This window comes from Notamacropus eugenii, chromosome 2, assembly GCF_028372415.1.
Source record: "Notamacropus eugenii isolate mMacEug1 chromosome 2, mMacEug1.pri_v2, whole genome shotgun sequence".
Classification (NCBI taxonomy): Eukaryota; Metazoa; Chordata; class Mammalia; order Diprotodontia; family Macropodidae; genus Notamacropus; species Notamacropus eugenii.
In genome coordinates, this window is record NC_092873.1 from 110,214,570 (window position 1) to 111,278,557 (window position 1,063,988).

General features: G+C 38.0%; 9 protein-coding genes and 3 pseudogenes across 35 annotated transcripts; 6 read left to right on the forward strand and 6 right to left on the reverse strand.

Annotated features, from left to right (window-relative positions):
• Positions 1–1,874: 1,874 nt before the first annotated feature.
• LOC140522792 (solute carrier family 49 member 4 pseudogene) lies at positions 1,875–8,041 on the forward strand (annotated as a pseudogene).
• A 43,201-nt stretch (positions 8,042–51,242) lies between these two features.
• ENPP4 (ectonucleotide pyrophosphatase/phosphodiesterase 4) lies at positions 51,243–67,282 on the forward strand. 3 transcript variants are annotated; one of them, XM_072642339.1, is made up of 5 exons: positions 51,243–51,914; positions 54,614–54,682; positions 58,944–59,805; positions 61,510–61,677; positions 64,000–67,282. In XM_072642339.1, the coding sequence occupies exons 3-5, from the start codon at positions 58,971–58,973 to the stop codon at positions 64,362–64,364; spliced, it is 1,368 nt and encodes a 455-aa protein (XP_072498440.1). In that variant the 5' UTR covers positions 51,243–51,914; positions 54,614–54,682; positions 58,944–58,970; the 3' UTR covers positions 64,365–67,282. The 3 variants fall into 3 exon arrangements, with proteins under 3 accessions (XP_072498440.1, XP_072498442.1, XP_072498441.1); XM_072642340.1 differs by lacking the exon at positions 51,243–51,914 and adding an exon at positions 51,940–52,008; XM_072642341.1 differs by lacking the exon at positions 54,614–54,682 and having other exon boundaries at positions 51,696–51,914.
• Positions 67,283–77,676: 10,394 nt separating this feature from the next.
• ENPP5 (ectonucleotide pyrophosphatase/phosphodiesterase family member 5) lies at positions 77,677–90,248 on the reverse strand. The gene is made up of 4 exons (XM_072642342.1): positions 90,133–90,248; positions 81,887–82,729; positions 79,853–80,029; positions 77,677–78,370 (listed from the first exon to the last, which is right to left on the reverse strand). Exons 2-4 carry the CDS (start codon positions 82,713–82,715, stop codon positions 77,952–77,954), a joined length of 1,425 nt encoding a protein of 474 aa, XP_072498443.1. The 5' UTR covers positions 82,716–82,729; positions 90,133–90,248; the 3' UTR covers positions 77,677–77,951.
• On the reverse strand, positions 90,022–218,920 carry LOC140522793 (maestro heat-like repeat-containing protein family member 1). The gene is given in 36 exon segments (XM_072638051.1): positions 90,022–90,228; positions 90,569–90,659; positions 96,077–96,140; positions 97,151–97,220; positions 100,360–100,491; positions 102,817–102,966; positions 106,226–106,405; positions 108,719–108,871; positions 109,252–109,366; positions 110,923–111,060; positions 113,541–113,707; positions 113,819–113,966; positions 119,886–120,043; positions 121,245–121,394; positions 125,734–125,819; positions 128,043–128,184; positions 132,562–132,657; positions 135,432–135,527; positions 136,317–136,446; positions 142,197–142,387; positions 144,601–144,720; positions 146,971–147,114; positions 157,928–158,050; positions 159,591–159,707; positions 164,123–164,230; positions 167,519–167,662; positions 171,077–171,144; positions 189,639–189,706; positions 189,708–189,769; positions 190,114–190,212; positions 193,930–194,052; positions 203,685–203,761; positions 207,983–208,102; positions 208,507–208,576; positions 210,595–210,690; positions 218,795–218,920. Coding segments are annotated over 35 exon segments (4,167 nt in total). The 5' UTR covers positions 210,655–210,690; positions 218,795–218,920.
• An 11,672-nt stretch (positions 218,921–230,592) lies between these two features.
• On the reverse strand, positions 230,593–592,019 carry RCAN2 (regulator of calcineurin 2). 5 transcript variants are annotated; one of them, XM_072642344.1, is made up of 6 exons: positions 580,279–580,588; positions 562,754–562,819; positions 529,285–529,511; positions 267,485–267,658; positions 265,563–265,734; positions 230,593–233,354 (listed from the first exon to the last, which is right to left on the reverse strand). In XM_072642344.1, the coding sequence occupies exons 3-6, from the start codon at positions 529,507–529,509 to the stop codon at positions 233,191–233,193; spliced, it is 735 nt and encodes a 244-aa protein (XP_072498445.1). In that variant the 5' UTR covers positions 529,510–529,511; positions 562,754–562,819; positions 580,279–580,588; the 3' UTR covers positions 230,593–233,190. The 5 variants fall into 5 exon arrangements, with proteins under 5 accessions (XP_072498445.1, XP_072498446.1, XP_072498444.1 ...); XM_072642345.1 differs by lacking the exons at positions 562,754–562,819; positions 580,279–580,588 and adding an exon at positions 591,825–592,019; XM_072642343.1 differs by lacking the exon at positions 562,754–562,819 and having other exon boundaries at positions 580,279–580,613.
• Positions 267,876–278,622, reverse strand: LOC140526267 (importin subunit alpha-1 pseudogene; annotated as a pseudogene).
• A 46,383-nt stretch (positions 592,020–638,402) lies between the features above and the next one.
• Positions 638,403–639,008, forward strand: LOC140522794 (thioredoxin pseudogene; annotated as a pseudogene).
• Positions 639,009–645,241: 6,233 nt separating this feature from the next.
• On the reverse strand, positions 645,242–780,548 carry CYP39A1 (cytochrome P450 family 39 subfamily A member 1). Of its 9 annotated transcripts, none has more exons than XM_072642353.1 (12): positions 780,216–780,546; positions 771,222–771,357; positions 765,209–765,383; positions 760,191–760,340; positions 755,922–756,006; positions 734,772–734,879; positions 729,465–729,555; positions 707,296–707,429; positions 693,584–693,679; positions 692,558–692,646; positions 670,040–670,127; positions 645,242–661,929 (listed from the first exon to the last, which is right to left on the reverse strand). In XM_072642353.1, exons 1-12 carry the CDS (start codon positions 780,390–780,392, stop codon positions 661,873–661,875), a joined length of 1,386 nt encoding a protein of 461 aa, XP_072498454.1. In that variant the 5' UTR covers positions 780,393–780,546; the 3' UTR covers positions 645,242–661,872. The 9 variants fall into 9 exon arrangements, with proteins under 9 accessions (XP_072498454.1, XP_072498449.1, XP_072498453.1 ...); XM_072642348.1 differs by lacking the exon at positions 645,242–661,929 and adding an exon at positions 663,604–664,266 and having other exon boundaries at positions 780,216–780,547; XM_072642352.1 differs by lacking the exon at positions 645,242–661,929 and adding an exon at positions 663,604–665,166 and having other exon boundaries at positions 780,216–780,545.
• Positions 780,549–820,557: 40,009 nt separating this feature from the next.
• On the forward strand, positions 820,558–831,141 carry TDRD6 (tudor domain containing 6). 2 transcript variants are annotated; one of them, XM_072642358.1, is made up of 5 exons: positions 820,559–826,985; positions 828,077–828,201; positions 828,826–828,915; positions 829,979–830,042; positions 830,560–831,141. In XM_072642358.1, exons 1-5 carry the CDS (start codon positions 820,943–820,945, stop codon positions 830,622–830,624), a joined length of 6,387 nt encoding a protein of 2,128 aa, XP_072498459.1. In that variant the 5' UTR covers positions 820,559–820,942; the 3' UTR covers positions 830,625–831,141. The 2 variants fall into 2 exon arrangements, with proteins under 2 accessions (XP_072498460.1, XP_072498459.1); XM_072642359.1 differs by lacking the exon at positions 829,979–830,042 and having other exon boundaries at positions 820,558–826,985.
• Positions 831,142–839,403: 8,262 nt separating this feature from the next.
• On the reverse strand, positions 839,404–906,879 carry PLA2G7 (phospholipase A2 group VII). Of its 12 annotated transcripts, XM_072642362.1 has the most exons (14): positions 906,631–906,747; positions 901,259–901,540; positions 900,969–901,028; positions 875,926–876,065; positions 867,201–867,322; positions 866,068–866,212; positions 860,368–860,461; positions 856,717–856,785; positions 854,460–854,586; positions 853,515–853,628; positions 850,437–850,528; positions 847,507–847,677; positions 840,447–840,595; positions 839,404–839,692 (listed from the first exon to the last, which is right to left on the reverse strand). In XM_072642362.1, the coding sequence occupies exons 4-14, from the start codon at positions 876,032–876,034 to the stop codon at positions 839,613–839,615; spliced, it is 1,272 nt and encodes a 423-aa protein (XP_072498463.1). In that variant the 5' UTR covers positions 876,035–876,065; positions 900,969–901,028; positions 901,259–901,540; positions 906,631–906,747; the 3' UTR covers positions 839,404–839,612. The 12 variants fall into 12 exon arrangements, with proteins under 12 accessions (XP_072498463.1, XP_072498464.1, XP_072498461.1 ...); XM_072642363.1 differs by lacking the exon at positions 901,259–901,540; XM_072642360.1 differs by lacking the exons at positions 900,969–901,028; positions 901,259–901,540 and having other exon boundaries at positions 906,631–906,879.
• Positions 906,880–926,419: 19,540 nt separating this feature from the next.
• On the forward strand, positions 926,420–952,049 carry ANKRD66 (ankyrin repeat domain 66). The gene is given in 4 exon segments (XM_072642372.1): positions 926,420–926,578; positions 940,986–941,214; positions 951,340–951,544; positions 951,547–952,049. Coding segments are annotated over 4 exon segments (666 nt in total). The 5' UTR covers positions 926,420–926,430; the 3' UTR covers positions 951,631–952,049.
• Positions 952,050–970,535: 18,486 nt separating this feature from the next.
• Positions 970,536–1,014,423, forward strand: MEP1A (meprin A subunit alpha). Its single transcript, XM_072638052.1, has 14 exons — positions 970,536–970,604; positions 970,690–970,714; positions 970,805–970,846; positions 980,137–980,177; positions 981,230–981,308; positions 983,743–983,860; positions 984,617–984,792; positions 992,427–992,648; positions 993,305–993,454; positions 1,000,608–1,000,823; positions 1,002,906–1,003,379; positions 1,005,133–1,005,306; positions 1,010,078–1,010,375; positions 1,013,642–1,014,423. The coding sequence occupies exons 1-14, from the start codon at positions 970,536–970,538 to the stop codon at positions 1,013,796–1,013,798; spliced, it is 2,241 nt and encodes a 746-aa protein (XP_072494153.1). The 3' UTR covers positions 1,013,799–1,014,423.
• The last annotated feature ends 49,565 nt before the right edge of the window (positions 1,014,424–1,063,988 follow it).

Here is a 1,063,988-nt window from a genome sequence, read left to right on the forward strand (position 1 = left end):
AACTGATTAGATATGGAGGGTGAGTGAGAAATTGAGGATAACACTAAAGTTGTGAGCCCTGGTGACAGGCAGGATAATGGTATCCTTGACAGTTATGCGGTATTCAGGAAAAGGGGAGGGCTTGGGCAAAAACCATCTCTCTTTTGTGTTAAATACCCCTAGGTCCTTCACTGGCTTCTCATATGACATTAATCTGAGGCCCTTCCCCATCCTGGTTGTCTTCCTCTGGGCAATTTTCTTCCAAAAATGTGAGGTCTGGCTAGAGCAAAGTATAATAAATCTCTCCTGGAAGGCATGCAATCTAAGATGAGAATGTTGTTTTCGCCACTTCTGGGACATGGTTTGTACTACTTGACCCATATGCAAAAATTCCTAGTTATGGCTCCAGTCTTTGAACAAGTGGTGTTAAGGGGGTCATACACTCACTCCAGGAATGAGAATTGATTGTATAAATGCATGGAGGTAGGAGATGGCAGGACAAATTCAGAAAAGAGGTAGCAATCCAATCAGGCTGAAAGGAAGAGTCAATGAAGGGAGCAGTGTGGAAAAAATGCCCAAAAGTTGGTTTGGACCAAGATTTGCAGAACGTCTTATATGCCAACCTAAGCAGTTTGCATTTTATCCTAGTGACTAATAGGGGTGAAGTTATAATGCCTAGAAGCATTGTTTTAAATTTTTTTAAATTTTTTGTCATAAGGTAAAGGGTGAGAATGATATGAATGGGGTGACATTTATTTCCTGAAAATCTAGCCCGGCCAGGAGAGAGAAAATGACGTTTGGCTATAGTGTGAAAATGCAATCCCTGAAGGGCACATTTTACCTTGTTTGCTATGAAACCATTGTTAAGAGGAGGTTTTGCCTCACTCCTACTATGCCTTTTTCCATGCTTCTCACAACCAGCTCTGGTTTTGTTTTGAAGGTTTTCCAATGGCACAGCTCACTGCCTCTTCTGCCATTCAGTTGCTTCAGTTGTGCGCAACTCTTTGTGACCCATTTGGGGTTTTCTTGGCAAACATACTAAAGCGGTTTGCCATTTCTTTCTCCAGCTCATTTTCCAGAGGAGGAAATGGAGGCAAAGCAGGCTTAAGTAACTTGCCCAGGGTCACACAGCTATAAAGTGTCTGAGGTCAGATTTGAACTCAGGAAGAGGAGTCTTCCTGATTTCAGGCCTGGCACTCTATCCACTGCACCACCCAGCTGTACTCGCAGCCTGTCAGGTTCTTGGTCCCTAACCCTCCTAACCTCCTGAGCACGACCCCACTCTACTTTTTTTTATCGCTTTTGTGCCTATAAAACTGCTAATCTCAGATCACTTATTGGCTTCCACTCCTTGAAGTGATACAATAACTTCAGCCTTGGACTTGTAATGACCAAACCAGGGTTCGAGTTCTACTTCTGCCACTTATTGTCTATGAGACCACGGCCACGGTAATGCATTTCTGTGAGTCTCAATCTCCTTATCTAAAAATAGATACAATAACGCTTATGATGACCACCTAATAGGAAAACTTCGGCAAAGGAAAGTCTTTGGTTAGCTCTAAAGCATTGTATAAATCCGAACTACTCTTTTCTGCTCCCAAGGTGGGGAAGAAGGGCTGTAAATTAAGTAATCTGTTCCCCACCTGGCTGAGGTACCTGGACTGTCAATATCCAGCCCACTGTTCCCACTTCAGCTGTTCTCTCCTGGGCTATTGTGATAATCTCCTAATTGGTCTCCCTTCTTTTAGTCTATTCTCTCTCCAATCTATCTCTAGAACCATGGCCAGATTAGTCATACTAATCATACTAATTGGGAGAACTGATTATTTCATATCCCTGAGGCAAAATGAGGGAAATGTGGGGAGGGAATTGGGGATCTGCCCTACGACAACAACATGGTGTGGTACATTAAGTCCCCACAGGAACTGTTGTCCCCACGTCTCCCTGGTAATCATCCAGGGATGTGCTGCACATGTGCCCATGCACCATCCCTGGTTCTTATAACTGGCTCTAACCACGTAGGGGCACGAGTCAGACCCTCTGGTGTATGTGGGTCACCTCCTTTTATCACTGCTGTACCTACAGTGATACTGCTCTGCTCTCCCCTCTCCCCACAAAATCCGCCTCAGGCACGAACAGCCATGTCTCTGTTTAAATAACCATACACCCTCTGCCCCAGACTTTCAGTATTTCTCTACAGTATATGAAATAAAACATAAACTCTGTATTTTTAGCCATATGCATGTATATTTATATACACATATATATTTACGACAGACTATGTATTTAGTATCTCCCCATGCCAACCCATCCTTCATTCAGCCACCAAAATGATTTTCTTAAAATTCTGGTGTAAGTGTATCACACCCCTGTGGAAAACTCCAGTGGTTCCCTATCATCACCAGGACCAAGTACGAAATCCTCAGGCTGGGGTTCAAAGCTTTTCACAATCTAGTCCCCCTTTCTCTACATTTTTTACACTTTACATTGCCACCCCCATCCCCCTCCACCTTTACTCTTTGATCCAGTGACACTGGCCTCCTTGTTCCATTTTGGCTCCAGGCATTTCCTCTGGCTTTCATATCTGGAATATTTTCCCTTCTCATCTCAACCTATTGACTTCCCTGGCTTTCTTTACATTCCAACTAAAAGCCTGTCTTCTACAGGAAGCTTTTCCCAACTCCTTTTAATTCTAGTGCCTTCCCTTTGTTAATTGTGGTTGATGAGTCATTTTAGTCATGTCTGACTCTTTGTGACCCCTTTTGGGGTTTTCTTGGCAAAGATGGTGGAGTGGTTTACCATTTCCTTTTCTAACTCATTTTATATATGAGGAAACTGAGGCAAACAGGGTTAAGTGACTGACTCAGGGCCACACAGCTAGTGAGTGTCTGAGGCTGGATTTCAACTTAAGAAGATGAGTCTTCCTGACTCTTGGCCAGGCCCTCTGTCACCTAGCTGCTGTGCCACCTAGCTGCCCCATTCTTCATTAATTACTTCCTAGTTATCCTGTACATATGTCTTGTTTGGTTGTGGTCTCCTTAGATTGTGAGCTCCCTGAAGGCAGAGACTGTCTTTTGCCTGTTTTGTATTCCCAGCATTTAGTACGGTGCCTGATGTTACCAGGAGTAGTAGGTGCTTAATGGTGTCGTTCACCTAAGGATGAGTGATTTCATGGGGTAATGTCTTGACTTGCAAATGAATTGGATTTAACTGAGGCACAGTTGCATAGTTATCAGTCTAGCTCTCTCCTCCAGAGTCTTAGAAGTTCAGAGGCAAGACAACAGTCAAGACAATTGGTGATGACCCCAGATACAGTGGATCAAACTCTAAGTACTCCATGGCTCCTGCCTGAGCTGCCTTCATGATTATTGAAGCAAACTATTCTGATCTTCCCACTCTACCTGGCAAAGTTTTCATGGGCTTCACATTTATCATGTGTTCAGGGAGGTACTAGTATGTCTGGTGTCAGCCCTTGCACAGCTCTTTCAGGGCTGTTTATCCACCTTTGATGTCTACACCCCAGTAAAATTGTCTTGGCAGAGGGGCTAAACCAGGTTGAAAGTAACTAGGCTGAAGCTAACTGACAGGCCTCAAACCCATTGGTGAACTAGGAGGTGCTTATGCTTAATGACTGTCTTGCTGAATTTCCAAATATCATTATCCTTTGTGTACTTTTTGTCAAACAAGACTCCTCACATTTTCCCAGTTTTGGACTTCTCATAGCTGACCTGCAAACCTAATATGGACCCTATTTCCTAGCCTTTCCTTCCTGGCCTAGCTTTGCTGATACCACCTTCATGATTCCTTCCATGATTCCCTGTCCTCTGACCCATCCCCCAGTTATCCTCCCTGCTCTCTCATACTACTGTGCTTAGACCTCTCTAACGAACATAATGATGATGGTGATGATGATAACTAGCATTTATATATTGCCTACTATGTGCCTAAGCTTGTTAGGTACTGTTAATATCATCTCCATTGTACAACTGAGGAAAATGAGACAAGTGACTTGCCCAGGGTCATAGCTAGTAAATGTTCTAAGGCTGGATGTGAACTAAAATCTTCTTGACTCCAGGCCCAGTACCCTATCTACAATGTCATCTAGCACACATTTAGCATATTATAACATGAATCACAACTATCTGTGTGTTTGTCTTATAACTTCCATGATGGCAGGTCTTGTTTTATTCTTGCATCCCCCAAGGCTTTTCATGGTGCATTGTACATATTAGGTTCCCAGTGTATTTGCTAGTTGAATTGACTTCTCAAGTAAAGTAGGGACAGCTGTTGAGTAGAAGGAGCCTTCAGTAATGGGGGAACTTTGTGGAAATTGATTAGGATGAGGTGGTTGATATAACTTCATAAAGATTATAGAACTGAGAGCTAGAGGGGACCTTAAGGATCATTAGGTATAAGCCCTTCTTCTGAGGGTGAGGAGAATAAGGCGACTTGCTCATGGCCACATAGAGAATGGATCTATAATCAATTACTACTAATTTGAGATGGTAAGTTCCTATAACAGAGTCGTTTAACATAATCCAAGCTGCATCCTCTGCCTTCAAATCCAGTGTCCTTTCCAATAAATTGGGAAGGTTGATTTACATATTCAATTCCTATATATTTACATTCTATGTATATGTATAGATGTGTGTATACACATGTGTGATAAATGCACAGATGTGCATGTGTATATATGGCATTCCAAACGTCTTGGTGCAATTTTAAGCTACTAAAGTTTAAAACTGAACTAAATATTTTTGGGAGATTGTGTGTGTGTGTGTGTGTATATATACATATATATATGTATATATATACACATATATACATTATATATGTGTATATATACACACACATACATATACATCTATATACAAACATGTGTGTATATGTATATATGTGTATATATACATATACACATACACATATATGTGTATGTGTATATGTGTATATATACACACATATTATATATATATAATTTAGGCTGGGTTATCAGACAAAGAAAGGATTGTAATCTCCATATTGAAATGACTTGCTTAGCATCTCTGGCTAATACAATAATTATTAGAGAAAAAACATGGAATAATACGGTTAACATAGAAAAGGGAAGTAGAGGAGTAAGGGTATTAGGAATTCCGAGATGTCCTTTCCATCCAGAATAAGCAGAAGAGCAGGGATGCAAACCCAGGTCTGATAACTGGTCATCCAGTCTTCTTTCCACCATGACAGATAGACTGTAGTAAATTAGTGGATGTGTAGATTATTCTATTTCATTGTAAGGTGATTGAAGAGCATTGTAATACACAGGATTTGGAGTTAGAGGACCTAAGTTTGAACCTCACCTCTGCTATTTACTCCAGAGGCGACCCTGGACGAATCACATAGACTCGATGAGACTTGGTCTACTCATTTATAAAACAACAAAATTATTGATGCTCTCTGCTGTCCCTTCTGGCTATGATTCAGTATGATCACTGATCCCTGCTGTTCTCCATTGGCCCTTTTCTTCCTTCAGTGTGATGACGATGATGACGATGATGATGATGATGATGATGATGATGATGATGATGATGATTATGCTGATGATAAAAATATCTTGAATTTGTATAGGAAAATTAGGTAGTACAGTGAATAGAGAACTGGGCCTCTAGTCAGGAGGACCTGAGTTCAAATTTAGCCTCAGACATTTACTATCTGTGTGACCCTGGACAAGCCACTTAACTCTCTTTGCCTTAGTTTCCTCATCTGTAAAATGCACTGGACAAAGAAATGGCAAACAATCCAGTACCTTTGCCAGAAAAACTCCAAATGGGGACACAACTAAAAATGACTGAACGACATTCATTCAACTCTCACAATTCATAAAGTTGGGTAATGTATTATCACACATCCCCATTTTAATGATAAGGAAGCTGAGGCACAGGTTAAATGGCATAGTCCAAGTCATATAGTGAGTTTCTTCTGATAAAAGTCAGAATCAGTACCAAAATCTAACAATTCCCTGCTCATCACCCTTTCTGTTCCCCCATAGAGCTAACCTGAGGTAATGGCTCATTTTCATTTGCCACAATTATCAGAAGAGGTTTTCATGTAAATTTATACAAGTACAAGGTTTGTTTTCCATACTGCAAAGAATTCAAAGAAAAATTTCTTCTTACTCTAGAAAAGCAGACCTGCAACTAAAACTTATTACAAAATATTTGCTATAGAACTAGAATAATTAAGCTTATTTTTAATCAAAGGCAAACATCTTTTCTTTAGTGTTGAGAGAAAAGATTATTAATAACTAATATCTTGGAGAGATTCAAAAGCTTTCCCCTTCTTTCCAAATCCTGATCTGAATGTGCCTTGAAGTATTACTGAAAATAAGTTCACATTAAGTGTCCTTGATCTCTCCTTGAGTGGGGTCAGACCCCACTTTACAAGAAATTAATCCAGGGTGGGGAAGTCCATTGTGTTGAACTCAAATTTGGGTCTAGATAACCCAAGACTGGGAGTGGTCTGGTGTAGCTGGGAAAGATCTGGTATAGAGATATTTTCTAGGTCCAAGGGTGACATGATGATGGATGTCATCAGCCGCTCATTGGAAGGGTATAAAAACTGTGAGCCAGCCTGGTCTAAGAGAGAGGGTCAAATGACCATCCTTTTATTAACAACCTGCTGGCCTTATTAATAAAATGATTAAATTACCCAGAAACTATGTCTCTCAAACCTTCTTAATCATCACAATGTAAAAATTAGGTTATTGTGACCAAAAAAAATCATCACCTGGTAGCCAGCCTCCTGCAGGACCTGGTATAAAACCAGGGGGGCTCCATCCAGAACTCAAGCAGGGTATATGGCTTCTCCAGCTGGGACATCCATGGGGCTTCTCGTGCTCTGAGGGTCCATTGGCTTCCTGCGCTGCTTTGAACAAGACAAGAGAAATCTCTGAGTTACTGCGCAGCTGACATCCTTTCTTATGGTTTTGGGAACAGGTCTAAGATGCATACCTGTATCATGAGACTTAGAGATTACAATAAGACTGATCTATAGAGGACAGCTGCTCAACGGATTAGCACATGCAGCTGTAATGGATACTGCTGTATTCCCATCTACTACATGGTCTTCTCCAGATGAATGAGCTACTGCTGCAGCAATGGCCTTTGTGCTCAGTTACCTCAGTAGAGCCTGTGCGTTTCTGATTGGACATCTTGTGGTTCCATTTTCTAATGAAACATCACATCGACTTGCCTCAGAAAGCAGCAGCATCTATAGAGATATCTTATAGGGATGGTATTACATGCAGAATTTGGAATTCTGACTTTTTTTTTTTTTGCAGCAGTTGCCTATTTTCCAACACAGTTTCCATTTCCTCCTAGCTGGGCTGCAGCAAGCCAGCCACTAAGCTACATGTAATTCCTGTAAGCTCTTAAGCAATTTGAGGTTTCTGCCCTAGTCTATGCCATACTTTCAGATGTATTTGCTGGTTGGTTTGGAGTTCTGGATTTCATTCTGATATCAGCCAAATAGATGCTGGTCACATTGGATTTTGGGTTATAGTTGGAGGCTGTATTGTTGGTATAGCTTTTGCAAGGTTCGTAGATTTTATCCAAAGCATATCCGAAGCTCATCCTCCTATTACTATTTCTGTATCTACATTCTCATCCACTTGGTTCACCCTGACCTGCTTGAACAGTATTACTAATCTGCCTTTATCTAAAGGGACATCATATACCTTCTGTCACCCACAGGGACTGTTCTCGAATAGCAGCATTCCTGTCTTCTTTGAGCTTCTTGTGGAAACTGTCTACCCAGTTCCTGAAGGAATTACTCATGGAGTTGTTGCCTTTTAAGTAATATGTTCATGGGCATGCTTTTATTTTCTCTCACATTTTACCATATTTATCATACTTCTCTTGATTTAACTGATGCCTTCCTGGGTCATATTCGATCAGTCTGCTCCTCATTTTGTGCTTCAGAGAATCCTATGATACACTCTACACTGACGTTGATGTCTCAGTTTGATAGCACAGACCAGGAGGGATTTAGAGACACTGGCCATCATAAAGGCATACTAGATGTTTGCTTGGAATTGTACAACTAAATGGAGGGGGAAGAGAAGAGATTAAACTTTCAGAGGTTTTATAAGTGTACAGATTTTCATTTTTATGTTTATTCAATTATTACAAGGTGACAATAAGGCAAGACCTGAAGGGTGGTAATAGATGACTGTAAAATATATCCGTTTGGCACATAGATGCCTGATTTTGGGGATGAAAGCTTGCACTCCTTTAGAAAAAACACTCCTTCCAAACAGTTTAGTGTCCATTTTATTTACTAATGCTAAACTACTGGGTGATTAAATGTCATTATGAGAAGGAATCGAACGATGATAGTTCAATTTTTTGTACTATCCTTCTCTGAGCCACTGATCAAAATAGGAAAAATGCCATTTAACTTCTTTACAAGTCAAAAACAGGTACCAGATTTTAATTTAAAGTGGCCAACAAATGTATAAATAACAGCGATGGCCTACTTGTATGCTACTTTTTCCTAACAAAACCTTTTTTTCTCAACTTTGGGCACCTGGAGGTGCCAGAGGTCAGCCCAGCCCTGAAAACTTCCTTTAGCCTTCCTCAGACTGACTGCTCTTACTCCTTGCTTCCATGAGAAGGCAGTGTTGTCCGCTTTTCATCACTGATCCTTGGTCATCTCACTTGCTTTATTTTTTGCTTAAAGAAGGACAGAGCTCACGTGACCAACTGTAGTTATTTTACAAGTTTCAGTTTCTGAGTCTTCCATATAAACTTTTAGAGCCGGAAGTGACCTTGCTTTCCTTTGGTTAGGCATGGCTGTCACCTGTTCTAAACCCATAAAGCGACAACCACTCTCACACATTTTCAATCAGCCATTAGCTTTTACACCTATGCAAATTAAGTGATAAAAATGTCCACACTCCATTACCCCATATACTATATAAATAGTCTATACTCATATACCCCAAGGAAGTCATTGATAAAGAGAAAGTCCCTATATACAGCAAAATATTTGTATTTTGTGATAGCAAAAAAAAAAAAATGGAATGTCCCTCAAAAGGCTAAATGAACTGTGGTGTATGAATGTTATGAAATATTACTGTGCTATAACAAGTAGTAAATTATGATGTATGCAGAGATGTCTGGAAAGACTTACTTGAACAGATGCAAAGTGAAGTAAGCAGGGTCAAGAAAACAATATAAACACGACTATAACAATATAAATGGAAAGAACATCCAGCACAAAATAACTGAAAATGAATGTTCCAAAATTACAAAGAAGAAGCCTGGTCCCAAAGAAGACCTGTGAGAATACAGCTTCCCCCATCCTTTCCCATAGGTTGGGAATTAGGGGGTGGTTCATGGGTGTGGAATATTGCATATATTTTCATATTTTTTCCATTTTTTTGCTGATTTCCCTTCTTTTCTCTTTTTTTAAAATGAGCTTATTAAACTTTTTTTGAAGGGGAAGAGAACAAAGGGGGAATTTAAGCAATGTAAAGATCGTCAATAAAATTTATTTTTCAAAAAGCAAGCACCTATTGAGTGCCTGCTGTGTCCTAAATCCTGGGTATACAGACACAAAGAATGAGACAATAGTCATCCTCAAGGCTTTGGCTGTTGCCATTCTAAGGAACTTACACCTTATGTAGGAAAACAAGAAGCATGTAAGTATATATGGGGCAGCTAAGTAGTGCAGTAGAGTGCCAGAGCTGGAGGCAGGAAGATTCATCTTCCTGAGTTCAAATCTGGCCTCACACACTTACTAGCTGTGTGACCCTAGGCAAGCCATTTAATCCTCTTTGCCTCAGTTTCCTCATCTGTAAAATGAGTTGGAGAAGGTAACAACAAACTACTCCAGTATCTTTGTCAAGAAAACTCCAAATGGGAACACCAAGAGTTGGACACAACTGAGAAACGACTAAACAATAGCATAAATATATATATATATGTATACATATGCGCATACATAAATATATATGCGCATATATATACATATATACATACACACACATATAGATATGGCAGTTAGATGGCATACTGGATAGAGTGCTGAGCCTCAAGTCAAGAAGACTCTTCCTGAGTTGATATCTGGCTTCAGAAACTAGCTGTGTGACCCTGGGCAAAGTTACTTCACCCTGTTTGCCTCTCTTTCTTCATACGTAAAAGGAGCTGGAGAAGGAAAGGCCAAACCACTCCAGTATCTTTGCCAAGAAAACCCCAAATTACGAAGAGTCCGACAGAACTGAACAACAAATAAGTATACAAGAACTACACAAGAAGAGATAAATACAGGGCAGCTAGATGGAAGGGGAAGCATCAGCAAAGTCTTCCTGCAGAAGGGACTCCTTAGAACAAAGAATTTTGTGCCCGAATGAAACTAAATCCCAGTATCCAAAAAGAAAAAGGAAAAGAAGAACCATTTTGAGGCAAATACAGTTCTGCTGCAAATTTAAACATCTACCTCAGAGCTTACATAATGTAACGAAAAGAGCTCTAGCCTCTGAGTTCATAAGCCTAGCTTCAAGCCCTGGCTCTGCCAGTCTCCAACCATGTGACTTCTCTTTTCTGGGGCCTCAGTTTCCACATCTGTAAAGTGAGGAAGCTGGACAAGATGATTTCTGAGGTCCTGATCTTAGATCTTGTTAAGGATAAAAAAGACAAAAGTAAATTAATTAAGCAGAATAACTCAGTTTCCTGGGAGTTGGTTCGCTGTTACCATGAATTATAACTACTTTCTTTGATGTGTTAGACAAACTTGAACGGAGGATGACTTTTTTCCATGTCACTTAAGATGACCAGATTTTCGTCCTAGTTAAATAAAAAATAGCATTACTTCTTGCCTGGTACAGGAGTCTGGGGGAAATGATTTGCTTGGGGCACAGAAAGAGTAAGTAGATTATGGTGGGTCACATTGTCAATATGAATCAGAGGCTCCCACATCATCTTCCTGCCTGAGGCTAACCTTCTGTTCACTACAGGAGGTTTTCTTCCACATATACACATGCACATGCTTATACATGCATATTTCTTATCATCACTGTCCATTCCTCAGATGAGAACCTTATATGACTGAGCTTTTTATTTTGATATCTCTAATTTAGCTGTACAGGAGAAGGGGTAGAAGAAGGGAGCACTGTATTTAGAAAACCTCTTTAAATCACATAATTAAACATGCATTTAAATATAGCTGATGAAGAAATGTGAATGAATTTGAGTTTGCCTTCCCTGTATCTTCAGGAGTCCAAGGTAGTGTGAATAATTACAAGGTACTCTTTCCCTTCTATGTTACTTATGGAAAAATGAGTGTTTTAATAACAAATTATCTAAATTGTCCAGGTGTGCCCTCTCTGACGGTTGGGTCCTATAGTCTTAGAGAGAAGATACACAGATCAGACATAAATACATATGCGTATCTATCTATCTATCTATCTATCTATCTATCTATCTATCTATCTATCTATGCATATATACATTTATACCTCCCAGAAAAGATATTTCTTGCTAGAGCGAGACCAAAAGTGAGTTTATATTTGTTTTTATTTAAAAGAAGCATATCTCCCAGAAGCAAGACAGAGATCTCTACTCACCTGGGATTGTCTCACTTTCTGGTGTCTCTCTCTTCCTGGTAAAATGTCAGTCATTTCCTTTTCCGTTGACTTGTTCTAACCGTGTTTTTGACTCTGCTGTACCAGACAGAACTAGGTTACTGTAGCATATTGATACTGATTAACCCAGTCCTATTTCAACTAGTCATTCATAGTTTTGCCCTGTGAATTCACCAAGGTTTACTCTCACATAATCAGACTCCACCCACAAAGCATAGTTGTCTCATTTTGCCAGTTTTTATTTCCTGGATGAGAATGTTAGCCAATTTATAAATGCTGGGCATACATGACATCTTAAATACTTGTATTTTCCAAAGCACTTTCACATGAATTATTTGAGCCCTCTGAGCTAGGCAGAGGAGGTATTGAGGTATTATAATATCTATTTTACATATGAGGAAACAGATATAAAGGAGGTCCTGAAGCAAGTCAATGGTAGAATCAGCATTAGGACACACTAATCTCCTAATTCCTGGCTCTGAGGGCTTTGACAGTGGCCCCATTCCCAAAGGATGGCACTTACGCCCTACCAGCAAGTAGAGTAGATAGTTTGAGTTTAGCCATTCTTTAGCCTTGCTGGCTGAATGACTGGGGAAATCATTCAATCTCTCAGTGCCCCCAAGCATCTCATTAAAACTAGTTGCAGAGCAATTGCGGATCCCTGATAGTAGAAAGGACTTTCTCCATTGCGAGTTCTCTATTCCAATAAAAAATCATAGTTCCTGACCCCTCAAAAGAACATTGTTTAGCCTCAAACCATCAATGCCATCTAGAAATTCTTTTATTTCTCATTTATTAATTCTATCAGATTCTCCACATCACTATTACAAATCTTTCCCATTTTCCTCACTCTCCCCACCTCATCTCTGCCTTTGTTCTGAGCAGATGACTCTTTCTCCAGTGAGAAAGGCCTTCTCACTCGAGCTTCCTCAACGTGCCTCCTGCTTACCTCAAAGCATCATTTCCATCAGCCTCTCTCTTTCCTGCCCATCTAATAGTAATAACAATAATAGATGACATTTACATAGAGCTTAGTCAGCCACTGTGTCAAATGCTTTAAAATTGTATCAAATTTAATCCTCATAACAATCCTAAGAGGTAAGTGCTATTATTATCCCCATATTACAAGATGAGAAACTGAGGCAAACAGGTTAAGTGCCCAGGATCACACAACTAGGGTATATTTGAACTCAGATTTTCCTGACTCAAGGTTCAGTGCTCTAGCTACTGCTCTACCTAGCTGCCATCTTAGAGTAAGAGGGGATCTTCATTATTTCCAAGATGACTAAGCCCTCCAATGCCCTTGATCCAATCTATTTCTGCCTTCTGCAGGACCTTGTTCCATTATTCCTTCTGTCATAGCTCCAGCATCCACAGCTGGGCACACCTTTTGTAGAGATAAGAAGGCTGATCTCATTCAGTGAGGGTCAAATATGCCAATCTAGGACACAGGTTCATTCATATCTCCTCTCTGAAATACTCCATATTTTGACTCATATAGCATACTATAGGTGTGGGGAACTTGTAGCCTCAAGGCCACATGTGGTCCTCTAAGTCTTAAGTGTGGCCCTTTGACTGAATCCAAACTTCACAGAATAAATCCCCTTAATAAAAAGATTTGTTCTGTAAAAGTTGAACTTGGTCAAAAGTCTGCACCCAAGGACCTAGAGGGCCACATGTGGGCTCAAGGTCACAGGTTGCCCCCCCCCCCCCCCGGCATAATGTGTCATTGTGCTCCCCGCCCACCCCAACCCCTACAGATAGACAGGCAAAACTATATCTAGAAACTGTATTACTTAGGGGGACAAAAAGAGTTGGGAATGAAAACCAGCACACAAAGACAATCCAACCTGAGGCACAGTCACCCTAAAAGTTAGAGCAACTATTTCCCCAGAAAGTTTAACCCATATCTCCAGAGGGGTTAGAGGAAAAGGTATGGTATTTGTCTTCCAGAGTACACCAACTGATCCCTGGGAATAGTTGTAACACATAGTGGTAAAGGCCAAGAGGTGATGTATGAGGAAATAGGTCACTGAGGGAAAGAAGTACACTCCTTTCTACCCAGATGTCAGTGCCCTGGGATGAGAGCCCATTCATTCTAGGCTAGTTATATATAGGATGCAAGTTCTCCATACCCAGAGAGCCTAAATATAGCCTAGAAGCTCCTGCCTCTCCCAGAAGGTAAACAATCAAAGCCTCCTAGAAGAGGTACGGAGGACATTGGAGGGAAATGCAAAGGACTACCCCAGCAGAGATGTTCCACAAATCCCCAAATTCTTATCTTACCACTCTTCCCATACTTTCCCACTGCACCATGGATATCCACAGAGATTAGCTACTTTACTGTCTGTATACCAGGCCTGCCTGATTACTTCACTAGCCTCACTTAAAAATGTTCAGTACTCAAAGAATACATAGAAGCACCAACTACAGCCATGAAACTAAATATGACAAGAAGGGTAACAAAATTCAGATAAAAACATGGGAAAAAGTTCAGCAGTTTTATCACAAAAAACTATTTTGCTGCAACTTCGTTAAAGTTAACACACTAAATATATGTATATATATGAATATTAGAAGTTTATATTGATGCTTTTAATCAATTTTTAAAAATATTTTATAGCTCATTTGTTTTTATATCATCTTAATTTTAAAATTAATTAAAAATTACAATTTTCCCCAGAAAACTACCCCTCATATCAAAGAATTTAAAGAGAAAAAAGAACAGTTCAGCAAAACCAACATATACAATGAGTCTAAAAGTACATGTATTCATACCCATAGATCTCCCACTTTTGCAAAGAAGAGGCAAAGAGATATGTATCTTGTCACATCTTTTCTCTGTGGCCAGGCTTAGTCATTATAATTACATAATATTTTGTTTTCTTTTCAGATCTTTACATTTTCATTGTATGCATTGTACAGTTAGAGTGCTGGACCAGGATTTGGAAAGACCTGAGTTCAAATCCTGTTTCAGATACTTACTAGCTATGCCACTTTGGGCAAGTCCCTTAACTCCTGTCTGCCTCAATGACCTCAGTTCTAAAATGGGGGTCACAACAGCACCTAACTCTCAACGTTGTACTGAGAGTCAAATAAGATAATATTTGTAAAGGGCTTAGCACAATGCCTGGCACATAGTAGGTGTTTAATACATGATTGTTCCCTTCCCTTGATCTCTTGCACTGCTTCCTGGTTCTGCTTACTTCACTCTGCTTCAGTTTCTAGCTTTCTCATGCTCCTCTGAATTCCTCATATTCAGTGTTTTAAGAATCAGTGATATTCCATTATATTCATATATCACAGTTTGTTTCATACAACACAGTTCCCTCAATCAATGGGCACCTACTTTATTTTCAATTCTTTTCTAGTCCAAAAAAGTGATGCTACAAATATTTTGGTCTATATGGCAATTTTTTTCACCCTCTTTGACCTTCTTAAGGGTATTTACCTAACAGTGGAATCCATGGTTCAAAGGATATGAACATTTTAATCAGTTTTTTCAGCATAATTCCAAATTAGACCAATTCCAGTTCTAATAATACTAACAATAGTAGCTAGTATTTATATAGCGTTTTAAGGTTTTCAAAGCACTTTACAAATATTATCTCATTAGGTCCTCACAACAACCCTGGGAGGTAGGTGTTAATTCCCTACACAATTTATATATCAGACCCACATATAGAGATATTTGATGCAAGGATGTTTCCCCCAAAGGACAGTTTTCATTTCCATGCAACACCCTTGTTGCAATGATTTTGTTCATGCTACAATCACTTTGTGTTTTCATTTTTATCATTTTATTTTGCCGTCATTTATGGAGGAGGTGCTTTTGGAAGCTTTACTTTTGTTGATGCACCTATCTCTCAAGTGGAAGCTCCTGGAGGAGATAAGATTAAGTAAGCAAATGAGCTTCTGTCTCTCTTCTGAATACTAGTCATTTAGATCATAATCTCAGCACAAGTAAATAGGTGGCAGACACAGATAAGGCTACTAGCCCCAGGCTTTTTACTAATATACCTAAGCTTCAAGCTACCTGACTGGATCTTGACATATACACTGGGACACATTTCCAGCTCCTCATTGCTTGTACAGGTTCTTCTGCTCAGCTTAATTTAAGGTACAAAATGATCAACATAAAACATTTTATCAGATTCAACAAAATTGACTTGAGACCCTAAGCCCCTCCTCAAGATTCTGATCTTCCCAATTTCATGTACACTTGCACTATAGATTTGGGGGAGGGAATAAGCATTTATAAAGCACCAATTATGTACCAGTCCCTGTGCTCTTCACAAAGATCTCTTTGGATTCTCACCACAATCCTTGGAGGTAGGTAGGTGCTATTATTATGCTCATTTTATAGTTGAGAAACCTGAAAGCAAATAGAAGTTCAGGGTCACACAGTTAGTAAGGGTCTGAGGGCAGATTTGAACTCAAGTTTTCCTGACTCCAGGTCCAGTGCTTTAATCACCATGCCTCCAGCTGCCTAGAGTACTTTTACAGAATAAAATCAGAATCACAGAGACATTATTAAAACTCCTGGCTGTTCTATCAATCCTGAAGAAATTTCCACTTCCCTCTCATCTTTTCAATTAGGTATTATCTAAGTGACTTTTCAGGAGACCATATTCTTATACTCCACTTTCAAAGTTAATTGTTAATGGAGAAAGTTAATGGAGAAAAATATGAAATTGTCTCATCAATATCCCCTTGAGGACCTGATGTCTCAGTCAACAAAGAGTTCATCAGGGAATTCAGGGTCAAAGTCTGTCATTGAGGAGCAGCTAGGTGGCCCTGGAGTCAGGAGGACCCAAGTTCAAATCCAGCCTCAGAAACTTGACACTTACTAGCTGTGTGACTTTGGGTAAGTCACTTAACTCCAATTGCCTTGCCTTCTCCCCTAAAAAAAAAAAAGAGTCTCTTATTGGTCTCCTGCAGTCAATTGTGCATCATTTCCTACCCCCATCTCTATTTAGTACACTCTACTTTCCTCTATGATCAAGCTCTGGAAGATCTCTCTGATGTCCCTACCATCTAGGTATGTGAGGCTTCTGAGATCCTGATACCCAAGATAGAGGGAAGGTATCTCCTACCAAAACAGGCAAATCAACTTCCTCCTGGCACATTGCAGCTACACGTGGAACACTGTCCAAGTGATATCACTCCAGTTCTGTCTTGGTATGTTGTGTTGGGTTTTTTTTATTTTTGAAAAGAAGTCTACTCCCACTCAGTGAAACAATTAAATACCTTTTTAGCAATTATCTTTACATTAATGGTTGGAAGCAAGTTACTGCAAAACCCCTGCATTTCTTGTCCCTATCTGACTCAGTTGCCAAGTGGGAAAATACAGGAAACTTTTAAGGAAGATGTTCTGGGCTGGTGCTTCCTAAACTAGCCCTAATACTGTGTGACTATAAAGCTGACTATGTCAATAGGAGGATAATAGGAAAATCAGATGAGTAGGTTTGTGGCAATTCCAGTTAGTCTAGTTACCTGGGCAGCTTTTTCAGTGTGTCTTTGTTCACGTTCCTCTCTCAGGCATGTTTTCATTGGACTCTACCATAAATTTCTTGAGCTCTCGACCAGAAAGGCCCAAGTAGGAATGATTTTATCATAAGGTCACAGATAGTTGCATCTTTGACAATGCATCAGAACAATTCTCTAGTCGGTGTCAAGGATTTTGAGACACCATCAGTCAGAAGTCAAGGGACACAGGTAAGTAATGTTAGCCTTAGGTACTGATCCCCTTTCCTAACTGATAACGCTAGTGGGTGTGTTTGTGGTTATCCATAGATTGGATGACTAGTGATGGGTGGCCACTGAACTAACTTCTGGCATAGCAAGAATATCCTGCACCACTGACCATGGTGGTTTGAATAAGTCCACATTCTGGTGATGTTACTGTGGTCCATGCTTGCCATTGGTTCACCATTAGAACAGATACTATTAAAGGGGATGGCAGGATGGTATAGTGGATAGAGTGTTGAAATTGGAGTAGGAAGACCTAGGTGTGAATTTCATCTTTGCTTCTTACTGAGTGACTTTCACCAAGTCCCTTAGGCTCAATGGGCCTCAGTTTCCTCAATCCAAAATAAAGAGGGTGAGCTTGCTGGCCTTGAAGGTCCCTTCTAGCTCTAAATCTATAATGCTCTAGGCTACTCAGTGACCTTCCAGGTTTTTATTTGCCTTTCAACAGAAACCTGAAGATGAGTTCAACTAGTGCCCAAGAGTCAAATAGATTATATGAGAGGAGACAATCTGATCTTACAGTTTTCATTGTTGCTTATAAGGCATTAGGAAATAGGATTCAAAATAGGCCAGTTCCACTGCTAGAGGAGGGAAGCCCGTTGGTGGGCACCTCTAAACAATTTACGACAGGTATGGGGTCATTCATAGTATGCCCGTTATAACTCCTCTGACTTAAAATTCAATGATCTTTCCATTACACCATGTTACTTCTCCATACATCCTCTATAAATTAATTCTACCAACCAGGGGCCTTCTTGGAATGGGAGGGAGCAGTGTTGACAGCAACATTTCATAAAATAGATTGGCTATGAGCTTAAAGAACTGTTTATCAAAATCTTCTATGCCTGGCAATTTGGTAACTTTTAACTGTTCTGATCATAGAGTTGCATGACTTCCTAGAAGAAAGGAAGATGGAACAAACTCAGGACTGGGAAGGCTATCCAGTGTCTATGAGGTGGCAAAATAGGTCCAAGTTCATGCAGCTATAGATCAGCTGGAGAATTCATCTTTCTAACAGGTGGCAGTATTAGGATTTCCATGGACTAAACTTCTAGAATGATACCTCTGGAAAGTGAACAGTCAGTTAAGAATATGGCATATGAAAATGAAATTTGAATTTCTGAACTATAAAATAAAATGAAGAATATTGGGATTTTGGACAGGAATGGATCATGTCTATCAAAGGAATCTGTATAGGATCTTAAACTGGGAAGAAAGGGATCAGGTAGGAAATAGCTAACATTTGTATCATATTTTAAGGTTTGCAAAGTACTTGTATCTTCTCCTGGAGTTTTACAATATCCCTATGAAGTAGATACTACAAACATTATGATCCCTATTTCAAAATGAGGAAACTGAGGCACACAGAAGTTTGGTACCTTGTCCATGGTCATATAGCTAGTAACTATCAGAAGATTTAATTCAATAAACAGTAATTAAATATCTTCTATGTACCAGACATTGTGCTAAGCACTGGAGATACAAAAAGAGGCAAAAGACAAATTCCTGCCTTCAAGGAGCTTTTAATCTAATGGGGGAGATAGTGTGCAAACAAATATATACAAAGCAAGTTATATACAGGATACATAGGAAATAATTAAAAGAGGGAAAGCACTAGAATTAAGAGGGCTTAGGAAAAGTTTCCTGTAAAAGATAGGATTTTAGTTGGGAACTATGTGAATTTAGGTCTTTCTAACTCTAAACCTAGCACTCTAGCCATTATATCATGCTGCCCATCTTCTCCCACCTACTAAGCTAGATACCATAGCAAATAGAAGAATACTAGAAGTGACTTCCAGAAATTCACAAGAGACAGAATCTAACATATGAGCCAGCAATAAAACCTATGGCTTCATGCCTGCACATAAAAGAGAGGTGTTGTTGGCTTTTTTTAAAGTGATTTTGGACAAAAGGAGATGATCAAAGGATAGGATTCATGTTCTGAGGGGATACGATAGAACAATAATAATGAATTCATGGGCATAGATGATGAACTTATTTTGTTTTCTCTGTCAACAAAAACTAATATTTATGTAGTGCTTATTATGTGATAGACCCTATGCTAAGCAATTTATAATTATAATCTCATTTGATTTGATAATCCCATTGTCCAGGATAATCATCTTTGGAATGGAACAAACATGGCTAATACTCAATAACCAGTCAATACCCAAGGTATTGGTAAGAGAGCACTTTCTGTCCATGTTATGTTTTCGTCTTAAGTCCCAGAAGAATGCCATCCTATGGCAGCCAGTCAAGGAAAGATGGGAAACTCTCAAGAGCCATGGCAAATGTGAGGGTTAAGCCACTGGCAAAGCTCTTTTAAATATTGTATGTGGAGAATGGGGAAACTGCTGCATGATTTAGAGAAGGGCAAAGGTTGGCTTATCCCTTTCTGTTCTCTAACATAGCTGCCCTCATCTTCTCTCACCTGTACTATTATCACAGACTTCTGGTCAGCCTGCCTGCCCCAAGTCTGTCCCCATTCCAGTCTGTCCTCTACTCAGCTGCTGCAGTGATCTTCCTAAAGCACAGATCTGACTATGAGACCCTCCTATTCTATAAACTCCAATGGTTTCCCATTACCTCTAGGATCATATATAAAATCCTCTATTTGGCTTTTTGATCTCTTAACAATCAGATCCCTTAACTTGTCCTTAACTCCCTTTCCTCCCCCAACACATATACTGTATAATCCAGGGACACCGCACAGCACAATCTTATCTCCTGATTCAGTAGCTTTTAATTGGCTCTCCTTTATGCCAGAAATGTTTGTGTTTTCCCATCTTCACCTCCTGACTCCCAGCTTCCTTCAAGATTTACTTCAAGTCCTATGTTCTGTAAAAAGCCCTTCTCCCCTCTGTGCCACCTGCTGTTCAATCACCACCACACTGATAGTGCCTTCCCTCAAAAACTGCCTCCAATTTGCCCTCTATATATCTTTTATATACATAGTTGTTTCTTTACTATCTCTCCCCAATAAAATATAAACACCTTGAGGAGAGGAACTCATTTTTGCCTTTCTTTGTATCCCTTGCACTTTTCACAGAGCCTGGCACCTAGCAGGTACTTAGTAAATTCTTGATCACTTGATTTGACTTGGTTTTCAGAAAAGGGAAGGCAATGGAGTCAGCTACCTTTAGACAGAATTCAAACTGCTGACAAAAAAAAAAGTATTTTTAGAACAACAACTAAGCATCTAGAATAGGAAGTGATGATCATAATGAACAGCAGGGTTTTTATCAGCAGCAGGCCATGTTAGTCTAATTTCATTTCCTTTCCTGAACAAAGGCAGTAGACAAACAGATTAGGGGACAACTATAAGCATAATTAACCTAGATCTTAGCAAAATCCCTCATTCCATTCTTGTGAAAAAGATGGAGAGATGAAAAATAAATAAGATTACACCTAAACAGATTCACAATTAATTGAATGACTGGACCTCGAGAGTAGTCGCTAGGGGTTTCATGCCAATTTGGAAGGTCTCCAGTAGAGTGTCCCAGGAATGGGCATCTAGCCCTATGCTATTTAAAATTTTTATGACTGGCTTTGATAAAGGAAATGATATGTTTACCAAGTTTACCAAGTGACCCAAAGATCAGAAAGAAAACTTATGCATCAAATGATAGTCAGTATTCAAAAAGGTCTTGATAGGTTAAAATGTTGGAATAAATAGAGTAAGATGAAATTTAACAGGGTTAAACATAAAGTCTTACACTTTTATTCAAAAAAAGTAACTTCCTACATGTAAAATGGGGGAAAACAAGCCTAGGTTTTTTGGAAAAAAAAAAACCCTCAGATTTTAGCAAGCTCAATGATGAATTGATGTAATATCATCTCCAAAAATAATGTAGTCTTTAGCTGCATTAAGGAACAGAGTCTACAGCAATAGCAACATTGTGCAATGATTAATTATGATAGACTTAGGTCTTCCCAGCAAGACAATTCCAAAAGACTCAGAATGGAAAATCCTAACCACATCTAGAGAAAGAACTATTGAGTCTGAACTCAGATCAAAGCATACTATTTTCACTTTCCTTTTTCTGTTTTTTTCTTTCTCGTGATTTTCCCTCTTTGTTTTGATTCTTCTTTCACACTATGACTAACATGGAAATGTGTTTAACATGATGTTACAAGTATAACCTATATCAGATTGCTTGTTACCTGGGGAGGTGGGTGGGGAAGGAGGGAAGGAGGGAGAAAAATTTAGAATGCAAAATTTTACCAAAATGAATACTGCAAACTCTCTTTACATGTAACTGGGGAAAAAAATACTTAATTTAAGAAAAAAAAAACAATGTCTAGGAGTAGGGAGGTGATAATCCCTTTGTTCTCTGCTCTGGTCAGATCACATATAGACTAGTGGTTTTAGTTCTTGTTGCCATATTTTAAGAGGAAGAAGACCCAGAGAAGGGAAACCAGGATAGTAAAAGGCCTTGAGCATGTGTCATATAAGGATCAGTCTACTTGGGGGAGGGGAACACATTACAATTGTATTCAAGTATTTGAAGAGCTGTCATTTGAAACAGGAATCATATTTGTTCCTCTTAGCTTCCTAGGACAGAACTAAGAACAGCATTAGGTAGATGCTGCAAGGAGGCAAATTTAGGCCTCATACAGAGAAAAGTAAAATAAAATAAAATTTCCTTTTAGAGTATCCAGAAATAGAGGAGGCTGCTTCAGGAGGTAGTAGATTTCATTGAAGTCTTTGGACAGAGGCTGAATAGCCTCTTGTCAGGAATTAAATGTGGTAGAAGAGATTCATGTTCAGGTATGTTAGACTGTTTCAAAGGTCTAGAAAGTCCATTCTACTCTTAAGATTCTGTGATCTCAAGCAAGGCCAAGGGTCTTGGGATCAGGACTATGAAAGGAATATTTTAGGAAGTCAAGAGATGTTTAAATCTAGAAAAGGAGAAGCTAGTCAGAATGGAGCAGAGATGGGAGCCTTCCAGAGGACAGTCATACAAAGTTCACGTGTACCAGTACTTGCAGTGGAATGAGTGGAAGGGAAGTGGTCATTTCATCTTTTGGGGCAAGTATCAACCAACCATCCAAGGGAAGGAGATACAGAAGCAACAAGGCAAAAAAATTCTAGAAGAATAGTAAACCTATCTCTATTAGTCACACTGGAGAGGATGCTTGCTCTGACCAGGAACCAGGATCTAAGATGCACTATTTGGAAGCAAGCTCATTTCTGGGCACTTGGGCCATAATATTGCCTGTTTAGTGCATAATTAGGATATGCTGTTCCAAAGAAAGATTGTCCCTAATCAAACTATCGAGGCTGAAGCCAGGGAAAAAAACTGGGATGAAGAGTAGTACTGAAGACATACAAAGGTGAGAAGTTAATGAAGGTATACAAAATTGAGTCACTGAAGCTCAATTATCAAGCTATTATTTGAATAATCTGAAGAAAAGAGGTTACTCTTAGACGAAAATTAAATACATAAAGATGAATCAGTGTTTTTTCATTAATTTGCCTAAAGGCAGCTGCGTTTCCCATCATCTCTCAAAGACGTGATATCTAGTATGTCTGTAGTCAGTCAATAAGCATTTATTAGGCACCTACTATGTGCCATCTATTATGGTGAGCCCTGGGGATGCAAAGAAAGGTAAAAGATAATCTCTACTCTAAAGGAACTCACAGTTTAATGGAGAGAAGACACTGTGCAAGCAACTACAAAAAAAAGTTATATAAGGAATAAATTAGAGATATTCAACAGAGAGAAAGCACAAGAATGAAGGGGGACTAGGATTAATGTGGAATATTAACTGGGATATGAAAGAAGGCAAGAAAACCAGGAAGCAGAGATAAGGAGGGAGATAATCCCAGAGACAGGGAATAACCAGTGAAAATGCCCCCAGTCAAAAGATGGAATGTTTTATACAAGGAAAAGCAAAGAGGCCAATCACTAGAATTTAGAGTACATGTGGATGAATAGGAATGGTGGAAAAGTTGTGGAGAGGTATAGGTTATGAAGGGCTTTAAAAGTCAAACAGTAGATTTTATATTTGATCCTGGAGGTAATAGGTGGTTTACTGAGTAAACAGAGTGACATAGTCAGACCCATACTTTAGGAAGATCACTCTGACAGTTGAATGGAAGTGGGGAGGGACTTGAGGCAAGAAGAACAAGCAACAGGCTATTGCAATAGTCTAGGCATGAGGTGAAGAGAAGTCTGCACCAGGGTAGTAGCAGTGTTGAAGGATAGAAGGGGGCATATGTGAGATATGCTATAAAGGTAAAATTGGCAGGACTTTGCAAAAGACTGAATGGAGTAGGGGAATGGTAGAGAATGCGGATGATTATCTAGGTTGCTAGCCTGAGCAATTTAGAGGATGGTGGTGCCCTTGACAATAATAAGGAAGTTAGTAAGGGAGGAAAATGTGCCTAGAGAGGAGTGTATCAAAGAGAGGATCTGCAGAGAAAGATAAGTTCAGTTTTGGATAGATTGAATTTAAGATGTATATGGGACATCTACTTTGAGATGTCCCATTGGCAGTTTGAGATATAAGTTTAGAGGTTAGAGTTGGACAAATAGGTCTGAGAATCATCAGCATTGAGATGATAATTGAATCTAGGGGAGCAATGAAATCAACAAGTGAAATACTAGAGGGAGAAAAGACACAAGAAAAGACATCCCTGTAGAACAGCCATGATTAGCGAGCAAGTCTTAGACAAAGATCAAGCAAAGGAGATTGAGAAGGAATAGTCAAACAGGTTGGAGGATATCCAAGAGAAAGAGATGTCATGAAAACCTAGAGAGAAAAGTGTATCAAGGAGAAGAGGATGATCAACAGGGGTGGTGGCAACAGCTGTTTCTGGAGGTAAAGACCCACAGACTGTGAGGGGATTGAACAGCTGACAGTACACCCCCATACCCACTGAAAGTAGAGAACTCCTTGACAAAGAGCTCAAAAGTCAAGCAAATGGCTAGGGAAATGAGAAAAAAACTGGAAAAAGAATTAGACTACAGATTCTTACTTTGTTAACAAGGATGACCAAAATATACAAATAGAAGAAGACAACAAAGTCAAAACTCTTATATTCAAAGTCTCCAAGAAAAATATGAATTGGTCACAGGCCATGGAAGAGCTCAAAAAGGATTTTGAAAATCAAGTAAGAAAAGTAGAGGAAAAACTGGGAAGAGAAATGAGTGAGGCAAGAAAATCATGAAAAACTAATCATCTGCTTGTAAAGAGGACCCAAAAAAATACTGAGGAAAATAACACCTTTAAAAATAGACTAACCCTTTTTGGGAGGAGCCAAAATGGTGGAGTAGAAAGATACACATATGCTAGCTCTTACCCCACAGCCCATAAAATACCTGTAAAGAAGAACTCTCAACAAATTCTAGAGCAGCAAAAGCCACAGAACAATGGAGTGGAGGAGATTTCTATCCCAGAGAGACTGGAAAAACTGACAGGAAAGGTCTGTCATGCACTGGACACAGAGCAGAGCCCAGCCCTGCCTTGGCCACACAGAACCCAGAGGAGCAGATCTGAGCAGGCTTCAGGGACAGAATCTCCAGCAGCAGCGCAGATCCCTCAACCCATAGGGGCCGAAGGTCAGTGAGAGGGTCTTTTTGGCTGGCCAAGAGGGGAGCGGGGTGTCCCCATAACACAGGCCCCCTCAAGAGGCAGCAGTAGAGGCAGCAGCAGATGAGGCTCCCAAAGCAGGCAGTAGCCTACATCCATTGTTGAAGGTCTCATCAGAAAGCCCCTGAGGGAACTGAACCTGGTGTGGTGGCCCTGCCCCTACCTGAGTAGCTGATCTTAATCTCACACTGAATGGCTGCCCTGCCCTGCCTAAAGCCCCTGAGGCTTTGGAGCAGCTCATCTGAATCTCAGCCCCCAGTGCTAGCTTGGCAGAACTGGAGGCGAGGTGGGTGTGGAGAGGAAACTCAGAAGTCAAGTAACTGACTGGGAAAATGCCCCCAAAAGGGAAGAAAAATATGACATAGAAAGTTACTTTCTTGGGAAACAGGTGTCTCCTCCCATCCTTTAGGATGAGGAAGAACAAGGCATATTGTCAGAAGAAGTCAAGGCCTCTGCCTCCAAAAGGAACTTAAACTGCACTTAGGCAATAGAAGACCTTAAAAAACAAGTTAGCAGCTTACTAAAGGAGAACCAAAAAAATGCTGAGGAAAATAACAGCTTTAAAAAGAGGCTAACTCAACTGGAAAAAGAGGTCCAAAAGGCCAATGAGGAGAAGGAGGTTTTAAAAAGCAGAATTAGCCAAATGGAGAAGGTTCAAAAGCTCACTGAACAAAATAATTCGTTGAAAGAGAGAATTGAGTCCAAGGAAATGAATGACTATGAGATAAACCAAGAAGTTAGTAAACAAAACCAAAAATTTGAAAAAATAGAAGATAATGTGAAACATCTCATTGGAAAAACAACTGACCTGGAAAATAGATCCAGGAGAAATAATTTAAAAATTATTGGACTACCTGAAAGCCATGACCAAAAAAAGAGCCTAGACATTATCTTCCATGAAATTATCAAGGAAAACTACCCTGATGTTATAGAATCAGAGGGCAAAATAAATATTGAAAGAATTCACCGATTACCTCCTGAAAAAGACCCAAACAGAGAAACTCCTAGGAATACTGTGGCCAAATTTCAGAGTTCCCAGATCAAGGAGAAAATACTGCAAGTAGCTAGAAAGAAACAATTTGAGTACTGTGGAAATACAATCAGGATAACACAGGATCTGGCAGCTTCAACATTAAGGGATCAAAGGGCTTGGAATGAGATATTTCAGAGGTCAAAGGAACTGGGATTGAAACAAGAATCACCTACCCAGCAAAGCTGAATACAAAACAAGGGGAAAAAAATGGTCATTCAGTGATATAGATGACTTTCAATCATTCATGTTGAAGACAAGACCAGATCTGTATACAAAAATTTGACTTCCCAAGACAAGAATCAAGAGAAACATGAAAAGATAAACAGGAAAGAAAAATCATAAAAGACTCTCTAAAGTTGAACTGTTTACATTACTACATGGAAAGAAAATATTTTTAACTCTTTAATCTTTTCTCAGTATTTGGGTAGTTGAAGAGATTGTACATACATACACACACACACACACAGAGAAAGATAGAGTGTACAGGGTGTGTTTTATCAGAAGAGATGATATCCACACACACAAAAAAGATAAAATAAAATAAAAATTAAGGGGTGAAGAAGGAAAATTCTGGGAAGAGAAAGGGAGAAATGGAATGGGGCAGGCTATAATTCATAAAAGAGATAAGAAAAATCTTGTTCAATGGAGGAGATAAGGGAGAAGGGGAGAGGGGAAAAATAAAGCTACTCTCTCCACATGTGGATGAAGGAGGGAATAACATGCTCACTAAATGTGATATGAAAATTTATATCACACCACCAGAAAGTAGGAGAGGAGGTGACAAGTGGGGTGAGGGGAATGTTAGAAGGGAGGGCAAATGGGAGAAGGGAGTCAATAGAAATAAAGACTTTCAAGAAGAGAAAAGGTCAATTGTAGGGGAAAAAAATAAGGGGGGGTAGAGTAGGACAGAGGGCAATATAATTAGTATTACACAACATGATTATTATGGAAGTCTTTTGCAAAACAACACATATTTAGTCTATTGAATTGCTTCCCTTTTCACTGGGGCTGGGGAGGAGGGAGGGAAGGGAGAGAAGTTGGAATTCAAAGTATTAGAAATGAATGTTGAGAATTTTTATTGCATATAATCAGGAAATAAGAACCACAGGGAATGGGGTATAGAAATTTATCTTGACCCACAAGAAAAGAGAGAGGATAGGGATAAGGGAAGCATGGGGTGTGATAGAAGGGAGGATACGTTGAGGGAAGGAATTATCAGAATGCAAGGTATTAGGAAGTGGGGAGAGGGGAGTGATGGGGAGAAAAATTGGACATGTTACAAAGTGAGGTAAAAGCAATTAGTATTAAAACAATTGACTGAATTAATTACTGAGAATACATCAATGACATCTTTAGTTTGGGGAAAAGAATTTCAGTCTAAATTCCCTAGAGGAAGGTAACCTCAGGCAAAATTTGGTATTGATGGAAAAGTTAAGGTTTTAATGGTAAATTTGATTTTATGATTGCTATTTAATCAGGAACTAGAACATGTATAGAAAGGCATGTAAGCCACTTAAGACTTGCCTCAAAAGATGTTCCTTAGCCAAAGTGAAATTATAATCATATTTGAAACCTGGTTATTGGAACTTGCCATTTTTAGATGCTATGAGACTATTAAGTGACTGTTCTTCCGAGTCTAACTCCAGGTATGGGTAGCAAGAAAGGTGGTCTGAGCCTCCAATCTATGATGCCAGTAATCCACTGGTATGAACTGCAAAAGGTGAACTCATGGGAAGGGTGGGAGAGCAGCTGTTCAGCCTGGGATGAGGTAGGATTCTCCTGACTCAATTTCCCCATTGACACCTGGCAGACTTTAAGCCTGACTGAATGCAAGTGGATAATCTAATCCTGCCTGGAATTGACATGAAGTTGGGGAGATGCTGTATCCCTGCAATGTCCCTACTCTTGGTGGCAATTTTCTATAGTCAAAAGGTTTGTAAGCTTAATACCAGATCTATTCAATTATAGATTATTGGTAGGGGAACATCCAAGGTTAAGTCTAAAATTAAGCTATTAAACATAGGACTTTAGACCAACAGCAAGAAGCTAGGGTCCTTTAATTCTTAGTAATACTGTGGAGACAATTAGGTCAAGAGCTTGTGAAGTTAGCAACATAAATATTACTTGTGTCTCAGCTGATTAATGTTTAAAAAAAAAATTTATTTTGTGGTCCATATTTTAAACACTTTAAAAATAAGTATTACCTGACCAAAAGTTTGAATTGCTTTATCTGTTATAAACTGTGTTAAAAATAAAAAAATAAAAATAGATTAACCCAAATAGCAAAAGAGATCCAAAAAGACAATGAGGAGAAGAATGCTTTAAAAAGCAGAACTGGCCAGATGGAAAAGGAGGTCCAAAAGTTCACTGAAGAAAATAATTCCTTAAAGATTAGAATGGAGCACATGGAAGCTAATGACTTTATGAAAAATTAAAAAATTCTAAAACAACACCAAAGGAATGAAAAAAAATAACAGACAATGTGAAATATCTCATTGGAAAAACAACTGACCTAGAAAATAGATCTAGGAGAGATAATTTAAAAATTATTAGACTACCTGTAAGCCACGATCAAAAAAAAGAGCCTAGACATATTCTTTTAAGAAATTATCAAGGAAAACTGCCCTGGTATTATAGAACCAGAGGGTAAAATAGATATTGAAAAAATCAACCAATTGCTTCATAAAAGAGACTCCAAAAGGAAAACTCCTAGGAATATTGTAACCAAATTCCAGAGCTCCCATGTCAAGGAGAAAAATATTGCAAGCAGTCAGAAAGAAACAATTTGAGTATTGGGGAAACACAATCAGGATAACACAAGGTCTAGCACCTTCTACATTAAGGGATCTGAGGGCTTGCAATATGATATCCCAGAGGTCAAAGGAGCTAGGATTAAGACCAAGAATCACCTACTCAGCAAAACTGAGTATAATACTCCAGGGGAAGAAATAGTTATTCAATGAAATAGAGGACTTTCAATCATTCTTGATGAAAACACAAAAGCTGAATAGAAAATCTGACTTTCAAACACAAGAATCAAGAGAAGCATGAAAAGGTAAACAGGAAAGGGAACTCATAAGGGACTTACGAAAGTTGAACTGTTTACATTCCTACATGGAAAGATCATATTTATAACTCTTGAGACTTTTCTCAGTATTTGGGTAGTTGGACGGATTATATACTCATAAACAGAGGGTACAGGGTGAGTTGAATAGAAAGGGATGATATCTAAAAAGTAAAATTAAGAGGTGAGAGAGGAATATATTGGAAGAAGGGGAAAGGGAGAAATAGAAGGGTAAATTATCTCTCACATAAAAAAGGCAAGAGAAAGCTTTTTCCATGGTGGGGAAGAGGTGGGAGGTGAGAGATAAAGAGTGAACCTTATTTTCATTGCAATTGCCTTAAGGAGGGAATAACATGCACACTCAATTTGGTATGAAAATTTATCTTACACAAGAAAGGGGGGGGAAGGGACTAAGCGGAGGGTGTGTGTAGAGGAGATGATAGAAGGGAGGGCAAAAGGAAGGAGAGGTAATTAGAAGTAAACACTTTTGAGGAGGGACAGGGTCAAAAGAGAGAATAGAATAACTAGGGGGCAGGATAGCATGGAGGGAAATACAGTTAGTCTTTCACATCATGACTGTTATGGAAGTCATGACTTTTGTTTTGTTTTGCATGACTACACATGTATAACCTATATCTATATCAAACTGCATGCCTTCTCAGTGGGGAAGAGTAGGGAGGGAGGAAAGGGGAGAAGTTGGAACTCAAAGTTTTAAAAATGAATGTTCAAAATTGTTTTTACATGCAACTCGGAAATAAGACATACAGGCAATAGGGTATAGAAATATATCTTTCCCTACAAGAAAATAGAGGGGAAGGGGATGAAAGTAAAGAGGGGTGTGATAGAAGGGAGGGCAGATTGCGTGAAGGAGTAATCAGAATGCAAGCTGTCTTGGGGTGGGTGGAAGGGAGACATGGGTAGAAAATTTGGAACTCAAAATCTTGAGGAAGTGAATGTTGAAAACTAAAAATAAACAAATAAATTTTTTAAAAATCCACTTTTTTATTGTTCTTAGTTTTTCTCCCCAGCCTCAGCCCTTTCCTAGCTTTCAAATTCTATTTTATAGAACTGTAATACATCCTTACATTCAAAGTCTTTCACCTGGTTTCATTTCTACCTTCTTTTTGTTTCTTTTTACAAATCCTAAATTGGGTTACTTAGTTTCTCAAGCAAATATCCATGTTGGTCTCTTTGGCTAAATTCCATTTTTTTCTCCTTAGGAGAATTATATACCTACCTGACTTCAGAATTTCTTTCTTGAGCATCTCCCATCCTTCCTGAGCTAATACTCCCTATAGAATCTTAATTCATGAGATCCTATCTATGGTTCCTTTGAACACATTGGAATCTGCTTTCCCCAAATGTAAGGTATATGTGTAGCCTATGTATAGATTTCTTCTCCCTCTCTGTCACAAACTGTAGGGGAAAGTGAAACTTCCTCCCAGGATTCCCACCATTCCCACTCCAGTAATCAGTAGCTTTCTGTTCGAATTAGATTCAGAATAGAATTTTCCTTGTTAGATCCTCCACCTTTAGAGTTGGATATTTTCATAAGCATCATGAGTTTCTGTAACCTCAAAAAGCATTAAAATACATTACAACTATAGTGGGCCATGGGATTGATCAGGGTATACCTGATTAATTGAGTCTTCCCAGACCACTTAAGATTGCAGAACAAAAGAGGAAGCTAACAGAGATAATGATGTGTTAAGGATTTTACCCTTTTCAAACTCAGAGTAGTCAGTTTACAACTTATATAGGCCATTCCCCTTTTAGATTTGGATCATTTTTTTGTAAAGGGTAGGAGACCTTTAGTGGCTTGTTGGGGGTGTAAGCTCAGTTTTCATGTGGACAGTCTCAGGCAGGTAAAAGTGAGGACCTCTAAACCTCAGAGTTCTCATGAGGCCCCCCAGGGAACAGCTGGGGATTGAGGCGTGAAACATGGGCTATCTCGTGCATTTCCACCTCTTCTCAGTGGGAAACTTGCTGGGGAGAGCATCCCACCCTTGAGATTGGGCCGTGGTCTGAGCACACCTGTTGTTAATTAGCTAGGGGCTGAGAGCACACACGGTATTCACGTGCAAACTATGCGTGGGAGAGCTTAAGTAGGGACAGGAAAGCCTGAAGGCTCTCTTCTGGATGCAGGGTCCCCTCCGGGGGCTCTTCGTGCTGAAGGGCCCTTGGAGGGAAGAGGGTCCTTCCCCTCTTCTACTCCCATCCTCTTGCTATATGATCCTTGCCCCTTGGGAGGAGGAGGATTCCTCTCTCCTGAGGAAGAATTCACCCTGCATATGGATATGTAACTAAGACCCTGAATAAAGCCTAACCCTTGTTTGACTCTGGAAAGTCTCTTCTCTCAACACATTTTATCAGGCTGATCACCGAAGACCTGTGAAAGGTAAGAAGGCTTGGGTAGCTCATCGGCCTCTAGGCCAAACGGTGGCTCACATTATGAGGAATCTATGTGTAGATTATGAAAAATGTAAAACCAGGAATGGCCCATTCACAGCTTGTCAAGTCTTTAAGTACAGTATAAATTCTTATCTGAATTAGGTAATTTGTGTGGTCTGGTCAAAGAAGTGAGTAAATTAGAGGACTTTTCAAAGTCACTACTACTATCATGACACCTGGATCTTCACTCTATCTAAATTCAGATAATAAATGGACAATGAAATGCTAATTGTGTTCATTAAGGATACTTACTAATATATTTAAAGAGTAAAATTTATAGGAATGTTCAAAGGAATGGAAATTCAAGTCTTTAGTATTTGATTTGCAATCTAATTAAGGGTGATTTGTTAATTTGTGGACAGGAATTAGTTTTCTTTCGGCAAGGTGTGATTTTGTTTTAAAACATTTTTTTCCTGTCCAAGTCCTCATACTTCTGATCTTCTCCATTTAGCAGAATATTGTTTATTATAGATTAGGTGTATGTGTGTTCCTCCTTCGTTGCTGAAGAAGAACATGCCATCAGAGAAATGATGACATGACTTACACTTGATTTTGTTTTGAGTGAGGGAGGGCTGTGCAAGTCATCAGCCTCACTTCTCCTCCAGAGCCATCTGAATTCAGTGACCAGATATTCATCAGGATGACTGGAGATGACCCAGGATGAAGCAATTAGGGATAAATGACTTGCCCAAGGTAACACAGCTAGTGAGTGTCAAGTGTCTGAGGTAAGATTTGAATTCAGGTCCTCCTGACTCCTGCCCTGGTGCTTTATCCACTGCACCACCTGGCTGCCCCTATAGATTAGGTAATGAGAAGAGAAAGAACTGGACTTTTAAAAAAATCTTACTGAATATTTTTTAAAAATTCTTACCACTGCTCCTCCACACAAGTCTTTCTCCAACAGTAGTATATCATGGCATGTAAGTGATTCTAGCTTAAGGAGTATAGGACATGGAGCAAGAGAAAATTGATTGCAAGTCCTGCCTCTGACTGCTAATAGTGGTAGAAATGTGAATGACCATTTAGCTTCTTTGAGCCTCAGTTTCTTTACCTGGTTCAATGTAGATGATAAAATGCCTATATTACCAATTTCACAGAGTTGTTCAGTGAAAAATTGGGATAATGAATGAATAAATTAATGAATCAAGGACAAAGTGTTCACTAAGTGTTGACTAAAGCTGATTTTGAGAATCCCTGCTATGTAGGAGCTCACATTTACATTTGAGAAATGAGGAATATAAAACAAGTAAACTGTAAGGCAGATGGAAAGGCCTGGAAGTCTTAAGGGTTCAGAGCCTGTGCAAATGGCAAGGCCCAAGGGTCCTCAGGATATATCAACAGGTTAAAAGGCAGTACCTGAGACACTGGAGGGCACAGTGGCAGGTTAGAAGGCAAGGCTTACAGATACTCCATCATACCAGAAACATTGAGTTGATGAGTTGTTGCTCATTCAAGTACTGTGAACAGCCATTAATCTCCATTAAGTGGAGATTAATGAGAAAAGTGGGTCTAGAGTCTAAGTAGAATTAGTGTTCTGAGTAATCCCCTCCTGGAGAAAGAATCAGAGAAGGTGGTATTAGTGTTGAGCCAAGAAGGAAAAGGTGAAAGAGGAATTGGCAGGAAGGTTCAAGAATAATGGGACCTAGCATCATTTGCTCCATCAGACCCTCCAGTGCCCAAGGGTAGCCTGGAATAGGGAAGGGAAAGAGGAAATTTTCCCTGGTAGCTTCACAACCATGTGAAGTATGTCAGCTGTTATCATTTTAAACATTTGTAATAATTGCTGACATTTGTGTAGTATTTTAAGGTATGGAAAATATTTTCAGTATATTATTTGATTCTCTGAGGCAGGTGCCATCATTATCCCCATTTCACAGATTAGGAAAATGAAGCTCAGAGACATTAAATGATTTGCTCAGGGTCATACAGCTAATAAACCTCTGAACCCAGATCTTTATGATTCCTCAGTCCAGCAGGATATTCACTAGGTAGCCTGCTTCTCAAATACCAATAGAACACAATCTTGTGGATCTCACTGAACTGGAAAAGCAGGCATATTGGTCACTAAATGATCAGCCGAACTCACCTGAAAGTTGGCAACCAAAGAGAGGATGGTGCTTTTTTTGTGTGTTTTTTTAGCCATACCTAATAATAAAAATTATCTCATAGGAGATGGAAAAGTTGTGATATGAGTCAGTGGTAAGTGGATTTATGGTGTAGAAATCAAGGAGTGCTTGAATTAAATTATCAGCCACTGTCAAGGAGTAATGCTTTTAAAGATCCCTCCCAAACACTGCCTTGAAGTATGAGATTCCCAATGCCATACTGCCTTCCTAAAATGAGGTGGGGGTGGGACTAAGGACAAGAATGAATGAATGATACAAGTATTGAGTCCCTACTATATGCCAGGCACTGTGCTAGGCAGTGGGGATACAAATACAAATGTGAGGCAGTTCTTCCCCTTAAGGAATTTATATTCTAATAGGAAACGGGGTGACAACACTTACAGGGGAGTGGTAGCTAGGGGAGGGAGTATCAGTCTCTTGAGGCATTGGGATGGTGAGTAGAGCCTTGGGTTTGCTCTTTCCAAAAGCAACTGTAGTATTGATAAGAGCAATCCCAGAGCAAGAGATGGAGGGAAGGACTCAATGGAAACTGAAAAGCTGAAGTCAAGATATCTCGAGTACACAGTGGTATGTGTAGCATGATTTAAGGCTAGCCGCAATGGATGAGTCTTCCTAAAGAGTGAATTTGCATTTACTCATCAATCAGGAGACAAATGCTGAAAAAACATAGAGAGGCTGGGAGCATGTGCATAAGGTCTAGATCGTAGGAGAGAAGGGAGGAGGGGAAGATTTCAGCAATAATGGATTATCAGGTCATATGGTATTTGAAACATTCGGAATTTGGCTAAGATAGCGTAAGTGGTATGCAGCCCACTTTTTAGACAATCCTTTACATAGAACAAGAGACTGGAATGGCATGAGTATTCATGGTTGAATATTTATTAATAATGAAAAGTATTCTCTAAATCGAAAGTCAGTGTGGAATAGTGGATAGATAGCTAGCCTCATAGTTATGAAGTCTTGGTTTCAAGTGACATTTCTCACACATACCCACATACCAACTATCTGATCTTGGGCAACTTAACCTTTCAGTGCCCTAGATAATTCTCCAAGGCAGCAGTTCTTGGTTCAGGAACATCTAGGAGTTGATGAGACTCTTTCAGGGAGTCTATAAGGGCAAGAATATTTTCATAATAATACCATGACATTTTAATTTTTAGTATGGTACATATCAATAAATATTACACACATAAACCCACTATTTGAGGGGTTCTCAATAATTTTAAGAGTGTAAAGGGGTCACAAGACCAAAAACTTTGAAAATCACTGCTCTTAGAGCAGTGTACAATTGTACAATAGTCACCAGTCTGCATTGCTAGAGGCAGTTTCCACATTAGGGAGGTACCTGCATAGATGCAATCACATTTCTGAACCAAAGGTAATTCTCTAATATCTTTTTTCTGCTCATATACTAACTCTAGTTGCCTCAGGATGGGAGTGGGGCAGGACAAACAGGCAACAGAATTAGAATCTGGGTGGTTTTAGCTCTCCCATAGAGGGATTAGATTCCATTTCTGCAAATAATTCAATGATTCCATTCATTAGGACAAAGATTATTTATCCAGGACAATAATAAACAGCACATTTATTCAATGTCAGAGAAAGAACAACTTTATAGGCCACAGAAGGGTCCAGTATTCCTCTTCCTACTTTGTGTCTACAACAAAGATTAGTTATTGTAGAAAGGCAGACTCAAACTTCCTATAAAGATAAGCTTCCTAACAATTCGATCAGGGGTTCTCAACTTCTTTGTGTGTTATGGACCCCCCTTTGACAGTCTGGTGAAACCTATGAACCCTTTCTCAGAAAAATACTTTTAAATATTGAAGGAAATAATAAATTTCAGTTAAAGGTTAGTGAAAATAAAAATGTAATACACCTGCAAAGTTCATGGCCCCCTTGAAATCTATCTCATCAAGCACCCAGGACACCATAGCATTTCCCCCAAAGTGTAGTCTCAAGTATTGAGTTTTCTAGTCACTGGAGATAATTAAAGGAAGACTAAATGACTAGCCATTAGACATATTGTAGAGGGTACGAGATTGGTCAGATTCTGGGATTTGGTGAGAGCACTGAACTGAGTCAGAAGACCTGAGACATTTATCAAATATCAATTATAGATTCCTATAGAGGCAGTGGGAAAGTCACTAACCTCTGTTTGCCTGTTTCCTCAACTGTAAAACAAAGATAACAATAGCACCTGTCTCTCTGTTATGAGGATCAGGTGAGACAATATATGTAAAAGGAAGAAAGAAAGGAAGAAAGAAAAAAAGCACTTAGCACAGTGCCTTACACTATATAAATGATCATTCCCTCCTGTCTCCTATTCTAGCTTTTTAGGCACTCTACTAAGGACTGTGGACCAAATGCCTTCCTCACAAAGAGCTTAAATGCCATCTAGGGAAACAAATTGTACATAAATAGATATAAAATATGTACAAAGTAAATAGGAGGTGATGTTGGTAGGGGGAGCAACTATCAGAAGAAAAAAAACTTGAGCAATATAGCTAGGAATGGAAGTTAGCGTTCCATGGTGAAAAAACTTTAAGGACAAACAGGGGACTTTGTAGTTGAGTCATTAGGGAGCCACTGAAGCCTCTTTAGCAGGGGAATGACATGTTCAGATTGTACTTTAGGAATATCAATATGAAAGGTGAGCACAGAATGGATTGGAGAGGGGAGACAAGTCAGGAGACTGCTGCAATAATGCAGGTGGGAATGATGAGGGTCCAAACTATGGTTGCTGTAGGAGTGGAAAGAAGGGTGCAGATGGGAGAGATGCTGTGGAGGTAGAATTAACAAGACTTGGCAACTAACTGGATAGGGTAGAGTGAGAGAAGGTGAAGAAAGGAAAATGACTTAGGCTGTAAATCTGAATGATTAGGATGGTGGCACTTTTGAGAGACATGTGGAAGTCACAATATCTGGGCTTCTCTTCAAAGTGGGCTAATGAAATGAGTTGCATTCGATGACCTCTAGGCTCCCTTATATCCTTAAATTGCTAGAACTAGAATTAGCTATCTACAAAATGTAATAGACTTAAAAATTATTAGCTAGAAGAGGCAGCTAGGTGTTATGATGGACAGAGAGCTGGACCTAGAGTCAGGAAGAACAGACTGTAAATCCAGCCTCAGACACTTACCAGCTGTGTGACCTTGAGGAAATCACTTAATCTCTGTCTGCCTCAGTTTCCTCAGCTGCAAAATGGGGATAATAATAGCACCTACTGGGATTATTTTGAGAATCAAATGAGGTAATAATTGTAAAGTACTTAACAAAGGGTCAGATAGTAAATGCTTAATAAAGCCTTTCTCCCTCTCTCCTTTCCTTCCTTCCTTCCTTCCTTCCTTCCTTCCTTTCTTCCTTCCTTCCATTACAAGGGAGAATTCCTAGGACTTTGGGCAATTCTAGGAACTCACTCATTTCTCTTTGTCCTATCTGATGAAGCACTTAGCTGAAATTTAATATGCTGAAATATCTTAGTGAGCTTTAGGGTACTACTTGGTAGAATTCATTTTAAGGAAAAATAAGAATTAAATTCTATAAAAGTTTCAGGGATAAATAACACTGAAATCACTTTTCTGCCAAAGACTAATAGACCTATTGTTTTAGTGTAATGAAGCAATGCAGCTAGTTTGAAAATAATCTCAGAATAAAGGGAAAAAAATAGGTATGCAGTTTGTCTCTTGTTAACCCTTCCTTGACCATAAAAATGGAATACTTGTTTAAAATGAGGGGCAACTTGAAAATAGCTAAAATTTAATTTAAGAAAAAGAAAAGATGACTTAAACCAGAGTGGTCCATGAGTAGGGACCCCTTTCTCCACCCCTACCTACCCCTTGTAGCCAGACTCTGTTCTGTATAATAGGGATAGATATTTACAATTACAGGAAGAGAAGGAGGTGACTAGGGATTGGGGATGTCCTTTGAAAGGCTGAAATTAATTGTTTAGGTAAATTAGAAGCAAGACCACCAAAAAAATTAAAAAGAAACCATGCATTTGTAAGCTTTTAGAAAACCAAAAAGGTAACAGTATTGCAATTAATTGGGGTTGTTTAAAATTTTGTGCTAAATTGCAAAGGAGAAATTCCATGGAATAAAGATGAGCTTTGGGGGGCGGAGCCAAGATGGCGGAGTAGAAAGACGCACATACACATAGCTCCAAACCCACAACCCATAGAACATCTGTAAAAAGTAACTCACAGCGAATTCTGGAGCAGTAGAGGCCACAGAACAGTGGAGCGAAGGAGATTTCTGTTCCAGAGGGACCTGCAAACTTCTCCCAAAAGGTCCTTCGCGCCGAGGACTGGGCGCCGGGACTGGGAACCGAGCACGGCCCTGCTGCGCCCGAGGCACCAAGAAGAGCAGATCCGAGCAGGCTTCAGGGACAGGATCTCCAGTGGCTGTGCAGGTCCCTCCACCCACCGGTGACGGGGGTCGGTGAGAGGGTCTCTTTGGCAGGTCGAGAGGGGAGTGGGGTGCCCCCATAACTCAGGCCCCCTTGGGAAGCAGCAGCTGAGGCAGCGGCAGACCAGGGCTCCCCAAGGGGGCAGGAACCTGGATCCATTGTTGAAGGTCTCTGCATAAACCCCCTGAGGGAACTGAGCCTGAGAGGCGGCCCTGCCCCCACCTGAGCATCTGAACTTAATCTCACACTGAATAGCAGCCCCGCCCCCGCGGAAGCCCTGAGGCTGGGAAGCAGCATTTGAATCTCAGACCCCAAGCGCTGGCTGGGAGGATCAGGAGGCGAGGTGGGTGTGAGGAGAATATTCAGAGGTCAAGTCACTGGCTGGGAAAATGCCCAGAAAAGGGAAAAGAAATAAGACTATAGAAGGTTACTTTCTTGGTGAACAGGCATTTCCGCCCTTCCTTTCTGATGAGGAAGAACAATGCTTACCATCAGGCAAAGACATGGAAGTCAAGGCTTCTGTATCCCACCCCACCCAATGGGCTCAGGTCATGGAAGAGCTCAAAAAGAATTTTGAAAATCAAGTTAGAGAGGTAGAGGAAAAGCTGGGAAGAGAAATGAGAGACATGCAGTCAAAGCATGAACAGCAGGTCAGCACCCTGCTAAAGGAGACCCAAAAAAATGCTGAAGAAAATAACACCTTGAAATATAGGCTAACTCAACTGGCAAAAGAGGTTCAAAAAGCCAATGAGGAGAAGAATGCTTTCAAAAGCAGAATTAGCCAAATGGAAAAGGAGATTCAAAAGCTCACTGAAGAAAATAGTTCTTTCAAAATTAGAATGGAACAGATGGAGGCTAATGACTTTATGAGAAACCAAGAAATCACAAAACAAAACCAAAAGAATGAAAAAATGGAAGATAATGTGAAATATCTCATTGGAAAAACAATTGACCTGGAAAATAGATCCAGGAGAGACAATTTAAAAATTATGGGACTACCTGAAAGCCATGATCAAAAAAAGAGCCTAGACATCATCTTTCATGAAATTATCAAGGAAAACTGCCCTGAGATTCTAGAACCAGAGGGCAAAATAAATATTCAAGGAATCCAATAAAGATGAGCTTTTCAATGGTTTGGGATATGACTGGGAAGTACAGTATTCTGTCCCTGAAAAACAATTCTAGGGGTATATTCCCATCTTTAGAATCTCTTGCGCTCCAAAGCAAGGACATGGGAATTGGAGGTTGCTGCTTGAAATCTCTCCTTATTTTTCACCTAGGGATGCTGAAAAAGGAAAGAGAGGGTGTGGCTCTTTCACAAAAGGAATTCATGAGGCTTCTTGAGTGATGTTTGAAAGAAATTTTTTTTTTTAAATCATACTAAGGTGAAAGTGCCACTTGGAATCTTTGAAAATGAGCTAATTGTTAACTCTGGGCTGTCAATTTTAAAGCACAGGTGACTGATTGATAGTCCTGGAAAACTGAGATTTTGATTTTGTAGTTATAAATGCATATTTAATTTGATGGAGATTAAGTCTATACCAGGTTTAAATGTGATTACTATAAAATAACAAAGATGATCAAATTAATGATTTTCTATTTATGAAAATTTGGAAATGCATTCAACTAAATTGATATCATTTGTCTTATATTATGATATTGGGCAAAACATTGTGTCCAAAATGCTGTTAAAAACTAACTTCTCTTTTAATCTAATTGTTGCTAGATTATGAATTAAGCAATTAAAAGAATAAAAGTGGATATTTGAAAAGTGTTCAATATTTTAAAAATTAATTTATTAATTTATTTTCAGTTTTCAACATGCACTTCCACAAGATTTTGAATTCCAAATTTTCTCCATTTCTCCCCTCCTCCTACCCCAGGACAGCATACACCTCAACCACCCTTTTTCCCAATCTGCCCTCCCTTCTATCACCCCTCCTTCTCTCATCCCCCTCTCCTCTATTTTCCTGTAGGCCAAAATAGATTTCTATACCCCATTGCCTATACAATTTATTTCCCAGTTGCATGAAAAAACAATTGTTAACATTCATTTTTAAAGCATTGAGTTCCACATTCTCTCCCTTCCTCCCTCCCCACCCACCCTCATTGAGAAAGTAAGCAGTTCAATATAGGTCATACATGTGTGGCCATGCAAAACACTTTCATAACAGTCATGTTGCGAAAGACTAACCACATTTCCCTTTCTCCTGTCCTGCCCTCCATTTATTTCATTCTCCCCCTTTATCTGTTCCCCTACAATAGTGTTTGCTTCTGATTACCCCTTCCCCCAATCTGCTGTCCCTTCTATTATCTTCTGTCTCCTGTCCCCTTCCCTCTTCCTTCCTGCAGGGTAAAATAGATTTCCATACCCAAATGAATTTTTGGAATTCCTTCCTTAAGCCAAATCTGATGAGAATAAGGCTCACTCATTCCCTTTCACCTCCCTCCTCTTCCCCTCCATTTTAAAAACTCTTTCTTGCCTCTTTCATGTGAGATGATTTACTACATTCTACCTCTTCCTTTCTCTTTTACCCAGTACATTCCTCTCAATAGACCCTTACTGCTGGCCTTCCAGATTGTCTTGGGCTGGAAATCTGTTTCATTCTGTCATTTTGTGGCTTCTGCTGTTCTAGAATTTGTTTAGAGTCAGGTATTTTGAGGGGTTTGGGAGCAGAGCTCAGGAAGGTCTCTGCTTCTACTCTACCATCTTGACTCTGCTCACCTGAAGTGAGGAAAAGTGCTCAATATTTAATGGGGTATATTTTTAAAAAATAGATAATAATTTCCTGTTTGTGTAATTTATAAATTTACTATAATAATGAGTGAGTTTTCATTTGAAAATTTTTGACTAGCACTTATAAAAAATATGAAAATGTATAGGGTGGTTTAATGCATTAATATTAGTCAACTATCAGGCATTCACTATATATGTGAAACCCTAGAATGTGGTTAGTTTTAATTTCTAAATGAAGGATAAATGAAATACAACTGTTAGAAATGAGAAAATTAATAATATTCAAAACCTAATCTGTGGTTAGTAAAATTTTACTATTTGATGTAAAAACTCTTGGGACTCATGAGGTACAAGCTCAAGCCAAGACCTTTTTCCCTTGGATCCGGAGGGCTTTTGTCCCATTTGTCTGAAGGCCCCCTAAAGTCTGGCCTTTGGGGGGTGCCTTGGATTCCCCTTCCATTTCTCCCAGGTCGGATACTCCCGATCTTCTATTTAGCATTATTTTGATATTCCTCCCTTTGATCCTATTACCAGCCACTCCCATCAAGATCCTCCCTAGATCTATCTGTATTTACCCCAGGGTACCAGTGATTCCCATACTGCCCCATCAAGACCATTCCTGGGGCCCTAGACTAGTTGATGGCATTTGGATTCTTCCCTCAGTCTTTTTCTGTATTTAAGGTTCATCTTGCCTCCATGAAGGCTCTCAGATTCAATCCAGCTCAGACTCTGTCTAGCTGAGATTCTATCTGGCCCACTTGTGAATACAAGCATTACAAATGCTTAGGGTCCTTAAGGGTCAGCCCAATATGGCGAATCTTTAATAAACTTTGTTTTTCTTTGGCTTTAAGAAGGCTTGCATTGAATTCATTCGAGCAGAACCTGGCGTGTCAGTATTTTGGAGTCCCTAGCATCAACAGGACTATAATTTCCTATTGTTTTGAGTTTTGATTATAGGGATGACTGTCTTAACTGTCATGCAGCTAATAACAGTCCACCAGTCAAGAGAAAATAGCATGTGCTGCAGTCTGAGAACTGCTACTGGTGGAGGTCTGTCCCTGGAAAAATTTGCAGGGATGATGTTGGCATGGCTCAAGATAGGAGTCTCTTGACTTAATTTCCCCATAGTGCTATTTCCTTTCTGAACAGATATTTCCCTAGCTGCTTAATCCTGAGTTTGGCTTTTGATACTCTGTGACTGTATGATTGGCTGTCAGATATGAAATGTCTGGAATCAAACAGAGCTAATGGAGTTTTTTCCTTGTTATGGTATATGTCAAGTCAGACTGTGCCCTTGAGGGAACAGTCTTGACATTGTTAGAACTATGTCTCTCCTTTTCCTCTCATAACAAATTTCGATAATAAGGGCAAGTGAGCAGTAGAAGTAAATGAAATTAGTCTGGGATAGGTTGGGTCTGAGGGGTTTCTAGGAGATCCAGTTTGAAATATCCAATAGGCAATTGGTGATGTGAGAGTTGGCCTCGGAGTGGTTATTATGAAGTAAAGGATAAAAAGTTAAATAAGAATACCAACCTAGAAGAGGCTGAATATGAAAGTTGGGAGAGGATTTCAGTGGAATAATTCTGTCTTTGGTACTTACAGTGTTCTATAGCCTCCTTTTTAGGAGTCAGGTGGAAGATTAAGAATATAGAATGAAGTAGAGGCTTTCAGATGAGGCCACTTCGTGGTTGGTTTTGTTTAACTTTTTTTTTTAATCATTTTAAGAAATGAAGGGTTCAGTGCACAGATAGGGAGAGGTTCTAAGACATGAACAAAACTTTGAAAAAGTTTTATTGTCATTTTAAAGCTGCTGGACTTGCTTTGACTACATGTGAATGCTACTACTATCATAGATTTAGAAATCCAACTCCCTCATTTTACAGATGAGGAAACTAACGCCCAAAGAGGATGTATCCAAGTTGATAACTAGCAAAGTATTCACACCCAAGTCCTTTGGCTCCAAATTCAGTGCTCTTGTAACTGAACTATACTGGAAGAATAAAGGATTGCTTCTTGTTCCAAATTAGCTCTGATATGGGAAAACATAATTTCACACTGAACTGGAACTGATTTGTAAAGGGCAAAAAAAAAAAAAATGCTTTGGACTTAGTTTGATACTTTTACAACCTCTGTAGGTTACCCTTGCCTACCTGGTCTGTAAAAGCAAACTGGGGAATTCAGAGGATTCCTATTACATTGTCTTGCTGATTTATATCTATCTTGAGTTTGCATTATAAAACTAGTCTTCACCTCAATGTAAAAGGGCATCCACAATGTGAATATTACCTTGGTGTTAGTCGCATCTTTTTTGTGATCCATACAGGCTAATAATTCTATTGGTATGGGGGTGGAGGTGAGGGTGGGGTGGTATAGGACCTTTCCCTGTGTAGAAACTCTATTCATGTAGACAGCAAGTCACCTCCATAGAACTTTTAGAAGTCAAATTATGCCCATGGTCACATAGCCAGTTTGAATCAGAGGCAGGACCTGGATACAGAATTTCCTGACTTTCAGGCCACTCCTCTTTCCACTAATTCATATAAGTCCTCAAGACACATTTATTCTTTAAGACCTTCTCAGATTGATATCAATAGAATAGAGACTGTATTTATAAGACTATGGAAAGTAAACTTAGCTTGTTGTCTAAATATTCTGATGTCAACTATAAGGATATCATGTTCTTCTCTAATACATTGTTGAAGGGGCTGTGAAAGCCTTCCTGTTATTCTGGACAGCAGTTTGTTATCATGCCCCCAAAGCAATTAACTATGCATACTCTTTGATCCACAATCCACTACTAAGTCTGCGCTCCAAAGAGATGAAAGAGATAGAGAATCCACATGCCTAAAAATATTTATAGCAGCTTGTTTTGTGGTGGCAAAGAATTGGAAATTGAACAGATGTCTATCAATTGGGGAATGACTAAATATGTTATATGAATGTGATGGAATACTATTGTGCTACAAGAAATGATGAACAGGATGGTTTCACAAAACCTGAGAATACTTGAATGAATTGATGCAAAGTGAAGTTAGCAGAACCAGGAGAACAATTTATAAAATGGTAACAGTGGAGGGGAAGCGAGGTGGCTCAATGGATGGTACACTGGCCCTGGAGTCAGGAGGATCTGAGTTCATAATCCAGCCTCAGACATTTACTGGCTATGTGACCCTGGGCAAGTCACTTTACCCCATTGCCTAAAAAAATGTTAATAACGTAAAGATAGTCAACTTTAAAAAACCTGTTAACTCTTATCAACACAATTCTAAAGGATGCTATCTACCTCCAGATAGAGAGCTGATGGACTCAAAATGCAAACTAAAGCATATTCTCTTTCTTTCTTTTTGGACATGGTTAATGTGGGAAATTGTTTTACATGCATGTTTCGCATACTTGTAATGGATTTTATTTTCCTTGTCTTCTCAATGGGTGAAAGAAGGGAAAGGATAAGAGAGAAAACTCAGAACTAAAAATAAAACTGAATTAACAAAAGATAACATACTATTATTATGCGGTTTTATGATAATTTAGACTACACTTTTAAATGATCTTTAGATTAATAAATCTCTTATCCAAAGCGACTTTTGTCAGTCTCTTTAAGCAAATGTCTGATTAAGCAGAGTTTGTAACTTTCATTACCTGTAGAGGTCATGAAACATGAGCTCTGTTGATCTGGAGTAAAGAGAAGCAAACCAAAGGTATAAAAGCCAGTTCTCCTTAGAAACACCCTTTCTATGATCTATCATTAAAACCTAGGAAATATGAGCCAGAACACTTCAAATCATGTTCATTGCCATGTTCCACATAAAGATTGGTATACCTTTCTAGCGATAAACATACCTTGTTATTGTTTTAAAATTATGTTTCATTGACAGCTAGGTAGTACAGTAAATTGAGTGCTGAATCAGGAAGAACTAGTTTAAATCTAGACTCGCCTACTAGCTGTGTGACCCTAGGCAAATCACTTTACCTGCCTCAATTTCCTCATCTGTATAAAAGGGGATTCTTAAAAAAAACTATTTCCCAAGGTTGTTGTGAGGATCAAATGAGATATTTGTAAAGTGCTTTGCAAACCCTAAAGAGTTATATAAATGCTAGCTATTATGTGTGTTCGTCCTTTATTGCTAAAGAAGACCATGCCATCAGAGAAATAATGGCATGACTTGCACTTGACTTTGTTTTGAATGAGGGAGGGCTGTGCAGGTCACCAGCCTCACTTCTCCTCCAGAGCCATCTGAATCCAGTGACCATATATTCATCAGGATGACTGGAGATGACCCAGGATGAGGCAATTGGGGTTAAGTGACTTGCCCAAGGTCACACAGCTAGTGAGTGTCAAGTGTCTCTTGAATGACTGACAGTTATGGTGTGCACCAAGGATGGAACTGATGCAGCAGGAGAAACAACACTCCACCCTGATAACACTAATGGCTTGGGTGCTCAGGAGTCATTTTTCCTGGAGTCTTAACCTTGACTCAGTTGGATAAATTCCCCCATTCCCAGCTTCCATGGAACTTCCAATAGTTTGGTTGAAATCTGAAATTTCCTTTAACCTAGCTTTTGGGGTAGGGACCAAGTCTTGTTAGGTTGCTCCACATTACATAGGTCCCCTCAAGGTAAGGATTGATCTAGGAAAATTAGCTATGAGTTGATCAGAAACTAAAAGTAGAAATCCAGCTAACAAGACTGCTGCCTCATATGTCAAGTCGTTACCAACTTGATGATCACAAGTATTGACAGTGCTGCTGTCAGTTAACTAAAGATGGCCCCAAATTATATTGGCCATGATGTGACTCTTTTGACCAAAGTTACTTTATCTTAAAACCAAATTAAGTTTAAAGGCCAACAAAACATCTAACCAGAAATAGGAATGTTTTCATCATTTGTTTGTGAGGTGGCAGAACTACTTCAGCATCACCTTCTCCTTCCCTAGCAGGGGCTAATTTCCTCTACCCCACCCTCCCTCTTGCTCAACAGCCCCAGCCTGTCTTTCTCCTCTAACCTTTGCTTCTCCTCTACCCTATTCCTTTCCCCTGGGGCAGCTAGGTGGTGCAGTGGATAGAGCACCAGTGCTGGAATCAGGAGGACCTGAGCTAGCTATTATAAATGCTATCTCAAAGCAGAATTGTGAAGTAGGTAAAGTTTGTTCTCAGTACCCTGTATCTATCTCAGTGAAACTCCATTTTTATTTAAATTCAACCTTCAGGTATCTGCCACCACAACAACATGTAGCCCTAGGACCCCTGGACTGGTTATACTTAATACTCTGCTTTGCCTTGTCTGATTCTCAGATCCACCCAGACTTCACCATAATTCAGCTGCCTTCTCTCCCTGGGGAGTCCTTCAGTGCTTAGGGCCTTTCTACCCTGCAATAGCCTCCACCATACAGGCCTTATTCTCCTGTTAGGGAGTTCTTTCCTCCTCATGGGATCTCCATTCTTAGGACAGGCCCTCTCTTCTGTGCTTTTGACTCTCCTGGACTCAGCCATAATAACTCAGCAATCCTTTCACCCCGGAATGGACAATAGCTCCTTTAGCCTATTGGTGAGGTCCTTCCAGGGACCCCAATTTTGTAGACAGGCCCAGGCTGACCATGTTTGATTCCCCTTTGCACCGTTCTGATTTTGACACCACTACCTGTGCCAGTACCTTTTCTTCACCTCCTTCTAAGTTCCTTTTTATGTGCTGTCTTTTCCCATTAGAATCTAAGCTCCCTGAAGGCAGAGGATGCCTACTTATATCCCTAGTTCTTAGCAAAATAAGTACACCATCATCAGCGTATTTATATACAGTAGTGCTTACTTCATGCCAGGCACTGTGCTGTGTTTTATAATCATCTCATTTGACCCTCACAATAGTCCTGGAGGGGTAGGTACTATTATTGTCTCCATATTACAGATAAGGAAACTGAGGCAAACAGAGGTTAAGTGACTTGCCCAGGATCTCACAGGGAGTAAGCATTCTTCTCCTCATTGGCTTTCTGGATCTCTTTTGCCATTTGGCTTAGTCTATTTTTTAAGGTATTTTCTTAAGCATTTTTGGGGTCCCCTTTAGCAAGCAGTTGATTCATGATATTCTTGTATTACTCTCATTTTTCTTCCCAATTTTTCCTTTACTTCTCTTGATTTTCAAAATCCTTTTTGAGCTCTTCCATGGCCCGAGACCAATTCGTATTTTTCTTGGAGGTTTTGGATGTAGCAGTTTTGACTTTGTTGTCTCCTTCTGGTTTTATGTTTTGAGCTTCCTTGTCACCAAAGTAAGATTCTATAGGCTGATTTTTTTTTCCTGTTTTTGCTCATTTCCCCAGTCAATTACTTGACTTTTGAGCTCTTTGTCAAGGTAGTTCTTTGCTTCCAGTAGAGGTGGGAAAGGTATACTGTCAGCTACTTGATCCCTCCACAATACATGAGCCTAGAGCTCTAGAAGCAGCCACTGCTGCCCCTGTGCTGCAGCTCCCAAGAGTTCCTCCACTGCCCTGAGGCGGGGGCTAGGCTAGACCACTCTAGTCTCTCACACAGGTCTGACAGGCTTTTTCCACTGACTTTCCAATATGTCCTTGGCATTTTGGGGTCACGAAGTCTGGAAACCACCATAGGTGTCAGTGATTCAGCACCTCCCCCCCCCTCCCATGAGGCCTGCTCAGTTCTCATCTGTGTCAGAGTGGCCCACTCTGGACTTCGCTCTGCTCCCAGCTTCCTATTGACCTTCTAGGCTGTCTTAGGCTGGAGATTTGCTTCACTCCATCATTATGTGGGTTCTACAGTTCCAGAACTTGTTTAGAGTCATTTTTTACAGGTATTTGACAAGTCTCTGCTTTTACTCTACCATCTTGGCTCTGTCCCCCCAAAACATAAATTTTATGCCAAAGATAAAGCAAGTTCAATTTTCTCCAGTGGGTTTCAAGCTAAAATAAAATCGGATCCCTGCAGGAGGCATATTGACTTAGAAAACCACAAATTAACATGTTGTATTAATTTTAATTTATTAAGTATTTTTCCCAATTACATTTTAATAGTTTGGGCCTCACTCAGGAGTTTCCTGGCCACAACCACAAGTTTGACACCTCTGGTCTAAGACATGTAGAATCCAGAAGGTTAGAAAAGTCATGAGCTGACACCTACCCTGAGTTCATTCAATATCTCTCTCTCACCTCCCACACTACAGGTAACAAGGTTGTTCTAGTCAACCCAAGAATCTAAGGAATTTACCTGTGGTTTGCAACAAAATATACTCCCCTCCCTCTTCCCAGTGCTGTAGATACTCTAGCTCTAGGCTGTGGGCATTTTCTCTGGCTGTTTCAATAGACATCCAGTACTGTGAAAGTGCTTCCAGAGCAGAAGTTTGCTGGGGACTGTGGAAGAGTCAGTACTTAGGTGGACAGGGATCTGTGCTGAAAAAGATCTCTGCAGGACAGCCAAAAAACAGGGGAAAAGGAGCAGAACATATTTCAAGTAGGCTTGAAATAGAGCTCAACATTGCACCCCACTCATCCCTTTTCCTAGAGCCTAGAAATCTACAGAAATTGACCAAAAGCTCCAGCGTTGCAAAGTTCTGAACTGTCAGTACCAGGCCAGAGAACTGAGAAACAAATTGAGTGGGGCAGGACACTGGGACAGGGCACTATGTGTGGAAGATATATGGGTGTGGGTGTTATACAGCATTCTACTAAGTCTGAGGGAAACAGCTCAGCATCCAACTGAGGCCAGTTCAGTCGACCCAAAAGTCACTTGAGGCAAAGATCTTGAATTGCTGAATTCATGGGGGAAACTGAGATGCTTTGAGATTCAGCCCCAAAGAAACCCCCATCAGAGGGGAGAGAGAGTGCAAACAAGAGGAAAATAAGGGTGGGGGGGCTGAAATTACCAAAAATCTCAGAAAAAAAGAAAACTGAAAGACCTTGAACACAAACAGGTAAATCAATGTGGAAAACACTAAAACAGAAGAAAATATGTCTAGTAAACCAGGTCAGGCATCTGTAAACAACCACTGCAAAACAAAGAAAAACAATAGAACACTTGATGAGACAGAGGACCCTGTGGAATGTGTGGTGAACATGGAACCACAACACACTGCTCCTGAGTGCTTCAAAAGTGAATGAGAATTATGAGAGCAGAATTTAAGACCTGATAATGGGCGGAATGAAACAACTGGCAAGTCTCACCAAAGAAATACAACAAAACAATAGGCTGAGAATTCAAATACACTGAAATGAAGAATAATCTAGAAGAGGAAATAATAACACTAAAAGAAAATATGCTTACTGTCCAAACAAAACATACTGATCTTGAAGACTGGATGTGTGGAAACAACCCAAATATCATAAGTCTCTCGGAACAAGACAGGACAAAAATCCTTAAGACCATAATGCAAAACTTCTAAATGTGCACAAGAACACTGGAGTAACTCCAGGCCCAGCATTCTAACCACTGTACTACTTTGCTGCCTTTTTATATAGGATATCTAACAGTACATCCAGTATTGCAAACCCATAGACTACTTTTCAAAGATGGGAGGTGAATTTTCTCAACTTGTATTTCATTTAGATGTTAAGGAAGAAAATATATGTATGTCTATGCCCTGTGCTATGCCCTGTGATCGGTACTTCTTGCTTTTCTGGCCTCCATGCTATTTCTTGAGCAAGACATTCTATCTCCAGTATCTAAGTATTTTCATTGGCTGTCTCCCATGCCTGGAAATTTCTCCCACCTTCTCTCTCTCCTGGCCTCCTACAAGTCCCAGCTAAAAATCCTACCGCCTACAAGAAGCCTTTCCAAATGTCCCTGCTAATGCTTTCACTGTTATTACCTCCAATTTCTCCTGTTTTTAATGTGTTTGTACACAGCTGTTTGGATGTTGTTTTGCCTGTTAGGCTCCAGAGCAGGAATTTCTTTGTATCCCCAATGCTTAGCACAGCAACTATCAGATAGTAGACACTTAATGACAGAAGAAACATTTACTAATGTTTAAATTTTTGTAATTAATTTTATGCCTGTTTACTTCATAGCACAAAAGGTAATCAATTACTAAAAACCCAAACCATGCTTTTATTTCCATTTCTCCTCTCTTGACTTCCTATACTGAACACTGGATGGTCTTCGAAACATTAAAGGTTTGCATACAGAACTGCGCCTGTGAATGCCAGGGGAAGTTCCTGTTTCCTCTTTGACTTGCCACTACACCTACCCATCACAGCAGAGAATGTTTTCTGCCAACTGTTTAAAACTGAGTAATACATTGCTTAGGACACAGTGTTCCTAAGGTGTTCCTAAAGGAGAAAAAGCAACAGCAGAATTTATATATGACAAGTCAGTCCTACCTCACTATAAGCACTTTCTGCTTATTAAAGTTTTTCTGTCTTGGTTCTGGCCCAACACGTCAGAAAATCTTTGGATTTTTAAAATGGCAGAGAACCCTAGAGGTATTAAAATTCACTGTTTCCAACTACTGGCTCATGGGGGAAAAAAACAACTTTTAACAAGCTCACAAATGTTGATTACCAAAGGCTCTTTTAAAACCTAATCAAAAAACAAACAAACCTGACTATTCCTTTTCCTCCTTTCTCCCTAGGTCACCTTTCTCTGTTCTTAACAAGCTTACAAAATGTTACCAAAGGTTCTTCTTAAAACCTAATTAAAAAAAAAAACTACTCTTTTCCTCCTTTCTTCCTAGGTCTCTTCCCTCTGTTCTTAACAAGTCCACAAAATATTTATTAACAAAGGCTCTTCTCAAAACCTAATGTTTCAAAAGGAAAAAAAAAAAACAACTCACTAGTCCTTTTCCTCTTCTTTCCCCACCTCTCTCTGTCCTTAACAAGTTCACAAAATGTTGATTACCAAAGGCTCTATTTAACCCTCTTAAAAAGAAAAAAAAAATCTGACTACTCCTTCTCAAGTCTCATCTCTCTTATCCTTAAGTTCACAAAATGACTTTTACCAAAGGCTCTTCTTAAAACCTAATTTTTAAAAAGGAAAAACATTCCTTCTTTCTCTCCAGGCCACCTTTCTCTGTCCTTAACAAGCCCACGAAATGCTTGTTCCCAAAGGGTCCTAAAACCTAATTTAAAAAAAAAACCTATTCCTTTCCCTCCTTTCTCCCCAGGTGTCATTTCTGTCCCTAACAAGTCCACAAAACATTTCCAAAATCTCTTCTGAAAGCCTAATTTTTAAGAAGAAAAAGCCAAAACAGACGCCTCCTTTTCCTCCCCCCTCTGTCCCATCTCTCCGTCCTGGGTCTCCTCGAGGCTCCAGGAGCGGTGGAATGATCTCAGGTGAGAGCGCCGGCTACCTGCGGGCTGGAGCCCGCTCCTCTAGCCTCAACCCTCTCGCTTCACACGTGAAGAAACTGAGGCCCGGGGCGGGAAAGTGACTTGTCCAAAAGGGGGCACAGAGATACTTCTTGTATCCAATTACCCGGCCCCGCCCCCGGCTCTGGCACCCCACCCGCCAGGTGTGCTCCTCTCCAGGTGAAGCCCCGCGCTCGCTTCCCTCCGATGCCCGGGAGGCAGGGCTGGGGACGGTGTGAAGGAAGGGCCGCGGGGAAGCTCCGAGGGAGCGGTCTGTGGCAAGGACAAGCCCACGGTGTGGATCGAGGCGGACACAGAGGCTCATTCCCCTGGGACCTCTCTCTCCTCGCCCCTTTTCTTTCCTTTGGCCCCCGGAGCAGGGAGGTCCCGAAACCCTGCAGCCCAAGCTCCGCTCACCGAGGAGAACTCTATCCGTCCTCTAAGCCGGCGTTTCACCTCAATCACCTGTGTTCTGGGAGCATCCTGGGGCCGACCAATCAGAAGGCGGGTCCCATCCCACCCTTGCCCCGACGGCCAATCGTCGGGCGTGTCTCAAACAGCTCCGCCACACCCTTTTCCCCATTATTGCCCAACACGGCCCATCCCCCTTCCCCATCCCCTCCCCCATCCCCACCCCCCCACGGCCGGTCAGAACCGCCCGGCAACCACCCTGCCACCCCCCCCTTTTCCTCGCCGGGCGACGGCTGCTCCGGGCGGTTAGAACCGCGACCCGGACGCCCGCTACAGCTGCGCAGGCGCCGTGGGGGGGACCGCCACCGCCCCAGCCACCACACACCCTGCTTCCCAGGGCACCTCCCGGCCGGGGTCGCGAGGCTCCGCTCTCCGAGGCGCGGGCGGCGGGTGAGTCCTCGCCGTTCTGGGTCGCCTTTACCCCGAGTCACGGTCGGGGGCGTTGGGAAACGGGAGGAGCAGACACTAAGTCGGGAGACCTGAGGCGGGTAGCGGGCAAGGGAGGAGGAAGGGCAGCCGCGGGGCCGGAGGGGCGAGGGGCGAGGGGCGGGGGGCGGGGGGTCTGACCAGGGGACGGGGCTGGAGGAAGAAGGGCTAAAGGGACGGAGGGAGAGGGAGGGAGCTGGGGACGGAGGGGAGGGGGAGGGAGCTGGGGACGGAGGGGAGGGGGAGAAGGAGGGAGCTGGGAAAGGGGGAATGAGAGGATGGAGATGGGGGCTGGAGGTTGGGGAGCCTTAGAGAACGTGGGATGGAAGGGAGCCGGAATTTCAGGGGAGAAAAGGTGCCCGTATTGAGGAAGGGGGCTGGTGGCTCGTCCCCTGCGGGGAGCGATGGGGTTTTGGTGTGTGACCTCCTAAAGAGTTACGGGGAAGGCAAAGACTAAGTTCAGGGAGGATGTGGTACAAAATGGGCAGAGTGGGCAGAAATTAGATAGTCATGTGAGCTTGTTTGCTTTAGCTTGGGACCCTCAAGATGTTAAGTGGAGGTATATGATGCTCCCACACCTGGGTGGGCATCGATTTCACGAAATAACATGAAGTCAGAGCAGCTGTTCTTTCTGGGCCTTAGACACAATAATAGGTTATTAATAAAGGCTTGAGTTGAATTTAACAAAGGGATCAATGGACCTTGGGGAAACCAAGGTACCCTTTGAGCCTAAGTCTATTCCTCATAAAATGAAATGAGATTAGACTATGTCAGGGGTGGGACTGACTTCAGTTAAAAGGCATAACTTAAGGCTTCTAGAAGGCCACATGGGGCCTCAAAGCTGCAGGCTCCCCCCACTCCTGGACTAGATAGTCTCTGAGTTGCTTACCAGCTTTAAATACTGTCATGTGGTCTGGAAAGGCAAAGACTTAAGTGGAAAATGTAGTAGGAGGGGAAAGTGTTGAAGGCATCTTCTGACTTGATATGATCTGGGTTTATGCTTGTTTATATGGTTTATTTTAAGCACACAACTTTTTCTCCTCCCAAATCAGACAACAGTAATTAATAAAGCCTCTAGTATGTTTTAGGTGCTGGGGACCTCACCACAGACACTTGACACTCACTAGCTGTGTGACCTTGGGCAAGTCATTTAACCCCAATTGCCTCATCCTGGGTCATCTCCAGTCATCTTGATGAATATCTGGTCACTGGATTCAGATGGCTCTGGAGGAGAAGTGAGGCTGGTGACCTGCACAGCCCTCCCTCACTCAAAGCAAAGTCAAATGCAAGTCATGTCATTATTTCTCTGATGGCATGGTCTTCTTTGGCAATGAAGGACACCCACACCCACACCCACACCCACACCCACACGCATACACACACACACACACACACACACACACACACACACACACACACACACACACACACACACACACACACACACACACACACACACACACACACCCCAAAGTTCCTTACCTTAGTGTGAATTCCACTAACCATAGTAGAAAAGTCCTAGATATATTGTCAAATGTTTAAGTTCTAATCACTTAGGGTATCTGGAATAATTTAAAATCATAGAATCATATGACTTTTTAAACACTTAGAAGGACCTTAAAGATCATTTACTTTGCCTTCCTTATCTTGAACACAAGATTGCTTTTTCTTAACATGCTGACAAGGTCGCTGTGAGAAACAGCCAAAAAGTTGCATACCCACAGTGAGTAAATATTTTTAAACCAGGAGAGAAAATCATCTATATTTTTAGGCAAATAAGACTCCATTTAAAATTTCTCACTTAAATTAAGGACCCCATTCTAAGCAAGATATTAAAAGGTATTTGTAGAACTAATATGATATTTTAAATTTTATTGCAGGTAATAATATATGAATAGTGATACCTTTCTTTAGATGATGAATATTCAGATGCCAGCTTCAAAAGGGCTAGAATTTCTTTAAGAGTGAAAAATAACTGGAGGAGATAGTGTAATGATATTTTTGACTTCTCCAAGAGGATAACCTTGTGATATCGTCTGGGCTTCTAGATACACTGGGAAATAACAAAGGTCACTCTGCCTGCTTCTCTAAAATTTTCTTTTTGTATAGAGATTGAACATCTTGCATTTGCTTCCCAGTTCTTTAATTTTGTCATTATAAGGAGTAGGAAAGTCCTTCCATCAGTGCAGATTTACACTTGGCATTGCAATTTATGTGTTAGAAAGTTGTTTGGAGCCCTGTGTGGTTCAGTGACTTCACAGGGTCAGGTAACAAGGTACATGTTAGAGGCAGAACTTTTAAAGTTAGGGTCTTCTAGACTAGAGGGCCAGCTCATCATCATCTTTATATCCCAATGCTTGGGGAAACTACTTGGAAACATTTTTATGGGAGTTTGTTTGGGAGTTATAGAATGAGACAGAAAGAAAGTGATCAGGCCACAATGCTAAAAGTGGTACTCATGTACTGAGCCCCCTCTTTTGGAATACACACCCGTTGTTTGCACCAAAACCTCATTGTGACATTATTGTCTGTGATGTATAGGAGAAAAAAAATCACTCCTAATCAGAAATTCTAGATTATAATCTAACTTGACTCATTGTGAAGGGCCTTGAGTTGAGGATGTGCTAGAGATATTGTTGTTACTGTGTTTTGTCCCTAAACAGGTCCTGTGATGTGAGTCCTGAGAATGGCATTGAAGTAAGACTTCCTTGCACTTGGACAAAGTCAGCTGGGTAAATATATATATCTGTAAACCCATCGTGCTTCTATTTAGAATGTTCATAGAATCATAATGGAGAGCTGGTGGGAGACCCAGTAATATTCTGTTCCCTAAATATACATACTCTAACTTACTTCAAATGATCTTCATATAACATGGATTTAAGAAGGCCCTTCACAGCTATTAACATTTATATAGCACTTACTGTATGCCAGATCTTGTCAGTAGTTCTTTTACAAATATTGTATCATTTCATCTTTCCAACATCCTCTGCCCTGGGGTTTATCTGTTATTATCTTCATTTTACAGTTGAGGAACACTGAGGCAAATATTGTGTTAAGTGAATTGCTAGTAAGTGTCTGAGGCCAGATTAGAACTCATGAAGAAGAGTTTCCCTGACTCCAGGCCTGGCACTCTATCCACTGTGCCACTTAGCTGCCTCTTTTCCCATTTACAACAGTCAGAAAAGTATAGCTTTAGTGTAAATGAGTGTGAATACCAGATTAGAGAACTGTTTGTGTAGATAACTTTCAGTGGTGACATCTAGATCACTTTGTACCCTCTCAAGCAGCTTCCAACATATAAACTTTAGAAGTTTCTACTTTTAACTGTGTGCTTTTAGTTTTTTAGCTGTTCAGTAGTCCTGAAATTTTGACCAATCTTTGATACACATTAAAAATTTTGAAACATCTATCAAGATCAGAATAAATAAGCAACTTTTCTTTCTAGAGAGGGGCTCAAAATTTCAGATTTCTTTCAGTAGTATGAATTTTGTTGTTCAGTCTTTTTCAGTTGTCTGACTCTTCATGAACCCATTTGAGCTTTTCCTGGCAAAGATATTGGAGTGGGTTACCATTTGCTTCTCTGGCTCCTTTTACAGATGCAGAACTGAGGCAACCAGGATTAAGTGACTTGCCCAGGGTCACACTGTGCTAGTATATATCTGAGGCTGGATTTGAACTTAAGAAGATGAGTCTTCCTGACTTCAGACCCAGCACTCTATTCACTCTGGGCCACCTAACTGCCCAATAGTATAAATACATTGATCAAATAAAAGTATTCTTTCAAATAATTTTTCATCACTTAAAAATTTATGTGCTTTCAACCAGTAGAGGAGTGGCAGTGCTGATTTTGTTTTGCTGTATGTTTTCTTTGAGATGAGTAAAAATGTTAAAAACTAGTGTAAATACTCTATAATTTGCAGTGCTGCTCTACAGTATTGTTGATTACTTGGTTTTACTTAATTTTTTAGATTTTGGGGCTGATTGTTATTAATTATATATAATTCAGTATAGTGGATTTGCCAGAAGATGGCAGCACTTCAGGAGAAAGTTAAATCCATTAAAATGCCATCAGATTGACATTCATCATCATGAAAATATCACACTGCTTTCTAATGCTTTTCAATCATTTTTAATACTTTTTCCTTTTGTCTGTTTTAAAAAATATTGCCTCTTTGTTTTTCTAATGATAATACATAGTTCCTAAAGAAATAAAGAGGTTTGCATCCATGACACAAGAAACGTCAAGAACCCCAGAACTATGATGTCTTCTTCTAGCTTTAAAAATTAAAATAGTTTTTAAGCATTTTTCTGTCATGCCTGGCAAAATTTATGAATCCTTCAGAATAATAATGTTTCTAGATGCATAAAATGAAAATACATAGGATTACAAAGAAAACTAATTATAATGAAATATAGTTATCAAAATTTTAAGTTCATCAACTCTGGGTTAAAAATTTCTTGTCTGTTTGTTGTTCAGTCATTTCAGTCATATTTGACCCTTTGTCACCCCATTCGAGATTTACTTTGCAAAGATACTGGAGTGGTTTGCCATTTCCTTCTCCAGTGGATCCAATTTGTCAGGGAATCAGGGTTTGTGACTTGACCAGGGTCACACAGCTAAGAAGTATCTGAGGCTAGATTTTGAACTCAGGTCTTCCATACTCCAGGCTTGTTGTTCTGTTCACTAAGCCACTGGCTACCTCTGTATCTTGTCCTACACCATCCTTTTACTTTAAATATTGAGAGCCAGATCTTTGACCAAGTTACATAGCTTTAAATCTATGACATCTGATGCCATGTTCCTTCTTCATTCTCTGTATGTTTAGTAGTTTAAATAACTTATATTGAGGAATCTTTGTGGAATGTATATAGGTTGTATTAATGCCTTGTGTCCTTTCCCTTCCTTAGTTATTAGTAATTGTTAGTGTGTGATAGGGCCTTTTTGAGGTGCTTGACCCTGTTCTTTTTGTTAAGAGAGGTAATCTTAGGTTAATTGGAGTTGAGCTGTGGGAATCTTCCAAGATTGAAGGATCTTCATGGAAAAGATTTTTTTTCAGAATTTCTAGTTAGTACCTGGTGCAAAGCCAGTTGGTGACTCAAATTTAGTAGCTTTTATTAAGCACCTGAATACTTACCACTATACCAGGTGCTCTAAGTGAAGTAAAAAATAGAGCCCTCTGCCCTGAAGTAACTTCATCTCAATTGGATGCAAGAGAAATATAGAATTTAAAAATTACACTTTGATATTACTGAAAATACATACACATGTATACAGGTAGCTTAATAGCTGAGGGAGGAGCATAGGCAGTACTAGAAAGGTGGTGTAATAAAGTGAGTGGGGCTGGGCATCTGCTACCTTAGGGGCAGGGCACTGACTGGAAAGCAGAGACATTTCACCTTTGAGGATTAGCATAGGGAAAAGGCCAGATGTGTTCTTAACAATGAGGAATCCAAACTGGAGAGAGCATATAGAGGGGAGTAGTAACGTTTAGGAACAGTAGTAGGGTGCAACTGATGATGAGAAGGGGCCATGGGATATTTGAGTGAGTATCGAATTGGGAGCCAGGACACCCATGTTTGGATCTTGCCTCAGATACTTGAGTTAGCTGTGTGATCACAGGTAAGTTGCTCAACTTCTCAGGGCCCTCGATTTTTTTCTCTGTTAAAGGAAGAGTAATTGATATACTACATACTTAAAAGTGTTATTCTAAGAAAAGTGCCTTGTAAGCTACAAAATTCTATAAAAATGTGATGATGATGATGACTTATGTACCTTTAATGCTAGGCAGGAGAATATAAGAATTGATACAAAAGGCTATTAGGGGCACCACTGAAGTTTTGTGAATAAGAATTAGGTTCAAAGGTCCCTTCTAACTAGCTATGTGAACCCAGGCAAATCCTTTAACCTCTTTAAGACTGTTTCCTTATTTGTAAAATGAGAGGGTGGAATTAAATGGTCTCTGAGGTTCATTTCAGCTCAAAATCTATTATCTTTCAATGCATGGTGAATATAATGTTTGAGAAATTATCGTAGAAGGATGTTTTTGATGCTCAGGAGTAGAGACAAACTGAAAGCAGAGAAACCAATGAGGATGTTATTCTGGTAATGTTTTATTTGAACTAAAGTGTTCAAAGTGGAAAAAAATGGAAAAGAAGAAGGGTCAAGTCCTAAGAGGAAGGATTGACAAGTTAACAACTACCTAAAATATAGAGATAAAAAGAGAAAGGGAGTAAAGTTAACTCTGAAGTTGTGAGCCTGAAAGAGAGGAATGATAAATGTGTCATTGACAATGATGAGAGAGCTGAGAGAGAGGGTGCTTTCTGGAGTGGAGGAATATGGTTCATGTTAATGTGGAAAATATTAAATCAGAGTTCTTGAGGATGGTGTACCTGCTGCAAACACAGTCTTATATGCCTTCTTAAGTTTACCTGCAGCAGACTGTAGTGAGCAAATTAGGAGTAGATTTAGGAGAAAACATTGAATGAAGAAAATTCTTTTGCACAGTATTTACTCATTTACCTCTACTTCCCCTGGCTCTGAGATATGTCTTTCAGGAAGTGTAAAGAGTCATTTAAGCAAGAAATGTATTTTCCTCCACCATCCCAACACTATAGACTCTCAAAAAATTAAATTAAGAGCAGTAAAGTATAAAAACAATTGTTAAACATTTTTGTTTTCTTGGATACTCAATTTATACTATATCATCTGTTTTTGTCAAACCTTCACAGCAGCTCCTTCTAACAGCAGCAGATAAACTGGGGCAACCAGGTACAAGATAATAATTTGGGGGTGGGGGAGAGGGATTTTTTCCCCCTCTTTAAACGATGAAGGAAGAAAACAGTGGAAATGTTCAAGTAAGCACAGTAATTTTTTTGTTTTCAATTTTATTATTGCTGAATTGAATCCATTTTAAAATATGATCTCCAATAATTTTTTAACTTAAAAAAATCAGTTATTAACTGCTGAACTGAATATTTTTATATTTTTAGGTAGATTGGCTATTGCCTTTTGGAACGATGTCCACAATGAAGTTAGTATTGACACTTCTGTTTTCTGGAATTATAACTAGCTGCAGAGGTAATTCTACATATAATTTGGTGCCTCGATTACTCTTGGTATCCTTTGATGGCTTCAGGGCTGACTATCTAAAGAAGTATGAACTTCCTCATCTTCGTAATTTTGTCGAAGATGGTGTCTTGGTGGAGCATGTTAAGAACGTTTTTATCACAAAAACTTTTCCAAATCACTACAGCATAGTGACAGGCCTGTATGAAGAAAACCATGGCATCGTGGCTAACTCAATGTATGATGCAGAAACACAAAAAAGTTTTTCAGAATCTAAAGACAAAGATCCTTTTTGGTGGAATGAAGCAACCCCTATTTGGGTAACCAACGAACTTGAGGAAAACAGAACGAGTGCTGCTGCTATGTGGCCTGGAACTGATGTGGCTATCCACAATACAACGCCTTCCTATTTTATGAATTATAATCCTTCAGTAACATTTGATGAGAGATTAGATAATCTTACCAAATGGCTGAACAACTCAGATCCTTTGGTTACCTTTGCAACACTTTATTGGGAAGAACCAGATGCAAGTGGACACAAATATGGACCTGATGATAAAAAGCAAATGAGTGCTGTATTGAAACAAGTAGATAAGCACATTGGTCGCCTTGTCCAGAAACTCAAGACCTTGGGATTGTGGGAAAGCCTTAATGTGATTATTACAAGTGATCATGGGATGACCCAGTGTTCTAAGGATAAATTGATAAAATTGGATGCCTGCATTGATCGTTCAAACTACACTATAGTAGACACGACCCCAGTTGCTGCAATATTGCCTAAAGAAAGTATGTATATATTTAGACAGGAATAAAGCTGTTGTTCTGTTGGGGGAGGGAGGAATGTAAAAAGTTGCATTTGGGGTTTTTAGCAAATCTGTCTCTAATTTAGGCAGATCCATACTCTTGCAGTTAAGGAAGTATAAAAATGCTGGCTTGGATGTTTTAAGTGACTGGATATATATCCAGGGTGGCAGTTTAGTTACATAATTATGCCTTATTTTTTTGTCATTGAAGTAGAGACGGTCCACAGATAATTTAAAAGCCATTTGTTTTAGCTTTTAGAATATATGTTTACATTTGCCCTATGTTTACTTCCGAATTAAATTTCCTTTTTAAGTGAGTTTAAAATTAGTTTGCCATCTAAGTTGGCAGAAGCTAATATGTTGCATAGGCATTTTAAAAAATTGTTACAGATAATCCACAAAGTCATTAAAAGAGCAGTGATTTTATAGTTAAAGTATCGGAACATAATCACATAATGATTATTATTACTCTGTCTTTTAAGGAATATAGATGAGTTAGGCAGTGTTCGTGGTTTGGAAACTATTCCACAAGTATTCAGGTGTCAGAGATTGCTAGTGGGAGTGAGTACAAAATAGCTTATGCAAATTCTAGGCAGAATACTTTTTTCTTCTCAAAGTCAACCTTATGAATTATGAACCCTAATGAAAAAAGAGAAAATAAAAAGAATTATCAGAATCTACTATATGCAATCATCTGTTAATGAATTTAAAGTAAAAGTATGTTTATGGGCACAAATTCATAACATCTCAAATAACAAGAAATAGTCATTTTTAACAGTTTTAGAATGTAAAGTTGAACAAAGCATAAATGAAATAAAAGAAGGGGAAAAGAAAAATTCTGACCAAACAGGTGTACAAATGAATTCCATCAAACCTTGAAAGGTCTTTACTACAAAAATTATCAATAATTGAAAGTGTTCTACTAAGCTCCTTTTCTGAAACATATGATTCTAATACCAAAACGAAGAGGAATAAAGCAAAGAGAACTGTAGATCAATATCAGCAATGAATATTGATGCAAAAATTTTAAATAAGATTCTAGCCAATAGACTACTATTACACACACACAAATACACAAACATACATGCATACACAATTATTCATTACAACCAAGTTAGCTTTGTGCCATTTTCAACATGGGAAAGCATTTAGGATAATTAGTCATGTTAAAAACAGCTGCATGAATATATCAACAGATATAAAGAAATCCCACTTTGACTTAATGTAGCACTTAGTACTGCTAAAAAGCATAGGTATGGAAGGACCTTTTTTTTTTTTTTTTAATATGATAGAAAGTACAGCTTTAAAACCAAAAGTTAGGCAATCCTTTCAATGAAGAACTATTCAAAGCTTTCCTATTAAATGGAGAGGTAAGGCAAAAATGCCCCTTTTATTTGACCAAGTTCTAGCAATGCTAGCAGTAGAAGTAGTGAGATAGGAGGAGCAAGACAGCATAGAAAGGAGACAAACTGTCACTATTAAAGAAGACATGATGGTTTACTTAGAAAACCCCAGAAAATCATTAAAGAAACTAATTGGGTGATTAATAGTTTCAGAAAAGTATTAGGATACAAGGGAAATCCACCAAAAGACAAAAATGACAAGGTGATTGCTTTAATCCTTATCGCGTTTTTCTTTTGCAATATTTTCATTGACTAATGTTTCATTTATTTCCTTTTTCTCCCAGATCAAACATATGTTTTTAAAAAACTAGAACACTGCAGTACTCACATGAAAGTCTATCTTAAAGATGATATTCCTGGAAGATTTCATTACCAACACAGTGCACGAATTCAGCCAATCCTTTTGGTTGCAGATGAAGGCTGGACAATTGTGCTTAATGAATCATTTAAATGTAAGTGCTTTTTCTGCTTGCTTGGTAAGGATGCAAATCACATTTTCAGATGTAGAAATGCTTCTGTGTTACTTATTTGAGACATTTCTCACATTCAAAATTGGTAGAATTTTGTCAGGTGTTTCATAATTATGGCATTTCTGAGGTCTCTTCTAGTGCTAAATCTGCCTCAGTAGGTGTCACAACATCTGTTCAGTCTGTTAATGAGATCTTAGATTTTTATACAATCTTAACAAATTCACAACAGATTGTCACAGATTTTAAGCAGCAAATTAGAAGTAGAGCACAACAGCAGCAAGAAGTAACTGGTAGCTTTTTTGTAAGGGAAGAAATAGACTTTTAAAAATAGACATGTGAACTTGAAGAGCATGGAAGTCTGAGGCCATTTAGTGTAGGGTCTAGTAATCCTGTGGATCTGAGTAGGCTTGATGATATTATTATAGCATAGTACAAAAATTGATTTCTAAATGACTTATGATTTTCATTTTGAACCTCATTACATTATGTTTAGTGCAATCCTGTTTAGAAAATGAAAAGTACTTACAAATTTCTTCTTCTGTAGGTCTGCCCTTCTCCCTTTATTTAAATTTTTAATTGCCTTTTTTCATTATGTACCTGTCATTTGTGATATACCCTTGTAACAAAGAAAAAAGCATTAATCATAATCAACTTTGAATTGTCATCTTTGAATAATGTATGTAGTGACCCATATTCTTAGGTTCCCACCTCTCCAGTGAAGAGATGGAGGTACTGCTACCTAACACATTTAAATTTCCATCAGAAATAGTTAGTTACATGGGGGTAACCTGAAAGTATTTGGAAAAAATTATGTATGGGACCTCCCTCCCAAAGTCAGATAAATATCATCACTATGCTAAGAAAATGTTATTACTATGCTAATGTGGAAACAAGGAAATTCTGTTTTCCACAGTCCTAGGTGATAAGGTTTGCCACCTAGCATGGACAGGTTAGAGGTCAGAAACTAATGCATAGGCTCAGTGAGCTGTGTGAAGAAAAGTCTATCAGAGAGGAGAACATAAAGTCACATGGCCAGGGGATGGTATCGCGGGAGATCCAAAGTTCAGAAAACAGTATAAGAAGCTCCATTTTTCTGAATGTGTTGTAGTAGTCCTGTAACCTTACTAGGGAGACTACCTGGCCATTCAGGGGGAATGGACATAAAGATTAATAAAGGCTTTCCTGATTATATTTTTCACTGTTGGGTGCTTGTTAGATGGCTCACTTCTAACACTTAAGAAAATAATTTGGTATATCATAAAATTTCAGGAAAAGCATTCTTCAACCCGTAGTTGGTGGACATGAAACAATGAAAGTTGTGCTAAAACTCGTGTGATTGAAGAAAGTCTGGTCCTGGTCCTATTGAATCAGCAATCAAATATTAAAAATGAATTTGATATAGTTTTAGAAATGTTAGGTGCATTTTATACTAACAAATATAATCATCTCATTATGTAGATGATGCTACCTAAAGGATTTTTTGCAACATATTATGAGTTAAGCACTGTAATGCCTGAAAATACATACTAATTTTCATTTAATTAGGCCAATATTTTTTAAAATCAGACTGTTACTACAGACCTTAGCTTATTATACTTCTAATGGTTATTCATATGCCATAGCTTCATGTCTCTGTTCCCAAAAAGGTTTTTTTAAAAATAAGTTTTAATTGTATATTTCTGAAATTTTTGTAGAAAGTTGCATTAATGGGGGGGGGGGGCCGGGGCAGGAGTAGGCTTTACTAATCAAATGACTCCTGATCATGAAATCATTATTCCTGCAGTATTTATTGATAGTCTGAATTTGACTGGGAGCCACTGTTTGTAATTCTTAGTCCATGTTGTTGCCTCATGGACCTTAGCTAATCATTTCTGCTTTCTCAAAGTCTGCATTCCCTTTATGCTCTTACTCCTTTATTTTGTTTCCCTTGCTGTTCATACTCACAATTTGCCACCCCAAGCACTCTTTGTAGGAGGCCTTGGGAAATTGTGAGGATGAGTGGCAGAACCTTAGAAGGGAGTTTGTCTGGAGACTATGAGGAAAGTGAGAGGGAAATGTAGTTGAAACTTGAAGGTGGTGGGGGTTGAGTTCGATTCAAGGGAATGAATGGGATAGAGGAAGAGAGCTGGCTCAGCCATAATCCTGAAACCTTGATTTTTGAATCTCTGCACAAAATGATTTGTTTAATCAGAGGTCATACATGAGTCTACTGTGCTTATATTGGAAACTTTTTTTTAATATATATTTTGGTACCAAAAAAGAAAATCTACTTACTAACACAGGTTTTTGCTTTCTTTTTTCCAGTAGGTGACCATGGTTATGATAATGAATTGCCAAGCATGCATCCATTCCTGGCTGCCCATGGCCCTGCTTTTCACAAAGGCTATAAGCACAGCACAATTAACATTGTAGATATTTATCCTATGATGTGTCACATCCTGGGATTAAAACCACATCCAAACAATGGAACCTTTAGTAACACTAAATGTTTATTAGCTGATCAATGGTGCATAAATCTCCCAGAAGCTATCGGAATAGTAATGGGTGCCCTTCTGGTGTTAACTGCTGTGACCGGCCTCATCGTTATCATGAAAAACAAACTGTCTGTTCCACGCCCGTTTTCCCGACTTCAGCTACAAGAAGAAGATGATGATCCATTGATTGGATAGCCTGTGCAAAGTTTTGACTTTGTGTCTTGAAGCAGTCATTTGAGTTAGTCATCAAATGTAGGAGAATTATGCTGAATGGTATATCAGCAAAAGGTACACTTTGAAAGAATTACAAAGGAGTTAGACCAAACACGTTCACAGTTGTTTTTATACATCTTTCGGTGTGTTAGCAAATATAAACTACTCTGACTGACCATAGATAAGTTTGTTAGACAAGCCAAAAAGTGATCTCCTTTGCAAACCAGAAAAATCTGTTGTGCAGAATTATTTATGCCACTTTTTGTTTTTGCAAGTATTGCACCTCCAGATACCAAAAATTTAGCAATTATCTAGGTCTCTAGTGAATTTTTTTTATTTGTACATGAAACAAAATTCTTCATGCAGTTCTTGCACATTCATGTATCAGGGAGAAAAGAGATTCTATATTTTTGTATTAACCTTTAATAAGACCCTTGCCCTCAGGTAATATGTACATGTGGTGAAATGCTGCCTTTGACATAGAGTTAGGAGATAGGAAAGCAGAGATCCAATTTAAGAAGCATTGATTCTTAGGAAAGGTAATCGAAGTTAAATTTTTGCAAGCCAAGTGTGTGTGTCACCATTCTTGAGAAATATTTCTAATTTTATGACTTACTCTTTTGGGGTCTTCTTGATGAATTGTATCTGATTAGAAAAGTAGGAGAAAGTTACATATTTTATGAAAACCTTTTCTGCCTGAGTTACAGATTTGGTTGTCTATATGGCACCTGAGCATTTTTTTTTTTTTAAGCGAGAACCCAACAACCTGACTTTAACTTTAAGTCTGTGGACTTTCAAATAATCCTTGGGATTAACCTCTTAGGAAGATTTTATTTTTGCACTTAAATTTAAGTTATTTTACACTTAAACTTTTGCACTTAAACATTCTATATTTGTAACTCATGAATTAAAATTATACTTATTTTTTTAATCACTGGTTTTGGTTACTATTGCTAACTTTCTCATGTTATTTACTTTACCACATGATATCCTGTTACTAGGAAACACATTAAGTATTAGATTTAAGAAGTACTTTCTCTCCCCTTTGAACATTCTTGGTGGCTCAACTTTCTAGGCAGTTACATAGTTCAAAGAACTAAGTACTGAGATTTAGGACCTTTTTGCCTTGTTTGTGTGTCATCTTTGAAGAATAAAAATTACTTACACTGTGATTTTTATTCACATTGTGACAATGCTGAGTGTCCCAAATAACTTTATTGACCTTATTTTCAGTTCTTATTTATATCACAGAAGCATTGTTTCTCATGTTTTGACTGGCTTAAAGCCAAAGATTGATGGTGAAGAAGTGTGCTTCTCTGTCCAAGGGTGGCACTTCCTAATGCTAATTGAGAATTTTAAGATTCTTATAAGGAAGTTAACACATTGCATTCTCAGTAACTATTTAGTGGAAAAATTTTGTCTCTAAAGTTAGAGGAATGCCTGAGATAAGTGGTTAATACAACTTGTGATCTTTAAAAAGTTAGTAGTGTGAAATATTGAATAGCTGAGCTTATAAACATCATTATCTAAGTGAGTTAACTTTTGATTATTTGTGATGATGGAATACAGCATTCTTATTGATTGGCAGACTGAATCAATCTGTGTAGTCAACTCTGGCCTCTATTCTGGTAGCAGAATTCTTTGACTAATCAGGTTGATTGACCTCTACAAAGAGTCCCAGTCCAATTCTGCAGACATAACTTAAGGGTGATTAATGTTCATGCAGGTAAAGGGAATATTGACTATCGAGAGCACATGAACAAACAGATTATTTTAGGATTATTTATTTACCTTTCTGACAAATATTTGTATCTGAGGGGTACTAGTTTATTTTTGTGGATTACTGTAAGCATTACCACAATCCAGACTAGAAACTTACCTGTAGAACAAAATCAATCCAAGAATATAATTGCAAAATATTTTCAGAACTTTAAAATCTGGGCAATTCGACTGTTTTTAGAGCAAGTGACTAAAATGGTAGTTAACTGTTTTATAGTAATTGGCGCAGAAGTTGGCCCTTACAATCAGTAGGCTTATTGATCTTCAAAAAGTTTTCATGACTTCTTTCTGAAAATCTCAGCTTTCTAAAATGTAGCATGTGTTTTGTTAATGAGTTATGTAAAACAAGAATATACATTTATCTGTTAAATTCCAACAAGATTGGATTCTTTTTTGTTTTTGTTAATATTTATTTTTCTGGGGAAAGAACAGTACTTAAAATGAAAAGTTTATTATTAAATTATACTTTGAGTTGATTTACAGTATGAAAATTTTAGTCTGCCACTCTAGAAAATAAGCCAGGAGCTGCTGTAATACACTGGAAAATATCTAGTAAACTTAACCTTATAAAATTGCTGTACATTTTGGTAAGCATTTCAAATATTTGATTGGTAAGGCTGATTATCTTTTTGTATACAACTTAAAAATGAAATCTTTATTACTGGAGATTTAACAGTTTCCAACATTGTCAATTGAAGGTAGTAAGAGTTTTAACTTTTTCAGTTAAGAATGAAACTGATAGAAGGTATCTTCAGTACATGGGGACAGTTCTGCTGTTCCCATGAACAGCTGAAAACAACCCACTCATATGATATTCCTTGTAGTGATCTGCTCATTATAAGAACTTGAATATCAAGTTACTTAGGACACTGGAGAGTTGAAAGTGTTTTTTCATGCTTTTTGTTTGCCAGTATCTGGTAAGATCTAAAACCTGGGGATGGGGGGGGGGGGGGGGCGCAGGGAGGAGGGAAAGGGGTAGTTGTTTAAGGGAAAAGGATGATTAGAAATGTTTATTCATTTTCTCCTCATATAATACTGTGTGTGAATAAAGTGTAAATGTGATAAAGTATGCATTTAAAAATGTAGTGCCTTAAGTTTTAAGTAAAATATTTATATTTTAATTTTGTTTTGATTTCTATGGAGAGATTTCTGCATATACCTTTGAAAAAAAGCCACCTCACCAATGAAAATAATCTTCAGATTCTCTACTCTGTTTATTCGAAGTGTAAGCTTTACTAAGAGGTAGCAGTGTTGTGGTGAAAGAACGTTGGACTTCAGTTAAGTCTGGTCTCAAGCCCTTGTTCTGCCACTAGCAATATGTGGTGTGTCCATTGCCTATCACTTAAACTTACTAAACCTCACTTTGCTAATCTATACAGTGGTCATGCATTGTGAGGGTAAAGTGCTTTGTAAACTTCTACACCCTTGTAATAATGAATGAAAAAGTATTAAGTACTTAACTCTGAGCTACCTGCTTGGGAGATAAATAGAAGAGTAAGACATCCCATAAGTGCTGTCTCCATGAGAGTAGGGGAAGTTTCAACCACAAATCCTATGGTCTTTAGATGCATCAACAAAGCAGATGCTAATGCATATCTTTAATGTAATTTCCATTAACATAATCCCATTTTTCTGCGAACAATTTTGACATTACCAGTATGTTGGTGGGTACAAAGATCTTTTCTGGGTCTTCAATAGCTGTGGTTATTGAAGTAATTGCAAAGTTGCATCTCCACCTAGGTTGTTTTCCAGAATGATAAACAAAAGCAGGACTGGTAGATTTGAGAGATGCTGCCACCCCAGAGGCTCTTAAATTACTTCCTTTGCCATTGATGGCCATTGATGTAGTAGTATTTGTAGGGTATAGTAGTGGCTCAGAAGGTAAGGTGCCTTCTCCAGGGACTGCTTCCCTCCATGATCACTGTGGGGCCTGAGGCAGAAGCAGGATCAAGGCTCTGGGGAGTGGTTGCTTTTTGTAAGGGGCTTAGGTTCAGGGTGGTAGATGTCTCCATTAGGATTGGAGAGATGGTGATCAAGGGTAGGAATGGTGATTTTTGAGCTGGCCTTGCCTCTGTTTCCCTCAAGGGTACCTTGCTGCTTCAGCAAGACTGGCTTAGCTGCCCCAGTGGTGGGGATGGTAGATGGTGGTTGGCTTTTTCTTCACAATGGTTGCTTCCCTGGTTGATGACTTCAAGGTCCTGGATGGAAGAAGAACCAGTGGTCTGGAGGGCACTACTATTCCTAATCCAGAGAATTCGCCACTTAGCCAGGAGGAGTCACCTTAAGGAGAGTGACCCCACCCTCTTGGCTGACTCAGTTCCCATATATCATGTTAGCTCTTACTACAAAATGAATTAGGGCTGAACCTATTTTTTGTTTTGCTCTAATGTTGCTGCTGTATCTCTTTTAAGTGACCTTAAATTTTTTTTTTAACATTTTAATTCTTGGAAAGTTTAACATCTATGTGTGTGTGTGTGTGTGTCTGTATATTGCTGATGTTATTTGCTTCTCTATTTACATATGATTTGGTGTTAATTTCAAGAATTTAACTAGAAGAATTTTGATTTCATATTTCAAACAATATTTTAAGTACTTTACTGGTGAAACTAAATTTTTAAAATAGACTTTATTTTAGGCCTATTGGCTTTTTCAGCTTTACCCTCTACCTCATTGTCCAAGGGATGCTGTGAATTTGGAAAGCCCAATAATACTGGACCCTGCAGCTTTTCCAAATGTGATATCTATTTCTAGCATAAAGTCATGCAAAAGTAAGCAAAATATTTCTACCAGCACTTTCTGTGATGACAAAGAACCAGAAGCAAAGTAGGTGTCGATTGGGAAAAAGCTAAATGAATTATGGTACATGAATGTCGTGGAAAATCACTGGACTGTAAAAAATGATGATGAATACAGTGTGGAAAGATAGGAACTTTAAGGCAAGCAGAACTAAAGAAACACCCATGTGCAGTCACTACAACAACGTAAATGGAACAACCACAAAAGCAACTGAAAGGGAATGCTGCCAAATTTCTAAAATGGAAGCATGACTCCAAAGAAGGGATGTAAGAAGACCTCTCCCCTGCCGCACTTGCAGATGTTGTCAGAGATCCATGTTGTGAAATGTTGCATATGTTTTCAGACTTTCTCAATGTATTGATTGATTTTGCTGATTTTTTCTCTTTTTTTCTTCTTTAAAAAATTCTTTGTTATATACTCTGTAAGGTAGTAGGGGAGGGATTTGTTCTTATTTATTCTTTTTCAGTCGTGTCCAACTCTTTGTTGCCCCACTTAAGGTTTCCTGGCAAAGATAATGGAGTAGTTTGCCATGTCCTTCTCCAGCTCATTTTCCAGATGAGGAAACTGAGGGCTAATAATTAAGTGACTTGCTCAGGGTCACAGAGTAAGTGTCTGAGGTCAGATTTGAACATGAGAAGAAGAGTCTTCCTGACCCCAGAGCTATCACTCTATTCACTGCACCACCTAACTGCTCTGGGATACTGGGAGAATATGAAAAAACAAATTGCAATACTTATTTTATAAAGACATGAAAAGCTTCGTGGAGTTGGAAGAATAATTATATGGAGGCATATAATCAAGACTCAGAGGTTGACTGGGTGTACTCACTGGACATAAGATATGTCAGGCCAGATGCCTCGTGATTGGCCTCTCCCCACCTGAGACACCCCATAGCAAAACAGCCAAAAAAAGTCATTTCTTTTGGTTCCAGCATACCTTTTAAATCATTGATTGTAATTGTCATTTGATGATGCAATATTTGAAACGAAACAAGTTAATTTACAAATATTCCTGGATAAAGTATATTTATCAACAATCTAATAAAATTAAACTCACCTGAAAACTGCAGGTAAAGAAACTTAAATGATTACATTGGTTGAATATTAAGACTTGAGAATGGTAGCCATGTAGTTTTTAAATGACTGCAATTGAATGACTTGCATTCTGCATTATATATATATATATATATATATATATATATATATATATATATATATATATATAATGATTTAGCAAAGAGATTAGCTAACAATTTCTTGCAAGACCTTGCTTTAATAATCAGCAAGGATTTTCATCACTTTCAAATGAATTGCAGTCCAGCTCAACTAACACTCAGAAAGATCAAAAATTAATCAAGCAATAAAAGCTTTGGAAAATTTAAAGATTAGTATTATCCTCGTTCTCAAATTGAAGATCATATTCAGATAAGTTTAAAAATTCCCTTTAATAAGAATAAATTTAGTGCTTTTCCTAAGAAAGTGTTACTTAAAAAATAAAATTCAGCACATAATTATATCAGTAATGAAAACACTTAATTTTTATTAGTACCATTTTGCCTTATGAAGAATTAACTTCACTGTGGATAGCTGGTGGAAAAAGTTTTATCACTTAAGTGAAATTTTAAAACATGAAACCGATTTGAATGCTTTTGGGGATTTTATAGATTATAATGCGGAATCAATATTCTAATCTCTGCAGCTATACTGGAAGATGAACAGATAGCATCATAGTCAGAAATGCTGAAACCTAAAGATGTTTCTGTTTAGTAAACATGATTTATAATGAAAGTGAGAAGTAATTTAACAATAGGTCACATATTAGATAAAATGACAAATTTATTTGAAAAATAGCAGATTAGGATATCAAATTATGGTTGAATTGCTGCCATAGGTTGGCTAAAGATACAAGAGTTTAGCAAAAATCAAAGTATTCCATGATATTCAGTTGGCTATATGTAATTTACAGTAGAGTATAGTATATTTTATTTGTAAATCATGTGTTTCACATTCCTTTATCTGTAAAATTTATAATATATGGGTGTGTGTGTGTGTGTGTGTGTGTGTGTGTGTGTGTGTGTGTGTGTGTACATACATTTCCTGGAGTTAGGAAGACGCTGAATTCAACTCTGGCTTCAGACACTTACTAGCTTGTGTGACCCTGGGCAAATCACAGTTTTTTCCTCATTTCCTTAGTTTCTTCATTTGAAAAATGGGGATAAAAATAGCATCTCCCAAGTGGTTATAAGAAACAAATGCGATAATATTTATAAAACATTTAACACATTGCTTGGCACACAGTAGTGCTATATAAATATTATTTATTACCATTTTTATATACATAATTTTTTTGAGAATCAGTAAACACCAGCACACCATTTGTTAGAATTAAAGATCTGGGAGTCATCTGATGACCAAGCCTGTGGGATCCTATGAGTTCACTAAGAGAAAACAGAAACAATTTGGAGGGCCCAGGACAGAGTTTTAGGGTAAAGCCACAGTTAGGAGGTAGGACATGAATGCTAGTTGAATAAAAGAGACTAAAGAGGGAAGAATCAGACAGAAGAACAAGAAAAAAACAATGTCACAAAAAATAGAGAATATTCAGGAGAAAGTGGTCAAGCATCAAGAAATGATGAGGATTGAGAAAAAGTCATTCGATTCGACAAATATACAGTTTAGTACAAAAGCCCATTGCTAGCGTGTACTACTTCACGGCATTTGTAATCTCAGCAGCTAGTGTGGGACTTGTAGCATAGTAGATATTTAAAAATGCTTGTTGGATGGGGAAGGGGGGAGCAGAGATAAAATGGCAGAGTAGAAAGATGGTCCTTCTGTAACTTTCCCCCCCATAGCCCATAAAATACCTGGAAAAAATGACTCTAAACAAATTCTGGAGCAGCCAAAGCCATGAAGTGACAGTGAGGGAGATTTCCAGCCTAAGACAGCCTGGAAGGCCAACAGGAAAGTTTTATTGTTCTGGGCTCGGAAGGAAGCACAGTCCAGCCTTGGCTACATGGCACAGCATGGATAGGACTGGCACAGGCTCCAGGGCACAGAATCATGGGCAGCAGCTGTAGTTCCCAGATTCTTCAACCCACAAACACCAAAGACAGCTTCAAAGGTCAGTGAGAAAACTCTTTCATCTGGGGGAGAAAGGAGCAGGGTCCAGTCCTAGTGCTGGGCCCAGGGCAGTGGCAGCCACTGAGAGAATCAAGCAGCTGATCTGGATGTTAGCCCTGAGTGGCAGCTCTGGGGTGAGGAAGAGCACTGGCCTGGTGGAGCTGGAGGCAGTTGTTGAGAGGGAACCCTACTCGCAGATCCTGGGCAGAAAAGATTGTGGTTGCTCCCAGATTAGAGTGCAGGCCAGGAGAGGACTAAACTCCTCTCCCTTGACTGTGCCACCTTGAAGGAACTGAGAACTTAAAGGTCCCTAGAGTATACCCTCCACTTGACAAAGGACTCAAAAGTCAAGTAACTGGCTGGGAAAATGCCCATAAAATGGAAAAAAAAAGACTATAGAAGGTTACTTTGTTGGTGAACAGGTATTTTCTTTCATGCTTTCAGACAAAGCATACCATTAGAGGAAGACTTAAAAGGCTTCTACATCCAAAACCTCCAAAATAAATATGCAATGGTCTCAGGCCATGGAAGCACTCAAAAAGGATTTTGAAAATCAAGTAAGAAGAGGTGGAGGGAAAATTGGGAAGAGAAATGAGAGTGATGCAAGAAAATCATGAAAAAAGCGAGTCAATAGATTGCTAAAGGAGACTCAGAAAAGTGCTGAAGAAAATAACACCTTTAAAAATAGACTAACCCAAATGGCAAAAGAGGTCCAAAAAGCCAATGAGGAGAAAAATGCTTTAAAAAGCAGAATTAGTCAAATGGAAAAAGAGAGGTTCAAAAGCTCACTGAAGAAAATAGTTCTTTAAAAGTTAGAATGGAGCAGATAGAAGCTAATGACTATGAGAAACCAAGAAATTACAAAATGAAACCAAAAGGATGAAAAAATAGAAGAAAATGTGAAATATTTCATTGGAAAAACAACTGACCTGGAAAATAGACCCAGGAGAGACAAGTTGAAAATTATGGGGCTACCTGAAAGCCATGATGAAAAAAAGAGCCTAGACATCTTTCATGAAATTATCAGAGAAAACTGCCCTGATATTCTAGAACCAGAGGGAAAAAATAAATGTTGAAAGAATCCACCAATCACCTGATACAGATCTGAAAAGAAAACCTCCTAGGAATATCGTAGCCAAATTTCAGAGTTTCCAGCTTAAGGAGAAAATATTGCAAATAGCCAGAAAGAAACAATTTGAGTATTGTGGAAATACAATCAAAATAACACAGGATCTAGCAGCTTCTACATTAAGGGATCAAAGGGCATGGAATATGATATTCCAGAAGTCAAAGGAACTAGACTTAAAACCAAAAATCACCCACCCAGCAAAACTCAGTACAATACTTTGGGGGGAAAATGGCTATTCAATGAAATAGAGAACTTTCAAGCATTTTTGATGAAAAGACCAGAGCTGAATAGAAAATTTGACTTTCAAACACAAGAATCAAGAGAAGCATGAAAAGGTAAATAGGAAAGAGAAATCACAAGGGACTTACTAAAGTTGAACTGTTTACATTCCTACATGGAAAGATATATATATATAATAACTCGAGACTTTTCTCAGTATTTGAGTAGTTGGAGGGATTATATACATATAGACAGCACAGAGTGAGTTGAATAGGAAGGGATGGCATCTAAAAAATAAAATTAAGGGGTGTGATAGGAATATATTGGGAGGAGAAAGGGAGAAATGGAATGGGGCAAATTATCTCATAAAAAAGTCAAGGAAAAACTTTTTCAATGGAGGGGAAAAAGGGGAAGTGAGAGAGGAAAAGTGAAGCTTACTCTCACCACATTTGCCTCAAGGAGGGAAGAACATGCACACTCAATTTGGTATGAAAATCTATCTTACACTATAGGAAAGTAGGGGAGAAGAGAAGTGGGGTGTGGATGGAATGATAGAAGGGAGGGTAAATGAGAAGAGGGAGTAATTAGAAGTAAACACTTTTGGGGAGGCATAAGGTCAAAAGAGAGACTAGAATAAATGGGGGGCAGGATAGGATGGAGGGAAATATACTATTATGGAAGTCTTTTGCATAACTACACATGTATAACCTATATTGAATTGCTTGCCTTCTTAGTGGGGATGAATGGGGAGGGAGGAAGGGGGAGAGATTGAAACTCAGAGCTTTAGGAATGAATCTTGAGAGTTGTTTTTTGCATGCAACTGGGAAATGAGAAATACAAGTAATGTGTATAGAAATCTATCTTGCCCTAAAACCAGAGGGAGAGACAGGAGGCAACATGTGACAGACAAGTCAAAACACCACCACCACCTTGACCACCATTTCTTGGACGTTGTTCTTGAGAGACGGTTGTTAAATTTTCAATGTCACAGTCAGGACTTGGTTTTGTAGATTGTCTAGACCCTGATGGGAACAACCAAATAGCCCTGGGAGCAGTGACATTAAATAAAGACATGAAAGAAGGCTTTAATATCTGAATTGCCATTGCACCCTAAGGACCATGGGACTTTTCCATCTGGCTTGCACCTGAAACCTTCCATATGTATTGTCCATACCATTAGAATGTGAGCCCCTTGAGAATAGTATTGTTTCATTTTTATCTTTTATCTCCAACACTAAGCACAGTACCTGGTATGTAACATATTTAATAAGTACTTTTTGATTGATTCACATGAGAAAATGTAGTCAGCCAGAGTCCTGAAGAAAGCAACTAAAAAATGGAACCCGTGTTTGAAAGGTTTTTTTTTTCCATTCTTGCTTTGCCTTTTGCCCAGAACTCTCAAGCTCAAGAAATCCTACAGCCTCAATCTCCCTGCTGAATTAGCCCACATTCACCTTGATTCATTTTCGAACATTATCTTTCCTGTAAAAGTAGAAAGTCAGATATTTAGAAATGAACAATTAGAGATGTATATTAGAATCTTAATTTTAATGGAATTATTACAAGGTTGATTTTTCTTCATTATTAAATAATGTTTGCTACACCTTACTGTTTACTGTATTAGCAACTTCTAGAATGGGGGAAAACTGGCTTCATGATGAATATACAAGAGAAAAAAAACAAAGCCTTGGGTATTTTACCTTCAAAGCCATCACATTCCAATTGTATCATCCACATAGTAACATCCCAACATTATAGGAAAATGGAAAGTCAACATGGAGGCATATATTTTCTGAGATGGTAGACCCAGGTTCTACATTTTTTGAGGTTAAATATCAGTATCATTTTTCACAAATTAAAGAGGCTTATAAACAGGTATTCAGTCTAGGTACCATCATTCATTTATTATGTAAAACAACTCTGGTGTTAATAAGCATTAGTAATGCTATTATCTAACAAATGATCTGTTCACATTATTTGAGAAAGCATTAAAGTGCAGTTATCGTCATATGCTATGTAACTTTTTACAAAATGTCTTATTTCTTACAACTTTTGAGTACGTAATCATAGCATATGTTTTTGTTAATCATTAGTACAAAGCTGTATCAAGTTATATGCAAAGATTTTCTATGGGCTACATTTTTGACCTACCTTAGAGAATTTGTCTACTAAGAGAAATGACATAATTTCCCATTATTTAAGAGAAAAAAACAAAACCTTTCTTTCCCAATATTCACTCTTCTCTCTGAGAGGCCTTTTAAGCCCTTAAAGAAATGCCTTAGAGGATATTTTTGTGCTAAGATACAATTGGGAATGAGAGGGGCTAGGATGACATTTGATACATCACAAGTACTACATAGGGATAAAAAGCTATTTATTCCTTAGACTAATTCACCCATAATCCTCTCCATCCCCAGCACCTAGCAAAGCACCTTACATATACTGCAGAAATCCACTTAATGTCTTGATTTAATGAAATAAGTAATCCCAAACCCTCCATGTTTTAGAAGTTGCAGTGTTTTTAAAAAAACTTTAAATTGCTGGTCCATTTATCTCAAGCAAGTACTTACTGAGCATATAACTCTAAGCTTAAATTTAATTCTTGCCAGTTACTGACTTATGTATGCCTAGCACTTTAACATGTATTCTGAGGTGGTCTTTAAGACAATCTTCCTCACTTTATATGGTTGCTTTTTTTGGTTTGTTTTTAGGGTCTGATAAAGAAAATTATTTGATCAATACTGATTGTAATGTTAGGGCATAGGAACCAGACCTGTGATTTCTCTGATAAAAGGAACTATCTAATAAAGAAATGCTCTCAAGCATTGCACAATTAATGATCTTGGAGAGTGAATAATTTTGAAGCTATTGAAGAGCGAAATGACCAAAACCAGGAGAATCATTTTCTACCATGACAATTCTAAAAAAGACAACTTTATAAGCTGTAAGAACTATGATCTGTACAATGACTGTTCATGATTCCAGAGGATCAATAATGAAATTCACCATCCATTAAAGCTGATAGCTTGTGGGGTGTAGAATGATCCATAGATATATTTTTGTATATAGCTATTGACGGGATTTGTTTTGCTTGACTATGAATATTTGGTATAAGAAAACTGCTTTTTTTTTTAGTGGGTTAGAAATGGGAGAGAGAAAAAATAGGTTTCTGCTTTTTTTTAATTAATAGAAGAAGGGTGATAGAGATATAAATTGTTGCACGTATTTTTCAGATAAGGTCATTGTAATATTTTTACTTGAGTTTTTTAAAGTTATTATTTCAGTTGACCAAAAAAAGAAGTGTCTGAGAGGTATAGTGAATTGCCTTGGGTCACCCAGCCAGTACACATTAGAAGCAGATCTTGAATTCAGGTCTTTTGGGCTCCAAGGCCAGCTCCCTATCCACTATACCACCCTGACTCTTAGACATAGCAGTAGTATAGCATAACTTTACTGATTATATTATATCCTTTGTGTAGGTGTTGTATAAACACCTAGATGAAAGGTGCTTATATAGGTCGCATCCTATTTTAGGAAGGGAAAGGTCCTACTTTTGCCCTATTAGGTTTTAACAGCGTTAACAGTAATTTTTTTTAAAGAATCAGATATTAGATACTCCAAGAATGATATGAAAAAGTTGTAATGCCAGAATACTTAACTCCCCTTGGCATATCTACATATTTCAGTTAAGTAATAGAGACTACAATGAACTTGATGTTGGCAATATGAAGGTAATCAGAGTGAGACTATTAAATAGGAAGTGGTAAAAAGTAGTTTATAATGGAAATAGATGCTTTTAAAGTAACCTTGCCGGCTGCTCTTTCATATGGAATATTCTCTAAAAGTGTAATGAGAATCAAGTGCTTTAGAAAGCCTATGATGAGTTGCATCCATAGAGGTAACTGCTTCTGGTTTTTTTTTTTGGTATAAAGGAGGTCTAGTTAGTCAAGAACAGTTTTCACTTAATCTAGGTCCCCTAACTTTTAAGGAGATGTATTTCATAATTATGAAGCAACCTCTGCATCTCTCTTATAGGCAAAGACCTCACACCCCCTTCTTATAACAGGAAAAATGCAGTGTCTACCTGCATTCTCTTTTTCATCAGTTGACTAAATGTTAGGACTCAGTAGTCTATAAAGTGCATTGACATTTTTAAAATTTACATTTTAAAAAATAAAACTCATTTTCTTTTAAGAATAATCAAAAGTGAGGTATCTATAAGGATTAAAAGTCATCACATGTCTAAGACGTCTCCAGTTCATCTAACATTGTTTATTAATCTCCTCCAAGGCTAAAGAGTAAAGTTAAGACATGCTCTTAGTTAGGTTTTTAATTTCATGCAGGTAAGTGGCACTGTGAACTTTTGTCCAAGTTTGTGTATGTGCATGTATGTGTATGTGTAGTATGTGTGTGTGTAAAAGTACTGTATGTCCTTTCTATGCAAATTCTGAAGTTGGTTTCCTGGAATCAGACTTTTTCTTTTTTTAAACAACAAATAACTACAAAAGTGTCCTTTCTTAAGCAATCTTAGGACCACAGCAAGGGCTGAGCTATTTCAGCATTCCGCTGTTGTATGGTGGGCATTTGACTGCGAGTTAAATGTTTTACAAATACTAGAAGAAACACAATCACTATCACGCTACCAAGGAAGATTCCCACAAAGTAGGCATATGACGGCAGCTTATAAATCCTTAGGTTCACAGTGCTCTGTGGAGTCGTCGTATTACGTGGAATCACCTTGGGGACTGTTTCAGAAAGCAGTTCCTCTATGTTTGCCAGTGACCCATTGTGTGGCATTGGAGAAATGTGAAGAATATGGCACAGCAATGGGTACAAGTCTGTTGAGTTCATGGAGTCCTTTGAAACATTCTTCTTGAAAGCAGGACCATGGGCCAAGAACAGTGGATGCATATCAGAAAATTCATTATCATAGCCATGATTACCTACTGCAAAATACAAAGTAGATGAGTTAGCCAACTGCATAACATTTGGTTTTTCATATTTTGTGGTTAAATACAAATGTGGTTGAGTTTTAAAAGTAATTTTTTTTTGCACAGAAGTCATAAAAATGCACTGAAGTTTGCTTTAATAAATGGAAAGTCAAATAGGATCTCTCTAGACCACATACTATGAACTCTATAGGCAATCTTCAATTAAATTCTTTGGAATTTACTATTCAACTCTACTCAGATTATCAACTTACCACAGGATAATAATAGTATTTATATAGCACCTACTCTGTGTTAAGTACTTTACAAATAATTATTCCATTGATTCTTACAACAGCCCTGGGAGGTAGGTGCTATTACTATCCCCATTTTATAGATGAGGAAAGTGAGACAAACTCATTCTCCTGAGTTCAAATCTGACCTCAGTTGCTTATTAGCTGTGTGACCCTGGGCAAGTCATTTGACCCTGTTTGCCTCAGTTTCCTCATCTGTAAAATGGGCTGGATAAGAAAATGGCAACTCCAGTATCTTTGCAAAGAAAACCCCAAATGGGATCACACAGAGTTGGACTTGACTGAAATGAATCAACGGTCTTTAGAAGGAAGGCACTGGGGGTGAGAAAGAGGGAGACCAGGGAAGGGCTCATGCAGAAAGTGACTTTTTTAAGGAAGTCTTTAAAGAAGCCAAGAAACCTAAGAGGTAAAGATGAAGAGGCAGAGCATTCCAGGCATGAGGGGACAAGCTAGCTGGCACCAAGGCATGTAGTTGAGAGGAACAGTAAGAAAGCCAGTAAACTAGACTGTAGAGTTCATGTAGGGGAGTAAAGAATAGTGGGGAAGTAAGAAGGAGACAGGTTATAAAGAACTTTAAATGCCAAAGAGAGAATTTTATATGTGATCCTGGACATAATAGGAAGCCATTGACATTTATTGAATGTCTGTATGTTGGGGTTGACATGATCAGACTCCCCCACTTGAGGAAAATCACTGGCAGCTAAGTGGAGGGTGGATTAGAATGGGGAGAGACTACAGCTGGATCCTGTCAGAAAACAGAGTAAATTGTTTCCTTTAAGAAGGTTGTCAACTTTCAGGATACAAAGGCTTGCTTAACTATTAGTAGAGAATACTGATTAGTTTGTTATTATTCAGTCATCTCAGTCATATCCCACTCTTCATGACCTGATGTGGGGTTTTCTTGGCAGAGATACTGGAGTGCTTTGCCATTTCCTTCTCCAGCTCCTTTTACAGATAAGGAAACTGAGGCAAACAGGTTAAGTGACTTGCCCAGGGTCATATAGCTGGTAAGGGTCTGATGTCAGATTTGAACTCAAGAAGATGAGACTTCCTGACTCCAGACTTGACCCTATCTGTCATACCCCCGGCTAAGTGATTAGTTATCCAACCAACAATTAATCCCCAATGATGGAATAGGTGTTAATAAAAATTATACTGAAGTAATAATATACCACGAAATACTTACACATGAATGTATTGGATCTATTCTGTATAATGGTCCATCCTTTGTCAGCCATTATTAAAATGGGTTGAATTCTGTGATGGTGCTTGTAATGCAATCTTTCTGGAATGTCTTCCTTTTTGTAAACAGTCAGGTTAGGATGAGCATTACTCAATGCTGCATAAATCTTATCAAATTTACCTGGAGGAGAGTAGAGAAATATAAGGAACTGAAACCAGATTGTAAATTTAAGCAACAGCTTTCTCCAAGAGAAATAAAAAAGCTCTTTTGAACATTGAGAATCACAATTTTAAAATAATCATTTTTAATTTTTTAAAAATATTTTTTAAATAAACTGACAGGGCTCTTAGAAGTCATCTAGTCTAACTCTTTCATTTTACAAATGAAGAAACTGAGGCCCAGACAGGGAAAGGAACTTTCCTGGGGTCATACAGGGAGTAAATAAAGTAACTAAGCAACATTTCCAAAACACAGAAGAACTACCATGGCGAAAAGCAACTGACCAAATGCAACAATTTTTATTTCGTCTTCTTATGTGGAGAAATTCTCCCTGGCTCCTCCACAATCCTCCACCTCCCAGTCATGTGTCCCCATGGCAGGGAGACCAAAGAGTTTGTTCTTTGTTTATAAGTAAACTCATTTTAAAGAATTAATAAACTGGGGGTGCTGATTCATATGACAGGACTTGAAACCTCAAGTTAAGGAATTTTCCACTTGGAATGCATTATGCATTATTAATGGCATTTACTAGGGAAATAAAGGATTACAGTGTAATTGTGAGTCTGTAAGACCATTGGTCAGACATGGCTAATACTCAAGCAAAAGCAGGAAAGAAGGTAATTTTTGGTAGAAAAAAATGTGGAATTAGGGGATCTACTGAAAGCTAAAGAAAAGCTAAGTGTCTAGGGGAGGGAGGTGGCAAAGTGCTTCCGAATTCTAACCATGATATTAAACCACACACTTTGACCATAACATTCAAAAAGATACAGATCAAGACACCACTTCCCCCATTTCCTCACCATGTTTTCCTTAGGGATTTTTCTTTCTTTCTTTATCTCCTGAGGAAGCATAGGAATTTTTGGAATGCAAGCCAATGGGAAAATGAAATTTGTTTTCTCAATCATATTTCCCATAAAGTCACTCTTCAGCAAAATAACTGATACCTGGATGCAAGTCCAGTTTCTAAAAATGCAGATAAAAGAATTTATTTTATTGTTTGGTGTTTCAGTCAGTTAACAAGCATTTATCAAGCTCTTACTATGTGTCTACATTCTCCAGTAACAACTGGGCAGCTAAGTGGCGCAGTGGATAGAAGGATGGGCCTGGAATCAGGAAGACCTGAGTTCAGATTAGGCCTCAGACACTTACTTGCTGTGACCCTAGGCAAGTCACTTAACCCTGTTTGCCTCAGTTTCATCATCTGTAAAACAAACTGGAGAAGGAAATGGCAAACCATTCCAGTATCTCTGCCAAGAAAACCCCAAATGAGGTCATGAAGAGTTGGACACACCTTAAAGGCTGTACTACAATAACAAAGTGAGACAGTGTAGAGTTTTGAGAACTATATAAGAAGGACAGCATTTTGGATCGGGGTAAGCCTGGAAAGGTAGGAAGAGAAAGAGTAAGATAGTCTAATCAGACTCAGTAGGGTCCAGTTAAAGTCATTTAACCTCTATTTGGTTCAGTTTCTTCAACTTTCAAATGAGGATAATAATGGCACTTACCTTCCAGGGTTGCTGTGAGGATCAAATGAGATTGTACACACACATATACACACATACACACACATTATACACACACATACATATACGTATATTTATTTGTGCCTGGCATATAGTAGGGGCACCTGGCACACAGTAAGTGCTTAATAAATGCTTGTTTCCTTCCCTCCTTTCTATGACATAGCTTGGTATATTAAAATGAGATCAGAAGTGTTTATCTAAGCTTTCTAGTTTGGTTACAGACATCAAGCTATGTTAAGACAAAAGGAACAAAGACAAAAACGTTCTCTCTTAAAATTACCAAGTGGGTCTTTACCTTTTTTTGGCAAAATGCCTCTAACTGGGGAATGGTCTACCAGGAAGTAATCATTTGGATTGACATATTGGTCGAGTTCTATGATCTTTTCCCCAGAACACTGTGTCATCCCGTGATCACTTGTGATAATGAGGTTCACAGTATCCCACAACTTTTCTTTCTTCAGCTCTTGGATGAGGTATCGTACCTTACTGTCAATGTCAGCAATGACAGAATCCATGAGTGGATTGTCAGGACCTAAACTATGGCCCATCTCATCGGGATCCTCCCAGTAAAGAAGACCAAGATTTATGGGTTTCTTTAACTTAAACCATTCAATAATTCTTGCAACTCTGTCTTCAAATGAAACAGACTCATTGTAAGGCATATAATAAGTAGGAAATTCTTCATGTATTTTCACATCTGTCCCAGGCCACATAGCGGCACCAGTGTCATGACCTACTAGTTGATTTGTAATCCATATTGGAACTGCATCTTCCCAAAATTCTGAATCGTAGATCTTCATGTCCTCTAAGGAGAAGGTTTCATTCTGGGTAGAATCATACATGTCATTGGCAATTAAGCCATGACTTTCTGGGTAGAGACCAGTCACCAAAGTATAGTGATTAGGATAAGTTGTTGTAACAAAAACATTAGTAACTTTCTTGACATGGACACCATGCTCCATGATATAATCAAAATGGGGTGTGGGGACTCTGTAGATATAATCCCAACGAAATCCATCGAAAGAAACAAGCAGAACTTTCTGCTCATCTTCTTGGTGAGAAAATGTGATTGAAAACATTAATGCAGAGAGTGTGAAAAACATATGGCAGAATTTTGAATCCATTTTCAAAAAACAATCTGTGGAGTAAGCACAAGCATGTTAGCATCAGTTGTTCTCAAAACATTATAGTAACTCTCAGTGATTACACATCTCCATCCCCATAAATGGTTAAGAAGGGTTCATTTTTTCAATCATGGACTGTGATGAAGCATAGAAGAGCACACTTCTGTATTTACTATGAATCAAACTATATCTACACTTAGGAGGCCCTTAACTACAGTAAAAATTACTTTTTCTTTTTAGCATTTTTATACAAGAACTCCTTTAAATAGTTAACTCCTTTAGATCGTGAAAGATAAAAGTTTGCTTTACAAATCTTTTCTAGAGCACATCTGCTAGAGCAAGGGATATTCTACATATGCATACATAAACATACATTTTATGAATAAAGTCAGGCATCTTGGTATCAGTGCATTAACTGCACTTTTATGTGCACTTCTATTCCTGAAGCCTACTGTGTTGAGTTTCTAATATTTTTTTAAATTTAAATTAAATTAAAATAATACTAAATAAACATTTAAATTAATAAATTCTAATAATTTATAATAAATAAAATAGTAACATAAATATAATATAATGTATAACTATATATAAAATATATAAATATAATGAATATATGAAATATAAAAAATATAAAAAAATAATAAAATAAAATTAATTAATTTAGAATAAAATAAATTGAATTGATAATAAATAAAATAATATGAATATATAAGTATAATATATAAAATATTTAAATAGAATAAATATAAAACTATAAATAAATACAATAAATAAATTTAGAATAAAATAAATTGAATTAATAAATAAAATTTATAATAAGTAAAATAATATAAATATAATATATAAAATATTTAAATATAGTGAATATAAAAATATAAATAAATAAAAATTTAATTTAAATTTTAAATTTAAATTTTTAAAGTTCTGTCTTCATCAGAGAGTATGTTGTTGTTTGTTGTTTTTCTTCAGTCATGTCTGACTCTTCATGACCCCATTTGAGGTTTTCCTGGCAGAGATATTGGTTTGTCATTTCCTTTTCCAACTTATTGTACAGAGGGGGAACTGAGGCAAGCAGGGTTAACAACTAGTAAGTGTCTGAGACCAGATTTGAACTTAGGAAGATTAGTCTTCCTGAGTCCAGGCCTAGCACTCAATCTACTGACTAGCTAGGCACAGGAAAATGAACAGATGAGCCTCAGAAACTCAAACACATTTATAAAATGGAGTCTGCTTTTCATTTATTTACTAGAGGAAATAGAATTAAGGCACTAATTCTCACTTAAAACACCTTTTGAATAAGAAACAGAAAATGGAAAAACGAACCTGGGATTGTTTTTGCCTGCTGTGGACGTTATCCAGCACTTAGCCTTTAGCAGATATATAAGTAGATATGTCTTTCCTCAGGATAGGCCCCACATTCAGTTTAAAAGAGATTTAATCAATGTAAAGATCTCTTCTCTACAAGTATTTTACTATTTAAGAAAATAAATAGCAACGTCTCAATTATCCAATCTACTAAGCAAAATGGTCAGATATACCCTTCAAGTATATCTCATTTTAATAATAAAAAAAATAAGTAAAAAAGGTTTGCCCACAAAGGAAGGATTATTTGTGATTTTTTTCTTCCTTAACCAATCCTTTGCTGGATATATTTTTAACAGCACAAGAACTGGATCAATCCTAGCTTTCTGCCTACTGATACTGGAATTTGATTTGTAAATTGCTTCTAAAGCAGACAAAGAATATGTTAAAAATGAGAAATTGTTCTCTTCAGACTCTGGAACTTTAAGGACCCTTGTCCCTGCATCAGGGATAAGGAGAGGCACCATGACCTCTTTTTGTAAAGGGAACTCCCTCTGCTAATGAATGTTGGTAACTGCCCAGAAACTTGTAGTCCTGGAGACAGGACTAGAGCACTGCCAGGTCAATCACACAACATACTTACAGTCATTCAGTCTCAGTGTTGGAAGGGGTTTCATAATTTATCAAGGCCAATCTATATTCAAATGAGGATAGAGGGCTGGACCTGGAGTCAGGAAGACGTGTCTTTCTGAGTTCATCACTGGGCAAGTCACTTAACCCTCTTTGCCTCAGTTTCCTCATCTGGAAAATGAGCTGGAGAAGGAAATGGCAAACCCCTCCAATATCTTTGGCAGGAAAATCCCAAATGGGGTCACCAAGAGTTGGACATGAGTGAAAACAACTGAACAATACTCCAGTAGGAATCCCCCTCTAAAATACCTTGAACAACTACTCATCCTGTCTCTCTGAAGGTATTGAGAAATAAGGAACTCATGACCTACTGAGGCAGCGCACCCTTCTTTTGAACAACTCTAATTGCAAGGATGTTTTCTCATTATATCTGCCTAGAATATGCTTCTCCACAATTTCCATCTAGACTTCCATCAGACCCTACTGAGTTTGACTAGCCTTCTTCTTTTAGGGTCCAAGTAAATCCTTCTCCAACCAGACACTTCAGATCCTTGAAGACAAGTAATTGTATCCTTGCTTTTTATTCTCCAAGCTAAAGACCCCCAGTTTCTTGGTTTTCAGTGTTCAATTTTATCCTAGTTACATACCTATAGACATACATCAGCCTTCAACATCCTTCTTAAAATGTGGTATCTCGAAGTGAATACTATAATCAGGATATGTCTAACTAGAGCAGAGGATCATAGGATTCCTCCCTGCCTTGATCTGGACACTCTGTATACATTGTACTGGACTTGAAGTTAGGATGTTAGGGATTCAAATCTCACCCTCAAATCTTATGAGCCATATGACCAAAAGCAAGTCATTTAACCTCTCTGAGGCTCAGTTTCCTCTTTTGTAAAGTGCATATAATACCTGAACCTACCTTATGTTTCAGCTGCCTTTTTACCCTGAAATTTCCCTCAGGGCCTGAGGCCTTCTCACAGTGTAACCACCTTCTCTCTCTCCAGAGTCCTTTCTCCTTTTCCCAAGTTCCTGACCATTTTGGAGCTAGGCCCAGGCCAGTCATGCTTCATTCCCTTCCTGGCTCTGTTTCTGACTCTCTGGATTTCCCCACTTTCACTCTCCACCCTCATCTCCCCCTATTTTTTAGCTTCCTTTAATGTGTTGTTTCCTCACATTAAAATGTGAGCTCTATGTGTATATAATACAGGACATAAGCAGGGTCTCTCTTCTTGCTTGTATTTGTATTTTTAGCACTAATACAATGCTTAGAATATACTAAGTACTTAATAAAGGGTCAGTTAGGTGGCAAAGTGGATAGAGCTCCAGGTCCAGGAGTTAGGAAGACATGAGTTCGAATCCAGCCTGAAATACCTACTAGCTGGGTGACCCTGGGCAAGTTACTTTACCCTGCTTGCCTCAGTTTCCTCATCTGTAAAATGAGCTAGAGAAGGAATGGCAAACCACTTGAGTATCTTTGCCAAGGAAGCCCTAAATGAGGTCACAGAGTCGGACACAACTGATCAGTGACAAGAAATACTTAATAAATAAATATTTGTTGCCTGCCTGACAGACTTGTAGAGTTCAAATAATACAATGAAGGAAAAGCTTCTGTGGCTACTATTAGAATGTAAATTCCTTAACGAGTAAAGACAGTTTTTTTGTTTTTTTTTTGTATCTGTATCTGCAGTAGCAAAGTGCTTAGCACATATTAGGCATTTAATAATGATGGATTTAGTTTGATCTCATGCCACTTATTTGGATCAAGCTCAAAGTCTCCTAAAACTCCCAGATTGTCTTCTTATGAACTATCTAGCCAAGTCTTCCTTATCCTGAGGTTATGTGATTGATTTTTTTGAGTTCAGAGTAGAAGAATTTAGATGTATTCCTATTATTTTCAGCTTATTAGATTTGGTCTAGATCTGGGACTTGAACCCAGTTATTCTGACTCCAAATCTAGTTTTCTTCCCACTGTACCAAATATTCATTATAACATTCAACATGTGTTTCTCAGGGGAAAAAAAAAATTTTGCCCAATATGCCAAGTCCAAACTTTTTGTTAGGCAAGAAGTCTGAAAACAATCATAAACCTTCTGTGTGTACTATGGGACATCAGTAGGATTCTAATTATTGGGCACTATATTCATCTAATCTGGCAATTCACTTTTTTGGGGGGACAGGGGGGTTGTTGCCCTGTGGACCATATGAACTTTCCCATTCCTGGAGTCATCTGACATCAACACTTATAACTTCAAGAATCCTCTTCTTGCTTCCTCCTTTGACCTAGTTGTTTACAACGTCTAATAGAGATCAACCATAAACACCCCACTTCTCTAATAAATGCTATACCTAGTAAACTGTATCATCTGAAAATTTCTCAAGTTTACAAGACAAACTTCCAAGTCTACAACTATTTATGCTATCTATTATTATTACTATTATTATTAGATGAGGAGCAGTAGAAAGAAGGTCATTTTGACTGGATTACAATAATAAAGCTGGAAAGGTTGGGTAGGTGCAGGTTATAAAGGGCTCATCTCACAAACTAACAAGGGGTTACCATTACTCAAATGGATCCTGCTAGTAAGAAACTTTCAATATTATGTAATCAATCCTTGCTAAGTACCTTTTTTAAATTGAAATTTTATCTTTAGTTGTAAATTCTCACCTTCCCCCACCCATTGAAAAGGCAAGAAATACGATCTTGTTAAACATTTAAAGTGGAAATGTAGAGACAACCAATACCTTCCCCCAAATGATTGTATCTCGTTGTGCAACTTAATGATATGATATAGTAGAGTGAAAACTAGATCTGGCAATCAGCAGGACATGAGTTCAAATCCCAGTTCTGCCATTATTGCTTGTTTGGCCTTGAGTTAGGCATATAATCACTTTGAGGTCATATCCTAATGTATCAAATGAGGAGGTTATGATGGGGTACAGGCTCTGGGAATCCCCTTGAATCTTTCCACTTGACCTGATGTTCACCTGAGTCCACAAGTCTTTCATTATGCTTTGTCCAGTTGCCCCTGGCTATTTCCCACCCTTGATCCTATTAAAATATCTATGACCAAATCTGTTACCTTAAAATTAGCCAATACCTCCATGGTCTGTTCCCTTCAAGACCCTCCCTAAACCCCTTCTCTAGTTATCCCAGACTACTAGACCACCCCTAAATCCCTCCTACCATCTTTCTGTATATAACACCCATTCCACTTCTCCGAAGGTGCTCAGATTCAATCTAGTGCAGATTCTATCTGGCCTGCTTGTCAATACAAGCTTCACAAATGCTTAGGCTCCTTAAGAGTCTACCCAATAGGGCGAATCTTTAGTAAACTTTGTTTCTCTTTGACTGAAAGAAGACTTGAGTCAAATTCATTTGGGTAGGATCAGGCATGTTGGTATTTTGAGGTCCCAAGCACCCCCAACCTCAACATTTAGACTTGATGACTTCTAGGGAAGGAGAAGGGAACAATTTATGAAACACCTATGGTGGGCAGCTAGGTGGTGCCAGGGGACAGAGTGCCAGGCCTGGAGTCAGGAAAATTCATCTTCCTGAGTTCAAATCTGGCCTCACATACTTAGTAGCTGTGTGATACTGGCAAATCACTTCACACTGTTTGTCTCAGTTTCCTCATCTATAAAATGAGCTGGAGAAGGAAATGGCAAACCACTCCATTAATTTGCCAAGAAAACCCCAAATGAGGTTGGACAAGCTTGAACAACAATAAACAAGGTGTGCCAGGCTCTGTGCTAAGACCTTTACAAATATTTGATCTTTACAACAACCCTGTGAGGTAGGTACTATTGTTATCCCTATTTTATGATTAAGGAAACTGAGAAAGGCTAAATGACTTGCCTAGACTTACACAACTAGTTAGCATGTGAAGGTGGATTGGGACTCAGGTCTTCCTGACTCCAGGTCCAGCACTCTGTGCACTGAACCATCACCTTGCCTCTCTGCCTACCCCAACTACTCAATCTATTTTCCTTAGGGATCAAGAAACCTCATCTGGTTAATAAGTTCTCAATTCCCTAAGGTTACCTACTTCTAGTGTCCCTCCCAGCTCTACACCTATGAAGAGGACAAGGTTCACCAAGCTTCAGTAAGCATTTATAAGTGAGAAATCAAATTACAAAGTACTCCCAAATCATCTTCTACCTAACCACCTTTATTGAGGAAGTATTCTTCCTTCAGAATCGTTCAGTGAATTGCTTTGTTCCTCTTTCCTTTGGTTGTTACTGAATATACCCATCAAATTATGCACAGAACAAAAATTCTGTTTTCCTAATTTAGTTTTTGAAGTGCATGTCAATGTTAGAATTGAGAGCTTCATAGTCACGCACTGACTCATTCTTATACGCTGCACATTTTTGCATTTTTGGCTAGTTCCTGCTCTCCATCTTCTCTTCTCCCATCCCGGCCTTCCCTAACGTGATAGAGTTGGGGGAGGATCAAATTGAACCTCCATTATGAATCTCATAGCTAAAATTGGTTATGAAACACCTCTGATTTTCCTCTAACTTGTTGCGGAAGTCAGAAATGCTGGGCAAGGAGGAGGAGCTTTTGTTTCCGCTGACCAGCAAAACAAGTTAGAGAAAGGTTACATATTTCTGTTTTTTTAAATAGCTTTCTAGTGTTCTGTAACAGGAACTGCCACATCAGTGACATCAGCCAAGCCTGTTCCACTAAAAAGGGAAGCAGGGGGTGGGAAGGAGACAAAGCAGAGCTTCTTTCTGTTTCACTAGCTATGGTGCCAAAAGAAATTCAATGTTGTCGTGTCCTAGATCCCAGTTTTCTTAACCCTCAAGGGAACACTCCAAGTAAAGAGGTGGACTTAGGGAGGTCGGGGTAACGAAAGGCCCACGGGTGGGCAGGAGGGGGAGGAGAAATTTAGGTTTGGCTTACAGAGGAAATGAAAAGGGACTAAGAACCAGGACCTAGGTGTCTTTGAGGAGTTGAGGGGTGGCGCTAGTAACCCCAGTTACTTAATCTGTCTTCGTTTAGGAGCAAATAGTCCGCACTGGGTGATGAATTCTCGTTTCCCCAACATCACGCACAGGTATTATATAAGGTGTGTGTTAACACGGTGAGTTCTGTTAGGGTGTGCCCGAGAGTGCGTGTATGTTTACACACCCTGTGGGTTGCGTGTGCATTCGCGTTCCTGTGCAGGATGCATTCCATATATGTGTGAATATGCATGAGCATGCATGCACGTAATCGAATCTTAATGTGCGTGAATGTATGAGCATGCAGACACAGTGTAAGTTCCCCAGGGAAAGAAGAGGAATCGTCGCCCCCTCCCGAACCACATTCCCTCTCCCGGGGCTCTAAATCTCAGATCTCAACTTTGAGGGGGAATGAGAGGGGTCAGGGGCTCTTTTCCCGCCCCAGCAGACCAGGGATCCCAGGGAGTGGGGGTGGGGGCGGGGTGGTGAAGAAAGGCATTCGGGGGACGGCAAAGACCCGCAGCCCGCTCACCTGCTGGTTTCCCGACGCTCTGCACAGCCCCTGACCCGTCCAGACCCACCTTCCCCAAGGCTTAAAGGAAGGAGCTGTCCGAAGTGGCCAGACTTTCTGTCAATCAGTCGAAAGAGGGAAGGGTGGGGGTGGGAGCTCTGGAGAAAGAACTTGGGCAGGACTTAGGAGGTGGAACCAGGGTGGGGTCAGGGGTGGGAGCCCCCAAATATTGGCCAATGTGAAGCATGGCTCCTCCTTGTCGCCACTTCCCCCTCCTAGCGTCCGCTGGCCTGGGGAGCTGCTAGTTCTGCAGTTTGTCGCCTTGACAGTGCGTGGTCGAGGTAGACAATAGTAAACAATTCTGCCGACGTTGGCGGGGCTAATTCTCTTGAGGCATGTGATTCGAGGACTGTCTTTTCTCTTGACTTAAGCTTTAACTATATTTATTAAAACATACTTCTGATGAGTTTAAGGGGGTGACAGCAGCGGACAAATTTGATTCTTGTCCTCCCCCCTCCAACCCTGTCCGGAACCCTTGGGCTCCAACTCTACTTTTGAAAAAAGAGTGACTAACAAAGTAGCTTACGTCAGATAGACCCCTGCTTGTATTTGTGGAGGGCAGGAACTATTCAACTGTGTCAATGAATCTCCAGATCCTGAACCATCCATAGTCGATGTTCAATGATGAATTTATTCCTTCCATTTCTGTGTTCTCCAGCCTCTCCCCCCACAACAATTCTTCAATTTCTCCCTTTCTACTGTCTTTAATTTCTTGCTACCTGGAAATATATCTACTGGCTCATTACTCATTATCTGGAAACACTTGTTTTTCTTATCTCTAAAAAAACCTCACTTAACCCTCTCATTACCTCAAGTTAGTATCCTATACCTCTCCTCCTTTTCACAGCCAAACTCCTAGAAAAAGAAAAACTTTCTATTGTCTTTGCTTCCATTTCTTCTCCTCTCACTGCTTCTTAACATCTTGTCATCTAGTTTCTGATTTCTTCACATTTAAAAGTACTCTCTCTGAAGTTACCACTGATCTTAATAGCCAAACCCAATGAATTTTTTCTCAATCCTCATCTTTCTTGATCTCATCATCATGCAAGAAAGCTTTTGGCTAGGGCTGTAACTTGTTTATGCTCCAACTTAGTTTGAGCGAGGACCTCAGTGTCTGGTACCTTATTCTACCAGATGATCCTCAGAATCTTCCTAAGACAGTTCAAATGGAAGCGATTCAGTTTCCTGGAATGGTGCTGGTAGACTGTCCATGTTTCACAAGCATATAACAATGATGTCAGCACAACGGCTCTGCAGACCTTCAGTTTGGTAGTCAGTCTAATACCTCTTCTCTCCCAAATGGTTCTGGAAGAGAAAGTGAGGCTGGTGATCTTGCACAGCCCTCCTTCACTCAAACCAAATTCAACTGCAAGTCATGTCATCAGCATCTTCATGATGTCATGGTTCTCTTTGAAAACAAAGGACAAACATAAGCTTTATAGTATTACCTCTGAATGATTGGACTCCCTCAGATGGAAAAACACTTGGGCACCTAAACTCCCCACTAGACCCACATTGTTCTAATAAATCACTGTGATAGTGGAGTACTTAAGTCCCTATCTCTTGCCACCCTATTTTGACTTTAATCCCTTGCAACTCTTCCAATTTCATGGGTCATAGTGTGACCTTTCCAAATTACTGTCTCTGACCAAGAAATCTCCCTTTTTTGGTTGAAGGCCAAATTTCAGCATAAAGGAAACGTAGGATGTGAAAATTTGGGATATCCACTCCAAATATTCACACAGACTATTTGTGCCCAACCTGTAGTAGAGCATTCCAAGCTTGGATTGGTCTGATCGCCACAGTCAAACACAGTGAAATTTCACTTTATCATGGTGATGTCATTTTGGTCCTCTTCAAATACCCTTTACTGATGTACGCATGCCATGCTGAGTGGTCCTGTGCCAGTGTCTCCCATGTTGCACAGTCAAATCCAAAGTTCTTGAGAGAGACCTTGACAGTGTCCTTGTATTGCTTCTTCTGACCACCATGGGATGGCTTGCCCCATGCGAGTTCCCCATAAAACAGTCTTTTTGGCAAGCCTACATTTTGGATTCAAGCAATGTGGCCAGCCCATCGAAGGTGCACTCTTTGAAGCATAGTTCAGCTTGAGCAAAGATTTCAGGGTTGCTAGTCAAAGGAGAAACAGTTACTATTGACATTCCCTCTGAGGCAGGAAAGCCCAAAGTACGAGCATTAAGTGGAGCTTGGGTAGGGACCTATTGTGGTTGAATCTATGAGCTTGATAATGAAATGGGTGAGGAAAGAAAAAGAAAGAGAGAGAGAGAGAGAGAGAGAGAAGGAGGGAGGGACCGGAGGGAGGGAAGGAGGGAGAGGGAGGGAAGGAGGGAGGGAGGAAGAAACAGGAAGGCAGAAATCTAGCCAGTGAACTCCAAGATAACTTGGGGAACTTCGGGCCTTTTGGGTAACTCAACTCATCCTCTCCCTCTCCTTCTATCATAAGGCTATATAACTGTATGTGTCACTATGATGTAAAAAGGAAGATTCACTGGAATGTTGGAGTGTTGCCATTTGAGCAAACCCAAGTTTCCATACTGAAGGGACTCAATCACAGGGTGGTGCTATGAGTCTGGGAAACTGCATGTATTTTTGTGTAAAGTGGGATTTAAAGTGGGATTTTTGGGTAAAGTGGATTCCCACACCAGTAACCCCAAGTTTGTTTTCCTTCTAAGGAGAGTCTAAACCAAATAATGAGGCTGGAATCTTGTGAAATGTGAGACTCATTGGAGAGAAAGGAGAATTACATTGATTATTTATGGGCTAGTGTGAGTTCTGTGGATTTTTTCCCCACAAGTTGCCCCGTATCTGGTGTCTTTGTTATTAAATGGAATACTTTTTTACTTAATTCTGTGAAAATCTATATAATGTATATTGTGTTTTCCTAGAGAAAACTCTGCGTAGAGGAATAATGAGAGAGAAAAGTCAAAGCTATTTTAAGGCCACCCCCAAGATTAGACCTAATCCCTGTAAACTTGGAATTTGATAGTTCTGAGCCACAGATATTTGTCCATTATTTTTTGGAGTAACCAACACATTTTTAAGTTTTCAGAAGACTGGGAATTGAGGTGACAGGAGTGGAGAGCACTACAGTGACCGATTGATGCTTTAAACTTCACAGTAATATTATACAAAATTAAGGAATCCCAAGCTCTCATCCTTTGAAGTTCTATCCAGTTATCATTAAGAAACATTCTCCAAGCAGTTATATTTGGCCTCACCCAAAGAGACTGGAAAAATTGCACATGTTGGTCCAGCAGAGCACTGAAGATATTTGAACTCATGAAGATGAGCCTTCTTGACTCCAGGCTTAGCACTCTATCCATTGCACCACCTATCTGCTCATTGATTTACTCTAGTTAGGTGAATAAGACTATGGAAAATGAATGGAAACCATAAGGAGAATATATTTATCTATATAAGGAAGAATGCCCCAATAATTTAAACTGTGAAGAAATGGAATGAGTTACTTCATGAAGAAGTAAGTGTTTCATCAGTAGAAGTGTTCAGAAAGAGGTTCCATAAATACCTCTCCAGGATGTTGTAATGATCCTCAAATTATGATCTACAGATCACTGGGACCCTTTTTATGATCAAGTGTGGGTCACTGTGAGACCCTATTCAGGTCAATTCATCTGTCTTTTTTTTTTAACAAGTCGTTGACTTACCCTCAAGTAGGGTAAGTCACCTGCACATACCATGACACAGCTTCTTTTTAAAATTCAAAATTTTATTTAATTTTTAATTTATGGAATAAAAAAGCAATTCCTTAATGTAGTATAATAAAAAGATGATTGCACATGAAACTACAAATCAATTATGTACAACTTACTATTCCTTTTAAATATATAAAAAAGTTATCATGTAAATTTCTTTTTTTCCATCTTTTCTTTCTTCCCCCCAGAGATGGTGAACATTAGACACAAATAAGTATGTGTACATGTATGTATGTATATAGGTGTGTGTATACGTATATATTTATATTTATCAATTCTATCTCTGGATACAGATAGCATCTTTCCTAATATGTCCTTTATAGTTATTTGGGGTGCTTATAATAATCAAAATGACTTATTTGCTCAAAGTCATTCTTAAAACAATATTGCTGTTACATGGCACATAAGTTGGTTAAATACCAGTCATGGACAATCCTATAGTCAAGTTCTACCAGTGAAGTAGTTATGGGGTAGGTTGTCATCCATAATATGGAATATTGAAAATTATGACAGAGAAGCTCAGGGTCACTCGAGGATGGGATGCTGAAGAGAACAGAATCCATATTTCCTTATTCCAAAATATGGGGTTCAGCTGTGTATGCAATCCATGGATGACTTCTGCTGCCCACTGAAAGTCTAGTTCAAATAATATGGCTAGTGAGCAGTAACCACCATGGAGCACAAAAGATAAGATGTACAATCCCTGCTTGCCCATCATTGCTTTTTACCTGCCTTACTTTCTAGGTTTGATCTCTTATCCTACTGCACCGATTACTCTCTATAATGTGGCAGCCAAAGCTATGTGTGAAGGTCTTTAGTATATGGACTGCCCCCACGCCCACAACTGCTATTGCTAGCTACACTTAGTGAGTTAAGTGTCACAGGAACATAAGTGCTCTAGCCAGGGTAATAAATCTAGAAAGCATCAGAGGTAGGATTTGAACCAGATCTGTAAGCTTGAAACTCAACCCATTATGCCAGTTGCTTCAAGCAAAAATCTGAAAAAAATCACAATCAATCATTAATATTTAATGATATGATTTAAATTCATATAAGCATCATCAAAGTAACAAATAGTTATTTTCCCCTGGATAACTGAATTTATAAAATACCCTGTTCTGACCCTGACCCACAACCCCTCTTTTCTTCATTGTTTTTGGGTCAGTCATCATGCCTTCCTAGAATCTCTAAAGCTTGCTAGGAGTCACGAAGGCCATTCTATTTTTCATGAAGGGGCTGAAAAAGCTTCTTCTGAATCTGGAATAGGAGCCTTTTGGTTATGGAGTGGCCAGGGGTATGTCTTCATCACAGAGTTCTTATATCCAGGACTGGGCTATAGCCTGGAATGTAGAACAGTAAAAATTTAGCATGAAATTCTTAACATGCATAAGACCTGTCACTTTTTCCCTGGAATTCCCTCTATCCCCACCCCAAATTATCCCCTCTAAACCAATATATAAAGCCAAGATTCTACAATTGTCCACAAACCCCAGCTTTTTGAGGGTTACATCTCATGCCACCAGCAATCTGGGCAAATAATATACAACTTGGAAGGAAACACAAATGTAACTTTGATTTGGAGAAAGCAAGAGGATTTAGTAGCCTGGACAATGAAATTAAGGTTTATTTCAATGATTGGTGTGGATCATAGGTTTACAAGGGGTTGCCCAGAGAGGTGTCCAAAGTTGCTTAGGTAGTTAGTAGGCATAGCTGGGATTTGAACTCATACCCTTTGACAGAAATTCTCTTTCCACTAAACACATCACCTCCATTATTTTTCTCCTATGGTGTGGCCCAGAGTAGGGATTCAATGAATGCTTGGTGAACACATACTATTGAAACTGCTCGTGAAATGTTTGCTAGTGAAGGCATCTGCAGGCAAGCTGTGGATGGCAGTCAGTCCTTCAGAAATTATTCATTTCTTACTAGCTTGGTCTTCAGGTGGGTTGAATAGACCACCATCCTCTCTACCCCGCTCCAGTCTTATACATTGCTTAATTTGCTAAGTGAATCATTCATTCATTTGTTCATTCATTCAAAGAGAGTACAAGACTTAACTTGAGCCCAAACTGGATCAAAATAACATCAATTACAGATAAGTAAGGTTTGATGAAGATTTTCTGTATGTGCTTGAGCATTAGGAATTTAAGCTCCTGGACACAAGAACTTACAAGTCCAAGAACTCCTTGAAGCTCCCAGATGTGGGGATTTTCATATCCTGTTGCTCCATGAAACCTGAGAACCACACAACAAGAGGCAGAGTTATTTTTTGTTATTGTTGGGGGTTTGTTTGACTCCAGAACTGAGTATGGTGCCTTGCCTGTTATAGGTACTTAAGACATATTCAGATTGGTTTGGATTTAGCAGTTAAGGACCAAATCACTCTAGAGATGTGACTGAGGAATGTGAGTAAAAAGGAACAGGAATCCTTTGGGGCATTTGACTTTTTATTCCCATAAAATGATTTGAAGATCACCTTACACATGATGCTCTACAGAAAACTATATATAAAAAGGCACCACCTCTGTGCCGATGAGAGCATCTCATTATTCCTCTTCACATACCTTATGGACCAGTCAAATTGACCTCCTTGATATTCCTCACACAGGACATTTTTTCTTCTTGTTCACATAATATTCCATCTCCCATACCTATTCATGGGCAATATGTTATTCCTTATGCTAGAATGCAAGTCTTTCTGTCTATAACTCTTAGAATCCATGGTTTATTTTAAAACTGAGGTAGAGTCATAGCAACTTCCTATACAAGGCCTTTCTGATCGTTCTAGTGACAACTGTAAAAAATTATATTTTGATAGGGAGTACAGAGTAGGCAGGAGTGAGGAACCTGTGACTAGAGAGCTGATCTTAATGCCAGGAAAATCTGAATTTTCTTCTATGTATACGTTTACATGAACGTATTGTATCCCTCAATAGAAAGTAAACTCCTGGAAGGCAGGGGATACTTCATTTTTACCTATGTATCCCCAATATCTAGCATAGTCCTAGTAGACCCTTATTAAATACTTTATGATTGAATGAATTGTAAAAACTTGCTCTTAAAGATAAATTTTTATTTCATCTAGGAAATTCCATTCTCAAATGTTAATGTATCTCTTTTAATGGCATTTTTTTTTTAACATTCTATGTGTGGGAATTCAGGGCACCAAAAACACATGTGGTCTGCTTCACAGTTTTTCCTAGAATCAACCCTATTATTTTCAGAAAGAAAGTTTTTTTGCTCACAGCGGATCTCAGCAGCCGACACTACTTTCGACATTAATGTTTCATCTTCGTTTTCTGAATACTCCTCCATCTAGAAGATACATACAAATACTCCATATTCAATTTCCCTAGATATGCCAGTCACTGGTTATTTTATTAGGGCAGTAGACAAAAATAAGTGATCCCTTCTGAAGTGGTGTATAACACTCTGTAACACCTTTGATTCAAGGAGTGATACAGACCATGTTCACAATCAGCTCTGATTGACTGATTCAAGCAAGAAGTGTTCTTACTTAACAAAAGTAATTACTTTTAAGTGGAGTGAAATAATCAATGGAGTCTCTTCCTTATAAACCCATCCTTTAAAAAAAAAAAACAATTCTACATCATCTTATATTCTTTTATCACCTGGCCTAGCTCTTTTACTATCTATCAAAAATAATATGCTAATTCCCATCTCCATGCTTTTGATTGTGTTCCCTCTGTTAGAAATGCTTTTTCCTTTTTCCTTCCATTTACATAAATGCTACCTACTCTCCAGTTTACATCCTTACCTCCTCCAAAAGTCTTTAAGGTCTTGAGGAGTTCATTTCCACCTGAACTTTTACAGCATTTTTTTTTTTAGCATATACCACACAACTGAGCATTTCATCATCATTATTATTAAAATACTTTTTTTTGCAAGAGCAGAAGAATCTGAACCTATATTTTCATGTGTCTAACTCCCAGCATCAAAACTCTCTCCACCAGCGTACTTCAGCAATTCATTTATAACCGAGAGGTGCCTAAGTGAACTGAATGGCTTAATGATTTGCCTGTGGCTATGTAGATAGTATTCATTGTGACTTTCACCATCACAGTTTCAATATATCATGGATTGACATATGAAATTAAATGGAAATTGTTTTTGGATTTTTGTGAAAGTCTCAGACAATGCACAAAGGCCAGGAGATAACACAGAAAATGTTCAGAAACTCAGAAATGTATAAAATATATGTATAGCATTGTATTATCTCAATAATTTCATTTTTAATACCATAATAATTCAGACTTCTCTGGCACAAAGGGAGGTCAAAATATTTTATATGGATTTTCTGGATCGCAGGGGGTGGGGAGTGGATGCTACACCTTTAATCCCTGAAATGTGGAGGGGATAACTGTACTTCAGGGGATGGATCTTCTTGGCTTAGAGATTGGCTTTCTATTATTACTTTACCTCTATATGAATTATACTATCCAGTGATGTACTGGAAAATGTTTAACTATTGGCTCTCCCAGGGAAAAATATTGTGAGGATGATATTTTTAAGTTTCATCTGTATTATTATACTTTTCCTCCATCACTTAAAGTCCTGACAGTCAACCAAAAAATAAATCAAACTCTGATTTGTTGTGTTTGCTGATTTATGAGGTGTAAATAGAAGTTCACACTGAAAATTTAAAGTTACCTGTTGTGAGCTGGTCTAGACTGGCTCCAACTGTTATCTAATTTATTTCATAGAATCCTAGACTATCTATTGGTAGATATTGTAGAAGACACTGTGTCCAAATCCTATCTGAAATATGAACTCCCTCTTCAATAGCAGTTCTCAAACCTCTTGGTCCCAGGATCTCTTTTATACTTTTAAAAATTATTGAGGACTAAACAGCGTTTGCTTATGTGGGTTTTATCTATTGCTTTTTACCATATTAAAAATTAAAAGTGATACATTTTTGAAATAAATTATTTCACCTAAAGTAACAATTACATGCAATTATCACTAGCATTTCTAATAAACAATTACTAGGTTTCCCAAAACAAAAAAATGAAAAAACAACATGATTACACATATATAACCTATTTCAAATTGCTTATCATCCTAGGGAGGGGGGAGATGAGAGAAGGACGGAGAAAATTTGGAACTCAAAATTTTGAAAAAAGAATACTAAAATTGCCTTTACATGTAATTGGGAAAAATAAAATATTATTTAAAATAATGAAAAGAATGTCATTGCTTTACACACTTTTTCATATCTCTTTAATGTCTGGTTTAGTAGAAGACAGTTGAATTCTCGTATCTACTTTGGCATTCCATCTGTTGTAATATATTGTTTCAGCTGAGGCATATGAAGGAATTCCAGACTCAGACAGATATGTGGTTAGAAAAAGGAGTATTAGTAGGCAGATAATGACTTAGCATAGTTATGACAGTAGTTCTGACCTCTTGGCAAGAGTCTGTGGGACCCATCGGAGTCTGTAGATTATAATTTGAGGACCATTACAACATCCCAGAGAGGTATTTATGTAGCCTTTGTCTGAACACCTCTACTCACTATTTCATCAGGTAGCATATTCTATTTCTGTACAGTTTTAATTATTAGGCACTCTTCCACACACACTCACACACATATATACACATATACATGTATATGCATATATACATATACACATATACATACTATAGAGAGAATATATGTGTATGTATGTATGTATATTCTCCCTATAGTTTCCATTCGTGTGCAATAGTCTTATTTACCTTACTAGAGATAATCAATGGGCAGTAGGTGGTGTAGTGGATAGAGTGCCCAGCCTGGTGTCAGAAAGACTCTTTCTGAGTTTAAATCTGGCCTCCGATACTTACTAGCTGTGGAACATCCTGGCAAGTCACTCAACCCCTTTTGCCTCAGTTTCTTCATCTGTAAAATGATTTGGAGAAGGAAATGGCAAACCACTCCAGTATCTTTGCAAAGAGAATCTTAAATAGGGTCACAGAGTCAGACACGACGAACAACAGAGCCCATCAAATGATCAGTCAACAAGCGTTTATTCACCACTAAACTATATACCAGACAATATAAGCTCTTGAGAAGAAGAAACATGTTTTATCTTTCTTTGCTGTTCCCCCTCCCAAAAGTAACATGTTCTGATACAGAGTAATTAAACATTAGAGTTATAAATACTTTTTGATGGTTGACTGATGTCAGCAGTGGGAGTAACCCCAAACAATTCAAGTCTCTGGTAGCTACTTAACTTTCTATGATACTGTTTTCTTTTGCTTTCAGAATGTTAACTAATTAAAAAATGATCGTGAAATGATTTCCTGTGTGAGCTTCTCATTCTCATTTAGTTAGCTTCATGATATCTCTAGCAAAATTACTGCTGAATAAAATAGGATTAATTCTGCCATTCCCCATGTCTCTTCTCCCCAGTATTATCAGTCCTGGCAAGTCAAATCAAGCATACTTACTCACCAGGAGATCGTAGACTTCACCATAAAATTGGGGGAAGTTGATTTCTCCCTCAGGTTGAAAATTCTTTAGGAATTCCCTAAGCGGTTTTGACCGGAGGAATGAAGAGCAATCCCTAAGTACAATTGTGGAACTCTGAAAGAAGTGGAATTACTGCATCAGGGAATTCAACAACCCAGTTACTGCAAGCAACATGAAGTGCGGTATGGCAACTATTGCAATAATCAATCAATCAATCAACAAATATTTATTAAGACCGGACTTTGTGTCAGGCACAATACTAAACTCTGGGGATGCAAAGAAGAGCAAAAAAAAAAAAAAGTATTCCCTGCCCTCAAGGAGCTTACATACTGATGTAATTCATACTATCCTCCACCACACAGCTACCAAAGGAATATTCTTGGTTTTTTCCCCTCAGTTACATGTGGAGACAATTTTTAATGTTCCTTTTTTTTAAATTTTGAGTTCTGAATGTATCCCTCCCTCTCTCTCTTCTTCTCTCCCTGAGATAGGAAGCAATCTGATATAGGCTGCACAATTATGTGAAACATTTCCATACCATTCATTTCATGGAAGAAAATTAGAAAGATACAAAAAAAGGAAGAAAGGAAGGAAGGAAAGAAAGAAAAAAAGAAAGAAGGAAGAAAAGAAGGAAGGAGAATGAAAGAAAGAGACAAAAAGGAAGGAAGAAAAAAGAAGGAAGGAAGGAAGAAATAATAAGCTTTGGTCTGTATTCAGACACCATCAGTTTTTTCTTTGGAGGCAGATAGCATGCTTCATCATGAATCCTTTGTGATCGACTTGGAGCCTTGCATTGCTGAGATTAACTAAGTCATTCACAGTTGTTCATAAGTACAGTATTATTGTTAACTGTATACCAAGGGATATTCTTTTTTTATTTTTTTGAGGCACTGGAGTTAAATGACTTGCCCAGGGTCACACAGCTAGTAAGTGTCTGAAGGCACATTTGAACTCAGATCCTCCTTACTCCAGAGCCAGTGCTCCATCCACCATACCACCTACTTGCCCTAAAGGGATATTCTTAAAGTATAGCTCTTAGCTCATTATCTTTTTGCTGAAAATGTTCCTAGGGAATCCTATTGCTTGGAGGGCAAAATACAAATACCTTTGGTTGGCATTTAAAGCCCTTCACTATTTATCTCCAGAGGATTTTTCTAACTTTATGAATTGTTCTCCTTCACACATTCTGTGTTCTAGCCAAAATGGACTCTTTGCTGTTCCTCATACATGACATTCCATTTCTTGTCTTTCTACTTTTTCAGTGTTTCCTATGCCTAGAGTACGTCATTCTCATGTCTACGTCTTGGAAACTCTAGATCTTTTTATAGGTTTTTAAATGAGACTTTTATTGATCCTAACATGACCTCCCCTCATTCCCATGAATTGCTTCATAGATATTTATGTGTACATACATGTGTTTATTTAATTTCCCTTGAGTAAAACATAAACTTCTTGAGGCAAGGACTATTTAGTTCCTGCTTTTACTGCCAAATACCTCACACATATTTGGTGATGATTATTCATTGACTGAGAAGAGAAAGACTTAAAATCAGGAGAGACCTGGTTCTGACTCCTGGATGAAAAAAATCTTTAATGGCTCACAATTTCCTTCAGGATGAAATATAAAATCCTCTGTCTAGTTCAATTGTTTTCCAGTTGTGTCTGACTCTCTGTGACCACATTTTTGGACATTTCTTGGCAAAGATACTGGAGTAGTTTATTATTTCCTTTTCCAGGTCATTTTACAGGTAAGGAACTAGGCAAGCAAAGTTAAGCACTTGCCCAGGATTACACTGCTAGGAAGTGTCTGAGGCCAGATTTGAACTCAGGAAGAAGACTTCCTGACTTCAGGCCCAACACTTTAACTTCTATGCCACTTAGTTACCCATTTAGAGCCCTCTAAAGTATGATTTCTACCTACTGTTCCTTCTCTTTTCTCTTTATTGGCCAAACTGGCCATACATGGTTATCCTATCTCCTACATCTGAGACTTTGCATAGATACTCTCTCTTGTCTAGAATGTTATCCTTCCTTATTTCCACTTATCACAACCCCTAACTTCCTGCAAAACACAATTTATCTTCAAGGCCTCTTAGAATTCTCCATAACTATTGGGGCTCTCTTCATCTTTTCATAATTTTGTATACTTTTGTATATATCTTGTATTTAATTATCTGCTTAGATTTTCCATTTTGGCATCAGAATGTAAGCTCTTGGAGTTTGGGGACAATTTCATTTTCATCTTTGAATCCCCAGGGCTTAGTATAAAGGCTGGAACACACTAGGTCCTTAATAATTTTTCATTGAATTGTGTTGAATCAGTTGGGATATTGGAGGGCCTCTGCAGGAGAAATTCTTATGGTCCTCCATCAAAAGTAGCCTACTTCTGAGTAACTGAGCCTGGCTATCCCATTTCCAACAATACTCAGTTGTTCTTACTTGAACTACTCGGGGGTCGTTGTCTTTTAGAAGGATCAGAAGTGAACCCAAGCTTTTCTCTACTTGATCCACAAACACAGGTCTTTTATGGACAAAACAGAGCAGGTGACCATAAAGAGTGACAGCAGCAAGGCGTATGGCAGTTATCTCCTACAGAAACAAGATGGAGCAAAGATAACAATTCGTGGTGATAACTTTTCTCCACTAGTATGATAGCCAGGAAGTGTGATCTCTGTGCAATAAAGAGGACTTATCATAGTTGCATCCTGCAGTGGGGAAACTCAAAGTTTCTTGCTACTTGGGGGCAAACTGTTAGTACATTAACACACTTGGATTGTAATCTTGAGACTGGGGTCCTGCATCGTATCTGGTTCTGCATTCTCAGTGTCTAGTACAGTTCTGTGCACTAATAGGTGCTTCATAAATGTTTGTTAAGCTGAACTGAATCGAACTGACCATAGCAAACTGCTCTTTTGAGGGAGGAGAGAAAGCACGGCTTGGCTGATAGAGAGGATAGAGAACTGTTGGACAAAGGAAGACCTGGGTTCAACTCCTGCCATTGACATATGCTGGTTGTCTTTATACTAGTGGAGATCTCTGTGCAATAAAGTGGACTTAGTATAGTTGCATTCTGCAGTGGGGAAACTCAAAGTGTCCTGCTACTTGGGGGCAAAGTTTCAGTACATTTACACTCTTGAATTGTAAGACCTCCCAGTATCATAAAAAAATTCTCCAAGATGAGTTGAAGAGCAAGTGCTGATCTACAAGGGGGATTTACTTGATTGGGAATTTTGCATACCTATGAAATCTCACTTTTGATCAAATTAAATAATAAACTTTTTTTGAGGGACATCTTTTATTTTCAAGTTTATTTATTTTTAGTTTTCAACATTCACTTTCATAAGTTTAAAATTTTCTCCTCCTCCTTCTCCTTTCACCTTTCCAAGATGGCCTGCAATCTGATATAGGCTTTGCATTGTCATGTTGTGCAGAAGAACTAAGACATCTTTGTAAGAACCCACAATAGAAAAAATAACCCTATGAGTTAAAATATCAAATCCAAATTTTTTCTGCTTGAAATTCAAGTACCACACCCACCCCCCATCAATTACTGCTCCCTAGGAAAACTTAACAGAAATCTGCAGTGGAGCAGTCTTCGCTTGGGACATCCCCTCTACTTTCTTTCCAGTAGAAAACTCCGCTCTGCCCTTGGAACCTCCTGGGTTTTTATAGGCCAGATTAAGCCTTTTCTTTCTGGGTTCCAGGTCTCTGCAGCACTTCTCAGACATCTCCAGTCCATGCCATCTTTTGTGTGGCACACAGGCTCTCATCATAAATTTCCACTTCTGCTTTATGTGATATCTTTCTTCACTTGAGAGTAGGTATCATTTAGCATAAATATCATCTGTATACTTAGCAAATGCCAGGCACATTGTCCTTCAGTTGTTTCAGTCATGTCTGACTTTTTATGACTCCTTGTAGGGTTTTCTTGGCAAAGATACTGGAGTGGTTTGCCCTTTCCTTCTCCAGATCATTTTACAGATGAGGAAACTGAGGCAAACAGGGTTAAGTAACTTGCCCAGAATTACACAGCTAGTAAGTGTCTGAGGCCAGATTTGAATTCAAGAAGAAGAGTTTTACTGACTTTAGGCTCAGCACTGCATCCACAGCACCACTTGACACATAGCAAGTGTTTAATAAATTGTATCTATCTAGTCTCTGTAAATCATATCACCTTCCAATAATAATAGGGAATATAGTCAAAAGATTTCCTTGGGGTGTAAATATTTCTGCTCTTATAGGTAGTGGATATGAGATGGTAAGGATCTGGGGGCTAGTCAAGGGTAGTAATTAGCTGGGTATACTTAAGGGAAAGTGGATCAGGTAGGAACAGTCACTTTTCTAAACCTTCAGGTTATATCAGTAGCTGCTGCAAGAGAAAGCCTGAGAAGATATTCCTAAATCTGTGAACTAACCCCACCATGATGACTCAGGATTTTCCAGGACTCTTTTTTAGTCATTTGTGTTGTGTTACCTGGTGATTGTCTTGTGTGTGTTCCCTTGTCCAAGTCTTATTCTGTCCATGTCTAGATGGGCAAACCACTTAGATGTTCAGGAGTGTGTAATTATAAGGGAATGGCTAATATTTAGCTGAATGTTGCCGACCTGGCATTTCCTCCTAAGACCTTTTTCCTTTCCCCAAAGTCAAGCCTGTAGCAAAGACCTTTGACATCACAAACTTTATTCCTTATTATTCTCCTTATTATACACTCCTTATTATACATTCCTTATTATTCTCCTTATTATACACTCCAAGCAAAACTGCTCACCATCATTTCCCTTCACACGCATGACTTTTGAGATTTCTTATTCTTGTGTCAGAAGAAGTGAGGTAGTATGATGGAGTGGATAAATCTTTGGCTCTGACATTAGAGGATCCCCTGTTCAAATCTGGCTTCTGATACTCATTGTGTAAGCTGGGGCAAGTCAATTAACCTATATCGGCCTCAGTTTTTTCATCTGTAAAGTAAAGGGGTTGGGTCCCCTCCTTTTCTAGATCTATGATTTTATAATTTTCTGAGTAATTGACAAAACACATAAATGATTTTAATCAAAACCTGACTAAATTTCTATGCATGTAACTTCCCCTGATTAACCTTCTCTTCTCTTGGAGTAGTAAGAGCCTTTTTATTTTTTGTCACTTTATCCATTATTCTGTATTTATTTTCCACATTGTTTTGTAAACTTTAAGTAGATATACATGCCTGCAACTGGATTATAAGTTAAATTATAAATGTAAATTATAAATTCTATTACAACAAGGACCCCATCTTACTTTTTTTTGGCAACAAAGTGTTCAATTTTTCTGGTGTATAGTGAGCACAAACTATGATTGACTGACCAACACTACATGTGCTGCTGAGGGAAAAAGGAACATTGGAAAACTGAATTGACATTTACTTATAAGTCTTTATCATCAAGATTATTGAAATGGAAAACCACTCTATTATCTTTGCCAAGAAAATCCCAGATGGGGTAATGGAAGGTCAGATGCAAATGAAATGATTCAATTACCTCCGAACTCTTGAACTCAAGCTATCTGCCAGATTCATCCTTCCCTTTCCAACCCTGTTCTAGGAGGGATTTTAGGTATTTAACACCATGGCTAGCCACTTATAATATTGTAAGTAATCACAAATATTTTTACTTAAGGTGATTCTGACAGGTTATTAGTGAAATTAAAATGGGTAAAGCTAGGGACAGGTAGCCAGTAAACTACTTCAGTAAATATGGTTTTGTTTTTTTTAATAAAGTCTCAAAATCATTAAACTGTAACTCACAAAGGATAACCACCAGTAATTGCTTAATAGATAAGGAGGCAGATCTTCTTCCTCCTCTGTACACTTACATCTCGCAATAATGCTCTGATCTGGAAAACTAACTGTAGAACAGTATACTGCTTCAAAGTCTTCAGGAAGGGGATAAATTTCCCAAGCACAATTAAGGTTTCTTCAATGACTTGTGGGTCACAGGTCTCACACAGAGCATCTGTTAATACCTTAAAAATTATCTTCTTATGTTTGGGTGCCTATAAAAGAATGGGATTCAAATTCATTCCAATAGCACAGGATTTTCTATAATCTCTTCTTTGAAATTTTAGAGTCTATAACCCAAATCCCACTACTAAGGTGGAGATGGCTTTTCTCCATTTCTTAGTGCCAAAGGCAAAAGATGATGAGGGTAATACTCTACTAATTATATAAATTTCATTTATATATATGTATAAATATATATTCTGTTTATACATGTATAAACAGAAAGAAATCTTAGGCTTAGAAGTAATTTAGTCCAGTCTTCCATCCAACACTGATATCCTTCCTCATTACAATGTAAGTTCCATGGGGACAGGAACTATTTCATTTTTATATTTCTATGTTCAACCCTTAGCACAGAATATAGTAAGTGATTAATACATTCTTATTGATTAAATTATACAATTTCTCTGATATAATAATCATCATCCAGGTTCTGCTTAAAAACTTGCAGTGATGGAGAGCTCAGTACTTTGAAAGAGAACTCACTCCATTGATAGGTCATTCTAATTTTATCATAGAGACCTGAACATCTACCTTTAAATTCCACTTCTTTAGGGAATATGTTGGGAATGTGAGCCAGAATAATATTCTCAAGCAGCCAAATGACCAAAGGAAGAGTGATAGACTAGGAGTCATCAGGAAGTCCTGAGTTGAAATCCTGCCTGAAATAGTGACCCTGAACAATCACTTAGCATCTGTTTGCTTCAGTTCCATCACCTGTAAAATGTGGATAATAAGAGTATCCACCTCATGAGGCTGTCATGAGGATAAAATGAGATAACACATGGAAATCTCTTTGCAAACTTAAAGTACTATCTGAATGGCAGCTATTTTTACTATTCCTACTCAGAAGGAGGGCTATCTGGATGGTATTTATAGTGTAGATTTTATAACAGACTAGCTTCCTAAGAGGTCCCATGTAATACTGGCTTAAATAGTGATAGTGTTGTCTGCTACTGGGTTTAAAAGTGCTAAGGGACACAGGCATATCACAGACTCAAGACTAGGGGTGGGGAATCTGTAGCCTCAAGGCCACATATGACCCTTCAGGTCCTCAAGTGCAAAAGAGCTTCATGGGAGGATCTAGAGGGCCACATGTGGCCTCAAGGCCTTAGGTCCCCCCCATGCCCCAAAACCCCCTTCTACCCCTGGCCCTTGCTCAAGACTATTTAGGTATGGCTCAGCTAAAAAACATACCAGAGGCTCATTTGGGACATTATGGAAGGTTGGGACTCTGAAAGATAAAGGAAGATAAGGAAGTGAATATCTGGCTTTGGAAATGGTGTAAAAACAAACAAGGCTTTCCTTGCCTTTCTCCTGTACCATCACTTAAATAGAACAAATGGCAAACTTCTTACACATATTGGTTGAAATTTTGCTGACTTAAAATTGAAGGGAAAACAGAAAATTGTTCAAATTAAACTATAAAAATGGACTTTATGAAGGACAGTAGATATGATTTGAAGAAGACCATGCCATCAGAGAAATGATGACATGACTTGCACTTGACTTTGTTTTGAGTGAAGGAGGGCTGTGCAAGGTCACCAGACTCACTTCTCCTCCAGAGCCATCTGAATCCAGTGACTAGATATTCATCAAGATGACTGGAGATGACCCAGGATGCACTGGGAGACCTTGAAACAACAAAAATAGAGGAGTCAAGATTGGTAATAACATTACTCCCTCCACTAGATATGTAGATAAATAGACTATGAGCAATAAACAAAACAATTTGGCATTTTCATACCATCAAAATAATTATGGTCAAGACTTGGTAGAATGAAGTTCATGACCAGAATTTGGAAATGGAAACATTTTTGTTGTCATTGCATCATTTCTGTTGTGTCTGACATTTTGTGAGCCCATTTGAGGTTTTCTTGGCAAAGATACTGGAGTGGTTTGCCATTTCTTTCTCGAGCTCATTTTACAGATGAGGAAACTGAGGCAAACAGGGCTTATTAAGTGACTTGACCAGGGTCACATAGTAGTGTCGAGGGGCGGGGGGGGGGGGGAGAAATGCCAACATAAATAAAACAATAACTTTTAGAACTGGAGGAGACCTTAGATACCCCGTCACTTTACAGATTAAAAACTGAGCCCTGAAACATGAAGTCCCTTTCCGAAGTCACCCAGCTAGCAAATGGCAGTGTCAAAATTTAACCCCAGACCCTTTGTGTCTAAATCAATATCCATTGGGTTAGTGACAGCATGAGAACCAGAATTTAGGTCTTTTGAACCAGATTGTTCTCCTTCCTTCACACCACTAGACCTTTCATTAAAAAACAAGAGAACTTATGTAGACTCACTTCCTTAGGTAACCCAACAAGAGCATTTCCCAATGCTCTTACTGCCAGGAATCTGATAATGGGGTTGATGTCTTTGGTTCTTTGTATTTCTAACTTCAGTGCTATGTTCATTGAGTTTTTCTCCAGCTCTCCCATATCCTGGCAACCTAAAAGCTACAGAAGGCAAAATGTAAACATTGTATAATGCTCCAATTAACCCTATATCACAGATTTTTCCTCCCCTACTCCCCACCCCACCTCTACCTCTTAAAATCTTCCAACAAAGCCCAGCTCAAGTGGCCCCCTTCTAAGTGAAGTCTTTCCTGATCCCAGACCCATCCAGTTTCTAGAGCTTTCCATGCAAAATTACTTTGCATTTATTTTGTATTTTATCTTGTATAAACCTATTTATGCATGCATTATCTCTCCTGATAGAATATAAGCTCCTCAAGGGCAAGTGCTGTTTCATTTTTGTCTTTGTATCCCCAGCATCCTAGGCATTTAATAAATCTTTGCTGATTAACCATTCTTTCCTCTCCCTGTCTTGGCCTTACCTCTGAAAATAGGGCAGCGCAGAACATTCTGTATTCATATTCAACAGACTTAAGGAAAGGCAAGGGACTATGTAGCACATTGTGATTTAAGATCTCACGTAACTGGACCAAAGATCTATAATGAAGAGGAACGACAGTAAATGAAGTATTTGGGGGAAACTTACCTATGAGAAGTTCCAATAACTCCTTCCTTTCTGCCCCAGGACTTTGGCAGAATTTCTTTTTCATCCCTTTCTGTACCCAAACATTCCTTGTTTTTATCATTACCATCACCATCATCATCACCATCAGATAACCTTCAGGGTTCTTTGTCTTATACCATTTTCAGCTCCACTTCCAAGAATCATGACTTTGGCCCTTTGGTACTGATATTAACAGATTAATAAGATTTGCAGTGTCACCAACATTGGAACGGAGAGTCTTTCTGAATTTCAGATTTGCTGGGTAAATGTCAGAGGGTGATTGCATAGGCAACTTTCCCAAGCAAAAGTCTCCTTCCAACACCAGAATAAAACCACCCTGAGAATATTCTTTAACATCTGACAAGCTGTGGACAACTGTGGAGGTATTTCAAGTACTTTTACAAATTAAAATTAAAATGGGAAAAACAGATTCTTATCCTTTCCCTCCTCTCCTTACAAACTGGTGAAAGGATTAATTTCACTGTAAGCCTGAACAAGCACCTTTAGTAGCTGCCTTCAGAGCTGGGAGGTCTGCAGCCTAAAGAGGTGAGATGGTGGAAGTGACCTGATGCCTTCATTAAAAAGAGATACGCCAAATGAACAGACCCATAATGCCTAGCTTCAGTCTTTGCAATGTCTTCATATTTCATGAGCAGGGCTCTTCAGAGTGGGGGCTAGTGATACTTCAGGGGCAATGGCTACTGCATATATCAGGAAAGTCCATTAGGTCCTTTATTAAGTACCAACTATGCCAAGCACTGTGCTAAATGATGGAGATACAACTATAAGCAGAAAGAAATCCCTGCCTCAAAGACTCAGACCAGATGATTTAGATGATTCAGATAGTTTCATGCAATGAAAAGTTACCACAGTGGAGCTCAGGCAGTATTTGGAACTCTGTACATCTCTGGTCTCTGTTAGGATGATTAAGGGTAAATGAGGTCAAAGATCCTGGTACTCCTTAAAAGTCAACTTGAAAAATGAGAAACACAATGCCTACAACCAGAGGTGTGTTGGTAAATATTTAACAACTGACTCTCCAAAAAAAGGTATATATACAGACTTTTAAATTTATTTTGCATTATTAACATTTTTATCCTTATTTTAAAAGTCTAGATAAAAAAAATAAAATTCTGACTTGCAGTGTTTGCTAGCTTCTAAGATGTAAATTCTTATACCAAAAATTTAATTAATTCCCCAATTCTGGTTGGAGATGGCACCAGTACAATGATCTAAATGGAAAGAGTCACCACAACAAAATAATTAAAAATGATTGCTACGCAAAGGTTTGGGTTTTATTTTGTTTCTTTTTGGTAAGTCTGTCATACTGTTAACTCACCTACTCCACACACTTTTCCCCCCATTTTTTCCCAAGATAGGTTTAAAGACTTTTTCATGGAAAGAACTAGGTATTATACTTTTCTTCTTACTGGAACAGTACTAGCTAGCTACATGTTATGTGCTTAAGAAATAGATAATTGATTTTCACCTGCACAAATGAATCACTCCAACATGTACAAACTGGGAATTCCGAAGGAACTTCCAAACTTGTGTATTTTCCATTTGAACCACAATACTGTGGAATCCCTGGAGTTCCAGAAAGTTCTTAAATCCAGCCTCCATGGAGCTAGACAATGAAGGAGAAATAAGGGTTGACTCTAACATGTCTGTATAAAGAAGTCAGAAGGGAGTATATATGGCAATAAATGGGTAGATGAAATTCTAGACTTATAAAGACCTTGACTGCCCAAGAATCCATATATTCAAATTGTCACTTTCACCTTGACTCCTTACCATGGGCAACCCTCTCAGTGATGGGGTTGAGATACCTGACAGTCCAACCAAGCCCCTACACACTACATCAGAATTTTACAGAGATATTAAGGAGTTTCTCTTCATTTGTAGTTGGTAGGAGATACTAGAAATCTGATCTTTTGGCTCTCTAATGCCATTTCTATGATATTATACTATAGCTGTATGTGACTCTGGGAAAGTCACCTTCTCTGTGGAGCTGTACTAAAGAATGTTTGCACCCTGGAAAGCACCAGAATCCATGATAGAAGGTATGGAAAAGATGGGGAGAGGACAGACAGCCTACAATGGGAGACTGAGACCTGGGGCTGCTGCTGGGAAAGATGCCCACTCCTCATCTCCAAAGGAAGAGGTTCATTTGGTGGCTTTCTAGTGGAACTGACTTTAGCACCTAGTTGCTATCGATGTGTTTCTTCTCACTTGTTCTATAAGAAGCCCAATGATTACAGGGGATGTGTGAGGTAGAGAGGAGTGAAGAGTGGAGCAGAAACTGATACTAAACAGGTGTTTTTTGGGAAAGGATTGAAAGAAGGCTGGTAGCCACCTTGTTCTAGCCCCCAAACCTTTAAAGTATCAAATAAGAACTAGACAGAGCCCTAGGCATCATCTGTTTTAACTATACTATCCAATAATTTATTTCTTAGAAAATTGACAATCCAGAAAGTCTCAAGTAACTCTTACTGAAATTGTGGTCAAGTTGAGGTGGAGTCATATGGAGCCTCAAAGCCCATAATTTCAAGCTAGGAGAAACCTCACTTTATAGAAGGGGAAAGAGAGGGTCAGAGTTGGGTATCATAGTGAGAATTAAAGCCCACTCTCAGTGCTTTTTCTCACCCAGGATACTGACATCTGAACTCCCTCAGGAGATTAGGGCAATGGAACTTCCCAAAGAATTGGTCCTCAGTCTCATGAACAAGGAGAGTCAGCAAGAAGGCAAGCACCGCCATCTTTTCAGGTACACTCTGGCTTCTAGCTCACTAAGGTGTACCAGAAGGACAGGGGAGAGGTCAAGGTATCATTAGCACCTTCCCTAGGAAGGCAAAAGATTCTGACAGCTATGGCCAGCTTCTCTTCCATCCTCTGAGGTAGCGGACCTCAAAAATTTTTTGCTTACAGATCAGTATTCTTTGATGCAGAGACTCATGACACACCAAATATTAAAGTCCATGATAATACAGAGTTGAGAAAGCATTAGAGCAGTCATTTAAAAACAGTTCTAGGTGTGATCAAGTTCTCTATCTAATCTATCTATCTATCTATCTGTCTATCATCTATCTATCTATCTTCAATCTATCTTTACAAACATTCATTTTCATTACTTTTCATTATTCATTTCTTTATCTTTCCCTCTCACTGTCACTTTTAAACATGAAACAATTTAAAAATGAAAGTAAAACATAACAAATCTGCAGTCTAACAAAGCAAATTTGGAGTCAAATTCTGAGATCTTTTAAGGTTAATGCATATGTATAAGGGAAAAATTTTGCTTATTTAGTGAGAACTGCAATATCATACTGTATATGTTGGGTAAGTAAAAATTTATGTTAAACAAAATTATATATAGCTTAGTGACAACACAACATCCACAATTTCCCCGCATACTTTTTGAGAACTACTGCCTAAGCTCAAGTCCTTTCAGATAAGAGGTTAGATTAGAGATTCTTAAACCTTTTTTGCATGTGACATGAACACCTTGGCAGTGTGGGGGGATTTATGGATCCTTACAGTCTGTTGTCTACATTCAAGATGGAAGGAAGTGCTAAATTTCATTTAGATGTTGGGTTGTGTGTATGTCCTTCGTTGTCGAAGAAGATCATGCCATCAGAGAAAGGATGACATGACTTGCACTTGACTTTGTTTTGAGTGAAGGATGGCTGATGTTAAGGAAAGTAAGGATGCATTTATTTTTCCCATCCAACTTCATGGATACCCTTGAGGTCTGTGAAACCAAGGCTAAGAAATCTTGTCTTAGATCATAGATTTAGAATTAGAAGGTCATCTATTCCAATTTCCTCATTTTATAGATAAAGAAACTAAAGGACAAAGAATTTAAATAATTTGTCCTGGGTCATAAGGCAAATAGTCTCAGAAGCAGAACCTGAATCTGTATCTTCCTGATTCCACATCCAGCACATTAGCCATTTTATACCATGCTGCTTCTCAAATGATCAAGCAATGTCCCTCAGTGGACTTGCTGCTGCGGCTACCATTACCCCCATAACATCCTCATCTGAGATCTGGATGAGTTTTTTCAATAGCAGCCCCAGCGGTGGTTCCCCCCTTCCCCATTCTTACCTATATAAGGCTAACTCATTGGAGTTCTGGGCCTTGGATGCAGAAGCTAGCACCCTGATCAAGTATGGAAGGGAGAGGAAGTAGGTGGTGAAAAGTTTGTCTTGTAATCCTTCTAGAGTTTCCTTAAACTCTAATGCAGCAGTGACCTCCCATAAGGCCTGGGTTTCCTGAAGGGAAATGAGAGAAAACAATTGAGTTCACTTTCATCAAAGGTCACAAAGAGATGAGGTTACTTGTAATCAGCAGCCCAAAGGATAAAGGTTGACTCTTAGCCTCACCTTGGGAAATGGATAGATGGGGTACTGAGATTTAAGCCGTAGCTTTGTCTCCTTCTTCTGGCTGGTGTTGCAATGGAGGAGAACAGGCAACACCAAGTTGGCAAGGCAAGCATCATTGCCAAGTAACCTCCACAGCTCTCTGATATCCCTATAGGGAGAAAGACAAGGACCAAACACTAAAACCATGTTTCCACTCGGCAGAGAAACAAGGAAAAAGAGGAAAGAAGGATTAATATAAATAACTGAGTTATCTGGGCAAAGCTCCATCAGTTACTCAGAAAAGGTACTTCTATTACAAATCTTCATAATTCAAAATAATTAAAAAATCAGTCAGTAAGGATTTATTAGGTGATGATTATGAGCCAAGCATTGTAGCATTGCAGATACTAGGGATACAAAAACAGAATGAAACAGTCCCTGTTATAAGGAACTTATTATACATATATAAGTGAATGTTGTTGTTGAGTTGTTTCAGTTGTGTCAAACCTTTTGTAAACCCATCTGGGATTTTCTTGGCAAAGATACTGGAGTGGTTTGCCATTTCCTTATCCAGCTCATTTTACAGATGTGGAAACTGAGGCAAATAGGGTAAAGTGACTTACCCAGGATCACATAGCTAGAAAGGCCAGATTTGAACTCAGGAAGAAGACTATTCCTGACTTCAGGTTCAGCACTTTATCCACTCTGCTACCTAGGTGCCCATATAAGTAGATGCAAAATATATGAAATGAATGGAAGGTAATTGGGAGGGAAGAAAGTATGAGCAGCTTGAAAGGATTCATGTGGGAGGTGACCTCTTGAGCTGAAACCAGGAATTCTAAAAGACAGAGATGAAAAGGGAATGCATTCCAGTCAAGGGAAGTCTATGCAAACCATACAGGTGAGAAATAGAATGTCACGAATAAAGAGAGGGCCATCTCCAGTTGTCCTGATCTGTATCTTGATACTGGACCCAGATGGCTCTGGAAGAGAATGTGAGACTGGTGACTTTGCACAGCCTACCCTCACTTAAATCTAATTCATTTGCAAGTCATGGTATCATAGCCCTGATGTCATGGTTCTCTTTGAGAACAAAGGACAAACAGCCACAACAACAACATGTGTGAGGAACAGCATGGAGCCCAGTTTGGCAGGGTTGAAAGGCATGTGAACGGCAATGGAGGAGGGCAACATTAGAGAAAGTAGGTTGGAACTAGGAAGTGAAATGTTATAAATGCCAAAAAGGGGAGTTTGAATTTGACCACAATTGGGAATCAATTACTGGTGCTTTTTTTGAATAGAGGAATAATATAGGCAGACCTACCCTTTAGGAAAATCACCTTGGCAACTGAATGAAGGATAGGTTAGAAAGGGAAAAGTCTTGAAGCAGGGAGACCAATTTTCTAATTGTGGTAGACACCAGCCTATTGCAATAATCCAGGTATGAGGTGATAAGGTCTTGAACTAAGAGGATGGACATGCAAATGTAGAGGAGGAGATGAAAGAGGTTGAATAGTGCAGATATAGGGTATTGGATATGGGAGATTAGCAAGAGTGAGAAGCCAAGGATGAGACTGAAAACCTGAATGACTAGAAGGATTTTGGTATCTTTGACAGAGACAGAGAAGTTAGGGAGAAGGGAAAAGATAGAGTTCTGTCTTGGATGTATTGAGCTTGAGATGTCTCTAAGGCATAGGCAGTTGAAACTGGAACTCAAGAGAGAATCAAGGTCTATATATATAGATCTGAGATTCATTTGTATAGAAAAAAACGAGAACTTATAGGAGTTGTGGTAGAAGCAAGATCTTGAGGCCCCATCCCAGGGAGGTTAGGCTAGTTCTTCCTTAAAAAGTATTGACATTGTCCTTGAGAATTGACCCAAGGGACTAAAAGCTCATGCTACAACATAGTTTCCTGGTGACTTAGGCTAAAAAAAGTCAAGATACAAGTAGTCACGTGGATCTGGCAGATGATAATAAGAAACACAGAGGGAGGGAACCTGCATCCAACTGAATCAACAGTGCATTCTTTTTTTGCATGTAAGAATAATTTTTAATATTCATTTTTAAAGCTTTGAGTTCCACGTTCTCTCCCATCCCCCCTTCCCACTCACCCTAACTGAGAAGGCAAGCAATTCAATATAGATTATATGTGTGTAGTCATGCAAAACACTTCCATAACAGTCATGTTGTGAAAGACAACTATATTTCCCCCTATCTTGTCCCACCTTCCATTTATTCTATTCTCTCCTTTGACCTGTCCCTCTACCAAAGTGTTTACTTCCAATTATCCATACCTCCAATCTGTCATCCCTTCTCTATTGCCCCCCTCTCTTATCCCCTTCCCCCCTGCTTTTCCTGTAGGGTAAGATAAACTTCCATACCCAATTGAGTGTGCATGTTATTCCCTCCTGAAGCCAAATCCAATGTAAGGGAGACTCACTTATTCCCTCCCCTTCTTCCCCTCCATTGTAAAAGCTTTCTTGCCTCTTTTATGTGACATGATTTACTGCATTCTACCTCTTCCTTTCTCTTTCTCCTAGTACATTCGTATCAACACTTAATTTTATTTTTTAGATACCATCCCTTCATATTCAACTCACTCTGTGCCCTCTGTCTCTGTCTCTCTCTCTCTCTGTGTCTCTGTCTCTATCTCTGTCTCTCTCTCGATGTGTGTGTATATATATATATATATATATAATGTACATATATATATATTCACACATATACATACACACATATTCCCTGTAACTATCCTAATACTGAGAAAGGTCTTAAGAGTTACAAATATCATCTTTGCGTGTAGGAATGTAAACATTTAATAAAGGTTTCTCTTTCCTCTTTACCTTTTCATTCTTCTCTTGATTCCTTTGTTTGATATTCAGATTTTCTATTCAGCTCTGGTCATTTGCACAAGAATGCTTGGGAAGTCCTCTATTTCATTGAAGTTCCATTTTTTTCCCCTGAAATATGATACTCAGTTTTGCTTGATAGGTACTTCCTGGTTTCAAACCTGTCTCCTTTGACATGTGGAATATCATATTCCAAGCGCTCTGATCCCTTAGTGTAGAAGTTGCTAAATCTTGTGTTATCCTGTTTGTATTTCCACAGTACTTGAATTGTTTCTTTCTGGTTGCTAGTAGTATTTTCTCCTTGACTTGGGAACTCTAGAATTTGGCTACAATATTCCTAGGAGTTTTCCTTTTGGGATCTCTTTCAGGAAGTGATCAGTGGATTCTTTCCATTTCTATTTTACCTTCTGGTTCTAGAAAATCAGAGCAATTTTCCTTGATGATTTCTTATAAGATATCTGGGTTCTTTTTTTTGATTTTGGCTTTCAAGTAGTCCAATAATTTTTAAATTATCTCTCCTGGATCCCTTTTCTAGGTCAGTTGTTTTTCCAATGAGATATTTCACATGGTGTTCTAGTTTTCATTTTTTTGGTTTTGTTTTATAATTTCTTGATTTCTCATAAAGTCTTTAGCTTCCATTTGCTCCATTCTAATTTTGAAGAAATTATTTTCTTCAGTGAGTTTTTGGACCTCCTTTTCCATTTGGGTTAGTCTAATTTTAAAAGTGGTATTTTCTTCAGTATTTTGGGGGGTTTGCTTTAACAAGTTGTTGATTCATTCTTCATGATTTTCTTGCATCACTCTCATTTCTTTCCCCAATTTTTCCTCTACTTCTCTTATTTGATTTTCAAAATACTTTTTTAGTTCTTCCATGGCCTGAGATCAATTCATAGTCTTCTTGGAGGCTCTGGATGTAGCAGCTTTGGCTTTGTTGTCTTCTTCTCATTGTACGTTTTGATTTTCCTTGTCACCGATGATATAGCAAAATATCTCTTCACTGAGTAAGAATCTATAGTCTGTTTCTTTTCTCCCATCTTCTCATTTTCTCAGCCAGTTACTTGATTTTTGAGCTCTTTTTTAAGTGGAGTACTCCAGAAGCAGCTGTAGCTTCAGCGGTGGCTGCTGCAACCTTGGGGCTGGGGCTACGGCTGGAACACAGTCCCTTCTCATCCAGGTGAGAGACTCTTTCCACTGACCCACAAAACTGTCTTTGGTGTTTGTGAATTGAGAAGTCCAGAAACCACAGTAGCTGCCAGCGATTCAGTCCCCTAAGGCCTGTGTCTCCATCCATGCTGGCATGGCTGAACTATGCTCCTCTCCCAGCCTGGTGCAACAGACCCTTCCTTTTGACCCTCCAGATGATCTTGGGCTGGAAATTTGTTTCAGTCCATCATTTTGTGGCTTCTGTTGCTCTAGAATTTGTTTAGTCATTTTTACAAGTTTTTTGAGAGGTTTGGGGGAGGAGAGCTCTATCAGGTCCCTGTTTCTACTCTGCCATCTTGGCTCTGCTCCCTCCTTTTTTTTTTACATGATAACTATGTTGTATATTTAAAAGGAAAAGCAAGTTGTACATAGTGAATTTGTGGTTTCATATGCAATCATCTTTTTTATTGTACTATGTTACAGAAATGCTTGTTTCATTCCATATATCTAAAAATTAATTAATTAAAAAAAGTAACAGTGTCTTCTTGTTGAATATCCTTACTCTGCTATGACTAAATAAAATGTTCCATGTTCCATAGCTGTCAGATATTCTACATGTCTCCATTCTAGTCTCAATCTTGAGCTACTATACTGGCCTACATCAGCCCCGTCCTATTATAGTAGTAGAAGGAGTTGTTACAACAGGTGAGTATAGATAAAGAAGAGAGGGACATAGGAAAATACACTTTGGATTATACCTACAATGGGCAGGATATGGATGATAACAAAGCAAAGGAGACTGAGAAGGAACAGTCAAGATAGGAAGTAGAAGAATCAAGACAGAGAGACGTATCTTGAAAATCTAGAGAGCAAAGAGTATCCAGAAGTGTCAAATGCTGCAAATTCATTTTCTTTCCCAGATGACACAAGTTTACCCTTCATGGTCCATAGATTAGGGTTCCATTCCCTTTGCTTGGGTAACTATGTCAAGAATAGTTTGGAGGGGAAGGGGAGGTAGAGATAGACTGAAAGCAGAAAGACCCATTAGTAGGGTATTACAAGAATGAAGGTAAAAGGAGATGAAGGCCTGAACTAGGGTCTTTGCAATGACAGTGAAAACGAGGGGACAGATGCTAGAGATATTTTAGAGGTAGAATCAATAGGATTGAAAAAAGAACTGATTGAATATAGAGGGTGAAGGAGAAGAAAGAGTTGAACATAACTGAGGCTTTGATCTTTGGAGAAAGGAAGGATGATAGAACTATTAATAGAAGTATAGAAATTAAGTAAAGGGTCAAGTTTGATGAGGATAACAATAGGGTTAGCTCTAGACATATTGAGTCTGAAATGTTGATCCAAGAAGTGATGTTTTACAGACAATTGGAAATACAGGACTGGAAATGTGGAAGATGTTTGCATAAAAGTGGAAATTAAAGCCATGGGAATGACTGAGATTGCCAAGGAAGAGACTGTCAAGAGAAAAGAAAAGAGGGAGTAAGAACAGAAATTTGGGGGACATGACAGCAAGGGTCAGAGGGAGGATGCCAGAAGAATCAGTGGAGGAGACAAAGGAGCAGTTCTTACTATTATCAGATATTGATTGAGAAAGAAAGAGGAAACTTTTCCAATTTTAGATAAGGGCTCCTTGAAGGGAAACATTAAAAGTTTTTAGCAGGTGATCTCAATCTTGAGGGTGAGCTGTTTATCTGATTTCACAACTAGCCAACCTTAACAAGGAAACCTGGGTAGGACTTTTGCCTTGCCTTTGCCACGCCGCGCCGCTCCTTGCCTTGCCTTGCCTTGCCTTGCCTTGCCTTGCCGCTCCTTGCCTTGCTCCTTGCTTTGCTCCTTGCCTTTCCTCTTGCCTTTTCCTTCCCTTTTTCCTTTCCTTTCTTTTTTCTGTGAGTGAATTCAAACAAGTTTTCTTTGATGACTTTCCTTGAACATTTTTCTGATACCCTTAGAGATAACTGGAGGAAGAGGGAATCACTACTTTAGAGGGACAACTCACTCATCTCATCTTGGCAAAGTAGAAAAGAAAAGAAATATGCATAGTGTAAGAGGGATGGGCACATAAGGGTGAGGTGTACTTACTCGTCATATGGAAGTGGATTTTTCAGGAGGAAGGGCACCACAGTTTTTGGAGCCAGTTTGGTTAGCTGCTGGATTGTAGCCCTAAGTTCCCTTCGTACTAATTCATCCTTGAAGGAATGCAACATTTCCACCAGGATGGTAAGGAGACTTGGGATCATCTATTAACAGAACAAGGGAATACAGAGTGATTTCATTTTCACTTATGATTAATTAATCAATCAATTAACAAGTATTAATTAAGCTCCTACTATATGTTAAGTATTGTGCTAGATGCTGGGGATTCAAAGACGAAAGTGAAAGAATTGCTGTTCCCAAGGAGTATACATTCCATCAGGAGAGAAAACAAGGACAGAGATAACTATATGTGAAATATATACAAAGTAAGTGGGGTAGAGAATTGGAAGGTGGGGGAATCAGGAAAGGCTTCATGCAGGCATTATTTGGCATGATAGGTGATCACATTGACCCACTTCCAGCAGAGCAAGTAAAATTTAACAAGTAAGTGTTGAATGCCTGCTTCCTGTATTTATATCCAACTTCATATCAGTTTCTATTTGTTTTGTAATTGATTGAGATGACTTGGAATTGGAATTCCAGTGATTAAAAAGATCAAAGTAAGAAGCATACAGCAGAGAACAAAAGAAAACTTACAAGGAAGCAAAGACGGAGAGCTCTCAACACAATTCATAGTATTTCTTGCATAGCATAGCCTTTCTTGAAATGGAAATTTATTGCTGTATATTTTGAATCCTCTTTCACATTATGCTATGCACATGATAATGCTATTTTTCTTTTCTTATTTTGTCTTATTTTAGTTTTAGTATTTGTTTCTTTTTCTTTTCTTATTTTATATTGAAGTTTAAAATAAAAAAAATTTACAAATAAAAAAAGATTGACGTTTTTTCTGGGTTCTATCTGAGATACAGCATGGAATTTTTCTGGATAGGGTAAAGCACCTTCATTTTAGAAAAAGGATGAATACTTCCCTCTGGGAAAAGGAGATAGAGACTTCAGGCCACTGTTGATGTAGAGGCCTGGAGTGAGGCTTGGGGATGCTAGAGCAAGGTGGGACAGAGGAGGAACTCATGCTGCCTATCATCTGGTAGCTTCCTTCTTTAATTACTATTAAATTGGGTGCCAACCACTTTTGTTTCTAAATTGCTGCCAAGAGCTGTCGTCACCTACAAAACTGAGTATCTTTTAGATTTGGGGCTCTTGGACAAACCTCTAGTCACCTCAACCTAGTAACAGCTCTGCCCCTCCATGTCATTTGCTGTGGACACTCCCACAATCCCATTCATGGGGGAGGGCTAAAACTGTGGTAAAAGTGATGTGCTGCCTTACAATACATGGCATTACCTTGTCTTTGACTCTGGTCCCATTGAACTCCACCACCATCCTCAACACACACACAGTCGACTGAGGGCAAGTGACTTTGTCCACAGTCCTGACAGAGGTGGTACACAGAAAAGAAAGCAGCTCCTGGAGCGGCATATGGTTAAAAATGAGCTGCAGAAAAAGAAGAAAAGAGTGGGCCAGAATCCTAAGAAAAGCAAACATCCTTTGGAATTGCCATGACGCTAGTTAAAATGGAAGCCACAGCTGTGAGCCTTGTTTTATTTTAGAAGAAACTTGGACTTTTCCTCTAGCAGAACAGTGCAGTGGGACTGGCCAAGTAGAATTTTTCCCCCTTATTCAATCATATATCTAGGAATGGAGAGGACCTCAAAGGTTGTCTAGTCTCATACTTTAAGAAACTGAGGCATATAGAGTTTAGCTGATTTGTGCAGAATCAGTTGGTGTCAGAGGTGAGATTTGAACCCAGATACGAATCTAGAGCTGGTGTTCTTTTAACCGTACCATAACCATTAACAACCCATAGTGGGCTGTATGCATTTACATTTTTTAAAAATACTGATAATAAACATCTCTGATAGGCTAAATAACCGTGTTGAAATCTTTTGGAGGTTCTCTTTTACACTTGTCTACTCAATAATTTCCTGTAGATGAGGAGATGGCAGGACCTTCTAGGATCAGCCTTATTGCAGTATGCTAAGTAACTGCTCTTTGTTTATTCAATTATGTTGAAGTATTAGAAGAGCAGTTAGGTGGTTCAGTGGATAGAGCACAGGGTTTGGAATCAGAAGGACTCATCTTTCTGAGTTCAAATCCAGATTCAGACCCTTGCTACGTCACCCTACGCAAGTCACTTAATCCTGTTTGCCTCAGTTTCCTCTTCTGTAAAATGAGCTGGAGAAAGAAATGGCAAACCACTCCAGTATCTTTGCCAAGAAGCCCAAATGGGGTCACAGACAGTTGGATATGAGTGAAGTAACTCAACAACAACATAAGTAGTGCAGGGTGTATAAGGAGGTATGCTACTGGCTTATGCAGGGATAGCCTATTGATCCTTAATAGACTTTAGTGAGGTAAATAAGAAATCTATTAAATTAAAAAAAAAAAGCCTAGCTGCATTAGCATGGTCAAGACATTTAAAATCCCAGGGATCTAGGCCTCTCTCTAAAACTATACAAACAAGAAAAATGAAGACAAACAGCTTGCTGATTTGCATCAGTGAAGGGAATTTCCATATTGGGAGATCCATGCAACAGTAAAATCATAAGTCTCACTCTTCCCATCCCCCCAAAAAAACAGGAAAAGAGGGAAGGTGAATCACCAAGCCTTCCCTAACCCCTCTTAATCCTAGCACTTTCCTTTTCAAATTATTTCTTATTTAGCCTGTTTGTATATAAGGCAGTTAGGTGGCACAGTGGATAGAGCACTAGCCCTGGAGTCAGGAGGACCTAAGTTCAAATTTGACCTCAGACACTTACTAGCTGTGTGACTGTGGACAAATCACTTAATCCTGTTCGCCTCAGTTTCCACATCTATTTGTTGTTGTGATTGTCCTTTGTTCTCAAAGAGGACCATGACATCAAGATGATGAGATGACTTGCAGTTGATTTTGATGTGAGTGAAGGAGGGCTGTGCAAAGTCACCAGCCTCACTTCTCCTCCAGAGTCATCTGGGTCCAGTGGACTGATATTCATCAGGATGATTGGAGATGGCCCAGGATGCAATGTGGCCCTTTCAGGCACACTCTCACTTTGAGTGAGATATACCCATTCAATGAATAGGCTTCTTTAAGCTACTCAAGTGATGGCTCCTTTAGTCAAAAAATAATAATAATAATAATAATAATAATAATAAAACTGGGAGAGGAAGATCTTCAGGGTTCCTGGGTAAAAGAGAAACAATTACTTTTTAGTTTTTACATTCACTCTGTGTTAGGTGGGTGGGGACTTGTTGTTCAGTCTGTGCTCTCCACAGACTGGACTCCACTCTGTGCTCTCCACAGACTGGACTTTATCTTTGAGAAAGATTTAGGTTTAAGGCTTTATCTTTGAGAAAGAAATGTAGCCAGTAAACCCAAAGGAAAACAAGTAGCTTTTGGCCATTGGAGTTTACCTTCCCCTGGGCAGAACACCAGAGGAGAGGAAAGGTGAGAGAAGAGGAGAAAGGAGAGTGGGGGGGAGAGGACAGGAGAGGACAGGAGAGGAGCTGCTACTCATTCACAGGTTGTGTTTTGAGCTGGAGGAGGAAATGGAAATCTATGCCAATATCTTTGCCAAGAAAACCCCAGATGGGGTCTTGTGAGTCTGCCACAACTACAAATAATCTGTCTATGGCTTGCTTGTACATGTTTGTTTGCTTGTTGTCTCCCTCATTAGATTATAAGCTCCCTGAGGGCAGGGACAGTCTTTGGACTCTTTTTGTATCCCTAGGGCTTAGCACAGCATCTGCCACATAGTAGATGCTTAATAAACATTTATTGACTAACAGGTTAACTTATGGTTCCCAAAAGGGAAAAGGTGTTTCTCTGTCATTGAAGCAGGCTTCCTGATTACATAATCATATCTAGGAAGCCTGTTCTCTACTCATCTGAAGGGATAGCTGGAGGCATTTGGGGGGAAATATGGACCAAAGACAGCTGTGAGGAAAAGTAAAGGGCCATGTTTTTCTGACCATTCTACTCCATGGTGAGGTAAGGGCTTTGATAATAATTTCTGCTGCCAGTGATTATGACTTTAAAGAAAAATTCAACCCCTCCACAAAAAACCTGAGAAGTCACACGGGAGTCTCTAACCAGGACTGGCTGTGATTGTGGACTGCATCCCACTCATGTCTCACTGGTACAGTGCTCCAAATAGCTGTGAATCTGATCTGCTAGTTTTAGCCAGCGCCCTCCCCAGCAAAGCTTTAAATTGATACCACAGTGGGTTGACTAGAGGGTGACTGCTCCAATTAGAGTCAGCTGAATGAGTCTAGAGTCTGGGCTCTAGTTTCATGGCCTAGGTTTTACTCTGAACTCCAGATTTCTAGTCTGAAAATAGGATTTTGGCTCTAGAACAGAAAGAGACCTTGGAGATTCTCTAGTGAATCCAGTTCCTTTGATGGTTAATAGGAATGGGACCGCAATATTTGTTTTAGGTCATATATTAGCAGCACTTGGATTTGAACTTAGGACATCTGATTCCAAATTTAAAGTTCTTTTCATTATACTGTTCAGTTATCAGGGTCACACAGCTAGTAAGTGTCTAAGGCCAGATTTGAGCTCAGGTCTTCCTGAATCCAGGCCCATCTCTCTATCCTCTGTGCCATCTAGCTGTCCCTTTATAGTAGGCTATTACCAGGGGTTCATATGACTATGGGCCTGAAGGAGCTGTTGTGACCAAAATATTTTGTAAACTAAGGATTCTTCTCTCTCTCTCTCTCTCTCTCTCTCTCTCTCTCTCTCTCTCTCTCTCTCTCTCTCTCTCTCTCTCTCTCTCTCTCTCTCAGTGGTACAGTACTCCAACCTCTTTTATTTCTCTCTCTCACTATACATTGAAACATAGATATTTTAAACACACACACACACACACACACACACACACACACACATATATACTGCTGTTGTTGAGTTGTAGCTAACTGATCCCATTTGGGGTTTTCTTAGCAAAAAGATACTGAAATGGTTTGCCATTTCCTTCTCCAGCTCGTTTTACAGATGATGAAACTGAGGCAAGCAGGGTGAAATGACTTATCCAGCATCACACAGCTAGTATACTTGAAATAAGATTTGAGCTCAGAAAGATGAGTCTTCCTGACTGCAAGCCTGGGACTCTGTTCATTATGCCACCTAGCTGCCTCATCTATCTATCTGTCAGTATATTCATTGAGATGCAGCATGGCAGAGTCACAAGAGGACCAGTGTCAGAGTCAGGAAACAGGGCATAAGGGCAAAGAGCCTGTATCTACACTTAGAGAGGCTGGATTGAAATGCCAGCTTTCCCACTTACTACCTGTGTGAAATTGGAAGTCACGGTGCCTCCACGGGTTTCTGTTTTGTCATTTATACAATGAAGGGGGCTTGGGTGGGCAGAGACCAGATGACTTCTAAAGTTTCTTCCAGTCTTGTATCTAAGATCTTGAAACCTGTGTTCAAGTTCCCTCTCTAACATAGACTGACCATGTGACTCTGGGCAAGTCACTAAACCTCACAATCCCCAGGTAGCTCTCTAAGACTAGAAGCTGCAGAACAATTCTTGATCTGCATCATGAAACAGAAGTTCTTTTTCTCTAACTTTTCTAAATGAATGAAATCACAAGTCTGGGCCAGAAAAAAAATCTACTATGCAGATTACTATATAGATGTGAGCAGTTGTTAGAATGACTATGGTTATGTTGCTACTTATTTAGAAACCAACTTATTGATTTATATTTTGAACCTCTTCCCCACAGCCTGCCCCATCTTCAAGCCAGCTCTTGATTGAAAGTTTTTTGTCAAGAACCCTTTGGTCCTTACCTTTGCAATGTCCAGGGGCATGAGATTAGAAGCCTCAGCTTCCTCATCATCAGTCTTCAGGTTGTAGCCTTCGCTTTCTGAGAATACTGAATAAGAAGACAATTAGGTTAGGGAGATGATTGATCCCACCTGTTTTATACTCCATCTGCTCCTTTTATCTGTAGTAGCAAAGTCAGTAAGTGTAGGATTGGATTAATCAATAAGGAGTACAGTCCAGGGGCTAGTATGTTGTTGAGTCATTTCAGTCATATCTGACTCTTCATGGCCCCATTTGGGGTTTTCTTGGCAAAGGTACTGCAGTGGTTTGTCATTTCCTTCCCCAACTCATTTTACAGATGAGGAAACTAAGGTAAACAGAGTTAAGTGGCTTGACCTAGGGTCACATAGTTAGTAAGTGTCTGAGGCTGGATTTGAATTCAGGACAAATGAGTCTTCCTGACTCCAGACCTGGAACCTTATCCACCACAATACCTAGCTATCCTAGGGACTAGTATACACATACACACACACATGGATACACACACAATGTCCCAAAAGTCTTAGTGTACTGTTAAAGTTAGTAATAAGACTTTTGAGATTCTGTGTATATATACATACACAGTACACATACATGTATACATATTAGTGTGTTTCTATGCATACATACACATATATTTTTATACCCATAATTGCCCTGGACCTGTGATTTCGTTACAGCATAGGGAACTCACAGTGAGGAAATTCCCTTGACCAATACATACCTTTAACAAGACAGTATCTATATTTTATTGTATTTTTATTTATTTTGTTAAGTATTTCCCAATTACATTTGAATCTAGTTCTGGTACGTTCAGGAGTGTTGTGAGTCATGTGTCTGACACCTCTGTTGTGGGCTATGAGGAGCCATTACAGGATTTTGAGCAAGGAAGGTGGCATGATCCACCACTTAAATGTAGGACAAGTCAAAACAGAGCTCAAGAAATGCGGCATTCCTCTCTTCTTGATCCTTGTCTTAGCTTAGCCATAGTCCTATAGTGGGAAGGCTTGCTATGTTGTTCCTTCATTTTTGAAGAAGACCATGCCATCAGAGAAATGATGACATGACTTGCACTTGACTTAGTTTTGAGTGAGGGAGGGCTGTGCAGGTCACCAGCCTCACTTTCTCTTCCTGAACCATCTGGGTCCATTGACCATATATTCATCAGGATGACTGGAGATGGCTCAGAACGCAATGGGACACCTTGGTCTTTTTCACCTCAGGCCTATTCAGTGGGAAAGGAAGGGAATAAGCATTTGTAAAGTGCCTACTATTTCCCAGGCTTTGTGCTAAATGCTTTTACAAATAAGTATTATCTGGGGGGTAAGTGCTATTAAACAACAGTGAGTACAACAAACCTGGGAGGTAAAACTTAAACTTCCCATTTTCAAAATGAGGAAATGGAGATAAACAGAGGTTAAGTGACTTGCCAAAGGTCACACAGCTAGGAAGTACCTGAGGTTGGATTTGAATTCACATCTTCTTAATTCCAGGTCTAGTGCTCTATCCCCTGTATCATGGGCTGCCTATGGCTCTGAGAATCTACCAGAGGAAGGTTTTCAGTTCACAAAGAACTGTAACAGTATATTAGAATGGAGAGAACACTAAGACAAGAGTCAGGTGACCTTGACTAATATAATACAGGTTATGCCACTAAAAAGGTGTGTGACCTTGAAAAAAAAATCACTTACATTTAACTTTGTAAGTCCAGTGGCCAAACATGCCTCCAGAAGACTGATGGTAAATAATAATTTTCACCTTTTAAGAGACAGGTGGTAAATAAGAGGTAGACAGGGAAGTCTACATCTTCAAAGAGCTAATATACACATTTGTTTTGCTTCTCTGTTAATTTGTTCAACAAAGAGGACTTTTATTGAAGAGTTAAGTGGGTAGTGAGGTTTTCAAAGAAAAAAAGGGCCAATTAAACATTAAAAAATGACACAGAAGAAAGCACAGAGAAGTTCAGTCCTTGCCCACAATGATCCTTTTGAGGTAGGTTCTACTGTTACCCTGGTTTTACAGATGAGAAAACCAAATTGACAGAAATTAAGTGACTTGCCCAGAGTCACATAGCCAGTAAATGCCTGAGACCAGATTTAAATTTGAGTCTTTCTGATTCAAGGTTGAGCTCTTTATCCCTTCCCCTTCCCTTTCCCCTTTTCTTTTTTCCTTCCCCCTTTCTCCTTCCCCTTTCCCCCTTTTCCCTCACCTTCCCTTTCCCCTTGTTATGCCCCTCCTATCATTAGCTAATAGGGACTGAGTTTGGATATCAGTGTTTCTCATGAGCTCTTACCTGAAAGCATATTATTCGGATTTCCTTGAAGCACAGAGGTAATAGCATTAGAAGCCCACTTGCGGATAGGCGTCAGTTGGTCAAAGCATCGGGGAACCAGGGTACCAGCTAAGAAGCCAAGGCATGGGAGAGTTCGAACTTCCTAAATTGGAAAAGGAGGTTAGAAGACCGTAGTGAGGTGGCAGCAGCACATGAAGGGATGGCCAAATCCAAGCAAGTAGAAATTTTTCTTGCATAACAAGAATTTCCCCAACCTTGGCCTGACCAAACTTCAGAATTGCCTAGATTACTGCTGGTGACAATTATGATAGACTGAGAGAAGCAAATTAAGAAGAGAAAAAAAAATCATTACCTTCTCAAAAGTTATGGGAAACAAATGTCAAATAGGAAGTAAATAACATTGCAAAGAGTTATCATTTGTATTCACCACCTCCCATCTGGACTATTGCAATGACATGCAATCTCCCTGTGGGTCTCCCTGTCTCAAATATCTCCCCTGTGCAATCCATTCTCTGCTCATCTGCCAAGATGATCTCAGAGTTCATGGTCTGACTATGTCTCTCCCCTACTTAATACTTCAGTGGCTCCTTATCACCTCTAGTATTAAATATAAACTCTTTGCTTTGGATATCCAAAGTCCTTCATAATCTGCATTGTCTCACCTTTCCGGTCTTCTCACACCTTACGCCATGTTCACCTTTCCCCCACCTGAGACACACATCCTCTGACCCAGTGACATTGGTCTCCTTGCTGTTCCTAGAACAAGAAGTCCTCCATCTCCTGACTTTGGACATTTTCAATAGCTGTTCCCCATGCCTGGAATATTCTCTCCCCTGGCTTCCCTGACTTCCTGCAAGTCGCAGATAAAATGCCCCTTTCTATAAGAAGATTTTCCCATTCCTTCTTCAATTTAATGCTTTTCTCTGTTATCTCGCCTTTGTCCTGTATGTAGCTTGTTTGCACATAGCTGCGGTCTTCCCCATTAGACTGTGAATTCCTTGAGAGCAGGAACTATCTTTTGCCTTTCTCTATTCCCAGCACTTAGCATGGTGACCAGCATATGGGAGTTATTTAATAAATGTTTATTCACTGGCTGACAATGTCCATGGCCTGTCCAACTAACTTCATGTTATGGGCAACATCTGGGCAACAGACACACTTGGAAAGGGGATTATAATAAAGAATGTCATTGGGGAAATGGCAAAAGAGATGTGTGGCAAAGCATAATGGATGGGCAGCCCAAGTGATCTGCTCTTTTCCTTATGATGTCAGAAAAAATCAAAGACCACTAGGACATTGGCTAGACCCTCATCAACTAATTTCTGGGAGGACACAGATAAAAGCTGAACAGGATAAACAACCCTTAGTGGGTTGAGGTATATATACACTGCTGGAAAGAACCTGTAAGTCATTGAGATCATTGATCCATTTCAATGTCACAAAGAGTCATAGTTTCAATAATTCTTTTTATCTCATTGAATGAATTGGAAAGAAAACACTCAGTATGTCACAGAAATTATTTAATAGTGGTAAACAACATTATAAATGTTAATAATTAAATTAATACATATAAAAGGCTTTGTAAACCCTAACATGCTTTATCAATGCTACTCATTATTAGGTATTAGACACAGCTAGATGGTATAGTGTATAGAATGTCAGGTCTGGAGTTAATACTAACTCTGGCTGACTGATATCAACTGAAAATGATTAAGGGAAGCACATTGGTGGGTGTTCCAAGACACTCCTGGTTAATCCTAGAGCCTTAAGAAGATATAGAAACCATGCTCTGGGAACTATATGTGCCAGTGCAGATGGGGAAAGTAGTTCCAGAGCCTGTGTTACTATAGGATAATAGAGTCCTTTGAGATTTTGTAGTTTAAACCTCTCATCTCACAGTTGAGCAAATTGAGGTCAGGAGGTGATTTCCTCATTACACATTTAAGTAAGTAAGTAACAGAACCAGGATTTGAACCCAGAATCTTTGAATCTAAATCATCATTCTTTCTATTGCATGAGTCACCAACCGACTTGGATGCCTAGAAAGACAGTAGTACCTTTGACAGAAAGGGGAAAGTTGTATATTAGCTTGGGAGAGAAAGAGAATGAATTCTGTTTTGGACATGTTTAATTGGTGATGTCCATGGAATAACTAGTGGGAAGTGTCCAATGGGCAATTGGTAATGTGAAAGAAGGGATCAGGGGAACTATTCTGGGATCTGGAATTATTCTCCTAGAGGTAATACATAAAACCATGGCAGCTAATGAGGTAATCAGAAGAGAGTGGGTAGAAAAAAAAATAAATGCCGAGGCTGTCTCTCTACCTCCATGCAACACTGCCTTCTTTTACCTTTTGAAAAGGGTATCTGTAGTTCCACAGAATTTTAAAATTTATCACATCCTTTAGCAATGGGCAATATTAATATTTCACAATAAGTTTTTTTTCTTGTTTTTTTCTGTGGTTAGTGTCTTTTCTCAAGGGATTTTTTGCTTGTTTTTTTTTTTTTACATCTGCTAGGCTCTCTTGGTGGTATAACCAATAGACAATGTAACTGAGAAACATAGTAAAAACTCATTTCTAGGCTTTTAAGATCTTTGCATTAAAAAGAACAGGTTTTTAAATGACCCTTTTACTAGTTTTAAATTGCATGTTTCTAAGATATGCAAAAAATTGTCTGTCTATCAGAACTGGGCTTTGGCATGGGCAAGGTAGACAATAGCCTAGGAAATAACATGAGGGGAGGGCATGGTGCAGGACATTTTGGGGTATGATCAGCAGTGCTCCAATTTCTGCTGGACTAGGGGATTTCACATAGTGTGGAGTCTGGGCTGTGGCCTTTTCTAGTGGGCACCATGTTTGACATTTGGGAAAGAGGAATTCCCTTAATTACTTCCATTACACATGAATTCTCTGTGCTAGAAATTGCTACTTCCTGTTGGTATGGATTAGCATATTTTGTGATAATACAGCAGAAAGAATCCTGAGTTCCCTGTCAGAGATTTAGTTTGAGTCGTGGTTCTGTTCAGGTTTGGGGCTGTTGGGAGCCCAAAATAGCGACACATGAGTCCTGCCCAAATGAATCTGATCCAAGCCTTCTTTCAGCCAGAGACAAGATTTATTAAAACATTGATAGAGGATGGGCATGTTTCTAAAAATCCTCCATCTTGGGCAGACTCTTAAGGAATCCAAGCACTTTAATGGAGGCAAGATGGATCTTGTATACAGAGACTGTGAGAAGGATCTAGGAGAGACCAAGTAGTCTGGGGTGTCTGGGAGATAACAAAGAAGGGCTAGAACTCCAGGGAACTGGACCGCATGGCCAAGGAAGGATGGGGTCTAGATAGGATCAAGGGTGGGAAATAGGAAGGGAGAGGGGGGATGCAAAGGTAACAGAGAATTGGGAAATTGGGCATAAGCTACAATCAAAGGCCAAATGACTGGGATGAGTCAATGCTTCAGGTGAATGCCAGAGACTTGACCAAGTAGGAAAATTCAAAGAGAATTCAGGGGAAAGTTCAAGGCAGGGTTTCCAGGGCTCATAAACAAATGGGACCCAAATTTTTGAGGGGTAAGAAGTGATGTTCTTGGTTTCTGAAACTGCTTCCTTCTGGCAAAGGGTATAGCATTCTCCCTGCCTGTCTGGGTCCCTTTCAAGGGGTCAGACAGCTATGAGACTGTCTCATACTCAACCTACCACTCTCAGGCTCTCAGCACAGTGGTTCAGTTTGAGGCCATGGACCTGGGCATACCTTCCACAGCAACAAAGACAAGGACAGATGATCATTTTGGGTCTGTACCCCATCGGTTCTGCCCCTTACTACTTACGTAACTTTGGGCAAGTCACTTCAACCCCCAGGATTTACTTTTCTCATCTGTAAAATGAAAAGGTTATATCCCAATGGCCTGTGGATATCCATTCTATCTCTCAATCTATGATCCCTGACTAAAACTGATTACAAGGGTTAGGGTGGAATCATAAAGACCTTTGTGGGAAGTAACAAAGAACAAGAGAACCACAGATCCACAAATGGAAGAAACTTTAGATACCATCTAATTGAACCCTTTCATTTTACAGATGAGGAAATGGAGGCAGAGAGGGGTTGAGACTTATCCAAGGTCACACAGGTATTAAGTAGCAGAACCAGGTATTCAAACTTAGGTCATCTTATTCCCAACCCCTTCCATTCCATAACTCATAATCCATAATTTCATCCATAATTTTCTAACCTTGCCTGGCCCAGAGTACACCAGAATCTTTTTCAGGTCTCTGTTCTCTACTGACATAATGGCTTTTTTTTTTTTTTTTATGGGTTCAAGATATTTTTACAGCATTAACCTGGAAAGCACAGTTCTTACCCTTCCGATGTGGACAAAGAAATACTATCTCTCTGGATGGCAGAACTGGTTTTTCTACCCAGGTGCCCTTGTACAATGAATCTTTCCCAACCTTGACTCTCACAACACAGCTCAGAAATAGTAACACCCCTGACTTTTCCCATAAATAAACCTGTACCTCACCTCGCATGTGTAATAGAAAGAGAAGAGCAGCTGGTTTAACTTCATTGCTGCCATACGCAGCATTGGCTTTTCTGATCCCAACCAGTCTGAAAGGTGCTGTGGGTGAGAGGAGATCAATCAATACATCAACCAAGAGAAGTTTATTAAGTGGTTATTTATGTGTCAGGCATTGGGGATACAAAAACATCTGGGTCTACTGAAAAGATCTACATCAGGAAGACTGGAGACCACCCTAGATGCAGTGGGAGACCTTGGTCTTTTTAAGCTAATATCTTTAACAGGCCTCAGTTTGATTGAGGGCAACACCCATTCAGTGATTAAGGTTAGGCAAGAAATGAATCACAGAATGGCCTCTTTGATCTAGTTTAAAAAAAAAAATCAGTCTGGGAGGGGAAGACCCTCGGGGTTTCTGGCCAAAACAGAAACAATTGCAATTTCCATTCACTCAAGTGAGGCTTGGCCTGAAACCTATTGCTGGCTAATTAATGAGAGCCAGTGTGATTTGAATTTAAGTCGTAGTCATAAAAAAAAAAATCTAGCCAGGAATCTACAAGATATGTTGCGATCAAAAATTATATTCCTTTGGACAGAGCACTAGTAGGTAAGGATATGATGCTATGATACCCTATGTGGACAGATGGAAGGGAAAGAGAGAGAGACAGAGAGAGAGACAGAGAGAGAGAGAGAGAGAGAGAGAGAGAGAGAGAGACAGAGAGAGAGACAGAGAGAGAGACAGAGAGACAGAGACAGAGACAGAGACAGAGAGACAGAGAGATACAGAGACAGAGAGAGACAGAGAGAGACAGAGAGAGAGAGAGAGAGACAGAGAGAGAGAGAGACAGAGGAAGAAAGAGGAAGAGGAGAAGGAGGAAGAAGGAGGAAGAGAAGGAGGAGAAAGAAAGAAAGGAAGGAAGAAAGAAAGGAGGAAAGAAAGAAAAACTGTGTTGCCCAACTGGCCATTTCCAGTTGTCCAGTGGGGCATCTTCTACTATCACTCACAGAGGTTATTGCTTGTCCTTCATTCTCAAAGAGAACCATGACATCAGGGAGGTGATGCCATGACATGCAAGTGAACTGGATTTAAGTGAGGGAGGGCTGTGCAGAGTCACCAACCTTACTTTCTCCTCTGGAACCATTAGGGTTCAGTGTCAAGATAAAGATCAGGATGACTTGAGATGGCCCTGGATGCAGTGTGAGACCTTGCCCTTTTGAGCTAAGGTCTTTTGTATGAGTAAAGATGAGAGATATGAGAAATGTTACTGAGATAGAATGGACAAGGCTCAGAACCTTGTTGGATATGGGGGTGAGGAAGAGTGAGGAGTTAAGGATAATGACCTCCTTGATAGAAGTGACAAAATTATGGGGAGAGGTAGGTTTGGGTTGGGTAAGAAAGATAATGAATTCTGTTTTAGACATGTTGGGCTTAAGGAGTCTATGGGAGGTCCAGTGGGAAATTTCTAGTAGGCAGTTTATTTGAGATTGGACCTTAGGAGAATTATTAGGACTGGGCATATAGATCTGAGAATCATCCTCCTAGAGGTGATAATTGATACCACGGCAGCTGATGAGGAAACCAAGAGAGACTGGTGAAAAAAAAAGGTAGAGATGAAGATCTATGACAGAGATTTGGCATAAGTCCACAGTTTAGGGGATGGAATATGGACAAGAAAACTGAAGAGTGACTGAGAAGGTAGGAGAAGGGGAGAGAGAGCATGAGGGACAAAGGGAGACAGACAGAGAGAGAGAGAGAGAGAGAGAGAGAGAGAGAGAGAGAGAGAGAGAGAGAGAGAGAGAGAGACAGAGAGAGACAGAGAGAGACAGAGAGAGAGAAAGACAGAGAGAGAGAGAGACAGAGAGAGACAGAGAGAGACAGAGAGAGAGACAGAGAGAGAGACAGAGAGAGACAGAGAGACAGAGACAGAGAGAGACAGAGACAGAGAGAGAAAGAAAAAGGGACAAAGACAGAGAGAGAGAAAAAGAGAAACAGAGGAGAGACAGAGAGAGATAGACAGACATGAGAATCAGAGAGAAAGACACAGAGAAGGACAGAAAGACACAAAGAGAGAGAGAGATACACAGAAAGAGGCAAAGAGAGAGAGAAAAGAATTCACAGAGAGACAGAGACAGAGAGAAAAAAGGACAGACAGAGAGATAGAGACAGAAACACACACTGAGATAGACAAATACAGAAAGACTCTGAGAGTTAGAGAAAAAATACAGAGAGAGAGACAGAGATACAGAAACACACAGAGAAAGGGAGAGAAAACAGGACAGAGATAGAGACACGCACAGAGAAGACAAATACAGAGATGCTGAGAATCAGAGGGAGACACAGAAAGACAGAGAGAGACAGTAAATGAGAAAGAGAAGTGAATAGTGAGCAGTGTCATGAAAACCCACAGAGAGTTTCAAATGCTACAGAGAGATCAAGAAGAATGAGAAATTGGAAAAGACTGCCATTAGACTTGGCACTTACAGAGATGTGAATAGATTTGGGAGAAAAGTTTTAATTGTGTGATAAAGCTGGAAGCCTGCTTGCAAGACATTGGGAACTAAGTGAAAGGAGAAAAAGAGGAGGCAGAGAGTGCAAAAAGGCTTTTCCCCCTAGGAGCTGGGCTACAAAAGGGAAGGGAAATATAAGACAATAACTTGAGAGGACGGTAAGGTCAAGGGAAGATTTTCTTTAAATATGATGGAGATCTCAGCAACAGAGGAGGAACCAGTAGATAGCAATAGATTCAACATTGGGGGAGAAAGGGATGATTGAATGAACATTGTTTTTTGTCAACAATGTAAGGAACTAACTCCTCATTCCAGCATCTCCCAAGGACTGCCATTAGGTCACCTTTTCCCCCACAAACTCATCTTACTTTGAATATCCTGAATACAATTTCTGGTGTTGGCTGCCTGTCCAGAATGGTCAGGATGACATTATCCAAGGCGTCAATCTTTTTCTGGCTCAGGGACTGAAACAAAGAGGAGTATTATAATGTAATGGGCACATGGGAATGAACGCAGAGAACATGAAAAAAGTGAAGTATGATACAGAGATAGATTGGCTGAATAGTTAGGGTGCTCGATTAGGGTCATGGAGACCTGGGTTCAAACTCTACCTTTGTCATTCACTAGCTGAGTGACCCTGGGAATGTCTCAGAGCTGTTTTCTTAGCTGTAAAATGGGGATAATACCAACATTAAAGGGCTATAGTGAGACTCAAAGTAGTTGTTCCACAAACTTCAAAATTCTTTACAAGGGTCAGTTATTTATACTACATGAAAAGAGAACATGAGTAAGAAAAGTTGGGCGAGTTGATCTTAGAGGAATAGAGTGCTACTAGAATTTATTGAACAAGTAAGTGTCATGAATCAGCCTGTACTTTGGACACATGTGACTGGCAGCTGTATGGAAGATGAGAGAAAGAGGGAGAGAGTGAGAGACAGACAGACAGAGACAGAGATGGGAGAGAGAGAGACAGGGTAAGGAGAAAGGGAGAGATGGGGGGAGAGAGAGAGACAGACAGAGAGAGACATAGAGAGAGGGACACACAGAGAGAGACAGAGAGAGACAGAGACACAGAGAGAGAGACAGAGAGACAGAGAAACAGGAGAGACAGAGGGAGAGGAGAGAGAAACTTGGGGCAGGGAATAAAAATTCGGAGGTTATTATATTAGTCCCAGTAAGTGTTAATTAGGTCATTGGGTGAGATGATATAAAGAAGGTTGCTCTGATAAGAATGGGACCCACTGAAAACTCACTTTCATGGGAGTCGTTGGTGGTGATATCTCATTCAATGAATCATTTGTAGGTGGTAGCGGGAACACACATTTGAGGCAGCAACTGATGATCAAGTCTATCTCTTCCTTATTTAAGAGGGGGTTGAGTTCCCTAAGAGGAGGGCAATAAGGTAGATTATCAAACTTAAGCTCAAGTGAAGCTCTTCATTGCTGTTTGTGTCATGGTACAAGTGGAGCCAGGAGATTTGAACTTTAGTCCTGCAGCTCCCCTTATTAAATGTGTGAACTTTGAAGGAATCAATGACCCTCTCTAAGTCTCAGATTCCCCATCTGTAAAACTGGGGCAGTAATGTAGTAGTACCTGGACTCCCTCTCTTAGAGAGATGCTATATGGCTTAAGTATCAAACCATCAAACACGCATGGAGGCAGTATGGTCAAAACAGCCTAAGTGATCCAGATTTTAAAGGTAAAGTCAAAATGGTAGGGAGGGACAGGAAGTATTTTTGCCTAACTCAGCCAGTATACCTCCTCCACAATGACCTAGAAACTAGATCAGACCAAATTCTGATCAGTAAAGCCAAGATAAAGTCACAGTGAGTCGTTTTTCCAGCCCAAGACTACTTAGGGAGACGGAGAGAGAGAGGTCTATGGATAATGGGGACAGAGAGTGACCAAGAGCACGGACACTGGCTGCAACAGGCAACATTCCATTGCTCAGGGATGGAAAGGGTGCTAAGACAAATCACCAGGGCAGGACACACCTGAACTGAGATTTCAGGGGATGCTGAACTAGTATCAGGTGCAGGAATGAGTACTGTTTAGCAATTTAGCAGTTCTGTTGCTCATTTTTTAGTTCTGGGTCCAGAAGAAGGGATCTATGCATGAGTTCTAGATGTGTACTGAGTAAGGAACAAATCCTGGAAATGTAGTCATGTGGGTCTGAGCTCAGGAACAGAGCAGATACTCAGTTCTAGCCTTTAGCCCAGCATTTAAGGCTGCAGTCTAGGTCCAAAGGGAAATCAGAAATTCAGTTGCTCTGAATCTGCAGAACCTCTAAGAGGGTAATCACATAAGGCAGCAGACCTAATACTGGGTTAGGAATTTGGAGAGCATAGACAAGGAGGCCAGTGAATAGGACTCTTCCTGGATCACACTTTTTTGGGAGCATTTAAAACTTGCAGGCTTCCAGACTGAGCTGTGAAAGCAGCAGAAAGATATAAAAGGACAGAAGCTCAGGCCAAACATTCTCCAACTCTCAGAAGTACACATACTCCAGCACTAACATAAAATTCAAATTTAAAAATAGACAGAGAAAAGAAGAAGAAGAAGAAGAAGAAGAAGAAATTTATTATAAAATGCTACTATAGTGATAGGAAAACTATAGGATCAAACCCAGAAGAATGATTTGAAATCATCCACAAGCAATGCCTCAAGGGAAAATGAAGATTGGATACAAGCCAACAAGAATTCTTAGAAGCAAATTTTATATGTATATGTGAGTGTGTGTGTGTGTGTGTGTGTGTGTGTGTGTGTGTGTGTGTACCAAATGAGAGCTATAGAAGAAAGATTGACAACTTGGTGAAAGAGCTACAAAATCTTACTGGAGAAAATACCTTTCAAATTAGAAGTGACCAAATGGAAATATTATTATTCAGTACTGTACTAGAAATGATAGCTGTAGCAATAATAAAAAGATATTGAAGAAATAAACATAAATGATGAAGAAGCATAAATAATTATCACTCTTTGGAGATGTTATGACATTTTATTTAAAGAACTCTAGAGAATCAACTAAAAATAATTGAAACAATTACCAACTTCAGTAAAGTTACAGGATATAAAATAAATCCATACAAATCAACAGCATTTCTTTATATTACCAACAAAATCCTTCAGTAAGAGATAAATTCCTTTTAAAATAACTAGTGCGTGTAAAATACTCTTTGGCAAAATATTCTTTGCATAAATAAAATCAGATCTAAATAATTGAAGATATACTAATTGCTCATGCATAGCCTGAGCCAATATAATAAAAATGACAATAATACCCAAACTAATTTACTTCTTCAGGATGTAGGAAAATAGGTGCAGGAGTGCATGATTGGTGGAGTGCAACCATTCTGGAAAGCAATGTGGAACTATGCCCAAAAAACTATTAGACTTTACATATCCTTTTACTTGGAGTTAACAGCATTAGGTATATACTGCAAAGAGAGCAAAGAAAGGAGAACTGTCCATACAGAAATATTTATAGCAGCTGAGGGAACCATGGGAGTTGTGTGAACCAAACTGATTCCTTCTTGTGACTGAATTCTGGATCTAGCTCAGAGTTCACTCTCTATTCACTTATGGGTCTAGTCTAATTTCTGTCTTGTGAGAAAACTTTATTTAATTATGGCAATTGTGAGAAAACTTTATTGCATTGTTTGAACCTAATCCTGTGTGACTGGGAAGCTGGACCACCACCTCTACCTGAGACCCTTAACTGAGGACCCTTTAACTAAGTTATGCTGACCAGAAACCCAAGTCAGATTCAAAGACTGATGTAGGGAGTGTTCTCACAATTATGCGTTTCAAACAATCCTTATGTCTTTTTTAAAATCTGGCTCTATACTGGCCAATCAGTTGCAATTTTTTGTATCTTTGATTAAATACTGACACTTTGGTGGGGAGAGTAGGACAGATATTTTTCAGATTTTAGGGAATTGTATCTGTTTGCTCTCCCCCTCCCAACTTGGAGAGCCCCTAATCTTTCCTCCAATTAGAAATCAGATTATCTAATTTTGTGTTCTTACTTGTATCTTGTCTACTGTTTCTTTTAATGTGTAGAAATCTGTCTCCCCCTATATTTGGAGTCCAGTGCCAAGGTGAGGAGGCCTAGTTGAGATTTGTTATGCAATTGGCATGCATTGCTTAATAAATCAATATGCCTGGAAGTTCAAACCTTTGTTTCCTCAGTCATTTCATCTTTCATCTGTCACACAACTTTCTTTATGGTAGCAAAGAATTGGAAACTAAAGAGATATTTATCGAAATAACTGTAATATGAAATATGTTTTTTGATGTTCTAGTTATAATGAAAGAATTCTAATATGGTGTCATTTAGGCTAAATTGTCCTAATGCCCATAAAACATATAAACAGTGACAGACAGCATTCTTACACTGTCCTGACCCATTCCGATGCTGTGTCAAGCAATGAAATGATTACAACTTTGCATTAGATAGGACTCCAAGGCAACTGCAGAGGCTTACGAGCCGTAGCTACTCTTTATGTCTGATAGCCGCCAACCTCTCACGAACTTTGGTCCCTGGTGAGGAAACTCTCCCAACCCATTCTCCTATTGATAAGGGACCCTGGGAATTTCCTCACCTCATCTGGGCCTGATTAAGGATGGTGCCTCCCACCTCTGGTCTCACCCATTCTGAATAAGCCCATTTTTAAGGTATAAAGCTCCCGGGCTCAGACCCTGCTCTGAGTGTATACTCACATTGAGATCTTTGCCATTGTACACATCTCCCTAGAACTGCATGAGTTTCTTTGCTACTATAGGACTAAACCTTTATTTGTCTATATTGCTACATAGCAGTCTCTTCTCTCTTCCCCTCCCCCTTTTTTCTGCTTGATATGCCCCATAATAAAACTCATGGTTGTACTAACTTTCTGAGTACTGATTTCCTTGAATTCCCAAACTCAAGTCTTTGCTCTAATCATCCATCAATTGGGGAATGGCTTTATTTTACATATTTGTAATGGGTTTTGTTTTTCTTGCTTTCTCAGTGGGTGGAAGAGGGGGAGGAAGAGAATTTGAGACTGAAAATAAAATAAAACTGAGATCTAGATTCTAGTTATGACCCTGGTGTTAAACTCTACGTGACCTCTGGTAAGTCACCATTTCCCTGAGCCTCAGTTTTCACCTCTGCCAAATAAAAGTATTAGACTGTAGCTTTGAAGTCTCTTCTAATTCAGATATTCAGAGTTTAGGGAATCCTGAATTTATTCTTGGATTGGATCCACCTACATCTGTGAAGTGTTTAAAAACAAATTTGATAACTCTATTTCGGTATAATTAGTTTCCTTTGGCAGGTAGATGGTGCAATGGATAGAATGTTGGTCCTGGAATCGGGAAGACCTGAGCTCAAATCTAGCCTCAATCACTTACTGGCTTTGTGACTCTAGACAAGTCATTTAGTCTCTGTCTGTCTTAGTTTCCTCAATTGTAAATGGGGAGCATAATAGTTCCTACCTCCTAGAGTTATTGTGAAAGTCAAATGAAATATTGGTAAAGTGCCCTTCTCTCCTCCTTCCCCTTTGTACTCCTATGTATTTAAGCATTGAAAACCTTGTTCTGTATTTTATTTTATGCATTTGAAACCTTGTTTTATATTTTATTTTGTATATTTAAAAATTTTGTCCTGAAAAGGGATCCATAGTCTTCAGTAGACTTCCAGGGTGGTCCATGACACAAAAAAGGTGAAGTACTCCTTCCTTAGGTGATTTTGAGATCTAACAACTTTGAATATGGTAGGGGTATGGTAGGGCCATCACAAACATCTGAGATTCTTCATACCCCTTGCACATGTTCCTATAATGGCACAAGATTATTTAAATCATCAGTTGAGGAGATTAGGAAATTGCATAGACATATTTGCTTTTGAGATTAATATTAAAAATAGGATCATAGATTTAGTGCTGGATAGTACCTTAGAGATTACTGAATCCCACCCTTTTATTGGAGGAAAAGAAGATCCAGATCAGTTTAGTGATTTACCCATATCCACAAGTTATAAGCATCCAAGTTAGGAGTCAAACCCAAGCTGTCTCATTTCAAAGCCAGTGCTATCTCCACTCTGTACTGCTGCCTCCAACAATAATGAAAGACATTTTTAGAGCACTTTAATATTTGTTGTTCAGTTGTTTCAATCTTGTCTAACTCTTTATGATTCCATTTGGGGTTTTCTTGGCAAAGATACTGGAGTGGTTTGCCATTTCCTTCTCCAAATCATCCCACATATGAGGAGCCTGAGGCAAACTAGGTTAAGTGATTTTTCTAGGTCACACAACTAGTAAGTGGGGTGGATTTGAACTCAGGTCTTCCTGACTCCAGGCCTGGCACTCTATCCACTGTAACATGAACCCTCTCCTTTTGCAAGTTTACATGGAATGTAAAAGGCATAGCCAGAATTTAAACCTAGGTCGTCTGACTTCAAAGTTGACACTTTCTACCACACAATTGCAAGAAGGATGCTTCAATTAAGAGGGCACTTAAAACTCCCCTCGGTCTAGTAGTATGAAAGAAAAACCCAGGTTCCAAAGTCAGAGGACCCAAGTTCAGATCCTACCTCTGATCCTTATTATTCTAGGTGCCCTTGGGCAAATTAGATTTTTTTGGGTCCTCAGTTTCCTCTTCTGTAAAGTTAGGGGTATTGGACTAGATGACCTCTGAGGTTCCTTCTAATTCTAGATCTATGATTCTAGGAAACAACTGAGCAAGCCAAAATAATTCGGTAAACTAATTACCAGACGATGACCACAGTAAAACATTTCTGTTGTGTCCTTGGGGCTCTGTCAACTTTCTCTGTTCCCAAATGAATGTCTTTAAAAATTAATTTGAGGGTACTTTTGACTCATTTTTATGAGTTCTAATCTGGCCTCAGATACTGACTGGCTGTATAACCCTGGGCAAGTCACTTAAACCTGCTTGTCTCAGTTTCTTCATCTGTAAAATGATCTGAAGAAGGAAATGGAAAACCACTCCAGTATCTCTGTGAAGAAAATCCCAAATGGGGTCACAGAGAATTGGACATGACTGAAACCCTGAGGCCAGGAATAGTTTAGGTTGATTCTTGGAAACTCCTGGAAAAATATTATTTAGAGTCTATTTTGTGGCCAGGTACTTACCCCAAGTAGGACAGAGCTATCATGATATCTGAGCAGAATGAAGTGTCTGGGTCCTCTTTGGACTGTGCTGCCAGTATTTGCTGGTATAGAAGAATATGAAGAAAAAAACCCACAGAGCAAGGTTTGAATGGGGATTGCCATTCTTGTCCTCCCCTCTGCAAAGGTCTCCTTAAGTCTTTCATATGGATTTTCTAAAAGATAGAACAGAAGGAATCCAGACTAAGCTACCTTCTAAAAATTTAATCAGTAAGCAGAGAAAGAAGATCATTTGATCCTCAGTGAAGTTTGTTGCAGACAAATATTGGTTGGGGAAAAAAAAGATTCATGAGAACCTTGAATGTCCTATTAGCCATCATGTGATTTTACCCAGAATGCCAGGTTCAGAAGATTCTGTGAAAAGTTATCAAAGCTTTCCGGCAGACCAAGAACCTACTACTTGGTACAACTGTTTGTCACATTGCCCTTCTCCACTTCCCAATACAATCCAGAACAATACAATAAACATTTATTAAGCACCTCCTGTATGCAGGGCAATAAGTAACTTTTAGCTAATGCTTAATTGCTTCATTCTTGGACATTCTTGTTTAGGGGTGTGTGTGTGTGTGTGTGTGTGTGTGTGTGTGTGTGTGTGTGTGTGTGTGTGTGTGTGTGTGTGTGTGTGTGTGTGTGTGTGTGGTGTGTGTGTGTGTGTGTGTGTGTTAAAGCACAAAATTATACAATACAAAATCCTTGGAGCTAGAAAAGCCTGAGTTTTCCTACCTCTGATATTTTAGTGCCTATTTAGCCTTCTGCAAGAGACTTAACTTCTTATATCCCAGATAACTCTCCAAGCCTGGAATTCTTGATTTTTTTGTTTTATGTCGGAGACCCCTATAGTGGTCAATAAGACCCGTAGGCCCCATTTTCATAATGTTTTTTAATTGCTAAAATAAAATGCATAGGATTATAAAGAAAATAAACTGTATTGAAATAGTTATCTAAATATTCAAATAAAAAATAAGTGCACAGACCCTAAGTTAAGAACCCTATTTGAAGACTAGAAGTTTCAGAATAAGTGTCTATTTTTATTGGGGTGGAACAGGGAATGGAAATTCCCCATGCTAATGAACTAAAAGGTTAGCTCAAGTCAACAAGCGTTTATTATCTGCCAATCACTGTAGAAAGCCCTAAGGATATAAATAGAGGCAGAAAGAAAGCAGTCCCTGACCTCAAGGATCTAACCTTCCAATGGGGGAGGACTTGAGGACCACATATAAAAGGATGAGTTGGAAGGGGTGGGAAGGAACTTAACCACAAGACAGCGCTGGAGAGCAAGTCCTAGAGGAGAGTCAGGAGTTCAGCCTGGAGAAGAAATGGGTCTATTGGTTTCATTAGGCTGTGTTATTGACAGAGTGAATTTCCAGTTACTACTACTACTTCTACTATTACTACTACTACTACTGTTGCTGCTGCTACTGCTACTACTACTACTACTGCTACTACTACCACTACCACTACTACTCTTACTACTACTACTGCTGCTGCTGCTGCTGCTGCTGCTACAACACAGATAAGGATACTGTGACTGAAAGATGTTAAATGACCTGCCTACGATCATATAAACAGTAAGTGTCAGAGCTAGATTAAACCCAAATCTGGGAGATAGGAGCTATTATTATCATATCCATTTTACAGAAGAAGCAAGTAAGACTGTTAAGAGGAGGTAAGTGACTTGCCCAAGGTCACAGCTAATAAGTGCCTGAGGGCAGATTTGAATTCAGGTCCTTCTTACTCCAGGGCTAGCTCTTTTTACATTATGCCCCCTAGTTACTTCATTAGATGTAGAAAGACCTGACAATTCTTCTCAACAGAATGAAAGTTGGGGGTGTATGAAAGAGATAGGCAAACCTTGAAATTAGGAAGATTTGGGTTCAAATTCTTCCTGTGACATCTTCTGACTGTGTGACCCTGGGCAAGTCCTTAAACTCTCAGTGTTTCAGGCAGTCCTCTAATTGTGTGGCTGATCTCCATTGTTTTGTCACCTGAGAGTTCTCTGAACTAAGAAATCCTGGGTTCAGACCAAAAAACCAAAGCAAATATACATGCTACACACATCCTGTAAATTGTATCTGCTTGGCAACTGGTCCCATTTACTTTTTAATGATCTATAACTTAATAGATAATAAGTCTTGGAGGATTGCCTAAGGCTCGGAAAAGTTAAAAGACAGCCAGGGTCATAAAGGTAATGAGAATCAGAAAGGGATTTGAAACCCCAGGAATGTCCAATTCCAAATAAACACTCTAATCTCCTTGGACAGACTGACCCACCCAATGTAAATAACTCAGGTGAAAGTGTTATTTCCCATGGTATTTGGTAGAACCTTAAAATAGAAGGACTTTTGCCCAAGAAAAGAATCTTACTTACCAACAAATGATTCATTGCTGCGCTCCTCAAATGAGTTTTGGAAAAAAATCTCTTTCTCTGGGCCATTATTTCCCCAGCTATCAGGAGGGACTGAATAAATTCTTTTCTGATTTCTACATCCTGCAGTTCGGAGGTGTCATTCATGGAGGGAGGGAAAGAAGAAGAATCATGAAGAAAGCAGCATACCCCAGCATAAGGTCAGCCAGTTAGTGTACAAGTATTTATGAAGCACTTATTATAAACCACATACTGCGCTAAGCGGTGACGGTGGTGGTGGTGATGGTCGTCTTTCGTTTTTGAAGATGGCCAATGGTTTCAGGAATGTGATGTCTTGACTTGCAAGTGAGTTGGATTTAAGTGAGGAGAGCTGTACAATCATCAGCCTCACTTTCTCCTCCAGAGTGAGCAGTCATAAGCAAGACACAGGTCGAGACAACTGGCAATGGCCTGAAGTGTAGTGGGAGACCTTGGCCTTTTGCTAAGCAGTGAGGATAAAGGCAAAAACATTATCCCTGCTCTCAAGGAGCTAACATTCTAACGGGAGATACAACATACAAATAACCCTACGTGTATGTGTGTGTGTGTTCACAAGTATGGGTATAAATGTATATTTTGTGTCTAGTAGTTTGCAATCATGTGCAACTCTTCATGAACCTTTTGGGATTTTATTCAGAAAGATACTGAAGTGGTTTGCCGTTGCCTTCTCTGGCTCATTTTGCAGATGAGAAAACTGAGGCAAACAGGATTAAGTGATTTGCCTAGGATCACAAAGCTGTTTTCAATCCTTTCTTCACTTCATGACTCCATTTGTAAGTTTTTTTTGGCAAGGATGGTGGAGTGGCTTGTCATTTCCTTCTCCAGCTCATTTTACAGATGAGGAAACTGAGGTAAACAGAGTTTACATACAGTCACTAAGTCATACAGTCACTGAGGTCAGATTTGAATTTATGAAGATGACACCACCTGGCTGGCCTCTCACAGAGCCTGTACTATAGATAAATATATTGATAACTCAGAATAAAATTTAGTTCTGGTCCTAGCTATGCCACATACTAACCATGATATTGGAAATCTGTAAAGTCCCTTACAGTTCAAAGATTCTTGGATTTTGTGATTTGCCAGTTCTAACACTAATGATGTGCCTCTATCCTCTCTTCATAGAACCATGGAATTTAGTTCTGGAGTGGACCTTGGACACTAGCTAATCCAATCCTATCATTTTATAGAAGAGGAAACTGAAACCCAGGATAGAGTGAAGTGTTTTACTTAAGGTAACAGTTAGTTGCAGAGTTGAGGCTAGATTCCAGATGTCAGAGAATCATAAATTTAAAGTTGGCAGGGACCTCAGAGGTAATTTAGTCCAATGCCTTTATTTCGTAAGACCTCCAATTTACTCTGTATTTATCTTCGATGCACATAGTTGCTTGACTGTTGGCACCCCCATTAGTTTTTAAGCTCCTTGAGGGACTATTTTTTTTTGTTTTCTTTGTAGCTTCATTGCTTAAAGCAATGCCTTGCATATTCGTTGTTTTTGATGTTCAATAGTTTTTCAGTCATGTGACTTTGTGACCCCTTTTGAAGTTTTCTTGGCAGAGATACTGGAGTGGTTTGCCATTTCCTTCTCCATCTCATTTTATAGATGAGGAAATTGAGGCAAAAAGTGACTTGCCTAGGGTCACACAGCTAGTAAATGTCTGAGGCCAGATTTGAACTCAGAAAGATGAGTCTTCCTGACCCTAGGCCTGGTGCTCTAACCGCTGCAGCGCCACCTAACTGTTGACCTACTTAGCACTTAATAAGTATTTGCTGACAGTGAGGATACCAGCCAAGAGAAAATAAGTGACTTACATGTAGTAAATCATAAGAAATAAACGGCAGAGCTAGACTTCAATCCAAATCCTGTGTTTTTTCCCTTTTACTACTCATGAATGACCATAGAATCCTTGACATTTCCTATCCCTTCCAGGAGCCAAGCTGGTGATATTTGGCTCATAGAAAGGCATCAAATACAATTAAGACTATTTCTGATACTTCAGATTTCCTTAGGGCAAACCATAGCCAATGGTTTGAAAACAACAACAATAATAATAATAGCTAGCATTTATAAAGTACTTATAAGATGCTTCAAGTATTGTCTCATTTTATCTTCGCAACAACCCTGGGAAATAGGTGCTATTGTTATCCCCATTTTATAGATAAGGAAACTGACAGCAGAAAGTGACTTGCCCAGGGTCACACAGTTAGTAAGTGTATGAAGGCAGATTTTTAAGTCAGGTCCTCCCAACTCCAGGGCCAGTGCTCTATCCACTGCACTACCTAACTGCCCCTTGGTACGGATTGGAAAGCACTTGGTTGTAACATTCAACTTACAGGACAGCTGGCCTTGAAGCAGTTGACTATCTTTTCAACAATTTCAATCTCCACAGTTGGAAGGAGCTGATCCTTGGGGACTAGTAGAAGCACCTTCTGATAACTGTGAAGGAGGAGGCAAGTCATTTCCTTGCATGTAGGTACCTAGAAGTTCCAGAGGAAAGCATGAGGGGAAGAGATCAGATGCTTCAGAAATGCCCTCTCTTTTCATTCCCAATAAAAATGCTTCAGCAGTTTGGACAGTGCTATCACCATTATCACAACCTATCCCCAGTGATGATCACAAGCCCCCTTTACCAGAGTATCCTTCCCATTCTATGTTCTTCCACCTTTTATGATTATATCCAATGTATTTCTCATTTGTACATAGTCAAAAATAAATATATATTATGTGTGAACATTTATATACTTAAATATTAATTTAATTTAAATATGTTTTATATATGAAATACATAGACATATATACATTTATGTATATGTGTGTGCACACACTCTCCTTTATATTGAGAGCCATTTGAGAGAAGGAACCATTTTTGTCATGCTTTGTTTTTCCAGTACATAGCAGAGAATCTTGCGCATAACAGGCACTTCATAAATTCCTCCTGACGACTTCTGGGGTCCCATTTTTTGTTCTGCTCAATTTCTTACTCTTTCTCCTTTTACTATTTACCAGGCTAGTAGTCAGAAAGACCCAAGTTTGAATTCTGCCTCAGCACTATTTTGCTGTGTGACCCTTGAGGGAGTTGAGTATTACACATAAAGTTTTTTGCAAAATAAAATGCTAGGTAAATGTCAGTTATTATTATGGTTATTAATGTTATCTCCTTGAGTTATCATTAGAAGTCACTTATTTTAGGTTTAATATAAGTAGAGCCAAGAAGTTAGATTAGCGACAGCAACCCAGACAAATTTTTCCAATATTTCCCTCCAAACAACTTTAAAATAATGTTTCAAATCAAATTTTGGAGTGGTTGAGTCAACAAAAGGTCAAGGTGATGCATTTTTCTAGCCTAAGACAACTTAAGGTGTATGCAAGAAGGACCTGTGATGCCTGCATAGGGGTTAACCTGGATTGTACACATTGGCAGCACCCATGGTGGACCTTAGAAGCCACTGAGATAGTGGCTGCATCAGATTTAGGAGGCTTCAGTGCAGAGACAGTAAGGAGGTCAGACAACTGGTCAGAAAGAGATTACAGGGAACACTTTGTTGGCACTGGGTGCAACAGGTACTGATTGGAAGTTCTATTGCTCATATGTAGTTCTGATTTGCAGTTTCAGGACAGAGAAGTGCTTGTGATTGGTCACAAGGAAGCAGTGGTTCTGGTCACAGTTCCAGGGCCAAAATGAGAACTAGCCCTTGTGGCTATAGGGAAGCAGGGACCCCCTCCTAGGTAAAAACCAGAGCACAGACCAGGAGATCAACGACCATACTTCTCTATGGGATACTACACTTTGGAAGTACTGAAAACTTGCAGATCCCCAAAACTAGCTCTGAAAACAGCAGCATTAAAAAGCTGAAGCTTGGGACAGTGCCCCCACACCCACCCTAAGTGAACACAGCCCAATTTTAACATTAAATTCAAATTCAACAAATGGGCTGGAAAAATGAGCAAGCAACAAAAAAAGAACTTAATCATAAAAAAAGTTACTGTGGTGGTAGAGAAGACCAAGACAAACTCAAAAGAAGACAATGATGTGAAAACAGCTACCAAAATCTCAAAGAAAAGTACTAGTTGTACCCAAGCACAACAAGAATTCCTAGAAGAGTTAAAGAAAGAGAAAAGAATGGTAGAGAAAAAAACTGGGGGAAAATGAGAAGAGTGCAATAAAATTATGAAAAGAGAATTAACAGCTTGAAGAAACACAAAAAATGCCAAAGAAAATAATCTTAAAAGTATAATTGGTCTAATGATAAAAAATGTATAAGTATTTACTGAAGAAAAGAACTCCTTAAAAAGAAGAATTGGCCAAATGGAAAAAAATAACTGATGAAAATAATTCCTTAAAACCTAAAATTGGGCAACTGGAAGCTAATGAATACAAGAGACGTCAAGAAACAATAGAACACAGTCAAAAGAATGAAAATATGGAAGAAAATGTAAAATATCTCATTAAAAACTGACCTGGAAATAGATCAAGGAGGAATAATTTAAGAATTGTTGGACTACCTGAAAACTGTGACTTCAAAAAGAGCCTAGAGTTTGTATTTCAATAAATTACAAAGGAAAACTGTTCTTATATTTTAGATTTGGAGGGTAAAATAGAGATTGAAAAAATTCACTGATCACCTCTTGAAAAAAATGACAAAATGAAAACTCCCAGGATTCTAGATCTCTCAGATCAAGAAAAAAACAGCAGAAAGAAACCATTCAAATATTGTGGAGATGCAGTCAGGATCACTCAAGATTTAGTAGCTTCCATGTTAAAAGAATAGAGGACTTGGAACATGATCTTCCAGAAGGCAAAGGAGCTAGGATTACAACCAAGAATAATTTACTCAGCAAAACTGAATGTAGTCCTTCAGAGGAGAAATGGATATTTAATGAAATAGAGAACCTTTAAGCATTCCTGATGAAAAGACCAGAGCTAAATAGAAAATATGACACTTAAACATAAGACTCAAAAGAAGCATAAAAAGGTAAACATGAAAGACAAATGATAAAAGATTCAATAAAATGAAACTATTTACATTCCTATATGGGAAGATAATACAAATAATTTCTAAAAACTTTATAACTTTATTATTTTTAGGGAAGTTAGAAATAGAATATATAAAGGGCTGGGGTAGCAATCGTGATCTTAGACAAAGAAAAAGCAAAAATAGACCTAATGAAAAGAAACAACCAGGGAAACTATATTTTGATAAAAGGTACCGTAGACAAAGAAGTAAGATCAAAATTTTTTATAGTAAGTTTCTCTAATAAAGGCCTCTTTTCTCAAATATATAAGGAACTGAGTCAATTTTATAAAAGTAAGATCCATTCCCCATTTGATAAATTGTCAAGGGATATGAACTGGGGCAGCTAGGTGATGCAGTGGATAGAGCACTGGCCCTGGAGTCAGGAAGACCTGAGTTCAAATATGGCCTCAGACACTTACTAGCTCTGTGACCCTGGAGAAGTCACTTAACCCTGATTGCCTCAAAAAAAGAAAGAAGGAAGGAAGGAAGGAAGGAAGGAAGAAAAAAAGGAATATGAACAGGCAGTCTTCAGAAGACATGCAAGCTATCAATTTTCTTATAAAAATACTCTAAATCACTATTAACTGAAGAAATACAAGTTAAGACAACTTTGAGGAACTGTCTCACACCTATCAGAAATAGAAATCATTCCAGAAAACGAATTGGAAATCTGCCTAAAGGGCTATACAACATTGACCCAGCAATAACACTACTAGGTACCTCAAAGAGATCAAAGAAAAAGGAAAAAGACATATACATACAAAACTATTTAGAGCCACTCTTTTTGTGGTGGCAAAGAATTGGAAATTGAGGGGATTCCCATTGGGGAATGGCTGAATAAATTGGGGTATATGATTGAGATGGAATATTATTGGATATATGAAGCACTGAGGAGAATGGTTTCAGAAAAACATGGGAAGACATACATGAACTGATACAAACTAAAGTGGGCATAACCAGGAGATCATTGCACATGCTAAGGGCAAAATTATAATGAAGATCATCAATGAAAGATTTAGCTTCTCTGATCAAGACAAAGATCCCAGAAAATTCCAAAGGATTAAAAAATGCTATATACCTCCAGAGAAAGAATCAATGAACTGTGAATGCAAATGGAATTATAATTTTCTCATTTTCCTTATTTTTCTTGTATTTTTTGTGTAATATGGCTAATATGGAAATATACTTTACATGATTTCACATGTATAATTAGTGTATTGATTGCCTTCTCAATATGTAGGGAGGAGTGGTTGAGAGGGAAAGAATCTGGAACCCAAAATTAAAAGAAAAAGAATGATAAAAATAAATAATGATTAAAAAAAAGAAGTCCCTTATCATCAATGGATAAAGAAGTGTTTATTAGGTATCCATTATGGTCTAAGATATGCTATAGATAAATACTTATGACAAAATGACCCTTCTTTTAATAGGGATGGCAACTGTTTATATTACAACTATAGGTGACAATATTTTTTTAATGCTAAAAGGATGTTGTAGTGTTGCTTAATGGATAAAGAGTAGAGGTTGGAGCCAGGAAGACTTGGGTTCAAGTACAACCTCAGCACATACTGTCTATGTATCCCAGGGCAATTTACTTATCTCCCCTGGACTATTATTCAGTAGAAACCTGCATAAAACCCTGGAAAACTCACTACACTTCTGCTTCATGCATTGGAAGTGTTTGCAATTTATGATGGCTCACCTTCCTATTAGTTCATTCCCCCTAGAACTTTTAGACCTAGACCACAGATGTCCTCATTTCTATCCAGGCTGCACTGCTATCTCCTTTCCATAGGACTTGCTCTGTCACACTCCCATGCCTGATACTCTCTGTCCCTGTCTGTCCCTCTGTTTCAGTCTCTCTGTTTCTCTACCTCTCTCTCTTTTTTGTCTCTCTATCTCTGTGTCTGTCGCCTCCCCACTTTACAGTTCCCTTATGTGTGTTTCCCCATTGGAATGTAAGCTCCTTGATTTTCTTCCTACTTCTATTTGTATTCTCAGTGCTTGTCCCTGTACCTAGCATACAGTTAAGTGCTTCATAAATGCTTATTGATTGACCAGCTGACTGACTCAGTACTCTAGGAGGTTCTGTAAGACTATAACTTGCAGAGAAGGTAATGACCTGAATTTATAAAGGGAGTTACCTCATTTGGGAGTTCTCTACCACAGTGAAATGGCAGATCCAGTTCCTACCCTTAATATGATGGAATTCTGGGAGACTATGCTTTGAAAGAAGTTATCCAAGGGGATGAGTCATTAAACATAGTATGAGAAAATGGACAGAGTGGGTAATCTGATCTGGAGAAAGGTGTGATCCATAATTAGGCTTATTGTATACTGATCACTTCTGCTACTTATATGAACTGATAATGAACTATATGCCTTGGTTCAGAAACAGACACTTAGTGGGAGCACCATCATGGGTTCTCGGCTTTGGAACCAGCAGCAGAAGGAATTTGTTTCTGGTCCTTAGAGGGAATGGTCATTAGAGAGGAGGTTCCCCAGGAATGGTGGCAGGGGCCATCAAGACACATTGTCTCTAAGGGAACTATGCTTATATGGCCATTTTATATATTAAATGAAAGACCTGAGCTTCAATACAAGACCACCTGTTAGTGGATTTGCTTTAGACCAATCAAACAGAGGAGGGAAAACAGATCAAGTGTGAGATAGAAATTCCAACAATCTAACAGGATTATTGTATTGATAATCAACTGAGTTAGCTAATCTGATCAATCCAATGATCTACATTAACTACAAAAGCTATGTGATGAAAAATGCTATGCACATAAGAGAACTGATGAACTCTGAGTGTAGATAGAAGCATTTTGCATTTTATTTTTCTTACTTTAAAATATACTTTATTTATTTTCAGTTTTCAACACGTACATCCACAAGATTTTGAATTCCCAGTTTTCTCCCCATCTCTCCCCTCCCCCCAGACCAGGATGGCATGCACTCCAACTACTCCTTTCTCCAATCTGCCCTCCCTTCTATCACCCCCCCTACTCCCATCTCCCTCTCCTCTATTTTCCTGTAGGTAAGACAGATTTCTATTGCCTGTATAACTTATTTCCAAGTTGCCTGGGAAAATTAATTAATTAAAATTAAATTAAATTAAAGTTAAATTAAAATTAATTTAACATTAATTTTTAAAGCTTTGAGTTCCACATTCTCTCTCTTCCTCATTCCCCACCCACCCTCATTGAGAAAGCAAACAATTCAATATAGGTCATACATATGTAGCCATGCAAACCACTTCCATTACAGTTGCATTGTGAAAGACTAACCACATTTACCTCCATCCTGTTCTGCCCTCCATTTATTCCATTCTCTCCCTTGACTTGTCCCACAAGAATAGCATTTGATTCTGATTACCCCTTACCCCAATCTTCTATTAGCTTCCCTCTCCTATCCCCTTGCCTTCCTGCAGGGTAAGATAGACTTCCATACCCAGTTGAATGTGTGTTATTCCCTCCTAAAGCCAGATCTGATGAGAATAAGGATCTCTTATGCCCTCTCACCTCCCCCCTCTTCTCCTTCATTGTAAAAGCTCTTTCTTGCCTCTTTTTTGTGAAATGATTTACTACATTCTATCTCTTCCTTTCTTTTTCTCCCAGAATGTTATTCTCAACACATAATTTTATTTTTTAGGTATCCTCCCTTCATATTCAGCTCATTCTGTGCGCTCTGTCTATATGTGTATATATCTGTATCTATCTATAGATTCAGACATATAGGTAGATCGATTGATTGATCTATCTATCTATCTATCTATCTATCTATCTATCTATCTATCTATCTATCTAATCTATCTAATTTCCTCATTTCTCTCCTCAGATTTCTCAACCTCTTGCATTCTGGCTTCAGATTTCATCACTCAATTGAAACTGCTCTCTCCAAAGTTACCAACGATCCCTTAATCAGTCAATAAGTATTTTTTTCCTCATTTTATTTATTCGTTCATTCATTTATTCACTTATTTTTAGTTTTCAACGTTGATTTCCACAAGATTTTGAGTTTCAATTTTCTCCCCATCTCTCCCCTCCCCCATCCCAAGATACCATGCATTCTGATTACCTTTTCCCTCAATCTTCCCTCCCTTCTATAATATCCCTCTCTTCCCTTATCCCCACCTTCTCTCTTTTCTTGTAGGGCAAGACGGATTTCTATAACCCATTAACTGTATTTCTTATTTCCCAGTTGCATGCAAAAACAATCCTCAAGATTCATTCCTACAACTTTGAGTTTCAGCTTCTCTCCCTTCTTCCCTTCCCACCCATTCCCACTGAGAAGGCAAGCAATTCAATATAGGTTATACATATGTAGTTATGCAAAAGACTTCCATAATAGTCATGTTGTGAAAGACTATATTTCCCTCTCTTTTGACCTTATCCCTCCCCAAAGTATTTACTTTTAATTATTCCTTCCTCTCATTTGCCCTCCCTTCTATCATCCCCCACACACCCCACTTCTCCTCTTCTCCCCTACTTTCCTGTAATGTAAGATAGATTTTCATAACAAATTGAGTGTGCATGTTATTCTCTCCTTGAGCCAAATGTGAGAGTAAGCTTCACTTTTTCCTTCTCACCTCTTCTTTCCCCCCCTCCATTGTAAAAGTTTTCTCTTGCCTCTTTTATGAGATAATTTGCCCCATTTCATTTCTCCCTTTCTCCTTCCAATATATTCCTCTCTCACCCCTTAATTTTTTTAGATATTATTCCTTCCTATTCAACTCACCTTGTGTCCTCTATCTATATGTATATAATCCCTCCAACTACCCAAATACTGAGAAAAGCCTCAAAGGTTACAAATATTATCTTTCCATGTAGGAATGTAAACAGCTCAACTTTAGTAAGTCCTTTATGATTTCTCTTTCCTGTTTACCTCTTCATACTTCTCTTGACTCGTGTTTGAAAGTCAAATTTTCTACTCAGCTCTGATCTTTTCATCAAAAATGCTCGGAAGTGCTCTATTTCATCAAGTGACCATTTCCTCCCTGAAATATTATACTCAGTTTTTTGGGTAGGTAATTCTTGGTTTTAATCCTAACTCTTTGACCTCTGGAATATCATATTCCAAGTCTTCCAATCCTTTAGTGTAGAAACTGCTAAATCCTGTGTTATCCTGATTGTGTTACAACAATACTTGAATTGTTTCTTTCTGGCACCTTGCAATATTTTCTCTTTGATCTGGGAACTCTGGAATTTGGCTACAATATACCTAGGACTTTTCTTTTTGAGATCTCTTTTGGGAGGTGATCAGTGAATTCTTTCCATTTCTATTTCCCCCTCTGGTTCTAGAATATCAGGGCAATTTTCCTTGATAATTTCTTGAAAGATGATGTCTAGTCTCTTTTGTTAATTATGGTTTTCAGGTAAACCAATAATTGTATCTCTCCTGGATCTATCTTCTAGGTCAATTGTTTTTCCAGTGAGATGTTTCACATTGTCTTCTATCTTTTCATGTTTTGTTTTATAATTTTTTGATTTCTGAAAAGATCATTAGCTTTTATTTGCTCCATTCTAATTTTGAAGGAATTATTTTCTTCAGTAAGCTTTTGGACCTCCTTTTCCATTTGGCCAGTTCTGCTTTTTAAGGCATTCTTCTCCTCATCGGCTTTTTAGATATCTTTTGCCATTTGGGTTAATCTATTTTTAAAGGGATTATTTTCTTCAGCATTTTTTTTTTTTAGTATCCTTTAAAGAGTTGTTGAGTTTTTTTCATGATTTTCTTGCATCATTCTCATTTCTCTTCCCAATTTTTCCTCTACTTCTCTTACTTGATTTTCAAAATCCTTTTTGAGCTTTTCCATGGCCCAAGATCATTTCATATTTTTATTGGCGGCTGAGCCTTGACCTTGCTGTCTTCCTCTGGTTATGTGCTTTGATCTTCCTCTGGTTGTATGCTTTGATCTTCCTTGTTGTAAGAAAATACCTTTTCACCAAGAAAGCAACCTTCTATCATCTTATTTTTCCCCCTTTTTGATTATTTTCCCAACAATTACTTGACTTTTGAGATCTTTGTTAAGGGGATGGTGTATTGCCCCAAGTTTCAGGGGTTTTGTGCAGCTATTTTCAGAGACATTTTCAGAGAGCTGTAAATTCTCCATTCCTCCAAAGTGGTAGGATCATAGGAGAGGTGTTTACTTCTCTCCTGGCCTGCATTCTGGTCTGTGAGTAACAACAAGCACTCTTTTCTGCCCTGAAACTGCGAGTATGATTGCCTCTTCTTTGCTGCCACCAGCTCTGCCATGCCAACTCTCCTCCTTGCTCAAAGATCATGACCCAGATTATCTGATTGATTCTGCCACCATCTATAGGCCAAGAGCCCCAGAAGCAGTCACTTCTAGAGCAGTGGATGCTGGGGCTGGGGCTGGGGCTGGAGTTAGACCACCTTCCCGTCTCACCTAAGTGAGAGTACTTGCCCACTGACCTTTGAAGCTGTCTTTGGTGTTTGTGGGTTGAGAAGTCTGAAAACCACTACAGTTGCCAGTGATTCAGCACCCTAAGGCCTGTTCTAGTCCTCTCTGTGCCAGGTAGGCTGCACTCCACTCTGAGCCAGGTGCAATAGACCCTTTCTGTCAGCTTTCCAGATTGTCTTGGCCTGGCACTCTGTCATTTTGTGGCTTCTGCTGCTCTAGAATTTTTTTAGAGTAATTTTTTACAGATATTTTGAGGGGTTTGGGGGGGAGACCTCAGACAAATCCCTGCTTCTGCTCTACCATCTTGGCTCTTCCCCCTGCCTTTATTTTTCTTGGTATTTTTTTTGGTTGTTGTTTCAACAAGGTTAACATGGAAATATGTTTTGCATGATTTCACATATATAATAGATATCATATTGCTTGCCTTCTCAGTGTGTGAGGGACTAGAGGGAGGGGGAGAATTTGGAACTCAATTTTTTTTTTAATTAATGCTAAGATATATAAATAAAAAATTTTAAGAGGGAATATCCACTATAACAAATCCAACAAGTCATCACTCAGCCTCTGTCTAAAGACCTTGTTATGTAGCCCATTATTTGTAAGCTCCAGTTATTTGTAAGTTTTTTTCCTGATACCAAGTTCTCTCCTGAATCCACCTCTTTTCAATTTCTACTTATTAGTCCTAGTTTTTCCCCCGAGGCCAAATAGAACAAGACAAATCTTTCTTCCACATGACTGCCCTTCACCCTTCAAATACTTGAAGATATGTATCAACACCTTCCCTGACTAAGACCTCTTCTCTAGGCTAAACTTCCCAATTGCTTCCACTGATCCTTGTATGACATACACTCAAGGCCCTTCACCACCTTAGCTGTCCTTCTCCCAACGTTCTCTACTTTATTAATGCCTCTCCTAAACTGTGGTACCCTGATCTGAACATAATCTGCCAGTTGTAGTCAAATCATGACAGAGTAAATACATCAAGCTTATCAGCCTCTTATTCTAGGAAGTTTTGCCTTTCTTCTCCCCTAGCTATGACCTCCCATTTCCCTTCTGATATGGGACCTTGAATATATTTAGGCTTTCAAGGAATACTCATTGCTCTTGTAGATAATGACAATAAATAGGTTTAACATGAACTGATGCAAAGTGAAGTGAGCAGAACCAGAATATTGGACACAGTAACAGCAATATTTTATGATGAAGAACTGTTAATGATTTAGCTATTCTCAGTAGTACAGTGATTCAAGATAATCCTGAATGACTCATGATGAAGCATGCTATCTGCCTCCAGTGAAAGAACTGATACTCTCTGAATTCAGACTGAAGCATGCTCTTTCTTTCTTTCCTTCTTTCCTTCTTTGTCTTCTTACGTGAAATGACTAATATGGAAATGTTTTGCATGGTTGTACATGTATAAACCATATCGATTGTTTAACATCTCAGAGAGAGAGAGGGAAAGAATTTGGAGCTCAAAACTTAAAAAAAAATGTTAAAATAGGTTTTAACATGTAATTGGGGAAAATATTTCTCATATGTCTAAAGTTGTCTCTGCTTCATAAATTTAGAAAGAACTCCCTGGTCTGGCTTTTCTAAATTACCTCCCTTTTTTCATTATTAAACCTTTCTTTGTATCCTCAGTGTTTAACACAGTGCCTGGAATATAGTAAGACTTAATAAATGCTTGTTGGTGGGTGGATTCATTGGTCCTGACCTTCACAAAACAATGACCACATTTCTGTGATTGGGATTGAGGGTGAGAGAAGTTGACAACAGGACACTCCCATTTCACTCTTACTTGATTAGCTGGTGAAACTCAAGAAACATGAAAAGGAAAAATGAACTAATTACCTCCAGGTAGTACAGCATCTTTCCATAATGCAAGTTATCAATAAGCATTCTCATCCTTTCCAAATTCCTCAATGCCTCCCTGAGGTGGGCAGAGGCCCACATCCCCACTCCATGAGCAAATCCCTGAAAAATAAGCTTGTAGCATTATTAGAAAAAGACAACATAGAGAGGTGGCATTGTGGAATATAAATAGCCCTGGAATGAAAATCGGGCAATCTGGTTCTCTTCCTGACTTCACCAGCAAGTAGCTACATGACCTTAGGGAAATCATTTCATCTCTCTGAGGCCCAATTTTCTTATCTATAAATGGGAATGTAATTTTCAGCTCTAAGACTCCATGATCTTAAGAGCCTTATTAAAACACTGCTGTGACCATGTTACCCTCATGCTCAAAAGCCTTCAGATGTCCTACTTACCTACCAAAAAGCCCTAGATTCCTTTTTTTGGTACTCAAGGTCCTCTAGAATTGAGCTCAAAAGCCTTTACCAACCCACTTTCCATTACCATCATCACAAACATTAATTTCTAGCTAAACTGGGTTACAATGTCCGGGGATTCTTAATTATTTTTTGTTCTTGATGTTACCTCCAAAAATGTCTTTCCCTCTTATCCCTGGTTCTACAATTCCTACCAAATATTCAAGACTCAGATACAATTCTGTCTCTTAAATGAAACATTTCTTGATCTCCCCCCTTTCTATCCCTCCCTCTGGAAGTGATTTCTCTTTCATTTGAACTAACAGCACTTCCTATTTTTCTTTTTGGACTATCACTGTTATTGCTCATCTTTCCTTCTCAAAGAAGACCAAAGACATTATGATGTTGGGGTCAAGGTACAGTGTATTTGACTGTGGCTGATCAGTCCAATATGAGCTCAGAAGGTTCTATCACAGCTTGGACATGAATAGTTCACTTGAACATTTGGCATGGAGATGCCTCTAGATTTGCATATCTCACCTTTCCTTTGTAGTATCACATTCTAATTTGTTAATAATAATCATAAAAATAGTAGCAACAGCTAGCACTTTACAAATATTATTTCTGATTTCTTCAATTAGATTGTAAGCATCATGAAGGCAGGGGCCTAGTCTTGTAGTCTGCATCTTTCACATTGATTTGTATATAGTAATAATAATAAAAATAACTTAAAGAATGTACTTTGTCCACTCTTTGCAAATTGAGGTGACTATGAGAATACAATATAGTATATACTGTGAGGTGGTTGATTAGTTTATCCGAATCTTTCCCCCCTTCTTTCTTATTCTTTGCTATAAGGAGTGGTTCACTAAGGGAGGAAAGATGGTGTCTACTTGGAAATGAAGGTGATGTAAAAAAATAACACACAAATATACATGCATATGGTGCTTTAAAATTTACAAAGAGTCCTACTCACAATAACCCTATGAAGGAAATGCTGTAAGCAATATTATGCCCATTCTACAGATCAGGAGACTGAAAAACAGAGAAGTTTAAATGACTCAAATGTCACATGATTAGCAACTGCCAACACTGGGAATTGAAATCAGATCTTCTGACTTGTAAGGCCAGTGCTCTTTTTGCTCCGTCACCCTTCCCCCTTGGTGTTCAATAAACATGTAGAGAAAAAAATAAATGAATAGACTAATCCATGAAGTAGATTTTAGGAAGAAACTTCTAGTTTTTACCTCACATTCTTCCTTTTCTTTGCAGTTTATGGATTCAAGGCAAGTCCACAGATGATCCTCATTGTCTTTATAGTTTACTAACTTCTGAGCAATTCCCCAGGACCGGTAGAGAAAGCTCTGCAAAGATACAGGACTATATTGACTATTCAGATCATATTTGAACCATGTGAAGAAACCATTAGACTAAGTTAAAGAAAATAACAAAGCAGAAGTAGGGTTGAGTAGAGGTAAAACAAACAGAATAGCAGTGTTCTCTAGTCTCCATTTTTACTCTCCATCCTGTTTAGGATGTCTACTCTCTAGAAATTATATTAAAAAATATATTTTTGTAATCTAAATAAGCCCTGGAACATTATAACATCATCTAAATTGCAATCATAAGCACTCTATAGAGTTTAACCTAACAATACAAACAGAAAAGACCAAGTGGATGAAATAATGCATTTTATGACATTTAATTAGATTAAAAAAAAACTTAGACATCTTCTTGTCCATTAGTATTTACATGTTGGACAAAAGCCAAAAATGGACAATAAATTGATCCCAGACCTGAATAGGAGGAAGAAAGCAGAATGTATTTTAATGACACTAAATTTCTTCCTGAAACAAAAGTTATTCAATTTGAAATTCAAGAAGCATTTTTCAAATGTACTATTGGACACTGAGGATATGGAAAGAAAAGTGAAACAATCCTTGCAGTTGCTTACATTTTCCTGTAGTACTTTCCTACTCTCGGACACATGGATAGTTTCCATGTTTTTTTGGCTATTATGAAAAAGTTATAAATGTTTTTGGTACGGAGAAATCATTTCCCCCCCTCTCTTTCAATAACATTCTTAAGAATGTTACTAGTAGAAGGATAATTAAATCAAAGGTTGTGAACATTTTTGTTTTTGTTTTTTGATGTCATATTGATTTGTGAACAGGTTATACCAGTTCATAGTTCTACCAGTTGCAAAATAGTTTTCTTTTTTCTTTATAACTCAGTAAGTTTAAAATATTGACACAATGGCATGCTCTCTCTGTCAACTTAATAAGGGTAAGGAAGAAGCTTAGACTTGTTTCATATGTACCTCTATGATCATTTAGATATGAAAAAATTTTGGGTGGTTTTGGATAATTTTGTTTTTTTCAGGATGAATTTGCATTTTTGCAAATTCTATCCATTGCCTTTAGTTCTTCCCTCCAGTTCCAAGTGAATAAATGTATTCTCTTCTTGTGAAAATCTTTCAAATACTTGAAGTTGATTATCACATATTCCATAATCCTCTTTCCCAGGCTAAAATTCTTCTTTCTTCAGCAGATCTTTATGTTGTATGATTTTCAGCAATCTGATTGACCTTGTTCAGATGGAAGTGGTGGTAAGATAGCTCTAGAATTTCTGTAACAATGAGCCACTTGGTTTCAAACACATATGACAGCCACATTCTGGAGATAATGAGTTAGGAACTCAGTCCTAGATAGATGATCTCATTTCACCATCTGCCTTTGATCTCTAGGGCAGATACCAAAGAAGCATAAATATTGTCCTTTTAATATAATATCAAAGGCAAAAGTTTTAGCTAAATAAACAAATTTTGAAAAAAAGTAAGGAACAAACTATTAAAGAGAAAATTATATTAGAAAATATAGATAAAAGGTATACGGAATGGAATTGTAAAAGATTTGGTTCATCATCTTTTTTTTAAATTTTAGCATATAGTCTCACATAAATATGAGACTTTAAAAGGAGCAAATGGTTGACATAGCTATAGAACTACAAATTGCATTTAAAGGAAACTTGTCTTTTTAAATTGTTAGGCAATTTACATTATACATTCCACTCACGTAAAGACATATCTTCAATGGAATGCATTTCTGGTACAACATTGTTTTTTTTTTAATTTTCTATATTTTAACATATAATTTTCCTTATGTCATGGAATCATTCCTCTTCCATTGAAATCCATAGACATTTTTAGTTTGGAAACCAAGGGGAAAATATATTCTAATTTATAGAAATTCATTTTACAAGCATCTTTTCAGTAATACATCTACCTATGAAGTGATGATCTGCACCTTCATTAAGAAGGGTAGAGAGAGAGGAATACCAAGTATGGTTTGAAGTTTTGTGCCTTGAAGAGATCCAGCAGAAGGAAAGAAGTAATGCCATCCTTTAGTCAACTAGCCATGGTTCCTGTACAGTTTGAAGCTCTCTTATGGTACTGGAAAGGCCTTGAGATCATTTCATATTAACTAGGATGTTTAGCTTAGAGAAGAGAAAATTCTGGGGGACATAATAGCTATGTTCAAGTATTGATTGGGCTCTTGACTGGAAGAGTGATGAGATTTGTTTTCTTTGGTCCCAGGAACAATTGTTGGAAATGGCAAAGCAATTACAACTATCCATCTATGGAATAGATTTCCTCAGAAGAAATTGGATTTCTCCTCATTAGACATCTTCTAGCAGAGGTTGAATGACCACATATCAGAGGTGCTATAATTGGGAATTTTTGGATAATGGGTTGGACTAGATGATCCCTGAAATCTCTTCCAACTCTAAAATTCAGTGCTTCTGCATATGATGGCAGAAAAATATTAGCTGCAATTGATGAAAGCTACTGAGACACTTACTAGCTGTGTGACCCTGGACAAGTCACTTAACCCTATTTGTCTCTGTAAAATGAGCTAGACTATCTTTGCCAAGAAAATTCCAAATGGAGTCACAAAGAGCCAGACATGACTGAAACAAATGAATGACATCAATGAGACTTTGCATTGTTTCCCACAGTTTCAAATGAGGAATTGAAAAAAGGAAATCTTTTTCCCAGCTTATGATGGAGAAAAAGGAAATGGGAGGATATTTATTTGAGAAGTCGGTACTGAGAAAGTTTCTGTTGTTTATATTCTAGTTTTCTTATATGTAAAATGAAGGAATTGGACTTGGGAGCCCTTGAATTGCCTTCTAGTTATAGAACTGAAATCCTTTAATGATCTTACTAACCTATGTTTCCATTTCTGTTCCAATTAAGGGCTTTTACTAGATCTTTTAAAACAATCTGTTTAATGAATCCCAATATTCATTAGAATACCAAAGGAGAATGCTAGTCAGATGGCCAAGGGAGAGGTAATCTAGGGTTCAGCTTTCACTAGCTATGTCCTGGAAATCATTACTTCAACCCTTTTGTGGAATGAAGACCTTGAATCACAACAATCTCTCTCCCTCCTCACCCCTCACTTTAAGGTCAGAGACTGAAGAAAGTCAGTTGCTTGGAGGTGACACCTGGAAGGGGAAATGTGGAAAATAGATTCAACTCTAGTGACCCCTCAAACTAGTATTCCTTTGGCAATGACCCAAATGGTCACCGTACTTATAACAAGCTTTACAGATGACAAGATTTTTTTTTTGTTCTGATTAGATATTTTTCATCATATATGGCATACATACGTGGACATATTTAAGCAAGTATAAATACATACACATATATGTACTTGATGAAAGAAAACACAAATGTCATAATTACAACATAAATGTGAGTCAATTTATCATCAATGGGAGAATAGATAAATAGATTAAAAACTAACTATTTGTTACATTTAAAAGATATAGACACATATGTAGTGAAAAGGAGGGGAAAGTGCAACATCTCCTTTGCTTCAGGTTACTCTGAACATGTAGGTGTTGTAGTCAGATAAAGCCACAGTAACAAACTGATGATGGAAGACAGCAAACGTAGTGAAACTACTATGCTATAACTATTGAGGACATATATTGAAATATGTGGTGAAATATTCACCAGCCCCTTTCCCTTCCCTCGATCAGCTCTCCCATCTACTGAGCCACCTAGGTGCCTCCTCAGAAGTATACAGTTTAGCAAAAGAGGGTGTAAGTATATATACTATAAGGAGACGTAACACACATCCAATTGGCATATGCAAAATATGTATGCAGTATATAAAAGAATGTGATTTGGGGAGGTTGTTGTGTTTGTCCTTCATTTTCGAAGAAGGTCATGACATCAGAGAAATGATGACATGACTTGCATTTGACTTTGTTTTGAGTGAGGGAGGGCTGTGCAAGGTCATTTTGGGGAAGAAAGCACTTAACAGCCCAACTTTACAGATACAGAAACTGAGTCTCAGAGAGGGTAGCACAGTTTGTAAGTTTCAGTGTAGAGATTTGAGTCTAGGTGTTCTTTCCACAATATCTCACTGCTTTATTATTTAAATAATTATTAATTATTTAGTAATTATTAATAACTTCACCATTATTATATAATATATATTATATAGTTATATATAATTATATGTGATTAATAATAAAAATGCATTCTATTATAATTATTAACTAATCATATTAATAATTATAATTTCATTAATATTACTTATTAAATTAATTATTTAAATAAGTTATCTCTAATGGTAGAATTTCTGGCATCATTGGGGAGATATTTGGTGAGTAGGGGACTCTTATAGCACCTTTCCAATTATACAACCAGGGACTTCATCAACTTGCTATGAGCAAGACTGACTCTGAGTCTGTCAGAACTAACCTTCTCATTGGGAGATCCTTGACCAAGACACAGTTGAGCGATGATATCATCTATGAAGTGGAAGATCCATTTCTTCTTTGTTACACATTGGAGTGTATAATCAAGAAGCTGTGAAGGGAGAAGTCACTCCAAATTCAGAGCAAGCACTTATTTCCACTAGTAATGCACCCTTTCCTAGATCTCTATGAGACAAATAGATGGGAGCTTTCCCCTCCCCCATCACCCTATCTTCACCCAACTTTTCGGCGTGCAGGTAAGGTCTGAAAAAGGGCATAGAATGAATGACAGATCTTGTTAAGCAAGTCTTCTGACAAGTGACGAAAGTTTTTCTAAGAGCTGTACAGTGGGAGCCAAAGTGATGTCTATGAAATATTTGTGACTCATGAGCCTTGTTCTGGGTCCCCAAACTAGCCAGCAATGTTAGTTGACCACTAAGAGTCATTTCTTTTGTCCCATCAGGCTTAGAGGTCAATGATGATGGAACAGGCAGATACCCATGGAATTATAGAGCTTAAAGAGACCTTGAAAAGACAACTAATTCATCCATTTCCCCCTAAACAGAGATACATTATCAACAAGTATTGCCAAACTTCTGTTGTTTGTTTTTCAGTACTAGCTTTCTCTATCTGATGCTGTCTGTGCCCTTGCCATACTCCCTCTTCTTGCCTAACCCGCTTCTACATACTCTCATATCTGTATCTCCTATTCCTGCAAGTTTCTGTCCTAGAAACTTTCATTTTCCAGATTAATTGGCACTTCTCAGACTGTGACCTGAAGTAGGGGGCCATTTGCACTCACTAGATAAGTGAGGGGCTTATGGGGCTCTCCTAGCCCCGTAAAATACCTGAGCTTACTTTTATCTTCATTGAAGTACCTTCATTAAGATTGAACCAGGGTTTCAGGAACAGATAAATATAATAATGCACCATGCCCAGGGAATGGCTTCCCAAAACACCATCTTGGATTTCCTCTTCCTGTCATGTCATAGACACCATTGGTCTTGAGACTTCTCAGTGACATGCTTAATTGTAACCTTTTCCTGTCCTTCTTTGGAGGTATAAGTCCCAGCTCCAGTGGAAAGGCTTGGTGAGCTACCCTAGTACACCCCTGTTGTTGAACCTGCCTCCTTGATTCCATACTACCTAACATATTTTCAGTTAAGCCACATGGTTTTTTCTTTTTAACACACCAAACAAATAAATCTATTACTTCCAGCATTTACTGGCCCATCATATTCCATTGTTCCAGCAATGGCCTCTAACACTAGATCAGAATATAAAATATTTGACTTGATATGAGTACCACTAGTGGCAACAAGTCTAACACCAACTTACCAGCAGTACCTTATTCTCCCAGGATTTCTAACAGCAGCCTGTCCCATCACCTTATTAAAGGAAGGAACATGAATGTCATCTGTTTCCATCATAATTGTCCCCTCACATTTGCTTCTGGGTTTGCTTGGTTCCCTTTCAAGCTCAAGTCCCACTTTCTTCAAGACTCTCCCGTATTCCTAGTTGCCTATCCCTTCTCCTTTGAGGTTACCTCCTGAAAGGCCTTCTCTCTCTCTATGTCTTGTTTGTGCTTAGTTTTTTTTTTTTTTTTATGTCTTCCCCATCAAAATGTATGCTCTTTGAAGGTAGGGCCTGTTTTTGCCTTTCTTTGTATTTCTGTCTAGTGCTTAGCACAGTGCTTAGGACATAGTGAGCACTTCAAAATGCTTGTTGACTGACTGTCCTCCACCGAATGTGGGCAGTTATGTGGTCATTTATAGGAATGACAAACACCATCATCTCTTACAAAATCCTTATGAGTAGGAACATTTCCCAACATTCCCCAAAACTCAAAGGATCCGAAGTGCACTTCCTCAAATTTCCCTACTCATCTTACAGTAAGAAAGTACCTGGGGAAGGGGAGGAAGAAACATGACCTTACTGCAAAAACTTTCAGCCTTCTTCCTCATAAGCATATCCTTCCCTGTGAGAATGTAAGTTCTTTGTGAGTAGGGATTGCGTCATTTATTGTTTGTATTCTAATATTGAGATATTAATAAATATTAGGATCTCATTCGTCTCTTTCTCAGCTGGACTTGTCAGGAAACCTGAGTTTGAATCCTGCTCCAGACATTTACTGTCTGACCCCGGGCCAATCATTTAACCTTTCTGAGCATTAGTTCTTCATCTACAGAAGGAGGACAATCATGAGATAATGGTTTTAAGGCTAAAAAAGACCTTAGAGGCTACTGAGTCCAATATTCTCATTTTACAAATGAGGGACCTGAGGCACGGAAAGCTTAAGTAGTTTTTCCAGGATCACAAGATTAGTGTCTGAGGCAGGATCTGAATGAGTCTTCGTGATTCCAAATCCAGTGTCCTAGCTATTATGCCATCCTGGATCCCAAAACAGACATTCCCTTGGATCCAAAATTGAACCAGTATCCTAAGGTAATAATTACACCTACCCTTCACAGCATTGTTATGAGGATGAATGATACTATCTATCTATCCTCTATCCATTCATCCATCTATTTACTGTCTATCCATCCATCCCTCCATCCATTCATCTATCTATCTACTATCCATCCATACATTTATCTATCTGTCTGACTGCCCACATATATATATATAAAATACTTTGCAAAATTAATGATTTATAAATATAATCTATCATTATTACTTGTGTAATAATTATTACAATGTGTAAAGAAACCTTAAAGTACCACATAAATTGGAATTATTTGGAGGTTCCATGGTAGAGTGAATAGAGAAACAGCTTCTTAGAATCAAAAAGTTTTGGTTTTAAATCCTGATTGACAGCTACTGACTGTGTAGCCCCAGGCAAGTTACCTAAGCTCTAAAACTATCAGTTGCAAAAAATGTGCCAATTTGCTTTGGTAAATGGAGTTTACTGAAGAGAAGCTTCCTACTCTCATGGAATCATTTCTTCCCTCCATCCCTCCCTCCCTCCTTCCCTCCCTCTCTCCTTCCCTTCCTTCCTCCCTTCTTTCCTTCCTTCCTTCCTTTTTCTCTTCCTCTCTTCTCCCCTAAGTCTCTCCCCTCCCTCATCTAAATGGATTTGGATGACAATAGTTTCTCATGTTATATTCCTTAGTATGGAGTTCCTGCCTAGGTTGTGGGATCATAGATTAAGAGCTAAAGAGGTCTTAGGGGCCATTTTGCCCAATCTCTCATTTTATAGATGAGAGAACTGAGCACAAAGAAGTGACTTCCCCAGGGTCACCCAGCCAGCAGGTGTAAGAGATAAGGCTTAAAGTCTCTGACTCCAAGTCTGGTTATTTCTCTAGGTGATGAAGGGTGAGTTGGGATAGAGGCTCAGTCTCTGACTCAAATGAGTAATACCATGACTTCTGACCCATGTAGAACAGGGTCTTCCTTATACCTTACCTTCCAGGTAGTTGAGCAAGGTCTCAATCTTCAGAATCCATCTCTTCCCCAGATGCACATTGATTTTGTGGTGGAGAATTGAAAGGATCCGAAGCGCACTTCCTCGAATTTCCCTACTCATCTTACAGTAAGAAAGTACCTGGGGAAGGGGGAGGAAGAAACATGACCTTACTGCAAAAACTTTCAGCCTTCTTCCTCATAAGCATATCCTTCCCTGTGAGAATGTAAGTTCTTTGTGAGTAGGGATTGCATCATTTATTGTTTGTATTCTTAGCAGTAGATGATTAAGAAACACTTTTTGATTGATTCATTATTGATATTCAATAAAACATTGATTTTTATTTTGTCAAGACCCATGAATTCATCCATATAAGGAACTCCCAGGGAGAAAATTGTTCCTACAAACACAGATCTCTGTCTGCTTTTCAGCTTATAATGTACAGACATAGTAGGAGCAAGAGGAGGACAGTTGCTCCCCTTCCTCTCACTCCACAGACTAGATGATAAAGTCATAAATGATGAGAAATTAATGTGGTAATGGAAGTACTAATTTGCATCTATTACCCTGTCATTTGTTTATAAATCTGAAGAAGTTTCTTAGATTGAATTATAAGGGCAACTTCTCATTGGTTGGCTGGAGGCTGACTATGCCCATGGTGACTTTGAAAAAGCAAAACTTGCTTAGCTTAAACCCCAGAGAGAGTTGAGAGATTTGGGTCAGGAAGCAGCTTTTTGGAATCTGTCCCCTTTACTTCCTCCAGAGGGCAGTTGAGGAAAGGGGGAGGGCAAAGCCATTGGTAGAGTGGGGGGTATCTTACAATTGAACTACCTGCCCAGTATGAGAAACTGAATCCAGCAGAAAGAATCACAGAAAGAGGCAGTGTTGAGAAATGTGACCCTTGGCAACAGAAGAGAGATCCAGCCAAGGATTCAAGGGATAATTAGCCCTGACAGTTCTTAGTCCTGGACTATTACAATTACCTTCTGGTTGGTCTTTCTGTCTTAAGTCTTTCTTCATTCTTGTCCATCATCCACTCAGAGTGATCTTCTTAAAGTACAGGTTTAATGCTAGCATCCACCCCACCCCCAACTCAGTAAACTTTAGTGTAGTCCCATTATCTTCAGGACCAAATCCTCTCTTGTTTGTCCATTTTTTGAAGAGGACCAGTGACAATCATGGGTGATGTTTTGGCTTGCTTGTGTATTGGATTTAAGTGAGGCAGAATTGCAGAAAGTCATCAGTCTCACTCTCTCTTCTAGAGTGATCAAAATCCAGTGGCAGGATAAAAGTCAAGAAGACTGATGATGGCCTGGGATGCAGTGGATGACGTTGGCATCTTTGATGTCTAACAAGTTCTAAGCCCTCCACAGTACCTGCTTCAGTCACATTCATGGCCATTGGAACAAATTGTTCTCATCTACCATTCTGCTGGGAGAAGTCTTTACATACTTGGGGTAGACATCTCTTAACTTACTGACAGGTTTGAAGCCTGTCAGTTACCCTTAATCTGGCTGAGCCCATGTGCCAAGATGGTATGACCCCTGAGTGAGTTACAGTTCTTGGAGCTACTGGTGAGAGCTGAGTGACAGGTGAGCACCAAAGATGACGAACAGTTCTGAAAAGGGCTCAGCAAACCCTCACACCAGAGGTGCTAGTCCTCCATGAATATCCCATATGCCTAATAATCCTCTCTGCTTGACTTTGAAAGCTCTGTGGAATTTGTCCCCCCTCTACATTTCTATTCTCTCACATCTTACTCTCTTCTACATACCATACTGATTTAATGTCCTGCTTGCTATTCCCCTTATACAAGACATTCCATTTCCTAACTGCATTTTCCCTGGTTGATTCCCACTCCTGGATTGTGCTCTCTCTCTCTCTCTCTCTCTCTTTTTCTTTCTCTCTCTTTCTTTCTCTCTCTCTTTCTCTCTGTCTCTGTCTCTGTCTTTCTCTCTGTCTCTGTCTCGCTGTGTCTCTCTCTCACTTTCTGTCTCTCTCTTTCTCTGTCTCTCTCTGTCTCTCTGTCTCTGTCTCTGTCTCTCTCTCTCTCTTTGTCTCTCTCTCTCTCTGTCTCTCTCTGTCTCTGTCTGTCTGTCTGTCTGTCTCTCTCTCTCTCTCTCTCCCCCTCTCCTGATTTCCTTCAAGTCTCAGCTAAAATCTAAATTCTCTTTTCTTTCTCTTTACGTCTCTCTTCCCTGACCCCAGAGTATCCATCCAGTCTTGCACACTACCACTGGACTGATTTTCTTAAATCATAGCTTTTACCACATCACTCTCTTGCTTGGAAAACTTCTATGGTTCCCTATAGGATAAAGTTTAAACTCCTGAGGTAAGCATTCAAGGCCATCCACAATCTAGATGAATTGATTTTCCTTTCCAATATTATCTCCTATTATTTTCCTATAAAATATCTGCCTCAGACAAATTATACTCACTGTTCCCTGGTTAGTTGATTGCTGTCCTTCACTCTCCAAAATGAAATCACTATGCTGGGGTTAAGGTACAATGTATTCGACTATGGATGATCCTCCTTCCCTCCTTCCTCCTCCTCCCTCTTTCTTCTTCCTTCCTTCCTTCCTTCCTTCCTTCCTTCCTTCCTTCCTTCCTTCCTTCCTTCCTTCCTTCCTTCCTTCCTTCTTTCTTTCCTTCCTTCCTCCTTCCCTCCTTCCTTCCTCCCTCCTCCTCCTCCTCCTCCTTCTTCTCTTCACCCCCTCCTTCTCTTCACAAAGTTATATTGTTATAGCTTAGATGAAACTCGGATGTTGGAGGATCATAGGCCAAAGCAGGGATTCTTATCCAGGGCTATGTAGACTTGTTTTCTTTAATATTTTGATAAGCATATTGCAACATACTTGGTTTCCCTTGGAATCCTATGTATTTTCTTTCATAAATTTAAAAGCATTATTCTGAGAAGGTTCTATATGCTTCACTAGACTGCCTAGCATGATAATGACACAAAGTAATGTTAAGAGTTCCTGATCTAGAGCTAGAATGAACCTCAGAGATCCTTTATTTTAACTCTCCTCTTGTATGAATAGAGAAATTAGGGCCTGGGGAGGTTAAGGGACTTTCCCTTTAGTAGCAAGCATCAGAAATGGGGTTTGAACCCAAGGCTACTGGGCCAATATTCTTTTGATTCCACCACACTTTGTCTTACTTAATACAACTGATTTGTTCAAAGTTCTATGACAAGTTGTTCATGGAACCAGTTCTGTCAAAGTGACTCCAGGTACTCTTGATCAGGGAAATTGGTGATCATATGTGACATGGGTCTTGATCAGTCTTTAAATATAATTACTTTGAATTCAGAGAAGGGGCCCAAATTTGACTAGTTGGACTTGTTTTAGTTCTATACATAGAGGGGAAGGAGGGTATCAATTTTTGCTTCAAGTTCACCTTGGGAAGAATCATCTTGAGAAAGTTTTTATTATGATTAACTACCAACTTTTAACCAAAATTGACTTTGGGTCAGGCTGCCCCTGTACTAGATTCCTTTGTACCAATTCTTGACATTTAGATATAAAAAAAATCCAAGGTACTTGTCTTACTCACCATTAGTTGCAAGAAAAGGAACTGAGGGGTTGGGGTTCTTCTGTTTCCTGTAGGCATGATGATTGTTCCTGTGATTAAGGAGAAAAATCCATCACATCTTCAGCTTTGCATTGGAAAAAAAATTTAAGTGGGAACAGTTAAAAAAAAATAAGGCCATAGAGTTTTGTTCATGTTGTGCCTGTACCTGTGAAATCTTTGGTGTAAGGAACTTCTGATGTGGAAATTCCCTCGACTAATTTAGAGGGAGAACTTCTCTGTAATGCATTGACTGAGCCACTGAGTGACTAAGTGACTTTTTCATGATTACATAAGTAGGATCTATCAGAAGGCAGAACCTGAACCCAGGTGCTCCTGGCTCTAGTATTTTCTATCCACTGTGCCACATGCCCCCTCTAACTAAAGTATATTTGGAAACTAAGCCTGTGATTTCATTGATGTAGGGAATTTATAGTGAGGAACTTCCCTCTAATATTGAAAATAATCAACTGCCCTGCAACAGTCTCCTTTAAAATTCAATTTATTTTCAGTATCAAATTCTCTCCCTCTTCCTCCTGACTTCCATTCATTGAAAAAGCAAGAAAAATAAAATCCACTACAAATGTCTATCTATCTGTGCTCATCCTTCATTTTCAAAGAAGACAGTGACATCAGAGAAATGATGACATGACTTGCATTTGACTTTGTTTTGAGGGAGTGAGGGCTGTGCAAGGTCACCAACCTTACTTTCTCCTCCTGAGCCATCTAGGTCCAATGACCAGATATTCATCAGGATCAAATATGTGTAGTCATACAAAACAAATTTCTGTATTAGCCATATTAAAAAAAAGAGCAAGGAAAAGAAATAGAAAGTAATATGCTTCAACCTACACTCTTGAGTCCTTTAGTTCTTTTTCAGAGCATGTTTCATCACGAGACCTTTGAAACTCTTGCTGGGTATTGAGTTGATTGTGTCTTTCAGAACTGATTATCTTTACAATATTGCTGTTTTCATGTAAATTGTTGTCCTCTTTCTGCTCACTTCACTTTGCCTTAGGTTCATACAAGTCTTCTCAGGTTTTTCTAAAACCATTTCCTCACAATTTTTTAGAGAATAATAGTATTCCAAAATATTTGTAAATCAAAACTTTAGATGCCACCCATGTTCAGCCATTCCAAGTTGATGGGGCATCTCCTCAGTTTTCTAACTTTTTGCACTCTCAAGGTCTCTCTCAAGAACTTTAAATTTGATTGTGCAACATAGGAGTCACTGGCACAGGACCACTCAGCATGGCATGCCCGCATCAGAAAGGTTTGCTGTGCTCTTTGAGCAAAGCAGAATTGAGACAGCACAAAGTAAACGCAGGATGCGCAAATTTGGGATATTCACTCCAAATATTCACAAGGACTATCTGTGCCCAACCTGTGGTAGAGCAGCTAGACACAATGAAATTTCACTTTACAATGGTGATTTCATTTTGGTCCTCTTTGAAGACGAAGGACAACAACCAATCAATTCTTTGCTACCACAGAAGGAGTGAAAAATAAATATTTTTGTACATATGGGTCTTCCCCCTCTTTCTTTGGCTTCTATGGGGGTAGAGATGTAGTAATGATATTGTTGGGTAGTATGCGCAGTTTAATAGTTTTTGAAGAATAGTTCCAAATTACTTTTCACAAGAGTTGAGTTCACAGCTCTACCAATAGTATACATGTTTTCCTAAATCCCTCCCAACATTTGTCATTTTCCTTTTTTTGTCTTCTTTGACAATCTGATGAGTATGAGGTACTACCTTAGAGTTGTTTTAATTTGTATTTCTCCGATTATTAAGAACATTTTTATATGCCAGTTGATTGCTTTTATTTCTTCCAATGAAAATTACTTATTTAAATCCTTTGACCATTTATCAGTTAGGGCAATGGTTCTTATTCTTTTTAAATTGACTAAGTTTCCTGCATACTTTAAAAATAAAACCTTTATCAGAGAAACTTGTTGAAGAGATTTTTTCCCCGTAGTTTCCTGTTTTTCTTCTAATTTTAGCTGCTTTGGGCTTTTTGTATACAATCTTTTTAATTTTAGGTAATTAAAATTACCCATTTTACCTCCTTTGAACCTCTCTACCTTTTGTTTGGTCATGAACCTGATGGATAATTTCTCCCATGTTCTTCGAATTTGCTTATGATATCACTCTTTAAGTCTAAATAATGTACTAATGTTAAGCTTATCTTGATAGATGGTGTGATTTTTGGTCAATGCCTAGTTTCTTTCTTTCTCTTTTCCAATTTTCCCAATAGTTTTTCTCAACTAGTGAGTCCTTGACCCAATAGATGGGATCATTGCACTTATTACTTATTTATTATTTAACATAGGTTACTGTGCTTATTTGCTTTTGCATGTTGTGTACCTAATTTGTTCCATTGATTGTTTCACTCTATTTCTTATCTGATACAAAATTATTTTTGATGATTATAGTTTTAGGATGACATAGTTTGAGATCTAATATTGTTAATCCCCTTCTTTCGCATTTTTAAATGAATGCTTTGATATTCTTGACCTTTTGTTTCACCAGATGATTTTTGTTGTGATTTTTTTCAAGCAGCATAATGTTATTTTTTAGTAATTTGATTGCTGTGGTACTGAATACATAAATTACTTTAGGTATTATTTTCATTTTTATTATGTTGTTTTGGTCTGAACCCTGAGGAATTAGTATTTCTCCAATTATTTAGAACTGTCTTTATTTGTGTAAAGAGTGCATTATAATGGTGTTCATATAGTTACTGCATCTATTTTATCAGGTAGACTCCCACATCTTCTATACTATCTATATTTATTTCAAATGGAATATCTCTTATTGCAGGATTTACAGGATTGCAGGATTTTATACAAAAATGCTGATAATTTGCATCAACTCATTTTATATCCTGTAACTTAGACGAAGTTGTTAATTTTTCATTTTTTAAAATAACTCTAGGGTTCTCTAAGCAAAACATCATAAGATCTGGAAAGAGTAAGAGTTTTGTTTCCTCATTGCTTATACTTATTCCTTCAACATTGTTTTCTTATCTTATTGAACTAGCCAGAATAAGAATGTTTTTATTTCATTTCTGTAAATCTCTCCTTTGATTTGAAGAATTTCTATTTTGGTGTTTAATTTGGGGTTTTTAATGTGTTGGTGTTCATTTTTTTTGTTATATTTCCAATTCATCTATTCTTTTTCTTTTTTGTAGATATAAAATTTCCTCTTTGTATTGCTTTGACTGTATTCCACAAATTTTGGTATGCTATATCATTATTGTCATTATCTTCAGCTAAATTATTAAACTTTTTTTCTAATTTGTTCTTTGATACTCTCATTCTTAAAATTAAGTTTAGCTTCATTTAATTTTAAATGGATACTTCAAAGGGTCTTTATTGGATGCAACTTTGGTCAGAAAAGAGGCATTTTAATATTTCTGTGTCTTAGCATTTATTTGTGAGTAATTTTCTTTGCCCTAATACATGATCAGTTTTTGTAAAAGTGTCACGTACAGCTAAGAAAGAAATATTCTCCTTTCTATTCCCATTCAATACTCTTCAGGATCTAACTTTTTAGAATTTTATTCTCTTTAATTTCTTATTTATTTTATGAATAAATTTATCTGAATCTGAGAGGGGTAACTATTATAGTTTTATTTCATCCTGTAACTTATCTAACTTTTCCTTAATAATTTAGATGCTATGCCATTTGGTGCATATATGTTCAGCACTGATATTAATTCACTATCTATAGTACTTTTCAGTAAAATGCAGTTTCCATGTTTTTACTTTTATTAGTTCTATTTTTGTTTTGTTTTGTCTGTGATCACAATTGCCAGCCATCTTTTATTTTAACTTCAGCTGAATAATTATTTTAACTCTAGGTGTATTTTATTGCTTTAAGTGTGTTTCTGTAAACACATAGTTATATATAGTCAGAGCTTGGTTTCTAATCCATTCTGTTACCCTTTTCTATCTTATAGGCAAATTCAATTCATTCACATTTATGATTGCTAACTATGTATTTTTCTCTATCCTATTTTATTATTCTTCTCTTTTCTCCTCTTCCTCCTTTAAGAATCTGTTTTGCTTCTGACCACTTCCTCCTTTAATCTACCCTCACTCTTACTTTCTCTTCCCACCCTTTTTCCTCCCTACTTCCCTATTGCGTAAGAGGAATTGCTATACCCAACAGCATATGTATGTTTATTCTTTCCCCCTTGAACCAGCTCAGATAAGAATGAGGTTCAAATATTACCCACTACTCCTGTTGCCTCCTCCATTGATCTGTTTTACAAGTCAGTTTTTTTCCACCAGATATTTTATATTTTGTGCTATTTTTGGAGTCATTAGCTTCCATTCAACTAATTTTAATTTTTAAGAAATTACTTTCTTTGGTAAGGTTTTGCATCTCTTCTACCAAGTTGTTTATTCTTTTTTGGCTAGCTCTCATTTCGTTTCTTATTTTTTCCCATTGTTTTTATTACTACTCTTATTTAGTTTTTGAAATCTTTTTTGATTTTTTTAAATCTCTTTTTAAAATGTTTCCTTGGAATTCTTCTTGAGCTTGTGTCCAATTTGCATTTTTCCTTTGAAGCTTTGCTTGTGGATATTTTCAACTTATTATCTTTTTCTGTGTTTATGTCTTGAGCTTCCCTACCATCATAGTAGCTCTTTATGGTTGAGTTATTTTTTATTTACACATTCTTCTAGCCAGTCAAGAGACCCTCAATGTTAGAGTTGAAGTCTGCTCACTTCTGGGAGTGAGATGGGGAAGATGCCCTGACCTTCTATTGTTTTCACAGTTCACAGTTTTTAGTGTTTCCAAAGTGACGTGACCTGGGGAAAAGGCCTATTCACAGGCCTCCTGGTCTGAGTTCAGCAAGTTCCTAACCCAGGTTTGAGTCTGTTGGCTTGTGTGTAGTTATTTGGTAGACTGTTGCTGGATTTAGTACCTGTTAGCCTGCTGAGAAATTCTGCACGTTCAGAGTATCATGTTCATCCTTCATTGCCAAAGAAGACCATGCCATCGAGAAATGATGACATGACTTGCACTTGACTTTGTTTTGAGTGAAGAAGGGCTGTGCTAGTTACCAGCCTCACTTCTTCTCCAGAGCCATCTGTCATCCAGTGACCTGATATTCCTCAGAAAGCTGACTGGAGATGGCCCAGGATGCACTGGGAGACCTTGGGCCCCTTATGCCAAGGTCTTTGCAGGTACTCACTTAGGGTGAGGCAACACTCAAACTGGGTTTTCAAGGGGCCCCCTGCCAAGGGCTCCTGGACCCCCTAGCTTTACAGTGATTATCAATAGTAACTGTTGCTGTTTCCCACCCAGCCTGATATCTTTGTTTTTCTTGACCTTGTTAAAGGGGCTATGCCCTGACCACTTAAACAGGCCTATTCAATGAATGGGTGTTACTCACTCTAAGTGAGTACCTGAAAAGACCTTGGCATAAGGAGCCCAAGGTCTCCCAGTGCATCCTGGGCCATCTCCAGTCAGCTTTCTGAGGAATATCAGGTCACTGGATTCAGATGGTTCTGGAGGGGAAGTGAAGCTGCCGCCCTTGCACAGCCTTCCTTCACTCAAACCGATGTTCAGAGTAATTGAACTGTTGAATCCCCTTTGATTCTGATCTCTTTACCTGATTTTTCCACTTATGTCCTAGGTTAAAGGTTATAATTGAATCATTGATCTTTTCTTGGTCCCAGAACCACATGGCTAAAATTCTGGAATTTTTTGTGCTAAGTACTTGGCTAGGGCCCTGCTTTTGCTTATTTATGGCCACTCCTCTCTGTCCTGGATCTGTGACCAGGAACTGGGTAACAGGTGATAGAGTTGTCAGATGGTACCCATTTCTGTTTCCAATACCAGTTCAGAGGTCCCCTGAGATCTCTTTATGCTCTGATGCTTTATCTCAGTTCCTTTCCTATCTCTGGGTGCTGGAATGCTACCAGTCCACTATAGTGTAGGTGCTGGTCTAAAAGTTAGAACTGAGTCACCCTTCTGTTTCTGGGCCCAGAGCCATAGAGCTAAGTTTCTATAATTTGTTTAAAGTCAATGTTTGGTTGCCCTTGCTCTGTCTTGGCTGCTCCTTTCTGCCCTGGATCATCCTGGAAGTTGATCATGGATGACAGAGTTGCCAGATGGCACCTGTTCCTGCTCCCAGTGCTAGTTCAGAGGTCCACTGGGATCTCTTTTTGTCTTGGTGCATTCTACCCTAGTGCTCTCACCAAGTTTTCTTTCTATCCCTGGTCCTTGAATGATCCCAGTCCACAAAAGTTGCCAAATGTTGTGTTCCTGACAAATCTCACCCCCAGTGTCCATAAACCTCTCTGTTTAAGATGCCTTCAGCTGGAAAAATGACTCATTGTGACATTTTCTTGGCATTCTTGATCAGAATTCAGTACCTTATTTTCTAGGTAGCTGTGGAGAAGGTCTTGTGGGAGAGTTAGGCAAAAAATGCTGACTGACTCTGTCATTGTTGCAGTTGATTCTTTGTTCTTGAAGAGAACCAGTGACATATGAAGGGCAATGTCTTGACTTGCAAGTGAATTGAATTAAAGTGAGCCAGAGATGTGCAGTTATAGGCCTCACTCTCTCCTCCAGAGTTATCAGAGTCCAGTAACAAGACATAGCCCTGAGCCTGGAGTCAGGAAGATCTGAGTTCAAAGCTGGCTTGAGATGTTTACCAACTATGTGACCCTGGGCAAGTCATCTCTGTTTGCTTCAGTTTTCCCTACATGAGGATAATAATAGCACCTTACCTCATAGGCTATTGTAAGGATTAAATGAAATAAAATTTATCAGCATTTATATGATATTTATAAACATCTATAGAGTGCTTACTATGTGCTGGACACTGCATTTGGCACAGGGTACATTGTAGTAGGCAATCTGCAAATGCTTATTCTCTCCTCCTTGACCTTTGTTGTTTTCCAGTAGAACTGCTCAGGTAGCATTATTCTATTACTGCCTTGCTATGTGACCTTGACTGAGTTAATGAGCTTGTCTCTATTTCCACTTTTGAAACAATTTATATTGATATTTTTATTATTATATCACATTCATTTCCCAAAATATCTCTTCTCTGTCCTGTTCCCAGGGAGCTATTCCTCATAGAAAATAAAGGAAAATAAAATCATTCTGCAAAATTAGCCAATACATCAACCAAGCCCAATATTATATGCAGTATTCTGTGCCTTGAGTGGGGTAGGAAAGTGGTGCAGTGGATAAAGTGCCAGGCCTGGAGTCAGCAAGACTCATCTTTATGACTTTAAAGAGGACTTTAGACACTTACTAGCTGTGTGATCCTGGCCAACTCATCTAACCTTGCCTGCCTCTGTTTCCTCATCTATAAAATGAGCTAGAGAAAGAAATGGCAAAGCACTCCAGTATTGTTGCCAGGAAAACATCAAATAGGGTCTTGAAGAGATGGACACAACTGAAAATGACTGAACAATGCCAACAGCATCCAAAATGCCTAACTTTTTAAGACATCTGAGGGAGGTGTATTCTCATTTCCTTTTTTTTGGAGCCAAGTTTGTTCTTCAGAATTTCACAGCAGTCATTTTGACATTTTTTTTTGACTGTTACTTTTTCCACTTACATTGTTGCGATTACATCTAAGTTCCAATTAGTGAAACAGTGAGTCCTCTGAAGTGGTCTCCTGTATTGGGATCTGTACAATTTGAAGTTATAATTAGTGAAATATGATCACTTTTTTGCAGTTCAATGGAAATATTCAGTGCAAATGCAAATAATGAGACCCAGGTCAGGGGAATTAATTATTTGCACTAATCAGGATCTGGCTTGTCTTTACGTATATTGTTTTCTTTTGTTCCATTTACTTTACTGTGCATTACTTCATGTAAATCTTCCCATAATTCTCTATATTGTTGATATATATCTATTTCTATATATGTATATCTATATCTATCTACCATTTCTTACAGTACATCAGCTATGAGATAACTAGGTGCCATAGTGGATAGAGTGTTGGACTTGGACTCAGGAAGACCTGAGTTCAAATTCTGCATCAGACACTTACTAATTCTGTGACCTTGGGCAAGTCACTTAATCCTTTTGAGTCTCAGCTTTCTCATCTCTAAAATGGAGACAATTCTAATACCTACCTCGTAGGGTTGTTTTGGGGAACAATAAGAATATGTATATGTAATGTGGGTATATACGCATATATGAGAAATTTCATCTATATATGGAGTTGTACATATATTTATATATATTGCTTTGAATTCTTTTTATAAACTTCAAAATACTATACAATATAGCTATTATTTTTATTATTATCAGTTTTCTTAGTTGTTTTAAAATATATATGTTAGAAATATTAGCAATATCAACTAATGATGAAAAAAACTGGCAGTCCATCATAGCTCCCCTTCCTCATCCAAATAATTTTTCACAGTTGTGTCAAAAAAACCCACAACCCAGCTTCATGTGAATATTTTCACAAATTACGATTAGTCACAGAGGAGCAACTTTACAAATCAGAAATAAGATCTTCAAGTATTGCTGTCAAGTGTTATTCAAATTATTTCAACCTTGCAGTTGAATAACAACAGACATTTTGAATTAATTAATCAGATTAAAGAATCTAGGCTTTTTCTCATTAGTCTCAGGGTTGGGCATGGAAAAAGATAGATGTATTCGTGAGAAACATTTTTAATTGGTAAGAATAATCTGTAATCATGATTTACGTGTGTTTAGTATTGTGTGTGATGTGTCAAATGTTCTAGGCTGATATATATTTCATGACTGTTAAGAAAATCATCAATTTCATAATGCTAAGAGATATGCCACTACTGTTGAAATATGTGAGAAGCATGCATAGGTATGGTGGCCCAGGAATTTTAACTAGCTTATATTTGTAACTGTCAAATAATGCTGTATGCTTTTACTGCCTGCTGTTAATAACTCCTACTATAATTAGAAATAAATTTTTCATTCTGTTGAAGGAGAAAAGCTTCAGAAGTTATTTAGCTAAAAAGCTAACAGACTTAATAACTGTGACTCAGTATGTGTCTTGGAAACTAAGGCTGGTGACATTTGAACAGCCCTTCCTCACTCAAATCAAAGTCAACTGCAAGTCATGTCATCATCTCCCTGATGTCATGGTCCTCTTTGAGAATGTTTGTCCTTTGTTTTCAAAGAAGACATCAGAGAAATGATGACATGACTTGCACTTGACTTTGTTTTGAGTGAGGGAGGGCTGTGCAAGTCAGCAGCCTCACTTTCTCCTCCTGAGCCATCTGGATCCAGTGACCAGATATTCATCAGGATGACTGGAGATGGCCCAGGATGCAATGGGAGACCTTGGCCTATTCAGGTACTCACAGAATGTGGTGATACCCATTCAGTGAATAGGCCTCTTTAAGGAGTAATCAGAAGCAATCAGTAATTTTTGAGAATGAAGGACAAATACAACATGTGTCTTGGACAAAGTTGGTAAACTTCATGTGTGAGTTATAGTGAATTTTATGACTTGTCATAGATGAATAAAAATATCATTAAAATGGTATGAATAAAGCAGGATAAATAGACACACACAGACACACACACAGCATACAGATACACTCACACACATACACATATGTGCATGCACACACATACACACATGTGGAAATATTTGATCCTGAATACCATCTTTTCACTCATATGTTTTATTTCTGCTAAATGGATACTGGAAATAATATTCTTTAACTCAACCAACAATTAGTGTTTTTCACACAGTTGACATTCTTTGCCTGTGATAAATTCTTCATGGAGATGTTCTATTACAGTATATGGGAGACACTGCTTCATTTTTCCCAACCTGATTTAGACTTCCACCCTCCTTGTCTCCCTTCAGAACAACAGAATTCCAGAATGGCAGAGACCTTGGAGTTCATTTTTGCCAAAACTTTGCTTCTTTTTCTTTGGATACCTCCAGCAAAGCTCTTAAATTCCTTGGGCTTCAGTTGCCTTATATGTGCTTACTACTTCTACTTTTCTGCATTTCTTTATGAAGTTTTTAAACCTTACCACACGGCCATTATAAAATACTGTGAACAATTGAGAATATCAATACTTCCTTTTATACTCATTTAATAATCACCAGAGAGCTTTTACTCCCTCACATTTCTAACATTTTATTTAGTTCCTTAAACTGCTATAATTGTCTAAGTCTGAAAAGGTACTATTAGATCCCCAACAACTATTATTTTTTGCTGTCTTTTTCCTCCCATGTTGATTAAGTTTTCCATTAAGTACTTAAAGGCTAGGCCATCCTCTTCATAGATATTAAGTAATGGCATTATTTTTTTTATTGTGGTGACTTTAATAATCATGTAATTTTCCTGTTTATCTCACTTAATAATGTTTATTTGTCTAAGATCATGATTGCTTACCCTTGCTTTTTGAGTTCACCTAAATCATAAAAAATTTCACTTTGCCTCTCCCTTTTTGTTTCTATATGAATCTTGTTTCTGGTTTATTTCTTATAAACAATATATATTTTAGATACTCTTCTCTAATTATTTCTAGGGTTTTCTTCCCTTTTACAGTTGCATTCATCCCATTCATGTTCATAGTTATGTTACTGTTATTGGTTGTGTCATTATTAATTTTCTTGTTTACCTCCATCATATCCTCCTACAATTTTCTTTTCACCCCTACCCCATCCTCTATTAACAAAAAAGGTGATGGTGAAAGAGGAGTGTGATCAACACAAGTGTTCAGTAAGTGAATTCACCTCTCTCTTCTCCTCTGTCCCACCTCTTAGGGTTGTGAGGATCAAATATTTGCACGTGTATGTACGTGTGTGCATGCGCATATGTGTATGTGTGTGCACGTGTATATGTATGCTGTGTGTCTGTGTGTATCTATTTATCCTGCTTTAAAATGTAAAGTTCTGCCAGGACAACATTGTACACAGTAACAACAACATCGTGTAATGATCAACCATGATTGACTTAGCTCTTCTCAGTAAAACAATGGTCCAAGGCAATTCCAAAAGACACATGGCAGAAAATGCTATCCACATCCAGAGAAAGTGCTGATGGAGTCTGAATGCAGATTGAAGCATATTATTTTCAGTTTATTTTTTCCACAGCTTTTTTCCTTTTATTCTGTTTCTTCTTATACAATGTGATTAATATGGAAATATGTTTTACGTGATTGCACATATGTTATATGTATATATATATGTATATATATATATATATCCTATATCAAATTGCTTACTGTCTTAGGGAGGAGGGAGAGAAAAAATTTTGAACTCAAAATTTTATTAAAAAATGTTAAAAATTGTCTTTACATGTAATTGGAAAAAATAAAATACTATTTAAAAGAAAAAGTACTTTAAAATATTATTTAAAGAATTTATTTACAATAAATTTATTTATAATTGGCATATGATATATAATAATTAATGTAATTATATAAAATTATAAAGAAATTTTTATTTAAAAATAAAAATTTCATTAAAATATAATTTAAAAGGAAAAATTTTATCAGTGTGGATATGAGAAGCTTTAAAAATCCACCAATTAAAGTATTTATTAAATACCTACTATGTACTAGGCATTTTGCTAAGCCCTGCAGACAAAATGATTAAAGCAAAATAGCTCCTATTTTTAAGAACCTTATATTCTAGTTGGAGTGAGGTAATGTGTATATACATATATGTATGTGTGTATATATGTATGTATGTATGTATGTGGGTACCTAGGTGGAGCAGTGGATGGAGTACTGGAGGGCCCAAGTTCAAATCTGTTCTCAGACACTTACTAGCTAGGTGACCCTGGCCAAGTCACTTCACCCTGTTTACCTCAGTTCCTCATCTGTAAAATGAACAGGAGATGGAAATGGCAAAGCACTACAGTATCTTTGCCAAGAAACTGCCAGATGAGGTCATGGAGAATCAGACATGTAGCTGAAACAACTCAACAACAAACCATATGTATATATGTGTACAAATAGAGACATAAATATGGAATATATACAAATAGAATATGGAATATATACAAAAGGAATCCAGAATAGTTTTGGAAAGGAGGACATATAGCCACAGGGATCAGGCAAAGCTTCTTATAGAGGATGGTATTTAAGATTTGAAGAAAACCAGGGATTCCAAAAGGCAGTGGTAAATAGGGAGAGCAGTCCAGACATGGGGGAAGTCCAATGAAAAGGCACAGAGAGGGAAAATTGAGTGTCTTGTAAGAAGTATAGGCAGTAGATAAGTATGATTGGACCATTGAATGGAATATCACATAAGAAGACCAGCAAGGTAGAAAGTGGAGCAGGCTGTGAATGAATGGAATAAATGCAATGAAAATGCATTTATTAAACACAAATATCATGCAGAGAAATTTATATTTTATACATGTCTTGGTTGATGGACTTCATGAATTGCTGTGGTAGAAAACAAAAGAAAGAAAATTTACTATCTGGTGGCCAGCACTATGTGATTAATCTCTCTGAATTTAGCTGGGTTGCTCCTCAGACAGCTGATAGAGTTTGTCACTGGATAAATAATGAAGCTTTTTTGGTTTGGTCAGACTTGCCAGAGATTTTCCTTCACTGATCCAGGATCACTTCTATGTCATGAGGTATTTGGCATAGAACTTTAGTGGAAGCTACGTAGAGATGAGTTATTGTTATGGGAGCAATGAAATCCCCAAATGGTCAATAACCGGCATTGGTTGTATTGAGTTGCTTTAAAATAGCTTTCTTATGAATCCAAGGTCTTGCTATTAACAATGATCATTATAATATATGGCATATTTCAATTTCCTTTTGTAGTTCCATCTATGAGCAATGAGTAGGATTGTGACATTTTCTGTTTGTAGTAGATTTTACCCATTGTTGCTTCTATGGTACAATGGGTCAGCCATCTCATTGATAGGGGTACTCCTTCCAGTGGTTCAATCAATCAACAAACATTCATTAAATGTCTACTATGTACCAAGCACTGTACTAGGATCTGGAGACTACAAAGACAAGAGTGAAATAGCTCCTGCCTTCCAGAAGTTTGCCATCTAGATTATATGTTATATAGAAAACATATACAGGTATTTAGAGAATTGTAGGTTATGTAGAAAACTGATATAAGGTGACGGGAGAAAGGGAGGTTACTACAGCTCAGAGGAGGATCAAGAAAGGCTCCATGTAGAAGGTGATACTTGAACTGAGCTTTGAAGGAAACAAGACATTATAAGAGAAGAAGGTATTGATTGCTTTCTTAGGCATGGGAGACACCTAATGTAAAAGTACGAAGGTAGAAAATACAATGTTGTATAAGATATATAATAAGAAGAAGAATAAAAAGTCAGTTTGGCTGAAATGTTATGTATATACAAGAAAAAAAGTCTGGAAAGGTAAGTTGTAACCAGGGTATTAAGGGCTTTAAATGATGAAGAATCTGCTTCATCTTAGAAGCATTATAGAGTATGAATAAGGTAGTGATATGGCCAGACTTGGCTTTAGAAAAATCACTTTAATAGTCATGTATCAGAAGGACTGGAACAGGATAAGATTTAAGGCAAGGAGACCAAGTGGGAAGCAAAGGTCCAAAGAGGCTCTGAACAAAGGTGGTAGCAATGTGAATGGAAAGAAAAGCAGACATGAGAAGTCATGGATAAGTAGAAAATGACAATATTTGGAAATGAGTGGTTAATATGAGGTGAATAAGAGTGAAGAGATAAGGATGACACTAATGTGGTGAAACTAGGTTACTAGAAGGATAGTGGTATCCTAGACAAAAATATGGATGTCTAGAAGAAGAGTATATTTGATTGGGAGATTTGATTTTAATTCTGAACACATTGACTTCGAGATGTCTAAGGATATCTAGCTATAATGTACATTTGGTGACATGGTACTGGAGTTCAGGAAAGACACATAGATCTTGCAATCATCACCTAGATAAGATAATTAAATTAATGAGAGTGGATGAAATCATGGAGAGAAGAGGAAAAAACAGAATAAAGGGAATATATGCACAGTGAGGAATATATAATATAAATGATAACCCAGCTAAGGAGACTGAGAAGAAGCAGTTGGACAGGTTGAAGACCAAGAGAGGGTCAGCTTCACAATAACTCAGAGAGGAGAGATCATTCAGGAAAAGAATATGATTAACAGTATCAAATGTTGCAAAGAATAGCAAATATGCAAAGACTTTTACAGGAAATGATGTATTTATAATGAATAAAAAATCAAATGGCAATATTATGAAAACTAACAATACAATTGACCATATAAATAACAAAACCAGCGCAAATCGTATGATTATCTCAATAGATTTAGAAAAAGCTTTTGACAAAATATAATACTCCTTCCTATGAAAAATACTAGGAGGCATAGAAATAAATGGAGCTTTCCTTAAAATGAAGTATTATCTGACTAAAATAATTATTACGCATTATTTATAATGAGGATAAGCTAGAAACCTTTCCAATAAGATCAGGGGTGAAGCAAGGATGTCCACTATCTCCACTATTATTCAGTGCTGTACTGGTAGTGCTAGCTTTGGCAACAAGAGAAGAAAAAGAAATGGAAGGAACTGGAATAGGCAATGAGGAAATAAAACTGTCACTCTTTGCAGATGATATGATGGTATACTTAGAGAATCAACTAAAAAACTAGTTGCAGAAATTAACAACTTCAGCAAAGTTGCAGGATATAAAATAAACCCATGTACATAATTAGCATTTCTATATATTATCAACAAAGTCCAGCAGGAAGAGATAAAAAAAGAAATTTCATTTAAAATAACTATAGACAACATAAAATACTTGTGAGTCAACCTGCCAAGAGAAACTCAGGAACTATATGAAGACATTTACAAAACATTTTTCACAGCAATAAAGTCAAATCTAAACAACTGGAAAAATATTCATTGCTCATGGCTAAACTGAGCCAATATAATAAAGTGAACATTTCTACCTAAATTTATTTATATATTCAGTTTCTTACCAATCAAACTACCAAAAATTATTTTATACTGCTGGAAAAAATAACAAAATTCATCTAGAAGAATAAAGTCAAATATATTAAAGGAATAAGTGAAAAAAAGGTAAAGGAAAGTAGTCTGGTAGTAGCAGATTTCAAACTGTATTATGAAGTGGTAATCATCAAAATAATCTGATACCAGCTCAGAAATAGAGTGATGAATCAGTGGAATAGATTAGGTAACATCCAGTAGTAAATGACCATAGTAATATAGCGTTTGATAAACCACAAATTGCTTGCTTTCTCAAGGAGGGGCAAAGAGAGAGGGCGGGAGAGAGAAAGTTTGGGACTCAAAATAAAAAAAAATAATTTTTTAGACATGTAATTGAGAAAAAATAAATGAAAATAAATGAGAAAAAATTAAGAAGTCACTGGAACAGAAGAGTCAGAATGCAAAGAATTATGAAGTGAGGAGAGAACAGTGTAAGAATTTTTTCCTAGGAGTTTGACTGGCAAAAGGAAGAGAAATATAGAATTAGAATTTGAGCAAATGGTAGGATTTTGATATTGCAATTTTTTTTAAATCAAGGACACTCTGGAATGTTTGTAGCCAGCAGGAAAGACACCAATAGAAAGGGAGAGATTGAAGATTAGAGAGGTGGCATTTTTGGGAGGGGTGGTAATCTGCAGGGCATGGTGGAGGAAATGGGATATAGGATATATGTAGATGGCTTTGTATTGCAACCTCTTCATCAGAGACTTAAGTAAAGAAGCAGAGAGTGGGGGATGCTATAATGGGAGGGAAAGGGGTTCTGAGATGGACAAGAAGAAGCTGATATGAATGGCCTTTATTGGATTAGTCATTATATGGGATGCTCTGGAAACAATTAGCGAAGAGTGGAGGCATTGCCTTGCAAATCAAGGTCCCAGTTGAGATTAGGTCACATAAATGGAGTAGACTCAGTTGGCCCAGTTGTGTGAATTTCCCAGCCTCCATTAAATAATATGAGTAGGAACAAAGGAAGCAAATGGTGGGAGCACTGCTAGGCTGTGGTTTGGCAAGGGTGGTAAAACAGCAAAGGAACAAGGGGTTCAAGAATAATGGATGATACACAGTGGAACTGGGCAAGTTAGAGATTAGGACTGGGAATGGAAGAAAGTGAAGATAGAGTAGTGGTACTGGTCTGGGAAAGTGCTGAGGGGTAGAGGGATTGGAGGTCATGGTAAGGATTAAGAATAGATTTAGCAGGAGAAAGACATAGGGAAAGGTGGAAAGGAAAATAAGAAATTATGAGTGGATAAAAAGACATTTCAGAGCTCTTGGTCATAGAATTAATACATATGTGGGTGATGAGAGATTATAAATAATGACCATTTCTCCATAGCTGAAGAGGAGTAGGTCATGGAAGTTAATTAAATTGAGAAACATGGAAGTTAGAGTAGTTGAGGGAGGATTTGAGCTCCCTAGTAAAGGGGTGGGGGGAGGGAGGGAGTTGTCAGTCTGGAAAGGAAGACTGTTAACTAGGTACTGAATACCTTTAAAAAGTATGCAGAAATGACCTGTGGATTGATAGGTAATAGTCACAAGGATCTAGATCTATATAAAATAAATTTATATAGAATGAACTTCAAAGGAACAAGGCTGGGATAGCAGAGGGAAGAACCTTGAGTAGTAAAAGTATTCCTACTCTCCCCTCCTGCCCCAAGATCAGTGTGTTGAGAGGCATGAGATAAAATATAATCAGTTTTGGAAAGTATGTCCAAGAACACAATGTCACTTGTCAGAAGATTGATGAACCTCAAGAGGAAGAAATTCTAAATGAGAATCCCAGAGGGCACAGTAGAAGGGTTGGGCAGAGATGAAGTGTATCATTGGGGGAGTAGAGATGGGTCCAGATAGAAATCTAACCACTCCTTGTCATCCTGAGAATCTTTCCCATGTCTTTCCATAAATCAGAGGCATCCCACCAATATTATGTTCAGGGGGATCCTTCCTATAGATTTCTTGATATTGTGTGGATACCAATGGAATATTTAGTCTATCCCTCACAATTTCTTCATGACTAACTCATGTTCTTTTCTGGTTATAGATTTTTCTGATGACACCCTTTTCATCTCTACAACTGGTATAGTTAACTAGGGAAAATTATTCCACCATGGTTTCTGTTTGGTCAATTGCATATGTTCTTTGAAGTGTACATAAAAGCCATGAAGTGTATCTCTCTCATACTTGTTGGTGTAAGACTCACGAGACATCACGAATCCATATTCCATGTTAGCTATTGATTCCCTTCTAAATGTAGTTCCATGAAATCAATTCAATCTACTTTACATTTCAGACCCAGATTCCGCAAGAGAATGCTTGAAGGGCATTACTATGGTCATAAGGTCATGTAGAAAGGTCCAATTTTCAATGTTAAAGTTTCAAAATATCAAGTGGGGTTTGTTTAGTGAAGGGTTCCTAGATATGCCTATCTCAGAGGTCAAACTTATTCTCTCTTTTATGATTATCAGGTCACTGGTCAAGAATTACAAAGAGTCTTAGAGAAAGTTTAACGAAATGGCAATACTTAGAGCATTTTGGAATTTAGTGACATAGAATCATGGATTTAGAGCTAGAAGGAGCCTTTTTTGTGGTCCACTCTTAGCATTTTAAAAAGGAGACAACTGAGACTTAGAAAGGTTAGGTGGCTTGCATGTATGTCTTCTGGTACTTTTTTTTAAAGAACAGGATCAGTTTAGTGTCTTCAGAGGTTTCAGGTTCACTTCTTTAAAACAAAGTTAAAGAAATCCAAAGGTCCCAAAGTGAAAATGCAGAAAATATCAAATATATACATTATATGATCCAAAGATACTTAGCGATCCTTCAACATTTTGTTTATATTTGCAATCTCTGTAACAGACTATGAGAAAACATACTGAAAATGAGGTTTGGTAATAAGTCCCACAAGGTTAGCTTCTCAGCTTTGTGTGAGGAATCCTTCAGCCCTGGAGGCAGCATTGGCTTAATCAGTGACAGAGAAAATGAGCTAGGTCCTCCATAACTTTAATATGTATCTTCCTACGGGCTAAGAAGCATCAAGGACCTTCTTTCGCAGTTTCAGGATTTGGGGATAGTCTCCACTAATGGATCTTTTTCTTCCTTCCTTCCTTCCTTCCTTCCTTCCTTCCTTCCTTCCTTCCTTCCTTCCTTCCTTCCTTCCTTCCTTCCTTTCTTTCTCTCTTTTTTCTTTCTGTCTTTTTATCTTCCTTCCTTCCTTTTTTCTTCCTTTCTTTCTCTCTCTTTTTTTCTTTCCCTCCCTTCCTTTCTGTTTCTCATAGTGTCTATCTCTGTCTCTTTCTCTCTTCACATCAGCCTGAGAAGGGGAAGATTTTTTCTTTTTCTCCCTTCTACTGTGTCATGAAAGGACACAAAAATAAACTTCACTACATTTCAAAGTAGGTTGATGAAGCAGTCAATGGGAATAATAACAGAAACAAATATCTTCTTGACCACCAGCACCTTCTCTAGGGTGTGCTTAACAATGACATCTAGTTGTATGGAAGACATGAAACAGATACTATCATCCCAACTTCCTACAGGATAATGAATGTGACAACATTGCACCTACCAAGTACACATTCAGAATAATTGATGTTCAGCGCATCCTGCGCTTCATGTTGAAGCTTCTCAGCTAAGGATGAGGGAGATGCTGGCATACTGATTTGGAGTTATGTATTCCAGGAGCATTGGCCACATGAGCTGGGAGAAAAGATGATCTTCATTAGAACTGACTTTTCTCCTCATGAAAGCCTATTATCTCTTTCCTTTTGGAGTTTTAACCACAATCTCTAGCTAATGCTTTGGAAGTGATGGTAATAAAAATTGGATAGATTCCTATCCGCTACCTTGCCCCCATGGTTGGCAATATTATGTGAATCTTAATCCTTCCTTCACGAGGAACTTCAATAACTTTCATCAGGAATGACACTAGCTTTCATGCATCTTTATTTGTAGAAAGATGCTGATGTTATATTATAGTTTACTGGAGAGTCAGGAAAATCTGGTGACGGATACTCTGAGAAGTGATGAAAGGATTCCCTTGCCTTGGCCATGCAGGGATTATGGACACAGTCAGTTAAGATTTCCAGACATAATTTTTTCAGTTTCATGCTTTCATCATTAACCTCTGTCTCATCTGAAGTCTTTGGGAGGAAAGTAAAATCATCAGAGGTACTTCATTAGGCACCTGACTTTTTTCACAGTTTCAAAAAAATCAGAAAAGCATGATCGGAAAGAAAGCATGATGAAAAAAAAATGGAAGACAGATGCAGAGTACCAGTATTGGAGAATTGCCTTTCTAATTCAACTGAGATAGTCCCTAGTTAATTTTCTTCACTTTTCATATAGTCTCAAGTTAAGAAGATGCAGTGGATTTTGAAATCAATTCTCTTCAGTTCATCCAGTAAATTTCACTTGAATACCTGAGAAGCTCTCTCATCCTGGGGGTCACAAAGTACTTAAAAATCACCTGAATTCTACTTTGTAGATGCCAAAATGGAAGTTGAACAGTGTCCTAAAGGGAGCTTTAACACTTTACTAGGACCAAAGGCGGCATTAGGATGAGGCCTCCCTTATTTTGGTCACCAGCTCTTTAGACCTGTCATGGACAGGGAAAGGAGGAGATTTTTGGAGAGAGACAAGTCACCGCCACCATCATCGTCATTTTCACTATCTCCTTACTTCATAGAGCCTCTTATCTTTTCATAACAAAAAAGTCCTGAATCTGGTTCTCTGCTGCCCTCTAATGGTGATTTTCTGCCACTACTTTTGTTTGTTTTCCTTTGGTCCCCTAATATCTAGCTCTGGGATACCCAGCTTCCTATTCTGAGGGAAGAATGAATGGTTATACCTCCATCTTCTTTCCTTACTCCCAGTTCCAAGATGATGATTGTATGATCTTAAGACCCTATGTTCCTGTTTTCTTATGATTCCATAATCTAGCTCTGGAAAAAATAGCCCATCACTCTCTTAGGAATTTTCTATTGAGATTTATTACAAAGTCCTGCAAGGGAATAATAAGACACTGCTATCACTCTCATTGCTACCACCAGTACTAGTTGTTGTTGAATCATTTCAGTCATGTCTGACTCTCTTGTGACCCCGCTTGGGGGTTTTCTTGGCAAAGATCCTGGAGTGATTTTGCCATTTCCTTTTCCAGTTCCTTTTACAGATGAGGAACTTGGGCAATTAGGCTTATATGACTTGTCCAAGGTCACACAGCTAGTCATTGTCTGAGGCCATATTTGAACTCAGGTCCTCCTGACTCCAGGTCCTGTGCTCTAGCCTCTATACCACTCAGATTCTGACTATCACTACTACTAGGTCAACAGCTCTTTTAACCGGGGCTACCCCACATTTCTATTAAGTCCTATGCTTTCCTCTCAAAAACTCTGCAAGTTAGATAGCACATGTATGAAAAAAAATTCATAGGGAAGGAAAGATGGGTAATAAATGACTATAGATATAAAGGGTCAAATGTAGTTGGTTTTTATCAAGGTTTTTTTCAAGGATTTTCATCTTGAGCACAAATGGCAGGGCACTAAGTTACTTCACTCTGGTTTAGTTCTCTCTTTCCTTCTGGCTAATCTTCCTATACCAGGCCTTATTCTTGGCTCAGTTCTAGGTCTATAACCTTAGATGTGGCTAGCAAGATCATATAATCTCTTGGTCTCCTAGAATTTGCTTCACCAGCTGCCAGATATGGATGCAGGAACCTAGAACCTAGCAAAGGTAATACTTTTCTACAGTCATTCTTTGAATACTTTATCCTAGACCTCTTCATCATGAATCTGGAGAGGCCCTTTCCTTCTTTCTCTGGCTACAACATGAGAGATTTTCTTTTGTGGCCCTTTGTGATATGACTGCTATTTACCAAGGGTCCCCCCTCATAACTTCCCTGCATATGGGTAGTTACTATGGTTCAATCATTTCAGTCATGTCTGATACTTCTTAATCCCATTTGGAGTTTTCTTGGCAGAGATATTATAGTGATTTGTCATTTCTTTCTCCAGCTCATTTTATAGATGAGGAAATCGAGGCAAACAGGGTTAAGGGACCTGCCCAGGGTCACACAGTTAGTAATCGTCCAAGGCCAAATTTGAAATCAGGAAGATGAACCTTTCTGAGTCCAGACGCTGCACTCCATCTATTGCACCACCTAGCTGCCCTCATGCCCCACATGGGTTAGGCTAGTTTTTTCCCCCAAAAGTGAGAGAGCTGTCTGCAGAATTTGATTGGCCCATGGACTATGGCTCAAGCAGAGTAAATAAACATTTATTAAGTACCTCCTTTGCAATAGTAAGTGTGTTAAGCACTTTACAAACATCAACCCTATAAGGTATTTTTTTTTTACAGATGAGAAAATTGAGACAGAAATTAAATGACTTGTCCAGGGTATCACATTTAGTGGCTGAGGCTGGATTTGAATTTAGTTCTTCCTGATTCTAAGCCCAGAGGGAGTCCACTGTGCCACCTACTGGCCTTGGTGACATGGGTGGGATGCAAGTGGGAAGTGTAAGATATAGTCTTTGATTTCAAGGAATTTATACTCTTATTGGGGGGAGTGGGGAGAAGTGGAGTGGGAAATCAAATGCATAAGAAACAACTGGACAGTTGTAAAAGATCTATGAGGCAGCATGACATGGTACATAGAGAAATTGTATTGGAGTCAGGAAGACATGGGTTCAAGTCCCACCTTTCACACATAAGTTATGTGACCATTGGCAAGTCAAATAATGAGCCAGTACCCTAGACAACTCTATGGCTAAGTTACAGATAGGTTGCATCTGAATTGGATGGAGGAGTTTTCCATACTGGGAGTTCATCACACTGATAAAATTACAAGTCAAATAGAAAAAAAAGCTGAAGGACAGTATATAAGTGAGTGTTAATTGAGTGAGTCAGGATAATTCATTTGTCTGAACAAAAACAAAATATTGATTGATTTCAAATTGTCTTTCTTTCATTTTACCATTTTGCTTTAGAGAGGGAAATGGCAAACCACTCCAGTATCTCTGCCAAGAAAACCCCAATGGGGTCATGAAGTCAAACATGAATGAACTGAACTCTTCTGCGGTTTCTGAACATAATCCATAAGATGACTTAATAGTGGGTTAGCAAGTGCTATGGAAAACACTCTCCAAGCTGAGCAACTGGTCGTTGACTTTACTGTTACAATGGCCATTCAACTCATTACTGTGTTGGTAAATGTTTGGCAACCATTCTACCAGAACAAGAAAATACAGCGTGACACACTTTAAAATTTAACCTATACAATGAACATTTTCTCAATCACTTTAAGTCTAGACAATCAACAAAACAATAAAGTCCTGATTTACATTTGCCTATTTTTGAAGTGTAAATGCTCCTGCTGAAAATTTACCAATCATTTCTGCAAAGTTGGTTTGAACTGATTTCAGCACCTCCCTGATTCTTCTATTTCTCAGCTGCTAACCTTTAATCTTAGTGACTTTTGCCATCTGTCTCCTTTGCTTTTTCTCTTGAGAGTGTAGATGATGTTGGAGGAAATCACTAAACCCTATTACAGTGTTCTTTGAACATTTACTCTCTCCAGCCCCACTACAGTGGGTCCTCACTGCTGTACTACAATCTTTTGCCCACCTTCTACTTCATACTTTATCACATTCTCCACAATGGTTGTTCACTTTTTCCTTTGGCCTCAAGCACCTCATTTCATGTCCTCCCTATGATCCTCAAGCAGAGAACACCATTTCCTCCTTTATTGAGAAGACTGGGTTCATATGATAAGCAATCACCCCACTCCCATTGTCTGCACCTTGACTTTACCTAGGAAAGAGTAAGTCCTGAGAGGGTGAATGTTCCAAGACAAAGGCACTTACTGATTCATCCAGTGGCTTCACACATTCATCTATGAGGAAACGGATTAAGACTATGGTACTGTCTGTACACAGGTGAACCTCTTTCCCCAGAGCAAAGATGAGCTTAGCCATGGCTTCTTTAACCTAGCAAAAAAAAGACGAAAGGGAGGACTTGCCATTAGAAAGTGGGGAAAGCTCTTTATTTGCATATATGTGGATATATAGTGTTATTTTATTTTTAACCTAAATGCAGAAACCATAAAGGAAACCAAATATTTGGATATATGAACAATAAAACAATTATAAACATATATACATGTACATTTAGGCATATATGCAAATTATAATTCTGTGTATATATGTGCATATACTTGTAAGCAGTATATGCATATACATTCATATATGCTTACATGGACAGATGGGATGGGCACAGAATACATGTATGAGCATCTATACATTACAAAATACATATATGAACATCTATACATTGCAAAAACATACATATATGAACACACAAAATATGTATGTACATGCATATGCATGTATATATACATAAATCCATGTGTCTATGCATGGATATATAAATATATAGAAATAAATACACAGAAAAAGAGTGAAAATGAACCCAGAATGGATGCATAATTAAATTGGAAGAAAGTGGGTTTAATAGTCTTTGGGAAATTATAAAGCTCCTTTAAGGATAGTATACTTCTTTTAGAAACAAGGACCATGGATGAGGGAGGAGGAACCAAGACAGTGGAGTAGAAGAACCAATCTGCTCTAGCTCTACCCCTATTACCCATAAAATGCTTGTAAAAAATGACTCTAAACAAATTCTAGAGCAGCAGAAGCCACAAAAGGACAGAGTGAGAGAGATTTCCAGCCTAAGACTGCCTGGAAGGCCGAACAGAAAGGTCTGTCATTCTAGGCTCTGAGTGGAGTGCAGCTCAGCCTTGGCTGGCTCAGACAGGACTGCAACAGGCTGCAGGCCGCACAGCTGTGGTTCCCACATATCTCAACCCACAAATGCCAAAGACAGTTTCAAAAGTCAGTAAGAAAGCTCTTTAACTTAGGTGAGAAGGGAGCTCAGTCTGGCCCCAAATCCTAGCCCCCAGGTGGGAACAGTGTCCACTTTTGGAGCCCTGGGGCTAAAGACCCTAGGGGAATCGAGGAGCCAATCTGGGTCTCAGTTCTGCATAGCAATCCTGGGTTGAGGAGGAACACTGGTATGGTGGAATTGGTGGAGGCTCTGGAGAGGGAATCCTGGTCATAGACCAGAGCACAGGCCAGGAGAGGAGTAGACTCTTCTCCCTTGATTGTGCCACCTTGGAGGAACTGAGAACTTATAGGTCCCTAAAGTATACCCTCCACTTGACAAAGGACTCAAAAGTCAGGTAACTGGTTGAGAAAATGCCCAAAAAAGGGAAAAAAATGAGACTAAAGAAGGTTACTTTCTTGGTGAACAGGTATTTTCTTCCATCCTTTTGGATGAAGAAGAACAAAGCATACCATCAGAGGAAGATATAAAAGTCAAGGCTTCTACATTGCAATCCTGTGAGATAAATATGCATGGTCTCAGGCCATGGAAGAGCTCAAAAAGGATTTTGAAAAATCAAGTAAGAGAGGTACAGGAAAAATTGGGAAGAGAAATGAGAGAGATGGAAGAAAATCATGAAAAATGAGTCAATAGCTTGCTAAAGGAGACCCCAAAAATGCTGAAGAAAATAACACCTTTAAAAATAGACTAACCCAAATGACAAAAGAGGTCTAAAAAGTCAGTGAGGAGAAGAATGTTTTAAAAGGCAGAATGGGCCAAATGGAAAAGGAGGTTCAAAAGCTCACTGAAGAAAAGAGTTCATTAAAAATTAGAATGGAACAGATGGAAGCTAATAACTTTATGAGAAACCAAGAAATCACAAAACAGAAAGAAGGAAACAACATTATTAGATTGGCGATGTCTGGCTGTGAGTCATAGTCTTTGAAAAATGAAAAGCAAGTTTCATTCAAAGGGCAATGGAGACTCACATATAGTTTGGGGTATAAGCACACTGCGATGCATCACAAACAAACCATGACACAGAAATGGGATAAAGAATATCTAAAGCATGAGTGATAAAAGAATATCATCTGGTTACTTAACAAGAGTGAGGAACAACCAAGAGGCAACTTGAGTTCTCTCCACTGGTTTCTTAGTTTAAGAGAGATACCCTCACCATGGTGGGTAAACCATCTATGCTAAACTCAAGGGAAAATGTTTAAAAGTTGAGAAAAAATTCACATAAATGATCCATTTAAGTACATTAACTTTAATAAGATGGTAACAAAAACATCTTCATTGTTTCCACTTTCAGTGACCAAATGACCCATTAACCCAATCTGCTCAAATTAATCAGTGCCTCTATGAATGTTATCTGTGTAGTCAACTGAGAATTTAAGGGGACTGATTTCTCACTTGGTTGCATGTCCCACTTCTCATACTGATGGCTCAGGGTGAACTGTTCAATTTGCATACAAATGCCTGAGTGGTAGCTACTATGATGTCATCTTAATGGCCTTTCCTTGCCTCATGGAAATAAAAAAATGAACTCCCCTTTGAAGGCTGAATCAGGCAATTTGGTTGCCTTTCATATATGTTTACTCTAGTGGGAAAAGGTCATATAAGAGAAGAGATATTGAGTTGAAAGAGATCTTAGAGGCCATCTAGTACATCCCTTTTGTTTTATAGATGAGAAAACTGAGGCCCATGAAGGTCAATTGGCTTGCCCAAGGTCACATGTGTAGTGAATATAGTAAAGACTGTTACATGGACAAAGTGTCACTGATGAAATTCCCCACATAGAAGAGGAAGGGGAGTCTGATTCCCAGAGTGTTATGGTGATATATAATGAAAATGTCTTGGAGAGATCAGAACATGAACAGAATTCAGTCATTGGTTTCAGAACGTTAACCACACAGAGAATGGCACCTTCTTTGATTGTCTACATAGCTGGAACTTAAGAGTGTCTTCAAAATACACCAGCCAGTCAGAGTTCTGGCCATTCTCCATTCATTTTATCTGCTCTCTCAGCGGATCTTTGCTGAGAAGATGGGAACCATCTCCCTGATATCTACTTTGCTAAAGTGTTCAGTGAGAGAAAATGCTGCAGATAGAGAAGACTTGGGCTCTAAAAAGGGCCTTGGTCCTTTGCTTACCTCAGCATTTGTTCTTTGGTTTTAGGTGAAGGATTTGGATACTGTGACCTTGTGAGTTTCAAAAAGGTCAGGTGAGCAAGCTGCCTGGGAGTCCTGGGTTCTGGGAATCTAAGTCTAAGCTGAGTTTTATAGTCAGTCCAATATTGATACCCTAAGGAGCAAAGAGTGATCATTAGGAATGAATTTTGGGACCTATCCCAGTAGTCATTGAAATGGAGAATCATTTTGTAGTGATATCGTATCTGAATATGAACTTGGTGGGACCAATGTTACGTAGGAACTGAGTGAAGTTTAAACCTGATCTCTCCAGAGATTGAAGTGGTATAGGGGAGAGTTTGTCCTGAAGGTGTACATGGCTTTGCTATTGCTCTGTTACTGCTATGTCTTCAAAGTAAATATCCTTTTATAAAAATTAATTGCTTTGAAGTGATTTAATGGCATTAGGACATTAGTCATTGGTAATTAATAGTGAGGGAAACAAAACCAGTGAGAGCTTGAGCCAATTATATTAGAGAAAAGACACTCCAGTCTTAGAACCCTGGGAGAGAGATATAGCCAGCCTTGCTCTGGAAGTATAGAGGCAGAGGATTTCTTGTTATTTGAACACCAGAGGTAGTATTTAAACACAAATCCTTTGTTTCTATAAGTTCAGAGCCAGTGTTCTTTCCACTGTCCACATGCCCTATCTATTTGAGTCAAATGGAAGCAGGGAGGATGAGCCATGATGGCAGGATAGTAGAAAGAAACACAACTGAGTTCCTCCCAATACCTCCTCCACAAAGATCTACAAAAATGCACCATATATCAAGTACTGATTGGGAAATCTAAGAAAAGAAAAATACCAGTGAATCACTTTTTTTCCAGCCCTGGTAGGCATAGGGAGAAAAACAGAGGGTCTGTAGACACTGCAGACAGGATCTAGCCAAAAGTAACTGAGCAAAGCAATTTATCCATGATGACTGAGAATACGGAAAAAAAAAAAAAAAAGTCCCACACACACACAGAAAGGGACAGGACCTTGCATAGGTTGCAGGAATAAATGTCAATTGGCAGGTCTTTTGCTCATTAGGTAGTTCTAGGTCACAGATCATTGGTGGATTGGTGGACCTATACCCTGGAGTAGCATTAGTAATTGTGGGCCCTAGGTCATATACTGAGTAAGGAAAAAGTTCAGAAGAAAGCAGTATCTGACCCCAGGAATGAAGCAGAGGGGAAGTGAGGAAGGTGTCTCAATTCCAGCCTCCAGCCCAGTTTGAATCCTGCAACAGAATAACTAGGGCAGGAAACCCATACCAAAAGCCTGCTGGTCAGTCACTATGAGGTAGCAGAGCTTTCCAGCTGACTGATACTGCCTAAATTCAGTAGTAGTCTACTGGAACTCCAACCAAAGACAGTTCCACAAGTATGATGTTTCAACCCAAATCTAGATCAAGAACTTGCAGGAGGACAGATATCAAACTTTTCCCTGGATCAGAACACCATGGAAGCACTGGAAGTTTTCAGTTCCCTAGCCTGAGCTCTTTCTGGATTCCTAGAATAATTCCACACTTAATAACCCAAGAATGTAGCAGCAGAAGGATACAACCCAACAGGCTCAGCTCAAACATTCCCTCCTGAAGTGTGCAGAGCCCAACTTTAATGTAACATTCAAAGTTAGAAAGTAGACTGGAAGAATGAACATCAAAAGAGGAATACCACCATAAAGAATTATTATGAAAATAGGGATGCTCAAAACGTAAACCCAGAAGAAGAGAAAGGCTCCAAAATCTCTACAAGCAAAGCCTCAAAAATCCAAAACAAAACAAAACAAAAAGCAAAACCAAACCTGCAGCTTGAGCACAAATTAAGCTAGAATGCCTGGAAGAGCTGAAGCAAGAATTTTTAAAAAGAGTCTAAAAATTATTTTATATATGAAATAAGAATGCTAAAAGGAAAAAAAAGAGAGAACTTTGGAAGACATTGAAAAGGGAATTAACAGCTAGGTACAAAAAGTTAAAAAAATTCTAGTAAAGTAACAAATTCCTTGAAAATTAGAATGGAGTAAATAAAAGTTAATAACTCATTGTGAAAACAAGAAATAATAGAACAAAGACAAAAGCCTCAAAAATAGAATAAAATGTAAAATATCTCTTATATTTTAACTGATAAGGAAATAGATCAAGGAGAGATAATTTTAAAATCACCAGATTGCCTAAAAGCCATGAACAAAAAGAAAATAAAAAAGAACCTAGAAGTTTATATTTTCAGAACTCGTGGAAGAAAATTGTCCATGTTCTTTTTAGAATCAGAGACTGAAAAATTTCACTGAAAACCTCCTCAAAGAAACCCACAAGTAAAAGTTTACATGAATATCACTCAAATTGAGAGCTTTTGGTCAAAGAAAAAAATGATGAAAATATCCAAGATCACACAAGATTTAACAGTCACCAATACAATTCAGAGAGCTTGGAATACAATATTTCAGAATGCAAAACATATAGAATAAGAATAATTTACCCGGAAAAATTGAGTACAATCTTACATGGGAAAAAGATTTTTAATGAAATAGAGAACTTCCAAGTGTTCATAATGAAAAGAACAAAGTTTAGCAGAAAGCTCAAAATATAAACACAGGAACCAAGAGAAATATAAAAAGGTAAACATGAGTGAAAAATTGTAAGGGACTAAACAAAGATCAACTGTTTATATTCTAATACTAGACAATGATATGTGTGTCCCCTCTGAACTCTATTATAATCAGGGGTTGTGAAAAGAATCTAATTAGAAAGAGAACCTAGGAATTATGTTCTTATGTTTTGATTATCTGAAAAGGAGAAAGGAAATAGAGGAAAAAATAAATACACTAGGGTAAAAGAGAGAGAAAGGATGGAAAATTATCTCACATAATTGAGGTAGTCAACAAGAAAACTATACAGACAAGAAGAAGGGTTTGGAGAGTGGGTGATACTTGAACCCAGTTCTCATCTGAACTGATCAAAGAGATGAACACACACAGTTGGGCAGAGGAATACATCTCAGTTAGCAGGGCAATAGAAGGGAAAGGGGAGAAGGGAGATGGTGGAAAAAAAGAGGAAAGGGAGATTAAGCAAGAGATTAGTCTTAAGAAAAACAACTCTAAGGAGAATGGATAGCAAGGAAGGGTTTAAAATAAAAGAAATAAAGAAGAAGAATCTATGATTGGACTTCGGGTGGAAAACAAATTAAGAAAAGAGGAATAGAGGAATAGCGAACTCAGGTGTTTAGCACTCTCTCTCACCACCATTGTCTATTTTATAAAGGGGCAGGAAACAAAGAAAAAGAAAAGTATTAAAGAATGTGATGGAGAGAAATACAAAATTTTCATTCATAACTATGAATGTGACTGCAATAAACTCACCAGTAAAACATACAAAGATAGCAGAATGTACTAGAAATCAGAACTCAACAATATGTAATTTACAAGAAACACACTCAAAACATAAAGTTAATATATAAGTTAAAATAAAGGACTAGGGCAAAATCTATTATGCTTCAGCTGAGGTAGAGACTTAAGAGTTCTGATCAATATGATCATAATTCTAGATATCTGACAATGAAGCATGCTGCCTATATTCTGACAGACAGATGATAGACTCAGAATAAGACAGAAATTTTGGATATGGCCACTGTGAGAATTTATTTTGTTTGACTATGCATATATGTTGCAATAGAAAATTAGAAAAATAGAAAATGCTTGTCAGTTGACAAAAAGTAAAATAAAAGTTACATTAAAAAATGGAGGCCTAGACATGCCTCAGGTTCATCCTTATGCTAAGGTAAGGAGTCTTATTGGTAACTCTCATGCCCTTGAGATGTTTGGTGAAATTGAGATTGTGCTTCTAAATGGCCAGCTTCTTCATTTTCAACTAATTCCATTTTCATGTCTTTCTTTTAATCAAAAACACATGAAAGGGTATTAGTTTGACTGACTTCAGGATTCTAATTTGGGATTTTCATCAATGAGATGAGATTAAATTCATCAAGTAAACTGCATTCTCCAAAGATGTAGATTACAACCTCATGCTTACCCTTGCATGGGTCCCATCTTCTCTTATAAATGTACCAGAGGGAGTCCATCGAAGATTTTGAGAGCCCACCTCTTCTTTTGACATTTTGTGGATACCCAGGTTGCACATCAATTATCTGCAACTCTTATTGTGTGATCAGCTCATCTTTTTCCAGTCATATATTTCTCTTATGATATTCTTTATACCACTTGGCTAACAGTGCTTTAACATCCGAAGGCTTCTAAGCTAGAAATATTCCATTTTATTGCACTTAATTATAATTACACTTGGAAATAAGCCATACAGAAACCACCTTGTAAGCTAATGGCTCTTTGCTCAAAAAACATTTCTAGGCAAAAGCTGGCATATATCATTGGAATGCTTTAGTCTTACTTTACTCTTTACTTTAGTCTATTACTTATCAGAATACAATTTTTTGGCCATGTTACTCTTTGGATTTAAACTGTATTGATCTATTGGTCACTTAAGGACCAAAATTCTTTTTTTCTCCAGTCCTTATAATGTTCACCTAGGAGAAGTGCTGACTGAGTCCAGACTATTAATGTAAAATCAGAATGTATTACACAAAGATGAAAGTTGTAATGAGCCTTAAAGAGAAAAAGGATGACATGATGACTGGCTGTGGTTAACTTCAGAACTCAACAACGCTAGTTATTTTTTGTTGTTGTTGCTTTATTTTTAATTTTTTAAAATTAAATTGTTTTTTTGTTTTCAGTGTTCTACAATCACTTCCCTTATATCTTAGACTTTTTCCCCTTTCCTCCTCCTTCCCTCCTCCCTCCTCACCCTGTCCCTGAGATGGCATACAATTTTATATCGGTTTCTACCATACATTCCTATCGAAACACATTTTCACCTTAGTCATGTTTCATAGAAGAATTAAAATGAATGGGAGAAATGATAAAACAAAACAAAACATAATACAAAAGAAAATGGTCTCCTTCATACTGTGATCGAATTTCATGGTTCTTTCTCTGGATATGGAAGGCATTTTGCCTCAAGGGTCCATTGGGAATTTTTTAAGTCCTTGCATTGCAATGAAGTACGAAGTCTCCCAGAAAAAGTCCTCTCATGCTGTGGTTGTTGCTGTGTACAAAGTTCTCCTGGTTGTGCTCCTTTCACTCAGCGTCAGTTCACATAAGTCTTTCCAGGTCTCTCTGAAGTCTTCCTGTTCACCATTTCTTATAGCACAATAGTATTCCATTACATTCATATACCACAATTTATTCAGCCATTCCCCAATTGATGGGCATCACTTTGATTTCCAGTTTTTGGCCACCACAAAGAGAGCTTCTATAAATATTTTTGTGCATGTGGGACTCTTTCCCATTTTTATGATCTCTTCAGGATATAGTCCTAGAAGTAGTATTGCTGGGTCAAAAAGTAAACACATTTTTGTAGTACTTTGGTCATATTTCCAAATTGCTCACCTGAATGGTTGGAGCATCTCACAGCTCCACCAACAATGAATTACCGTTCCATCTCTCCCACATCTTCTCCCACATTTATCATCTTCCTATTTTGTCATGTTAGCCAATCTGATAGGTGTGATGTGGTATCTCAGAGTTGGTTTGATTTGCATTTCTCAAATCAATAGTGATTTAGAGCATTTTTTCTTATGACTATAGATAACTTTAATTTCTTCCTCTGAAAACTGCCTATTCATATCCTTTGACCATTTATCAGTTGGGGAATGACTTGTATTCTTGTACATTTGACTTAGTCCTCTACATAGTTTAGAAATGAGGTCTTTAACATAGACACTAGGTGCAAAAATTCTTTCCCAGTTTTTTGCTTCCCTTCTAATCATGGTTGCATTGGGTTTGTTTGTCCAAAAACTTTTCAGTTTAAGCTAATCAGAATTATCCATTTTGTACTTCATAATGTTTTCTATCTCTCATTTAGTCAAAAATTTCTCCATTCTCCGTAAATCTGATAAATACACTATTCCTTGCTCCTCTAATTTGTTTATAGTATCAATCTTTATGCCTAGATCATGTATCCATTTGGACTTTATTCTTGTGTACCATGTCAGGTATTCATCTATGCCCAGTTTCCACCACACTATTATCCAGTTTTCTCAGCAATTTTTGTCAAACAGTGAGTTCTTATCGCAGAAGCTGGGGTCCTTGGGTTTATCAAACAGTAGATTGGTATAGTCATTGACTGCTGTGTCTTGAGTACCTAACCTATTCCACTGGTCTACTCCTCTGTTTCTTAGCTAGTACCAAGTGGTTTTGATAATTGCTGCTTTATAATACAAATTTGAGATTTGGTAGGGCTAGGTCACCTTCCCTAGAATTTCTTTTTATTAGTTCCCTTGATATTCTGAACCTTTTGTTCTTCCAGATGAATTTTGATAATATTTTTTCTAGCTCTAGGAAATAATTATCTGATAGTTTGATTGGTATGGCACTGAATAAGTAAGTTAATTTAGGTAGAATTATCAACAACACTAGTTTTTACATTTGCTCCTGGCCCATCCCTTCTAAGTCCAACCCAGGAGAAATGGTTTTCATTTTGGTTTAATTCACTTACCTTGCAGCTGGGGTTGGGAAGCCACGGCCATAAAGCATGCTGCAAGTCTATCATCACACTGGGAATCATTGCAGGAACTGGAAAAAGCAACAAAGACAAACACATCATTGGAATAAAAGGTTACTGAGAAAGCAACCCAAATGTGGTCAACTGTGGTTGTGAGAAGCCTTGAGTAGCAGTAAGCACCTCAGCATACACAAGAGGGCCTGCTGCATGGGTTCTTAAATCTGCTTTTCTAAAAGGAAAGCAACTTTTGAAGGGTTAACAATCTACTTTAATCAAGTACATATACCAACAGAGAAAATACAAGCATGACCAACAGATAGGGTTTCCAACTGTCTGACCACAGGCAATACATACAACATTATCAGAAAGAGAAGTACCAACATCTGGATTTTATATATACATATATATATATATATATATATATATATGTATATATATATATACACACACACACACACACACACACACACACACACACAAAAGATGTGGGCCTTCATAGGAAACAAGCCTCCCTTAATAGCCCCATCTGAGATCTATCAATGGTTGGGAAGATTTTTAACTCCCTTAACACCTTGATGAAAGCTCTCATACAATGTCCCTTCCTTTATGGGATAGTAAGAGAAGCAAGGTAACCCATTGCTGTGAATAGGGACTGATGGTACTCTGACAAAATTGTTAAATATGTTAAGATTCTATCTCTGTCTTCCTCTTTGAGTGACACCCTTCTCTATTCCTATAATCCCTACTTGTCTGCATTAGATAACTCATCCCCCTTAGTCCTTCTTTCCCTTCCCTGGAATCTCATTCATTCCTGTTTCATGGAAGCCTTTGCATCTTATAGCTCAGTTACTCACTAAGTAACTGGTACAACCAGTTAATTCTAACTAACAAATATTGACTAATGTGCTAATGAAACATATGACTTCTGTTGTCTGTGCCACCATGACTTTTGTCATCTCTTACCCATTAGTGACATGGTAGGAATCCAACTAAGCAAGAAGGGAGGAAAATGACATGGGTAGTGTAATAGTCTGGAAATGATCAGGTTTTAATTTCTCAGGCAGGTGCCATATCCTAAACATTAAACTGAGAGGACCTCAAAAATCAAAGATCTTGGATTTTCCCAGTGTTTTTACCTTAACACTGGTCTTTGCCATTGCTATCCCTACTCTCCCTTTCCTCTCTTCTTTTTGAAAGGTTCTTCTCCTTACTTCTTCCCTCTCCTGCTTTTCCTCATTTGACTAGTTCTTCCTGGACAAGGTATCACAGTGCTGCATTTTAAGCAGCTCTCTGGAGGACCAGATCCATGTAAATGGAATAAATAAGCAGGAGAGGAAAGGTTAGATCAAAGACTGGGGCACCAAAAATTTCCTGACTTTATATAGATTCACAGGTAAACAGTCAATATCACAGAGGCAGAAAGAAATATTGTAAGAGTTTCTAAGAGAGATGACATGGAAGAAATCACTTGAGTTGAAGTCATGAAGACATGAGCTTGAGTCCTACATCAGATATAAACTGATTACAGACCCTGGGGAAGTCATTCCATCTCTCAGAGCTCTAGGCAACTCTCTGAAACTATGAATTGCAAAGAAGACCTTGCTCATCTATATTGAGAAAAAGTGTTTCCTCAAACAAGAGTTCTCTATATTAATGAAATGGCAAGACTAGTTCTTAATCCTCTCCCTAACTCCAGGGTCTACCTTTACAAAAATGCTTGTTTGACTGATTGCTAAATTCCTATCTATGTATACTTTGGGGCAGCTAGGTAGAGATGTGAAGAAAATGCTGGCCTGGAGTCTGGAAGACCTGAGTTTAAATAGAGGCTCAGATATTTAATTGATTAACAATAGGTTCCAGGCCTTGGTCATTATTTGGGCTATGACTGACTCAGAGTCAAAGTAAATAGCAATTGTTCCTGTTTTGGCCAGAAACCCTGAAGGTCTTTCCCTCCCAGATTCTTTTTCTCTGAGTAGGTCAAAAACACCAATTTCTGCTTCATTTCTTACCTAGCCTTAATCACTGAACGGACGTTGCTTCAGTCAAACTGAGACCTTTTAAAGATTTTAGCTTAAAAGGCCCAAGATCTCCCACTGTAACCCGGTCCATCTCCAGTCATCCTGATCTATATCTTGCCACTGGCCCCAGATGACTCTGGAGAAGAAAGTGAGGCTGGTGACTTTGCACAGCTTTCTCTCACTTAAATCCAATTCACTTGCATGTCATGGCATCACCTCCCTCATGTCATGGTCCTCTTCCATATTGAAGAAAAAATATTAACAACAACAGATGCTTGCTAGCTGTGTGACTCTGGGTAAATCACTTAATCCTGTTTGCCTCAGTTTCCTTATCTGTAAAATGATCTGGAGAAGGAAATGGCAAACCACTCCAGTATATTTACCAAGAAAATACTAAATGGGGTCACCAAGGGTTGGACATGAGTGAAAAACAACTGAACAACAAAAGTCTACTTTAGTTCTCTGATAGATGTGGAATAAAGTGACCCAATTATACTTTTAATTTGGTGACTAAACCTTCAATGATTGCTCTGGAAAGTGAAATTTTCTGGGGGACAAACAGAGGGGATGTTACCTTTTATGTGTTTTATTTTACACTGAACATAACCAGCCTCTTAGGCTCATGTTGATCATAAGTCTCCAATGTACCACACTTCAATTCAATTCAACATATATTTATTAGCATATATACTAATATGCATGTAAATGTATATTATAAGTTTAACATTTATGTATCATATTATAGCTAGATGCTGGTAGATGATAGACAAATCTAATATTCATTAACAGAGACATTTATACATTCCATCAACAAAATCACAGAAATTCAGAGTTGGTAGCCATTTAGTTCAACATATATTTGAAAAAAAATTTTCTCTACTATAAACTTGAGTGGATGGATGGAATAAGCATTTATTAAATACCTACTATATACCAGACACTCTGCTTAGCACTTTACAAATATCTCAATTTATCTTCATAACAACTCTGTGATGTAGGTAGTAATTATCCCCATTTTATAGTTGAAGAAACTAAAGTAAACAGGTATAATAATAATAATAATTTTGTTGCTGTGGTTCAGTCATTTCAGTTGTGTCTGACTTTTTGTGACCCCATTTGGGGTTTCTGAGGAAACTGAGGCAAACAGGGTTCAGTGACTTGCCCAGGGTCACTCAGCTAGTAAGAGACTGTGGCTAGATTTGAACTCAGGAAGATGAGTCTTCCTGACTTCAGGTCCTGCACTCTATCCACCATACCACCTAGTTGCTAATAATAATAGCTAATGTTTATATAGTACCTACTATGTGCCAGGCACTATGCCAAATGCTTTACAATTACCACCTCATTTAATCTTCACCACAACCCTGGGAGGTAGGTATATTATTATCCCCATTTTACAATTGAGGTTAAGTGACTTGCCCAGGATCACACAGCTAGTAATTGTCTGAGGGGGAATTTGAACTCATGTCTCTATCTGCTGTACCATAGCTGCCTCTAAGTGGCCAATCCAACCCTTACTTACAACTATTCATTTAATCCAGTTCATAGGAGATAAGAAAATCATAGTTTTCAGTCTAGGAGGGATCTTATAGGTTATCTAACCCAATCTTCATTCTTCCCCAGGCTATATAGTTGACTCTATAAACTTTCTCTACTACCACACAGAAATTTCTTCACCCTGCAAGTTCACTTGACCCCTGAAAGCCTCTCCTCTGTGGCCTCTTCCTCTGAGTGGTTGGTTCCTCCAAGAACCTCCATATTAATGTGACCCTTCATGTCTTCAATCCTCTCCAGTTTACATACTCCTGCCTCTCTCTGTACTTTCTCTACCCTTCCCCCATAAAGGTGCCTTCCTCCTCCCTCCATGTTCACTTTTCAGCTTTCTTGTATGTGTTGCCTTCCCCTAGTAGAATATGGCTGTGACTGTCTTTGTTTTTGCTTGTATTAGCTTTTCCAGTGCTTAGCACAGTGCTTAGCATATAGCAAGTGCTTAGTAAGTGTTTGTTGACTTGACCTTCCATTTTACTGATGAGGAAACCAAGGTCTAAGAGATGTTCAAGTGACTGATTCAAGTTCACAAAGGTTTTAAGAGGCAAAGTTGGGATTTGAATCCACATTCTCTTCATTCTAATCTAGTGCATTTTCCAGTGTTTCATACTTTAATTCAATTTGATGTACATTTACTAACCATTCATGTGTCTTGGTATAAACACAGTGTTTTGCCAAGTCCAGTGATTAGAAGGTCCACAACTATTTCTCACTGTAATCACTTACGTTCAGACTTCACCAGGTCTTCCAGGACCCCAATAAGCCAACAGAAGACAACTTCATTTTCCTCATTCTCCTCAATTTTCAGAAATAAGAAGGCAAGTAACTTTTCCAGGTGCTCAGAACCTATAGGAAAAAAGGTGTTGAGGTTCAGCATGGTTTCTTCTCGTCAGAGTTTAGCCAGGATAGAAGGGGGATCAGCAAAGGAGGAAGAGGAATGTTTTCAGTGCATGGAACGTTGTTGTTCAGTCATTTCAGCTGTGTTTGACTCTTTGTGATCCCATCTGGGTTTTTTTCTTTTGGCAAAGATACTGCCATTTCCTTCTCCAACTCATTTTACAGGTGAGGAAACTGAGGCAGGGTTAAATGATTTGCCTAAGGTCACACAGCTGGTAAGTATCTGAGGCTAGATTTGATGTCAAATTTTCCTGACTCTAGCCTGGGAGTTCTATCCACTGTACCACTTAGCTACCTCATGCATAGCACATAGTAGATATTTAGTAAATGCTTATCGGTTAATTGTTGCTTACCCAAATTTAAAAATCTGACAAGGACCATCTTCACCTGCTCACTTGGAATTCCAGCAGAAGAAAGACTTAACTGTGGAAACAAAGCACTCCATTGACTACAACAGGCAAGGCCAAAGAAGGGAAAGCATTGATGTCACACAGGAGAAACGGAGGAAACAATGAGTGAGAAGAGGTGACCAAGGTCAATAGGGACCAAACTATATTTTAGACTAGAGATAAAATGACATGTCTAGGAAAATGCATTCTACTGGTTGGGAGAGTGGGATGTGAGTCATATGGGATGACTCCACTTAGGAAATAACTAAGATTTCAGAATAGGGTTGAGAAAGAGAAATGAGTTCCTTGGGGGAATCATCTTATTCAAAAACATGATAGAACTTTTAATGTCAGTGTAAATAAAGAAGTATTTAATAAATGTTTGTTGAATAAATGTTCTACAGAATCAAACTATCTGAACTGAAAGAGACCATAGAGTTCAATACCCTAATTTTATAAAGAGAAGAAAACTGAGATTCAGAGAGCTTATACATCTCTATATCCATCTATCCATCCATCCATCCATCCATCCATCCATCCATCCATCCATCCATTCCTCTATTCAGCCATCTATCTATCTATCTATCTATCTATCTATCTATCTATCTATCTATCTATCATCTATCTATCTATCTATCTATCTATCTATCTATCTATCTATCTATCTATCTATCGACTTATGAGTTCATTGATATTGGAAGCCCCCAGGAAGAAATTTCTTCTGCCAAAGTAAATCAGTACCTAATTTGCAACTTTTAGTCTTAGAGAATGACCTGGGGACACTGTGAGGGTAAGTGACTTGTGTAGGGTCACATAGCCAGTATTTGTCACAGTAGGAATTTGAACTCGTCTTCCTAACATTGAGACCAACTTTCTATCTGTCTCCACCCTCTCTCTCTCTCCTTTCTTTCTCTCTGTCCCTTTCTCTCTTTTTTCTCTCTGTCTCTGTCTCTCCCTCTCTGTATCACTCCATGTCTATCTGTCTCTCTCACTCATCTCTGTGTCTCTCTTTCTCTGTCTCTTTCAAATATGTATGTATACGTATGTATACAATGTATACATTATACCTATCCATGCATATATATGTGAATATGTACCATGTATGTAGGTGTATATAATATACTTATATACACATACACGTTTGTGTATGTATGTATATTTTAATCCTGATCTGTTACTTTTTTTTTGTACAGAACTCCTGGTATGCAAGTGTCCTCCACCAATGTGGGGGCATCAATTTCTCTGTACCTTATAGTCTTAGAGATTTGGGTAGAACAATGTGTCAAACTCAAATAGAAATGGGGCCACTAAACCACACATAAAGATTCCTGTAGGACTCATATTGACTTGGAAACCACATATTAATATTATCTATGTTCTGTTATATTTCTATTTATTAAATACTAAATATACATTAAAATGTGTAGTCTGATTCTGGAATCTCTTGGTAGTAATACAGAGACATCGGCAGCATATTTGATAACTCTGTCTATTTAACCCCCTAGGGGATTCAATAGCCCTTTATTTAACCCTTACAGTGGGTCAGGTAACTTGCTTGGGGTCACACAACTGGCATATATCAGAAGCCAAACTTAATCCCAGGTCTTCCTCACTCTGAGGCCAGATCTATAGACTGTGTCACATTTGGGTATTGTAGGAGAGGTACAGGAGACATAGAATAAGATATAAAATGTTTTCAATTTTAAAATTGTATTCTTAAGGAACATGTGAATTGCACATAAGAAAATGGACTTAAATTGCCATTGAAAGTATTCAGATGATACAGAAGGAGAGACTTTTTAAGGACAAGTTGTTAAACATCAGAACAAAGCTAAGAGGTGTTGAAGAACTGCTTTAACTGAAAATAAGACTAGAATAACTATTTCAAACATGAGAATGGTTTACTTACAATTTTGCCTAGAACTAGAGTACTGGACTGTAAGAAATTCTAGCAACTTCTTGAGCCAAGGCACTCCATTAAAAATTCTGTCATACATTTCTAGGAGAAAAGAGTCCCAGGTAGACTTCACCAAGAAGCTGAGCTCTCCTTACCTGTGAATACAGCTCTTGGAACATGTAGGTTGGGTCTTGAAGGTCTGTTTTTACCTCCATGAAAACAAATACTATTTTTCACAAGTCCAGGCCACTCTATCCAGGGTCAAAAGGAGACAAATATAAAAATTATATGGAGTGGAAACAAGTAGTATGGTACGGATCATAACTCCCATGGTTGAGCACTTTTCTTCCCCAGTTGTTATATTTTGCTCTAATTCTGCTGTTCTGTCTATTGGGGAAGGTCTCATTCATGGGAAACAAAGGGATAAATGCTGATTCCTCAAGCAGCTTGATTTTTCCACCACTCCATGTGTAGCACATATAGTTTCTTCCCCAACATATCTATTTCTTTTAATGGCACTGTTATCCTCCCAGTTATCTAGGCTTGGAAACTCAAAAGTTATCTTTTCATTTTTCCTTCTCCCTCACTTGCACCCTTTAATCATTTGGCCAAGTCTGGTGGTTTCCACTTCTAACATACTTCTCCCACCCTTCCCCTCTTTTTCACTTCCACTCTAAATAACTTCTTTTCCCTATTCTATTATGGTACCCTCCCAACAGGTCTTCTAGTTCCCAGTCTATGTTCTTTCCAAATCAACTTTCATATAACTGCCCAGGTTCTAAATTTTTTATTGTACTGTGGTGGTCATGTCACCCTTCTACTAAAAAAATCTTATGTTACTCCCTAGTGCCCACCAAATGAAGCTTGAACTCTGAGCTTTGGCAGTCAAGGCTCTCAATGAACCAATCTACTTCATCAGACAACAGTATTAGCTTATATTCTATGTTTTCTCTCAACTGGACTATTTTCTATCCTCTGTTTTCATCTTCCCACACTCAATCTCTGTATCTTTTTTGCTCACACCAACTTCAGTGCTTAAACTGGAATCCTCACCCAACTTTGGCTATTTCTTCTTTCAGGATCCAATTCAGATGTCATTATCTTTAGCAAAATCTTCTATGGACCACCCCTCATCTCACTTTTATCTCATGATAGTAATCTATGCCTTCTCAAATTTCTTATGATATTTTCCCTGGGTTTTACCCTTTTAATGATCTCACTGTCTTATTATCATTGCTGTTGTTAGTTCTTCCTTTTAGAAAGGATGAATGACTTCATGGGATGATGTCTTGACTCTTGTGTGAATTGAATTTAAGTGAGAGAGAGTTGTACAAAATCATCAGCCTCACTCTATTTTCCTGAGTTATCCAAGTCCAGTAGCAAGACAAAAGTCAAGATGTCTGGTGATGGCCCAGGATGAAATTAGTGACTTTGGCATCTTTGATACCTGATCAAGCTCTAAGTGCTCTACAACACATGCTTCAGCTGCCTTCATGGCCATTGGAACACATTGTTCTCATCCGTCCATTTTGATGGAGGAAGTCTTCACATAAGATTAGGGTAGATATCTACCCAAAATCACTGACAGGTTTGAGGTCTGTTGGTTTTCCTCAAACTGGTTTAGCCCATATGCTGAGATGGTTTTACCTGGGGTATGGCCACTGAGCATGCTGCAACCACAGGTGAGAGGTGGGAAAAGTGCACATCAAAGGCAGATGAGCAACCCTGAACTCAGTAAATCCTTACACTGGAGGTTCTAGTCCTCCCTGAACATCTCATATAGCCTGTCTTATATTATGGTGTGGAGGCAAAGAGAAACACCCTGCATCTTCCACCTTAACATGAGTGACTTTGTTTTTGTGTCTTTTCCCTTTGTGTTCAGGTTTTCCTTCTAATCTAGCTCTTGTGCAAGGCCCACTTACAGAGATGCTCTGTTTCAAGCTCTTAAGGTTACTGCTGATTAGCAAGTCCCTGTATGCCCTCCTTAAACACAACAGCTTTTCCTTCCCAAGGCCAGCTCAAATCACTTTTTGAAATATTCTAGACATTGTAGATAATCAAGATAGAAGGGAAAAGTTACTTGGATAATGGAGCAATGCTAGTATTCAGCTGACTTTTTCAAGCCGTGACTTGTAATAAAAAGTATGATAGAAGGAATATCTACCAAAGTCTCCACAATATGGGCTGGGTTAATTCTTTTTTTAAATAGGTATTGAAATCATGCTTGGGCCTACTCAGCTCAGGGAACTATCAGGCTATTGTTGTAGTTTCCTGGTCATTAAAACAAAAAAGGCCATGAGGAGCGGTAACTGATCCCTAGACACTTGCTTAGCAGACTACTATGAGCAACACAGAAATATAGGCACTTCAGGTAATTGAGTCAAGCCTATATTTTCATTGAATGTCCTTCTGATGCTATGACTAAGTAAATCTCCTTTTATTAGTAAGATTACAAGGGTTTTATTTTGTTCCATCCTCAAACCTGAGGTACCAAACTAGCCTGAGCCAGGCTCAGACTACCTCATATAATAAAGCTTTTTTATTGACTTGTATCCAAACTCTGAGGAGTCTTGAAAAACAGACAACAAACCCTAAAGCAGTTTCTATTTTCCCCTTCTTATAATCACAGAATTTGGTTGTGATCTGTGTAGGCTGTGATATATGTAGGTTATAGACCCTTGAAATATCAAAGTATTAATATTGAATGAATGAAAAAAAGGTATTTATTAAGCACTAAAAATGTGCTAAGTACTATGATAAGCACATTTCTGGGAGACTAATGAAGCTCTTTAACCTTGTTAAGTACAAACCCAATTCCTTTTTTCCCTCTTTTACACTTCTACCTAGATCACCCATGGGGGGAGGGGAACCTGCCACCTTGAGGCCACATGTGGCCCTCAAGGTCCTCAATTGTGGCTTTTGACAGAATCCAAACTTCACAGAACAAATCCCCTTAATAAAAGGATTTGTTCTGTAAAACTTGGACTCAGTCAAAAGGCCACAACTGAGAACCTAAAGGATCATGTGTGGCCTCAAGGTCACAGGTTCCCCATCCCTGCCTTAGGGTATTTTCCTTATTTATTCCCAGACAAATGAAAGAGGAATTCGAAGTGACATTTTCACTATACACCTTCACCACAAATTCACCACCTTAAGAAATGTTATGAAGAATGATGAAAGCCCTTTAAAAGGTCTCTCTCCAACCTGATCTAATCCTCCCATGTAAAGTCCTTTGCCTCCTTTGATTCTTCCTACCCAGGAATTCTCTGATCCCATCACTATTCCTATCAACAACCTTTCAGCCTCTGCTTCCCAAGGTTATTGTGAAGAGATAATGAAATAATATTTGTAAATCTTAAAGGACCATATAAATGTATGCTATTACTTATTGTTGTTTTTATTCACTGTCTTTCCATTGCCTACATAAAATAAGCCTAAGTCTTTTTCTCTGGCACCAGTCTTTCTACAAGATCCAGACTCAATGTAATTTCCTCCATGAACCTTTTCTTGCTTTCCCCAGCAGGAAGTGATCTCCATTTGAATGCCCATATTTGTTGTGGTTAAGTTGCTTTTCAGTAACTCCTCATGACCCCATTTAGAATCTTCTTGGCAAAGATACTGGAGTGGTTTGCCATTTCCTTCTCCAGCTCATTTTACAGATGAGAAAACTGGGGCAAAATAGGGTTTAGTGACTTGCCCAAGGTTATAGAGCTAGTAAGTGTCTGAGGCTGGATTTTTCAAACTGTAGTCCGTATGAGATATGTGTATAAATCTGTATGTGTTTTCTCAACTTTAAGTTCCTGGGAGGAAAGGAGGAGTGGGGAGGCCCAGGTCTAATAACTTTTGGCTTAGCACAGATACTTACACAATTTGTTTTTTTAAAATCCTGACCTGTGATTTCATTGGGTAGCAGCTATAGCAACACACTGTAGAGAACTCCCAGTGAGGAAATTATTCCCACTTTACGCAGATTGATAAGTCACCTGGGGCAACAAGAGGTTAAATGACTTGCTCATGGTCCCACAGCAAATATGTATCTGAAGCTAAAATTAATCTTCCTGAATCCAAGAACATCCTGTAATCCCTGCTGCTACTTTTCAACCTCATAATCTTCATAAATGCTTATTGGCAGTTGAGTGAATAGGGGTAACCTAAGTCTTCAAAATAATTTCTTTTTAGAGCTAGATAAGATTAGTTAGGTACAGAGACAGCAGAATAAGAAAAACTTGGATCTCAGCAGGGAAAAAAATAGAGTTTTTAAAAAACAGAGTTTTTGGTTTGATGGATTTAGATTTGCAATGGATCCCAAAGGTGATGAGATGTTCTGATTTAGTTGCGATAAGGAGGAGAAGAACTATTGAGGAAGAAAGCTGATGGAATGGCAGAGGGAGATAAGGCAGAGAATTTTAATTTGATGGTTGGTCTAGTAGGGTGAGAAATGGGGGAAAAATGGAAATTTATCAGTGTCAGTCAATCAACCAATCAACAGGAGAATTTTAAGTGCCCACTCTGCATGCCAATGGTTATGCTAGGCATAACCATAATATCCATACCAGATACAAAGATAAACATGAAACAGTCCCCGCTTTCAAGGTGGAGGATTCATCAACATTGATGAATGAAAACCTATGACAGAGGCTGTCAGGGCCAGAAATTTTATTCTGGGTTGTGAGGAAAGGCATATCAGGGTGAGAGGAACAGACAGAACCAGGAACCAGCCAGCAAGCATAGAAAATAAAAACTCAAATTATGTAGAATGTTAAGGTTTAAAAAGTAATTTTCTCATCTTTTTTTCTAAGATAGGTGGTGTTCCTATAGTTGGAAAGAAGCTTGAGAGAATATATGGCCCAGTTGCCTACTTTCTGGCTGGTCATTAGCCCCATTATATAGATGAGGCAAATGGGTCACTTAATCAATTTCACAAAATAGTGGTGTAGTGGAAGGATGGGGATAGCTGGGAAGCAAAGGCAGGAAGGATGGCCATCGTATGCAGAATCATGGAATCTTGGAGGTGGAGGGGACCTCAGAGGTCATTTATTCCAACTTATATCTAAGTAAGAATTCCCACAGTAGCATCTCCATCAAATGTCATCAAACCTCTACTTGAAGACCTTCAGTGATACCTTCACCTTCAGTGAGCTCATTACCTCCTGAAGAAGGCCATTCCACTTGGAAATGACTAATAATTAGCAAGTTTTCATAGGCAACTCAAATTTATCTTCTGCAACTTAAGTCCTTTGCTTCTTTCTTCCCTTTGTGGTCAAGCAGAACAAGATGACCTCTTGTCCATCCTTGTTTTTTCTCCTTCCTTATTTTTTCACATTTCACATTTCCCAGGGTGGGAAATTTAGAGAATGCTGATTGCACATTCTTGTGGAAGCAGTGATGATGCTTGTTAGATTTGCTCCCTGATTCTCTTTCTCTTCCGCTGTAATGATAATTTGAATGGGAAGATCTTTCCCATCCATTAATAAGTCCATATGACCTGCCTTGGCCTCATGGAAGTCTGCATCACATGGAGCCAGTGGTGGGAGAAGTTTGCTGAACAGGTGGAGCCAGAAGGGGTGGAGCAGGAAGTGAGTCAGAGCAGTCAAAACTGGGAAAGAGAGAGCAGGTAGCAAATAGCATGAGTGGGAGACCTTGTTTGTGATTTTTTTTAAGGGAGCCTGTTTGTGATTTGTTTAAGGGAATTGGTTTGTGGGAAAGCTAGCAGAGGGAAGGCCTGGGGATGGTAGAAGTCCCTGCATTGTTATTGTGTATAGATTTCTTTGTTGATATGACTGATTCAGCTTTCTGTATTTGAATAAGTGTTTTGGTTCCATCTTCCTTGTGGAAAGTCTGTCATACTTTGCGGTTCAGAACTGTGCTGTCATATTCATAGCCACTGCAGGTGCTATGAAAATCACATTGGCACTATACCTGCCTAGGTTTGCTCCTGGCAGTAGGAGAATGCTTCTTCTCCTTGGGTGACCACATTTTTAGTCAAGTTTCTTCCTTCCCACGTCAGGTGAGACCTCCTTTTCACCCTCCCAATTTGTCCAGGGTAAAAATATGAGAGTTATGCTGCTATTCAGATAGACACATGAGAAAAGGGTAGCCTCCTGCAACAGACTCCTGTGACTATGGCTTGGCCACAGTCTATTAGATGTAAACTTCTTGAGGGCAAATCTGTCCATCTTTTAAATTTGCATCCCTGGGGCTTAGCATAATAAGTGCTATATGCCATAGCTGTGTTTGTCCTTTCGTTTTTGGAAGACAAATGCTATCTCATTCCTAGGTTAAAGGTTGTTTTAGAAATCCCCAGGCTACATTGGCTTTATTTGTGCAGTTAAAAAAAATTAATGTGGTTGGAATTATTCATTTTACAATGTTCTCTATCTCTTGTTTATTCATAAATTGTTCACCTGTCCATAAGTTTGACAAGTAATACATTCCATGTTCTTCAAATTTTCTTGTAATATTTCCCTTTATATCTAGGTCATAGTTCCATTTTGACCTTATCTTGATAAACGATGTAAGATGGTGGTCTATTTCCAATTTCTGTCAGATTGCTTTACAGCTTTTCTAAGATTTTTTCCCAAATAATGAATTCTTATGCCCAAAATTTAAGTCTTTATACTTGTCAAACATGGTTACTATAGCCATTTGCTGCCTTAAAGTATACGTCTACTCTGTTCCACTTACCTACTTTTGTATTTCTTAGTCAGAAATAGTTTTGATGATTCCTTCATTATAATGTGGTTTAAGTTCTGGTTCTGCTAAACCTCCTTCCTTTCATTCTTTTTCATTAATTCCTTTGATATTCTTGACCTTTTGTTCTTCCAAATGAATTGTTATTATTTTTTCTAATTCATTAAATTTTTTTGCTAATTTAATTGGGATAGCATTGAATATATAAGTTTAGGTAATATTTTCATTTTTATTGCATTGACCCTGCCTACTCACAAACAAGCAATATTTCCCTAATTATTTAAATGTAATTTTATTTGTATAAAAAGTTTTTTATAATGTTCATTTAGTTCTTGGATTTGTTTTGTCAGGTGTACTCCCAGGTACTTTATGTTATCTAGAATTATTTTAAATGTTTTCTGATTTTTCCCACTATTAGTGCCCTTTCCCAGAACTATTTTGCGTATACTTTCAAATGTACAGGTCACTCCTGATAGAATACAGTCTCCTTGAGGGCAGGGACTATTCATTTACCTTCCATTTTCATCTTTGTATGTCTAATAGCCTAGTTCAGTGCCTTGCACATAGCACATGATAACTAGCAAATCCTTATTGATTGATTGATCAGTTCTGCCAGTGTGATCTCGGGCAAGTTAGTTAACCTCTCAGTGTTACAGTCAATTCTTGAAGAACTATAAAATGTATAACAGATGTGGATCTCCATCTATAGAGGGAGTTTTCTCACTAAATGCTCCCTATACTGATAAAAATCACACATCTGGAAAATCTATCTTTTTATCTATGTTTTCATCTATCATCTATCTATATATCCATTTATCTATATCTAATATCTACCTATTATATATTATTTGTCTATAATCTATTTATCTATTATCTATCATCTACATATCTTTCTACTCATTACCTAGTTATCTGTGTATCCATCCATCATCTATCTATCCATCCATCTATATCTATGTATCTATCTATCTAATTTTACCATATGCCCTTATTCCTTGTCTTATGTATTTGTTACCAGCCCATTCCAAGGACCATGGGAGAAGGGGTGTGGCACAAGAAAAGAATGAAAAGAACTTAGTTTAAAAAGGAAGGAAATCTTTGTAGCGGAAATCTGGTGCAAAGCTAAGATTAAGACATTGCTTTGCCATTCTGTCTTTTTAGTCTTCTAAAAGAGCTTGAGGTAGTGAAGAAGTTCAGTAGAAAAAATAGAATTTCTTCAAATGATTTGGAAAAAGAAGTAATAAGTGCTTCACGTTTATTAACTTTTTCTACCTTACAAAAACCATATGAAATATGTCCTACAGCTATTATTGCTATTCTCATTTTATGGACGAGAAAACTGACACATAGAGAAGTTAAGTGATATGTACAGGGATCATATAGCTAGTGTCAGGGACAACATGATAACTAAGGTCTTCCTGACTCCAAATACAATGCTTTATCCACTATGTCACACTCCTCAATTTTACCTACTTGAATTGTAGTACAATGTCCAGGAGGAACTAACCCATGTATAGATGTCATGTCTTGCTAATTCAACACTACTCTAGCGATAAGAGTGATAGGAATCATCATAAAACTTTAGACTAGAACAGGCTACAGAAACCCCATAGTCAGTTGGCTAGGGTGTTGGTGGAATGCTTGGGTCAGTCTCTCAAAGCTCACCTATAATGAGTGAAGTGAAAGCTTCAAGGGGTAGATCAGGAGCAGAAAATCTGCACAGGATTCTGAATGAAATCAGGACATCAAAGATGGTACAAGACAGGTGGAGTAGAGATGAAAAGTGGTTCTATCAGTGTCTATTCAAGGTTCTATTCTGGTCATTATGACCTCTTTGAGGCACCATGTCATAGAATCCATAGAATGCTAAAACTTGAAGCAACTTGAGTTGTTATACAATTCAGGTTCTTCATTTGACAGATGAATTATTTGTATCCATAAACCAACAGTATTTGCAAATCATTGGCTAGACTGGTTATGCCAAAGAGCTTCACCTATGTGACCAACATACGCACAAGAGGATGAAATCAAAACATACTTTGTGGTTGATTGATATGAATGCAAGATAGTATATCACCCAGTCTTGTATGATAGCTATAAGACTTCTCTATGATATTTCAGTTTTCCTATCTTTAGAGATGACAGAACATCTTTGAACAATGCTTATTAATTAATTCATTGATCTCAAAGTAGAGACTGAGGAATGAAAACATGAGGGCTGCAGCTGGAATCCAAAGGGTTCATGAACAGTCAATCAAAGGGCAGAAATATGGTCACTATATACCTCTGTGGTAACCAATCATGAGGATTTTCTTCAACACAATCACACTTACTGTTCACCTGTTATAGAAGAGAGAAAGTTAAGAGCTTGCAAAGCAGCAGGAGAGGATAGAATAGGGTAGTGGCTAAATAGAGCTGTAATGGATGGAAGAAATTATAGGAAGGAAAATTATAGGCAGTTAGAAAATTAATAGTCTAGGATTGATGTACCAGTAAAATATACAGGTGGAGATGGCTAGTAGTAAATTGGAACTACAAGACAAAACACAAATTCTACTTAATTTGAAGTTTGTAGTTTTATGTGTAATCACTTTATTTTAATTTTGTTGTCTATTTCAGTGTTTTTGCTTTGTAAATTTAAATAATGGTTTTTGCTTACTCTGTTTGGAATAATTTTAAAAAGTCATTTTCCAAGGAGTTGAGGTACAGACAAGTAGTGAGAAAGAAGAGGCAACAAGGGTAGAAATTTGGCAGTGAAAGAAATGAGGCAGCAGCTCAGCAAGGAAGGGTGGTAGAATGAATGGGAAAATTTTTTTTTCAAGGAGAAAAGATCTGGTACTTGAGGGAAGAAGGAAAGAAGTCACTGGGAATGGAAGAATGGTCCATCATGAAAAAGGAATGGATATTCAAAGGAAGAAGGCCCTATGGGATGAAGAAGGGGATGGGTCCAAGATCAGAGATGGAAGAGATGACCTTCAAAAGGTTGGACATGAAGGAAGGGAAAAATAGGCACAAAAAGATGAAGAGGAAGAAATATGAAAAAGTCCAAGCCTTATCACTTCTGTTTCAAAATTTAGTGGAAGGTAAAGTTATCTGCTGAGAGGGTGAGAAATTGTAAAACTGAAAAGACTTTGTGGGAAATACAGTTGCTATAGAACAAGCAATATATGGATAAGAAAATGAATGCGTAACAATGAGAGCTATCAGGCAAAATTAGGTCCCTGAATGTGCAGTGAACTAGATCATCAGACGACAGTTTCTCTAGCAGTGACCTGCAGCTTAGGGAAATAAGGAGAGAAAATATATGATTGGGTTGAGAATTCAAAACTAAAGAGCTTCATTGAAGTGGATGAACATGGATTCCAAAGTCTAATAGGGAGATAAATATCACTCTAAAACAGGAGGGTTTCTATTGGGCCAGGTAAATTGAAGGGGATCAAATGATTGAAAATTGTTGATTTTTTTTCTCTTTCAAAGGGAAAAGAACGAGTTGATTAGAAATGATAAAGTAGGAAAGAGGAGAAGAGAAGGAGGTTGTTGTCAAAGAAAGGTAACCTACTGAGACATCATGGTATAGCAGAGTGAGTAGGACATTTAGTCTGGAGACCTGGGTTCTGCAATGCTTGTTAATTAATTCACCAATCTCCAAAGCAGAGACTGAGGAATAATATCATGGAGGCTGTGGCTTGACTCTAAGTGTGTGTGATCAGTCAATCAGAGGGTGAAAATATGGTCAATATACATCTCTGTGGTAACCAGTCTTGAGGATTTTCTTCAACACAATCACATTTACAAGTCACCCATTACAGGAGAAAGTTAAGAGCTTGCAAAGCAGCAGTAGGGAATGGAGTAGAGTGGTGGACAGATAGAGCTGTAATAGATTGAAATGATTATAGACAGAGAAACCAGTTAGGGAACTCAGTCTAGGACTAAGATACTAGCTAAACATATGGTACAGAGGTCCAGCAGATCATTGGAACTATGAGACTTGACCTGGGGCTTAGGAAAAGGAGAGAAAACGTATGAATGGGTTGGAAAATCAAAAATAAAGAGCTTCATTGAAGTGGATGATGAGGGATTTCAGGAATGTAAATATCATCCTAAAAGAGAGGGTCTTTACTGGACTAGGTGAATTGAAAAAAAGATCAAATAATTGAAAATTGTTGATTTTTTCCTTTCATTCAGCCTCTGATATTCACTATATATGTCATCAGGAGTATGAATGATTATGAAAGATTCAGCAACTTGCTTTGTATATTAGTGAAATCCTCATTACTACAGGTCTTTAAGTAGAGACTAATAACTATTATTCTGAATTTTAAAAGCTAAGACCACATTGGCATTCTAGCTGTCAAGTCACACTGCTGGTGAATTTTGAGAATCAGAATCTTTTCCATGACAACTTTATAAAATATCACTATTATCTTGTGAGATTCCGTTTTTAAAGACAATTTATGAGGATAGTATACTCCTGACATATGTTTGTCTACCTTCTTTCCCAGCACTTACACTAATGAGAGTACTCCCTACCTAATGAAGCATTCCATTCTGTGATTTGACAATTCTTGACACAGAGCAATAGTGTGATATAGTCCCTGAGTATCAATATGGCCCATATTAAAATGTAATTGGGAAATATTGAACAAAATAGGTAAAAATACAACAAAATATAGATAATTTTATATTTTAAAACTAAGCCAATTTGGGGTCCACAGGGATCTTTATGTATGGTGTCAGTCTTTTTTCTTCAGTCATGTCCAACTTCTCATGATCCCATTTGGGGTTTTCTTGGCAAAGATGCTGGAGTGGTTTTTCCATTTCCTTCCCCACTTCATTGCACAGATGAAGAAACTGAGGCAAATAGGGTTAAGTGACTTGCTGAAGGTTGGATTTGAACTCAGGTCTTCCTGATGCTAGGCCTGGTAGTCTATTCACTGTACCACCTAGCAGCCTCTGGTGTGATTTAGTGGCCACTATTTCTCTTTGAATTTGAAATCGCTGGTATAGCGTATGGAGTGCCAGAAGAGATCAAAGTTTGAAACTTAGCTCTGACACTTAATAGTGTGATTCTGGTTAAGTCCCAGGACTTTATCTTCAAAATAAGAAGCTTGAAAAGTGGATATGAAAAGTCTTTGTATAAGAACAGTTAAAATTGTGCTGTGTGCATAAAGAATGACAAGGCCACATTTCCACTCTCAGATTTGAGGCATCTGCAGTTTAGATGAAAAGAACCCTAGATTAGTAGGCAAGAAACTTGGGTTTGAATTCTGATTCTGCCACTTACTGACTTCAATTCTCTTATCTGTGGGTTGGGGAATAACGTCACTGCTAGTTAGACTGGGCCCCTTCCTCTTGAGAGAGGAGGCAGGCAGAAACAGACAGGACTGCTTTTGAGTACATTACGTGTATTGTCCTTTACACAGAATGAATGCAAGCAAACCCTGTGTTTTACCTTATTTAGTCTAATCGTGGTTGATGTATTCAAAAGGGACTAGAATCTGCTTGCCTTGGATTGGTGCATTTATCAAAGACTCCAGCTCCCATTACCCTCCTGCACAGGAAACATCGCTCCCTTTAACTGATGTTTGCTATGGTCGAATAAGTCTTCATTTCTGAGCAAGGCTGGTTGCCTGGGACCATGATGGATATTGCTTTACTTCTTAGAAATGGAACCTCTATTGTGACGTTGAGCAGAGGTGAGACAGTTGGGCACATATGTCCTCAAAATATCCTTTGTCCATAAATTGGTTTTTAGCATCATTACCATTTTCTCAGTCTTTTATTGAGTCTAGCCAATCAAAAAAGTAAACAAACAAATAATAAATCAAATCCTGATTTGAACCATTTTCTGATTTCCAAGTTGCAAATGCTTACACTAAAAGTTTAGTAATTGAGAGGCAGCTAGGGAGCACAGTGAATAGAGCCCGGGCCTTGGAGTCAGGAGTATCTGAGTTCAAATCCAGCCTCAGATGTTTAACACTTACTAGCTGTGTTTAACTTAACCCCAATTGCCTTGCCTTCCCAAACAAAAAAAAAATTAATAATTGATTCTTTTTAGCCAATATGAACTGGCTCCAGTATACCCTTATTTTTATACAATCATTAAACTTCATGGTTCTATCTATTGACTTTCTCTTCCTCTACTTCCCTCCCTCCCCCCCTCTGTCTTCGACTCTCTCTGGCTTTCTCTCTTTCTATCTCTGTATCTCTGTATGTCTGTCTCTGTCTCTGTGACTCTATCTCCCTGCCTTGAAATCCTGAACTCTTCTGCAGAGGAGTCCAAATTATATTATGTTCTTCACTGAGCTGCTGTGAGGATGAAGTGGGCTAATATTTCTCAAGTGCTTTGTGAACTTTAGAATGTTAATTATTATGAACCTGATATAATTCGAAGATTGACAGTCTATGCCAACATGCCAAAGCTGGCCTCTAGTCCAATCTGGGAATGGTATTCAGGACTGTTGCCTCTGCCTGAATTCCTCACTCATGAGGGATCACTCATCACTACTTGAGAGAGATGCCAATAGATTACTCCATTGCCCCATATTCCCATCTCAGAATTGGTAAGGTAATAGCCTGGCTATCACCTCAAAGGTCCATGATTTTATAATCTAATCCAATCCCCTCAATTTACAGTAAGGAAATAGAGGTCCAGAGTGAGGAAAGTGACCTGCTGAAGGTCAGAAAACTAGTTCATGGCAGAGTTGTGCTTAGAACCCATCTCTTCTGGGCTCGCTGTAGGATTTTGATTTGTTTGTTTGTTTTGACTACGTTACTGAAAGATCTCTCCTTCTACCACCACTGTATCCCCCAATCCAAGTCCAAAAGCTCCTATCAGTCTAGGTTGCTCTGAAAATGAGCTCATATGAGAATATCAGGAGGACATAGAAAGTAAGATAAAAGACAAAAGCAGATGTTGTGTGTGATGTCCTTGAGGCAGAGAATGCTCACGCATTTCAGAATATTCTCCACCCCCACCCTACCCCCAAAGATGTAAGCAAATAAAACTAATTCTGTATATGGCTTCCTTCTGGAGACATAAAAGGCCCTGAATCAAACCCAGACCTATTTACGCAGACTGTCTATGGGAGGAACAGATGAATGAGTGTGACAGAAAAGTTTTCCGCTTGAAATTTATGCCATTCAAATGGCATCAATACAGGCAGCAGGTCTGCCAAGTGCTCAGTGATGCTAGACATTTCCGCTGCTGGCAGGGACACTCTGAACCAGGAGCAAAATGAATGTATTTTCCTGAAGCAAAGACTTATCATTCCCCATCACCTGTTTTGCTCCCCACCATCCCTGCCTCAAAGCCTTCCAAAATAACTCAGGGGAAAAATAAATCACTTTTCTAAAGCTAGGCCAAGCAATACATTTTTTTATTTTGCTCTTGGGTTAAATCATTTGGATGAAATTGCTGAAATTATCACCAAATTATTAGAAGGTTGTGCCCTTATCAAGCCCTAAAAACCTAAACAACATGACTTCTGAGAGTTAATGAGATCTGATGGATGGAACACTAGGTTTAGCATCATGAAGACTTTGATGTGACTGTGGGCAAGTCATTTAACTTCTCTTATCCTCCATTTCTCCACCTATAAAATGGGGGTGATAGCACCTACTTTGATGGATGCTGTGAGGATCAAATGGGCTCATGTATATAAAATGATTCCTCAAACTTAAGGCACAATATAAATGTTTTTAAATAATAATAATGCATTAATTCATTATTATTCGTTAATTATATTATATATAATTATATTCCTTAATTTATTATTACTATTATTACTGTTGTTTTTGTTGTTAATTGATAAGTAATGGATAGACCATCCTCTTTGATAGACCTCTCCAAAGCTTAGAATGGTTATTTCTCTGTTTCCCTACACTTCAAAACCATGCTCCTTCTGTCGTTGGCCCACCCTGGAGATTCCTTCAGCTCCTAGGGCATCTTCAACTTAGGTTAGTTTAGCACCCACTATGACCCACTCATCGTGGAAATATCCCTCCACATGACCCACCTTGCCTCTTTCTCCTATTGGTGAATTCCTCCCAGAACCTCCATTTTGTGGAGATACTGGGCTGGCCTGCTTTTATCTTCCTTCCTACCCTGTTCCAGATTTCCATTGAACTTCAAAGTTATGCACTATTCTAAGTACCTTCATTCCCTCTCCAACCCTCTTGCTTTTCAGCTCACTTTTATATATTTTCTTTCCCCATGAAGACATTAAAAATATAAATTTCTTATGGGCAAAGACAGTTTTTCTTTTTACTTGTATTTGTATCCACAGTACTTAGCACAGTACCTGGCCCACAGTAAATAAGTACTTAATAAATGCTTCTTTCCTTCCTCCTCCCTCCTCCCTTCCTTCCTTCCTTCCTTTCTTTCTTCCTTTCTTTCTTTCTCTCTTTCTTTCTTTCTTTCTTTCTTTCTTTCTTTCTTTCTTTCTTTCTTTCTTTCTTTCTTTCTTTCTTTCTTTCTTTCTTTTCCTTCCTTCCTTCCTTCCTTCCTTCCTTCCTTCCTTCCTTCCTTCCTTCCTTCCTTCCTTCCTTCCTTCCTTCCTTCCCTTATTCACTTAATCTTTAACTACAGTCAACTTTCTAAGACAGAAAGTTGCAAAGTAGTTGCTGATCAGCATTAGTACAGCAAATCTCCTTCCTGGAAGTTCTCCACACTAATGAAATCACAGATCTGGAGTTTCCCCTCCCTTGCCCCTTCCCCCTCCTCCCAACCAATATAATACAGTATATCATAGAACATTATAATTACATAATGCAGTCTATAATGTAGTCATAAAAACATTTTGATTAAAGCTGGAAGGACCCTGAGAGGTGAAGTCCAGCTCCCTCATTTTATAGATGGAGAATGGAGATCAAGAGGAGGATGACTTTCCTAGAGTCACTCAGCTCAGAGCCAGGACTAGCAGCCAGGTCTCCTAAATCCAATTCTTTCCACTGTTACTGCTGTCCATTTTTATGAGTCATGTGGAATCAATAAGCTACAGAGGTACCTTATTACCTCCAGGACCAAATATAAAATCCCTTCATCTGGCATTGAAAGCCCTTTACAACCCCTTGCTACCTTTCTGGTCCTCATACATGTCATTCTCCTCCCAAACTATAGTTTGACCTGCTTGTGGCTCCTCACACATGGAACTCCAATCTCTCACCATTATACCTTTGCATTGACTGTCTGGCATGCCTGAAATGCCCTCCCTCCTCCTCTATGTCTTTTGGGTCCCTGGTTTCAGAGGAAACAGCACGCACTTTCCAACCAAGGCATTTTATGGTCCTCCCAGAAGCTAATGCTTTCCCTCCTCAAATGTCCTTACACTGATTTTGTATTCATTTATTATACATGCAAATGTTACGCCCTCCCCCCCCTCCCCAGAATGTAAGCACATGGGCTTTTGGGCAGGGACTTTTAATTTTTTTTATATGCCAGCCTTAGTGCTGAGAACAGTGTGTCTGATCTATCGTAGGTCCCATTGCTGCAGAGTAGCACCTCATCTATACAAGAGAGTAAATTCTGTTAGGAAACCATAAGCAAGTATCTAAATAGAGGAAATACCTGGCTTTGTTCTGGTTGTGACCTGACCATGTGACCCTTCTTCACTGAAGGAATCATATCACCTAGACAAATGTTATATTATTTATAAATTATATTATATATATATTAATATATTAATATATATAATGTTATATCTATGGACTGGGTACTCTGCTAAGCCATTATAATGATACAAAAGTGGTGGAAATATAGTAAAATGGGAAGAGTTTCTAGGGTCAAAGGACCTGGATTGAAATCTTGGCTTTAGTAGTTAGTATGTATGTGACTTTGGGCAAGTCACTTTATGTTTTTTTGATCCTGAGTTTCCTCTTCTGTAAAATAAGAGGGTTGGACTGCCAGACCTTGATGGTCCCTCTTGGCTCTACGTCTACAATCTTATCTATGATAAGGCAAGTAGGACACATCTCTTCTTGAAAAGATCATAAATGTAGAAGACCTTAGGGGCTACCCAGTCTATTCTACTCCCCCATTTTACAGAGGAGAAAACTGAACTCTATGCAGGTGAAGTAACTTTACAAATTCTACATGGCAGAGCCAGAATTTAAATCCACATCCGTTGATTCCACATTCACTATGTCACCTTGCTCGTTTGTTACTTATTAGGTGGGAAAAGGCAAATCTACAGATAGATATAATGCCAGATAGTAGGATCAGTGATATCTGAGTGATACAAATACAGTGCTAGTTGGCACGGTGTGTAGGGCCTGGAGTCAGGAAGACCTGAGTTCACCTGCCTCATAAACTTACTGCCTGTGTGACCCTGGGCAAATCACTTTGCCCCTTGTTTGCTTTTGTTTCCTCCCAGAGCTGTTGTGAGAATCAAATGAAATAATAATTGTAAATTACTTAGCACAGTGTCTGTGAACACCATATGTTAGCTATTATTAATATTTTAATTAGTATTATTAAATTCTTATTACTTTTAGGGCTTGGAGGAGGGGTAGATCACATTCAAGTAAGTGGATCACATTCAAGTAAGATTTTGATCACTTGGGATGCAAAAGAAGACATTTCAATTGGAAGGAACACCAATAAGCAAAGACAAAGACTTTGGAAAATGAGGGACATGATTGGGAGCAATAGATAGTCCAATCTTGCTGGAGTAGAAAGTGCAGAGAAGGGAATGGTGGGAGCCAAGGCTAGGCAAAGAAATACTGGGGATGTATCATGAAGAATTTTGAACATTGTGATGGCTAAGTTTGGATTTCAATTAATGGGCATTGGGGAGTCATTGAAGATTCATGAGAGGGGATTAACATGACCAGAATAATGCTTCATAAAAATGAATCTGGCAGCCATGGGTGAAATTTATTGGAGAGGGAGAAAATAAATCAAGATAACTCAGGATATATGGTACTTTGAAGTTTATGAATCATTTCCCTCATAACTCTTGTCTCCTACTACTCTCATCTGTGTACTTGATACTCTAGCCAAATTGTACTACTCATGGTTCTTTAGTCATATCTCTCATTTCCTTCCCCCTTTTCCCCATGGCTTTGCTCATGATATTCCTCCCAGCTGAGAGATAGCTTAAGATGCTATTGTAACAGGCAGTGAAAGAGATAATGAACTCTTGACAGGGAATTCCTCTAAGGTATAACGCACATTTATCTAGTGCATTAGGGTATGCAGGGAGACAGAGATGGGGGACAAAAGAAACAAGAAAGAGAAAAGAAAGAAAGATGAATAAGATTTTTGAGCCTGTAGAACTCAGAGAATGGTGATGCCTTTCATGGAGAAAGGCAACTCATAAGAACAAACTGATGTGGTGGGAAAGATACGAGTTTGAAGTCTTGGTGGAACATTGGGTTGGAGCTGTCCAGCAGGAAGTGGGAAATGAGACTGGAGCTTGGGCCAATGGTCAGGGTAGGGGCTGAAGATTTGTCAGTCACTAGCATTAAGGTAATAGATAAAGCAGCAAAAGAAGATAATATGATTGTGTGTGTGAGTCTCCTCCAGCACTTTAGCCCTTAAAAGAGTCAAATAAGTAAATGTAATGGTACAATGGAAAGAGTATGGAATTTGTTGTTAGAAGACCTGGGTTCTAATTCAACCTGTCATTTGCTGTGTGGTCTTGGGCAAAGGCATTTTATCTCTCTGGGTCTCCTATTCCTCATCTAAAAATGAGAGTCAGAATAAATAGCCTCTGTGGTCCTTTTTAGCTCTAAATCTGACCTTATGCTTATGCTTCTATAGATAATTAAATGGCGTTTAGACTAGTTGAATGAAGATTCAACCAAGAGGACATGAATTTTAGACCTGACTTGGATGTGCATTAATATCATGTTCATGTATTCTTCAGTATGCCTTTGCTTGTGTAATATTTATCCCACTCCATGCCTAACCCAGTGTACTTCCTTTCTCTTCCTCTTCTTCTTCAAACAACATTCAAGATCAAGTCCCACCTCCTTCATGAAGCCTAAAGACCTCTCTAGCCCACATTTGTTTCTTGTCCCTGAATTTCTGTAGACATTTGATGTCTCTCTAATATATACATGTCTAGATGCTGTCCCATCTTGTTCTTTATTTGCTTTGTGTGTGTAACTGCATCATATTCCTACGTAATGACGCTTCTGCTCCTTATGGCCTATAAGACCTTGGACAGATCACTTTTGGACCCCAGTCTCCCACTTTAATAAGATGAGAAGTTTGGTTTACGTGATCTCTAAGGTCCCATTTTGGAACTCTAAATCTCTGTTCCAATATGCAGGGAAAGGGTGTCTTTCACATACATAGACTCTATGCTTAGCATGTCTTACCTGAAGAAGAGAAAAGGCATTTGTCTTCACTGCCTTCATCTACTGGGTCATTTTAACATCCAAATTAAAACTCAAAGACTTCAATCTCTTTTCTTACTTGTGCACATCAAAAATTTTACAGTTATCAAGTCCAAATGACATTTTGTTTCTTTGGACAGAGTCTCCATGACGTGAGGAAGAACATCAAGGGATTAATATTTTTTGATACAGTTCTCTCTCTGACTTGAAAACCATACCCATTTCTATTAAAAACTATAATAATGAATTTAAAATAAGACAGAATGATAATGAATTTAAGTTGGGACATTTATATAATAATGGTTGTTACTACTGATATTATTATAAGTATATATGATTTGGATTTAGCCAAGGATTCACTTTACTGGCATAAAACACAAGATTCTCGAAACTTTAAATATATCTATATCTATCTATCATCTATATACACACACAAGTGTGTGTGTGTATGTGAGTGTGTGTGTGTGTGTGTGTGCGTGCGCGCACGTGCGTGTAACAATGCAAAGCACCAGTCTGGGACCCTGCTGTTCAATACACTAGTCGTTCCTATTAAAATCAACATGGATGTTGAGGTGTACCTTTAAAAAAAAAAAAGAGAAGCCAAGGGATATTTAGTAGTTTCTTAAAAACATTCTCACATTAGATCACAGCTTATTCAGCTCTAAAGACACTGATGCCAATATATCAATACTGGAGAGATCAGATGACTCAAAGTACAAATTCCCATTGGGGATCCCTGCATCTCAAATTTGTGACTGAGTTACAAGTGTATTCAACTGTTTTTTCAAAGTAAATATTACACAGAGCCAAAACTGGAGTCATAGAACTTTTGCAGTTGGGAGGAATCTCAGAGGTCATCTCATAGGATTTGGAATTGAAAGGGCCATTAGATGATCCCCTCATCTTATAATTGAGAAAACTGAAGCCCAGAGAAGTGAGGTCACATAGTTTGTGTGAGGACTAGAACCCATGTCTCCTGACTGCTGATTTACTGTCTTATTTGAGATATCATGTTGCCTTCTTGATTAGTAACCCATTTGGATAATTACCAGATAAGATGATTTAGCCTTGACATTAGCCTCCCAAATACCCAAAATAAGTAAACCACTTGGACGAAGTATCATTCACCAGATTTATTTGAAGTCTAAGCTCTCTGAGTTATACACGTGCACAAATGATTCACTCGGTGGGAACCTCTCACTTTTTTTTACACTCTTCAAACTGAAAATAGTGCTAAAGAGGTTTGCATAATGCATGTCCATGGAAATGCTGAGGCAATTCTGACTTTCACAGTGCTAGGAGGTACTGTTGAGTCTTCCTGAGTTCCTTATTCACCTAGATAACCAAGCTCTCTTTTTCAATACACACCTTGCCCAGTGTAAAACGAACATAGCTTGGGGAACAAATTATCAACAGGACTGGGCAAGATTTTGTTATCCGTTCTGACTACCTGGTGAGATCAGACCTGCTATGTTGAGCTTGAATTCTATGAAGGTGCTCCATTCTACTTTACTTGGTCTGAAATATGTAATAGATTTGCTGGCAGGACAAATGAGCTAACTGGAAAACAGGAGTTCCACATTTCCTTATACAAATTTCTTGGGAGTCTATGTCCTGGGTAATCAGGAAGAGCAGAATGCAAGGTTTTTGAGGACTGGAGTGTTTTCCATTTTGTCTCTGTTTTCCCAGCACCTAGCCCAGTGACTGACACATAGTAGGTACTTTTTTTTAAGAAGCTCATTGATTGATTGACAAGTAGCATATAAAATCAGACTGAGGGACTTCATCATTGAGTGGATCGCTGAAATATTTGGACAAGGTGGGAATTATTACTTTATTGGAAAGGGTTGGACATGAGTTCCACTAGAGGGCAGTATGCCTTCACTTTCAAATCTCCTTAATCTCTAGTGAAAGCAGCCTCTGCAGCAAGTGAAAGCCAGAACATTTATTCATATACGTCCCTTTTTTTTTTTCTTTCCTTACAGGAGCCATCTTTTTTTTTTCTTTTGGAACCCCTTCTTCAGTTTGTTAGAGCTGGAGAAACTCTAACAAGTTCCCTCCCAACCCCCCGCCCCCCAGTTTCCCCTCTGCAGTACAGTACTGTATTGCTATGTTCACAGTAAAAAGGACTTCTAATTTCAGAATGAACATTCTATGTGACTTCAGTCTCTGATGAGACTGAGCTATACACCCGAGTCAAAAACCATGAAATCCCTTCAGTCATTTGGCTGTATTATATTGTTTTGTTCTGCGGCTTGGGCAATGAAAAGATTTTTCCCACTCCATCATAACTGGCATCACACATCTAAACTAACTCATTAATGGACAGTAGTAGATGACCTAGGCCGGGAACATACAGCAGAGAAGGTAATGGTTCTATAGGTGTATATTCTGTAATGCACTTTGGGATAGAGAAATAGAAAACCACGAACTAAAACAAATGTCTTGTATGTACAGTATGTGGGCATTGAAGGAGTAGGGGAATTTTCCATTAATCTTCTCTCTTTCTCATTTTAGTTTGTTCAGCTGCTGTTTCTTCTTAAAATGATGCTCACATTTGATAACTTTTAAAGAATGCATTTCAATAACAAAGATGCTCAATCTTTCCTTATAAACCATTGAAGTAACCTTTGTGCCCCTTCAATACTCAGTATTATCTGTAAGATACTGTAATATTACCATAACAGCTGTAATATTCTATGAATGCGTTAACAGCAAGGCATGAGCTATGTTTCCAGGCAGATGATGGCTGAACCATCACCAAATTGAAAAAAAAATGTTCCTGATTTCAAAAGCACAGCTGAAACATTTGTACAAATATACACAAAAAAGAAAGGAAAGGGGAACAACCCCCAACAACAAATAGTTTTGACACCAGAAAGCCATAGTAACAAACAGCTTCTCACCCTGGACATGCCTCCTAGGTGGGATGTGGTAGCTAGTGTGCGGAAGCAGTACCCAAAATACATCAAGAAACATCTTTGGGTGCTAGACTTGGTTTTCCCCTCCAGAAATGTTAACAGTATTAAGGAAATGTTTTATTCCAAACAGTGACTACATCAGAAAACAAAATAAGACCTGTCCAGGTAGACAATCCTAACAAAGTTCCCCTCTAGAGAGTTATCTGCTAGATATGGGAAATTTCACGGGTTACCACAAATGGGTTACCATTACCTCAACGGATGAAAACAAGTGCTGGTGACCATGCATATCATGTGGATGTTAGGTGCAGAGACTGGGTGAGACAATGGATGGAATCTCATGCAATCAAAATTCAAGTTTACATATGGTCCTATTGTCGCCAGGAAAGAAAATGCATACACCTCAGTGTGGGGATTGAGAAAGCCAAAGCACCCCCTCCCCCCAAAGGTGACATTCATGATTGACATCTCTGGTTTAGGTTGGCTTTTGAGTACACAGCTCTGAGATGTAACAGTGGCTTAAGAACATAATGCTATTTATTTTAGGCCCTCCTAAAAGATGCATTAGGGTTAGTGGTGAATGACAGGATTCAGGAAATAGATCCCCTTTTCCTAGCCCTTATGTTAAGAAGCTTCAATATAAGGAAGGAGGTGGGGATCCCAGTGAACTAAATGTCCAGGGATTTGAAGGCAACCAATTCCTTGAAACATAACTGATCTAATAAAAATAAGCCAACAAGAAAGGAAAGCATGTGAAAGAGAAGTGATCATGTTGTCTGAGGCGAGGAGGGAAGCTCAGTTAGACACTGGAGGTGGCGGCAGGCCAGGACGCCGGGTTTGAATGATTTTTGGCTTTGGAGAATTCTTTGGATCTTCCTCTTCCTCAATGTCGCTCTCACACACATGTACCACAACGCTTGGGGTGGACTCTGTTCCTGCATGAAGTTCATACTTCTCCCCTGAAAAGCAAGATAAATAAAAGGGGTTGAAAAAATCAGGCCATTCTGGACCACTGGTCATGGAGGCTGAGCACTACTGTTCTCCCAGTTACTCATACCAACAACCTCTGAACCATCCTTAACTTTTCACTCTCATCCCACATACCATTTTTCTGTTTTTTGAAAAAAACATTGGTTTTGTCACTCCCTTCTCCAGCTCAGCAGATGAGCAAACAGGGTGAAATGACTTGGCCAAGGTCACACAGCTAATGCATGTCAGAGGCCAGATTTAAACTCAGGAAGATGAATCTTTCTAAGTCTAGGTCAGGCCCTCTATCCATTGAGTCACCTAGCTGCCCCACTCCCACAAATCTAGTCTGTTTACCAATCTCTTCATTTCTACCTTGACACTGTCTCTCCTCCTCTTGCCCACACACACACCTCATCACCTCTGCTTAGACTACCGCAGTACCCTTCTAATGGATGTCCCTGCCTCCACTCAGCTTTCTCCTTTCTTAAATATGGGATTTAGAATTCTAACATAGAATTACAACAGAAATTTTACAATTTATAAATTACAATTCACAATTACAATAGAAAAATTACAATAGAATTCTAACATAGACTCTAATATTCCTTTTAGCACTGAATTTGTGACCACACGTGCTAGCTTCCGTGATAAAAGACATGGGTTCGAATCCTAGTTCTTCTACTTATTACCTGTAAGATAGTGGGAAAGACACTGCTCTTCTCTAGAACTCAGTTTCCTGCTCCATAAAAGGAGGGAGATGGATTAGATGGCCTCTGAAGTCTCTTGCAGTGATACATTTACTCCCCTGCTTTGTCTCCAAAGACTTGCAGGATTGTATAACATCTTTTGTTCTCAAAGGGTGCCATGGGGTCTCTGCAACTGATTTTCTGGATGACTGAGACATTTCTTTGTACCTCAGCTCAATCAATCAAAATATTTGAGTACCAGACACTGTGTTACGTGCTAAGGATACAGAGACAATCCCTACTCATTATGACCTTACATGTTAATGAGATAGAGATATTTAAAAAACATACAGCACAAATATAAAAGGAATGAATACAAATATATACAAAGTAGTTAAACACAAGGTAGTCTAGAAGTTAGGGCACTAGCAGGAAAGGGATCAGGAAAAGCTTCATGCAGAAAACAGTCCTTGAGTTGCCCACGACCCTGTCAACCATAGAACCCACCCCACTATGGATTAAGCCAGTGTAGCTGCAGGGCAAAAGGGAAGAGGGGGATTGACATCTAGTGGTTGTGGAATAATAGGTTGGGGCTACATCGTGTCCAGCTTTAAAAGCTAAACAGAAGAGTTTCTATTTTATCTTAGAGGTAATAGGAAGCCACTGGGGTTGATTGAGCTAGGGAAATCACATGGTCATATCTGGGCTTAAGGAAAATTTCTTAGTTCTGAAGAATGAATTGGAGTGGAGAGAGACTTGAGAAAGGACCATTTAGGAAGCTCTAAGGTTGGTCCATTTAATACTACAGGAGCTACAAACATGACATGGCTCCCTGGATTCTTCATTTATAAGCCGTGATTGCCTACCTACCTGAAAACACAGCTGACATCAAATGAAAAGATATAGGGTTTAGGGTTGGAAGGAATCTTAGAAATTGTGTTTCTTCAGTTGTTTTTCAGTCATGTCTGTCTCTTTGTGGCCCTGTTTTGGGTTTTCTTGGCAGAGATACTGAAGTAGTTTGCTGTTTCCTTCTCATTTTCATTCTACAATTGAGGAAACAGGATTAAATGACTTGCCTAAGGTCACCCAGCTAGTAAGTATCTAAGGCTAGATTTGAACTCAGGAAGATGAGTTTTCCCGACTCCAGGCCCAGTACTCTATCCACTGCACCAGCTAATTGACCCTTTTTTGACAAGGATGTTGGAGTGGTTTGCCATTTCCTTCTCCAGGTCATTTTGCCAATGGGGAAACTGAGGCAAACAGGGTTAATTGAAGTGACTTGCCCAGGGTCACCCAGCTAGTAAGTGCCTGAGGTCAGTTTGAACTCAGAAAGATGTCTTCCTGACTCCACAGCAGGTGCTATAGCCATTGTGTCACCTAGCAGCTAATTTATAAAGTGCCTACTAGATGCCAAGCATTGTGCTAAGCGTTGAAGATTCAAAGACAAAACAAAACAGATGGTAACCCTCAAGAAGCCCACATTCTCCAGGGAGAGGTAACAGATTTGTCTAACTCCCTCATTTAATGCAAGAGTAAAGAAACTGGACCTAGGAGAGAAGTGACTTGACCAGGTTTGCAGAGGGAGTGAATAAATAAGCAGCAGAACTATTGGAGCAAAATCCTGCATTCTTGTCACTAAATCATGCTGCACAAAAGTATTTGTGAACCCATCGCAATCTCATTATATGCTACCACTGATATGTATATAGTTATATATATATACATATATACAAAATATTGCTATATACAATAATGCATAATATAATAACATATAATAATGTATTACACATATATACCATTGTACTATATAATGTATTACATGTCTGTAATAATATACTTATATAGGATTTTAAGGTTTGCAAAATACTTTACAAATATTATCTCATTTCATCATCTCAGCCCTGGGAGGTAGATGTCATCATCATTGTCCCCATTTTATAGATGAGGAAATTGAGGGAAAATGTTTAAATGACTTGCTCAGGATTACACAGCTATTAAATGTCTGAGGCTGAATTTGAATGCAGGTCTTCCTGACTCTAGGTTCTGCACTGTGTTTACTACAGCATCTGGATGCCTAATATGATGGAGGGCAGGACACGGACAGGTCCTGCAAAGGGTCAGAGGGCATGGATTAGATTGGAATTACATCATTGGAATGAACTCCCAAATGGAAGACATCATAGGTCTCTTTGAGTTTGGGATATGTTTAAATAACATTTTATGGTTTTATTGAACTTTATACTATACCTATTTTTTTCTCTTTCAGGTCCCATTTAAAATCTTACCTTCATTAGGAGGTCTTTCCTGATCTCCTATAATTCTAGTATTTTTCCTCTGTTGATTATCTCCCATCTATCCTGTCTACACGTTCTTTGTACATAGTCATCTGCTGTCTCTCCATGGGTTTGCAAGTTCCTTGAAGGCAAGGATCTTCTTTTGCCTTTCCCTATGTGCCTGGCAAGTAGTAGTTGCTTAATAAATGTTTACTAAGTGACTTATCTTCATAATAACCCTGTGATAAAAACTAACAAATCCAATCTAATACAGTATTTATGTATTTGGTGACTACTATATGGTGTGAAAATGCAAAGACAAAATATTACCCCTTTTACATTTGAGGAAACTAAGAAGCAGAGAGGTTTTATATATACACACACACATATGCAAATATATACACACATATACCTATATTTTGTATTTTATATATATTATGTTATATTGTGTTATGTTATATTACATTTGCCCACAGTTATACAGTCCATAAGTGGCAAACCCCCATCTTCTGACTCCAAATTTGGCACACTTTCTACCATATGCCATAAATGTTTTCAATATAATACTTACATTGCTATTATTTTATCCATGCAGTGGAAGTGAGGAACAACTGGTTTGTTTGGTTTGTATTCCTTATTTTGATTTCAAAAATCCTTATACACCTTACAAGTTATTCACGACCCAACTGTTATTCAGTCATATAAACTGCCAGGCAGATTAGTTTAGGGTTTCCATGGTAATTCTACCTTTAAAGGGAATGAGGGATCTACAACTGGCTTCTACTACCAACTTTCACCCTAAAGGGCAATAGAATAAATAGGTGTCTTCCTGATACGATACAATGGATACTGGAGATCTCCACCTGCCTTCAAATGCCTCATGCTTCAAAATGCCATCAAAAGCCTGTTTGGATCACTAATGGTTAATCAGTAAGCAAAAGAACCTTGTCTTCAGGAGTTTGCTGTTAATACTCACATATTAGCTTATATGCTAATAGCGTAACCTTATCATTAATATCAACAAAAATTTCCTGCGTATGGGGTACCATGATAAGTTCTGGTACATAAGTATGTAAGATAAACTTTTAAGGAACCTGCATGTGTGTTCATCCTTCGTTGCCGAGGAAGACCATGCCATCAGAGAAATAATGACATCACTTGCATTTGACTTTGTTTTGAGTGAGGGAGGGCTGAAGGAACCTATGTTTAAGGAACCTATATTCTTAGTGAACAATGACCCAGAACCTTAGGTTCAGATTTAAAGGGATAAGGTTATCTCCTTTAGGCTTATATTCCTCTCCCCCTCCCTCCCCGGATTTCCTTTGGAAACATCAGCATTTGGTTCTTGTATCGGTCCTCCCCCCCCAAAAAAAAAGAAAAGAAAAGAAAAGAGGGCTCTTAGCTCCCAGGAAAGCATTCAGGCTAACAAGATATTACATAAGGATAGGTCATATTTTACATGAAAGAAAATGTAAGACTTGTATCTGAGCCAATAAGCAGTTAAGACAACTTCTCTATATTGAATCCCCGTCTTTATCATTAATGTGACCTTGGGGAAGGTGCTTAACCTGTCATGTCCTCAGTTTCCTGCTCTATAAGATGAAGGTTGGACTAGATGACCTATAAAGCCACTTCTGGCTCTAAATCTATGATTTTATGATCTATTAAATCACAAATGGGTTGCAATCTGTGTTAGCGAGCAAATTCAAAAGCATTCAGTTCTCCACAGTGACAGAATCACAGATCCTTCATGTATTTACATAATGAAGAATATGCTATATTTGTTCACTTTTCCCTTCCTCTCACTTTCTCCCAATATTTTTGTTTTAAAACAGGAATGAAGAAAGGGGAATCTGGCTTGTGAGATACCATTGATCTTCATTAATCTTTTAGATTCTCATCCCTTTTTATTATTAAAAAACAAACAGTAGATTACTCAAAGTTACAGATTAACCAGTGGTTAAGTTAAATGAAATCTGGAACTACTTTTCTTCCTTCAGGAATTTGTAATAAAAAATTTCTTTATGTGAGAGGGAACTGTGAAGAGGGGAATTATATTCAAGTGATTAGAAGGTGCTATTTACCCTTAGGCTGTGTTTTTAGGTTTTGCTCAGACAGCCTTGGCTCTAGGGAAGGAGAACCAGCCTGTAGAGCAGTCCTAATTCACTCTTCCCTCATCCATCTTTCTGTAAGGTTCAAGTTGCCTATGCATTGTTGAAAGGACAATTATGTATACCCGCCATCGTGGGCAGTAGGAAAGAAACAGATGGAAAAGATTTAAGAATGGTAATAAGCATTGTGGTTTTGGTTTTGGTTTGTTTTTTGGTGGTCTGCAGCATGTGATGCTCTTTATTGAGATGCTTGTGGTGTTTGCAACATACACTAAGGCACTTATATAAAAAACAGACAGAGCTTTCATTTCTCCATAACAGTCACTGGGACTTGACTTCAGAGCTTCTAGGCATAACATAGCTTTATATAATTCATGGTCAACCCCAGAGAGTTGATGGTTTAAACTTTTTTTTAAGTTTTCTTTGCTCATAGGTAGTAGGTAGAGCAGCTAGGTGGTGCAGTGGATAGAGCACCAGTGCAGGAGTCAGGAGAAGCTGAGTTCAAATCTCAGCTCAGACACTTGACATTCACTAGCTGTGTGACTTTGGGCAAGTCACTTAACCCCAATTGGCTCATCCTGGGTCATCTCCAGTCATCCTGATGACTGGATGACAGATGGTTCTGGAGGAGAAGTCAGGCTGGTGACCTGCACAGACCTCTCTCACTCAAAACAAAGTCAAGTGCCAGTCATTTCATTATTTCTCTGATGACATGGTCTTCTTCAGCAATGAAGGATGAACACACACAATAGGTAAGTTTGAGTGATGCAACAACTAAGTAATGAGTATCTGTGAAGAAATGAATGAATGTGTGCTAGGTTCTATCCACACTTTTGGTGTAGGAAAAAGCATGGAGCTGAAGTCAAAAGCCCTGAGTTCAAATCACAGCAAGGCACCATCTTTCTGTGACTCAGTTTCCTATGAAAAACATGAGTTTTGAACTAGAGGAGATTATCTCCAAAGTTTTCTCCCAGCTTTAAACCCTATGGTTCTTTAATAAAACTTTTTGCCTTAGCCAGGACAAACCAGGTTTCCCTGAGAGTGGGAACTATTTTCAAGAAGGAAAAAAAAGAAAAAGAGCCCCTGTAGTTGGGGAAATAGGCAATGGTATCACTTTCCTTCCCTTGATGAGAGTATGAGTGAGGGGATTTATACCATGGGGAAAAGTAAAGGTGATGGCCGCACAGTTTGTCTGCTGCAGGGCTGAAGCAGCTTACCCATCAGGCTAATGAAGTCTGATTTCTTGGTATCGGGGATATTTTATTACAGCGATCTCACTAACTTTGACATTTCACTGTTCTATTTTTGGAAATTTTCCTACTATCAAAAAAGCAGCAAAGCATCACAGCCGCTGAGAGGCTGCAAAGTAAAAAGAGAAATAAGTTTGGGCTTCCCGGACTGAATTTTTTTTCTTTTTTGGCCTATTTCTTCTCCAGGCTTCAGCTAATTTCTCAGCCATGGGGGCTGACGTCAATGTTGTCAACCAGCGGTGGGAACCAATTGGTCACTGTCAGTGGCTAGTTCTTGTCGCTGACTATGTCCTTGCTCTTACAGAGAAGGAGAATTTCAAGTACAGGTAAGGACAGAAAAAAACATACCTGTTTCTCTCTTAAAGTACAATAATAGCAATGCAAATGCCTTTCTGCCTCTTAGCCTCTAAACAATTTTCCTGGCAGCTTTCTCCTTAAATATATGACATTATTATTAAAGATATTTCATTTTGGTTGAATAATATCAAGTTTTGTTGTTGTCGACAGATGCAAAGAACAGAGTATCTAACTCCTTCCCCTCCCAAATCCTTCCCCAAGAGAAAAATTTCTAATCTCCGTCTCCTAGATTCAATGTAATGTTTTAGATAAGATTTGAAGGGAGAGAGGACCTAAGAGGCCATTTAGTACAACAAACTTAGTTTACAGAGCCCAGAATTGCAGAACTTTAGCATTGTCCCCAGCACTTAGGACAATGTCTGGCACACTGTAGGTGTTTATAAATGTGCATTGACTGACTTCAGTGACCGTCTAATTCACCCATAACGAAAAAGGAATCCCATACACATATATACACACACATATACATATATGTATATACATATATGTATATACATATACATACATACATGTGTGTATACATACACATACATATATACATATATACATGTATATACATACACACACATATACTAAAAAGTAGTGAGTATGGTCTTCCCATCCCAGATTGATCTTTTATGAAACCAAACTAGGCCATCTTTTGCCTCAATCCTTATGTAACTTTTAATTATTGAATGGGTGTTGCTTCAGATAAACTGGGACCTGGGAAAGATTTTAGCTTAAAAAGGCCAAGATCTCCCACTGCATCTTGGACAATTGACAATCATCTTGTCTCATCACTGGACTCCAGTAGCTCTGGAAGAAAGAGTGCGGCTGATGACTTTGTACATCCCTGACTCACTTAAATCCAATTCACTTGCAAGTCAAGACATCATCCTCCTGATGTCACTGGTCTTCTTTGAGAATGAAGCCCAAACAACAACTGAAAGAGTGATCATCCAGCCTGTGCTGGGAGACCTCTGATAACAGGAAACCCAGTTCCCCTAAGGAAATATGTTCTTCTTTCAGATAATTCTAATGGTTAGAGAGTTTTCCCCATAATAGGACCTAAATTTGCCTTTTTTTTTTTAATTTTCACCCACTGTCTCTGGTCCTGCCCTTCACAGCCAAATAGAATAAATCTAATCCCTCTTCTAAATATCCCTTCCCTGAACCTTTTCTTCTTCAGTCTTAACACCCCTCATTTCTTTCAACTGCTCCTTATACATTCTGAAAAGTAATGAGGAAACTCATTCCCAAAGAGAGGAAATGCCCTGCCTAAAGTCACACAAGGTAATAAGCAGCAGTCTGCATTTGAACCCATGCCTCCAGTCTCCAAATGTGGTGCTTATTCCACACCACACCACAGGAGGAATGGGTCAGGGATAGAAATATTTTTAAAGGATTCTTGTTCCCTTTTCTTCCAAGGTAACTAGGGTTGGGAAAAGGCTGGTGGGGAAGTACTGATTCTTCTAGGCATCCATGAAGGAACTTCAATGAGACCAAATGCAGGCTGCCAACTCTAATGGGGAGACGGTTCATTTGGTACCCTTCAAAGTATCACAAAAGTGTGTGGTTGCAACAACCACCTGCATCCAGCTGAAAACCAGCTGCTGGTCACCACCTACCTTGAAAAGACATTATTTTAGGAATAATCTTCCGCCTCTAACAATAATCTTCAGTCAACTGTGTCGTTGTATAATGGTAGTTTTATTGATCTAATTAATCACAGGAAGCCAAAATCAGCAGGGTTCTGACCTTTCAAGGGATGATAAGGGGCAGGATTTTAAGCTCTGGGTGCCATCACAGAGACAATAAATCATTCTTATGGATTCATAGGCTCACAGATGTGGAGTTGGAAAAGGACCTCAGAAGTCATTTAATTCAACTCCTCCATTTTACAGATGAGGAAACTGAGGCCCAGAAAAGGGAAATGATTTACCTAAGGTCATACTAGTAAATGGCAATGTCAACCTGAAGTCCTATGACTCCAAGGGTGACATTCTTTTCAATATACCCCAGTGTCTTTTCCTAATGTACCAAGAATAAGAAAGTGAGTCTTAGAGAAAAAGTTTAACTATATCTAAAGGTGGAGGTGGGAAAGTAGAGGGTGGAGAAAATTAAGGCTCACTAAGTGCCTTACCAAGACAGTGGCATAGGTATTGTCCCTACCTTCCAATTGTTTACAATGAGGGAAATAGATACTTAATGGAGAGAAGTACCATACTGATCATATTCTTTCCCTGCCTACACCTCCCTTTTGCCCCCTCCCCTAGCTTCAGATATTCAGAACCCTCCTAGGTTGGCCTGGGAGCCCATGGTTGCTACATCATGCAGGTAATACCTTCCATCTTTGCTTTTACCCCCAGAAACTCAGAACTCACTAGGAATGCTTGACTGCTCACCCCCTTGGACAATCCTTTCTCCTGAATTCTTTAGCCATTTCAATGTCTTTTGTTTTTCTTAAAGTCCCATTATATCTCTTACTTTGAGTATGGTTTCCCTGGGGACTTAACCTCATAGTTCTTTCAGCCTCCTCCCATACTGGGCAATTTTTGATTCACCACTTTAGTCTTGGCCCCAAGGGACTTCTGGGAGGGAGAGAACTGGCCCCAGCTGCATATACCAAGCTTTTCCCCTCAGGTTTAATGAAGGGACACACAGCCACACATGTCTTGTCGCCATTCCTTCTGACCCTCAGCCTTCTGGTTGAGCTTTGTTGAAATATGGAGGGATGCCATGATGCTGCTCCAGTTTGAGCAAGCTTGCTGCCTTTCAGTTTTCATGGTACTGGGAGGTGGTGGGAAGATTAGAATGAGGTGTTGTTGCAAGTTCAAGGTAGTCTTGTACAGCCCTATTGCTGGAGTGTGATGGGCAGTAGGGAGTGTGATTGGAAATACTTAACCAAAGAAGTAAATATATAATAAAATATAGATAATATAAATACATATGTGGTTTTCTAAATCAATATGGCACCCATTGGGATCCTTATGGATGGTTTAGTGACCTCTATTTTAATTTGATTTAGCATCACTGTCATAGATCACTGAACTTGCTTTATCTCTTGTATGTATAAAATTTCTTTCTTTGGAGAGGTTTTAGATGTCATGAGGATTAGAATGTGGTCCTCCATCTTTTTGACTAGATACATCATTTGAACGACATAGGAGTCAGCAATTCTATTCCTTCCAGTGAGGTGGAGGACCACCAGACCTTACCATCTGCCTTGCCACGGTATCATACAGCCTTCTGGGACTTTCCATCAGGGCTTGCTGCTGAACCCTTAGGACTTTGGGGTCTTTCTTTCTGCCATGAAGCTAAAATTTCTTTTATGTGTTTTTCCCTTTAATTAGAGTAAGCTTTTTGAGACAGGCACTGTTTCTTTTTCTGTTTGTATCCCTAGGACATAGCATAGTGCTTGGCACATAGTAAGCTTACCAATCCATCCATTATTAACATCTATAGCGTTACTCATGGTTCAAAACCCAGTGGGAAATATATATCAGAATTTACTTCTCTGCAAAATTGCCTTTGAGTGACCACTAGAAACAGTATAATGACCTCACAGACTCATTGCATTAACTCACAGATTACAATCTCATTCTTTTCTTCTAACTGATGGACTATAATTTCTTCAGGCTGATTCACCCCCTGATCTAAAAAAAAGTGTTAAAGGTCATGGACAGTAGCATAGATTTGAATGCTTAACATGCCAACAGAATGGGAGCTCTTTGAGGGTGGAAACTTTCATTTTGCCTTTCACTTTGTCTAGAGTCACAGAGTTAATATTAGAACAAGTTAATATTAGAACAAGAATGCAAACCCAGAGACTTTGATTTCAAACTCAGTATTTTTCCTATTGCCCAAAGAAAAGTTGCATAGAAAGAGTCATCAGAGAAGACTTCAAGGAGGAGGTGATGCTGGAGTTAGATCCTAAAGGGTGGGATGGAGTTCCATTGGCAAAAGAAGGGATTCCAAGTGACCAAATATCTAGGGGAAAGAAGTATGGTATGAAAGAAGGATACAGAGGTAATTTTCACCTCACACATATTTATTTTCAGAATTTGAATAGCTTGCTTTCTATATCACAAATCAACATGTACAGAAATAAGACTTGTACATGTAAAAAAAGGACCCAAGGCATCCATATTAGTAATTATGTTTTTCTAACTTTGGGTTTTTTCCTATTGTAGGTCATTGGCACAGGCAAAAAAAATCAGGCAAGGGACATATTCTATTAGATTGGGAACTCCCCAAGATCAGGAACTATATCTTATTTTCATCATTGTATTCCTAGAGCCTACCACCATGTCTTGCCCATAGTGTAGATAGAACAGGGGTGAGATCTGCTATTTCTCTGGTTTAGAGAATAACTGGCTGAGAAAATTCCTTCTACAGAGACAGGTCAGCCCTTTCTCTGTAACTTATAGTCTTAGAAAGTTGCTAAGAGTGCCAAAAAGTTAAGTGACTTGCCCAAGGTCACATGATCAGTATGTATCAGAGGCAAGACTTAAACCCAGGGTTCCTGGCTTCAGGACTAGGTCTTTAACCAGTAAGCAACCCTAGCTCTCTGCACATAATGGGCTTCAATCAATCATTTGCTTAACTTGAATTTGTTATTTTAGAGAAATAAATGAATGGTTAAGTTACCATTCTCTATAGCACAGGTGTTAAACACAAGGTCACAGTATAGCCTAAGCCAAATTAAAATGTATTGGGAAAATGTGTAACAAAATAAAAATACAATAGAAAATAAATAATGTTAATGTGTGGTTTTCTAAGTTGTTATGGAAACCTCACCAATCCTTATGTATGGATTCATAGCTTCCATTTCTACTTGAGTTTGTCAGGACTAGTTTGTCAGCCTGCAGGCTCAGTGTGGAGGAGGAAGACGTAAGGGAAGGTGTCACATAGAAAATGGCCCTTGAACAGAAGGTTGCTGGGGCAAGAAAGGATTCTTATTTGAGGCCAGGGAAGGCAGAAGGAGCATTCTCCCAATGTGCTTTTTTCCCCTACAGTTGAGAAATATAAAGCACATTTTGCTATTAGAATCAGAAATTAGGTGAATAAGTTATTATTGAACCACATTTTGTTATCCTATCTATGATTAGTTAAATGGCTCAGTGGATAAAACAGTGGGTCTGAAGTCAGGAAAACTCATCTTTCTGAGTTCAAATCTGGCTTCAGATACTTACTAGCTGTGTGACCTTGGACAAGTCACTCAACCCTGTTGCCTCAGTTTCCTCATCTGTAAAATGAGCTGGAGAGGGAAATGGCAGACTACTCTAGTATCTTTGCCAAGAAAACTTCAAATGGGGTCACGAAAAGTTAGACATGACTGAAATAACTGACCAACTGTGACCACACTGCCTTGAAAACTGTTCTCTAAATGCTGTACCTTTGTGTCTTATCTGCCCCGCTTTGACTACAAGTCCCTTGAACAAGGGAGGAAAAATAGCTTACAAACATAGATTGTTAGAGCTGGCAAATATCTTAGAAATGATCTTTTTGAGCAGAGGTGTCAAACATGTGGCCCTCAACACTCTTGAGTGTGCCTTGAATCAGATAAAAATATGATTGGAAAATACTGAATGCAAGGATCCTTATGTTTGGTTTAGTGGTCCTGTATCCATTTGATTTTATCACCATTGATCTACAGGCACCTTGGCCTAGTGGAGAATGTACTAGTTTCAGATGCAGGAAGCCATGGGTTTAATTTTTCCCTCAGACATTTATTAGCTCTGAAACTAAAATAAATCATTTAATCTTTCTGGTCATTTTTCCCCGTCATCTATAAAATGAGACTGCTAAGAAGTCAAGTCAACAAGCATTTAATAACAGCCTATGCTGTGCCAAGCTAGATTCGGGTATAATGAGGCATATATAATTTAGGTATCATAATATCTAGAGTAACTACCTCAAGAATAATACCAATTATGCATTATGACTCCTCTCACTCATTGTTACTTCTTATGGTAGTCAAGAGAGCTGGTGGACTTCCATTCAGTCTTCCTCTTCGTTGACACAGAATCTTGTCTATTGTTATGACTCAATATGCTTCAATGGATCCATGATCTCATTCATTTGGGCATCTCCTCCATTGGTGAAGATGGCAATGCATACATTCCTCCTCATGTGCTACTCTTTTCTGGTGTCCCATCAGTGCAGAGAAGATCTACCCAATATACTGGTGGTCTTCCTCCGGATCTTTTTATGTTTTTAGATATCTATGCAGCAACTCTCATCCACCCATATCAGTTATTCTTTGCTCTTTACTATGTGACCAAGCTACTTCTCATACATTTTGTGGATAAAATATGTAAAGAACTTTGCAAAACTTAAAACTCAGTATAGATGAGAAGGAGGATGATAATGACAGTAATGGTGATGGGGGTTAGTATGTGGTGGAGTGGAAAGAGAGCTGTCTAAGAGCCTAGGAAATGTGAGTTCAGGTCCTAATTCTGACCCATCCTCTGCCTGTATGACCCTTAAATTAAGGGTCAGAGACCCTTACTGGGCCAGTGGTAGCAAAATAAAATAGAAAAAGGAGTCACTAAACTGTATGTAAGGATCCCTGAAGGTGTCATATTGACTTAAAAACCACATTTTAGCATTATCTATGTCCTAGTTTAAAGTTTATTTTTGCTAAATATTTCCCAATTGCATTTTAATTTGATTCAGGTTATATTCAGGAGTACTGTGTGTTTGATACTTCTGCTTTAGGCAACTCTGACTAAAAGTTGCAGAGAATGTGCGGACCTGCATTAAAAGAAGGAGTTTGTTCATCTGAGAGTCCCCTATAGCAGTGAAATCATATGAACAGCTCTTTCTCCCCCTCCTCTTCTTCCTCCTTTCTATTAGACACTTCTGGCAAGATCCTAACTGGAAACATGTAGCAGTCTCCTATCTCTCACAGTGTAGGTATCTCTCCATTACTGTTTGTGCCCCTTCAGAAATCAGGGTGTTCTAGAGTTTGCAAATCACCAGGAGAACACAGTGTTGTAAAGAAGGGTGTGGTGTGGTGTGGTGGTGGTGGTGGTGGTGTGTGTGTGCTGCTTGAAGCAGTTAAAAGCTCTGCCCCATTTCCCAGATGTAATCTAGACTGCAGGCTCCCTCTTTTCCAGTTCTGGGCCTTGCTCATCATTTGCCTGCAAAGATTTTCCTAGATATATGTACTCATGCTCTAGCTCAATGGACTGGCTCAATAAATAATGAAAATTAACAACTTAGATGAACGTGCTGTGAGTTATAAACTAAGTCCATTTAAACCTCTCCAAGAGCCTTAGGCTGCCAGGGAAATGTCCTTTATAGTTTCCATTCATTTGTCTGTGGTCCCTTTCATATCAATCCTAAATTCTCACTTTTGTATGCCAGAGAAACATTATGGGTTTAGGGGAAAACAGACCTGTTCTGTTTGAGTTTAAATTAATTTCCCATGGTTGTTTATCATTTCCTCTTCTGTATAAATGCTTTTATCCACAGAGAATGAGAACAAAGTGATAAAAATTGGACCAGCATTAAGAAGGTTAGGTGTTAAGAAACTTTTTCTTACGTCTAGCTCTAGGACGCTGGGTACTAAGCAATGAGTTTGAATGCTCTTTTAATTGGGTTGGTCAGAAGAAACATTGTTTTAAGATGAGGATGAAAGGAAACACACTGTCAAGTCATCCTATCTGTGTGTACTGTGTATAATGCTAACTTTTGTCAGGACTCAGCTAACACGCATTTTTTAAGCACTTCTTATATACCAGGCACTGTGCCAATGCTGGGAATATAAAAAAAGGCAAAAAACCATGATCTTTACTCTCAAGGAAATCACAGCTCAATGCGGGAGACGCCAGCCATGTAAATAACAAGATAGGGACAGCATAAATGATTTTGACCACCTTTGTTTGTGGAAAGAACAGGATGGCTGCTAGAGTCCAAGTTCAACAAACCCAGATCAGCTAGAGAGCTAAGAGATTTATTAAAAAGCAAAGGATTTTCATTTTTAAACAAAAACCAAAATTTCCTCATCTCCACCTCCTGGTTTCTCTGGCTTACTTTAATACTAAGTTCAAACCCCATCTTCTGCAAGATGCCTTTCCCAGTTCCTCCTACTGCTAATGACTTCTCTCTGAGATCATCTTCTGAAATGGTCAGCTCTTGGGCCCCTCCTTTCCTCTGATTGGAGGGGGTGGATACTAAAGAGTCCTCCATAGGCAGCCACTTCATCATTTTCTCCCTGGCTACAGGACTTTATCATACCTTTCGTGCTAGGTATCCTCCCTTTCTCCTCCCACTATCTCCATCCTGTCCCTTCATTTTAGCTCTGTTCTAGCTACTATCTAGCCCCACTGAGCACAAGTAAGATGGACCAGCCACGTTGTTCAAATACCAAACCTACCTATACTTGACTAATAGACTATTTTATGGAGAACTCACACAGGGCAAGCATTCACATGGGGGTCAAAAGAATTGATACAAGGACCCTCTCAAGGTCTCTCTTAAGAACTTTGGAATTGATTATGTGACATGGGAGACACTGACACAGGACCACCCAGCATGACGTGCCTTCATCAGAGAAGAGGCCATGCTCTATGAGCAAAGCAGAAATTGAAGTGGCTTAAAAGAAATGCAAGATGTGCAAATTTAGAGAATCTACCCCAAACGTTCACGTGGACTATTTGTGCCTGATCTGTGGTAGAGCATTCCAAGCTCATATTGGTCTGAGCAGCCACAGTCAGATGCCTCATAACTTGACTCTAGGCATAGTGAGGTCATTTTGATCCTCTTTGAGAATGAAGGATAGCAACCAACCATTAGATTGTGAACTACCTGAGGGCAGGGACTATATTTTGCCTTTCTTTGTATCCCTAGTATTTAGCATAATGCCTGGTAAGTGCTTAATAAATGCTTATTTACTGATTTGACTGCTTGACACTTAAACCTTATATGTGTCCACACAAACATATAGAAGGGAAATATATATATATAAATATATATCATATATATTTTATATGTGTGTACAATATGTGTATGTATGTATGTGGGTTTTTGTGTCTATCTACCTATGTATCGATCTACACATCTATCCATCCATCCATCTATCTATCTATCTGTCTATGTATCTATCTACCTATCTATCCATCCATCTATCTATGTATCTATCTATCTATCCATCCATCTATCTATCTATCCATCTATCTATCTATCTATCTATCTATCTATCTATCTATCTATCTATCTATCTATCTATCTATGTATCTATGTATCTATGTATCTATCTATGTATCTATCTATGTATCTATCTATTTATCTATCTATCTATCTATCTATCTATCTATCTATCTATTCTTTTATGTATTGTTTCTCTCATCAGAATATGAGCTACTTGAGGACAGGGACCAGTTTTTCTTTTATATTTATTCTCAGAATTTAGTACAGTGCCTGGCATATGGTAAGTACTTAATGAATGTCTTGCTATTCAACAAAGTAGTGCAAATAATGTTATTTTTACAGATGAGGAAAGTGGAGTTAAGAAAACTTAATTTATTTCTTCAATATTGGATTTAAAAATCCAACTCAGATCTTTTGATTCCAAATACAATTTTCTTTCCACTATACTATGCTATTTCAAAATTTTTTAGAAATTTTACCATGCTTAGTTATGTGTTTTCTTCCCTTTCCAACTCATGCTTTTACTATGAAGCAAAGGATGGTAAGAGTATTCCTGCTAATACGGCCTGATTGTTATTTCCGGATCTCATAATTCTATCTGTCACCCATAGATAGAATGCATTTTCTCTCCCCCTCTGTCTTTTTGGAATCCTTAACTTTCTTCAAGTCTCAGTCTACATGACATGTCCTACATATGCTTACTTGTTTGTGCCTCCTCAGTAAAATGTAGACTCTTTGGGTTTTTTTTTCTTTTTATTCCCAGCACCCAACACAATATTGTGCACATAGGAGACCCTTGTTAAATGTTCACTGAATTGAATAGGGAGAGAATATTTGGGCCCTTACTTATACCTGGCATAGAATAAGGAAGGAAGGAAATTTATATATTAAATTTATATATTTATTATATTAAGTGTCTGCTATGTCTCAGGCACTTTAACTAAGCACTTTGCAATTATTAATTCATTCGATCTTTGCAACAACCTTGGGAGGTAGGTGCTATTATCATCCCCATTTTATAGCTGAGGACAGTGAGGCAGATAGAGGTTTAGTGACTTGCCCAGGATCACACAGCAATGATCTGGACTTGGGTCATCTTGACTCCAGGCTTAGAGTTCTCTCCACTGTGCTATCTAGCTGCTTCTAGAGTGACTAATTGCAAGGATGTATATGTATGTGAAGCTCATAGTCTGACATTATCACAGATTTAAAGTGTGAAAATACCTTAGAGACCACTTACTCCAACCCCCCTCATTTTATAGATGAGGAAGATGAGAGTCAGTGTGCATGTTGATGAGTTTAAAAACACAGGTAAAGAGGGAGAAAGTGTGAAGGTAAACAATTTGCCCAAAGTTAGACTAGGTTTTCCTTTCAAGTTTTAGATTTGGGGCTTAACCACTTTCTCTGGGGGAGAAAAGGACTACACAGCTGCTGCTACCATATTATTGCAACATTCTCATGTCAATTCCCTGGTCCAATTCTCGGATAGCCCAAGATAGATTGAAAGGAGGAAACCATAAAAAGAAGAACAAGGAGTATGTGTGTTAAATATCATTCCTTCTCCATCCCCAGGCACTGGAAAGAACCTGAAAGCACTTACTGTCCCCTTCAATCTTGTCTCCTGTCTGGATGTACACAGATATCCCATAATGGAAGAAAAGCTATTATGGAGGTTCACTGATCAGAGACTTGATAAACATTTTTCCCTATAAAAACTTTTCTTAAAAACTAACATGGATTTTGCTGTTTTAAAGTTCATAGAAAGGCAACATGGCAAGAAAGGCAGGCTCAAAATCTTCTGAAGATCTGGATTCAAGTCCTTCCTCTGCCACAAATTGATTCTATGATCCTGGGGAAGTCACTTAAGCTTTCAGTGTTCTAGTGCTACAGTGTCAAATACAAAGAGGAAACAGATTCCTACAGAATGAGTTTTGATGTAGAAAACTACAAATTAACATTATCTATGTTGTAGCTTTTAAATTTTATTTTGCTAAACGCATCCCAATTACATTTCAATGTGATTGAGGCCTCATTAGGGAGTTTTGTGAGTCTGACACTTCTGCTGCAGACAACCCTTTAACACTCAATTCACAAAGAAGGTAATGAACATGTATGAGTAGAGGGAGTTTTTTCCCTGTACTAGGTCAAGTCCCTATGCTTCTCAAGTTTATAAAACATGTTCTTTGCAACAACTCATTGGAGCAGAGTGTTGTTGTTTAGTTGTTTTAGTCATGTCTGACTCTGTGATGCCATTTCCTTCTCCAGTTCATTTTACAGATGAAGAAACTGAAGCAAACTGGGTTAAGTGACTTGCCTAGGGTCACACAGTTAGTAAGTATCTAAAGCCAGATTTGAACTCAGATCTTCCTGACTCCAGGTCTGGTGCTCTATCCACTGAATCACCTTGCTGCCCTGGAGTAGTGTAAGTTAATGCAAGTACATACATCTCTATTTTATGAATCTTGAGAAACTAGGTGGCCCAATGGATAGAATATTGGGTTTGAAATCAGGTAGACTCATCTTCCTGAATTCAAATCAGACCTCAAACATTTGCTAGCTGTGGGTAAATCATTTAATCCTATTTTACCTCTGTTTCCTCATACATAAATTGAGCTGGAGAAGGAAATGGCAAATCACCCTAGTATCTTTGCCGAGAAAACCCTAAATGGGGTCACCAAGAGTTGGTCCCAACTGAACAACAACCATGAAGATTATATGAATGAGAAAACTGATTCTCTGAAAGAACTGACTTCCCTATGGTCACACAGAGGATGGATATAAATGAATCTAGGTCTCCTTATTCTAAGTCAAGTTTAAGAACTTAAAGACCTAGAAGAATCTCTACTGGTCACAGTTGCTCCCCTTCACCTCCCTCCAAAAAATTTCTTATGTATGTAGCAAGAAAGGTCCAAAGTCAGGGGACCTTAATTTGGGATCTGTGAATTTTAAAAAATTTATAATTGTATTGCAATACAATTATTTTCCTTTGAAATCCTGTGTATTATATTTTATGCATTTAAACACATTCCAAGAAGGTGGGCAGGTCGTAAGCTTCACCAGATCAACAAAGAAGGTGAAGAATTTCTGTCTTAGACTAAATTATGAATTAAGTGGAGTTGGTTCTTGATATTCTCTCATCTAGCTCCCTTCCCACTACTCAGTACTTAACCTGTGTCCTGTACACATCTGTGAGGGTAATCATGTTTGGGAAGCAAGTTGACAAACTTCATTAAGGTAGCCCCAGCAAGAGAGGCTGTGAGTACATGTGATAAAGGACTAGCCTGGGAATCAGAAAGGTACAAGCCATAGCTCTAGAGCAGCAAAGTATATCAGAGGTCATCTAGTGCAACCCTCTTGTCTTATAACTCAGGAAACTCACTCACCCAAGGTCACACCCTTAGCAAAGGCAGAGCTGGAATTTGAGACTATGACTTCAAAGCTAGTGTTCCCTCAATTTCCCCAGGCAGCCTCCTGGGTTCAAGTCCTGTGTCTGATTCATACTAGCTGTACCACTCTGGGAAGGTGATTTAGCTTTTTACTACTTTTAGGAAACTTGCTAATGTATGTGCTGTTATTTTCTCTAATATTTGGCGTTGTTGTTTAGCCATTTTCAATTGTGTCCGACTCTTTGTGAACCCATTTGATGTTTTCGTGGCAAAGATTTTGCTATTTCTTTCTCCAGATCACTTTACATATGAGGGAAACTGAGGCAAACAGGATTTAATGACTTGTCTGGCATCATCCAGTCTGAGGTCAAATTTGAACCCAGGAAGATGAGTCTTCCTGACTCCAGGCCAGATCTTCTATCCATGGGGCTTCTTAAACTTTTTCCCTTCAGGACTCTATTTTGAGTTTTGGCAGTATTTGGTGGTGCGTAGCCAAAGGGCACGTGCAGTACAAAGCATGCATGCTTTGTGTTCAGGACCAAGGCTGAAGTGAAGTTATGCCATACAACATGGGCAAGCACTGCCAGAAATATCTCAGATTCATTATGTGTTTTGTTTTTAATTAATTTTTGATTGCTGCACATTCAGAAACCTTTCACTGTTGCCAAATTTTTCTGACCCACATTTTAAGAAGCATTTCAACTGGACCACCTCACTGCCCATTTTACAGATGAGGAAACTGAGGCAGACAAAGTCAGTGATTTGCCCAGGGTCACACGGCAGGTAAGTGTTTAAGGTCAAATTTGAACTCAGGTCTCCCTGATTCTGGGTCTCATCTTTCCACCTAAGTGCTTAATCTATGTTTCTCTTCTTTTATGCTATAGTTATTTCAATAAAAATGCATTTTTTGGAGGGAATGTGATTTCTGGAGGGTAATTGAGCTGAAGATAGGGTAATTGAGCTGAAGATAGAATAAGTCTAACTCCTGATCTCAGGAATATGTGAAGCTTAACACAAAAGAAGACCCTTGTGTGGTTTCCTTGAGTTAGTGAATTACATCCCCACCCTTACGTTCTTCTTTACACACATAGACACGTTTTCCGTCCAGGAAAGGTGTTCTACAAATGAGCCACCAGTGAGCCTTACTCTTAAATTCCAGGTGGGAGCAAATAGAAGTAAAATAATACTGATAATGATAACAATAATCATCGAATCATGGATCGGGGAGCAAGAAGAAACTTGAGAGATCATTTAGTATAATCCCTTCATTTCACATTTATTAAGGGGAATGCACTTGTCCTAGGTCACACGGTTTAGTCATGGCATTTCTCCACTTTTATAGTTACTGCCCATTCTGTTTCTTCCAGTCCTTTCCTATGCTATTTTTAAAGCGGTACATAAAAAGTAACTGGAACTGGTGGCTGCATAGGTCATGAGCTGAGAGAAAGCAATTTTTTTCCTTGACTGAATATTGGCTCAGATCAAGGACATAAAATGGGAAGGTGGACAGAGAAACTCTTCACTCTCTACTATTGTTCAGTCATTTCAGTTGTATCTGACTCTCTGTGACCTCATTTGGGGTTTTCTTAGCAGAGATACTGAGTGATTTGCCACTTCCTTCTCTAGCTCATTTTACAGATGAGGAAACTGAGGCAAACAGGGTTCAGTGATTTTCCCAGGGTCACCCAGCTCGTAAGTTTCTGTGGTCAGATTTGAACTCCAGGCCAGACACTGTATCTACTGTGCCATCTGCCTGCCTCTCACTCTCTCTTGAGAGGGTACTCATTCCCTGATTTCAAGAATCAGGAACCTCGATTCAAATTTAGCCTCAGACATTTGTTAGCTGTGGGAGTGTGGACAAGTTACTTAACCTCTGCTTCCATTTTCTCATCTGTAAAGTGAAGATAATATTAATACCTATATATCCAGACCGTTATGAAAATAAAATGAGAAAATATTTGTAAAACACTTGGTAAAGCATAACTCAATATATAAAGTTAGATATTATTGTCATTATTATCATTATTTTTTTTATCATTGTTACTAAGCATCAGAGCTAGGATTCCAATGCATTCTCCACGTAAAGTTTTCTTTTTTATTACATCATGCTGCTTTTATTTTTTTTTAACAATAGCACAGCATCTTAGAATTAGGAAAGACTTTAGAGACCAGTGAGTATATCCTACTCTGGCAGATAAGAAACTTAAGGTCTACAAAAAGGATGTGACCTGCCCAAAATCATATCTGAACCGGTGATTTCATCTATGAGGAGAATTTCCCACATAGAAACTCCTTCCTTGATAAACTCCTCTTTTCCTTATGGTTATAAAGTTGATTTAGGTAACCACAAAGTTTCAGTTTGCCCATGGTCACACAGCAAGTAAGTGTCAGTTTCAGGACTTAAATTTAGGTCTTTTTTTGAGGCAGTTGGGGTTAAGTGACTTGCCTAGGGTCACACAGCTAGTAAGTATCTGAGAACAAATTTGAACTCAGGCTCTCCTGACTCCAGGGCTGGTGCTCTATCCACTGTATCACCTAGCTGCCCTAACTTAGTTCTCTAACTCCTGATTTTATTTACCGTTATTTTGTCTCTTCTAACTACATCTCTATAAGTCAGATATTATATGCTTTCATCTTTTCATCTTTATAGCATAAAATCTTCTGTACAGACACTCTATTTTCCATATGATTTGTAGATTCCTCCCTACTTTGCAAGTCATTGAATAGAGTGGCTTCCTTCAAGTCCCAGATAAAAATCCCACCTTCTATAGAAGACTTTCCATATCCCCCTTAATTCTAGAGCTTTCTCTCTGCATATTATTTCTCCTTTATCCTGCTGATAATTTCTACTTTATCCTGCTTTTAAGCACAAAGTGACATGATAGAAATACCAAGGGTTCATTTAATTACTGGGATGATACCTTATTCTCCCCATGGTGATGAAGGATGAATGTGGAACTTTGTTAAGAAGGAAATTCCTTTATAAAACATTTTCTAGGGAAAATTTCCTAGAGAGGAGGTGGAAAATCACATACAAATCATCACAAATTTGAATCCTTCAGGCAGGGATTGTAAACTTAGTAAACAAGGGCTTTTAAATAGGGTCGCATGGAGCTAACATAGACACCATAATGCTGGCTATTTTATTCAGATTTTAGATCTGCAATTTAGAACATAGCAATTGCAGTAACCAAGAATGGCTTCCCTGTATTTAATATTCAGCTCACATATTCTAGTGCAAATATGGGTCTATATTTCATATTTAGCTGACGCCTAGAATGTAAATTTTTATGCCCACATATGTAAGATGAATAGATTTCCTTTTGGAGAAAGTTGAACCTATAGCAAACAACAAATAAGACCAAAATTACCTTACCTAGAGCCTGGTTTGATGGAAAAGAATTTTTTTAATGAAACACCAAATATAGTAGGCACACACAGCTCAGAACAGTAGTACCACTTTAAAACCGCCTCTGCAGTTAACGAAAATTGATCTCCTTAACAAGGGCTAAAAATAGCGAGAGGCAAGCGAGAGCAGACAATGACTTTACATATTGCTCCCTGTGGGCTCTTTAAATGACAGTGAACCTGACCTTCGAGCAGAGCCATCCCAGAGCTGGGAACAATGACTGATATTCCACATTCTGCTGCTTTAGTATGGGGGAATTGATTTATTCCCTAACTAGGGAGAGGCTATGCCTAAAGGTGGCCATTTTTATTGTTCCAGAAAGGTGTGGATGGGCTCAACATCCCTCTCTTCCCCATCCCCATCCCTTTTCTGTTTTATTTTCTGCCCAAAAAGATATACAATGCTTGTTTCTGGGGTCAGACAATCACGATTATGTTTTTTTAAGGGCAAAACTGAATTAAACATCCATTTCATTTCCCCAGCAAAGGCAGGTCACTCTCTTTTTATATTGTATTCAGTTTGTCCCTAAATGTCTCAAAATGACAGAATTTCAATAAATTCCCCAAATAGGACTTCAGCAATAGAGGCAGAAGTCACTTTTAGACTTGTTCTGTTCCTGAAGATGGTATCTTTAAGGGGATGATCACTTAAAATAGGCCATAATGGAAAGAAGTGCTGACTTTGTCCACACAGTTCCCTTCCTGTGTTCATACTCTGGCAAGAGCTATCAAATGGCCGATAAAGCTGATGGGAAGTGAGGCATTATGGGTCTTTATCTGGTAATGCCAAAGGAATAGAACAGCAAAAAGGAGGTATTGAATGAATGTGAAAAAAAAGATGTTTTCAAGGATATTGATTTCCAGACTTCTAGATCTATCTGAGGTAGTGTGGTACCTTTGAAAGAGCAATGGAGAAGCTAGGTGTGCATCCTGGTTTCACCACTTGCCCCCTCGGCAAATCATGTAACCTCTGTGGGCATCAGTTATGTCCTGTGTAAAATCTGATTATCTCTAATATCCTTAAAACTCTAAATCTTGAACCTATAGTCTAGTTGGACTCTTCTGCTAATGAATGAGATAACTGAGGTGGAGGGGTTAATTGATTTGTCCAAGGTCACACAACTGGTTAGTTGTGGAGTGAGGACCCCTATGTTGGTCTCATATTCATAAGAACTCAGAGCATGGGAGGGAGTCATGAAAGGGATTTGACCTCAACCTAGAACATTCCTGGCAAAGGATCATCAGGACTTTGCTTTAAATTATCCAATGAAAGGAAAACCAGGACCTCCCTAGGCAATCTATCCCACTTTGAGATAATGCCAATTGTTAGCATGTTTTTTCCCAAGCCTAAATCTGTCTCTGCTTCAGGTTCTGCTCTTTGGGACCAAGTGGAACAAATGTAATCCTTCTCCTCAAAGTCCTTTAAATACTTGAAGACAGATATCATTCCACATTTTCCTTGATGTCAATCAATTATTCTTGCAAAACAATCAAAGATTACTGCATTTCTGTTTTTTTAAAACAAATAGTTTCAAAACACACTTCAAAATCTTAATTTGGAAAATTTTCATATAGGTTAAAAAATTCTGTTTGGAAGTTTTTATTTGGAAACTATTGGTCTAGATGACCTTTCATGTCCATTCCAACTCTGGGTCTATGATTCTATGATTTTCATTTAATTTGCTTCTCGTTTAACTGCTTGGGCAATATGTGGTCTTCAATTCCTCACACCACCCTCCCTTATTATTTTCCAGCTCTACTGCTAAGCTGATCTCTCTTGAGTGATTGTTCTCTTTGAGGAATTTCAGGGCTCAGTACAATCAGCACAATGTTATTAGAAAACTGGACATCTTGGGCCATCTCTAGGGAATGCCTCCTCCATTTGGACTTTGCACAGAGCATCTTCCAAGTCAGTAGCAAACCCCTTTGAAAAGTGTGATTCTTCCCTGGTTTCATACTTCACTTGATATGAATAAGATTGTTGGACAAAATCACATTTATTATGAATCTTATATGATCTTAACATGTCCATGAGAAATACCTTGGAGGAAGACTTTGCCATTCTGGAAAGGTCCATGGTAGCTTCATTCCTTGTTTCTCCTAGTTTTGCCTCTAAAGGTATCTATAAGCCTTGAAGTCTGCCTTTCGAAAGCTCATATTTAGATCATGGCTTTGCTTATGAAGTGCTTACTTCATAACAACCCCAGGAAATGGATGCCCCATTTTATGGATGAGAAAACTGAAGTTGAAGAGGCCATCTTGACATGAAGGATAAAGAGCTGGCCTCAGTGTAAGAAGACCTAGCTTCCAGTCCTGTCCCTGACATAAACTGACTGTGTGATACTGAATAAGTCACTTAATTTCTCAATGCCCTATCCAAATCTCTAAAATTTTAAGGTTCAGAGCAGGAGATGAGCTGCAGTGGTTGAGAGTTTCCTCATGGGTAACTCCATATACTGACAAAATCATAGATTTGGTTTTAAAAAAAGAGTAATAAAAAATCCTTAGATTTAGGGTGATCAAGTCCTTGAACTACTTGTTCTCTGAGATTCCTCCTAGCTCTTGAGCCTAAAGCTATAAGGCTAGTATATGCCAGAGTAAGGGGACAATTTGGTATCAATGAAAACACAGCACAGCCTCCCAAATGTAAGCTAGTTCCATCCCATTCTTTCAGTTCTAGGCCCAGTTCCCTGACCTTCCTTCAGTGCCTGCCCAAAGTATGAATGATGCTGAACTCAGTCAACTGGCTACCCATTCTATCACCTGGAAAATTTTACCAAGGCCTCTGAATATATCAAGTGAAAAGACACTGGATTCTGAATCCAAGTCCAGTGAACACAGTTGATAAGTTTTATGAAGAGACATCAGTCTGTAGGAGCAAAGATCAGGGTTATAAGAGAGCTTAGAAGTTGCCTGGTCCAAGCCTTTCACTGTACAGATCAGAGAAGTTAAGTCCAAAGGGGCCTTTGCCCAAGGTTATAAGAGTAAAAAGTGGTTGACTTAGGATTCAAATTCATGTCCTCTAGCTTCAAGTCTGGGGTTCTTCCCATTATACCACTATGCCTTTTCTCCATCATGTACCTCTATGTTACAATTTTAGATGCCAGTCAAGAAGCAGTTACAGTGCTTACTATATGCTGGCATTCATGATGCTATAAAGAAAAGTAAAACAGTGCCTGCTCTCAAGAAGTTTATATCCTGATGGGGAACAAAGCATATAATAACTAGGCATATATAAAATTAGAGTGCATGAGACATCATCTGAGAGGGATGAGAGTAATTGCCGGTGTTTTTCCCATCACACTTGCTTCAAAGGCTATACTTGAAGCTCCAAGTACACACTTTTTGGTCCCCTCTAGATTAAGGTGACCATTTCTCATGATTTCCCCCTCTGAAACAGAAGAAAGCTACATGGCAATTCCATTTGAGTTTTGTCCTCAAAGGTATTCATTAGCCTCTATTGGCTTTTCTTTGAAAAGTCTCTTTTCCATTCACATATTTGACTTGTGTAGGCAACTAGATAGGTGGGGGTCTTTTAAAATAACCTACTCCCAGAGTTCCAAAGTTTCCATGAAACTTCCATGAAACTCTTCATAGTTTAACAATCAGCTTGGACACTATCATATTATTTTTAAATCAGGTTGTGGCTTTCTTTGGATTGACCTTTTTGAGGTATCTGTATCTTTTAAAATCTGTTCTTCATCAAACAAAACTCAATTCTACCAATTTAGGACTATGAATCAACCTGCCTTTGCCCACACTCCCATTTCCTGTCATTATTATTGTTTTTTCCACTCTTCTCATTTGCTTGTTTATTTCTGGTGCTGGAGGCTGGTGTCCTTTTACACTTGACTTCAGAGGTCATCAAATCCATTTGCCGTCATTTTACAGATGAGAAAACTGAGGTTTAGAGAGGGGAAATGATCCTAAGTCAGTTAGTGAAGCAACCAAACTAGGATTTCAAACGGGGTCTTCTGATTCAATTCCATTAAGGAAACAGACTGATCCAATTAAAAAAAAAAGTATCCTCTTACCAGTTCTTTCTTTCCTTTCAAAACTGAAAGGCTAAGAGATTTTGTTTTTAAATATAAAATGATCTCTTAAAAATAATTAATTCTTGCTCATGAAATTAAAGTTCTAAGGAAACAAATTTGACTAAAGTAGCAGAAAAACAAACTCCTACCAACATAACAAAACAAAGCAAAGCAAAAGAAACATCCCATTCCTGGACAACAGGATGGCTTCAGTCTCTCCATTTTCCTCATTCATTATTTATAGAATTTTAGATTGAGAGCAAGAAGTAACCTTTGATGACATTGTCTGATCCTTTCACTTTATAGACAAGAAAACTGAGACCTAGAGAATTATAATAGTAATGGTAAAATAATAGTTGCAAAAATGATGATAATCAGGATTATAGTGACCATTGAAATGAAGCTCTAAACTTTACAAACCCACTTTACAAATACTCAGTCATTTGATCCTTACAACAATCCTGGGAGGTAGGTGCTATTATCAGCCCCACTTTACAAATAGGAAACTGAGGCAGAGGTTAAGTGACTTGTCCAGAAACACACAGTTTCTGAGGCTAGATTTAAACTTAGGTCTTCTTAACTCCAGGCCCAGGGCTTTAGTGATGTGCCCCAGCTCACATAGGAAGTAAAGCGGCAAATCTGAACCCAAGTTCTCTGATCCAAATTTATTGCATTTTACATTACAAAAAAATATTCTCTTTGCTGAATGGTAAAACATCTGGTTCTGTGATTTTGTTAGTGTGAGAACTCTCTCCTCCTATTCAATTCAGAATCTTAATGTCAGAGAGGGCAAGTGATTTGCCCATAGTTACATAGCTACCATCACAGGCAGAATTTGAGCCTGGATTTTCTTGACAAGTCCCGGACTTCATCAAGTTGCTGAAATGATCACAAAAATACTCTCATAGATATGACTCTAGAATACAATGGATCTGGCTCAGGTAAGTTACAAGCAAATCCCAATTCAGGTCCCTGAGATATTAAATGGGTGATATTTGCTCAGGGACTGGAATAGTGCGGTTGAAATGACCCCAAACTTGACATTGGAACTGAATGCAAAAAATCACTTAATGATTCATATTTAGATAATGTTTTAATGTTTCTAGGATATTTTTCTCATGACAAGCATTATTATTCCATTTTTTTTAGCTAAGGAAACTGAGGTTCAGAAAGATAAAATAACTTGCCTAGAGTCACACAGTCAGTCAGTGACAGAGATCCAAAGGCAGATCTGCTATCATAGCAGAACAAAACATCAGGTGCTTATGTGATAAATCTACATTATTTTACTTAATTTTCATAATAGCCCTGTCAGGGAGGTAAGGCAGATATTAGTTTCCCCATTTTTCCCATAAGAAAACTGAGGCTTACAAAAAGATTAAATGACCTGCTCGATGCCACCTAGCAACAAGGAAAATCTCGAGTCTACTGCTAGAGAACAGCCATGTGAAGAAGCATCATGGTGCAGTGGGTAGAATGATGGACTTGCCATCAGAAAGACTTAAATTCAAATCTAATGTCAAGTCCAGCCTTAGACTATAACTGTGTGACCCTAGAAAGTCACTTAACCTCTGTCAGAGTTTGCTCTTCTATAAAATGGAGGTATCTTTCAGGGTTGTTGCAAAGATCCAATAAAATAATATTTGTAAAGTACTTTGCAAATTTTAGAGTACTATATAAATTCTGGCCATGATGATGATGACAACTATTATTATTTTTTACTATCTGTCCAAGGCTAGTAATCATTGTACCTATGGAAACATGAATGGAAAGTAAGGGGTATGGTTGAAGCTAACCCTTAGCTAAGCCATCAAGAACAAAGTTAAGGTAAAATGTAGCAGGATGTTTTTGGTGGGTATTTTTTTAGCCCAATAGTGGATTGATCCATTAACTTTAAGAATAATTCCAGGTCTTTATACTTTTTTCAGCTCTTGGTCTAATCTTGCCAGTCTTTACTCTTCATATCATTACTTATGGTCCTTAGCTCCTTCTCGATATATCCATGCCACTCACTCTCAGTCCTTGTTTCCTATCCCTAACTTGTACCATCTGCTAGACCTAAAAATAGACAATTCCCATCCCCAGACCAAACAAGAGAGGCTTCCAGAACAGTGACCTCTAAACAGTTTTGGTCCAGATCTTTTAGAGGTATTTCCTTTTCTTGGTGAGTATACTGACAGGTAGGTGGTAGGGTTTGGTAGGCAATTGTCTCAATAGCACCTGTACAACTGCCACTATAAAGGAAAAGTTATAATTGCCATGAGAGTCTGACAACTAGCTTAGTGGGGGGAAGATTCAGAACCTGAGATGCTCTAGGACTAGAATAGAGGGGAAGAGCATTGGATAAAAGGTTAGTGTGGTTAGATTGAAGCTTAGCCCTATAACTGACCACTGCAGGGAGGGTAGAATGCAACTCATCTTCCCATCCTCTAATTGGTTGATCACACCTCCCTTAGTGTCACATCCCCATTTTGGAAACTACTGGCCTAGAGATTAGTAAAGGCAATATTATATAGAAGAATCAACACTGGACTTAGAGAGTCAGGAGAACTGGGTTTGAATTGAAAGTCCAATTTTCCAACATTCACTAGCTGTGGGACCATGGGCATCATCACAACTTTTTGAAGGATTAAGTCACCATTTATGAAATGGAAATTATAATGCTCATACTTCATAGCTCATAGGGTCTATCTTGAAGAAAGCACTTGGCATGACCTTAAGCTTCAGAGAAATGTGTTATTATTATATGAATGAATTTTTTTAGTATTACTAATGTAATACTAAAGAACTTAATAAAGATTTAAAGACATAGAACTGGGAAGGAACTTAGAGACCAGCAAGTCTCAATCCTTCATTTTATAGCTGAGAAAAATGGAAGCTTATGGAGGCAAGTGATTTGCTTAGGATCTTACTGCTTATCCATGCAGCAGGATTCAAACTCAGGTCTTCTTGACACCAAGTCCAGCACTCAATTCACTGTATCACTTAGCACACTCCAAGAATCCCTTTTAGGAAAGTTCTTGCCCACAACTTTCAACACTTCTCTCATCACTAGTTTTTTGTGAATCCATTTTTTCCCAAAATAGTTTTTTTCACTTTTTTAGATTATAAAATGCATTGAATATACCAGATCCTTGGCCCTGAATGTAAAAGACTGGAGGCAAGCTGAGTTGATTCTGTGAAAAAAAAAAAAAAACCTTAATTCATGCCACTTCTACTTAGGTCTCTTCCAAATGTTTGCTGGCTGACTGTTCTAACTCTCAAATTCTCATTCTCTGAAATGGACTTCTGTACTGGAAAGAGCCTTTGACTGAAAGTCATAGATTATCTGTATATGACCTTGGACAAGTTACTTCTTTGGGCCTCAGTTTTCTCATCTGCAAAATGGGGGGGCTAGATGAGATGATCTCTGAGTTTTAATGTAGGGAAAAACGAACAATGAATTTGTGGTCAGGAAATCTGAATTCATCTCCTAACTCTACCAGTGTGATGTTAGGGCTTGTGTTTCCTGTTCCGTAAATAAGGTAGCTGAAGGAGATGTCCTCTAAATTTTTTTTCTAGCTTTGAGTGTATGATCATATGAGTTAACATCTTTCTATGGCACAGACTGATTCCATTTATCTACGTGTTTGTAGCAACTTTGCAAAGTGTTGGTTCCAATTTCTTTTTATTCAGGAGTGACACTGGTAGAAATAAGTGGGACCCACAGCTCCGACTGATTAATGTGGGCAGTGCCAACTTGCTTGCTTGCACAATGACTGAATAATAACCATGGGAAAATCACTTCCACTGGCATTAAATTATCCATGCTCCACTCATTTTGTATGATACACAGCTCTTCAAATATAGACTTCCCTCTTTAAAAAAAAGTATGCTGTGACTCTTTGAATGGATATTGCATAACTCAAAGATTTCTGTATATTCAGCTACCTTGTAGCACAAGCTGTCCGAATATAAACGCTTATAGAAATACTGCATTCACAATTATCTTTCAGCTGAACATTTGAGACACTGAACATTCCTCTCCGAGGCTCTTTATGATGTGGTACTATGGAAACTGACTTAGCTTTAGAATCAGAGGTCATGGGTTAACATTTTACCTTTGGTTATTACCTGTATGACCTTGGGTCTCACTTAACCTACCTGGGCCTCAGTTTTCTCCTCTGCAAAATAAATAGGCTTGGACTAGATGACTCCATTGTCCCTGACTTCAAGCCCTAGATCTATGATTCTGTGGTAAGTTCCATTTTCAAAGCTTAAGTAGGCACAAAATGATTTAATAATAATAGATAACATTCATATATTGCCAGGCATTGTGCTAAGTACTTTAGAAATATTTCTGTTCTCACATTTTATTCTCATATCAATCTTGAGAGGTAGGTATTTCATTATTGCCCCTTTTACATTTGAAGAAACTGAGGCAAGCAGAGGTTAAGAGACATGCCCAACAACACAAAGTTGGAAAATGTTTAAAGTAGGATTTATATATTGGTCTTCCTAACTCTAGGCTCTGATCTCTTTGCAGTGCCACCTTTTCTTAAGGTCACAAAATGAATCGAAAATCAATTCAAAATTAGGAATCTTGTGAGTTACCTCCATCTCCCACCCCTCCCACCCTCGCATACTATCATCTATTGTTCACTTCCAAAATTTCCTTAATTAGCCACAGGCATGAACAGACTGTGGATTACATATTGCCTATGCTGGGAAAGCATTCCTAGTGGTCTGCCTTTTCCCCTCAGGTGTCCATCCTTTGTGCGCACCTATGCATGAGATTGTTGTCTTAAAGCTGGAAGGAACCAGAGAGATCTGTTAGTCTGACTTCTCTGTTTTACAGATGAGGAATGTAGGCCCAGAGAGAGTGAATGATTTGCCCAAGGTTTCACAGTTACAAAGTAGCAGGGCTGAGATTTGAACCCTGACCTTGACTCTAAATGAAGTGTTCTTCCCAGCTGCATTTCAGTGGGCTACAGCCCACTCCCTGAGTCAACTTTCTTTTACAATTACAGGGATTTAGTTTTATTATAAGCTACTGGGAGCCCTTGATGCTATTTTTAATTTCAACTAGGAAACAGCTTCCTTCAGGTCCAAATCAAAATCCCATAAAGAGACAGCTCTCTCAGGTCTTTGGAAATCTGCATGGAATCTGCAATCTGCAGGAATGCAATAAATCTAGGGCAGAGTGTCCTGGATTGCTCCTTCAAGAGATACAAGTCTTAAGTAGCTCTGATGCCTTAATTCTGACTCAGCAGTTTTAGCAATGCATCACCCCCTTCTCCTCTTTCACTCGGCTCAATAATATCCATTAGAAATGTAGGTGGGACTGTGAAACCTGGGGTTTTAAAACTGTTCATCTTGGTCAACTTTCCAGGCAATAACAGAGAAAGAGACAGAAAGACAGAGAGACAGAAACACAGACACAGACACAGACACACACACACACACACACACACACACACACAAAGACAATCAGACACAGAGAGAGAGAGAGACAGACAGACAGACACAGAGAGAGAGAGACAGAGAGAGATTTCAAAGGTGGCCTTGGAGCTTACCTGGTCCAAGCTTTGCAACAGCGTAGAGAAGGTCATAGTTGATGACCGGTGTGGCATCACTGATAGGCTGCCAGCCCACAGGAGGTGATGCTGGAGGCGAGATGAGAAACTGTTTGGATGGCTGAGGGGGTGCCAAGTGAAGCTTGTCTCCATCTGTCTCAGGGGTCTGAACCTTTCAAACAGACCAGGGACAAAGATTCAGCATTCATATTAGGTTCAGGCACGTTCCATAAATTAGGGTGAAAATGTGGTCTCATACTTTTAGCATATGAAGAATTAGCCAGTGTTTGAAGGTTAGGACTAATTCTGGTCAAGATTCCAAATGTGTCATCTCATGAATGGCTAAAATTCCTTCCAGGTCAGAACGGAATGACATTGGTGGACAAGTGAGGAAATGCACAGAGTGCTGGACCTGGAGTCAGGAAACTGTTGTTCAGTCATTCAGTTGCGTACAACATTTCATAACTATGTGGACCACTGCACATAAGTACTGTCCATGGGGTTTTCTTGGCAAAAATACTGGAGTGATTGGCCATTTCCTTTTTCAGTGGAGTAAGGCAAATAAAGGTTAAATGACTTATCCAGGGTCACATAAGTAATAAATATCTGAAGCTGGATTTAAACTCAGGTCCTTCTGACTCCAGAGCTAGCACTCTATTCACTGAGTCATTTAGGAATCAGGAATACTTGAATTCAAATCCATCCTCAGACCCTCATTAGTTGTGTAGCCCTAGGCAAGTCACTTAACCTCTACTTGTCTCAGTTTTTCCCATCTGTAAAATTTACTAAAAAAATACCTCCCAGTGTTGTTAAGAAGATAAAATAACATCTTAACCTTAAAGTGTTAAAAACAAATTATTATTAATGTTATCATTATTATTCATGAGGCACCACACAGTCCTGCTTTAGGGTATTCATATACTTTGGGAACAATGCTATTCATTGACCCGTTTAAATTTTTTTTGGCCTCCTATAGGAATATAAACCCCTTGAGGGTAAGACTTTTCTTTTTTGTAATTGTATTCTCACTGCCTAGCATGGTGCTTTGCACATATTTGGTGCTTAATAAATGCTTGCTGAATTGATTCAGCTTAACTTGTGCCTTTCATTGAGTCATTATTTCTTGTTAGGGGACACAACGAGTCATATACTGAAGAGCACGTGTGTTCCTAACCTGCAGCCACTTTTGACACTAGGCTGTGGCATCATGAACAAACCCCTTCACCTCTTAACCTTAGTTTCTTCTTCTGTAAAATAAAGTAGGGCGAGGGATGAGTAGATGCCTTCTGGGAGTTTGCCTAACTTAAATCTGTGACCCTCTGACTTTCATAAAATGTGGGCAGAGAGTTTAATTCTGGTCCTTCCATAGACCTAGTTAGTAGCAGTAGTTCAAACACATTTACTGGGGGAGATGAGAGAGGGACAGATAAGTCTGACCTATTTCTCAGTGAACTAAATTACAGATTGAAACCTGTCTCCTTTACCTCCAACATCTTTCCTGATCTCCCTAAGTTGGGCTTCCTAACCTGGAACCCCATCAAAGAACTTGCTTTTTCAAGTATTCTAACAGCTACATTTGAAATATATCATTGGTTTCCTTTGAATTTTTCAGTGCTTTTTTAAAAATCATTCCAACTTCATGATCCCATTTGGGGTTTCTTGGCAAAGACAATGGCATGTTTGGCCATTTGCTTCTCCAGTTCATTTTACAGAGGAGGAAACTGAGGCAAATAGGGTTAAGTGACTTGCCCAGGGTCACACAGCTAATACGTGTCTCAGACTGAATTCGAACTCAAGTCCTTCAAATTCCAGGGCTGGCATTCCATCTATTTCACCACACAACTACCCTTATGTATTATAAACTAAATGGTAATTTCTGTAGGGAAAAAGTGAATAAAGTACATGAAAAATGATATTCTTACCTGTGCAAAGTAGAGTTTTAACTTCTTCCCCCGGAATTGTGTTTCATGGAGCTCTATCCTGGCCCGAGCTGCAGATTTGGGATTGCTAAAGTTTATTCGCACACGTCTGAAACTCTTGAACAGCTGAAACGTCACACAGTCATCATAAGTGCGGAACAGTCCCTCGAATTTCTCCTTGACAAAAAAAAAAAAGAAAACACACATATACACACATACAAGGAAATCCATTGGTCATATAATGTACATAGTGTCATTAATGACACAAATAATTAAATTTTTGACTAAACCAAAAAAGAGAATATTATTTAATGAATAATTTTTGATGATTATTAGTCAGTTGTGAATGATGCCTAGAGACTTATTTAAAAAAACCAAACCTAAATCATGATAATTCAGGCTAATGAAATACTGACAATGTCCTGAATGGCATTTCCTATGTCTATTCACTGTTATTCTATCTATCTTCATTGCAAGTAACAAAACCCTATATGTATTACTATGCCATATGTTCTTACCAGAGAGGTGGCTATTAAGTAAGCAAATGGCTTTGTAAAATGATTCTGATTCTTGTTTCTCTAAAAAAAGGCATTTTTATCTTCAAATAAGTTAGTGCAGGTAGAGACAGAGGAATATGGGGGTTATGAAAAAAAGATCCTTAGAATATTAGAGCCAGAAGAGATCCTAACCTAGATTTACAGTCAGAAGGAAACTGAAAGTTCACATGGTCCTCTCATTTTAATAGATGAAGAAACTGAGGAATGTGTAGTGATTTGATCATCTAGCGCAGAGGTTAACAAACTATGCAGCTAATGGGTCAAAGCCTGCCTGCCACATATTTTCCCACGACAGTGAGCTAAGAATGCTTTTTTACATAATGTAAACCATAGTTTGCTGACCCCTCCATTTACAAAGGGCTAAAGAGGTGAACGAAGAGACCCAAGATCACATAGCTAATTAGTGGCATATACTGGAACCAGAATCCAAATCTCTTGATTCTCAGTTTAGGGCAAAAACTTAACTATTTGAAGGAAGGAGAAAAAGGAAAAAAATGTTTCCATGAAAAGGAAGAAATGAATAGAGGTATGCTAATGCCTAAATTCTGAGAGGAAAAAAAAAACTTGGAGATTTCAGGTGAACACACACCCAATTTATTGCAGTCACATGTTAATGAAATGGAATATTGTTATGCAATAAGAAATGACAAAAATGAGGAATTCAGAGGAATGTGGTAAGATTGGGATGAGCCAGAAAAATAATATGTAAGATTACAATAATGTAAAAGATCTCTATAAGGAAGTTGAACTTTGAGTAATTGGGAAACTCAGAAAACAGATAATGTAATGTGCTTCCACCCTCCAGTCACTGAGTTGGGGAAGCATGGCCACCTAGTGTTGCACATGCTGCCAGACACAATGAGTTGATTGATTATTTTTACGTAACGGTGTTCCTTTGTCACAAAGGAAGCTTCACTTTGGGGATGGGGAATCTAGAAATCATTATGATGTAGAAATGAGAGGGATCAATTTAAATTATTATTTAATAACCATAATATGAGCTATGAGGTCAATATGCCTCTTAAAATAATTAATGGCACTTTGGACTGTATCAATAAAAATAAAATGTCTAGATTACAATAAATAATAGCTCTACTTGGCTCTTTGCTATTTATGTCCCCTCTGGAATATTGTGTTCAACTTTGGGAATCAAGTTTTAATGATTATATTTAATCTCATCATTTGTTGTTCCAATCGTGGTAAACTTTTCATGACCCCATTTGGGGGGCAAAGATACTGGAGTGGTCTTGCCATTTTCTTCTTCAGATCATTTTACAGGTAAGGAAACTGAAGCAGGCAGGGTTAAATAACTTGCCCAAGGTCACACAGCTAGTAAGTGTCTGAGGCCAGATTTGAACTCAGGTCCTTGGAACTCCAGGTCTAGTGCTTTATGCACTGTGGTGCATAAATAAATGGAAAGAAGCTACCCCCAAACATATGGTTTTGATGTTATTCAGTCATATCCAGCTCTTTGTAACCCTCTTGGGTTTTCTTTTGGCATATTTCCTTCTCCAGCTCATTTCACAGGTGAGGAAACTGAGTCAAACAGGGCTACATGACTAGTTTAGTGACTAGTCAGTGCCTGAGGCCAGATTTGAACTCAGGAGGATGAGTCTTTCTGATTCTAAGCACAGTGCTCTATCCACTATCTTCTATCCACTCCATCCATTTAGCTGCCCTTCATCTCATAATTACCCATCAAGAAACTAAAATGTCTAGAGGGAAGAGACCAAGATGGTTACCAGTAAGGAAACTAGTGGATATAAGGAATTGAAAACTGAAAAAGAAAATGAAGGAAAGAAATGAGAAGTTTATTCTAATATCTGAAGGACTATAACATAGAAAAGAAAGAGATCTGTTCTGTGCTACTCTCATGCCTAGAATTAGGATGAATAAACAGAAATCACAAAGAGGTAACATCTGAATCAACATAAGAAAAGTCTTTCTAACCAATGCTGTCCAGTAATTGAATGGTTGTCTTCAGAAAGATTAAGTCCTATTCTTGGAGACTGGAAGTCTTCAAGAAGAGGAGACATCACCATCTGTCAAGACACCAAGGGGGAGGAAAAGATTGGACTAAATGACCTGAAGTCCCACCCAACACTATGATTCCATGAGAAACAGAGAGAAAAAACTGGCATGTCTAGCTTTATTCCACGGCTCTGGTTCAGGAACTGTCCACCTTCTAACACCTTCTTGACACCAGGCAAACTGCCCCAAAGACTGTACTAGCTAGCCTGCCTTGGAGCAAAACTATAATGTAGACAAAATACAAAAAAATAGAATGTAGACAAAATAAAAAGTCTGTAAAAATTTCTATACGGCACTAACAAAAATCAGATTAAAATTATAGAAAAAAATCCATTCCAAATAACAGAAATTTTTTAAAAGCCCAAATGGGATCATGAAGAGTCGAACATAAATAATTAATTCACCAACAACATCTCTCCTATATGCCTCCTCTGTTGCTTCCAGGGTGAAATATAAAAGCTTCTATTTGCCTTTCCCCACCCTCACCTCCTTTAAGTTTCTCACGTTGGAAATTTTATTTACTATGATAAAGCAATCAGAATAGGAACATAAATATCTCTTCCATTGAAGCTTGAATCTATCATCGTGTTGAGTTGAGAAAGGTTATTATGAATAAATGCAGGCTCCACTATATTCTACATTAAGGTGAGTTAGGGTGATCCACCTGGCCTAATGATAACTGCTAATTGTAAAAATAGCAACTTAGTTTTAGACAAGTCTGGAGTGGGCCAGTCACAAAATTATGAGTTTTCAGCCAAATCAATTCTTTAAAAATGACATTCTTCAGTTATAAACTCCATTTATGGAAAAAATAAGCACAAACAAAGCCACAGATCCTAATAGAATCACAGAATCTCCCAGTTTTCTTGAACTAAAAGGTAGCAAGATGAAGTATGGAAATAAGTTTTTTATTTACAGGACAGTGCAAGATGGGAAATGCCCCATAGAAATAAGAACCCTATTGAGGATAGAGATTTCATACAGTATGTACACAGTTCAAGCTGTTCAAGTATGCTACATGAAAAGTCACATTTAAAAAAAGATCTTAGTGGAGAGACAGTAAGACAAAATTATACCAAGAGCAAGGCATACAAGATTTGAAGGTTTGACTGTAAAATCTAACAGTTAAAGGTCCCATGTATACCATGTTGAATCTGGAAGGTATAGCCACCAGAGTTAGATTCTGATATAACATTTTGATTTTCTTCCTCCAGAGAAATACTTTTCAGTTAAGCTTGAGGAAGCCTTACATACCCTTTCATTTTCATGGCACTGAAATGCTTCAATTCTGTCTAGTCTTCCACATTCTTCAATTAGGATACACAGTTTTTCAGCAGCCAGAAAAATATTTGAAATTGCATCCAAAATAACCAGGACAATTTTGCTGTCTTTTGCAGACAAGGTTGATTAAAGGTTCCAGAATTCCATTTTGGACAAGAGACACAATCTGTCCAATTGTTTCACCACTTGGATAGTTTGTGACAACCCACACAGCTTCTTTCGATGACTTAAGGTCTCCCTTTGACAGAATTCCAACCAAATGTGGAACTAGTCCATGATTTTACAACTTGCTTTGGGTTCTGATGGCCAGCTGTGATGTTTGACATGGTCCATGCAGCCTCCGTCTGGATTTGGGGTGCAAGTGCTCCTCAATCTATTACAATCTGAGTTTGTTCATCTCTCCCTGCAACAATGTTTCCTCTAGTCCATAAGGAAGGAGTAACTACTGGTAATTCACCAGATCCTAGAAGTGCTACTAGCTGTGGGACCACTCCATTTTCACAATCACTTCAGTCCTGTAATTGGAGCCATCTCTGAGGCAGGAAATGGCCCAACAGGTATCGACAGAATTTCTGGATCATCGTGATGCAAAAGGAGAACTAAGGTAGGAAGAATTTGCTCAATAACTCCTATTATGGGACAAGGATTCTTGTTACGACAAAGATTTGAAAGTGTCTAGGTAAGATTCCTTAAGTAACCACATACTAATGATGAGGAACTGCAAGAAGAGATAAAAGAGGGTCTACTGCACCAAACCTGACAACCAAATCTCTGAATGCTGAACCATCACCTGCAATGTTTTCCAGAGCCCACACTGCGTGTTCCCTGATGTGAGCCTTGGGAGAGGCCAACAGGGCACTGAATGCAGATATAGCGCCTCTATCTACCACAGCCTTGGACTGGCCCGATGTTCTAGAAGCAGTGCTAGTAAGTGCCCAAGTAGATTCAAACTGAACAGGATTAAGATCTGTCCTGTGCAAAGAAGCCTAAGAGCTTCAGAAGGTTACCAGTCTCAAGGATTTGGTCTATGGGAGGCTGCTTTTCTCTAGAAAGGAGTTTCCTAGCAGTTTGGGTAGCCTGAAGTTGAACTTCCACATTATTACTATTTGTGCCTTTGACTATTTTTTCAGCAGACCAATGCTCAGAGCCCTGGCTATTTCGGTTTTCTTGCAGAGGAGAAGTATCATCAGAAAAAGTGCTGATCTTTCTTCTTTCGAGCATTTGGTCATCTTTTTTAGCTTTTCAGTTCTACATTCACTTCAATATGCCTGCGCCTCATTTCTAGGCTGTCTTTCTCTTTGTTCTTAAACCTATTAAACTGGGCAGCTGGTGAATTAGCATTTTCATTGGTGGCCCTGGTTGTGTTCCACACTGAGGGAAAACAAGAAGGAACATTGCTGGAGGTCACAGGGAGAAGCAAGAGGAGTGTGCAGCTGCATCCTGGTTAGACTTCCAGCAGCCACTGCAGTTCAGCCCCAAAAGCCATGTGTCCTGTTTGACTTTTAAATCCCTTCTTGACCTGCTCCTGTCCCATCTTTCCAGTCTTTTCACATCTTGATCCTTTCCACATACTCTGGGACGTAGTACCATGAGTCTCTGCTATACAATACTCTTATCTCCCAACTCCAAGCATTTTTACTGGCTGTCCTCCATGCCTAGAACTCTCTCCCTCCTCATCAGTACCTCCAGGCTTCTTTAGCTTCCCTTGGGTCTCAACTAAAGTCTTACCTTGTGCAAGAAACCATTCCCAGTCCTCCTTAATCTTAGTGCCTTCCCTCTGAGATTATCTACAATTTATCTTTGATATCGTGTTTGTATTTAGTTGACTGCATGCTGTTCCTCATTGTTCCTTGAAAGCAAGACCCATGTTTGTATTTCTTTGTATACCCTGTGCTTAACACCTAGTAGAAACTTAATCAATGCTTGTTGACTATGGGAAAAGGTTCCAAAGGTACCAAGAGATTCCGAGGAATTTTGTGTCAGTTAAAAAAAAGAGAAACAAAGTGGGTTCATCAGTAAAGCAATGGTTAACCAAATCATGACGTCTGAATATAATAGAATATTAGAATGCTATAGAAATGATGAATATGAGGAATTTGTAGAAGCATAAGAAGACCTGGAGAAACTAGAATGAAATAAACACAATTAGAAAGACACTATAATGACTGTAATAATGTAAATGAAAATAACCCTGAAAGACAGCCCTATTTTGCCTAACTGGAATGACCAGTTGGTGGGGAGAATAGATAACGAAACTTACTTCCCTACCCTCCACAGAAGAGGGGGAGATTTTAGGCATGGAATGTTGCACCACTAGATGGTTAGCTTGAAGGCAGAGATTGTCTTTTGCCTCTTTTGCCATTGTGCTTAGCACAGTGCCTGGTATATAGTTGGTGCTTAATAAATGTTTATTGATTTATGTGGTGCTTCATGTTGCTTAACTGTTTTATTTTCCTATGTCACAAGGGATGGTTCCTAGGGAATTGGGAAATGATTATGATGTAAAAACAAAAGGCGTCATAGATTTTGTCACGGAAGGAACTTTTTTCCTCTCATTTTAAAGACTGGGAAACTTTGACCCCAAAAGATGAAGTGAATTGCACAGATAGCAAGTGTTTGAGGTGAGATTTGAACCTATGTCCATTTGGAGTATGGGAAGCTACAGTAGCAATTTTAGCCCCAACTTAGCTTCAGGCCCAGAGGCCCAGCGCCCTCTGTCCCTCACAGGGAGCCACGAGGTGTTATAATGGACCAGAAATCAGAAAGACCTGTGTTCAAATCCAGCCTCAGACACTTACTAGTTGTGTCACCCTGGACAAGTCATCTAACTTCTATTTGCCTCGGTTACCTCACCTGTGATATGGGGATAATAATAGCGATAGAGTTGTTGTGAAGACCAAATGAGATAATAATTAGAAAGTATTTAGCATAGTGTTTAATAGGTGCTATATAAATGTTATCTATCATCATCATCATCATCATCATCATCATCATCATCATCGTCATCATCATCATCATCGTCATCATCATCACCATGGGAGGATGTGAGCCTTGCTGTTAATCTACCATCCACTGCTACACACAGGGCTAATAGCTCTCCTCCTTTTTCTACATATCCCTTTATTAATCTATCTCTGGCAACAGAAGAACAATTTATCCTCAGCATCCCACCCCCTGTTTTTTTCACCATTCTATTCAGTCTTTCCCTACTTATTTCCCACTCCCTTCTGCTATGTCCTTTGGAATTCTTATTCCATAGTGTGTTGGGGGTGTAAGCTCAGTTCCATGTGGACAGTCTCGGGTGGGTAAAGGTGAGGACTTCTAAACCTTAGAGTTCTCATGAGGCCCCCCAGGGAACAGCAGGGAATTGAGGTGTGAGACCGGGCTATCTCGTGCATTTCCACCTCTTCCCGTGGGAAACATGCTGGGAGAGAGCATCCCCGCCCTCGAGATTGGCCCGGGGTCTGAGCACACCTATTGTTGTCTAACAGGCACGGTATTCAGGTGCAAACTATGTGGCAGGAGAGCTTAAGTAGGGTCAGGAAAGCCTGAAGGCGCTCTTAGCGCTGAGGGGCCCTTAGAGGACAGAAGGCCCCCTCTTCCTTCTCTCCTCTCTTCGCTCTTCCCTCTCCCCTCTCTCCCCACTTCCTGACCCTACTTAAGCTCTCCCGTGCCTGTTAGACAACAACACCTCAATTCCCTGCTGTTCCCAAGATCACTCAGCAACTTTGAAGTTCATTCAATCAAAATTTTGCACACAATACAAATCATGGGCATTGTTGTATGTTAGCCTTTAGGCACTTTCCCCCCCTTTCTTAAGGAATTTAGCCCTAGGCTGAAAATTTTTCTCTCCTCTCCAACTCCTGACTAGAGAACTTCAGTGCTCAGATGTGCACACAAATTCCTCACACTCCCAATTTTATAGCTTCCTTAAGTTCCATCCCCTGCTCCTTCACTTCATCAGCCACACGCAGGGATGGCACCATTGGCATATTGGATCTCACCATTCTACTTCACCTTCACTGAGACTTCTGATCCCTCTACCCCTCAGTATTTTCTCAGTTAATTAGCTCTACTCTGACTTCACTTTCTTCCCTTTCCAATTCCAACCCTATAGTTAGACACTTCAACTCTACATTTTCTTTTGCTCTTGAATCTCCCAGTCTGCATTCCTATACCCATCCATCTTTTGCTAATTGGTCTCCATGTCTTAAGTCCCTATGTGCTCCAGTTCTGTCTCCATTCTTCTGCCAAAGGAATTTTCCCTAAGGGTAAGTTTGATTATGTCATTCCCTTAATCTATATTCCAGTAGTTCACTATTACCGTAAGGAGAATATATCATATCCTTTGTTTAACATTTAAAATTCTTTATTATCTGGCCTTAGCAAATCTTCTCTTTTTCATTGCATGCTACTACTTTTCTCATACTTTGCAATCCAACCAAATTGACCTTTGGTCATTCTTCATACAAGACACTCCATTTCTGTGCCTTTGTCCTGGCTATTCCCCTAATGTCTAGAAGATGTTTCCTCCTCAGTTCCACTTCACAGTCTCCCTCTTTTCCCAGTTTGAGAATCAATTGTTGATGCCTTCAGTCCCAAACTACTTTGTATTTACCTTTTGTTGTTGCTGTTTAGTCATTTCAGTCATGACAGACTCTCCAAGACCCCATAGGGTTTTTCTTGACAAAGATCATTTTACAGATGAGGAAACTGAAGCAAACAGGGTTAAGTGAGTTGCCCAGTGTCATACCCTCATGATGTTCTTGGTCCTTTTCAATAAGGAGGGATGAAAATCAACAATAGCTAGTAAGCAACTGAGGCTGGATTTGAACTCAGGTCTTCCTTATTCCAGCCCCAGCGCTCTACATGCTGCGCAACCCTACATACCTCTTTTATTTAACTAGTTTGGGTTTACTGTCTTAATTTTTGTTCTGCACATACTTACATATGTATTTGTTATCTTCAATAGAATGTATAGTCCTTGCAAATAGGAATTGTTTGGTCTCTTAATTTTTTTTCAATAAAAATCACTTGGATTCAACAGATATCTGTTAAATGCTCACTTCATGCTGGGTTACTGCTGTGGAAAATATAAAGATGAAAAATACCCCTGTTCTTGCATCTTGTGTGCCTAGCATAGTGTTTAACATATAGTAAGTACTTAATAAATGTTTGTGGACTGAAGTCCTTCCACACCAAAGCCCACAGATTTTCTACTGCATCATACTGCCTCTCAGTGGACCTTCAACAACATAAACCAATATGACACCAGGGGCATGGTTCTTTAACCTTTTGTTCTCCCTTATCACATCTGAGTGATGTCTGCCACCATTCAGTGTTAATCCTCTGCCTAGCCACTATGGCCCCTTTACAGAATCATAGAACCTTAGAGTTCAGAAGGCCCCGAGAGATCAGCCAGTCCATCTTGTATCTGAATACGGATTCTTTTATGCAGCATCCTTGACAAGGGGCCCAGATTGAAGGTCCACAGCTACTCAATCGTTTACTAACTGTCTTTTAGTCCAAATGGTTCATTGTGCCCTCCCAGGTCCAGAGGACACAAAAGCTTTGTGTCCTAATTTCTTTCAATAAAAATCAATTCAACAAATATCCATTAAATGTTCACTTTATGCTGGTGCTGAAAAAGACAGAAAGACAAAAAATGTCCCTGTCTTTAGAGAGTTTAATATCCAGGGGAGAAGACTTTGAAAAATACTTTTAATAAATCTGAATATGATCAAGTAAGCATAGAGGAGTTTTCAAATGGAATAGCACAAAATGTTTGAGAAAGAGGAATCACGTCTAGTGAGACTGAGGAAGACTTCATGGTAAGAGGTGGCCGTCCAGTGGGGCTTTGAAGAAAGAATTTTGACAGGCAGAGTATGGGTGAGTTCCTTCTAGGTCTAAAGTGCAGTAATGAACAGTGGCGAGAGGGAGCAGAATGGGACTGAGGAAAATTTCAGTAACTATGAACTTCTCCAGTTTGTCTCTACTGCATGTGCGTTCGTCCATCGTTGCCGAAGAAGACCAGGCCATCAGACAAATAGTGACGTGACTTGCACTTGACTTTGTTTTGAGTGAGGGAGGGCTGTGCAGGTCACCAGTCTCACTTCTCCTCCTGAGCCATCTGCATCCAGTGACCAGATATTCCTCAAGATGACTGGAGATGACCCAGGATGAGGCAATTGGGGTTAAATGACTTGCCCAAGGTCACACAGCTAGTGAGTGTCAAATGTCTGAGGTGAGCTTTGAACTCATGCACTGGAGCTCTGTCCACTGTGAATGTGAATGACAAACCAGACTAACTAGGTAGATTTACTGTGGAGGAGCTGAAAATACATGTAAAAAAGCTTGTATTTTATTTGATAGGTAGTAGGGAGCTTCAGAAGGTTTTTCAGGAAAGGAGTAACTGTATGTAGGCTGCTGAGTCATCTGATCAAGCTTCAAAGATATCTTCCTGCCCTGCTACTTACACATTAGGGGCAGCTAGGTGGTGCAGTGGATAGAGCACCAGTGCAGGAGTCAGGAGGATCTGAGTTCAAATCTCACCTCAGACACTTGACACTCACTAGCTTGTGTGACCTTGGGCAAGTCACTTAACCCCGATTGCCTCATCCTAGGTCATCTCCAGTCATCCTGATGAATATCTAGTCACTGGATTCAGATGGTTCTGGAGAAGTGAGGCTGGTGACCTTGCACAGCCCTCCCTCACTCAAAATAAAGTCAAGTGCAAGTCACGTCATCATTTTTGTGATGGCAAGGTCTTTTTCGGCAAGGAAGGATGAATATAAACACACACACACACACACACACACACACACACACACTTACTCATTAACTTCCTTCTCTTTCCTTGTTATGAAAATTTGTTATGGGGAAAGAGTGAGTTAATTTGACCCTATGGTTCCACTTGACAAATCTGTGACTTCCCAGACAAGCTTCCCAGGCTACCACTGCCTTATATATGTCGTCTCCCTTTATTAGAATGTAAACTCTCGGAAAGCCAGGCCTATCCTAATTTCTCTTGGGCAACTAGGTGATACAGTTGGACCTGCAACTGCAAGTGGACTTGAGGTTGGAAAGACTTGAGCTCAAATCCTGCCTCAAACTCTTACTAGCTGTGTGACCTTAAGTCACTTCATCTGTCTCTGCCTCCATTTCCTCATCTGTAAAATGGGAATAATAATAGCACCTACCTCCCAGGATACTTGTGAGGATCAAATTGGATAATATTTATAAAATGTTTTGAAAATCTTAAAGTGCTATATAAATGCTAGTTGTTACTAAATAATAATACAAATAATATTTTGTTATAGAATATATATCATATATGTAATAATATTAAATGTTCCATGTATAATTATTGTTAAAAGTAATTTATATTATATGTTAACTTTATTATATAACAATGTAATCATTTTATAACAATAATTATGTAATAAAATATTAAAATAGGAGATATCAACATTATATAATAATAACAAAAAATTATTATATGTTCAGCACTTAGGACAAATGCAGGCATGTAGCAAGAGTTCAGTAAGTTCTCATTCATTTATTCATTGGCTACAAAAGACCAGGAGTTCCAGCTTTGCTTTCATAAAATAGGATTTGGGATTCAGTGAACCAGCAGCCCCTTCCGACTCCACAGTGGCTATTCCAAGCTAACTCTCTCTGTCCCTAGTTCTCCATCTTCTGTGTTCTGCAAGTTCTGAGCCTTAACCTTGCTGACAGACATCACCACAGTACCATCTGGCCTTGCATGGGAATCTAGTACCCTTGATGTCCCTTCATGCCTTGTGGCCAAGGGAGCCTTGAGCTGATCCAGCTTTGGCTTGTGTTGCCATCTGCTGCTGAGCCCCAGGGTCATCCGGTTGACTTCTCTGCGAGATAATGATGACTCTCTTTGAACACAGTTTTCAGATTCCAATCTGGGCCATGGTTATCAACTCTCCTTTGCAGGCTTAGTCACCCAGCTAAAAAAAAAAGTATTGTCTGATGTGTATTCAGGGCCTCCTACTCTGGTGTCCCATGAGTGAAAACAATGCCTCATGCTCCCAACTCTTTCCATCTTCCTCTCATCAAAGTTTTTCTGTCCTGTTTCCTAATATTTCAAGGCCATGTTCTTTGTGTGGTGGCAGTAGCTGATAATGGGTTAATCAGAAAAAATAATCAGTGATAATGTTAAATTAGTTCCGCAATCTGCTACCCCTCCAGGGAAAATCTTAATTCAGTCAAAGTGTATACATCTATAAAAGAAGAAAAATTTCAGATGCTTCAGTATCAGAGATGACACTTTTGTGTTGCTCCTTCAACTCACGCCATATAGACAGTTGCCTACTTTGCCTGTATGTCCACAGATGGCCTTGGTACCAGTTAATCTTGTGGGAATGCCAGAGGCAAAGGAGCATGGCACAGAGTAAGAGCTATATAAATGTTAGTTATCATTACCATTACCATAATTATTGTCTCTCCTTCACCCTCCATATACATTTCTGCCATAGAGAGATATCTAACACCTCTCTATAAATGTTAACTATATTCAGTTGTGGATTCTTTCTCTTTTGCTGTTTAGTTACTTTTTAGTTATGTTTGGCTTTACATGATCCATTTGGGGATTTTCTTGGCAGAGGTACTAGAGTGGTTTGCCATTTTCTTTTTCAGTTCATTTTACAGATGAGGAAACTGAGGCAAACAAGGTTGAGTGACTTGCCCAGGGTCACACAGTGGATTAAGTGTCTGAGGCCAGATTTGTATTCAGTTCTTTCTGATTCCAGGATTAGTGCTTTATCCCACTGTGCCAACTAGCTGTCCTCATTCTTCCTCTACAACGTCTTAGATGTGTGATGTTATTGGTGAGTTTAATCACCTCTCTCCTCAAGTACTAGAATAGTAGGTCTCCCTGCTTCCTCTCTTTCTTCTCTATGATCTATCCTCCATGTAGCTGCCAAAATCATGTTCCTAAAGAACAGGTCTCCTGGCCAGTTCCCTATTGCTTCCTGGGATAAAATACAAGCTTCTTTGCCTGGCATTTATTATCTGGCTCCATCCTATCTTTCTGGCCTTACTTCACATTATTCCCCTGCATGCAATTTAGTTTTTAGCCTAATCTGCTCGCTTGTGCTATTCCCTGAATTTGGACTCTTATCTCCCACCTCTGTACATTTGCTCAAGCAGTTTCCCCATCCTTGGAATATACTCCTTCCTTTTCTCAATCTTGATCTTCCTTCAAGGCTCACCTCAAATACTGCTTGCTCTGAAAAGCCTTCCTTGCTGCTCACAATGATGACTTCTCTCTACCTCCTCAAATTACCTTATATTTCATTGTTTATGTATCTGCTACCACCCAACTGGGATTTCAGCTCCTCAGGGGGCAAATAGTATTGTTTCATTTTGTTTTATTTTGTTTTGCATCCCCAGTAACTAGCACATGCCACATAACATAGCACTGGAATGCCATAAAATTTCTCTGATCCTCTCTGTCTCTGTGTGTGTGTGTATCTCTCTGTGTCTCTATCTGTCTCTGTGTCTCTCTGTCTGTCTCTGTCTCTCTTTTTCTGTCTGTGTGTATGCGTGAGCGTGTGCATACACTAATGGGTCTCACTTGCTGACTGGTACAGAACCTTTGACCTGTTCTTTTCCCAACCTGGCCCTCTTGGTCCCTCCTTAGGCAGCCTGGTTCCCAACTGTGTGGGCTCCCTGGTTTTGCTACTGGGTTTTCTTTGGACAGTCAAATGAGTATGGCCTACTGCAATTGAGAACTCCTAAACACAGGTGATCCTGTCAATCTTAGCTTCCCCTAAACAGGGATTATAGGTCTGTGCCATAGCATCAGGTGCCATAATGACTTACTATACTGATGAACTGAGCAAACATTTGTGGAGCACCCACTAAGCAAGGTAATAGACCTTGGAGTGAGAGGGGATATACAAAGAACTTCAGGCATGCTTTCTTGTTTTTCACACTTAACAAGCCCACATGATAGCTTCGGGGCAACAGTCCTGTGACCCAACCCCTGTAATGTTAATGCGAGGTTAATGGTGGGTGGGGGGAAGAGTTAAAGGTCTTCCCTGTTCATTAATAGGACTCAGTACCTTTTATTAATTTCTATTGACACACTGTGTCAGAGGGTCCTGCCCTCAGTCTCTGAAAAGTGTATAAATACTCTGAGATGAGGTTTTCCTTTGGGGCTTACTCATTAGAAGTGGGTCGTTTTTTGGCCAGAGAGACTCTGGGTAGCTGCTAAGGAGATCCCTGTCTTTGAAAACCCAGATGCTGGTGCTTCTCTCTCTGGTAACTACGTATGTATGTAATGGTCAGACAGTTAGATCTGTCTGTTGATCTATGATGTATGAATTGCTTATGGTCAGACAGTTGGAAGCCCTGTCTGTTGGTCTTTATTTCTCTGTTTGTATTTTCTCTAAAGTTCAGAGTGTTTTTTTCCCCTGAACTAAGTGAATGATATATGTGCTTGATAAAAGTAGATTGTTGACTCCTCAAAAGTTGCTTTCCTCTTAGAAAAACAGATCTAAGAACCTGTACGGCTAGCCCTCCTGTGTATGCCAGGGTTCTTGCTGTTACAACACTTCATACAGGTCCTAATAACACAAGGCAGTCTGTGCCTTGCATCCAGTGGCCATTAGAGTAGTTAACAATAAGCTTTATAAGAGCTCAGAGGTGGAGAGAGAATTTGGAACTCAAAATTTTTAAAAAGCTAAAAATAAATAATAATTTTAAAAAACCCTTGGAGGTGGGAGATAAAGATTCCTGTGATTTGGAAGCATCAGAGAAGATTTCAATTTTAAAATGCTAAAAAGCAAATAATAATTTACAAACAAAACACTCAGAGGTAGGAGATAAAGATTCCTGTGAGTTGGAAGTATCACAGAAGACTCACAGGATCAGAATTATAGACTTGGAGGCAGAGAGAAGACCCTAGAGAGTATTTGGTCTGACTCCTTTAGTTTCTAGCAGAAAAGTAAGGGATGCCCAGAGAAGGTGATGTGCCCAAGGTCACACAGCTGGTAAGTGGCACAGCCAGGATTTGAAACCAGATTCTCTTCTGCAAATCCAGCTTACATCCTACAGCTTCCTTTAATCTTTTGATGGCTAACTTTAATCATTTATATTTTTGTAACTTAACTTTTATATTGCAAATTGAATGGCCAAAATGAACGGCATTCCAGGGATTACCAAGATATCCGTATCTTATCAGAATCTTAGATGCTCCTTTTTGTAGTGGCAAAAAAAAAAGAAAGAAAGAAAGAAAGAAACAAACAAAGGGGATTTCCATCAATTGGGGAAGGGTTGAACAAGTTATAGAATATGAATGTGATGGAATACTGTAAGAAATGTACTGTAAGAAATGATGAAGGAGATAATTTCAGAAAAAAACTGGGAAGATTTGTATGAACTGATAAAGACAGAAGTGAGCAGAACCCAAAATATCAACAATACTATAACGACAAGCAACTTTGAAAGACTTAGGACTCTGATCAGAACAATAACTAACCACAGTTCCAGGTGGCTCATGATGAAACTTGCAATTGACTTCCAGAAAGAGAGCTTTATATTCTTAAAAAGTATTGAAGATCCCAAAGAGCTTCTCTTCCCATTATATCTACTGATATAATAGCTATTGATATTTACCATGTTAAAGTAAAACTAAAAATATTAAAAACAATTATTTTAATTTGTTTAAATAAAAACACTAACCCTATTACATGTGAATATAAATAACATTTTAATGAAAAGTAACTACATTTTCCTAAACAAAAAAAATAGTGAGAAGAGTAGCATTGTTTTAGATATTTTTGCAAGTCTCTTTACCTTAGGTGGTACAATGAGACCTGGAGACAGGAAGACAAGAGTTCAAATTTGACCTCAGACACTTACTAGATTCATGACCCTGGGCAAATCACATTACTCTGTTTGCCTCAGTTTCCTCATCTGTAAAATGAACTGGAGAAAGATATGGCAAATCACTGCAGTATTTGTGCCAAGAAAACCTCAAATGGGTTCGTGAAGAGTTGGACTCAACTGAAATAACTGAACAACAAATTATCATTTGGCTTAAGACTGCTGAATTCTCCTATCTGCATTTGCATTCAATGTATTGTAATATGTTGTTTTGCTTGAAGTATATTAAAATTATATTTTTAAAAATCTGGCCTCATACAGATATGTAGCTAGAAAAGGGAAGAGTATTTTAATAGGCAAATAATGGCACTATTATTATGAAAATAGTTTCAACTCAATGGAGTCTTGAGATCTCCCAGCAGTAGTCAGACCACACTGAGAACAGTTGCTCTGTGTTATTTTTTCTGATTCTTTTTAAGAAAGTGAAGGGAATTAAGGTAGGATACCTCTTTCAGTATGATCACTCTGAGAAGGTAAGATGTGACTAGATTTGCCTTCTGCCCTATTTATCCCTGAGAGAATTTACTGTACTAAAGCTACAGAGGATTTTCCCCAGCCCCACCTCGCTTGGGACCATTTTGAAAGAGCAGAATCTAATGCTTGGCTCAAACACTATACTCTAAAATGTCAAGGAAGCAGCGTGGTCTTAATAAACCATGAATTCCATACCCGCAGCTCTCAGGAGAGTATTTTCTATAATGTTTATTTTGTAACAATCTCTCCTCTCTAGTAGTGGTCTTAAAATTCACTGTACCTGGAAAACATCACAATAAGATGGTACATTCTCTGTTCTCTTTCATAAAGTCAGAAACGTTCACTTTGATCCCATCTAGTTTCTATTAAGGAGTCATGGCAGGAGGGAAAAGAAATGGAAAGGATAGTAAAAATCATTTCAATCCAACTCCCTCCTTCCAGACATCTCAGATGAGAAAATATGACTCAAAAACACATTAAGTGGTTTATACAAAGTCAAAAGGGGTGACAGAGTCAGAATTCAAATCCCCTTCTCTGACTCTAAATTCAACACTCTCACTTCTGCGCCATTGTACACTGGAGTTTTCTTCAAAATGGGAGCTTTCCTAATACATTTAAAATGATCCAACTTACAAAAAGATAATTTATTCATATTTTCATGAATAATGAGAGCTAATATTTTAGAGCAGGGATTCTTAATTTTGTGTGTGTCCTGGATTCCTTTGGCAGTCTGGTGAAGCCTGTATGTTCCTTCTCAGAATAATGTAGTTTAAAAGTTAATAATGAAAAGAAATGCTAAATTTTAAAGGCTAGTGAAAACAAATATGTAATTTTCTCCCATCGGTGTTTACATTAACATTTTGAGGATGCAGATCTAGTATTGGGACCCTTGGGTCAAAGGATGTGAACAGTTTCACAGCTCTAGCTGAAATTCCTATCTTACTTTTCAGAAAAATGGCAGCAGCAATTTAATGGGTAGCTAATTCAATATAACTGCCAAAATGTATCATTTTAAAGAATGAGTATAGAAGGTAAAGGCTGGAGGAAAGACGAACAAGTACCTAGTAAGTGCCTACTGTGTGATAGGCATTTGTGGAGAGAGGGAAGAAATAAGCATTTATATAGCACTTTTTATGTGCTAGGCACTATGCCAAGTATTTTACAAAGATTATCTCATTTGCTTGGGAGGAAGATGTTGTTATGATCCCCATTTTACAGTTGGTGAAACTGGGTCCATTAGAAGTTAAGTGACTTGCTCATAGTCAGCCAATAAAGGCTTAAGGTCAGCTTTGAACTCAGATTTTCCTGACCTCAACCTTAGCTCTCTATCCACCGAACCACTTGGCAGCCACTTCAGTTGCCAAGCACTTTCCAAATATCTCATTTTATCGTCACAAGTCTATGAGGTTGGTGCTATTATTAGTACCACTTTATAGTTGAGGAAACAGTCAGACAAAGGTTAAGTGACTTGCCCAGGTTTACACAGCTAGTGAATGTCTGAGGCCATATTTAAACCCACGTATACCTGACTCTAGACCCAACATTGTCCAATGAGTCACCTAGCTGCCTCAAGAAAGAGAAAAAAACTAAATTCCAGGAGCCCCAAGTGCCACACTAAAGGATACTGAGTCATAGGAAAAGTTCTATGATCTGAGGCAAGGTAGGTGGATAGAAGAGTTGGTTATTGTAGCAGGAGCAAAATCAAGAAAATGCTAAAAAGTTTTGAAAGATCTTAACTTGTAGGACATGAGAACCCAGCGTTACATGGACCTCGAGACCATCTTAAACCTTTCTTTAGCAAATATTTTTAGTCTAGTAGAATTATATTTGATACTTTCATAACAGAAAACAATAGACACCGAAGATTGAGCTTACAGTCAAAAGCTGCTGAATCTTGCTTCCTTCTTGGAAAACCAGAAGTTACAAAAAAGTAGGTCAAGGACCACATGAAGAAGCATTACATAAGAGGGAAGGGGAGGAAGGCAACATGGTGGCCAAAGTGGGGGTCATGCTTTGCTCATCTTGCTAGAATGCTGGAAATAATTTTTAAACTCTTCCTCAAACTCAAATCCATAATGCAACCTTTCTATAAATGGCAGAACTAAGCAAGGCCTGCTTTGTGTTTTTCTACTGATCAGCCCAACAGAACTTAAAGGGACTATAATGGCCGTGAATCATTTTCTTAGAGTATACATTGTGAAGGAGGGGGGTCACTAAATAAAAAATCAGCCCTGTATGTATAGATGATAAATATTGCCCAAGAAAGAGTACACTTCTCATTGATATCCTTGCCAAATTTCAGCTTAAAATAGCAATGACTACTTTAGTTGGGAATCAATGGTGGCCAAACTCAACATCTAGGCCATCAGCTTCTCTTATCTGATCATTAATCTGCAAGGAACATCTGGTGCTTTCAGAATTCTTGAGTAGACATACAATCTTAATTCTAAAAAAAAAATCTAATTGTTTATACTAAAATCAGGAAACATATTTCCTTTAAGAGGTTATCTCATCTTTTAAAGGTATATAAATTGCATTCTGAGTGCATTTAAATATTGATCCTTCTATTAAGCTTATTACTCCTAGTCTCAAAGGCAAGGATTTACATATAAGCTGTTCAAATGCCATGGTAAACTGGCTAAGGAGTTGGTCTGGAAATCCTGGAACATGTGAGTTCAAGTCCCACCTGAGACATGTGATGGCTATGTGACCTAATCTTCTATTTACTCACTTGACTCTTAGAAACTATGAGTTATAGAACAAGCATTGTTATGTAGTCAGAGAGGGAGTTTGTTGGAATTTCCAGTGAGAAAACTCCCTATTCCAATTAAATCATAAGTCTGGTTCCAAAAAAAAATGCAACACCTTATGTAAGGTGAACAGATATACATGTGGGTGTATGTATGTGTACATACTCATGGAAACAAGTAGATTTAACATCAAAACCATACATTATATGTGAGGAGAGGTACCTAGAAGAACTCAAGGAATCACAAGTTAGACAGTTTATTACATGTGAATATTACATTATATATGAATAGCATGTGTATATACATATATGTGTATGTATGTATCTATCTTTGTGTCTATATGTCTACATACAGATATAGACATAGATACAGTATATATAGTTTATAGAGATATAATTTATATATCGTTATACTATATGTATACTCTATATATTATATGTAGTGTATATATAGATATTATGTGTCTACATGTAGACTATAGAAATCTATACTGTCATACATATAAAATATGGAGCATTTTGATGAGGTCCAGACTTTGATTTCATGGTGTTAGGACTTTCAGTGTGGAGATTCCCTTCATCAGTGCAAATGGACAACTACCCTATTACAGCCTTAGAGAGTTGCCTGAAACACTGAGAGATTATATAGTTTATTGGCAAAATAATTCGTATGTGTCAGAGGTAGGTCATAAACCCACATATATAGTCCTTAAAGATTTTAAAAGACAGTTGTAGGGAAATAAGCACAAAATGTATAGATTTAATTGGTTCAAAAATTTAACTTAATCATATATTGATAGCCGAAGTTGGAGTTAAGAAGACTTGAGTTTGAATCTTGCCTCCCCCATTTCTAACTGGGGGAACTTGGGCAAGCCATTTAATGTCCCTATGAACCTCAGCTTTCCCATTTGTAAAATGATGATAATAATAGCACTTTGAAGGGTTGCGTTGAAGCTCACTATATAAATATTGGCCATGATGATGATGGCCAATTATTCTACCTCAAAGGTGGAACCCAGCTCAGTAATTAAATATGGGTCTATTCTAGACATTTAGATTCTAAAAATTCTATTTTATTCAATACCAGAACTAGGCTATTCTGAGCAGCTGGGCTGTCCCTATGGCACTGACAACTGAGTCAGTCCAAGAGATTGTTCCTCCTGTTACTTGACAGGAGAAAATTAGGGGGTATTCTCTGTTGTTTAAAAAAAAAAATGCAAGGATCATATACATGTAGTCAGCTTATCCATCACCAAAGTAAATCAGGTACACCTCTAACCAACCCTGCATAAATCCCTCTGGTCAGATTGTAACTAGGATATTTTGGCATCTGGGGCAAAATCAGTTGAGGAGAAAAGAGATACAAGCCCTCCCTCAGAGAGACTAAGCTTTAGTAGGTAGACCTTGGGAAAGGTAGGGCAATCACAAATAGGGATGGTTTGGGGGATGGGAAAGGACATGTCATTCCCTCCCTCTCTCTTGACCATTAAGACAAAGACCATGCTCCTTTTTCCATTACCGATCTTGAGACCTATCTTCCCAGGGGAATAAGTCAGTGTAGTATTGATGGGAAAGGAGACAGTTTGGCCCATCTTTTCCCCTTACTCTGACTCCTGTTGACCTGAATTTCTCTACCTTTCCCAAAATCTACCTTTATCCCCTCCTTGATCCTAGGGGAGTGGCGCAGGGAGGTCAGGGGAGAGAGACATTTGATAGAACGAAATGGATACAATGGGAAGAAACTTGTCTATATCCTAATAAAGCAGCATTTGGGAAAAGTCCTAGCTACCCTAGGTTTATTGTAGCTCTGGCTCAGACAGTACATATCTCTTTTATGATGTCCCCTCTTATAGTGCTGCTCTTTTCCATCCATGTAAAAAGGTTGCAGGTGGAAAGAAGAATCTGACTGTAATATGATTTGTCATATTCCCTGGGTCCCTTTAACAATGACCTTGGGCCCTATGTGCCCCAGGAAATGAGGTTATTGATCAGGTGCAGTGCCAAGTCATGTTGCACATGATTAAAAATGTAAATAAATGTAATGTAATTATATTTATTTAATTTAATATATTTAAAATATAAATTTTAATAATATATAAATTATTATTATATAAATAATATATAAAATTATAAATTTAATATATTTAATGTGATTTGGGGGCTGTGTTCACTTTAATGTATATTGATTCTCATTCACATAGCTTATATTTACAATCTCCTAATAGGACACTTCATTGAATTACGTTTTTTAAAATTCTAAGTTATGGGGCATAAGGGCTGTTCTCCTTCTTGACACGTAGCTAACTCTTTGAGACTATAAAGTCCATTTAGGAAATTGTCCCCACCACATAGCCACCCGCCACATTCCCTAGCTGCCTGGCTGACAGAAACAATAAACTTTTCCTTCCAACAGAAATTTATTGTCTTCTCATTAGGAATAGGAATGCTTAAAGCAAACTTTTCATATGGGCACTAAGGACTTTAGAAGGATGTTATTAATTTAATGCCGTCGGAGGACCTTAAAAATCATCTGCTTCATAGTAGCCTTAGCAGTTTCCATCTTTGTTTTTGGTTCCTTTAACTTCTTTCAACAATAACAAAAAATGTTGTGAACCCCCAGAGTAATTTAATGCCATTGTTAAGTCATTTCATTCATGTCCAACTCTTTGTGACTCTATTTATTGGCAAATATACTTCAATGGTTTGCCATTTCCTTCTCCAGCTCGTTTTACAGATAAGAAAACTGAGGCAAACAGGGTTAAGTAACTTGGTCAGAATAACACAGCTATTAAGTGTTTGAGGCTGGATTTGAACTCAGGTCTTCCTGACTCCAGGCCTGAAACTATATCCATTGCACCACCTAGTTACTCTTTTAATATACTAGTCATAATATTCTGTAATTATTTACTGTTTATGCTGCAATTAAAAATTTAAGAATTTTTTGTGCGAACCCCTTGGATCATCATTCCTTTGGGGGTTTTGCAAATTATTAAATGGGAACCATGGGATCATAAATCTGGAGTTAGAGGCCTTAGAGATTACAGGATTTAGGGGCATATATGTAAAGAATCATATATTTAGAGGATCATACATTAAAAGTTGGAAGAGATCTCAGAGGTCATTCAGTTCAACTCACTGGATTTACAGATTAAGAGACAGAGTCCCAGAAAAGGCATGTAACTTGACAAAGATTATGCAACTAAAAAGTACCAGATTCCTGCCTCATTTTTACAGAAGATAAAACTGAGACCCCCAAAAGGATGATGACTTGTCTAAGGTCATGAAGCAGACTGGGGGAATTCAAACCTAGGACCTCTGATTCCCAGTCTAGTACTCTCTCCACAACACCCTGCTGGCTCTCATGTGCTTCCCAACTCAACTTTCTAAAGATACTCAGTTTAAAATTTAATTTATTCATTTTGCCAGGGCTTATGAAAATGATCAAAGCAAATCATCAAAGATGTTTCTCCTTTAATTTTTTTTAGAAAGATAGTTTTTTTTTAAAAAAAAAAAACAATGATACAAGCAACCTTTTATCACCAAATGTAGAAATCATGAGCTCAAGAACTAAGGCGTATGAATCAATTATGCTGCTAAGAATACACATGCTCCCGTATCTCCATGTTGCACTCCTGTTTTTCTCCTTTATTTAGAATGTCAGTCCTCTAGGCATGAAGCAGATCTTTCTGATCTGTTCTGCTTTTTTTACACCCTGGGAACCAAATACTTGTTAATTATAACATCCTGATACAAAACAAACCCATGCTGATGGAAATCATTGGCATTTTGGGAAATCACCCTTCTAATCAATAGATGATTCCAGAATACAGTTTACAAGAGCCAGAAGAAAAACCTCCCCTAATTGGAAAAAAAGATGGTCAATATCCTCCATGACAAGGGTGGATTTATTGAAAGTTAAACTGATTTCTTTGGCTTAAGAAAGTACTGAGTAGGGTTTCTAGTGAAGTATTAAAAAAAACTGATTGAAATGGTTCTTAGGTGTTGTACAGGGCAATAAGCTGTTCAGCTTGGAAAAAAAAATGCTCTGTGTAATGAGCAGGTGGCCATGTTTCAAGTGGGAACCATTATCTGTTGGGATCCATTGGCTGCACCAGTGCAGCAGAGGGATGAGGGACAAGACTAAGGTACACCTGCCATCATCAGATAAATCAGCAGAGATGTAGAAGACGAAATGTCTGTAATCTCAAATAAACTTCTAATTTTGTCATATACTCCCCTTTCTGAAAGCCTTTCACGACCTGGTTCCAACCTGCCTTGCTAGCCTTAACTGTCCTTTACAATCTGCCCAGACAGGTTAACCTTCTTGCTGTTTATCACACAAGACACTGCATCTCCCATCTTGGTACATTTGACAGACTGCCCCCCCCCTTTGGAATTCCCACTTTCCTATTAAAGAGCCGCCTTCTACAAGAGATTGTTTTTGACATGCTTCTCTCTATCCTTCAACTACTAGAGCACTAGCTGAAAATTACTTTTAATTTATTTTGTATGCTTTTTACATATATATGAATGATTTTACAATTATAAATTTTAATTGTATTGATATACAATTGGATAATATATTTCTATATAATTTACATAAAATAAATTGAAATAATATAAACTTAACATATTTATACAATATAAAATACATATATGTACATGTTTCCCCTTTCTCCTTTAGGATGTAAACTCCTTGAAGGTAGGAACTATCTTATTTTTTGGTCCTTGTATCCCCAGTACCTAGCACAGTGCTTGACACATAGTAGACAATAAATATGTATTGGCTGACAGATAAATGTTTGTTGGTTGGCTAATTCACTGATTGATCTCACTGATGTCTACTACTTGCCTTCATGATGTATTCTTCTTGCTTCTGTGTGGACTTCTACCACTGATTCTCACTTGCTCGTGTGCCCTTGGGTTAAGGGATTTACATGCTCTTAGACTTGGTTATCTCATCTCTAAAATGAGGGAGCTGGACTAGATGTCCTCTGAGGTCTCTTCCAGCCCTAAATCAATTATCCTATGTGAGCACATGTTCTGAGAAGGTTGGGAAGATTCACTCAGCTCCAGTCCCCTTAGATTTGGTCACCCTGTAAATGTAAGCTGACCCTGTATAGAATCCCATTCACTCTCTAAGACTGCTACTCATTTTCAAGGTAAATTACACTTTTTCCTTGTGAAATTTCTTCTTCCCCCACCTCCTTCTCTATTGAGAGTGTGGTCGATATTTGGTGGATATCCAGGTGGGCAAAGAAATTTCTAAGGTTGCTTTGTATAATGCAAACTGTTTGTGGTCCCGTACAGAAGTGGAGAACTACAAACAGTGGGATATGGTAAATGTCTGATAACCACCTATCTAGAGAAAAAAAATGTGTGGATGACATAATTTTCAAGTTTAATCTGCAGTATTAACATTTCTCAGCCACTTTATTAAATCTAGATGATAAGCAAAACAATAAATCACAACCTCTTCTATGTCATTTGCCCATTTCCCAGGTGTAGATATTCACACTGAGAGTCAGAGAGTACACCCCTGGCTATGGATGTACTATCAAATACCATCAGACTTGGTCATCAGGATGAGACGTTTAGCTGAAATGCCTTCTCTGCCCCATTAGTTGAGTTGTATATAGATGCTGTGCATTGACAAGCTCCACTGTTGTTATTATTACCATCCTCCTAACTCAATGATAGGCCTCAAAGCCATTGGTGAGTTGGAAGGATGTCTACTCTAAGAATGAGAAGACTTCTCTCATCAGAATGCATGGAGGAGAACAATTTGTTCCAATGGCCATGAAGGTGACTGAAGCAGGTTCTGTGGAGAGGTTAGAAATTGGTCAGACATCGAAGACACCAAGGTCATCCATTGCATCCTAGGCCATCGCCAGTCATCTTAAATTTTGTTCTGCTGGACTGAGGCACAACTGTGCCTCACTTACATCCAATTCACAAGCAAGTCAAGACATCACCCATGACGTCATTGGCATTCTTCAAAAATGAAGGATGAACAATTACAGACATCATTGTCCCCTTTAGTGTTGGAGTAATTGTCTGCTCACCATTGGTTAGCCTCTTGGCTTTAGAATACCAAGATGGACAAAATCCTTAGCAGAGAATCTCTGAGGAATATATCACCTTACAATGGACACTATAAACTTCTCCACCCATGACAAGGTAAACATTCCCATGTTACCAGGGATGAAACCAAATCCCAGAAAAAGGAGCAAAGCCAAGACAGGACTGTCTAAACTTCACCAACATGATTCATCTGCCTTCTCATTCTGGAACTTCCTTCAGTGGCTGGGACCTTCTCATTGTGGGACATCCTTCCACCACGCTGAACCTTTCTCCCATTAGTGAGTTTCTTTTGGTAGGTGAGTGCTATTTCGGGGATGGGTCCAGGCTAGTCTTCGCTTTCTAAATGTGCTTCTGACCTCTCAGGCCTCACCACTATGTCTCCAAGGGGATACACCTCTGCTTTTCATTTCTCTTTTATATATTTTCTTCTTCCATTAGAATGCACATTCCTTAAGTGCAAGAACAGTCTTTCTTTTTGCTTATCTCCAGAACTTAGCACAGTGCCTGGCAAAGGTAAGTTCTTAATAAATTCATGTTGGTGGCCTGACTCCAGGTTCAGCAGTCTTTCTACTGCATCATGCTTCTAATTCACCAAAGGCAAAAGCTCAAGGATTCTTCGGTGTGGACCATGTTAAGAGGCTGCTCTCAATTAAAACTGCCTGGGACCATGAGGCAGCGACACTGGCCTCTTTGCTGTTCCACAAGGAAGATCCTCCATGTCTCAACTCCAGGCATTTTCTAAGGCTATCCAGAGAACATTCTCCCTCATCCACTCTGACTACTGACTTTCCTGGCTTCTTTTAACTCCAACTACAATTCTACCTCCTATAGGAAGCCTATCCCAACCCCTCTTAATTCTAATGCTTTCTCTTTGTTCATCATTTCCTATTTATCCTATATGTAGCTTACTTCTTATATATTTGTTTGTATGTTGTCTTCTCCAGGGTCAAGATTATCTTTTGTGCCTCTTTTTTTGTATACCTAGTATTTAACACAAGGCCTGGCACAGAGTGAGCACCTAAGAAATATTGATTGATTGATTGACTAGGCTCAGACCCTTGCCATTAGTGAGATCAAAATATACTGCTTAGGTCCTATGTCACTTGGTTAGATGCCACAGAAGATACCAAGCTTCTGGCATAGTTTAACTGCTCCTATTGACATCATTCCCAATAAGGAGAAACTGGAAGTTCTTGGCAACTTTTGTGCCCATGTTGGTTACTAAGAAGACACCACAGCTTAATTCCTATAGGATGTTTAATAGGGAGAGTAATGAAATCTTTTTTTCTCTTTTTGCATTCAACTTCTTTATCATGTACACAGTATGAGCTTCTCATCACTAACACCATTTCCTCCCCCCCCCATCAACCACAAACATGAATACCTGGATGCATTCTTTCTCCAAAGCACTGTTCTCTTCTTGACCCCATCTCGGCAAGGTTTCAGGACTTCAGTGATATTTCATTAGCAGGGATTATGGGAAAAGTTTAATCTGACTATTCTAGCCATTGTTTGGTAAAAAGCATGTAACATCGTGACAGTAAGACTGTCCCTTGAAACACCCAACATTATTGAGAAAGCTGAAACCTAGAAAAAATGTCATCTTCATGTTGTTGTTTGCCCAAAGATGGTATATACCAGCTTATAAAATGACCAAAGTAAGACTAATACTTTGGAACAACAATAATAACACATTTATACATCACTTGAATGTTTGCAAAGATCCTTATGTACATTATTTCATCTGATATATTCATAGCAATCACACTGATCCTGTAAGAAAAATATCATTATTATTTCCATTTTACAGAAGAAAACTGAGGATAAAAAAAAAGTTAAGTAACTTGCCCAGAGTCACATAGCTAGTAAGTGGATGGTTAGTGCCTGAGGAAGGATTTGAACCCTGGTAAGTGGTAGATAGAAGTCTGGCCTTGGAGTTAGAGAAACCTGAAATCAGATCCTACCTTTAACACACAGAATAGATAATTATGGACAAATCACTTAACTTTTGAGTTTCTTCCCTTTCCCTAGCAACTCTCTAAGACTATAAACTTCAATAAAGTTCCATTATGGACATTCCCAATATGCATGAAATCACAGGCAAGGTCCAAAAAGAATAAAATAAAAAGATGGATGGATTCAAGTAAAAGTGTTAGAATACATTATGTATACATGAAAGAAAAATTGTCAAAGCCTTTTGGCACTAAGAGGTTGATGGTGAGCAAATGGATGGAAGGAATAAGCTGAAGCAGATGTGGCATGAGATCACTCCATGAGAGCCTCAAATCTTTGCTATCATGTACTACCTGTGGGACCTCAGGCAATTCATTTGCCCTCTCTGTGACTCATTTTTTTTCCTTTGTAAAATGAAGGGGTTGCACTGGGTATCCTCTAAGGATAGCCCGCATGCATGGAATTCACTTCCTTTGCAGCTCTGCCAATTTAAAGTCTTCTCTTCCATCAAAGTCTAGCTGAATGCCAGCTCCTCCATAAGACTAAATGTTGGGAAATCTTTCATATATACTATGAATGACGACAGGACTGGCTAATGAAGACCCAATCCTGAGAGCATGCTCTGTATAACCAACCAGAAAGGACAAAGTCAAGAATGCTCCTGGGACTGAGACCTCAATGGTCAGTCACTGGTCAGTTTCCCCGTTATGTTCGTTTAGAATATCCTCATTCCCTCTTACCCATGGAAATTTTACCCTTCCATTAGTCAATTTCTGGCATAAATGTCACTTCTTTTAGAGAACTTTTCTTAATTTTTCCAGTGGGAGTGACCACTCCCTCTTCTGTTCTATTAAAGTAGTTTGTACTTCCTTCATGCATGTCACAGAATTTCAGGATTACAGACCTTGAGATTTGGAAGAGACCTTGAAGACTACCTAGAGCAGCCCATATCTGGAAGGAATTTCAACTATATTAAACCCAACAAATGATACCTCCCTCTACTTTGTAGTTACTTATGTACATCTTCTCTTTCTTGTTAAGTTGGAAGTCCTCCCGTGGATAGGAACTGTGTCTTATCATATGTCTTTCAGCACCAGCACTGTGCCTTGCACGTGTTAGAGAACTAACAAATCTGTATTGAATTGAATTATTTAACCTCAGGCTGCAGTCTTTGTGTCCTCATGATCATTTAAATTATACGTTCACAAGCTCTAAGTCTTTTTTTAATGTGTTGTAGCTACATATAGCATCTATTCCAGGCTTTGATTCACTATGGTTTCCTGTAGGGGGAAAATAATGTTTTCCATTTTGTTTCTAGTTATCCTTACTGGCAGTATGACATAGTGGATGGAGGAAAAACTTATAAGCCAGGAACACTTGAGTTCAAGTCTCACTCCTGTCTATACTGGCTGTGTGACCCTATGCAAGTCACTTAACCTCTTGATACTATAGGCAGCCCTCTAAGAAATTACTGGCAAAGAGACCTTTTCCAACAGGGAGTTCCCTAGGTCAATAAAATCACAGTTTCCATTCCTTTCCCTATCCTTTCCAATAAGGTCCTACATTGAAAGGAGCCCATTTTAACATGAATCAAGTTATTTGGGAGATTTGGAATTTCTGTAATGCTTTCAAAAAACACTGAGCCAAAAACATTTCCAGAATCTCTTTATGTTCTCTTTTTCATCCTGAACTTATCTTTGGCAACACAATCACGCTTAGTCACTAGCTAGCCTCCGCCTTTCATACATGCAAGAAAGTCTCTTATTATTGGCAACTGCAATGCCTTGCTACCATTTCTTAAACACAAATGGAAGGACAAGTTACTTCCCCAGGACTTAAGACATATCAATTATATACCTCTTCAAACAAAATTGGATTAGTAATTCTAAGAGAGTCACCAAGGCATGAAAAATACTTTGATTGCAATGAAAGGATGAGCAAAAATTATGATAATAGTAACTGATTAACTTCATAGTAGTTTAAAGTTATCCAAGTGCTTTACATATATTATCTCAGTGATGCCAAAACCCACCCTTTAAAGTAAATATTATAGATATTATTGTATCCATTTTTTTTGATGAATAAACTAGGCACCAAGAGGTTAATGACTAATTCAAGGCCACATAGCTAAAAAGTTTAGAGGCAGAATTTGAACTCTAGTTTCAACCATTTCATTTCACTGAAAGTCAACTATTTGCCCATATATGTCAATAACATGAGGATTTTGCTCCCTTAGCTAAGTGTGGCTTTTGCATAGGCCATGGAAAAGGAGATATTATTTTCTTTCTTCAGTAGAAGGCAATGTAACATAGTCATCTTTGTAATTTGTGCACTGTACTTAGAGATTTAACTGCAGAATTTATTTGGTTCCATTACCAGCTTGGATGAGGGACAGTGTACCAAAATAAACAGAGAGCCACCCTTGGAGTCAGGAAAATGCAGTACATACTGACTGTGTGAATATGGGGAAGTCATTTAACCTCTCAGTTCCTGGGACAAAGGGTAGCTAGGTAGCACAGTGGATAGAGTGATGGGCTTGGAGTCAGGAAGATCTGAGTTCAGATGCAACCTCAAGATACTTACTAGCAGTGTGACCCTGGACAAGTCACTTAATCTCATTTGTCTCCATTTCTTCATCTGTCAGATCAGCTGGAGAAAGAAATGGCAAACCACTCCAGGATCTTTGTCAAGAAAATCCCCGAAGGGGTCACAAAGAGTAAAACACAACTGAAAACGGCTAAACTACAACAAGCCCGGATCAAATCTCTGAATCTTTATTTCCCACTCAGTTACATGCCTCTATGATCCTCCATCATGTCTCAGGAACCTCCTCATCCTATAAGGTTCTTTCAGTTCTGGAACTCATGCCTCATCAGTATCTTCCACCCCTGAGACACCTCTGTTTGAAGGGTGGACAGCTCCTCCCAGAATCTCCATGGAAGGAGGGCACTCATGCCAGCCATCTCTTCATTTCTCATCAGTTGCACTTCTGTACTTTCCATCATGCCCCCAGGGTGGATGCCTTCCCTCCCTGGCACCTTTTCTCCCCCTACCCTTTTTAAGGTTATTTTTTGTTTTTAGTTTGTGTATTAAGCTGTGAGCTCCTTGAGGGCACACTGTCTTTTGCCCTTGTTATTCTTCACCCTCAGCACAATGCCTGGCACATAGTAGGTATTTATAAATGCTTATTGATTATTAAATTTTAGACAAATTGCCAATTTGTATTCATGCATCAGTGGAAGGAGTTTACATACCCTAAACTTCTTACAGTAATGAAATTATAGGTCTGGACCCCTAAAGAAACAAAACCAAACTATGCTAGTATGTAAAGAGTTCTGTTGGAGGAAACTTGTGCTGTGCATCCTGTTATTGTCTTCTACAATTCTCTAGGTTTTACCGCCTTGCTTCTTCTTCTTCCAGACCTCTAGAATGGTCATTTGGTTTACCTAATATAACCTAAGGACACTGAGGCCTTGCCATCTATCCCTCTACTGCACCTTTAAGACTTTTAAGATGTTATATCCACAGTGGGTAAAACATCTTTTATGTGTTGTCTCCCCTAAACAGAGTATAGACTCCTTGAGAGCAGGAGCTGAATTGTTCATTCTATTTATATACCCATGCTTACCACCCCACGGTGCTTGGTATAGAGCCAATAATAAATGTGTTTTATTCATTTGTAAATGTCACTGCAGGGAGAAACAATGGGGAGAGTTTTAAATGCAGGAGAAACATGAAGCCTATTTCATGTAATAAAACAACCAAACATAACCACATCTCTTCACGACTACTCTTTCATTAACTACCTCTCACAACTGTTGTTAAGGCACCTTCAGACACTTCGATTGAACCACCAACACCATGTTTAGGGCAGATATGCAAAATCCAACTTGCTTTATGATGGGTCCAACACCCAATGGTAATTAGAGGACAATTAATAAGGCCCTAAGGAAAGAATTCCTGGCCTAAGTCCTGGGGGGGAGGCTAAACAGAATGTCTTACTTACTAAGGCTAAGTTCATGGTGAAATCCAACTCAAGGGCCTAGAAGGATAGTAGGATAAAGGTGTGTAGCAACAAGCCAAAGCTGGGAAAGCAGCTTGTTTCATCAGGCAGAGAACAGTCTGAATGGGAGCAATAGATGGGGGCAGAATGACAAATGGTCTCATGTAACTTTTCTACTTTGGACAGAACCCTTTTTATGGCCAACCATGACTCTTTTCTGTGCTCTACTGGAATTACTATGATTCTAAACACCTGCAATATCTATTAGCAAAAACTGATGGCAATTACTGTGCATGTTCCATGAACAGCTTCTACTCATTGATGGGTGCACACTTGTGGCTCACAGACAAGTGCCAGGACATTTTGCCAGACACCACTGCCCTGTAGCAGGGGCCTCTGCCACATTTATTGTCCTACTAAGTGGGTCATGCGAAAACTCACTGAAAACTTTGGTTACCTTGGTAAAAACCTTTTTTTTTACAAGGCTACTACTGGAGAAGAAATAGTCAGCTGCTGGGTTGACAATAGCTAGTGATGGTTTTTGGATAGCAGACAAACTACATTTGTAAAGACTCCCAGAGAAGATAACTTCTGCATCCTAATATGTAGGGGGTTTACAGTAATCACCATTCTGCTTCAGAGCTATGAGATGTGGACACTGATGCAATCATTATGGCAGGAGGACTTTTCAGTTTAACAGGAGGAAGTAACACACACAATGGTGAAGAAAGAAAGAAAGAAAGAAGGAAAGAAAGAAAGAAAGAAGAAAGGAAGAAAGAAAAAGAAAGAAAGAAAAAAGAAAGGAAGAAAGAAAGAAAAAAGAGAAAGAAAAGAAAAAGGAAAGAAAGAAAGAAAGAAAAAAGAGAAAGAAAAGAAAAAGGAAGAAAAGCTAAAAAGAAAGAGAAAGAAAGAAAAGCTAGAAAGAAAGAAAGGAAGAAAGAAAAAGATAGTGAATAAATCCTAGTTGAAGGAAAACATCAATAATATCTGTGGAATGAATTATATTGTGAGACCAGTACTATTTCAATGTATCAAGGAATGTTTTGACAGAGCTTTAACTAGGGTGGAACAACGGGGGATTTTTCTAAGGGAACAAAAATTCAAAGTAGGGAAGGGGGGCCATTGGCAGCAGTTACATATCTCCAGTAGCATAGAAACAATGATGTTTAATACCAAGTTAACAAGAACAATTAATTAAAACTAGAAACATGCTAGATGGCATACTTCCTCTTTCAGCTTTTCACTCCAAGTACCTAGCCTCTTTTGCTTCCCCCTCCACACTGACGTTCCCAGGACCCCTGTTCACAGAGGCTGGTGTTCTAGAGCAGGGGTGAGAAATCTGCGGCCTCATGGCCACATATGGCAGACTCCAAACTGAAAGTCAAAGGGCTGTACTAGAGGTCCTAGAGAGCCACATGTGGCCTCAAGGTGGCAGGTTCCCCAGCCCTGTCCTAGTTTCTCTTTCCTTTCCCCATTGGATGGTATCCTAGGGTCTCTTCTACAGCTGAATTTGTTTTAGTAAGCTGATTTGAGATTATATTTCAGGCTGTCTTTCCTGGGCTCTTTCTGCGATGCCTGCCCTGGGTGCCAAAGCTACTCACTATGATTCTGTATTTCACAGAAAGAAGTCACTAAAATATCAAAACAAAATAATGACTAGCATCAGTTTTGTGGTGTGATATCCTACAGGACCTCATTGTAACAACAATAACTATTTAGCACTTTGAGGTTTTTAAAGGGTTTTACATATATTATCTCATGTGATCCTCATACCAGTGCTATTATTATCACCCTCATTTTACAGATGAGAAAACTGAGGCTGAAAGTGATTAAGTGACTTGCCCAGGGCTACACAGGCAGTAAGTATTTGAGGCAGCACTCAGGTCTTTCTGGCTCCAGGTTTAATGTTTGAGTCATTATAGCACAGAGCTGCCTACAGACAACCACTTCTCTCAGGGCTGAGTATCAGTGGGGAAAAGTTGTTCCACATGGGCCAGTTACTTGAACACTGTCAACTGATAAAAGCCACGTCCAAGAGAATGGTGATAATAAGACAAACCAAAAACAAATCTTCAATGCTCTAGGGAGATATCTGTAAGTCGCTCCATTCATCAGGGCTGGATTGCTTTCATATCAAAAGAGCCACCTATTAGATGTGGTCAGACTCAGTGAAAATACCTTGAGCCAGAAATAGAAACAGTAATGCCTGGGACCCTACCGACTCTGTTCTAGCCACTAAGAACCCCTCAACAGAAATCACTAGCTGCCGGACACTTGATGACACATGGCATTTAAGGACACTTAATTTGTGCACAGAAGTCATCTACTTCTGTTAAAAGTTCATCCCACACACTTATCAATAAGATATGCACCTATGTTTACACTTTTTCTACTCTTGATCATGGGATACACAATTGAATTGAAAACTGTCCAGACAGCATTAAATCATCCCTGTAGCGGTGCCATGGGAATGATTTATTTCATCCTGAAGGAGCCTTTGGTTTCCGGACGAGTGGAGCTGAGCCCAGCAGCAGGCAGGTGCGTCACTCCATGAGGTAAGCTGGGATGTGAGCTGGTTGAAAGCAGGAGAGGAGACTGAGAGATACTCTCTGACCCTGAAAATTGCTGCCTTCCCTGAAATGGGGAAGTGAGTTTCATTATGCTGACGCACAGATTCTATCGGGCTTTTTTTGTGGAGTGGCTTATTGGAAATGGGACCCAAATGAAATCTGAGATGGGTAAAATCTATGCCTAAAAGGGTGAAGGGTAAATGGCAGCTTTGTTGTCCTAAATGTAATGATTAAGAACTTTTGTTAAGAGGGAAAAAATGGACCCATTCAATGCTCTTGCTTGATTCATTTTCTGTTCTTAAAAGTCCTTTCATTGCTTCATTTGAAGGTGTCTGCATCCTTTCTTATCACTGCCACTGTTTCCATCTAAACTAGGCTGCTTGTTTTCAACTAGCTATTTGCCTGGATGTGTATGATTTTACTGCTATTAAATTTAAATTTATTAAATTAAAGCCAGATATTCCACATGGTAAATTTGTCTTTTAGAATAAAAATGCCCTCCCTTATGAGGTAAAATTATTTTTCCAAGGCAAGAAACCATTTAAAGAAAACACTTTGTCCAATGTATATAGTTCACTGCCGTTGCCTAGGAAAGCTCACAGGAAAAACACAGGTTGACAGCTACAGAAAGTCCTAGAGATTCCAACCCCTTAATTTTACAGAAAGGAAATTGAAGTCCAGAATGAAGCAAAGCCTTGCCCACCATCATTCAGCCAGGTAAGTGGAAGAGCCAGGATTTGAATTCATCTCTTCGGGTTCCAAATTCCCAGTTCAGTTTCCACAATACCCTAATTGCTCACCCACAATCTATTCTTGGAAAGTAGATTCTCACTTTGAAATGATTAATATGTATTCGCCATTTGGTGCTTATAGCCAGAATTAGCATTGATATAGGAAAGCAATTTGCAAACATTACCTCATTTGATCCTCACAGAAATGTCAGGAAGTACATGGTTTTATTATCACCATTTTTCAAAGGAGGAAATTGAAGCTGAAATTGAAGGGACTTGTCCATAGTCACTAAATGGAGTGACTATATCGCTAGACTTGGAGTCAGGCAGACTTGAGTTTGAATTCCTCCTTAGTCCTTTGGTAGCTATGTGAACCTGGACAAGGTTTCTAACTTCTCTTAGCTTCAGTTTCCCCATCTATAAAATGCAAATAATAATAACACTTAACCTCACAAGGTTGGTTTAAAAATCAAATGAGATACTGTATGTAAAGCATTTTGCAAAACTTTAAATATTACATAAAAATTATCTATTAAGAATAGGAAATAGATTGGCTAAAATGATAGAATGGGAGAATGATAAATGTTGGAGGGGATGTGGAAAAACTGGGACACTAATTCATCATTGGTGGAATTGCAAATTTATACAACCATTTTAGAAAGCAATCTGGAATTTTGCCCAAAGAGTTATTAAAGTACCCAGCAATGCCAGTACTTGGTCTATTTTAGAAGATAATTAGGGAAAAAGGAAAAGAACCTATATATTCTAAAATGTTTATAGCAGCTCTTTTTGTGGTGGCACAGAACTGGAAATTGCAAGGATGCCCATCAATTGGGAATGCTGAACAAGTTGTGGTATATGATTGTGATGAAATAGTACTATGTCGTAAGAAATGAGGAACTCAGTGATCTTAGGAAAACATGGAATGATCTACATGAAATAACGAAAGAGGACAATGAGCAGAACCGAGAAAAAATTGTATATAGTAACAGCAATATTGTTTTAAGAACAATTTTGAGCGAGAAGTTCTTTTGTCTATCATAAATACCTAAGTTAACTATAAAGGACATATGAAGAAAGATGCTATCTGTATCCAGAGAAAGAACTGATAAAAAGAAGTATGTATAGAATAATTTTACATACATATGTGATATATATGTATATATACATGTACATACATACGTGTGTGTGTATATAAATACATACATACACACACCTATTTTTTATCTAATGATAGCCATCTCTAGAGTGGAGGGGGAGGGAAGAAAAAAAGAAATTTACATGATAACTTCATTATATATTCACGATGAAGAGCAAGTTGTGAACATTAAATTTGCAGTTGCATATGTATTCATTTCTTTGTACTATATTATGGAAATGGTTGTTTTATTCCATAAATTAAAAAGAAAATAATAAAAAGAAAAATACAAATTCCTAGATGACCTTAAAAAATAAAAAGAATACGAAATAGGCTATGCACATAGAAAGCATCTATTTAAATCCTTACTATGTGGCAGCTATATCAACTCATGTCTCACATGACTTTAGTCCTACAGGATGAGAAAACTGAATCCAGATTCAGTCAAAGAGCTGTATTTGAGAACCTAGAAAGACACATGTGGACTTGAGGCTACAGGTTCCCCATCTCTATAATCTAGCCATTAACCTCACTTAATTTACCCAAGACCTATATATTTACTTCTCTAACTATTGCATGCTTGGTTATGGGCAGTGCTGTAGCAATTGGAAGGCTGAGAACTCAGAGGCACACACAAATGAGTCCACTTTCTAAACTGGTCAAACACAAACTATTAAGGTTCTACATTTGTTCAAGGGAATGTGAAAATGAGCAGACCTTATTTCCTATCACTATCTCTCATCTACAGCACCTGCACTGATCTTTTTTAAGCATCTGGTCCCAGAACCTTTATTTTTAAAAATGGCAGCCCTTAAAGCTTAAGCTCTGCTTGCTATGGTCTTGAAAAGATAAATGCTAGCAAAAGTTATTACTTGTGGCCCAGGAATAAGACTACAAAATGAAGCAGATTCTTTCTATGTCAGCTTTAGGGTGAATAAAATAGCTTTCAAAAACAAATAGTTTTATCCCCCAGGTGCCAAATAAACATGTTATAAAGTTTAGAAAAGAGGAGAACCTGCTCTACGCATAAGGTCAAGACTTCTATTAGTTCCATTGTGGGACCATCTGAGAATAAATTCTATTGCCAAAAGTCTACACCTCCTTGCAAAATAATAGGCCAGTGGACCTTATTCAATGTGACAAATGGATTGTTAAGCTGAACCAAAATATCCCTTCTCCCATTCTGTGAACAGACTAGATATTAATTTCACTGAAGTGTTTTCATTAAAGGAGTTAACTGTGAGAGTGAGAGACCTGGAAGAGAATTGATATCTCCAAGTCCAAACCTGTTCTTCCCCTCCAACCCCCCCATTGCTCCCCATCTTCCATTGGGCCATATCTAGTCTAAATTTCTCATTCAAACTACATGGAAAAATTAGAGATTCAGTTCTATTAAACAAATAATTTTTAAATTCCTGTTGTGTGCAAAGGAGAGTGTTGTGCTAGGCATCAGATGACATACAAAGTTTAAATAAGATTACCCTAGCTGAGTTTATTGTCTAGTAGAGTGAAACAAAATGTACACAAATAACTTTTTTGGAGAAGATGGGTGCGAGACCTGTGATTTCATTGGTATGGAGATATCCTGGTATTGAAACTCTTCACGGAAGCAAACTGGCAACCTTGTGGTAACTTATAGGCTTACAATGCTGCTTGAGGATACAGAGGATACTTGTCAATGCTTACTTAGCTAGTATGTGTCAGAGATAGGCCCTACACCTAGGTTTTCTTGATTCCAAGATTAGTCCTTTACTCCATTACTGGAGTAGTGGCCCATTACTCCAGGCTACCCATGTCGCTTCTCAGATAAATGACTATAATAAAAAATAATACATAATAAGTTTGAAAAAGAGGTGTCACTGAAATACTATATGTGCTCCAAAGAGGAAAGAGGTCATTAGTGACTGACAGAAGGCTACTTGAGGAGTGATACCGGTTGGGCTCTTTAAAGATGGGTGGGATTTCAACAGGGAGTGAGAAAGAGGAAGGAGACCCAAGTCATTGGGAACAGCCTAAGCCTAGGGAAAGTTGAGGAGGTGCAGATGAGATGAATTGTCCAGTTTGGTTAAGATATAGGATATTGGCAGAGAACAGTATAACGTAAGGACCATAGTGTATTACTTATATCTATGGGAGAATACTGAGTGGCATGCTAGGAAGGTAACACAACAACAGTTCTCTGGGATTGAAATAATTGACCACAATTCTTAGACAATAGCAGCATTTTCAAACTATGTTTCTTGGTGAACTAAAGATGGATAGATATGCTCCAGACATGGAGGAAGGCATTTTCAAGAACAGGCTGATAAAAGCAAAGCAGACATCATTCACGGTCAATATTGAAGAAACAGGCTGACAGAACCTGCTGGTTTTTCATTATCAGGAATGAGCTCGTTGAATTTACATGAAAACAATGCTTTGCAAGAAAGAGAAACTAAAAGACAAATGAGCTTACTTAAGTCCCATCTTGAAGACTGGGTGTGTTTATTATGCTTAGAAGAGGCTCTATGGAATAGTGGTGAGAGCACTGACTTGTAGTTGGAAGACTAGAATTCAAGAGACAGAGCCAAGATGGAGGAGTACAGGCAGCAATCCAGCGGAACTCTCCCAACACTCCTCTCCAAACAACTTTAAAATAAGGGGGCCAGTTACCTAGGTAGCGCAGTGAACAGAGCACCAGCCATGGAATCAGGAAGACCTGAGTTCAAATCTGGCCTTAGACGCTTGACCTTTAACTAGTTGTGTGACCTTGGATAAGTCATTTAACCCTGATTGCTTCATCTCCCACATTCAAAAAAAATTTTTTTAAATAAAATAAAATAACTCCTCAAATCAAATTTTGGAGTGACAGAGCCAACAAAAGGTCATAGTAAGACATTTTTTTCCATCCTAAGACGACTAGGAGGTCAACAGGAGAAGTCTGTGAAACCTTGATCGGGGACAGCTCAGACCCTGAGAAGAACACCAGTGGTGAACCTTGGAGGTTTCTGTGATAGCAGCATCGGCTTTGGGAATTCTCAGCTCACATATGGTGATGGAGCTGGACAGCTAGTCAGAAAGAAATCATAGGGGGTCCTTTGTTGGCATCAGGTGCAGCTGGAACTGATTTGGCAACCTTATTTTCTATATGCATTTTGGGTTCACAGTTCCAGGTCAGAGAGGAGCACTTGTGGTTGGTCACAAGGGAGCAGGGATCCTGGTCACAGTTCCAAGGTAGAGAGTAGCATTAGCATCTATGGCTGCAGGAGAACATGAAAACTGGTCACAATTCCAGGGCAAAAAAGAATGCTAGCACTTGCAGCTGCAAGTGAGTAGAGGCCCATCCTGGGTAAAGACCAGGAGAACAATGGAAACTCCCAAAACTTGCAGACCCCAGAATTAGCTCTGAAAACAGAAACATAAAAAGCCTGAAGCTTGGGACAGTGCCTCCTCACTCCAAGGTGAGCAGAGCCTAACTTTAACATAAAGTTCAAAGTCAAGAAATGGGCTGGGAAAATGAGCAAACAACACAAAAAGGACTTGCCCATAAAAAGCTTCTATAGTGACAGCAAAGACCAAGACATAAACTCAGAAGAAAACAACAAAAACAACTACAAGCAAAGCCTCAAAGTAAAATGCTAATTGGATCCAAGGCCAGCAAGAATTCCTGGAAGAGTCAAAGAAAGAGGTAGGAGTGGTAGAGGAAAAATTGGGGAAATAGATGGAGATGATAAAAGAAAATTATGCAAAGAGAATTAACAGCTTGATAAAAGGGACACAAAGAATTCTGAAGAAAATAAAAAAATACAGAATTAAAAATTAAAACACAGAATTAACTTAATAGTAAAAGAGGCACAAAAATTCACTGAAGGAAAGAACGCCTTAAAAAGTGGTATTGGAAGATCAGAGGTGAAGCAAGGATGCCCATTATCACTACCATTATTCCATATTTTACTAGAAAAGTTAGCTACAGTAATAAAAAAAGAAATTGAAGAAATTAGAATAGGCAATGAGGAAACAAAACTACCACTCCGCAGAGGATATGATGTTATACTTAGAAAATCTCAGAAAATAAACTAAAAAACTACATGAAATAATTAACAACTTTAGCAAAGTTGCAACATACAAAATAAACCCATATATATTGTCAGCATTTCTATATACTACCAACAGAGTCCAGTAGCAAGAAATAGAAAGATAGATTCTATTTAAAATAACTGTAGACTATATAAAATATTTGGGAATCTACATGCCAAGACAAACCCAGAAACTATATGAACACAATTACAAAACATTTTTCACACAAAGTCAGATCTAAATAAATGTAAAAATATCAGCTGCTCATGGGTAGGCCAAGCCAATCTAATAAAAATAACAATTCTACCTAAATTAATTTACTTACTCAGTGACATACCAATCAAATCACACACACAACAACAACAAAAAACTTTTGTAGAGCTAAAAATAATAACAAAATCCATCTGGAAGAACAAAAGGTCAAGAATATCAAGGGAATTAATAGGGGAATTAATTCAAAGGCAGGTAGCCTAACTCTGCTTGATCTCAAACTGTATTATAAAGCAACAATCATTAAAACTATCTGGTACTGGCTAAGAAAACAAGAGTGTCGGATCAGCCCAATAGATTACGCAGGCAAGACACAGTAGTAAATGATCACAGCAATCTAGTGTTTGGTAAATGCAAAGACACCAGCTTCTGAAATAAGAACTCATTATTTGACAAAACTCCTGGGAAAATTGGACACCAGTATGGCAGAAAATAGGGATAGACCAACATCTTATAGCATATAACAAGATAAGGTCAAAATGGGGATTTAGACATAAAGGATGATACTATAAGTAAATAAGGAGAGAAAGGAATAGTTCATCTGTCAAATCTATGGAGAAAGGCAGATTTTTTTTTTTTACCAAATAAAAGAAAGAGAACATTATGAAATATAATTTTTATTATATTAAATTTAAAAGCTTTTGCACAAACAAAATCAATGCAACCAAGATTAGAAGGAAAGCAGAAAGCTGGGGAATATTTTTTTACAGCAAGTAAAGTCTCTGATAAAGTCCTTATTTCTCAAATATATAGAAAACTGAGTCAAATTTATAAGAATGCAAGTCATTCCCCAACTGATAAATGGTCAAAGGATATGAGCAGGTAGTTTTTAGATGAAGAAATCAAAGCTCTCTGTAGTCATATAGAAAAATGTGCTAAATCACCATTCATTAGAGAAATGCAATTTAGAACTTCTATAAGAAATGACAAATGCTGAAGAGGATGAGGGAGAATAGATATACTAATAAACTGTTGTTTGAATTGTAAAGTGGTGTAAATATTCTGGAGAGTAGTTTGGAACTCTGCCCAAAGGTCTATCAGACTGTGTATACCATTTGACCCAGAAATATCACTACTAGATCTATACTCCCAAAGAGGTCAAAGAAAAAGGAAAAGGATTTAAATGTACAGAAATATTTGTAGCAGCTCATGTCGTGGTAGCAAAGAATTAGAAATCATGGGGCTGCCAATCAGTTGCAGAATGACTGAACAAATTGTGGTACATGACTGTGATGGAGTACCATCATGTTCTAAGAAATGAAGAGGGGGTGGTTTCCTGATGCAAAATGAGGTGAGAAGAACTGGGAAATCATTGTGCACAGTAACAATGATGATCTACTGTGAAAGACTTGGCTACTTTGACCAATAAATACAACTGTCCAAGATCTTGAGGCAGACATAAAGTTAGCAGACTAATTACCTTTCAAAGAGGGCCATAATTGCTCTTTTTTATTCACATCCTCCTTTATCTCATCTCGTCATCCTCCACACTGAAGAGTGTATTAGGCAAATCATTTTCTTGTATATGTTTTTCGGTACTAGTCATCTTGTAAAAATTAGCATTTTTAGCATTCAAAAATGCTTTTATTCTGATGTAAGATATGTATGATCCCTACATATATAAATACAAATTATAATGAGATTTCATCATCCATCATAAATTTATCAGCACCAAGGACAGCCCTAGGCAAAATTGTGGATTAAGGCTTGCTCCACCATCTCAGTCTCTTCTTTTTTTCATTCTTTTCTCTACTTCCTTATCAACTACCACTTTACCTCTCCTCCCCATTCATCTTTCCATGCATGGAATGCCTTTTTCTTGTCTTCTTTCAAACCTTAGTCTCTTCAGATATGAGACATTTGCTTCCCTCAGAGATATTTGCATATTAAGCTTTTGTCCATTGCTGTCTAAAGCAACTATTCCTAAAATGTGTTTGGGGACCCCCAAGACCTTTTCAGGGAGTTATTGAAGTCAAATCTATTTTCATAATAACATTAATATATTATTTTCTTATTAAAATATTCCCCTTTGCAGCTACATATCTGTGTGAATCCAGATTTTCTTCATGTACTTTAATTAAAATAACATATTGCAAGAGACTGAATGCAGAAGCAAATATGAAAATCCAGCTGTTTTCTATTAAGCCACATATTAAGGAGATTTGCAAGTATATGTGAAATAATGACTCATGCCAGTTTTTATTTGAAAAATTGTTATTTTTGATGTTTTTGTCTTGAAAATAGTTATTTTTCATAAATATTTGTCAATATGTAATATGTTTATTGTTATTTTAGATGAATTAGTATTTTTAGCATTTTAATTTTTAATTTCTAGTATGGTAAATATCAATAGATATAATCCACATAAACAAAAGCTTTTTCTGTGTTGGGGGAGTCCTCAATAAATCTTAAGAGTTTTAAGGAGTCCAGAGACCAAAAACTTTGAGAAAGATTATTCTAAGAAATGCCACTATTTGTTAGGCAGCCTTAAATTTTTTTTTCCTATTCAGGAGGGTCTTGTGGTGCCTCCGACATGCTAGCATCTCGGCAGCAGTTTACTCTTCTGATATCTAGGAATATGAAATGATTCATCAAAGAATATACATTTATTAAGTACCTACTATGTGTCAGGTGCTGTGCTACTCAATAGAGATACAAACCCTGCCTCTTCCCCCTCCCCAATCTGACAAAAAATCCCTGTCCTCAAGGCAGTTCTATGGGGAAGACAACATGAACTTATAAGTGTATACAGAATAAAGCTAACAGCAGAGAGATGATAAAGAAACCTACTGTAGAAGATGGTACTTGAGCTGCATTTGGAAGTGAGAGATTCTATAAGGCAGAGGAGAGGAAAGGAGAGGAGAGAAGAGGAGAGGAGAGGAGAGGAGAGGGGAAGAGATATATATACCTATATATCTATATAGATATAGATACATGAGGGGGAGAGAAACAGAGACAGAGAGATGGTGACAGACACAGAGAGACAGACACAGACAGACACAAAGACAGAGAAACAGAGACAAAGAAACAGAGAGACAGAAGAAGGAAAGAGACAGAGGAAAAAGGACACAGAGAAAGGAGACAAAGAGAGATAAATGTATGTGTATGTATATACATATACATCCACACACTTATGTATATATGTGCACATATACATACACACACACGTGTGTGTGTGTATGTGTGTAGGCATGGGGGTCAATAAAATTAGTGCTGGGTGTGAGGAGACCAGTTTGGCTAGACTATAAAGTGTGGAGAGAGCAGTCCTTTATAAATGAGAGTAGAAAGAGAAGTTAAAGGCAAATTCTGAGGGGCTTTAAAAATCAGACTTTTGTATTTTATCCTAGAAGCAACAGGAATTCAGTGGAGTTTATTTAGGGGTATGACATAGGAAGGAAGGAAGGAAATAAGTATTTATTAAATTTCTACTATGTGCCGGATGTTTTATAAATATTATCTCATTTGACCCTTATAACAACTCTGGGAAGTTGGGGCTACACAATTCTACACTTGAAGAAACTGAGATATACAGAGGCTAAGAGATTTGCCCAGGTTCACAGAACTAGTAAGTGTCTGAGGTTATATTTGTACTCGGGTCTTCTTGATTCCCCAGCTAGCTCTCTATCCACTGCACCACCCTGCTGCCCCTACTGTTATGTGCTTTGAAATTCAACCCTCTCATTTGACAGATGTCCAGAATGGGGAAATAATGTGCCCAAGGCCCCACAGGATTCAAACCCACATCTTCTGACTGCTAATACAACATTTTCAGTAAGATCATAAGGCTTTTTAAAAAATTTCCTTTGTTTCCATCTTTGTACCAGTTATTTTGCATAATACTGTCATGTCTAGAAATTGCAGGCTGAAAGGACCTTCCTGCAGAATAACAAGGCATAAAGGTAGAAATAGAAGGGGACATTCCTCTGTCAGTGTGGTCTCCAAAGTGGGGTCTAGGTTGTAACCACAAAGGGTGTATTATCAATAAATCAGAGGGTGGCAAGATGGGTTGCATCTTATCCTCCCTTTAATAGCCAAGCTGAGGTTTATCTCCAACACAACTACCTTATCTTATTCCCTCAAACCTCTCTCATTCTATCTTCTTCTGTGAAAGCTCCCAATTATCCTTCCCTTCATAGCCAAGGGTTAGTCATGTGGACAGTTTTAACCTAAACTAACCAGCCACAGCATCTCCCCATGAGACTAGGGGGAATCTCCCCTCTACCTGCTCTCCTTTCCGATCACCTCTTGGCTGCCATACCTGCCCTCTTTGAAGGAAGGACTCTTCTCTTAGAGCTAATGATTGGAAAGTAAGAGTCCCATCTTCCTTATCATTTTGTATGGAGGAAGTCCTGGATGGATTGTGATTGGCATTGCAAGTGTTTATTGCATGAGCTGTCCTTCCAAATCCAGTCCTCTTTCAAACTTCCTTGGAAGGCATCGCCATTCTCCTACTTCCCCAGGTTGGCAACCTGGGTGTCATTCTCTACTCACCACCCTCTCTTACCCTCCATGTTTAATCAGTTGCCAAATCACATCATTTCTATCCCTACAGTCTCCCTTGCTTCCATCCTTTTCTCTCTATTCACACAGCTCCCACCTTACTGTTGGCACTCATCACCTCTCACAAAGTATTCACTAGAATACTTTGATAACTGCCTAATTGGTCTCCCTGTCTCCAATCCATTCTCCAAAGAGTTGCCAAAATTGATTTTCTAAAGTGTCACTCCTCTACTCAATAAACAACAGCTCCTTATTGATTCTTGAATCAAGTGTTATTTCTTTACTTTAGCCTTTTAAATGTCTATTTTGTGCATTTTTCATATTATGTAATTATTACGGTTAATATGTGTATACAATCTAGATATTTATTTCATTCTTTCTAATGTCTATTTTTGTACAAGTTTTATAACATGCATATATAATTATTATTTTAATAGTGAATGTATATTATATAATATATTATATGAATGTCATTTATTTCTATTCCCTCACTCCTTTCATACTATATATACCCTAAAAAATGGCCTCTCTGCCATCCCTTGAGTCCTAGATCTGACTTCAGTTTACTCTTTTATAGAGCAATGGGGGCTATGCTAGCTGATCTCTAAGGTTTCTCATTTCTCACACTATACCATTTTTTAAAAAAATGGATTAAAAGATTTGTCCCTTCCAAAATAGTTACAACAATCCTGAGAAAGAAATCCTGAGAAAGAAGTGAAAACATGGAATTGGCAGAAGAATGAAGGCATCTTATGACCAAGGTGAACTGGTCATTGATACCACAAAATTCCAAACTTCAGACCTTATATTAGTTACTGTTGCTGTTGCTGAGTTGTTCAATCATGTTCTTCTCTTGGTGACTCCATTTGGGGTTTTAGTGGCAAAGATAATAGAGTGGTTTGCACCACTTCCTTCTCCAGCTCGTTATGCAGATGAGGAAACGAGACAAACAGGGTGAATTGACCGCCCAGGGTCACACAGCTGGTGAGTTCTGCGGTCATATTTGAACTCAGGAAGAGAAGTCTTCTTGACTCTAGACCTAGTGTTCTATCCACTGTGCCACCTAGCTGCCCTTTATATTAGATGCTGATCCACCATTGGATCTAGCTCAAATACCTCCCCTCTATCATTTAAGTCCTTACTAGGATAAGAACAAGATATTAGAACTTATAACCAAGCTTTTGTTTTTTTTTATAATAATAATTTCTTGGATTAGAATGCAGACTCAGTTAACTTGAATAGTAATAACATTAATGACATATTGATGGTGATTTCATTAGTATGGAAACTCACTTTACCAATGCTGATCAATAACTTCAAATCACAGAGAGCTGTCCAGGGATCTAAGAGATTAAATGACTTCATAGGACAGAGGAGGAAACACTAATGAAGGAAGAATATAGGAACATAAATCTAGAAGAAGACTTAGGGGTCATTGAGTCCAACTCCTTCATTTAACAGACGAAAATACTGAGGCACAGAAGGTTTAAGTAATTTGCCCACGATCACACAGTGTCTTAGTCAGGATTTGAACTCAGTCCTTCCTGACTCCCTATCCAGCACCTTTTCCACTAGTCCGGTGGTTCTCAGACTTTTTTTGTCTCAAGACCCCTTTACAATTAAAACTTTTTGAGAAACCCAAAGAGCTTTTGTTTATTTGGGTTATATTTGTGGATATTTATTATATTAGAAATTTAAACCATTAAAATTTTAAAATATTCATTATTAAATTATCATGTTAAATATTTCCTTTACAATAACATGCCCATTTATACATTATAACTGAGATATTTTTTTTAATCAGCAGAGTGTTTGTTTCTAAATTCTTTGATCACCATCATTCATCATCATCACAACAGCTTTAACACTTTGAGGTTTATGAAATACTTTAAAAATATTATTATTCTTTATCTTGACAACAGATAGACAGGCAGATACATAGAGAGACAGACGCACAGATAAACAGATACTGTTAGTATCTCCAAGGAAATTGAAGCAAACAGGATAACTGACTTGCTCAGGGTCACCTAGCTAGTAGGTATCTGAGAATGGATTTGAATTCAGGTCTTCCCGACTCCAGGACTGGGGCCATATTCACTACATCACCTACGATCCTAGCACTTTGCTCATGAAGCAGAGAGTATAAGTTATACTGTCTTGCTCTTATCAATGAAGACACTGCAGTTTTAAAAAGGATAAGTGACTTGCCCCCCAGCCACATAACTAGCTGATGGCAGATCTGGGACTCCAATACACACAGGTTTTCTCTTCCCAATCCTACTGACTTCATTTATCACATTTATTTTTAAGTCCAGCCACAAAGATGCACCAGAGGAAATGAAAAAGGCATCTTGATGTTCCGGACTTTGCATAAGCCTGAATGAATCAGAAAAACTCCCACAGGTTTGTTTCCAGAACAGCCTTGGTATCCAAAGACAAAGTGGGCAGATTGCCTTCGTATTGATATTGGCTAAAAACAGACTATCTGACTAAGCACCTAGGAGATGAGTATTGCATAGATACTTCCTTCCAGTTAGAGGGTCAATTTTTAGTAATGAAAGATGCTGTATAACCTTGGGCCAATCATTTAGCTTCCCTGGATCTTCCTTTCCTGTTCTGTAAAACAAGGTGGGGGGAGAGTGTTGACTACAGGAGCTGACCATTTTCAGCCCTAATATTATTCTATTTTTTTTCCTTCTGGACACTTTTAGAGTCTACAGAGTTTGTTAATGTGGTGGTTCATTCTATTAGGATATGTTTTTTTTAAAAGAATTCTTAGAATTGGGAGTCTAAAACTGGAAGGGATTTCCAGGTAAAGTATCTATTAAACATCTACTATATGCTAGGAATTGGGTCAAGTGCTGGGGATATAAATACAAACAAATATGACAGTGTCTACCCTCAATGAGCTTACATTCTAGTAAAAGAAGAAAACAAATAAAAGGTAACTGGAAAGAGGTTAGGAAAGGAAGAGAGAGTACCTGTTGGAGGCCAAGCTGAGGAGGAGGAGAAGTCCAGAGAGTGAGTTGAGAGTGAGGCGAGCATGACTGGAACATCTCATTCACTGGTTGTCTGGGTTAGGGACCCACCAATTAGAAGATCTCGTCCCACCATAAAAGAATTTAGGGTTGGGAGTAAGGGGGACATGGAGGGCCTCAGTAGAGGTAATCTGCAGAGTGAGCTGAGTTAGGAGTACTCCTACCATATCATTTGACAGATGAGGATGAAGAACTTCAGCGACTTGCCCAAGAGTACACAGGTACACAGCTAGTAGCATCAGATATGGGATTTGAGCTGAGGTCCTCCAATCCTGGACCCAGTGATCTTTCCACCATACTATGGGGACTCAGAGTCAATTTTGGTAATTTGTTGTTCAGTCGTTTCTGTTGTGTCCAACTCTTCATGAACCCTTGTGGGCTTTTTTTGGCAGAGATACTGGATGCTTTACTATTTCCTTCTCCAACTCATTTTACAAGAGAGGAAACTGAGGCAAACAGGGTTAAGTAACTTGTCCAAGGTTACCCAGCTAGTAAATGTCAGAGGCCAGATTTGAACTCAGATGAGTCTTCTGATTCCAGGACTGGCACTTTATCATAGCTGTCCCTATGCTGATAATAATAATTATAATTATTAGGCAATAATAATTACACGTATATCAATTATTTTGGGGCTCAAGAGTTGTGGATTTGAATAAATGAGGGCCCCAGACAGGAACCCAGTATCTAGGTGCAATTAAGAAGGCAATCATATATGGATATGATTCCACTCCAAGTAAGAATCACACTTGGAAGTTTGCGAAGTACTTTATACAACTATCTGATTTGGGTCTCACAGCCCATAATTAATTGGAGATTAATATTTCATATAAGTTAAAGGCATCCTGGCAAAGTCTATAAGACCTATGTGCAAGATCTGCCTTTGGCAAACACTGGATGTGTGAGGTGGGGTATGTTATTCATCTCAGTTCTCCAAGGAAACTCTTTAAGACTATAAGCTACAGCACAGTTGCTTGATCTATATTTGTGGAAGCAGTTTCCTCTCTGGGCATTCTCTGTACTAATGAAATCAAAGGACCATTCCCTCCCTAACACCCTTTCTATAGAAGCATAAGAGTGTAGAATTGGATGAGATTTCAGAGGATGCCCAGCGCACTACTTATCCAAACTCATCCCTCTACAAAACCCTTGAGAAGTGGTCATCCAGTTTTTGCTAAATAAAAATTTATATATATTACACACACATTTATATGTACATGTGTGTGTACACACATATACATATGCATGTATATGCATGTGTGTGTGTGTGTGTGTGTGTGTGTGTGTGTGTATTGTCTGGTGGTACAGTAGATAGTACTCCAGGCCTAGAGTCACAAAGATATCTTCCTGAGTTCAAATCTGGCCTCAGACATTTACTAGCTGTGTGACCCTGGGCAAGCCTATTTACCTATTTGCAAACTCTATTTGTCTCAATTTCCTCATCTGTAAAATGAACCAGAGAGAAGGAAAAGGCAAATCACTCCTGGATCTTTGCCATGAGAACCCCAAATAGGGTCACAAAAAATTAGACATGACTGAAACAACTGAAAAACAATAATAAAATATTACAGTTTAGTCTTCAAAAACTTTATGTCCTTTTTCTCACTTGGTCCTCATTGCAGTCCTATAAAGTAAGTCAGGTATAGGTAGTAGGTAATGAATAAATGTTTGTTGATTGGTTCCTTTGATGGCTGTGTGTTCTTGGGAAAATTATTTAATTTCTCTGGGTTTCATTTTTCTTATGACAAAATTATCTCTAAGGTCCCTTTCAGCCCCAACGTTCTGTGATTTGTGGATAAGTGCAAGTGTGGAACTAAATGTTTTCCTCAAAATGAGCTAGAGCTAGAAACTTCCTTCCTTGCTAATAAAACCCATTAAGAGAAAATGGAAAAATAAAATTGAACAATGTACTTCTTGTCATTCAATATGCTAAGATGCAGTAGTAGTCTTATGGAACAACTGTGATATACAAACTCAACCGTTCAGCTCCATTAAGATTCTGAGAGATGCAAAGGATGATAAATTTAGGAATATGCCATTTTTGCAAGGTTCATTGAATGCTTGTTTTTCCTAAAACTGGTTTATTGACCTTGCTTAATGACAAAGAAACCTGTAAACATTTGGACTTTTTGCATCCTACTTTCACAGTCATAGGAGAAGTAAATTAAATATCTACTAATAACTGCTATTGAATAGTTAGAAACAACTAACTTTAGTGAGACATGCAGGCTCAAAGTAATTAAGTAAAGGAAAGAAAAGCCAGGAATGGGAAATGGATCACTTGATGGGAATGCATCCTTTTTTGCATACTTCAATATTTTTTTTAATCCACTATTTCAGAGGCCTGGCTCTTCCCACTAGTAGTGGTGAGCACAAGCCTTTTATTAGCTGGTTCCATGAGTTGCTATGACCAAAAAGAATATGATGAGCCTACCTGAATTTAGGTGTCCTCAGAGAGCATAGGTACAAGAGAGAAGGAGGAGAAATGTTGGCTGCAGTTAGACCCTGCTGAGAGTGAAGACAAAGGAGCCTAGCTAGTGTGGCATGAACATGGAAACAGTTTAGTGGCCAGTAGTTACAGAAGAAGCTAACATGGTTTGCAAAATCTATAGACTTTTATTTTCAGTTTTTAGATACTCATTTCCAATAAGCCAATGCTAGCTATTTGAGGTACCAAGATCGAGACCTAAGAAACTTAATAAGATTACTTGCAGAAATGTTTCTACATCTCCATGAGGTTAAATGAATTGTTCCCTTTTCTTCTCCCATGTATAAAAGGATAAAGGGGAATTTAATGGGCATTTAACTTAAAATCTTCTTGGGAGACATGGGAGGCAATAGCCTTTGACTGTAAGCACAGATAACATTTGCTATCTCATTTACACACTTGCTTGCTGTTCTGTTTCATCAAATGCCTTTTGCTTTAACGTGTCATCTGGCTTGGTCTGAGAAAGATGGGGTAGAGCTCAGGAGCTATGGGATTTAAATGAATGAGGGCCACAAACAGGAACCAGGGTAATAGGTACATGTAAAAAGGCAGTAATACCTGAGTATGACTACATTCAACAGAAGAATAGGAAAATAGAAAAGAGTGTTAAGATGTAATAAGCCAAGTATTTCCTAAATCAACTCTGGGAACATTAAGAAACGTCTACGGGTAGTATTTAGAATCCAGGCTGGAGCCTCATAAAAGATGTCATAATTAAAGCACAGGAATCTATAATTTCTCTGAAACAAGAGTAAATACATCCACTATGATTTCACAAAGCACATCATAATAATTTGTAGACTAATTAACATCTCTGCTTAATGGGAGAGAAGCTACATTGCCATATGTTATGCCAATGAAAGATTTCAGAGAGAAGGAAGAGTGGTAAAAAAAAAATAAAAGCAGTTTGTTATTGCTAAGAAAAAGGGTCAGAAGGAATCCACAGAGGGGAAATAAATAAGCACCCTCTTAATATTCATTTTTATTTGACTCTTAAGGGTTTAAAGGCTAATTGAATTCATGGAGCAATTTTGAAAGGTATGGAATGAAATATATAATCAGGCTTTTTCAATATTATATTCTGCTGCTATTAGAGTAAAGGAGGAAGAAAGAAGAGAATGAAAGAATGAATTTGTCATCATTCTCTGAACAACAAGAAACAGGAATTCAACTTGTGACCTCAGGTAAGTCATTTCCTTTCTCCTTACTCACCAGTTTCTTTATTTGTCAAAATGATTTGGATTAAATGATCTCTAAGCTTCCTTTCACCTCTAACTTTCTATAATTCTATGACTTTGCAAAAGAAAGTAAAAGTAAAATTTGTTCTTATTGAAAATAATAAAATTTGTCATCTTCACTCATGCCAAAAAAAAAAAAAGATTCAGTGGACTTGTGATTTTATTGATGCAGGAAATTTACAAATGGAGAAACTCTCTCTACCAGTGAAGACTGGCCCTTCTCTGTGACTTAGGAGTGTTCAAGTTGCTTAGAGCACTTAGATGGTAAGTGACTTGTCCAATTTCACACAGCTGGTTTGTGTCAGAAGTGGAATTTCAACCCAGATCTTTCTGGCTTCAGGAGTGGATAGCTTTCTATCCATTACTTAAAGGGAATCTCTGATATGGCAGTTTAACAATTTCCCCCTCAAGACACTGCAGCGTTCTGATGTTGAGAGTAGGAGAAAAAAATCAAACCACTTTTCTCTTCTTGTTTGCTATCTTGCTAGCCATAGGTTGTTTTTGAATCATTTTTCAGTAATTTTTGACTCTTCCTGACCCCATTTGGGCTTTTCTTGGCAAAGATACTGGAGTGATTTGCCATTTCCTTCTCCAGTTTATTTTATAGTTGAGAAAACTGAGGCAAACAGGGTTAAGTGACTTGCCCATGGTCACGAAGAAGTGTCTGAGGCCAGACTTGAACTTGTGAAGATGAGTCTTCCTGATTCCAAGCCCACTGTGCTACCTAGCTGCCCTAGAAAGACATAGACTCGTATCTTAACTTCCATTTTTCATATAAACAAAGGTCACCTTTTCTTGCCATCACATACTCTCTATATAGCCACAAACATTCTAAATTACTGTAGCCTTAATTTACGAAGAGTTCTTTCTCTTAGCTAAGATCAAAAGTACCCCTGAAATATAACTGTCTTTACCCAAAACATGTCTGTGAAAGGAGGGTGGTCAGAGTGGAATGTTTCTTTTAAAATTCAGCATGTCCCATCTTTATGGAAAGGTATCTTGAGTCTCTCTTACCCTCATTCCAAGTAACTGAAAGCAATTCATGCATGATGACCATCTTAACACCAGACCCCTGTTGTAACTTAGTTACCTCACCTAGGGCCTTGCACACAGTAGAGGCTTAAAAGATTCTTGTTGGAAGAAGGATTGACTCTTTAAGATTAAAAGGGCTTTACAATAATAGAACTGGATTTTTCTATCTTTATCTATGAATTAATTTGCTTAGGGTTTTCCCAATTAAGATTGGCAAATGATCTTCAATTTTAATCTTAGAGGAGGGAAATCTGTATTCGTATCATGAAATCCTCTGTCAGTCTGGTGAGGCGTATGTACTCCTTGTCTCAGAATAATTTTTCTAAATTCATAAAATAAAATTCATGGGATTACAAAGGAAGGTAAAGATTAGTGCAGATAAAGATACAATTTACCCTATCCAAACTTTATAAATGCCCTGAAATTGATTCAAGGATCCCAGGTTAATAGATCTGTTCTAGACAGATGCCTGGGGGCAGTAGAGCTTACGTGATTTGCCCAGGGTCTCAGTATTCATTAGGGGCAGGATGTGAATCCAAGGCTTCCTGACTCCCCAGTTGTCTCTTCACCCACTAATTTACTTCCTCATTTCCAACAGTAATCATAATAATAATTTATTATGATAATAAAACCATAATTTTATAATTATTACATGATTATAATTACAATGTGTACTATATAATAATTTATTATAACAAAAGCATAGCTTTATGATATAACAATTATAATATGTACTATAAAATTATAATTTTATAATATGTAACTTAGCAATAACATAAAAACTTTAATATATAAAATAATAACAAAAGGGGCTGCATTCCAATGACACATTTATTTTATAATGACTTCTTTACCAGAGGTGATATACAGCCAAAGATGAACATAGGAGGGACCTTAGAGGCCAGCACATCTATCCCTGACATTTTACAAATGAGGAACTGGAACCCAAAGGGATTATTAACTAACTTGTCCAAAGTCACAAAGAGAGTAAACAGCAGAGATGAGATTCTAACCCACATCATTTAACTCCAAATCCAGCTTGCTTGCACTCAGTACCATCTAGTCTTCCACTCCAGAATGTCCACTCCAAAACTGCACCAAATGTCTAAGTTGTATATCTGGAAGTCCTGGGGCAAAAGGCCTTTGAGTTGAGGCTACATGACTACTTATTAAGAATACTGGGCAGGGGTGATACATGCTTTGAGGGAGTGTGTGTTTGGCTAGATTACATCAAGCATCTTCTGGAAGATGACATCTATTCTCTAAGAGATTCTAAGCAAGTGAGAGCTTAACAAAAGGACAGGTAATGGGACAGAGCTTGGCCTATGCTGAAGCAGTGCAGGGAAAAGAGACATTAGGATTGGATGAGAGTTTGGAATGAAGATTCCTCTCCTTGATCAGGAAGGTTCCAGATTCTAAGAAGCTAATGACAATGGGGCACCCTTGAGACCCAGCAGTTTGGAGATAGACTAGCTGGGACTATCACTTTTGACTCTCCTGTTGTAATCATTCCAAACTTAAGCCTAGTTTACCTGCAGAAGAATCTTCACAGAGCAATTTTAGATTTGCCCTACCTTTGCCCTGCCATTTCCCTATGAGCAAAAACAAACTAAAAAATAACCAACTCCCTGCCTGTCTATAGATGCCTGAAATTCCTCTAATGGAACATAAAGTGTAAAGCATTTCATCCTTTAGTCACAGATAAAAGGCTTAAAATGTCAATGCCTGTTTGAAGTAATTCACTGGAAAGTGTGATTAGTCAATCAAGATACATAAGTGCCTTTTTTTTTAACAGAAGGAAAGATTGATGAGAATGGGAGGGTTTTGGTTCCTGGAAGTCTACTAAGGAGCCATAGGGTCCAGAAAGGAAAAGCTGAGGACACGGAAGGCAAATTTTGCAAACTTCACAATTTTGTCTTGCAATAGCCCTATTTACCTGCAACCACTAAGAGACACAAATAGAAGCTGTGCAGTGAGGTAGCCTTATACCAAGAGGAATCTAGGCTAGTTTCAAATATAGGCTGCATCTCTGAAATAAGATCTCTTTCAAAGGCTACATTATATAACAATATATAAACATGCGCACATAACTTCTCTATATACACACATATAATATGCATGTATATATGTACATATACATACACACATATATATGTGTGTATATAAATATATATGAGTTTTCAGTTATTAAGACTTAAAACTGCACCAAGACTTTTGGGGCATATTGTAAATGGATGTACATACGCATAGACATATATATGTACATATATGTGTGTACATCAATTTCTGTACTCTTCTGCTTTTTCCCAGCATGCCCCAGGAACCTCTTCAACCCAGGAACTCATATCTTGGAAGAACCTTCTGTCCCTGGAATTCCTCCCTCTGACTGGACCTTACAAGCAAGGAGAGAGCCGAGGCCAGCCTTCTCTTCATTTCCCACAAGGCTGTGTTCCTCTAGATTTCTCCATTCTGACTCCTGCCAGGTACCTTCTCCTCTTCCCCCACACATATTTCAGTTTCCTTTTATGTGCCATCTTTCCCATTAAAATATAAGATCCTTGACATCAGTGACTCTCTTTTTTGCTTGTATTTTTATTCCCAATGATTAGCAGGGTGCCTGGCACATAGTAAGCTTGTTGATTGACAAACTGACTGTGTGTCTAAATCTGAGATTTCATCCTTGAAGGGATCTCCCATTATGGAAATTCCATCCACAGATGTAGATTACAACTTCTCTTTTATTTGTAGTCACAGAGAAGCACTAGAGGGTTCTGAACCCAAGGTCACACAGCTAGTACTGGTCAGAGGTAAGACTTGAACACAGGTCTTTCTGATTGCAAGGACTGTTCTTCATCCATTGCCAGGATATCCACTTAAGTATACACAGAAAATTATCATAAAAAATTAAATTTCTTGTACTTTAGTCTCTTGAGGAGATGTGATTTCATTTCTCTGCCAAGGAAATCCTAACTTCTCCACAACTTAGTGTTTGAGAGTTGTGGGAATGAAAATTTCATTCCTCAGTGGCCAATCTATCTCAGCTAGATTGATCCTTAGATAACAGTTACATAATCCATCCCTGAACTTGGTGGGTTGGACCTGCCAGAACACTATCATTAGTGTTACAGGCTTTGAAAATCCAGGGGCACCTTCACAATATCTTTGGTCAGGTTTTGGGGAAGAACACAGACTTGTAAAAATTTATTCATTGCAAAGGTTATTCTTTTGAATATTTCTTTCAATTCAAATAAAGGCTTTATTCTTTTATTATCATTACTCATCTTTTCCTTAATACTTTTATTCATGTGTTCTGTCTCCCCCTCTACCCCCTGTTTTCCTTTCTCTCTCTCTCTCCTCATTATTCTGTTTTCCCTTTTTCCTCCCCCCTCTCCCTCTCCCTCTCTCCCATCCTTCTTTCTCCTCTCTCTTTCTCTTTTATCTCCCTCTCCTACCTCTGCCTCTCCTTCCTTTACCTTCCTCTCCTTTCTCTCTCACCTCCCCTCTCCTGTTTCACTCTGTCCTCTAGTCCCTCTCTTTCTTTCTCTCTTTTCTCCTACCTCTTCTTCCCCCCGTCTCTCTTCCCTACCCCCTCCACCTATGATTCCATCAGTATTGAGAGTTCTGAATAGAAATTTTCTCCGCTGATACAAAACTGAACCTTCTAATCTTAAATAGTTACTTGGGGGCCACTGAGAGATTTCATGACTGGCCCAGAATCCCACATCCAAAATGTATCAGAGGCAAAAGAGAAGCGCTAGTCACTTTCATCCTGAGGTTGGCCCTTTGCTCACTATGCTGGGCACCCTCCATATAATATGTAATAAAATGATATATAATTATAATAATATACTAATTAATATACAATATATAACATAATTATATACTATATAATTAATTAATAATATTAAGATGGTGATGAAAATGATAATAATGATCATAATAAATATAGCAGCTCATATTTATATAGCACTTGGCCATATAGTTAACAAAACCATTCCCTCACAACAACCTGGTAATTCACTGTTGTTGGCTCTGGACTGGACCAGTGATTTCACTCAGACAGGGAAGTTACAGTGAGTCAACTACCTTCTTATTTGAAACTTATGGTCTTGGATTGCTTCCTGCGGTACTGAGAGGGGAAGTCACTTGTCCAGGGTCAGAAAGGGTTATAGGCAGGTCTTGAACCCAGGATTTCTGGATACTATGGCTGGCCCTTTAGCCTCCATGCCTAGATGCCTTTCATATTATTTTCTTAACTGAGAACATAATGAGAGGCTATATCTAGGTTTTGTACAAACCAGATTTAGGGGGTGAGGATGGAGGAAGTGTGGCCTATATTCAGATTAATACTGAATTTTTGTCATACGTAGCTACAGGATTTATGAAGCTGCCTGTTTGCTTTTATAACACAGAGTTTGTTACAAAAGAACTTTGTTCCTAGGGGATTCATTAATGGAGGTATTGCCATATCAAAGCAGTAATTTATAAGATTGTAGCTCTGTAGGCAGCCAAGGGTACACAGGCCAACAGCTCAAACTAAGGGATAAAGTACGAGATTTTGAGACTTGTAGGTCTTTGGAGATAGCAGCACTTAGCACCTACACAGCAAAGAATAATCTAGTTAAGATAATTTCATAGATGTAAAGAGCCCTGGATGAGAAACTTTCTCTGCTGATATAAAACTGAAACTTCTAATCTTAGGTAGTTACTGGGGTGAGCTAATGCCTCCCTTTCCCTGCCTTATTTTATCCTTGGGCCATGCACTGGGCGTTTCCAAGCCTTGGCCTTATGCTGGAGTCCTGGTGTCTCTATCTCTCATACCTGGGACAGTATGTTCCCCTAGTACTAGAGGCCTGGTTCCTTCTCACCTAGAGACTAGATGGCAAAGTAGACTTGGTATCAGGAAGACCAGGGCTCAAATCCTGCCTTGAACATTTACTAGCTATGTGACTATGAGCAAAGTGCTTAGCTTCTGTTAGGACTTGACTTCCTCATCTGCACATTGGAGGGGGAGCGGGGATCAAAACAGTACTTACCTAGTATTTTAGGGTTTTCAAAGCATATTACATATGTTATTTTATTTGACCCTCAGGGGCAGCTAGGTGGTGCAGTGGATAGAGCACTAGTACAGGAGACAGGAGCTCCTGAGTTCAAATCTCACCTCAGACACATGACACTCACTGGCTGTGTGACCTTGGGCAAGTCACTTTACCTCAGTTGCCTCATCCTGGATCATCTCCACTCATCCTGATGAATATCTGGACACTGGATTCAGATGACTGGAGGAGAAGTGAGGCTGGTGACCTGCACAGCCCTCCCTCACTCAAAACAAAGTCAAGTGCAAGTCACGTCATTATTTCTCTGATGGTATGGTCTTCTTCAGCAATGAAGGACGAACACACACATTTGACCCTCACATGATAGTTGTGTTATCTGTCTATCTATCTATCTATCTTTCTATCTATCTAAAATGCTTTGGAAAACTTAAGATACTTAAGGTAAAACTTAACGTAAAGGCCAGCTACTATTATAGCTATTATTTCCACCTGGTTATGGGTTGTGGTATATGTCCCTCAGGCAGATATTCCCAGCAATGGCTCTGTCAGGACCAGTGATTATGAAAGAGAATGTTGATAGGCAGAACCAAAGAGAGACAGAGACAGACAGAGACAGAGATAGACAGAGAGGCGGGAAGAGAAAGACAGAGACAGAGATAGGGACAGAGATACATGGAGAGACGGAGACATGGAAAGAGAGTGAGAGAGACAAATAGACAGAGAGACAGAAGCACTTGGGTCAACTACTCCTGTAAGTTTGTAGGATAAATCAGGGTTCCTTCCCCAGTCCTTGCTTCTCCACACCTAACCTTGGCTGCCAAACTGTCCCCAATTCACACATATTTGCTAATATCCTCTGATCATTCCAAGTCTCCCCTGGACTTTGTTTAGACTTGCATGATCTAGTTTCTCCCTCCCTATGAATAGTTGGGATGCTTAGAGCTGAATTCTGGCTTATTGCCTTTGACCTTTGCAGATCCTTAACAATTTACGTTCCTGACTGCTAACCCTTAACTCTCATCCAATGCGTAAACTGTTTTCAGTCCTCTGGTCTTTCACATGTACCCCCTTCCATATTCATACTCCTCTCCCTGCCTTCCCTTTGATTTTATCTCTCCCCCTTTTCCTCTCCTTTGCCTTCCTGCCAGGATCACCCACAGATGTTATTTAGTAATCACTAGATTTATTTAACATTTTAAGTTTTGCAAAGGCTTTGTACATTTTCTCATTTGATCTTCCCAGCAACCCTGCTAGGTAAGTGTTACAATTTCCATCATTTTATAAAAGAGCAAATTAAAGTTAAGGTTGAGACATGTTAAGTGATTTGCCCAGGGTAATATAGCTAATAAGTGCCTGAACTGGATCTGAACTCAACTCTTGCTGACTAGTTACTGTGCCAGTCTGCTAAATTACTAAACTATGCTGCTTAGTTAGCTAATCTCACTAGCAGCTCTGGTTGCTGTCCAGGGTCCTAGATACTTTGGGGAGTAAAACATTAGGTTCATTCTCTCTTCTCCACCCTGGATTTACCAACCAGGGTTAACAAAAGGGAAGTTAAACTTAGTCCTTCCCTTCTTAGGTAAATTTCCTTTAAGATCATAAGACTCAGAGTTACAGTGGGCAGACAAAAGTAACTCTGTCTCTCCTCTATCTTGTCACACAGGACAACAGAGGAGGGATGACTGATGGCCTCTAAGGGAATGGTATCAAACTAAAATAGAAATGAGGATCATTGAAACCTTATATAAAGATCCCCATAGATCTCACATTGACTTAGAAAACCACATGTTAACATTACCTATATTCTATTGTATTTTAATTTATTTTTATTAAGTATTTCTCAATTCAATTTTAATCATGTTCTAACTCAAGCCAGGCCTTGGACCTCATGCTTCTGCTCCAGAGCAAAATTAGAATGGACACAGTCTGCTCAAAAAAGTCACAAGGTCCAGGACTAGGAGGAAATTTTTAGAAAATGGCACATTGGAACATTCTATTTCCTTATGCCCCATGAAATATTCCTGGTGGGTCTCTAGGAATATGGGAGGATTATGACTTCCAAGATTTCCATGGGAACAAAGACCTATCTTTTTAATACCAGTGTTCCCTTGGATTGATTTGCTATAGAAGGATAGATGATACAGCAGAATCAAAATATGAATATCACACAGAGGGCAATAGGGAGGAATATGGTAGATGAGTGCAGGCTGCAATATGTAACCAATGAAGAATTTTGAATCAACAATAGAAGTAATTAAGACAATTATATTCCCAGTAAAAGAGCAGGAAACAAAATAATCCTATGCAAGTCAATTACATTTTTATATAGCAACGATAAAAACCCAGGAAAAAATAATAGAAAAGAAAATCTCATCCAAAATAACTGCAACACGCATAAAATATCTGAGAGTCACTCTTCCAAGACACATTCAAGATATAATTAAGAAACATACTTTAAAGAAACAGAGAACTACTTGAATAACTGAAGTGACACTCCTTACTCTTGGCTTGGGCTGCATCAATATAATAAAAATAATACTGCCTTGATTAAACCCAAATAAGAAGCTGTGTATATTCAGTTATTTTCAGTAATGTCCAACTCTTTGTGACCCCATGTGGGGTATTCTTGGCAGAGATATTGGAGTGATTTGCCATTTCTTTCTCCAGCTCATTTTATAGATGAGGAAACTGGGGCAAACAGGGATAAGTGACTTGGTCTTTGGAGTCTAAACTGAGAGAAATGTGAAAAAGGGCATAAAGTGCTAGACTGGGAGTCAGGAAAAGCTCGGTTTAAATCTCACTTTGGGCATTTAACTGTGTGATCCTGGGCAAATCATTTAACCTTTCTGTGCCTCATTTTCCTCATCTGTAAAATTAGGGTAGGGAATTGGAGGACATAACCTCTAAGCTTCTGTCCAGCTCTAAATCTATGATCCCATGATCAAATCCAGCTATTTTTTATGTAGTATCAAATCAAACCACACCCTTTATTGATTTGCTCTATCTGATAATTCTGCCCTTCTTCCCATCACAATTATCCGAGAGGAAACCACCTTCTGAAATATCTTCAACTGGATTTCATGTCCTGGGATCCTGAGGAACTCCCACTTGTAAATTCACTTGACCTATGTTTAAGCATCTCTCTGATGCTTATTATGTATCAAGCACTGAGTTAGGCACTGGCAATACAAAAACTAAAAATGCAAAACCAAAAAGAACCAATTCCTGCCCTCAAGGAGCATCTGTCTATTTGTGGGAGGAGATGATGCTGCGGGAGGATTGATTTTCTACAAAAGAAAATGGATACAAATCCTTTAAGAATCTTACCCTCCTTGGAGAAAGTAGAGATTTCTTTGTGAACCTTCAATATTTAGTGATCTTAGGCTTGAAGTGAACATTTACGAATTTTTTTCTTTTTCGGGAGGGAGCTGGACATGAGTAGGGACATATCTGCAGAGTATTAGTGGTCATCATTTTTTGAACAGCTCAGAGACAATTTTTAAACCCCCAGCTAGCTGCCATTAACTGGAGGTTTTGTTTTGTAAACATGGAAGCACTCAGAAGAATGTTTTGTTGGGCTTTTGTGGGGGAGGGGACTGGATCCTCCTCCCATAAAATAGAATTTAAATATTTGGAAAATATTTAAATACCTACTAGTAAACAAAACAGGCTGTGATGCTAAAGAGTGCGTAGTAATAGCTATAGTAGGAAGTAAGATTTTTTTAAAATGGGGAATGTGGTATTGCTATTTGAAAATTTGAAACCATCTCTCACATACTTGAAACTCTGAGGAAATATGTAATATTAATTATACGACTCAGTATGAATTTTTGCCATTGAAATATTATTAAACTTTTATGGACTTAAACATTTATAACAGCTAAAGGGACAATAATCTTTACCTATTTGAGGGGGAGGGTTTGGTCCCCTTCTCCCTACTCCCACAGCCACCACCTTGGTACAGGCCTTCATCACTACTGCAGTCACCTACTAGTTGGTTTCCCTGTCTTAAGTCCACCGCAACCCATTCTTCACTTGGCTTTCAAAGTGATTTTTCTAAAAGCACAATATGACTGTCACCTCCCACCCTATTGGAGAAACTCAGTGGATCCCTATTACCTCCAGGAGCCAATATCAAATACTGTTTGACATTTAAGGTCCTGAACCTGAAGCCTTTTTATCATCCTGCTTTCTTACACTTTCCTCCTCTCCACATACTTTTCCAGTAATCCAAGCTTTCTTATGGTTCCTTGTACATGAAATTCCATCTCTTACCTCTGTTCTTTTTCAATAGCTGCCCCAATCTCAAGTGTGAAATGCTCCCCCTCTGCACTTTGTCTACTGACTTTCCTGGCTTCCCCTACCTTTTGCAGTATGCGTCCTCCCCTTCCTCCATCATCCCTGCTACTGCTAGTGCCTTGCCTCTGAAATGATCTACCTCTTTTTTTCTCCTCCTTCTCCTTCCTTATTTTTTCTTCTTCTTGTCTTCTTCATCATCTTCTTCCTTCTTCTCTGTTTTCTTTGTCAACATCATCTCTTTTTCCTTCTTCCTTGTCATTGTCTTATTCCTTCTTTTTCAGTCCTTATATATTTTAATGTCTAAATACATACATATATACATATCTTGCATGTATAGAGTTGCTTGAATGGTCTCCCTCATTAGATGTGAGCTCCTTGAGACCATGTCTTTGCCTCACTTTGTATCTCCTGGCACATAGTAGATGCTTAACAAATGCTTGAGGACTATGATTTCATTAGAACCAGGAACTCAAAGTGAAACAATTCCTTCTATCCATAAAGATTTTGCACTTATTTCATAATGTATAATCTTGGGGAGTTGCTCTTAGAGGTAAAATGCCTTACTCAGTGTCACACAATCTGTATATATCAAAGGAGGAGCTTGAACCCAAGGCTTTGTAACACCAGAGAAGACAGGCTTTCTATTCACTACACTACAATATTAGTTAATTAATGTTTAATTAATTAATTTATATAATACTAGCACATTAATATTATATAACACTATTATATAATATTAGCACAATAATATAGTACAATATTATTATACAATATTAGCATAACAATATCACATAATATTAGCAAAAGCTGATGGAGCAAATATGGCATCTTTTCCTAATTTACTTTTATCTCCCATCCAATCTAGAAAACACTGAAACTGAGCGAGATGATTTCTCCCACCTCATCCATCTTTATGTTCTATGTTATTAGATACTACCTGCTTCCTTCCTCTATCTTCTGTTAAGTCAAGTCAACCAGTCCTCACCTACTATGTACCAGGCACAGGGCTGAGGGCTAAGGATACAAGGAAAGACAAACACAGTCCCTATCCTCAAAGAGCTCACTATGTTCCAACAAGATCTCTAGAGATAAAGTGGTAAATAATCAATGGAAGGAAAGCATTGGCATTAAAGGGGATTAGGAAAGGTTTCCTTCAGAATGGGATTATTCTTTCCTTATTTCTCTCTCCTACCTTCCCTTTGGGCTTGATGGCCTGGTCCCTAGTCTCTGTTTGAGAATGGAAGATGGAAGAATATAGGAAAGAATTTCCAAACAAGTTAATAAGTTATTATACAATAGGACAGCTGGTAAGGCAGTTACAGTGCCAGGTCTAGAGTCAGGAACACTCATATTCCTGACTTCAAATCTGGACTCAGATACTTACTAGCTATGTGTCCTTGGGCAAGTAACTTAACCTTGTTTACCTCAGTTTCCCCATCTGTAAAATGATCTGGAGAAGGAAAAAGCAAAATGTTCCCGTATCTTTATCAAGAAAACTCCTAATGGAATCATGAAGAGTCAGACAGAACTGAAAATGACTTAACAACAACAAATTATACAAAAGAGAGAGTTGTACTATTACCTTCTCTGGATATCTTAAAAACCAGGCATCCATGTATTTGGAATATTTAGGGGTTAGGTTCTGTAAAATCCTGAAGATGCAGAGTAGATAACACATAAGGTCTTTTTTTCTTCCCTCTCATTCTTTAAGAAAGAGCAAAAAGCATGGGAAAAACCCTAACACACAGACATCAAAAACAAATTTGAAGAGGCAATATTCTTCTACTTCTCAATAAATTTTTTTCCTGAAAGTACTCAGTACTCTGACTCTCAAAGTATTATTTCTGCTATTTTTAAAATATAGACTGGAGTATGGGCAGCTAGGTGGTGTAGTGGATATAGTGTTTGACCTGTAGTCAGCTGTATGACCCTAGGCAAGTCACTTAATTCTTTTTGCCTCAGTTTCCTCATCTGTAAAAGGAACTAGAGAAGAAAATGGCAAAATACTCCACTACTTTTGCCAAGAAAATCCAAAATGGCATCACAAAGAGTCAAATATGACTGAAAATAACTCAACAGCAAGATTAGAAAATGCCTCAGAGATCTATGATTTACTCATCTCCATTACAATAATCTGTAATTTAGTAGATGAGTAAGCAAATTTAGATGGCTTCCCATGGTCACCCAGCTAGTGTCAGAGAGGGATTTGGATCCAAGTCTTCCTGCCTCCAAATTTTTTCCTTTATCCACTACATTAAGTTATCTCTGAACTAGAAAATATGTATAGAGAAATATGTACTATTTATATGTATATGTAATTTTTATCTTTTTCCACTTTGAGAAAATGGGTTTTGATGGAAAGCCAAATGTTGGTGAAGCTTTCTTTTATAGCTTAGTCACTATCACACGTTAGAAGGAGCCACTGATTCATGAAGTGTGATATCTTAGTCAATAAGCTGTTTCTGAAATGCTATTTTAATCATGGGGAGGGAAAGTTTAGTCTGATCTTTCCTGATAATCTTCTTATACCCAGAAGCATAAGGAACCTAATGAGATTCATGTCCCAGAGAGATTAATTTTTGTCTGGACCTTCAACTATTCAAAAATTATTACCATTTATTTTGAGGAGTTCTTATGGCTTTGTTCCTTTTCTCACCATTATGATCTTTATTCAACTGTCTTGAGAAAAAAGACATTTCTCATAAGAATTAACAAATAATTCCTCTCACTACTGTCCAATAAGTATCCATTTGGTATAAGAACTAGGTTTAAATTCTTCCTCTGTCATCTACTACTTGTGTGACCTTGGACAACAGACAACCTTTTTGGGCCTCATTTTCCTGATTGGTAAAATGAGGGATTTGGACTGGATGACCTCCAGGGCCCCATCTAGTTCCATGATCCTAGTCGGAGAGGTATTTTGCAGTATTGTGGAATGAAGAGGAGACCCTTCAGTTCAAAACCGATGTCTGACAATTATAAGCTAGCTATGTGACCAACATTAAAATATTTTACCATGCAGACTCAGTTTCTTCACTGGTGAAGTAGGAACAACACCTTTGTTACCTATCTAACTCATGGAATCAAATGAAATAATCTATACAAGCACTTGCAGACTTTAAAAGTGTTGTATAAATGTCAGTTATCATTATATAAGTGGTTGTTATGGTTGGCAAGAGAGCTAGTTATTCATTTTCATAATTATAGAATCAGCTACTCAAATCTAGCTTTTCAAAATCCTCTTTCTAGAATGGTCCCAGATGTGGAAGCAGCCAAAAAAAAATTCAATAAATGTTCTTCATTTTCTTTCTGATGAAAAAGCAGCCTCTGATCAGTCGGCAACAAATGAAAACAGCTGAGAACAGCTAAAGATTACACCCAGTGCACTGGGATTGGTCAGTTCACTGCCCAGAAGGAAGAGGGGTGGCTGGTAGATTGGATGTCAGCAAAAGGAGGCCATTTCTTGCACAAAGGCCAACAGGTGAAGAAGTAGAACAAGGAGATAGAAGAGACAAGATGGTCAAGTTGACAAGTCAGTAAACATTTATTAAGTGCCTATTATGTGTCAGCCACTGTGACAAGCACTGGGGATTCAAAGAAAGGAAAACCAAAAACAGACCCTGCCTTCAAGGAGGTTATATACTAATGAGGGAGATGGGAAGAACTATGCGTAAAGACTGTTGTTGTTGAGTTGTTACAGTTGCGTTTCTTCATGAACCCAATTGAGGTTTTCTTGACAAATGCACTGGATTCTCCAGCTCATTTTACAGATGAGGAATTGAGGCAAACAGGGTTAGTTGCCCTGTGCCCAGGGTCACACAGCTAGTAAATGTCTGCGACCAGATTAGAACTCAGGAAGATGAATGTTCCTCATTCCCGAACTAGAGCTCTATTCACTTTATTGCCGAGCTGTCTTGTAAACAAGATACTGTAGGAAATTTCAGAGGGAAGGCACTGCCATTATGGGGAACAAGGTAAGATTTCTTGCAGAAGGTAGAATATTAAAAAAAAAGAAAAGGAAAGCAGAAAGAGAAGAGATATAACTAGGTGGTATGGTGAATGGAGCACTAGACCTTCTAGACTTAAGAAGACCTGAGTTCAAGTCTAACTTTAGACTCTTGGGTAAGTTACTTTAACCTCTCTCAGCCTCAATCTCCTGATCTGGAAAATGGGGATAATAATAGCACCTAACTCCCAAGGTTGTGAGGAAGATAAAATGTAACAATATTGGGAAAAGTCTTTCAAAATCTTAAATTTTATAAATGCTAATTCTAAAAACAGTAACTATAATTATATTGATTAATACATTTTAATTATACTAATTAATAAGTTGGATAAATGCATATAACATATGCTTAACATATAACAATTAATAAAGTAGGTGACATACTTTAAATAAAATAATATATTATGATAATGAAAATACTTGTAATTATAGTAATTATTACTGTTGTTATTATTATATCAGCAGTAGTGACTGGAGACAACAGGCAATTAGAGACAGCAAAGGAGCAGGAAGTGGGGAGGAAGGACACCTAAGACAACCAAACATTTAGGCAGACTAGAGCAGCAAATAGGTACCTGAATTGCACCTCAATAGACCTTGAAGGCACCTGAAGGCCATGTTGAATGCTTACTAACCAGTGCCATCTAACAATAGTACTGGGAAAGCAGAGGTTCAGGGAGGGGGAACTGCCCTTCACTATGGATTCTGGTTTTCTTCTAGTCTAGTACAAGGGTTCTTCATCATTATTTTGTGTCATGGACTACTCGGGCAGTCTAGTGAAGTCTAGGACTCTTTCTCAGAATGTGGTTTTTAAATGTACAAAATAAAATATATAGGAGTACGTAGGAAACCAATTATAGTGACATACAGTTACCAAATCATTTTAAAGAGTTCATGGACCCTCAGGTAAAGGACTCTTACTTGTGTAAGGAAATAGCCAGAAGTATAGAGGCCACATGTCGATACTTCATTGAATCTGTGACATCACTTATGTGGATATTCCCTTTATTTTTGTAGACAGCAATACATCAAGGAACAATGAAGCAGCTGGGAGGGATGGAATGGGTAGAATGGATGAACTTTCAATTCTCTTCCAGTTTTAAATTTATATTCCTATGAACCATTCCAAAAAAAATGACATGAATGAAAAATCTCCATTGTTCAGACTCTGCATGACCATGGTTGAATGGCTAGTCCATTGCCACCTTGAGTAATTCTTGTCTGTAGATCATACAAAAGGGATCAATCTACCCAATGTACTGAAGATCTTCTTCCAGGTCTTTCTTTCTCATAGTAAGTGGCAGAGTCCAGATTCAAGCCTAGGTCCTCTTATTCTCAATCCCACTTGCCTCTCCACTAAACCTTGTTGTCATTTAGTCCTTCAGTTATATATGACTCTTTATGATCTCCTGGACCATAGCATGCAAATACTGTCCAAGGGGTTTTCTTGGCAGAGATGCTGAAGTATCTGGCCTTTTCCTTCTCCAGTAGATTAAGGTAGACAGAGTAAGTTAAGCGACTTGCCCTGAGTCACACAGGCACTAAGTGTCTGAATCTGGATTTGAACTCAGGTCTTCCTGACTCCAGGCTCAGCAGTCTATCCAGTGAGCCATCTAGCTACCTTACTACTAAATCTCAGGATCCACTAAACTTCTGTGTCTTTTGAGTAATTATGAACATCATCAAGACAGCCTGTAATGGGCTAATGTTCAGGAGTTTGATGTGATCCCCACAAGAGCATCAACAAACAGGAGCACCAAGGATCCCATTATCTAGGTAAAACCTCTCTTTCCATCAAACTCTGTGCTGAAAAATCTTCATAGCAATGGCAAACATCTTGAGCAAACATATGTATCTCCTTGTTTTATTCTTCCTTCAATGCATCAAAGCCAAAAAGGTCTTTTTAGCATCTATGGCTAACTTATTTTTTCCCAATAGGTTAACTATATTCTCTGCAAGCAAGGCTGGGGCTAGAACCCAGCTCTGATTCCCAGGCCAATACTCTTTAAAAAAATAATTTTAGGAATAAAATAAGCATTTCCATAACATAGTATAATAAAAATTATGATTGCACAGGAAACTGTAAAATCTCTTGTGTACAATTTGCTATTCTTTTAAAATGTATAACAGTTACCTGTATTTTTTCCCTTTTTTCTTCCCTCCAATACTTTTTTACATTGCATTTTATTAATATCATTGAGCAGCCAGGTGACACAGTGGACAGAGTGCAGGGCCTGGAGACAGGAAGACTCATCTTCCTAAATTCAAATCTGACCTCAGACACTTACAAGTTGTATGACCTTGGACAAGTCATTAACTCTGTTAACCTCAGTTTCCTCAGCTGTCACATGAGTTGGAGAAGGAAATGGCAAATCACTCCAGTATCTTTGCCAAGGAAACCCCAAATGGCATCACAAGGAGTTGGTTGGACACTATAAAAAATGACTAACAACAATAAACAATGTAATTGAGCTGAAAAACATGGAAGAAATACTGGAAAGTACAGGCTGGCAAAAGGAACCTGCTCTTTCTAAATTAACACGTGGTCACCTGATAAACAAAATATTATGTATTTCTTTGACACCTCTTTAAAATTCTAAATATCCCATTTTATAACACCTCATTGCTTTCTCCTTATTCTTAGTAATGGATCAGATGAAACTGAAACTGAACTTTTACATATATATAACTTACAGGCAAACACATGATTTATCTACTTTTTTTTCATTACTTTTAATGATCTTCCATACTGAAAGATTTCTTTATCCTACTGTTTCATTTGGAGATTTCTAAATAAAAGATGAATCCAGGATCCCTTCTGTAGGGGCCCTGTCAAAACATTCCAGAACCTCTGGGCTATTTGGGAGAAGAAGCAGAAACATTTAAAAAGTTGTTCCAGAAATATTCGAAGGATTTCAAGTGAGAATAAGATCTACTAACAAACACAGCTGTTTTAAAACCAGCAGGTAGAATCCATATAAGATTGAAAACCAACTCAGGGAGGGGAGAAAATTCAAGCCTTATGGAAGTGATTGTTGAAAACTGAAAAAAATAAATTAATTAAAAAAAGAAACTTAGCAAATTTCAACAGTTTATTAATCTATTAGGAATTTCTAAATGTTGGAACCTAACCAAGAAAGAGTAAATATGATGCTTTTTTGACTCTCTTAGTATCCCATTAATTTAATCAAGCCCTCCTGTCATTTAATACAATCATAAATTTATAAAACTCAAGCCTCATTAACCAATGATTAATAGGTCCCAAACAAGTCTCACTCTTCCCCTACTTCTGAGAACCATTGCAACACATATGATAGGTCCTGAACATATATTTGGTTATGTTGGGGTTTTTTTAATTGAATAATGGGGGAGAGGTGTACATAATTAGAAAAGTTATATTTCAATTGCTCTCTAGTTTCTAGGATAAGGATGTAGATAAATTATCTGAAAGTCTAATAAGTATCTCCAAGTATGTTGAAAGATCTCCATGGAAAAAGGAACACCAAAGAATGTCTACTTCCATCCATCTACATGGCAGCTAGATGGTGCAGTGGGTAGAGTGCTGGACCTGAAGTCAGGAAGATTCATTTTCTTGAGTCAAATCTGACCTCAGACACTTAATTAGTTGTGTGACCCTGGGCTAGTCACTTAACCCTGTTTGTTTCAGTTTCCTCATCTCTAAAAATGAACTGGAGAAGGAACTGGCAAACCACTGTAATATCATTGCCAAGAAAACCCCAAAATGGGGTCATGAACAGTTGGAAACGACTGAAATGAATATTCAACAACAACAGGTACTCTATGGGCCAGACAAACTCTGTTCACTAAATGTTGAGGAAAACTTGCTCCCTTCTCCCCAAATTACTATGCATTTACTTGGTATGCATTTTGCATTTACTTCTCAGTGCATGCATGATTTTCCCTCAGTAGACTGTAAGTCCCTTGAAGACAGGAACAGTTTTGTTTTCATCTTTGTATGCTCATCAACTAGCAAATACCAGGGATGTAATAAGTAAGTACTTAAAAATAAATGTTTGTTGAATGAATGAACGAATGACTTTTCTTACATAATTCCCTATGAGTGAAAACCTTTCTCACCCTTCAAAGCCCAATTCAGAAGTTACTTCTACAGTCTTTCCTGATTCTCCCTGAAGTAACAACTCTTGACCACCTCCACCCCCACAACCAAGGTTTCATACCACTGTGTTTGACAACCCAGTTCTTATCATGGAATGGGATACATTCTTGTTTTCTGCCTATGTCTAATCACCCAACCAAACAGAAAACCTGGGAAGAAAATTTGTCTTATGTAATTCAATCGACCAATCAGGTAATCAATCAATAAGCCAGACACTGTGTGCTAGGTGTTGGGGATACAAAGACCCCAAAAATAAAATAAAATCTCTGCTCTCAAGGAATTTTCAGTCTAACTAAATACTGTATTCCCTGCCTTACTCCCCACTCTCAATACTTAGTACAATGTTCTGTACCCACTTTGGTGATTAAAAAAAATGTTTGTTAAATGAATCTATGAATTTACTCCAAAGATAATATTCATTCCATGATTTAACCATCCTTGTAATCTTTCTTATGTCTGACATTTCTTCCCTGCTACCCATTTTTTCCTGTCCCCAGAAGAGATGGAAAATTATTCATCAACTTCCATACATCCTATTTTGCTTACAGAAATCTGGTGGGATGTCACAACTTTAGTCCTATGTGAAACAAATTCAGTTACTTCACTGCTTTCCCCGAGCTCTCTCCCAGTTCTCTGCTTGTAAAATTCAAATCTAAACACCTTAATAAGGAATCACAAAATGTTAGAACCAGAAGGGAATCTCTCTTACCATATTACCACCTGTCTCAATTTGCAGATGACAAACTGAGACCCAGATTGGGAAGTTACTTGCCAAAGATTATAAATTAGTGGCAGAGCTGACACCAGAACCCAAGTTCACAGGCACATCTGAACTAGTACCAGGGATAGCTCCCAGTTAGGGGGCGGCCATATCTGTAAGTATAAAAGGTGCCTGCCCATAAGGTATGATTTGAAAGGATATCACAGTGCCGTGACTGTCCCCTTCCCCCTCTCCTCCCACTTAAAAAAATTTCTTCGACTGGTTTGCATACGAAATTCCCAGCATTAGTCACTCTTCTATGTTAAGGTGATGTGTGTCCAGATAACTTCTGACAAATTGGAAATATGTTAAGAGCCCAAATTTATATTGTGCATTAAGGTTTAAAAAGCACATTTCACATAATAACCCTATGAGATAGCTAGCATCAATATTATTATGCCCATAATATGGATGAGGAATCAGAGGGTCAGAAAGGTTAAGTAAATTGCCCATAGTCACACAATAATTAAAAACCAAGATTTAAATCAAAGTCCCGCACCTCAAGTTCACTATACCACAGGAAGTAAGAAAGTCCAGTTTGGTTCAATTAAACTGATGCCTACTATGTGCAGAGCCCAATGCTAGACACTGAGGGAATGCCAAAACAGACCCACTTAGAATTTAGTACAGGAGATAAGGAAAGTGGTAGAGGATGGGGAAACCAGCAAAGCCTGTCTTACTCTATGTCCTCTATCTCTTAAGGTTGTAAGACACTCTCTCACCATCCCCAGAGAACTGAGTTGGGTACATAGAGGTGACAGAATACCTGTCCAAATCCTAGTGTGACCAAAGGATACATCAGAGCCTAACACACCCTTGCCAGGTCAGCCTCCTTGCCAAGCAGTCAATTCATCCCCTGTTCCCTTAAAAGGAGCTAATGAACTGGCAACAGAAGAGCTCTCTTTGCACTTAGAAAGTAATCAAGGTGTCATGTCAATGGTAAGTGAATGTGTTTCTCAGTAGCAGCCTATATTGTGACAAAAACCAGCTTCCTGGCTCACAAAATAGCACCATCAAAAGAAAAAAAAATGAACATGCTGAGACAAAAGACTGGTTTTCAAGTTACTTTTTTGGCCCATGTGCCCCAAATAATTTCCTGTTCAACATGGACAGTAGTTCCCCATTTGCAACTCTGCAGTTTGCTTTTTGCTGCCTGGATGCCTGCATCCCTCTTCCTCCTCCCTCTCCACCCCCACTCCACAAAGAGCTTTAAAGCCCAAGGACTTGCTGAAAGCAGACATCAGCTAACTGCCTACCCAGCAAAAAGTACCGAGGGAGAGAGGAAAAAATGCAAAGAATTTCAAAGATTCCCTGAATAGAGGGCCAAGTCATTTTGAAACATGGGACTAAATTGTATCTTCATATATGGTAACTCAAATTGTTCAGGTGCTCCAAAAAGCTGAGCTAAACTTTAGCCTCACTGACTATTCTAAAGAATCTCTCAACTTGGAACTAAATAGTTTGATGGAATTCATCTGAGAGATGGAAGGAAGGGCTCTGCCCCCACACTGAGGGGAGTCTGTGAGGTATAGAAATAAACAAGAAAGAATACAACTAAACAATATTCTAGATGATTACATGCTGTTTTCAGCTTTATAGAGCACTTCCATTTACTGCAAGAATGCTGGTCCCTAAGCTAACAACTGGCATTACTGAACTATAATCATGGCAGAGTGGAAAGAAATTTGAACTTGGGGTCAAGAAATCTGAATTTAAGTCTTGGCTCAGACACTTATTAGGTAAAGTACGTCACATTATGAATCACTCAACTCCTCAGAACTGCAGTTTCTATACTTATAAAATGGGAGTAACTACATCCCTCGCAGCATTGATATGTGGAAAATCCTTTGTACAACATCACCATGTAATAATAGCTAACATCTTTTGTTGTTCAGTCATTTTTCAGTCATGTCCAACTCTTTGTGACCTCATGTGGGGTTTTGTTGGCAAAGATACTAAAGCAGTTTGCCATTTCCCTCTCCAGCTCATTTTATAGATGAGGAAACCGAGGCAAACAGAATTAAGTGACTTGTCCAAAGTCACACAGCTAGTAAGTGTCTAAGGTCAGCTTTGAACTCAGGAAGATGAGTTCTTCTGACTCCTCTATTCACTGTGCCACTTAGGTGCCCCAATTATATATGGTAACAATTCAGTATAGTGGGAAAACAAGGTGTTGAATTAAAAAAATTCAGAGAAGTAAAGCTTACACCCTTTAAGCAGTAAAACTTCAGGCATTTTTTATAGGAGCTTGTTTACTATGTATTAGATACTTCTCTTTGGTGCCCAGGATATACTGAATATCACCTCATTGACTCAAGATTTTCAAATATTATCTTTAGTATAGTAGTGAGTAGGTGTAGTAGATAATGTACTCTGTCTAGATTAAGGAACATCTGAGTCCAAACACTTCCCTGATGCTTAGTAACTCTGAAACCATGAGCAAATCATGTAATCTCTATAAACCTCAGTTTCCTTATCCATAAGGTGGAGATTAAAATACATAGAATCTACTTTGCAAACTTGTTGAGAGGTTCAAATGAGATTATGGTTTGTAAACTTTAAAGTTGTTGTTCAGTTGCATCTGACTCTTTGTGATTCTATTTGGGGTTTTCTTGGCAAAGATACTGTAGTGATTTGTCCCTTCCTTCTCCAGTTTATTATGTAGATGAAGAGACTGAGACAAACATAGTTAAATGACTTGCCCAAGGTCGCACAGCTAGTGTGTGTCTGAGGCCAGATTTGAACTCAGGAAGATGAGTTTTCCGACTTCAGGCCCAGAACTCTATCAACTATACCACCTATGGCCCAACAGAGTACATGAAGGGAAGTAAATATTCTTTGATGTTCCTCTTTTCATGGAGATCTTTTAAAAAACTTAGAGATACTCATGAGTCTTTCAGGTGATTTTTCTATAACCTCATCCTAGAAACTAGAGAAGAAAACCTCAAATGGGGTCACCAAGAGTCAGACAAGACCAAAAACAATAGAACCACAAAAATCCATATGTAGTTAAGGATAATTAGAATGAGGCTGAGAGATAGCATTGTGGGAAGTATTCCGTGTCTGAGTGGGGCTAGGAGGACATTATTAAGGGAAACAATTACACAGAAGGAAATAGGAAACATTGAAGTCAACTTTACCTACTATATGATTTTGCCAAAGACCAGCCTTTGTCAGCTTCACACCATCCCTTTTGTATGTAACGCAGTCCAGTCATCATCTTACAAAAACTGCATGATCAAGTCTATCTTATTTTTATTTTAACTTTATTGCTGAACACAGGTTCTTGAACTGATACAACACTTTCTAGAAGCCCACTTGAGCTTATTTCTTACCTGTCTTCACTGAATAAACAGAATAAAAACTTGAAAAGTCTTTATAAAATCTCTACTTAAAAAAAGATTTTATTAATAAAATTAACATCACCTAAATTTCCTCCTGTATCTCTCTCCATCCCTTCTTCTAGAAAGCTATGCCTTATAATAAAGACTTTAAAGAGAGAGAAACAAAGAAGTAGAAGAAGAAGAGGAAGAAGGAGGAGGAGGAAGAAGAAGGAGAAGAAGAAGATAAAGAAGGAGGAAAAGATGAAGAAGAAGGAAGAAGAGAGGAAGAAGGAGGAGAAGAAAAAGAAGGAGGAGGAGGAGGAGGAAGAAGAGGAGGAGAAGAATCAGTAAGGCCCATCAACATACCCCAAAGTTTGAAATTATATGCAAAGTTCCATTCTTGTGGTCCCTGACCACTCTTTTATTTTAAATACTTTTAATTATTTCTTGACTTATTAGATATACTTAGTTGGTTTAAATACATCTTTATTAATTTTTTGAAGGGTGGTTTCTAGGTATTATTTCTCTAGAGTGTAGGCCTGGCTCCTTTTGAGCATGCCTAGTTTGGCTAACATAGAGCCCAATGTGGTCCTCTAACACGTGGGCAAGGGGTAGCCTCCTTGATTGGTTGTCTACATCTTTAAAAGTGGAAAGACTGAGACTTTTGCTCTTCTCTCTCCAATCTCCCCAACTCTGCCTCACCCCTCCCATGAATGTACAGGATACTGATCTCCATCAATAAGGAGAGATTCTCATGCCAATGGGCTCACAAGGATAAGAAACTCCCATTATGGAAGCTCCCTCCACTAATGCTCTCAGTTACTTATGGTTTTAGAGATGCATAGTCACAAAACATGTGTCCCAGGTAGAACCTGACCTTAGATCATCTTCTTGAGGCCAAGGCTTGATCTTTAACTATTATCCTATTCCATCTCTCTGCAAATGGGTTCTGTCCATTTGCAGGAAAAAAAAGTTGTATCCCTTCATTATTCACCAAACTAAGTTTACTCTGAAAAGTGATGTGTTCGCTGGTTCTGACTCAAGATAAGCAAGATAAACAATCTTCTTTTTTCTGTTTTTTTTAAAATCCAACTCCTCTTTCTCAAAGCTGAGAATGTACCACAAAATAGGTTGCACTGATGTTGTTTTTAACCATTATTTTTCACATTTGCATTGGTGCAATCCCATTTCAAAACTGGTGATTTTTTTTTTGTTTGGAGACATCTCTACTAGGCCTGCGCCAGTTAGTCCCAGTTGAGGATAGGCCACCATATTTGCTACTTGCATAGAAATTTAGTGTGTTTATTTCAATTTCATTCTTGCCTTTTTTGTTCCCCACATCCATTGTTTTTCCCTTAACTCTCCCTCCATTGATCCTTTTCCTTGTAGCAAAGAACATTATAGAAAAACCAAGTCACTCACTAGCCTCTTCTGACTTTATATACTATATTCTGTATCTCTAGTTCCCATTTTCCTATTTAGAGGAAAGAAGATATATTTATCTCCAGTTCATTCATTATCAGGACTCCAGATACACTGGATAAAATCAGGAACAGCTGGATTAAATCCTGACTCAGTTCATTTACTATTTCTGTGACCCTGGAAAAGTAGTGGTAAGATCACTGACCCAGGATGGAGGGCCTGGGTTCAAATTCTGCCTCTGATATTTACTATTTGTGTGACCTTGAACAAGTCCCTTACCCCTACTGGGCCTCAGTTTCCTCATAAAATCAAGAGTCCTTAGCTTTTTTGTGTGTCATGAAATGCCCATTAGCCTGACCTATTCTATGAACTTGGATGGGGGAAAAATTATATTTTTATGTTGACCGACCTCTAACTGAAATTTAATGTTTCTTTTAATTACTGATGAAGCCTATGGTGCCCTTTTCAGAATTCTTTTTTAAAGTAACTGAAAGAAAAATTAAATTTCATAGACCCCCTGAAATGTAGCCATGGAACCCAGGTTAAGAAGTCCTAGATGGAGCCATTTTGGGGGTTCCTTCAGACCCTAGACCTATAAGAAGCTGCTGCAGCATTGTTAAAGGGCTAATTATTCAGCACTGATAGACTGATACTAAAAATAAAATGATAATATCTGCCCTCTACCAACACCACCTTGGCAACGGAAAGAGAAAAGCTTCTTCCCACAGAACCAACCCCACTGACAGCTTAGGACTTGAAATTGACGACAGTGGAGTAATCAACATTTGAGTTGGGATTCCTGGTGGGGGTTAATTATGCTACTAGAGCAAGCCTGAGTGGCTTGTGACAATGTTGTTGGATTCATTTGGCAATCAGCTGAATTCCCTCATTTTATATATAGCTTGTTCTCCCACTCAGGAGACCTCCTTTAAAAGTACGCTAATATATCTTGCTTTTTGTTCTCTAAATACAAGTATGTATTAAAAGCCAACTGGCAGAAATGAGAGCATGAAAACTAGATTCTGGATGGGTCTCTATGGAAAAAGAAAGTAGAATTGTGACTCACAGCCAGTCCTACGTTTGATCCTTTAATGACAGAGATAGGGGCTGGTGTTGTAATTTCTTTAGTGTAATTCACTGGACCAGCTGTAGTTGTTGCTGTTGTTTTTTTATTTTCAGAGGACCAATGACATCACAGAGTGATGTCTTGACAATGTGTGTGAATTGGATTTAAGTGAGGCACAGTTATATAAGAATCAGCCTCCCTCTCTCTTCCACATCCAACATAGAGTCTCAGAAAGGGGCCCAAGAGGAGGAATATTGAAATAATGGAGAATACCTAGTATCCTCTGAGACGTGGACACAAAGACCTAGCCTCTGACTGTATGCCCCTGAGTAAAGACATTTAACTTCTCCATACTCTAGAGTAATTTAAATTTATTAACCATGGCAAAAGTTAGCTTTAATTTTTTAATCAATTTTCAAATCATTTACAACTCTTCATGACCCCTTTTGAGGTTTTCTTGAAGAAGATACTGAAGTGGTTTGCCATTTCCTTCTTCAGTTCATTTTACACACAAGGAAACTGATGCAAACAAGGCTAAGTGACTTGCCCAGGGTCACACAGCTAGTGAGTGTCTGAGGCCATATTCAAACTCAGGTCTTCCTGACTCCAGGACCAATGCCCTGGCCTCTGTGCCATCTAGTTATGACTATAATTAGCTAGCAAAAGAATCTATAATAGCATGATGTTCACAGGACCAAGCTGACTATTTTGTTTTGTTATATTTTTCCTAGGTTGGTCATTTCACTCTTAATAATCATAATATAATAATAATTTATATACATATAAATTTATGAAAACATATTTAGATGTAAATTTTATTTTCATTTGTTTTATATTTATTAATTATCTACCTATCCATTTATTTATTTATACATATACATATAATATATTTTATTATTTCATTTGATCCTCACATAGGTAATATGTAGCTGAGACAGATTTGAACCCGTCTTTTGACTCCAAATCCAACTCCTTTTTCCATGACACCATGCTTACAACTGGATGAAGGAGAATGGGAGGAAAAACACCTAAGGACCAGGCTCAGAAAGGAGATGGGGAGAAGAGAATGGACAATTACTTTTGTATATTTATCTGCATCCATGTTGCTTTCCCTTACCCATAGCAACTTCACTGAAGGCAGTGGCGATTTTGTTTGTGTACGTTCATTGCCCTGCACACCAGAACTTAATGAATACTTATTTACATGAATCTATTCATGTAAATCAGAAACTTGCAGACTTAGCAAGTTGATCAGGAGGAATTGAGAGGTAAAGTATCTTACCCTGGGTCACACAACTATTATCTATTAAGAAATGAACCTGAACCTGGGAATTCCTAACTCTAAGTCTCTCTAGCTACACAATCTGACTGAGTTTTGGCTTCTCCAAAACTCCCTGCCAGCCTGATGGTCAGTTAATAATTTTTACAGACAAAGCAAAGGGGTCCAGAGACAGGTGTTAAGTGTTAGAAAGGAGAGATTCAAAATCAGCCAGCAGGAGAGGTGGCTGGGCACTGACAGGTGAACTGAGGCTCAGGGCTGGAATGAAAATGGGAATCATCAATACAGCTGCCAAAAAAAATCATTTCATTTTGGGAGAAAAATCACTTTGTTTGTGACTCATCACTCAAAAGACTTAGACAGGAAATTCTGACCTTCTTCAAGTCATCTGGCATCAACCACATGACTTGGTTAATAAATGTTTGTTTTTATCGAATTGAGTCAGATCATGTGTCAGTTATTAACTGACTCCTGCCACGAATGTGACTGCATGTGGCCACAGTCCTTAGCTACTCACATTATCTCTGGGAGCTGTGCACTATGAAATCACTGTGTTACTCTTGGCAGATACCTGCAGAACCAGCTTCTCTGAAGCTGACTTTGAGATGAGATTTAGTTAACAGTAATGACAATAGCTAGTCTTTTTATAGCATTTTAAAAATTTATATAAATATGAACTCATAAAATATATTTAGCCATACATTTTTATTTTTATTATATTTTATTTGTTTGTTTATATAAATACAAATTATATTTTATTATTTGTTCATTTATCCTCACAGCAATCCTAGGAAAGCAGTGCTATTATTATCCATATTTTACAGATGAGGAAACTGAGGCAGACAAAGGTTAAGTGACCCTCCCAGGGTTGCATAGCTAGTATTTGAGGCCATATTTGAACTCAGGTCTTCCTCATTTCAGGTCTGGTGCTTTAGTGTCCCCTCCTACAGGAAGCCTTTCGTAGTCTCTGCTGCCCCCTTCCCCAAGTTATTATAATTTTTTTCGGCTCCCCAAAATTAGTATCAAAGGATCACAGATTTGGAGTTAGAAGGTCAGAGTGGCTTCTCTAATGATTAGATCAATTGTCTGACGGCTTGTGGGCTTAGTTTTAGGGTGGGAAAATAAAATTTGGTTTTGTAACAAGGAGGCAAGGAGACAGGAGATTGTGGTGGAAAGGGTACTGACTTTGGTGGCAACAGGACTTGAGTTCAAATACCAATCTCACTACTTAATAGTATGACCTTGCACAAGTCACTTCTTTCCGAATCTCAGTTTTTTCACCTTTATAATGAGGAGGCTGGACTAAAAGACTAGATTCTTTTCCCTTCTTAGTCAGTGAATCTATGAAAATATTATCCTATAAAATGCTTACAGAATTTTCTATTAAAAAAAAGACAAGAAACTGAGAAAAAGAAGAAAGAGCAGGGAGGAGAATGCTTGATCCTAAAAATCCACCCAGAACTGTCAATAACCTAGATTTAAGACTTTCTGTAGGATCCAGGTGCCATATGACATGGAGCACAGCAAAAAAATTGAAAGCAGAAAAGTAAGTAATGGTGTATAGAAGGTCTTTTCAGAATTACTGTGTTGAAAAAAAATATGTCTTCTTTATCAAGTCACTAATAACTATCTCCACTTTTGTGTGACTTTTGAAAATATGGCTCTTGAATACCTATGTGTTCTCAACTTGGCATCCATGAACTTATTTTTTAAAATTTGATAACTATTTCAACATAATTGGTTTCCTTTGTAACCTATGCATTTAAATTTTACAAATCCCACAGGAGGAGATAAGGGAATGTTTACTGTTTAAATGAATGTCTATTATGGGAAGGCCTAGTAGGGAATACCTACTGTGTGCCAGGTACTGTGCTAAGCATTTGACAGAGTATCTCATTTGATCCTCACAACAACTTTGAGAGGTAGATATTATAATTATTCCCCATTTTACAGTGGAGGAAACTGAGGCAAATAGAGGTTAACTGACTTGCCCAGAGTCACATAACTGGTAAGCATTTGGGGCTAGATTTGAATTCAGGTCTTCCTGTCTCCAGGCCCAGCACTCTATCTAGTGGGTCACCAACTGCTTTTTTAGGTCAGCTAGAAGGGATCCATTAGTCTTCACCAGTTTGCCAAGGGGGTCCATGACACAAAAGTCAAGAGTAGAAATAGAACAATGAACAAATGAAAGATAAAAAAATCTACGAATCTTTTTATAACAAATTATTTACAATAAAAAGCAATGGAATCATCAAATTTGGATTCTAACACTACAAGCCCAGATTTGTTTACAGAGGAAAACAGACATGACACTGAATAAAATGAAGATGGGAAAAACAGCTAAACTAGAACAAATAAAGGTATCACGTTAGTGATGAAGCTCATTTAAAGGCATCCTGGGATTGAATCTCAAGGCATCTGAAAGAAGGAGGGTACCAAAGGAATGCAGAAAAACTCCCGTATTATCATATCAAAGTGCCAAAGAGGGTGAGCATAGTGGCTAGGGTGTTGTCATTGAAATCAGGAAGACCAGAGAGTTTTCCAGTCATGGGCACATCCAGTGGAAAGGAACGGAGCTAGACAATGGAGTAGTGTGTTCAAGTTACAGCAGGAAGACTAGTGTAACTGAGTCATAAATTTCAGGGAGGGGAGTGAAACATAAGGTAGGTAGAAAAGGTGGAAAGTGGCCTGATTGGCAAGAACTTGAAATGCCAAACAAAGGTTTAATCATGAGCTTACAAGGAAACTCCCCTCCCCCTCACTTCTCTCTCTCCGTGTGTGACCCTCTCTCTCACCTTTCTACCCTTCGTCTCTCTCTCTCTCCTCCCTCCCCTCTCTCTTTCTCACTCTGTCTCTGTTTCTCTATGTCTTTGTGTGTATGTGTGTCTCTCCCCCTCCTTCCCTTCCTCTCTCTGCTTCCCTCCTCTCTTTCTCTCTTTTCTCCCTCTCTGTCTCTGCTGCTGTATCTCTGTCTCTTTCTCATCTTCCTTTTCTTCTTATCTCTCTCCCTCTCTCCTCTGTGTCTCTCTTTCTCTCTCTGAGTGTCCCTTTTTTCATCTTCCTACCCTTCCTCTCCCTCCCTCCTTCCTCTCTCTGTTCCTCTTTCTCTCTGTCTCTCTGTGTGTCTTTCTCTCTGTCACTGTCTCACCTTTTCCTTCTTCTCTTTCTCTCCCTCTTCTCTCTGTCTCTTTCTCTGTCTCTCTTTATGTCTCTCTCTCTCTCTCTCTCTGTGTCCCTCTGTCTCTGTCTCTCTTTGTCTCTGTGTGTGTGTCTGTCTTTCTATTTCTCTCTCTTACCTTCCTTCCCGTCCTTTCTTTCCTTCCTCCTCTCTGTCTCTCTTTCTCTGGATCTCTGTCTGGCTGTCTTCCTCCCTAATTCCCTTCCTTCTTCCCCCCCAACAAAAAGGAACTTGTAGAGAAAAGTAGAGAACTTCATATAGCTCATATATTTTTTTGTAGACCCCATACTACTTAGAATAATGCATTACACTTAGTAGATCCTCAATAAGTATCTCTTAATTGATTAGCAGTTAAACAAATGCTTATTTCCAATCACTCTAATAACAAAAAAAGAATTGGTCCCCATTAATACTAAAATAAATAAATAAATAGATAGATGAATAAGTGAATGAATAAATAAACAACAAATGAATGAATAAATGAATGAATGGATAAAAGAAACCCTAGCGTCAGGAAGAAGGATCTCTTTTGTCACATGTGATTTTCAGATTTAGCTGACAGTAGCAACCAATTTGGATAAAGGACAAGCATTTTGGCTAGAATAGCTAGAAAGTTGATATTACAGCTCTAAGTGAGGTATCATTTTGGGAGGGAAACAACTCAATTAGACCGAGGTAACTCTAGCTTCATTTCCTCCCCCTTGTCTCAACAGAAGATTGCTCAAGCAGATAGTGTGTTGATTTTGCAAGGGTGGGCAACATTCTCATGCCACCTCATATTTGGATTGTACAGTATAAACCAAAACTGAGACTGAGAGAGAAAAAGAGAGAGCAAGAACAATAGAGAAATAGAGATGGAGAAACAGAGATGGAGGGGAGTGAGGGAGAGAGAGAGGCAGAGAAGGGAAGAAGGGAGGGAGAAAAAGAGAGAGAAAGAGAGAGGAAGGGAGGGAGGGAGAGGAGGAGAGAGAAAGAGAGAAAGGGAAGGAGAGAGAGGAAGAGGGAGGAGGAGGAAGAGGGAGACAGAGAGAGAGAGAGAGACAGAGAGAGACAGAGAGAGAGAGAGAGAGACAGAGAGAGAGAGAGAGAGAGAGAGAGAGAGAGAGAGAGAGAGAATGAGAATGAATTGCACATGTGAAGTGCTTACTACATGTAAGATGTGGTGCTAAGCACTCAGGACACAGATATAAGCAAGCTAGACAGTCCTTGCCTTCAAGGAGCAAGACAGAGACACTAGAAAGGGGGAGGGTACAAATGGTGGCATGGAGGTCATAGAGATGTCCAGGAAGAAAGGTGGAGGCCTGGATCCAGACAGGATAAGATGAAACCTTGCTAATCAGAACCCATCATGGTTCTAGGGGGAGAATGTCTGGTAGGGAGGAAGTATAGACTTGAAATGTCTCAGTTGAGGCTTCTGGGATTTCAGTTTATGGCACAGCTTAGTATCTATGCTGTGCAATGGTCGGTATTATGAGTGGTACAGTACCCTGGTGTAAGAGGAGTTGATTTGAAATTCTACCTCTGATGCTTACTGTTTGTGTGACCTTAGGCAAGTCACCTAATCTTCTTGGGTCTCAGTTTACCCATTTATAAAATGAGGGCATTGGTTGGACTAAATCTCTTCTGAAGTCCCTTTCAGCTTTAGATCTATGGCAGTAAGACATAGCACACAAACACACACATCTCTTTTCATGAGAAATTGCATCACAAGTTATCAATAAATTATTATAAATAATTTCATAGGATTATAGATATTGAACTAGAAGAAATCTCAGAGGTCAGTCAGTCCAATTCCTACCTTCTATAGGTGAGTAAGCTGAGACCCAGAGAGCTAGATAACTTACCCAAGGTTGCTCAGGTAATAAGCATTCAAACAGGATCTGAACCCAGGTCTTAGAGCTCTTTCCACTGAACTATGCTTCTTTTCATAGGCATGTTAAGCACATACTGAGTGTCCAATGCTGGGTTAGACTCTGTAGATTCAGAGACAAAAACGGAACTGTCCTTCCTTTCAAGGAATTCATAATACAGGGAAAACATGCAGGAAAAACCATTTGGGGATCAGGATGCAGTACTTTAGTTGATCTTATAAGAAATCTAGGAACTTTTAAGAATTAAAGGTGAGGAGGAATGTATTATAAGAAATGAGAAGGAATCCTGCAAAGGCACCAAAGTAGGAGATGGGAATGTCATATATGAGGAATAAAAAAGGGGCACTATATATATATATATATGTATATATATATATACATATATATATATGTATATATATATATACCTTTAAGCCCAGGATAATGAGATCAAATAAGATAAAGCACCAAACAATATTTCAAACAACAATTTTTGTGGGCAGAGCTCTTGAAACTAAGGAAGTGTTCATCAATTAGAAAATTTCTGAACAAAGTGAGGTATATGAATAGATTCTACAAGAAATGAGGAAGACTTGGATGAACTGATTAAAATTGAATTGAGCAGAATCAGGAAAGCAATTTATAAAATAACAACATTGTAAAAAAATTAATAATTTTGAAAGACATAAGAACTCTAATCAATGAAATATCTAAACATGATTGCAGAGGACCAATGGTAAAGATTGTCACTTACCTCCTGAGAGAGAGAGGTGATATGCAGAATGAGACACACAATTTTGGATATAACTAAAAGTGGGATTTTCTTTTACTTGACTATGCATATTTGTGACAATGGTTTTGTTTTCTCTGTATTCCAATGGAGGGAGGGAAGGGAAAGATTGAAAGACACTAAATGCTTCTTGGTTGAAAAATCAAATTAACTTTTTCCCCCCAGAGAAAGTAGGCATTCTGGCTGAAATGTAGACTAGTGATGGACAGTATTGTGCTTTAAGCCTGGTAAAGGAGCCTAGAGCCAGATCATGTGCACCTTCAAATGATAAACAGAGAGATCTGTATTCTGTTTTAGGAAATAGCGAGTTACTAGACCCTCTTAAACAAAGGTATGACTTGGTCCAACCTGTGCTTTAGGAATATCACTTGGGTAACTATATAGAGGATGGAATAGAGAAGAAGAAAGTCTAGTTATAGGGAGATCATTTAGGACTTAAATACTCTCATGGATCAGAGACCTGTAGTATGGCATAAAATTACTGGTTATCATGCAGATAAGAATAATTAATGTTTATATAGCACTTACTATGTGCTAAGCTCTGTGATAAGTGCTTCATAATTATTTTCTCATTTCATCGTCATAACAACCCTAGGAAGTAGGTACTATTCTTGTCCTTGTTTTACAGAGGAGGAAATTGAGGCAAAAAAGGTTAAGTCACTTGTCCAAGGTCATATGGCTATTAAGTGGATTTGAACACATAGCTGAATTTGAACTCAGGTTTTCTTGCTTCAAGGCCCAGCACTTATCCACTGTACCATCTACTTGCTAGACCATGCCAACTAGCTGCCAGATGCAATAAAACCTAGTATCTCCCTGATTCTGCACAAAGCATCAGCTTACAGTATAATTATCATGTACTAGCATGGAAATAAGTCATGAATAGAGTCACATTTATATTGGCAAACTCAACTGTATCATTACCATGGTTGAGTGATTCACACAGGTGTTAAGACATATGATCTGAGTGCTGGTCTAACTGGCAAGTAGCTGCAGTCTAAGGCTGATTTTAATATAAGAAACATTTATTAAGTGTCTACTGTATACCAGACATTGTGCTAGGTTCTGGGGGTACGACAACTAAAATAGCCCCTGCCTTTGGCTCTGCCACTAAATTCCTCTGTGAGTTTGTGCAAGTCAGTGAAACCTCCCTGGGCTATAGTTTCCCCACTTGTCAAAGTCAGGCTAGAGCAGGGCTTCTTGGACTGGGTCCATGGACCAATTTCAGGTATAAATCCTGATGGGGAAAATAAATACATCATTATTCTTATATTATATATTATACAGTATCCTGTATATTTTATTTTATGTATCTAAAAACCTCCTTAAGAGAATGAGTCTACAGGCAAGAGTCTATAACATAAAAAAGTTTAAGAACTAGCTACCTCTGGATAACTTCAAGTTCTTGATCTGTGGGCCTATGATTGGTCACATTAAAGGTGCCTGGAATCTGAAACCTAGACAGACTGGCTATGAAAGAGAAGAGTCTGGAAAGGACTTAGCAGAGGGAAAGTGAAAGGAAGTCTAGGGAAGTAGAGAAAGGGTCAGGAGAGCATTAGCATTGGTCATGGTAGGCTAGGCAGGCTGGCAGTCAGCATCAGTGAAGCAGAGTGGTGTGATCATAGGATTATAGACTTAAGAGTTGGAAGGAACTGCAGAGGCCACTTAGTTTAACTTGATTGCTTTACAGATAAGGAAACTGAGGCTCAGGGATATTAAGTGATTTGCCCAAAGTCACACAGGTAATAATTACCAGAACACAGATTTGAACCCAGATCCTTTAAATCCAGGGCTGGTACTCCTTGCCCTGTAACCCTCCCCAGTTCTACAAAGTTGGTGGTAGTAACAGACGAACAAGTAGGTAGAATCCAGGCAATCAGGCAGAATATAACATTAGAGTAGCTAGGTGGCAGCTGGTAGTGGACAAAGGACCAAGAAGATGTCTTGTCTCAAAGCATCTGGGGAAGGAGACATAATATCAGAACAGAGATTGAGGTCTCATATCCAAGAAAAAGACAGAGACCCAATTCCTCAATTGCAGCACAAGGCAATGGATTTGGTCCCAGTGAGAAAGAACCAAGAGATAATTTCTGAGCAAGGAGAAGCAAGAGTGACTTGATACACTCAGATCCAGGGGAGCTTGGATTCCCACTGTTTGGAGTGTATGGTTTGATCCCAAAGCCTGAGTCAGGGCTAGGCCAGAGGATGGGAATTCCAGAACCTCAGCTGAAGGAAAGAAGTCTAGGGCCAGGCGAGCCATTACTCAACAGTGAAGAGCTCGTTATCTTCTGCAATAAGACTGTCATCACAAAGGATGCTGGAAAAGCAGGATGGAGGAATAGCCAAACCTCCTGTCAGAGAGAGAAAACCTCAAAAGGCACAGAACATCTTTCTTGTAGAAGGAAATGAGGATCCCAACAGCAGGACTGAAACAGAGTGGGTGGAATTGAAGGGAAATATTTATCAACACATAGTTAACACTCATGGCTATAAAAAGGCACAGGGATCTGTTTGACAACAACAGGAGAATGCAGCCTAGATCAATAACAAAACAATTAGTCAATTAATAAATATTAGTTAAATGCTGACTACAGGCCAGACACAAAGCTAAGCTCTGCAAAAAGTAGTCAGAACACCCTTTCACCCAGGAATGTGCTCACATGGAAGTCCTTCTTATGGAGGATAGATGGTGGATGCCATCAGACATGGGCATCAAGTGTCTGCTGCCCTGATATATAACAAAGGTCTGAAAATGACCCATGGGTCAAATGGTATAGACAACACAATACACTACATGTTTTTTTTTCCTGTGTGTGTATCTTTTTGTTTGCTTTTTAGGCAATTGGGATTAAGTGGTTTACTCAGACTCACATAGCTAGTAAGTGTCTGAGGCTGCATTTGAACTCAGGTCCTTCTGACTCCAGGGTCAGTACTCTATTCACTGTGCCACCTAGCTACCCCTACACTGCTTATTAAGATCAATGTACAAAGACCGTATACTAGAGTAAAAGAAATGCCACACACTTGACCTTGGGAGCCTTTCCCAATCTGGTTGCAGCCTACTGTTTCAGGCTTATTACACATTACTCCCCTTGCATGTATTCTATGTTCCAGCCAAACTGCCCCACTTGCAGTTTCCTATACATCACATTTCATCTTCTACCTCTGTACCTTTGCATAGGCTATATCCTGTCCCTGTAATATACTCCATCCTGATCTAAACCTCTTAGAACCCTGATGTGCCTTCAAGACTCAGTTCAAGGGCCACCTTCTATAAGAAGCTGGTTGTAGTTGTTCTGCTTTTTAGTACTAATCCAATTAATATTTGTGTTAATGATAGGGTCTATTATCCATTCCAGCTGTGACTTCTTATAAGCCTATGAGTCTGGATTATTGTGGGGCACAGTGGTGCCAGGTGAGGGAGAACATGTTCAGTTGGTTTTGAGTCAATAAGGACTCTTGGGCAGCCTTTTTATCCACATTTGGGGCAGAGGTATAGGAGAGGATGACAGCATATCACAGAAAAGGCAGCCACTTTTCTTTTGAGTAAGAGTAGATAGATTCCTTCCATCAAACAATTTTGGTTCTTTAGGGAACACTGGTGTTGATATGATAGTCAAAGAAATCTGAGGATGCAGTGCCTCAAAATTCAAGGGCAAGTGACGTGATTATTTAACCCCATGTGGAAGGAGAAGAATCTGTCTAGCACATATATCAACATATAATAGGCACTTGATGAATACTTGTTAGAGGATCATAGATTTTTTAGTCTATTGGGTCTAATGTATTTTCTACATGAGGGAACCAAGGAAGAGAGGTTAAGTGATTTGCTTGGGGTCACATGATTAGTAACTGTCATCCTGCCTCCAAGAATAGTGTCCCATGTACTAGTCCCATTGGCAGATGACCTATAGAGCAAACTTTACAAAATTTTAAAAATGAATCAACATTTATGAATCAGTTACTATATGCCTGGCACTGGGCTAAGCAATTGGGGAGACAAAGAAAAAGTTCCTGACCCCAAGGAACTTACATTCTAATGGGGGTAATAACATATATAAATCAAAACCTACAAGATAAATACAATGAGGATGATAGTCAACCTGTCAGAGGATGACCATTAACAGTTGATGGATCCAGGTGATACCTTATAGAGGAGATGACATTTGAGGTGAGTCTTAGAAGAATTCAGTGATGCTAAGAAATTGAGAAAGATGGCCTATTAGTCATGGGGAACAATCAGTGCAAAGCATAGAGTTTCTTGGACACGGAACAAAAAAGTAGATCAATATGGCCAGATCACAGATGTGTGGAGGGGAATAAAATGTTAGGAAGATGGAAAAAATTAGAAGGAGCTGGGTTGTGAGGATAATTTAAGTGGGAGGATCTTTCCCATTCATTAACAGGCCTATGTGACCTGCTTAAATCACATGGAAGCCTAAGTCACATGTGGTGTGAGGAGCTTGCTGAATGAGTGGAACAGGAAGGCTGAAGCAGAGCTGAGAGGAAATTGGTCAGAGCAGTCAGAACTGAAGGGCACAGTCAAGCAAGCAGCTGACTATGAGTGAAAGAAGGGCATTTTGTTTAAGGGACTCTGTTTGTGATTTGTTTAAGGGAGCTGATTTGTGGGAAACCTAACAGAGGGAAGGCTTGGGACTGGTGTTGCCCTCTGCATTGTTATTATGTATGGATTTATTTGTTACTATGATGGATTTGGCTTTCTCCTGTTGGGATTGGGCTTTCTGGTGTCTGCATAAATATTTTAGTTCTGTCTTCCATGTGGAGAGTCTGCTGTATTTCCCAATTCAGAATTGCATTGGCATATTCATGGCCACTGTAGGCACTGTGAATATAGAAGATCTATGACAAAGGATACTATATCTGATCCCATGATGATACGGAACCATTGAAGTGTATTGAGAGGGAAGAAAATAAGTGTTCATTAAGTGTCTGCTATGTTCCAGACCCCGTACTAAGTGCCTTATAAGAGATTTATTTCATTTGATCCTCACACCAACTGTGAGAGGTAGGTACTACTATTAGCCCCCATTTTACAGTTGAGGAAATTGAGACAGACAGAAGTTAAGTGACTTGCCCAGGGCTCTATAGCAAATAAGTGTCAAACTGGATTTGAACTCAGGTCTTCCTGACATTAGGGCTCATGTTTTCTCCACTGCACAACCTAGCTGTTTCTAGGTATTCCCCTAAGTACGAAAGGATACTGGTCATCAGTATAACCTGATGGAAAGAGGACTGCACTGATTCAGAAAACCTAGGTTCCATTTTCAGCTCCTTTGTTCACCAGCTGTATAATGTAGAGACAGTGATAACATCAAAGATTTACAGCTGGAAGTGGGAGTACCTTCTAGTGGGTCTTCCTGACTCAAGGTTCTCCATACTTTACACAACTGGCAAAGTGACTTTCCCAAAGAGAAAATCTGACACATCACTCTCCTCCTCAATACGTTCCAGCGGTGCCCAATTGCATATAAAGTCACATATAAATGCCCCTGTTTGGCTTTTATAGCCATTCTCAACCTGGTTGCAATATATTTTTCCAGGCTCTTTATGTATTCTCTTCCATCACTCCATGATCCAGCCCATATGGTCTTCTCTCCATCTCCCTTTCCATTTCATTTCCAGTGCCTGGAATGCTCTCTTCCTTACAGTGCTTCACAGAGTCCCTCTCTCCCTTTAGGAAGCAGCTAAGTACCATCTTCTAAGGGCATCTTTCCTGATGTTCCTCAACTGTTCATCACCTTCCTCCTAAACTACCTTGCATTTAAGTACTTTGTGTATGTTTGTATTATTCTGTACATATTTATACATGTGCTGTGGATTTCTAGTTAGGAGTTAAGCTCTTTGAGGGCAAGGATCATTTTGTTTCTCTAGTATTTCAAACAACCCCAAGCATGCAGTAGGTACTTAATAAATGCTTGCTGCCTGGTTGAAGAAATTTATCTTCTATAGAAGAAAACTTTCCCAGTCCCCTAATGCTGGTGCTTTCCCTTTTATGATTTTCTTCCATTTATTCTGTCTGTAACTTGTCTGCATATAGTTGTTTACATGTTGTCTCCCCTATCAGACCATGAGCATCTAGAAGGCAAAAAATATTTTTGCCTTTTTTTGTCTCTCCAGTCATGTGCACGGTAAGTGCCTAATAAATGCTTGCTGCCTGTCAAAGGCTGTGGCTTTATAAAATGAAGAAGATGGACTAGATGAATTCTGAGAAGGCTTTTATGTCTAAATCCTATGATCTTGTGTCTGACCTCAATGTCTGTCCCCTAGTGAGCAGCACAGGAACATGTGCTGAATAAATATGTGTTGGCCATGATGATGTAACCCTGGCCCCTTATCATGGGAATGAATAACAAAATGCACAGGCATGCAATAACACGCCCCAAGGCAGTCCAGCTGTTTCAAAAACAATCTCCTGATGAAAGCTAGGACTAAGGAGAAAACTGTAAAAAAGCAGACAGAGCTGTCAGGAACCAATAAGAAGATGTTGCAGTAACATCTCAGGGTAGCTTTGGCTCCAAGACTGTGTAATTCCCACATCAAAAGGGTCACTGATTGACAGCTCTGTTCAAAGCCATATGTCTCCTTTGTCTGCTTGGAGTTACTGTCCTTAAATAATTGCAGCCCACAAGTGGTGATAGAGGGAGTGAAAAAATTCAGGAAGCTTCTGCTGATTCAGAGAGTGTCTGATATTATGATCTCCCAGCATCCTTAGGTTTCCCATAACTCCCTAGTGCTCCTTTGAAAACGAGATCTAGCCTTGATTTTCTGCTTAGGAATGTGGGAGATTTTAAGAGATTTTTGCAGTAGAAGAGTAAAACTATATAGAGTGTAAGAATTGGGAGAGATCTTAGAAATCATTTTATATGACTTTTATGGATGAGGATGGGGAAGAATTTTACAGTCAAGAGTAGTAGAGGACAGAAAAGTTTATAATATTTATAATGTTCAAATAGATAGAATCCCATTTTGCCACTGAAAAACAATGAATGATCTAAGATTAGAGAATGGCACGCACAACCCTATTTAAAGATCAACGCATGCTGCAATGGAAAGAGTGGTTCTGGAGTCAGAAGATCTGGGTGCCAATTCCACTACTGATGCTAATTACCTGTGACCTTGTGCAATTCACTTAAACTTTATTGGTCTTGGTTTCCTCATCTGTAAAATGAGGGAGTTTGGCTAGGTAACTTCTGAGGATCTTTGCAGCTCTGGATCTCTGGTTCTAGGAATGTCACCAAATAGGGTTTCTCTTGCAGACATACTGTTAGTGGGCCACTTGGGTCTCCATGGGTTTTTCTCACCCTCTGCTCTGGCCTTCAGCACCTGTCTTGTTGGCCCTGACTTCAATCCTAGGGCTTTCCTTGTCTCACTTTAGATACCCTTGAACCTTTTCCCCTCCTTTCAGTATAATCTACTGGTTTTTTGACTATCAGGTCAAATCACATTACTTTTCCTCCAAGGAAAATATAAGCCTCTGGAGGGCAGGGATTGCATGTCCTTTTTTTGTACCTGCAAACTTGTGACAGCTAGAAGAATGCTGAGTGTGGTACAATGGGAAAGATCAGTAACCCTGGAGCCGAAAGACCAAAGTTCGTATAAAATCTCCAATGATTACCATCTTTGTAACCTTGGTGACTCACATAATCTCTCTGCACCACCGTTTCCTCATTTGTAAAAGGAGGAATTTCAACTAGTTGGCCTCTGAAGTCCATTCCACCTCTCAATATATGATCCTATGATCCTACATAATAGGCATTAAATAAATGTTTATTAAATTGAACTATGTGGTACACTAGATAGAATGCCAGGCCTAGAGTCAGGAAGGATCATCTTCCTGAGTTCAAATCTGGCCTCAGACACTTGCTAGCTGTGTGACGCTGGGCAAGTCACTTAACCCTGTTTATCTTAATCTTTCATCTGTAAAATGAGCTGTAGAAGGAAATGGCAAACCACTCTATATCTCTGCCAAGAAAACCCCAAATGTGGCCAAGAAGAATTGGGCACAAGTGAAAAATGACTAAACAACAACAAAATCCAACCCAATAAAGCTCAAGTTAAGCATCCTCTCCTGCAGGAAGACTATCTAACTTCCCTTGGTTGACAGTACCCTCCCTGAAATTACTTTGTGTTTAATTTTTTTCTCTGTGTGCTTGGTTCCCCCAAAATAGGCTGTTAGTTCCTCAAGGGCAGGAAATGCTTACTTTTTTTATTTTTTACTTTGGATTCCCAACAAATAGTGTAGTGCCTGACAATCATTAGGTAAGAATTTATTAAGTGCTTACTATATTCCAGGCTTTGTGCTAAATGCTGGGAATAAAAAGGCATCAGTAGTCTCTACCCTCAAGGACCTTACAGTCTAATAAGGAAAGACAATATGTAAATAATGAGGAAACCATAAGACAGACAGACTATAGGAACGTAATTTCATAAGGGAAGGTATTAGCAGCTGAGTATTCTGGGAAAGGCCTCTTGCAGAAAATAGGACTTGAGAGGAGTCTTGAAGGAAGCCTAGGATTCTAAGGGGCAGAAGTGAAGTAGAAGAGCTTTCTACAGAGTGTGCAGAAGGGAAGGGAACATTAGAAGATTGGACAAGTTATAAAGAATTTTAAATGCCAACCCAATGACTCCATATTTGGAGTGGACAGTAGGGATCCAATGAGTATTGAGTAGGGACATGAGCAGACTAGACGCTCATTTTGATAGCAAAGTATAATACAGATTGAAGTGGGGAGAAATTTGAGGCAGGAAGACCAATGAGGGGACTGTTGCTTCAGCAAGAGGTGATTAGGGCCTGTGAACAGAGAGAAAAGACACATGCAAGAAATGGTGTAAAGGTAAAAATGATAACATTTGCTGCACAGTAGATGTTTAATAATTTTGCCATAAAAAATAGCAGATCTATGGAATTCAAAGAAGTTTAAAAATTCTTATATAGGGATGTCAGATGGAAGTGAGCAGCTAGGTGACACAGCGGATAGAGTGCCAGACCTGACATCAGGAAGACTCATCTTCCTGCCTTCAAATCAAGCCTTAAGCATCTACCCGCTATGTGAACCTGGGCAAGTCACTTAACCTTATTTAACCCAGTTTCCTTATCTGTAAAACAAATTGGAGTAGGAATGGCAAACCATGCCAGTATCTTTGCCAAAAAGACCCCAAAAGGGGTCATGAAGAGTTGGATACAATTTAAATGACTGAACAACAAAAAACACAGATATTTAATAAAGGCCTGTGGAATGAATGCGTGAACTGAATTGATTAAATGAAGAAACACCAACTGAAATCCTATTGATTAATTTTTTGGAGTTGGTAGGAAAAAGGCAAAAATAAGGACTTCCTTAAGCTTTTGAGGATATTGCTAAGGTTTTGTTTATATCCTGAAAGGAGCCTTTGATTTTCAGAGAAAAAGGATAGCTTACAGAGCCATTTAAAAACCACCAGGGTCCCTAGAATCTTTAGTATAGTGGCATCAAGAAGAGATGGCATATTTGGGATTGTTCAAGAGATAGAAATTTTCATTTTACTCAAAGGCTATGAGCCAAAGCAAAACCAGTCATTGTGGGACTGAGAAAGAAAGAAGAAAGGAGAGACTTAAATGAAGTGGAGCTAACATTCTGCTGCCCCGATTTTGCCATGTCCTTTCAAATGTTCTTGAGACTGAGGATGCTGTTCCCCTTCAGAATCCCACCATATCCTCAAGGGAACCATTTGAGCACCCTATCTGATATCCACTCCATCTGTCTGTATTGTACCCGTCGTTCATAGCTTGGTGCCAATCACCTTGAATGTATGAAGTCTAAACATGAGACAAAAGCCAAAGGCATTTTCAGTGTTTAAGTAGCCACTAGAGCAAAGAGATATAATTAAAGAACAAGAGTCAAACATTTTGTGAACTGACTGCTTCAGGAATAGATGCAAAAGAAAAGCTGATTCCAAAAATGTTAGGATAGACTTAGAGCTGGAAGGAATCTCAGAGTTCATCTAACCTAAACCCCTCATTTTACAGATGAAGAAACTGAGGCCCTGCAAATTTAAGTGACTTGCCCAAAGTCACCCATGAAGTAAGCATCAGAGGTAGGATTTGAACCCAGGTTTTCTGACTTCAGAATCAATGTTCTTTCCACTCTCCTTCAAATGTTGGGAAGATCTTTGCTTTCTTCCCTAATAATCCTGGCATTCTCCAAGGGGACAGCAGAATAAAATATAAAGCCAAGACAATCTCAGTAGAACCACTTTGGTTCAATATTTATTGATTCCCCTTCTTCCCTCTTCACCTGCTGTATCCTTAATCATGCTTTGTGGAACAATTCAACTGAAATGCTATCTCTTCCAGGAAGCCTTTCCCGATCCCTCTAGTCAGTAATGACCTTGACCTTACAAAACCCAGTACACCCCTCTAAAGCATATGTACAATACTACATGTACTAGTTATCTGTGTGTTTTATCCCCATATCAGACTTCAGGTCATCATTCCTCCTCTCCATTCCAGATAAAATAGGACTAATTTAAGAGAGCAAGGATTAAGTCAAGGATGCAATCATTTACTCCCATAGGTTCCCAAAGTGGGCAATACTGCTGGAATGATTCAGGGGTCAGTAGCAGCCTTGAATGCAATGGCAGTGTGTGTTGAACAAAAATAAGGGGATGGGGGTGGAGGCATAAGGAAAGAAAGGGAAAGAAGAGAAGAAAGTTTTGAAAAACCTTTCATATTTGTTTCATCTGTTGTGTAACAGAGTTAAAGTTGTAGTGATTACATTATTTTCTAAGTAAGCACACAAATACAAGTTATAACTGATTAGTGGCTGAGTCCACTGACAGGTCTTAACAAGCAAGTGTTGGTAAGTGTTACACATTGTCAGGAAGTGCAGTATGCACTGGCAGGAATATGTGTGTGTGTGTAATGACTTGTTTACAATAAGATACGACATGGTTATATGATGGAATATTGCATCATCAAAATTTCAATGCAGGAAAAAAACTCACAGATTTAAAATAAATTTTTAAATTTAACACATCATTTTAAAAAAAATTATTTTTTTAGAAATGCCACAAATTTATAAACAAAACATTAAAGTATTAAAGAAAGTAATTTTTCAGGCGGTACTGAGTATTTTTAAGGAAGGCAGTAAACCAAATAAGTTTGGGAACTTCTGACATACTCCATGAATAAGAATCTATGGACCTCACTTTCCTTATCTAAAAAAGGAAAAGAGTTGGATCAGATTACATTCGACTTCCCTTCTAGCTCTAGTCCATGATCCTATAATCTATAACCTGGATTTCAATCTTATTTCTGACATTTATGAATTAAGATTCCTTAGGAGGGTTCTAACTTCTCAGAGCCTCAGTTTCTTCATTTCTGAGATAACTGGTGTTGAATGGTTTCTCAGTTCCCTTCTAGCTCTGCATTTCTGTGAAATAGCACCAGCATTAAACCTGGGATTTTGATGGCATTGCCTGGAATAACTGGAGAGGTGGATAAGTGGACAGAGCTCACAGGAAAGATGAAGGAGCCCAGTCTTTATTCTATTGAATTCAGTCAGACTTCAAGAGCTTAAAGGGTTTTCAAATTTATCTCATTTATCTTCACAAGAGCTTGCAGTCAGAACATCCTCAGGAAACCTTTATACAACTGTGTGTGTGTGTGTGTGTGTGTGTGTGTGTGTGTGTGTGTGTGCATGCGCACGCTCTGTAGTTCTATAGCTCAGCTCAAAAGCAATAATGAATGAGAAGCATATGAGCTTCTGATCCTTTGGGATCACCAGAGAAACTCTATTTTTCCAATAGGTTTTGAAAGATCAAGGACTGGATCAGATCCTTTTTTTGTGAGAAAAGCATTAGACCAACTGCTGTGGAGGGCCAATGCTCACTGACCTCTTCTTAATCTAGAAGAATGAGCAACTAACTTCTCCCCACTGTCCTCAATCTTTGCCAAGTCAGAGGCTAAGACGAAGCAACCTAAGTTACAAACCTTAGTGAAAGAATTCAACTAGGAATCGTTTTTTTCTCCACATCCCAGATGCACTTGTTGAATTTCTAATATATATATTAGAATATTTATATTCTAATATCTAATATATATTCTAATATATATAAAATATATATATGAAATATGTATGTATATAAAATATATATATATATTTTTTACTAGTCACTTAATCATTTGACAATCAGTTAGTGTCCGAGGACAGATTTGAACTGAGGTCTTCCTGACTCCAAGCCCAGCTCTCTATCCACTGAGCCATCTAGTTGGCACTAGGTATAGCTACATACAGTTTAGGTGCAGCAAAGTAAAGTTAGGTGCAGTGAGGTGCAGTTAGGTGCAGTGAGGTGCAGCTAGGTGCAGTTAGGTGTAGCTATGTGCAGTGAGGTACAGCAAGGTGTAATTAGTTGGAGTGAGGTGCAGTTATGTGCAGCTATGTGCAGTAAAGTGCAGCGAGGTGAAACTAGGTGTAGTGAGGTGTAACTAGGTATGGTGAGGTGCAATTAGGTGCAGTGAGGTGCAGTTAGGTGCAGCTAGGTACAATTAGGTGCAGTGAGGTGCAACTAGGTGCAGCTAGGTACAATTAGGTGCAGTGAGGTGCAACTAGGTGCAGCTAGGTACAATTAGGTGCAGTGAGGTGCAGTTAGGTGCAGCTAGGTACAATTAGGTGCAGTGAGGTGCAACTAGGTGCAGCTAGGTACAATTAGGTGCAGTGAGGTGCAGTTAGGTGCAGCTAGGTACAATTAGGTGCAGTGAGGTGCAGTTAGGTACAGCTAGGTACAATTAGGTGCAGTGAGGTGCAACTAGGTGCAGCTAGGTACAGTTAGGTGCAGTGAGGTGCAACTAGGTGCAGCTAGGTACAATTAAGCGCAGTGAGGTGCAGTTAGGTGCAGCTAGGTACAATTAAGCGCAGTGAGGTGCAGTTAGGTGCAGCTAGGTACAATTAGGTGCAGTGAGGTGCAACTAGGTGCAGCTAGGTACAATTAGGTGCAGTGAGGTGCAGTTAGGCAGTGTAGGGAATAAACCACCTGGCCTAGAATCAAGAAGACTTGAATTCAATTCCAGCCTCAGATTTTCATCGTGGGCCATCTTTAGTTGTCCTGATCTTTATCTGATCACTGGACTCAAAAAACTCCAGAGGAGAAAGTGAGTCTGGTGACTTCACACAGACCTCCCTCACTTAAATCTAATTCAGTTGCAAGTCATGGCATCCCCTCCTTGATTGCCATGGGCCTCTTTGAAAACAAAGGAGAAGCAATAACATTTGACAAGAATTTATTTAGTGTGTACCATGGGCCAGGCATTGTGCTAATCAGGGGTCCTCCAGGCCACATGTGATCCTCTAGGTCCTCAAGTGCAGCCCTTTGACTGAATCCAAACTTCACAGAACAAATCTCCTTCATAAAAGGTTTGTTCTATAAAACTCGGACTCAGTCAAAATGCCACACCCAAGGACCTAGAAGGCCACATGTGACCTCAAAGCCACAGTCCCCCACTCCTGTCTAGGGGAGAATAGAAAGAAAAAAGGTCATAGTGAGTGCCTTTAAGGAGTTTATTTTCTATCAGAGAATATGAGAACCTTAAAAAGACTTAGATATTACCTAGACTTGTATGAACACCTCTCAGGAATGCCACAATGCCCAAGAGGCTGAGTATATATATATATATATATATATATATATATATATATATATATATATATATATATATATATATATATATATATATATATTCTAGGAAGGAGGTCATTCCATATACCTTACCATAACTTTAAACTGCTCCCTATTTGACTTGTTCCACCCCTGTACACTTCTCTGTGTATATATCTGATGGGCCCCCCATTTGCCATATCAGTGCTATTTGCTAAATTTTGTGAGGGAAGAGACAATACCTTATTTATCTTTGGATTTCTCCCATGCCTAGTATGGTACCTGTATAATGTAATATGTGCTACCCACCCTCACTCTAGCAAAATCTCTTTTCTCTGTAACCCTAACCACTGGAAAGTTCAAGGAATTATATTTAAGAAATGTTTCCTTTGGCCCACTCTTTATTTAGCTTGTATGAGGAAAGAACAAGTAAGTGAAAAAGTTTTAGGAGTAAGGACTCTCAGAGTAGCCTTTGTCAATACTTGTGCTCCTTCTTTCTCTCACCTCTAAGCATCCCAAACATCTTTCAAGGCTCAGCTTATTTCCCCTAGGTAATGGTGCCCTCTCCCCTTGTTCCTCAAATTCCTCATGTATTTGTTTAGAACAATGCAATATAGAACATTTGTATACACACACACACATACACACACACATACACAATGTTGCTTTCCTACTGGAGAATTTAATCTCCTTGAGGGAAGGGATTATTTTGTTTTAGTAACCCCAGTGCCTAATGCAGTGTCAGACACATAGTAGGCACTTAATAAATGATTATTGATTGAATGAGTGAATGAATGAATTAGTAGGCTTTTAATAAATGTTTGTTGAACGAATAAGTAGAAGATGCTTGCTTAGTCCTATAAAGGACTTGACAAAGGGAAAATATATTCTTTTTAAAAACATTCTCATTAATAATTTAGATCAACTGCTTACTCTTCCAGACAATGAATTATAAGAAACTTCTTTGAATTTCTGTGACTTTTTTAAAAAAAGTTTTTTAATGTATCACAAAGTTGTTTAATGGTTTTATTATAAGAGCTAATAAGCACCCAGGAGTAGTTATTCGCAGCAGAACACAGAATTCTCACCACAAGATGCCCATTAAGTGCAAGAGAAGTTGAGCTCAGCTGAAGCAATTAATCTCATTTTGAGATCTCTGCACAGTTTTCAAGTCAAAATGGGGACCTGAAGGTCAGTGTTGATTGTATAGCAAAAACAACTTAGCATTACTGAAGTAAATTATAAATTCCTTGTTAGGCTCTGTTTCAATATGTTTTTAAAGTATTATTTAAATCTATATTGTCACTGAAAAGATAAATAATTCCCTTCAAAGATGGCCATCCATCAGCACACTCCAGAATGCCTCAAGGAGGGAATAACGTCTCGGGGAGGCAAGATCTTGGTATTGCAACAAGGGCGCAAAGGCAGGGCCACAGGGATGAGAAGATCATAGGATGATAGATTTAGAAGACGTCATTGACTCTAAACATCTTCATCTTACTGATGAGGGCACTGAGTGACTTGCCCAGGGGTCATTAACAAGAACCTGATGCAGAATTCAAACCTAGGTCTTCCTGACTCCAAGTTCAATTCACTTTTCAATATGCCAAGCAGAGACCTGGGTTTTATTCAGCCTTTACTCTACTGTAATGTTGCTTCGTGTACCTGAGCAAGTTGTGTCTCTGGGCCTCAGTTTCCTCACCTGTAAAATGATGAACTCTATTGTCCTTTCAGTTCTAACAGTTGATTGACGTAGGCAGCATTTGTGGCCCCACACAATATAAATATCAGATTTGTGTAATTATCAACCAATCAACAAGTATTTATTAAGCACTTACCATATGCTAAGAATTGTTCAATGTCATAGAAAAGACAAAATGAAACGGTCTCTGCCATCAAGGAGTTTATAGACTATTGGAAGAAACTCCATGTACACATATATGTATATGCAAAATAAAAGCAAGTTAATTTTAAGGAGGAGGCACTAGCTGCTGAACAGATAAGGACAGGCCTGTACAATTCAGGATAGGTTAAGTGAGGTCTCATATAGTTGCATGAGAAAAATCCTCAATAAAACATAAAATGCCCTATGGAGGAAAAAAAACTTAGATTCAAAGTGAAAAGACCTGGGTTAGAATTCTTCCTTGTATATCTATCAAGTCATTTTTCCTTTCTGTGTCTCAATTATCTCCTCTATAAATTGAAGGGGTTGGACCAAGTGGTCTCTCTGGTCCTTTGGAGCTCTGAATCCTATGATCCCATGAATAGGTATACAAAGCAACAAAAAATTGTCACAACAAAATTCTCCCCTTAGAGAAAACCAAAAGCTGAAAACAACCCTAGAAGCCTTCAGTCTTTGTTTAGAACAATGCAATATAGGACAACACAGTAATGCGAGATCATGTCTTAGAGAAAAAAAACCAGAAAGAATTAGATTAGACTTTGTAGACTCACAGATGTACTTGAAAGTAAACCAGATATGTGAGGTATGGAGCTAATCAGGACAACCCTGAGAAATTGATTCCCCCTCCACCTAAACCCAACTGATGAGCTCATAGAAAAGCAAGGGGACAGGTAACAGAGACATTGAGGTGGTAGAATTTCAAATGAAATGCTAAGTATCCATACTTTGTCATTCTTTTTTTAAAATATGAAAAAGTTTCCTCAGAATTGATGAAATTAGAGGACAGCCAGACATTGGCTGACCACTTCAAAAAGATAAAAAACTCCTCTGCCGAGTCAGTTGAGGCAGAGGACAGCTCTGCAAAAGGTGACCTGTAGCCTCAGAGGAAAAGAGTCAGCTATGGAAGAAGTTAGCTTTTGAGAACTCTGTGGAAAAAGAGAGGGTTTCTCTCTTCTCCTTCACCTCAACAGCCCTGATATCTTGTGGCAGGGCTGCTCAGATAATAGGAAATGCTTTCCCTGAAGGGAGCAGTCCAGGCAGTCAAGGCAAGAGACAATTTTAAAGGACTTTGACCTCTGTGAATTGAGAAAAGAATTATCAGGAAAACAGCTACAGAGAAATCACCTGAGTAGCCTTCCCAGAAGAGGTGCTACAACCAAGGAAACAGAATGAAGACATCACAAAAAAAGAAGGGATATCAAGGCTGAAGACATAAATTGCTTTGGCCACCTGTGTTTGTACATGTATACTTTCAACCAAAGTACTCTATAGGCGTGCCTATCCTTCTCACTAATATTGTATAGTTCAAGGAGAGTGCACCTCAAGTTTATGGTAGGGGGAGGATATTTTCTTAGATATGTTCTTACATAAGAACATATTGTTCTTATGATGCCATCTTAGTAAGTGACTTTGCTTTGATCTAATTATATCTACTGGCTGACTATTAAAGGTAAATGTACTCACAAATAAAGGTTCTAGGAGTAGTGACTTACAGAGTCCCCAGGGACACACACACACATATACATATACATGATATCATATATACACAGGTATATGTATATATATATGCATACATATATACATATAAAATATTTTGTGTGTGTGCATTGTTATTTCCATGTTGTCTGCCCCATTGACCCCCAGGGACCCAAACTGTGAGTCTGATTTAGTACAAGGGGAGGAGGATTGCTATACAGATCAAACTGTGATGTATCTGTACAATAACTCAGTAGAGGAGACTTTCAAATTTGGGATTTTTCAGTCCTTCTTTGAACTCATTTCTCCAAAAGTACATGTTCTCAATTTAAATAATAATAAAGACAGAGACTGAATCTTTTCTTTCATTGGTATTAGGAAGTTCCAGTGAAGATCCCCTGCCCCAGCCTACAGCGAGGGGGAACACGGCTAATATTTGTCAGAATCACCCTGATTTTCCTGGCTCCAAGGCCAGTCCTCTATCCACATTGCCTCTTCATGGAAGAATTAAATTCTCAGTGGATCAAAGAAAATTTAATTCTATCATTAGGTGTTACAAACCCTATTCCCTGAATTGACACACCATTCAATTTCTCAGGAACTAGCACAGTGATTTTAATTATTGATGTATGTTAAGACCTTTTGCAAATGGACTTGGATGAAGAATCCAAGAACCAAATAGCATTGATAACACCAGAATGTGCATACATTTACTGTTTTCTCTTAGGGGGATTCTGCTTACTCTGCCACCTTCCTCCAACCCCTCTCTACTGGAAAAGAATAAGGTCTCAGAAGGTTGTATCTGAGACAAGAACCTGGCCAAACTTTCATCCTAGGATCATAGATTAAGACTGGAGAAGACCTTGGAAGACATCAGGTAGACATTTTTAGAGATGAGGAAACTGAGGCCTAGAGAGGAAACGTGACTTAGCGAAGATCACACAAGTAGTTACTGGTAGGCAGCAGAGATTTGAACCCAGATCATCTGACTATAAATCCAGTCTACTTTCCTTTGCACCGTGGCCTAACCAGCTTTGATACTTTCAAGTCTGAACCAAGGACCAAACATTGATTGTCTCTAGGCTGCAAAACAAGACACACGAACTAAGGGAATCCCTCAAAGTGGACCCATCTCCAAGGCAAAGAGCAGTAGAAAGACCACAGAACTTGGAATCAGGGCATCTTGGGTTAACCTAACTGGCTCTGCCATTTACTTACCACTCAAGTGACTTCGGTCAAATCATGTCTCTGGGCCTCAGCTTCCCCATTGGTAAAATGAGGGGGTTGGATTGGATGACCTCTGGGATCATCTAGAGCTTAAGAGATATGATCCTATGGATGTTTGAACTCTTCATGTTTCTTAAACTGTACATCCCTGTATGAACTCTGTGATCCTTGATGTTGGTAGATGCCATGTTATCCTTCACACCCAGAATTCATCCCTACTTCATAGCTTCCCTGGTTCCATTTAAGTCTTAGTTAAGATCCCACCTTCTGACAGAACCTTTCCCCAGCCCTCCTTAATCTTGATGCTTTCCTTCCTGTGGTAATTATAGATATATACATGCATGCATGTATATATGTATTTACATGCATATATGTATACATATACACACATGAATATAATACAAACATCCATATACATATATGTATATACATATATACTCTGCATGCATAGAATTTTATATTATATGTGTATGTATATATGTATATACACACATACACATATGTATATATACATACAGTGCATATATACATAGAATTATATATACACATCCACATATATTTACACATGTATACACGTATATAGTATATATACATAAAATTTATATATTTTATGTGCATACATGTGATGTGTATATATATATATATATTACACATATAGGACGACTCAATGGCACAATGGACAGAGCATTGAGTCTGGAGTCAAGAGGACCTGAGTTTAAATCTGACCTCAGACATTTAGTGGTTGTGTGAAGCTCAGCAAGTCACTTAACCCTGTTTGCCTCAGTTTTCTCATCTGTAAAATGACCTGGAGAAGGAAATGGCAAACCACTCCAGTATCTTTGCTAAGAAAACCCCAAATGAGGTAACAGAGAGTCAGACATGATTGAAAACGACTGAACAACAATAACAGCATATCACACAATATACATAAGATACACATATATATGCATATACACATATATTTGCATACATACAAAATATTCTCTGTGTGTGCATTGTTGTTTCCATGTTGTCTGTCTCTGAGAGCAGGAACTGCCTATTTTGTATCCATAGTACTTAGTATGGGGCACCTAGGTGGTGCAGTGGATAGTGCTGGGCTGGGAATCAGGAAGACCTGAGTTCAAATCTAACCTCAGATGCTTATCAGCTGTGACCCTGGGCAAGTCACAACTCTGTTTGCCTCAGTTCCTCATCTATAAAACAAGCTGGAGAAGGAAATGGCAGACCACTCCAGTATCTTTACCAAGAAAATCTCAAAAAGGGTCACAAAGAGCTGTTCACAACTGAAAAACAACTAAAGGACAGCAGCAAAGTACTTAGTATGATGCTTAGCACATAGTAGGTACTTAATAAATGCTGTAGACTTAACTATGATTCTATGTGCAGAGAAAACATGATCTATCTATCAGGATCAGGACAGTGCCTTGGAAGGAAGGAGGGAAGGAGAGAAGCATATATAAAGAACCTACTATGTGCCAGGGACTGTGCTAAAGTCATCCTGACCTATGTTTGAATATTGGACTTTGACGTCTCTGGAGTGGAGGGTGGCGCTGATGATTTTGCACAGCTCTGCCTCACTTAAATCCAATTTACTTGCAAGTGAAGACATCACCTCCTGATGTCATTGCTCCTCTCTTCACAACAACTATGGGAAGTATGAGCTATCATTATCTTCATTTTATAGTTGAGGAAACTAAGGTAAACAGAGATTAAGTAACTTGCCTAGGGACACACAACTTGAAAGTATCTGAGGCAGTATTTGAACTCAGATCTTACTGAGTCCAGTCCCAGAGCTCTCTCCACTGCTCCCTCTAGCTATACTTAGGCAGAAAAACTTCACCATTGAGACTGAATCATCAGATGCTGTTAAGTAAGGAACTCCTCAGGGCAATGTCTTTCTCTCAAGCAATTCAATGAGTTGCAAGTTCTGAAAATAACATGTAGAATGTCTTGGATTTCCAGAGGTCAAACATTTTACAACAAGGTGCAAGATGGACATATCTTGTGTGATAAAGTAGAAACCATCTGAGATAGACCAGCTCTTATAATTATGAAGCAAGTCAGGTCATAGTGGAACTAGCAGGATATTAGACAAGGCTTAGATTTGGCGTCTCATCTGGGAACTATAGTTGGTTCACTGCCTTATCTAACAAAGAAGGTAAACCTGATAAAGTCTGTCATTGAAAATGTAATTGAAAAAGATAGCTAGTTCCTTTCAGAGAAGGACATCTCAGGCAGAGTGTCAGGAACTTTTGAAAAGTTGAAACATTCTCATTCTGTGCCTGGTTTTGAGAGCCCCAGACTTTTCAGAACCCTTCCTTCAAACAGCAGCAGCTACATCTGATAATGATTGGGTACAGTTTTATTACAAGATAGTGGAAATGAACAACATGCTTTCTTCAGGAGAAAATTATTACCAAAGGCAATTTATTTTCCAGCCAGAAGGAGTAGCTGATGATTATATTTTGGCTTCAGATAAATTTAGTTTGTGTAGTTTGGGCTAAGGAATTTTTTCTGTATACTCATCATCAAGCTGATGTGGATAAAAGATTCTGTCACATGGTGTGATGGATAGACTCGGAGACTTGGAATTGGAAAGACCCAGGACCAAATCTTGCTTCAGAGGCTTACTAGCTGCGTGGACCTGGGAAAGTCACTTAATTCACTCAAGCCTTGCTTTTCTGTTCCATCTATAAGATGGTTTAATGATAGCGTCTACCTCTTGGCATTACTTCAAGGATCAAATGAGACAAGTTATGAAAAGTTCTGAAAACCTTCGATCACTATATAAAAGTGAGTTGTTACTACAGAATTCTTTAGAATTCTTGTAGCAAGTTGGAAATAGGGAATCAGTCAGACAAATCAGTTAATAAGCATTTATGAAGCACAGATCAGTAAATAAACATTTAGGTAGCTCAGTGACTAGAGTACCATGCCTGGAGTCAGGAAGGCTCATCTTCCTAAGTTCAAATCTGGTCTCAGACATTTGTGACCCTGAGCAAGTCACTTAACTGTTTACCTTAGCTTTCTCATTTGTAAAGTGTGCTTGAGAAGGAAATGGCAAACAACTCCAGTCACTTTACCAAGAAAATCCCAAACTGGGTCACAAAGAGTTGGACACAACCGAAACAGCTAAACAACAATAAACATGTGCCAAGCATTGTGCTAAGTCCTGGAGATGCAAAGGATAACAACAATATAATCTCTGCCTTTAAAATCTCTGCCCTCACATGCAAATGGGGGAGAAAACCTACAAATAACTAAATAAATGCAAGGTAAACACATGCACAGAGTGCACAGAATGTAATCTCAGAGGGGATGTCACTAACAGCTGGGGGACCAGAAAAGCCCTCTTGCAGAAGGTAGGATTTGAGCTGAGTTTGAAGGAAACCAGGAAAACCTGGAGGTGAAGATGAAGAGGAAAAGTATGCCAGAGATGGGGACCTGCCAGTGCAAAGGCTTGAAGATGGGGGTGGCAGTGGAAGGAAAGGATGTAGTACTAAAGGAACAAGTGGGACAGTCTAGCTAGAATCAGGCCATGAAGGGGCAGTAAACTGTAAGATGACTGGAAAGGTATGTTGGTGTTGTTGAGTCATTTTCAGTCATGTTCGACTCTTTGTGACCCTACCTGGGATTTTCTTGGGAAAGATACTAGAGTGGTTGCCATTTCCTTCTCCAGTTTATTTTACAGATGAGGAAACTGAGGCAAAGAGGATTAAATGACTTGCCCAGGGTCATACAGCTGGTGAGTGTCTGAGGCCAGATTTGAACTCAGGAAGATGAGTCTTCTTGACTCCAATTCTGGTCCTCCATTCACTGAGACACCTAGCTGTCTCTTGGAAAGGCAGGAGGTAGGTTACAAAAAGCTTTAAATGCCAATTGAAGAAGCTTATGTTTAATCCTAGAGCTAACAGAGGCCCTCAGGACCTTGCCCTGCAGAAGGAAGAATGTTTTGACTCATGCACTTTGTCAAAAGAAGATATGAAATTCAGGTACTAACACACCCTCTCTCAATACAGATCTGATCCCCTTCAGCAATATACAGTTTTGGAGACTGGCCTGGGGCATTAAGAGGTATGGCCAGTATGTGTCAGAGGCAGACCTGGAACCCAGGTCATGCTGACTTTGGGCCATCTACATTGCACCAAGTTTCTTCTCTTGAATTTCCTTTCTGATGAGAGTAGAGGGAGGGAACAAAATGCAGTGAGAAATTTTTTGTTTGCTTTTCAAGTCAGTGCAATTCAACCAACATTTATTGCATAGCCTATGATGGGACCACTAGTTACCATCTTCTACCTGTGTTAATTTTGAGCTTTGCTTAAAAAAAAGGGAGGGCATGGTTCAGACAAGTTCTTATCACTGCTGTTGTTACTTGGAGAAAGGGGATGGTGGGCACACTGCATTGACTTTGGCTTTGAAAGCTCTGGATTCAGCCCACTACCTGCTATGTGGCTGTGAATGTCATTTAAAATTTCCATTACCTCAATTTTCTTTGTAAAAGTAACAATATTATTTGTGTAAACTATATTGCATGGAAACTTAAGGATAACTATTAGAGTTAAAGCTTGAAGGGCCCCAAGAAATTATCTAGTCCAATCCTCTCATTTTACAGATGTGGAAACTGAGTCACAGGCAGTAATGATTTGTATACAAGATCACACTGTATGTATCAGAGTGTTTAAATCTGGGTTCTGGCAGTGCTCTTTCCTAAGTGTAATTAGAATCAAATAAGATGTGTTTTTGCATAAGGCATTTTTGTAACCATAAAGTACAAATGTAAATGCCAGTTTTCATTATTTGGAGCTGTTATTAGGAGAGGGTACAGTCATAGTGAACATGAGTCTCTCCCAAGGCTCTGTCCTGGGCCTTCTTCTTCCACAATACTATTTTGCTTGGAGATCTCATCAGCTCCCATGGATTCAAATAATATCAGTATGCAGATGCTTCTCAAATCTATTCAGTCCTAACCTCTCTCTGACCTCCAGTCTCTCATCTCTAATTGCCTATTGGATGTCTTAAGTTGGATGTCCCATAGACATTTTAAACTCAGAATATCCAAAACTGAACTGCTATCCTTCCCCCAAAATCTTGCCCTTTTCCTAACTTCCTTATTACTATCCATAGGTCCAACATTCTCCTTGTCAATCAGGCTTGAAACCAGTGCATCATCCTTAACTCTCTCTCTCTCTCTCTCTCTCTCTCTCTCTCTCTCTCTCTCTCTCTCTTTCTCCTCTCTCTCTCTCTGTCTCCTCTCTCTCTCTCTCTCAATCTCTCTCTCTCTCTCTCTCTCTGTCTCTCTATCTCTCTGTCTTTCACTGTCTCATCTCCCATATTCAATCAATTGCTAGGAACTGTTGTTTCTATCTTTCTAATCTCCCCTTCCTCCTACCTGATAATGTCACCAACCTGGTACAGATTCTCCCCACTTCACATCTGGTCTGCTCCTGGGTGGTCTCCCTGCCTCCAGTCTTTCCCCACTCTAGTTGACCTCCACTCAACTGTCAAATTGATCTTCCTAAAGCACAAGTCTAATCATGTCACCCCTTCCTCTCCCCAGGGAACTCCAGTGGCTCCCTATTACCTTCAAGATCAAATAAAAAAACCCTCTGTTTGGCATTCAAATCTCATCATAGCCTAGCCCCTTCCTACTTTTCCAGTCTTCTTGCACCTTATGATTCATCTCCACATACTTTGGGACCCATGACATGATCCTCCTTTTTGCTTGTTCCTCACACATGACATTTCATCTTCCACCTCCAGACATTTTCACTGGCCATCTCTCATGCCTGGAACACTCCCTCCACTTCCTGACTTCCCTGACTTGCTTTGGGAACCAGTTAAAAATCCCTTCCCCGTGAAGCCTTTTCAGATTCTTTAATGCTCATGACTTCCTTCCATTGATGATCTCCAATTTAGCCTGTATAGATCTTGTTACTACACAGTTATTTGCATGTTGTTTGTCTGGTTAGGCTTCAAGCTCCTTGATAGCAGGGACAGATTTTTGTCTTTCTTTGTATTCCCATCACAAAACACAGTACCTTGCACACAGTAGACACTTAATAAATATTTCTTGATTCAACTTGTTTTCTCATGAAAAAATGCTAACAGAATCAATATTCCCTGAGTTTCTTTTAACATATGTAAAATGCTGTTTTTTAAATGGAATTCAATTTTGCTGGAAATAGACCCACAGCACCCAACATGAGCGCCTCTGTAATTCATACCAGTGCAAATGTCCTTGAAACATTGACATTCTTCTAGTAGTCCTAGTGGAATTTCTTATTTAATCACTAATCTGTCTTCCTGTCTAGATCCAAAACATCCCTAAGAAGCAGCTCAGATTTTTCCACTCCTGATGTGTCTTTCTCTTGCCCACATTCCTTTCTTTCCACCCGATAAAGGCATTTCTTCTTTCCTTTCTTCCTTCCTTCTTTCCCTCCCTCTCTTCCTTCTTTCCTTCTTTCTTCGTTCCTTTCTTTTCTTTATTTCTTCCTCTTTTCCTTCTTTCCTTCCTTTCTTTTTCTTCCTCCTTTCCTTCTTTCATTCTTTCCTCCCTCCCAGCAGGGAATCAAAACTGGACTTTAGAGTCACTTAGTCCAACTCCCTCATTTTACAGATGGGGAAACTGAAGTCACAGAAGAAAGTGACTTATCCGAGGCCATACAGTAAGTATCAAAGCTATGGAAACTTAAGAATGAACAAAAGTTTCTTCCCAATCCTTGCAAGATTTTCTTAGAGAAAACTCCTAACTTTCATTTTCCCATGAACCCCTGCTTCAGTCCTTTCCCATTATGGTGAGAAAGAATAAGAAATGAAAGAGAAAAGAGGAGAGGGGACAGAGAAAAGAGAGAGGTTTTACAGCACCCTAGCATCATTATCCAGAAAACTAGGATGGTAATATCTTAAGTAAATAGTCTTTTAATGATAAAGGTACACTATAGAAGTACAGCAATATCACTTAACAACACAGGCAATTAGCCAACTGAATATAGTGAGATGTGCCAAATGCTACCTCTGACATATACTGACTGTATAACCATCTTAGGGCACCAAGACCATAGCTCTGGAGTTGGAAGAAAACTCAGAGGTCATTTAGGATTACAGGTTGTAGAGAAGGAGCTGACCTTTTTTAACAGAGGAAAGAAATCCTTCACTGGGAGCCCAACATCTATGAAATCAAAAGACTAGTTTAAAAAAATGTACAAGCTTTCTTTTATTCAGAATATTTGAGGAATGGGGCAGGTTAGTTAATTTACTGTCTTGGTGGTAATAATCACAAAAGTTGTCATAGGAGTAGGAATAACTGACACTTGTATAGTGGTTTAAGGTTTACAAAATTCTTTATATTGCAGGAAGAAACCACCCCACATAGTATCTCTTCTTTGGCTACCATATTGACTCCTTTCCATAATTCCAGTCAAGGTCAGGACAAGACCAAGAGTGGTACTTCAAGAACTTGGGTCACCTGACTACCTGGAAGACAAATACCTTGCCCACCATGTTTCCATGACAATAAATTTGTGGGCAGGGGAACCTGGCATATCTGATTTGGGATGCTGGAAAGCTAGGAAGGATATGACAGGGGATTCTGAAACTAGGTTGAAACAGCTCTTGAGAACCTCCTCAGAAACTGGCAAAATCTACAAATCAAGGCTTAATTTATGGCTTTGTCTATTTCTAGACTTAATAAAGTGGTGGAGAAACTGTTAGTAATGATGACAAAACTTAAAAGAGTGTTGTTTATACATTTTTTGGGGGGGAAGACCTAGTTATTAAACATTTATCAGCACACTGCTAACATGTGAGAGATTGGGTTGAAGCTGGATCATTTTTGTGTTGTGGTTTTAATCAATCCCTGATAGAAGCTTAAAGGATCATAGCTCTGAAGTTGGATAAAACCTTATAGATCATCTTGTCCAAATCTTTGTTTTCTTAATGAGGAAACTGAGGCTCCAAAAAGGCCAGGCTACTCACCCAAAGTAATTTGTGTACTTCTCATAATAGCTGACTGTAGAGTATGCCAAGGAAACAAATTGCAAGCATGATTCTTTGAACTGTCCAGGGTTTTGGTTTCCAGATAAAAGGCATTGTGTTGAACAGCTCCATGGTATGGATTTACTTAAATAACAAGTGAAATAACATTACACGTACTGGTCATGAATCAGTAATATAGTATAGTTGTTGACAACTATGAAGTCATAATAACAACAAAAAATAATATTTCTTCCTTCTTCAATATATTCTCTCCACAGCTGCCAAAGTCATAATCTTAAAACATGCCTTAACCATATTACCCACCCTGTTCAAAAAGCCCCAGAGCTCCTTATTACCTCTAGAATAAAATAGGATAAAAATCCTCTGTTTAGTATTTAAAACCTTCACCATGTAGCTCCTATTGAGATTTCCAAGCTTATTTACACATTATTGGACTTCATTCATTCCGTGGATGACGCAGCCTTCTTGGGTCATCCCAAGCCCCTTGTCTTCTGGATTCTCATTCATGACATTTCATCTCTCACTTCTCTGTGTTTGAAATAGGCTAAGTATTTATTATTCTTGGAATGCATTTCTTCCTCACCTCCACTTCTCATCATCCTTAGCTCCCTTCAAATTTCTGATAAAATACCATCTCTCATTCAAGACTTTTCAAAATACCCTAAAATTTTACCCCAACTTTACCTCAGATTCATTTTGTTCATATTTTATACTTATAAATTTTATAAATTATGAAGTAGAAATATTTTATATTTAGAAATCATATCAATATCAAATCATAAAAAGGAGATAGTCTATATTTCTAAATCATATCAATTTTATAAATTATAAAGTTGAAAAGTTTCATATTTATATATCTTGTTCTTTCTCTTAATATAATGTAAGACCCTTAAGAGCAGGCACCATTTCCTTTTTGTATTGGTACAATGCTTCTTACACAATGTTCATTACATAGTAGATGTTGAAAAATGCTTCTGAGTGTCGAATGGAAATATGGATAATATTATAGCTTAGTTGTTTTACAGAGAAAACCTTATGTTACAGTGTGAATAAACAAGAGTGAAGTATGATGAAGCCCTCACAGAATCTGGAGAATATCATCAGTATTATGGACTTACAACCATGTTCCTTTTAGGCTCCACAGCTTTAGTATTGTAGAGAAATTAGAGAAAGCACAAAGGAAAGAAACTAGAACTCATGAGAGAAACCAGGAAGGAATTGGGAGGTTTTAGGATAGAGAAGAGAAGGAAAGACAACATGGCATAGTCAAAAAAAAAAACAACACATAGATTTAGGAATTTGAAGATCCAAGTTGGAGTCCTATCTTCATCATCAACGATGCCTATGATCTTGGCCACTTTGTTTTTCTCGGTCTCATAGAACCCAAAGAGTGAAGAGAACCTCAAAGGTTCTGTGGTCAAATCCCAACCTGAACAGGAATCCTCTTTATAACATCAGGAATACTTTAAAAATCATCCAGATTCTAATTTAATACCTCCAGTGATAGGGACCTCATTAATTACTAGACAACTCATTCAATCTTTTATATTTTCTCATTATTAGAAAGACATCTCTTGTATGGAGGTGAAATTGGCTTCCACAAATAATTTCCATTCCTACTTTGTCCCCTGAGACCAAATGGAAAAAAAAAGATTAATCCTTTTTCCACATGACAGTCCTTCAGATACTTGAATACATCTCCCCAAGTCTTCTTTTCTCTAAGATGAACAACTCTCAGTTTCTTCAAATGATCCCTTCATGGCATAGTTGTATTCTCTTATCATTCAGCTTGCCATTCCTTTGAATAGTCTCTGGCTTGGTACAATGTGGTGCACAGAACTGGACTCAACAATGAGATAAGTTCTGACCTGAATATAACAGTATTATCAGTTGTCAAATTTTGGACACCAGACCTTTATCAATGTAAAAATTACCTTTTTTTTTGACTGCCACATTATATCACTGATTCATTATTAGATTTGCAGTACTAAAACTCTCAGGCCTTTTTTTTTTTTTTTTTTTACAGAACCTGCTATCTACCCTAAGATCTTTAGGGATTCTGTTTCCATTTTCTGTTTTCCTATTTTCTATTTAACCCTTGGGTTATGTATTGGGTTATGAGAGAATTTGAGGTGGGTCTTCTATACCAAGTCATTGATAAAAATGGTCAATGTAAGAAGGGCCAAGAACACAGAGCCATGGCATTTCACTGGTGCCTATCCTGAGATTGATTTATTTATCACTACTCTTTGGGGTCAGACGTTCAACTGCTCCCAGGCCATTGAACTGTATCACTATCCAACCCACTTTTCTTCATCATATCCCCAATGAAACAATGAGAAACTAGCAAATTCCTTATGAAGATTTAATTATACTTGGTCTATGATGTTCCTCAGATGTATCAGTTCAATTACTTTGTCACAAAAGGAAATTAGGTTAATCTGGCAAGATTTGTCCTTGATGAAGCCATGCTATCTCTTAGTCTTACTCTTTTCTTATGTAAAGTGCTCACAAATCATCCCTCTAATATGTTGATCTAGAATTTTGCCAATAATGGTAGTCATTATTCCAGTCAGCTAGTAGCTGACCATCTTGAATTTTAAAGGATTCGTCTCTTTTCTCATTTGAAACTGGCAACAATATAGTTATCTCTTCCACATCATGACTTTTCCCATTGTGGTTTTGTGAGCTGACATAGGAAATTAAATGGGAATTTTGGGGAACTTTTGCAGAAGTCAGAGATGACACACAAAGGCCAGAAGACAACACAGAAAAAGTTTAGAAACTCAGAAATGCATAAGACATATGTACAGCTTTGTATAACATCAACATACTTAATCTTTTAATATCATAATAATTCAGATTTCTTCTCTAATACGAAGGGAGGGCCAAAAATTTTATGCAAATTTTCTAGACCAAAGATATACCAGACCCCTAACCCTGTTGGTGTGGAAAGAATAAATGTATTTTCGTATCTTCAGTCCTGCAGCTCTTCTCTCAATCTCCATAGAAAAGTACCATAGAGGAGTACCTCCTTCCTTTTTTTCAAAGATCACTTCCAGTAGCTTAGCAATCCCATCTAAGTACTTTTTCAATATGGGAGAGGTAGTTTGTGTAGTTTGATGACCTGGAGTCATTGAGGGCAGTTACATGCTCCTTTGCCTTCTTATCACATATTTCAGGCTTCATTGTTGGTTGTCTTTCATTCCGGAGGAAGATCATGACATCAGGAAAGTGATGTCATGACTTGCAAATGAATTAGATTTAAGTGAGAGAGGGTTGTACAAAGTCACCAGTCTCACTTTCTCCTCTGAAACCATCTGGGACCAGTGGTAAGATAGAGATCAGGATGACTGGAGATAGCCCCAGATGCAGTGGGAGACCTTGACCTTTTTAAGCTAAGGTCCTTCCAAGTTCTCACTTTGACTGAGGTAAAATCCATTGAGTCATTAAGGCTAGGTAAGAAATAAATGAGGGAAGGTCCCCTTTTACCTAATTTTAAAAAATCGATCTATAAGTAGAAGACCCTCAGGTTTCTGGACACAATAGAAAGAATTACTATTTATATTCACTCAGAGCCATCAGGGCCCAAACAATGACCACTAACTAATGACCAATAACCCACTGGCTTGGGCTGGGATCTATTGTTGGTCAATCAATGAGAGAGTGAATTAGGTTTAAGGCATGGTCTTTAAGAAAGAAATCTAGCCCTTAAACCCCAAGATATCTTGCCAGGTTTCAATCATCAAAATTTGAATTCCTTTGGGCAGAGCATTATTAGGTAAGGGTGTGATACTTTATGCAGACAGAGGGAGAAGAGAGAAGGGAAGGGGAAGAGAGGGAGGAGGAAGGAAGGAAGGAAGGAAGGAAGGAAGGAAGGAAGGAAGGAAGGAAGGAAGGAAGGAAGGAAGGAAGGAAGGAAGGAAGGAAGGAAGGAAGGCAGAAGCTATGTTGTCTAACTGGAACTGGCTGGTTGGGTCCCAAGTGGGGTAACTCAAACTACTCACAGGTTGTTATTTGCCCTTTGCTCTCAAAGAGGACCCTGACATCAGGGAGGTGATGTCATGACATGCAAGTGAATCGGATTTAAGTGAGGCAGGGCTGTGCAAAGTCACCAGCCTCACTTTCTCTTCCAGAGCCATCTGAGCCCAATGGGAAGATACAGATCAGGACAACTGGAGATGGCCCCCATTTCATGCTTTAATTTCCTGTTGACTACTGCTTTTCAAGTGTAAACTCAGTGGAAGAATAACTGTCACTATTCTTTGTAAAGGATCCATTAACATCTCATCCAGGCAAGAGGTGATCATGTCTGTTCTTTGATTTTTCTCTTTCCCTCAACACAATTAAAAACTCTATTTGTTTGTTTGCTTGTTCATTTGTTTACTGTTTATTCATTCATTTAGGTCCTTACATATTACTGAACACCCAGCATTTCTGTTATCTATTATTCCATCTATCTTTCTGCCCTCACTGCTTCTGAATGTGTCATTATAAAATGCAAACTGATCGGTGAGTTCCCTGTATAGCCACATTATTCTTCTGCATCGGAATAATTACTGTCTATTTCATCAGAATTTCATTCTCACATGATGAGCAGAATGAGTTTAGAAAAACCTGGAAAGACTTAAATGAACTGTCACAAAGTGAAGTGAGCAGAACCAGGAGAACCTGTAGAATAGCAATAATATGGCATGATGATCAGCTGGGAGTGAGTTAGCCATTCTCAGCAATACAAAGATCCAAAACAATTCTAAAGGACTTAGGATGAAAAATTCAATCAACCTCCAGAGAAAGAACTGATGGGGTCTGAATGCAGACTGATAGCATAATTATCTTCCATTTTATTTTTTTCGTGTTTTTTGGAAGTAGGGTAGACTCTTGTGTTTTCTTTCACAACATGACTAATATAGAAATATGTTTTGCATGATTGCACATGTATAATCTATACCAAATTGTTCACCATCTCGGAGAGTGGAAGGGAAGAGAAAGAGAATTCAGAACTCTAAATTTAAAAAAATGCATATTAAAAATTGTTTTTAGATGTAACTGAGGGAAAATATTACTAAAAAAAAGAATTTCCTTCTCAAAGTGACCTCATGCCTCTTGAGCCAAATTCCCCTCCACAAACATAGAACACTATATTCTTCCTATCCTTTCTTTCTCTGAACTCTTTGAAATACATTCCCTCACAATCCAGGCTGCACAACAAACTATGCCAGACTAACATGGCACTTCTTGGTTATTCCTAGCAGGTTGTGTCTTGGTACCCCAAAGAAGGGAATTCTTCCTTTCTTCCTATGATGACCAGTACTAGATATTGTCTCTGATGTAGTACATGTGGATACACTTTTCAGAAAAGGATAAACTTCAAGGATTGCATGGTAAGTCACTTGACAGCAACTATATCTTTCTACAAAGAATTTATGATAGCAGATCACAGATACTGTGGGGAGGTGGTGTGTGGAAGACAACAGGAGGCTGTTTCTGGAATTCTTGTTAAATAAATTCAACAAGTATTTATTAAGTGTTTACTATAAACTAGGCATTATTCTAGGCACTGAGAATATAAAGACAAAATTTAAAAGAGCCCCTGCTTTCAAAGATCTAATATTCTACTAAAAAAGAAAAGGAGGAAATTATTTCTTTCCCCCACAAAACTAGAGTAAGAGAAATATATAATGGAGGAAGCAGCAAGATCAGTTTGATAATAATCAAAATATCTACTACCATAAATAAATCTCAGAATAGTTATTCATCTGTACTGGTAGAGGGGGTGGTGGTGGTGGCTTTCCTTCCCAGGAGCTACTTATCCCAAATGAAATCACAAGTCTAGACAAAGGAAGGAGCATCCTTTCTGAAATTTTTCTTTGTGTACTGGAATTTAAATGCATTTCAATTGTATTAATTTAAACTGCATTAATTTAGTTTACATTAGCAGTGCCACCAGCAATATTGCCATTGCCTGCTGGTTTTCAAGTATGACTATGGCATGTCTATCTACATTGCTATGTTTTCCTGCAAAGACATTAAAAAAATACAGGACTGAGCATAAGCACAAGAAGAATATTTTTTAAATGTGTCAGAGGTTAGAGGTCAGTTTTCGTTTATTTGTGGGGAAAGGCTGTTAGCTCTAAAGCAAAGAGTATGATGTTCTGCAAGTGAGGAAATACCATTATTCTAGCAAATACCATTGACCTATCAGTTCTATAGATTGAGTAAACAGAAACAAATCTCTTATGGCATTACAGATCCATGAACTGGAGTGAAATGGAATGTCAATCTCTAACTGGAGCTTTTTTGGAAAGCAATCCATACAAGACCCTCTACCATCTCACCCCCACAGAATGAGTCTTGCTTAAGTGAACACTGCTCCAACTAGACTGATCTAGTCACTCTCCATCCAGTTCTCCTTAAGCTTTTACACTGTGCCCCTGGGTAGAATATCCTCCCTCTCTGCCTGTAAAAACCAGATCTATCCAATATCTTTCAGGAAGCTTACTCCAACTTCTCTAACTAGAATGATCTCTTATCTTCTCTGAAATTCTCGGAACTCTTATAATCCTTTTTTTCATATACCATATGCATAAGCACATCTAATAAATGCATTTTCATTCATTCTGCAATTCAATTCACTGTACCTAGCACATAGTGGGTTCTTAGTAAATCCTTGCTGGATGACTCAACAGATGTGTATACTAAGTGCCTGCCATAGTGTTAGATGTTACCAATATAATGAAGATATGGTCTCTGCCTTCACAGATCTTATAAACTTATAGGGGGGCAGAATATATTCATCTATAGTCACAGGCATTAACAGAACATAGACACACCCAGCCCATGATCTATGAATCCCTATATGTATAATAGAATACAAAACAGAATATAATAAATACATTATACAGTTAAAAATAGAAAACTACTGTATAGGATTGAAGAAGGTTAGGGGTAGGATGTTATCTTTTCATGCAAATATGTCTATTTTATTTTTTCACTAAAATGAGAGCTCTTTGCATACCAGAATTGGACCTTTTCCTTCTCTGTATCCCCACATTGTGCCTTTCACATAGTAGGGGCTCAGCAATTAATGGTGCTAATACTCATGATCTGAATTCCTGTGACCATATTTCAGGAAAACATGATGGGAAAAAAGTCTGATGACCTTCCTATGTCACATGAAAAATTAACAATTCTTGTCTAAAATATTCTATGGCCATCTGAAATAATGCTGGCTCTTGCTTCACAATTATAATTATACATCTCTCTGCACAAATAATTCCTGGAAGATATAACTTAACTCTTTCATTATTCCTACTATCTGCATTAGTTTCACACCTTGATGATGGACAGAGCTTTTAGAAAGGAGGCATTTTGCAAAAAGGGTATGTAAATGCTAATTGGTCTCACATATATATCTAAACCAGTGTACATGATTCAATTAAACTCAACCAACACGATTCAGCAAACTCAACAATGTTTAAAATAAGCATTTTTTTTGTACAGACCATTGGGCTTTAACATGAGCTCTGGCTTATTGGTACTACTTTATAGAGCACATAATGGAAATCTGCCAAGATGCTTGCCTAAAAATAAGCAGGTGTGACCAACCCAACCCTTGAGTCCAATTCAAAACTGTTTTGGAGCAGTTATGTTGAACAAATGACATCCTTGAGTGACATGGTCTCCTGCTGGTAATTTACAAGCACCTGCCCATAAGACATTGTGTCTCACCTGCATTCACAGCAATTAGGAAATTAACTCTTCCTCTTAAGCAAAATTTGAAGCTTTAGGGGAAATGAAGATGGATTTCTGATTTGCCCTTAACAACTTGATTTTTTTTGTTGAAATATCTTTCTTTATCAACATCATAAAGAAGATGCTATTTTGCTCATTCTGAAGCATAGCTGGCTGAGCCCTATATGAGAAGAGTAATTAAAATTTCCTTTGGGATGACAGTAGATTCTTTCCATCAAAGACAATCAAATGCTGAAGATAATTGATTTCATCAGAGTACAATTATCCATGACAATGAGACTACAACCACAGCAATCAGTAAGGACTAGCAGAGAATGTTAAGTCAAAAAAACTGGTTCTGATTTTCCCACCCTACTACTCTATTTGTGACGGAACTGCCCAAACAAACTTTCTTGATGGGTGTCTACTCAGTCATAAAATAACCTGTTCCTTTACCTTTAAGGAACTCCTAGAAAAATGGTATGGAACTTGGTTTGGTTTGGTTTGGTTAGAAAGGATCGTGAAAATTTTAACTGCCCCATACAGCTCCTCTATGTTTGCCCAATTTAAAGAGCATCTCGCAAAACATTTAAATGGACTAAATGGCAAGTGAGCTGTTTTCTCATCACATCGGACAATCTTGGGCTTGATGCTTGCTGGGCACGTTTTCTTTAACCATTTCAGAGTCTAGCTCCTCTTAGAATTGACTACATTATTTTTTAATTGACAGATAAAAGAAAGAAAATGAATATGCAGCTACCATGAAAAAGGCTCAAGCAATATGGGATAATCAAAGAGATATTGTCTGCTGACCTTTTCTGCATTAAAAGAAAAAGAAAAAAGATTCACAGAACATCTCATCTAACTTGATGTAGTTCACACACTCAGGCACTGCATGTGTTTCTTATGTAGACCACTATTACATCTTTCCTCTGTTTTTTAAACTACTAAAGAAACTCTTATTTAAGTTAAGAGGTTTTTCAAAGCAGCATCAGTGATAACCAAGAAAGAGGAGGAGGAGAAAGATAAGAAAAAGAAGGAAAAAGAGAAGGTGAAGGAAGGAAAGAGAAAGAGGAAAGGAAGAAAAGGGGAATAAGGAAGGAGAGGAAGAAAGGGGGAAAGAGGACAAAGGGAAGGAGGAAGGGAAAGAGGAGAGAGAAAGAGAAGTGGCAAGTGCATACCTTAACCTCTTGGTTGGTAAAAATCTCCACATCCACCACACAGGCAACCAGAGTGGAGACATCACAGTCCATGCTCCGGGCTGGCATTCCCCACTCTTTGTATTTAAAAAAGAAAAAAAAATAGAACTCAGTAGCTTCGGAGTTTTCAGTTATGTGAAAAGCCTCCAATTAAGAATCTTCGCTGAAAAAGTGGGCAGTGGTGCGTTCTTGGAGCCAGGAGGCAGGGACTCTTTGCACCCAGAGCTGCCTCTGTCTGGTATACCCTTGCAACTGAGCAAGCACAGCCGAGAAACAGCCCTCGTCCCTCTTGCATGGCAATGACATCACCACAAAGACTGACATAAGCTAAATCTACTTTTTTTTTCTCCCCCTCCACAAGCCTTTTATCTCCAGGCAGTGCAGTGGAGCAAATTGAACATGATTATGTGCTAAATCTGAACTTGGACTAAATCAATTCGGGCAACGTTCACTGGGAACTGAGTCATAGCTGTTGTTTCTGCCGAGTGCTTATGTTTGCAAAAAAAAGGGGTGGTGGTGGTGATATTGACATCAGAGGTTCTGCTCTGTTGGGGGAAATAATTCTGCAGTTAAGCATTGTGAGGCCAGGTTTGCAGATTTCTCTTTGCCCCCTACTGCAAAACTAGCACGAAGTTGAGGCATTTTGAAAATCGCTGGGCTTATGCTAATTGCCTGATGCCCACCAGCGGAACGCACATGTCCTGTGCATCCGAATGGACGCAGGGTATAAGAAAAATGGAACTCCATCCTTAAAGGGGCTGCACATGGCTGGCCATCAGTCACTCAGGCAGCCGGAGAGGAGGAGGAGATAATTACAGGTTGGCTAAATAGTCTCAGAGGAGCGTCAGGGCAAGCTGGGGGACTCTGACAGCTCTCTTCCGTGTACAGACAACCAAGCAATTACCAAGGTCACTCTAACCAAAAATGGGCCATGTGCAGGAGGTTACAAACAAAACATGCATCTATTTCTCTGGGGGGAGGGTGTGGGGCAGATGGTAGGAGATAATGGGAGCAACGCATTGACACAGATCAGTGTAGGGGACCTGGGTCTGTCTTTTGTTCTGGTCACAAGGATCTCTTCCTCTGCCCCTGGTTTTTGAGAGAGATGACACACCAACCAGCAGGAGTGGACAGAGGAGGCACTGAGAATTAACTTTCGTTTAGACATTAATTATGAAAATTCTATTAGTATTCATCAAATATTAGGACATTTTCCAACTGGAGGAGATATTGGAAATCATCCTCTGGTTCAACACCCTCCTCATTTTACATAAAAGTAAATAAATACCAAAAAGTGAAATGACTTCCCCAAGGTCACACGAGTTTAAAACAACTAAACTAGAATCCAGGTGACCTGTTTCCTAGACTAGTGCTCTTTCTATAATACCACATAGCCTCTAATACTTAAATACTCTGATAGCTTTTTACCTATACTGATTCCTATCCCCTTGGCTTGGGGGGGAAATAGGCTAACAATTGCAAAATATTATTTCTCATTTTGAGGCAGTTGGGTAGCACAGTGGATAGGACTGCACCTGGAGTCAGGAAAATCTGAGTTGAAATCTGGCCTTAGACTGTGTGACCCTGGACAAGTCATTTAACCCTGTTTGCCTCAGTTTCCTCATCTGTAAAATGAGCTGGAGAAGGAAATGGAAAAACATTTCAGTATCTTTACCAAGAAAACTCCAAAATAGGGTCAAAAAGTCAGAAAAAAACTGAAACACAACAGAATTTATCATTTAATCACTAGAACTTATGAAAGGATTATAGAGGAAGTATGGCTCAGTAGATAATAGCTAGCATTCATATGACATTTTAAGGTTTTAATATAGATAGATAGATAGATGATAGATAGATGATAGATGTCACTATATATGTGTATGTATATATATGTATATATATATATATATATAATTTTAAGGTCTGAATAGTGATTGATATATATCTATCACTATTATGTATGTGATAGATATATATCTGCATGTATATATCTATCACTATTCAAACCTTAAAGATAAGTGTGCATATGCGTGTATGTACGTGTATGTATGTATGTATATATGTATGTATGTATATGTTAGGTCATTTGATTGTCACCATAACCCTGCCTGTGAGGTAGGTAACATTATTACCCCCATTTTACAAATGAGAAAATCAATGTGACAAGAGGAATTAGGATCTTGGCTCTGCCACGAATGAAATATGTGACACTGCGTAAGGCATGCAAATAAGCATCTTATATTGCCTATTATGTGTTAGGCACTGTCCTAAGCAATTTTTAAAAATTAAAAAATAAATTGTTATATGTATTTTATAATTTTATATATAATATTTTACAATTATATATTTATATTTTTATATTTCACAATTATATGGATATTTATATATTTATGTTTATGTATTTAATATTATATATGATATATTTTTATAATTATTATATATATTTTTAAATATAAAAAATTTAAATATTATCACACAGTTAGTAAGAGTCTGAGGTCATATTTGAACTCAAGTCTTCCTGCCTTCAGGCTCGATGCGCTATCCACTGCACCACCTAGCTGCCCAAAAAGGATAAATAAAATGTTTGAGACATGATTCAAACTCAGAACTTCCTGTATCCAAATTGAGTACTCTATCCACCAGGCCCCCTAGCTGCCTAACCAGGTCGAGTGTTGGACTTGAATAAAGTATGAGGACCTAGGTTTAAACTGAGGATGTAGTACTTCTTACCAGTGTTACTTGGGCAAGATATTTAATCTTTCTGGGCTTTGATATCCTCATCTCTAAAATAAGGAGGCTGGACTAAATGGCCATTAAGGTTTCTCCCAGTTCTAGGTCAATGTTCCTGAAATATCCTCTTCCTCTTCCTTGGGGTAAGAGGAAGTAAAGAGGGAGAAGACAAAAAATGGAGAACACTGATAGTTTCATAATCCTTTGTTCATACAAATGTCAGGACAAAGGGTTCTAAGTTTACCCGCAAAAGGTAATTGTGATATTTCCAGATACATTTCTTTTGTTGTCTTTCTTGTTTTGGGAGCAACATTTGAACATTCGATGTTCTCATCCTTCTAGGAATCATATGTATTAAATTTAATGCATCAGGTAAACAACAAATGTATTTTGAGCATTTCACGTAAATAGGGTGCTGTGAGAGGCTGGCTCATGAGGGATACAGAGAGGTAGCATCTCTTGTTTCCTTTCCCTTATCTCTACACACAGCCATCTCTCCTTTCTAAGGCTTTTATTCCTCTCCATCTGGACTATTACAATAGTTTTCTAAATGGTTTCCCTGGCTCAAGTCTCTTCCTTCTCCAGTGAATTCTCCATACAGTTGTCAAAGTGATTTTAACTAAGAGTTTGACAATTTCCTCTCCCCCCTCTCCGAATAGACTCCTGATTAGGTTAGGAGCACAAACAAACTCTTCTAGGTCACATTTGAAACTCTTCATAGCTTAGCTTCAACCTTGTTACCTTTCCCAACTTACTGGCGTTCTTGCTGTTTCCTATACAAAACACCCCATTTCTCACCTCCATGTCTTTGAAAAGTCTGACTCTTTGCCTAGAACGCACTCCCCTCTTTACCTCTACCTCTTAAGATCCCCAATTTTCTCCAAAGCTCAGCTTAAAAACCCACCTTTCCATCAGGTTTGTTCCTTATTCCCCCAATTACTTATACTTTCCCTATCCCTACCTTCAATGCTCCCACTCCAGGGCAAAAAAACCTTCTATTGACTTTGTATGTGTTTTTTTCCTCCTCAAGAAGCTAAAATCTAAACAAGATCTAACCAAGATCCAAAGAATCTAAACAAGGTCTGCTTCATTTTGTCTTTGCATAACGAGCATCTGATACTGTGTCTGACATATAGTAAAGGCTTTTAAAAAAATGCTTTTTGATTGATTGATTGAAAAGGCATAATCTGGGTCTAGTTGGGGAGTGAGGTTATTTGAATAAAAAGATATACAGGGTATCCCAAAATCTTAGTGTAATTCTAAGCTTTAAAAGTCTCTAATGCTAATATCAGAAAGTCCCAGTATTTAACTTGTAAAAAATTGTATGATCATGAGAAATACAAGATGTAAATAGGTAAATATAGCATATGCCTGACAATTTGAGGAGCAAGCACTGAGAAACAGAAGTATTAGAAAAGGCCTCCCATAGAGAGTAGCCAGCTAGGAATTCTAAGAGGCAGAAGTGAAGGGAATGAACACTCAAGGGATATTTAAACAAAAGTGTGGAGTGCATAGCATGCAGGTCTGTTCCACTGGAACAGAGAATGACTGAAAGGGAATAATATGAAATAATGGAAAGGTTAAACCACAGCCCAGTTGTTAAGGAATCGTCAGCCAAGAGGAGGAGTCCGTATTTGATCCTAGGCAATAGGGAGCCCCTGAAGGTTAATAAGCAAGGGAAGATTATTTTAGCAGCTGTTTGCAAAGAAGGTGGATTGGAGAGGAGATACTCTTAAATTCTCCCCTATTAAGGTAGAAATGACTGGAAAGGTTTGCTAGTACTTTGGAAGCTATTTTTGTCAGAAGTCAAAGGCCTCTAACACGGCACTTGTAGGCATCACCAGGGAAAATGGGGAAATACTCGGGGTGAAGGAGACACGTTCCCAGGGCCTCTGGATTTAAACCAAGCAGGCGCTCATTTCTTCTGTTTATTCACAAGGCAAGTCAAGAGCAGCTATTTGTGGTAGACTCAGGTTCTGGTATTATTTATCTAGATACTTATCTTGCTCGGGTCACTGGGCTTCAGAGGCAAAGGTCTTCCAGCCTCAGAAGCAGCACCAACTATATCTTTGCTGATTAATTGGTAACATTATTTTCCATTGCCATCACCTGGTTTTTTGTTTGTTTCTTTGTTTTGGAGGGGAGAAAGCAAGGCAATTGGGGTTAAGTGACTTGCCCAAGTTCTCATCGTTAGTAAATGTGTCAAATGTACGAGGCCATATTTGAACTCAGGCCCTCCTGACTTTCCGGCCATTACCCGGTGGTTTTTTGGGTTTTTTTTTGTTTTTTGGAGTGATGTTAAGGCAGCATGAAATAGGAGAGGCTAAAGTTCTAGGCTCTAAGTCACAAAGAACTGGATTCAATTACTGCCCCCTACATAAACTAGCTGTGTGACATTGAACAAGTCATCAGTACTCCCAGGCAATTGTCTAAGGCTATAAGCTGTGGAATAGGTGTGGTTAGACACTAAGAATGCCTAATCATAGGCCATATTAAAAACCAAAAACAAATAATTGTCACAAATAACTCACAAAGGCAGTATGGATTTTTTTTTCTTTCTTTCCCACACTTGTCCAGGAATCTTCAGAGATCAAACTACTTCCTCTCCCATTATCAGTTATTAACACCTTGACCTGAATTAACCTATTATATCTGCCCACGGAACAATCATTTCCCCTTGACTCTAGTGCCTTCCCTCTGAGACTAGCCCTAAATTATTCTGTCTATATCATGTTTGTGTATAGTTGTTTTCATGCAGTCTCCCCTATTAGATTTCTGGCATCCTTGAGAGCAGAGACCGTTTTCTGCCTTTTTTGTAACCTTAGGGCTTAGCACAAAGCCTGACACACATTAGGTACTTAAGAAATGTTTACTGACTGACTGAGAAGGGGTTTTAGTGTAATGGGACTTATCACTAGACTAGGAGCTCCTTCAGAGCAAAGACTGTTTTCTGCCTTTCTTTTTAACCCCAGGGCTTAGCACAGTGCCTGGCGCACATTAATAATGTTTATTGACTGACTGAGAACGGGTTTTAGTGTAATGGACTTATCGCTGGATTAGGACTCAAGTCTTGGATTCTAGTTCTGCTGTTAACTCATGACATGGTCTTGAGTCAATGACTTAAGCTCTATAAGGTGCAATTTACCTAATGTGTAAAATGATGGAACTGAATTAGAGGATGGGTATGACAGGATCAGCTTTTCCCTGTTGAAGCTTCTTTCATCTTATATTTACCTAAAAGAAGTCAAAATTGCCCCAGGACTTGATGGAACCCACTTTCCTAGGTACAGCTACCTGGTCATCTAAGGGTAGGAATGCACTGGTTTAACAATCAGCTCTTGAAAAATGAAAAAAACACAACTCACTTGTCAACTTAATCTGTATTGTGAACATGTTATCCTTTACTTTCTTAATTCTAGACAATAAGCAGAATAATCAACCAAGTGCTGATTTGTAGCTTTTCCCAGTTTCTAAGGTGTAAATGCTCACACTGAACATTAAACAATCAGATCTCCCAAGCTGATACCAGTTGACTTTAACATGCCTCTTTATAAGGGCATAAAAGGTCTTAGTCAGGTAAAGTCTAGGCCTCTCAGATTTGATGGAGAGCTAAGATCACAGATGGAACAGGTGCTGGCTCAGTGGATAGAGCACTAGACCTGGAGTTAGGAAGACCTGAGTTCAAATCCAGCCTCAGATACTTTCTAGCTATATGATCTTGGGCAAGTCACTTAACCTCTGACTGTCTGACAAATTAGATCCTCTGGAGAAGCAAATGACAAACCACTCCGACATCTTTGCCAAGGAAACCCCCCAGGGTTACAAAGAATCTGAAATGACTCAACTCGGACGCTGGGCAAATGCTACAAACTGGGGCTTGATTTATTGTTTCCTAGATTGTTGAGACTTAAGAAAGGAATGAAAAAATATTAATAATGCAGATTAAGCTGAAAAGTGTGTTGAGTGTATTTTATTTTGAAGGCTGGTTGTTAAACATTATACCAGCACACCCTTATGTAACTGGATTATAGGCTCATAGGTTTAGAGACAGAAGGTACCTTACAGGATTGCAAAAGGAGTGGAAGAAAGGTACAAACACTGCCTCCTTCCCAAATTTGCTGACAGCCAGCTCTCTTTACAGCTGCAGGGAGCCCAGGCCGACTCAGCACCTGTTAATATATTATCTCTTCACCACAGAGCACTTACTTTTGCTGATTCTTAAGGAAACACACACAGACACACACACACACACACACACACACACAATTTGGCAGTTAATCTTAGGGTGTGGACTCCTGAGGAGTCCAGCATCATTCTTTAGCATCACAGATTTAGAGGGGACCTTGGAGTTTTTATCATCCAGCTGCCTCATTTTGCAGTCAGAAATCAGTCAAGTCAAGCCCTTGAAATAACATGACTTTCCCAAGTTGGATCAAGGGGTTATACATTTAAAACTGGTAAGTGCCATGCAAGTGATCCATTCCAACCCCATATTGTACAGGTGAAGAAAGTGAGGCCTGAGAAGGTGAACTGACTTACTTGCCTAAAGCTTCACAGGATCACAGATCACATGATCTTCACAGGGTCACAGATTTAGAGCTGACCAGGAGTCTGTAAGTGATCTAGTCCAATCCCCCATCCAGAGAAGGAAACTGAGGACCAGGAAAATGGCATGACTTGTCCAAGGTCATAAAGGTCACCTCATGATTTTAAGATCATAGCATCACATTTCTAGACCTTAAGGGTCATCTAGTTTATCCCTTTCATTTTGCTGATAAGGAAACCCAGAGAGCCAAAGTGACTTGTAAGTAGCTAAGTCAGAATTTGAATCCAGGAACGTCACGTCTAGAATCAAAGTTCTTACAACTGCACCATGCTGCTCCTTTTCCTTGTCCTTGATCCTTTCCAGGTCTAAGGAGGGGGACCTTTTTTGGTGGCTCATCCTCTGGAAAGACATAATCTCCCATTTAGTTTGCCCCATATTCAATTAGCTGACAGTCCCGTGCGGGTTCTTTGCAATTGCTATGATGTTGAAATACTTTTCAGAACCACCCCCCCAGCACCAAACCATGACAATAGGGGATTAACCAGCCAGCCAGTTCAGGATTACAGATACAGACAGGGAGCCATGGGAATGATGGGCCGGAAGAGATGAGACAGAAATAAATCTGTTTTCATAATTGAAGCTGAGTTAGAATTAGGGAGAAAAATCCTGATAAGCACTCTGTTGGACACTGAACTAATTCTGTTCAAGTATCTGAGCTTAGTAGAAGTTTGTTGCAGTCTCATTTCATCCCCTGGGCCAAGCCCCACAAGCCCCTGTTTGATCAGTGAGCTTACCCCATAGTATCAGAGAGTGACCCATCAAAAGGAGAGTGCAGCGGGGTTCTGTGAAAGCCAGCAGGAGTCCTTCTGACTTTTTGTTTACATCCAAACACAGTCAGGCAAGGTCCTTGGCATTTTCCCTAATCTAGGAGAGAGGAACTTCAAAGGAAGGGAGTCAGAAGGACCTAAGTTCAGATTCTGCCTTTGATACATATAGTGTGGCCATGTGGAAGTGACTTAGTCTCTCCGGGCCTATAAAGCAAAAGGGTTAGATTCAGTGACCTCTAAGGTCCCTTCTAACTCTAAATCTATAAGCCTAACACAAGGGGAGGATTCTTGGACTGTTCTCTGAGGTTCTAATTTGCCCCATGGATGTAGACTCTAAACGTAGTTTTAAATGTCTTTTGATAGTGAATAGAGAATTGGCCTTTGGATGAAGAAAACCTAATTCCTCACCAGAACTTACTTATATCAATGAAATCACAGGTTTGGTTATGGACCTCACTCCCTTCTCCCCACCAAAACATACACACACACACAATATACACACAATACATACATACTTACACACATTGTGTGTACTCACATGTGGACACATGTGCACACACAAATATACAATACTTACATGTGTGTGTCATACAATACATTCGCACATGGCATATGTACAGTTGGTCCAGCACTTTTCCCACTATACTGTGCTATGTCTAAAGAAGTAATAATAATATCTAGTCACATTTACATAACCTGTAATAGTTTATAGAATCAGCACAACCACTTGAGGTTCTTTAAGCCAAAGACAAGATTTGGATGCACATAGCCAGGGACCTAAATGGGAGCATCTGGATGGTACAGAGCAAACTCCAGCATCAGACAATTACTAGGTCGGATATCGGGTCAAGCCACTAAACCTTCAGCTTCCTTGGTTTCCTCATCTGTAAAAATGGGTATTATACTAATAGCACCTACTTCCCAGGGTCGTTGTGATGATCAAATGACAAATTTGATCACCATCTTCTACATAAAGCTTTTACTCATTACTTCCAATTGCTAAAGCCTTTTCTCCCAAACTATCTTGGATTTGTTCTTTATGTACAAATATGAGCACATGTTATCTTCATGCTCCACTCTCTTTCCTTCTCCTTCTTCCCACAGAATGTGTTTGTTGAGAGTAGGAATTTTTTCAATTTCTGTCTTTGTATCCTAGTGCTCCTTGGAAGGAGAGCATGGCAAATTTGAACAGCATGCTAAAACGCTAAAGACATTTACCTTGCAAACAAAGGTCCATAGAGCCAAAGCTATGGTTCTTCTGATAGCTATGTATGGCTGTGAGAGTTGGACTGTAAGGAAACTGAGCATTACTTTCAAATTGTGGTGCTGGAAAAGACTTTTGAGAATCCCTTGGATCACAAGGAGATTGAATCAATCAATATTTAAAGAAATTAATTCAGGCTACTGAGTAGAAAGTCAAATACTAAAGCTTAAATACTTTGACCACATAATGAGAAGACAGGACTTGGTGGAAAAGACCCTTATGCTGGGAAAGATTGAAGGCGAAAGGAAAAGGGGATAGCAGAGGATGAGACAGATAATATCATGGAAACAATGAACATGAACTTGGCCAAACTTTGAGAAATAGTGGGAGACATAAGGGCCTGGTGTGCTATAGTCCATAGGGTCATGAAGAGTTGGGCAGAGCTGAACAACAAAACAACCACAAATCCTAGTGCAGTGACCACAGCATAATAGGTGCTTAAAAGATGCTTATTGAACAATTGGTTGATTAAAACCCCAAACCTGTCACAACAACCAGACCCAAAGAGTGGCAATTATCAAACTGTTATCAACTTGGGAAAGAGGCACATAATTCCTTTTATGCCTCTCTTCCTAAGCATAGTTGACCTAAGACTTCACTTCACATGGGAAGTTTCTGTCATGACCATTTGTCTTCCTCTTCATAATAACAGCTCTCCCTAAGTGGAGAAGGCAACTGTACTTTGTAATGGATTTTAAATCCACTGAGTCTTTTTCCTTTTTTTATTTCTTTGGGATACAGATCTAGTAGTGGTATTGATGGGGCAGGGTTTTATCCCCTTTGGGTACAATTCCAAATTGTTCTCCAGTGTGGTTGAATCAGTCCACAACTTCACCATTAGTGTCCCTCTTTTTGCACATCCCCCTCCAGCATTTGTCATCTTCCTTCTCATTTATGTTAGCCAATCTGATAGGTGTGAGGTGGGAGCTCAGAGTTGTTTTAATTTGGGTTTCTCTATTAGTGATTTAGAGCATTTTTTAAGTATGACTATTGATAGCTTTGATTTCTTCTGAAAACTTCCTGTTCATAACTTATGACAATATATAAATTGGGGAATGGCTCTTATTTTTATAAATTTGGCTCAGTTCCATATATGAAACTGTATACATATGAGTTAACATACATAAAGCCCTTTGTAAACTTTAAAGCACTATATACATGATATTTATTAATATGATTATTATTGTGTATATATATACATATATATATGTATGTACATATTATCCTCTCTGAGAAACTATATGTTCCCTAAAGGCAGAAGCTGTGTCATTTTTTATCATTTTTTTCTCTGCACCTAGTACGGTGTCCAGCACATAGCAGCTGCTTGTTGAATAGAATTCACAGAGCTAAAAAAAAGTTTTTCTTTTTAATTTTTGTTCAGTCATTTCAAATTCTTTGTGGCCCCATTTGGGGTTTCCTTGGCAAAGATATTGCGGTGGTTTGCCATTTCCTTCTCCAGCTCATTTTACAGATGAGGAAACTAAGGCAAACAGGCAAACAGGCAAAATGACTTTCCCAGGATCACATAGCTTGTAAGTGTCTGAAGTCAGATTTGAACTTAGGTCTTCCTGGCTCTAGGTTGGCACTGTATCCACTGTGACACTTAGCTGCATGGATAGATATGTAGATACATAGGTACATATACATATATGTATCTATGTGTATATATGGATACGGATATACATGTATATGTATATATATATGGATACAGGTGTATAAATGTGTTTGTACACATATGCATTTGTGTATGTATGACTGTATGTTTGTATATATAGTCTCCCTAGTTACCTTCTTTCCCCATTTGTCTCAAAAGGGGAAAATTGGTCTGAACTTTCCCTCTCCCACAGCTAAACCTTTCATATCAGTTAGAAATACATACTTAATTCAAGAAACCTTACCATGTGCCACTACTGTGCTCAGTACTACCAATGAAGAGACAAACACCCAGACCATCAGTGCTCTCAAAAATCTTACATTCTGTGATGGAATCACTGCTATAAGAAATGATGAACAGTTGGACTTCAGAAAATCCTGCAAAGAATTATATGAACTGATGCTGAGTGAAATGAGCAAAATCAGGAGAACATTATATATAGTAACAGCCACAGTGTGCAAGAACTTTTTCTGATACACTTAGCCCTTCACAGTAATGCAAGGACCTAAAACATTCCCAAAGGACTCTTGAGGCAAAATGCCATCCACATTCAGAGAAAGAACCATGGAATCAGAACACAGAATGAAGCTGTGTTTTGTTTTGGTTTGGTTTTTCTCATGATTTGTCCCATTTGTTTTAACTCTATGCAACATGACTAATGTGAAAATGTGTTTAACAAGAATGTATGTGTAGAACCCCGCCCCCAAAAAGATTACATTTTGTTGGCATGTGTTTCATTAAAGAGAAAAGGATTGTATATGTGACTTCACTGGTTTGGGGAACTTCTAGATGAAAACATTTCTTCTTAATGCACTTCTCTATGACTGAGTGACTTGCCCAGAGGCCAGATCCATCACCACATCTTCCCAATTCCAAGGCCAATTTTCAATCCCCTTACAAGACACAGCTTTCAAGTGGAGCTAGCAGTAAGCAAAGGTGTAGTGCCCTTATTGATATTTAGCATATAACCCTGGACACTTGCAGAAACAAAGAAACGTGGAGAAAACAGCTCAAGAATGGAAAAAGAAAAAAGCAGGGGAAAAAGAAGGAAAGCAGATAATAGAAAGGTTTGCTTAGAAAGGTCATGCTTTTTCAACTTTTTTTTTAAATCTAGTGCCAAAATTCAGCAAAACTTTTAATTATATGGATTCCATGGTAATTACAGGTAAAAAGTCATATAGCTATTTTGTAATTCTATGTTGAGTATTACCACCATGCAACTTGCAGGCTGCAGCTGTCCTTGATTTTCCCTAGTCATAGATTTCACTTAAAGAAAACTACTGGAAAGGGAAGGGAAACATACCACAGAACTTTCTTTAGGTCCTGAACCTCAGAAGGAAGACACCTAAACAAGTGAAGTTGTCTACCACTTCTAAGAAAAGAGTGGGAGTACCAAGATGAGTACACTTAACACCTCGTATCTACGTAGTTCTTACATTATTCTCATTGATACATACACCTCTGGAAGATTAGGTAGATGTGAGATTACTATTGTCATTTTATAAATGAGGAAAATGAGGCTCAAAGACATTAATTGACTTGTCCAAGGTCAGAGTAGGGACTCCTGTCCTGTTTTTGATTCCACATTCACTATTCTATTTAAAATCTCTTTTTTGTGCCTTATTCTCACTCTCTTCATTATCTATCTACTCTTTCTGTCCAGTCTAGACCCTTGTTCTCTAGTTCATGACTCCTATGTAATTATCTAGTCTCTCTATTTACTGTATTCCTCATGGAATTAAAACTGCCAAGGTATCCATTCTGGGCTCTCCCCTATAGTCATTTTCTGCCCCTGCCTTATAGAGTTTGCCCTGAGGATTCTTCTCTTTTTTTTTTTCATTGTGTCTAACTCCCAGAACAATGGTAATTCCTGCAGGTTACAGAGAGAACAGTCCCATGGTAGTACAAACCCCAATATATCCCTAATGATAGACCTTTCTCTCTCTCTCTCTCTCTCTCTCTCTCTCTCTCTCTCTCTCTCTCTCTCTCTCTCTCTCTCTCTCTTTCTCTCTCTCTCTCTCTTTCTCCATCTCTATCTCTCTATCCTCCCCTATTAGCTTCTTTCCCCATTTGTTCCATGGTTCCATGTCTTTATGTACCAGTTGCCCCTAGGAATTTCAACTCTCCCCTCCTAAGGTAGCACAAGAGATCTTTTCAAACACTAAATCCCCCAGATCACACCCACCTCCCATCTCCCTTGTTAGGCCACTTCTCTTCATCCACAGGAGCATTCATCAGAAGAAATCTTTCCCATCACCTTTTCCCTCTTTTTGAATCTTTCCCCCTCCTCCTCACTCACTCCCCTCGGAAGTTCTTCTCCTTGATTTGATCCAGGCACATCACATACTCCCTTCTATTGCCCTGTACTCCTCATTGATTCATCTTTAGGCAGGGTACCTTCAGGTTCTGACCCTAATGTCCCAGGCTTCTTTACTCTTACCTCAACCTGCCTTCTGCCTTCCCCTCTGAATTCTCCCATACATTTAGAAAAAAAAAAGTCTCTTATTAGCATCTCTGCTGTCACTCTGTTACTATTGCTGTCTTTGGATGATGCATTAATTCCTTCTTCCTGGATTTCTGTTGCCTGGACCATTTGAGAAGCAAAAACTCTTCATTTCTGTTTTCTTTCTAAAAATATTTCAAACACCTCTGAACTATTGAATATCCATCTTTTTCTTTTTTTATTTATGACTAAGTTTCGATTTGCAGAGCATGTCCCCTTGGGCTGCATCCTGAGCTTCCTAGTTCTTCAGAAAACCTTTTTCCATTCCCTTCTGCATTTTCTGGTGTGCACAGAATAGTCTTGTGCTATTTGATCTTCCTTTCATTTGCATTTGAAGGTTTTTCTCTTGATTGCTTTCAGAACTTGATTTAGAATTAAATTGCTAAATTTAATCACTATGTATCTTGGCTTGTTTTCTTTTTTTTTTTTCCGAAGGCAATCTATGAATTGTTTCAATTGGTATTTTATTTTTGGTGTTCAGAAGCACTGGGCAGTTTTCTTACATTATTTCTTACATTATGGTGTTCAGGCTTTTTGACTTATTGTGTACCTCTGGGAGACTTATAATCCTTAGGTTTTCTCTGCAGCTTCCTCAAAATCAGTATGTTCTAATTGCACAAAGAGTGTATTTGCTTTTAATATTATAGTTTGCTTGCCTCTCCTCTTCTAGATTGCCCTTTACTTCTATGTATTTTTATGCCCAGTCAATTGTTTGGTTTTTCTGGTGTGTTTACTGTTGTTTCTTTAGTGAGACTTGCCATTGTAGATTCAAGTTGCTGTTTTCTTATTCCCTTGCCAACCATTTTTGCTTTGCACGTCATAAATTCTGCTCTCATTATTCTCATTCTTTTTTAAACTATTCAGGAACAATATGTCACGGTTCCATGTTCTCCTCATATTCCATAGGGTCCTTTGTTTCATCAAGTATTGGATCATTTTCCTTTATTTTGCAGTATTTATTCATAGATGTCTGAACTTATTTACTAGGTCTGGAGGCCACATTTTCTTCTGCTATTAATGTTTTCTTTTTCCTGAGATCTTCAGTAATTTTAGTCATTTTTACCTTTATTTTTTCCTATTGCTTACTGTCTGATTTCCTCCCTTCTGGTGGTGCTTTTCCTGGGAGTTTGAACTCAAAGTACCTCAGTCTTCTACCATGCGAGGCAATTCATATTTCACTAGCCTAGGCTTCTGCTCCAAGTAACTTTTGGTGAGATGGAGCTGAATACAGGTAGATGCTAGGCTTTGTAGAGTGCTTCATGTTCAGCAGTTATCTTCAACTCAATATGTCCAAAACAGAACTCATTATCCTTTCCCCTAAACTCTCTCTTTTCCTATCTTCCCTATCACTGCCCAGGGTACCATCATCCTCCCAGTACTCTAGGTTTGCAAGCTACGTGACATCCTCAACTTCTCATTTTCACTCACCTTCCATTTCCAAACTGTTGCCAAAGTCAGTCCTTTGTAATATCTTTCAACTATGCCTCCTTTTCACCTCTGAGACTACCACCACCCTGGTATTGGTCCTCATCTCCTCACACCTAAACTATTACAATAGCTTATTGGTGGGTCTGCCTTCTAAAAGTCATTCCTTACTCTAGTTCATCCTCCACCATTAAGCCACCAAAATGATCTTTCTAAAGTACACATCTAGCCGTGTTACTTTTCTGCTTAATAAACTCCAGAGGCCCCCTATAAACTTCAGGATCAAATACAAAATTCTTTGTTTGCCATTCAAAGTCCAACATAATCTAACCACCACCTCACCACCCCTCTACTACCACCACTTTTCCAATCTTCTTATACCATACACCCCCCAACATAGTCTTTGATCCAGTGACAATGGCTTCCTTCCTGTTCCTCAAATAAGATGTCTCACCTCTGGGCATTTTCTCTGGTTGTCCCTCATGACTAGAATATTCTCGCCTTCTTCATCTCCTTCTCCTGCCTTTTCTGGCTTCCTTCAAATCCCTTCTGTAGGATGCCTTTCCCAATCCTTTTTAATCCTAGTTCTTTTTTCACTGTTGATTTTCTTCTGTTTTTCTCTGTTGATTATTTCTCATTTATCTTGCTTTTTTGTACATAGTGGCTTGCATGCTGTCCTTCCCATTAGACTATGAGCTCCTTATGGGCAGGGACTGTCTTTGCCTTTCTTTATATACCCAGTGATTAATACAATGCCTGGTTCACAAGGAGGCCTTTAATAAATATTTACTGACTGACTGATGAGTAATGTTTTATACTTACCAAAATGATGTCTTGTACCTAGTAAGTACTTAATACATATATGGGAAATTTAGTTAAGATACATCAAAAGTAAAAAAAAAAAAAGATAAGTCTAAACTATAATCTAATTCCTGGGACGCCAAAATAAATAATCGCCATCAAAAATATTATAGTTCCACTATTGGAGGATTGGTCAATGATTGAACCCTATCTAATGAGGTTAAAATCTGGATACAATTAAGAATCACCCTAATTTTCATATGAGACAAGATAATTCTAGCACCCAATATTTGTACTTGCCTACAAAGGGATAATTACCAAAATGAAATATTCAAAACAACCAAAAACTCTCTTTTTTCCTGACACATTAATAAGAATATCAGTTATGAGTGAAAAATAATAGCCAGTTTTTAACCACTGAAAGTCATGAGGAAGATAGCTAAATTTAAGGGAAAGTCAGAAAAAGAAATCAGTAAAATGCCTTCCTAATGATTTCAAATCAATGACCATGATTTTCAGCTCTAATAACCAGCTTTCTAGAGCTTTTCAATTGCTTGCAGCATACAGTTCAAAAATCATGTCAGATTTGACACGTCATCTGGGTATTCCCTAGGATCACTGGCAAGTTAGATTCCAGGACTCCTGCTTCTGGCCAATATATATTGAGATGGCTTCTCTACCTTACAACTCTTTTTGGAACAACTTGCTACCACTTATTTTGCTTTCAATGGATCTCCCTTGTAGTATCTCATCTGCCCAACTGGTACCTTTGCCCCTTGTAAAGTCAAGTTGAAATAGCAGAGGACAGGAGAACTGGGTTGTAGCCACCATTCTGCCAGCATTCCATTGTGTGACCTTAGGTAAGTCACAACTTACAGGTGTACTGAAAAGACCACCAGCTGTAGGATCAGAGATTTGGGTTCAAAATCTACCTTGGATACCTCCCACGTCTGTGACTTTATTCAAGTCACTGGGCCTCAGTTTCCTCATGTGAGGAATGAGGGCCTCTGAGGTTCTAGTTCTAGATCTCATGGTCAGACAACAAGGCATAGTGGCTGGATGACTAACTTCAGAATCAGGAAGCCCTGGATTTAAGACCTTGCCTCTTTCTAGCTGGGTGACCAGGAGTAATTCCATTAATTTCCCAGTGTCCTCAAGCAATTGTTGAGTGAATCTGACATCTAAAGTTAAAGATGAGTTGCTGATCTGTATCAGGAATGGTATGTTCCACACTGGAAATTCCCCACATTGGTGAAATCACAGATCTGACCAACTATACACACACACACACACACACACACACACACCTGCACGTATATACACACATATATACATACATATACACATGCATATATATTATATGTGGGTATGTATGTATGTGTGTTTATATTTTATATGTATGTATGTATATGTGTGTTGATGTATATACATATATGTATGTATATGTATATATATATATATATGCGTGTGTGTGTGTGTGTGTGTATAAAATGTGTCCTTACCAATAAAATGGGAACAGAAAAAATTAAAGGTAGCATAATTCAAATCCCAGTCCTGCTCCTTACTATGAGCAGAGAGTGACTTTGGGTCAGTCCATTCAGTCTTTCTGGGCATCACTTTCCATACTTGTAAAATGAAGGAGTTGCATAAACTGATTAGTGTGGCTTTTTTTGGCTCTAAGTCAATGCTATGATCTACTTCTTTGGATTGAGATGAAAGTAATTCCTAACAGAGTTTTTAAAATACTTTAAAAAAAGAATGGAATATTATGAGTCCTATGTGAGTACTCAAGCTTAAACAGTTCTCTCCTCTGTAATTAGAATTTTCTTTAAAATCAATGGGATATACATAGCAAATATTCATAGCAGCACTTTTGTAGTGGCAAAAAAACTGGAAGCAAATCAGATGGCCATCGATTAAGGAATGGTTAAATACACTGTGGTACCCAATGTCATGGAATATTACTGTGCCATAAGAAATTATGAATATGAAGAATTCAGAAGATTGCAAAGACTTACAGGAATGCATGCAGAATGAAGTAAACCCAACAAGAAAAATATACATGATGACTACAAGAGAAGGAAGTGAAAAAACATTTATTTAGTGCCTAGTATATACTAAGCACTGTGTTAAGTGCTTTTAAAAAAACAAATATTATTTCATTATAACGATGTAACTATATCATTATAACAAAGAAAGGATGACCAAAAAAGTCATATAAACAGGAAATTTTGTAATAACACCCAAAATTGTCCTTGACACATATGTGAGAAAGCATACTTCCCCAGCCTTTCTTTACAGAGACAGAGACCACGAATATAGAACATTGCTTATACTACCAGACTCAGAAAGTTAATTAATTTTAATTTATTGTAAGTTAATTTTGATGAACTGCTTTTTTTCTCTCTTTTTTTTTTTTGGTTCTTTATTGTTCACGGGGTTGGAAAAGAGGGGACATGCTCAGAAATGAAGGTGATGTTTAAACAAAAAAAAAATTTCATTAATTGAATAAAAATAAACCAATGATTTCTCCCTGAACAGACCGGCCTAAAGATAGTTCTAACTTACCTTGTACCAGAACCAGCTGCTGAATCTGATCACTGTCGTGCTTCAGTTAATTAACTATTATATTCTATTCCAAATACACAAAGTGTTCAAAGACTGCTGGTCACAGGTTAAAAGCTCTCAGCTTACTTTTAAGTTAATTGCTGGGGGTAGGGGATGGGGAGATGGGGGAATGATATATGCTTTAAGTCTTTATGGGAAAATTTTAAAGACAACATCTGACTGGGCATATTTAAAGAAGGCATTTCTCTTGTTTTTGTGGAATAAAGAGCAGGCAGGGCACCAGTCATAGCAGTTTGTTTTCATTTTGATCTAAGATGCTTTAACAGGGATTTGAAGGAAAGCATGTCCTTGGAAGACTCTTGAATACCAATCCTCTGCTCTGAAGGGCCTTATCCTTTAACTGCAGCTCAGCACAGGATATGTCAGAGAAAGACTGAATGGCTGTTTTGAACAGTGCGTGTTTGCCAGTACAGCAAAACCGGCATCTTATGGGGAAGTAGGGGGAAGGCAATGCAGGGAAAGAGACCCACTCTTAAATGATAATAAATAGTAAGATAATAAATGTCTAGCAAAATGATGAATTAGCAATATAGAAACCCATCTGCAGATAGAGAGATGTTGTTGAGAGTAGATGGTCTGATCTACATTTTTTTAAAATGTCTCCTTTTTTAAAAGGTTCAGAACTGTCAAGTATCACCTATGTCTTTTTTTCTCTGGACAAAGCATTGTTTGTTTCTTTAGCCAGTCCCCATATGGTATGAACCTGGAGGCCTTTGCTATTCTAATTATCCTTCTCTGTATATTTTTTATTTTATCTATGGGCCTTCCTAAAGTGTGGTACTAGAACTGGACAGTCTGGAGAGCCAGACTACCATCTTATTTTTCTTGGAATCTACACTTCTCAGCGTGGCCTAAGACTGTATTTTCTTCTCACCTATAACATATATAGACTTATATTGATCTTCCAGAGCACTAAAACCCCCGGATCTTCTTTAAGACAATTGTTCTCCCCCATCTAGTACTTGTGAAGTTTGTATTTGTCTTATATGGAGTCTCTCTCTTTCTCATACCAACAATCCCAGGTCTTAAAATTTAAAAGCATGAAAGGATTTTATGATGGGCATAGGTATGTCAGAAGTACAGATTTCTTAGAATCCAAAGTGTACCTGAGAGGTCATCTAATTCAACCATGACTTGAAACATGAATCACCTCAACAACACTGGAGACACAGAGATCCTGCCCATCCTGGAAGATCTTCACAGTCAGGAAGTTCACTGTCTCTGGAAGCAACTCTTTCCATTTGGGGAGAGCTTCAAATACAAGTTGAGAGTATATTTACACACACACACACACACACACACACACACACACACACACACTCACTGATATGAAAGTAAACAACGGAATAAAGTGGCATGTAAAAAAAGAATACTAAACTGAGACCCTAAAGATCTGAAGTTTCATTCTGCTTCTGTCACTTATTACCTTTGTGACAGAGATATTAACTTACCTTTTTTCAAAAATGTAAAAATCCCTATTTCTATCCAACTTTATTTAATTTTGGGTCAGATTTGTGATTCCATTGGTGTGGGGAACATTGTGCTATGGACAATCTCTCTCCTAATACAGGTTGGGAATTTGTCCATAACTTACAGTCTTGAAGAGTTTCCTGAGGAATGGAGAAGGTATGGTCACATGACCAGTATATGCCAAGGGCAGGATTTGTGCCCAGATCTTCTGGATTTCTATCCTAGTCTTCTATCTGATGCCTCCATTGAATTGTGGGTTGGCTAAACAGGAAAATTAGTGAGTTAATTTTAAAATGATATAATGAGAAATTTCTGAAGGAAATGAAAATGGCTTGAGCTAAAGACAGGTAGATCTCCAAGAAAGCTTAGGCGTAATTTGGCTATTATAACAAATTAAAAGAGAAGCCAAGAGAGGCCAAACTGTCCCATTATCAAATTAATGCATTTGATCTGGACAGTGCTAGTCTAACCAGTCTTGAAGATGGCTAGGAAATAACACAGTGCATTATCTGGGCCAAGAAAACCTGAAAGTGCTTGTATTAAGTGTAAAAGAAGGAAAGAATGGCACTGATCTCCACTGGACTCAGCTTTCTGAATCATCTCCCTTGGCTGCCTATCATATGCAAAGGCAATGCACAGCAACTGTCTTAAGCAAATCGTTCTCATGGACTTAAGACATGGATCTTAATGAGGGTCTGTGAAAAGAGACAAAAGTTAATCCCTCTTTTGTAAGGCATTACTGAAACTACTGGAAGAGAACTGATGATCAATTAAAGAACTAGGAATAGCCTGAAATCATTACTTTCAGAGGGGAAAGGTGGAGGGGAGTTGGTTTGGTCTTTGCTGGTATGGAGAACCCGCAGGGTAAAGGAGTCCCCTCAACTGAAATAACTTAACGGTAATTTATAGTTTTCCTGAGTGATGATAGCTTCAGCATTGAGACATTAGGTGATGTGCTCCTGGTTGCACAGCCAAGATTTATCAAAGGTAGGATTAGAATCCACATTTTCGTGATTCTAAGGCTGACCCTCTAGATTGCCCCTGGGAACCAGTGTTAGAAGTTTCTAAACTACAAACTATATGATCATAGATCTAGAGCTAAAAGGGACAGCTAAAGCCATCCAGTTGAACTCCCTCACTTTACAGATGAGGAAACTGAGGTTCAGAGAGCTTAAATAACTTGCCTAGGCTCAGATAGGTACTAATCACCAAGGAAGGATTTGAACCCATGCCCCCTGAATATCACAGGTGATCAAAGTTGTCACAGAAATGTGATGAAAAAAGTCAGCATGTTACTATGACATACTAAATAGTGTAATATCCTAAACTAAGAAACCTAGCTTTCCATTAATCTTTTTTAGTCAGATGCTTATAACCAATGCATATAACTTACGCTTACAAATGATTCTGTTCATAACACCTGAAAAAGATGTGGAGAAACTGCAGGCAATTCAGGAAAGATGGACTAAGATCATTAAAGGGATAGAAGATAATATCCTATGGAGAACTGTTATTATTTAGGTTGAAAAAAGAAGAGACATTCAACAAGTAATTGATAAGTGCCTACTATGTGTCAGGCAAGACAAAGACAGAGAGAAAGAGACAGAGATGGAGACAGAGAGAAACAGAGAAACAGACACAAGGAGATGGAGAAAGAGAGAGCACGAGGGAGAGAGAGAGGAACAATAGAGCCTATATTCAAAGTACTTACATTGTAATGGAAGAAGATGACATCTATAGAAGTGCTATAAAGTGTTGGGGGGAAGGGGAAAAGAATGGCCCCAGAGTGGGAGCAATGGGGCAAGCAAAGAGAAGACTTGGGACATGGAAAATGGAAAAAAATTGAGGTGAGAGTGAACCATCCACTTGTAGCCATATTTATCTCACTTCACTGCACATGGTTAAAGTCCTTCAAAATCGTGGTCTGGAGAGGAAATCACCAATAAGCGAAAGGAAACCTCAGGGGAGGCAGGATAGAGTAAAGGTAGGGACAACGTCATACAAAGAACAAAATAAAAACAGTCCTAGAACTCAAAGGTCTTACATTAATTCTGGATTCTTTTGTTTTTCCCAGATCTGTGATTGGATCCAAGGGGGAAATTCCCATGATGAAAATTTATCCATTAACAGAGACTGGAAGCTTGTCTGTGATTTATAGCCTCAGAGAGTTTCCTGGGGACATTGTGAGGTTGAGAGACTTTGTCAGGGTCAAACAGCCCAGATGTGTCAGAGGTAGATCTTGAACTGATTCTTTCTGATGTCACTCTACCATATTACTGCCACAATTTCTGACCTGATTACTGGCTTCAAGTATTGGCAGGGTCTTTTATTTAATGAACTTTACCAAGCATATGTTTTCTATCTTCTTGGAAGAAAAGAGTTATGAAAGTCAAGAGGCTTTCCATGTACACAAGCAAGACCTTCCTAATGAGGGTGATAAAAATTTCAGGGTGGGATGCCAAAGAAGGCTGTGGAATGCTTATATGTGGACATGTGTGAGAAAAGAGCAGACAATTAAGTAACTGCCTTGGGTAGCTTACTCATTCACCTTCTTAAACATACACACACAAAAAAACGGAATATGATCCTAAAGGATCATTTGGAGTTCCTGTCCAGCTCAACGTCTTTTTTGATATCTTTTTTCCTAACTAGATGACATAATGGCTTAATATACAATGGAAAAATTTATTCTATCACATCTCAATTAATCTTTGTAACTAAAATATTTATTTGATCTCTACACTGCAAACTTAACATTCTTAACTGGAAAATTCAGTAATGTTTTGATCATTTTGACCTGCTAAATGACATGTATCTGAGGAATAGGGATTTTAAGTCCTTGGGGACTGTACTGCTTTCTGAGCTGGCATTAGCGTCTGATTCTGATGTCCTTTCTCCTTCCCCTTGATGTCATCATGGCTCCAATTTGGATAGATGCTCCATGTAAATCAGTGGAATGATTGAATCATTAAAAATATCCATGTGGCTCAGATTCCTTAAGAGTCTAGCCAATAGTGAGATTTCTAAGAGTCTGGCCAATATGGTGGATCTTTAATACACTTAGTTTTTCTTTATAGTATTTATTTATATAACCTATATTAGATTGTTTTAGGGAGGAGGAACTGAGGAAGGGAGAAAATTTGGAACTAAATATTGCTTTTAAAAATGAATGTCAAAATTTGTCTTTATGTGTAATTAGAAAAAAACTATAAATATAATATACACACGTGTTACATTCATACAAAGTATTCAGGATATCTATTTCAAAAGCTATAATGTTCATACTTCAGAAGATCTGCTATATCTTTCAGGTGTAATTTTGCCCTCATATGCAGGCAAAGATTAACCTTGTATTTATTTGGCATTGAGAGGTAGTAGAGTGTGGGTAGAGAACTGGTCCTGGACCAACCAGATTCAGGTCTCAGCTCTGATAGACTATCTATCTGTTTGACCTTGGGCAAGTCCCAACTTCTCAGTGTCCCAGGGCAATTCTCTAAGACTGTAAGTTGCAGAGAAAATGCTACTCTATGTTGGCAGAGGAAGTTCTTCACCTGGGAATTTCTTACAACAAAGAAATCACAGGTCCACTCTCTATCTAATTTTTGCATGTATTTTGTTTATACTTATACAGGTATATTTTGTCTCTCCTGATAGAATGTAAGTTTTTTGAGTGTTTCATTGCATTGCCTTTGTATTCCCAATGCCTCACACAATGCCATAGTAGGTGCTTAATAAATGCTTCTTGATTGATTGTACCTTGTATTTATGATATACTTATATTTTTTTCCTATTGTATCCCTTGATAATTGAATGTAAGCTTCTTCAGAACAGAGATTGTTTCATTTTTGCCTCTGTATTCCCAGTACGTAACAGTACCTGAGGGCACAGAGTAAGTGCTTAATAAACGCTGATTGAAAAGAAAACTTGAAGATGTAGAAAGTTAACCCAAATATGAGTAGTATAGTCTGAAAGAAGGCTTCAAGGAAAGAGCAACAGAAGGGAACAAAGAGTATAAAGTTGGGTCTATAGAATATAATAACTAGTTAGAAAATTAAATATCAGATCAACCATCCAGCTATTTGGTTTCCTTTATATAAGCAATTCTCAGATTATGATTCACAGATTCTTGGGTTCTCCAAAACTCTTTAAGATGATCCTTGAGGTCAAAACTATTTTCACAATAATGCTAAGATGTCATTCACCTTTTTAAATACTCTTTCCTTTTCTAACTATGTGTTTGTGTGAAACAAATATTCTTCATATACTCTAATCAAAATAACAAAGCACAACAAATTGAATGCAGAAGCAGATATGAGAATTCAGCTATATTCTAATATGCCAGATATGAAAGAGATTCTGAAAAATGTCTAATCAATAACATTCTCACTTAAATTACTTTTTGTTTTGGAAAATATAGTCTTATATCATATATAAATATTTATGTTAATGTGTAATAGGTTTATTATTCTTTTCAAATGTATTTACAAATAATTCTCACAAATTTTAGCAGTTTTACTTCTCTAATATGGTAGCTGTCAATAAATATCACTTACATAAATGTGAAAACTTTGGAGATCCCCAATGATTTTTAAGAGCATAAAGGAATCCTGAGGCAAAAAAGTTTGAAAAATCACTGTTGTATACCATTCAAGTGGAGAAAAACACAAGTTCTTTTGGTATTTTGTGTAAATAAAGTTGGCTTAAAAAGAGAGACTGAAACTTTAAATAGGGAAAATGGAGGAAGCAGTAGAGTAACACTTTACATTTTGTATTAGAAGAGGCCATCAATGATTTTCACATCTATGGAGTGACATGACTAAATCTTAAAGTTGTCCTTTCCCCCTTCCATCAGGATACCTGTAGAAACTGACTTTGATTTTGTAGAAGAGTCATCCAACCATCCATCCCAACAGTGGGATGTCCCAAAATCACAAAGTTATTTGAGGCTTTATGACATTCTACTGATGGATGTACATCCCAAACATCTGTATGCTTATAGAGTTTCAATCCCAGTATGATCACAGAGGAAGTCACTTGAGTCAACATTTAGAGGGCACATGAAATAATAATAAGAACTTTACACAGAGGAGAAGTAAAGGCATTGGCGTGGATACTAAGATTTGGAACCAAAGTTGAGCAACCTGAAATCTATGTGGAAAGCAAAAGAAAGCATGGTGGAGATGGAACAATCAATCAATCAAATCACCAAGCATTTGTTAAACACTTACCATATACCAGGAACCATGCAAGATGGATTCCTATACATGGTATGTGGAAACCAGGGATGACTTTGCCAGCAGCCTGCTTTTAATTTTAATCAGGAAATATTAAAAAATATATCCAGATGAGTGTCAGATCTGTCTACCCTGATCTTCAGCTTGTGTCCCCACTATGCTACAAGAATCAAATTAAAACTAAAAAAAAATTAACCTACAATTTATTTTGCTTTGAAACTGGAAAATAATTGATTTGACTGTCACTGAACTGCTGGAATTCAGCAGTTGTCTAGGTGTCCTGCAGACATAGCCTAAGTACATAATTCTAACAAAGTAGTTAAATGCAGTAACCATTCTGATTAGATTTAACCAGACACAAATGGGAGGGAAGAATTTCCAAGTTGTTTACCAGATTCTTTTTCACAGTGTTTTTTATTAAAGAATCAGAGGGCCAATTTTTCTCTCATGCCACATGAAATCTAGCACTCTTGGTGTTTGGGTTAGTTTGTATTTCTTGAGAGGATTCAAACCAGACAGTCATTTGACCTCACACTTGCTTACAGATGCTAAAGGTTTTATTTGAAAGATCCTGGAGACATGAACCAGTGCTTTGCCTGAAGAGGGACTAACGATGAATCACTTGGCCATTTGTCTTTTGGTGACTTTGGTCTCCAAAACCCCTACATATTTCTCTGTGGATTTTTAAGGCACCTATCATCAGTGTGCCCAGGGGCTCAGACAGAGATAAGACCTACTTAAAAGCAGTGCTAAACATGGGATTTGGAACTTAGATCTTGATTCTAGATCCCAAAATAGATGAGTGAATAAAAAAATCTATCTGCTTAGATGAAAGAAAAATAAGATTTCTTAAGAATAAAAAACAAGAACAATGAATCATGCAAATACAAAGTCTGAGAAAAACTAATGGACATAGATGGCATCTTTTTTCTACATGCTTTAAAAGGCACAGGCTTTCCTCCTGTTTGGTATATTCGTGGTGTATTAACTTTATAATGAAATTGTTCCATGGAACACAAAGATGATTCTGGAACAAATCTAGAAAGGAACAAGCCCCATTGCACAATGTACTGTAACAGCAGTCACTTCATGCATTTGCTTTGCAAGACCCTATTCTCAAGGTTTAGTCATGTCAAGTACTGCACCACTATATTGTTTCCCTCTATTTTGGAAGAAAAAAGTGACTGTTTGGTAATTTTCTTCCTTGTAATGTTTTGCATCAATTGGCAAAATAAATTTATCCTTTTTACCTAGAGTTTGCATATGATATACTGGTAATATGCATAAGCATGGGCTTCTAAAATAGTCCTTAGAAAAAATGGGCTCATCTTCCTCCTTTCTCCATCTTCTGGTAACCAAGATACAAAGCATCTATCCTGGTACATTGATTCCAACTATAAATTTAACATGATAGAACATTGGGCTTGCAGTCTAAATTTGAAAGAGAATTTGAGTCCAAGTTCCACCCCCTACCCCTTTTTGCTTCCTCCTCCACATAATCTTGGACAAGACACTTATCCTCTTGAGTCTCAGTTTCCCCATCTACAAAATGAACATGTTCCTACCTGAACTGCCTATCTCACAGGGTTGTTATGAGGATCAAATTATATTATGGATTCAAATAACTCTGAAACCATAACGCATTATATAAATGAAAACTACAGAGAGATAACATGGTGTATTAGAAAGATCACTGGACTACACTGTAAGTGGAAATCTAGGATACAACTCCTGCTTCTTCACTCAGTAGCTGCATGATACTGGGCAACTATCAATGTTCCTGACTTCCATTTTCCTCACCTATAAAGCAAGGATAATAATACCTCTTCTGCCTACACAGCTAGATCCCAATTAGTGAGAATAGTGAGTTCTATGAAGTAGTCATGTATCTGAATTCACATTACATATTTCCATTGGACTGTTGAACCAATGACTATATTTTAAATAATTATATCTCTGACTAGTATGAATTCAAAATCATGTAACCACATCATCATCATCATCATCATCATCATCATCATCATCATCATCATCATCATCATTATCATGAAGTATTCTCACTGATCAGAACCTAGATATAATAGATATTGCGGTGAATAAATGAGATTTGTAGAAAGTACTTTACAACTCTAAATAAAAATTTCATTTATATGTATTACTGCTATTATATACAATCTGCTGGATTTATACCAATTCAACTCAACAACTTGAGCACCTGCTACATGCCTGGCTTTAGAGATATAACAAAGGCAAAAATGGGAAAATTGTTAACCTCAGGAAGCTTACATTTTACTAGGGGAAACAATATATGTATATATATACACACACACAAACTGTATATAGATTAGGTACAAAGTAATGTGAGGGCAAGGAGAAACAACCGCCTGGGAGCAGAAGTCTTTGTATAGGAAGTGATACTTGAGCTGTGATTTGGAGGTAACGAGTTTTCTCAAAAGCATTTTAGGCATGGGGTACATCTGTACAAAAGCACAAGTTTAAGGTAATGCTGTCCATGGGGAACACTAAGTAGACCAGTGTGGCTGAAATACAGAACATGCAAGAAGTGATTAGTAAGCACTGTGGAAAGATAAGTCAGAACCAGAGTGTGAAGAGCTCTTTTGTACCAGACATAGGAGTTTGTATTTTATCCTCGAGGCCAGTAATATTTCTTGAGCAGGAGAGTAACACCCTCGGAAATATACTTTAGGAATAACAAATTGGAAGAAATATGGAGGATATATTGTAGAAAGGAGAGATTGGAAGTAGGCAGTCCAATTAGGAAAGCATTAACTAGGCAATAACGATCTGAACTAGAGGTTGTGGCTGTGTGAGGGGAGAGAAGAGAATGGATGTGAGATAGGTTCAACAAGACTTGGCAGGTAATTGGCTTTGGGGGAAGGGGAGGGAGAGTGAAGAGTGGAGGAGAACTCTGAGGTTGCACATATAAGGTGGTTGAAAAGACAGCAGTGTATAGAAATTAGAAAGTTAGGGAAAAGGATAGGGCTTGAAGAGAAGGTAATGAGCCTTCTTTGGATATATTGAGTTTAAGATGCTTAAGGGATGTCCAAATAGATATGATCTACAGGCAGTTGGTTATGTGGGATTAGAGTTCAGAAAATATGAATGCTGGATGTGTATGTATACACATACATCTATATACACATACACACACATAGAAAAATAGATATCAATAGATATACACACACACATACACACTCACATCTAGGTGGCACAGTGTTGGGCCTAGAATCAGCAAGACCCATCTTCCTGAGTTCTAATCACTTACTAGCTATGTGACCCTGGACAAGTCACTTAACCCTGTCTTCCTCAGTTCCTCATCTGTAAAATGAGCTAGAGAAGGAAATGGCAAACCACTACGGGATCTTTGCCAAGAAAACCCCAAGTGGGGTCACAAAGGGTCAGACGTGACCTAAACGACCAAACAACATATTTATGTATGTATATACGTATCTATGTATGTATATATGTATGTGTACACATACATAAGTATATATGCATGCATACCCATATATAATATATGTATATTGTATATATGAGGCATATAAATAATTGAGTCTACAGGAGCTGATGAAATCATGAAGAGAGAGTAGAGAGAAGATATACATAGAGTATATACACATAATGGAGGCAGGACACAGAGATAACAATTTTATTTAAGTGGTGCGCTGAAAGCCAGACCACAAGGGTTTGGAGGCAAGTGGAAACAAGAAGCGTAGAAAGCTTTTTCTAGAATTTTAATAGTAAAAGGGATGGGGGATACAGGGTAATAGTTTGAGAGAATAGTAGAGAGAAGGGTTTTTAGGGATGGGGCAGTCATAGTATTTTTATAGGTACCAGAAAAGGATTTATTGAATAAACTGAGCTCACAGATTATAAAAATAAAGGAAATAATTAAAAGGGCAAGGTGCGACACTCTACAGGAGGAAAAGGGATAAAAACAAGGCTATGCTGGAGTCAGACATCCGTTTTGGGGGAGCTGGTGGTTAAATATTCAGTGTGAGCCTTTGTACCTCAGAAATCAGCAAATGTCACAAATCTGAGCTTGATTTATTATTTTTTAATCATCTAGACTTAAGAAAATGACAGAAAATGTTAGTAATGCAAATCAAATTTTAAAATGTGTCATAAGCATTTTTTGGAGGGAGCTAGTTATTAAACATTTACCAGCACACCTTTGGATAAAGGGCACAAGTAGAGGCTTTTGCCAAGGACAACTACTTCTCCAAGGTTGGCACAATAGAGGAGAGGGTAGGGAAAAATAGTGCAGGAAGGTATGGAAGCCATTTGTCTTCCAAACGTCCTCATTTCTGCCAGGGGCACCACCATCCTTCCCATCTCCAAATTTCACAATACTGATGCTGTTTCCAACTCTTTGCATCATATATTTGGGAGGATCATATATTAGACAATGAAAGGAATCACATAAATTAATGCTTTTCAATTTTATGAATTTTATTTCTAAAAAGACTCAGGGAGAGGAGGTTCTAAATAACACAAAGTTATAACAAACTCACAAAAGTGTACAGTAGAGAACAAAAGAAAACCTACAAGGAGCAAAGAAAAGATGGATAACTTTTAACATAATACATAGTATTTAATATAAAAGTCTTCTTGAAATGATAAATTATTGCTACATATTCTGTATCCTTTCCTATGTTCTGTTGTGCACATGACATTTTTTGGTATTTTTTATTTGTTTTTAATGTTTATTTTTCTTTTCTTATTAACGTATTTAAGTTTTACTATTTGTCTAAAATTTAAAAAATTAAAAAATAAACAAACCCACAATTACAAGGTAAGGTCAATGAATCAGGAATGAGACATGAAAACGAATGCCCAGGATGAAGACATATGAAGCTGGGAGAACCAGTGGAATTCATAAATTATTTCTTCCTATTCTTTATGAATGTGTCTTGCATTTCACCACTAAAACCACGACAATGAATGGCCTCACATCAAAGGAGTAATACTGTTGAATTCTCCATTCACTTCCTATCTTTGGGGAGTTCTTGTTTCATTTTATATGGAGAAGTGTATGCCTTTAATGTTCTGAAAATAACTCTACAAACCACATGGTAAAATCCATCTCATCGCCTAGTCATATCCCTCCGTTGTACCTCTTTGTTAGTTATGTTGCTTTTTATGAAGTCTCTTTTTCCTTCTAGAAACAATTAAAATTGCAATGAACAAAGTCAGTCTTAGATTATAAGACTTTTTTTAATCAATAGGCATGATATTTGCCTATGAGCAAAAAATCTCAAGGTGAATTCTAAAAGGTTAGGGAGAAGAGAAACCTAATAAAAGAGGGTAAGTAAAAGCATAGTAGTATATTTTATTATGATAGGAACTGTGAATTTTATTCAATTCAATAAATGTTTAGTAAGCATCTAGTAAGTGTCAGGTACCATGCTAAGCACTGGGGTTACAAATTTTTTAAAGGTGAGTTCCTGCCCCCAAGGAGTTTACAATCTAAAGGGAAAGACAACACAGGAAAAGAAGGTAGAAAGAATTGAGAGGTGGGAGGATACCAGGAGGTACCAGTTCTGGGGATATCTTTTTCTGTTGAATCCAAGGTAGAACTGCAGATGGAAAGTGGAAAGTCTAGGGAACTCCCAAGGAGGAAACTTTCTTTATGAATGCAGATTCAGACCTACTTTGATTATAACCTTAGAGACTTAATTTGAGAGAGTTAATTTATTAACTGAGAGATTAATTTGCCCTGTTACATACAGGATAAATAAATGCAGTCAGTAGGTGTCAGAGGTTCGAGACTCAGAAGCTAACTCATTCTTCACAATACTATTCTGTCCTTTTTAAATTATTACTAATTTAAAAAATTTTAATATTCACTTCCAAATTCTCTTTCTCTCTTCCCCTCCCACACTCATTGAGAAGGTAATACTCATGAAGTCATGCATATCATATTCTCACATCAGCCATGGGGGAGGGAGGGAGAGCAAGATGTACAATCTCTTTTGATATCTTAATTGCTTCAGAATTACATGTACTCTATATATGTTTAAAATGAACTGAAGAAAGGTTGGGGTATCACATACCAAAGGGGGATCAAAATTAACTGTAACTTGTCAACAAAAATTTGCTTTCTATCTTGATTTTGTTTCCTTAAAAGCCCAGTTCAGATGTCACCTTCTACATGAGGTCTTTCCAGATTCCCCTTGGGTACTGGCACTCTCTCCCTCTTTAATCTACCAATCAGCAAGCCATTATTTAAGGGTCTACCATGTGCTAGGAGCTCTGTTACTCCTTGTAGATGCTAAGACAAAAATGAAACAGCTCCTGCCTTCAAAAAGCTTGTATTCTATCTGGGGAGATAATATATACATACATACATGTATGCACACATATGTGTGTATTTATGAAATATATTGACATAATTTTGGATTGTTTCATATGTGCTTTGTATCTGCTTACTGCTGCACATGTTATGTCCTTCTAGGAACATTAGATCCTGAAGGCAGGGACTTGCATTTTTATCTTTGAATCTCCACTGCCTAGCATAGGGTCTGGCACATAATAGGTGATTAATAAATGCTTACTTAACTGAATTAAATTTGGATTGATTCCATTGCCTGGCTGAAGACTTCTGTATCCATCACTGTTGCTTATACTTGAAGGAAGGGCCAAATGAATGCTTTATTCATTAAACTGAATTTTTATCTGAATGAAGCAGCCTATATCATCTCATTTCTTAACTTAAGGATTGTGAGGTTCAGAAGATCTAGTAACTTCTGCTTTGTTTCTTTCACTAACAGTAAATTCTTGGATAAAGAATGATAAAATTCTTCATATTAAAAGAATAATTTCATTGGGCCTTCTTGACTTTTCCTTGGCTTTTGATTGAAAAAATGCCAGCATCTCTTTAACAAATCCTCTATCTTCTGGGAGGAGTCCTGCTTTTTTTTTTCAGCAGAAACCTTTAAATAAGGAAATCTCCTGTGACCTTAGGCAAATCACTTAACCCCCCTAGACTTCTGTTTTCTCTTTTATAAAATGAAGGGATTAGGACCAAGTGACATCTGAGGTTCTTCTGGGTCTAAATCTATAATCCTATGATCCTGACTATCTGTTTATTGGTAATAATTAAATCTCATGTTTTTAAAGTACTTTAAGTTTTATAGTAAGTTTTGTACAACCTTATGAAGGCAGTAGGATAGGTAGATAGATGTTTACTAAGTGTTTACTATGTCCCAGGTACTGTGCTAGAGACTAGACATGGAAATATTAGACAAAAGGAAAGGAAAAGAAAAGAAAAGAAGGTGAGGGGAGGGAAGGGGAGAGAAGTTAGATGAAAAGATCCCATGGTCCTTAGGGCACAGGGGCAAAGCTGATACTACTGTTGCTTCTTTACTCATTTCCATTGAAAAGTCACGCCATTTTCTGATGCTGAACCATTTGACAATGCCAAGGACTTTGGTAGCAAGACTTTCCTTTCTGAATCTTCAGCAGCTGTGGCTGTAGCACCTGTAGGAGCAGGTGCCAGTCTACATCTCTATAGAGGTTACTTTCCAGGATGATGGCTGAGGAGGCTAGGTTGGCAGCAATGCTCTCAAAGCTCTTGAGTTCAGAGTCCTGGGCTGTCCCCATCCGGGTCTGGGAGAAGATGGTGGTCAGTGTGGTAATAGTGGTTTAATTTGAGATGGGAAGAGGGAAGCTTCAAGGGGGAGGAAGAATGAACTCAAGTGTATCACTATACCCACTTTACATATAGTAGCTGAGATTCAGTGGAGTTAAGTAACCTGTCTGAAGTCACACAGCTCGTACATTGGATCTGCAATGAAAAACCTGAGTTTTCCACTGTTTGTGGAAAGCTCTTGATCTGTTATTCTCTTTGTTGCTATCCCTATCATGAGCCCTCAACAATATTCAGCTAGCTACTTAGTGTATGGAAAATACTTTACTAAACTGACAAGCTAAGGACAGAGGTGTGCTGCCAAATGTTTAACAAAAGTTCTCCAGAAAAAATAAAAGTATGCAGGACAAGGGGTGTTGTGAACCTCAAATGAGATAACTTTTCAAGCCTTAAAGTGCTATTTAAATGCCAGTTGTTGTGTTGATGATGATGAGGATGATGATGATGATGATGTTACTTCCACCAGGCCTCCAGTCTGGTGATGACTTCATTCCCTGAGCCCTCTGCTACATATGCCTGCTGAGTTTAAGTAATGTTTATAGAGAAGTGCAGGGGTGTGCTGATAAATGTTTAATAACCAGGCTCTTGCAAGGCAGGATGTTGAATTTTTTTCGTACACGCTTGTGAATTTAATCTACATTATTAATACTTTCTTAATTCTACACAATCAACAAAATAATAAATCAAGCCCTGATTTGCCATTGCAACTTCTGAGGTATAAATACTCACAATGAAAACTGAACAAAGAATTCTCCATGCGTATTGTAGCTGGTTCCAGCACTCCCCCACCAGTGGAGACAAACTATACATAGATGTCTGGCTTTCTGAGAAATCCAGTTTCCTCTTGGTTCTTCTTCATGCCAAATCCAAGCTACAGACAACTCCTTCAATTCCTCTGGATAGTGAGGAAGCAAAGTGAGGTGTGCTGCAGAAGAAAGAAAACTCAAAAAGCTGTTAGCTAGTCTTATCTTTGTCACTAATGAGCTGCCCAAAATTACTATGGGCAGTCATTGAGCCACTTTTTGAACCATGAAAGTGAGGGGCAAGTCGCTTTATCTCTGTCTGTCTCAGTTTCCTCAACTATAAAATGGGGATATGGTAATAGCATCTGCTTCCCAGGATTGCTGTGAGGATCAAATGAGGTTTTATAAAGCACCTGGCACATAGTAGGTACTTTTAAAGTGCTTATTTCCTTCTCGTTCTCTTCCCCTTACTCTGTGCTAGGCAGTATGTTGAATGCTAGAGATACAAAGAAAAGGAGGAAAAAAAGTGGGGGGAGGGAGCATGAAACACATATACATGAATGTATACATACATGGTGTTTGAAATTTACAAATATGTACATATGAAATACAATATATAAATAGATACATGTAAATATGATATATATGTAAATATAGAAATAAATATTATATATTTACATATTTATATGTAAAACTAGTTATTATTACATCCCAAACTGAACTCTCCCTGTTTTTGTCTCTTCTCATCAGTCCCCTCTCATCCCCTTGTTCCCATTTCTCACTTCCTCCTTGTCCTCGTTGCTTGAGTATAATCTTGTCTGTCTGAGAAGATTCACTGTTAGCTTTCTTTGCCATCTCCTGGCTTATTACAGAATTACTTATGGCTCTATCAATCCATTTAACTCAATAAACTCCAGTGACTTCTCATCATCTCTAGGATCAAACATCAGCTTCTCTGTTGGATGGTCAATACTCTTCCCAACCTGTCCCCAAACTACCTTTCCAATCTTAATACACATGATTCTTCTTAACACACTTCAGAATTCAGCCACACTATTCCTCATCTCCAAGGATGCATCTCCCATTCCTGTGGCTTTGCACAGTCTGTCTGTCTCATGACTGGGATTCACCTCTTTTTACCTTGGTCCCTCAGAAGCTCCAGTTTCTGAGACTCAGCTCAAAGTTTCACCTTCTGCAAGAAGGCCTGCCTGATCCTTTACCCTGTATCAATTTTGTGAGAAGCAATGCTGTGCAGTGTATGGACTCTTAGTCTTGAGGTTTTTAAATTGAGCTAGTTTCAAAGACTCCAGGCCTGTTACCATATTCACTGCACCACCTAGTATCCCAAATGCTCTGTCTAGCCTTATTTATTTATCAACCAAGGATTTCAAATCACTCTATATACATAAAGTGAACAGTCACCCTATGAACCAGATGTTAATAATAATTTCTCACGGAGAACCCAAAGCTGAAGGAACTCTTCTTCACTGTTCTCTAGTGTATTTGATGCTAAAACTTCTAGTAAACTACAAACTGAGCACTTACAAGCTTTAGAAAATGGACCAACTTTTCAGGTATCTTGGTTACTATTTCATAAAGTAGAAAAATTTGCTGTTTGGTACCTTAGGGATGTGAAAAAAAGTTAGACTATTCCAGAGGTGGATAGAGCTCTGGGTCTAGAGTCAGGAAGACCTGAGTTCAAATGTGATCTCAGACACTCCCTAGCTGTGTGACCCTAGGCAAGTCACTTAACCCTATTTGCTTCATCTATAAAATGACCTGGAGAAGGAAATGTCAAACCACTTCAATATCTTAGCTAAGAAAGTCCCACATGGGGTCACAAAGAGTCAGATGTGACTGAAACAACTGAAAAACAACAAAATTAATTTTGTGGGACTGGCTCAAATAAATAAGAACATAGAATCATAATCTCAGAAGTTTGTTTCTTTAAAAAAATAATTTCTATATGATTGATATCTCTGTTCAAACTGATAGGTTTAATAGTATATAAAGCTGGGAAGAGAACTTTAAGGTCATCTAGTTCAGTCTACAATAGAATATAAGCCCTTTTAATGGAAAAAATAATAGCCTATAACGAGAAGATTTGGATTCGAGTCCTATCACTACACAATTGTGGGACTTTGGGCAAATTACTTAATCTCTGGGCTTCAGATTCTTCAGTAAAATGAATCATTCAAATAGATGACCTCTAAGGTCCCTTTTTTCTCCAACATTCTATAATTATGAGGCTATTAAGGAAATTTTTTTAAAAAGACTCATTCTTGTCATTGTTTCCCTAGTGCCTATGGTAGATATTTGTTGAATGATTGACAAAATCCCCTCTTTTTATTTTTGGACACAATTAGGGTTAAGTGAGTTGCCCAGGGTCACACAGCTAGTAAGTACCTGAGGTCATATTTGAACTCTGCCCCTGCTGACTCCAGGACAAGTCGCTCTATTTGTTGTCTCGCCTCGCTGTCCCTCCTCTCAATTTAAGGAGGAAAAAACTGAGGACTAAAGGGTAATGACAATCATGATGGCAAAGGTAGAAATTTGCCTTTGAGTTGGGTTCAATCCCAGGTTCTCGGATTCCAAATCCAGGCCTCATTCAGTTCTACCACATTGTCTCTATGTCATTTAATTCAGTCAGTTTCAAAGTGTAATCTAAAGCAAAACATATGCTGATGGTTCATGATGAACATCCCTTTATGGTTCTGGAATGCCCCCTAGGAAGTATTTAAATTTAAATGAAATGCTGTTTGGGGGACCTGAGCAGTGGATTCATGCTTGAGCTGACTCATTAACTAACTGTTGTGTATGTGTGTTTATGTGGCTGTTGTCTTCTCTAAGTTTTAATTATATTAAGGAAAATCGTATAAAAAGAGCAAGACCCAGGATTTAAATGGAGCCCAATAAAACCTGTCTCTCCCTGTTCAGGGCAACTTGAAGAAAAGATAATTGAACATGGCCTCAGATTCCCTTTCAGTTCTGGACCTATAATTCTATAATTTTATGATTTTATAAACTTCGTTAAGCATTCATTTTGGGCCCCCACGCCCTAAGGGTTTGTCTGGACACTGAGGGAGTGTTTTTCCAACTTACACAGTCCACCAGGGAGTTGTGTTCCTCCAAATAGGACACGGTTTCCTGTTATGGTCTAAGGTGATAAAACTGACTTCATGGATATTAGTTGTCCCCATGGCTATATACACACAAATATATGTTTATGTATATATGTATATGTGCACATGTGTATATACTTATACACATACACATATATCTTTTTCTTTACCTCTCTGGGCCTCCTTTTTCTCATGTGTAAAACTAAAAGTTTGGGCTAGGTGATCTCTAGGGTCCCTAACATCTCTGGCATTCTATATTTTCTAATGTTCTAAAATGATCTCTTACCCATTTCGTGATGTCAAACTAAGAACGTACCAGCTGGTGGATGTTGATAGACTTTATCATTAGTATAGTGACAAGAGCAAGGACTGAAGGTCAAGCGGTCAGATCTATATACATTTATGTATGTATGTACAGAGAGAGAGAAAGAGAGGCAGAGATAGGAAGAGATATACAGAGACCAAGGGAGAGAGAGAGAGGGAGAGAGAGAGAGAGAGAGAGAGAGAGAGAGAGAGAGAGAGAGAGAGAGAGAGAGAGAGAGAGACTCAACTAGCTGAGCAGTAGATAGAGTGCCCCTGGAGTCATGAAACTCTTCTTCCTGAGTTCAAATCTGGCTTCAGGTTACTAGCTGTGTGATTCTGGGCAAGTCATTTAACCCTATTTACCTCAGTTTCCTTATCTGTAAAATGATCTGGAGTGGCAAATCACTCCAGTATCTCTGCCAAGAAAATCCGAAATGGGTCAAAAAGAGCCAGAGAGGACTGAAATGACTCAGCATCAACAACGTGTTTATCCCTTCTGTAGAGAGCTGGTTTAGAAGTCAGAAAGACCTGAGTCTGAGTCCCACCTCTGCCACCTACTAGCTCTGTGACTCTAAGCAACTTAACCTTTCAGGGCCACAGACTAAGTCTATGCATTGCAGAGCAGATATAAGAAGTGTCTAAGCTGCCAGTTTCCTCTATCAATGAAATCATGAATTCATTATAGTTTATGTGGGTTGCAAAGATATATAAAATATATTTGCAGAAAGCAAAAATATTCCTGTCTCCATGCCAAAGTGTTCAGTGTCAGAAATGGTTTTATGAATAGAAATAACATTAAAGAGGCTGAATTATCATTTGCTTTGGTACTCCACCCAAAGGACCATGGAGCCTTCCCGTCTGACTTAGAGCTGAAATCTCCTATGTGCTGTCTCTTCCTATAAGAATGTGAACTCCTAGAGTAGAGAAGATCTTGTTTATCTATTTGCACCCCCCAGAGTATAGCAAAATGCTTTGCACATAGTTAGCACTTAATAAATGATTTTTCATTCATCCATTAATTCATTCATTCATGTAAAAGACTCATTCATCCTTCTTGAATTTGGTATCCAATGAACTGTGTTCACATTCTGTCTCTGCTACTTACTAGCTATGTGACTTTAAGAAAATACCTCTACTTCTCTGGGCCTCCTTTTTTCCCACGCATAAAACTAGAAGGTTGGACTAGATGATCTCCAGGGTTCCTAAGAAAGCTCTAGCATTCTACATTTTCTAACTTCTAATGCTTTTCTAAAGTTCTAATTTTCTAATGTTCTAAACATGATCTCTTGATCATATTTTAATGCTGAACACAGAAAGCACCAACTGTTGAATGCTGATAAACTTTATCATAGATAAAGTGGAAAGAGTGTAGACTGGAGGTCAGGAGGCCTGAATTCTAATCCCAGTCTATTAATTACCTAAGTGAAATAAGACAAATTACTTTGCTCTTGCCTCTGATTTTTCATCTGTATTCTCACCTGTGCTACCTTCTTTGCCCACCTAAGTAATGGGTAGATTGGGAAATACAAAGGTCCTTTAATCATCTGGCACTTGCAAATGAGGTAGATTATTGTCATGGGCTCCTAGATCTATGTTAAACATGAGATACTGCCAGTTATTGAATGCTTTTTGCTGAATCATCTTAGTCTTGTCCAATTCTTCATGACTCCATTTGGGATTTTTTTTTTGCAAAGATACTGGAATAATTTGTTATTTCCTTCTCCAGCGCATTTTATAGACTAGGAACTGAGGCAAACAGGGTTAAGTGGCTTGTCCAGGGTCACACAGCTAGGAAGTGTCTGAGAAGAGATTTGAACTCAGGAAGATGAGCCTTTCTGACTTCAGGCCTGGCTCCTTCTGTGCACCTAGGTACTTGTTAGTATATTGTCAACAATGTTAGAGGCCATGTATTCATTTTACTGGACAAACTGAGGATAAGGAAGTTTAAAGAACTCGTTGAAAATCACTAGCCTGGTATAGTATTGCTAGACTTGTAACATGCTCAAGAAAATTTGATTTGGTCTCCATGACTAATTATGTCATTTGCCTCGTTACACTAAAATTCCTCTTCTATGGAATCCAATTAGCTGAAAGCTCAAAAAGCCTATTATCCTTCCTCCCCTCAATTCCCCCTCAGATTTTATACAGCAGTAATGGATGTGCATAATACCCTAAGGCATTTTTTAATCAAATCACATCAACAAATACTTATTGCGTGGCACACTGTGTGCAAGGTACTACATTATGCAATATGAGTCATCAAAAGAATCGCATTATGCTTATCATCATTTTAAGTTGAGGGATATTTCTTTTTACTCCAACACTTTGAAAATGGATGATCCAAGGTTGCTATGTGTCTTGGCAACTCTTGGTCATTAAGAACATTAAGTTAATTGAAATTGGAAACTGTTTTGCATTCATTCTAGATAAATGGATGCTTGCTATTATTATTTCAGCATAAATAAGTAAATGTGTGGCAAAGCAGTATGCTTAACCAAAGTCTGGAAAGAATCAACAGCACTTATAGCCCAGGATGTTGGATATCCTACTTTGCAGCTAGGTTAGGACGATAACAGCTAGAATTCATATAGCACTTTAATGTTTACAAAGCACTTAACACATATTATCTCATTTGATCTTTACAACTACCCTGAGAGATAGGCAATAATGTTATTCTCAATTTACAGATGAGGAACCTGAGTGAAAAAAAAGGCGAAGTGACTTGCTAAGGGCCACACAGGTAGGTGAAATCTGAAGCAGGATCTGAATTCAGACTTTATGATTCCATGTCCAGTTATATTCACTGAGCTGCCTAGTTGCCTCTAGAAACCCACTAATGAAATACAAACAATATTTAAATGGATTTGTGATTTCATTGGATGGCAGTTGCAGTATAAGATAGTGGATAGAACACTACATTTGTCATTAGGGAGACCTGGATTTAAATCCCCTCTCCAACAGTAAAATAGTTGTGTGTTTCTGGTCAGGTCACTGAACCTCTCTAAGACTTAATTTCCTCATCTATAAAAAGGGGCATAATAATACCTTCTGTACACCACTCACAAAGTTATGGTGACCCTTAAATGAGGTCATATACATGAAGTAAATGTAAGTTACTACTATCACTTATTACCCACGTGGGTGGGTATTTATGCTACCACTGAAAATTATAACTCCTCTGCACCTTCCCATCTGGGCCATTCTTCTCCTTCTTAAAGGAGTTCAGCAAATTATTACAAACCTTCCTCTGGTTCTTGGAATCATCAGATCTGAATTTGAATCTCAGCTCTGTCATTCACTACTTGTGACCTTGGGTAAGCCCATTAACCTATCCAGGCATCAGTTCTGCAAAATAAAGGGATTGGACAAGATCAGGCATTTGCAAAAGTGTGTTCTTGACCTCTCAGGGTCTTCAAAAGACCCTTCCTGGAGGACTGTGATATCCAAATTATTTTCATAATCATATTAAGATAAAATGAGAAATATCAATAGATATAGCAAAAGCCATTTGCAGTCCTCAATAATTTTTTTTGGAGGCAATAGGGATTAAGTGACTTGCCCAGAGTCATACCACTAGTAAATACCAGAGACCAGATTTGAGCTCAGGCCCCTCTGATTCCAGGGCCAGTAACTCTATCCATTACACCACCTAGCTAACCCAGTCCTCAATTATTTTTAAGGGAAAAGGAATAAATGTTTATGTAGTATCTACTATATGTCAGGCACTGTGCTAAGCACTTTGCAAATATGTTATTGATCCTCACAACAACCCTGGGAGGTAGGTACTGCTATTACTCCGGTTTTAGAGTTGAGAAAAGTAAGGCAAAGAGAGATTAATTGACTTGCCCATGGTCACACGGCTAGAAAATATCTGAAGACAGATTTGAACTCAGGTTTTTCTGACTCCAGGACTGCCTATTACAACGGGATCCTGAGACAAAAATGTTTGAGAACCTCTGCACTAAATGACTCTAAGATCCCTCACAATTCTAGAACTTTACTACTCTGATCTCAAAAAGGCCAATGGTAGGGTTTTAGCTCATCTCTTGTGTCATTCAAATTTCGTGACCATCAGCTTCCTTTTCTAGCTTTCTATGTCCTTTATCTTTCACTCACTTCTCTCATACAAGCCATTATTTATAATGTTTCACAGCCTACTGATAACCATCATGCATTTTTCCATTAACTTTGGGTCACCCAAATTTGCTTCTGAGTTTGTGTTGTCCATTTTTTCAGCCATTCAGCACCACTGGGAAAAGATCCAGGTTACAGAATTGTGCTTTAGCAACAGCTTAGGATCAGGAAAAGTGCCACACAATTTCCCCAAAGTCATCCAAACTGATCTTTACTTCCTATCTCCTATCCAAACTAATTCAGGCAATTTTTTAGGGTATCCTGACTAGCATATAAGGGGAAAAAATTCCAGAAACCGTAACAGCTAGGAAATTGCTTCCACTAAAATAATGACTTTAGAGATCTCATTCCTATTTGCAAATTTCCAAACTTTTGGAGTAGGTGAACATTCCATTATTTATTAGGTTAATAAATATTGGATTTTCATAGTGACCATTGATAGTCCTTTAGCTTTCCCCAGGGATATTCTTGGGAGCCACAGTATATATCAGTGTTCAAACTTAATTTATGAAACATTTATAAGCACTCCTTATGTGCAAGAAATATTCCTAGTCATCAGACATACAAAGATTAATAAGGTTATCATCCCTCCTTTTAAAGAGGGTGGGTGGGGAAGAAGAAAAGGAAAGGGCAGGGCCAGCAGAAACAAGTATAACACAAGATGATAGGAGCAAAGAAAAGGTCTAGATAAAGACTCTTAAAATTAATGAAGGAGAAAACATTAATTTAAACTTGGAGAAATCAAGGAATGAATCCTGGAGGAGTTTGGCACTCAAGCTGAACCTTAAAGTAAAAGAAGTATTTCAATAAGAAAACATGAGAAGAAAGTGCATTCCAGGAATGGGGAATGATTGACAGAGAAGGAAGGAAAGAAGGAAGGAAGGAAGGAAGGGAGGGAGGGAGGAAGAGTTTACTATGGGTCAAGCACTATGCTAAAAGCTGAACATAAAAATACAAAATGGAGGACAGATCCTTTCTTCAAGGTGCTTGTATTCTTATCGGGGAGACAAGATATGTGTGGAAACATGATGCAATCAGGAAACAGCTTGTAGTCTAGCTTAGCTGGAACATAGAGTACCAGTCTTCTTATAGTTTACTCACACCCACACAATGTATGTGACACTGGTCTTCCAGCTCTTCATATGATACGGCATCTCCTGATTGGGAACTTTCACTGGCTGTCCCCCATGCTTGGAACACTCTTCCTCCTCCTCCTCCTCCTCTCTGTCTTCTTTTTTGCAAGATTTCGCAAACCTTTTTTTCAGTCCTCAGTTAAATTCTCACCTTCTGCAAGGAAGCTTTCTCAATCCTTCCTTCTTAGATTAGCTCCAATTTATTCTGTGTATGTCTGTGCATGTACATATATATACATACACATATATGTTCATATATACATATATATATAGAGAGAGAGAGAGAGACAGGCAGAGACAGACAGAGAGAAAGAAGGGGGGAGAGAGAGAATGTGTGTATATATAGTTTGTATATATATACACATATGGACATTTATAAAGCATAAAACATATATATACATACACATATACTCTGTATATGTGTATGTATAATTAGGTAGCAAAGAGCTGTTTCCATGTTTCCTCATTAAGCTGTGAGCTCTTAGAGAAAGTGGTTTGGGGTTTTTCTTGCCTTTTTTTGTATGTCCAGTACTTCGCATAGTTTCTGACACACAGTGTATGTTTAACAAATGCTTTTTGACTGATTGACTTGAAAAGTAGGTTGGAGTCTGACTGTGGAAGACCATAACTGCCAGGATTAAGGAGTTGGTATTTATTTCATTTATGTAACAGGGAGAAGACATTGAAAGTTTGTACAAGGTGGTCAGAACTGTGTATTAGCAAGATTATTCTAGAAATTATTTGAAGGATGGACTGAATAACTGAACTGAGAAACTTAAGGCAGAGATTCCAGTTTGGAGGTCATTACGACACTGTGGGTGGGAAGGAAGGGATGAATGCAAGAAATAATGTAAAGGCAGAATCAAAGGGAACTGGAAACTGATTTTGTGTGGAGGTGAGAGAGAAGAGTTAAAGGTGGTGGCACCAGCCCAGATAACAAAATAGGAGACCTCCCTTGTAACACAGAAATATAGCCAAGTAAAACAAAGCAATCCATTGACCGTGGGTAGAAATGTATGTCTCATTCTATCCCTCTCGTCTCTCATCCCCCTCACAAGGGGTGTGAAAAATGCTTTGTCAGTCTTTGCAAGTCACAAATAGTCATGGGATAGAGCAGAGTTTTGTAGTATTTTAAAATTGATTTTCTTTTCATTATTGTAGTTATTATATAAATCATTCTCCTGGTTCTCTGTTCATTTCATTCTACATCGGTTCAAACATGTCTTCCCCCGGTTTTTCTGAATTCATCCATAATTTCTTATGACACAGTGATATTTTATCATATTCATATCCGGTAGTTTCTTCAGCTACTCTCCAACTGACATGGCCTTATTTGTTTTGAGCCTTTGCTGCAAATGATGCTATAAATATTCAAAGGTTGTACAGTTTACTGGCTGTGGATAGAACTCCAAATTGCTTTCCATAATAGTTGAACTGGTTCACAGCTCCACCAAAAGTGCATTAGCACACCTGTCCTTCTACCTGACCCTCAGATAACTGTCATTTCCTTTTTATTCATAGATACTAATATGGTCAGTTTGCATTTTTGTTATTATTAGTGATCAGGAACACTTTTTCATATGGTTGTTAGTACCTTGTATCGCTTTCCTGATTGTTCACATGCTTGGGCCACTTCTGGGGTATCTGGGGCACAGTGAATAGACTGCAGGGCTGGAGTCAGGAAGACTCAACTTCCTAAATTCAAATCTGACCTCTGACATTTACAACTTATGTGACCCTGAGCAAGTCACTTAACTTCATTTGCCTCAGTTTCCTCATCTGTTAAATGAGCTGGAGAAGGAAATGGCAAATGACTTCAGTATCCTTGCCAAGAAATTCCCAAATGGGGTCGCAAAGAGTTGGACATGACTGAAAAATGATTGAACAACAAGCATTAGAGATTGTGTGTTTTCACAGTTAGAGATCATGTCCTTCTATGGCACTACCACCTGGAATAACTCCTTCTGAGCATCTCCCTCTGCTACTTTGTGCAGGGATCTCAGGCCTCCTAGCCCTCTACTGACTTTTGCTGCTGCCTTGCTGGACCTACAGCAGTTACCTTAAAGATTCTTACAGAGGTCCCTCTGGCCAAGTAGCAGAGGGATGGGGCAGAGAAGTTCACAATTATAGAACATATAACGGAGGCACAGAGGAACTTGGTGCCAAATCATAGGATACAGAATGATACCAGCACCAGGGAAATCAATGTAGCCAAGCCCAGGGAACTGCTGAACAGACACCCAGAAACTTCCCTGGAGTTATCAGCCTCCTGACCAAACAAAGCCTGGATGCACAAGTGCCTAGGACTGGAGGAGCCCACTCTGCAGGCATGGGTGGCTCCCCCAGTGCTCCCTCCCAATGCGGATAAATGCCAACAGCACTCTTCCATCCCCTTTTCCTGCTGCTGCTGTTTTTATACCCGAACATAACAGAGCTTCACCTTAAAAGAGACCTCTTGGCTTCCAAGTAACCTTCCCTGATGAATGAAAACACAAAGGAATCTTTTAAAAATTGTGTCAATTCTTTAAATACAATGGATACACTAACTTTATCAAATGAATTTGCCATTCATTCTCCTTACATGCATTAGAAAACATGCAAATTGTATAACCTAGCAAAAATAAACTCAGAGCTACACAGTATAAGAAAAAAAATCTGTTTCTATTTTAGTAAAAAAAAAAAAGTGTTCCAGTGTGTGATCTGGGTTAATTAATGCAATAATTATCTTGGGGTTTTGACCTAGTTTCTGTGTCAGTAAGTAAAATGTGGCTTCCTAAGAAATGACTGCCAAAAAGTCAAAGTTCTTCATGTGGATAGCTGGAATAAAGAAGGGCAAAACCTAATTGTAATGCAAACCCATTCCTATACAAGGAAGGATGAGTTTGTTTGTTTGTCTCAGTGCATCTGAGAAATTACATTGGAAAGCAAACCGATGTAGGGGGGAAATGTGCTCTGTGGAAGGCTTGGCATAGAACCAATGGAAAGGGTAAGGAATTTCAAGTCAGAAATACATATTACATGTTAATTACATATTAATTGAATTGACCGATAAATAACAACATTAACCAGTTGTGAACAAGTTTTAGGTACCTCTGTCAATTAATCAGAGGAGCAAACTAGATGTGAACAAAAAGCACATACTAGAAATGTATTGGCATACACCTAGGATTAGATACAGATTTCATACCATATGCCATTATAAGTTCCTTATAGAAACATGATGTAGCTATAAAAAATCACATTATACATAAATGAGAAAAACAAGGAATATAATACTGTTCACAACTACTGATAAAAGGAAGAATTCAAACAAAGACAAAGGGTAGACAAGACCATACAAGAGAAAATGGATAAATTTGATTATATAAAATAAAAAAAAGATTTTGTACAATCAAAATTATTCCATTTCAAATTGTAAGGGAAACAGTTAACTCGGGAAAAAATTTCATCAAGCTTCTCTGATAAAAGTCTTATATTCAAGATGTACTACACTTAGAGCTACTCCAATAAGAATAACGGTCATTCTCCAATAGGTAAATGACAATTCTGAAAGGAAGAAATCAACAACCACATAAAAATGCTACAAATTTCTAATAATTACATAAATTAAAATCAAAACAGCTTTCTGTTTCCATATCAGACTTATTGGATTGGCAAACATAACAAAAAAGGAAAATGGCAATCGTTGGAGGGTCTGTGGCAAAATATGCATATCGATATACTGTTTGCAGAGCTGTTGGTCCAGTCATTCTGGAAAAAAATTTGGAACCATGACTGAAAAGTCATTAAACTGATCTTTGATGCTACCATTAGGTCTATATTTCCAAAGAGATCAAAGAAAGAGTTAAAAGATCCCTAACTTAAAAAAAATTCTTAACAAAAATATGTATATCAGTACTTTTGATTATAGCAAAGAACTGGAAACAAAATTGATGCTTATCTATTAGGAAGGGGCATCTAGGTGGCACAGTCACTCTTGTGACCCAATTTCTTAAGTCCTTCCTTCTAATCAAGGTAAATCATCTCTGATGAGAAAAAACAAATTAGTTACTACCGTATAGCAGGATCAAATTCTAATTGCTACCAATATCATGTAAATAGTTTAAATCACTCGTACGCCCATCATGGCTGTCCCTTTTAAAGGTTAGTAATATGGATAAGAAAGCAAAGAAGATAGAATTTCTTGGCAGTCAAGGAGACAACCTTGACAGTTTTGACCTTTTTCTTATCTTAGGGAAAATGTAATTATTTTTATCTGTTTTCAAGAAAATATGTCTATTGTCCTAGGGTCTGTGAAAAAACAGATGAATTCACCATTTTACATACAGTAACTTTCCATGAATAACAAACTACACATTTACTATCTGGTATTTAATACAGCCTCAAATGCCATCAAAAAACATCGAGTACTGGATGTCATCTTGAAATATGAAGTCCAAACATACGGAATTCTTTAGGAGTCAGTGTGTAATATTAAAAAAAAAAGCACTTGTGCTAGAGGCTTAGACTCATGACTCTAGAGTTAAAAGGGACTTCAGAGGACAATGAACTAGCCACCTCATTTTACAGATGAGGAAACTGAGATCCCAAGAACTTAAGTGACTTCCCCAGGATCACATAGTAAGTATGAAAGTAAGGCCTTAAATTCAGATTTTCCTGACTTTAAGTCCATAGGTTCCTCATTTGTAAAATAACTTTGAGCTCCCTATGAATTTAAACCAAGAGGAAAAGGAGTCTTAGGGAGATCAATACTGTATGTGAAAACTTTATATGTAGCTATCTCACAATAAGATATGAGGCCATGCGATATAGAAGGAACGCTGGGCTGGAACTCAGCAGTCTTGGTTCTTGTTCTGTCTCAACCATTATATAACCCAGTTGGGTTAATCACTTTCCCTCAATGCACAAAGGACTGCATCTGCAAAATGAGCCAAACTACTTGATTTCTAAGGTTCCATTCTAAGTGGTTCTATGAATAGAGGTGAATTACAACACTGGCACTGGAGCCAGTAGGACCTGAGTTTAAATGCAACCTCAGACACTTGAGACTTACTAGCTGTGTGACCTTTGGCAAGTCATTTAACCCCAATTACCTTGCTTTCCCCCTCAAAAAAAAAAGAGCAGATGCAAAATGTAAGTAAGGATCAATAACATCGGTAAAAGTCAAAAGCCCAATTGAGCTGAAGCGTGAGGAAAAAAAAAAATCAAGGTAGAAAAAGAAGTTCCAGTTAAAGCTGAAAGGAGAGTCAGAGGTCATCTAGTCAAACCCCTCCACTTTATACTTGAGGACATTAAGAAAGGTAGGAAAGAAACACAAATTCATCTACTAAGTGCCAGGCGCTGTGCTAAATATAGTTTCATTTGATCCTTCCAACAACCCTGGGAAGTAGGTGCTATTATTACAATTGGGCAAATAAGGCAAATAGAAGTTAAGTCACTTCCCCAGGGTCACATATGTGAGGTTAGATTTAGACTCAGATCTTCCTGACCCCAGGCCCAGCAATCTATCCACTGTGCCACCTGCCTCTGAGACCCAGAAAGGTCACAACTTGCTCAAGGTTACACAGTAGGATTTGAACCCAGGTCCTTTGACTTCAAAACCAATGTGCTCTCCACTTCTCCATGCTGCCTTCTCTAGAGGACTTCAAAAATAACATCAGTAAAAGTAAAAAAACTTTGATCTGAGATTTGAGGTGAAAGGGGGTGGCAAGGTCAAGGTAGAATATGAGCTCTTTTGATGCAGGAGCCATATCATTTGTTTTGTTTTTATGCCCAGCACCTAGGACAGCACCTGGCACACAGTAGATGATTGAGAAATGCTTTAATTGAATTAATTAACACAGCAAATGACACACTATGAAACCAAGGAGTGGTCAGTGTTGTCCCAAGTTTAAGAGGAGGGAAACAAATTTTGAAAATCACAGACTGATAAGCCTAATTTGATTCCCAGTAAAACTCTAGAATGAAATTATGAGAGGATCATTTGTAAAAGAAATGATTTATAGAAGCCAGCATAGGTTCAATAAGATCAAATCAAGACAGATTAGCCTCATTTTCCCCCTTTTCCTCCATAGGGTTAGTAACCTGGTAGTTAAGGGAATGGAATTTCAGCAAGGTAATTGATAAAAATATTTTGTTAAATCCTTAATTGGACTAATTACTGGTAAAGCAACGAAACACAAAGAATGCTGATGTTCAGATTGGATCAATATTGACCTAGATCAGAGAAGTTTAACTTTTTGTGTGTGTCATGGGCCTTTTTGGTAGTCTAGTGAGGCCCTTCTCAGAAAATTGTTTTTAAACACGTAATATAAAATGCATAGAATTATAAAGGAAACCAAAGGCTAGTGAAAATAAAGGTGTGATTTTTTTTTTCAACCAAGTTCACAGACACCTACCCCCTTAGAAATATATGCATGGACCCCTTAAGAATCCCTGGCCTAGACAAAGGTCTCTATGTGACAGAATGCAGAAGTTATTCACAGGGAGGGAGATTTACAGCACAAAGAACTTCTTTAAAATTAGAGCTATCCAAAAATGGGAGGCCTAAGTTGCTTCACAAAGGACTGACCCTCACATGTCAGAAATACAATGGAAGAGACTTATTCTAGAGGGTTTTTTGTGACTGGAGATGACCATGCTGAAATTCTAGAACACATTTTCAATGGCAACATTAACTTTGAACGAAAGCTTTTAAATTAGGGTCAGAATGACAAACTATAAAAAAGCTGACAGACATCAGTGGTGTGCCCAACAATCTGGCATTTACGTAAACTAAGATGTGCTAGGTTACCATGAATCACCATTGGCTGAAGTCTGCTAGAATGAGCAATATTAAACATGGAGTGACATTTGCAAGAAGAAGCACAGCATTTTTTTCAACTCCCCACTATTCATCATGCAAGACAAGTGCTGGGGATGATACCTATGCGGGAGGAAATAGTCTGAAGCCGAGGCTTCATACTTTACCCATTTAGAATGTGATATTATGATATCATTAAGAGAGTTCAGATTTTTAAATCCTGGCAGGTATAACCAGGAGCTAATCACAATGAATTGGAGAACTGATTGGTGTTCCATGGCAGTGACTGAGCTAGAGGCTGTGTGTAAAGGTATTGACTGAGAGACATCGGTCAGTCAGTCAATCAGTAAGCATTTATTAAGAGCCTGCTATGGTGGTCAGTCAACAAGCATTGGCTAAGTTCCTACTATGTCAGTTAAGAGTCAGTAAGAATCTATTATACATTTGCTAAGTCAGTTATCTCTTAGGGAGTATTTATGAAATGCCTACTATGTGCAAGGCATTGAGGACACAAAGAAAGTCAAAAATAGTATCTGTCCTCAATGAGCTCCCAGTCTAATGAAGGAGACATCATGTAAGCAACTATGTACAAATAAGATGATGTAGTATAGACTGTACATAATCTTAGGGGGGAGATAGTATTATTAAGGAGGACCAAGAAAGTCTTGTAGAAGATGGGATTACAGCTGGGACTTGCATCTTCCTTAGCAGGGGAGAGAGGGATGTGGAGGGAGAGCATCCTAGGGACAGGAGATAGGCAGGGGAAATACATGGAGGAGGGAGATGGGGTGTCTTGTGCGACAAATAACATAGAAGGCAGTGTCACTGACTCTCAGAATACATTGAGGTGAGTAAGGTATAAGAATACTGATAAGATAGGAAGGGAATGAGTTATGAAGGACTTTAAAAGCCAAAATGGATTTATGTTTGATCATGGAGATGATAGGGAGCCACTGGTTACTGAATAAGGTGTGTGTGTGTGTGTGTGTGTGTGTGTGTGTGTGTATGAGAGAGACACACACAGAAAGAGACAAAGAGAGAGACACAGAGAGACACACCCACCTACACACAGAGAAATGCTAAGACCCATCAGAGCTATGCTTCCAGAACATTGGATTGACAGCTGAGTGGAGGATGGAATACAGTGAGGAGAGACTTGGACACTTCAGCATTTTTATAACCTAAGATGTCTTGAATGGGTATTGTTAAACCCTTTCATGAATACATGCAGGCTGTGCAAACACACTCATATGTTACTACATACTCCAGGTTCTAAATTAATAAAAACAGAGTTCCAGAACCTAAAGGAATGAAGAAGTTTACTGTGATCATGCTAAAGCTGATGAATAGAAAATTGGACAGGGAATGAAACTGAGGTCCCTAAATGCAGAACCGCTGCTGACAAGCTGGCTGTCCAAATCTATTTTCCTTCCTTGAATCTGAGCACTTTTCTAGGTAAATATCTACTCCTTCCCTACCTAAAAGGGATGACACAAGAACATACCCTGTATACATGGTGGCAGCTAATAAACATTCATTGGTTCATCAATGATAACAAATGTGAAAATACTTAGAAAATCTTCTGGGTAGACACATCCAAGTTTGGAGTATTTTTTTAATAGAGAGCTACAGGATCAGAAATTCCCATGTATTGAAGATTCATGAATTTTTCCTTACTTGTAATGATGGAGTATAACCCATTTAGACTAGATTCATGATTTCTGAGGCATAGGACACTCCCTACACTAACAAAGATCAACAGTGACTCTGCAGTATATAAGAATGGTGAAGAATTGTCTGGGTGTACTAAGAGGTTATGTGACGAAAGTATCTGAGAGATTTGAACTCGTCTTATTGGCTACAGATCCAACGCTGTATCCACTGTAGCATCTAACAAGTAAGCAAAACAGCAGCATATATATCATTCTGCACCTTTTATCTACCACTTCTTTGCTGAAAACTGCTTCACCACCATTTCACTGAAGTCAGGATTAATTACTACATTAATTAGAGTTCTGACGTCTTTCTTCTTTTAAAGTTTTCCTTCATATTAAGTACTTGATAAACATTGGCAGATAATAAATTTTGCCTCTATAGAGAAGAGAAAAAAAGAAAGTTGCATATAAAGCTGTGAATCTCCACTCTATATAGCTTGCTTTGTTTTGTTTTATATAGCAAAAATTTAGCATGGTTGTTCCAGCGCTGGGGAACACTGCTGATCTGCATTCTCTTCTGAGAGTCTGTCCGTCTCTGATGCCTTTTAGAATGTTATTTTCCTTTACGTTATTTTGCTGTTTTGTAAGTTATTCTCTTGTTGGATGTCAGTTCATACAAGTCTTGCTCTGTTTCCCCGGATTCTTTCTATTAACCATTTTTTAAGTACAACAATATTGCCTTATATTCACATACTATAATTTGTTTAGCAGTTTACTAATTGATAATGACTTTGTTTCTTGTTCTTTAATCAAACAAAAGGAATTGTCACAAAAATTTTTGTATACATGGGGCTTCTCACTTTCTTTGATTTTCTTGGAGGTATATAAGCTTGATTTGGTGACACTGGATAAAAATGTACCTAGTTCCATGACTTTTCTAGTATTATGTCAAATTATCTTCCTGAAAAAATTAAGTTCATGGCTCCACCAACAATCCATTCACGACTGTATTCCTATAGACCCTTCAATATTTACCCTTTTGTCTTTGCTAATTTGAAGGTTGAAAGATGGTAAAATAAACATCTTTCATTTTTGATAACTTGAATCATTTTTTTCATATCAATGTTGATAATTGGTAATTCCTCTTTGGAAAATTAGATCGTCCTCTCTTTTGACCATCTCTCTACTGACATTTATTTTAATAGATCTGCATCAATTTCTTATGTATCTTAGATACTAGGCAAATACATTTGCTATAACAATTTTCCTCAATAACAGTTTTTCTTCTGATTCTTTTCAATTGTATGTAATTGAAATTGAGCAGCTAGGTGCACAGTGGATAGAGTGCCTAACTCAAAGTCAGGAAAATTCATCTTGCTGAGTTCAAATCTGGCCTCAGAAACTTACCAGTTGTGTGACCCTAGAAAAGTCACTTAACCCTGTTTGCCTCAGTTTTCTCCTCTGTGAAATGAGCTGGAGAGTGAAATACTAAATTCTCCAATAGCTTTGACAAGAAAACCCCAAATGGGACCATGGAGAGTTGAATATGACTGAGGTCACCAAAGAACCTCAACACTTTATCTTTGGCCATCACCTCTATCTCTTTAGTTATAGTTATGGAAGGCATCTCCTTCTTTCTCTTTTTCTTTTAGTGTGACCTTTGATATTTACAATGCATTCCCATGCAGAACCTATTGTGACACATGGTGTAAGATGTAGACTGAAACCTAATTTCTGCCCACCTACATTCTAATTTTTCTAGCAGTCCTTGTTGAATAGGGAGTCCTTATTCCAGTGGTCTGGGCATTTATCCAACCCTAGGCTACTACATTTAATTGCTTTTGGATTTTTGCTTTTCTAGTCTATTCCATTTATCAACTTTTTAAATGCTTTTCTATTTTTTAATGCACAGTTTTGATGATTACTTAATTTGTGGTCTTATAATGTTATGTTCATTTCATTTTAAGTGATTTCCCTTGAGATTCTGAATTTTTGTTCTTCCAAATGAATTTTTGTTTGGTTTTGCATCTTCAAAAGAATTTATAATTGGTAGAATTTTAGGCAGTAGGAAAAAATGAAGTGGAAAAATGTTAAAAGTAATTAAATTTCAATATATTCTAACAAATCTTTAAGCATTTGTCTATCATAAACAAAGATGACATTCTTTCCATTCCTTGATGAAATATTTCCTAAACCCCTCTATTGGTCACTCCCCTTATCTCCCAACTCTTTACCAAAAAGTAAGACATCTGAGACCCTTCCTTGGTCATGAGACAGAGACTAATTATGATATTCCCCAAATACATCCCAGAGACCTTTTAGAACTGGAGGATTTAGAAAAATAGAGGAAAGGCTGAATTCAATGATATTTTGAGCTCAGGCTTATGGCAATAGTATATCTCAAAAACTAGGACAGGTAGAGAGGATATCAGAAAGAAAAGAAATTATTAATTCAATGTGCCTGAGAATGTGCCCAAAGGCAAAGATGAAGAAAAGTAGATGCTTGGCTTGCTGGGAAAATGGGTGACTTTTCTAAGAAAGCAGGAGAAATATCTGAGATGGAGAGGTTGAAGTAGTAGAAACGGAAAAAAATGTGGCAAATGAAATATTTAATAAAATAAAAATTAAACATCAATTTATCAACAAGTATTTATTGAACAATTGCTACATACAAGGTGGAAGCTTGTACATAACATACAAGCTAGGTATTGTAGGGGATCTAAAGAAATACGATACAATACTTGTCCCCTTCAGGAGCTTATAACCCATGTAAGGAGCCCAGACTTACAATCATGAAACAATTAGGGACCAATATAAGACGTATATAATCAATACACTAAATTGTAAGTTAGACTGTTACACATTATGTAAAAGTGCAAAAGAGATTGGGGCAGGGAGCAGAGTTTCATAAGATAATAAATTTAGGCTAAGTATGATGATATATGCCCATATTCCTCTGTTGTTGGGGAGGCTGAGGTGTGGATAGCTTGAGTTCGGAAGTTCTGAAATGGAAATGGGCTAAAGCTGATCAGGTATCTACACTGAATCGGGAACTAATACGGGAAGCCTTTAGGAGTGGAGGACCATCAGGTTGCCTAAGGAGGGGAAAACTGGCCCAAGTTAAAAAAATTTGCAGAAGGTCAATTAGTATGGAGATGTGCATCAGTGATTGCTATATTTCTAGCCTGGGTGAGACAGAGAAGAAGTAAAGAAAGGAAGAAAGGAAGGAAGGGAGGGAAAAGGAAAGAGAAAGAAAAAGAAGGAAGGAAAGAAAGGAGAAAGAAAGGAAAGAAGGAAGACAAAGTCAACAAGAAAAAAAAGAGATAACTGATTTAGAACAATTATCTAGTACAAGCTCCTCTTTCACATATAAGGAAATGGGTACCCAAAGAATTAAAGTGACTTCCTCAAGGACCCAGGTTTAAGTGTCAAAGAGGATTTGAATCCAGCTCTTATTGACCCCAAGGCAGCACTCTATCTATCATACTACGTTGTCTCTCATAGAGTATTAGACCTGGAAGTGTACAGGTCATTTAATTTACATATTTACATATTTTCCTCTCCAGTCTACCTCCATTCTACAGAAGAAAAAATCAAACCCCAGATAAATTAAATCAGCATTCTATCCACAACACTATGTTGTTTCTTATAAAATATTCGAGTTGGGAAGGAGCACAGAGATTATCTAATCTGACCGTCCCCAATTTTACAGATGAGAAAGCTATATCATTGCCAGAGATATTAACTGATTTGCCCATGGTCAAACTGTCACAGACCTGGGATTCAGACTGATTCTAAAACCAGTGTTCTTTCCACTGTAATAAACACACAAGAATCATCTACAAGAAGGTATACTCTATGAAAGTCTTGTATATCCTCTGCAATCATGTGAATTCTAAAATTTCAACCAGTTTAAAAACAAGTATGCTGTACAGTAATTAAATTCAAGCATTTATTAAATGCTTATTAAACATAAGATAGCAACTAGATAGCACAGTGTATAAAGTACAGAGTCTGGGATCAGGATGATTTATCTTTCTGATTTAAATCTGGCCTCAGACACTTACTAGCTGGGTGACCCTGGGCAAATCACTTAACCCTACTTGCCTCAGTTTCCTCACCTGTAAAATTATTTGAAAAGAAAATGGTAATACCCTCCAGTATCTCTTCCAAGAGAACCTAAATGAGGTCACGGAGTCAAATATGAGTGAAATGACTGAACAACAGTGATGTATACGATACTGGTTTAGGTAATGAGGATACAAAGACAGAAATGAAACAGTCTATAATCTATTGGGGAAAAATCTCTAGAAACACCTCACTTATTCAAAGTTCATTTATCTAAAAATTTTAACTGTCCACAGCACAGTTTAAAAAAAAGAGTCCAAAGAGTCAGATTTGGAGTAAAGAAGACCTGGATCTCAAATACCTCCTCTGACACATATTGGTCAGGAGTCCTTAAGAAAGTCATTTATATTCTCATTGCCCCAATAGTCTCTAAGATTATCATTTGAAGAGAAAATGCTGGATTGCATTGGTAGAGAAAGATACACTGTAGACACACACACACACACATATTTGATGAGATCTGAGATTTCATCATTGGTGCTGGTCACTCCACATGAAGATCAATGCAGATTGGCACCTACTCTGTAACTGGCAGTCTTAAAGAGCTATGCAGAGCCCTGAGAGATTAGGCAATTCACTTAGGGTCACACAGCAGGTATACATTAGAGGGGGTACTCAAGATCCAAGTCTTCAAGCTGGCTCCAAATTGGATCCAAAGCCAGCTCTCTATCCACTATGCTATGCTTATTTTGTATCCTCAATTATTATGTGTAACTTGAACATAGGAGAGTATATATATATATATATATATATACATACATATATGTGTGTGTGCATGTGTGTGTGTATGTGTGTATACACATATGTTTATATATTTGGACAGATAGATGTCTCAGTGGATAGAATTCTGGGCCCGGAGGTAGAAAGACCTGAATTTAAATCCAGCCTCAGACACTTACTAGCTGTGTGACCCTGGACAAGTCACTTAACCTCTGTTTACCTTAATCCACTGGAAACAGAAATGGCAAACCATTTCAGTAACTTTGCCAAGAAAATCCCACAGATAATATGGTCCATAGGGTCATAAAAAATCAGATATGACTGAATGACTGAACAACAATAAAAAATCTATAGACTATATATCTATAAATGTGTGTATATGCACTTAATAGATAGACAACCACTTTACCTATATCTATTATAAATACATTGAAGTACTTAAATGCATACATATAAGTATATACATATACATGTACATATGTGTATATCTATCGATCGATTGATCTATCTATGCACATACAGATACACTACTCACAAGGTGTCCCAAAAGTTTTATTGTAGTTTTAAGCTTTATTAAGGAATACACTTTATATGTAGTAGGAATTGCTAACATTTATACAGTATTTTAGGGTTTTTTCAAAATACTTTATACACATTTCATTTGATATTCCCAACAACCCTGTCAAGTAGGTGCTATTATTATCCCCCTTTTACAGATGAGGAGTTAAATGACTTTCCCAGAGTCACACAGTTATGACATAAACTCAGGTCCTCTTAACCACAAGTTCATCTTTTCTTTTCCCAGTATTACTTAAGCTGACTCCTGCTTCCACACATACACACACATCAATACTTCAAAGTATCCATAATGAATGTCCCTCCAATGGTGTAGAAGGCAACTCCTTCATTCTTTTTGATCTCATGTATTCATAGAATCAGAATCACAGAATTTTAGATTGGAAAGGGATCTCAGCAGTCATTAAGTCCAACCAATACATGAAAGGAACCCTCACTAAAATATGTGACAAGTGGTCATCCAACCTCTTATTGAAGACTTCTGAGTAGGAACCCAGCCCCTCCTGAGGTAGCCTATTTCACTTTTGGAAAGGTCTGGTTGTTAGGAAGTACTTATTATCATTGAATCTAAATTGGCCTTTGTACAACTTCCACCCATCACTCCTGGTTCTGGCTACTAGAACCAGAAGAGTAAGTCTCATCCCTCTTTTACATGAAAGCCCTTCAAACACCTGAAGACAGTTCCTCTAGCATTCTTCTCCAGACTTGGCTTAAGCTCTCCATAAAAGTCTTCCTCTGGTTCTTTTACTTTTTCTAGGATTCCCATTCAGACTATCTGTCTATTACCCTTCATGTTACTACATGTCTAGTCTATCATCTTTTGTAGACACTTATGTCTTTGATGCTTGTTCCTGTCTTCTGTTGATTATCTCTAATTTATCTGGTATATATCCTATTTACATATAGTTGTTTGTATATTGTCTCCACCATTAGACTGTGAACCCCTTGAGGACAGAGACTGGTTTTTAACCTTCTTTGATATTCCCAGCATATGGCACCATTCTTGGTACGTAACTGCTACTTATTGATGGATTCTCTTTCAAACTACTTTACATTCACAAGTCATCATTGCGGACACAATGTAAATTACTTACATCACTGTGTATCTTACTCTTCATTGTCCTTTGAATCATTTATATCTTTTGTTATTTAGACAGTATATAACTTAGCCAAAAATGAATTTAAAAGATAAAGGTTTTAAAATTTGGCCTTCATATACGAGGGATATATTTCTTGATCACTGGTATTTAGTTATTAGTAGTAGGATAAAAATCACTATGATCTCAAGTGGTGATTTTGTTTAAATATAGTTTGTTAAAATCATATCATATATTATTGTGATGGGATACTATTGTGCCATAAGAAATGATAAAAAGTATAGTTTCAGAAAAATCTGGAAATACTTATATGAACTAATGAACAGTGAAATGAACAGAACCAGAACTTGTATACAGAAATAACAATATTGTAACTGATCAAATGTCAAAGACTAAGCTACCCTAGTCAATACAATGATGCAAAAGCATGCCAAAGGATTCATGATTAAAAATGTTATCCACCTCCAGAGAGAGAACTACCTGATGAAATCTGAGTGAAGATTGAAGCATATTTTTTTTGCTTTCTTTATCTTTGTTGCTTTTTAAAAAGCATGGCTAATATGAAAATATCTTTTGCATGACTTTGCGTGTATAGTTGATACCATATTTCTTGTCTTCTCAATGGAGTGGGGAAGAGTGAGAGAATCAGAAATCAAAATTTTAAAATATGAACATTAACTAAAGTATAAAAGTTATATCATACTGGTTTAACAAGATCAGCTCCTGTTTAGCATCTTCTCTGAACCTTGAAGGATGCCAGAAGATTATTTCAGGCTTTGGGATAACCTACATAAAGACACAGAGCTGATAAAGGATCCTGAGCAACATGATGAGATACCTTATTGCTTTTGACAAATAAATTATAGTTTCTTTGGGGGTCCAGAGAGAACAAAAATAGGTATGATTCTTCTAGTCATATCATTCTCTACATTTATCTTCAATTGCTCTCTAAATGAGTTATTTTATAATAATCTAATCACCCACACTCTAGGAGAAAATAGGTCACATGCACAGAACTTAGATGTTATTATGAAACTTACTAAAGGAAATTCTTTGAACTGATTAGAGATCTCTGGAGGTCTAGAGATGAGATAGGATGCTCCTCAAATTTGTTTCTTGTGTCAGGTCTTCTCCATGTCTCACAGTCTTAGCAGAACAGAAGCCTGTGGTCTCAAGATAAGCAAGTGAAAGGGGGAAAGGAGGAAACACCTCAAATGTCCTAGTGGTCAGGAGTTACAATGCAACAGACTCAGTGGAAGCATCAAGTGTGGTTCTCCAATACTACCTGGGTAGTTTGGAGGTTCACTGTCTCAAATCAATTGGTAGGAGTTGGGTGGTAACTCCAGAAGTCTTTGGAGCATTAGAGTTAGCAGCATTCTAGTGGTGGTGTTAGCACCTAAACTGACTGATTCTCTACCAACTATCTCAGTAACACAGAAGTCTTTGATCTCAGAGCAGTTGAGGAATGAGAGTGGAGCATCAGTATCCCTAAGGACTAGTGTATGTGTTTGGCAGGGGTACTAGTCCCTAGGACAGATCATCACCTTTTCCTTATTATGCATCCAATGTCCCATTTCTGACCCACAATAGTGAAGTTTCAGTTTTCTAGTTTCTAGGGATCCCAGAGTACTGATTGGACAGACTATCAGGTTAGTCTATGATAAGGAACCTCATCTTTCTTACTTCTGTTTGGAATAGAGAGATTCATTATCTGTAGGAACTAGGGAACTCCAAAATCTTTCTTCATTTGTGCTAAAATAAGAATTTTCATAGTTTTAGAAACAAGGAAAGATTTTCCCTTGAAACACAGAAGTAAACTGAATCTTGTTGCTCAGTTATTTTCAATCAAGTCTGACTCTCCATGACCTCATTTTCTTGGCAAAGACACTGGAGTGGTTTGGATTTCCTTCTCAGCTCATTTTACAGATGTAGAAACTGAGGCAAACTTGATTAAGTGACTTGAGCAGGATCATACAACTAGTAAGTGTCTGAAGCCAGATTTGAACTCAGTAAGATGAGTTTTCCTGATCTGAAAGATAATCATACTGCTTTGTCCAGAAGAACTTATGACTTTCCCCTGGGATTCTACATATGAACATCTGCCTAAATCATGTAAGGAGGCAGAGCATATGTGAATAAACATCCTCTAATATGTAATGTTACTCTATTTTCATTTGCAGAGGAAGGATAGTAATAGCAATTACAAACTGCTAAATAGCAAGTCTGACTTTATACACATTGTGGGCATTATGAAATGTACTAATAGTAGTCAAAATTGTGTTGGTCCCAGAATATACATTTTAGCTGGAACAGCACAGTATATGAAGAATGGTAATGTAAAATTTCTGTGTTCATTTTTTGTTTTCAAAGAAGACCATGACATCAGAGAAATGATGAAATGACTTGCACTGGACTTTGTTTTGAAGGAAGGGCTGTACAAGGTCACAAGCCTCACTTTCCCCTCCTGAGTCATCTGGATCCAGTGACCAGATATTCATCAGGATGTCTGGAGAAGTCGCAGGATGCAATGGGAGACCTTGGCCTACTTACTTAGAGTGAGGTAAGAGCGATCTATTCTCTTAGAGTGAGGTAAGGTCATTCAGAGAATAAGCTTCTCTAAGAAGTAATTAACGAATGTCCCTTTTAATAAGCAAAAGAAAAAATAAGTAGATCAAGCTGGGAGGAAAAGAGCAACAGTTACTACTAATAATCACTCTGAAGCCAGGAGGGTCCAGAAAACAGCCATCAAATGGAGTTTTGGCAGGGACCTATTGGTGTGCAATCTATGGACTTCACAGTGCACTTGGTTTAAGGTCTTGGGAAAGAGAGAGAGTAAGAGAGACAGAGAGAAAGAGAGAGAAAAAGAAAGAAAGAAAGAAAGAAAGAAAGAAAGAAAGAAAGAAAGAAAGAAAGAAAGAAAGAAAGAAAGGCAGAAAGGAAGAAAGAAAGAAAGGCAGGAAGGAAGGAAGAAAGAAAGGCAGGAAGGAAGGAAGAAAGAAAGAAAGAAAGAAAGAAAGAAAGAAAGAAAGAAAGAAAGAAAGAAAGAAAGAAAGAAAGAAAGAAAGAAAGAAAGAAGGAAAGAAAGAAAGAAAGGAAGGAAGGAAGGAAGGAAGAAAGAAAGGCAAGAAGGAAGGAAGGAAGGAAGAAAGAAAGAAAAGCAGGAAGTAAGAAAGAAAGAAAGAAAGAAGGAAAGAAGGAAAGAAAGAAAGAAGGAAAGAAGGAAAGAAAGAAAGAAAGGAAGGAAGGAAGGAAGAAAGAAAGGCAAGAAGGAAGGAAGGAAGGAAGAAAGAAAGAAAAGCAGGAAGTAAGAAAGAAAGAAGGAAAGAAAGAAAGAAAGAAAAGAAAGAAAGACAGGAAGGAAGAAAGACAGGAAGGAAGAAAGGCAGGAAGGAAGAAAGGCAGGAAGGAAGGAAGAAAGAAAGGCAGGAAGGCAGGAAGGAAGAAAGAAAGAAAGAAAAGGAAGAAAGAAAGGAAGGAAGGAAGGAAGAAAGACAGGAAGGAAGAAAGGAAGGAAGGAAGGAAGGAAGAAAGGAAGAAAGAAAGGCAGGAAGAAAGAAAGAAAGGCAGGAAGAAAGAAAGAAAGAAAGAAAGAAAGAAAGAAAGAAAGAAAGGAAGGAAGGAAGGAAGGAAGGAAGGAAGGAAGGAAGGAAGGAAAAAAGACAGAAAGAAAGAAAGAAGAAAAGAAAGAAAGGCAGAAAGGAAGGAAGGCAGGAAGGAAGGCAGGAAGGAAGGAAGGAAGGAAGAAAGAAAGAAAGAAAGAAAGAAAGGAAGGAAGGAAGGAAGGAAGGAAGGAAGGAAGGAAGGAAGGAAGGAAGGAAGACAGAAAGAAGGAAAGAAAGAAAGGCAGGAAGGAAGAAAGGCAGGAAGGAAGGAAGAAAGAAAGAAAGAAAGAAAAGCAGGAAGTAAGAAAGAAAGAAGGAAAGAAAGAAAGAAAGAAAGAAAGAAAGAAAGAAAGAAAGAAAGGAAGGAAGAAAGAAAGAAAGAAAAGAAAGAAAGACAGGAAGGAAGAAAGGCAGGAAGGAAGAAAGGCAGGAAGGAAGGAAGAAAGAAAGGCAGGAAGGCAGGAAGGAAGAAAGAAAGAAAGAAAAGGAAGAAAGTAAGGAAGGAAGGAAGGAAGAAAGACAGGAAGGAAGAAAGGAAGGAAGAAAGGCAGGAAGAAAGAAAGAAAGAAAGGCAGAAAGAAAGAAAGAAAGAAAGAAAGAAAGGAAGGAAGGAAGGAAGGAAGGAAGGAAGGAAGGAAGGAAGGAAGAAAGGAAGGAAGGAAGGAAGGAAGAAAGGAAGAAAGAAAGGCAGGAAGGAAGAAAGAAAGAAAGAAAGAAAGAAAGAAAGAAAGAAAGAAAGAAAGAAAGAAAAGAAAGAAAGAAAGAAAGAAAGGAAGGAAGGAAGGAAGGAAGGAAGGAAGGAAGACAGAAAGAAGGAAAGAAAGGAAGGAAGGAAGGAGGGAGAAAGAAAGAAGGAAAGGAAGAAAGAAAGAAAGAAAGGCAGGAAGAAAGGAAGAAAGACAGAAAGAAAGACAGAAAGAAAGACAGAAAGAAAGAAAGAAAGGAAGGAAGGAAGGAAGGAAGGAAGGAAGGAAGGAAGGAAGGAAGGAAGGAAGGAAGGAAGGAAGGAAAAAAGACAGAAAGAAAGAAAGAAGAAAAGAAAGAAAGGCAGAAAGGAAGGAAGGCAGGAAGGAAGAGACAGAAAGAACTCTAGCCTGTAAATACTACCATTGTCTCAGCAGTACTCAGTACCATGGCCAGCAACTATAGGGAAACTAACTGGTTCACCACTGTTAAGCCAATAATAGCTGACTGCATTACTGGATCATGTTGAAATATGCAAGTCTTTGCATCTTTTCCCTGTTGTTCTAATTGCCAGGAAAGCAGTCAAGAGAATGTGTGTGTCTACCAGTTCCTTCTCTAGTGTCTAGTATTTTGTGGCAGTACTATCCTTGCATAGGAAGAGCACAATGTTCCAATAAATCAAAATATCATGGAATTTATTAAGTCCAGTTCATAGTTGAAAAGAATTTCTCATATAATATACCTACAAACAGTCATGTAGCCTTTTCTTGAAGACTTCTGAGGAAAGGCAGGTAACTCATCATCTCTTAAGGAAACACATTCTGCTTTTGAATAGTTCTGAGACTTGGGAAGTTATCCCCACCAAACACCTTGAAATCAAACCTAGATGTGCCTCTGTCTATGTACTTCCATCTGGTTCTGTCCTCTGAAGCCAAAAAGGACAAGTATAATCCCTCTTCCATATGATAACCCTTCAAATTCTAGAACATAATTACTGTGTTCCCACCCCCACCCCTACTGCAGTTTTCTCTTCTCCAGCCTAAATAGCCCCAGTTCTGTCAATTGGTTCTTATATTACAGGGATTCAAGGTCCTTCAGTATCTTAGCTGTCCTCTTCTAGAAACTCTCCAGTTTATCAACATCCTTTTTAAACTTTGGTGCCCACAGTTGAATACAATATTCCAGATGATGTCTGACAAGAACAGAATACAGAGGAATCACAGAGTCCTTATTTCCTTGAAGCTATACTTCTCTTAATGTTCTTAATGCAATACAGGATCAAAATAACTCTTCTTGCTGTCACATCATGCTACTGACTCATACTGAGCTTGTAGTTCACTAAAACTCTGTGATATTTTTCCCCCAGCAAACTGCTGTTTTACTCTTCCAGTTGCATCTTGTTTTGAAGTTAATATTTTTGTACCCAAGTGTAAGACTTTATATTTATCCCTATTGAATTTCATCTTGTTGGATTCAGCCCAGTAAAGGCTTTGTTTGAGAGAAAGTCTTTAGCTGTATTTATATGGTACTTTCTTGAGAATCTGCTTCATCACCCTAAATTTATGTTTTTAGTACTTAGCTATGACAGATGGGTTGGAATCATACTGTGACGACCCTCAATGCCAAACCAAGGCATTTGCATTTTATTTTGTAGAAAATGATGAACCAAGAATAGGTGAATGATGTGGTCAGATGTATTCATTTGGAAAATTACTGGAAGTATTGTGAAAGATGGGTTGGAGATGGGAGAGACTAGAGGTACAGAGACCGGTTATGAAGCAAGAAATAGTATTAAATAAAGGATGTTAGTATGGAAGTGGAAAAGAAGAAACAGATGTAAGTAGTATTGCTATGGAAGAATGAGCAGGGCATGGCAACAAATTGGATATGGGGAGAAAAGAAGAGGAAAGAGATGTAACTATAGGGTTTAGAGTTTAGATTAATGGTTCTTAAGCATTTTTTGCTCTCAGAACTCCTTTATGCTCTTTTTAAAAATTTTATTTATTTTATTCTGAACTTAAATAAAATAAGCATTTTCATAACAATAGAATAGAAAAAAATGATTATACATGAAACAGCAAATCTATTATGTACAAGTTGCTATTCCTTTTATATATAAAACAGAATTTTCATGTAACTTTTTTCTTCCCTTCCCTCATCCATCCTAGAGATGGCTGCCATTAGACAGAAATTCATATATACATACACTCAAACACATATGTACATATATAGGTATATGTAAAACCATCCCATATATACTCCTATTTTTAAAATATTGAGGACCCTAAAGATCTTCTCTTTCTGTAGGTTCTATCGATATGTACTATATTAAAAATTAAAACTGATAATTTTTTAAAATATTTATTTAAAATAGACCAGTTATATAAATATAAAAATAACACATTTCTATGAAAAACAAATACTTTCCAAAACAGAAAATTACATTGTTTTACAGATTTTTTCAAATTTCTTTTATGTCTGGCATAATAGAAAAGTTGAGTTTTCATACCTGCTTCCACATTCAATTTGTTGTGATATGTTGTTTTGATTGGAGTAGGTGAAAAAAATCTAGCCTCTTATAGATTAAGTAGTGGGAAAATGCAAGATAATTTTAATAGGCAAATAACATCTCAGCATTATAATGAACATAAGTTTGATTTTTAGGATCCTCTGAAAGAGTCTTGGGGACCACCAGCATCTGTGGACTGTATTTTGAGAACTATTGGTTTAGATGAATGGGAGGACAGAGGTGCTCTCAACAGAAATGGAGAATGTGTGATGAAGAGAATATATTCCTTCCACTTAAAGTATAAAGGAAATGAGTTTACCTGGGAATGTTATGAGTCTGAAGTGTTGGTTGAACATTGCCCTAAAAATCTATAGCAGACAATTGTAACACTAGAAGTGGGGGTTCAGGAGAAAGGTAAGTGATGAAGACTTAAATTTTGGAGTCAGCTGTTGAAGCTGTGCAAGTGGATAAAGTCACCAAGTGGGTGATAACCAAGGAGAAAGTTAAGGACAAAAGTTAGAGAATGTATTTAAGGTTTAGGAAGAGGCAAAGAAATTGGACGAATAGTGGTACCTTTGTCAAAATAGCAAAGTTCAATAGAGGAGATGACATTGGCAGGCATTGGGGGTGGGGGGAGGAAAAAAATTCTGTTTTGGACTTGCTAAGTTTGAGGCACTGATGGGGCATCCAGTTAGAAATGTCTGATAGCAGTTGGTTGGTGATTCAGAACTGACCTTCCAGGGAGAGCCTGAAACTGGATAGGTAGATTTGGGAGTCATTTGCATGCATAGAGATGATAATTAAACCAGAGGTTGGTGATGACATCACCAAAATTCTCATATAGAGGGAAAATTGATGAGAGCCCAGGGTAGATGCTTGTGTATATAATACTGATGCATGAATTAAAAGTTTTTATAAGCCAAATTACATGTCAGGTGGATTTTAAATATCAGGTATATCTGTGCACAGAGAAATCTAGTAGTAGTAGAAATAGTAAAATTCTAGTAAATGGAGATTTGGGTGCCAAAGACCACAGATCGTATGCCACTGGGAAGGCTGCTTAACATTTGTACCTAAACCTCCCTAGCATATAATTCATATGGTGGCCACAAATGAATGTTTCTGAATTTCTTATCCACAACCCCACACATTTATATATATTTAGGGTTAGGGTTAGGGTTAGGGCATTTAGGGATAAGCTTCCAAACTTAACAAAGCATATTCTTGAAAACATCACAGTGAGATAGTTGTACAAAGTAACATCATGTCCATTTTTTCAGATGAGGAAATTGAGGCTCAGAGGGCGTAAGTGATTTTTACAGGACCACGCAGCTATTAAGTGTCAGAGTTAGGATTTGAGACCAAACCTTTTCTGCCTTGAAGTCCAACATGCTTTGCCCCATACTATGCTAATCATTTATATGTCCTGATATATGTCCTCCTGCAAACCTTTGTCTCAAAAGACTGAAACAACCTAGTAATACTATCCTTGTATATCACTGATAAAGAGTAAAAAAAAATATGAATAATTTGAAAAGGTTTGCCAATGAAATGTAATTTGATTGTTTTTTTCTTTGTTTTCACACCAACAGAATTTCTCTAAGTATCTTTCTCCTTTTCCCTCCCTGAAGGTCATCCCACATGACAAATATATTTTTAAAGAAGAAAAGAGGAAAGAGAGACAAAAAAGAATGAGTGGTACAACTGCACTGCAAGGTTGCATGTCAGATTTGGAACTGTACAAAAAGTCTAAAGTAGCAGAGGTACATCAAAAAAGTCTGGAAAAAAATATATAATGTTCCACACCAGTGGACTCCTCACCTCTGCAAAGGAGTGGGATGGGAGTGTCTTCTTCTCTCTCTTCTTTAGAACCATGTTTGTTCTTTGTAATTCTATATCACTAGTCCATTTTTAAACAGCTTTGAAAACTTGCACAAAAGTGTCTTTAACCATGCTCAAGGGGAAAGACATTATTATTGTTATTATATCTAAATCTACTCCAATAAAAACACTCCAAAAAATCTTATTAGACTCCAGTAACTCTTTTTGCCTGCTTTTATTTCTTTCTTGGACTTCAAATGCATTCATCAGAGGAATAAGACCCTTAGTTCAGTCCTCTCAGTTCCTTGTGCCTTCATATCTCTCCTAGTTTTGATCAGAGACCACAGACAGTTCATAATGGTAGTTCAACTTTCAGGGCAATTTAAAGCAAATGTTTCTGTCAGCTCTTTCTTTTAATGCTCGCAAATGACTCACAAAGGGAAACAGGTATCATTACCCTGCTTTTAAAAGACCCAATGCTTTAACATAAGATGACTGCTAAATGTGTCAAAACACTTTTAAGAGACACTTGTTCCACTCAGAGAGGCTATTTACTCAAACTAGGTTGTCGACAAATCACCCTGAAACTTTTTAGTTCAAACAGCAGTATTTTTGTCCCTGTGAAATGCTATGTTCTCTCCTCCCTCCTCCTGATTTCAAAGCAAAAAAAACTACCACTAGATACTTCCCTTGACTTCCAAGTTCAAATCAGGGGTGAACCGTAGGAATTCAAATTTTGTGAGGCATATATATGATTCCACAAGCTGCAGGCAAAAATGGACTTATTAATTTATAGTTACATTTGTGTGCTATAAAAATAGAAGGTACATGCAGGAGGACTTTTTATTGCACTTTGCTTTATGTGCTTTGCAGATATTGCATTTTTTACAAATTTACAAATTACATAAATTTTTACAAACTGAAGGTTTGTAGTAACCCTACATCAAGCAAGTCCATCAGCGCCATTTTTGCAACAGCATATACTCACATTGTGTCTCTATGTCACATAGGTCATCCTTGCAATATTTCATTTTTTATTATTATGTATGTTATGGTGATCTGTGATCTGTGATCTTTAATGTTACTGTTGGTTTGGGGAACCATGAATCATGCCCATAGAAGACAGCGAACTTAATCGATAAATACTTTGTGTGTGTGTGTGTGTGTGTGTGTGTGTGTGTGTGTGTGTGTGTGTGTGTGTGTGTGTGTGCGCGTGCGCCTCCATATTCTCTGAAATGCAATGACATTAAAATTAGGTCAATGAATAACCCTACAACGGCTTCGACGTGTTCAATTGATGTGGTAAATTTCATTTTTGTCTTATTTCTCATATTTTGTCTAATGTTAAGAAATTGCCCTAGCCCCCTCAGCCTTCTGCTGAGTCAGTCAGCAGCCATCAAAAGCAAGGTAAGACCCTCCACCAGCAAAAAGATTATGCCTTGCTTAAGGCTCAGATGATAGTTAACATTTTTTAGCAATAAAGTATTTCTTAATTAAGGTATGTACACTGTGGGTTTTTTTTTTTTTTTGCCCTAATACTATTGCTCCCTTAATAGATTACACTGTAGTGTAAACGTAACTTTCATATGCACTAGGAAACCAAAAAATTGTGCAACTGGCTTTACTGTGACATTCGCTTTTGGAACCAAACCCTCAATACCTCTGAGGTATGCCTATAAAAAGATCTGATTTGAATCCAGGAAAACCTTTGACTCCCACTTCTCAAAAATATAGACTCTGTAGTCCTGGGCAAATCACAATCCCTCAGTGCTCTGGGCCAACAGTATAAAACACTTGACTCACAATACTTCTGAGTACAACTGAACCAGATTAACATGTAATTGGGGAACGTTTAACATAATAAATAAAATACAATAACATATATATTTAAATGATCAATATATAGCCTTCAGGGAACTTTACGCATAGTTGAGTAGTCCCTGTTTCTATTTGACTTTGTTACCAGTATTCTCCACTATTCTTGACATGAGTTTCACAGAAAAGTGTTGAGCTACTTGGTTAGAGGGGGTTTTATCACCTGAAAGTTCTTGGTACCAATGGAATCACAGAGCTAGACCCTTTCCCTATAGAAACCAAATGAAACGTAGGGTGTCATACTGGATTGAATGCCAGTCTTGGAGCCAGGAAAAACTGGATTTCAACATACATCCCTGCCAGATATTGTGTATGTGACTCTGTATGACAAATTAGGAACTCTACATATTCAATCTATATAAATATCAATTCAATGATATCAATATATGAATATATATATACATATATATATATATACATAATATCAATCCAAATAGAGATAGAGATAGAAATCATTGTAGACTATGGGTGAAGAGGGGACTGAACTTCTGCTTTTGTTGGCAGAGGGAATTTCTAATTAGGAAATTCTATACCAGTACAGACCAGCACCCGTTCTACAATGTGTAGCCTTAGAGGGCTATCTGAGGCACATGGTGATTTGTCCAAGATCATACAGCCAGGAAGGGTCATGGATGAAGATAAACCAATTTTTCCTGAAATTTTTCTCCATTCCGTTAAATTCCCTCAATCTCATTATCACAGAGTAGAAATGAGAAGAAATGTGTTTCATCTTTAACCACTATTCAATAAATCTTAGTTACCAAGATACTAAAAATCAGAGATATTCATATAAAAAGGCATTTCTTTTATAAGGTGGTCCTATTATCAGGAACCTCAGAATGGTATATTTGGAAATTTCTAGAATTTAATCAAGGAAAAATAATATTTACCTGCTAGTCAGTGACTGACCTTTTAACTGTCTATTCTGAAAAGAAATTCTTAATTTTTTAATCACTTACATATGAAATCAATGTTTTAAATTAAGAAAATTAAGAAATCCTTAATTTTTTAATCATTTATTTGTGAAATCAATGTTTTAAATTAAAAAAAACCCTGAAGCTTCTCTCAGGAGGGAAAAGTTGCTTTATGAAGTATCTATTGAATGTTTTCTGAACTGAATATTTCTGAAATTATGAATGTTTCATGATTCCTAAGCCTCTTCTATCACGTATCCTCAAGGAACAGCTTCTTTTATCCTCTGACTGTCCCTGGTATTACTTACCGATGGACTCTTTTTCATACTCCATTCACTACGAGTTTGTTGAAATATAAGTTTATACCCATCCAATATCTAGCTGAACAACTATGTAGTCCAAAGATCAATTGTTGTATCCTGCTAATGACAGTTCCAATCTCAACTTCCCCTGTATATTTTTCTCTTGTGAATATTAGAAGTAATTGTCTTGTTAAATCCATGCCTATTCATCATCTTTTGGGAAAAGAAAGCTATTTTTGGCATCCTTCTTTTGCCAAGAACTGGGATTAAGTCTTAGGTCTATTTCTATAACTGGCTATTATAGGACACATACATACATACATACATATATACACATACACACATATTATATATGTACATATATACGTATATTTCTATAACTGGCTATTATAGGACATATACATATACACATACATATACACATGTATATATGTATGAGTATATATATGTACATTTCTATAACTATTATAGGACATATACATACATATACATACACACATAGTATATATGTGTGCATATATGTATATTCCTATAACCGGCTATTTCTATAATCCCAGATAAGGCACTTAGCCTATATGAGCAAGTTTCTTATGAAATGGGGATTAATAACCACCCGGTCTACCTCATCATTGTCAGTTTCAGATGAGAAAATAGATATGAAGCAATTCATAACCATAATATCTACATAAATGAAAACTATTCAGATGTTATCATAGATTCTATAAGCTATAGAATATATGAACTGTCTTCCCTGGAGGTTTTTAGGAATAAAAAACACAGATGTTGGCAGTTCTGCCTGATGGCTGGAAGCTAGGCCAGAGGGATGCCACCCAGGGTGATGTGGTGGAAAAAGTTCTGAAGCTGAAGTCACTAGCCTCTGTCACTCCTCAGTAACCAATGTGACCTTAGTGAAGTCATTTAACTTCTCTAGGCTTCTGTTTCATCCTCTGTACGAAATAAGTGGATTTGACTAAAAGGGCTCTAAAGTTTAAACCCATGGGCTCTTCTACCTCTCAATGTCCCTTACCTCCAGGAATGTGCTGTAGCCAACTCCTACAGAGAAAACTGATTGTTAAATTTTCTATATAAGCACAGAAATGAGCACATGATATGGGGCTTGATTTATTGTTTAGTTGATTGTCCAGATGAAGGGAAGTAATGGAGTAAATGTTAATAATGCTAACTAAACTTAAAATGAATCTTGCATGAATTTTGGGGGTGGGGAGGGGAAAGTTGGTTGTTAAACACTTACCGGCATCCCCCAGCTTATATCCTCATCTATCTATAGATTAGTTTTTATTCTTATGTCATTATCTTAGCAATAGCAATACCAGCAAAAGTCCAACCATTTACCACAATACCACAGAGTAATACCACAATAAAACATTACATATAGGATCTATATTTCATCATTGTGAGGAACTCTTTCCACTAATGCAGATTTCACCACCCCCACCATCCCAAGTCCCATTTATGGTTTAGTATGTAAGTCCTTGAGGTTGAGATCAGAATGGTGGAAGCAATATTTTCCCTCTTGGCTGTGCTCTTGACTTGCCACCATGACTCAGTTGCCTTTTTACTCTAAAATGTTCCCTCTGCCAATGTGGACCCCTTTTCCCATTAGTGAGTTCTTTCCGACACCTCTAAGTTGGGAATGGCCAAGGCCAATCATGCTTCATTCCCTTTCCAGGTGTGCTTCTGATTCTCCCAGTTCTAGTTTGAGTTTACCAACTTCCTCTCCCCTCTTTTCAATTCCCTTTTACTTTTTGTTTTTCCCTGTTGGAATATAAACTCCTTGCAGGCAGCAACTATCTTTCTTATGATTTGTGTTTGTATCCTCAGGCCTTAGCACAGTGCCTGAAACATATTAAGCACTTTATAAATTCTTATTGGTTACCAACTTGCATATTAAAAACATCCTTTTCACTTGTTATAGAAATTTTAAGAAATATTTTCTTTTCTAAACTAAAAACTTTTTCTGGGGACTTGTGCTCTTAGAAAGATAGTTAGGTCTTAGAAAGACGGAAACGCCTTTCTTGAGGAAACTTGATTAAAGGCAGAATCTCAGCTTAAGACAAAGGTACCTCTTGTCTAGTTTCAAGCTAATCTTACCCCTCTCCAGAAAGCCTAGTCAGTGACTCACCAACCTATTCACCAACACTCCAAAGAGGAGTGTTCTTCTTTCATTCAGAAAGGATTAGTATGTTGATCTGAAGGGAGCAAACCCATTAAATCCTGGAGGGAAGCAATACAGGAGGGAATTAAGTAAAATTAAGTGGCTATTGTTCTACTGTTCTGGATGTTAACCTCAAACTGTATTTTAACAAGTCCTGATTTTTTCCTAGATCAAGATTCCTATGAATGTTATCTCTAATTGTCTTAGAGGAAAAGAGGCTTTGTCCAAGAGATTGGGCTTTGGAAGCGGGAAGGCTTTGCCCATTTAGACATCTATCTCTTTAAACTAGAAGATTTAGAGTAAGGTTAAATGACTAAAAAATTGTTTCTGGCAGACATGCCTAAAATGCAGAGTACAGCAATAATATTTTTTTCTTCAACAGAACTAATTGACAAGCACTTATTAAGTGCTTACTATGTCTACCCAGCATTTGGGGGTCCTTCTTCTGGTTCTCTGTGCATGGAACCCATAGCCAAACTAACACTTGACTTGTTCCTGTCACATGACAAATCCACTTTCTGAGTATACATTTCTTTGATGACTTCCTTGAAATGCTTCTTATGTATGATTCTTGCTTGATAATAAGTGCTATTAATTGGTGCCAATTGGGAAATTCTCTCTTTTTTTGGAAGAAATCAGGCTTAAGTGACTTGTCCAAGGTCACACAGCTAATAAAGTATCTGAGACCATATTTGAATCCAAGGCACTCTTGACTCCAGAGCTAGTGCTCTATCCACTGTACCACCTACGTGCTGCAACATAATTTTTACTGCCCTTTGTATGACCTTCAACTTAAATTCCTTGTAGACCATGACAATTTCTGATTCATGACCATACGATGTCATAGCAAGAATAATGATATTACCAAGATGGACCTTTGTTCAGGAAGAAAAAGTTTGGGATCACTAAAAGATGACCCTATTTCCCAAAGTCAATCCAGTACACTCTCTTTCCCCTGTTAAGTTCTGGTCCAAGCTAATTTCTAGGCACAGTGTTTGTCCAAGAGATACGTACTGATGGATCAACTCTGTGGGTTGTCTAAAATATTCCCTTGGAGTAACACCATCCAATATATGTATATCATTTTATAGTGCTAGTCATTTACTATTTTAGGCTGAGTCCTGGGCCTTCTTCTTTCTCTCTCTATATTCTCTCTCTTAGTGACCTCATCAGGTCCCCTATGATCAATTATAATTTCTATGAAGATAACTCCTAAATCTACACAGCCAGCCATAATCTCTCTCCTGAACTCTAGTCTTATATTAATAACTGCCTGCTTAGTATATATACCTGGATGTTCCACAGGAGTCTTAAATTCACCATGTGCAAAATGAATCTAATTTTATTTCCCACAAATCACCCTCCCCTAGATTTTGCTATTTCTGTTGTGAAGTCACTCAGACTTACAATTTTAGAGTTAATCTTAACTCTCTTCCCCTTATATCTAATGAGTCATCAAGTCTTACTGATTCTACTTCTGACATCCTTAACTAGTAATTGGCCTTATTTACTCTTATATAGTTTTTACCCGAGGTCAGTTCTTTATCACCTTTTACCTCCCAGACCAGGAGTGGGGAACCTGTGGCTTCAAGGCCACACGTAGCCCTCGCAGCTCTCAAGTGCGGCCGTTTGACTGATGCTCTAAGATGTTTGGATTCAGTCAATAGGCCTCACTTGAGGTCCTAGAGGGTCACATGTGGCCTCTGAGGCTGCAGGTTTCCCACCCCTGTCCTAGACTATTACAATAGTCTCCTAGTTAGTATCTCTGAGTTTAGTTTCTCCATCTACCACTTCTCCACCTAGATGCCAAATTTATACTCTTAAAACATGAATTTGACTGTAGAACTCCCTTATTCAAAAATCCTTCAGTGGCTCCAAATTGCCTCTAGGATAAAATATAAAATCTTGAACATGGCATTTACATCCTTCCCACAATTTGGCTTCTAGGTGGTGCAGTGAATAGAGCACCGGTGCAGGAGTCAGGAGGACCTGAGTTCAAATCTCACCTCAGACACTTGACACTAACTAGCTATGTGACCTTGGGCAAGTCACTTAACCCACATTGCCTCATCCTGGGTCATCTCCAGTCATCCTGATGAATATCTGGTCACTGGAACCAGATGACTCTGGAGGAGAAGTGAGGCTGGTGACCCGCACAGCCCTCTCTCACTCAAAACAAAGTCAAGTGCAAGTCATGTCATCATTTCTCTGATTTCGTGGTTCTCCTTGGCAATGAAGGACTAACACACAATTTGGCTTCCACCTACATTTCCAATTTTATTTCGTGTTTAATCTCCTTTATGTAATTCCTGTTCTAGTCAAACTGACCTAATAGCTATTCCTCACACATAGTAGTCCACCCCATGCCTTTGCACAAATTCTCTCCCCCCACCTCCACACCCCCCCCCCCCGCCCCGCACCAGGTCCTAAATTCTCCTAAATTTTAGAATCTCTAGTTTCCTTCAAAGTGCAGCTCAAGTATTAATTCTTGTACAAAGTCTTTCCCACCTATCTCCCTTCCTTACCTCCCACCATTTATAGGTACTCTCACTCCTTTGAAGTTACTTTCTTATATATTTTGAATTTACTCATCTGTATACATGGTATACAACTCCTTCCCCTCATGTGTAAACTCCTTGAGGGCAGAAACTGGATTTTGGTTTTGGTTTTGGTTTTATATCCCCAGACCCTAGTACCATGCCCTGCATATTGAGTTAAGTCCACCTTCAAGACCCTCTGAAGTAGATTTTAAAAATTCTGACACTGCTGCAGAGCCATGAAAATAAAATACCTGAAGTTTAAAGTAAAAACTGGAAGAAAAAACAAAACAGGTAAGATGTTTAAAGTGGTATGTCTCCATCTTCTGGTAAAAGAAGAGGATGATTTTCTTCAGAATTCTATAAAGAAGGAATGTAACAGCAATATCATACAATGATCAACAGTGAATAATTTAGCTACTCTGATCAATTACAGTGATCAAGACAATCCTGAAGGACTTGTGATGAAATATGCTGTCCACCTCTAGAGAAAGAACTGATGGAGGCCAAGTGCAGACTGGAGCATAATGCTTTCACTTCATTTTTCTTGCTTTTTTTTTTTTAAAAAAAAAATCAACATGGCTAATATGGAAATATGTTTTGCATGATTTCACATGCATAACAGATGGAATATTTCTTGCCTTCTCAATGGTTAGGGGAGGGGTGGGAGAAGAAGAGACTTTGAAACTCCAAATGTTTTTAAAAAATGAATGTTAAAAATATTATTTTTTAAAAGAACAAATGTATAATTCTGAAGTCCTGCAAATTTGATTACATTAAATTATGGTAGCTGTTTTGAATAAATATAATAACAATAACTCATGAGATACCAGTGACTTCTAACTGCAGACTTGAAATGGTTCACTGAGCTCTTTGCCTTTGTCCCACAGGGCTCACATAACGATGTCTGCTCCAGGCACAGTGGCAAAGTCTACCTCATCAGAACTTCAATCAAGGCAGATGAGAATACCCAGAAAGAGTCCTTGTTGGAGGCTTGTGGGAAGATGGGCATTCTAGCACACTGGTACTGGAGTGAGGGACTGCTTTAACCATTCTGGAAAAGCCTTTGCAATCAGAGGCAAGCAAAGTCATGAACCTATTCATACCCTTTGGTCCCGTGATCCCACTACTGGGCATATTACATCCTAAGTCAAAGACAGAGAGAAATATGTATTTTTTTAATTTATCTAGACATAGATCTAGATATACATAGATATACAGACATATATGTGTGCTTGTATGCATATCTAACCTTTTACATAACTATATATATAATTATAAAAACCTTTCTTATATTTATGTATGTGAGTATATGGGCATATAAATGGCTCATATATGTGTGTGTGTACAGATGTCTCATATGTACATATATACACACACAAACACACCAAGTCAATCCTCATTATTCACTGATTCTGTATTTTTAAATTTGCCTTCTTGCTAAAATGTATTTGTAACCCTAAAATCAATACTCTTGGAGTTATTGAGGTCATTCCTGGACATGTGCAGACCTAAGAAATATTTGAGTCATCTGAAACGAGCACATTCCCAGCTGAGGTCAAACAAGGTGACCTCCTGCCTTCTTCTTTTAGCTCTCATACTGTAAATACATGACCTTTTCCAGATCCACTTAGTGCCATGGTTTTTTTTTCACTTTTGTACTCTTTCTTGGTGATTTTGCAGTTTAAAATGGTCCGCAAGCTTAGTGCTGAAGTACTGTCTGGTGTTCCTAAGCACAAGAAGGCAGCAATGTGCCTTATGGAGACAATATATGTGTTAGGTAAGCTTTGCTCAAGCATGAGTTTATAATGCTGTTGGCTTTTTGGCTTTGAGTTCAATGTTAATGAATCAACAATACAATATATACAGAAAAGAGAAGAGGAAATTTGTCAATTTGTAAGTGAGGTTGCTCTGGAAAGTGCTAAAGTAAATGTTGTGACAAGAGGCTCACAGGGACCAAACTCGGTGTTACCCTCAGAGCAATGGTTCAGTATTCACAAATTCAATGTTCCTAGCAATTTTATAGAACAGAACTACCATGAATGATGAGAAGAAAATATATCTATATGTACATGCATATGTACCTGTACATGTATACATATAGAAACACATGCATACGTATATAGGTACATATATGTGTGGGGAGAGAGAGAAAGAGAAAAAGAGAATTGTTTAGTCATTTTTCAGTTTTATCTACCTCCTCATGACCCCTTTCAGGTTTTTCTTTCTCCAGCTCATTTTACAGATGAGGAAACTGAGAGAAACAGGGGTTGAGTGACTTGCACAGTCACACAGCAAGTAAATGACTGACTCCAGGCTACGCATTCTATTCAATAAGCCACCTAGTTGCACACACACATATACATATATACACATACGTATGTAAGTACGTATGCATGTATATGTATATATTTTGGATTGACTTTATAGATATAGACATATACACACATACACATGTATGTATTCAATTCCTCTTACCAGAGTTGTATAATTTAATTATCAATTCATCCATGGGAAACTAAAACACATAGCTTCAGTGACTAGTTGCCTATTTATAGATTTATTTGGCTACTAACTTTAAGTTTCTATATCCCTCATCCCCCCAAATAATTTGTTGTTGTCCAGTTATCGAGTCATGTCTGACTGCTTGTGACCCCATGGATGCCAAGCCTTTGATCTAAGGAGCTCATCTTCTCAAGTTATTAGTCAGTGATTTTATCTTACTAATAAGCGGATGGGTGTTATATGGTGACATGAATGAAGCTATATAGCATACAAAGGACAAATTAAAACCTCACTCACCTGGAGATGCAAATCCTTAGACATGGAAGAGATATCAGATATCTACCACCACCCCTGCCTCTTTCTTTACAAATGAGGAAAAATGAGGCCCAAAGAGGGGAAGTCACTTTCCTAAAGTTAGATCTAGCTAATTAATAGCAAATGAATGGAACTTGAACCCAGTGGCCATTTGCTATATTGTGCTGCCAGCTCCTGAGCTCAGTATCCTCACACTGCTATGCTTTAAGTTTCTGGGTCTGCTTTTGGTAACTTTTCTATCTCTTCCCTTACTAGTAGCTGTCAGATCCTCCTGATTTTAGCAGCCTTGACTAATTTCACCTTTTCCCTTCTAATCTGCTATGTTCTTGGATGCCAGATTATTGAATTTGTTATAACAATACATAAAGACAGAGGAAATAGACTCTGAGCAAGGGCCTAAGAAACCCTGCTGTAAGTGCTATAAATAAAATACCATTTATTTGGTCTACTCAGAGGCCTTTATGCAAAGGTCAATCACTGGTTCTTGGATATGTTCCTGATGGGTAAAACTGATGAATTTTCCACTAGTAAAGTTATGATTCCATCAGTGTTTTATTTATTTATTTGTTTTCTGCTGGGGAGGGAGATGGTATTCTGATTTCTAATGCCATTTCCAGCAATGTACTGTGGCTGTATGTCATTAGTAATTGTTGATTTCACATTAAGACATTAAAAGCCGTTTTATTTTGAACACTCTAGTGGATTTATGTTCTTCTCAGTATGGGTCAAATTAAGGCCCCAAACATTTATTAAAGTTTGCTATGTGGTCACATAAGCAAGAAGATGGAGGACTAGACATTTTCTCTGATCTCTACAGCCTCTTGAACTTCTCCAAAATGGAAGTTATACACCAAACTTAAAGTAACTTCAGTTGTCTCCATGGTGTGGGACACTGAGGATCCAAAATTAGGTTAAAAACAAAGAACTAACACTCCCTGATCCTGAGCTCCCTCACTAGCTGTAAGGCTGCACTAACAGACCCAGGGATCCTAATACACAGACTTGGAACAAAATTCAACCCCATATCCTAGTACAGCCCCTCCCTCCCTTCCCTATTGCCAGTGCTGTGGAGATCCCAGCTCTAAATTGTGAGAGTTTGCTTAGGATATGACAAACAGCATGTTGGCAGTCCTTCAATAGGAGTATTACCAGTGCAGCAAAGCTCTGAACCATTGGTGCTGGGTCAGAGAACTGAGGATCAGAAGGACTGGGGCAGGACATGTGTATAGGAGTGGGGAGAGGGAGGCTCCTTACCACTCCACTAAGCCTGAGAGAAAGAACTCAGCATCCAGCTACAGCCAGTTCTATCTTGAGCCCGAGACCTAACCTTGAATTGCCTAGCATAGAAGGAGGCTGAGGTGTTTTCAGATCCAGTCTTCAAGGAAATCACCATCAAAAGGGAGAGTCAGAAAGTGAGCAACAGGGGAAAATTTGGGGGAGGGAAGAAAGCCTGAAATTACCAAGGATCTCAGGACGAAGAAAGCTCAAAGACCATGAACCTAAGCAGAGAAGTCAACAATGAAAACATAAACAGAAGGAGGTATGACCTCCAGACCTCATAAAAAAAAGTTTACGAATTTATGAATAAATGCTACAAAATAAAAGAAAATAATCCAACACTTGAAAAGACAGAGGATCCTATGGAATGTAAACATAGAAGCAAAATTGGTTCTTCCTGAGTGGTTCTAATGATAATGAGAATTATGAGGGTAGAGTTTATGGCCGGTACAACAAAAATAAATGGATAGAATAGAAAAACTAAAATTTGGGATGGTCTCACCAAAGCAACAAAAGCAAAACAACAGATTGGAGGTAAAAATATATAGAAGTGATGGATGATCTAGAAGAAGAGAAATAAAAAAAATAACAGCATTAAAAGAAAATATTCTAACTATGCAAGAGCTTACTCTGTTCCAGGTACTGTGCTGAGCATCAAAGATACAAATATAAGTAAAAAGAAGGACAGTCCCTGGTCTCAAGGAATTTATATGCCATTTAAGGAAGGCAATGCATAAAAGGGAGCTAAAGGAAGGGTGAGTGGACAGAAGGTTAAAGTACCCACATAGGTACAGTAGTAAAGTCTGAAGTCAGGAGGAGAGACAGGAAAGTAGCAAAGGATGATTAGTCTGGGCTATTCCTTAAAATGGTGGTTCTAGAAATAATTCATTAATTTGGAGAAGGCAGGAGAGAGCCAGAGCAGAGGTCTTTTGGGATGAAAAGGCAATTCAGACACAATGGCAAAGACCAAAGAGTCAGAAACAGAACTAGGAAAAAGAATGACTATTTCCTTTATTGGTTTAGATCTCAGCCTAGTCAGACCTTCATCTTTTGGCTATAAGTATCCTATAACATCTTTCCAGTCATGGTGTGTGAACAAGAAATAGTATAAAAGATATCCTTAAAGAAATATGTGATCAGAAGAGGAGATGATCTGGTTATGTAATGAGAATGAAAGGCAATCTTTGCCCATGGTCTCCCATAGATCATTCACAGAGAACCTACCCAACAAACTAGAAACCATCCTCTGGTGATTGGATTAGACATGTAGATCATAGATTTAGAGTTTGAAGGGACCTTACAAGTCTTTAAGCCTCAGATGAGGAAACTGAGTGTAATGGTAACTTAAATGGACAGATCTTTCCCATCCATTAATAGACCCATAGGACTTGTTTAAGTCACATGGAAGTCTGAGTTACATGAATCTGAGTCACATGGAGTCTGTGGTGGAAGGAGTTTGCTGGAAGGGTGGAATAGGAAGAGGCAGAGCTAGAGCAGAGCTGAGAGGAAGTTAGTCCTGAGAGTAGTCAGAGCTAGGAAGGATACAGGCTGCTGGCTAGTGTGAGCGATTTTGTGATTGTCTGTGATTTGTTTAATGGAGCTGGTTTGTGGGAAGCCTAGCAGGGGGAAGGTTTGGGGATGGTATTGTCCTCTACATTGTTATTATGTATAGATTTTTGTTACTATGATAGATTTGGCTTTCTGGTGTATGAAGAACTGTTTTGGTTCTGTCTTCCATGTGGAGAGTCTGTGGTATTTCACGATCAGAATTGTGCCAGGATATTCATGGCCACCATAGACACTGTGAATATCACATTGGTGCTACTCTGAGGAGGACAGAGTTTAATTAACTTGTTTATGAACACACAGTCAGTAAGTGTCTTAATCAAGATTTGAACCCAGGTCTTCCTGATTCCAATTCCAGTGTTCTATCCACTACACCATGCTGCCTTCTTTTTATATCCATTGAATATCAGTATTACAATCACAATGTCCATCTATTTATGCTTCATTCTTACTACATGGCCATTCCACCTCTTCTTCTAATTATTTGTTTAAGGATATCTATATCACTTTTTGGTTACAAGACATTTCTGGAAAAATGACTTAAGCCATCTTTGGTAGTATGTCTAGAAAGCCAATTATACCATGCATCTTCTCATTAACCTCTCGGTCACTCTCAGCTTTGCTTGCTTGGAATTGTTTCATAATCCTTCAAATGGACACCATGAAACAAATTAAGGTTCTTTAATATAATGGAAAACTACTGTGCTGTAAGAAATGATGTTATGTGGTGAATACAGAAAAGTATGGAAAAGTCTACATGAAATTATGCAGAGTGAGGTAAGCAAAGCCAAGAAAACAATAAACACAATGACCACAATAATATAAATAAAAAGAAAATAGCAAAATTATAATGAATGAGCACGGTTCAGAAGAAGAGATACCTTGGCAGAGGTGGCAGGTCTACAAGGATTGTACAGCGGGCATTTTTCAGGTTTTTAAAAATGTAATCCTTAGCACAGTGCCTGCCACAACCAAGAAGGCATTACAGAAATGTTATCTCTTATTATTATTAATCAGTTAGGATAATTTTTCCTTGTCTTCTCTCTATTTCAAAATGCTAATTTTTACAGGGACATTTCTTCTAGAAGGGGTGGAAGAGGAATATTGGAGGAAATTGTAAGTGTGTAAAAATACATAAATTGAAACTTTTTTTGAAAAGTGAGTATCATGGCAAGTAGCTTAACAAGAAAGAAACGATCATATCACTTTAGACCATTCTGCAGGTCAGTATTGTCTCTTATTTAACACTAAGTTTTTTACATGATACTTTTTCCCATACTGCCAACAACATATTTTTATATTCCTTCTGCAATCTTTTTCTATTGTGACAAAAATCTTGCCTTTTAACTTAACTACTGCTGAGGTGAGATGCCACAATTGAAAGAGTTTTCCTTAAAATTTTCAACTTTCAGATAGAAAAAGGTAGACTCACTGATGCTGGCAGTAAGTCTGGAACAGAAAACTTCTTTTTAAAATAATCAGTACATGGGCAAAGCCATAAAATTGAAGTTCTAGCTAATTGCAGACTCTTAAAAACAAATTAAATAAAGATAAAGCAGTAGCCTTGAAGAGTCTTTCTGAAAGAACAGGTTACATTTCAAAGCCCTTTCATAATTAGGAAATATTGAAATCCCACTAATTAGTTTAATTAATTATAAAGTAGGAAGTTTCTAAAGAATGATGAATTTTTCCTTTACTGAGATTTGTTGGTTACTTACCTTTTCAAAGAAAGGGACTGAGGGTATCTGCTCTAGTTAAAAGGAGACAGGAGGAAGGGGAAAGAATTATTCAGGGAGGGATAGAGAGCTATGTGGGATTTTTTTTTTTGAATTCCCTCTAGTTTTGAAGAAGAGTTGCAGTCATATTTGATATTCAGAGGTAGGCCTATGTATAAAGAATTGTGATCAAGATTTTTAGAGCTCAACAACCTTAAAGGTCATCTAATCTAGTCCAGCCCATTTATTTTACTGATGGGGGTAACTGAAGCCCAGAGAGGGTTAGTACTTGCCCAAGGTCTGACAGGAAATACGGAGGAGAGATAGGACTCAAACTCAGTTCTCATGGAATCCTTTGACTTCAAATTCACTGCTCTTTCTATCATAGTACTTATTGTTTTTATCGTTCAGTCATTCAGTCATATCCAACTGTTCATGATCCCATGGATTTTTTCCATTGGGTTTTCTTGGCAGAGATACTGGAGTGGTTTGCCATTTTCTTCTCTAATTTATAGATGAGGAATTGAAGCAAATAGGGGTTGTGACCATATAACTATTGAATGAAATTATTTGGGAGGAAGAAAAATACATATTTGAATACAAATATATATTTTTCTGTGGGGAAATTTAAAAATCCTTTATGAAATAAACTTACATTGAATGAGGAATGGCTAAAAAATTGAGGCATATTGATGTAGTAGTATGTTTCTATTGCATAAGAATCAATGAATAAGAAAGCTACAGAGAAATATGAGAAGATTAAGGTGACCTGATGCAAAATTCAATAAGCGGAAAAAGGAAAACAATGTAAATGAGAAGGTAACAACAATGAAAATTTAAAGTGAAAACAAGGAAATTACACTGATGGTCTGGAAGAAGAGAGGAGAAAATTCACTTCTTCTTTGCAAAAAAACCCAAAAAAACAAAAAAAAACCGACCAGATTCAGCTGATTTGTTGGTTACTTTTGCTGAAGTCCTTTTCTCTCTTTTTTATTATTTATTACAAAAGAATTCTCTGGGGAAGAAAGGAGAAATGCATTTGAAACGGAGGGTGAAATTTTTTTAAAAAGCCATAAAATGCCAAAAATCTTTGAGAACACATTTATGAACATATTCCCTATGTATTAAATCATAGTCATTTTCTCTATTTTTTTAAATAGCATCTGATATTTATGTAATCTTTCAAAGTTTGCAAAGCACCTTATGTACAGAATCTCATTTGCTCCTTATAAAAAAATCATTTGAAGTGGATATTCTAGACATTACCCCCATTTTCAGATGGAGAAATTGAGGCTCAGTAAGGTTAAACGACTTGCTCATGGTCACATAACTAGTGTCAGACAAGATTTGAACTCAGGTCTTCCTTACACCAAGTCTATCACTCATTCCTCTCTCCTACACTATCCTTTTTCAGCAATATGGGCTGTGTCACTGCTATATATTTTCTAGGAGTAGAGAACTAATACATGTGACTGTATTAGGCAGTGAAGCATATGATCACAGAATAGAGTGTATTGTCATATCTTTTCTGCTCTGCAGATGGGACCATTTTCTGTGATCCCAGACCACTTGTACAGTGAAAAAAGAGACTTCCAAGGACATTTCTCAGGGCATCCCAGAAAGAATGGGAATTGGACTAAATCTAGGGCTTTATCTGATGCTTTCTTTCCTCCAATTTCTATTTTTCCTTCCATAGAAATGCAAGTTATAAAGTCTCAAATGTAATTCAACTTGTATACAATCAAAAATATTAATTTTGTACCAGTTCACAAGTTTTTCTGTATTCTTGTTCCATGATTATTATGTCTTTTGTTTGTTAATTTATTAATTTGTTTTCAGTTTTCTACAATCCTTTCCATATATCTTAGATTTTTTTAGCCCTTCCTCTCCTACCCTGCCCCCTCCCTCCCTTTTCTCTTCCCAAGACAGTGTGTAATCTTATATAAGTTCTACCCATACATTCTTATTAAATACATTTTCACCTTAGTCATGTTGCATTGAAGAATTTAAATGAATGGGAGACATTTATTTTAGTTGTTCTACACAGCATGACTATAGTGAAAATGTATTCAATAGGAATGTATGTGTAGATCCTATATAGAATTGTATACTGTCTTGGGAAGGAAGGGGGGTGGTAGGGGGTAGGTAGGGGGAAAAAAATCTAAGTTTTATGGTAGCGATTGTAGAACATTAAAAACAAATACAATGAATATATTTTTAAAAATGAATGGAAGAAATCATGAAAACAAAACAAAACATAACATAACACAAGAGAAAATGGTTTGCTTCATTCTGTGATCCAATTCCATAGTTCTTTCTCTGGATGTGGAAGGCATTTTGCCTCAAGTCCATTGGGAAGTTTTTAGGTCCTTGCCTTGGTGTGAAGGACTATGTCTACCAGAAAAATTGCTCTCACACTGTAGCTATTGCTGCGTACAAAGTTCTCCTGGTTCTGCTCCTTTCCCTCAGCACCAGTTCATATAGATTCTTCCAAGCCTCTCTGAAGTCTTCCTGTTCATCATTTCTTATAGCAAAATAGTATTCCATTACATTCATATACCACAACTTGTTCAGTCATTCCCCAATTAATGGATATCCCCTCGATTTTCAGTTCTTGGCCACCACAAAGAGAGCTACTATAAATATTTTTATACATGTGGGACCCTTTCCTATTTCCATGATCACTTTGGGATATAGTCCTAGAAACAATATTGCTGGATCAAAGGGTATGCACATTTTTGTAGCCCTTTGGGCATAGTTCCAAATTGCTCTCCAGAATGGTTGAATCAGCTCTCAGCTCCACCAACAATGAATTAGTGTTCTAACTCCCCCACAACTTCTCCAACATTTATCATCTTCCTGTTTTGTCATGTTAGCCAATTTGATAGGTGTGATATGGTACCTCAGAGTTGTTTTGATATGTATCTCTCTAATCAATAGCGATTTAGAGCATTTTTTCATATGACTATAGATAGCTTTAATTTCTCCCTCTGAAAACTCCCGGTTCATATCTTTTGACCATTTATCAATTGGGGAATGACTTGTATTCTTGTACACTTGACTCAGTTCTCTATCTATTTTAAAGATAAGGCCTTTATCACAGACACTAGTTGCAAAAATTCTTTCCCAGTTTTCTGCTTCCCTCCTAATCTTGGTTGTATTGGCTTTGTCTGTGCAAAAATTTTTCAATTTAATGTCATCAAAGTTATCCATTTTGCACTTCATAATGTTCTCTATCTCTTGTTTAGTCAAAAATCTCTCCATTTGATCATACATCAGTTTGGACTTTATTCTTGTGTATGGTGTCAGACATTGGTCTATGCCCTGTTTCTACCATACTGTTATCTAGTTTTCCCAGCAGTTTTTGTCAAACAGTGAGTTCTTATCCTAGAAGTTGGGGTCCTTGGGTTTCAATGATTCTTATGCCATAGAAATATTCCACTACACTCATATGCCCCAAATTTTTAACCATTCTCTAATCACTTAGCCCTGTTTGCCTCAGTTTCTTCATCTGTACAATGATTTCAGGAAGGAAATGGCAAACCAGTCCAGTACCTTTGCTAGGAAAACCCCAGATAGGGCCATGAAGAGTTGGTCATGACTGAAATGAGTGAAAAACAACCCTAGGAAAATCATCTCACCTTTTCCAGTCTCATTTATAAATTAGAGCTAATAACACAATTTACCTTCTGGGATCATTGTAAGGGTAGAATGTGATAATGCTTGTAAAACTGCTCTGTAAACCTTAAAGTGATACAAACACGCTAGTTGTCATCGTCATCACCCAAATTCCTAACACCAGGAACTGAGCATACCAGATTCCCAGAATAATTAACTACACTGATTTGGATTCAGCATCATTAGGGAGGCAACAAGTTATAGTGGAAAGGGTATTGGATTTGGAATCAGAAAGAATGGGGTTTAAATCCCTACTCTGCCCCTTATTACTTACATGTTGTTGTTCAGTCATTTCAGTCATGCCTGACTCTCTGTGACCCCATTTGGGGTTTTCCTGGCAAAGGTACTGGAGTGCTTTGCCATTCCCTTCTCCAGTTCATTATTCAGATGTGGAACTGAAACACAAAAGCTTAAATGACTTATCCAGGTCACACAGCTAGTAAATATTAGAAGCCAGATCTGAATTCACAAAGATGAGTCTTCCTAACTCCAGGTCTTTCATTCTATCTGTTGTGCTGCCTAACTGCCCGACCACCTACGTGACATTGGGTAAACCACTTAACCCTTCTAAACTTCTGTTTCCCTGATCTATAAATTGAAGTTGGACTCTACCTCCAAATCTGTGATCCCATAATCCTCATTGTTGCCTGGACAAGATGCTCCCTGAGATCTCTTCCAACTCTAAGATTCTATTAGTCTACTAAGCACCCAGGCAAGTCACTTATCATTTCTAGACTTCTATTTCCTCGTGGGTAACACAAGAAAAACCATATTAAATGATCTATAGAGTTGCTTCCACTTCTCTCTTTCTATGACTCTAAGATTACCACCAGACCTGGTTTATCACTTAGTATGTGTGAGTTACTTTAAAGTACCTCAGTTTAAAGGGGAAGAAATAGACAGAAGAAATAAAAATGGAAAGCAAGTTTAATTCAATAAGCATTACTTGGCAAGTCTAATTCAATCTGCAATAAACAAAATCATCACTATGAGACCCAAGCTGAGATGTGATAGTGCAGTTTGGAGATGTCCACAAGAAGGTTTCTTTCCTATTCAGGTCACCTTGATCCCTTAGGGGCATTTTCTCAAATGCTCCTTAGGTAATGATCTCAGGGGATGAGTACCTGTGGATGGAACCTATCTTCTAGAAGAAGGAGGAAGGAAAAGGCAAATAAACAAAAAACTCCATTAAAGTCCTTGTTCTCAAGAACTGTACATCCTCATAGGGATGATAACATATACACCTCTAGATCCATACAAGATAAATTCAAAGTATATTAAGATAATCTGAGAGATAGAGGGATTAGGAGCTGGGAGGACCAAGAAGGGCCTCTTACAGAAGGTGGAATTTGAACTGGGTCTTGCAAGAAGACAGGGAGAGGGAAAAAGTGAGGGGGAAGAGGTTTCCAGGCAAGGGAGACAGCCAGAGCAATATCAAAGAGGCAGGATATTGAGTGTCATGTTCTAGATACCGCAAGTAGGGTACCATAACTGAATAGTAAAGGGAAGCAAGGTGTAAGAAAGATAGGTTAGGAGTAGGTTATAAAGAAGCTTAAAGGCCCAACAGGGAACTTCGTATATTTTCTGCCAATAACAGTAGATTCCTTAGAATGGTAATAAATCTCTTTACTTTCAGTTCTTGCTTCTATCTCTAACCCTCACTGATGGGTAGGTCTCATCTAAGAGGGCAGAAGAATTCCTCAACAGTGTCATGCTCCCCTTTGTCAGTGTGGTAAAGTCTATGGAACTTTCCTCAGAGTAATGTTTTAAATTATTGAAAAAAATGTTAAATTTCAGTTTGTTGTTCATTTAGGTTCAACTCTGTGACCTCACTATGGGGTTTCCTTGGCAGATATACTGGAGTGGTTTGCCAACTCATTTTATAGATGAGGAAACTGAAGCAAACAGAGTTAAGTGACTTGCCCAGGGTCATACAGCTGGTAAGTGTCTGAGGCCAGATTTTAACTCAGGAAGGTGAGTCTTCCTGACTTAAGATCCAGCTCTCTATCCACTGTGCCACCTAGCTACCCTTAAGTTTCAATTAGAAGTTACTAATAATGGTGATACACATTTTGTTTTCATTCCCAAATTCAGAGACCCCAAAAATGATATCCTGGAACCCTTCAAGATTCTGTGGACCTCCAATTTAAGAACCCATTATATTGTAACTTATAATAATCTGTAGATACCTGTGCAACATTTGGGCTGTCCATCTGTAACCCCTCATTTTTGCTACATAACTGGTTTACCTCCTTCAAGTAATAGAAAGGCTATAACCTGGGTGATAGATTGAACTTCTTCGGCTTGCCCCTAACCAACTGACTAATCAAGCAACAAGCATGTGTTAGTGTCTGACAGAACCTGCCCTCAGTGAGCTTATATTATACTGAAACTAATAACACCTTTTAAATACAAAGTGAAGAGGGCTGGATGGTACTAACGAAGGACAAAATTAAGAAAGGGCTCTTAAGGAAGGTAGCACTTGAGCTGAGGCTTCAGGGTGAACAGGTATTATTGCTGTTATGTTTGTCTTTCATTTTCAACGAAGACCAGAGGTAGAAGAAAGAAGAGAGGGCATTTCAGGCATTAGAGACAAACTATGCAAAGGCACAGTGGTGGGAGATTGGGAAGCAGCAATTAGCCCAGGTTAGCTAGAACATAGAGCATACGAGGGCAGTCACGTGTAATCATCTGGGAAAGACAGGTCAAGGCCACATTGTGAAGGACTTTCAATGCTAAACAGAAGAGTTTTTACTTTATCTTGAGGCAACGGGGAGCTATCAAAGATTCTTGAGTAAAATTTTGACAAATTCAAACCTGAGTCAAATTAACTCAAGTATTTATTAAGCACCTACTGTATGCTAGGCAATGTGCCAATTACTGAGGATATAAAAAAAAGGCAAAAAGTTATTCCTATCTCAAGAAATTTATAATCTAATTCAGAGGTGAGAATCTGTGACCTCCAGTTCTAGGATCCAAGTTCAAATCCAGCCTCAGACACTTACTGCCTATGTCAAGTCACTTAACCTTGTTTGTCTCAGTTTTCTCATTTGTAAAATGAGTTGGAGGAGGAATGGCAAACTACTGTAGTATCTTTGTCAGGAAAACCCCAAATGTCATCACAAAGAATCAGATATGACTGAAATGAATGAACCACAAAAATAGGCACTGTTACTATCCTCATTTTACAGATGAGGAAACTGAGGCCTACAGAGGTTATGTGACTTGCCTAGGATCACACAGCTAGTAAGTGTCTAAAGTGGGATTTGAGCTCAGGTCTTTCTGACTCCAAGTCCGGAACAGGGTAGGGAGGGGGGCAGCGGGATAGTTTGTACAAAGGCACAGAAATGAGAGATGGAATGGGATGAGTAAAGAAGAATAAAAAGGTTAGTCTGGTGAGACTAGAGAATCTGAAAAAGAAATGTGTAAATTATTTAATTAATATTTTTTTTTATAAAAGATTATAAACATAGTCTATATGCTGCCCTTTTCCTTTCAAGGCTGGGGACAGGGGTGAGGAGAAAGGAGAAAGGTTGAATTTTCCCCTAGAATTAACATAATAAAAATTAGGAATAAACAAAGTGACCTAGCATATTTCATTTTTATTGGTTTTCCCTTTATTTATGCTTAAGATTCTATTCAAAAGTACTTTTATCTGAATAAAATGTTCAAGGGAAAGTATTTAAATACCATCCCAGTCCACTGTCGACATTTTCTTACTATTTCCCCATTCCTACAACACCGTCCCATTCCGAAAAGTATTTAAAACTCAATTACAAAACCAACTTAAATTGTTCCTACTGCACTAAGAAAAGATTTTGCTATGAGAGTACGAGCCAGCAGAGGGCACTAGTGGCACTTTCAAGGATAATCTCATGGCCCCCAGAAATGAAATGGAATGGCCCTAAAATGTTACGGGAAATCGCAGTATTTTTCCAGATAGTTGTCTAGTTCATGTCTGGCTGTCTCTGGACCGATTTCTTAAAAGCACGGTAATTCTGTCACTTGTTCAGAGGACAGACAGCTCATTCTACAGAATGACCCATGCTTAGCATCTCTAAATAGACTCTACTTTTTTTTTTGTCAGGTTGTAAATGATCACATTCTCACAGCCTCAGATTAAAGTCTAATATTTGAACAAGGGTCTTATATCACCACCATGAACCACGAAAAATCAAACATCTTATCTTCCTCTTTGGTATGCAAAAAATGGTGCAAATTATGTTTAATTATTATGTTTATCAAATTACATCTCTTAATTTGATAACTAATTTAATCAAATAACTATACTTAAAGAATAAATCAAATTCACTAGTTTGTAGATTTGTATTTATTGATTTCTTATTATTACTGATTATTTGTTTCTGCAAAACAGTAGATTACGTTTAACTACATTTATCTAATTATGTTTCTTAATTTGTTCAATAACTAATTTAGTCAAGTAAATGCATAATTTAAATAATCTCTATTTATTGATTTGCTAACTATTAATCATTGGTGCTTATTTTGCTTAGTATGCAAAAACATTGTAAACAATATATTCTATAAAAGTAAAGACAATTAAAGGGCCTTGTTTGAGAATGATCTCATTTAGGATCATTACAATCCATACAAAGACATTAGGTTTAGTCTGGGTTTAAATAGGAATAGGGAGCAACCATCACCCAGACCCAGAGTTTGAGGTGAATAATTAAAGAAAATAGAGCTCCATGGAAGGGCCTCAGCAAGGTTTGGTGATCGAAGGGCAACGACAAGCAATAAATCAAAGGCAGGGCTAAGATTCCTATCCCAGGTAACAGGAGAATGAAGGAATAGGGAAGCGAGGTTAGGGGGAAATGATTAATCTAGTTTTTAAACAGAATAATTTTAAATAAAAAGGCACTTATTAAGAGTTTATTACATGTCAAACGTTATACTAAACACTAAAGATACATTTTTAAAAAATACTCTTAAGGATCTCACACTCTGAATGAGGGAGATGGTATTAAAAAGGGTTCAGATTCGGGATGAACAGAAAGGCATGAAATTTCTAAAAGTTCATTAGTGTGGCAGATGGCAAAGCCCAAGAGGCCTTAGGGAGGACCAGCAGGTTAGATGGGTGCCCAGGAGTCTGGAGGGCATAGCACCAAGGCAGACAATAAGACTTGGAGGACTTTAGCGTGCTGTGGCAAGAAACTTGTTAAGGCCTGATGGTCTTTTATCTCACAGTTGGGGACCCGTAGCTCATTCAAGTGGTATAAACAGCTCTTTCTGTCTGGTCACCCCATGAGGAAAAGAAAATAACTCTGCATCCCAAAGAGATCATTTAAAAAGGGACCTATATATGCAAAAATATTTATAGCAGCTCTTTTCATAGTAGCAAAATTCTGGAAATTGAAAAGATGCCAGTCAATTGGGGAATGACAGAACAAACTGTGGTATATGAATACAGCAGAATACTATTATGCGATAAGAAATGATGAACAGGCAGATTTTGACTTGTAAGAACTGACGCAAAGTGAAATGAGCAGAACTAGGAAAAAAACTGTACATCGTATCAGCAACATTGTGTGATGATCAACTATGAATGACCCAGCTCTTCTCACCAACAAAATGATTCAAGACCAGTACGAAGGACTCTAGAAAAAATGCTGTCCACATCCAGATCAAGAACTGATGAACTCCAAATGCAGATTGAGGCAATTTTTTTCATTTTATTCTTTTTCATAGCTTTTCTCCCTTTTGATCTGTTTCTTCTTTCACAACTGTGACTAATATGGAAATATGTTTTACATAATGGCCCATGTGTAACCTATATCAACTTTTCGGAAGAGGGAAGGAGAGGGAAAAACATTTGGAACTCTAAATCTTGTAAAAATGAGTGCTAAAAATTGTCTTGACATGTAATTGGGAAAAAATAAAATAGCTAAAAAAAAAGAAAAAGAAAATGGCAAGGCAGAAGGAAAGGATGGTTGGGGGTGGGATGAAAGTTGGAAACACACAACTGGTATAAAGAAGAAAGATTTTTAAAAATGGAAAAGTGGAGATTTGGGATTTGTGTGCATAGAGATGGTCATTGGAGCTATGGGGATAGATTTGAATTCTGAGGGAAAGGATAACAGATGGCAAAACACTGTACCTTAGGGAACTTCATATTTATGGACAAAGGAGAATGAGGAGCCAAAAGTCTAATCAGGTACAGACTTGTGAAGCTGAACAGTTTCACAGGGGAGGATAGAATGTCAGGAAAGAAAAGATGATCAAAAGAATGAAATACAGAGAAATCAAGGAAAATGGGAGGCTGAGTAGAAAGTGGACAGGTTCTGGAGTCAGAAGACCTGGGTTCAAAACTCGCCTGGACATTTAGTACTTTGTGACCTTTAACAAGTCATGTAACACTCCTGGACCTCAGTTTCCATATCTGTAAAATATTGTTTGGTCATTTCAGTCATGTCCAACTCTGAATCCCCATTTGAGGTTTTATTGGCAAAGATACTGGAGGGGTTTGCCATTTCCTTCTCTGGCTCATTTTGCAAATGAGAGAACTGAGGCAAATAGGGTTAAATGACTTGCCTAGGGTCACAAAGCTAGTAAGTATCTGAGGCTGTATTTGAACTTGGGTTGATTAGACTACAGGCCCACTACTCTATCCACTGAGCCATCTTGCTGACCTCATATGCAAAATAAGGTGGTCCTAACAGATCACCTTTAACGTCTCTTTCAGCTCTGGATCTACTCTGTGCGGATGTGAAAAATGCCATGGAATTAGATTCCATTCAAATAACTGTGGTGAGGAATAGGGGAAAATGCAATGATTCTCAGTTAACGGATAATCAATTTTTTGTGAAGTACTATGTAAGAATATGTTCAGAATTGCAGAATATCCTGCAGGGCTTCTTAAACTTTTTCCACTCATGACCCCTTCAACACTTCTTAAATTGTGGGTCATAACCCTATATGGGTTCTAGACCCACATTAAAGCTCATCAGGACAAAAATGCAAAAGTACAGAAACTGATTACAGGGGTCATTTTAAAAGATGAAGAAGACCAGTCCTGTTCTCAGGCCACCAGTACAGAAGAATCTTTGACAAAAATATACAAAGGCTAAAAAAATTATGAAAAACAGCCTTTATAGAGGAAAATAAATAAGCTCATATGAACAACTTTTAGCCCAAATATATGACACTTTGATATCTATCAAGCAAGCTTATAATTTTCTATGATTTCTAAAAAGATTTTTATTGGATCATGTATCTTGATCCAACTTGAGCTTGAAAGTATCTGCATGAAAATCTAATCCATCCTTTTTATTTTACACATAAAGAAACTAAGACCCATGGAGGTAAAATGTCCAGCATCACACAAGGAGTATCTATGAGGACCTTAGTTGCTGGAAACTTTTCAAAATTGTTTAAACAAGTGTTCTATTGCTTTGCAAACTTATAACAGTAACTGTTAGCAGAGGTTTTGTGTGGTGTCTAAAGTGATTACCAGAATACGTAGAATTCATAATTATAATTCTGGGAAACCCATAGGCTTCTGTGTTTAATCTGTAAATTCATGGGATTGATAGAATCTTGAACCTGGAAGGAACCTTTTAGGTATTTTAATCCAATCCTCTTCTTTTACAAATAAGGAGACCGAGGTCCAGAGAGGTTACACAGGGAAGTTATGCCAACATCAATCTTCAGATACCCAAGTGAGTGTCCTTCTTAATTATCTCACCTTCTGGGAAAACCTAAGTACCAAGACCTGATTTATTTATGAAGCATCAAGAGATCATAAATTGTCATCCTGGTTGGGGTAGGAGTGCTTGGGTGCTGTATTTCTGTGACTTCATTGGTTTGGGAAATTCCAAGTTATGAAATCCTCCCACTGATTCATGTCTGCTTATCTGTAATTTATAGTCTTAAAGAAGTACCTGGATCATTGGATATAGTTTATAGTCTTAGAGAAAAGTGTTTTGCTTTACCCAAGGTCACAGAGTTTAGATAGATATAGATAGAGATCAAAGGTTCCCAGACTTATTTGGCCTCTTTTTTAAAAAAAATTACTCAGTTCCCCCTGGAAATCTACTTTCTTTAACCTTTTATTTTTTAAAAAATTTGCATCATTTCAAAAAATATAATTTTTTAAATGTTGCATCTTAAATTTAGCAATTTACTGTAAAATTTAAATTTTGATGACACAATATTATGTCATATGACCATATAGTGTCATAATTGCAAACAAGTCATCACACGCACATCTTGCTGCCAACGCATGCTGGGTTCCCTGACGATGCACAACGGGCTTGCTACTAAAACTTGCATGTTAAGACTTGCTGATGGACTTGACGACTGATAGGTTATGACTTGCATTTTGTGTTTTTATTTGGAAAATAATGAAACACTATGACTTTAATTGTTATACAACAGATGAAACGTGTATGAACAGTTTTTCAAAATTTTCTTCTCTTCTCTTCTTTCCTTGTGATTCTCCCCATCCCCTTATTTTTAAAATTCAACATCTCCCAATTGCATTGAAGACTACTACCACTCCACCCGAGATAGTTCCAGTATTTCCCACTTTAGGAACATATATGTGTGTGTATACGTATACATGCATACACATACACACGTTTTTATTTTTATCTATCATCTCTCTATCTATCTGTCTGTCTGTCTGTCTATCTATCTATGTATCCATCTAGTGGGTTTTGAATATTTCTGACTCAGGGTTAGCCTCATCCACTACACCACATAAACATCACAAATGAACAAATGCACTTTCTAACTGTTGCCTCATTTCTCCCTATTTTCCATTAGTCTCTTGGCCAACTCAACTTGGATAAAGAAGAAATTAAGCCTTTCCTCTCAGGAACTATCAGACAACATTTCAACTGCTCTTCTCTGTTAATCAACACCCACACACACTTTTTGGAAGTTCTTTCCCCAAAGCCTGAAGGTGGAGGTAAAACCTAACTGAAGATGTTATCCTGCGTGGGAATGATAAAATAGAATTGCTAGTGTTAAGAAGGGTTTATATATCATCTTCCTTTAGGGGGAGGGAAGAGGTTCTTCAATCAAACTAGAAAAAATTTTAGAGAGGTTAGCCTTTTGTTGTCAGAAGAATCATCTATATGCTCTTGTACTTTAAAAAGGAATCTATAGCTCAGGGATCAGTGAACCAAGCAGAATGCTGTCAGTCAAGAGGAGAACCATCTTTAGTAGTGGAGAAGAGTTATGGAGGAAGCACCTAGGTCTTGAAAGGAAATTGTTCTTTGCCTTTTCTCCTGCGCCTCTTGAAGAGTGTACCTGAGGCAGGGATGGGAGGTGGGGGGAGGAGGCCTTCTCTCCTTCCCCTACTATAGGCAATGGCATAGAGGAACTCACCCAGGAGACATTCTGACCAGGAGAGAGGAGAAGCAAAGATTCCAGCTCTCTAGAGGGAGAAGCAGGTGCAAGGAGTCCTGAAGTGACCTACCCAGCAGAGATGCTATATCCAGGAGTAGCGGCAAAAAGAGAGAGAAGACATCCAAGGCTCTGAAACACTTAAAAGGAGAGTCATCTTGACCACACTTGTTCCCTATTGACATTCCACTGTACTCATGTACTTCATGTGTGTGTCCACTCCCTCCTTCCCCTGGGCTTGGAGCCAAACAGTTGCTGCTTGCTTCTGAACTTGCTTCTTGCTTGGTACACAGCCTAGGGCTCATGACCTCTCCTCACCCTGGAACATCACATAGAGGAGCTGGTTTCCTCCTTAGGTCATCCTGGAATTGTGACCAGGAACTGGGAAATAAGTGTTAGAGTTGCCAATTGGCACCTGTTCCTGTACTCTATATAAGTCCAGCCCCTACTCTGATGGATCTGGGGCTTCTTGTGCCTTGTCTCCCACTGAGCTGGATAGCTCCTTGTAGTCTGCTCTTGACCAGACCCTATTCCCAGTGTGTATAGACCTCCCTGTCTCCCTATGCCAACCTGGCCTAGAAAAATGATTCACTGTGATTTTATTCTTGGATTTCATGATCAAAATTCAATCTGGTATTTTTTCTAGATCTGTTTGGAAAAGTTAAGAAGGAAATTCAATGTATTTTTCCTGCTATTTTTCTTTCTTATCATTATCTCCCCTCTATTTCATATGAAGGAAAATATAAACCTCTTCATAAGTCTCTAATATCTGATTCTAACCTCAAATGTTTATAATTTCTTCTCATTCTATTTTTGCTCTGTGTTTTCATTATTTAATTTTAGAGCACTTTTTGCATAAGATACTACAAGGGAAACTTCAATATGTCGTTCAGTCATTTCTCAGTCACGTCCAATTCTTCGTGACCCTATTTGAGGGTCTCCTGACAAAAATTCTGGAGTGGTTTGCCATTTCCTTCTCCAGCTCATTCCACAAATGGGGAAACTGAGGTAAACAGGGTTAAATGACTTGCCCAAGGTCATATAACTAGTAGACCACCAATAAATATGCATGTATGGAAGAAGTGGGTTTTCAACTGTTTGGGATGGAATAGTGGCAACAGCCTTAGATCCTGAATCAAGATATCCAGGATACAGACTCAGCTCCATGATTTAGTAGCTACTATATATAACCAGTGGCAAGCCACTTAACCTTTTTGAGAGTCATTATCCTCATCTGTAAAATATGTAAATAATAATGCTCAAACCACATTTTGTGGAGTTATGAAGAAAATATTTCATAAAACTTAATGTGCTATATGAGCTACCATTAGTATACAATTCTAATATTTATATATGAAACATTTCTTGGCTCATTGCCTTTGCAAGACTTCTACCTCTTAGCTTTAGTTCAGATAAAAACTACTTTCTATTAAAAGAAGCACATTCCATTCCAGAGAAATAAACTTTTAAAGAAATAAAAAAAACCATTTAAACAGAAAACTTGTCAGAGGTTTAAATAGAGTTTTAGAATGGTTTCATGACAGCCTTCTGTCCTTAATTGGTTTCCATTATTTTTAGGTGTTTAGTACCACCCTCCCCCCCAACAAAGACTTTGAGAGAATTGGATTTCAGGATTTCTGTAACATATTTAATGATCCTAAAGACAATAAAATGCACAACTAAGACTCAGCATTTGTTTTTTGCATGCCAGTACCATCAGCATTTTTTTTACTGCTATAATACTCTTAATAATCAAGTAGTCTAAAAGAAGCATACAATTACACAGCTCTTCCTGCCAACCAATTTAATTAATCTGAATGGGAAAACAGCAGGGAGCCTGTACATTGTATAGCTTGAATGGGAGCAGCTGGATATGCAAATAGATAAAAGGTAAATGAATAAATCTCAAAACCTAGAAGAAGCAACTAGAATTTCTCCTACATTCAAGATTTTTGTAGCACACTAGGAAGAGAAGCAGTGGAGAAACTAGATCTGTAAAGGAATAAAAAGGAAGATAATTAGAAGTCTGCAGCTTAAGGTGACCTAGGAACAGCGGAATCAGAAGTAGAAAGAGATCTTGCATTCATCCAGTCTAACCCAGCCATTTTACAGAGGATGAAACTGATGTGGATGCAGATGGTGTCCCAAGGGTTAAGAGGTGCTTTTCTGGTACTTTGTGAAACCCCTAGTTTATTCTGTAATCTGAAGGCGCCCTAAAGTCCTTTCCCCCTTATCTTGAATCTGTACTAAAAAAAATTGCTTTTGTCTCCCTTATCCTGTGTTCGGTGGGTCCTTTAATTTTTAAACTGTTTCCTCCCACCTTATCCTTAAATCCTTAAACCATAAAAAATTGCCTTTGTCTCCCTCATCCTGTCCTGTCTTTGATCTTTAACTCCCATAAAACCTCTAAAACTATGTCACCACTCTTAAACCTCTACATAAAACATAACTGCTCCAAACATCAGGGTCTCACTTAGCTTTCTTGCTAAGGAGGCCCATGATGCTTTTTCACGTAAAATTAAAAGCTCCCACTGGCTAAAGAGAAGGTCTAAATGAATTCTTTCACACCTGGACCAGCTCTACCAACTCTAAACCTCAACAGAAACTGAGGTCCTTAAGACTTAATAAAGTGCGTACAAGTGATAGAGTTGGGACATGATGCATCAGAAAACTATTTGTGGGTTAGACAAAAAATTCGTTAATTAAATAAGCTGCCTAAAAGTGAACAATATTTTTGATTATACAAATAAAAAGAAAGGTATTGTGGTGTAGTGGAGAGTCAGCCAGCTTTTGAGTTAGGAAGGTCTGCCTTGACGTCCAGCCTTAACACATGCTGGCTTTGAGATATTGGGGAATTCACTTAACTGCTCAGTATACAAGAAAATTCTCTAAGATTCTAAATCACAGAGCAGGCAGCAGTCCGCATTGGTGGAGTTTCCTAACCCAGAGTCCCTTACAACAAATAATCACAGGTTTAGCCTCATCCCAACCCCCAAAAGAGTAACAAATCCTAACTAAAATGTATCTGGATTAATACTTATAAATTGCCTTAAAATAATAGAAATCAACAAATAAAGACATAATATTTAAGAATTACTAGGTTTTATATTTTGTTGTTCAGTCGTGTCTAGCTCTCCATGAAACGACTGGGGTGTTTTTTGGCAGAGATACAAGAGGGGTTTGTCATTTCCTTCTCCAGTTGATTTTTCAGATGAGGAGCTGAGGCAAATAGGGTTCAGTGACTTGCCCAGGGTCACACAGCTAGCTTCTAAGGCCAGATTTGAACTCAGAAAGATGTCTTCCTGGTTCCAAACCTAATGGCTTGTTTATCCTAGTGGCACAGTATATCCAGTGTGCCAACTAGATGCCCCTAGGATATGTGTGTAGAAATATACATATAGATACACACGCATATATACACATACATATACTAACAAAGTTAAAATTTGGGAATCTGGGATATGTTATTATTATGATAAAGATATTTTAAATTTTAATTATTCTTCAATTACAAAAGTTTTTAAAATCTCAATATATTTAACCAAAAATTACAATTTATTTTAAATATGTTACTATTTTCTCTTAGTTTTCAAATAGACTCATGTTCAAATTATAAAAATTTTAAAATTTAATATTTTAATGAAAAAGCAAAAGCAGCTGCATTTTTGTGAATAGTTAATTTTAGGTATATTACATTAGGGCAAATAAAGTGGCATAGTGGAGGAATCTCCAGCCCTAGAGTCAGGAAAACAGATGTTAACAAAGCAAATAATTATCCTGACATCCCTATGTACTAACTTACCAAGGATAAGCCCTCTTAATAAATATTCAATTAAAAGCATAAAATCTCTTGAAGTTCCAACATCTTATATGATATTTATGAAAAAGAGGATATGTATGTACATATATATGTATGTATGAAGTTCAGAGAATATGAATATTTAGAGGGTTTTGGACATTGGCGTTATATCAAGATTTTTCGTGTATATCAGGATCAATAGACCAACAAGGTAGACTTTGGTAACAAAAAACACACAAAAAAATGAAACAGTCTCTCAAAGAACTTCTATTTTATTGGGGAAGAATTCAAGAAAGCACTAAAATTCAACAAACAATCCAATTAAACAAATACTTATTCATAGTTTACTAAACCACTATTAAGTATACTTCCCAAGGAGTTCAGTGATAAACAATGATTCCCAAACACGAGGAATGTTGCAGAGGAAGAATGAGATTGGCCTCAAAGAAAAGAGATGAGAAGACACACCCCCCCAACTCCTTTGTCAAGACAAGAAAAGAAGAGGAGGGAACAAATATTTATTAAACAACTACTATAAATTTGGCACTAAACAAAGTGCTTACAAATATTATCTTATTTGGAGCCATGGATATAGAACACACACACTCATATACATATATACATATGTTATTATGTACATATATGTATATTCAGATTCTTTTATGTTGACTGGTTTTCCTGATTTTTTTCTTTGTTTATTTTCATTATAATATTCTTCATTACATGGGATAGAAGAGAGTAGATCATAGAAGGAGAAATTTAGACAATGTAAAAACAAAATATATAAATAAAAGCTTATTTTTTAAAAAGTTTATCAGATAGAGAACTGATGAATTCAAAGTGCAAATAGGATATTTTTTACTTTATTTTTCTTGCTTTTTAAAAAATATATAGCTAATGTGGAAATATGTTTTGTATGACTTCATATGTATAATAGGTATTATTTTTCTTTTCATTTGCAGCAAGGGGGAGGAAAGAGAATTTGGGACTGAAAATAAGAATATTTTTTAAAAGAGATTACTACGAATAAGATTTTAGACTGCATATCCCATAAGAAAAACACAAAAATGAAAAAAACAACACAATCTCTATGCTCCAAGGGCTTCCCTCTCTGACGTGCTTTTTCAGACCAGGACACCATGCCTTAACCACCTTCTCAACCTAAAACATCTTTATGTCCCTGCAGCCTCCTTCTTCCATCGGTGAGTCCCTACCAGAACTTCCATTTTGAGAAAAGGCCCTAGCTCAACCTTCCATCATTCTTTTCCCAGTTCTACTAATAATACTTCAGACTTTGCCACCATGCTCCAAAATAGAGACTTCTCCTACCTCATTTTTGTGTCATTTTTCTCCTAATAGAAGAATTTAAGATCCTTGAGGACAGGAGCTATCCTTCTTTCCTTCCTTCTTTATCTCTCTCTCTTTCTTTCTTTCTTCTTCCTTCTTCCCTCCTTCCTTCTTTCTTACATCTAACATTACATCTTTATTTTCACTAGCTTCTAACAGAAATTTAGCAGTTCCTTAAATTATAAATATAGGAAACAAATCATGATTCTGAGAAGTTTGTAGGTTTTACTGAACTGCAAAAAGGGTCCAAATTAAAACTCTGGCTCTCTCTCTCTTTCTCTCTGACTCCCTGTCTCTCTCTCTTTCTCTCTCTCCATATACATATATGCATATTTATATGTATATAAAATACAGTATGTATATATATATACATATATGTATGTATGCATGCATGTATGTATAATATGACCGGTTTAGACTGGATGATCTCTAAAGTCCTTTTAAGTTTTAAGTTCTATGATCCCATAAGAAAATTTAAATAAAGAGTGATCACTTTCTGGACTTTTGTTATTGTTGTTTCAGGTTGTTTTTGTTATTTTGGTAGGGAGTGAGTTAAGGAAAGGCTTCCTTAAAGAGGCAGCCCTTAAAAGTAATCCCAAAGCTCCCTGTATGAGGAGCAAGGCATTGATCTCCACGCATAAGGAGAGAATCCCATACTAGTGAGTTGGGGACTGAGGTTATAAAAGAACAGAAGAATACCACCTATTGAAAGTATGGAAGGGATGTATTCTAGGGACCAAGAAAGGTCTAAGTGAATACAACGGAGGCAGAAGTGGAAACAATGAAGCACTAGTAGTTTAGTTCGACAGGGGACATAGCGTGGATGAACGAGTGTAGGCTAAATTTGACTGAAAAGATAGCTTAGATCTTAGAGAAAGAAATTTAGAAAATCAATATGGAAAGGAATAATGGATTTAAGATATGAAGATTACAGTGATCAGTCAACTAAGATAACACTTTTAATACAATTATGAACAATTTTATTTTAAACAATAAATTTATCCCTGTCTGAGGAGAGGTAGACAGATATTCCTGTCGTGGATTACAGTTATCCTTTCCACATCGTGACTTTCCTTACTGAGGTTTCAATGTATCATGGGTCTGCATAAGAAATTATATGAGAATTTGGGAGAGTTTTGTGGAAGCTGCAGATGACATATAAGGGCCAGCAGACAACATGGAAAAAGTTTAGAAACTCAGAAGTGTATAAAATATGCGTATAGTATTGTATATCAGCCTGAATTTTACAATAAGGCATTGTAAACACCCCGCAAAAGAAAAAGAAAAGATTCAGATTTCTCTGGTATGAAGGGAGGGCCAAAAAATTTGACAGATTTTCCAGATCATAAGGCATCATTCCCCAACCATCTGAATGTGGATGAGATAATTGTATAAGCTCCTTGAGGACAGTCTGAAATTTTCATCTTTCTATTCTTGGCACTTGGCACAATGCCTGCCACATATGGTTTAATATATTATTAAACTGAAGTGAAGTAAAATAAAGTATTCTGGCTTCCTCAAAGTTCCCTATAGTATCACAGCCCCTGCAAGCACTGTATTTACCTTAAAGTCTTAATATCAGAGAGATGAATAGAAAATGTCTATAGGAAATATCTAAATTGAGTAGAAGGAAAAGATTTATTTTCAAATCTTCAGATATTTTAGAGTTTAAGTTGAAGATGAAACATTCTTTTCATTCGTAAAATATCAGAAACAAAACTAGTCTGAAAGGAATGAATTGGAAAGACTGATGAACATGGTGTGGTGAACTTGGCCCCAATGATAGTCCAAAGGCAAAAATGACATGAAAATAAATTGTTTTGCCTATCCAAAAGTCATGAAATAAAAATTATATTTAAAAAATTGACGAAAGGAAAAAGAGGATTATCAGTTATACTTGAGAAGAAGCATATAGAAGGATCCTTGGGGGAACAATTTCCTGAGATGCACTGGTAAAGATCACTTAGGAAATTTAGTCAGAAGTGGATTTAGATGGCACCTAGTCCAATCCCTTCATTTTAAAGATGTGAAAATTTGAGCCTGAAGAAGCTAAGAGGTTTGCTGAAGGATATGAAATATGTAATGTGTGATCCTAAATTGAATTTTGTCAATCAAATTATGTTTTCTGATTCTCTTATCAAATCAAATATGTCAAAGATGTATTTCCATAAAAAATCTTTTCATTACCAAAATAATTCAGTTTCAAGACTTCAAGATAGCTTTACAATCACCTATTAAAGAGAAAACAATAATTTTAATTAAAAAGGGACAAGAATAATAACAAAACTTAATAAGTCAAATATCACTTCAAAACCCTGAAATTGCCATGTGCTAAGGAAAAGAACAGATGCTAAATTGTATAGAATGTTTAGAACAGAGTTCAGCAAATTATAACCCACCATCTATTTTTGTACTGGCCTAATTAAGGATGATTTTTTACATTTTTAAATACAATAAAACCTTATATAACAATACAAAATAAAAACATTCTTAGCTCACGGTGGGGTTGTATAAAAACAGGCAACAGCTCATTTCTGGCCCAGGGCTGTAGTTTGCCAACCTCTGGTCTAGAAAGAGAGACAGGAATCAGACTGCAAAGGGCATTCAGTGCTAAGATAAGGAGTTTTTATTTTATCTTAAAAGCAATAAAGAAGCTGGTGAAGATTTAGAACTGGAAAGTGACACAATCAGACCTATGTCTTAGGAATGTTAATTGCTCAGCTGTATACAGCGCATTTAGGGTTAGGGTTAGGGTTAGGGATGCTTCTGATTCTAGAAAAAGAAAAGACTAGAAGGCAGAAGCAGAGAAATGAACTTAGAGGCGACAATAATAAGATGAGGATGACAGCCCTGTGTGGGGGGAGAAGGTGACAGGATGTCAGAAATTTTGTAGCATTAGAATCCACAGCTTGGTAGAGCAGTGGATAGACTTTGAGGCTGGGAGTCAGGAAGACTAATCTTCCTGATTTCAAATCTAGCCCCAGACACTTACTAGCTGTGCGACCCTGGGTAAGTGACTTAACCCTGTTTGACTCAGTTTCCTCATCTTTAAAATGAGCTAGAGAAGGAAATGGCAAACCATTCCATATCTTTGCCAAGACAATGCCAAAGGGGGTCAGGAAGAGTCAGACATGACTGAACAACAAAAAAAATCCACAAAACCAAAGAACTGATTGGATAGAAGGGGTAAGGAAGAGAAAAGCATCCAGGATGACTTTCAAGTTGTGAATTTGGGTGATTAGAAGCAGTATGCCAACCTCAGCAGAAACAAGGAACGTTAGAAGGACGGCTTAGTTTGGGGATTTTTCTGGGGGAGAAGATAGCAGCGTAGAATGGGAAAGAGGAAAAATGAGTTCAATATAACTCAGGGTGAGCTGGAGATGCAGGTAAGCATTGAACTGCGAATATCCAGCAGGCAGTTGGCAACTTCCGACTAGAGTTCATGAGAGCTTTGGTTTAGTTATAGAATGGAAAGTGAAAGGTCTTATAACAAAAATGCCTAATCAAGCAACGCTAACACATTGACCTTGTCTTAATTCACAGATTCCATTCTGTACCTCTCTTTATCTCTCAGTGGAAAGCTAAGTGGCTTGCTTCTAAAACCATGACTGGTTATTGCTTTGATCAGAATTCTGAAAAAAAAACACCACCCTATAGAACAGTTCATTATCTTTTATACTATTCTTTTTCTTGTTCTTTTTTGCATATTGAAATATTTGTTTTTTCAATTATTCGATTTGTTTTTCGATTATTGCCTTCATTATCCCCAATCCCCAAAGCAGAGCAAAGCTAGGTCTCTTAAACAACTTTCCTCCATGAATAATATATTATGATAAAACATCATATGTAAATATAACTATAATATATAATAATAATATTTAGTCTCTGTAATATCTTTTTTCTTGCAGGTTTCTTTTTAGATACCTTTAATGCAGCTGATGAAGCATGAGGGGAAATGCCATACTAGTGAAATCTGCACTGGTTGTATAAAAAATGATGTACTCTAACAATGTACCAAAAGACTTCAACAGCATCTGCAAGTGTGAGACATTTTTAATTTGTTCCTGTTACATTTGCAGGGCAGACTCCTTGAAGCAGCTGCTCTTATTAAAGCTGACAGTCAGGAAGCAAGGTACAGGATTATAACAGCTGAGATTGGGTTTTTTTGTTTTTGTTTTTGTATGTCTTCTAGATCACATTGCCTGGAAGTTGGCTGCCCTTCTTAGTGGAAAAGAAGCAAAAGGCAGAAGATAAAAGCAAGGCAGAGATAAAGAGGGAGAAAAAAGATGGTAGGTCAAAAACGTAAACCAAGGAAATAATACTAGAGAAGCACAGACCCCTGAAGAAAGTTTATTTTGTCAAGGTAAGAAGAGAAGTGTTCTAAGCAACAAGGCCACTGACAGACTGTTTCAAAGTCTACAATCCTCTAATGCACACGTCTAGTCTGATGGAGCATATGAGTTATGAAGAAATTCGCACATATCACCTTTCATTAAATGAGATTGAACTGTAATACGAATCCCATTACTTGTGTAATCTAAAACTAGATTAAATGAAATGTCATTATTTCTGTTACCTAATACTAGATTAAATTAAATGCTATTAAAACTGGACAATGTCCTTTAAACATGACTTTGGAGAAAAAGATGTATACATACATACATACATAAACACACATATGCATATGTGTGTGTTAATGTATGCATATCTGTGGGACACAGAACTTGTGATGAAATGTACCAACCTCCTGAGACAGTCTTTATAAAATGCTCAGAACAGTGTCTGGCATGTAGTAGGTGCTAAATAAATGCTCATTCCCTTCACTCCCCTCCCTCAGACTCCTCCAATGGTGAATCTAAGCAATTCCCCTATTTTCCTTCTATAGAAAAGTAAAATGGAGGAAGGGGAGGGGAGTGACAAAGTGTCCCTTTGTCAGGACACCATTTCCCATGCTTTCTCTACCTTCCCTGATAATACTTCTTTCTCCCATCCTGCCCACTATGGCCAGCAAACACAGGTAGTTCATGCATGACCTAAACTACAAAACTTTTCCATAGAGCGAGGACATTTTAGAGAATAAACAATGCACAAGGGGCAGATGTCACAGTACAAATTACATTACTCAATTTTACACAGACTTAAAGTATTAAACAATTGCTGGATCATAGATTGAGAATGGGAAGGGAGCTTAGAGGTCCCTTAGGAACCATCTAGTCCCATTTTATGGATGAAGAAACTGAGACTCTGGGGATGAAGTGACTTGCCTTCCCAAGTGCTCCCTGTCATTCACTTTCTTTTCATCCATAGGTCCCTCCACTTGATCTTTATTTTCAGGGTAATGATTCTTCTGATTAGTCCAGCAACTTCTATTCTGAAGTTTTTGCCTTTGACCTCCCTTTTATTATGTAGTTGTTCTGTCTGCCTCTTCATGAACCCATGACACTGGAGTGCTCTGCCATTTTCTTCTCCATCTCATCTTCTTTCTTCTTTAAAATTTTTCTTTATTTTATTTTGAACTTAAGAAATAAAACAAACATTTCCATAACATAGTAGGATAGATTGTTTGAAAGATGATTGTACATGAAACTGAAAATCTATTACTTACAACTTGCTATTTCTTTTAAATATATGATAAAGTTATCATGTAATTTTTTTTTCCTTTTTTCCTCTCTGCCTTAGAGATGGCTACCATTGGACACAAATATGTATATATGTAAAACCATTCTATAGGTAATTCTATTTATCAGTTCTCTTTCTAAATACAGACAGAATCTTTATGTGTCTTTTGTAGTTAATTTCAGTATGTATAACAGTCAAAATAAATCAGTCACTCAAAGAACTTAAAACAATATTGTTGTTACTGTATACAACGTTCTCTTGATTCTGGTCTTTTGGTCCTTCATTATTCATGCAAGTTTATCCATGTTTTTCTAAAATCATCAAGCTCATCATTTCTTATAGCACAGTAGTATTCTATCACAATCCTATACCACACCTTATTCAGCCATTTCCCAAGATGAGGAAACTGAGGCAAACAGTGTTAAATGACTTACCCAGGGTCACACATCTGGGAATTGTCTGAGGCCAGATTCGAATTTAGGAATATTAGCCTTCCTCACTCCAGACCCAGCACTCTAGCCACTCTGTCACCTAGTTGCCTTTATATGTAGGTGGAGAAACAGAGGTCCTCTCCTGTCTACATCCCAGCTGCATGCACCCAAAGTACAAATGCTTTGGCTTTTAACTAAAGCAAAGTTAACTTGACAGCCATCTCCTTTACAGAGTAGGCTGATTTTCTATTGATTCCTGTAATAGGGATTATGATTTCTATATCTCCTCTTTCCAGTCTATGAAATGCTACTTGTTTCTTAGATATCTCAAGCCTTTTAAATGTCATTCTTGAGGCAGCTAGGTGGTACAGTGGATAGAGCACTGGCCCTGGAGTCAGGAGGACCTGAGTTCAAATTTGACCTCAGACATTTGACACTAGCTTTCTGACGCTGGGCAAGTCATTTAACCTCTTCTGCTTTAAAAAAATGTTTCAGTCCAACATCATATCCTCTTCTGTCATAGAATTAGATCATCACAAGTCTGTCTCTTGCCCTTCATACCTCCTCCTTTCTTCACAGCTCTCTAGGCTCCTTGTCATCCTTCTAATGAATTTTAAAGTCTTTGATGGCAGGGACTGTGTAATTTTTTTCTCCTCCATCTTTTCACTGATAGGATGGAAAGATAGACAGGTGGACAACGCAACACACATTATTTACAATAATACTTATTACAATGTGCCAATCACTGTGTTAAGAACTGTGAATACTGAGCATGCTATTTTCCCCTTCTTTCTTTCCTTCCTTTTTCTTTCTTTCTTCTTTCTTTCCTTTCTTCCTTTCTTTCTCTCTCTCTTCCTTTTTTATTAGAGCTTTCTTGTACAAAATGACTAATATGTAAATGTTTTACATGATTGCATATGTATATATTGAGTTGCTTAATGTGTCAATGAGGTGGGAGGGGAAGGAAAGGGGGATATAATTTGGAATTCAAAACTTTTTTTAAATGCTTAAGATTGTTTTAATATGTAATTGGGAAAAATAAAATATATTGTTTAAAAAATTTAAGAACCACATAAAAGAGGGGGAATACAAATGTGAGCAAAAGAAAGGGCAGACCCTGTCCCCCAGGAGCTTACATTGTACCAGGGGAGAGACAATATACAAAAGGAAACTGAAAAGCTGGGGAAGGGGAAAGATATCAGCACGAATTTTGGACTTAGGAGAAAACTAGCAGATCCGGATTCTGACACTAGCGGTATGACCCTAAGCAAGTCACTTCAGCATGGAACACTGGAAAGAACACTGGATCTGTCATCAAAGAACTTCACTTTAAATCCTGGCTTGGTCAGATACTTGGTACCTGTGTGATATGGATAAGTCATGTTATCTATAAAATGAGGAAGCTGGAGTGGATGAACTCTAAGGTGATAAATCTATGATTCTGTGCCCCTGAGACTTATTTACCTCATCTGTAAATTGGGCAAAAAAATAATACATTGCCTATCTCATGGGTTTGTGGTAAGGAAAATACTTGGGACAACTCAATAAAATAAAATTTCAAGTTTCAATCCCTAGCACCTAGCACAATGGTCTGGACACGAGAAGTGCTTATGTATTTGCTGAATCTAGTTTCTCAATAAGAATACTTCAGCTAACCTAGCACTCACCCCCAATCTGAGAAGTGTGTTTTTTCTTTCCATCATCTCCTTTTAGATAGCTCTATTCAGAGATTTTCAATGATTTTTACTAACATTTAAAATTCCTTTGAGAAGCCACTTTTAGGAAACATTTCAGGACTTACCTCCCCAAACAAACTGGGAAGTCCTCATCAAATAGGTTATTTGACTTCTGTTTGCTCTAAAGCAAAGAAAATAAAATAACTTCCTAAAAGAAGAAGGATAGCAGATTCCTGATACTGAGAATATGAAGGAACGGTAGAAGCACTGAGGAAAGTTATCAGAATTAGATTCCAGGGGTTATTAAAAATTGACAGAGAAAGGAGAAGACTTTTTTTTAAAAAAATGACTCTCACCGATGTGGCCTTTAAAATACTTTTGTGCAGAGGCCCTCAGAGACCATCAATCAGGAAAATTATCCCTAGCAGAGAAGAATATGGCAGATGTAAATAATTAATGAATGAAGACAGAAACAGAATATGTGAGAGGGAGTTTCTCTTAGAGGAATGTTCCTACAAGTTATAAAAGAGACCAGAGATATTTCTCTTCTTATTAATTTCCTTCAGTTGTGTCTGAACATTCTTAAAAGTTGGGTTTTTCTTCAATTATGCTAGAAGCTCTGTAAACATAAATACTAATGGCATTGCACGTGGAAACATTTCTTTTCTAGATGTGAATTCACAAAGACTTTCTTGAAAAACAAAAGGATCCCCCCTCCAAAAAAAAATCGCCTATTTTATGAAGCCATTTAGAGAACAATGATCTGAAAAAGTTACTCCCTAATTCAATAGAAAATATTGAATCAAATGGTAACAGGTCCTTCAGGTGTCCTTCAGCATCATTTATTTTCAGGATCATCAAAGAAATGATTAACATTCTTCATTTAAAATTATTCTTAACTGCCTGTAAAATATTATTATCAATCATCATAATAATGATTTTATTGTTATTCAATCATGTCCAGCTCTTCTTGACCCCGTTTAGGGTCTTCTTAGCAAAGATATTAGAGTGGTTTGCATTTCCTTCTCCAGCTCATTTTACAGATGAGGAAACTGAGGCAAAGAGGGTTAAATGATTTGCCCAGGGTTGCAGAGCTGGTAATTCTTCCTGATTCCAGATCCAGCTCTCTATCCACAATGCCACCTAGCTCCCCTATAGTCATGATAACAGCAGATAGTTTTTTAGTGCCTCATGACTCACAAAGCACTTTGTATATATTGTTAAGATTTGGAATCACTAGGCCGTATTTCAAAGACCAGCTTTGCTACCTAAATAATCATATTTCTGATCTCCAAGATGGCAGGGTTGAACTAGTGGGTTTCTAAGGTCTTTTTAAGCTCAAAAGCCCATGACCTCTTTTGATTCTGAAAACAACCCTGTGAGGTCAAAGCTCAAGAATTCAGATGAGGACAGTGAGGCTCTGAGAAATTTTTTTAAAATCACCTATGTGCTAGTTAGTGTTTTTGTTACCTGATAACTGGAAGATCCAAGATTAAATCCCATGTCTTTTGTTTCCAAAATTAATGTTTATTTCCCTTTAACACCACATTAAAATATGCAGACAATAAAAAATGTGTTTCTCAATGGAGAGAAAGCAAATTTTTCATTGGATATATATACATGTATGTATGTATTTATAATTTAATTTCTATCCCCAGCATCTTATATATGGCTAGTTACATTGTGGGTGTTTAACAAATGAATGTTGATGAATTACTTGTCCAAAACAACATAAGATATCCTATAAGGGAAGCAAGACATCAACCCTACTATAACCAAAGACAGAATCAATCTTGTGGACCAGTCTTTCAGTCTTCCAGATTTGTAACTTCGGTATTTTTTTAACTTTTTATTCTATACTCTTTCTGTCTCAAACCCTGTATACTTCAGTTGCTAAATCTTAACCATTGCTACCTTTACATGTTTCCTTTTCTCCACTCAGACAATAACCACCTTAGTTCAGACCCTCATCACCTCTCACCTAGAATATTATAATAACCTATTAATTGGTCTCCCTACCATTTCCTGTCTCATCTCTCCAGTATATTCTATACCCCACTATCTAAGGAAGTATCTGACCATGTGACTCCTCTACTCAGCTGAGTCCAGTAGTTTCCCATTGCCTTTACGATAAATGGTAAACTTCTTTATTTAGTTTTGAAAATCCTTCTCAGTCCAGGTCCAGCCCATCTCTTCAGCTTCACTGAAAATTAGTCCTTTTTCAGCAATCTGTGATCTAAACAAACTGACTTGATTTCTGTTCCCCACCATGACTCTCCATTTCTTCTCTCCATGTACTGGCCAACTCATATTCCTGGTATGCACTTCTTTCCTTACTTCTGCTTTTTTCATACCTCTACTCCCTTTTCCTTCTTGTTCTTCTTTTTCTTGTCCTTTTTCTTCTTTCTTTTTTTGTAAGGCAATCAGGGTTAAATGACTTGTCCAAATTCACATAACTAGTAAGTGGGTCTGAGGTTGCCTTTGAACTCACATCCTCCTGACTCTAGGACCCATACTCTATCCACAGCTATTTCTTTAAGACTGAGCCAAACACCATCTTTTGCATGAAGCTTTTCCTGAGCCAGTCTTTCTAGTCTTTTTACACCTTACTTTCCTCTACATTGTTTGCAATCATGGGACCCTGGCTTTCTTATTTTTCTAGCACAATATTCCATCTCTTGACTCCAGGCATTTTCATTGACTGCCCTCTCTGTCCGCAATACTCTCCCTCTTCCTCTCTCCCATGAGACTTCCTTGGCTTCCTTCAAATCCCAGCTACAATGACACCTTCTATAGGAAACTTTTCCCATTCTCCACTAATTCTAGTGGCGTCCTTTGGTTTGTTATCTCCAATTTGTCCTGTATATATTCTGTTTGTAAATAGTTGTTTACATTTGTTCTCCCATTAGACTGTAAGCAACTTGAGAGCAAGGATTGTCTTTGGCCTTTTTTAAAATTTTGGTATCCCTAGCAGTTAGCAAAATTCCTGGCACACAGTAGATGCTTAGTAAATATTTATGGTCTGACTGACTGATACCCTCCACTGCTAGTGCTCTCCTTACTAAAATCCCTTGTATTTAAATGGAATATATTTGAGTTATGCATGTCATGTTTATGCATAATTTGTGATCACATCATTTTATTCATTTTGTTCATCATTTTATTCTGCATCCTGTGTCATCTCCAGTCATCTTGGTCAATATCTAGGCATGGGACCCAGATGACTCTGGAGGAGAAAGTAAGGGTGGTGACTTTCCACAGTCCCCACTCCCCCGTGAAATCAAAGTCAACTGCAAGTCATGTCATCATCTCTCTGATGTCTTGGTCCTTTACATATGTGTGTGTGTGTGTATATATATATATGTATGTATGTATTAATATATATGTATATATGTGTGTGTGGTTATCCATTTATATGTGCTTGTCTACCCTATTAGAATGTAAGTTTCATGCACATAAAGATTTTTTTTGTTCTTCGCACCTGAATTCTTAGCACAATGCCTGGCAGATATGAGGTGCTTAGAAAATGCTTATGGATTGATTTAAAATGTATATTAGAATAATTTTATTTCAATACCTTAGTTGATCTGTGATCACACTATTATATTTGTGTCCTCCAATCACAACAATTTGTTATGCAAATCACAGCCCCTCTATATTTTGATTGGCAGGGTTCCCACTAGATTTCTTAATCTTGCAAGGTTATCCATGGAGCTCACATTTCACCCCCCCTCCAAGATTACCCCACATCTTTAACCGGTCACATATATACCTCTCTGATGATATTATTTATACTGCTTCCCTTACAAAATTCTTCCTTCACAATAAGCTGCAACATCCTTACAATGAATGCATAACCATTGGCCTTTGAGTGACCTACAGCAATAATTCTTTAGAAACTGTTCCATAGCTTGAAAGTGTATATTTAGTGCAACTTTGCTAAATTTAAAAGAAAAGGCATAACCATACGTAAAATTAATAAATAAATAGAAATAAGTAAAATATGCAAAGACAGGTACTGACTTTTACTTGGGGGAAGTGATGGTTACAGTCTTACTCACCAAGATCATAGAAATAATATTTTAAAATGAACGAAAGGGAACAAATGAAGAACTCACACACTTGCATCCAGAATGAATTGATTAACCACTTACCATGTGCCAGGTTCTGTGCTAATACATCTTCTTTGCTAGTGGAAACATTGAGCAAGATTGTAGAACTAGAGTTAAAAGTTAGCCCAGGGGTCCTCAAGTCTAGTTCCCTTTTTTAAAGAGAGATCCCTGAGGGCCAGGTCACAAAGGTATTAAGCATGGGAAATAGGATTTGAACCTAGCTCCTCTGACTCCAGAGGAGATGCCCTTTCCATTGTATCACATTACCTCCTAACTGTAATAGGTTACTGGTTTCTAGTGACAAGCTACATCCAAGGAGACTAAATTGTATAAATTCTATACATTTCTATAGAATTCTAAAATTCTATAAATGGTATTAAATATTGCCGTACTGACTACTATTGTTATAGAGGATTTACTATTTTTTTCATTTTTTAGTCCATTTTAAAAACTATTTTTGTCACAGAAAACATTAGGTATAGTTTAAGAATAGAAGAGCAAAACTAAATTTGGAAACAGAAAACCCAGGTCAAAATCCTAGATCTGTCATTTACTACTTTTCTGATCTTGGGTAAATCATGACAATGAGCCTCAGTGTTCATATTTGTAAAATGAGGAGTTTGATTATGGCCTTCAAGGTCCCTTCCAGCTCTATATACTATGGTTTCATATGATACTCATATTGACTATAATTTTATCAAGGGCAAGGACCCTATTTCTTACTTCTGATGCTTATTACCTGTCTGACCTTGATCAAGTAAGTCATTTTAACTTCTATGGGCTTTGGTTCCTTCATCTCTAAAATTAGGAGCCTGAACAAGGTGACTTCTGAGATCCCTCCTGAATCTGTGATCACATCATTTTATTCACTCTCGTATCTTTCTGAAAGCCTAGAGCAGTGCTCTCACAGTGAGTACTTCATAGGAACAGAGGCTTAAAATTGAACACAATAACAACCACAACTGTCTCCATTTTAAAGATGAAACTAAAGCCTAGAGGAATAAAGTGATCTGCCCAAAATTTGTTTTTACAAACAAGCAAGAATGCCAGACACTGTGCTAAGCACCTTACCAATATTATCTCCCTTTATCTTCATGCCAACCTGGCAAAGTAGGTGTTATAGTTATCCTCATTTTGCACTTGGGGAACCTAAGGCAGGCAGAGGTGAAGTGACTTGCCCAGAATCATGTAGCCTGCAAGTATCTGAGGCCAGATTTGAACTCAAGTCTTCTGACTACAAGTCCAAGGCTTTATCTACTATACTATCTACTTGACTCAAAGTTATAAGGCAATGGTTGTTAAAAGAATACGTTTATAGCAATTTAATGTTTTTCTGTACTAAACAGTTTTTCTTCAAAAAGAACACTTCCCAATCTATGATTGATAAGCATTTATTAAGCACATATTATATGCTAGGGGACAGGTAGGTGGTGCAGTGGATAGAGCACCAGTGCAGGAGTCAAGAGGACCTGAGTTCAAATCTCACCTCCAACACTTGACACTCACTAGCTGTGTGACCTTGGGCAATTGCCTCATCCTGGGTCATCTCTAGTCATCCTGAAGAATATCTAGTCACTGGATTCAGATGGCTCTGGAAGAGAAGTGAAGCTGGTGACCTGCACAGCCCTCCCCACTTAAAACAAAGTCAAGTGCAAGTCATGTTATAATTTTTCTGATGGCATGGTCTTCTTCAGCAACGAAGGATGAACATACATTATATCCTAGGCACTATGCTAAATATTGAGGCTAGAAAGACAAAGAATAAAACAATTTCTATTCTCAAGGAACCTATATTCTCTCTAGTCAGCTAAATAAAGCTAAAAGAAACAAAAAAATCTTAAAACACATGTTTAATATCAAAATCTTCCAGATATTTAAATAATTTTTAGAATTCTTTCTGAATATAAAAATGATATTAAGATTTTAAGGTTAAAAATCTCTATTCTCTTATTTTTTTCTATTCTGCATATATGTAAATTAAAATCACCAAAGGCCCATTATGCAAATCCCTTCTAAATCCATTAAATATACAATAATCAGCAGTTATGATTACACTCACTCAAAACCTGCCACTTAGTTAGATAGAACCCAAGCACAGTCAACTTGGATTTTCTGACATTAAAATATGAAGCAATCTTAACTGTGACTCAACTCTGTCACGGAGATGGAATGGACAACTAATCAAGTTTCCAAAGACAAGAGATGAAAAAAATATATATAAGGCAAAAGGAAGCAATTGCTTTATAAATCAAAGTGGAAAGAATGACTGGGCATTTCCTTTAGAGAGCTTCTAAGTCCAATAAGTACCTTCAATCCATATAGAATGTTTAAGTTCTATATACTAGGCAATACTGCCATATACTTACCTCTAGTTCTGTCAGTCTGAACTAAGAATTCATCCTTCCAGGGGCAGAGCCAAAATGGTGGAGTAGAAGCAGGGACCTGCCTGAGCTTTCCCTGCAAACTTCTCAAAATACATGTAAAAATGACAATGAATTCTAGAGCAGCAGAAACAACAAAATGACAGAGTTAAACAGATTTCCAGCCCAAAAGAATCTGGAAGACCAACAGGAAGGGTCTATTGCACCAGACTTGGAGCAGAGTGCAGCCCACTATGGGTCACCCTGGAACAGAAGGGACTAGAGCAGTCCTCAAGGCACTGAATCACTGGCAGTTGTAGCAGTTCCAGACTTCTCAACCCAAAGACAGCTTCAAAGGTCAGTGGGAAAGCTCTCTCACCTGGAAGAGAGAGGAATGTCATCCAGGTCCATGCCCAATCCCAGGGTCAAGGTAGCAGCAGCCAATGCTGCAGCAGTGTCTGCTTCTGGAGCTCTTGGCCTACAGATGGTGGAAGAATCAAGTCACTGATCTGGGTCACAATCCTGGGGTAAGTAGGAGCTCTGGCATGGCAGAGCTGGTGACAAATGTGGAGAGGGAATTGTTTTTTCAGTTCCAGGGCAGAAAGGAGTGCTTATGGTTTCTCACAGGTCAGGAGAGGAATTTACAGCTCTCCTTTGATCATACCACCTTGGAGGAACTGAGAATTACAAGTTCTAGAGATATCTCTGAAAACAGATACACAAAACCCCTGAAACTTGATGCAATACACCCCTTACTTACAAAGAGCTCAAAAGTAAAATATTTAGCTGAGGAAAGAACCAAAAAGGGGGAAAAATAAGACCATAGAAGGTTACTTTCTTGATGAAAAGGTATTTTCTTATGAAAGCTTACAACTGAAGGAAGACAGAAAGATGAGGGTTCTTACATCCAAAGCCTCCAAGAAAAATATGAAATGGTTTCAGGCCATGGAAGAGCTCAAAAAGAATTTTGAAAATCAAGTAAGACAAGTAGAGGAAAATTTGGGAAGAGAAATGAGAGTCATGCAAGAAAATCATGAAAAATGAGTCAAATGTTTGCTCACAGAGACCCAAAAACATGCTGAAGAAAATAACAACTTTAAAAATAGACAAAACCTACCAGATCTCAAATTCCATTTTAAAGCAGCAATTATCAAAACTACTTGGTACTGGCTAAGAAACAGAAGGTTAGACCAGTGGAATAGGTTAGGTACTCAAGACACAGTAGTCAATGAATGTAGTAATCTACTGTTTGATAAACCCACGGAGCCCAGCTTCTGGGATAAGAACTCACTGTTCAGCAAAACTTGCTAGGAAAACTGGATAACAGTATGGCAGAAACTAGGCATAGACCAATGCCTGACACCATACACAAGAATAAAGTCCAAATGGGTACATGATCTAGGTATAAAGACTGATACTATAAACAAATTAGTGGAACAAAGAGTAGTGTATTTGTCAGATTTATGGAGAAGGGAAGAATTTTTGACTAAAGAAGAGACAGAAAACATTATGAAGTACAAAATACATAATTCTGACTATAATAAATTGTAAAGTTTTGTACAAACCCAATACAACCAAGATTAGGAGGAAAGCAGAAAACTGGGAAAGAATTTTTGCAACTCATGACTGTGATAAAGGCCTCATTTCTAAAATATATAGAGAACTGAGACAAATGTACAAGAATACAAGTCATTTCCCAATTGAGAAATGGTCAAAGGATTTGAATAGCCAGTTTTCAGAGGAAGAAATCAAAGCTATCTATAGTCACATGAAAAAAGGCTCTAAATCACTATTGATTAGAAAGATGCAAATCAAAACAATTCTGACATACCACATCACATCTATCAGATTAAGTAACATGACAAAACCAGATGATGATAAATGTTGGAGAAGATGTGGGAAAGTTGGAAGATTAACTCATTGTTGGTGGAGCTGTGAGCTGATTCAACCATTCTAGAGAACAATTTGGAACTATGCCCAAAGGGCTACAAAAATGTGCATATCGTTTGACCCAGAAATATTATTTCTAAGACTGTATCCAGAAGAGATCATAAAAAAATGGGAAAGGGTCCCACATATACAAAAATATTTGTAGTAGCACTCTTTGTGGTGGCCAAAAACTGGAAACCAAGGGGATGCCCATCAATTGGGGAATGGCTGAATAAATTGTGGTATATGAATGTAATTGAATACTATTGTGCTAGAAGAGGAGGACTTCAGAAAAACCTGGAAAGATTTATATGAACTGATGGTGAGTGAAAGGAGCAGAACCAGGAGAACTTTATATACATCAACAATCACAGTGTGTGAGGATTTTTTTTGGTAGACTTAGCACTCCATTGCAATGCAAGGACTTAAAAAATTTCCAGTGGTCTCTTAAGCCACAATGCCTTCCACATCCAGAGAAAGAACTATGGAAATCAATCGTAGAACATAGCAGATCATTTTCTTTTCTATTTTGCTTTGGTTTGTGTTTTGATTTCTCCTATTCATTTTAATTCTTCTATGCAACATGACTAAGGTCAAAATATATTTAATAGGAATGTATGTGTAGAACCTATATAAAATTGTATGCCATCTCAGGGAAGGAGTGGGGAGGTAGGGGGAAAGAAGGGGGAAGGAGGAGAAAAAATCTAAGATATATGGAAATGATTGTAGACCACCAAAAACAAATAAAATATAAAAACAAATTTAAAAAATAGAAATAGAGTAACCCAAATGGCAAAAGAAGTCCAAAATGCCAATGAGGAGAAGAGTGCCTAAAAAAGTAGATTTGGTCAAATGGAAAAGGAGACCTAAAACCACACTAAAGAAAAATTAGAATGGAGCAAAGTAAAGCTAATGACTTTACGAGAAATCAAGAAATTATAAAACAAAACCAAAAGAATGAAAAAATAGAAGACAATGTGAAATAAGTCAATGAAAAAACAAATGACCAGGAAAATAGATGCAGTAGAGATAATTTAAAAATCATTGGTCTACCTGAAAACCCATGATAAAAAAAGAGCCTAGACATCATCTTTCAAGAAATTATCAAGGAAAACTGCCCTGATATTCTAGAACCAGAAAATAAAATAGACCTCCTGAAAGAGATTTCAAAAGGAAAGCTCCTAGGAATATTGTAGCCAAATTCCAGAGTTCCCAGGTCAAGGAGAAAATATTATAAGCAGCCAGAAAGAAACAATTTGAGTATTGTGGAAACACAATCAGGATAACACAGGACTTAGCAGTTTCTACACTAGGGGACTGGAGGGTTTGGAATATGATATTCCAGAGGTCAAAGGAGCTTGGATTAAAACCAAGAATCACTTACTCATTCAAACTGAATATAATACTTCAGGGGAAAAAAATGGAACTTCAATGAAATAGAGGACTTCCAAAAATTCTTGTTGAAAATATCTGAGCTGAATAGAAAATATGACTTTCAAATACAAGAATCAAGAGAAACATGAAAAAGTAAACAGGAAACAGAAGCTATAAGGGACTCATACATTCCTACATAGAACTGTTTACATTCCTACATGGAAGGATGATATTTCTAACTCATGAAACCTTTCTCAGTATTAGTGTAGTTAGAAGGAATATGTATATATGTGTATGTGTGTATGTGTTATATGTGTATATTATATATATGTATATATATGTATGTGTGTGTATGCATGTGTGTATGTATATATATGTGTGTGTCTATGTGTGTCTATGTAAGGGGCAGCTAGGTGGTACGGTGGATAGAGCACCAATGTAGGAGTCAGGAGGACCTGAGTTCAAACCTCACCTCAGACACTTGACACTCACTAGCTGTGTGACCTTGGGCAAGTCACTTAACCCCAATTGCCTCATCCTGGGTCATCTCCAGTCATCTTGATGAATATCTGGTCACTGGATTCAGATGGTTCTGAAGGAGAAGTGAAACTGATGACCTGCACAGCCCTCCCTCACTCAAAACAAAGTCAAATGCAAGTCATGTCATCATTTCTCTGATGGCATGGTCTTCTTTGGCAATGAAGGATGAACACACATATGTACATATATACATACATACATATGTATGTATATATATGTATAAATATATACATAGAGAGAGAGACAGAGATGGAAACAGAGACAGACAGACAGAAGGAGACAAAGGGCACAGACTGAGCTGAACATAAAAGGAGGATACCTAAAAAATAAAATTAAGTGTTGAGAGGAATGTACTGGGAAAAAGAGAAAAGGAGAGGTAGAATGTAGTTAATCATCTCACATAAAAGAGGCAAGAGAAAGCTTTTACAATGGGGGGAAGAGGGAGAAGGTGAGAGGGAATAAGTGAGCCTTACTGTCATTGTATTTGGCTTAAGGAGAGAATAACATACATTCAATTGGGTATGGAAATCTATCTTACCCAGAAGGAAGGCAGGGGAGAAAGGAATAGGAGAGAGAGGATAATAGAAGGGACAGCAGATTGGGGAAAGGGGTAATCAGAAGCAAACACTATTGTAGGGGAACAGGTCAGGGGAGAGAATGGGATAAATGGAGGGCAGGACAGAATAGAGGGAAATGGGGTTAGTCTTTTGCAACATGACTGTTATGGAAGTGCTTTGCATGGCTCCACATGTATGATCTATATGGAATTGCTTGCTTTCTCAATGAGTGTGGGTGTGGAGGGAGGAAAGGAGAGAATGTGGAACTCAGAACTTTAAAAATGAATGTTAAAAATTGTTTTTGCATGCAACTCGGAAATAAGTTGTATAGGCAATGGGGTATAGAAATCTATCTTGTCCTACAGGAAAACAGAGGGGAGGGGAATAGAAGAAGGGTGGATGATAGAAGGAAGGGCAGATTGGGGAAATGGATATTTGTGGTACATGCTGTTCTGGAGTGGGGGAAAGGGGAGAGATGGGGAGAAAATTTGGAATTCAAAATCTTATGGAATTGAATGTTGATAACTGAAAATAGATCAATTATATTAAAAAATGAAAAAAAAGTCATACTTCTGTGTGGTGAAGAGAAAAAAACTAATGTCTAAATATAAACTGAAGTGTACCATTTTTCTTCCTTTCTTTCTTTCTTTTCTTCCTTTTTTTCCTGTGATTTGAGTTTTCTTGTACAAAATAACTAATATAGAAATGTTGTACATGATTGCACATATATAATCTATATCAAATTGCTTGCCATCTTAGAGAAGGAGGGAGAGATAGAATTTGGAACTCAAAACTTAAAAAACAACAACAAATGTTAAAAATTGTTTTTACACATAATTGGGGAAGAAATAAAATATTTTTTTAAAAAAGACATTTTTTGAAGCAAACACAATGATATCCTGTTGGTGGAGCTCTGAATTGTCCTAATCCTTCTCAAAAGCAAGTTTCAATTATTCTAAGAAAATGCTAAAATGTCCATATTCTTTGACTCAGATCCCACTCCTGGGTATGTACCCCAAGGTCAGTGATTAAAAAAAAATAAAGGTCTCATATGAACTAAAGTATTTATAGCAATACTTTTCATAGTAACAGAGAATTAGAAACAAAGGAGATGCTGGTAGACTGGGAAATGGTTAAACAAATTGTGTTACATGAATATAAGTACTATAAAAATAAATCTAATGAATACGGAGAGGTATTATAGCCTTTTATGAGTTGATGCAAAGTGAAGGAAGCAGAACCAGAAAAAATACATGCAATAACTACAGCTATATACGTGGAAAAAACAACAATCAATAAATACTTAGTAAGAGCTTACTATGTGCCAGAAACTGTGCTGAGTATCAATCAAGCAATCAGTAAACATATATTAAGTATCTACTATGGGGGAGGCAGTATACTAAGTTTGGCGAATATGAAGAGTCAAAAAGACATTCCTTACCCACAGGGAATTTACAATCTAATGATACTGCAATGATACAGAAAAAGGCCAAAAGTCCACCCCCTCTGACCCCCATCAAAAAAACATAGTCTCTGATCTCAAGGAATATTTTTTAAGAATGTTTTTATTTTATTTTCTTCTCAATTACATGAAAAACCATTTTAACACTCATTCTTTTATAATTTTTGAGTTGCAAATCCCTCCCTTCCTCTCTGTCTTTTCTCCTCCTTGAGAAAGAAAGCCCTGTGATATAGATTATACATGGAGCATATATTCTGATGAGGTAAACATGTAAATATATGGCTATATTTTGTTGTTGGGTTGTTTTTCAGTTGTATCTGACTCTTCATGATCCCATTTGAGGTTTTCTTGGCAAAGATACTAGAGTAGTTTGCCATTTCCTTCTCCAGATCATTTTACAGATGAAAAAATTGAGGCCAACAGGGTTAAAGTGACTTGCCCAGGATCACACAACTAGTAAATGAGGACAGATTTGAACTCAGGAAAATGTTTTCCTAACTCCTAAACCACTTAGCTGCCCTATACAATTATATATACAGAGTATAGGAATGTAATCTGAACAAGGAAGGAATGGAAAAAGTCTAACAAAAAGCAATCAAAGTGTAATGTTGTGAGATTATAATGACAAAGCTTGGTCCCAAAGTAGTATGAGAATTTGCCTCCCCTTTCTGTGTTCTTTGCAGAGGTGGGTAAATACAGGTACGAAACCATGATTATAGTGTCTAATTCGGGTGACATGTTGGCTGGTTTGCTCAACTGTTTTTTTTTCCCTTTTTAAATAATCTTTGTTATAAGGGATGACTCCCTAGTATAGAGGAGAGAGGAGATATATTAAGAAATAAAGTGATACAAAAACAAAAGATAGCAGCTTTTAACATGATAGATCTTAAACTTGGTTGTTGGAGTTCTCTCTCTTTTTTTTTTGGTGAAAAGAAAGAAACCTTGTTCTATTTTCAACAGGTAATAAGTTATATTCTGCCTACCTAATTTCTCCCTGTAGTTAAATCTGGAAACATTCAACATGCCCTTGCCAGTTGGCTGGCTCATAGAAATTAGCTAGACAAGTGTAAAAGATGGATAACAGTAGGATTTCCAGGGAAGTGCTATTATAGTGAGTTGTGGGGCAGCCATAGCCAAGGTGGGAACCGAGAGGTAGAGGGGAAGAAAGGATTATAAAAGTATACAGAAACATAAAATTTTGAATGAGGTAACATCACTGTGGAAGGCTGGTAACCAGCCAGGGATTTGTCTGATTCTGCAGCAATTCCAGCTGAGATGATCCCTTATGAGAAGTGGGCCAAATGGCAAACAGCTCCAGGCCCTGTAAACAGTACCTACAAGTACAAACCAAAACACAGGCCTCACCCCTGTGTCCTCAGGGTTGGGAAAGACTACCCATGCCTGGAACCAGGAGAACATTACACACCGTAATAGCAACATGGTGTGAGACGACCAACTTTGATAGACTTAGCTCTTCTCAGCAATGCAAAGATGTAAGACAATTCCAAAAGATTCACGAAGGAAAATGCCATCCACATCCAGAGAGAGAACTATGAAGATTGAACGCAGATCAAAGCATACTATTTTCTCTTTTTTGTTGGTTTTCTTTTTTCTTTTCCATGGTTTTTCCCTTTTCTTCTGATTCTTCTTTCACAACATAACTAATGTGAAATATGTTTAATATTATTGTATTATGTATAGCCTATATCAGATTGCATGTGGTCTTGGGGGGAGGGAGGAAAAGGGGGGGGAAATTAGAACTTCAAGCCCTATATAAGTTAATGTTGAAAACTTAAAATTAATTAATTTTTTAAAAAAGACTACCCATATCTGGACAGTCATTGGTTATTTCAGCCAGGCCTCCACCCACTTAAGGACTGGGTCAGCCTCAGTCACCTCTAACTACAAAAGGACAACACTGTAATATAACATTAAACAACTGCCTCATTTCATTTCAAGCAGGTGTTCTATTTATACTTCAGATGAAATGGCTTTCGGGCGATGCTCACAAAACCACTTGTCCTCCTCTGGGTTTAAAAGTGCCAGATAATATAAGGTGATGCTATATGCACCTGCACTCTCTTTAGGCAGTGGGGGAAATTAACCTCTGTATTGAAAGAGACATACACAAAATTCCATTTCTGTTTCTGCATGATTGTTTGGATTACCATGGCCTCCAGTTACAATATCAGTTACAATTTATATGGGTATTTATTTTCACAGAAGAATATTCTATATTCAAAAAATGCTAGAAGGGAGATTGCACAAGGTGCCTTTAGTGATAGATGCTTCCTGAGCACCATGCTTAAATGTCCTGTTACCTTAAACAGTGAGCTGCTGTCAGCTTTCATAACTTAAAGCCAAAAAATCTGTGAAGAAAGAGATGCATTTGGTGTCCTACATGCATTCTCATAGGCTATCCCAAGTTCTAGATTTGAGGCCTGGGACATATTACATTGCTAACTGCTAATTTATTTTCTTCTCTGTTTTTGCTTGCTTACATACCACATAAAAACACACACACACACACACACACACTGTTTACTGAGATGATCACCCCACTTCTCTGATTCTGATAGAAAAGAAAAAATGAAATAAACATTTATTAAACACCTACTGTGTGTCAGACAGGCAGCTAGGTAATGCATCCATTGAACACTGGACCTGGAGTCAAGAAGACTTCTCTTTCTGAGTTCAAATCTGACCTCGACTCTTACTAGCTGTGGGAACCTGGACCCTAGAGTCCTAGTCTCATGCAAGAGACCTGAGTTCTAGAATCAGCTCTCCCACTAACTCAGTATGACCTTGGATAAGTCACCTTACCTATCTCAGCCTCTGTTTTTTTTTTTCTTTGTAAAATGGAGTTGGACTAACATCACCTCTAAGATTCCTTCTAGCTCTAACTTTCTAAGGTTTCACAAGCCCAGGGCAGTTACAGATAAATAGTATGTAGCTTCAGGGGTGTGTGAGGAAAGAAGATCATTCTACATGTTGGACCTTGGTGACTGAATGAATGCATGATGGATTAAACAAACAGTGGCACATGAATGACAGAATGCTACAATGCTATTAGAAACAATGAATGAATCTTTCATTCATTCACTAAATACATTTAGTAAGTATCTACTATATAGGAAGCTAGGTGATGAAGTGGATAGAATGCAGGGGAAACTGAGGCGAATGGGGTACTGCTCTAGCAAGACTCAATTTTATTTAGCAGTCATTGATATGTATTTGCTGAGTGCCTGTTATGTGCCTAGCTCTGTGTTAAGTACTGTTGCTACTGTTCAGATGTTTTAGTCATGTCCAACTCCTTGTGACCCTGTTTGGGGTTTTCTTGGCAAAGACACTAGAGTGGTTTGCCATTTCCTTCTTCAGTCCATTTTACAGATAAGGAAACTGAGGTGAATAAAGTAATTTGTCCAGGGTCACAAAGCTAATAAGGGTCTGAGGACAGATTTGAACTCAGGAAGAGGGGTCTTCCTAACTCTGGGCCCAGTGTTCTGTTCACATTGCCTAGCTGCCTGCCTGGCACACAGTAGCTGCTTAATTAATGTCTGATTCCTTCTTTCTTTCAAATCAGAACCAGAGAAGCTGGGTGATGACCTCAGTTAGCCCCACTCTTGTGACATTTCTGCATGTGGATATATACACACAAAAACACCAAGAAACGTTGCATTTATTTGCTCAGGAACTGTAGCTTCTTAATGTTTTCTTATTTGCATGAGAAGGCTTAAAAGAACAAACAAAAACATGGTTTAAAAAAAAGCATTATGTCATTTTAAGTGGCAATTCCTGACAGTGTTACCATGGGAAGGACAACCTTAAAAGGTAATAAATGGGAAGGTATATTGAAAGCAACAATTAGGGTGTCCTAGGGAGCCAGGAATGAAGGGTGCATTCCATTCCAACCTCCTAGCAGGGACAGAATCCTTGCTGAGGTGACTTTCCATGGAGTCCAGACCCAACTGCTATTCTTAGAACAACCAAAAAAAAGCACATAGCTGCCTAAAAATAATGATGACTCAACACCTAGAGGCTTCAGTGATGTAATGCTGTCAAAGAACACCCCATCTCCTCACAGGTTGCTGTTTTTAAATTAGGCAAGATAGCAGCTCACCTTCTCAGGGAAAGGAATATTTATTACCCAGGGTGAAAGAAAAAAGTAGGACCTGGGCCAGGGGACAAAATATTCAAGGTATGCAGTTGCCTGTCATCCTGGTTCAGTTCACCAGACACAAAAGGCACCCCACTCCTCAACATCACCCCCCACCAAAGTCCGAATTATATCTCTTGATGCTTTAGCCCGGAAACCTGAAGACTAGTAAACCAGTAAAACCTTGATAATGGTGATGCCCACCATCCACATGCCATTATTAGTCATTAGGTGGGGAAAATAGAAGACAGACATGACATAAAGGAGGGGGCTCATTCTAGCAGGAACAAGATTTTTTGCTCAGGGATCATTGCTTCAGAAAACATCTCTGAAGCTAGACTCGCTTTTGGTCAGCTTCCTCGTAAAAGGGATGGTATAACAAAGATGCCAAGATTAGGAATGAAAAGATTTGGGTCAAAATTCCCACTGAGTTGCCTTGGGCAAAATCATTTGACCTTTCTGGATCAAAGTGTCTTAATTTCTCAAATGAGAAAGTTGAACTAGATTAATTCTATGAGCCCATCCAAATCCGGTGATCAGAAGGAACCTCAGGGTCATCTTGTTGATAAATTAATAAACAATTAAGTGCCTACCATGTGTCAATAGCTATATTACGGGACAGGGATACAAGGGCATACAAGTGAAACTGTGCCTGCCCTCAGAAAGATCACATTCTAATAGGGTCCAACATCTTGATTTTTTACAGATGAGAAAACTGAGACCTAAAGAGGTTAAATGGTGCCCAAGGTCACAGTACTAAGCAGCAGAATTAGAATTCAAACTCAGGTCCTTTGACTTGAAATCCAGCCTTTCCAATATCAGTCAGGTAGAAGGCCTTCACAAAATCCTGACAGAGGTCAAGTCTGTGTTTGGTAACTGAATGCTACCCTTTTTATGCCCTTTTCCCACTCTGGGAATATTTTTCCCTTCAAGATTTGTTCCCAGTTAGTTGACAAGGAATTCTCAAAGAGGATAATTAATAATTAATTAACAATGGTTTAAAGAACAGTCTTCCCATAATATTTTTATTTTAATTGGGGAAATCTAATGACAAAAAATTCTCCAGGACCCAAAGGCATGATGTACACAGTGAACAGAACAAGGCGTTGGGCTTAGAATTGGGAAAGCCTGAGTTCAAAGCCTGCTTCAGACATTAGGGATGGGACCCTGTGCAAATGACTTAACCTCTTTGTGCCTCAGTGTTCTCATCTACATGATGAGAATAACAATAGCACCTCCTTCCTAACACTATTGTGACGATCAAATGAGATGACATATACGAAACATTTCACAAAATTTTAAACACTTTATAAAGGATAATTCATAATAAAAAATATTGTTATTATTGTTACTGTGGGATTTTCAGAACCCATGACATGTCAGTGTTAGAAACATTTTGGAATAAAAGGACCTTTAAAAACCCATCAAATAATAACATAATAGACAAACCCTGGTGGGGGGGGGGGGAATGGTTAAAAGGAATATAAGATATGGTCCCTGTCCTAGAGCAATTTGGAATCTTCTTAAGACAACTAGAAGGCCATATAAGAATGGATTAATTAAAAAAAAAAACAAAAACTGACGTACCAAAATCTTATTTAATTCCATACTATAAACATAGTGAGTGTCTACTATTTATCTATTTTGTTATATGATGAATACCAAAGAGGGAGGCCTTTAATTTCAAGGTATCTTACTGATTAATATTTCTCCTCAAATATTGCTAGATGTTACATATTTTCCCTTGAAAAAAATTTTTGTACTTTATAACCCAGTTTCCCAGATAGGATAGGATTAACTAGGTAAGCTTATTACATAGAGAGATCAGGAAAACTTCTGAATTTTCTAAACAAAATTCTGCCACTACATTCTTTATGATATCTTTAAAAATAAGGAATTTTGACTAAATAGAACATATTGGCAGGTAGGTGGCATGGTGGATAGAGTGCCATGGTCACAGAGACTCATCTCCCTGAGTTCAAATCTGGCCTCGGGTACTTAGTAGCTGTGTGACCCTGGACAAATCACTAACCCTGTTTGCCTCAGTTTATCTATAAAATGAGCTGGGGAAGGACATGGCAAACCATGCTAGTATCTCTGCCAAGAAAACTCCAAATGGGGTCATGAAGAATCAGATATGACTGAAAAATGACTGAACAGAGGGTATATCTAATGCTAAAATAACAATGAATCAAACAAATCCTAGGATCATGAAGAATGAAAGAACTAGAAGAGACCTCAGAGATTATATAGGTCTACCCCACTTGTTTTACAGTTTGGAGAACTGAGACTCTGAGAGGGAATGTGACTTGCACTGACCTTGGCCACTCTTGGTTAAGTGATAACCTGATCAGATGATCTCCAAGGCTTCTTCCAAAGATCTATCCTGTGATCCTTAATAATGCTATTCTCATACAGTAAATACCATCACATGATATTAATGGAACTGGCACCCAGCCTCTCTATCCCCCACTGATCTCTTCTATTGAACTAAATGTCAGACTTGCTGTGACAGATGCCTTGGAAGAGTCTAAAAGTGGATTTCAAAACTCCCTGACATCCTCTGCTTATCTTCGAATCCATCTAAGGATTTCATGAACATTAAGCTGTCCTGATTAAACCCCCTTGAAGATAAGGAGGCTTTGGACAATACTGGTATCTTCCACAAGTCACAACAGTCCTTTTCCTATACCCCCTTTGCTCTTCCTCTTGGAGACAGCCTCTCAGAAGTAACAGGTACCAGGGTGACAGGAATATTATTATATGACTCTAGCACCCATTAGCTCCATTCAACCAAATGAATTCTCCTAAATAGCCAGAAATAAACATGATCAGCCTGAATAAACAGCTAGAACAAGGATGGAGTCAACTGGGGCTTTGAGCCAGGACATCAACATGTTGCAGATGCTGATTATACTTGCATTCTTTAAGTAATACACAAACAACTGAATTTATATACAATTTTTATTCTAAGTTATTTAGAATTTTCAGTCACGGCATCAGAAATTTAGAATTTATGGGAACATCAGAGGTCATCCAATATACCCCTCCCCCCATGCCTGTTTGACAAGTGAGGAAATGGAAATCTAGAAAGTTCAAGTCAAGGGTGGGGAACCTGCAGCCTCAAGGTCACATTTGGCCCTCTAGGTCCTCAAGTACAGCCCTGTGAATCCAAATTTCACAGAACACTTGAGGACCTAGAGGACCACATGTGATCTTGAGGCCAAAGGTTTCCCACTTTTGCTTTCAGTGCTTCATCCCAGATCACACAGAAAGTAGCCTAGTTAGGAATGTGCCTCAGGTCCTCTGGCTGCAAATCGATCTCCCTCACTAACCGGTCTTGGTACCTGAAAAGCTAGCATTAAAGATTCTTTCCTTTGGGTTTCAAAGGTTCTTCTGGCATTAGATTTCCCTATTAAAATGCCAATAGAATGGGAGGAACCCTAATTTAAACCATTGACAAAGTATTCCTTCAGAGGGATCAGTTGCTAGCTGGGAGCAAATACTGAGAGAACCAGAGCTTAAGTAAGGAGAATTAGGGGGAAGAGTGAAGACAGGATGTAAAAGGGGAAGTAGAGGAGGTAGGTGCCAAGCATATTCACTTTGAGACTAGGGAAAAGTTTTACTTCCTCCATAGAGCCATCTCTGACTGAATGAAGACTCATGGCAGTAATCTCTCCTCACACAGGCAGCCAAAAATGTACTCTCACTCACTCCTTGGCAAAGACGCTGCAAACACTAAACTCTGTATACATTAGGATTAATCCTCCTGAGTGCCTAAATTGCTTCCTGATAGTAAAGGGAGGTGCTCAGGGAGGCAGCACTCTCAGTCTTTTAGGACCCTAGGGAATCATTGCGCACTATTCTGGAAGAAGGCATAGAAAATATCTGAAGAGCAGGGACTTTTTAACTAATTCACCCACAGGACTGATCTTTAAGATTAAGAATCCCAGGGAAAGTTAGAGAGCTGGAGAGGCCAGAGCAGTATGGAGCGCAGGTGAGGGTGGAGGTGGGGGGGTCATTTCCACAGCAAATCATTAGGTATCAAGATATCTCTTGATACCTAATGATTTGCTGTAGTGAGGACCAACTGTTGAACCCTGAGGAAGGAAGGAAGGAAGGAGGGAGGGAGGGAGGGAGGGAGGGAGGGAGAGAGGAAGGGAAGGAAGGAAGGAAGGAAGGAAGGAAGGAAGGAAGGAAGGAAGGAAGGCAGGAAGGAAGGAAGCAGAAGAGAAGATAGGATCTCTAACCATGAACTCTCTCTCATCTGACGTGTGAGAATGAGGATGTCATCATGTTGGGTTTGGGCAGTGGGGTCTAGAGCAAGAGACCCACACTGGCTGCTAATGACTAGGGAGCTAAATTTGAAAGGCTGTGGGCCCTGTGTCCTATTCACATCTTTATTAGTTATATTAGTATTTTGAGAACAGTAATAACCAAGTACTGGCAAATCAAACCCTAGGAGTCTTTAAAAGAGAATCCTGAGGGAGAAGTCAATGAACCTAGACAGTGGATCTCAGCATAGTTAGCAGCAAGTGGGGTATGCTTATGAGTACACATGTAGTCACAGGGCAGAGGTTTCTAAGCAAGTCAAAGAAAAGCTTTTTTTTAATTCTACTCCAAGATGCTTCACCTCTGGTAGCTCCCCTAAAGTGATTAATCTTGCCTAATTAGGATAATTCAGGCACAGTGGTTTAATTTACTTCAGGCATGGAGAACTAAAACAAGGAGAGATTACTTAATACATTCACTTGCTTTTTAAATTTAAAAATCATAATAGCTTATTAAAACAATAATTCAATTTCATTTTATAATGTAAACTTCAAAATGTTCTTATTAGACCAACACAAAAGGAATGGGAAAAAGTATGTACTTGGTACTAAACTGTCGGGAAGTTTTGTTTATCTGATGACTTGATGACTCATTTATCTTTCTCCAATATCCGAGTTTCTACAGGTCACTTTCACAGTTTCTAGGGGTACTTTTTGCAATGTGACACCTAAACTATGGATAATAACTGTCTCTGTACTGTACTTTTCTGCCATTACTTATGCCACAGATCAAAGATATCATCTAATAACCTCATAACACTTACTATGAAAATCTCTGTGGGAAAACAGGCACATTGATACACTGCTGGTGGATTGTGAAAAGGGACAGCCATTTCATAAAACAGTTTGGAAGTATACACAAAAAGTTATTAAACAATACACATGCCTTTTGATGTGGTTACACCACTATACACAACTTAAAAAATAGCCAAAGGTCCTATTGGCACAAAAGTCCCTTTATGTGGTGGTGAAAAGTTGGAAACTAAAAGAATGTCCCTCAAGTGAGAAATTGTGTTATATGAATTTAGAGTGGTATTTTGCTTTTAAAAATGAAGAAATAGATAATTTCAAAGAGATGTGGGAAGATCGATGTAAAGTGAAGGGAGCAAAAACTGAAGAACCATTTAAATCATAATATTAATGCTGTAAAAATGAACAATTACAAAAATGAAGTTTTGTAAACTGATGATGAATGAAATGAGCAGAATCAGGAGAATAGTTTCTATAACAACATTGTAAAAATAAGCAACTTTGAAAGCTGTAAGAACTATGATTGATACAGCGACTATCCATGATTTAAAGGGATAGATGGTGAAACATGCTAACTACCTCTGAAAGAGATGGTCACAGAATTTAGGTTTTAGGGTACAGAATGATATATGTGGGTACATATGTATATATACATATAAATATACACATACACATATATGCGTATCTACACATATCCATTGTTGCATATAGCCAATGAGAGAATTGTTTTGCTTGACTATCCATATGTATTAAAAGGAATTTATTTTTCTTTGCCTCTTTTTCAATGGGTAAGAGAGACATTGGTGTGCTGCTGGTAGAGTTGTGAACTGCTCTAACCATTCCAGAGAACAATTTGAAACCATGCCCAAAGGGCTATAAAACTATGTATACTCTTTGACCCCATAATACTGCTACTAAATCTGTACCACAAAGAGAGCAAAGAAAAAGGAAAAATACTATATGTACAAAAATATTTATAGTAGCTCTTTTTTTTGTAGCAAAAGAATTGGAAATTGAGGGGATGCCCATCAGCGAATGGCTGAACAAGCTGCGGTATATAACTGTGATGGAATGTTATTGTACTATAAGAAATGGTGGGCAGGGTGGTTTCAAAAAACCTGGGAAGATCCATAGGAACTGATGCAATGTGAGCAGAACAAGGAGAACATTTCAAACAGTAACAGCAATTTTGTAATGATAATCAACTACGAAAGATTTAGTTACTCTGATTAATGCAATAATCCATGACAATTCCAAAGGGTTCATGATGAAAAATAGTACCCATCTCCAGAGAGAGGACTGTTAAACTCTGAGTCAGATTAAAGCATAATTTAATTTTATCCTTCTTGATTTAAAAGTTTCTTTAATATGACTAATATGGAAATGTTTTATATGACTTCACATGTATAATGGGTATCACATTTCTTGCCTTCTCAATGGAAGGGGAGTGTCTGGAGAGTGGGAGAAATTTTAGAACTGAAAATTAAAATTAAAAAAGCACAATACTATACAATGAAAAAGAGAGTTTTGTGGCTACAGCAGAGTAAAAATGTCGCATTCATTTTCAGATGAGGTCACTATATTGTTAGATTTATTTATGTGTCTTATTTACTACAAGTGAGCTTTCAATTAAGTAAGGGGATAATATATAAATGTAATTTTAAAACAAAACATTAAAAAAAACTTTAAAAGAAAGAAAATCTCAACAATCTTTAAAGTTTTCTCAGTTTAAATTATTTCTAAAGACTTCCAGGGTACCAAGCCTCCATGATTTTTCTTTTAACCATCACTCCTCCTATATTTCCTTCTCTCCAGGTAGTTCTCAGTTGCCTTATATAAGGAAGCCTTAAGTAGATGCCAAGATAGGTAAGACAGGCCTGAAACAAATTGCACAAAAGTTGTCCTCAAGTGAACTTTTACCAGAAAAATAATCAGTCAAATGGTGTAACAGACACTAGGACAAAAGAACCCACACTGGGACAGAAGCCAAGACCCTATAAGGTGGCTAATAGAAATGCTAGAATGGGGGACAGGGATTTGGTGAAAAGGAAGGGAAGAAGAGGGGCGCATAATCTGGCAACTTCCTATTTTAATTAATTATTCTCATGATTTAAAAGCAGGTAATAAGCTCAGTTGCCTCTACTGCTGAAGGAAGGGGGAGAAGGGAGAAGAGAATAAGCATTTATATAGAGCCTACTATGTGCCAGTCACTTCGTACTAAGTGCTTTTTACACATATTATCGTATTTGATTCTCATAACAACCCTGGGACGTAGGTGCTATTCTTATCCCCATCTTACAGCTTAGGAAACTGAGGCAAATAGAAGTTAAGTAACTTGTCCAAGATCACAAAGCTGGTAAGTATCTAAGGTAGAATTCAAACTTAGGTCTTTCTGACTCCAGGTCCAGCTCTCAATCCATTAGGTGATCAGATACCTCTAAAAGAATACAAGACTTCCAACATCCTCTAAATTTTCATGCTCTGGGGCAAATCCTCACTTACCCTGTCTTGGTTATAGCTCTGTATTTTTCTTTGTTATTTGCTGTTTGTAATTAGAGGTGAATGACTTTCAGTCTTTCTACCTGGATTCATTAAGGTCCAGGTAACTTCTAAACATTTTAAACATTACACATCAAAACACAGTTTAGCAGAGTATACTCTCCCACAGAAGCCCAACTGGCTATCAGACACTGGCAGTGAAAATTAGGATCCAAGTATGTATCTTGCAGCTTGGTTCTTGCAGGATAATGATTGACCTTCATGTCTATAATATTTAACAAAGCTCTTTCTTCCCAACAACCCAGGAAGGTAGATATTATAATTATTGTCCCTGTTTTATAGTTTGGAAAACTTAAGCTCAGAGAAGAAGTTTGTTTAGCAGAGCAGGTAGAGTGGTAGACTTAGCTTCAGGAAGATCTGACTGCAAATCCTCCTGACAATCATAAACTTTGTACCTAGCAAGTCATTTAATCTCTCCTGCCTCAATTTCCTTATCTGTAAAATAAGGATGATTCCTATAGCACTTAGAGGGTTGTTATGACAATCAAATGAGGAAGTATGTATGAATCATTTGGCAAATATTAAAAGGCCATACAAATGTCAATGTATATTATTATTATTAAACTTCTACTTTAGTTTCCTCATCTGCAAAAAAAAAAAAAAAGAAATATCACTTCTTATCTCCCAGGATCATTGTGAGGAAAGTACTTTGTAACTTTAGGAGGCTATAGGAATGTGAATGATTTTTGTTATTGCCCAGGAGCACACAGCCAATTAAAATGCCAGAATAAAACCTAGTCCCTGGATTTGAAGACTAGTATAGTGTTCTTATTCCCAAACCATGTTGTATCTTCTGGGTGAAATGAGATAATGTCTGGAAAGCATTTGGCAAACATCAAGGCATCATATAAGGAGAGGGTTAGGAGCTGGATGTGTGATTTCATTGATAGGAGGAACTCCCAGGTGAGGAAACTTCTTTCACCATTGTAGTTTGGCACCTTCTCTGTAATTTAGTCTTAGATAGATTAGGGCTCTGATAGGTTAAATTATTTACCAGACTTGCACAGAAAGCATGTGTCAGAGGTGGGGTTTGAATCCAGGTCTTCTTTTGTTTCAAGTACAACCCTTGATCCACTATGCCAAACTGTCCCTCTGGCATAGTAGGTTAATTAATGTAAAACACAAAGCAGTAATTGCTAACATTTCTATACCACTCTATACCATGTGACTGTGCTAATTACAATTAACTTTACAATTATTATTTCATTTGATTCCTACATCAACCCTGGGGGTAGGTACTATTATGATCCTCATTTTATAGATGAGGAAACTGAGGCAGAGAGGGTTAAGTAACTGACTCAGGGTCACATAGCTACTAGGAGTCGGAGGCCAGAATTGAACTCAGGTCTTTCTGACATATAAATGTCAGCCATAATAATAATGTCAGTTTTCTTAGTACCATATATTATTAGAATGTAATATCCTTGAGAAGATAGAAATTGGGTCATTCATTCCTTAGCACTTGGCCTGTGGAAGGTACTTAATAAATGCTGTTTGCTTCAATTTCATGAAAAATCCTGTGTTGATGAACCAAAAATCTTGCTTCCAGACCCTTCCTCACTACTGAATTTAGAAGATGTGTGGTATAGTGGGCCAGAAAACTAGACTAGGAGTAAGAAAACCTGTGTCACTAATTCGGCATGAGACACTGAGCAAGTCATTTAATCTCAATGTGTTCCACTTTCTTCATTTGTCAAATCTGAAAGCTACTTTAATAAATCATCATCACCATCACCACTATCATCACCAAGGTGGGGCACTGGTATAGTGGACAGTATGTCACGTTTGGAAGACCGGGGTTCAGATCTGGAAGATGATATTAAGTAGGTCTGTGACAATGGACAAGTTACATACCTCAGGAGACTTTGTACAGGATAGGCTGGACTAGCTGGACTTCTTGCCCCTTTGGTGCTCCCAGATTGTCTCTGTATTCAAAACCCCTCAAGGTCTCTCTTAACCACTCAGTCTTCCTTTTATTCTCTCAGGTCTATTTGATGCCTCATGGCTTAGCACAGTGATTGGTCCATGGTGAGCATTTAATAAATAAATTTTCATTCATTAATCCACAGTAAGCTCCATGTAAATATTAGCTATTACTGTTATCTATGAAGTGAGTGAAGTCACATAATAAGGGTCCTCAATTCTTCCAAAATTATAGCTGCTTTCTTATCTGAGTTGGGAAAGCAAAGAGAAAAAGCATTTATATAGTGCTCACTATGTGTCAGGAACTACGCTAAGTGTTTTTTTAATGACCTCAGAAATATGTTTAATATCATTATACGTATATAGCCTATATTTGATTGCATACTGTCTTGGGGAGGGAGAAAAGGAGGGAGAGGGAAAAATTTAGAACTCAGAATCTTATAAAAACAAATGTAGAAAACTAAAAATAAATTAATTTTAAAAAACACAAAATGATTTTCCTTTAAAAAATGACCTCATTTGATCTTCACAAGAACCATGGGAGATAGGTACTGTTCTTATCCCCAATTTACAGTTGAGGAAACTAAGGCAAATAGAGATTAAGTGACTTTCCTAGAGTCACACAGCTAGTAAGTATCTTAAGGCAAGATATAAACTCAGGTTTTCCTTACTTCAGTCCTGGGACTCTAACCACTGCACCACCAATTGCCTTAATAAATGGCTTTATCTCAAGTGGAAGTTGGCAGAATTAGATGTCCAGCACAAATATTCACATGGGGCAGTATTTTCTACAGGTGTAGGCAACATCCTTCTAACCTGGAAACTGGCTACTCCAACTTCCTCCCTGATCCTTGCCATGATCCAAATCATTCCTGGGTGAGGGCAAGGGAGAAGAACTGAAGATCCAAAAGTGAATGTCATAGGTCAACACAGTCCTAGCTGGGGTGGGGGAGGGGAATCAACATTTCATTTCTTAGAACTTGTCTTAAGGAAAGCAATTCCCTGTAATAGAATCATTTCAATATTATAAAGTCCTGGCAAGTGCAGTCATCTCCATCACATACACTGGTTCAGCCAGACTGACTTACTTTAATGTTCTCCGTATCCGACATCCCATCTTCCATCCCTAAACCTTTGCACAGGCTCTCCACTAAGTCTGGAATGCATCGCACCCTCTTCATGACCATCCAGGACTCCCTTACTGCCTTCAAAGCTCAGGGCAAAAGATATCTCCTACAGCAAGTCTCTCCTGAACATAACTCATCTCCTCCAATTATCATTGGTTCTCTAGCCTAGGAGATTACCTTGTATATAATTTTTATTTAATTTTCTATATACATGTTGTTCTCTTCCACCCCTTCTCTGTTCCAATAGAATGTAAACTCCTTGAAGACAGGAACTGTTTTCACAGTGTAGTTGTTGTTGTTCAGTCATTTTAGATGTATCTGTGTCTCTTCATGATCCCCTTTGGGGTTTTCTTGTCAAAGTTACTGGAATGATGTGCCATTTCCTTCTCCAGCCAATTTTACAGATGAGGAAGCTAAGGAAAATAAGGTTAAGTGACTTGCCCAGGGTCACACAGCTGGTAAGTGTTTGGACTCAAGAAGATGAGTCCAATGCTATATACATGTTAGCAATTATTATATTACCAGCAGATAGCACTTGTTAAACCAAATGCTGACCAGGCTACTAATAAATGATGTCACATTCATGGGAAATACTTTTTCAACATATTTAATCAAAATGTCAGCTTTAAATTCTTGGATACTAGCATTTGCAAACACTTTCTCTTCTTTCTTTCCTTCCTTCCTTCCCCTCCTCTTTTCTTCCCTTCCTTCCTTCCTTCCTTCCTTCCTTCCTTCCTTCCTTCCTTCCTTCCTTCCTTCCTTCCTTCCTTTCAGAAGCACTCAGTCTTTTTAATAAACAAGGAAGAGAATACATTTGCCACACTATGCTGTTGCTTCCTACAGAGAGAAAAGGTTTCCTTTCATCTCCTTTTAAGGTGTGTGCTGAATCAGATAAGGATGAGGATAAGGATTAGGTTTTGTTCTAGTTGTATGAGAGAGGCTTTAGTTATATGAAACAATTAAATCAAAATTCAGCCAAGTAAAGGGAAAATTCAAAGGAGATTATTAGTAAGACTTTAACTGGATTAGAGACTCCTTGGTGTCTCTAGGTGTGACAGTTTCCTCCACCAGGGCAGATAACAACTCCTTTGTTCTTTCTTTTCTTATATATTTCTTGCCCATGTCCTTCCACGACACTCACTAGCTGTGTGACCTTGGGCAAGTCACTTTACCCCAACTGCCTCATTCTGGGCAATCTCCAGTCATCCTGATGAATATCTGGTCACTGGATTGAGAAGGCTCTGGAGGAGAAGTGAGGCTGGTGACCTGCACAGCCCTCCCTCACTTGAAACAAAGTCAAGTGCAAGTCATGTCATCATTTCTCTGATGGCAATGAAGATGAGCACACACACAGAAAGGAGGCACCAAATGTATTAGATGATCCCCGCTGACACCTGTGACTCAGAATCCCTGACTTCCTTCAAGACTCAGCTCAATATTACCTTCACCTACAGGAAATCTATCCCATGACCCCATAATTCTAGCTTCTTTTCTCTGTTGATTTCTAATTTATCCTGAATATAATTTGTTTGGGCAGCTAGTGAATAGAGTCCTGGTCCTAGCATCAGGAAGACCTGAATTCAAATTTGGCCTCAGACACTTACTAACTGTGCGACCTTGAGCAAGTCACTTAGACTCTGTTTGCTGAGGAGGCCACTAGATGACTCAGTGAATAGACTTCTGGACTTTGGAGTGAGGAAGACCTAAGTTCAAATCCATTTTCAGACACTTAATATCTGTGTGACCCAGGGCAAGTCACTTAATCTCTGTTTGTCTTAATCCACTGGAGAAGGAAATGGCAAAACATTTCTAGTATCTTTGCCAAGAAAAGCCCATAAACAGTATAGTCCACAGGGTCACAAAAGAGTTAGACATGACTAAACAACAAAATTTGCAAGGTACTTTGTAACTTTTATCACATTTATTTTTCCTACAATCATTTGAGGTAGGTGCTATTATCGTCCCCATTTTTTACAGATGAGGAAACTGAGGCATAGAGAAATTAAGCAATTTGTCCAGGGTCACACAGCAAGTAATTATCTAAGAAAGCATTAAGACTCAGGTCTTCCTGCATTCTATCCATGTCACAATCTAGATGCCCATGGTCACAGCTAATAAGGGCTTAAGGGAGGATTTGAACACAGGTCTCTGAAATCCCAACTCCCCTAATTGCTTCAACAAATCCATGGATTTTCAAGAAGGTATCATTTGATAAGGGGTGATTCCTTGTGAAGAATAATTTTGATTTTTTATCTCAGTGAAATAATAATCAGCTAGAAAATACGTAGGTGGCTTTATTCCACATCCCTAAAAATAGTAATTATAAGAAACCTGAGTTTGAATTCTGACTCTGCCATTTAACAGCTCTAAAACATTGAGCAGGTCATTCTCTTTGTCTCAGTTTCCTCATCTGTAAGACTGAATAATGATACTCCCTGATTTACAGAGTGGTAAGGCAAAGACTTTGTAATCATGCAAGCTTTATAAAAATACAATTTATTATCATACTCACCTACCGCATTATTAATTCTACTCAGTTGGATCACAAAAGGAAAAGTAATTTGGAATTTCATTGAAGGGGAATGAGCCCTAGTATCTTTTTAAACGTTGGAGGCTATGAATATCCCAAATCTAAATTTGTTTCATACAAAAATATTTATGCTCCAAGCTGTAGCATACAAACAGCAATCTGTACTTATCAGTTTCAGCCGCCAATTTCCTCTAGCTCCACTTTCTCCTTGGTGTTATATAAACAAATCCCAACCATCTGGACCCTAAGAAGCCACACTGAAGTATGTGCTAGCAAAAGTCGCAATGAGCCCACACTGAAATGAATCTCACATTGTTCTGTCCCTGAGAAACTGGAAATCAATACCAGGATTCTTACAAAGGACACCTCAACTACTACAGATCCAGCAGGCATAAAATGAGCACCCTGGAATACTCCATCATTCTCTTTACTTCCATTCTGGGGCCATCCTCTCAGCAGCCACCTCATACCACCACTTAAAAGTTCCCTGGGGGATTTAATCTTTCCAGGTCCAGAAATGTACCCCTTTCTTTGCCCTCCCCCTGCCTGCCTCCACCCATTCATTTCAGTTTCTTACCATCTTCTGACAAGCTGCCTTTCCAAACTATATGTCCTCTGCTATCCCCTCTCCTACTTTCCAGTTCTAGAACCATAATCAAATAGACTCCTGGGAAGGATGTATCAATCTACTTTAAGTGACTCCATTCCCCATCTCTATCATTTTCCAAACTATCAGAATATAAGCTCTTTGAGATCAGGGACTGTCTTCATTTTTTCTATAATTATATTCCCAGAATTTAGCAGGACACTTGGTGCATCAAATGCATTTAAGAAATGATTTTTCCTATCATTTCAATGATCATTCAATCATTTTTTTTCTGGGAGGGAGATATAAATGTGAAATAAGAGACCACCTTCTGTTTCTTACCTTTATTTGTAAGCAATTCCATTTTGACCCTGTCTCTAAGACACATACCTGACTGTAGGCAAATTACTTAACTTCTCAGTGCTTTAGGTAATTCTCCAAGACTATAAATTGCCAAAATGGCTCTGACCTGCATAAATAGAGGGATTTTTCTCACCTGGGAGTTAGTTATGCCAATGAAATCACAACTCAGTATCTCTCCCTTATATTTAACAATTTTGATTCACACCAATTACTAAAACAAATGGGGTTGGAGAAGGTCCTCCATATGGGTGGGCAGATATATCACTGGGTCCTACTGACTTCAGTTTTATGAAACCAACTACTCAGCAAAAATGGCTATGTCACTATTTAAAGCACATGAGAGGAAGATGACTGTATTGATGTTGTACTGATTTGAGCAAAAGAACAGACCCCAAGACCCAATAATCTTAAAAGTAAGAAGATAAACATAGGCTCTATCTAAGAATCTTCAAACTCTAGTCATTCACATACCCACCTTGTACTAACCATCTTTTATGTGCTTCCCAGCCCAACTGAGTCTCCTGACATTTCATCCCCCTGGAACAACCTCATTGTTGTTGAAGACGTCACTGGTCACCACAGCCCATAGAAATGCATGCATGTTCCATATGCCTTTACTGGCCATCATAAAGGGTGGCTAGTCCTTCTCACAGAGCAAGTTATATGCCTGTGTTATGCTATATGAGAGTTCAAGAACTCATCCCTCTTCCCAAGACCCTAAATAACTCTCCAAGAACTCAAATTACTGACTGAAATTTCAGTTATTTGGTGGAATTTCATTGTTCCTTTCCACTGAAGACCTTGTTCAAATGTAAGCATCCTACCTATCTGCTTTCTTTTCAGAAGTGGGGGACTATGGGTTTGAGACATTGCCAGACCCAACTGATATGCTAATTCATTTTATCGAAAATCATTTTTTTCTCTCTTTTTTTTTTTTAAATTTTTGTTACAAGGCATGGCTGGCTAGGTAGGGAAGGGGAAATTTAGGGGTAGAATTAAAATTTTTAAAATATCAGTCATAAAATAATTAAGAAAGGGAAGAAAATGTAAGGAGTTTACTAAGATGGATATGACAATATTAGAATTAGCTGTCACCCTATAGAGAGCATAAACAGGAAAGGTATAAATGAGGCAGGGAAGAAAGGAGATGAAGAAGGAAGTTAGGTAGACCTAGATTTCCTGGAAGTGGTATTAAGACAGGTTGTGTTCATCCTTCATTTTTGAAGAGGACCATGACATCAGGGAAATGATGACATGACTTGCAGATGGCTTTGATTTGAGTGAGGGAGGGCTGTGCAAGGTCACCAGCCTTGCTTTCTCCTCCAGAGCCAGATATTCATCAGGATGACTGGAGATGATCCAGGATGAAATGGGAGACCCTGGCCTTTTGGGCTAAGGCCCTTTCAGGTAACTCAGCTTGTCCTCTCCCTCTCCCTCTCCCTCTCTTTCTCCTCTCCAAATGAAGGTAAATTTTGATTGCTAGAAGTTGTCCAGTTAACTTAGGGTTTACTGGCTAGATTTCTTTCTTTTCTTTTCTTTCTTCCCTTCCTTCCTTTCCTTCCTTCCTTCCTTCTTTTCTTTCTTTTTTTCTCTCTCTCTCTCTCTCTTTCTTCCTTTTTCTCTTTCTCTGTTCTTTCACAAAACTTTAAACTCTGAAGTCCATAGATTGGACCACATTATATCTCTGCCCAAGCTCCACTTAATGGCTGTATTTTGGGCCTTCTTGACTTAGAGTGAGTGTCAATGGTAACTATTTCTCTTTGAAACAGCAACCCTGAGGGTCTTTCCCTTGCAGCTTGTTTATTTTTTTTTTCTAACTAAAGGGGCTATCCCTTGACTCACTTCTTAAAGAGGTCTATTCACTGAATGAGTATTAAGATACAGGCATCCAAGGGCTCCAAAGCACTTCAATTCTTCTGCAACTTTGTCTTACTCACTAGATTTAGCCCATTTTTTTTTGTCTGACAAACTTGTTACTCTTTCAGATTGTTTATATATAATAAAATTAATGCCAAGGTCAGGCTTTTAGCTAGCTTTACGAGATGGGACTACCTGATTATTATAAAAATCCCCTCTTTGGTTGTAGGCTCTGAGTTGCTTCTTCTGCATTGGTCACCACTGATCTCCATCTTGTTTATTCCACCTTTCCAATGTTCTCAAGCCCTCTTCAATTCTGGTGGTGTTCCTCAAATTGCTCACCTCCCCATCATTCATGTGGACAAACGGAATGACCTTGTTTTCATCCCTGATGAATGGAAGGGAAAGTGAAGCATGAGACCACCTCCAGAAAGGCAGTCAGGCACAGAGAGAAGATGAAACTGTTATCTAAAATTAGAGATAATGGAAGTGAGTCCTGACTCTGCCATTCTCTATATCAGGTCATGCAAGTCAACATCTCTTTCTGTACTCCAGTTTCCTCATCTGTAAAATAAGGCTGTGTGATCTGATGTCTCTTACAATTGTAAATTTATATATGCAGGTGTGTGTACACATATATGATATATAATTATTAGATATATCATCATAATGTATAATATAATATGAATTATATATATTTTGCAGGGGAACATCCTGTGCTTTCACTAGTGTATGGAGCTGCTAATAGGGAAACTTTCTCTACCAGCTAGAGGGAACTAGTAGTGAAGTGACTAAAGTACTGGTCCTGGAGTCAGGAAGACCTAAGTTCAAATGTGCTTCAGATACTTACTAGCTGTGTGACCCTGGGTAAGTCACTTAACTTTTGCTTATTTAAATTTCCTCAACTGTAAAATTAGATAACATTGTTGTGAGAATCTCAAATGAGGTCATATTTGCAAAACAGTGCTTGGTACTGTGACTGACACATAATGTGTGCTATATATAAATGTTTATTCCCTTTCCTCTCCCTACCTGTGCCATCAGATCTTCAACAATTCAGTAATTTACCATCTTAGACAAAGCAAGTGAAGTGACTTAACCTAGAATCATACAGCCTGTGTATGTATATATATATGTGTATATATATATATGACTTGAACCCAGGACTTTCTGATCCAAACCAAAATCTCTCCAGTATACTTTGTTGCATCTTTATTTTATTTTATTCTCTAATTCTCTCCAAACACCAGTATTAAAATTCATTGTCCAAAATATTAAAAAGGTCTTGGGCAAACTCTTGTCAACTTCTTTAGGCTTTATATTTCTACAATTGCTGTTTGACTCAGTCCAATTCAACAAATATTCATTAAGTTCATACTATAGGCAAGGTATTGCATTAGGCCAGCGGTGGGGAGCCTGCGTCCTCAAGGCCACAAGTGGCCCTGTAGAACCTCAAGTGCAGCCCTTTGACTGAATCCTAACTCCACAGAACACATCTCCTTATTGCTCTGTAAAACCCGGACTCAGTCAAAATGCCACAGTCAAGGACCTAGAAAGCCAGATGTGGCCTTGAGGCTGCAGGTTCCCCACTTCTGCATTATGGCCAAGGAATATACATAGTTCCTGAGGCCCTCAGAGAACGACCAACTTAATAAGAGATACAGATAAATAAATAGAAGATAAATTGAGGAAGGAGAAAGTCTAACAACTTAAGGGGAGGGGACTCAGGAAAGGCTCCCTACAGAAAATGGCACCCAAGGTGAGCCTTAAAGAAAGCTGGGTAAGAAGGAAGTATATTCCAGGCTCAGAGAAAAGCTTACTGCCAAGTCATAGAGAAGGAAAATGTAACGTTGAACTGAGGGAACAACTACTGGCTGAGCAAAAGTAGAGTAAAAGATAAAAATATTAAATAAGCTCCCCCAAAATCAGTGGGATCCACATTATGAAGAGACTGAAGAATCAGTCTAAGAAATTAATATTTTTTGTGAATGGCAATAGAGAGTCACTGAAGACTAAACCATGAATGTCCTTTTTTTCTAGGACAGTCAGTTTTGCTGTAATGTATTTCAAAAATGAGAATTTCTTCCAACTTGATCAATATATTAGAGAACGTTTTGAGCATGACTCAGATTTCAAGTTTGTGTATGTATGCTTTCTTTGGAGAGAAACAGAAAGAGCATTCACAAAGCAGGATGGCTTTATAATAACTTACAAGCTGCAACCCTTCCTACACCCTGCACCCTCTTCTACAAGCAGACTTCAGATCCTTGTCAAGGTGAAGAGTCATATTTTTTGTACATCTCTTGGTACAGGAGTAGTTATGAGGCATGGGTCCTCACCACTCCCATCCCTACCTCTGTCTACCCACTTCTGCTACAGCCTTCAGTCAGAGCCTCTTACAACCTGGAGCATAGATCAAGCAACAGCTGGAGGCTATAGACAAGGTCACTTGTATTGCAACATTTACATATTTCTTAACAATTTAACAGGTATAAAACTGTACTACCATTTTCATTAGTTCCCACCTTTTTATTTTTATTTGATATGCAGCTAATAAAATTATTTTTAGCATTGTACCCTTAACCTCAGCTTCCCTATAATTTCTATTACTTTTATTACTCAAGTCTGGCATTGTTGTTGTTCAGTCATGTCTGATTCTTCATTATCCTCTAACCTTAACCCTAATCCTAACCCTAAATGCATGCTAGTGCTATCTATGGGGCTTTCTTGGTAAAGATACTGGAGTGGTTTGCCATGTCCTTCTCCAAAGGATTAAGGAAAACAAAGGTTAAGTGACTTGTTCAGGGCCACATAGTTACTAAGTGTCTGAGACCAGATTTAAACTCAGGTCTTCTGGACCTCCGACCTAGTGCTTTATCCACTGAGCCATCTAGTTGTTTCCAATTTTAAATAGCTCAGGGCTTTTTGAGAATGAATACATCAATAAAATAGCAGAACTGACTGTTATCTGACATGAATTCCTTACCTATGTTGACCATATTTTCCCAAGTTACTTTAAACAGTATTTCATGAAGAGAACTCAGATTCACATTGCTCAGAGGTTAGAGTTGGAAGGGTTCTATAAAGACCACCTAGTCAAGCTGCTTCATTTTATAGATGAGGAAAGTGAGGCCCAGAGTGAGGTGACTTGCCCAAAGTCATACAGCTAATAAATAGTAGAGCCAAGATTTGAACCTCGGCCTTCTGACTCAAAATCCAGAATATGTTTTTTTCCATGCCAGGCTGTCAAGGACCAAGACATAGCTTCAGGACCTGGATCCCACACTTCCTTAGCTATATGACACTAAGTAAGTCATGTTGTCTACCTGAACCTTATTTTTCTCATCTGCAAAATGGGGCTACTAATACTGTTGGTTGAGAAATACTTTAGAAATCTTAAAAGCTGATGCAAAATTGAGTTAGATTTTATGGAGAAAGTCCTTTATAATATAGATGGTGGGGGCTGTACCAAAACCTGGCTAATTAGCTACCAGATAACTAGGAGGCAGAAGTCACATTTCAGGCTGAGGCTGGCTAAGGAGCAAGGAAGAGAGATTTTTGAACTGAAATACCAGGAAAGTCTACCTCCTACCTTAAAAGGAATTTCTTGTAGTCTTATGCTCTTTAAAATATTTTGTCCTCTTAGTTCCCCTGCAATAATTGTCCTTTAATTCTTGATCCTCTGGGGACAGCAACTTTGCTTAACAAAACCTTTTCTACAGAGCAGCAACTCATAGGCTTATAACACTTAACAGGTAATAAGAAAACAATCGTTTCATTCTCCTGCGTATACTCAAAAGTGAACAATCCAAAAATTTCACAAAGAATTTTCTTTGAGACAAAGGAAAAAAATCCACATATAAATTGGAACAAAAAGTTCTCCAAAATATCATGACATCATCAGGTCTTATAAAGAAAAAAAGGGCTTCTACCTTACTGGCTTCTCCTTCAAATACAGACTGGTGAACGTTGCAGGCAAATAGCGCGTTTGGAAGGTCATTGAAGTCAGTTATGGCTTGGAAGGCTTCTTCTGTGAAAGATCTCGTTATATCCCAGTCTCTATCTATGCAGTATAGTAAGAAAAGTCCTCCGTCCTCCGAGAGGTGACCATATTGCCCAGGGTTTCTCATTCCAATGAAATAAGATTCTCCCCTCATTCCTGGTGAGACAAAGACAAATGAACATTAGAAATTAGAGTTGGGCATCACAAGGCAAAGTCATACAGTTATGCTTATGGGAGATAGCCAATAAAAGGCAAGGAGATATGAAATAGATAGGAAATAAGATGTTCCTTTGTCTCCTCCAGAACTTCAGGCACAAAGGGTGGTGAGAAACAGTATCAGTGTGAGTGAGAAAGCGTATCAGAGACTCGAGGTCTAGAGTAGTCCCCTTATCCCCAAGTGTTTTGTAAGTCTGAATTTCTCATCCAGTTGAATGTGATAGAGTGGGAGAGAAGCCAGACAATTAATCTCTGATTTATTAGCCAATATCTAATAACAATAATAATCCCATTCCTTTTATTTCAGTACAAAATTCAATCATTTTACCCACCTGAACAACACTCAAAGAACATTAGACAATAATAGATAGCCACTTTTCCCAGTACTATTTTGATCTAAATGTCATCAAACAAGATGAAAACAAGATAGCAGTAATATAAAAAAGAAATATTTTTGGAACAAATGACTAATAATAGAAACAAAAGAGGTCGAGAACAAATTTTTTTTTAAAAAAGGAAAGAACTGTAGGGCACATTGAGAGCACTATAGGATTTGGTCTTTGCTATCAGAAAGTTAATTCTTAAGAAGCCCAGGCTTAGAGATTAATGCAGTTTTACAAAGGAACAGTGTGTGCCAACACATCATTGCACAGGACAAAACGTTAACACCTACTGAAAACCAAACTCACTATTCTTCATAAATAGGTGACAAATATGGTGCAATAGACAGAATGTGGACCTGGAGTCAGGAAGACTCATCTTCCTGAGTTCAAATTTGGTCTTAGCCACTTATTAGCTATGTGACCCTGATATGTCACTTAACCCTGTTTACCTCATCTGTATAATAAACTGGAGAAGGAAACGGCAAACTAGTCCAATATCTTTGCCAAGAAATCTCAAATCAGATCACAAAGAGTTGGATAAGACTGAAAGATTACTGAACCGAACAAGCCAAATGGTAGTTTTGATATTTTTGACGATCCAAAAAAATATTTCATGCTGGATCTAGAGCATTGTCACAGTTTATGCCCTGATATAACATTCACCACACAAAAATGCAAGAACAATTTTTTCATGAATGTTGTTGGATATCCTAACTTCAAAAAGTAAATACCTAGTTGAAGAAATTTAAAAATACATACATGGGAATGGAGGCAAATGCATATCATCTTTGTTATCCCATCTACCACTAGAATTATCCAAATGTTTCAATAAGTCTACAGAAAATAAGGGTATATCCTGATATGAAGATAATGATGATGGTGGTAGCAGTGGTGGTGGTGGTGATGATGATGATGTCAGTTCCACTTTGCATCTTCCACTCTATCTGGTTTCATCACCACAAAACAAGATGCCCCTCCCAGGATAAACTCATCACTTCTAAACTTACTGCCATGCTGCTATCTCCAGCCTTACTGACACCACCTCCCTCAACTTCCTTTCTTCTCTAATTGGAGGACTGGAAGGCAGAGTGTCCAACTTCTCCCTATGCCTTCCTTTATAAAGGACAGGAACTGGACTCTCAGGAATTGGATTCCACTTTGCATCATCAGGGAGTTCCTTACGTGGTGGTGAAATCACAGGTCTATTCTCTATCTCTATTTGTTGTTGTTTAGTCACTTTAGTTGTGTCTGATTCTTCTGTGACCCCATTTGGGATTTTCTTGGCAAAGACACTGGAGTGACTTGCCTTATTAGCCAAGTACTCCCTGGTGACCACTCCCTTTTCATCTTTCTTGCCTCCTTTCATTTATTGTCTCTCTGGATTGTAAACTGGAAGGCAGGAATTGTCTTTCTTATGAATTTATATTTCCAGCACTTAGCTCAATGTCTGGCATATCAAAGACACTTCACTAATAGATATTTATTGAATTGGAATGGATTGGATGATAATGAAATTGGGTCTCCCTATCTTGTCCAGGTTGGAAGTATAACAGGTACTCACAGGCTTGCTCCCACTGTTGATCAGTATTGGAATTCTGATCTCCATTTCTAACCTGGGTTGATTCACCCCTCCTTGGGTAGTCTGGTGTGTCTTCCTGATTCCAGGCCTGGAACTTTATCCCCTGTGCTACCTACTTGCATTATTATCATTATTATAATTATATCTATTACTATTATTATTATTATGCACCTAGCTATTAGGACATAATTGATTTTTTTCTAAGTAATGCAACACGAAGAATGTCAAGATTAGATGAGACTCATAAGTGGATGAAAAACATTTTTATAATAAAGAATGAAAAATTTATGATCATCTACCAGCAGGAGACATAAATAGCAAGGACCAATTCTGAATTTTTAAAAATTGCATAATGCCTTTAATTAAAATATTTTTCAAAAATAATTATCACCTGATCCGCCAAACGCTCTCAGATATGTTCTGATACAGTGTTTTCATTTTTCTCTTTCTTCTTGTGAAAATATATTCATTGCTGCACAAATTAAATAGACTAACTGTTATGCCCCACTCATGACTCATTTTAATCTACTCAAATAACTTGAACTTCAGATCTAAGCTGTAACAATGTGATTACCTTCACAGGACATTATTCTAAGCCCATTCAGTAAAGATTTAAAAGGTGAATAAATCCTTGGCAAGTGACTTACTATGGTTATTTGGAGAAATACTTCAGGATTTAGGTCAGTGAACTGGGAATAAAGAATTTTTGTATCTATTTTCAGTGCTATCAAAATCTTAACTAAATCCATTAATCATTCTGTGACTCAGTTTCTCTACCAACAAAACAGGGCTATTGGTTCATACACATATTCCCAAGTTTCTCTGAATTTTTCACATTTGTCTTTTCTTATGGCACAATTATATCTCCTTATATTCATGTAGCACAGTTTGTTTAGATCTTGCTAAAATGACAGACACCCACTTTACTTCCATTTTATTTTCTTCGGTGAATGGTATGTTAGAAACTTATGTGTAGCTCAGACCTTTCATTGTGTTTTTGAACTCTGAGTTTTATGATAAATTCTTGAGAGTGAGATTACAAAGAAAAAAGGGAAAAAATAAGATATGGAAAAACCCCAAGGCTACTTATACCCATTTGCCTATATAAGCAATGTGGGTGGAGGTAAGGGTGCACATGAAGGGAGAGGGAAGCAGGCTCAATCAACATCATCTCATATGTAAAGGGATATTTAAATAGAAGATATTCAGTATTATTATGATTTCAGAAGCAGATTAATTACCCTTTGGCACTAATTTCCAATAATCCTAAATACACAAAAGGCAGAAAAGAGGTGAAGAACAAGGAGGAAAATGCATAATTCTAAAATAAGGGTATTTAATGGCCAAAGGGTCACAGCAACTGTTCTATCTACTAAAAATCATTTTCAAATGTCTAACTAGTTTGAGAAAGCCTTTGGGGGCAAGATCAAATGCTCATAAAGCTTTATCAATTACAAGGGCTAAACGACTCAATTGTCTACATTACGTAAATATTTTTTTTAAAACAATATATGTATATATATACATATATATATTCCTGCTGAGTCTAAGAAAAGAACAATGATCACAGAAAAAAAAATCCAGCACTGAATTTAGAGGATCTCGATTTGAATCCTGGCTCTGCCATTTACAAGCTGCCATTTACCTAGGGAACTCACTTAGCATTTCATTTTCTTCATTCCCAAAATGAATGGGGATATAGGTTCGAGTAAATGATCTCTAAGGTTCCTTCCAGCTCTAACTCCTATGATTCAGTCAAGAAAAGGAGTGGGAAAATGCCATTTAAAAAAAAAATCCACGCTAAAGAAAAGTGAACAATTGAACTAGAACCTATAAGTAGAAGTTGAATGGGGAGAGGAAGATGTAGACTAAATATAAGTAAGGTTTTGTAAGCCATTAAAACTGTTTGAGAGTAGAATAAACTAGCTTGTGACACAGTGAATTCCTTATCACTTGAAACATTCAAGAACAGGTTAGATGACTAATTGTCAAAGATCATTGGTATAGGAGATCCTTAGCTCATAGGAATCACAACCAGCATTAAAATTTATTGCCTTTTAAATTCTGGTACAATGGGGAAAAGTTCATCTTTCCTTCCCTTCTCTCTCTCCCTCTCTTTCTTTGCCTCTCTCTCTTCCCCTCTGCCTTTTTCTCTCTCTGTCTTTGCCTCTCTGTCTCTCCCCCTCTTTTTCTTCCCCTTCTCTTTCCCTCCCCCTTCTCTCTCTCCCTTCCTCTCCCTCCTCCATCTCTCTTCTTCTCCTTCTTCCTCTCCCACTATCTCTGTCTCTCAGTCTTTGTTTCTGTGCATTTCTCTCTGTATCTCTCTACTGCTTCTCTTTCTCTCTACCCTCTTTTCTCTCTTCTTTCCCTCTCTCTTCTCCTGCCCCTTCCCTCTCCCTTCCTCTCTCTTTTCCTCCTTCATCTCTTTCTTCTCCCTCTCTCTTCTTTCCCTCCTCCACCTCTTCTTTTCTCACCCTTCCTGGTAAAGATAAGAAGTGACATGCTTTCCAGGCATAGTGAAAAATACTCCTAGGCAGGAGAGAGTACTGAGTCTGGGGACTGGTTAGTTGTCTCATCTGACTATAACCTAGAGCAATGATGTCAAAGTCAAAAAGAAAAAAGGGGGTGCTAACCTATACATAAGGATCCTTTACAGGCTCATATTATCTTAGAAAAATGGATAGTAGTATTATCTATATTCTACTATGTTTTTATTTATTCTGCTAAATCTTTTCCAATTGTATTTTATTCCGGTTGATCTATACTCCGAAGTGATGCAGACTGGAACATGTGTTCAATCTGGGGAGATAAAGTTGGGAAACATGATGGGAGCCAGATTATGGAAGGCCTTGGAGCCCAGGCTAAAGAGTCTGTATTTTCTCCTCTTGACAGTGAGAAACTAAAGGATTTTGAGCAGGGCAATGACATGGTCAAACTTAAGCATTAGGAAATTTATTTTGACAGTTACTTTGGAAAATTGTTTGGAGAAGGAATAAACTGGGGGGGAAAATGGAAGGGTTATTAACAGAAGTCTAGGTGAGGGCCTGTACCAAGGTGGAGAGAAGGGAATAGTAAGAAAGTAGATAATAATAAAATGATAATAATAATAACAAAAATACTTTTCCTACCCATGTAGAATCCTAGAGTTGAAGGGACCTGAGAAGTCACCTAGTCTCCAGCCCTTTTATTTTTATAGATCAGGCAAAACTGAAACCCAGAGAAGTTAAGAGTCTTGGTCAAGGTCATATAGTAAGTAACTGACAGAGATTAGATTTGAAACCTCTTTCTCTGGTTTCTAAGCCAGTGCTCTTTCCACTGTACCATGGTACCTTTAAATCACTAGACCTATCTGGCACTCAGTGTACCCATTTGTAAAGTAAGGAGTGACAGTTCCTCTATCAAATGGGATTTGTTTTCAGGATCAACAGAGGTAGTGTGTAGTAAAGTCATTTTTTAAAAAAAAATCTTATTTTATTTTCAATTCAAGCAAATTCAGAACAAAACAAGCATTTCCATTACATGATACAATTAAAAAGATGACTTACACATGAAACTGCAAATCTGCCATGTACAATTTGCTATTCCTTCTAAGTCTAAAACAAAGTTACCATGTAAATTTCTTTTTTTCTGTTTTTTTCTTCCTTTCCCCTTCACCCTAGAGATGGCTACCATTAGACAAAGATAGATACATATGTGAAAAATTATTCTATACATATTTCTATTTATCAGTTCTTTCTCTAGATACAGATAATATTTCTTTCATATGTCCTTCATTTTTAATTTGTGTATTTAGAATAATCAAAATGACTTATTTGTTCCAAGTCTTCCTTAAAATAGTATTATTGTTACACGTCCTCTTGGCTCTGCTCACTTTGCTCTTCATCACTTTGTGCAAGTCTTTTCTTGCCTTTCTAAGATCATTGAGCTCATTGTGTCTTCTGGCCCAGTAATATTCCATTAAAGCCACTTTAAAATGGCAAAATATTATGAAAATGTATCATACTATCATTTCTAGCCACATGAAAATGGGGATAAATACCAGTAGAATTCTGGCATTGTGAACAAAATTATCAGCTACTGGTACTAGACTATTTCAAATTCTTCAGACTTTTTTTTTCTGAGAGTGTTAATAAGTGCTAAATCAGCATCATTAAGGAGAGTAAAGTTTGCTCATTAAGGTCTATAGTGAATTTGATGAGTAAGATCCTTAGAAAAGAAAGTACTTTCTTAGAGAAGAATATAATGACAATTTTTTAAAAAGTAGTTCCTTTGCAAATTGTACAACCAGCAACTTGCTTTTAAAAAATTCATGTAAATTTTGTGTGCACTAAGCCATAGAAATTTAATTTGGGTTATTTTAAAAGAGAAGGAGGATTGTCATGAGGTAATATATTATTTTACTAAAGTCATTTTTATCCAAATTTCTCAAATAACTTGTTTCTATTTATTCATCTGAGCCAGACCTGTGATTTAAGAAGCTCTGAGTGGAGACAACCTCTACCCATGCAGGTCGAAATGTTCCCTGGAAATGAGAGTCTTAAAAGAATCATGGGCACAAAGCCAGTATATCACAAGTAGTACTGAACCCAGGCCTTCCTGACTCCAATGCAAACTGTTCATCCTCCCTGCCATGAGGTCTCTGATTTATTCATTCATTTCCTAATTAAATCTTGCAATATCCTATTTAAATATATTGGAAGTATTTTTCCTACCACAAACCTTAGTAAAGGTTATCTTGGTTGCTTTAATTGGTATGCCTTCTTCTTCCTCCTCAAACTATTCTATACAGAATTATCTGGGCAAGTTGTATCCCATCTAACACATGGATTCAGTCTGTGTTTGTGTCACTAATATCTGGCTTAACGCTTTACATGGTAGACACTAAACAGCTTTTGGATTTGAATGATTTGGCTATTAAAAGTCAAAGGTGAAGAAAATAAAATCATAGGTTATTAGAGCTAGAAAGGACTTTAAAGATAATATATATTAACAAGCAAACTCAGATATTCAAATACAGTTATCCCTTTCACACTGGGAAGTTTAGGGGTAAAGTGCCCCCACAATCAGGAAAACCTATGTAAAATGCAGTAGCCTTTGTCATCTGCTGGCTTTCATACTCTGTAACAAGTTTTAATTTTTTACTTATTTTATCTTTAAAAAAGAAATTTTGCATATTTATGGTATTAAAAGATAAATGTATTGATGTTATAGAATACTATACATATATTTTATGCATTTCTGAGTTTCTAAACTTATTCTGTGTTGTCTGCCAGCCTTTGCACGTTGTCTGCGGCTTGCACAAAACTCCCCCAAAATTTCCATTTAATTTCATGTGCTGACTTGCAATATATTGAAACCAAGATGGAGAAAGTCAAGATGAGGAAGGGATAACTGTAATAATTAATTTGACATAAACTGCTAAAATAGAAAAAAAGTTCTTAATATCTAAATCAGGAAGAGAAAAAATAGTCTTTTAACCTCTTCTGGCTTATGAGGCCATTTTGTACTTTAACACAAAGCTGGCAGGCAAGTTTGAGTTAGGCAATAAATGACAAGCCACAGTTAGCCAATGAGGGAGGAGAGGGACACACTCAAAAGTAGAGGTCAAAGTGTAGTGTACACTACAGGAGAAAGAATACTCATGTTATATTAAGGGCACCTAGGTGGTACAGTGGATAGAATCCCAGGTCTAGAATCAAGAAGACCTGAGTTCAAATCCAGCCTCAGACATTTACTAGCTATGTGACCCTAAGCAAGTCACTTAACCTCTGTTTGCCTTAGTTTCCTCATCTGGACAATGGGGATAATAATAACACCTACCTTACAGAGTTGCTGTGAGGATCAAATGAAATCATATTTATAAAACACTTGCCACAATGCCTGGTACATAGTAGGTGGTATGGAAATGCTAGCTATGATGATAATGACAATGACCCTGAGTGATCAAAAAATATGTAATACTCAATGTATAAAAGCAGACAATCATATAATAGATTGCAATAACAAAAACTTCCTGAAGTCTTCCAAAGAATTCCATCTCCTTTAACCCCTAGCAATATCAGGTTGGAGAATCTCTGGCCTCGAGGACACATGTGGCCCTCTAGGTCCTCAAGTGTGGCCATTTGACTTTAACAAACAAATCACCCTAATGAAAAGGATTTGTTCTGTAAAACTTGGACTCAATCAAAAAGCCTCACCCAAGGACCTAGAAGGCCACATGTGGTCTTGAGGCTGCAGATTCCTCACCTCTGCCTTAGCTATTTTTCGGTGTGGAGTGTTTGGGGCAAATCATAACCCACACTCCCACTGGTGCATCACCTTGTTCACAGTCTGTGCAAGAGCAATAAATCCTAGAGGAAGGCATTTACTTAAAACATAAAAATAATAATAAAAAAACAAGACTGGAATAATCTTTAAGTAGAGCCATCTTTGGGGACAATGTGTGCAATCCTTAATAAGTTTCAGAGGACTTATAATCTAATTCCCTCCTACCCACTCAATCCCTACTAACCCATCCTGTATATTGGAGGTAGCTAACATAGCTGCTTCAAAACTTAAAAGCTCAGGGGTTTAAAAGAAAATACAGAGCCTCCAATGCCTTCTGCTCATGGAGGCCTGCAGAAGCCTTGAAGTACATTGAAGATTTTCATGTTTCTTACCTTGACTCTGATGTTGGCAGTATGCCTCTCAGATTCCTAGGTTCAGAGAAGTTATCTGTGGATATGCCTCAAGGCTCTCCCTACTCCAACCTCAGCCTCTAGCTTGCTTACTTTTCCTTCTCTTCTTTGTTTCTTAAACCTGCCAAGTACCAGAAGATATCCCTCCAAAGTATCCTCATGCTAAAGTACCACTACTCTTGTCCATTTTCTCCTCTTTTATTGGAATCAGAATTGTATGTGCACTTGCCAAATCCTAGGGTACTTCTCCGTGATCTTTCAAATGTTACTGACGGTAACTAAACAATCATATCATTTTCTTTCAGCACCCGCAAAATGTTAATCAGTTATTGTTCGGTCACATCTGACTCTTTGAGTCCCCACTTGAAGTTTTCTTGGCAAAGATAATGGAGTGGTTTGCCATTTTCTTCTCCAGCTCATTTTTTACAGATGAGAAAAATGAGGCAAACAGGGTTAAGTGACCTGTCCAGGGTCATACAGCTAATAAGTATCTGAGCCAGATTTGAACTCAGGAAAAAGAGGTTTCCTGACTTCAGGCCCTGCACTCTGTGCTCTATGACACCATGTAGCCACCCAAAAGACACAAGTAGTAGAACACAAAACTAGGTGTTTGGATCCTAAAATCAATGCTATCAACTAATATACTAATTTCTATTGTGGCCTTTTTTAGTCTAAAGGTCATTCTTCTTGACAAGGAAAACAGAAGCAGTGTAAGGATTTGGTCCTACTGTGTTCTGTCCTCTGATTAAGTAGTCTTCCCTCTTGTCTGAGACTCTTCTTTCCTCCAAGATATTAAAAATCAAAATAAGACAAAAAACCCAAACCAACCTTTTTGCTGTACTTCATTTTTCTTTCCAACTTCAGTTCACTCTGAACTTGAGCATTCCTGACACTGTCCATACAGGGCTCTGGCCCTGGAGCACTGCAGTAGTATAAGCAGCATATGAGAAACATCTGAAATTTAAAAATTTGTATATCCTGCTAGGGCATTCAATTACAAAACTTGAGGGCTGAATCTGTGAAATATAGTAGTTGGATGATAACATCTCTAAGGTGATTTAAAGCTTTACCATTCTATGATCCTATGGTGGCATCTGGAAAAGCCTTTGAAATGACTGGGAAGAAAACAGTGTTATGAAAAAGACAATAATTACAAAGACATTGAGGTAGTTTGGCTCTCCAGGAGGGCTCCTCAAGTGACAACACCTGGTAGCCACCTAGCAGTTTAATCACAAACTCTACCAGAACATGAATCCCTCTACAACTTGTCCAAGAAGAGGTCTATCTCAATACCGTCCCTGACTGAGAATGCACCCCTCGCTCCCCTCCATTCTATTCTGTTTTACAGACTTAATTGTCAGGAGTTTAGGGTCCCGTGCCGTACTTTGAAAATAGCTGAAAGGGAAGAGTGGCACCTAGATGGGGCAGTGAATACAGCACTGGAATTGGGAAGACTCATTTTCATGAGTTCAAATCCAGCTTCAGACACTTAATAGCTCTGTAACCCTGGGCAAGTTACTTAAATTCTGTTTGCCTCAGTTTCCTCATTTGTAAAATGAACTGGAGAAGGAAATGGCAAACTTTTCCTATATCTCTGCCAAAGAAAACCTAAATGGGATCACAAAGGGTCGGACATGACTGAACAACAAAAAAACTAAGCTAATATATGTATATATATATAAAACATTTACCAAGTGTCAGACACTGGTTTAAGCACTTTACAGTTTTTATTTCATTTGGTCCTCTCAACAACCCTGGGAAGTAGGTCCTATTATTATCCTCTTTTTCCAGATGAAGAAACTGAGGCAAACAGAGGTTAAGTAACTTGATCAGGGTCCCAGAGGTCATACCTGACATCAGATCTGAACTCTAGTCTTCCTGACTCCAGAACCAGCACCCCAGTCTGAGGATACAAGTTCAAATCTTGCTTCTGATACTACCCATAGGACATCAGGCAAGTCACTTTGCCTACACTGGCCTCAGTTTCCTCATTGTAAAACAAGGTTACAACTCTAAATCAGTGATCCTATAATAGGATCCTAAGGTACCAGCTGTGTGACCTCAGGCAAGCCACTTAACCTCTTTGCCTCAGTTTCCTCATCTGTAAAATGAGTTGGAGAAGGAAATGGCAAACCACTCCAGTATTTCTGCCAAGAAAACCCAAAATAGGGTCGCAAAGAGTCAGATGTGATTGAACAACAAAAAAAGTATCTTTCATATCTTTCTTTTCTGTCTAATTGACCCTACAACAGGGAAAGCCTTTATTTTACCCTCATGGATAATGCATAAGACTCAGGGGACTCAAAGGAACCCCATATAGAGATACAGAAAAAACAGAACACTCAAAGAGCTCATCCTCTCCCTCTAGAAGGGAATTGAATTTGGGACTGCTATCAGAGCAATATGATGTCATTTTGGGTAGTCTCCTTTCCCAGACTACCCTATGGTTTAAATCCTCTTAAATGGTAAACAAACTTGGAAGGTTCCTGAACAAACAAGCACCTTCTTATTGGGCCTGCAGCTTACCCTTCAAATCAGTATTACCTTAGGGGAACAGTTTATAATCAGACCAGTGTAGTTGTCATAATAACCTTTTGTATTGCTAGCTACAAAAGAGAGATGAGATATTCTTAGACAGTGCTCTATGGAGACCCATTTTAGCTCTTTCTGAAATGTAACAGTATTTACTTAATTCAGTGACAGAATTCTCACACCTGCTGATCTGTGTGAACCTCATGCTACACTCGTTATCGTTTTGGACCGGTCTTAAAAGAGTCAATGACTTGCAGTTTTCAAAGCCAATTATCCAAGTTACCTTATTCTTGTGTCCCTTCAGGGCAATTTCACGAGCTATTATTCATCTTGAGCTTCCCACAAGGCAAAAATTCAATTAAAACTAACTCAATGCAATACCTAAAGAAGCATCCATTCCCAAACACCTGTAGCTAAAGGGGATAACTTAACTTTTTGTTTCCATTTTTTCCATCTTTTCCTTGCCAATTTATTTTTTTAAAACAGTAGCTAGGCCCTAAGCCATACACATCATAATACTGTATATTTAGCTTTGGGAATCAAATGGAAAAGGATCTCACAAGGTTATGGTATGTCATTATTATCAGAAAAGCATAGAATTGGGATGGACGATAAAAGTCATTTAGTCAGTGATTTCAGTGATGCATGATATTTTGTTAACGTGTTCGGGGTTTTCTTGGTAAAGATACCGGAGTGGTTTGCCATTTCCTTCTCCAGCTCATTTTACAGATGAGGAAACTGAGGCAAACAGGGTAAAGTGACTTGCTCAGGGTCACACAGTTAGTGAGTATCTGAGGCCAGATTTGAACTCCGAAAGATGACTCTTTCTGACTCTAGATCTCCACTGAATCACCCAGGTACCCTCATTTAGTCACAGGATCACAAATTTAAAGTTGGAAGATACTCTGGCCTCTGGCCATGTGGTGCAACCTCATCATTTTCTAGGTTTAGAAACCTCAAACTTGAGAGTTTTGGGACTGGTAAGGTGGCACAGGTAGGAAATGGCAGAACTGAGATTCAAGATTAAATCAACCTCTGCTATCAAATCCAGTCTTTTTGAGTTTGCCATCTTGTCTTCCAAGAGTGATGAAGGAACCTAGGCCAAAGGAGGAAAAAGGAACTTCTGAAAGCTCAGGTAGTCAATTTGAAGGCAACCCAAGGACAGAACCAGTCTTTTGCCTCCCATTCTTGTCTCCTCTCCTCCTTACTGCTACTTCTCTAACAAGCTGGACACCAGGGAATCTCAGCTGAGCCTGATACTTTTCATAGCTTCTCAGGCTATGTAAAATAGCCTGGTGTCTACTGAGTACCTTCACTGACTCCTAGTCTCTCCAGGTGAAAGTGTTTTTCTGTTGAGGGTACCTTGGTGAGGAGCCTCCCCAGGCTTTGCAGACACAGCTTCTCATTTATATCCCTTCCAGCTGGGCAGAAATAAGCAGAGAATGAATGAATGAATTAATTAATTAATGGTTACTTATTAAGCACTTACAGTGTGCCAAGCACTGGAGATACAATTCCAAAAGCAAAGACAATCCTTGCTCCCAAGGAACTTAAATTCTAATAGGGAAAGAACACTCAAAGGGGAAGTGTGGCCAAGGTAAAGTAATTTGTTTTAGAAAGTTACAGAAATAGTGAGTAAGCTGTAGGGAAGTAAATTGATATATGCCATCCTGGAACAAGGGCAGTTGATTTAATTGTGGTTTATGATTCCAGAACTGGAAAGCAGGAAGACTGCAGCTTTTGCTAAACTACCTAGTCTCAGAGAACCCAGGGTCATGATGAGGCATTAGAGAAGGAATTTAGTGTAATTTTTTTCTAGTTGTCATCTCTGTGTTGATGATTCTCAGGTGTACTTATTCACCTTTCACCTCTCTCCTAATCTCCAGACATATCTCCAACTGCCTACTGGGCATCTCCAACTGGAAGTCCTGTAGATGTTTCAAACTCAGCATGTTCAAAATTGAATTCATTATCTTTCCCTGAAGACCCCTCCCCCTTCTATCCTCCTGATTACAATCTAAGGCACTACCATCCTACCAGTCCCCTAGGCTCACTACCTAGGTGCCATCTTTGATTCCCTTTTCTCTTACTCTCCATATTCAATCTGCTGTCAAAGACTATCATTCACCTTTATAACATATCTTGAATATACCTCCTTCTTTCCTCTGATTCTGCAACTATCCCAGTGCAGGCCCTCATCCCCTCACAGACTATTGCAATAGTTCCAAAATTGATCTCCCTGATTCAAATTTCTCCTTACTCCAGTCCATCCTCAACTCAGCTGTCAAACTAACCTTTCTGAAGGGCAGGTCTGACTGCATCACTCTCTACCTGCCCCCCCCCTCCCAATTCAATAAACTCTAGAGGCTCCCTATGACTTGCAAGATAAAATGTAAAATCCTCTGGCATCCAAAGTCCTTCATAACCTTGTCTCCTTCCTACTTTTTCAGTCTTCTCACACCTTCCTTCTTCCCCTCAAAGTACTGTGCTGTCCAGTGACACTGGCTTCCTTGCTATTCCTGCAACAAGACTCTCCATGTCCCACCTCAGTGTATTTTGCACTTGCCACCCTGTCTCTCATTCCCCTCCCATCCCCCTAGCCCTCTACCTCCCTCCCTCCCATGCCTTCTTGCTCTTCTCTGCCTTGTTGTTATTGTTCGTCTTTCATTTTCAAAGAAGATCAGTGGCATTATGGGTGATGTCTTGACTTGCACATTAATTGGATTTAAGTGAAATAGCAGTTGCACAAAGCTGTCCCCCACACTCTCTCTTCCACAGTCATCAAAGTCCAGTGGCTGGGCAAAGGTCAAGAAGGCTGGCAATGACCTAGACTGCAGTGGATGACCTTGGTATCTTCCATGTCTGACCAAGCTCTAAGTGCCCCACAGCACCTGCTTCACCCTCCTTCATTTCTGTTGGTACAAATTGTTCTCATCTGTCCATTCCTCTGGGAGAATCACTTGACTGCCTTCAAGTTCCAGCAAAAATCTCACCTTCTACACAGAGCCATCCCCTATAAAGCTAGAGATTTTCTCTGTTGCTTATTTCCAATTTATCCTGAATAGATCTTGTTTGTGCAGAGTTGTTTGCATGTTATCTCCCCCATTGGTTCCACAAGGAAAGAGGGTGATATTTTGCCTGTCCTCGCCATTTCAGTACAGTGGATGGCACATAGTGAATGCTTGATAAGTGCTTTTTGATGACTTTTTAAAATCCTAAAGACATGAGAATATGCATTTATGTAAGAAAGATTTACTCCAAGTATGAGGAATTTCTTTCACATGGATAGATTCAGACTATGAAAGCTGGAAAGGACCTTCATGATCATCTAATACAAACTCCTCATTTTATAAATGAGGAAAATACAGAGCTGAAGGGATCTGCCACAAGGTCACATGGTTGGGGGTTCCACTTGGGGCAAGAGAGAAGAGTTGTTGTTGTTGTGTTCATCCTTGGTTGTTGAAGAAGACCACACCATCAGAGAAATGATGACATGACTTGCATTTGACTTTGTTTTGAGTGAGGGAGGGCTGTGCAGGTCACCAGCCTTACTTCTCCAGCACCATCTGAATTCAGTGATCAGATATTCCTCAGGATGACTGGAGATGACCCAGGATGCACTGGGAGACCTTGGCCCCTTTAGACCAAGGTCTATGCAGGTAGTCACTTATGGGTAAGACCCATTCATTGAAGAGGCCTGTTTAAGAAGTAGCCAGGGTGGGGCAGAGCCAAGATGGTGGAGTAGAAACACACAAATATGCTAGCTCCAAACCCACAGCCCATGAAATATCTGTAGAAAAGAGCTGCCAATAAATGCAGGAGCAGGAGAAGCCACAGAACAGCAGAGCGGATGAGATTTCTGTTCCAGAGAGCCTGAAAACCTCTTGCAAAAGGTTCTTCGTGCTGTGGACGCGGAGCAGAGCCCAGCCCTGCCACCCAGTGCCGAGAGGAGCAGATCTGAGCAGGTTTCAGGGACAGAATCTCCAGCAGCCGCGCAGGTCCCTCCACCCACAGGTGACAAGGGTTGATGAGAGGGTCTCCTCGGTGGGTCGAGAGGGGAGTGGGGAGCCCCCATGACTCAGGTCCCCTCGGGAGGCAACAGTGGAGGTGGGAGCAGACCAGGGCTCCCCAAGCAGGCAGGAGCCTGGATCCATTGTTGAAGGTCTCTGCATAAACCCCCTGAGGGAACTGAGCCTCTGAGGCAGCCCTGCCCCAACCTGGGCAGCTGAACTTGATCTCACACTGAATAGCAGCCCTGCCCCCACCCAAAGCCCTGAGGCTGGGAAGCAGCATTTGAGTCTCAGACCCCAAGTGCTGGCTGGGAGGATCTGGAGGCGAGGTGGGTGTGAGGAGAATATTCAGAGGTCAAGTCACTGGCTGGGAAAATGCCCAGAAAAGGGAACAAAACCAAGACTATAGAGGGTTACTTTCTTGGTGAACAGGTTTCTTCTCCCTTCCTTTCTGATGAGGAAGAGCGGTGCTCACCATCAGGGAAAGACACGGAAGTCAGGGCTTCTGTATCCCAGCCCACTCAATGGGATCAGACCATGGAAAAGCTCAAAAAGAGCTCAGAAAATTTTGAAAATTATGTTAGAGAGGTGGAGGAAAAACTGGGAAGAGCAATGAAAGACATGCAAGCAAAGTATGAACAGCAGGTCAGCAGCCTGCTAAAGGAGACCTCAAAAAATGCTGAACAAAATAACACCCTGAAAAATAGGCTAACTCAATTGGCAAAGGAGGTTCAAGAAGCCAATGAGGAGAAGAATGCTTTCAAAAGCAGAATTAGCCAAATGGAAAAGGAGATTCAAAAGCTCACTGAAGAAAATAGTTCTTTCAAAATTAGAATGGAACAGATGGAGGCTAATGACTTTATGAGAAACCAAGAAATCACAAAACAAAACCAAAAGAATGAAAAAATGGAAGATAATGTGAAATATCTCACTGGAAAAACAACTGACCAGGAGAGACAATTTAAAAATTATGGGCCTACCTGAAAGCCATGATCCAAAAAAAGGCCTAGACATCATCTTTCATGAAATTATCAAGGAAAACTGCCCTAATATTCTAGAACCAGAGGGCAAAATAAATATTGAAAGAATCCACCGATCACCACCTGAAAAAGATCCAAAAAGAGAAACTCCTAGGAATATTGTGGCCAAATTCCAGAATTCCCAAGTCAAGGAGAAAATATTGCAAGCAGCTAGAAGGAAACAAGTCAAGTATTGTGGAAATACAATCAGGATAACACAAGATATAGCAGCTTCTACATTAAGAGATCAAAGGGCATGGAATAGGATATTCCAGAAGTCAAAGGAACTAGGACTAAAATCAAGAATCACCTACCCAGCAAAACTGAGTATAACACTTCAGGGGAAAAATTGGTCTTTCAATGAAATAGAGGACTTTCAAGCATTCTTGATGAAAAAACCAGAGCTAAAAAGAAAATTTGACTTTCAAACACAAGAATGAAGAGAAGCATGAAAAGGTAAACAGCAAAGAGAAGTCATAAGGGACTTATAAAAGTTGAACTGTTTACATTCCTACATGGAAAGACAATATTAGTAACTCTTGAAACTATTCAGTATCTGGGTACTGGGTGGGATTAGACACACACACATGCACATGCACACACACATAGAGACAGAGTGCGCAGAGTGAATTGAATAGGATGGGATCATATCTTAAAAAAAAATGAAATCAAGCAGTGAGAGAGAAATATATGGGAGAAGAAAGGGAGAAATGGAATGGGGCAAATTATCTCTCATAAAAGAGGCAAGCAAAAGACTTTTTTAGTTTGGGGAAAAAGAGGGGAGGTGAGAGAAAAACATGAAGTTTACTCTCATCACATTCCACTAAAGGAAGGAATAAAATGCACAGTCATTTTGGTATGAAAACCTATCTTACAATACAGGAAAGTGGGGGATAAGGGGATAAACAGGGTGGGGGGGACGATGGAAGGGAGGGCATGGGGAGGAGGGTGCAATTTGAGGTCGACACTCATGGGGAGGGACAGGATCAAAAGAGAGAATAGAAGTAATTGGGGGCAGGATAGGATGGAGGGAAATATAGTTAGTCTTATACAACATGAGTATTATGGAAGTCATTTGCAAAACTACACAGATTTGGCCTATATTGAATTGCTTGCCTTCCAAAGGGAGGGGGTGGGGAGGGAGGGAGGAAAAGAAGTTGGAACTCAAAGTTTTAGGAACAACTGTCAAGTACTGTTCTTGCCGCTAGGAAATAAGAAATACAGGTAAAGGGGTATAGAAAGTTATTTGGCCCTACAGGACAGAGGAGAGGATGGAGACAAGGGCAGAGAAGAATGATGAAGGAGAGAGCAGATTGGTGATGGGGGCAATTGGAATGCTCGGTGTTTTGGGGTGGGGGGAGGGGACAAGGGGGGAGAAAATTTGGAGCCCAAAATTCTGTGAAAATGAATGTTAAAAGTTAAATAAATAAATAAATTTAAAATAAAAAAAAATAAAAAAAAAAGAAGAAGAAGTAGCCAGGGCATGGCCCCTTTAATGAGGCCAAGAAAAAGAAAGACATCAGGCTGGGAGGGAAACAGCAACAGTTACTACTGATAATCACTCACGCCAGGAGGGTCCAGAAGAGCCCTTAGGCAGGGACCCATTGGCATCCCAGCTTCAGAGTGCAGTGGGTGCAATGTTTTGGGAGAGGACAGGACAGGACAAAACAGGAGGAAAAGGAGGGGAGGGGAGGGGAGGACTCTAACCAGTAAAACGCAAGTTAACTGGGCATCTTCTGACCATCAAATTTACCTTTCTTTAGAGAGGAGAAGGAAGGGGAGGGGAAGACAGACAGGAGAGGAGGAGCTGAATTACCCAGAGAGAAGATGGGTAACAGCCAAAGAGGCATAAGTGTCTGGATCCCCAGTCACCCTAATGCCTTTGCTTCCTTAGGTGCCATTAAATGAAACTCAGTTTATTGGAAAGCTTTGGGATTGGAAAGTTTTGTAAAAATTGAAAAGAAGGATCTGAATATCTGTGAAGCTAGATAAAACATTTATTAAACATGCCAGGCACTGTTCCTGGGAATACAAATACAAACAAAAACCAAAAACAGTCCTTGCCTTCAAGAAGTATATATTCTAATAGGACAAGATAAAGGGAATTTATCAATTTATCAACAAGTTAAGACTTCCATACTTCAATGGATTGCAGATCTCAACAATATGAGTATGCCCTTTATTGATGCAGATCCTAGCATGTTATCGTCTACCCATCCTGTGACATTTTTATCTGTATTCTCCCATAAACCCTCTATAGTTTGCCTATCATCCTGAAGACCTTCTTCTAGATCTCCACACAGACTATGAATAACAATGGAGCGTGTGAAGCTACCCATCAATTATTCCCCCATCCTTGTTATGTGACCATTCCATCTTCAGTTTAGTTACACACCTCCTGGATAATGTGTCTTATATAATTTTTTCTGTCCACAATTTGTAATTCATTGCAATGTACACATCAGTCTCATCTGTTTCTGCATTGTTCCTTGGATGACCTTCATCTTAGTGCTTCTCAGACCATATTGTTCCATATCACATTTAGCATTGCTGGAGGAATATTGTTTGAAAAGATGGACCTTTGTTTCAGGTAGAAGCCAGTGAGTCCTTAAAAGTACTGAACAACTTGATTGTACTAGTTGATCTCTTGATTGCACTAATTTGATACCACCTTACATTCCTACTAGAGCTATTTTTTTAATGAAGAAACAAAGTTGAGTCATTTTTAAGATGACAGTTCTAACTAGGGCTTGTATAATGCAGTCTCTGATTCACCACCACTGACAGTATTTTTTTCAGGGACAAAGGATTGAAAGAGACAGAAATGGTACTGTGTGTGGTACAGGATATTCTAGCTTTTGGCCCAGTTTAAGGAAGAATCATTTCAAGGGCAGGATAGGCTTTCTAAGGTCAAGGTTACTGAGATGAATATGGAGGTAGGTAGGTAGGTAGATGATAGATGACAGATAGATAGATAGATAAATATAGATAGATAGATAGATAGATAGATATAGATAGATAGACAGATAGATAGACAGCATGAGAAATATTAAGTGATTACTACTCTTTGTACCAGGCACTGTGCCATGTTCTGGAGAGAAGAAAAAAACAAAGATTGTTCCAACTCAGCCAGGAGGACACAGTAGATAAAATGCTAGAGCCAGAGTCAGGAAGACCTAAATTCAGATCCTACCCCAGACACTTACTGATTTGGACACATTAATTATGTGATCCTGGGCAAGTCACTTAACATCTGTATGCCTCAGTTTTCTCATCTATGAAATGAGAATAATAATAGCACCTTTCTAGGGTTAGTCTGAGGATAAAATCTTATAATATTTGTAAAATATCATACAAATGCTAGCTATTATCATTATTTCTAATTTTTAAAATGATGAAAAGGAGAGCTGGAAAGGTGTATGTGTATGTGTGTGTGTGTATCAGTATGTGTGTGTGTGTGTGTGTGTGTGTGTGTGTGTGTGTTTGGGAGAGGGAGGAAGGGGACAGAAGTATCTAGGTGGAGACAAGGTGGCTGGTAAGGAAGAGAACACATCCACAGAGTGAACTGAGACATGATTAAGGAGAAGCATCTCTGGAGCCCTTCTTGAAACAGAGGTTGAAAAGAGAGTCACTAATAAAGAGAAAGGACCCTCGGGGAAGAGGTGATATAATACTTCACATATATCATCTTTTTTCACCTTCCCAACAATGCTGTAAGACAAGTATTGCAAGACTATTATCCACATTTTATAGATAAGGAAACTGAGGCTCAGGAAGATTAAACATGTAACCCAAGATCAGACAGTAAGCATCTGTGCCAGCCAGATGTGAACCTGGGTTAGCCAGTTTTCTATCATGCCAGACTTCCTCTCTCCAATCCATTTGTTCTACATTCTACAAATAATATAAGCTGCTGAAGGGGAAAAGGGCAAAAATTGCTTTAAAATAAAATTTGGAGAGACCAAGAGGCTTTTAATCTAGAGGCAGTTGGGTGGTGCAGTGGATAGAGTGCTGGGTTCTGAGTTCAAATCCTGCTTCAGATACTTACTAGTTGTGTGACCCTGAGCATGTCACTTGACTTCTGCCTCACTTTCTTCAACTCTAAAATAGGGATAATAATAGAATCTACCTCTCAGGTGATGATTAAATGAGGTAATAATTATAAAGTGTTTAGTATAGTGCCTGGTACATAGGCACTTAATAAATATTTCCCCTCTCCCCAATAATATAGGCAACTTTAAGCAACTATATGCAAAATAACTTTCACACCAGCAAGGAAATTCCAAAGCTAAGATGGTTGCTCTGGCAACAAAGGTGGGTTTTCTTCTCTTGTCAGTGAGCAACTACCTTATCCTGGAGGCCAGGAAGGTAGCTCAGTGGATAGAGTGCTGGGTCTGGAATTTGGTAAAATTCATCTCCTTGAGTTCAAATCTGACCCCAGATACTTATTAGCTGTGTGATCCTGGGCAAGTCACAATGCTGGTTGCCTCAGTTTCCTCATCTATTGAATGAGCTGGAGAAGGAAGTGGCAAAACACTGTAATATCTTTGCGAAGAAAATCCTCAAAGAGTCAGATATGACTGAACAACAACAACCTTGTTCTAGGGATTGAGGAAATGGGGGAGGTGGGAAGAACAGTAGATTTTGAACCATGAAGGAAAAAGGGAATAGGAAGGCTGGCTAAAGTTACTTTATCCTCCAGGAACAAAGAGGGAAAAGCAAAAGAGGGTCAGAGGTAGCATCAGTGGGAAGAGAGAGAGGGTGAACTAGCCAGAAACTGCTGCTATAGACTTGAGGGGGTGGGGAGAAGCAAGATTATGTGGGAATGTATACAATAGCTCTATCTTCCATCAGGGAACTAAAAATTAACATGACAACATGTGGGGAGAGTTGTGTTTGTCCTTCATTATCAAAGAGGACCATGGCATCAGGGAGATGATGACATGACTTGCAGTTGATTTTGATTTGAGTGAGGGAGGGCTGTGCAAGGTCACCAGCCTCACTTTCTCCTCCTGGGTCCAGGAGGAGATATTCATCAGAACAACTGGAGATGGCCCAGAATGCAATGGGAGACCTTGACCCTTTTAGGCTAAAGTCTTTTCAGGTTGTCACTTTGAGTGAGGTAATGCCCATTCAGTGAACAGGTCTCTTTAAGAAGTGATCAAAGGATGGCCACTTTAATAAAAAAAAAAAAAAAGAAAGAAAAGAAAAAATAATACCAGGAGGAGAAGACCCTCAGGGTTACTGGCCAAAAGAGAACTGTGGGGAGAGTGCATGTACAATGAATCTCCCAAAGCAAAGCTTTCCTGTATTCCCAGTAGAGATCTACATCCTGTTTCTTCCCTTCCCTCCACCCATTTCAACTCCCTCGTCCAACACTGGAGTCCACCAGCACCTGTACTTCCCCACTGTCTATTATGAGATCAAAAGAACTCACCCTACCACTCTAGCTTAGATAAAACCAGACTGAAAATTTTGTTGCAATTAGTCACACTTACTACCCTTCAGTGGAGTTTTTCTTCTTAAAGGGCAAGTTCCCTATGTCTCTCCCTTTAGAAAAAAAAAAAAAAGTAGAGACAAAACAGAGAAAGAAAATTATAGACCAATTTCCCTAATGAATATAGATGCAAAAATTTTAAATAAGATTTTAGCAAAACGAATACAGCATCTTATCACGAGATTAATACATTATGATCAGGTAGGATTCATACCAGGACTACAGGGCTGGTTCAATATTAGGAAAACTATTAGCATTATCGATCACATCAACAACAAAGCTAACAAAAACCACATGATTATCTCAATAGATGCAGAAAAAGCTTTTGACAAAATACAACATCCATTCCTACTAAAAACATTGGAGAACGTAGGAATAAAGGGAACTTTCCATAAAATAATAAGCAGTATCTATCTAAAACCTTCAGCAAGCATTATATGCAATGGAGATAAGCTAGATGCATTCCCAATAAGATCAGGGGTGAAACAAGGTTGTCCATTATCACCACTATTATTCAATATGGTACTAGAAATGTTAGCTGTAGCAATTAGACAAGATAAAGATATTCAAGGAATTAGAATAGCCAAAGAAGAAACTAAGTTATCACTCTTTGCAGATGATATGATGATTTACCTAGTGAATCCCAGAGATTCAAGTAAAAAATTACTTGAATTAATAAACAACTTTGGCAAAGTTGCAGGGTACAAAATAAACCCACACAAATCCTCTGCATTCCTATATATTAGCAACAAAGTTCAACAGCAAGAGATAGAAAGAGAAATCCCATTTAAAGTTAGGGTAGACAGTATAAAATACTTAGGAGTCTACCTGCCAAAACAAACCCAGGGACTATATGAACACAATTACAAGACACTTTTTGCACAAATAAAGTCAGATTTAAGTAAGTGGAAAAACATTAGTTGCTCATGGGTAGGCCGTGCTAATATAATAAAAATGACAATTCTACCCAAATTAATATACTTATTTAGTGCCATACCAATTAAACTATCAGACAATTACTTTCTAGAGCTGGATAAAATAATATCAAAATTCATTTGGAAAAACAAAAGGTCCAGAATATCAAAGGGACTAATGAAAAGAAATGCTTGGGAAGGTGGCCTAGCGCTACCAGACCTTAAACTGTACTATAAAGCAGCAATTATCAAAACCACTTGGTATTGGCTAAGAAACAGAGAGGTAGACAAGTGGAATAGACTTGGCACTCAAGATGCAGTAGGCAAGGAATATAGCAACCTTCTGTTTGATAAACCCAAGGACCCCAGCTTCTGGGATAAGAACTCATTGTTTGACAAAAATTGCTGGGAAAACTGGATAACAGTGTGGCGGAAATTAGGCATAGACCCATACCTGACACCGTACACAAGAATAAAGTCCAAATGGGTACATGATTTAGGTATAAAGATTGATACCATGAATAAACTGGAGAAGCAAGGAATAGTGTATTTATCAGATCTATGGAGAAGGGAAGAATTCTTTACTAAAGGAGAGATAGAATGCATTATGAAATGCAAAATGGATAACTTTGAGTACATTAAACTGAGAAGTTTTTGCACAACCAAACCCAATGCAACCAAAATCCGGAGGGATGTAGTAAATTGGGAAAAAATTTTTACAGCTAAGCTCGGGGATAAAGGCCTCATTTCTAGAATATATAGAGAACTGACCCAAATGTATAATCATACAAGTCATTCCCCAATGGATAAATGGTCAAAGGATATGAACAGGCAATTTTCAGAGGAAGAAATTAAAGCTATCTATAATCATATGAAAAAATGCTCTAAATCACTATTGGTTAGAGAGATGCAAATCAAAACAACTCTGAGGTACCACATCACACCTATAAGATTGGCAAACATGACAGAACAAGAAAATGATAAATGCTGGAGAGGATGTGGGAGAGTTGGAACACTAATTCATTGTTGGTGGAGCTGTGAGCGCATCCAACCATTCTGGAGAGCAATTTGGAACTATGCCCAAAGGGCTACAAAAATGTGCATACCCTTTGACCCAGCAATATCGCTACTAGGACTATATCCCCAAGAGATCATAAAAATGGGAAAGGGTCCCACATGTACAAAAATATTTATAGCAGCACTCTATGTAGTTGCCAAAAACTGGAAGTCAAGGGGATGTCCATCAATTGGGGAATGGCTGAATAAATTATGGTATATGAATGTAATGGAGTACTATTGTGCCATAAGAAATGATGAACAAGAAGACTTCAGAGAGGCCTGGAAGGACTTATATGACCTGATGCTGAGTGAAAGGAGCAGAACCAGGAGAACTTTATGCACAGCAACAACCACAGTGTGTGAGAGTTTTTTCTGGTAGACTTAGATTTTTGTAATAACACAAGAACTTCTGAAAAAAAAAAAAAATCCCAATGGTGGACCTCAAGGCAAAATGCCTTCCACACTCAGAGAGAGAAATATGGAAGTCACTCACATAATGTAGCAGATCATGTTTGTGTATGTGTATCTGTTTGTGTATCATGTTCTGATTTGTTATACGGATTCTTTCATTTATCTTAGTCTGACTACATAGCATGACTATAGTGAAAATATACTCAATAGGAAAGTATATGTAGAATCTATACAGAATTGTATGCAGTCGTGGGGAGGGAGGGAGGTAGTGGGGGGTGGGTGGGGAGGGATAAAATCGCAATTGTATGGCAGTGATTGTTAAACATTAAAAAAATAAAAAAATTAAAAAAAAAAAGTATGAGACACTAAGATGACACTGTGGAAAGTGCATTTGATTTGAAATCAGAAGACTTAGATTTAAACTCAAGCTCTGTTTATTGTCTCTTTGAACTCAAGGAAGTTACTTTCTCTTTGATGAATTCGTTTCCTTATCAGTAAAAAGAAATGGTTAGACTAATCTGCCTAAATCGTGTAAAATCATAGAATGGTAATAAATATGTATAGACTTATAATTTTTACGCACTTAATATGTATATAGATTTTAAAGTTAACATTTATATAGCCCTTAAGGTTTACATGGTATTTCATTGTCACATAAGGGCCATTGTTATCCATCTTTTATAGATGAAGAAACTGTGGCTGAGTGACTTGCTTAGCCTCATTCATCCAGGAAGTGACTGAGGCAGATTGTAGGCGCTGCACTTTATTCACTATGCCACCTAGTGAGGTGGCAGGTATCTCAGACAGTCACACAGCTAGGAGAGGCCTGGGGCAACCTAGTCCAATCCATATCTGGCCAAGAAATATTTTTTTTATTAAATTTTATTTTTCAAATAAAAACCTGCCTTCTCTCCCTCCCTCCTCCCATTCATATAAGTAAGCAAGAAAAACAAAATCTCTGTTACAGTCAAGCCAAGCAGATTTCTGCACTGGTGATCAAGAAATCTTGGTTACAATGCTCCCAAAAAAAGAGTGAAGGGAGCCTACTACCTCCTTCAGCAGTTCAGTCTAATTGTTTGGTCATTTTTCAATCACATTCAACTCTCTGTGACCCCATCTGGGGTTTTGTTGGCATAGATAATGGAGTGATTTACAATTTCCTTCTCCAGCTCATTTTACAGGCAAGGAGACTGAGACAAACAGGGTTAAGTGACTTGCCCAGGGTTACGCAGCTCGTGAGTCTTTGAGACCATATTTTAAAGCTAAAACTGCAGTTGAGAGGAACACTAGAAAGCAATTTATAACATGATCCCATCGTTTCTAGCTTTGACAATGATGCAAAATATGACAGATCTGGAGTCGAATGGTTTAGATCCAAATTCTGCCTTTACAGTCTACACTCGTGTTTAACCTTAGGCAGACTGATTACTCACACTCTCTGAATCTCCATTTTTTTAATTTACAAATTGAGGGTTGAACCAGGGTACCTTTGAGGTCTCTTCACGTCTAAATAGGTGATCCCATAGCAAAAACCAAAGTAAAATTACGAGGAGGGTATCACTTTCCCTCTAGCAGTCACAGCTTCAACTCTAAGTCTGATAAAAATAAAAGAATGAGGGAAGAAATGTATATGGGTTCTCCTAAATTTTTCTAATGTTTTATTACATATACTATGTGTATATATATTTATATATGTGAATATATATATACATACACAAATAGCATTTGTCTATTTTTAAATGAACTTATGTGGATTTCTGTTTTATTTTAACAAATGACAAAATGAATCAAAAAGAATCCTAGTAAATCCCAACATGTAAAGGACTTGAGTGTTCATTTAGTCCAGTTTTTCATTTTACAGTCAAGTAAAGAAAGGCCAAAAAGGTCAGCTGACTTCTCTAAGGTCATATAGGAAATAAGCAGAAGAGGCAGGATTCAAACTCAGACCTTCTGATTCTAAATCCAATACTCTTCCTGCTACATCACATAAACAGCCCTTTGTGGGGGATGAGGTCTATAACTTTTTCTCCCATGGAACATAATCTTTCTCAAATGCTCAAATATTCCTTATCTATCCACCCATCTATCTATCCATCCATCCATCTTTCTCACTATCTCTATCTAATCACTGGTGTATCATCTATCACTACCATCTAGTCATCTACATTATATAAAATGTATTAATAATTATTATATCTAATAGCTACTGAAATTATAGGTCTTTAAGATACTTTGTATCTTCATATCTTACTTCTTTTAATATAGCTACATATATTCAGATACTTTGTATCTGTATACACATATACACACATACCCACACACAATGTGAATTCAGGTCCTCCTGATTCTGGGTTATCCTCTTTATTACCATACCACCTGGTAGCTTCTAAAACGTCTCTTAAATAGTTTTTAAACTTTAAAGGGCTGTGTGTTACTGTAGCTTACTGTACTGTGATGTGTTTTTTTTTTAAGTTCTCTCACGTACATTCCCATTCTATTTCTTTCTAAGCCAAATTTTATCAGTCCCCGCCAGGCCCCATGGAATGGTGGCTAGAAGGCTGACCAAGTACTAATTCTGTGACCCTGGGCAGGTCACTTCACAACAAAGTGCCCCAGGCAGCTCTCCCCCAAACCGCTGATGATCAGTGCAGGGAGTACCCACAGCAGGAGTTCCCCATGCTGGTGAAGTCACAGTTGCAGACAAATTGTTTTCTGTTTATGTACAAGAACAGAACTCCACTATCCTGAGACTTGTACATATGGAGTGCTGTACCCAATTTTTTTGTTTGTTAGCTTGACCACTCTCTTTATGCATTCTTTTGCTGCAATAAGCTTGTTTCTATATCAGATGGAAAAGGATTTGTTGACTTTTATGTTCCTAATTTCAGTGGTTTAAGTAAAATTAGAATGATAGATTTAGAGTTGGAAGGGACCACAGAGGTCAGGTAGTGCAAACCCTCTCATTTTGTAGAACCGAAATGCAGAGAGACAGTAAATTGCCTAAAGTCAAAGAGGGAATAAACAAAAAGAGTTAGGATTTGAACTCAGGTCCCCCCACATGAGAGGCAGCTTTCTTTCCAATGCACGACAGCTAGATGATATTTCAGAGGCTGTTTTACAAATACTGGCATCCTATGAGTCTGAGCCCCAGCATTCAACTGAAATTTGACTTGGCTTCTAATGTGATGTTCCAGTCTCCTCTGGAAGAGCATCATTCCAGACCCCAGTGAAGAATTCTTCTTCCGTGTGTGTGTGTATGTGTGTGTGCATGTAGGGGAGGTTTGCATATCTCCTTCATGCTTTGTCCAGATCATGCATGTGTTGTTATTTAGAACAGTTGGCAAAATGAGTAAGTTTAGTGCAATTTTAACATCTTCTTCCATATGGCTGAGCATTTTTTTTGTTGCCCGTAATAGCTGGCACACTCTGTGGTTCCTCAATGTGTGGTGTTTATGAGAAAGAAAGAGAAAGTAAAGTCCAAATTCTAATATAGCCCCCCCCCCCACTTCCCACCCTGAAGACAATATCCTTTCCTACAGCTTTGTTTCCTTCACTTAAATTCTGAACGAAGATGCTCATTGGATTCAGAAAACATGTATTAAATCCCTACTGTGTATAAGGGGATTACAGGAATGAGATTAGACAGAACCTGAAATTAAAGCATGTGTACTAATAGGGAGGGAGACAAAACAAAAAAACACGTGAAGGATTACAATTGTTGTTGTTTTTCAGTCATTTTAGTCATGCCCAACTGTTTGTGACCCCATTTGGCAAGGATATTGGAGTAGTTTACCATTTCCTTCTCCAGAGGAGAAAACTTTTTTACAGAGGAGAAAACTGAGACAAATGGGGTTAAATGGCTTGCCCAGAGTCACACAACTGGTGAGTGTCTGAGGCTACATTTGAACTCAAGTCTTCCTGACACCAGTCCTGGGGTTCTATCCACTGTGTCACCTAGCTGCCCACAGGAGTGATTATAATACCAGGCAGACTACGATGAAAGACCAATGAAAGGTCCAGAAGAAATGGATGAAAAATTTGAGGAGGGAGTAATCACTTCCATCTGGGAAGACTTCCTGGAGATGGTAGCCTCTGATATAGGCCTTAATGTTAAGGGAGAATTTCAAAAGGCACAGATTGTGGGGAGTCCATGTCAAGCATAGGGGACAACATGGGCAAAGACATGGAGATAGGAGAAGGCAAGGCATGAAAAAGAGATTATAAATCATTAATTTTGGCACAGAAGATAATGTATGTGAAGGGGAATTATGTAAGAAAAGACTAGAAAAAAGGTAGATTGAAGCCAGATTAGGGAGGGCCTTCACGTAGGAGATAAAGAATTAGAATGTAATTCTATATGGTATTAGAATGTAAACTTGAGGATAGTAGCTGTTCCATTCTTTCTATTTTTTTTATCTCCAGTGTTCAATATAGTTTCCAGCATATAGTAGGTGATTAATAAATGCTTGCTGATTGATTGATCTGTTGGTTTAACCAATTATCAATAGACAGACACTAAAGACTTTTGAGTAGAACTGAAACATAATCAGGAAAATGACCCAGGAAGTAGATTAGAAGGGGGACACCCTTGAAGTAGGAAATTTATTAAAAGAGGCCGAAAGTGAGTGTACAAAAGAGCTAGCCTGGGAAAGCTCTGAAAGAACTGAAGTAATGAGACTGGCAATCAACAAGTGGGATAAATAGGGAGCAGAGGAGAGTATAGAAAGCACTATGAAATGGGGAGAGGGGAGGGAATATACTTTACTAACATGGTATATATTTGAAGATTTTAAGTGAGACCTGTCATTATTGTTTCTATGTTACCTTCTTTAATAACTATATCTTCCTCATTCTTTTCATGAGGGACTCTGTCAACAATACACAGTGCTTTACAAACAAAATTTCATTTGATCCTCACAGTAACTGTGGGAACTAGGTGCTATTATTACACCCATTGTGCAGGTGAGAAAACTCAGCTGACAGAAGTTCAGTGACTTGTCACGCAGCTAGTTTGCCGCTGAGGTTGAATCTGAACTCAATCTATCCTAATTATAGGACCAGGACTCTATCCATTATGCCACCTAGCTACCAACAATGTCAAAATGTCAAGAATATTCCTGAAGAATGAAACCCACAGAAGCAGTCTTTTTGATCCCTACATAAGAGCACAGTACTCAGTGCACTTAAAAAAATCCTCCTTAACGATCTTAGTTGTTCATCTGATGATTACCCGGGCCATCTCTAGCCTTCCTGATGAATATCAGGTCACTGGACCCAGATGGCTCAGGAGAAGAAAGTGAGGTTGGTGACCTTGCACAGCCCTCCCTCACTCAAATTAAAGTCAACTAAAAGTCATGTCATCATCTTGATGTCATGGTCCTCTTCGAGAATGACGGACAAACACAGTAACAATAACCAGATAAAAACCTGAAGTTAGTTTTGACTCAGAATACTTGACTTTATCTATGATGAACATCACTGAGGGTATAAATGGCTACGGTTACCATTTATCTAGTACTCTAATATATGAGTTCATGGTGTTGCTATAGGATTAGCGGGTAATATTGAGCGTCTGTACTCATTGTAGTACAGAAGTCTTAATTATTATTTATAATGTTGAATTTGTTAGAGCAAATCTAAGATTAGCCTAAGCAGGACATTTTTCGCCTTGGAGGTCATTATAAAAGTATGATGTCACAAAGAACTCTGGATTTGGAGTTAGGAAAAAATAGGATGTGATTCTCATTTCTAGAATTTATTATCTCTGTGGTCATAGATGAGGCTCTTGACCCCTCTGAGCCTCATCTATAAAACAGAGATAATAACAATAATTATAACATTTGTAACATAAAATAGGGACATAGACATATATTTTGTATGTATATGTACATGGATAATGTATATACATTATCTCATTCAATGCCTATGACTACAAGATATATCATAATTTTATGAAATAAACTCAGATAATGTTTTCATTAATTATTGTTATTAACTAGGTATTAAGTTCTGTTGGTATTCTTGAAATCTAGTACCTTCTAAATTCAGTACCATGGAGAAAAGCCAAATGCTCTCCCATAGTTATAACTGTTCTTTGACACTTCCCTGGGAATTTGAAAGAGTGGAGCATATGGGGATTTGATCCCAAAGAATCATGGATTTTGATGCTAGCAACCACCCTGTTGTAATTGAAAGTTTCAGTGTTTTTAGATCATCTAGAATCTGGGTCAGTCCTTTCTTTCTCTTGTAAACAACATGTGGCACCAGAAGTGAAAGATTAATTTTGGACTTTCCTGAACTATGGCTCTTAGGCAACACAGGAATAAAAAGAGAAAAGGAATTTTTTTTTCTTAAATGTACCTAGAAAGGACAGACAATGAGGCATCATGGTGAAGTATGAAAGAACAGTGGTTCTGTGGTTGTATTTGAACAATGGGTTCAAATCTTATCCCTGATGCTTATTACTTCTGTGCCCTTTGGCAAATCATTTAATCACCCTGTGCCTTAGTTTCCTCATCCCTAAAATGAGGAAGTTGGAGTAGATTGCCTCCAAGATCCCTTCCATTTACTATCTATTAGTTACTAACCCCATAGAATGAGATATTCCTCAGGTTGTAATTCACTTAAAAGGCTTTAATAATGAACTGGTCTCAGAAATTTGATAAATATTGCAATCTATAAAAATCTATTTTAAAAAATCCAAGAGGTTGGTAAGACATATATGTTGTTAACCACAGAGTAAAGAAACATTAAGGAAACTAATAGAAGATTTTTCCAGTGGTTGAAAGGCATTTAGGAAAATTGATTGACTTTCAGATCAGAGATCAAATTGTGGTAGGAATAAAAGTTGAAGATTAAAAAAAAATAAAATACAAAAAACCACAAAGTTAATGCTGTTGAAGATGATTAGAATTTTCCAAAGTTCCATTCCTACTTTCATAATTCTCTGATGTTTATCTCCACCTGGCATCCAACTAATTCCTTGAACTAAACACATTCCCAACGGAACTCATCAATTTACCCCACAAAATCATTACCTCCTAACATCTACCCTTTAATCTCATTAATCTTTGACCTTTCCCTTACTTCTTCCCTCACTTCCTTTTGCTAATCAGTTTCCAAGTGTTATAAATTCTACCATTTGTCTACTCAACAATAATTTTTTTAAAAAATACATTTACTAAGGATCTACTGTATGCATGACAGTGTGCTAAGTAATGGGATACAAAGGTGAAAAATACATAGTTCCTAACCTCAAAGATCTTATAATCTTTAAAAATACATTTTATTGATACTTTTGTTTTTATATCATCTACATTTCTCTCAGTGTCCCTTGCCCTTTTTAGTTATCCCATGCAATAAAGGATATTTTAAAGAAAAAGAACAAAAGAGAAAAATCAGTTAAAATACAATACTCAATACATCGAAAAAAATTGAAAACATACAGTCAACCATATGCATGGACCCAACACTTTTGCAAAAGAGTGGTGTGTCATATCTTTTCTTTGGGCCTATGCTAGTTTTCTGTAATTCTGCAACATACATTTTCTTTTTTTAAATAAGTTTTTTTTGATTTATTTGTTTTTTATGTTACCAAAATTTCCCCCAATTTTCCTCCAAAGGAATATCTCATATTCTAGGGTTTTTTTTAAGACAAAAAGAAAAAGAAGAGGCAAAAATAAAGCATAACTGATGAATATAAAAGCCTGAAATTTTGTGCAATGTGCAACACTTATACATTTCTTACTTCTGCAAAGGGGTGAGAATGTCTTCTTTTATCTCACCTATTGATTCTTACTTGCTCTTTGTAATTCAGCAGCATTCACTTTTGTTTTTTTTCTGCATGTGTATTTGGTTGTTCTTTCAATATACATCATTGTAATCATTATGTATACCATTTTCTTGGCTCTGTTTACTCTGCATCACTTCATGTCAGTCTTCCTGTGCTTCTCTATATTCTTCCTTTCTTATAGCAGAGTAATATTCCATTACAATCTTTTTACCACAATGTGTTTAACCATTTCCCAGTCGATGGGCATTTATTTTGTTTCCAATTCTTTGCTACCACAAAAAGTGCTGTTATAAATATTCTCACGTGTGACCTTTCTTCTTATCAATGAATGCTACAGGGTATTTTCCTCAAAGTAGAGTACTTTGATTGGCATAGCATTAATGCTATAAATTAACTTTCGTAGTATTGCCATTTTTATAATATTGACATGTCCCAGCCATGAGCACTAAATATTCCTCCAACTATGGAATACTTGCATCAATTCAATTACAAAGTGTTCTTTAAAGAGAATTATTTCCGTAAGAATAAGGAAGGAGTTCTTTCTAGGTATTGGTCTGGGAATGGAGTAGTGATCCTCTTCTTGCTACTAGTATAATTAAGTCACTTATCAGCCTTGCCTAGCCTATTGTTTAAGCCTTTTAACAAATCTTACCTCGAGGCTCCCCCTTCTGACTCTACTTTTCATTACCTCCTAGTTCTTCCTGAGCTCGACTCAGCAACACTCAGTGTCTATCTGTTGACTATCAGAAAATGTTTGTTTAATTTCAGCTAAATACTATAGAAGATGTTCCAAAGACTTAGTACGACAGTTTTCACACTCTGTATCTGAAATGGTTTCTTTGACTTCCTCTTAGATGTTTATGCAGAGATTTTCTGTGTGTCCAGATAAAAATATGAAAGTTTTTTTTTTCTCTTGTGATTCAAAATTCTTAATTGCTTGGAAATTTTACAGAAGGTCCTAATAAGAATGTACACTTATCAAGGTTGAGCTACTTCCAAGTCAATCAGGTTTTGACAGCAACTCTGGGAAATCTGAAAGGACAAATTCATTTTACACGTGTCTGTTATCACAATCTTTTTTTTTAAACATAAATATTTTAATAAAAACAATATTGAACATTTATACAACCACTTAAACTTGTTTAATAACCATTTATACTTGAATTCATTTCAATGACTAAAAAAATCATAACAAAAAAAATTCTCCATATGTATTATGAAGCAGCTAGGTAGCTCAGTGGATACGGTTTACTTAATTGGAGTCAGGAAGATTCATCTCATGAGTTCAAAACTGGCCTCAGACACTTACCAGTTGTATGACCCTGGACAAGTCATTTCACCATGTTTGCCTCAGTTTCCTCATCTGTAAAATGATCTGGAAAAGGAAATGACAAACCACTCCAGTATCTCTGCCAAAACAATCCCAAATGAGGTCATGAAGAGTCAGATACGACTGAAAATGACTGAACCACATTCTTACCCAACAACCCAGCTCTTCTCTCCCACTCTCCCTAGTGGAAGCATTCCCTTAAAATAACAAATATGTATAGTCAGGCAGAACAAACCAATGCACTAATCATGTCTGAGAATGCACATTTGATCCTGAATCTCTAGTCTCTCACCCCTCTGCCAAGGGGAAGAGGATTGGTTTCATCATAGGTATTTTTAATTCATGATTGACTATGGCTCTGAGCAGAGTCCAGAGTTCTTGCATAATTGTATCCCCTCACATTTCTGTTGTGGTCATCCCTAATGATCTGCTAACCTCACTATATATCAGGTCATACAAGCATCTCCATACTTCTCTAAATCTGTCATATTCCTCATTGCCTATGAAATGATAACATTCCATTACATTAACATACCACAGTTCATTCTATCATCTCCAACTATTGGACACCTATTTTGTTTCCAGTTCTTTGCTACAACAAAAAGTGTTGCTATAAATATTCTTCCACATATAGGTCTTTTCCCTCTGATCTACTATTAGGTACATGCCTTGTAGTAGTGTTACTGGGTTAAAGGGTATCTACAGCTTAGTGACTTTTTAGATATAATTCCAAATTATTTGCCAGAATGATTCAATTCATCATCATTACCTCTCTACCAGTTTAGTTTAATAATAATGATAAAAATAATAACTAGCATTTATAAAGTGTCAACTAAGTGCCAGACACTGTGTGTTAAGTTCTTTATAAACTATAATAAATATTATAGTTATATTTGTATATAAATATACCATAACATTATAAGTACATATTATAAAATTGTATTTAAATATATAAAATTATATTTCATAAATATACAAATTGTTATAAATAATTATTGTCATATTTCATCTTCAAACCAACCCAGGTTACTATTATTATACCCATTTAAGAGATGAGGAAGTTAAGTAAGTGACTTACCCAAAGTCATATAGATAGTGTTTGAGACCATATGTAGACTTCAATCTTCCTGAATCCAGGATTAGCACCCTATCTACTGTGCTACCCAGTTGCCTAAAGAGTTCTACAGCATTGTTTCACTATATCTTCTAGTGAGAAGTTTCTATTTCACCATGGAATGAAGAGAGGGGTACTCAACCGCTATGGAATAGGAACTGAGATTCCTGCGTGACTACAAAATGGACAGTGGCTTTCTTCTATATGGTGGATCTAGGTCAAGTAGTTGGGGAAGGTGCCTGAAGCAATGGAATATTGCTCCCATCACTACTGGGAAAAGATCATGTCCCTTCAAGAGCACAGACTATTCAGTTCTGTCTTTCTATCTCCAGTAGCTCACACAATGTCTGGCACATCATAGGAATTTCATAGATTTTTGTTGATTCATTGACCTAAAATAGGCTGTGCACTGGCCTGCCCTTGTGAATAATTTCAGTTTTTAAAACATGGCTGGCTGCTGGTGGAAGCTTCTGATAACTGGAGGAATTAACAGTTTTGTTTATACTGTTCAACAGTGTCTGCTCAGATTCTGTACCGTATCATGTGGAAATAGTGCTATATTGAGGGCCTTTAATTGCTTGGACTCTAAATGACAACCATTTAAATGTTGAAGACGTCTATTATGGTGTTCCTAAGGCTTCCCTTTTATAAGTAAATGCTCAAATTTCCTTAAATCAGTTTTCAAATGGCATACTTTTCAGACTCTTTCACCTCTGTAGTCACCTTCTAGGCCAGGAATTCTTAATCTAGAGTCCATGAACTTTTTTTTTTAATATCTTAATAACTGTTGTTGTTCAGCTATTTCCGTCATTTCTGGTTCTCTGGTACTCTATTTGGGGTTTTCTTGGCAAAGATACTGGAGTGTTTGCCGTTTCTTTCTCCACATCATTTTACATATGGGGAAACTGAGGCAAACAGGGTTAAGTGACTTACCCAGGGTCACACAGCTAGTAAGTGTTTGAGGTCAGATTTGAACTCAGGAAGAAGAGTCTTCCTAACTTCAGGCCCAGCCCTCTATCTACCGAGTCACCTAGTTTCCCCCTTGATAGCTTTATTTCAGTATAATTGGTTTCCTTTATAATTCTCTATGTTTCTCTGAGAAAGGGTACATAAGCTTCACCAGAACCAAAGGGGTCTATGACACAAAGAACATTAAAGGATCCCTGTTCTATATTGAACAAGTTTGTCCATATCCTTGTCTTGACACCCAAGACTATGTGAGTGACACCTAATTATGATATCCAAACTGCATACTATATTCCAAATAGAACCTGACCAAGATCACAAAAAGTAGAAAGATCGCCCTCCTTATTCTGGATACCATGGATCTATTTGTCACCCTAAAGTGGCATTTTGAGTTCTATTATTATGCTTTCCATTATTTACAGTCATGCTGTATCCCCAAGGGCAATGATTGTATCAGTGACAGATGGTTTGGGGCCATTAAAAGCACTGCACAATTTCTCAGGCTCAGTCTATCCAAATATTCTTCTTTCTCTCCTTTAACCTACGTCTAGCTCATTGTTTCTTCAAAGTGGCTGCAATTTGGCACGTTACTTATCCAGTTACATGTCATAATCTGGATAATATCTGTTTTCTATCTACTCTGGTTTTCCTTAGTTTAGTCAATCTTGACATTATGTGTGTGGATTTTGCTTAAGAAAACTTAATTCTGTGATGCATTCCAATTACAAATCTAGAATAGGCAGTGAGATGGCATTATGTATAGAGCAGTGAACTTAGAATCTGGATAATCCTGAGTTCGAATTCAACATCAGTTGTGTATCTCTGATCAAGTCACTTAACTTCTGTCTGCCTCAGTTTCCTCATCTGTAAAATGGGAATAATAACAGAACCTACCCCGCAGGATTATTGTGAGGATGAAAAATGAGAATATATTTTGTGAAATGTTTTATAAATGCTACCTAGCTACAGAAGTAGTGGTAATAGTAGCAATAGTGGTAGTAATAGCAGAATTTTTTCTGTACAAATGAGAGTTTGGAGAGTTTCATTTAAAAAAGCCTTTTTTGTTTTGATTTTATGTACTACACAATTCTATATTATTCAATTCTAAACTCATTTCAATTTTTAAAAAATTTTTATTTTCAGTTATAATTCTCTCCCTCCATTTAACCCCTCTCCTATTCTTTCAGAAGGTAAATTTTTTGAACTCTTACTATATTTAAGGCATTGTGCTAGGTGCTTGGGATGCAAAAAGAAAGAAAGAAAAAGAAAAAAGACAAACAATTCCTAACCTCCAGAGTCTTACATTCTACAGAGAAGATGGGACGTGTCCACAAGTAAGTAAATCAAAACCATGTTCAAAGTCCTAGAGGAGGGAAAGTACACTAGAAACTGAAGAATTAATAATAATAATAAAAACCTTCTGGAGGATGTAGTACCTCAGCTGTGCCTTGAAGGAGGCTACCAATCTATCTCCTTGCTTAAGCCCTCCCTGGATGTCAATCAACATTCAGTAACTTAATGAACAAAGTAACCTCCCTACTCTTGTCTACTGCAGGTTATATAATTTTGATACCCGCATCAGAGATACCTTGTCTAAGGAGAACCTCAGAGACTTCATTTTTGTGTACCAAGCCAGGCACTTTTTTGAAGTCAAACACAAAGGATCTTCTATCCTTTGTCATTTTCTGTCAATTGTGTGACCCTAAAGATGATCCCCTGTAAAGCCTGCTTACTCCCTACTCATTTTTTTCACCAAGAACATTCCGGACCATTATCATAATGATTTTGGAGAGACAAGAAAGTAGGCATATGGAACTAACCAAGTGTTCTGAGATTAAATTTGTTTTTGGCTGCCATGTTACACTATGGTATCTTTTGGTTTTGATGTCCCTTAAAATCCTTCAATTTTAAAAAAAATCTTTATTGAGTACCTACCATGTAAAAGGCACACGGATGGATAGAAGGGGGACAAAATTATCAGTGGATTTTCCACACATGTCCAATTTATGAACAGTTTGTGAGAATTATTGTCTATAGCACCTTCATAGACTTCATAGTTTTTTTTAAAAAATTTGTTTTCAAAGAAAACAACCCAGCATTTCAGTGAAATAGAAAGTGCCTGATAATATTAATCATGACTGAAGTCATTGCTGGGCATCATTCCACTAAGTCAGTTAAAGATTGGGGTGGGTGTAAGTGCCTGTTGGCTGATGAGAATGCTTTCCTTGTTGACCACGCTCAGGAAAGCTATCAGCAACTGCAATTTCCACCCTAGAATGACAAACTCTAAGTGTATGGGGAGATCTAGAATCCTGATAATTCTGACATTGGACTTTCTGTTCAAGCCTTTTTCCAGTGACACACTTGAAAGGCTAAGTGCCATGGGAGGGATTTGGGAGCCGAATGCCACTATCATTAGAGATGATGAAAGCAAAATTTCCCTGACCTCTTGGCTAAGAATAGTCCTATAGTCGGAGAGATGTAACTTCAACAGTGGTCATTCTCTTAATGACAGACAAGATGCATGAATGCTGTAATCCATGTTATTGCACTGAATCCTAATAGGCTCCGTCTTTCATGGGGAAATCTACTGAAGCTTGAAAACAAAAGTGGCTAGTGCACTGAGCTTCAGAATCAAGCCCTCCTCTTTTAAGGTATTCCCCCACCTTTTTTTAATTCCACCCCACTCTATATCTCTGCCTCCTTCCTTTCTCCCCAGGAAACTTTTCTGCCTTATAACCCTTTCCCTCAGGAGCTTAGTTGTTCTTGTTCGGTCACTTCACTCATATTCAAATCTGCAACACCATTTGGGGTTTTCTTGGCAGATACTAGAGTGGTCTGTCATTTCCTTCTCCAGTTCATTTTACAGATGAGGAAACTGAGGCAAACAGAATGAAGTGACTTGACCAAGGTCACACCGTTAGTAAGTGTCTGAGACCACATTTAAACTCAGGAAGTTGAGTCTTCTTGACTCATGAGAGGCACTCTATCCATTGTGCAGTCTAGCTACCCTGAACTACACATAAGATTGAATTGTTCCTGTATTTGAGGCAAGGGAAACATTGGCTTTACTGTATTGTAGTTTTCTTTCCTTTATTGGGGGGAAGGGAAAGTTAGTTTAATAGATTTAGACCTGGAAACATCCTCAAGTCCAACCTCCTCAAGATGAGGAAACTGAGGCTCAGATAGGTCAAGTGATTTGCCCAAGTGCACACAGGTAGTAAGAAACAAAGCTAAGATTCAAATACCCAGGTCCTCCAATTAAAAAATCCAATACTCATTCCACTGCACTACAGATGACCAATTTAAAAAATAAATAAAAGCAACCACCTCTAACTCTGGCCATGTTGTGGAAAAAACAGGCAGAGTCATTCATTTGCTAGTTCTAAAAGTGTGCAGCAAATTGTACAAGCTTTATCCTATAAAGCAGTGAGGTACTAAGAAGTGAATGAGACACACACTTTGGATATGGCCAAATATGGGAAATCGTTTGGTTTCCTTTGTTCCAGGGTTTCCCTACCCCATTACTCCCCACTACTCCCACCCATTCCCATACCCCAGGAGGTAGGAGAGTGAAAAGAAATAAATGGTTGATTCTTGAAAGAAAATAAATGCCTGATCATTGAAAAAAATTAAAAGTAAATCAAAGCCAAAAATTATCATGGAGTTTTACCCCATTATTCCATTGTTGGAAATAAACCCTGGAAGTCTTACAAAAAAAAAAATCATTTAAAAAGAGCCCCCTGTTCAGAGATGTTCCCAGCAGTATTTAAAATGCTGGAAGCAATCTATCGTCCTACAATGGAGGAATAGTTCACTGAACTGTGGTGCATTAATGTGCTGGAATACTACAATATGATTAAGATTGATGGATGTTAAGGAATAAAAAGAAATCCAGAAGGACCTCTATGAAATAATGTTAAGAAAAAGTGGAACTAGAAATAATTATGACCATATGAGAGGAACTTTGAATGAGAATGAATAAATAAACCAAAGAATCAGAAGGGAAGAAAAATGAGGAAATGGCTGAAAAATTGTTTGTACCCTATGAATTAAAATCAATTCATTTAGATTGCTATTACTAAGCAAAATAAAACATTCCATTAAAAAAAGACAGCCCACAGGAGTATGAGTGGAATAGATCCCAAATCCTCTATGAAATTGAAATTCTTCTAGGTTGGCTCAAGTAAGCCTGGGATTAGAAGCAATGAATGAACTTGATCCAGAATGTCCATTGGGTGAATCCTCAATTGACCTGAGGGCATGTTGAGGCGGTAGCCACCAGTGTCCAAGAGATCAGGAATTAGATAGAAGTATCTGGTCTGGGCTGGCTCTTAATCTAAAAAGAATTATGAAAGCTGAGTTGACCTTGGGGAAATTAAGTTCAACAGGTTAAAAAGTTTAGCTACTCAGTTGGGACTGAGTGGTCTTCTCCTATACACTTTTCCAATTACTTACACTTTTGCTTTTCTAGATTGGTACATTCTTTTGCCATCTGGAGTGTGCAATAGACAAGGACAAAAAGAAAAGAAAAAGCAGATGCTTAGACTCATACATGTAACCACTGTGGAAACAGCTGACAGAGGAAAGGTGATTAAGATTCCAGTGCCAATATTTCTGAAGTCAGGCAGTCAAGTAGACTCAAGGAGTGCAGTGCCTTAAATTGGAGTTTAGAAAGGACCAAAGTTTAGTATAGTTAGTAACGAGAAAGCCCAGGGAGTTAACCATCCCCCTTTCACACACACACACACACACACACACACACAATATATACAACACACACACACACAAACACACACACACCAGGTCATGTTCAAAGAAGAGCTGGAATCTCCAAAAAAAAAAAAACTAACCAAGATAAAAAACAAAACAAAACACTAAGCTTCGCTCAAAGTCTTCACATGCATAAGAATTTTAACCACCAACCAATAATAAGCACTTATTGGGTATCTACAATGTGTATTATGCTGTGCTAACTCCTAAAGGTACTAAGAAAACCAAAACCAGTCCCTGTCTTCAAGAAACTTCTAATGAAAAGACTTCCTATGAATAAGTATGTGCATACAAGATACGGAAAGGTAAGTTTACTTAAACTGAAAGTCAGTAGGTCAGTCAACAAACATTTAAAAACTACTTTAGGCACCGTACTAAGCTGGAGACAAAAAGGATAACAACAGTCTGCAAACACAGGAATGTCACATGCTAATGGAATGACTCATGAAGAAATTTCTAGAAAGATCCATGAAAAAGAGATTGGGAAAATGAGGGGACTGAAGGGTTGCTGAAATCACTTCTCCTCATGGCTGCCTAACCTTTTAATCACAGAAATCAAGATGGAAAAAAACACAGAGATCACTTTGCTTTACTCCTACCCAAAGAATGTATCCTCAACAATTTCTCCAACAAATGACCTATTTGAAGCTCTCCAGTGACCAAGAACTCATTCAATCTCCTACCTGGTTCCAGTCCCTTGTTCTGTTAGACAAGAATTATCGAGGAATTGAGCAAATCCTAAGCTGAGTCATGGTTTGGTATAATGGACCAAAAAAATCAGCCTCAGAGTCAAGAAGGCGTGGATTCAGTTCTGTACATACTTGCTCTAGATACTTAATTTCTCCATGGTCCAGATGGTTCTCTAGGGCCACAGTTGGCCTGTGCATGTAACTGTGTTGAGTAATTGTTGAGTTCATGTTGATCTGGAGGAAGAGAGAATGTCTTTGAAGGAAGTTCCCTAAATCAACACAACCACAAGTCTGCTCCCCTCCCACCATCTCTGCAAAATGTAAAACTAGCACTGCCAGGGTGTGATCCCCTGACTGCTTGTGGATCACACATTTTCAAAACAGCTCATGTAAAAGGTGTCTCTAAATGTACAGGTAGAATGTGAGCTATGACAGTCCGCATCTACTTCTAAGATAAAGTCAAAAGCAAGTATGATGGATAGGTTCAGACAGGAGTATATTACAGAACCATCAAACTTTAGAGGTGAAACCGACCTTAATCTTGTCCAAGTTCTTCATTTGACACATGAAACCAAAGCCCAGAATGAAATGACTTACTTACCCAAGGCCATACAGTCACAAGGGGGAGACCAGAAACTATAACCTCTATTTTAAGGAAGGCCTCAGAGCAGCTATCCCATTCTTCAGATTTAACTGCCAAGCCCCAATGGGCATATCCCCATTCCTCACTTTCCAACTCCCATTAGAATATAAGCTCCTGGAAAGTACGAACTGCTCTTCTTTTTGCTTGTATTTGTATCTCCAAAGCCTAGCACACTGCATGGCACACAGTAAGTGATCAATGAATACTTGTTGACTTGCCTACCACAGTTAAAAACTGACATTATAACATCACATTTATAAAAAGCTTTAAGGTTTGCAAATTATCTTTATGTTCAAAATATCATTTCAGCCTCACAAAAATCCCATGAATTAGATGCTATTATCTCTATTTTATAGATGAGGAAACTGAAGTTCAGAAAGGATGTGACATAGCTGGTGTTTAATGTACAGTTTGCACCCAGATCTTCATTACCCCAAGTCTTTCCCTACTTTCATTAGTCTAGGTCATCACCTTAATGTCACTGCCAAACTATGGCATTTAATTCTAAACAACAATCCGAGGATGACTGTTGAACAAAATTAAATATTGAAAAATAGACCAGGTAGTAAAATGAGTGCTACTAAGTATCCTTCTTGGCTAACATGTAAATAGTCTGCCTAAGGTTGTGACTTTGTCACTGTGAAAGCTTGAATATTATTAGCATCTTCTCCAGGAGACACATTAACATATTCATGAAACGTGGCCCTGTTTGCACTTACCTTGTCAAGGCAAAAAGATTATTTGTTCTAGTTATTAGTTCTCTCCAGTAAATGAAGATGTTTTTGAACTCATACACGAAAATGTTTCCATTTTCCATTTCAAAGATTAATTGACCTTGTAATCAGTCAACTAAATTTTCTTAATCCTTATCCTTAACAGAAATGTAAACACAATCCTGATACATGAATAGTAAAGCTGGGTAGATTAGGTGTCTGTCCCTGGGCGTGTTTCCCTTTGGGTCTATGACTGTCTTTCTCTTTGGGACCATCAGTGTGTTTGTGTCTTAATGTGGGTGTTGCCTTGGAGGATCTTGTGGACCAGACTTAGCTGCCAAGCCAGCTGAGATCTTGGGCACAGAGAACAGCAAAGAAAATTTGTTGTGATGAATCCTTGGCACAAGGTCAGTGAAGCCTGGCTTCTCTGGCAAAACTTTCTAAGGCATTTGTTCTTCTAGGACAAGTTGGGTTAGGGTCTAGAGGCTCCATAAGAAATCCCAGGACTGTGGTGCTATTACAGGCATGAACCAGATAACATTTGTTGCTTGGTTTCAATCAACCAATCGACAAACATTTATTAAGCTCCAGTGATGTTCCTGGCACTGTATTAGGGTGGGAAGGAAGTGATATAGGGACGAAGAAGGGCAAAAATAAAACTTCAGAAGTCTACATTTGATTTAATATTCACAGTATATCAAGACATCTGACTGAGTCAATCAATTTAATCTAATAGCTAGCTGGTTCAGATTAGAATAAATTAACATTCAAATAAGGTGGGGTTTTTTTGGCTGAATTAACAAGTCAATTTAATAAAAATGGTCTCTCTGGTAGCTTTATAGTATAGTATAGTATTTACTCCCCCTACCAAAAAAATAAAGCAGTTATCTCAAAAGTAACCCTCAATTTAGTGAACAAATTAGTTTCTACTATAATGATCCTCAAAAAATCATAGATTGAACACAAAAATAATCCTTTAGCTAAGATGGTTTAGTACATGTTAGAAATAGTGTATTTGCAGAAGAGCAATATGTCCAAATACAAGGATCCCTCAAATTAGAGTTTCAGGGAATGACTTAAACCTTAGCTCTCCTATTTACTTGTGTGACTTTAGGCAAATTGTTCAGTTTCTCTGGGCCTCAATTCTCTGTTCTGTAAAATTAGGGGGTTGGACTGAATCCCTTTCAATTAATCAGCAAGCATTTATGAAATGCTGCTACTTCCCAGGCACATAGCTAGGGTGCTAGGGATACAAAAAGAGTAAATGAAAGTCTCTACTTAAAAGGAGATTACATTCTCATGGAAGAGACAACTGGGACATATATAATAAGCATATACAGAATAAGCATAAAGGAAATAAATACTTTGATCCGGTGTCCATTTGTAGATAGATAAAATTCTCTGAGTATGATAATATTATAAGCCCTGTGCAGCTGTGCAGAACCAATTACAGTCAGTCAGAACCAAGTATTACAAATTTTGAGTTAGATTGGTGATAGAAAATAAGAGGGATCCCATGGGAGATGGGGTGGGTGGGTAGAATACTTATGAAATACTCAAACTTTCACAGGAGGAATGATTTAGAGCTGGTAGGAACCTCCAACCCCTTCATTTTACAAATGAGTGCACTGAGACACAGAGAAGGTAACTTGCCTAGAGTCACAACTTGTGAAAAGATTAAAATTCAAGTTCAGGTTCCCTGACTTCAAATCTAGCACAAGCATAACTTTGCTTTGACAGACTTGAAAGGATGAAAAAGGTAGGACTAATGCCCACACATTCATCCATCCAGAACATCTTGCCACCTGTGCTGCTCTCCAGTGCCGAGGGTGAGTTCCACCTCTGGCTCTGGGAACAATTAACAAATCAACAGGACCTATGTTTCTGGAAAGAGGACTACATTTGTGCACCACTCCTTAACTTCTGAAACCACAAGTCCCCTCCCTAATCACCATCCCTCTTTCTTTGTGTTGTCTCATCCTATTACAATGCAAACTTCTCAAAGGCAGGGACTGTCTTATTTTTGCATCTCTATCCCCAAATTATAACGGCATATGATGGGTGCTTAATATATTTTTCATTCATTTCATTCATGCATTCCCACTTAGGCAGGGCTCTATTCTTCCCATTTCAAATCAGAGCTAATAGTCCTAATAGTTCAAGTGTACTTAACTGGCTCTGTGTATTTGGGCAGATCTACTCTGGCCATTGGCCAACTGCTTGTCGGAAAATCTGCAGGCTTCTGCGTAGACAGTGTAATATTAATGTGCTCTGGAATTCAGTAATAAAATCATTAGGCAATGAATCCCTGGTCCATGGGGTCACAAAGAGTGGAACATAACTGAACAAAAATCAACAATAACAACTGAATATCTCAATTCAGATATTCTAGAACTCATAGAAACCTTCAAAGGTCCTTGCTTTTTGCCTGGATTTTTGCCCCTTGATCAGGATGCCTACAGAGCCCTAGTTTGCTCTGATGAGCAATACATACCAATTCCAATATATAGCCACATCAATAAGGGGTTTCAGAAACAGGGTAGCATTACGGTCACTCTGTCCCAGGAACACTATGATGTGGAGTGCATTCAACCAACTCAAAGTCTGAGACACTTTAAGAACATAATGATCAGATCCTATTCCCTACCTGATTTAACCTGCCTACATGTTTTGCCTATCTGTATACTTTCCTTCTGCCTGTGTTTTCCATCCTGGTCTGATTCTTTGGACACTGACCGAAGTTTACCCACTTAGATCCCAAATTTACATGTTTCCTCCAGTTTGGTCTAATATGATGTGGCCTGAACAGGTCAGGCCTCTGAATTCACAATGCCCTCACATCCAGGGATGTGCTGAGACCAACTGGAGTCATTTTTTAGTGTGATCATTTATACTTCAGAAATCTGCAAGACAATATTAATAATGCAGATTGAACTTAAGAATTTCCTTTTTATTTTTTCTTTTCCAGAGAACTTGTTGTTAAACATTATCAGCACAAACCAGCTTACATCCCATTGTACTCCACTCGTTAATTATGCCATTCAATGCCACATTCAATGCTCTGACCTTCTGTTTACTGCTGGGCCTTCTAGTCAAACCCTGCCCAACTGGAGCACAGTTATACAATCTTCTTTTATATGTGAGGAAAATGAGGGATAAAGAGGAGAGGCAATATTTAATTGGTCCATCAATCAATCAGTTATTAAGTGCCTACAGTATCCCAGGGGCCTCTAGGTGGTAAAGTAGTTAGAAAACTGGTCTTGGAATCAGGAAGATACATCTTCCTGAGCTCAAATATGGCCTCAGACACGTAATAATTGTGTGACCCTGGGCAAGTCACTTACCCTTCTTTATCTCAGTTTGTTTCCTCATCAGGAAAATGATCTAGAGAATGGCAAATCACTCCAATATCTTTGCCAAGAAAACCCCAAATGGGGTCACAACAAGTGAGACGTGACTGAAAAAATGACTAGACACTATATGTCAGGCATTGTACAAAGTGCTAGAGATTAAAAAAAAAAAGGCAAAAGATAATTCCTGCCCTCAAGGAGCTTATAGTCTAATGAGGGAGACAAACAAACAAAGAAGTACAAATAAGCTATATGCAGGATAAATAGAAATAAGAGAGGGAAGGTGCTAGAATCATCAGGGGTTATGATAAGCTTCTTGTAGAATATGGGATTTTAGTTTAGACTTAAAGGAAACCAAGGAAGGCAGAAGATGGAAATGAGGAGGGAGAGCTTTCCAGGCATGGGAGACAGCACAACAAAATGCCTGGATCTGAGAAGTGAATATCTTGCTCGTGGAACAGCTAGGAGGTCAGTATCACTGGATCTAAGAATAGATGTGGAGAATTAAGGTAGCAGAAGACTGGAAAGGTGGGGGGGTGAGGGGTGGATAGATTATGAAAGCCTTTGAACACCAAACAGAAGATTTTGCATTTGATTCTGAAAGTGAGAGGGAGCCACTGGAATCTGCTAATAGGTGAGGGTGAGGAGGGTACAATTAAAAACAGTGATGCATCTGAGTTGTAATCCTGGTTCTAACAACAGCCAGTTGAATTATTTTGTAATGGATCTGGAATCAGGGAATCTGAGTTCAAATCGCAGATCCTACCTGTGTGACCATGGGCAGATTATTTCACCTTGATCTATAAAATGAGAGGGTTAGAATAGACTAGGGGTGGGGAAGCTGTGGCCTCGAGGTCACATGTGGCCCTCTAGGTCCTTAAGTGCAGCCCTTTGACTTCAAAGAATAAATCCCCTTAACAAAAAGACTTGTTGGGGCAGCTAGGTAGAGTAATGAATAAAGCACCAACCCTGAAGTCAAGAGTACTTGAGTTCAAATCCAGCCTCAGATACTTGACACTTACTTGCTGTGTGACTTGGCCAAGTCACTTAACCTCAAATGCTCTGCCTTTTCACTCAGAAAAAATGTTGTGTAAAACTTGGACTTAGTCAAAAGTCTGCAACTAAAGACCTAGAAGGCCACATGTAGCCTCAAAGCTGAAGGTTCCCCATCCCTGGACTAGATCAAGGTCTTTTCAAGTTCCAAAACACTTGTAATCTCTGATTCACACGTGTCATTTAACTTCTTTGAAACTCAGTTTGCTCATCTGAACACTGGGGGATAAGATCACTTCTGGTACTTATCTCACAGCGTTATTTTGTTACCAAACATAATACACAAAATGTCCCAAAAGTCTTTGTAAACTAAGACTTTGGGGACAGTTTGCACATAAAACGAAATGGCTTATGAACTTTAGGGCTCTAGAAATGTTAGCTATTAATATTGTTGTTACTATCTCACAGGGATGCTATGAAAAAGGTAACTCATCAATGTATAAATACAATAGAAATACGAATTACTGTCATGAAGTACCTAATAAATGAATGCTCTGTGACATAACTCCTTCTTCTGATGGGCAGAAAGAGATTTTCTGTGGACATTTTGAAGTTTGGGAAATTGAGCTTAGGCTATTTTGGGAAATGCCATTTTCCCCCCAACTTTTTTAACCTCCAGAGAGTGCCCTTCACAGTCACTCACTTTAGTTATTTTTTAAGACATTGAAAAATAGCTTCTGTTCAGTCTCAGGCTGCTTCCATGTGTAAAAACAAAAATGATCCATCTTAGGTTATTCAGATCATGCCGGGGGCACCTGATGGCCAGTAAAATAAACTGACAGGGTAAAAAAATAGTTAAAATTTAACAAGTATAAAAATGATTGTTCACAAAGATATAAAATATATGGGAAGAGGGGGGAAAACAAAGAGAAATAACAAAATCCAATATTTTATCCTATCTGCTATAATGATAAATCCAACTAAAATCACTGACTTTAGACAATATTGTTGCTTTACTGTGTTCTGGACAATTAACAAACTAAACTAGTAGGGTTCAAGGCATATGTATGTGTGTGTGTATATATATATATATATATATACACGTATATGTGTATGTATATACACACATATAGAGAGCGTTAAATATGCTATAGTCAATATGATAGCTTATGTTTCCCTTTCAAATTACATTCCCTCATTTCATCCTTAAAACAATCCTGGGAGACAGTGCAAATTTTACTATCTCTCCATTTAGCAGACAGGGAAATTGAGGCTCAGTGACTTGCTCAAGGTTAATAAATGGCAGAGCCAGGATTGGAAAAGTCAGGTCTTATGACTTCAAATTCTGGTGCTCTTTCTAGGACACTGAGGTAGCAGATCTAGGGCTGGAAGGGTTGGTAGAGGTCATCTAGTTCAATCCCTTCATTTTAAATATGAGAAAATTGAGATGTAGAGTGCCTGTCATTCGTCCAAGTTTAAGTAAGTGGTTGGAGGTAGAATTGAAGTCCAAATCAAGGGCTCTTTCCAAAGCATGATGGCTCCTGCTACATCAATACAACTTTGGTTTCAACATCAGCAATGCCCCTTGGCAGCACTTTAAAGGAAAATTAGTTCCTTCCAAAATCCTCTTTCTATAGCTTTCTCTTCATAGGTCAAATACCTTCTGGTCATTTAGCTTCTCCAACAAAATCCTTACTGCAGGCCACTACTGAGACTCACTTTCCCTAATCAGCACTCAGTCCTCCAAAATCACCCCTCCCTCCTCCTCCCTCTATACTGTCATTGTCTGAACCTCTTCCACTTATCCAGCCATCTTCCAGAACCTAGGACCACCACCAAATACCCTTGAAAAATATATATAAAAAACGTAACCACACTAAGTTGTCAAAGACTGACAAAAGCTTCGTAGATGGTTCCTCCTCTGAATTTACATGTTAAAAGTGAAGCATGGAGATTTTAAGGTAAGCCAAAGGAATGAATCTCTAAAAGTAGACTGACATAAGAGACAATACAACTACCAGGTGGGATATACATTCAAGGAGCTAGGTCACTCCTACTCAAGAGCATTTCAGCGTTCAGACAAATGCTTTCCCAGTGGCAGATAAAATAGGACTCAGGAGTGCCAAATCCCATGAAATGTGCTTGTTGAAAACAGAGGTGGGGGGGATAGACTAGAGGAGCAGAGAAAAGAGAATAAAAAAATGATAACTTTAAGGAAAGCAAAATAAATGGCCTAAAGAATGAGAACAGATAGATTTGCAATGCATATGCATCTCTTTGCCTGATTAGGCAGGTGTTTTTAAAAGGAGTGGGATGAGTACTTGTAAATGACAGTGCTTCCAAGGCATCGTTTATGTTAGTCAAATTTTACTCACAAGATAAATCAGTAAATTTTCCCATAATCTAAGGCAGGGAATTAAGCTCTGAAAGAACCAATGGAGCAAAAGCTTAGGAAGTCCACCTAGAACAACCCTGTGTGGTACTGGAAATATTTGCATCAAATAGCCCTCCTATACCCAAATAGTGCTTTGCACACAGTGGGTTCCTGGTAAATATATCTTGGTTTTATCTGTTTTCAGTATTAAATTCCTATACAACACAAAACATGGGCTAAAAGGGCCCAATGATTGGCAATGCTTGATATAAAGGCTTTAAGGTAAAGACAGTCAATAAATAGGGTCTGAAATCCTGCCAAGTATCCGCCAGCACTGGAGAGCCATTGTTAATGCGCTTCTCCCTCAAGCATATTTCCTATGAATTTCTCACTTCATAACACCCTCAAACTGGGGCTGTTTAGCAAGTCATCATGAAGTATCTTTTGCCTTTTTTGCTCCATAATTTTAGATTGGATATAAAAGAAGATGAAGTTGCTAGATTATGATATCGCTAACAATATTCTTCTTCTCCTAAATGGTGTTTAACTCTCTGAAAAGTCCTGTCTGCAGATATAGAAGTTTGGACCAGGTGTGTTCCAAAACCTCTTCTATCTATCAGCTGTGGGTCCTTAGGCAAGTCACTAAACCTCTCTGAGCATTAGTTTCCTCATCTGTAAAAACAAATATTTGTGCTGAATGATCTTTAAAGGCCTTTCCAAGTCTAAATCCTATGATCTGTATGAGAATTCCAGTACCACAGGAATGGGATTCGGTTTTTATGCTTAACATTTTAAGTACATATCAGGAGGTTTTTTTTTTCCTTCAGTAAACTGAAATAACAGGAAAGGTTTCTAAAAACCTTGCTAGCAAAATCATAAAAATACATGTTTAACCCCTTCTTTACTGTAACCCCCCCCCTCCCCCATGGCACTGCAGCTGATGCTTAAACTGGCCCAATGAGCCACATGAGAGAAGGTCTAAAGCAGCAGGCTCCATGAACTCTGGCTTTATTCTTTTACGGATGAAAAAAAGAAACTGAATGCCTTAGAAAATGAATCATTAACTCAAAGTCCAACAGAGCTGCCCTGGAAACCAAAGCGATATGAGAAAGTGATGGGATCTCTCCGGCAAGTTGAGATTTTCCTGTTCCCTCCTGTGACTTCTAAAGCGAAGCATCCCCCAATCCTGGGCCAAGCAGACACAGAACAGTCTAGTTCTTTCACTTTACAAACGTGAAGTTATTTTTAGATGACCCAAGCTAGCTAATTCCCCTCAAGGCAAATTCCCAGCTAGCTCAGCCACCAGGCAACAAGTCGCCCCTTCCCCAGCACTCGCATCCTCCTACCCCTGGGCCTGGGGGGGTTCGCTTTCTTCTAAGCGCCCCCCGCCCCAAGCTCCCTTGGCGGGTCCCCAGTTCCGGGGGCATTATTTTCTTTCCTCTACTCCGCTTATCCACCTGCTGCTACTCTTTGACCTCAGCTACTTCACGCGAAACCCATTTTTCCAGAAAGCGGAATTCTTGCGCCTGGGCTCATTCGAACTCTCACCGCCACGGAGATGCAGCCCACCGGGTCCCATCGGAAACGCCTCAGCCGGGGTGACGGAGGAGGGAGGAAAGGAGGGGAACAGCCCCCAGGACCACTGCTGCCCACTGCCCGACTAAACAGAGGGGGTGCTGGTCCCCCCAACCCCATACACAACGAACCCTTCCCCCATTTCCCCCCCTCTCCCCTCTAAAAACTGGGCAGGCTCGCACTCCCAGACCTAACCAGCCCCCAACCTTACGAGACCAGGGCGGACGGAGCGCTCTCCCCCACCTTCCCCGCCGCCGGTCAGGCGCATGTGTTAGGTGGGGTGATCCAGGGACTGGCGCTGTTACGTAACTGACCTGCCGAGTGTCCGAGATGCCCCTGAGCAGGGCAGCGGGTCGGGGTCCGGAGGCTGGCTCGGCTTAGTTGGACTCAGCAAGGCAGGGCAATCTGCACTTGCCCCAGACGCTGCGAAAAGGATGGTGGGTGTCGGACCCCTCAGGACAGTGCTCAGCGTTCCTCACCTGCCCCTGCTGATGTGTGTCCGCGTGTGTGTGCAAATGGGTGTGAGTGCCGGTGGTGCGGAGGTGTGTTTAGAGAGTGTCCACAGCGCCCAACCTGCCTTCTTGGCCCGCAGCAACTGAAAGGCTGCCTAGCTCTCTTCCTCTCTCTCCCTCCTCCCTCCCTCCCTCTCTCTTCTTTCTCCCTCCCTTGTCTCCCCCCCCCCCCCCCCCGCCCCAACCTCCACTGCTGTCACCCGGGACAAAGCTGTTCCAGGGAGGGGCACAGCAGGACACAGAGGAGCCGCGATGGGCTCCAACTCATCAAGCCAGCCTCCAACTATACCGGAGGAAATTCAAAGCTTCAAGGCTCGGCTCTCCTTTCCGTCTCCCCACCTCTACCACCTTTACTTGTTCTCCCCAAGACACGCACAGACCTCGCAACTTCCAATTCACCCCCAGTAGCACACCCCCACATGCCGGTCCATCCAGCATCCCACCCCAAATACCCCCTCAGAGACCTCAATTTTTCTGTTGCCCTGGTTTGCCCTGAAAAAGATTCAGAAAAGAATGACTGACGTTAGCCTGAGTATCACTGTCACAGAGAGGCTAGGAACTATGGCTTGAATGATAACAAATGAGAGTGCGGAGGGAGTGTGATGGTTTTGGTTGGTAACAAAGGTCTGGTTGGAAGACAGGTAGTGATGAGAAGTAGTTGGATGTTAGCTGAGAAAGTAAGCAAAGGCTTAAGAAGGGAAACTGATAAAGACACGTACAGAGCCTGTGACTGTTTATGACAGACTGATAAGATGATTGAGAGTCATGGCGAACTGAAGAATTGTATGTTCCATTAAAAGGTGAAATTGACTGGGGAGGGGTTTCAAGGTATAAAATAAAAGGAAAGAGGGAGGGAGGGGGAGAGAGAGAGAGAGAGAGAGAGAGAGAGAGAGAGAGAGAGAGAGAGAATGAATTAGAGTTTTAATTTGGACCCTTTTGGTAGTTTGGTAAAACCTACAAACTTCTCAAAATAATGATTTGTTTCCTATATTTATAATTTAAGGAACTGCTAAATTTCTGTTAGAAGCTAGTGAAAATAAAAATGTAATTTTTTTCCCAATCCAAGTCCACAGAAGCCCCTTAAATCTACTCATGAATTCCTTAAAACAGGTTAAGGACCTCTGCTTTAGATCGTCTAATCCAATATCCTTCATTCACTTAATGAGCATTCTTAAGCACCTGATGTATACTGGCATTTTGCTGAGATGGGGCAAAGAAGCAGAGGAAAACTGGGACAAAAGCAAAAGATTTCCTGATTCCAGTAGTTTGCACTCTGCTGGGGGAAAAGAAAATGAGTTTATACACAATACGTAAAAAGTAGATAGAGGCTTCTGGGTCATGTGACCAATAAAACTTTCTCTAATCCTCATGGTCTCCCAGACTTCTCCAAAATATGAATTATTCACAACTAGCAGGGCAATTACAGTTCTCTCCTAAGTTTAAAACACCAAGGTTCCTAATGAAGAAACAATCCATTCAACTAACTACAGAAAATACCAATCCCAATTCCTGGACAAACTAACTCAACAGTACTTTGAACACTATCCCTTATAATCTGCCAGGACTGCATAACAAGATCCAAACGGTTGTGCTCTGGGAGCCACTTAGCAATTTCTTGGTTGCTGCTGTCCTCTCCACCAGTACACTTTTAACCTTGTACTCACTTCACCATTCTGAGGCAATAAGCAACAAAACTCAACTTTCCTCTATCACATCTTGTATGGGAGAAGTAGAGGTACAGGAAGAAGGATAGTTCCTCTCTGCTCCAAGTGGCAGCCACATATCATGCTGTGCTATCCAAATGATGAACCAGAGAACTAATGAAGAAAGGAATGGGAAAGGGTACCAGTGCTGGGATGGGGATGAGAGGGTATTCCAGTAGGTCTGAAGGAAAGGGGACTGGCATTCTCCTGAGGTCAGTTTTGTTCCTCTTTCTATCCTCCTAGAAGTCACTAGGGGCAGAGACTGAGGTCAGTGAAAAGCAAATTTCCCAGATTAGGAGGAGGCTAAAACAGTTTTGGGGTCTAGCCCTTAGGGGAAAAATAAGTGAAAGTAGAGTATAAGGAAAAGAGACAGATAGTGCTAAAGATTCAGGAGAAAGAAAACTCAAAGCACAAGCAGGTACATAAGCATGAAATATATTTATAAGAGAAGAGAAGATGCCCTCCAGGACATCTAAATAACTCCAAATATCTCTGAATCTATATTGCAGAAGAAAAGAAAATGAATTAATACTTGATGAGATAAAGGACCCTGTGGATTCTCAAGAGATATTAGAACCACAGCAGGATATTCTTGAATGGTTTAGGAAAGAAGTAAGAATTGTGAAATCAGAATTTATGACCACAGCAGAAATAATCAACAGGATAGAAAAAAAAAAAAAAACAAATCCACAGTGGCAAACCTCACCAAAGAATTCAGAAAGCAAGCAATGGATTATGAATACAAATATACGGAAGTTTTTCTAGGAGATCAATCTGGAAGAAGAGAAGCAAAGGCAATAATGTTTAAAGAAAATATGAGCTCTATACAAGCAAAATATATTGACTTTGAGGACATTATGCATAAGAACAAACCACAGGTTATAGGTCTTCCAGAAGAACATTCCAAGTCAAAAAACTTGAACACCAAAATGTAAGAAATAGTACAAGAGAAACTATTCAGAACTTCTGAATACAGAAAATAAGATGTCAATGAAAATAATCTGCAGATTGTCTTCAGAAAAAAACAAACAAAAAATCATTTATGCATCAAACTTAGACACATAGTGGTTACAGCTAACAATTGCAATGGCAAAAAAAAAACAACACATTCTGCAAGTGAACAAGAGAAAAAAGTACAAATATAAAGGGAAGGAAATTCAAATAATGATAACAAAAGAATATTCTATACCCACCAGAAACTGCTGACGAAAACAGAATAAAATCTTCCAAAGAGCAAAGTAGTTCAAGGTGTAACTTAAGGTTACATGCTCTACAAACCAGAGCCTAAGCATCAATGAAAAGCAATAGACATTTAATAAGAGAAACATCTGAAACATTCCTACAAAGAAAACCAGATGTAAGCAGAATTCACTTTGCAAATACTTCAGACAACAGAAACACAAGAAAGATAAATAAGTACCGCAACTAAGGAACAAATAGTGAAATTAATTAACTCAGAAAAAAAGGAAAAGGGGGAGAACAAGAAAGAGAAAGACACCTATGGAGTAAAAAACAGAAACAAAAACAGAGGGATTATTCAACCATTTCTTTCTAAAAGTGCACAAGGAAACAAGGTTGAAGACATAATGGTGGAGGTTTCAGGCTTGAAACATCATGGATTACATCTCATAATACCCCACCTTTGAGTCAGTGGTTTGGATTCTGCGAGGCAGGAGAGAATAAAACTGAAGAATGAGAGGGAATATAAAAGGACAGAGGGGAATAAGAAGAAAGTGATGTTGAATGTACCCTAATCAAGTCAATGGGAAAAATGAATGGAAAATGACTTCCGTGGTCCCTACTGGAGAATGGGTGAAGTGGCAAAGGGAGGGATTGAAATAGGTGGAAAGAAAAGAGAAAATATTGATTTAGTAGTGGGAAGCAGTCACACTGAAGATCACTCCGATAGGAGGCAAAAGAGTCAATAATGGGATATGGGGACCTTATAATGAGTAAAAATCTGCAGTAATTTGGTATGTAGAGAGATCACAGCCTCTGGGAGTATATTGTGTCTCTATCCACAGCAGCCCTCCTGTGAAGGGGAATCAGTGCTCCTTGGGGCAACAATCATTCAGAAGGGTGGAAGACATGAGATTTCATGGCAAACAGAGGAAAGGACTGCTTGTGTTTTGAGTTGTCTTCTTGAATCTTTAGTAATTTTTATCTTTTTTTCCTTGTATTCTACTTTCACTCACTTTCCTTCCCCTTTGATGGCAGATTTCAACCAAGGACTAGACCTCAAAGCTGTTTCAGCCTCCTCCTAACCTAAGGAAGTCATTTGTCACTGTCCCCAGTCACCAAAAGAGAAGCACAACAATAAAAAAAGAAGGGAGGGGCAATATTTACAAGACAACAAGATAAAGAGTAAAGATTTATATAATTCCTACTATATACCAGAAACTATACTGTTTGTTTTACAATATTATCTGATTGAATTGTTATAATTACCATGAGAAGAAGGTACTGTTACTATCCCCATTTTACAGTTGGAAAAACTGAATCAAAAAAAGGGGAGGGGGAGAAGTGACTTGTCCAGAATCACACAGCTCTTAAGTGTCTGAGCCCTGACTGGAACTCAAGTCTTCTAGACTCCTGGTCTGGTGCACCGAGCCACCTGGTTGACTCATCAACAATAACAGAAACTTTAAAAAAGGGGAAGTCAAAAATAGATTTCTCAGAAGCTTTAATTCCATGAGGAATATGCAGACTAAAAAAGGAATAAATAAGTAGAAGGATCATGAATCAAATAGTAATAAAAGTCTAGAATTGATGAGAAGAGAAGAGAATTAATGAAAATAATGAGGGAAAGAAATCCTTTTTCGAAGAAGGTTCACATAAAAAATTTTAAAGCAAATGAAGTAAATAGAGAGTAATTTTTAGGGCAATAGCAATAAAAATCATGAGGAGGATATAAAGAAATGCCCAGTGTAAGAGAAGGTACTTGCTTCTAATCAGTGGAATTAATTTTGTCTGAGGAAACTGAGGCCAAGAAATTTTAAGTAGCATACAAAAATTGACAAAAGGAATAAGTTGCAAAACTGGACTTGTATCTCTGACCCTCCCAGGATTCTTTCCCAAACATATATACATATATATATATATATATATATATATATATATATATATATATATATATATATATCCCATACATGTATATATATATATTATATATATATCCCAAATGTGTGTGTGTATGTATATATGATGCTGTAAGTTTTTCTGCCTTGGAAGACAGAAAAAACTGTGCCTTAGGGTGACATTGACAAAGACAGGCTATGCATAAAAGGATATTATTGACCCTGATTTAGGAGAATGTTGTAAACACTAAAAGTGAAGGTTGTGTTTTAGGACAAGAACACAGGCCCAGTATAGGCAACTGTATTAGAAGATTAATTTTTTAGACTAATGGTCTCATCTTTCTGAGGGCTCAAAAGGCCCTCTTTTGTCTCTTTTTCACATTCTTATTGCATCGTCTCATGATAATAAAGTTTATATATTGGCATTTGGCTAATGGCACAATAAAACAAATTCGATGCCTTGAAGCAATTCACGGAACGTATTTGCATAATGTATTCCTCATTGTTAACAAAAAATGAGGGGGCTGGATTAGATGATCTCCAAGAGCCCTTCCAGCTATTAATTTCTATGATTCTGTGACAAAAAGACTTCAATGTTATTCCTGTTTTCCTATATAGTAATAGAACTATAGCATTTTTGGAACTGGAAGAGACTTTAGAAAAATAAACTAGTCTAGTCCCTTAACTCTAAAGATGAATAAACTGAGGCCTGTCACATAGGTACTTAGTACCAGAACCAGGATTAGAACTCAAGTTCCCAGACTCTTTCAACTGTATTTCATTTTAATTCAAGTACTTACCTATGCCTTTAAACCCCAAATAGTCTGACTTTCATTGAATGCCCAATAACAGACCACATCCCAAGCCTCTGTTGCTCATAGATTGGGTTTTGCCGACTCAGAATAAATGTAAAATAATACTTGTTTTCTATTCTGGCCAGAAACTCTGAGGGTTTTCCCCTCAGAGATTGATATTTTTGTGATGGTAAACTAGGGCATTTTTTGTCTCAATTCTTACCTAACCCTTAGTCACTGGATGTGCATTTCCTCAGACAAACTGAGACCTGGGAAAGGCCTTAATTTAGAAAGACCAAGATCACTTACCGTATCCTGTGCTAGCACCAGTCCTCTTGAAATTTGTCTTGCCACTGGACTCTGATGACTATAGAGGAGAGAGTGAGGCTGAGGACTTTGCACAGCTCTGTCTCATTTAAATCCAGTTCACAAGCAAGTGAAGACATCACCCTCATAATGTCATTTCTCCTCTTCAAGAATGAAGGCTGAACAACAAGACAGCTTGGGACAGCTAGGTGGTGCATTGGAGCTTGGAGTCAGGCCTGGAGTCAAGAAGATTCATCTTCCTGAGTTCAAATCTGACCTCAGACACATAGCTGTGAGACCTTGAGCAAGTCACTTAACCCTATTTGCCTCAGTTCCTCATCTTTAAAATGAGCAGGAGAAAGACATGGCAAACCACTCTAGTATCTTTGCCTCAAAAACCCCAAATGGGGTCATAAAGAGTAAGAAACACTGAAAGGTTTGAGCAACAAAAGGGGTTAAAAGATTCATTCAATGTCACCCAGCAAGTTAGCTTCAGAGATAGGATTCAGACCTAGATCTCCTGACTCCAAGTCTAGTAGATGACACAATGCATATAGTTGGTATTTGATAAGTGATTATTGATTAATTTGTGAGGAACTCAAGCTTTCTGAGGTTCAAATGGCCTTTTCTTTTGTCTCCTTTTTACATTCTTACTGTATTGTCTCATGATAATAGCAATTAAATATTGATATTTGGCTAATGGAACAATTAAATGCAATGTCTTACAATTCATAAAATATTTCTATAATTTAGTCAATAGATATTTATTGAGTACCTATTTTGTACAAAGAATTAGGCACTCCAGGGAATACAAAGGCAGGTTGCGCTGTCTGCTCTCAGGCTTCTTATGATCTAGTGGGAGAAATAAGGCAAGAACACCACTAAATATAGAACAAATCAGAATATGTTCTCTAAGAAAGGTAAACATGCTATTGGGCCTCAGAGGAGGAAGAGATTGTGTTTATTTTAGGAAACTACATTTCAAAACATCTCAAATTTCAGAATAATCCCTAAAGATTTGGATTAGTTGTGAATTCATGTATGAAAATGCATATTCCTTAGGTTAGAAATCAGTGTCATATATCCATTAATGAATGAACTGGATGAGGAGAAAAGAGGCTGAAATAGACTGACCACTATCCATAAAGTGGTTCCTGCTATGAGTAAAATATATTTTGGTAAATGATATTTCATGTTAAATCATGGTAACCTGAGTCAGAGCTTGAATGGAAGAGGAAATGGATCTTGGAAAATTTTAGATTCAGTTTGTGGTTTCATTATTTTGCTGGGACACAGAGTAGGGAAAGTGATTGATTGTAGGCAGAAGTTTCTCTGGTAGCCTGTTACCCTAGAGATTTGCTGTTAAACAGGGATATTCCATCTTCCTCTTTTCATGGCTAAACTCCTTGAGAAGGTGATATATGATGAGTGTCTCCACTTCTTTTTCTCTCACTCCCTTCTGATTTCTCTGCAGTATAGCTTTTGACTTCATCATTCAGTGAAAATTGTTCTCTCTGAAGTTAACAGTGATTTCTCAGTTGCCAAATCTGACACCTTCTCTCAATACTCATTCTTCTTGACATCTCTAACCTTGGACATTATAGATCAGCCTCCTCTTGGAAACTATTTCCTCTAGATTTTCCTGACAACCTTTTCTCCTGGTATTCTTTTGAATTGCCGACTGCTCCTTGTCATGTTCACCAAGGTCAGTCCCAGTTCTGTGCTTGTTCATCAAGGGTCTGTCCTGGACCTCTTTTCCTGTCCCTCTTTATAGAGATGATTCTCAGATCTATTTATCTAGCCTTAACCTCTCTCTTAAACGCTACTCTAACATCTCACAATCTGCCTATTGGACATCTCAAGCTGGATGTCCCATAAACATCTCAAACTAACCATGCGCAATATAGAACTCATCATCTTTCCCTCTCTCAAACTTTATTCCCTTGAAAACTTATATGTTACTGCTAAGGGCAACACCACTTTCCAGTTACCCTGGCTCACAACATGGATGTCATCCTGAACTCCTCACTTGCATTCATCCCACACTGAGTTAAATTTTAATAGCTTAAAACTGCACTAAGACTTTGGGATATGTAATTGATAAACTATATATCTTTTTCTGTTTAGGTGTTCAGTCTAACTATCCTTTGAGCATTAGGTTGCTTCCCATTGTTGCTTCCACCAACATAACCCCCTGGTACTTTTGTTTATTTGTGGGTCTAGTGCTGCTGCTCCACTGTGTTCCTGGACAGCCACTATCCCAGTGTTGACAGACCTCTCTATCTTCCTAAGTTGCCCTGGGCTGGAAAAATTACTCACTGTCACCTTTTCTTGGCTTTCCTTATGAGGATTTAATTTGCCCCATTTTCTGGTTATTGTAGAGGGGATGTATTGGAAGAGTTAGCAAAAAATGTTGGTCCCACTCCATCATTTTGATTCTATCCTCCTGTCTTCAAGATTAATAGGTTTTGTTTATCTAGAGACTGTGTTTTCTTTTAATGTTATTGCATTTTGCTTCTTTTTTCCTAGATTTTCTTCCCTTCTTTGTATTTGAATTCACAATCCATTGTTTTCTCTTTTGTTTCTTTGGTAAGATTTGCCACAGTGGATTCAGGTTTTTCTATTCTTTTGATTATTTCTGTTCTTCTAGTCATAAATTCTGATTTCATGATTCTTTCTTAAACCATTTAGAAACATCCTCTTATGATGCTGTGCTCCCTTGAGAAATCACCGGGTCCTCAGTCTCATCAGCATCAGTTCATTTTCCTTTGTCTTCAAATATTAATTTATAGATGTCTGGACTCTTTTACCTGATCCAGAGGCCATATTCTCTTCAGTTAATAATATCTTCTCTGTAGATTCATTTGTTTGATCAAGGTCTTTAATTGTGTTTTCTTCATTACCAATCATTGGTAATTTCATACTTTTCCCTCCTTATACTCCCTGATAGCTCACTTTCAGACTTTCCCTTTGATGGCAGTTTCTTTGGGGGTTAATCTTCCACACTGCTGTAACCTCTTCCCACACTGAGCAATGAATGCACTTGGGTTTCTGGCCCAAGTGACTTTTGAGAGGATAGAACTGGCTCTAGCTAGATGCTAGTCCCTTTTGCATCAGGCTTGGTAGACGTACTCCTTCTGGTGCCCTACCTCTACTTCCCTAAATTCCCCAGTTCCCTAACTACTCTGGTAGTACAAATCCTGATATGAGGCAGTGCCAGCCACAGAAAACTTCTTTGCTTTTTTGCTTTCCTGAGGGAAAGGGAAGATGTCGGGAGAAAAAAATCAAGTTCAATCCATCAGTAAACATTTTTAAATGCCTATATGTTCCAGGAACTGTGCTGAGCACTGAGTTGTGTTGCAAGTCCATCACAGGTCAGCTGGTGCAGGCCCTGTCATGTTCTGGTGGTAGCTGGTATTGGAGGGGATTACTGAGTGAGTGTGTTAGGAATTAGGAATTAACCTTATCTTCTGTTAATTCATTGAGTTTTTTCTTCATTGGAGATACTGGTGTTTCAGAATGTGGAGGCAGCTTATATTGCTTTATCTCTTGCTGAGGATTCTTATTTTGGAGAGGTCTGAGGAGTCACAGCGTTCTCCATATGGTTGGTCACCCAGACATATTTTCAACCTACCCACACAGCACTCTTTCCCAAATTTGTGGTGGCTCAGATACTCACAGAATTGTAGGTTTAGATCTAGGAAGGACTTTGGGGATCATTTTGTATTCTTTTTAATTCTTTTTTTTCTTCTTTAATTGGTTTCCTATATCCCCCTCTCCCAACCAAAAGCTTTTCCAAACTCTTCTTCTCTCCTCAAGACTAAGATACAATCCACCTAATCCAGCCCTATTTCAACCAAGGACCTTGTCTCCTAGTTTACTGAGAAAATTTAGGCCATTCAAAGTAAGCCTCCTCTTTCCCCCTTCTCTTCATATTAGAATCCCTTGACATCATCCTCCACTTTCTCTTCTACAATCATGGACAATGAAGTGGTCTTTCTCCTTGCTAAAACCAACCCCTCTATAATTCTATTACTTCTCATCTTCTCCAGCTGATTGCCCCCACTATCTTCCCCTATGGCTCACTAATCTTCAGCCTCTACTGGCTCTTTCCCTACTACCTTCAAATATGCCCAAGTATACCCCATCCTGAAAAAAAGTACCTCAAAACACTAACCAGGGATGGGGAGTCTGCAGTCTCAGAGCCACATATGGCACTAGACCCTACAATCTTCTCAAGTTCTCATTCAATATATCTTCTCCCTTTTTAATTCAAATTCTTAGGAGCTATCTGAACTTATTTCATTAGCCTTCCTGTCCTCTCACTCCTTTGTAGTTTGTCTTTTGGCTTCATCACTCAATTGTAATTGCTAACTCCAAAATTGATGTGTTACCATATGCGATGGCATTTTCTCAGTCCTAATCCTTCTCAGCTTTGTGTGCTATATTTGAAAATAATGATCACCTTCACATCTTGTATACTCTATACCTTCTCCTGATTCTCTCACATGTCTAACTTCTCAGTCTATATTCTCTCTTGGTAACCTTATAGCTCCCTTGGGCTTAATTATCATCTCTAAGTCAAGGATTCTCAGATACATATTCAGCAAATATTTCTCCCCTCAACTTCAATCCCACATGAACATTTGCCTAGAGTGTCCCCAGAGTCATCCCAAACTCCACCTGTCCAAAACAGACCTCATTATTCCCACCCCTTCTTTCAAAGCTCCCCTCTTTTTAATTTCCCTATTTCTGTCAAAGACTTCACCATTCTTCAGATATCCTAGGTTTATGACTCTGGTCTCTACTTCTACAACATTGCATATCCCATCCTTCACATAACTTGTAGCCCCTTAATTCTGGTCTCTATCACCTCTCACCTAGATTATTGAAACAGCCTCCTAATTGATCTCTGTTCCTCAAATGATTTGCCAACTTCAGCCAATTTTCCACATGACTCCCAAAATTATTTTTCTTAAGCATAGATGAATCAGGTCTCTCTCACTCAGTGAGCTCCAGTGTCTCCCCACTGCCTCTAATACAAAATATAAACTCTTCTGTTTACATTTTAAAACCCTATCCAACCTTGTCCCAATCTCTCTTTCCAGGCTCATTGTACATCACTCTGTCTCCTGCACCCAGTAATCCAACTAAACTGGTCTTCTCTCTATTCCTCACATACACTAACTCATCTCCTCACTGTGTTTTTAAAACAAACAAAACCAAAGGATATCTAAATTTCAAGATGTAACAAGAACAAAACTACAAACATTTCTCCTCCACCAACTGCATGGCACACTTTCCCTTATATTTCCTGTGTCCCTAGGGAGAGTGGGTTCAGACCCTGCAGTTTCCAAATAATTCACTAATTTACTTCCCAAAGCTCCATGATGGAGGGTTGGATCAGTCTGCATCTCTGCCACTGCTGGACTGGGGCCTGGCAAGTCACTGAGGACTTTGATACTCACCATCTGGCTTCCAGCAAATCCCAGCATGGAATCCACAAGGTCATCACCAGTGCCAGAGTCCTTCACCTAAAAGAGGCAAAAACAAACACAGAGGCTGGCAGGTTCTTGGGAGGGGACGGTCCAGGGAAGTGGTATATTCAGAAATGTTTAACAACTGGCTCTCTGGAGGGAAAACATAGGTATAACAACACTTTTAAGTTTAATATATAATCAACATATTTAATATACATTATTAATATACATTTTTCTCCATCATTTTCTTAAGTCTAGACCAGTGGTGTCAAGCTCAAATAAAAACAAGGACTACCAATCCATATATAAGGATCCATGCGGGTTACATATTGACAGTTTTAAAATGTATAATCTATGCTTTGTTATACTTATGTTTATTTGACTAAATATCTCCCAATTACATTTTAATTAGGTTTAGTCTGGGCCATTTGACACCTCTGATCTAGACAACCAACAAAACAATAAATCAAGCCCTACTTTGTGGCATTTCCTGATTTCCAAAGTGTAAATGCCTGTACTGAAAATTTAACAATAGGCTCTAGTTCACTTAAGGTGGCTTTGGCACACTCTCAGTTTGAGGCTGTCTCCCTTATTGCATTCTTCCAGCGAAGAAGTTAGTTAGGAAAAAGACCTACCAGTCCATCACTCTTTTCAATGTGCCACATTGCCTCAAATGGATCCATGGGCTTATCCTCAGTGTGGGATTCCCTTTACTCATACAGGTCACAACCCATCCATGTCCACTTATTTTGATCAACTCTAGGTGAGTTTCAAGAGAACTTTCTTCAGATCTCACACAGTGGTTATAGGGCTTCCCTTCTATTCCAAAAAAGAAAAAAAAACTATTTCATATTTACTTTGAATATATTCTGTACTGCCAACTGCCCATGCATCATTTCCCTTCCAGTAGAATTATAATCTCTGTGAAAGTAAGGGTTATGTTTGTTTTGTCCCAAGGGTCTTATTCAATTTATGGCATGTTGTTGTTCAGCTCTGTCCAACTCTTTGTGACCATGTGGACCATAGCATCCCAATAATGTTCCTGAGGGTTTTTTTTTGGCAAAAATTCTGGAGTGGTTTGTCATTTCTTTTTCCAGCTCATTTTACAGATGGGGAAAACTGATGCAAATAGGGTGAGGTGACTTGCCCAGGGTCACACAGCGAGTAAGTATTTGAGGCCAGGTCTTCCTGATTCTAAGCCCAATACTCTATCCACTGAGCTACCTAGCCTCCCATGACACAGAGTAGGTGCTTAATAAATATTTAATGATTGTCAAATTTGGCACAGGAGTTTGTTCAATGTGTTGGGAGCTTTCCTCCAGATCAATGAGAGATATGGACTGTCCATATATATTAGCCCATGCATGCATATAACCATTCCATTTTCTTTTTTGCCCCCAAAATATTTCTGTTAAAGTAGAAAGAGCAATGGTTTGGAATCCTGCCTCTATTATTTACCATCTGTGTGACCTTGGGCAAGTCACCTAACTGCTGTTCTCAGAATACACTTCCTCATCTGAAAAATGAGAAGGCTGAACTAGAACGTCTTTAAGGTCCTTTCCAGCTCTAAATTTATCACCCCATGATCTATGCTCTTGTGATTCTCCTTGGCAAATCCTTATTTGCTGTACTTTGCCCTCCGAGTGATATTCATTATTTTTAGATTTGAACACATTTTATTGATATCTTTTGTTTTTCTATCACCTATATTAACGAACGTGTCCTCAATCCCCTCCCAGAAAGTTCTCTTTAAAAAAAGGGGAGGGGGGGAAAGCCAGTTCATCTAAACTAATCAACATATAGTACATAATAGAAATGCGCCATTTCACAAGCAATCCTACTTTCTCTGTTCTGTGTTTATGGAAATGCCCATTTTACTTGGTGTTTGTTAAGTTTAGAATAAAAAACTGAAAATATGAAAAAAATGAACAAATATATCCAAAAAAATCTGACATATGTACAGTGTTCCATGTCAATATTCTCCAGGGTCTGCAAAGAAGTTAGAGGAGGTGTTTTCTCCTATCTCTTCTTTAAAGATACTTTTGTTCATAATTTTGTCGCATTCATTTTCTACTGTTTTCTTGTTGTTCATTATATTCCCATTGTTGTAGCCAGTGGATTTCTGGGCTCTGCTTAATTTTCTTTGCATCAGCTCATACGTCTTCTCTATACTTGTCTGTATTTTTCATATCCATGTTTTCTTACAGTGCAGTAATATTCCATTGCATTCAGGTATGATATTCATTTTCATTTCTTGGAAACCAGTGTTCCATGACTTATAACCATAGAACAACATGAATAGAATATTTTTATGCAAATAATCTATAGACACATGGAGCGCATCCTTGATTAATGTCATTAAAGGGACCTTGTGGGCTTTGGCAAGCAATATTCTACCGCGGGCTGCCTCTTTAACTTTCCTACAGCGACTGACTACCAATGACCATACAGCAAAGACAAGATCTCCCTGTTTATTGCTTGTTGAATACAAAAACAAAGGAAAAAGCATTTAAATGGATAGGAAGGCAAAGAGATGACATACTCTCTCACAGTTGACAATAAAGTATTTTTCCTCCACATCTTTTCCTCCCTCTTTACTTTGGCATGACGCATCTGTACTTCTGTTCAGATGGTACCTGAAAATGACCTGTCTGCCATCTTCCCTTTTTCGCCTCTTACTGCACACTGTGCCCAAAATAGCTCTTGTCAACCTTCATGAGTGCACCACATTCAGCATGCCAGGATGAAAGTAACAGTTGTTGGCTTTAGATCTCATATAGCTGTGTCTGAGTGTCTGGAGTGTGTTAGAGCTGTTCAGTTAAGTGTCAGAAAACGACATACACGAGCAGCAGCTACCCAGCAGCTAAGCTAATCGCTGTCTCCTTCATGGTGACAGGGAGGGGACTGGGCAGAAGGATGTAACAAGGGAATATTCTGTCACATCAAAATGCATGTATTGCTAGAGTGAAGAGAAAGGAAACATAATAGTAACTTTCAAAAATTCTGATGTAGGAAGGCAGTGTAGTATATTATGGTATATGGAACTTTAAATTTTGAGTTAGAAAACCCTGGTTTGAGTAGCAGCTCTGCTACTGAGGGTAGCTCAGATAGGATAGCATTCCAGTCCTGGAGTTAGGAAGATTGATCTTCCTGAGTTCAAATCCTGCCTCAGACCTCTAGTAGTTCTGTGACCCTGGGCAAGTCACTTAACCCTGTTTGCCTCAGTTTCCATAGCTGTAAAATGATCCAGAGAAGGAAATGGCAAACCACTCCAGGATCTTTGCCAAGAAAACCCCAAATGAGATCACGAAGAGTCGAACATGATTGAAACAACTTAACCATAACAAAAAAGTAATCTACTACTTTCTGCCTGATTTAGAACAAGTCACTCAACCCCTCTCTTCCTCAAGGATAATTATCTGATTCGTGCTAGTTCTGAGATCTGAAAAAGTTTGAGTTCTTGAGTTTCTGTGTGTGTATTTGATATAATTTGAATCAAACTAGTAATTGCTAAATGCAGAATAAGAGCTAGCATCAGAGGAAATTGAGGAAGTCAAAGGTTAAGTAACTTGCTTGGGATAAGATGGCTAGTAAGTGTCATTTGAACTCAGGACTTACAAACTCCAGGTCTAGTGCTGGGTCTGTTGCTCCAAAGGGTCACAGAGGTCAGATGTCTGTCAGTCAGTTGGTCAACAAAGACTTACTAAATGACTAAATGTTCTAGGCACTGAGGTAAGGACAAGGGATACAAAGAAAGATAAAAGATAATTCCTATTCTCCAGGAGGTCACAGTCTAATGGGAAGAATACATACAAATAACTATGTTCAAACAAGCTATATAGAGGATATAGTAAGAATAACTCGGGGGGAGGTCTGGGGGAGGGAGAGGAGACATTAGAATTAAGAAGAATCAGGAAAGGCTTCCTAGAGAAAGTGGGATTTTTATGGTAACTTTTCTTTATTCTTTATTTACTGTGTTTTGACTTAGGACTTTTGCTTGTTTGGAAATTCCTTTCTGTGTTTGACAAGACAATGTAGTTGATGAGACCTGGAGATAATAGTTAAATCATCGAATATACAGAACAGGATTTGTCATGGCATTATTATTTATAAAAATATAATATAATTGTAATTTCATATGTATAAGTGAAAAAAGTTATTTTAAAAAGAGTTATAAGCCTGCTTCCCTGACATCATTTCTCCAATTTTAGGGTTTAGATAGATAAAATTGCCAGTAAATTGCCCTATTGCACTACTCCCTGCCTCCATATGTGTTATCTTTCCCTAGTGGAAAATAATCTCCTTGAAGTCAGAAACTGTTTTGCACTTTTTGTGCTCAACATTTTGTTGCTGTTGAGTTGTTTCAGGTTCTTTGTGACCCCATTTTGGGGTTTTCTTGGCAAAGCTACTAGAATGGTTTACTGTTTCCTTCTGCAGCTCATTTTACATATGAGAAACTGAGGCAAACAAAGTTAAATGACTTGCCCAGGGTCATACAACTGTTAAGTATTTGAGGCTGTATTTGAATTCATAAAGCTGAGTCTTCCTAGTTCCAAGCCCATGGCTCTATCCAGTGAGCCACTTAACTGTCCCAGCACTTAAGCATAATGCCTCTTATATAGTATATAGGATACTACATAAATGCTTTTCATTTGTTCATTCATTTCATTCATTTAGTTTAGATAATAGGGAAGATGGTAGGATAGCAGGATTATATCAGTTATTATGGAATATAAAATTAGGCTGTGTTTGTATCCTACCTAGTGATGCAGCTTGGGTGCCTGTGCTTGGACCTCCATTCTAAAATCATATTTCTGAAAATCACATTTCTCCCTAACCTCAAAATACTGTCTCAGTCAGTTTCTCCCCCGTCCAAGGACAGCTTGCCCTAGCAAAATCTTTATCTCCTTCCCTTATACAGTAGCCAGCTGCATCTATAGAATTTATTAGTTTGAACTAGCTGTGTACCGGATGAACGGGCTGTGTACTGGGTCATCACGACATTTACCGCTCACTGACCAATCATATGCATTCTAGATTTAGACATTCATATACTCCCTTACATTTATCTTGCCTAACAAGACATTGATGAGAGCAGCCTGGTATTACTTAGTCAGATCTGACCATTAATTGACTTAGTGACGATTCAGGACTAAAACCACACCTCTATGTAGATCCTCTCCTCCCTAGAGCTATTTCCCCCAATGAACTCTGAGCAAAATACCTGCGCAGTAGATACTAAAAGTTCATGTTCCTTTAAGAACTAACCACTCCTTAACTACTCCCTAATTGCACCCTGAATTACCTAGTCAGCAGACTTGGCACATGTTATACTATAGAATATACTATATGAACTTTACCTGTACCCCATTTAAATCGCAGGTTCCCTAAGCACTCTTGCCTGTTGAGAAACATAATAAATCTTTCCCTTGACTTCAAGAATGCTTGAGTCTGGGAATTCTTTCCAGGTGCCCCACGACCTGCCCCTGTACTCTGGTCTTTGAGGGATTTCAGAATTTCATCCATCCCATCCCCCTTCCCAGTCTTCATCACTAGAATTTTATGCGTTACATGAAATGAGATAATATTTGTAAAGAGCATGTTGCCTGGCATGTAATAGATACATCGAAATACTTATGCTTTTTCCTCCCCTTATATTTTCAATATAATTGAAAAATAATAATAAAGCCTCAATAAATCATTTGATTATTTTGTCTGGAGAAAATTGTGAGATGGTTTATCTTTGACATCTTTGATCCTTCCTTCCTTTGAACACCCCAAAATACCCAGTGCTTTCCTATTACTTATTTAAGTAACCCTGCAGCGTAGTCATAGAGTATAGAACCTAGGTTGGGGTAATTTTGAACTGGATGCCAGTATTTAGAGGACCTTTACAACATTTGAATTCTTTCAGAACCTCAGCTTATGACTAGTTAAAAAAAGAAGTAAACAAATAGCACATTTTCTCTCCCCAGAAGATTCGCCCTAGGAGTGTTTCTCAAAAACCACGTTGTTTTTTTCCCTCTTAGTGGCAGTATCTCAAGAAACGATCTCCTGTCTTCCTAGGGAGCCTTTCAATTTTCCAATACCTGGGCACATTTTATAGAACTTGCCAGAATTGTTACTTAAAGCTCTAATTTGGAAAGTACCTTAGAGATTCCCTCTTCTAACACTTTGATTCTACAGGTGAAGTTAAAGCCCTAGGAGATGAAAAAACCCAGCCAAAGTTTTACAAGGAGTAAGCCATGGAATGAGGGCTTGGATTTAGTCAATGTTCTCCTCAGTAAGTGGTCCTGAGTAGGTTTCTAAAGGCAACCAAGAGGTGCACTGGATAGAACACCAGGCCTGGATACAGGAAGATCAAATCTGGTCTCAGAGATTTACTAGCTGTGTGACCCTGAGCAAGTAACTTCATCTTGCTGGCCTCAGTTTCCTCATCTATAAAATGAACTGGAGAAGGAAATGGCAAAACACTCCAGTATCTTTGCCAAGAAAATCCCAAATGGGGTCATGAAGAGTCACTCATGACTGAAAACTACTGAAAATCAACAAATAGCTAGGTTTCTAAGCCAGGTCACCATGGAAAAGTAGGCACCTAGTTATTTGCCTGTTAACTCCTTCCATTAAAATATATGTTCCTTTGGTGCAGGAACTATTGTTTGCCTTTGTTTGTATCCCCAATACTTAGCACAGTGCCTAGTAAATGTTGAATAAATGCTTGCTGACTGACTGAAAGTGAAAAATGTGAATTTTTTGTTTAAGTATTGTATTTACTTCTCTGTGAACATGCTACTTTCCCCTGCAAGTATAATGTAAACTCCTGGAGGACAGAGATTTTTTATTGCTATGTTTTATGTCCAATGCCTAGTGCAGTGCTTGGCACATAGTAGGGGCTTAAATGGAATCTATTTGAGTTTAAAAAGTAAGAAACAAATAGGACATGAATACCTATCATCACCAAGTGTTGCAAGCAATAGGTGTTTTATAACCTTTGTTGAACTGAATTTTTAAGTAAACGCTTAAAGTGGCATTTCTTGCAGACTGTATTATTACTTGAGATAGAATGAGCTTTAGGAAACTAAGGCTCACAAGGTAAAATGATTTATCCAAGGTTGTACAGTTAGTGTCAGGACTGGGAGTGGAACCAGGCCTCTCAACTAAAAGTACTCTTTGTTACATCATTGTGCCAGTTACCCAAAAATCAGGTCCTGTGAAAACTGGGTGCTTAGTAGCAGAGATAATACACTCTAAGAAACATCATTTTTGTACCTGTTTACAAGGAGAAAGACAAATCAGATACAATACACTCTACCTAAGCCCTCTTCTCCCCACAACCAACATCTCTCATATAATATCTACATTTTAACAAGGATCTCCTATGACTTAACCTAAATGAAATGGCAATGGGAATCCTGACACTGGGTCAGGGCTGGTGGGGGAGATATTTTGAAGAAGTAGGTCCTTTGTTGATACTTAAAACTCACCTTTTAGCTTATTCTATGTGTGATAAAGCTGACATTTTCAAGGAAGCCAGTGGAAATGTTTTAAGTTTCAAGAATGTTACAATGACTACCTGGTACAAGGTCAAAATAAGAAATCTGTGCACCTGGTTCCACCATGCAAAAATGTTTGGTCATAGGTTCATAGTGTCTGATGTGGAAGGGACTTTAGAGTTCATCTAAGTTAACTCCCTCTTTTTTTTTCTACAAAGGAGAAAACTGAGGTCTAGTGAAGCCAAGTGACTTGCTCAAGGTAATACCACTGGTAAGTGGCAAAGTTGGGTTTTGAACCATCTCACACTGCCACATATCACCTATCTTGGTAATGTTCAGTGTATTAATAAGTTTTTTGTAAAGATTTGTTCTCAGCGCTCAGCTAGAGCCCCAGGATCTCTGATCTAGAACTGAGTAATAAGTGTCAGAGCTGCCAGAAAGCACAAATGTCCTGCTCATTGTCCTAATTCGGGGGTCCCCTGGGATTTTTTTCTACTCCAGCACTTCCCTCTATCTTGGTTCCCTTTCCATACCTGGGTACCAGATTGTTCTCAATCTGTTTATTGCTACCACTGTCACCAGATAGCACCTCTCCGGGACAGACTTCAACCCAACATCCATAGTTCTTTCTCTCTGTCTCTCTCTTTCTGTGTGTTTGTATATGTGTGTGCCCAAGCTGGCATGTGTGTATATATCTTTCTAAGCCACCCTGGGCTGGAAAAATGACTCATTGTGACTTTTTTTCTTGTCTTTCCAATTCAAAATTAAGCTCGGTGTGCTTTCATGGTTATTGTAGAGAAAATATGCTGGGTTAACTTGGCAAAAATGTTTCTTCTCATTCTGCCTTTTTGACTTTGCCTCTACAAAAGTTTGTAAATTAGTTATTTGGAACTCAGAATACATTTTCCTGTAAAATCTTAGTATAATAGAGCTAAATGAAGCTTCATAGGTTATTTAGTTCCTTTCCCTGCCCCCATGCCTGGACCATCTACCCAAGGGGGGCTTTCCCAGAGGTCTCAGAGTCAATCTTAGCACTATGCACACCTAGAATGTAAATCCCTTCTACAAAAAGGGATCCTTTACATAAAAACTTCCAACATTAGAGAATTCTGACCTTCTAATGCAACCCAATTAATGGAATTTTGAACAAGACTCATTGGGAAGCTTTCTCTTATACTAAACTGAAAACTGCCTCCCTGGAATTCCCACATGTCAGCCCTAATTGTTTCTTTTGCAAGCAAGCAAATTGAGTTTAATCCCTCTTCCACATGGCTGGCCCAGGATTTGAAATAACTATCATGTCATTCCCCCTCCTCTTAAGTCTCCTCTTCCAGAGGCAAAAAACATCACTAGTTTCATCAGTCAATCCTTGTATGGCATGGTTTTGAGTCCCCTCAATATGGTGGCTGCCCTCCTTTGGACACATTCAGCTTGTCAACATCCTTCCTAAGATGTGACACGGATAACTGAAGGCACCACTGCAGATTTAGTCTGACTGGGGCAATATAACTTCTCTCATCCTGGTTCTTATTTCTATTAATATAGCCTAAGGGCAAATGGAGGGGGAGGAGAGGGGTCATCTGCTTGCTCTTTGTTTTCCATCCTGTTGACTCATACTAAACCAGCAGTTCAGTTTAAAAAAAAAGAAAAGAAAAGAAAATGTCCTTTTTACCTGAATTGTCTCCTACCCTTGCTTTCTCAAACACCGCTCCCCAGGCCTATACATCCTTCCTATTGCCTATCACAGAAACTCCTAGTGCTGATATTAAATCTCCTCCTTTGATCATGGTTATTTACTACCTTCTTGACCTTGGGCAAGTCACAGAAAGCTCCTTGTGGGCTTATTTCCACTCCCATCAGTCAGTTAGTCAACACGCACTTAAATAGCTTATTATGTGCTGTCATTGTACTAAGTGCTGTGTGACATATAAAAAGTACAAGAGACATAGTTGCTGGGTAAATAATCATCTTCTCAATCATGCTGGCATATAATTAATTAAGGGGTCAGTGACACTCTCAAATGCCAATGACCCCTCATGGAACCCACTTAATGCTTGCATGCCCTTGGAAGAGTGGATGTTCCTGAGGGCAGCAATAGACTCTGACTTAATTAATTAATTAATGATTAATGAAAAGAAGGAATATTATAATGAGAGGTGGACCTATTCTAATGAGGAGCTAGGGGACTTGATTGATCACTCTGCCTTGGTCAAAGAGACATATCTATTACTATATCGCCCACTTTAGGGAAATCTAGACAAAAAGGAGAATTCACTTTTTCCAAAACCTGAATAAAAAACACAGTGGGTCAGGAGCCATAAATTCACCTGAACTAAAATTTCTTTACCTTTTGAACAGATCTGAGTTTTCCCTTTTGTTATCCGCCCTGTACTTCAGAGGCTGCCCTAGAGGGGCTGATTTCTGAATGAGGAAGTAGAAAAGGGGAAGAACTTTAATCCTAATTCAATAATTGGAGAGAAATAATTATTTATTTCAGCTGGAAATATAAATACAAACCTGAAGAAAAACAGTCCTTGCTCTCAAAGACTTTACATTCTAATGGGGGAATCAAAACCTAAAGAAGCTGAAAAGGAAGGAGTGGGGAGATGGAACTGGGAGAAGGATAAAAGAAAAAATCTGGAATGAAATCTCGCTAGCCTTGGCACCCTCCCTGAAGTGGAGATTCTGAGAGAAGTCATGTAAGGAGATGGAGAGGCCACAGGATTAGAGGTTACTATCAATATGTGAATTTCAGGACTAGAGTGAACTTTCAAAGTAAAGAGATTTCCGGGAAATGGTAGAGAAGGGCAAATAATTTATCTCACATGATGAGGTTTAGGATTCCCCAAAGCACATTTCCTTTAGCTTTTTTAAACCAGTTGTGTCAAATAGAAACACTGCTACTAATTGGTATATAAGGATCCCTGCAGGCTACATAGCAACATAGTTTTAAAATGTAATGTTATCTCTGTTTTATTTTATTTTTATCTTTTTTTATTTCCCAATTATATTTTAATCTGATTCTGCTTGTACTGAGAGTTACAGATTTCATGCATGTTTGATACCTCTCCTATAAACACAAACTGTCTTTTGGTGGAAGTGACTCCATTTTCATCCAGGACATTGCATCTGACCAGGACATTGGTTGGGATAGAAATCTATCTATCTATCTGTCTGTCTATCTATCTACTTATCTATCTATCTATCTGTCTATCTATCTTTCTATCTCCACACATACACAAATACATATATATACACACAGTATGTATATATGTACATATATGTACATATGCACACAAATATGTGTGTATGTGTATATTTGTATGTTCATAAATATACACAAATTTAAATATATTTGATATAAAAATAATCAAAGCCTTATTGATGGGTACCACTGCCAATCATATGTATTAACATGTAAAGATATCTTAATAATGAGTTTATTATATGCTCAACATAGGCTTATGATATACAAAAACCAATTGATTTCAAGTAGCACTTTTTAAAAATCTTATATAAATCATGGCAGGATGGATATAACTGAAATTTTTACAAAGGGAAAAAGAAGGTAAAGATTTGATCATCGAAGATCTAATATTAGAAGGGGAAGAATCAGATAAAATAATAAATTGATCAGTAAACATTGGAGCTAATGCTGATATCTCAAGCTGGGAGTTTGTAAATAGATAGAGTAAGATCTAACCAGGTAGAACTAGGGTTATATTTGATATCTTAGTTTCAGCTAAGCTAGAAATTCTCAATCACTAATCATTTAGTTACCTGAACTGAAGGCTCCAGCTAGTGATATGACTAGATATCAAGCTAGAGGAATTATGTGTGTGTATGTGTAGAGAAACACATATACATATATGTATGTATATATACACATAAAGGCATACATGTACACATATATACTTAAACACACATTATATGTGTGTACATATAGATGACAACATATGTGTACATATACATGAAAACATACATGTATGTGTGTATATATACATACATGCATATATATATGTATACATACATACCTCTATTTTGAGAAGGGGTCCATAAGATCTACCACACTGCCAAAGAGGGACACAACACAAAAAAAATTATAATGGAACATTAGCTCCAGAGGAGTATATCTTGCCTAAAATGTGTGCCTTCCCCCAGTGATTAGGATAGTACTCTGAACAAAAGAGATATTTAATAATTTATCGAAGTGAATGATCAATAATTTAAAATGGGGACTTCTAGGAGCCAAGATGGCAGAGTAACCAGTAAATTGCTATAACTCTCACATTTTCATTTCTGAACAATTATAAAATAGAGGCCCAAAACAAATTCAGCAGAACCAGTAAAAAGAAGGGGTGAAACAATCTTTGAGCCCAAGGAACTTGGAGGATTGGCAGGAAAAGTCTGTCTCACTCATGTAAAAGGAGAGCATAGTTCAGGACAGGAAGCATCCCAGCAATCCAGCTGCAAGCCTCACCTCAGCAATCCTTTGGTAGATCCTAAACTCCAGTGCAGTGGAGCAGGCAAACATAATCACCAGAATTCCTCCATGCCTCAGCATAACCATACGCAGAATCACCATGTGCTTCAGTGTAGCTGCAGACAAACAGGCAACCTCCAGCAGCCAGACCTCTATATGCTTCAGTGTATCTCTGGAGAAATGTGGAAACACCCCCACTCCAGCCTCAGCACATGCCAGACACTAGAACTAAAACCTCAGCTCAGCACCAGGTAAACTGCCAGATCCCTACAACTTCCAACAGCACCAGCTACTCCCCTCCCCAACCAGTCAGTGCAGCACCAGGCACAAGGGTTCTTCACAGGACTCAGGACAACATCAGTGTAGGACCAGGTAAACAGCCAGGGCTTGCAGCCATGGCGCAAGAAGCCTGAGACAGTGTCCCTTCCATTCTGGGAGCAGAGATCAAATTTAAAAGAAAGGAAAAAGGCCAAAAAAGATGAACAAAAAATAACACACACACAAAAAGAATCTGACTATAGAAAGTTGTTATCATGACAGGGAAGATCAAGAAAGGCACAGACTGAGAAGAGGACAACAATGTCAAAACACCTATGGGCAAAACCCCCAAACAAAAACAGGAAGTGATGTCAAGCCCAGAAAGAACTCATAAAAGAGCTCAAAAAAGAGCTTAAAATCATATAAGAGAGGCAAAAGAAAAATTGGGACAAGAAATGAGAGTGAAGTAAGAGAACTATGATGAAAAAGTCAGCAGCTTGGAAAAAGAAAACAACTGATTAAAAAGTAGAATTGGTCAAATGGAAAAGGAAAAACAAAAATCCACTGCAGAAAACAACTTCTTAAAAAATACAGTTGGTCAAGGAAGAGAAAGTACATAAACTAAATGAGGAAATCCTTAAAAGTTGGAGTTGGGCAAGTGAAAGTTAATGACTCTATGAGACATCAAGAATTGATCAAATGAATTAAAAATAATGAAAAAATGGAAGAAAATGTTAAATATCTCATGGGAAAAACAAGTGACCTTCAAATAGATCTAGTAGAGATAAAGCCAAAATCACTGAACTACTTGAAAGCCATAATCAAATGAAGGACCTGGACAGCATCTTTCAAGAAATTTTCCAGGAAAACTTCCCTAATGTCCTGGAATCAGAGAACAAAATAGGCATGGAAAGAATCCACCTGTCACCACAGGAAAGAGATCCCAAAATAAAAACTCCAAGGGACACTATAGTCAAAATTCAGAACTATCAGGTCGAGGAAAAAATACTGCAAGTGTCCAGAAAGAAACAATTCAAATATTGGGGATCCACAATCAGGATTACATAGGACTCAGCAGCTACAATATTAAAAGTTTGGAGGTGATGGAATATGACATTCTGGAGGGCCAAGGAACTAGGACTAGAACCAAGAATCACTTACCTGGCAAAATTAAGGATAATACATCAAGGGAAAAAATGGTCATTCAATAAAATAGAAGGATTTCAAGTGTCCATAAAAAGAAGACCAAAATTAAATCAGAAATTTGGTCTCCAATATCAAGACCTAAGAGAAGAATAAACAGGTAAAAAGGGAAAAGAAAACATAAGGGATTCAATAGCACTAAATTGTTTGTATCTTTACATGGGAAGATGATTCTTTTAATTCTTTAAATTTGTTTCACTAATAGTACAGCTAGAAAGAACATGCATAGACAAAGGGTATAAGTATAAGGTGAATTTGAGGGAATGACATAAGAATGATTAAAGGATGAGAAAGAGAGGCACTGGTTGCAGAAGGAAGGGAGAGGCAGAATGGAGTAAAATATTTCACATGAAGAGACACACAAAAGATCTATTACAGTAGAGGGGCCGATGGCAGGATGGGCAATGGGTATCATTTGAACCTTTCTCTCCCCAGTATTGACTCAAAGAAGGGATAATATGCATAATCATTTAAATATAAAAATCTATCTTACCCAACAAGGAAGTAGGAAGGGAAGTAATTAAGTAAGGGAAGTGGAAACTGACAGAAGGGAGGGAAGATCAAGGGAGATGGTAGACAGAAACAAAACACTAGTGAGGAGAGAATGGGTGAAAGGAGAGAGAGAATGACAGACAGGAGTAATAATCGGATGGAGGGGAACGCAGTTACTAATCATAACTATGAATGTGAATGGGATGAACTCTCCTCAAACAGAAGTGGATAGCAGAATGGATCAAAAACTAGAATCCTACAATATATTGTTTGTAAGAAATACAAATTGAAGAGAGAGACACATAGAGTAAAGGTAATGGGCTGGAGCAGAATCTATTATGCTTCAGCTGAAGTAAAAAAAAGCAAGGATAGCGACCCTGATCTCAGACAAAGTAAAAACAAAAATAGACCTAAGTAAAAGAGATGAGGATGGAAACTACATCTTTTTAAAAGGTACCACAGACAATGAAGCACTATCAAAACTAAACATATATGCATCAAATGGTATGGTATAGCATCCAAATTCATTTTTTTTATTTTTTTAATCTAATTTTAGTTTTCAGTGTTCACTTTTAAAAGATTTTGAGTTCTAAATTTCTCCCCCTCCCTCCCTATCCCCCCCAATATGGCATGCAATCTGATATAGACTCTACTTGTACTATCATATTAAACGTTTCCACATTACTCATATTGTGAAAGAAGAATCAAAACCAAAGGGGAGAACCACAAGAAAAACAAAAACAAGCAAACAAAAAAAAATTTAAAGAGTGGAAATAGTATGCTTTGATCTGCTTTCAGACTCTGTAGTCCTTTCTCTGGATGTGGATAGCATTTTCTATTATGAGTCCCTTGGAATTGTCTTATATCATTTTACTGCTGAGAAAAGCAAAGTCTGTCAAAGCTGATCCTTGCGCAATGTAGCTGTTACTGTGTACAGTGTTCTTCTGATTCTGCTTACTCCACTCAGCACCAGTTCTAAGTTTTTCAAGGTTTTTCTGAAATCTGCTGGGTCATTATTTCTTATAGAACAATTGTATTCCACATACTCATACACCACAACTTGTTCAGTCATTTCCCAATTGATGGGTATGCCCTCAATATCTAATTCTTGGCCATCACCAAAAGAGCTGCTACAAATATTTTTGTCCATATGGGTCCCTTTTCCATTTTGATGATCTCTTTGGGATATAGACACAGAAGTGATATTATTGGGTCAAAGGGTATGCACAGTTTCATGGTTCTTTGGGCATAGTTCCTGAAAATGAAAGCTGAGATTAATAAAATTGAAAATTAAAAAAAAAACTACTGACAAATAAATCTAGGAGATGGTTTTATGAAAAACTAATAAGATAGATAAGCCATTGGTTAATTTGATTTTAAAAAGGAAAGAAAACCAAATATCCAGTATCAAAAATGAAAAGGGTGAAAATACTACCACTGACAAAGAAATTAATCATAAGGAAATGTTTTGCCCGATTATATGCCAATAAATCTGACTATCTGAGCAAAACTGGTGAATATTTATGAAAATACAAATTATCCAGATTAACAGATCAGGAAATAGAAGGCCTAAAATAAAACCGTCTTAGGAAAAATATTGAACAAACTATTAATGGCTGCCCTAAGAAAAAATCACCAGGGCCAGATGGGTGCACAAGTGAATTCTAACAAGCATTTAAAGAACAGCTAACACCTATACTATATGAACTATTGGGGAAAATAGGCAAAGAAGGAGTCCTATCAAACTCCTCTTATGACAAAAATGTGGTGCTGATGCCCAAATCAGGAATAGCTAAAAGAGAGAAAGAAAATTATGGACCAATTTCTCCAATAAATATTGATGCAAAAATTTGAACAAATACTAGCAAGATGAACATAGTAATATATCACAAGGATTATACACTATGACCAGGTAGGATTTATAACAGCAATACAAGACTGGTTCAATATTAGGAAAACTATCAACATAATTTACCACATTAATAAAAAACCAACAGAAATCACACATTATTTCAACAGATGCTGAAAAAGCTTTTGACAAATACAGCACCCATTCCTGTTTAAAAACACTAGTGAGTATAGCAATAAAGGGAGTGCTCCTTACAATGATAAGCCATATCTATCTAAAACCATCAGTGAGCATTATGTGTAATGGGGATAAGCTAGAAGCCTTCCCAATAAGGTCAGGGGTAAAGCAAGGAAGTCCATTATCACCATCATTCAATATAGTACTAGAAATGTTAGCTCTAGTTATATAAAAAGAAAAAGAAATTGAAGGAAGTAAAATAGGCAATGAGGAAACAAAACCATCTCTCTTTGCAAATGATATGATGGTATACTCAAAGAACCAAGAGAACCAACTAAAAAGCTATTTGAAATTAGCAACTTTAGGAAAGTTGCGGGAGACAAGATAAACCCACCTAAATCATTAGCATGTCTTCATATGACCAAAAAAGCTCAACAGCAAGAAATAGAAAGAGAAATTCCATTCAAAATAATACTTGGGAGTCTACCTGCCAGGACAAACTTAGGAACTATGTGAACACAATTACAAAACATTTTTCACAGAAATAAAATTAGATCTAAACAATTAGAAAAATCTCTATTGCTCATGGGCAAGCCAAGTCAATATAATAGAAATGACAATTTTGCCTAAACTAATTTATTTATTCAGTGCCATGCCAATCAGACTACTAAAAAATTTATTTGATTGAGCTAGAATAAATAACAACAAAATTCATCTGGAAGAACAAAAGGTCAAGAATAGTAAGGGAATTCATGAAAAAATACAAAGGAAGGTAGCCTAACAACATCAGATCTTAAACTACATTATAAAGCAGTCATTATCAAAACTATCTGGTACTGGCTAAGAAATAGACTGGTGGGTCAGTGGAACATATTAGATACCCAAGACATGGTAGTCAATGACCACAGTAACCAGACTAACTTTGAGTTTGATAAACTCAAAAGACCTCAGTTTTTGGAATAAGAACTCACTACTTGATAAAAACTGTAGAGAAAACTGGAATACAATAGGACATAAATTAGGTATAGACCAATATCTCACACCATATACCAAGATAAGCTCAAAATGAGTACTTGATTTTGACATAAAGGGTGAAACCATAAACGAACCAGAAGAACAAGGAATAGTCAACCTGGCAGATCTATGGGGAAGGGAAGAATTCATGACCAAACAGGAGAAAGAGAGCATTATGAAATATAAAATAGATAATTTTGATTATATTAAAATAGAAAGCTTTATACAAACAAAGCCAATGTAACCAAGATTAGAAGGCAAGCAGAAAGCTTGGAAACAATCTTTACAGCCAGTAGTTCTGATAAATGCCTCATTTATCAAATATATAAAGAAATGAGTCAAATGTATAAGAAAACAAATCATTCCCCAATTGATTGCCAAAGGATATGTACAGGCAGTTTTCAGATGAAGAAATCAAGGCTATCCATAGACATATGAAGAAGTACTCTAAATCTCTTTTGACTAGAGAAATGCAAATTATAACTCTGAGGTACCACCTCACACCTATCAAATTAGTTAATATGACAAAAAAGGAAAATGACAAATGTTGGAGATGATGTGGGAAAATTAGGACACCAACGTATGTGGAGTTATGAATTGATCCAACCATTCCAGAGAGCAATTTGGAACAATGCCCAAAAGTCATCCAAACTGTGCATACCCTTTGATCCAGCAACACCACTATTAGATCTGTATTCTAAAAAAGATCATATAAATGGGAAAAGGATTTACATGTGCAAAAATATTTATAGCAGTCCTTTTTGTGGTGGGAAAATAGTGGAAATTAAGAGGATGCTCATCAGTTGAGGAATGGTTGAACAAGCTGTGGTATGTGAATGTAATGGAATACTATAGTACAATAAGAAATTATGAACTGGCAGATTTCAGAAAAACCTGGAAAGACTTGTACAAACTGATGCAAAGTGAAATAAGCAGAATCAGGAAAACATTGTACACCAACCAGCATCACCAACATTGTATGATAATTAACTCTGAATGATGCAGCTCTTCTTAACAACACAACGATCCAAGAGGAGTACAAAGAACTCACAAAGAAAAATGTTATCCACATCCAGATAAAGAACATGTAGATCAAAGCATTTTTTTTGCTTAATTTATTCTTTTTTGCACTTTTTTCCTTTTGATCTGTTTCTTCTTTCACAACTGTGACTAATATGGAAATATGTTTTCATGGTAGCACATGCATAACCTATATCAAATTACTTACCCTTTTCAGAAGAGGGCAATGGAGAAAAGGAGTGAGAAAAATTGATTTCAAAATCTAGTAAAAAATGAATGCTAAAAATTGTCTTGACACATAATTGGGAAAAAAATAAAATACTATTTAAAAAAATTAAAACCTTCCTTCATGATATAAAATGTGGGATTTAGAACTGAAGATAATACTACAAATTTGTTTCAATCAGGGCAGAATGCTGCAGAACTCTAGGATTATAGATAAATCCAGAAGGCAAAATTCTATAATGATCCAAATACCATGGCATGCCTGAGGCCAATGACTGTTACATTTTTTTTAATCATATACTATATTTTGTTCAGAGAACAAGGCCAAATTCTCCTCACCTAGGGATATTAGAGGCTATCTAGTACAATTCTCTTATTTTACAAATGAAGCAAGAAGACCAGAAAGGCTTTGTCCAGTCATACAGGTAGTAAACATCAGAGGGAGGATCATAATACAGTGGGAAGTCATTGAAGTAAGAAGTCTTCTGCTTTCCTTTATGAAGTATCTGTGTATCATGGATCAAATCCCTTCATCTCCCTGGGCCTCAGTTTCCACATCTGTAAAATAAGGAGGTTGATTTGAATGGTCTCAGAGATCTCTTCCAGTTTTAACATTGTATGAAAAAATCCTGCACCATCTTACAAAAGCAGTGACTAGCACGTTGAATGTTGCCTTGCCTTTACCCCACTTGGCAGGATTATACTTAAGCCATATTTGACCTTGGTGACCCAAGGAAACATGCCACCAGCATGATGGAGTTATATTTTCCACTTAAATCAAAATTCCTACTCATAGCCTTACTCAATTTTAATAAAATCTACTTTCTTTCAGAATCTATACTCACAAGGTCCTGAGAAATGTCATTTTTAAGATTAACAGTAATGTTAAGGAAAAGGATAAAGGATGGGGAAGTGGAATACACAGAAAGGGGGGAGAGAAGGAAGAGACAAAAAGATAGAAAGAAACTGAGAGAGGGGAAAATCAGAGAGAGATGAACGAGAGAGAGAGAGAGAGAGAGAGAGAGAGAGAGAGAGAGAGAGTCTTTGTGGTTATCAAATAGATCTAAAGAGAAAAAAAGAAAAACTATCAGATTTTGAACTGACTTGGAAAAGGAACTATTAAAAGAAAATAAGCAGTTTAGTGCATCTCTAGGTGTACCATAGCATTGAACCTGACTGGGTGCAAACAGAACTTGTATTGTCTGTTGGATAATGGGACCCATCAATAGCAATGCTGTCTGGGGGAAAAGCAGTGGGGGGAAAGAGTCTATTAACAACCAGTTCCTGTTCTTGGATTGGTGTTATCTGATATAATGCCAGTCCAGGAACTCCATTTCAGTTGTCAGTTTGTCAGCATGATGTATTTCTGTGATATGCTGAGGACATGCCTGGATTTGGTCTATAGAGGACAGCAAGAAAATTCAATAAACTTTAGCTGATTTATATGTATATGTGTGTATGTACGTATGTATGTTTGTATGCACACATATATTCATACTCATACATACATACACACATATTTAACAAAATTCAATGCTCTGAAAAGATACTAAAGAAACTTTTACCCCCTCCTCAGGCCAAGGGGGGGGGGGGGGGGAATCACTTAACATTCAGTAAGTAGGATAAAAAGTCAATATTCACCTGGAGGGATTAAGAATAAAAGGGAATTTCCACCTGAAAGGAGCTCTTACAAGCTGAATGTAACACTAATTACTGGCACTTTAGGAAGGAAAACAGAAGGGAAGAAATTCCAAGATCAGCTGGGACAGTCTTCTTCTTTAGTGCAATCCTGTATCTGTTGCATATATACAGGATTGTTTTTGTCTTTTTCTAATAGCCACTCCTAAGGTGGAATGGAGATATTTGGAAGCAAGTTGCAATTAAAAGTGGTTTATGGAAAAGAGATAGCAAGCTTCTATTTAAGCTTTCCCTGTGGTGCCCTGCCAATTCACCTCCATTCTTTCTCTCATCACCTCTGCTATTCCAGGCTGAAAGTCTTGATATGGTGGTTGGTGATGTGGAAAAATGAGAAACAGTCACCTTCACTTTTTCCTTTATGACCTAATCCTAGCTATCCAAAGCCCTACTACATGAAATAAGGGCAATAAGACTAGGTGTTGAAAGTCTTAAGCTCTCTGTTTTGGGAAATGTAATGTAAACCTCACGGGGGACTGTTCACTCATTTATAAAATGGCATCAGAGAAGCTCAGTCAAATAAATCTGGAAAAATATGAAGGTCATCTATCTTGTTCCTTTATAAAAGCACACCATAAAATGAAGCATCCAAAATTATTCCCTTGAAATCATATCTGTTTCTCTGACTGTCTGTTTCTCTCTCTCTGTCTCATCTCTCTGGGACTGTATCAGTCTTTGTCTCTATGTGTCTCTCTTTCTCTCTCTTCTCTATCTGTCCCTCCCTGCTCCTTCTCTCCTTTCCCCATTCTCTCTCTCCCCTCTTTTCTCCCTCCCTTCCCAACGGGGGGAGGGGCTTCCATAGCAAATGTGAAATATTCTGCTGTGCCATTGGTCTAATGATTTTTCTTCTTAATTTTTGAACTTTGATTGAGGATCGTGTTAAATTTTGGAACTAGCCACTCAACAAATATATATTAAGTACCTACTATGTGTAGAGTGCTGTGCTAGGTACTAGAGATACAAAAATGAAAGTTTCTGATTTCCTGATAGATAAATACAAAAGAGAGAGAAAAAAACAGTCCCTGATAGAAAAATACAAAATATGTACAAAATAATGTTTTGGGATATTTAGTAGCTCTAGGAGTATGGACAAATCTTGCCTAGGAGGCAGCCTTTGGATGGAGCTTTGAAGGAAGCTAGGGATTCTAAGAGAGGTGAAGAGGGAATGAAATTCAAGCATTGCTCCTTGTCTATCTCTCGGTGACTAAGGACTGCAACTATTCCCCTTTTTCATTTTTCTCTCCTTTATGTTGAACAAGTCTCATTCCTTGAAGCTCATCCCAGAGGTCATATTTGCCTGAAAATATGATGATTTTTTTGCTTCTTTCCCATACCTTATAAAATACTAAAGAGTGTTGAGCTCTTACCAGTAAAATCCCGGAGGTGGGACAAATCTCTCTGTGTCATTGTATCCTTAGACTATAACTATATTAAAACAAAATGGAGAACAGTGCAATGCAATATGAAAAGGACTAGAACTGGCATCAGAGGCCTTGGGTTTGATGTCCAACTTTGCTACTTACTACCTCTGTAACCTTGGAAAAGTGTCTTGTTCCCCTTTGGGGATCAGTTTCTTTGTTTGTTAAATGGGAGCTTGTAGAGCTAATACCAGCTCTAATAGTTAAGCAATTTGTTATATAATTTTTTGAGGAAATCTCCCTATTATGTGAAACTGTGAAGACAAAACAGAGATTTAAGGTTTAGTTCTCTGGATAGGTTTGTCAATTTTCCACTTGGCATAAATAGAGAGAGTCATAAAGAACTTTAGTTCTTAATTTGTTGTTGTCAGTCTTTTTGGTTGTGTCAAACTCTTCAAGATCTCATATGAGATTTTCTCGGCAAAGATACTGGAATGGTTTGCCATTTCCTTTTTCAACTCATTTTATGAATGGGGGAACTGAGTCAAATAGGGTGAAGTGACTTGTTCAGGGTCACATAGCTAGAAAGTATCTGAGGCTGGATCTGAACTCAGGTCTTTCTGACTCCAGGTCTAGCACTCTATCTACTGTACCATCTAACTGTCCCCTTCTTGACTTAGCTTCTTTCAATGCAGGCCTGACCAGAATTACAAGACCAATAAGTGATAGTAATTACTTTCATGGGAGAATTTGGAGTAATTGGTTGGGCAGGCAAGATGGTAGCCATTTAAGGCAGTTCAGTTCTAGGAATTATCATTTTTATATTTCTTCCACGAGATGATTGGTGGATTCTTCCTATTTCTATTTTGCCCCCTTTAAGAGATCAAGGCAGTTTTCTTTCATGATTTCTTGAAATAAGATGTCCAGGTTTTTTGTCCAATTGTGTGTTTGTTCTTATTTATTTATTTATTTAAAAAAATTTCCATGCCTTTGAATTTGTTTTAATGTTTCTTGTTCTCTTATGAGTCACTATTTCTATTTATTTCCTCCTTTGTAATTTTCAGGGACTTTGTGACTTGAGTAATCTTTTGTGCCAAGCTGCTAATTCTCTTTCCAATTTTTTCTTATATCCATCCATCCACCTATCTATCTATCTATCTATCTATCTATCTATCTATCTATCTATCTATCTATCTATCTATCTGTCTGTCTGTCTGTCTGTCTGTCTGTCTGTCTGTCTGTCTGTCTGCCTGTCTATCTTTCTTTCTTTCTACACAAATATAATACACACAGGTAATGTCTTGTCCATTTTTTCCCTCTAGTGTTCTCATTGCCTTTATAAAACTATTTTCACTCTTTTTAAAAAATCTTATTTCATCTCTTTCAAGAATTCTAGTTGAATTTGTGCCCAAGCTCTGTTTTGCTTTGAGGCTTTGCTTGTATATGTTTTGGAATTATTCTCTTTTTCTCGTTTTCCTTCTTCAACATCCTTGTCACCATAATATTTCTTTAGGATTCTGCTTTTGTTTGCTCATTATTCCACCCTACTCCCAGACTTCAGACTTCATATTAGGACTGCAATATGCATACTTCTGGGATGAGCTTGTGTCCACAAGACACAAGAAGACCCAAGGGTACTGCTTCTGCTTTCTTGGGGTATCAAATGTTTATTTGCTACTGCAGGATCTCAGGGATAGCTCAGGCTGGGGACCCATAAGCTTGCAGTGCTCCTAAAGTAATCTGATCCAGGACAAAGTCTAATCATTCTCCTCCTTGTCTGAATTCAGTAAGTTCCTGACCTTAGTTTGGGTCTGAACAACACACCTATGGGATTGCCCCTGGTTGGAATTCCAGTGGGCTCACCACCTGGAAAACTCTGCAGATTCAGAATGATAGAATGATGGGCTCTCTTTTGTTTGGGATTCCTGTCCTATTTGTTTAGTGATAGGCTTCAGATTGGACTAAGGATGGAACCAATATTCTACTCCATTGCCAGATTCATAGCCACATAAACACTGCTTTCTCTGAACTTGTGCCTTGCTTGGTATACAGATTAGGGCCCATGACCATTCCTTACCTTTGAATGTCACCTCAAGACACAGGTCCCCTCATCAGTCCATGCTGGATTTGTAACCTAGGATTAGATAGCTAACAATGGAGCTACTCATTAGTATCTGCACCTTGCACCAGCTCAGTTCCCTGAGTGGTTTTGTGACCTTTTCTTGCCCTGGCACAGGGTCTTAGCTCTTGTGCTAAAATTCTCATCTCCTAAGATAAGACCCCACGTCTAGGGTATTGATCTCTATCTTTAGTGTATAGACCTCTGTGTCTGTCTCCCTATGGCAACCTGGGCTGGAAAAATGACTTGTAATTTTTTTCTATCAGGAGTCAATTAGATTTGTTTTATAAATCTTTGTGCTATTGTAGGAGAGAGCTCCACTACACTTTTTCTGATGCTTAAACATCTTGTTCTCATTATACCAATAACATTTACGGTTCTATGTGCTAGCAAAATGTAAGCTATAACAAGTTCTACCAAAATTGAAAGTCTTCAGGTATGAACCCAGCTGTCCAAGTAACTGCCTGACTGGTACTTTGATTCATTATCAGAATATTGGCTAAAAATTGGCAAATTTTTTGGACTATGGCAACTCAGGAAATAGGCAGATAATATGAATCCTTAGCCCTTTTCTAATCCCTTCTGCTTTTACAATTATGGCACAAGAATAGTGAGAAAAATTTTTAGGTGACAAGTACTACCTTAACTGTGGGCATTCCTAACAAGTTCATTTAAAAAACATTAGAATTATAAGACATTTTATGTAGTATCATTTCACCATTTACTGAAGCACATTTAAGAGTGAAATCAACATGGAATGATATATTAACAAGAGCTAGCTAACTTTTACATGGAGCAGCTAGGTAGTACAGTGGCTAGAGCCCTAGGCTTGGAATCAAGAAGATGAATCTTCTTGAATTCAAATTGATGTCAGACTTGGACTAGCTGTGTGACCTTGGGCAAGTCACTCAAACCTGTTTGTCTCATTTTCCTCATCTATAAAATGAGCTGGAGAAGGAAATGTCAAGTCATATCTTTGCCTAGAAAACCCCAAATGAGGTCACAAAGAGTTGGACATGACAGAACAATGATTTTTATATAGTGCCAAGACCCAAATCCTTTACAATTATTATCTCATCTGATCCTCAGAGCAACACTAGGTAGTAGGTGCTATTGTTATCCCCATTTTACAGATGAGGAAACTGAGGTAAACAGAGATTAAGTGACCTGCTCAGGGTCACACAGCTAGTAAGTGTCTAAGGCTGGATTTGAACAAAGATCTTTCTGACTCCAGGACTAGCATTCTATCCATTGAACCACTTAGCTGCCCACCTAGATCCACTTAAGCCCAGATAATCACACGAATATTAGTAGATGAAACCCAAAGTATGACAACAAGCAGACATAACAGATCTGTTGGTATTTTCATAGCAATTTGTCCTCATCAGCGGTGATAGTGGAACCATCAATATGAACTTTACCAGCTTACTATTACTGTTCAATGAAATGGCAATGGCACTTAAAAATGAAGTCAGGAAGACTTAATTAAATAATATTGTTGTTCAGTTGTTTCAATCACGTATGACTCTTTGTGACCCCATTTGGAGTTTTCTTGGCAAAGATACTGGAGTGATTTGCCATTTTCTTCTCCAGCTCATTTTTCAGATTAGGAAACTGAGGCAAATGGAATCAAGTGACTTACCCAAGATCACATAGCTAGTAAGTGTCAGATTTGAACTCTGGAAGATGAATCAGGAAGATAGAGCTTGGCACTCTATCCATCATACCACCTAGCAGCTCCTTAATGAAATATATACAGTAGAAATCTGAGCAAAAGGAAAATAATTTTACATCTACACATGATGTTGTAAGTCCCACTTGGTCATACTTACGTATTTCTATTTGGGTTGGAAAAGACCTAGGGGACCCAGAGCTTGTGGAGTGGGGCACTCCTTTACCTCTTCTGGACAATTTTGGGCAATATAGTATCTTGTTTTGACTCTTTACAACTGTGCTGCACAACCATGATCTGAGTCATTTCATTTCTTTTGTCTTCTTGGATTTATGGGATTTGTTGTTCCCTCCTAAGTCATTTAGACAATTCCTTCAATCTGCCAAGATTGTCTTGGATACTGCCCTTCCAAATTTCTGACCACTCCTGCCAGCTTGGTGGATTATGCCAACTTTATACACTGTTCTCTACTCCATCATGCCATTCACTGATTAAAAAGGGAGCATGATCTATACATGAGCTTTTGTACTGTGGCAATATACCTGAGACTGAACACTTTGGAATTCCACTTAACAATTCTTTCCTACTTAAGAATGAACCGTTAATAGTCATCTTTTAAAAAAATTTTTTTTTATTTTCACTTCCAAATTCTCTCCCTCCCTCCAGCTTCTCCTACTAATATTGAGAAAGCAAGAAAGATTATATCCGTTATACATATAAAGAGATGCAAAACATATTTCTGCATTAGCCAGGCCCTGCCCCACTCCAGAAAAAAAGCAAAAAAAAAAAAGGGAAAAAGAAAATTTTTCAATCTGCACTCTGAGTTCTTTAGGTCTCTATCTTGAGATAGACAGAGAGTTACATCATGATTCTGAAGTTGTAGTGGATCATTTTATTAATCAGAGTCATTAAGTCTTTCATCATTGATTGCCTTTATAGTATCACTTATTACTGTGTAGATTGTACAGTTTCTGTTCACTTCACTTTGCACTAATTTATATGTCTTCCCAGATTTTGCTGAAACTATCCCCATGATAATTTTTTACATCACAATGGTATTGTCACACTCACATGCTATAACTTACTCAACCATTCCCCACTTTATGAGCATCCACTTACATGAAAAAGCACTGTCACTAATAATTAGAGAAACACAAATGAAAATAGCTCTGAAGTACCAACTCCCACCCATCAGAATGGCTAACATGACAATATTTGACAAAAAGAAGAGCTACTGTACATATTTTTAGACATGTGGTTCCTTATCCTTTTTTTGGATCTCCTTAGGGTATAGAAGTAGCAGCAACATTGCCAGGTCAAAGGGCATGCATAGTTGGGCATAGTTACAGATTGTTCTTCAAATCACTGGACCAGTTCACCACTCCAGCAAAATATATTAGTGTTCCTATTTCTCCACATCTTCTCCAGCATTTATAATTTTCCTTTTCCATCATGTTAGTCAGTCTGATGGGTGTGAGATAGTACCTCAGAGGTTTTTAAATTTGTATTTAGTGATTTAGAACATTTTTATATGGTTATTTTTATGATTAAACATAAATCTATTTATACTATAATAAATATTAATAAATATTAAATAAATATAGAATATAAATATTTTGTATTTTTATATAGTTATTTGATTTCCTCCTCTGAGAACTGAATGTTCATGTCCTTTGACTCTTTATCAATTGGGGAATTATTCCTATTTTTATAAATCTGGTTAAGTTTCATGAATATTTGAGAAATGAGACCTTTATCAGAGAAATTTGCTGTAATTCACCCCTCCCCCAGTTTCATACTTTTCTACTTTTGGCTATATCAGTTTTATTGGTGGAAAAACTTTTAAAATTTTATATAATCCATTTTACCTCACCAGTACCTCTCTATCTGCTGTTTGGTCATGAACTCTTCCCTTATCTGTAGATCAAACAGACAGTTTCCCCCCTAATCTGCATATGACATCACTCTTTATATTTAAATCATGCACTCACCTGAACTTAGCTTGGTATAGGTGTAAAATGTTAGTCTATGCCTAGTTTTTGCTAGACTATTTTTTAGTTTTCCCAATAGTTTTTGTTAAATTGTGAGTTCTTGCCCCCAAATTTGGAATTTTGGGGTTTATCAAACACAAGGTTACTGTGCTCATTTGCTCATACATATCGTGGACCTAATCTAATCCATTGATCAACCACTCTATTTCTTATCCAGGGCCAAATTGTTTTGATGATTACTGCTTTAAAATATAATTTGAGATCTAGTACTTCCTTTTCCCCCACAGTGTGTCCCTCAATAGTCATGACCTGTTGTGCCTCCAGAAGAATGTTATTATTTTTTTCTAGTTCTATATAGTAATTCTTGGGTAGTTTGATTAGTATGGCACTAGTCATACTAGATTAGTATTGTCATTTTTATTATATTGGCTTAGTCTACTCATGAGCAATTAATATTTTTCCAACTAAATCCATATTTAGCGGATGCAAGTAGTCACTACTTGACTTTCTAAATCATCACACATCACCCTCTAAATGATCCATTTTCAATTTTTTTCCAATGATTAAAATCACTTGTCTGCTATTTCTAGAATAATTTTTTTTTTTACCATTTTCAAAAATTGAAATAATACTTGCCCCAAGTTGGAGGCTTTATAAAGAAAGCCTGAAATTGTTACATGTATTCTATTTGTGATAATTAAAGTTTCTATTTCTCAGACTCTCAAACAAAATTCTATCTTTATGAATGTCAGAATCATATTAAAATGTGCAAATTCTTTGGCTGAACGATACCACTAATATGTTACTATGCCCATACCTACAAAGAGATTAAAGAAGGGGAAAGGGTTTTATACTTAAGGCAGATCTTTTCATAGTGGCAAAGAACTGTAAATTAAGGCATTGACCATCAAATAGAGAATGGTTGAGCAAATTTTTGTATATGAAAGTGGTAGGGTACTATCATCCTATAAGAAATGGTGAAAGAGACAGTTGAAGAAAAACCTGAGAAGACTTGTATAAACTGATGTAGTGAACTGAACAGAACCAAAGAACAATTTTTACTACAACAATATTGCAAAAATGAATAGTGTTGAAAGACTTTAAAACTCTAATCAACATTATGATTAGCCATGATTCCAGAGGTCCAATGAAACATAATGCAACCTATTACCTAACAAAGAAATGATGGCCTAATATTTAGAAAGAGAAATATATTTTAAAATATATTAATATGGGAAATTGATTTGACTGACTTTTATTTATCATTAGGGTTTGTTGATTTTGTTTTTTTATCCCTACTGGGAAGAAGTGGAAGGGAAAAAAGATAAATCTTGATAATTTTTTAAAAATTATTTAAATTAAATTATTAATTAAATTAAATTTAAATGATTTAAAATTTTTAAAAAAAAATATCAAAATCAAAAAGGGAAAAACTGATGATACTTCTTGTTGTATTCAGACCTTTCAATCATGTCTGACTCTTTGCGACTGCATTTGGGTTTTGGGTTTGTTTGTTTGAGTTTTTTTTGTTTTTTTGCAAAGATATTGAAGTAATTTACCATTTCCTCCTCCAGCTCATTCCACAGATGTTATAATATCAATTAAAAGACAGTTATCAGATTAGCTGATGACTCTGTGTTGATGTTTGGGTAAAAGAAGCCATTGTGATTCTTGGTAATTTGCTGAGCAAAGAAAAATGACATGAGTCAGGGACATGTGCATCATCAGCTGGGTCACTGGATCAGAGAATTCTCAACCTTGGAATACAGTGCAGCACATTTTAACAACTGAGATTTAGCTATCATACAGGGGTACCATGCCAAGTTACCAGAGACAATTAACCCAATCTACTTTGGCATATTATAAGTTTTGATTTTTTAAAACTGTAAATAATACATATGCTCACAAAAGTAGACAAGTGTAAGATCATTACCCAAAGTTCGTTATAGTATACTTCCCATTAGCAGGCACACAAAGTGTTGAATGCCATAGGCCGTGTTCATTTCTTGGAAATTTACCCTCTTCACCCTTCATGGCACTTCTAGAGATGTCACTTATTTAGGTGGGGTGATTACATGTCACTGTATTCTACTTTTCATAACTCAGCCTTAATCTACCCTTCCAGAGTTTTTAGGCATCACTCCCCTCCACATACTCTACAGTGTGGCCAAAATGATCTCACTGTTTCTCATACACAGCAATTCAATTTCCATCTCCATTCCTTCCCACAGATGGTCCCCCAGGACAAGGATGCACTTGTTCCTTACCTCTACTTTTTAGAATCCCTGGTTTCATTGAAGATCCGGCTCAAGGACCACTTTCTACATGAGCCCTTTCTGCGAACCCCCAGCTATCAATGCCTCTTTTTTCTCCCCATCCCCTTCCACTAATTTATTTTTGTTTTGTTTTACAGGTGTTCTGAAAATATGGGCATATTGTACCCTTATTAGAAAGAAGGCTTCTGAAGTGTAGGGACTGATTAATCCCTTTTGACTCTGTATCTCCCAATCCTATCATGGAGCATGACACAAAATTAGTACTTAATAAATAGTTATTCATTGATAGTCCAGCATCATTAGTACATGTCCTAAAGCTACACCATTGTTAGTCAAGTAATCCCGCCAGGACCTCCTCCAATGGTTTCCTGTTGCCTACAGAAAAATATTCAAACTTTACCCTGACATTCAAGGCATAATAGGAAACTGGCTTATTTTCTTGGTCTTATTTTCCATAATTCCTCTACACATAGTGTCAAGAGAACTGGAACTGAGGAGATCTGGCTTCTACTACTAACAATCTATGAAACTTTTGCAAGCCAGTTAACCTCTCTAGACCTCAGTTTCCTCATCTGTAAAATAAGAATAGTAGCAACAAATTGAGGTTTTTGTGAGGCTCAAATGAGATAATAATTGTTAAGTGCTTAGCACAATGCCTGGAACATAGTGCTTATATAGACATTAGCAATAGTAATGTTGTTTAGTCATTTCATTGTACTTGACGCTACATGACCCCATGGACAAAGGTCATGGGATTTGGCATGGCAAAGACACTGGAATGGCTTGTCATTTTTTTTCTCCAGGGTATGACCAATTTACAGATGAGGAACTGAGGGAAATAAGGGTTAAGTGACTTGCCCAGGATCACACAGTGTCTGGGCCCAGATTTAAACTCGGATTTTCGTGACTTCAGGCTCAGTTCTCTATCTACTGTACTACCTAGCTGACTAGAGTAATAATAATAAAGATAAAAATTTATTTTTATGTTGCTTCCAGCTCCCAAGTTCTGATTCTGATTGCATTCATGGGGAGTTTAAGTGAAGTGACTTAAAAAATAGTGTTCACATTATGCTAAAATGCAAAACAATAAACCAAACTTTTTTTATAATAATTTAGTGACAAATGAGCATTTGTAAGGACTAAGCTACTCTACAAATAATTTGTATTCCAATACTTCAAAATGCCTATATATTATCTAGTCTATGTAGAGTTCAAAGTGCTTTTACTAAAGATTTATGTCTTATTCTTGGCATGACTGGCATTGAAATTCCTTCAGGCGCCAAACATTTAATATTCTTGCCAAAACCAAGAGACATGGCAGCCAAGATCAACACCTGTTTAGAATACAAGTTCATTTGCAAAATGTTACAGAGGAGAAGTAAGAGGAGGAGAAAAGAGGAGTGGGGGGGTGGGGGAGGGGAGAGAAGGATTAAAGACTATGCACAGTATTTTATCACAAAACCTGAGCTTGCAGAGAGTGTGGTTTGATATTCAGTTAAACCAAGAATATTTGCAAATGAAACCAGGAAGACATCAAAAAGAACCAAAATGGAACAGCTCTGCTACTGTTGCCATGGTGATCTGTTGTGATCATCGCAGGGACAGTGGAACCACTTCATTTGAATTCTACTAACTTACTGCTATGTGACAAAATGTTAATAGCATCCAAGCAAATGAAAAAGGGAGGAATGACTGTACATAAATAACTACAGGCATAGACAAGAAGTTCTTGTAGGAGAAAGCATAATTTTAAAAATATTTGAGAACTGATTTTCAAGATATCTCCAAGAGTAGATGATTTCAAAAGAATGGAAGTTTCCCAGTGGTGCTTTTACCAAGAGAAAAAGGCAACTAAGATGATATCATTAATCAGCGATGATGCCTGATTCTTTTTATCCCTTTAAAATCTTTATGAACATTTTCCATGCACACACCAGAAATATCCTTAGTGGATATATCAGAAGGGAAGGGGAGTACTATTCCAGATAAGTCCACCTCTATGGTTACATAAGTGACTGAGAGATGTAGAGAACACATAAATTTATATTGTTTATTCACTACAAAAACACATTTGACTGTTGAATAAAATGAAATCTTGAAGTCTCTTCTCAAGTGAGGTATCTCCCATGGACATATTAAAATTATACATATGGAGATAAATTTGTTTAATACTCTGCTGAGCATTGGCATGAAGCAAGGCGTAATACTGGAAGGTATTTGGATATGTAAGATGTTGCTGGTATTAATGAAGTGGCAAAAAGTTTCCTTATTGATTAGAAGATTCCCTGTAAGATTTCGTTTCAAGGTAGTTTAATAATGACTATATTAAGCCCTAGAATACTACAAAGTTTCTTAAGTGAAGTATAAAATAATGTTAGAGAGTTTGTCCTAATCATCCACCTTGCACAAAGTAGATAAGAAACATGACATGTTGATAGATGGGCAATCTCTCAAGTTAATCCATTAATATACAAATATACATATAAATATGCATTTATTTTTAATATTTAATGTACACAAATATATTTAACATGCATTTATATATGCATATTAAACATTCATATTTAATCTATTAATAATGTGTGGTATGTATCAATGTAATACTTAACATGTGCACATTTAATCATTATTTTTCATTTTCCATAATAATTATGTTTCATATGTGTGTGTCCTACTAAAGTACTACTCTGATATATCATCATGGTGTGGATATGACACTGATTTCTTGAGGACTATATCAATAGAACCTGTAATCCTATCAGGCTGGAAGGATTTCAAGTGTAAGTTGTGTATTGTACATGTCTGTTTAGTTCAGTTCAGAAAATCTCATTACTCTAATTTTGGCCACCAGCAGATAAACTGGGGTGGAAGTGAGAGATTCTATGCTTGGTTTGCCTCCTTATAACATAATATAACAAGAAAATACAGGTCTTGAAAATCTTTAATTTAAAGTTTTATGAGTTGGACTTAGAACTGAATAAGAGGAAGAAATCAGTCTACATTACATTTGGGAATCTGTTCCATGGTTTCAGTGATCCCAGATTATTTACCATAACAAAGGTCCATCTTTTCAAATGAAAGATTTTAAGGACTAATATTGTCCTGGTAATGCTATGTAGCTTCAAATCTTGAAAAAAAAAATATGCCACCAATCTTAGAAAGAAGGAAGAAAGGAGGAGAAAAAGGAAGGAAAGAAGGAAGGAAGGAAAGTAGGAAGGAAGGAAGGAAAGAAAGAAAATACAAAGCTATAAATGGAAAAGACAGTCCTCAGTCTCAAGGAACTCACATTCTAAAAGGGGTATGAGTAATAATTTTCCATCTGCAAGACAGATGGAAAAGCCCAGGAATATAATGGCAAATGTTTAAAAGTGTACACGAAACACTTTTAAGTTTAATCTGTATTATTATCATTCTCCTCATCACTTTCTTAAGTCTAGGCAGTCAATAAAACAATAAATCAAGATCTGATTTGTAGCTTATGATGATTTTGGAAGTGGTAATGTTCATTCTGAAATTTTAACAACCAACTGTCTTTCAAAAGCTAATTCACGCTGGTTTTAGCACAGCCCAGGATAGGTCCCATAGTCATTAGATTGAAACCACATAACACAAAGAAAAGCCTCTTCCTAAAAGTCATTTCCACTAATGAAATAATTCTATTTAATGTTAACCCATTTGAAAGTGTAGAAGACTTTGTTGATAACAATCTTTCTTTTCTGAGTCTTCAGTAGTTGTAACTGCTGCATCTTCATGAGAGTTACTTTCCTGAGATAATGGCTATGGGAACTGGGTAGAAAACAAGACTAATGGTCTGGGTTTGTAGTGGTGTTGACATTCTTTGGGCTCTTGGTTTTACCTGTCAGTTGATGGATGTTAGGCAGCAGTTGGTGTTAGTGAGCCCTACCTAAGAAGGTGAGTTTCTTTTCCACAGTGATTATTTTTCTCAGTCATGGCTGGGGGTTAGGGGTGGGTAGCAGAGCTAGTGGTCTGGGGTGGAGCACTACTATTCCCAAGGCTCTTGGAGTCCAAATCCTAGAATACTGCCATTAGAACCTGAGGGAGGTGGTAGTAGAGGTAAGGGTGGTTTGACTTACCTGTTACTTTCTATTTCCTGTCTGTCCCTTAGATCACTTTGCTGCTTCAGTTAGGCTGGCTTGTCTTCCAGTTAGTTAAAATTTGGTCAGGAGTAAGTGGGAATGGCTAGCCCCCTTCTCCACAGGAGTTGCATCCCCAAATTATACCAATGAAGTCACAGGTTCATTCCTATCCTATTAGATAGATGGATAGATAGATAGATAGATAGATAGATAGATAGATAGATAGATAGATAGATAGATAGAGAGGTAGATAGATGGAGACAGACATAGATAGATAGATAGATAGATAGATAGATAGATAGATAGATAGATAGATAGATAGATAGATACATAGACAGGCAGATAGATGAATATAGAGATAGAGATGGATTCTACATGTTAGATCCTATATGGAATTGATTGTGGGACATGGGAGACACTGGCACAGGACTGCTCACCATGGCATACCCTCATCAGAGAAGGTGCTGTGCTTTATGAGCAAAGTAGAATTGAAACAGCTAAAAGGAAATGCAGGATATAGAAATTTAGAGAATCCACCCCAAATGTTCATGAGAACTATCTGTTCACACCCAATCTGTGACAGAGCATTCTGAGCTCCTATTGGTCTGATCAGCCACAGGCGGACACACTGAAACTTGACTCTAGCATAGTAATATCATTTTGGACTTCATCGAGAATGAAGGAGACAACCCCATCATACATATGCATGTGTGTGTCTTGGGGGGGGTCCAGTTATGCCCCCCCCCATCATGATTTAGTAGTCAACTTTATGGCAATAAGATACTTTGAACTTGGCCATATTTGTAAACAGTAGGTCTTTCCATCCCAGTAGAAACTGCCTGAGCCTTGGTTCTATTGGCATGACCCTCAATAACTGCACATACACCCTCAGGGACTAAAGAGGTATAAGGGGAATTACGTCTCCCAAGGTGATGGGGGAATGTTTTTATATTTGGTCTTGCTCTATCTGTGAAGTAAATATCCCTTTATTAAAAAAAAAAAGACCACCATTTTAAGTGGTTAAATGGAACTGAGATGCTAGCAATTGGTTCCCCCAAAATAGGAAGAGCATAGATATAGAGGGCCCCTACCAACAGTAGAGAAAATAGAGACCAAAAATGGAAAAGAGAGTTACTAGTTGTTTGACATCAAAGGACAGGAGCTGGCAGTACTGCAGAAAGTGGTACACAGCAGCAACCAGGTGAGTGTCAAGGAATTCCTTGACCAAGGCTAGGTGCTTCAAGATCCAGGATGACTATCAGCCTGAGTAGAAAGACTGAGATGCAGATGGAGAGAAGGTGCTGGCATGAGGGAGAGCAGAGGCTCCAATCTATCCCTTCTTTAGGGGAGCTTCAAGATTCCATCACTCCTTCCGTCCCCACCTAATTCCTTTCCACAAACTGATTGCTCAAATGATGATTTATAATTTTAAACAGGTCTATGTTTAAAACATAACTCCATTAGGTTTTGGTTTTAGTTGACTTTTCTTCCTTGCTAGAAGAAAGCTCTCAGCCCCAGGTCATTTAGGACAATTAGAAGAGACACCCTTTTTTATACTGTGTGACGTTCTTAAGGAAATGCCTTAAAAACATCCCTAATTGGAAAAGTGTGTATGTAAGATAAGTGACAAAAGAAGAAAGTGTTGGCATAGTTCTTTTCTGTGGGGTATCGTGACTCATGACTTTTATATGAGAAGCGAGGATAACAGGAAAGGAGCATATGTTCACAACTAAAAGATCATTTTGAAATTCTCATGTTGCCGTCATTATCTTAACAAATGTCTAATTTATTCTAAAATCTCAAATTCACCAGGACTATGCTCTCTTGGAGATTTATGCTAATATTGATAAGCAGAGGATCTATCAGCCTTATGTTAGCAGGGATAATTACAAGGATACATATTTTATAAATATATACACAGGCATTTAGGCATATATAAGTAGTCTGCTGCAAGAAATACTGGATTGGGCATTGGAAGACCTAAGTTCAAAACTTCACTCAGCCATATCCATATACACAAAATTCATTCAGTCAACAAATACCTATTACGTGCAAGGCATGGCGAACAAGAGTCTGTCTGCCACCTTTTGGCACATATTGACTGCGGGATCCTCAGCAAGTCACCTAAGATTTCAGATTTTTGTTATGACTTTCAATTTCACAGTAGGTTCCTATCTTTATTTACAGAGATTTTCCTCACTGGGAGTTCCTTATACTGATGAAATTATGCCTGGTCCTAGGGGGGGAAACATTTTACATATAAATATATATATGTATATATATATGTGTGTGTGTGTGTACATGTATATATACACACACACATATACACACACATATGCATGTATACCCATATACATGCATATGTGTATATGTGCATACATGTACACACAATGTACTGTGATAAAGCACCAAGGATATAAAAATTAAGAGTCCCTGCTCTGAAAAAAGCCTATATGCTGCTGAACAGAAACACATATGTCCAGAGAAGTAAATGCAAAGTGATCAGAAAGTGATTTAGGGACAGGGAGATATACTCATGATTGGGATCACAAAAGGTCCTATAGGATACATCATTTGACCTGAGCCTTGAAGGAATCTAGAAATTCCAAGAGGCAGAGAGGTAGTGGAAGAGCCTTTCAGGGATGGAAGACAGCCTCAGCATGGAAGTGGGCAATGGAATATTGAGCACAGGGAATAATTCAGCCAGAGTGTAACATGTATGAGGGTGATTATAGTAAAACCACTCTAGAAAGATAGATTGGAGTCAGCCTGTGAATGACTTTTAATGATAAAGAGTAAGTTTGTGTTTTATCCTAGAAGCCACTAGAACTTCTTGAGGAGAATATCATAGTCTGATCTGTGCTTTAGGAATATCATTTAGGCAGCTAAGTGGAGGACGTTTTGAAGTAGGAAGAAACTAAAACAAAGAGCCCCATCAGGAGACTGTAATAGTCTGGGCTGGAGGTGATGGGGACATGAACTAGGCAGGTAATTTTGCAAGTAGAGGGAAACAGAGAGATGTAAGAGATGATACCTTGGAGTTAAACCAATTAGACTTGGAATATCTGATGGGATATATAGAGTGAGTGTGAATGAGGGGTCAAGGATGAAACCAAGGTTGTGAAATTCAGTGACTAAAGAATAGTGGTACTCTAGCCTGCAGTATGCAGGTTTAGAAAAGGGTGGTGATGGAGTGGGAGAAATAATGAGCTCAGTTTTGTACATGCCAAGTTTAAAATGTCTATGAGCCTTCCAGGTAGAGATGACCATGAAGCAGTTCAGGAGAGCTGAGAAAAGTCCAGGAGAGAAGCGTGGGCTAGCTAGTTAGTTATGGATTTTAAAAATACATAATACACATACATATATAAATGTATATATATATTATATGTGTATATGTGTGTATATATGTACATACATATATATGGAGAGAGAGAGAGAGAGGAGAGCAAGATAAAGAGGAGAGAGAGAGAAAAAGAGACAAGAGAGGAAGGAGAGAAAAGGAAGGAGAGGGGAACATCTGTAAATATATGACAATCGAACCTGAATTGAAACAGAAAATTTCTCCAAGAGAGAAAGTGTGGATAGAAGATGGAATACTGGAATGTGTCCATACACAGGACATAGATGGTGAGACAGAAAAAGAGTATTACCTGTGTGGCCTTGGTTAAGTCCTTTTGCCACTCTGCACTTCAGTTTTCTTATTCATAAAATTTCAGTTTCAATAAATGATCACTAAATTCTTTTGGAGCTCTGAATGCTATGATATATGCATACATGTGTACACATGGAGGTATCAGGAGGACAAAACAAACCAAAACAAAAGAACAGCTGCTGGAATCCTAAGAGAATAAATTTATTTCCATACTTGGGAATTGTCTTTTCTACAGTAAACTGTAAAAGTGTAATTGAATTACCATGAGATTATATTTCCCTGTTGAGCATATTCTGGAAAAGATGTGAAACATTTTCCAGTAATGAGAATTCCTCTTAAAAAATGATTTTAGTTGGATGTTCTTCTCTTTCCCCAGGCAAAACTCCCAAGTTGCTTCACCTTTTGTAAGGACTAAAGCAGGGATTTTTAGTCCTTTTCTGAGATATGGACTCCCAGGCTAGTTTGGTGAAGATTATGAGCTTCTTTTCCAAATAATGCTTTTTAAATGCATAAAATAAAATGCATAGGATTACAAAGGAAAATCAACCAAAGTGATGTAAGGATGTAATTTTCTTCCAGTTCAGGTTCATGAACTTTGTGGATCCCAGTTGCTGGGCCTCCAGATTTAAAGGAAGACTTCTGTCTCCTCAGAAATAATCAACCAATATTTATTGAATACCATTCTCTATAGCATCTTTCCCATTTAGCTTCTCTTCTCACTTCTTAACATTCATTTCTAAAAGTTTTCAATTCCAAATTTTTCCCCTCCTCCTAGCCCCTCTGGCACTCATTGAGACTACAAGCAATGTGAAGTCACGTAAAATACAAACCCCCTAATTTCTAAACCTTAAAAAATCTACAAAGTACTCTGCTCTAGTTAGTAATTATAATGACTTCAAATGAAGTCAATTTCCTTGAGCAAAAGGACTCTACATTCTAACTGGTGAATCAAAACTAATATACAGAAAATAATTGTTTTTATTTTTCAATCTGACCTTCTATGACCACATTTGGGTTTTTCTTGGCCAAGATACTGGAGTGGGTTGCTATTTCCTTCTTCAGCTCATTTTACTGATGAGAAAACAGAGTGAAATGACTTGCCCAAGGTCACACAGGTCTGAGGACTGATTTGAACTCAGGAAGAGGAGACTCAAGGTGTGGCACTCCCACCTAGTTGTCCTTAAAGACAGAGAAAAATTAAGTCCTATAGTGTTGACTGTCTATGCTGCAGGAATTAAGAGAAACTAGAGCTCAGTGTGGGATAAATTAGTAGAAGAAAGCCTCATGCTTTCTTCTGAAAAGGATCATAAGATCATAGATTTCTAACTAGAAGTGATCTCAGATATTACTTATTTCAATCTTTCCTGTTACAGCTGAGAAAACTGAAGCCTGTTTTGGTTAAATGGTTTGTTTAAGTCACAGAGTCAGGGTCACAGAGACTTGGCAGGTCACAGAGGCACGTGAGAGGTGGTGGGAATAACGTTAGCAAAAGCCCCGGAGGGGATGGGAAAGGGAAAGTAAGACAGTCAGTCTAAGTAAAAAGCAAAGGATACACCTTGGGGAGTAATTGAAATGAAAAAGTTTAAAGTCAGATTAAGGTCAATAGATCTAGAAAGGATCCTCGGTGATCCCTATAATCTCACTACTCCTCATAAGGAAACAATGGAGGTTGTGACACCTAAGTTCCCACAGACAGAAAGAATCAAGGAAGGATTTGAACTCTTGTCTTCTCTCATACCAGGACTAACTCACTGTATCACAGAGAATCTTGGAATCATAGCAAATGAGTTGGACCTGGATGTATACTAAAGTCAACAGTCAAATCAATCTAGGTGTCATTCATTCATTCTTTCATTCCACAAATACTTATTAAGAATAGCTCCTGCGCAATATACTGTCAGGTACAAAGGGAGATACAAGAATGAATAAAATATAATGTTCTCCCTTAAGAAGCTCACAGACTGGTGGAATATTCATGGAGATAACCTCCTTTGGCTTGCTTCTTATATGCTTATGAGCTAACGGAAATTTTAAGTAGACTTTAAACAAAATGGACATTTATTTTATGATTTTTTAAAAAGTCACTGAATAGCTTTGAGTTATTAAAACATTTCTGATTTTGTTTATACAGGCAAGGATTTTCAAAGGTCAAATTTCCCCTTCTGTAATCACCTTTATATATCTATGTACAGTATTATTCTAGTTCTGTAAACAACCTTAAAATAGGCGATGATAATACCATCAGATTTAAACAGGGAAAGAGGTTCACATTTCTGAGTCTCTCCAGCCAGAATGGGATCTTTAAGCAAGGTCAATGGTCTTGGTAAAATGTTGCATTTTATAACATGGCTCTGAAACATGAACATGGTTTGGTTGTAGCTACTTCATCAAGGATAATATTTAAAAGGTTCCCTATGTAAAGATTCAGTGCCTCTAGAACATCGCACCTGGGGGTGGGTTAGATAGGAGAAGAGAAGTATGCATTAGGGGAGGAGAGGTAGATTTAATTTTCAGCAATTCAATTAATTTCAGTGCTGTTACATAAAAGATACAGTGTAGCACAGCTGGGCTAGGAGTCATGGAGACTTGGATTCAAGTTTAGTCTATGCATGACACATACTATCTCTATGACCTTGGGAGAACCACTGAAACTTTCAGTATCCCCAGGCAATTCTCTGTGACTATAGATTTCAGAGTTGGTATTAGTCTATGTTAGTGGAAGAAATTTCCTCAGGGAATTCCCTATGCCAATGAAGTCCATTATTTACATATATATATGTATATACATACACACACACACACACACACACACTACACACATACACTCTGGAGTTAGAAAAGTAAAAATAGCATTATTTCTGTCCTCAAAGATTTTGCCTACTAATTTTTACTACAGAAGGAAGGTCTAGGACATCTACCTATCTCAGCAGAGAACCAATGGTCTCCAAAGTGTGTGTGTGTATATGCATGTGTGTGTGTGTGTGTGTGTGTGTGTGTGCACGCATGCCAGTCATGGCTTGATCCCAAGAGTGCCTTGGTCTGACTTCAAGGATATGTGTTTAGTCAATAAGAAAATGAGAAGATGGGCTACATCCCTTCTCTTAGCCATCACCAGTTATAGGACTTCTAGTTGATTTCCAGTGCAACCATATATAGCTTCATCCCTCAAATCTTTCCAACTCCCTACCTCCACTTCCTCAGAAGCTCTCATCTTCCTTTTTCTAATCTAGACAGCAATCCCTCTGGGCAGTTATAAACTAACCACTGTCACAACAGTAGCTGTACAGATGCCATTAGGAAAATTCCATGTCCCAGAATACCCACCATCTGTCTCTTAGATCACCTGTTGAGTGTAGCAGGCATCCCTTGGAGGGCATTGTGGGGTGGGGATGCTTAAATAAGAATTCTACACACAGATTCTCCTTTTTTTTGGATAGAACAAAGTGATGCTCAAACAAATAAGGATTATTTCCTTCTTTATGCTTGTAACTTCAGCACCTAGCATGGGGCCTGGGACACAGCTGGTGCATAATCAATGCTTCTTGACCGACTGATAGATAAGCAGACCTAGGTGGGTTTTGATCCACATTTCAGATGTCATTACATTATTTCCATCTCCAAACCCATTAGTCTTACAGATTTCCCTGTTTCTGTTGAGGGTACCAGTATCCTTCCAATGACCCACGTTGGTGACATCTTTGACTCTTCATTTTCACTATCATTTTCACATGTTCAGTCAGTTGCCAAGTCTTGTTATTTCTAGCTCCACATGTTTTTCATCAGTCTCTTCACTATTCACACAACCACCCCACCCCCTGTACTTTAGGCTTTTGTCATCTCTTGGCTGGATTGTTATAATAGTTTCCTAATTATTCTTCTTGCTTCAAGTATCTCCTCTCTCCAATAAATCCTCCACAGAATTTCCAATGTGAGTTTTCTAAGTATAGGTCTAGTCATATCATTCCCCTAGTCAATAAATTCCCATGACCCACTATTGACTCTAAGGTCAAATATGATTTAATCTTTATCTCATCATAGGATCCTAGATTTAAAGCTGGAAGGAAACTTGGAGGTTAGATAGCCCAATTTACTCATTTTTCAAATGAGGAAACTGAGGCACAGAGAGGTTGAGTGACTTGCCCAGGGTCACACAAGCAGCAAGTATCTGGGGCTGGATTTGTTCTTCCTGAATCTAAGTCCAATTTTCTGTTCTTAGATAAGTTTCATAATGTATATAATTGTTTATGCAGAAGTACATGTATATAAATTATACATAAACACATATTAGAGGTATGTATTAAAACATTCTTACTGATAGGGATGCTCAGTCCACAAGTGCAGAGATCACTTCTCTGCCCCTATGGAAAGACATAACAGTTTGGTTTTCATATGGCAGATTCTCAAGTCTGACTGCCCTGGAGTGCTTAGCATACCAGCCAATCAAGCAAGCAAGAAACAAGAATTCATTAAGTACTTACTATGTTCCAGGCACTGTGGAGGGACAAAACCAACAATGATCTGAAAGTCAGGAGGCTAGGTGATAGTCCTAGCTCATTAACTCAATCTGTGATCATAAGCAAGTCATTCTCCTTCTGGGCTTGATTTTTATCTTTAAGAAGAGGGCATTGGACTCAACGTTCATTAAGATCCCTTCTAGCTCTACCAAGTCACAGAATTTGTCCACATCGCTTCCAAAAGTAGAAATGACCTGATTTCAAAACTTTCTTTGCAATTGTTCTTTTCTTTCAGTTCTGTTCCTGGCTACTGGTTGCTTTCTTGTGCTGCCAACAAGGTTAAAGTAAAGCTCTTTCCTAACACAGCTCTAAATGGGATGGGCCGCCAGAGCCTAGTTTGTAACCACAGAAGTCATTTATGCACTGGAAAAATCTTTGCTAAATTAGGACCTGAGAAAGGATGAACTCTTAATCACTGAATTATCAGACCTCAGACAGAATATATCCATTCCTTTGTGCATTTCTCTTCTCTACTATTATAACAAGGAGTTTCAAACTCTGCTGAAATTTACCTTTCCATTGAATGTAGTTGTCTGTGTTGGCCAAGGTTTGAACCATGCCAAGAAAAGATCAAAGGAACCTCTTAGACAAGGTGATGTATTCTATACCAAATGAATAAAATATTCTCCCTTGCCCTTCCCCCTCCCCATGAGCTCCTCAAATAGGTATTGTATCTAAGTTCAACCTATTGAGAATTCTATCTATCCTTCTAATTTCAGCTCAATCCTGCCTCTGTCATTTCTTTGCTATGTCAGGACTTCTTGAACTTTCGCCTCTTGCAACCCCTTCAATGCTTCTCAAACTGTGGGTCCCAATTCCATATGATCTTGGCTAAGTCACTTAATTTCTCCAAAGTTCAATTTCTTCATCACTAAAATGAAGGACATAGCCTGGTTGGCCTCTGAGGATGTTTCCAGGTCTATATATATGATCCCATGAACCTCTTTGATTTCTTCTTCAACTATGCTAGTCATCATCCATTTCTTTCTTCTCTGAATTCACCCAACTCTTTGTTTCTATCATAAAATCTAGCATAATTGCAATTATTCTGCCTTGAATTCTTCTCTAATGGCCTCTTGTGAGTAAATTTGACCTCTCCAATTAGAATGGATAGTTCCTGAAGACAGCAACCATTTCTCGTACTTTTCCCAATATGGCAGTTGATGAATAAATACCTACTGATTGGTTGGTCAATGAATCTGTTATTACTGAGAATTACATGAAAATTGGCAACTGCTGAACAAGTATATTCATACATTCATTCATTCATCAGATATTCATTATCCAAGAGGATATCACAAACATAAACAAATATAATAAAAAAAGGTAAAATAAAAGTACTATGGAAGGTATAAGGGACTATCTTTACCTAATTTTATCAATTTCTTTCCTTCCTTTCTTCCCACCCCACTCCCAACAAACAGAAACACAGACAGAAACACACACACACACAGATTTCCATTTCCTCCAAGGATAAGATATAGCAGGGAGCTGTCCAGCAGAAGCTAAATTTTAAATTCTGAAGTAGGACAATCCTCTCACGCAAAGACATGAAAACATTTATGTCCATAAAACACTACGCACATCAAAATTTCTCTGAATTTTTGATGAACTTTAACCTCCTTGCTCAACAGGCATCTGAAACATCCACATTTTTCCAACCCACAACTTTGTCTTCTCCTTGAATTCTGTTGGTTTTCTGATACCTACTGGCTATTCTGAGGTAGAAAGTTTTTGGCTCTAGCCCTCTACTTAGCATTCCACAGTTATGATAATTGACTCTTTCTTCTGGATAATTGACTTGCAGCTTCTGATTCTCCCTAGTGAAGAACTTCTAACCATGACCTTTTCCTTTCTCCTTGGTTCTTGGATCCTCAGTTTGAGCTATGGAAGACTCCACACTCCAACTATTGCAGTGGACCACCTACCCCCTCCAAATAACATCACAACGCAATGTGGCACTAGGTAGCACAACAGATAGAGTGCTGGGTATGGAGTCATGGAGACCTGAGTTCAAATCCAATCTCAGGCACTTAATAGCTGTGTGACCATGAACAAGTGATTTAACCTCTATTTGCCTTAGTTTCCTAATCTTTAAAAGAGAGAGAGTAAAAGCATTTACCTCCTAGGGTTATCATAAGGAAAAATAATAATTGTAAAGTGCTTAGTGCAGTGACTGGTACATGGTAAGTACTCTATAAATTATTATTACAACAGCTTCTTATATGAGCAAGTAAGGGAAAATATGATTATGACCATTGTACAGAAGGGGGGCATTAAGGTTCCCAGAGGCAGATGGTACTCCCCTGCTATTCCTATTCTTATCTAGAACATCACACTCATCCCTATGAACATATATATATATATATATATATATGTATGTATGTATATGCATATATATATTCTGAAGTTCTAAAATCAACCAAATCAATTGGAGTAGACTTACAAAGTGATTCTTAGACTCTCTGAATATGAAGTTACATATGGCACACAAGACGTTATGTGGGTGCTTAAAATTTTTGAGATATGTGTGTGTGTGTGTGTTGTATGAGATAGACAAAGAGAGGTAGAGATAGAGAGGCATAGAAATGGAGAGACAGAAGAGAGAAGGAGATAGAATGAGAGGAGAGTTTAACCTGGGCATTTTTTTTTGTAAAAAAATTTTTTTAGCTTAATAAGTCATTGTAAAAAATAAATTTTAAATATATTCCATGCGGGCTATTCTTGGTGGTATGAGATCCTTTGAAGACTCTGTAGTTCAGAAAATATATACAGGCTGACATGTCTCTGTGGTACTAGGGCAGCACAGTATGAACCATTGTCTAAGAATGATATAGATAGTCATCAATTATGAGAATGGTAATGATTCCAATAAAGGAACACCAGGCCCTACACAGCATTCTTGTCAGCTGGGGTCTAGCCTAAGGTAATAATCTAGGAGAGCCCTAAGGGTTATATATTCAGTGCTGAATATTGCATTCTATTTCACACCTATAAACTAGAACACCACTTTCCTTTCTTTGCTAAGTAATTCAATAAGTCATCACACCATGAGTCACCTACATGTGGAGAACCAGCATCAACCAAAAAGCATCCTCACCCACCCTTTTTATTGTTCAACATCTGATATGTTGCTGTACACATTGGGGTGCTCAGATGAAATATCATATTCTTCATTCACCACTTTTCGATTTTACTGATTAAAAGTGATCTCATCTCTGGAAGGAGGGAAAGAGGGAGGGGAGAAGAAGGAAGGGGAGAGAAGGAAGGAAGGAAGGAAGGAAGGAAGGAAGGAAGGAAGGAAGGAAGGAAGGAAGGGAGGGAGGGAGGGAGGAAGGGAGGAAGGAAGGAAGGAAAGAAGGAAGAAAGGAAAGAAGAAAGGAAGGATGGAAGGAAAGAAGGAAGGAAGGAAGGATGGAAGGAAGGAAGGAAGGAAATGCATTCATTAAGTATTTATGATGTGCCAAACACTGTGCTAAACATTGGAGATACAAATTCAATAGAGAAACATGCCTTGACCTCAAAGAGCTTACATTTTATTAAGGAAAGACAACATATATAGGGGAATAATAGCCAGAGTTTGCCTTGGAAATCACTTGTACGATGAGTGGGTTAACAGATAAGTTCACTGACATGCCCTTTCCAGAGGCAATGCCAATATTCATTTAATCACTCAAACATAAGATGCTCAAAGTAAGAGTTAGAATTGGGGGGTGGGGTGAGACTTGCTTGAATGGTAAGGTAGAAAATGGACAGGGTGAAGATGGAGGACATAGTTCCAGGAAGTTAAGAGCAAAGTAGCTTAGCTCTTCCTGGGCATCATCTGAATGTTCAGAGTACTTAGTTTATGCCTCTCTTGGGGTTATTTTTTTTAAAAACTCACAATCCAATAAATATTATGGCTACTCGTGGCTTTTTATTATCTCTTTCACTAGATTGTAAACTCAGGGCAGAATGAGAAATAGCTTCTTCACTTTTGCATCATTCATAGTGTCTTGCATAAAAACTGTTGATTGAATAATTCCATCCTTTCATTCAGTGCCATAACTAGAGACTGAGATACCCAAAAAAAATTCAGAAAGGGCTTCACTACACTTGGTTATTTGCTCCCTCAAAAAAAAAATACAAACAAGAAAAACAAACTCCCAAACCTCCTGTGTAGGGTGGGAAACTACTTAAATAGCATTGATATCTTTGGGGGGAAAGGGGTCTTTTTAGGTTTATTTTTTCATGCAGATTACAAATATATTAAAATTTGTTAAAACTAAACTAATTGATCTTTAGCAAAGTCCTGAAAGTTTAGAGGATTTAGGTGAAGTAGGTATTTATTATAAGTAAAGACAGTATTTTATGGGTCAGGGATCTAGAATTATAGGGCTTTTAAAGGTCATCTAGTCCAACTCCCTCATTTTACAAATGACAGGACTTTGGTCAAAAGACATTAAGTGACCTGTCCACTGTCATACATATAGTATCAGAGGTAACTTGAAGCCAGGTCTTCTACTGCCAGAGCCAACGCCCACGACACTATGCCATAATACCTTTCATTCTTCAGAGGTCACTAAGAATGCTAAATGAATAAATACTCTTTAATATTAGACTCTTGAATGAGTTGGCAGAGGACTACCTGTAGATGCCACATGGTGCTTGTGTGTGTGTATATGTGTGTGGTGAACATATATATACACAAATATATATACGTAGATGTGTGTGTGTGTATATACATATATGTATTGAGAGAGAGACAGAGAGAGAGTTAGTTTTAAAGCAGTGCTCTTGAGGATACTCAAGCTTCGTAATTGCCCAAGCCTTGGGGCCACTTGGCACAGTATTGAGAAAACACCATGAACAGCATTGAGGAGCTCTTGCATATCCCACAGACCTAAATATCTTCTGGAAAGGCTCCAGCTCCCAAATCACTCTGATCATCAACTCCCTCCTGCCCTTCCAAACAGATGACTCTCCCCCTCCTCTAAGAATGGTGAAACAGATTGAGAACAAGGAGAACTTTGACTCAGAGTTGAAAGATGCTGGAGAATAATTAATAGTAGTTGACTTCTTTGTCACATGGTGTGGATCTTACAAAATGATCAAGAATTGATTTTATTTACTTGTGAAAAGTATCCAGACATGATCATCATAGAAGGGGATGTAGCTGTCTGTCAAGATATTGCTATACAATGCAAAGTGAACGTTTCAGTTGTACAAAAATGGACAAAAGGTGGGTGAATTTCCTGGAACCAATAAGGAAAAGGTCAAATCAACTATTAATGAACTGAAAATAATCATGGATCCTATAAACAATGCAAGTGACTGTCAGTTGTCTAAATTATGTAGCTTATCAATTTTTTTCTAGTTCAAAAAAGATCAAGGGTAACAAAAATATATATCCAAATGGCAGCAAATCCCAAAGACAATAAAATGTAAATCCTACCTTTTTAAAAAAAAAAAAAAGAAAAAGAAAGAGAAGCAGTTGGGGCAAGTCACTGCATAAGAGTAGTTGGCTTTTTGTTTTGTTTCATTTTTTCTCTCATCAGCCAAGATATTTACTCTAAATAGCAGGCAGGCTGTCAGTGCCAGCTGAGACCCATCAGCCCTGCTTGGACAAGGTGAGCTAATAAGGCAGATAGTTTCTGGCAACTGTTAGACAAACAAACATCTTCCGTAATGGGTGCCTCATCAAAAAACTCCCCAAACCATTGTACTTCCTATGGTTCCATGACCTTAGTCTCACTAACTTTTTAGGATTCCCCTTCTGTGCCTCTTGAAATATCACATACAGATACCCCCAGCCTTTAATTTGAGCAAAAAACTAGATCTGGATTCAGATTGTTGGCGTTGAGCACCATCATCATCATCATCAACAGCCTTTACATAATGCTTTATGGTTTGCAAAGTACTTTACAGATGTTACCTCATTTTATTCTCATAACAACCTTGGAAGATAGGTGCTATTATTATCCCCATTTGCAGACAAGGAAACCAAAGCTGAGAGAGGTTAAATAACTTGTCCAGGTCACATAGTCAGTGTCTGAGGCATGATCTGAAACCAGGTCTTCTTGAGTCCAGACCTAGCACTCTGTTCGCTGCACCACATAGCAACCTGTTTGACTTGGGACAAGTCACATACCCTCTCTGAGCCTCATTCTCTTCAGCAATACAATGAGGAGGATTGAACTAGATCAGTGGTTTCCCACCCAACCTTTACATCAAGTTTGAGGGATGGGGCTAGTGCTGCAAAATTATTGTTAGGGGGTGCATATATCCCTGTGTGAATGTGTCAATTCTTCTATGGACTAAAAATCATATCCTGTACATTTATGTATTATTTAGCTGTCATTCAGTCATGTCCAACTCACCATGACCCCATTTGGGGTTTTCTTGGCAAAGATAGTGGGGTGGATTGCCATTTCCTTTTCCACCTCATTTTCAGATGAGGAAACTGAGGCAAATAGGGTTAAAGGACTTTCCCAGACTCACATAACTAGTAAGTGTCTGAGGTCAGATTTGAACTCAGGAAGATGAGTCTTGATGTATTACTATTTTTCAAATGTATGCTGACATTATTTAGTTCATATAGGTACAATAATATTGCAAGAAGGGATCTAGAAAGCAAAGATAAAGATTACAAAATCTTGGACAATAAATTGAAGACCTTAAAGGCACAGAGGGCCATTTAGTTATTGCTTACAGATGAAGCCAAAGTATTCTGAAAAGAAAGGCATATTGAGGAAGAAAAATGTGTTCCAGAAGATAGTGAGTGAGAATGGGATTTGAATTTCTTGACCAAAACTTAAAATTCAGCAGGATCAGGTTCCTGTCCAGGGTACACTGACCAGGGTATACACTAGCAAGGGACAGTAAGACGACTGCTGAGTTGGTTGGTTTTAGTTTGAATTTTCTTTGTTACAATAGAGAACTGAATTGGGAACATATTGGGAAATGATTCTGATGTTAAAAAAAAGAAAAGGAAAACATAAATAAAAGTTATAAATTGGAGGGGAGGGAACAGCAGGAACACAAATCCATGTTGTTATAGCTTCAGCAATGTAGGTCAGCTTATCAAGCCATTCTCTGAGTACTACAACAAAATCCTCATGTGCTTATCACTTCAAAAAAAACTGCCTAGACTTACAAATCTAATCAAGAGGGCTTTAAATGAAAAATGAAAGGGGATAGAGAGAAAATGTCTACGTATGCATTGCGTGTATGTGCATATGTATGTACATACATGTGTATGTGTGTGTGTGTGTGAGTGCTCATTGATGGGCCAACAATAGGCCAAACACCACTTAATGGTTATTTTTTGGACCCTGATGGCTCGCAATGAATGCACATAGTAATTGTTTCTCTTTAGGCCAACAACCCTGTTGGTCTTCCCTTCCCCGTTTGATTTTTTTTTAATTAAAGGGGCCATCCCTTGACTCCTTAAATAGGTCTAATCACTGAATGGGCATTACTTCAGTAAAAGTGAGAACCTGAAAAGACCTTACCTTAAAAGGGCCAAGGTCTCCTGTTGCATCCTGGGCCATCTCCAGTCATCCTGATGAATATCTGGTCACTGGACCCGGATAGCTCTGGAGGAGAAGGTGAGGCTAGTAACCTTGCAGAGTCCTCCTGCACTCCGATCAAAGTCAACTCCAAGTCATGTCATCATCTCCCTGATGTCATGGTCCTCTTTTAGAAAGGACAAACCACAATCTGTGTGTGTATGTGTATGTATATATGTATGTATATACACACATATATACAAATGTATGTGTGTATGTATACACTTATACATGTATGTGTGTATGTATATATGTACATGTATGTGTATGTGCGTGTATATATATACAAACATACACACACATACTTCCATGAATTTTAAGTAAACATGAATCCTGTAAATAATATGAACTGTCAGCTATTTAAATGATGTCACTTTAAAAAATACACAAATACTTCTGTGTGGATATATATGTATGTGTGTATATACATACGTTCATATACACACATACATATATGTATAAATGTATGTATGTGTATATGTGTACACACATATCCGCACACACATAAAAGCACACCCATATACAGTTATCCTTTCTATATCACAGGGATGGTGCCCCCTGTGATTCAAATGAAATATTTTGGCCCTCCCTTCTTACCAGAGAAGTCTGAATTTTTTTTCTTTTTCTTTTATGAGGTGTTTACAGTACCTTACTGTAAAATATGGGCCAAGTATTTGATCATGGACTATATTATACAATACTATACATATATTTATGCGTTTCTAAACTTTTTCTGTGTTATTTGCTGGCCTTTGTGTGCCATCTGCAGGTTCCGCAAAACTCCTATTTAATTTCTTATGCTGACCTATGGTATATCAAAACTTGGATGGGAAAAACTGTGATGTGGAAGGGAGAAATATGTATTTGCATATGCCTCAGATGTCTGTACATGAACGCAGAAAGTGCAGCTAACATGCAAGAATGATACATCCTAATGCAAAAAAGAAAGTTTAACCTCAGGTGTCAAGGAGGGAGAACAGAAATTCATGACTGATGTACGGTCCTGGAAGGGTATACCTTACGCAAAGGGAAAAAGTTAAGTGAGAAAGTGGAGAAGGCAAAGTCAAGAGTGAAATGCTATTGCATTAAAAAGATATACTCATATAAAGAAATCTAGGAACCAAAGGGAGAAGAATGGTAGAGATTATTTGAGTAAAGAAGAACAAAAGTATTACTGTTGTTTGAGCATGTTATGGAGCGGCTGTGCTGAAAAAGGAAACAGGAGATCAGAGAAATAGATTGCAGGCCAGCACCAGAGACATGACATAGTAGTGGTAGAGGATCTAAAATGATCTAGACATGTACTGGACCTTTCTCTTTGTCAAAATCAAGCAAGTTCATTTCCTGGCTTGGCTTAATGATAATTTCATCCTTCAAAATGCAGTGGAACCAAAAAAGGGAACTTCTATTCTGGAAAGAAATCTCACTAAAAAAAGGGAAACAGGTTCCAGAGGGTGAGGAGTGACTATTCCATTTTAATTTGTTCTAGAGGAGAGAAAAGTCACATGTACCCCAGATTTTGGAGAATACATTTCAAAAAATTCAAAGAAAGGATAGCTAGGGAGAAATTACATTGTATAAGGGGGGGTCAGCCCTGGAGGTGTGGGAATCTCAAGAATGATATTCTGAAGACAAAGAGAAACAATTCTAATCAGGAGGTGATGGGAAAATTGTTTAAGGAGATCCATAGAAGATGTGTGCAGAAGATGGAAGCAAGACCATGTTAACAGTGGATGAATATAAAAGTATGTCATGGTACTCTAAGAATAGTATCAGAAATAATAAATTCAGAATGAGCTGAAGGGGGTGAGAAAGCTAAGGGCAACAAAAAGGTTTGAGGTGTGTTGTTTTAAACTGGGAAAGAGGAGAATCAAGAAAAGGGAAAGACCACTTCCATATGGGGGAGATGGGGTGGGATGGTAACTCACAGATAAGGGAAATAAAAACTATTCACCTCTTATTTTGCTTTTATTTTTCTACCAAAGAGAATAATTTTTGTAATGGAAAGGACAGAGTGATAATGGCTAAGAGGATGTTAACACCCAAGGTAAGTTGGAAGCAAGCATCTAAACTGCTATCACTGAAGGTAGCACAATGCAGAGAGCACCAGACCTGCAGTTAGAAAAACCAATCTTTGCGAGTTCAAATCTGGCTTCAACCACTTACTAGCTGTGTGACCCTGGGCAAGTCACTTAACCCTATTTGTCTTCCTTTTTTCATCTATAAAATTTGCTAGAGAGGGAAATGACAAACCACTCCAGTAGCTTTGCCAAGAAAATCCGAAATAGGGTCACAAAAAGTCAGACACAACTGAAAAATGACTGAACAAGCTGTTGATTAGATCAGACTACTAGGCCCAGATAACCATATCCTAAGGGACTGAAATAACTAGCAGATGTGGCAATCCAGGCATTTTTTATGATATTTGAAAGATTAGGGAGAATAGCTCTGGAGACAAGTAAATACTCCCTTGATGTTCCCAAAAGGGAAGAAAAGGAAACCTGCCAACTAATTGTAGGTTAGAAAACTTGACTTCAGTTCTTGTCAAAATTCCTGGATATATTTTGGATTAGTGACCATCTAGGAAGGGAAGTGGTCAGAATACAGAGTGACCATGGTTTCAAGAGTTTATCATAGGATCATGGAGAGCTGAAAGACCTTGGCAGTTTTTAGTCCATTTTATACATAAGGAGAGTGAAGCCCACAGAAGTTACTTGCCCAAGGTCAAATGAGCAGTTAGTGGCAGAGCCAAGATTTGAACCCAGACTCCCTGACTGTAAACCTAATGTTCTTTCTACTGTTCCAGAACAAGCTAACCATACTTCTTTTTCTGATAGGTCAGGCTAGACTGTGAGAGAAATGCTAAAGCCCTAGTTTCTCCTACTTGTCGGATAAGCATCTGACACACTTGTTATTCTAGTGGAAAGGACAGAAAAATGTAGACTAGACAATAATACAAGTAAGCGAATTCAGAAGTGGTTGAATGGGCAGAATAATCATGAATAGTTCAATGTCATCCTGGAAACCTAACACAGGTGGAATATTCCAGGTGGATATTCTTGATCCAGTGCTGCTTAATGTGATTGTCTATGTCCTTAAGGTATAGATTACATAAATACAAAATTTTCAGATGATATAAAACTAGAAAGAATAATTAACAGACCACATGACTGAATCAAGGTCCAAAAAGACCCTGACAGGCTATAACCAAATAAGGCAACATTTATAAGGGAGAAATGTAAAGTCTTACATTTGGGTTCAAAAAAGTCAACTTCACAAAGCACATGATGAAGGGAGATCTGAAATACATCTTGGGCTTTCAATGTCTCAGCTTAATATGAGTCTGCAGCGTACTATAGCAGGCATTCTTAGAGCTGCGTTAAGAGAGATACAACATCCAGAATGAGGGAAGTGAATACACCTTAGTCTTAGCACATCTGAGTTTTTTGATTAGGTTCTGGGAAACACGTTTTGGGAAGGACATTCATAAACTGCAGAGCACCAAGAAGAGCCAAGTCTGGATAGTGAAGAACCTATAAGGGGATTCATTACAGCAACTAGGCACTTTTTTAAGCTTGGAAAAATAGGATCTTTGTCAGGGATGGCAGGAATTGAGATGGAAGCTATCTTCAAGTATTTGATTTGTTCTGTTTAGCCCTAGGTAACACCCACTACCACCAGGAGTGTCCTTCCCTCCCTTCTTTCCCCGTTTTGTCTTTTCTCCAATCTGGTCCATCCAGAACCCATCCTGGATGGTCAAGAAACAGGAGGACCCACCACCACCAGGGATATTTTCTCCCCAGGAAAACGTAATGCACCACAAAATAAATAGAAGGAACAGTAAAACCTGAATACTGTGTTCTAATCCTGCCACCACCCTGGTGCATCCTCTCATTGCTTTATGCCTGAACCATTGCATTAACCTTTTGGCTTGTCGCTACCTGAAGTCTCTCTCCTCTCCAATCTATTCTCCACTGAGCCACCAGAATGATTTTCCTAAAGCATGATACCATACCACTCTACTCAATAAACTCCAGTGGCTCCCTAATACCTCCAGGGTCAAATTTTAAACGTTTGACATTTAAAGCTCTTCATAATTTGGCTCCTTCTTACCTTTTCCAATCTCCTTAAACTTTACTCTCCTCTTCATACTTTATAATCCAGCAACATGTGCTTTCTTGCTTTCCCCCATATACTCCATTTCCTTTTTTAATGGGTGTCCTCCATTCATAAAATGCTCTCTCTCTTTCTCTCTCTCTCTCTCTTCACTTTCACCTACTGGTTTTCCCTGTTTCCATCAAGATTCAACTCAAATCCCTCCTTCTATAGGATATCTCTCCCCCAGCCCCAACTTCTAGTGCCTTGCTTCTGAGATTACCTCCCATCTATTCTGTGCATCATCTTTGAGAATGAAGGCCAAACTGAAGCAACAACAACCTGTATGTACAGATTATCTCCTCCATTAGATTATGAGCTCCTAGAGAGCAGGAACTGAATTTTTTGCCCTTCTTTGTACCTCCAACATTTATCACAGTGCCTGACATACAGAAGGGGCTTCATAAATAATTACTGACTGATTGAATTAATAAAACCCAATTCTACTCTTCCGTTAGGACTTTATACTTGTGAATTCTCAGCCTCATTCCCTTTCCAGCAATCTCCTGGCTGGATTGAGACCTCGACATGTTCCTCTCTTCCCTATCAGTTAACCTCATCACTTTTGTCTTGACTTTTGGCTTTTGTCTTGCCACTGGACTTTGATGATTCTGGAGGTGAGAATGAGGCCAACAACTTTGCGCAGCTCTGCCTCACTTAAATCTAATTCACACTCCAGTCAAGATACATCCCTCATAATGTCATTTGTCCTCTTTGAGGACAAAGCCCCATAGTCATCACTGGTAGACTGTGTCTGAGCTCTTGGGCAAGCCTGAATGGGACTGGCCTAGAGCCTTGATATGGAATGTGCTTCTTATATATTCTGAACAGGGTTCCCCCTTATTCACAGGAAAGAGTTAAACTGATGATAGCGTCCTGAATATATTTCTACACCAGCCTAAAATATTGTTGTTCTTTAGGTCATTGGTACAAATGGCCTGGGAGAGATAACATACCTTAAGTTGAATGTGTTATTATGGATCTAATTGTCAGATCAATTCAATTCTATTCAACAAACAGGGGTACAAAAACTGAAATCAAAAGCATCATCCATCCTCTCCTAGTGACAATAATGAGGAGAGGGAGTGAGGAGTGGAGGGAAGGGGTACAGTTACACACACACATCTGACTTCTCTATAACCCGGCAAGCTCTAATTAAATTCCTAGATGGTGTGGTGGAAAAAGCATTGACCCATCAGGAGACTTGGATTGCAGGCCTCCATCTTCTGGCTAACTAGTAATAAAGCCTCAGGCAAGGAATCTAACCTCACTTGGCTTCCAATTCCGTACTTGCATTTATTGGAAATGTAACCTCCAGAGGGCAACAGACAAACAATAAAGGGAATGAATGTGGTAATGATGAAAAGGACCTTGGTTCTGGAGTCAGACATACTGGTTTCAAATCCCAGTTCCCTTAATAACAGTTGCATTACATTGGGCAAGTTATTTAACCTCTCTGGGTTCCCATTTCCTCATCTCTAAAATGAGGGAGTTAGACTAAATTGTGACAAAATTCCTTTCCATCTCTAAATTCTAATATCACACTTGGTGTGCTTTTTCTTCACTTCTGCCTCTCAGAATTCTTGTTTTCCTTTAGGTCTCAGCCCAGAAGTCACTTCCTTTGGGAAGCCTTCACAAATTCTCCCTCCCCCTCAACCCAGTTTTTGAGGTGTTCTCTTTTTGATTTTTCTTTTCTTATCATTATTTGTGTACATATTGTTTATGAATAGTAGATTGTAAGCTTCTTGAAGACAAGGTCTTTTTCTTTTGTGTTTATGTAGTGTCTCCTTTGGGATATTTCCCTAAATGTTGCTTTGTTCTGTCCTACCTCATGTCAGGGAAGGAGGCTGCTTCAGAAAAGCTTAGTCCAATCAGGTCCTGGCGGGGAATCTTTGTCCTGTCACAGTTTTAACAATAACAACAAACAGTCCCTTATCCCTTGTTCCTGTCCCCTGAGAGCTGACAGTATAAGATGAACGTATACATGTAGGAGTCACAGACAAACAAATACAGACACTGATATATAACTAAACAATAAAATATTTTTCTTGAGTTAGTGCTGAGGTTGGGTGGGGAGCCAGGAAATGAGAGAATGAAACTGTACATTAATTACAATGACTAAACTTCGCCCTGGATAAGATATGAAAAAATGCAGCTTCTCCTTTTTTTGTAAGAAAGAAGGGGTGGGGAACTATGGGTGGGGAACACTACACACACCATCAGATTCTCTTAATGTTACTTAGTTTTATTGAACTGTTCTTTAGTTTTTATTCTTTGCTAGGGATATTTGGCTGGGGAGGGAAGAGAAGAGGGATGTGTTCAGAAAAAAAGGTCATTGGATCCTTGGCTTTAAAGCTGGAAGAGACTTCAAAGGTCATCTAGTCCAATCTCCTCTTATAGATAAGGAAACTGAGGGCTAGAGGCATGAATGACCTGCTCAAGGTCACAGAGATAGTAAGTGACAGATCTGAGATTCAAACTCAGGTGCCATGAATCCAAATTTGATGCCCTTTCCAACTGTACCACCTGCCTTCTTGTGAGATCAAAACAAAAGATACCACTAATAATGAAAACAAAGAAAAACCCTTAAAATATTTTTAAAGTGCTATGATATTTCATCCTCCCTGTGCATCAGAATTGTGTCTCATTGTTATTTTCAAACTACAGATACCACATTTACTCACATATCTCCTCCCCCCCCAACTATTTTAAATTATACTTTTGTGTTGAAGTTGATTATTAGGTTTTCAGTGTGAGCATTTACATGTCAGTTATCAGAAAACGACAAATCAAGAGCTTAATTTATTATTTTGTTGATTTCTAGACTTAAGAAAGTGCTAGATTAAGTATTAATAATGCAGATTGGGGAGGAGCCAAGATGGCGGAGTAGAAAGATACACATACGCTAGCTCCGAACCCACAGGCCATAAATTATCTGTAAAGAAGAACTCCCAACAAATTCTGGAGCAGCAGAAGCCACAGAACAACAGAGCAGATGAGATTTCTGTTCCAGAGAGACCTGAAAACCCGACACAAAAGATCCATCATGCACCGGACCCTGAGCAGAGCCCAGCCCTGCCTAGGCCACATGGCACCAAGAGGAGCGGATCCTAGCAGGCTTCAGGGACAGAATCTCCAGCAGGCTGCACAGGTCCCTCCACCCACAGGCACCAAAGGTCAGTGAGAGGGTCTTTTTGGCTCACTGAGAGGGGAGCAGGGTGTCTTCATAACTTAGGCCCCCTCAGGAGGCAGCATCGTAGGCAGCAGCAGACAGGGGCTCCCAAAGCAGGCAGGAGCTTGGATCCATTGTTGAAGGTGTCCACATAAATCCCCTGAGGGAACTGAGCCCCATGTGGCGGCCCTGCCCCCACCCTAGCACCTGAGCTTAATCTCACACTGAATAGCAGCCCTGCCCCCCGCCAAAAGCCCTGAGGCTGGGAAGCAGCATTTGAACCTCAGACCCCAAGCACTAGCTGGGCGGATCTGGAGGCATGGTGGGTGTGGAGACGACACTTAGAAGTCAAGTCACTGGCTGGGAAAATGCCCAGAAAAGGGAAAAAAATAAGACTATAGAAGGTTACTTTCTGGGTGAACAGATATTTCCTCCCTTCCTTTCTGATGAGGAAGAACAATGCTTACCATCAGGAAAAGACATAGAAATCAAGGCTTCTGTATCCCAGCCCACTCAATGGGCTCAGGCCATGGAAGAGCTCAAAAACGATTTTGAAAATCAAGGTAGAGAGGTGGAGGAAAAACTGGGAAGAGAAATGAGAGAGATGCAAGAAAAGCATGAAAAGCAGGTCAACACCTTGCTAAAGGAGACCCAAGAAAATGGTGAAGAAAATAACACCTTGAAAAATAGGCTAACTCAATTGGCAAAAGAGGTTCAAAAAGCCACTAAGGAGAAGAATGCTTTCAAAAGCAGAATTAGCCAAATGGAAAAGGAAGTTCAAAAGCTCACTGAAGAAAATAGTTCTTTCAAAATTGGAATGAAACAGATGGAGGCTAATGACTTTATGAGAAACCAAGAAATCACAAAACAAAACCAAAAGAATGAAAAAATGGAAGATAATGTGAAATATCTCATTGGAAAAACAACTAACCTGGAAAATAGATCCAGGAGAGACAATTTAAAAATTATGGGCCTACCTGAAAGCCATGATCAAAAAAAAGGCCTAGACATCATCTTTCATGAAATTATCAAGGAAAACTGCCCTGAGATTCTAGAACCAGAGGGCAAAATAAGTATTCAAGGAATCCACTGATCACCTCCTGAAAGAGATCCAAAAAGAGAAACTCCTAGGAACATTGTGGCCAAATTCCAGAGTTCCCTGGTCAAGGAGAAAATATTGCAAGCAGCTAGAAAGAAACAATTCAAGCAATCAGGATAACACAAGATCTAGCTGCTTCTACATTAAGGGATTGAAGGGTGTGGAATAGGATATTCCAGAAGTCAAAGGAACTAGGACTAAAACCAAGAATCACCTACCCAGCAAAATTGAGTATAATACTTCAGGGGAAAAAATGGTCTTTCAATGAAATTGAGGACTTTCAAGCATTCTTGATGAAAAGACCAGAGCTGAAAAGAAAATTTGACTTTCAAACACAAGAATGAAGAGAAGCATGAAAAGGTAAACAGCAAAGAGAAGTCATAAGGGACTTACTAAAGTTGAACTGTTTACATTCCTACATGGAAAGAAAATATTTGTAACTCTTGAAACTTTTCAGTATCTGGGTAGTGGGTGGGATTACACACACACACACAGCATAGAGTGAATTGAATAGGATGAGATCATATCTTAAAAAAATGAAATTAAGCGGTGAGAAATATATCAGGAGGAGAAAGGGAGAAATGGAATGGGGCAAATTATCTCTCATAAAAGAGGCAAGCAAAAGACTTTTTAGTGGAGGGAAAAAGAGGGGAGGTGAGAGAAAAACATGAAGTTTACTCTCATCACACTTGACTCAAGGAAGGAACAAAATACACACTCATTTTGGTATGAAAACCTATCTTACAATACAGGAAAGTGGGGGAGAAGGGGATAAGCAGGGTTGGGGGGGGATGGTGGAAGGGAGGGCAATGGGAGGAGGGAGCAATCTGAAGTCAGCACTCTTGGGGAGGGACAGGATGAAAAGAGAGTATAGAAGCAATGGGGGACAGGATAGGATGGAGGGAAATATAGTTAGTCTTATACAACATGACTATTATGGAAATCATTTGCAAAACTACACAGATATGACCCATATTGAATTGCTTGCCTTCCAAAGGGAATGGGTGGAGAGGGAGGGATGAAGAGAAGTTGGAACTCAAAGTTTTAGGAACAACTGTTGAGTACTGTTCTTGCTACTAGGAAATAAGAAATACAGGTAAAAGGGTATAGAAAGTTATCTGGCCCTACAGGACAAAAGAGAAGATGGGGACAAGGGAAGGGCGAGATGATAGAAGAGAGGGCAGATTGGTGATAGGGGCAATTAGAATGCTCAGTGTTTTGGGGTTGGGGAGGGGACAAATGGGGAAAAAATTTGGAACCCAAAATTTTGTGAAAATGAATGTTAAAAGTTAAATAAATAAATTTAAAAAATAATGCAGATTAAACTTAATAGTGTGTCATGGTTACATTTTTTCCTTTGAAAGCCAGTTGTTAAAAATTTAGTAGCACATGTTTACTCATTCTCCTTTCCCCCCATTTCACACCTTCCTTTCTCCTTCTTCTACCAACCACCTCTCTCATATAATTTTAAGAAAAATTTCTTTAAAAAGTTTCCTCCATAATTTCTATAACTTTTTTTTCTGGCTCTGAGATGACAGCAAACAGGGCTGTCAGAATGAGCTAGACAGAGACTTGTCCCTTTCACTCATGACAAACAACCCAGGAAAAGAACTTAACTAAGGGTTATAACATCTACAATCTACAATCTACAATTTATTAAGTTTTGATTTTTTTAAAGCTAGTAGTACATTGGGCTAAGTCTCTCATAAAAAGTTAGGATAGTCGTCAAGGCTGCCCCTGGGAAAGGAGGCTAGTGAACAGGTAGCCACATTCCTATTTCATCCCCATCCTCCTCCTCATTCATTCTAATTTCAGGGAGGAAAATATAGCTAAAAGTGGAGGATGAATTTTGGAATATGAAGGGACTTGGTGCTGTGCAAAGGCTTCCGGTTGCTCAAATGTCAAATATAAGGGTTGGATTAGATGATTTCTAGTCTTTTCCAGGTATAACATTCTATGGCTCTAAAAAAAGTATTGTTATAATTACAAATTATGATAGATAATATTGCAGTGTTATTTATGGGGAAGGTTGTTGAGAAGTTTAGATGTAGAGGGAGTTCATGTGGGATGAGCTCAATCTCAGTAAATCATGAACAAAGATTATCTGTTAGGAAGGAGGAGGAAGCAGATGAAATCATTATAGTAAATATGATAGTAAGGAAAAGGATAGCTAGGTGGTACAGTATATAGAGCACTGGACTAGAAATCAGCAAGACTCATCTTCATGAGTTCAAATCTGGCCTCAAATACTACTAGTTATATGACCACAGGCAACAATTAACCCTGTTTGCCCCAGCTTCCTTTTCTGTAAAATGGGCTGGAGAAGGAAATGGCAAACCACTCTAAGTATCTTTGACAAAAAAACCCCAAATGGGACCACAAAGAGTCAGAAATGACTGCAAAGGAAAAGGATGACTGAAAGGATTTCCTTGCATGAGCAAAGGCCCAGTTGATCATTTAAAAAAAAAGAAAGAAAAAATGCATAATTGACAGAATCAGTACCATTTGGCAGCCCAGGAACAGGAACTGAGGGCATGGCACAGTGGGAATAATGCTGGTCCTGGGGTTAAAAGAAGTAGGTTCAAGCCTTAGTTTTGCTACCAGCTCATCACTCAAATAAAGCACAAATTAAGTAACCAGTTTTCGCTTCTATAAAATAAGGCAGAAGATCTCTAAAGTCCCAGGTTGAGCAATCTTGTTTACTTTGAATGCAAATTTAATTTTTCATTCTTAGATTGAAAGGCAAATTATTTTTCTATTTCAAAATCACAGGATTTTTTAAAAAGCTTCCATGTTTTTAACCATTGAAGTGAATTGACCGGTGTAGAAATTGGACCATCTCAGTTCTTTAGGTCTAAAACAGTGCTTTCATTGGATATTGCAGACAGGATAACAAAACAAAGCAAAGTAATCTAAAAGATTTTGAAACCTTGACATTACTAAGCAATTTAATATATATTTTTTCATACAAAAGGAGAACATTCTGTTGGTGTCCCCTGAACACTGTCTGCATGCTCAGAAAAAGAAAATGGAAAGGACAACATAAATGATTTTTTAAAAAAATGCAACCTTTCAAATAGAGATATCACTTTATTTTAGCTAAGATTCTTTTCCATGAAGTTCCCTGGGGAGATGTAGAGGGACTCTTGTCCACTGAAAGCATTTTTTCCAGATGATCTCATTATAGGATCTCTCTTTCTCTGCTATTTCCAGTAAGAACCTAAATTCCAAGCAGTAGAGACTGCTTGGACAGCTTTCTTGTTATGACTGTCTAGATTTTATTGTCCCTCTCTTTTTACCAGGTTAACATGATGAAATATTCCAAGTGTTTCCATATGAGACTGGTATTGTGCTACCTTTTTTATTACATTTTTCTAACCTAGTTTCATTTTTGTGAGACTGTGTTCCAAGTTTAAGAAGTGGGATTTTTTTTTTTTTTTGGCCATATGTCAAATGTACACAGTGTGGGAAAAGAATGTTGAAAATGCAACCTGGCACCCAAGCAACATTGGTCATTGATTTTTACCCTTCAAAAACTCCTTCCTGGGAGGAGAAACATCAGCTTTTCCTTTGGCTTTTGTAACAATAAGTGGTGGAATCAGAATTAACAGATGATTGAGTTAGAAAGGAAAAATACTCAAAAAGGTAAGTCATAAGAGTTGTTGAATGAGAACCATGACTTCTGTCTACATCTGGAACATTATAAAAGAAATGAGTTTCAGAGCTTAGAGTAACCTGCTGGGAAAGACCTGTGCAGGGCTTTTAAAGGTAGGACCATACAAGGCAATTTCCTAGGGTACCTGAACCCAGTGGCATGGCCATCTAGACTAGGGGTGGGGAACCTGTGGCCTTGAGGCCACATATGGCCCTCTAGGTCCTCAAGTGAGTCCCCTTAACTAAATCTAAACTCCACAGAACAAATCCTTTTATTAAGAGGATTTGTTCTGTGAAGTTTGGATTTAGTCAAAGGGCCACACTTGAGCAGACCTAGAAGGCCACGCAAAATACTGCTGTACTGGAACTTTATATATTGTGGCCCTCCTCATTGTGATCTATTTTTCCTTACCTGACCACCAAATGACACCCATCCTCATGGTGTCATAGACATAGCAACACTTCCCCAAGGCCTGCCTTCCTTCACCCAGGTTTCCCAAAAAGCAAAACTAGACTCTTTGGGGCATGGGTTGACACCTCTTCCAACACCAGCAGATTCTTTTCCAGTATCCTCCATGCCTCCATTATCTCAAATGAAAAATTTCCTAAAGTTCTATTGTTGTATTTTAGAAAAAGTGACTGCTGGGCATTCACTCCAAGAATTGATTCTAATGCGTACTGAAAACTGTGTTGAAAATCTAAACACTTTGGGGCATAGTTTATCCAGAGATTGTTTTGTCAGTTGATCAGTTGCTAAACATTTATTACGTGCTTAATATATGTCAGGGAAAGCTAGGTGGCATGGTGGATAGTGCTGGGTCGGGAGAAAGGAAGAGTCATCTCCTTGAATTCAAATCTGGCCTTAAATACTTAGTATCTGTGTGACCACAGACAAGTCACTTAACACTGTTTGTCTCATCTATTTCCTCATCTGTTAAAATGAGCTAGAGAAGGAAATGGCAAATTACTCCAGATATCTTTGCAAGAAAATCCCAGATGGGGTCACAGAAAGTCAGACATGACTGAGAAATGAGTGGAATGAACTGAGTATATGTTAGACACTGTTAAATATATAAAGATAATATGAAATAGTTCCAGCCCTCAGGGTCCTTATGTTCTACAATAGGAGATACCATATATACATATAAGTGTACATAAAGTATATGTGTACGTGTTGCCTCTCTCAATATAATATAAACTTCTTCAGGGCAGGGAGACCACTTAGGAAACTATGACAATAATCCTGACTGAGGGATGAAGTCAGAGTTGGCCAGGTGAATAGAGAGAAGGGGACAGACAGATGGAAGAGATATTGTGGGTTTTGGGGAAAAGATAACGAGTTCAGTTTTGTAGATGTTGAGCTTGAGATGGTTGTGGGATATCCTGTTTGCAATATAGTGCACAAAATGCTGGACTTGGAGTCTTCTCAGGAAGCCTTGAGTTCAAATCCCACCTTAGATAATGGCTAGCTATGTAACCTTTGACAAATCACTTAATTACTATCTGTTTCTGTTTCTCTATCTGTAAAATGGAGATAATATTAGCACCTCTCCCCCAGGGTTGTTTTGAGGATCAAATGAGATAAACAAGGATAAAGGATATATCAAGGATATTTTTGTGAACCCCAAAGATCTATACAAGTGCTAGCTATTATTACAAATGTAATTATTATTCCCAATAAGCAGAGATACACAACTGGAACTCAGAAGAGAGATCCAGGCTTGATCAATAGATTTGGTAGTCATCCACATTTATAATCATTTTTTCCATTGCAGATAAGTCCTGGGGCCTTCTTTACTATATAGGCTATTGGCTTTAAAAATAGACCATCTTAGCCCCAGGCAAACAGACCATAACATGCTGCAGTGTAGCCCCAGATAAAAACTGAAACACCTGACCAGACATCACAAAGCACATGCCAGACATCACTGCTAAGACCCAGGCTCGGCACTAGGTAAGTTGCCAGACCCCCTATGGATTCCAGCAGTGCCAGTCACCTGCCACCCCATCCCCTCAGTGCAGCACCACACACAAGTGTCCTCTATGGACCTCAGGGCAACATCAGTGCAACACAGTAAAGAGTCAGGACCTGTAGTCCCTGGTAGAAGAAGGCTGAGACGGTGCCCCTACCAACATGGAAACAGAACTCAAATTTAAAAGAAAGGGAAAAGACAAAAAAAAATGAACAAAAAACAACAAAACAAGAATCTGACCATTATAGTGAAAGGGAAGACCAAGACACAAACTCTGAAGAGGACAGCATTGTCAAAATACCTATGGGTAAAACCCTAAAGAAAAATGGGAAGTATTCTCAAGCCCAGAAAGAACTCATGGAAGAGCTCAAAAAAGAGTTTAAAAATCATATAAGACAGGTAAAAGAAAAATGGGGAAAAGAAATGAGAGTGATGCAATAGAATTATGAAAAAAAGAGTCAATAGCCTGGGACACTGCTTAAAAAGTAGAACTGGTCATATGCAAAAGGAAATACAAAAATCCACTGAAGAAAACAACTCTTTAAAAAGTACAATTGGCCAAATGGAAAAGGAAGTATAAAGGCTAACTGAGGAAAATAATACCTTAAAAGAGAGAATTGGGAAAGTGGAAGCTAACGACTCTATGAGACATCAAGAATCAATCAAATTCAAAAGAATGAAGAAAATGAAAGAAAATGTAAAACCCCTCCTGGGAAAAACAAGTGATCTGGGAAATAGATCCAGGAGAGACAATGTCAGAATCATTGGTTTACCTGAAAGCTATAATCAAAAGGAGGACCTGGACAGCATCTTTCAAGAAATTATCAAGGAAAACTGCCCTGATGCCCTGGAAGCAGAGGGCAAAATAGGCATTAAAAGAATCTACCAATCACCTCAAGAAAGAGATCCCAAAGTAAAAAAACTACAAGGGACATTATAGCCAAATTTCAGAACTAGCAGATCAAGGAAAAACTATTGCAAGTAGCCAGAAAGAAACAATTCAAATACTTGGGAGCCACAATCAGGATTACTCAGGATCTGGCAGCTACAACATTAAAGGATCAGAAGTAACAGAACATGATATTCCACAAGGCAAAGGAGCTAGGAATCCAAATACAAATCACTTATCTGTTGAAATTAAGCACAATACATCAAGGGAGAAAATGGTCATTCAATGAAATAGAAGGATTTCAAGCTTTCATAAGGAGAAGACCAAAACTAAACCAAAAATCTGACCTCCAATATTAACACCCAGAAGGAGTATAAACAGGTAAAAAGAGAAAAGAAAACATTAGGGATTCAATAGAGCTAAACTGTTTACAGAAAAATGAGACTTGTAATTCTTAAAAATTGTACCAGTAATAGTACAGCTAGAGGGAATATACATAGACAAAGGGTATGCGTATAAGGTGAATTTGAGAGAATGACATAAAAAAATTAAGGGATTGGAAAGAAGAGTACACTGGGTGCAGAAGGAAGAAAGAAATAGCATGGGGTAAATTATCACAGGAAGAAGTGAGAAAAATCTACTAGAGTAGAGGAGAAGATGGGAAGGTGGGTGATGAGTATTGTTTGAACCTTACTCTTATCAGTATTGGCTCAAAGAGGGAATAATATACACAATTAGTTGAATATAGAAATCTATTTTACTCAACAAGGAAGTAGGAAGGGAGGTGATTAAGTAAGGAGAGGGAAGACTAACAGAAGGGAGGGCAGACTGGGGGAGGTGGGAGACAGAAGCAATATACTGGTGAAGAGGGAAAGGGTGAGAGGAAAGAGAGGACAAATACAAGTAAGAATAGGATGGAGGGAAACACATAGATAGAAATCACAACTGTGAATGTGAATGGGATGAACTCTCCCATAAAATGGAAGCAGACAGAGTGGATAACCTAGTATTTGATAAACCCAAAGACCCCAGGTTTTGGGATAAGAACTCACTATTTGACAAAAACTGCATGGAAAACTGGAAAACAATAGGATGCAAATTAGGTATAGACCAACATCTCACACCCTACACCAAGATAAGGTCAAAATGGATGCATGATTTAGACGTAAAGAGTAACACTATAAGCAAATTAGAGGAATAGTTTGCCTGTCAGATATATGGGGAGGGAAAGAGTCTGTGACCAAATAGGAGAAAGAAAGCACTACAAAATGTAAAATACAAAATGTAAAACAGATAATTTTGATTATATTTTATTAAATTAAAATGCTTTTACAAAAACAAAATCGATGAAACCTGGCAAAAAGCCAGGAAACAATCTTTACAGCTAGTATCTCTGATAAAGGCCTCATTTCTCAAGTATATAAAGAACTGAGTCAAATTTATACGAAAACAAGCCACTACTCTCCAATTGATAAATGGTCAAATGTTATGAACAGGCAGTTTTTAGATAAAGAAATCAAAGTGATCTCTAGGCATATGAGGGAATGCTGTAAGTCACTTTTAATTAGAGAAATGCAAAGTAAAAAGACTCTGAGATACAATATCATATCTATTAGATTAGCTAATATAACAAAAAAGGAATATGACAATTGTTGCAGAGGATGTGGAAAAATTGGGACATAAATACACTGTTGGTAGGGTTGTGAACTGATTTGGAATGATGACCCAAAGGGCAAACTGTGTATACCCTTTGATCCAGCAACACTACTACTAGGTCTGCATTCCAAAGAGATCATACAAAAGGAAAAAGGACCTACATGTGCAAAAATATTTATAGTGGCCCTTTTTTTGGCAACAAAATAGTGAAAACGGGGGGCATGCCCATCAATTGAGGAATAACTGAAAAGGTTGCAGTATGTGAATGGAATGGAACACTATTGTGCTATAAGAAAAGATGAGCACGCAGACTTCAGAAAAATCTGGAAAGACTTGAATGAACTGATGCTCACTGAAGTAAGCAGAACCAGGCAAACATTGTACACTGTATCAGCAACATTGTGTGATGATTAACTAGGAACGACTGCTCTTCTCAGCAACAGTGATCCAAGACAAGTACAAAAGGACTCTTGAAGGAAAATGCTATCTACATCCAGATAAAGAACTAATGGACTCTGAATGCAGATGAAAGCATATTTTTCTCAGTGACTTTATTCTTTCTAGTGTTTTTTTCCCTTTTGATGTTTTTCTTTCACAAGTTTGACTAATATGGAAATATGTTTCACATGATAGCACAAACTATTTCAAACTTCCTACCCTTTTCAGAAGAGGGGACAGGAGGCAGGGAAGGAAAAAATTTGAACTCAAAAAGCTTGTATAATGAATGTTAAAAATTTTCTTGACACATAACCGGGAAAAATGAAATACTATTTACAAAACAAAACAAAACAAAAGGCTACCTTCATCATTATCTTCCCTAGTTAGCGCATAAGCCAGATGTGAAAGATGGTTTTATAAGTAGCAGACATTACTAAGAAGTGAAATAAGAATGAAAACTTAAGATTTTTTTCACTTTGACTGAGCCAACTATCGTATTCCAATTGCCTGTTGCAGAAGAAAGAGCTATGCTCGGGGTCAATCTTCCAGGTGGACTTTGTCCCCCTTTTCCTATTGCACACAGTCAGAAATGGAAGAAAACCCCACTTGCTGATTACCAACAGGCAGGCAACCATAAAGCCAATGCTTCTGTTTCTTGCCTTAGGCTGTACAATAAATCACATCAGCAGCAGGCCAAGAAACCAGAATTTTTGACTATGTGTCTCCATTTCCCTCTCCCTTTTCTTGAAAATGTAAGCTGTAACTCATATTTATTTTTAGAGCAAGGTTCTTGCATGTCATTCATATATTCTTTATTCAACACACAGAACTTCTTTGGAAATCAGTGTTGTTTTTTGGGAAGATTATTTTGGGCCTTTGTTTTCTTTACTTTTAGAAGCAGGGAAAACAAGCCCTAGGAAATCAGTTCTGCCAGGACTTGTCTTCATTGTTAATGAAGAGAACAGAAATATAACATTAAGCCTGATGAAAAAAAATGTTCCATGTCTCTTGTAGATTAAGCAGATGATAGAATCAGAAGATCAAAGCTAAGAGGTACTATTGGAATGATTTAGTTCAACTTATTCACTTTATAGAGGATAAAAATGAGACCGAGAGAAGATTTACCCAAAGTAACACAATCAGTAAACGGTGGAGCCAAGGGTAGAATCCAGGTACCCTTATTCCTCCTTCATGACTGTTTCTCCTACTGTGCTCATAGCCTTCCATTAAGGGTAGAATCCAGGTATCCTTATTCCTCCTTCATGACTATTTCTCCTACTGTGCTCATAGCCTTCCATTAAGAGATTTAGTGATAAATAGGTCTATCAAACCAGATGGGACTCATTGGACTTTAGGCAATGATGCTCACATGAATTCACATGTTCAAATGAATTTAATTTGTATTTGTTATATTATATTTTATTTTAAAATTATCTTCTATATCTTCACCAACACACTCCTTGATCTTCTAAAATATTCAAGGCAAGATGTATCTCTGCAGAAGTTAATAATATGATTACAAGATATATCTTGTTAGTGAATAAACAAAAACAGCAAGTTTGACAAAACACTTGGCTAAAACAGCATGTCTGATATTTTAGTAATTTTATCTGATTATCTGAAAATAAAATTCTGATACAAATTTTTTTCACCAAGCATGTCAATTCTAATTTATATCTAATGATAAAATTTTAAAACCACATTGCATTTTTGTACCATTTTGATATGTTTCCTCTAAACTATGTTCTGTAACTGATCTATGATTTGACCAGAATCACTCTAACTATACTGAGGCATATACAGAGTTGGTGCTTCATGGGATAAAAGCTTACTTTGTCATGCCTACACAAATCTAAGTGACTATAAGACTCTACCACATATGAAGAATTACAATAGAAGTAAATTAATATGGAAGAGATTTGTTCTGTTTTTCCAATTAATTAATTAATTAACTAATTTAATTTAAATTAATATGGAATAGATTTATTCTGTTTTTCCAATTAATTAACTAACTTAATTTAAATTAATATGGAAGAGATTTGTTCTGTTTGGCCAAGGCAGTGGGTGGGGCATGGGGGTATGTGTGTGCCGGGAATAGGTTCAGGATGTAACAAGGTAAATTTAGGCTGAATGGCAGGAACAGGTCTGTAACAATTAGAGCCATCTAAAAGTTAAATGGTTTGCATCAGGAGTCACTGAGTTTTCTGTCACTTGAGCAAAGATGCTCAGTTGTTGGGTTGTGTGATAGAGGGAATTCTTTTTCAAGCATGGATTGGACTAGAAAGACAGCGGTCTTTTCCAAATGTCAACAAAACTTCCTATGCTTTATTAACCTTCCTCTAACGACCTTCATAGGGGTCATTATTTCAACAATTCCTTAAATCTTTACCCTTTGCAGACACTGGTCCATCCAAAGACCTGTCTCCTTTTCCATCTTGAGCATGGATGGATCTCACTGTTTGCTCAAATACATGCATGGACATCACTCAAGTATTTAGTTTCTCTTTACAGAGTCAAGTATTTAAGTCATTATTCAGAACCATGAACCCAGTGCAAAACCTCAGTTAAAATTAGAATAGGAAGAAAGAAATGAGAAGGGTGACCACAGGAAAAGACATATTTAGAATCAGAATATGTGATGACTAGTAATTTCCTTTTTCCAGAACAGTTTTTTGCTTAAACCATTCCACCCAGAGGGGCACCTCGTTCAATCAACCATTATATCACATCTCTGTATTTGTAAGATTCCTAGAGAAGAATCTACTCTCAGCGCAAAATGTTAAGATATTTCTGTTAGCGAACCTTATCACTAAGTCTGTTAAATACTTTCTTCCATAGACAAGGAGTTGTGAAATAAATCTTTGTAGTGTATAGGAAACCCCTTTTCCTCCAAAAGTGAGAATTCCCTGTAAATATACTTTCTTTATCCTGTGGTCTTTTGTATTCACAATGACAGAAGTGTTTTGGTGCTGAGATCCAAATCTTGTAGAAGGCATGTTTTTTCAGAACTAGCTGAAAGTGGGTATCTAAACTTGCATATTATTGCATGGTAGGAAAACAGCAACTTACATACAAGCCATCATCAGCCAACATCATTTGAGATATGTGGATTTCCTCCCAGCAACCCAGTGGTGATTAGTGCCAGTATCATCCCCAATTGAGAAATGAAGAAATTGTATTTCAAAGAGGTTAAGCAACTGAACCATGGTCCTACAACTAATGTCCACGTACCAGAAAGATTTAAATCCAGGCTTCTTAACACCAAATCTAGGTTCTTGGACTTAGAGCTAGAAGGGACCTTAGACATTATTTAGCCTACATTTAGGGGCATCTAGGTGGTGCAATGGATATAGTGTCAGGCCTACAGTCAGAAAAACCTGAGTTCAAATATGGCCTTAGAAACTTACTAGCTTTGTGACCTTGGGCAAGTCACTCAACTATTTGCCTCAGTTTCCTTATCTGTAAAATGAGCTGGAGAAGGAAATGGCAAACTGCTCCAATATCTTTGCCAAGAAAACCCCAGTCAGACATAACTGAAAACTATTAAATAACAGTGAACAATATTCATAATATATATGCATATGTACATATACATATATATATATACATATATATACTATATTTCTATATATGGTATACACATTCATAACACAGGGGTTTTGTGTTGGTGTTGTTTTTGTTACTTGGTCCAAACTTCTGATTTCTCCTGTCTAAAGAAATCCTAAGGCAGGAAAGCTCTCTCCCCTACACAGATGAGACACTCACCTATAGCTTAGAATCTTAGAGAGTTGTCCAGCTCACGTGACTTGCCTGTGATCCCTCAGACAATTAGAGGCATATCTTGCCTCATGTCTTCTGGACTCTAAGACCAGCCCAAGATCCATCGTGCTACTCTGCTTTTCCTATGTTCAGGTATATACTGGAAAAAAGAGCAGTCATTATAGGCCACACATAAGTTTAAAAAAGCTTCATGTGGAGGGAAAGTACAATTTATATTCAGGCCAATAATACTCTTACAACATGGTTTTTAGCCACCAAGCTATCAATGGAAAATATGCGGCCCAGCAGAAGCAAAATCATAGCCTGTGAAATTGTTTCCATATTTTGAAGAATGAATTCTGCTGTCAGGTAAAAGGATTTAATTTAAACATCAGAGGAAATTGTCATATTATTTCCAAAAGAGATTCCAGTAAATTCAAATCCATATTAAGTTAGGAATTTTAAAAAAAAACAATTTTAAAGTGCATGTAAGCCTTCTAAACAAAAATCATGGCCAATGGAACCAATTTCGGAAAGAGTTCCCTTACTATTTTGTCAAATCCAAAAGAAACAGGCTTCCTGAGTTGCCCCTTTCTCCTGCGAAAGTGCAAAGACTATTCAATGTCTATTCCTACAAAAAAAGAATACTAGGCAGACCTTTTCCCTTGTGACCTTCCATGGACTTTTGACTTTCATTTCAACTAGTCACATGAACTGTGTGTTTATCACTGTGTGGTTAATTCTTTTAAGTCTAGTTGAAGTAAGTATCCATTATATGCAAATAAAATGTTTTGCTAGAATTTTAAAAGGTTGCTGAGAACATTCATAAATATCCCTTCTTTAGCTGGCAGAACCTGATAGGCAAAGTCTGTCACCTCAAAGGTTGCTCTGACTTCCAGCTTGGTTGAAGAGGAAGGTAACAGAACACAGGTATTTCTGAGTTAGATGAGGACTCTGAACTCATGTAAACAGTGGCTGTTATTCAGTTATGTCCAACTTTTCATGTGGGGTTTCCTTCATCCAGGTTATTTTACAGATGAGGAACATGAGGCATACATGGTTAAGTGATTTGCTCAGGGTCATACAGCTAGTAAGCATCTGAGGCCAGAACTGAAATCAGAAGAGTCTTCCTGACTCCAGGACCATCACTTTGTGTCACCTAGCTGCCCCATGTAGGCAGGATGGTATGATAGTAATAGCATTAACGTAAATTATTAACATAAAAGCATTAACATAATGCTTTAAGGTTTGCAAAGCTCTACATATGGTCTCATTTGAACTTCACCACAATCTTGTGAAGTAGGTGCTAATATTATCCCCATTTTACAGTTAGGGAAACTGAGACACTGATTACTGATTTAGCCAAGGATCACACAGCTAGTAATTATCTAAGGTGGCATTTGAACTCAAGTCTTTCTGACTCCAAATCTAGAGCTCTATCCAGTGTAACAATTACATGCCTACAACAGAATAAGGGCTAGATCTGGAGTGGGAGAACCTGGTTTCAAATTCTAGTTCTTTTTCTTCTAATCTGTATGACCTTGAGAAGTCACTTAAGTGAGGCCTTTCTGGACCTGAGTTTTCTCATCTGTAAAAGATGGGGTTAGACTAGGTAACCACTAAGTGCTCTTCTAGCTCTCGCGGTATGATTGGGTTCTTTAGACTCCTTTAGCCTTTGGGCCCCCAGGCCTTCAAAGGTTCCCCCCAGTAGTGTCTCCCAGGGAGTAATTTGCTCATGACTATACTATAGTTAAATAAAAAAAATTACTAACTTTATACAAAATAGGCTAAGTGTGGCAAAGCAAAACAAAAACATGATCCAGGAAAAGCATGCTCAAAGGAGAATGTATTTATTATGAAAGAAATGAGGCACTAGCATTAACATGGCCAGGTCAACTCTTTCCTTGAGATCATTTTTACGTTCTTGTCCCACACAAAGTATAATTTTTTTCTTTGATTCACAGTGTACATTCAGGAGGCTTATAATATAAGCAAATACACTCAAAAGTAATTTGGCCTTGTCAGGTTATCGTAATCTTATCCTCCAGGTATAAGGAACACTCTATGCTGCAAGACTGAAAGACTGGTTTCAGTTTAACTATCAAAAATAAAGCAATACTTTTTTATTGATCACCCACTATGTGGAAAGTACAGGAAAAGAATTCTAAGGAATAAAAAGAAGTTGCAATCCATCAATCAACAATTCAACTGAGCTAGACTAATAACATTTATAAATAATCTCAGAGAAAAGAATAAACATTCATTAAGGGTCTACTGTGTTCGGGACATTGTGCTAAGCATTTTAGAGAGAGTATCTCATTTGATCTGTACAATACCCTTGTGAAATAGGTGCTGGTATGATCCCTATTTTACAGATGAGGAAACTGAGGCAGAGGTTAAGTGACTGTCCAGGGTTACATAGATAATATGAAGCAGCATTTGAATTCAGGTCTTTCTGAGTCCAGTTGAGCGCTCCATCCATTGTGGCATCCAGCTGCTATATGAAATATATTTTCAGGCAATTTATTAGTATATATACATTTTAAGCTATAGATATATTAATTATAATCAATGTAACAGTACAAGTGCTACATTAAGCCCTGAATAATATCACCCAAATCGGAATTCCCATCCTTTTTTGGGGGGAGAAGTGGGGACTGGTTCAGTTCGAGGATTTCAACTGAATAAGAAATTTCCAGTATGGAAATGCCCTTCATTGACACAGAATGAGTTGTAATCTAAGAAAGCACTGAAAAGATAAGGCACTGGGTCATGGCTACTACACAGTCAGTACGTGTTGGCGGCAAAGCTTAAACCCAGGTTTTATTGAATCTAAGGCAAAGCTTCCATATTGCACCATGCAGGCTCTGCTGCTTTTTCATTACTTGACAATTATTCAGAATGTAAATTGAGATAAGTTCCTCCATAACAAACATAATACTTGTGTGGGCTTTTTTCAATGTCGCAGAGAATTTAAATTAAAAAAAACCTAAATCAATACTGTATCATGTCGTACACGAAAAAAGGTACTTTTGAAAGCTTTTTTTAATATTTTCACAATACTTCCAGTTCTCTGCCAAACTGGGACTGTATTTACTTTTACATTTACTTTGTCCACTGCTGAGACATCAATTTAATGAATAACAATTTGATTAATAATTAATTAGACTAAATAACAACAAAAATTTCACGTAGTTATACAAAGTTAACTAATATACCCTGAAGTGTAGTATATTAGTTTAGTGAGTACAGCAATGCAGGCCTTAGGACATCTCAGCAATCTGTCTGCTTTAGGTATTGGTCCAGTTTTTAGATAAATAAGCTTTTATATTCTGCATTTATATTCCACCCGGCATGGTGTCGATGGCTTCTGAACGCCCACTAACTGGTTAAAATTCTGAAAACAGAAATTGAGTAGAATCATTTAAACAAGTCAGTATGGAAACAATGACTCAGTTAACCCTGATTTTGTTTTCTATTTTCTTAGAAGGTATATATTTAGATTCCACAGTTTTTGGCTTGTCTTTTTTTCCCCTTAAACTTCAGGATCAATATTAGGTTGATTTTGGCAGTGGTGGGGTGGGATGAGTCATGATTTAAATTGCAATCCCTCTTGGAGTGGACAATTTAATGTATGGCTGGGGTCAGTCCTTTGGTTTATGGGCCTCCTTAAGCTATCTGATCCTCATAAGGAAAACGTACGGTCTTCTCTTTCTGCTTCCCCACCCCTGTCTTTTTTTCTCTCATTCTTGCTCTTCTGCTGTGACTCAGAGATTGATAGACAGACAGGTCTACAGATAAATAATAGACAGTTTTCTCTCTCTTCTCTTGGGTAAGATTTATATGAGGACTTCAGGAAAATGCATTTTTTAAACCAACTCTTACTAGATATACTCCCTTCCTGGCCAAGAGTTTATCATTCCTAATTATTGAGCCTTGGTCCAGATCCCCAAATTCCTCTTCCTTAAGCAACTATATTCACTTTCATAAATTGTATTTCTCATCTTAAGCCTTTACCTTTAATTGAAAGCAGAGGGGAAAACACCCCCTATGCCCTATAGGTACTCAGTACTTTTGACAAAGACTTCACAATCCTTATAATTAGTATCAATGATCTTTGGTTCACTTCATACATTCCATTATCATGGTTCTGCCTTCTCTGACCTACCACCCATATGTTTTTCCAAGATACCCAGGTTTTATCATGTATTCTTGATCCCTTTCCATTCCTCAAATGCCATTCCTATACTATTATCATCCAATCAGGTATTGCCTTTGGTATAGGAGAACCTAAGTTTGCACAGGCATGTACTGTACCTCTTTATATGTGTGTGTGTTTGTTCTTTGTTGCCGAAGAAGACCAAGACATAAGAGAAATGATGACATGACTTGTACATGACTTTGTTTTGAGTAGGGGAAAGCTGTGCGGGTCACCAGCCTCACTTCTCCTCCAGAGCCATCTGAATCCAGTGACCAGATATTCGTTAGGATGACTGGAGATGACCCAGGATGAGGCAATTGGGGTTAAGTGACTTGCCCAAGGTCACACAGCTAGTGAGTGTCAAGTGTCTGAGGTGAGATTTGAACTCAGGTCCTCCTGACTCCTGCACTGGGGCTCTTATCCACTGCACCATCGAGCTGCCCCTACCTCTTTATAAGCTAGGTAACAAACAGACAATCTAATAAACTAAACTGTAGTAAGTGGAAACAATTAGAAGTTTTTCTAGTAACATATACATGTATATTTTAACTATGGCCTTCAGAGGACAATGATCCTATCCTGCCTTTTATGTTTGACTTCCTGATAATTCCTATGGTGGGAATTCTAGACCCTATCAGACAAGGAAGGAGACTTGTTTTGGCAATTGGTGCTTTCTTTCTTAGTGCCCCTTATGTGACATGTGTGGCTTGCCTTGGTAAAAGCTGGCCCTGTCCCTAATGTTTCCAGTAAAACTGTATGCAGCTGAAAACTCATCATTGGAAGTCAATGTTATTTTAAGGCTACTTGAGTTATTTTCTATTGCTAGACTAACTTCTAACACCACTCAACAAACATTTATTAAGTCCTAGCTATGTGTAAAGCATTGTAAAGGATTAAAGAAACACAAGGAAAAAGAACGAAACAGCTTCTGCCCTCAAGGAGTTTATATTTTACTGAAGAAAAACAACATTTACACACACAGCATTAGGACCAACTATATGATTTCACTGGCATAGTGATTCCTTGGGTGAGGAAACTTACTCTACCAATAGAGATCAGCAAGGACTCTATAATTAGTCTTAGAGAACTGCCTGGGACACTGAGAGCTTAAGTGATTTGCCTAGGATTACATACGTTAATAAGTGTTAGAAGCAGGACTAGAACCTGGATCTTTCTGGTTTCAAACCTGACTCTACATCTTCCTGTTTCTATACCCAGATAAAGAAAAGTAACATTGGGGGTGAGATGGAAGACCACTAACAACTGAGGAAGAGTAGAGAGAATGAGAAAAGGTCACCCAATCTTATTTGGGAAGTGGTATTAGAATTGAGCCTTGAAGGGAGGTAGGGATCCCTCACTCCATTTTTCTACTGTATGTCTTGTTCATACACATAGACTTATGGGGGAGCCAAAGCAGTTGCCTGTGTTCTCTGGACAGCCACTCAAGGTGGTCATGAATTCATGATAGTGAAACTTACTGCATACACAGGTGGGGAGTTAGGTAGCGAATGGTTTTGGAGATGGCATGAAAGGTAGGAGGCACAGAATGGGAGACAACGCCAAGATCTCTAGAGGCATTTAGAGATCAGGTCCACCAGAACTCACACACCCACACCCAAAGGGAAGATTATGGACTAGGTCACTTTAGATTATTGCCTATGACCTTTTAGGACACAGCATGGTGTTTAGCAGACTTACTCCCCCAGGGAGCCATGCCTCACAGGAATGGAAGACAGAATGACCTGGAGGCCGTGACCACAAATAGTTGTAGCTACTTCCTTGGAAGACTGACACTAAAATGGTCATTGTAATGCTGATGACCAGAAAAACCTTGAACCTGGTATGTTAATCAGCTCTAGTCTATTACTGAACAGGAATGATATTTAGGACCTCATTATTCAGAGAGTACCCTAGGAAGAAGTCTATGATCTCAGAATCCTTGATGGAAAAAGAGAAAAGCCCCCTTTCAAGGCTTGATCTTTGTGTCTGACTAGATGGCATAGCTTGATAACAGGAACCTACCAACTCCTTGTCTTTGGTCTTTCCTCCCTGTTTATGGCTGCAGCCCTGCCCTCAATCATGGTCATGACCTTGGCCCCCATTAGTGACTAAGCCAGCATGGCCTCCAGCTCAGTTGAACCATAAGAACAGCATACACATTAACTCTAATAATAGGATAAGCTATGTGGCATACTGGCTAGAAAACTGGCCTAGGAAGGAAGGAAGGAAGGAAGGAAGGAAGGAAGGAAGGAAGGAAGGAAGAAAGGAAGGAAGGAAGGAAGGAAGGAAGGAAGGAAGGAAGGAAGGAAGGAAGGAAGGAAGAAAATAAGCATTTATTAAACAACTATTACCAGTACCAGGCACTGTGCTACACACTTTACAATTATTATCTTATTTGATCCTCACAATCATGTAAGGAGTAAGTAGTAAAGTAGGCCTGACCTGCCCCACCGGGCACCCAGCTGGTCAGTTCCAGTTGGGCAACTCAGGCTGTTGTCTCCTCTCCTGTCCTCCCCTCTGCTGTCAGGCCTTACCTGAGGGTGTTCTGTCCAAAGGAAGGTACATTTTGATGGCCAAAACCTACCTAGTTAACTTGGGGTTTATTGGTTAGATTTCCTTCTCAAAGACCAAGTCTTAAATGCAATTCACTGATTGGACAACAGGTCCCTGACCTGCCAAAGCAACCCTTAATGGTTATTTTTTGGACTCCCCTGGTTCAGAGTGAATACAAATATCAACTGTTTCTCTACTGGCCAGCAACCCTGAGGGCCTTCCCCTTCCAGTTTGATTTTCTTTTCTGATTAAAGGGGCCATGTCTTGACTCATTTCTTAAAGAGGACTATTCACTGAATGGGGGTTGCCTCACTCTAATGAAAACTTGAAAAGACCTGAGCTCAAAAAGGCCAAAGTCTCACACTGCATCCTGGGCCACCTCCAGTCATCCTGATCTATATCTGGCCACTGGACCCAGATGGCTCTGGAGGAGAAAGTGAGGTTGATGACCTTGCACAACCCTTTCTCACTCAAATGAAAGTCAACTGCAAGTCATGTCATCATCTCCCTGATGTCACGGTCCTCTTCGAGAACAATGGACAAACCACCTAGTAACCACACAACCACAACCAAGGGAAGTAAGTGCTACTAACATCCTCATTTTATAATTAAGAAAACTCAAACTGAGGTTAAATGATTTGTCTAGGAGTATCTGATAGTAAAGTCTAGAAAGTATCTGAGGTCACACATGAACTCAGGTCTTCCTGACTCCTGGTCCAGCACTTTATCCACTGTACCACTGAGGTGCCTCCTAGAGCCAAAAAGACCTGGGTTCAAGTCTTATCTCCAAACCATATAGGCTTTGTGACCTTGGGCAAGTCTCTTAGCCTCTATGTGTTCTTGGTGACTCTTTAAGACTCTAAATTGGAGAGAAAGTAAAGATTAGCAATAGTGGAAGAAATTCCCTTATCCATAAATTCCCTTTCCTAATAATATCAGAAGCGCAATCCCTATTCCCTATGACAGTAGTTAACAATAATAATAATAGTTAACATCTATTGTATTTCAAAATTCATAAAACATTTGACAAACATCTCATTTGATTGTTTAAACACTGTAAGACAGGTGTTATTATCATCTCCATTCTACAAATGAGGAAATAGAGGATAAAGAGGAAATATCTTGCCTAGAGCCACACAGCGAGTGTCTGAGGCAAGATCTGAACTTAAGTTTTCCTGATTCTATCCACTCTGCTCCCTTGTTGCAAAAAGAAAGCAAAGGTGAACAACACCATTATAATGTGCCTACAGATTTGGAAGGAGACACAGAGAATGTGCATTATATTTTGTTTGTTATTTAATTAATCTTTATTATTTTAATTGCTCAAATCAATGCTAATAATGTTGGGGGTTTTTTCTTTCCATCTGATTAACAAGATCTGGGGGGCGGGGTTGGTTGGAGATTTATTGCACAGTTGGTTTGAATGTTGGTTATTATTCGTTATAAATGTTGAAAGGTAGTAATAAAATATTTTAAAATAAATAAAAATTAAATACAAAACTGGATTTTTTTTTACCTGTTCTGGAAAGGGATCCAGCAGTTTAAATTGATACTTATAAAATACTAAGGCAATGTAGATTTCAGTCTCCAGTAGCGCGAGCCACCTAAAAGGCAAAGACAGTTGTATAGTCAGGATAATGTGAGGCATATAATTCACAAACAGAGAATGTCTAGAAAATATATAAATATGTTTTACATATTGTCTTCCATCTTCCTCGGTATAAACTTACATCAGTGAGGGAAAAGCAGTAAACAATTTAATATTTCTATGCTCCACTGAATATATGAATGACCTACTCTGAGGCCAGAGAATTAGATTTTTTTTTTATTTGTCTCTTGAAACTATCTGGGAAATATAACAGGTTAATCAGGATATGAGAGAGGGCAGAGACTAGTGGGGAGAGGGCTGGCTTTATAATCAAGGAAGACCTGTCTGTGTTCAGGTCCTGGTTCTGATATAGTATTACTTATATGACAGTGAAGAAATCACTTAGCTAATCAGTGCCCACAGGCAAATGTCTAAATTTAGACATTGCTGGTCTGTGGAAGGAGTTTCCACACTGGGAATTCCATACACTAATGAAATCATGAATCTAGTCTCTTCCCATTGCACATGCACACACACAATAATCAAAGCTTGAGAAATCTAAGTATTACTATGATCCAGATGGATACTATATCAATTTTCCATAATCTTCATGTTGCAGATGTAATCCTGTATGATAATAAACACTGAAGACAATGTATTCTGTAGGTCATAAAATCTGCTGCTAGAAAAGATGTTTGGAGAAATGAGAAGGGAAGGTCCATGGTAGAATTGGATCTCAGATCCTTTCACTCCCAAATCAGTGTTCTTTCTACTATACTGCTGTTTTCCAAATCCTAAAAAATAAGACCTTTGTAGTCTAGCTAATGATGAGATCTAAATTAAACAGCTCCAGGACAAAGCATTCTTACTTATTCCTCTCAAGTTATCAGAATTCTCCTGACTACAGTGTGTCGAAATTACTCTAACAATTTGCAATAAAGCATGCTATGTCAAATTTCACAGGAAGCTGATAAAGGTCCTTGGAGACTTTCATATATTTCCCTTCTTGTGAGATAATCCTCCATTTTCCTTGGAGTTGGCACCTAGTAGAGCTGTATCTAGAGAAGGAGCTGTGATTTTCAACTGGGAAAATCACAGAATCTGGTAAGTTTAGACAGTTCCACCCTCTCATTTTATAGGAAACTGAGGTCTTCAAGTCACTAGACTAAGACAAATATATCTTCAGGACATTGCTATCGTTCAGCTATTTCAGTCGAGTCTGATTCTCCATGATCCCATTTGTGGTTTACTTGGCAAATATACTGGAATGGTTTGCCATCTCCTCACATAAGGAAACTGAGGCAAAAGGGGTTAAATGACTTGCGTAGGGTCACACAGCCAATAAATGTCAGAAGACAGCCATGACTATCATTCTCAGTCACCTAACTGACCAATTTTGTGTATTCATTTATATATATGTTTGTTTTAGCATTAAGCCATCTCCAAACATCAAGCAGTTCTTAGATCTCCTGGTGATACACAGCCAATGTCAACTTAGAAATCATCCAGCAAACCTCTTTCAGCTGCAACTGGCAATGTGAAAGAAGCACTGGATTTGGAAACAGGAGTTGGGAGGAAGACTTCAGTTCTAAAAACATGCTACCCTCTGTGACTCTCTGGGCTTTGATTTCCTTAATGCAAAATGAGAATGTTGATTGACTTGATCTCTAAGTGCTCTTCTGAATCAGAAATTCTATGATTCTGTGATAATTATGCAAAGCTGGAATGATATATTCAGGGTTCAAAAAGATCTCAACAAGCTAGAGCATCAGAGTGAAATCTAATAATATGAAATCTGAAATGATTAATGCAAAGCTTTACCCGCATGTTACCAAAAACCCCTCCACCAAAACCCCAAACCCAAAAATTTCACAGATATAAGATGATGGAGGCATTGTTAGATAGTGGTCTGTCTGCAGGAGATCTAGGGGTGTTAGTAGACTGCACATTCAATGAGTCAGCAGGATAATGTGGTAGCCAAAAACATGAATGCAATTTTGGGTTACATTGAGAGACACAATTTCCAGAAACAAGGAAGTGATTGTCCTACTCAGACCACAACTGGAGTACCTTGTTCAATTCAGAATATCATAGTTTAAGAAAGACAAGCTGGAGAGCATCTGGAGGAAAATCTGGTAACCATGGAGAAGCAAAAGGAGAACAATATAACTGTCCTCACATATCTGAAAGGATGTCATACAAAAGATCAATTAGCTCTAGAGGACAGAAGCACTGGGCGAAAGCTGCAAAGATGTAAAGACCTGATGTCAGAAAAAAAAACAACCCAACTTTCTAACAGTCAGAGTGATCTCAAAGTGGAACAGGCTGCCTTGAGAGATGGCTCCACCCTCATGGACAGTCTTCTGGCAGAGGCTAGACAACCCCTTGCTCGGTATGCTGTAGTGGGGATTCCTTGGTGCTGAACTAGAGGGCTTCTGAAATTCCTTGCAAATCTCCATAATAGAAGGTAGGCACTAAAAATAAAAACAAAAACCTTCAGAGCTCTTCTGATATGATCTTAGAAAGTCACTTATATTCCTTGGGTTTCAGTTTTCCCATCTGTAAAGTGAAGAGATTAGAAGGGATGATCTCCAAGGTTGCTAACTCTAAAATACTATGATTCTAGTCGAATCAACTTATTTTATGGATATGGATCTAGAGGCCTGGAGAAACAAAGCGACTTGTAAGAGAAATGATTAGTTTTCTCGGATTAATAACCAATTGTTGAATCAGAATCAAGGTTTTTCCTCTTTTCTACTACTTCATCAAGAAATCAAACAGTGTGGAACATCTTAGGCAAAGACTTACACAGACCAAGATTTAAGAAATTCAAAGTATGGGCTAATGGGAGAATTCCTACTCATTATGCTTACTCAAACAGGTCTGGGAAAGTGTTGATTTTCCCTTTCGTCAAAGAGGTGACAATTGAAATAGATAAGTCTCTATGATTAAGATTTGGGTGATGTCATGTATCGCAAGACCTCATTACCCAGCCTCTCACTGTAATATTCATTTTCTCACTAACTGTTAACCAATCAGCGTTGACTGTCACCTTCAGGGACACCTACTTTTTGAAGAGCATACGAACTGTGAGTCCACCACAGTGAGGGGTCTTTGGCATTCAAAGGGACCTGATCTCTTTTTATTAATAAACATGTTCACCTTATTAATATAATGGTGAAATTAGCCAGAAAATGCCTCTCTAATTTTTTAAACACCATGCACTTGACCAAGGTCACACAGAGAAAATGAGAGCTCTAAAAGAAACCCAAGAGTCAAAGTTCATTTTGCTACATCATACCAACACTTACATTATTCCTGAATATAGGGTTCTATTTGAATCTATGAAAAAGATATTTTGTTGAGCAATTAATAACGTAACCAAGATTGAAAGGGGAGAAGTATAAGCTATTTATAGGCATATTAACATTTTAAAGAATTTTAGAAGCACTTATTTATATAACAAACTAATATGTAATTTAAATACATTTCTATTCATTCATTAAAATAGGTCCCCTAAGGACCTCTAACAGATGATAATATTCTATTTTCCTACAGTGAAGGAAAGGGTTAGAGAGAGAAGGAGGAAAAGAAGAGAAAGAAGATAAGATGGGAAGGGAGGAGGTGAAGAAGGAAGACAGGCAAAAAAGAAGGAAGGAAGAAAAGGAGAGATTCATTATTCAGAAGCACAATGAAGTATAATTATTTTTGGATGTTTTTTCCCAATTATTTCTAATATCAGAAAAGTTAAAAATAAAAATGTTATTATCCATAGCAGATTTCTTAATCATACTTATTATAAAAATATTACATGATTACAAAGTTGATGAAAATATAAACGTGTTAATGTTTTGTAAATAACATTTAATTGTTTGTTTTTCCTATGAAGGTACCTAATCAATACTTGCTGAATTCAACATCAAATATTTAGTAACTGCTATACATAAGGCATTCATTGAACTAGGTACAGGGGAAAAAGAAATACCTTCAAGAATCTTACAAAACATATTCCTAGATTAATTACAAACTTAAAACTGATGGTCCAGCCTATTTTCCAAATTAGGAAACTGAGTCCCAGAGAGATAAAGTCACCTTTTCATAGTCAACACAGAGCTGGGGCAAGAACCCAAGTCATTATATATACTGGAATTTGAGTTTGTTAAATCTATGAGCTTCTCCAAATGTGATACTTCTCCAGTACTCCGATAAACAAAATCTCACCTCTTCTAATTTTGATTCAATACTTCCAAATACCTCTCCTCACATTATCCCTATTTCTGGCAGAATCTTACCCCATCAATCTCCCCTTTCATTGTTTCCCCTAGAAATTTATTGTTAACAGCCTTAGATCTCTTCATATTCTCAATCTTCCATCTTCTAGTGCTCAATTTGGTTTACTCCTGAACACATCTTATCCTTAATCATTCTCTCCAACACTGACTCCTCCTTCTCTCAAGTCCTTTGACCTACAGAACCAGAAGATTTCTAGAAACTTTTTGCTAATCTCACCTGCAATGATGTCTCTTCCCCTGAAGTTCTTTTCATCTGATTACGTCAACTAATCCATATCCTTGTCGCTATCACCTTCTAACCTCTCCCCTTCCTTAATGAGTTCATTCTACCTAGAGCCCTGCCTTCATCTTCACATATTTATGTTGATTACCCTGTAATCAATAAATTTATTAAGAACATTTATTAAGTGTCACACATGGGCTAAACTGTTCTAAGTTCTGGGTATACAAAGAGAAATGCAAAAAATTCAATGATATTCTCAGTCCACATTCCCCTTGATCTTTTTGGAATTTTCAACACTCCCCTTCTCTTGGTTACTGACTTGGCTTCAGTTAACATAACTCTCTTGATTTCCACTCTGGTGAATATTCCTTCACTGGTTCATCATCTTTCTCTAAGTCAGTAATTCTTACAGAAACGTGACCTAGCAAATTCATCTGTAGGGACTGGTACCCCCTCTCTTCAACTTCCTCAGAAGCCACAGTTACTAAAAACTGGAAAAGAAAGTTCTCACCCTAAAGGCCTTGTCACTGTCAAATAGTTCAATACCAGAAATCAAGGTGGTTCTATTATTGAGAATAACATTAGATAAGATAGAGTATCATCTTCTTTGCTACTGTATTCTCTTTATCATACTCACAGAAGAAAGTTGCTAAATATGTAATTTTCCCTTCTTAGTATGTGAGTTACATGAAAGTTAGTTCAGTCCTAATTTTCTATTTGTAAGCCCAGAGCTCAGCATGATGCTTTGCACACAGTAAATATAATTTTTTTTCATGTCATTTCATTTCATTCACATTCATTATTTCTTTTATTCATTCATTTTGTCTACCGGGTAACAGTAGAAATCACAGAAGTCTATCATTCCCATGGATTCATTTATTCTCTACAAAGATGACTTTCAATCTGCACATCTGACCCAAATTTCATCACAGAACTTTAGTCCCACATCTCTATCTTCTGAGAACCTCCAATTGGATTTCTTGTCAGTACCTCAATGAACTGAACATTTTCTCTTCTCATCCTGTCTTCCCTTCTCATCCTTCCCCTTCTCCTAATTTTGCTTTTTCTGTTGATGTTAGTATCCTAGTCATCCTAGCATGAAATCTTGAAGTCATCTTTGGGTCCTCTCTCTTCTTCAACCCTGTACATCCAACTGGATGTCAAGTCCTGCTTGTTGATTCTACCCTCTCAATATCTCTCACATCCATCCCTTTCAAGGATTCAGTTAGGTGGGGGGGGGAGGGGTGCAGAGCTAAAGATCATCAAGAGGTGGACCAAAGAAAGTTAAGGAGACAAAGCATTCAAGGTTGAAGGGCAGTGCTTTGATGAACTGCTTAACTTTGGGGTCAAGAATATGAAGGGAAGGGAATGAAGCCAGAACAAAGGTGAGAGACTACAAAAAGTCACTGAAACTGCCACCAGCCTGGTTCAGGCCCTCCTTACCTCTCACCTAGACTACTACAATATATCCTAACTGATCTCATTATATAACATTTCTCCCTCTCCCCGATCCATCCTCCAAAAAAGTAAATCCCATTAAGATAGAGATCAGACCCTATCACTCTTTTTAAAAAGACATTCAGTTACTCTTTATGCCCATTTGGGTAAAATACAAATTCATTAGTTTGGCATTTAAGTGCCATCACAATATGACTTTAATCCCTCCATTCATACTTATTTCACATCACTCCCCTTTGTATCTTCTAGGTTATAAATTAGGCCACTAGCTGTTCCTTAAACTTCATATTCCACGTCTTGCCTCCATGCATTTAGGCAGGTCTTTCCCCATGCTCGGATTACTCTCACATACTGCTTCTGCCTTTCAGAATTATTCTCCTACAAAGTTAAGCTTAGCTAGCATCTCCACCATGAAGTCTTCCCTCATCTCCCTTCTGGAGAAAATGTTCTCTCCCTCCTTACCTTTTCTAAGTAGGTAGTGTGGCTTTCTCTTTAGCCCCAACACATGCTAATATGTATTTATCTGTGTACATGCAAAAAAATGCAAAAACCCTGAGTGCAGGAATTTTGTCATTTTTCCTCTTTGCATTATTAGCAGCTAGCAAAGTGTCTTGCACATAGTAGGCACCTAATAAGTGTTTTCTGAATGACTGAACAGTACACCACATTTTTTGAAAAGCCAAGACAGTGTGTGTTAAATTTGAAATTAATGGTAGAGACAATAAATTATGAAGTTTAGAGAAGGGAGAGGTTACTGAAGACTATGGCAGTCAGATAAGGTTTCACCTAGACCATGGGACTTGGACTCTCCCTTGAAGAAAAAGTAGCTCTGAGATAACTAATAAGTATTTATTAAGCCTGTATATTCTAAGCACTACACTGAACACTGAAGATACAAATATAAAAATGAAACAGTTCCCTCCCTCAAAGAGTTTACAGTACATGTTAAATGTGAATGAAAACAGGATATGTTTTTGTCCAGACTTGTCACTTCATAGGTATAGGGGATCTTCTTTCAAAAAATCCCCCTGTAAAGGTAATCACACTGGGATACCCAGGATGGCTGCTAGCACAGGTCCTTGGATCTGCTTTACCAGGAAAGATAGCTTTTTAAGGGGTGAACAATCCTTTTTAATTACACCCAGAAAATACAAACACAGAAAATTTAAGCAGAGAAATAAAGACCGACAGGGCTTCTAACTGTCTGACCATAAGCAACACGTACATCATAGATCAACAGGCAGCTCCAGCAGTCTGACCATTACAAACAGTTACCAGAGAGAAGCACCAACATCTGAGTTTTCAAAGCCAACAGGCTCCTTAATGTCTACCCAGAGTCTCATCTGGCACATGAGCCTTCTTCCGAAGAGTGAGCCAAAGCAAAACCTCACCTCTGAGTATATATAACAACGACTCAGCTCCTGATTGGCTCTGAGTCAGCAGGCACGAAACCTACATGACTCATCACAGCTGTGAACTACCAGGGTTCAAAGGAGATTGAGCCTCACAATTGAGCCTGAGCCTGGGAAACTGAACTCCAAAAAGAAAACAACAAAAAATCCCATTTTGCTTGCCCTCTAACACCCCTCTAACAAATGAAGACCAGCAACTAGTCTGAATACAGGATGTATACAAAATAAAAATAAGCACTTTAGGAGACAGTAACAACTGGGCTTCTTGAAAGAGGTAGTGCTTGAGCTGATCCTGGGAAGAATGAGGGCTTGCAAGAGGGGATGGTAATGAAGGAGAACATCCTGGTTATGGACTGGTTTAAAGGAAGAGACCATGAGTACTGTATTGAATCTATTGAGTTTTAGATGTCCATATGATGGTAGAGTGGAGACATCCAGCTGTCAGTTGGATATATGGAACTTGAACGTAGGAGAGAAGAGAGATGATGGGTGAATATACACACACACACACACACACACACACACACACACATATGTATGTATGTATGTATTTCAGAGTCTTTTATAGAGAGATGTAGCTAGGTAGCACAGTGGATAACGCACTGGACCTGGAGTCAGGAAGACTCAACTTCTAGAGTTCAAATCTGGAATCATATACTTAGCAGCTGTATGACTCTGGGCAAGTGACTTAACTCTGTTGGCCTCAGTTTCCTCATCTGTAAAATGAGCTGGAGTAGGAAATGGCAAACCACTCCATATTTCTGCCAAGAGATGGGGTCATGGAGAGGTGTATACAACTGAAAAATGACTGAACACATATACTATAGAGAGATGATGGCTAAAGTAGGAGGGAAAGAAGTAGCTAGAAGTTTGAATGTGCAAGTGAGGAGTTATATAGGGCAATCATTAGAGGGTCAAATGAAGTTTTTTTGTGATTTTTAAGGATGGAGAGATCTAGACATTCTTGAAAGCAGCAGAGAAGGTGCCAATGAAAATGTAAGGTTGAAAATTAGAGAGAAAAAGGAGGATGATCAAATAGAAAAGCTTCCAGAGAGGATGGGAGGGGTAGGATCAAAGCCACAATAGAGCCACTGGTATTGGTAAGGAGAAGGACTATCTCATCTTCGGAGTCTGGAGCAAAGGAAGAAAGTCTGAGGGATAAAGCTGAGATGATGTGAAGCATGGAACTGGGGAGGAGAGGGAACTCACAATGGATGGCCTTGATTTTTTCCATGAGCAAAGAAGAGGATATTAAGTTGGATAGTATGGCTTAAGGGTGTTCACATGGGATGTGAGTGAAACATAAACCTAGAAAGGTCATTCTAGTTTTTGATAAGTTATTTTGAGATTGAATCCCAACTCTTCCTTTAGAAAAGAAAATAAAGAAAAAAAATGTTTCTCTCAAATACTCCCCCCATCATCATCCACCTCTTACCCGTGTGATCCCATGATCCTTTTTTTCTGCTTTGAAACTACTGCTGGCAAACATGACATCCTTTGGAAAGCTTCCAGAGCTGCCTAGAGCAGAGGCCCTGAGGCAAATTCCTAGTTGCCAACAGCTGCAGCTTATGAAAATAGAATCATCTCTTCCTGGAGTTCAGAGGAGGCAGTGTGCATACATATTTATCACAAACATTATATACTGGGACATAACTATTATAGTTAAAGGGGAAGTGACACCTTCCCTCCTTCCACAAATCATTTAAGAAAATAAATCAGTTTCATGGCTGCAAGCAGAATGGGCTTGGTAGTAAGAGTAGAATTACAACTCATATTTACATTGTGTGATATTTTTCACAACAACCCAGTGAAGGAGGTAATATAGCACAGGAGAGAGACTCAGAGAGTGGCTCGCACAAGGTCAAACAGCTATTCAATGTCAGAGCCAGGATTCAGCTTTGGACTCAGCATAGTTTGATTTACTTCACGCTGCCCAACCAGAAGGGTCTTGAAACACTGACTTTTCCCACCTCTGGATTCTTCCCAATTCCAGATTGTCTCCATTTTTCATAAAATGCCACGTGCTAGCTAAAAGTTTTCACCTAGAAAAAATATGGTTTTGGGAAGTGGGACTTTATATTCTGGTTAAGAGGTCAAAGGAAGAGATAGCCCATTAAAAGTTATACATCTACATGTAATATAGTATTCTGACTATTATGCTTAACTACAATCCTGACGAGGAGGAAAGAAATAGAAAGAGAACATGAATGAAATAGATTGCCTTATTAGATATTTACATCATGATATTCAAGCATTCAAATAATGAATGTTATTTGCTAGGAATGTTATAAAATTGATTTTTGCTTTTCAGTGGGGAGCTAGACTAAAGAAAATTCAGTAATGAATCATCTAACATTTAACAACAAATAATTATTTACTTATCTAAGTCAATTGTCATTGACTGGTATATACTAGAACAACAGAGTAGTAATGATGACAGGTAGGTTGTCGTGGGGAATCTAAGAAGATAAAATTTAACAAGGAGACAGGAATTAACTTCAGAAAAATAGGGTGGAGGTGATAGGGTAGTTTATGTGAAAAAGATGTGGCGATTTTATTTTATTTTTTATTTTTCAATATTCACTTTTATAAGATTTTAAGTTCCATTTTCTCTCTCCCTCCCTCTCTGATCCACTCCCTCTCCTTCCCCTTTCCCAAGACAGCAAGAAATCTGAAAAAGGCTACACATATTTCCAATGTGACAATTTTAATTAATCCTAAGTTCAATATAATATCAGCAACATGATATAGCGGGCAAAAATCAAAATTGTTCTTAGGAGGTATTAAGAGACGGGCAAGAAGGTGGTGCAGTGGATAGAGTGCAAGGCCTGGAATCAGGAAGACGCATATTCCTGAGTTCAAATCTGGCCTCAGACACTTACTAGCTACATGATCCTGGGAAAGTCATTTAACTCTGTTTGTCTCAGTTTCCTCATATGTAAAATGAGCTGAAAAAAAAGATATATTATCTTTGCCAAGAAAACCCCAAATGGGATCACAAAATGTCAGACAGTGTTAAGAGAACTGTGTGTGTGTGTGTGTGTTCATCCTTCGTTGCCAAAGAAGACCATGCCATCAGAGAAATGATGACATGACTTGCACTTGACTTTGTTTTGAGTGAGGGAGGGCTGTGCAGGTCACCAGCGTCACTTCTCCTCCGGAGCCATCAGAATCCAGTAACCAGATATTCATCAGGATAACTGGAGATGATCCAGGATGAGGCAATTGGGGTTAAGGGACTTGTCCAAGATCACACAGCTAGTGAGTGTCAAGTGTCTGAGGTGAGATTTGAATTCAGGCCCTCCTGACTCCTGCACTGGTGCTCTATCCACTGCACCACCTAGCTGCCCCTAAGAGAACTATGGTGTCTAGAATGAGGGAGATGATGCCCTCTACTCCGGACAGATAATATTTGGAGTACTGTGTTTCAGATATGGGCCCCACATTTTAGAAAGGACACTGAAAAGCTAGAACACATCCAGAAGAGGGTGATCAAGATGATGAGGCAATGTACTATATGAGGACTGGCTGAAGGAAACAGAGATATTTAACCTATGGGACAGAAGTCATACGTGGGATGTGACAGCTTTGTCAAGTATGTGAAAGGCTGGCAGTGAAGAAGAAATACATTTCTTCTGATTGGGTCCACAGAGCAATGGGCTCTTGTCGAAGAGAAGCTAATTTAAGTACATGTAAAGAAACACTTCCAACTAACTGGGCTATCCCTCAAAGGAATGGCCTAACTCTTGAGGAAGTGGGTTTCCCCTTACTAGAAGTCTACAAGCTGAGGCTGGAGGATGACTTGTCTGGGATAATTTAAAGGAGACACCTGTTCAGGTATAAGATGGATTAGAGGGTCTTTGGCATACAGGGTTGGATTGAATCAGTGACATTTAGGGAATTCAATTCAACAAATACTGCATTCCTACTATGTACAAGGCACTATGCTAGATGCTGCAATGGACATAAAGACAAATTAAGTTCCCATCCTTAAAGAGCTTTTACTTTAACATAAGGTATATACACAAATAGTTATAATAGAAATGCTACTTCTTTTACTTTTTTTTGCATACGCAAGGCAACCTGGATTCTAGTTGTGGCTCTGTCACTGAGTAGATATGTCCGCTAAGGAAGGTGACAATCTCTTATGGTCTTGGTTTGAGTGTCTATAGAGCAAAGAGGCTAGAATAGACTATTTCCAGAATCTCTAAAATTCTAAGATTCTAAAGAAAGCACAAAGTGTCACGGCAGGATAAAGGTAGAGAAGCAATTTCCAGATTTTTGGATGGGGAAGGGGATGGTTCATAGCTTCATGGAGTGGGTGACATTTAAGCTGGACCCTGAATGATGGTGAGATTGCAACAGGTAGAAACAGGAGAAACAGCAATAAGTAAAAGTTTGACGATAAAAATGCTCAGGATATGCTGAGACAGCATGGGGTGGTGGAGAGAAGACTGGATGGGAAGTCAAGATCCTTGGGTTCTAATTCTGCTACTGCCACTAATTATCTAGGTGGCCTTCGACAAATCAGTTAAACTCCATGGGCCTCAGTCTACTCATCTAGAAGTGAAATGTTGGCAATCTTGACAGTATGAGACAATTTCAGAATGGAATTCAATACAAAAGAGTGAAAAGTTTCATGTGCAGCCTAGCTTTGGAAAAAGTAAATTCCAAAGGTTCAGAGAAAGGATGGACAGGTTCTAAGAGTTTAACATCTTAAAAGATATGAGAAGCTCTTAAGAATGAAACTGTGAAGACACAAATATATATTGATCTCATAAAAAGATAAAGGTTGGACTATACAGAGAGACTGACACGGCTTATCAGGGATCGCAATGACTCAAATTGATTTTTTTTAAAAAAATATGACTATGGAAATAAGACCAAGTAATTAAGAATGAATACAAAACAGCAGCATGGCAGCTAGATGGTTCAGTGGATAAAGTGCTAGTTGTAGACTAAAGAAGATCTGAGTTCAAATCTGTCTTCAGGTACTTACTAGATCTATGACCCTAGACAAGTTACTTAAATTCATTCTGTCTCACTTTCATCAAATTGCAAAAATGAGACTCATAATAGCACCTACCACACAGGGTTGCTATAAATATCAAGTGAGATAATATTTGGAAAGTGCTTAGCACAGTGTTTGGCATGCAGCAGATGCTTAATAAAACCCTTGGTCCCTTCCCCATCCCCCTTCATTCAGTGGCATAGCATGTGTATTAATTAAGTATAAAGGGAAAAATAAATACTATGCAATTCTTGGCAGCTGTGAGGAGTTCAAAGTCTGCCCAAGTAAGTTACAATGCAAATGCCTTATTTCCATGAATTGCAAAAAGATTGAAATTTATTAAGAATAAGAGTCATTCCCCAGTTGATCAATGAATAGAGACTATAAGGGGTAGTTCTCAAAAGAAGACATTGAAACTATCAGCAGCTATATGAAAAAATGCTCAAAATAAATAATAACTAGCAAAAGGCAAAATTAATGCAAAAGGTCTACCTCAAACCCACCAAATTAAGTGACCAAAGATGACAAAAATCAGAAAATGATAAATGTTGGAAGAGTTGCAGGAAAAGTCTTCCATCAAAAACTGTTGATGAAGTCATTCTGGAGGGCCATTTGGAACTATGACCAAACAGCTATTAAACAATGCATACTCTTTGACCCAGCAGTATTGCTACCAAGTCTAAACCTCAAAGAGATGAAAGAAAGAGCAAAGGGAGCCAAGGGTGAATCCTTCAACTGAGGAATGGCTCAATAGATTATGGTATATGAATATGATGGGATACTATTATGCTATAAGAAATGATGAAAGGAATAGGTTTGGAGAAACCTGGGATAACCTGCATGAACAGATGCAGAATGAACTGAACAAGGGAACAGCTTATAGGATAATGACACCATAAATACAAATACCATTGAAAGACTCCAGAACTCTGACCAATACAGTGACCAACCATGATCTCAGAGTACTGATTATGATTCATGACACTGCTTATGCCCTAATAGAGAGAGTGTACTCAGAGTGGCAGAATAAGACATAATTTTGGATATGACCAATGTGTACATATCTGTATATATTTACCTATGTATGTATGTTTTAATTAATGGACTATGCATGCTTTAACAGAGAGGACAGACTCAGGATGGCAGAATAAGACATAATTTTGTATGTGGTCAATGTGGGAATTTACTTTGTTTCTCTCTCTCTCTCTCTCTCTCTCTTTCTCTCTCTCTCTGTCTCTGTGTGTGTATACACATATGTGTATATATATGTATGTATGTTGTTACAAGTGTTTGTTTTTCTTTTAAATCAGGAAGGATGGGTGGGAGGGAAAATAAATGCTTGTTAATTGAAAAAAGTGGATCACAATTTTTTATTTTTAATGTCCAAGCATCACTGCAGAATCACTAGGTCTCCATCTTTCTACATGTCCATGGAAGTCATCAACAAAACCTTGTCATTATTTTATATTCTCATTTCAAGAAGTGTGGCTGTAAGTTCTATTCTTCCTTCTTGCAAAGGGAGACACATTATTCTCTTTTTTGAAAGGTTGACTTCCAGAGTGTGCCTGGGTACTATTCTTTGAAGAGAACGAAGAAAGAGAGAGGTCTCTCTCCTCACCAAAACCTGTCTTCAAAGCTCTGTTAGCACATAAATTCAAGTCATAGGCTTGCAGCACACTGGAAGAAAAACACAAGGTTTTTGTCTAACAAACACATTTCTAAGCAAGCTTATGAAAGTCACTTCTACTGCCCTGGTGCCCAGACTGTGACAGCTGCAAGTCCATAACAGTACTTTTCAGAACAAAATGTGCTTGCTGGATATACCATAGGCACCATCTGACTCACTAAGTATTTTGTGCATGAGATAATCAATCAGCTTTTAATGAACAGATGATAAATGGGTATAATTTTCTGGGGATTATAACAAGGGGTAGTTGATCTTACATGTTTAGTAGAAAGATCTGTCTTCCCACACTTAGTCCAAGTGAGGTCACTTTCCTTCCTAAACAATTTTCAATTTCTTTGCCTGTCTCCAAGAATGAAAAGTCCCATGGGTTTGTTATTTAAAGTCCAACTGGATGGCAGTAATGTAGAGCTATCCTTTGTTTAGCAGAAATTAAATTCGTGACATTGCGAACTTAAGAAATTTATGACTTGTCACCAATTTACTCAAAGGAACAGCCACTCTTGAACTTGTAGAATTTAGGGCTCCTTTGCCTACTACCTTGCCCCTACTGCTACTAACTCAAGCATCTTAGCTCCTTCTACGTTATGATATATTCACAAATTCAGGCAATCTGATGACAATTAGCACTTTGTCAGTCTCCAAAGATATTATTTTTATGTTCTAACAGCACCTAATCAGATCCTTAGTTATAAATAAATAGGAATCGTTTGCTAATTTATTGATAGCTATTGGACATTAGATAATTTCACGTGTAATTTACAAGTGAGGATTGGGCATTTCAATCTTCAGTATAAGGTGCTATTTCCCAGTGAAAGACACTGTCAGAAAGTTTTCAACTGTTATTAATTTAAAAAAATCTGGAAAGATGAGAATGAGTTAGGCAATGAGAAAAGAAAAAGTAACACATGGTAAGCTGCTGTGAGGTTTATAGGAAACCTTAATCTAATTTAAAGACTGCTATGGACACAGTGGGAATATGAGGTACCCAATGAAGCAGGTACTATATGACCAGAGTTTCTATTTTGTACTCTATTTTCACATTCAATATTGGGCATTGAGGGTGAGGAAAGAAGGGGAAATCAAGAGGCTACTTATTTTGAGCACAACCTAGTATTATTGTCAATTCTTTGCATAATACTGTTCCTTTAAAAACACTGAACATTTTGGTTTAGATTAGTGATTTGAAAACCTTTACAATTAAATTTTTTGGTAATTTAGGTTCATTACTTTGAGATTGTTAAAGGGGGTCCTAGAATATCAATAATGTACTTTGATGAAGAGAAGCTCTAGAGACTGGACTAAATTAGCTACGAAAAAGAAGTCAAAGGAGATTCTTCAAGCTGAAAATATTGAGTGAGCTTGGAAAATCTCTGACAAAATCTCATGTTTAAGGAAAGATTCTTCTTTCTTTCCTAAAAAAGTGCACCTTCCAGTGCCAACAAGGCAGAGTGAAGAAGGAATACTGAAGCCCTCCCAAATTCCCCTCCAAACAGCTACAAAACAGCCTCAAAACTGATCTAGGAGCAGGGAAGCAGCTTGCAAGTCCAGCAGTAGTGGGAGGAGAGCCAGGTCCAATAACAGCAGCAGCCAATAGCCTCACAGCAGGGGGCCTACATGGGCTGGGCTGGGGAGGCTCCAGGCAGGGCCAGTCCACCTTCAATGTCCTGCCCTCCTGCAAACCAAAAGCCCACTAGACAAGGGAGTAATCTATGTAGCTCAGCAAGGCCCCACTAACTCACCCTACCCCCAGCACCAGCCACCATCTAGGCCTTGACCCCATTGATACCAGCGTTGAGGTCCTGCTATGGAGCTCACCAGCTGTAAAACCACGTTTCTGTGGTGACAAAGAAGCAGGGCCCCACCCCTGGAGTGGACCAACGGCTAAACTTTACAAACAGGAGGCCTCATTATGTCCCCCAACTCCTGTTCCACCCCATACAAGCCAGAAGGGAGGCCTGGCCTCCAGTCAAAGAAAGTAACCAAGCCTTAAAGCCCATTAAAAGCCATCAGTAACAGCCTGAGCTCCAGCACAAAAAGTTTGGGACAGTGTAGGACCAGAGCCCAACTCTCACATAAACAAACAAACAAAAAAAGGCAGTGTAGGACAGTGTAGGACCAGAGCCCAACTGTCACATAAACAAACAAACAAACAAAAAAGGCAGAAAAATGAGCAAAAAAAAAAAAAAGCCAAAAAAAGAGCTTGCCTATAGAAAGTTACTATGGTAATAGGGAAGAGCAAAGCACGAACTTAGAAGAGGACAACAGTGTCAAAATAGCTACACATGAAGCTTCAAAGAAAAATGTAACTTGGTCTCAGACCCAAAAAACAATTCCTAGAAGAGCTTAAAAAGGATTTTAAAAAGCAAGTTGGAGATGCAAAAGAAAAATTGGGAAAATATGAGAATAATGCAAGAAAATTATGAAAAATGAGTCAATAGCATCAGAAATGACATACAAAAATTTACCAAGGAAAATAACTTCTTAAAAAACAGAACTGGCCAAAAAGGAAAAGGAAAGATAAAAGCTCATTGAAGAAAATAATGACTTAAAAATTAGAACTGAACAAGGGGAAACTTATGAGTTTATGAGACACATTAAGATTAAATAAAACAAAATCAAAAAAGTAAAAAAAAAATGTAAAATCTTTCATTAGAAAAAAATGACTTAGAAAATAGATCCAGGAGAGATAATATAAGAATTATTGGACTACACTAAAGACATGATAAGAAAATAAAACAAAACAAAAAACTCTGGACAATATCTTTCAAGAAATTAACAAAGAAACCTGCCCAGATAAATTAGCACCAGAAGGCAAAATAGAAATTGAAAGAATCCACCAATCACCTCCTGAAAGAGATCCCAAAATGAACACTCCCAGGAACATCACAGCCAAATTCCAGAGCTCACAGATCAAGGAGAAAGTATTCCAGGCAGCCAAAAACAAACAATTCAAAGATTGTGGAGCTACAGTTAGGATTACACAAGGTTTGACATCTTCCACATTAAAGAACTGGAGGGCTTGAAATACAATATGCTGGAAGGCAAAGGAGTTAGGATTACAACCAAGAATCACGAATCCAGCAAAAGTGAATGTAATCTTTCAGGGGGAAAAATGGACATATAATGAAATAGAGAACTTTCAAGCATTTCCAGTTAAAAGACTAGAGGTGAATTAAAAAACTGACCTCCAAATACAAAATTCAAGGGGGAAACATAAAAAGGTGAAAAAGGAACAAGAAAGAGAAAGATAAGTTCAATATATTTAAATTGTTTACATTTCTAAATGGCAAGATAATATTTTTAACTCTTAACAACTTTATTACTATGAGGGAAATCAGAAGGAATATACATAGACAGAGGGTGTGGATATATGGTGACTTTGATGGGAGGATACCCCCAAAAACAACATAAAGGGGTGAGAAAGAAAAGTGAACTGGACGAAGGAAGGAGGAGATTTAAGAGGGTAAATCAATCCACATGAAAGAGTTATTTTAATGGAGAGGAAGATGGGGGTAGGGATGGTAGCAGGCAAAGCTTAAATCTTATTCTCATCAAAATTAGCTCAAAGAGACTCAGTTGGATATAGAAATCTACCTTATGTCATAAAGAAGCAAAAAAGGGGCAGGAATAATAGAAGGTGGGGTGATAAAAGGAAGAATATATTTGGGAAAGTGGTGATCAGAAGTAAAATACTTGTAAGGAGGGAAAGGGTGAGGAGTAAAAGAAGTGGGGGATAAATAAACAAAAATAGCATGGAGGGAAATATACAGCTAGTTATCATAACTATAAATGCGAATGGGATGAACTCACCCATAAAACTGAAGTGCACAGCAGAATGGATTAAAAACCAGAATTCTATAATATATTGTTTACAAGAAACACATATGAAGCAGAGGTACACACAGAATAAAGGTAAAGGCCTGGAGCAGAATCTTATTGTGCTGCATTGTAGCAAAGAACATAAAGGTAGCAATGATGATATCAAATACAGCAAATCAAAAACAGGTCTAATTAAAAGAGATAAAGAAGGAAACTATATCTTGCTGAAAAGTACCAAAGACAACTAAATAATATCAATACTAAACATATGTGCACCAAATGGTATACATCTAAATTTTTGAAGGAGAAATTGAATGAGTCATAAGAGGCAATATAAGATTATACTAGTGGGGGACCTCAACTTTCCCCTCTCAGAACCAGATAAATCTAACAAAAATAAACAAGAAGGAAGAGAAGGAGGTGAATAAAATTTTGGAAAAGCTACTACAATAGATCTCTGGAGAAAACTGAATAGGAATGGAAAGGATAATACTTTTTTTTCAGCAGTATATGGCACCTACACAAAAACTGACTATATATTAAGATATAAACATCTCACAAGCAAATGTAAAAAAGCAGAAATGGAAATGCATCCTTTTTAGAATATAATGCAATAAAAATTACATTCAATAATGGACAATGGAAAGACAGATGAAAAACCAATTGGAAATTAAATAACCAAATCCTAACAAAAACAAGTAGGTCAAAGGACAAATCAGAGGAACAACTGATAATTCGTTAAAGGAAATGATGATGAGACAACACACCAAAATTTATTGGATGGAGCCAAAGTGGTACTTATGGAAAATTTTATATCTTTAATTGCTTACATCAATAAAATAAAGAAAAAGCAGATCAATGAATTGGGCATGCAACTAAAAAAAAGCTAGAGAAGAACAAACTAGAAATTCTCAATTAAACACTAAATTAGAAATCCTGAAAAATCAAAGCACAGATTAATAAAATTGAAAGTAATAAAACCATTGGCCTAATAAAGAAAACTAGAAGCTGGCTTTATGAAAACAACAACAACAAAATAGGAAAAACCACTGGCTAATTTGATTAAAAATATTAAAGATTAAAACCAAATTACTACTATCAAAAATGAAAGAGATGAATTCACTACCAACGAAGAGTAAATTAAGACAATCATTAGGAACTATTTGGCCCAATTATATGCCAACAAGCTTGACAATCCAAATGAAACAGACATAAAATACTTAAATAACTCAATCTTAGAAAGAAATAGAACATATCATCAGTGAACTTCCTAAAGAAAAAAAAAAAAACAACCCAGGACTATATGGATTCACAAGAGAATTCTACCAAACATTTAAAGAATAACTAATCTCAACAAACACTAAATAAACTATTTGGAAAAACACGCCAAAAAAGAGTCTTACCAAATTCCTTTTAGGACACAAATATGGTGCTGATAACCTAAACCAGGAAGAGCCGAAACTGAAAAATGAAATTATAGACCAATTTATCCCAAATATTATCAAAGAGATTACAGCAATATATCACAAGGATCATACACTATGACCAAGTGGGATTTATGCTGGTTCAGCATTATGAAAACTATCAGCATAACTGACAACATCAATAACAAAACCAAGAGAAATCAAAAGATTATCTCAATAGATGTAGTAAAAGCTTTTGACAAAATATAGCACTCATTCCTATTAAAAACACTAGAGAGCACAGGAATAAATAGAACTTACTTTAAAATGACAAGTAATATTTATCTAAAACCATCAGCAAGCATTATTTGTAATGGGGACAAGCTAGAAGCTTTCATGATACAATTAGGAGTGAGGCAAGGATGACCCTTATCACCTTTATTATTTAATATTGTTCCAGAAAAGTTAGCTATAGGAATAAGAAGAAGAAATTGAAGAAACTAAAATAGGCAATGAGAAAACAAAACTATCACTATTTGCAGAGGATATGATATTATATTTAGAAAATCCTAGCGAATAAATTAAAAAAGCCACTTGAAATTATTAACAACTTTAACAAATTTACAGAATACAAAATAAACTCATGTAAATCATTAGCATTTTTATATAGTACCAACTAAGTCCAGCAGCAAGAGACAGGATGAGAAATTCCATTTAAAATAACTGTAGACAATATAAAGTACTTGGGAGTCTACCTGCCAAGATAAACCTGGGAACTATATGAACACAATTAAATAAACACTTTTCACACAAATAAAATCAGTTTTAAACAACTGGGAAAATATTAATTGCTCCTGAGTAGTCCAAGCCAATATAATAAAAATGACAATTCTACCTAAATTAATCTATTTATTTGGTGCCATACCAAACTATCAAAAAATTATTTTGTAGAACTAGAAAAAATGGCAAAATTCATCTGGAAGAACAAAAGCTCAAAAATATTAAAGAAATCAATAAAAAAATCTAGAAATAGCAGATTTCAGATTGTATTATTATAAAGTATCAATTATCAAAACAATCTAGTCACTGGTGAAGGAACAAGAGTGGTGGATCAGTGGAATAGATTAAGTACAAATTACATGATAGTAAATGACCATAATAATCTAGTATATGGTAAACCCCAAAATCCAGGCTTTCGGAACAAAAACTCATCATGTGATAAAAACTGGAAAATACTGGAAAAACAGTATGACAGAAACTAGGTATAGATTAACATTTCACACCGTATACCAAAAGAACAAAATGACTTACACATAAAGAGTGATACCATAAGTAAATTAAGAGAGCATAGAATAGTTTATCTGCTAGATTTATGGATAAGGGAAGATTTTAGGACCAATGAAAACACAGCATTATAAAATGTAAAATGGATAATTTTGGTTATATAAAATTTCATTTTTTTTGTACAAACAAAATCAATGCAACCAAAACTATATGGAAAGCAGAAAACTGGGGGAAAATTTACAAGTATCTCTGATAAAGGCCTCATTTCTCAAACATATGGAGAACTGAGTCAAATGTAAAAAAATACAAGTCATTCCCCAATTGATAAATGATCAAAGCATATGAACAAGGGGTTTTCAGATAAAGAAATCCAAGCTATCTGTAGTCATATGAAAAATTGCTCTAAATCAGTAATGATAAGAGAAGTAAAAATTAAAATGACTCTCATACCTATCAGAGTGGCTAACATGACAAAAACGGAAAATGCTGGATATTGGAAGGGATGTGGGAAAACAGAAAAACTAACGCACTGTTGGTGGAGTTGTGAACTCATCCAATATTTCTGGAAAGCAATTTGGAACTATGTCCAAAGGGCTACAGGGCTATATACCAAAGACATCCAAAAAAAGGGAAAGGGATCTATTTGTACAAAAAATATTTATAGCAGTTCTCTTTGTGGTGTCTAAGAATTGGAAATCAAAGTGATGCTCATCAATCGGGAAATGGCTAAACAAGCTGTGGTATAAGATTATAATGGAATAATATTGTGCCATAAGAAATGACAGGTAGGGTGATTTCAGAGAAGTCTGGAAAGACATGAACCAATACACAGAAAAATAACAAAGAAGCAGGAGAACATTATACATAGTAATGGCAATATTGTTTAATGAAGAACTATGAATGACTTAGCTATTTTCCACAATACACTGATCCAAGACAACATGGGGCAACTAGGTGGTGCAGTAGATAGGGCCCCAGTGCAGGAGTCAGGAGGACCTGAGTTCAAATCTCACCTCAAACACTTGACACTCACTAGCTGTGTGACCTTGGGCAAGTCACTTAACCCCAAATGCCTCATCCTGGGTCACCTCCAGTCATCATGGTGAATATCTGGTCACTGGATTCAGATGGCTCTGGAGGAGAAGTGAAGCTGATGACCTGCACAGTCCTCCCTCACTTAAAGTCAAGTGCAAGTCATGTCATTATTTCTCTGATGGCAGAGTCTTCTTTGGCAACAAAGGAAGAACACAAAATGTGGATCCAAGACAATATCAAAAGACTAATGATGAAGCAAGCATACTATTTGCCTCCAGACAAAGAACTGATACTGATTGAATATAGACTGAAGCATGCTCTTTTTACTTTCTTTTTAATTCATTTTTTCCCTTTTATTTGAGTCTTCTTATACAAAATGATTAATATTGAAATGTTTTACATAAAAATATTTTAAAGTGCAGCTAGACCTTTTTATGAATTGTAAGGTCACTGAAGGGAGAGATCAAATCTAATTTATCTTTGTATTTCCCTCAATATCTTACACAGTGCACTACATGTAATAAGTATTTAATAAGTATTTGATGAATGAATGGATGGATGAATGAATGAATTCCTTTTGAATGAAAATGTGGTATCTGAATCTTGTACATCAATTTTGACTATAGGTTATGAGTCTTTTTTATCAGAATAAACTTTGACTAGTGCCAGAAGACAAAAGTGTTATTATTCACCACTTTCATAAGGAATGAAGTAATCACAATCTATTTAGACTGAAAGTAAAGGAAGATTAAGAAAATGTTCCTCAGCTGAGTTATTGTAAACATCATTTCTGAATAAATCCAATCCAGCTGTCTCACTGACCTTCCTGGACATGGGTACTTTCCTCCTCCAAATGCCACAAACCCGTCCAAGAAAGCATTCTTCTCTAAATTTGCCTTTTCCCAACGTTCCTGTGGGAAGAAAACATTTTTTTCCAAGTCAGCCTTGTATAAATAAGCTTAACTTTATTTCTCCAGGCTAAAAATGACCTTGTACAGCTAATCCTTGCATATAAAGTTGCAGTGTTGCTAGTAATTTTTTCCAACCTGTTATTAATATCAGACATAATTATGTTTGTAAAGAATAAATTTATAAATAAAAAAAGATTTTAAAGAGAATCCTGTTAAGTGGTAAATGTAAATGATAATGTAAATCAACTAAAAATTAACCTCATAAAAGCAGGAGTATTTATAATGAAGTCTTGGGCCCAACATAAAGCCTTCCTCCTCTATATTATAACCTCAGTAACAAGACCCGGGAGGTGATCAAAGCAAAGGAATTTGAGTCAATATGTCTGGACACCATTTCTGACAGTTGTCTTCAGAGGCAGTGTATGGACTAAATGACACTTTGAGGTTCCTTTCTGGCCTAAAATTACACAATTCTGAGAGGGAGAGGGTAGAATTTTAAATCTAACTACAATTTTCCCTAACCAAATGTGTGTGTGTGTGTGTGTGTGTGTGTGTGTGTGTGTGTGTGTGCTTGTGCATGCATGTATGTATGCTGACACTAACAAAACAGACTGAAGAACACAGGCAGGAAAGCACAAAACCAGTTATATCTGTTTTCATATCTCCCCCCAAATACAGGCAAATATTCATTTTGAGATGAGGGAAAAGCTCCTCTCCAATTGGTACATACTACCTATTCTGATCATTTGCCTGGCAGGATATCATTTCTGAAAAATATTTTTCTGGAATGAGTGGCCTTATTATCAGGTCCTGGGTAGTTTAAATAAAAGAGCAACTCCAGGACATAATTCCTAGGTCAATCATACATATGAATGACAGCACAGCAGAACAGAAACTGTGACCAAAGCAACAAGACATAATGAAAAAGACTACTTACAGGTTTGAACAACTCAGGTTCTGGAAAATACTTTGGATTTCTATGAATCCAAAAAGGAGACATCATTAATAAGTCACCAGAAGGAACGGTATAATTCTAAAATAGAAAAACAGTTATAAATTACAAAATAATTATGAAAACTTTATAGAGATCTTAGTTAATTATAAAATAATAATTATATTATGGGGGATGACAAGCTAATCATTATGTTACAACACCAAGAAGATACTACTTTTTTCTGGATACCGCATACACTTTGTCACAATTATGCCATCAAAATAACAGCAGGTCATATAAACACACCTATCAAAAAATACTTATTATCTAAAAATTCCCTATCAATGTCTATGAAGAACAATGTAGACAAATCCAAAAGTCAAAGTTAAAGTCACTATAAATCAGGTTTAGATCTGCTCTAGAAATAACAAAGTCACCAGCAATAGGTACAGAAGGTGTCGGGTAGCGGTCACTCCCAGAGGTGAGTACAACAGCTGCCCTGCCACTGGTGGGGTGGGAGGAGATGCGTTGTCTCTTGGGGTGCATCAAGAAGCAGCAGCAAATTATTTTCTGTACTGAAAACAGCAGTAGTCAGACAGGAAGAAAGGAGACGTGTCAAAAGGAGAGAAAACAAGGAGATAAATGAGACAGTGGAGGGTTAGCATTACTGTTTTCACTGCAGAGCTATGAAAGATGGGCAGAAGGAGTGCCTGCTCCAGAAGTAGGAAAGAGGCCAAGCTTTCTTATAGAATGCTTCCTAATTCTAGATTGCAGGTGTTTTTTCTTGAACCTTGACACTTTGTAAAGGACTTTTATTTTTTTTTCTTTTCTGAGACTAGATCTTCCTGCCTTACCCAGGAAGTGAAGTGCCAACTCACAGGCCTGAGTCCACTGCTATTTGGCATGGAAGCTTTGATCTGCTTCATATTTGATCCTGGGAAGCTAGGTGGCACAGCGTATAGAGGGCCAGGCCTAGAGTCAGGAAGGCTCACCTTCCTGAATTCAAATCTGGCCTCAGACACTTACTAGCTATGTGATCCTGACAAAGTCACTTACCCCTGTTTGCCTCAGTTTCCTCATATGTAAAATGAGCTGGAGAAGGAAATGGTGAACCATTCCAGTTTCTTTGCCAAGAAAACCCAAATGGGGTCACAAAGAGTTGGGCAAGAGTGAAGCAACTGAACAATAGTATTTGACCTGGACCAGTTACTTCCTTCTTCAGTACTGAAGTCTGGCAGCCCCTCAATCTTGGATGAAGACACCTGAGTAGCTTAGCCCCACTGCAGCTCAGGATTCTTGAATTCAAGAAATCCACCTGCGCCAGCCTCCCTTTAACGAGGTATGCTTCACAAAAAACTTTTCTAAAACCACAGGGCATTAGAGCCCTTAAGTTTTTATACCTTCTGTTGTCCCCAGTTAAATTTAAAAATCATTAGAAAATTTCAAGCCTCACTGAAGGGAAGATATAAATTACACAACTATCACGATTAGTCATCAAATGCCACATTCATTCAACCCTCTACAATCTATAAATGCCCTCCAAGAAGGGGGTTGACCTTACGCATCCCTCACATATACAAAAAATGTACTTGTGCTGCGTAATATTGCTTGTAACTCTTCAACATACCAGCAGTACCAACAGCCCACGGCTGCAAATGTTCCTGTTTTCAAAGGGGAGATCACCATCTCTAGCCCCTGGAAAGGTCCTGGTAACCCCTGCTGGAGGTTACTGCTCCTTCTATAGATTGAAATACTTGATACTTGTTACATTATGCTAGGCATTTTCAGAAGTGGGATATCCAGGCATGTTTCAAGCCAAAATTTTAACAAGGACCAAGTTTGCACTAGTGTCTTTTACTCACTAGTGTCTCAGGATCACACGTCATAGACTTGGAAGGAAAATAAGAGATCATTCATTCCAAGCCTACTTTTTTTAAGAGATGAAACCAAGTCTCATTTGCCAAGGGCTATACAGTGAATAGGTGTCTGACTGAAGTGGTATCAAACCTACATCTCCATGACTCCCAAGTTCAGCTCTCTATGTACAGGGATTCTTACCCTGCAGCCCACTGACCCCCAAAGACTCTGGAGATAGATTTCAAAGGGTTTGTGAATTCAGATAAGAAAAAAAATACATCTTCATTTCAATAAAATCAGTTTCCTTTGTAATCCTATAAAATTTGCTTTATTCATTTAAAGACATTATTATTACGCTGAGATGGCGTCCAAAGGCCAGAGGGGTCTGTAACACAATCAAAGGCTAATAACTCCTGCATTACGCCATGTCTCCTATGGCACAGTTTACTATTCTATGTGACTGTTCTTCCTTTCTCAGATCTTCCTGTAGAAGTAGTATGTCTTATAGTGAGCAAACAGGTAGGGCTAGCAAGCAGGGACTCTTACTCCTCTCTTTCTTCCTCAACCTTCTTAGTCCCCTAGTATCTTTTTGTGGACTAGACTACTTTTCCCTTGAGGCAAAGGGAACCACTCTACTGATGGCTCAGACAAGGAAGCTGTCATCATGGCAGATGTCTCCTCAATGCCAGTCAGCTGCTCAGCCACTGTTCTTTACTCATTTGCCCAGGGATGTCCCAAAGAATGTATTCTTTCTACCCTTGAAAGTTATTTAAAAATCAATACTTTTTAGCTCTAGAAATCATACTTTGACAAATATCACAAATGTACATCAATTTATTTCCCTTCCCTGACTGCTTCCAATCGCCCAACTCAATTTATATTCAAGCAATAGCACATAGACAATCTGCAGTTTGTTGATAAACAGCTTTATCCCATTTACCAGGTCAAGAAAATAAATTGAACTAACTCAAAAAGGGTAACCAAACTTTTAAAGACAATCAGATTATGCCTTTCATAGTCTAGGGAAGCAAAAGATGTTGAAATCAGGTGCTTCAGGCTCTAAGGAGAGTGTAAGAAATGGAAAGGGGAAGAAATGAAAAGGAGAATTTTGGGAGATCAGGATCCAACTCCAGCATCCTGATCTCCTTGGCCATATCCGGAAAAGGCATTTCACACAATGGACTTGGAAATACTTGAAGGCAAAAATCACACTGCCCCCACTGCCATCTTCTTTTCTCTTGGCTAGATCAAATACTTGGGAACAATAGAAGATAACTGTTAGGCCTAGCCACTATGGAGTATACAAATAGTCAGGAGGTAAGTCTTAGTGCTTATATCAACAGCCAAATCTAGGTAAGAGTTAATAAATAGAATAATGGAATGACAGAAATGCTTCAGTGAAAGACTCCTCATTTTCTCAGCCAATTGGTCTCAAACTTAAACATTGTTGGTCCTCATAACCATGGATGGATGATTAGTTGGACAACAAACGGTCAGAGAGAACAGAGAAACAAAATAAATTAGCCATAAAGAAGTCCCTTAATATGCGCCTCGCTTTTCTCCTCTGTCAAATGGATAACCCAATACCTGCACCACTTACTTCACAGGAAGGCTATGAGTGTCAAAGGCAGAGGTGAAGAGAAGGGGAGGGGTTGGCTCTGGGCCCTGTTGCAGAAACTGCTAAGGTCAGGTAGTGGACAGCAGTGAAAGCATGCTGTCAGCAAAAGCCACGTGGAAGTTGGAGGTACAAAGAGAACATAACATCAGGCCTGCGAAAGTGTGGCTGTGCAGAAGACAGAAGATCATTTGGCCACTGCTTTTTGCCAGAGGCGTAGCTGTTGGGTGCAAATGGGAAACTTAGGAAACAAAGAGATCTGGTCACTGAATCCAATCCTTTCCTTGTACAAGTGAATAAACTGAGGCTCAGAGAAAGTGACTTGTGTCTCAAAGGGAGTGTCAGATGGCATTAAAAAATGAAAGAGGTAGAGGATAATAGCAGAAATAAGGTGAAGAAAGGATGAGACAAAGGAAAGAAATTAGATACTATCAACATGTGGTTGTTTGTCCTTCTCTGCCAAAGAAGCCCATGCCATCAGAGAAATGATGACATGACTTGCACTTGACTTTATTTTGAGTGAGGGAGGGCTGTGCAGGTCACCAGCCTCACTTCTCCTCCAGAGCCACCTGAATACAGTGACCTGATATTCCTCAGGATGACTGGAGGTGACCCAGGATGCAGTGGGAGACCTTGGGCCCTTTTAGGTCAAGGTCTTTGCAGATGTTCAGTTAGAGTGAGGTAATGCCCATTCATTAAATAGGCCTGGTGAAGAGGTAGCCAGGGCATGGCTTCTTTAATGAGGTCAAGAAAAAGAAAGACATCAGGCTGGATGGGAAGCATGTGTACAGTTTTAGAGGCAGTTTGGCTTAATGGATCTAGCTAGCTGGCCTCTGGGTCAAGATTATCTGAGTTCAAGCCTTACTTTTGACACACACAGGCTCTGTGACCCTGAGTAAGTCATTTCCCTTCTTAATGCATTCAAGCCAAGTCTCAAGTCCATAAACTGTCTATCCCAATTGGCAGAGGCTCTCCTCACACTGAGGATCTCCCCATATTCATGAAATCACAGAAGTGGAGAAAATTTTTTTAAAAGTGGGGCAGGGTAGGAAGGGTCCTACAGAAAGATATAACAGAAGGAAGAGTGGTTCTATGGGAGGAAAAGTAGTGGAAAGAAACCTTCCTAGGAAAGACTGATAAGAAGACACTGGAGTCAGGAAGTTCAGTCACTCCTTTTTAAGTCATGTCTGACTCTTCATGACCTCATCTGGGGTTTTCTTGGCAAAGATACTGGAATGGTTCACCATTTCCTTCTCCAGCTCATTTGACAGATGAGGAAACTGAGACAAACTAGGTTAAGTGAGTTCTCCGGGGTCACACAGCTAGTAAGGCAGGCCAGATGTGAATTCAAGAAGATGAGTCTTTCTGACTCCAGACCCAGAGCTCTATCTGTTCTGCCACCTTGCTGCCCCAAAGTCATGAAGACCTGAACTTAAATACTGCTGTTTCTGATAGGCACTGGACACAACCTCTAAGCCACAGTTTTGTCATCTGTAAAATGGGAATAATAACAGCTACCCCAAGGATCATGGGGAGAATAAAATGAATGGAAAATGATTAACAAACTTTAGTCATACAAATTCAAGTTACAGTTATTATTATTGTTGCCTAAGGTCAGAAGTCCTGCTTGTTGGAAACCAGGAGTCAATATCTCAGGATTCCCCATCTCAGGCTTCATCTACTACACCACCCCATTTCCCCTCGAACTTACATGAAATTTATATGTAGAGTTTGTAGAGATTTTCTATTTGGAGGTAAGGAAGAATTTCAAAAATCTATAATCTATAAATCCATGCTCATTATTTTAAATCTATAAGTATGAAATCAGATAAATGTATAAACTACCAAAAAGCTACAAGTACTTAACCAGTGAAAGGTAGTATAATTACAACATGATATAAACGTCTCAGGATCTGTTGTGGTTGTTGCTCCACTTTGGTTGAAATAACAAGATGCTTCACAGCTTCAGTGTGGTGCCAGGCTCAGAAAACCTGCTCCACATAACTTGGTAAAGACATTACAAAGCATTCACTGACTTTGGAGCACATCAACTTGAAGATGACACAATTGCTCAAAATAATTAGTTTTGAAGCAGCATAATCATAATTTTTATCAGTTTGTAAGCTTGTACCAGTTTCATCAAAATTATAACAGTCACAAGAGCATTCAAGGGGTTTAAAAATATGGTAAATTACAGTAATAATTCTTAATCCTCTGCTAAAGTTCTACTCTATTGCCTTATTGAAAGTGACCCTAGAGCTGGGTGTCTTGACCTTTTTTGTGTCATGGACCCTCTTGGCAGTCTGGTGGAGCCTATGGACCTCTGCTCAAAATAATGTTTCTTGCCTTCACACATAATGAAAGGAAGTTCTCCATTTCAGTTAAGTGATTAGTGAAAATAAAAGTGCATTTTTCCCCATCCAAATTCAGAGACCTCTTCAAATGTGTTCATGGCCCACCGGGCACTCCAGATTAAGACTCTCTAGTCTAGATTTCTCTGAGGTTGTGCCAATACAGTAAAAGCTCTCACAGTCCTTTGCAATGAACAGAAGCTTTGATTATGGGCCCAGCTACCAACTGTCATCCAAAGAATAATTCAGCTAAGTTTGGAAATGTTAATTATCTAAAAGATGGGAACATTCCTTCAGAAAAGGAACTCCAGCTCAGGCACAACCTACTTGAGGAGGCCCTTTCTAGCTGATAACAATTAGTTTCTTGAGTATTTGATAAGTGGTGCGGTGAGATGAGCTGAATCTCACTCAAATAGTTATAATTTTTCTTAAGAGTAGGAGAGGTATTTAATAAGGATTAGCCAGCTTATAACCTGCCTCAAAACGTCTAGATTAAGATAAACATTAACATCTATCCAAATTTATATATAAATATGCAGACACACACACACACTTATACATCTTCCTCTCACACACGTGTGTATATATATGCATGTATGTATTAAAAGTATAATTTTTAACAATAAAACTGGCCAGACATGGTAACATAGCCCTGTAATCCCTCTTGATCTCAGGAGTTCTGAGCTGCACTGGACTAATGCTAATCAGACACTCCCACTAAGCTCAGTATCAATATGGTGACCTGGTGAGTGGTGAACAACCAAGCTGCCTAAGGAGGGACAAACAGTGAGAAACTGAGCAGATCAAAGTTTCTTTGCCAATCTGCAGTGGGATCTGGCCCATGAATAGCCAGTGTGAAAGACAGGGAGACCTAATCTGAAAAGAAATATACATAAGCCAACAAATCAACAAAAAATATAAATGTATGAATGAATAAATGAATGAACGAATGAACGAATGAATGGTTGCCTTTACTCAGGTTACTACAGATGACTCCTCAACTCTCCCCAGGGTTGGGCTGAAAAATTTCTTCTTAAATATTTGCAGTTTTATTGCATAGCATATGCTCCATTTAGGGTAGGCTACTCCATTTTTATAGCTTTAATATGGGCATGTCCCATATTTAATCCCAAATAACGTAACTAACAAGATACTCTAAGATTTGATACCTTTACTGGGGACAGCTAGGTGGAGTAAGCAGATAGAATGTTTGACCCAGACTCAGGAAGACTCATTTTCTTGAGTTCAAATCTGGCCTCAGACACTTACTAGCTGTGTGACCCTTCGCAAGACATTTAACCTTGTTTGCCTCAGTTTTATCAACTGTAAAATGAGCTGCAGAATGAAAGAAAACCCCAAATGGGGTCACAAAGAGTAGTAGGTGACTGAAAAATTACTGAACAACAAAACCTTTTTTAGGTGAGGAAGTCTCTGTGATTGAGTTATAGAATCAAGTGTATAAAGCTGGTGTGAAAAATTCCTAGATACCTAGGGTAAATCAATCCAAAGTATAAACAAGATGTGAACAGCCTAGTTAATCAAGTTGGGAAGGAATTAAGTGCTTCCATTATTGGATTAAATCTGATGATAAAATGTATTGAGATTGGTTGAAAGAAAGAAGAGAGATGCTCATTAGAAGCATTCTGGCAACAGCTTTGATAATAAAGTTTTGGGAGCACTCTGAGAAGGGAGACTCCTTTTACTTGTACTGGAGGAAACAAGAGGGAGGAGAATGAGCCCAAAGACAGTATAACGCTCCCCTAAACCATCTCCCTCCCTCCAGGGACCATGTATGTGCTGGAGAAAAAGGAACAAATACCCAGTTAGCTAGGTGGCTCGATGGATAAAGAGCTGGACTTCGAGAAAGGAAGAGTTGAGTTCAAATTCTGCCTCAGACTAGGATCACTAGCTGAGTGATCCTAGGAAAGTTGTTTAGTCTCTCTGCATCTCAGTTTTCTCATCTATAATATGGGGATAATAAAAGCCCTTACTTTCCAAGGTTGTTTGGTGGATAAAATGATACTATTTCTGTAATTAAAAACTTCAAAGTGCTACATAAATACTAGTTACTATCATTACCTATTAAATAATACATCCAGTGTGAAGCTGAGAGAGAACAAACTAGACAGAGAGAAGGTTCAGATTCAGGATTCTAAAAGGACTCTGGGGATTGAATTCTCACCAGGAACTACACACACCTCAAGGGAATCTCATGATACTCCACCAAAGGAGGAAAAGACTTCCATCCAACCAGTATCAGATATCAGATATTGATCTGGGTATCTGCACTGGCTCTTCTAAGCTCGGGCCCATGTTCCCCTGGACACTGAATGTAACTGTGGGAAAGTATGTCCCAGATTTTTTGGAAATTTTTTAAACTAACTGTTCTAAGTATATTACTGTAATAAAAATCAGTTTCTAAAAAAACCTAGTTAATTCTGGTTGAGTAATTGATATTAACTGATAACGAGGAATACAGAAGTTGAGTGATAGCACAAGAAAATGCACTAGCCACTCAGGCTGACCCCTCAGAACTCTGAGGGGAGAAGTATTTGGCCTGCCAGTGTGGGTCAGAGCTGGAAAGTGGGCCCAGAGGGTAGCTATACAAGTCAGGCCGTTTTTAATAGAAATCTACCCTAGTGCTTATAAAAACATATCACCTCAATCCAATGTTACCTAACATTGCTGATCCCTTTCCCAAGATCTGACTGGAACTGAGTGATGAGGCATTATTATCTTTCTTTCCTTTCTCTCCCCTGAGAACCAACCAACATACAGAAGGTGATGAGGTCTCAGCTGACAGTACCAATACTGCCAGTATTGACAGGGGCAGCTAAGAATGCAGCCTCATTAAAGCTGGTCATCAGGGGATAGAAGGTTTGTTCACTTGTTTGTTCTGGTAACTCACAAAACTATCCACTTAGGCATAAAGAGATAGCAATCTGCTATGACATGTATTTTTATGCATATCCTACCCATAAAAATATAATAATGCAGTACAATTCTCAGTAATAACGTTCTGCTACTTGCACAGAGCCTTGTTTCCTCCTCAGTATTTTTCAATGATGAATTGTTTAAAAATTATACAAAAAATAAGCATTAGCATTTATGTAAACTCAACCGGATATTTATTAGTGATATATATATATGTGTGTGTGTGTGTGTGTGTGTGTATGTATATGTGTGTGTCTATGTACATAGACACAGACACACATATATATATACATACATATATATGTTCATATTTCAATTACTCTTAATAACAGAGCTTAGAAAAGGAATGCCCATTAATTGACTAAACAATGGCTAAACAAGCTGTGGTATATGATTGTAATGAAATATTACTGTGCCATAAGAAATGACAAGCAGTTTGATTTCAGAAAAACCTGGAAAGACTAACGTGAACTGATGCACAGTGACGTGAACAGAACCAGAATGTTGTACACAGTAAAAGCAATACTGCATGATGAAGAACTGTGAATGACTCAGCTTTTCTCAGTAATACAAGAAAGTAATACAAGTAAGTAATCCAAGAAAATCCCAAAGGACTAATAATGAAGCATACTAACCATCTCCAGAGAAAAAACTGATATTGTTTGAATATAGATTGAAGCACACTATTTTTTACTTTTTTTTGGTCTTGTTAGAGGCTTCTCATACAAAATGACTCATGGAAATGCTTTACATAATTACACATGTATAACCTACATCTGACTGCTTACTTTCTCAGGAGGGAAGAGGCAGGGAAAGGAAAGAGGGATAGATTTTGGGATTCAGAATGGAAAATGAAAATGTTAAAAAGAGAGTAGGTATCGTGTCTAAGAATGACAATGATAAATGGTAATTACTGTAATTCTCATCAGTATGGTACTTTACAATTTTTCAAATACCTTTGTCCCATTAACCTCAAGTTGTTAAATTTAGGCAAACCTAAACTAGATCGTATTAATATTGTTCTCCTCATTTTACAGGTGAGAAAACGAAAACCCCAAGAATTTAAGTGATTTCTCTAGAAACACATTGCTAGCAAGTGAAATTGGAACTCAGATCCAGATGTTCTAACTCTAAGTCCAATCCTTTTTCTAGTCTATCAAATGGCAAGTACACATTGGCACAAAACTGTACGGAGTTTTATCCTTTCCCTTCAGATTTATTAAGTAGAGAACTTTCACTAATTTCTACTTTCCATCTGCATCCTTTTTTTTTGTTACTACAAACTGCTTGCTTGAAATTCTACTTCTCTTAGGCTATGCTCAAAAAAAAGAGGGAAAAAGTTAAGACTTCACTACATTGAAACCATATGGATAAGCCTCTTATCCAAAAGAAATTCTTAATGGAAGTTTTATTCAGATATTGATTCAACCACTATCTATTAAACATCTCTTCTACAAATGTACCACAGTGGTGTAATGGGGGAGGAGTTTGGGGGAAGGGGCAGGACGAAAGGCCAGAATCTGGAGTTAAAAGACTCATCTACTTCTAGCTTTGTCATTTTCTAGGTGACTTTGGACATGCCATTTCATTGCTCAGAGCTTTTGTTCCCTTATTAGTAAAGAGCAGAAGGTGGAACTGGAAAGTACCAAATTTAAGTTTGAAGTGTGATGTATGGGAAAACTTCCTAACAATCAGATACGTCTAAAAATATAATGAGTTGTCTGGAGGAGAAATGGCGGTTCCCAGGCACTGGAGGTCTTCAGGCAGAGGCTGGTTAATCACTTGTTTGATACATTGCAGAAGGGATCCTTGTTCAGGTATGAGTTACATGGGGGCAAGTAGGGGGCATGGTGGTGTAATGTTAATGCATTTTTGCTTAATTTGAAGATCTTTCCCACCCATGTGACCTGCTTAAATCACATGGAAGCCTGGGTCACATGTGGTAGGAGGAGCTTGCTGAATGGGTAGAACAGGAATGGTGGAACAGAGCTGAGAGGAAGTTGGTGAGAGAAGTTAGGGTGGAGGAGAGAGGGCACAGGCAGGCACAGTTAATCTTGTGAGTGTTTGTGGGAAGGTGGGGGACGGGGGAAGGCTTGGAAATGTCTTTGTCACCTGCTGTGCTAATTCATGTTGACTTCTTGATTACTATGATGGATTTGGCTTTATGGTGTTGGGATTTGGCTTTCTGGTGTCTGAATAAATGTTTTTCAGAGTGTCTATTATACTTTGTGATTCAGAACTACGCCAGCACATTCATACTCACCATAGATGCTTGTGAATATTGCCTTGGCGATACAAGTGGACAAAGCACTCCAGCATCTTTGCCATGAAAATACCAAATGGGGTCACAGAGTGTCAGAAAAGACTGAACAACAACAAGCTGGATGATGTGGTGTCTTGCATATCTCTCAACTTATATTCTGTTGCTCTGTAAAACCATCCCTGTCTGACCTCATGGGTTCATTGTAAAATAATACAGGTAAATGGGACTGCAAACGTTAAAATATTCCATAAATACCAGTTAATGCATATTTTGTGGCAACACAAAACTAGAAATACATTGATGAAGGAATGGTTGAAAAATTGCTACCTATAGATGTAACAGAATATTGTTGTGAACTAAAAAATGACAAATATCAGGAATTCAGAAAAACCTGAAAGGATGTATATGAACTGATGCACAATGAGACGAGCAGAACCAGGACAACTTACTTAGTGACCATAATGATGAAAGAGAAAATAAAATTTCAAAGGCTATCAGATTAAATGCAATCATCAATCTTAGTCCCAGAGGAAAGATCATGAAACACCATTCCCTCCTCTCTGCAGGTATAGGCAATTTCAGGTCTGGAATTCTGCATATGCTTCCAAAGGCAGTCACTACAATGGATGGTTTTGCTTAACTATGCCAGGCACTGGTGTTAATCACTGGGAATACATTAAGTAATTATATTCCCGTTCTGATATTTAAAAAAGAAACAGTTTGTAACTAAAAGTAAAACCATAAAAATACATAATAAGCGCTCAACAAATGCTTGGTGAACTGAATTGAAAAAAAGGTACATCTAAAACTTTTCTTAAGTAATGATAACATATTTGTGAAAATACTTAAATATTTAAACATATTTAAATTACATGAATCTGAACTGTTTACTTCACTTTGCCAGTAAAGAGCACATCATTTCTGCTGCCTCCTTAAATTAGGTTTTTTTGGTTTTGTTTTCAACTAATATATTTCTGGCGTTGTTCAGTCCTTTCAGTGATATTCAACTCTTTGTGACCCCATTTGGGGTTTTCTTAGCAAAGATTCTGAAGAAATTTGCCATTTTCTTCTCCAGCTCATTTTACAGAAGAGGAAACTGAGGCAAAGAGGGTGAAGTGACTTCCCCAGGGTCACACAGCTACCTCATGTCTAAGGTCAGATCTGAAATCAGGAAACAGAGTCTTCCTGACTCCAGGCCCAGGTGCTCTAGCTACTCTTCCACCTAGCTTACTTAAGGTATTCCTGATATCTGCATTCCAGGTAATGGAAAAGACTTTTAGTGATAACTTATAGAGGCTTCTAGTTACCAAGTATTTTCCATGTGTCATGCTTTGATCCTCACAGTGGTATTGTCAGGTGAGTATTATCTGAGGTTCAGATTGAAAAAAATAAAGCTTATCAACTTGACTAAGGCCACACTGCTAATGTATGACAGAATCAGGTCTGACATACCAACCTTTTAACTTTAGGTACCCTGTCCATTACAATACACTGCTTTTTCATGGACAGATTAAAGCAAAGTGGACCTACTTTACACACTCTATTTAAATCAAAATGTCACCATTATGATAATAAACATAATCACATAACATTAGAAGTTGCCCATCACTACAGGGAAATGGCCAAGAAGGAATTGCTACTAAATCATCTCTCCAGTCCTTTCCTTCTGATGAGGAGGTGGTTGTAATATGCTGAAAAAGGACCTTAAGGAGCCATGTCCCTAAAACATTCCATAGAGACAAATATCTCCAGAAAGAAAGTACATAATTCCTCAGTGTGGCACAATGAATAAAACTCTGTATTCTCAGTCAGGACTGGATATCGATGTCCACCCTCATTTTACTCACCAGTAAAACAGTTAATATTAATACTACCTTACTGCAGAGACTGTTGTGAGGATTGAATTAGATCATGTATGTAAAGTATTCTATGACCAATTATTTTTATTAATCAATTCTAGCATATCTGTCTATCTCCATTTTAAAAGTGAGAGCAATGTTTATTTCTCTTACATTAATACCAGTTATTGAATCAGGACTAAGGTTTTTTCCCTTTTCTACTTCCTCATTCAGAAATCAACTTCTGTAAGTTATGAAGCCTGCCTCTTAAAGGCAGGGTTGATGATAAGCTGAAATACTGGGCCAGAATCATCCAACTGGGGAAACTTAGATTTTATCAAAATGTAAAGAATTCTATACTCTAGGAGAAGTAGTGAATTTCAGCCCACTGTGTTTCAGTCAGACAGGCCTGGGTAGAAGTGTATTCTCCCTTGTCTAGACTACCCTAGATGGGGTAGTCTGGTATGGATAAGTTTCTTTGCCCAAGACTAAGCAATTAGAGCCATGTTCCCCCAGAACCACACTAGAATAAGTCTACCTCTCCTTATAATAGTCATTCTCTCATTAGCCAATCAGAGCTGATTTCCACCCTCAGGCACACCCACTCTTCCAAGAGCATATAAATGCTGAATGGGTTCCATGAGGAGTCTTTTGGTTTATGAGAGACAGACAGCCAAATGACTATCCTTTTATACTTACTAGCCATAATTAATAAAATGATTAATTACCCAGAAACTACATCTCTCAAACATTTTATACATCACAAAACATAGGATCATGAGAAATACTGCAAGTTCAAAATCTAAAATGTTTTCTTCTAGAATAATACTTAGTATAAAATCAAATAAAAAACTCACCAAAATCTTCACTGGCTCAATCACCTTTCTTGCAATTATACCAGGGGCAACTAGGCGAATAGTTTCTAAAACACACCATTTAATTAGTGGAAGTTTCTTCAGGTCATTTTCTGAAATTTCAATTTTATTTTTACCTGTGGGAAAAGTAAAAAGATCACAGTGGAATGAAAAAGATTCAGGAAAGCAAATTTCTATAAGCTTAACAATACCTAAGGGTAAGTCCTACTTCAAATAAATATATTTTAACCTGTTGTTGTTCAGTCACTTTCTGTCATGTCCAACTCTTCACGATTCAATTTGGAGTTTTCTTAGAAGAGATACTGCAGTGGTTTGCCATTTCCTCCTCCATATTTTAATACTGCCTATATGCCAAATTAAATAAAAATTCACCCCTTTTTTCCCCTCTCTTTTCTTTATTCATTTCCTCAAGTAGCTCACAATCAAAAAGTGCCTCAAGATTTATAAAGCAATTTACATATATTATTATCTCATTTGATCCTGACAACAACACAAGGAGGCTATTAATGTCCCTATTTTACAGATGAGGAAAGTAGGGCTTGGAGAATTTAAGGAAATTGCCAGCGTTACATAGGTCATAAGTGCTAAGGCAGAATTGGAATCCACACCTTCTTGATTTGAAGACCAGCCTTCTAATATGCCAGTCAGAAGAACAAAATGATTATTCTAAACAAGGCACAAGGTTGGTCCCATAATGGAAACAAAAAAAAAAATACTGTGAAATCATACTATGTGCTATATAGGTCATTTTTAGCATGACTCAGTCTCTCTGCTATCAGGTCGCTAGAATGCAGCCAGTTCGAAATGTGTTCAGTGGGGGAATTATTTCTTCTTCTTGTTCTAGCTTTGCACTCCATCCTAGTAAGGGTTAACAGGGCTGGCAAGAGCAGCATAAAAGGGTGAGAAGACTCCAGCTTCTGTCGTCACCACTCCACCCCGCCTGGTCCCTGAATGCTCTATCATTCCTTTCAGAAGGTCCAAAAATAGCACCAAGAAATCATTAAGCAACACATTCATTCCATCTGGAATGTCACCTTTGAATGAAGGTGCTCTGTTCCACGCTTTCTTGACTTGGGGCCCATGTATTATTTAATACTTATAATGTCAGCTACTTGAAAGAAGGATCAGGCTTAAGATTCCTAAAACCCTCTGGTTTCAGTCCAAATAAAGTGAAAATCTGGGGCAACGATGCAGGTAACAGGAAGAAAGGCTGGGGTTTTGACCTGAAGCGTTTGGGGAGCTGCTTCAGCTTGAAAGCTGACTGAAATCTTATTTTGGTCAACAAAGTTCAACAAGAGTTAAATAAAAGTATTTGTTAAATAGGAATTAACAGTTGTACTTTTACGCTCACTAGCCAACAATGCTGGGAGACGGGGATTACATACAGGGAGTGGGAGACAGGATGGGAATAGGGTCACTTCTCTTTTGGTTTAAAGAGAAGTCATGTGCCCACGTGCAGAGCTCTACAAGCTCTGTTTAAGTGGGTAGAGTGACAAGATCAAAGATTTGGAGAGAGAAGAGATTTGAGAGGATTTAGAGTCCAACCTTCTCACTTCACAAATGTGGAAACTGAGGCCCAGAGAGGTTAAGTAATTTGCTCAGGGCCACACAGCTAGTGTCTGAAGGAGGATTCAAACTCAAGTTTTTTGACCTCAAGTCTGGTACTCTATTGACTGTGACACTGAGCTGCATTTCCTCCCACTGCCAAGGGGGTAGGGAGGGTAGGAGAATATTTCCTGGAAGTCCCTGTCTGTGAGCAGGCACACAGTTCCTACAGGTCCAGAACAGGTTTGATCACTTAGTAAGCCTGAGCATGGGGGTTTGTGCTTCTATAAGAGTAACCCCAGAAGCACCTGTCTGTCTCCACTGAGGGATACATCGTAGTCTCAATAGCACAGGATACCCAGTCCATTGTCAAAATCCTGATAGCACTGGTTTCTGAAGTGGCAGACATAGATTCCTAATGTTTTGGCCTCCATCTCATTTGCTTTAAAACAGGGTTTTTAAAAAGATATTTTTATTTATTTTGCTAAATACTTCCCAATTACATGTAATTTTTTTCAATAATCATTTTTTAAAAAAAATTTTGCGTTCCAAATTCTCTTCCTCCTAACTCCTGGGGAAACACATGGTACCAAGACTTCCTGTTGCTCTACAAATGTCCTGAGCAATTCAAATATTTTCCAAGTGAATTCATGACAATGAATTTTTAAAATCCAGTAAGTCTTCTTTTGGGCAAGGGGATTGTATATAATCTATATTGCCCCAGCAATCTAAAAAATAAGTACTAATCTGAATCAAAATCAGATCAGCAAAAGTCAATTCAATAATACTTATTAAGCACCCACTGTGTGCCACTGTGCTCAGCCTTGGGGCAGCAAAGACAAAATGAATGAACAGTAGACAGCTACACTGGAAGGAATGTTGGACAAAGAGTTAGAAGATCTAAGCTAATCTGGGTCAGACAGTTCAGTGGATAGGTTGTTGGACTTGGAAGACCTGAGTTCACAGGTGGAAAGCAATCCTAAAAACAGCTCGGCAGCCCTCACGACAGAAGTCCTAGTCTTCCTTGAACTAACTCTCTACACCGCTCTTTTTGGGGTAATGCACCCTATGAATACATGGGCTGTACTTTGGAGACTACTAAAGAGTAAAATGTCTTAGTCTGACAGTTAAGGCTTTTTACAATCTGGCTCCAACTAATTTTTTCAGTGTTGCTTCCCATTCTTCTTCTTTCTGTACCCTCTGTTCCAAACATTCTGTACTTTTAGCTACTCCTAAGTCTCAGCCATTTCTCTCCTGTTTCCCTGCTTTTTTGCATGCCATCTTCCTTATTCAGAATAGTTTGCCCTCCTGCTACCCCTGCCCCTTTTGAGATCTTTCCTGTTCTTTTCAAGGTTCAGCTCAGGGGTTCAGAAAATTTGGTTTGTGTAAGAAGTGATCTCTCCCCTGCTGAATTTTTCAAGTCAAGGTATCATCTAATCCAAATACTTTCTCATATCATATTTTTTCAATAATTTTTGGGGGGTTAACCTCACTTAAGGCCAAAATGAAAACCAAAAATGACTTTTAAAAACTGCCAGTCTCTCAATATTATTTAATCTGAGAATGACAGTTTTTTTTAAAGAAAATTCACCTCTTAAAATCAGTCAGGAAAAAAGAAAAATAAATAAAATCAGAAAGGTATGATGTTTAAAAGAAAAAAAGAAAAATAAATAAAATCAGTCAGGTATGATGTCTGAGAGACAACTGAAAACTGGGTCCAAAAGAGAATAAGATTTAGTACTTGAATGAAATATAAACACAAGGGAAAAAAACACAAAAATCAATGTTATATGAATTATATTATAAAATGCCAAGGTGGTTTTTTTCTCTTGTGCCTGACTTGATATTTGCTGATTATTTTTTTTGTTTAAAAGTACAAAGAAAATGAAATTTCTATTTCATTCATCTATTCTTTTGGAATATACGGCATTTTAAGATTTACAAAGAACTTTATACATATTAACTCATCTGATCCATACAACAACGAGACAAGGTAGTTCCTATTGTATTAAGGCCTGTTATGGGGTCCCCTGGGCTTGTTTTTTTGCGTTGCCACATTTTTCAGAAGCACCAGACCCAGATCATGCAGAAGGCCCTGAATGTGTCAAGGATGAACATCCCCATCCCCACTCCTCCACCGACATTTGTTGTTTGCATTGCAAACTGGACTCCTGTCAAGGATCAAGACAGGCACCAGTCAGTATGTGCCAGGCTGGAAAATTTGCTTATGCATCTGGGACCCTGTAGATATATAGACTATTCTATCTTCATAGTGTAGCAATTCCCAAGGGAAAAGAATGTGGCTTTTGCCATTGCCTTGCTCTCCCGCTTTTAGAGGGATTTCGTCCTTTTGTCATCTTTACTATACCTTTCCCTGTCCTATCCCATGTCCCTTTCTGGCATGTCCTCCTTCCTTTGTCCCGTTGTTATAAAAATGCAAACTTGTGTATGTATTGGGAACTCTTTAGGTTTCACATGCATGTTCATTTCTCTTGTAATAAAACCTAATTTTCACAAATTTCATGACATTGTGACTGCCTGCTGACAACTGTAATCCTCATTTACAGAGGAAACTAAGGTAAAGAGAGGCTAAGTGACTTGCCCAGAGTCACACAGGTAGTAAGTGTCTTGAACTCAGGTCTTCCTAATGTGTGTTTCTCTTTCTAGGGGACGGCACTTATTACCAGTTGGCATTAATAATTAGTTTGGTTATATTTCTTCTATATTTGCCACATTTTTTATAGAAATACATAAGAAAAATCTATAGTTAATGCATTAACAGAATATTATTAACTTAAGGCTGATTACTTTTAAGTATAATAAAATTCTGAGTACTTATTGAATGCCAACTAAAAAGACAAAAATGAAACTCTCCTGCTTTTTACGGGCCCCCCATTCCACTGAGGGTGGGGAACAATATGCACACAGATAAAGAAAGAGAAAACATACATAAACTAAATATAAAATAGCTTGAGGGAGGACACTAAAAAACAGGTGGCAGCAGAAAAAGCTTCGTGGAGAATGTGAGAAATTTTCTCTGCTCAGAAGGAAGCACCTAAAAATCCGCAGGAATATTTCACATCATTCTAATGCAGCTCTAATATTATGACAAGGTCCCTCAGGTATGTCCCTCACTCACCAGGACCTAGATAATACTATCCTTTTTAACAAACGTTTAATGAGCGCCTACCATGTGTAAGCTACGGGGTTAGTTGCTCAGGGATGCAAGAACAGACTAATACCAGCTGTTCTCAAAAAGCTTACAATCTAATGGGAAGGGGGTATGGGGGTGGGGAAGGCAGGCACGCAAAGTCACAATGGACTATGCACTAGAGCAGTCTGAGAAACTTGAGGGAGATATCACTCCCAGTTGGAAAAGGACAGTTAGAGAAGATTTCAAGAAGATGGTACCTGAGTTAAGCCTCAAAGCAAGGGAAAACTACTACAACAGATGACAACCGGCAAGGACTTCACTGTGCGGAAGGGAGGCAGCAGAAACAAGGGGAAGGAAATGAGATGAAAGGATAAAAATGGGCAAAGGAAAGTACATACAACATTACTGTGAAATGACATTATCTGAGGAATCTTCTATAGAGCACATCTATATGCTAATCAGACTCACACAATAATTACTCAGTCTTCACTAAATATTGCCCCAGTTGGTGCCATTTGGGGCACAAAAATGGCATTTCTGTGCAGAAAAAAAGCTTAGATAAAAACTGTTTAAAAAAAAAATTTGATCTCTCTTTGGAGAATTTTCCAAGGACTCTTGTTGACTAGAATCATGCGAATAAAAAATAATCAATATTGTATACTGTAGAGCAATTAAAACAAGTATTGTATTCAAGGCACTATTTAATCGAAAGCTAATGGATTTGTGCAGAAAATGGCATAAATTAAAGACTGAACATATTGAGAATGAGATGCATTTTGTCTCCTCAAAATTTAATTCTAAGGGACAGGGTACAATTGTATTAAAGAATAAAAGGCTGGGGGAAAAAACTGAAATGAAACTGTCGTGGATTTTCCAAATATTTTTGAGGGAATGCTTCTTTTTTATTATGACTTTTAGAAATGGCTTGGTAACCACACTGCACATATTTCAATGCACATCTGTGGTCTGGACCGCTAATGTTTTGTGTCTAAAATTAGAATGCTCAGCTTGAAAGAGTGCCAAGGTAATCATGAAAAGGGCTACAGCCTAAAGGAGATCAGGTCGAAGATGAAATACAGAACAGGAAAGAAACTGTGGATGATGAGTATGGGTAAAGAAACCATCTGTTTAACTCCTGGCAAAAATACAATAAAACTCAAAAGCCTTTCACTGGAAGAAGAAGTATAAAGCAGAAAACAAAATGAGACTGTGACATTAGGAATAATAAACAAAAATATCTAGAATATTATGAACAATTCTCATAATCAGAGCACGCAAAAATAATACCGTGCTTTTGTATAACACTCAGCAGTTTTTCACAGTTTTTTATCATCACCTCATTTTATTCTTTTAATAATGCTTATGGAGAGGGCAGGTATTATCATCCATTTTACAAATGAAAAGAATGAAACTTAGTGATGAAGTGACTTTCCTAAAATCACAGTTAGTAAGGGGATGGGGTCCACATGAAAATCCAAGGTCTCTCCCCCTCAGCTAAGTGAAAGCTTCATCTCTCATCTCCGTAAGCTTTGCACTGGCTTTGCCTCATGCCTGGAATGCTCTTCCTCCTCACCTCTAAAAGAATCCCTGGGTTCCTCCAACATTCAGCTCAAGTACAACTTTTCCCATTAGACCTTCCTGGTCCCCTTAGCTACTAACGCTGCTCCCGTCAAGATTTCCGTGCACTGGCTTTGTATGTGTTTTATGTGTGTATGTGTGTATGTAATATATGTGTACATTTTCTCCCGTTAGAATGCTGGGTCCTTGAGAGAAGGGACCCATGGTTTTGTTTTCATACTACCAACTTCTAGTGGAGTACTTGGCAGGCAATAGGTGCTTGGTAAATGCTGACTGACTGCTTGATTAGTATATAATAACAAATATACAGTAATTACAAGTAGCAGCTATTATCAAAAAAGGCCTGGTACAGTAGTAGGTGGCAATGACAAAATTCAGAGTACCTCACAGTACTATGACTATTACTGATATAATAACCAACTGATACAATGGCTCTTCTACAACTGGCTAAAAAAATCCCTCAAAGGTCACTTGAAAATTACTTCTAAAAAGAGTATTGATGCCTTTCCAATAAAATCTTGGATAAATCAAGGATACCCATTATAATCACTATTATTTGATACAGCTCAAGAAATTCTAGCTACAGCAACATGAAAATGCAAAAGAAAACATGGCAATAAGAATGAGAACTTAAGTAAACAAAACTATTGCTTTTTTGCACATGCTATGATGATCTAGTTAAAGAACTCTAAAATTAATTGAAGCAATTAATAATTTAAGTTGAAGCTGCAGGATAAAAAAATCCCTATAAGTCAACAGCTAAAAGACTATATTACCAACAAAACCCAGCAGGAAGAGATACAAAGATATTCCAGTCAAAATAATTAAAGAATGTATCAACTATTTGTGACTTTATCTAGCAAGACATACAGGAACTATATAAATACACCTGGAAAGCAGCCTTTAAAGAAATAAAGCCTAAATAATTGGGCAAGTATTTATTGCTACTGGGTAGGCCTTCCCAATATAAAGAAAATGACAATGCTGTCTAAATTACTTTACTTTTTCATTACCGTAACATTCAAACCACCAAAGAATTATTTTCCAGAGTTATGAAGATGGTCTTTGAACAGCTGAATCTCATGCCTTCTTCAGTGAAGTTCTCCCCAACTCTGATACTCTGCTGAGTCTCATCACTTAACGATAAGCAGACACAAGCATTCCTTCATACTCGCCGTGTCCCCGTGACCCTGACTCCATGACTGTACAAACCCCATTCCTTATACTTGACTCATCATTCTCTGATGCCTGATCACCTCAACCCTACTCCAGTACCAAATGCCCAAGCTCTACCTGTCCTTTTCACCATGATACTTGAAATGCCTACTTTATAATTAGCATTATATGTTCCTCTTCCTTTCTCACTCCCTCCAATGGTTCCCTCTAGAATACACCGCCTCCCTCACTCCCCTCCTTTGCAGTACTGGTTATAATTTTTCTTATACTTCTAGACTGTCTGGTGATGGTGGGGGAAACTGATGACTCAACAAACATTTATGAAGTACCCGTTGTGTGTCAGGCACTATACCAAGTGCAGGGGACACAAAAAGAAGCAAAATATAGTCCCTAACCTCAAGGAGTCTATATTCTAATGAGGGAGACAAGATGCAAATAAATATATACAAAGCAAGCTATACGCAAAATAAATGGGAGATAATTAACAGACAAGGTACTAGGATTCAGTGGGCTTGGAAAAGGCTTTCTGTAGAAATGGGAGTTTAGTTGGAACTTAACAAAAGCCAGGGAGGGTCAGTAATTGCAATGGAGGAGGGGAAACATATCAGGTATGGAGGACAGTCAGAGAAAACACCCAGTTCTGTTTGTGGAACAGCCAGGAGGATGGTGTCACTGGGTCGAAGAGTAGGTATAAGAAGACCAAAAAGTTAGGAAGGGACTAGGTTATGAAGGGTTTTGAATACTAAACAGAGCACTGTGTATTTTTTTCCTGGAGGTAATAGGAAGAAGCTATTGGAGTTCAATGAGTAGGGAAGTGTATCAGCAAGGACCCCGGCACAGAAAGGAGGGCCTGCTGTACGGGTTCTTAGATCTGATTTTCTGAAAGGAAAGCAACTTTTCCGGGGTCACAATCTACTTTAATTAAACACATTTATCATTCACTTAGTTCAGGGGGAGAAGTCAGCACCCTGAACTTCAGAGAAAATACAAACAGAAATTACAAACAGAAAGACCAACAGACAGGGCTTCCAACTGTCTGACCATGGACAATACATACATCATCACCAGGGAGAGAAACACCAACATCTGGGCTTTCAAAGCTGGGGGGCTTCTTAAAACGACTGCCCAGAGTCTCATCTGGCACAGGAACCTTCTTCCAAAAAATAAGCCCCAAAGTAAAATCTCACCTCAGAGTATATATTCTCTTTTTTGGGGCCAGAGGGCAGGACTCTCGTGACCTTGTGCCTCATTAGAAATTAACAAGAGTAGTCTGAGGCCTAAGATCTTTAACTCTTCCCCCCACCCACTATTAACCTTACGTTAACCTTACAGGGAGTGACATGAACAGACCTGCATTTTAGGAAAATCACTTTCTGGGCTGAATGGAGGAGGACTGGAATGGGAAGAGACTTAAGGCTGGCACACCCTCCAGAAGGCTATTGCAATAATCCAGGAGAGAGATGATAAGGACTTGTACTGCAGTGGTAGCAGTGTCACAGGAGAGAAGGGGACATAGACTAGTGAAACTGCAAAGGTGAAATCAGCAGGTGTTGGCAACAGGTTGGATGCAGAGGGGTGAGAGAGAGTGAGGAATCCAACATGCCTCCTAGACTGTGAGCCTGAGGGACTGAGAGGATAATGTTGCCCTCTACAGTAATAGGGAAGGTAGGAGGTGGGGAGGGTTTAGAGGAAAAGATAACCAGTTCTGTTTTGGACATACAGAGTTTAAAATGTCTACTGGAGAACTAATTCAGTATTTTTGAAAGATATTTGGAGATATGAGACTGGAGATCAGTTGAGAGTTTGGGGCAGAATAGGTAGATCTGAGAAACACTCACAAAGTGAAGATAATTTAATACAAGAGAGCTGATGAGATCACCAAGTGAAATAGTATAGTAGCAGAAGAGGAGACGGCCTAAGAGAGAATGCTGAAGAACTTCTACAATTAGAGCGCGTGGCCCGGAAGTGGATGTGGCTGCTGAGACAAGAGGGTGGATTAGAGGCAGCCACCAAGCTGAATTCTTCCAACATTCCCCTCTAAAAAACAATAAAATTTTGGAGTGACAAAGCTAACAAAAGATCAAAGTGAGTCATTTTTCCATCCAAAAACAAGTGAAGAAGTTGGCAGGAGGGATCTGTAACATGAGGGTGGAACAGTGTGCAACAGCAGCACCAGCCACGGGCCTTGGAGGTAGCTGTGACAACAGTAAGAGGGTTGGTCAACTGGTCAGAAACAGATTACAAGGGACTATTTGCTGGGTGCAGCTGGCACTGATTGGCAACTTTACTGCCCATATGCAGTTCTGGGTCACAATTTCAGGGCAGAAGAGTACTTATGATTGGTTACAAGGGAGGCCTGATCCCAATTCCAAGGTAGAGAAGAACATTACTACTAGTAGCTGCAGGAAGTTAGGAGACCTGGTCACAGTTCTAGGGTTATACAGAATATATATGTACATACATACATACATACATACACACATACATACATATATGAATATATATGTAAGTATATAAGTAAATCTAAAAATAAGGTTAGAAAGAGATGTAGAATGTGATCTAGCAATCTAGCATCATAAGAAGAAAGTGCTCTATAGAGATCTAGAAGGCAATCTAGAGAGAGATCTAGAACGAGATCAAGAAATCTTGAAAGAAATAAATGTTGAAAAATAGGCAGAAATTCAGGGTTCTAAGAGGAGTGCTAATATTTACAACTGCAAGAGAACGGGGTAAAGACCAGAGTGCAGAGCAAGACAGTAGTGACTACACCTCTCCTTGGATTACATTACTTTGGAGGCACTGAAAATTTGCAAATTCTCAGAACTAGCAGAAAATAGCAGGAAAAAAAAACCCTAAAGCTTGGGACAGTGCTTCCCATTCCACGGGTTAGAAAAATGAACAAACACTACCACCACCACCAACAAAAAAATAATCATAAAACTACTATGGGGGCAGAGAAGACCATAAAATAAATTCAGAGGAAAATCATAATGTGAAAAGATTGTAAGTAAAGCCTCAAAGAAAAATGCTCATTGGACACAAGCCAAACAAGATTTACTAAAAGAGTTAAAGAAAGCAAAAAGAGCGTACAGGAAAAATTAGAAAAAAGAAATGCATCATGCAAAAAAATTATGAAAAGAGAATTAGTAGTTTAATAAAAGGCACAAAAACACCAAAAAAGTAACCTAAAAATAAAATGAGCCAAATGATAAAAATGGCACAAAAATTTACTGAAGAAAAAATACTCCCTAAAAAGCAAAATAGGGTAAAGGTGTGTGTGTGTGGGGGGGGCGGCGCAGATTTAAAAAAAAAAGCTCACTGAAGATAATAATTCTTTGAAAATTAAAATTGCGACTTCCAGGAGCCAAGAAGGAAGAATAAGCAGTCAATCGCCATAATTCTCCTGTATTCACCTCCAAACAACCATAAAATAGCAGCCCAAAACAAATCCTGCAAAACCAAAACCAGTAAAAAAGACAGGGTGAAGCAATCTTTTAGCCTATGGAACTTGGAAGATCAGCAGGAAAGTTCCGTCTCACTTGAGCAGAAGGGGAGCAAGCCAAGGACAGGAAGCATCCCAGCAAGCCAGCAACAAGCTCCACCTCAGCAGACCAGCAGGAGATTCTAAAGCCCAGTACGGTGGATCAGGCAAACACCAATATCAGGACCCCTCCACATGCCTCAGCATAGCCAGGGCAATGGACAGTAAGACCCCAAGCCCCAGCACAAAAACTTGGGACAGTGTAAGACCAGAGTCCAACTCTCACATAAAAACACCAAGTCAGAAAAAAAAAGGCAGAAAAAATGAGCAAAAAAAAAAAAAAATCAAGAAGAATTACACTATAGAATGTTGCTACAGTGACAGGGAGGATCAAGGCATAAACTTAGAAGAGGGCAATAGGGTCAAAATGGCACATGTGAAGCCTCAAAGAAAAATGTAATTTGGTCTCAGGCCCAAAAAGAATTTATAGAAGAGTTTAAAAAGGATTTTAAAAAGCAAATTAGAGAAGCAAAAGAAAAATTGGGTAAAGAAATGAGAGTAATGTAAAAGAATCATGAAAAAAGAGTCAACTGCAAAAATCCACTGAGGAATAACTCCCTAAAAATAGAATTGGCTAAATGGAAAAGGAAGTACAAAAGTTCACTGAAGAGAATACTTACTTAAAAATTAGAACTGACACAACAAAATACAATTAAAAACAAAATTTAAAAAGTAAAAAAATATGAAATTTCTCATTGGAAAAACAAATGACCTAGAAAATAGATTTAGGAGAGAAAATGAAAGAATTATTAGATTATCTGAAAACTATGGTTAAAAAATGCCTGCACAACATCTCTCAAGAGATTATCAAAGAAACCTTCCCTAACATATTAGAACCAGAGGACAAAACAGAAATTGAATCACCATCTGAAAGAGATTCTAAAATGAAAAGTCTCCAAAACATCACAGCCAAAATTCAGAGTTCACAGATCAAGAAGAAAGTACTACAACCAGTCAAAAAGAAACAATTCAAATATTGTGAGAGGCAGCTGGACATGCAAGCCTGGAGGTCAGTAGAAAGGTTACAGAGTTTTCATAGATTTGAGAATCACCAACATAGAAACAGTAATTAAGTCCACGGAAGCTGATGAGATCACCAAATGAACACAGAGAGAAGAGAAGAGGGTCCAGGACAGAGCCCTATGCAGCACCTATGGTTAGAAGGTGTGATAAAGATGAGAATCCAGAAGAGGAAACTGAGGAGTAGCCAGATAGGTAGGAAGAGAAACAGGAGAGATCAATGACCCAAGAGTCAGGATTACATAGGATTTGGCAGTTTCCACATTAAAGAACCACAGGGCTTGGAACATGATATACTAGAAGGCAAAGGAGTTGAGATTACAAGCAAGAATCACCTCTCCAGCAAAACTGAATATAATCTTTCAAAGGAAAAAGTTAACATTTAATGAAATAGAGGACTTTCAAGTATTACTGATGAAAAGACCAGAGCTGAATACAGAATGTGACATTCAAACACAAGACATATATATAAATATATGTATGTGTGTATGGATATGTATATACATATGGATATGTATGTATGTATATGTATACAAATACACACACACACAGTTAGGTATAGAAATCTATCTTGCCTAATAGAGCAATTGGAAGAGAAAAGGATAAGAGATATTGGGGTAAAGGGGGAGGGTGATAAAAGCTTTGAGGGTGGATTGAGGGAGGTCAGAAGCAAAACAGACTTTTAAGGAGAAACAGGATAAAAAAAGAGAAGGATAAACAGAAGAAAACAAGATGGAAACACAGTAATTGGGACTGAATGTGAATGGAATGAGTTCACTCATAAAACAGAATTGGATAAGAAAAAAGATTAGAAACCAGAACCCAACAATCGGTTGTTTACAAGAGTCACACTTAAAATAGAAAGGGACACACAGAGTTAAAATAAGGGACTGGAGCAGAATCTGTTATGCTTTAGTTGAAAAAAAAAGGCAAAGGTAGTAGTAATTATGATCTCAGAAAAAACAAAAGCAAAAATAGGCCTAATTAAAAGAGAAAATTAGGAAAACCACATTTTGCTAAAAGGTACCATGGACAATGACATGAACAGTATCAAAAAATCTAAGGGCAAATTTTTCTGACAAAGGCCTCATTTCTCAAATATGTAGGGAACTGAGTCAAATTCATAAAAATAAGAACGATTATTCAACTGATAAATGATGTCCTCAAAAGAAGAAATCTAAGCTATCTATGATCATATGAAAAATATTATAAATCACTACTGACTTAAGAAATACAAATTAAAACAACTCTGAGTTACTGTCTCACACTTCTCAGAAATGGCAAATGCTGGAAGGAATGAGAGAAACTAGGTAGACTAATAAACGGTGGAAGTATAAGGTGGTCCAATCATTCTAAAGAACAATTTTGAATGATGTCCAAAGAACTATAAAACTGTGTAGAAGGGAAGACAGACGGGGGAGGAGTAATCAGAAGCAAATACTTTTGATGAGGGACAGGGTCAAAAGAGAGAATAGAATAAATGGGGGGTGGGGGAGGGCAGGATAGGATGGTTATACATGTAGAGTCAAGCAAAACCTGTATCGAATTGCTTGCCTTCTCAATGGGGGTGGGTGGGGAGGGAGAAACAGAGAGAATTTGGAACTTAAAAGCTTTAAAAATGAAATGTTAAAATCGTTTTTACATACAACTGGGAAAAAAATATACAGGCAATGGGGTATAGAAATATATCTTACCCTACAGGACAATAGAAGGGGAAAGGGATAAGACAAGGTGGGGTGATAGAAGAGAGAGCAGATTTGGAGTTGGGGTAATCAGAATCCATGCCATCTTGGGGTGAGGGAGGGGAGAGATGGAGAGAAAATTTGGAACTCAATATCTTGTGGAAGTGAATGTTGAAAACTAAAATTTAATAAATTAAAACTACCCCCAATACAAAATTAATAAAGTTAAAGTAAAATCATGATCCATTAAAAAAAAAAGAAAATAGTAATAGGGAAATTAGGAGGTGAGAAGGTCTAGGGGGAAAGATAATGAGTTCAGTTTTGGACAACTCTGAGTTTAAGATGTTTATAGAATATCTAGTTCACAACGTCTGAGAGGCAGTTGGAGATGCAAGACTGGAGGTCAGTAGAAAGGTTACAGAGATTTCATAGATTTGAGAATCATCAACACAGAAAAAGTAACTAAGTCCATGGAAGCTGGTGAGATCACCAAATGAACACAGAGAGAAGAGAAGAGGGTCCAGGACAGAGCCCTATGCAGCACCTATGGTTAGAAGGTGTGATACAGATGAGAATCCAGAAAAGGAAACTGAGAAGGAGTACCCAGATAGGTAAGAAAAGAAACAGAAGAGATCAATGACCCAAAAGCCTAGAGAGAAGAGACCATCAGGGAGAAGATAGTCATTAGCAGTGTCAAAGGCTAAAGGCCAAGAAGAATGAAGACTGAAAAAGGTCATGGGATCTGACAATTAAGAGATCACTGGTAATTTTAGAGAGAGTACTTTTGGTGGAATGATGAGGTTGGAAGTTGGATTGTAAGAGATTAAGAAGAGAGTGAGAGGAGCAAAAGTAGACCAAGAACAATTTATACAATGACACTATAATGGCAAAAAGCTTTGAAAGGCTTAAGATCATCGATCAATGCAATGACCAACCACCATTCCAAATGACTGATGAAGCATGCTGCTTATCACTCATGCCTTGACAAAAAGTTTAGCAACTCAAGCTACCGAATGAGACATACATTTTTGGACACAGCCAATGTAGTCATTAGTTTTGCTTGCTTATCATTATTTGTTACAAGAGGTTTCTTTTTCTTTTTCTAAATCGGGGTGGGGGAGCAAGGAGATGGGGAAGGATAGGACAGTTAGGTATAGAGTTGCCAAAAAAAAAAAAGAAAAGAAAATAAAAGAAAGTCATTGAAATGTATTTTTGAAATGCACAGAAGAGAACACAAGGTCAGCCAGAAGGAATCACAGAAACTAGGACAGCTTTGAAAGTAAAATGTCAAATGTATTATATACTTAAAAAAGAAAAGCAAGCTGAATATAATAGATTTGTAGTTTCATGCACATCCTTCTTTATGTTATACTCTATATGGAAGTGCTTATTTTGCTGGTGTTTGTTCAAAATGATTTTTAATGGGAAAAAAAGTATATTGGCACATATTTAAAGGTAAAAAATTCTGAGTATATAATCCACTTTATAATAAAAGAAGATGATAAAATACCTCTATCAGATTTGGTTTCAGAGACAGAATTCTACATGATATTTGATAGCTTACCAATTAAAGATAAAACCCATATGGCTAGTACCTAGAAATTCTCAAATATAACCCCATAATAAAGTAAATCATCCTTTATGCTCAGTGACCTTCAAAATGTCCTTCCTACCCTAGTCCAAGTTAATTTTACATAGGTAAAAGTACCATATCCCTTTAAGGAACAATCAGCAATTAGCTCCATTCACCAACTCTAAATTGCAAGGGCAAGCAACACCTGAAATGCTTAGGGTCCCTAGACACTAATCAGGAGTTATATGCTATGGTTCTGCTAACTCAACAAAGGATAATTGCAGAAAAAATTTAGAGACTTTTACATACACAATACTGCTTCATATAAAATCTAAATTGTGGAGCATGAAAGGGGAGTGGGTGAGGTGCAGGTAGGGTAAGGGTCAATATGGTCTCAAAGCACATACTTTTTTAAACCATACCAATCACAATTAATTTGGATATTCAGAAATATAATGTTCAGGGTCTAGCAACTAATGACTACCATGATCTTAATACCTAACACAGACACAACCAAGAAAACAGGAAAGGACTCAAAAGGTGTTGTCAAGGACAGGGTTGTTTTTGACTTCCTGGAGAAGTGTTAGAAATAGCTTAATTACTGACTACAGATCTGGATCTCAAACTGCTTAAAGGATAACTCTACGGTGTCCCACTGGTCACTTAAACTCAATATATCTGAAAACTATTTCAACTCTTACCTTTGACCTGTTCCTTTTTTACTGATATCACTACTCATTGTTTCCCACAGTTCATAAATTAAACAGGTGAGCAGGTTGGATTATCTATAGGAAATTGTGAAGCTCTTTTAATGATCCCAAGCATCTTAATGAAACAAAAATCCATCCTTTTATTATAACATTCTATCAGTTCTGGTGTGCAGTTGTACACGGTGAGTACCAGAGTCAGCTTATGAGAGCCAAGCGTTAAAATTTCAGTATAAGCACTTACACTTCAGAAATGGGCAAACACTACAAACTGGGACTTGACTTACTGTTTTGTTGATTGACTCTAGATTTAAGAAATTGTTGGAGAAAATGTTAATAATGAAGGTTGAATTCAAAAGTATGTCAAGCATACATTCAGCAACACACCTCTAGCTGTGAGTCACAGAAAACAATGGTGTCCAAAGGATTGAGAGTCAGGCTCACAAAGAGGGCAACAGAGGGGATCGTGGTGCCCATGAGTTAGCTGCAATACTACAAACAAGAAATTATATACGGGAAACATTCTAAAGGCAAGGTATATGACTGTAGGTTTAGAGCTATAAGGGACCTTCGAGGCAGGTAATCCAGTCCAACTCTCTCATCTTATAGATGACAAATCTCCAGCAAAGGAGGTGAAGTGACTTGGTCTAAGAGGCAGAACCCAAGTGCCTCTCATTTTTAAGCCACTTTTCTTTCCAATACAACTTGATCACTCCTCCTTTGCGTAAAGTGGAACATCAAAGAAATCTATGAGTGAAAATGATGGTCTGGTTTTATAGAGAGAACAAGAGATAACTGATAGAAGACATGTGTGCCACTGCTGTTGTCATAATAAGAGAGTAAGAAAGGTTACCGGTACATGAAAAACATATTCAGTGAACCCCACATGAGTAAACTTAGGAGGAGAATGGTACCACAGGATGGGTAGGTATGGATGGATTCTGATCTGCATCAGAGGAAGGGAAACCCACACTGACGAGATCACACATACATCAGCATATGAGTATTTGAGTCATCTGTGAAAAGAATTAATAATAGCTAATATTTATACAGCACTTAAAAGGTATGCAAAGTGTCTTACAAAATTAGTCAGAGTTGATAATTATCTGCTGAGTGCCTACTATGTACAAGTGGCAGAGATACAAAGAAAGGCATAAGACAGTCCCTGCCCTCAAGAAGCTGAAAATTACAACGTGGTAAGACAAGCCATTAAGCTGAAAGTTGGCCGTGGGAAGAAGGGCATTTGGTCTGGGGGTATGATGAAATGACGAAGTAGAGTAGGAAATTAATATCCTGCAAGATGATTAGTTTGTAACTGGAATTAATATAACTAGGGCAGTCAGGTGGAGGATGATGATATGAATGCTTTGGGTCCACTCTTCAAATGGATCTGGCCCTCTCCAAACAGAGGCAGAAGGTGCTGAGGAGGCATGAATTTCTGAATTGAATTCATTTTTCAGAATGAGGAATTTCTGGAGATCATGAAGTGTAGGAGCAGCTGAGTGTTCTCTCTCTCTCTCTCTCTCTCTCTCTCTCTCTCTCTCTCTCTCTCTCTCTCTCTCTCTCTCCCTCTCTCTCTCTCATAAGTTGCATTTGGGGATAGTTTGAATTTGGTCTACATCTTGTATCTTTCTTAGAAGATAACTACCACAGTGCTCTGCACACAGACACTTAATAAATGAATTCTCAAATCGTGGTTTATGATGTAAATAACTAAAGTTTCCCCCTTTTATATTTACAGATTACAGGATGCCTCCAGTCATTCTAATACTGCAAGTGGATTAAGAAAAAGTGTCACAATTTCTGAAGCTATCATCATAAACCTACATTTCTAACATTTGCTGTTCATTGCTTACTGTTAACTCTGCAACCACTTCTGAAAGCTGTGCTCTTGGTATTCTGATTATGAATGAATCTTTTTCTTAAAAAAACTCATTTCTGAGCTGGACACTATATTGACAACTCTTGTGGTTCTACACCATTGTAGCTTCCAGAAATATCAAGCTAGAGGATGATTTTATAGATGACACATATTCAGCCGTGGCTGATATTTATACTAATTGTCCTGTCAACAGTTCTGAAGGAGAAGTTTTGTCATGGCTTCTGCAGCCCCCAAGGGATCTTCCCTATTCTTACTACCTCAGGTCCATCTGCTACTGCATACAAGCCTATATACAAATATCCATCCACACAATTTACTAACCACAACATCCTTCCAAGGAAGGGCTATGAAAGTGAATTGCTTGTTTATTTAGCATCTGCTAAACATTTTTAATCCTGTTACCTTTAAAATAAAAATTAAAAAGTTCAACATTCATGGCTAGAGTAAATGTAAATGTCAGCCTTAAAAATAATTTACCAATATTCACTACTCAGATTAGTAGGAGTATTATCTCCATTAGGAATGAAAACTGCATTTTGGCTTTAATATGCTTAGCAAAGAAATACTTTTTTACATAATCTTATTCCTTAATCTACCAAGAAGTGGATAGTAGAATTCAAAGAAGATAACTCATCAAATCCAAACTGAATGTTTAACATCTTATAGCAAAGCCAATTTCTAACCATAGGAAATATCAGGAGTAATTTGTATGTGTGTGTGTATACACACAAACTAACACATGTATAGATATATACGTATATATGAAGATGTATATCTACCTGTGTAGATATTATAAATTCAAAAAGAATTTTCCCATCCAAGATGACAGCTAAGAATTTGACAGACTAGCTCAGGAATGGGGAACCTGCGGCCTTGAGGCCACATGTGGCTTTCTAGGTCCTCAAGAGCAGCCCTTTGACTGAATCCAAACTTCACAGAATAAATGATCTGTTAGTTACTCTCAAGAAGGTAGGAGTGTATCACAGCCATTTTAATTTCCTTTAAAAATCTGGTACAGATCTGCCATCTAGGAATGTATCTGAACCTTTTCATCAATCCTATGATCGAACAACTAAAGGAACAAAAGTATTTAGAACTTCTTAGAAGTTGATCTCCAGTTCCATGATTGGAGATGTGCTGACAGAAAGACGATAATAAAGTTCTTATATTTGCACTGGCATTTGCAGGTAGCATTATTTTGAATTTTCCCTCTTTTAGTGACAGAAATGAGACTCAGAAAATCAACCAGAAGAGACGAGAAATATTTCTCAGATTTCTGGTTTTGTTTTTTTTTCCTCAGAACTTACAAGATACAAGCAGGAACCAGAACTTTTCCCCCATGTTTGAAGGCTGCAGAAGTCTCTTTAAAGTTCTTGTTAGCGCCCTTTTCATGATGGCAAAATATTGAAAATTGAGGGGATGCCCATCAACTGGGGAATGGCTGAATGAATTGTGTTTTATGAATGTAATGGAATACTATTGTGCATTAAGAAGTGATGAGCAGAAAGATTTCAGAAAAACCTGGAAAGACTTTATATGAACTGATGCAAAATGAAATATGTTGTCAAGAAAACAATGTACACAGCGTCAGCAACACTGTGTGACGATCAACTATGAATGACTTAGCTCCTTCTCAGCAGTGCAATGACCCACGCACAAAGGCCCCAAGATGAAAAATGTTATCCACATTCAGATAAAGAACTGACAGACTCTGAATGCAGAAAGAACTTTTATCACTTACTTTTTGATTTTTTTTCCTTTTGATCTATTTCTTCTTTCACAACTATGACTAATATGGAAATAAGTTTTACATAATTGCACATATATAACCTATATCAAATTGCCTACCATCTTCAGAACAGGGGAGAAGGAGTAAGGGAAAAAATCTGGAACTCAAAATCTTGTAAAAATGAATGCTAAAAACTGTCTTGACAAACAACTGGGGAAAATAAAATACTATTAAAAATAAAAATAAATAAAATTTAAAAATAAAATATGAAGATCTCAGGTTGAAAAATTAAACAGCAGAAATTCACATTTTTTTTATGCTTTGTTCTTTATATTTTGGAGTGTGTTTATGAATGACTACTAATTTCACAATAAAAAAAGTTAAAAAAATAAAGAATAAAGTTCTCATAGTCCTTCTATACACATACACAAACACACATACATGTGCAGTGTGGGGATAGAATTAAGAATTCCTGGCACTCCTTCTTGCTCTTATCTTGTGAAAAAAATAGGAATTCGGTCATCTCCTGAACAAAACCACGATTTTTGTGAGTATTAAATGAAATAGGTACATGAAGTACTTTATAATCTTACAGTACTTCATGTTGTCGGGTTAGCAAATGAAAACTTACCTGAATCTGTTAAATCTACATGATTTCATATCCAATTTCAAATCCCAATCAGCCATTCATTATGGGCTTCCCACCCCACTGCATCTTTCTACTTTTTTCTCTGGAAACAATTATCAAATCAGTATGATCACTATAGGAATAAGTCAAATGACTGCCTTAGAGCTCCCCTCACTATCACTGTAACTCCCAGATCAAAATTTTCTTCCTTAGCTCAGTGGGGACTAGGGGACTGAACTGATTTACTTCTGTATTTATATTGCCAGGGCATAGTGCTGGATATACAGCAGGCATTTCATAAATGCTTTAAATTTTTAAAAATACATAAAGAATAAATATCATCGTCGAATTCAACCTAAAAAGTGCATATCCTCTATTCCAATGACTGTACACTTGTTTCAATCTCCAGTCTGTGGGGTAATGAAAAGCAACCTAGACTTGACAAAATAGAAGATCTGTGTTTTACTTTCAGAATGATCTTAGTCAAATCACTTCTGCTATCTAGGCATCAATTTCCTCTTATGTCAAACAAGGGAGCATAGCTTAATCCATAAGATCCCTTCCTGCCCTAAATCTTTAGGCCAGGTATAGACTATAAGAATGGATCTTAGAGACCATCTCATCACTTCATATGGAGTATATGGAGCCTTGTGTATGAGGAAAAGGAAGGCGCATTCAATAATAAGTTAATAAATTCTTGTTAATGAACAGGAATTAATTTAAAAAGATAATCTGAATAAAACTCTTTTGGAAATAATCTGGGCCATCATTTTTCCCTTTGTAGTATATCTTTTTTGCATCCTATTTTCTTATTTCAAATGTGAACTAAACAATTCTCATTTACTATATACATGAGCATAGAAATTGATCTTTTAAACTTAAAATATCTTTTCTTAAACTGGTATAATGGCAACTATGTCCGACTCTGGACTTGCTTCACATACCATGGCCATGTAAAGAAAGGAGATTTTTCTCACGTCCCAATTTCAGGCAAAGGAATATAGAATAAGACCTGAATCTGGTCAATTTGCAATCTGAAACGGATAGCATTATTTTATGTCTTAAGTACTGATGAACTATTTTTTTCAGAAAATTTGTGGGGAAAGCCATAAGGAATTTTCAGTAACATTTTCAGTATACAGACTTATCAAAAGTGATAGGCAATCTTACTGGAGAAGGGGAAAGGGAAGAGAATAAGTATACAGATAGTGCCTGCTATATGCCAAGCACTCTAAGTGCTTTACAAATATATCTCATTTGATTGAGTAAATAGTTTATAAAAATGGGTCTTCAATCGTGGGATATAACTGTGTCATACAGAATAAAAAAATATGAAGATTTCAGAGAAACACAGGAAGATTGATTTACAGTGAAGCAGAGGATAAAACGCAGAGATAAAAAACAATTTACCCATGATGGTGACAACAATGTAAACTATAAGTAAGGATTATACACTAAGAGCCAACAAAACTTACATAAAGGATAACAGATGACACCACATTAGCAAAATTAAACCATTTATATTTTCTTTCTGTTAATCATCAATGAACTATGAAAAGTAAAGTGACTAATTCTATCCATTGTAATACGCTCTTAGGTTATATTCTGGAGACAAAAGTCATGGGATCACATAGTTGGAAATAGAAGGGAGAGCAAAGGTCATTTAATGTCTTCATTTTATAAATGAAGAAATGGAGGCACAAAAGAGAGTGACTTTTCCAAAGTCACACAAGTACAAAGCTTCAGAGGTGGCCCTTAAATATCTACCCTCTTTGGTCCAGATCTCTTTCTGCTATACCATACTACACCCAGATGTTCAGGGGTTTTCTGGGTTGTGCCTCTAGTGACAAAACAAAATGGCAAATAAAATTCAAAAATATGAAAATGGCATCACCACCACCACATCTTCAGTTGTCATCTAGTTATTATTTTGTACCTGCTTCACCAAACACAGAAGATATGCCTTCCATAATGCTCTCGTAAATAGAAGGATTATAAAGAACATAAACAATTGTCCAATATGCAACCTTGAAAAGAAAAAAAAAGTTGGTTAAAAACTTAAATTGCAATGGCTCTGGGGAAGGAGGGAGAAAAATATTTAATATGCAGCATGGAAACTGCTATTATTACTATAACCATTTTATAGTTGAGAAAACTGTGGCAAATAGAGGTTAAGTGACTTGCCCAGGGTCCCAAAGGTAGTGGATGTATGAGTTCACATTTAAACTCAGATCTTTCTGACTTCAGGTCCACCTTTCTATCCACTGTACCACTGTTATCAATATATGGTATAACTATGAAGTAATAGGACTGGCTTCCACAAGCCACAGAAGAAATTCATATAGTGGTAGAAAGGAAAGAACAGGAAATTTAGGGTCACAGAAAATGAATTCAGATTCTGGGCTTTTCTACTTACTTACTCCCAGTGAGACCTTATCCAAGTCACTTGACCCTCTACATCTATTTCCTCTTCTGTAAAGTAAGAAAGTTGAACCAGATGGTATCTAAGGTCCCTTTCATCTTTAAATTCTATGAGCTGTGATCAGTCTCCTAAAAGCAGTATAGCCACAACTTACACATTCGGAAATAGAAAATCATAAGACATATGTTATCTAACACATACTCTGAGAGGGAAAAAAACTCTTATTTTTCAAGGCTTAAATGCAATATATAGATACAATTAACAAACCACATGTATTTCAGATACCATAAACACATTTTAACATAATGCTCTAGAAACCGTACTAATTTTTAAGACATGAAAACTGTATTTCCCAATACTTGGCCAAATATATGACCATCAGAGCAGGATATTGTTGTAACTGGAAAGATTATCTGTCTTGAATCTAACGCGAACTGTAACTTCTTTCTTAATAAAATATTAGTATTTTATGTTGATATGGTTTGTTATAATCTTTGTTAAATTTATATAAATTATAGCATTATATAATACTTTTGTTCTAATCATACATTGATGTACTTTGTTATAATTATAGTATTTAGATATAAAAGCTCACATTTACTTATGGTTTATTGCTGTGATAAATACAGTACAACAATTATCCCCATTTCCCAGATGAAGAAACTAAAATTCAGGAAAAAAAAAACATATCTGAATGTAGCTAAGCTGATCCTCAGATGAGAGAAATATGGTCTGTCACTGGCTCAGACACAAAGTCTTTCCACCTTAGGAGGACCTATAATATATGTTCTCCTGGCACGTTCTTCAAGATCCAAGGTTGCCCCCCCACATCAGGAAGAGGCATGGAAGCTTGGGGCTCATTGTATTAACAGAATTAGAGGATCTAGAATGAGACAGCCAGCTTGGCACAGCAGATAGAGAACAGATTTCAGAGGCAGAGAGAATCTGTGAAGTTTTTCATCTGAAATATGATGGTTAAGTATTCAGGTGTCTGCCTGATTCACTCAACTGTCAGCTATGACTCCAAGCAGCTGTAGCATGCACAGAAGCCACACACCCTGGTAAAATCATCGCAACAGATGGGCTAACCCAGGTTAAGGGTAAGTAACAGGGCTCAAACCCATTGATGAGTTGAGTGGTGTCTATTCCAAGCATGTGAAGACTTCCCCTGGCAGAATGGGTGGATGAGAACAATTTTTTCCAACAGTCATGACGGTGGCTGAAGGAGGTACTGTGGAGCACTTAGAGTTTTGCCAGATAGCAAATATGCCAAGGTCACACTGTATCCCTGATCATCACCCGTAGTCCTGACTTTTCTCTTGCCTCCTCATATAGTGGTAGAAAGGAAAGAACAGGAAATTTAGGGTCACAGAAAATGAATTCAGATTCTGGGCTTTTCTATTTACTTACTCCCAGTGAGACCTTATCCAAGTCACTTGACCCTCTACATCTATTTCCTCTTCTGTAAAGTAAGAAAGTTGAACCAGATGGTATCTAAGGTCCCTTTCATCTTTAAATTCTATGAGCTGTGATCAGTCTCCTAAAAGCAGTATAGCTTGGACTTGAATAACTCTGAAAGAGAGAGTGAGGCTGATGACTGTGAAACTCTGCCTCACTTGTATCCAATTCATGCAGGAGTCAAGACGCCAGCCCATGATGGCACTTTTTGAAAATGAAGGAACAGCGACATACAGGGCAAGTTGCAGAACAGGCACCAAGAGCTGTCTTATCTGGAGCTCCTTGTACCAATGAAGTCACAAGTCTGAACCATCCCCTTACCCCTCTCCTTACTAGCCCCCCAAAAATCCAGAACAGGGGAGAACTTATCCCAATCATAAGATATCTGAAGTGCTTTCAGTTTTAGATACCATATTTAAGAAAGTACATTGACCAGCAGAACTATAACCAGAAGACAAGCAAGTTTGTGAGGAGGCACTAAAGTATGTTAATCAAGAACTGATTAAAACAAATGGGGGTGCTTAGTTTAAAGAAAAGAAACCTTGAGGGTGGAAGGCAGGATTGCTATATTCAAGAAATTAAAGGGTTACATGAAAGAGGGATTTTACTTGTTTTCCTTGGTCACAGAGGGCTGAACCATGACTATTGTGTAGAAAACACAGACGGTCAAATTTTGGGTCTATATAAGGAAATACAACCTAACAAGAGAATTATCCAGAAATATCTCAGAAGTTAGTGAGTTCCATTCATTGGGAGGTTTCATGGTAGGGATTGCAAGGCCACTTGTCAAGAATGTTGTCAAGATTTCTGTTTAGGTGTGAATTGAACTAGATGTCCTCTAAGGTATAAGATAACAGTAAATCTGTGAGTTTATGTTATGCCTACGACTATCTAGCCTAAGGGTCGGAGAGCAAGGCTTTCTAATTGTTAAGTCCAGTGCTCCTTTTGCTATATGTAAAAAACAAAAACCAAAAACAAATCCTTCTGAAAACTTTATCAGCTATAAAATAAAAATGGGATTTTGTTTTTTACACTCCTCAAGAAAGGAAGAATGAAAGGAAGGCAGAAGTGGCTTGCATTTCCATGACAAATCACTCTGGAAAAAGCCCAGATAAAGATATCATGAACTGCTCTTTTTCATTTTCCTTTTTGGAACTGAAATATACAATTTTAATTGAACCAAGTACTCCCCTCTGTGGTCAAAAGAGGAAGAACTGCTATTATTATTATGTTCATTTCTAAAGAGACACATGGAAGAGTTTTGCATTATTCACATCTGAATATTTTTCCCTATTCTTTTTCTTTAGAATTCTAAGAAGGGGAACAGTTGGTCCTTTCTATACAAAGTAACAGAAAACACAGGCAATTTTATAGATAATTAAGGCAACTAGTAAAAATATAATAAAGGGTTTTCTTTTACAAGTATTTTATAGATTAGAAAAATAAATAAAAATTGTAGCATTGCCATAGGATTTAAAGAACACCATGTTTATTTCACAAATGAGGAAACTAAGACCCATGGAGGCTGATGGATGTGAAGCAGTTAGGTAACACAGAGAACTGAGGAGGAAACTTGGGAACAGGAACATCTAAGCACAAATCTTGCCTCAGGGATACACTTAGCTGTGTGACCCTGGACAAGTCACTTAGCATCTCAGTCACAATTCCCTCCTCTGCAAAATGGGGATAATAACAGTATTATTTCACAGGGCTGTTGTAAAGATCAAATGAGATAGAAAATTGTACACCCCCTTTGCAAACCTTAAAGTATTACACAAATGATAGCTGTTATTTTTGTTGTCAAAGGACAAGACCAAGTCCCCATAGTTAAAAGACGTGAATTAGCTGTTGTCCCTCCTTCCTGAAGAGAGCCAAAGTGACATCACTATGCTGAGGTCAAGATGCAGTGTGTCCAACTGTGGGTGATCAGACTAATGTGAGCATGGAAGGTTGGGCACAAATAGTTCACATGAGCATCTGGAATGGACCAAAGCGTAATTCCACATTGCTCTCCAAAATGGTTGGATCAGTACACAATTCCAATTTGAGTTTGATGTTAGGAAAGGAAACACTTCCTAACAACTGAATTCCTCAAAAGGGGAGCTGATGTGTTCCCCTCTTCTAAGAGGTCATCAAACATGGCTGACAAGTTTCATTGAGACTTTCCTAAGTATATGGGTTGGAATAGAGAGCTGCTTGTGTCCCTTCTAACTCTCCACTTCTGTGACCCTGTGACATTGGGTAACTGTGCAGAATTCCGTTTTCTCATCTGTAAATGAGAGGGCTAACCTAGGTGACTCAGGCTATTCACTGAAAAGCCAAATAATGAAGCTGAAGCTTAAATACTTTGACCACATGAGAAGACAAGACTCATTAGAAAAGACCCTGATATTGGGAAAGACTGATGGCAAAAGAGAAAAGGGGATGACAGAGAATGAGATTAACAGATAGTGTCATGGAAACAAGGATCTTGAACTTTGATAGACTTCAAGAGATAATGGAGGGCAGAAGAGCCTGGCGTGCTGTGGTCAATGGGGTCATGAAGAGTTGGACATGACTGAACCACTTAACAGATCAAATGACCTCTAAACTCCCGTCCAGCTCTATGATGCCCTGCTTTATTTTGCTGATCAGTATTTTGCTGAAATCCTCCAGAAAGGGCTTCCTAACTACTCAATGGCACTGTTCTATGTATACTGACCTGGTCAGTGTACTTCTCTTTTGATTAGGTGGCACCACAGATAAAGCATTAGGCCTGATGTCAGGAAAACCTGGGTTCAAATCCAGCCAACCTTAGTAGCTTTGTGATCCTGAGCAAATCATTTACCCTCTGTTTGCCACAGTTGTCTCATCTGTAAAATGGGGATAATAATAGTATCTACCTTCTAAGATTGCTGCAAAACTCAAATGAAGTAATAATTATAAAATGCTTAGCACAGTGCCTGGCACATAGAAAGTGGCAATTAAATGTTAATTGCTATTATTATTACTGTCATTATTCCCCTGGCAAGAACCATCAGTTCCTTGCATTTTGAGAGTACTATTAACACATTAAACACAGCAGAATACTGTTCCCCCTCTCCCACCAGCCCCTACTCACATGTCCTTCTCCCCCTTTCCCTACAGTTTGTTGTTACTTATGCAACCAAAAGACCTTTTGTTGGAGACTTTTCCATAAGCCAAAAATGTTGGTAAGAAGAAAAGTAAAGCAAGATGGTGGTAAAAAGTCAAGGTGGAATGGGTAGAGGAGAAACACTTCTCTTACTTCAACAACAAATATTCATTTATTCATTCAACAAATGATTATTCTTTTATATATATGCATATTTATATATATATGTATGTATGTATATATGTACTTACAGGAACAGCATTAGACAGAGAAGCCCAAAGCATTAATACAGCATAATTGGGAGCCTTAGCTTGTTTTCCTCCTTGCCTTAAGGTGTTGGTAATCAGCTGCAGCACTGTCTATTCAACAGATAAAAACTTCAGATATCAAAGACTGTTGGAAACTGAAAAAAAATATGCATGTTTCCTCAGCATTCAAAATACACAACAAACCAGTTTTTATGGATGATAACTAAGCATGCAAAGACCAGTTCTTTTCTTTATAGACAAGAAAAGACATTCAAGAACCTGCTGAACACACAAAAGAAATCCCAGTCCCTACCCACATCCCAGACTCTCTATTTGGACATTATGCCAGAGTCTCTATTTCCAATAATGTCCTGAAAGCTGTGCTGGCTCTGAATGTTGCCTGCTCTGCTCAACAGAAAGTTTTTTCCAAGACAATAAACTACTTATGAAGTAGATCATAAGAGCAAAAAGTGAAGGGGTCCTCTCACTAGGTCTGAAAGATATCCCTCCACAGACAGAACAATTAGAACTCTTTGTAACAGAGATCAAGAGATCCGGGCACTATATGTAGGAAAGCACTAGGTTTCAAATACAGTGTTATTACCAATGATAACTGTGATCATTTACACTTATATGACAATTTAAGTTTCCAAAGTATTCTTTGTATAGTATCTCATTTAATATAACAGTACTTTGAGGCAGGTACGGTAAGATGTATTATCATCATTTTGCAGAAGAATCTAAGATTCAGAAAGGATGTGACTTGCTCATGATCAATCCATCAATAAGCATTTATTAAATGCTACCTTGTGACAGATGCTGTACTAAAAGTTGAACATACAAATTAAAGGTTGGAAGGTTGTTGTTGTTGTGTTTGTCCTTCATTCTCGAAGCAGACCGTGACATCAAGACGATGGCATGACTTTCAGTTGACTGATTTGAATAAGGGAGGGCTGTAACCTTTGAAAGAAAGGCACCAGCTATGATCACACAGACAATAAATGTTAGGAGAAGAATCCAACCCAGATATTTCCTGACTCTGTACTCTTTTCACAACAACATATTATAAAAATGTGAATTGTTGACAAGGCTACTGTCTTTAGATCCAGTTGTCCCCCTTGCGCTGGGACTATAGCCTATGTATGGAACTAACAAGAAAAAAGAGCTTATTTATAAAGCAAAATTCCTAGTAACACAATTCATCACAGCAACAGCAGAAGAGACCCTGAAACAGCTCAGAGAAACAGCTAAACAATTGTGATTTATTAATGCCATGGATTATTACTGTGTCATAAGAAATGACAACTATGATGGGTATAAAGAAATATGGAATGACATCTATGAAGAGATACAGAAGTATGAAAGCAGGAACAAAAATAAAATACATACACTGTGTATATCTAACAGGCTAAAAAAAGTCTGGGAATAATGAATAGAAGGAAAAAACATCAGAAAAAGACATGACAGGATGACTCTGTCACTATTTTGTTAAAATAAATATGCATTTAACTTTTTTAACAAAGTACAAATAATAAAAGTTTACAATTTCATGGAGGATAATATAACAAGAACAGGAAAGGACCACAAAATTCACATGATCAAATCATCTAATTTTACAGATTAAGGTTTAAAATATATAAAGGTAGATCAATCCACATTTTTCTGCCTCCAAATCCAAAGATCTCTCATTTATTTTTTAAAATTGCATTTGTATATTTGAATGTGTTCATTGATGATTCTATATTAATATGCACACAGACACACACCCACACAATGTGGGCTATTAAGTGTCATGGTTTAAGGCAGTCCTTCTCAAAGTGTGGTACATGGACACTTTGGAGTTCCCAAAATCCTTTCATCAGGGGTTCCATGAAGTCAAAACTATCCCCATAATAATACTAAGATGCTATTTGCTTTTCTCACTCTCAGTGGAATTTTTCCAGAGGTGACATGAATTAAAAACTTAGCTACTGAAACATGGAGTCTGTTACTATCTCATCTGTAGATGAATTTACAGATTGGCAAGACTTGCTGTTCTGCTTGTATTCATCCAGCATCAACACATCCCATCACCAAAGAAGATCTTTTATATGAAATGCTTCATAACACATACAAGTAGCCATGAAATATTCAAAGTGTTGAATAACTTCTTTTAAAGCCTCATGGCTTATGCCAGAACAACTGTACTGATGTTTGCACTGATGAAATCAAAAGTAGGTACAACTGCTAGTGCCTTAGCATGAATCATGGCAGTGGCATCAAAGAAATGACTTGTTTTCAATCAAGTCTGACTCTCTGTGATTCCACTTGAGGTTTTCTTAGCAGAGATACTAGAGTGGTTTGCCATTTCCTTCTCCAGCTTATTTTATAGATGAGAAAACTAAGTCAAACAGGACTGAGTGACTTGCCCAGGGTCACACAATTAGTAAGTGTCTGAGGTCACATTTGAACTGTCTTCCTAACTTCAGGCCTGGCATTCAATCCACTGTGCCACGAGCTGCCCCAAACAAATGACTACTGGTAATCATTGTATTCTTTACCACCACTTGCTGCTAAAAAATATCCAGTTTCACTTAATAATGTCCTTGTAAAGCAATAAAATGATTCATTTTATTAAATCTAAACATGTCTTTAATATTCTGTGTGTCAAACTGAGAAGCATATGCAAAGCCTTCTGCTGCATGCTGAAGGAGAAGGGATATCCTGTTGTTCAGTCATTTTTCAGTCATGTCCAACTTCTTGCGACCTCCTTTGGGATTTTCTTGGCAAAAGTACTGGAGTGGTTTGCCATTTCCTTCTCTGGATCATTTTACAGATAAAAAACTGAGGCAAACAGGGTTAAAATGATTTGCCCAGGGTCACACAAATAGTAAACATCTGAGGCCAGATTTGAACACAGGAATATCATGAGTTTTCTTGATCCCAGGCCTGATACTCAGTGTATCACAGTGCCACTTAGTTGCCCATGGTTGCCTTAAGGACAAGCCTTTGTGGGACTGCGTTGCAAGCTGAACTGGCCACTTTGTTCGTGGAACACCATTTTGACTTGAAAGAACAACTAAGAGACAAATCATGGTTATTCAGACGAGTATTTGGCAGACATTTTTCCTAAAATGAACAAAGCAAGCCTGTCACATAAAGGAAAACAAATGACAGTATTTGTTGCCAATAACAAAATTTGAGCTTTCAAGTGAAAATTGGAATTTTGGGAAACTTATGTCTGCCACTGTGAGCTTGACAGCTTCCCAATACTAATTTTTTTCCCTCAATTTTAACACTGAAACAAAATCACACTAACAAAAGAAATTTTTTTAGATTGTTTAACAAAATATGTCAACATTTGGAAGATCTACACAATACATTACACAAATATTTTCCAAATTACCAATGATGTTACAAAACCAGGCACGGGTTAGACACATTTGAAGTATAGGATAGATCAATGGATTGTATTGTAGCAGAGAATGAAAAATTCACTGGTGTAGCTTGAGAGTTCACATTGCAACTAACATTTAAGAAACCATCACTTGTGGAGTCTTAGTGCAGTATCAAAGGAAATGATCAATAATTATCGGGAAAGACTATTGGATACTCTTCTCTATTCCAACTACTATCTGAAGTTGTTTTTGGTTTTTTTTTTACATACTTCACCCAAAACAACACACAGCAGACCGAGGGGCAGCTGTATGGTGCAGTAGATAGAGTGGCAGGCTGAAGTCAGAAAGACTTATCTTCCTGGGTTCTAATCTGGCCTCAGACACTTACTAGCTATGTAATCCTGGGCATGTCATTTAACCCTGCTTGCATACATTTCCTCATTCGTAAAATGAGCTGGAGAAAGAAAAGGCAAACGATTTCAGTATCTTTGCCAAGGAAACCCAAATGGGGTCATGAAGAGTTGGATACAAGTGAAATAACTGAACAACAGACTGAACTGTAAAAGGAGAGATGAAAAACCAAGCGTAGACTATTAAGTCAGACATCAAAGAAATTTGTGGAAACATTTTAAAACAAAGATCACTACTCCAATTTTTTTTGTATTGGAAAAGTTACTTTTCATAAAAACATTTTATGTTTTAATATATGAGTTTATTACTACTAATTTATTTTTAAAATTATTTTATTCTTTCAGTGTTCTACAATCACTGCTATATATTTTAGATATTTTCCCCTCTCTCCTCCACCTTCCCCACTCCCTCCCTAAGATGGCAAGCCATCTTATGTAGGTTCTACACATGCGGTCCTATTAAATACATTTTCACCTCAGTCACGATGAATAGAAAAATTAAAATGAATGGAAGAAACCATAAAACAAATCAAAACATAATACAAAAGTAAATGATCTGCTTCATCCTGCAATCCAAATTCATAGTTCTTTCTCTGGATGTGAAAGGTGTTTTATCTCAAAAATCCATTGGGAATTTTTTAGGTCCTTGTTTTGCTATGAAGGACTAAGTCTACCAGAAAAAATTCCTCACACACTGTGGTTGTTGCTGTGCACAAAGTTCTCCTGGTTCTGCTCCTTTCACTCAGCATCAGTTTATATCAGTCCTTCAAGGCCTCTCTGAAGTCTTCCTGTTCATCATTTCTTATAGCACAATAGTATTGCATTACATTCATATACCACATCTTGTTCAGCCATTTCCCAGTTGATGGGTATTCCCTTGATTTCCAGTTTTTGGCCACCACAAAGAGAGCTGCTATATTTTTGTACATGTGGGACCCTTTCCCATTTTTATGGTTTCTTTGGGATATAGTCCTAGAAGCGATATTGCTAGGTCAAAGGGTATGCACATTTTTGTAGCCCTTTGGGCTACACTGCTTATTACTACTAATTTAAAAGAATAAATTGATATTTTAATACTTGTCAATGGCTATAATCCACATATAGAAAAATTCTTCAAGGTTGAATGTTTAATGTTGTTTAAAGTGGTCCTGAGGCCAAAAAGTTTGAGAACTGCTGGTTTAAAGGAAAGAACACAGGCTATGGAGTCCAAAGACCTGGTTGCAAATTTTGACTGTACTAATACTTGCTATATGAGTTACCTTGAGAAATATATCCTCTCAGCCTCTATCTATTCTCCTGTAAAAATGGGGTGTGGGGTGGGCTGAATTAAATGATCTCTAAATGTTGCTTTTAGTGCTAAAGTCTTTGATCTTAGGTGAACTTTATAGAGGTCTTTATTGAGTCTATGAATCTCAAAGCTTTCAATAACTTAATTTGTTTGTAACATACCTCTAATATCTATTCTTTATTTAAAATCAAATTTTTAAAATTTATTTATGTTTAGTTTTCAACATTCATTTCCACAAGATTTTAAGTTCTAAATTTTCTTCTAGTCTCTCCCCTACCCCCCACCCTGAGATGGCAGGCATTCTGATTACCTCTTCCCCCAGTATGTGCTCCCTTCTATCACCTCCCTCCTTAACCCCTTACTTTATTGTAGGGCAAGATAGATTTCTTTACCCCATTGCCTGTATATCTTATTTCCCAGTTGCATGTAAAAACAATTTTTAACATTTGTTTTTAAAACTGAGTTCCAAATTCTCTCCCTTCTTCCCTCTCCATCCACTTGAGAAGGCAAGTAATTCAATATAGGTTATATACGTGTAGTTACACAAAACACTTTCATAATAGTTATGTTGTGAAAGACTAACTATATTTCCCTCCATCCTATCCCACCCCCCCAAAATTATTCTACTTTCTCCTTTGATCCTGTCCCTTTTCTAAAGTGTTTGCTTCTCACTACCCACTGCCCTCATCTGCTCTCCCTTCTATCATTCCCCTCCTTTTCCCCTTCCCTCCTACTTTCCTGTAGGGTAAGCTATCCAACTGAGTGTATATCTTATTCCCAGCTTAAGCCAAATCTGCCGAGAGTAAGGTTCACTTCTTCTCTTTCACCTCCCCACTCTTCCCCTCCATTGTGAAACCTTTTTCTTACCTCTTTTATGTGAGATAATTTACCCCATTCGATTTTTCCCTTTTTCCTTTTCCCAATATATTTCTTTCACTCCTTAATTTTATTTTTTAGATATCATTCCTTCATATTCAACTCACCCTGTGCCATCTATATATCTATTTATCTGTCTATCTATCCATCCATCCATCTATCCATTTTCTTCAATTACCCTATTACTGGGAAAGTTCTCATGAGTTACAAAAGATATTTGTAATATATATATACATGTATATATATATATATATACATGTATATATATATGTATATATGTATACATATATATATATACACACACATATATAGGATACAGGAATATATATTGAATATAGGAATATGAACAGTTCCACTTTAATAAGTCCCTTATGATTTCTCTTTCCTGTTTACCTTTAAATGCTTCTCTTGATTCTTGTATGTGAAAGTCAAATTTTCTATTCAGCTCTAGTCTTTTCATCAAGAATACTGGAAAGCCCTTTATTTCATTGAATGTTCACTTTTCTCCCTGAAGTATTATACTCACCTTTGCTGGGTAGGGGATTCTTGGTTTTAATCCTGGTTCCTCTGACTTCCAGAATGCCATATTCCAAGACCTTTGATCTCTTAGTGTAGAAGCTGCTAGATTTTGTGTTAGACTGATTGTACTTCCACAATACTCAAAATGTTCTTTCTGGCTGCTTGCTATCTTTGCTCCTTGATCTAGGAATTCTTGAATTTGGTTATAAAATTAGGAGTTTTCCTTTTAGGATCTCTTTCCAGAGGCAATCAGTGGATTCTTTCGATTTCTATTTTACCCTCTGGTTCCAGAACATCAGGGCAGTTTTCCTTGATAACTTCTTTTTTTTTTTTATTTTGTAATGTTTAACAATCACTGCCATACAATTGCGATTTTATCCCTCCCCACCTACTCCCCACTACCCCCCTCCCTCCCCACGACTGCATACAATTCTGTATAGATTCTACATATACTTTCCTATTGAGTATATTTTCACTATAGTCATGCTATGTAGTCAGACTAAGATAAATGAAAGAAATCGTATAACAAATCAGAACATGATACACAAACACATACACATACACAAACATGATCTGCTACAATATGTGAGTGACTTCCATATTTCTCTCTCTGAGTGTGGCAGGCATTTTGCCTTGAGATCCTCCATTGGGATTTTTTTTTTTTTTTTTGGTAAGAAGTTCTTGTGTTATTACAAAAATCTAGGTCTACCAGAAAAAACTCTCACACACTGTGGTTGTTGCTGTGCATAAAGTTCTCCTGGTTCTGCTCCTTTCACTCAGCATCAGGTCATATAAGTCCTTCCAGGCCTCTCTGAAGTCTTCTTGTTCATCATTTCTTATGGCACAATAGTACTCCATTACATTCATATACCATAATTTATTCAGCCATTCCCCAATTGATGGACATCCCCTTGACTTCCAGTTTGTTGCAACTACAAAAAGTGCTGCTATAAATATTTTTGTACATGTGAGACCCTTTCCCATTTTTATGATCTCTTGGGGATATAGTCCTAGTAGCGATATTGCTGGGTTAAAGGGTATGCACATTTTTGTAGCCCTTTGGGCATAGTTCCAAATTGCTCTCCAGAATGGTTGGATGCGCTCGCAGCTCCACCAACAATGAATTAGTGTTCCAACTTTCCCACATCCTCTCCAGCATTTATCATTTTCTTGTTCTGTCATGTTTGCCAATCTTATAGGTGTGATGTGGTACCTCAGAGTTGTTTTGATTTGCATCTCTCTAACCAATAGTGATTTAGAGCATTTTTTCATATGATTATAGATAGCTTTAATTTCTTCCTCTGAAAATTGCCTGTTCATATCCTTTGACCATTTATCAATTGGGGAATGACTTGTATGATTATACATTTGGATCAGTTCTCTATAAATTCTAGAAATGAGGCCTTTATCCCCGAGCTTAGCTGTAAAAATTCTTTCCCAATTTACTACATCCCTCCGGATTTTGGTTGCATTGGGTTTGGTTGTGCAAAAACTTCTCAGTTTAATGTACTCAAAGTCATCCATTTTGCATTTCATAATGCATTCTATCTCTCCTTTAGTAAAGAATTCTTCCCTTCTCCATAGATCTGATAAATACACTATTCCTTGCTTCTCCAGTTTATTCATGGTATCAATCTTTATACCTAAATCATGTACCCATTTGGACTTTATTCTTGTGTACGGTGTCAGGTATGGGTCTATGCCTAATTTCCGCCACACTGTTATCCAGTTTTCCCAGCAATTTTTGTCAAACAATGAGTTCTTATCCCAGAAGCTGGGGTCCTTGGGTTTATCAAACAGAAGGTTGCTATATTCCTTGCCTACTGCATCTTGAGTGCCAAGTCTATTCCACTTGTCTACCTCTCTGTTTCTTAGCCAATACCAAGTGGTTTTGATAATTGCTGCTTTATAGTACAGTTTGAGGTCTGGTAGCGCTAGGCCACCTTCCCAAGCATTTCTTTTCATTAGTCCTTTTGATATTCTGGACCTTTTGTTTTTCCAAATGAATTTTGATATTATTTTGTCCAGCTCTAGAAAGTAATTGTCTGATAGTTTAATTGGTATGGCACTAAATAAGTATATTAATTTGGGTAGAATTGTCATTTTTATTATATTAGCACGGCCTACCCATGAGCAACTAATGTTTTTCCACTTACTTAAATCTGACTTTATTTGTGCAAAAAGTGTCTTGTAATTGTGTTCATATAATCCCTGGGTTTGTTTTGGCAGGTAGACTCCTAAGTGTTTTATACTGTCTACCCTAACTTTAAATGGGATTTCTCTTTCTATCTCTTGCTGTTGGACTTTGTTGCTAATATATAGGAATGCAGAAGATTTGTGTGGGTTTATTTTGTACCCTGCAACTTTGCCAAAGTTGTTTATTAATTCTAGTAATTTTTTACTTGAATCTCTGGGATTCTCTAGGTAAATCATCATATCATCTGCAAAGAGTGATAACTTAGTTTCTTCTTTGGCTATTTTAATTCCTTGGATATCTTTATCTTGTCTAATTGCTATAGCTAACATTTATAGTACCATATTAAATAATAGTGGTGATAATGGACAACCTTGTTTCACCCCTGATCTTATTGGGAATGCATCTAGCTTATCCCCATTGCATATAATGCTTGCTGAAGGTTTTAGATAGATACTGCTTATTATTTTATGGAAAGTTCCCTTTATTCCTACATTCTCCAATGTTTTTAGTAGGAATGGATGTTGTATTTTGTCAAAAGCTTTTTCTGCATCTATTGAGATAATCGTGTGGTTTTTGTTAGCTTTGTTGTTGATGTGATCGATAATGCTAATAGTTTTCCTAATATTGAACCAGCCCTGTAGTCCTGGTATGAATCCTACCTGATCATAATGTATTAATCTCGTGATAAGATGCTGTATTCATTTTGCTAGAATCTTATTTAAAATTTTTGCATCTATATTCATTAGGGAAATTGGTCTATAATTTTCTTTCTCTGTTTTGTCTCTTCCTGGTTTGGGTATCAAAACCATATTTGTATCATAGAAAGAATTTGGGAGGACTCCTTCTTCCCCAATTTTCAAGAATAGTGTATGTAGTATTGGAATTAACTGTTCTTTAAATGTTTGATAGAATTCACTTGTGAATCCATCTGGCCCTGGAGATTTTTTCCTAGGGAGTTCATTGATGGCTTGTTCAATTTCTTTTTCTGAGATGGGGTTGTTTAAGTATTCAACTTCCTCTTCTGTTAATCTGCGCAATTTGTATTTTTTAAAATATTCATCCATCTCGTTTAGATTATTGAATTTGTGGGCATAAAGTTGGGCAAAGTAGTTTCTAATTATTGTTTTAATTTCCTCCTCATTGGAGGTGAGTTCACCCCTTTCATTTTTAATATTAGTAATTTGGTTTTCTTCTTTCTTTTTTTTAATCAGATTGACCAAAGGTTTATCAATTTTATTAGTTTTTTCATAAAACCAACTATTGGTTTTATTTATTAATTCAATAGTTTTCTTAATTTCAATTTTATTAATCTCTCCTTTGGTTTTCAGTATTTCTAATTTGGTATTTACTTGGGGATTTTCAATTTGTTCTTTTTCTAGCTTTTTCAACTGCAAGCCTAAGTCATTGATCTCCTCTTTCTCTATTTTATTTATGTAAGCATTCAGAGATATAAAACTTCCCCTAATAACTGCTTTTGCAGTATCCCATAAGTTTTGGTATGTTGTCTCACTATTGTCATTCTGTCGAATGAAATTGTTGATTGTTTCTATGATTTCTTCTTTAACCCAACCCTTCTTTAGAATTAGATTATTTAGTTTCCAATTGATTTTTGGTTTCTCTTTCTATGGCCTTTTATTACATGTAATTTTTAATGCATTATGATCTGAAGAGGATGCATTGATTATCTCTACCTTTCTGCACTGGATTGTGAGATTTTTATGTCCTAGTACATGGTCAATTTTTGTAAATGTTCCATGTACCACTGAGAAAAAAGTATATTCCTTTCTATTCCCATTTAATTTTCTCCAAAGATCTATCATATCTACCTTATCCAGAGTTTTATTTACCTCCTTAACCTCTTTCTTGTTTATTTTGAGGTTGGATTTATCGAGTTCAGAGAGGGGGAGGTTGAGGTCCCCCACTAGTATAGTTTTGCTATCAATTTCTTCCTTCAACTCCCCCAACCTCTCCTCTAAGAATCTGGATGCTATACCGCTTGGAGCATACATGTTTAGTAATGATATTGCTTCATTGTCTATGGTGCCTTTTAGCAGGATATAGTTTCCATCCTTATCCCTTTTGATTAGATCTATTTCTGCTTTCGCTTTGTCTGAGATTAGGATTGCTACTCCTGCCTTTCTTACATGAGCTGAAGCACAATATATTCTGCTCCATCCTTTGACCTTTATCCTATGTGTATCCCCCCGTTTCAAATGTGTTTCTTGTAAGCAGCATATTGTTGGATTATGGCTTTTAATCCATTCTGCTATCCGTCTCCGTTTTATGGGAGAGTTCATTCCATTCACATTCACAGTTATGATTACAATCTGTGTATTTCCCTCCAACCTCTTTCCCACCATTTGTGCTTTTAGCTCTCCCGTCTCCCTTCCCCTCCTCAATAGTATTCACTTTTCTCCCCCTCCTCCTGCAGCCTTCCCCTCCTTCTTTTGACCCCCCTCCCTTTTAGTCCCCTTTACTCTTATTGCTTCTTTCCTCCCTTTTAGCCACCCTCCCCTTTCTTCCCCCTTCCCCTCCTACTACCTATAGAGCTAGTTAGGCTTATCTACTTAAGATTATTGTTCCCTCCTTTGAACAAATCAGATGAGAGTACCTCTCAAACAATGCTCATCTCCCTCCCCTCCTTCCCTCTACTATAGTTTTGTACTTCTTCCTGTGATATAATTTGCCATTTTCTGCTTCCCCCTTTCCACACCTCTTATTACATTCCCTTCTCATACTTAAATCATATTTTTGACATGACATCATTTACTTTATGCCTGTTCCCTCTACATATATCCCTTTTATCATAATAGCTGCACAGTTCTCAAGATTAACAGGTATCATCTTCCCTTATAGGGAGGTAAACAGTTTGCCCTAACTGAGTAGCAAGTTTTTGTTTTTGTTTTTTCCCCTCTGTTTACCTTTTTATGATTCTCTGGAGACCTGCATTTGAAGATCAAATTGTCTATTGAGTTCTGGTGTTTTGGTCAGGAAGCTCTGGAAATCCCTTATTTCGTTGAATGACTTTCTCCTTGCCTGAAATGTTATGCTGAACTTTGCTGGGTAGTTGATCCTTGGTTGAAGTCCCAACTCCTTTGCCTTACGGAATATTGGGTTCCAATTCTTTCGATCTTTTAATGTAGAAGCTGCAAGGTCCTGTGTGATCCTGACTGTGTGTCCTTGATATTTGAATTGTTTCTTTCTGGCTGCTTGTAGTATTTTCTCCTTCACTTGATAGCTCTGGAATTTGGCAACTATATTTCTTGGGGTTTTGAGTTTGGGATCCCTTTCGGGAGGGGAACGGTGGATTCTTTCGATGACTATTTTGCTCTCTGAGTCTAGTACTTCTGGACAGTTTTCCTTGATGATTTCCTGGAAGATATTGTCCAGACTCTTTTCTTCATCATGGGTTTCTGGCAGGCCAATAATTCTTAGATTTTCTCTCCTGGATCTGTTTTCCAGGTCAGTTGTTTTTCCAATTAAATATTTTACATTTTCTTCTATCTTTTCATTCTTTAGATTTTGTTTGACTGATTCTTGTTGCCTCATTGAGTCATTAGTTTCTACTTGCCCAATTCTAATCTTCATCGTAGTGTTTTCTTCAGTTAGCTTTTCCATCTCCTTTTCCATCTGACCAATTTTTCCCTTTAAGGAGCTATTTTCTCCATTTAATTTTTGTACTTCTTTTTCCAATCGACCAATTTTCCCAGTTAGGTTTTGGGTTTCCTTTTCCATCTGATCAATTTTCCCAATTAGGTTTTGGGTTTCCTTTTCCATTTGATTAGCTCTTCCTTTTAGGGAATTATTCTCTCCAGTTAATTTTTGAACTTCCTTTTCCATTTCTTCAATTTTCTTTTTCAGGGTGATGTTCTCATCAGTGAATTCTTTTTTTATAGTTTTAAAATCATTGGCCAGTTTTTCTTTTATATCCTTCTTCAGACATTCCAGGTAATCTAGTTGTGCTTGCGAGAAATTCATAGTCCCATCTGAGGTTTCAGATGGAAGTACAGTCTCAGCCCTAACCTCTTTGGTGTTTGTGTTTTGGTCCTTATCCCCATAGAAAGATTCTATGGTTTTTTCACTTTTCGTCTGCTTTTTCCGATTCATGATGTTGGCTGAGTGTTGTAGCTTTTGGTTCTTTCAGTCAGAAGGTACAGATCTTTAAGTTGAGCTGATGTGTGTCTAGGCTAAAAGCAGGCTTTTGTTTTTTGTTTCCCCGATCAACCCTGGGGTTAGCTTGTTAGGTGTGTGGGAGGGGTGGTCTGGTCTCAGGATATCTCCTCAGCTAACTTGAGGCAAAGGCAAGGTCAGGGGATGGTGATCCCAGCTTCCCTATTGTCTTCCCTTTTCCCCTGGAGGGCTGGGGCACACCTAAAATCTAATGCATGTTCCCGCCCCTCCTGGGGCTCGTCTCCCGGCTCTGAGGCTTGCCTGGGTCTCAGTGCGAATTTTCTCTGCCCTGGGTCGTCTGTCCCTCCAGATCGCCTCCGCCACAGTAGGAAGAATCCTCCCTTGCCACTTTTCCAGCCTCTGGTGTTATGAGACCACCCGCCCCCTTCTGCTGTTCCCGCTGATCCAGGATTAATCTGGGGAAGAATTTTATGGTTCCCTCACGGTCATCAGGGGGGAGGAGAGAGCACTTACTGATCACTCTGCCATCCCAGTTCCTGGAAGTTCAAGTAGTGACCCACCGAAGTCCGTCTTCAGGCTGAAGATTTCAAGGGCTGCTGCGCTGATGTCTGGCACTCAGCGGCTCTCACCGGCTCGGCCTGGCTTATCTCCTGCTCCGCTGGTCTCGCCCGCCACTCTCGGGCTCCTCTGGTCCCCTCCGCCCTGCCGCGCTGACCGTGCTGCGCTGTGCGCCGGGGTCTTACCCCCGCGGAACAGATCCCTCCCGTGGACCCTCCGGTCCAGCCTGGGCTCCGAATCCATCAAAGTCCATCACCCACTGGATTCTACACCTCCAAAGTCTGGTCAGACTCTCCCCCCAGAGATATCCAGAGGAGTTTTTCCAGGAGCTTAGGTGAGTCGTTGCTTTCACTCTGCCATCTTGGCTCCCCCTTGATAACTTCTTAAAAGACAATGTCTATGCTCTTTTCTTGATCATGCCTTTCACGCAGTCCAATCGTTTTTATATTATCTGTTCTGGATCTATTTTCCAGCTCAGTGATTTTTCCAATGAGACATTTCACATTGTCTTCTATTTTTTCATGCTTTTGGTTGTTTTATAATTTCTTGATTTCTCATAAAGTCATTAGCTTCCATTTGCTCCATCCTAATTCTGAAGGAATTATTTTCTTCAGTGAGCTTTTGGACCTCTTTTTCCATTTGGCCAATTCAGTTTTTTAAGAAATTCTTCTCTTCATTGGCCTTTTGGACCTCTTTTGCCATTTGAGTTAGTCTATTTTTAGGGTATTATTTTCTTCAGTTTTTTTGGGTCTCCTTTAGCAAGCTGCTGACTTGTTTTTCATGATTTTTCTTGCATCACTCTCATTTATCTTCCAATTTCTCCTCTGTTTCTCTTACTTGATTTTCAAAATCCTTTTTGAGGTCTTCTATGGCTTGTGACCAATTCATATTTTTCTTGGAGGCTTTTGATGTATGAGCTTTGGCTTTGATGTCTTCTTCTGGTTGTACATTTTGATCTTCTTTGTCACCAAAGTAGATTCTGAAATCTGAGTTTTTTTTAATACTGTTTGCTCATCTTCCCAGCCAAATCCTTGACTTTTAAACTCTTTGTCAAGATAGGACTCTGCTTCTGGTGGGGGTGAGGGTGAGGGTAGGTGTACTGTCCCAGATTTCAGGGGTTTTGTATCAGCTACTTAATCTCCCACCATCTATGGGCCCAGAGCTCCAGAAGCAATCACTACTACTGTTGCTGCCACCACTCTCACCTGCCCCACCCCAGGGCTGGGTCTGGACCCCAACAAGCCTGAGGTCCTCTCTCACCCAGGTCCCACAGTTTTCCCACTGAACTTTGATGCTGTCTCTGGCTTTTGTGGGTTTAAAAGTCTGAAAACTGCCATATTTGATAGCGATTCGGTCCCCTGAGGTCTGCTCCAGCCCTGTCTGTGCTGGAGTACAATATACACTTCCTGTCAATCTTCCACATTGTCTTGGGCTAAAGATTTGTTTCACTTTGTCATTTTGTGGGTTCTGTAACTCTAAAATTTGCTTAGAGTCATTTCATAGGTATTTGAAGGAGTTTGGGGGAGAGCTTAAGCAAATCCCTGCTTTTACTCTGCCATCTTGGCTCTGCTGCCTAAAGTCAAATTTAGAAAGGCAAGATAGTATAGACAATAGAGAGCCATTCTTAGAGTCATTAAGACTTGGGTTTAAGTCTTGCCTCTGAGAGATACTAATGGGACGACCCTGTGGAACTCATCCAATCTTTCAGTGCCCTAGGTAATACTTTAAGAATGGAAGTTGCAGAAAAACACCAACTTGCAGTAAGAGAATGAGTTTCCTCTTTAAGAGTTCTAGATGTTAATGAAAACATAAATCAAAAATCATGAATGAATAAATAAAATATAATGAAATTTCACATTTACATACAATGCACAGTATTCTTATTTCAGATCCTGTGACCAGCATAAAACTAGCTATATGAGACAAAGATATAAACTGAGTCCTATGGCAGGTATAACTGGTGTCTATATAATGGGAAAAAAAAAAAAAAAACCTACATTACTTTTTAATGAAATTTACCCATTATTTCTGTTATACTTACAACCTAAGTTGTTTGAAACAAAACTGCCAAAGAATTGTAAAACCGTTAGTTGTTTTGGTTTTATGGATAAAGATCTTTATATTTATTAAAAACACCATAGTATAAAATGAAAAAAAAGTACATGTATAGAGTATACGACGTTATAGGGAAAAACACAGGGAGTCAGGAATCTTGATTCCACCTCTGCTACCAGCTAATCATAATGATGTTGGACAAACCATTTCCTTTTATGTGCCTCAGTTTCCTCATTGTAAAATGAAAGGGCTGGATTAGATGATCTCTGAGCACCGACAGGGGAAAAATAGGAACCACAATTTTTTCATGTCATCCTGATGAACTAAAGATGTAGAAATGCCTGGAAACTACCCAGTGATCTGATATTATACACTGTCTAAACCCTACACAAGGACACAGTAAGACCAATGTAGTATTATCTAATGGTGTAACAATTACTTCCTTTTCTTGGAAAAAAAAATGACCCTGAAAGGCATTCTAAATGTCTTCTACTCTCAATTTGATGGCATCAGGAAATAATTTTACAGTGACTTCTCTGAAAAGAATATTTAGAAAAACCTTCCTACTTCTCTCAGCACTCAGAGCTATAACCAGCTTTAAACTTAATGCTCAGATTTCTCTTTAGCTAGTTTGATAAAACCTATGTTGTGTGGTGCTAGCCAGAGCCTGAGAACATGACTTATGACTACACAGACAATGCAAACTACATTGAGTAAATGTAAACAGCAAATTAAGCTCCAACTATCTATTAGAGAACCTGCATATGATCCCAGGCCATTCCTGGCACTATGCCTTCCTTCTTCCATTTCTATATACTCTTGGCCTAACCTGGGGTTAATCCAGGAATCTATTTTACTTCATCTTGCTGCCACTCAGAATGACTGGCCTCTTGTGAAAAAGCTCCCTCAATTAACCCTAATAAAACCTATTTAATAACCAAGCTGTTATGAGCCTCTCTTTCATTGGTATCTCAGTATTCTTTGAGAGGGTATGCCACCCTACAATTGGCATAATCAGGGCAGACTGGATCTGTCCCCTTATACATGTACAGTGATGATCTAGTAGTTAGTATTTACTTCAGCAATTCACAAGACAACAGATCCCTTCATTAAAAGTGGATTCGAAAACATAAGGCCATTGGTAAATTCCACTGAGAGAAAAGAAATAATATCAGATGAAAAATAGTAAGTTTCTCATAAAAATTTAACTATGTTCTGTTTCAACAGTCTAAAATCTAATACTAGATGTTGGCAAAACCTCAGCAAAGAAAATGAATTTGTGCAAAAAGCCTACAAATTTAAAATTCCAAATTCCTTGCAACTTGGGTAGAAATTCTTCACTACTTATTCTCATCTCCCTACTTCTTGATATCAACTCCATTCTCTCCCCTTTACTTCAGTTTCTGAAGAAAAGATGGCCCTGTTCCTCATCAAGACGAACCCTTCTACAGGTGACTTCCATCATATCCCCAACCATGTTCTCCAGCAAATTCCTCCCACAACCGTCATCCCTTTCTTTCTTTCTGTCTCTGGCTCTCTGTCTCATTCCTTCTCTTCCACAATCATTTCATTAGTATCTATTTGTTCTTTCCTTGCTCATTATAAATGTGCCCAAGACTCCTCATCCTTTAAAAAGAAATCAGTAGATTCTATGGTTCCCTCCTAATTATCATCCTACATCCCTTTCTCAAATTTCTTGGGGAAAAAAGTCTCTATTTTTTGCCTTCATTTCCTTTTCTCATACTCTCTTCTTCTAAACTTGTATCAATATGACTTCTGACGTAAGCACTCAACTGAAACTGGCCACTTCAAAGTTATCAAGGAACTCTTAATTGTCAGACCTAATATTTGTTTCTCAGTCCTCAAGAATGTCCTCTGGTGCCTTTGACATTATTTGTCATGCTCTCCTACCGGATATTCTCTAGGTTTTTGTGACATGATATGGTTCTCTTCTGGTTCTCCATTTCTTTGTTGGATCATCACTCAATGCATGTTCCCTGTTGGCATGCCCCCCAAGATTCAATCCTGAGACCATTTGCCTTTTCTCTCTATACTATATCATTAGGTGATTTAATCCGTTCCCATAAAATCAATTAATATCTCTGTGGAGGTGACCGCCAGATCTATACATCCAGCCCTAGTCTCTTTCTACGAGGCCTTTCTTGTCCTCAAGTAACAGTGTCTTTTTCTCCAAGATTATCTTGTATCTGCTTTGTGTGGATTTTGAATATACCTTTGCATGTATATATATGTTCTTTCTATTAGAATAAAAGTTTCTTGAGGGTAGGGGCTATTTCAGTTGTGTCCATCATCAGCATCTAGCACAGAATGCTGAACACTGTAGGCACTTAATAACTGACTGATCATTTCTTGAATCAGACTGATGATAGCTTATGAGCTCCTTGAACAAGAATCTCTACTTTAAACTAACTGTATATAGAAAATGTAATACTAAAGAAATAAAATCAAAGTTTTAGCAGGTGTAACACTATATGACTAGAGAAGAAGTAGTTAACTTCAAGACAAAGGGGGGCAGAGGGAAAGGAGCCTGATTACTTCCAACTTACTGTGTCCTTAAGGCACTCTTACAAGACACATGGGCCACAAAGGGAATGCTTTCACATAGGAATAGAGAGTCATCCAGCTGCTAGCTGATGACTGGTCAGCTTTCTTATACAATAATGTAATGATAACATTATATGAGAAACAGTGGTATTAATGGTGGACAGATCACAGTCAAAAAAGACTTGGGTTTGAATCTAGTGTCATACTTTACTCAAGGTGTAATTTTCAGCAAGTTGCTTAACCTCTCTGAGCCTCAGTTTCCCTACGTGTACAATAGGAATAACAGCAGTATTGTTGTCCAGTCACTTTTTAGTCATTTCTGACTGTTTCTTCACTTGGGGTTTTCTTGGCAAAGATACTGCAGTGGTTTTCCATTTCCTTCTCCTGCTCATTGTACAGATGAGGAAAGGTAAACAGGGCTCAATGATTTGTCCAGGGTCACACAGGCAAGACTTGAACTCAGGACATGAGTCTTCTTGACTTTAGGCCTAGCATTCTATTCACTGTGCCACCTAGCTGTCCAGTGACAGTAATGGTACCTACCTTAGAATGGGTGAAATAATGTGTGCCAAACATTCTGAAAATCTTAAAATTTTATCTAAATGTGTAGCATTATGATGAACCAAACTGACTTCTCTTAAAAGAGATTTAAGTAGGAAAACTAGCCAAAGTCAAGTTTGAATGCTTATATCTTACTCTGATAGCTTTTCTTGATTTGGGGACTCATCTCCATTTAAAAAAATAACAACCTACACTTCTGCAGATTTCTTCCAGTCTGAAGAGGAAAAAAATTCTGTTTATCTGTGTTTGTCATTCATGTAAGTTTTGAGGAGCTGGGTGAAAATAATACATGAGCAGAAAATGAAAAATTAAGGTCACTCCTTACCATTTTTACCCTTTGGGTACCCTTGGGTCTATCTATAACCCCACATACAACCTCAGCAAATTCTGTACACATGTTCAATACTTTGGTATCAGGGTTAGCTATAGTTATAAAGTGAAACTTAGAAAACTGCAGTATTTAATCGGCAGCCATGTTCCTCAATAGCCCTTGCCCTTTTCTGTCCATTCACCATTTCACAAATTCTATTTTTCATGGATCCTCTTACCTAAGCCCTTAAGTCAACCTATTGAATTTTGATTGTTTCCTATCTGCCAAAAATTTCAGCTAGATCCCAAACAAGACAAATTGCAAGGATAATTACAGTAAATATCACAGTAGAATCCAAGCAGGTGCTGTCTTATTTTTGTCCCTGTATCCGTAGCAATTAGAAAAGAGCCCTACACAAAGTAATAATGAATTTTGAATGGAATCGAATCATAATTCACACAGTGGAGCTTTCACAGTCTTCCCTGAAGAAGACAGATGCACCAGTGCTATTACTTAATGTGAGAAGTGCAAAAATTACCTATTTCATTATGACAGATTGAAACCATGTTTGACTTTGCTCAGTTCAAATGAACAGTAATGCCCTAACCCTTCCAAAGCAGAAAAAAAAGAACATTATTCTGAGATAATTTACTGTTAGGGAGATTTTGGCCGTAATCTCAGAAACCAGAATTCTGCTTGTCCTGCCTTTAAATTCTGGCATACTATTTTCATGTGTGTGATTTCTCCCTGAGCTCTTAGCACAAAATTCAGGATCACAGCTAAAACTAGGCAAATCCCCATCTGGATATAAAATGGGAATTTTTCCAACTTCATAAGCAAGGTGGCTTCTTCTTTCAGATATAACCTGCCTTCTTCAACTTCCTGCTACCATAAATAAAATAATTAGATAATTTCCTTCTGGGTGGAGAGGATAATACTTAAGACTCTCCAGTGGAAATTTCCCTTTCTTCACACCAGGGTGCTATCCAAGGAATATCAGAAAACGCTAGTTTGCAAAGCCTATTCCTGTTGAGCTTTGCTATACAGTTGGACTTTATAGATTCCCTTCACTCTTTTTCAATAGTTTCTTTAAAGAACAGAGGGTATTAAAGACATTCTGCAATTGCTCTGGAGGAGTATGTTTAGATTCACTGAATATCAGGCAGAAGATGATCATCGGAACCATCTAGTCCAATCCTTTCATTTTAAATGTGATGAAAATGAAGCCCAGGGAATAGAAATGATTTCCCATAGCAACACCACCAGTTAGAACCTAGAGCCAAGGAAGATTTACTCCCAGTCCACTGTTATTCCATGATGTCATTCTCTGTTTAAAGAAGAAAAAAGTATGATGATGGAACTTTTTTATCTTTTCTTCATCTACTTATTCATTTTCCTCTATAATTCAGTCAAATTCACTGTTCTGATCATATTAGTGCCCTGTTCAAAAAACTTCCAAAGGTCTCCACTGCCTATAAAAAATATCCCGACATTAGCTGTGTATTCAAGGCTCTCCATAATCTGCCTCCAATGTATCCTGGTCTTCATGTCCCCAGAAGGCAGAATTAGGGGGAAAGAGTAGAAATTATAAAGAGGAAATTTGGATTTGAATTAAGTAGAAGCTTCCTAACAACTGGAATTATATAAAAGGGCAGTGGAATGTCCTGAGAGGTGGTAGCTTCCCCATTACTACTGGTCTTCAAGCAAAGTCTGGATGACCAGTTGGATATACCATAGTTGGATGCTTATTCAGATAGAGGTCTAAGGTTCCTCTTCTGTCTCTGACATTCTGTGATTTTATAATACAGTTATAGCCTTATCTCATCCTATTCCCTTCTATGATAAGGTCAAACTGGATTCCTTATTGTCTTTTCCATCCCTCTCCCATGTCCTTGACTCACATTAATCCCTCTCTCTGGGATGGACTTTATTTTCCTGTCCAGTATTCTTGCCCAACATTTCCTGAAATCCTCCCTTTAAAGCACAACTCAAGGGTCATTCAACCCCTTCCTGGAAGCCTTAGCTGAGTTTATTGCCTTAAAAAGATCTCTTTGCTCCACAGACTCCTCACAACAATTTCTTTTGGCATCTCCTTTAAAATAATTACATTCTGCCTCATATCATACTTATTGGTAAACATTTCTTCCCTGCTCCCCATTGTCATTATGTCTTATATCTCAATGCTCTTAATATAATGCTTTGTACATAGGTCTTTAATAAATGTTTGCTATATTGCATTGAAAAACCCAAAACAATTCCATATTTCAATTCAATTTAATATTTAACAAAGACTTGAAGACACTTACTGGATTATCTGAAGTTGTGCTCTCTAGATCAGGAATGCATTTTTCACACAGATTAATAAGCCACCTTTTGGAATTTGACCAGTTTCTATGGATGATAAGAACAGTTAAAATTCATTTGAAAGGCACTTTTGATGTAGCTAGTATTATGATCACAGAGCATAAAACAGGGTGCTAAATTGCTGTGAAAGTTATTCCCATGATTTCCTTTTTTGGATCAAGCTAGAAGTCTATGAACTTGAACAAACATTTGTAAATAGAAAGGGAAAGGGGGAAGGATGATGATGTCTTATAAGGCATGTTTTGCAAAGTAAAATGAACTTTGACGAAGGAAATGAGTTCTTATAATTATCCTGTCCAATTTCACTCATTGACTTTTGAGGGTCTACATTATATCTCATAGGTACCACTGAAACTTGATGAGATGAAACACATGACTGGACCACGGCTATGGACTGGTATACCTTTTTCAAAAGAAATAGGATAGGAAAAAGGGTAGGTATGTTAATAAGATATACACATATAAGAACACCCAGGAACCAAAGTGGAAAAGCCTAACAAAACATATCTGTGAGGATGAAAGAAGAAGAACTATGCTACTTTTGTCAATGGAGTAGACCATAAACCACCAGGACAGAAAGAGAAAATAGATAAGGATTTTGGAAAACAAACCGCAAGCCTGGGACACAGGAATGATGTGACAGTCATGGGACACTTCAGTTACCTAGACATTTGCTAGAGTTTTCAGACAAAGGCAGGACACTTAGAACTTCTTGACTTGCTTTAGCCAAAATTTCATCCTCCAAAAGGTACAGGAATCAATGAAGGGAAATTACATTTTGGAAGTGATTCTCAATACCAGGGAAGAACTGGTGATGAGGGTGGAAATGATGGGAATGCTATAGGAAAGTGACCACTATGTCCTGGAGGTTGTGATAAGAAAGGAAAATAACTCTGTCCACAATGTGAATACACCTTAGATCTGAGGAAAGTAGATTCCAAAGGGTTCAGAGGAGAGATAGCTTGGATCCCACAGATTAAAATGCTTGAAGAAAACCAGCCCAAAACATAGAAGAGATTCTCAAGAATGAAATTTTGAAAGAACAAAGAGAAAATAATTCTAACAAGAAGGAAAAATGGGACTTGTCTGAAGAGTCTCAAGTGGATACACAGGGAACTGACCAACCAATTTGGATTTTAGAAAGGTCAGGAGATGTAAACAAAAGGCTGATGATGAATCTTATAGGTAACAAGATGAATAGGAGTCTTGTAAAAAATAATGTCAAAAACACTAAAATTCAGAATGACCTGAGGTTAGAGTGGAAACCTAAGTTCAATCAAAAGGGGAGAAGTTTTTACCTATGTGGGAAAAAGGAAGATGGAAGAAAGATTATTGCTTTAGGTAGACAGAATTATAACTTAAAACAGAGAGCAGGAGGAGAAATGCTTCCCTTTTCACTTTCTTTTCTTTCTTTGCAAAGGAAAAGTGAACCATATACTAAAAATGGCAGAATGAAAAAGGATGAACAAGAAATTGACATATGAGATAAGTAAGGACATAGTAAGAGAGAAATCAGCTTCCATGGGTGATTCAAATTCCCTGACCCAGATGAACAGCACCTTTAGATCTTGACAGAACTAGCAAATGTGATTGCTGGCCCCCTGGCAGCGATGTGTGAAAGATTGTGGGAAACATGAGTGACTCCATAAGATTGGAGAAAAGGAAAAGTTTGCCGCAATTTTTTTAGAAGGGAAGATAAATGAGCTATAATTTGTAGGTCAATGAACTCGACTTTTATTCCTAGGAAAATACTAGAACATAACATTAAAGAAATGGCTAGTAGACATCCAGGAAGGGACCTGGTGATTACAAAGAGCCAGAATGACTTCATCAAGAATAAGTCAACCCATATCAAACCCATTTGTTTTTTTTTTCCCAAGAGAAGCCCCAAACCAGTAGAGGGGAATGCTGTAGATATACTTTATATAGATTTTATTGAAGCTTTTGCTAAAATAGCTTTTACTACTTGTGTGGAAAGATATGGATTAAGTGATAATACCACTGGATGGATTCAGACCTGATGGGATGAGCAGGCTCAAAGGACAGTGCTGTTCATGATGCCACATCGCTGGGAAAAGAGGTTTCCAAAAAAGTACCCCAGGGATCTGTGCTTGGTCTTGCACTGTTTCACACTTTTATCAGATAGTTAGATAAAATCATGTAGTATATGGTATATTCATCAAATTTGCAGATGATAAAAAGCTGGGAGAACAAGATAACATACCACATGACCAAGTTTCTACTGACAAGTGGATGACCACGTATCATTCTAGAGCAGCTGGATTAAATTCAAGCAGAAACAGATATCTGGGGACCACATAACAACTTAGAAAACCATCAACTAGCACCATCTATATTTTATTGTTGTTCAGTTGTTTCAGTCGTGTCTGACTCTTTGCGATCTCATCTGGTGTCTTCTTGGGAAAGATACTAGAGGGGTTTGCATTGCCTTCTCTAGTTCATTTTATAGATAAAGAACTGAGGCAGAGTTAAGTGACTTGCCCAAGATCACACAGCTAGAAAGTCTCGGAGGCCAGATTTGAACTCAGGAAAATGAGTCTTTCTGACTTCAGGTTTGACACACTATCCACTGTGCCACCTAGCTAGCCATTTATATTTTACTGTAGTTTTATTTATTTTGTTAGATATTTTTCAATTACAATGTAATCTGGTTCAGGCTACATTCAGGAGTTTTGAGGAACCTTGTGGCCCCCTGGCTCCAAGTTTGACATGTCTGTTCTAAAGGACTGGGCAAAATACAATGAGATGAACTTAAGTACAGATAAAGATAAAGTTTTGCTCGTGTACAAAAGTCAACATCATGGGCATAAGATGGGGGACATGGATAGATAGGAGTTGTTCTCAAAAAGATGTGAATATTTTAGTGGCCTGTAAGCTCAATATGAATTAGTGGTGTGGAAAGAAAAAGAAAAAGCTAATGAAAACACGATGCATTAAGAGAGGCAAAATTTCCAAAAGAGAGGTAAAGATCACCAACAAGAAACCAGTTAACCTTTATTTGGGGGGTTATAACATATGGGGGTTACCTTTAGTACATGGGTCGAAATTAATGGCCAATGAAGCCTGTTCCAGCTTTCAATTTCTGTGATCCTCTAAAAGATCCTCAAATGGTCTATCAAGCCTAAATCAGCCTCTTTGCAAATTCAACCAATCTTCAAATGACTGGGATTTAAGACTCTTTACCATTCTGGTTGTCCCACTCTGGACATTCTTCAGTCTATTGGTCTGCTTATTATGTGACCAGAACAATCACAATACTCCAGATGAGGTCTGGTGAAGGGAGAATATGGAAGGAACCAGAAGCAATGGGTGGAATTTGCTAAGAAGGCAATTTAGACTTGATGTCAAGAAAGACTTCCTAATAATTTGAGATCTCCAGGAGGCAGTAAGTTCCCTCTCCTTAGAAGTCTTCAAGCTTCTACTGACAAGTGGATGACCACTTGTCAAAAATAATATATTGGGAATATTTTTGTATAGGAGTTAAAAGTAATGCTTTCCAACTTTCAAATTCTGTGGTTTTCTGAAAGATCACAAAATAATTTGGCAAACTATGTGAGAATAAGTGCCATTATTCAGGGAACAATTACTACTAAGTAGAGGTGAATGAAAGAAAATATTGTATAAATTAATGGAGAAGAAAGGTGCTTTCTTTAGGGGGAGAGGAACAGGGGAGATGAAGGAAAGTTGATAGTCTTGAATTCAGAAATTGTCAAACATTAATACAAAATTAATTTCTCTTTTATCCATTTCATTTTGTGAAAAATGAACCATTAACCTAAGCCAGCTGTGAGAGATAGTTTGTCATCTTCATATATCACTTTATTTCATACACAAAAAAGAATAAGGACAACAATGTCTGGTTCTCATCGCTTCAACAGTTGGTCTCTGTAACTAAGGCATAATAAGATACTTATTTCTAAAGCTCATAATGAACTGCAAATGAAGGAGAAAAGGGGAACAAAATATGAATATCCCATTTCCTTTCTTCCTCATCAAAATAAGAAAAATAACAGTTATCTCCTCTTTGCACCTCAAAGTCAAAAAATCACAAAGATTCTTCATCTACTTAAAATCCTGCCTGTGATATTATATGGCCTCAAAGATTTTCTTCACTGCATTCAACCTTTCCTTAGTATGGCCAAGTGAACAAAATTATGTCCATGAATGAATTAGATAAAACGGCTCTCTACCTTAAAAAATATGCTGGTAGCTGACTCCCATATTGAAAACCATCATCGTAAATCTGAAAATGCTCATGGAATTCTTGAATTTTATTCTGAGTTGTTGGATATAACCCTTTGCCAAAAATAATATTCGCTGTGACAGGATACAGGACATGCCTAGGGGAAAAAAAACACAAATCAGTCATAGGATCATAGGTTCATGGATGCAGAATTGGAAGGGATCTCTGAGGCCAATTAACAAAGCAGTCAATGAACAAGTATTTCTTCATTTATTTACTTAATAAGCATTTATTATTCTCTTAACACCTACTATCTGCTAGGCATTATAATGTTAGCATAGGAGACACAAGGACAAAAATGAAATGGCCCCTGCTTTCAAGGAGCTTACATTCTAGTACAACAAAATGCTACTGTAGGCCCAAAAACAAACAAACAAAAAATTCACACCCCTGCATGAAGGAATGTGCACTATAATAATTTCATTTTTATATAAATACTGATGAATATAAGAAAAAATGTACTGAGAGACAAAAGCACCCTCAAGCTGCTTTAACATTTTGTTGCTCAGGTAAAAGGGGCTTTAATGGCAGCTGGGTGGCAAGGTGGATTGAGTGCCCAGACTGGAGTCAGGAAGACTTAATCTTCTGGAGTTCATATCCTCCCTCAGACACTTGGTAACTGTGTTGATCCTGGGCAAGTCCCTTGCTCAGTTCCTCATCTGTAAAATGAGTTGGAGAAAATTTTTAAATGGCAAATCACTCCAGTAACTTCGTCAAGAAAACCTCAAGTGGGGTTATGAGGAGTCAGACACGTCTGAAATAAGTCAACGATATATCAGAATCACAAATAGAAAGCTAGAAGAGATCTTAGAGATCACCTTACCTAGTTCCTTCATTTAACAGAAGAAACCCAGGGGCCAGACAGATTATGTAAATTATCTATGATCCCACAGAAACTAAGCGGCAGAGGCAGGGATTTAACTCTAAAGCCAGTACTCTTACCACCGAACTATGCTGCCTTCCCCATCCTGATTTCTGCTCCACAATCCTTATTTTTGACTTCCCAAGCTCCCCAGTGCTACACCATAGCAGATGATTTAAAACTCTTACTAAGGCTATCCCTATATTCTTCTCTCCAGCCTTCAAAACTCAATACCATTACCATCAACTGTCTGTCCTCTCTCTCTCTCTCTCTCTCTCTCCCTCCCTCCCTCCCTCCCTCCCTCCCTCTCTCTCTCTTTCACACACACACACTCACACACATACGCACACACACACACACACACACACTCCAAAGAAGAAAAGATGTCTAACATTTCCCTTGCCAAGGGAATCCACACTCCTGAGTTAATAGAAGCCTGAGCTAGGAAGGTGGCGGCAGAAAGAAAAAGTAGTGAGTAGATATAATCACCACTGTCAAGGCTAAGAAACAAAATACTGACAGGATTTAGTGATTGGTTTGTGAGGATGGGGAAGGGGGAAGAAGCAATTAAATTCTAACTTTGTATTGATCTCAGTAGTATCACAATTTTGGAAACAAGAAGAGATACTCCCAACAGGTACAGTAGTTTTGTTTTTTTTTTGGAGGGGTAGCATTTTGTACTTAAAAATGACAAACTTCTAATATACTAGGCAAAAATATAAAGGGTAAGGACCCATCCCACTCTCACCCTACAATTCAAGTGATTATTGCCATAGGATCCTTGGGAACTAGAAAACCAGAAACATTTCTAATGTTTGTCAGAGAAAGCAGTCTTTTAGTGTATAAAAGGAAAGGTTGCAAGCCATTTTGGGGAGGAAGCCATTCTTATTTAAATTTAAATTTTTCAATTCACAAAAATTAATTCACTTTGAAAAAAAGAAAAACAAAACCCCGTAACAAATATACGTAGTTAAGCAAACAAATTCATTTGTAAAATGTATGGGCTGGAAAAGCTTGTCTAACTTTTCTATATTAAGTTTCTTTCCTCTTTAAATCCTATGGAATCTATGAGAATCATAATATTTTAACTGTAAGTACTGTAGTGAATCAGATCATCATCATTAACAAATAATTACTGAACATTATGTACAGATAAGCTAGGTTTGTTAGATGACTTCCTTTCCCGAGGAAAAACAGGGATAAATTGAGAGAAACAGTAAATGGTGGATCCATGAGGAATCTGCACCAAAGAAATTCGAGAGTGTGCATTTTGATTTAGCTTATTTATGATTCACAGCTATGTGGGTTTGTTCTCATTCTACACTGGTGCATCAGTAAAACAGATCTCATAAGCATATTCTATTGGGAAGAATGGGAATGAGAAAGGAAACAACCTTTGGTCAATTTGAAGAACTAAGAAGAACCAATTATTTCTATGTTGGATACATATATGTCACTAAATATCAGGATCAAGAAAAGCAGAGGGCCATGAGTGGCTACATTATTTTATTTTAAACTTAAATACAAAAAGGAAAAAAGCCATTGCCATATACACAGCAGACCATAATATAGGATTTAATATAAAACAATAAATTTCCACTTCAAGAAAACCTATATAATAAATACTACACATTGTTTTCAAAGCTACGTTTTTCTTTGCTTTCTTGTGTTCTCTGCTGTGCGCTTTTCACTTTATTTTTCCCTTCCCTCCTCTCCCCACCCTAAAGGTTACCATTAAGCATGAATATATGAACATATACACATCTATAAATATATCTGTATATACTCATACACATGTATGTAAGACCACATATATAATATGTAATAAATGCTTATTTCCTCCTATCATCTGTTTTTTTGAAAGTGGATAGCATCTTCCTTTATAGGTCCAAGTCTTCTCATGTTTTTCTAAATCACGTTCATTATTTCCTACCCCACTGCAATATTCCAATATAATCACATCCTATCTGAGAGACTGTCTATGAAAGATTTTTTCCCCAATTTTCTGCATTCCTTCTGTTCTTGAATACAGTTTTTTTATTTATACAAGAAAATTTTAATTTAAAATAATTGAAATTATCCTTTGTAAAAAGGATTTCAATAATGATCTCACCTTATAATATAGTTTAAGGTTTGAGACTGCTGAGTCTACTTCCTTTACATCTTTTTCCCCTAGCTTCTTTGAAGTTACTGACCTTTGGTTCTTCAAATGAACGTTGCTATTATTTTTTCTAACTCAGTAAAATAAATTTTAGTATTTTCATTGGGATGACATTGAACAAATAGATGAATTAGGTAAATCTGCCATTTTAAAAATTATATTGGCTTTACCTACCCATGAACAATAAACAGCCAATTATTTAGATGTGAGCTTATTTGTACAAAAAATGTTTTATATTTATGTTCATATAGTTTTTATGTCTGTTTTGGCAGGTATATGCTCAGGTATTTTATATTGTATAGGTATTTTAAATGGTCTAAAACAATACTGAATAAAGTTGCTGACAGTGCAATTTGCTTTTTACTTTTAATTTTATTTTAACTTTAACTTTGAGATCATGATTACTATCCCTGCTTTTTATATACAAAATTCTATGCCTTCACTTTATTTTATCTTTATGTGTATCTATCACTTTCATAACATTTCCTGAAAGTAACATTACTGAATTCAAATTTTTAATCTGCCATCCATTTCTGCTTTATGGGTAAATTTGTTCATTCACATTCTAAGCTACAACTGCTTGTTATATAAAAATATAAATATCTCCTTCCTATTTTTCCTCACTATCCTTCTCACCCTATTTACCCTGTCCCTTCTCACTATTGTTACTTACTTCCAACTGCTATCTTGCCCTCCTATTCCTTAACCTAGCCACTCCTCAAAGAGTCCCTTCCTTATTCTCTCCCCCAAACCTATCCCCTTGCCCTCTTACTTCTTTCTGAATTTAGATTTTTATACCCTTCTAGATATATATGTTGTTCCCTCTTTAACCTATTGTTAATGAGAGAAAAATTCCAATTCTACCTGCCCTCCCCCTTACTAGCTTCTTCAGTATCCCTTTTTCTTCTTATGCCTCACCTGTATGAGCTGACTGCTCATTTATCTCTCCTTACGCAGTTTTATTTTTTTTAGAATCACCTCATCATACTCAGCTCTGTCCATGACTTTCTTTTAAACTACCCAAAACATGATGGCAAGCATAGGAAAGAGTACTGCCGGTGGCTACACTTCTCAATGAGCATATGAATATGCTTATATCCAATATTTTTATTACTATAAACTGTAGTGAGGGAAGTTTCCTGAAAAGTAAATAAATATGATGGAATACTACTGTGCTGTAACAAAATGATGAGCTAGAAAAGACTTGCATGAAATAATGAAAAGTGAAATAAGCAGGACTAAGAGAACATTGTATACAGTAATGATATTGTTCCAAGAATAACTGTGAATGACTAAGTTATTCTGAGTATCACACATGTTTAAATCCACTACAGCAGACCTACGAAGAAGATGCTATCCATCTCCAGAGAAAGAGGTGATAAACAGCAGAATGAATGGTATGATTTTGCATGCGCGCACACACACATGTGTAAAAGTAAGTAAATAAACATAAATGAAGAGGTGAATGGATAAATAAATAATAGATAACTAGATAAAGGAATGAATGAATGAATAAAAAAATTGCATAGCCAAAGTACAGTTACTTCTTCCACATTGCAGGGTTTAGTGGCACAGTGCACCCCATGATCTGGAAAATCTGTGTAAAGTTTTTTGACCCTCCATACTACAGAAGTAGTCTGATTTTTTTTCTTTTTTCCTTTACGGGGTATTTACAGTATCATATTGCAAAATTTGGGTTGATATTATACAATAGTATGCATATATTTTATGCATTTCTGAGTTTCTAAACTTCTTCTGTGTCATCTAAAACTCCCCCAAATTCCCACTTAATTTCTTATGCTGACTCACAATATATCGAAACTACAACAGGGAAAGTCACAATATATGTACACAATCTCTTACAATCTTGAAGGCTTTCTTTATGTCAAACTTACATATCTATTTTTAACTAGAAAATTTAGAAATTAAATACTTTATTTACCTTACTAAGTCATAGAGATTCTTGCTTCCATCAGTACCCAAATTCTCCAGTTCTTCATGTAATTCTTCTACCATCTTTTCACTAAACTGATATAGATGGGAATTCTTCATTTTGTTTTTCATCAGGCCGTATAACATACCATGGAATGTTAAAAAGATGCTCTTTGGAAGTGATACTATAAATAGAAAATTATTTTAAATTACATATGTCTGTTTTAAACATATAAAAATATATATGATTCATAGATAGAATTTGATTATCCATGGCAAGGAAGAAAACAGTATCTCAGATATCCAGAAAATAATGCAGAAATGTTTGGAATTTATTATATAATCTTCTTTGTATCAGATTACCTTCCTAATCATGCTTTGTTTAGGATCATAATTAGAGTAGGCATCCGATAAAATTCTCTTACCAAAAATACACAAATAACTAAAACATTCAAATTTATAAGACTAAAAAGTATTCTTTAAGAGATATGAAGAGGTAGTTTTCAAAGGAAGAAATCCAAGTTATTAACAACCATGTGAAAAAATACTCCAAATTACTAATAAGTAGAGAAATTAAAGAAAATCTGAGGCTTTACCTTACATATATCAGATGAACATAGATGACAAAAGAGGGAAATAACAAATATTGGAGGGGATGAAACAGGCACATTTAACGCACTATTGGTGGAACTGTGGATTTGTCCTGTCATTCTGGAAAGCAATATGGAACTATGCTAAAAAAAGTTAAACTAAACTGTGCATGCCCTTTGAGTTAATGATACCACTACTGGTCTCAAACACCCAAAAAGATCAAGAAAGAGGGAAAGGACAGATATGCACAAAAGTATTCATAACAGTTCTCAGTGTAGCAGGACTAAACTGCAAGCTAAGGGAATTCCCACCTATTGGGGAACAGTTAAACAAATGGTGGTATATGAACATGATGGCATATACTGTGTCATAAGAATGAAGAAATGGACAGTTTTAGAGAAAACTGGGGAGAGATCTATGAACCAATCAAAAATGAAGAGAGCAGATCCAGAACAATTTATACAACGTCAACAACATTTTTGTAAAATATAACTTTCAAAGACTCTAATTAATGAAGAGATTAATTATGAGTCTAGAGCAGGCCTGCACAACCTACAGCATGCCAAAGGATTTCAGGCTGGGAAAAATTTTCTCTACATTTTCCATAGGCCTCCCCCTGAAAATCCTTTGGCATGCTGCAGATTGTGCAGACCTGGTCTAGAGGATTAATCATATCACCTATCTCCTTTAGATCCTTAGAGAGGATCTAAAAGGCAACATGAGACATCCATTTTGGACACGACCAATGTGATCATTTGTTTTGCTGGACAATATATCTTTGTCGTGAGGGTTTGTTTTTCATTTTTCATCATCATTATTAACATTATCATTATTACTCTGTTGAGGGGGAGAAAGGGAGAGAAGACAAATGCTTATAAAAATAAATATTTTTAAAAATATAATTTGCATTACTTGAGTATACACCTTTAGATGATTACAGTATATAATTGGTAATGAGCTGGATGGTACAGGTAAAATTACAAGAATACAATTTTATTTTAAATATTTCATAATTCTGGTCTGGAAGAAGTATCAGTCAAGGACGTATGACAAGGTTTTTTCCTCTTTGAATTGAGTAAAAAGAATTTTTATAATTGATGCTTTAAGTTACTTATTAATGAATAAAAAAGATTGTTACTTAAATTTCACAGTTTGTCCTAAAGGTCACTGATTTTTTTTCAATGAGTGGCTTAGAAGTGGAAAAACCATTAGAAGTTATTCCTTTTCCTTTGATTTTGCCAACCCCTTCAGTTTACAGATGAGAAAAAAGAGGTGTAAAAAAGGTAATTTGAGGTCATACATGACAGTAAGTAAAGTAAAGCTCGTTCATGAACACGGGTTCTCTGGTTTCAAATGTAGGGTTCATTTCAGTATACCACAGTCTTTTTCAACTGGTCCTTTCTAGGGCAAGGAAGGGAAGGAGGAGGGACTGAAATTGGAACTATTTGCTTTGGATGTTATAAAAAACATCAAGATGACTACTTAGTATATATCTCAAAGATCTCAAAAGACATCAGTCATGTCCTCCCTTGTGACAGAAAAAAAACAATTAGGCAAAACTGTATTGGCTGGTGCTTCACTTTTTATTATACTTCACCAATACTGTGTTTTTTACAAATTGAACATGTGGCAACCTGTGTCAAGACAGTCTATTGGCACCATTTTTCAAATAGCATACGCTCACATCATATCTCTGTGTCACATTTTGGTAATTCTCTCAATATTTCAAACTCGTTCTTCATTATTATATCTGTCATGGTGAGCTGTGGTTAGTAATCATTGAAGTTACAATTGTAATTATTTTGGGGTGCATCCACAGAAGATGGTGAACTTAAATGATAAATATGTGTTCTGCCTCCTCTACCTACTGGCCATTCTCCCATCTCTCTCCCTCTCCTGAAGCCTCCCATTCTCTGAGACCCAACAACACTGAAAATGGGCAAATGAATAACCAGACAGTGGCCTTTAAGTGTTTAAATGAAAGGAAGAATCAATCAATGCAGCAAACTTCATGGTTGTCTTAGTTTAAGAAACTGCCACAGTCGTCCCAACCTTAAGCAACCACCACTCTTATCAGTTAGCAGCCATCAACATCAAGGCAAGATACTCCACCAACAAGATTATAGTTCGCTGAAAGTTCAGATGATGGTTAGCATTTTTTAGCAATAAATTTGTGTACGTCGGGTTTTTCTAAACATGTTACCATTGCACACTTACTTGACTACGGTATAGTGTAAACATAACTTTCAGATGAACCAGGAAACCAAAAAATTCATATTTTTATCACTTTATAATATCTGCTTTATTGTGGCAGTCTAAAGCTGAACTTACAATATCTCTGAGATATGCCTGTATTGATAATTTTTTCAAAAGATAAATGACAAAAGCATAAAGGAGATAGGAGTAATATGTTTAAATATATAACTCCTAGTGATGGTTTATAGGAAAAACTCTATGATACACATCTACAAAACACAACAAATATAGTGATTTAAGAGAAACAAGTAATACATTTTCTAAGTGTCTTTCAATTTCCATGCCCTGGCTTTCAGATTCAATAAAAGTTCCTCAGTCACTATATCAACTGGCTTAAAGGTGTACAGTGTCCAGTGCTGGCAAAACTAAAATATCATATGCAAAACCAATACATGGGGATAGGATGGAGTAAAAATGTGACCTATGATCCCACAGAAAAATGCAAACTACCTTGAGTAAATGTAAACAAACAGCAAAAGAAGCTCCAATGATCCCACTGGAAAATTAACACATGACCATGGACCATCCTTGGCATTAAACCTTTTTTGCTCTTTTTCTATATAATACCTGACCGGGCCTAGAGTTGGCACGGGGATCCATGATGCCACTTTGTCTTGCTGCCATCCACGATGACTGGCCTCTTGTGAGCAAACTCCCCAATTAACCTGATTTACCCTAATAAAACTTATTAATAACCAAGCTAGTATGAGCCCCTCTTTCTTTGGTATCTCAGTATTCTCTCTGAGGGTATGCCACACTACAATTGGCATAATTAGGGTAGAACAGATATGCCTCCCTTAAATGTGGCATAGTTCGCAGTATACTCTTAGTATACCCTTAGTATACCCTTACATCAACTAACGTAGTCAAAATAATTCTGGAACCGCTTGAAAGGTAGCTTGGTGTTATCAACAAGAGCAACATCAGAAAACCTTCCTACTCAATGAACCCTAGACCTTGCACATTGCCTCCAGGATCAAATATAAAATTTTCTGTTAGGAATGCAAAGTCCTGTATAACCCGGTCCCCTCCTACCTTTCCAATCCTCTTGCATTTTATACCTCCTTACTCCCAACACAGGCTGTGACCTGTGACAATGGCTTCCTTGTTGTTCCTGAATCAAGATACTCCATTCTCCTGAGTGAGCATGGTCACGGGTTTTCTCTTCCCATGCATGGGAATTCTCTCCTTCCTTATCTCCTTATTTCCCTGTCTTCCTTCAAATGCCAGTCAACCCCCCTCCCCTTTCTAAAGGAAACGTTCTCTCTATTATCTAAAATTTACCCTATGAAAAACGAGGCCTCTGAAGCAGTTAATAGTAATTACTTTGATTTACATTAGGATTAAGTGTCCTTTCCTTAAAAAGAGATAGGCCAGCATAAATATTCCTTTAAATCTGAGTTACCTATAGATTTAGTGAATGAATATTTTAATGAGTTAACAGTAGATAAATTAGAATCAGCCTAGAAATAAAATAAAATAATCAGAGGATTAAGTTTAGACATCACAAGACTCTCTACTAAAGGTCAAATTGCCCTTTTCAGAAAACTAGAGGGTGGGTGTTAACTCTCAGCGCACCACATATTACTCTTTTAATAAGTTCCTTCTTTTTCAGTAACCTACATAGACCCATAGCAGAAATCCTTAAGAGACCACTGAAAGATGTTTCTTAAAAAAATTTATAGAAATGATAGGCATGAGTTCTAAACCAATGAAATACTGAATCTAGCAGTTATAGCACCCTAGAAATTCCCATGATGCCCCCAACATGCCCAACAGCTGAATATTGTAAATTTACCTATTTCTCTATAAATCCTATGACTCAGCCTGATGAATACAGTTCCTTTAATTCTGTTATAAAGATAAGCTCTGTAAACCAGTTAAATTGTCACTAATCACTGAGGAATTAGTTGATCTGACTTAATGGTAACTTAATGGCATTGCTATTAAATAATATCTCAGTGGTAATACGTCACAGACAGATAGAAATCCAACACTTGTATGCAACTTGTTTGTACATAGTTGTTTTCACATCATCTCTCCATTAGACTATGAGCTCCCTGAGAGCAAAGACTGTCTTTTATCTTTCTTTGTAGCCCCAGTGCTTAGCACAGTTCTTGGCACATAGGCACTTAATAAATGCTTACATACAAAGCGCTTACACAGTGTTTACTGACTGACTGACTCTGACTGGCCTTAGTTTAAGTCCCAGCGCTGATTCTGACACTTATGAGTTGATACTTGGCAATTTCTTTGAATCTGAGTTTCCTCAACTCTAAAATAAAGTACTATCTACCTCACAGCATTATTATGAGAGGAGACAATGGTCTACTTAAGGAGCTATTTAAATTCAAGTTATTACATATTATAATTATTATCCCTTTCAATTAAGCCATGGGGAAAGGGGAGGAAGCTGCTCTAAATCATTATATTACTACTCAGTCAAAAACTTATGTGTGTAAGGAGGATTTTGTTATCCTTCTTAGACTTAGTTTCTCAGGATCCACGGTCATGGGAATGTCTAGTTTGCAAGTGTTAGACAATCACTCTCAGAACAGTCCCAAGGACGCTAGATAGTAATTTTCTCAGAACTGTAGTGACAGACAGTCCTGCTGAGGCTGCACTGTGAGATAAGGGGTGACATAATGTAATGTTTGCACTTGTGCAGAATGACAATATTGCTAAAGTTAGCCTGTGAGCTTAATGTTGGCAAGATGCCTTCTTTGTCTGTTGCCCTATAAAGCAGGGGGGCGCTAGTCAGTGAGTGGGGAAAATCCACAGGGAAACCATAGATAATTGCTAGAGGAATGCATGTACTTGCCTCAACTGGCTCCCACCGAGGCTTGAAGGAATTTTAGGGGAGTTTATTTGCTGTGCCTATCTCAACTGACTCCATTGAGATGTTGAGGTACTTGCCCCCCACCCTTCTCGCTGGCCCCTGTAAGAAGCATGATCAGGGAACACTATAGGAGCCTGTTTTCCCAGCAACCCTTTGAGAAGACTAGACTAGAATAAAACTGATTACTAACTCCTCCAAAGCTGTCTGCTTGTCTGACCAGATCAAGAGTGGTCCTGTTAGAGGCTGGAGTGCAAAAACTCCAGTGCCTCTTGTGTGTTATCTGTGAAACAACATAAAACTGTTATTTCAAGGAAAATGTAGGAAAAATATTCTTTACCTGTTCGATAGACATGGTTTTCCACTGCATGCTCAAAATTTATTTCTTTGGACTTGAAAAATACATCAAAACCCTCTTCCTCAGTTACAAAGGTAATCCGATTACCCAGAACAAAAATTGTAAACACTGGTCCATACTGAAAGAAATAAATTTTATTATAAACATAGTTTATGCAAGACAAATTACTATCAATACATCCACTTTGCAAGTATGTCTTTTTAAAATGTTCCATAAGACTTTAAATGTTAAAGCACAGTTCCACAAAAATAATAATTCTGGTTTATTTTATATTTTATAATAAATATTAAAACTGATTATGCAGATCTTGTCAAGTAATAATTTTATTATGAAATATAAATCCCGTTATTAATGTATGGCAGTTACTTTGATATGAGTTAATTAACAATTAATTCTCTATTAGTCACTATTAGGATACATTATTAAAATATAATCAACTGTAGATTACACAAGGAACAGTTTTCCTCTTGTTTCTCAGATCATGCATTTTGATAATGGTATGCTTATCTACAATAGTTTCAGCTACACAAACAGTTTCTCAATCTGGTGCAGATAGGGAGTCCAACAAATCAGGTCGGTTCAGGGTGGTCTTTGCCCTGGATACATTCAGGGCCTTCCATATGCTGCAGGTGCAGTGTGTCTGGAAAATATGGCAACTCAAGAAGAGAAGTTCAGAGAGCAACCCCTTATATACAGGGGCAGAGAACCTGTGGCCTCGAAGTCACATGTGGCCCTCTACGTCCTCCACTGCAGCCCTCTGACTGAATCCAAACCATCTGAATATAGTCAAAGGGCTGCAGACTCAGTTAAAAGGCCACAACTGAGGACTTAGAGGGTCACATGTGGCCTTGAGGCCACAAGTTTCCTGCTCCTGCCTTAACTTCTATGCATTTGTCAAATACTAATTTGTATTATAGCTATTTGTATATATACTTATATATGAACATACTGGCTGGTTGTTATCCTTTGATCAGCATTATGTTGGAGTCAAGGTAAGTGTGTCCAACCGTGGCTGGAGCTTGGGATGCTTTACTACTGATCATGCACAAACAGCCCACATAAACATCTGGAGTTGAGATGTCTTTAAATTTGCATATCTCATGTTTCTTTTGAACTACTGCAATTCTGCTTCACTCTGATGCACGCATGCCATGTTGGGTGGTCCTTTGCCAGTGTCTCTCATGTCACACAATCAATTCCAAAACATACATTATATATGTTTGTGCATATATATATAATATATAATGACATGATATATTATTATAATATATATCACATATAATGTTTACATAGTCTGCATTGTGAACGTACATATATTTGTACACAAGATTATACATACACATACATATATCATCTCCCCAACCCGATTATAATTGCTTCAAAGGCCTGGCCATGCTATACTTATCTTTATATGCCCACCTACATCCTCATCAGTCACCAAATAGGAACAGTTTAATAATATCCGTTTACTATTATCAGGCTGATTATTATGAGCTTTTCTTTTGACCATTTTTTTACTCAATATACTCAAGGAAAGAAAAATATATTTGTTCTATAAATCCCAAATCCTAATGTTTCACCCTCAAATGGCTAATAATTTCTAACAACTCTATCAAAATACACTCACAAGGGCTTTGTAACACAAGTCCTACAAGTGGTCATTAAAGCATTTTGGCAGAACAACTTATGCCTTCTTGTAGTAAAACCAAGAAAACAAACACAAAGTAGTACCCAGAACAAAGAGAAAACATACACACAATGAACTGACCCAGAAAACACACCCTGGCAAGATATAATGAAAAGGGCACTGGGGGTGGGCCTGGGTTGAAAATCCAGCTTTCTTATTTGTTACCAGTGCACACTTAGTTAAATCACTTAAGTTCTCTGAGCCACATTTTTTTCATCTGTAATTTGGTAGGAGAGGAAGAGAATACATGTTTTCTAAGGTCCCAACTTATTACATGCCTATTGTACGCCAAAGGATACAAAAACCAAAGCAAAGAGCCCTTGCTAAGAAGAAGCTTACATTCTGGTGCAAGGTTGGGGAATAATATTATATATATAGATATATAATATTATTCCCCAACCTTGCATAAATATATATTATATATACGTATATACACTTATGTTATTAAAATTAAGTACATATTAATTTACAAATGAACACTAATAATTATGGAGATCAAGACAAATCTGCTATCAAATATAGTTTTGATAATATAAAAGATTAAACATAAATTTAAGGAGAGCCTGAATGGAGGTAGGAATTCCAAGAGGAAATAAATTATTCCAGGCATGTGAAAAGACAAGGAGTAAGACAAACTATACTATGTAAGGGGAAAAAAATAGATCACTTTGGCTGGAATATAGAATTTGTAACAAATACTAACGTGAAATAAATCTAGAAAGACAAGTTGGACTAGATTGTGAAGGGGTTTACACTTCTAAAGAAGTTTAGGAAGCTATGGAAAAAAATGGAGAGAAATAGGCAGACCTGAGATATAGAAACAGCAATTTAGTAGCCTTGTGGAATCCTTTCTCCCCCTGTAAAACTTTCAGTTTCTTTTAACGTATTGTTTTCCTCCAATATATCGTGAGTTTCTGAAGGATAAGGGCTATTTTTTTTACTCCAAGTGCTTAGGACAAGGCTGGGCGAATAGTAAGCATTTAATAAATGTTTAATAACTGGCTGACTGACTTAGCAGGAATAGGGAAGACGGGGAGAGAATGTGTTCCACTGTGGACAAGTTTAATTTGAGATACCAGCTTTTTGACCCATTTATGACTCCTTTTATCACGCATCTGGAAGAAGACAATACTATAAGGGAGTAAGCAGTGGTGATCTCTCTCCTTTAAGACCATGTGATCCTGTGAAGGAGTTTTGGTCCTTGGTGTCTGTACTTCTTCTTTTCCCTTTTAGGTGAAAGAGACTGGAACCTCTGATCTTATGAGCATATCAATATTCTAAAGTACAGCCAGTACAATCTCTATGCCATAAGGACCGGAGAGCCCAATGAAAGCTGAGTGATCTGAAAGAGACCCCACCACTGTGTACACTTGGTAAACCAATATTATACAAGAAATGACCAAAGCTGAATTTACTCAGGAGAACAGAGTTATAGGTAAGAGTATGCCCCCAAAGTGATGGGAGAAATATGTGTATGTTGCTTCTTGCTACATCACTGAAGTAAGTATCTCTTTGCAAAAGCTAAGGGATATTCAGGTGGACATGTCCAATAGGCAGTTCTAGAATTCAGGAAATAAGTAACAGTAATAACAATAAAATAATAAGACCTAGCATTTATATATTACTTCACCTTTGGTAAAGGTTACTCATACTATACTTGTGGATAGAGAGATGTTGAGCTAGGTAAGAGTACTGTTAGGTAGAACCAAATACAGTTGAATGATTGGACACAAAAGTAGCTATTAATGATTCAATGTTACCTTGGAGGGTCTTCAGTGGAATTCCTTACAAATTTGTGCCTTTTTTAGTTGTTTCACTCATGTCTGATCGTTCATGACTCCACTTGGGGTTTTCTTGGTAGATACTGGAGTGGGTAGCCATTTCCTTCTCCAACTCACTTTACAGATGAGGAAACTGAGGCAAACAGGGTTAAGTAACTTGGCCAGGGTCAAAAAGCTAGAAATCTGAGGCTGGATTTGAACTCATAAAGATGAGTGAGTCTTCCTGACTCCACGCTCACACTCTATATATACACTGTGCCACCTAGCTGCTAAATTTATGCCTAGCCCTCTGCAATTTTTTAAGCTAAACTTTTTTAAATGACTTGAATAAAGGAATCACGGTATGCTTACCAAATCTGCAGATGACACAAAGCTATAATGAATAATTAAGACACTAGCTAGCTGTAAGATTAATGGGGAGACCTGGTACATAGTCAATTAGACTGTAGGTCACTGGGATTCCCACACCTTTCCAATTAAGTGCTGATTTCCAAGGTTTTCGGCACTAACCCAATCAAGTGTTTGATCAGAAACACTATATATTGTATTGCTTGGAGGGAAAGGCAGGGGCAGAGAGAGAAAAATGAGAGAGAAACATGCTAAGAGAGAAATAGCAAGCAGAAGGAAGAACTTGCCAAGGGGAACTTCCTTGGATTGGTGATGAGTGCCTTACTAAATCTTGCCTTCTGGTATCCCAGTAGGGATGTTTCAAATAAATATTTTGGTTTTGTCTTGGAGGAAGAGGGTTTGTTATATTTTGCAAACCAACCATGGAGATATGTATGTATATTCATAGCAGCTGTTATAGGTATTGTATTAGTGTTACACTAGCATAGTTAGGATTCAGAAAGACATTGACAGTCTGGACATGGAGTTGGATCTCACACGACAAAATGCAATTTTGGATAAATATTTTGGATAAATATTCAATATTATGTATAAGTTAAAAAATTTTTGTTAACAAAGCTGGCGATTAGGTGGACAGATAGCAATTTGTCTAGGAAAGGTCTGTTAACATTTTATGTGGTAGCAATGAAAGTGCAAGTGAACACGGAATCATAGGACTATACACTAGGGCTTGAAGGGGCTGCAGATCCAAGGCTACAATGAAAAGCCTAGTGTCTAGGATAGGGGTGGAGGGAAGGAGTAAAAATTCTGGGAACATTTTCTAAAGGACATTTGTAAACAAGCATTTTATTCTTCCTCTCTCTCTGATTTATAACCTTGGCATTGTACTACCCTTCTCCCCAGTCTTCCCCATCCCACGTATACAATTAGTTGCCAAAACTTGCTACAGCTACATTTATAATATTTCCCTAGTCTGACACCTTTTGCACTGTTACAGTAGCCACTCTACTTAAGATCTTCATCACCGTTTGCCTAGATTAATGCCACAGGGTCCTCATAACTGTTCTCCCAGACTCAAATCTCTCCCCACTTCAAACCATCCTCCACAATGATACTCATACTGCTGATTTTCCTTGAGTGCAGATGTGATCTTGTCAAACCTCACTACCATCCTGCATCCCTCGCCATAAATTCCCACGGTTTCCTATAGCCACTAAAATATGAACTCCTGTTTTATTTTTAATCTACCTTCACATCTTATCTTTCCAGCCTCACTGGATAGTGTTCCCCTTACTCGGAAATCCAGTAAACTTAGCCTGTTCCTATGTCTTAGCACGGTGTTGGAATGTATTTCCTCCTCACCACTGTCTCAGAATCCCTCCTTTCTTTCAAAATACAACTTGATCGTCACATTCTTTTGCTGTTGTTCAGTGATTTCAGTTGTGTGCTACTCTGTGACCTCACTTGCAGTTTTCTTGGCAGAGATACTAGACTGGTTTGCCATTTCTTTCTCCAGTTCATTTTACAGATGAGGGAACTGAGGCTAACTGGGTTAAGTGACTTGCCCAGGGTCACACATAGTAAGAGTCTGAGCTCATATTTGAACTCAAGAAGATGAGTCTTTCTGACTCCAAGTCCAGCACTCTATCCACTGTACTACCCTAGGTGCCCTCTCCACTATATCCTACATGAAGCCTTTTCTGATCTCTCCCCCTCTCAAACTACTTTATATTTAATCACACTGTATCTATTTGCATTGATTCTCTATATTCTGGATATGTTTATTTATGGACAGTACACGCTGTGTCTCCTTCATTAAAATGTAAGCTGCTTAAGTATTGTTTCATTCACTGTATTTGTATCCCCACAGCCAGCACAGTGCTCAACATATATAGTTGCTGTTTAATAAATACTTATTAATTGGCTGATTTAGTAAAGACAGAAACTAAGGCTGGATAGCAAGTCATCTTAAAAGTTTCAGGAACTGTGATAGATTACAAGGTTGATAAGTCCCACCATTGTAATCTGGCAGCAAAACAAACAAAGAACAACAATAAAAACCTGCATATGACCTCAGGTATATTAAGGGAGGCATAGTGATGAATAAGATGGGGTTAGCCAACCTACTGTATTATATCTTGGTCAGAAGGCGCTTATGTAGGCATGAGTCTTCTTGTTGGCAAAGTGAAGGGCCTGATGAGATTATTTCTAAAGTGTTTTCTAGCTCTCAATTATATGGTATAAAAGGTTTTATATATATATATATATGTATGTATGTATATATATGAGTGTGTATACATGTGTGTACGTATGCATGTGGATATATGTGTGTATATATATATGTATATATAAAATTTGCTTCAATAAGGTCAAAGTCATCACTGACAGAATGTTATATTTTGGCAGTTGTGAAACATTTTTGATAAGCCATTTGGAATAATGTAAGAAAAGTTGCTAATTTGTTCCTATTTTTTGATGCAGAAATTACAGTAATTGAATTTTAAAAAACAAACTTCCTTTCCATTAGGTTTCTTTTTATAAACGGATTGTTAAAAAACCAACAGCACTCATGCCTACTCAATAACATCCACTCTTTAGCCTGGAATTCATACACCCTCCGTGCATATCCTGCATCTTAGCTGCCTCTCAGACTCATTTTATACTACTTCCCTCACTGTAGTCTCCATGAAGACAGGATCAGTATCTTATGTTATCTTCTATCTCCCCCCATGTCTAGCACATTATAAGGGCTGAATAAATGACTGAATCACATACCTCAAAAGCCCAAAGAAATACTGGGATCATTATGAAGCACATCAGAAACAAAATAGAAAGTGTTATTTTACCCCCAAAAAATGAGGGTTGAGGGAATTGAGTCTGTACCTACAATACTGACTTTAGTTCTGAATACCATACCTCATAGAAATAAACAATGAATCTGGGAGAAGTCCAAAGAAGACTAACTAAAATTATAAAAGAAATAGAGGTATGAGAACAGGCTAAATAAATGAAAAATGTTTAAGCTTAGAAAGGCAAAGATGGAAAGATAATATAAGCCTATGAGAGGGTGGACAGATATTTCAGGTTCACTCAATTCCAGAGTAGTAGAACTGAAGAACACTAGCTTTTTTGATTTGGAAAACAAAATTTTAGGACAAGTTTTTAAAAGAGTAAAAGCTGACAGCCACCTTTGGAAGAAACCAGACATATTTCAACTGGGTGGGGAGCCACGGGGTAACAGGGAGGATTGCAGAAAAGCCACAGTGATTTATGAGAAATTCCACAAAGTGTATTCTAGCTAGAAGTGTATGTCAATTAATGGGGAGGTTAGGTCAAAGGTTTTCTAAGCTCTAACATTCAGTAAATTGTGAAATTCACTGCCCTTTGGATATTTTAGTTTGAGAACATAAAAAAAAAAAACCCCAAAGAAACATGACTCAAATAATTGATCAAGTTGGAAAGATTAAATAAAAAGCAAATTTTGCAATAATACACCTTTGAAAACTTTTACAAAACCTTCCATTTGACGGTATTTTTTCCTCCTTATCATCTACAATCACACAATGGTGTGCTGGAACCAGCTTGAACTAGTTCGGAACCAATTTTTTAAATTTCAGTTTTGACACTTACACCTCAGAAAGCATCAAAGGTACAAATCTTGGTTTGTTTGGGTTTTTTTGCGTTTGTTTGGTTTTTGATTGTCTAGCCTCAAGACAGTAATAGAAAAAATGCTAATAATGCAGATTAAACATAAAAGTATATCTTTTAAACTTTTTTTTTTGAGTCAGACTGTTAAACATTTACCAGCACCCCTAGACAATTAAAAAAAAAAAAGAAATCTCAATTGAGCTAAACTTAGGAAATAATAACAGTATATTCTGTCACCAGTAATAATCACACTTACTGATAAGTGTTCCAAGAACATCTTTATGGCATTTTTACTTTTTCTGCTCTAAGCTATGGCTCAAATCATATGCACAGCTACACGTATACATATGCACACATATATGTATATGTATGTAACATATATACACGTGTGCGTGTGTGTAGGTGTATCTCGCATGGCATAAAAGTATGCCACATGCACATACATCCAACCTTGACTGAAAGAAGAAAGAATAAATTCAATTCCACTCCATACACATTTATTGAGCAACTGCTATGTACCAAGGACTGTGCAAGGGAGCAGGGATAGAAAAAGAAAAAGAAAATGGAAGTCCCTCCTTTCAAGAAACCTTCTACCGGCGCAGGGCAAATGGGAAAACATTTGCGCAGATAAATAAATACAGAAGAAGAAGAAGAGGAAGAAGAAGAAGGAGAAGCAGGAGAAGGAGAAGGAGAGGGAGGAGAGAAGGAGAAGGAGGAGAAGGAGGAGAAGGAGGAGGAGGAGAAGGAGAAGGAGAAGGAGGAGGAGGAGAGAAGGAGGAGAAGGAGGAGAGAAGAGAAGGAGAAGGAGGAGGAGAAGGAGAAGGAGGAGAGAAGGAGAAGGAGAAGGAGGAGAGAAGGAGAAGGAGAAGGAGGAGAAGGAGAAGGAGAAGGAGGAGAGAAGGAGAAGGATGAGGAGAAGGAGGAGAAGGAGAAGGAGAAGGAGGAGAAGAGAAGGAGAAGGAGGAGGAGAAGGAGAAGGAGAAGGAGGAGAAGGAGAAGGAGAAGGAGAAGGAGAAGGAGGAGAAGGAGAAGGAGGAGAAGGAGAAGGAGGAGAAGGAGAAGGAGAGGAGAAGAGAAGGAGAAGGAGGAGAGAAGGAGAAGGAGAAGGAGGAGAGAAGGAGAAGGAGAAGGAGAAGGAGGAGAGAAGGAGAAGGAGAAGGAGAGGAGAAGAGAAGGAGAAGGAGAAGGAGGAGGAGAGAAGGAGAAGGATGAGGAGAAGGAGGAGAAGGAGAAGGAGAAGAGAAGGAGAAGGAGGAGGAGAAGGAGAAGGAGAAGGAGGAGAAGGAGGAGGAGAAGGAGAAGGAGAAGGAGAAGGAGGAGAAGGAGAAGGAGAAGGAGAGGAGAAGAGAAGGAGAAGGAGAAGGAGAAGGAGAAGGAGGAGAAGGAGAGGAGAAGAGAAGGAGAAGGAGAAGGAGGAGAGGAGAAGGAGAAGGAGGAGAAGGAGGAGAAGAAGAAGAAGAAAGCTGGGCAGTAAACCTTTTCCTCTTCCTTTCCCACCCCGCCCACCTTTACCTTGATTCTCGCTTGCTCTATGAATTTCAGAGGGGCTTTTCGAAACTGGATCCCAGCTCCAATCCAAGGAATCCAGCCCCCTATGCAAGGGGGCCTGCGCAGGTTCCTTTGCTGACGAAATAAATAAAACACGGTGCACCCCAGGATTATGACCAAAGGCATGAAAATTATCTCCATTTTACTTTTCCGTCCAGCCACCAGCAGGATTGTGGTCGAGGTGTTGGTCTGGATGGTTTTTTCCCAGGAGGTGGGAACTTCCTGGCGGCACCCTCGGACCACGTTGCCTTAGAGACCGATAAATGGGGTCAGTTGAGTTGGAGGGAACCTCGGAGAAGGGGAGGGCGCGGTGGGAGGGAGATGAGCGTCCTTCGGACCAATCAAAAGGCTGGACTTGAAAAGCATGTGAAGAGGAAAGTATAGGGGGCGGGGTCGAAAAAGACTACATTTCCCACAAGTCTCGGCGCTCTACCTCCTATGCGTTTGCCTACTGCGCAGTAGCCTAGCTTTCAGGCTTGAATTAGCTTTGGGCTGGAAGCACCTGGGCAGATTCTCTGATCTAAGTGGGTGGAGAGAGTAGCCAGGGAGGCTCTCCCTTGGGGAATCGTTTGGCTTATCTCAGAAGGGGGTGGTTCACAGCCTGTGTGGTGGACCTGCTAGATGACCTATGTTATACTTATCTATTTAAACCAGTTTTCTGTGTTAGTATAGCTGACAGTCAAATCACCCCTATCATCCTCTGGGTACATATCTTTAGGACCTTTTTTTATAATGATAATGGAACAGAGCTGTAACTACTTATTTTGGTACCTGAGAAGGCCACAAATTGCCTTTCAAATGAATTTTGTATTTTATGATTTGAAAATAATATAAGAAGCAATTAAAAACAAATTCAGTTGAATAGCTGTGGGAATTTAGTTGGCATGGGGACTCACAGATGGATCATCTGATTGCTCTAAATTTTAACTAAATTTCCTTGCTGACTAGGCATTATACTACTATCAAAGGAGTTCATAAGTTGATTTTTTGCAGCTCCCTATATTTCTCTTCCCAGAGAATAATTAGAAATACCTAGCGCTCATCGTGCATCTGATTTGGTTTTGTTTTCTCAAGATGCAACACACTAGAACAGAGCCTTTTGCAAAACTGGCATCACATAAAATACCACTTTTTTAAGAAATAGGATTGTGATAAGATTTTACTATATAAGAAATGTGTCACATGAGAAGAGCTTCTTTTAGTTCCACGTTGATCTGTTTTTTAGCTTCCCTAGTATCTTGATCTATAGATTCATTTGCTGCCTTGAGCAACTCATAGCTAACTATGAGTACCTTTGTTGCTTCATACACATACTTCCCTTAACAGTTATTTATTCCATGATAAATTTGCCTTTTATTAGCCTGAGCTTTGTGGCTAAATCGTAGAAAATATGGATAGTGTGAAAGACAGGACTTCCTTCCCTAAAAGGCAGAAACTGAGGCACAGAATTATTGAGAGATTTCTCCATGACTGAAAAAAGATATTTGATGTTATTAGAAGCCATGGTAATCTAAATTCCTACTTTTTCCTTTTCTTCTGAAACCATACCTTCCTTGTTTCTAGAGAACCTAAAAATAAACCTGCCTTGCCAACCTTTACTTTGGCATTTCAGGTGAGCTGAGACCCTCTTTACAAATCTTTCTTCAGACACCAAAGTGATGTGTGTCAATTATAACTATTGAAAGATTTTGTGTGACTCTATAGAAAACTTTATCTAAGATAAACTCAAATGTAAGCATGCTTATAGAATAGAATGGCAGTATTGATATCAACAACATAAAAGTCCATGGATCCTTCCATGAGGGTTTCAGGAAGGAACAGGGATACCCAAAGTACTTCCAGTGGAACAGACTGTACCTCCATACCTACATAATTCAAGAGAAACTTTCATGCTCCAGGGTCCTTTATCTTCTTTGAATGCCATTTTGTTCTTAGTTGCCAGTAACGGGCTGACTATTCTGCTGCACTAGATGGGGAAGAATTTAGCCAGCAATATAGACTTTTAGTTATTTCATGGAAAACTGGAAAACCTAGATTCCTAGTCCAAATCCTAATATTTTAATTAACTTAATTTTTCCATTTTGGAAAAAATATTTTTGTATAGATGTATTTTAATCTGACTCATGACTATAGAAGTGTTCATTTTCATGTGAATACTTAGTTGGGAAATATTCTTCTTCTACATGTTAGATCCCCAAACTAAGCTAAAACAAGCATATAAAATCAGATCAAAGAAGTGAAAAATGTAGATGAAAACTAAGGTTGACATTTTCAGACCAGATTGAAAGAATAAAATGGAAGTAAAGTGAATGAAACTAAAATGAAAAGATGAAAATGTTTGCAGAGAGAATCTCAATATGAGGTCTAAGGAACATTTGGGGCCCTTAATTTTATTTCATCCGAGTCTCAAATTAATGATTGTTTTGGTCACTACTGCTGTAACCACAAAATAAGTTGCTTTGGTTATCCTAGTAAATTAATTTAATATGGAAGCACTGAAGTTTTAGAGTAGGAGAATGATGTGGTCAGATCTGTACATTAGAATATCACTTTGGAAATAGGGAGGGACTTGGAGATGGGAGATCAATCAAGATGTTATTATATTTGTCCATGGGAGAGGTGATAAGGACCTGAACTAGGGTTGTGGCCATGTAAATAAAGAGAAGAGAATAGATGTGCATGACTTTATGAAGGTAAAATTGACAAGGGTTGGTAATTAATTAGATAAACGGGGTGAAGGAAAATATGAATCAAGGATACCTCTAATGTTCTGAAACTGTACAACTAGAAGGATTGGTGCTCTTAATAGAAATAGGAAAAGTCAGAAGGTGGGTGGGTTTGGGGGAAAGATAATGAGTTCTGTTTTAGAAATATTGAGTTTGAGATGCCTATTCAGTTTAAAATGTCTAGTAGACTGTTGGTGATGAATGGATAAATGAATAGATAAATTAATGAAATAATATTAATCATATACTATATACAAAGCACTAGTGATACAAATAAATAAGAAATATAGTCTGTATTCTCAAGGTGCTCTTATTCTAATAAGTGAAGACAATGTATATGGGAGGATTCAGTGGTAAGACAAAGGGAAAAGCCAAGTATTCTACAAGATGCATCAGCAAGTCAGTTGGTAATGTATCTTCCTTAATAGCATTTTTCTGGATAAAACAAAATATATTTCTGACCTTGAATCAAATACTTGACATTGTCAAGGACTTTGGTGATGCCACGATGCACAAGAGAGAGTCTATGACTGGATCTAGATCTAGGAGTCACCCACTTAGAGATTATAATTGATCCAAAAAGAACTGATGACACTACCAAAAAAAGAGAACAAGACTTGAGTTACTCCCACACATAGGAAGTAGGATATGAACAATGATACGGCAAAGAATAATTGAGGAGTGGTCAAGAAAATAGGAAAACAGAGAGCAGAATTACAAAAATCCCAAGAGAAGAAAGTATTCAGGGGGATTTAGTGGTAGGTACTTTCAAATGATGTAGATATAACAAAAAGGATAAAGACAGAGAAAAGGCCATTGGATTTGGCAATTAAGAGATCAGCACTAACTTTGTATTGAGCAGCTTCAGTAGGGTAATGAAATCAGAAGCCAGATTCCAAAGGGTTGAGAAGTAAGAGACGTGAAGGTAATAAGCATAGGCAACTTGTTTCTAAGAATTTCACTATACGAAGGAGGAGAAATACAGGGTATACACTTGTATTATGGTAAGATCAAGTGAAGACCCCAGGTACTAAGGTAAGAACTCACTATTCAATAAAAATTCATTGTAAAACTGAAAAGCAGCCTGAGAAATTTGATTTACATCAATACCTCATACAATGTGTAAAGATAATCTCCAAATGCATGGCTTAGATATAAAAGATGACATTATAAACCAATTAGAAAAAGCAAGGAAGAAATTATTTTTTCTGTCTGTGGATAGGAAAAGAGTTTAAATTCAAACAAATACTAATTAATAGTAAATAGTAAACTGGGGCAGATTTCTGAATAAGATAAAATGTATTAGTAGGGGCATGCTACCTTGCCTTCATTAATGCCAAAGACCCCAATCAAGAGGATAGTTGCCCTTATATCAGGTTTGGGGGAGATACAGAACACAGAATAGAGCAGAAAGGATGACACTGGAATTAAGAACAACATGATTGGTCACAGAGCTGAGGCACAGAAAACAACATTGTTGGTTAGAAGTTTGGCAATGTGGCTAGCAGTGACTACCCTTCTTCTTTCAAAATTCTAAGAAGTGTTTGTTCTTTCACTCCAGGTACAAGAGAGTGTCTCAAACTTTTGGACAACAAACCAGACGTTCTTGTAGGATAGCTTGGTGACATAAAGCTATTAGACCCAAACTTGCTTTCTGTTCACACATATTCTCCAAGATCAGTTAAATTCCTTGAGACAAAAAAGCTGGATTTTTAAACTTAACCCATTACAAGATAGCTAAACACTGAACTCAGTTCAGAGACAAAGAACCACAATTTAAGCACTTACAGGACAAAAGCAGTTATAGGGCAAAATCAGTTACTTGTAAATAGAATCAATAAGAAAATGATACAGAATCAATTTTACTCTTCTTACTCAAAGAATGCAAATTAGAGCATCTCTTATGTTGTACCATGTACCCTAAATCGGCAAAATTGACAAAAAAGACAAAGGAAAAATGTTGAGGGAGCTATGGGTAAACAGGTACATTGATGCACTGATGGTAGAACTGTGAACTGGTCCAGCCATTTGGGAAAATGATTTGAACCATGGCCAAAAAATTACAAAATTGTGCATACCCTTTGACTCAGTAATATTACTACTATGTCTATAGCCCAAAGAGATAAAAGACTCATATGTTCAAAAATATTTATAGTGGACCCTTTTGTAGTGGCAAAGAACTAGAAACTAAGAGAATGTCCATCAACTGAGGAATAACTGAACAAACTATGGTAAATGAATATAATGGAATGCCACTCTGTCATTAGAAATGACTAAAAACAAAATTTCAGAGAAACATGGGAACACTTGTATGAACTAGTACAGAGTAAAGTGAGTTAAACCATGAGAACAAGTTACATAACAACAACATTGTAATGACAAATAACTTTGAAAAGATTTTAGAACTCTGATCTAAGCAATGTCCAACCACAGTTCCAGAGGACTGATGATTAATCATACTACCCACCTCTTGAAAGAGAGGTGATGAACTCAAGATGAAGAATAAGCCATATATTTTTGGACATGGCTAATGTATGACTTTGTTTTTCTTTGACAATGAACATTTATTAGAAGGGTTTTGTTTTTTTCCTTTTTCCCCAATGGGCTGATGGGAGGTAGGTGGGAAAGAAAATAAATGCTTATTAGTTGAAAAACTAAAAAAAATATCAAGCAAGTTCTTTTGTTTTTAGGATGGGGAAAACCCTATACATTTATGGGCAGCAGAAGATTAATCAGTGGTTGGCAAAAGATTAAAGATGAGATGGGAAGAGAGATTATAAGGGCAGTCTGGTAGACAAAATAGGAGAGGATGGTATGAAAAGGACAAGAGGGGAGTAGACAGTGGTAAGGAGAAGGTCACTCCTTATATATCATCAGTAATTTGTTACAATCTGTTTATACCCACCATTATCTCTCTATACCCATCATATCTCTCCACTGTCCTTTGAGTGACTTACAGTTTCACCTTATCTTCAGATAATAATGTAGTCCATGATTCAAAGCTTTATAGCATCACCAGAGTAGTACTTGTGTTAACCGTGTGGATTCTTATTTCATTAAGAAGCTTGGAACTATATAACAGCGTTTCACAGTTTTCCAAATGAAATCTAGCCCAATTTACAACTCCTATTTGCTTTAGGGCCCACCTCATTGTCCATCTGAAATATCTATACATGATATATGTACTAATTAAATAGATCATATGGATGTCCAGTAGCACATCTTGGACTGGAAAAATAGGCATTCCCCATACACTTATTTTTCCCATGTGAATTATTAGGTACAACTCTTTTATTGATACCTTTTATTTTTACCTCATTTTCACTTTTGAATATTATCTTCCTTCGCAATGAATAAAAAAAGGAAGAAACGAAATCCATTCAACAAAACTAAACAATGCCTCAACCATAAATGCCAGCGAGTGCAATATTCCATAACCATGAACCTCATTTCTGCAAAGAAGGGAGAGGCGTTAAGCACAACTCCTTGGGATTTTTGTTGATTTTACTTAGCAGGCTGTATATCTGGAGCAGTCAGCAAAAAGTAATCTGAAAATGAGATCTACAGAACTTGATTGTCTGTAGGGAAGCCTTCTTCCATTTATACTTGAGTGAACATATCACCCTTCAATATTGATAATTATTGAAAATTTACCAAGGAATCTGCTATGATCTTAACATATACATGGGAGACATCTTTTGGAAGGGTATCATTTAAGACTACATTTTTGCTACTGCGTTAAGAACTTATCATACAACAAAAAGCTTTGGGAAAAATTGGAAAACAATCTGGCTACTCTTGGCCAGGAACCCTGAGGGTTTTCCCCTCTCAGTTTGATTTTTTTAAATTAAAGGTCCATCCCCTTGACTAACTTCTTAAAGAGGCCTATTCACTGAATAGGCATTACCTCACTCAAAGTGCAAACCTGAGAAGACATTAGCCTAAAAGGGCCACCTAAAAGGGCCAGGGTCACTCATTGTATCCTGGGCCATCTCCAGTCATCCTGATGAATATCTGGTCACTGGATTCAGATGGCTCTGGAGGAGAAGGTGAGGCAGGTGACCTTGCACAGCCCTTCTTCACTCAAAGCAAAGTCAACTGCAAGTCATGTCATCATTTCCCTGGTGTCATGGTTCTCTTCAAGAATGAAGGACAAACACAAGAACAACAGCTAGGAAAAACTGGAAAACAATCTAGCAAAAACTAGATGTAAACCAATATCTCATACCACATGCCACATTAAGCTCTATAATAGTAATTTAAATGGAAAGATCTTTCTCATTAATTAATAGGCCCATATAATCTGCTTAAAACATCTGGAAGCCTGGGTTACATATGATGGGAGGAGCTTGCTGAAGAAAAGTGGAACCAGGAGGAAGTGAGTGAGTGGGATCAGGTCAGAGGGATAGAATGCAGGTCACCTGACATAGGCCAACTAACACAGCATGACAGTTAATAGTAAGAAGGCCCTGGCTGAGGGAGGGGAGGTTTGACAATGACTTTGCCCCCTGCTGTGATCATGTTTATTAGCTTCTTGGTCATCATGATGGATTTTGCTTTCTGGTTCTGGGATTTGGCTTTCCAGTGTTTAAATAAATGTTTTTCTTCTGCCTTCTATATGGAAAGTCTTTTATACTTGGAGATTGAGAACTACACTGGCATATTCATAGTCACCACCATGCTGTGAATATTGCCTTGGTGATACATTTGGCAACATGAACAGGATCACAAGGTATAAAATCTCTATGTGGAAGCAGAAATGATTTAGAGGAAGACATTAATATCCCAGGTTGGGAGGATTTACTGTATTCCTCACTACCAAGGGAGTGGGCTAAAAGCACTGTGAAAATTGGGAAGGGAGGTTACAGGAGGGGGAACCTGGAGATTTGGAAAGGTGTTTGCAAGGAATGCTAATAAGACCAGGGAAAGAGTTGGCAGGGGTAAGTAGGAGAGGCTGGATTTTACTAACAGCTTACTGCATTATCTGTGGAAACAGAAGTGAGCTACTTAAGGAAAAAATTCAGATGGAAAAGGAGTACAAGAGCAGTTGGGGGTGAGGGTCTCAGGCAGAAGGAAAGGCTGTTCATTTATCCCAGAAGAAGCTGAAGGCTAACAAAAGAAATGCACATCTGACCTTTTTGCAGACCCAGCCTAGTTGCCACAGTGACAAAGGAAGTGAAATAACTTTAGAGGAAGAAGTTTCTCAGTCAGAAGGACATCCAATAGTGAGGTAGAAACAGGAGAACCAAGGAGGTAACTCAGTGTTTAGGGAAACAATTTAGGATTTTACTCAGCAGGTGGTCACAGAAATTTTGAGTAGGTTCACCCAAACGATGGGAGAAATGTTAACATCTTGGATGGTGAGAATCAGTGATGATGGAGCTGGAGGAATAGCTATAGATTCCATCGACTGCCTGAAATTTATAGGTATTAGAATTCTTTTGTATAGCAAACTTTTAGAGATTTACAGTATGCAAGGAGGTAACAATACAACTAATCTCTTAGCTCTGGCTGCAGAAGGCTGCAGTAGGCAGTATACTACTGACTCCATGTGGTCTAGTGGAGACAGATCCTTGTATTCATGTAGGGACTGTATAAGAAAGTTAAAGGAGGAGGTAATGAAGACAGCCATAATGACCAGAAATGCAGATGCATACTATGATACTCCCTTTGCAGTTTACCATAGGAATATAATGATGAAGACGGCTCCTCCTACTTACAAGCACTTGATTTTGACTCTAATAATTGAGGAAATAGGGCACCCTCTTTCAAAGGTGCTGGACAAGATTTCATAGTTAGGTGACTTAAGACTCTGGGGAAAAGACAAAATTGCTAGAGAAAGAAGAGTAAATAGTCAGCAGATTCAAAATCAGAATAAATTGACAAAGAGAGAATTATTTAATGCTGTACTGAGATCAGGGGTAGATTTTAGAAGCACAGATGGTATTCCAACTAATGAACTATACAGAATGTACTGAGAAAAGGGACTTGAAAGTAGACAAAACAGAGAAGTAAGAACTGCCCCTACTGATACTGCTGTACTTTTGTATCCAAGTTGGTCTTCAGGGAGAATAGGAAGTTGGCCAAGCCCCAGCACAGATTAAAGAAATACACAGATGTGATTAGAGACCCCGTATCAATTTAATCCTATATTGGAAAAGTAGATCAAATACTATATGTAACCAGGGCATTAATAGATACTGGGGAAGAGGCCTCCCTTATATATGGAAACCCTGATAAATTTAAACATGGAACTCCTATCACCATCACAGGATTGAGAGGCACTGAAATATCAGCCAGACAAGTTAATCTAATGATGAAAATTGGATAATTACCCAAGAAAGAATATACCGTGGTAACTGAACCCATTCCTGAATATATCATTGGAATAGATATATTGAGAGGTATGACTTTAAATTTACTTGAGGGAAGATACCTATTTGCAGTAAGGAAGATAGGAATTAATACAGTTTTAGTGGGTACAATAAAAATGGACACAATCACTTTGCCTGAACCTTCTTAAGTGATTGCTTTAAAGCAGTATCATGTGCCAAGTGGACAAGATGAGATTACCAATACTATAAAGGAATATGTTGAAATAGGAATGTTAGTCCCTGCAACCACTTGATGGAATAATCCTGTCTGGCCAGTAAGAAAGTCAGATGGGACATGGAGAATGACAGCAGATTATAGACAATTGAATAAAGTAACTCCTCCCTTGTTTTTGCTGTTACAGATACCATTACCTTAATAGAAAAAATCCAGAAATATTATGGGACTTGGTACACAGTTATTGATTTAGCCAATGCTTTCTTTACTATCCCAATAGACTCAAAGCAAGGGACCAATTTACTTTTACTTGGCAGGGCCAACAATATACTTTTACATGCTTTCCACAAGGATATCAGCATAGCTCTACTATTTCATAGGATTGTGGCTGAACATTTGGATGAATTAGAACTACCTGGTGTACAGTCTACCCACTACATAGATGATATTATGATACAGGGAAAAACTATAGAAGTGGAGAAGAGTTTGATACTTTTAATTGAGCATATGAAAAGCAAAGAGTGAGAGATTAACCCTGCAAAGATTCAAGGGCCAGCTCAAACTGTAAAGTTTTGGGGTATACAATAATATCGAATCTGTGAGAGATTCTCCCACAAGCCTGGCATCAGATTGGCTAAGATGATTGAAACAGAAAATGACAAATACTAGAGGGGATGTGGGAAAATAGGTACTCTAATGAATTTTTGGTGGGGCTGTGAACTAATCCAACCATTCTGGAGAGCAATTTGAAGTTATGTCTCAAAAGCTATAAAACTGCATATCCTTTTACCCAGCAATATCACTATTAGGTCTGTACCACAAAGAGATCAAAGAAAAAGGTAAAGGACCCAGATGTTCAAAATATTTGTAGCAGCTGTTTTTCGAGGTAGCAAAGAAATGGAAATTGATGGGATGCCCATCAAATGGGGAATGGCTGAACAAGTTATAATGTATGAATCTGATAGAATACTATTGTGCTCCAAGAAGTGATGAAGATGGTTTCAGAAAAATCTAGAAAGACTTATAGGAATTGAAGCAAAGTGAAATGAACAGAACCAGGAGAACATATTAATTACAATTTTGAAAAGCTATATATAGAACCTACATCAGATTGCATGCCATTTTGGGGAGTGGAAAGAGAAGGGGGGGGGGGATTTAAAACTTATGCAAGTAAACGTTGAAAACTAAAAATAAAGCTAATCAGCTATAAAAGAATTGGTAACTCTGCTCAACACAATGATATACCACATTTCTAGACATCTCATGATAAAAAATATTGCTATCCACCTCCAGATAGAAATCTAATGGACTTGGAGTACAGAGTTAAGTTAATTAATATATTTTCTCCTTTTTCATGATACGATTATTGCAGAAATTTGTTTTGTGTGACTTTATATTTGTAATGGGTTTTATATTTCTTGTCTACTCAATAGGTCAGAGAGGTTTGGAGGATGGAAAGAATATGAAGCTGAAAGCAAATTAAAACAGAACACTTTTTAAAATATCTAAATTTGTAATATTATTGGTATTCCCCAAACTTATATTTAAAGGTTGAACTCCCTTAAAGATGACTCTCTCCAGTTCAAGGTACTCTGAGATATTTCTGTACAAATAGTTACAGTAGGATTCATTGTAATTTATTTTCATGATAACCACATTCTTTACCTTCTTATTTTCTTCCTATAGATTTCATGATGTGCATTGTGTCTTTCTAGAAATCTTGAAAAAGGGAGGAATACATGGTCTTTGAGCAGGCTGGGTGCCAAACGTCTAGAGAGCTGCATTAGGAAACAAGGGAGATAAAATGAAACTTCATTGAATGGTGATCATTTCTACTTTTCTAGGAATTAGTTGTAATAATTGTAAATGATTTAAAATGAATGAATGAACCACCTAAGTGCTGCATTTCATAGAGTACTGGACCTGAAATCAGGAAGATCTGAGTCCCAATATAGTCTCAGACACTTAGCTGAACTGGGTAAGTCACTTAATTGCTGTCTCAGTTTACCCATTTGTAAAATGGAGATAATAATAATAATAGCACCTACTTCCCAGAATTGTTGTAAAAATTAAATGAGATATTTGTAAAGGACTTTTCAAACACTAAAGCACAATATAAGTAATAGCTGTTAAGGAAGGAAAGATAGCTATTAAGGCTAACTATAGGTATAAATGTAATTGTACAAATATTATCTGTCCTAATAATATAATCAATATGTTAATTTGGAAAATGGAACCTGAAAGAAATATAATTGATAACTCATTTTTATGGTGCTTCAAGGTTTACAAAGCACTTTCAGAAAAGTTTGAAGATCAGTAGGCAAGTAGTGTTACTCATGTTTAATTGTTGAGAAACCTGGGGTTTGTAGAGTTTGAGTGAATTACCCATGGACATAAAACTAGTGAGTCCTGTATCCAGAATTTGAGGCCAGGTCTCCTGCCAAGTCAGATGCTGCTTCTACTATATACCACATCATCTACAGAAATAGAAATAAACTGAAAACACAAGTATCACAATCCAAGATGCTTAAAATTACTTAATATTTGCAAGCACTACAATAATATTGAATGGTTTTTGTTGTTCGATCATTTCAGTCATGTCTGACTCTTCATTACCCACTTGGGATTCTCTTGGCAAAGGTATTGAAATGACTTGTCATTTTTTTCTCCAGTGCATTTTACAGATTAATAAACTGAGGCAGACAGGGTTAAGTGACTTGTCCAGAGTCACACAACTAGAGCCTGAGACCAGATTTTAACTCAGAAAGATGAGTCTTCCTGATTCCAGGACTGGCACTCTATTCAATGTTGTATAAATAAGTATGGTTACATGTTGTGTAGGGAAGGTATCTTTGACATTTACCCCTTTTCTAAACTTCATTAGTCTTGATTAGGCTTATGGTGGTCACACCCTTCTTAGGAAGTAAGATGTATGCACAAATAACCTGGAAAAAATACTAGATGGAATGTGAGAAGAGTTTAGGAGGGAATGACCCCATCAGGGAGGAAAAAAAGATGAGTTTACCTGTAAAAATCCAAATCCAGTTTAGTAACTACATTTACTTACAGCTCCCAAGTGAGGTGATTAGTTCTAGATATAGGAAGACAGTTTACCTTTTTTCTTTTAGCATTTTATTTTTATTTTTTTCAATTTTGAACTTAAACATCTATTAAGTTAAGTATCCCCATCTTCACTTAAAGAACAGAAAGTTAGCTTCATATATTAAACTGTAAATCTCAATTATGTACACTTGCCTTTCTTTTTAAGTACATAATAAATTCAACAGATAACTTTCAAAGCTATCCTGCTTTATTCTTGGCCTTTCTTCTATTCTTTTTTGGGCATTTCAAAAACATATTCCAGTGACACATTTTTGGTTTCCCTATTTCTAGCTCCCTTCTCCTTTTCTTCCTCTTGTCCCTCACTGAAAAAAAAGAAAGTTCTAAAAAAACTACTAATGTCAAGCAAGTCAAAATCTCATATTGACTATATCTGGAAATATATCTCATTCTGTGGCTCTCAGTGAGGTGATGAGTAGAATGATTCATCACTGGTTCTTTGGAATCATGGTGTTCATTGAATTGATTGGCATGTAGCCATTTTAATTTTTTAAGTTTATTTATTTTTAGTTTTCAACATTCACTTGCATAAATTTTAAATTTCTTCCCCCTCCTTTCTCTTCCCACTCCCCAAGATGGCATGCAATCTGATGTAGGTTCTATATATACATTCCTATTAAAAATTTTTTCACATTAGTCATGTTGTATAGAAGGATTAAATGGAAGATCCATGAGAAAGAAAAACAAAGCAAAACAAAAACAGCAACAATAAAGAAAAAATGGTCTACTTCATTCTGTATTCAGATTCCATAGTTCTTTCTCTGGATGTGGATGGCATTTACCATCAAGAGTTCTTTGGAATTGTTTTAGGTCTTTGCAATGGGCAGCTAGGTGGTGCAGTGGATAGAGCACCAGTGCAGGAGTCAGGAGGACCTGAGTTCAAATCTCACCTCAGACACTTGACACTCACTAGCTGTGTGACCTTGGGCAAGTCACTTAACCCCAACTGCCTCATCCTGGGTCATCTCCAGTCATCCTAATGAATATCTTGTCACTCGATTCAGATGGCTCTGAAGGAGAAGCGAGGGTGGTGACCTGCATAGCCCTCCCTCACTCAAAACAAAATCAAGTGCAAGTCACATCATTATTTCTCTGATGGCATGGTCTTCTTCAGGACAAACACACACCCTAAGGTCTTTGCATTGCTGGAAAGACCTAAGTCTATCAGTCAGTCATTGCACACTGTGGCTGTTACTGTATACAATATTCTACTGTTTCTGCTCACTTTACTCGGCATCAGTTCATACAAGTCTTTCCAGGTTTTTCTTAAGTCCACTTGCTCATCATTTCTTATAGCACAATAGAATTGTATTATATTCATACACCACAACTTGTTTCACTATTCCACAATAAATGGCATCCCTTCAATTTCCAGTTCTTGGACACCACCAAAATAACTGCTATAAATATTTATATATATGTGAGTCCTTTGCCCATTTTTGTGATCTTTTTGGGATACAACCCTAGAAGTGGTATTTCTGGGTCAAAGAGCATGCACATTTTTATAGTGCTTTGGGCATAGCTCCAAATTTTTCTCCAGAGTGGTTGGATCAGTTCACAAATCCACCAGTTACAATGCATTAGTGTTTGAACTTTCTCACATCTTCTCCAACATTTATCATTTTCCTGTTTTGTCATGTGAGCTGATCTAAGAGGTGTGATGGGGTACCTCAGAATTGTTTTGATTTGCATTTCTCTGATTAGTAGTGATTTAAAGCATTTTTTCATATGGCTAGAGATAGTTTTAATTTCTTTCTTGGAAAACTGTTCATATATTTTGACCATTTATCAATTGGGGAATCACTTGTATTCTTGTAAATTTCACTCAGTTCTCTATATATTTAGGAAATGAGGTCTTTACCAGAGTCACTAGTTGTAAAATTTTTTCCCAGTTTTCTGCTTCCCTCATAATCTTGGTTGCATTGGCTTAGTTTGTACAAAGCCTTTTCAATTTAATGTAATCAAAATTATCTATTTTGCATTTCATCATGTTCTCTATCTCTTGTTTAGTCATAAATTCCTCCATTCTCCACAAATCTGACAGATAAACTTTTCCTTGCTCTTGTAATTTATTTGCAATATCGGCCTTCATATCTGAATTGTGAACTTTATTTGGACTTTATTTTGGTACACAGTGTCAGACGATGATCTATGCCCAGTTTCTGACATATTATTTTTCAGTTTTCCCAGCAGTTTGTCAGATAGTGAGTTCTTATCCCAGAAGATGGCTTCTTTGGGTCTATCAAACAATAGACTCCTATGATCACTGAATAGTATGTCTTGTGTACCTGATCTATTCCACTGGTCTACCCCTCTATTTCTTAGCCAGTACCAAGTAGCTTGATTGCTGCTTTACAATACAATTTAAAATCTGGTATGACTAGGCCACCTTCCCTAGCATTTCTTTTCATGAATTCGCTTGATATTCTGGACCTTTTGTTCTTCCAGTTACATTTTGGTATTATTTTTACTAACTCTAGAAAATAATTTTTTGGTACGTTGATATGGCACTGAATAAGTAAATTGATTTAGGTAGAATTGTCATTTATATTATATTAGCTTGGCCTTCCCACAAGCAACTGATTCTTTTCCAATTATTTAGATCTGAATTTATTTATCTGAAAAGTGTTTCATAATGTGTTCACATGGTTCCTGGGTTTGTTTTGGTAGGTAGACCCCCAAATATTTTATAATATCTATGATAACTTTAAATGGAATTTCTCTTTCTTTTCTCTTGCTGTTGGGCTTTGCTAGTAATATAAAAAAATGCAGATGATTTATATGAGTACATTTTATATGCTGCAACTTTGCAAAAGTTGTTTGTTATTTCAAGTAGGCTTTTCCTTGATTCTCTAGAATTCTCTAAGTATATGATCATATTATCTGCAAAGAGTAAGAACTTAGTTTCTTCATTGCCTGTTCTAATTCCTTCAATTTCTTTTTCTTCCTTTATTGCTAAAGCTTAAAGTTCTACTACCATATTGAATAATAGTGGTGATAATGGACATCCTTGTTTTACCCCTGATCTTATTGAAAATGCATCTAGATTATTCCCATTACATACATACATACATACATACATACATACATACATACATACAATGCTTGCTGATGGTTTTGGGTAGATGCTACTTATCATTTTAAGGTAGGCTCCATTTATTCCTATGCTCTCTAGTGTTTTTAATAGGAATGGGTGTTGTATTTTGTCAAAAGCTTTTTCTGACTCTACTGAGATAATCATATGATTTATTATTGATATCATCAATTATGCTAACATTTTTGGTAATACTGAACCAGCCCTGCATTCTTATGTGATCAAAGTGTATTATTCTCATGATAAGTTGCTGTAATCTTTTTGCTAATATTTGATTTAAAATTTTTCATCTATATTCATTAGGAAAATTGGTCTATAATTTTCTTTCTCTGTTCTGACTCTTCCAGGTTTAGGTATCAGTACCATATTTGAAAGAATTTGGTAGGACTTCTTCTTCATCAATTTTCCCAAATAGTCCATATAGTATTGGAATTGTTTTTAAATGTTTGATAGAATTTGCTTGTAAATCCATCTGGCCCTGGAGATTTTTCCCAAGGGAGTTCATTGATGACTTGTTCAATTTCTTTTCTGAGATGGGGTTATTTAAGGATTTTACTTCCTCTTCTATGAATCAGGGCAATTTCTGGTTTTTTTTTTTTTTTTGTAAATATTCATCCATTTCACTAAGATTGTAAAATTTACGGGCATACAGTTGGACAAAATAATTCCTAATCATTGTTTCAATTTCATCTTCACTGGTGGTGAATTCACCCTTTTCATTTTTGATACTAGTAATTTGGTTTTCTTCTTTCTTTTTTAAAATCAAATTACCCAAAGGCTTGCCAATTTTATAGATTTGTTCATAAAACCAGATGCTAGTTTTATTTACTAGTTCAATGGTTTTCTTAATTTCAATTTTTGTTAATCTCTCCTTTGGTTTCCAGTATTTCTAATTTGTTATTTAATTGAGCATTTTAATTTGTTCTTTTTCTAGCTTTTTTGTTTGCATGCCCAATTCATTGATCTTCTCTTTATCCATTTTATTCTTGTAAGCATTCAGAGATATAAAATTTCCCCAAAGAACTGTTTTCACTGCATCCCATAAGATTTGGTAGGTTGTCACCTTATTGTCATTCTCTTGAATGAAGTTGTTGATTGTTTCTATGATTTTTTGTTTGACCCACTCATTCTTTAGGATTAGATTATTTAGTTTGCAATTAAGTTTTAGTCTACTTTTCCATGACCTTTTATTACAAAAATTTTTTTATTGCATTATGATCTGAAAAGGATGGATTTCTATTTCTGCTTTTTTGCACTGAATTGTGAGGTTTTTTATGCCCTAGAACATGGTCAATTTTTGTGTATGTGCCATGTGCCACTGAGAAAAAAAGGTATATTCCTTTCTATTTCCATTCAGTTTTCTCCAGAGGTCTATCTTATCTACCTTTTCTAAAATCCTATTCACCTCCTCAACTTCTTTATTATTCATTTTGAGGCTAGATTTATCGGGTTCAGAGATGGGGAGGTTGAGGTGTCCCACTAGTATAGTTTTGCTGTCTATTTCTTCCTGTAACTCCCTTAACTTCTCTAAGAATTGGTATGCCATATCACTTGGTACATATGTTTAGTAATGACATATGTTTAGTAATTTAGTAATGATATTCATTGTTTATGGTGTCTTTTAGCAGGATATAGTTTCCTTCCTTATCTCTTTTTATTAGATCTATTTTTGCTTTTTCTTTGTCTGAGATTAGGATTGCTACCCCCTGATTATTTTTACTTAAGCTGAAGCATAATATATTCTACTCCAGCCCTTTACCTTTACTCTCTGTGTGTGCCCCTGTTTCAAATCTGTTTTTTGCAAATAGCATATTGTAAGATTACACTTTTTAATCCATTCTGCTATCCACTTGAGTTTTAATGGAGAATTCATCTGATTCACAATCACAGTTATGATTATCATCTGTGTCTTTCTCTCCATCCTATCCCCCATCCCATTTATGCTTTTATTTCTCTCATCTCTCTTTCCTTACTCAAAAAAGATTTTCTTTTCACCACTGCCTCCCTCAATCTTTCCTCCCTTCTATCATCCCCCCTTCCTTTTCTTTCCCTTTTCCCCTTCTACTGTCTGTAGAGTAATTTAGATTTCTATACTTGAGTATGTTATTCCCTCCTTGAATCAAATCCTAAGAGAGTAAAGTTCAAGCAATGCTCATCTCCCTCACTTCTTTCCCTCTACTATAATGTTTTTGTGCCTCTTTATGTGCTGTAATTTACCCATTTCTGCCTCCTCCTTTCCTCTTCTCCCATTACAATCCCCTTTCACCTTTTAATTAAGGTTTGTTGAAAACACTATGGAAGTATTCAGCCCACCTTTCTAGGATCATGTCCTTATCACTAATCAATGTGGTTCCATCAGCACTGAGTAGTTGTGATGCAGCATAGGTTTTTGGATCATAAATCACGTTCAGGGAATGAAAAAAGTGCTTTGTATTGTTACTATCAGCATAAAAGTGAATTTCATCTGCTGTGTTACTGAGCCAGGAATCCTGCATCTCTCTAAGCTTTGCTTGTACTTTATGTTTGATGGAATTAAATGCTGCCTTCTTAGAGATGAATGGACTTATCTTACTGGTAAATCTTGTATACCACTCTTTTTCTATTTAGCAGCTTCTGAATTTCCCCATCATTTTTATAAACCAATCTTGGTGTTTGAGAGTGCTCTGACCCAGATGAGAAAATGCAATTCTGTACACCAAATCCTTGAAAGCTGCCCACTCCTTTTCTGCTCCAACTGTGTGTTGGCTCAACTTACCCTCCAACTTGGCAACAAACTTCACACTCAGAGAAGAGCTCTAATTTGTTGACATTAATTCTTCTGGTAGTCATTTTGCCTTGGAGGCAGCACTTTTGATGAATGAAAATATTTAGCTTGGAAAGGATAAGTCTATGATCAGTCCAGCACTCAGTACCACACATTGCCTTTGTCACTCTCACATTTTGTCTGTCTCTTCTCCTTACAGTCACATAGTCTATTAGATTCCAGTGTGTCACATCTGAGATACAGGGTCTTCCATAATGTAACTTCAACCTATGTTCTACTATGATAAAAGGAAATTATAGATCCTAACTCCAGCTACATGTTTCCTTCACAGCATCCCCTCTTCAATCACATGGCTACTATTGTAGTTCTGCCCCTTATTACCTTTCACCTATATCTCCCAAACCTTCTAGGTATATTACCAACTTTTTGACTTCTGCACAAGCTTTAACCTAATTCAGTGGCTGGCCACTTCCATTCATTTCATCAGCATTAGCATTATTGGAGCATCCAGGAAAATGTTTAGAAGCACGGAAGTTGGAAGAGCCATGAATCTATAGTCAGAACACTTTGGTTCGGGTCCCTGCATTGCCACTTAGAGCAAGGTCATTTTACTTTTCTAAGCCTCAAATGAGGACTATAAGTGACCATTTGGACAGATCAGGAAGTATAGGTGAGAGTTGATAAGCTCTGTAACTAAAATATTATGTGAATAGAGAGAAGGAACAAAAGATGAGAGATGTTGGGTGGGCACACAGGGCAAGATCTAGGGAGTCAAGATGTCAGAGTAAAAGTAGGGACCTACTTGAACTCTCCCCCAACCCTTCCAAATACCTGTAAAAAATTACTCTAAACAAATTCTAGAGCTGTAGAGCCTACAGAATGATGGAGTAAAACAAATTTCCTGCCCAAGAAAACCTGGAAGGTTAACAGGAAGGGTATATTGCACAGGGCTGGGAGCAGAACACAGTTTGTTGTGGAAAGCAACTACTTCTGGTGCTCTGGGCCCACTGACGTTGGGGGATTGAGCAGCTGATACAAAACCTCTGAAGCCTGGGACAGTACACTCATTCCCATCCCCACTTCCTTCAACACTGGAAGCAGAGTCCTACCTTGACAAAGAGTTAAAAAGTCAAATATTTGGTGGCTGAGATGAGAAAACAGTGTAAAAAATTCAGACTATAGAATTTTACTTTGGGGACAAAGAAGATCAAAACATACAACCAGAAGAAGACAATAAAAAATCAAAGCTCCTACATCAAAAGTCTCCAAGAGAAATATGAATTGTTCACAGGCCATGGAAGAGTTCCAAAAGGATTTTGAAAATCAAGTAAGAGAAGTAGATGAAAAATTGGAAAGAGAAATGAGAGTGATGCAAGAAAATCATGAAAAACGAGTCAACAGCTTGCTAAAGGAGACCCCAAAAATATTGAAGAAAATAACACCTTAAAAAGAGATTAACCCAAATGGCTAAAGAGGTCCACAAAACCCATGAGGAGAAGAATTCCTTAAAAAGCTGAATTGGTCAAATGGAAAAGGAGGTCCAAAAACTTGCTGAAGAAAATAATTCATTCAAAATTAGCATGGAACAAATGGAAGCTAATGACTTTATAAGAAACCAAGAAAGTATAAAACAGAACCAAAAGAATGAAAAAAAAAGACAATATGAAGTATCTCACTGGAAAATCTACTGACCTAGAAAACTGATCCAGGAGAGACAATATAAAAATTATTGGACTATCTGAAAGCCACAATCCAAAAAGGAGCCTAGACATCATCTTTCAAGAAATTATCAAGGAAAACTGCCCTGATATTCTAGAACTAGAGGGTAAAATAGAAATGGAAAGAATCCACCTATCACCTGCTCAAAGAGATCCTAAAAGTAAAACTCCTAGGAATATTGTAGCCAAATTTTGGAGTTTCCAGGTCAAGGAGAAAATATTGCAAGCAGTCAGAAAGAAGCAATTTAAGTATTGTGGAAACACAATCAGGATTACACATGATCTAGCAGCTTCTACATTAAGAGATTGAAGGGCTTGAAATATGATATTCCAGAGGTCAGAGAAGCTAGGATTAAGAATCACCTATGCAGCAAAAGTGAGTATAATCCTTCAGGGGAAAAAATAGACATTCAGTGACAGAGAACTTTCAAGAATTCTTGATGAAAAGATCAAAGCTAAATAGGATATTTGTCTTTCAAATACAAGAATCAAGAGAAGCATAGAAGTTAAACAGGAAAGAGAAATCATATGAGACTTAATAAAGTTGCACTGTTTACATTCCTACATGGAAAGATGACATTTGCAACTCATGAGACCTTTCTCAATAATAGGGTAGTTGGAGGAGATAGACATAGACAGACAGACAGACAGATGGGACAGTGTAATTTAAATATAAAGGGATGCTATCCAAAAATGAAATTAAGAGGTGAAAAAAAGAATATATTGGGAGGAAAAAGGAAAGGATAGAATGGGGTAAATTATTTCACATAAAAAAGGCAAGAAAAAGGCTTCACATTGGAGGGAAAGAGTGGGGAGGTGAAAGGGAATCAGTCATTCCTACCTCATCAGATTTGACTTAAGGGAATAACATATACTCAACCTATGGGAAAGTAGGGGGGAAGGAGATAAGGAGGGGAATGATAGAAGGGAGGGCAGATGGGGGAGGGAGTAGTCAGAAGCAAACACTTTAGAAAAGGACAGGGAAAAAGGAGAAAATGGAATTGGGGGCAGGATAGGATAGAGAGAAATATGGTTAGTTTTTCACAGCATGACTGTTATGGAAGTGTCTTGCATAACTACACATTTATAACCTATATTGAATTGCTTGTCTTCTCAGTGAGGGTGGGTGGGGAGGGAAGAACGCAGAGAATTTGGAACTCAAAGTTTTGAAAACAAATGTTAAAAATTGTTTTTACATAAAACTGGGAAATAAGATACACATGCAATGGGGTATAGAAATCTATCTTGCCCTACAATAAAGTAAGGGGGAAGTGGATAAGAAGGAAGGGTGATAGAAGGAAGGCAGACTGGGGTAAGGGATAATCAGAATGCATGCCATCTCGAGGTGGGGGGAGGAGTGAGATGGGAAGAAAATTTGGAACTCAAAATCTTGTGGAAATTAATGTTGAAAATGTAAAATAAATAAATTTATAAAAAACTAAAAATATTTTTGAAAAAAGAAAGGGCAAGATCTGGTCACTGATGTGACTGTAGAAGAATGAGTCAAAGGTAACACCAAGGTTACAAACTTGAGAGACTGTAAAATGATTCCTTTGATGAAAATAGGGAAGTTTTGGGGGGAAGGGGGTTATGGGGAAAGATTATGAGTTCTCTTTTGAGCATGTTTAAGCCTGAAATGTCTCTAAGACATTCAATTTGAAATGCCCAATAGGCAATTGGTCATTTGAGACCAAAGCTTAGGAGAGACTGGGGCTGGTCCTAGGAGTCATTTTCGTAGAGACGATGATGATGGTGGTGGTGGTGGTGGTAATGATGACAGGGAAGAGAGGAGAGGAGAAAGGAGGAAAAGAGAAGGAGAGGAATGGAAGAGAGGGATATAGAGAGAAGGGGATGGAGGGAGGGAAAGAATAAAGAGGAAGAGAGAGAGGATAAGAAAGGAGTAGGGAGAGAGAGGAGAGAAAAGGGAGGAGAGAAGAGAGAAGATGAGAGGGATGGAGAACAGAAATGAGAGAAAAGGGACAGAGAGATGGAGAGGAGGGATAAAAAAAGGAGAAACAGGGAGAAGGAGAAAATGGAAGGTAGGAGAGAGAGATGTGTAGGGAAAGGGGAAGGAGAGGGGAAGGACAAGAAAGGGAAGAGAAATGGAGAAGAGAAAGGAGGAAGGGAAGGGGGAGAGAGAGAGAGAAAGGGAGAGAGAGATTGCAAATGGCTGAGGAATGATTAGTCTTGACTAATGAAAATGTTAGCACATTTTTCCACTGGAATTTTGCTGAGGAAGGGAGGGAAGATAAGATTATAACTTGAGGATTTAGTGAAAATTTTTATCCTTCTTTCCTTCCCTCACCTCCACCCCAATCCTGAAGGATGGAGAGCCTTGGGCATGTGTGAAAGTAATGGAGAAGGAATCAGGACAGGCAGAGGTTGAAAATTTAAGAAGAATGATTGAGGTTTTAATGTGCTGGAGAAGACAGGGATGAAATCAAAGACACATGTAGAGGAGGTGGCCCTAGTAAGAAAGGTCATTTCACTTTCAGAGACTGGGGGAAGGGACAAAAGAGTGGATTTATCTCAGTTTTCTTAGTAAAGTAAGAGGTGAGTTCCTCAGATGAGAGTGATTATGGAAGGGAGCTATGAAAAGCTTGAGTAAAGAAGGTTCAGAAAAGTTTTTATGGGGAGTTACATATAAAATCGATCAGGGAAGAAAATGATTGTCTTGCTCTAATAAGTGCCCAATTGAATTTTGATAACGTGAACTTATAATGTACCCAGTCAGTTTGGTTATATGACTTCTTAGCACATTTCTTCCAGTTTTAACAGTTTTTTCACTGTATCATATGATTGAATTCAATACAACAAAACCAATTTTAATAGCAATGGCTAATATTCAGAAATTAGTTTGACACAAAAACAAAAGGGATTAATACAACTTATTTAAAAAGAAAAAAAGCATTAATTGTCTGCTAGTACTGTTCTCAGTCTGACTCATGTCCCTGGACTTATCACGTGAAACAAAATACACCATTTTTGCATGTTTCAAATAAAACACAGCAAAGTTACCTACCTACCATTTTTAAGCCTATATTCTCCTCCATGGGAAATAGCCAGATTTTCAAAAGAATGCTATTGAGATTCTTTTGTATTCATTTAACATAGCTTATTATTTATCCAGAAAAAGAAATCAAATGGTTAATTTAAAGGTTAAAAGAGAACATTAAAAGTGGAGATAATTATAATATTGTGGTATGTTATTTTTTTCTCTCCTGAATATCAGATTTCTCTCCTTTGTATTATATTTTCATTCAACTTTGCTTGTTTATTCTTTTAGTATATATTCTAGATTAGGAGCTACTCTTTGGGGAGCACCAGCTGATGTCATCAAAAGCCAAGTGATGAATTAACTAACAGATAAAAAAGGAAGGTAGGTAGAAAGTCATTATTGTCTGCGTATACCCATATCTGTAGCAATAATGCTTTTAATCTCATTTTCAGTGTCCACTTGTTTTGGAGGAGATAAATTATATTAAACTCAGTAACTTAACATGAAACTACCTAATCTTTTTTTTACTGATAGCAATATAACTTAGAGAAAATATGCCAGTTTATGTTATCTAGATGTTAATCCATCTCCGAGACCTTTTTGTTTCTAAAGGGTTGTGAAGTTTTTGTTTATTTTAGTATTCTGTCCTAGTAATTTACAGAGTACTATGTTCATTAGTTCAAAAATTATAGAATTTTATTTTACCTACTGTTCCTGCTCCTTGAAGAAAAAAACCCAGTAGAAATGGAGGTTTTACTACTAAGACCCTAAAACACTATATGAATCAGTTGTTGTATGAATCATTGCAAAAATGGTGTATTTTGTTTCATGTGGTAAGTCCATTGGCATGAGTCACTTTCAAGATTGAGAACAGTACTAGCAGATAATTAATGCTTTTTTTCTTTTTAAATAAGTTGTATTAATGCCTTTTGTTTTTGTATCAAACTAATTTCTGAATATTAGCCATTGCTTTTAAAATTGGTTTTGTTGTATTGAATTCAATTATATGATACAGTGAAAAAACTGTTAAAACTGGAAGAAAACTGGAAGAAATGGGCTTTCTAAGTGAAAGTTTGTATGGAGAAAAATCAGAGTAGACAGTTTGGGTATGCCTTTGACCAAGGAGAAATGAGGTTGTCTAGGAACAGATTACTTCACACTGGGAGCAGTGTTCAGCATCAACTTCTGTTCATCGTACACACAACAAAACTGAAATCCTGAGAGTTAATTATTTGCTGAGAGTCACATTTATATTTTACATTAATATAAAAATAAATTATAAATAACAAAAATGAGAGCATGAATCCAGCTCATATGACTCAAAATCCAGTGCTTACTTTGCTAGATACCACTCAAGGATTATTTATTAGAAATGAGCACAAAAACACAAACCGTATATTCATTTGTGGATTTTTGGTTCTCTAATTTATTTTTCCTGGGCTCTATCCTGTTTAATAACAAATATTTACAATGTGTGTGACCATTTACGCAAAAGTGTCTTGTTTTCTTTTTAGGGGACTGCTATATAAATCCTCAACAAACTATTTGTTTCAGACTGTACAAAATGACGGATTTCTGAGTCTGACTGTGAATGGTAAAAATTATTTTTCTTCCATTTGAATTCCATTTCTCATATTTGAATTATTTTATGTATAAATTCTAACTGTATTCCCTTTTGCCTTCTATGTCCTTTAAAATTCACTTTCATTCCATCTGAACTACATTTTCTTCCTTGTATTGAAAATTAACTATGCCCAGAAGTGAACCAAATAATAATAACAACCCCCATTTACCTCTAAACTCCTTTAAGACTTATAAAGCACTTTTCAGTAGTGTTAAATAGTTTTCATCTCTCATTTTACAAAAGAGGAGACTGACATTCAGAAAAATTTAATGTTCCTCTTGTCATGCTCATCCACCTAGTAAGTGTCACAGGTGGGACCCAAATCCAGGTCTCTAGAGTGATAAACTAGCATTTGAGTGCTAGCATTCAGAGCTAGGGGTGGGGTACCTATAGCCTTGAGGCCATGTGTGGCCCTCTAGGTCCTCAAGTGCAGCCCTTTGACTGAATCTAAACTTAACAGAGCTAATCATGTTGGAGCATATTCCTTTGAAATGGGGTAACTATAAACAACCAAAAAGCAAGTGTTCAGGAATAAAAGTTTCTAATTAAAACCCAATTATAGGGGGGTGGAGCCAAGATGGCAGAGTAGAAAGACACACCTATGCTAGCTCCAAACCCACAGTCCATAAATTACCTGTAAAGAAGAACTCCCAACAAATTCTGGAGCAGCAGAAGCCACAGAACAATGGAGCAGAGGAGATTTCTGTTCCAGAGAGCCCTGAAAACCTCTCACAAAAGGTCTGTCGTGCCCCAGACCCGGAGCAGAGCCCAGGCCTGCCTTGGCCACGCTGGCACCCAGAGGAGCAGATCCAAGCAGGCTTCAGGGACGGATTCTCCAGCAGCCGCGCAGGTCCCTCCACCCACAGGCTCCAAAGGTTGGTGAGAGGGTCTTCTCGGCTTGCCTAGAGGGGAGTGGGGTCCCCCCATAACTCAGGCCCCCTCAGGAGGCAGCAGCAGATCGGAGCTCCCCAAACAGGCAGGAGCCAGGATCCATGGTTGAAGGTCTCTACATAAACCTCCTGAGGGAACTGAGCCCCGTGAGGTGGCCCTGCCCCCACCTGAGCACCTAAACTTAATCTCACACTGACTAGCAGCCCTGACCCAGGCTAAAGCCCTGAGGCTGGGAAGCAGTATTTGAATCTCAGATTCCAAGCACTGGCTGGGCGGATCTGGAGGCAAAGTGGGTGTGAAGAGAATACTCAGAAGTCAAATCACTGGCTGGGAAAATGCCCAGAAAAGGGAAAAAAAACAAGACTATAGAAGGTTACTTTCTGGGTGAATAGGTATTTCCTCCCTTCCTTTCTGATGAGGAGGAGCAATGCTTACCATCAGGGAAAGACACAGAAGTCAAGGCTACTGTATCCCAGCCCACCCAATGTGTTCAGGCTATGGAAGAGCTCAAAAAGGATTTTGAAAATCAAGTTAGAGAGGTGGAGGAAAAACTGGGAAGAGAAATGAGGGAGATGAAAGAAAAGCATGAAAAGCAGGTCCACACCCTGCTAAAGGAGACCCAAAAAAATGCTGAAGAAAATAACACCTTGAAAAATGGGCTAACTCAACTGGCAAAAGAGGTTCAAAAAGCCAAGGAGGAGAAGAATGCTTTCAAAAGCAGAATTAGCCAAATGGAAAAGGAGGTTCAAAAGCTCACTGAAGAAAATAGTTCTTTCAAAATTAGAATGGAACAGATGGAGGCCAATGACTTTATAAGAAACCAAGAAATCACAAAACAAAACCAAAAGAATGAAAAAATGGAAGATAATGTGAAATATCTCATTGGAAAAACAACTGACCTGGAAAATAGATCCAGGAGAGACAATTTAAAAATTATGCATCTACTTGAAAGCCATGATCAAAAAAAGAGCCTGGACATCATCTTTCATGAAATTATCAAGGAAAACTGCCCTGAGATTCTAGAACCAGAGGGCAAAATAAATATTCAAGGAATCTAAAATCACCCCCTGAAAGAGATCCAAAAAGAAAAACTCCTAGGAACACTGTGGCCAAATTCCAGAGTTCCCAGGTCAAGGAGAAAATATTGCAAGCAGCTAGAAAGAAACAATTCAAGTACTGTGGAAATACAATCAGGATAACACAAGATCTAGCAGCTTCTACTTTAACGGATCGAAAGGCATGGAACATGATATTCCAGAAGTCAAAGGAACTAGGACTAAAACCAAGAATCACCTACACAGCAAAACTGAGTATAATACTTCAGGGGAAAAATTGGTCTTTCAATGAAATAGAGGACTTTCAAGCATTCTTGATGAAAAGACCAGAGCTGAAAAGAAAATTTGACTTTCAAACACAAGAATGAAGAGAAGCATGATAAAGTAAACAGCAAAGAGAAGTCATAAGGGACTTACAAACGTTGAACTGTTTACATTCCTACATGGAAAGACAATATTTGTAACTCTTGAAACTTTTCAGTATCTGGGTACTGGGTGGGATTACACACACACACATGCACACGCACATGCACACACACATAGAGACAGAGTGCACAAAGTGAATTGAAGAGGATGGGATCATATTTTAAAAAAAATGAAATCAAGCAGTGAGAGAGAAATATATTGGGAGAAGAAAGGGAGAAATGGAATGGGGCAAATTATTTCTCATAAAAGAGGCAAGCAAAAGACTTTTTAGTGGAGGGAAAAAGAGGGGAGGTGAGAGAAAAATATGAAGTTTACTCTCATCACATTCCACTAAAAGAAGGAATAAAATGCACACTCATTTTGATATGAAAACCTATCTTACAACACAGGAAAGTGGGGGATAAGGGGATAAACAGGATGGGGGGGGGATGATGGAAGGGAGGGCATGGGGAGGAGGGAGCAATTTGAGGTCAACACTCATGGGGAGGGACAGGATCAAAAGAGAGAATAGAAGTAATGGGGGACCGGATAGGATGGAGGGAAATATAGTTAGTCTTATACAACACAACTATTATGAAAGTCATTTGCAAAAATACACAGATATGGCCTATATTTGAATTGCTTGCCTTCCAAAGGGAAGGGGTGGGGAGGGAGGGAGGAAGAGAAGTTGGAACTCAAAGTTTTAGGAACAGCTGTCGAGTACTGTTCTTGCTACTAGGAAATAAGAAATACAGGTAAAGGGGTATAGAAAGTTATCTGGCCCTACAGGACAAAAGAGAAGATGGAGACAAGGGCAGAGGGGGATGATAGAAGAGAGGGCAGATTTGTGATAGGGGCAATTAGAATGCTCAGTGTTTTGGGGTAGGGGGATGGGACAAAAGGGGAGAAAATTTAGAACCCAAAATTTTGTGAAAATGAATGTTAAAAGCTAAATAAAAAATAAATTTAAAAAAAATTTAAAATTTTTTTTTAAAAAGTCAAATATATTACTCATGACCCATAGCATAAATCCCTATGATTGATATAAACTTTGTACTAATAAGCATAACTTTTTCTGGCTTATTTAGTTTTCAGTAGGTAAACTGAGATACCAATGAAGAGAGACAGGATCCTAGAGTTAGGCCATTAAAGATCTACCCAATTCACACATTTTGTTGATGAGAATATTGAGATTCATGGAAGAGAGATGACTTTTACAAGGTTAACCAATTAGTAAGTGGTAGAACCAGAGTCTCTCTCAAACCACATCCCCTCTTCAGAATTCAAAAGGGCAAGATAGCACATCAGTATTAGGGATGAAATACAGCCTTTATAAGTTAAAAATACATAAATAACATTGGGGTTCCTGATTCATTAGTATCACATGCTCTCTATTAAGGACTTTGCCATCATCTCCTCACCTGGGTACCCCTCACCCCAAACCTCCTGATTTATTTTGTTGACTTCCTCCAATAGAATGTAAACTGCTTGAGGGAAAGATTGTGTCTTTTTTCTTCTCTTTGTATCCTCTGTGAAGCACGGTGCTTTGTACATACTAAGCACTTAAAAATACTTGTTACCTTGCTACCAGAACAAAAGAGAGAGACAGAGAGACAAAGAGATAGAGACAGAGCGAAAGACAGAGACAGAGAGAGTGGAGGGGAAAGAGACAGAGAGGGAGAGTCAGACACAGACAGAGAGATGAGACAGAGAGACAGAGACAGAGACAGACAGAGAGAGAAAGACAGAGACAGAAAGATATAGACAGAGAAAAAGACCAAGACAGAGAGAGTGGGGGAGAGTGAGACAGAGAGGGAGAGACAGAGAGGGAGAGATGAGCACAGAGAGATAAGACAAAGAGAAACAGAGACAGAGAGAGACAGAGACAGAGAGACAGACAGAGAAAGAGAGAGAGAAAGAGACAGAGAGAGTGGGGGAGAGAGAGACAGAGAGGGAGAGACAGACACAGACAGAGAAAGAGAGAGAAAGAGACAGAGAAAGAGAGAGAGAGAGAGAGGGAGAGAGAGAGATTGCAAAGGAAACGTCCTCCACAATCTTTATCCTCAAGAAAAGAGTGCTATGAATTGTTATTGCCTTGTTCTCTGTGACTGGTCTCAGCAACCTAGAAGGAGACTACTTTCCCTTCAATTTAGACCTAGAACCAGAAACGAAAGTCACCTCCTAATCAATCAATCAAGGAATCATATATTCAGTGCTTACTATGTGCTCTTTATTAGTGCTGTGTGCTAGACTCCAGGAATACCCAGACAAAAACTGAACATTCCCTGCTCTCAAAGCATTTATGCAGTGAAGAGAATCCCAAAAGAGTTCAGAGATGCTGGTTTCTCACCTTACATTCCCTGGCCAAAAACTCTACCTTCCTTCTAACTTTCCTAGTTTTTTAAAAAAAATTATTCTTTTAATGTGCCAGTATCAGTTATGAGTTTTATGTTGACTGCACCAGAAGGAGGGAAATAAGGCAATCTCTTTGCATTAAGGAGGATTGTTTCCCTTCCTTACCAATTTTTCCTATCTCAGTTTTCATCTTAGTTACTTCCTTGGTCACCATCACCTTAAATGTGCTGTTTTATGTTGCGTTATAAGTATGTAAGTTCCTTAAGGGTAGGGACTGTCTTTGTATTTGGATCCCCAGTGATCAACACAGTATCTGGCACTTATTAAATTTAATAAGTGATTTTCATTTATTCTTTCTTTTTTCTGTAGTAGTCTCTTAACCCATCTTTATTCCTTTCCCCATTGTGTTTCCTTGTTTCCTTAATCTCTTTCTAAAGAATCTGGGTATAATGGTGGCAAATTAAATAGGAGTATCTGAATTATGGACTTAGAAAGTAAGGAATAATTTAGTAATTAGGCTTACAGGTACTAGCCATATTAGATGATAGATGTAACTGCAAATATGTAGTCATATTTGAAAAGTATATTATTGGTGATCTGGATTACACCATAGAATTATCCTGGAGATTTTCATGTGTTACTACTAGAAAGTAAGATTATAATGGAAAATACAGAAATAGATGCTGACATTTTTCAAATGTGTGTATATGTGTGTGTGTGTGTGTGTGTGCATGAGATAGCCCTTCTTCAATATTATGTACTAACTTTTTGGATTAATTGTCAGATTCCTTGGTCATTGGTATTCTGGATTACTTATGAAAACATAATATATATATATGAGTGGAGTCAATCCACTTAAAGACTTTTTAAAAATATGCATTCAACATCATGAACATGTGGACATTCACAGAATATGTCTCCTCCTATTTCCACCTATTCAGAAAGACACTATTTTATGGGCCTTGTTGGGTGGCAGTCCTAAATTTTTATTCTCAAGATCCAAATCTCCTTTGACTGCTTTTGCTTCAGGAAAGGTTATCTGTGTATCGGAAGGTTATCTAATGAGATCCAATGCATCATTTTATAAAGAGGAATCTGGTCCTTGATCTTGACCACTCTGCAACCTGGAATCTAGTCCCTGAAACACTCAGCTGAAAGTTACAAGGCAACTTCAAGGAATCTCAGTGATGAAGCAGCTCCTCAGCCCTGAAATACATGCTAGGAACACAAAAGAAAACATGCCTTGCCTGAAATTTATGGAACCAGGGAAGTCAGTCTTCTTAGCAATGAAAGTTTGAAAATACACTAAAAAAAAAAGAAATGAATGAAAAAAGTGATGAATAGAGATGCTGAGTTTCTTAAATGTAGGTGGAATTGATGAATTTCTTCCTCCAAAGAAACATATGGCTGAAAACTTAACCTACTAGAACCTGAACATCAAACAGACTTGCTTTGATTAATTAGAACTCCAAGACAAAGGTTGATGAAGTGTAGCAAACGCAGAAGAAACAAACAGAAAAAAAGTCTTGGGGGAAAACAGATGAAAGACCACCCTTGCACCTGTCCTGTTTAAAATTTTAACTGTTCTATAACTCTAAGACATTTTCTTCTTTATGGATAATTACTGAATTTTTACATGTTAACTAAAGTTTTTCTCTATAAGTTCTTTTTTCCTCTTTTCTAATCAACTCTTCAAAAGGTATTTACAAACTCAGACTGCTATTGGAAATGAGTTGGCAGGCTTCCTTCTTTATATCAATTTTCACTCAAGAGATGCCATAGCTTACAAAATGAAACAAAAACAAAAAAACATTAGCTATCCCTCTAACTGGCTCCTCACAATATGGATAGGTCTTTTAGTCTTATAAAATAGTAAAGTGTAGTATATAAACTGGCCTTTATAGATGCCTAACAACTCACAACAGCATACTCTCTTTTTTAGTGAATTTGTGCCAACCTACGTAGTATTCTTTTACCCATCATCCCTTATGTAATAATGTGATAAACATGAAACAATGAACAAACAAATGAAACCTAAAATGGGATCTGAGTCACAATCCTGGCCTTATTATGATGGCTTTGTAAATATCTGAGCTAATCATCCATAATGATGATAAACTTGTATGAGACTGACCATGTTTTGGATCATAGCATAGGATCCGTTAAACACTAAAAATCTGATCAATATTGTAATCATAACATTTATATGCTTATCAGTGCTTTCTAACTGGAGTCATTCCTGTTGTCTATGGTCTCCAAATTTATGTATCTTGGGATTTTCTAGGAGCATGCAGTCAGATGCTTTTCTCATTAGCTTAGTTCACCAGTTGCAGAATGGGCACTTTTCTTTATTCAGATTTTTAGATGACCTAAATTTACATGACTTTCATCACAGTTGGTTCAGACAAACTAGATTAAAACATTTAACAGAGTATGCATGCAAATTCCTTAGTATCTGAGCTTTAATAGTTGGGGCAATTTAATTCATCGTGACTTGTGACTTTTTGAGTCAAAACCATGAAGTTTTGCTAGTTGGATCCCAAGCATACTGAATGAGGACTGAAAAATTTAGTCAGTTTTATTCATTATCAAGAACTAACAGTGATGGTTAGTGTCTATCGGTAACATATAGATGATTCACAATAAATCAAAATGTCCTTCTTTTTTATTGTCTTGCCCCCATGTTCATTTAGACATAACCAAGTTCAGGGTCCTTTATTCTTTTTACAACCTCATATTTTTACTACTGTGTTACATAATAGCAAGTATTCATCATAGCTATCATTCTTTAAATTTTTATTTTTAATCCATTCTAATTTCTTCTTCACTTTGGTAAGTTGTAATGAATCTTCTCTTAAAATACAGTTCTCTTTTAACATGTGTCCACTTTTGCAGCTCCCAATAGTCAAAGAAATGAATGAGAATTCTTAAATCTTCCAATTGGCAAGAAAATTTTTTTTAAGCTTCTTAAGGTATTTGATATGCTTGTATTGTTGTTGCTTTGTTTTTAATATCTCCATTTTACACTCATAGTTGTGCAGTTGGAAGTGTTCAGCAGATGTTATTGAGTAATTAGTTAAAACTCATCTATTTTGTGTTCCCTGATTTAAGAATTTGTGATAATTCTATCTGCCTGGGATGAAATGTAGAGCGGCTAAATTGTGTAGAACTTGTGAAGAATAAACATAGCTCAGTAAATCCAAAATAAGATGTAAAGGAAATGTTTTAACTACAGAAAAAAATTAAAATTTTCAAACCCCTTCAAGATGCATTCATTGATAGCTGAGAGGCAAATTACCAACTATTAAATAACCCCCTAGGAACTATTCCAAGTTGCCTAGTTACTTCATGTATATGATATTTAAAAAATCTTTTAAGTTTTTAAAAAATGTGGTATAATTCAAATTTTTCATAAATCCAGCAGTTCTTGCAATTATTTGGCCTTAGGTAGATATAAGAAGCTGGATTGTCAATCTTTTAGGTTCCCTTAGGAAACAATTTATTACAACTGAAAAGTACTTCATAGTGATGTAATAATGAGAATTTTGGAAATTTCTGTTTTCCTTTCCCGGGACTTAAGATTAATTTTTTTTTCCTGATTCATTCCACAATATGAAGAAAGTGATCAGCTAATAAGATATTACACATACATAATGTATGTATGTATATATGTATACATACATGTGTATATAGGCATATGCATACATATATGCATAAATGTATGTGTGTATATGTATGTACACATATGTACACATATGCATATCTATATACATATACATATGTATGCAGGTTGAATGTTTCAGTTGGTTAAGGTGCCTTATGTGTATCATTAGAAGGCTGCATGTTTTTCTCTTGTATCCAAGGTTCATTTTCTCTCCTTAAATATAATGATTTTTATATTACTCATGCTCCTGTTCCAGTGTGTCATTTTAATGGGGCATGAAGTTTAACAGTTAACATACCCATGCTGTGAAATTGATACTTTTATTTTTCTACTTGTTTTAAATAAAGCTAAATTAAAATGCATAATGTTTGGTATATTAGTAGTTATACACAATCTGCTTGAGAAGTTTTGCCCTTTAGATTTTGATGAAAAGTATCTCTATACTTTGTGGTTATAATAAATTCAGTACTTATTGCCTGTTTTCCCTTCTGTCTTTTCTTTCTTCTTCCCATTTTAAGCAATAAGTCTCTCTCTCTCTCTGTCTGTCTCTCTCTCTCTCTCTCTCTCTCTCTCTCTCTGTCTCTCTCTCTCTCTCTGTCTGTCTCTCTCTCTCTGTCTCTCTCTCTCTCTGTCTCTCTCTCTCTCTGTCTCTCTCTCTCTCTCTCTGTCTCTCTGTCTCTGTCTCTGTCTCTCTCTCTCTCTCTCTCTCTCTCTCTCTCTCTCTCTCTCTCTCCCTCCCTCTCTCCCTCTCTCTGTCTCTCAAGTTCACTTTCACTTTCACACATACACATTAGCAGATCAACAGCAGTAAGAGTAAAGAGTAAGTAAACACTCATTTTTGCAGTACATTGTTGAGTGATAAAAGGAAGATAACTTTGTAGTACTGGCTCAGCTGCTCTTATCAATCAAGACTTTCTTTAGAAGCTCCCTTGTGAAGGGGTGCAGAGGACGTGGTAGGTGAAGTGTTGTTCAACAGGAAGAGCCTCATCAGATTCAAGATGTCTTGACCTTTTGTTTGGTCCATATGGCATTGTCAGCAACCCCTCTCCAAGGGTGGGATAAGTGACAATGTTACCCAGTGTCATCTAAACTGACTTGTAGGGCAAAACTTTAGACTTCAGGGTTTACCAGTAATTTATTCTTCCAGCCTATCTATTCTACATTTTTCATCTGTCCTTATACTGTTCTTGTTTCTTCTCTTACACCTATGTAAAATTCAAGTTTTTTGATGTTCAGTGTTAAAATTCAGTGTCCTCTGATTTTTTTTTAGACTTACACTATACATTAAAAAAACAATATACATTATATGGCAGCTTGCTCTTTCACTCACCCTACAACAATGCCTCATTGTGTCATTTAAAAGCTATATTTTGTGATGGCCAAGAACTGGAAATCGTGGGGGAGCCCATCAATTGGGGAAAGAAGTTATGGTACATGAATGTAATGGAATACTATTGTGCTATAAGAAATGATGAACAGGAAGACTTCAGAGAGGCCTGGAAGGACTTATATGATCTGATGCTAAGCGAAAGGAGTAGAACCAGGAGAACTTTGTATACAGCAACAGCCACAGCATGCAAGGAATTTTTCTGGTAGACTTAACTCTTCACAGCAATGCAAGAACCTAAAAAAATCCCAGTGGACTCTTGAGGCAAAATGCCTTCCACATCCAGAGAAAGAGCTGTGGAATTGGATTGCAGAATGAAATAGATTATTTTCTCTTGTGTCATGTTTTGTTTCATTGTGTTTTATCAAGGTTTCTCTCATTCATTTTAGTTCTTCTATGCAACAAGACTAAGGTGAAAACGTGTTTAATAAGAATGTATGTGTAGAACCTGTATAAGATTGCATGCTGTCTTGGGGATGGAGGTGGACAAAATCTAAGATATATGGAAGTGATTGTAGAAAACTGAAAACAAATAAATTATTGTTTTTTAAAAAGCTATGCTTTCAATGATCAAGTTCTAGCAGAGTCTTAAATTATACTTTTGGGTCCAGAGACTGTGATGTTATTCACAGAGTACTGCATTTGGAGTCAGAGGACTTGACTCTGGCTCTGTTTACTTTCTTCCTGGGTGACCTTGAGTAAGCCTTTTCCTTTCTCAGTTTCCTCAGTAATAAAATGAAGGGGTTGGACAAGATCACCTTGAAGATCTCTTTCATATCTGAAACTATGCTTCTGTTTATGGAAGCCTAGTCATTGCTCCCACACTCAGTATTTTAATTTCCTCATATGCCCCACTGAGCAGCAGGTATGGCCTGATCACATATATCTAGTCTCAGGGCCACAATAGTGAACCAATAAGAAAGCAGTGCCAACAGGATACTGAGCAGGATGTTTGACCCTTAAATCACAGCCTAAGTGAACACCTGCACAGTAATAGCAAAGAACTATCCTAAAGTGAACTTATGACATAGGCTTATTACGATAACAGTATTGTACATGAATGGGTCCCCCAACTGGCTTTTCTGTATGCATTCTGAGTGATTGCATGTGCAGTTCCACTAATGCTGGGACCCCTCCCCCTATCAATAAGCCCCTCCTATATTTCATTATTCAAATACTCTATAATTATATAATTTCATCTTTTGTTCTACAAAAATTTCTATCTTGCTTGGGCAAACTGCTGGTTCCTTTAATGATCCTAGCCCACTTGTTGAGAGTGTAATTTTCAATAAATGCCTTTGTTTGGGTTGGAGATGGTCTAGTCTATGAATTCTTTCAAGAAGACCCCACAACACACACCTTGAAACCACAACACTGTTAGAGACATGCTTGATGCTAATAAGTTATCAAGGAAAATTTATTACAGTAGAGTTCAGAGGAATTGAACACTTTGGCCAAAGCGGGCCCCTACCCTCTTTTCAGGAGGAGAGAGCATTGAATACAGAAGTAATGTGAGCTATATACTATTAGGTCAAGACAGATCCTCCCACCAGGAGATGGCTTGGTCCATTCTCCATTAGGTCATCATCTTCCCTACATGCCCATTATGTTACCACCTTTGGTTGTGTACCCCCCTCCCAAACATACTCGAACATAGGACCTATGATCAGAAAATGGAGGGATAATTTTATGTGGGTGTCTGCTTATATGTGTGAGGTTCATTAAGCAAGTGCAGTGAAGAAAAGTCTTCTCCAGGTAACTCTAGGTCATTTTTCTTGGCTAGTTCCAGCTAGCTGTAGATTTGGTTCCTCTATCAAAAACTTTGTAATTTTCTGAAGGCCACTGTCTTGTCTCCTGATTGGCTGAGTCCACCTACAGTCTTCTGGTCTTCTTATTATCTAATTCTCAATGACTTCATGAACTAATAATAACTTCTGTGGAAACAACTTTTTGCTGTCTCTCACAACACTATGACATCATGTAGGTTTATGTAAGGATTAACCTAGTTAAGCATAGGAAGTCATCTCTAGAAAGCTGCAAACAAATTGATGAAATTGTCAGCTATGATAACTAGCATTTTCAGACTTTTAGAGTTTGCAAAACAAACATCTCACTTGATTGACAGTCTTATTTGATCCTCATAACAGCCCTTTGAGGTAAGTGTAAAGTATCAGTCCTACATTTGTTCAGTTGTTTAGTCATGTCCAACTTTTTGTGACCCCATAGACCATAATGCCCATGGTATTTTCTTGGCAAAGATACTGGAATGGTTTGCTATTTCCTCCTTCAGTGGATAAGTGGTTAAGAGGTTAAGTCCATGGTCACACAGCTCATAAATGTCTGAGGCTGTATTTGAACTCATCTTTCTTAACTCCAGATCCAGTGCTCTATCCACTGAACCACCTAGCAACTTCCTAGGCAAACAGGCTAAGTGACTTGCCCAAGGTCACACAGCTAGCAAGTGTGAGCAGCTAGATGGCTCAGTGAATAAAATGTGAGGTGTGGTCAGAAAGTCTTCAGCTCAAATTCAACATCAGTCCTGTATTACAGATATGGAAATGGAGGGTGAGAGCGGTGTGACATAGCGGATAGGACACTGTACTTAAGAGTCAGGAAAACTTAGGCTCAAATCCTGCCTCAGACACTTGCTAGTTATATGTCCCTGGGTATTATGTAACAATCCTTCTCAGCCTCCAGCTTCCTTATCTGTAAAATGAGGGGATTGGACTCAAATGGCTTTTGAGGTGCCTTCCAGACTCTGAATGCCAAAAGTATGTTTATATAAAAGACTCTTTTATGGAGAACTCATACAAGGCAGGTGCTCACATGGAAGTCAGAAGAAGTCATACAAGAACACTTTCAAGATCTCTCTGAAGAACTTGGAATTGATTGTGAGACATGGGAGACACTATTACAGGACCACCCAGCATGGCATGCTGGATGAAAGAAGCATTGTGCTCTTTGAGTAAAGTAGAATTGCGGTAGCTCAAAAGAAACACGAGATGCACAAATTAGGGACGTCTCCATTCCAAATGTTCATATGGACTATTTATGCCCCATCTGTGGTAGAACCTTCTGAGTTTGTATTGGTCTGATCAGCTAGTCAGACATATTGTACCTTGACACCAGTGTAGTGATATCCTCTTTGATGTCCTTTTTGAGCATGAAAGACAGCAACCAATCTGAGGCAGGATTTGAACTCAGGTCTTCCTGACTCAGTTCAAAAAACATTTATTAAGCATCTACAATGTGCCAAACACTGTGCTGACTGCTGAAGCCCAGCACTCAATCTACTGCACTACCTACTACCAAACTTGACTAGAAAGTGTTAGTTCACTTTATTATTAGCAACAATGATATATTTTAGGAGCAAATATGTGTGTATTATGTATACACATATGTGTGTATATATATACATACATACACATATATACATATGTATTTCTCTACCTCTTTGTTCTTAGTACAAAACATAAAGAGACAAATTTTTAAGGACTTAAACCAACATTCTAGTTGGAACTATAAGATTTGTTACTTCTGCATACTCTTCCAATAATAAAATTAAGCCTATTCAATAATTCTTTTACCTTCTTTCATCCCATCCTACCTCTTCATTGCCCACCCATTTCCCTCAAACCTCCTTCTCAATATCTTGCCTCTTCTCATTCATTCAATTCATTCAGTCATCCATCCACCCATCACCATTAAGTTGTTATTCACAACCAGCTATCTAGGTACAAATCTCTCATTCACTAGATCCCTCTAACTGCTTCTACCTAATCCCTGTCCAGATCAGCCCTAACTCTCCCTAGACTCATTCCATTTCCCCTCTACTTTCCATTGTGAATAAACTCCCATACATTCTGCCCCCTTTTCACAGGAGCATGTTGTACCTGTTTGCCTCTAATCCTCAACCCCTAATACTACCTTCGAAACCCCCTCTAGTGGAAAGCTCTGCTTCCAACTTCTCCCAACTTACAGATCCAGGCTGAGGGGTCAATATATTTGTCATTCCCCACTACCACTTCAGACTGGTGTTCTGTGCTCATCTCTCTACAATCTCTCCTCTTTTGCAGTTTACATTATCCATTAAAAATTCCTACCTGATCATACTTCTCGAAGTAAAATCTGCTTAGGGGAAGTAAAGCTCCCAAAATTGAATTCCCAAATTGAAGGCCAAGGTCAATAACTAAAATCCCATAGTCTCTGTTTGAACTTCGTTCATGATATATCCATATTATACATTTTACTATTATATACATCATATTATATATAATATTATTACATTTTTTAACATTCTCAGGCAGTAGGCTGCTTAAGGCTAAGCAATAACACTAACTAAACTTTATCCCTAGCAAAATGGGATGTACCTGGTAATTTCTAAATAAATTCTTATTGAATAAATAAATGAATTAATAATAACACTAGTAAATAAATCAAATCAATTAGTCAAATTTGAGGGAAGAGACATGGGAAATGTAGTTTTCATGTGATTTGTTTTGGAAACAGCTGGGGTTAAGTGACTTGCCCAGGGGTCACAAAGTTAGTAAGTGTCCAGTGTCTGATGTTGGAGTTGAATTCATATCCTCCTGAAGCCAGGGCCAGTGCTCTATCCACTGTGCCACCTAGCTACCCTCTTTTCATATACTTCTGAGAGGTCTGCTATACCAATTTAGGAAATTTTATGACTTAACAAGCTATGCAGTATTCTAATTAATTTTCATCAATGTGTTAAAAACTAAATTGTTATGAAGTCAAGCTGTACTATCCTATAATTCTCCCAATTTTATACGAAACAATAGGAATTTACCAACTCAGTGATACATACATAATAGCATGCTGGTAAATATTTAATAACCAGCTCTCTGAAAAAAGATACCTTTAAATTTAATCTGCATTGATAACATTTTCTCCATCAATTCCTTAAGGCTAGGCAAGGAACAAAACAATCAAGCCCTAATTTGTACCATTTACAAAGGATCTTAAGGATCTTTGCCAAGAAAACCCAAAATGGGGTGATGGAAAGTTGGACATGGCTGAACAAGAGTAGCAAATTGAGACCCAGGGTGGTTTAGTAGTGTGTTAACAGAGTGTGAATTCTATCCCAAGTCTTCTGACTCTACATTCAGTGCCCCTTCCACCACAAAGGCTGGCCATCTGGTACCAGATCAGTACTTTGACCAAAGAAGTTCATTCACAGAGATGTGAAGAGGTTGTTGTTCAGGCGTATCTGTCTCTTTGTGACATCACTGAGAAGCAAATACAAAGCCTTCTGTTCCATGCTGAAGTAGAAGAGTTATTTTTCCTTTGTGACCCCATTTGGGGTTTTCTTGGCAAAGGTCCTAGAGTGGTTTGCCATTTCCTTCTCCAGCTCCTTTTATAGATAAGGAAACTGAAGCCAACAGGGTAAAATGACTTGCCCAGGGTCACAAAGCTAATAAGTGTCTGAGATCAAATTTGAATTCAGGAAGAGAAGTCTTCTTGACTCCAGGTCTGGGTGCACCACCTAGTTGCCCAGTTTCCTTCTCTATAAAATGAAAGGATCGCGGTAAATAAATGACCTTTGAGGTCCCAGGTCCTCTTGTCCACACCTTGGTACCAAAGTGCTACCTATGTAACCTTGGGCAAGATACTTAATAATCTTGTTACATGTGTTTCTTCAATTGGACCCAAGTATTACGAGGGCCAGCCCTAACATTCTCTAGGCTGGCAGCGCATACGTGGGAGAGTTACACCTCAGTGCGCACGATGCTGCCCCTCTCCAGAAGCCTTCTGCACCCGCTGGTGCCTATACCTACACGCACAGCACTTCATTCTCCACCCCCCTCCCCGCTACCTCGCCAGCCAGCAACCTTCCTCACCGCCCCGCGCACGGGCCAATGAAGTCCTCGCACCCGAGCCCCCCGGAAGCTGGGTACTCATTCACGCCCAGGCTCCGGCGCTATATTCAGGGCTGCCAGGGGCCGGAGCAGTTAGTCTGCGTTCTAGCCCTTCCGTTCACGTGCGATGTGTAGCTGCTAGGGCACGGGAGAGTGACTCGCGAGAGGGCAGCCCAAGGCGAGGCGCGAGAGGAGCGGTTCCCCGTCGGTTTTTAAACAAGTTTTCCTTTCTCGGCTTTTGGGTGTAGGTTGCCACTGATCACTGAAGTTAGCAGCGCGTTCTTCCCGGGGACTTCGTTGGAGGAGGAGGACCCACCTCTGCCGTGTTCTGCCCCAAGGTCCAGGGACTGCCTGTATTGGGGGAAGCCTCGGTGGGGAGAAGTCAGCCTCCCCGTTCTGTAACTCGGCTTCTGGCCCTCCCTGTCCGCCCTAGCCTCTTCTCCTTCGTTTCCCGCCTTCACCATGTGCTCCACACCCGGCCTGCCCAGCCCTGGAGCCCCCATCACAGTGCGCGTCTCCTTTGTGGATGTGCACCCGGAGGTGATCCCCGTGCAACTGTGGGGGCTGGTGGGCGACAGGCGGGAGGAGTACGTGCGCCTGGGCCACAACATCCAGGTGGCCGCAGCAGCGGTGGCGGCCCGGACCCGGGCCATGCCAGCCAGCCCTGGCGAGCTGTGCCTCGTGCAGCTGGGGCCCCGCTGGCACCGCTGCCGCGTTGTTAGCCGCCAGGCGCAGGAGTGCCGGGTCTTCCTCCTGGATGAAGGTCGCACGGTGACAGCCAACTCAGCAGCCCTGGCCCCAGGCCGCAACGAGTTCTTCCACCTACCGTCAGAGGTGCTGGGCTGCGTGCTGACTGGCCTGGTGCCGCTCGGGGGAGGTGGAGGCGGCGAGCCCCAGCAGTGGTCCCGAGGAGCAGTGGATTTCCTGAGCCACCTCCAGGGCAAGGAGGTCCAGGGCCGTGTGCAGGACGTGCTGCTTCCTCAGCGCCTGGTGCTGCTGGACGTACCTTCCGTGTTTCAGCAGATGCAGGACCTGGGCCTGGCCCGACAGGTGCCCGACAGCCTCTTTCGATCCTTGCTGAAGCGCTACATCAACGCCACCGGGGCCTCCGTGCTCCTCCCGCGGGCCCTGCCCAAGCAGGAGCCCCCGCAGCTCTTGGATTACTTCTATCCCCAGCTGCAGCTGGGTGTCACCGAGCCCGTGGTGGTGACCCAGGTGTGCCACCCCCACCGCATCCACTGCCAGCTCCGTAGCCTTTCCCAGGAGATCCGCCGGCTGTCCGATAGCATGGCCCATGCCTATCGGGCAACAGGTACCGGGGATGAAAGTGGGAGAAGCAGCAGCTGGGAGGAGAGGGAGGAGAACCCTGACAAGCCCGGCTCTCCTTGTGCTGCTTGTGGCCTGGACGGACAGTGGTACCGTGCGCAGCTGCTGGAGAATTTTCGACCACAGCGCTGCGCCCAAGTGCTGCATGTAGACTATGGGAGGAAAGAGCTAGTGAGCTGTGGTAGTTTGAGATATTTGCTTCCTGAATATTTTCGGATGCCTGTAGTTACTTATCCCTGTGCCTTGTACGGACTCTGGGATGGCGGGCGAGGCTGGTCTCGTTCCCAAGTAGGAGACCTCAAGGCCCTGATCCTAGGTCAGGCAGTGAATGCCAAAATCGAATTTTATAGTTCCTTTGAACACGTGTATTATGTAACCTTATATGGAGAGGATGGGATCAATCTCAACTGTGCTTTCGGGGTCCAGGCCTGCTGTCTGGCCGACAGACTTCTCCATAGCCCAGGCCTAGAAGAAGAGGAAGGGAAGGAGGAGTTCGAATCTGAGGAAGGGTTGGAAGATGACCTGTCCCCCCCAACTCTGAAAACTGTGCGCCTGAAGGCTAATTCTTTCTATGATGCCCAGGTGGAATTTGTTAAAGATCCCTCGGAGTTTTGGATCAGACTGAGAAAACACAGTTGCCCCTTTGGCAAGTTAGTGAGGAGTATGTGCAACTTCTACTCATCGAGAAAGCTGGATGGGTTAGCCCTGCAGCCTGTGCCAGACCACCTCTGCTGCGCCAAATGGAAAGAGCATGGGTATTATCGGGCTGTAGTCACTAGATTGGTAGGGGACAAAAGTGTGGAGGTGCATTTGGTAGATCGGGGCAATACAGAGACAGTGGGCTGCTGTGATGTAAAAATACTGCTTCCGCAATTCACGCAGCTCCCAGCAGTGGCACTCAAGTGCTGTCTAGCTGATATCTGGCCCCTGGGGGAAAGCTGGAGCCGAGAAGCCATTTCCTATTTCAAAAAAACAGTGCTGCACAAGGAGTTGGTCATTCATGTTCTTGATAAGCAGAATAGCCAGTATGTCATTGAAATTCTTGATGAATCAAGGATGGGAGAAGAAAATGTAAGCAAATTGATTGCCCAGGCTGGATATGCCAAATACCAAGAATTTGAGATGATAGACGTAAAACCACCTGTCCACCCCCAGGAGCAAATTACAAATCAACTAAGTGCTGATTGTAACAGAGTGTCTTCTGCCAGGAAAATTGGAGTTGGACAGTGGGGAAAGAAAGAGGACAAGCCTCCAGTTTCAGAGGTTGTGACTGATGGAACGGTTGTTACAAAAAGCTCTTTCAGTGAATCAGTTGCGCAGTCAACAGAGAAAACTAGAAATATGCCCATCTATTCTCCACTAGTACAAAATTATTTGGAAATTAAGCCGGATTCTCCCTGTAAAGGGCAGTTAGATGTAGGGAGCACAGTAGAAGTCAAAGTGTCTTATGTTGAAAGCCCTGGATATTTCTGGTGCCAACTGACCAGAAACCTTCAAGGTCTCAGAACCCTAATGTGTAAAATTCAGGATTTTTGCAAGAGTTCTGCCACTCCATACCAGGGAATCAGTCCAGCTTGCTTGGCAAAGCGTAATATTAATGGGAAATGGTCCAGAGCCTTGATTATTAGTGGTACTCCTTCTGCTGACAATGCCAAAGTAATATTTGTTGACTATGGAAATAAAGAGGTAGTCTCTATGAAGAATATCTATTCAATCAATGACGAATTTTTAAAGTTGAAGGCTCAAGCTTTTAGATGTAGCCTTTACAATTTAATTCAACCAACTGGTCAAAATCCCTTTGTCTGGGAGGAAAGAGCAATTCAAGCTTTTAAAGAATTTGTAGATAATGCCTGGGAAGATAATCTGGAATTGAAATGCACAATTTTTGCCCTTGCAGCAATAAATAATAAAGAACTCTTTAATGTGGTAGACTTACTAACTCCTTTTCAAAGTGCTTGCCGCTACCTAGCAGAAATTGGTTTTGCAAGACAAGTTAGACTTCCAAAACCTCTAGCATCCTCCATGCAACTCCATTCCTACTATTATTCCACACACGATATCAAAATTGGAAGTGAAGAAGCCGTTTTTGTAACACACGTTGATGGACCTTGGACTTTTTATTGCCAGCTTGCAAGGAGCTCAGATGTGCTAGAGCAGCTGTCAAGTGATATTTGTCGACTAAGCAAAATCTTGCAAAATTCAAAAACATCTTCATTAAGCCCTGGGATCTTGTGCCTTGCAAAATATACTGACCAGAATTGGTACAGAGGAATAATTACAGGCAAAGAGCCAAACAAAGTTTTCTTTGTTGACTTTGGGAATGTTCATGTAGTTACAGATGAAGACTTGCTTCCCATCCCAGGTGATGCCTATGATCTCTTACTTTTGCCCATGCAAGCTGTGAAATGTTCTTTGTCTGATGTCTATGATAATACTCCTAAAGAAATTGCAGGTTGGTTTGAAGAGGCTGTACTAGACAAATCACTGAAGGCTTTAGTTGTAGCAAAAGATCCAGATGGAAGGTTGATTATTGAATTATATGATGGTAGTGTTCAGATTAATGCTAAAATAAATGAGAAGTTGGGTTTACTAGGTTACAAAGGGCCAAAGAAAGTAGAAAATGAAGAGTTGCTCTCTTCAGCTGAAACCCTTGAAGAAGTAGAAAGTGAAAATGCGAATTTACTTGCTGGATATTCCAGCAACACAACAAACAAATTATGCATGCCAGAGATCCAGGAAGAATCATGCAAACCTAAAATCAGTTTAGCATGTAAGGAATTAAAAAATGTACAAAGTTCAACTAAGACAGACTTGTTAACTAATTGTCAGGAATCTGTGGAAAGTCAAAATTATCAAGAGTCCCACCCACTTGATAAAATAGAAGAGAATCCTGTTCAGCCTTCTGCGCAAGTTAACTTAGAGAGAAACAAGGACTTACCGCTTAAATTTTGTGATCTACCCAAGAAGAGTATTGTGCCTGGTTTTAAAACTAAAGTATATGTTTCCCATATTAATGATCTAACAGACTTTTATATTCAATTAGTCGATGATGAGGATGAACTTGCAAGTATTTCAGAAAAGTTAAATGATGATAAAATAAAACATGAAGGTTTTGCTGGACAACCTCTAGAAAAGGGAGACTTGATTTGTGCGGTTTTTCCAGAGGATGACTTAAAGTATCGGGCTGTAGTTAAAGAACAGTCTGGCGACCTCATCACTGTACAATTCATAGACTATGGGAACACTTCAGTGGTCAACATTAGCAAACTAAGCAAGCTTCAGAAAGTTAACACCTTAGTTCCAGGGATGAGTATTCACTGTTCCCTGGGTGGGCTTCACATCCTGCCAACTAAAAACCAATGTCAAAAGCTTTACTTTTCAGAGAGAACAGGTGAGGCTCAGATAAATTGTGAATTTGTTATGAAATCTGAAGATAAGTGGGATGTTTTGCTTACAGATGAGCAGGGTGTAATATCAGAAGATATGATAAGCAAATTTCTATCTAGTGCGAAATTACAAGTAGAAACTTCTGCCCAGATAAATACAGGTACCAATCCAGAGACTCTGTTAGATCCTCCTTCTCCCCCTCCCCCTCTTTCTCCTCCCCCTCCTCCTCCTCCTCCTCCTCCTTCCCCTCCTCCCCCTCCTCTTCCTTCCCTTCTTCTTCCCTCTGGGGAGTTCCTTAAAGATTCTGGCGAAACAAAGTTTAAATTGCTCAACTGGTACCTTCCAGAAGTAAATAAGATAAAAGTCTATGCTACTGTGATCGATGGGCCAGAGTATTTTTGGTGTCAGTTTGCTGAAACAAAAATCCTTGACCGCTTGGACCCCCAGGTACAGGCTGCTGGAGAACGCGCAGCAGTCTGTGCAGACTGCATTTCAGTTATTCAGTCAGGCGTAGCCTGTATCGTTAAATACAATGAAGATGGCCGTTTTTATAGGGGACTTGTTACTGATGTGCTAGAGGGAGACCTCATATCGGTCAGGTTTGTAGACTTTGGGAATGCTGTAAATTTTGGCAGAAATGCCCTCTGGAATATCCCTGGTGACCTCCTGAATGTTAATATGCAGTGTTTCCCCTGTTGTCTGTCCGGATATAATGTTTTAGAAGGTGTGTGTTCTTTTGAAGAAAACGACTATTTTTATGAAATAGCTACAGAAGGTGTTTTAGAGCTTACTATTTTAGAGATCAAAAAGGATGTCTGTGATATACCACTGGCAGTGGTTCAGTTAAAGTATGAAGGTGAAAATCTTAATGAGAAAATGCTGAAATTTTCCAGTCAGTTCTTTACAACTGATAAGGAATTCTCAAAGACTCTATGTGAAAAGAAACTGAGGGAAGCAGATATTCCCATGCCACTCAGTCTTGATGTTGGAAATAAGCCAAACAAAGTTGTACAAGATGGCTTGCTTTATGTAGAACCACAAGGAGATATTTTCCATGAAAGCAGTGGATTAAACCTTGTTAAAACCAAGCCAAGTCCTGTTTTTGAAAATGAAACCATCACTACTTTTGTGCCTGCAGTGGGGCAGCCTAGCAAAGACAACACTGGAGATTGTAGGGTAGAGTGTTCTTTTGCTGAAAAGGTCAAGTTTGATAGTGACAAAAACTTGATATTGGGATTAGAAACTCTGCTGCCAGGAACTGAGACAAAAGAAATGTTAGAACTGGATTCCCTCCAAGTGCCGTTCTCACTGGAAGAATCAAAAGAGTTCTTAGAACTGGAGTCCATTGAATTACAGCTTTCCCTAGGTGGTGAGGAGGCAAAAGAATTGGACCTGAAACCTCCCATGGCCCAGCTTTCCCAAGAATGTGACTCAAAAGTCACCCTGGAACAGTTTACAGTTCAGCTCTCAAACAATTCTAAATCAGAACAGCCAGAACTAGAACCTCCAATAGCGTCTCTGTCTCTAGACAAGGAGATGCATCCTTTTTCAAAGGTGAGTCAGAAGTCCCAGGAAATTTTGTGTCCAGAGCACCCCGGAGAACCGAATCACCTAAAACCCTTTGGCAGAGGCAAGATACACTCCAAAACAGAGACTTCACATAACTTGTACAAAGAAGTATTTACAGAGTACAAAAACAGACTTGCTGTTGAGTCTTTGACTCACTTGCTTCCTGAAGAAGAAATAAAGGCAGATGAAAACCATGGGAATGCTTTAACAGACCATGCAACAGGTATGATTTTTTTCCTCACTTTTCAGAGACTGAATTTCTTAAACTAGGAAATGATGAATCTCAGTGTTTCTCTCTGTGTGTGTGTGTGTGTGTGTGTGTGTGTGTGTGTTTGTTTTAATTTGTGTGGAATACACCAAGAAAATGGCAGTTTTATAAGGGTGGGGGGTGGAGGATGGGCAGTATTTAGCTAAGCCTATTAGGTAACTTATTCTTAATGAAAAAGAGATTTATGGAATTCAAGTTATCTTAATTTCTGAAGATGGGTTAAGATTAAACCCTCACATATCTTGATACAGTATCTTACCTCAGAATGTATATTTGTCATATGTTTACTTGTAGAGACATTTTAAAACTGCTTACAGTATTTCCTTTGTGCACTGATGGGCCGAGACTCAAGTTTCCTGAATCAGTGACTTTAAAATTTCTTAAATGTTATGGCATCCTACATATTTGACATTTCTAACAGCTTCATTTTACCTACAAGGAAAATTTTTAACATTTTTCCTCATTTCCTATCATTTTATGATGCTTGCAAGTCTCTGAAGCCTACCTGTTGTGTTTTTAATTTTCCTTTGAACTTAGAAAGCCCAGAATTGTTTTTAGAGAATTTGTCCTAAATAAAAAGAAGATAAATAAGAAAAAAATTATAAAGAAGATTTATAAAGTCAAAAAATATAAAAATTTAAAACAGTTCATCCTTTCCTTTAAGATAGTCTGCCATTTTCCCTTCTGATTAGGCTGGTGGGATGGTTATAGAAAATGACAAGCATCTAACTTTAATTGTCATTTGGATTTTTGAAGTGTTAAAGTGTCTGAGATACTACATACTCTTGAGTATACTATTCTCTAATTGCCTCTTTGGTGACAATTCTCCCATTGTGACCAAAAGGTGAGGAAAATGTATCAGTGGCTGATGGGAAAATAAAAGTAGAAGGGGGAAGGGTAGGAACAAATTTATTGATTCTATTTTTAAAAATCCACCAAGGACTAGAGTAAAAGCAGTTTTGGAAAATGCTTTGGAAATCTAGGATCTAAAGAATTTGGGAAGGAAGGTATGGACAAGAACGCTTAACTCTTTTTGAATTTTGTAGCTCAAATTGAGAATACCTATACTCTAGAAGGATTCACCATTGGTTCGAAATGTGTTGTCTGGTCAAGCCTAAAGAATACATGGTCTGAGTGCCAGATTTTGGAAATAGCCGATGAAGGTACCAAGGTAAATTGGATTTAAGTGTTCCCGGTGAAATAATTATCGAAGTGTTAGGAAAAATTTAGTGGTATTAAATAATGACTGGAGTGTTAAAAAAAATTTACTGGCATTAAAAGAGGACTTCTTTCAGTAGAAAATGTCTTTTGTTAATAGTACATGAAATAAGATCAGCACCTGTTTATTTCTCAGGCTAACTATGCTGGCACAGCTACCCTAAAATGACTTTAAGAAGTTGCTCTAGCAATAAGGTTGTTTTTACTGTATTATTCTCTGAGATTAGAGAGGCACAGAAACTTGCTTTCCCATTACTAAAGAAAAAAAGCATTTCCAAGGTTTTTACACTGTCTGCCATATATGCATATGATGGTAAAAGTACAACCAAAAAAATCTCCGAGTATTTTTGTTTTACTTGAAATATGGTCTCTTAACCTCACTGAAGTGGTTTATTTTTTATTAATAGCAAATTGAAGGCTTAATTAAATTGATACCTCCTTATAAATTAGCACATAATAAACACTTTAAAGTTTGAATCAGCATTCTAGGTGTCATGAGATCTGTTTTCTTGCAATTTAAGTTTTCATTTAGGTTATAGTCACTTGTCTAAAAAAAGCTCATTGTTATCTTTCTAAGGTTCTGAACCTTTCAAATGGTATGGAAGAAATAGTGAACCCAGAAAATGTCTGGAATGGAATACCTAAATTGAATAACAGTCCATCTGAGGTATGGAATTATAAATTTTATTGTAAAGTTATCAAAAGGTGCCTTAATGATATATTAAACTATAACATGTTTATCTTCATTTTTTAAGCTTCCTACTTTAGTCCCTAGTCTTGGATTTTTAATTGAGTATAATTTAAAACTGACATATAGATCATTGTAAAGGAAATTGTGAAAGCAAAATTGACTTTAGAAAGCTGATTTTCTGAATACCTAGATTTAAATAACAACCTTTGGTTTTACTAAGCTAGTTTTTTGTTTTAACACCTCAAACCAAATGAGTGCTCAACATATCTGGGAAGAAGATTTACAGGAAACAAAATAGCTAACCAAGGAGAAAATCTGGTGAGGTACAGCATCTGGGAACTTGGCTTACTAGGTTGACTACTCAACCCTGCCATCCCCACTCTGGGGGAAAAAAAGCATTTTTGTCAGCAAATAGATGGGTTTCTCCATTTATGGCTATAACCTGTGTAATGCACAGTGTTCAAGGTATTTTAATGGGTTGTCTTGACACTTTGATGATCACAATAAAATTTTCCAGGTTTCATTTTGAAAGTCTTTAGTAGTGAGCAAAGGTGCTATATTACACATAATTTTGGCAAGTCATCTCATGGGGAATACTTGTTAGTATTTCCCATTTGGGCTCAAAGTGTATGTTTTAGGAGGTCCCTCTCATCTGGTGTGTGTATTTGTCCAACTTCCATTGATCCATTTAATTTAAAGTTCACCTCTTTACACAGTACTTATATTTGATTATATTCCCCTGCCGTCCTGAAATCTGTTGTATCTTTACAGATGGTTCTACCCACCTAACCTCATTACAACTCTTTAAAACTGGACCAAAAAGCTACTCAGTTTAATTCTGGTAGAAAGGATGTATATAAGTTTAGTTAGAAAACTGAGAAATTGAACTCTATTCTTTCATTTCATTTTAATCCTGTCAGGTGTTTTTGTAGCATTTTCTTTTTGTTTCTTTCCCTCCACCCCACCTCCACCCCCATCTTATCTTATCATTTTGTTTGTATCATGGCATGGGTAGTAACTCTGGGCTTTCTTTTGGTAGGGTGTATATCAAGCATTAGAGAAAGATTTTTACCTAAACTCAACAGATGACACTGCTATTAAAGGTAATTTTGAGACACAAATTTTGAGTGGTAATCTTAAACATAGCTGATAACACTCTTGCCTCCCAAGAAAAAATGAAATGGTTAGTTTTCTTGATCTTATTATGAAAGAGTAAATACTTTAGCCAGAATGGACTGAGTAGTAACCAGGTACATGTTCCACTGACTTTTCTTTCCCCTTGATTTTGCAGATTGATTTAGGTTACCTGCTTTTGGTGATGTTATGCATTAAGTTGATTGAAATCAAGGGGCAGGTAGTTTTGAGTACTTGACCTTGGGAAATTTTGGGGTATTCTGACTTGTTTATTATCAAAAGACATAGTTATGACAGATTCATATAACTCTTAATGACTTTTATCTATCTCTTACTTTCCAAACTTTTACTACAGAGATTAAAAGCAAATTGAACATTCACCAGATCTTTATAATACCTGCAATTTAAATAATCTGTCCCTAGTATTGATCTAGGAATGAAGAAGCATCTATACAAATAATATTTTCTTTATTTCTGCTCTCTCAGCTTTAGGCTTTACCCCTCTGGTTTTAGAAAAACTGTCTGGAGGTGATTTAAATGTGGAGCCTTAGATGTTGCCCAGAAATCATGAAATAGTTCCTGAATGTGTGGCATCTTGTTTACAAGATTCAGATCGGCAGAAAAATTGTGGGTTCATATCCTCAAGAAGAACTTACCATTTTGGAAAATGATTTTAAAAATCTAACAAATCTCAGGTTGAATATATCTATGGTATTTTGTGGTGCTATGTAAATAAAGAATTTACAACATCTCTCTTTAAATCTGAATAATAGTTTTTACCTTTGACATGGAATATTTGCTGTCTTCCATATTAGTCAAAATTCAGAAAGTGAATGTATGTAAATATAGTATATAAATTAGGGGAAAAAATCTGTATGACAGAAAATGTTGTACATGACCTGTGTATATTATGTGATGCTCACTGCTTCAGAAGGGTCTCATTTGTTAGTAATAGCTCTGCTTTGTTTAGAAGTTTTGTCTTTCCTTTCTAGTGAATAAATAATTGACCACTTGTTTGAATTTGAATATGTATAACATGACAAGACTGAATAAAATTTACCCTTAAAAGATGGTGTAGACTGCCTTTTTAAAAAAATTCCTTAACAAAAGATATATTTAGAGAAATGAGTGGGTTTGATCATTTGACATTTGTTTCTGAAACTCTCCTGCCTCTCCACATCAACAGTATAGTGTGCCATTTCTCACTGTAGTGCCATTTGGGAGGCAGCCCCTTTCACCTTTGGGTGGTTCAGATTGTTGGGAAGTTTTTCTTTACATCTAGCCTAAATGTATCTTTGCTACTAATTTTGCCTTCTGTGTATGCTAATCTTGAGAATCCCTAAACTTTGTAGTTTAAAGGAGACTGAGTTTTTGAAGGCATGTAAACATCTTGTTCCCTTGAGATTTAGCCATCAAGTTTGGTGCCATATTGTATTGGAAAGGTTTTCTGTGAAGGTCCAATAGGTTTGTCAAGAGCCAGTCTAGTTAAGTTCAGAGAAGCTCCAGGTGATAAATGTAGCAGTGGGGTCTGGCCCCTACAACTGCAAGACCATTAGATCATAGGTGTGATTCTATGGAAGTGAAAGATGTACCCTACCTTTCCAGTCTGTTTAAACCTTACATTCTTCCACTTACTTTATGATCCATGATACCTGTTCCATAAGACACTCTTATCTTCTTATTTGTTGCTCCTTGGCTCTCCCCCATGTCTTTCTGAATGCTCTCACTCATCTCCATGTCCTGGCTTCCTTCAAGCCTTCACCTAAAATCCCATCCACAAGAAGTATTTCTCAGTCCCTTTTAATGCCAGTGCTTCTTTCTGATTACCCTTTAGATGTAAATTCATTTGAGCCACACATAATATGTGTAATTAGGAAGGAAGTTCCAGACAAAATAGTAATAGAGCTAGAAGTCAGAAATTTTAATTAGACTTTCGCCAGCATGGTGTGTTAATCACATTTTGTTAATAGTTAGGTAAACCCTTTAAAAATTAAGATATTATCATTAACATTAAATGATTTTCCTTTGATTTAAATGGGAATTTAGCATCTTTGTTATGCCCCATGGTTTTCATGATGTGCTGGAAAGGTACACTAGATCTACTCTAACAGAAGAGGTTCTTATGTAAGAACACAAAAATAAAGACAGGTTCTACTACATTTTGTTTCTCACTGTAAAGTACTTTCTAGTAGAAACTGCAAATTGATTAAAAAAAAGAGCTTACTATAAACTTTGTTTCCTAAGAGTAGGTCAAAAAAAAATTCCATTGTTAATGGCAGAGCACTGGGTACTTTTCTTTGAGATGATTTACTGATTAGCCCCAGAATTAATGTGAGCAAATTAATAGGTATTTTAAATATGTTGAAAAGGTGTCTTCAAAAGCAAATAATCTTGCTTTTTCCAGCCTACAAAAACTTAGGAGGTCTGTAGGAGTAGCCTGTGACACTGGGGTGGGCACAAGGCCAGAGTGTGGCAGGAGCAGGAGTGACTCTTAGAAATAAGTGCAGCAGCAGCAGCTTTAGCAATGTTCAGCCCAGAGATGATAGAGGGGGTCAGATAATTAACTGATCAGAGATTACAGGAGGCCTTTGCTGGTACAGGATGTGGCTAGCACTGATTGGCAGCTCTAGTGCTCAGAAGCAGTTCCAGGGCAGAGATGGGTGTTTGTGATTGGAAGAGAGCAAGGGTTCTGGTCACAGTTCCAGGGCTAAGACAAGCAGTAGAACTTGTGGCTGTAGGACAGCAGGGGCCTTTGTGAGTAAAGACCAGAATACAGACAAGGAAAGCAGTGATCACACCTCTCCTAGTTCATCACCATCTTTAAAGCACTGAAAACTTGTAGATCCCCAGAACTAACTCTGAAGACAGCATTATGAAAAAATCTGGAGCTTGACACAATGTTCCCCATTCCCAGGTGAAGAGAGCCCAATTTTAACATAAAGTTCAAAGTCAAGAAATAGGTTGGGAAAATGACAAATAACAAAAATGACAATAACAAAAAGAATCTAACCACAAAAAGTTACTACCATGGCAGGAAAGATCAAGAAAAAGTACAGAAGAAAAAGACAGTGTGAGGATAGCTACAAGCAAAGCCTCAAAGAAAAAATGCTAAGTGGAACTAAGCCCAACAAGAATTCCTGGATGGGTTAAAAAAATAAGCAAGAGCAGTAAAGGAAAACTTTGGGAAAGAAATGAGAATGATGCAAAAAAATTATGAAAAGAAAACTAGCAGCCTGATAAAAGAGACACAAAAAATATTGAAAATAACACCTTAAAAAACAGAATTGAACTAACTGTAAAAGAGACACTAAAGAAAAGAACTCTAAAATGCCAAATGGAAAAGGATGTATGTACAAAAGATCACTGAAGAAAATAACTCTTTAAAAATTCAAATGGGGTAAGTGGAAACTACAGACTCCATAAGAAATCAGGTTACAATAAAATAAAGTCAAATGGATAAAAAAATAGAAGAAAATATGACCTGGAAAATAGATGAAGGAGAGATAGTTTAAGAATTATTGGAATAGCAGAAAGCCATGATCCAAAAAAAAGCCTTGATATCATATTTCAAGAAATAAAGGAAAACTTCTCTGACATCTTAGTTCTAGGAGGTAAAATAGATATTGAAAGAATGCACCAATCATCCCCTGAAAGAGATCCCAAAATAAAATCTCCCTGGTATATTATAGCCAAATTCCAGAGCAGCCAGGTCAAGGAGCTAATATTGAAAACAGCCAGAAAGAAACAATTCAAATATCATGGAGTCACAGTCAAGCTCAAACAAGATGTAGCAACTTCCATGTTTCATAGTTAAAGCTATGAGTATAAATTGAAATATAATTTTATTTTATCTTGCTCTTTTTAGTGATATGGCTAATATGGAAATATGTATTGCATAATTCTGCATGTATAATTGATGTCATACTGTTTGAATTCTCAGTGGATGGGGGAGGGATGAAAGGTAGAGAATCTGGAACTCAATTTAAAAGAATGTTAAAAATTATTTTTAAAAAAAGAAAAGAGGTGGCAGAGCTAAGTAGAAAGCCCCAGATGATCTGAAGCTGCAGACATGCTGTAGATTCTCAAACATATCATCTCAGGACAGGAGTCCAGTGGAACCGAGAGAGAGAGAAATGCAGAACCCCAGGTAATTGAAGCAGCCAATCCTGAGACTATCAGCCCACAGATTAAATATCTGTAAGTCACCTACTTGAACTTCTGGGAGCTAAGATGTAGTTGCTATCTTCCTTCCCTTGTTGACCTTGAAGAGCCCAGAGAATATTTCCCCAGGAAAAATCCTGGAACAGTGGGTCAACCAAAGGAGTAAACAGTCTCTTAGCCTATGAGGAAAATCACTAAGGAGGGTCCCTCTTGCTGTGGCTGAAGGGGACCAGTGCAGGACCAGAGCTGTCCCAGACAGCCCCACCTCAGCAAACTGTGAGGAGATCCTGAGCCCCAGGGAGGTGGAACCTGAAACTGCCAACATCAGGACCCCAGGTATGCCTTAGCACCTCAGGGGAATCAAGAAGACACTAGTGCAGAAGGGTTAACCAACGTTGAGCTTGCCTATGCTCTAGCTCAGCAGAGGAGACCTCCTGTGGCCAGACCACCCCTCCCCCCACACTTAACGCAGCTAGCTCCAGAGTAATTCTGGGGAAATCCAGAAAGACTTCACCTGGCCTCTGCTTTCGAATACCAACCAGCTCAGCATCAGGTAAACTGGAACATTTTAGCTTCTAGCTGAAATAACTAGAGGCCACAATATACAAAGCCTCAAGTTCAAGGCACAAGAACTGTGGGACAGAGCCCCCTGTGCCCCAGAAGCAGAGATCTATTTTAAAAGCCAGGAAAAGGGTGATAAGCAAGAAGCAAGCCAGAAAAGAAAAGACCATAGAATCTTTCTATGGGGACAAGGACCAAGCCACTAATACCAAAGAGGTCAGCATTGAGACTGTACTCCCATCTGAAACTTCAGAAGGAAATATGAACTGGTCTGAAGCCCAAAGAGCATTCTTGGAAGAGGTCAAGAAGTATTTTAAAAGCCAAATTAAAGAAATAGAAGAAAAGCTGGCCAATTATTTTAAAACTGGGAAAAAAGAATTCCCTAAAGAGAACAGCTCCTTAAAAAGGAAAATTGGACAAATAGAATAGGAAGCACAAAACCTAACTGGGAAAATTGGACAAGTAGAAAAGGAAGTATAAAAACTAACTGGAGAAAATAACTCCTTAAAAGGAACAATTGGATAGATGGAAAAAGAGGTGCAAAAGTTAACTGATGAAAACAATTTAATAAAAATTAGAATCAGGCAAGTAGAAGCTAATGGCTCTTTGAGACATCAAGAGTCAGTCAAACAGAATCTAAAGAATGAAAAGATAGAAGAAATTGTAAAATATCTAATTAGACCTGGAAAATAGATCCAGGAAAGAAAATCTTAAGAATTATTGGTCTACTGGAAAGCCATTATAAAAAGAAGAACCTGGACAATATCTTTTAAGAAATCATCAAGGTAAACTGCCCAGAAATCCTAGATCCAGAGGGCAAAACAGTCATTGAAAGAATCCACCATTCACCTCTTGAAAGGGATCCCAAACTAAAAACACTAAAGAGTATCATTGCCAAATTCCGGAACTATCAAATAAAGAAGAAAATACTGCAGGCAGCCAGAAAGAAACAATTCAAATATCGAGGAGCTACAGTCAGGATCACATAGGACATTGCAGCTTCTACATTAAAAGATCAAAGGGATTGGAATATGATATTCTGTAAGGCAAAGGAGCTGGAACTACAACCAAGGATCAATTACCCAGCAAAGTTAAGCATAATATTTCAGGCAAGGAGATGAACATTCAATGAAATAAGGGATTTCCAGACCTTCCTGATAAAAAGGTCAGAGCTCAGTAGAAAATTCAATCTTCATACACATATCTCAAGAGAGGCATAAAAAGGTAAACAGGAAAAAAATTTGTTATTCAATATGGGCAAACTGTTTACATCCCTATAAGAGAAGATGATACTTGCTAGAATTGTATATTTATTATGAAATATAAAAGGGATATACATAGTTAGAGAGAGTGGGTATAAAGTATATGATGTGATGATAAAACTGTGATTTAAGGGTGTCAATGGATTGTGACAAGAGATGTGAAAAGGAGGAGGCAGAATAAGGTAAATTACATCACAGGAAGAGGCACAAAAATATATTACAGTAGAGGGAAAGAGGAGAGATGAGCAATGTTTGAGAGTTACTCAGATCTCATTTGGTTCAAGAAGGAAAAATCAGACTCAGTTAAGTATAGAAATATAACTAACTGTATAGGCAGTAGGAGGGGAAGGGGGAAAGAAAAGTGAGGGGAGGCTGAAAGGGAGGGAATAAGTAGTAAGGGGAAAGGGGAGTAAAAGGGAAGGGGGGTCTGAAAGAAGGGAGGAAAGACTGAGGGAGGTGGTGATCAAAAATAAAAAACTAAAAGAAATGAGATGGATTAAAAAAAAAGGAATAGGAAAAGGTCCCAGATTCATTAAATAAGTGCTGGACACTGGTCTCCAACATCCCTTCTATATCTACTAGGTGGTGCTATAGATGGGTAATCTGGAAGATAGATGTTATTAGATCTGAGTTCAAATCTTGCTTCAGATACCAACTAGCTATATGACCATGGGCAAGTAATTTATCTTGTCTGCCTCAGTTTGCTTATCTGTAAGATGAGGATAATAATATTGCCTTCGAGCTTTGCCATGAAGACTTTAAATAAGATAAAATTGAGACATCTGGGTGGCACAATAAACATTTCCTAGCTGAATGACCCTTAGGTACATGATTTAACCTCTCTCTGCTTCAGTTTTCTCAACTGTAATATGGGGTTAAAAATAGCTACTTCCCAAATTTGTTGTGAGGATCAAATAAGATAACATTTGTAAAACATTTACATAGTGCCTGGAACATAGGAGGTGCTTTAGAAATGCTTGTTCCATTTGCCCTTGAATTTATCAAAGAATTTTATATAATTTTTCACTTGGGCTTGAGAGATACCTTTTTGGAGGAGAATCATTAAAACTACATTTTCCTTTACCAAATCAAACACTTTCTTACAGTCAACAAACAATAACCACAGCAACATCTTATATTCTCCGCTCTTTTCAGTCAATTGCAGCACTATGGAAATATTCTTTGTTGTAGAAAAACATTTGTAAAAGTGTGGGGGAGAAAAGGGCACTGGATTCACATTTAAGTCCTGGCCTCACATATTTCCTACTTGTGTAAATCTGGAGCCTTCCTCATTCTGTTTCCTCATTTGTAAAATGAGGCAGTGGTGACATGTTTGTGAGGAAAATATGTTATCAACCTAATGGCTTGTATTAACAATGCATTTAATTGACAATAATAGGTGACCCAAATGGTCATGAATAAGTAAGTACGGTGGGTGTAAGTGACAGGTATTTCCAAAAATCTGGTTTCAAGAAATGGATAAAGGATATCTGAGCAATTGATAAGCAGAAAAAGAAGTGGGTAAATCAAGTAGCAAGAAGGAAAAAACAGAGACCCAGAGGATATCTAGCAAATTGGGTTCTTTGAAAGAATAAAGACAATAGTAGTTCTGAATAAGGAGGTGTGAATGACTTGTCATCTGTACCAGTGCTGGAAATATCAGAATTGAGACTGAAGATCTGTTTAATAACTCAATAAGCAGATGGCATCGGAGTGCATGCCAGCAAATGGAGAAGTCCAACCAAATGAGCTTCATGACTCTTGGAGTCTTGGAGAAGACTCTTGGAGGACATGCAGTTTACTGAAGACCTGTATTATATAAGATATGGACAAAGTCACTAATGCTTCCTGTACCTCTTTTTGGAAAAAAGACAGGTTTTTATTGATGTCTTTCATTTTTATATCATCTACATTTCCCCATATATCCCTGCTCCCTCCAGGGAATTATCTCTTATAACAAAAAAAAAGAGAAGAAAAAAATAGGTCAACAACACATTCTAAATTGACTTCTGTGGTGTTCCAAACCTGCAGTCTTCTATTGCTTAAAAAAAGATAGTAGAGGGGAAGACATGGCTTCTCATGTCTTTGGGGGGGTCTCAGTCTTGGAGATTACAATTTTGCAGCATTGGCCCTCAGTTGTTTTCCATTTGCATCACTGTAATCATTACATTGTGTATGTTATTTTTCTGGTTCTTATTCAGCTTGCATCAGTTAATACGTATCTTTCCATGCTTCTCTGTATTCATCATAGATTGTTTTATGTAATACAGTTACATTTCATTTCATTCATGTACTACTACTTATTTAAATACATTTCATTTCATTCATGTACTACTACTTATTTTCTCAATCAATGGGTATCTTTGTTTGCTGGCTCTTATTTTAAAAAGGAATAGGTTGTGGACTACAGAATGTCCAAGTTTCCTTCTGTATTGATGATCCAATGTATGTATTTTTCTACAGTCCCACTCTCTGCACCACCCTCAATTTTTTTTAGACTCTTTCTATCTCATTGGGATCAGAATATCATTGATTATGAAATACTAATGTGAAAAGTGAAAGTAAAGCTATTTGGTTAAGATCTCAAAAAAGCAGTTTTCTGGCAAGGATCTGGGTTCCAGTGAAAAGTGTATCTGTGTTTTTACCCTATCACATAATTTACATATAATCTTATAATTTTTATTTCAAGATTGAAAAGAAAACTAGGGAAAATATTTTCATAAAATTATTGAATATATACCAAAATTATCCTGATATTTCCTTGTTAATTTTATTCCCAACATGGAGCACTTTGCTCAGAAAATGGAATATGTTTTGTTCTTTTCCTTGCTAGACAAAGCATTATGTTAAAGGAGGCAACTAACTAGCAGCTTCTGGCTGCTTTCTTTTCCCATCTAGCTGTCTTTCCTCATACTTTTCATATTCCTACCTCCTCTGAACTGTTAAGTGTCTGATGGTCATGAGTTTGGGGACAGTGATACCACCTGGGTTACCTGGACAGAAACCAATCAGTACACAGAATGGCACTTTCTCTCTGGTCCTTCTTTCCTTGGATCAAAGGTGTTTAGTGCAAAAGGAAGTAAGTGTGAATACAACTTCCATCCCATCCCTTACCCCCTTTCTCTCTTGATAACCAAAATGGTATCAACCCAATTATTTTTGCAGATGTGTCACTGGCCTTGCTTTGCTGAACTATGAGAGGGGCCCCAATCACCACTTGAATTAGCCCTTCATCAGAAAATGCTGACAATGTAGAAATAAATGTTCCATAAACATTAACACTCCAAAAGATGAGAATAATAAAAATACAGGCTGCTATGAATTTTGTACACTGAACTCCTTTGAATTTAAGCTCAATAAACTTCAACTACTTTAATCAAGATGAATCTTAAGCAATGATTATAGCACAGTCTGTATTTTAGAAAGTACATGGGCAATAGTTAAAAAAAAAAAAACATGGTCTCAGTGAAACATAATTTAGATTTTTAAAAAAATGGGTTGGTCGACACTACACATGTCTTTATTCCAGGTACTCAGAAAGATATGTAACCTGAATCAGCATTTGTTATCTCGAATGAGGTTTGTATCTTCACCTTCAATTAAATGGTCCCATTGATTAAAATTTCTCTGAAGATCTAGGAGAAAAAAATACAAATGTGCACATGTTTTTTAGGGAGTTGAAGCCACTAATTAGTGACTAGCCAATTTTAAGTAGAAATACTCTGGAAATCTTAAGGGAAACCTGTTTCAAAAAGTCTCACAAGGGAAATAGGGTTAGGAAATGATGTCTGTGAATAGCCACTGCACTGCAAGGAGACAGGGTTTAAGGAACCCAGCTTTCAGTAGACCCAGCACACTATCAACCCCTGTATAAATTTTAGCCTTAAGAGATTAATGTATATACTATGAGGTAAAACATATTACTAACACTGCTATATTGTGAACATATGTTGGTCTCTTTGTCTATCTGTGCCACTCCAGACCTGCATAGGAAACTCTTTGATGTAAATGCTTCTGGTGTGTGTGTGTGTGTGTGTGTGTGTGTATGTGTGTGTGCGTGTGTATACATGAGTATGTGTCTGTGTATTATGTACAATATATCATTTTATGGCATAATACAACTTAATATGTATACATGCTACAGGCCACTTATATGTCAGTGACAAGTATGCATAGTAAAGTGATTCCTGGCATATAACATTTTATTGTGTTGCTAAAACAATTTCATTTTCATTTCTACCTTGATTTGCTAGTTCTTTCAGTTTAAATAAGCATAGTATTTTGAAATTCTAAACTAAATATCAGGTTTTTCAAAAAGAACTAAAACTTGAAAATAGGTCACCCTAGTCTGGTGTTAGGTAATGACTATTTTATGAAATAGTTTCTTACCTAAATGCTTTTGCAAGAAAGCTAATGATGCTTTGTTGCTTAAATCAATGGCTACGTCTGAATCAATATCTCCTTTTAATGTGAATATGTATCCAATTACTTTACCAGTCACAAAAGTAAAGTCAGGAAAGTTCTGATGGACTGATCCCCTGGAAGGAAAAAAGACATAGAGATGATTACATGGTAGACTAAAAGTACATATGTGTTAATGGTGCATCATGCTAAGGTAATAGAAGATGCTACATAACTCTGGGTCTACCATGATTAGCTCCATGACTGACAGCATGGTGTCAGTAAGACCCAAGTTATGGATCTGATCTCTTCAGCTATTGTATTTCACAATTATAGTTGTCTCATAAATAAGTTGGGTGTGGTAGTACCTGCCTGTAATCTGTGGAGGGGTGGCAGATCTTTGGAGGTTCTTGAGTCCTGAGCTGCTCTGAACTTAAACTTATCAAATGTCTGTCCAGAAATGGAGCCAGTCAAAGCTCCTGTGTCAATCAGTATAGGGTTAATGACTAAACTCTACATATCTAGCCAGGGCAAGATAGGAAGATTCCATTTTGATAGGTTGGGGGCTGGAGTGTGTGTGTGGGGGAGGAACAAGCATTTATTAAGCACCTAAAATATACCAGGCACTGTGCTAAGTGCTTTACAAATACTTCATATGATCCTCACAACCTTGGGAGGTAGATACTATTGTTATCCCCACAGAGTTAAGGAAACTGAAGCAGACAGAAGTTAAGTGACTTACCCAGGATCACACAGCCAGATAGTGTGTGAGGCAGGATTTAACATTGCTCCATGTAGCTTCTGATAGGTGGACCAGACAGTCAGAGAGACACAGAGATGAGAGAGAGAGAGAGAGAGAGAGAGAGAGAGAGAGAGAGAGACATGGGTGGATGGATGGCTAGACAGACAGACAGACAGATAGACAGATAGATAGATAGATAGATAGATAGATAGACAGATAGACAGATAGATAATAGATGCCTTTGATCACAAGGAATGAGAAAAATTACAGCAGTTGGATGTAAATCTTATCTACCCTCCAGGAAAACTCAAAATGCCCTACCCTGCCAATATTTGTTGCAAGAAAATGTTGCCCTCTGAAAGAACTGAAATACTCAAACTAGTACTATAAACCTATTAAGTGGTATCTTGACAAACTACATGTAATAATCAGGGTGTGGGTAGCATAGTATGATAGAGACTACAATTTAGGAGACCTAGTTTCTAGCCCTGGCCCTAAAAAGAAGCAAAATAATTATTTTTCCCTGAAAAATAGCATTCTTCCCTCTTGATATGACATTGCCTCTCATGAGTCCAAATGAAGGTTTGGGGTAAAAGGTTTTTTATATGCTAAGGTGATCTTTGAAATGAATTTTGGAGAAACCGAAATGATATCCAGGAAGATGCTGAAGAAAGGGAGGTAATCTACAGGTCTAATGACCTACAACTTGCTCACTTTTTGAGAGGATGTGAGAATAATTGAGTAAAGTACTTTGTAGATTTCTCCAAAAGTCATTTCAAAGATTATCTTACCATGTAAATTAGGTGGGGAAAAAAGCAAACAACCTCCTACCCCACAGAAGACCTTATGCCAAAAGCAAAGTATGTTAATTAAATTACTGTATTTAAACTATAGGATATCTTCATCCTGTAGTTGTCTATTTGATGTCTCAAAATGTAATACCCTTGGTTTCAAAAAGAATTTTGTCTCCACAGTTAACATTGCTTTCTTAATGAAGGCTTGTACATTGAAGGCAGCCCTTTGTCCTGCTCATTTCCACTCCTGAATAGGAATCTTCATACTTTGAAAATTGATGAAACTGTCACATGGACTGTACTTTTGCCAGATGTTGTTATGTAGTTTTGGCATTTCATCAAGAATCCTGGCTCATTTCAGTCATTTATTTCCTTGTTGATCTCAACCCTACCTCTAAGCAAATTATTGTGTCACCAAGATATGTAGACTAAAACCAAACTGGCCCTTAGAGTTATTTACTTCTTCTATAATCAGGATACATCTGATCATTCTTCCTCTAATCTAACTGTTCAACTTAATTAGGTCTCTATTCCTGTGGATTACAATAGAGACATTTCTTTAACAGCAATCTTCAAAATGAGGTACAGTTGAAATGGTACTACTGGTACATTAGGAAATAGACATAAGTGAATGCACATGCCAGTTACAAAAAGAAGACGATGGATTCTCTCTGGTATAGTCAGTGTGGTATTTTGGGAAAGCCTTGAACCTAGAATCAGGAGACCTGGATTCTAGTACTAATTTGCTCAATAACTAGCCATGTGACCTTGGACAGATAAATTAATCTTTCTGAGATTCAGTCTCTTTATCCATAAAATGGGGGTCATGGGGGGGAGAAAAGAGGAGAATACTTGATTTCTAAGCACCTTCTCATTTCTGTTTTGTACACTTTTTCTTTTTTCTTCTTTCCTTCTTTGGTCCGTGATTTAATTGATGTATGGAACTGAGGAAAATTCCTAATGTTGAACAGCATTTGCTCTTAAGAGAGTTTCCTGGTGACACCAAGAGGTTCTGTTTATGGTTACTAACACATGATACTAGGTCTGCTTAATTCTAAGGCTGGTTGTCTACCCAATATACCATGCGCCCTTTCATCCTATGATTCTGATACATGAAATAGGTTTTATTTTTGTAGGCTTGCTTAACATTTTAATAGTCAGGGGGTGGAGCCAAGATCGCAGAGTAGAAAGATGTACATATGCAAGCTTTTCCCCCACAGCCCATAAAATACCTGCAAAAAATGACTCTTGGCAAATTCTAGAGCAGTAGAAGCCACTGAACGACAGAGTGAAAGAGATTCTCAGCCCAGGGTGGCCTGGAGGGCCAATGGAAAGGTCAGTTGCACCAGACATGGGGCAGAGCACAGCCTGGCCTTGGCCCCTTGGCACCTGGGGGAGCACAACCAGAGCAGACCTTGGGGGCGGGGTCCCTAGAGGCAGAGGTTCCCAGGTCCCTCAACCCACAGGCCCCAAATAGAGCTTCAGAGGTCAGTGAGAGGGTATTTTCTAAGGGCAGGAGGGGAATGGGATCCCGCCCTGGCCCGGGATCTCAGTATTTGGGTAGTTAGAGGTGGTGGTGGCGGTGGCAGCAGCACAGCTATAGCAGCAGCAGTGGTAGCATCCCTTTGTGGAGCTCTCATCCTAAAGGCCCTGGGGGAATTGAGCAGCTGATCTGAACCTCAGCCACCAACCAGGGAGTAAACTCCTCCCCCTTGATTGTGCCACCTTGGAGGAACTTACAGGTCCCCAGAGTATACCCTCCTCTTGACAAAGGACACAAAAGTCAAGTAACTGGTTGGGAAAATGCCCAAAAAAGGGAAAAAAAATAAGACTATAGATGTTTGCTTTCTTGGTGAACAGGTACTTCCTTCCATCCTTTCGGATGAGGAAGAACAATGCTTACCATCAGAGGCCTCCAAAATAAATATGCAATGGTCTCAGGCCATAGGAGATCTCAAAAAAGATTTGGAAAATCAAGTAAGAGAGGAAAGTGGAGGAAAAATTGGGAAGAGAAATGAGAGCAATGCAAGAAAATCATGAAAACTGAGTCAACAGTTTGCTAAAGGAGATCCAAAAAATGCTGAAGAAAATAACACCTTGAAAAATAGGTTAACTCAATTGGCAAAAGAGGTCCAAAAAGTCAATGAGGAAAAGAATGTTTTAAAAAGCAGAATTAGCCAAATGGAAAAGGAGGTTCAAAAGCTCACTGAGAATGGAGCAGATTGAAGTTAATGACTTTATGAGAAACCAAGAAATTATAAAACAAAAACAAAAGAATGAAAAAATAGAAGATAATGTGAAATATCTCATTAGAGAAACAACTGACCTGGAAAATAGACCCAGGAGAGACAATTTAAAAATTATGGGACTACCTGAAAGCCATGATCAAAAAAAAGAGCCTCGTCATCATCTTGTATGAAATTATCAAGGAAAACTGCCCTGATATCCTAGAACCAGAGGACAAAATAAATACTGAAAGAATCCACTGATCACCTCCTGAAAGAGAGCCAAAGGAGAAACTCCTAGGAATATTGCAGCCAAATTCCAGAGTTCCCGGGTCAAGGAGAAAATATTGCAAGCAGTTAGAAAGAAACAATTTGAGTATTGTGGAAATACAATCAGGATAATACAGGATCTGGCAGCTTCTACATTAAGGGATTGAAGGACTTGGAATAGGATATTCCAGAAGTCAATGGAACTGGGATCAAAAGCAAGAATCACCTACTCAGCAAAACTGAGTATAATATTTCAGGGGAAAAAGTGGTCATTCAATGAAATAGAAGAGTTTGAAGCACTCATATTGATGAAAAACTAGAACTGTATAGAAAATTTGACTTTCAAACACAAGAATCAAGAGAAGCATGAAAAGGTAAACAGGAAAGAGAAATCATAAAGGACTTTCTAAAGTTGAACTGTTTACATTCCTACATGGAAAGATAATATTTGTAACTCTTGAGACTTTTCTCAGTATTTGGGTAGGTGGAGGAATTATACATACACACACACATATCTAAAAAATAAAATTAAGAGGTGATAGAGGAATATATTGGGAGGAGAAAGGGAGAATTGTAATGGGGCAAATTATTTCTCAAAAAGAGGCAAGAAAAAGCTTTTTCAATGGAGGGGGAAAGGGGAGAGGTATGAGGGATAAAGTGAAGCTTACTCTCATCACATTTGGCTTGAGGATGGAATAACATGCACACTCAATTTGGTATGAAAACCTATCTTATACTACAGAAAAGTAGGGGAGAAGGGGATAAGCAAAGTGGGGGAGATGATGGAAGGGAGGGCAAATGGGAGGAGGGTCCAATTAGAAATAAACACTCTTGGGGAGGGACAAGGTCAAAGAGAGAATAGAAGAAATGGGGGCAGGATAGGATGGAGGGAAATATAGTTAGTCTTACACAACATGACTATTATGGAAGTCATTTGCAAAACTACACATATATAACCTATATTGAATTCCTGGCATTCTCAGTGGGGATGGGTGGGGAGGGAGGAAGGAAGAGAAGTGGGAACTCAAAGTCTTAGGAACAAATGTTGAGAATTGTTTTGTGTACAACTGGAAATAAGAAATACAAGTAATGGGGTATAGAAATTTATCTTGCCCTACAAGACAAGAGAGAAGATGGGGATAAGGGAAGGGAGGGTAGATTGGGGGAAGGGATAATCAGAATGCTTGGTGTTTTGGGGTGGGGGGAGGGGAGAGATGGGGAGAAAATTTGGAACTCAAAATTTTGTGGAAATGAATGTTGAAAACTAAAAAATAGGCATTATTTTAAAAAAATCATTTTAATACCCATGTACAACAATTTCATTGGGGAAAATAGATTCTTTAAATCTTATATCCATTTTACTTTGAAAATATAAGGTGATACCATGTATTAGATTTGATAAAACCTAAATGACTACCTAATATGACCTGATAATTAATATCTAGACATGTAGGTGATAGCTAGGTGGCAGCTAAGTGGTCAGTGGTTCAAACACTGGGCCTGGAGTCAAGAAGACCTTAGTTCAAATCAAACCTCAGATGCTTACTAGCTGTGTGACCTTGGGCAAGTCACTAAACCTTCCTCATTTGTAAAATGATCTGGAGAAGGAAATAGCAATCCACTCCTGTATCTTTGCCAAGAAATCCCCCTAATTACCCAACTGATAAATGGTCAAAGGATATGAACAGGAAGTTTGCAGAGGAAGAAATTAAAGATATCTATAGTCATATGAAAAAATACTCTAAATCACTATTGATTACAGAGATGCACATCAAAACAACTCTGAGTTACACCCATCAGATTGGATAACATGACAAAATAGGAAAATGATAAATGTTGGAGAAGATGTGGGAGAGTTGGAAATCTAATTCATTATTGGTGGAGCTGTGAGCTGATTCAGCCATTCTGGAGAGCAGTTTGGAACTATGCCCAAAGGGCTACAAAAATGTGCATACCCTTTGACTCAGCAATACAGCTTCCAGGACTGTATCTCCAAGAGATCATAAAAATGGGAAAGGGTCCCACATGTATAAAAATATTTACAGCAGCACTCTTTGTGGTGGTCAAAAACTGGTAATCAAGGGGACACCCATCAATTGGGGAATGGCTGAATAAATTGTGGTTTATGAATGTAGTGGAATATTATTGTGCTATAAGAAATGATGAACAGGAAGACTTCAGAGAGGTCTGGAAAGATTTATATGAACTGATGCTGAGTGAAAGGAGCAGAACCAGGAGAACTCTGTACACAGCAACAGCCACAGTGTGTGAGGAATTTTTCTGGTATGCTTGGAACTTCATTGCAATGCAAGGACTTAAAAAAAGTTCCCAATGGTCTTTTAAGGCAAAATGCCTTCCACATCCAGAGAAATAACTATGAAATTTCATCACAGAATGTAGCAGATCATTTTTTTGTGTGTATTATGCTTTGGTTGCTTATATGATTTCTCCCATTCACTTTAATTCTTCTACACAGCATGACTACAGTGGGAATGTATGTGTAGAAGCTATATAAAATTCTATACCATCCCAGGGAGGGAGTGTGGAGGGAGGGGAAAAAATCTAAGTTATAGGATAGTGATTGTAGAACACTGAAAATAAATAAAATTTAATAAAATAATAATAATAATAAAAAGAAAACCCCCAAAATGGGTCATGAAGAATCAGACATGACTGAAAAAATGACAAAACAAGAACAATATCTGGATACCTAACTAATCTGGGTGTCAGAGAGAACAACAAAAATAGCATGTATCCTAAAATGTATTTAGTTCAGTGCAATGTAATTGCACATATTGCTCAATTTTTATTCACTTCTAAGTCTATTTAGACAATGAATTTTTTTTCCAATATCTTTTCCCATAATCAGCAAAAGATGAAATCTTAACACAACTGGTACAACATTAGAATTCTGCTGTGGTCACCAACGTATCTCAAAAGTTTTATAATTCCCCCCACCCCCAAGCTTAAAGTTTTCTATTTTAGGAAATCAAATATAACTATTTTGTAATACTTACTTGATTGTGATTATTTTTCTTTCTTTATCAAGTAAGCAGAATTTTCTCATTTTCATGATATTTTCTGAAGTCTGGAAATTTTCAGAGTTGATAAAGAAGAGTGGCTGGGGAACTCTGTCATACAACTCATCACTTAAAGGGACCATCCATGCATCCAGTGCAATACCACATCTGGGAACATTTCATTGGCAATAAAAATAAGGAAAAAGATCTTATACCTTAATTGACATGACAGTCAGTTCCAAATTCCATCATAGTCCTAGTGTTAGGACACAAGGATAATAGTAGTCATTTAAATGACTTTGGTGTTACTTTTAGCAAGATAACATTATTCACTGTGTAAATGGGAGATAGAAGCTTATCTCCCTCCTCAGAATAACTCAAATCATGCTATGATTTAATATGCTTTATAAAAAAGTTTTACTGGAATTCACCCAATTATGAATCATTAACATTCATGGAATAATTATTCACAATTAACATTCATAAAATATTAAAGAGCTAGAAGGGACCTTAGAGATCTCTCATCCTTATTTTATAGAGGACATTGGGGCAAATAGAGCATTTTAGTGACTTGTCCAAGGATCCAGAGTTAATTATTGGCAGAGCGGGAAGCAAGAATACAAGTATCTTGATTCCTAGTTCACAATTATCTTCAGAATGAATTTTAGAAAAGGCCTTCTCAGTGTAAAATAGCTAATAGTCACTGAGAAACAATTATAGAATTGATAAATAAATAGTTAGTAAAGACTTTACTGTACCAAAGCTATCCAAAATGAGAATTCATGGATGTTGAGATGACATTTAAGAAATGAGAAATAGTTGTATATGTTATTCAGTCCATACACTAAGTGTGCAGTTGACTCTGTAGGGGACTCATCCTTCAATCTGAATGGAGTGGTGTAATAGAAAAGAGCATGAAATTAAGATTGGAGGTATGATCCTAGCTTTGACTACTTGAGACCTCCTGAGTCTCAGTTTCCTCACTTGTGAAATAGGGCTAGTAGGGAAGGAGGTCAGACAGAAAAGCTGAGATATATTGCTGGAAGAAAAGGGACAAAAGTCATAGCTCCACTTGGAATTCTACAGTCAAGCCCAGTAGCGCGATGTGCACTGAACAATGCTTTAGAATTTTCTGGCCAGCATGGCAGTTGCTGGAGAAGAGTGGATCAGGTGGACTGAAACTAAAAGTTTTCTTACAAGGTTATTTCTCAATCCCTTCCCTAATAAGGAAATGGAGCACTGGAGATATTTACCTCAGCTAAGGGAGTGATATAACACGGCTGAGTAAACGAAGATGAAAATCAGGTAACAGAAAAGTCTAAGAAAAGGTCAAAAAGCAGGCTTGCTCTCAGCATATGATTCTGTCCTTCCTGGTGTAGTAAAGCTGAGTAGAAGAGATTTGCATTAGCCAATGGTTTAGAGGAACCTAGTTGAGAAACTCATTGAAGCAAGCTTTGCAGTTATTGAAAATGCTGATTGAGGATAATCGTCACCTTCCTTGCAGGGATGAGGCTTACCAATCACAGCACTTCCAATAGACTGAAGGAATGAACTGAGTTGCATATGGCTCTGACGTGGTCTCCTAGGGACTAGAGCTGAAGCACACAAGGAGGCAGAAAAAAAGCAGACTGAGAGAGAGCCTCTCTCATCCAAGGGAAAGGCTTATCAGCCAGAGTACCCCCTTGCCCACAAGTGGATGTTGGAGTTATTTTTAAAAAGGGGGAGTGATAGAAGAGCTATAATCACAGAATCCCTATTTGTGTTGCACAAGGTATTAGGTGACCAAAATTAAAGTAGATGACCAGCTGAAGCTATTTGGAGGAGAAAAATGAAAAGCAATGCTTGCTTGGTGAGAGTAACAGAGCTCAACACTTGGTGGAGAGTAGTGAGAAAAGCAACATCAAACACACAGAAGTGCCAGTGACAGCAGTGGAAGATGCCCATAGCTTGGCAGTTTTGGAGGTGTAAATTGTCTCCTTCAATGCAAATGCCCTGATCATGTGTGGATGTCCCATATATGATGCCAATAAAAGGTATACTCTCCACTGAGTGTGTGTGTGTGCCTGTGGGAGATAGAGTTCAGAGTTTGGAGGGGCAGAAGAGAGGGTGAAATGCTATAATATTACTTTATTTGCACTGCTTTTTAAATTCCATTATTATGAACTGAGTATGATCTAGCTGATTAAAAACACGTTGGAGGAGCGGGACTTATCCACTATAGTTTAGCAAAGATTCTGACCTATACAAAGTGTCTGGAACCTGGAGATGGCTCAGATGTGATGGACCAGATGTGGTGGACTAGTCTGATAGACCAGAGTGAGAGGGCTCCATGAATGCTACAAACACAAATCCAACCTACTATCATAGAATATGGAGCTTTGAAGGGGCCCCTTAGAGGCTCCAAGTCCAACCCTCTCATTTTATAGATGAAGTAACTGGGGTAGAGGTACTTAGTTAGTAAGCTAGTTAACTAAAGTTAGTTACCTAGTAAGTGCCTGAAGCAGGATTGGAACCCAGTTCTTGACCCTTTAAGTCTAGTGTCCCATTATTATACCCATGCCTCCCCAACTTTAAAAGCTAAAGTGGCTTAAATTAAAACTTTAAACACTTATAGACGTACAAGATAAGCATTACTTACTATTTCTCACCTATTATACATACTAAACTCTGTAGAACAAGTAATATAAGAATGAACTACTTCCCTGTGTTAAACAGCTGTTCTGCTGTTAAGAAAGGATGCTGAATAACAGTGTTTTCCAAGAATGGGGTGCATTGCTCTAGATGCTTTCCACAGAGCACTTGATAAAGACTGCAGATAGACTATAAAACTTCAAGGGCTTCCCAGAATGTCATAATTAAATCAAAATTAAATCAAAATTAAATCACACCATTAAAAAATTACAGTCTTCTTGCTTTACTTTACTTACCGGAATCTCTTGTCTTCACTAAGAGTCTGAATAACTGTGGCTCCACCAAAGGAATGTCCCATTACTGCTATTTTCTTATTATCAATAGCATTCTGTGTAGAAAGCATGATAAATTCACAGCTTTTAAAAGATCTCATTTGAAGTATAGAAGAAAATATGAAATGCTTTCTTCAATCAACTTGATTTCTTTTTTTTTTTTTTTTTTGGTTACATGAAATTGAAAAGTTTTTTTTTTTATTGATTTCTTATAAGAGAAAAAAATACACTGAAGACTTGTGAAAACACCTGATTTGCTTTTACTTACCTCAATATATTTAGTAATCCCCTTATTTCCTATGAGTTCAAATATCATCTCCAAATGTATATTATCAGCCCTAATCTCTCTCCAATGTTCCAATCTTACATCTAACTCTTAAACTCAGAATAGGAAGTCATCCTATTATACACTGATCCCACCTATTCCTCATATACTCCTCAAAGCATACACACAATTTTTTTCCCTTTTCATGTTTCCTCATTTTTGTTGAAGGCACCACCATCCATATCTAGTTGCTCAGCTTTGAACCTGGATACTAGATGGAAGGTGGTAGCTACAACAGACATAAGGAAAACTTTATTCTTTCTCACCACATCTAATCAGTTTCCAAGGTTTATCAATTCTGTCTCCACATCTCTCACTTCCAACCCTTGTTTTTCACTCACAGTCACATTATTTCAAACTCCTTGCTCTGATTCCCTTCCCTCACCAATCTAGGCAGTTGGGTGGCTCAGTGGATACAGTCTCAGGCTTGGCATCAGAAAAACTCCTCTTAGTGAGTTAAAACTTGGCTTCAGACACTTGTGACCCTGGGCAAGTCACTTAACCCTGTTTGCCTCAATGTTCTCATCTGTAAAATGAGCTAGAGAGGGAAATGGTAAACCACTCCAGTATCTTTGCCAAGAAAATCCCAAATGGTGTCATGAAAACTTTGAACATGACTGAAAAATGATCAACTATCCTTCACTCAGATACCAAAACCATCTTCACAAAGCACAGGTGTGATCATGTAACTCTCCCACCTCTACTCAAGAATCTTCACTAGCTTTTCGTTGCTTCTAGACTCAACTACAAACATCTTACTTCGGAATTTAAAACCCTCCACAATCTTACTCCAACATAGTTTTCTCAATGTATTTCACATTACTCCCATTAATGCACTCTCCCTTTTTATTTGCTGTGCTTTGCACAAAGACCATATCTCCCCCTTCCATAACTCCATGTCCCCCATGCCTGGTCTTCACCTCCACCTCTCAGTACCCTTGGCTTTTCTTCAAGGCTTAACTCAGATGCTATCTTCTAGAAGGCACTTTTCTCCTTCCTGCTAATTGTTAGAGCTCTTTCCTTCCTCAACTTATCTTGTCCTTGCTTCTTTGTGTAAAGGTTCAGTTCAAGCTTTGTGACAACAGAAGCTAATTTTTTTGGTCTCACCTTTATATTCCCAGGGTCTTGGCTCAGAGTTCAGATGAACGTTTGCGTATAGACTTGACAACCAAATTCATGGATAACTCTAAGGTTATATCCTGGAATTTCCCCTTTCTCTTCTCCCTTCTACCCCACCACCATTTAATTAGTTACCAAAACCTTAAATTTCAACTTTTATAAGATCTATTACCCTCTGCATGCCTACGTACAAATGTTCATATCGAATCTTGAATCAGGATGTCATCAACTCTCACCTTGACTTTTCTTAATTAGCCTCCCTTTTTTGAGATCCCACACATTCTACTCTTTCCTTCACATAGCTGCCAAAATCATCTTCCTAAGATACAGGTCTGCCCATATCACTTCTGAAATCTTCAGTTGATCACTACTCACTCTAGTGGGAAAAACTCCCACAAAATCTTCAGCTTGGAATCCAAGGCCCATCAATCACAATCACAAATAAGACCTCCAGCTTTCACACTGATTCCCCTTCACATAGTTTACAGACAAACTGAACTGCTGGCTGTTCCCAGAATTCCCTACCTTTGCATTTTCAAAAGCCTCCTCCTCCATGCCTATAATGCACTCACTCCTGATTCAATCCAACACACATTTATTAAGCACCTAGTGTATACCTTTTGTGTAAGCACTGTTTAAATATTATGAGAGGCAATGTGGAAAACTGGATAGAAAGCCTTCCTCAAAAACATTTGTTATTGTTTAGGCATTTCAATCATGTCCAACACTTTGTGACCCTATTTGGAGTTTTCTTGGCAAATACATGGAGCAGTTTGCCATTTCCTTCTCCAGCTCATTTTATAGATTTGCAAACTGAGGCAAAATGGAATTAAATGACTTGCCCATAGTCATGCAGCTAGGGAGTGTCTGAGGCCAAATTTGAATTCACCAAGACGAGTCTTCTTAACTCCAAGTCCAGTGCTCTGTCCATTGTGCCACCTAGCTGTCCCCTCAAAAGAATTAAGATCCAGATTCAAGTCCTATCTCTGGTGCAGATGGGAGTCATTGATGCTAAGCTAGTCACTTAACTTCTAAGTTTAAACTCTAAGATAATAAACTGCAGAGAAGGTCCTGACCTGCATTAGTATAGGACAATTTCGATGCTGTGAGTTACTTGAAAGCAAGGGTTATCATTTGTCCTCCTTAGCACAGTACCTGACATACTGAAGGTGCTTAATAAATTCTTGTTGACTTACTGACTCACTCACTATACCAGTAAAATCACAGGTCCAGTCTCCAAGGTAATATTCTGCCTCTCTTATCTCTGCCAAATGGCTTCCCTGGCTTCTTTCAAGTTCCAAATAAAATCCCATCTTCTACAAGAAGCCTTTCCCAACCACTCTACATTTTAATGCCTTCCCTCTTTTAATTATTTCCTACTTATCCTGTATATAGCTTGTCTGTGTATATTTGTTTGCCTGTTGCCTCCTCATTAGACCATGAACTCCTTTTGGACAAGACCTCACAATCTTACTCTCTTTTGCCTCTTTTTGCTTCCCCAGTGCTTAGCACAGCTCCTGGCACATAGTAGGCACTTGATAATAAGTATTTATAGATTCATTAATTTTTTTAAAAGGAAAGTTATCTTAGTGACTCACCTTTAGTTGCTCTAAGTCAAATGTGGAATTCAAAACATTCTTCACTGTTTTCCCCTCGTTAATATCAAGGATCAAATTAAGAGCTTTAGAGCATTCCTCTGCTCTTTGAAGTACCTAGGCATGATCATAAGAAGTAAACAGCACCAATGCACATAAACAGAACAATTTAAAAGCTTTCATTCTTTGGTTGAGATGCAGGAAAAAAATGAAGTCATCAAACTGATTGTTTCTAAATAATGTGTGGTTGTTTAACAGTAGAGAAGAGCTAGCTTTTTGGAGCCCATCAAATTATTGTCTAACAATTAAACTTCTAAAATTAGAGTGCCTCATATACAACTTATATAAAATTGCTTACCATCTTAGGGAGGAGGAAAAGGGAGGGAGAGAAATTTGGAACTCAAATATAAAAAATTATCTTATAAAAATTATCTTTGCATGTAATTAGAAAAAACAATACTATTAAAAAAATTAAATTAGAGTGCCTGGTGCATCAAATAAGAGGCAATGTGGCTTATTGGAGAGACAGCCAATCTCAGTCAAGAAAACCTGAATTTGAGTCCTCCCTCTGACACATATTGGCTGTGGACCAAAGACAAGTCGTTTCACCTCTTTGTGTCCTAGGCAACTCTCTAAGACTAAGTGAGATACAGATTCGTTGCTGATCTGCATCAGGGGAGAGAGTTTCCACACATGGATGACATTAAGATCTGGACTCCAAGCAGAAAACTCCCAACAAATATGGTGCCATCTGCCAGGATTTCAGTTCTTTGTTTCTATATTATGAAACGGAAATTTTATAAAGAGCAGTCCTGAGAATTTGGCCATGGAGAAGAGGAAATAGGATTGTAGCTTAATTAATTAATTAACTTAATTAACTAAATTAAATTGCATGCATACTTCATCCATGACTACTTTGCCCTTATTCAGCTCCTCCCTGGAACATACCTGTCTATGGCGTTTCGGGTACTCCGTTTTCTGTAAATGGAGACACTTGTAGGGAAGCCAGGACTTATTATCTCTTTCTACAGCAGCTTCATTTTCGAAGTAAAAAGTTGCTGATGCTGATTCATCTCTATGATATGGAAAAAACATCATCCCATTTACTTATTTTTTACTTCCCCTCATATCAAGTTTTTGTACTTCCATTTCAATTTTCCTGCTCTTTTTTATTCTAGCACTTTGACTTTAAAATTTAAAAAAAAAAAAAAAAAAGGTCCTTAGAAGAGGTTTCTGAAGTGGATAATACCGCTCCCTAGGGGTCACTGGAATGATGAGAGGTAATAGCCTCAGCTACAGTTGGGGGAGCATTGACTAAAAATAAGGGAGTAGTGGAAGCATAATGAAAGAAGAGAAGAAAATTTTGAAAAACCGTACATATTTCCTCTATTGTGTAACAGAGTTAAAGTTGTAATGATTACATTTATTTTCCAAATAATCACACACAGTGCAAGCTCTAACCCATCAGTGGTCAAGTCCTCCAACCTTTCTTAACAAGCAAGTGTTGGTAGGCGAGCCTGTCGAGCACTGTCGGGAAGTCCAGCATGTATTGGCAGGAATATGTACATGTAATGACTTGTTTACACAATATTGGGTCATCAAAATTTCAATGCAGGAAAAAACCCACAAATTTACCATAATTATTAAATTTAAGATGCATCATTAAAAGAAAACTATATCTTATTTTTTTTTGAAATGACTCAATTTTCAAAAAAACCATTAAAGGGTAAAGAAAGTGGATTTCCAGGGGAGTGTTGACTGATTTTTTTTTTTTTTTTTTGAGAAGAGGGTAGTAGGCCAAATAAGTTTGCAAACCTTTGCTCTAAAGAAAGCAAGGCATACCAGCCTGAGGACTAGTACTTCTATGCAAACCTGTTGTTAGGCAAAACAACAATGGTGGTGATAGTGGTGGGAGTCCAATAATAGCATATCATCCTCGTGGGTGTGAAAGCATGGGGTTACCCATGGTAGGCTTGGTGTAGAACTAAGCTCATCTGCCCTGTGATGTGCATAGTAGGGTAGTGGACATGAAATTGGGATATGGTTATAATGTTTTAGTGACATTATTAGGAAACATCCTTGCATCTGGAAGTTTTATGTAGAATACATATCTTTAAATTAGATAGTGAAAACCTTTGATGCCCTCACAGACTAATAGTTTGGGGCAAAGTAGCGATGGCATTTGCTTCAGAGTCAGAAGACATGGGGTTCAAATTCTAGCTCTGACAATTACTTTCTGAGTGACTTTAGGCTTAATTACTTTGACTTCAGTTTCCTTATCCATAAAATGTGGGGGTTTGGATTAGATGACCTCTAACATCCCTTCCTGGCTCTAAATCTATGATCTCATTTTCTTCTAGTACAATCTAATTTATAGCTATCTAATAAGAAGATGGGGCAGGGAGGTGGCACAGTGAATAGAATGGCAGACCTGGAATTGGGAAGACTCTTCTACGTGAGTTCAAATCTAGCCTCAAATACTTCCTAGCTGTGGGACCATGGGCAAGTCACTTAAACCTGTTTGCCTCAGTTTCCTCACTCCAGTATCTTTGCCAAGAAAACCCCAAGCAGGGTCATGAAGAGTCAGACACAATCGAAAACAACTGAACTACGACAACAAGTAAATACATTAATATAATGCTCTAAGACTTGCACAGCACTGTACAAATATCCCTACTTCTCAGCTCTAAATCAATGATCTTGTGATCTTCCAGCATCATCTAATCATTTCTTTGTATCTAACTAAAAGGTAACCAGCATTTATATAGCACTTTAGGTTTGGAAAGCTCTTTGATCTCTCTCAACAATCCTGAATGGTAGGTGCTATGCTATTATCATTCCCACGATACAGAGGAGAAAACTGAGACAGAATTAAATGATTTGTCCAGGGTCACAAAGCCATGAAGTGTCCAAAATTTGAATTCCAGTACTCTGGACTCCAAGTCCAGCACTTTGTGCTCCACATGCTCCACACACATTTTAAACCAGAGTTGAAAATTCCTCTCTAAGGTTCACCAAAAGTCAGTGGTATGGATATAAATACCAAACATTTTTTTAAAATGTATATTCCTGATTACATGAAATTTTTAAAAGTTTTACACCCAGAAAAATTAATGCAACTAATAAGAAAAATGCACATCTAAAATGTCTTTTTGAGTTGGCTAAAAGAGAACTCCCATATAACAAATGGCATTCACATACATACCTGTGTTCTACAGCAGCAACTATAAACCCATGGGATGCCAGTTCTATCCCAATAGCAGAATAAATTGTCCTTAAAAATAGAAAGTTGAAAAAGAACCAATTACACTTGGCATAAGGATAAGAATTCCTCTAAATACCAAGACACATAGCCCTGGGTGATAAAGACACATGCTGAGGTCTCATTTAATTAAATGTTTGACTTAGGGTTAGGTAGTTAGGTGGTCATACTGTGATAAGAAATAACACCACCGAGTTATCGTTTAATGCTTATATGTCAATATAACATACATACATACATACACACATATGCATGTGTGATTATATATGTGTTTTATTTACTTATCTGTTCTTTTTTTCCTACCAAAGGTTGACACCATTTGCAGCTCTTTCCGGTGAAGGCCACTCCTCTAATTACTTGACTAAATTCACAGGAAGAAGAAGGGTTTATATATTACTATTCAGTGTCTCTTTCAGACCACTGCCTGACCAGGTCACTTTTTGAAAGTTCGTGTCTTCATTTTGTATTCTTCCCTAACCTAGTCTCAGTCTACCAATAGCCATGATACTCATGTACCTTCCATACCAACATTATTGTGTGGCTCACTTCTCTTCTCTGTCGCTAACCATCCCCTTGGCATCATTCCTAACCCTTACTACACCCTGGCCTAAGAGTTCCTTGGCCTCCTCAGCTCTCATGGTCTTTCATTTCCACCCCACTTTAGCTGCTAGCCACCAAAGTCACCTCTCCAGTCTTGTCATCACTGGAAAGTGTTGTACATTGAGGACTTGAACTCTGAAAATTCCTCTTCTTGACCATCTATCCATCTATATAATTTCCCCTCACCCCTACTTAATCTACTCATGGACTTTGTCATTAGCACCTCCAACTCTCTGGTCTCTTTTTATTCTCCCATTGAAATCAACGACCTTTGTTTTCTCTTCCAGCCCAACTCAGCCTGGGTGCCCAACATCAGCCATTTCAGTGGTGTGCTCACTGGTGTGTTAGAGGGGTAGCATGGCATAGTGGACTGGGAGTCAGCCAAAAAGTCTTGGTTCAGGTCCCACCTCTAATACGTACTGGCTATATGACCCTGTCTTCTAGGAGACTCTTCAAGACTCTAAGTTGAGAAAAGATGCTAATCTTCATTGGGAGAAGTTTGATTTTTCACCTAGAATCCTCTAAGCAATTGCCAATACCTTAAATCATTTTGCTTCCTGGAGTTTCCATATTAACCTGATCAATTCCTGACCATGAGTTACCCAAACTACATCAGTTCTCTGCTTAAGGGCTTTTGATATTGCCAGTAAATGTAAAAGAAAAAAATGATACAACAGTCTCTACAAAAAAAATCATGCTTCTAAACCTAAACTGGACCACTTTCTGCTGCTAAACATTTTAAAAAATCATTTTATTTACTCCCTACTTACATTTCCAAAGCAGTCATTCCAAATGTTTCCATTCTCTTCGAGTTAGCAGCCTAAGTTCTGACATTCACAAGCTTTACCATTTCTTTAATATATATATGCATATATACACATATAGTATATACTAAATATAAGATGACTTTATTATAAGAGGAAGCATCCAAGAGCATAGCATATCTTACAGAAAGCAAATATTGGAAAAGGAAATGGCAAGTCATCCCAGTATCTTTGCCAAGAAAATCCCATGGACAGTGTTGGTATGATATAGTGCATGAGATCATGAAGGGTTGGACATGACTGAACAGCAACACATAAAGCAAAGTATAAGAATAATTATAGTTGAAGCTGGAGAGGCTTAACATGGTGTCATGAGTAAAATCATCCTTACAGTCAGGAAGATCTGGATTCAAGTCCTGCCCCTGATGCATAGAGAATGTATATGTGTCATGTGATCCTATACAAGTCACTTAACCTCTTGGTGGCCAAGCAACTTTCTAAATCTCTTAAATTACAAAAGGGTAGCTGACAGGAAATGACAGAGGAATTGTCTACAAGAGGAATTCCCTACATCAGTGTATGATTGCCCACCCCCCATGAAATATATTTTTAAAAATTAACCTATAAAAAAACTGAATAAATGATGCCTTAAGTTTATAAAGGGCTTTACATCCATTATCTTATTTGAGGTTTATCACATCACCAAGATTGGTTTGTTACATTAAAAAAAATTCTGATGTTCATAGGAGCTACTTTTTATTTGTCTAAAACCTTATGATCCCCAGAAAAGGGGGAAAACATTGAAAGGGGAAGGGAAGATGGAAGGAGGAAGGGGAAGTGATTCTGAGAGCATCAGCGGCTGACTTGGAATGACAGGTAGGCTAGTATCCATGCTTCTTCCCTCCTTAGTGGGAATTTCATCATTCCATGGGGAGGGGAGTAAAATAGTAAAACTAGATTGGACCCCAACTCAAAAACCATCAGTAATTTACCCTTATATTTTGGATAAAATACAAACTCAGCCTGGCATTTAAAGTCTTTCTCCAAATAGTGTAAAACAATTCCTATCTGCCTTTCCAAACTTGTTTTTCTAGCTAAGCTGTTCTTGAACTCAAGATCATGCCTTTCACTTTGCTAAGTACTTGTCACAGGAATTCTTCCTGAATGTATAGAATGTAGTGTCTTCTGAATTCTTCTTTCTAGAGGCCTTGTCTTCCTTCAAGATTCCGATCATATCAGCACCCTCAACACAGATAAACCTAGCAGTTTATGCTTTTTTAAGGATCCCCTTTCCTCCTTATTCTTTAAACTTCCAATACCATGCCATCTCACCCTAGAAAATCCCCTCCATTCTCGTGTCCCTCTCCTCTTGCTAGTGAATTTCTCCTGGAACTTTCATTTAGAGGAAATTCCTAGGTCAGTCATCCTTCACTCCTTCCCTGGTTCCTTTTATGAGTCTTAGGACTTTGCCATTATGCCTCTCTGTGTGGACCTTTCTCCCTTCTCCCACTGTACCTTCAGCCTTTTTAGCTCCCCTTTAATTATACTAATTCTCTAGGTGGTCAAGTGGATAGACTGCTGGGCCTCAAGTCAGGAAGACTCCTCTTCCTGAGTTCAATTCTGGCCTCAAACCTTTCTTAGCTATGTGACCCTGGACAATTCACTTAATTCTGTTTGCTTCACTTTCCTCATCTATAAAATAAGCTGGAGAAAGAAATGGTAAACCACTGCCCAAGAAAACTCCAAATGGGATCATGAAGAGTCAGATATGACTGAAAAATGATTGAACAAGCAAATTCAAATATAAGCTCCTTGAGGTCAGGGATTGTCTGTCTTTATGTACCTTTTTGTGTTCTCAGTACTTAACACAATGGTTGGAACATAGTAAGAACCTAATAAATACTTGTTGATTTCACTCCCTCTTCAGAATACCCCATTTGACATTTATCTATGTACATGCCATATCATACTTGTAGAATGTGTGTCCTCCTTGAGTATAGGGGTTGTTTTTCTTTGTCTTGTTATCACTTAACATGGGGCCCTTGAGCTTAACACATATTTAATAAATATTTTACTGAATTCAGTAGAGAAAACTTCATAATCAACTGGTAAAAGATTATTGATTGGATTGGGATAGTACTTGAACTTAAGACCTTGATGTTCTTTAATGGAGGGAAAAGAAGCAAATGGTTGCTCTTAAAAGAGACCAGATTATTTGCCCAAGCATTACCTAAATGCTCCAAGTCCATGAGAAAAAATAATCAGTGGATATTTTTCTCCAGTCCTCAAAGGTGCATTCCAATTTGCAGGCGTTGTCACTGAACCTAAAAACACAATAAAGAAAGACTGCAAAGTGTACAGAGAGAATTACTTTCAACTTTACTGTGTGAAAGTTATTATTGATTTAATTTGTATTTCTTTAGCACAAATTATGATCCACTGATACTTTTCTTTGTCTTACTATTATGTCTATTAATAATTATAAACCCAGAAATAAGGGACTTTTCACAGACAGGCAGAACAATTGAGTCTCGTGTTCTTTGTTGAAGTCACATTATTAATCACTGGTATTTTTTACAAGGTACTTAGCAGGACAAACAGTTCACTAGATCAAACGGGAGTTATCATATGGATGACTGACCATTATTATGTAATGGAGGATGGGCCTGATACTTAGAGCATGTCCAATGTGCTATGGCTGCTGACACCTCACAGGGAGGGTTGGGGAACCTCTTCCAGAAACACATGCTGACGTATAATGGAGAGAATGATATCCTAATATCGGGATGATCAGAATGATATCCTCAGAGTATGAACAGCACATTTTTTGTTTCATGTCATCTTACTTCATGGTGATGAAAAGTCTTTTAACTAGCTCCTGGGCTGGAAATGAGTACATATGTAGAAGGAAAGAATAGAAGGAAGCCAATGGTGGCTAATGGTGGGTTGAGCCCTCTCCTTTCCTTATCTGGTTACCACCATGGAGCCTGGAATGCTAGCTGTGGTTCATTTTCTGTCTCTGTTGTGTTTATTATTCCCTTAAGAATGAGTCACAGAGACACAATAGACCAGGCTATGATTTTGTGAGCTTGGAAAGGTTGGTCAGATGAGCTGTCAGAGATCTAGTAATAAGCATCTCTAGTGGAATCTGCCACTGACTACAGCCATCGAGCTAGGGAAAGGCCCAGCCTTGAGGGTGAACTTTGTAGTCAGCCCTAAATCAAAATGGCAGTTAACATACTGGGGTCTGCAAGCAAGGGAGTAATTTGTCCATTGGCTACGCGGAACCCAAAAGTTAACTTGGTGGGAAGAAGAATGTTTATAGTAGCTGCATTATGTCTGAGGCCACTTTCCCCAAGGATCAAGGAGGTAGATTAGGAATGTGCTCCTGGTTTTGGAGTTAACGTACTTCATGGTTTGGTATTTTAAATATATACATACATATATATATATATACACACACACACACACATATACATACACATATACATACATATATATATATCTTTTGTAAAAATCTAATTTATGTTAATTGGTTATCAATAACATTGAAGAGTTATTAGCTGTTCAGAATGTGTATGGGGCACTGAATCACTGGCTAAATGATGTTGAGAAGCTATTAATTGGGTGAATGATACTGGATGGAACACTGGACAGCTGCTTGAGAGCAATAGTATAGAAGGACCCCACAGACTTTCTTTGGCTAGACAATGCATATTTGTTATGAGAATTCTATTTCATTTTAAAAAATATATTCAATGAATTGGGGCAGTGGGAGCTTGCAAAAATTAATCCTTTTTAGACAATGTGGTCGTGTTTTGCTTGACTACGCTTATTTGTTACACTGGCTTTCTTTTTTTTTTCAATGGGGGTAAGAGTGGGAGAGAGAAAAGTCAAATTTTTAATTGGAAAAACTAAGCAATCAATTGTTTTTAAACAAAAAAGTAACTCATAATCCTTTAGGTGTAGCCCTGGAACCCTAAAGTTAGATGGAGCTATAAGTAGCCTTGCTTTGGGAACCAGATTTAACAGTGTGGATTGGGAGAGTTGCTCCAGATTCTATAAATGTGCAATAGTTATTATTTCCAAGCTTTGGCTAAACCATAGAGGGAAAGTTATAAAATAAAGATTCCCAATACGCATATGTTTACCATCCTCAGATTTTTTCTGGAACTCTTCATCCTAGTCTCTTTTTTGCCCTTATCAAACCTACTTTTATTGTACTCATCTGCATTTCTATATGCCTCATTATACTCATACTCTATAACTCTTTTACACTCTAAGCTCCTTGAAATAAAGGATTCTTCATCTTGGTAAAGTATCATGTTTGGCACCAGAGGAACACATTAGTAGGTATTCAATAAACACTAGTTGAATTGAATCTGAATCTATGTCTTTGTTTTCTCAACTGCAAAATCAAACTAATATTTGACCAACCTGCCACCCAGGACTGTCATATAAAGATTTAATGATATGATAGCTGTGGAACACATTATAGTTAATGCATCATAAAGGAGAAGTGATGCAAAAGGATATCATCAAAAACATATATGTTAATTTGAAAAATTCACTAGTGAGAGCAAGGGATAAACGATAGATAATCCAGGTGCTCCATCCATTCTTTTGGCTCCATTTCCCAATGTCAAGAGAAACTGAGGGAGGCTTCCAGCACATTGGTTGGACACCCTGTGGTAAATTTGTGGGGATGTATTGATTATAATTATACTGAATATAAATAGACAGGCATGGGATGATTGTCAGCTGCATCACTGGAAAGAAAACCCACATCAATGAGATTGTAGAACTATATGAATATTTTGAGTCATGATTGTGGAAGCGATCTTGTAAAGTATCAAGGACTAAAAAAAAAATGAGGCTTTTAAATTTGCATTGTTACCTTTTGAACCATTCTTTCTTCCCTTGGTTTCATGATCTCTGGATTTGACTTTTTATCAGGTAATTCTAGATTATTCACTCAGTCAATTAGCATTAAGCATTACTTTGTGCCAGGGACTTTACTAAGCTCTGTGTTCCTTGTGTCATAATAGCGTGCTTTGCTTAAATACTTTGCTTAAAGTTGTATTCATGCTTCCATTTTTCCGATCATCCTTTCTATCGATTTATCTTCTTGTAAAACGGGTTTTTATTTAGGATTTTTCTCTCAAACTTCTGTTCTTTTGATCTCTCTCGTATGGATTCCTTGACAATCTCCTCTGGATTCCCTGATCACTCTTTTCTCCCTTCATTTTTGACTGATACACAGACTGCCTGGTCATCTTCAGGTGCCTTGCTTTGGTAGACACGGGGCGTGGCTGTGGTCCCAGTAAACTCTAGAGGGAGGGGACATGGCCTCATCTGGGCTTAGAGCCCCTTTTCCCTCAGCTTTATATTCTTCTCTCCTCTAACTTGTAGCTCTGGGCACAGCTTGACTCTTCTGCTGTTTTCCTCTTTCACTTTCTTTCTCTTTTCTTTGAATGGCTGGGCAAAATGGGTGCCAGTTGCTTTTTTGTGGGACTGAGGGCATGAAATCAGTCAGTCATGGGAGATTCTTACAGTTGAACCCTAAGTCACAAGCTTATGAGTTTTCTTTTGCCCGCTATGCCTGGGCACAGGATAGGTGGGGGAAGAGGAATGATGCATGGACAAAGTTTAAGTATTAGGATAAATCTCTGATGTATCTTTTCATAAGTTATTTCTCTTTTCAAACTTTAGTCAGGGTTGTGTCTTCTTATCTTATAGACTTGGTCGTAACTACTCTGTACACATATCATTTACTTTTAGGAAGTTTTGGAATTGTGATAATTTAGAGAAGCAGTCCCTACTCTAATGGACGTCATTTACTTTTATGAAATTAAGGGTTAGAATAATTTGGAGAAAGCAATCACTCTGCTACACTGCCAGATAAGTCTGCTACACTGCCAGATAAGTTATGTGTTTATTTTTATCACTATTTTTAATTTCTAAAGAACTCCAAGACAAATTGAAATTAAATTTGAAAGTTTTTTTTTAAGGAGGTGGTGGTGGTAATCAGGAGTGTGAGATCTGAGAAGATGGTTAACATCAGCCCAACAAGAAATGTTTTGACTAAATTAGAGGGAAATGTGTCTAAGGGAGTCAAGAAGGCTTTGGAGTCAAGAAGGCCTGGGTTCAAATACTGCCTCTGATACTTTGTCACTGTGCAAGTCATTTAATCCCTCAATGCTCTGGGTGATTCTCTAAATTATACACCTAAAAAACTGTACAATAGGTGTCAGCATTGGTAAAATAAGTTTCTTCACTATCACACTCCCCATGCCTCTAACCCCAAAGCATTAGGTAAAGTTGGGCAAGGGCAAAAAAAAAAAAAAAAAAAAAAAGAGAGAGAGAGAGATTATCATAGTAGAATTGAGTGGTACAAAGAGACTGGATAATAATAATAGCTGACATTTACATAGCAATGCTTTACAAACATTATCTCATTTGATCCCCCTTTGATCTCTGTGATGAAAAATAGTATAAGTTTTCTAGGTCTTAGAGCTGAGAGGGACCGTAGAGAGCACCTAATTGAACATATTCATTTTACTCAAATTTAGTAGACTGAGGCTGGGAGAGATATATAAAAGAGACTTTGCACTAGATTACCCAGGCAATATTTTTTATCTGTGTTATAAAGGTTAACAAAGCTGAGGCTCAACTAGACACAAAATAGCCAAGATCACACAGTAGGGATTCAAACCCAGGACTTCTTACTTCTTTATTATTTCCCTTACCCCATATCATGCTGACTCTCATGGTGGGACAAATGTAGCTTTGGTAAAGAAAGAAAGAAAACCTAACTTTTTGGCAATAGTAGAATGACATACTTGAGTTTAGGGGATGAGTTTCCTGAATTCCTTAGGTTGAAGTGGATGGCCTGCTACAGGAAAAATAGATTTGTCTCTCTTCCATTCTTCTCCTTTCATTTGACCCCAGAGTATAGTGTGATCCCTCCCCTCCTTCACATAGCAACATCAACCAAAGCCATGAATTAAATCAGCTTTGCTTTTTAGCAGAGCTAAAACATAGCAGATGTTTTAATGTAGCATAGTGGACAGAGTACTAGCTTGGGAGTCAGAAATACTTGTATTCAAATTCCACTTCTGGTACATTCTCATTTGGTGACCTTGGGCATGTCATTTGACTTGTTTGGGCTTCAGCTCCTTCTCTGTCAAATGAGGGTATTAGAGTCACTTAGCCCTAAGGTCTTAGTCATCTCTAGCTCCTTAATTCCATCATACCTTCATTTTACAAGCAGGTGGTTTAGGAACTTAATGTAGAAATGTAACAGGTACCACCAAGGAAAGCAGAAATCAGTTAGGGTCTATGTCCTGTAATATATGTATATATACGTATATATGTAAATGTATATATATAATATATTTATAACTAACTAAGGCATCTTTTTAAACCCTTGAGTCAGTGAGGGCAGTAAAAGTATAATTCTTAATAACTCCATTATGATCAGTACTTTTAAGAACTCATTTGATATCCAGAAATTTTTAGATGTTCTCAAATCCTGGAAAAAGTGGAAAGACCTCCTGAGGTCCAATCTTGTCTCTGTTACTTTCTCTCCATGAGTCATTGAGCAAATCATGTCTCTGAGATTCAGTTTTCTTTTCTGTATAATGAAGGAGTAGGGGGAAAAGGAGAGAGGATGTATTCTAAGGTCTTTCCCAGCTACAAAGATATGATCCTATGAAATGCTTAGATCTGACATTTTCAAATCTGAAAATCCGTCTTGCTCTTTATTGACAGAAACTCTTGTGGACCAGATGAGTAATAAGACAGGTGAGCCTGTCTGTTTTCCAGGCTTTCCTATATTTGTTGGGGGTGGGTGGGGTGGGAGGGGAGGAGGGGAACATAGGAGAGAGGGGCATGAAAAGAATGTAAAGCAGAACCAACAAAATCTTACCAAAGTAGTAGGCGAGGAATTTGCCCATGAACTTGTGCAATCCAAGAAAATTACTAAGACCTACAAAATATTCTTTATTGGGGATCCATACAGTGCTGTGATATTCACCATCTTGGGAAGGGTAGTAGAGACGTAGTAAACTGCCCTGTCAGGGAAGGAAAGGAATGTATTTTTAAATTAAAAAAAGTGGAAACCATCTAAAGCCCAGCATTGAGGTAGAGGTTAAACTTACTGCAGTTTATTGCTATTGGGGCAGAAGATTACAATGCAATTAAGACTGACAAAGTATCAGAAAGGTAAACAAACTTGGAAAGATCACCAGGAAATAATGCAAAGTGAAAAAGCAAACTGGAAAAATGGATTACATACGTGAGGAAAAGTGGGAGAATGAAGGGACAAGATCATTGTGATGGGTATGTAGAGAGAAAATGGCTAAAATAGTGTCAGGGTACTCTATAATAATAACTAAATATACCACTTACTATGTGCTAGGCACCTTGCTAAGTGCTTTACAATGATTATCACATTTGATGCTCACACCTACCCCAGGAAGCAGGTGGTATTATTTTCCCCATTTTACAAGTGAGGAAATTGAGGCAAACCAGAGTTAAGTGACTTGTCCAGAGTCATAAAACTAGTACTGTACGAGGCAGGATTCAAACTCAGGTCTTTCTAACTCCAGGCCTTGAAGTCTTCTATCTACACTACACCACCTAGCTATACCCTCTGCTTTATTATTGGATGTAACTATTGTATGTGTAAATAAATAATAAAGCAGCACATTTAGCTGTTTGTATTAATGTTCAGTTTTAATTTCTTCCAACAAAACAAAAATCACATGTCTAAAGAAAGAATCATAACATTCAAATTGGAAGAGACATTGAAGGCCATCTAGTTCGACCCCTGCATTTTCCAGATGAGGAAAGTTAGGCTTAGGGTGGTGAAAGTATTTTTGCCAAGTTCACACAGGGAGTAAATGGCAGAATCAGAATTTGAACTCAGGTTCTCTAACTATAAATGCCTTTCCAGTCTACTATAACTGTTCTAGAGATCCATCAACTAGTAGAAAGGTTGGTCTGAGAGAAGCACTTCAAGGGAAAAACATGAATGATTCTCCAATTCGAAGGCCTTACCTTAACAGTGAAGTCAGACATCAAATCTGTGCATCCCACGGAGTAAGATCCTTTTCCTTTAGGGATCTGATGTTTGTCCCTGAACGTAGCCCTCATTAGGTTCTGTATGTTATGATACCACCCTAAAAAACACAGCAAGCTGATTTTACTTGTCACCTGTAATATACAGCAGTTCCTTAACAAGTAGGACCTCTACCTATAGTTTCAAACCCTTTATGTTTCCCCCTCCCCCATCACTAAGCCTTCCCCACCCTGGGGACAATATCCTCCAACAAGTCAAAGAAGCCTTGTGAGGTTCAGAGAGACACAAAATTTATATGAAGATAGTTTCCTGACACCTCATTTCTCTCACCTCTGACTATTCCCTTTTCTACCTCATTAATATTCCCACTCAGGCCAACCTTTTCACTGAACTTCTTTCAATTCTCTCTTTCATTTCCACCCAGGAACCTCTTAATGGTTATTTTGGGGCCATTTTGGCTCAGAGTGAATGTATATTCTGTTTCTCTTTTGGCCAGCAACACTGAGGATCTTCCCCTCCCAGTTTGATTTTTTTTTAAAGGGGCCATCCCTTGAATCACTTCTTGCAGAGGCCTATTCATTGAATGGGTGTTGCCTCACTCAAAGTGAGAACTTGAAAAGACCTTAGCTTAAAAAGGCCAAGGTCTTCCACTTCATTCTAAGTCATCTCCAGTTATCCTGATTGATATTTGGCCACTGGACCCAGATGGCTCTGGAGAAGAAAGTGAGGCAGGTGACTTTGCACAGCCCTCCCTCACTTAAATCCAATTTGATTGCAAGTCATGTCATCATTTCCCTGATGTCATGGTCCTTTTTGAAAAAGGACAAATTGTAATCATTCCCACCAATGTGTATTCCTTCCTTTATGGGCTCAGAGGCTTTACCCCACACAGATCCTAGAACTCCTCCCTTGTGACACTCGCTTAAAATCCAAATCAGAACTAACCTCCCTTCCAAAAACTTTTCATATATTTGTATGTATGTATATATGCATATTTATTACATACATATATGCATACACACATACATACACACATAATTCTCCTACAACATAGGGCCCTGCCTCATATATTTCAAGATATGAGGAGATATTTGTCAAAGTGAATCCCATTATTTTGCCTAACCTCCTACAGGGAACTAATTAGCTCATTGATATCTCACAGAATCACAGGATCCTAGATCTACAGCTAAAGGGAAACTCAGAGGCCACTTAATAACCCCATCCTCTGTAATCAATTCAATAACAAATTTAATTTAAAAAAATCCCTTAAGCAATAATCACGTGCAAGACATTGAACTTACTGCTTTGTCAGAATGTTATGGCTAATTTTGAACTATGTGGTGTATGACAGATGCAATCATTGGTAGTTACCCCAGTTCTTTTCCATGGAAAAAAATGTCCCATCAACTTCCTCCACAAGGTCACCAGTTTGTGACTCATGCCTTTTCAATCTTGTATATAGCAAGAAATCATTTGGTCTGATTAACAACAGTGAGTCACGTGGGTGATGCCAGCACCTAGGAACATCCTCATACTTGGTTGTCTCAAGCCACCCGAACTCTTGGTGAAGCCCTCAGTAGAGTTAGGTGAATACAACCTGGACACATAGCTACCCCTGTAGATGAATTTACAGAATATTCTCTGTCAGGATTTATCTTCAGAAGCCTTGGAAAATTTCACTTGCCCTTGTAAGAGAATCGTAGTGGTATGCTCTATTCAGAATCAAAATAGCTTCCTTCCAGAGAAAATTCAATAGGTGAATTGTCTTCATAACATCATCAACTTGGCTTCAGGGCCAGATTAGGTGTCCAACTGTCTACTGCTTCTCCCTGTAGTTTGGGGTCCAAAGGGGCCCAGTGGCTATGTCCACACAACTCTTATCCCAAATTATGAATAGCCATGGTGACACTATACTTCCGAAAACCTCCAGCTCACATATCCTGGTCCAGGGAAGCCTTAGGGAACTCACAGCTGCCAAAGAGCTCTGTTTCTTCACTGGTCTCCTTCCACTAAGTGAGTAAATTATGAGGATTCCAAATCTCTTTGACAATGGTCTTGAGAAATCCCAGTACTAATCAAACCTTTGGATCCTAAGTTCTTAGTGATTTGGGAGAGATCTTCAAAGGAAAAACTCTGGACCCACCCTGTTAGTTCACAGGTCCAAAAGTCCTCCACTGCTAGGCCAGTTTGGAAGAGGAGCTCCCTCCTTGGCTCTTTAGACCAAGAGTGAAGAGCCACAAAGGCCAAAAGGGCACTGTGGCCAAGCAGTGCCCATTTGGCTGCAGGAGGGCCTCAGCAGCAGATGATTGTGTTTGTCCCACTGGGATGGGGCACCAGATGTCCCCTGACATAATAATGCCCAACTATTACAGGGTTAGAAATGCTATTAAGAACAATATTTAAATCACTTCAGTCTTTTATTTCATAAACCATTGGCCAGCAATCTTTCCCAAATTTTAGGACTTGCCAAATAATTGTTAAACTTAATGTGTGGTTGATCATTTATTGTAATCACTTGGGATTTGGTTGGTTGGTTGGTGTCCTTCTTTCTTGAAGAAGACCAAAATAACAACACTATGCTAGAGTCAAGTTTTAGTGTATCTGGCTGTGGTTGATCAAACCAATATGAGCTCAGAATGCTCTACTACAGGTGGGGCACAAATAGTTCAAGTGAATATTTGGGTTGGATTCTATAAATTTGTGCATCTCACATTTCCTTTGAGCTGTTTCAATTCTGCTTTGCTTGTAGAGCACAGCACCTTCTCTTATATGGGCATGCCAGGCTGGACAGTGCTGTGCCAGTGTATCCCTTTCCACATAACTTCACAGTTCTTCAGAGAGAGACCTTGAGACCTCCATGTGAGCACTTGCCTTGTGGGAGTTTTCCATAAAATAGTCTTTTAGGTAAGCATATGTTTGGCATTCAAACAATGTGGCAAGTCCCTCACAATTGTGCTCCGTGAAGCAGAGCTGCTTGGCAGCTTAGTTTGAGAAAGGACCTCAGTGTCTGGTACCTTATCCTTCCAGGTGATCTTCAGAATTTTCCTAAGACAATTCGAATGGAAGTGATTCATTTTTCTGGCATGGTGCTGGTATACTGTCCAGGTTTCACAGGCATACAGCAATGAGGTCAGCACAACAGCTCTGTAAGCCTTCAACTTGATACTTTAATACATCTTGTCTCTCACACTTTCCTGCAAAGCCTCCCAAACAGTGAGCTAGTTCTGGTAATGCTTCTGTCAATCTCATTGTCAATGTGTACATTCCTAGAAAGCATAATGCCAAGGTAAGCGTATTTAACCATAATATTCAAAACTTCTCCATTTGCTGTACATATAGATGATGTGGTGCTAGTTGGTGAAGCACCTGTGTTTTCTTGATGTTAATTGTTAGGCCAAAATTAGCATAAGCAACAAAGAATCCATCCATACTTGGTTTCATCTTGGCTTCAGAGACTGCACTGAATGCACAATCATGTGCAAACAAAAAGTAATGCACCAGCTCTCTCTGCACTTTAGTCTTGGCTTATAGTCTTTTCAAGTTAAATAATTTACCATCGGTGCAGTAGATAACCTTGATTCTGTGTTCATCCTTGTTGAAGGTGTCTGACAACAAGGCTGAAAATAGAATGCTAAAAAGCATGGGAACAAGGACATAGCCTTGTTTTATGCCATTATGACTGGGAATGCACGAGAGCATCATCTATTATCCAGAACCCAGGCAAACATGCTGTCATGAAACTAACATACAATACTGATGGACTTCACCAGGCAACCAAATTCTGGCATAGTTTTCCATAAACCCCCATAACTGACAGTATCAAAAGCCTTGGTTAGATCTATGAACACTGCGTACAGACTTCTGTTCTACTCCTGGCATTTCTCCTGGAGTTGTCAGGCAGCAAACACCATATGGACTGTCCCTTGGCCTTTTCTAAAGCCATACTGGCTCTTAAATAAATGATAATCTTCTAGATGAAGGATCAGCTTATTAAGGAGGGTTCTGGAAAGAATCTTGCCAGCAATGACTAAGAGAGACCCCACTGTGATTATCACAGGACAATCTATTTCCTTTACCTTTATAGAGATGGACAATGGAGGCATCGAACACTTGGGGGATAATCTCCTCTTGTCATATAACCCTTTTGTATGAGCATTGGACCTTTCGCCTCCCCACCCCACACACCCCTCCCTGCTTTGTAAATCTCAGCTAGAATAGAATCAGCACCAGGTGCTTTGGCACAGGAGAGGAGCCTTATGGCCCTCAAAACCTCTTCTTCAGTTGGAATTTTGGGTAAGGAGGGATTGACTTCAAACTGAGATATTGGTCAGTGGCTTTAGCATTGATGGTCTGTAGAGAACTCTATGGAAGTATTCAGCCCATCTTTCCAGGATCATGTCCTCATCACTAAATAATACAGTTACATCAACACTGAGTAACTGAGATGTACCATATGTCTTTGGCCCACAAATAGCCTTTAGGGCATCATATAAGTGCTTTAGATCGTTACCATCACTATAAAACTGAATTTCATCTGCCTTCCTACTGAGTCAAGAATCCTGCATCTCTCTAAGCTTCACTTATACTTTGCTTTTGATGCAGTTAAATACTGCCTTTTTAGAGAATAACACGCAATAAGAAAGACATATATAGGAACACATCAAGATCTGAAGCATTTCATTAAGATAAACCAACCCAAAGCGGAGGGATCTTTTTAAGATTTTCAGTCCAGAAGATGAGAGTTTATAAAAGTCATTTTCCATTGTAATGGGCTTGGATAAAAATAAATAATGCAATCAGCTGGTATTTTACTATTTTTTTGTTCTAGATCAATGATCTTTTCTATCTAGACAAAAATTCTAGACAATATCTATCTAGAAAATAACTACTAGTATAACCTTTTCCAAATTTCAGAGCTTGCTTATAAATTCCATTTTAAAAATTACATGCTTTATTGATGCCTTCTTGTTTTTACATTATGGAGTTAGTTTTAGAGATGGAAAAGACCTCAGAGGCCAACCAGTCTAACCCTTTTTCCTCCTGTTCGTCCTCTCTTTCCTTTTACCCTTTCCCTCCTTGACTGTCTTTTGTTTCTGTCTACCATCTCCCCTAGTCTGCTCTCTCTTCTGTTAATCTCCTATCCTTAATCTTCTCCCCTCCTACTTTCTTGTTGGGTGAGATAGATTTCTGTATTCAACTGATTGCTTATATCATTCCTTCTCTGAGCCAATATGGATGACAGTAAAGTTCAAGCAATGCTCATCACCCACCCTCATCTTCCCATGTAGGGATATAAACAGTTCAGTTGCATTGAATCCCTTATGTTTTCTTTTCCTTTTTACCTTTTTTAGACTTCTCTTGGGTCTTGATATTGTAGATATTTTGTGTTCACTTCTGGTCTTCTTATGAAAGCATGAAATCCTTCTATTTTATTGTATGACCATCTTTTTCCACAGAAGTATTATGTTTGATTTTGCTGAGTTGGTGATTCTTGGTTATAGTCTGGCTCCTTTGCCTTGCAGAACATTATGTTATTCTGATCCTTTAATATTACAGCTGCTAAGTCCTGTGTAAACCTGATTGTGCCTCCCAATTTTGAATTTTTTCTTTCTGGTCAGGTACAATACTTTTTCCTTGGCCTGATAGTTCTGTACTTTGGTTACAATGTTCCTAGGAGTTTTTATTTTGGGATCTCTCTCCTGAAGTGATCATTAGATTCTTTCAATGTCTGGTCCTCTGAATTTTACCTATGCAAATTATTTACCATTCACTTCTCTGCTGAGAATGATATGTTTTATTGTGAGTAACTTTCAAATCGTTTCAGTCCTTAAAGGCATTAAGGTGACACAAAGCACTGGACTTGCAATCAGGATAAGCCTATCCAGACATTTATGGACCCTGGGCAAATCACGTAGCCTCTGTGAGCCTCAGTTTTCTCCTCTGCAAAAAATGGAGATAATAGAACCTACCTTACAGACTTGTAAGGACCAAATGAGATAAGATGTAAATGGTTTTATAAGCTTTATTAAAGCATTATGCAAATGCTAGCTGTTGTTATTTCACTTTATAAACTATTTGAGGGCAGTATTTTACAAATTTTAGGTCTTCATTATTTTTCACTTTTTTTACGTATTGTTTTGTTGGTACCATCCACTTTTACTGTAGTTCTTTTCTCTTTCTCTTTTCTTTTAAGAAGAAGAAACATGAAGGTCAGTACAAATAAATAATGAGGTTCCAGCTCCTGCTTGGTTCCAGGAGATGATGAATAATGTTGGAGTCTCATAGGAAGAAAATGACAATTTGACCCATGGTCACAGGATGGATGTAGATTATAGCTAATCTTTTTGCGCATTAATTTCCCAGACTAGGAAGTCTAATAGGGCAGTTCCTGTTTATAAAGCATGTTAATTACCATAAAGCTGTAACCATTCAGGAGCAGCTCCAAGGACTCCATTGCATTCCTTGGAGCCTTGGGTGGAGGCAGCATTACAACACCTCCTATACAGAATCATGTATATTAGGAGATGGCATGCTGAAATTTAGGAGTCAGAGTTGTATGGACCCATGGAGATAGGAGCTTATCCTAAAGGCCTCAGGCAACTTTCCTTGACAACAAAGGACCTTCTGTTGTGAAACCAGGGGCTTTTCTGTCTATAGACACCCGGTCTAACCATTCCTATGCTGATCTCTTCGGAATTCCCCTACTTACTTCCTTATCCTCACCCTTACTTAGCAACCTATCTCTCTCCCCTCCATAGAAAAACAGAAAGAAGGTAAATACATCCCTATCCTTGGTATAAAAGATTCCCTTAAGCAGCATAACTATTTTACATGTAAAGCATACTATATTTGGCATCAGAGGACCTGTGATCTACTCTTATCCCTGCTTCTTTCTATCTATATAACCTCAGGCATTTCACAGCTTCTCTGGACTTCAGTTTCCTTACCTATAAAATGAAGAGGATTAGCCTTAATGATAATTCTGTATCTGTGGCTCTATGATTCATCCATTCCGTTACTAAGTAGGAAAGATCTCACGACTGTACTCCCTAGCTTCTCTGATCTCCCAAGTGAGGACAGTCTTTAAAGTACTCTATACATCCAATAAGACCAATCAACAAGTATCATTAAATACCTAAAATGTGCCAGGTACTGTGGTAGGTGCTAAGGGTATACATACAATGAATGAAACAACTCTTCCTCACAGGAGGATTACCTTCTAGTTAGAAAAGACAACAAGATTCTGAACTGTTCCTCCTTATAATACAAAAAAGATTTTGGGTGCAGTAGGAAAGAGATGGACAGGAGAACCCTTGAGGAGAGTATATAAAAATCCCAATCCAGCTTCTTTCTATACAGCTTTCCCCTTGGTCCTGTCCTACCAGAAGTCTGTCTCTTCAGAGGTTGTGCTATTCCCTGGTACATTGCAAAATTCAGGCCACCTAAACGAACACTGGGTTGGTTGTACTTCTATATGACTTCTTTTACAATTAATGTTTCAGCATCTTTGGAGAGAGGCACTTTTACTCTAGGAATTTACTGGATGACAGGGTTCAGAGATGAAGAGGTATTAGAGACCATCTCTAGTCTAGAGATTCTTAACCTGAGGTCCACAGATTTCCCCCAAAGAGTGATTTCAGGGTTCCATGAACTTGGATCAGGATAATTACATTTTTATTTCAATGTTAACTTTATAATCCTATGTACATAGTGTTCCCAAAAATCTTTGTATAGTTTCAAGCATCTATAAAGCTTAGAATAGGATATACAGGGCATTCCAGAAGTCTTAGAAAAATTTTAACACCTTTTATTTCATTTTATTTTATTTTTTATTTGTACCCTGTAGTTTATTTTATAGATTTAAAAACATTCTGAGAAGGGGTCCATAGGTTTCACTAGACTACCAAGAGAGTTTGTGACCCAAAATTTACCTAACCCAACCCCTCTGTTTTATAAAAATTCTATTTTTGATGACAAGTCAGGTAAAGATTAGGAAAGATATTTTTTTAAGTTGCTCAGCAAAACCATTTGGCAGTAGAAAGTGCCTTCGCTCCAGAATCAGAGGCCGTGGGGTTCACATCCTGTTCCTTATGTCACTTAGCTTCTCTGGGCCTCAGTTTTCTCATCTGAAAAAATGAGGGAGCTGGACTAGATAACCTCCAGTAAATGAAAAGGTGACTTATTAAGCACATCCCATGTGACAAGAATTGTTCCCTGCTCTGAGGATACTAATAGGAAAAAAACCCAACAAGATAGCTCCTTCTCTCAGAGACTCAGACACTCTAATGGAAGTAGACGATGCATAGAAAAGATTTCAGCTGCAGGTGGATAGAAAAGCTCAGAAATGAAAAGGGCCCAATGACAAGGGCCAGGGGTCAGTAAGGCACACCAGAGGGTCAGATAACAATGATCTATTTAGTTGCATAGATATATGCATAGATTATGATCTACTGAGTCGGACAGTATATGTAACATTCTGTGCTCCTAGCCCCCCACCTCTACAAAGAAAGATGGGAGATGTGTATTTCTTAATTCTTCCTCCAAATAGCCTCTTCATTTTAAAGAGGCTGAGGAAGTTGCGATCTTCAGAGCTCAAGTGAACTGTCCAAGGTAATGAATGTAGTTAAGGGATGCCTTCCAAACTGAGACTCACACTTGGATCCTTGTCAACAACCAAGGCTTCCAAATGCAGGTGCTTCTTACCTGTTGATTTTATGTGCTTAATTGGATCTAGGTCTGACCAGCCAAAGGGATGTACCTGCACCAAACAACCGCAGAGACAGAAAATCACAGGTAGTTTGTATGGTGTCATCTTGGAGCCACAGAAGCTGTTTCAGCTTAACCTTTGTCAAAAATAAAAATGAAATAAAAAAAAAAAACATATACACAGAGAACATTTAAGTAGATAAAAAGAGATATTAATAACTTAGTTTTACTTATTAAAGGTAATAGAGATTTCATGTTTTAAACTATCCCAAAAAATGTGAAAATACTTGGATTTTCTTTTAGTAAATTGAATTTAAGAGAATAAAATAGAGTGGAAACTTTAATGTTTTGTGGAATCAGGAATACCACTTGTCTTTTCAGACAACTAAGTTTTATCTGGAATTCTGTGTCTGTCTAAAACTTGTGGAGTATTCAAATAGGGATACCATGAACCATATTATATTTGGGTTCTATTATAATGTTTGCTTTTGCTTTTAGTCTGGGATAATTTCTACCCTAAAAGGTGTCTCCCCCCGCCCCAGATCCATCCAGTGGTGTGCTGGTAAATGTTTAATGATTGCCTCTCTGTGGGAAAAAAATGTACATACCAACACACTTTTAAATTTAATTAGCATTAATAGCACTTTTTCCATCATTATCTTCAGTCTAGACAATCTTGTTATGTCTTCAGTCATGTCCAACTCTTCATGACTCCATTTGGATAAATGGCAAGGATAATAGACCACTTTGCCATTTTCTTCTCCAGATCATTCCAAATGAAGAACCAAGGCAAACAGTTAAGTGATTGGCCCAGGGTCACACAGTAAGGGTCTGAGAGCAAATTTGGACTCAGGTCCTCCTGATTTGCATGGTTGGCACTCTATCCATTGTGCCATCTAGCTATCTCTCAAGACAATCTACCAAATAATAAATCAAACCCTGACTTGAAGCATTTACTAGGCTATCAAGCTGGTTCCAGCATACCCCTAGATTCATCAAAATGGCACTAAGAAGTGGGGAGGGGGAGGGAAAATGGTAAACACTAGCTGATGCTGATTATCAGAATCGATGTCATAAAAACACATTAAACAGCTACATTTCTGCCTTCCAATGAACAGAAACGACTACACATGGAGATCTAATGCTATATTCCTTGTCATGCCGTTGTTTCCATCACAGAGAACATTTCAAATCCTGTTGATCTAGGGAAGAAATTTCCTTTGACTTTCTTATGATTTTTGTAATGATTTTTAGAGTACTTTCATTTTTAAAAAACCTTATTGATGGATTTTAATTTTTACAATGGAGTTATTTCCCCATGTAACTCCCCCTCCTCCATTTTGAACAAAGAACAACATTTTTGCAAAGCTAACCAATCTAGCACAAATGTCCGTTTATTCAACACTGGGAACAGAGGTATATTTCATTTTATGTACTTTCAAACCAAAATTGGTCATTGCATCATTTGTGCCTAGAGTCAGGAAGGCCTGATTTGAAATTTGTCCTCAGACACTTAGTAGCAAATCACTTCATTTCTGTCTGTCTCTGTTTCCTCAACTGCAAAATGAGAATAATGATAGCTACCTTCCAGGGTTGTTGTGAAAATCAAAAGAGATAGTATTTGTAAAATGCTTAGCATAGTGCCTGGTATATAGTAGGCACTTAATAAGTGCTTGTTCCTTTCCCCTTACCAGTATGTGTAATTTTGGGTAAGCCACTTGGTGTCTTTGTGCCTTTAGTTTCTTCTTGATAATTGATATTTTCTGTTATAGATTTTATGAATATTCAATATGGTCCTATCTATTAAAAACATTGTTCTTAAATTTGGGTATTTGGGAATTAAAACTGAATTTTATATTAAAAACTCATGTCATTATCCTTTCATTAGCAATACAGATGTCAGTCCCTGCAAGCTTTCTTGTTTACAATTTTTGAATATGTTTCCTATAAAGTCACTTAGAAGATTTACCCAATGATTGTACTAGAGATTTTCCTTTTGGTTTTATCTTGAAGGTATGGGCAATCTATAGGTTTTCAGTCTTAATACATAACCACCCCATTTCTTCTTCTTCAATGACATCTTTTGTAATACTAATAATGATAATAGCTGAATTTATGTAGAACTTTACAAAGTACTTTACATATATCCTCCTCATTTTTGTGATACTTCTCATGCAAAAGTCATCACAAGCTAGTTACTATGCATCTTGTTCCTTGGGCTACTTGTAATTTTGAGTCTTATAAGAACATGGTTGTTCCATGGCAACCCTTATGGCAACCTTGAAAGGTATAAAATTATAAAGTATTAAATTAAAATTAAAAGGTAGACGTTTATAGCAGTAAGCAATTTTAGGATACTGAAAGCACTATGTAATTTTGCAAATGTGATTCAGCTTGATTGTCTTGTAAATTTATTTTTATAATTCAATAGAATATCCAAGTAGTTTTTTATTTAATTTATAAAATTTTAAATCATCAAGCCAACTAAGCATATAGAATAAGGAATAGTTTTTATAATAAAGCAATAAATAATGAAAATTAACATACAGAATAAGGAACAAATCTATAAAATATGACAGACTAAAAAAATAAATTAGTAAACAGCAATTAAAGAAAATATTGTTTACTGGCCATGTAGGTTATTTCCTAATATTTGCTATTTGCTATTACAAATAAAAGACTGCTTGCTTAGATTTCCAACGACTTCTCCTCCTGGCATCAAGGGTATGACCAACGTTAATTAATCTTTCAGAACACTAAGATAAAACCAACAGGAGTGACACACATCTGACCCAGAAGAAAGAGGAACAATTGCTGGAATTGCCCATAAATAATTTTTCTTTATATCCAATATTCTCTGGGGCTATGTCAAAACTAGGCATCAGAAATGATGCCAGAGATAAAGATCACAAAAGTCAGTTCTGGGATGCAGAGAATATGCACGCCTTTTCTTGGGACATCTATCATTAGGGAATTTCCAGAGCTTGAATGTGGCTAGAATAACCAGTATCACCTTTATGTGACACGTCAGTTTCAATGTTTGACCTTCCAGTGAATAGCCTGAATAAATTTCTTTAGATATGGACCGATTTGATCTCCTTTCTATCAAAAGTCTTCTCCAACAGCACAATTTGAAAGCATAAATGCCGCAGTGCTCACTTTTAGGAGAAAGAGATAACACACACACACATACACACACACACACACACACACACACACACAAAATTACCAGAACCAAGGATTTAGTGTAAAATATTAAAGGGAATATCCTGACTATTTTAGCAATTCAGCACAATCTCCTACATCTCTACCTATCATCCTATACAATGAGAACTGAAGCTCCAAGTAGTATCTTCAGTCTTTAAATTCATTCATGTTCACTTGGATCAACTTACTAGGACAGGAAAGTGAATTCACAAAGTTTGGAAATATTTTTCAGCAAATAGGCATGAAGCAAAATTTAAGTCAGCTAACTACATTTCCCATATTCTGAGCATTTCACTTAAAAAGAAGTTGTAACTGAAGAAAGGAACAGTTCTGCCTTATAACTGAACCAAGAAACTTTGCCACTAAAAAGAAGCTGTATGAATTAAAAGGAGGGAGGGGAAAGATCACAGGAAGCAAAGAATGCACACAGAATGAAGTTAAAGGGAAATGGAGTTTCTGGAAAATTTTCACAGCCAGTTGAATGGTTCACCAACAATGACATGCCCTGTTCTCTATGAACTGCATCTGCCCAAGCTAAATAACTACAGAACAATTTCAAAACTCAAAAGCTATTCATAGAATCTGATCCTGGACCAACAGAACTGACAAAACAGAGCACTGTTGTTTTTAGGGGGAAAAAAGTGGCTTTTATACTTGCTTTCTATTCCATCCTATAAAATACACTGCATTTACATGGAGAAGTCAAGTTGCCAAGCACTTATTAAGCACCATGTACTGTTGTGCCAGGATAGTGTGCCAGGCCTGGAGTCAGGAAGATTCACCTTCCTCAGTTCAAATCTGGCCTTGGACCCTTCCTAGCTGTGTGACCCTGGGCACGTCACTTAACCTTGTTTGTCTCAGTTTCCTCATCTGTAAAATGAGCTGGAGAAGGAAACAGCAAACTACCCCAATATCTTTGTCAAGAAAACCCCAAATGGGGTCATAAAGAGTCCAACAGGACAAAAATGGCTGAACAACCACATGCTATGCTAATCCCCGAGGATGCAAAAATGGTTAGGAAGCAGTCCGAGCCCTCCAGGAGCTCAGTCTAATGGCAGGGACAACAAGCAAATCACTAGTTATAAACAAGATGTAGACAGGATGAATTGGAGAGTACCTCGAAGGGAAGGCACTAGAATTAAGGGGAATACAAAATACTGCCTGTGAATGCGGAGGAATAGGAACTAACTTGCTGGAAGTATGTAGATATAAATAGGTAAGAGTCTCTCACAGTAGATTGATTGGCTAAAGCTAATCTACTTCAGGAAAAGAGTAGCTCTTCTCAGTGGCCCCTCCCCAGTTGGCTACTTATAGACATCAGTGTAATGGACTGTTAGGAAGTTTTACCCCTGCTGTGGTAGCTTAGGACGGGGTAAGAAAAGTGTCATTCAACCTCCTCAAGGGCCTCTGGGCATGGAGAAGAAAAGGATGGAGGACAACACTAAAGAGAAAAGACCAATAAAAACCATGTAACAAGACCAGAAGATAATTTTGAGAAATATAAGTCAAAGACAGACAACATATTTTTCATAGCGTCTTAATAATCTTTGGTTCACCCCATAAGATGTTACAACTGTTTGTGAATAACCACCCTATTGAACATCTGTTGGTTTGAACAACTCCCTGGTTTTGAAATTTCCTCTTCTGCAGTGACTATCAGCAGCTCTTGCATAACAAGAGAGTTGCTTGGGAAGAACTCTTAAGAATTAAGGAACTTGACTGAGGTCACCCAGGTCTCATGCTACCTCTTAGCCTCTAGCATGAAGAAGCTAAATAATAGACCATTCCCAAGAATGACAAGGTAGTTGAGAGAAAAGGCTCTCCCAGCACTGCATTATGGTTCTTCTGACCTAGGGTAGTATGACCAAAGTTACTCTCACCATACTATTCCCCCTCAAACTGTGGCATTGCTGGAGACAGATGGGAGTAATTAGAGTGGTAAATAGCATATAGAAGGAACTTTAACAGCAATTTTAATAATTGCTAATAGTATATATGTATGTATAAAAGATAAGTATTTATATTTGTGTGTATGAGTATCCAATATATACGCTGGATGTATGTCTATATATACATGCATGTATACACACATACACATACATATATATATTTTAGTATATTACACACACAATTCATATATGTATATATGCATATTCCAGTTAGTATTAGTGTACTAGTATACTAATCAGTATATTATACACATATACACATATGCATGTACGCATGTGTGTGTGTGTGTGTGTGTGTATGTATCCTATTATTAGGACCAGAAAGTAAATTCATGCATTTTGGAAATATTTTTCAGTAAACAGGCATGAAGCAAAAAGTGTTATTTTTTAATATCTACTTAACTCAGTAATTACAACATCCCATTTCTTAAGGATATATATATGTACATACACATACATACATATACATATATACACACATAAATACATATATAGTGCTCTAAATTTTTATACATTTTATCTCATTTAATTCTCACAAAAACCCTGTGAGATAAGTACTATTATTATTATTTCCTTTTTAAAGATAGGGAAACTGAGGCAAAAAGAATTAAGTGATTTGCCAAGGGTCATACACCTACTAAGTTTCTGAGACTCATGTCTTCCTGACTCCATGTTGGGCACTCTACCGACAGTGCTATCTGCCTCAAAGAGTCCCTTTATGCTTTTCTGGATATGATATTACTTTATGATTACAACAACATTATATGACCAATTGAGTAAGTTTTATTATGATCCCTGTCCTCCCTGCCACCCCCCAGGTGGGAAGCTGAGGCACTGAGAAGCTGGGTAACCTATTGCTACTGATTAAAACACCAGTAGAACCAGAATTTGAACCCAGATCTGCTAGCTATTAATCTAATCTTTTCCCTCCACATGAAGGCTTTTATTTTACTTAGAATGGTCCAACAGGACCCTCTTCTCCCTGCAACTTATTCACCTTCCCCTGCAGTACTTCTGTTGTCCATATTCTATGTAGTGGCTAGGTAGGAAAGTGGTGGTCATTCTAATTTCTGTGCCCATAGAGACATGGCAATGTGCTACTCAATGGGCAGCACTTGCCAAAATCTCCCTGAAGTCAACTCCATTCACCACAGCAGGCAGATATTGATGGCACCAAACATAAAGGTAGCAGCCACATAGGGCAGAAAAACAATACTCCTAGATGCCAGAGAGAGCTCCAATCAGGCCTATTCTATCACCAGAGGCATGAAGGAAGGACTTCCTCAATTGGGTGGTTTTCACTAAGATGTTTTACCCATCATGAACTACAGAGAAGGAAGAGGTGGCTTTGACCCAGTTGTCTGAAGAAACCCTTAGGCAATTCACTCTATTTTCTAAGATATCATTGGTTTCATGTTTATCATTAGGGCCCAAGAATTCCCCTAATACCTATAATTTGGACCCATAATGTTTTTCTCATATCCAAGCTAACCTGGGGCTCATGAAAGCAGATGACATTTACCTTGGCCCCACCTTCTCTCCCCCAAAAATGTCATCCCAGCAGGCACCTTGACACTTGCACATATATTCAATGCATTATTCATGCCTGACCTATAGACATTTCCTTTCCTCCCCTCATGAGCCCTGTCCTACTCTCTACAAAGACAGCTACATAATCTCACAGACTAAGCTAGGCCACTAATGATAACTGTACATTAATGAGGTCTTCCTCCACTCCATGTAAATTTCTGTTCCTTTATAACATGGACATTTTGGAGTAGCAATGCCTTAACGCCAATTGTTTCTTTTTTTTTTCTATTTGTAGCCCCAGGTGTGGCCCATAATAGGTGTTGAAAAGATATTTGATTGCTCCATGCAGTTTTGGCAGTATGCTCTGTTTGGACCCAGGAGCAGTGTGTAGAAACTGCATAGAGAGCCTAATTGGGGCTTGATGCCAGAAAAAAGCTTCTTGATCATTAAGGGCTATTCAAAAGTGAAATAGGCTGCCTCCTGGAAAAGTGGTGAGTTCCTGCTCCTTAGAAATCTTCAAGGAGAGGCTGAATGACAATTTGTCCTGTATATTATAGTGAGGGTGAGAATGGATGGCTACTGAGGTCCCTTCCTACTCTCAAATTCTGTAAGTCTGTGAATTTCAGAATCCCTCATCTCAATCATTTATTAAGTACCTACCATGTGCCAAACACTATGCTAAGTACTTGGGGTATCAGAAGAGGCAAAAGATAATCCCTACCCTCAAGGACCTCACAATCTAGAGGTGGAGACAACATGCAAACACATGTACAAAGCCAACTATATACAGGATAATTTGTTGTTGTTCTTAAGTTGTGTCCAACTCTACATGACTCCATGGACTTTGCCCATGGTCTTTTCTTGGCAAAGATATTGGGTTGGTTTGTCATTTCTTTCTCTAGTGTGTCCCTATTTTACAAATGAGGAACTGGGGCAAAAAAGGGTTAAGTGAATTGACTTGGGTCACATGGCTAGCAAGTATCTGAGGCCAGATTTGAACTCAGAGCTTCTTGACTCTAGGCCTGGTTCTCTACCCATTGCACTATATCACCTAGCTGTCCCCATAAGTTAGGATACAATTAAAAGACAGAAAGCACTGGAATTAAGAGAGGCTAGGAAGGAAGGAAAGATGGAGGGAGGGAGAGCTTGGAGAGTGAAAGCAAGAACTCTGAAACCACTCTTTAGTTCGAGGTTTTTATCAATTTTCCAAAGGAAAGGGGAGTATTAGTACTATCCCTTTTATAAGTACAAATCTTATAATATTTCAGAATGGTTGTTAGTATAGATCCTAGTGACTTGAAAATTCGTATTTGAGTTGTAGTATACAGGAAGCTTTCACCATTGAAGGAACACGAAATTAAGAATCCTATGTCAGGATTTTGCTGTTTGTTGAGGGGAGTCTGAAGCTGTCGACTTTCAGGAGAAGACAGGATTGGGGCCAGCACGATGCTGGGACTGGCAGTGCAGAAGCTTGGTGCTACACAGTGTGGTGGGTAACTTCAACCAGTCCAGCCTCCAGGCAGACTGATGGAAGGGTGGAGGCTGAGAACTAGGCCAGTGGCAGTGGCTGCTGTGGCTGAGTCACGGAGGCCACTCTACCTGCCTGATCTCAACAGCCACTGTAGGGGTCCTGTGACTCCTTTGTCTCAGGCTTCTTCCTGTGGCCCACAGCCTTCTACACCTGAAAGCTTTTGCATTTCTGTCCCACCCCACCCCCAAGGAGAAAAGGTATTAGGTTCATATTCCAACTGCTAAACTTGCTGGCTATGTGACCCTGGGCCAGTCCTTTAACCTCTGTCTGATAGGGTGGTCACATCTGTAGCACCTGCCTCACATGGTTATTGATGTACATAACAGGAAAAGCTGGAAAACAAAAATGTGTTGTTGGTGTGCTCTTGGGTCATGACATTTGATATATTCAATAATTTTGCCCCTTTTGATGATGGCAAAGATGATTCAATCTGGTTTCTTGATCACAACTATTTAGAAAATGTGTATGGAATGTTTAAGAAGGTCAGTGCCAGAAAAAGAATAGTTGGGTGGTACCATACAGGCCCAAAGTTACACAAGAATGACATTACCATCAATGAACTTAGGAAAAGACACTGTCCTAACTCAGTTCTGGTGATTACTAACGTGAAGCCAAAGGACCTCGGGCTGTGCACAGAAACACTGAAGTCCTTGAAAAAGTCCATGATGAGAGAATTCTGATGTTCAAGACATTTGAGCATATGATCAGTGAAAACAGAGCAGAGGAAGCAGAAGTGAGAGAAGAGTGCCTGAGATCTCGTTCTATCTGGTCATGGCTGTTGAAGGGCAGAGCAGGGCTGTAACTATCACAGAGGTGCAGACTGAGCACGGAAAGGAGGGTGCCTCAGAAGCCATCTGGCCCAAGCCCATGCTTTCCAGAGGGGAAACTGAGGCTCAGAGGGGTGAAGAACTAGTTCAAGATCACAAGACAGGATTGAGCCCCATCTCCTTTCCACTATGCCCCCTGCTTCCTACCATTGGCACAAAACACAGAATAGCCATGTTTCTACGTGCACTTTTCTTTTTCCACAAGTCATTTATTTATTTTGTATTCTAGTGAGTATGATTTAAATGCTTCCTATTTGTATGGCTTTTATGTCTGAAAAGCTACAATTGTTAAGACTCTTTTAAGACTCCTTTTGGTCGGTTGTGATTCTATTACCTAATTAAGCATCCCATTGATGCAACACTTTTTAGAGTTAATGAATTTGATTGGCTTCTGATCAGATAAGTCATAGGATCTTTAGATAACAATTAACATATATATATATACATACACATACATATTATCTTTAACTTTACAAAAGACCTTCTTTATTACAGCACTCTGAAGTAGGTCATGTAAGAATTATCAGGATCCTAGGATTTAGGGTTGAAAGGGACCTTAGAAATAAATTATTTAGTTCAGTCTCATTTTTACAAAAGAGGAAACCAAGATTTGAGAAGGTTAAGGGACTTGCCAAGGTAATAAATATTTTAAGTAGCAGAGCCAGGCCCCAAATCTGAACCTTCTGTCTTCAGCTCCAGCTTCAGCTCCCATACTACTCTTTGTGACTTGGTTTCCGGATGTCCATGACCAGTGTTATTGTCATTAAAGACATCAAAGATACTGTAGTGGGCACCCTTTCTCAACATATCATGAATCAGATCTGTGCTTTAAAGGAACTGAACACTAAGCTTCTGGACATCAGGGGCTACAGGGAGAAAGTGGCAATGGACAACTTATCCACCAATCACCGGATAATCTACCAGTAGAAGGATATCTTCAATCTGTTATCTGATGTCAACCTGAAAGAATCTGTCAAGGCCTTTTACCTGAAAACCAATGACCAAAAGGTGGTGGTGAACCCTTGGCCACAGTGATCTGCTCAGTGATTGCCTTGTACATCCTTATCAACAACAAGATTTCCAATCTGGAGGTAGAGAAGAAAAAGACAAAGGAGAAGAGCAAAAAGGAGAGGAAAGGTGACAAGGAGAAAGAGAAGGAAAAGGAAAGGGATGATGCCAAGAAAGAAGAAAAAAAGGAGAAAAAAATAAGTGGTTTTTTTTTTTTTTACATTAAAATAGTGCAGGCTAAATGAGTATGTGGCTAGAGGGTCCTTTTCACTATCAAGTACTTCTTATAATGTTATTTTGATAGTTGTCTGCCTTATCTCAGAAAGGGAAGTCCTTTGCTTTGAGAACATTCAAGTTAAGTAGAAGGGTAAAGGGGACCAAGTTCACCCAGTTCACTATGACACTGGCATGTGATATTGGGATTTTGTGATCTGGCCTCAAGCATTCTGCGCAAATTAAGAGGAGCAAAAATTTAGTACAGCTTACTTTATTTTTTTCCAGTAAAACCATGTTTTGAAAAAAAAATCCTATGTCTAGTCAAGAAGTATCAATGAAGCATTTACCAAATGTCAGTTACAATGTTAAGTTCTAGGAATAGAAATAGAAGCTAAAAGGTAGTCCCTGCCCTGAGGGAAATTACATTATAATGGGTCAATACATAAAAGGAGATTGAATGGGGGGGGACATTAAACTATAAGGGACATGGTGACCAAGTCCAGAGAATGAAGGATGACAGCAGGCACCTTACTTGAGGACCTTCTAGACCTTCCCTCCTGACATCCAAATGGCAACCTCAGCCACACATGAAGATGGTCATACCTTTGATCTTATCATGGGCCATAAAGGTACTACTTTCTGCACTCATAAATTCTGAAACTCCTTTATCTGATCACAACCTGATACTATTCTTCCACATCCTCTGCTTTGTCACCCCAAAACAGTATTCTTTGTCCTCACCAGAACCTTTAATTTCTTCATCCTTCTGTTTCTTTCCCAGGCTTTTACGCCTACACTGGCTACACTCTCCTCACTTCCCCATCTTGACTCCTCAATGAACTAGTTCAAATTTATGCCATCTTCTTCTCCTGAGCTCCCTTATCCTGGTGACAGTCTTGTTGTACCAAGCCTCAGTTTTGGATTATTCCCAGCATCTGCTGTCGTTGTTTCTACCCATGAGCTGCTGAGCAAAGTTGGTGAAAAATCATAAAACCCTGTGACAGTCCACTACAAATTTCTGTTACATGATCTCCACCGGGCTTCACTAAGGCAAGTCAATCTTTTTTACACTTCCTTGATTGATTCACTATTCCAAGTTAACCTAAGTGTTTCTTTGAAACCTTTTAATCATTCCTCAAACCTCCCATGGTTCCCCCCAGTTCCCACCTTTGCAGTAGAGAACCTTTCCTCAACTTTTCACTGAAAAAATAAAACCAATCACCTGAGACCATTGAGCTCTCTCTTTCATCCTCTTCCTCACCTCACATCACTTCAATGTCTTCTACCCCTTTCTCTTCCTTCACCCATTTCATATGAAGAGATGGTCCTTTTACCAGCCAAGGAATATGACCAATTCCATCCCACTTTCTCTAGATCACCCCCTCTACCATTCCCACTGTCTCACTTATCTTCATTGAAAGACTCTTTCCTTGACTTGAGTTATTAATAGAATTGTAGCTAAATTATCTGGCTTATTGCAAATCATACATTCATTCCAAAACATACCTGATATCTGCAAAATAAGGCAGATTTAAATAAAATTAAGATTAAAATCTTCACTCTAATAGAGTTTAAAATTTTTAGCAAAGGATATAGAAAAATATAGAATGTTACAAAATATATAATAACTAAAAAGTAAGATGGGATATGAGAGCATAAGACAGGGCTCTGTGAGGCTCAAGTAAGGAAAGAGAATTTATGAGTACAGGAAGGAAAGGGAGCAAATCAAAGAAGTAGCATTTGAATTTGGACTTGCAGGGGTAGGCTCTTATTTTTTAAAAACTAAGATTTTTTTTCAATTAATGAAAATCTGGGGGTGTGAGGAGAACATTCAGAGGTCAGGTCACTGGTTGGGGAGAATGCCAAGAAAAGGGAAAAGAAATAAAACTATTGAAGGGTACTTTATCGGAGAAAAAACACTTCCTCCCTTCCTTTCTGATGGGGAGGAACAATGCTTGCCGTCAGGCAAAGGCACAGAAATCGAGGATTCTGTGTCCCAGCCCACCCAATGGGCTCGGGCCATGGAAGAGCTCAAGAGGAATTTTGAAAATCAAGTTAGAGAGGTGGAGGAAAGACTGGGAAGGGAAATGAGAGGGATGAGGGAGAAGCATGAAAAGCAGATCAGCTCCCTGCTAAAGGAGAACCAAAAAAATCTTGAAGAAATTGGCACCTTGAGAACTAGCCTAACTCAGCTGGCAAGGGAGGTGCAAGGGGCCAATGAGGAGAAGAATGCTTTCAAAAGCAGAATTAACCAAATGGAAAAGGATATTCAAAAGCTCACTGAAGAAAATAGATCTTTCAAAACTGGAATGGTACAGATGGACACTAAGGACTTTATGAGAAAGACAGATATCTCAGAACATACCACGCAGATTCGAAAAATGGAAGATAATGTGAAATATCTTATTGGAAAAACAACTGACCTGGAAAATAGAATCAGGAGAGACAATGTAAAAATTCTGGGACTACCTGAAAACCATGATCAAAAGAAGAGCCTAGACATCATCTTCCATGAAATTATCAAGGAAAACTGCCCTGAGATTCTAGAACCAGAAGGCAAAATAAATATTCAAGGAATCCGCATGAAAGAGATCCAAAAAGAGAAACTCCTAGGAGCATTGTGGCCAAATTCCAGAATTCCCAGGTGAAAGAGAAAATATTGCAAGCAGCTAGAAAGAAACAATTCAAGTATTGTGGAAATACAATCAGGATAGCACAAGATCTGGCACCCTCTACTTTGAGGGAGAGAAGGGAATGGAATAGGATATTCCAGAAGTCAAAGGAACTAGGACTGAAGCCAAGAATCACCTACCCAGCAAAACTGAGTATAATACTTCAGGAGAAAAAATGGTCTTTCAATGAAATAGAGGACTTTCAAATTTTCCTGATGAAAAGACCAGAGCTGGAAAGAAAATTTGACTTTCTAACACAAGAATGAAGAGAACCATGAAAAGGTGAACAGCAAAGAGAAGTCATAAGGGACTTACTAAAGTTGAACTGTTTACATTCCTACATGGAAAGACAATATTTGTAACTCTTGAAACATTTCAGTATCTGGGTACTGGGTGGGAGTACACACACACACACATGCACACACGCACACATACATAGAGACAGAGTGCACAGAGTGAATTGAAGAGGATGGGATCATATCTTAAAAAAAAATGAAATCAAGCAGTGAGAGAGAAATATTGGGAGGAGAAAGGGAGAAGTTATATGGGGCAAATTATCTCTCATAAAAGAGGCAAGCAAAAGACTTATTAGTGGTGGGATAAAGAGGGGAGGCAAGAGAAAAACATGAGGTCTACTCTCATCACATTCCACTAAAGGAAAGAATATAATGCACACTCATTTTGATAGGAAAACCTATCTCATAATACAGGAGAGTGGGGGACAGGGGCACAAGCAGGTTGGGGGGGAGGATGGAGGAGAGGGCACGGGGAGGAAAATGCAATCCGAGGTCGACACTCATGGGGAGGGAAAGGACCATAAGAAAATAGAAGTAATGGGGGACAGGATAGGATGGAGGGAAATATACTTAGTCCTATACAACACAACTAGTATGGAAATCATTTGCAAAACTAAACAGATATGGCCTATATTGAATTGCCTGTCTTCCAAGGGGAAGGGGTGGAGAGGGAGGGAGCTAAAGAAGTTGGAACTCAAAGTGTTAGGACCAAATGTATGTTCTTATCACTGGGTAACAAGAAATACAGGTTAAGGGGTCAAGAAAGCTATCTGGCCCTACAGGATAAAAGAGAAGACGGAGACAAGGGCAGGGAGGGAGGATAGAGGAGAGAGCAGATAGGTCACAGGGGCAATTAGAAAGCTTGGGTTTGGGGGGGGGAGGGGATAAAAGGGGAGAAAATTTGTAACCCAAAATTGTGTGAAAATAAATGTTAAAAGTTAAATAAAAAAAAAATAAAAAAATAAAAAAAAAAAGAAAATCTGCTTTCTTTCACTCCTCCCTCTCCCTTCCTCATTGAAATACAATGTAGACTCTTAAAAAAAAAAAAGTTTTTAAGCTTTAGAATTGCCTTTTGTTTTTCTATCACAATCATTTTTACTTAATGCCTAGACTCCCACTCTGGAACTTTGCTTTGGTTTATGGCTCTGTTAAAACAAAACCAAACAGAAACGTAATATTTGGATTCACTTCAGCATAGAGTTCACCACCTGACTACCAATGCGTCTCCTCGGGTTTTGGTCTCGGTTCCGTTTTGTTTTGTTCTCTACTCCTGACCATGTCATGGGATTCCATACTTGAGAATGTTCTTCAGTGATTACTGATCATCTCTGGGATAAAATACAAACTTCTCGATCTGACATTTAAAACTTTTTACAACCTGGCCCCAGTCTACCTTTCCAGATTATTACATATTAGTCCTTTTCATACTCTCTCAATTCCAGCCAAACTGCTCTACTTACTAATACCTGAACTTGTCATCTATCTCTCATCTCTGAATAGTACCTTTGCATATAGTATCTTCCATTCCTATAATGCTTTCCATCTTCACTTCCATCACTTAGAATCCCTAGAAGTATGACATATACATATGTATACCTAAAAGTATGTGTAGAATAATTATATGTATATATACATATATGTAATATATGTATGTATACATGATACATACACATATATCATATATGTGTATATGTGTGTATACCTACTTGTGTCTAATGGTAGCCATCTCTAGGGTGGGGAGGGAAGAAAAAAATAAAAAATAATAATTATTATATATTTAAAAGGAATAGTAAGTTGTACATAATAGTTTTGCAGTCTCATGTGTAATCATCTTTCCTATTACACTACGTTATGGAAATACTTCTTTTATTCCATAAATAAAAATAAATAAATAAATATGAAAATAAAAGAATCCCTAGGTTGTTTTTCCCCCCAAGGTTCAAGCTGTCAGGCTATCCTGATTCCTTTAACTGTTAATTTTCCCTTGTCCTCCTAAATGACCATGTAAACTTATCTTTCAGTTCCACCTGAGAGAATAGAAAGCCCTGGAGAGCATAGACTAGTTGTCATTTTATTTTCCTATTCACAGTGCCTAGCACACTGAAGGCATTTGAATGAAACCTTTCTTGGATTGGGTATCAAGAAAGTGAGTGTCTGACTAAAGTAACAAATGATCACAAATCCGGAAGATGGATGATGAAGTATACCTTCTAATCTCTTGACAAAGAGATGATGGAATATAGGTGGAGCATGAGAAATACGTTATCAAACACTGTCAACATGTGATATTTTTGTTTAATTACACTTCTTTGTTATAAGAAAGGGCTTTTATTATGAGAGTAGTGCAGGAAGATTGTAGGGGAGGAGTAGTCATAGTAATACAAAAAGCAAAATAAGTAAAAACAACAAAGAACCCAATAACAACCCCAAGGAGAAGAAGAAATAAAAGCACCTAACCAGATGAAATCATTCCGAAACTTGGCCATTTGCCAATGAAGTATCAGCTGCAGTTCCTGTGCTTGGAAGCATAGAAAGAGTTTCAGAAATGTTTCCTGGGAGATTAGGACAAAAATGCAGACAAACAAAAAAGGTCAGGAATTAAACCCATCAGCGTTTAGAGGATTAACTTTTCTTTTTTTTTTTTTTTCTAAATCCCCAGTACTTAGCAGGGTGGTTGGTACATATTAAGCACCCATAAACACTTATTGACTTTTTGACTGTAAGAATAAGGTCACATGTTACAGGTTTAGATAAGGGGGTGGAAATATAGCACATGATAAAGTATTTTTAAAAATATTTTGACCACAATATTTGTCTAGGAATGGTAATTCAGTCCAATGTGTTAAACTCAGGATGTAAACTTTTTTTATTAATTTATTTGCTTTCAGTTTTCTACAATCATTTTCAAATGTCTTAGATCCCTACAGTATTTTCTTTCCTTCCCCTCAGCTTTCTTCTTCTGCCTTGCTCAATATTCCTAACCAGCTTAGAAAATGATCCAGGACATAATTGTGTGTCATGGTGTCTATTTGGGCATGCTTCTACTCACCAAAGTCGGTGTGCCCAAGGCAGAATGGAGAGGTGATCCAGTCTTTATTGAATTCCTGCACTGTACCCATATGCTCTCCCTTTAGAAGCAATTAAGTGGCACAGTAGATAGAGTGCTAGACCTAGAGCTGAGAAATCCCTTCCTAGCTGTGTGAGCCTGGGCAAATCAGTTAATCTCTGACTACTTCAGTTTCCTTAACTGTAAAATAGGGATAATAATCGAACCTGCCTCCCAGCATCGCGATGAGGATCAAATGAGATAATACTGGAAATGCACTTAGCACAGTGACTAGAACAATATCTATTTCTCACCTAAGTATAGTACCTTTGCACAGATCCCTAATAGTTGCTTGTCTCCCAGGCTACAGGTTGTCTCAAAAGTCTTAGTATAGTTTTAAGTTATTAAAGCTTAACAGAGTCCTTTCTTCCTAAGTTATTAAAGGTAAAAAACTGCACTATGACTTTTGGGACACTCTGTATAAGGTGCAGTTAGGACATTGCTTCTAACAACTAGGGATGATGTTATTCCACTGATCTTGACTTCGTTTCTAAAACTTGCAATGCCTGTTTTCAATCCACTTAAATCTTACCGCTGGTACCCTGGAAGCATACTTTTGTGGTGAAATAAAGAACAGGCAGCACCTCCCCTGGAAAAAAGCTTTTAGCACTGCCCTTCAGGGGTCTAGTCCTTTTTTACTATCTCAGAGATTTCCCTGAGCCTCCCCTCTAAAGAGAGGCACTGTTCTGAAGTAGACAGAGAGCTGGTGACATAGCCAGGAACACCAAGCTGACTATATGACTCTGGATATCAGTCAATTTCTCAATGCAACACTTGAGACCCTAAGAGGTGCAGAATTGTTGTCAATGTACATTGGTAAAGGGAGTTCTCTCATCCAGGAAATCATAGGTTCAGACCAAAAAAAGAAGAAGAAAGTATTCTATAGCACTGCTGGAGTATATATGATTTCACAGAGACAGGCTCAAGGAGGTAGAGAGGGAAAGCCTGGGATTCCAGAAGACCAGAGTTTAAATGCAGCCTCTGACACATTTGATGACTCAGGTAATTTCTCTGAGACTAAGTTAAGCATCAGGAATTTCCACTAGGGAGAATGGTGATGAAATCACAGGTCAGACTCCTCCTCATATAGAAATATTTATGAACGTAAATTTCCTCAAGTGGATTTTTATATTATCTTCTCCTGCCCCACTCTCAGAAAACTAAATTATAAACTGGTTAAGGCACAATATCTCTAACCACATTTTTTTATTACTTTCAGAGTGTCCCAAGACAGTGTTGTGTACCCTGCAGGCAATGCTTCCTAACTAAATACCTCCCATTTTATGCAAATAAGAGACTGTGACTCCTGTCCCTGAACAAAACTCTATTAGAAATTGTCAGAGATGCTTGTTCTCTTATATTCCACCTCCCTTTGTTAAGATCTCTGGGGGAGAAGTTACTAATGAGCTTTCTAGATTTGAACTCTAACACCTCAAAGACAAGGAGCCTTTCAAATATTGGCTTTCTTTTTCTTAGAAGAAAAGTTATTGCCCTCTGCCAAACTTTCACCAGTCTCATAAGGCAATTACAAATTTATTTTTAACCGGAGAGTTGGAACACTTGAGTCTGAGTGCCTGTAAAGAGACTTATGGATTTGGATGTTTCAAGTACCTAGAAAGAAAGCTGGCTCTTGGGGTTGGAGGGGCAGTATTCCCAGGTTCAGATACTGCCTCTGACATCTACACCCTATATAACCTGAAACAGAACTAGTGAATGGAATAAGAAAGACTGTTGACCCCTTTAAAGTTGTCTTTCCTTTAGCAAAGTAAATCAAAGAACCTGTGCTAACAGACCATCCTGCTAGGGTGCTTACTACTGCAGTCTTTGAACCTATGCCTGCAGTATAAATAATTTTTTTTAAAAAAGCAACCAAAACTTGAGAACTTAATACGATTCTCTTTTTGGCATATTTGATATAATAATCTTTAGAAAATGCACTGAAATAGATCTCCTAAGCCCTGGTTTTTCTTCCATATGTTAAAATGAAAAATTGAAGTTAAATTACACATGTAAGAAAGCTTCATAAAAGAACATGTGTTATACAAAGGCAAAAATCACCATCAACATCAAAATGTTAATACAATTGATAAGCTCTTCTTCAATTCGGTCTCCACTGATCATAAGAAGGAATGTTATTCGGAATGACCAAGAAGATGTTGTTGGCAAGTACCTTAGTACAGTAGACAGATCACTGGCTCTAGAGTTCAAATCCTACCTTTGATGATTGCTACTTGTGTGAGTTTGGACAAGTCAGTTCATCTCCCTGAACTTCAGTTTACTCATCTGTCAAAAGGATTAAAATAAATGTCCTGGGGCAGCTAGGTGGCACAGTGGAGAGAGTACCAGCCCTAGAGTCAGGAAGACCTGAGTTCAAATCTGACCTCAGATACCAGCTGTGTGACACATGCAAGTTACTCAACCCCCAAATGCGTGAAAAAATTTAAAAACTTTTAAAAATGCCCTGAGGTTCCTTTGGTTCTAGATCTATGACACTCAGATATCGATGCTAACGAGCTAAAAAATGACAAACCACTTCCGTATCTTTGCCAAGAAAACCCCAAATGGGGTCACAAAGTGTTGGACATGACTAAAAAATGACTGAACAAGGCAAAAACTTCAATTCAAAGATAATTTGGCATATACCATTGCCACTCCATGTTCTTATTTCTCATTACCTTTATTTCTGAAGTCATAGCTCTTAAATAGAATATCCTCATTGAATCTTGGCTTCATTTCACATGAAATATCATTATCTAATAACTAATATTTATATTATCACTCATTAAAACATTGATATACAGATGCAGTTTTAAGTTTCAATAGTGTAACTCTACTGGTAGGTGGCATAGTGGATAGAGTGCTGGGTCAGAAATCAGGAAGACTCATCTTCCTGAGTTCAGATCTGGGCCTCAGACACTTATTAGCTGTGTCACCCTGAGCAAATCACTTAACCCTGCTTGCCTTACTTTCCTCATTTATAAAATGAACTGGAGAAGGAAATGGCAAACCACTCTAGCATCTATGCCAAGAAAGCCCCAAAAGAGGTCATGAGAGTCAGACACAACTGAAAAATCATCATACAACAATAAAACTTTTATTGCTGCTAGGGAAAATGAAGCCCCTAGTTCAGTAACATTCTACCTATGGTCAAGGCCCTCTTTTGTTCTTCTCTCTCCTTCATCTTTCTGAAGTCTTGGCCTAGGCAGCAGAGACCTGACTCTTTAGTACCATGTCTCTATTTGGGGTTCAGACTCTTTGGACTCTGCTAGTAGGCAACAGAGATCTGATTTTCAAATAGCCAAAAGTTGACAAACAGGTAACAAAAAGGTCTCCTTCACAGACTAATAGATAATATATATGCATATATTTTTTTAAAAATTTGATCTTTTTACAAGTCTTTTCTGATATATCACTGCATGCTCTGTCCCCTCTAACAAACTGAAACTTTCCTTGTAACAAAGGAAAACAATTTGGCAAAAATAATACACATAGTTACTGTATAACAATGAATGCAACATTCTGTCCCTATTGTCCTTCGCCTCTCTGCCAAGAAGAAGGAGGTTGTTAAGCTTTGTTATCTGTCCTTGAAACCATGACTGGCTATTGCAATTACTTAGAGTATGGCTTATATTGTTGTAGTCATGGTGTATATTGTTCTTTTAATAACATTCTTCAGTCTTTCAAAAGATCTATGATTTCCTCAGTGTGACTATTCTATCACCTCATATTATAATATTTCCATCATCCTTCATTCATTGCTATGGACAAGAAAATTCATGTTGCCAGAACTTGGAGTCTTACCACAAACACTGGCAAATAAACATGATTATTTTATTTCAGAATGGGCTAAAGCTGGTTTTAACTCCCTATTTTTTACAAATCCCTTATACATTAACCTGTTTGACACATAACCAATGTTGAAACCCTAAAGAAGAAACAAAAGGGTAACATAATCCAAGTCATGGATAGATGGCATTATTTTGAACTCTACCATGAGACCAAATTCAGGAAGAAGAGCTTATCAGGTGTATTAACTTTTTGTTGTTGATGGTGACTTTTGCCATTGTCACATATGTTCTTTTATGAAGCTTTATTACATGTATGGCTGTTAATTTTTAGCACTATATTTGCCCCTTAACATATGAGAGAAAAATCAGGGCTTAGGAGATCCATTTCAGTTTTATTTTAAGGTCCCTTCCAGCTATGAGTCTATGAATCAGAGGCTTAGCACAGCCAGTTGAAAGCAGCTCCTAAGAATCAGATGGTTAAATTTTGAGCCCAAACCACCCGAGAAATCAGCAGTACTGAAAATTGGGTCTTAATTTATTGTTTAGCTGATTATATAGACTTAAGAAAGTGATGGAGAAAATCTGATAATGTAAATTAAATTTAAAAGTATACTACTTGACATTTCTTTCCCCCTCCTTCAGAGTAAGTTGTTTTCTAGCACTCTCCCCACCATGATCCTATCTGAAACTTAACCCATATATCCTCAGATGACTTCTATAAAAAAAAAAAAAAAGTTTAGGACATCTCATCGTGAGAGAGCAGATAAAGCTGCTATATAGGATATTTACAACCTTAGCAATAACAGCAAAGAACCATAGGAGGAAGGAAAAGCAAGATCAGATGCTTTGCTATTGTAAAAATAAAAGGCAAGCAGATGGTTCTGTGATTCTAGATAACAGGACTTCTGCCTCCACATTACACAGAATTTGCTTTTAGTTTTCAAATATCTATGTTTGGCATTATGTGCCATTAGCCTAAGGTCCCTAGGGTTATGCTCAGCCCCACCCCTAGGCATAGGCATGCTGATAATTGTTTAACAGCTGGTTCTCAAAAAAGAAAAAACCACCAAAAAACCAAAAACCCTCTATCTATAACACACTGTAATGTTTATTTTGCATCATTAACATTTTCTCCTTCCTTTTCTCAAATCTAGACAGTCAACCAAATAATAAATCAAGCTTTGATTTGTAGCATTTGCCAATTTCAGGGAGTCTAAATACTCAAACAGAAAATTTAACAATCAGCTCTCAAACTGGTTTGAGCTATTCCTAGCACATCCCTGTCCCCATCCCTTATACCCCACCCTGCCCTCCTTCCCCAGTTTATCTAGGTCTATAGAGCAAATTGGGAGCAAAACTAAGATCTAATCAGATTATCCTCTAAACTCAAATTCCCAAAGTACACTTTAACTTTGAAAGCTTCTAGGGTGAGAACAGTGACAAGCAGAAGACTTTTAAGGTTTACAAAACATTGCCAACATTCTCAATGTCACCTGGGCAGCTGTACTTGTTAGCCTTTCTGGTACTAGATGACTCCCTCACTAAGAGATGAGGGAGGGGTACAGATTGGCATCACCAAACATTTTAGAAGTTGGAGCCCACAGACAACTATTTGGTGGTGGCACCATAGAAAAATTGTAGGGTGGTCTTTTTTTCTGGTCCTGTTTGTTGTTTTGAGGGAGATAGGGAAATCACATATCACATGTGCTCTCCCACTGTATTTCCATGATGAGAAGTGGAGGGGAAGGGTGGGGAGACGTCACAGGATAAGTGTTGGAGAAGCAGTGGTTGGCACACTCATAACAACTAGACACATCAAGTTGTTTTTTTTTAACTCATCTCTTCAACATCAAACAGAAAACCAGGAAGCAAGAGAGAACTCACTCTTTTAAAAAAATTATACACACACATAGATATGTGCATATAAAAATTCACATACATCTTCCTTGCAACCCACATTTAGGAGGTAAAGATACCATTTACCTCTGTTGAATAATAATAATTTACTAAATGATATCCTAGGCAGGAGTTCTGTGAGCGTGTGTGTGTACAAACTATTTTAATATAATTCACTTCCTTTGTAATCCTAAATATTTTATCTTATTTTTTAAAAACATTCTAAGCAAGGGTCCATATAGACTATATTAGACTACCAAAAGGGATAATGATACAGAAAAAATTAAGACCTTATGATTTAGAGGGTCTTGATCAATTAAAATATACTCTAATTTCCCAACAAGTCATGGTGGTAGCTTACTGACTTTCAAGGTCTGGATTTAGCAGACCAAACGCAAAAAGGTAGCAATCATCCAGAGAGAAGACACGCAATGGGCAACTTAATTACTATCCACTTCTTAACTTCTGTGTGGGTGTACCAGGATTTATGCAAGAGGTATGTACCAGAAAACCTACAGTAAACAGCTTTTGCAAGTTGAATCAATGACCAATGTGCCAGTAGGTCTAGCAACTTAAAGTAATAATGAAATAAATATATATTTTTTTGTGAATGAAAGTTTCCTTTTATGAAATCAATCACATCTTTCCTCTCCCTCCCCCTCCCCAATTTATCATTTTTGTAAATCTGCAACTTTTCCTATATTGGATTTTCTCAAGGGTGGAGTCCACTATGGCAGGGATTTCCAACTGGTTGACAGTGAAGTACAACTCAATTGATTTGATTTGGGAGTCTACACCATATAACAGATGGCTACCCTGATCTACAGCTCTTACTTACTACTATCAAATACTCAGAAATTTCTAGGTTGCAGTGAAATAAAAAGTAGGAATGGGGGAGAAGGGGAAGTTTTGGGAGGAGGGATTTCCTACTTGATCTCCATAATGCAGGGAAAATATGCCTAGATGTGGAGTCAGGGAGTCTGGGTTCTAATTCTACCTTTGCTACTGACCACCTGCATTTCTTTTGATAAGTTACTTATGTGGGCATCAGTTTATTTTCTTTAAATCTATAAAATGTGGGGGTTGAATGAGACAGTCTCTGAAGTCTTTTCTAATTCTAAATCTATGATCCTATAATCTATGTTGTAGTGGAAAGGATGCTGAACTAGGGGTTACAGGACCTCACTTCAAAGTCCATCTCTGCCACTTATTATATGTATTACATTGGCTAAGTTATTTTACCTCTCTAGGCCTGTTTCCTCCATAGCAAAAATGAGAAAGTTAGCTTAGATGGCTCCTAAAGTCCCTTCTTACTTGATATCTATGATTTGTATTATATATTCACACACACTTGCCTTTATACATTTTCTCCGCAAATTAGATGGTGAGCTCTTATTTGTATCTCAAGTGCTTGTGACAAAGTAAGCATTTAATATATGCTTTCCCATTCCATTCCAAATGTTCTACCCTGATGGGAAATTTTTTAAAAAATCAACCATTGCAGAAGTATGAGCTCATGAGCTCAAGGATCATTTCCTATATAATCGTTCTATCCTTCTCAGAGTTTAGAACGTAATTTGTGTTCAGCCATTTCAGTTGGGTCCAGCTCTCTGTGACCCCATTTGGGTTTGTCTGTTTTTCAAAGCTACTGGAGTGGTTTGCCATTTTATAGACAAGGAAACTGAGGCAAGCAGGGTTGTGATTACCTAGGATCACACAGCTAGTAAGTGTCTGAGGTCAGATTTGAACTCAGGAAGGTGAGTCTTCCTAATCCTAAGCTCAGGGCTCTTTCCAGTGCACTGACCAGCTGCCCCTTTAGAATGCAATAGACTCTTAATAATGTCTGTGTAGAGCAATTTGGACCTATGCCCAAAGGGCTATAAAACTGTATGTTACTCTTTGATCCATCAATACCAATTCAAGGTCTGTATCCTAAAGAGATCATACAAATGGGAAAAGGACCCCCATATACAAGAATATTTTTGGCAGTTCTTTTTGTGGAGGCAAGCAATTGGAAATAGAGGGGATGCCCATAAATTGAGGAACGGCTGAACAAGTTGTAGCACATGAATGTAACAGAATACTGTTGTTCTATAAGAAGTGATGAGCAGGTGGATTTCAGAAAAACCAGCAGGTGGATTTCAGAAGGACTTACATGAACTGATAATGAGTGAAATGAGCAGAACCATGAGAACATTGTACACAGCAATAGCAATATTGTGTGATGAGCAACTTTGATAGACTTAACTCTTCTCAGCAACACAATAATCGAAGATAATTTCAAAAGAATCGTGATGGAAAATGCTATCCACATCCAAAGAAAGAACTATAGTCTGAATGCAGATCACATCATACACTTTACTCTTTTATTTTTTTTCTCATGGCTTCTCCCTTTTGTTCTGTTTTTTTTTTCAGAGCATGACTAATGTGGAAATGTGTTTAATATGATTGTACATGTATAGCCTATGTCAGATTGCATGCCATCTTGGGGAGGGGGAGGGGAGAGAGCAGGGAAAATTTATAACTCATGCTCTTATAAAAGTGAATGTTGAAAACTAAAAATCAATTAATTAACTTAAAAAATAATTTGTAATTTAAAATCCCTAGCCTTAAGAACTACATAAGATAACTAGGAAACAAGGAAGCCACATGAAAAGGACGTACAGCAATGCACAAATGAATAAATTCTGTGCTGATGAGAGCTTTCTAGGGCTGTATAATGTGAGCAGTTGTGTGGTATGTTAGGATAAAGCACGATGCTAAAGGCAAACTCATCAGTTTAATTCTTGTGTGAGCTTTGAATACTAGAATGTTACAGCTGGATGGGACATTAGAGTGCATGCAGTCCAGCTGGAAAACTGAGATAGGTTGAATCACTTCCCCAAGGTTGCACAGTTTTCTAAAAAGTCAGGACTAGATCCTAGGTCTTTTAGTGTTCTCTCCTTTATATTACTCAGCACAGTGTCCAGCATAAATTGGGAGCCTGACAAAGGTTTATTGACTTACTGACTCACCTGTCTTGCATATGGATCTAAGGGAAGAGAGTGTGGATTGTGATATACAACAAGTCCCCACTACCAGGAAATAAAGAAAAAACATAGTTAAAACATTTGTAATTACAAATGCCAAACAGAAGCTGAAATGATGTCCATGCAGTCTCTTAGTTTACTTCTTACTCCCAGCAATACCAGACCATGCAAGTAGCTGAACTAGCCCTTGAATGTTAATGATTTGTTTATTCAAAGCAGAAGCATTGATAAGAATCACAAAGTTAATTTACTTAGAGATGCAAGGCTGTGCTTACCTGTCGTTTGGACTTCTCCTCTGGATTATTGCAACAGCATCCCAATCCATCCCATACATCAAGGTCAGCTTAAGTTTGCTGATGTAAAACTGAGATCATATCACTCCTCTGCTTAAAAGTTTTCAATGACTCTCCATGGTTTTTGAGATGTTTTTCAGTTATATCCAATTCTTTGTGACCCCACTTGGAGTTTTCTTGGGAAAGATGCTAGAGTGACTTGCCATTTCCTTCTCCAGCTCATTTTACATACGAGGCTGAGTCAGATAGGGTGAAGTGACTTGTCTAGGGTCAGGACATGTCCGAGGTCAACTTTGAACTCAGGAAGAGAGGTCTTCCTGATTTCAGGCCTGGCATTCTATCCACTGGGCCACCCAGCTGAACTGGCTCTCCCTGGACTATTAAGTCAAGTGTGAATTCCTCAGCCTAGAAGAGTAGGCCTTCCATAAACTCACCCTTATTTTCTTTCTGGATATATCTCTCATTAGGCTCCTCTCATGCATCAACCAGACCAGCTGATTCAGCATTTTTGAAGTGGTCCTATACTTTCCTACCTCAATCTTAGTATATACCCATACTTAAATTCCTTCCCTCCTTTCCACAACTATTTTCTCAAGACAAACTGCTAACCTCTTAGACATAGCTTTCCCTGATCTTTTAACCAAACATAATTCTTCCCTCTTTTCAACTGTCATAACCTTTTTATATATCTCTCATGTAGTTAGATGGCCAAGTGGATAAAGTGCTATATGTGGTCTCGGAAAGACCTGAGTTCCAATCCAGTGTTAGATACTTAATAATGTGTGAGCCTAGTAAAGATATTTCATGCCAGCTTTAGGTCCCTCATCTGTAAAATGGGGATAATAATACCACCTTCTTCCTAGAGTTGTTGTGAAGATTAAATTAGTTAATGTCTGTAAAGGGTTTTATAATCATTAAAACACTATATAAATTTTAGCTATTATTCTGTCCTGTACTAAATTTACATGCTGTGGTTGTTTGGTTGCCTTTCAATTGTCTCTGATTCTACGTGACCCCATTTGAAGTTTTCTTGGCAGAGATTATAAAGTGGTTTGCCATTTCCTTCTCCAGCTTATTTTACAGATGAGAAAACTGAGGCAAACAGGTTAAGTGACTTGCCCAGGGTCACACAGCTAGTAAATTGACATATGCATAACAAGCCTGATTCATCCTCCTATCAAATATTAAGTTCCCTAATGACACACACTGTGACTTTTTCAATTTTTAAAAAATATATTCCTACGGTGCCTAGCTTAGGGCCTTGTACATAGCAGCTAAATCTAAAAAGTATTTTGACTTGAATCTATTTTTGAAAAGAGGGTCCCCAAAAAGACTTTTAGCAGTAGTGGATTTGCTTAGTTTCCAAAAAAATGAATGTTTGTTTTTTATTTTTTAATGATGAAATGAAAACTGCTCAGCTTGAGTCACAATAAATACAGCTGCAAAGGGCAAAAGTAATCACCAGGTTATACTCGGGCATTTGCTGTCTGCCTTTTTTTAACCCCTTGGGTTAACATACTGTGTGGCCAATCCCAACAGTCACCAGGAGTAATGAGTAAAATAGGGCATAGAAAGAGTGGGAGGCAAGACATTCCCAAATGATAAGGATCTCAGTGAATCCTCAGAACCAAGTCCACATTCCAGGGGACTCAGTCACTGGGTAAGTGAGGGAGGGCTGTACATGTGACACCTTTTATGTTTTTAACCCTCTAGAGCTAAGCAAGACAGAAGCAGTGAGATACAGTGGGAAGGGAGGAACCCACTGTCTCTGAGTTCAAATGTAACCTCTCATATTACCTATGTGACTTTGGGCAGTTGACCACTAAATGTCTCCTTGGTCTAATGAGGGATTTGGACTTACTGGAGAGTCTCCCAGGTCCCTTCCAGTTCTAGAACTATGATGCCAAGACTAAGAACATGACAGAGGGAGAATTCTCAACTCTCATCAGTCTGAAGCTACTTGACTACAAATGCTTATGAGGGCAAAAGGAAAAATCACTTTCAAATCTAATTCAGATCCTTCTCAGTTATTACATTCTGAAAACATAGATCAGGGGCTGGCTCGTAACTTGGCATTCCTGACCTTGTTTGTTAAGATATTTTGATAACTGCATTTAAAAAGCTTCCTTTTAGTATGTTGTATTTTATTTTGTAGGGCAGCAAGGTGGCAAAGTGGATAGAATGCCAGGTCTAGAGTCTGGAAGACTCATCTTCTTGAGTTCAAATCTGGCCTCAGACACTTACTAGCTGTGTGATCCTAGGCAAGTCACTTATTCCCTATTTGCCTCAGTTTCCTCATCTGTAAAATGAGCTGGAGAAGGAAATGGCAAACTACTCTAGTCTTTTTGCCAAGAAAACTCCTAATGTGGTCACGAAGAGTTGGACATGACTGAAATGACTGTATAATAACAGCAAAACCCAGGAATATAATGATATTCATTTTAAAAAGTGAATTATAGATAAATTAAAGCCATGTTAAAACAACCGCAACGGTAGTAACAATAGTTAGGAGGAGTGAGATAATTGGCATTCTTATTGTGCATTTTTAAGCATGTTACAAACATCTTATTTTATCCTTCCAACAATCATGGGAAGTAGGTTCTATTATTCTCAGCTTACAGATGAGGAAACTGAGGCAGACAGTGCCTAGGGTCACATAGCTAATGAAAGTATGAGGCTGGATTTGAACTTGTCTTCCTGACTCCAGGTCCAGAGCTCTTTCCGCTGTACCAACCACCTGCTGAACAGGTAATAACAATAACAAGTAATAAATGGTAGGTTAATAAAATCATAAATCTAGAGCCCTATGGACCCTCAGGGGCCATTTAGTCCAACCTCACCATTTTAGAGATGAGGCAACTGAAGTCAAAGGAGGTTAAGTGACTGATTCAAGGTAACACAGGTAATAATAATTTTCAAAAGGTAGAGGTGAACCCCATTCCTCTCACTTTAAATTCACTTTTTTTCCAAATTAATAATTGTACTTTCAAAAAGGACTTTCATACATATTTAATCCTCATATTTCTCCTGATACGTAGGATGTAGTTTACATTAATATCTTTATTTTACTCATGAGAAAATTGTGAAAAGGAGAAGTTATTTCCCTAAAGACGCATAGCAATATAGTGATAGGATCTAGAATTCAAATGGTACATGATGTTCAGCCACTGTTTATGAAAACAATGGTGAATTTTATTTTTTCTCCTCTTCTCAACCAGTTAATTTATCACAGATTGATAAACTGTAATAAAGTCGGTTGGCCTGATTCCACATGTGTACTATATGTGATCATTTAAAAGTAGAACCAAAGGTTTTGAGAATGCCCTAGGTAACTGATGTCACATGGAAAGGCAGTAAAGGGACAAGGGCAGAGACCAAGACATAGTGTATCTCTTGCTTAGTCCTCTAGACAACAAAAATTTCCTTGTAACTGAATAATTTTACACCTCCATCCTCCTTTGTAAAGGTGGGTGACCATGGGTGTGGGATATTATATACAATGTCAGGCAGGACATTGTTGATGGGCTGTTTTGTTTTGCCTAATCACCTTCCTCATTCCCTCTCCTTTTTCTTTTTCAATATTTATTATAAGAGTTGGCACACTAGACAAAAACTAAAGAGGTAATTTGTTGTCCTGGACTATATATATTGGCAACAGGGTTTTGTTTTTCCTTTCTTTCTCAATGAGGAAGGACAGGAGAGAAGGTAGATTTTGACTCATTGAAAAGAAATAATACTTTTTTAAGAAACAAGAGATCAACAAAAATGACTTCAATTTTTTTTAAGCTTGCAAAATTTCATCTCTAATTAGGTCTAATGAAAATGTAGGCAGTATTTAGTATGTCTGTCAATGGCCTACACAGGGCTTAATATTGTCCACATTCCAAGGGGTCAAGCAATACTACGTAGTAGATGCCCAATAAATAAATACAAATTAGAGAGAAAGTGCTGTACAAGAGGAAGAATGTTTTGGAATAAAGGACCTAGATGGAAATCCTGCCTTTGACAAACTATTTGTGTGACTCTGCGTAAGTCCCCTAATTTCTCTTGTCCTTAATTTCCTTATCTGCAAAATGCAGGGGTTGAGCTGGATCAGTGGTGTCAAACTCAAGTGGAAAGCCACTAATCAGAACGTAAAGATCTCTGAAGGTAAATATTGACCTGGTATTTAAAATGCAACATCTGTCTTATTATGTTTTTTTTATTATTTTGTTAAATATTCCCTAATCTGGTTCAGCTGCAAGCCTAGCGATTTGACAGTTCTGGGTTAGATGGATGATTATTAAGATTCCATTCAGTTCTAAATCTATCCTCTTTCCTTTTAGAGTGGAAAACTGGGTTGAATTTTAAACCTATATCTTAGTACTGCACCTTTTCAGACTATTAAAAGCTCAAAGATCATCTCTGCCCTCTGGTTAAAAAAATGACTAGAGGGATAGGGGGAAATGACTTGCCCTTCTCCCCAACATTCATTTATAGGGCTGCAGTATTAGCTTGATTTCCTCTTTCTTTAATCGCCCAGTAAGTGACTTGCTCTAACCCACCTTTCCTTTCACATTTTTCCTCTATCTTGAAACAGCAGTAGGTGCAAATCACAATATAACTGCCAACCAACAACATGGCAACCTTTCCAATGCTACCAAAAAAAGATCTTACTATAGATCTTATGACAGGTTAGGCATGTTTTTCCAAAGACAGAAACTTCTGCCAAGGGATGCAACTGAGGTGTGAAGCAATGTTCTTCCCAGGCGTTGCAACATATTTCATTAAAACAACCATCCCTTGTGGCATGCTGATCTTATCCTGTGCCATCTCAAACATCATTCAGCACCAGCGTGAGCTGGCAGGAAACAACAATCTGGAGTTTGAGCTATGGATGGGACTGGGGTCAGTGGGTATTTAAAACTCAGTACCTCAGGATTGGGTTTTACAGGGTTAATACTACCGAAAGCCTCTTTGGCCCGGCGAGAGACAAACGGGCAGTTATTTATTCAGCTTTCCAGCCTCCTCACCACCGCACTCTGCCTTGGGTATTTCCAGACCAGGTCCCTCTCAAAGGATAAGGTTTGGGGAAGAGCAAACACTTGGGTTCTGTAACTGGGCTCCTTTTGTTCTCTGGCTCTGACCAGGTCCTGGCCACCCTCCAGCCAATGGAAATCTCATTCTCCCACATTTTCCTCTTTAGCACTCGCAGCCTAACCTGGGTTCCATTTCCTCCTCTCCCGAGCGATGAATCCCTCAAAGTGGGGGGAAAGAGTCCCCGCAATAGCAACCCTCAATTGGGAACCTGCCTTCACTTTTAGCTTCCGCATGCCCTCCCTCTCCTTCCCTGCAATCCGCAGCCCTCTACTTACCCCTCTGCTGGACTGCTCCTAACACCAGAAGTCTCCTTGCTAAGCCCTAGGTCCGCTACAGGGGTCTAAGAACGTGTCCTGGCCAATCCGAGCCTCGGCCTCCGACACCGCCTCCACCTCTGGATGATTTCCCGCCCCCTTTTCCTCCCCCCACCCACTGTGCTGCAGCTGTCGATTCTTTAGCTACTTAAGGCCGTTGGGATAGAAAAGCCTCTCTCCTCCCCTTTGCCCCTCTCACGCAGGATTCAGCTCTTTTTATCATCCCCTTCCTCCCCAGTATCACTGTAGGGTAAAGGGAGGGGCAGAGGGCGGAGTTGATCTCCATCTGCCCACTCATAAACCTTAGCTTTGCACCTTAGCTGTCTCTGGGTCACCCGAAGGCTTCTGCAGCCTTGCAGCCGACTTGCCCGGACCTCCTGCCTCCGCTTTCTCTCCAGGGAACCCAGAAACCCGGACCTGACTGTGTGTAATGTGTGCAAAGTGGGGTCCTGCACCGCCCACTCCACCAGACGTGTGTCCTGAAACAACTCACTCTTAGTATTTAATATGACAGCGAGTGATTGAGGCAGCGTGCTAGGCACTAAAGACTCAACACAAAATCCAAAAGCTCTCTGCCTTCACGGAGCCCATATTTTATCGGAGGGAAACGTAAAGGTTTATTAACTGACTGGCTGATTCGAGGAGAGGCACTTGACTGGAGCCTTGAAGTGAGCTTAGAATTGCTAGAGGAAGAAGTAAGTAGGGAGAACACTAAGGATTAATCAATCAACACAACAGGCAATGTGCTAGGAGCTAGGGATACAGCATGGGGCATGGGGCACAGACTGCAAAGGTACGGAGGCTGGAAATGGATGTCCTGCTTGGGGAGTGACAAGTAGACCAGGCTGTCTGAAACATAGAGTGCCTAGAAAGGTAGAAGGCATGAGGGAGCAATAATATGAAATCCATCTAGAATACAGTTTCCTTTAGGCTTCAGTGGGTAGATGGATGGGAATATATATATATATATATATATTAGCCTCTAAAGGAAGTGTAGCATTTCCTTCATTTATGAATGTAAGCCACAAACAATTGTTTTGAGAAAAAGTTCATGGCCTTCACCACACTGCTAAAGGAGTCCATGACACAAGAAGGTTAAGAACCCCTGGTCTAGAGGACCTCCTTTAATTTTACCAACAAAATCTGATTAAATAATGCTGATGGAAATGATTGTAGAAAACTGAAATAAATTAATTTTTAAAAAATAAAAACCAAAAAAAATAATGCCAATTATTTGGTTATTCTGAAATCATTTTAATCCTTTCAACCTCCCCCCCTCAATATAAAAATACACACACACACAGACACACACACACATTCAACTCTATTTTGTAATCTGCTAAGACCAATGTTTTAGTGTATAAGGATAGTAATTAGGTGAATTTCCCTCACCATCTTTGGAAAGGCTAAATTTAATGTCACCCTACATAGCTCAGTTTTATCCAGAGTAATTTGGATTAATTAATCTTAATTAAGCCTTGTCTATCAGGAGGTCAAAAGCCAAACTGCAGAATATTAAGAAGAGAGTACCAGTCAGTCAAGAGCATTTATTATCTACTATGTGCCAGACACTGTGGTTAACTTGGAAATACAGTCAAAGGCCACACTTGAGGACCTAGAAGACCACATGTGGCCTCAAGGCCCAAGGTTCCCCACCTCTGAATTGTCACTACTTTCAAGGAGTTTACAATCTAATGAGGAAACAATTAGCAAACCATATACAGGATAAATAAGAAATAATTAACAGTGGAAAGACAGTGGAATTAAGAGGGACTGGGGAAGGCTGTAGAAGGTGGGATTTTATTTGGGACCTAAAGGAAGCCAGGGGAGGGCAGTAGTTGGAGTGGAGAATGGAGAGTCTTCTAGGCTGAGGGAACAACTAGAGAAAATGCCTGGAGCAGGGAGATAGATTATCTTGTACATGGACCATCCAGAAGGAGAATGTAAGATCAAAGAGTATGAATCCAGGGGTAAAGTGTAAGAAAACTGGAAAGGCAGGAGGGAGCTAAGTTATAAAAGCTTTGATCACCAAACAGCATTTTATATTTGTTCCTGGAGGCAATAGGGAACCACATGAGTTTAGGTGAGAGTAGGTGAGAGTGAGGGGGTGACCTTCATTTGAGGAAAATCACTTTAGTGGCTGAATGGAGGATGGGTGGAGTGGAAGAGACTTGAGGCAGGGTGACCCACCAGCAGGCTATTGCAACAATCTAGATGTGAATTGATCAGTGATGAGGAGTCAAGGAAGATAGAAGAATGATACAGGAACCCCAAGACTGGAGTTCCCTGCATGGGCCTTCTGGAAAAGAACTCTAGGACTCAAGCATTCTTGAGGTCAAGGTGGTAAAGATAAATTATTCTTTTCACTTGGCAAGAGTTCTTTGGGAACCTGCAATTTTAATGGGGTACAGGTAAAGTTTATATAGGATATTCTATAGTATAACATGTGCCAAGTGTGATTACTATGTGATTCAGGGTGGGATTAGGGAGGGGTTAAGGAGTGGTTAGTCCTTAAAGGAACATGCACTTTTAGTATCTACTGCACAGGTATTTTACCCAGAGTTCATCTGGAAATAGCCCAAGGGGGATGCTACATGGAGATTTGGTTTTAGGCTTGAAACATCACTAAGACAATTAACAATCAGGACTGACTAAGTAATACCAGGATGCTCTCATCAGTGTGTTGGTAGACAAGATAAATGTAAGGGACTATATGTATGTTTAAGTCTAGGATATATATGATTGCTCAGTAATAAATGTCCTTATGACCCAGTACACAGTCAGTTCAACCAGTACACAGCTGGTTGAGACAAATAAATTCTATAGGTGCAACTGGCTACTGTAGCAGGAAGGGAGATAACGATTTTTACTGGGGCAGGCTGGGGAGAAACTGCCTGGGATAGTGTTTTGAGGTTAGGGAGAAATGTGCTTTTTAGAGAGAAATGGGATTTTAGCATTGGATTCCAAGCACAGGCACCCAAGCACCTCATCACTGAGGACTTACACCAGAGCGTAAAGAAGAGAAGGGAGTGTAGTGGAGAGATGGCACAAAGATGAAATCAACAAACTTTGGCAATAGCTTGGGTATGGGAAAAGGGGTGACAGTGAGTCCAGGATGACTCCTACGTTGTGAGCTTGACTGATGGGAGAATGGTGTTGGCCTCTATAGACACAGGGAAGGTCAGAGGGATGAAGTGGGAGGGAAATTTAGGGGGAAAGATAATGAATTTGGTTTTGGACATTCTGAGTTTAAGATGTTTATGGAACATCTATTTCAAGATGTCTGAAAGGCAGTTGTAGATCTCAGATTGAGATCTGACTTTCTACATTCATTGAAAAGTGAAACAAGCCCAGAAAAGTTAAGTAATGTGCCCAAGGCCACAAAGATATACTATAACATGCTGCTTCTCACATATACTTCAGGCATTAATTCTGTGGGGGCAGGCTGGATCTTAATCATCTGAACCCTAAGAGGCTAAGAAAAATAACATCAGAGATTTGTTTTCTTTTAAAAAATAGCATATAAATAAGATGGGGACAATAATAATGACAATTTAAGATCTGTAGTGCACATTCCAACAGCTCCTCAATGAACTAAAGAGCTGGATTATTATCCATGTTTTACAGATGAGAGAGCTGAAGCACTGAAAAATTGTGTGACTTGTCCATGAAAATGAGAAGTTTTTATGAATTTGGTGCTCTTTGGAATAAAATCCATGTTAGCTTAATCGAATTTTCTTCATTTCTCTAACTGAATTGAACTTGTAAAGGCAGTTTGGCCTCTGGCAACAACAAACTAAAAATAAGAACAGAGTAGACTACAGTATAGGGAGACCTGAGATCAAATCCAGTCTCAAATATATGAGCTTGGGCAAGCCTCAGTTTCTTCTACTGTAAACTGAGTATAATAATAGCACTTACTTCCCAGGGTTGCTGTGAAATAATCATTAAAAAGTACTTAATAAATGATTGTTCCTTCCCTTCTTCCCCCATTCTTTTAGAACAGCAACTTTAAACCCAAAGGCTAAATGATAAAACTGAATACTCCATGGCACACTCAAAGAAGAGACATAAGAACAAGTAATAAATTATTTTATCTACCTATATTTCATCATCATCAGATAATAGGTACTCTATGCCAGACACTCTGTGGCATTTATGGGAGGAAAAGACCCAAGACCTGTTTTCATCTACAAGAATTCATTGTAGGTAGGAAGCCAAGATGGCAGAATGAAGTTAGAATTTTTACTGAGCTCTCTCAACACATTCCCTTTACAACTATTCAAAAAACACACCAGACCAAATTCTGAGTAGGAAAGTCAAGAAAAAAAATTACGAGTCATTTTTTCAGCCCTGGGCAGCTTAGGAAGACAAAAAGAGTCTGTGGACACTAAGGAGGGAGCAAGCTGGGAACTGAGTATCATGGAAGCAGCAGCAGCTGTGGGATGGAGCAGCAGCAGGGAGAAGCCCACTGACCATAAGGGGACTGAACACCTTGTTAGAGATTTCAAAGGATCCCATTCCTACATCATATTAGGACAAAGAAGAAACAGGTCTCATCTAACAATTCTGCTGCTCATTTCCCAGTTAAAGTCCCAGGCTAGAATGGAGAAGAACAGTTACACTCATAAGGGAGCAGGGACCATATATGGGAAATGATCAGAATGTAGACCAGTAAGGCAGTGTACATTGCTCTCTACAGATCATAGCACTTTGGAATCACTGAAAGCTTAGACACTCCCACTGAGCTATAAAAGCAGCAGAAAGACACAAAAGACAGAAGTTCAGACAAGACATTCCCTTATTCTCAGTGAGGGAGAGCAGTGTCATATTCTAGTATAAATTTCCAAGTCAAGAAATAGGTTGGAAAAATAAGTAAACAATATACAAAATATGACCAAAAAACCACTTGATGACAGGAAAATTCAAGATACAAACTCAGAAGAAAATAATGATTTGAAAACATGTATAAGAAAAGCCTCAAAGGAAAAAAATGCAGGTTGGACACAAGGCAAACAAGAGTTCCTAGAAGAGCAAAATGAAAAGATTTTTAAAAAGCAAAAAAAAGTTTAAAAATTAAAAATCAGGTTAAAGTGGAGAGAAAAATTGAGGAAAATTGGATTTGTACAATGGAATTATGAAAAAAGAATTAGCAGTTCAATAAAAAAGGCACTAAAAATACTACAGAAAATACGTCATCAAAAATCAGAATTATTCAAATGATGAAAGATGTGCCAAAATACTGAAACAATAACTCCTTAAAAATTAGAGTTGATCAAGTGGAAGATAATCACTCCCTGAGACATCAAGAAACAATAAAACAAAGTCAAAGGACATAAAAAGAAAAGAAAAAAGAAAATGTTAGTCATCTCATGGGAAAAATGACTGACCTTGTGAGGAAAGGTAATTTAAGAATTACTGGGCTACTTGAAAACCATGATCAAAAAAGCAGAGTCTTGATATCATAATTCAAGAAATTACAAAGCAAAACTTCCCAGATATCTTAGAACAAGAGGGCAATGTAGAAACTGAACGAATCTACCAATCATTTCCTCAGAGATTCCCAGAATGAAAACTCTCAGGAATTCTATAATCAAATTCCAGAATTCCCAAGTACAATAAAAAACACTGAAAACAGTCAGAAATAAACCATTCAAAAACCATGAAACCACAGTGAGCATCACAGAAGATTTAGCAGCTATCACTGTAAAGAACTGGAGAGCTCAGAATATGATATTCCAGAAAGCAAAGGATGCGGGATTAAAACCAAGAATAAGATACCCAGAAAAACTGTGTATAATCCTAAAAGAGGAAAAATGGATATTTAATGAAATAGAGTATTTTCAAGCCTACCTGATGAAAAGAGCAGAACTGAGCAGAAAATTTGATGCTGAAACACAAGACTCAAGAAAAGCATAAGAAGGTAAACAGGAGTGAAATTTAATAAGGGATTTGACAAGATTAAACTATTTAAATTCATATATGGGAAGATGATACATGGAACTCAAAAGAACGTTATCATAATTAAGGTTAGTAGTTTAGTCAAAGGACATGGATGTGAGTCTATTATATTGGGATGATCAAAAAAGAATGGGAGAATGAGAGAGAGATGCATTGGAAGAAGGGGGAAGGGAGAGGAAGAATAGGGGGAAATTATCTCATATAAAAGAGGTGCACAAGAAAGAGCTTTACAATGGAGGGGAAAATGAGAGGGGGAATGGGTAACATTTGAACCTCACTCTCACCTGAACTAGTTCAAGGAATTAGGTATGCACACACAGACACACACAGACATATTCATCTTACCCAACAGGGAAGTAGGAGGGGAAAATGATAAGATAAAGGGAGAGGTGATAAGAAGGAAGGAAGATTAAAAAAGACAGTGGGCCGAAGCAAAACAATGGAAAGTAAAAATAGACCTCATTAAAGCAATAATTAGGAAAATTATATTTGCTAAAAATATCTTTGACAATGAATCAATATCAATATTGAACAAAAATGCAACAAATAGCACAGTATCCAAATTCTTGAAGGAAAATTAATTGTGTTGTAGGAAGAAATAGATAGTAAAACTATATTAGAGGGGGACCTAATTTACCCACTCAAGCAACTTTGAAAACTGTATGGCTATAATCAACACAGTAACTAGCCATAATTCCAGAGGACTGATAATGAGGCATGCTGTCTACCTCCTGACAAAGAGGTCATGGATTCAGGGAGCAGAATGAGATAAATTTCTGTTTTGAGCCTGGCAAATGAGAGAACTAATACTCTGCCTTCCCCTTTCCCCCAATGGCATTGGGGAATAGATAGAAGGGAAAATAAATTTCTGCTCATTTTTTAAAATAACATTAATTCAAAAAAAAATACCTATTGCCTATGCTTCAACATACTTTTGCATAGACACCCTTTGCAGAAATTTTTAATCTTTTTTGTTCTATGGATCATTTCAACAGTTTAGTGAAGCCTTTTGGATCCATTCTCAGAATATTTTTAAATGTATATAATCAAATGCATAGCATTAGAAAGGAAAACCAATTATGCCAAAATAAATTTTATCAATTTTAAATTCATGGATCTAATTTTAAGAACTCTTGATTTAGAGATTCTGCTTCTAGGATCCAAGAAGGTGGAATAGGCAGTAAATTGCCATATCTTCAAACAACTGTAAGAAGCACCTCAAAACAAATCCTGGAACACTAGAACCAGAAAAAAGAAGGGGGGAAACAATCTTTGAAAGCCAGAAACTTGGAAGATAAGCAAGAAAAATCGTCTCACTCTGGTATAAAGGGAGTGCAGTCCAGTACAGGAAGTGTTCCAGCAAGCCAGCAACAAGCACCACCCAGCAAGCCAGTGGTACATCCTGATCCCCAGTGTGGTGGAGCAGGCAAACACCAAAACCAGGAGCCCCACTTGACTCAGTTTAACCAGGGGAATGGATCGACTCCAGCTCTCAGAATGCATTGTGGTTCAGCATAGCCCTGGGCAAAGATGCATCTTCCAGAAGCCAGATTCCACATGTTTCTGCATAGTCCAGAGCAAAGAGAAAACCTCCAGCATCCAGACTTCCACATACTTCAGTGTAGCTCCTGGCAAACAGATAAATGCCAACTCTCTGGATACCTAAGCAAACACACAGTTGTCAATTCCTGGCCCTTTCTGCAGGCTACAGTAAAGCCCTGGGCAAACACAGCACCCTCCAGTGACCAGATCACTATGTGTAGCCCTGGGAAATGCAAAAACACTCCACTGGCCTCAGGACACACCAAATACCTTTACTAAGATTCCAGCTCAGCACCAGGCAAGCTATGAGATTCTTAAAGCCACTAACAGTGCCAGCCATCCCCATCCCAACCCCACAGCACAGTACCAGACACTAGGGTCAGTCGTAGGCCCCAGTGCAACATCAGTGCAGCACCAGGTAAATAGCCAGGGTCTGTAGCCCCTGGCACAAAAGCCTGAGACAGTTCCCCTACCACCCCAGGAACAGAGATCAAATTCAAAAGAAAGGAAAAAGGTCAATAAAGATGAACAAAAAACAACTAAAAAAGAATTTGTCCATGGAAAGTTATTATAGTGACAGGGAGGAAGACACAAATTCAGAAGAAGACAACAAAATCAAAACAGCTATGGGCAAAACCCCAAAGAAAAACAGGATGTGGTCTCAAGACCAGAAAGAACTTATAAAGAGTTTGAAAAGGAGATCAAAATCGTATAAGAGAAGTAGAAAAAACTTTGGGAAAAGAAATGCAAGAGAATGATGAAAATATCATTCCAATTGATAGCTTGGAAAAAGAAAACAACTACTTAAAAAGTAGAATTGGCCAAATGGAAAAGGAGATATAAAGATCCACTGAGAAAAACAACTCCTTAAACAGTACAACTGGCCAAACAGAAAAGAAAGTACAAAAGCTAATTGAAGAAGACAACACCTTAAAAGACAGAATTGGGCAAGTGAAAACTAACAACTCTCATGAGACATCGAAAATCAATCAAACATGCAAAAAATGGACAAAATGGAAGAAAATGTAAAATACTTCATGGAAGAAAACAACTAATCAGGAAAAATAGATCCAGGAGAGACAATATCAGAATCATTGGGCTACCTGAAAGCCATAATCAAAAGGAGGATCTGGACAGCATCTTTCAAGAAATTATGAAGGAAAACTTCTTTGATATCCTGGAACCAAAGGGCAAAATAGGCATTGAAAGAATCCACCAATCACCCCAGGGAAATAGATCCTAAAATAAAAGCTTCAAGGAATATTATAGTCAAATTATAGAACTATCAGGTTAAGGAAAAAATACTGCATGTGTCCAGAAAGAAATACTTAAAATATCAGGGAGTCACAATCAGCAATACACAGGACTTGGAAGCTGGAATATTAAAAGATTGCAGGTCATAGAACATGATAGTCTGCAAGTCAAATAAACTAAGACTACAACTAGAATCACTCAGCAAAATTAAGTAAAATATCTCAAGGAAAAAACAAGGTCATTCAATGAAATAGAAGGATTTCAATTTTCATAAGGAGAAAATCAGAGTTAAGCCAAAAGTTTGATCTCCAATATCAAGACCCAAGAGAAGCATAAGCAGGTAAAAAAGGAAAAGTAAACATAAGGGATTCAATAGAGCTAAACTGTTTACATCTCTACATGAGAAGATAATACTTGTATTTCTTAAAGAAATGTATCACTAATTTTACAGCTACAAGGATATAAGGGTATAAGGAAATGTGAAGGAATAGCATAAAAATAAGTAATGAGAAAGAGGAGTACAATGGGTATACAGAAAGAAGGGAGAGGTAGAATAGGATAAATTATTTCATGTGTAGAGGCATGAAAACCTATTACAGTGGAGAGGAAGATGGGAGGGTGGGCAATGGACCTCACTTGAACCTTGTTTTCATTAATATTGGCTCAAAGAGGGAATAATATATGGAATCAGTTGAATATAGAAATCTATCTTACCTGACAGGGAAGTAGAAGGGGAAGAGATTAAATAAAGGGGTGGGAGTGGGGACTGACAGAAGGGAAAGCAGATCAAGGGAGGTGGAAGACAGAAGCAAAACACTGGTGAAAAGGGAAAGGGTGAAAGGAGAGAGGACAAAAAGGAGAAAGAATAAGATGGAGGAAAAACAGAGGTAGTAATCATAACTGTGATGTGACTAGGATGAACTCTCTCATAAAATAGAAGCAGATAGCAGAGTGGATCAAAAACCAGAATCCTACTTTTTGTTGTTTACAAGAAAAATATTTGAAGCAGAGAGATACATATGGAGAAAAAGTAAGGGGCTGGAGGAGATTCCATTATGCTTCAGCTGAAGTAAAAAAAAGAAAGCTAGCAATCCTGATCTCACAAAGTAAAAGCAAAAATAGACCTAATTAAAAGAGACAAAGAAGAAAACTACATCTTGCTAAAAGGTACCATAGACAACAAAGCGAGATCAATGCTAAACATATATGCACCAAGTGGTAAAGCATCCAAATTCTTAAAGAAGTTATGTGAGTTAAAGGAAGAAATAGACAGCAAAATTGTACTAGAGGGAGACCTCAATTGTCCCCTCTCAGAACTCAATAAATCCAAGCAAAAAAAAAAAAAATAAACAAGAAACTAAGGAGGTAGACAGAGTATTTTTAAAAGTTAGATATGCCAGACCTTTGGAGAAAATTGAATGGAAACAGAAAGGAATGTACCTTTTTCTCAGCAGCACATGGAACCTACACAGAAATTGACCATGTAGTAATAGGACATTAAGCCCTGAAAATCAAATGTAGAAAGGCAGAAATATTAAAGGGTATTCTTTTTGGACCATAATACAAAAAAAAAAATTACATTCAACAAAGGGCAGTTGAAAGATAGATTAAAAATTCATTGGAAACTAAATAATCTCATCCTAAAGAATAAGTGAGTTGAAGGACAAAGCATAGAAATAATGATAATTATTTAATAATAACAATTTTATTGAAGAGAATGACAATAAGATAACATAGCAAAATTTATGGGGATGCAGCCAAAGTAGTATTAAGGGGAAAAGTTATGCATCTAAATTCTTACATCAACAAAATGGAGGAAGAGCAGATTAATGAATTAGGCATGCAACTAGAAAAAAACAAATTAAAAATCCCCAATTGAGCACCAAATTGGAAATCTTGAAAATCAAATGTAAGATTAATAAGATTGAAAGTTAAAAAAAAAACTATTGAACTAAAAAAATACATGTAGGAACTGATTTTATGAAAAAATAAAACAAGCCATTGATTACTTTGATTTAAAAAAAGAAAGAAGGAAAACCAAATATCCAGTACCAAAAAGAAAAAGGATGAAACTAGCACCAATGAAAAAGAAATTAAAGAATATTAGGAAATATTTTGCCCAATTTTATGCCAACTAATATGATAATCTGAGTGAAATTGATGAATATTTCCTAAAATAAAATTACCTAGATTAATAGATTAGGAAATAGAGTGTCTAAATAACCCCATCTTAGAAAAAGAAATTAAACAAGCTATTAATGAGCTTCCTAGGAAAAAATTCCTACAATCAGATGAGTTCATGAGTGAATTCTACCAAATATTAAAAGAACAATTCAATGCTATGTAAACTATTTGGAAAAATAAGGTGGAGTCCAAACAAACTGCTTTTATTTATTTATTTTTCTGAGCTCATAAATCTTTATTTTTGTTTTTTTATTTTCATTTTTCAACACTCACTTCCACAAAATTTTGAATTCCAAATTTTCTTCCCATCTCCTCCTTACCCCCACCTCAGGACAGCATGCATTCTGATTACCCTTTCCTCCAACCTGCCCTCCCTTCTATCACCCACCCCTTAATTTCCTTTCCTTTTATTTTCCTGTAGAGCAAGGTAGATTTCTATACCCCATTGACTATATATCTTATTTCCTAGTTGCATGTAGAGGTTGCTAAATCTTGTTTCATCCTGATTGTGTTTCCACAATACTTGAATTGTTTCTGGCTGCTTGTAATATTTTTCTCCTTGATGTGGGAACTTTGGAATTTGGCTACAATATTCCTAGGAGTTTTCCTTTTGGGATTTCTTTCAGGAGGTGATCGGTAGATTCTTTCCATTTCTATTTTATCTTCTGGTTCTAGAATATCAGGGCAGTTTTCCTTGATAATTTCTTGAAAGATGATGTCTAGGCTCTTTTTGACCATGGCTTTCAGGTACTCCAATATTTTTAAATTATCTCTCCTAGATCCATTTCCTAGGTAAGTTGTTTTTCCAGTGAGATACTTAACATTGTCTTCTATTTTTTCATTCTTTTGGGTTTGTTTTATAATTTCTTGATTTCTCATACTTGATTTTCAAAATCCTTTTTGAGTTCTTCCAAGGCCTGAGAATAATTCACATTTTTCTTGAAGACTTTGGATGCAGGAACTTTGACTTTGTTGTCTTCTTTTGGTTGTATGTTTTCATCTTCCTCGTCACCAATGATATAAGAAAATACCTCTTCCCTGAGAAAGTAAGAATTTATAGTCTGTTTCTTCCCTCCCCACTCCCCAATTTGCTCATTTTCCCAGACAATTACTTGACTTTTGAGCTCTTTGTTAGGTGGAGGGCTCCAGAAGAAGCCTCCATTTCAGCACTGGCTGCTGCCTCTCTGGGGCTAGATCTGGGGTTGGTTCTGGGGTTGGGTCTAGGGCTGGGGCCATATCATGTTCCCCTCTCAGCCTGGTTGGAGACCCTTCCCACTGACCTTTGAAAGCTGTCTTTGGCTTTTGTAGGTTGAGAAGTCTGAAAACTTCGGCAGCTGCCTGTGATTCAGTCCCCTAAGGCCTTCTCCAGCTCTCCTGGCCCATGTTGAACTGCACTGTGCTCCCAATCTGGCCCCTTCCCATCAACCCTCTAGATTTTCTTGGGCTAGAAATCTGCTTCAATCCATCACTCTGTGACTTCTGCTGCTCCATAATTTGTTCAGGGTAATTTTTACAGGTTTTTTGAGGGATTTGGGGGGAGAGCTCTAGCAGATCTCTACTTCTAGTCTGCCATCTTGGTTCTGCCCCTCCAAAACTGCTTTTATGACAAAATATGGTGGAAATATCTAAGTTAGAAAGAGCTAAAACAGAGAAAGAAAATTATAAGCTGATTTTTCTGATGAATATTAATGCAAAAAAATTGACCAAAATACTAGCAAGGTGATTACAACAATATCACAGGTATTGTACGCTATAACCAGCTGGGTTTTGTATCAGAAATGCAAGATTGTTTCAATATTAGGAAAACTCTCAATAGAATTGACCACATCAATAATGAAACCAACAGAAAACATATGCTTAGCTCAGTAGATGCTGAAAAAGTTTTTGACAAGATACAGTACCCCTACCTGTTAAAAACACAAGAAAGTGTAGGAATAAAGGGAGCATTCCTTAAAATGATAAGTAGTACCTATCCGAAACAATCAGCAAGCATTATCTGTAATGGGGATAAGCTAGAAGTCTTCCTAATAGGATCAGGGGTGAAGCAAGAATGCCCATTATTACCACTACTATTCAATATAGTACCAGAAATGTTAGCTATACCCATAAAAGAAGAAAAAGAAATCAAAGAATTAGAATAGGCAACGAGGAAACAAAACTGTCCCTCTTTGAAGATGATCCGATGGTGTGCTTAGAGAACTCTAGAGAATCAATGAAGTTAACTTCTATTTGGAGAATACAGACCTTTGGGGGGCATTTGAGGGGGATTGAATTCTTACCTTTGTTTTTCTTCCTAGTTTTCTTTATGTATGTAAGTATATATTTAGTTATATGTTAGATGCATATTTACTTATGCTATTCTAAACTCGACAAACACCAACAACCTCGAACATCTCCACATATAAAAAACAGAAGGAGCTGTGTACATGTTAAGTTGTAAATTTCAGCATATACATGTTGGATTTTGCTTTCTGAATTTATTTTAAAGTGCATACTAAATCCAACATATTAGTTATTAAAGCTGTCTTGCTTTTCTGTCTCTCTCTAAACTTCCCTCTGTTCTCTTCTGTACATTTAAAAATGCTTTATCAATACCCTCCTTTTCTTCCTTTCTTCTCTGCCTTCCTCTTTTCCTCCTTTCCTTCCTTTTTTCCCCTCTTCCTTCTTTCTTTCATTCTTTCTTTTCCCTTTTTCTTCCTTCTCTCACTCCCTCCATCTTTTTCTCCTTTCCTTTCTTCCTCCTTTCATTCCTTCCTTCCTCCTTCTTCTTCCTTCTTTCACTCCCTCCCTGACTTCCTTTCTTCTTTTTGCATACTAGATCCTTTTCTCTGTTTCACCTGGTGATCTCATCAACTTCCATGGATTCAGTTATTATTTCTATGCTGATAATTCTCAGATCTACTTATTGAGTCCTAACTTCTCTCTTAGTAGCGTCAAGTCTCCACTTGCTTATTGGATATCTTGAAGTAGACGTCCTGGGAACATTTTAAGCCCAACATGTTCAAAATTGAACTCGTTATCTTCCTCCCCAAGGCCTTTCCTCTTTCTAACTTTCCTATTGCTATTGAGGTCACTACCATCCTCCAAGCCACCCAGGCTCACAACCTTGGAATAATCCTGAGCTCCTCAACCTCTCTCACACCTTCCCTCCATATCCAATTTGTTACCAAGTCTTGTCAATTCTACCTTCATAGCATCTCTCATGTATACCTGCATTGTCTCCCTTGACACAGATACCACATTGGTGGAGGCCGTCCTCACTTCGTGCCTGGAGTATTGCAATAGCCTTCTGGTTGGTGTCCCTGCCTCATGTTTCTCTCTTCTCTAACCATCATCCTCTCAGCTTTCAAACTGATCTTACTAAAATGCAGGCCTGACCATGTGACCCCTACAAACCCCATTGAATAAATTCTAGTGATTCCCAGTTGCCATCACGATCAAGAATAAAATCTGATTTTGTAGCTGAAACCCTTCATAACCTGGATCCTACCTATCCTTCTAGTCCTATGCCTTACTCACTCCCATGTACTTATCAACTCAGTGACACTGTCCTTACTGTTCCTTGAAAATATATTCATTCAATCTCCCTACTTAGAGAATTTCCACAGGTTTGTCTTCTATGCTTAGAATGTTCTTCTTCTTTATTTCTGCCTCCTGGTTTTCCTGGTATCCTTCAAGTTTCAGCTAAAATTCCAGCTTTTGCAAGGAGCCTTTACCAGTCCTCCTTATTCTTAATTCCCTTTCCTCTTAGGTTTTCCCCCAATTTATCCATATATATCTTCTTTGCATATAGATTTTTAAAAAATATTGTTTCTCCCTGTAGACTATGAGCCCCTCAAAAGCAAAGACTTGCTTTTGCTTCTTTTTGTGTCCCCAGCTTTTAGCACAGTGTCTGGAACAGGTTGCTGTTGTTAAGTCATTTCCATTATGTCTGACTCTCTGAGACCCCATTCAGGGTTTTCTTGGTGAAGGTACTGGAGTGATTTGCCATTTTATAGAAGAGGAAACAGCGGCAAATAGGGTTAAGTGACTCACCCAAGGTCACACAGCTAAGAAGTGTCTGAGGCTGGATTTGAACTCATGAAGATCAGTGTTCCTAATTGTTCTTTGCTCTGTTATCTTTCTATCTCTTTGACCTCAAAATTTTCAGCCTTTTCTGCAGCAAAGTAGATAACTGCAGGCATCATGAGGGAGCTCTGTTTCACTGAATCTCTAGACTTGCTTGTCATTACTAGTGCCCTGACTCTCTAGTAGACTCACTAACAGAAGTAGGGCATGAAATTTGAAAACAGCAGCATTTAACTTTTCATCTAAGCATCCTAGTCCATCTGATAGAAGGTTGGATTCAGAGTCGAGAGTTCAGTGTTTCATTCCTCAGTTCTCCACTTAATAAACTCAAATCTTTTAACTCTACCATTTCTTTGAAGGACACCCACAAAATGGGAGCAATAGTCTCCATTTGTCAGTCTCCACTGGAGAATAAGAATTTATCCATTGTACAGTGGCTGGCACATAGTAAGTGTTTAAATCCATAATGATGAATGGATTAAGTGGGGAGGGGGAGAAACGCTCTTCATTTCCTTCCCCATACTCTGTCATTGATACTTTATTCCTTTATCATATAGTTGTTTTCCAACCTAGAGCTTGCTAAGAAAAGAGAAGAGACAGATTCATTTTGACAAGAGGGGGAGAAGGGAAAAGTCCGTAGCATGGGAAGCGGAGAGGCAGGCAAGGTCTTAAGCTCCCCAGGCATCTATGGGAGAGAGTGCTGACTGCAAGGGTGGGAGGGTACTAAATTCCACCTATTTTACAATTCTAGACCAGGTCTAGAAATGCTTGAAGACAGTCAAGAATACAAACATGAAAGGCACTTTTCTTTGGGTCAGCCAATCCCAAGGTAGAAACAGTTACCATGGTGCTCACCAACAAACAGGAAGACTGAGGTCCTGCGCCAGATTTCAGTACTGCTGTATTAGCTTTGGGAGAATTCCACTAGCATTTTTTCATCCCTCACCATACAACCTGCTAGGTGAGTCAAGGAGGGTATTGTTATTTTTGGTCATTATGTTATACCCAGTGCTTATTTTATGTTCATAGAACCCTTTGTTAGTTAATTGTACTTGTAAATTAGTTGCAGCAATTCTGTCAGATGAGTAGGAAGTCAAATGCCTTTTAGCTAATTTTTTAAAAAAAATTATTAGGACATTGCATTTACTGTAAGATTCAGATGATGCATCAGTTCCACCGACCTGCTTTTTTCCCCTTCTTTCTTTTTTATTCTTTGGCACTGGGTAGGTGAGGGGCATGTTTGAAAATGAAAGTGACATGAAAACAAAAGATCTCAAAAAAGTATATTTTTAAAATGTGTGTGGGCTAAACTTGACCCCAAAGAAGAGATGAAGAAGTACATTTCTCTGCTTCTTGCAGACCTACATGACTATGGATATAGAATACTATGTACCATGTAAGGTGTTTTTTTCCCCAATATGTTGGTTAATTTCACTGATTTTGTTTTCTCCCACTTTTTTATTCCTTGGTTTAAGGGATGGTTCCCTAGGAGGAGGAAGAAAATGAAAATAGTAGGAAACATAGGTGATATAAAAAAAGAAATTCATAAATTTTATTTTGTAGAGTGCATCTTAGTTACATATACATGGGAGAGCCTGGGGCATTGACATTAATTTGTGAACTCTGCACAAGTGAACTTATAGGCTCATAGAAGTGATCTATTTCAGGAAGTGACCTAAGGGGCCACTTTCATTTTACATCATCTTCCTATTAAAGATGAGGAAACCAAAGTCTAAAGATGACTTGCCCAGGATTATATGTATAGTAAGTGCCTGAGACAGGTTCCAGACTCAGTACCTTTTCCTTTTCCCTCCATTGTCTTTTAGCTATTCAGTTGTAAATTTGGTCAGTGCATGCACGGAAAGACACTTTGTGTTTGGTCATTCTTCAATTTGTAAGGACCATTTAGTTTCCAGGTCTTTACTACAAAAGAAGTATTACAATGTATATTTTTATATGTGTCCTTTTCTTCTTTTTATTTCTTAGGGGTATATGGCTACTGATAGGTCCAAAAAGTATGCACAGTTTAGTGATTTGCTGAGTGTAATTCCAAATTTCATTCCAGAATGGTTATACTATTTCACATCTCCACCAGTCGTGCATGAGTGAACCTGTTCAATCCAATATCTCTTTCAATAATTTCCATGTTCTTTTCTTTTTTTGTCTTCTTTGTTAATATGATGGATGTGAATAGAACTTTGGCTATATTTATAATGCTGCCTAGACATTTATTTTAATTTGTATTCTATGGATTTGTCTTCCCATTGGGTGTTTAATGAAGGATTATTGATGGACTTTTCATTATTAGTCATTTGGAACATTTTTCATATGAATGTTGACAGCTTGCTTTTCCTTCCTTCCTTCCTCCCTCCCTCCCTCCCTTTCTTCCTTCCTTCCTTCCTAATTTAGTGGTATTCTTATTTTATTTTGTTGACAGACATTGTGAAAAATTACTATCTCTTTACTTTATTTTCCATAAATAATCTTGTAGTTACATTTATATTAATTCCTATAATCAATATATAATTTATAATCTCATCTATAAATGTCTACCAAACATTTTATATATTCATTAATTATTTTGAATTGAATTTCTCTTTTTATTTCTGCTGTGTTTTGTTAGTGATATGCAAAAATGCAAATGATTTGTTTATTTTATACTCTGCTACTTTCCTGAAGTTATTGTTTCATCTAACCTTTAATTTCTAGTGTTTTCTAAATATGACATCGTATTGTTAGCAAAAAACAATAATTATATTACCTCTGTTCATGTGTTTTGTCTCAATCACCTGCTATCATTTTTAACAGTAATTGTTGTCCCTTATATTAAATCTAAATTTGCCTCTTTGTAGGCAAAATGACTTGTAGAATCCTAAAATGTTACAGAACTTAGATATCACAGGATTATAGATTTACATATGAAAGGGGCTACTAAGATGATCTAGTACAATCCCCTCATATTATAAAGGAGAAAACCAAAATTCAGAGAGAGTAAATATCTTGTTCAAGGTAGTAGATGCAGGCTTTGAACTTAGGTCCTCTGACTTCAAATCCAAGGATATGTTTTCTGCATTAATATTAACCTCTTATATTATAGATTAGGAAATGAAGGATCAGAGAGATGAAATGACTTTTCTAAGGTCACACAACTAGTAAGTTAGTGCTAGAGCTGGGAAGACAATACAATGATACTAATAACTTACATTTACAAATGCTTTTAAAGTTTGAAATACTCCTGAAAAAAAGTTATCCCTTAGTGACCATAGCAATTATCCTGTGCTATTATTGTCTCCAAATAGCACCGAATAGGTGATATTATTTTCTCCATTTTGCAGATGAGGAATTGGAGACTCAAAGAGTTTAAGTCACCTGATCAAGATCAGACAACTTGTAAATATCTGAGCCAGAATTTGAACCAAAGTCTTCCTGAGTCCAGCTTTAGCTCTCATGCTTCATGGTCTTCTTATCAAGTACTCTTTTCATTTGGGAGACAGATTATGGAAAACCTTAATACGGGGCCTTCTCTGACTCTAACATTTCCCCTCTGGATTTTTGATGAGGTATTTAGAATTGATTTTATCCAAAAGTGTTTTGATCAGAGAAGTAATATGTACACAGTGTAGATAGCAGAATTAAATATAAACTTGACAGAGCATGAATATGGGATGCTAATGTGCTTTAGCTCAGGAGATACATGAGGAAGTAAATAAAGCCAAAGTATGGGTGAATCCTATTTAGGAAAAAAAATGTGCTTTGGATATTTCCCCCTAGCAATATGATTCTATTTTTATTGTACTGTCTCTTCATGTTTTTTTTTTGTTTGTTTGTTTAGCTAACTGCACTCAAAATTAGAAGAGGAACTGATCATCTGAGAGACAGTTTTTGAGAGTTTGGTTTGCTGAGAGATCTGAGCCAAGTAGTTACTGAGTTTGGAATGTGGCATGTAGAAAATAGGAGATATGAACAACAGAACTATTGTACAATTATGGGACAAATATAATTACCTAATTTTAGACGAACTTAGAAACACAAGAGAAGAGAGAAAACTATAACAGCTAATCAATTAATTTGGCTGAGATGTTATTCTCAATGAGGTGTTAGTTGAGAAAAGCTGAATCAACTTACTTTAGCTGTGGGAGCATCTATTTATCTGACACAAAAATTACGTACACCAAGGACCTTTTATGGATAGTTCCTAAGACAGAAGAAGGACATAAAAGTTTATTTTCCTTGCTCAGATACCTTCTTGGGAGATTTCTGCATGTGCCAACTCTTTGTCACAGATACTGAGTACAATGATGGGATAATATGATGACCCAAGTTTATATGTAGATAGTTAATATTAATGCATTTCTTTTAATAGATAAGTACTTGTGATATTATTATTTCCTTTGCCTTCCTGACAAATGGGTATGTTTAACATATAAAAGTATCATTATTGTGTGAAGTGAAGTTGGTTGTATAAATAGAAACACAACAGTAGGGGCTTCATGGCAAAAGTTGTGAGTAAAGAGAATAAATTCCCTCACAGATGAACTACCCTAGGACGTTGAGAGAATTTCAGTGTAACTCTGTTGTGGTTGTCTTCCTTTGGGAACTGAGACACAGCAGTGTGAGGGCAGATTGGAGTGACTGAGTCAGTTCAAAAAGCACCTAATTGTCCACACACACACACACACGTATGGATAGACAACCCACATACCCTTACATACTGTACACTTATGACTATTTTCTGAGTAGGAAATATCCAGAATGACAGATATGACAAGGCTTCATCAGGCTGTTGCTATCGGGGACTGCAATTTGGTAATGAGGATGCTGAAAAAGGGGCTTTACAATCCAAACCACAAGGATGAAGACTGGAATGACCGGACTCCACTCCACTGGGCTGCAATTAAAGGTAAATGGGTCTAGTCACTGCCTGTATACAATAGCTGCTTAGCCTGGCTTTCTTTTCCTTATAGACCATAGCAATACGCCCTTCCTACACAATGTATATTTTAATAAAGGACTTTTGGAGAATATAAAAATAACTTTTTGTATTCATAACAATGACAAGAAGATCTTTACATGCTACTTTTATCATTGGGAGGAGATGAGCAATCTATTCTCTCCTCCATACAATAATGATCGCTCATTATATTACAATAGCTCTAGTAAGAAATGATGACAGAAATAGTGTTAGAGGAACTTCAGAAGACATGTGTGAACTGATACAAAGTGTAGCAGATAGAACCAGTACAATTTATATAATAATAACAATATCATAAAACTAATAACTTTGAAAGACTTAAGAATTGTAATGACTATCCATGATTCTGTAAGAGTTATGATGAAATATGCTATTCCATTTCCTAACGGAGAGGTGATGGACTCAGAGTGAAGATCAGGAAATATAGTTTTGAACATGGCCAATGTGGAAATTTGCTTTGCTTGACAATGTATATTTGTTATGTCAACCAAATGGAACTGGCCTCTAACCTGTGGATGGTCGGAATCAAACAGAGCAGACTAGAGACAGGAGAGTCAGGAATCAAATAGAAACTTCATTTCAAAGTGAGGGAAATGGTTTGCAAGCAAGGACACATGTGCCAGGACCTTGTCATAGTAGGGGGACCTAAGGCATTGTGGGGAGATCTCAACAGTTATACCAATGGTTTCACAGTGAGCTGTAGACCTGAAAATGAAGGATAACACAGCAACAATGAGACAAGTTTGATTCTTGACTAGAACATGGGTACTTGTCCAAGCTTTTCCCATGCTTGTCTGAGCTTAGAGAATACCAGGTGCTGGTCAAAGCAATACAATAATTATATGATTTTGCCAGAGGATGAGATCATCCAGCGTGTGAGTACAAGGGATTATTGTTTTCCAAGCTCAAGACTCAGTTTATGTTCTGGGCTTTAGCTCTGGAAAGCAGGATGCTTCCTAATATCTTCACATTTTCCCCTTTTGACCAAAAAAGGGGATCCCCTACACTTCTGGCCAATAAAGTAGAGGCAAGTATAAGTTAAGGTGTCACAAGAGGCCAGTTGGACCAGGATGAGATGTTGCCCATGGGAGTTAGTTCCTTGTGGGGACCTATCAGGGAAGTGTGTCCCAGGTATCACTGCTGGCCATTATTTGCTTGCAAGTAGAAAAGAGAAGAGGTCAAGAATGTTTGAGAACTTATTTCTAAAACTTACTTAAAGCCTGAATTACTATGACAGATAAATTTTGGAAGTCAATCATGTATATCCATATATAGTTCGTAGAGAAAAGTCTAATCTTGTTGCTTTCTCAAAATTTCCATTTATTCCAAAAGCTTTTTGCATCTTTATCTTATTACATCTAATAATTTCCCTCTTAGGAGACTATAATCCCTATGTTATGATTTGAACACAAATATAGGCTAATACTGTAAGATATTCATACTTACAACCTAGTATAGTAACTCAGACACATTTCATTATCAATCTATTACTTTATAGATTTAATATTATACTTACAAAACTTCTTGATTATAGAAATTTACTACATAAGGAAAAAAGGACATAGTTATGACAATGTCATATATCATAATAGAGAGGAAAATCTTTCTTAGCTCTGTTTGATTCCAGGCAAGAGTCATATATGACAGCCAGTCATAGTCACAGGGTGTTAAAAGTAAGGCTTAGGTTTAACTAGGTGGGAATTTTTCTTTTTGGAAAGGAAATAGCACAATGGGGAAACAGCATCAGGAGGAACCTACATAGGCTGTGCCAAGGTTGTCCCCAAAGTCACTAGTCTCACTTCTTCTCCTGGGGAAGAGAAGGGAGTGGCTGGAAGCAAGGGAACTAATTTGAGAATGAACACCAGAAACTGGGGATGGGTGAGTGGAAAGAAAAGAAGAGGAACAAAAAAAGTAGTGGAAATAGAATCAATAAAACTTGGCAACTCACTGGGGAATCCAAGAGGAAGAGGTAAGGGGAGGGTTAGATTTCAGGATAGGGAATAATGTGTACAAAGTCATGGAATTGGGGAAATAGAGTGTCATGTGTGAGGAACAGGAAGAAGGCCAGTTTGGTTGGTGTGCGTGTGTGTGTGTGTGTGTGTGTGTGTGTGTGTGTGTGTGTGTGTGTTTAAAGACAAGATTAGAACAGGTAGGAAAGGAATGGGTTGTGAAAAGCTTTAAATGAAAAGGCCACCATATCAAGCAATTAAAACATATAACAAATATCTGATAGTTGAATCATCATTGATATGTTGAAGCTACATCTTTAAAGCACCCTATACACTTTCATAATAGCCAAGATTTTCAAATGAAAATGTGCTATTATACTAAAATTATTATTGTCTGCTCATAATAAAACATACTTCATTAGATATTTAACAGTTTTCAAATATCTATTTTTATCACATCCTTTTTAAAAGCCCAATTCATATCTAACAGCATCCAGATTAAAAAGTTGTTTTGTCTAACAGCATTTTTATTACAATCACAATTATAATCAAAATATAAAAGAATTTAGAAGTCTAATAACACAAACAATAAAGTTCAGATGACCTCAATTGCATTTTCAAATTATCACATATAAAAATCATTGATCTTATTACCTTTGACATTTTAACACTACTTTAGAGTTATCAGTATTGAACAATTACATTCAATTGAAGAAATAATAATAACGTAGTGCTTATCATGTGCCAATCACTGTGTTAAGCCCTTCACAATCATTATATTATTTTGATCTTCACAACAACCCTGGGAGTTATTATTTTTCTCTTTACAAATTGGGAAACCAGGTCAAGCAGAGATAAGATAACTTGCTTGAGATTATACAGTTAATAAATTTCTGCAATTGAAATGTAATTCAACTTTCTCTACATTTTCCCTTTATTTTAAAATCTGATCTGAGATGAGAGGGGCTAGCAAAATAAGATGGAAAGTGTCTCTGACCTGGTGGTCATAGGGGATCCCTAGTTTAACCCTTCATTTATATATGTGTATGTGTGTGTGGGGGTGTGTGTGTGTATACATACCTATATATATATACGTATATACACGCATATATGAGTATGTATATATGTATATATATATATATATATATATATATATATATATATATATATATATATATATATATATATATATATATATATAGCTATAGAGAAACTTAACAAAACTTTATTGTAGCCTTCTGGGGGTAGCGGTGGGAGGGGGAAAAGAACAAAGCAAAAAAGTGCACAAAAGAGAACAAAAAAACTTACAAGGAAGCAAAGAAAAGATGGACAATTTTCAACACAAGTATTATTTATCATACAGGCTTTCTTGAAATGAAAAACTATTGTTACACAATTTGAATCCTCTCTTGTGTTCTGTTATGCTCATAGCATGCTTTTATTCCTTTTAACTTTGTATTTAAGTTCCAATATTTAAGTTTATGATATGTTTTTGGTTCTTTATTCTGTATTTGTGTTCAGGTGTTTCAGTCTAAAATAAAAAAAAAGAATAATCATTCAAGGAAGAGTTAGCAAGAGGTTGCTATAAATAAATAAAAACCATTTACCTGTTTTTTTCTTTCTTCACTTGAATTACTTCCAAACAATCTGCATTCCTTCTTTGCCCTAGAGCAATGAAGCTATTACTTTTGCTGTTTACTTTTAAAACTTTTATAAAATTATCCTTATTTTTCCTTAAAAGAAATTCTATAGAAAAGTATCCCAAAACTTACTAAGCTATTTCAGAAAAGAATGAGATCCTGGAATTACTCCAAAGTCTCAAGAATTCTCTCCTCCAATCTTAAAATGATTAATCTTCAAACTCCTTAATCTGCTAAGATGTTTTTAGTAGGTCTACAAATTCTGATTATTTGATTTTATTTCTGTAATTTCAACACAGTCAAATCTGAAATGACAGGAAAGAAAGGTGTGTCGCAGGTTTTTTTCTCTTTTCTTATAACCTCATCTCCCTCAGAAAGTCTAAAGTGGGAGTTAGTCTTCCTTACTGGGAGAATTGCTTCAACTATGAAAGTTCATTAATCTTTCCAGGTGTTCTAAACTCTCTGGCTACATCCCTTTGAAGTTTTTCTGGCTGACTGCCTTTAAAAATTTTCAAGTTAACACAATCTGGTTCACAACTCAAACATGACACAGACATGTTACATTTTACAAAGACACAAACACAGACAAAACAACAAGATGTACAAACAGACATGGATAATTTTAACAAAGTCCAAAATTACAGCTCTAATTTTACAGAGACACGCAGTTACCAAGTCATGCAATTTAAGAAACAACAGAGGCATGCAACTTTACAGAGATGTGCAGTTTAAAAAAAAAGCAGAGGTATGTAGAGAGGCCAATTAACAAAGATATGCTGTTTAAAAAAGGCTGTCTTTACCAGTGATATGAGATGAACCAGGTCACTAGAAGGGTCCTGGTATTGTTCTCACAACAAATGGTGAGCTTGACCAAGGTGGAAGCTCAAAAAATTAAAGCAGCAACACGGACACAAGGACTCACCAGATGAAGGGGAGTGGACTGGACTCCAGAGAAATAAGTGTCTGTGGTGCCTAGACCATTCCCACTGGCACCAGAGAGTCCATTTCCAATCCCACTTCTGATACTAATTAATATCAACCAGAGGGGACTGGCCTCTAAATTGTGGTTGGCCAGAGCTGAACAGAGTAGGCTAGAGACAGGAGAGTCAGGAATAAAGCAGAAGCTTAATTTCAAAGTGAGGGCTGCAAGCATGAACACATGACCTGTCCCTGGAGGGGGATCTAAGGCAGCATGGGGAGATCACTCAGAGAACATCAGGTGCTGGTTAAAGCAATAAAATAATTTGATTTTGCCAGGGGGTGAGATCATCCAGAGGATTAGTGCAAAAGTTTGTTGTTATGCCAAACTCAGGGTACAGCTTGCTTGTTAGGCCTTAGCTCTGGAAAACAGGGTGTCTCCTAATGTCTTGACAGTTACTCGGGCTTGATTTTTCCTTCTTTTTCAATTGTGGGAGAAGAGAGGGAAGTGGCAGGAAGTAACTTAATTTTGGTTAATTAAAAAATTTATAATTTAAAAGTTCAGTCATTTGTGACTTTATTTGTAACAAAATGGAGCACATTTTAAAAGACATTCAAATAGTAAGCTAATGATTATTTTTAAATAAACTGTACTTTCAGTTTTCACATTTAATGCACACAAAAATTACAGCAGTTCATTGCAAAGCACTTCTTCTATATTAGAATGCTTTCTTCTTACAACCAGCCTGATGAAGTAGGGGAGAAGAAAATGAAGAAGAAGAAGAAGAAAGAGAAGGAGGAGAAAAAGAAGAAGAAGGAGGAGGAGGAGAAGGAGAGCAAGAACAACCACACTAATGATATGAAGAAGAACAAGAACAAGAAAGAGGAGGAGGAAGAGAAAAGGAAGGAAAGGGGAAGGGGAAGAAGAGGAGGAAGTAAAAAAGGAGGGGAAAAAAGACTGACATTAAAATGTCCCCTATATTTTCCATTGGATTCCTTCCCTATCCACCCCAGGGTGTTATCTTTTATAATTTTTTTAAAGGAGAAAGGGACAAAAAAATTTCATAAAATTGATGTACATATAAAAATGATGTTGCATGCAGTATTCCGCACTGAGAACCTTTGATTTGGCAACGGAGTTGGGGGGATGTTTCTTTTCATCTTTTCGTTGAGTTGGAACTTGATCATTAATTTGCGACATTCAAATTCAGTTGTTATTCTTTCCGTTTTCATTGTTGTTGCCATTATGTATATTCTTTTCCATGTTCTGCTTGCTTCACTTTGCATAATTTCATATGGGTGCCTCTGTATTTACCAAGTTTAATGTTTCTTACAATGTAGTACTATTACATTACATTCCGGTAAACAGTTTGTTTAGCTTTTCCCCAATACATGAGCATCGACTTTATTTTCGGGAACTAACATTCACGTAATACTTTGAAGTTAGCAAAATGCTTTATTCACATTGTTACATTTAAACTTCAGAACAGCTCTGTGAGGTGAGTACTACAGGTATTTTAGCACTATTTCACATAAGTGGTTGCCTACACAATGTGATTTGGGTGACTTTAGGAAGGCACCCTTTAAAAAAATTCTCCTACTATTTGTCACAATACTGGAAAATCTACCATTAGATCATGAGTTTTTGGACCTTTAAAAGCTTTGATCCCCTTCCATCTCTAAGGGTCCTCAACTGAAATATAAATTTAGCCAGCAGGTATAATACCTTTTACCTCAGCAGTTGTTGCACCTGAGTGAGCATCAAGACATTATGGATCTAAGGCACAGCTTCTGGAAATAAATGGCAAGGGGTGCTGGCCCAGGAGATGGAAGATTGTGAATTCACCATTTTTACAATTTTCCTGTACACTCACCCAGTTTCTGACAAAGAAGCTAAGGTGACAATGATGCTAATGGTCAAGGTTTTAGTAGCTTCTAAAATATTTTGTGTCTTTTAGTAAAAATATTATCAGAGAAAACTGCACTGGGAGCTTGGAGGCAGAGAAACTATTAAGGGGGAACTGAACTTGGCCTGTGCTGGAGGATTTCTTAAAGTGTTTCTGTAATGTTAATGTAAGGTTAATGGTGGGTGGGGAGAAGAGTTAAAGATCTTCCCAGTCCATTAATAGGTCTCAGATACCTTTTGTTAATCTCTAATGAGGCACTGGGTTAACAGGGTCATGCCCTCCAGATCTCAAAAGTGTATATATACTCTGAAGTGAGGTCTTACTTTGGGGCTTATTTTTTGGAAGAAGGTTCATGTGCCAGATAAGATTCTGGGTTGGTTGGTTGATTGGTGTCCTTCATTCTTGAAGAGGACCAAAATAACATCACTATGATAAAGTAAAATTTCAGTGTGTCCAACTGTGGCTGATCAGACCAATATGAGCTTGGAATGCTCTACCCCAGCTTGGGCACAGATAGTCCGTGTGAATATTTGAGGTGGATACCCCAAATTTGTGCATCCTATGTTTACTTTGTGCTGTCTCAATTCTGCTTTACTCATAGAGCACAGCACCCTTTCTGATGTGGGCATGCCATGCTGAGCAATCCTGTGCCAGTGTCTCCCATGTTGCACAGTCAAATCTAAAGTTCTTGAGAGAAACCTTGAGAGTGTCCTTGTATCGTTTCTTCTGGCCACCATATGATCTCCTGCCCCATGTGAGTTCTCCAAAAATAGTCTTTTTGGCAAGCATACATTTTGCATTCGAACAATGTGGCCAGCCCATTGGAGTTGTGCTCTCTGAAGCATAGTCTGAATGGTTGGCAGTTCAACTTGAGCAAGGACTTCAGTGTCTGGTACCTTATCCTGCCAAGTGATCCTCAGAATCTTCCTAAGACAGTTCAAATGGAAGTGATTCAGTTTCTTGGCATGGTGGTGGTAGACTGTCCATGTTTCACAGGCATATGGCAATGAGATCAACACAGCATCTCTGTTGACATTCAGTTTGGTAGTCAGTCTAATACCTCTTCTCTCCCAAACTTTTCTTCAGAGCCTCCCAAACACTGAGCTAGCTCTGGTAATGTGTGTGTCAACCTCATTGTCAATGTGTACATCCCTGGAAAGTACACTACCAAGGTGAGTGAACTCATCCACTGCATTCAAAACTTCTCCATGTGTTGTAACCAATGGTTCCACATATAGTTGGTGTGGTGGTGACTGATGGAGCACCTGTGTGTTCTTGGTGTTAATTTTTAGGCCAAAATTAGCACAGGCAGCAAAGAATCGATCCATACTTTGTTGCATCTCAGCTTCAGAGTCTGCATTGAGTGTACAATCATCTGCAAACAGAAAATCATGCACCAACGCTCCCTCCTCTTTGGTCTTGGCTCATAGCCTTTTCAAATTGAAGAGCTTATCATCAGTATGGTAGTTGACCTTGATGCCATGTTCATCCTCATTGAAAGCATTTGACAAAACTCTGGGTAGCCACTAAGGAGCTCCCTGGCTTTGAAAACCCAGATGTTGGTGTCTCTCTCTCTGGTAATGATGTATGTATTGTCCATGGTCAGACAGTTGGAAACCCTTTCTGTAGGTCTTTCTGCTTGTAATTTCTACTTATAATTTCTGTTTATATTTTCTCTAAAGTTCAGGGTGCTGACTTTTCCCCCTGAACTAAGTGAATGATATATGTGCTTGATTAAAGGAGATTGCTGACCCCTCAAAAGTGGCTTTCCTTCTAGAAAAACAGATCTAAGAACCCGTGCAGCAGGTCCTCCTGTGTATGTCAGGGTCCTTGCTGATACAACTTCTGACCATCCAAGCTGCAGGGAAAGCCCTCTTCAAATTTTAGTTAGTCAGAATACAGAGCAATAGGATAATTCAATTCAAAATAGCAAACATTTATGGAGTCTTTATCATATATCATATACATCATGTATCATATCACTTTGGTGGTTGCTGAGGATACAGAGGTGAACAGCAACCCATTCTCTGCCCTCAAGAAGACACTAAATGGGATATAATATGTATGCAAGTAAGTATAGCAACAGGTAGAATGTATGTAGTGAGAGTGCATCCCTAGGAAAATTTGAAAAGAAAAATACTTTCAAGTGTGTTAAGGAAGGCTTGATGGAGAATCATGGAATTAAAGTGGGAGAAAGCCAAAGAAGGCCACTTAGGCCAATCCCCTCATTTTACAGATGAGGAAACTGAAGCCTGGGGATACCACTTGTAGTCACACAGACTACAAGTGGTCAGGGACAGGATAAGAACCCAGATCCTCTGACTCCAGGGCCAGTACCCTTTCCACTGTTATTCTATGCCTTAAAAGAAGGAAAGGATTTGAACAGGCAGTGATGAGAAAGGTAACAGCTGAGGGACAGTTCTCTCTGAATGCATGGAGGTGGGAAAGTTAAGGACAAAAATCGTCCAGTTTGACTGGAATATGGAGAATATAAGTAATAATAATGTCGTAGTCGTAGTAGTAGTAGTAATATCAATAAAGCTAACCGCAACATTTATATGGTACTTCTCATGTGCCAGGCATTGTGCCAAGCACTTTACAGTTATTATCTCTTGTGGAGTGGAACAATATGAAACAAGACTGGAAAAATAGAATATCACAGGATATTAAAAGTGAAGGAAATTTATAGAGTGAACAATCCAATCCTTTTAGTTTAAGGATGAGGAAATGGGGTCATAGGGGATAAATGATTTAACTGAGGTTATACACTCAACAGAAGCAGAATTTGAATTCAGATCTATGTAACTCCAAATGTAGTGTATTCACTATAATACACTGTCTGGAGTCAAATGACAGAGGGCCTTAAATACCAGGCTATGGAATTTGTTCCTAAAGACACTTAGAAATTGCCTAAGAACTAAAATCTAGGCATTAGAATTTTATTGTAAAGGCATTAGAGAACCACTTCAGATTTTTGAGGAGAAAGATTCAGTCAGAGACACGCATTCAGAAAGATAACTTGCCGTCTGTGTGAAAGACAGTAGTGGAGTCGTCAAACTCACAGTCCCCGGCTGCATAGGCCCAGCAAAACTCCCTAGTGCTGTCTTAGCCAAATTAAAATGTAATTGGGATGGGTGTCACCAAGGAGATGGAGCACCAGAAATGGGTCGGGTCTATTCAGAATCAGGGTTATAAGAAGCCTGCATGACCTGGGAGATATTATTGAACCTCCTAGGGCTACTTTTTTTGTAAAATGAAGATTTTGGACTAAGTGCTTTTCCAAGACCTCTTCCAACTCTAACTCCTAGAATTCTGTGGCTTCTTGCCTTAGTGTCTTTAATGATCAAATAGTGATAATGAGCCTGCTCCTATGAGTGGTGAAGGAGGCTATACCAATGTTGCGACGCATAGCAATCAGGGCGATTGTTGTCCTCTGCTGCCCCCTAAAGTCCACCAGGAAAACAATACTTTCTGCTCTGTCAACATCAACATTCGTCCTGGAGACTGTGAATGCTTTGTGGTTCATAAGCACTACTGGGAGATCATTAGTACCTTCTGTGACAACCTGTCAGTACCAGCTGACCTTGGAGAACTACAAGTGGAATGAAGTGAAGAATGTCAAATACATGATCCTGGAATTTTGCCCTCACCATCAAATCCAGAAATCCAGGTCTGTTCAAGATGATCAAGTCCTTAGTTGACCTTCTGTATGCTAAGCATCATCAAAAATGTCTAGACCACATGGACATGGAGAGGTCCAAAGAGAGCAACTGGAATGCATTAGAGAAAGAAAATTTCACATAGGAGGTTGCATTGGAGATGGGCTCTGAAGGAGAAGGATGTGTTTCTTGTTACTCTACCAGTGCCTCCTACCCCTAGATTCTGTGTGCTGCAGTCCATGATGCATTGTGAGGTGCAGCAGGAGAGTCTGGTGAGGTCTGAGAAGAAGATTGCTCAGGGAGGCTAACTCTATCGCTACTGGTGCTCAGCTATTGAGTTTTCCACCTTTTCCTTTCAGTCTCCCTCCAGACTGTGTGTGTCTCCCCATAATATGACTCATTTCCAGCTTCCAACTCAAAGAGATAGATAGTCGCAAATCTATGTCTGGAATGAGGAGAATGCTTATTCCTATGTAATACAAAGCCCAAGATGTCAGTCAATTCTCAAATCCCCATTAGATTGGTATCATTTTTTTATACATTTTGAATATTAAACCTTTATTAGATAAATATCAGAGAAATGCATTATGAAAATGAAGATAAATATCAGCAAAATTTTTTTGAAGATATTTCTGGATTGTTTCCTTTCTAACTTCATTATTTTGATTGTGCAGGAGGTTTTCAATTTTATGTAACTGAAAATGTTTAATCTTTAATGACCATCTCCATCCTTTGTTTAGATAAAAATTCTCCCCCTAGCCAAAGTATTTCCTTCTTTTTTTTAAATGATATGATCTCTAATACTTGGTCTTGTGTTGATTTGGAGTTTATTGTTATATAGGTTATAAGGGATTTACCTAAACCTAACTCAGATTGTTTTTCCGTTTTCTTGGCAATTTTTCTCCTATAGTCTCTATACAGTAGTTGGTGTCTTGGATTTATCAAACACCAACTACTATGTTGGATTGCTTTACCTAATGAGCCTGTGCAGACTCATGATTGTAGAAAATTAGTACCAAGTGGTTTTTGATAATTACTGTTTATAGTACAATATAATGTAATATAATACAATATCTGTTTATATATATAATATTGCCTATAACAATGTAATTTGAGAACTAATGTTGCTAGATGCCCTCAATTCCTACTTTTTCCCGTTATCATTCCTTTTATCATGCTTATTTTCATTTATTTTCAAATTCATCCCATCTAATGGCTGCTTCCCTGTTGCCTACAAGCCTGCTCATGTCTCCTCATCTTCAAAAGACTATCTACAATAGGTACTTCTACATACTTTTCTCCTCAGTCTCCTTTGTTGGATCCTCCTGCAGACCATGCCCTGTAATTACTTTTCCTTCTATACTACTTCACTTGGTGATTTCATCAGTTTCCATGGATTTAATTATCATCTCTGTGATAACAGTTCTCAAATCTACCTATCTTGCCAGCTTCTCTGCTGACCTACAGTTTCATATCTCTAATTTTCTTTCAGACATTTCAAACTCAATGTCCAGTAGACATCTTGAACTCAACATGTCTAAAATGGAACTCATTATCTTTATCCCTCAACCATCACCTCCTCTTGCCTTCCCTTTTACTGTAAAGGGCAACTCTATCCTTCTAGTTCCTCCTCAAAACTTGAGGTTATCATGGATTCCTCATTATCTCTCACTCCACCAAGCCAATCTTTTGCCAAGGCCTGTTAATTTCACCTTTGTGACATCTCTTGATTATTTTCCCTTCTCTCCTATGACACTGCCACCACTTTAGTGCAACCCCTCATCATAGCATGTCTAGACTATTGCAATGAGCTACTGCTTGACTCAGTTCTCTTCCCACATTTGTCATTTAGCCACCAGAGTGATTTTCTTTAAATATAGGTCTGACCATGATACCCCATGTGCCCTGCCCTCCCACTCAATAAACTCCAGTGTCTCTTTAGTTCGTCCAGGATCAAATACAAAATTCTCTTTGACATTTAAAGCCCTTCATAACCTAGGCCCTTCCTACATCCCCAGTCTTATACTTTACCCCTTGACACATACTCTTTGATCCAGTCTCATTGGTTTCCTCCATGTTTCATAAACAACACTCTCCATCTCTCCTTTTCCTCTTGCTGTCTCCTATACCTAAAATGTTTTCCTTCTTCATTTCTGCCTATTAGATTATCTGACTTCCTTTAAGTGCCAATTATTTCCATCTTCTACAGGAAATCTTAAAATACTTCTTAATCCTAGTACCTTTCCTCTCCATTATTTCTTATTAATTCAGTTATATAGCTGGTTTGTATATATATTTTTATTTGTCTCTTTCATTAGGTTGTGAGTTCCTTGAAGGTAGGGATTGTATTTTGCCCCTTTCTGTATCTATCAGCATGTAGTACAATGCCTGGCACATAGTAGGCACTTAATAAATGTTTATTGACTGACAAACTCTCACTTCATAACTTTCTGCAGTTTTGATTCTGATTCAACTGAATCAGTTTCAACTGAAAGAGCTCTCTTCAAAATCACCAGTGATCTTTTAAAATCAGCTACTAACTACTCAGCTACAAAATGTAATACCCTTTTCTTAATTTTCACACTTCTTGACCACTACATATTTTAACATTGTCTATCCTCTTCTTCTCCCTGATATTTTCTTTTCTCTAGATTTTCATGAGGCTATCCTTTTCTGGTTCTTCTTTGATCTGTCTGATTGCTCCTTCTCTTTTAAGAAAATTGTTTTATTTTCCACTTACATGCAAAAAACAATTTTTAACATTCATATTAAAAAAAAATTTCAAGTTCCAATTCTCTCTTTCCATACTCCCCTCACCCCTCCTTGAGAAGGGAAGCAACTTGATATAAATTATACATGTGCAGTCATGCAAAACATATTTCCATATTACAATTTCTCCTCATTCTCATTTCCTAGTTATTCATTGCAGTCACATGCCCAGTAGCAGTGGATGTCTCTCAAGATCTTGTCCTGGGCCTTTTTTTTCTTCTCTACTGAGGATTCTAAGATCTATATATCCAACCCTGAACAATCTTCTCACTTCCAGTATTTCATCCCCAGAGACATATTGGACACCTTGATCTGAATGTTTCTTGGCATTATAAAGTCATTGTATATAAAACTGCATTATCTTCCCAAGCCTTCCCTATCTTTCGAACTTTCCTTTTGCTGTTGAGGCCACCTCTATCTTTCCATTTACCTAGGTATCAGCCTCAACTCTTCAACAGGGGAATGGCTCTTATATATTTATTAGAAAGCTTCAAGTGGGAAACTGTGAAAAAGGCCTGCTTATATACCATCTACACTACTTCACTTGGCGGTTTAATCATATTCCATGGATTTAATTACCATCTCTATGCTAATAATTCTCAAATCTATCTATCTTGCCAACTTCTCCATTGACCTACAGTTTCACATGTCCAATTTAAAAACCCATGATTTTTCAATACCTAGAACAATGTGAGAATATTAAAGATTATCACTAAATCAGATTAAGAAAAAATAGAGTTAGATTAGGATATTGATTTAAAAACAGGTGAAATTCATGTTCACAGGACTTAATTAAGACCAAGTATTTGTTTTTCCTTAAATCTTGCTCTAAGCTATACCTTACTTTCTTATCATAGTAATTATAGTCAAGGGTTTGTGCTTATTATTTTAATAAAATGTCTTATTTCCATAGAAAACTTAAATTGTACCTTGTATTATGTTATGTTTTGAATATCCACACATGTAAGAAAGTTAGCCATTGAATTAATGCAGTCATATTCCAAAGTTTCAGGTCTAATATCTCAATGGAAAGGGACAACTTTTGAAGGATTATTTTACAATGTTTAACTTCTGGGAGTGACACCAAATAATATAGCTATTGAAATGATTTTTATGAGTTCAATGATTATATTCATTTGTAATCCAGTATATAATTTTTAGAACTTCAAAAAGGACATTTAGTCTTTTAGTGTGATACTGAATAACTTAGGTTGGAACATCTGGGATTGGAAACAGAAAAGACAATGTGTGGTACATACAACGTTAACCATAGCAATGCAGTTCAAGTGAAACCTTTTATTTGGAGTTTTCAGGGTAGCATGTAGGTAATGAATTGGGAGTAGGGAATAAGAAAAGCAGATGCTAGAAAGAGAAAAGAGAGGTTCCAAAGGAAAATTTCATCCAGTTAATAACTTTGCTTAGGACTGGCATTGTCTTCAGAGAGAAAATGCATTTTCTCCAATCTGATTTTTCCCACTTTTTGCACTTCTAAGGACACATTGAGATCACAAAGCTTCTAATCGCCTACGGAGCCAAGCCCTATTTGGTGACTGATGTTGGTTGGACCCCAGCACATTTTGCAGCTGAATCAGGCAGACTAGGAGTGCTCAAAGTTCTCCACATGCTGCATGCAGCCATTGATGCTCCAGATTTTTTTGGAGATACTCCAAAGAGGATTGCACAGATCTATGGGCAGGATGAATGCATGGCATTTCTAGAGAGGTGAGTTTCATTTTATTCTCAGATGCTTACTCATTATGTGACCTGGGCAAGTCACTTAACCTCCTTTAGGCCCAGTTTCCTCATAGGTAAAATAGAGATAATGATGTCACCTACATCACAGTGTTATTGTAAGGATCAAATTAGATAACAAATGTAATGAAATCTGAAATAGTCATGTAAGCGGAGCATTGAGGCAGTCCTAATCTCAAATTGGAGCAGGCTGATGACCTGGGTTTTATACTTTTAGCTAAAATTTTTACCACATAAGCCGATTGGTACTTACAAATTACTGAAAGTTGTATATATTATTTTTCAGTAGTCTGTCTTTTCAGAAGGTCTACAGATGCTTCATCAGTTGTTCAAGAATAGGCAGATGTTGCTTACTATGTCATACCACACAGCTATTCATCTTCAACTGATAGAAAAACATTGTACTCAAAAGAGCTCAGCTGGTCACAAAATAGAGGTCTTAAAATGGAATCAATTATGCTCAGTTGACAAGCTATCTTAAGCTGATAAAATCTGCTCTTAGTCACACTAAATTAACAAACTTGTTCCTACTAACTTATTCAGGTATGAAAACTTATTTTCACTAAATTAGTTGAAGAATAAGTCTAATGAAATATATATATTATAAGCATTTAAAACAATTCATATTGAAGAATACCAGAAGTTTTCCATTCCTTGCTTTATTTTCAAGGCTAGTGTGTACCCACTAGCCAAAAACAAGTTGAAAAACAGCCCTCTGGAATAGGGTAAGTCAGTGATAATCCTCCAATGTTCATGTTAACAGGTAGTTTCCTCCATGTAACAAAAACTCCATTCAACTTCAGGCACAGGGAATTCATGCATGCTTCATAGTTTAAATTTTGGGAAAGCACAAATTGAGGGACTTCTCTGGGGACTTGGAAGAATATGAAGCATGTCAGGGAGAAAACAGAGGCCTTCCTCCCCAGAATAGGTCTTGTATATTTGTGCTAATTGTTTCAATAGCTTGGTTGACAGATAGTCATCAGAGATATTTGTTGTAAATATTTTTTCCTAATTATACTAATTACAATTTATTTTGTTCATGAAAAAACTTTGCAATTTCATATAGTTTCAATTATCTATTTTATCTTTTGTGATTGTCTCTATGCTTTGCTCCTTATTCGGTTCAGAATTTTCCCCCTACTCATAGTGGTGAAGGTCGAATCCTTTTCTAATAGATTGTTTAGGTGTGGTTTTATATTCAAATTGTGTATATATCTTAAACTTATTGTGGTATACAGCATAAAATTTGGTCTGAACCTAATTTTTGCCAGATTGCTTTCCAGTTTTCATGTATGACCTGTGGCATAAGGAAGGGAACAAGTGTTGCTGGGAGGTAAGAATTCATTTTAGTGAATAGTGAAAGGTTGACTAGACCAGCTTATGAACAGAGATGCTGAGATCTTGTAGGCAATGGGGATTCACCTGTGATTTCTGAACATGGGAATGACAAGATAAAAATCAGTATTATAGAGAGATTGATTCAGCACTTTTATGTATGATAATGATAATAATGTAGTCCTCTCTTTGGGCTAGTGCCCACAACTTGACATTAGTTGTTTGGGTCCCTTTTGGATAACTGCTACCCTTAGGGAACTCTATGCATAACTACTTATAACAGAGGTCATGAGTCCCCACTTATGTTCTTTATATTAACAACCAGAGAGGTGACATAATTAGCTCAAAGCAAAGGCATTTGCTAAAAGTGCATAGTGGGAACAAAGCAGAGTATAATGGTGGTGAGGCCCACATGTGAGAATCCCCCTCTTCTAGAACTGGCTGGCATCAAAGTCCTTTCTGTCTTGTGGACTCTTCACAAATCTCCCCTATAAGCACAATATCTCTCTGGGTTTGGTTCTTCAGCTGGGGCTCCCAGGATCCACTCCTTTCTGTGGTTCAACTCTTCTTGCTTTCCAGGATGAGCTCCCTTGTGAATCCATAAATAGATCTCTTCAGTGTTATAAAAAGTCTTGTTCCTTGAAGATGCTTTGGTCTTGAGAAGATTGCCTCTCAGTATTCATGTTTCTGTGGAGTATGTATCTTACTGGATGCAATTATCTTCCTTTGGGTAGATCCACAGTTAGGCACCATGATCAATGATGGGGTGAGGGGCAAAGAAAATCCCTCCCTCTTCCCCAAGAGGTGAAGTGCTATGTTTGTTTTGTTTTGTTTTAATACTATCTCTCCCTTTAATTCCCTCCTCCACACTCAAACTGCATTTTTTAAGGACCACTCAGGAGCATTGTCAATTATGATTGGTCCAATGATATCATTGCCCCTTTCTGACTCAAAAATGTGTTCTTCCTTTGTAATATCATACAGCACTTTAAGGTTTGTAAGGTGACTAACACACATTACCTGTGTGAGCATTTCAACAACGTGGTGAGGTATTATGAGTCTTGTTATTCTCACTGTACAGATCAGGAAATTGATTTTCAGAGAACCTAAATTACTTTCTCATGGTCTCATAGTTAGTGAGTATTAGAGACGTGATTCAAATCCAGTTTAAGCTAACTCCAGGGATGCTGGATAGGAGGTTTTGAGGTGGTATAGGTTGAGTGCAAAGAGACAAGAACCTGGATTAGGTAGGTCAACGATACTGGAGAAAAAAACTAAATATAAGAAACATTTCAAAGAAACAACTAACAAACCTTGATAGCCTTTTAAAAAATTGTTTATTTTTCCTTTTCAGAATTCACTTCCACAAGATCTTGAGCTCCAAATTTTCTCCTCATCCCTCCTCTCCAACAACCCCAAGACAGCATGTATTCTGATTACCCCTTCTCCCAATTTGTCCTCCCTTTCATTACACCTCTCCCTTCTCTTATCCCCTTCCCCTCCATTTTCTTGCAGGGCAAGATAGATTTCTATACCCTACTACCTGTATGTCTTATTTCCTAGTTGCACATAAAAGCAATTTTTAACATTGGTTTTTAAAACTTTGAGTTCCAACTTCTCTCCCTTCCTCACTTCCCTCCCCCCCCCACTGAGAAGGCAAGCAATTCAATACAGGTTATACATGTGTAGTCATGTAAATGACTTCCATAACAATCATGTTGTGAAAGACTAATTATAGTTTTCCTCCATCCTATTCTGCCCTCCCATTTATTCTATTTTCTCTTTTGACCCTGTCCCTCCTCAAAAGTGTTTACTTCTCATTACCTCTCCTCCCTTTTGCCCTCCTATCTATCATCCCCTACTCCCTACTTATCCCCTTCCCCACTACTTTCCTGTAGTGTAAGATAGAATTTCATACCAAATTAAGTGCTCATGTTTTTTCCCTCCTTAAACCAAATGTGAGATGAAAGTAAGGTACACTCTTTCCCCCTCACCTCCCCCATCTTGCCCTCCATTGAAAAAGGTTTTTCTTGCTTCTTTTATGTGAGGGATAATTTACCCCATGCTATTTCTTCCTTTCTCCTCCTAATATATTGCTCTTTCATCTCTTAATTTTATTTTTTTAGATATCATTCCTTCCTATTCAATTCACCCTGTGCCCTCTGTCTGTATATATAATCCCTCCAACTACACTAATACTGAGAAAAGTCTCAAGAGTTACAAATAGTATCTTTCCAAGTAGGAATGTAAACAGTTCAACATTAGTAAGTCCCTTATGATTTCTCTTTCCTGTTTACCTTTTCATGCTTCTCTTGATTCTTTTATTTGGAAGTCAAAATAATGCTTGAAAGTTCTCTATTTCATTGATTAGCCATTTTCCCCCTGAAGCATTATACTCAGTCTTGCTGGGTAGGTGATTCTTGATTTTAATTCTAACTTCTTTGGCTTCTGGGATATCATTTTCCAAGCCCTTTGATCTCTTGATGAAGAAGCTGCTAGATCTTGTGTTATCCTGATTGTGTTTGCCCAATACTTGAATTGTTTCTTTCTGGCTGTTTGCAATATTTTCTCCTTAACCTGGGAACTCTGGAATTTGACTGCAATATTCTTAAGAGTTTTCCTTTTGGGATCTCTTTTAGAAGGTGATAAGTGGATTCTTTCAATATCTAGTTTGCCCTCTGGTCCTAGAATATCAGGGCAATTTTCCTTGATAATTTCTTGAAAGATGATGTCTAGGCTCTTTTCTTGATCATGGTTTTCAGGTAGTCCAATAATTTTTAAATTATCTCTTCTAGATCTATTTTCCAGGTCAGTTGTTTTTCTAATGAGATACTTCACACTGCCTGTTATTTTTTTCATTCTTTTGGTTTTTTTAAATAATTTCTTGATTTTTCATAAAGCCATTAGCTTCTATCTTCTCCATTCTAATTTTTTAAAAAATATTTTCCTTCAGTGAACATTTGGACCCCATTTTCCATCTGGCCAGTTCTGCTTTTTAAGGCACCCTTCTTCTCATTGACTTTTTGGATTTCCTTTGCCATTTGGGTTAGTCTATTTTTTAAGGTGTTATTTTCTTCAGCATTTTTTGGGTCCTCTTAACAATCAGTTGATTCATTTTTCATGGTTTTCTTGCGTCACTCTCATCCCTCTTCCCAATTTTTCCACTACTTATCTTACTTGATTTTCAAAATTCTTTTTGAGCTCTTCCATTGCCTGAGAACAATTCATGTTTTTCTTGGAGGTTTTGGATGCAGGAGTTTTGCCTTTATTGTCTCCTCGTTGAATTTTTTGATCTTGTCACCAAAGTAAGATTTTATAGTCCAACATTTTTCCATTTTTGCTCATTTCCCCAGCCAATTATTTGACTTTTGAGCTCTTTGTCAAGGTAGTTTTCTGCTTCCTGTGGGGGTGGGGGATGCACTTCCAGTTGCTCAATTCTCCCACAATTTGTGGGCCTAGAGTTCCAGAAACAGCCTCTGCCACTGACCCTACTGCTGCTGACTGCCTCAGGCTACTCCACTTCCTCTGCTGCCCTGGGGCTGGGACCAAACCACTCTACTCTCTCACACAGTTCTGACAGGTTCTTGCCATTGACCTTCCAGTTTGTCCTCTGTGTTTGGGGTTGTGAAGTTTGGAAACTGCTACTGTGCCAGTGATTTAGTCTCCCTTGAAGCCTGTTTCTGTATTAGTGTGGCTCATGTTGGACTGAGCTCTGTTCCCAAGATGGTGCAATAAACCCTTCCTGTTGACCTTCCAAGCTGTCTTGGTCTAGAGATTTGCTTCACTCAGTCATTCCATGGTTTCTGCAGCTCCAGAATTTGTTTAGAGTCATTTTTTTACATGTATTTGACTGAGTTTGGGGAGGGAGCTCTAGCTAGTCCCTGTTTTTACTCCACCATCCTTACTCCACTCCAACCTTGATAGCTTTGGTACAGGTAATTGTTATTGGCCATGTCAAATATGAAGGATATTATTGCTGATTCTCAATGAGGCATAGGATCGTTTATTCAACAAACGTTTATTGATCATATGTGTGAGTCATTATCATTTAAAGATAAATAAGCTAGTCTTTGTCTTTAAGGTTTTACAGCCTAATAACTCAAAATGCCATTTTGTTACTTATTTTTTATGAATATCTTAATTGGAGCAGAAGTTTTCTCTGTTCTTTTTGAAATTATGCTGCAGGGATTTGTATTTACTTATCTGCATACATGTTGCATGCCCCCAGTAGATTGTAAGGTCCTTGAGGTTAGGGACTATTTCAGTCACATAATTTTTATATGAGTAGGATGAAGGCATGTGTGATATGCCTTTCGACAACAAAGCAGATGATTGACTGAACATGGCTATCTATTGGCTATCATTAAAATTGTGTGTGTGTGTGTGTGTGTGTGTGTGTGTGTGTGTGTGTGTGTGAACGTAGGTTTCTAAGGAACAAAGTTTGAGAAATGGTGGACTCAGGGATCTCTTCCAGCTCTAACATTCTATGAACTATTTTTATTGTACAGCAGAGTCAATAGATTTGTTTTTGGTCTAATGACATGCAAAAACTTGTGACTTTTTACAAGTGATCCTCTCAAAAAGAGGAACTCTATAATTATTATGCTTCACAATTCACCAACAGGAAATGTGTCTAAGTGTTGATATAGTGGCATCTGTAAATATGAAACTTGTAAGATATTATCTTTTCCCATTAATCATGAGGGTTTTACCACCAGCCACATTTGAGAAGACACATATAGTGTAATAAAGTGAAATCCTAGACCTATGAGAAAAGAAAAGATTCAAGGGGGCGAAGATAGAAAACAATTGTAGCTTTGAAAAGTACATACACTTTTGCTTCATGATTTCAATATAAGGAGAAGCAATGGGACAAAATGGATAAAGAGCTGTCCTTGGTGCTGTCAACTGGATGGAACTGACTTCTAACCTGTGGATGGCTAGAGCTGAACAGAGCATGCTAGAGACAGGAGAGTCAGGAATCAAGCAGAAACAATTTCAAAGTGAAGTAAATGACTTACAAGCAAGGACACATGTGCTAGGGCCCTGCCACTAGTGGGGAGACATGAGACAGTGTGGGGAGATCTCAATAGTTATACCAATGGCTATGGAGTGAGCTGTAGCCCTGATAATGAAGGGTAACACAGCAACAATGAGACAAGTGTGATTTACAGCAGGGCTTCATGACCAGAACATGGATACTTGTCCAATGTTTGCATGAGCTCAGAGAACACCTGGTGCTGGTCAAAGCAGTACAATAATTATATAATGTTGCCAGAGGATGAGATCATCCACAGGGTGAGCATGAAGGATTGTTATTGCCAAATTCAGGACACAGCTTGCTTGCTCAGCCTTAGCTCTGGAAAACAGAATGTCTTCTAATATCTTGACAGCACCAAGAAAACCTGGGTTTAGGTTGTACCTCTGACACATATTGACGGTGAGATCTTGGGCAGGTCAACTAAGCACAACATTTTTGTGGGCAATTCTAAAATTATAAGTTGCAAAGAAACTTGTCAACATACATTGGATTTTGATTGCTTTTGAATATTTTATTTTTCTCAATTACATACAAAAACAGATTTTAACATTCACTTAAAAAAATTCTGAGTTCCAAATTTGCCAGTATAGATTATTAGAGGGAATATATCTGGGAATTCCATATACCAATGAAGGCACAGGCTCAGTCCTACTTCTGTTCCTTACTTCAGTAGGATGATGGCACTATTGATAACATTAAAATTATCCAATAACTTAAAAAAATTCCTGGAGCAGTTTTTTGTTGTTTATTTTCATGAATTGAAACACATTTAAAAAGTTTTTACTTAATTCTCACAGTATGACTTTGACATAAGAGTAAGGAATGACACTGATACAATGAAAAAGTATAACAAATTTCCTTAACAATGTTGTTCAACTAGGGCGAGTTGAAAAGCTGTTCAAGTAAATTGGACTTGATTAACCAGTCAATTCATTTCACTTAGGCTAAGACTTGTTCCTTTTTGAATAAATTATCTCCACCCCCTGATTTGGTATTGGAGATGTCATAGAAAGTTGGAGCTGGAAGGGGTCTTGGAGAACATCTAGTCAAGACTCTTTACTTCCCAGGTGAGGACTCTGAAACCTAGAGAGGTGAAATGATTTACCCAATGATTGTCACACCTTTCTAGAATAATATTATTCTGTGAGCCAGCCCTCTTGCCGAGTTTGAGAAGCACATCTCTAAATCTTAATAATTTCTATTTGCTATTTGTAATATCATAACTCCACATTTGTATGCACAAAACTTAGTTCCCCTCACTAATCTACTTTTCATAAAGCTGCCAAATTGATTTTTCTAAAGGATGGGTCTGATCAGAGAACTTCTCTGTCCCAGAAAGCTAGTGCTTTCTATCCCAAAATTGCCTGCTAATTGTTTTGTATATACTTCCACATACCAATGTTGTGTCCCCAATAAAATGTAAGCTCTCTGAAGGCAGGGACTATTTCATTTTTGTCTTTGTATCTCCATTGCTTAGCACAGTGCCTGACCCATAGTAACTACTTAATATGATTATTGGTTAAATGATTGATTGAGTCCCAGTTGCCGTTAGACTGCTCTGGCCTTTCAAGATCTTTACATTCTGACTTCAATCCATCTTTCTAGACCAATGACAAATTATTCATCCACATGTATTCCATGGTCCAATAAAACTACTTTTATATAACATCTCATCTCATACTTCTGTGATTTCATTCCAGTACCCCTATGCACAGAATGCTCCCCCTTCTCTGCCTCTTGAAACCTCTAGCTCAAAGTTCAACTCAAATGATACCTTCTTTAAGAATCCTTTCTTGATTTGATAGTTATGCCCTCTCTTGCCCCTGATTTTCTACTTTGTTATTGAGTAATTTTCACTGGTGTCCACTGGTGTCTCTGTGATCTCATTTGGTGGTTTTTTGTTTTTGTTTTTGTTTTTGGCAAAGATACTAGACTGGTTTACCATTAACTTCTCCAGCTCCTTTTACAGAAGAGAAACTGAGGCAAACAGGGTTAAGTGAGTTGCCCAAGGTCAGAGGGTTGTGATGTTAATTAGAGTTAAAGATCTTCCCTGCCCACTAATAGGCCTCAGATATCTTTTGTTAATTTCTAATGAGGCACTGAGTCACAAAGGTCATGCCCTCCAGCTCTGAAAAGTATATATATGCTCTGAGGTAAGGTTTTACTTTGGGGCTTACTCTTTGGAAGAAGGTTTGTGTGCCAGATGAGACTCCTTTAAGGGGCTCCCCAGGTTAGTATGAACGTATATAATGGTCAGACAGTGGGATCTGTCTGTTGATCTGTGATGTGTGTAATGTTTATGTTCAGACAGTTGGTCTGTATTTCTCCGCTTGTATCTTCTCTGTTGGTAATGTAATTAAAGATTGTTGACCCCTCAGAAGCTGCTTTCCTTTTAGAAAAGCAGATCTAAGAACCTGTGCAGCAGGCTCTCCTGTGTATTCTAGGGTGCTTACTGCTACATGCAGCTAGTATTTGTCTGAGTTCAGATTTGAAATCAGGTCCTCCTGAGTCCTGACCTGGTACTGTATTCTCTCCACCACTTTACCTGCTCTGATTGTGTGTGTTCGTGTGTATGTGTGTATGTGAATTCTATATTTACTTATCTCTGACCATGCTGAATGCCTTTAGTAGACTATAATCTCCTTGAAAACAGAAACTGTTTTACTTTTGTATTTGTATTCCAGTGCCTAACTCAATGCCTGAAATACAGGACTGGCTTAGTCCATGTAGAGTGATTGGTTGATTGTTGCCTGAGCATTTGTGATATCTAAAAGACAAGGAGGGGTGTCCAAAATGTTACCCATGGCCAAGAGTTACAGCCATTTAACATACAGGATCACTGATTTAGTGATTGAAGAGAAGTTGGTCATCTAGTCCAAACTCCTCATAATACAAATGAGAAGACTGAGGCCTAGAAAGTTAAGTGACACATATAAGTTCACATAGAAAATAAGCATCTCATACTTTAGGAAAAGAAGTTTTTTGTTTTGTTTTGTTTTGTTTTCTAAACATCTCTGCATCATGAACCTTTTGATAATCTACTGAAAGTTATGGACCTTTTCTCAGAATAAGATTTTAAAGTGCATAAAGTAAAATAGATGGGATTACAATGGAAACCAAGTCTATCGAACTATATCAAATTACATTAAAATATATGAATTTTAAAAATGCAAGCAAACAAGTTTATAGATCTCAAATTAAAAATATCTGCATCTAGCCTAAAAATGTGTTAAATCAAGACTTCAGGGTCTATTGAAGAAATAACCATCATTCCATTTTTTTCCAGTTGGATAAATCTTTAAAATATTCTGTTTTGTTTTGTTTGAGGATGTCTATATTTGTTTTTCATTCAGGCATTGTGTTGTTATCCTAGAGGAAGGGAAGGGAGAAAAGAAATATATATAGTAGCTACTAAAAGTCAGGTACTGATTTTAAATATTATCTCATTTGATCCTCACAACAGTCCCTTCTGAGTAGGTGGCATTATTATCCTCATTTTATAGTTCAGGAAACTGAGGCAAAGAAAGTTAAGTGACTTTTTGAAAGTCATAAAACTAGGAAGTGTCTGAGGCAAATTTGAAGTCAGCTCTTGCTTACTCCAGACCTCCTTCTTTATTCACTGCTCTATGTAGTCTGACTTATCTAGACCAGACAGCAATAATTTCAGATGAGCTTTTGAAATGATAAATGGCTTTCCTCTTTCTTCTCTTTTCTAGGGCTGAAGTTGAATGTCAGGCTTATCGATTAATGGCCCAGGAGAAAGGGCTGCCATTGGACCAGAAAGATGAAGAATGGGAACTCAAAAAACACGAAGTGGAGAAGACTCTCCCTTCTCTAGATCAAAGCAAAAATAGGAAAAAGATTAAGAAATTTCCAGGCCCCCACCAGCTTCCATGTGTTCGGTCTCATTTACACAGAGACTCTCTTATGGGCATCTTAAAAAGGAAAATCGCGTAGTTAAAGCTAGATACCCTCAGACAATTTCACACCCTGTTCCTGGGGTGTGAAAAAGCCTATTTTTATGAGGTAGACTTCTAGGGCTCAGTTAGGAGTAATGACTATGCTACTTCTTTGTTAGATTTGCATATACTTATATAGACTGGAATGCAAAGTTTATTTCCCAGGGTTGACCTGTACCAGGCCTCCCTAGTAAAAAGGTCCTCCTAAAGTAAATAGATCTAAAGTAAATAGTAAACCCATAACTGGACTGGGTGGACCTGTTATTTAATTGACACAAGGAAGCCCCACATAAGGAAATTCTATTCATTTTGAACTTAAATACAAAAAAAGAAAAAAACATAACATTTCCATATACATATACAATATAAAAAGAAGATTCCATATAAAACTATAAATTTTCAAGTCAAATGACTGCTTTTTTTTTAAAGAAAAACTATGTAATAAATACTGTACATTATTTTCAAAACTGTCCTGTTTTTCTGTGGTTCTTCATACGTTTTCTTTTGTTATCTGCTGTGAACTTTTAATTTTTTCTCTCCCTCCCTCCACCCCACCTTGCCCTAGAGAACGCTACCATTAGACATGCACATGTGTGATTATATGCATGTATGTAAAACCATACTGTACATCCTTCTATTTATCAGTTCTTTCTTTGGAGGTGGATAACATCTTCCTTCATAGGTCCCTAGGACCTCCTATAGGTCCATAGGTTTGAGTACTTACAATGCTGAAAATGACTTAGTCATTCAAAGTTATTTTTAGAACAATATTGCTGTTACTGTGTACAGTATTCTCTCGGTTCTGCTCATTTCACTCTTCATTATTTCATAAGGAAACTTTCTCTACCAATTCAGACTAGCATCTTCTATGCAACTTAACAGGCAAAAGAGTTGCCTAGGGCAGTGAAAAGTTGACACTTGTCACATTTGTATGGCATTTGTATGGCCTTGAATATACTTTTTGTTTCCCAGGCTTGGCCTATATCACATCTCCCCAACCAGTAGGTTTCCTGGTCAACTCATACATCGGCTGTTGCCACCTTACCCTGATCTCATGGGGGATTCACTGTGGAGAGGAGGACTTGGTTGGAAGTCTTATTCATTTATTACTAGTTGTATTCTTCTCTCTGTACCAGGTAATCATGAAATTTCATGGAAATCAATAGAAGGGTATCATCAGTAAATGATAAGAGGAACTTTACTCAAGGCCAATATGTCTAATCAGTTTTCTGTTATAGACAAAGCAACCTATCAAAATTTTATAAGAAATCATTGTTTTTCTAGACGTTTCACAATCCTGCTACGTTCAGCACATCACATAGAGTAGGAAGCCAACTAATCCTTTGGAGATTGAATTGATTTCTCTGGCACATTTATGTCAAAATAAAGGATAATAATCATGACAATAATTGGCATTCATATAACATTTTCAAGTTTGCAAGGTGCTTCATGGAAGTTGTCTCATTTGAACTTTGTAACAATTCTGTGACACTGGTAGTAAAGATACAATAATGTTGTTTTAACATACTAGTGAATTGAAACTGAAAGAGATTTACAGAGGGTGCATCCTTGGAGAGAAACTTATAGAAACAAGTAACTCAGACAACACATTAGGTACACGATGATACAATTAGTAGCAGCAATTATTAGCCCCCCAGTGTTTGCCTAAAACACTTCAGTGATCTGCCTTTAACACCAAGGTAGGATGGTATCATAGATAGTTGGAATGAGACTCAAAAGGTTTTCCTTTTCTTTTGCCTGCCCAAATTTATTAATTTATTTGTTTTCAGTTTTCAACAATCACTTCCATAAATTCCAAATTTTCTTCCCCTCCCTCCCCAAGATAACATGCAATCTTATGTGGGTTCTACACATATGTTCCCATTAAACATATTTTCACATTTGTCATGTTGCATAGAAGAATTAAAATGAACGGGAGAAACCATGAGAAAAACAAAACATAACAAAGGAGAAAATAGTCTTCATTCTGCAATCTGACTCCATAGTTCTTTGTCTGCATGTGGATGAGTCCTTTGGAAATGTTTTAGGTCCTTGCATGCTGTGAAGGGCTAAGTCTATCAAAAACAGTCCTCACACACACACTGTAGCTGTTACTGCGTATAATGTTCTCCTGTCTTTGTTCACTTCATTCAGCATCGATTCATATAGGTCTTTCCAGTTTTTTCTGAAGTCTGCCTGTTCATCATTTCTTGTAGCACAATAGTATTCCATTACATTCCTGTACCACAACTTGTTCAGCCATTCCCAAATTGATGGACATCCTCATTTCTAGTTCTTGGTCACCACAAAAGAGTTGCTATAAGTATTGTTGTACATGTGGGCCCTTTTCCCATTTTTATGATATCTTTTGGATACAGCCCTACAAACAGTATTACTACATCAAAGGCTATGCACATTTTTATAGTCCTTTGGGCACAGTTCCAAAATGCTCTCCAGAATGGTTGGATCAGCTCACAGCTCTACCAACAATGAATTAGTGTTGAGGTTTTGTTTTTCTTCTAACTAGTTGTATGACCTTGAACAAATCACTTTCCCTCTCTAGACTTCACTCACTTCCTACATCAATAAAATGAGAAGATTGAATTAAGTTCCCTTTTTGTTCTAATATTTTAGGATGAAATGTGTGGTCTGGGGGCCTACTTCCTTCCTCATCACTAAGAAAAGAGTTCATTTTTTTTCATGAGAATATAGGCCAAATTATTAACAGTAGGGATTGGGGGCAATGGAAAAAACCCCCAAAACTCTGAATTTAGAGTCAGAGGACCTGAGTTTAAACCCTTATTCTTAGAGGAACCCAATGTCATACTGGACAAATCACTTAACCTTTCTGGGCCTCAATTTCCTTACCTATAAAATGAAGAGGTTGAGCTAAGCCCCCAAGAGCCCTTCCATTTCTTAATCTATAATAACATGATATGTGTTTCTTTTACATATTCAGAGAAAAAGTCAATATTGCATTGTTGGAAGGGTCTAAGAGTTTATCCACTGCTCTCTTCCATTCCACAGTTTTACTTGTTTTCTGAGAATGTGAATCTATATGTCATATAATTGTGGTTCCTTGACCAGAAGTACAATTTTAGAAAAACTGGGCAAAACGTTGAAAATGGGAATTTGGCCCTCTACATCTTAGAGCAAATCTAACCTCTGTCTTAGGAAGTCATTTTAATGGCTCTTCTTTTCATAGACCATTCTGTGTGTTTTTCTTTCTCAATTTTTCACATGAATCATTTCCTCCAGACTCCACATTATCTGCACTATGCATTAAAGAATGATTTTAGGTATAGCTCTAAAGTACTTGTCTGGTGTGAATGCTATGAAAAAAATTTTTTTAAATATTGTCAGCTCTTGTGGAAAAGTATTCAGATTCAAAAGTCCACTCTTGTCCCTAAAGGATGTTAAGAATGTACTCCCTTAGGGCAATTAGGTGGCATAGTAGATAGAGTGCTGGCCTTTGCATCTTTGATTTCAAATCCAGACTCAAATACTTACTAGCTGTGTGACTAGGCAAGTTACTTAACCCCAACTTCCTCCAAAAGGAGAAGAAGAAGAAAAAGAAGGAGAAGGAGAAGGAGAAGAAGGAGAAGAACATATTCTCTTAAATACAGAGAAAATCCTGTCTTTCCTCTACTCCTTAATCTTCCCCCATGTAGGTTTTCAAGGTTTGTATTAAAATATTCTAATAGCCAGTGAAAGCCCCATTGCTCAACATAATGTCAAAGGGGAGAGGTTAATCAGTCAAAGAACAAGTGGTAGTTTGGGGGAGAACATATATTGTGCAACTGGAAGGACTTATTATTGGAATGAAATTCCCTATTGATTTGCAAGAAAAAAGAGGAGGTAACTAAATACTTTTATAATTGTTAAAGTACATTTAATCGAAGACAACAAGGTTGAAGTAACTATTCAGATAAAGCTGTAGGTATGTTGTAGCCCTGACAACAACTAGTCTTTACAATAGTTTGATAGGACCATCTATTTTACTTTCTCTCTACATGTTACATATTGCTTCTTCAGCTTGCGTAAGGTCATAGCCAGTATGTGGTTGAAATCTGAACCCAGGTCTTCCTGATTCTAAAACTAGCACTCTAGCCACCATAACAAAATGTCTTAGAAGTATTACTTTTGGGGGAGGGGAGAGGAATTGGATTTGTGATTTTGTCAATGTGTAGAGAACTCTAAAGTAATTCCCCACCAATACAGATCAGTAATTGTGTAATATGTAGTCTCCTGGGGCACTTCTAAGTTAGATGACTTGCCCAGGGTCCGACACATAGATTATAGATTAAGTGTAATAAAGGATCTTAGAAATCATTTTGTCCATTCCTCTCTGTTTATAGATGAGGAAGGTGAACCCCAGAAAGAGAAGTGACTTGGTAAAGAACACATCAATACTAAGCAACCAAGTTGAGATTCATATTTGACTCCTCAGTTCAAAGTCACCAATCTTCTACAGAACAGCTATGACATTCCTTCTAACTAGTTTGTGTTAATGGTAGATCTTGAACTCATGTCTTCTTGACTCCAAAGTGAGTAGTCTCTCCATTCAACCACACTGCCTTTTTCTCTTAAAATATTAATACACTTTAATAGAATATTAATATACTTAAATACAGTATTAAAATATGAATACACTTTAATCCAATACTAATACACTTTAATACAGAACATAATATAGCAGAGTTTTATGTTCCAGTTAAGGAGGAAATACAGAGCCACCAACAGTTATACAATAAGAAGTTTCCTGATTTCACCTTATATCTCTCCTGTTTGAATAGTTTTTTCAGCATTTTCTCAAAGAGGATCTCATTTGACTCTTATAATGACTCTGTCAGGTAGATGGGTCCAATATTGAAGAAACTGTGGGTCAGAGAAGTTATGTTAATGTCAGATAGGCTAAAATTTTCAGGCTGAATCCAAATGCTTCTCAATGTCTCAAATGAATTTTCAAAACCTGAATGTCTCCCCTTTGGGGACAACATATGTTCCAGACCAATTGGTCATTGATATAATTGTTATTAGTCCAACATTATAATCTGATCTAATTGGTGTTTGGGTCCACAGGATTGGGGCAAAAGTTTATTTCTAATGTTGACCCGAAACGTTGGTTAAAGGAGGCAAACAGGCTAAGTGATATGTAAATCCATATTGTTTATTCCCTTAAAGCTAGCTGAAGCTAGCGAACTTGTACTTACAAGGAGTCAGAACCTAAATTCTGACTATCTGATAAAAGAGTGACAAAGTTTTGGGACAATCCCAGGATGTCTGTGTCCCTCAGATTTATACCATGAGAAGGCAAGTTTCTTAGTTGAATAAGTTGTAAATACAAATAGACAAGACAATTGACAAAGTAGTGCCAGTTGGAAATTATGATCCCAGAATATCTGTTTTCCCTGTATAGCATATGCCCCTAGGATACTAAGAGAAGTCCCACCACTCTGATTGCAGGCATCCTGTTAGAAATAGGTCTTTGAAGTTGCTGACACAAGTAAAGGCATTTTTAGATCGAAGCTAAGCATGTATTAGTTCAGGCTTTGGCTCTTATTGGGGGTTCAAATCATTTGAAATGATTGTCACTAACTATGTGTATACATGTCATCATATATCTTGATGGGAACTTAAAAAATTCTGTCCACATGCCTCTGTATTACTAAAGGTTTAACTAGGCCAGCTGGATTTCTTTCCTTCTTTCCTTCCTTCCTTCCTTCCTTCCTTCCTTCCTTCCTTCCTTCCTTCCTTCCTTCCTTCCTTCCTTCCTTCCTTCTTTCCTTCCTTCCTTCCTTCCTTTCTTTCTTTTATTTTTATTTTTTCAGCTTTTTATCCTAATTTGTGGTTTTGGGTTTGACATAGACATACATTCTATACAGCCTGGGATGGGTTGTAGCATAGAGAGATGGCCACCCTGCATTTAGGAAATCCTCATCATTCTGCTCCATCATCTCTTTTCAAAGAGCCTCAGTTATGCTGTATCATGATTCAGCCCCGGCACACAGTGTTGGAGAGGGGCCTCACTGTCAGCTAGAATTTTCTGCATGGATGACTGGGGATGGCTGCATTGGGGGACTTCTTTGTGAACTCTTCTAGACTGGTTCAGACTCATATGACATTTGGATAGATAGTGTTTTCCTTTTGTTTATTTAGAGGCATTCTCAACCACTCATGGAGAGTGTGGACACTCTTCATTACAGCATGGTACGTTCACTGTCATTCAGTGAGTTCCTGTTTTAGCAAGAACTGTATACAAAGGTCCTAGATGGGTCAAAACCTCATAACAGAATCAACCTCTACTCCTGAATGCCTTATGTCTGTTCCCTCATCTATTTTGTAACGTTCCAGAATCAGAGAACTGCAGAATCTTAGTGTTAAAAAGAATCCCAGGGGCCATCTGGTCCTACTTATACTGGAACAAAAATCTCATCTACAACATATCCAACAAGAGGGCGTTCCTGACATTGCTGTAACTCTCTATGTCCAGAGGCAGTCCATATTTCACTTTAGGATAAAAAACTCTTACATAAAACTTAAGTTCGCTTTTCTCCAACTTCCACCTATGGCAATTGGCTCTACTCTCTGAATCAAACCAAAGAACCAGTCTACTCCACTTCTATATGACAATCCTTCAAAAACTTGAAAAAAGTTATCATATCTACCCCTAAACCTTTTCTCCTCCAGAATAAATATCCCTAGTTTGTTCAGCCAATCCTCAAACAGAATAATCTTTAAACACTGATATTGTATGATCTTGAAGTCCTTTGCAAACCTATATAAATATCTGTACTATCATTATTGTGTTATATCTATATTATCATTACTGTTATTTAACATATGAACTGTCCTTCCTGGCTTTGTATCATCTGCAAATTTGATAAACATGCCATTTATGTTGGTAGCCAAGTCATTCATAAAAAAATTCTCAACAGCATAATCCCAATGCACATCTTTGTAGTACTTTTACTTAAGACCTTCTTCCAAGTTGATATCTAACCATTAATGGGCTCTTTGGGTCCAGGCTTTCAACAAGTTTAAAAATCACTTCTAAATTCAGCTAACTACTCTGTCATCTAGCCTACTCTCTTCATCCTTTTTGCAAAAATAGTATGAAAGACTGTCAAATGTTTGTGATCACCAAATCTAAGTGAATGATAACTATAGCATTTCCCAGATCTACCCAGTTTCATAATATTCATATGAAAAAGGCAATGAAGTCAGTCTAACATGACCTGTGCTTTCAATGGGAGTGGAGAAGAGGAGACAAATGAGAAAGATATTGATGGCAGAGACAGACATGAAAGGACTTGGGAAATGAGTGGATGTATGTATGTAAGGGTAGACGAAAAAAAAGAATCCAAGGTTACATGTCTGAGAAGAATGCTGGAGTCACTTAGAAGTAGAGAAGTTAAGAAGAATAGGTTTATTGGGGAAGATGAGTTAAGTTTTTGAACATGTTGGGTATAAGGTGCTAGTTGGCCATTCAGGTATTTTGTACTAGAGTAGAACACTGGAGGAAATATTGGCTTAAGCATAAAGATCTGAGAGTCATCTTCATAGAGAATCAATGATGCGATGGGATTGGATGAGTTCACCAAGGGACCAATTGTATAGAGGGAAGAGAAGAGGACTCATGACACAGCCTTAAGGAACATCCATGTTTAAAAGAATGAGAAGTTGAAAAAAAAATAACAAAGTTGTAGGACAAGCATAAAAGTACACTTATAGAATATTAGCTGACATTTGCCAAATGCTTTTGCATACATTATTTCATTTGCTCTCAGAACAACCCTCTAAGCATGATTAACCCCAACTCACACATTAATATATTGAAGTTTAGAGAGTTCATTGGTTTGCTCATAGATACAAAGCTAGTAATTTACAAGATCATAGAGTTAGAGCTAGGAGGAACATTAGAGGTCATTTAGTCCAGCTTTCTCATTTTAAGAAGGAGGAAACAGACCCAGAGGGATTAAATGATTTGCCCTGGCAGTAACTGTACAGACAATAATTTACAAAGTTGGGATTTGAACTGTGGACATGGATTCTGTAATGAGCACAATAACTTGTTAGAGATATTGGAGCTTCCCTTCTTTACAGGTTTGAGTTAGCAGCATGGTGGTGAGTTTAGAAATGATGAGTTTATCCTGAGAGGGGCATCTCCCTTCACTCCTGCTGCCCCCTGCAGTTGAAACCAGGTACAGCAGCAGAGGCAAAGCATCACAAAGCAGATGCAAATCCTTTATAATTTGGCCAAACTAGCTTTATAATAGCAATAGCTAGCATTTACACAACACTTTAAAATTTGTAAAGAGCTTTACTAATATTATCTCATTTTATCCTTCTAACAACCCTGGGAGGTAGCTACTATTATTAACCCCATTTTACAGATGAGGGAACTGAGGCAGACAGAGATGAACTGATTTGCTCAGGGACACACAGCTAATAAGTTTCTGAGGCCATATTTGAACTCAGATATTTCCTGATTCCAATTTAATGCTCTACCCACTGCATTTCCTGGTTGCTTCCAACAAAAACCATCTCACATTACTCCCCTTCACATACCCCTTATCTTGTAGGTTATATAAGTGCCTTTTAAAGGGGCCTTCAGGAATCATGGTAAAAAAAACCCTGCTAATTAATTTAATAAATATCTATTAATGCATACAGTGTGCCAGGCACCTGAGGATACACAGATAAAGGAAAACATGACTCTTGCCCTGAAAGTAGTTTAGTGGGGAAGTCAGAGAAGAGAAATACAGAGTCACTAAAAATATAAGCTGTTTTTGCCCATTCCATTTTTGCCCAGTAAGACATATTCTTTTGAAGGTGACTGGCCTAGGTAGTAGGTGGATGTTACAGTCAATGTATCATTTCCCTAGGTGAAAAGCAAAACTTTGAATATTATGTTATAGTATGATAGAGAAATGAAGAGAATAACATCGGTTGTTTACGTAGTACTTAAAGGTTTGCAAGGTGCTGTGTAATTACATTTTATAAATCATTTTGTTTGATATATATTTTACTTGAGGAAGTCTGTTATTATGAGTGGAGCTAGTCATAGAGCCAGGAATTCTAGCCACGAAATGACTGTGTGACCCTGAGTAAGCAGCTAAACTTTCCAGTAGTCCCAACAATTCTCTACAGCTCAGTTTGCATTAGTAGAGGGAGATTCCTCTGGTGAGAGTTTCCTTTACCAAGGAAAAACCACAAATCCAGTCACTACATATTTTGGTTACTTCGCATATGTAGTATTGCAAGGATAACATTTGTAAAATATATATCCATACAAAATACCTAGACTAACTTCAAAACATGTCTGAACTCACAAAAAATTGAACAAAAATGATTGTTCTTATTGGAGAAAAAGATGTACATATCTTTCTAGTTCTTCTGAAGGATTGTTAACTTAAATATACAACATGCTACAATTCCTCCTGGTGAAGAATGCTATGCTACAAGCAAAAAGAATTTGATAACTGCTGTAGTAGGTGGTTATAACAAACCTTTCTTCAATTAAAAATCTCAGTGCCACGTAATACAGAGATGACAATGTTCTGGACATTTGAAAGGCCCAATTATCAATCAGTTAACATTTATTAAATATTTACTATGTACCAGGTATGGTGCTAAGCCCTGGCAATAAAATGAGAAAAAGTCTTAGATTTAGGGGAGGTCTTCAGAAGCCATCTGTTCCTTTGTTTTACAAATAAGAAAACTGAGGCCCAAGGAAATTAACTCACTTGTTCAAAATCAAACAGGTAGTAAGTAGCAGTTCAAGGATTTAAATCCAGGTCTTCTAACTCCAAATCTAGCTCTCTTTCCACGTGAGCATGAACAATATCTGCCATATTATAGTTGCAAAGCCAATGTATACCTTAAAAAAAGTAGATTTTAGAATCAGAAATGATGGAGGTTTTTTGAGGGGGAGGAGTAAAGGAGGTGATTCTGTTTTGGACATATTAAACTTGAGATACCAATGAAATATCCAGTTTTAAATTTTCAACAGATAGTTTGTGATACAGGACTAAAGCTCAAGAGGTAGACTAGGCTGCATATGTAGATATGGGAGTCATTTGCACAGAGATGATAATTGAACCTGTGGGAACTCACAAAATCTCCAAGTTAAAAAAAATGGAGAGAGAAAAGAGAGAAGGTCTAGGACAGAATCTTCGTTATACCCCCAGTTAGTGGGCAGGACATGGATATACATTCAACAAAGGAGCAAAAGAAGGAGAGATCAGGCAAGTAGGAGGAGAGCCAAGACTCATTTTTAGTAACACAAAAACTCAGTAAAGAGAGAACATTCAAGATAAGGTGACCAACAGTGTGAAATGCTACAAAGAGATTAGAAAGGATGAAGAATGAGAAAAGAAAGTCAGTCAAGAAAAATTTATTAAGTGCTTAATATAGATACTAAGCACTTTTACTAGGTGCTGGAGATACAAAGAGAGGAAAAATGCAATCTTTGGTCTTAAGATTTTCTTCTTTTTTTTGAAGGGGGGAAGGCAAGGCAATTGGAGTTAAGTGACTTGCCCAAGGTCACACACCTAGTAAGTATCAAGTGTCTTAGTCCAGATTTGGACCCAGGTCCTGCTGATGCCAGGGCCAGTACTTTATTCACTGCACTACCTAGCTGGCCCTCAGATTTTCTAATGGAGGTGATAACATAAAGAATTGTGCATGCAAGCTATATATAGCGAAAATGGAAGGTTCTATCATATATGGCCATTAAGCACACATTTGCTAATTTGAGAAAGAGCAGTTTCAGTTGAATACTGAAGGAGGAAGCTAGAGTACAGATGATAGAAAAGAGATTGAGAGAGAGGAAGTAGAAGTACTGAGTGAAGATTTTCCAGTATGTTTGTTGAGAAGGGAAAGAGAGATACAGAATAGTAAGATGGTAGTCATCAGTGGGGAGTCAAAGCGTCAAAAGATGGAAAGAAATAGTGCCGAGAGTACAATAGACAAGATAGGCAGATCTGGAGTGACACATTGGGGAGACAGGATTGAGGTGGTTGGGGATAAGAGAGTGAATATTAGTGATTAAGGGAGAGAATTGGTTCATCAGCAGCATAGGTCCCAGCATTATTGGGATGGGGAGATTAAAAGAGGAAAGAGTTTGTAAACCATAGGAAATGAGTCCAGGCAAAATATCAGTGAAATGGAAGGAGTTCACCTGATGAATTCAAAGGCATGATATGGCTTTCAACTGCCTGAGGTAGCAGCCTGGTAATGTTGTATTCTGTGGGGCTCAAAATGTCATCATTCCAGTTAATGAAAATGGGTTTGGTGGTATTTTATCCTGAGAGACTCCAAAAGCTCACCTTGCTTTAAGGTTTGAAAAGAACTTTATTATTTTTAGACATAAATTATTTTATTTTGTTATATTTCCTAGTTATATACAAGAAAGTTTTTTAGCAACATATATTTTTTAAATTTTGAGTTCCAAATTCTCTTCCTCTCTCCTGTACTTCTTTTCTCCTTGAGGAGGCAATTTGATATTGGTTATACAAGTGAAGTCATACAATCATATTTCTATATTAACTATGTTGCAAAAGAAAACACAAAATAAAACAATAAAAATGAAGTGGGGAAAATTGTATGCTTCAACATACATTCAGAGCCCATCAGTTTTCTTTCTGGAAGCAGATAGCATTTTTCATCATGAATCGAGTGGCTAAGTCTTTTACAGTTGATCCTTTTTTACAACATTGCTATTACTATGTACAATGTTCTCCTGATTCTGCTTCCTTCAGTGTGCATGAGTTCATATAAGTCTTTCCAGGTTTGTTTTTTGAAACCAGGGAAGTGCTTTACATCATCCCGTTTGAATCTCACAACAATCCTGATTATATGTACTATAATTATTCCCATTTTACAGATGGGACAACTGAGGCTCATAGAAGTCAAGTGACTTCATTGGGGTCATAGTGCTTGGAAGTATTGAGTCCAAGGAAGTATTGAGACTCTGATGTTCTCTAATGCTGAGTTCAGTACCTTATCCTCTGCATCACCACTACAATGGCTAAGTAAATTATGCTACATTAACATTGTGAAATAATGCAATTATGAACAAGTTTGAGAAACAGAAATCCAGAAAGGCTTTTCTGAAATAATGCAAGGGGAAAAAGCATAGTTAGGAAAATGTAGTACACAATTTAAAAAAAGAATGAGAATATATGGATAAAAGAAAAAATCGTAATAAGGACTTGGAGCACCTGAAAGATTGTTCTGATGATGCCCTCTGGTGGACAAAATGCTTTCGAATGATAATTGTCAAACAGTAAATGTGTACATAATAAAAGAAACCTAAAAGTGTCAAATAAATGTAATAATAAAATCACAAACTTTAGAGCTGGATGATCTTCTCTTGCTCTCTCTGATTTTACAGATGAGGAAACCAAGGCACAGAGAAAGAAAATTATTACTCGCAAAGTCATATATACTTTAGAAATCTGAGCTCTGACGATATTTTACTGAGTACTCTGTGCTTTAAATTAACAATTGGAAACCCTCACATCATAATTGGTGTGATACAGTGAGAAGAGAATTGGAGGTGGATTTAGAAGATCTGTGTTCAAATCCTGGCTCTGCCAGGATGATCTTGAGCAAATCCCTTTACTCATATAAACTTATTTCCTCATTTGTAAAATTAGGGAGGGTGGGACTTGATGGTCTTCCAGTTGAGGTCTAAGGTTCCTTTCAACTCTAAATCTATGCTAATCTGATTCTGTGATCATTAAAACTCTGTGATACTGTTGAAAGTACACAGGATTCAGCTGGAGAATCTGGCTTTCAGTCTTGGCTCTGCTATTTGTTAATTATGTGACTTTGGAAAAAATCTCTTAAGCTTTCTGTGCTTCAGGTTCCTATCCATCAAATGAGGGCTTTGGGCTGAAGAACCTGCAAGATCACTTCCAAGTCTTGAGCGTAAGAGGCAAGTAAGAGCAATATTATTCCCATTTTACAGAAGAGAAAACTCTTCCTACCTTGGCTTCAATGTATCCCTCTCCTTTAAGATGCAGCTTAAGCATTATCTTATGCAGGAAGCCATTGCTCATCCCCACAACTACTGCTCCTAAACTACCTTGTATCATGTTATAGATACTTTCTATGTGCATTTATACACACACACAAACATACACACACACACACACACACACACACACATATATATACACATAGATTTGTTTACTTTACATTAGTGTTACACATATTTATGTACATCCTTGTCCAGATTCAGTTAGAGGAACTGGCTTTGAATCCAAGGATCTGAGGCAGGATTTGAATTCAGATCTTTCTGACTCCAAGTCCAGCATTCCACCCATTCTACCATCGAGTTGCCATTGATAATTATAACAAGCATTTATACAATGCTTTACTATTCACAGACTCATATGATCCTTCCAACATCCTTGTATGGTAGAGAGTTTAGACACTGTGATACCCACTTAACAGATGAAGTGTGTAATTTACTTATGGTCACACCATTATTAAGTAATTCTATGAATGAAGAAGATTTGAACCCAGGTTTTGGAAATTCAAATTCAGTTTGTTTCCAATCACATCTTTACTACTTTTCTATTCTGAGTTTTTTCAGATTCTGAAAGTTTCTTATTTTAAATCACTTAAGAAGTACTGTATAGTGATACAAAGGAATAGGAATTTAGCCAGATCCCCCAAATAGTATTTTCAAAGTGAATTCAAGATTGATTTTGCTCTGTTGATGTCTTTAAATGTGTAAATAGCAATTAGTAGTCTCTTTATTTGAAGGGCTATTATCAGAATGAGAAATGTCCTTGGTTATCATGGGGTAAAAAGTCCTCCTGTAGGAGATGACACTTAAGCTTGATCCTGATATGCTTTGAGACTCCAAGAGGCAGAGATAAGTACAAAGAGCAAGCTTTTCTTCTAGGCTAAGTGTTCTTAATATGAGGTCAATGATTAAAATAACAACAACATTATTTTGATAACTGTATTTCAATATAATTTTCCGTTATAATCCTATATACTTTATCATTCTATATATGGGTCCATAAAATGATAAAGGTGTGCTTTCCAAGGAAAGGTTAAGAGCCTTTGCATAGTATTTCATTTCCAATTTAAATCTCATTCCACCATTTTGTGACCAGGACAAAGACCAAGCCATGATGAAGAGACTGGAGACCATGCCATAGGGTGATCAGTTGAAGGATCACCCCAAGTTAAAGAATGAGATAAATGGAGTGTTCAGGGAGGACTAGATCCTGTGGTATGAAGGCTTGCTGAGTCCTTTCCAAAACTTGTTCCAAGAAGCTGTAGTATGCACAGCAGCTACACCCTGGTAAAAACATCAGCAGATGGGTTAAATCAAGTTGAGGGTAACTGACAGGTTTCAAACTCATCAATGAAGTAGGGGTTTGTCTACTCAAGTATGTGAAGTCTTCCCCCAGTGGAATGGATGGGTAAGAACAATTTATTCCAATGGCTATGAAGGTGATTGAAGCAGGCACTGTGCAACGTTTAGAGCTTGGTCAGACATCAAAGACACCAAGGTCATTCACTGTATCCTGGGCCATCGCCAATTATCTTGACTTCTGTTTTGCCTTTGGACTTCAATGACTCAGGAAGGAGAACAAAGCTGATGACTTAGCATAACTCTGCCTCACTTAAATCCAATTCATGAGTAAGTCTACAACTGATGAGTTTATAATATAATGACATCATAAGATCATGACTTTAGAGCTGGAATGAATCTTCAAGGTCATCAAATTCAACTTCTTTGTTTTAACAAAAAAAAAAAAGGAAATTGAAGCAAATAGAAATTAAGTGACTTATGGTCACAACTAATAGATGTCTGAAGTAGGATTCACACTCAGGTCTTCTGACCCTTATTTTTACACTCTATCCACTATACCTCCTAGTTTGCTCAAGCAAGTTGTCCATATCCTTTGAATCAGAGACTCTATTGTCCCAAGAAAGCCTCCAATAAGAAGAAAGTCCTATATACTCCAAAATATTTATAGCAGTATTTTTTGTGACAGTTAAGAACTGAAAATATAAACGAACTGAAAATATAAAATATAAAAGAAATAAATAAGATAAAATAAGAAAGAAAAAAGAAAGAAAAAAATAAAATATAAAAGAAAAAATAAAAGAACTGAAAATATAAAATATAAATGAAAAATAAATAGCAGTACTTTCTATGATAGTTAAGAAATGGAATCAAAGGAGATGTCCACCAATTTTGAGAATGGCTAAACAAATACTGGTATATGAATGTAATATAATATTCCTGTGCGACCTTGCACAGCCCTCACTCACTCAAAACAAAGTCAAATGCAAGTCATGTCACCATTTCTCTGATGGGATGGTCTTCTTTGGCAATGAAGGACTAACACAACAACAACAACAACAAGAAACTATGTATGTAATGAATATAGAAAATCACGAAAAGATCTCCATGAACTGATACACAGTGAAGTAAGCAGAGGAAAGAAAACATTAAACACAGTGATGACAAGGATATAAATGGAAAGAACTACATACAAAAAAATCAAAAATCAATGTTGCAAAATTAAAAAGAGCACTCATGGCTCAAAAACAGAGAAGTCACCATCTCACCCTTTTGCAAAGGTGTTTGTTGTACAGTTGTTTCAGTTGTGGCCAACTCTTCATGGCCCCATTGAGGGTTTTCTGGGCAAAGATATTGGAATGGTTTGCCATTTCCTTCTCCAGTTCATTATACAAAGGTGAAAGGTGCACATATGTTACACATTTTTAGAGTGTTGTTCAATATCCAATCAGTTATGTTGGTTTTTCTACTTTTTAAAGTGCAATTTGTTGTATGGGGTGACTAGAAAGAGGAGGAAGAGAGGTACAGGGGGGAGATTATGGTAAAATAAAAAATGCATTAATAAAAACTTATTTTAAAAAAGTCAGATGAGCCCATGAAAGTGACTAAAGCATTATCATCTCTAAACCACAAAATCTTCACAAGGAAGAGTCAAAGTTTCCAGACCTTCCCTGTTCACACTGGAACCTTTGAGATCCAACTAGGTTAAAAATGCAAACATCAGCTAACTAAGTAATAGCTATAATCAAAGCCATAAAACAAAAAGGGTCTTTTATAACTGAGATTCTATAGGAAAAGACCTATATTCACGTGCCTCTAAATGAGTCTACACCCATTCTCCACCCCTTCAGCAGAGGATATGTTTATCCAAAAGAGTCAATTAGATAGCTATCTAATGTTCCTTGTCCTTCTCTACACTAGTTATGGAGTACAGAGAACTCATTAAAATGTTTTATTTCCGAACAATAATTACCAGTCATCAAAATGGTCAAAGTGCTTGAGGGTAGGCAAAAGTCTGGAGGGGGGATAGTAGCAAAAGAAAAGAGAGAGAGGAGAAATGCAATAAGGGACCTTCCACCTTTCATCTATTCATCTATTCAGTAACACAACTAGTATTTAGTATCCATTTATTTTGTGTAAAACTCTATAATTGGCACAGGAAATATAAAGACAACCCCCCCAAAAAAACTCAGTCCTTCCCCTTAAGAAACTTACCTTTGATTGAGAGAAAACAACATATACCAAAAAGAAAAAAAAAAAAAGAAAATTTGGGGGGAGAGTGGGAGGCATTAGCTACTGTGAGGATCAGGAAGGGCTTCAGGTAGAAGTTCCTGACACATAGTAGGTACTTAATACATGTTTATTGATTGATTGATGTAAATGGTGGCACTTGAGCTGATTCCTGAAGGAAACATGATTCAAGGGGTTGAGGTGGAAGGGGAGGGGCTGCATTCTAGATATGGGGGCTAGCCAGCACAAAGTCATTGCAACTGAGTCTTATGAGTGAGAAGCACCAGGAAGGCAGCATGATGGAGGAATAGTAGGCAGGTCAGTTTACCTGAACCATGGAGTGGCTGAAGAAGAATGATTACTACATACATACATGCACACGCATACATGTACACATGTGTATGAATAACATACAACGTACACACATAAACATACACAGATGCAAGATACAGATTCAATACAATACTTATACACATGTGCATACATGCATGTGCATATACATGCACACATATATACATATGCATATGTTCATATAATTACATAAAATATATGTTTCCATACATATGAGTAGGCTGGGTTGGGGTTCTGAGAAACAGAGGAGTTTGTATTTTACCTAGAAGTGAAAGGTGGCCACTGAAATTTCCTGAGCACAGGAGTGACATGATAAGACCTTGGCTTTATCAATACCAGTCTGGTAGCTGTGTAAAGGGTGGATTGGATATAGGAGAAATTTGAAGTCAGAATAGCAGTTAGGAAGCTATTTCAATAGTTCAGGAGTAAGGTGATGAAGACCAGGACTAGGGTGGTAGTTCTGTGAGTAGAGAGAAAGGATGGACATAAGATGTTATGTTAGAATGGGTCAGATTTGGTGGCTTATTAAATACAGATTTGAAAGAGAGGTAAGAATAGACAATGTCTCTGGTATTGTAAACCCTGGTAACTGAAAAGATCTTGATACTCGAATCTGAAATAAGGAAGTTAGGAAGAAGGTGCAATATGGTATATCATGGCATATTGGAAAGGATGCTGGATATGAAGTCAGAAGACGTCGGTTTGAAATTGGTTTTGCCATTTACTACTTATGTGATTTTGGATAGGTCACTTCATTATGGCCCTGGTCTATAAAATTAGGTTGGGCTAGGTATCCTCTAAGTTCCTTTATAATTAGGTGACAGAATAGTTATCTTGGACACATCTTTGGGGGAGTGGGGAGCGTACTTAGCATGGCTTTTTTATTTAAAAAGAGCATAGTTTTTTAAAAAAAAAAAAAGCCATAAAAAAGCTTACCAGAGTATCATCAGGTATAATTCAATTTCTTCAGGGTATTTTAGCAAGTGGCTTCATTGACTGATGACTCAAAGGAATCACAAGGCAACATGCTGGAGAAGAGACTTGATTAGTATGCCCCTAGTCCTGAATGTCCAGAGTGGGAAAGGGAGCTCGGTGACAAGGCAGAGACCCAGGGAGCTGCTTTGAGTGAGCTGCTCCTAGAACCCAATGGTCCTTTGCAGTTGCGATGGGGTCAATATCTTGCTGATAATTCAAGACAGTAAGACTGAAGTTTACTTGTGTCATTTGTTACAGCTATCTCAGATGTTGAGAGTCAGTAAAGGAGAGGGAAAGAGAATTTTACTGGGAATCCTGTACATAACAGGCATATTAAATAAACCTTCAAAAAAATAAGGCAGAGGTTTGTGTCACAGACCCTTTTGGTCAGGAGTGGGGAACCTGAAGTCTTGAGGCCACACAGAGAAGACCTAAAGTTTAGATTCAAAGGGCCACATATGTCCTGGAGGCTGCAGGTTCCCTATGCCTGGCACCTTAACAATCTGGTGAAGCCCACAGATCACTTGTCAGAAAAACGTTTTTTTTTAAATGTGGTAACTAAAATATGTAGGATTAAAAAAGAAAACAATTGTGCCAAAACATAGTTAACAAAATGTTAAAAACAAACAAACAAGTTCATCAACTTCAGGTAAAGAACACCTAATCTAAGGATAAAAAGTGTACAACATAAGTAAAGATTCCCCTTTTCCATATCACCTGACTTTGTATCCCCAAAATATGCCTCTCCTGAGGGAAAAGCCCACTGGGAATTCTAGTGCTCAGTTTTTGTAGAAAACAGAGTGACTGCTGTGCCACTAACTTTCTCATTCTTTAGCTTTTTGGATGAAAAGTAAATTCCATCCCAGGTTCCCCACTGAACAAAGACTATTTAAAGACTTAGTAATGAACTAATTTAGTTAGTCTAACATATTTTTGAAAAATTCCTACAGTAGGTATGGAGAGGAGGGTCAAAGTTCAGAAACAGATAGCCAGGGTAAAGGTCAGGAGACATTTATTACAAGGCACTCCCAGGAAAATTGTTTCACTTGCCGCAATGCTTTCCACCAGGGCCACCTGGAGCCTAACCTTCACCTTGCTGTTTGCCTTTGCTGCTTCCCTATCGGTGAGTGGCTTTCCATTCTCCTCTGCTGTTGAGAACCATTTCTTCCTTTGTGCATATTATCCATTATATGTGTATTTCTTTGCAGATCAAACCCTTCTCCCAAGAAAATGGTAAGTTTTTTCTTAATGTTCAGATAATGCTTCTTTGCTGTCTCTTTTCATTGACAATAGTAATAATGTCTTCTTTCCCCCTGGATGCAGATGCCAGTGAGCAAAGGAAAGATATTTTAGAAATCAACCAAGGTAAGTGGTATTTCTGACTCTTCATTGCTTTAAAAAAAGCTTTATCTTTATAAAACAAGAGCAATAATGACAACTCATATTTATACAGCACCTACTATGTGTAAGTATTATACTAAGTGCTTCACAAATATTATGTCATTGATCCTCACAGCAACTCTGGGAGATAGGGGCTATTATTGTACTAATTTTATAGATGGGGAAACTAGGCAGTATAAGTGACTTGCTGAGGGTCACATAGTTAGTAAGTATCTAATGGCAGACTTGAACTCAGGTCTTCCAGCCTCCAGGTCCTATACTCTATCCACTGTGACAACAAACTACCCATACTTTTATTACATTAATTTGAGTATATATTCTCCTTCCCCAATTAACTCATTCCTTATAACAAAAAAAAATCAATATTGGGACTTTTTGACAATGCATGAGCATTCTATCTCTGCAGTTTCCTGACTTTCAGGTCAGAGGAGTCAAGGAGGTCCCATTCCTTGGGATCATCATTATTTTCGTTTTAGTGGTCTTTTCGATCATGTAGTTTTTCAATCATACTAGAATGTAGGTAGACACTTATTTCACTCTGAATCAGCACATAAGAGTCTTTCCATACTTCTCTGAAATCTTCATATGAAAAACCATTTGTACAAGTGAGATGTTTGAATATGTCACTTTTTATTCAATTAATATATGCTAAATGCTTATTATACAATAGGTATACAACACAATTACTATATTATACAAACATAATAATGTATCATATTATTATATAATACAATGTCATATAATATAGCTACTGTATAGTTCGATTTATATATCAGTTTTTTAAGTCACTTTCTAATAAACGGGCACCCATTTAAGATTAGATTTGGGGGTGAGTATAAATCATCTGTTCATACAAATAAAAAAAGCTTATTGTAATTTCTCAGTCGTGATTTTTTTTTTTATTGGAAAACTTTATCAAAGCTTCATTAAGCTTTCTCTGTTTAACCCAGGGGAATCCAACATAAACTAAATCTCTTTTATTACGATTTAAGAAAGGCTAGAAGAAGTTGTTTTCATGAAGATGGTATTTAAGATTGAGAAGGATGATATTATGAGCTCCAAAGGATTAAGAATCTCTACACCATCCCCCGCTCCTGGAATGATGAGGACAAAATGACATCGTTTTCTAGTGGGGAGAAAAAGAGGTTTTCTTATAAGAAAAAGGTTTTCCTACAAGAGTTTTCAGTATTATAACACAAACTGTGATAGAAAGGGATGTAACTCAATATGCTTCCAGCATAGTTCAATTTTTTAAAAATATGCTTACCAATGTAATCTCTAGGTAGTCAGGGGTGGAGATTGTCGGTTTGTAGAAAAAGTATGTCACTTTAGCTCATAAAAGGAGATAAAGGAGTTGTATGCATTGCCACTCCCCCACCTTTGTTATGTTATTCTCAGAGACACAGTGAAATTCATGACTCAGTTGGGTTTTTAAACATAGAATTAGCATTAGAATTGGTGTTAACCTGCAACTACACACCCCTGGTTATTTATTGTCAGCCAGCGGATCTATTATATTAAACATTACTATGTAATATAAATATTATGTATATATTATATATTTATATAATAGTATAAATATATTATATATTTTAGTGTATTTTATTGTTATATATTATAAAGTTATTTTATATAATTTACAATTATATATTATATATCCTATCTATATATTATGTTGATATGTTATATTAAATATATGATACTAATATTAAATGTATAATATTAAAACATAATCATTATGAATATAATTCTAAATTTTGGTCCTCCAAATATATTTAAATTTTTTTCACAAATTCTCTCATTTATAGCTCAACAATATCTTTACTATGAAGCCTATAAGGTCAACATAATGGGTAGGGCTCCTCCAAATATTCCAAGGTCAGCCTAATGGGTAGGGCTCCCCCCAAAATGTCCAGGGTCAACCTAAAGAGCAAGGCTACCCACATGTACCTAAACTTGCTTTAGCGCTAGCTAAGTCCAAGTTGATTCTGTCTGTAATGAACAAAATAACAATAGCAGACATCTGTACAATGCTTTATGATAGACAAAGTACTTTCCATATGTTCTCATTTGAGTCTTACAACCCTGTGAAATCTGTGGTGTGGATACTTATCTACATTTTAATGATGAAGAAACTAAGGTTGAGAGAGGTTGCACGATTGGCTCAAAGTCATAGAAGATTAGTCTGAGAGTTTATATGTCAGAGTGATATGACATAACATAGAGTGCTGAACATGGAATCACAGGACCTAGGTCCAAATCTTGACTCTGCCACTGATAATTTGTGTAACTTTAATTAAGTCCTTTATCTTCACTGGTCCTCAGTTTCCTCCTCCTTAAAATAAAAGGATTGCTTTTTGATGATTTTTCCAAACTCTAAACCTCTAATGCTATGGTCCTATGATTAAAATAAGGTCTCTCAAATCCAAGTCCAGAACTCTTTCTACTATGCCACATTGACTGAAGAAAAAATCAGTGACTTGAAATTGAGAGTTTGTTCATTTACACAGCAGATATTTATTGAGGGTTTTCTATGTGCAGAAGACTAAGCTGGGCAGCAAGCGTCATAAAAAGATGAGATTCTTCCAAATATAATCCTGGTTGCCTCAGTGGTAACTAATGAAATAGGAAAGTATGATACATACAAAGTATAGAACAGAGTAGCATTTAATGAATGAATGATACATGATAAAGAGACTATAAAGTTATCTGCATTAAAGTCACGAATTCTATCATTCGCTTTAGATTAGTCCTGGAAGGAAGAACTAGATTCAACTCTAGATGAGTATTCACCCTTTCTAGGAAGCTTTCCCGAACTTAGGCTGAAGAGGGCTAATTACATATTCTCAGTCTTGTATACAATTACTTCTTCCAACTACTAGCTTGTCTAACAAGTCAAATACAATTCAAGACCATAGAATGTGTGAGCTGGAAGATATCTTAGCACTGATTCATTCAACCTGCCCATTTTACAGATGGGGAACATGAGGACTAAATGACTTGTGCCATCGCACCAGTGGTCCCCCACGCACTCCTTCATCTTCTTTTAAAATCTATGGTGCCATACTTTTTTCTATAATCTGACACTCTCTACCCTTGACTACCTAGAGATTATATTGGTAAATATTCTTTTTAAAAAAAATTAGCTTAGAATCATAAAAAATATTCCAAATTTAATCACTCATATTTTCTGTTGGTGCTGTGAGACTCCTTAAGAATGACTTCTTATATTCTCAAAAATATCTTTGGCATCAAGCCCTGTTCTTTTGTTCCCTGCATTGTGTGACTTTTCTGTCTCACATGGAACAGGTTGTATCAGGGAGGAAGTAAATGAATGTTCTGATTCTTAACATATGTGACAGGGTACAGCATGAGTGACTTGAGAAGCCAATAGACAGGCTTGCAGTGAGTGCTCCTTAGGTCACTGACTCAGATAATTGTCCAATTTTCTATTTCACTTTATTTGTGTAAATAAGAATGAGTATGCAAAAATATCCTTAAAATAACTTAGTTATTTTATTTATACATCTCTGTTTCTTGAAATTTAGGGCATGACCTTGACAAGAAAGATTAAGAGTCCCAGCCAACCAAGGGTCAGTTTGTCAAATTTGATAAATTCTAAGTTCTGACCAACCCAAGCCATAGCTAGAATCTGAATGAATGTGTCCGTTCAGGGACCATCATATTATATAATTTGAAACTGGAAGGGACATTAAAGACAATCTTTTTTCAATCCCATCATTTTACAGAGCAGGCGAAAGGGCCAGAGAGTAAAGTGATTTGGTCAAATTCATACAGATTTTAAGAGATACAGCCAGAATCTGAATCCAGATCCTCTGACTCTTAACCTTTAAAACTCTGGAAGCTTACAACATAGAGTGTGAGAACCACAGGGAGGTCTTTAGAACACAAAACATTGTCTCTGAGAACATAGAATACAGGATCTCAGAGTGGAAAGGGACCTCAAATGGTATCCAGTCCAATTTCCCACCCAGTTCAAGATTCACACCTTACAGCTTTCGAGATACTCATATCTATAGCTTTGCTATAGGTCACCAGAAATATGGAGAACAATATGTCAGGAGAAAATCTTTGTTGGATGACAAGAAAATTATGGCTTTCTATCTTTTTACCTATTAATATGCATTCTACTTTTTGGTATCAAGTAGAACAATCCAAGGGCTTCTAGGTGGTGCAGAGGATAGAGCTCTGGGCTTATAGTCAGTTCAAATCCAACCTCAGACACTTACTAGCTGTGTGACACTGGGTGAATCACTTACCCCTCCATTTCTTCATCTGTAAAATAAATTGGAGAAGGAAATGGCAAACCACTCCAGTATCTTTGCCAAGAAAATCCCAAATGGGGTCACAAAGAGTTGGACATGAATGAAATGATGCCATCACCACCACAAAAGTCCAAGCCCTCTTTGAAAACCAGCATTTGCCGCTGTTCTCTAAAGACTCTTACACACAGATATTACGACACAGGTTGTCACAAGGCACTGACTATTAGCTCATGCTCTATATTTACCAGGTAATTATAAACCTGTCTACTGCATCTGACTAGTATAGTCAGAACAGCCAGATAGAAGTGATCTTGAGAAACCATATTTTCATGGGTTCATAGATTTAGAGCTGGAAAGGAACTCAAGAGACCATCTAGTCTGACATCCTCATTTTGAAAATGAGGAATATGAGACACTAAGAGGTGAAGTGAGCTGTCAAGGTAGTATCAAAGACTGGATTTGAACCTAAATCATCTGACTCCAAAGGCAATACATATGGGACCATTTCATCATTCTGTCTCCTCTATTGTGTCAGTGTCTTCATATCACATACCTTTTGATTAAGGTACTTGCTTCTGATTCTTCATCTATAAAATGGGGATAATAATATCTCACAGGCTTAAAAGAGCTTTGTATACTGTTTATAAAGTGTTATAGAAATATGAGATTATTATTGTGAAAGGCCTCCATAACTTCTCTCTGCCTCATTTTACCTCTTCTGTGTAATAATATGTAATGAGGACCATAAAAAGATAAGATTTTTCCAAACATAGCCCAGATTGTCTCTGTGATAACTAAGCCATGGGTGTTATACTCTAGTGACGGGAAAATGTGATACATAAACAAACATACTGCAGAGTTGCATTTAATAAATGAATGATACGTGACAAAGAGGTTACAAACAAAACTGAATAAAAGTCATAAATTGTTATCACTGTCTTTAGATTAGCTTTGCAAGGAAGAGCTAGATTCCAGTCCAGCTGAGTATTTATCTTTTCTAAGAGGCTTTCCCTGACTTGGCTGCTTTCTTTCCAGTAGGATATTATAAAATGTCAGAAGAACCTCTGAGAACATTTTGATTTCCTTAGTGAAAGTTTCTCTAAACATAAAGAAAATGTTGATAACTGTCACACTTTCAGTTTAGGAAATTTTTCTACAAGAATTTCACTTATAAAAATATATCCTTTGAATGAGTCATAGTAGTAAATAACAGTAATAGTCATAACCATTACAATGTTATATGTTCACATAGAAAACTTTTCTATTTAAAATATTTCACTAATATAACATCAAGACCAATTTATGTAAAGCAGAGCAGTGAAGTGGCACTATGGACAGAGTGCCAGGACCTGAGATCAGGAAGATTCATCTTCCTGAATTCAAATCTGGCTTCAGACACTTGCTAGTTGTGTAACACTGTGCAAGCCATTTAACCCTGTTTGCCTCAGTTTCCTCATCTGTAAAATGAGCTGGAGAAAGAAATGGCAAGCCACTCCAGTATCTTTGCCAAGGAAACTCCAAATGGAATCATAGTTGGACATGACTGAAAAACAGTTGAACAACAACAACAAAATAGCATCTTTTAGAGACAGTTTAAGCCTGCTATGAGCATGACTGGTCTTAAATTCGCTATCATCCTTGCTAAACAGAACTGATTAGAGCTTTCAAGTCAAAGAGGGAATCACATAAAAACATTTATATCAATTCCTTGATGTACTCAGATAATATTAAGTTATAGGAACACTGAAAACCAGTTCTTTAATCTTGAGGAAACTTTCTCTAATAATAGGTCATTTAAATCTATGCCAGTACACTCATAGAATCCTAGATTTAGAGCTGGTGTGTACCTTAGAGTTTGTCTAGTACTATTCTCTTTTCTTATGAATGGATAAAATGAGACACATAAAGGTTAAGTGACTTGCCCAATGTCAGACAGGGAGTTAGTGACAAAGAAGTAGGATTCCCACAATATTATCTGACTCCAAATCCTGTATTTTTTCTATTCTGTTACACAGAGATTGGCCTTGAATGCAGAGGTCAAGATACAGCAGTGAAGGAGAACAATGCTTAGGAATACCAAGACAAGCAGAAGGTTATAAAGGAGAAAGCCAAGTCTGTGTTTGTTAAGCAGCTGACTAGTATCCTAAAGTCAAAGATCAGTTACACTAATGCAATGCCTATATTCATGTAGACTCCTGGCATGGCAAAAGGATTGACAATGGATTTAGAAGAGGGCCCACAAAATGTCATGTTAACAAAACAAATGACTTATTACCCCCATGAGGCAGCTATACAAAGGTTCAGTAATCTTCATTAAAAAAAGAAAAATATCGATAGATGGTCTAGAATAGAGTTACATCCTATTGGCGGAAATAATAAACACCTCAGTGATTTTAATTTGCTCTGTGTATTTCTATTGGGATATAACCAATTGCCACATTTTCCATATTTTGATTTTTAATAGTGCAAATTTAAGTACAAGTGACCATTGCAGGGAATTCGTTATTTCCATTAAATGGCACCTAGCTGTATGGGATAAAATAGGTTAAAAATTTACAGAAATACTTTCGGAGCAAACAGACTTTATTTCACAAAGAAGTAGTAAATGGTAACAATGGAAATAACCATTGGATTTGTTGAATGTAGCCAAAGGTGATTTAGCTCTGGATAGAACCTATAAAGCAACTAAGTTAGAAAAGAGGACTCAAAAGATTTCAAGTTGGTTAACAAATAAGGCAAAGTTCTGGGAATATAAAGAAAGGCAAAAAAAAATCAATTTCTTCCCTCAGGGAGTTCACAGCCTAATGGGGAAGCAACATACAAATAATTATGTACAAACAAGATCTATACAAGATAAATTGGGAACAGTTTCAGAGAGAAGACACTAGTATTTTCCTGTATAATCTAATTTCAGACTGCTTTCATAATAATCTACCTAATTCAAAGGTCTAACAATAAGTGTTGAACAAATAGCTGAGTTATGCAGAATTTTTTATAGAATTTCAGGGGGTATATGATAGCGATTCAGCATCAGGTCATTGTTACTAGAAGATATGGAAAGATTTTCCTTAAAGAGATGAAACTCATGGACTGATATAGATTATGCAACGAAATAGTGGAAACTGTGCAGTGTATCACCAAAGACTGTAACAATTTAGCATCGACCAGATACCTAGAAAGACATAGTCAGGTGGGTAGAATTATATGATTGAAGCTCATTATCTTTTGTGAATCCACAGACAACCAATCCTCACCCTAGAAACTAGAAATCCTTGAAAATTAAGCCAATGATGAATTTGCTAAAAATAAAATGAAAATTCCCTGGAGCACCATAATTGACAGAATGGTTACGCACATTGATACACAGAAATTTAAGAAGTTTTTTTTTAGTAGATTAACAAGCCAGCTACTCATAATCTCCAATGTACATGGAATGAAAGACTTTCAAAATATAGAGAGGACTAGCAGAAGGAATCTAAACCATTTGGGAAAAAGACAAGGTACATGCCATCACTGTCATTCTATCTGCTACTATGGTTGTAGTGAAACGGCTTTCAGTGAGCCTATGGAAGATAAACTTGCATCTCAAAACTTCCATTCAATGACAAAAACATTTATTTTATCCACTTGTGCAATAGAAAGTAGAACACTGAATAGAAAGTAGTAATAGCAGGATGGTGATTTGTCCTAAAAGTGCTTCTTTCTGAACTCCATCAAAAACATGAGAAAACAATATGGTTATAAACCTTTAACTTATATAGAGATGTCATTTGGTGTCATTTTTTTCTTCCTTTCCCTCATCTTTTCCCTTCTTTTCTTTTCCCTTCCCATCTCAGTCTCTGTCTTTCTCTCTTTCTTAGCTTCTCTCTCTCTGTCTCTCTCCCTCCTTCTCTCCTTTCTTCCCTTCTCCTCTCATCTTTTTTCTCTTCATCTTCCCTCTCTTCTCTATATTACATGACAAATAATAATAATAGCAGCTGACTGTTATATACAGCTTTAAGATACATACAAGTTGTTGTTATTATATTATTCTATATTTAATACAATACATAATGCACACTGACATTTTGCATGTGTTAATATAGAGTATTCCAAAAGTTTTAGTGCAGATTTAAACATTGATAACTTAAATTTCACTGACTTTAAGCTCGAATAGCTTAAAATTGTACAAAGCCCTTTGGGATACCCTGTATATATAATAGCAGTTCAGATTAGATTTACGTATAGCTTTGATGTTTGCAAAGCACTTTACACAAATTATCTCACTGGATCATTGCAATGGCCTTGTAAGGTAAGTACTACTATCATCATTATATAGTGGAAGAAATGGAGATTCAGAACGGTTAAGTGACTTTATCACAGTCAGACACCTAATAAGTCTCAGGTCTTTCCACCTTTTCTTCTATATACGCTGTCAACACAAAGCTGAAAACACTGGGGTTAAGTTGTAATCATTCTGATTTTTTTTGAAAACTGATGGTACTTGTCTACCCCCAGAAAAACCAGGTTGGATTGTGTTTGCAACAGTGGAAGAGGACTTGCGATGTTTTATCCCCAAACTTTTCCCTGCTTCCCTATTATCACTGAGAGCAGATATTTCAAGACTGGGATGAACTTGTTGCTATGATGCACACAGGGACTAAGTCCTAATCTTGTTCTCCTTGGTGTTGTGATTTAACCAAGGAAGCTAACCAGCTTTAGACAGAACTCTATTGGTGAGCAAAACACCCGGAAGTGTTTAATGTTTGTTCATATAAATAATACACCAGTCTGTGTGATTTACCAGTTGCTTCATAGATGGATGGATTGTTTTAGATTTTGTTGTTGTAGATTGGTGATTGGTGAGAACTGTTCTAGATTTCCTTGTTTCTAGAGAATTTTTCTTTTAACCATAGGAAAGCTCTGCTTCATACTATGTTGATGTTTAATTCTATTCATTCAAATATTCTTTCTCTAATCTATTTCCAGCTGCTGGTCTGGACCTCTTTGAAGGAGACATTTTATTACCGGTGGGTACTCTTGCCAACAAAGTCATGTGATTTCATTAGCTTAAACACTTCTGATATGCTCAATCAAATATTTATTGTGCATTTATCTACTCTAAGAGACTTGTCCTTGATCTTCAGGAGGTTCTAACACCACTGGTGATAAGACTAAAAGGCAATTAGTCACCTACAGAAGGCAGTCATAAAATATTAGAGTTGGAAGAAGATGGTAGAGGTTAGCCAGGCCAACCTTTACCTCAGTGGGAATCCTGTCCGTATAATCATCTGTCACATAGACATCACTTGAAGATCTCCATTGATAAGCAGTCGGTTACATCCAAAGACAATCCATTCAACATGGTAGCAGCTTTAACTTACAGTAAGTCAAAAATCAGCTTTTTTACGACATCTCACTCAAAGTGAGAATGTGATAAGACCTTAGCCTAAAGTAGCCAAGGTTGCACATTGCATCCTGGGCCATCTCCAGTTATCCTGATGAATATCACGCCACTGGAATCAGATGGCTCTGGCGGAGAAAGTGAGGCTGGTGACATTGCACAGCCCTCTCTGGCTCAAATCAAAGTCAACTACAAGTCATGTCATCATCTTGATGTCATGGTCCTCTTTGAGAACAAATGACAAACACAACAACAACAACATATTGCTCTTAGTTTGGGACTCTATGGCCAAGCAAGATAAATCTAATGTGATATTGTTTCAGATACTTGAAGTTAATTATTATGTTCTCCCTAAGCCTTCTTTACCCCGGTCTAAACATCTCTACTTCCTACAACTGCGTGTCATATAGCATGATCTCCAGTCCTCTCACCATACTAGGTACCTCCTCTGAGTGTTCTGCAAAGTGTCAGTGTTCTAAAAAAATGGTGACCAGAACTAATCACAACCTTATAGACCATATAAATAAATGTTGTAGCACAGATAATAAATAAATTCTGAAGGAATTCAGTGATGGGGGAAATATTCCTGAGGATTAGAGAAGCAAGGGAAGACTTCTTAGAAGAGTACTCTTCCCTTCCAGGGGACCTTAGTGAATTATTTATCTTCTTTGTTTCTAGAAGAAAAACCGAAGTGGACTGAGAGATCCAACAAGAAGATGGACATTCCCAATTCCTTACATCCTGGCTGATAATCTGGGTAACAGTGGTTGTTCTAAACTTGGCACCCATGACTTTGCTTCATTCATATTCTTCTGTTGTGTAAAATAGTATCAGACATAGTCATTCATGAAATTCCCGAATTTCTTTTAAGCCATGTTGCACTTAAAAGCATACCCTACATATTATGTTGCACCATTCATTATTATTTTTCAAAACATTGTTAAAATGCCTATTGTTCCTACAGAATGAACTGCCTTCTATAATGTTGTTGCAGCTACCATTGCCTGTGTTATGTAGGATGTGTCGTTAAAGGATACTGCATGAGATATACCAGTAATAGCTTGCATTGAATAGCACTTTATGTTGTATTATCTCATCTGATCCTCACAACTACCCTATAGGTAGGTCCTGCTATTATCCCCTTTTTACAGATGAGGAAACTAAGGCAGACAGAGGGTAAGTAACATGCAACAGGTCATACTAGCTAGTAAATGTCTAATACAAGATTTAAACTCACGTCTTCCTGAGAGTTAGATGAGATATTTGTAAAAAATAAAATAAATGCTTAGTACAGTGCCTGGCACTTAGTGGGCACTATAAAATAGTGTGTTCTCTTCCTTCCCTTGAATCCACCCCTATGAGAATACAGGCTCCTAGAGATAGGGGATTATTTCATTTTTTGTCCTTGCAACTCTAGGACTGAGTATTGTGGGGGCACATCATGGACATTTAATAAGTGCTAACTGACGTGATTTGACTTGCAGCTAGTCAGGATTTGAGCTCAGATCTTCTGACTCCCAATTCAGTGTTGTTGTTGTTGGTTTTTTGTAGTTACTTCTCATTATCTCCATTCATTGTGACCACCTGATTTGAATAATCACATAGTCTCCCAGATCTAGATCATAACCATACATTTTGTATGCAGTTTAATTTAAATAAATAAAACCTATTAAATAAAATGGTTAAGCAGAGGAACTCTTAAGCAATACAGTAAATAATGTTGTAAAGTAAGCTTCCAAAAATAAACACTTCATTTTAACCCTTTCCCTTTATCATATCTTGATTTAGCCAGTTAGTTAACAAAAAATTTATTGAATAAGAAATGGTGCTGTGCATATTATCAAACCCTCATCTCATTCTGCAGTTTGGAGTAGAAATATTTTTTCTAGCATTTGTTGTTGTTCAGTTATTTCAGTCGTGTCCCTTTTTGGAATTTTCTTGGCAAAGATACTGTAGTGGTTTGCCATTTCCTTCTCTGGCTCATTTTACAGATGAAGAAACTGAGACAAATAAGGTGAAGTGACTTGCCCAGGGTCACACAGCTCAGAAATGTCTGAGGGCAAACTTGACACAGGTTTTCTTGAGTCCAGGACTGATGCTCTATCCACTGTTCCAACTAGGTACCTATCTAGCTTCTAATGTACTCTCTTATCTTAGAATAAAATCCAAAGATAAAGTTCTAGGTAAGTCTGGCATTAAAAAATCTTCTAGGTTAAGTTTTTTATCTTTTTATTTTAATTTTATGGATGCCTTTAGTTTTTTATATCATATTTGTTTTTGAATGTGTCTCTTCTTACCTAATCCCCTATGACAAAGATAATTTTTAGAGAGGAAAAATGAGTAATTTGAAACAATCAACCAACACATATACTCTTTTAGTCTTACTTTTAAGAGCCACCATTCATTCCCCTTCTCATTAGTTATTTAATTTGCCTCTGCTTGTGATGATGCCCCCCCCTTTAGTTACTGAGGTTACCCTGGAAAGAGTTAAGCATACAAGCTTTTGCCAGACTCCTTATTATGAAGCACTCTTAGGAACTATTTTCTAAAAGGACCAGTATTTTTTCTCTGCAACACTGTTTTAAGAAATATTTAAGCAAGGCTTTTAAGGATAGATTCAATTCGACAGATATCCATTTAGTCATACACACACATACACACACATATGTGTGTACATATATGTGTGGATATGTATTCATATAGGTTACGTGCATATGTATGTGTGTGTGTATGTGTATGTATATGTATATTACTTTGGTGAGCACTGGAGAAGACAGAAAGTTTAGAAGGTCCCTGATTAAGTCTAGAAGGAAACAAGATATAGTTTGAAGAGCACCAGTTTTGGGATTGGAAGACCTGGGTCCTAATTCCACTTTGACACTTGTACTGCTTGTGTAATCTTGGGCAAGTAATTTCTCCTCTCTACACCACAGTTTTCTCAGTAATATAAACAGTGGGGCTAAATGATCTCAAACTTTCTCTCTTTCTGGTTCTAAATTCTATTATCCAGCTAACTAAAGCGTTTCAAAATAAATTCAGAAGGTATAAAACAGAATGCTATACTAGCTATGAGAGGGAAGATCATTATTGATGGATGGAGGAAGAAAAGAGGAAGCCAGACTTGTTTCACCATTATACAGGAAACATTTTTCTCAAGTGGGTGTTTAAAATGAGTTCAATATGTTTTCTAGGACTGAATGCTAAAGGAGTCATTCTTTATGCCTTTGAAATGTTCCGTCTCAAGTCCTGTGTGGATTTCAAGCCCTACGAAGGAGAAGAAAGTTACATCATATTTCAGAAGTTTGATGGGTTTGTGTTATACAAACTGAAAATTCTGCCTTTAATGAATATATGAGTGACCCCAAGGGTCCCCTCAAAGAACTCCAGGCTCTTTTATACACTTATTCATCCTGGAGGGGTGGTGCTGAGTGCAATGTGGTTGTTAGGTTTCTTACTTAGAGTAAAATTACAAGGTAGTCTCTGAAGCAAAGTTCAAAGTATAGCTCATGTCTAAGGTCTCCACAGAATGTAACAGGATCTCACTTTACAATATGGATATCAGGACAGCTATTTGTTTCCTCTACCACAGAAAATCTCTGGTCCCAAATCCAGTACACTTTGCACTAACCCACAGTGTCTCTCATAGAAAACATGGGAAAGAGGAAAACTACACAATTCCTTAAAGAAAAAATAGGAGGATCTATGAGGAAAGTCCAAAATAACCAGAAAGAAGAAAACAGAAAATGTTACACCCTGAGGGACCTAAGCTAAAAAAGTTCTAAATAGAAGGACTGTTTTTTGAAAGAAAGTTATGGAATCCCCTTTTGTGATTTTTTTGAGACATGGTCGGTGCTTTTCTTATTGCTCTGGATGAGATACACATCTGCTGGTTGCCAGAGGTGGCTTTGATAATCTTTGTAAAAACTTTCAACATTCCTATGATTCTTGTTCTTAAGCTTAGTGTCACTATCAAACAGCTATGAAGAAGCAACCCCAAGCTTTTGTAACTGATACTGGGACTTGGGAATCATCAGATGAAAGATTCCTTTCTGTCTTTGTTTGAAGGTGCTGGTCTATGGTTGGAGATCAACAAACAGGGCAAAACCTTTCCATTGGTCTAGGCTGTGACTTCAAGGCAATTGTTGAGCATGAAATACTGCATGCATTGGGATTTTATCATGAGCAGTCAAGGTCGGATCGGGATGATTATGTGAACATTTGGTGGGATGAAATTATTCCAGGTGGGTGTTAATCTGATCACTGGTAAGTAAAATTTGGCACAGTCCACCTTTCTTTCCCTAATAAATTATGTGACCAAAATAATTAGGTATGTGGACCCCAGTAATCCTGTATCAACACTGTACAGAGTGCTTGTTGTTCTTCATTCTCGAAGAGGACCAAAATGACATCCCTATGGTATCAGCGTGTCTGACTATGGCTGATCAGACCAATAAGAGGTTAGAATGTTCTACCACAGGTTGGGCAGAGAGGGTAGAGCAAATTCTTTTCACCTGTTTTTAACTGATGATTCCTGTCTGGGAAAGTAGAAAAAAAGTGTCTAATCGTTTATTGACTGACTTTATTGACGGATGATGTTAAATAATAACTACACCATAATAAAACTAGATTAATGTAAAAATCTTGAATTGTAATCTTGAGTAATGGTGTGTTCAATATGCAAACCATTATGTACATGCAAAATATATATAATATCAATGGTGAACCAGGGCAGCTAGGCAGTGCACTGGTTAGAGAGTCAGTTCTGAAGTCAGGAAGACTCATTTTCATGAGTTCAAATCTGGCCTCAGACACTTACTTGCTGTGTGACCCTGGCCAAGTCACTTTAATCCCATTTTCCTCATCTGTAAAATGAACTAGAAAAAGAAATGGCAAACCACTCCAATATCTTTGCCAAGAAAATCCCAAATGAGGTCACAAAGAGTTAGATGTGAACAACTAAAGACCAACAACACCAACAAAATAATGGCAGGCCATTTCAAAGGGAAAGCATTAACAACGTGTGAGTGGGGGAGGGGAAAAAAGAGGATGGCCAAGGAAGGTTTTGTGCAGAAACTAGGATCTGAGCCTTCAAGGAAGTCAAGGAATCCAGGAGTAGAAGGAGGGAGAAGGTTCAAGGCAAGAAGGACAGCCAGTAAAAAGGCAGAGACTTGGGAGATGGGGTGGAAAAAGGCCACCATCCCTAAATTGTAGAATACAAGGTAGGGAATAAAGAGTAAGGAGATGGAAAAGGTAGAAAAGGCTTTAAAAGTCAAATAGAAGATTTTCAGAATAGGGAGCTGTGGAAGTTTATCATAATAAGGTTGTTCAGTACTGGGAGATCACTTTGGCAGCTGAGTAGAGGTTTTGCTGATGTTCTTCAGTCGTTTCAGTCATGTATGACTCTTTGTGACCCCATTTGGAGTTTTCTTGCAAAGATACTGAAGTGGTTTGCCATTTCCTTTGTCAGCTCATTTTACAGATGAAGAAACCGAAGCAAACAGGGTTAAGTGACTTGACCAAGGTTACACAGCTAGTAAGTGTCTGAGGCCAGATTTGAATTCAGGTCTTCTTGACTTGAGGCCCAGTGTTCTATCCACTGTGTGGAGTGGAGGCTAGAATGGGATAATAGCTGAGGCAAGGAGACCAATAAGAAGGCAGTTTAATAGAATGAGGACTGAAACTGTGATTTCACTGGTATAAGGAATTCTTGGGTGAGGAGATATCTTCTATCAATGGAGGTTGGCACCTTCCCTGCAACTTATGATCTTATATAGTTGTCTAGAGCACTGCAAAGTTAAGTGACTTGCCCAGAGTCATACATCCAGTAGGTGTCAGAGGGAGGATTTGAACCCAACCCTCTCTGTCTCTGAAGGTAACTTCACCATGTAATCTCTAAGGTGAAAGGACAGAAAATATTCCTTTCATCCCCCCAAATTCAATATGGGTGGGAGTAGGTGGAAAATGAATATGTTAGCCAGAGAAATTTGGGAAGAGATTGGGTGGAATGGTCTAGTAGTAATCTAATGACTTCTTTCTCCTGTTGGTGCTAGCTAAAGGTATTAGGTGCAGAACCATAGAGAAGTCATTCTTCTCTGTGTTCCCAGTATGATGTAGTGGAAAAGTGTTGCACTTTGATTCTGGAAAGACCTGGGCTCGTATCATTGCTCCAGCATTGCAATTGAAAGTCTTTTTCTACTTCTGAATCCTTATAAAAAGTATTAAAAATAATAGGGGAAAATAAACAGTTCATGGAAACTCACTAACATCTTGAAAAAGTCCCACCATATGTAAAATGTTCCAGTCCTATAATCTACTTCTGAATTCTTATTACAAAACATGAAAAAAATAGGGGAAAGTAAATAATTCAGAGAAACTCACTAATATCTGGAAAGAGTCCTACAAAATGTAAAATGTTCCTCTCCTATAATCCCTTACCTTCGTAAAGAAACAGGCTTACATATGTTGTCTTTCACACCAAGTTTAGGCATTACAATTTCCCAATGTTAGGTTTCACTTATTTTTGTTCTTTTTAATTATTTTGTCATAGTCATTGTGTTTGTATATGACTGGTAGAAAGGAAATAGAAGCAAGAGATGATAGCGCTGGGATGCCTTCTCTGTAAACTGGGTACCTTCATATCTTCTGCTGTTGCCAACAAACATCAGTTGGGAAACTTTCCCTCCCACTCTTCAAAGCAATTATTTTCACACCTGAGTGAAATTTACTCACATAGTTTCTTTATGACTAGTGGAGTTTAAAATGTCAACACCAGGAGGAAGAGGGTTAGATTTTAAGTAAACAAGGCCAGGTAAATAGGCAGACACTTGGTTCCATTTAAGGAGATTTAAGACTGATTTCCACATCCTAAAATATCTTCCCACTAGTCTTACCACTATGTCTGAAATCTCCACTCTCTAGGCCCTCTTTTGGTTGAAAATATTGAAGGAAATCATTAAAACCCTAATGTAATTAGCATTTTAGGTCATGTTCAGATCGTATTCTTTATGTCAGAGTAAGGGCACGTAGGTGGTACAGTGGCTAGAGCACCAGGTCTGGAGTCAGGAAGACCTGAGTTCAAATCCTGCCTCATACACTTACTACCTGTCTGACCCTGGGCAAGTTACTTCACTCTGCTTGCCTCAGTTTCCTCATCTGTAAAATGAGCTGGAGAAGGAAATGATAAACCACTCCAGTATCTTTAAATTAAGAAAACCAAGAAAACCCAAAGTGAGACCACAAAGGGTTGGGACAGTCATATAACCATGCTATGACAGAGGACATTTGTCTCTTATCTCAGTCTCTGCCTCTATACACACACATATATACACATAAATTTGTTCATATATATGTGTATATATGCTTACATATATACATACATGCATATTATCATTAAAAACAAATTTCATTATGTACAATGGCTCAACCAGATAAGTTCAGGAGGTGGAAATAAAGATGGTTAGTTTCGATTGTAGGAAGTAATAAGAACCCAATTAAAATTAAAATTAGAATGTAGCACATAGTTATTGGTGCCCTTGCTTACAATATCATGTTTCTGAAAAGCTTACCTGTGTAGAAGCTTTTTTATACATATAAGATATGTATATTCACATAAGAGGCATTGATAAATACCTCCGGAATGCTGCCCTTCCCTCTTAGGTGAGACTATGATTTCTGCCTTGAGGGGAGCAGGATAAAGGCCACAAGGTTTGGCTATCCTTTTCATCAGTATCAGAGAGGGGTACTATACTAGATTATATCTACTTGTTCCCCCCCTCAATATTGCTGGTCCCAGGGTGTGATAAGTTCAAAGAAAAGCTTCTTCCTTTGTCATTCCTTTGGGTAAGATAGGTCCAAGCTTACACCGTCTGGTTTGGCACCTTTCCAATGAATGCTGGTTATACAAATAGAGAAGAGCTTTATCTAAGCAAAATAGAAACAGAAATGAGATAAGCTACACAGATTAGCATACCAGAAAATTACAGAAGAGGGAATGAAGTCTTCAGATGGAGGCTAGAGACAATCTCAGTCGAATCAAAAGAGAGATGCCTGGCTCACTCCAGAAGAAATTATTTCTCCAGAATCTCCTAGGAAGTAACCTGGAAATCAGAGACATGTGAAAGAGTTGGTTTCCTCAACATATTTGCAGTTTTTATAATTTTTTTCTCTCTCTCCTCCCTGGAGTGGGTCTGAAAGAAGTCTGGAACCATATGTCTCTATCTCAAAGAACCATATGTCCCTAGCTCCTTCACCATAACTCTCCTACCAGCTCTAATCCTCTGGCAGGCAGGCAGCACCACTGTCAGTTTTCCAATTAAGTGTCTGTTTCTGCATATTCACAGAGCTCCATACCTGAAAGCCTGGATTACCAAAAGATAATTCCAATTTTCATAATAGCTTCTTTATTTAAAAACAAGCAAACACAATGCTTTAAGCTATGTGACAAATCAGGGATAATGACTAGAACTATGATTTAGTTAGGGCAACTAGGTGATTTAATGGATAGAGAAGCAGGCCTGGAGTCAGGAAGACATGAGTTCAAATCTGACCTCAGACACTTCCTAATTGTGTGACCCTGAACAAGTCACCTCACTCTGTTTGCCTCAGTTTCCTCATCTGTAAAATGAGCTGGAAAAGAAAAAAGCAAACTACTCCAGTATCTTTGCCAAGAAAACTTCAAATAAGATTACAAACATCAGACATGGATAAAAAAAATATGACTCAAATGATTTAATTGCTATAGGGAGCTCTCAGGTTAGGAAACCCTTTCCACCGATGCAAGTCAGCACCTTCTCTGCAGTGCATACTCAGAAAGTTGCCAAAGGGCACTGAGAGATTAAATGATTTGCCCAGGGTCACACAGCCAATATATGTAAGGGGCAGAATTTGAATCAAGATCCTCCTGCCTTTGAGACCAGTTCTCTATCCACCACACTATACTTACTGTCTTACTGTGAAAGATTATGGAAGTACAAATACCAGCATAACTCACATAACATTGTCATAACTGTGACATAGTGTCATGGAATACTACTTTGACACCTTTTCCCACTGGAAATCTACTTGCCCCCCTTGTTAACCTTGTTTCACCTAACATTTCATGTCAGTTCCTCTAAACTCCAAGGCCAGACTTGTCTAGCTCTTCCCACTTCTCCCCTACTCATCACTCCAATTCTGTCTCATATCATCATCCAGAAACCCACCAAAAGAGAATATGTAGACCAGAATTGCTAGCTATTCATCTGCCAGGACCCAGAGAAATGTAGGATAGTTTTTATGGGGAAAGAAGTTTGCAAAAATCAGGATTGTTATAAAAGTGGAGAAGAAAATGCCGTACAGGATCCAAAGGAAGGGATAAGGCTGGAAAAAACATCCAGAATTCAAATACACAAAAATTTTGTGTAGGTGGTTCAGTGGATAAAGTAATGAACTTGGAATCAGGAAGATATTGGTTCAAATCCTACCTCAGACACTTATTACTGTGTAACTAAATTATTGGACAAGCCATCAAACTCTGCATATACAAACAAACCTTTGTTTCCATATATGTAAAAAATAAAGGGCGTTGACTCTATGGCCTCTGAAGTCCTTTAGCTCTAAATTTGTGATCTATAATCTACTTACTTCAAAGCTCTGTGAGTTCAATGGTAGAGAATCCTCCTTCCACCAAAACAGGTCACAACTCCCTCATATCTTGGTCTTCATGAGTTGTTGTGTTTGAAAAATTCTGGTGGTGGCCAAACCTCATGTAAACTGAGATAGTTAGACTGGTCCATGGAGGAGAATGGACTTGACCTTTACAGTTTGTTTAGCTTCTCCTTAAACTTGGCTTCTGTGGGTCTAGCCACAGAGAATCTCATTAATCACACTGGGCTAGGCTAGGTTTAGGGGCTGATTCTGAACTCCAGACAACTGAGAGGAGTTAAAATAAAACTAACAAATGTCTTTAGTTTGTTGGAACTTTAATCAATCAACTCTATGTGCTAACATAATAAATATCTGAATTAAATATTCACTAATCAATAAATATGTTCTAATCTGTCATTTTAGTTAGTTGCTTACTACTTCCTATAATTGAGACTTACAGTCCTTATTTTCTCCCCTGGGCTTATCTGGTTAAGTCAGCATACATAATAAAAATTGTTCTTTATGGTAATATATATGTATATGAATATGTATATATGTATGTATGTATGTGTATACATTTATAAGACTGATTAAAGTTTGAACAAACTAAACACCTTTGCTATATATATATATATATATATATATACATAAAATATATTTGCATGTTAATATATTTGTACATTACTATTAAGAACAAATTTTATACACGTATAAAATATATCAGATTGAATATACCTGTGTGTATATGTGTGTGTGTGTGTGTGTGTGTGTGTGCGCGTGTGTGTAAAATCAAGATTCAATGCCAGATTTTCAGTCTCAGGAGCTTAGGCTTCCTCTTAGAGGATAAAGGGAATCATTGATAGTTTCACTTTGTAATATATATCAGATTATTTCTGGTTTGGGGGAGGGGGAGGGAAGGGAGAGAGGGAAAAAATATGGAACTAAAAATTTTACAAAAATGAATGTTTACATGTAATTAGAAAAAATCTACTATTAAGTAGAAAAATACCCAAATTTTACCATGCATGCTGACTCAGTCGGATAATAAAGGTTCAGAAGAAAGAAATAAGGACTGTTAGTTTCAATTATAGGAAGTAATAAGTACCCACTTAAAATAACAGAATATTGCACATATTTATGGATTAGCTTTTCCTATATATGCATGCATGTATGTATATATATATATATATGTACACATCTATTAACTACCTACGTTATACAAGCTGCTGTATTCAGTGCCATGAAAGATACAAATCCTTAACACATAACAAGTATTTCATAAAGGCTTTTTCATTCATACAAAGAAAATAATAATAGAAATACTAATTAATATTTATACGATGATTTAAGGTCTACAAAACACTTTATATACATGATCTCATTTTGTCCTCATAACAGCCTGTGTTATTTCACAGACAAGGAAACTGAATCTCAAAATCTCTTGTCTACAGTCACAGAACTAGTAATTAGTGGAGATGGGATTTGAATAAAGGCATGTCCTGACAATGCTAAGAAAAATGTCATAGAACTTGCTCTATAGACCCAGTGGAAGAGAAAGCATAAACGCCTAAAAAGATGTTATAAAGTTTAGGGCAAATGCCATGTGAGTCCAAAAGCCAGGTGCTCCAGAGTGCTCCAGAGATTCAGATGAAAAAATAATCCTGTTGGCCTGAGGTGGTCAGAGAAGGCTTCTAAGAAGAGGAAGGATTTTAACTGGATGAATAAGATTTATGGAAGTAAAGAGGAGGAATGAGGGTATTTTAGGTGAGAATAAATAGCATGAGTGAAAATAAAGAGCTAGCCAAGCACAGGAGTCAGGATTGTGATTAAATCAATGTGAATAAAGCAGAGAGTTCATGTCAGAGTATTAGAAGATGATAAAACTGGAAATACAGGTGAAGGCAAGGTAGTGGGCACATTTTTAGGGTATGGAGTTTAGACTTCATCCTGTAGAAAAGAGGGAATCATTGATAGTTTAATTTTGTAAGTAATTATTACAGAAATCTGAAGGTATGCCATGGTTTCTAAAAAGAAATGGCCAAACTAATTTTATTTATAAATTTGGATCTCACAGTCTACATGGTTTAAATCTACTTTCATCCCCCTCTGACTTGTCTTCCATTATCTGCTTCCTGTGAATGACTGATATGAGAAGAGCTTCCTCCTTGGGGTGCACCAGGTGACATTTCATTGCAGGCAAGCTGTATAAATACTTGTCAAGACTGAGACCAGCTGTTTCTCTCCCTGTCAGGTTATGAGCACAACTTCAATACCTATGATGACAGCTTCATAACTGATCTCAACACTCCTTATGACTACGAATCTTTGATGCACTATGAGCCATTTTCCTTTAATAAGAATGAGAGTGCACCCACCATCACAGCCAAGATCCCTGCATTTGATGACATCATTGGGCAGCGCCTTGATTTCAGCACCATTGACTTAGAAAGGCTTAATCGCATGTACAACTGCAGTGAGTTATGATGGGGTTGACCAAAGGGATTTTGAAGCTATGTCACCTTCCTGCTCACCTTGGGTCTGTATGTTCTGTCATGGTCTTCTCTTTTCTTTCTACTTTACTATGAAGGGCAGAGACTTAAGCACACTAGATCTTGTTTGTGTCTCTAGAAGAGATTTTTGTAAGCTCCCTTTAATGTCCTTTATAAGCCCAGCGTTTTATTCATCAAGCATAAACAAGCACTCCTCTATATCAATGTGGTTAACAAATAAATGTAAGTGGAGAACCTGTTGGAATTTAATTGAGAACACAAGGATTTGGGTATTAATAAAGGAAATCAGATTAGGAAATCAAAGCTTCATGATATTAACACCTCTGGATAACTTTTGTGAAATGGTAGGAGTGAATTATTGGACTTGGAGTCAGGAGACCTAGGTTTGAATCATGGCCTTAACTGTTAACTACTCTGAATCTCAAACTTCTTATTTGTGAAATAGGCCTAAAAATCCTTGCATTATTTACTTACCAGATGTGAAGAAAAAGCCTTATAAAACTCAAAGGGAAGTATGAATACACCACAATTTCTATACTTTGTCTAGAAATTAACTGCCTTTAGAAAGAAGAAAGCTTGATCTTTTGAACCATGAATTTATATGGCATGTTTTTTCCAGCGGCAACTCATACCCTTCTGGACCAGTGTACTTTTGAGAAGCAAAACATTTGTGGCATGATCCAGGGCACTAGAGATGATGCTGACTGGATTCATGAGAGAGGTGATAGTCCTGGACGAGAGGATCATACTTTTGTTGGACAATGCAAAGGTCAGTGAAACAAGATAACCAGGGGAATCAAAGGGGCAGTCAGGTTTTTACTAGATTGGTTATGACTACCCTAAGTCAGCATTTGTTTTGGCATCTAGATACTTTTATACATAGGAATCTAAACAAGGACAAAGGGCATGTCATATACATTAACAAAATAATATAACACTCAAGGACAGTGCATGCAAAGGAAAGATAAAACTGAGGGATAGGAAGGTTGAGAGGATGAATGATGAGCAACAAGAGAAGGAAAAGACGATTCATGGGTTCAAAAAGTCAGCTTCAACAAGTTCAAAATGGGGGAAATATGGCTAGGTAACTGAAAAATGTCTTCAGGTTTTAGGGGACCAATTGCTTTCAACATGAAACAACAATAAGATATGACATTGAGACAAGTTAATATAACCTCACACTTCATTAAGAAAGGGATAGCATTCAGGACCAGGGAGAAGGTTTTCCCACTACTTTTTCTTTTTCTGTGCAGATCACATGTTGCATTTTATCTAGTTCTGGGCAATGGATTTTAGGATGGATATTAACAAGATGAATGAACAGCGCTCAGAGGAGGGCAACCAGGAAACTTTATTGAAATCACTTAAAAGAATGGGGGATGTTTAAGTTTGAAGAAGACATTTGTAGTTGTTTTCAAGTATTCAAACGGCTGTCATATGGATTGAACTTATTCTGCTTGCCCCAAAGGCAGAACTCAAAACAAATGAAGTCCCAGAGACAAATTTTAGTTTGATGTCTTCCTTCCTTTCTTTTCTTCTTACCTTCCTTCCTTCTTCCTTCCTTTTTCTTTTCTTTCTTTCCTTCTTTCCTTCCTTCCTTCCTTCCTTCCTTCCTTCCTTCCTTCCTTCCTTCCTTCCTTCCTTCCTTCCTTCCTTCCTTCCTTCCTTCCTTCCTTCCTCTTTCTCTTTTTCTTTCTTTCTATTCATCCATCTATCTCTCCCTTTGTATGTTTTGAGTGTTACCTCACCCTAAGTGAGTACCTGAAAAGACCTTGGCCACTTTAGGGCATCCTGGATCATCTCCAGTCATCCTGATGAATATCTGGTCACTGGATCCAGATGACTCAGAAGGAGAAAGTGAGGTTGGTGACCTTGCACAGCCTTCGCTTACTGTAAACAAAGTCAAGTGCAAGTCATGTCATCATTTCTCTGAAGGCATGGTCTTCTTTGGCAAAGAAGGATGAATACAACATCTATGTTCTAGCAAGTTGAGCTTTAGAGCTGTACAAAAGTAGAATAGGCTGCTTGGATAGGAAGTGAGTTCCCCATCATTTGGAGCTTTTATGGAAAGGTTAGGTAACCCCTTACTAGGGATAATGTCAAAGGGTGTCTTATTGAGGTTTGGGCTGGATTAAAGGGATTCTGAGGTCCTTCTAACTCTGAGAGTCTATGAATATGAGTATCTTCTTTGAGACTTTTGACTGAATCTGTTATTAGCGTAAGAAATTTCCAATGTGGAGATTTCTTCTTTTGAAGCAGATTGGCAAGTCACTGGGTGGTGTATGGTCATAGGGAGTTGCCAACTTGTCCAGAGTCAGTTACACTGACAGTATGTTTCAGAAATGGGACTTGAACCCTGACCTTCCTGACTCTGAGTCCTGCTCTCCATGTACTATACCAGGTCACCTCATATAAATAACTTAGGCACTTAGAAATACAGTCTTTTAAGTGATTTGCCTTTAAGTGATTTAAGTGATAAGCCTTCTGAGAGTCAATAGGTAGAGATGATATCTAGGGTTAGACTTTCTGCCCAAAACAAGTTAAACAAATACCCAGCTGCCTTGTGGCAAGGCAAATTTCCTTTCTTATATCCCAGAAAAAAGATAAAATTTCTTTGCTATCTTCAAGGTTATTGAGTCAATATTGTGTTTATCTCCCGAGGATTCTGAAGATACCTCTGAAGCCCAATTATGATCATAAATCTAAGGTCTGAGTCATGATTGTTTATGGGTTAATATTTGATTTTTTAAGCAAGCAACAACAGTGATCTTTAAATGGGAGGAATGTTTTATACATTGTTTGAAATGTTTAGAATGTAAGATTGGGTATATTACTGATTAAAGGAAAAGACCATCTCAACATTGAATGTTTCTGGAATTGCTTTATAAGATTCTGATCCATTTGGATTTCTGTTGATTGCTCCAATTATTGACACTCCTCTTCCCCATCTTTTCTAGGATGTCCCTATATCCACCCTCAGACAGAAAGCAAATTTACCCTAAAAGAAATAAATCACTAATATGTTTGAGACTTACATAGGTGTTGGGTCTGTTCAAGTTCCTTCTTTTGGCTATAAGGATTGTGATCTGTTTTACACAGTTGTCTATTGGACAAGACTTTTGTACATATTTCTTAACTTTCTCTTTATACTACATATACTTTTACAGGTATTTTTCTCCCTAACTAGATTGTAAACTCCTTGTGAATAGGGACATTCTTTGTATCTCTAGAGCCTAATAGGATCTGCTCATTGTAGGATGTACTTAATAAATACTTGTTGATTGAAAAAAAAAAATAAGATTCTGATCCATAACTCTTATTCCGTTTAGGAAGGAGTAGTTTCAGTAAAGTAAAAATCTGATGTTTGTTATAAGATATTAGTTAGTTTTTAAATAACTGAGAAAAAGACATAGGCTATACAGCTGATAGGGATACTAACGAACAGTATGTCCCACCCTAGGTCTAGTTGGTGGCAAAATTGGGACTGATTCCTCCAAGTCCAGCATTTTTTTTTATCACAAGGGTTCAGTGTTTAATGAAGGTTTACCATGTGTAGAAAAGTGCATGAGGGCTGGGAAAAATACAAAGTTTGGCTAAGATGAAATATTCCTGACCTAATGAAGGTTTTATTCTACTTATAGTAGCAATGTCACTAATAGTATAGTCTACCTTTCTCCTAGGAATTTCCTGTGATAGAGGAGTCCTTTGGGATCTATTTCTTACCTAAAATGTTGCTGACTTTTTTGTCAAGATACAATGATGCCGTGAACAGAGCACTGGATAGAGCCTCAGATACTTACTAGCTACATGATTGTGGGGAAGTTATTTAATTTTGGCGTTTCTCAGTCTCCTCCTCTGTAAAACAAAAGATAGTAGTTATTTTCCAGGGTGTTGTAAAGATAAAATGAGATCATAGCTGTAATGTCCTTTGTAAACCTTAAAATACTATATAAATGATACATATATGTGCACACATACATATATGTATATAAATGTGTATACATATACACATATATACATATATACCCACAACACAATATACTTTTCTATAACATATATGGACAGCTAAGTGGTACAAGAGATAGAGTGTGGAGCCTGGAGTCAGGAAGACTTCTCTTTATGAGTTCAAATTTCACCCTCGGACACTTACTAGCTGCATAAGTGAGCAAGTCACTTAACCCTGTTGACCTCGCTTTATTCCGCTACAAAATGAGCTGAAGGAGGAAATGCAACCATTCGAGTATTTTTGCCAAGAAAATCTCAAATGGGTCCATGAAGAGTTGGACATGACTGTAAAATGACTGAAAAACAATGTAAGTTATATGTTTACATATAGACACATATATGTCTATAAAAGAAAAATGCATTTATAGTATATGTGCATATATCTTTATATAGATATGTAGACATGTATATAGAGATATAGAAATATATATATAAATAGATATAGATATTCTAGATTTATTTATTTGTGTACATGTAGTTTCCCCCTGGTGGAATATAAGCTCCTTGAGGGCAGGAGGTATTTCACTTCTGGCTTCACATATCTAGCATCTAACATAATCCTGATATGTTGTGGTTCAGCAGAAATAACAATGAACTCAGAGATACAGGTACTTGAATTTGAATCCAAGCTCTACTACTAGCCTAAGGTTACTCCTCTGATCTCAGTTTTCCCATCTGTAAAATGAAGTGGTGGGGTTAGATGACCTATAAGTTGCATTTAGTTCTAGATCTTTGAACTGTTCTGATTATAACAGGGACAAGGTTTAAATTAGAGATAGGTTGGTCTAACAGAGAACTTACAGAAGCGTTTAGGACAACTGAGGCTATGCCCTGATATACATAACTACCTAAGCATAAGCAATAGGTGGGGTATCTTGTTTGTGGAACAACAAGGAGGCCAATGTCATTAGACTGAGTACCTTTCAGGGAGTAAGGTTAAGAAGACTGGAAAGATAGGAGGGAGATAGGTTATGAAGGACTTTGAATGCTAAACAGAGCACTTGGTACCACAGGTCTGGACCAAAATTTTAAAAAAAGTGTATAAGGAAGATGTGGACTGTCAGGTCAATCTGTCTATCTGACTCCTCGAGCAGAGTAGCAAATCCATATCAAACAATATAATAAAAGTCTGAATAGGATCCTTGAGTCCATGAATTCCTAGGGATCCTTAGACATATAAGCTGTTCCTCCATGGCATCCATCTCTGACATTATAATGCTAGTTAATGAGAAAATGGATTTACTTCAGAGAAGTTGATTCAAGAAAACTGTTTAAACAAATTTATTCCATTAAGAAAAGGTAGCAGGATATAAGTAGAAAAAAGACTGATACTGGAGTCAGAGAACCTGGGTTCAAATTCTGACTCTGACACTTACTAATTGTATTGCCTTGGGCCTGTCATCTAGTATTATCATAGGATCATAGGCTGGAAAGGACCTTCTGGGACATCACATGAGGAAACTAAGTCCCATAAGAATTAAATGACTTGCCCAAGATCATATACATAGTAGGTGGCAGAACCAGGATTTGAACCTAGGTCCTCTGAGACCAACTGGAGTCCTTTCTTCACCATATCAGAATATGCCAGGACTTGTGCTGGGTACTGGAGATACAAAGACAAAAGTGAAACCATCTCCATCTTCAAAGAGCTGATGTTCCACTAGGGAGAAATAAAATGTACACAGGTTAAGTAAATGTAAAATATATACAGGCATACCTTGGAGATATTGTGGGTTCACTTCCAGACCACTACAATAAAGCAAATTATGCTATTTTTTAAATTTCCCAGTGCATAAAACAGTTAACGTTTATACTATACTGTAGTCTATTAAGTATGCAATAGTATTGTGTCACAGGGTGAGCTGAATATGAAGGGATGATATCTAAAAAAGGAAAATTAAGTGTTGAGAGGAATGTATTTTGAGAAAGAGAAAGGAAGAGGTAAAATGCAGTAAATCAATTTACATAAAAGAGGCAAGAAAGAGCTATTATAATGGAGGTAAAGAAGGGGAACGTGAGAGGGAATAAGTGAGTCTTCCTTTCATCAGATTTGGCTTCAGGAAGGAATAACATACACACTTAATTGGGTTTATCTTACCCTACAGGAAAGCAGGGGGCAAGGGAGTAAGAGAGTGGGGATAATAGAAGGGACAGAGGATTGAGGGAAGAGGCAATCAGAAGCAAACACTTTGGTAGAGGGACAGGTCAAAGGAGAGAAGAGAATAAATGGAGGATGGGACAGGATAAAGGAAATATAGTTAGTCTTTCACAGCATGACTGTTATGGAAGTATTTTGCATGACTACACATATATTAACCTGTATCAAATTGCTTACCTTCTTAATGAGAGTGGGTGGGGAGGGGGAAAGGGAGAGAATGTGGAACTCAAAGCTTTAAAAATGAATGTTAAAAATTGTTTTTACATGCAACTGTTAAATAAGATATCTAAGCAATAGGATATAGAAATCTATCTTACTCTATAGGAAGATAGAAGGGAAGGTGGGGTGATAGAAGGGAGGACAGATTGGAGGAAAAGGTAAAAAACACATGCTATCCTGGGGTGGGGGGAGGGAAGATATGGGGAGAAAATTTGAAATTTAAAATTATGTGGAAGTGAATGCTGAAAACTGAAAAATAAATAAAAAAATTTTAAAAAGTATTATGTCAAAAATAATGTACATATCTTAATTTTAAAATACTTTATTATGAAAAAATGCTAGCCATCATCTCAACCTTCAATGGGTGATAATCTTTTGGCTAGTGGAGGGTCTTGCTTTCATGTCTATGGCTGCTGACTGATGGTTGCAGAATGTTGGGGTGGCTGTGACAATTTCTTAAAATAAGACAACAATGAAATTTGCCTCATTGATTGATTCTTTTACTTGGACACTTAGAGGCCATTATAGGGTTAGTAATTGGACTAATTTCAATATTGCTATGTCTTAAGGAATAGGGAAGCTTGAGGACAGGGAAAAAGATGGGGAAAGAGAGTTGGTGGAAGAGTCAGGATACTTATTGATTAAGTTCCTGACACCCAAAAACATTTACAATAGTAATAGCAAAGATTATTGATCGCAGGTCACCATAACAGATATAATAATAATTAAAAAGTTTGAAATTTTAAGAATCACCAAAGTAGGACATGATGTGATCATATGCCATTGAGAAAATGGCATCAATAGACTTGCTCAATGCAGGATTTTCATAAACCTTCAATTTGAAGAAAAACAACCCTCCCAAAAAAATCCCAAAACAACAGTATCTGCAAAGTGCAATAAAATGAGGTATGCCTGTAACAGGAGAGGAAGTAGGCAACATTCTGTGATTCACAGAATCTCCAGTTGGAATGGACCTTAGAGGCTATCTATTTAATGCACGCCTGAACAGAAATACATATTTTGCTTTACTCCTGACATTTGATCCTTCAACCTCTGCATGAAGACCTCCAATGAAGGAAATCCTACTTTTTCCTGGGGGAACCTATTCCTCTTTTATACAGCTTTCAGTGTTGAAAAGCTTTCCTTTATAAAGTGATTTTCTCCTAAATAAATTCCACAAATGCTAATTAAGAGCCTGTTGCCTTCACAGCATTTTGTGGCTGGGGAAATATGCAATCCATGCTTCTGCGTCTATCTAACATGTGATAGAATGTCAACAGCAAAGAGTGAATCTCATTCACAAATTTGAGAATGAAGGAAATAGAGGGTATATTTTCATAGTGTAAGAGAAATAGAACGTAGGGCAAGTCAGTGAATTCTGTCCTGGTCTAGGTAGCCTGTTGGAAGGATGCCTGGTGAACATCTTGCTTTTTCATCCTTCTTTTGGTCTTTGTCCTGACTCTGCCTTTACCTTTAGCTACATAAATAGAGCCCAGAGTGGAAGGACCTGGGATAAGACACTGTTCTGTTCCTTCATTAGAGGCAGGTTACTTCATGCATTTCAACACCAGCACTGGGAAGACAGAAGAAGCTGCTCTTCTGGAGTCGAGGATTCTTTACCCCAAAAGGAAGCAGCAGTGTCTCCAATTTTACTACAAGATGACGGGAAGCCCCTTAGACAGACTCGTTGTCTGGGTCAAGAGGCAGGATGGCACTGGCAATGTCCGAAAGTTGGTCAAGATAGAAACATTTCAAGGTATTTAAAAGGCCAACCTGAATTTAATGAAATCAATTAAAACCACGTTTTTTGAATCTCTAATGAAGAAAAATCAATTTAAGAGGTATTTTTTCTTTAAAAAGAGAGTACTAGGTCACAGATAATTTTAGTGTATTCTCTTCTCAAGAAATGTAATAATATTGGTGTTCCTTTTTTTTAAAGGAAGAACACCATATACCTTTAAAATCAGGTATTTGTGATTTGTTTAATCAATCAAAATGATTGATTCTGGTGTTTTTTGAGATAAACTCATAGTGTTGGTAAATATTTAACAATCAACTCTCTGGGGAAAATGCACAAGATAGATTTTTAAGTATACTCTGAATTATTAACATTTTCTCCATCACTTTAAATCTAGACAATTAAAACTATAAGTTAAGCCCTGATTTGTAGCCTTTGTCAATTTTTGAGGTGTAAATCCTCACTGTGAAAATTTACCTCTTGACTCCACTATACCCCTGTCTGTTGAACAACTGAATGATTTAAATCAACCAATTTTACTGAATGTCAAATAAGTGTCTGGGAGTTGAGGAATATCTGGTTCAGGAAGATCATAGGTATAGCATTGGAAGGGAGTTGAGGCCTGTGGATGTTAAGTAACTTGTCCAGTATTATACATGTAATAAGTTACAGAGTTGGGAGTGAAGCTTAAGTACTGGGACTTCAAATGCAAAGCTTTTCCCACTGGGCCAGGTTGCTTTTCTCAAGATGATCATGATATATCCCTTTCTCTAAAGACTTTACATTCTAGTAGGGTAGCTAGGATACATATCCAAATCATTATAATACAAAGTTGAATGTAATCATTGTTATGGGAATGATAAAAAACAAATCTTTTTTTTAATTTGCAATGTAAGTTCCCTGTGTTGACAGAGTTTAGCACAATGTTTGTCACATGGTAGGCACTCCAAAAATATTTTGCAAATTGCATTTGCCAAGTTAATTTTAAAAAGATTTGTGAAGTCATTAAAAGGCAAACCATTACTAGCTCAGCTGGTTTAATCATGATTATGAGGGGGGTATTTTATTGCCAACTGTTAAGAACTTTGAAAAAGTTTTTAACAACAAAAAAAAAACTTTAAAAAAATTAACTTCAACAATAAATGATTTCGATACTATTTAAAATTAAATTGAACTTTTTCACTTTAACATATTTATGTTTATTTATTTTGATGCTTGTCCTGTGGGGTTTCTCTTTTTTTGTAGGTCAAAAAGTTAGGACCAGCTCTAGACAATGTATAGTTCAAAGTAGGAAAGCCTGTCTTTGGTACCCTGTCATCTCACTTTTTGTGTTCTCTCTCCTGCTACTGGCTTTCTTGTGTCATGGAAAGCTTGACATGGAAATTGACATGGAAAGCTCCTCACTAAAATGCCCAGTTCAGGACTGCTCTATGTGGAATAGTACAAAGATCACTGTATTTGGAATAAGAGGATCTGGCCATAACTCTTGTCTCTCTTATTTTTTACCTTATATGACCTTGGACAAGTCATTTAACAGTTTTCTCATTTATAAAAAAAAATGATTGAGTTAGACCAAATCCTACAACTCCATTGCTTTCCTTCCCTTCTTTCCCTCCTTCTCTCAACAAATGACCGATTTCCCTAAACAGAGCAAAGATAAACTTCTGGAACTAATTTGCAGTAAGGCAGAAAGACCTTAAGCAGTAGGCTTAACCCTATCATCATTATCTGGATTTTAAGAAAATGCTTGTGAATTTGAGCAAATCTCTAAAAGGTAGAACTTTTGACAATGTGAGAAAATGAAATACTATAATTTTAAGCAGCAAAAAGATTTGTTTTTGGGGAGGATAAGGAACATCTATGAGGGATTCCCACTTCCCTAAGTCTCAAGTACAGACTTGGGGACTCCACAGTTTTGATGATTAGCTCATTTTGAACACTCATGCACTCAATATTATGGGTGTGAGGAGACAGAAAGCCTGGCACCAAGACCCAAAAAGGAAATCATTGAATTAAATAATTCCTGAGATAAATACAGAACTGATTTGAATGCAAATACATGGTGGAGTGGCATTTAACATCTCTTTGCTGCTGTCCCAGGTGATAATGACTATGGCTGGAAAATTGGCCATGTGACCCTCCAAGAGGAAATTAAGTTCCGCTACCTCTTCCAAGGCACAAAGGGAGACCCTGAGAACTCTAGTGGGGGGATTTTCCTGGATGACATCACTCTGACTGAAACTCCCTGCCCCAGAGGGGTCTGGATGGTTCGAAACTTCTCTCAGGTCCTTCAGAGCACAGTGAAAGGTGATGGGCTCTTAAGCCCTCGGTTCTACAGCTCAGAAGGATATGGTTATGGGGTGACCTTATACCCACATGGCAGACTTAGTAACAGCGTCTCTGGCTATGTTGGACTTGCTTTTCAACTCTACAGTGGGGAGAATGATGCTATCTTGGAGTGGCCAGTGGAAAATAGGCAGGTCATCATGACGATTGTCGATAATGATCCTGATGCCATGCAGAGAATGTCATCAAGCATGGTGTTCACCACCTCCAAGGACCACACGTCTTCAGGTAGGTAGGTAGCTTTTGGCATGAATATGACCAAAAGCTTTGGAAACGACTGACAGTTGTGGTTTTCTCTGTTTAAGGAAAAAACAACTAAAACCATATAACAAGATTATGTTCTTCAACAGGCACATCAGTGACCTGTTCTATTTTTAATTCCTTGCAGCAAATTGTCTTTTTTAGGAAGTTTTATTGATGCTTTGTTTAACATCACTGTCATTTCCATAAATTTCCCCAGACCAAGAATTCTTTCTTCTAGTGAAGAAAAACAATTAAATAAACCAGCTAGTAACTCCATCTGACAATTGTGCTACATCCCAGACGTGTAACCCAATTGATTGGTCGTTGAATTTCACCTGAATTTGGACATCATTTAGTGATTTCTTTTTTATCTTCATTAGTGTAGCCATGGTGTGTGTTCTTGGTTTTCCTTTCTTTATATCAGTTCATGTACACATTGCCCATGTTTTTCTGAATTCTTCCTGTTTTTTTTTAATTGATATATTTTTTAAACATCATGGTCGTTCCTGGTACCAACCTTCAACTTTCCCCCTCTTTTATTAACAAAGAAAATAGTTAAGCAAAAAGTTATTAGTGAGTAATATCGTTTGAGAATATGTGCTGCTGTCTGTCCTAATCTATTTTTTATCATTTCTTCTGGCACAATAAATGGGGCAGCTAGGTGGCACAGGGATAGAGGGCTGGACCTGAAGTCAGGAAGACTCATCTTCGTGAGTTCAGATCCGACCTCAGACACTTACTAGCTGTGTGACCCTGGGCAAGTCACTTACTCCTGTTTGCCTCAGTTCCTCATCTGTAAAATGAGTTGGAGAAGGAAATGGCAAACTGTTCCAATATCTCTGCCAAAACAAAAACAAAAAACCAAATGGGGTCAAGGAGAATCAGAACCACAGAATAGCAACATGGCCCAATAATATTCCATTGCATTCATGAATATCATAGTTAGTCAAGCTGTTCTCTGATGGACCCTTATTTTGTTTCCATTTTTAGCCACACAATTTCAGTTCCTAGTTGCATTCAGTTGAGCTCAGGAAAGAACATTCTCCACTCAGTGCCTGAGTGTTCAGTGAGTGCAAAATAATTATAATGTTAAACCAAGAAAAACAAATATATAATTAGAAAGGTTAAGCCCAGGAAAAAACAGAAATACCAAAAACAAAGGAGAAAACAGAAACCCCAAACTACTCCAGTCTTCCAGCTACCATATAGTGTATTCCAAAGCTAAAAAAGAGGGATTCACCAGTTATCTGCTAAATGGGGTTGTCTGAGCCAATGCTTCCATTAATTTTGGTTAATGAAGAATTTATTGCATATTTCTTGCTGCTTTTAACTTTCTTAAATACTCCCAGTTTGGTGCTGCACATAACCTGTTAAAATCCAAATACCTTTGTCATCTTAGAAATCCGACCATCTGGAAAAAACAAAGAAAAAAACCCAAACCAGAAATATAGTACAGCAAATGCTGAAAGAACCTTAATCACAACAGAATTCTCAGGCAATGAACTTTTAAAAGCAAAGGTTATTAGGGAGCAGATATAGCTGGAGAAACCTGGTACTCAGTCCTTGAATTGTGCTCTTAATTTCAAGAAATTGCTTTCTATGTATTGGTGGAACGTAAACAGAGATAGATATTTGGCCACTCCAAAGAATATTCACAAATTTTTCACTGGCTTAATTCCTTTGATGAAAATGTTTTCTATTTGAAAACATCATTTTAAAAAAACTTTTGCTTTTGCAGCTATAAATAATTCTGTCATCTGGGACAGACCATCCATTGTGGGGACCTATGAGGCTAGCTGTGACTGCTACAAAAGCATCTCTTGGGGCTGGGGTGCCGTCGTTTCTCACAAGCAGCTACAACAGCGGAGTTTCATTAAAGATGACACCCTTGTCATTTTTGTGGACTTTGAAGGTACCTGTTTTATTGGATTGCCTCAAGTAATCATAAACTCTGTGAACCTTTTTTGTTTGCTTAGCAAAAAGCCACATGGCTCTTCCTACGTTGAATTGCTGGGTTGTTTTGGAGAGATTCAGGTGGAAAGGACTTGTGAGTCCCCTTATTTGGGGATTTATTAAGAAGTCAGGTGAGTCAGAGTGGTGGCATAGGCTTGTAGCTTCTGCTACTGGGAAGGCTAAGGCTAGTGGAGTGATTCCTGAGTTAGGGAGTTCCGAACTCTAGTAGGGCTAAGGCCTGTCATGTGCGCATAGTAAGTCCACATTAACTCTCAGTATGGGAGTCCCCTAGAGGTGGGAGGGGGCACAAGCCTGGCTACCATGGGGCAAACCAACCCAAGTTAGGAATGGGACACATCAAAGTTTCTCTCCTGATCTGTAGTGATGCCACGCCTGTGGGTGTCCACTAAACTTCCAACCTAGGTGAGATACAGAGATTTAGTATTTTTAAAAAGCCAAAAACAAACTAAAAAAAAAGTAATAGAGGAATCATGGAAAGACTTGCATAAAATAATGATGAGTGAAAACATTGTGTACTGTAACAGCAATATTGTTTTAAGAATTGACTTTGGATGAATAAGTTATTTTGACTTATAAATTTTGACTATTAAATTATAATTAACTGTAAAGGACATATGAAGAAAGACACTATCTGCATCCAGAGAAAGAACTGAAAAATAGAAGTATATGTGGAATAATTTTACATATACATATACACACATGCATGTATATATACACAGATGTGTGTGTATGTGCATATACATGTATGTATATATGTATGCACACGTGTATATGTACATATATTTGTGTGTGTATACACACATACACATACCTATCTGCATGTATACACACACATACCTATTTGTGTGTATACACATACACATACCTATTTGTGTCTAATGGTAGCCATCTTTAGGTTGGGAGGGAATAGAAGGAAGAAAAAAAAAGAAAGCCATTTGATAATTTTGTTGTATATTTTAAAGGAATAACAAGTTGTGCATAGTAGATTAGCAGTTTCATATATAATCACAAATGCTTGTTTTATTCCATAAATTAAAAATTGAAAAAAAGAGGAATCTATCAGGTAAGCAACTTGGATCAGTGATTTTTTGGGTTAGGGAACTTTCAGTAGGGAGTTTCTTCTACTGATGAAGGTAGGCAACTTATCTATAACTTACAGTACTGGAATATGGTGTTGGCACTCTCAAGATCACTTGAGGATGATCATATAGTCAATATATGTAAGAGACAGATCCTGAACTCAGGGCTTCTTGATGCCAAGACAAATCCTACATCCATTATCCCTTACCACCCTTTGGGCAGGCACATTTTAACAAAATGTTTTAGGGGTGCCTGGGTTCATTTGAACCCCTCTTTGAGAGCCACTAGATATTTAAGGCCATCTTGCTTGATAATCTCTCTAGTTGGAAAGGAAATCCACAGAATCTTCATGATTTAATCCTTGTTGCGGAGTTGTTTTTCAGTCATGTCCAACTTTTTGTGACTCCATTTGGGGTTGTTTTGGCAAGGATACTGTAGTGGTTTGCTATTTCCTTCTCTAGCTCATTTTATAGATGAGGAAACTGAGGCAACAAGGTTAAATGACTTGTCCAGGGTCAGATAGCTAATAAGTATCTGAGGTCAGATTTAAACTCAGAAAAAGATTCTGCCTGACTCCAGACCCAGCACTCTATACCCTGCATCACCTAGCTGTCCCTTCATCACTACTCAGTTCTTGCTAACTCTAAGGGATCAATGAGATGGCTAGGATTAAAGCATCAAACATATTCAGGCTTTTCCTTCCTTCCTTCCTTCCTTCCTTCCTTCCTTCCTTCCTTCCTTCCTTCCTTCCTTCCTTCCTTCCTTCCTTTCTTCCTTCCTTCCTTCCTTTCTTCCTTCCTTCCCTCCTTCCTGCATTCCTCATCTCTCCCCTCACACTATTCTCCTCTTCCTCCTTCTTATCCTTCTCCTCCTCTTCTCCTTCTTCCTTCTTCTCCTCCTCTTCTTCTTCTCCTTTTCCTTCCTTCTTCTACTTCTTTCTTCTTCTCCCTTCTTCCTCTTCTTCTTATTTTCTTTTTCACTTATTAGTGAAAGGCAACATGATTTGGGAAGATCTGGATTCAGATCCCACCTCTGACATATAATGGCTGTATGATCCCAAGCCAGCCACAACTTCTCAATGCACTAGTAAACTCAGAAATAATATAAATTACAGTAGTGATGTACATTGATAGAGTTTCTCACCAGGTGTTCCCAACATCTATAAAATGACAGATCAAAAGAAGCATTTTTTTCCTGGCTTAAACAGTGGTGATGAGGAGTAGCTTTGAAGTTAGGAAGAACAGGGTTCAAATTCTTTCAGATACACTCGTAGTGCTACAGGAAAGGGACTTAATCTCTCTCTCTCTCTAAGACAACTCTCTAAGACCACAATTTAAAAAGCAATTTTTGATCTGCATCTGTGAAGGGAGTCCCATAGGAATGGAATTATAGTTCTGGCCTACGTGTATCTGTATGTTATCGTTGTCTTGTCATTTTGTTGACCGGTCAGGCATGACTCTTCCTTTTTGGGGGTTTTCTTGGTAAAAATACTACAGTAGTTTGCCTTTTCCTTCTCTGGTTCATTTTTACAAATAAGGAATCTAAGGCAAACAGGGTTAAGTGACTTATCCAGGCTTACACAGCTTATAATTGTCTGAGGCCAGATTGGAACTTAGGTCGTCCTCCAGGCCCAGAACTATATCCAGTATGTCACCTAGCTATTCTATATATGTGTTTACACACATATATATGCAGACATGTGTATATGTTCATGTATAATTATGTATTTACTTGCTTATCCTCATTGTCTAGTGAATTACAATCATAGGTTTTTGTCTAGATGATTTTTAATAGCAAAAAATCTCATTTGTTTTTAAAATATTCCAATTGCTTTATAGTATGTGATGCATGTTATATGTTATGCAATGTGATATAACAGATGTTGTATATTCTATACACACATATATATAATACAGTTGTAAAATTAAAAAAAAATAAGGTAGGCAAAGAGCTATGATGGAATTAAATTCACTAGACAACCAAGATAAGCCAGTATAGGGGAGAAAGCGATGTAAAAGGATGGAAGCCCCTTGTGGGCAGGGGCTATATCTTCTATTTATTTTGTGCCCTATAATACCTGGTGTTGGACACAGAGTAATGATAGCTAATAATTAAATAGTGCTTTAAGGTTTTGAAAAATACACACTCATACACATACAAAGACATGCATTATCTTATTAGGTTTTCACATTAACTCTGTGATATGAATGTTATTATTAAGCCCCTTTTACAAATGAGGAAGCTAGGATAAGAGATTAAATTGATTTCATAGTTAGTATCTGAGGAAGGATTGGAACTTGGGACTTTCTGATTCCAAACCCGCAAGCAATCCTTTTTGATTGGGTGAAGACATATATTGAACCTTACTTTGAAATTTATCAAGGGACATCAGAACTGGCAGAGGGGTCATAACATTGTCATTCAGTAAGCATTTATTAAGTTCTCACTATGTGCCAGGCTTTGTGCTAGGTGCTAGGAATATATGTACAAAAGTGAGAGGGTACCTGCCTTCAAGGAGATTACATTCTGGGAGGACACTTTTTGCTCACAGATAAGTAAATATAAGCTAGAGATAGCATAAATATAAAGTATTTGGAAGTGGGGTTGAGTGCAGTAGACATTAAGGGAATCAGGAAAAACCTTTGAGGTGAGCCTTAAGGGAGGGGAGCTAGGGCTTCCAAGAGGTGGAGGTAAGGGAAGAAGAGTTAAATTCGAAAAATAACCAGAGTTTGGTTTCTTGAAGTAGATGGATTTCTTATCCAAAAGAGACAGATCCTGGTTATGATGGAGGACAAGGAAGCCAGTAGTTACTAGGATAGCTGACATTTAAATGATACAGAGAGTGTGCCCTTTATTGTACATTTGGGGCAGATTCTGGAAAGGTGACGTGCTCCCACAAGTCCATGAGTGAGGGACCTGGGGTCACCCTCTTTTGTACACAAGGCCCCCAGATAAGCTACCTCAGGTTCAAAGATCATCATTTACTTAAAACAATGACTTAGGGAGCCTCTTCAGATGGGTTTACCCTTTCTTATTTTAATAAAAAATATGAATAAATAAATAGAGAAAGAAAAAAGAAAGAAAGAAAGAAAGAAAGAAAGAAAGAAAGAAAGAAAGAAAGAAAGAAAGAAAGAAAGAAAGAAAGGAAGAGAAAGAAAGTGGGTTTCTCCACTCTCCCCAGAATGGAAATGCAAAGGCTATTCATAGACCTGATCTCACCACTGCTCAGTATTGGAACTTTGATTTGCTCTGTTTCCAATGTGGGCCCATTCTCCTCTCCTCAGACAACCTAGGGGCCCTTCCACTCCCAAGGGCTCCATGTATTAATGCCAAGCTTAACACAAGCACCTTGTTGGCTTGGCTCACTGTAGCTTAGCACTCTTTAGCTCAAGTGATCCATCAACTTCAGCCTGTCTGGCAGCTGGAATTACAGAATATTTGGACTGAGCCTTGAGGAAGACAAAAAGTTCATCTATAGATCTTTAATCCTAGGTATCACAGACTATTGAGTCAGCTTCTATCTAGAAGTGTCACAGACATTTTAGGTTTATCTGGCAGCCTCGGGAATGAAAACTGCTTGTGTTTGCGACTTTAATGATGATAATTCCTTTGTCTGTGTCCCTGTGAAGATATCACCCACCTCAATCAGACTGAAGTTCCAGTTACCAGAGTGACGCAGAGCTCTTCAGGTCTGATTCTACAAAGTCATGAGCTTCAAACATCACAGGACAATTCCAAGACAATGACATTAAGAGAAGACCAACCTAATAGCCTGGTTGCTAGATCTGGTAGGCAAAAGCGATCTGTGGAGAACACAGGCCCCTTGGAGGATCACAACTGGCCACAGTACTTCAGAGACCCATGTGAACCAAACCCTTGTCAGAATGAAGGGATCTGTGTGAACGTGAAAGGAATGGCAAGCTGCAGGTAGGTGTTGGGGAGCTCCAGGAACCCTGGAAGGAATTGGGATCATCCTTCTATCAACTGCATATAGTATTTCAGATAAATTTTGTAGGTTTAAAAAAAAGTTCTTATCTTTAAAAAGGTGTCCTAGACCTTCCCATGATTTATATTTTCAGAGCAATATGACAATTTTACAGAACTGTATTCTGTTAGAGCTAGAAAGGAGCTTAGAGATCATAAGGATGTTCCTTCTCACTTTATAGATAAGGAAGCTGAGCCAGTGGGGGAAGGGGAATGATTTGCCCAAGGTAGCACAGCTGATTCTTAGCAGAGCTATAACTTGAATGAGTTTTCCTGATTCCTATCCCAGTGCTGTGCCTGATTAACAGGGAGCATCAGTCAACTCAGGGGAATTATCCCTAGCACATAAAAGTTGACTTTTCAATTTGAACCAGGATTCATGTATTTTTCTCTCAGATTAATTCTTTTCAAAACCCTCCAAGTTATCGATGAAACCCCTCTGTCTGTTGAATCAAATGAAATAGCATAAATAAACTGCTTTGAATGTCTTAAATGGTGCTATCTAATGGTAGGTAATAATAATAACACCATTTTATAGCCTTTGTATTTCAACTTGTATTTCAGTTCTAGCCTAGAAGCAAAGTCAGTGTTTTACTACCATCTTACATACTTTTCCAACATCTTTCCAGCACTAAAATATTTCCAGAATAAATAACTCAAAATTATGCTAAGAAAGGGAAATAAGATTCCTCTGTTATAGGAATTTTATCATGTGGAATGAAGGACTCATGTCATTTCCCAAAAAACTAGAATTCTGAACTGCACTTGACCCAAGAGATCAAATAGCACAACATTTTACGCATAAAGAAATTGAGACTCAGAGGGGTTGAGTGACTTGCCCAAGGTCACACATAGAGTGATAAAGTTGGGATTTAAATTCAAGCCCTCTCACTCTGAATTAGTTGCAACATTCTGCCTCCCCTGCCTACTCTCTCACTTTACTAATGAGAAAACTAGCAACAGAAGAGTATCCAGGGGGATTTCAAATTTCAGTGTATCCCTAGGACAGCTGCTGCTACTGGTGGTGGTGGTGGCAGCAGCCGTGGAGCAGGGGAGATTTGGAAGTTGGAACCTGATAGCCATCAGGGTTGATTAAAAAATGCAGTTTCAGAATTCTTGTTGTTCTGATCTTTTTTCCAAGTTGGAAAATTCTTGGTTATGTTCTCTCCTCAAAGGCCAGGCAAAATAATCACATCTAGAACTAAGAGATTAATGACTTATAAAGCTTGGGAGTATGTGTCAGAATTATATAGTGAAATAGCAGCAGCAGTAGAAGTAGTGGTGGTAGTAATAGAAGCAGCAGCAGCAGCAGCAGCAGTAGTAGTAGTAGTAGTAGTAGTAGTAGTAGTAGTAGTAGTAGTAGTAGTAGTAGACATTCTTAGAGCACATGGAAGGGGAGAGGTAAGAAAGGAAGGGGAGAGAATGGGAGGAGTGGAGAGGAAAGGAGAGGAGAGGATAGGGGAGAAGAGGAGAGGAGGAGCAGAGTTGTCCAACTGGAACTGGCCAGCTGGATCCTCATTCAGGCAGGTTGGTCTACTCACAAGTTATGGTTTGTCCTTCATCCTCGAAGAGAGTGGATGAAGGAGGTGCAAGGTCACCAGTCTCACTTTCTCCTCCAGAGTCATCTGGGTTCAGTGGACAGATATGGATCAGGATGACTAGAGATGACCCAGGATGCAGTGGGTTATTTTTTGGGCCCTCCTGACACAGAATAAATGTAAATAGTAACTGCTTCTCTTTTGGCTAGCAACCCTGAGGGTCTTCTCCTCCCAGTTTGATTTTTTTTCATTAAAAGAGCCATCCTTGACTCACTTCTTACAGAAGTCTATTCACTGAATGGGTGTTGCTTCACTCAAAGTGAGAAATTGAAAAGACAGCTTAAAAAGGCCAAGATCTTCCACTGCATCCTCACCCATCTCCAATTGTCCTGACTGATAGCTGGCCACTGTGCCCAGATGGCTCTGGAGGAGAAAGTGAGGCTGGTGACTTTGCACAGCCCTCCCTCACTCAAATCAAAGTCAGTTGCAAGTCATGTCATCATCTCCCTGATGTTATGATCCTCTTCGAGAATGAAGGACAAACCACACAACTACACAATAACTGGTTCTCTACAAATATATAAATAGATAGACATAGATATAGACAGATCTAGTTCTACATAGCTCTAGCTTGAGATATATATCTTTACACATATATTTTTTTCTTCACAACACATTCTTAAGTTTAATCTGTATTATTAACATTTTCACCATCATTTTCCTAAGTCTAGAAATTGACAAAATAATAAATCAAGCCCTGATTTGTAGTGTTTTCTGATTTCCAAGGTGTAAATGCTCACAGGTGCAGTACTGTATGTACTCCAAAGGGGCTCAATCTTAGTATGGAGCCTATGAAATCACTAAGATCTGAGAGTTTAATCAGAAGTTCCATGGACCACATAGGCATAAACTCAATGCCCAACAAAGAGGTATCAAACAAATGGCCAAGTCATGTAGTTCTACATACATGCACACAGACACAGACACAGACACATATACGTGCCTGATTTTATCTTGAACTCTTACCTGAGCATCTCGAAGTTTTGAGAGGGGCTAGGTATCTCTCTTAATTCTCTGAAAGATTTATTGTATTTCTCTGATTTCACATGAAGATTACCCACACATTGGGAGACTGTATAGTATGAAAAGCTTTGTCCATGGGGGCTTCTTAAATTTTTTCCACTCACAACCTCTTTTCCTTTTGGCAGTCTTCTGTTTGAGCATCATCAATTGCATTGTGTGGTGTAAGAGCATGCACAGTGCAAAGTGGGGTGGGCATGCTTTGTGTTCAGAATCATGGCTGCAGTGAAACTGCACCATGCAACATGGGCAAACACTGTCAGAAACACCTTAGATTCATTACACATTTGATTTTTAATTAATGTTTGATCATTGCACATTCAGAAACCTTTTATTGTTGCCAAATTTTTTGGACCCCGTATGGGGTTGTGACCCACAGTTTAAGAAGCAATGAGGAGTCAGGAAGTCCATGTTCTAATCTAGCCAAGGATACACTATGTGGTCTTTGACAGATTGTTTTATTCCTTTGTATCTCAGATTTTAAATGAAAAATAGAAAATCAGCTTAGAGGTCTTCCATTCCAAAAAATGTGTGACTCTATAAATATCTGGTGGTTTCTCACATGTGACCATTTCTGCTGTTTTCCCTCAGGTGTGCCTCTGGACATGCCTTCTTTTACACTGGAGAACGATGTCAGGCTATGCAGGTTCATGGAAGCCTCCTGGGAATGATGATTGGAGGAGCTGCTGGGACTATTGTGTTGACTATTGCCATCATATCCACGCTGTCCAAAAGGGCGCCATCATGAGCAGACTATTGAGATCTCTGGAGTAGTCTCCCAACAACCACTTTTCCTTCTCTCCTTCTAAGTAGAGACTAGATCACTTACTACCACCTTCATTCTAAATTGGCATTCTCTGAAGTGGCCATTTCTCTCTCGTTAATGCCCTAATTTGAGTCTAGCACTAAATGATTTAGGAACTCTTTGGCTCTTACTAAAGGTACAAGTTGCAAGATGAAGTCCATTGGATGAATTCAAATGTGAAATTTAAAATCTGTGTCTCTTAGCAAAAGGCAAAGCTGAAGTTGGAGTCTTTAATAATAATAATAATAAGTTGACATTTATTTAGCGCTTTAAGGTTTGCAAAGCACTTTTACCTATGTTATCTCATTTGATCCTCACCCCAAACCCACAAGGTAGGTGCTATATTATATTCTTTATTTACAGATGAGGAAACTAAGGCAGACAGAGTTTAAGTGATTTACACAGAATCACATAACTCATGTTTAAGGCTGAATTTGAATTTAGGTCTTCCTAACTCCAGGCCCAGCACTGTATCCACTACACCACTTAGTTGGTTCTTCTCCTTAAATGGCCCTTGTACTAAGAGATTAAAGAAAATAAAATTGCGTTGATTTTTAAAATTTTTATATTGCCTTTATTTCCTCCTTGCAAAGTAGATTGTTATCTCCTTTTTGCAGATGAGAGAACTGAGGCTTATAGACATAATTAATTCATTGAGTTCACACAGTTATCAATCAAACAACCGTTGACAAAGTGCCTACTGTGTGCCCAGCCAGGACATGTGTTAAGTGCTGAGGATACAATTATATAGAATGAAGTAATTCCTAGTCTCAAAGAGTTTACAGTGGAGCTGGGAAGATAGCAGGTATACATATATATATATAGGATAAATATAAAAGGAATAAATGCAAATAGAAATAGGTGAAAAGTGAAGTGATGGTAGTACAGCCTGTGTGTCAACAGTGGATCTTGTACACCAGTCTTCCTTGCTTCCAGGTCAGTTTTCTATGTATGATGCTTCTCCTGTAGGGTCAATATTAATACAAGTATCTATATGTGCATGCATTGCAGTTCTACTTCCAGTATCTGCTTTCTCTACCATATTTTCCATCTCCTCTCTCACATCTAAAAATAGTCAAAGGATTTCACAATATTCCAAGAATGTTTCCCAAGTTGGGAAGGAGTAGCCTGTGAATTAGAAAAAAAAGGGGAAAAAAATTAAGAGGAATAGCTAAATATGAAAAGGACTGAGGAAAAATTATCAGATTAATTAGAATTTATATATTTAGCCTAACAGTCTTAGAAAATTATTAATAAATCTGAACAATATTATTTTTTGAAGGACTTCTGTGGCCCCCAAACACTGTGAAATTAAATGTGGTTCAGTTAGTCAATAAACCTTTTTTAGGTGCCTACTATGTTCCAAGGCACAGTGGATAGAGTGCTGAGTCTGAAGTCAAGAAGACTCAACCTTCTGAGTTTAAATCTTGCCTCAAACACTTTCTGTGTGACCCTGGGCAAGTTACTTAACCCTGTTTGCTTCAGTTCCTTGTTTGTAAAATGAGCCAGAGACGGACATGGCAAAACATTCTATTATCCTTACCAAGAAAACCCCAAATGGAGTCACAAAGAGTTGAATACAACTGAAATGACAGAATAACCACCACCACTACCTAAAACAAACAAGAACAACTGACATTCCAGGCACAAGGGATATAAAGAAAGGCAAAAAATAGTCCTTGGCCTCAAGGAGCTTAGAATCCAATAAGAGAAAACTTATAAAGTTGAAAGAGGACAAGAAGGAGAGGAAGGGGAAAGGGTATCTGGTGTAGTGCATGATAAAGGCCAGAAAAGTTTAGCTGCATGGGAAAAGCTGAGGTGGCTGTCTGTCCTGGACACCCTTCTGAAAAGATCAAGGAGGAGCTCTCTGATGTACTGTTTTTACCCTTTCCAGTCCAAAGGAAGAGGAGCCCTACACATAACAAGTGCAGAGGAAATAAGAGATCTTGTAGGATAATGAGTTTCTGGAGACCAGGATGAAGTTCAGAAATGCAGCAGGTAGGAAATAATGGTCCAGGAGAGGAGACAATAAAATGGTGCTCCTAGCCTTCTAGCATTGAGATAGTCAAGGCTGGAAGAAAATGGTTTATCATAAGACTGTCATCAATCAATTAAAGTCAATATTAATTACACAAATATTTATCTTTAATCAATTTAGCGACTTAAAACTATCAACCTCCTTAATGAAAACCTTGGGTGACTAATTGAAATATATTTATTTTCCTATGTAGAGAATTTTGTGTATTTACCAAATAAGATTAAATCTAATAATTTCAAGGTTTTGTGACTTCAAGAATAAGAATACATCATGTCCAATAAACCCTGAAACATTCATCTCCCTTAAAAAAAAACTAAACCCAACAAAAAATTCTCCTAAAACAAGACACCCTCTTCAGTTTCCTTTTAAAGGTTTTGGTATATAATTGCAATAAATATTAATACTGAAAATTACAAATCAGAAATCTGGTGTTATCAGAATTAGGTAATGAATAAAGAACTCTACTATCCTATTGAACCTATACTGAATCTTAGAGCCCTTGTGGCAAATTTATTTTCAGATTATTATTATGAGTTATCCTTAGGGTATCCTCATGTACTTATTAGATTTGATCTCCTGGGAGAATGAATATAAAATATAATATTAGTGTGTCAATCCTTTGAGTTCCACTGCAAAACAACCGTTTATCCTTATCTTACGGGATAGAAAGGCTGGAGGTAATATTAATTCTGTCCTTGGGAGTTTAGTTATAAAATAAATAAATATCTCATGACTCTTAACAGCACACTAGAACTTGGTTCCCAGCCCTATGGTAGACAACTAGCTTTTGTTTTGGGTTGCTCTTAGAAAGGGCTCAACTCCATTACATCACAAATCAGTGAACACAAAGAAATACACATGCCTGTGTCAATAATAGGAGTTTCTGAGGAATAAAATTACATGTAACTAGTATGCTCAGGTTACACACAGAAATACTGTTACATCTCCCCTTCAGAGTTCTAGGGGTATCCCTGGAAGGTTGTATTTTCCTCTAATGCTATTGGCATGAGCCAATAGTTATGTTCCCTTTACTGTTAGCCACCATTGACAAGTACAATTTAGCCAACTGACATCAACTAGCTTTTACAAAGGTATATAGTAGGTTGTGTTGGTCTTTCGTTTTTGAAGAGGATCATGATATCAGGAAATGGTGGCATGACTTGCAGTTGACTTTGATTTGGGTGAGGAAGGACTGTGCAAGGTCACCAGTCTCAATTTTTCCTCTGGAGCCATCTGGATCCAGTGACCAGATATTCATCAGGAAGACTGGAGATGACCCAGAATACAGTGGGAGACCCTGAGTTTTTTAGGCCAAGGCCTTTTCAAGTACTCAAAGTGAGGTAATGCCCATTCAAAGAATAGGTCTCACGTCTTTAAGAAGTGAGTTAAGAGTTGGCCCCTTTAATTAAAAACAAAACAAAACCAAAAAAATCAAGCAGGGAGGGGAAGACCCTCAGGGTTGCTGTTCCAAAGAGAAGCAGTTACCATCCCCAGCACTTCAAGGATACTGTTTCCTCTTTTCAGGGGTCAACAAACTTCTGTTTGTGGACCAAACGCTGCCCTGCTACCTGTTTTTGTGTGACTTGTAAGCTAAAAATGTTTGTTTTTGTTTTTATGTTATAAAATACAGTGTATTTAAATATACTTTGTGTAAGATGTAAAAGTGCAACTTATTTAAAATATAAAAATGTAGTTCACATGTTATACAAAAAACAAGCTAGATTTGGCCCGTGGGCTATCATTTGCAAGCTATGCTTTGCTGACTGTTGCCCTATACCACTTGGGTCTTTGGAGAGAGTAGGTTTAGACTTTAGAATAGTTTTTAGCTAGCATTGATCCACCAAGTTCACACCCAAATTAGAAATTGACATTATTGGTCTGGGTCCTAAAGATTTCTCTTTGGATCTTTGATGCTGTGCTGGATGCAAAACCTGGCATGTATTTAACTCCCAGGCTTCTAAACTTTTAGACCTCAGTAGGCTCACTCTGACCTTTCAAAACTGATGAGATCATAGCTTCCAGAGTAATCTACTTCACTTAAAACAAACAAACAAATACCAAGGCAAAGGACCAAGACCTATCTTCACAAGAAAACTTCTTTCATTCTCACAGGGCAAAGGTCTAACGCCTTTCCTTTTTATAGCATTATCTCTCCCCAGATGCCTTCTGCAAAGGAAGTTAAAACTAGAGAAGTGGTCTAACCAAGAAAGAAGCAAGACTGATGAAAACCTGCAACTGTAGCTTATCAGATTGTTATTGACAACATAGTTAAAAGACCAGATCCAGTTCTCCAGGGTACCTTTGCATGCACTAAGTGAAGTGAACAGGAGAACACTGTACACAGAAATAGCAATATTATATGATAAACAGCTATGAATGACTTAGCTCTTCTCAGCAATACAATGATCTAAGATAATTATGAAGGACTTACGATGAGAAATGCTGTCCACCTTCAAAGAGAGAACTGATGGAGTCTGAATGCAGATTGTAGCATGGTCTTCTGACTTTAAATGCAATGTATTATGTTTTCATTGTTTTGGCACAGAAACTCTTAGAAGGAATATTTACCAGGTTATTAGCACTTTATAGAGGGTATTTGACATATAACTGGGAGCAAAGTCCTGAATGAATGAGCTATAAACCCTGTGACTCTTTGACAGTGTAGAAAGAGGACTATCAGGAAGACAGAGGAGAACTCAGAAGATAGATGAGTGGAAAGATTCCTTACTAACTTTCTTAAGGCTTGGGCTTGGGCAATAGGGAGTCAGTTGGTTGTTGTCTTTGGTACGTGAAGAGGACCAGAATGACATCGCAATGTTGGAGTGAATGTACAGTGTGTCCAACTGTGTCTGATCAGACCAATATGAGTTCAGGAGGCTCTATCACAGGGCAGGCAAAACAGTTCACATGAACATCTGGAGTGGAAATGTCTCTAAATTTGTGCACCTCATGTTTCTTTTGGATTACTGCAATTCTGCTTTGCTCATAGAGCATAGCATCTTCTTTCATGCACACACATCATGCTGGACAGTCCTTTGCTAGTATCTCCTATGTCTCAAAGCAAATCCAAAGTTCTTCAAAGAAACCTCGAGAGTGTCTTTGTATCACTTCTGACTTCCATGTGAGTGCCTGCCTTGGTTTGTCTTTCAATCAGTCCTCTTGGTCACTCTCTTCTGCACTGTCTTCAACTTGTTGATATTTTAAAATGTGACACACAGAACTGAACACAATAGTCTCGTCTTTATTCTTTAACTAATATAGCAGATACTCTATGTATTGCAAGAATTTAGAGATAAGGGAGAATAATGAGGACTGGGGTAGTCAGGGAAGACTACTGGAGAATTCTGTCTTCATTTCAGAAGACCTTAGTGATTTGTTTATCTTCTTTCTTTCCAAATGAAAACTGGAAATGATCTGAAAGATCCAAGAATAAGATGGAAATTCTCCATTCCTTACATTTTGGCTGATCACTGAGTAAAATCAAGTGTTCTTTCCTTGGGTCTTAGGAATTGATCCTTGCTCCTCAGTCCTACACAATGACTTCAAATGTGATTATCCCTCAAATTCTTCAGATAGCCCTCAAGCTAGATTTTACCTACAGGCAATGTGTTTCCACCCCCCCAATAATGGTTTAAATATTATATTATATTAAATATTAATATTAATTATATTAATATATTATATTACATACAATATATAAGGATAATACAAATATTAAATATTATATATAATATATTAATATATTAAATATTATATGATATAATATTTAATATTGTATCATATCCACCCCCCGTTAGAGAATCTTGAAACTATTGTGATACTGATAGATTTCTCATTTATAACATTGTTCCTATGGCACTAAATTGTTTTTGTGTGTCATGTTAGGCAGGGTAAACCTGTCTAGTGATACTGAATTAGATATACAAGACCCATGGTTCTTATGGCTAAACCTGTCACATAGTAGGTGTTTATTGATTGTTGATTTATAATCATTCTCTGTTGATTGAAATCTGGATGTTATATTTGCTTAGAAGTTGTTTTGTTTTAAAAAGTTATTACGTTAAATATAGTTACACTCAATGTAACTGGATTCTGACCTACAGTAAAGTGTCCTATGAGTGTCTTTCTATGGGAATGATTCCAAAGTTCAAATTGAGGAGCTGCAGTTTAGAATCTATTAAAAAATTCTAATTCAGCCCAGTGAAAACAACACATATTTGTAAGATTTCATTTTGTGGATTATTTTCCAATTGTTCCTAACATGAATAAGCTGTCATAATCATTTGCAAAGTGAAGTTAATTTTTCTTTCCTTCCACTTTTATTATAATTGGAAAGATCTGTATATCCCTTCTAGTAGACTCTATTAGAGATTATTTACATAATAGCATAATTCAGAATGGGAAGAATTTCAATAACAGAGCTGGGGATCTCATGACTTCATGGGTCTACTGGTCCTAAGGCAGATGACTGCAAAGTCTCTGCATAGATGCTGTGTCATTCTGAATCAATCTGCTTTTTTTAAATTTTCATGGTTAGAGTTTATGAATTTTCACAGCTGGTTAGGGTTAGTCTCTCCCCTCTTCAATCCATCTACAATATAGCTGCCAAATTGGTGTATTTAAAGCACACATATGACATGTCACTCTCTTCCTTAAGAAGTTCCACTGGTTCCATGATATTTTCAGGATAAGGTACAAATATCTCTGATCAATATTGCTTTATCTTCTTGTCTGGTTCCGGGCTGTCTATCTTTCTAGGCTTATCTCAGATTACTCCCTTTAGGTCTTTGTACCAGTCAAACTGGTTTATTTGCTGGTCCTGAAACATAACATTCCATCTTAACACCTTCATGCTTTTGTATGGGCTATCCCTGCTGTGCCTAGAATGCTCTTTCCTCGTCTCCACCTTTTCAAATCCTCCAACTTGTTTTAAACTTAAACTCAAGCACCATCTCCTTGATTGCCCCAGTTTCCTTCCCTGAAATTGCTTTGCATTTATTTTCTTAATTTTCATTTGCTTTTAAATTTATGGAATAAAATAAACATTTCCATAGCATAGTATAATTTAAAAATATACATAAAACTGCAAATCTATTATGTATAACTTTCTGTATAAAGTTATGATGTAAATTTCTTTTTTTTTTCTTTTTTTTCTTCACTCCACCCTCCTTAGAGATGGCTACCATTGGACACAAATAGGTATGTATGTGTAAAATCATTTTATAAATACTTCTCCTTATTGGTTCTTTCTTTGAATGTAAATAGTGCCTTCCTTCATAGGTCTTTTGTAGTTCATTTGGGTTTTTATAATAGTCAAAATGACTTATTCATTCATACTTTTTCTTAAAACAATATGGCTGTCATTGTATACAACAGGTTCTGTGCTAGGTAATGGGGACACAATGACAAAAAGCAGTAGCCTCTTCCCTCAGGGATCTTATATTCTATTGGGTGGGCAGTGGAAGAGAAGAAAAGTACTGAGAAGGTAAAATACAGTATTTATACAAAGCAATTTCCAGGGAGATGGCACTAACAACTGGGCCAAACAAGATAGGCTTCCTGTATTATCTCCTGCCCCACAAAAATATAAACCCCTTGAGGGCAAGGACTATTTCAATTTTGTCTCTGTGTCCCCAGTGTATAACATAAGGTCTAGCACATAATAGGTGCTTAATAAGTTATTGGATTGAATGAACCTTATTATCTCTAGAGTCTCAAACTGATAGGACTGTAGATCCATTGAAATACTTAGCAATATTCTGGAATGTTTTATTCTGAGCTCTTGGACAGAACTGGTTTGTTCACTCATTCATAGTGTGAGGAAAATGTGAGCTCTGTGGATATGGTCACAACTTGATGTACTTTTAGAATTGACCATTGTGATAGGGGAATTGAGGCAGCTGGATGACACAGTGATTAGAGTGATGGACCTGGAGTCAGGAAGATTCATCTTCCTGAGTTCAAATCTGACCTCAGATACTCAATATTATCTGTGTTAACCCAGGTAAGTTACTTAACTCTGTTTGCCTCAGTTTCCTTATCTGTAAAATGATCTGGAGAAGGAAATGGAAAACTACTCCACTATCTTTGCCAAGAAACCTGAAAAAATAGGGTCAGTAAGAGTCAAACAAGACTAAAAAATGACCAAACAATAACAATAATGATGGGTAGGGGGGATTACTATGGAAATTGAAGACATGATTTAAGTCTTCAAATTTTGCTTGAGGGGACCTAGATTTTTAAATATTTAAAATTCAACAAGCATTTATTAAGTGCCCACAATATGTCAAACACATCACTAGGCACTGGGTATCACAGTGACAAAATTGGAACAGTCCTTGCCCTCATGAAGTTAAAATTCTACTGATCAAAAGGCATTGGGACTGAGTTCTCTGTACCATCATTCCTTTTTTTCTAGTCCCCCACCCCTACCCCAATGCAGTGTCAGGATCAATCAATCAACCAATGTTCTTTAAGCATCTACTATGTACCAGGCAGTGAGCTAGCTACTGGAGATACAAATGTAAAAATGATTTTTCTGAAGTGCAGGTCTGATTATTTTACTCCTTCCACTCAAATAAATTGCACTGGCTCCCTATTACCTCTAGGATCAAAAACTATAAACTCTTATGTTTGGTATTTAAATTTCTTCACAACCTCTCCCCTGTACTTTCCAGGCTTCTTATTCTCACTTCTCCTCACTCTTTTTATTCCTTTACCCTGCCATGCTGCTCTGTCAGGCAGAATCATCTTAGAAGAAGACTAGAAAGGTGGGATGGGGCCACCTCCTCTCTCTCCGACTTTGCACTTGCTTGCTTTCATTCCTGTAAGTAGCGCCTTTCCTCTTTTTCACCTCTTGAAATATTGGCTTTCCTTCAGGACCTAACTCAAATGCCATCTTGTACATGAGACCTTTCCATATTGCCTCCGCCCCACCTATTAGTGCCCTCCTTCCCTGAAGTACTCTGTATCCCTTTGCATACATCACATACATGTGTATATTACATATACACATTATTCACATTACATATTGTGCACAGTATATTGTGCTGCATGTATCTTATATACATGCTTGTATGTGTATATGTTGTTTCCCTTCTCTACTTCCCATGTAAGCTCCTTGACAGCAGTGACTTTAACTATTGTTTTTATGTGCCTAATGCCTAGCACTGTATCAAGTACGTGTTGTCACTGTTATTCAGGCATGACCAACTCCTTGTGACCCAGTGCACCATATCATGCCAATACTGTCTATAGGGTTTTCTTGGAAGAGATACTAGAGTTGTTTGCCATGTCCTTCTCCAGTGGATTGAAGAAAACAGAGCTTAAGTGATTTGCCTAGGGTCACACAGCTAATAAGTGTTCAAGACCAAATTTGAACTCAGTTCTTCCCAACTCCAGGCCCAGCACTCTCTCCACTGCTCCATTAAGTACCTAGTGAATAATTAACAAATGCTTATGGGTTGGTTAACTATTGAGCATCGTATCCAATGGGTCTTGCCCATGGTGAATACTCAACAAATATTTAAACCGGGGTTCTTCTGACTCCAAATTGAACTCTTTTCACCACATCTCTTATACAAACATTGGCAGAAATTGTTTTCTAAAAGGGCCAACATTATTCCATAGTCACCACATACTGCTTCAAATGGTGCTTGAACAAAGTTGGGGGAACATACGTTATTAAATGTTTATTATTGGATATGCTGTACATTGCTGGGCGCTGAGGAATACGGAAAGATTAAATAGTTCTTTTTCAGTTAGCACTTACAGGTTTGTTCAGTTGTTTTTCAGTTGTGTCTAACTCCTTGTGACCCCATTTGGGGTTTACTAAGTGAAGATTTAGCTTATTCTGATCTCTTATTGTCTGTGTTAAGAGGAAAAAAGAGAATACAGCCTAAATTATTTTTACAATTCTGGATTTCCCTTGCATCTAAAACACTCCCCTGGTTTTAAATTAGGATTCTTTAAAAGCCATATTAACTATTCCAAGCTTTACTGAGGATATTGGATCAATTATTTATTTTTTTCTTTTTTAAAATTGAATTTTACTTTAATTTTTAAATTCTCTCCCTCCCTTCTCCAACTCTACCACTCATTGAGAAAATAAGAAAAGTAAAACTCATTACAAACTTGCATATTTATGCAACACATATTCCCACATTAGCCATGCCCATAAAAAGGAAAAGAAAAGAAGAAGAAAAGAAAATAAGAGAAAATATGCTTCAGTCTCTGCTTTGAGTGCATCAGTTTTCTATTTGGAGGTGGGTGGCATGTTTCTTCAAGAGGTCTTTGGAACTGCACTTGGTCATTAGCATAACTAAGTCTAAGACAGATAATCTTTAGAAATTGCTCTCATTGTATAAACTGTTCTCCTGGTTCTGCTTGCTTCACTTTGTATCAGTTTATATATCTTCCCACGTTTTTTTTTAAACTATCTCCTTTATCATTTCTTATAACACAATAGTATTCTATCACATTCATATACCATAACTTGTTCAGCTGTTCCCTAATTGATAGGGAGAGGGACGATCTCGGGTGGTCCTGATCTATATCTTGCCACTGGACCCAGATATCTTTGGAGAAGGGAGTGAGGCTGGTGACCTTGGACAGCCCTCCCTCACTTAAATCTAAATCACTTGCCAAGTCTTGGCATCACCTTCCTTGATGTCAAGGTTCCCTTTGAGAAGGAAGAACAAACAACAATTGATGGGCATTCTCTCAGTTAAAAAAGAGCTGTCATAAATGTATAAACATATGGGTTCTTTCCCTGTATATTTTATTTCTTTGGGGTATAAATAGTTTAATAGTTTGGGGGCATAGTTTCAAATTGTTCCCTAGAGTAGTCGCACTAATTTGTGTTAGTATACCTACTTTTCCACAGCCCCGCCAACATTTGTCACTTTAATTTTTTATCATCCTAGTCAATCTAAGAGGTATGAAGTAGTACCTCAGAGTTATTTTAATTTGAATTTTACTCATTACTAGTGATTTTGAGCATTTTTTTCCCACATGGCTACTCATTGCTTGTATTTCTTCCAGAGCAGACTTCTACTGTATTGTTCTGAGATCTGACACAGGAGTTTCTGAAGTGAGACTAAGGATTAGATCAGAGTTTGGGATATTTTAGCTTGTGGTTTAACAGCACAATCTTTGAGTCCTCTAATTAAAATTCATTAGCATGAATTCAATATTTATAGGAATTCCTGTTACATTCTTTTAATAAAGGCTGATCTCTAATTCATTTGTTTAATAAATCTAAATTTTCAGATAAAAGTTTGCTTATATCAAAGGTTACTTCTAATACCTTTTCTTTCAGGAACTTGGAAATACTTTCAGAACCTTAAAGTTAAATCTCCCCAAGAACCCTGCTAGTCACAAAGTCACAGAAATTCAGATTTGGAATGGACCTTTGGGCAGCACAGTTCTTCAGAATAAGCACTTGCCCCTGGAGTCAGGACCTGGGTGCAGATACCACTTTTGAGATCCTTACATTATAGGAAACTGGCTGTAGGGTCAGGAAAAATTGAATTTAAATTCTGCCTCAGATAATTAGTATTTATATGAGCCTGAGCAAGTCATAAAATCTCTTTTGGTCTTAGTTTCTCATCTTTAAAATATGGAAGTTGAAGTTGATGACTTCTAGGGTCATTTCCAGATCTAAATCTATGATCCTATGAATAATTAACAATGAAGAAGAATGACATGTAAAACTACAAAGCCAAAGAAAAATTCCACTGAGCTCCTTTATTCCTTAAAGGATAATAAAAGGAGATGAGGCCTGAAGCAAAGGTCACTTCCAATACCCTGGTAGGAGGCCCCCTGAAAGAAGTCTGTAAGGAGAGAGGGCTAAGGTCAGAGTGACTGAAAGTCTAAGGACACTCTGGAAAAGTGATACTTTTGTCAGTATTTAATTCAATTAAATGCCAACCTGAATTTAGTTATAATTTTGAATTTACATACTTCATGCTTAAATTAAATCTTTCCTTCTTCCATTCCTTATTTCTGTTTCCTTTTAATTACTGATATAGCTACTGATACTTTCCTGTGAATTATCATTTAGTTATTAATATTTATTATGTTTATTAATAATTAATTAATATTTCATTGGGACAGCTAGGTGGTGCAGTGGATAGAGCACCAACCCTGGAGTCAGGAGGACCTGAGTTCAAATCTAGCTTCAGACCTTCTACACTTACTAGCTGTGTGACCCTGGGTAAGTCACTTAACTCCAATTGCCTCCCCTCCCCCCTAAAAAAAGACAATTCACTGTAAGAAAGCTAAGTGTACTTATTCTAAGACTAGCTCTTTCTCTTAATTTAATTCGGCAGGTATTAAGGACTATACTAGGTGCTGCAGATAAAAGACAAAGCTAAAAATTTATCTTTCCCTCAAGCATTCTACTCTCCTTGACAGGTTATGAGCACAACATTAATACATATGACAACAGCCTCATAACTGAACTCAGCACCCCCCCATGACTATGAATTTCTGGTGTACTATGGACCATTCTTCCTTAACAAAGATGCAATCATGCCCACAACCATAGCCAAGGTCATTGCATTTGATGACATCATTGGGCAGCACCTTGATTTTAACATCATTGACTTACAGAGGCTTAATCACATGCACAACTGCAATGAGTTACAGTGGGACTGAAGGATGGGATTTTTCTGGTGGGACATAAATTTCATTGTCATCTTTTTTTTTTAATGTTCATCTTTTCAGTTATGTTTGACTCTTCGTGACCTCATTTGGGGTTTTCTTGGCAAAAATACTGGAGTGATTTGCTGTTTCCTTCTCCAGCTCATCTTACAAATGAGGAAGCTGAGGCCAATGGACTGAAGTAAATTACCCAGGGTCACATAGCTATAGTAAGGTCTGAGGCCAGATTTGAACTCAGGAAGATGAGTCTTCCTGACTTCAGGTCCAGCATTCTGTGCACTGTGGTACCACCTTGCTGCCCTACATCACCTTTATTCTGTGAATTTTATTTCCAACAGTTACTTGAATCCTATCCCCCTATCCTCCTCTGCTTCTCTTTGAAGGAAACTTCAAAGAAAGAGGGCCAGACACACTGGAATTGATCAAGTCTATGTCTCAGAGATGAAGCCTTTCCTAAAAGCAATTTATAAATTCTACATTCAGCTCTTGGAAAGTGAATCTAAGCCCATTCACTATACTCTCAGTTCTAACAAATGTAAATAGACAGCCCCTAGGACTTAAGCAAGAACTCAAGAATTTGATGTAAATATAGAAGCTCAGATTATGAAACAAAGGGCTCCTGAAATTAGTCTTTGATGCAATAAAGAGATTAAGGACCTTGGAGTCAGGATTCCTGAATTTGAAATCTAGCCTCAGGAAATGCCTCCACTTCCTCCTATGTAAAATGAGGTTTAGGAATTCTTGCATAACCTACCTCACCAGGTTGTTAGGGCTTTATAAAACTTAAAATGTTAAATAAGTATACATGGCATTATTTGCTATATAGAAGTTAACAGCCTCTAGGAATGGGACAATTTGATCTTTTGAACCAAGAGGTTACGTGACATGAATTCTTTCTGAAAGTGATACATACCCTTCTGGATCAATGTGCTTTTGAGAAGCAAAACATTTATTGCATGATGCAGAGCACCAGAGACGATGCTGACTGGGTTCATGAGAGATCACATTCTGATTGGACTCTGCAAAGGTCAGTGGAAGAAGATAAACAGATTAAATTAAAGGGACACCAATGCCATTTACTGGATTTATTTTGACTATCCCAAGAAAGTAATATGTGTAATATTTATTCCTATAGATATGTATATATGTACACAGAAACACACAAACCTTTACATATAAACACATGTACACTATGTATCTTATTATGAGCTCCAAAAATATTTTTAAAATGAATATTATCATACACTAAGAAGAGTCACAATATATCAAAACTTGAATCTATATAACAGTTTATTTAATATATATTTTATATTTGATATAACTATATCATGTAGACTTTTAATACTGTAGTATCCAAACTCTCCTGCTTATCAGTCTCCTTCTAAACTTCTTTCTGCTCTTCTGTAAATATTTAAAATATTTCATTGATTATTTTCCTTTTTTCTTATTCTATTGCTATCATTACCCCCCTTCTACATGCCCCTCCAATAAATTTATTACCCTGATAACATAAATATAGCCAAGTAAAACAAATTAACATATTAGCTGGTTGATTCTGAACATATATGACTCATTCTATATCTACAATTCGCCACCTCTCTGATAAGAAGTGGGAGCAATTCTCCAGCACCAGTTTTAGCTTTTTCATTGATCAGAATTGTGTTTCAACATGATTTTTCTTTACAATATGGTAGTCATTACATGAAGTGTTCACCTGATTCTGCTTACTTTTTGTGCATCAGTTCATATAAATATTATTAGTTTTCTCCAAATCTGTTTCTTTTGTCATTTCCTACAGAGCTACAATAACCATTAATTTTATATAGCATAATTTGTTCAGGCATTCTCCAACTGATCAGCATCAATTTTTGTGTTTACAGTTGATTTCTACAACAAAAAAATGGACTATAAAAACTTATTTTCCCTCTGTCTGGTGATCTCTTTTAGGTATGTGCCTAGTAGTAGTATTTCTGGGTCAAAGCTTAGTGACTTTTAGTTATAAGTTCAAATTGTTTTCCAGAATTGATAGGGTTCTTGGGGCCCAATTCTAAAATCACATTTCTCTTTAAAAATCACATTTCTCCGTAGCCTTAAAATACTATCCCGGGTAATTTCTCCCCAGAGCAAGGACACTGCCTGCCCCAGCAAAAACCATCATCTCCTTTCCTGATACAGCAGCCAGCTGCACCTATAGAACTTAGTAGTCTGAACCAGCTGTGTACTGACTGAATGGGCTGTGTACTGGGTCATAATAGCATTTACTACTCACTGAACAATCATATGTATGCTAGATTTAGACATATGTATACTCCCTTACATTTATCTTGTCTAACAAGACATTGAGGAGATCAACTTGGTATTTCTGAGTCAGTCCTGACTGTTAGTTGACATAGTGACATTTCAAGCCTAAAACCACACCTCCAGGTAGCCTCCCCCAGTCCACTCCTGTCTATTTCCTGATGAACTCTGGGTAAAATACTTGTGCAGTAGATATCAAAAGTGCACTTTCCTTCAAGAAGTGACCACTTCTTTACCACTCCTTAATCCTACCCTAAAACATGTAGTTATCTTATTTGGAACATGTTTCCTAAAGAATATCCTATATAAAATTTACCTGTACCCCTCTAAGATTGCAGGTTCCTTAAGAACTGTTGCCCACTGAAAAGGATAATAAATCTTTACCTTGACCTCAACAATGTTTGAGTCTATGAATTCCTTCCAGGCAACCTGCCCCTAGTACTCTGGTCTTTGTAGGTGTCTCACCTCGTCCCTTCCAGCCCTCATCAGAATGACTGGATCAACTCACAGTGCATTATTATGCCTGGAACCTATTCTTTTTTCCACATCCTCTCCAAAAATTGTCACTTTAAAAAAATCGTCTTTGTCATTCTGATGGATTTCGTGTAGGAAGTGTAATACTTATCACCAAAAAGGGAAGAGTATACAAGGGAGAAATCAGACAATGGAGGAAAAGGAGTTTGTGGGGTAATATTTTCTGGGCAGCTGGAAGAGCTTGTTACTGGAATGAGAAAACATTCCCCCTCAAGGGCAGAAAGAAGAGAAGGTGACCAAATGATTTTGGACAGTGGGTTTGAGTTAACCATTTAAATGAAGATGTAGGTGTCTCTTTTTCCACAACAACATAGAATTTTTACAACACTGAATGAGATCATCTGCTTTCCCTACCCTTAAAAAGTTTGTTGAGAGTGGAGAGGTTGGGGGGAGTGGACCCAAGATTGTGGAGTAGAAGGATGGACCTGCTCTAGCTCTACCCCCATAGTCAATAAAACACCTGTAAAGAAATGACTAAACAAACTCTAGAGCAGCAGAAGCCACAAAATGACAGAGTGAAAGAGATTTCCAGCCCAAGACAGCCTGGAAGGCTGACAGGAAAGGTCTATCGCCTGGGCTCAGAACTGAGCACAGCCCAGTCTTGGCCATGTTGCATGGCATGGATGGGACTGGAAGAGGCTTCAGGGCACAGAATCACTGACAGCAGCTGATTCCCAGATTACTCAACCCACAAACAAAGACAGCTTCACAGGTCAGTGAGAAAGCTCTTTCACCCAGATTAGAAGGGAGAAGGGTCTGACCCTAGCCCTTGCCCCAGGGTGCCCAAGGGTCCCTTCACTTAAAGGTCCTGGTGGAATTGAGTGGCTGATGTGGGTCTCAGTTCTGAGTGGCAGTCTTGGGATGAGGAGGAGAACTAGCTGGTGGAGGCTGTGGAGAGGGAACCATACTCACAGATTCTGGGCAGAAAAGCTTGTGGTTGCTCCCAGACCAGAGCACAGGCCAGGAAAGGAGTAAGCTCCTTTTCCTTGATTGTGCCACTTTGGAGGAACTGAGAACTTACAGGTCCCTAGAGTATACCCTCCACTTCAAAAAGGACTCAAAAGTCAGGTAATAGGCTAGGTAAATGCCCAAAAGAGGGAAAAAAATAAGATGGTGGAAAGTTACTTTCTTGGTGAACAGCTATTTTCTTCCATCTTTTCAGATGAGGAAGAACAAAGCATGCCATCAGAGGAAGATATAAAAGTCAAGACTTCTACATCCCAAACCTCCAAAATAAATAAGCAATAGTCTCAAGACATGGAAGAGCTCAAAAAAATTTTTTTGAAAATCAAGTAAGAGAGGTGGAGGAAAAATTGGAAAGAGAAATGAGAGCAATCCAAGAAAATCATGAAAAGGAAGTCAACAGTTTGCTAAAAGGAGACCCAAAAAAATGCTGAAGAAAGTAACACCCTTAAAAATAGACTAAGCCAAATGGAAAAAGAGGTTCAAAAAGCCAATGAGGAGAAAAATGCTTTAAGAAACAGAATTAGTCAAATGGAAAAGCAGGTTCAAAGCTTACTGAAGAAAATAGTTCTAATGACTTTATGAGAAACCAAGAAATTACAAAACAAAACCAAAAGAATGAAAAACAGAAGAAAATGTGCAATAACTCATTGGAAAAGCAACTGACCTGGAAAATAGATCCAAGAGAGACAAATTAAAAATTATAGGACTACCTGAAAGTCATGATCAAAAAAAAAGCCTAGACATCATCTTCCAAGAAATTATCAAGGAAATCTGCCCTGATATTCTAGAACCAGAGGGCAAAATAAATATTGAAAGAATCCACCAGTCACGTCCTGAAAGAGATCCAATAAGAAAAAGTCCTAGGAATATTGTAGCCAGATCCCGGAGTTCCCAGGTCAAGGGCAAAATATTGCAAGCAGCCAGAAAGGAACAATTCAAGTATTGTGGAAACACAATCAGTATAACACAAGACCTAGCATCTTCTACATTAAAGGATCAAAGGGTGTGGAATATGATATTCCAGAAGTCAAAGGAACTAGGATTAAAATGAAGAATCACCCACCCAGCAAAACTGAGTATAATACTTCAGGGGAAAAAAATGGTCTTTCCATGAAATAGAGGACTTTCAAGAATTCTTGATGAAAAGACCAGAGCTGAAAAGAAAATTTGATTTTCAAACACAAGAATCAAGAGAAGCATGAAAAGGTAAACAGCAAAGAGAAATCATAAGGGACTTACTAAAGTTAAACTGTTTACATTCCTACATGGAAAGATAATAGTTGTAACTTGTGAAACTTTTCTTAGTATCTGGGTAGGTGGTGGGATTATACACACATACACACATACATATTATATATGTGTAGAGAGAGAGAGACAGAGATAGAGAGCACAGGGTGAATTGAATAGGAAGGGATCATATCTAAAAAAATAAAATTAAGGGGTAAGAGAGGAATATATTCAGAGGAGAAAGGGAGAAATGGAATGGGGCAAATTTTCTCTCATAAAAGAGGCAAGAAAAAGCTTTTTCAATGGAGGCGAAAAGAGGGGCGGTCAAAGGGGAAAAGTGAACATTACTCTCATCACATTTGGCTCAAGGAAGAAATAACATGCACACTCAGTTTGGTATGAAAACCTGTCTTACACTACAGAAAAGTAGGGGAGAAGGGAATAAGTAGGGTTGGGGGGATGATGAAAGGGAGGGCAAATGGGAAGAGGGAGAAATTAGAAGTCAACATCCTTGGGGAGAGACAAAGTCAAAGGAGGGAATAGAAGAAATGGGAAGCAGGATAGGATGGAGGGAAATATGTTAGTCTTACACAACATGACTATTATGGAAGTCATTTGCAAAACTACACATATATAGCCTATGATGAATTGCTTGCCTTCTCAGGGGGGATGGGTGGGGAGGGAGGGAGGAAGAGAAGTTGGAACTCAATGTTTAAGGAACAAATGTTGAGAATTGTTTTTGCATACAACTGGGAAATAAGAAATACAGGAAATGGGGTACAGAAATATATCTTGCCCTACAGGATAAAAGAGAAAATGAGGATAAGGGAAGGGAAGGATGTTAGAAGGGAGGGCAGATTGGTGGAAGAAGTAATCAGAATGCTCAGCGTTTTGGGGTGGGGGGAGATGGGGAGAAAACTTGGAACTCAAAATCTTGTGGAAATGAATGTTGAAAACTTAAAATAAATTTAAAAAAAGAAAAAGAATGTATATATAGAACTCATATAAAATTGCATGTCATCTCATGGAGGGGGAGAAAATTTAAGACTTATGGAAGTTATTGTTGAAAATTGAAAACAAATAAATTAATTTTTAAAAAAAGGAAAACATCTTCCTGAGTTCAAATCCAGCCTTGGACACATTAATTGTGTGACTCTGAGCAAGTAACATTGCCTCATTGCCTCAGTTTTCTCATCTGTAAAATGAGCTGGAGAAGGAAATGGCAAACCACTCCCCTGTCTTCACCAAGAAAACTGCAAAATGGGCTCACAAAGAGTTATACACAACTGAAATGACTGAACAACAAGAAACAACAGATCATGTCTGCTTCATCAAGAGAGTCAAGAATATAGGAAATGGAGGCCATATTTTCATACATGAAGTAAAATGGCAGTTTTAGCAAGTCAATGAATTCTGTCTCTGTTCTCAGATACCTGTTGGATGTATGCCTGGTGAGCATCTTGCTTTTTCATCCTTCTTTTGGTCCTTACCCTGACCCAGCCCTTACCTTTAGCTATGTAAATAGAGCCCAGAGTAGAAGGACCTGGGATAAGGCATTGTTCTGTTCCCTTGTTAGAGGCAGGTTACTTCATGCATTTCAACACCAGGGGAAGACAGAAGAAACTGCTCTTCTGCAGTCGAGGATTCTTTACTGCAAGAGGAAGCAGCAGTGTCTTGAATTTTACTACAGGATGACATGAAGTCCCTCAGACAGACTTGTTATCTGGGTCAAGAGGAATGACAGGACTATTCAAGAAGGCTCAAGTTAAAATGGAACAATACCTCCTCATTTATGTTGGAATCCCTGTTTCCTTCAAGGAAGGAAGTTCAAGTTCCATCCTCTTCATGAAGCCCTTGCCCTCAAAATTACCTTGTATCTATTTTACATTTATTTTGCTTATCCCTATTTGTTAGTGAAAGGGGGCATTGATTCATGATCTCTTAAAATGAAGTTACCTATTTGGGATGTTATATAACTTCATTTATATAAGAGATATGGCACATTTATAGATACTTTGAGCTGACCTACCATATGGTTGGGAGCAGCCATATGCCACTGCCTAAAAAGCAAGAGCCATTGGCATCTTTAGAATTATCTGACTGAAAACTGAACACAGTCTGTTCTTTTCCCCTGTATTTCTATCTAAGGGTGAAAGACTCCTTTGTTCACAGGAGTTGATACCATACTCTAAAAGGGGAAGACATGAGAGTCACCTTCCCATTCCTTTAGGGCATGGGCCTCCAAGAAGCAATACTGGGAATTTAGCCTGTCCTTTTCCTCCTCCCAGAGTGGGAACTCCACTCCCTGTACCCAGAACAGAAAAGTACAATAGTCTGTCCCCTTTTTCCTCTAATTCTTGCCATATTGCTGGTCTATTTCCTTTTTCAATCCTACATTTCCTGAATAGGTCTATTATACTATTTCATGTACATTTTAAACATTTTTATGGGAATACATTATGATTTCCTTGGGTATACCATATAGCTCTCCTCCATCCTTTGAGATAGCCATAATATTGATTCTTTGGAGATTGTGATATTCTATGATATTATGACACTATAACATAGTGTCACTGGGGGAATATTTGTATTAAAAAGATCAGGTTTTCCATGAGAAAACACAGCTGATGGTTGTTGAAAGTGCCATATACTTTCCCAGATACGGTACAGCTTATGCTTTTCCCCCCATCTTATATTCACATATAATGTCAGTCAAAGATATATGGGTATATATACCTATCCACCTGCCTTCCTTAGTCTTGACTGTATATACTCTTTGTGGATTTGTTTTTCCAGTTATCTTTTGCTTTGCAGCAAAAAACAGTTTATCTTTCTTCAACATCCGAAAGGTGGCATTATTGTAACAAAAATAATAAGCATGCTGATTTTATAGCAGTAGTATGATATAGCTTGTCTTTCAGATGCTTACTTGTTATGTGATCCCTCAGGCAAGAAACTTAACCTCCCTTAGTTCAAGTTTCTTCATCTGTAAAATTGGAGATGAGCATAACAACACTTACCTATTGTGGTTAGGGCAGCTAGGTGGCACAATGGGTAAAGCACCAGCCCTGGAGTCAGAATGACCTGAGTTCAAATTTGGTCTTAGACACTTACTAGTTGTGTGACTCTAGGCAAGTCACTTAACCCTGTTTGCTTCACTTTCTTTTCTGTAACTGTTTCAGTATTTTCACCAAGAGAACTCTAAATGGGATCGTGTAGAGTTGGAAATGACTCAACCACAAAATTGTTGTGGTTGAAAAGATGGCATGAGTGTTTTATATATATAAAAACTTGCTTTCCTCAGGGAACTGGGTTTAAAGCAGATAAGTTTGTTTGTGGTTCTGTTTTATGTCTTAAATGCCTGACTTTCCTGCTCTAGTATCCTCATACTGACCTCTAGTGGCCTAGAACCACTCCTCAAAAGGCGCAGTTTAGGACTGCTCTTTACTGAAATATCTCATTTTGGTACCAACATGACCAAATTAGGGAACAGCCCAGTGAGTCACAGATAAGCAGCAAAGTTTTGATAATGTTCAGGTTGAACTTAGGGAAAAAAGGAGGCTCTGTATAGTAATAACCTGTAGTTTCATCTACAATCCTGTTTTTCTTTTTTACTACTTAGGTAGAAATACTCATTTTTATGAGTTCTTATTATTCAGGATTTTTGTTTTTAATCTTAAAGAAAGAAGAATATTGGTATGGAACTCAGTATTTGGCATCAGAGAACCTTGGTGAAAATATTGGCTCTCCTCCAATATTCCCTATGGGACAGCAACCAAGTTAACAACTACTCTGGGCCTCAGTTTTCTCATTTAAATATGCATATGTATACATGCATACATATATGCATACAAACATATATACATAAATAGACATACATGTACATGTATATAAATATTGACTCCTTCCATCAAAAATCCTATTTCCACTTATGGAAGAGCAGCAAGATACCTTGAACTCATTCACACTAAGGTGTGAATGACCAACAGGACTAATCCTGGCAACACGATAAGAAATTTAATCTTTTAAAATACTAATTAATCCAAATGAATCTTTAATAGTTTTTATAGCAATAGCATAGCAACAACAACTCCATTTTTAGTCTAGGTACTGTGCTAGGCATTTTTGTAATTATAATGATCCTCACAATATGACATTCACTGCCCCCCAAAACCATGTGTTTATAGGTAGGTAGATGCTATTAACATGAATGGGAACCAAAAGCTTTTAGAACCACTGACAGAAATGTGTATTTTTCTTGTTTAAGGCAAATCAAAAATAGAACCACAAAGGAAGCCAAGATGGTGAAATATGCAGTAAAACACCATAGTTCCCCCATATTCACCTATAATCTACTAATCTGTAATTTATAATAATCTATAATCACCATAATCATAAAATAGCACTCCAAAACAAATCCTGAGACAGCAGAATCAGCAAAAAAGACAGGGTCAAATAATCTTTGAACCAAAGAAACTTGGAAGATCAACAGAAAATGTCTTTCTCACTCCAGTAAAAGGAGAGTACAGTGCAGGACAGGAAGCTTCTCAGCAAGCCAGCAGCAAGCTCCACTTTAGCAAACCTGTGGGAGATTCTGAGCTTCAGCATGGTGGAGCAGGCAAAGGCCAACACCAGGGGACCACCCCCAACCACCATCACCACATGCCTCAGCATCACCAGGGAATAGGCAGACAGCCCTGAGAACCACCACATGTTTCAGCCTACCCTGAGTAAACAGGCAGCCTCTAGCAGGAGGCCTCCATGTGCTTCAGCATCGCCTGGGCAACAGGCCTGCCAATAGCCAGACCTCCATGTGCTGCAGTGTATTCCCAGGGAAATGCAGAAACACCCCATCAGCCTCAGTACACACCAGACACCACCACTAGGACTCTGGCTCAGCAACAGGTAAGTTGTCAGGCTCCTAAAGCCTCCAGCAGTGCCAACCATCCCCCACGTGATCCCCCTCAACAAAGCACCAGACACAAGGATCTCCTGTGAGCCTCAGGGCAATATCATTGCAACAATAGGCAAATAACCAGGACCTGAAGCCACTGGTACAAGAAGCCTGAGACAGTGCCCCTTCTACCCCAGTAGGAAAGCTCACATTTAAAAGAAAGGTAAAGGACACAAAAGATGAGCAAAACAACAAAAATAAAAAAAAAAAAAAGAATCTGACCATAGAAAGTTCTTATCTTGACAGGAAACAAGGGAACATAACAACAAAACTTAGAAGAGGACTATGTCAAAACACCTAAGGGCAAAGGCTCAAACGAAAACAAGAAGTGTTTTCAAGCCCAGAAAAAATTCATAGAAGAACTCAAAAAAGAGCAACAGCTGCCTGCTCATCTGCCTCCTTCCATCTCCCCCATTGCTGCCCCAGCCTCAGCCATAGCCGATGCATGGCCACCTCCTCCCTCCTCCTCCTCCATCTCCTCCTCCTCCATCGCAGCCACCATGGCCACCTCATCCCCCTCTCAGGTGCAACAGAACTACCACCAGTACTTGGAGGCTGCCATCAATGATAGATCAACCTGGAGCTCTGTGCCTCCTGTGTCTACCTGTCCATGTCTTACTACTTTGACTGAGATGATGTAGCATTGAAGAACTTTGCCAAGTATTCCTACACCAATTCTACAAAGAGAGGGAACATGCTGAGAAGCTGATGAAACTCCAAAACCAATACAGTGGCTGGATTTTCCTTCAAGACAAGAAGAAACCAGACCTAGATGACAGGAAGAATGGGCTGAATGCAATAGAATGTGCTCTGCACTTGGAAAAAAAATGCTACTCAGTCCTTACTGGAATTGCACAAGCTGGCAACTAACAAGAATGACCCCCCACTTATGTGATTTCATCAAAACACGCTAAGTGAACGAACAGGTAAAATCCATCAAACAACTGGATGATCATGTAACCAACCTGTGCAAAATGTCAGCCCCCACTCTGGCATGATGGAACATCTTTTTGACAAGCACACCCTTGGAGATAGAGACAAGGAGAGCTAAGTCACAAATGGCTTCCCTCACACCTGGGAACTGTGGGTGTGACTCCTACTGTCTTTCAATGCATGCATATTTTGCTATCTGACTTTTCATAATCTGTATCACAAAACTACCACCATTTACATTCCAGTAAAGTGACTTGGTACTGATGGAAAAAAATATGAGAGGTGAAAGAAAAAGTGGGGGAAAAATGAGAGTAATGCAAGAGAATTACAAAAAAAAGTCAGCAGCTTGGAAAAAGAAAACAACTAACTGAAAAGTAGAATTGGCCAAATGGAGAAGGAGATACAAAACTCCACTGAAGAAAACTTCACCTTAAAAAGTATAATTGGCCAAATAGAAAAGAAAATACAAAAGCTAATTGAGGAAAACAACTCCCTAAAAGTTAGAATTGGGCAAGTGGATGCTAATGACTCTATGAGACATCAAAAATCAATCAAATAAGTTCAAAATAAAGAAAAAATAGAAGAAAATGTAAAATATCTCATGGGAGAAACAATTGACCCGGTAAATAGGTCCAAGAGAAATAATGTTAGAATCATTGGACTACCTGAAAGCTATAATTAAAAGGAGGACCTAGACAGCATTTTTAAAGAAATTATCAAGGAAAACTGCCCAGTATCCTGGAATCAGACAACAAAATAGGAATTGAAAGAATTCACCAATCACCTCAGGAAAGGAATCATAAAATAAAAACTCCAAAAAACATTTTAACCAGGTTTCAGAACTATCAAGTCAAGCAAAAAATACTGTAAGGGGCCAGAAAGAAATAATTCAAAATATTGGGGAGCCACAATCAGGATTACAGGTGAAAAAGGGAAAAGAAAATATGTGATTCAATAGAGCTAAATTGTTTACTTCTTGACATAGGAAGATGATATCTATAATTTTTAAAATTGTACAGCTAGAAATAATATACATGGGGAAAGAATATAAATATATGGTGAATTTGAGGGAATGATATAAAAAAATAAGGGATGAGAAAGATGAGTATACTCAGTGTAAAGGAAGAGAGAGGTAGAATAAGGTAAATTATTTTGCATGAAGAAGCTCAAAAGGCCTATTATGGTGGAGGGCAAGATGGGAAGGTGAGAGATGGGTATTGCTTGAACTTTACTCTCATCAGTATTGGCTCAAAGAGGGAATAATAGGAAGAAATTTAGGAAGGTGTGTGTGGAGGGGACTGACAGAAGGGAGGAGAGACTGGGGGAGGTGGAAGACAGAAGCATAACATGAGTGAGAAGGAAAGGGTAAAAGGAGGGAGAGGAAAAAAGGATAAATAAGATGGAGGGAAATACACAGCTAGTAATCATAACTATGGATGTTAATTGGATGAAGTCTCCCATCAAATGGAAGCAGATAGTGGAGTGGATCAAAAACCAGAATTCTGTAATATGTAGTTTACAAGAAACCCACTTGAAGTAGAGACACACACACAGAGTAAAGATAAGGGGTCAGAGCAGAGTCTATTATGCTTCAGCTGAAGTAAAAACAAACAAAAAAAAAGCAGTGGTGGCAATACTGATCTCAGACAAAACAAAAACAAAAATACACCTAATTTAAAGAAACAAAGAAGGAAATCACATCTTTCTAAAAGGTATAGCAAAAATAAGCATATGCATCAAGTGGTATAGCATCCAAATACTTAAAGGAGAACCTGAGTGAATTATAGGGATAAAGAAACAACTAAACTATACTAGTGGGGGACCTCAACTGTCCCTTCTCAGAATTCAATAAATCCAACCAAAAAACAAACAAGACAGAAACTGAGGGAGTAAACACAATATTAGAAAAGTTAAATATGGAAGACCTTTGGGGAATACTGAATGGAAACATAAAGGAATATACATTTCTCAGAAGCACATGGCACCTACACAAAAATTGACCATGTATTTGGGCATAAAAACCTCAAATTCAAATGTAGAAAGGCAGAAATAGTAAAAGTATTTTTTTGGATCATAATCCAATAAAAATTACATTCAACAAAGTGCAGTGGAAAGACAGATTAAAAATTAATTGGAAACTAATCCAATGCCAAAGAATAAGGGCATCAAAGAACAAATCATAGAAATAAACAATTTCATAAAAGAGAATAACAATCTGATGACAACATCAAAATTTATGAAATTCAGTCAAAACAGTACTCAGGGGAAAATTTATTTATACATCAATAATATAGAAAAAGAACAGAATGATGAATTGATCATGCAACTAAAAAAAACTAGGAAAAGTACAAATTAAAAATCTCCAATTAAGCCCCAAATTGAAAATCCTGAAAATTAAAGATGAGATTGATAAGACTGAAATTAAAAAAAAAAATTGAACTAATAAATCTAGGAGCTGGTTTTATGAGGAAAAAAAAAAACCAGTAAGATCCATAAGCCACTGGTTAATTTGATTAAGAAAAGAAAAGAGAGAACCACCTATCCAGTATCAAAAATTAAAAGGTTGAAATCACCACCAATGCAGAAGAAATTAAAGCAATCAGAAGAAAATATTTTGCCCAATTATATAACAATAATAAAAATAAATCTGACAATCTGAGTGAAATTAACATTATACAAAAATGTAAATGACCTAGATTAACAGATTGGGAAATAAAATGCCTGAATAGCCCATCTTAGAAAAAGATTTCATAAATGAATTCTATCAAATATTGAAAGAACAAATACTTCCAAGGCTATGTAAACTATTGGGGAAAGTAGGCAAAGAAGGAGTCCTACCAAACTCCTTTTTATGACACAAATCTGCTGCTAATACTTAAAGCAGGAAAAAACTAAAACAGAGAAAAAAATTATAGACCAATTTCCTTAATGAATATGGAGGCAAAAATTTTGAACAAAATACATCCAAACTGATTATAACAATGTAATACAAGGATTATACACTATGACTAGATGAGATTTATACCAAGAATGCAGAATTGGTTCAATATTAGAAAAACTATCAACATAATTGACTATATAAATAACAAAGCCAACAGAAATCATATGATTGTCTCAATAGATGCAGAAAAAGCTTTTGACAAAATACAGCACCCATGCCTATTAAAATCACTAGAGAGCATAGGAATAAAGGGAGCATTCCTTAAAATGATAAGCTGTGTATACAGCTAAAACCTATCAGCAATCATTATCTGTAATGGGGATAAGCTAGAAGCCTTTCCAATAAGACCAAAGGTGAAGCAAGGATGCCCATTATCACCCCTATTACTCAATAAAATACTAGAAAAGTTAATTACGGCAATAAGAGAAAAAAAGGAAATTGAAGGAATTAGAATAGGCAATGGGGAAACAAAACTATCATTCTTAAAGAACCTTAAAGAATTAACTAAAAAACTACTTGAAATAATTAACAACTTTAACAAAGCTTCTGGAGATAAGATCAACCCACATAAATCATCAGCATTTTCTTATATGGCCAACAAAGCCCAGCAACAAGGGATAGAATGAAAAACTCCATTCAAAATAACTATAAGAAATATAAAATAACTGGGATTCTACCTGCCAAGATAAACCCAGGAACTATATGAACACAACTACAAAACACTTTTGAAATAAGTAAAGTCAAATCTAAACAATTGGAAATATATTAATTGCACATGGGTAGGATGAGTCATATGATAAAATGACAGTTCTGCCTAAACTAATTTATTTATCTAATGCCATATCAATCAAACTACCAAAAATTATTTGATGGGGCTAGAAAAAATAACAACAAAATTCATCTGGAAGAACAAAAGGTCAAGAATATCAAAAGAATTAATGAAAAAATATAAAGGGAAATGGCTTAGTCATACCAAATCTCAAACTGTATTTAAAACAATAATCATTGAAATTATTTGGTACTGGGTAAGAAATAGAGTTATGAATCAGTGAAACAGAATAGGTACCCAAGACAATAATCAATGTCCATAGTCATCTAGTGTTTGATAAATCCAAAGACCTCAGTCTTTTGGATAAGAATTCACTATTTAACAAGAACTGCTGGGAACACTGGAAAAAAATAGGATACACACTAAGTATAGACCAACATCTCACACTCTATACCAAGATAAGGTCAAAATGGGTGCGTGGTTTAGACATAAAGGGTGATACCACAAGCAAATTAGAAGAGTAAGATTTATGAGGAAGGGAAAAATTCATGACCAAACGAGAGATAGAGAGCATTACAAAACGCAAAATAGATAATTTTGATTATATTAAAATAAAAGCTTTTGTACAAACAAAACCAATGCAAATAAGATTAGAAGGCAAGCAGAAAGCTGGGAAACAATCTTTACAGTGAGTGTCTCTGATAAAGGACTCATTTCTCAAATATATAGAGAACTGTGTCAAATATGTAAGAAAATAAGCCATTCCCCAACTGATTAATGGTCAAAGAATATAAACAGGCAGTTTTCAGATGAAGAAATCAAAGCTATCTGTAAGGCTCTAAATAACTTTTGATTAAAGAAATGCAAATTAAAACAATTCTTAGGTACCACTCCATACATATAAAATTGGCTTATATGACAAAAAAGGAAATGATAAATGTTGGAGAGGAAGTGGAAAAATTGGGATACTAATGTACTGTTGGTGCAGTTGTGAACCGATCCAACATTCTGGAGAGCAAATTGGAATAATGCCCAAATGGCAATCAAACTCTGCATACCATTTGATACAGCAAGGGCACTACTAATTCTATTTCCCAAAGAGGTCATAAAAAAAGGAAAAGGGCCTACATGTACAAATATATTTATAATAGCTCTTTTCTTGTTAGCAAAATAGTGGAAATTGAGGATATACTCATCAACTGGGGAATGGCTGAACAAGCTGTGGTATATAATATAATGGAATATAAGAGGAAGTGATAACAGGCAGATTTCAGAGTCACTTGGAAAGACTTTACAGACTGACACAAAGTCAAATGAGAAGAATCAGCAAAAGATTGTACATAGACAGCATCAGCACTATTGTGTGATGACCAATTATGAATGACTCAGTTCTTCTCAGCAGCACAATGACCCAAGACAAATACAAAGGACTCACAAAGGAAAATACCATCCATATCCTGATAAAGAACTGGTGGATTCTGAATGCAGATCAAGGCATATGTTTTTTACTTACTTTATACTTTTTCATGGTTTTTATCCTTTTGATCTGTTTTTTCTTTCACAAATGTAAGTAATATGAAAATATTTTACATGATAGCACATGCATAGCCTATATCAAATTGTCTACCATTTTCAAAAGGGGGGAAAGAAAAATTTGGAGCTCAAAATCTTGTAAAAATGAGTGCTAAAAATTGTCTTGACAGGTAATTGGGGATAAAATAAAATACTATTAAAAAAACAACCACTCAGTTCCATTATGTATTAAGCAAATTTTCTTTGGATTCTCTACAGTATCTTTTCTTTTTAAATATTTTATATTATAATTAAAATTTTATATTAAAATTATATTTAACATTATATTTTATATTACATATAAATATAATATATTTATAATATAAATTATATCTAAAATATATTTTATATTTTGTTGATGCTTTTTAGTGGACAGACCTATACCAACCTTCTCTTGAAATGAAAAGCAATCAAGAAAAACAAACCAATACAATTACTCCCACGTATACTTCATGATACACCTGAAGTTCACTTCTCTATTCAAGGGAGGGAAGTATGCTTCATTATCTGGTCATCTGGAACCAAGACTAATCATTGCATTTATAATGAATTCTGATTTCTCTTAGCTTTGCTTTCATTTACATTATTGTGGTCATTATGTTTATTGTTCTCTTAGTTCTGCTTTCTTCTGTGCCAGTTCATATATCTTCTCATATTCTCAATTCCTCATATGCATTAGGGCACAATAATATTCCATTAGATTCATTTTTCACAATGTGTTCAGCTGTTCCTCATCCAGTTGATGGATACATACCATGTTTCCAGTTTTTATAGCAAACTTCATTCCCTGGTTGCCTTCCCCTGAATCCCAGGAGGGAGGTTTCATAATTCTCCATTATTTAGCTAGTTCTTAGGGGTTCAGCAAATGTAAATTAATTATAATTTTAGGTTAAGAAAAGTAAATCTATAATTATGTAAGTCAACTTGGTATAAAAACAGATAAAAAACCAATCCAAAGCATGATTCATACAAAGTACTACAAAAACTCAGAACAAGGGATTTGAAAATTTTATATTATTTGGTATTAGGGTCATAGACTTAAAACTGGAAAGGACCTTTGTGGTAATCTAGTTCAATGGACAAATTAGGAAACTGAGGCCCAGGAAAGTTAAATAATTTGCCCAAGCTCAGATAAGATTTGAGTGGTAAAGCTGGAATCTGAACTAGTTTTTGCTGTCAAGTCTAACTACCTTTCCATTGTGTCAAACTGCCTCTCATGTCAATGATTCCCCTTCATTAACTTTAGGTAAGCTAGAAACAGATGCATTTTTTCTTACTGCTTTTACAAATTTATTCTAAAAATCTATACCATGCCAGGTGCTGTGCAGGACATCTAAGAATCCTCTCATTCTGAAATTGATTGCATAAGGGGAAATTCATACAATGAAATAAATCCTGAAAGAATCTCAGTGACCCCAGAATGCCCATGAAATAAATCACCTTTATTTTGAGGAGCAAAGATATTTGCCCCAATGTGTTATCCAATCCTTGTAAGCTTTTGGCTTACCTCTTAAAAACATTTTTGTAGTTTCTTTCTCACTTACTGGATAAGGCAATCAGGGGTGAATATATAGATTTAGAGATGGAAAGGACCTTAGAGTTCATCTAGATCAAGCCTTTCATTTTGCAGATGAGGAAACTGAAGTACAGAGCTACTAAATGACTTACCTCAGATTACACGAGTAGCAAGTGACAAAGGTGAACCAAGATCCTGTGACTTCAAATCCAGTATTCTTTCTGCTATAGTACACTGCTTTCAGGAGACTGTCTGGCTGTTGTAATGTAATTCTAATTCACATATGTTGCATTGGCTTTACTCTCTTGGGTGAAAAGTTCTAATAGAAAACATCAATTGATTTTTAAAAATTCTGTTTTCTATTCCATTTACAGCAGCAAATAATTCTGTCATCTGGGATAAACCAACTATTGTGGGGACATATGAAAGCACTTGTAGCTATGTATACGTTTGGTCATGGGCTGGATTAGCTTCATCTCTCATAAGCTGCTACAAAGGCAGAAATTTAGTAAAGATGACACCCTCATCCTTTTCTTGGACTTTGAAGGTACATGTCATGATGGATCTCTTAAATAAATATCATCAACTCTGTGGGACCCTTCCTTCTTTGGAACAAAAAAGTTCTATCTATGTGCTTCCCTATACTAAATTGATAAACTGATTTCAAGGAATTTGGGTGGAGGGAATCATTTTCAAAGGGTTTTATTTGTGAATTTGGTAAAAAGTAAGAGGAACAACTTGGAGAAACTTTTGAAGCAAAAGGACTGAAGCAATAATTTTATTGGTGTGGGGGACACCAAATGCTCTCCTCTGGGGGACACCAAATGCTTTCCTCCTGCCACCAGGGCAGATGGACAACTTTGAGGGCAATTTGCCTGCCACTTTGTTCCCTGTGGACCTTGAGAAATTGTGGTATTCTTCTGTAAATGTCAGAAGCAAGGCTTCAACCCAGGGTTTCCTAACTCTAAGAATGACTTGTATTCAATGTGTTCTGTTGCCTTGTTTAGGGAGGCATTCATACACATGTATATATACATATTTCTATACATATGTGTACTCTATCCACTGTGTCACCCAGCTACCCATATATAGATATATACTGAATATTTTTTAAAATACAAGGTAGTTTAGAGAGGAAGGTATTTCACAGATAATACATGGAAGACACTGGAGTGCTTGGACTCTATCCTCTAACAGGTTCACTCTTCATCTGATCAGACAGGAAGGAGAGGAAGACAGTTTTGGAGGGGTTAATAATCTTACTTTATTCTAGTCTAGTCTTCTCAAGGGGAAGTTGCTCAAAATGGGAACACCAGTTCCTACAACATTTCCTTCTCGCAGGGGCTGACAAGAAAGTGGTGCAACTACCCCATGTTCCCACAGGGTCAATCGAGACAGGCACAGTTTGTGCACTCCCCTAAATCTCCTCAATCCTCAATGGGAGCTGATTGAGGCAGGTACATGCATTCCTCTATGCATTATCCAAATTCCAAAGGGGTTCCCCTATGGATTCCTCACTCATTAACCAGTGCCCACTTACTTTATAGTACAACAGACAAAGGCATCTTGCCAACAATGGCCTCACATGTTAACTTTAGCAATATTGTCCTTCTGCATAAGCATAGTAAATATCAATTATGTCACCTCCATATCTCATGGTACATGAGTTGGATGAAGACTGTCTATTACTATGATTAGGAATGACTATCTAGGATCCTTGGGGCTATTTTGGGAGTTTGCCATGGCCATGGATCCTGAGAAACTAAAGTTTAAAAAGGATAACAAAATCCTCCTTACATACAGAAGGTCACTAGCAGTTAAGAGAGCCGTGAGTACAAATATAATATAAAAGGTAGTGCTTCACAGCAATGCAGTGACCTAAAACTTTTCCAAAGGACTCATGATGCAAAACACCATCCACATCCAGGAAAAGAGTCTGAACGCAGAATGAAGCAGACTAGTTTCTCTTTTGTTATGTTTTGTTTTTCTCATGATTTCTTCCATTCATTTTGACATTTCAACATGACTAATATGAAAATGTGTTTAATAGGAATGCACGTATAGAACCCATATAAGATTGCATGGTGTCTTGGGGAAGGAAGAGGAAAGGAGAAGAAAATTTGGAACTTATGGAATTGATTGTTGAAAACTGAAAATTAATTAATTAATTTGGAAGAAGACTTTTAAAAAGTAGTGCTTGAGTTGAGGAAGAGAAGTGTGGTATGAGGTGGGGTTGAGGAGGGAGAGCATTATAGGCATGGGGGATGGAAAAGAAGTCAAAATTCATGTGTGAGAGACAGCAGAAAGTTCGTTTTGGCTTGACTGTAGAGTATGGAGTAGAGAGGAATGTATATTGAGACTGGAAAGGTAAGTTGCAATCATGCTGTGACGTCTCTAAAGGCAAATAGTTTACTTTTCATTTTAGAGGCAATGGAGAGTCACTGGAGTTCACTGAACACGTGAGTGACAAAGTCAGAGCTGTGCTTAATGAAAGTCACTTTGGCAGCCATGTGGAGAAAGGATTGGAGTGAGGAGAGAGACGTGCGGTAGGCAGACAAGTTAAGAGGTGCTTGGAATAATTCAGGTACTGCGGCACTGAGGTCCTGAGCTGAGGGAGTTGACTGTGTGAGTAATGAGAAAGGGCTGGGTGCCAGAGAGGCAAGTTCTCGAAAGTGAGCACACGTGTGGAGAATGAGGATAATCAGGCACTTGTCATTTCCATGACCTTTCTTGATTCTAAAGTAGAGATTCTGGCAGCACCCAGCAAATTGTTGGCTCTTCCATCAACCCTAAAGAAAAGGCAAACTAAGTTATTTTGTTGTTATTGACTCTCTATGTCTGACTTTTTATAACCTCATTTGGGGTTTTCTTGACAAAGATACTGGAATGGTTTGCCATTTTCTTTTCCATCCTTTTTGCCCTAAATTTGTGACAATATTTATCATTTATATAGTGTTTTACAGTTTGTAAAGCTTTTTTTTTTAATATTACTTCATTTGATTTTCACAACAAATTTCACAAAATTTCCTCTCTCCAGCTGTTTTTATAGATGAGGAAACCGAGTTAGGTGAATTGCCCGAAGTCACACAGCTAATAATTATCTTGGGCCAAATCTGAACCCATATCTTCATGATTCAAGGCCTGGCACTCTATCCACTGCACCACCTAGATGCCCTAAAGGTAAGCATTTGACAAATTACCTCTTTCAGGTTGTGTCTACACCTGTAGCATTAAATAAAAATTCAAGGCAATTTCCATACAATTCAAGCCCAAAGTTCACTTTCTGTCTCAGAATGTTGTAGGGAAAGTTACTGAGATTCTATAGATAATGTCTACATTTGTCTGTTTGGTGTTTTTGTGGCCAGCTTTGGAATGCCCTTTGCTTAGCACCTAGTCATGAGTCCTCTTAACAAGATCCAGCCAACACCTAGTATACTTAAGGCATTTAATAAATACAAAATGGTGATAGGAATAACCTTAACAGATAATGAAAATAGAAGTGGAAACTCACTTTTTCTGATGCTTAAAAAATAAGATGAAGAAAAGACACATGCCATAGTGCCAACACTATGTTATATGGTATAGTGGAAAAATGGCTAGCTTTGTTAACTTCTATGTTACAACATGTTAAAAATACTGACTTTGCTACTTGCCCCTTGTATGACCTTGGGCAAATCACTTAACTTCTCTGTGACTCAATTTTCCTATTTGTAAAATTAAAAAGGTCGGACTGGTGACCAGTTTTTTAAATTGTTGTTCAGTTGTTTTTCAGTGATGTCTGACTCTTTGTGATCCTATCTGAGGTTTTCTTGGCAAAGATACTGAAGTGGTTTACCATTTTCCTCTCATTCCTCCTGCTTTAAATTTATAACAACATTTATGATTTATACAGTGCCTTAAAGCAATATATATATGTACATATATATATACTTAATGTTACTTCATTTGGTTTTCACAATAACCCTGAGTTATGTGCTATTATTATTCCCAACTTACACATGACAAAATTGAGGCAGACGGAAGTTCAGTGACTTGCCCAGGTTCATACAGTTAGTAAGCATCTGAGACAGGATTTGAATTTTGGTCTTCTTCTCTCCCAAGCCAGCACATTATGAACCATAGTTGCTGCACAGAAAGCCAAAAGCAGAAAAGAAGAAAGGGGACCATTTTCCCATTGCTTCTCAGGTGTAATTTTGAGATATAAAAGCTCAGGTCTCATGGGTCCAAGGTTTATCCCCAAATGGCAATTTTTCATATTCTTATGTTCAGAGTGGGTCCAAGAAAAACTAAAATAGGTAAAATTCATCAACTTCCCAGCTTCTCATTTCTCCCTTCTTTTTCTCCCTCCATCATCCCTTTGATCCCTAGCATCATTTATAAGCACTCAGTTCTCTTCCTCCCATCAAGAACTGTTCTAAGAAATGAATTTGATATGAGCTCTAGGATTTAAGCCAAAGTGTTATTCTCCTAGGGGTATTTGTATCTTACATAAGGTCTTCCTGACTCCAGGACCAGTACTCTTTCTACTGCACCACCTTGCCATCTCATTCTAAATGTATGCCCTTCTACCATACTGCCGTCAATGGGTATTTATTTCATTTTCAGTTCTTTGCAACCACAAAAGTTTAGCTGTGAATACACATGCACACACACACATGTACACACACACATGTACATACATACACACAGGTATATACATATATTTATATATTTTTGTGTGTGTATGTACATATGTGGGTATATACACACACATATACAAATATGCTCACACTCACACACACACACACATACATATGACTTTACTTTCCATCTTGATCTTTTACCTCCTTGAAGTATATCTCCAGCAGTGGGTCAAAGGGTATAGACATTTTAATCACTATCTTAGCATAACTCCAAATTATTTTCCAGAATTGTTTGGACCACTTTAAGACCCAATTCACTATTAAGTAGGCATTTGAGGAGAGGGCTTTTTTGATGAAAGGATTTCTTAGCTCTCCTCTCCCTCATAAACACCATCTTAAAGGCATCCAAGTACATTCCATTCCCTACTTTGGGAGTCATCTGCCTGGGGAGATTGCTAAGCTTGCTTTCCCATATAATCTTTTTACCATGCAATCTATGGCAACTGTACAGTTAGTGCCAGGGAAACTGGGCATCTAAGCCCTTGGAATTCTCGAGCAGCTTAAGTCAGCTAGAAAGTTTCTAGTCCAGCTTCTGGGAATAGGTTTTTTTTTTCTCCCCCTGTCGTCCAACTAAGCTATCTCAGAGTGTGATCCTAACATCCCTTGAAAGTGATAGGAAATAAACACAAAAGGAATAGCTGGTCATTTTTGTGTTGGCACTATTCCACAAAACAGGAAAAGGGAGAGATTAAAGCTTTGAAATACAAACGTTACACATAGGCAGAAGGAGCAGTGTCTACCGTGGAATGTCAGTATCTGTCCTGCTTGCTTCCTTAAGTCTAAACGCCTTTAAAGACCTTGGAAAAGATATGTCTATAAACTAGCCTAATTCTTTATCTTACAGATAAGGAAAAGAGACCCAGAGAGGTTCTCTGTGTAACCTAGGCCACACAAGTAATAAATGACAGAAATGGAATTTGAACCCAGGACTTTCTGATTCCAAGTCAAGTGTTTTATCCATTACATCATGCTAAACAGATTGTTGTACAAGAATATAAGGGACTTGGATCAAAAGAGTTAATATACATAGAGTATTTCTATTTAAGAATACTAATAGAGTACCTCTATTAAGCACTATAAAAATGTTATCATTATTATTCTATTACTGAGTTTTAAGAAAAAATGGCTATGAGTAATACCCAGAAGCACAGGAAGACATACGAATGGATGCAAAGTGAAGTAAGCAGAATCAGATAACAGTAGGTGCAACTATAACAATGTAAAGGGAAAGGAGAACAACCAGATAATCCAAACTGAGTGCTGTAAAGTGATGAGGATCAAACTTGGCTCCACAGAAGAGTTATGAGAAGATACCTCCCTCTCTTTTTGGCAGAGGTGAGGATTATGCATACGGACCATAGCATAGAATTTCAGACTTGGTCAAGCTATCTTCTCATCTTTTTTATTTTTGGTTGTAAGAGATATATCTCAGAGAGGGAAGGGATATATTGTGAAATGTAGATATTGTAAATACAAAAGACATGAATTAAAATCATTCAGAACAAAAGAAGTGAACTGGGGCTACTGTCCCTTTCTGTATGGATGAACCCTCCCTGTCCTGCTCTGTCCCCTCCCTCCTTCCACTTTGCTGTTTACTGGGCAACAGAGGGACAGGTGGAAAAGCAGGGGATTTTAACAGCTGGTGCTAAAAAAGAACTGAAGCATATTTACCCAGATGGACAATTTCTTTCCTGCCATTTTAAATATTAAAATTGTAAGAGGTGAACTGAATTTCTGTTTTTGCAAGAAAATTTGTAATATGCCAGAAGTCTTGTATTTGCTGGGGAAGGCAAGGAAACAAATGGATTAGGAAATTAGAAATCAACAAGGATGTGGGTGCCTGCTTATTAACATATCTAAAGGTCAACAACTCCACCCTTGCTCTTTAGACAAAATCCAGAAAGGCAGGAGAAGAATTTCATTAGTGTTTTTATGTAAATGATGAAGGAAACTTCAAACATGCTGAGTGTAGCCTTTTATCAATTAAGGGAATTCCTTTAAAGTAATTTATAATGTCATTCTATAAAGAAAATGAGGAATGTTTCAGAAGTGTAGACCCATGTGAGGTGGGGTTTAAGGGACCCTGAAGTGCCTAGCTAATGGGAGATAGGTGGGAAATTCGAATTGGAAACAGGGCGTAAAAAAGCTTGCCTTTGTCTGAACAAATGTAGTGGTTCCTTAAGAACTAAGTACCCTTTCATTCAGGAGGGGGAATGGATGTAAAAATTAATAAAAAAAACTTTTCCTGACTTCACAAAGAATGTTATCCTTTTTAGAGTGAGTATATTTCTCACAAAATAACTTTTAATATATATTTTTTTAATTTGAGTTCTGAATTCTCTTCTTCCCTTCTTAAGTCTAAACTCTTTAAAGACCTAGGAAAAGACATCTTTATAATCTAGTCTAATTCTTTATCTTACAGATAAGAAAAGAGACCCAGAGAGGTTCTATGTGTAACCCCAGGCCATACAAGTAATAAATGGTAGAAAGTGAATTTGAACCCAGGACTTCCTGATTCCAAGTAGAAGCACAGGAAGATACATGAACTGATGCAAAGTGAAGTAACCAGAATCCGATAACAATATATACAATTATAACAATGTAAAAAGACAACAATGATAAAAAAAAATCAAAATTAAGTGCTGTAAAGTGATGATGATCAAATTTGGCTCCATAGAAGAGATATGAGAAGATACCTTCCTCTCTTTTTGGCGGAGGTGAAGCATATGGAGCATAGCATAGAATGTCAGACTTGGTCAAGCTATTTTCTCATCTTTTTAATTTTTTGATGTAAGGGATGCATCTGAGAGAGGGAAGAAATATATTATGAAAAGGCAAGCAATTTGGTACATGTTATACATGTATAGTCATGCAAAATGAATTTTCATATTAGTCATGTTGTAAAAGACAAAACAGATTTAAAAAAAAGAAAGTTTTTTAAAAAAATATCTTTCAATCTGCATTCAGACTCCATTAGGTCTTTCTCTGGAGGTGGATGGCATTTTCTTCATGACTTTAGAATTGTCAGATCATTGTATTGCTGAGAATCATTAGGACATTCAGAGTTGATCTTCATATAGTGTTGCTATTACTGTATACACTCTTTTCCTGGTTCTGCTCACTCACCTTTGCATCAGTTCATGTAAGTTTTTACAGATTTTTTCTGAAAGCATCCTGTTTGGTATTTCTTATGCCACAATAGTATTCCATCAAAATCATCTACCACAACTTGTTCAGCTATCCCCCAGTTGATGAGATTCCCCTCAGTTTCCAATTCTTTGCCACCACAAAAAGAATTGCTATAAATGTTTTTGTACATATATAGGTCCTTTTCCTTTTCAATCTCATTGGGACAGAGATCACGTAATAGTATTGTTGGGTCAAAGGGTATGCACAATTTATAGGCTTTTGGGCATAATTCCAAATTATTCTCTATAATGGTTGGATCAGTTTACAACTCCACCAATAGGGCTTTAATATCCCAATTTTCCCACATCCCCTACAACACTTTTCATTTTCTTTTTTTGTCATACTAGTCAATCTTACAGGTGTGAGGTGGCACCTCAGAGTTGTTTTATTTTCATCTCTCCATTTTCATATGACTATAGATAGCTTTGATTTCTTTGCTGGAAAATTGCCTGTTCAAGGTAATGGGGGTATAGAAATCTATCTTACCCTACAAGAAAAGAGAGGGGAAGGGAATAAGGGAAGGGAAGGTTGTGATAGAAGGGAGAGCATATTGAGGGAAGTGGTAATCAGAATGCAAGGCATTATGGGGTAGGGGGAGGAGAGAGATGGGGAGAAAATGTGAAACTCAAAATTTTGTGGAAGTGAATGTTGAAAACTAAAAATAAATAAATAAACATTAAAATGGCCAAAAAAAAAAATGCAGTAATTGAACAGCATTCTCTAGATATGGACTGACCAGGGCAGAATTCAGAGGGAATGTAATGTATCCTGTTCAAAACATTATATCTATCTTAATGTAGGCTGAGTTTATGAGAACTATTTTGTCTGCCATATTTCTCAGTTAACTCAATTTTATCTCATAATTCATTCACCCCCTCCCTCAAATTTTTCTTTTCTTTTCTTTTCAAGGAATGAGGGGAAAAAATTATTAAACTATTGTTTCTTAAGAAATGGTGAGTAGACAGACTTCAGAAGAACCTGGAAGGACTTGCATGAACTGATGCTGAGTGAAGTGAGCAGATCCAAGAGAACATTGTACACAGTAACAGCAATGTTGTGCGGTGACTGGTAGACTTAGCTATTCTGAGATATACATTGATCTAACACAGTTCCAAAAGACTCATGATGGAAAGTGCTATCCACATCCACAGAAAGAGCTATGGAGTCTAAATGCAGATCAAAGCATACTATTTTCTCTTTTTGCTGCTGTTTTTTTTTTCTTTCTCATGGCTTTCCTTTTTTTTCTGATTCTTCTTTTATGACCTAACTAATGTGGAAATATGTTTAATATGATCATACATGTATAGCCTATATCAGATTGCTTTCTGTCTTGGGAAGGCACAAGGGAAATTTAGAGCTCAAATTTTATAAAGGCAAATGTAGGAAGTTAAAATTAAATAAATAAATAAAATTTTAAAAATTAAAAAAAGAAAGAAAATTGCCTCTTCATATCCTTTGACCATTTATCAGCTGGAGAATGACTTGTATTTGTACAAATTTGATTCAGTTCCCTGTCTACTTAAGAAATGAGACCTTTATCAGAGAAACTTGTACAAATTTTTCAGTTATAATTACTATGTATTTCCCGTTATCCTACTTTCTCCCATTTATCCTTTGCTCTCTCTCTCTCTTATCCTTTTTCCCTCTCTCCCTCTCTCTTTCTCTGTCTCTATCCCTCTCCCTCTCTCTCTCCTTTTGCCCACTCCTTCCCACAATCTTCCCTCCCTTTTATCCACCCCTTCCTTCTTCTTCCCTCTCTCGTATTTCTCTGTAGGGTAAAATAGATTTCTGTACCTAAGTGAGTATGTGTTATTCCCTCTTGGAGTCAATTCTGATGAAAATAAGGTTCAAGCAATGTTTGCCATCTTCCCATCTTCCCCTCTACTATATAAGCTTTTTAGTGTCTCTTTTACATGATATAATTTACCCCATTCTGCCTCTCCCTTTCCCCTTCTCCATTGTTCCCCAGTGCATTCCTCTTTCTCATCCCTTAATTTTATTTTTTAGCTGTTATTGCATCACAGTCAACTCACACCTATGCCCCTGTCTATGTATACTCCTTCTAACTGGCCTAAGAATGATGAAGGTCTTAGGAGTTACAAGTGTCATCTTCCTTTAACCTTATTGAATTCCTTGTTATTCTTCTTTCCTATTTACCTTTTTAATGTTTCTTTTGAGTCTTGTATTTGAAAGTCAAATTTCCTATTCGACTCTGGTCTTTTCATTAGGAATGCTTGAAAATCCTTGGTTTTATTAAATGCTCACCCCTACTCCTGAAAGATTATTTGCTGGGAAGGTGATTCTTGGTTGTAATCCTAACTCCTTTGCTTTGGAATATCATTCTAAGTCCTCTGATCTTTAATATAGAAGCTACTAAATCTTGTGTGATCCTGTTGCTCCACAATACTTAAATCGTTTTGAAATTTTTGGTAGTTTTGCAATATTTTCTCCTTGACCTGGAAGCTCTGGAATTTGGCTGTAATATTCCTATAGTTTTCATTTTGGGATCTCTCTTAGGAGGTGATAGGTAGATTCTTTTAATTTCTATTTTACCCTCTGGTTCTAGGACCTAGAGCAGTTTTCCTTGAAAATGTCTTGAAATGTGATATCTAGGCTCCTTTGTAACTTCTTCGAGTGATACAGTAATGGAGCACTGGGACAGAAATCAGGAAGCTCTGAGTTCAAATCTAATCTCAAACACTTACTAATTATGTGATCCTGGGCAAGTCACTTATACTCTACCTGCCTCAGTTTCCTCAACTGTAAAATGGAAATCATAATGGTACTTACTCCCAGAATTGTAAAGGTCAAATTAGATATCTGTAAAGCATTTAGCACAGAGACTATCACAAAGTAGGCATTTAATAATAGATGCTTGGTTCATTCCTTCCTCAGCTTCCTCATCTGTAAAGCAAGAGGATTAGATTAACTGTCCTCTGAGGTCCCCTTTCCAGCTCTAAATCAATGAACTATGAATATATAACAGGCTGACTTTCACCTGACCCAGAGAAAGTTTTCAACTGCTCTAAACTTGTAGTGTCTTCTGACCATGCCAATGACTGGAGCAGCCTCATGCTCTAGATTTCCACCAGGTGTCAGTAGAGTCATAGAACACTCAGGCAAGACTGGAAAGGCCTGGGAAATATGGGATGTTGACTTGGGGCAGAATGTCACTCATTCTCTCACTTTTGCAGCTGGAGACAACTGCTTAAGCTACTTCTCACCACAATAGCCATCTGGGATCTGGGAAAAACTTAGTGTTCCTGAGAAACCAAACCTAAAAGGTCAATGAAGTGTGGTACACATTCCCTGCATTAATCAAACACCTTCCCGTCAGTATCCAGCTGGGATTATGGCTGTAAGGCACTGGCTCATCAAAAGGAAATAATCAAAAGCACTCTTGGATTTTGCCATTTAGTGACTGAATCAGTCTGTGAGGGTATTTTATTTGTGATTGGACCAATCCCTTAGTGGCTTTCCTCCTATTACCTCAGCATCACACTGACTGACTTTGGGGAAGTTATCTAACCTCACTGTGCCTGAAGGAGCTGGGCTAGTTAATCTATGAGCTATTCGCTCCAATTTATGTTTGTCCATGTGGTTAGCATGTTCTTTCCCCTATTAGACTGTGATCTGTTTGAGAGAAAGGACTATTTTTTGCTTAGCAAAGTGCCTAGTTGTTGTTCAGTTGTTCTTCAGTTGTGTTGGACTATTCATGACCGTTTTGTGGTTTTCTTGGCAGAGATATTGGAGCAGTTTGTCATTTCCTTCTCCAACTCATTTTACAGGTGAAGAAACTGAGGCAAACAGGGTGAAGTGACTTGTCCAAGGTCACAGAGCTAGCAAGTGTCTGAAGCCAGTTTTGAACTCAGGAAGATGAGTCTTCTTGACTCCAGGCCTGGCATTTTATCCACTGTGCCACCTAGCAGCTCCAATGAACACTAATGACTCCCAATTGACTCCAGGATCCGGCTGGGCATTTTAAACCTTTCATAACCCCACCGTTTTCTATCTTTCCAGTCTTCTTAGACCTTATTTCTTGCCAAGTATTCTTAGATTCAATGGCTCTGACCTCCAACCTGTTCCACAAACAAGATTCAAAGTGTCTTAGCTCCAAATGTTTTCTCGGTCACCCATTCCTAGAATGTTCTCCCTCTGCATCTCCAACTAGTGCCTTCTCTGGTTTCCTTTAAGTCCCAACTAAAATCCTGTCTTCTACAGAAAGCCTTTCTCTTCTCCTCTCAATTCTAGTACCTTCCTTCTATTATTTCTCATATATATGTATATATGCATGTTCATATATACACACATATATACACATACACACATGTGTGTGTATGTGTATAACTTGCTTTGCATTTGTTTTCCTGTTGTCTCCCCAGTTAGATTATAAACTCCTTGAGGGTAGGGCTGAGTTTTGCCTCTTTTGTGTGCACAGCACTTAGCACAGTGCTTAGTTATTGTTTATTACCTATTAAATGAATAATAGTGGGGGTGACTTTGTCTCAGGAGCATAGGTCCAGAACAGGAAGGGGCCTTAGAGGCCTCCAAGTTGAACCTTTTCATTTTAAACATGAGGAAACTGAAACCCACAAGGTTGTTTTACTTACAGATATGAATAATATGTCAGAGGTGGCATTTGAACCCAGGTCTCCTGACTCCTCTGAGTCCAGATTTAATGCTTTTTTAAAATTCTAATCTTGATATAGGCCATTTAGAAATTATCAGAACTAGTCACAATTTAGAAGACTCTTCAATCTCCTCTACTTCCTTTTAACTCTTGCAGGTCCATAGCCTGATCTGAATTTGAAGATTAGACCATGGGATGGTTATTGGTATAGGGTTTGGTCTCCAAAAGTTACTTTTCCCCTCTCTAGGGGAAACATGGCCTCTCTAGGGCCAAACTATCAGGTAGGACTAGCACCTCTGGTGTGGGAACTTGCCAAGTCCTTTTCAGGGCTGCTCATCCAACTTTGGTGTCCTTCAGATCCACCAACTCTCACCTGTGGCTCCAAGAAGCTGTAACATGCCCAGTGACCATACCCCAGTAAAACTGTCTTGGCAGATGGGCTTAAACCAGGTTGAGGGTATCCAATAGGCTTCAAACCCATGGTGAGCTCAGGGCATGTCCACCCCAAGCATGTGAAGACTTCCCTAGAATGGGCATATGAAAACAGTTTGTTCCAATGGCCATGAAGGCGGCTGAAACAGGGACTGTGGAGTGCTTAGAGCTTAGAGTCAGACATTGAAGATGCCTAAGTCATTTCTGGAGGAGAGAGTGAGGCTGATGACTTTGTGTAACTCTGACTCACTTCAATCTAATTTATGCACAAGTCAAGACATTCCCTCCATGATGTCATTGGTCGCCTTTAAAATGATGAAAGAAAAATGCAGTCCTTATTCAACCAACAGTCATTTAAGCCCTTGATAATTTGGATGTATATGGGGTAACAGGGAGCAGGCAGAGTATGAGCTGGAGCAGGTAGGGTTTAAGCTAGTGACATGGATCAATGATCCAGGGTTTCTGAGTTAAAGGAAAAGGCACTGAACATGTTACCAGGAGAGACATTCCTGCTAAACGACATATGCTTAGCAAGGGATTTTTTGAGACAACCATGCTAAAAGTGTCCTCTTGGTATTTTAGGTCCCTATGATGATGGTCTTACAAGTTGCCTGCAGGACTGGACACAGGAAAAATGATGAAGTTGATAAAGTAAATGAAGTAGGTTCAGCACCCTGCCTCCTACTCTAAACCCCACCACCTGGGGCCTTCCCATGGTCCAGTGTCAAACATGGAGAAATTCACTGAAAACCATCCCACCCAAGACCATCCAGAACATATTACTCTTAGGTTACTTATTTCTCTTAGATTCCTTTCTACACCCTCAGTTTCAGTCTCAGTGCCTAAAGACCAAACACTTAGTGTTTCCTGAAGCTACTTTTCTAATGGAAAAAGCCTAAAAGGATGCTTCCACATCTCTGAGAATCTCTGCTAACCTTCTAAAGATTTTGGCAGTGGCTTTCTGAATACAATATCCCTGTTTTTGTTGGCTAACTCAAAGGAGTGACTCATAGTGGTACTTATAGGACTCAGAAGGAAGAGAGGAGAGCTTCCTGGGAGGACTTCTGGAGATGTTGACATACTCTAGACACAGTCCATGGGATCATAGGATTATAGATGGAAGGGCCCTGATAGATAATAGTGTCCAACCTACTCATTTTACAAATGAAGAAACTGATCCCCAAAGAAGCAGAGTGACTTGTCTGAGGTCACACATTTTCATGTCTTCTAGGTCCTCTGACTCCAAAGTTGGCTTTCATTCCCCTGTACCACTCCAGGAGCACAGACATTTTTGGGCAGAGATTAACTCATGGTACCATACTTTGATCTGTGCAGAAGGTCAACCCTGATTGTGTGCTCCCAAATTTCATCATGAGTTTCCTTCTTGGCACCCTACCTTAGAACCCCAAAATTTTTGACGTGGAAGGGACCTCAACTTCCCTCTAATCCAATCCATACTACCAAAGAATCCCTCCTATGACATATCTGATGAGTGGCTTGAAGATCACATGAGGCAGCTTGGGGCTGCTCTAATTGTCCAGAAGATTTTCTTGACATCAAACCTAAAGCTGCCTCTTTGCAGTTTTGACCCATTGATCCTAACTTTGACCTCCAAGTCCCTAAAAAACAAATCTAATTTCTCTTTGTTACATGATAAGACTTTAAAATATTTGAAGGCAGTTACTACGTCACCCTCCCCACCCCTTGTCTTTTCTCCATCTTAAATATCCCAAGTTCCTTTAATCTAGCAAAGTAAGATCATAAATCTAGAGTTGGAAAGGACCTTAGAAATTATGTAGTTCAACCTCTTCATTCTATAGATGAGGAAAGTGGGCCTACTCAGCGTAGAGCAGGGGTACTTGATCATAGTTCAAATCTGACCTCAGACACTTATTAACTGTGTGACCCTGGACAAATCATTTAACTCTGTCTGCCTGTAATAGCACCCATCTCCCAAGGCTGTTATGAGCATCTAAAGAGATAATATTTGTAAAGTTCATAACACAGTACCTGACATATAACAGGCACTTAATAAAATTCTTTTTCCTTTTGTATCATGATCCGGTGAAGACTGGTGTGTTGGTAATTTTTTTCCATTTTGTGTCAATTTGGTGAAGCCTATGGACCCCTTCTCAGAATAATAATTTTAAATAAACAAAATACATAGGATTACAGAGGAAATCAATCATACTGAGATACAATTATTATTATTTTTTTTTAAATTCACAGACCCCAGGTCTTTGTTTCACGGAAAGCAGCTCATTCCTGGTCTGCACGATGCAAATGCTCAGAATAAGCAGTCACCCCTCACACCCGTGTGGGTAGCTTTTATTGACAGAAAACTTGGTGATGAAATATACATAGGAAGCAAGAACAAATACTTTCCCTCCTGCTTATATATCTGAGGTGTGAATTTTATGAGGCAAGGAAAAAAAAACTCTTTGAAATACAAAAATAAATGTTTTCCTCTTACATGACAGTATACATTATCTTACAGAGAACAGAATCCTTGAAAACAAGCTGAAAATTGCAGACAGGAAAATATGGTACAGAATTCTAAGAAGAGAGAGAATAACCTCGAGGGAAGCCTATGGAGCTATTGAAATGGGAAAATGCTCATAATCCAGGGCATGTAATTCAGGCAATGCTTTGCATGGGATGGGGGAGAGAAGGAACGAGGTATGACAGGTCAAAAGAGAAGTTTTTGAAGAACTTGGAAACAAAAATGTAAGTACTGAGGACAAGGATCAGACATCAGTCTGCCCACCCAAACATCTTCTGATATCAGCCTACAAATGAAAGGCACACTAGCCAGAAAAGCCATGTTGAGAGACAGTTGGTTCACAGAAGATCAGTAGGTTTAGAATTTTACCATAGCTAAATGTCATCCCTTTGATGGATATCTGTAACAACCAGAGAGTCTCTTTTTTGGAAGGGTGATCTCTCACTTTTGCTCATAGGGCAAAGGAAACACAGGACCCAGTTGCCCTAAAGAACCTTCTCTAAATACGGTGGAGAACCTTTGCTATTGGTCTCATCATAGAGATACTTTGGAGTGAACAAAGAATAGCAAAGGGTTTCATTTTGTCAGTAAGCATCTTAAAAATGGTATGGAGCAACAGGAGTTCTTAATTTTTTTTTTCCTGACATGACCTCCTTTGGCAGTCTAGTGAAGCCTGAAGATCCTCTTCTCAGAATGTATTTTTAAATATATAAAATAAAATCTGTAGAGTTACAAAGGAAACCAATTATATTAAAATAAACACATAATTCTTTTTCCCTCAAGTTCACAGACTCTCTGAAATCAATCCATAAGAGTCTGTTAAGAGCCCTTTCTCTAGAGGAATCTTGCCAACCACTTCTGAAACACAATTATTTCTCCCTTAGGGGAAACCAAACAATCTCTTAATGCTATAAACTCCCTCATCCCCAGTATCTCTTCTGATCACAGTCAATATGCAAGGAGGAATTTTGTTGTAGGCAACATGTGACCAAAAATACACCTGATACTGCTGACAACATGTCATGTGGGGCAGATAGTGATTTCTCTCCAATCAGAGCTTGGAAATATCAGACTTTATAGCAGAACTGTTATTATTTGTTACTAAGAGCCCACTTAGAACTATCTCTAAGAATATGTGGAAATATTATCCAAACAGTCCCCAGATGTAAGGGAAGGTCAGTTCCTGAAAGGAGGCAACTGATTCACTAGAGATCTGGAGCTCTCATAATTCACAAAGACTTGGCTGAAATTTTGGCTAAGGGCATAAGATTTAATCTTTGTACTGTTGCCCAAGCTTTTCTCTTTGGGAAAAAAGGAGCACTGCAGTGATTTGGGTGGGGTCATGGGAGAGTGCGACACAAGACATCATCACTGATGGCAAGTTGAGAAATCTAGTTGAAGGTAGGAAGTCTAACGTGGGACCTAGTTGATAGCAACAGAATATTTGAATACAAAGAAGGAAAATTTGCAAAGACTTTTGAAGGTTCTAATTGCTTTTTGGTCCTCAAACATGGATCAAAAGCCCACTCTCCAGTCATCCTAGCAATATATGATGAAAAATGATGACACAGAGACAACATTCATGGTAAGAATCCCTATGACACCTTTCTCCTTATCTCTGAAATGAGGCATTGTCATTTATAGCACCTAGAACAGGTTCTAGGGTCCCTCTTTTTCTAAGCAGTTGTTGCATGTTCCAAACATCTGATAATGACATAAAAGGGTCAGATCACCTGATTGCATTTACCCAGCCCTTTCTGAGATCACAGCCAAACTCCTCTGCTCTTAAATCTCACAGGTAAAGAAGAAATCAGGGTTTTTTTGTTTGTTTGTTTTGTGTTGTTGCTTGCTTCAAATTAATTCTAGTAGCCCACTTTTACCCTCTGTCTACCTCACAAAAGATCACGACCTTCAACTACCTTCACTTTGAAACCTCTCCCTAGACTTCATCTCCTACCACCTTACCTTACTCATTAAATCCCCTTTTTCCTATCTCCTCATTACTATCTAATCCTTTCCTACTCCAGTTAAACCTCTCATCCTTATACGGCTTCCTATGTGAACCATAGAAGTTTGAGGATCCCTGTGATCAAAGGTGAACTGACCTCGAACTGGAAGAGACTTCAGAGTGGGTCGTCTAGCTCAACCCTCTCATTTTACAAATGGGAAACAGAGATTCACGGAGGTTAGATGACTTACCCAAGGTCACTTAAGGAAGAAGGCAAGCCAGGTTTAAACTCAGGCCCTCTGACTCTAAAACCCGTGTACCATGTTGTCTTTTCCCTGACCCTATCATGACCAATCTTATTCTTTCATCCTCTGAAAATCTTAAGGATGTTTTCATTTTTTTCTAAACAGCTGGGTAGGCATAAGGAGCAAAGGATGCAAAGTTGTGCCATCCCTAGGGCATACCTGCCTTAAATCATTGTCTTGGGCTGAGTAAAATGGTTTTCAGTGACTATTTCTATATCATCTGTTTCACAAATGCCAGCAGTACCACTACTAGACTACAAATGCCTTAAGACCAGGGACCTTAACTTATTTCAGCCAGTCAGTCAATAAATATCTATTAAGTGCTTTCTATAGTCTAAGAACTCTGCTAAGTTCCAGGGATATTTATTTTTCCCTGTATCTGTCCTAATGTTTTGCACAATGTTCTACCCACAGTTGTTGGGTTTATCCTTCATTCTTGAAGAGGACCATGACATCAGGATGATGACATGACTTGCAGTTCACTTTGATTTGAGTGAGAGAGGGCTGTGCAAGGTCACCAACCTCACTTTCTTCTCCTGAGCCATCTAGGTCCAGTGGCCTGATATTCATCAGGACATAGGAACTGAAATGCCAGATAGAACCTTCCAAGTTGGTGAAAGTGGCCCTTTGGAAGATGGCGACTTCATAAAGAACTTAGCTTCACTTTCATGTCTCAAGCTTCAGTTAGAAGTTTCACAGGAGATCCTCTCAAGAAAGAAAGCAGAGCAGCCAAAAGCAAACACCATCCCTTTCTGTAAATAAAAGCAGACTAAATCTTTCAGTTAACATAAGCTATCAGGCTCTCTTGGCCACCAATTCTCTTCTATCCCTCAGTTACCACATGAGACCTGATCATCATAGAGGGAAAAATGCTCACCCCAGGGCCAACCATGGAGCTCTACATTCCTATGTGTTAGGCCTCCCTTCATGAACTTATACAATTTGGGATCTCATTACTCAATTCTTGGGAGATTTTTTGGAAATAAATCACCCAATGAAAAGGTCAGTGATTGACCTCTGCATCTTGGACTAAAGCAGAGAAATCAGAAAATCACATTTTTCTTTCACTACTCTGGTGAATTTGGAACTGAATTTCTTGATCTATTTTCAGAGGAACCCTTGAGTACACTGAAGGAGTGTGTGTGTGTGTGTGTGTGTGTGTGTGTGTGTGTGTGTGTGTGTGTGGGTGCGTGTGCATGTATGCATGCAGGAATTTTGTCATATAGAAGTCAAAGAACGTGCTCCCATTCAGGAGTCTGGGCATGATGCCAACATCATATCCTATGTAACCTTGTTGAAATTTCCTGAAATTCCACAAATCTTGTTCCCACTGTGAGGCACAATAATCTCCTTAGGGTTTCCATTAAAACTGGTGGAAGCATAGTATACAAAATTAAGAGCAGGATGTATGTGGACCTAGGAATTCCCTTCTCTTCTGATTAAAATTCCAGATGTAAGAATCTCCCTCTTCTTCCTCACTTGCCTGCTTCCTTCCCCAGAATTAAACTAATTTTGTTCTGTGACAGCTCGTCTCTTTTCTAGCTGTAGGTATCATCTGAGCTCTTACTATATTTCCAGAGGAAAATAACCTTCCATTTCACTCAAGTTCTCTCTTTGTTAGGCATCCTTTGTTCTAGAGACTTCCAAAGACTTCTCAGCCTTGGGGCACAGAAATACTGCCTGTGTGATCTTAGGCACATCAGCAAACCTCTCCAAGGCCTCTGTTTTTAATATTGAAAACAAGGAGACTAAACTAGGTGATTTATAAGGTGCTATGCAACTCTAAGACTATGACAGTGAAAATTTCCCTGTTAGTTCAGGCTATCTGGACCTCTTAGGCTGCTTTAGGGTCACACAGTAGGATAACAGGTCTAAACTCCATCTAGTCCAACTCCCTCACTTTACAGATATGGAAACAGAGGTCTGGGTGCTCCATATCACATAAGTAATATGGGAGGCAGGATTTGAGCTAAGTTTCTCCAACTCCAAAGCCACTGTTCTTAATGGATGCATAGACATGCAACCCTCAGT

Coding starts and splice junctions, on each gene's coding strand:
- ENPP4 (XM_072642339.1), top strand. CDS start 58,971: ATGTCCACAATGAAGTTAGTATTGACACTTCTGTTTTCTGGAATTATA. Junction 59,806..61,509: donor TGCAATATTGCCTAAAGAAA/GTATGTATATAT, acceptor TTTTTCTCCCAG/ATCAAACATATGTTTTTAAA. Junction 61,678..63,999: donor GCTTAATGAATCATTTAAAT/GTAAGTGCTTTT, acceptor TCTTTTTTCCAG/TAGGTGACCATGGTTATGAT.
- ENPP5 (XM_072642342.1), bottom strand. CDS start 82,715: ATGGATTCAAAATTCTGCCATATGTTTTTCACACTCTCTGCATTAATG. Junction 80,030..81,886: donor AGGCATTTTGCCAAAAAAAG/GTAAAGACCCAC, acceptor ACTCTCCTCCAG/GTAAATTTGATAAGATTTAT. Junction 78,371..79,852: donor TAGATCCAATACATTCATGT/GTAAGTATTTCG, acceptor TGTATTTTGCAG/TAGGTAATCATGGCTATGAT.
- RCAN2 (XM_072642345.1), bottom strand. CDS start 529,509: ATGAGGGGAGAATCTTATTTCATTGGAATGAGAAACCCTGGGCAATAT. Junction 265,735..267,484: donor TAAAACTCTACTTTGCACAG/GTAAGAATATCA, acceptor TCTGTTTGAAAG/GTTCAGACCCCTGAGACAGA. Junction 233,355..265,562: donor TGTTGCAAAGCTTGGACCAG/GTAAGCTCCAAG, acceptor CTTGCTTTTCAG/GGGAGAAGTATGAACTTCAT.
- CYP39A1 (XM_072642348.1), bottom strand. CDS start 780,392: ATGGAGATAATTTTCATGCCTTTGGTCATAATCCTGGGGTGCACCGTG. Junction 771,358..780,215: donor TAGAGCAAGCGAGAATCAAG/GTAAAGGTGGGC, acceptor TATTTCTTTCAG/TATGGACCAGTGTTTACAAT. Junction 693,680..707,295: donor TTGAGCCAGTGAAGATTTTG/GTGAGTTTTTTA, acceptor TTTCTATTTTAG/AATTATACCGTTCCTTCTGG.
- TDRD6 (XM_072642358.1), top strand. CDS start 820,943: ATGTGCTCCACACCCGGCCTGCCCAGCCCTGGAGCCCCCATCACAGTG. Junction 828,202..828,825: donor TAGCCGATGAAGGTACCAAG/GTAAATTGGATT, acceptor TATCTTTCTAAG/GTTCTGAACCTTTCAAATGG. Junction 830,043..830,559: donor AGATGACACTGCTATTAAAG/GTAATTTTGAGA, acceptor CTGCTCTCTCAG/CTTTAGGCTTTACCCCTCTG.
- PLA2G7 (XM_072642360.1), bottom strand. CDS start 876,034: ATGACACCATACAAACTACCTGTGATTTTCTGTCTCTGCGGTTGTTTG. Junction 856,786..860,367: donor CATGGACTTGGAGCATTTAG/GTAATGCTTGGG, acceptor TCTATTTTTAAG/GACAATTTATTCTGCTATTG. Junction 850,529..853,514: donor TTGACTTAGAGCAACTAAAG/GTGAGTCACTAA, acceptor CTTTCTACACAG/AATGCTATTGATAATAAGAA.
- MEP1A (XM_072638052.1), top strand. CDS start 970,536: ATGCTTTCCACCAGGGCCACCTGGAGCCTAACCTTCACCTTGCTGTTT. Junction 983,861..984,616: donor ATATTTCAGAAGTTTGATGG/GTTTGTGTTATA, acceptor CTTTGTTTGAAG/GTGCTGGTCTATGGTTGGAG. Junction 993,455..1,000,607: donor TTTTGTTGGACAATGCAAAG/GTCAGTGAAACA, acceptor TTCCTTCATTAG/AGGCAGGTTACTTCATGCAT.